Below are 1,038,045 nucleotides of genomic sequence, written 5' to 3'. Positions count from 1 at the left end.
AATTTTTCTTGCAAAGTCTGGGAGAAAGTCAGAAAAATGAGATGGGAGCCAAATTGATTAATATCGGTTAATCTGACATCAAAATTCACCCCATGAACATCTCCCACATGTGCCCATTCTGAGACCCAAAGCTTGCTTGCTATCACTGGTTTGTTTGCCTGTTATTTCCCCCAAACACTTGCAGAAATAACCTAGCTCCTGGCTCTCCCACTTGACTCCAGAACCTTCTCACAAGCCACTCACTTCTTCCTCAGAAGCCACTTCTCAGATAACATCAAACCAATCCTCAGCGTAGGACAGATTTGGGTTTACAGCTGCAGGAATGAAGTCCAAAGAGAATTATTTCCCCAGGCATCCCAATCCCCCAGGCTTGCCCAGCATACACTTATTTCTTAAGGAAAGTAATCACTCTCCTTCAAAAATTTATCTCAATTAATTCAGACAGGAACTGGTAGGAGATATTTTAGGGATAAGAAAACAAGCAACCAAACAGAAGCAGAGACACATGAGAGATAACCTATTTTATGATTATATTCCCTGGGATCTACCCAGGACACTGATGCAAGGAAGCACCTTCATACTCTCAGATGTGTTTCACTTCAATAAACACAACTATCCATAAAAAAATAAAATACTAATAATTAAAAAAAATACTCACCAGGACTCATATTCTCCCTTAGACCATACAAACAAAATTGATTTAAAACAACATCTCCCGTTAACTATTAGCAATGTTAAACCAATGACATTGCTACTGCAGGTGATACCGGGTGTCCCAGGTGAGCTAATTCATAACAAAATACAGAGAGGAATTTCAGGGGAAGCTGCCTGAAAGAATCGTTAGCTTTTCCAAGATTCACAGCATTTTTGAGGTAGAAACAAAAGATTAATTAAAATGTCTATAATCCAGGATACGAGACTGTTTTTTGCCTCTAAAAATGACCCAGTCATCAACACACATCAAGGATATGGATTTTAGGAGAATGCTGGCACCAACCCATGTTATAACTGATTTTCTTAGCAGCATTTAACATATTTTTGCTGATGAACCCTACTTCATACCACGCTGTAACCCCTTAGCACCCAAACCAGCTATCAGTGCCCCATGCCAACTCGAGGGGCATGAAATACCTCTTCTATTTCGAGCCTGCCTCCTACTAGCCTCCTTCAACGCACCACTTGAAGACAGAGAAAAATGATCCCTCCCCACCCTTTGCCACATGACTCATGATTTTATAACCTTGTTTTTATCAGCCGAAATCCACCCATTGGTTTCAGGAACTTGATTTATCCTTACAGGACCTTTTATTTTTTTTTTTTAGACCTGCTTTAATCAAGTGCTATACCTCTGTTTATGATTAGCAGCACTGAATTAATCAGGGTCTGCATCGCTGAACTTTTGTTTTTCTGTTCAGTTGTTTTTTTTAAATACTTACCCCTTGCTTCTGTAGCATTTGACAACTGCTTCAATTCTGGCATCAAAGTCAACTCATTCCAGTTCTGTCGGGTTCTTTCAGCATACCTAAGTTGTCCAGGCTCCATCTCCAAATCCCTGAAGGAGAGAAACAAGTTAATCTCAAGCATACTTCAGTTAGAGGGGTAAGACTTGCTCCTCAGCAAGAAAAGGAGGGATTCTTAACATGATTTGATAGTAACTGTGCTTGGGAATGTGACTTGATTCAAAGGAGTCAAATTAAATGGGAGCAAAATTTCAACAAGTGATTTATTTATTTTTTAATAGCAATTTTTTAACTTTCTAACAGCTTCTTCTCAGCTTCCAGGGAACAATAGCTCAAAATTTGTAAATCTGCTCTGCCTTTAGGTAGGATCATGCAAAGGGATGCCTGATGGGCCAAAACTCCTTCCTGGCAGAGAGCAAAAAAGCTCCACACTTACAAATTTCGCAGAGACTTGCTGCTACTTTTGCAAAGAATACCCCATTAGGTATATTGATGTGCTATGAAACATCAAGTTAAAATGTGCTACAATTGTTAAAATAAATGACCAAGTCCACACAGTATTGACTCAGTGCCTTATTTGCTTCCAGTGTTTATGTGCACAAAAACCCCAAACACATTCATCCCACGTGCTACTCCCTTTATTAACGAGCCTTACATTTCTGCTTGCTCACCCAGACCCGCAAGTACTTGAGAACTGCATTTAGTGAAGAGCAATGATTCAGTCTAGCTGAAGTGATAGATCAAGACACTCCAGCTACTGGGTTCTAGTAGCTGCTATTGAGGAGTACACCTATTATCTGTGAAGTGTCTATTTCAAACAGTTCTACAGAGGACATTTAAAACAAGCATGGGATCTCCAAGCGCGATGGTTACACAGAACTCTTACGCTACAGAGCTACTCGTGCAGATGGGATGTGCCATCTTCACAGCTTATCAGGTGCACAGAGAAGTACTTCCATTCCCATTTACCTGTTGAGATACAGACATGCTACATACTTACTCTGCAGCTAAGCTCATGCAAGAAGACACTCCGAAGTGACTGACACCGTAAGTTTTATTACAAGCAATAAAAACCCAAACCTCATTTTATCCCACAACCATCATTTCCATTGTATATCATGGCAAGACAAAATCTTTAAGTTACGAATTCAAAAACTAAGGGAACACACGAGATGTAAGGCATTACGTGACATAAGAGCACAGAGAGAGGCAGCGAGATTGACAATAACTTATGATCAATTGGAGGAAAGAATTAAAAACTGTAACAAATATGCAAGAATCAATACTGCTCCATTGCAGCCAAGTTTAAGTACAATTGCACAAAGCAAGGCATAATTGTTTTGTGATCATTATTTTTTTCCATGTAACCATGATAGCAATCTATACTTACAGGAGTATTTTTGATTATAATTTATGAAGCGTTCTGACTCTTAAAATCCTCCAGAAAATAGCGTTGAATTCAAATTACACATTTACAGGCATGAAGATGGATGGAAGCAAATAAAGCATCACTCTTGCTACAAATAAAGAATTTTAGATTAAAATATTTAAAGATGCATTTTCAAAAATATTTCTGTTCAAATGAATTCAGGCCATTAGTTCTACTTTAATTTCCAGAAGGCTTATCCTATGACAAGAATTTCCTACAACATTCAGCTGTAACAAGTTATGGGGAACATCATGTGTCATTTGAGAGAAGAGGTGTCTATACAGGCAAATGACTAGGTTCAAACGAAAAAAAAAAAAAACTTTTTCAATACACATTCTGGCCTGGCTGGGAAATCTTGACACATACAGTAGTAGATCCTTGTCAAAGGATATTAAACACAAAAGAAATGGGGTTATGTTCTATCACCTATGAAGGCCTGATTTACGTCAAGAATGCAAAAGGTTTCATTTTGAAAAATCTTAGTTACAAAATGTCATCGATTATTACACTGAAGTTAAATGCAAAAATAAAGCTTACTAAATAATCCAAGGCACATTTTTCAAGGCAGCATCTTTACCTCCCTCCTCCATCGTAAGGTCATTTATTCCAGCACATGACAGTGAACTTAGCAACTCATTTACATGGTCAAAGCTCTCCTGTATTCCAAGTGCAAAACATAAATCATAGCTTCAGACCAGTATTTATCAGTTTCCCAAATGCTCAGGAGTCAACACTTTTTTTTTTTTTTTAACTTTTTTTTTTTTCTTTTTTAATCTTGCTCATGAGACAGGGATGTTCACTTTACAGGCAGCAGCTGAAATGACATTACACAGTCTATAATCCAGTTGGAGGGGGCCATCCAGACTTTACCCTGATGAATTTTCTCCGGCTTGAATTTAGAAGACACATCATAGATGACATACTGAGTACAAAATCGCTGGTCAGAACTCGATTCTGCATGGTATGCCACCGTGTTGATCATCTGCGTCACATCACTGTCTGGTTTTGGCTGCCTAACCAGAATGTGGCCTCCTGCTGCTTTGACCAACTCCACAAGGTCACTCTTCTGGTGGCTACTGAAAGATCCCAGAAAATAGAAGTAGCATCCATCAAACAACTTCGGCAGCTAAGGGAAGGAAAAAAAGAGAAAGTATAAACACAGGACCACCCAACTGAGCACACAGGAACAAAGCAAAATTGAACAAGAAGTACAATTGAAAATAATCAACACAAAAATCTAGAACCATAACTTAACACATAAAGCACTCAGTATAAGTATACAACTGAGAAAAGTTTGCTTACATGGGGAATTCTTTTTTATGTTTGATTATTTTCCAGCACAGCGGGGTCTTCAACTATGAGCTAGAGCTATTCACAGCTACTATTACAAACACTTAATGAACTTCTCCAAGGTAATCCAGAAATTAAATATAGTGTTCCCATATAGAAACAAGATTCAATTCAAATATTTTTTTTCCTTTCAGCTTTCTGATCATTTCAGCTATGTTCTAAAGCTGAGCAGAGAGGTCCAAAGCAGCATTACTTCCTGTCCCATGCAGCATCTTCCATAAAGGTTCCCTCTGACAAGGTTATGGCAACATACCCACTAATCGAGAAAAATGACTGCTTTATGGGTGCTCACAGTCCTTTCAATCACCTTGCACATCATCAAATTTCTGTACAAGGCCACATTAAAATTTTACATCTACTGCATCTGCCCATGTGGCAAAGGGCAAAAATGTGTGAACCAGAGGTCATTCAGACAATCTGTCTCAAGCAATAAAACCCACCAGCTGTTCTCTGTTGAGCCGGCCTCTTTGTGGGCCACCTTGGATTTCATACTTCTCTTCTTGTTCTCGGACTGCACTTCGCAGGCAGGCTCGTACCCCTACAGAAAGCACAATGAGGAAAGCATTAGTTTCAACTCTCACCATTATTTTTAGACAGAGGTTTCATGTTTTAAGAGATGCTTGACATTTCATTTCAGGGACTTAGAAGTCCCTGCACCCATATAGCATCGCATCCTGTACAGGTTAGCAATTTAATTTTAAACTGGAAAAGAATTTACAATAGTGGTTGTAAAGATGTAGGTCGGATGGAGAGAAGCAGTATCACACTACAATCAGTGCTGTAAACACAAGGAATTATTAGCGGTTCCTCTTAACCACTACTAAAGGTCAACCACTTAATGTCAGATGTCAAATTGCTAATCATTTGGAAGCTTAAAGCCAGCATGTAGAACCAACTCCGCAGTTATGAAACGGAAGCAATTGCCTGATAAAGAGCAATTACAAAGCAAGTACAAAGCTGTTTCTGAGCAGCTATGGCCTCAAATAAATCAGATGGGATCTCAAAGTCTTCAAGATCAGCAGAAACTGGAGATTTAGGCTGGGGTTTTAACAGTGGCATTTGTTTTTGTTACCACTGCTGCCTAATGAGATTGTCTTTTAGAGTCAATGTAGTTTTACCTTGTTTTAAGGCTAGTTATTTTTTCCAATCCAGAATGTGCTGATGCTAATGTACTGCTAACGGTAGTGGAACGTACAACCTGACCCGACTTTGGAAAGAGGAATTGCTGTGGTCACCGATTCAAGGATGAAACATTTCGCCTGCACATACAATGTACTCATTAATAAAAACTACCCGAGAAAGAAACTTTGCAAACCATTCCACAAGGATTACAGTGTTGTTAAGGTTGCAGCTTTTCTAGTAGTACCTCATTCCACCCACAGTGTTTCTTGTTTAGGCAATCTACTTCTACTGTGCAAATACAAGAACCACAATATATAAAAGAATACAACCAACTGAACAAAAACATAAGTAAAACAGGGGTGTTGATCCTAGAAAGGAAGAAAGCCCAAGAGAAGCATCACTGAAAAAGGTACTTGAATACCATGGCAATAAGTACCAATATTTAATCTCAACCTAGAGAGATCTTGAAAGCTAACCAGCAGTGATTTACCACCAGTTTACACAAGCTCACAAAATGTAATAGGAATTCATGCTTTAGTTACCAGAGGTCCTTCAATTTACTTGATTAAAAAAAAAAAAAGATAAACCTATATAGAAAACCACAATTGGCTGGATACTATGACTATACATATATATTTTCCTCCATGCACAAGTATCAGGTTAATCATTTGTACTTTTTCCTTTTGTTTCCTATTTTGTTCCTTTCTTCAAGGAACATTACTATGAACTCATATTAGAAGAGGAAGCTAGTAATGTGTTTTCTGGAAAAGTAACATATATGACATGTTTATTATTGGCAAGAACAATGCATAGTCATAAACTATTTTTGAAGTACTCTTAACTGAAGAAAAATCTGAAGGCTCTACCAATATTTTATTCGATCGGCACTACTCAACAGGATTTCCTCTCCCAATTTGCCTCAAACTTATAAAGCTGTTATTTCCTTTCAAGAAATTGCAGATGTTAATGGGCATCACTCACAGTAAAGTAAAAAGTCCTCTCAGCTACACTTAATAGCAGAACCGTCCACTCATTAAGAACATGAGTTATTTCAATCTACCATCAAAAGCTCAATTTCAAGGATATTCACTACAGAGCTGAAGTTTTTATATGATGAGTACATCACAAATTGAGCATTCAGTGCCAGCATCAGTAAATGGAGCAAATTCAATATGGAAGTAATAAAAGGTTGAACGAATACAGAAGACTACGATGCTGTCTCGTACTGCTACTTTCCTTAAAATTAAAAACAAAAAAAAATCATGGAAGTGACTGTAATGTTAGTGGAATGCCTATTTTCACAGAAAAAAGACCAAGTCTGTTTTGCATACATATGTCCATCCATTTCATGCCAGTTTCTCCAAGTAATTTGTAGGCCCTAAAGTTCCTTGTTACTTGTAACAAAAATCTGCCAAGACGGCAAGACTCAACTAGATATGTTGTCCTTCACTGTATCTGTAAGAACCACAAATATTTGTTTCCTTGAAAAACTAGAAATATGCAAACACACCACTTGTCTAGCCAATATTTGCATCATCAGTATCCTCATTAACTTTTCTTAGCAGGCTAGAATAAGAAGAGATCTGTGTCTGAACAGATTGGTGGCACAGAAGTTATGTATTCCAGACAGAGTAAAGAGCCCTGAACATACGTTCCTAGCGCCCAGGTGTATTACCTCTTTTTTTTTTTTTTTTAAACATTAGCATGTTAAGAGGCAACATTTTTAGGCCTATACTCCTTTGTGGAACAACAACCTCTCCATATGTTCCCTAGTGATGGAAAAACAGTGCATTTTTGACTCCAGAACATATTTTTTCCTGCAAGATGTAGAAGCAGAACTTGCTCTGACTCATGGGTCTTGCCACACTTGACAAATAAGAACAAATAGGTTTTTGTGAAGCATTGTGCTCAGGGACATTTCAAGAAGTTATCTAACTCTTTGCCTGTGTGCAGGTAGCAAAGAGGCTTTGGAATCCTCAAGCTCAGGAGACGTGATGCTTCAGGTCTCCACAATACAATCTTCTTATTGTCAACAGCACTGTTAATCTGTAGTAAGAATATTGTTTGAACAGACACAAAACCACACAAGATAACAGTGGAAGGAGAGCATTAAGAACGAGAAAACAAAACAAATTGCATGTTGTGTCATCAGAATCATGGTCTAGGAATACATCCAGAAAACTGATGTAGTTAGAAACTGATGTTAGAGGAAGGTGCTTACAACCTTCAGTTGAACAATTAAGGAATATCTGTCCATGGGAGAAAGTTTCCTAAAAAGAAGAAGGAAGTAAAAATAATTAAGTAGCAAAGACTAAGAAGTAGGAAGTAAAAATAATGAAGTAGTAGAGACCACTACGTCCTTTAACTGCAGACTTTGTTCAGACTGGCTTGATCCTAAGTTGGTCATCTCTCTTCAGCAACCCCTGCATATTAGATTTTGTATTCAAGTATTCAATGATTCACATACCATAATAGTTAAAGAAAAAAGTCATCAAAAAAGTGAAATATCCATCTGTCTCATATTTGAGACAAAAAGTGCTAAAGTTGTGTTTCTATCTTCACAACGTGTTTCATTGTACATTTGTCTATATTCTTATATGCCCCTTCTCCAGTTGTTTTATTTTTCTCCCTCTGCACACAAAACTTAGTGTCAAGTCACTTGCTTCTAGCTTACTACTTTTGCACTCCCATGTACAGGTGCAGTGACTCCAAGTGGATCTCAGTGAGGTTCTCAAAGACAGCATCGTTACCTTCGGGTGTGGTATGGTGACTGTTGGAAGCAGCAGACATGTGCAAGCTTTATCTTTCTTCTAAGGGGTGGTATAACCACCACAAGACCTTGTGCTGGAAAACCTCAATTTCACAGTTAAGAGTACGAATACAAGTAGATTAGAGCACATTGTAGGCCTTTCAGTTGTTTAAATTTTTATTTATTTGTTTTTTAATACAGCTAGGGACTTTATCTCCTGTGACAACTTCTAAGCTGAGTTGACTCAATGAAGCCCAGGTCTTTTTCCTGAGTAGATCTTATTAATTTTAAAGCTGCTAATGTGTATGAGTGGCTGGATAACACGACAGTTCCCTTTTAATAGTCTCTCCATCAGGGTGAGTGTCATCCTGATTAAGAGGACACATAAAAGGAAATAAAAGGCCATACTGTACTCAAAGGCACAACACTACTGCTTTTACAGGGACATTTCCAGAAGCTCTGTTGACCTCAGAGTACTCCTATTTAAGTTATAGGCACAACACCCTTTGACTTCAAACAGTAGCCATGTTAAATTGATTCCCAGAACACCTGAAGTTACAAATTCATTTGTCTCAGCACTATATTAGAGAGCCACCAGTGAGAATTTGATGCTAAGACACTGGAAGCTAAGTCAAAGGAATAAACTGAAAAAGAATTGCTATTATCCTAATTAGAAAAGCAATTAGGACACCATCAATATGCCACCTCCCCTTTAAAATTGACATGGATATCTTATTTATTTATGTAAAATAATCAGTACAGGATTCTAAGTCTTGGAAGTACAAGCAGCTTGCTGAACACAGAGGGGGGAAGAAAACTTACTTTTGAGAAGACACTCACAATTTTAGGAGGGGGTAAAGACCAGAGTTGCATTATTTTCTTTCCCACATTCACAGCCTGACCATTCTTTCCAGGCAAACCTGGCTAAGAATCCGGTTTGTTACAAGACAGAATGAGATCACTTTTTTAGTCAGAATCTCAACAATTCTGTTTATTCCTTGATACTACTGCCAATAAGAGCTCTGAACTTCCCAGGTTTGAGAGTGATAGAGTTTATTCATTTAGCACGTTCTCTTCCCTAAAGAGAAGAGGGTGATTACTGCAACTGTGCTTTAATGGCCCTCTAGTTTAATCACAGTAGTTGGATCAGTTCTCAGCTACCGAGACAAGTGGCTTTCTTCCATTTCACGTGGATCAGAGCTGGTTTGCGACGCCCATCGCAAGTGTGCAAGCACTCACTGATAAAGCTTGCTGCCTGCCTGACAGAAGATGATGCCGGGAGGCAAGGTCACATATGCAGAAGGGTCACGTAAGGTTCTTTGCTAGAGATATGGAATATTTGAAGTTAAGAGCCTCTTAAGTAGCTAATTTCACACTTGCAATTTGTAGGTATAAATAAGATCAGTTGCACCAAAGTCTAGCAAAAAGAGCCTGCATTAAAGGTCTCTAGAAAATATTGAAAAAAGAAGGTTTTAGTTTAATACCACTGCATTTTAGCTTGATGCCACCACGTTTAGCAGGAATACTGCCTTTTTTTTTCCCCCTCATTAGCAAGAACAGTAAAGCATCACCACTTATACTGATCCTTATTACTTCACTGAACATCTGCCCCAACCTCCTCACCTTGCAGTGTGTAAGGAGCAAGCAGGTTAAAAGGGAGCCCACTCTAACGACATCATTAATTGACCTTTAATATGACTGTAGCTACTAGTACTGGAAATAAAGAAAACATTATTTGCAAAATTTAAGATCAGAGCCCTATAATCCTTGTTCATGCAAGTCTTATAGGTTTATAATGAAACTAACCGCATCAGCGAGAACAATTTAAACAGGGTGAAGTAGGAGACAAACTGGATGCCAAGAACATGTTATAATCACCCACAGATGCCCAGGGGTAGCTCTCAGTAACTCAATTAGCCTCAGTGGAGTTTTGTTGGATTTGCATTAATAAAGCAAAGAGCAGGGGTTAGCCACAAAAATCTTTCAGAACACCTAAAAGCAATTTAGCGAGATATGAGAGCAACAAAGATAAAATACTACACATCCAAGATCTGGTAGAGACCGCAACTGAAATTTCCTCAGCTCACTCTGCACTGGGTTTTAAGACTTGTATGCAGATTGAGTAAAGCTTGATGAGATTATTTTACTAGGAAAGGAAGAAAATTGGACTGAGACAAGGTCTTAGAGGAATTTTGCACAGGTAGCTTCAATTTGCTTTCCTCAAGAACATTCTTTCCCATGCTTTGGCAGAGACCAGTATTTTATTATTTTTTTTTAATCTTCTCCTATCAACCTATAAAGTAACTTTAGAACTGCAGATTTTCAGAAGCAGGGTAGAGATTTCACTTTGTGAAACAGTCCATTTTTTCCTAAAGATGGAAATGCCACAAGATGCTGCAGAGACTAAGATGAACTTCCTTAAGAACAGGAGTTAACAAGTTAATCCAGATGATATTTATTAAAGATGATGGAGCAGATGCTTAGCAAGTCCTTAAACATTGATTCCCAGAAGCCATGAGAACGTAATATGTAAATCATCTCTTCATTTTGAAAACAAAAACCCCACAAATATCCTGTCTTTAAGAAACCACCACCTCCCACAGCTGTTTTCTAGACTGAACAAAGTTAACTGGAGGTAGCTGAGGTGCAGAGGTTAGGTTAAGTTTTACTGGCAGTGCTCATCCTCACTCTGCATCTTGTCACATGCTTTTAAATCAAGAAGCTAACACTCCCCCATCGTTTTCCTCACAAGGGGCCTTCTTAATGTAAGGTTTTCTTCAAAAGTGAACTAGAATGAAAGGACTCACTAATTAAGAACTGAACTTCTGGATGACACAGAACAGAACTGAGGGGGCACTGGAAACAGATTCCTTTTCCTTTAGACCTTGTTTCAAACTAGTCTACTCCCCAGCCATGCAGACAAAGGCTAACACCACATTCCAGACATTCACACCCCCATTTTCTCCTCTGGGAATGCCAGCAGCTGCACAGTCCAAATTTGTGCAGACTTTGACACAAAACTGCTTCCCTACCTGCCAGAAGGTGCCATCCACTGTAGGAACAGAGAAATTTAGACCCTATTGACATGAAACATCCCTCACTGCTGCACACCCAACACAAGAACGCACACGTGCATATTACATCTTTCTACACCTGCAGCTGAAATGTGTCCAACTACAGAACAAGCAGGAAACTCCAGTGGTCAAAAATTTTAGGCTGCTTTAAGGAAAAACAGCTTTGTCTCAGGTAACATCTTTATCTAAAAGATATTTATGTGTGGAAAGCAGACAACTGAGCCTAAGAGCTCAAACAGGCTTTGCACTTCCCTTGTCTAACAGCATAAACAAGGACGCTCCAAGAAATTCAAGAAGATGCTTTTGCTTGAAATGTCAGTCATGCAGTCCCCTGGCTCCTCCAGCCAACTCCCAGTTGTTCCAAGTCCTTACAGGAAACACAGGATTTTTTGCATTCTTGTAAGTGATCAGAGCTGAATCATTGATGCGTTCCAGGTAAGTAAAACAGATGAAGGCGTCAGCAGATATTTTGAATTCTCCCAGAATTTGCAGCAAAGACTGACACAAGTTTGTTTCAGTGAGCGTTATTACCGAGACGGTTTTTCATTCTCTGCTTTAACAGATAACAATCAGAGCTTAAGAAAAAAAAGAACAGCTGAAAAGCTATTAAAGATTTCTGCTGGTTTTAATTACCTTGTTCTATGATCTACAAAAAGCACAGAGGAAATAAAATAATACTTGAATCTTTGTCTCAGGCTACTTGCAGAGGGATAATGATATGCTACTTTGTGCCCTATTACAGTCCCAGAAATAATGAGGGCAATAAAATAATGAAACCAATGAAAAATATGGCCAAGGGCAAGGAGCACAGTGACAACAGTGTCTGAATTGAATTCTGTGCTGTTCTGAAAGCGGATATATTGCTGACAGTGTATTATGTATGGAAAATATTGAACTGCAACTGGTAAGGAGAAATTTTTCTTCTAAAATTGCATAGCAATGGCATCCTTTCATCTTAAAGCTTCCACCTGAAGACAAAAGGGAAGCCTCAAACTCAAGATATATGCAATTTAAATCCTGCCTCTCTAATTCTTAGGAGGCCTTATGCTTTGCTCAAATTCTGGTGGAAAATTCCATATTACTTCCCCAGTGATGCTAGAGGATGTTTTATATGTGTATAGATGTGTAAGCAGAAGCATCATACAATTATAAAGACAGATTCAAGCAAATGAAGGAGACTGCTTTTTGCTATAATGGAAGAGTTAACATAAGAAATACTTTTTTTTTCAAGCATGCAACATTTTTTTTAAAAAGTGGAATAATAATGTGCAGGCTAAAAATATAACTTTAGAAATAACAGTTAAACAGCTTACCTTCTGGTAAGAAAAAAACCTTACTGTTATGATAGTCAGCATTTCACTAAGGGCTACACTGAGCTTTGTTTTTCAAATAATTCAATGTTGTTTTTGAACATGAATTTAGAATTTACTTTAAGTGTGCAGTTTGGAACACCGAAATATAAAGAACACCTCCAATTTATTTGCAGTGGCTATGAAAGAAGCAAGCCTGAGTACACATACACTTTTGGAAGTTTATTTGCATCTCTTGTAAGTAGAGTTATCCAAACAGAAGTCAAAAAGCCATGATAAATAAAGAGAGAAAGTTATGAAGAAGAAAAGCAAAGACCTCCTTTCCTTAGACAAATGTTCCATCAGCAGGAGTCCCATTATTTGTTATAACAATCTTTAACTTGTAATGACTCTGAAGAAGACTAATAACAGACTGGTGGGAACAGATGGAGTAGTGCTGTTAATTATAGGCACTTAGCTGCATCAGACCCCATGAGTTATTACTAACACTTCCCACTAGGGAGGAGAATCACTCGCTTTTAAGTAGTATGTTGCTTACTAAGCTGGGAGCATTAGCAGTCGGGATTGTACTAATCAGTACTCTAATGCCACAAAACAAAATTCAGCTGCAAACAAAAAATATGAAAATATTCACTAAATAACCCCCACGCTAATCTATTTTTTTAAATCACACTTCTAAAAATAAAGTTCTTCCACAAAGATTTAAACTCAGGTCTCATTAATTTAATCTCCCTACTACTGAGCTGAAGAAAGCTACATACCTTTACCAGCAACATTACTTTTCCAAGCAACTGACTAGCAAGAAGATAAACAGAAGTCAAGGAAAACAACCCTAATGCATACAGTGAAGGTATGCAGACCTCCTGAACCAAGTGAAGCCAATAATCTGCATCAAAGTGATTCACCACACGAAAGTTTTTCAGTCTTAAACAGGATACTGTTCCAGATCACCTGAACACACCCTTTTCCAGTTACCCAACCCAAAAATCGCCTCGAGGCCTTTGAGTTTCCTGCTGCATTCCCACCCCTTTGCTATCAGCAGAGCATCTGGAGGCTATTAAACCCATCTGCTTAAGCATAAACAGTATTTCTCCGTGTTGGAAGAAGTTACTGCTATTTTGCAAAAGTCACAGTAAAAAACAACACTGTTTTCCTTTTGCAAATGCTTAAGGCTCCAAAGAGAAGCTACTGTAGGCATTGCAGAAAACACCCGAGAGTACACAGATTCAGCAGACCCTTTAAAACATCATGGAACAAATCTATCAGGAAGCCAAATGAACGCCAAAAGAAGTCCAATGTTCAGAGTCTGATGATGTGCCTTATTTGAAAGGCTACTCTGCACCTTTTGAAGCATTAAGCAGTGCTTTCGAAAACATTAGCGAATGTGGAAAATTCAGACCGTTAAAGAATCCTCACACTGTTTAGTCACACAGTAAAAAACTGGAATGAAATTTGTCTATGAGTTTTCCATGGATAATTAACTCATTTGTAGTGTGGTTATTAGCTAAAAGGACTTAGCCACGAAGGTCAAGGGGAAGAAGATGGCTTTTACAACTCCACTGAAAGCAGATACTAACAAGTACATTAGAAATTATAAGAACCAGAACTCAAGGTCTAACTCCACAGCACAGCCATATAGCAAAGCACACGCTCTATAAAAACTAACGATGGATTACATGACAGACAACACAAAGACAACTTGCATGCTAAGGGGATACTGTGCAAAACATCTTTCCTTCGAGGTTACTGTCGTAGTGGAAGAACATTCATCTGCACAGCTCATATGTACAGAAACAAAAAAAAGTAATGTGATTTGTGTGTGCTGTTAGATGAATGAGCAAGAGAGCTATACCTGGTAGCTCCTACCCGCAGTGGCAAGGAGCCTGGTAACTTTCTCAACCAATATAAAAAGTACAAAGAGGGGCTGAAATCAGCTGACTGCAAACCTTTGGTTATAAATTCTAACTCTCAAAAGATCTCAGTTTATATAGAAACAGGAAAAACCTTACCTTCCTACAGGCTTTGATCATTTATCTGAAGCAAAAAATTTCCTATCAATTTCAATGGAAGCTGCTTGTAAGAAATTCAGGAATTTGATAGATTCCTTCCCTACTCTTTCAGGGTATTTCTCCAGGATCTTCAAAATCACCCTTAAGGTAGCACTGAACAAGTTCATTCCCCACTGCTGCTTTGACCAACTCGATGTACCTGGTACTGCAACGCACACACTTACCAAGGAAAAAGTTATTGAATTTAACAAAAAACTCCTCATTCAGGAGCTTACGACCCCAAAACCTCACACTTTCTGTTAAGCTGGGATGAGCGTGCACTGTCAGGATGGCCGAGCGGTCTAAGGCGCTGCGTTCAGGTCGCAGTCTCCTCTGGAGGCGTGGGTTCGAATCCCACTTCTGACAAGGAGCTGTTCTTTTCGAAACCCACTGGGACAGAGGCCTGGGCAAGCTGCTTGCAGGGGTTCCCTGCTTGAGCAGGCGTTGGACCAGATGACTTCTAGGGGTCCCTTCCAACCTCAACCATGCCGTGAGATTCTGTTACGTGTCAACATAATGTTATCTCTGTGTGGAATTGGGTGCTATTAGGGAAGTTGTTGGAAAAGAATTTTATCTAGAAGTCCATCCACCATTCAATTTTTAAAAAGAATTCCATGCACTTAATACTTACAGTCAAACTTGACGACCCAACATCCAGTCAGAACAGCCATCATACATTTGATGGTGCTTGGCATCGGAACGTCAGGGATAACAAGATGAGTTACTAGGAAAAAGATTACACCAGGAGAAATAAAAGCACAAAAATCAGAACCATACCTGAAAAGCAATCAATTACTATTTAAGAATAAGCCAGAATTTATTTGTACTGGAAAGAGTGGTTGTGATTTTTGAGACTAAGCTACAAATACGTAGAAGTGCTATTACAAGTTTTGTGGGTTTCAACATGTTCTTGCTGTGCAAAAGGGAAGTCACATTTTTACAGCTCTAAGCTAACACTTAGATCTTAGAAGAAGGCTCGGGTTTATGGGGTGTTTTCATCAATCCTTTTAAAATTATCTGACTCTGACAAGGATCTTACTGTGGGATCTCACTGTTTTAACACAAAGCTAACAGAACTCAACTCAGCTCTGGAGCGGTATTCAGGGTGTGAAGGGATGCAGGGGAAAAATTACCTTAGCATTTCCTTCACAAACGGAAGCATCACTCCAAAGAAAACTTAATAGGAAGGATTAACACCTCAAAAAAGAAACAAGTGAACCCAGTAATTCAGCTTCATCACCTTAATAAAGAACACCAAAATCTGAAGGAAGGTAGCACATAAGCAGAAAGTTGTCAACTGTCAGTGATACACTGCCAAGAGGCACCATTTACATAAGGCTTCTAGAAGGTAAAAAGCTTTCAGGATGTCTCATATGAGCAGAGAACTTAATGATGCTAAGAAGTGTAAAGAGAAGAGGTCTCTGAGCAAGATTTACAGATTTTAAATAACAGGCAGTATCTTGTCAGACCGTGGCTCCCCAAGAAGTCTCCTGCCCCAGGAACCACAAAGGCTTAATGTGTTTAAATACAACACACCACACCATTATTCAACTATTGCTATAACTGCAGTTATTTAATAATGATAAAAAGAATTGTTGCAGCCAGGATTCATGGATAAAGTGCAGAACTGTAATCATTTATCACATTTGGACAGAGACATTTCAGCATAACTACATACCTGTGCTGTTAAATTCGGTGCACCTTTGAGCCTTCAGGACTGTCACTAGCTTGTTCAGCAGTTTCTGTTGCTCTGAACTAAGACTGCTCCCCAGTATGCCAAGAGGCCCATCTCTTGCCTGGCTTGTGCTCTGTGACTGCATGAAGAGAGAATCCTATGTAAGCTGAGTGTTTGGGAACAAAGAAAGCAACTAACTTGCTTGGCAGCTTTATTTAATAAAGAGTAAGCATTCTGAAAAACAATTCATGGCAAGCTTAGTGGACAGTGTCCATAATTAAATCTCTATAAAAAAACAGTTCCAGAGAAAAAAGCTTGACGTTAGAGGTGCTTTATTTAGTTTATGGAAGTTAACAAAACCAGCTTGTGCATCAGCCTTTTTTGTTCTTTTTTTTTTTTTTTTTTTTTAAAAGAAGACTGCTGTGTGCACATTTAGCTGGTTGAACATTATGTAAACAGCCCTGCTGACTGCAGCGTTGGAGGAAGAGAAAAATTCCCCAATAAAATAATAAAATCTCCTTCTTGTAGGGAAGTGTGAGTTACCTGTATAATTAACATCTGCATTTTCTTTTACTGAGAAGTCCCTAATACATTGCTGTGGGAATAATGAATGGTTAAGTTTAATTCAGATTAATTCAAATTATGATGATTGATCAAGTTTCGTGCTGATAAGGGTGTGATACTTCAGCTCCTGGGTCTTGGTATGTACTCCCAGATCCCACAGTACATACCTTTAAGACCCAGGTACCCTAAAGTTTTGGATCAAGTCCTCCATATGAGCTGGTGGTAACCTTCCACTGGGCACACACTCATCCCAAAGCCAATGCAAAATCTGTTTAGCTTGTGACAGAAGAGCTGTGTTGTCTTGCATTTGCTGCAGCCATACTTTTGTTGTTGTAGCTGCAACAGTTTTCTTTTGGCCAACAGACATTTTACTACCTCAGTGGGGTGGGATCATAGCAGGCTGTACACCCTGAAGTAGATTAGGACTGCTTGTGTCAGCCAGCTCAGTTTAATCACATTTCATTAGGGAGCACAAAGCATTTCATAATGATAAGTCTAGACAACTTGCTTTTGGTCACAAATCCATAGAAGTCTTTGGCAAAAATAAAAAAAAAAAAGAAAAACAAAAATGATACCCCCAAAGCTGTTTTCAGCTACTGAGCTGATATCTTCATTGCTGGACAAGTGACAATATTGAAACGATGCAAGAAAAGCAGGTGGAGCAAGGACCACCACTGTTTTCAGGCAGTTTGGCAAATAGAGCAAATTTAAATATCCAGAAAAATACCAACAGCGAAGTTCAATAAACAATAGCTCAGGAATAACTGGATTTATTCTTCTACAATGAAGCCCCACTGCAAGAAATATCTTTCACTTTCCCAGATATAGCTACTATAATGCCAAATACCACAGCTTGTAAGTGTCCTGCATGTAGGCTGGAAATACTAAACAAGGTCCCCAACCTATTTTAAATCCCCCTGTAAAGGCAGGGACTTAAATAATCTACCCAGGACCAAGCCTTCATCACTTACAGCATAAACTTAGGTGGTTTTTTTGTTTGTTTGTTTGTTCTTTTAAGTAAAAAAACCCACCACACCAAACACTTACCTCAGACAGCTGGCTAAGTGAAAATGATTCATTCTTCACTGGTAACATTAGCACAGACTTCATCTTTTCACTCTCTGCATAGTCCACAGGCCGCAGACCAAATATATTACTGGCAAAACAAGCACAGATGGGTTTAAGTAAATAAAATGTGACTTGATTCTTAACTAACTGGGCACATTAGCTGGGTAGCTTCCCCACCACCACTTTCTTATTAATATGTAATTTCAGCTAAAAAAACACAAAGCTTCAAATAAGAACTGCATCCAAGACAGATGGATACTGAATTACAAGCTGCTGCATTCAGCTGAGGAATAAGGGACGTTCAGAGCACTGTGTTAAGTAAACCACTGTCCTTGTTACACTCTTTAGAGATGCATTGATATCATCCACAAGACCCAGAAATTTCAGCTTTAATCTTCTCATTGGCATCACAGAATGAAGAAAGCGCGTTTTTGGCTTACCCCTTTGCCATCAAAGAAATACCAGAAGATTCTTCCAACTGTGCTAAACACTGGAGCTTGATGCAGTTATGCTTTTATGGGAAAAGCTATCTGCATTCTTCTTGGGAGCTGGAACTCCCTCCTACTTCCAGAATTTGAGTAAGCACTTTATTTTCCTTAGCATGCTGGTCCACAGAACACATTACAGCCAATTCATTCAAATTTGACTTGGTTTGGTAATTTTGTTGAAAACTATCCATCCTGTGTGGCATCTCGGTTATTAGACATGCTTCAAGACCCCTTTCCTCCCACATTCTTCTACCATCACTCAGACAGACATGATTTGCTATAAACACAACACCAAGCACAGGCACGGCTTCCATCTCCTCTTCACACGACGTTGCAGCTGCAGGACAGTAGCAAGCAGAGGAAAGTATGAAACCAGTGTAACTGTTGTTAACAAACAATCCTCTGCCAGCACTTCTGGGAGATATCCTGCTTGCTTTGCCCTTTGCAGGAGTAATGCCTATTCTAGCTGATCCTCTTCTCCCCACCTCATGTAGCTCTGGCTCTTAAAAGGCACAAGAAGAGCTCATTATGAAGGGGAAGCTTGTCACAAGAACAAAGCCCTGGCTCGGTACCTGAAACCTGGCAAGCTTCATCATCAAATGATGAAACATTTAAAGAGGTCAGAAAACTGCTGCATCTTTGAAGTGCTGGCTCTCAGCGAGCCACGTGTTCCCATGCAGAGTGAGAATCCAGGAGGATTTACAGGGAATTCCACGTAAGGCCGTAACCCAAGGCAGCCCCAACAGAAGCTCAGATCATTGAAGTCTCCACCCTGACTCAGCTGGGGGGCGTTGGCCAGTGCACAGCTAAGAGCTGGGTCTGACCCCAGCTCCTTTCTGTGCTCCTGACTGAGCACAGCTTGCTAACAAAAGCTCTTGGGAACACTACAATCCACAGAAATCCCACACAGGAGATCCTGGTATTTTACAATTTCTCCTTTCACATCATTGCCAAAGTTGAGCTCTCCAGTGTTAATAATGAGCAAAGAGCCAGCCTAATACAAATTCTGCAGACTAAAAGATAATTGGTGAAAGCTCAGCCCAGGCCTGGGAGTTGTAGCCCATTAAATATTGTCATGCTGTTCCTGCTTTGCCATGCATCATCAGGATAGCTTTTGCCTTTTCTTTAAATAAGGGTCACATTCCACTCAGACTGCTGTAGGACAGCTCCTCTGAACAATGCTTCCAGAGAAACAACAGCAGCACGTACACTGAAGTCATCTTTAGGCTAGATGGCTGACCTTCCACTGGGAAAAAAGTGGGAGGGAAAAGAAACCACGGCATGTTAGTTGGAGAGATTTGGGGGTGTCCCCCCACTAAAGTTACAGTAAGATCCTTGACCACTGAAAAAACACTTCATGAATGCTTACCTTCAGGCCAACGCAATTAAATATACGTGTTTACATTCAACAAATATGTTTTGCTAATTAAACTGCACAACTAGGAGCCCAAGCTACTCTCCTGCTATTCACTTAACTGTTTCTTCATCTCTTCCTTCCCAGGTTTCAGAACATTTTAATCTCTTCTTACCAGAGCACTGCAGAATGCTGTCCTGTCATTTTGCAGCAAAGAACTACTGGCTAGTCACAGGACGTTAAGGTCACACGGTTAAAGTGAACCGTGACAAGCCTGTGAGATCACATCTGAAAAAAATGCACAACAGCCCAAGTGATGGGCTTAAGTGTTGTGGATATCTGTATCAAAGCAGCTTGCTGACCTTAAAGAAAGTGAAGAAAGGGGAGCCGAAAGGTGAGAAGTTCTTTTACAAAATAAAACTAAGATGAGGAACACATCCAGACAACAGATTTTAAGTATGGTATTGTTTTAATCCATGCCTCCTGTTCAAAGAGGACAAAAAACATTGTACTTTTTTACTTTGGCACCCACTAACCACCCAAGAAGCAGAAAGAAAACAGGTCTCTGTTCAGCTGGTACAATTACTGATGTACCTAAGGAACCCTTTTTAATATGGTAGGAACATACGTAGGTTCTTAAACCTATGAGCAGGTTTGGCAAAAAAGATGTGCTCAAATCTGTCTTTATTCAACCAAGCTGAAGAATGAGAGACCCTCCACCTTGTTCAGGAGTAAAAAATTGATCCAATTTGTGAAGTAAAAGCGAGTGGCAAACACATTAGGTCCATTCTGTCACAGAAACAGCTTTTTTTTTTTCCTACAAATATCTGTAACTGCTTATCTCTCCCTAATCTAGGTCTGGGTTTGTTGTGAATGGGTCCAGTCCATGTGGCCACTGAGCAGGACGAGTCCCACCCTCAGAGGGAAGAGGGCCAATTGTGTCTCTAAGACAGAAATAAACATCTCTGGTGCTTATGCCAGAATACAAGGTCTCCAAGGCATACTTCTTTCTACCAGAGTGGAAGCGGGCTTCCTATAAGTTTAATTTAAACATTCAAGGGTCAGATGTATCCTTTGATGCAAACATTCTCTTATTAGTCACTCATCAAGGCAGCGAATAGTCAGCAGAGGGCTCTCAGGGCTAGAACAAATTCCCATCAAAGAGTGGGATATCTGTGCTGAGAACAAAGAGGAGCCCAACGAAGAGCAACTCAATATCAGTTGCTGAGCATGACTTAGTTGAGATGACAGGTGATATCTTAAGGACTGACAGATCAAAGAACTTTCTATGAGAAGCTTTAAAAATGGTATTCGGTTCAAGGTGCTACACTGCTGAAGTCTTAGCTGGAAAAGTCCACAGAGCTGAATTGCTGTAGTCAAAAAGAAAGGCAAGATACCTTCTAAATGTTTCAGGAAGCTTTCAGGAAACAAGTGACCACAAGCAAGCAATCACTATGTAATACTTCGTAATCATGAGTTTTTAGCTGCTACACTTTGACACCAAATATTATTTGCTGTTCCATAGCTGACCAAAGCCCAGGCTTTATCCCAGCCCCAGAGGAGAACTCAGTACTGAAGGGAAGTCCTGCAGCCAGGTGCCAGCACAGCCCCAAAAACACCAGTCCTCATAGGGAAATCTTACCAGTTTTGGTCTCCCATGTCAGCATTCACATCTGAGTGGGTAAATTAGCAAAAATTTTGATTCTGACAAAAGGAAAAATGAAGTCATGTAGCCAGAAAGCCCATCTTACACACCCAAACAGGGCTAGGGTTTCCAATTAACCTGCTCTCAGCAGGAGGCTCCAATCTTGCACGTAGCCAGTGAAGTCCCTGCACTGTCCTGACTAAGAAAAAGCAAAGTTATGTGTCATGGGTCCAACAGCTCCTGGAATTACTCTCAGGTTTTAATAGCTTTTACTTCTCTGCCATTCATAATTGGGGACTGCAGTCTATCCCTAAGCACTCCTACAGGCTTATTGAGAATCAGATTCAACTATTCAAAGACAGCTAACATCTTAAAAAATAGGGCAACAACAATTTTTACTAATGCTAAACTTATTGTGCATGAAGAACTGGCAAGATAGCCCATTTGAGTGAAAGCATTTAGGAAGTACTGTGAAATTGCAAATGCACAGATCTAATTTTTCAAATCACTTGGCTTGCTGTGAAGCAAGGAAAAAAGACAGAAGTTGAGAGAGTGAGCACATGAAAAAAGCTATAAAAATATAAATTAGCTATGTGTATGAGATTAACTTACAAAAATTAACTAGACCAGTGGGACAATTAATAGGTCCACTGGTCCATATAATATTTTTCATTTGCAGTTCATGTCTTTCCCAGTCAGTGAAAACTTTGACTGGTAAATGAAGTGCCACAACTACTAAACCTTACAGATTTCCAAAAAGTTATTTTGCCAAGGAACACTGAAATCCTAGGATAGCTTTCTGGAAAGAAGTGTACCTCTCACTTGTTTTCTCTTAGTCCAAAAGACATGCAGCTGCTCCATATGATATGGTTACTTCTCACACTTTATATATTAACATGCAAGGGAGAGGAAGAGACCTGACTGACATACATTCAGAATGAGATGCTCTGGATGTGTCTGCAAACCTGGCCACCTAAATCTGAAGTAGCAAAGCCTCAGCTCTCTGATGGCTAGGCTTGTGCTGCTATCTGTGAGCTTCATGAATTGAGGCTCATGGAAAAGCAGCTGTGTTTGCTCCCAGGCAAATCTTACATCCCTCTACAGCCCAGTAGATCTTACCTGCCTCGAGGCCTGCAGTTAAACACCATCCAACTTTACAATAATATTTTATCTTGCACAATCAAGCATCACAGTAAAATTCAAAACTACTGCTCTAAGCAGGCTATTTAACATAAGCTTTGCTTTTATTCCAATAGATTAACTCCCCAGCACACGGGGGACATTAAAACACAACTGAGTTATTTCTACGGTCAAAACAGCTGCAAGACATCAGCCACTTGTGGGGAGTTTGATGTTATATATCCCAGATAACATCTGAATACATTTATCTTGCTCACAATTTACTCAGGTTAGCTAAAGAAAGAGAGTAACCACAGTGAAATACTCAAATGTTTCCCCTCCCCTCCCCCGCAAGGTAATGAATCACTATAATATGCTAGGGTAAAGAGGGCCCTCTCCTGGGCTGAAAGTTAGATTACTGAGCACCTGGAGGAGCCCACACAACGACCAAAATGAATTTCATAAAAAGACTTAATGCAAAGATTTAGTAGTTCAGCAAAATTTGTTTGGGATAGTCCTAGCTTACACACTGCGTGCCTTTAAAGTTAAGGCACTCCTCAGTTACACTCCTAAGTAAAACAAATGTTTGAGAGCGCCTGCAAGTTCTGCTCATCACTGCTCAACTTCCACTTTAAAGATTCTACAGTCAGAACGTGGAGATTGTTAAACACTATATGAAGTACAAAGAGGGCAGTTATAACTAATCATCCCCAAAAGACAACTATATTTGCATTATCTGTAGCGATCACCCTGTTATCGCCTCCTGTTTTTACAGCTGTGGTCTGCAGGTCTCAGGGATCCAGGAAAACACTCTGAAGAAAAGCAAGCTTCTTGTCAGAGTTGTGACTTCATTATAAGGATTCCTGCATCCACTAGTTTAAAAAAACAAAAAACAAACTTCTATACTGAAGAGGTTTCAAATCCAGTTACCTAGACAAATCCAACCACTGTTTAATTAGTACTATACCTTCCAGAGTCACTGGCAGGAAAAAAACACTAAGATTTGCAAAGTCATGGTCCTGGCAAGGATCAGAGCCCAATTTGTTGAAAACTAGCAGGGCTCTGTCAAACAGGGAGGTATAAAACATTTTCAGAAGGCTCAGCCATGTTATTCTTATTTATATTGTTTCTTGATAACATTTGGAAGAGGTCAGTAAAACCTTACTGTTCAAGCCTGAACACTTCACTTTTAGATCCCTTCCTCTTTATGTCTCTCACGCTCTCTGTAAAATGGAAAAAGCATCCTCACCTCATCACTACCGTAGGAACATACTCAGTAACACTTCAGCAAGGGAGAGAGGATCTTCTACAGAAGATCTGGAGGCCTCACTTTTTCCAGAGGAGGGCGAACTGGATTTTTGCCAAAGGAATGAAACAGATCAAGGAAGACTAGATACGTTCCCCAAAAGATTTTAAGAAAAAAAAACAAATATATATATTTATAAACACCACATGGTAGAGATTCCAAGCACCCTGGAGATTAAGTCAAGAACACTGCATATTTAGAAGTGGATAAAAAGCCATTTGTGATGCTTAAAAGTACTGCAAGCAACAGCTAGTTGGAAGCTGTGACCTACCCTGTGTCACGCTGTTTTAATATACAACTAAATATTACCTATATCCAGGGAAAGCCACGCTAGAATTTAAGATTTACATAAATCTTTCCGTCCGTGATTAAAAAGCTCCTGTTTCAATAGAAGGTCATGTTTGCTAATGCAGAATGAGCTGAAATAGGCTCAGCTTCATCTCAGTTTGTCTAAGCACATGCGGCAGAGGCTAAGGCTAAGATGAGAGCTGAAAAGCCCACTGCTGGCATTTGGAGTCTCTGCCACACCAATCCTCCATGTGTAAGTCCTGTCAAAAGCCTGAAAAAGCTGGTGTCTGTGCTACACTTTCAAACACCAGGCAGACAAGTGGGAAGCATCACCCAACTGGAGACTAAAACAAGTGGTTTGAAAATGAGTTTCTGAAGTTGTCAGCTTAAGGCATAATGTGGTGGTCTTTGTTGTTCAAGAACAAAGTGAAGATGAACAAATGAACCTTGTTTTACTTTTTCACAGTTTTGGTGGTTTATTTTGTGTGGGGTTTTTCCCTTCTCTTCTCCAACTCCCATGTTTTCAAGACCAGGATTGTTTTTGCAAACCCTGCGCTTTTCCTCAGAACACCTCAGTTCTGCGATCTTTGAGAGTGAATATTGTGAGTTGAAGTGATTAAGCTGAATGTGTTTATGTTCCTTTATGCTCCTGGCAAGGAAATTCATGTCATGCAAGACTTCATCCTGTCTTGTTACTTTATACACACACACCCCTATTGACATGTGTTAGACTCAATTTTTATATATAAAGCTCCTGGCATAACAGCAACACTACAACACCTAAAACTACATTTAGCACCTGATATAATAAGAGTTTGCAGGGTTATTCCTTACCTAACATACACTTTAGCACTTCCTATACATAAATGCCAAAATCTTCAGCAGGAATATCAACACAGATTCACTGAGAATGTGCCTAAGCCTTTTAGGAATTAGGAAGCGCACCAAGGATTAGTGCTTTGAAATGACAAAAAAGAAAAAAAAAACCTTCACAAACCTCGGTTTGTCTACGCCACTTAACAAGTTAAAAGGGACTGGACTGAAACACCTTCTGCTAGCACATAGTGTAAGGAAAGTAAAAGAGAAAAACAGCTGTAGCAGTTCAAAGCTCATATAGTTCAGCATCCTGTATCTGACAGTAGCTGTAACAAGATGCCAACAGAAAAGGGTGAAAATTGGGTAAATATGTTTTGTTACTTTCCTACTTTGGTCTCCAATTCTCCAGCTACTTATGACATTCTCAGAAAAGCTTCAGACAAAGTTCAAATGGAAACACCTACCTTGAAAAGGGGGATACAAGCATAACAGAACACGCATTTTACACCACCACCACCACTTCTAATAATCACATCTATTACTAGCTTTGCTTCTTATTTACTTAACACACACCTAGAGGCTGCAGATGGTGCCCCAGCTGAAGTAACTTTTCACATCTACTTACACTGCATCGCGGGAGGCCCCGTGCAGAAGCAGCAGCTCAGCAATGCTCACGTGCCCGTTCTTGACAGCATCGTGCAGGGGCGAATCGTTCTGATAGCCCGTGGTGTTCACCAGTGCTTTGTGCTGCAGCAGCAGCTCCACCACCTCTTTGTGCCCGTGGTTACACGCCTCGTGCTAGGAGGGGAAGGCCACAAGCAGTAAGGAAAGCAAACTCAAGCAGAACACAGTTCAGAGCAGGTACCTCTGTCACACCAGCCAACGCAGACACCTCTCAGCAGAAGGCCAGGGAAGACAAGGCAAGGATTCTGCATTACGTTCCTGACATGAATTAACCTTGAAACCTGGCACTAACAGCAAGCCTAGAGAGGAGCTGAACAAAGGCCAACTGTGTGCAAATTAGACCAGAGAGAACAAAGCCTCCCTGCTTACAGACTCACTCAAAAGTACTCTTTGGGAGAGAAAGAAGTCATCACCGAAAAAAACTTATTTACTATAATTCAAGTATGCAATACTTTTTCACTCAACCACTTCATGTATTTCCTAAATCGTAAAGGAAAACACCAAGGGCATCAAGAACCCATAAAACATCTAAATTATCTGCAATTGATCCTTTTGTAGTTAGCATAGTTACATTTTCTGCATTTGCAGAATCTCAGGCAGATTGTTGGCACGTTCTAACCTAGCAAAGGAGAGGTGGATTTGGCAGATCAATAGTTGCTAATAATAAGGTTTTACACTTTATCATTTCTCCACCTTGCACAATTCTTTATCAGGTAAGTGCGTATAAAGGGAAGCAAAATACGAGAGTAGGGAGGGAATTAAAAGTGAGAGAGGGACAGATGGCAAGAAGTCTACAACTCACCAGCGGTGTCCAGCCAGCATTGTCCTTAACATTGGGATCTGCCCCATTTTGCAGCAGCTGTTCAACAGCTCCTAAGTCACCCTGCAAAAGTGAGAAATAATGGTTATCATTAAAAGGTAAGGAAGATACAGAACTGGAAGATGCAGAACTGTTGTCTCTGTCTAAGTCTACCTGCAATAAAAACACAATGGTATAAGTCTTCCATTTGGAAATTGTCAGGGTAACAAAACCTCAACTGGTTTGGAACCACTATTTCTCATTGCTGCTCATTTAAAAGCACCTACTTACTTCACACAAATATTTTAAAACTAAAAATCAGGTGCATAAGAGTCCTAACTCAGAATCCTGAAATAGGCAGGTTTGTGCTGATTACTATCCACACACTAGAATTGACTGCAAGGTTAAGATCAGGAAGGTTTATTCAGAAGTTGCTTCTCATTCCGACTGGATGTTTTGTCTTTTACATCTAAATAACTGTCTAGAAAATGCATAGATAAAATAGATTAATAAGCCTGACAAGCTGCTAGAAATTTTTCCCCACTAATCAAAAGAAAAAGGATTTCTATTTTACACTAAAATTACTACCCACGTTGAATCTTCCAGAAACTTTCTCTGACAGTTACTCTAAAAAATGGTTTTCATTTGATTTTTGGAAAAAAAAAAAAGCCACATTCAGGTTTTACTATAACCAAGAAAATGTATGTGGAAAATACAAGAAACTGATGCAGAGATTATAGAAAAAGGAAAGAGGCCAAGCAGAAATAAGATGAAGGAAGCAACTGGGGAGAATTTGTGAATGTGAGGCTTTGATGTTCCTAAAGGCAAGCAGAAAACAAAGTTAGCGATAAGATTGGATCATGTACAGGTGCAACTATAAATAGGCAAGGAGAAGCCTCCTGCAGAAGCTGAGGCAAGGAAATCTCTGCAGTGCAGGTCTTAAAGCAAGAAAAGAGTTCATTCCGTAATACAGAGTTCTGTGCCCTCATGCAGTGGCAAGTCAAGGAATCGCTGTTATTCCACAGCATACCTTAGGAAGAAAGGAGAAAATAATAAATTAAACTTTAAATACAACAAAAATAAATTTAATCCCATTTTTTGTTACCAAGAAACACGGCTGATAAATAGAATAGCTTTAATCTGTGCTCCTTAGAGAAAATATTAAGTCATCAAACTCTGCTCAACAGAAATAAATCCAGCAAGCAACAAATGTAAACTCCAAATTCACCAAAAAAAAGCACTGAGAATCGCCTATTTAAACTGTCAAGCAAATTAACACGAGGGAAGCCTCGTGCATTATATTCACAGCCTGGATGTCCCAGCAAAACATTACATTTCAGAGCAATTAAAGCGTGTGCTGCTGCTAGAGTACTTTATGGTTGCAAGGTAACAGACACGCATCAAGTCTCGATAGTTATTCAGAAGCAGCTAAGACAGTGATCAGCATCAGATCTTCTCCTACAGAGAGAAGATACAATTATCTATAATAAGCGAGATCTGAGCTTATCATTTAAAGTTAAGTTTGCAAACACGTTCGGCAAGGGTTTGACATTTCAACAGTACTCCTTTAGAGCAGGAAGCATAGCTAATAATTTGTGTGGGCACTGGCGTATCAGAGCTTTTCAGAAGAGCAATGTAAATGTTGATTTGTAAAGCATCACTGGAGTTTTATCAAAGGAAGCGTCGTTGGCGTGGACAACAGTACAGCATCTGCAGAACGAAAACCAGGTCTAAGACAAAATTAGGAGACTGGCATTTTGCTGTTACAGAAGAAAAATCTGTCATTGCCTCGGGTGGAAATGGAAGCTGCTCTCCACAAGTGACATTGCACAACCAGAGGGGCAGCAGGGACAGGAAGCTCTCAGTGCAGCCCATCAGGATTACAAGTGGCACTTTAAGAACATCGTTCAGAGCCTCAAAATTAAAAGAAACGTAGCCAGAAATTAAGTGTTAAACTCACATCTATGCCATATGCTAGGAGGACATGCCTTCGTCCCCTAAGAAGCTCTCCAGTTGGATATTATATCGTGAGCATTTAGCTAAAATAATTTCAAGAAGCAGAGCCTTAGCAGATCTGCTTTGTGTTAGAGCCCTGCGAGCAAGGAGGGTCACTGGCACCTGACGGCGATCCCAAGAGTAGCAATGACCCTTTGGCACGTTCACCAGGCCTATCAAAGTTGGCAGAATTTGTTGCATGTGTGAAGTCAGTCCGTGTTTTGCACAATTTTAAACGCGAGAGGATAAGCACCCAGGAGGGCTAAGTCCCAGCTGCAAATGCCAACATACCAGACTTCTTTCCTTCCCAAGCAGGAAAGCAGAAGAGACTCCACCAATCCCCAGCTATCGCTTTGAGATATGCAGTTCCAAAATGCTTCCTAAAATTATGCTCTGACTAATATTGAAATGGATTTTGTCCATGCTCCCGTGAGTTTCCTTATCCCAGCAAGACAAGTCAGAGCCCTAACTACACCAGATAGCAGTAAGAGGAGCCTAAGAGCTTGTCTTGGCAGTCTGTAGCAAGAGTGGAAACAACTGGAGATGCTGCTTCTTCTGAAATTGTCCAGAGGACAAACACCATGTAGAAGAATGCTATCTGGAACAGTTCTCAGGGAAGCACTCGTTTTTAAATCTCATTATCGATGAAGGATTACAACCAGCTTCTGAAGAGGCTGGAACCACTGCAGAATGTAGAATTATTTGCTTGGAAGCAGTAAAGCAAAGGACATTTGAAGCTCGTAACCAACCTTATGTACAGTGACAACAAAACAATGCATTGGGTTGGCTCTTCCTCTGCTCCAGCTTAAGGGAGCTCTGAAAATCTCAGAAGCTGGAAAGGCAGTGGGGCCATCTGTTGGCAGGTCTAGAAGACAGCGTGGCATTAATCTGCACAGAGAAAGGTGTTTACACAGCTTTAAAAGCACGCCCCCTCCCAGGGAGAGTCCAGCTCTTGCAGATGCTGATGGCAGAAGTCCAGGAAACTCGGCTTGGACCAGGTTTTGTTCCCCAAAAGTCACCTTTAAATTAAGTTCCTGAAAATATTCTACCAGTTCAGAGAAGAGACCCAAAGAATTAGGGCAGTAGATGAAGGCAGCTAAAAAGCTGCACCACATCAACCGAGTGCTTCTCCCTTTGTTTGCAAAGGTAAATGAGAAACTTCAAGCTTTAGGTCAAACAAATGAGAAAAAACACCTTTCAAACCCAAATACATTTGCTTGTTAGGATATGGCACAGCAGGAGGAAAACTAGGTTATTTACAGCTCACGCTAAGTGGTTAAAGAGGACAAAAAGTGAATTACAGAGTAATTGTGAATGCTCCGACTGTTTCCAGGAAACAGGGAGCTTCTCACCTCAGATTTAGAGAAATTATTTCTCTATCCACGACAGGAGCAACCGTAAAGGCAATCTGGTTATAAGAGGAAAGATACTGAGAGGAAGATGTCTGCTGGCCTGGGAGCCTGGAACATCCTTGAGACATGCAGCTGGCATCCTCCAAGTGCAGCTGGGTACCTGACAACCTGAAACATCCTGAAACGCCCTTGATAAGCTCAAAAAAGCTGCACTAATCATCAGCAGCAGCTGAAAAAAACAGAAGTAAGAATCAGACTGGGAAGGCAAAAACTGATCTAAGAAAATACAAACCAAACAACACCTACTGGCTGCTCCAGGTGGAAAAACAGAAGTCAGCAACAGGGTGCTGCTGTCCTATACACCTCTTAGGTCCCTAAAAATATACAAGTGACTGTCTACCAAAAGCAGAGCATCTCTCCAAGAGCTTTCCCTGCAAGAACCTCTCCAAACGAGATCTCCTGGACAGCCAAGGATGCCTGGCTGACACCAGACCCCGTGACGCAGCTCATCACTGAACCAAACTTCAGCCCACTGTCACTGGCCCTGCTCCTGGGAGCGGTTTGGTCAGAACTGTGCCAGCAGCACTTTGAAATAATTGTCACCACGTTTCCATACCCACGTGTGAGATGTGTGCGTGGCTGGTACCAAAAGCAAGGGATTGCACAGCTGGCTCGGGCAGCGATACCTGGAAAAGGATCCCAGTCGATGTGGTGGTAGCTGATGCTCACAACACCTCCCTTCGCGCTCTGATGTCTGTGACACAGCTAGTAACAAAGCAATAAAAAGGAAGAACAGCCTCCCAGGCTCGCAAGGAATTATCTAATAGTTATTGCAGAGCTAAGTATAATGAATATGAAGGGTCCAGCAGTGCGTGCTGACCACAGGTGAAGCCTCCTGAAATCCCTCCCAGCCAGAGCTGCCAGATCTAAAGGGCTCTCGGAGCAGGAGGCAACCACAACTGGTCCTTCTGGCTGGAAACAAAAGCCAAAACCTTCTCCCAGCCACCCTGGTGCCCTCCTTCCTCCTCATTCCTCCCTGCCCAGCCCCAGCAACCCCACTCGGGCTGGGCAGAAGAAAGGCAGCCACGACCAAGACCTGAAATGCTGTACCAAAGTACAAAAAAAATGATTTCTGCACTAAATTTAAGACTCTGTACTAACTAGGTAAATCATACTGTGCTGCAATTAATTGTCACATGTGTAAGAGCTGGCACTGTGAACAACTCATTATTTTATTGGGGAAAAAACACTGTTATAGGGAAGGGCTGATGGAGACAACCTACCACCAGTTTAGAATATTAGGAGTGCAGGAGGTCACGTTTTGCATCCTTCCTAATTGGAAGTTTTTACCATTAATGACCATGGAGGAAGATGAACACAACTGCTGTCTGCTGTGGGAAGAGACACGTTTATTTCAAGCTAGTTGGGTAACCCTGCGTGGAGCTCACCCACGCTGGAATCTTTCTCGAGAACCGTTCTGGTTTCGCTGAGCTTCTCACTCGGGTAAGAGTAGTAAATGGGGACAATCCCTCAGAACTGGTTGAAACAGCACAATACACTTAATTTTAATGCCCCGTAACGTTGTTAATTATCTTTTAAGGAAGAAAAAAGTTGATGAGCTTTCGTTACATTCAGAGTATTAGACCCTAACAGCTAATGAAAATGGTATAGATATTTATTTTTCTAATTAATTGAGTCCTAGAGAATAAGACTGTTTCACTTTGGGGACAGGGTGGCTGTTCTAAGACTGTTTCTCACTACACACAGGGAAAAATATTGCTGGCTGTGGAAACAAGGAGAAAAATCCACCTGTAGCACAACTGGAAGAGAAAAACTTCTGGAAAAACTTTGGCTTCCAGAAAAACTTCTGGAAGCCAAAGATCTGACAGGACTATTTTTAAAGGCACAATGGGAATATACATACAGGATAAAACCCAGTATTTTCAAGACCAGCTTCTTTGAGAACACATTCATCAGCCCTGGCACTTGTTACGTGTAATAGCAAGGCTCCTGCACCTAGCAATCTAGCAACACTCGGCTTATAATGAAGACACTTGCATGCAATAAGAGGTTTTCTTGCAGTTGGCACACGCTCCCAGCAGATTCGTGGTGATGAACCACTATTACCTATTCACTGCTGTGCAAAGTAAAAATTAGCAAACTCCATCACAAGTAGTTCTCTGGAAAGACCCAGTCCTCACGTCTCCTCATCCGTATTACCTGCTTTTACAGACAAGGAGCTGAGGTTCACACAACAAAAGAGCTTTCTCAGTTGCATCAAAAGTTTAGTAGCTAGAAACTGATACAAGGAAATTAAGACCAAAACCAAAGGACCACTCTCCTCACCTTATTTTAACTAGATTTAAAGGGATATGGTAACTTTGGGATCACCCGAGAGCCCTAGTTAGTTAACCATGCCTTTACCAAAGAGCATCTCAGTACAAACAAAGAAGCTTTACACAGCCGAGCCAGTGAGGAACAGAAACTACTTCCCCTCTTGCTCAACGATTGAAAACGTTAAAAAAGAAACCCAAATGAATTCACTCACAGGACTGAAATAGCATTTATTCAGGTGCCTGCCCACCCCACTGCCTCCAGCACAGCTGGAGCTCAGCGTTTCAGCCCACTGAGGCAGAATGTAGCCCTGCACCAGTCCCGAGAGGCTACACTACCAACCTTGGCCAGCTGTACCATGTTTATTTGCCTCTACAGCACCCACTGCCTAATTTTTCCTCCTTTATCTTCAAAACGCTCTGCAATGCAAAGCCTGGCACATCACTCTACCCCGAGTCTCACAGCAGGCTGCAGCGATGCTCTCCTTTCTGCGATGAGGAACTTGTGTGCCACAGAAGGATGGGGTGTGGTGCTGGAAGCCACACCTGTGTGAAGACTTGTCAAGGCAGCTCAGCTTTTGCAACCAGTCGCAACAGTATTCTTTAGAAATTCCCAGAAAGTTGGGGAAGAATAATTTGTAAACAGTGCTTTAATAAAGAGGAATACAGAAGCCTTATGAAGAGAAGTGGCAAGATCTATCCTTTAAAGCTCTTGAGTCCTATGAGGACAATGTTTCATTTTCTCCTCCCTAATTCAGTATTAATGGCATCGAGTAAGAGATTTGAACTCAACTCAGCCCAGCTGCCACTTCCATTTAAAAAGGTCTCATGTGCAGCAGGAGTGGCTTATTAGAGTGCCTTTGAAAGAGGACACAGTTATTTATCAAGAACAGCCTTTGTCTCGACAAATAGAAGTGCTGTATAAATGTCAGGACGCTTATAGGTGAATCAATTCTACCAGCACAGGCAGTTTATTAACAAGACGCTATTTCTATATTATGATTTAGCACAAAGTACATTCAAATTGCCAGAATACAAATTCTTTGCGATGCCCTCGCAGAAAAGAGCTGCCATATTAATGCGTTTGATGAGTCTGACTGTAAGCTTTCAGCTTACCCCACGTGTGTGTAGCTTTTAAGCAGTAAGAGGGAAGGCTAACCCTTGCAAAGGGCAAAGCCTGCAGTGTTTTATCCCCGCAGAATTTGGCTAGGCCAGTAACTCGCAGTGAGGTGAGTAGCAGGTGTCACTGAATAATATTGATCCTACATAAAAGCAAAAAGTCTCCTGAGAATAGCTCAGCTCTGCTCGTGCTCCCTCTCCCTTGTGAGGACAGCACAGGGCTTAGCATGGAAATCCCGTGGTGCCGTTTTTTGAGCCTCCTGAGCTGCCACTATCGTCCGATGGGGATCTCAGTGATTACAAAAAACTGACTGAAATTGCACGGTCATCTTCATGTCAGTAATTCAAATCCTGCCCTGATGGACTGACCAGGTCAAGTTAAACCGAACGAGATCACTCAGGGAGATCTGGAGTTCCTATTAATACTCCTTGCAAAAGGTCACAGAGACCCCTTCCCAGCACAGGAAGCCATAACATTGGAATGGGTATCGCTTCCCAGAGCCCAAAGGCAGAACTGACACTGTGATACACCGAGATTCTCTGGTATAACATCTTTGATCATTCCAACAGCCATTTCTTTCTGAAGGCACAGAAAGAGGTTGCAAGCTCCTCACTAAACACAAAGACCCCAGAGTGAGCTTTCCCCACAAAGCCAGGACGCAGTGAAGTGGTTTTCAGGATATTTTTAAATACAACACCATCTTTTTAGACCCATTTAGAGCTGAGACAGAAGATGACAGCCCTACCTTGATGGAAGCGACGTGGAGCAAAGTCTCTCCTTTGTAATTCCTTCGGGCAACCGCATTAGCTCCACCAGGGGACTTGAACACAGAAGGGCTGTGTGGTGTTCCTACTTGACTACACGCCTTGGAAGTAGAGGGAGTAGAGGGAGATTTGGGAAACGAAGGACTCATTGCTGCAGAGTTTCTTGTCTTCATCGCAGTGCCAGCGAGCTTTGATCCGGAGGAGGAAACCTGAACGGGTGTCTTGGGTTCAGTCGCTTGGGAGATGGGGCTGCCCTGAGGCGACTCCTCCAAGCAAGCTGCCTGCCTGCCTGCACTCCCACTGCTGCTCCCCTCAGCTCTTCGGGACCTTTTAGTCTGAGATGAAACTGGGAGGCTGGATTGCTCCCTTCCACGTTTCAAAGGCGTAGTTTCATTTCCTATCGATGGGGATTCCTCCGTAACACAAGTTATTTTCTTGCTGACATGTGCAGGACAGGCATCCAAGCTGTTATCTTTCTCCTCTGAGGATTTTACCTCTGGTGAAATTTCTAATTTCTCCACGTTTGTGCTGGAGTCAGCTTCCTTTAGAGGCTCCTGTGGAAGCGTCTCTTCGGGGCTATCAGGCTCTGGAGTGCACAGGACAACTGGCTGGCTACAAATGGTCACACACTTTTCCTTGGAAGTCTTCTCCTCAGCTCCTCCTTTCTGCTCAGGTTTCCCTAGGCCCCACACTTTGTTGATGTCTGCTAGATGTTTTTTCTTCGTCTTCTTACTCTGCCTCTGCACTGGCTTTTTTGTTGGCTTGGGTTTTTCTTGAGGAGGGGAAGGAAAGAAATGATAAGCTGAAGATGGGTCTTGGCAAGGGCCATCGCCTTTAGTCTTAGGCTGACCCTTGTTCAGGATGCACCGAATCTTCCTGCTTCTCGGGCTGAACCACATTTTTATCTGTTCCTTCTTACTCTTGTTCCCAGAGTCGGAGCCTGTTGGTGTGGATATACATTCTGTTGAATCTAAGTGGAGAAGGGAAGAGGAAAAATAATTTAGAGTACTCTTCAGCAGAACACCTCAAAGGAAGAAAAGAGATCAGAATAACAACAACCGTGATAGCCGATGACATGTTAGTAAATAGAACCTCTGATTGCCTTCATTTCTTCTGAAGACACGCAATGGCTTGCAAACAACTGGCACTGCCAACAGAAGAAGAAAAAAAACACTGGAGTTTGGGGATCCCAGTGCAGCTAGAGCTATCTGCTGGGCAGGCGAGCATCCAGGCAGAGGAATGCCATCAGCTCTCTGGGTTCAGAGGGCAGCATGTGCACACGGGTTTTCTGACCAAATTGTACAGAGGAGAGAAACTGCTTCCCTCCCCCAGCGGTCTTTTGGCAGCAGGTTTAACAAAGTAGCCTCTGCACGTATACAAGAGCACAGAAACAATTTCCTAAAGAGATATTACAGTTCATCTGAAGAAAAACACAAAGAGTAACTGTAATCAATCAAAACCAAAATGCTTATACCAATGTTAAACGTTCCTGACAAAGGTTGGCTAATTCTACAGATGCAGGAGGTGAGTCAGAGGAATACACAAAACCTACAAGCAATTTGTCCTCTTGTTTCATCCCTTACTTCTTGGTAGTAAATAGCTCCAAGTAATTATTTTTTTTTTTTGTTATGATCTCAAACACTTTAAAAATATGCAATAGAACAGTTTCATAAGTCACACTGCACAGCATATAGCAAATCAATAGCCAAGATGACAGAGGAACACCCTGTACATGAAGCAGCAGCTGAGACCAAGGGCTACAGGCATCCCCTCAGTGGCCACCGAATCACAAAATCACCTTCACACATGGAGGAGATTGTCCCTGAGCCTTCTTTTCTCCAGGCTGAACAGTCCCAGCTCGCTCAGCCTCTCCTCCAGGAGAGCTGCTCCAGTCCCTTCATCATTTCTGCAGCCCTTCGCTGGGCTTGCTCCTGGAGCTCCAGGTCTCTCCTGTACCAGGACGCCAAGACAGGGCACAGCACGCTCACATTTTTCTTTGAAAGGAACGTTTCAAGGTTGAACGTTTCCTCGTTTTTGATTTAAACTAACCTACTTACTCCTTGAATTAAAATAGGTTCCGAGGCACGAGGAGATTTAGCTAGAGGGATATGCAAGGCATCAGACCAAAAGTGTCTTTAAGAATAGAGCTTGAGGCAAGCTAATCAATCATTTAGTTATTTAACAAAAAACACACCGTACAGGCAAGATAATTGCCAAGTACAGAACTGCAGCTATTTGCTTTTCCTTCAGGGCTGGGCTTGGTGCAAGCAGAATAAAAGGACTGAAATGGAGGCTGAAATCTCATAACTCGCCAGCCTTCAGGAAGATATCATATCCAATTTCATTCTGACAATAATGTCGGGGAAAAAAAAAGAGCTTGATTGCAAACAGATGCAAAATATAAGACAGTTACTATTTACTTGTCTTGCCTGCACTGTTTACACAACCAGCGATTCCCTTCTAAAATATTTACCTTGCTAGGACTATCAGTCATCTCCAAGTAAGGAACAAGAATGAAATCAGCCTGCAAAAGTAATTTGTCCGACAATTTGGTGATGGCCAGAATTCTTTTTGATGTGTAGAGCACGCTAAGACTTGAAAGTCAAGAGACAAATGCAATCAAAGGCGCTGTCCTTCAGATGTAGGATCTAAAGCAGCGTAACACAATTAAGTATTTACACTGGAAGCTCTGTATATGCCACTTCTGGCAGCCAGAAAGCTTGTGAAAAATCAACCATGAGGGTTCTTAAACGGATCTGCTCATTGCTGGTTGCTCAGTGGGGACTTACCAGCCAGGTTACTAAAAACCTGCTGAAAATACACCAAATGAATGCTTTTCTGGGATTATTTTTCCTCACATGCAACCACTTGCCATGGAAAAGAACAGGGGAAGCACTCGGGAACATGCCTAAAAGGCCATCTAGACTGCAAAGATCTCCCTGCATGCATCCAGAGGCTGGCTGTGCAAACCTAGGGAAGCTCCTGCTACTTCTGCCAGGATGTTTGATGTCTCCAAAGGTAATAAGGACAAACGGCAGATCTGCCCTCCCTGAAAATCCTGTCCTTCAAGGGACTGTGAGCCGGGAGAGAAAAAGGCAGTGCTGAGAAACTAAAAGGAAGCTGTTACAGTTTAATATGTAAATGTTCGTTTATAGAAAGAGGGCATTATCTGGTAGCTAAGTGCGCTCAGTTCAACTACCTTCAGAGAAAATTGCTCGTAGAAAAATTGATCCAAAGGAATTCTTTCCTGTCTCCAAGTTGGAAGCCAATCAACGGAGCCTGCATCTCAACAGGGATGAAAAAGTGACTGTGGATGATTAAGATTTAATTGGCTTATTAATACATAACAAGTTTCCCCATAAATTTATTTTTAGAGATTCATTGAGACAAGGTAAATCAGTGGAGCATGACTTACTAATTCTCTATTTTAAGCATTTGCACTGGTGTAAAGAGTATCCACAATAGCAGTATCAGAACCAGCCTAAAAAAAATGCAATTTATTTACTTACCAATGACTACACATTAACCATAACATCCATATACACACTATTAACTAAATGCTTTCTAAATTAGGCTTCTTTGCACACAACAAACACAAGTTTCTTAATGCTAACAGTTAATAGAATTCAATTTCTTGAGTATTGAAAGGGCTGAGAGTAGACAAAAAATAGGAGATGTGTGGTGCCTTGCAACTGGAGAACTACATTTCCAAGTTTTGCTGTAGTGCAATAACAGACTAGAGCAGGAAAAAAGGAGCAATTAGAAAATGTGGTTTAGCTATCATTAATCTGCATCAAAGGAATATAATGATGCACATTGTGTGCCTTTCAAATTATTCTCTATTATGGGTTTCAGAACAGAAGTTGAGAAATCTCTTTGACAAACTAGTCCCTTATTAAAAATCAAAGGGAAGTGCTTTGGTACCATCTGTGCAACATTAGTGCCTTCACTGAAGAATGATTATTTTGCAAGTTAAGTATTCAACACGGGGGGGAGGGGAGGGGGGGAGGGAGAAATTCCAGCTATTCAAAAAACTCAGCTTTAGCTATTATGAAAAATGTCACAGCACACATGAAACGCAGTGCAGTCCCTTACAACAGGAGTTCAGCGTCCTCCCCTCCACGTCAGGAAATGAGAAACTCAACTGTGATACTATAAAGGCTAATCAAAAGTTAATTTCTCCTCCTGTCCACAGGCATCAACACAAGCTTCAGAAGATTTGACCAACACCTGCGAAGTTCTAGCTGTGTACAAGAGGATGGGGGGCAAGAAAAATAACACGCTTTGTGACTGTTGGAGTGAGGCAGATGACATTATAAAGAATGAAGTAAAATCACCTCCAAGTGGTTGTTGGGATAATTTACGGCAATTCCTTCCTAAAGAATACCACCCAAACATCTGAAGTATTTAGAAACTCGTTTTCAAGAGCATCTGTCAATGAACCGCCTTCACCTCTAGTATGCTAGATACTATGTCCATGATTCAACAAGTTCTTACTAATTACCCACCGTAATTACTGTAATTTTATATATTGTAGAGTAAATGCAAGGAGTAAGTTTCACTTGAAAAGAGAATCAGAAATAGTATGGGGGGGGGGGGTGGAAGCCTTGCAAATTCTGCAGGAAGGTAGACAAGAGAGTGAAATAATCCAAAGATTAATGTTTTTTCCTCCTCCCAAAGGAGACAGGGACGCTTCTACCCTGCACAAGATTAGAAGTGGAATAATACCTATATTATTAATACTGATCATCAGCTGTTACAAAAATAACCATGCTCTTGGGAGAAAGATGCTATCATCTCTCTGCTAGAAAGTTTGGAGACATCTGCAAAATGTGTAAGTGATAAGCCACAGAGTACTTCCACAAGTTGGAGGTTTTAATCAAACATGTTCTTAGTTCTATAAAATAAAGCATTCTTGATACTTTCCTGGCCAGACTAAAAAAAAAAAAATACAAAAAAAAAACAACACCCTTCCAATTTGGAACTTATTCTGAGATAAATAAACCATGAATTAAAAGATTACTTCTCCATCTGATGTTGCCACAACTGACTACATGTTGTTGCCAGCAAGGTTCCTTTCAACATACATTTCATTGGGGTATTTTTCACATAAGGTAGGAAAATTCTTTAGAAAAACTGAGCTTTAAAAAAAAAATACAACAACAAAAAATAGATTTTCTCTATTAAAACCAGCAATTAAGAACTGTATGAATGAAACTTTGGACAGCGAGGCATGCCCGTGCAGATTTACCAGCCTAATTTGAGCTGGTATGCTTGGCGTGCTGTAGCTAATTGCTTGCATGTCCAAGGCTGTTTCAACATAAAGTAACACAAATTTGTTTGTGTTTGTCCAGCACTGAAATGAAACTGGAAGATTCAAACACATCTCATCAAAAATGGTGATAATGTCCTAAACCGCTCTGTCAACATTCACAATGGCACTTCTCCCAATCTGGTTTAAGCCCTTCCTCCTCTGTCTTGAGGAAGAGAATGCTGCTTAGACTGAAATGCTGGCCTTGCTAATAAAAATATAACGATATCAACAATGGTTTCCAAAGCTAGTGCATTTGAAGTATGTGGAATGAATGCTTGTTCCATAATAAAGGCACAAAACGAAGAGCCAACACAATGCCTTGCCACAGACCTTGGTCCATGTAAGTTTCTCAACCTTGGTCCTTGCCATCTCTCAATGCTTCAAACATCCAGGTCTATACAGAGAAGAAGCATTCCCTTTTCTCCTGTCTTTTGTGTTGATAAACAACACCAAGGCTTTGTTAGTGAGTTATTCTAGCTAAGCTGAGAAAAAAATAAATAATAATAGTAATAATAACTTTAAGCAACAGCAGACTGTCCAATCCTGACTTTATTTTCTCACCTGTAAGTCCACCAACAAAAGTCCCAGGGAAAAAAATCCCCTTCTGTTGTGGTTGGTTGGTTGGTTTCTTTGGTTGTGAGGATTTTAATTATTTATTAAGCTAGCCTGCCTCCAAAAACCTTAGTGGCTTTTGCTGAATTGGCACCTATGAAGCTGTTATCCCATCAGCCACAATTCTCAAGATGTCTTGGACTTGGCAACATTAGAGCTAAAGGCTGGGGTGCAGATATCCCATCTATGAAACCAGTTGGATTCCCACCATCCTTGTAAAGGTACAGAGGCGGACAGTGAGAAGGGCAGGCTGCTCTTCTTCCCTTGCTACATGCTACGGGTCTAACATCTCAAATGAATTAATTAGTTTTTAGATTCAGAATTTGCTACCGATAGTTTGCATTTATTTTCTAGCCAATTCCAGGTCCCTTCTGTTTGCCAGTTCCTCTCCAGAGATCCCTCAACAGTATTCTGGAGTGTCACCTCTTGTGTTTCCCTTTAAAAGGGAAGCATGAGCTGCTTTGTGCAAACTGTCCTGAATTGCTGCTGCTTTTTACAACAACCAAAATAAACTATCCTTATCCTACCTTATCCCAGCAGAGCACCAGGTGAGATCTCTCTTCACGTACACCGTGGAACCAGCTGGGTACATGGATTTTTACACTTGAAGTGTTCAATGTGTGAGCTTAAATCTATCCATTTCAGCCATAGCAGTTCTGTGCATTTCTGAAGACAACACATGGATCTTACTAGGCTCCAAGACCCGTCTTCTCGGATTAAAAAAGGTTAGTGTGACTCATTTGCATCAGAAACTTCAGTGTCAACAACAACATTCTCAGACAAATGCCTCTAGAAAAGCTACAATTGTCTCAAAACTAGACACATAAATACGCAAAACAGAAAAAACAAATATATGAAGAGATCCCCATTTCAACTCCTTTTCAACTGCTTCATTTCCTTTCCTCCATAGAAGGATTGTTTTTTTTTAGTGTGCCTCTTTGACTGGAAGATAAAAATACAATTTCTGACCTTCTAACAGAAGGAGAGAAGAAAACATCGTTGACGGGAACATAGCAAAAGTAGTGCTGTAAGAACTTGAAAGCAGCTTTTGAACAAGAAAAGCCCCGATTCTCCAAACTCAAACATATTTCACTTTGTATATATTAAGTTCAAGACATACGTCTATGGGAAGTGACAGATTTGCCAAAGATATGAGTGACAAACCTTCCTGAAGGATTTGCTCTCAGAAACCTGAAGCTACAGCATCCTGTGATTTGCCATAGTACGAGACAACTGATTGTTGTTAGAGCTGTGCTCATTTACCTGTGTCTGAACCATTCACGGCAATGAAGTTGGGAGATTTTTCCCCTTATCCTCACTACAAAACATCCAGAAGACCACTGATGTTAATACAGGGCAAAGACTAAGTACGACAGAAAGCTCCCACATGAGCTCATAATTTTAGCTCCAAATAAAACGCTTGTAAGCTTCCATTTTGAGCCAGCCTTTAAGTCACAATAAAAATTGTGATATCACGTTAAGGAACGATAAAAGGACCTCATCTTGCTCTGTGCTTTAGCCACACCACACAAAGCTTGTTTTCAAAGAGCTATGGGACTGAATGCATTATTTAACTTGTAGCACAGTGAAATTTCAGACCAATTTGTAAGAGTTACTCCAGCCATAAGTTCTGCAAAACGTCTAAACAGTATCAATAATCGTAACAGGCTGTATGTTAAATGCTGCATTTTAGCATTACAAGTAGCTCTTCTCAGAGATTCTCCTGCAGCTAGATTTTCAACAAGCCTTCACCACTTAAACTGTTTCCCTGAAATCCCATTTAAGCTATCATCTACAGTTTTCTATGCTCCGGAAGATTTTATATCTCTATAAAATGTATTCCTATGCAGTTGGACATCGGCTTCCAGTCTCATCACTTCAATCTATTTTGATGCCAATAATGAGCTACATCGTTATTGAACACGAAGGTGCTGATGGGATTAGACTTAGAAAAAGAATCCTTTATTTAGACAAACACATTAGGAAGCAACAATGAAGAAAGAATTACTTTCTCTGCATCTGACAGCTAAATGAATGTTTTCTAAAACTTGGTATTACATAAAATGCTCCTCTCTGGGCTTACAGAAGAGACACATTCACCTACACTCGTTTCACTTCATTTTTCCCTACTTTCACAATCAGCCTGAAATTTGATAGAGATGAATTCCCGGAGCACAATCTCTGCAATCTTCTAGCACAGTCAGCAGTGACAAAATGCCATTGTAGCAGACTAGCTGATTGTTTGGGTCTGGAATAAAATAAATGAATTAAGACTCGCCTCCTTCTCTCTTTAGGCAGGGGGCAAGGAGAGGCTTTCCGTGTGCAAAAACCCACAGCTGAAAATTACTGGGACACCATGCACGTCCTGGTGCACAGGTAGGTGAGAGGTGTGATAATATATGCCTTAATCTTTTAAAAGGGCCCCCCAAAGAAGTGAGTGATTCTCCAGTGTGCATTTGTGTTCCCTTAGGAGCACAGGATATGACAACTTGTGCCCCTGGTGTGTGCAACTAACTGCCACATGACTTGGGAATATATCCCACTTTCATCTAATTTTGAAAGACAGATTCTAATGAATTATGGATAACCCGCTCATGCAGATTTCTTAGTAAAATAGATTTGAAGAACAAGCAATCCATACAGACAGTTCTCTTCACATCAAGTTTTCCAAACATGGTTTGGAACAGACTTTCAGAATCTTAAGCAGGGCTGCACTGCTCATTCTCAACATGGAAGGAAACAGAGCGGCCGGGACTCAGCGGCTGTCAGAGACCCAGATTTGCTCTTACCCGAGGTGTCTGCGCCCAACAGATGCCGCAGTTTGCTGCAAAGCTGGATCATGTTATCTAGCTGCCGGTTTATCTGCACATCTTGCACCCAGGCTGGCATGTGGCACACCGGGCATTCTGCGCCGACACAGTCGCCCACACAAGATCTGAAAGTCAAAAAGTAAAAATCCATTATTTGGCGTAAATTATCTCCAGTGCTTGCAATTAACCTTCCCACAGCTGAACGCTGAGAGAATCCCTTAGCTTAACGTTGACAAACTACTGTTGTAAAGCCCATACGAGTTAGTCACAAATGCAGGAGAGGACATTTATCAAAGCAAATGACAAGCCATAATTAAGCAAGCTAAGTCCAGATCCTTGTCAGAATGCTGCCATGGTTAATGTACGACACCTACAGTTGCAGTCTGATCCAAATTTTCCAGGTATGCTGAGGCTCCATTGCCGTTTGTCTCTAGACAACTGTTTGAGCATAATTGTTAAAGTGCCACTTTTTACAGCTCAGGAAGAGGTCTGGCTATTCTTCTACAGCCTGATATTTTTAAAAGAAGTGACAGAAAGCCTGCTCACGCTAAGTTCTCTTTCACTTTTGCCTGCTTAAAATTTTCTTGATATTGAAAAGTTTCACCTGTCTGAACATTTTTCTCTAAGAAGCCCCCCAGGGATCTGCAGGTGTTCAGAGTATTCCATCACTTGTCTTTCAAAGCATTTATGTCAGGAGAAGATCAAAGCGGGGCACGGGGGAGAAACAGGTTTATTTAAGGTCGTTTAAACACTTGTAGCTTCTTACTAACACCACTTCCTTCATATCAGCTAAAATCTTTTCTTCATTTGATTAGGCCAGTGAGAGGATCTTATGCTTTGCTACCTGAGCTGCATCATCCAAAAGACGTTTCTTCTTCTCAGTTCCAATTTATTCTAGTAAACGTGTGTTATAGTTTCACATACCCAAGACTGAATTAATTTCAGAAAAGTGTCTATTAACTTACCACCATGTAGCATGCACAATTCTAGCCAGAGGTACAAAACTAAGTGTGAGCAGATTATATTAAACATTTGGAGCAACAGAATGCAAGTAATACCACGGCACTGCGACCTCAACAGGAAGATCAAAGTCAGTGCTCGTAGACTGTAAAAGCAGTCAGGTTCAAAGCTGACAGTCAGACCCCCCAAAACTGGTAGCATTATCAGTTAACAACATCAGAAGTATCACAACTACCAGATACGTTCCCAGAATTTTTTCAGAACTATTCTCTGCACCGGCATCTCTCCCTCAAACGCAAGTATCTTGCCTTCAGTTAATTTCCAGAAGGATGTAAGATTTGCCACATAAAAAATGCTGCTAGGTGCTTGTGCTTTGCACTGTAATCAGCCTGCTCCAAGAGTGCAAAGGACCTCGGGAGCTGAGACACTGCTGCGATCAGGGAGGCTGATGCACAGCTCTTGGCTCTGACATTTGTTTCGTGACACGGACACTTCAAGCAAAAACGAGAACCAACCAGGTCCTGTTCTCCAGGAACGCTGGCCTCAGGTCTCCCAAGTCTGTAAAGCGTAGCACAGAAGAAACAGAGAATGACTTTTATACGATGACTTTTGCTAATTATTCTAGCTGTTGGCTTTTTACACTCATTACCCATTAGCCATAACTAACGCTGCAGTTACTTATACAAAACTGCAGGAATGGATCTCAATAAATATCCCTGCCCATAGTGAAAGGCATGCTGAGAGAGAACCTGTTACATTAGGTGCTACCTAATTATTGCATCTTGTTAGTTTTACATGTTTCACTTAACACACCAGAAGCCAGCTCTTGCCATTCACCCCACTCCTTCCCGCGTATTATATTAAGGAATGTGCTTCTTTAGCCATGGATCAAAAGCAGTTCATGTCCAAATACTACACGTCTGTCCCATGTCCTACCAGGTTTGTTTGTTAACAAATTAACCTAAATTTCCTCAGGCCTATTTTAAAAAGAGCAGCCATAAGTCAAGACTGAACCACCAACAGGCATTATGTTGATGTAAAAGGCTGGATAAATGGAAAAGAAAGGATCAGGTATAACAACAGGGGTCATGGCAAATAAACCCTCTCTAGAGCACAAGACAGCTGCTGGGGAATGCTTAAGGATCCTACTGGCTACTCTTTCCAGCCTCACCAATGCAAAGTGCATCATGCATCATCTTCTGGTGTCTTGAAAGTTCTTCTAAAGCCAAGAAGAAAAAAAAATTCAAATAGCGAGTGTTTGAAATCCATCCTCTGGAATACATCAGCATTATCCAAATAAAATCACCAGGCCTTGGATGCCCAACAACTACAATTATGTTTATTAAACCACTGTTACGCTACCCTTCAGGAATTCACATTATCCCTCATGAAAAGAAACATTTCACAAGATAGATACGAACGTATTTATAGCTTGTACAAGCTCCTGGGGATTATCTCACAAAGTACTCTGTGGGCAGGTAGTGCAAATAAAGCAAGGCACAAAGAACTGCTTCAGAAGGCAGAACCTTCTGCAGCAAGTAGGGGCCTAAGCTGGGCAAGAACCCACACGTGACGAACTGCTCGATCGGTACTTGGGATCAAGCATCCTTGGGATCTGTACTTAGGGGAGGAGATGCTGAGGGCACCTGCTCTTTAATCACTTTCTCATTAAAAAGCAAGGAAGTATCCTTTGCTACTATTTTAGTCTTCAGGCCTATAACACCTTAAGTCCCCATGAGAAAGATGCAGCTGAAGCAGGCAGTAAATACACTGCCAGTACGGCAAGAGAGTGAGTTTTCCTCCACATTTATTGGCAGGGTGACTGTAGTATTAGCAAGGGGCAAGGCTGAACCTCTACACTGGCTTAGAAGCAGAGATTAGAAAGTGTCCATCACCTCCTCTGCAACAGGTGTAGTATTTTAATAGAGTTCACATCCGTGCGGTGCAGCAAAACTGTTTCAGGTTTATGACGGACCTTTTTAGTACCTGTGTTTGCTTTTGTACACCACAAAGAGCAGCGAGATGTGGGAGAGCCACCAGGTCCAGCTGCCTTCCCCTGAGGCAGGAGCCGTTCGGCTCTCCGCCTGTATGGGGAATGCAGGGAGATGTCCCAGCACAGGCTGTGCGACTTCTGCCTCCTCAGAGGTGCTTAGCGGGACGCCAGGAAACACGAATATGGGAAAAGTTACACTGACAGGCCTGGGGGCGCAACGCAGGCTGCTATTTATGCTGTTTAAGGAGATGAAGATGCAGAGAACCTCAAGCTGCCGTGCACCCTCACCCCACTGTGCCTGATGGCGCCCTTAGCAGCGGGCAAACACCCCAAACCCCTCGCCCAGCACCCCAAAAAGCCTGACCCCAGACCCCACAGCCCCCACAGCCGCCTCACAGGGACGCAGGGCAGCAGCCCCCAAAGCCCCCGGCTACTCACAGGCAGAAGACGTGCTCGCACCGCCCCAGGGACACGGGCTCCCTCAGGATCCCTGCGCTGAGGGCGGAGGAAAGAAAGCGCCATTAGTTTTAAGGCGGGAAGAAAGGGGGGGGAAGGGGAGGCTCGGTACCAGAAGGGACGAAGCGCCCGTTACCAGCGGGAGCAGCTCAGCGCCCTCTCCAGCCGCCCCAACGCGGCTCGGGTGAGCGCCCAGGGGTGCCCTGGGGGTGCCGTGGGGCCGGGCTGCCCGCCCGGGTCCAGCCGGTTGCCGGAGCGGCCGCGCAGCGCCTCACGGAGCCCCGCCGCCATCGCCGCTCCGAATTGCCCGCCCGCCGCCATCGCGCATGCGGCACCCCCAGAGCCCGCCCTGGGCCGGGGGCGGGGTGGCTGAGGGAAATGGCGGGAGGGACGCCCCTCGGTTGGAGTGTAAGCGATTGAAGCATCTTCTTTAACGGTGTCATAGACTCATTACGGCTGGAAAGGAGCTCCAAGATCGTCTGGTCCAACCATCCCCCTAATACCAGTGTCACCATGTCCCTAAGCACCACGTCCAACCTTTCCTTGAACACCCCCAGGGACGGTGACTCCACCACCTCCTTGGGCAACCTGTCCCAGTGCCTGACTGCTCTTTCTGACAGAAATGTCTCCTCATTCCCAACCTGAACCTCCCCTGGTGCAACTTGAGGCCATTCCTTCTAGTCCTATCACTAGTTACCTGTGAGAAGAGGCTGACCCCCAGCTCCCCACACCTCCCTTCAGGCAGTTGAGAGAAATAATGTCTGCCCCGAGCCTCCTCCAGACCAAACATCCGCAGTTCCCTCAGCCGCTCCTCACAGGACTTGTGCTCCAGGCCCTTCACCAGCTTCATAGCCCTTCTCTGGACACAGTGCAGGGCCTCGATGTCCTTCTGGTACTGAGAGGCCAAAAACTGAACACAGCCCTCAAGGTGCAGCCTCACCAGAGGACCCTGTCCAACACCTCCCCGTCTATAACGAACAAATCTAACATATCAGAAATACCTCCTTTCCAAATAACACCTGAAACATGCAAGCAGGGGCATCACAGTGCCCCACAATCCCTGAAACATCCCCAGTACCCCAAAAACCTCCCCAAAATGGGTGCAGCGGAGGCTCAGCTCCATGCCCATGATATAACCCATGCATATCCATCATGATGGCCAATATCTGTTTCTTCCCTTTCTCCTGCCCCTCAATCAGAGCTAGGTAGGAATGTTTCACTGCTGTTATATATATATATATATATATATATTATGTTTCCTGGCCTGCATGTCCGGTAACGCCTCACAGCTCAGCCCAACCTCCTGCTTTTGGTGGGCTGCTATTTTTGCCGGGATGCCTCTGTGGAAGCCTCCCCCGCCTCCCCTGCACGGTGTAATTACTGAAGCACATAAAGAAGCTATAGCAAGAATTTATCACTTTCAGGTAGAAATACTCCCAGCCAAATAAAAGATAGAGTAGAAATGCCAGAAGCAATTTATAACAGGCTTTACTGACATTTCGCATTGAGAAGCTCCACCAGTGAGCAAGCATCACGCCATAAATCTCAGTGCAAACACGATTAAAGCAAGCGAGTTATTCTTTGAGGGAACTTCATCACAAAAGTGACGCGGAGCAGGCAAATTTGGCTGGCAAGAGCAGCAGAAAACAGATGTTGGTACGATGTCACCAGCTGAAATTTGGGTGCTGTTTTGGCCATTTATGGAAGGTTAAATATTGGTCTTTGCAACTGATATTAGCCACAGGTACAAGGAGAACACCAGTCATAGGCATGAGGAGATCAGCGCCATGCAGGATGCAGAAACCTGAAGTCTCTTGGGTTCAGGATGGTCATCTGGAGCATGCTGAGGTGTGAGAGGCTGAAACACCACCAGGATGATGGTGGGGACCAGCACGTCCCTTGCTCCTGATGGTGCTGCATCCCATCATATGCTCACACACCAAAATGGATATAGGAGACGGATGATGTCAGAGCACACAGCTGGGACAGGGACCTGCTCCATCAACCCTCTGAAACCAGGATAAACTCACAAAATAAGCTAATATTGTCATTTGGCTATTAAGCACCAATGGTTTCCAATGTTAATACACTCTTTCCTCTTGCTCAGCTCCTGCAAATTTGTCCTGCACTCCAAAAAATGAGTGCCTGGCATCTCCTGGCATCTCCCAGTGTGTCATGCCAGAAGATAGCAAAAGAACCTGCTGTTCAGGTGCAACTTTAAGGCAACTTGAGGCGTTTGAGCACAAGTTACAAAAAACATATGATCCATAGAGCTCTTGAGTCAACCTGGCATTTATGTTCACAAAATATGAGGTGTCGATATATACTGTATAGGACAATAAAACAGATAAAACCTCGTCTGCCTTTCCCCTGGCTGAAATATGTTTACTGTCCCTCTCGATAAATCTGCTTGTGTGAGCATGGACTCCATTGTGCTGAGACATTATGTGGGCATTTACAAACATTTACAACTAAGTTAAACCAAGGCAAAGTACTGCCCTGGGCAGCCAGCCTCAAACAAATACTTGTGTTCAAGAAAGATGTAAAAGTCACAAGTGATTCATTTGCCCTAATTTTATAAAGGTTAAGGAATGGACACTCTTGGAAATCTAAGAAACATCTTCCCCTGAAGTGAATTACTGCAAGCAATTGGACAGTCAGGAGCAAAAAAAAAAAAAAAAAATGATGCAGAGAACAGGAAGAGTGAGATATATATCACCAAATTTGGTTTATGCAGTATTTAAAGTACAAGGAAAGCCATCCCAGGCAGTATAAGGCCCCCGCACTTTGAAATAAATTCATAGTGTGACAGCAAGCCAGTAGAGTGGTTTCAGCAGTGGCACGATGTAGTGCGGCAGCGGCACGTGTGAATCGGCCATGCTGCACCCCACCAAGACAGCGATGATCCTGGCCGTGCTAAGCTGATAAGGTGGTTTTCCAACAACGCAGGGCTTCAGAGCAAAACTAGTGCTGAAGGATGGCACTGGTAAAATCCTACTGTGTCATATCATGCGTGGCCCATCTGGTAAAGACCCTTCTATGCACATGCACCGCTACCTAATATCCCATTCATTAGTGAGGTTGCTCAGCTGCTGTTCAATAAATGGACCACCACCATGCGATTCATCACACAACAAGGAGGAGGGTGGCTGTTCCTGCATCTCGCATCCTGCCACCAGGACGGGTCTGCTCCAGCAGAAGACTGAAAGAGGAGTGCAGGAGGAGCAGCCTCATGCTTGCTGTTTCCCCAAACATCTGAACCAAAGCCTTCAGTGGGCTGAGCTCGCTTGAATATTGAGGGATTTGATCCCCAAAAGGAAATAGCAATTGAAAAAAAAAAAAAAAAAAGTCTATTAGGCATTCAAACTAAGCAGCACAGTCAGCATTGCATTACACGGCGTTAAATTATTAGTCGAGGCTCAACAGCAGGAACATCTGCTGGTGTTAGACATGGCATTTTTAATTAAAGGCAGCAGCAGCCTGTGGTTCATCGGTTCTGCTTTCACCATGTGAATTGCTAAATCTGAAGGCTGCTTGTACAAAAGATCTGGTCAGGGCATGTGCTGTGGAGCCGGTGCCACAGAAGGGCGAGTGACAAAGTCACCGAGGTGACAGATAATTCGCACCCGCATCCGGGGGGCCCATCACTCAGCAGGAGCTTGCTGCGAATCCCTGGCTCAGTCAAAACTGCAAGGGATTTTGTGAAATTGAGATTACCCTCCTGGTTTTTCCTTTCCTCACCCTCTGCGGGGTGGGGAAAGGGGGGTTTCCTACAGAAAGCAAAGTAACAGAGAAAAACAATGCCCTTGGGAGTTTTACTTCCATAGGCATAAAGGTTTGAACAGGGAATACACTGCCCCCTGCCATCAGCTGCCCACCCTGGTCCCTGGCCCCAAGCAGGACCAAAAACTGCCATCAGACCTCGGCCAAGGATGTGAGCATGGCTCTAACTTGCCCAAAGCCCCTGGCAGCATGGGTGCATCCAAGAAACCAAGAAATAGCTGTGAATGGAGCAAAAAAAAAAATAAAATCCCACAGCCTGGCTCAACGCGAGGCAGCCTCCTTTGAAGGGAGCCAGCATTTCAGTAATGTAATCCAAATTTTGGGCCTGTTCAGAAGAGGCGATGTCCTCACCCACCAGAGGCGGGGGACAGAGGAGGGATCTCGTCCAGGGCAGGCATCGATGGCAGCAGCGTGGAGCCACGTGGCCGCGCAGGGCTGGCATCCCGTCGGTGCGGCGGGGGCCAGGATTTCCCTCGGCGAGCCCCGCAGATGGTGTTTGTTTGCTCAGCCACGATGAAAAAGGAAAATATTTGGTGCAATCTGCTCGCAGGCAGAGGCAGACATATGGTCGGTGCGCTGCGAGCCTGGATGCTCGGGAAAAGGCAGTGAGAGCTTTGCAGCGGCTGTTAGATGTTGGATTACCTTTGAGTGGGAGGAAAATCCAAGGAAACCTTTGAAGAAGTTGGGGGCAGATTTCAGAACGTGCGGGGGCTGCTGTGGCCTGAACCCTCTTATTATTAGCCCCACTCTAATTAGCCCTGTTTCATTATCCCAACTGTACTAGAGCTATCGTAAATAACCCAATTATAATTAAAAGGAGCCTCAGCTCCATCTCGGTGCTCGGAGAAGCTCTCCCTGGTTGGGTGCCCGTTCCTCTGGCACACACCAAACGCAGGTTAATGAAGACGGGGGTGATTAAAGGCAATCGGCGTGGTGGAGCCAAGGTGTGGGTGCCGCATCACTTTCATCCTCTTTACACCTAATTTATGAGCCCGTTTTCAAAGGTATCCTTGCAGCATGAAGCTTGCTGGAAACCTTTGGGCCACCCCAATACAGAAAATCCTTTTTATTTCAATTTTAGTTAAATTGGAAAAAATAAAACCCCTAATATTTTGGACGTCAGTTTCCCAAGGCCCATTTCTTGGTCGGGACTAACGCCCCCATCAGGTCCCATTAAAGGTTCTGGTAAGGTTTCGGCTGTGCTGAGGGGTGCTGGGGCAGCCGACCACCAGCTGTGATCGGCCCCTGCACATCCATCTGATGGGAAAACGCCGAGGCAGTGCGGGCTCCACTATAAGCACTGGTTTTTGGGGTGTTGTGCTTTTTTCCTTTCAAACTGAGAAAGCATGGAAGCCTTTCCTTTCTGCCAGGGCGCCTGTGTCAGGATTTAATTCCCTTTTCCCCTGCACATCTCCTTTTGAAGACGCACAGCCGAGCGTCCCTTTGAAGTTCTCGCTTTTAAATTTGTCTTTTGGCTGCTGTCTGCTCCGCGACATCGATCAGGGCCTGGCACCTGCGGTTTCAGCAAGATGAGACAGATTGCCGGGACCACAGGCACCGGGCCTGGTTTGGGGGAAAAAGTGCCGTGACTTCTTGACAAGAAGCCTTCCTCTCCTCGAGGAATTCAGGTTGTTCGGGGGGGCAGAACAGACCCCCAGCTATTCGGGGGGGATGCATCCAAGCCCAGGATGGGGACCCCCATGGAGTGAAGCTCCATCCCTGCTGAAATTGGGAAGGGGTCCTGGCTGCCCCCTGGGCTCTGCACACAAAATGCTGGTGAGGCCCCAGAGATGAGGGAACTAGAGCAGCAGGGAGTGCAGCATTTTTGGCATTTCAGGAGAATACGAAATGTGTGGGTAATGCTCCCTTGATTTAAACCCCAGCGCTCCGTCCCTGCTCAGCCTTCCTTCCAAGTGCAGGAGCAGAGGGCTTCAGCAGCCCAAAATCACGCCTCGTGCTCCTTAAATATAAGAGCCAGAGTTGAGCTGCAAATGAAATTAAAAATAATGTTTTAAAAAAGGGAAAACCACAGAGTTACTGCAGAGGCACAAGGATGCCATGCACAGGAAGCGCCCCCCTGGTGCCCTGGTTTCTCCCCATCTCTCTTTTCCCCTGGGTGCCACGTGGGTGGGTACCTCAAGGCAGGTTGTGCTCAGCTAAAACTCAGCCAAGCCCACTGCAAGCCCGCACATTCAAAGCTCCTGTGGTGTTTTCCCTCGGGAAAACTAAGAGGCAAACACCCCAGCACACCTGTGTGTGCATGCAGGTATGGATGTGCATGTGGTAAATAGGTAAGGATGTTCTTTTTTTCCAGAGTAATTCCTCCTAAACCCAAATTAACACGACAACAGCTCCCGATGATTTATGCCGTTATAATAAGCAGCAGCAACCACTTGCTGTTTAGCTGCTGATTAATGTTCCTTATTTACAGCGTGTCCGGCTCAGGTCTGCAGTTTACAATTGCAAACATTGAAGGAGAGTTCAGCTTTTCCTTTCCTCTGGTGTTTTGAGGCCACATCGTAAATCCTGGGTGAGCAGAGCAGCTTTGCCCGCTGCATTTTCACCCACGGATGAGCTTGGCTACAAGCTGCAGAAGCCCTGCACGAAGCGAGAGCCACAGGGGCTGTCCGCTCTTGGCCTGGGGGCCTGGAAGAGGCAGTGTATTGCTCAGTGGGGTGCCGTATTAAAGTGTTGTATGAGCTGATTTCAAGCACTTTGTGAAATTACCTTGTAATTTCAGGAGGTGAAAATTTTGGGCCTCAACCCAGTGCAGGTCCTCATTGCTGCAGCTCCATGCTATTCCCTCATCCTGCCAAACTGTGGTGTGTTGTGTTTTTTTTTTATAAATCCCAGTTTATAACCCAGCCCCGAGGAGCAGGAGGCAGCGTTTAACCCAGCAAACCTCAGGCTGACAGCCGGCGGGGGGTACATAACAAATCTACAAGCTTTGCCTTCGCCACCATCCACCCATGCGTGGCGAAGAGCTGTTTACAGGGTGAAAAAAAAGAAAAAAAAAAGTTGCTTGCTGAGCCTATAATGAGGATTTTCAAATGCCGAAGACGTGGAAAGCAGGTTAAAGGAGCAGCCTCGCTGCCCAAGCGAGGGAGGAGACGGGTGCAGCTGCTCCAGCACATTTGCACCGAGGGTTATCACGGCGCGAAGCAGCGCTCCGTGAGCAAACCCTCCCTGTGCAGCGCTGCGCTCCCTAGGGAAGCCTTCATAATTTCTAGGGAGGCTCTGAAGTCTAATAAAACAATGAATAAAGAAGTCAGCCCGAGCAATCGGTCTCTTCCTCCTTCCCGGGGAGCCTCCGGCTGCCCTTGTTGGGCTGCTCAGGTGCGGCTCTGATTTCCCCAGGTCCTGAAGCGGAACGGGTTCAGCAGCGCCGCAGCCTGCTCTGCGCCGATGGATGGGAATGATGGTAATTGTTAACCTGATTAAGGCAGTGGTCTCAGATTTTGCTCGTCTTACTGACACTGAAGGTGTTTAAAGAAACACTCGAGAAGGGACATATGAAGAGGTATAAGACCCCTGCTGCTGTGCCCCTACCGGTGTCATGCCTTAGGGCACGGTTTAGTGCAGGGTGACGTGAGTTTGTATTAAAATCAGGTCCCCGGGTTATCAACACACACCAGCCCTCAGCCTGGCAGCACAACTGGTGAAGAAGAGTCCCCTTCAGCTTTGCTTTCTCTTTGACAGGATTTTCGATAGGAATTTTTGGGGAGCAAGGTGTGGTCCCACAGCCCTTTGACAGGTTTTGGGGTAACGCTACAAGCCAGGGGCTGCACTCCTGGCTCGCACCAGCGGGGTCTGACTGCTTTGGGGGTGTGATGCTCATGGCTGGGGGTGAAAAGGCATTTTGAGTTCCTATATTTCACCCAGCTCCCCCAGAGGGAGAGCCCGAGGAGAGATGAGACTTACAGGTACGCTGGCGTTCCTAGCATCTCTTAAGGTTTGGATTGAAAATCTCTCTCTGCGTTTTTCTCACCAGTCTTCTTATCCAAGTTCTTATTCTTTCTTATTCTTACTCAAACGCTTCAGCCTCCAGGAAGAGCCTGGCAAACACAGCAACGCCTCCCACTGCTGGCCCTACTGGCTAAGGAAAAACCTCTGGTTAGGGCTAGCATCGCAATGAGGTGAGCAGATATTATTTTCCTGAGAACAACCCAAGTATCCCTAGGCCTGCCTGCTCTGGGCACTTTGCTCTGCCCCGTGCACACGCTGGCTGCAAATCAGCCCCTGCACATTAAAGCACAGGGCTGCGTAAAACCCCTCCAGCTGGCAACCAGGACAGAGATAGCAGAGGGCTGAGAGCTCACCTTGACCTGCTAATGGAGGTAAAAACCTCAATTATTACCCTGTCTTCACTCGGATTTTATTGTGTGTGGTTACCATAAATCCTCCCTCCCGCCCTGAAGATGCACTCTTTTGTTTCTTTTTTTTTTCTGGAGTCAGCAAAGAGCTGATCTCCCTCTAAAAGATGCTTTATGTCTACAAAATGCTTGCTTGTGGTGAAAGACCCGCTGCTTAACATTCAAGAGCCTGCATTAAGCCGGAGCTTGGGGCGGATGATGAGGTTGCTGCCTTGGGCCTTAAAACTTGTGGGAAAACCATCATTTATTTCTCTTATATCCCAGCACGAGTCCCTCAGAATTGTTCTTCCTGGTGACGACCTATTCCCAATCCCCCTAAAAACATTCCCCTTTGGGGTGACTGGGGGGCCTTGCACAGCTCCCCCCGATGCTGTAGGTATTTTGGGGGGGCTGGCGTGGACCCATGTGGCCCCCAAAGCCGGCTGCACCCCAGCACCGTGGAGCTGGTCTCCCTCCCTCATTACCAGCTCTGCGTATGCGAGCAGCGTGAGGAGCAAAGCCAACACTAAGTTAGTGCTGGCCGTGTCCCATACTAATGTTGTTCTTACTATTTCAGTGCCATCTTCCTTATTTCCTCCCTCTCCCTGAACAACTAAATTAATTAGAGTGATTTTTTTTTTTTTTTTATTTAAATACTGTCGTGGAATAATAATCCTGGCAAATTCGTTTTTGTCATTCCCCACTGCTTCTTTTCTCTGTTGCGCTCCCTCCTAATATGCTGTTGATATTTTGTTATAGCTATGCAAGATCACAGCTGTTGTCTGCAAAAAAAAGGGAGTAAAATCACGCTATGTGCTGTTGCCATCCAACAACCATTTTTCTTCCTCCACCAACTCACAAAAAAACAATTCCCCTATTAAGTGCAGGAGCTTACATTTTTTCTTGGCTTGTAGGAAGCCCCAAATCCTCGCAGCAGCTTCGGTGAAGCTGCAGGAACTTAAGGAAGCTGAGGCCCCTGGGACAGGCTGGGGCCCCTTCCTGATCCCAGGGGTGACTTCGCACATTGCAGCAGGTCTGTGGGCACACCAGCTTCTGTGCTTTGCTGGTCATTTGAGTAAAAAACGCTTTGCCTGGACGTGTTTGACCCATGACCTTGCTCACTGACCCAATTTGGGAACAAAACCACTGCTGTGGGTCTCATGAAAGCACACAGCAGTCCTGTTAGGCCCTCAATTTATATTCACAGGGCTGGGATAAATGCTGTTGAGTTTGGCCCTTCTGGGCAGCTTTCCTTGGCTGCCCTTGGTGGCCACTTGTAACGGGGCTGAAGCCAAGCAAGGATCAGGCTTGAGAAGTGCCACGCTCTCATCAGCAGCACAAAGAGATAAACGAAGCAGAGCTGGGACAGAGATTTGAGTCGCTGTCTCCAAGTCCACATCTCCAATTACAAAATTGATTTGAATCCATCTCACAATCCACATAACCAATTATGAAATTCCTCCTCGACTCCCTGGACTTGTTTAGCTATTGCCCTGTGTACACCTCGTGTCTCTAATATTTCAGAGCATTCTTAAATTAAGCCCAGCTGTAGCCCGCGCAGTTCCAATTAACACATACAGGCTGCGCGATCGCTCTGGCAGGGCCCTGTCGCTCCCCGTTGCCTTGAACAAAGGTTATTAGGGTGGCTGAAGTGAGATTGCGTTAAAGAAGTGAGATGAAAAGCTTGTTTTCCCCCCAGACTGCAGCATCCGTCTCTCGCTCACAGAGAGGTGATGTGTGGCAGTACGCAGAGCACTCCTCTGTCCCTTCCAGGGACACCAGGGTCAATGTTTTCAGTGACCTTAACTCCCTCCTCAGACCAAAAAATAGGACTGGGCTCGCTGGCTTTATTGAAAAAGTTGTTTCTGAGCTGTAGCTCTGTATTTCCAGCCACCCCTGCACGCAGAACGAGCTCTCCTTGGGGAGACCGAGGGGTGATGAGAAACCCAGAGCCGGCTCTCAGAGGCAGGATATAATTAGCTTCCACGTCTCTTGTCCTGGAGTCAAGCCTGGAGCATGACCTACCTTGGAAAAGGACAGGTTAAAACGACAAGGCTCTGAAGTGAGATTCTAAGATGGCAAAAAAGATAAATCAGCCTCCGGTGATGTTTTTTACAACGTCCCTGCCAGATGCTTCAAGCCCCTTAACAGTTGTAACTACTTCTCCACAGGTTTCAATTAAATTCCCTTAAGTACGCAAACTTTTGCTTGTTTGGACCAATACCTACAGACTTGATTGCAATAGCAGATGTTTTATTTTTACCTGCAAGTGAAATCGGAGAGTGTATATCATGGCGATGACACATTTCACATGAAGCAGATGTTTCTATTAATGCCAGAATTGGGTGGAAATTCAAAGGATGCTCTTTGCCTTCTTTTTTTAAATTCTATTTTACCCAATTAAACTGCAACTTGCTGAAGTATTCCAATGAATCACTTCCTCTTTTTTTTTGATTAGCAGCCTCTGAAGGGACAAAAGAATAGCTTTGTATCAGTCTCCCTCAATTAAATGTAAAGTACATCTGGACAGAGTCTGAAGATCCATCTTTCACTGGCAGTTGCAAAGCCATCGACATAATAAAATAATACTCTGATTGGTATTACAAGGCTGCATTTAAATCATTGGCATTCAGGCTCTGAGTCCTTTGCAGGGAGCGCAAGCCCTCCATTAGAGAAAAGCTTAATTTTATACTGTGATCTGTGTAAGATATGCAATGAAAATGAGAGGGGGAAAAAAGGAGCTTTTGCAGAGCTGGAGACATAATAATAGGAGCCACAATGAATGTCTGGGCAGCATTTTCAGTTACTTATAAACTGCAGGTGTCAAATACATTCTGGAAAGAAGCTGAATTCCAGTTTTAATTACAGTCAGCAGGTTGAGGAATAATTCAAGGCTTGATAAAACCTTCAATCCATAGCAAAACTCCTCCTGCTATCAGCAAGAAGTTTACAGCAAGATGAAGGAGAAAGTGTGACCTCCTTGCAGTAGCTAAACTCTCTGAACTTCTGTATCCCCCTGTAAAATCCTCAACACCTATTCCTTGCATGATGATTTCAGCAAGCCTCAGCATCAAATGGGAACTAAACTAGCAAAACTCCTCTGATGCTTGGGGTGAGAAAGATGTGTCACTCTGCAGCTTCCACCTAAAGTTTCCCTTGGCTCGAATTAGTTTTGGGGGAAGGATGAGGGTGGGAACAATATCAAACCCCCTGGAAAAAACCTTCCTCTGGTTGGAACTGTGCATGTGAACCCAAAACGGAGTGTCACGTGGGCCCTCCCAGGTCTTCCCAAGGTAAGAATGACCTGGCTGCATTGGCAATCTCTTTTCTTTTACCAGCAACAGTAAATTTGAGCTCCAAGACTAAGCTCATTATGTGCTTTAATAGCACCACATGCACCTGCCCTGACCCAAACGTGAGTCTTTGAGGCTTTGTGGCTCCCACAGATAATGAAATGCAATATTTAACTCTTCTGGCTATTAGTGATTCTGGGGAAAAAAAATCAGGATGTGTGTGCTGCTGTGCTGTACTCAGCTCCTGGGGGTCTGCTGCTCCAAGGTAAGCAGAAGGCTCATTTAAAGCCAGTGGGCAGTCTGTGAAGGAGGAACTAATTGTGCCTTAATGCAGGAAAACAGCCGCTGAGCTACCGGGATGACCACAACGGCGGTGGTGAGGAGGGTCACCGAAATGCAAGCAGAGAGGCAGAGCCTCATGAGAGGGAGGCTGGCAGGGGGGCAGATGCACAGATTTCTGAGCAAGGCTGCTCCTGCCTGGGGGGAATGTGACCTTCTGAAGCAAACATCTCCATACAAAAGGATTCAGGAAATAGTGCTGCTTCTATTCTGCTGCTGCTGTAATGGAGAAGCCCTGGCCACCAGCCAAAAGGACAAGGAAGCTGCTTGGGGTAGAGATCTTCTGTGGGGTACCAGGAGCCAAGAACTGCCTGGGAGCTGAGGACTTACCCTAGGTATTACAAAGAGCTGTAATAAAGCACAGCAAGACACCAGGGGAAGCAGTGACTTCTAAAAGAGTTATATTTGTACTGCCATAACCCACACATGCAGATAAGCTCTATGTCAGTACCGAAGATGGCCCCACCAAAGGCATACACAACTCGCAGTACACAACACCTACGTCCTCACAACACCCCTGTGAGGTAGGGCAGCGCCAGGAACCCTATTTCACAGGTGGGGAACCTGCCAGAACCGAGCAACTTTGCTGTGGTCCTCCAGGAAGTCTGCTGCAGAGCAAGGGGGGGACTGCGGGCTTTCAGAGGGCAGCCACGGGGCTGCTTTTTTGTCAAACAGCCTGCACTGCCACCAGCTCCTCTGCTCTGCCACGGCTATTTCGGCTGTAAGCAAACGGCCATGACCAGCAGGAGCTGGTGATGTTAACTAAGTGCTCACAGGTACAAAAATCATCAGACAACAACAACTGGGGACAAAAAACCAACAGCTGTGGAAAGACCAATCTGACTCGTAACCAAATGCTAGTCTTAAGTGCCTACCGTGTTCCTAGTAACAAAATATGTGCATATTTTAAAAGTACTTTAAGAAAATGTGACTTTTTATGCCTGCCATCCTAGAATCATGGAAAACAGGAAGAGACTGAAAGAACCCTGAGGGGTCATGTCAGGTTTTTTCCCCAGCTTCTGCGATCCCTCGTGGTTGGAGCTCTTCAATAGATGGAGCTGAGGGTGCTGGCTTGGCTGCATGTGTCAGAGCTGTCTGATGTCACATCGGAAGCTACATCCACACCATCAGGATCTGCTTGGTCTTTGGCAAAGTTGATGAAAACCTAGAAGTTTAAAGGGAAACATTCAGTATGCGACAGTGTAAGGAATTTATAATACAAATGAATAAAAAAGAGGAATGGTTGTTCATTTGACTGTGAGCCTGGAGAGAGTGCTTGGGAAGGGATTCACACTGGATTTGAGAATTGCAAAAGTTTGGCTTCTATGGCCTAATGTAAATAAATGGATGCGCACTCCTCTGCTGCTGAATGGACACCCGGGGATGCAGAGGTAGATGTTCCTGTGCAAAACCTAATTGTCCTGCAGCTCATGTTTCTGAAGTACTAGTGAGCTAATACCCCTGTGTGGTAGTTGGTTTTGATCACAGCGTAATCCATCTATATTATTACTTTATAAACCCATCTGTCTATATATAATTGACATCATGCATGCACAGCTGCATATGATATAGATAGGTATACATAATCACACATAACAGTCTCCGTTTGAACAGTACCTAATGAATACATAAAATATTCTTACTGGAACACTATCTGCAATCACATTTGCATACACACAAATCCACGCTGTCCTCCCACAAAACACGACTCGGGGCTTCCTGCTGTTTGTCGGCCCATTTCTCTCACAACCGTGGCCCCTTATTAAAACAATATCAAGGACCTCCTTCCCTCCGCCCCCAGACCTCTGTTCAACAGTTTATAGGATTACAGGGCTTGCAGTTTACTCCTGTCTCTGGGGCAGACCGAATATATCGGATGCTGATGCTCAACAGAATGATTTCTTTTGGGTAGGTCCTTATGGCACCCCTTCAGCTGAGACACGTCCTACAAGATTTTGATGGCAGTGGCAATGTTCTTCCAAGGGAAAATGAACTTGTGATTAAATACAGTACAGGAAAGGGCAAAATCAAGCAAATTTCTGTGACTGGTGGTAAAAATCTGCCATCACAAGGCCTAGCACTGAGTTCTGGGGTGATTCATAATCCTGTTCTTCATCCATGCTCACGAGACTGCTGAAATCAGCATTGGCAGAGGGAAGAACAGATCCTTTATGCTACAGGCAGCTTTCTATGTGCAATTTCCTAGCACCAGCACAGGTATCTCGATGCAGTAGTACTGATAAAGTATCCCCAGGAGGAATATAGATGGAAATCCCTTTCAAAACGTAGTCTATTGTGTGCAGCAGTCCATTATGTGTAACCATCAGTCTACTCCCCTGTTAACAGTTTTAAACGGATGGCCACACATCTTTAATTCCTTACCTCCTCTAGCGTTGTTTGACTCACTGAGAAGTGCCTGATTTTGAAGGCTTCTTTGCTGGCTTCCAGGAGATCAAATATATTTGCTACCCCTCCTGCAGAGACCGGAACGTGGTACTCCACCATGTTGAAATGACGATCCTGCAGGAACAGGAACAATGGGGTAGAGTTAAGAAGTTGCTGCCTGTGTAGAGCAGACAGATTTGATGGCTGTCTGGAGGCATGGAGGAGCCAGACAGTGGGAGAATGAAGGGACAGAGATGCATTCTGTCTTTCTGGTTCCCAAAGGTGAGGAATATTATTGTCTGCTAGTGACCAGTACTTCCCTATTGGGAATTCTTGTAATTTTGTGACTGGGAGATGCTTCACCAGAACTGGAAGCTTGAGGGTCACCAGAGCATTCCCAACTCCAAGTTTGCTGTTGTCATTAATTCAAACATTGGGTTATGGGTGGGATTTGTGACTCTGTTATCTGGTTTTACAGTTATTCAGTTACTGGAAGCACTTGACCATCTCATTACCCACTGTATAAAAAGTGCTTCTCCTCCATGCAGTCAGACTTCAGTGGGACAACTCACAGGGGCCAAGGGTCACCTTGCAGCTGCTTTACAGGATCGCTGCAGCTGTATGGCTGAGGTTACTTAAGCCATCAAGGAACCTGGATGCTCCAGCCCTTGGGCAATGCTGTTGAGGGCTGTAACAAGTGTGTGAAACCCTTAGACTTTAAGAGCATGGATCTCTGTGTACTGCGTGTTGCAAGATGTCTGCCCTGCAAAGATACTCTTGTTTAATATGGAAAGGCTGAGAAGGCATCCCCTGAAAGCAGTTGTCCTGCTTACCTTCAGGCATGTATTTGGAAAGTGTGACTTCATGAATTGTGTCAGTGTCTCTGTGCTAACTGTGTTGCTATTTAAGTGCATCTTCACAGTGAATCCTCTTCCAAACCTAGGGGAGAAAGAAAATCACAATTAACACAGTAGGAAAGAGAAACAGATAAAGAAAATCCTTTGAGAGTGCTGCACAGCCTCTTTGGGGAAATCTAATGCAGGCAGAGTGCAGCTTGAATGGGGTCAGGGTTGTTAACCTGGAGTGAATCTCAATAAGAAACTGAGCTATTGTGATAACTAACGAAATCAAAGCTCAACCCCAACATGCATTTTACATTTTCAGCAGTGAACAGATTACTTTGGGGAACACATCTCTTGGAAAAAAAGGCTGTGAGAGAGCAGAAACCGCATAAGTTAACAGAATTTCAATGGTATAGTAGGGAACATAAAATAGAAAATTGCTTATTTTGATGCCCTGTTAACAAAGGTCTGATGTCCAGAGCCCTCAAAGCTGTGTGCTAGTAACTCCACATGCCAATCAGTAGAAGTGAAATTGGTACACTTTACTGACCTGCTCTTGATATGCTGCAAAGAGCCAATGCACTGAAAACTCCCATTCACCATAATAGCCAGCCTGGTACAGAGGGCTTCACATTCCTCCATGCTGAAAAAACAACCAAGAAACTTTAATAAGTCATCAAGAAGGCATAAATAAAATAGTTCTTTGGTGATCAGAGAACATTACTGCATCTTCCCTAGAGTACTGAAGTGCTGCGAGTCTATGTGGGCACCCCCATTCAGCCCCAGCAAACCCCCAAACCTGTTATAGCTCAGCGCCCTGAAATTCTGCAAGAAGCAATCAAAATTCTGGAGGGTGGACCTCTCCACAGCTCCTGAAGACCCTGAAACTGGAAAGAAAGCCAAACCACCCCTACCTGTGGGATGTGAGTATCACTGAGCATTTGTTCTGCACTTCCTCACTGATGATTTTCCAAAGGTGGCGTTTAGCATTTGGATCCATTCCAGAGCTTGGTTCATCCTATCGGGAAAGACAGGACTAAATGTAATGCACTCAAGATCTTATCTTCCCAAGGCTTGTCCTATTTTTAGCTTCATCATTAGTGTTACATTTGCTAATAAGGACCCCCAGGTGAGCTGCCAGCAGTACAAATCAGGGAGAAGGATACTCCTGAACTGCACTATGGTTATGGCTGAGACATCCCAGGCTTCCTTCCTGCAAAAGCAAGTCAGTTTAAAACTTCCATCCTCACTGTCCTTGGGAACTGCCCAGCTCTGCTGGTGACTGCGGGGGAAACTCCCAAGCCCCCATCAGACCCTGATGAACTGAGTGCCTGTGGTAACGCAATCTAAGATCAACCTGATAAAACAAGTCTTGAATTTCTCTATTTACATAGACAATAAGCCAGCGATGAAAGACAATATATTGTCTCCCGTTTCATGCATTGCTGATAAAATTGATAGCCAGCTTTCCATCACCAAATTGTTATTGTTAAGGGTAATGTGTTATATGAGGCAGAAAAACAGCTCGGGTTCATGCAGCAGTCAGTATGGAGGAAATTTCCCCACCTTCTCTTTTTATTGAGATTTTATATGTTGCAAAACCAGCTGAGGGGCTTGTGTGGTCAGAAGTAAAGGCAGAAGTGTAGGGCTGGGTATGTGTTTGAGCAAGGGAGGTTTAAGTCCACTTAGGCAACAAGGTTAACACTGGGAAACCTGCCCAAAGAGCACTGAACACATCCAAAACACAAGTGAAAAACTGCACAAAAAAGATGTATTTCAGCAATGGCATATCTCATGGAAGAGCTGGAAAGTTTGAAGTGAAAGAAAAAAGGGGAAGCCAAATCTAGAAAAAACTGTTTTATGTTCTAATCTTGAAAGTTGCTCCTTTGCTCTCCTATTTATTTGCAGCTTTGGATGCTGCTTTTCTTGCAAGACTACACAACGTAGTCAATACACAAAAATGAGAGAGAGCTGGGAACAAGGGAAATTTAACTGGCAAACAGAGGGCCTAGTTTTGACCTCTGAAAGATTTTAACAGAGAAACTGGCACTCACCACTCCCTTATACCCTCAGAGAAAATGTGGGTGCTTGCTGGAATCTAAACTTTCCTTGGATGCACATGTTGTAAGGCTAATTTATTCCATATGGACATTTGGGGAATGTCCTGCAGGCCATGTCTAAGAAGGTTTCATTAGACTGCTCAGGTTCCCCTGCCAGCCCAGAGATCTGCTTAGTTCCACCCACCAAGGCTCCCATTTCTCACCAGCAGCAGAATAGATGGATTCCCAATGAGAGCCAGGGCAGTTGACAATTTCCTGTTGGTGCCATAACTGCACATAGAGGTGACTCGGTCTTTGTAGGCCATCAAATTCAGCCTGTGGAGAAGCTGGAGTACAATCTACGGGCAAAAGAGAACTGATTTCACAAGAGTGCCCAGGAATTAATTACCACACACACACCTACAGTGAAATACTAATTAAGTCAATGTAAAAGCTCTTGATAACAAGAAAATGCTTTAAGCCAAGCCCTAGTGTTACTCACTCCTTTGATCTCTCTCTCTGGAATGCCATGGAGCCTAGCATAGTAATACATGTGTTCTTCTACCGTCAGCAAGTCATCCAGGGCATCTTCCTGAGGACAGTAGCCAAACAACGACCAGTGTGCCTCGCTGATGTCATTCAAGGACCTGTGTAAGGAAGTCAGCAAATCAGTTTAAATGCAGTGAATTGCCAATGCACTTTAGAATCAGATAGCAGAGATAAAAACCCTTTCTCCTGCTTCCTACCTCCTCCCCAGCCCTGGAAGAGAAATACTATGAATTTGCAGACTTTTAGTTTTCAGGCCCTCAGTTCTGCAAAAGAAGAGCTGTATCTGTGAGCCACAGTGGCTAGTACTTAAGTCTCCAATTACCACCAGCCCTTCAGATAGCATAGCTGCCACCAAGCCCACTCCTGTTAAACAGTGCTTGGAGATGGGTCCTTCTGGGCTCCAGAAATGGAAGATCTGAGGATCTAGATGGGATGAATGGAATGAAGTGGAAGAAACACCACTGAGAACAGCAAAGCTACAACAGCAAATTACAACGCTAAGGAAGCAAGTATGCTATCTTCAAAGGATTAAGTTCCCTGCCTTTTTCGTTTTTGCTCTGCCTTGAATGTTTAGTTTTGTTTCAGACTTTAACTTTTTTTTTTCTTTGTCATCCAGCCTTATAAAAAATTTCCAGGCTGATCTGCTCACGCGCCTTCCCCTGAAATCACATCTCCATACCCAGAGTGATCCTGGACCCGCAACCTGCCGCTGGATGCTCCGATATCGCCTGTCAGCATCTTAAATATGGTCGTCTTCCCAGCTCCGTTCACACCAAGCAGGCCGAAGCACTGGGTTGTGGGAAAGAAAGGTAGAAATGTAACCACGCTGTATTTATAATGCAGAAATATTGCACTGAGACGAACGCTCGGTGCAGCTTGTCACTTCTTTCCTCTGGACCCTTGAGCAAGATGAATTGCAAGAGAGGCAGAGATACTCGGAGCGTACAAACGTTATAATGGAGGTTGTTTATGGTACAATATACCGCAGCTTTTATTAGGATCGTTTGTTTAATATGGTGAAGAATCAAGGACGTGTCTCTAATAGAGTCATTCCTTTTACTGCAAGGTGCATTTTTGCAGCGAGCTCATCTGACAGGCCAAATCCTGATCATCTCATTTGTGCAAAACATCCCATTGACAGGAACAGAGCTATTCATAGGGATGAGGTGAGTGAGGTTTGTCCTGTCATTGGTAAAACCTTAATGCGACACAAGATTTTCTTCAAATAATCTCACTAATGCACTACATTAATAAGATTAAGAACTGGCTCCCTGTAGTGCAGTTCAGTATCTCATGCTAAAATCCATGTTTTATTGCTGAGGTTGGAGATATGCAGTTGTGTGTCGCATAAGCAATAACCATTGTGCCGATAATTACTGTTATTTTGCTATCATTATCACAGACCAGCTGATCTGAAAACCCTCGTGTGCTGGGCCCTGTCCAGAGGCTCAGCATCCATCCAGAGCCTGTGCACAGCCTGCAGTGATCAGTAAGGAATGGCACCCCAAGCCCCACCAGCACCGGGATGACTTTTGCCAGGAGTTAGAAGCCTCAATGCCTGTTGTGGTTTGGAGACATTCTCTGCCAGAAAGAACAGTGGCCACATTGCCCACGTGAAGCTGCTGTCTTCCTGCCCAGCCCCACACTGTCCCATCCACAGTTCCTGTTTCTAGGACCTTCAGCTCGGTGCTTGGTGTCCCAAATCTACCAGGAGCCTTTAGTTACTACTGGAACTCCAAGAATTAATATATAGTAAGTGCACGATGAAGGAAGGAAAAAAATATCAGAGCAAAGCAAATCATTCCGTTAGTACTGGGACAGTGGCGAGGACTGGGAGAGAAGATGATGGTGGGACTTTGGATCTGTCCCTGTGTCCCTCCCTGTAGCCTTTCCCCCGGCTTACCTCTCCAGCAGGAATCCCCAGGCTGATGTTTTTCACAGCCACAATGCGTTTGTGGGGAAGGTGGTAGATCTTTGTCAGGTTCTGGAGCTGTACCACGTCGAAGTCAGCTTTGCCGGACTCTACCCGGTTCCTCTCTGCCTGGACATCCCCATCCTCTTCAGTCACAGGCAGCAGAAGCAGTGCTTTGCCATGCACTCTGTCAAACAGGTATCTATGGGGAGGGAACAGGGGCTGTTACCCTCTGGAAATCACGGACAGTAGGGGTCTGTGTGTTTGGGATACTGAGAAGCCCTCCTGCGAGACCCTAGAGCATGCAAATACACACAGGTATGCAGTTTCTATTCTCTTTGCTCCCCTAAGGCATTTAAAAAAAAAAAAAAAGTGTTATCTTTCTGCCTCATTTTTTCTCTCATTCAGGAAATATTCTGAGCTGGAGCAGGTCCTGGCCACGCTCATGGTGCAGGGCACAGGTTCTTGCTCCTCACCGGAAAAAGATGGGGAGATTCAAACTGAGGAGGACCTCAGTGGACTCACTTCTCTCACCAACCAGCTGAACATCAGCCCACCAAAGCCAGAGCCCTGAAACGGGGGCAACAGGCTGAGCCAGCAAGGATTAGGAAAGGACTCCAGTAACCTATACCTCTATTAGTTGATTGCTGTGTCAGAGAAAACTTACTCTGTGTTTGCAGAGCATTTCGGAAATTTATGGGCTGAATAATCAACAACGATGGCGCGAGAGCCCAGAATAGAACCACTGAGTGCTGGCTCTGTCCATTCTTACCACGAGACTCCAGATGTTACTTACTGTAGTACGTTGTTCCAGACCTTCTGAATCAACCTGTCGTGAACTGTCAGACGAATGGCAAAAAACACGGTGCCCTGGATAAACATGGCAAACAGCTTGGATGTGGTCTTGTCCAGCTCAAAGGTTTTGTCAGGGTAGTCCACTCCGTAGGCTTTTAAGAAGCCCAGCAGAGCCTGATCCTGCGACAGTTCAATCAGGCCATAGCCAAAGCAAAATTGTGGAAACAGAAGGAACACATGCCTTAAGTTTTCAGCAAGATCATGCAAGCCCTGGAGGAAAAAAAAAATAAGAAAAATAAGAAAAAAAAAAACAAAAAAACAGCAGAGTCACTATCTTTATTCATAGAATAAATTCATAGGTTTCACTGTGTGACTGAAGTGTAACAATTACATTGGGATTTGCTTGTGTCTCAGAGCAGAGATAAATTGAGAGCAAAGAGCTCTGGAGACAGCTTGTTTCACAGACACAAGGTCAGAGAAGTCAAGAGGCTGTGATCACCCATAGTAAGTAGCATCCAGTTCCTGGAGCAGCCACCTCACCCGGTGCATGCAAGCAGCCAGAAACCCACCTGTGAGCCAGAGCTGAGCCCTGCAATGGAGCTGCACTGCCCAAAATTATTGTTGCTGTACCAGCCCACTGCAGAGCATGGACTGTTCCCCAGTCTCGCTCCTCTGGAGCGCTGTCCTATCAGGTTTTCTTGGAAAAACATCTCCATAAAACACAAGATTTGGCACTAATAGACATAAAAGGGCTTTTCCAGTTAATTCATGGCAAAGGAGCCAAGTGCACAGCCTAACTGTTACGCACTCTCGTATGCAGAGATTTGGTACATCTCTAGCAGAAGAAAGGATTAGTACACGCTGCAAAGTGGAGGGGCAGTAAATTAGCATGGGGAGAGGCTGACTCCCTGCCTCTGGAGCACAGAGAGATAAAACCAGATTGTATTTTTACATCCCTAAAATCCAAGGGGTTGCTTAGCAAGCACTATCCACCTAGAGAGCAAAATCCAATGCAGCTATCATTTTACAAAGCAATTGCCATTTATGTAAAAGAAAAAAAAAAAAAACAACATCTAGATATAAGGTGTACATTTTAAGATTTTATCCCACCGATTCCTAGGGATATCTCTATTTAAGAAAAGGCTTGACTTTAGGGAATCATCACTGTCTCAGAGTCATTTTTCATCCTTGCAGGGAGAAGATTGCGTTACAGATCTAGCTGACAGACAGCTGGTGCTGGGCTTAATGCAGCACACTTCACACTCAGGGCAATCAAATCTAGTCATCACTCTCTAGTTTGTACGGCAAGAACTTAGCAATGGTTGAAGTTCCTGTCAACCTCGTATCAAACATCCATGCCCACTTCCTGCCCTTCTCTGCACGGGCAGTTTTTGACCTCTCTTTTTATATTCTTCCCTCTGTCACCATCCTGTCCATCTTTGCTGGGGGAGCAGATTTACACAGACAAGCAGGATTCTTATTTGATTCATGTCCTGTCTACAGGAAAGCCCATGAAGTCCTGCAACTAACATCCTCTGCTTGGAATACCTTCCATATCTCGAAACCAGCCAGGTTTAGGACATGATCAAACCCACCAAACTCAACAAGAAGTGTCCTGTCGTTCTGCTCAGGGCTTGCTATTAGTGGGGCTCCTACCTGGTCTGTGGCCTTTTCCTGGGAGAGCAGAAACACAACCGAGTGCGTGATGATGGTGTTGATGCCAAAGAACAAGTTGACGCAGACATAAACGATGAAGGCCATTCCTGTCTCTTTGAAGAACCCAGCCAGCAGGTACATCCATGAAAACGTTGCATATCTATAAATTGCCAACAGCACAAAGAATACTCCACTGATTAAAAGAGCAATTGAAAACCAACAAGTAAAGATCTCAGACAACATAACTGTCTTGGCATGTGACTAGCTTTCCATATTACGGGATTGCAAGGGAGGAAAAATGGTTTTGTATCTGTTAGAATTTGGAGAAGAAGTTTGTGATAGAGGCTTTGAACATGTAGCCCTGATTGAAAGCAGACAGACTGGGCCTGGGGGATTTAAAGCCAGGAAGACCATTTTGCTAACTTTTCTTGAATTTTTCTGTGTTTCTCCTTCCCTTGTTGATTTTGAAATGTTTCCGTATCAAACTTTGCAATCGTTCAGTAAATATATGCTTGCAGCCCAGGCTATCAGTGTGAACTTGCATATTTTGTACCCTCACACAGATTTTGCTTTGAATAAAGCAGGAATGACAATAGCTTAGCTCACTGTTCCTGGAAGGAGTCACCACTTCTAAAGTGAACACTGAAGAAGAAAGCCCACGTATTCCTCTGTTGGATCCCAAATCACAGCAGCCTGCAATATCCAGTTCCTCACTCTGATATTTAAATAGCTTCTCACTTACCCGAAGAGTAGCAACAGAAGAAATACTGCCAGTAAGTTATTGTTGTAGCAGAAAGCTGGTATCTGGAAGGATGAAATAACTCCTACTGAGAGTCCAATAGGGACCATAAAAAGTACCTGTACAATGATATTAAAAAGATGTTATTAGGATGGTAATTCTTATGCATTTTTCTAGAACGATATGAAAGCAGCAAAGTCAGAATTTGTTCCCACCATTGCAGCTTAGGTTTTCTAGGAGAAATCAAACACAACTTGGGGGGTCTCAGTCCTCCTGAAACCCTAGGGAGTCTTCCATATAAATCCTGCAAAGCCACTTTGAATAGGCTAAATGTAAAAAAAAAAAAAAAAAAAAATACCCTTTGTGGTTTCTGTTAGCCTTGCACTTCGTTGCTTTCTATAAATCTGGTCTCCATAATGTTGTGTCAAGCTATGGCCTACCATGCATCTGCCTTGAGAGGATCCTCTCTTCCTCAGCTTTGGGATTTAAAAGAATTGACTGGTGGGGAGTGCTGGATTAGTTGCAGCCCACTGAATAATGATTGTGGCAAGGATTCTGGGGATTTTTCCACAGGCTAATTTACAAATATGCAGTGCTGGAGCAAGGGCTTGGACTGAGCAAATAGAAACACCATCTGCCCCATTCTCCAGCCCCCGTGCCATGACTCAGGGATGGTGTGCCAAGCCAGACTGAGGCCACAGCTCACATTCACCAGAGGATTGAGGCCTTAGCCCTCACTGCATCAAAGAGGGGCTGGCCACCCAGATACCCTTGCAGAATTCCTGTTTTCAGGAGCTGAGGTTATTGCTGGGACTTTAGGCTCTAGAAAAATGCACTGATGGAAACCCATGGGATATGTGGAGCTGGTCACCATTACAGCACAGGTGGCAGTGCCAAAACTCCAGAGCAGAGACAGTCTGCACTTGCAGATTTCTAGCTATATGAAGGTTTGACATCGTGCACCGAAGGTAATTCATAAGACACAAAGCACTTTAGTCTACAGACACTGTGCATATTTATCCTCTTAGCAATGATTTCCAGCAGTGCTATTAACCCTCTTTACCATGAGGAGACTAAACTTCAGGCAGTACAAGAACATGCCTATACCACATAATGCAGCACAGGGCTGGGGAGCTCAACTATCTATAAGAACAGAGTGGTAAATCTATACAGCGCAGTGCAGCACTGGAGAAAGCCACTTGCTCACATCCTGGAAGGCATAGAGCTGCATTAGTAGCTCTTCTTAGCTTAAAAACCTTTATAACAGATAATCTTGAAGAGAGCATTCAACCCAGCAATGGATTTTTGCCCAACAGAGGACTGTCAGCTGTGAGATGTCTGCTAATGTCACACCCTGTGGTCCCAGGGTTTCCAAAATGGCTGTAGCCTCAAGCCCCAAATCCTTACCCGAGACGCATAAAGCCTGCGTGACAACTCATCTAGCCCTGCAAGCTAACCAAAAAGCAGCCTGCTGCTTGCATGCTAAAATTGAAATCAAGCTCTGGCCTGTTCTATGCTGCTCTTGTATAAATGTGCTGAGTGTTTTGCATACACTCGAGAGAGAAGGAATGCCTTTGCTTAGCAAAATCCAGTGTTGCGGTTCACATTTAATCGTCTTCAATGCCTTTGAGAACAATTACTACATAACACACTTGGTAGTGATAATATTAATAAGTCTAGGCAACCAACTTTAAATAAAGAACATTTTTCCCCTCCTGCTGCTGAATGCTACTCTTGATGCATTTAAGAACGTGAATTATTTACCAGATCATAAACGAAGTTAGTCACCCAGTAGCTTGTCATCCCCATGCCTGAAATATGCTGCAGTTGCTTGGCTTTGGTTTGATGTTCTTTCACCACATATAGCACGAAGCTTGCGGTTGTGATAGAGTAGCCAACCAGAACTGACATTGAAACTATGATATCGAGTAAGCTGTTGAGCCTGGGGAGAAAGCAGAGAAAGATGTATATGGTGAGTCAAAGTAGAAGACATCCCTCATCACATTGTTAGAGTTCAGAAACAAAAAGGGCCTGATGGGGTGCCAGCGTCTTTTGCTGGTGTTTATTATTATGCCTAGCAAAAAAGGACTCACAACACTGAGTCGAGACAGCCACAGCATCAGTTGGAAAGGCCAAAAGGAAAATTATGTAATTAATATACCAATATTAATTACATGAATGCCAATATGCACAACAATGTGATACTGTAACCGTGACCTCCAGATTTAAATGGCATTCTGCAAAAACGCCCTAGCAGGAATCATCAGCTCTGTGGCATGCAGGATCCTACTCATGCATAAAGGTAATGAAGGCAAGGATGGGAGCAGTTTCCACATTTGGAGGGAGAGATTTAGTAATTTTGGCTGCTTTATGGTTTTCAAGAAACTGGTTTGCTTCTTTTGAAGCTAAACAATTCAGGCATCGGCCAAATGAATCTTCTTACATTACTTGTTCTTGACTCTGTCCTCCAGGATATGGGTGAGCTGATAAGAAAATACCTAAAAAGAAACAAAAAGAAAATAAATTTAAAATGCAGCTAGCTTAAAGTTTCTTCCCCCAGCTCTTGAGATTGGCAGTAATACAGAAAACTAAGTAGAGAAGAAAAGCAGACCAAAAGTTGTTTTTGCTCTATCATCTTGGTGTGACCTTGGGCAGGATTTTGAATGTCCCCATTTTTCCTATGACTTCATGTTGCTGCTCAGCAGCTGTGAAATTCAAACCCTAGGCCTCGTTTCTGCATCTGTCTAACGTTAAAGGCTGTATCACTCACTTCAGCAAGAGCATTCCAACACCTAAAATTAGGCATATGTTTGTGGGCCCATGTATTTTAGGTTAGATTCTTCAACACTGATGCATTTAAAATTGGTGAATATGTTTCATTTTAGAGCTGCTGCTTGATGATCTCACTGCATTTCATTTTTTATTTTATCATGAGAAACAAATCATTCCCTACTGCCTTTCTCCACAGATATTACCTTCCTATAAAATATGTTTTTACCTATACGGGGTTCTGTTGAGAAGCTAGCATTAACCCAAGTAAGCTATGGACACGTTTGTCCTCAGTTTGACCATGAGTTAATTCTGAACAAGTCTGTCTTATGCAGCTAAACAAAAAACAAAGACAAAACCAGAGCATTTTATTCAAAGGAACTAGTTAACATTGCTTTGTTCAGAGGCAATTTGTGCCCATAAAACCAGAGTTTTTTTTTTAACAGGAGGAGTAACCTGGGGGACTCTGGTAGGCCGGTTCCAACCTCCAGTGAAAGTCAGTGCCTTGGTCACACCGAAATGACAGCTCAGTCTCTATGGCTCCAGCACCCAAGAAAGGTTTTAGGCCAAGTTTGTGTCCAAAAATGAGGTTCTCTATCTGGACTTAGGCACCTGAATAAATGCCTCAGTTCTCAGTGGGTGCTGGTTGCTATTAAAGGCAAAGAGATTTGCTAGCACACAGCACCTCTGAAATGTAAGCTCCTTAGTGCCCGACTTCGGGCAGCTGTAAAAGGAAGGACAATCTTGGGCTATTTTCCCGAAGAAGGAACACTCTGACTCAGGGGCCAGCAAGGAGGAAACTGTGGTTTTAGGTGACCAACTGCCATACTGAGCAAATAAATCTGCAAGGGAAGATTTCCCAGGAAATTCATTTCCAAAGGGAAAAAATCCTCAGCCTTGTCATGAGCGAGCAAAATGAAATTAAAATCTTGGGCTGCTGATAAAACCCCATAAACAGACAGGAAATGTTTCCCTTCTCTAAAAGAGAGAGAGAGAAAGATACTGTCTGTCTAATCTGTTAATGCTCCACTATAAAGCCATTTTCCTTTGCTGAAGCTTAGGCTAGAAGTCAGAATTTCCATTTCAATGCTTTCTCTTTTTTGTTGGTTGGGATTGAGAGAAGAGAAAGCACAATATACATAAGTCAAAAGCTATTATGACTTGCTTAGTGACAGGGTAAAAAGCTCTTCATGTATTTTTAAAAAAAAATATACACTAAGTCAAACCTCTAAAGCAGGACTGGCACCTCTTTCAAACTGCTGAAACGACAACACACTTTTATCTGGCCATTTCAATGCTTCTTAAACTGTCATTTATTTGTCACAAAAACAAATAGATTTAGCTGCCAGGGACGTACCACATGGACCGTCTGTTCAATTGTATTTCAAACTGGATTTACACTACCCCGGGGGAGCTATCCTCGTCCATTCATTTTATTTTCCCCATTCTATGGATCAGATCATTAGTGGGAAGCGGAGAATTATCTGCCTGGTCATTTACTACTGAGCATTTCGTTCAGAAAAAAAGACACACACACAGCAGGACAGACGGAATAAAAACTGCTGCTATTCTCTCCCACTGAATATTGTTATTTTGCTGGTATCAAACTTTCCCTGTGCAAACTTTCTGACTGTTCACATGAGCCTTTCGTCCCACTACCACATGCGTTGGGAATACAGAGATGGGGCGAGCATCACTGCTCAATAATTCAGCTGCTTTGGGAAGTGCCTGCTGCTGGAAGCACACAGCTCAGGTCTCCTCTCTCTGCACCCTGGCAGGGGCTGCGGCTTTGCCACGTGCTTTTGCAGTGCATACTGAAGAGCTTGAAACTTCTGACCTCAAGGGCATGCTGCGATCTCAAAGGTACAGGCCTTTATTTTAGGACAGGGGTAGAGACAAGGCGCTGGTTTTGCTTGTTGTGAGGGGACTCGCAGTGCATCAGTATGTGGAGGTGGGAAGAGAGATGTGCTGCTTCGACTTGCAATCGGCACTCTGCTGTGCCTTGGATTCATGGCATGGCACTGAAGGCTTCAGAGCAGGTGCCTTCTCCCTTATAGTTAAATTCAGACACATCATCGAGGAGTAGTCTTATGAGCTAAGTGACACTGTCACCTATCTTGCTGTCACCTGAAACAGCCGGCATCAGAGATGAGGGGGGCTTGGCATGGCCATGACATGGCTGGAAGGGCACCGTTTGTCACAGAAAATCAGCTGGGGGGGCATTCTGCACACAATCGCTACTCTTGTCAGGTCCAATACACCTCTGTATAAGGCTTCTCAAAATGACATCCATAAAAACCTTCCCCTCTTCTCCCTGCACCCCTCCATCCCCAGGGACAGGTGTACACACACAAACATATTCATGCCCGTGCTGCACCCTGAACATAGGCTAACCAGCAAACACTAAAATAAGGTACCCAGGTTTGTCAGCAGCAATTTGGGTTCTGCATTTCATTACTGAGAAGAAACTATGAGAATTTATGAGCCCAAATGGGCTACTAATGCTCCTTGGGACCTGTGTGCTTCATGCGTGAGAGGAAAAATAGAGCTGAAAATGATGTTTCTCACTTAATCTCACTCTCTCTCGTTCACACTCAAAGACAAACATACACATACCCACACATCTCGAGCTGCTCTCAGCAGAAGGGTGAAATATTAAAATTAACTAATCGAAACCACCCATGGGGATGACCTAAAGTAGCCTTTCTGTGCATAACTAACAGGCACCTAACAAAAGATAGCTATTTCAGTACCATAATGAGAAGCAATAAATCCAATAGCAACCGTTGCCAGTTTTTGGATGAAGAAGTATTTTATGTAGAAGCTGGGGTCTTCCCTATCCAAGTCCCCTGAATCTTTGACAAAGGCACATAAAATATGCCTTATTCACGTTTTTCAATTCTGTTTTTAAAGGAATCTGCATCATTTGGAATTCAAAAAATGGCCTCACTGAAGTCAAGGTAAGTGCTGTCATTGATTTCAACACAACCATGATATTCCCCGAGTTGGGAGAAATTATCTGTTCATGTGAAGGGCCACCTACCATAACTGGAAGACTCATTTTTTGGCAGATTAGCTCGAAGAATGAAGTTGTTCAAGCTGTTCAGATAGGCTGGAAGGCTGTGATAACCTTCGGGATTATACCACACCTGCACAGAATTGAGAAATTGAAACAAATCGGGAGAGAAATTGTTACTGGTAACATTTTGGTTTCTTCTGCTTGCACAAATGAATCATTCCATAGCTCTTATCTGAATTCATAAGGCTCTACAAGTTAAAGTCCCATGATTAAACCACATCAAGCACCAAATGAGTATAAAAGCACATTTCGCTTAAAACGTGAGCAGTCCCATCAGCTTCATTTGCCTTCTGGGAGAGAAGAAAGAAGCACTAGCTGGCTACGTGACAAAGCATATGGATTTTCTTTTCTGTAATAAGTTGCTCAGATCTTAAGAGCACCAGCAGTGGCGACTTCCAAAAGAAGGCTGGACCAGTCAAACATTAAGGAAAAGATTGCTTTAAGGCAGAAAATAGCCACCTTCTCTTTTAGCAACAGCCCTTCCCACCCTCATGGTAACTCTGTTTTTGCCTTTTGTTTAGAGGTGTAAGCTCCCTTTCATAGCACAGAGGGCTTATGCTATTAAGGTTAGAGGCTTAAACACAGCCCACAGCATTCCCCTTTGCACATCCCCAAGTTCTACACACTCAATGACTTTATTTTCCTTGCCCTAGCAGAGCAAGTACTGCTAGAGAAAGAGAGGGCTGGAAGTCTGCCCTGTCTCCAGCACTATCAAGGTTTCGGGTATTAAAACTGACACATGACAAGCAAATATCGAGAGCTTTCAGATACAGGATCGGAGGGGTGAAAACATCTGGAAACTGATTATAAGAGCTCTGAGCACTAGTGAAACAATAAACCTCAAAATTCCCTTTTCTTGGGCCACCTCTGAAAACAGCACAGCTCTTGCAAGAGCACTCTACTTACTGGTAGCTACGTTCTCCAAGGAGATGAGGGGATCTTGTCAACTCTTGTGTTTCTTTTCTACCTTAGATTTCAGCCTTGCTATTTTATTTATTATTATTTTTTTAACACTGATGTGTTAGAACATTTTCACTGAGCAGAAACAGAGAAATGGGTAAATCAGAACACACAAGGCAGCCCTACCTAAGGTACGTATGTTCTCTCATGAGATAAAGGTGCCACTAACTGATCTTTTCACTTCTCTGTAATAAAATTATGACAGCAGAAAAATTGTTTCCTACTAGCAAGAGAAGTCAGACCAATAAAGAAGAATGGGGAGAGGAGAGGAAATAAACTGAAAGTCATCTCTGCCATGCCAGGCTGCAGATTTCAGAAGTTTTCACTTTATTTTCTGCAGTATCACTAAACTCAACATCACTCCTGCATCCCCCACTTCCCCTGCCACAACAAGCTAGCAGATGGAGGTCGGTTACCTTAGTTAATGTTCTGCTGGGCGGCACTGGCTTGATGTCAAACTGGAGATCTCTTGTCAAAGGCATCCCAAAGCTCCAGCCGCCATACCTGGGGGAAAAACCCAGAAGGAAACGCACTGTTATCCTTACCCAGAAGCTTTAATACCACAGTTGGTGTATAGTAACATGGGCTCTTTGGAAACATTCATGTGCTGCACGCCACCATCTTAATTAATTCTTGGTTGACTTGAAATAGAAGAGCTTATCCCAATATGTGGTATGATGCCATGCCAACACAGCTACAGGAACCCTTATTTGGGGGGAAAAAAAAGGAAACAAACTCAGAGGCACTGTCACAAAATTGCCTGCATTTGAGAAGCATTTTGGAGCTGCTTCTTCACTACACTGGAACAAGATGACTGCTGCTCTCCCAGAAGCTGAGCAGCTCAGGTTAAATCAATGGACGGATGAACATATTCCTTGACAACCTTAATGGCAGGCTATTTTTGCCCCAAGACATGCTGTGCAGCTGTGATGCAGACTCCACATACTAATAGCTCCAACAGCCCCCTGGTGCAAGAAAACACTCAACTTCTAACTTCCTTGGAACAAATGTACTTGTTTAAGTGAAGCACACACCAAGACTCTTCAGAGAATTAAACCCGAAGGAGAATCTCTCCCTAGGGTTTGCTTCATGACAGGCTGTGTCAGATTTTCCTCTTTTTAAACATTTCTGAGCCAGACAACAGCTCATCTGCGGATGCAGCCATCAGCCCATCAAGTGATTGACATGTTATCCCTAGGTGCTCTCTGCTATGATCGAGCAGAGCACTTACACAAAACCCTTATCTTTAGCTCTGTAACTGCAGTGCATTTTACCTCCTTCTACCAGATTCACAGAGACCATCAGCAGTGGGGTCCTGCTAAACCCTTACTTTACTGCCCCCACTTCTAGTACAGGGGTATGATACATGTGATATGTGCTCCCATTGCAGTTATAGAATCTGAGAATCATAGAATTGATTAGGTTTGGGTTGGAAGGGACCTTAAAGATCATCTCATTCCAACACCCCTGCCACGGGCAGTTCAGAGAAGGACTGGAGGCATGTGCTGTACCGTTTTTGCAGGAAGTCTTTGGTGGTTGCCAGAATGTAGGTCTCCACATCGTGCCCCGTAACGTTATAGAGCATCCGTGTAGAGAAGGTCCTTCTGTGAGGGGGAGTATAGTTCGTCTGCGGGCATGTCTGAGAGGAGTTAAGGGGGAAAAAAAAAACAAAAAAAACATTAGTGGCTGCACTTTAACTAAAAACTTAGCATACCAGGACAAGGTTGAGAGCTGGCAAAGGTGACATTCTGGTCCCGGGACTGATTCCTACAGAAGCTGGTGATCTGCAAATCAGGGCGCCAAGACCCACAGCATACATCCCTGTGTGCTGCTCTCGATGTATTTAGTGAGGCGCTTCAAAAATAACCTTTGCTTGAGTCTACACTTCAGTTTTACTAACGTCAATGAGACCTTGAAATGTGCTTCATGCTAGGTAGGAAGATTTTTCCCGAATTAAGGCTGATCCTATTTAGAAGAGCTTCAGAGTGACTGCGCTGACAATGGCAGAGGGCAAAACAGCTTCATGGAGCAGAAAGCTCCACAGTGGCCTCAAACTCTCATCTTGCATTTCACAGTAGCTGTGCTCTACATTTTTACTTTACTGTCAGTCATTGGGAATATTTTCCAAGGCCTCAGAGAACCCTTGGATTAGTCCTGAATATATAATTTAACACACTGAGGGTCAAAATCGCATCGACTGTTTCGTAAGGTTGAAACGTCCTACACCAGACAGCATGCTGGCTGCTTCTTTCAACTCATCCATAACAAAAACCCTGGCCTCCCCTATTGTGTATCTGTTCAAAACTTTACATCAGAATACACAAAATAGCTGCCTTCACGCTGAGGAACACCTGCCTGTGCCTGCTAGAAGTGAGAATCAGCTTTGAACATTATCCTGACTTACCAGAGGAATGATGCCAATACTTTTAACGATGTGAAATTAAGTGTGTGTCCAGAAAACTGCATAAAATAGCTGCATTGTAAGGAATGGCGAGGAATGTTCTACTAAGTACACGCTTTATCTTACAAGTAGTGTCAAGCTGCGCCTTGAATTTGGTTTCCTACTGGAAAAAACTGAGGACAGGTGAACAGCACTGTGGGGAGGAGAGCTCACCTTCCAACTGGACACGTTAAATTTTAACTTTCTTGGGGCAGAATCTGTCTTTTCCCCCTGTGCATCTAAAGGCACTGAGCTCAGCAGGGTCCAGATCTGGTCCCATATGTACCACCTCAATGCAAATAACTGATATTATTAATCACTGCTATTTGTAACGGGGAATAGTGTAAAAGCAGACAGATCTAGACTTTGCATAAAGTTAAATTCTGAAGAGCAAACAGCAATAATAGCTGTGCTTTCACATAATGACAGTGCTGTATAAAATGCAATTTTCCTCTTGAATACATGCTCACCTCTGCTAAATGGGACAATCATACAACACTCAAAAACACCACTAAGCCTTTCCCCACCAAGGGGAGCAAGTCAGATATATTAGCATGAAAATCTTCTGAGGTTGCCATTTCCTTTCCTGTCCCCAAAGTGGTGCAGACAGTCATTACCCAGGGCACAAATTCATGGAATCGTTACAGTTGGAAAGATCTCCAAGATCATGACCACCAATGTCACTAAATGACACTACGACACTAAACCATGTCCCTAAGCACGAGGCCCAACCTCTCCTTGAACACCCCCAGGGACAGTGACTCCACCCCCTCCCTGGGCAACCCATCCCAGTGCCTGACTGCTCCTTCTGAGAAAAAATGTCTCCTCATTTCCAGCCTGAACCTCCCCTGGCACAACTTGAGGCCATTCCCTCTGGTGCTATCACTAGTTATCTGAGAGAAGACGTTGACCCCCAGCTCCCCACACCTTCCTTTCAGGTAGCTGCAGAGAGCAATAATGTCTGCCCCGAGCCTCTTCTTCTCCAGACTAAACATCCCGTTGGCTTCTGCCCATTGACCCATCCTGTCCAGGTCCCTCTGCGGGGCCTCTCTACCCTCCTGCAGATCGACACTGCCCCTCAACTTGGTGCCATTTGCAAATTGAGGGTGCCCTCAATTCCCTCAGCCAAATATCAAGAAAGGTATTAAAGTGGATGGGCCCCACACCGACCCCTGGAGAGCAATGATCAGGAAAAGACAACAGCCCTCCGTCCCTGGGTGGGCTTGAACCACCAACCTTTCAGTTAACAGCCGAACGCGCTAACCGATTGCGCCACAGAGACATGCAGCTCAGCCAAAACAGGAGGGATTTTGAACACTGAGTTCACTGCAGTTATGCCTGCTCAGAAGACTGCTCCCAACCCACAAGTATCCCCCCCAAACTCCCTCCTTTTTGGGTTTATTTGAATTACCTGGATGCCATCTGTGCAGTTGCAGACAGAATACTTGGTTTGGGGGTTTCCATTGGTAATCCAAGGGCCAAGCATGTCTTCACTTAAACACTGCCTGAAAATGAACACATTTTCATCTGAGGTTCTCTATACTGAGGCATAAATGATCCTAACTGATGTCACATTTAATGACAGCAAAGATGGAAGTGAGTAGATTCAGTGGAATACAAGACCTAGTCAGCTCTGGGGGCTTGAGGGAGTTTTTGTCCTCCTGCTGACTTGGCAGAGAACCCTCACCACAGTTCTCCATGCCTGGATTCATTCAGCTGATTAGAAAGAACCCAGACACCTCTTTATTACCACAGTGGGCAGCGTAAGGAGATAGCTCACCCAGGCCAAACTTTCCAGGTATGGGATCAACCTGCTCTTATCCTGGCATCCTGTCACCACCAAAAATGTTCTTTTACTACTCACAGTAAAGGAACCCACTTAGAGTGGTGGATACTTCTTCAGGCAAACAAAACCACCAGGTTCAAGGCCCTGGGACTGTGTGGAAGTTCTAGCCTCACCCTTAAAGCAAAAGTACAGCTTGCTGTCTTCAAGCATATCTACAGTTTTGTGCTGGCAGATGTGAGCCCTCACTCCAAGCCATGCGGGCTCTCAAGCAGGGCTGAGGTTTGCTTCACACCTATCAGAACAACTCAGCTCAAGACTGACCTTCATCCAGTCAGCTCCATCTGTAAGGGGAGCAGTGAGCTTGGACCTGCTTTCAAAAGGCCACAAGAACATTTTCTAGTAAGCTGAGTCTGCAAGCCTGTCTGGAGACAGGCAGGAGGTATTTTTTCTCTGTATGTGGCACCCGCACATGCAAATTCTGCAGATGATCAAAGATGGCTATTAAGGGTCTGTTGGCTAACAGGGTTATGTCAAATCTCTTGCAGACAGGATTTAAATGGGAAAATAAAACAAGAACTACTTACGAATTGCTTGCATTCATGCATGTGTTATCTGTCCCAGGGAAAGCAAGCATCGATGCGACTAAAGCATCTGTGGTTGCATTGAAATTCCTAAAATATAACAATAAAAAAAAACGTTCAAGGTTCTTCCACTACCATTGAGCAGAAGAAAGCTGTCTGAATGAAACAAGATTTATTTATGATGCTAAATAAATGATTATTTGTGATGCTAGTCCTGCAAACCACTTAAGTAAAAGCAGCACATGAGGGCAGTGGCACAGGTTTAAAAGGACTGGTCATTGCTTAGCACTGCACTCCTACTACAGTGACTTGCTGCCTCCAGATCGAAGCAAGATACTGAGGAGCTTTTGAACAATCAAAACTCTGTTTCCAGGGAAAAAGTATCTACTGCAATTTTCAGGCACAACTTCTGGTCTCGTCTCAATCAGCTCTCACATCTGTGAAGTCCATTTGTTTTAGGTCATTCAGAAAGATGCTCCTCCCTCCTGACCCAGCTATCTAGCAGTTATCCATCAGGAGAAGCAGAGAGCTTTAGGAATACAGGACTCAGAGACACGTGACTCCTTCCCCCATCTTGCAGTACTGAAGCAGAAAGGCATGAGCAGTCCTGGGAAAGAACAGGCGTGAGAGCAGACGTGTGATTTGTAATGATGTTCCAGGTTAATTTTCTATTGCTCTCTTAAAGCTGAGAACCACTGGAGAAAGCAGTTAACCTCATGAAATCAGAATGGGACAAATTATATTCCTTTTGGTAATGGGATTTTAAGCACAAGGAAATCATTCAGTGGTAACGTCCTAATCACGTTCTTCAGATCACTGCATGCCTTGGACTAGTGAGTGCTGGGCAAGAAAGCATGTCCTGTGCTACCAGAGGGGAGGGCAATGCAGCCAGTTCACAAGATGAACAGAATTTGATCCCATAGTTGTAACGCTGGAGCCAACGAATGTGGCACCTCCATTTCACATCGGGGGAAGAGTAAATATACATTTTTTTAAATCCTTTCAAGGCAGCATGGCTGTCACAGGGACAAGACTCCAATGGCAAACGCAACAACGAATATTTTTCACATGTTTCACAGTTAATTTCATCTGAGAGGTTGTTTTGCTAAAGCTTTCTGATTGCTGGTCTGAGCCAAGCCATCTCCCCAGAGAACCCCTAGGAACAGGATTTTATCACTACATGTTATCTGCATGATGCATTTCCACTGTATTTGCTTAAAAATAACCCTGATGATAACAACTGGCTTATAAACCAACGGGTTTAAGGATGAAAACAAACAGCACTCACCCAAAGAAATCTGCCTGGTCAGATGTGCCATACAGAGACGGGGAAAGAATCAGTTCTGGATATTCGGTCTCCTTAGTTCTTAGCGTCCCAAGTCCCATTGCTGCCGTCACAAAGAGGACTGGGAGGATGACCTGAGCAATGAAGCCTCGGACATCCCGCCGGGTATGGTGGAATCTCTTAATGAATAAAGCTGATGTCTTCTTAAGCAGCAACGGCAAACCTTGCAGGCTCTTTGACCTGATCAGGAGCTGATCTGGGTACAAAAGAACACATTTTGTCATGGATCAGTATTTGCTAAATGCAGAGAAATGACACTTACAGATCCCTGGGAATAATGTTGGTTACCCTGTCTTCTTTATCAGATGAAAAAATCATAACTACAAGGTTGGAACACACCCTCTTTGGACAGGATTCAGGTTTTGTCTTGAGTTATGAGCTCAGTAACACCAGTTTTTAGCTTGATTTCAAATGCGTAAACATGGTATGCGTTTTGACATCTTGCAAGAGAAACACACACTTCCAGATGCAACGAGTTATCTACATCCTACCTACCCAGCTGCAACTTTTATATTTGCAAACTGAAAATTCTCGTCATTGAGATAGCAAGTCCTCAGACAAATCAATAAGAGAATTCATTCAGGAATGAGAAAACAAGTCACAAACTGTTTGATCACTTATGTGGACAAGTTTGCAGCACACTAAAAGCAGAAGCAAACCCTGTGCAACCTATTCCTCTTCATAAAATATTAACCTATATAATACAACATGAAGCAAATCATCTTCAGTGCTCTCATTAGGGATGACATAAAACACTTCTCTACACGTCTGGGTTACTGTTTATGGAGCTGCACATCTCCAGTGCAGGTCCACTTTGAGAAGCAAGTATGAAAATACCTTTGTGTCATCCCTTAACTGTTCCCCTAACTATATATGTAAATGATAGATTCATAAGTAAAAAACTTTTCTTTGTCAGAAAGGATGTTCAGGATTTTTTTGGACCATGCCACCTTCTTCAGCTCTTACACTCTCAGAGATAATGCTGTACCTCGACTATCTTCTGAAGGTGAATTTATGCCACTGTCTGGCCCTTTTTGATGTTTGCCCTTACTGGAATGGTTGGGACACAGCAAAGAACTCCAAGAAAGATCCAGCTCAGAGCTGTTCTGCTTTTGCAGCAAGCTGAGGGGTTTCCACAAAGTTTCTTTCAAATTCTACTAATTGCGTAGAAATAAACCTCTGCATCAATTACAGCAATTACTTTCAGAGGTATACATTTGCTCCTTCACCCACACACTATATTTGATTAGATTAAACCTGAATCAAATTAAAGGGAGGCGGATACAAACAAAACCCCTCTGTAATTTGTTCTGCAATTCAGACATTCCAAACCAGTGGATCTAAACAACTGTTGAGTGCTGCGCTTCTAGTGATTAATTGGTTTTGTGATTTCTGGTTGGGTGAAACGTGGTTTCCAACATAGAAAGAGAACAGGAAAGCTCAAATCAGTCTGTCATTCACTTTTTGTGTCTGTGACAAATCTGGAATAAATCTGGAAGTAATTCAGTACCATCTCTCTCCGTGAAGGTGTCTGTGTTCACAGACATTTCTTCACTGGCAATTTGACTACTGGCTCCAGGCAGTTGTTGAGGCAGTTCAGTATCTTCTTGTGAATCCTTCCCAAGCTCTTTTGTCAGATTGAGAAACACCTACACAGCAAGAAAACATAAAGGAAAATTGGTCCAAATTTCTCCATTTTCCAAACCAATAATCAGAATCCACTCTCCTGCATGCGTCTGTAGCTCCCATTCCTACTCAGTAGCTCTTTGTGGAGCAAATGCGGATGACAATCCTCTTTTTATTCCCTTTGTGTTCTGAGGGAGAAATTCACTTTTTTTTTTCACTATAAAATTGTTGTCCAGCTACCTGTCACCTCTCTTGCTGCAGCAGTGGCAAACTAAACTTTTGCAGCTGCCCACAGCTGGACTTACCTTGCCCTAATGCCACCCCACTACCATGACTACTGAGTAGGTGTTAAAGAAGCTGCATCTCAGCACACTGGCAGCTTACCCGGCTTGGCATCAGTAAAGAAACAAGTAGGGTTGTCTCCCTGGGATATTTTCCTTTCCAGCCCCTGACAATCCTGACTGCCTCAACACAAACAAACAAGGATTTCTGGACAGAAAAGTGATAAACTGCATCTCTTCCACGAGAGGAAGTTTGCATCACTTAAAACTACTTCTTACAACTCATTGTTTAAAGCTGCTTTTTGTTTCTGATGTAACTAAACGCTTGTGGTTATTGTGTTTATTATGACAAGAGATTTTCTGTGGGCAGGAAGATGCCTGTGTTATTCTGAGATGCTCCAGGTGACTCACTTGTGCACGGCAGCATCCATGCTGAAGTTTAGCATTTAGACTGTTTTCTAACTGTCTGGAGACAACCCCGAATTCACAGCGATGAGAAGCAAACCTCAAACAGAAATGTGTCTGCTCTCTCTCCCCTAACTCCAACATCTTATTTTCCAGGTAAAATGCTGAAAGGTCTTAGCAAGGTAAGACAGTGGTATGCTTTGTGCATTAGTAAATTTAGTAGATTGATGAATTCAGCTACATGCTCACATGTTCATAAATGTAGCACAGTGAGAAACCAAACCACCTCTTCCCTTGTCTGTGACTCCCACATCCCAAACATGCCATCATCTACCCCAGAAAGCAGAGCTACACAGTTCTGGGAAGTTAATCTCAATAAACATTTCATTTAATTGAGTCCTGAGCTCATACCTCTTCCACGGTTGTGTTTGAAATCCCGTAGCAACCAAGGTGGAGATCACTCAAGCTGGTATCAAGGGCTCTGAGAAGCGCCTGGTAGGCCCCCGAGACTGTGGACTTGAAGGGGGGAAGCACGTACACAAGCTCCCCACCAATATCCTCCTTGAGATAAGCCTCTGGAAGGTGGGACTGGATCAGGGAGGTCACTGCTGCGGTGTCACACTCCTCTATCATATTCTGAAAAAGGAGGAAAATGCTCTGGTCAATGGGAGGGCTGTGAGGTCAATATTCCTGCTGCAGGATTCAGCCCCAGTTCTGTGCTGCAGTATAACCAGTGGGCAAACTTAATCCAGACAGGCAATATTTCAGTTTATATGCCAAACTGGGTTTCTGCCATTTGAAGAAGACTGAAACATGTGGCACAGACTCCCTGCCCCTTGTTGTGCTGAGGAAGAGATGAGCTCTGGGGACTTTTTGCACTACACTGTGCCCATCTTGGTCCATCCAGAGCTCACTGAGCTCCCCCTGTCCACAGGCATACTGGGACTGGGACAGATTGACCATTTTGTACCGGCTAGAGGTTTTACAGTACAGACAAGAAGCCCAGCCACAAGGGAGAGCTGACACCTGAACTTGGCTGCCAGCACAATTACAACCTTTTTCCTCATGAAAAACAGGTCTTGCACATGGGTCCTTTGTCATTTTTTCTAGCTATACTGCCAGCAATTTGGAAGAGGGGCTGATCTCATACAGTATCTGTGTGTTATTCTGTGTGTTGGGGCTACCAACAGCACTGTAATAAATGCTTTAAGAACAGAGTTCCTCCCTCCTTGCAAACAGCAGAACATTTTGCCTCAGGCCAGGTACTATCCACAGGCCTTTCCCATCTCTTATCTCTGAACTCCAGAATTCACACTCTGCACCTGGCCTTGCCTTTAACCCTCACGGAGACCCTGTTCTTTTCCAACAAAGCAAAAAGCTGAAATTTCTGCTTGCTGATGGCCATGAGGGCTGGTCTGATGTCCTCCCTGGTGGCTGGTTTGGAGATCCTCCCTCTGCTTCCAGGAACATGCTCTGTCAGCACCTCTCCCTGAGGCACAGAGTGCTCACATACAGATCTTCAGCTGCTCTTTGGTGCCTCTCTCTGCATCCAACGCAACCACTTTGGTACTGCTTCCATCCTCAGCTCCTGCCAACAGCATCCCTGAGCAAGCCTCAATGCTCTCCTTCAGAGATGAAGCTGCTGAGAGCTCATGCTACATGTGGGCTCAAACACCAGACATCTGCCTCCCTGCAGTACCTGCTGCGGTGACTATGCCCATCGGACATGAAAGGGAGCCAGAGCCAGGAGGGAAGGGAGGATAAAGAGGACTGCATTTCTCACCTGGGCACAGGAGGCTCAGATTCACACCTCTGCCTTGTCTGTTAGAGCTGCAGCTAAGACTCCTGTGTTTCGGGAAACTCTCCGTATAGGCTGTCTTTCTGAAGGAAGCTTATCTATAAAAGTGTGTGAATTCCAGCACAGGACAGACAGAGTGAGCCAGAGAGCAGAGCGTGCTGTGTCTTGTGCATCTCACTGGCTGGGGCATATAAGAAAGTGGTCTTAATGGCAATCTAAAGGCTGTAGTTACATGTTTACAAAGCCAGCATGTGCTTGAACCTGTCTATCTAAAACCAAAGGTTTCAACCCAAAATGCATCCAATTCTCACCCTGCAATAAAACAGTTGCATAAAGAATCCATTCCATGGAAGAGATATCAGAATGGAATAACCACTCCATGGCAGAGATCTAAGACTAAGATGAACCTTCCTTTAATTTCTGTGGGATGCTATGAGTTGCCTCCTTCCTTCATGTCATACAATTGACTCAAGTTTCCCACCCAAGATGTCTATCATAACATCACACATTTATCTTAAGATGAGGCTGAAGATTTAGAACCACCTCTGACACAAACCTTCTTTTTTGTGAGTGTCAGGTGGTATCCATCACCAAACGTTTCCTTGAGGTAGAACGGTGACCCACAGCATTTGAGCCCCCCGTGCTCCAGGAAGGCGATTCGGTCACTCAGTACTTCTGCTTCATCCAAGTGATGCGTTGAGAGAATAATGGTTCTGCCTGGGAAACAGGAAGCTGATGTCAACCAACACAATAAACACGCAGGATTACATGAGACAGGTGAAAGCTTCACTGAATGTGGGCATGCAGAGCACCAGGTGAAAAATCAACTGTGCTTTTTGGGAATTAATAATGAAACTGGATGAAAGACAACAATAGAGAGAAGTTGAAAGTTACTATCATAAGTTGTGTTTTATCGTAAAGTTTCATTTCAAATGACATTGTGAATTTACAAGAAGAGCCTGGAATGCACCCAGAGGCTCTGCAAAGTCCCAGATCCCCACAGCTAGCTCTCTGTGGTCTCCAAAACCTGCTGCTCAAAGCCACTGATATCATATTTTCAAGTGACACAAATCACTTTTGCCACTGAGCAGCATCTCATCTCATCACAGTACCTTTTTTATTCTTGGAGATAATTTCCCAAATACTCCTCCGAGAGCACGGATCCACCCCTGTGGTTGGTTCATCCAGGATCACCACCCTTGATCCACCCAGGAGAGCAATAGCTATAGACAACTTCCTCTTCATCCCCCCTGACAGGGAACCAGCTAGCTTATGACGATGGCTGTACAGTCCCGTCTCCTTCAAAGTCCTTCAAAACAAAGAAAAAACAACCCCCAGAGGTTGTCCTTCAGGCATCTTTTAAAAGCAGGGAATCTGAAAATACCCAAAAAACATAACTGCAAATGAAAAACTGCTCAAGTATGGACTGCTCTACTAAATGGTCACAGTGCACTGAGATGATTCATCCTATAGCTCAGCCACTGGGATTTTAATTTAAAAAATCTTTTTTTAGGATGTTTTCAAAGTTTCCATCTGACAAGCCAAGGTTAAAGGCTCAACCTCATCAACAGAGAACACCAAGATCCAAATTCCCTGGGACGTTCTGGCTGTTTCACTTCTCCGCAGAACCAATAAAGCCAACATCATCTTTCTGACTGGTTGATTAAATCCCTTTCTGGGGAAAACTGTAAAGAAGCAAGGACCAGACCCTTAGGCCAATAAATTCATCTCCAAAGAATTGTCACAGAAGCCTGTGAACCCCCTGGAGAAAAGACGTTGTTTTCTTACAGCCCCAGATTTCAACACTCAATATCCTCCTCTAAGCAGACCAAGGCATTATTTGAACTCCAGGCTGGGTCTGCAACTGTGCTCAAAACCATTCATTTGAGCTTTGTAGGGGCAATAGCCCTGCCATGCAATAATTTTCAGAGCCCTCTCACCCTTCTCCAACCCTGCTGTTTTTATACCTCTTAACTTCTTGGTAGAGATCTTCTTTACTCCAGTGAGGGACTTTGATGTACCCGTAGAGCAGCAGGTGCTCCTTCGTGGTGAGGTAGTTGAAGAGCACGTTGTGCTGCATGCATATACCCATGTTCTTCCTGATAACCTCCTGATCAGTCCTGATGTCTTTGTCATAGACAATGATAGTACCTGATGATGTAGGGAACAACCCAGTCAAAATAGATCTGAAACGGAAAAATAAATAATAAAGGAAGTTAAAAAAAAAAAAAGTAGAAAGCCAGACATGATTTTTTTCCACATGGTCCTGCACCTACATGTATTGTTACTTGCAAAGCTTCCTTCCATCACCACCACACTCCTTGCAGCCAGAAATAACTGAACACAGCTTCTTCTGCTGCCTGCCATGCTTGGGCAAAGCAGTGGCCAATTAGCATCAAAGAACATCCTCCTCCTTCTCTGTGGGACTGTGAAGGCAAGTACCAAGCTTGCGCATGGAACTCTGGCTACTTTTCACATATATTTTTAACTTCCTTGGTCTTCCCCTCTCCAACTCAGACCACGGTGTGTCCCACACATCGATACTCATGAATGCCCTTCACTTCCCATTTAATCACTGGGAAATGCAGTTACTCTTCATTCTTTGAGGTTTGTCTGCAGTATCCAGCCAGCCTCATACTGCTAACCACATCAGAGATTGCAAACCACATCTTCATCATACTAACCACATCTCGGCAGGGAAACCTGATTTCACTGCCGTGATTAACAAGGAATGGGAGAGGACTTCCAGGCAAGGCACCTCACGGAGGGCAGCACTTTCAACTAGTTCAAGCTAATAATACTACCTAGTAATGCTGCCTACCTAACAGACCCGAGTCAAACACCTTCTGCTCGGAATAACTACTTACATAATATGGGTTGTTTTTAGAGCTGTCCTGCAGGGAGTAAAAGCAGAAGATGCATCTCAGACTCCCTTTCACCTTCCCTGGGTTGCTCTCTCTCCTGGGACTTTTAACCCTCATTAAAAAGGAGAGGAGAAGTAACTTGTGACCTTACTTGGGATTTGAAGCCTGCACTAAGTTTCAAGAAGCCATTATATTTTTCTGTACATCACCTTTGCCTACACTTCACAAAGAGGACATGAGATGAATTTCTAATAAGCTGAGATGAAGCACACATCTGTCTTACTGATTTTGGCTCTTCTGGGGCTTCTATTTATCAACTTAATGTTGCTTTCAGAGTGATGCATATATATATATCAGTGGAGAAATCAAGTTCTACAGGTTTGTTTTACTGCTTTTATCTAACAACTCAAACAATAATTTATAAATGGCAAGGCTAGAAGGGCTGGAAGGCCAATGTATTAACCTACTGCCATCCCGGCCCAGTCAACACATGAGTCTGTACAGCTGAAATATACCTTTATTAAGCTTTTGTGCTAATATCATTTCAACTTTGGCATGTGCAAAGCTACCCACAGCTTTCAGAGCAACCCAGCCCCAGGCACCAAAGCCTTGTGGAACAAAATGCTGGAACAGCTGCTGTGCTGTGTATTACAGCGATCCTACCAGACTAAAAAGCATATTCCTAAGCAGCAAAGGAGCTTTAATTCTAACAGATGAAGGGACAGCTGAGGTTGTCCAAGACCCAGATAAAACTGCAGGAGAAATCTGTCCTAATAAAGCATCTTATTCAGCTCCCCAACCCTGCAGAGCCCCACTTGCTCTCTCGTTCACCCTGCCATGCCCCGCAGTATAAAACATCCCAACTTTAAAGGACACGTACATGGTCGTCGTTTTCCCAGCTCCATTGTGTCCCAGCAGGGAAGTTATATTCCCTTCGTAGAAGTTGAGGCTGAGGTTGTCCACTGCAGCTTTGGATCCATAAACCTTTGTTATGCCACGGAGGGAGACTCCCAAGGTCAAGTCAGTGGGCTCTGGCTCCACATGAGGAGGGGGGGCACCTACGACACCAAAGGGAAGGGGCAGAGGACAGTTACTTTTTTTTCATCTCAGAAATAAGCAGGGCTTTTTATAGCATAAAATACAGCAAAAGTAGGTGCCTTTCAGCAAGAAATGTAGAGAACATTTCAGAGGATCTGAATCATTTGAGCTCTCCCGGATTTCTCCTTTTCACTTCTGCAACTTCTTACAACTCCTGACAATAAGCGTTAATCACTTCTGAAAGGTCTCATATTTAGATGTTTCAGAGCACCTAACATAATCTATACTAAGAAAGCACAGCAAAACTACTAAATTAGTTTTGTTAGGTAGAATCAGCAAGCTTGTATGTGTGATCTTCCTATGTTTTACAGGCTAAATATTTAAAGAAACAAACAAAGCAGCACATATCCCTTTTGACAAGTGGAAACTTCTGTTTGCTTGCACAAACAAAAATGTGTTTTTCTATGCAGAGCATTGTAGAGTGAGGTAGATGCATCTAAGGTATCTGCCAAACTACAGCATACACAAGTATGCAGGTGAATATCAGTAGTGGATTTCCATATCAAATAGAAAGAAGAAGTAAAATTTAAAAGGCAAATCTCCATTCAGGTAAGCAACAGTTTCCATTTTTTTCTATGCTACAAAATAAGGATTAACACAGAAATGCGCTTTCTGAGTGGTGCCCATGTACAAATTCCACTTTGTTTACTTGAAGTTGGCATTGTTAGCCCATGTAGAATTCACATACATATCTTATTGTTGAGGGGGGCTTCTTTCCTTAGCATCAGCTTGCTGAAGAAGAGGCCCCTTTGTTTCTCACTCCAGAAGGGGAGGTAACTGTTGTATTCAAGCCAGTAAGATGGAAGGAATGGGAAATACCAGGGAGCAGCCATGCCATACCGTCCTGCAAGAAGAAAAGGAAGCTCAACCAGGTATCTGGAGAAAGCACCACTATTAGATTGCACTCAAAATAACAAAAAATGAACTCCGTAGAGATCTCTCCTCTCTTGATGTACTTCATGTACTACTGATACTTGGTAGAGGATTTTCCCTTAATTGGCACAATAGGAAGCATTTGCTAATTTGTTATTCTGAGTAACTTCATAGCCGGAGGGTTGGAGTACTTTACATTTTCCACTGGGTAGATTTCTGTGTGCCAGTGGACTGCTTCATTAGGTGGGGAAGAAAAGCAAAAGACAAATGTACTGGCTCTTGCCCAAGGCAGGAATTACTTTTTGAAATCGAATGATATAAGTAACGCAACCCAAAATCACTCAGCTGACAAATGCTGGCTAACATGCTCTGTTCTCATTTTCACCAACCAGACAGCAAACATACCCTCCTGTGTCTTTGGCTTCAGCTTGTTTATGGTTTCCATCTACCCACATGATAAGCAGAAGAAACCTATTTTTCCCTTGCTCTGCCTTGTCCCAGCTTCATTAACACTCAGACATTCACCAAGTCATGGGCCTTTTGGTCTAGGAACAGAAATATCCTGTGTGGGCAGACTGGAATCAGCCAGTGTTGTATTCATTGTTTTCCAAAGGAAATAGTACAGCAATAACCTCGATGCAACATATCCTTACCTGGGAATACATTCCTTATATACCACCCCAGGATGAAGTAAATGAAGGAGTCTATCAGAATGAGCCAGCACATCCAGCCAAAGGAGGTGTTGTCTCCAATCATTGGGGATTTATACATGTTGTCCCACTGCAGACCTGCAAAAAGGAATTTAGAAATACAACAGAATCCATATTAGTTAATGAAACACCGCGTCCATGGGAACTCAAATCTTAGTTTTGTGTACAATGAACATACCTATGCCCTGTGCCTCGTAGCGAGCAATGTATTGACTTGCATAGCTGAAGGCAGTTGGAGACAACAGGCTCTGAGGAATAAACAAAATTGAAAACAAACAGTTTTTCAATTAGTCTCAAAGAGAAATCATCAGACAACCAATCAGGTACCTCACTGGCTTGGTAAAATAGCTAGAAAAATTAGTTAGATTTTTTCCAGCAGTCACAAAGAGCAGTGGATGAGGCTTATGGGTTTTAGCAACTCCTTAGAACGTTCCCTCCTTTTGCTTCCACTCCCAGTACCCAACTTCCACCCTCCTTCAGGGCTTTTGAAATAAAGTTGTGATTGAAAATTCCCTGAGGTGGCTAATAATTTTACCACTTGAATTAACAGGTGTCCTTTTTCAAATCTGGTGGACTCAAAGAAAACAAGTACAGCTTCTGGAACCTAACACCTACTTATTTCTACCCTTGGTAAGAGACATGGATTTATGTCTCCTTCCGTGACTATGAATTTGAGATACATACAACTAAAGGACAAGCAGACCCAAGCCTCCTTCACAGTCCTGCAACCTAAATTCCTTACTGACCAGCCTTGCTGCTCGTGGTGGCTGAAGGTAACCCATTTTTGCCTTTCAGTTTGTGAGGGTTCACACTACTCTGATTCGGGCAGGTGGTAACTCCCTAAAATGGCACAGGTATTGTGTTCAGTCCTAGCACACCACTAATTCCAGGCCTCTTTGCACCAGGCCATGGCCAGCTCTCCTGCTACGTGCTGTCGTTCCTGTCAACACCCACTGATGGGTGAATGATTTAGAAAGGAATTTAGGGTTTAGAATTCATGTATAATCGTGACACAAGCCTTAATAACAACTGAAGTGCACTGAAGGTGAATGCCTGCTTCCACACACATATTCCCTGTTACTGAAAAACAGAACTTACCAGTAGGCTCTTCACTGAGAAGCTCAAGTGATTTTCAATGACAAGCAACACAATGAAGGGGAAGAAGGTGAGGATGTACACGAGACTGCCCACCAACGCTGCTATGTTGGTGTTGTTGAAGAAAACGCTGATGAAGTAGCTCATGGCTATGATGGACAGGCTGTAGTCCATGAGGTACAGGAACAGGAGCGACGTGTTTGTTTTGGGAAGGATGTCACCCACTTTTAGGATAACGATGAGGAAGGTGATGGTGATTAGAAGGAAGATGGCACATTCTATGAACCAGGCGATAAAATGGCTGCTTGCATTAACACCCATCATTTTCATGTACTACAGAGAGAAACGTTAAAAAGAAAAAAGAAAAAAAAAGAAAGAATTACAAATGGCAAATGTTTATTAAGAGTTTTTTTTGTTTGTTTGTTTTCAGTGATCATAGGGCATACAAACAAAATATGCTCTTTCCTATTTTGGCATACTGCTCTGTTGATAACCAGGGAGAAACCATGCTCCCACATTTCTGGAATGCTCTGGGTTTGCAAAGCAGTTCATTGCAAATGAACAGCAGGGGCAGGATCTGCAAGCATCATGTGCCACAACCCACAAGTTGCAAAGCAGCTGCTGGCATTACGTTTGTAACCTTCCTATTTTTTTAAATAACTTTTTTTTTTTTTTAAATAATGCTATTTCACTCAGTGGCTTGAGTGTAAAAACTCTTAGGTCTCTAGGTAATACATAAGAGATAAATTAGCATGGTTATACAGAACTGATGTTAATTTATATTAGCTGATGATAAAGGCCACAAGACCTATAGAACTGTAAATTTGTATTGCTGAACCCAAAAAAAATGACCAATGCTGTTGTCTTGTTGTAGATAACACAACTAAACAGAAGATCGACACCCTAGGTCTTAGAGACAACACAAGCGGGTTCCCAAAACTATACTGGGAACTAATGGGGCCGTCAACTAGCTATTGGGGTTCACTCATTGTCAGTCTCATTGGAGTTCATAGGGTGCCCTTTCTTAGAAAGGCTTTTTGGTGAATTAATATATTTCCATGGTACCAGATAAAAACCAAATCATCCGAAGGTGAGCTTTACAAAAAGTTCTTTACAAAAAGCATCTCTGTTGCCTGTGCTCATACTGAAAACCCAAGTTACTGCAGTAAGTTCCCTATGTCTCAATGTCATTTCTTTTCCTATAGGCAACCTGAAGGAAGGACTTCATTTCAGAGGAGCTGATGTAAAATGTAGCACCTTCTGAATTATTAAGTATAATAACTTCAAGGATAGGAAGAAAGTCTCTTTGTGTCTTTGTTTCCAGTAGGTACGACTCAAAGTCAATTTTCAGGGAGCTTTAAATCTTCAGAAAACTTGTAATTTTGCGAGGTCCCCATGTTTCCAGCGTTCAGCACAGCAAAGCAATATTCTCCTCACTTCAAGGGCAAATGCCCTGCACTTCTACAGTTTTGTGCTTGGTTACAATGTCAGAATTCAAACACTGCAGGCCAGACAATAGGTATATGGAATATTATTTTCCTTAATGCTTGTTTTGCTCCATTTAATGTTGCACATGGGACCTACAACTCACTAATAAGGAAAATCTGTTTATAATTTTACACGCCCCAGAAAGTTTCAGTGTACCTCATAAAGCCTCAGATCTTTCTCTTGAACAAGTGTTTTAACAAAATCAGCTATAAACAGCACCCAGGCAGCCATCAGAGCAAATGGAAGAGAGTAGGTCACGCTGGTTAAGAACCTGTAAAAGGCAAATGCAGGCTTTAGCTGAATACAAAATGTTCTGGGGATTAAAGCTTTCTACAGAATATATTTCTCAGAATAATACTTTGGCACAGGAAAAGACATGCTTATATTTCAAAATGTGAAGTATAATTAATAATTACCCAAAAAAAGGCTATTTTGCCATTGCATTGAATTTTCTATTCATGAAACTCCTGGCTGTTCAAAAAAAAAAATAAAATAAAAACAAATGTTTATTAAATCACACAGGGATTTCCAGCCAGGTTCTGGAAGCAGTTTTGCTCAGCAGCACCACTGGCATGAGCAGAAACCACCACTGGCAGTGGCATTTCCTGGCTCTCTGGTGGGGTGCATGCAACCTGGAACAACTCAGAAACCAGCCCTTCTGTCAATAAATATAATGGCCAGATTTTGTTATCCGGCCGTATTTCCTGGTGCTTGAGGTTGGGTATCAGTGCTTGCCCTCAGAGTGTCTGTCCTACTGCCCCACAGGATGGGTATTACAGACGCAGGTCTGCAGCATGGGCTTCATAATTCTTGGTTCTTCCTCCTTACAAACTTCTTCCCATGCCAAATGTGCACTGAGAAAAGACACAACAATGGCCCAAAGTAAAATTCTCCTTTTGTGATGGAAAGTAAGTTTTTACAGTGGGAGGTTCCATTCACTGTATCTAAAGGGCTTATGTTTTCCTCCCTTATTTTTAAACCTGGCTTTAAAAAAAAAAAATCGGTATTATTCCTGGGAAAAGTTCAATCCACAATAGCAATTCTTTTTAATTTACTTTTTTTTAAATTACATTTTGAATTGTAATGCCCAAAACTTCCCCAAACCAGTGCTTTTAAGAAATGTTTCCATGTGAATGAAGTCATATTTATAATGAACGATGAAAACGCATTTTGGAAGCTTTACCAATTTTTTGCCACTTTTTTTTTTTTAATCACCACCTTGCGCATTATCTCTAGGGTATGAAAAAATCAGTATTTCCCATACTTTCTTTGTAGTAGTAGTAGTATATGTGTTCCTCCCATTTCTCTCCAGGACAGTAACTATGTGCTAAGAATCGATAAACAGCCATTTTATGATGACTTCTACTGGATGCAAATCCAAAGCCTTTAGGTAGTTTAATAATTGAGCAAACTCATGGCCCTCTGAATCCAGGGTGGAGAGGGAAACCCAAAGGCAAGCTGTTTTCTCAGCAGCCCAAGAACAAGCAAAGGAACAGATAACACTGTAGTAAGTGCCCCCAGCAGCCAGTTAATCATTGTGCAAAACTATCTCACAGCAACAATCCACATGTTTGCTGCAAGTTGACGCTTGGTTTGAATGTTCCCTGCCTGCATACTGGCAGGCACTTCGCATGCGTTTACTTAAGGAGGGATGGTAAGTTCCCAGCTCTCACAAGACAGGCTGACACAGGAGGTTAAGGGCTCTGCTATAGCTCCCAGTCATCTTTTAGTTCACGCAGTCAAGATGCAGAGCTCCAAAGTTCAGTCTGTACTCTTGGTCCACAGGAGACCCTCATGTCTGTGTGGATTGCCTGCCCAACCTACCAATATTACCTGCTGAACATCCTTCAGTGCTTTCTGAGCGACACGAAATCCCTTCCTTGTGTGTTTTCCACTCAGCTTGGCCACCAGCTGTGGACAGGGGAGTAATTCTGAGGATGTACCATGTTGCCAGCTTCGCAACGCCAACCAAAATTGCCTTGCCAGAGGGGCAGGTCCTCAGCTGTGAGAGATTGGCTTCTCTCTATTGCACTTGGCAGAGAGATGGTTTATATTTGCTGCAGATCTGGCTCAAGACGAGTGGAAAGGAAGGTGATCCAAAACTTTTTGATCTACTTTACCATTCAGAACTTATTCTGGTCCACACACGGTTCATGCTGCACTGCTCTGTATAACAGGCTGTTAACCCTGACAACTCGGCGCATCAAAAGCTTTTCTCTCCTCCCTCATTACTGCGGCGATGAATGGTACAATTTCATCTTCCCTCTTATCCTTCTTAAAGCATCTGTGAGAGAGGCACCTGGATTGAGAACTATTCACTCTATGCTGAACGTTAGCCGGAATCAGTGGAATGAATAACAAATAGCACAGCTGGATAGCAATCTGTAGGAACAAAGCTCATAAACCTAGGGGCTCTTTTTGCCCAATAAATACGTTTTCTAAGTTCTGCCGCACTGTCTGCATGTAAACACCTGCAGAACAAACCAACATTCATATTTAACCCAAGTCCTGCCAACCCAAGCCTCAGCTCCACCTTTTGAAGTAAAACAAGGACAGCAAATTTTACCTGCTGTAAAACCTGTAGTTACTGTGACAATTCAGGTACATATAGAGTACTGAAAGCAAAAGATTGGGCAAACTAAACAGAGACCATTTATAGTAGGGTCCGAACCCCCCCCTTTTTTTCAGACCCTTGAAAAATCACAACACAGACTCATTTTTACCCCATGTGAACAGGTGTTAAGAAGACCAGCACAACTGGTGAAGCTGACTCCACCAGTCAGACAAGAAGAGTTTATGCAAACCAAGAAGATAAAAGTCCCACAAACTTACATATCCTTATTGTAGCAGGGGTAAGGCATGCCCTGGACTTGAACAGCTATTTCCTCCAGCTTCTTGCCAGTCTGTAACTGAATGATGGCTCTTTCAATGCTGTCCTGGATATAGATAAACGCCCGGCTGTAGATCTGGCTCTGTGAGGTGGAGTTGTGTGGTCCCACAGTCCAGATGCGCTCCCTTATCCTGTTGGTGGTTTGCGTGATCCTGCTGCTCATCCTGATGGTGTAGTTGAGCACAGGAGGGAGGGCCAATGCCCCACCGACGGGGCTGCTCCAGCTTGAAGGCAGCTTGAAAATGATACCTTGGAACAGAAAGGGAAGGGTTTTCCTTCAGTCAGGGTTGACAGCATGGGAACAATACACACATATATAGGAACTCCTTATTTTTATAAGCCTTTTCTACATTACAGTCCATCATTTCATTTATTTATTGCACAAATAATGCTCAGATGGGCAGGCTGCTTATGGTCACTATCAAGAGTTTGGAAGTGGAAAGTGGAAAACATCACTGCAGCTCCTCCTAACTTCCAAATGTGACCGATGATTCCAGGTGCTAAATACACCCCAAAGGCTTCAAGTCTTCTCCCACTGAGTATTTAAAAATTAAAGGCTCTTAGAATAACCAGCTGTGTTTGGAAAAATCTTGCTGTTAACACAGACTGTCACAGACCTAGTGGGTATGTCTCTCAGCACGTGCATCTCTCATGAGCATGCCCAAATGTACTCCATCACCAGAGTTCACATAGTGATGCTGTAACACAAACTTCAGGAGTGTGGCATTGAAAATGGTCCATGGACATATTTTTGTGCACACTGAAACTCCTGCAAAGCTGAAAATATCTGAGAATACAAAAGCTTTGCAAGTTTCTGTTAGGAAATGGAATGCCAGAAACAGCTTGACAGACAGGACTGTTTTTTACCCCTTTAAAATGTCTATTTGACATATATGCTGCTACCACAACATTTTGTCTCTCCAGAATATTTTGCCTGATTATTCTGCAAATGAAACATGTAATGGAAAGGAGGGCAAACATAGAGGAAAACTCCTTTTATGAGATTAGACAAGTATTATCAGGGCCTGAAATACAAAGAATATAAAAAGTTTCTATCTACATTATTATTATGATTATGAGGAACAGGACCAAACAGGTCACGGAACTTGTAAGTTAATCCTAATTAAGGAGATATTGTGCATTCTTGAAGAATTAAGACATGTTTGTTTCATTCAAATGGGTAAGTTTTTTTTCCCCGCTCTCCTCCTTGCAGTCTGATCTGAAGCTGCAATCCAATCCCACAAATGCAAAAGGTGTGACTAAGAAGACCCATTATAATAATGAAGAGCTGGACCAGAACATCTCAAGATATTTATCATCTTCTAATAAATTGAACTTTATCATATCTTTTTCAATCAAAGCATCTTTTCCCTCTGGAGGCCTGAGAGAAGGAAGCTCTGGCATGAAGATCTTCTAAGGGCAGCAAAACTTATTTCAATTAACCAAGGGAAAACACCAGATGACCAAAGGCTTTCTTTTTAAAGACAACAGAGGTACAAGAAATGAGAACATATAAACAGGACGGTGTAAAACATTGCCATAAGGAGGTCCGGTGTGCAGGACCCATAGTTCTAGGTGAAAGTCAATGGCTGTGCTGTGGAAACTGTGACCACAACAATCACTGGTGGAAAGCCAACCCCTGTAGGCTGGACTCCCATCCTGTACCAGGCTAACTTCAACTGACAGCAGTACTTGAGACTGTTACATACTTGCAAAAAGTTCGTTCTTTAGAAAGAGCTCTTTAGCCATCGTTTCCAATTCTTCTAAGCTTTTGACTGCCCAAATGCGATTAAATGAGATGCAGGAGGACACGTTTACAGCAAGGGTAGCTAATGTGTTCAACTGATTGACAATGTCAGAGTTGTTCTGTAACTCCAGCCGAATGTCATCTGGAAACAAACAAACAAAACAAAACAAAACAAAACCAGTAGCGTCAGTACATATAGCAAAAACAAATAAATAAATAAATCCATCACACCATTCTGCTCTTTATACCAACAATACACCAGAAAGGAAGAAAAGACATACTAAACACGAAGTGTAAAACACATTTCTGCACTTCACAGTGCAACGAAGGCATGTTGTTGACCCAATTTTTATGTTAATCATTTGTAATATGTTCATGAGCTTGCCTTTGGGAGGATGCCAGCGCTGTGATGTGACAGCCATCCCAAATCAGAAGTTGCCACTAACCTGCTGGGTTTCTAGACGTGCATGTGATGCTCACCATTCATTCCACATCTCATGGTTTTTGATGTAATCAACACGTCTGCTGAGCTGCTCTGTCTCAGGGGAGAATAGGCTCTATCCAAGCACATCAAGAAAAGTTATGTCTGTTGTGCTGATGTGTGTACTAAACCTGATAATGAAGTTTAATAACGATGCTGCTGTTGCCTGGCTGTTTTAAAAGGTGACTGCATAATGTGGTGTAACTAATATGGAACAGCTGCTGCAGGCATGATGATTTTATGGGGAGTTCAGACAGGAGATGCTACTCACGAAATAACACAGGGGTCATCACGAACAGCATGTTCATACCATTCAGACTTTAACAGACTAAAACCACTCTTGGCTTACGCTAAGTTTTGCTGGCATAAACCAGATTTACGTTGAGATGTATGCACGCACTGAAAAAGTACATAGGGGCAATAAGACCAGCTTTAAGGGGGCTACGATCACCATACTGCACACTAAGAGAGGATACATCCACCAGTGCTGTTAGCTGATGATTCCCACTGTGCAGATCAGCACCTCTCACCTCGAAGAACTATGCGAGGCCATCAGGGAACAGCAAATGCCATCAGGGCATCTTTAGTAATAGCGCCTCTGGCTTCACCAGCCTGTGCTCCTTTACTGGATCCTTTCCTTTTCTGCTTTGGAAAACTTTCACACTGAACCCTAATGCAATGTAAGTGAGCTCTCCACATTTCCCATCTGAATCCCAGGTAGCTCGTTTGAAGTGATAATTACGGCTAAATAGTGTCCTCCAGTGGCCACAATCAGCTGCAGAGATTCCCATCCTACTATTCCTTCAGCACTCTTGAGAAACATCTCTTCGTACAAGCTCTTTGCTTTCTAAGAGTGTTTTCCCATAGACAGACCTCAAGAGTTTCGAATCATGGCTGAGATTGCCTCACACTAAAGCATCTGATGCTGGCCACAGAAGAGCAGAACTGGAGAATGACTACAGTTTGGTGACTCTGGAGCTTCTGGACCTGAAGTACAAGTACGAGGTCAGCACATATGGAACAACTTACCCAGCTCATTTATTTGACTCAGCAGTTCAACTGCGTCCAAATCTACCATCAGCTTGATAAAAACCTGCACAAAAGGATTCTGCAGGGCGTTCTGTCAACAAGCAAAGAGAAAAAGCATTAGTTTGACCACAAACCCCATGAGCTTATTTAGCGTATTGCTAAAATACAACAGCCCAGCTGTCTTCACTTATGTTTGTTCAACCCTCTCCTACTCCTTTCCTGACCTTCCATTCTTCATTCTCTGTTTCAGGATGGGGAAATGTCAGCAATTAAAAGAAGAAATCTAATGTTACTTGGAGTCAACAGAAGATGCCTTTTGACTCTCCACCAGGCACTAGACTCCCATGGAAAAATCTTGGATTCTCTTTGTTTAACCTGAGGCTTAAAAGTGCAGTAAATTTCACTTCTGTCTGTTCAAGTCCTGCGAACACAGCCAGCACACAATGGGTAGGGTCCAAAATTTAGCTTGGAGATTGGCTGTCAGATTTTTACTTGGCTGAATAGTTCATTATTCCACCACCCAGTGCAGTCAGCAGAGAATATTTCATTTCACTTCTGCATAATCCACTCTGGATTTTCTCTCCATGCCATAAATATGACAATGATTTTCAGCCACTGAAATTATCTTTGAATGCTTTAGGGTTCCAGAGATCTCATTTTCATAGTTTTTAAGAAAAGGAGACAATTTCTACTGTAGCAAATGTGAAGCAAGTATGCGAAGCATTGCAACCTACTGCTTTCTGCAGCCAACCAAGGCTAGGCTCCTTAGGAGAGGAAAAAGAAATTTTATTTACATTCACTGAGGTACAAAGACATCTCCTAGCTCTTATGTGTGTACCAAAGCTACATGTTTATTATAGATACTGTTTCATTTTCTGAAAAAGTCATTTCTTGCCTGGTCTTGGCTGGCTGGATCACTCCATCAAGCAGAAAGTTAATTTACAAACTGAAGAGCACTCCCTGCTCATCTTAGCCCTCCAGCAGCCCTCAGCATGGCCAGTGTCAGGGAGCATACTACAGACATATTTCAGAAAGAGGATTTGCATGGAGAGGTGTGCCAGCAGTATTTCTGTTAGGGGAACAGGCAGTCAGGCATGGAAGCTGTGAAGCCAAGGGCAGAAACCTGAGTTCAGGTGTCCCCAAGGTCGCTCCAACCCCAATTTATTTCAGTGAAGAAACCCATCCTCCCTCCTGTGCGAGAGACAGGGCAGGGTAAGATCTCATACCTTGATCATCGGAACTGTCTCGTTTAACTTAGTCAGTGAATTCATGATGGCAGGAGACTTGTCCAGCCATTCCTGAGACTTCAGGGCTAGATCAGCCATCTGCTTTAAGGTGGCATTAGACTATAAAAAAAGCACACAACAGCATATTAAGGATCCACTTATTAATTGCCTGAAAGCTTTTAAAAAATAAGTAAAGAAAACAGCTAAGACTAAATTAGGTTTCTTTAGGGTTTTCCTTAGCACCTTGTCACTGTCTGGCAAAATGCCCCTTTAAGTAAGTACTTAAAAATATGGCCTATTAGCTGACATTTAGAGCATGCCTTGGGTGTCAGCTTTCCTTCAATCACTGGCCTGCTCGTCACACGTAGTGGTGAGCGTTTGTCGTGGAAGACATCTCTGTTACTTGCTGAAAATATGGAGGTGAAACTTCATAAATTGAAAGCCTTAAAATAATTGTGCTATTAAAAGTAGAACAACATGATTTTTTTGGAGGTAGCATTCATTTGAAGATGAAAGATGACTCATATGACCAGCAATAGAGCTATGAAAAAAATCTGACTAATATTGCAAACAGACAGAAAACAGACTTCTGCTTCCCAAATAATCCAGTCCATGCTAGACATAAATTAAAATCCTTTTGAGTGGGCATATCCTGATGTACTGTAAACAAAGACATACCTTTCCCATGATTGCTCGAGTTTCTGGGGTATCTGGAGTATAAAGAATCTTCCCAAACACCATTGGTTTTAGAAAAGACCAAATTAAAGCTCCAGTTGGGGTCTTGACCAGATCCAGGTAAAAGGACAAACAAAATGGTGCTGTAAGGGCAGAAAAACAAATGAGCTGCACAGAGCACAAGTAGACCAGACATGAGAAAGCTTGGTCCGATTTGTTGCTGTGTCCAGCAAATGACTTCAGGGCTCTCTTTGCTGACTGATGATAATGGGTTTGACAAAAGCAATCCACCCCCAAAATCTCCTGTTGCTGAACTCAAGGCATCAAGAGTCTCCTCGTTTGAGCCAGGATTCTGTGCCTGAAGGTTAAATGCAGTTTTGTGAACTCAGAGGAGCTAATAATGTCAGCGCAGTCAGAAAAACTACACATCAAGAAAGAGCAGTGACCTGTCAAGTCCTAGAACCAACCCATCAACAACTGGGAAACAGCACAGTATCAAGCACCTCTGGGCTATGCAGGCTGTTTGTCTTTTAACATTTATGAAAATAAGCCACCAATAATTTGGGTGGAGCAGATCTTCAACTAACATAAATCATGAGCCCTCCAGAGACATCAAGCTCAGTGATGGATCTCTCTAAACATTAGAGTTTGGCTTTGAAATGTATTCGACTTACGGAAAAGCCAGACTTACTGGAATCGTGAGGAATCCCGTATTTCCTCATCATCTGTTGGACATGGGCATCCTCTACAGAAGAGCTGTTTCTTACAGGGTCTCCAAAATCGGGAAGCAAGGACTCAAAAAACAGGGGTGTGATATCCTGGTTGCAGAGAACTTTTGACATGGATTTAAATGTGCCACGTGTTATCTTAAAGTCATTTGGTTTAAATAATGCCTGAAGAAGAGGAAAAAAAAAACAGCCAAACAAATAAATCCTGCCTGCTAAAATCATCCTATTCTGGAGAGGAAAAAGAGGCAATAGAAGGAAAGGATTAAACATTCTTATACTGATTTCTTAAAATAAGTTTATCTCTACAAAATGAGGGGCTTTCACTGGAAATCCTGATTTTATGGCTAATGTCATTTCAAGGCATGAGACACAATGTGAGAATCACCTACAACATGTGCAAAAAGGGTGCCTGGTGCCATATATACAAGACTATGGAACAGAAAGGGACGGGATCCAGTGGTGGATGCTGTTAGTGCAACCCAAAGTTAATACAGTTAAAGCATGATCTAACGCACACCAAAGCTGGAGTGAATTTTTGCTGCTCACTTAAATGGTTTTGAATCGCCTTCAGCAGGCAGTTCTCCAGCTGTTTTCACACACTGACCACTTCCAGTGCATCTGTGTATTTTGTTGGAAGTCTTATTCCCCTTCAAGAGGGCTGTTCACCCCTTGCATTTCTGTTCCTAGTGTCGTCCCCCCACTCCAGCCACACTGGACACGAGGCTGTCTCAGTGCTCCAAATCTAAGCACTCCCATTCAGGCAGCATGTCAGTTTGATAGAGATTAGTTTTATGGCATCACTCTTTCAAAAGAGAAACAGTAAGCCACAACTGAATGCACCTTCAGCTTCTACAATAAGAAATTCCTATGAAAACTGGTGCAATGGTGTTTTACCTCCCAAGCACAGGCACATCATACCTTACTCAGTGACATCCTTCTAGACTGGCGGAGCTTTTTCAGTGAGTGAATAGCTTGCAACAGTGGATCAACGTCAGACTCAACCTGGTGTCTGTAATACTTCATTTTTGTCAGAAGGCCTAACATCTTGTCCACAGGTTTCTGAAGTTCCTTAGGGAATAACATCTGCAAGAGGTAGGAAGGAAACCAATTATGATTAGCGGGAATCTGTGTGCACATCCATGCACGCACCCATGATTTTCTCTTAATCCCAAAATGGAGACTGTGGGGTGTTCAATACCGTTAGGAGGCTTAGGGAGCAGATGTCCCATGGGAACTGAATGAGATTAGCATTCCTAAACCCACAAATGGTTTTGCAACTCCCTCTCATGACTACTACATATTCTAAAAGGTGCATGTTTCCAAATACCTACAGTTGCGAAACATGCTGGATGTTGGCTGGGATATAATTTGAGTCTCTGAGAGGTGGCATTTCACACAATAGAGATGTCAAACACTACAGGTGAATTCTGACCTGAGACAAATTAATTGGCATTCTCATTTAGTAACTTTTGTTCCACCCAGGATCATTTCTGTAGTGTTTTAAAATGTGTATTCAATCCACACTTCTCAGTGAACAGTATTTTGACTTGCTATTTATATATACATGTATGTGGGGGATATTTGAATCATTTAATAACTTGGCAGTGACAACTAGATAAGGAAAATATATTTTACAGGACGTTTTTCAGGGCTTCCATTTTCAAAAAAAAATGTAGCCTGGTGTCTTGTTTTTGGGAATCCTGAACTCAGCTGGGAATGTTCAAGAGGTTGTGACAGGACATAAACAATACTAGCAGATAGGGAGGCATTCGGAGCAGGCCTGGTGCCTCCAAATGAGGTTTGCTGGTTTACACCAGCTGGGATCTTCATTTATATCCACACTGTCACAGCATGGATACGCAATAAAAATGACTGCATGAGAAAAGCCTGATCTTTGGCTTGTGTAAATCAGCATTGCTCCTGGCCACTGCAACGATATTTTATGACCTTTCAGCCACTACATGCAGCAAAGACTATAGAAAGCACTCTACAAATCCAGCACTAACCTTGTATAAGAAATTATAAACGTCTAAGTGTTGTAACAGGGTGACCCCCAGGATGTACATCTCACGAGTCCTCTCTGACACAGAGAGATTGCAGAACTCCTCTGCTACGGTTTGCAGCTGTGGGTCGGAAGGACGGGTGCTACAGGACTCCAGCTGGAGGATCTGAGAAATGAGCTGTGTTTGCAGAAAGGAAGAAAAGATTTGTCAAGGAGTAGACTGCTCACTCCAGTATGCGTGGTTTAATCTTGCCTCGCTGCTGTTCTTTCCACAATGTCATATTTCAGCCCTGAGAACTAGAATATGCCTACCTACTACTCCCACTCCAAGGGACAAATCCTAAAGATTGTGTTTTACTGCCCAGCTTGCAGAGCAGTAAAAGCTTTTGTGGCTTCAATATCCCATTGACTGATGCATGTGAAGACTAAAAAAGACTGCACTCTTTGGGGTTCACTCCAGACAAGATGGTTGGGAAGGGGAAAAGCATCTGGAGCTCTGCTCCAGGAGGTTGAAGAAGGCAAGCTCATCTCTCCTTATGGGAGGCTATTTTTGGACCCCTGACTGCTCTCATGAATCCTGGTTAGAACTGTGCTTTTCCATCTGGACTACAACGACTCCTCAGCACTGAGAACCCCACCAAGGACCTCATTTGTCCTCATTAGGCCGTTACAGCTAATTGTGCCCTTGCTACAGATCAGAGCAATCAGTCACCAGGCAGCACGTGGCTGTTACCAGCTACTGGTGACAGCCAAAGAGACCATATGGCTCTTGGTCTCAAATGGCTAAACTGATGTCAGTGACATCCTACTGCATTTCTGGTGGTTGTTTTGATCCGTGTCCCTTGTCTATCCCTGTGGAATTGTCTACTTCTCTCTGTGCTGTCAACAGGATCTCTCACTACAATGACAGCAAGCTTACGTGACTGCTGTTTTCTGGGAGAGATGTTTCCAGAAGAGCATCAATACTGGCTGTGGACATTCCTGACATGTTTTTGAGATCCTCTTTGAGCTGGTCCACATTTTTAAAGACATCTCTTAACTTTTCTGTAAAGGAAATCAAAAAAAGTTGATGTAACAGCTTTCTCCAGATAGACAGTAATCTCAAGCACACAGAGAACTTTATTTTTGTTAAAGGTTGGGAGTGCCGTATATCACTGCTGATTAAAAACCCCAAACTTTGCAGAAGAGTCATAGTTCCTAGGTTCCACAGTCTGGGTTCCACTGTGAGGTAAAGTTGACAGGTTTAGGGATAGCAAAGTTTGCCCAAATACAAAGACTTTGGACTTTCAGCACGTCTGATTTTCAGGCAGTGCAGAAAAAAACGCTGGTCTAGCACTGGCTCTAGAATTACCCTAGACAAAGGATCCCAAGAACAGTGGACACAGCGTATGGTTATTTCTTCTTCCTGGCGGCTAAACAAATCTTGGGATTTCCAGCGGAAGTTACGATACCAGGGATGATTCACAAACCAACATTGTAAAGAAAATACAGGAAACTACCTTGCTTGCTGGCATCTGTTAAATTCTCAGTGATGTTCAACATGGAATTCAAAGTTTTAATATACTGAGGAATCTCTTGAAAGAAAGCAATTTCTGGTATGTTTTCTTGAAACCTAAATTGGAAAAACAAAACAACCACAAATTTGGGAATATGAGAAGAAGGCAGGAAGACATTTTATCACTTCATAAAGAGAATACTATAGCAACCTAACTCAGAAGAAGAGCCTCACCACTTTATTTGTGCCTGGACATTCGCAGCATCCCCAACCAGTACATTTTGAAGCTCCTGGGAGATCCTTTTGCCATTCAGTACGTTGGTCACAACTTGACTGCTCAGTTCAATAGCACGGAGGAGCTGCTCATGAGATTGACTCTGTTCACACAGTTCTCCAAAGCTAACATTAGGGAGATGGCAAATATGCTGTATTGACTTAAAGCTCTCATAGTCACAAAGAAGTGTTGTCAGATCCCGGAGGCGAGTTATCTTCAAAGGAAAATTTGAAAAGGAAGACAAATGCACAAACACCAGTTAGATGACAGAATTATAAAAGGTAAGTTATAAAGAGTCTAGCTGTCCCTTCACATTTTTCTTTAGGATTATTATTTTTTTTTAATATCTATTTTTAGCTCCTTCAGTAGGTCTCAAACAGAAAAGCTCACAACCAACAATCCTGCATGAATTGGTAGCAGACCTGGCTTTATAACATTGCACAGGGTCTAATAAACCTTGCAAGCCTCAGCATATCATTTCCCTTGCCCAACACACATATGCAGTAATATCCCATTTAGGCTCACCTGTTGAGCAATTAATCTTCCCAGAGACCAAAGAAATGTACATTTTGCAATAGGTTAAGCTATTTGGACACCAGTTGGTCATCCCTACAGCAACAGATGAAAAGGAGTCAGCTAGAAGTAATGACTTCTGCTTTTGCCAGCCTGCTTTGTGAAATTATGAACCTTTGCCTACTGTTCCATCACAGGTTTCCCTCTTGTCTGACATCACTCTTTACATTATCAGTCATGGCAAGAACTGCTGTCTGTTTTGTGTCTATACCTACTACTCGGAGGCTCATTAAATTATATTTACAGATTTAATAAGTAGCAACAGCATGACAAACTTTTTAATTTATTTTTTTTGATTCTACTTCTCTGCATGAGAGAAATAGAATGAAGTGCATACGTGCTACGGTGCAGGCGTGTATATATGGTGTAATGTAGCAAATGAGACATTGCTAAATTCAAAGGTGGTGAGGGAAATCCATGAATCAAAATTGCTTAGGGTCTTAGTCTCAGAAAGCTCTACTGCGTTGTGAGGCAGGACACCTCTACCTTCTCAGAAAACTGGGTATACACTGGGTAGAGACTGGTACAGGAACAAGTTGATCAGCCCAGGTCAGTGTTGACCTTTAAATACAGGCAGACAACAGTGTTTCAGTCCTAGCTTTTATCAGATTCTCTTAAGACACTTTTTTTCCCATATGCTGTTTTCCAAAATGTCCATTGCACATTCATGTATCACTGTGGGATGTCCTTCAAGTCAGCATTTTAAACAGACTCACTTTTAGCTTCAGGAGCTCTGGTATGGATGAATGTTTCTCAGGGGTATTATTTTGCATTAAATAGTTCTTTTTCAGATGAATTTGCTTCAAGAGCAGTGTGATGTTTTCTGTGGGAATAAGAAAATAAAAGTTACTCAAAACAAAAACACCAGACTTGCAGAAACTTTGCAGATGGGAATACTGCCACTTTTACTCCAAGGCCTGCTGAGCATTGGTATTTTCCATCAAATTTGTATGGCTCAGGACCTCTGAAATCACTACCCAAGACATGGATTGTAACATGCTGATCCAGTCTTGGTAGGTACTCAGCTCCTAAAGAAATCCATCCCCACACTACAAACAGGACTTCTGGCAGTGAGCTTCAAAGCCCACTTGGTATCTCTCTTCTGTCAGCAGATAAACCTCTCAGGTCTTACAATAAGCACATACCATGAATATCTACTTGAAATATCATGTTAACTCTCAAAATAACTGCTGTCATCTTAAGGGTACATAAAGCTGTGAAGGGAATATAGGTTTGTATTTGTAAGGATTTGTTATCTGAGTGTCAGCAACCTGTCATCACGTAGAGAATAGTACACGTGCCTTTTGGATATCGTTGGATGGAAAACTTATACCCACAACGTGACATAACTCAGACAAAGAGGATTCTGGCTTCCCGAGGTCTCACAGCTGCAGTTAATTGCCAGCAGATGAAAACATGTAGCACCATTCCTTTCCACCATTAGACAAAACACTTTGAAAAGACAGGCACAAACATACCGCAGCTGAGGTCCCACAACATTAATGAAATCATGATTACCTGTCAATTTGCTGTCTTCTACTTCAGTGGCATTTATTAAACACATCAGGTAAGGGTTATAGCTGTTATTCACTGTCACTTTTAAGATGGTTTTTTCAAATTCTAAAAACAGAAATCTGAAAAATAAGACAGGAGTTTAAATCAGCTTCTCCTTCAGAAGCAAGGTATATTCGTGAGCAACCCGTCAGCTGTGCAGATGCCGTTCCTTGGCAGCTGTAAATAAGAATTCCAGATGAAGCCATGCATCTCCCATGACACTTCCTAGGTGGGTACCCACCCAATTTTATTTCATCAATTATTTTTGCCATTATCTCCCAAATCTGTCATCCACTCTCAAACCATACATAAAAGAAAACACACTTGAAAGGTTCACTGTGGATGCAATTTATAGTTGAAAAGGCATGCTTAGGGAAGATAAAAAGAAAAACTAAAGAGTCATACCACAAAGAAGAGGTTTCCAAAGAGTTTACCACTGGTGGCAAGTCTTCTACAGGATTCTGCTTCTACTGCGAACTGAGACATAGCAATCCAGAAATTTTTTGAAAGTCTACTTTCAGCTGTATGTTCAGTTCAAACAGAAAATTCCTGTCCTTTGGTTTAACCCATATTACATCTAGTGTCCTAAATTATAGTGAAATTATGGTGATTTCAGACAAAAGTTGATCCACTGGAAGAAACTTAATTACTTCTCACGCTGGAAGTAACAGATCATCGCTTGCCATAAAAGAAGTTATGATACCCCCAAACCAAACTCACCGTGCGATCAAGTTGGTTGGTGACAGCATTTGGTCACTTTGAGTCCAAGGCAGGGTCTTGTTGTACAGGGTTTCTGCCAGGACAATAAAGTGATGAGCGACAATGTCAATCACACGATCCAAACTAGTTTTGTCGGAGAAAGAAGCTGAGCTGGAACTTGTGCTGAATTCATTTAGCAGATCAGAGATATTCAGCCCCCTGAGAACATAGTCAACAGCTTCTATGATGTCTAGAGCTGACACATTGTTGGAAAGGTTGTTTGCCACTGCTTCCAATAACTTTGCAAAGGCAGCCACTTCAGCTAGATCCATTTTGGTGTTCAGCAAACTGTCAACTGCATGCCAGGCACTTGAGAAATGACTCCATTTGGTGAGGTTGTAGGAACCTTGGAATCTCTGCAGGATGTCGTTCATGTGAAGCTCATCCCGTACCATACTGAAGAGCTTGGACAGGTTATTCCAGCCTGCTAAGCTGTCAGAGGAATGTAGTAGTGTTTCATTCAGCATAAAAGGAAGGAGCATCTTCAAAAGCTGAGATGGGAGCATGCCACCCACATCTTTGATTGGGATGGGGCAGGAGGCATTGCTCTGCAGCAGTCCCTCCATGATAGCACTCAGAGTTGTCATCTTCTCCTGCACCCATGAGTTTTCCAGCTCAGAGATGAGCTTAAATTTGGAAAGGAGGTGCAGAGCAAACTGCAGAGACTGGATGGTGCAGGACAGCTCCCTGGAGAAGCGTTCGCTGCTGTTCTTGTAGACGCTAACAAACTCTGGAGACAGTTTCAGGTTCGATATGGCAAGCTGGAACAGTTTGCTAAAGCTTTCCTTGTGCAGAGTTCCTCTCTCCATGTCCATGAAAGCAAAGAGCGCTTTGCAGGGGCTCCTGGCTAAGGACTCGCTTAGGGTGGTATTTTCAAAAAGCATCTGAACTGCTATGTGGAGCACATCCTGAGCAGAGCAGTTCAGGATTGTCCTGGATTTGATGTCACTATTCTCAAGGAAGGGGCTCAAGGCTAAGTATATGAGATCTGCCACTTTGGCCTTCAGCGAAGCACTGTGCTGTAAGGAAGACTCGCTGAATTCCCCCTCCAGCAGCATCTGTGAGACTTGAACAACGATGCCTATTTTTTCTTCCAATGTTCTGTTTAAGTTGGGATCATGAAGGACTTTCATTCCTGCTCTCCATATTTCAAACAGTCTCTGGACATAGTTACTATAAAAATCAAAATATCGGATAACAGTTTCAAGCTCACTGATATTATAACTTTTCTGCAAATCTTTTAAAATAAGGATACTCCTTTGTATGGCTTGCAAGTATACGGAGATGTTGGCTCCCCCAGGGCTGACTTCATCATACAGCTCAAATACAGAGGACAAAATGCGTATGAGCTGCTTAAGTTCCTTACTGAGAGGGAGACTGGAGTCACTTTTCACGGCACTGAACAGATTTTGCAGCAATTCTAGAAGTGAGCGGAAAGTAAGACTGTCTGTGCTGTCCCAGTTCACGGACTGGACAATTTCAGCAATCTGCAAGAAAGTTTGAAGTTCATTTCTCAGCCTTCCATGAGGGGAACTCTGGAGTTTCTGCATTAGCTTAGACAAAGAAGAGACCAGCAGATAATGATCACTGGTATTCACCTTTGCCACGGCCGCAAGAAGCTGCTCAAGGGATGAGAGCCGCTCTGCAAAATTTTCAGAAGTTATAGGGGTCAACAAGAAGTCAGAAAATAATGATGACACTTCTTCATTTGTGCTGGGATAATTTTCTATGTCTTCAAGCGAGATTGCATGAAGTGCAATCATTTTGATAACCTCCCAAGCTTTCTCTGTATTAAAATGAGTCCTGTTTAAGATGATCTGATTCCAAATCACTGCAGCCGTGGTTAGAATATCTTGATTTTCTTTCCCTTGGGGATTAGTGTAAAACAGTCCTTTACCATCAATCTCATACAGTGGGACTACTTCTTGAAATATTCTTTCCAACTCTAGAGTGCTGTTTGTGGCAGAAGTTGAATTGAAAAGGAGTTTTAATAAACTAAATAAATCATTCAGATCTGAGGATTTCATTCCTTCAGTGGAATTATGAAAAATCTTATGCACTAATGTTTTTCCATGAGCTACTCCCAAATCCACAAGAATTAGAGCTTTTTTCATAATTTCCAAGAGTTTCACATACTCATCCACTTCTGTCAGGTTCCACTTGGTGGTCAACACCTTGCCAGTGGCATGCCAGAGCCGTGAGGCATGTCCCCACTCGGAGCTGTTGGAAGCATTTCCCCCAGCCTTTAGCAGTTCATATACACTGCTGTTCCAAGCGGGAACAGTTGGTAACAGATGGAAAAACACAGGCAGCCTATGCCAGTCTGCTGAGCGGTCGGATAAATTCAAGGAATGTAGTAGTGTTTCGTTCAACATAAAAGGAAGGAGCATCTTCAAAAGCTGAGATGGGAGCATGCCACCCACATCTTTGATTGGGATGGGGCAGGAAGCATTGCTCTGCAGCAGTCCCTCCATGACAGCACTCAGAGTTGTCATCTTCTCCTGCACCCAAGAGTTTTCCAGCTCAGAGATGAGCTTAAATTTGGAAAGGAGGTGCAGAGCAAATTGCAGAGACTGGATGGTGCAGGACAGCTCCCTGGAGAAGCGTTCGCTGCTGTTCTTGTAGACGCTAGCAAACTCTGGAGACAGTTTCAGGTTCGATATGGCAAGCTGGAACAGTTTGCTAAAGCTTTCCTTGTGCAGAGTTCCTCTCTCCACGTCCATGAAAGCAAAGAGTGCTTTGCAGGGGCTCCTGGCTAAGGACTCGCTTAGGGTGGTATTTTCAAAAAGCATCTGAACTGCTATGTGGAGCACATCCTGAGCGGAGCAGTTCAGGATTGTCCTGGATTTGATGTCGCTATTCTCAAGGAAAGGGCTCAAAGCTAAGGATGTGAGATCTACCACTTTTTCCTTCAATGAAGCGTTGTGCTGTAAGGAAGACTCACTGAATTCCTCCAGTAGAAGATGTGTGAAGTTATAGACACGGTTAATTATTACTTCAGCGGAAGCTTCACTGGCATTTCTATAATGAAGGATTTTCATTCCTGCCCTCAGAAGTTCAGTCAAGCTCTCAAAGGTTTTATTGTCAAAATTAAAGAAAAGGTCTATATATTTTAATTTACTGATATTATAATTCAGCTGTAAGTCTTTTAATATGTACAAGGTCTTTTCTATGGCTTGAGTGACTATTGAGATATTGGCTACTTCAGAATCTTCCCCATCAAACTCTTTAAACACAGCTGTTATGAATTCCGACAGTGGAGCCAATTGTTCACTGAAAAGACTATTTGAATCATTATTCTGCTTTTTTAAATGGCTGCTTAATATCTCTAAAAACTGCCCATAGGCTACAATGCCTGTTTTATTCCATTTGGTTGATCTCAGTTGTTCACCAATGCGCCAATAGGTATTCAGCTCATCCCACCAGAATTCTCCCATGGAGCTCTCTACTTTCTGCATCAGTTCAAACACAGGCAACAGTAGGTACTTGTAACCTATGTTTGCATGTGTCAGTATGAAAAATATCTTCTGGAGAGCTAGGAGTTGGTCTTGGAAGTTTCTGTAGGACACAGGTTTAAGTAGATGATCAGAAAACAAAGATGGTATTTCTTCCATTCCATCTAAATGGTCTTTTAAGTCTTCCAGAAATGACTGCATGCTAGTGGTGAGTAACATTTTGAGATCATCCTCAGTTTGTGCTGTACTAAAATAAGAATTATTTAACAAATCTGGATTCCAAATCAGTGTGGCTAATTTTAAAGCACTCTGAATTTCTTTCCACTGGGTCATTATATTGAAAATGGAAGTCCCGTTAAAGGCGCTCTGTAATTGCAGTGATGTTAAGTTATAGATTTCATCAATTATTTCCTTATTATAAGCTTCCTTTAATTTATAATCATGATGTGGATTCATTCCCAGTTCAAGAATTGCATACAATTTCTGTAATGTTTCATTCTTCAAATTTCTGAATAGATTTAAGCTTTTTAATTCACTTCTATTCATTTTTTTCTCAAAGCCTTTTAAACGATGTAGAGACTTTTGTATGGCTTCTAAATCATATGAATTAATGGACCTCTTGGAGTCTTTTCCACCAATCTCTGGCGACTTTATTTTTCTGGAGGGGAAAAAAAGGCATTTTAGTGAATATGAAATCAATGCAAGTGGAAATGTAAAGTGATTTAGAGAAAATATAGATTTGAATTATACTGTTAGTAATATCCCTTTAGCCAATGTCTTACCTCAGAACTTCTTCCAACTCCAATACCAAAGTCTTCTTGTCTTTCCAGTTAAAGTGATTACAAATATATTTGGTCACCAAACTTTTTTCTTTATCTACAACAAAGAAATAGAAATGATATTCATATTAGGCTGGAAGATGAGAAGAGCTTTATTGCAAATATGTCAAGGAAAACAAGCATGCATGAAATTAGGCTCCTATCATGAGGCACAAGATCCTGTTCTGACATTTGACTGCCCTTTTGGGGTGCAACTCTTCCTGGGCTTCCAAAGGAAGTCAAGATGCTACCTGCCATTGCAAAAATGATTTCCCATCTCAGGAACAGCTCAATGGCTCTGAGGTCTGGGTACAAACGGAGCTCTCCTCCTGCTTTAGGAGAGCAATCAGCAACACAGCCCAAGTTGGCCTAATATATATTATTGGGTTTCATTATGTAGGAAGGTTTTTTTTTACTACCTGCACCTGGGCTTTGACTGATTAATGTAAACTGACAGGAAACTGAGTAAAAGAATGGCCAGCCTTGACATATACAAGCCCATTCTCAATCCCTACACCTTGATATAGCCACATGAGGTTGATAGAGCCCACAGCCAGAGGCAGATTTTGCCCCCCCCAAAAATCAAGGTAAAAATTCCTGCTCCCCCTTTTCCATTAAGACTGCAACTCATGTTAATTCATTGTCTACTGACAAAACCACGTTTATTTTTTACTTTTCCATTCAAAACGAGGTATTTTATTCATGTTTGTAAAAAGCTAAGAAAGAATTCATTATACTGAGCCCAGAACACTGTGCAGTTGGTATAGTTACTTATTAGCCTGCAGTTCGCTTCTCCTCAGCACAACAGGTTTTCAGGAGAGATATGACTATGTGGAGGAGTCTTACCTTGCTCCAAGCAGGTCAGGGAATATGGGGGATCTGTAACCCCATTTTGAGCAGTTTTGAATCTATCATCAGTCACAAGCGATGCAGAGACATTCTGAGCTGCCAGCACAACACTAAAGGGAAAAAAAACAAACACACACACAAGGAAAATAAATTGTGGTTGCAGGTTTATGAGTAGAAATAAAGCAAGTGTTCAAATAAGACACAGATGTAGTACAGCCTATCATTCTCAAAATGCCTGACAAACATTTTAAGACATTGCCCCTACTTTTAATTATTTGCTTGATCATGCACAAAATACAAACAATAAAGGGCTTTGAAGGGAAAGCCATGGTGGTATATTAGCAGAAATGTGTATGTTGCACTCATTGGATGCACTTATTCAAAGACTTATGCAAAATCTATAGACTTAAATCCTCACAATAGGGCTTAGTAAACAGGTGACATGCCACAACTGTGATTCACTGCTGCAGGTGAATCTCCTCCTAAATGAAACCAAGAAGCAGAGCAGACAAGGCTCCAGGGAGAGCAGAGATCCCTGGGAGATACCTGTGGATGGAAGAAGCGATCACAAATAACTGTTACCATTTCTAGTTTTCCTTCTTTCCTCTTTTATATTGTAATAACCAAACTTTGGGGAAGCAAGGGATGTTTTTTTCAGTCTTTGGAAGAACAAGCTGATAATCAGGCGTATTGTATCCCAGAGTAAGCCATTTAAAGGACTGCCTGTTCAATGTGTACAGCTTACAGAAAACTTCACAGTGGTTCTTAGTCCTTTTTGCTTCTCCTATACAAAGAACAGCCCTTCACTGTCGGTATAGGGTCACCATGAAATGCACAATCTCTTGGCTGCCTGAAGTTCTGTGGGTGATGCACACAGCACCTGGCTGAGCTGATTTCAGCGGCATGAATATAAACATGGTGATTTGTGGGAACAGAGCGCAACTGAGGACAGAGCATCAGGGAACTCTTTTCTCCTCATTTAACGTAATGCTTCCATGCAGGTTTTGTGGACTTGGTGGTCACCATTTCCATTCTGCAGAGGTGCTTGTTAGCACCTGTCTCAGAGGGGGAAGAAGCTGCCATTGTAAAACGGCACGTATTTAGTTGAGCAAAAGTTCTTTTCTTCTGTATCTTCATTTTTCTGCCGTAGAAAATTTCCTGCATAGTATTTCTTTAGGAGGTCAGAACTGCCTGAGTAAAAGACATGGCCAGGCTGGCTAAGATGTGCTTTTGTAAGCATCATTAAAGTCCTATTTGTGCAATCTATTTGCAGTAACTTTTTACTCATGCATTTACACTGCCCCATGCCAGGCATAAAAGCACTGCAGTTCCGGTGAAATTCTCTGCGCCTCTTTGTTGTGTCTATGATAACTTTGCCCAGCTCTGCAGTCATGGAGCAAAGCAGAGCAGCACAGTAAATATTAATTCTTCCTGGGCACTCAAACAGTGCTGATTCTCAAGCTTGAATCTGCAAGCCAGTAAATGCAAACAAATGCAATAATGCTGTGACTGAAAAAGCAGCATGGGCAAAACATCGCTGAATGAAATTAAAATTCTCACCACACTGCTACCGACTCCTTTAAGGATAAGGGCATTACGACTTACAAATAGTTCGCACAATGCAGCACAGCAAATTACCTGGATACTAAACGTACAGGATTTTAAATGCCTTGGCAACATGCCAGCGATGAAAAGGGAGTCCCTCTAAGCCTGGGTGTAATCAGAATGGCAAAGGTTCTACAACCTCGTTTGGCATCTTTGCCCAACTGCTCATATATCTGAGAAAAAAACAAGAAAGGCTGAAGACATTCAGTTGCTTGCTTTCCTCCATGTGCTGTAACAAGTGGACTATTCCGAATAATTTCTAGCAGTTTTGATCAAACAGCCAGTAGATGATTTGGAAGATGCTCCCACTCTCTTGGATAACTCAAGTCTTGTAGAGAAAAGTGAGAGTTTAGCTCAACTAAGGACCAGGAAAGGGATAAACCCATTTGAGACGAGATGTTATTGTCCTAGCTACAGACAACATCGAACAATTAATCGTGGTTAATTAATGCAGTTATGCCATTTTTCATATTTTTTCATGTATTTTTTTCTGATTTTTCATATAGCCATTGAGCAAGAACATTACTGGTACTTTCTTAAAATCAAACACATTCAAAGCCCCATATGTGAAGAACCAGGCTCCCTCTCTCCTCTGCTTCCTTGGGACTCATTTTGAAGGATAAAACAGCTGTAAATCAGGGAACCATTTTCTTTAAAGTGGATTTCTGGCTCCCCTACAAATACCTGAGATGTTCAAAGACACTTGAATTTGTCTCTACAGTTTTGGGGAAGGAAGTGGCTAGCTGCTGTTTCAGCAGAACAGCAAGGAGGGCTTTTCTTCAACCAAAGGCAGGGGGTGTTGCTCAGCACCCTTTCTATCTGACATGGGCATGCCTTTAAGAAGCTTGGAACACAACTATTAGTTCATATCAAGCTCCCAATTAAAAAAGGAACAAGAGCGATTGAAAATCAAAGCACTGCTCACTGTCTGTAGAGACATTCAGAGATGCATTATTGGTGCTGTACCATCTCCCAAATAAAGCACGCTTTTAAGCTAACACCCTTCAAGATGAAAAGTGACGTGTCTTTGCTGTTCAGCACAAACCCACCAGCTTTCAGTGCCCTTCCTGGCATTTTCTGTCTTCTTACCTGCTTGCATTCTGAAGAAAATCAAGTATGTCTTGCAGTTGCATGCTGCCCTGAAACAGATCTGGGGCCAGCAAAAGGAGATGCCACAGGGAGGTGTCGTTCTGCACCTGGGAGATGAGTGTTAGAAACGAGACCATTTCCTTGACAAATGCTGCCTGGTACCGTGGGTTGTGCTGCACCTTAAGAAATAACAATGCAAGAAATTATTTAAGCAGAAGAAGTCTTGCTGCCAGTGGGTCTTTTTATGTTTTTCAGCCTGCACTGCACTTGTACACAACTCTACAATACATTCAGAGAACTCTAGTGACAGGCAGTAACGGAGAGAGTGACTGTGCTTTACCTTCACACCCCAGACTGCTCAATAAATTTTCTGTTTAGACAAGCCTTAAGATTCAGAATCTCCCCAATAGTCCAATGACTAGGAATACAAGAAAAATGAATATGAATCCTCACCCTGGTGAAAAAAATGGAAGGGGGGGAGGAAGAAGAGGAGGGGGCATTACCTTTAAAGGATCCATTTGCTTTAATTATACAGCTTTCCCAAAGACAGATACTGCTTCAGTCATGAATTGTTGGATTAGATGCAGGAATTATTGGATGAAGTTATATGGCTGATGTAATACAGGGTGAAATTTATGGCCTCCCCTAGCTTTAAATATTCTTATTTATGCCCCATTCTCACATTGTTCTATCTACTTGTAACTGCAGGAAGGCAAATAAAGAGGAGAAACAAAACCTAGGCATAGTGAGGAACTCTTAATGGCCACTAGCTGGTAGCTGGCTCTTCTTGCCTTTCCCCAAAAGCTGTGTGCTCAGCTCTAAGGTGTTTGTGCAAAAATTAGCTCAGTCTCATCATGCGCTATATGCACTTCAGTATAGAGCTGAGCTACTCTGAGCAAGGTGGGGCCACATTCTACCTCCAAAACACCACGCTGAAGTGTGTGAACTAACGCAGCTGCTACCTGCAGACATCAGAAGTCCCAGGCACTCACCTGAGCCAGCTGACTTCTGAACTCTTGGGTAAATGACTGTAAAAGTGATGAGTCAGTAAAGCAGAAAGTCCTGTGGATGTTGGCTGCCATCTTCTCTTCAGTGAGATCAGGATGTGCTGTGTACCGTGACAAGACCTCGCACAGAATGACTTTGAGATTTGCTCCAGTTGAAAACTGTGTCTTGTTCTAGAAGATGTAATGTTAAAGGTAGCTTTAAAGCAATACTCTGTCTGTGATGGTTTTAAATCAAATGAGACTTTAATAGGTTAATAGTAACATCTGCAAAGCACTGTCCTTATAAGTACTTACCCACATACAGAATTTTAACAGGTGAACAGTGTCACTGAAATCCTTAAATCTCCTCACGCGAATAAACAAAAACATGTGTTTGTAGGCCTTAATATAAAACATAAGCATACTACAAATATTTTTTCATCTACCATTAATAACAGAGAGCATCCCCAACACACCGATGTCCATTAAATGGTACCAAGCTTCAGTTACAAAGGTTTTCTTCCTGTATCTATTCAATTACCTACATAATAAATACACAGTGCCTCTGATGTCACTACCCAAGTATTGTGGGCAAATAATGAATTAATTGACAAAGCCAGTTTTAATTGCACATGAAAGAAAATGCACTCTAAACACCTTTAATAACACAAGTGTTGAGCAAAATGCCTCATGGTATTGTGTGCCAATATTTGGTCATGCACAGTATTATGTCCCAGGGTACATGGTTTATCCATTTTTTTGCTTAGAGAATAATACATTTACAACAGAGCTTAAAAGCTCACCCACAACAACTGTCTTCCTTTTCCCAGAATAAAGCAAATTCACATGATAGGGGAGATCCTAAAGCAATAAAAGCCATATGTTGGTACTTGGAGCTTCTAATTCGTTAAATATAACTACATAAGTGATCAGACGCAGCTATTGCGCAAATACAGACTTACCTTCCCAAAACTGAGGATTTTGTTGAACATGTTGATGCTGGAAGTCAAGTTGGATGGTGATGAAATATTCCAAAGGGTGTTTTCTCCATGATACACCAAATCCCGGAATGCTGCAATAACAGTTTGAAACACTGTATTTTACTTAATGTCTTTTAACTTCTTTGCTACATCAAACCAGGACAGAGGAGAGCTAACTGACTACAGCTTTGGGTATGCCATCATTACTCTGTCTCCAAAGGTACAACCAATGGCACCCTGTAATTACTTACTTAAGGTTTTCTTCTGAAGTAATTAAAGCCTGGATTACACTACTTCCTTTTGTAACTTTTTTAAAATTAAATGCATTTAACTATTTGCTTGCAGCTCAACATGAACTTCCACCTCTTTCCTCAAGTCCTGCGGCTCCCCCACACAGGAGAGACAGGGGCATCCTTACAGGGGAGCCCACATCAGCTCGAGCTGCTAGCCCTGTAAGGGAGAGCTCCCCAGGTGCCCTTGGCACAGTGGGGTGGCACTTGTTATTCAGCTCCAGCACAGATCTGGAGCGCTGCTGCCTGCTACACATGGTGGCACGCTGCCAGGTCCCCAGCTGATGCACACCAAAGCCAACCTTTGCACTGAGCTGCACCCACAAAACCACACAGCTCTCTGAAACCAAAGGAGCTATGCCAGTTTACACCAGCTGAGGCTACAATTTATTATTTTTATTTCTTAAATACGAGGTAGAACGGATCTCTTTCTTGACCATGCACGGCCATCAACATGAGTTGATAGTTCCCCTAACAATTCATTGATTTTTTTCCCCAGTCCCTTTTGTGTGCTGCCTTTTTCTGCCCATGCACCAAGGAGCGAGTGTGTTGGCAGGAATGCTAATTGGAACTGTGAATGGCTGGGGCAGAACAGTCATGGAATGCAAATCTGTAATCATTCATTTGATCGTGAGCTCCCTGGAGAAATGGCTATCCATCATGACGACTTGCAGATAGTACTAGCCATTACCACCGATAAATAATAACTGTAATGATTTAAAGAAAATTTAAGTCTGAAAGTTCCTTCAGGAAAGAGAAACACATCAGAGGAGAACAGCATCAGCAATAAATATCCACTATGGCACAGAAGAAGACTTGTTTGCTGGATAAATGTGAATAAGAAATGCATTTGAAAAAAAATCATAAGCTGTTTATGGACAATTTGTGGGCAGTAAAAGGGCAGTATTCCATAAATAGCCACATCTTTAATTAACGTCCAAACAGTCTGCGATCTCGCATTGCTCCTGTGAAGCACAACAATTTAATCCTGTTTTCTTGGTCAACTTCCAGAAATCTTTTCTGCAGACAGTTACTTGTAATTATTCCCAAGAATTTACACTGATGTCATGGCCACAGTTACTTGCCTGTATAGAACGTATAAATCATTTTAGCAGCGCTCTAAGAACGGCGTCTCTGTTGAGAGCGCTTCAAAAGATCAGCCTTTAAAGATCAGGCCTTTGCATGGAGCAGTGAATAACCTACCCAGTGAAGCATTCCTGCTGCTGGGAACCTCAGCGCTCCATGGTGATGGATGGTTGTCCTTGGCCGTGCTGGACAAGCTCCTCCGCTTCCTGAGGGAAAGGAGAAAATGAAGACACCTGTAAGAACTCAGTTTGTTAGGATTAAGCTTCTGTTTAGCTACTGTGTGACTCAGGATGGGTCTATAGCTGGATTTTATGGCAAACGTGTTGAAATCTGGGCTGTGTAAATGCTGAGTTCCTTCTAGAGGCCTGGTATGGATGTTAAGGGAGTGCACTGCAGCACCCTCAGACACTGATAGATGGAGGGGATTGCATTTGTGCATGATATGCGGGGACACCAAGGACAGGCAAGGCTTGAGTATGTATTTGGTGTAACTTTAAACAAATTGCCACTTCTTTGAAAGGAGGGCTCATCATAATCAGGTCCTGCTCTGTCCTCTCCCAACACATGCTCAATGGAAGAAGCAGAGGAGAACTTCATGGCACTGCTACCAATGCTCTGACTGACCAGAGAGGCCTTGATGCAAGCTGCAATAACACTAAGTTATTACAGCACGTTGTGTGCTCCTGCCAAGAAATCATTCAAGACACCAGAACCTTACTTTACCCTTCCCAAACACTTCACTTCAAGGAAAAAAAAAAAAAATTGGAAGATGTTGGTGTTGAGCTCAGTGTTTGTAGCTAGCTCCCTCCTGCTCAAGGAAATCTCAAATGACCATATTTTGCACACCTTGGCAAAAAGGGAACAGAATTAAGGATGAGAACCTTGCCTATTTTCTCTGCTGGCCACTGGTAAGACACAGTTTAAGGGCGAGTCAGAAAACAGTTTAATAACAGCTTCAGTGAGTTGCACAATGGGAGGAAAAAAGCAGTCTGTGTTAGCTGAATACTACAAACTCTAGAATATTACACAACGATACATCCAGACAGTGCAGGGTCACAGCCCAACTATTTTCCCTTCATGACAAGTTCATCCACAGCGATTCTGCTCCCGAGGGAGGCAGAGCTGAGTCCACTCATGTTGGCTGCAGGAACTTTCTCTTACCCAGTCAACGTGCTGGTGAGGTTTTATACTCTGCTATATCCTGCTAGATTTGCTGTGGCTAGTTAAAGTTTCTTTTTTTCTTGTAAAATATAATGTATTTCTAAGGCCAACAGTGACCAGCCAAGGGCAGGTATACCCACATAGCTGTGTGGTATTTCACAAGGCTAATTTCTAGCATCAGTCGTGGTCAAGATGCTTATTAATGAGACATGTGACTTGAGCTGTAGTTTGGCCCTACCCTTTGATTTTCAGTTGGCAGGAAAGAACAGTTATTTCCTAAACAACTCTACAGAAACCAAAAACAGAAAGGAAGGAGCATTTGTAGCTATTAAAACCCATGGAAGACCTCCAGCTTTGGCACTAACAGTCCCCGTTTCTTTATTTCAATGCTCCAAATTAACTGTTGTTTAATGTGCCCAGGAAAATAATGACACTGAGGAAATGAAGGGCTGTGAATCCAGGCATCCAGTCTCTCCATGGCTCTGCCCTTGTCTGCTGTGTGACCTTGAAGTTGATTAGGATTCACCTTGTGTAAATTCAGCCACCCACATGCTTAGTCATGCAGACTCTCTTTAACCTACGGAGAGATTCTGACCATTGACATTCCCCTAGAAATTCTGCTCTCTTTGTGCTGAACAAGGACCCTTGAGGAGCCACCACACCCAGGATCCTGCCCGAGGGGCTCTCTGGTGGAAGTCTTGGGGCCCACTTGAGCTTTTCAAACTCAAGCTCTGGCTGAGAGGGATTTTGAGGTTCTGACATAGCCACTCCAGAGCAACCTCTCGCCTGAAATGAAGGACGAGCACCTGGGGACCTCGGATGTGGGATGCACAGATTTTCAACTCCACAAACCAGGCCTCAGGGCTGCATGTTCCCCAGGGGCATGCCAGAACCCGGCAGCCAAAATGTAGAAACAACCCTGGCTGGCACATCTCAAAGCAAATGCTACTTGGCTTCCACTGGAACATCAGTGAGATTGAAATCCCCACGCTGCACATTTCAATTTCAGCAAACCAGTATTCCAACGGGACATGCCCGGCCAGCTCCACTCTGCAAATCTACATGCTTTTGTGGGCAAAAATCCTTTCATTTTTTCATCTGTTTGCCTATATGCTTAATGGTTTGCAGAGAGAACACCCATTCTGGCTGGAGCCTGGAGGCTCTACTGAAAGAGCAATCACTCCAGAACAAATGTGCCTCCGAAACTAGGGCTGTTGAGGAATTTGCCACTTCTACCCTAAGTGACCTGAGCTGATCACCACAGAAGGCAGATCAGCCCACTTGGCTTGCTCTTAGCAGCTGATGCCCTGCAAAACCCAGCCCACAATCATGCAAATCAAATTTCTTTGCTCTGATTTCTGAAATTTGGGTCCTCAGAAGCACTTTCCTCAGGAAGTAAATTTCTCTTCTACAGTCAAGCCTGAAGCAATTGACACAATCCTGATAGCTGTCCCTAATATGACCGTTTTTAAAGCACCCCACATTGCAGCACATATTCTCATTTCTAAGTGCTCTGATATCTAAAACTGTATCTGTTATACCAGACACCAGCGAGACAGCTGTTGTGGACACACTTGCACATACACACATGCATGGCTGCTCCCTCCACCTCAAAGCAAGTTTTGCTCTGCAGCTTGTGACACCCAGCTACAGACGGATCCCCTTACAGTTTGAGAGATGAGATGTCATTAAGCCTTGGCAGCAGATCGTCTGGTGTGTATGGCGTGCCTTTGCATCTGGCGTCTGTATCGCACAGCACAGTTTGCAGAAATGGGAAGAAGCCTGCACTAGGAAGGTTTCGGGGTGCGAGATAACCTGGAGGAAGGGGGAGACAGAAAATGATGTTATTATGATGCAGATACACATTTTTTGCCATGTGTTTCTATCAGTATGTGCTACTTTCTCCGCACAAACCAGGGGCTTGATTCTCAGTTTCACTGAGATTTTCATTCTGCCTTTGCAGCACCATTTTGTAAAATGCCTCTAAAACCCCCCCTCAATACCACCAGAACCACAAAAGGTGAGTTAATAGGAAAAAGAGTCAAGCTATCTGTTTATAAGTAGATACATGTCTGTTCCAAGGCAACCGCAAGATTATTTTATTTTAAATAAAAGAAGACATGGCCATAGTAACCTGAAGCATCCTTAGGAGCACGTTCTCCTAGACTTAGTTGGATCGGTTCCTGTGCAAAGACCCAAGCTTCAGCTTCAAGCCAAGCTATTAAAACAGGGCTGTGTCTCAGATTTTGCCACAGGAAGGGGCAACACATCCAGGACCAGACAACCTCCTTGTGCAGAGCTGCCCAGGGAAGGCAGAGGAGCAATCTGTCACCACTCCTTCCATGCCTCTTGCCATCTCAGAGCAGCTCCATCTGCTCGGTGACCTGCAATGCTGGCAGCCAGCGCTGCAGGGTGAGATGCGTGTCCCTGTCTCCCATTTCTGCAAACACGGCGAGGACCTGAGCAATTAGAGACTTCAGTGTTTCATGTGCCACTTGCCCCCCGCTGCTTACTGCCAGCCCGCAGAGTTCACCAAATGCGTCTCCTCGCAGTGACAAATGCTCTAATAAATCTCAAAACTCTTTTGCTGGATCACGGCAACGTATTATTTAAAATAATCATTTGGAAAATTACCTGGCAAAGGACATGGCTATTATTTCTCCGATGGAAAGGAGCCAGATTTACAAAGGGCCCGCAGGCAGGCTTGTGGTAATTGATTACCTTGCTGCTCAGACTCCACAGATGACCTGTGACTCTTGCCCAGGACCAGCTTTATCTCTAACCCCTCCAACACAGACACCACACCGCGTTTGTAGGACATTTATCAGTTAGAGCAGTGGTCAAAACCCAGATATTCCCGAGGGGAATGGCAGTGCTAGGTGGAGCATACGGCTGCCAGTCTCCTCGAAGGAGACTTCCCACTGCTTCATGCCAGATAGCACCGGGTACTCCTGCAGGGACGAAGGCACCCATTTTGGGTGGCGGTGTCATTCTCCTGTCCCTCAGCAGAGAACTGCCCCAGAAAGCTGAAGGAGATGTCCTACCAGGTAGAGCTTCACCTGTTCCCCACGTCCCCCAGGCCACTGGGAGTTACGGGGCAGGCTGAGCCAGCTCCCCGTGATCACAGAGCACCAAGAAGAGCGGAAGAGCTCCCTTCTCCCTACAGGCAGTCCTTCTGGGTTTGAGGCCAAAGCCCCAAACACATTCTGCTCTAAAAGTTTCGAAGGGTAATTAAGTCTGCTGCCCATGAGGGAAACTGGAGAGTAGGGCACTTTAATCTCGAAGCATCCTTCTGTGAATATCCCCTGCCCTGTCTGGGACGTTGGCCCTTTGGGAGGACCAATTACAGCTCTTGTACACCCTAGTGTTTTTCTCATCTTCCTTCTGATCTCCTGCACCCTCCTTCCCCTTGCAGGCAATCGACTCACGCCCCAGTCCAAGAACGCACACCACAGCCCTCGCTTTGTCAGCACGTCTACAAAACGCTGGTTCAAAGAGCTGGAGAGCCGCGAGGTTCGGGATGGTGAGCAGAAGAGGAGTGAAGTGAGACGGATAGGAGCTAGGAGGAAAAGGGCTACGCCCTCTGCTGCCATCCACAGCTACCAACCTTAACCAGGGCCAGCAAGTAAAGTCACGTCTCTCAGGAGACCTGGAGCAGCTAAAAATGTGTAATCCCTCAGCGGGACTGCGGGGTGGGGAACACACGCACGTGGCCAGCAGCCTGGGGAGCAGTGTTCTTCGCTAGAGAGGCACAAAGTTTACAGAGACAATTATACAAGAGTTCCTGCCGCATCCAAAGCAGAAGTAATTTCCTTGAGATATAAGCAGTGATGATATATTTTAAAATCAGACTCGAAGCCTCTGAGTCTGCTTTGAACTACGAGGACAATTATACAATCAGTCGCTGTACCACAAGCAAGGTGTATGGCATACGAACGCAGCGATGATATCAGCTTCTTCTTCTCCTTTCTTTTTAAACAGCAAGCTAAAAACTAAAGAGGCAGAAATTTATGACCCGAAGTTTGCAAGTGCTGCTGGAAGTGCTGGTGGTAGCACGATGCCTGTGAAGATGTTGCCAGGTTTGAGAACGAAGGAAGCTTTTCAAGAAGGCACCGAAATATCTGAAATGTCTGGGCCGCAGCAGAGCCAGAGCATGAGGCACCCTGCAGGGAGCACGGCTGGTTTGGGAGCCTGAGCCCAGACAAACACGGTGCAGCCTCAGAGCTCTTTCCTGCAACTCGCTCTCGTCCTGCAGAGGAAGGAATTTACTGGTGAGAAGCTGAGCCAAGAGATTAATGCATCTCCTTCTCCCACGGAAGTCTTTGGCAATGCCACTTCCAAGGAAAATAGATTTCTCTTGCCCTGTAGCCCCCACCTTTATGATCCTGAGATACGACAGATCCTCAACACAACATCAGTTTTCACCATGTTCACTACCTTTAAACACTTGAAACTGCAATTGTCCTTGGAAGATCTCACTCTGCTGCCTATAAACCAAGATGTGGAGATCGCTGCACCCACTGCTGCCCCTTCTCAGCCCCGAACAGAGGTCACCCCAACAGATTTCTCACAAATTGTCTTGTCTGCAACCAAAACCTGAGCCCTGAGCTGCATCCTATTAGCAAAGACTGACTTTTGGGCTCGCTGGCAATGGAAGCCCAAGGGTAGATGTTTTTTTGCTATCCCATATCACTGTGGAGTGCTTTAATTTTCGGCCACTGTTGAAAGAAAGGCACCAAATCTGAAGAAAACAAGACAGGCATCCCAAAGGGCAGAAGAAGCCAAGGGCTCAGCACAGCATGGGCTGGCTGCTTCTCCCTGCTCATTAGCACCTACCCAGCCCGGCCGTATCTCCAGGAGCTAAGAAGAAAAGAGGCTTTCATTCCTTTGGGAATCCCGACATTTCCACATTTGCTTTCATTTGGAGTAAAATGAAGCAAGTTGATTTCTTTAAACTTGCTGAAACGGGTGAGATCCCGACACACTTCAACACAAGCAAAACATTTTGTTTTCTCCAGGTAAAGGAGCTTCGTATAATAACGATGAAAAATGCCAGGGTAATAATAAATGTCATACAAGACAGATGAAAATTACTATTTCGCTACGACCTATAAGATTAATTGAAATTGACTGAAATGTCCAAACCTAAATGAACCATGTTGTAGCTTGCCACAGTGATGATGTTGCTTTCATCATGCTGGGGTTTCATGCGTTTGCACTGGCTGCATGGAGCTGTTTGTTTCAAGGACTGGGGCAGCTAGCGGGGTGCTGGCACAGCACCATCACCTCTTTTTTCCTTCCAAAACATCACCCACGCATTCCTTCTCCCTTTTCTGCCCACATGATATTTCTGCTTTTAGGACTTCCTACCTACTTCTGCCACCCATCCTGCAAAACTTGACAAAATCCGTATCCCATTGTCCTCACATCAAAGGTATGGATTTCCATTATGAGTGGCTACTCCTTACATGAATTTAGGCACGTTAACTTATTTTCCTCTTTTATTAATAATTAAAAAAAAACATGCTGAGTTTTCCTGTTTTTCTGTCCACCCGTAGTTTAGCATCCTATCACGACTTGGGCATGAAAAAATTCTCTTGGCTTGAGATTTCACACGCCGATACTGCACATACCTTAAGCAGTAAGTCTTTGTTCATTAAAAAATCCATACAAATCTCAACTCCCCAACTGGTGAATTAAAGAAAATAATGAGCTAATGACTTCATTAGGATGTATTGTGTTTAATTGAAAATGCACTCAATCACTGCTGTATCATACAAAGAGGCTTAATAACCAGCTCTCTGCAGCAAAGAAAAAAATGTCCAAAAAGTGGTGTGATAGAGAAATAATATCATGATCCATAACGAAAAGGGTAATTGAAACGTTCCTTGCAGCACAGACAAAGAAACACAATGAGACCATGAGGCAGCAGGCAAAAAGGAGAGAAAGCCCCTTTTGAAGGGCCTATCAAATATTGTGATACGTGTTGAACAGCAGCCATTCATTCTACAACAAATTAGACAAGCCCCCAAAAACAGATTGTCAGTAGCTGCTGACGCAGGAATACTTGGACTCAACCTCTTCAGCTTCTGGGTGAAGAAACCTTAAACCTTTGAAGATTTTTCTAGTGGAAGGATCACTCTGTGCTTCTTGTTCCTCCACGCCCTCAATCACCCTGAGCAGCAGCAGAGGGTCTAACCCAGAGCAGCGATCCTGGCTGTTTATCAGCTGTGATTTATATTTATCTGGGCACTCACACAGCACACAAGGAGAATATTTACTGCTGTGGTGACCTCCTCCCAGCTTTCCAGGCAAAATGTCTAACGAAGCTGGCCGCATACAACCTTCTCACTTCCCTTCTCATCTTTCCCATAGTCGCGCAGCATTCCTTTAAACTTTATTCCTTCACCTTGTTACACGCCCAGAGTCAAAAAGACAAAGAGCACGCCTCTTTCATGCCAACGCTGACTGATGTTGTTCCTCTTCAACCACACACAACTGCGCATTTCCAGCTTTGTTCACATCTATTTCTGACCAACTCATGCCGCCTATCGCTTGTGGAAAGCTTTGCGATGATGCCAGGAGCTTTGATAGCTCTCCAAAAGCAAAATGTGACCACCAAATCTACTGGATAACATTAATTTTGAAGCTTTTGTTGGTTTTGTTTTGTTTTTTAACACATCTGAAGAATGACCCAGATAACCAAGTGGCCTATCCCTTCATCTATGGAAAGAGACTATTTAATTGCTGCATTGCTCATATTGATGCGACGTTGCGAGAGAGATTCACCGTGCTCTGAAACCCACGTCTGACTGTGAAGCTGAAAAAAGGGGCCCTCATGTTCTAGTGACCTCGCACTGAGGTCTCTGATGGGAGCAGGTTGCCTCCTGTCAAGCAGGTCCTGAGGCTTTCCTCCACCTTTTTCACACCTGCAAGATCGACGCCCACAGAAGTCCCACAGCTGTTGAGGACAGTAAGTGCTACAGTTCTGTCAGTTACAGCCCAAATCTCGTTCCGTGTGTCCAAAGCCCATGGCACAGGAGTGATTAGCCCTGCTGCTTTTAATGGCATTACTCCGCTTCAGGTTAAAGGCACACTTAAGAGCTGTGCTGGGTCAGAGCTAATGGTTTGGTATCACACTCCCACTGTCCCTAGGACTGCTGCCTTTCGCACGACAAAGCTGATTATTACAGCACTGCAGAGCTAACAGGTGATTTCTTTCACCCTATTCCCTGCAATTTCCCCCACTGAAGAGACAGCGCTGGAAGAAGAGATCCCCTTGAGCTCACCCCGAAGTCGCAGGACCACCAAACACCCTCAGTATCCATCATATCGGGGGCATTTCTGCTCCCTGTGGGCCTCCCTGAATTGCTGTTGGCCTTGAAGCAGCGTCATCCTCGGCCACCTTCCCTCAACTCCAAGTGGCGTTGTTTTTTAATTTCCCCCTTGCAGATCATGATGAAGGAGAAGATGCTGTGAGCAGCTATTACGCACACACTGGTCCACCTCTGATAGCGCCCAGCCTGCCCTGATTTCCAAGTCGTGTACCATCACCCAGCTCCTGGTTTTCGACATGCCAGCTTCCATTCAACCTGGAAGAAGCCCGGTGTGCCAGGTGAGATTCAAACCCTTTATTATTTTTATATTTTTTTTAATCTTCACAGCAACATCTCTCTTGTTTCCCCTGGCCGTGCCAACAGTACCATGTCCTCAGTTGTCTGCCTATGACGGCGAGATGGAAGCAGCAGACAGGTCGCTGCGAGGCTCCTCCCTGTGTCGGTGGCTTCGCTGGAGGAAGCATTTCATTGCCCAACTCTTCCCTCTAGCATTTCAGGCTCTGCAAATAATAAGACCAGCCCAGAGCAGGCAGTAACTGCTTCCATGCTTATTAAGACTAGCAAGCTCGTTTTGCTCGCCCCACAGACCTTCACCTCTTCCACCCCCTTATTTAAAAAATTAAAAATCAGCACTTGGATACGAATGCATTGGGTTCGCGTACTGATCAGGGAGATAACAAAGAGCAGAGAGCGAGCATAAAAATGGAAGCTGAGTGGGAGAAAAAGCAGGTGTAAAGGGAGGAGAAAACCTCCAAACCCAACACAAAGGAGAAAGGAAAGGAGATGGAAACCTCCTAAGAGGTCTGGATGGGAAATGCCAGAGCTGATGTCTGCTCCACAGGGCAGAGCCAACAGAGGCATGGCACCAGAGGTTCCCCGCCCTGTGGAAAGATGCTCCTCTGACTGAAGCTCCCCACACAGAGTGGGAGCTGTAGACCAACCCTTTTAAAAGCAATATTTAACACAAACAAGGCTAACTTGGTCTTGTATAATACAGCTACCTTGCTCTGAAGCAGGACGCTGCACAAGCAGGACCTAAAAGGACAGGCAGAACATTTCCCACCCAGAAGCTGGAACTAAAGAAATCCTAAATCCAGATCTAGACTTTGGGGAAAAAATGCACAAAAGCTGCATTTACTGAACTTCTGTCTCTCAATGGTGAGTGCTGCCAGGTAGTTTCCAGAGCCCATGGCTAGACTCCTTAAACAAAGTGACCTTGTTTACAGCTGCTAACTTCAGTGCAAGCCAAACTGCTCAGCACCTTTGGAAAAATGCTTCTGTGCTTCTAGGTCCTGGCACCTGGCTTCAGGTGCTTCAGGAAGTCAACTGGAATTAAGTGGCTGCCCCAAGGCCCTGTTGTAATGCAGTGGGAAGAAAAAATCCTGGCAACTCAGGAGTTCCCACCTCCAACTCAACATCCTTCAGTCACACCTCACGAGGAGGAAGTCTGTAGAAAGAAATGAAGGCACAGATTTATGAAATGGGTGTTATTATAAAAGAAGGGTTGAGAGATTTGGGGTTGTTCAGCCTAGAGAAGGCTCCAGAGAGACCTTATTGCAGCCTGTCAATGGATAAAATATATATGGGAAAGACTTTCTACCAGGGCCTGTCGTGACAGGACAAGGGGCAATGGTTTCAAACTGAAAGAGGAAGACTGCTAGGCTAGAGGTGTCTGAGTTCAGGGGGATCTTGGGCAAGTCGCAGGGAACTGTACGACCGAGCACCACCTCTCTGTGTCTCTTACAGCAGGCGTGGGGGAAGATTCATATCCCCCTTCAGCACTGTTGCAATGAAACAGTGTTATATGGCAGCCTGCCTGGCACGGTATCAGCACAAAATAAATTTCATACTAAAGCAAAGGACACTGGAGGAGGGACCTGAAGAGCCTCTTTTGCTAATCATGCTGCAGCCGAGCACAGACAAAATCTGGTGTTGTCAAGAAAAGGGGAGAAAACTGACAGCGAAGAGGGGAAGGTAACCAGAGACTGCAAGGTAAAGGAAACAGAGGAATGAGGCTGCTCCAGCACTGGCAAATGCTGGAGCAGAGCTGGGAGCCTGATGTGTGCCTGTCTGTAAACAGAGTAGGTTGGACCTTTGGGGTGGATTCCAGCTTGCATAAGCACCCATGACTTAACCAAATGAATGGAGCAGCCTGGGTAGCTAAGCCACCATCCCAACTACCTGTAATTACCATGGGAACCTATTAATTTTTCCACACTACTGGCAAAGAGATGAGCTCAGGTCCTTCCGACTATGAAGTGAATTCCTTTAAAAGTGTTTAGCATCTTCTGGGAGCTTTTTCACCTCCAGGATTCATCCTGATCTTTCCAACAAGTCCTGGAGCTGCTCCAGTCCTAGCTACCAGTGACACTGAATGCAGCACAGCTCGGAGACCTTCTTCTAGAAGTCCTGGAGCCAAGAATGAGAGTGGAATTTGAATGTCTGCTCCTGTGCCACGCAGCTCTGGCTCTAAACTAGACCTAAACAGCTGGGCTGGTACCGGAACACAGTCTGGTGCTATCCCATTAACACCCAGTAAAGGCTCCAAAGAGCAGCCCGGTGAAGCACTTTGCTAATGAGCCCATGACAAACATCTCTGAGTGAATGAAATGCACCAGGCAAGCATCTCCATGGAGGTGATGAAATTTGGGTGAAAATTTGTGGCAGAGGTGAAGGGTAAGATGTGCTCCCCAGAGAAGAGTTCAGGCAGAAGGAGTCTGGTGGATTTTCAGACCGGAACCAAGAACACAGCTCCCTGCCATGAAGATGGAACAACATCTGTGAATGAGGCATGGCTTTCACAACCCACGTCTAACTCCATCCCAAGAGTTACACATCCCAAGGCCAGGGGGAGCAGGTCTTGGGTCTAAAAGGAGAGCAAGTCCCTGCCACATTTTCTCCATAAAGAGCAGGGTTTCAAAATGAGTGGGCAACTCACCACACCCCAGAGAGCTTCTATGGAGAATAATGATGAGGTCAAACTGACAGGAGGGGAAAGAAGGAGAGCAGAAAAGGAAGAAAGCAGGCGGGTAGGGTGTGACGGGGTGTGACAGCGCTAGTTAAAGCAGAGAGCCTAATTGGGCTTCCCTGTAGACTGAGTGGGTTGGGCCCCGAGGGACAGATTGTATCGCTCACACAATTCCCAAATTGCAGAAACTTGTAGTGATGGAAGATTTTTGTCCCTACTCACTCTAGAAAACTTGTGATACTGGCACAAAAGACTGGAAGACACTTCCAAGGCAGTTCATTGGTCTCCAGCTTCCTGCCCCACACGTGCCACGCAGCACATCCCAGCACCTTCCAGCACATGCGAGGGCTGTAAGGAAAGGTCAAAAGCCACGACTGGGATGTGCCCAGTGAGCTGGATGGGAAATTGGTTTGGGGAGACGCTCAGATCATCACAACTGCCTATGCAGAGAAACAAATCTTTATTTCTCCTGCCAATTATCTCTGCTGACCTGGAAACACATCACCAAACAGATGCCTGAGTGGAAGAGTTTTCTTTTCCTCTTTTTTTCCTCTCTTAGATACTAGAGGCTTCAATCATGAAGCAAATTACATATCAGATGGATTTTAGCTCCTTCTTTTACCTTAGTTCTTCTCCTATGAGCATCCTCTTGACTGGTGATGTTTATTTAGCATGTCATTTCTCTTTGGAGTTCAGCCCAGCACCAGATCTCGTTGCATTAGGTGCTACACAAACATGAAGGGAAGCAAGTGACTTGCTCTCGCAAGAAGCTCTTGCTAGGTAATTTCTCTAAATAATCCTCAATTCACTGAAGGTCTTTTAGGCATCCTTCAAAAGCACTGTCTTGAACTTGAGCTGTTTTAATTGAGCAAATCATAGATTTCATGATCTTGCTGCGGCCCTGAATACACGAGATAAGCTTACAGACAGATTTTCTCTGGGGTTGTCTCTAAGGCTTCAAAACTCAGCATCTGAGGAGCATATTCTATCTCTGTGCCCTTGATTCCATGCTTCCTGACTTCTGTCTGCCTGCAATAAGCTCTTGACAGCAGCAGAACTGGAAACAGCTTCTTGTCACTATTTAATGATTGTGTCCTTTAAGGGAGGCACTGGAACTCAGCATAACGTGGATTTAATTCCCACTGAAAGTGAACAAAACCCCCTCCTGTAATCATTACTCTACAGTTGTCCACCCAGCTTTTTCGTGCATCTTTTTTTTTCCTCAGAAAAGAAAGCTCCCGAATGATTTCCCTTTTTGTTTTCAAGCAAAAAGGTGATACGTTTTGTCTAGTTGTCAAAAAAAAAAAAAAAAAAGGCCAACATTCAAGAGGTATTCTTATTTAACTAGAAAAGCAGCAGGAACTGCCTGTTCAATGTTTCCATCAACATTCTTCTCCATTCCCTTTGGGTTCTTAGATGGCCTCTGATTACCTGGATCACGAGTACACCACAACCATTAACAACATCTTTTCCAGCACAAAACCTTGCACTAGAGCTCCTGTCACCCACTTTATGATAGAAAGACACTCGCTCAGGTCCTGAGACTTGCCCCCAAATCCAGCTATGCAAGAAGAGGGAACAAGTCCCAAAATGCTGTCCAATCTTTCCCCTTCCTGCAAAGTACAACTGATGAAGCTACTTGCTGCTGCTCGGAACATTCCTCCTGATCCGGTAATTCACAGATGCAATCACCCAGAGCAAACACGCTTCAAAAAAATACACATTCAAATTAATAGCCACGTACAGTAAAATAAATATTTTACCATCCAGCTGGTGCTCTTGACAGTCACCTTATCTGAGCTCTCACGGACAGCGAGCGCAACCAACGGAGCCATGGGGGAGGATTGCCATTCCACACTTGGCAAAAACTGGAGATTTCACTAAATACAACGTGCCCAGTCTTGCCTGCTCCAACTGGTTCAAGGGAATTTGGGCAGAACTTCAGATATCTCACAGGCCTGAAGAGGAGTTTCACTGGTAGCAGATGGGCTTGGGTTTAAAAGACCACCCTAACACACCAAGAATGCCCTTCTCCATCAAAGACCTTGAGATACTTCCAGAGGAGTCCTTTACTCCAGCTCTCCATCATAGCCTACAAATTACATACACAAACCTCTAGTCCCAGAGAGCTCGCAGCCTGCCCTGACGAGGGCTATCCTAATTGCCTGTCTGGTGTTTGTCACAGCGTGGCCCTTTCTCATACATCATTCAGAAACACTGAAACACTTTTAATCAGAGAATTGCGCATTAACTAGGTTGGAACATTTCCAGTGCGCACCCGCCATCAAGCACAAATCTCTCATGACCACATTTTACACACCTGATAGCTACAGACTGGAAGCCAACTGCTCGTCCTTGCTGCTGTCAGCCTGTCTCCTCTTCCCCCTGCCTCAGCCTCCTTCCCCCAAAGAGAAAAACCCAGCATTGCCCACGCCACAGCTTTGTTCTTGTCAAGTCAACACCAGCCTGAGGCTGGGCAGCCAGGGGGGTGCCTCCCCTGTGAGTCAGGTGTTGCAAATCTTTTGGTAAGGGCAATTTTGGAGGGCCTGTTCCTACCCTGTGCTGGGAAGCTGTGGCTGTCAGTAACAGCTCTGTGCTGCAGCACGTGGATGTGATTCAGCAACCGAGATGTGCAACATGAAGCAAGAGGCTGGCATGCACTTTCAGGGGCTCTGCAATAAGGCTGAGGATCTCTAACGAGGGGGTAACAAAAAGGGTACAACTCCGTGACTGATTTCTCCCAACACAAAGGCAGGCTGTTGCTGAAAAAGAGGGGCCAGCCCTTCCTACCAGTCCTCTCCCCTCCCTTGGGGCTGCCTTGGGAGGCTACAGAGGGTTAGAACCAGGGATTGGATCCATCTCAGAGTTAACACTGAGGCAGAAGGCTTCCGTCTGGATAAACTCCTTGCTCTGCTTTACCATGTAATTTCATAAACTGACGTTTCCTGGTTTGAGAGCATGACAGGCCTATGTCTCCTGCTGGTGATGTGTATTTACCAAACTCAGCGTGAGTTTTTAGAGCAGATTCAAGCAGACCCACGCTCTGGGTGCAGACACGTGTTCTCCCGACCCAGGAGGCACAGCCTGCAAGCGAAGGCCAGCTTGTGCAAACTCTTCACCCGTTTAGCCACCACACAAACTCTTCACCCACTCACCAGCTGCTGGGGACTTGCCAGTAAGGGCTCACAGGCACCATGGTGTGCCAGGAGCCAAGCTACCACTGTCCAGGCACACACTGCTAAGGCTCAGCTGAAGAGGAGCTTTTTGCCTGTAGCAAACGAGGTGAAATCATTCACGATGCCCAACCTCGTGGTTTTTACCTTCATAACCTCACTTGAAGCCTATGCCCTTGGTCGTGTTGCTGAATAAGATCTCTCCCAGCTGCTCTCTTGTCCCTCAATTTATCATGTAGGTTTATACTGCTGCCTACAACAGCAGTACCTGAGTGCATCTTGATGAGACTGTTCTGCAAAGTTGTTTTCTAATTACGAAACTAATTTAAAAGAAACATAAATAGAAGCAACCTCAGAGGAACACAGACATTTTATTTACAGCATGCTGCATCCCAGGAAGTCTCCACTGGAAACTACAAAGAACCAAATTTGTAAAAGTAACAAAACACATCGAATTAACACATCAGTCACTGAAATGAGAACTAAACCCCAAAGACATAAAAGCAAACCGGTTACTTACAGTTTGGCTGTGGTTCTGGAGGGAATTTGAGACGGATGATGGCCAAGATTATGAAAACAACCACAGGCCAGGAAATTAAAATGAACGACCATACCTATAAAATAGCAATGAAAATATATCGGTTACGTTTGTCGCGCTGATGTGTCCCAGAGCTTGTCTGGAATGTACAAGTACCACTCTAAATGAGTTATAAGATGCATTGTAAATAATGCCTGTCTCGGTGCACATATTATTAAAACCCAAGTATTATCTACGCAGGAAGAAAAACCACATATGATCGTAAGAGCAAATAATGAGCCTGAAAATAACACAAGCCTTCCTATGTTTCAGCTTGGCTGTTTACACAGTTTTGCACAGATTTGAGACACTGCTAGGTAAGAGGAAAAGCACCCTGACAAGCACAAGGCTTTTGGATGCATCAGCTGTATGACTTAAGAGCCAAAATGGGAACAGTTTCACTTTCTGTGTATGGCACTGCTCAAATGACTGGCAAAGGTGACCTTGATATGATTAACTATAGTTCAAAATTGAAGTGTTTGACATTGAAATGACAAGGCTACGGCACTTTTTTTCCCAAAAAACTTTCACTGTTCTTCACAAACGGTTCAGCCATACAATACAACCAAAACAAAGAGGATTTTCATGGTATTTGTTTACAAGGCGTGGAAGCAAGCATGGTGAAGGAAGGGATTTACGGAGTTGTGTAACCAGCTGGAGAAGTGCCATTCGATCACCAACCACCAGAACTCCTCACGTGAGCTCCTGACCACGACAACCTAACTCTCTGGTACCCTTCCCCTTCCAAACTGGAGCAGCCTACGTAGGTGAGCTGTGATGGAAGAGAAATGATGTAAAATTGGCATAGTATGTCAGAAAAAATACGAAGATTTACAGACCTCTTGGCTTTGACATGAAAGCTGACCATTTCAATGGATGAGGATGAAGAAAATAGAGTCTGCTAATCATCCAGTGCAGCAAACCAATCTAGGTAGGAGGCCCAAAGTCAGTATTAAAACTGCAAGCATCGGAGTTTTGTAAGCTAAGAAAATGCAATTTCTCAAATAATTAACTGCTTTTGTACTAGCTGGCTAGCTCGCTACTGCGCCTACTAGATTAGAATTTTCCATCCATCAGTAAAGCTCAAAGTACCCTGTGCTGCAAAATTGCTGTGCTATCTTCATGCCAGTTTTTGAAACTGCAGAGATGTCTTTCTTCGAAATCATCCCATTTTTCATTGTTGCATCGCTATTTTTTTCAGATCAGCACATATTACCCAAACCCATTTTTCCAAAGGTAATTCCAAGCCCATAACAGTGTTTTCATTTCCTGTAATGCTTACTGGAACATAAAAACAAACAAACAGACAAACAAATCCGGGAGAGCAACTGAACTTCAAGAGGCTTGTTTCACAGCAACTCCCTCTCTATCACCCCCGAGGAGATGACACACAGCCATGGCAGTGGGAGCACGACTCGTGCCCCAAAATAGGGAACTGACAGCTGTCAAACACAAGGCACCTCCTAACACATCCTTTCAGAGAGGATACTCCTATTGTTTAAACGTTCAGCAGCATTTCAGCTTTTACAGACCCCCCTGTTCCTTTTATATATATATACTATATAACAAGATTCATCTCTGAAACCAACATTTTTTATATTTTTTTCCATATATCACATGCTTTCCCTGTAATCAGTCCCCAAATACAGTATTTAACTTGGATTAGTTCACAAGCACGCAGCATTATTAAGGTATCCTCCTAGGTTAGCACCACGTAGGCTACAGGAAAATTATGGGGTAACAGCACAGAAACTGATATTAGTCAGAGGCTGCCTAAAGGAAGGGCAAGACATCTTTCATATTCTTGGTGGAGGAAATGAATACGGGTCGTCTCGGCTCTGGGAAGTCTTTGTGCCTCCCCATTTTGAGCTAAAATGGTGCTTCCACTCCCTACTCCTTTGTATCTCCGTGCTCGGAGTTAATTGGATTTAACAGTAGCTGGGTACAGCAGTTACAACAGAGCGATCTCACTGTCCCAGGCACTTCTAGTTAACAAAAACAAGACAAGCAGCCTGGCCAAACCGACTGCAGGTAGAACACGTTGACTTGAGCGGAGCCATAATCAATGCCATTTGGCTCGTGGGACACCGAGCACTGTGCCACAGGTTGCATAATCCCTTGGTTGCTGGATTATGTCACTGCTAAAAGCAGACTTAATTGCTCACACCTTGGTACGTCTGGATGCAGGCACGTTTTCTCTCCCTTCTGTGTCTGTTTAAATAACCAAGCCACAGAGAAATTAGAGATGGAAAGCAATAAAAGTGCAAGAGGACCCCATTTCTCCAATTCCCCTTGGTAGGCAGGCCGAACCTCGCTCCCCAGAAGGCTGCCACCTCCACTCACGGCCATTCCTTGCTCAGCAGGAGCAACCTGTGCCGAGGCTCTCCCTGGTTATGGATGCAGAGCTTCAGCTGATTTCAGCAAATTGATGGCCAAGCAAGCTGCAGCTCCCCCCATACAATCTCTCCAGGGGCTCTGAAGAGAGTGTGCAGAGGAAATATAAAGTGTAAAGCAAAAGGCAGAATCAAATGTGTTCGCCAGCCCTGGATAGACTGATAAACAGAGCAGGAGCGACGGGAAAGCACTTCAGGCTGTGGAAGGAGAGGGGTTGACTTGTGTCAGACTGCTGTGATACCTGGTGAGGGCAACGAGCACCCCTGCAGCAGCAGCAGCCACCTTCTGGGGTTATCAGAAGCAAAGAAGCACAACAGAGAGCTTCCCCTGCCAAAAAAGCACACACCAAAACAAGCTGTCTGAAAGCCTGGTCCACCAGTGCGGTTACATCACACAGGTTAAAAAAAAACAAAGCTGGAAATGGGAAGGAAAGAGAAATCAGGATGCGTTTAGGAGCAGTGCTCTGGGTTTACCTCCTCACAGCTGCTGCATTCCCAGCAACATCCTTAATTTGGAGCAAGAGAGGGAACGGAAGGAGGGCTGGAAAGAACGCCTGCCCTAAAACAATCGGTGGTGTCCAGACTTTATTTTAACTGACATTCCCATCCTACAGAATTGATGCTTCATCTCTACAGGAAACTGAAAGAAGAATTACAGCAAGTGAGGCTGTATGGCCAGGGCTTATGTAAGCATTTACTGCGGGCACACAGGAGCTGAAAGAGACCCAAGCCTTCTGGTTTTAACAAGGCTGTTGAAATTGGTCATGTAACTAGAGATAGATTATCTGTTGGTGTTTCTCTATATCTCCAAAAAATATATTCTCCTGTATCTCTCACAGCAGCCACAGACTTAACTCGGAGGAGCACAGCCCATCTGCAGCTGCTGGGGAGGGTCACAAGGAGCCAGATGAACTCAGCCCCTCTTTGAAGCAGGCTGCAAACCCAAGAGGCAGGGCAGAGCAGGCACACAGCCAACCCTGCAGATGTGTGCAGTGCTGGGAGGTCGTGCACTCCATCCCCATATCGCACTGCCCACGTGGCTCTTCTCTGACATCTCCTCTTCTCTGCCCTTTCTGCACCTGCCAAGGCTTCCTGTGCAACCAGAGTTTACAAACCATCCCGCTGGGATTCCCAGCAAGAGGACGGGTTGCAGCCCAAGTCCAGGAATTGCAGCGTGCTTCTGCTGAAAGGCCAGCGCAGCTGTATCGAAAGCAAAACTCCTGATACAAACCCACCGGACAGGCTTTGCCTGGACAGGCAATGCCACCTGAAGGAGCACTGCCTCCGTGACACCGCAGTTCAGATTCCTTTCTGGACATCCTTAGCAATGCTTGATTTTGGGATAAAAACATCTGGTGTGGTTGCTTTGCAACACACTAAACTGTGCTGGAAATCTGTCCCACCTGCACCTCTCAGAGCCACTTTTTTCTTTGTCCATCCATTAAAACTGGCTCTATGTAATGACACCCTCATTGTCCCCAGACTGCAGGGATTCCTCAGAGGCTGCACATAGACCCTGGGGACTGCTCACACTGGAGCAGCCTTAATTCAGGTCTACCCGTGAGTTTGTGTAGGGTTTTGTCTGCAGGGACCATCAGCAGCATCCCTGCTACTCAGTCTGGACTCCTGAGCCCTCACCATGACCTACAACACAAGATGCAGCCACTTTGGCTTACAGTGACCCTTCTTCTTTCCGTGCCATTCCCCTCCTTCCCTCTCTGTCTCTTTCCTTCCAAGTATTTCTAGTTTAACACCGTGGCTTTCCTCTCCTGCCGTGCCCTTCTTGCTCCTCAGCTCCTGTGGTTTCCAGCTCCCCCTCCTCTACGGCTTTGTTTTCACACTCACCGGCTGCCTCTTGACACTCAGCCAGTTCTTCCACAGCAGGATCCTCAGGTGCTGGGAGAGCGCAGCCATCCTCGGCCGTCCCAACCGAACGGGAGCCGGCTGCCTGTTCTTCCTCCCCGGGCTTAGGAGGCAAAAGCAGAGGCTCTAACCCAAACGGGCATCCAGTGGCCAGTGTCTGAGCCTCTTCCCCACAGCATAGCTCTGAAGCAGCTACCTCATTCGCTTGTGGCTGCTGTGCTCCCCGTAACTGCAGCTCTTGTCCTTGCAGCAATAGCTCCTAGCAAATTCAACAGGTTCTTCTTCTCCAGGCAGGCAGGCAGACGCAGCAGCCTGCCTCCACTTGTGCTAATTACAATATCCAGCCTCTCCTGGCTGCTCTTTGTTCAAGCCCTAACTGATAAAATGGATGGCATTCCAAAAAGATGCTTCTGCTTAAACAAAAGGTGATGCATGCCTCCTCCTCCTCCTCCTCCCTGTGATGAAACTACCTGCCTACCCACACACCGCTCCCGCTGGAGGTGTCATCAACAGCAGAGAGTCAGGCTGCTTGCCAGGCCGCTCCGACTTCCCCAAGTCCAGAGGCAAGGGCCGGGAAGAACAAAGTACCCACAGCTTGCATCTTCCTGGCTCTGCTGAATTGGAATTCGTTTTTTTTTTTTTTTCTTTACTACTTTTGAGTATCTCAAACCTACCCATCCAGGGAAATTAAATAAAAGTTAAAAAAAAAAAAAAAAAAAAAAAAAAAAACACAAAACACAGACTAAAACAAGAAAAACACATAAATGAAAATCTAATTGCTCAGCTTCCTGCATCTTCCCTCTCCTTCCAGGGAGATCAGCCCTGGTGCTCTAACTGATTGAATTCAATATAACACATCGCATCCAGTGGGAATGGGATTGCAGAACGGGAGCCCACAAAGATTTCAGAGCACTAGTGTGGCTCGAGTGCTGTTATTACTCACTTGATTATTGATTATTTTTTTCCTAGCTACTGGTGAGACATTCAAAAACCAGCTGGAGACGAAAGGAGAGAGTGAGCTGCAGGTACAGAGGGCAGCACTAACAGCAGACGGGACTGTACCAAGTGTGAGTGTTGAAACCAGATCTGGACTTGCCTAATGAGCTCTGGTCATCCAGCAGAGCTTCTGATCCCACCCGGAGAGGACCACGGACACGCAAGGACCCCACCTGCTAACACTGAGGCCACCCTCAAAGCCAACGTGCTTCAGGTACAGGTCAGATGTTAGGAAGCCATCGGGCAGCTCAGCACTCGGAGCACCTCCTGTGCAGCAACCTGAGAGCGGTCAGGAAAGAAGTCTTTGAATTAAAACTGGGCTTGGATTTTACAACTTGAGGGTTTGGGTAAAGTGAAGCCAGCACAGGTTGGTTTTACAAGATCATGGAGGGGAATGAAACAAGAAGAATGAAATCTCTTGCTAGAAATATGATTTATCAAATGTGTTCATGAACAGACATGAGCTTCCCCAAATAACTGATAAATATTTATCTCTCTCCAAAGTTTAATCAAACTTTCAGTGAGGCTAAACGTGCATCCCAATCCTCAGTTTCCCCACAGGGCTACAGGAATACCAGCCTCCCAGCTGGGAAAAAAAGTAGAGTTTTTGGAATGGGAGATCCAACATGAGAGGGGGAAAACCACACAAGAATCGCTGCTCCTTTTGAACAGACGCCAGGAGCTTTCCTGCATTTCCCAGTGACCAGCTTTACGTTAGAAACCTCCTTAAACTATTGACTCTCTTCGACGCTGGATGGAGAAACTTCTGCTCTCCAGTGCCCAAGGGCTCTCTGCCCACTGATGAAAGCTCGTGAGCAGGTAAGCTGGGCAAAGCGACTCAGCAGGCTGCGATTACAGGAGCTCTAATTACCCCCGAGCACTTGTCATGGCTTTTGTTCCCATTCTTGGCAGCATCCCACGGGCTGACGAAGGGCTGCCCGGTTTTCTGTACCCCAGTGAGTTCAGCTCACTGTGCCACCTGGGGCAGAACACGGGACCCTGCCCGTGGATGCCCCCCACATGCTGTTCTGGCCCCAGCTACTTCAGGTATGACACAATCAGACCTGATCAGACCTGAACCTCCCTGACTAGCTAAAATAAAGGTAAAAGAAATGAAAGTTGAGCAAACATGGCTACACTATCAAAACCCTGGAAGATAAGGGTTACCTTCAGCACCCAACATCCAGCCAAGGTCATGAAATCAGCCCCTAATGGGTAACAAAACCCCAGCCAAGCAGCATACAACCATATTCTTCAGTACCTAGGCAACCTGTGCAAGACTTTGCTACTCTCAGCATATTTCACAGGAGATCAGAGAAGCTTCTACATGGCATTTCTTCCAACCACAAGTCAACACAGTGCCTCAAAAATGAGGAGCATCTTGAATGAATCCTTGCCAAACTTCACCTAGGAACACAAGTGGAGGAGGCAACCATGGCAGCCAGAATGACCTTGGAGCAGAGCAGCTTTGATCTAAGGGTGGCTAAAAGTGCTGAATGAGGGCGAGAGAGAGAGGAAGAGAGAGAAGTAGTTCTCAGTGAAGAGAAACAACCTCTCTGGATTGGTTAGGAAATACTTCAAAGATGGGAATAGCAACAGAGATGGAGCAGTTCCTGCCCCACATACCTTGAGCCTAATAGATTGGACATTCCAGTGATGGGAGTGGAGCTGGAGCTAAAATAAGCTTAAGCCTTCCCTTGTAAAATTTAGATAGTGATGGGAAGGAACTCAAACATCTAACCTCCCAGCTCTACACTGGTGTTTCTTCTACCAACCATCCTTATGAGAGAGGTCTGTGGGTGAAAAACAAGCACTGCTCCTCAGGACACTGCTCCAGGTTAGCTACATACAGAAGGCACAGCAGATTTCATTTTGTTGGATCCAGACAACACCACTTGCAAACTTGATTCACTTCCTCTCCAGGGACTGAAAAAAAAAAAAATCCCAAAATAGATAACTTTGCTCTGAGGGGGTAGGAGAGAAGAAATTTATGATTTCACCATTTGCTGCTCTGCCAAGGTCTTTTGAGGCAAGCGTTTGATTGCTTCTTTTTGGTATTCAGTCAAACAACTGTTTCAAAAGAACACTGTGATTTGGATAATAATTTTCCCAAGCAAATGCACATCCTTAGCTCCTTTGTGAACTGAGTCAACAAACATTCCCCTTGGGAGGTACCCAAAGGGCAATTTGCTCGAGTTCACCACTGTAAAACCAGAATAACTCAATGTCAATTGGCTCTCAGAGCACCCGCACTCAGCTCCCTGAGCACCACACTGCTCCAGCTCCGAAACACAAGATGAGAACTTTATTAACGCCTTACACCTTTTGGCTTTCTAATTCCTTTACTTAATAATTCCTGCAGATGGCACAGGAGGCTGTGCAACTACACGGCCACTCCTCAACCAAGTGACCAGAGCAGACAGATGTCCCAGCATCTAACAGTGCATACAGGCAGAGAGGAAGAGGAGGGAGAGGCTAAATTCTTTCTTTCAGCAGTGAACTTCCAACCACACTGTTTCTCTTGCTGAAGAACTGTATTTCTTTTCTTCTGGGCAGAGATGCAAGTCGTTGGTTGAGAGCAGAACCTGCTCCTCTGAATGCGAAGCTGAGAAAACCCTCAGGGGAGCTCCAAGCTGTGATTTCAGTCAAGGCAAGACTTCAGGAACATGGCTCGTCACCTCGACTTCAGCGGTGGCTTTGGACCACCACCAGTGCCCTGAATCCAGGGCAAAATGTTTCTTAACTCACCCCAGGAACTCACAAACTGAGTTCACTCCTTGAGATGCTCTTTCAAGCAGAGTTATTCCAGTGAAAATGAATGCACTCATGCTTCCCAGGCACGTCAGTCACCTCTGTGAGAAATGAAAGCTTAGGGAAGTGATGTAAGACAACTGGGAAGAGAAAAGGATGGAGTCACTGACTGATGATCTGTAAGGCTATTAAACACTGGTATCTGGAGCTAAACTGACAGGACAGGACATTTACCCCCTTGAAGTCAGTGCCAATAAAGAAATAAAAAAACCTGTTGGCTATGAGGGAAAAAAAGAAAGCAAAACACTAATCCTGCAGTGATTGTGCATGCTACAACTCAACCGCAGCACAGCCTTCCAGAGGCACCCAGGTGAACAGCGGTTAGGTGCCCTCAGGGACCTGGAGGAGGAGAGAGCTCACCAGCAGGGAGTGAAGCAGCATAACCAGATCCACTGCCGTGCCCAAAAAACACAGGCAAAGCACAAGGAACTGGAGATCTGCAAGGGGAGCAATGGGGCAACGCCGTGACTCACTGCAGAGGAAGGACTCTCCTACTTTCCTCTTGCAGAGTCTGAAGTGCCTTTAGTTACCAAACTGCAGCAGCCGGGCTTTCCTCGTGGTTTGGGTAAGCTAATACTCCTGGGACACTCCAAATTCCTTCCTAAGGCACGGCAGGAGCCTGGAAGTGTAGGGCAGCAATACTTTTGGCCACTACGGGAGCTGCAGGGGACATGGCAGCACCACGCTACGACTTCACCACCACCGAAGACATTTCCACAATTTCGCAGCTTTTTTTTTTTTCCTCTCATTTTTAATGTGTTTGAAAAAAGCTCCTCCTGGAAGCAGTTTTTTCTCCAGTGATCCAGTCATCAACGAGCTTGGAAGTACAAGGATGACACACAGAGCCCATTCCACGTAGCTCAAGGAGAACTGCCCTGCTGATTTTTGATTCCTTAGGTATTAACTTCCTACAGAGCAGCTCTGTTCCCAGGAGTAAGCCCTCATATCAAGTGTGAGCTTTGGGATGATCCAAAATCAGAAATCAGAGCAGTTAAGCACCAAAATCAACACATCTGAGTTTTCTGCAAGTGAATTAGAAGCATCCCACAGTACAAATGTTTGGGGATAACATTTTCAGAAGAAAAAGGTGGTTTTTGTTTTTTTTTTTTCCCCCTCTTACGACAACAGGTTTAGTGGGAAGAAGGCTGTGGAAGGGTAGGGAAATGCGACTTCTGGCCTTAAAGCCTCTGTTCAGCAGGGAAGGCAGTGTTACCAGCCAGTCCTTTTCCCTGCACATTGGCTCACAAGGACACCTTCATCTGGTCCTAGCACGGCTGCAGGCCCATGAATCACGTCTCACCACACCCAGGCAGCTGAGGCCTTCGCTTGTGAGGCTCCCACACGCATCTATCTCACCAGGCTGCTCACGCTGCCCCTTTCCCACCAGTTACAAACTCCTGTGACATTGGCTGTAAAAGCAAGCAGATGATATCACTGTGAGTATCATTCCTATGCCCTTTAACCCTTCCTCCGGCTTATGAACAATGTTCAGACCAGACCCAATGCCAAGGCTTGCAACAAGGCATGAGACAGCTACCAGCATCCAAATCCTCTGATTTTCTCATTTCTCGTGCATTCAGCTTGCTCCAATCTGCGTGGCAACGCTCATGTCCTGTCACATGGACCTGGACAGCTGACAGATGGACTGATTAGAGCCCACACTATTCATGGTAAGGCGGGTAACAAGGCCAAAGCAAGGTCGCTGTGAAAAATGGATTTGACTTGGCAAAGCACAGGGGGTATTTCTAAGGCTGGGGACAGCCATGCTTCCTAAATGAAAGCATCAGCCCAGATGCAAAAAAAAAGTAGCAGCTTCCAAATTAAAAGGCCTAAAGACAGACTGAAAGGATAAGGAAACAGCAGAGGCAAGATGAGTTTAAGACAACAGCCGTACCATCGGTGTGCTGTTCTGTATGCAATGGAAACAGACAGTTTCTGAGAGATGCAAATTGTATGAAGTTAAAAATTAACTGTAGTCATCTGCACACGATGGGAAGATGAACCCTCAATCATGTACTAAGAAAAGGTTTTCTCTTTGTTCCATAATAAATGCAGGACTGGCTTCACAGACTTAAAACAGTGGAAAGAAAAGGCACCCTGAGTGTATTTCCTGACAGATAATGCAACCCAGACAGTGGTGCCAGTATCAATAGAGCAGTGATTACTAGTACTTAAAGGTTTTTTCCTGCTTCTCTAACACTTAAGTGGGAGCAACTACCAAGTATGCTTACAAAGAGACAGAGAGCCTTTCAGAGCCTCGAACAGTGGGCTGAAGGACCTGAATATGCATCTGGGTCAAGTGTAGATGAATGCAGCTGACCAAAGAGCTCCCTAACTCGCTGAGCACAAGGTGAGGCATTCTTAACAAAGTATTTGATGGCTTAGGCTGCATAAGGTTAGAGAAGAGCTTATTATCTCCGATCCAAGGACGCCCCTGAAAAATAACTGTGATGAATTCTCACCAAAACAGAAATAAAGCACAAGTTGAATTTGTACAGAGGTTAGCACTTGATTTATTGAACTATTCAAAAGTCAACCAACAAGACTAAAAACCTGCTCCATATTGCAAAGACAACCAAGGCAAAGCTTTGTTTAGCTCCAAACAATATAGTCTTTGGTTATACAGGTCTGCCTGCACCTGATATAAAACACTCCCAAGGCCTTGGCCGAGCACCTACCTTCCTGGCAGACCACTTCAAAGCCCCAGGCAGCTTCGGCAAAACCCTGAGACTTGGCTGCCACACGATGAAGGCCACAGAAGACCAGCAAACTGGGAGACATCACTAAGAGGCTGAGATAAGAAGTCTTAAAAGTAGCAGCAGAAAAACACACACTAGGTTTCTCATGGGGTAACGAAACACCTACCCACAGTTCAGTTTGCTCAGATTTAGTATCCGAGTTGCAAGTACTATTTTTCCCCTATAACTTGGGTACTCACATGTCCTTCTTTCCATGTGGATTTTTTGTTTCATAAACAAGCATAGGGTTACCAGTAAAGGCATTTAAGCTATTCTTACTCTTCTACCTGGTTGCACATCCCTATGGAATCATTTCTGTAGGATTTATTGTTCAGCATAACCGGGCTGAATTCAACCACCAATTATAGAAGTTATGGGGATGGCTGGACAAACTACCCCATAGACTCAATTTCTAGAAGCAAACAACAATCTGGAAGAGTATTCCAAGGACAAGGAGTCACCGTGCTCCTACTGAATAGGTTTCTAGGGTGTCAATCCCTCACCAAGTCACCTGGGTGTTATTACAAAATAGCTAATTAAGACCACACCCTGAGATCCAAACGAGTACGGGGAGTGCTGATGAGTAACGACGAGTTACACAAGGGCTGTCAGCCTCCTGTAGCTGGGAACTTGCTTGCTGTAGAAGAAAAATATGTGTTGAAATAATCTCACAAGAGCACTGCAGTGATGGAGGAGCACAGAGAGAGGCAGTGAAGGGCTCGCTCCCCTTCCGACTGTGGGCTTGACAGCTCCTTAAGCCCTAGCAAAGCAAAGGTTAAATGACCCTTTTCACTCTTCAGGTCACTGAGAGATGCTCTGTCAAAGTGGGCTTGATCCTGACTCATGTGATGGAAACGGGCAATCTGCATGGAATGGCTGAAGGAGCGTGGCTCATCCCAAGGCTTTGTAATCAGCCCAGAACAGAGTGCTCACCCCTTCCTTTCCCTAATGACTAGCAGCCCGGCATCTTTTCCGAGAGAAAGTGTGGCCCTTCATGAAGGCCTGTGGTCTGATACACTGAGCTGAAGGCAGCACAGTGCACAGAAGGGCTTATGATAAGGCATGCTCTGAATTTATGACCCTCATTTCAAAACCTACGTATGCCTGAGCACTACCAGGCACGCAGCCAGGGGAGCAGGTGTGGCACACGTGCTGGGGAACACACTGGATCCTTGGGAGGTGCCGTAAGATGCGGGGCCTCAGCTGGAGACCTCGAATTTGCAATTAGCCAGCAGCCTGCCACCAGCACACCCTCTCCGGGGGTTGTGTGATGTTCCCTTATGTTGGGAGTTGCTCTCGTTACACGTGCAGCTCTTCAGCTCTAGTAGACCCACCCCTGGCTGCCCAAATGGGCAAGACTCCCTGATAGCTTATGCCTCAGACAGTGGCCACTGCTGGACTTATCTAACCACAGGCTACAGTTTTATTTTTTGAAAAAAAAAATGGCAGAAAGACAAAGGGAAGTGTAGGTGTCGTGATTCTGCCATCACAGGGAAGCTTCCTTATGCATGGAACAGAAAAAGAGGAGGTGTTAAACTCCAGTGTGGTTGGACAATCTTGCACTAAGGGCTCAGCAAGCCCAGCATCCTCTGGATAGCCACAGTTAGCCCAGCACCTCCAAAACAGGCTGTGTGTGGTGGGAGTGGGGTGATTTACCAGGCTGGACCCAGTCAGCAGGTCAGACAGGTCCTGGCTGTACTGGTCCTACTGTGTGCACGCTGCAAGGCTGGAAAGCAAGCTGGCTACAGCCATCAGCTCAGCATCTCTGTACACCCAGCAGAGCCCCCTGGCTGCTAGCAAGGCCGTCTGGTCACTGTACTTGGGGCTCCTCTGTCCAAATCCAATGTCCACGCAATGTGCTGGGTTTTGCAACTACCAAGTTGCAGAACTGGGCCACGCACATCTGGAAATCCCCCACAAATGACCTCGTTTGTTGCTTCTTGCTTTTTTTTATTTCTTGCCCAGACAAAATTTCTGACTGTAAAATCTTTGAACTGATGAAGAAAACCCCAGCAGGCGTATGTCTTTTTGGCTGCCACTGTAATTACCACAATCAGAAGAATGTTCTGTAGGAAATGCACAGCCTTGAAATGCAGCAGGACCAGTGGTGAGAGAGCAGCACAGGGCAGACACCGTGCCTGTGCATAACGATGAATACCTTTTGGCAGGAAGTTACAGTCTGCCTAGAAAGGGCCCTGAAGAGCCTTATTATTTATGGATAGTATTATTATTTAGAGTCCAAAGGTCTGCCCTTTTTCTTCAGCTTGTTTCAACAAACATCAAGGGAGGATTGCTGTCGTCCTCTCCGTTGCCAGAAGGTAGTAGCATTAATAATAATCAGAGCTCTTCGCAGTCCAAATGCTTAGAAAAACCATTCTCTAATTATTTAATAACGAGACATTTGATGATGCACTGGAAACAACATTCATTGCCTCCAAGAAGACAGAAGTAGGACCAGATGTCTGCTTGAGGAAAAATACCACGAAAGAGCACGCTCTCTGCAGACACTACGGTGAGTAAGCCCTGTAAAGGAGCTCTCCGATGCCTTCTTTTCCAAAAGTAGTTTCAAGACAGACTACAACACACATACGTCTCACCAGCAACGGCTGAGCGAGCCTCACTTTGTGCCATTCTGATAACTCAAGGATGGCAGTAAGGACTTCCAAGGGAAAATGTGACTGTGATATTTATCTGGGATATAATTTCTTCCTAGAAGTTAAACTAGAGCACAAATGTGGAGATAACATCCAGTGGCAGTTGGACAACATAGCAAGGCATTAACCTTCTCACCAGCACAGGCTGTTTAACGTGTGTGAAGAAACCTAGAGCGCGCAAATAATCTAACATTTAATAGCAGAAGCCAACAACCAGCAGCTCAACCATCTCCCGTAGGAAATGTTTCTCCTCCCAGCACAGGAACAGGAATATTGAGGAGTCTGTGACTTCTAGACACTGGTTTGCATGGCAACTCCAGCTGCTGTGTCTTTCCTGCAGCTAGGACCAACACTTTGTCTCCTGCATTTACATGAAGAGACTTAGGAAAAAGGCTAGCAGTGGAATAAAATATTGTAAGCAATTCTGTGCTGCTTTACTATTTTCACATTGCTTCGGGCACTAAGGTTGCCAAGAACTCATCATTTTGAGCCAGACAAGAGCCTTGGGCCTCCATTAATGTAAAACACTGTGTTCCTACCCCACTGGTATTTACAGAGACTCACTCAGTCCTATGTACTAACGCCACTTTGAGCATTAGAAGTGGGCCAAACGGCTAGGATGCTTTCAGCATCTTGGAAGTAGTCCAGACGGATGTTTTTGATAGTAACGTACCTTAAATTTCATGGAAAAAGCTGTTGAAAATATTAATTAAAAAGTCCTTATCAAACACTGGCTAAATAATGCTTTTAGGAAGGGAGATGGATTTTGACCAAGAAAAAAATAAATCTCATGCATGTGAGAAAGGGGATTAATTCCTGCTCACACTCTGGTGAGGGCACTGAGCAGTTTCAGCAGCACCTCTCCTTGAATATTGAAGTGTTCCTGTAATTCCCTCGGCTTCTAGAGGCACACATAGCTGGGGCTGCTGAAAGCTAAGGATGCTCAGTCTGCTGAACAGTAGGGAATTCGGGGGCTTTTGCCTTCACTTGGTAGTAAGGTAACTACAATATAGTGCTCTCACATGGCAGAGGGCTTCACAGACTGTTTTCTTGCCTGCAGCCAGTTTGGGTACCCTGAGTCTGTGTGATTGAGGTCTTCCTTGGAGCATGGGGAGGGCAAACTCATGTCTGCCTGCAAAATCCTCAGAAGAAAGAACCCTCTTAAAATTCATAGCCCTTAAACAGCACAAGGCCCAGCTTCTACAAACAGTTAACCACATGCTTCACTCCGCAGACATAACATCAGCGAGGAAGAGCTACCCACGTACAGGCAGAAAACCCTGTGATGGTATCCTTGCGGGACTGGGGCACCTGGTTGCAGGAGCCAGAAGCCTCTCCTTGCTGGCAGGGAGGCACTTTGCATGCCGTGGATGCAATGCAAAGCACCGCAGAAGTCAGACCTTAATGTAATCGTCAGCCAGAACTGTCTCATTATTCAAATCTCTAGAAAGCTGTGGAGTCAGGCCTCTTCTTTTTACATGAGAGAATGCAAAACCCCTTCCTCCTTTGTCCTGGCCTGGAAGCTGGGGACTCTCCGACAAGATGCTGCTGCACGCATTGGCTCTGAGCCTTTTTTTCTCATTTTCCAGGACGCACAACAAGCGTCGCTTGCAGTTATTTTTTTCCAGAGAGAACAATCAACAGCTATAAAACCAATTCCAAATGCAGCCTGGATCAAGTTTCAAAAAGCCCTAATGTTCTCTGTGTGTGTGTTTGTGCACAATTTGATTTACTGTGGCTACAGAACTGCATTTGTACGACTATATTTAATTTTTTTTTAATCTCCAAGGCAGTTATCTATGACAGTGAGTGTGTCATAGGACAACATCACTTGCAGCAATTGCACAAATAAGCCTCCAGCCTCTTGCCTTAACAAGCTATACGACCCAGTGATCTTCAGCATGACACTCCTTGCGTTTTATTGCTGGCTGCAAAGATTTGTTTTGAGTCCCTTTCAGTGCCAGAGGTCTTTATTGCTAAATAGCCCTGGCAGTTGAGTAATACGTGAATTTAATGTACTAATACTGGAATGCCCACTTGGAAGGTAGGGAAAATTCAACTTCAATCATTGCAATCAGCTCTTATTTTTTTGTTCTTTTCCATTCTATCTCTGAGCTTTCTCTCTGCTGTTTGTAAACTGCATCCCAAGCTGTCTCACATGCTGTTACAGCTCTTTAGGAAGCAGCCTATCACCTCAGTCCTGCTCAGGCACATGAAAGAGATGATTGAGAGGAGAGAGGGGCAGTGGCAAGTCTCATAAAAGCAGCATCCTACTTGCGCTGCTTTGACAAGACATGAAATAGTCCCGTTCTCCCTGACCACCTTATTAATAATCCAAATCCATCCACAGTACAAAGCCTCGCTGCTAACATTTCAGCTGTCTGTTTGGCAAGATGCATGCGGGGAGGACATGGGAGAATCTTATGAAGAAGAGCACTGAAGCCTATGTGGAACTGTTTCCTACCTGGAAGAGGCCAGAGAAGGTTTCTGCAGGCCAGGCTGTGGAGAGGGAATAGAAATGGTGCTTTTGAACATCTTGCATCAAAGCTCTCTTGAACGTACCCCTGTTGCCTCTGGTACACACAGCTGTGAAACAGAAAACTTCTGCGACAGCTACCAGCAGTTACAAACTGGAGCTGTGTTACTACTGGGGAAACCGTTCTAAGTCTGTAAATACCTATCTGAATTTTTAAGCAAGCCTGGTTGGTACTTCTCGTGGTGCTTTTCAGCAAGCACTCTGCACTTCCAGCAGGAGCACTGATATCTAACTGGGAGCAAATCCTGTTTTATTAGGAAAGAACATTATGAAAGCGGCTTAGTGCTCTCAGGTATTTCATTTTCTCCCTGGTTCTGAGATCTGGGGTGTAAGTGGGAATACCATCTTTTCTTAACACAAAAGAACTGTTTATAGCTCTAACAACTGTAATAAATACATAAATACATAAAAATGCAAAGTCTAGAGACATGAGCATCAGAAAGAACACACAGTGCCAAGATATCACAATTTCTGAATGGTTTGGGGTAGTGAAACTGAACTTATGGTTGTCCCTCTGCCCTTTGCATGTGAGAAACCAGGTTCTATGATTAGGGGACAGAAGCACACTAAGCAGCTATCGATCCAGTTAATGCTCCACTTTTGACCTCCAAGTATTGCAATGAGCTGCTCTCAAACAAGTTACAGATTCAGTATTACTTGCAGAAATAAAAACAACCAGCAGTTTGGCATCCTTGGAGAAAACTCTTATTTTCTAATGGGCTGTTCAGAGCGACCCCAGAGAGACAAGATTAACCTAATTAGGTATTTGTTATGTATCGTTTACCAGCTTGTGCAACTGTCAGTTCAGAATGCAAGTCCACACCTGACCTTTTAATAGACTTTTTTTTTTTTAATAGCCGCTTTCTGTCAGCCTATGTTGTAAAGCAGCTTAGCTTTATCCCTGTGAGTGATCAGAATATCCCTCCTCCCCTCTAGGACTGAGGATCCTACTCAGTTAAAGCTCAGGTGCCCAAAGATGGTGCATTTCCCCAGCACTTATCACACCTCTTGTCAAGTCCTGTTCCTGTGACGAAGAGCAGGAGTGTCTGTCGTGTCTTCCAGGGCCTCTCTGAACATCTCTATTGCAGATGAGGCCTACCAGAAAAAAAGAGAAAAAAAATGTTACGCATAAAAGCGGTGGCCTTCTGTTGCAAGGTGATGACAGCAGGTGGCACCTCTGGCAGGTCAGCACGTTGGGATGTCCCATCTGTTATCCAGACAAGTTTGCTCTACGTCAAAGCCCCCGGATCGATATGAAAAGGAGACATTCCCCAGGTCAGTGCCCTGACTCTGGAGTACAGACGCAAGCAAGCTCAGCTGTTAAAATGTCACTGCCTGTCCCGCCCCTGCACGAGGGTCACCACCTCTAGCACAGAACAGCAAAAGCAACCGTGCCTCTGTGCCAGTGCCACAGCATAGCCACAGCACCTGTCTCCCTGGCAGCCCATAAACACCAGCAAACCTGCAAATTAGAAGCTGGGAGAAGCTGGGGATGTGTTTCGTGCTGCAGGGCTAGTGACTACCTGCAAGGCTGGTCACTGGTCACCAGCACTTGGTGGCTTGCTCTTGCCAACAGCTGGGGCCCCCCAGTGCGATCTGCTGGGACTTGTGTGGCAGAGCCCCCGGGTGCAGCCAGTTCAAGCCGCAGCCAAAAGCCCCGAGATCATTAAAGCTGATCCTAACAGGCAGCTGAGCGAAAGGGGCTTACGGAGGGACAGTGGGAACCAGCTGCCTGTGAAACGGTGCCATCACCCGCACACTGACTCCTCGGTGCAGCAAGCATGAAGCTATAACCCAACTCGTTTGCAACTGCCCAGCAGGCCAGAAAATACCCGTTCTCAGATACTGTGCTTCAAGAAGTTCTTTTGTTATGGCCTGGATGTGGGGCCCAAAGCATCACCCCACCACCGTGAGCTTCAGCATCCCCTTTCTGGGGTATTCCCTCTCTCCCTGCGCAGCAGCCTTTACCCTGGCTGCTTGGCCACATGAGGGAGACCCTTTCACTTAACTCCTGGGTGCTGCTAACTCACAGACACACTGCGACGAGCAGAGGTGAGACCTTCAGATCTGCCCAGGGACAAGTGCATCTGGGTGCCTGCTCCTACTAGGTGCAGCGGGGATGCAGATATGGCATTCAATTCCCATGTCCATGAGAAACCAGGAGCTCTGTAAGAAGGAAAGACGAATAAAATGCAGAGATTTTTCCTCCTCCCATTTTCAGAAGTGGTGCCTCTGAGTTGTGGCTGAGGGAAACTTGTCTTCAGCTCCTGGAGAATTAAAGAAGATTGAACATGAAGACCAAGAAGATGAAGACAGACAGCTGGCTCAGCTGTGCCAAGTGTAGACAAGCATGGCTCTAAGCTGCAGGTACTTGGAATCACAGTCCAAAAGAGTGACTCTCAATTTCCAGGCAGCTTCAGACGAATCCCAGGCTGCCTGCCCACTGTCAATGCAAGACCCCAGGGTGCTCTATGACAGCGTGGCAGGTCAGCTAGGGAGATGCAGTCAAAGTGTTCCCAGTGAATGGCAACTCGCTCTACCAGAGGCACATTGGAGACCAGCACACGTAGGGCAGAGGACGTTTTAATATGGCAGGTCCTTTTCTTTGGGGTATGGTTTCTTCTCACTTGAATCAATGATCATTTGTTACATTAATTCAGAAACAGAAATCAGCTACATTGCATTTATGCTCTTTAATTGTCCAGCCGGAGAAATCGATGCTTCTATTGAATTCGCTGGTTGCCACAGCAAGTTTTCTGCGATTTCTGAGGCTCCCCCTAAATCAATAGGAGTCTGTCATTGCCTCTAAGTGGAGCAGAGCCAGTCCCTGAGTCTCCCTGGCTGGATGAAAACACAAACCTTCCTGCAGCACCCTCTGCATCATGCAGATATGAGTCTGTCTGGCCATTTGTTGAAAGATTTCCTCTGACCACCTCCTCCCCTGCCCCACCAACTGCCCTTGCCTCATAACTCCATCAATCCTCATGCCTCACGCTTAGGATCTGCCATTTTCCTGCTTCCTCATCAGCTTTTTCAGTGCCATAGGTAAGACCTTAGGGATATGGTTTAGTGGGGACTGTTCGTGTTAGGTTAGAGGTTGGACTCGATGATCTTGAGGTCTCTTCCAACCTAGAAATTCTGTGATTCTGTGATTCTGTGACCTTCTGCCACTGTCTCCATATCTGCTCAAATGCAGGTGTCTGTCTTCCTAGATTCAGGTGTCTATGCCAGGAACATCTTGCCCTACACAGGCCCACGCACATCTAAACGCCTCTCCAGGACTCCCTTCCCTGCGCTGTCAGCAATAAGTCATCTTTAATCAAAGCGCTGGTCCAAATATTTTGTATTTTTTTTCACAAAGGTAATTTCATTGTTGCTGTTTTCCAGCCTCCCCATAAAACTGGCCATTTTTTATCAGCACAGCTGGCTGGGAAGCATGACTCATACATAAATTACCACTTTTACTGCATTCCTTCCCTTTGTCAGCCCTTTGGCTGTCAGCTACGTGGGACAGAACCATTATTCTTCAGTGTTTAGCAAACACTCTACCCATAATGGGTGATACTGTAAATAAATGAGAATAAGACCTGAAATCAAACAAAAGCTGACTGCCATGACTTCTGTGAGACCCTCCAAGTTTTGCAGGTCTTTAATCAGCTGTGCTGCACGGCGTTAGGTAGCACTTACAATGGCTCTGCCTCCTTTTGGTCACATCAGGCAGGATCACAAGGGGTTGGCAAGGGAAATTGGGTCTTTCCCTCCTTTACCCACAGCTTGCTTGAATTGATTCAGGATGATCTGTGCCTCACAAGCTGAGGAGCATCTCAGAGGCATCAGATGATGGGCAGCCCAGCATGGACTGCATAACCAGAAGTTCTTCCTGGAACACAGGGGGAAGTGATTGAAACGAATGCTGAGGAATGCAGGTTACAGGAGGTGTCAGAGTGGACGATTGATGGGGGGAATTTCAAAAGACAAGCTGGCCCATTGTCAGGGAGTACAGGAGTCCATAAAAACCCTGCACAAACAAAATTTGATCGTGTTATAGAGAAGAGAACAAGAGGGCAAGAGAAGGGCGGCAACAATGGGGAAATGCTAATCTGAGCACAACCGAAAATCAGGGGAAAACAGAAAAGCAAGCTCAGAGGGCTGCAGTATTTCAGCTACAGGGTGGAAGTTTAAAAAAAAATAAAGCAAGATGAAAATAAAACTGGTGAATTGCATGACACAGCTCAAACTGGGCCATTAAACCAGTCTGGATAATATTACATGATATTATTTGTAAGAGAAATATCAGTGTTTTCACAGGGCCAACAATGCTTGCGGATGCAGACGCATTTGAAATGGATATTGTTTGTGCAGCACTGCCCACATCAAGTGCTTGAAACTTCCAAGTTAGACTTGGAAACTGCAAAACTGGCTCGAAAACTGATGGGTTTATAAAAGCACCCTGTATATTCTGAATGTTTGCCTTCTAGTTTTCATCCTTCAGGCAACTTTCAGTTGCAACTGTCAGTCTTCTTCAGTAAAAATAAACTAAAGCTTCATTTTCTGGGTAAAAAAAATAAAAGAGAACAACACCAAGAGTCTCATCGTATCCTCAGAAAAACAACCAAACCAGTAATTATTGCAATATCTGCAGCTAAATCATCCAATCGACGAAAGCCAGCTGCAAAATAAATAACAATGAGGCTTTGGGCAGAGGAGACCATAAATACTGACGGCAGTGAAAAGGTGAAATCCAAAGATGGGTAAGGACTGGAGGGAACTAATCTTGTAATGGCTGGTTCAGATGAGCATAGACAGCTGTGTGCTTTTGTTAAAAACAGTGGAAATTTTGCTATGGATGAAACTGGAAACACTAAATCTATTCTGTTATAGTCCCACTTTAGTTCTGTTGTGCTAGGGTACAACATGCTCCAGTTGTCGCACTGGAGATCTGTAACAGAGCTGGAGCTTAGACTTCAAAGGCTGGATTTCCTGCAGTCCTTCTCCTGGAACCTCACTTCTTTGGGAATATGAGGAATCCCATGAAATTCACCAGTCAGGGTCTTCTTTATGGCCAAGATGCTTAGATGCTTCCTTATGGCCAATTCTTCTTAGCCTGAAGTGTCTCTGAAGAAAAGATCTGTCAAATTTCCGGAGGGGATGATGCTGATAATCCAATGAAATTATGAACAGTGGATCAGTAAAGGGGGGTCTTTGACAAGAGAATGTCAGAACTGAACAAAAAAGCAGAATGTGAACAATTAACTAGCCTTTTCCCAAACTCTAACAGTAGACCCAAGTCTTTAAAAGGATCCAGGAGTAAAAACCATTTCATGTGATTCAGTCAACCATGTGCATTCCTAACATCTAGTCTCAGTGCACTCCTTTGCTGTGCTTTATGGCAGCAGTGGGATTTGATGCTGCCCAACACCAACACTCGAGCCCCTTGCAGGAGTTAATACCTAAATGAAGAATTTGCCATGTTCTATTTAAAGGATGTTTATCGTGATTAAACAGCCTCTGGCCCACAGAAATCGTTTTTCCCCAGTGTGTTTCTCATAATGCTGGTGTGTGCTTGTGGCCACAAAATGAGTTAAATGGACATGACCAGGCCCAGGGAAGTTTTTCTTCAAGTTCTGACAGGGTTTGTATTTATGCAAAAAAAAAAAAAAAAAAAAGTAAATTAAAAAAAAAAAAACTAGTCTCCAGCTCTCTAGAAATAGCTAAATGTTGCATATTGTCAGCAAAGTTTGATGTTGTGGGGATTCCACCCCCAGCATGCTTGCTTCTTTGCCACTACATTAAATCAGTCAATAAAACACAACAGAATAAACCGAAGTGTTACCCCGTCCTTATTAGTCACCCAAGTCTTATAAGACAACGGGATGAGGCTATAATTACGTGATTAATGATATTATCATTAATTAAAAACCAGAGCTGGAGAAAACATTAGTTAGGTAAATTGAAGAACATGGCTTGAAAGTCTGTAGCTGTGTTTTGCAGGAAGCCCCATTACATTACTCTAACTGTTCCCTCTGGCCCTGCTGCCTTGGCCCGAGTCCCAGCCTATTTTCACCACTGAACTCATCCAGGGCCAAAATGTTCATTCCCATGCATCTGGTAATTTAGCCCAGGAAAGGAGCCCTGCCTGGTTGGCATCATTTGCCTGTCTGCTCCTACGGTGCAGCGCTGGATCTCGCAGGAGTCCAGCTCCCAGCCGACAACGACTGACGCAGAAAGCCAGTGGTGCCCTCCTGATCGCCCAGAGCCAAGTGCCTGGGGGCCGCGGTGATTGCTGAGCCCAGCTCTGCCAAATGACTGCTGCTGCTCTCTGAACGTGACTGAGGGCTGAGATGGACGCTTCCTCGGAGCTGATCCACGTCAAAATACAACTCTGTGATAATGGCTGCTTCCTGAGAGCCTGGCTGTCCGCTCTTGCTCCTGCCTGCCTCTGGAATTTCGAGTGCCTGCGCCCACAAAATTAGATCTGTAACAGCCCGGGGGTAGACAATGGGTTAAAATCCCTGTGGAGATCAGGTTCTGGAAGAGCACAGATTAATCCACATTGAAAAACACAGCCTAAATAACCTTTAAAAGATATGCTTCCCCTGCTGACTCTCCTCACAATCAAAGCATGACTCAGTCAAAGCCCCAGTGGCTCCAGAACAGCCACAGAGTAGGGATGGGTACAATCACAGCTCCAAAACCCCAAACTGTACGGAAACGGCCAAAAAACAGCGTGGAGGAGAGGTGCACCACTGCAAAGCCTGTGCTAACCCTGCTCTCACCCCGGAGGGGTCGGACCCAGCTTTCTTCCGAGCTGCTGAGCTGCAGGAATCAACAGGCAAGACATGACACAGCTTGTCCACTGGCAGGAACCCTGAGCACCACGGCTCCACAGCTCCGGGGTAATTAGTACCTGCCTTGGCTCTGCCTAATGAGGGGTTGGTACCTGTGATTCCCATCCTGAAAGCTCCCTGCCTCTTGCCAATGGATTTGCCACATCAACACGGGCAGAGTCTGTGCCTACAATTTGTCCTGCCCACAATTAGTCCTGCCCAGTGCTTTTCCTCAGCAGGTTTCAGCCCCACTGCGAGTGCCAATGTTGTTGTTGTCCCCACTGTGCGTGCGGTGAAACACAAACGCCCATCACTCAGTTTGCAGGGGATTATCATGCAGGAAGAAGAACCTGAGTTTCCCAGGCTGTACAAAGCTTGCTCAAAAGCTTTCCTGGAGACCCTGGTTAAAGGAATAGTAGTTGCAGGACTAAATCCTTTTTTCCTCAGTAATATGCTCTGGAAAATGCTATTGTTTATTCTAGGACGTGGAAATGTTAATTTTAAGAACTCCTGGATCATTTTTAAAAGCTTGTTTTTAAAGAAAAACTGGAAAAAAAATTGGTTTGATTTAGGTGAAAAAGAAAAAAAGGGTTGGCTCAATGATGTTTTCTGTGGAAAGAAATTTCCTTTTTCAGTCATTCCTAGCTATAACACTTCAGAGAGATGACTCTGAAAAGCCAGAATTTGTCCTGTTGTGATTGGAGACTCAGAGTAAGGAAGGTCAGAAGAGAAAGAAGGAGCCAAAGCTGATTATGAATGCAGGGCATACGTGATAGCAGCATTTCAGAAAGCACAAGAAATTCCTGGGGAATCCGAAGCCATTGAGTTTTGAGCGCACACGCACACACACAAAACCACATTCATTTTCATTTTTTCTCTCAAATTCTTCATTAAGATGTTATCCGTGTTTCCAAGGCCAAAATACATTGACCTGGTCCGGTTTCTTGGGATGAAAAAAAAAGGTGATTTATGAAAAAAAATTGTTTCATTCTCTCTCCTTCTTCCTGTTTTTTGTTAAAACTAGACCATGTGTGAAATCAGCCCAATCTGAAAATGGACGATTTGCTGCAGCTAAGAACATCTATTAGAATAAAAACATCTGCCAGTTAGAGACTGCTCCAAGGTTTCGTTGGCTGGGACACTGCCTGCTGCGTGATGCCGGGCGTGCCACACGCCCAGCTCCGTGCCCTTTTCCATCCTCCTCCTCGTGTTTTCTATCAGATCACGGGGTCTCGTGGCAGGACGCCCTTTATTCCATACCCTGGCTCCCTGGGGTCCCGATCACAGTCAGCTCCGGTGTGATACAAATAAACGGCCACTTACGGCTGGCTTTCCAGGAGAGCCTCCTCGTGCTGTCGTTGGCAAGCTGCCATTTTTTCGGGCATGCTGCAAAATCGCAGCGCTGTCTGAGCTGGCTGTCAGGTCTCCCATGACCCTGTTATTAATCTGACAACGTTTCCTGAGTCCCCCGGCGAGCTGTAAATGAACACACGGTCACAGCATTGGCCTCTCCCTGTAAGCTGACTCCTGGCTATCAGGCAGAGAGGTGAGCAGGAAGTTCTGATGGGACGAGCGGTGCTGCTGGCTGAGCAGTGCCTAAACCCTTCAAAGCCAACACGGGCTCGTCTTCTGCTCAGCTTTTTCCTCACTACCTTCAGAGTGTCTCTCTTCCCTAGACAAGTATCTCAGGGACTCTTTCAACCAAAGATGGACTGCGATATAAAATGCAGCCCTTCCTTCTAAATCTGCTGCAGGCTCTCACGCCAAGTTTCGCTGATTTCCACATCAATGGACACTTTACAGTCAGCCTTGTGTGCTGAGAAGAACTCCTCCACGATGATCTGCTTTGCTCCATGCTGCAGATCCCCCACACTCCACAGCAGACAGCAGAAGTATGTCACCTGTCCCTTCAGGCTCTGGCCAGGAGACACTGGAGCACCCCACCCAGGGAGCATTTCACCACCTCTCAGAGCCTGGCAGAGCAAATTCCAAGTATCTGGGGAATCACAGGGAGCTAGCATGCAAATTGAATACCAAGCCAAGGCTCATGTCACCTTCATCTTTATGTATTAGACTGTGGGACATGAAAGGAATCACTTTCCAGCCAGCTGGTTAAGGGAACATAAAGCAAATGAGGGTAGCAGACAAGGAAGACCTGGGTCCAAGCACTGGTTGAGAAAGAAAAATCTTGTGTGATGCTGGAAAAGTATGTTAGGGCAGTTTGGAAATGCATGAAGGACAAGAGGAGGCCACTAATAGGACCCTGAGATGGACTTCTAGACGTCAAAGTGCACGGGGCTCCACAGATTTCCACTTTCCCTGTCATCCAGAGCAATAACCCAAAACATGGGGACTGGGAAGTAAAACTGAAATTAAAGGCTTAACAACAGAGCTCCTCCCTGCCCTCACTGTGTGGGCTGGGGTCTTCCACAAGGCCTCTTGCAGCGCTTCACGCAGCCCAAACCCCGCTGCACTCAGGCAGCCACGGTGAGTGCTCATCGCTGCTGGCTTTGCAGCACACTTCTCCCTCTCTCAGGGCAAAATCTGTAGCCAAACGGTGGGGAAACTGGCCACATGCTCTGATTTAGGCACTAAGGTGCCATTTCTTAACTAGGCATCTCTGATGTGGGCATCACTGCGATCCCAGAAGAGAATCATCCCCATTTTAACTGTCCTAGCGCGCCCTAGTGGGAGCGCGCTCCTTGCACAGTCCTGCACAGCCCTCCTCACCCAAGAAGTTATCCAGGGCAGGTGCTCAGAGCTAGGGGCGCAGGGAGGTGGCTATAAAACCTGCTCCATGGGGAAGGGGCAGTGATTTCGACGCCTGAATTAGAGAAAAGGTAAATCAGCCTGGTATTATTTGAGAATAATGTTGTCTTTTCTTTTTTTTTTATGGGGAAAAAAAAAAGCCAACAAAACAACTCATGACCTTTCTGTGAGGCACTGCTTTGTTCGATCGCGTACACATCACAGGCTGCTTCCCCACTCACCGACAGAGCCGTACGCGCTGGGCTTCATTCTCACTGCATGGGAGTTTCAGACAATAGAGCAGGCACTGATTTGCAAACAGGAGAAACTATTTCTTACCTTTTTATTATTATTATTCTTTCTATGCTTGGGTAGGAACAAACTTTGTGAGGAAAGGAATGGGAACATTCAGAAAATAAATTGTTGTTCGGTTTATGCACCTTTGGGTCTCATTCATAATCCAGGGCATTATGAGAATAACTCAGGCTGAAATCTGCAATATTTATTCTGTTACAAGGAAACTGTTTCTTTTGGAGGAAAAACAGAAAGCTGTGGGAAAACCCGACCATTTATGTTGGTTCTTGAACTGGGGACATAACCTTCAAAACCCATATCAAGCTGTACACTCAGAGCTCGTTGGTGTCTCCGAAGCTGAGCTGCTTGTGGGCCAACGATCATCTCTGCAGTGACTGATGATGGATTTACAGCCAGCCAACAGACAGCATGCCAGCCCCGGGTAGGTGGTTTAAATGGGACCTTCAAGGAACACAGTCAAACAAAAGCTGTTCCAAGCTGATAAGGGTTGAGAAAGAATACTCGAACTCAGAGCTTTGAGTCTTCCCAGTTACTGGGGAGTGCCCCTGGCTTGCCCTTCATCAGCACAGCTGCTGAAGTCAGCCTGGAGATTTGGTAACTGGCGGCAAGTGGTCTGGGCAGCGGGAACAAGGTTCAACACTGCAATCCCTAGAAACCCTTTTTCTCCTGGAGTACACCAAAAAAAACTTCCCCCTGTAGTTCTCACAGCCCCCTAAAGCAAAAAGGCAGATAAATCAGCACAGCCTGTATTATATTCCCCTCCCATCTCTACTGTTGGGTTATATCTGAGATTGGGCATTTGAAGCCTGCTTGAGCAAATGCCTTCATGAGTACTCAACTCAGCTCCTGAGGTCCTGAGTCTGGCAAAAATGGTCCTGCAGGAAGGCACCAGATACCAGACCGAGGCAGATGGTGGCAGTGCCCCTTGTGACCGTGACACCTTCCTCACTTTTACGTCCCCGCTTCCCATTTCAGTAGCTGCCAGTAAATAAACCAGGAGTGTGGGTACAGATGTATGCATCTGTCTTACACCATGGATAAAAGAGGCAAGGGGTTGTACAAATATAAATAGGGCACAGGGAGGTATATGGATGAAAGTAGGGCCTGGTTAAGGAAAATAAACTTGATGTGATGAAAAATAACAAAGCTGAAGACTCTTTTTCTGCAGGCAGAGATGCCCACAGTAACATGTTTGCTCCAAAGCAGCCTCTTGGCAATGAGACGCTGCGGTAGAACAGCTCCACACCAGACCACTGCCGTAGCACTCACCACGCACATTACTTCATTTCTGGACCAGGGTTGCAGGGACTCGCACTTCAGCTTCCTATATTTGGACTTGTCTTCTTTTCCCCACTCCAGGCCCAGCCCACCCTTCTGCTAGCCCCCAGGCAGCTGCAGAGACAGCTGAGGAAACCTAGGCCGGCCTCCTACCCTAGCAGATCAATACACAGCCCAATTAACCTGTTTTCTCTATGCTTCTCTTGGTGTGCTACGTGGAAAATAACAGAGATCAGGCTTACAATACGGACTCGCAGCCAGGCTAGAAAGCATCGCTGTTACTCCCTGCAGTCTCAAGAGAAGGGAATCTAGGGTATTGTCCTGACAACAGCAGAACTAGGAATGCCATGCCTTTTGTATGTCTCTATACAACTTCACCCTTTTTTTACACCTCTTTATTAACACTGCAGAGTACATTGCTAATTAAGCCTGATTTTTCTCTCCTGGATGCAAGCCCTGATAGAATTTAGTAATAACCTTAATCCAGTACTTGTAATTCTAGTATTTACCTCTTTCCATGATTTCCAGTATGATGCTACTGCTTTCTTGGCTCAAGATGAACTTCTACAATGGTTTAAAACACCAGAAAAACTTCAGTGAGACGTCACTCCTATTGAATAAATGATGGGGCATGAGCAGAGCACAAGATATTTGAATATCCCCTAAACATCACAAAAAATAGCTAATTAGTTAAGCTCTATAAAGCAAAGCTACACCTTTTGGGAGGCAGACTTTTTTTCTCTGCACGGCCATCCAAAAAGCAGGACATACCTGGCACAGCCAAATCCATACACAAGAGCACAGAGGGCACTGGCTAAACCCAAACCGCCCTCCTGCCACGCAAGCCCCTGTGCAAACAGAAGCCTCATCCCAAGCCAAGGAATAACAAACTGCTGGACAAGCAAAAAAAGAAAAAAAAAGCCACTATTTACGCAGGTAATGTCCCTCTATTTGTCTGAAAGTCCTGGCTCTATGCTCTTGTGCACAGGCTGGCACTGCCTGCCGCCCACAAGCAGCATCCCAAAACACCCTGCTTTGCAAGCAGCGTGCACACGGCTCCTTAACATCTCAGGTGCTGCACCAGAATATGCAATTGCTCTCCACCACTGGATAAATATGCAGAGCTCCGTCGAATCGTTCATTTTCATGTACATTAATCATCCCCAAAGCCCACCTCGGCTGTACCGATCCGTACTCTTTGTACAACTTCTATTCTCTCCAAGGTATGTATTTTCATAATGATGGTGCTCATGTACCACTTAGCAGTATATTTTCATTTGGCCCCAGCCACACTTCTAAACAGTAATTTATTACTGCTTGTCACTAGCTGCTACTAAGAGTAATACATATACCAAGTTTATTTAGTGTTTAGTATGTCTTGCTTGATTCTTTCTTACATAGACAACACCGCCCAAACCCAGAGATTCACAAATCAAAACAGCCCGGTTTCTGGGCCTTCCGGAGACACTTGTTTTGCACTTCCCAGCTTTCTGCCTGTAAGATCTAGGAACTTATTTGTTGAACCACTTATTTGTACTTTTCTAATGCAAGCAGAGAGCCTAGAGCAGCCTGCCTGCTTCAAAAGCTGCAAGTGTACCGTGAACACCTATCTGAGAGATAAAACCACAAAAAAAGCACGTGGGGATGTCTTGGGGGCCTGTCCCAAATGCACATACCTGAGTCCCTGTGCACTAGAGGTGACACGAATCAGAGACGTACATGCTACATAAAACCAAAGAGTTTTCAGCTTGCTGAACCCAATGACTCCAAATTATTTGCTGTTTTGCCAGGCAACGCTGCTTGCTGGGAGCAGCAGCACTGTGCAAGCACTGCTGCAGTGACAGGACAGCCCTGGAGGCCTCCTGCCAACACTAGCAGGGTGATGGCTAGGAGCTGGGCTGGAAATTAATCCCAAGAGCTCTCTACCTGCCTCAAACAGCATGGGGTGCTGCCATCCCAACTGCTGTACCTTTTTCTGGGGTGTTCTGGCAGTGGCGTCGGGCACAAACTAGGCTGAAAACAAACAAAACTCCTTTGCATAGAGCTCCAGGAAATCTGGAGGCCTGTAGGGGACAAAAGCCCTTCCTTACCAAGAAAAATAGATAAAGTGAAGAAAAATATCATTCTACTATTTGCAAACTTAATTTTTTTTACCTTAGACTTGGCAAACAAGTGTTATGCCTTTGCTCCCTGCTCTTTGGTAGACTCTCAAGAGTTGATTTTCCATGGCTGAAATTGCACTTTCTGAGGAGAAAATAAAAAGTAATCACCTTTATTGCTCTATCAGTGGCTGTACTGGGGTAGGCTGGGCTCCCTGTTAGTGAAGGGCCCCCTGACAAACCCTCACGTCCCACACAGATCCCAAATTTGTCCCACAAGGGTCCCACACAGGTACCACATGGATCCTATATGGGTCCCACACAGACACCCAGCTGCCACCCAGATCCCGTGCAGGTCCCACACGGGTCCCACACATACACAGGTCTCACAGGGGCTCCATGGTGCCTCATGGATCCCGCACAGACCCCACACGGGTCCCACACCTTGCCCCGCAGGACGCCCCGAGCAGCACCGCCCCGTCCCCTCACGGCCGATCCCCGTCATGGCGCCGGCCCCCGCCCCCGCTCCCTCCCCTCCCCGGGCCGCCCCACGTGGTGCTGAGGGCGCCCAAATCCCGGCGGGCGGCCGCTGCTCGCTCCTTTTTCTTCCTCCTCCTCGTCCTCCTCCTCCTCCTCCTCCTCACACCCACCGACGGCGCCATGGCCGCCCGGCAGCAGCTCGGTAACGCGGCGGCGGCCGTGCGGGGTCCCGTGAGGGAACGGGGAGGGGGGGAGACCGACCGACAGCTTGCTGTGGAGAAGGAGATCGTTAAACCGACCGTTAACCGGCGATGACCGTTAAAAACGACCGTTAAAGGGTGGCAACCCTAAGCCACCGTGAGGGGAAAGTGTGTGTGGGGGGTGGCGGCCATGGCGCCGAGCCCCGAAATGGCGTCGGGGTGAGGGAGAGGGGAGCGTCCTCCGGGTGTGTGTGAGTTGCAGATCGATTTCCTCATCGTGCCTTTTTTCTTTTTCTTTTTTCTTTTCTATTTGGTGTCGCACTTCTACAAACGCCATCCTCGCGGTCGTCCCGCCTTCCAGCTCTGCTCAGCGTCTCGGAGAAGACCGGCCTGGTGGAGTTTGCCAAGAGCCTGAACGCTCTGGGCCTGGGTTTGATCGCCTCAGGAGGAACCGCCAAATCCCTCAGAGATGCTGGCTTGCCTGTCAGGTACGGGCGCTCGCTTGTGCGTCACCACCAGAAATGCTCCTTGTGCCCTGAGGTTGCTTAAATTACCTCCGTTAGTGAGCACAGAACAGTTGGAAACTGGCATGGGATAAAAAAAAAAGCCTGTAAGTAAGTCTTCCCTGCAAAGCAAAGCAAGCAAACACGTTTCCCCTGAAACAAAGAAAACCAAAAGCCTCAAAACAAACTTCAAAATCTTCTTGGCTCCTTGGCTGGCTGGTGACAGAGAGTTGTGCTGTGCAGTTCAGCACTGAGGCCAGTAGAGCTGTCAGGAGCGTTGCACCTTTTTGCCTGTCTTTTGAGCCAGGTTGTCTCCCGTGAGGTAATTAGTGCTCTCGAAATTTGTAATCAGGCCCTAGTACTGCTCTTTACAGCTGGCTGGAAGCTGGTCTTTGCCTGGCCCTGGGATAGGATGAGTGACATGTGTCAGGGGTATATTGAAGCTCAGCGGAGATCATTTGTCACAAATAATTTTACCGGGATGATGGCCTGTTTTTTGAGAAAAAGCCTGTGTCTGGGAAGCAGTATGCACAGGCTCTAGCTGTTTTGGCTCTTGATTTTTGGGAAAGCTTTTTGGGTTCTTCTGTGCTGTGACTCAAAACCAGCTCCAGCCAAAAAAAGAAATAGAAACGTTTACAGTATAGTGATGAAAAAATCTGTCACTTACTTGGCAGGACAGGTGACTGTGGCTCCTTTTTGCCTACACTGAAAGCAGTGATAGGCCCCTGGGATGCATAAGCATGAATATACACCACCTCCAGATTTCCCTCTCCTCTGTTATCCAGCACTTGATTTTGTCTCCAGGTTCCTTACTTGGCTGTGCTATTGGCAAAGCCTGAAGCAAAAGATGGTCACAGTTCCCCTTCCCTCTCCAGTTTATTGTAATTTGTAGTCAGCTGTGGGGATGATACATATTTTCAAAGTGGATGAAAGACACGCTCTAAAGTAACTTGATTGTTCGGGACATTTAATTAGGGTCTACCCAGATAGGATTATATGAAGCTGTTAGATCTATTAGAGAAACCCAGAATTGCTCTGTCTTAATTTGTTCTTACTTTGATATATTTTTATTTTTTTTTTTAAGTTCTGCTTGTTACTGCATTATTGTTTTGGTCCCTTCTCTGCCTTTGGATTCTCTGCTGTCCATCAATTCCTTTATTTTATATCTCTTAGAGCACTGATGCTCATTGTAACTGTCAAAATCTATTTGGGACAGGAGGACTTTTAAAATTCAACCTGGCTCTAGCACATTGGTCTGATTTTTGATGGTGGAGACATTTCAGGGGATAGTGTTTGCAACCTTCTGCTTCCTGAATAGAGCAGAGATATTCAGCTCTGGCTGTCACCTAAAAGGTCGCATCTTTAATGATGCATCTTACCAGCGTTGCCAGTAGATGTAAATTGCCCCTGATGGGAATGAAACATTCAACCTATAGATAAAGTCATTATGGCACTTCAATTAACCTGCTGTTTTCTCATTGAGCAGAGATGTTTCAGACCTGACGGGATTCCCTGAGATGTTAGGAGGACGTGTGAAAACCCTTCATCCTGCAGTCCATGCTGGTATGTTGTTGATAGCGTGCTTTCAATCTGAAAAAGAAATCCCTGGGCAGTGAGGGTGGAAAGAAGGAATTGACGGCTGTCTGTGTATAGGTTGTGTGGAAGAACTGAATAATGAAAACAGACTTGCTCTAGCAGCAAAAGGAGAGGTATAATGCGCAGGGGGGGGAAGAAGCTTGTGATGGCTGAAGGACTTCCTCTGTTGCTCTGCACTTAGAGCTTTTCCTCTCTGGAGCTACCAGTATTTACAGGGCTCTTCTGTAAATACGTGTGTGTTCTTTGCGTAGCCGATTTCGGGCCTGTGCAGGCAGAGAGCTCCGCTGATTTGTAACTTGTGGGTGAATCTGGCACGCAGCATACGGAGCATGACAGCGTAATCTTTTGTGGGTGATTTCTGCATGCTGTAACCTTTCTTTGTTCCTCTTCAGCAAGGAAGAGCTGTGAGAGTGATTGGTCAGTCTGATGTCTCATCTGCTGCTTCATCCCCTGTAACTCTCCTTGAGATGTCTTGAATTAAACCTGCTGCCCATCACACATCACACACCTCAGAAGGCTGGAGGCAGTCTCCTCTGAGGACTTCAAACCCCAGGCTGTGCTGTTGCTTACTCCATGCCAGCCAGTCACCTGCGCATTTCTTTCTGAGCTCCTAGACCCCAGCTAGCCACCTCTTCTGTTCAGCTAGAGCCACAGCCTCTCTTGCTTCAGTTGTTTCATGAGCTTTGTGTCTTGCTGGCTGATGAGCGACAGGTGCCTTTTTCCTCTCCATGAACTTCTTGTCAGTTTTAGTGTTTCAAGGTTAGCAAGCGAATGCTTGCAAAGTCTGCCTTTGAGGTTGTCATTCAGCACTTGAAATCCTCTAGGATTCTGCACTGCAGAAAAAATCTGTTAGTAAGGAATCTGAGCAGCAAGGGAGTCAGGGAAATGGGAGAGGGTAGAGGAATAGGCACTGAGGACTGTGGAACTAGAATTGCAACGATTATGGTCAAAAGGCTTTGAGGAGAAGCACAGTCTGAAGAAAAGCGCTGAATTAAAAAATATTTGGTGGTGGTCTAGTTCTCTTTTTTTTTTTTTTTTAATAAGGATGTACTGTTTTTTAACTAGGCATCTTGGCTCGCAATATTCCAGAAGATAACGCTGATATGAACAAACAGGATTTCAGCCTTGTAAGGTAAATACATGTTGGGGGACGTGTTGTAAGTCATCAGTAATCAAAAATAAACACTGGAGACCTGTTAGCACCAGTGGACGGGAGCAGTAGGGATCTGCAAACCAGAAAAAGTGCAGTCTCCTTCCTTGTCCCTGTTGGGAGATACTGGTTTTAAAAACAAAATTTTCTACAGATGCATCTTCATCTCTTGAAATAAGAGAAAACTAAAACAAAGGAGTTATGCCGTGGCTTCTGCAGGGATCAAAGGTTTTAATTTTTCCAGGTTATCTGTGAATTTTGACACTTTACATTTAGTCATTGTTGGGCCACGTTACACTTTGTTGCAGAGTTGAATTCAGCGGTTTTGGAGCTGGTGCTGCTCCTTTCAACATGGCTCTGGGTGTTTGATCAGATGGCAATTCCTGATTTTGAAATACTTCCTTAGTAAACATACCCTTTGAGATTTGCATAATGTTTACTGAATTTCAACATGCAAATAAAGAGTAGACATGAAAAGCGGGTCAAGAACGTGCACCATTTGTACAGACAAAGCAGATTTAAAAAAAACAACAACAACAACAAAAAAAAAAAAAAAACTTGCTTGGGAGCCATCATGAGAAGGAAGTGAGCTGCAGCCAGAGATGCAAGTAACACTGTTCATGCACTAACACATACCTAAGGTGTTTTTTTCTATTTTTGTTAGAATGTATATACTCAGTATTCTTACACGGGGCAGTTTGGGACTATGTTTAACTAATTAGTTTTGTGAGCAACCAGTTTGGTCAGTGGTTGGTTGCTGATTTAGAAATGAATGGTTGAATTGAACATAATAAATTACAGGTATAACCAAGAGAGGAGGCATAGTCTGGCTATGGTGATGGGACCAGAATCCATCTTAGCTTTTAAAATTGTTTTTAAAAAGCAATGTGCCCAGGATGAGTGGATTTCCAGGCTGAATTTGAAAACCTGGAATTTAAAACCACAGGAGTCCTTGTAGATGGCTCAGCAGCGGTGGCTCTTCATAGTACGCTGCATATTAAAGCAGGCTCGACTGAATTGCAGGGGGAGTAATGTTTTTACATCAGTGCCTTAAAGTGCATTTGCATCCGGAGCAATCATTTGGATTATTTTATGTAAAACAGAAGGAGCTGATCCTCAGCAGGAGGGTCTTTGCATAGTTGCATTAACGTTACATACCCAAGTCAAGGTAGGAGACCTTGGTATTATCCTGGCTTCCACAGAGAATGCCATTAACAGTGCTAAAGTCCACAGGTTGCTGATGGTTTGCAACAGGCCAGGAGCAGGAATGGACAGGGGAGAGAAATAGAAGTGGAAATAGAACTGAGAATAAAAGACGTGGCAGAGATTTAAAGACATGAGGGGGTTCTGAAAACCGTGCTGGAGGCTGATCATGCCCTCCCCTTGAGTTCACTGCACGCTGGAAACAAAGGAACGTTAGAGTTGGATGTGTTTGCCTTACAGCAAGTCACAGCTGACAGTGGGCATGCCTTGGTGTTAGGTGCCTTCATGCGTTCACTGCGCTGGGTTAAAAGCCTCGTATGTAAAAATCAAAACAGATCCCTTGTTTGACTACAGTTCTCTGGCAGCGGTAGGATGGGACGAGGCAAGTTATTTGCTGCTTCTAGAGTAAAAATGGTAGAAAAATTACTTGATCAGATCAAGTAAGATGGGATACAGGCTGCGCACTGAATACCTCTAAGGTTTTGTAGGGTGTTTTTTCGTTGTTGCTTGCAGTGGACCTTGCTCTGGGGGCTTGCTTTTTTTTTAAAAAAAAAAAATTGGTTGTTGCCTGTTTTCGGTAGTGCTGAGAGCCTACCTCAAAGTCCTTTGGAATGGCTCCTGTTGCGCACCAAAACGACTAAACACTTAAACACATTTAAAGAAACTCTTAACCAACTTCTGTAAATTGTGGCATTGATCACTGTAATGTTGTTTAACGCAGAGTCCAGTTAAATTATGTGTGTAGTTCACCATTGTAACATCACTTGGGCTGTTGCTGGACACCATTGAGTCTTCTAGACAAAGAAGCCTTAGCTAGAGCATTTTCTGCTGGTCCCAGATCTGAGAGGCAAGACCATAAACACACTGATAAACACCTTGTGTGCCAAGCCAAGCTTGGCCTTTCTATTTCTTGCTGAGTAACCTTGTTTCTCCCTTTGATTCTTAGAGTTGTCGTGTGTAACCTCTACCCCTTTGTGAAGACTGTGTCTTCTCCAGGTGTAACTGTACCAGAGGCAGTGGAAAAGATTGACATCGGTAAGTTAAAGGCAGAACAGACCCATTCTCCAGGCAGATGTGATGGTTCTGGTGTTTTAAGTGGTGTCTTGTTGATTTGGAGGTCTTACACACCCATAAAGGATCATCAGACATCTGTTTGATGTGGAAATACAGGGACTCAGTTTGCCATTCTTCAGGATTCTGCCTTGCTGGGACAAGATGCTTTTGCTGTGGTCACAGGAACTGAGCTACTGCAGTGCTGCGGCTGCAGGAAGGAGATGGGAAGCCTGGTCCTATACCCTAAAATGTTTCCCTTGCATGTTCAGGTTTCAGCAGCGGTGGCAGTGGCCTCTGTGTGAGCTGTCCACTTGCCTGGTGTGGGTTACCTGCTCCTAGCAGTGGTTGCCAGGTCATCTCTGAAGGTGCATTTTGGCAGCCACGGGGTTATTCCCATCACATGTTCAAAGCACCACGTCCGTGGTAATTGCCAGATGAAAAATTCACGACAACCAAGCCAGGCTGCAGTGTGTCATGGAAGACGTCATTCAAGAAGGAAGAAGCAGTACGATACTGAGAATTTATCTGTGGCAGGCAGTAGAAGATGACTGTGTGCAGAAATGACCTACTGGCGACTTGCAAACTAATTCCTTTGACAGATAATCTCACCTTGAAATGGGAGAGTCATGAGCGAGCAGCTAACGCTGTAGTAAATCTGCAGCTCTCACTGCAAATGTCCCCCTCTGGGAGGGGGGGAAGAGAGTGGACACAAATTCTGCATGTCTTCTGTGTTGCTCCCAGTTTCGAGGAACTTGCAGGAAATTAGTTATCTTGGTGGCGTTTTCCCCTTCTCCACTGAAGTCTGCTGAAGAGCTCAAGGGTTAGAAGTAGGAGAATGAATGCAGGGCTGGGTAAACCTCATTGCTTTCAAGTAGAGCCAAAATTTAAATGGCAAGTGGCTGTTTAACAGGCTGGCAAGGCATAGATGGGGAAGTCAGGCACTGCCCAAAGGGAGGAGTCTGATGTGCAAGGGTAGGGCAGGTAGGGCACACTTGCTACTAAAATGTAGAGAGCCAATTAAACCTTTTTTAGAGCCTCTGGCAGTGTAAGAAAAATAAAAACCAGGAGCTCTGGAGGGAAGGTGAACCACTGAAAGTGCCCTAGGTGTTGCTGAAAACTAATTGAGGAAGGAAAGAAGTTGGTCTTCGTTCGTGGGAGGGTGCTTGGGGCCTGAGTTTGGAAGTGTGGATGCCTGTATCCTCAGCGATTCTGCTCTTGCTCGTTATTAACCCCAGAAGGCTTGCCTGTACTTCACTGCAGCAGCTCTGCCTGGCAGCTCGTGAACAGTGCAGGCGCAGTTCTGTGCCATGGGGTTGGATTGGGATTGAATTTTCTTGCAGTAGTTTAGTCCAAACGATGCCCAGCAGAGCTTTCCATTAAATGTTTTATGGAGTAGCGCTCGCTCTGCATGTAGCAGTGCCAGCCTCTGCTTTTCTGTTGCAGCAGCCTAGTATCTTGTCTGATGTAAAGTGTTTTAATTGCTGTGCAGAGTCAGATTTCAGGGGGAAGCATGGCATTTTATCTTACACGGAGGACCTGCGCAGCATTCATTAATATTTGCAGAGAGATTTGAGAAGCTCAGCAGTGTCGAAGCGAATCTTAGAGCCTCCTCCCCAGCCCGGTGTTGCAGAGGATGATGCTCTAGCAGTGTGTGCAGAGCTGTCCTCTTCAGCAAGTGGCCGTGCTGCTGGAAGCAGTCTTGCCCCAGGTGTTTGTTAGCACAGCACTCGACCTGTTTTCGCAGTGCTGCTGGTGTCTGCACCTTCAGCACCAGGCAGAATCACACGGGCTGACTGCCCTGTGCTTTTTCAAGATTCCCTTTTCCCTACAGCACTATGGGAGGTGGGCACGCGGATCTGGCACAAATGTTTGATTGTTTGTGACCCTTCTTGGCCTCGGATGTGGCTCTCAGTTATGCTGTGTCTGGAAGAGAAGCACCTCATGCCTCCCCGCCTCTCTTGCAGGAGGAGTTGCGCTGCTACGGGCGGCTGCGAAGAACCACGCTCGTGTCACCGTTGTGTGTGATCCTGCAGACTACTCCTCGGTGGCTAAAGAGATGGCAGCATCACAGGACAGAGACACTTCCATGGAAACCAGGCGTCACCTGGCGCTGAAGGTCGGTCGCCTTTGCTCACAGCGAAGGGCTGGGCCACACTTGTTTCTCTTCTCCCTTTCTCCAAACACCAACTCCTTTGTAAGCTGATGTCCTGTCAGTTGACAAGCATCCCCTGTTCTGTCCCCAGGCTTTCACCCACACTGCTCAGTATGACGCAGCCATCTCCGACTACTTCAGGAAGGAGTACAGCAAGGGGGTGTCCCAGCTGCCCCTGAGGTACGGCATGAATCCTCACCAGAGTCCTGCACAGCTCTACACCATGAGGCCAAAGCTCCCCCTGACAGGTGAGGCCCAGGCTGCGCTGGCTCCTGGGGAAAGAGGGTGGCTGGGTATGTCTGCCAGGTGTCTTCAGACCTCAAATACACCACTGGGGGTATCACTGCTCTGGAGAGAAAGTCTGGCTAACTTTGTTCTTGAGATTGTTGGCAAAAACAAGTTCTGCCTCGTGTGAGGGCATTGTCCCGCTGAGCAGGCAGTGACGCATTTTGTGGCAGTATTTCCTTGGACTTCAGCTCTGGCACTTCCTAGGAGGGTTTTTTACTCCTGCGTTGGAAGCTGATCTGCTTTCAGGTCTGCCTTTCAGGCTTGGCAGCAGACCAATGTTGTGTTCACCTGTCCTGGCCTTGTGCTGTTGCTGAAACAACTCCTGTCTCCTGAAATGCTCACAGTCCTGCTATGTCAACACCGGCCGTGCGGTTTTATGTGTGCCAGGGCAAAAGGTTTTGGGAGCAGACTTCCAAAGAACTCTCACTGTCGGCCCTTTCATCAGAAATCATGCCAGATGAAGCATTTTGTTAAAAGCTTGCCCTAAATTTCATGACTATGAATGGCTCCTGTGACAACAGTTAGAGACACAACGTACTTAAGGTTTGGCTACTGCCTGAATATTTTGTTGTATCAGAGACAGTTGCTCGGTGGAATTTCTTTACTAGATTTCAGCTGCCTGGGGTGAGGAAGAGAATTGAATTTGCATCTCCTGAGTCCTCAGCGTACCCATTCCTCAAAAGACACTGAAGCTTTTCAAGGTGCTTAACTAGCTGCTGAGGAGCTAGGGTCATTTAAAAAGAACGATCTTGCAGTAATTTCCATTCTTTGTGGGAAAAGTCTCTTCCGCTTGCGCTGCAGACTCTAGAGAGAGGGTTCTGCCTGCTCTAACGTGTCTGTTTGTGTGCTGCGTTGCAGTGGTGAATGGCTCTCCAGGGTTTATCAACCTGTGTGATGCTCTCAACGCCTGGCAGCTGGTGAAGGAGCTCAAGCAGGCGTTGGGCATTCCTGCTGCAGCCTCCTTCAAACACGTCAGTCCCGCAGGTAGGGTGGCTCCTTGTTATACCACGCTTTGCTCCCTGAAAACTGCCAAGACTCTGCATTTTGGCAGTTCAGGGAGGTCCCAGGGGCAGGGAGCAGGGAAGGGCTGTGGTGCGAGTGCCCTGGCTTGTGTTTCCCACTAGGTGCTGCTGTTGGAATACCTCTCAGCGACGAGGAGGCCCAAGTCTGCATGGTGCACGACTTGCACAAGACCTTAACGCCCCTCGCGTCTGCCTACGCGCGAAGCAGAGGTGAGAGGCCCAGGGACAAACTTAACCACTCCAAAAAGAGCGCAGCTTAACGCGCAGCCCTCAACAGCCCCTTTTGCACTCAGCAGGCTCTTCCCTTTGTAGTGCACTCCTCCTCCTCAGGCTTTGCTCCATAAGGATCCGACTAAACGAGCTGCCCACATAGCAAAAATGGCTCTGCAAGTGAGCAGGCCTTGTAAATTATTCCTAAGAGGCTAAAAGCACTTTGGATTCTGTTCTTTAATCTAAATGGAAGACCTATAAAGATGTTTTTAATTAAAACATATACATATGCAGGTGTACATACACAGACATCACTGTGGGGTTTTGGCTGAAGGATCTGGATAACCAGGTAGCTGTGCTGGGAGCACGCTCAGCCTTCTGCTGCAGGTGGGGTGCTTGGGAACGCCTCATTGGGCAGGAATGATTCTGCCCTGTACTTGGTGGGTGGTTTTCAGTGCTTTTGAAGCTCAGAGTTTGCAAAAAAGAAAACTATATCAGCAAATAAAAATTCCTTCTTTGTTAATTCTGTCATTGTCCATGGCATTCCTGGAGAAACTGGACAGATTTTGGAAAACAAAGCACACTACCTGTTAAAGGACACAATGGCATGGGTTCATTTTTCAGTACTCTAGGGACCACCTTTGATCATTGCCCACGGAAAACCATTGAGGGATTGGTAGAGGAGCAAACCTTGAGAATGGCAGTGACAGCAGAACGACCTTGCTGCACAGTAGAGCATCCATGATGGGTGCTGAGTGCTGCCTCATTAAATACAGAGAATACTGACCAAAAAAAGTGCTCTTAGCTGCATTGCCGGGTCTGGTTTCTTGTGGGAAAAACCTGATGGGAGCATGGGCATCTAAAAGCTTGCTTCTTTTTCCAGCTGTCTCTCATCTAAAATCTTTCTGTATGAACCTTGCCTCTCCCTGTCCTCTTGCCATCGTGGCTGCAGCAGAGCTGCTAACAGTAATGGAGATTGTAATTACTGAGTTAGAGCTTTTACAAACGCAGTGAAGGAAGAAAGAATATCTGAGCTATGCAAATCTTTAAAGGTGCATGGGATTGAGGTAGGATTTTTCATTCTTGTTGCTCTTACGGCCTATTTTTTTTGCGGTGGAATTAAATTACTAGCTCTCATGGAAATTGGCTGGGTTGTGGGAGCAAAGACTTCTCTCTGTGTTAATGCCGTAGCTGGGTAAGTTACTAGAAAATGTGATTTTGCAGGTGCTGATCGCATGTCTTCTTTTGGTGACTTCATTGCCTTGTCTGATGTCTGCGATGTGCCTACTGCTAAGATTATTTCCAGAGAGGTTAGTTAACAAGCAGCAAATCTTCGAGGTAGAAGGGAGAATTGCAATAGACGGAGCCACTGGTTTGTAGCAGCCCTTCTGTTTGAATTTGACCTGTTTACTTAAGACTATTTATTGATCCATTTGTGTAATTCAGTGTGTGGGGTGCAGAATTTACACCTCTCTCGTGATGCTCTTTTCCTTCTGCCTGGCTGCATGGCAGAGCTTGTGAGATGCTGGTGCTTGAAACGATGCTGTCCAAGAGGTGATTGCAAACCTCCATCTCCCAGTAAGGCTCTGGAGAGGAGCCCTGATTGTGCTCTCAGGAGGATCTGCTTTAAGGCTGCAGTTGGAAGAGCAGGGGACTGGAGCCTCTTGCCCCAGGCAGGAATGTGGATGTCGATTGCTGTCTGCCAGTTGGTACAAGTTACCTGTTGGCTCAGCCGCTTCCCAGGCTGCACTTTAAACTTTGCTGGGTTCATCTTTAACTCCACAGCTAACTGCATTGCACAAGTGGAAAAGCAGAGTTAAACAGCTGGGAGTTAATGCTTTACCAGACACCTTCACCCTGTGCCATGCTGCTTATGGTTTTGTTGGAGGGGAAAGCACAACATGAAAAGCTGTCTTGTATACCGGAGACTTCTCAGAAAAAAACGAAAGGTCCCATTTGACTTTGTAGTGGACCAAATGTTGCCCTCACAAACCTGTTAAGAAACAAAGCGAAAAGAAAAAAAAGGTTGGGTAATGAGAACGTGAAAGAAGTATACAACTTCATGGTACAGGCAGACCCTGACAGGTCAGGCTTTGTCCTTTTGGTTATGACAGGAAGAGTTTTTGATATTAGCTCCTCTCCTTTTCACATGGACACTGAGATCTGTGTGTTGCAGGTATCTGATGGTGTGGTAGCTCCTGGATACGAGGAAGAAGCCCTCAAAATCCTTGCCAAAAAGAAGAATGGTGGTTACTGCGTCCTCCAGGTTTGTATTCCTGCTACACTGTAACTCTCTGATGCTCTTCCCATGTCTGCTTTTCACAAATGTTAGTGTCCAGATCGCTTTGGGGTATCTGGACTAGGGAATCCAGGCTCCCCACAGCATAACGAAATGCTGTTCCCTGGTTTGGGGGATTCCTGTGTGAGCTGGGATTCCTTCAAAACTATCCATGTCTGATGACTGGATTGATGGATTAATGATGCTATCAGAACAGCCAAAAAGCTCCTGTTTCTGCCTGAATCTGAGAGACAAATAAGCACAGAACTTTACTAGAATGTCACAGAAAGAACAGCCAAGGGTTAGCTGAAGTTGCAGTTGTAGTGCTACTACCAAGGGAGCTGTAGAAGGTGGCTCAGGAGCTTGAGGCAAGCAGGAATGAAATAGCAGACAATCTTGGCAGGCGATTACCTCCTGAATTGAATTAGCTTTGCAAGGATGAGGTCGGATTGGTCAAGACTGTAGCTTTAGGGCCTGTCTGAACAGGGATGCTAAGCAAAGTTGATCTGGACAAACTTAAATGGTTAGGGAAACCATATAAAGTGTGTGCACGCTTGTATTTAAAGCCAGGAGCCTTAATCTGGTTTACTTCATGCCTCAATTACCTGAAGAGGGGATACCAAAGTTAAATAAGCCTTAACAAAGTTTAACAGTTGCATTTAACTTGGCCCCTTACACCTGTACAGCTTAATTGTGCTGCATGCTTGCATAGATGAGCCCCAGGAGAGTGAATCTCTGGAAATAATCACATTCCCTGTTTTCTTTAACGTCAAAGTGGCTTGGAAATTGTGCCTTAAGGCAAATATGAAACCACTTAACAATATTTGTAACATTCCTGCGGAGGACTACAAGACTATTTGTGCAGAAGTACTTACCTTTCTGTAAAAGACTGGAAGGCTGTAGAATTTTGTGGCTTGCACCATGGATGTGTCTATATGAACATCTGAACTGTACTACCCGTCTCCACCCTGTAAATGTTACTTCCTGCTATCGAGACCTTGTTGCTCCGGTTAATTTGGGGGTACTTCTAATGATCTGGCATTGCTTTCCCTAAACAGTTCACTTCTTTTGCGTTCTTTAGAGAGTGTGCTTTAACTGAAACTGTTGCTTGATGTTGGCTTTGAGCTCCAAGGGTTTTAACCGGCCTGTCTGTTGGCTTTTAGATGGACCCAGCGTATGAGCCCGATGACACCGAGATTCGGACCCTCTTTGGACTGCATCTCATGCAGAAGAGGAACAACGCAGTCATTGACCGGTCATTGTTCAAGAACATTGTTACGAAGAATAAAAACGTGAGTGTCAGAAGATAAATGAGCTTAAAGACTGGTAGAATAAGCTGGTATGCTTTCTTCAAGGCAGGCAGCGCTGCTGTATTTTGAGAGCTTTTAATATATTTTAATGAGGTTTAATTGGCTTTCACCAAAATAATGCAGCAAGCTTTTTGGCCAGCAGTGCTTGGGCAAATCAGGGTGGTTAGGTTTTGTTTTGATTTCTTGCATTAATAAGTGGAGCTGGACCTTGCCCTTTATCTCTGACTAACAAAATGTTTATTTCTTATTTACAAGAAGCTGTGTTGTTTAATTTCTTATGATGAGACAGCCATATGCTCAGGATCCATCGTGATCTCATTCTGACTCACTGTTCAGTTCTCCCGCTTGTGTACAATGCATAAACTCTGGCCTTTCTGGTGTTGCTCATCACTTAGGGTTGACATCATCAGAAAACTGTCAGTTATTTCTGTGTCTCCGGTCTTGTTCTCATTAAAAAACAGATGTTAATGAGTACGTGGTTAGTCATGGGCTCAGGAGCAAGCTCAGACCTTGAGGTAATAAAAAACATATTAATAAATTAGCCATGGAGTGTATTAAAAACATGAGGATATTGTGAGCTATTATTATTATTGTGGTCCTGTGCATACTTGAGTGTGTGCTTAGCTTTTTGCCTGTGAGCACTTCTGAAAACAGGATTATGGCCAGTGACAGAGCCATCTGGACCTGGTAGGACTGAGTCTTATCCCTACCAACTACAAGGTTAGCTGCCAGACCAACTGGTAACAGTTTTGTTGGTAACTGAACAAAACAGAATATTTTTAGCTATCTTGTTTTCCTCGCGGTGACACGGTCCTTGTGGTGCTTTTGGAGGCTTGCAGACCACCAGCCAGTTGGCTGGCCATGCTCATTAGGATGGGCTGCTGACAGTGGCGTTTCGTTTCAGCTGCCCGAGTCTGCCGTCCGAGACCTGATTGTTGCCAGCATCGCTGTCAAATACACCCAGTCCAACTCGGTGTGCTACGCCAAGGATGGGCAGGTAACCAAACCGGAGGGCCCTGGGGAGTGTGCTTTCACAGCCAGGCTGCTCACTGCTCGCTTTCCTCAGGCACGAGCCTTAAAATCACTTAGTGCAGGAAGCTGCTCAACAGGTACAGATGAACGGCCCCACACAGTGCCATGCAGAACAGGAGCTAAACGTGTGCTTCTCTCAAAGCTGCCTCAAAACCCAAACTCAACATATTTCTCCTGGGGTAATGACAGGGCTGGCTTTTTCAACGACAGGGTTGGAAAAGCTCTAACATGCTTCTGCAAGTTAGGCCTCGAGTCACTTCTTTGTAACTGTTCTGCCTTTTTATTTTTTATTTTTTTACCATTTTTTGAAAGCATGTGCATATGCTGTGGTCTGTACAGAGCCTTAGGAAATGACAGTAGTTATTCACAGCTAGGTTCTGACTGTCCACATGGTTCTTAGCTTTATTTTATTTTATGTTTTATATAAGAGAGATGAGATGTGGTTTCTTTTTTCCCCTTTGGGGCACTAGAAAACTTCCTTGCTTCCTGATGTTTAAATGCTTCTGAAGGATGTTGGAATTTACAGGGGTATTATCAACTGCGTAGGTGAGACAGGAATTGTGAATTATGAAATCTTTCCAAGCTCTTACTAGGTGTTCAATTTAAATCAGTTATGCGAAAGTTGTTGTAAATGTGTTGCAAATAATACATTTTTTGCCCAGAGGCTCATTCTTGTAATGCTGTTGCTTAGGCGGCTCTGTGTTCTCCATGGCAACTTTGCCATAACTAGGGTTATTTAAAAATAAGAACTAAAACATAAAAATCAGAAAAAATGCTTTTGGTCTTGATCATCGTAATTCAGCAGGATGGATCAAACAGTGTTCACTTTAGGTGCAGACTGAATGAACTGCAGCACTGTTCTTTTTGCAGTGCTACACGTCTGCGTGTGTCAGATTGTTATTACAGCCTGAAAACATTGCAGCGCTGCCTCACAGTATTTTCTAGGGTCATGTGCTGTGTGGTTCTTGAAAACACGTCTCTGGAGATGCAGCATTTTTTTCTTTTTCCTCGTTTTTTTTTCTTCTTGCACTTAAATGGCTCTCTGTTCTCAAGAGCACTAATTCTTGTAGCCCCAGAACAAAGGTGGCACTATCTTTGCTCCTTTTCCCTTAGTCCAACAGCAATTTCCTCAGTGCTTTTGTAAGCCTGGGCTTACCGTGGTGCTGCAGCTGTTTCTGAAACGTGTGTGGTAATGCATGCACCAGATGGAAGCAGGAAGGCACGACGGAGGACTGAAAGCACTGTGGGCAGACAGCGATTTAACTTGCCTGGCTTCAGGGGTGTTTTGTGTATTTGCAGGGATATATTTTAATTACATACTAACGTGTGTTGTCTTGGTTTGCTGTATATGTGACAAGAAAGGCGAAGATCAGAGGTCTGTACGCTGCACTGAGAAATGAATGCCTTGTTTTTAACAGCAGAGATCAGCCGTTCAATTGCTTAGTCACAAAGGTGGGAAATTGGTGCTGGGGGCCTCAAATCAAAGCTTGACGTCTTCCTAAAGAGACTCCTTGCAGTCCAAATGCAGAGATAGCAGAGTGGCATGCTACAGGCAGTGTTGGAGAAGCTTAGATGGCAGCTCTCCTAGTTTGAAAACGTCTAAAAAGTCTCTTGGGACTGCTAAGTAGTGAGACCATTGTTCCCAAGGTACAGATGGGGCAGGAAAAAAGGCTCTCTGAAAATTTCCTTTGGGTGGTGCTGTGCAGAACTCACTGCTGGTCACATCACCCACTGAGGCACATTGTCAGATGAGTACAGGAGCATCTGGGTGCAAATCAAGCACCAGGGACAAAGCGATTTCCAGATTGTTAGGGTTGAAGTGCATGTCCATGATCTGACTTGTTTAGGTTACGTGAGCCAAGCTTGGGAAATCCAGAATTCTTCCAGTTCCACTGCTTTTGTTTCTGCAGGGGTTATTTCAGCCTCACATCATTGCTGCTGCATTCCAGAACTCGTGTATCAGATAACCAGAAGGTTTTTTTTGACAGCTTGGCTTCATCGGCTGCTCCAGCTGGGGCTGGTGCTCTGTGCTAATAAGTCCTAGGAAAGGATGGAGTGGGAGGAAGCATTTATGGACTTGAGTGTCACTTAATTTGCAGGAAGCCAGCTGCCACTAATTGCAATAAACACTCTCACTCATTTTGTCTGACTTTCAGCCCAGTGAAGCCAAAGTCTGTAACATGTTGATTTACACTGTGTTCAATGCTACCATCGTGTTTAAACGTAGCGATTTAAAAACATTCTTTTCTGGTTCTCAGTAGGATAAAACAGAATTGGTGGTTTACCTGTTTTCCACCAATGCCACAGACATTTGTCAGTTACTGCCATGCTTGTTTGTCTTCCCAATTGTGAAGTCCTTTATTTGGTTTTATAATTCCAAATGCGTTCAGGATTTCAGTTTTCACTCATTACTCAGGGTAAATCTGACTAAATCCAGGCTAATCTACCTCATTTTGCAAGGACTCTTTGGACATCATCCACTCCACACTTCTGTATGCTATTCCAGCCGTGGGACACGTTTGGCTTTCCTTTGAGCCAAAGTGTTCTGGTCAAGCAGTTCTCAGTTCTCACCCAAGTTTCTTTTGTTATTTTTTCTGCCCGCTCTATGTTGCTGTCTCCTTTCCCTTGAGCCCAAGCAGGCCCTGCAGAAGCACTTTCTTTCCCCAGTAGATTAAACTCTGACAGAAACCTAATTAACTTTTCTGTCTAAAAGAGGCAGGAAACAGAAGGGGGTGGGCAGGCTTTGGGGAGGATTTTGAAGTTTAAGATTTCATGTGGAAGCAAGCTGCCGGTTGAAGAAGGAAGAGATGAGGTATAGGAAAAAGGAACAGACGGAAAGAAGTGAAGTGAAGAAGGGAGAATAGGTACATTGAGACAGACCTGTGTGTGGAGAGATCCAGGTACCAGGCTGTAGGGTGTATTAAGCAGAAACTCAACCTCTTGATTTCTCCTCCTGAGGCAAGAAATTCCAGTCTAGACTGAAGAAATCTTCCCTAGCAGTGTTGCGTCAAAACATCCTTTTGGACAAAAAAAGGATTGAGCTTTCCCTGACTCAACATTTTCCCATGAAGTGCATTTTATTACCATGTTCCTCCCGGGCTGGAACAGTAAACTCGAGAACAATGTGTGCTCATCAGGAGGAGGCATAAAGCAGAGGCCTTTCACATTCTTTTGCCTTTTATGCCATTATAACAACAGTTCTGTGCCTTGCAGATAGGCACCCCCAAATCCAAGTCTGAAGGCATGTTTCTGGGATATCAGGGTGTGTTTCTGGGGGAAAGTTGCCACTAAGCCATGGAAAGCGTGGAAGCTGTTTAATATTTACAGTAATACCGATAGTCCTGTGGGTTTATTAAGGTCCGATGGCTGCTGGGTTGGAGCTGAGCAGATGATATTAGATAGCAGCTCTTGCTCCTTGGGGGAACGGTACCCAGCAGCATGTTTTATGGTTCTGGTAAGAGGTGAAGTCACCGTGTCTTGATGAATGAGAAGACAAATGATTCATTCCTTTGAGGGCAGCCTTTGACTTATAGCTTTACCATCTGCTGCAGGCCGAGCTGGAAACTCTGAGGCACTGGCCAGAACTGCTGGCTTCAGCGCGGTGTCCCTGGAGCGATCCCCCCCCACGAACGGTCTGGTGAACAGTTCAGCTGTGGCTTCACAGCAGGAGGAAATTGTGGAAGGGAGTCTTGTTGTCTGACGGATCTGTGGTTCGAAATGGCAGGAGCTCTCTTTGGGAAGCAGGACCTGGAGATCTGAAAGCCGTGGAGGGAAGTTCCCAGCCTGAGTTTGACAACTGTGGTTAGATCGAGCATCTAGCATCTGTTTGTCTGGCACACGCTCGTGGCAGAGGCAAAGCTGAGGAACTGCAGACAGCCTGGGGCTCAAGGGACCCCAGCTCAGTCCCTTGCACTTGCAAGCTGTGACTGCAGGCAGAGCAAAACGACTTGAACAGCAAATCCCTATGCCCTGAGGGTGCTGTGAGGGCGAGTACAGAGTTGGCAGGGACCTGAGGTGCTCCGAGCACTTAGCGCAGGCTGCCCTGCCTGGCACTGCTCTGGCAGTGGACCTGAGGTGAGTGCTCTTGTCACTGCAGGCACAGGGACTTGTAGGGCCTCGAGCACTGCAGTGTGGCTTGCTGTGGTCATTCCCATGCAGCAGTAGTCAGCAGCGGTGTTTATGCACTGGTGTCTTGTTTTGTCTTGGCTGAAAGGGAGCTGAGAGCCTGCCATGAGCCCACGGCACTGCCTGGTTTGGCTCCAGTCTTGAACATAATGAGGTGTGAAAGCATGAGATGGTGGCCCCGACAGTGCTGAGTTTCCCTTGTTCCTGAGGGGACAGTGAAGCAGCGTCCGGTATCCAAGATGTCCCTCGCCACGCATAGCTTTCAGTAGTGGCAGCGCTTAAGGGTTGTCTGTACCTCCAGCACAAGTTTGTTTGTGTTAGCTAGGATGCAGGACTTGTTTGTGTTGTGCGTTGGGCTGTGACACGAGGCTTGTGGGGTTACCTGACCACCAGCCTCCCAGGAGCCTCTGCATATTTTAATCTATGGCCCATGTGAAGAACTTGCCAGAAGTTAAATGTGTCTGAGGAGAACCGGGCTCCAAAGTGGTCTGAAAAAAGTGAATGAAAACTGAGCAAATAACATACTTCCACTGGAGCTTCCTTGAAGGAAAAGTCACTTCTTGGATCTTGTTCCCAGAACTACTAGGTCTGCCTTACATCAGGCACAATTGCTATTAAACAAGGTTTGCAGGCAGCTATTTTTAAAACCCCAGCCGTTCTGGCAGCTGCTGGAGTAGGAAATGTGTTAGGGGCTGCAGGGCCTTGATAATTACGCGATGCGATGGTCCTACTGGGCAGCCTTCCTGGTTGAGCAGTGGATTTACTTCCTTGCTGGCTTAACAGATGAAGTGCCCTGTAATCCTCTGAATATCGCAGCTGGTCTGTGATTGTCCCACAGGGAAAGATAAATAATGGTGTTTGGGTGTCCCAGGCTCAGCCTTTAACCTCCCTGTGAAGCACCAAGGACAGGTAGGCAGCCCGCCATCTCCTCACAGATTCACGTGTTCCTACAGCAGTGGGATTTTGCTTCTGGTTAAGTCAAAGCTGTGACTACCCCACCCTCCTGAGGCCAAACAGTTGGGCTCTGCTGGCCGAGGCTGTATTGAGGTAGATGAGGGAGTGTGGTGGCTGCAGAGTGACCATCAGCTCAGCAGGGCCTGGATGTTACTGGTGCAGAAAGCAGTCCTGTAACCTGGCCACAGGGACGGGGGATTTCAGTTTTCCTTGCTAATTACCTGCACTCTTTCCCCGATTCAGTAAGGAGCAGCTACTTTGTGGAAGGTCTTCCCTAGCCCCTTGGCTGTGGTTAGGATCCCTGTGAAGCAGGGCGTGATCCCGCTTTGTGCACCCGCTGCAGGTCATAGGCATCGGGGCCGGCCAGCAGTCCCGCATCCACTGCACGCGCCTGGCTGGCGACAAGGCCAACAACTGGTGGCTGCGGCACCACCCGCGTGTGCTCTCCATGAAGTTCAAGGCGGGCGTGAAGAGAGCGGAGATCTCCAACGCCATCGACCAGTACGTCACCGGGACCATCGGTGAGGTGAGTGCCGAGAGGCTTCCCCAAAGGCTTCAGCTTCTGCCCCACAGCTGGAACCACCACTACTGGGGTGGTCAATTCCCCACGGTGTGGTGGTTTTACTCAGGTGGGCAGCCGAGCTCCACTACAACCGCTCTCTCACTCCCCCTCTCCTCGAAAAGGAAGGGGGAGAAAATACAGTGCCCAGAGGTTGTGCTTGGGGCTGAGCTGGCACTCCTGATCTTTCAGGATGAAGACCTGGCGAAGTGGCAGGCCATGTTTGACGAGGTGCCCGCACAGTTAACCGAAGCGGAGAAGAAGCAGTGGATCGCCAAGCTGAGCGCTGTCTCCCTCAGCTCCGACGCGTTCTTCCCTTTTAGGGATAACGTGGACAGAGCTAAACGGGTAAGGTCACGGCCGGGGTGTCAGGGGGACTGCACAGAGCGGGCTGGATGTTCGGATTCTGGGCAGGGTGTTCTTGGGGTCACTGGTCTCACCTGAATGGTAATCACCCAGCCATTGCTTAGGTTGTCGTTTTGGGATGGAAAGAGTATTAACATTATAAAAAAAATAAAATAAAATAAATGAGGAGCTCCCCTTTGGCGTGCTTTGGAAGTGGAGGCCGTTGTTTGTTCAGCCCATAGCAGAGTAGGATCTTAATGAAGGGCTGGGGCTGCCAGCTCCTTTTCAGCGGGATTTTGGTTTTCTGTCCTCTAATCCTTCTCTCTCTCTCTTTGTTCAGAGCGGGGTACAGTTCATCGCCGCCCCATCCGGCTCCGCTGCCGACGAGGTTGTGATCGAGGCGTGCAATGAGCTGGGAATAACCCTGATTCACACCAATCTTCGGCTCTTCCATCACTAAATTTACCAGGGGCCCCTCTTTGGTCACAGTCTCACCAGCAGCAGTAACTGGAATACCAGCAGCTTAACCGGGAGGCACGAGCCATCTACGCATAGCAAGTATTTGTAGGATCTGCAAACAAGACTTCTTCCTGTCTTAACAGGGAGTGAAGGTGCAAGCAGTTGGCCTCTAATGTAGAAAATAAGCCTTTTACAAATAAACGCACGGTTCTTAGCCATGTGGAGCTTGTCGTATGTCGTCCAGGTACTGTGTCCCAAGGGAAAAAGCTTATTTCTGAGGCAAATGTTACGGCCCGGACTTCACCAATTCACGAGAGAGGTGATGGGATGGGATGGAAGCTTGGCTTAGGCCAGCTTGTGGATGAATTGATAACAATCTGGGTTGTAAACTGAACTGAGCCCCTTTTTTGGGAGTTTGCAGGTACTGTCCTCCAGGTGCTTCGCTCCATTATCCCCTTTCCTTGTGAGGAGAGGGAAGCAGATCCTTTGTGTGAGATAATCTCAGGTTCAGTACCCAGCCCTGCCCTGGATGTGCCTGTGTCTGAGCGGCGGTGTCGAATTGCTGTTTTAGAGGTGAAGAGTCTCCTTTCTGCCCATTTGACACGCTTCTGGTAGGGAGAGTTCAATTCAGAGTTCATGCACAGGCATCTGGGAAGCATCTTGCCTGAAGCTGCTTCCGTTCTCCACTGTGTGCAATTTGCATAAAGCAGATTTGAACTCTGATTAGAAAAACAAAGTGAAAATCTGGAGCACAGTGAGATGAATAAAGTAACAGCCCAGGCACATTTCTGCTGGCAATCCCTGTAACCATTTCAAAGGGATTTTTTGGTTTCATTTTATAAAATCTGTTCAGTTCTGGCAAGGAGCAAGCTGCAGTTCTGCAACAAACACATCTGTCGTGGCTCTGATCTCAACTGGTACGGAGGGGAAAGTCTGCCTGTGTTTGCTTTGCTCAAGCAGAGGGGCACGGTGGTAGGGGTTGGGCCTCAAGGGGGGAAATTCAGGTCCTGCTTCTGGCTCTTGCCCTGCCTGGGCATGAATTTTGGTTTACCTGGGGTGCAGACCTGTTGTTTTTAGGGCACGAGGGCTGCAGAGGAGTTGTCTGTGGGGTGGCCAGAGCCAGGAACAGGCTGCCTGGAGTGGCTGTGGCATGTAGAGGCTGCGATTTCCTCAAATCCTGTTGCTGTATGGATTAAGACAGTAGCCCAGAATAAAAGTGCGTTACTCAACAGCTCGCCTGTTGGCTGTGTTAACCCCAGCCCTGGCCAGCCTGACTGCTTTCCACGCCACTGCTTCCCGTGGAGTATCAGCGTTAGTCATTGTGGTTTTCGTTAGCTTACGCCTTAAAATTTGGGTTTGGGACTCTTCCACTGTTCTTCCACTCCTCGCTTGTCTTTTCTGTCACTCTGCTTTGATCGTAGCTGGTACGTACCACGCGTGAGGGTCCCTTGGGAATCTGTTAGTCTGTTCTTTGTCCTGATACTCTAAAGCACCAGATAAAACTGGGACCAGTAATAAGCATCCGGCCAGCTCCTGTGCTGATGTGGTCCTGCTTCACTTGCTCTTTGGTGTCTTTGAGGAGCTGTCGTTAGATTGTTACCCATTGATTAACATCATCCAGGTGAGATTTCTGCATGAGGTGCCAGTAAAGGTCCAACTCTGGTGGTATCTGCCCAGGGTCTGTGCTTTGCTACCTGGGCTAAGCATGTTTCAATCCTCTGTGCATACATTTTAGAGGTCTGTAACAGTTCCTCATGAGGTGTGCCGATCCCCTGCTAGCTGAACGAGTTGCTTCTCCCTTTGATACTTGCAATGATGAAATCTAACTGCGGGGCTCTGCTCAGCATCCCTTTTCCATAGCACATGGAGATAGGTCTGCTCCCTTTGCTGATGTTTTTTGAAGAGCAGGCTGCTGACAGGCTCTGTTTTGCACCATCACCATACGGTGCCTTGCCCCTGGCTGGTAGCAAGAACAGCTCCCAGAAGCGTGGACGTAAGCAGAGGGCAGGGTGGAACCTCTCAGCCTTCACAGCGAGCAGGAGGGGATTTCTTTCCTGCTGTCAGGCAGGAGCTCCCTTCATCCCTACCCAGGCAGCTGACCCTGTCCTGAGCATGGCTTGGGTCGGACATCGCTTGATCTTAGTGCTCCGGAGGATTCTGGCTATAAATTAACACTGTGTTGTGAGGCCCAGCTGCTGGTCTCCTGCCACTTCATGCACTATGGGCTGGCTGAAGCAGGGACCCTGCACAATCTTTAGTTCCTTTTGTTGCTGTTTCTAGCAGAAAGACAGCGTGGCTGATGTTTCGGCTCTCACACGTCTCTACTGTCTGTGCTGCACTCTGCTAGCGGGTATCAAATGTAACCGAAAGTAAGAGACTCAGCTGAAGGACAGAACAGCCAGCAGTGTGCTTATAAACGTCAAACAAATTCTATCAGCAGTGGGAACCCTCGGGTTTTAAGGTACAGGCCCTCTCTGCAGAGAGCTTAGGCAAATGCAGTGTTTAAAGCATTTTATCCCATAATCTTTCCTCTGTTTGTGGTGTTACAAGTGATGTGGCGTTACAGGGAGGAGATCAGATGGACTCCAACTTGAGTTCAACGGAGCAGCTCCTGTGTGCCTGTCAAGTGAGTTACTTAATGTCAAAGTGACAAAGTAGGGACCTTTGTAATTGCTCTCTGGTCCAAAATACATAGCCCTCCCTTGAGGAGGGCAAATTAACAGAAATCTGTCTTAGCAGGGAAGTATTTTTCTGTCTGTCTAAGCCATGTTGAGTTTGCATGGATTTCAGATATTCATTTGGCTCTTGAACACTGCTGGGAGAGAACTGATTTCTGTTGCAATCATTTTACTATTTGCAAATGTTTTCGTTGCTCTATAGATAGCAATCTGTGAAAGCAGTGGCCATGTGGGTTTCTCATGTCAAGAAGCCAAATTCTATTTTCATGCTATGCTTTATTCAGTCCAGAGAAATCCATTGACTTGAGCAATGCAGTGCTGGCGGAGCCAAGAGAGGAATGTGGCCTGAGGAAGCACGACCAGAACCTTTAATAATGCTCTACATTTGCAAATGTTGTATGGGTTTTTGCAAAGCTGGCAACAAAGGGACTTACTGCTAATTTTGTGCATTGTAATCAAGCCTGGCTTTGTTTTTTAAAGGGCTTTTAAGGGAGTTTTAATGACACCCACCCCCAATACCACAGTAGACTTGAACAAGCACCGACCTAGGTGAGGTCTGGCACCATTTTTGAGGCTTTCTGCAGAGGTTACTAACTGAAGGGTTTCTGTGACTGCCTTTACAGCAGTGCCTGAGGGCACGCTCAGCTGTAACTGAACAACCTCAGCTCTGGATTTTTATTTGGATTTACCACAATGCAAATGCAGCTACAGTAGCTGGGATTTAAGAGTGATGTGATTGATAGACCACAATATAAACCCTTCAGCTGGTCACAGGTCAGTTATCCTCCATCACAGGGACAGGTAAAGTGTGGTCCTCCCCCCATCTTTAGGGCAAGGCTTGGAGCAGGGGCTCAGTGACCCAGCATCAATTTTACCCGGGGTGAGCGTGGCCTCAGACCTTGGGGCAGCTCAAACCCTTGAGAACGTTCTTGATTTTTAGGTATTTAAGGGTCTGGCTGGACTGAGGACCATCTCCTTTGCCTCAGTTCTTGGCTAAAGCAGGAATTACGTTATTTTCCCTCCCCCCTTTTCTCTCTCCTCCACCTATTCCCCCGAAGCTGTCCCCTGCAGCATGGCATACATACTCAGAGGCTCTCTGCGCTCTACTGGGACAGGGGGATGCATCTGGAAGCCTTTAATTAACAAACTGCTCTACAAATAGTCTCTTCGTGCTTCATTGAGATGTCTGCTCCATCTTGTTTCAAGGCAATGTTACTCCAGATCAGAATAATTGTCTTCTTCCTAGATTCCATGGTAGCAAAGAGAATCGCTTAAACTATGTCTGGTTTGTAAATCTTTTTATTAAAAGAGTTGTTTTTTTCTTTTCCACAGTAGTAAAGCTTTGGCACTTACAGTATAAAAATAATCACTGATCATAATTACACCAAATTCCTCTTTGTCAACTGCATACTAAGTGTCTTTAATACATTTTATTCCCATATAAAAACACTTGAAGGTCAGGGGAACAAAACTGATAAATAACAGTATGAGATACAAAGATACAGCTAGGAAAATACTAGGATCATTGAGAAAGAATTAGGACTGTGCATATTTTAAATATCACAGTGATTGGATTTGCTTTTCCTATCTTATTGCTGGCTGCACGCTTATGTGAAAGCAGAAGTGTTTGGTGGACTTTCCTATCTCTAAACTTCAGTAATGTCGTACTCAAATGTTGTTTGCATAGCACAGGAACCTTTAATTTCTACACTCTCCCTCCCCCTTAATAGTTTGATCCCCTGCCAATTTGGGTTAGCATCCTCCCCCCTCGCTTTTTCCTTTAAATTTGAGAATACTGACTGGTATTCAACACTTTGAGCAAAAACAAGACAGTTGCTATCACGAGAAAAGTCTGAAACACTCCAAGAGTGGCGCTTGGAGAAGCTGTGAGTTGAGCTTAAGCTGGGAGAATGGCTCCAGAACGAAGGGCCATTCTCCAAAGATGCAGTTTGGCTAGCATCACTCCAGTTTGGATGGTAATGGTGGCAGACAGGTATTTATGCTTTGGTTTGGCTGTCGCCCTTGCCGCAAGAAGTCTTGCTGGATGTTACTTTCCCCGCGGATGTTGTGTGTCTGCCTGTACATCTAGGGGCATGAAACACTCAATGGGGCAGTTGACATTCTGTCGGGAGGGAAGGAAAGCAGTTAGCGCTCTGTCCCGGGAGGGCAGACACTTGGGGGGGGGGGGACTGCTGGGTGCCAGCCCGTGCAGCTGCTCAGCTTCGTGAGCACAAAGCAGGGGCTTCACAGCAGCAAGGAGACAAGGACGTCACTACGTGCACTACTGCCAGAGCATGCAGGCATCTCCCGGAGCTGCTGAGTGACACTAGATCCCCGCTGACGCTGTGTGTGGAAGTGTGAGCTGCAGCCCCTGGCCTTTGGTGAGCAGAGTGGTGGTTTGCTTTATCGGTAGCTATCACCCACAAGCACAAAGCTGCATGCTCCTCTCAGCCCCCATGCCCTGCCCAGACCCCCCCTTCTCCGTGCCCCGGACCGGACGCGCAGTTTGGGAGGGCAGAGGAGGAAAGCATACTCACGGTGTTGGTGGCCTGGTGGTATCTCTGTGTGAACTGCGTGTAGGTGTGGCCGGCTGAGCCTTCGGGGGCCACCTCCACGCTGGGCCGGCGGCAGTTGTCACAACGCCAGCCCTAGGGAACAGAGCACCAGTAAGACCTCACACACGGGAACAGCTCCACCACCACTGAGGTTGTTCCCTTTTTGTACCACACAGGCCCTGAGTCCAAGGCCCTTCAAGTGGTTAAGCTCTCCTACTAATTATTTTTCTTCTTCTACGGGCCTGTTTTGGCCAGACAGTGAGACACCATCTGACCAGAAACCCGACAGTCCTAAGACTGCTCTCCTCACTGCACACTCGGCGTGCCAAGTCCCTCCTGCTTACCTGCTGTCCTCCGTAACAAGTGCAGGAACAGATGGCCCCAAAGTACTCCTTCTGCCACTGCTCCCCGACTTGGTACATTTTCCCATCATCATAGCACGTGGTTTCATCTGTGGAGAAACAGAACTCGGTTGCAGGGCCCGTGCTTGGCTCTGGCAGTAGCAGAGCTCACAACAGGAGCCTCTTCTGACCAGATCCCCGCTGGCTGGCATGGGGAATATCAGTCATTTCTGTAGCTCCTTAGACACTTTCAACTAGACCGTGAGGGTATTTGCCTGACAGGAGCAATGCTGTTTAATTCATGTTGCTGAATCCAAAGGATCTCCAGGTGACAGGCCCTGCAGAAGTGTCCTGCGCGGCTGATTAGGGCAATCTGTACCACTTAGTGCGGTGACACGTCCCTAATGTGTGGCTTTGGGGTAAAAGCAGACAGGCGCTGAGTGTGCTGTGACCTGAACTAAGAGGGTTCTCTTTGTAAATATAGGATTTCATGTGGAGTTTCATGCTTTCAGCTCCTGGGAGAACAGATTCAATCTGTTCCCAATGTAGCTTCCACAGTCTGCATCTGATAACACTGATACCCTGTTTGCCACCATGGCAGTACCCAAAGTGAATGGGAACAGCCTTGAGATGGATACTGAAGCTTCCCAAATTGGCGCTCTTAACAGCAGGAAGTGACTTACGAGGTTCACACTTGAATTCTCCTTTCCCGTTTCCAAGGCAGGTGCAGCTCATCATCTGGCCATTCTCCCCCTGCCGGTCCCACTTCTCCCCGATCTTGTAGTTCACACCATTATCGTGGCACCACTCTGGAGAAGGCAGAGGAACATAAGCAGGAGTTACCCCACGTGCTGTGGTAACACAGGGGGAGAACAGCTTGATGTTGTCTCAGAAACCAAAAGAGGGGCAAGAGAAAGAATCCCTTCAGCTCTTGTGGGTCCTGAGGACAAAATCACCTCTGACAGCCACACAGACTCCTGCAGCTTGTAACTGGTGAGGTCTGTGACACATGTGGGAAATGGGTAGAGCCTCTTAGGAAAAGAGTAAGATGTGACAAAGATTGGTGTTGGAGGGAGTAGGAGAAGAGAAGAAATTCAATGTAGAAAGGGAGAGAAAAATATTTTAAGTACTCTTGTGTTTTTGAACAAATACCCAGTAAAACTATCACAAACTGCAAAAGAAAACAAGGGGTGAGGCATGTGTATCAAATGATGAAATATCAATATTAATCCAGTAAAACAAATGTCTCTCCTGCAGTCACTCTAAGTCTATGCAAATTGCAGAAGTGCCCTTTGTGCTTAGCTTACTCTGCAATTTAAATGCATCGGACGTGTTGTGTTAAACCACCACAGATTTTTGTTCCATTCCCTTGCATGAAACCTGAAACTCTTCCATGTAAGCCTCAGTCCTGCCAAGACTGCACCTTAGAGCTGTGGCAGTGGCATTGTCTGCTCCATGGTTTCAAAGAGCCACTGAGAGAAATCGGAGAACTGGTTCTGCAAGATGCTTTGCAAAGCAGGCTCTGGACTTGCTGTAATACCCACTGAAATCCACACAAGTTCTGTCTGGCCCTCTGCAACATAACTGGGAGGTGAAAATTCAACCAGAGTTTACTATTCAAAGCTGTCTTCTTACATGGCTACTCAGATATTGTCATTTAAGCACCTTGTCTATCTCACATTTATTTACCCATTGCCTAGATATACCTGGAAAGGGTAGAAAAATAACAAAAACATTTAACTTTAGTGGAAAAAGTCATCGTATATCAACACTATATTGATCACTGCTGATGCAATGAATAGCAATGCTACACGAGTTGCACAGCTGAGAAATAAACAGAGTTTTCCATCACTAATAATGATGCAAAACCCTGATTTGGTTTAAAAACTGAAGAGCCAGTGGTCATTTGCGTCATGTTTGGATCAGACTGGCTGTCAAACATGCCCTTAGAGCTCAGGGGGGTTAGGGATGGGGAGGGAAGGTCAGAAGCCAGCTACTCACTAGAAGAATCGCATCTGAAATGACCACTGCCAAAGCCTAAGCACTGGCACCAGAGTTTAAAGCCAGTTTCTGATAACCGCTCCCACTCCTCGCCAATGGAATAGAAGGAGCCAGTGAAAGTGTCGTAGCAGGTGTCATCAGCTGGCTGGTTGAGTCCTTCAGACACTGGAAGGGAAAGAAAAGAAACAGGCATCATACACAGCAATAGGAGGTACTGAAAGACAGAACGATTTGCACTGAATATGTGCATTTTTTTCCTTAAAACATCGTGGTAGTAATGGAACTACCCCACGGGCACACGCCTGATGACTGTCAGCGGTTCAGGCTCCCTGCGATTTATTTTCCATTTGCATGTGTCAGAGCAGTTGAATGAGAAAAAAAGCCAACGTGAAGGCTATTTTCATTTTGATTTGCCAAGTTCCGAGCAAGTGTGAGATTTTGCATTTGCTGCTGAGAAGCAGCAATCTGACTTAGCCTGTGTAGGAGAAATGTGCTGTGAGATGCTGGGGACAAAGACAGGGGGGTGCTTTTGGGGGACATTTCAGACCCTAGCTCATGGTGGGGTGGTGGAGTGGAATGAGACCTTGTTGGAGAGACAAATTTCCTGCCTTCTTTTTTGATCTCAAAATACACAGGATGAAATGGAGGGAGGGAAGAAACGGTTGCTGATCGTATCCCTGTGCTAGTACAAGCAAAGTCCAGGTCCCGCAGGGTGTGTGTGGGCTCTGGGCTTTCCAGCTGTGGCAAGTGCTGCCTCTGCCCACACGTACTTGTGGTTGGTCACGAGGCTGCTAAGTGCAGCCTGTCTGTGCTTCATCAGCATCTCTGCAGGCAGCCTGCCCTGCCGCTGGACCTTCAGGACAGCCTCGTGGTGCTGCTGGCTAGCCAGCACAGAAGCAGTGGCAAATGACTGACGGAGCACTTAAACTGGCCACCGGCATCCTCCCACGAACACGCTGTGTTACTGTGACTGCAAGTCCTCCCTGCTGGGCAGGAATCTGCACCACCAGCAGGATCCCTGACTTCCTTGGAGAGCTGCAAATGCCAGATCTCTTGCCCTTTCTCTCCAGCACAGACCCTTGAGGAATGTATGGAGCCTCAGGGCACGTTCTCCCTAATCAGACAACTGATCAAAACACCTGCGGTCACACAATCAGTGGGGCAGCTATCCAAAACCAGCGGACCTTACAAATTACTTGGCCCAGTTCCCTGCTGGCAAAGGTTCCTTTCAGAACTATTCTTGAGCCAGGGCACCAGGTACTCGCTTCCTTGATCAAAGAAAGTGAGGCAGGTGCAGCAAAGGCTCACCTCGACTCCAGAGCTTTCACTTACCAGTATTGCCAACTGTGACTACCTCCTCCAGCACCTTTTGTCTCCGGTGATCTTTCAGGGCTTCCACTATGATGTTGTAGGTGGCCCCTCTCGTAAGGCCTGTGAGCGTAGCACTGGAGGAAGTGCCAGGGACCCTGAACTGCAACAACAGCAATGGCACGTCACCAAAAAGGGAAGGGTGGTTACTCCTCAGGTGTCACCCCACTTACAAGACAGAAATGGTGTTTAGATTGACTTATGCACTATACTGTGATGCAGCCAGCTTGTTCCCCTCAGACAGTGAGGTCTTCAAACACCACTGAGTTCATTAGTTTGGGCTGTGGTTCGTGATGGGTAAGTTATCACCATTTCAGGGAGACAGAAATGGAGGGGGAAAAAGGAGACTGGCTAAGCAAGTCTTCAGCTTGGAGGAGAAGAACCTGAGTCTTTGAAACTCTAGAGCAAATTCCCAGTTGTCTCCCTGACTACCCCTTTCCCTGGTGAAACGTTGGTACTGACAGCATTGCAAGGGCTTTGTTTTGGCTGTTTTATCCTGTAGCCTCTCAGTGAACGAGAAGCATTTATCCTTCCTGCCCTCAGCTGCATTAATAAGTCTAAGCCAACCCTGCCTGCCACCCCTTTAGCACAGCAGAAGGCTGGAGGCCCAAGAGCGAATCCAACACCATCCCCGTGCTCAGGCAGTTCGCTTACCTGCAAAGTGTCTTCGTCCTGGCTGACGGGCTGACACGAGATGATGTACTCAGTGCTCTCCAGCAACGGCCTCCAAGAGATGGTGGTCTGAGAAAGAGCCTCCTGCCCAGTGGTGTCGTTGCGCCTGGGCCCCCGGGAGTGAGGGTAGGAAGGTTCGACGATGATCGGCACTTGGTACCCGGGGATTTCGATGGCTTCGTCCACGTTCGGCGGCTGCCGCCTCGACCCTGGCCTAAGGGGAGTTGCTGTGGTGGGTACAGGCCGTCTGTAGCCGTGCTCCTCAAAGAAGACTTGCTGCCCCTGGCGTCCTATTGTGTGGGGGTGCCCTGAGGTGCCTGGAAGTTGGATACCATTTCCATTGTCATACCTATTGTTGGTGAGGTAGGGGGTCCCCTCGTCGATGGAAGGTACGTCGAGAATGTCGGGCTGGTTGGGGTGCGGTCTGGTAATCAACGTGGGAAGCTCATCTAGCCAAAGAAAGGTTAGAAGCCATAAAGCAAAGCACGGCAAATGAACAGTGGTAAATCAAACAGCTGCAGTGGGTGCTGTACACTGCTCCAAGCAAATATTAGCAGTTGTCCCAAGATGCAACACACTTTTTATGATCTCATTGTGATTACCGTGAAGGCGATGATTTCTCTCATATATATTTATATGACATATAAATATATTTACTTCATACATGAGCATAAGAAGTGTGTTGGTATGAATTTTTCATACAGCAGAGCAACAGTTTTGAACGCTGCATCCCAAAGAAGCCACCAGTGCTCAAACTGAGAAGATGTAATTACAACAGATATTCTGAAGTTATCAATTAAGAAAACCACTGGTGTGCAGTAAGAAACTAGCCCCTAGATGGCATTCAGATATCCGGAGGGTATTTTGCAGGTACCTCATTCTCAAACTGTGGAGGGGGTGAAGAAAGAAATGCAACGGGCAACAAATAAGTGGATTCTGCCTTTGATGGTATAATAAGCTAGAAGGAAATGAATATTAACCTTAAATTAATTATGGATTAAGTACCCAGCCCAGAATCAAGCACCAAGCATGTTGATTTGTTCTTGGTATTCAAACATAGCCAAAAATCATTCAAATAACTTAGGAATCTCACCTCCTGCATCCTAGAAAGGAAATCCTCCTTACAAAGCCTATTTGACTCAAAAAAGAACGGCCAAATGGTGTGAGCAGGACATTTTACATACTATTGCTGTTTCATTCTTGAGTTGGTATTCCCCAAGAGGGGGGCATCACCTCCTGTTAGCACACAACAACCACCCAGAGCTTTATTTTACCTGTCCTCTTTCTGCCCATCAGCGGTTCACTCTTTTGATTGTTCTTCACAGCAATGATGTAGATGACGTATTCAGTTCCTGGTTCCAAACCTAGGGAGGGAGGAAAGACAAAATTTTATATTTAAAGAGAGAGAGGGGGGGAAGGCCTAATGATAAAACGTGATGGTCAGCTAAGAGAAGGACAGCTTTGTTCTGTTATTATAGTTCCTAATGAGAGACAGTGGTTTTATGGGCATGCCTGTCCTATAAACACAATACATGTCTCCAATCAGATCCGCTATCAGATCTGAACAATACACAGATGTTTCCTTCCCCTGCCACCACAACTGTTATGCACTCAAGCGAAAGAGCCCATGCTTCTGGCACTCCGTCAGTCACGCATTCTGAAGACTCATGTTTTGTGTCTGCAGCATCTGCAATCCTAGCTGACAGGGTCAGATTTCAGCTTGTTCTGAGGAGCATGGGGCTGGACTCTTTGCACTGCCCCCAGAAAGCACGCAGGAACAAAGCTGGGATTTTTCTGCACAGGGAGGGAGGGAATTCCTTAGTGCTTTCTGTGCAGTGATGTCCTTTGCTGTGGCTGCACGAGCTAGTGGTATATTTACGCCTGGTAAGAGGGCAAGGGGTGTTGAGAGGACAAAGTCAGACAGTTCCCAGCTACTAGTAAAAAGAAAAACAACTCTTAAGCTCAAGTGCATCAAGTGAGGAGCTCCCGAACAAAGCAGAGACACGTACCAGTAATAGTGGCCTCGGTGGTGCTGGGCCGAGGGCGAGGCAGGAGCTCCTTGGCTGGTGAGCCAGGTTTCTCGTACCTGATGATATAGCCTGTGATCTTGGCTCGGGGAGGCTGCCAGGTAGCCAGGAGGGAGTTGCTTGTGGTTGTAAGGAAGCGCAGGTTGGAAGGAGCATCGATAGCTAGGTGAAAACAAAAGGAAACAAGTCAAGTGCAGGAAAGGCGAGCAGCTTTACCCAGACTCTCTCTTCTGAGACCCTTTTCAAACTCAGAAATAACACGTATTGCTGCGAGTCATAACATTATATGTGGTCAGATATGCACAACTTCTGCCCGCCCACAGGTGATCGCTGCATGAACATGAGCAGAGAAGTCAGGCAATGTCATTACCTGTGGAGGCATCAATCACTACTGGGGAGCTGCGTGCATTCTCGTTCAGAGTGTAAAGGTAGATCTTGTAGTCAGTGCCAGGTTGCAAGCCTGAAATGAAGTTGAAAGAAACATTAGCTTTTCTTGCAAAAACAGTACGTACACTACAAAAGGCAGCTCCAGTTAGAAAACACCGCCGAAGATTCTTCACACTATCTGTTGTAACAGTAATCTGAGAGAAATCATCTAAGAGGGAGCACAATGTCCTTCAACAACTTCTTGGAGACTGCTCTTAATGACTCAAATATTTTTTCCTGTATTACACACATCAAGGAAATTCTGCTACAAAGCAAGAACCCAGCATACACCTGCTGATGGCCTGCTGAAGCATCTCACTCACCAGTGATAGTGTAGGCCCTGACATCAGGGCTGATGGTTCTCTGGATGGGGTTCTGGCCACTTGCTGGGATGGCATCGATTTGGAAGCCGGTGATGGTCTCGGTCTTGGTTCTCCAGGTAATGGTGATGGTTGTCTCTGTGGCATCTGTCACACGGGCCCTGCGAGGGGGACTAACATCTGCACCAGAAGGAAAGTGTCCTGTCAGTACTGCGGAGATTGTGAATCTGACCAGCTAAATGTTTGTGAAGGCCTTTGTTGGACAGGGTTTGATCTGTCTTTGGGCCTCCCCACCCAGCACAGAATATTTGAGGAGGATCCCCCACTTACTTTCAAGAGTGGTCACCACCCCCTGGGCTGGTCGGCTGGTCAGGGAGTCCTTCAGTGCATACACACTCACTTCATACTTGGTTGCCACCTAGAACAGAAGAAGTTACACCATGTTATGACAAGGACCTGACAGGGGGAGAAATGCCCTTGTGTTCGGTAGAGCCCCATTTCCTGGTGACCAGTTACCGAGGTATGAAACATTAAAATCCATCAGTGAGGGATTAATGGGATGATTCTGACTTCCACCTGTCATAAGAGACGTGGACCCTGATAAAAAGAGTTGGTAATGCTGTTAGTGTACATGTGTGCACCCAGGAGCAGAGGAAATCCTGGAAGAAGCTTGTCATCCCTCATTTTGGGATCTCTGTGCTTCACAGCTCACTCTTCAGGAAAAGCTAATTCCTATCCTGTTTCTCCTGGGGTTAATGGATGCCATTTGCTATGATAAGGTGCTCTTGCTGTGAAGAAAAGAGAACAGTGGAAGTTAAAGCTTTAAGCATGGTCTTTAGTCTTTGACTGCATCAGACCGGGAGTCCACTTAAATTAGAATGTATTTTAAGGCTCACTTTTCAAAATGATTCATAAAACTCCTTAAAAACAGATCAGTAGCTTTTTAAGATAGCAGGCACCCCAAGAGCAGTGATTTTCAGCATTTTCCAGTACACGAACTACTGAAATGTTTCCAGTGGAGAAGATGGCTATATAGCAAATTTAAGCATACTCATAAAAGACCTGCATTTTTTACTTACATTTTGCAGATGTCTTAGAAATAGGCAAGACTGCCAGATCTCCCATATCACAGCTTGAAAACCACTGCGTAAGGTCACTTTATCTGACCTCTTTTGTGAAAGATGAGTAAAAGCATTTTTCTGGGTTGTTGTTGATTGTGAACCTGATTATTTGCATTTGATTAAGGCATCCAGTCTCTGTGCTAAACCAGGGGGGAGGAGGAATGCAGATTCAGTAGGCCAGTTCCTCGCCTTTTAAAAACTACGATAATGAATAGTTACAGCTGATGGCTAGCGAGACTTCAAACGGAGTCAGACCCCCAGGAACTGTAATGAGCTACTCCAGTTGAGGTTTCCAACCCAGGAATTTTAAACAGGTTCAAGTTTTAACATTTCCTTCTCATAGCACACCAAAACACACTTCTCTGCATCGCACAAAGGAAAGTTACCATTAATCCAGACACAACGGCAGATGTACTGTCCGGAGAAAGGTTGATTTCTTTCATAGGACCAGTCTTCTCTTTAGGGTTCACTCTGACTCTGTAGCCAGTCAGACGAACGTTTGGTGCATTCCAGTTGACGGTAAGACTGGTGGGAGTTACCTGAGTAAACTGCAGGTTTGTTGGAGGTGGGATTGCTGCAGAAATCAGGATTGGCACACGGTTAGTTTGAAGGAGATGATGGTCTCACATAAAACAGTATTCTGTCCTGAACATGAGACACTTTCAGGCCTGAAATACATGAGGGGGAAAGCAGTGTGCTTTCTGCAAACACAGGTGCACAGCACCATGGAAGGGGATAAGGCATTCAGGAGGAGATTCTCAAATCTGTGGTGAGCCTTTTCTGGAGAAATAAAGAGGTCTCATTGCTTCAACCCCAAAGTTAGGTGAGCAACACCACTGAGATACAAGGTGAATGCTTTGGGAGGTGTTTACACCTGTAATAGGCCAATCTGTTTTAATTCTTCTGCCTGCCTCTGCTTTTCATCACACGGCTGGTAGTTTAGTCCTGCTTCACTTGTCTCTCTCTGTTCATTTCTAAAGCATGACTGATGTTTTACTAAAGTAAGTAGGAAGCAGGCTCAGGAATCGCAAAGAGGATATAAAAATACTGCCAAATGCAGAGGGGAAGCATTTTACAGCCACTTACACAAGTGTAAATTACTACACAGAGAGCAAGGCAATGGAAAAGCAGAGCTGTGGTGGCCATAAGGCTCATCACAAGAGGCTGTTTGTGAGCTAATATATCTGATATCTTTAAAAACAAATGCTTGCATAACACAGGAAGCATCCAGTGAAACCTCTTGCCTTACTGTTTGTAATCCTCAGGCTGTAAACAGGGAAAAATATTCCTTACTATAGTGCCCCCTATTAGCATATTGCTGTGAAGTTTTCTAATTTTATAGACTGGAAATAAAAGATGTTTCTCCCTTGCTGCTTTGCTCAAGCAGAGCTCAATCTAAAGGCCATAAGAGCCAATGGAAGTCTTGAATGGCTTCAAATACACTTCTGAATGAGCCACAAAGGGTGAGCCACAGCGAGTGGGCTTTAAAAAATTACTCCATTTGCATTTCTGGCAGGTAGTCAGCCAGCTGTTTCAATCATTACAGCACTTTGCTTAGGTTTAGTGCAGCAATCTGAACACTAGGAACCACTGTCCTCATTACAGCCCTGGAATTAGAGTGCCAACTTTTCATCCACAAATGAATGGGAAACCTTTATTACAAAGGTGCTACCGCGACATGTCTGGCACTGTGCAAGCTTTGTGATGAATTCCATATTGCTAGAAGTAATTGTATCTCAAGGAAGAGTTTCCTTTTCCTTTCTCACAAAGGACTTTTAAATGCGCTCTGCTCTGGGTTGGATCAGACTGGCGCATCAGGGAATGCGGTCTCCTGAACAGAGAAGGCCCTGTTCTTGTGGAGGTGATGTGAGTGCAGGGTGGGGGCATACACATGGGCTGCAGTCCTTAGGGCAGTGCCAGTGAAGAATGCGGAAGCTCTGAGACTTCTGAGTCAAACTATCTCCAAGCTTTTCACACTGATCTGCTCCACGAGGAGGTGAGGACCCTGGGGGCTGGAAGCTGCCCTAATCTCTCTGGTTTTGGTAACTGCTTTTGGTCACAGGGCCCCCAAACCCTACAGACAAGACAAGGGTGTGGAGAGAGGGTATTCCCACTGGGCACTTGGCTCCCTGACTAGGGACTGAACATCACCAATCCACTCAAGGACTGAGAAAAGGCTAATAAGGTAACATCCCTCCTTTCCCTGCAATCTGCTCCTTCATTCCAGCTGTTTTTTCCTGCATGCTGCAGGCTGATTTGGCTGGCAGCCAGCTCTCCAGTGCCAGCTCCTCGTCTCTCGGAGCAATCACATCCCCTTTGCTGCCCCCGGGGGCTTTCCCAGGGCCTAGCACCAGCAGCACACTTTACCCAACGGGGCAGAAGCCGCCGCTGCCATGGCCTGCTGAGCGTGCAGTTAGAGGTGTACCTGTGGACTGGGTCCCAGTGAGGGGCAGGCTCTCCATGTCATCGTATATGGCAACGATATTGATAGTGTACTCAGAACCTGGCCTGAGGCCATGCAGCTCAGCAGTGTCTTCTTCGCCACCTGGGGCCGGCAATAGCTCATGGATTCCATCCTCAGGGCTTGAGTAGGTCACCCTGTACCTGGTGACTTGCCCCTGCGGGCTTTCCCAAGCAATTTTGATGGAATCAACATCCACCTCAGTGAATGTTAGTCCTTTAGGGCGGTCAATGTCTGTTAGGCAAATTAACGGTAAGAGGTTAAGTGATAAAAAGCAGGTTGTGGGTGAGGAAAATCAAAAGCTTCTCTATTACATGCAAAGCAGTTTTCGGTTTTGCGCGGGCGAGAGGGTACTTGATTCTCCTCTGTGCTGCACCTTGCACACATGCTTATGTCTGTGCAGAGTCAGGCTGACAGTCTGCGGGTGCCAGACAGCAGGAAGGCACTCTGAGCCTCGCTGAACACCTTCGAGGCAGCCGGGACCCCGCTCTGTACCTGCATCTGAATCCCCTTGGCACTGGAACCCCCTTCAGACACCTCCAGCAGCATTAAGCTAGCTTCAAGTGGTCAAGAGGAAAGAATTAAGGATCTGGCCATCTCAAGACCTGTTTCGTCAGAGCCAGTACGTGGTGCCCAGTGCTAAAGGCAGCCAGACAGCCCAGCTGACTCGGTAAGTTTGCGTTCATGCTGCGTTAGCTTTTCACTATCGTCAGCTGCTGTGCGAAGCACCAGTCCGAGGAGAATCAGTCCCACTATTTTCTTTCATAAATTAACATCCAATTAACACACTTATCAAGAAAATTACTCGGTATATTACATTTTAAGATATCAGTTAGGAACAGAAAACTTTTCAGCTCTGTATTGAGTGCACAGAATGTCCCCAGGTGCAACTGGGTGATGCACACACTTACTAATTAGACCAATTAATTAGATTTTCCTAGAAAGGAAGCTTGGTGCTAGACTGCAAGGTAAGTGAGCCTTGCTCCATACAAGTCTACTGTGGCTACCACAGAGCTATACCCATCTGTCATACATAATAAAAGGAATTATAATGCCATTTTTATATTGCCTCCAAATTATGCTCATCTAAAGGATTGAAACTTTATTTGCCATTTTATGTTAGTCCTGAATTTTCCACATTTTCTAGTTGGCAAAGATGATTTTTTCCAGGAACTTTTTGGTTTGAAATTGATGTGAACTTTCCCCTTCTCTGAAAAGCTTCAGGGAACTGTCTGTTGTCTTTAGGACAGTCCTGCAACTATTTGTGCCTGAGCTGTGGTTTTGAACGCAAGCTTGAACACAGGAATAGTGTATATGGAAATCCCTGCCCCAGAGATGTCCCTGAAAAAGGCACTTTACATCAGAGGCACTCTTCAGAATTAATTGCATGTTCCCTCTTGCCTCCTCTGTGCTCAGAGCAGTACTGTCCAGGCAGATAAGAGCAACTGGAGGGTGGCTTTTTTTTTTTTTCTTTTAGTAGTGCCTAGTCACAAATTCTTGGTAACTCATTCAGTTCCCTTTACTCCTTTGCACAGGACAAATGCTCCAAGTTCAGTCCAGTCCCTTAGCAGTAATCACCTTTGCCAACTAACTCCACAAAGGAGATCTTTGCACATTTTTTTTCCACTGATTGGCTGAAGGCAAAGCCCAAAGAAACTTCGTGGCTTTAGTGAAAGAAAATTGGAAGCGCTGCATTTTGTGGGGTGGAAAACTGCATTTTGCCAGCGTCTGGGGGAGAAGGACTGCATTTTTGCCAGCATCTGCAATTTAGGTGCGTGGTACTTATCGCAGGGCAGGCCACCTCATATTCTCCTGGGAACCAGGCACCTGCCGCTTGGCTTCACTGGGGATGTGATACTGCATGGTAGATTCAGACATCAATAAATAACGTGTGTTTTGTTACCGCAAAGTGAAATACATACTCGTGACAGCTGTCTCCACCAAGGGGAGGCTCTCTCCGTTCTGATTCTGAGCGTAGACACTGACCATGTACTCAACTGTGGGCTGCAGACCTTCGATAGTGACTTGTGTTTGATCTGGCAGGGAAAGAACAACATTAGTCTGTCTGCAGCTGCACAAAGCTGTGGAGAACTGGCCTCCAAGCACTCTTGGATGAAGGACCTATATTAGTCATTTTGCGATTGAACATTAAAATGAGACAAGTTTGACACATCAGGTTTAAATTCTGCTTGCACTATGCTTCTCTGGCAGTGCAGGACAAGGCACCTGCAATTTGCACCTGCTCAAAGGCCCCGCAGCTCAAAGGGAGAAGATTAACACAGTAGAAAAAGCAAGATCTGACCAGTTCTTGTTGTTTTCTGCAATAGGATTGACCATTAAGCCCAAATGCAGCACAAACATGCCTGAGCGATGAGATCTGCAAATCCCACAGAACCTTCTGCCCGTGTTCCTAAGAGCAACCTGAGAGCTGGCTGGCCCTTTACGGTCACAAGATCAAGGGACTAAGTTCCATATGCTGTGCCTAAGGGACAATTTGACCCTCAGGATTTTGGTGGAAGTTTTGCTGGATGGTAGAAAACCCAATAGCATTTGCTTAAAAATCCAGTTACCTCACGGATACACTGAGGTTGCCAAGAACAAACCTTTGCAGCAGAGGGGCATCACAGAAGTGTCAAGCTTTCAGGGCAAAAAAGTGCCCTAGCTTCTGCTGCATGAAACTTCAGTGAAGTTAGCAGGATGGAAAAAAGTGTAAGCAGGAAAAAGTTTGGTTTGGAGCATATGCCTAGCACCTGATAGTGCTGATTCTAGTGGTCCAGTCTTGAGTGCTTTATAGACCTGTTGAAGGATGTTGTGTACTCTTACCTGGAGGGACATTTTTAGTTTTTGTGGGTCCATGGCCTTTCTTGGGGACAGCTGTCACCCGATATCCTGTGACTGGGGATGTTGAAGGGAGCCATCTGATGCTGATACTGTTGTCCTGCACATCGGTAACTTGCATCTGGGATGGTGTGTCTATTTCTGGGCCATAAAAACAGGTTTTCTGAGTACAATTCTACAGGAAACTCTCCCTCCACTGTTACCTCCTAGCTGAATTTTTATTTTTCTCTCTTTTCTAGGCTGTGCTTCTTGGAACAGAAAACATAAGGGACAAATAAATAGCAGCATGTTAGCCCAGAGCAAAAAGGTCTTAACCATGCTATATGGGTGACATACCCATATAAAGGTTAGTTGAGTATTTCTGTTGTTTTTAAAGGTTACTAAATGCTTTCATCTGCAGCTACGGTAGGAGTAGGATTATGCTAGATTCAGACCAAGAGTGAGAAGAGAGTCCTGGATTTAGAAATTCAGGTCTCACTGCAGTCACAGTACACCAGAAGCACCAGAGTGGAGTCAGCCAGGGCTTCCTGTATAAAAGCCCAACAACACTTCTACTCCACAATGAGCAGTCAAATATTGCTTGTCCCCATCTGGGCTCCACTTGGTCTCCCCTCCTCCAGAAGTCTGAGTCTGTGGTCCCCTTCTGTGTCAAGTAATTATCATGCTGGGCCACCATTATATGCAGCTCCATGGAAAATGATGTGTTTAAAACACAGCCTATGGCTTCTAACACAAACCAGGGATCAGCGACAACTTTTTGGGGGTAAGCCAAAACAAAACAGTTGTGGTTCTTTTTTGGTGATGTTTTTGTAGAGTTTTGTCATATAGACAGGTCTCACCTGTTTTGTAGGTGACAGTAACTGGCTTGCTGCTGGCAGGGCTGTCTCCACGACCAGTTACAGCATACACGGTGATAGTGTAGTCCACGCCAGGTTTGAGGCCAGTGATGGTAGCAGTGGACACGGTGCCAGGCACTGTAAACTCCTGTACAGGGCTGCTTCCACCTAAAGAGGATAATGTGAAGAAAAAGAAATGTAATGGATCTCTTCAAGTATACATTTTCAATCATAAAAAACCAGGACAATCTTAGATGCATTAAGTTGAAGAGATGGTGTTGATTTCAGTGAATTTTGCATCATTTTTTTTCAGTCCAACCCAATGAAAAATTAAATATGCACACAGAACCACCTCTAAAATGACTGGAGTGCTCCAGATGCTCCTTTTTGCAGGGGGCAGATGAAGATAATTTGCTCTCCTGCATACATAAACCTTGTATTCGACAATCTTCTTTAAACATGCCGCAAAGATCTCAAAGAGAGGGGTTTTTGTCTGCTGCAGACAAACTGTCTCTGCTATTTGCTGTGGCTTTCTGATAGCCTCAGACTAGATCTGCTGGTCTGCAACTGCCAGAGCAGCTTGCCCTCACCTGTTTCACCGTAAGTGATCCGGTAGTATCTGACTGTCACTGCAGGAGCATCCCAGGAGATCACGAGGCTGGTTGGGCTGGTGGGGGTAACTTCCAGGTCCCTTGGAACATCAGACACTAGAAACAGAAGTGAGAGAGAGTCTGAACACAACAGACATCAGTTACAGATCACACCCATTACACTGTACTTCTCTGCTTCTCATCTGTCCTAGTTCTAGCCCTGTGCACACAGCTACAAGTGATGTATCATATCTGCTTTTAACAGCATCTACCTCACTAGAGGACACCCAAAATCCTCAAGGCAACTTTTAGTCAGCTTACTCATCCCTCAAGGCTTACCTGTTGTTTGCTGGCCAACCAAGGGCACACTCTCCTCCCTGCCATTGATGGCGATGATGCTGACCACGTACTCGGTCCCTGGGAGCAGGTTGGTAAGAGTGATGGAGTTCCGTGAGGGGGGCACGCGGTCCTCCTTGGGCTTGGTAGGACCATGCTCTGGGTGGTACCGGATTCTGTAGCCGGTGATGGTGGCACGAGGAGCAATCCAGTGGACGGTGAAAGAGTTGGCAGTTATATCCGAGAAGTCAAGGCCAGTGGGGGAATCGAGACCTGGGTATTTCAAAGAGACAAGAGACTGAGCTCCGCTGAACTAATCATCACCACTGTCTTGTTGCATGAAGCTCAGTACCATGACTCTGCCATATCTTAAGCCAAATGCTACTCAGCTGTGGAACTAAACACACACATGTTCAGGATCAAAGCAAGATAAACAAGTACTGGAACACAACTGCAGGAAAGTGTATGGCAACTTTGGTCAACATCTGAAGTCTTCTCTAAATAAGCAGCCTGACTTGTTTTAATATTTGTTCTTACACAGACAACACAACATAAAGCAGCACACAACCAGCAAGCTCTGTTACAGCTGTAAAACAGAAGTCACTGACGGATACAATAGCCTCTGCCTGGGCTCACACAACTGGTACATTCATACTAGGGTCTATGATGGTCTATTTAGAACCAAAAGTTGTGGCTCACACCTAATGAGATATTAGACATCCTAGTATTTCCCAAGTTGTGGATTTGCATTGCTCTTTGATATCTAGCTGATGGTCTGTCAACAAGGTGACCACACAAGCAAGGGCAGCAAGATCAACTTAATGGATGTCACTAATTAACACACATCTTATGGTTTGTCTAAGTACCTGTTTTCTGGATTCCAGACAAAGGTGCACTCTCATGTTGCTCAGAAACGCTGTAGACTCTCACAAGGTATTCAGTACCAGGGAGCAGATCTGTGGAGTTTAAGTAAAGGGGTTTAGACATTTCTTTACTAATGACTAGAAGTCACTTAAAAAGCTATGCAATTTTAATTGTGTTTTAGGGGGGTAATCAGGTTTTACCTGATGGAAGATTCAAGCCTTTGGGACAGTCAAACTTAAATCTTTTTCTTGTGGCATTACTGTTGCCACAAATGTGTTAGCCTGAAGGAGCATGGTAAGCTGTATCACTGTGTTCTTGTGTTGTGGGGACTGGCTAGAAGCAGTGAGATTTCATCACAGCCCCTTCTAGCTATCTAGTTATGTACCAGGGTAAAGCTTTAGCTGATATAAACTAAAACAGAGCCAAGGATTTTCAATACAGCTATTATAATTCACATGAGCTTCCGATGTGGACCCTTATTCTAAAAAGAGCTACTGTATTTCATTCAACCAATCCAATTCCAGGATGGGGAAAAAAAGCCTTGAAATAAAACAAAACTTTTGCACCAGCAAAAATTAACTCAGTTTTTGAAAAGTGCCCAAGATTCTTTGCCACATCGCTTGAAGTTCCAAACAGTATTTATCTTCTGGTCCCAAACATACAGAACCAAAGGAACAATGACCTTTGGAACATTCTGATCGCCCCCCCGCCTAAACCTCTGCACTATAGGTCCTTGTCTTCTTTGGCAAACTAGGAGAGTAATATGTATTTACTCTTAATACCTAACCAGGCTGCAAAGCAAAGCAATTACCCCATACTCTGATACACCACCGTCCTTGGACTGATGGGAAAAGCTTTCCTGTGGTTTGCTTTTAACTTAGTTAAAGCAAGTGGCCAAAATCCACCTGTGAGAGTTTGCATGAGGCTACTCTGACATCAGCTTGTATCAGCTGGGAGTTTGGCCAGTTATACTTACAGCAATTTTCTTTTTCCCCTCATCTTATGCCATGTCTCCACCCATAAACAAGGGGCCTCTTATATTTGTCTTATGTAATTCTCTTACTTGTTAAGACCACCATGTTGTCAGAGGGTGAAATTGTCAGCTCTGCAACATCTTCGTCCTTCTTCACAGGTGAGTAGCGCACCAAGAAGCTGCTCAGCACGATGGAAGTTGGAGGAGTCCACGTCACTCTCATAGTATCAGGCCCCACGTTAGTGAAGCGGAGGTCAGTGGGAGGAGGCACAGCTACATAGCAAAGAACAAATATATATTAATCTTCTCTGATACATAAAAGTTGATGGAGACACATGTTTAGGGAGTCACTAGAGAAAATATCTCATGCATAACAGACTACTGTGTCAGATCCATGCAAACAGACTTCTAGACTACATTTGGTTCTACTACAGTTAAGAGAAAAATACGCCTGTACTGCTGTCAGGCTCCTTTAGCATCCTGGCATTTCCCAGTACTTTAAATATACCCTGCAGGGCTAATTTGAAAACAAGGTAGCAAGTTTCAGTAACGTGCTTCTTGCAGCTGGATTTCATATTACAGATGTGGAGCCAGGAGAGGTTTAAAGTTGCCATACAGCAGCTTACAGCTGGAAAAGTCATCTCATCTAGAATTCATACATGCACACACAGGAGAGGAGAGGGTATACCACTAATTTCCTATGACTACTTCTACTTGTGTTGAAGGATTTACAGCCTCCGGATTTTCAGACACAATAGGAGTTCATGCAAGAACCAGTTTTCAGCTCGCCTTCTGCCCATGCACTACAGAGACCCTCGACGGTGTGACATGGCTGTCAATGGCATGTCCTCAGGGAGTGGTGTTTCATCTGCATCCTGTAGGGCATTGTGGAAAGAGAGGGGCCACCACTGAAACAAAGTGCTAGAGGCTCAAATAGCCTTCAAGGCTACAGATAAGCTGGAGGGTGCCTGCTGAACTGCTTCACCCTTTGGCACTGATTTTGGGGGAACCACAGTTTAAACGTCTGGTGTATATATATATATATACACGCACATGTTTCACAGTCTCAATTCCAACTGGATCCCAGAAATCTGAATGTGATTGAAGCTTGCAAGCCTGCAGCCATTCACAGTGTAAAGTGCCTCAAATTAGAAAATTGAGCAGTGCATATCCAGCCCCAGCTGCCATTTAGAACAAGGATTAAGCTGGGTTTTTGTCTGTTTTTCCCCCAGTGAGTGGCTCAATTCCTCTTTGGACAAAGCCCCGTCATCCCAACAGCTAGTGACAGCATGAAACACCGTCCATGTCACAAAACACAGAAGTTTTCAAAATTCACCAGTTTGCTGTGTCAGAGTGGTAGGGGCGCTCTCTCCGCCATTAATGAGTGTGATTACACTGATGTCGTAATCAATGCCCGGCTCCAAGCCTGTGACTGTGTAGTATCCTACTGAGGAGTCCACAAAATCTTCAAAAATAGGGACACTTTCTCCTGCCGCAACTACTGTGATGCGGTACCCAATAATGGTGGAGGCATTTAACGGGGTCCACCTCAGGCCGATGCTTGAGTCAGTTATGTCAACAAAGCTTAGGTCAGTGAGTTGGGGCACCTCTAATGAGTTAAAGAGCAAACGGGAGAGGCAAAGACATACAGAGGCAAAAGAAAGACAGGGGAGAAAAAAGCAGTGTTCATCACTATTAACATTGACAGAACTGTGGAAGCAATCATGGTGATATGAAGACTTTCTCTTAGGGTTTGGGGGAAAATGGAATTTGGGGAAGGGGAGGGTGTTGGGGTATTTTTGCAGTTTATTTTGTACCCTTCTACGCAGTCTCCAGCTGCCTCACTGGGCAGACAGAAGCTGAAACCCGGATTTCCCCCAAGACAATGTTCTTTCAATTCAGACATACAATTTTCAAAAAGGCCTGCAACAGGCCAGGCATTTATGAGACAAAGAACCATCATTTTCTGACAGAGGAAAAAAGCACACCCCAATTATTTTTTCAGAGTTAAAAACAAAAGAACAAGGTTTATTCATGTATATGAAAACCAATATTAGTGATTGACCTAGAGATTGTGTTGTCTTGTTCAAATGTTAAGTTTAACTTTTATCATTGGGATCATAAAAAATATCAACCCCTTTAAAGGGGATGAACTGGCCTACACCACCAGCCAGTGAGAACCCTCATAAAGTTTCAGTGAGGATCACCCAGTATCCAAGCTACTTACACTGGACTTGGAAAAAAAAGTCTCAGATACCTGTAATGGCTTGAGGGTCTGGCCCAGAATTCCTCAAGTTCTACTTACCACTAACTGCTGCCAATATATGTGCTAAAAAAGATGATCCAGAACAGTGAATAATAAAAATACATTTTGGAAAGATGACAAATGGTTAAAAATGAGCTTTAGATGGTAAGTATTCTGTAAGAGTGAGAATGTCCCCATAGTCAGCGGGTATGCCTGGCACATGATGTGGCCGAGAGGCTGACTTGATTCTTTGGCTAAGTTTTTCAAAGTCTCAGAACTGATCCTCTGTAATGACCTCCTAGATATTGCCTACATTTCTGTATGGCCAATGAGCACAGCTCTTCCTATAATTTTTCCTATAGATATTATTCCTAGAGCAAAGCTGTTCTTTTCCTGTACGTTAAGACCAACAGAACAAGGGTGCTTGTGTGTGTCAGTGTTAGATGCATCTTTAACCTACAACGGCCAAACCTTCAGCTGCTGAAGTCAATAAACTGGTATTGACTTGAGCCACAAGATTTGGCTGTAGAACTTTAGCCAGGTGATCCTGAAATCAGTGGGAGTTAATATCTGCCTTTCCTTATTCAGGATCAGATACTGGTAGGTGAGTGAAAGATTCAAGGCTCAGTATCAGTTCTGTTGGACTGTTACGTCTTAGCTTGAAAAGGAATTATGGGAGAGTAATATCGCAAGAGACTGGCTTTAATAATAGTGGTTATGTTCTATTTTACTGTCCTGTCAGGACAAGAGAAAAAAATAACTTATTTTACAGAATAGATGCCAAAAATATCATTTTTCTGTAAAATCGTTGTTAATCCACATGGAATGCATGTATCATATCACCTTTAAAGAGTGCTAAAAGCCAGAGACATACATTCTTAGCTCTTTCTCACACCAGAAGATGGAAAAAGGGCTAAAGCTATTACTGCCTTAATTATGCAGTATCACAGTATTAGTTGACTCCCAGGGAGCATACAGCACTTCAGTGAAGCATGGAAATTTAAAGCAGTGTTATACGAGCAAGCAAACAGTAGCTGGCATCACTTCAGGGCTGAGCAGAAACAAAAACAAACAAACAAGGCCCTCACAAAGGAAAATGAAATGAAACCATCTGGGGAGATGGACATTAATTTTGCTACTGTGGCAATAACGGTAGTTTCTGCAGTCATCTCAGCATGTAATGAGATGGCACAGACCACTTGTGTCCCAGAAGTGCTACAGGAGATGGATATTTCAGTGTCTGCCCTTTTCTCTGTTGGGCTGATCTTCTGCCACTATTGCTGCCAAAGCTTCCTTTGCTTGCATCCTATTCATACCTCTCCTCACCTACTTCCTACCCCCACTGGCTGTGCTCCAGATGCTGGGGCACTGCAGGGTCAAGTCAAATCTCTGCTGCTCTCCAGCTCAGTGTACTGCTGCACCAGCCCCGTATCTCCTTAACACCATGCTGTCTATGGACAGAATGTAGGCTGCCTACACCAAAGTGGGTATAAAAGCTCCTGTCATACCCTGGCCCACAGCTATTCTGTTTGAGACTGAACTCCAAGCCCTCTGCCATCAGACTACCTGGAGTTCTGCAATGTAGAGCCCTCTGGCTCAACGATTTGAGTTTTGTGTAGCTAAAACTGCTGCTCATCCTTTTGTTACCTTGTGTGATGGTTTTGGAGATGGGGACGCTCTCCTGCTCGTCCTTGACTGAGTAAACACTGACGTTGTACTCCACACCAGGGTTAAGGTTTTCGAAGGTGCAGGTAGTCTGATCTGCACCTACCACTTCCTCCAAGGTGGAGCCCTGCTGCCCATCGGTAGGAGCAGTGGTCACTCGGTAGCCACTAATTCCTGAAATACAGATATCCAGTATGCAGTGAACTCATGCTCTATTGGTATCAGGCATCAGTATAAACATCTGAGGCAAAAATTACATTTCACAAATGATTTTGCCACCCTGAGCCCAGCAGGCAAGAGGTTCCCTTGCCAAGCACTCTGAAATGAGTTCTGGGGGCACACCACCCTCACAGCATTATTTCAGTTCCCTGTGAGACCTTCCCAAGCTCCAAAATCTCATGACATATCAGGAAGGAGAGATACATCTGGTGAGAGTAGAGTTTTCAAAAGCCTTTCAATCCTTGTTTTATGGGAGCCAATTGTACAGCTCCCAACAGATTCTACAGGGAAAGATCTTGAACGCTTTCAGAAATTCCATGCTTACTCTCAATGGCATGAACTCACTCTTCACTGCCAAAAGTCTTTTTTGGGTCTATTTTGCTTTCCTGTTTAAACACCAGTTGGAATATTTGAAGAAATCCTTCAAATCCCTAAACCAGCTGAAATGATTAAAAACATTTTAGATACCATTTTACATGGAATGCAAGCCATGAGAAGTTCTATGGCAACCTATACTTAACAGTGAATTATATCTTTGGACATATCCAAAAACATATTTTTTTCCTTAAATGGTTCAATAGCAAGCTTCCCATCAAGATCTCAGGCACTGTAGAGTAAGCATTACCATTCTGGTACAACAGAGGGTTCAAGCACAGTGTGAATTCATATCGTTACCTGGAGTTGTGCTTCTGTCCCAGGAGACTATCAGGATTCCAGTATCAGGATTAGGCTCCAGGCGCAGGTTGGTTGGTGGAGACAGGGCTGCAAGTGTTCAGAGAAATTAATCATTTATGGCACTGAGAACCACACTAGCTCCCTCAGCATCCCTTCTCCCCACATTCTGCCCTCACCCTTCAGAATCAGCTAAAAATGTTATTCTGAAGCTGTGACCCTACGTTGCATGAGCTAGTGCTACTGTCACCTATGCAGAGACACCTTCCAGACCACAGCTGGAAGAAGAAACTAGGACTCCCAGAAGACAGGAGCACAGAGGAAGCAAGGGGAAGGAATAATTATGGAAAAGCAGAAGTGTCATACGTGTAATCACTCTCCTGATGATGGGAGTCTCTCTCTCCTGGCCGTCCATCAGCACGGTGAGGCTGTAGGTGTACTCCACTCCTGGGGTCAGGCCAGAGATCACAATGCTGCCAGAATCAGAGATGACCTCCCGGGGAGCCTCTCCACCTTGGCTTGGGCGCACACCCAGCTGCAGAGAAACAGCAAAGTTTGCTTTTCAGTCTCAAATACTCCTGTCCCAGGTAATTATCAGCATCCTGACTTGTCATCCAATGCAAGGATCATGGGACTGTATGCTCCACACCAACCATTAAACCTGTAGCTTGTTTTAGGCAGCCTGAGCTCAAGCTGAGCTGTTCCATACCCTCTGGTTGGAAACCTGATCTGTCTAGGCCTTCACGGTCCTATCAGCAAACTGACTGCAGAAATACAGCCACAAGGGACCACGAGGCCTGTAAATAACGTGTCCCTCTGAGGAACATGATGTAAAGAGGACATACTTGCATCAATCTCTCCGATCTGCACCTGCCCCCTGTATGTAGAATATTTTTTGCACCTCTTTCATTTGTGCAGCATTCACTGTAGTCCATATTTATCAGCTGTAATCAGTCCACCAAGTTGCAAAGAAAAAAGAAAATCACTGGATTTTGTTTTCTCCTACCTTGAAACCAATCCTTGGGGCAGGTGTCCAGGTGATGACAATAGAAGTCTCAGTCACTTCTGTGTTGAAAGGAGGAACAGAGCCAACAGGCTGATCTGTGAAGTGAATTAACAGAGATTAGCTGCTGTGCTGGTGATGAACAGTTGGAAAACACAACCTAGGGCAGTCCAAATAGCCAAAGCTATGTAGTAAGATGCTAAACTGTATTAGTTTTGAAAAGCAAAAAGACAGATGACCTCTGTCTGCTGCAGTATGCAAGTGGTCTAGTCATGGTCAGTGCTTTTGTTGTTCCTGAGGAAAACCAAAATATTGAGCCAGGCCTCCTAACTCCTCTCTCCATCCAACCCCAAGAATTTGGCAAATACTGATTTTGGCTTGATATCTAAAGTGTTCCTCTGAAAGCAGGTTTTTCCTTCACCCACCATATGCCATTCAAACAGCAGAACACTACATCCTTGTTTGTCATCCAGCTGTCCCAGCTAGGACCAGCTCATCCCTCACACACATCTTCAGCTCTTTTGAAGTCAGAGCGAAAGAGTGCTCAAAGTCAATCCAAGGAATTTGTGGTCTCATTGATATCCGTGAGGAGTCCCACACAGAAGCCAAGGCTTTTGTGTATCCCAGAATCAGTCTAAATAACTCCACTGCACTTAATCTGAATCGACCTCATTAATACTGAAGAGATTGTTTATTCATTTATAGTCTCAAACTGGAGTGGTTTCATTCAGATCAGCCAGAATTTGAAGACAATATTCATCTGAAGATATCTAATCATATCCTAATTGAGAAATATTTATAGATAAGACTGTCTCTGTCAGCAAAAAGCACTTTGCCAAGGTCAACAGTGTTACTGTGGTGGTGAATTTAAACCCTTATTTTAACTTCATTGTTATAAAATAAACCACATTCCCTTTTGAAAAGAGGATGTGGTTCTGGGCTTGGAGGGCTTTGAGTTTTGTCAGTTTATATGACTGCATCATTATTTAAAAAGGAAGTCTACTTGCTCTTTCTAGACGCACACGTGGTTTTTTCTACAGAACTGCTTTTACTCTCAAGATCTGCTTAGTATTTCTTCCATGGAAGCTGCACAACTGTAAGTGACTGAGATCTTAAAAAAAAAAAGTGCGTAGAATGTAATTTTTGTGTTAATTTCTATAACTGCTGTTGCGTTGCCTTAGACAGCATGATTGGGCTTGAGAAATGACTGCCTTCAGCTTTAGACAAATAACAGATTAATTATTCCTTACCCTTTTTAAGGGCGCTGTTTGCTTTCCTTGATTTGCCATGCCAAAACCAAACAACTGGCAAGACCACGTAAAACTAAATGTCTTTGTCGCTCAGTTAACCAAAAACTGAGGTACCAGCAATGTTTCTACTTTTGTTTTTAATCATCAAAAAGCTGAAATATATTTTACTGAGAGCTTTTTGATGCAAATAACTCTTTTACTGCCAAAAAGTTCAGAAAGAAGAACAAGGAATATTTCCCAAGCAGTTCTGCTGGAACACCACTTCAAAAGGGATCTTCTGTAAACCAGTTCACAATAGCCACTTTCAGCACAAGCCTACAGTTTTGAGGAAGGGCCAGGGTACTAGGGAAGAGGAGTGTGTGCCTGTTATACTTACAAGTTGTGAAGACTCCAGTCTCTCTTGCGCTTTGCAAGTCTTCTTTAACTGCCACGAGGTACACTGTGTACTCAGTGCCAGGCTGCAGGTTCCTGAGAAGGTACTTAGTGGCAGCAGGTCCCACGTTGTAGGTCCGTGGCTGGCCTCCTCTCGTGGGACCTGCAGTCAGCCGGTATCCTGTGATCACAGCACGGGGCCGCGTCCACAACACGAGCACTGAGTGCTCCGTGGTATTGAGGAATCTCAGGTTGGTCGGGGCATCGAGTTCTGGAATAAATAAAAAGTAGAACATGCATCAGTTTTTTGGTTCAATCCCATCTCATCCCTACTTCAAAAGGGCTTCCACTACCTCGCATAAAAGCATGGGTGTAAAGTGAGGTGGTTGTGCCTGTATTTTAAGGCATTAGCATAACAGCAAGGAAGAGTGAAGGTGAGGGCCAGTAGGGAGCTGGAAATAGAAATGAAATAGCCATATCCATGTCTCAGTGCCACCCACTAATATGCACTGATCCTGGTTTTGGGCTCCAGCCAAAGAAAATAAAAGACTCCGTGCCACACAGATCTGCCATACATGCCATCCCACAGGGCAGCCAGGCTCACAGCAGAGGCAAGACAGATGAACACAACAGCTCTGAGGAATTGCCATAGTTTCTCATGAATGCTGAACATTTTTCTTAAATCATCTCAGTTTAGACTTGCCAGTATTAGCAAGACTGGAAACCTAACTTTAGACCCTTTTCATCTGGAAGAATAAATGTTTTTGAACCTTTGCCCAGTCCTCCTCCCTGCCCCTCCTCAAAATCCCTTCCCAAAACAAAACACCCCCCTGCCTTGTCCTTTTCATGACAAAATAACGAACAGTCAGCAGCTTTCTGGAGAAAACCAGCCTAGAGTTACTTAAAAATAACCACGCTGTGGAACTGACCATACAACAATCCTAAGCATGCTCATCTCTCCCACGGGAGTCATGCAACAGCTCTTATCAGGCTTCCTCCGCATTTTATCGCTACCTCTGGGAAGCTGCTGAAACCGTTCACCCAGAAAACTACACAAACAAGGGCCTGAAGTGGCACAGCTTCTGAAGTGCTGCACTCGAGTCCCCAGCGAGCAGCAGAGATGTCACTGCCTTCAGCTAAGGAGCTCTTGGGACAGGATGAGACTCAGACAGGGAACAACACTTGAGCAATTCCATCCCACAGCAGGCAGTGTGGCACCGGCTGCAGCAAGGAGTGGCATGTCTACATGGCAAGCTTCCCCACCTTTTCCAGTCCCCAGTCGCATGTTGAAATTAAGACCAGTGAGGAGAGGTTCCATCAATGCTCTTTTTTTGATGGCAAATACCTTTCCCAGCCCAGCAAGCAACATTTTTTGTGCTAAAATTAATGTTTTTGTCACCCTCCCAGTGATTCAGAGCAGCAGTTGTTGCTCTTTTCCCCCTCTACGTGCTTGTTTTCTCCTTTTTTGAAGGGGGAAGGAAAAGGAAGCAAGGCCTTCCTTCTTCCATCCCTTCCGAAGATGAGGAAAATATTTCAAAGAGACAAAGGATGAGTGTGACTCTCCCTAGGCCCCTCTCCAACAAACAGGCTGAGAGTCAGCTTTCTCTTTTCTTGGTACTTAGGTCTGTGTTGAGTCCCATCTGACAAGGACTGCATCTTTATCTATACGTAGTCTACAGTCGGTTCCTTTCTGCACAACTTAATTTGACAGCTCTATTAGGCTTTTATCACTTCCTCTCCCCATACTGAAGAAAAAAGGGGATGATACAAAGCCACACACACATTTGGAGTTTGTTTGTAGACTGCTCTTTAACGGAAGGCCAAGAAGAGAATCACATTTACACCGTGGGAAGAGACTTCTGCTGTGGGGTTTTCCTTGGGAACTGTGAATGATTTCTCTTTCCCAGGACTTTCGATTACAGGATGCAATTTATGTGACTACTTTCTGAAGTGTGGTTTAGGCAGAGCAGTTAAGCAGATGATCACAGCCTATGGAAGACAATTCTAGACATTTGTTACTAGCCCTGCGCTCTCTGAATCAAGTGTCTGTGCTCTGATGCACACTGCTGCGTGGGGATTTCGAGATGGGCCCTACACCTACCCAAGGCTCCTGAAAACAACCACAAAACACTCACAGATCTGAGATTTGAGCTCTTTTTCCTACACACTTCTGAAAAAGCTCAGATCCCTAAGCTGCATGGTTCCTAACTTTATGGCTGTAAGTAACCATTTCTCAAACAGCAGGACTACATTCAGATAACCCCGTTTCCTTTCCTTCCTCCTCATCTTTATAGGAGTTGGGCAGGATTCTCAAAAGCTTTTATTTACTGAAGAGTGTCAGAAGAGCAGATGTGTATAGCTGAATGTAGATTTAAATTGTCTCCCCCATCCCACCTGAGGAGAATGAGCAAGTGGCTGCATGGTGCTTACCTACCTGCAGGGTTAAACCACAACGTGGTCCTTTGGATAATGTAACCCAGCTGAAGAACACCACAACACCTAGACACCCTCCTACTGCCTGATAAACAGGATCTGTCCAAATAAACCAGGCCCCAGGTTCTGCCTGATCCGCTTCTCTTGGATCAAGAACAGAGATTACCAACCAAAACCATGCTCAGCTCCTCCTCTTCCCTTTGAAAACCTGCATCTTGCCCACCCACTGCTCTTCTCTTCTATGTGCTTCTGCAAAGCAGAGAGCAATGCTTGACAGATTGTGCTTTGCTTCTCACCTTGCCTCACACTGGTAGCACATTGCACTGCCACTAGATCGCTGGCAACAAGCTTCTGAGAGAACCTGCACACCCCTTCCCAAACAATACATGCTCCCTGTGACACTGTCAGTCTGTTGAGATCCCTGCAAAGCAGTTTCCTGGGTTTTACTGGGGCAACAGTGAAATTTCTGGGGTGAGACAGGCTGCAGAAAGCCAGGCCTAACCTGGCGAAGCTAAAATGCAGTCCTTTTAAATGACAAAGCCTGTCCCTACATGCGCGTGCAGAACTCCTACCAAAGGCAGGAGCCAAATAGGTATGTGGCTGTCAGAAAGGAGATAGGGATTTTCAAAACAGTCCCAGCAAGGCTCTTAAGTCATGCTGAAATCTGCCCTAAGGTATCCTCAAAAAAATCACAGGCTGTGATCTGCACAGTAAAAGAACTGCAGGGCCCATCAATTCTCAGCCAGTAATAAAAAAGTTGAATTCCAGCCATATGAAATTGTTTTAAAGTGCCATGAGAGTTAAACTCCCATTGGAAAGCCCTGGAGGAGGATAAATCTGCTGAAGAGATCATTGTTTGACTGAATGAATTCCCAGCACTGTCATCCCAGTTATGGGATATCTCCCGGGCTATAACTGGTGCACTTTAAGTGCTCTGTTTATATATTTCTCTAAGCGACAGAGGCATAAGAACTTCAAAAGGTTGAAAAAAGCACGAAGGGAAGACACTTACTGGTGGTTTGCTCTCCAGTCAAAGGTTTGCTCTCCCTGCCCTGGCTCACGGCAAAGATCTTAAAGAGATAGGTTGTTCCTGGGATCAGGTCAACAACTTCAGCAAAAGAGCTTCTGGTAATGGGCAGCCTCTGGCCATGCTGGCCAGGGCGATTGACAGGGATTGCTTCCACCCGATAGCCAGACACTTGGCTCTGTGGTGGCGTCCACATGATGGTGACCTTGACATCAGAAACCTCCACAAACTGCAGATCTCGGGGTGAAGGAACTTCATCTGAAAGAAGGGAGACAAAACAGCATTGGAGGGAATCCTTAGTAACTGGTAAAAGCTATAGGTTTACATGGAAGAAAAAAACAAATTTTGATTCAACAATGGATAGCCCAAGAATATTTACCAAATAAATATAATGGTAACCTTACCTTAAGCATGTATCCACAAATTCCAGGACAATATTCAAGCAGACTACAATTCAAAGTATAACTACATAGCTTCAACTATTTTATGATTTCTGTCAAAATATCTTGCCGTCACCAAACAAGAACAAAAAAACAAATGTAATGTGCTACAGAATATCAAATATATGCAGAATCAAAAACTTGAAGAACGAGAGTTCAATGACAAGAAATTCAAACCCAAGAGCTGGGGTTGAAGAACCTCCTTTTAAAATTAGAAGGAAGGGTTTTGAAAAATCCATGGGATGTTCTGAACATCTATAATTAACTTAAAATCCATCTTTTATAATTAAACAAATACAGGGGCTGATCTTGCCTTAAAGAAGTCAAACACAAAATCCACTTCCCTTTGTGTTGGCCCAAAGTACTGCACCCGTGAATTCCTATGTTCAGATTAGGAGTGATACTGCCCTAAGGTTAACCAACACACATTTTTAGAAGATATACATGCCAAACCATAAAATCATTGAGCTGGGTTCATTCCTGGTAAATTCCCATTTACAAGCACATGTGCTTGCAACTTGCAGGACCATCAAATTCCACTGCCGCCACATCAGATCCCATTTTTTCTCCACTGTCCTTTCTTTTGGTTTGGCTATCCAGCCCAATTGTCTACTTAAAGAACCCTGACACCAGTTTTTTTTGTTTTAAGCATGGGTGCCTCAGTTTACATCATATGGCGTTATTTCGGCACAATCAATGTGAGCAGTGCCACATCTCTGCTGACTGCAATGGAAAATAGCTTAGGACTGGAAGGGAGATGGAGAAGTCAGGTGAGCTATTTAGATTTGTGTTGTGGTATCTGAGTACATAACCTTAAACATCTGCAGGCCAAGCACTGAGGCAAAATAATTTACCAGACTCTTAAGATCTCTTAGCAGAATCCCCTTAAGACAGCTTAAGAAACTCTGATCTCTCTTTTCCATAGACACAATGCAAGCCTAACCTTTTGGCCTGCCTGCAGTCTGATCCCCTGGAATTATAACCCTATTAACGCAGAGTAGTGGTTTGACTGTGCCAACTCATAAGTATGACTTTACCACAGAACTTCAGTATCCGTGACACAATTAAAAAAACACAAAACAATGAAAAGATGGAATTAAAAGTCCATTTAAGGATTCAGCAGCACTGCTCATCTAGTTGGAGCAATGGGAATTCGCACTGTCACTTGGGTCTAGGTACTGAAAGAGAATTCAGTGCCTGATCTACAGCACATGCTGGCCATTACCTGTGCGTGGGACGCCTGTGGTTTCCTGTTGGATGAAGACAGGAGTACTCTCCTGATTTTCTTCCACTGCGTAGATGCTGATGTTGTACTGAACACCCGGCATCAAGTCACTGAGTGTTACAGAGGTAGCAGTATCAGGCAGGTTAAGTTCCGTGCTGCTGCCTTCCACAGAGGGTGTGTAGATAATTCTGTAGCCTAAAGCAAGAGAAGTATATCTGTATATACAGTCCTCAGTTTCAATGAGTAAGCCAACACAAGGAATGCTAGAAATGAGAGCTAAATAAGTTTTCCCATTGAGGTTTCATAAAGACAGTCCCAAACTCCAGCAGCAGCCGTGGCTTGCTTTTGCTGAGGTCCCACCTGCAGGTCACACGTTCATAATGACTTACACTGCATAATCTGATCCGCATCAGAATATTTCTGAGCTTTGCTGTGTTGATTTAAGACCTACACTGTTCTCATGTTTGTTATGGCAAGGTCTGCATGACAGGTACCAGGAAAAGGTCATAAGGCTTGATTTAACACAAATCCAGAAGGAATTATGTTGCACTCAGCCTCCTGGATTGCCCGGTTCAAACAGTGAGATCCCTTCAGCTGTACATGCAGCAACAAAGTTGAACTGCCCATAGACTTTCCAGCTGGTCTCCGAGACTGAGCAGCATTCTGCACCCACCCACTGTCCCAGAGTTATACTTCATTTTCCTTTCTACTTAGATGTTAGATTCTATCAGTAGTGAGAAATAGATGTGTTCCAATTAGGCAAACCTGTGATCGGAGCCTGTGGTCTACTCCAGCTAATGACAATTGATGTGTCATCCACGCTTTCCACGGTGTGATCAGGAGGTGCATCAGGAGCTGTTTAAGAGAATAACAGAGGAGGACAGCAAATGTGAGGATGAGAGGTAACAATTTTCTGGGCAAATAATAATGGCATTAAGAGTGCAGTAACACCCAGCCACACATACCTGTAGTCTGTGAAGTAGACAGGATCAGATTCTGTTCCCCTTCTTCAGAGATCTGATAGACGTTAACAATATACTTGCGACCAGGAAGCAAGTCAGGGATGTTGACAGAAGTGGCTGTACTTGGAAGATCTATGGGAGGCAAGAAATGAAAGATTGTCTTAGCAGTTCTACCTTGTCACCTTCTCACCAAATGAAAGAATCGAGACCTCTGCTCTAATTTGGGCTGAATCAGTCCTCCTGCAATAAAACACTTGATCTGCACTGTGGCCTTAGTCTACACCCGAAGAGTTAGTCCACAACCCGAAGAGGAGTTGGGACAGGTCTCTATGCTCAGCAATCAGGCAACACCTAGGACTGCAAGGCTGGATGTGCAATGAGGCAGGGCAACTCAAGCAGTATCCCCCTGCACGCTGCTGGCCTTTAGTCATCTCAGCCAACTGTGAACTCATTTCACATGCTAACTGCTGCGTTTTCAATACGGAAATATATGGAAGAATTTTCACATGAAGAGACTATGTGGAAAGACTGACTCATGAGGAGATGAATGACATTATGAGCCGATAAACTTCTCCCACCACCCCTTCCCCCAGATGTCCACCTACATGCCAGATGTAGGAAATTCCCTTAAGATGCTTGGCTTTAGTCTGGCCAGTAAGGAGCTGCTTCTTGGGGAAATTGGGAATTGCCTAAACTTTGCCTCAAAAACCTCTGCCTGTAGACAGACAAGCTCAGAAACTGCTTCAAAACACAACTCAGCTGTCTGGAGTGCGCAGACAAGAAGGCTGCCAGCACTTTCACCACCTTTAGTGTAAGCTACTTCTGCTCACGAGTCCAAGCCTGTGAGTTCAGGGGGCAACAGCCGAGGGAGAATTATTAGCTCAGAGGAGAACTAGGTGAAATTGTGATCTCAGCTAGTCCTCCACTGTCTGATCTTAACCAAATCATACTGAAACAGCAAGATCCTCACTATTTACACCAGCTATACTGACTGTCACAGAAAACAGTGATATAGTTAATGATGCTTGGGTCTAGTAGACTCAAATACTGTCTCACCAAGATACTGCGGCTCATCTCCCTCCTCGCTCAGCTCATATTCAACACGGAATCCAGAAACTGTGTCAGATGCGGAAACCCAGGAGACAACAAAGCTGCTGGCTGTGATTTCAGTGACTGACTCAGAAGTAGCAACCATTGGAGGAAGAAGAGTTGTCTCTCCAGAAACAGTGTTGCCTAAAAAGAAAAGAAAGAGGTTTAATTAACCATTGTTACTTAGGTGTTGACCAGAATGCAGGAAACATCTTTGGGAAAAGCCTTTGGGCAAACTAGCACAGAGGGAGAGTAGGTTTCTGTGGATGCCACTCCTGCCCCACTGCTCAACTTACTCGTCACCGCTGTGGTACTAGTTGTGGTAAAATCAAAGCGCGTGACTTCCTTGGGGCCATGCTGCTGAACACTGATGAGCTGTCCTTCATAAATCACACCAGGCTTCAGGCCTGAGATGGTGTAGGAGTTCAGGTGGCCAGGGATGGTGGCTTCCTTCCAGTGCTTTCCAGAGTTTTTCTGCAGGAACAAGGACACCCATATAGCAAGAAACTCCATGGTCTGCACAAGCAGGCTGATCCAGTGAGCTAACCTGCTGCATCGTTAGCAAGCACTGTGATATTCAAACCTAAGTATGACTCGAATGGCTAATGAACAAAGTCAAGTGAAAGTATGCCAGGAAGCAGGGCTAATAACTTCTTGGGTGATTAAGTTTTATTGGGGTAAATTGAAAAAACAAACTAGCTTGAACTTGCTCCTTTACCAAGAAGGTCTGTAACATATACACTAAAGTCATTCCTTATCAAAAATGCAGTAAGGCATGAAGGAATAGCTGGAAAATGCACATTTGAAAACAGTCCACAACAGCACTCCAAGCCATCATCTGAAGACAATATACAGAAAAGGTTTGTCCCTCTACCCTGTGTTTGAACTCTATGGGAAGCTTTAAAATAATGCTCCATCCTCTGAGGTTTGTGCTCCAGTGCTTTAAAGTCCATTTCTTTAAAGTCCATTTCATTCAGGCCTTGATCCAAGATACACTGAAGTCAGTAAAAAGACTTAAGTACCTTTAATGGCTTTGGATCAGGGCCTTTATTGTTCTCTTAATCACAGGCAGCATTGAAGTACTAGTGTTCTTAACGATTAAGTGGTCTTTTGTGAAGCTGTGCTCTGGGGAATTGTAACACAACTATCTGCATTGGTTAGAACAATCACTCCTCAGACGTGAATGAGCCAACAAGCAGTGGTTAAACAGCTTTGGCTCAGACTTTACCGAAGATGGGAGACAGACTGCTTATTTTATCCTTTCCTAGCTGTTTTTGTCTTCCTGTCCTACTAGTTTTTACCTCCTCATTAATAGCATACAAACTATCACAGTTGTCTCTGGATACACACACGGTACTAAAACAATATTTCTGAAGGTAGGGAAGCTTTCACAATTGTTTACACTGCTTAAAGTGAGGAAGGATAAAGTTGTCTGCTTACTGTAGTAGTGCTTTTGTACATGGGGAAATTCATGAACACAATGACCAGTAATGTTTGCACATGAAAACAACAAGTGCTTGTACAGCACAGGTTGTTTTTGATCCTCAGGGTAACAGTTAACCTTGTCAGCACAATGACAGTGAATTAGCAACTGAAGGTTGCTGAAATCATGTCAGCACTTCCAGACATCCAAAAAACACACACACACACACAAAATAACGAGTTTTTGAATGAAATAGCAGTTTTTGTGAGGCAAATATGGGGTCTCACTGAAAAGAGAAACTAACAGTGAGGACTCTGCAGGTGAAAGCCTGGAGCTTTAAAGAGCCGTGCATTTCTGGAACTCTGAATGCATCTACAGGATAAGTGGCTAATGTGGCACTCACCGGTCTCCAGCGCAGGATGTACTTGCTGATGTGAGATGTTTTGGGAGCATTCCACTGGATAGGATGGGAGTTTGGCTGATTGGTACTCTCTGTAATAATCACCTGAACAGGACCAGATGGCCCTGGGGGGAAAAAAATAAGAAAAATCCCGTTCTTAGCATATTGGGGATGCTTTTCTTCTGCATGGCTCATCCACTACTTACATACATGGGAAACAAGTCAGATTGTACTATCCTTAATGCTTCAGTCTCAATAGAAAACTGATGAATTAGAATATATTCTATATTCTATCAGGGAGTTAGCATGTGTTGTTTAGGTTAATTTCCTCTGTTATGAAAGAGAAAATTGGAACTGCCTGGTTTAGAAAAAGTGTAAAGCAAAGTCATTGTTCAAAGAGAGCTTCTCAGCCACTACCTGCTTTCATAAGTTATCTTCTGTGATGGCAGCAAGGGGCACAGAAACATGAGAAATGATCTGATCCTATGGTATGTTGAGGGGAAATTCCTGGTCTGAGATCAGCTTCAGCCTGCTAATAGATGCTAGCCTTTTACTGCTTTGATAGAATTCTTGATTGGTTTATTTGAAACTGAATTGTCATGTCTTTGTGGAACACTCCACAGGTAGTGAGGCACATCCGCACACAAACCAAACCAGAAGGGTTGGTGAAAGGCTTGAGACACATCAGGTCCATAAACCCATGAAAACACAAGTTCAGCACTGCTCTAACACTTAAGACTAAATATGTAAACACAAGAAACTGGTAGCTAGATCATGCTCAGGTACGTTTTCTTCACAAAGCTCTCTAACAGAGAAGGAAAAGTTTTATGATCCACTGGTTCTTCCAGACCTTCCTGCCCTGCTGGGGAGGTTTCACTGAACACTCAGCAACATTGTACTCGTGTTAATTCTCAGAAAATCCCAGCAAAGAGCCACCTGGAATCTGCAGGAAAGTGCTGCTTTAGCCATTCAACATGTACACCCTCCCAACATTTCTATATATAATTTATTTGGACAACTGTGTAACGTATATACCTGCTACATATTTAACAGGACTTTTCTAGGCAAACAAAGCTGTGCCCACACACAAAGTTTCCAAGCTTACCTAACCCAAATCTAATGTTTCTGAATGTAGGTTTGGGTTTATTTACACATTTTCAGCCACTCTTGTGTCTATAGAAAGCCTAAATCCCTGGTCTCCACTCTGGAGACACACATATTTCACATAGCTCAGGGAGATGTTTGTTTAAGCAGTCTGACAGGAGTCAATGAAGCTCAGCAATCCCCTGTAAAACTCACAGTGGGGTTCAGAGAAGGTCTGCTTCCTATTCTTGCCATCCTTAGCTCACTGCCCCAAAAAGAAAGGCAGTCCCTAGTTCTGCCTGCCAGGTGCCCTACTGCCATACAGCTAGTAAGACAGAGACAAGGCAACAGGAACAGGGTTAACTATTGAAATCCTTCCTCTGATTGAGTTGATCAGGTTCAAATTCCCTTTCTAATCTTACAGGGAACCCCTTCTACTGTAATCATGACACCCGCTTGTGTCTGTCAAGAACAGGTGAGGAAAAGGAAGATTGCTTTCTTCATATCTTACTCAGCAGACAAGTTTCTTACCAGCATAGGCCTGCAGGGGCTGGCAATGCCACTCTCCAATACCACGGCCATAACAATAGCACTGGTATCTGATGCCATGGACGTACTTCTCCCATGAATCTCCGATTTGGTAAAAGGTACGGGTTTCCGAATCCTGGCACTGATCTAAAGGCACAGAAAGAGACAGTTAACTACCACGTTACCAAAACTACTGTGAAAAATCTAGGCTAAACAGAAGAGGAAGTCAGAAGAGACTTTTGCACAGAAAATGTAAAAATATTCACAAATATTGCATAAAGAGCAAGTGGCAACAAACTGAACCTTGAACCAAGGTTCTTGCTATATCACTGTGTGTGTTAAATCAGGTGTTAAGGGGTTAACTCAGCTGTGACACATTGCTTAAAACACTGTTAAGCACAGGCTGTCCACCTGGTAAATAAAAGACTGGTACGCACGGGCTGTCCCTGTGAAGTCAGTGGGGTGTTTCTTCAAGAAAGGATTAATTTTGTACCGGCTATTTTGGAGCCCAGTTCTGCTCCTGTCAACTGAGCTCATCTCTCATCCACAGATGAACCATGCTGCTCTCAAGGAAACCAGTGGCAGAACTCCCACTGGCTTAAGCAGAATTTAGTCATACATAAGTCTGAAGTGACCCATTAATACTAATCAGAATCATTCTAGATTTTACCATTGTATAAACCGAAGGAGGACTGAACAAATCCTGAAATCAGCTTAAGCTCGTGTAAATACAACAGTACCAATGCCTCAGTACACTTTGTAGCGTGACCTATGTCATTTCTGGCTCAATGGAGGTTTTCAGTGAGAACTAACATTATGCTGCTTGGGTAAACATGAGCCTTGTTTAGAGAGAGCCAACAAAATTAAACCAATTGCACCCTACAGATAAAGGAAATTTTACCTCCTCTTTTTTCAAATTAATGGCTTTTAAGTAATGACTTTTAGGAGCTTTACAATCCAAGTTCCTCCAGTAAAACTGTACAGTTATTACTGTAAATAAAGCAGAACTTAACCACTAGTGCTTTCTAATAGATTTTCTTGGCCATAGCTCAAAGTTCTCTAGATTTAGTAACTGGAAATCAAACAGGTCTTATCTTCCAGTCTAGGTTCACTAGGGAAAGTGGGAAGCAGAAAAGATGAAGTCTCTTAATTCCTGCACAGAGCCACGATGGTTTTAGCTAGCCTCCAGAGTGGTATTAACACCTATTCCTCATTCTGAACTTTTTTTGCTGGAATAAAGGGCATCCAAAAAATCAATTTAGTCCAAGGTATGTTAATATATGCTGGTGGCATTCCTCCCAGTTCAACGAAGAGACCTCCTAAAGATTTTAGGACAGAGAAAGGAAAGAACTGCATCTAGCATCACTAACTATTCGCATCTTGATTTATCAGCACAGTTGTGCAATTCAAGGCAGAAAGTGCCTGAATTTGAGTTCTGTGAGCCCAAATTCACGCACCAGTTTCACCACACCATAATGAGTTCTTCCGCAGCCATGGTCTGAGTTTGGCAAGAGGAAACAGCCAGTGACTTACCCACAGGATCGCATTTCCATCTCCCCCGACCCTGGCCAAAGCACGTGCAGTTCAGCATGTGCCCCTCATCGTGACGCTTATGGAATGTCTGGTTCACATCATAGGTGATACCATCCACAATGCACTGGTCTGTTTGAGAAAGAGCAGAGATACTTTGTCAGCAAGAGCTCTAAGCATAAAGACAAAATCCTTCTGCTTGGCAAATATTTCCCTCCCCTTGTTCAGCTTACAGAGACTGACCTTGACAAGCTCCATTCATGCCAAATGGAACCCCTCTGATATCTCAGATCATCGCAGATCAGTGCTGCATACACACCACTGCTCCCGAGTTCATTTATCAGCAGTGTGCAAATAAGTACCACTTGCAGAAAAACGCTCGGTAGGATGCAGTCCAAAGTAGTATGCATTAGTCAAGCTCCAGGATTGCCTGGTTGCTCCTTATGACAGATTCCATATGTGAAAGAATCTAAGCCAGCACACTACTTTTTTCACTTCTACCTCTTAGAAAGGTCTCGACTGTAAAGCCTCGGTGAGTCCTGTCTGAAATCATTAGAACTGCACTACTCCAAATTCACAAGATACCACAGTGACGTACAGATATCCTTATGATGTTATTCAGCTGGGTAACACTTCTATTCTTTGTAGTAATTTGAAGGTAGGAGCAGATCTATTCTACATCCAGGATGTTACTGGTGCCTACTAACCTGCCATTCCCCCAAAACACAGAATTCCCTTTAGCACAGGGTCTGGTTACTAATTAAGTTCAGTGGAGAACCTCATACGCCAACCTGTGATCTGGCCCAGAATTCCTAAAGCCAGACTAATCACAGCAAGGAGCAAAAAGACAAAACAAACGATAAAACCACCCCAGAAGCATGTTGTTTTGTTAAGCAGGACCCAAGAGACCCAAGTTCAGTTCTGGACTCAGTCACAGACCATCTGTCCTTGGGGAAGTGACTCAGTTAATCCCAGGCCTTCATTCCCCATCATATTTTCCCACACCACAAGCATGGCATCAGGATAAACCAAGCAGTGGTCAGATCCTCCTGTGGGGGCTAAGGACCTCCTCCAGTTGCTATGTTTTAACAGTTCCACTTAGATAACATTTGCCTTTTGAACAAAGCATGTATCCATGCCCCCATCACCAAGAAAGACCACTTACGCTCAAGAACTAAGCAGCGGAGAGCTGTGTTTGTGGAGAAAGGAGTTTCACAGACCTGAAAGGCTTTTAGCAGTGCATTGCTCAGTGTTCTAAAGGAAACACATAAAAAACCCTCCCGAAGCCCTTGAGCGGGCCTTTCCCTATAAATTATATCCCATTTCAGCAGTGGTGTTAGAGTCCTTTCTTGGCTGCTTGACAGCAACCCCCCTGCCTTTTCCAGACATGAAGCCAATGCTGTGAGCTAACTGCAGGATGATCAAATGTCTGTGCTTTTAAGTCTTCTTTTTTTGGTATTGCTTAAGCACTTCTCCACTTGGGCCACTCATATAAATAAGTAAATAAGAGTAATCTCCGTGCTGTCCTGCCAACTTCTCATATAGATTAGCTCGCAAAGGGATTTGTCCTGCACAGAGGAATTGAAAATTTCACAGCAGAACAATAAAACAGGATGGTTCTGCATTCAAACTTCAGACTAGTCTGGGGTTTTGTCTGCTCTTGAGAGGCTTCTGCTGAGCTCTCTGTAAAGTCTCAGTGGCGCTGACTGCTAAATGCAGACAAAAGGAGGTAGGGATACATACTGATCAAGCTAATCACGGTTTGCCTCTGCTTGCTAGCCTACAAAGGCTGAAGTAGTACTTTTCCAGCATGGAAACAAGACAGGAACTTCATATAGCTCCTCTCATTCCCTTTCTATTCCAAAGAAAAGCTTGGTAACGAAATCCAGGCTTGAATTGCCAGTGATGAAAAAGAAAACTAATTTCTCCCACCCTCCCAAGGATTACACTGACGCAGTGAGATGGACATGAAGATCATTACCTCTGAGCTGGGAGTACGCGATGCAAGTCCACTCTCCGCGGCCATTGCCTACACAGGTGCATCTCATCATGTGGCCCAGATCGTGCTGTTTGTCCCACTGGTCCCCAACACGGTACATGACACCATCGTTGGTCGTGCAGATTTCTTCATGGGCTGGGTGAGAATAAAGCAAGAGGATACCTTACGTGGCTGGAGGTAATGAGATTCAGGCAGGGTGATGATATTTTAAGTGTAGATCACTTGTAGGGGTTCGTTCATTTTAGTTTTAATTTAAAAGCTTCTACAATTAGTTTCTGTACAATGTCCAAAGGGTGCTGTGGGAAAGAATCTGTTCTTGTTACATCCCAGCCCTTATGAACGCTGCCCCTTGAAGATCTGTGTTCAACAAGCTGGTTAAGGGCTCAGATGCTGTTAATTACGGAAGGTCTTTTGTTTAAAAACTGGAAGTCGCATTCCCTCCCATGTGTCAAAGATCAGAGAGTGCATAGATTGCAGGAATGGACCACAATGACCACAATATTGATTTTGACACTATTGCCATTGCCAGGGTAACACTTATTTATAAGCGTACACATATTCCTAACCACAGATCAGGCAAGAGGAAGTGATAAGCCATCAGGGAGAAGCTTTGGCAGATGCAAGATAAAAACCTCCCTTGCTTTAAAGCAGTGTAGTCCATTGCTCCCCAGTGGGCCTACACCAGTTTGCAGCAGCTGAGAAGCTTGCCTACCACTAGCTTGTAACAAAGGAGTGACAAAAATAGAGTTCTCCTGGCATTGCCTGAGTCTCTGCTAGAAGTGATTAATAGGGAAAAATAGGGAAAAAAGGACAAAAAGCTTCAGAAGTTCCTTAAAGCTTTTTGGGCTGGGATGCAGCTCACTGGAAGCCATCCATAACTGTCCAGTGACAGGCTTTACTTTCCAGCTCAAAGAGCCACTTACAAGTATTCCATAATCCCTTTATGGTTCTCGGTCTTACCAGCCATTGGGCAGAAACCAAATTTCTGGTCAGCATCATAGTTCTCAGTGGTTCCACACCACTTCATGTTGTCTCTCCGTCCCTCAGAAGTACAGTCAGTGTAGTTGCGGTTGTTGTACAGGAAGGGGAAGTGGCACAGAGCACCATTGGAATTGCCACCACGAGTCTGGACCAAAACTGTGCAAGAGAGAAAAGGAAACAAATGCAAATCAAGCCTGTGCTCTCCCCTAGCATGCAGGGAACAGCTTTAAAAACAATCCCCCAGCATTTATTTTTCCATGTGTGTCCTGTATGATATTTAATTAATTCAGATCTGGAAACAAGCCTTGCACAAGGTCAGTTCCGTTTAAACATTGCTTTGGAAAGAGCTGCTTTGAGTCCCATGGACCCAACCATGGGAATTCCTGGGGAATATGGAAAACTAAAGCTCAGGGTGTTTGGGAAGTGGCTTTGCAGACCCTTTGTACCAAAGCCCAGAGAATCAAGTAACCTCAGTTCTCAGCATATCTGTATTATCTCACTGAGGTTATTACCCAATTGTGCCCTTTGGCTTGAAGTAAAAGCTCAGACCTCAGGAAAGGGTTACAACTCAGTTATGTACAACAAGTCAAAAACTCTCTGCAGGTTGAAAGCTTCATGTTTTGCAAGCAGTAGTGGGAAGAGGGCTCTAATCTACATGAACTATTCACCTCTTGAGCAACTCTGGTTTACAAATAATGCAGAACAGCTATTTGCTGAGGCTTTTTCTATATTGATATTTCTCATTCCTGAAAGTATATCACAAGAAAACTCACTCAAACAAGAATGTGCATGTGCATATATACACACACACACGTACATACACGCATGTGGAGAAGGGAGTGGGTTTTTTGGTTTTGCTTTTGTTGGGGTTTTTCTTTAAAAAAAAAAAAAAGTATTGTATGTGCTACAGAGAAGGGCTTGACTTATAAAAAATTAATTAGAAAGAGTAGTTAAAAAAAGCCTGTGTAGTGTAAGAAGCAGTGTTTTCATGTGGGAACATGAAAAATTCTCTCCGAGGTCAGACTGCAGAGAAGCCTGCCTGGACACCGTTCCATGGATGTCTGATGGGCTTTCCAAGAAGCACAACCACCCAGGTAACTTTGTGCTGTGAAGGCAACACGGGTCATCCACTAACAAGAGGGAATGCTGCTGCATTAGTCACACACCAGCTCTTGATCACAGTGATCACAAATCACATCAAGATTACAGCTATATATGGCAACCTGGCTAGATAGTCAGGAGTGAGGCAGTAAGAGAAGACTGCACGAGCTGTACTCCATGGATATCCTCTTCTTTGCAACCTAATAAGGGCATTGCTCTAGCAATTCAGCCAAGCAGAGGCAAAGTCCAAGTACGTTTTGGGCCAAAGCTCTTTCCTGACTAAGTACTCATGTTCCAAGGTCAGTTTGGAAGAGAGAGCGCAGGACTCAGAGGCAACACCTGTATCATCCTGAGCACTCTCCAAAAATGCCAAGAGCATAAAAATGCCCTGACTCCAGACAGCCCTCCCTCCATTCACAGAACTGTCTTGCTGTTGAGGTGTGCCTGGAGTCCCTCCAAACTGCTGGGACTGGTCAGGCAGCTAAGAGTTTTTGATGAAAGCCATGTGTATGTGAAGACCCTCTAAGAGCTCACCATTCTGCTCAGTACAGAAGGAGTATCTCCTGTCCTGCTCGAAGTTGGAAGTGGTGCTGCACCAGAGGTGTCCATCCGTGCGGCCTTCAGTCGTACAGGAGTAGAAAGTCCTTCCATTGTAGGTGAAAGGCAGAACACAGGCTTCTCCATCAGAATTGCCACCATATGTTTGGGTCACGGCTTTAAAACAAGCAAAATCACAGCATTAGGCTCTGGCTTAAATCCTCAAATCTTACAGCTAACAGCAGTAGCCCCTCTGGGCCAAGACACTGGCTGCTGTGAACCCACGGTGACTGCCATGGACCCGAGCCAATACACACCAAGAAAAGACTTAGTCCCACAGCTGTGTCATTCTCTTACATTCTTTTCCAAACATATATTATTGCAGCTTGGTTTGAATAGAATTATTAATGCTGCTCCCAAGGGGCTCCATTTTCCCTCAGCAGTTATATATAACTCACAGGAAATATTTCTGCCCTACAGGACTGGGATTCAAATAACCAAAACAACTACTTTTTCACCCCTTGCACCTTTCTCCAGCATCTCTTCAGCAGATATCTGCTACACCTACAGAGGGACTCCAAAATGAAACTGCAGGGCAGTCCCAAAGATCTCACCGGACTGAACAGGCACTGAACAAAGAGTCATACCTATTTCCTGGCAGCTGACTCCGTTGCCCAGGCAGGTACAAAGCATTTGTTGGCTGCCCTGTGTCTTGAGCCACTGCATACCCACAGAGTACACCACTCCGTTATCAGTTATGCACTGGCCATATGGCTGAGGCTGGGGCTGTTGAGGCTGAGGCTGGTACAACGCAGTCTGTACGTTTGTGAAGCTAGGAGAGCCAGAACCTGCAGGAGAACATGGGAGAGGTGAGACATCACGTGCAAAGCTGAAGGACAGAACGCTTCAACTAAACGCTGAGACAAAATCTTAAGCACTCCATTAGATCAAAGGCACAATACCGAGCTTCCCTAGACACATTTTAATTATTCCACTTAGAGAACTTCAAAATTAAAAGAACAACTCCATATTCTGCTAGCGATAGCTTCTGTTTTCTAACAATGTAGAATGGCTTTAGAAAGGATTAAGACTGTCAACAGCTCTGCAAAGGAGTTGTTTAAAAACAAAAGCTTTTTTGAAAAGCATTTTTTAGTTGATAGAAATCTAGAATTGAGAAAAAAGGTTAGTGGCAAACTTATTCAGAACAGAAGTTTTACACTGCATACACCAGAAGGAAACCCAGATCCTTAAAATGGCAAGTAAAAGAATTTAGAAGCTGAAGACTGACGGACTTTGGACAGGAAATATGTTACCTATACACTAGGCAATATTTCATACAAAATTACAAACTAATGTATATGTACTAAACAGCATTGTATGCATACTTTGCCATTTCTGTTTTTTAAAGCCCAACCATTAGTAGGTGTATTTATCTTGTCAAAGAAACCAGATGGTCTCAGTGGAGTTTAAATTAAGGGCATTTCAAGACAGTTACCCTGAGGCAAATACATCAAGTTCAAATACTAATCAAAATGCCATGTTTCCAAGACAAAGCTAGTAGATATTTCCTGTAGAAGCACAGTCCTAGATGTGATTTACTGTACTGCAATTGCACAGGCTATCACATCTGTATGTGCAAGCCCCATTTGTGCAAGGCAACTAAGTATCATTAATCTTATTTATACACGCACAAACAAGGAGCATATCCTGAATTCTGACTTTTTTGCTGATCTTTCTCTGACAAGTCTTCTAAATGCCTAAATTAGGATGGTGCAATTCAGCACCTACTCCTAGCCACCCAAAATATGCCATTCCTTGCTTCTGCTTTATGCACTAAGATGCCCCACTTACCAGTGCTTGTCGTATGCAGGGATGTGTGTCTTTCGCACTTCCATTCACCTCTGCCATTACCAGTACAGATGCACTGAAGCAGGTTTCCACGGTTATCCTTCTTGCTCCAGGTGTCTCCAATTCTGTAGGAAGTCTTGGTGTCTTGGTCATTGCACCTGTCTGTACAAGGAGCACGACTATTAGCTATTTCTGGATCGGATGGCTTCACTGTCCAATTTACAGTACTGAACCATAAATCAAATGATTTTATTATTTATAATTAATATTAGCCCACTAATACAAGCTTGATCTACACTAAAATGTGCAAAGGCTGAGAGCACAAATCCTGATCCTAAAGTCTAATGGAAAATTCCCACTAGTTTCCAGAACTGGGATTTCACTTCATAGTGATTGTCAAAACTAGCACCATAATACTCCCAGCATGAACACTGTAAACTATGTTCAAAAAAGTTTAAAAGTTCAAATTTAAACTTGCTTTAATGCCTTTTTAAAAAAAAAATAAATCTTTTTTCTTAAAGTCTTTGCAGTGGAGTCATTTCATACTGTACATAGGACATAGTTTAAGTTTGGGGCTCTGCTTCAGTGGGAAGAAACTAATACCTACTTGAATGCAATATATAACTTTTTTCCAAAACAAGCATGCATGAAGCTGCCAGTAAAGTTAATATAAGCTGCTCATGTCATATGAGGAATATTAGACTTTCTAAATCTCCCTGTTGTCTTTAATAACCCACAGCCCCTGATGAATTGAGTAAATGGGTTCAAAGGACGGCATAACAAACTACTTTTGTCTGGATGCCAGATCCACATGGATTATCTAGTTCTTCTTCCATTACAACATTTTAACTTCTCATTCAAGGGCAACTTGATACACAGGCTCAAATATAATCACAGATCAATGAACATGGATTTATGAAGAACTGTGGAAGGACATATGCATCATGTCAGACTGCCACTGAAGGAGCACTCTGGACAGAATATATGAACATGGAAAACATGTTACTAATTCACATTGGTTAAAATGACCAAAAAAATGAGTAATTTGCCAGAAGAGGGGTAAACCGGTGAAGTGCTCATAATGTAATTTGGCAAATATTACATGGAGAAAGCAACCTGTCTTATGGAAATTCAAATTCTCAAGTTAGACACTGAAAAGCTGAAATGTCCCCCCAGAAGTCATCAGTGATTCTAGAAAACACCATAAAAGATACATAACAGCAGGGATACTGAAGCATAATGCCACTTTTTGGGCTACAGCTATCGTTTTACATCCAGAGATTCAAATTTATGTATTTGATTACCTTTGAGAAACAAAATGAAAAATGAACAGGTCATTATACTGCAATTTCCCCTATGATACAACAATTCAATCCTGAGTTATAGGGGGAATGATACTGCCAAATCATTTTTATTAGTAATATCATCTCCTCCAAAGTTCACAAACAACACATTCTGTTTTATTCATTCCTATTTGACAGTTAATGATTTTTCCCTATGTGTTCTAACAGACTTGAGATTGTGAAAACCGGTTTCATTTTTATAGCTTATTTCTTGACCAAGTGTCTCCAGATCTTCAGTTTTAATCCCAACCTCCTTACTGTTTTAGTTCTTTACAGGTCTGTTGTTTCTATCAGCAGATAGCTATTATCTGTGTGCCCCAAGGCAACTGAATATGAGGCAATTTAAAGGCTACAGAAGAGTTCCACAAAACTTGCGTAATAAAGGTGTAAGGTTCAAAGTTAAATTTTCTTAAGGCAACTGGTATAAACCAAGAGCTCCACAACGGAGCCTGTTCCTAGCAAAATTAAAAGAGAAGGTAAATAAACAAGCAAAAGTTTGGATTTTAAAAGCCCTGTTTGCTTTGTGAGTACTAATGCAACAGAGTATTTGCAGTAATGTGCTTCAGCTATACAAAAAAAAAGAGATGTCACTTGCCCTGGTGAAGCACTGAAGACAAAATGGTAGAGAAAAAAGCTAACAAGTGAGATGGGACAGCAGACAACAAACTCTCTTCAAGCACATTGTGTATACACACACAAAACAACTTTAAAGGCAAAAGCATTTACATTTTCAACTGGTAAATTCTGCTGTTGGATTGGGTAACTGTTTCTCTTCAAAAGTCACTTTTTTTTCCCTCAAAAGCCTACTTAAACCTCAAAAATGGAGTTATTAGACCAAACTCCGCCATTTTGCTGAGCAAGCAATTCCCCTGACTTCCTTGGGGAAAACATGCCTGTGACTCAACAGGTCTGCATATTTCCTGAAGCTTTTCTCTAAAGCAGATTAAAAACCAAAATAATCCAGCAGCTTTGTCATTAGCGCAGACCACCAACTCTCTGACCCGCCCTCAGGCTCAAAATGGCGGATGTCACCTCAGAGGGCTTTGTTTTCCACACCTCCTCAGGAGATAACTGTTGCCATCCTTCTAAAACTACTTCTGACAGCAAGAAAAGACTGACCTTTTCTTTTTGAGGCAGGAATTTGAAAGATATATTAAAATAAGGAAAGTGGATAAGGCAGCGGGTGCCTGCCAGCACTTACTTCTGGAGGTGCAGGTGATGCGGCCGCTGCCCTCCCCAAGGCAGGTGCAGTCCACCATCATCCACCCTTGGTAGGGCTTCTCCCAGGTCTCGCCCACCACGTAGGATGTCCCGGCCGTGTTGTCGTAGCATCGCTCAGCTGAGGGAGGGAAAAAGGTGAGTGTTTGCTTTGCCCTAGGGCATCCCATATGGGGATGGGGACACCCCAGGCCAGGAAGACGAGGAGAAAGGAGGCTGAAACCCCAGCCGAGCTGAGGGAAGATGGAGCCACCACCTACCCACAGGCTTGCAGGTCCACTCGCCCTTGCCATTGCCCAGGCACACGCACTCCAGCATGTAGCCGCCCGTCTCATGGGGGCGACGCCAGGTATCGCCGATCTTGTAGGACTGGCCACCCTCATGGCAGCGATCTGCAGGCAGGAGAGAGGCAGAGCTGAGGGGCCCTGCAGCAACCAGTACCGACACAGGACAGCGTTGTGGGGACACAGTAAGGGCCACCCGGGTGGGAGAGAGGGGTAAAAATGGTCAGTCATGGTGGATTTGAGGGGAAGTGAGGAAAAGCAGGGCAGACCATGGCCACTTCCTTCAGGTTGCAAAATGGCGCCCATTTTCCTTTGAGGCCCGCCATCTTCCCTTGGTGCTTGACAGGTATTTTCTTTATCAGGCCCTGTCCTCAGCCACACCCTGAGAGGTTTCAAACCACAGCTGAGACCTGCTGCTGAAAGGGGAACATTGTGGTGTGAGGAGATGTTGTTCTGCCCTCAGACTGGGGCCTGGTGAGGCAGGAGGGGGCTGCCGCCATCTTGTGCTGAAGGGGCACCACACAGGTCTTTGGGCAGCTGTCCCTACACAGCATGAGGGATGTGGCAGTGAGGCCAATATATGGGGAGAAAAAAAAAAGTAAGTGATACCCTGGGGACATCTGTATCAGGTTTAGAAATCCTGTCCAGAAAGGCTGATTCCCAGCCCAACAGAGCCCCACAGGCCTGAGGTGCTCTGGGCCCACTGCTCAGCCCAGGCTCATGGAGGGAAATGTGGTGAACAGCACTTTGCTGACAAGATCTTCTTCCAAGGAAAGGAGGAGAAACATGTCTGGTCATTTATTAGGAGCTGCTGAAACATTTCATTGGCTCATTTATGAAAGCTGGGAATCTAAGAGTTATAAAGATTGATTCAAAGCCAGTTGCAGTCAATGAGACTCTCCAGTGAGCTCTAAACCAGGCTGATGATGAGGAAATGAGACTGCTCTTATGTTTGCAATTTCCTTACTGACTCTTTCTTTTCTTACAAGACTCATCATCCCTGCCCAATAAAATGCCTTTAAATTCAGAAGGGCTTCAGCTCTACTTGTTATATCCGATGCATTTCTTTCCATGCTATAACGATGGCTGGCTTCTGAGCCCTCTGTGGCAATGCTATTGGGCTCAGCACTGTTTGTCTTAAACAAGAAACTGCATACTTATAAGAACAAGACTTTTTTCCAAAGGTGCCTAAGGGACTTGGAAATCTCAGTCTAGAAGTCCCGAGACACAGCAATCTTCATCTGCACTCAAAGAAAGTCTAATTATGAACTGAAGGGAAATTGTGAACAATTCAGTGACTCAGTAGTGAAAGGGTTTCCAGACAGAGAGACAGATGTTAAAAGGGAAAGCTGGGCAGAAAGGATTAAGAAGTATGGGACGGATTGGTAAGAAATTGCAGAAACATATAGAGCTGGCCCAATGGATATCAAATTCTTGTTCCCTTGGGTACTAGTGTTGGCATAACATTTTTAGAGGCCAGAGGCACTGGCTCTTAGGCGGTAAATATTCAGAATAGTCCTGTTAATGCTGACAATGTAATTTTGACCAACTAGCTGCAGATTAGACACTAACTCTTTTTCCAGTCAAAAAACTTTCATAAATGTGTCTGTGAACATGTAACGCATTCCTGTGTATATTGAATGTACTGACCTCGATGGTTGTACATTAACAGTCATTCTGGCCTATGTTTTTATACATAAGACTTTACCTCTTAAAATAAGAGTAATTTGGTTGTGCAAGTGTGTGTACATGGGGTAAGGACTTTCAATTACAATATTTTAATGGGCTTTGGATGAAAGCCCCCTAAATCTAGCTAATGGGCACTGGAAGAATTGTGCAAGTTGCTCTGGAAAATCTGACACCACGGAACAATAGCTCTAGTAACACACTCTCAGTTACGTACTGGCAATGGTGCAGCTGATTCTCCCGCGGCCAGCTCCAATGCAAGTACAGTCCCAGATCATGGAGTCCTTGGGGCGCTCATATGTCTCCCCTACTCGGTAAGTGGATCCAGTGTATTTGTCAAAGCAAGTCTCTTCAGCTACAAAGGGAGAAAAATGAACTTCATGAAACCACACCAGTAACAGATACAGACAACAAGAACATGTTCCTCATCTCCTCCCACAGATGCTCTTTTTTTTTTCCTGGGGGAAACATGGATTGATCTCTTCCTTCTAAGGGTGGAAGAGTAGAGATGAAGTCAGGTGAAATTCACCCCCTCAGGGTCCCCATACAGCTAAACAACTACAGCTTCCCTCCCACAGTGAGCCAGGAGCTGAGCATGGCCTGTGGACAGGAATGCCCTGAAAGGATCAATCCCAGCTGTTTGAAGTGCAACACTACAGAAGATGGGGGGAACAAACATCCCCCAGAAGCTGTGGGTTTTGTCATGCTAATCCTCCTTGTTCTACCCTGGCAAGTGCTTAAGTATATTAATCCTAATTTCTGCATCAATCCTACTGCAGTCAACAGGGTCGCTTGTGAGTTGTTCACACTTGCATGTGCGTAAGTGATTCCAGAATGGTTGTGTCAGTGCTGCCATCAGGCTTGAGATCTGCAACAGAACAACTTTCCTGACCTCACCACTGGGTAGATGAAGTTAACTGTGCCATACAGGAAACCTGCAATTGGACTTTGAAAGTGTAAAAACTTGGGAATCCCTGGAGGGGAAAGAAATGTAGATTAAACCCCCCTCTTTATGGAGGAGCAAGGGAACTGTGTACTCCTTCAAATACTTGAGCAGTATTTTACTCAAGCCTTGCCAAACAGATCCCTGGGATGCTCCTATCTGTCTTACATTAATGTTATCAGCCAGGAACCAGTTTTTCCTCTTGTATCTCTAGAGCAACATAAAGGAATTATAGCAAACCAGTGGCTTCAGACCAATAAAGATAAAAGTGTGCATCTGATTATCTGAGCTACACTGCAACTCAGAGACACACATCTTCCTGCAGACGTTGCATTTAAAGCTTTTTTTCCTGTTACCTAAACTTTTCCTGCAGGAGACTAAACAATCTCATTTTACACTCAATTACAGCAAGCTCGCAGCACGGCTGGGGAGCTGTGGAAAGTTGTAAGTTGAAATATTTTTAAACAAGCTGACGACACTGCAGAGCTATGAAAAGTTGGGGTGAAGCAATCAAACTGTACAGAGCCAGAGCTGCAAAGTGACTCCAGATTTGAACTTCCCTGTGCGAGCCGAGGAGTCAGCTCAGTTCGTTATAAAGAGGCTGGCTCCAAAGTTAAGGTTTAAATCCAGTCCTCCCGAGAGAGGAGTGATGTTTGGCTCAGGGTTCTGGTGGCAGGCCCATCTCTAATGAAAAGCATTGCTGAAAAGCCCAAGCCAGATCTTCAGTGTAAGCGAGCGTAGATCCGTTACTGACCCTAAGTACCAAACTTCAGCTGAAACCCCGCTCTGCCAGCTGTAACCCCGTGCAGCACCCAGTTTACTCAGCTTTGAGAGCCCTTTGGGGGTCTTGGTGCCAAAAAAAAACCACCAACTTACGTTCGGGCTTGCTTTCGCAGTTAAACCCTCTGCTCCCACCGTAGCAGGTACAGACCAGCGTGTTCCCCAGGTAGATGCGCTCCCACTGCTGGTTTATCTGATAGTACCTCCCATTGTCAAAGCAGGTCTCTGGGGAGAGAAGAAAGAAGTTTCCCATCAGCGAGACCCCAAAACACGGCTCCGGGCAGGCGAGAGGAGAGAAGAAAGAAGTCTCCCATCGCCGAGACCTCCACCCCGGAGACCCCCAGCCGCGGAGGGAAGGCGACCACCGGTGAGAAACCCCCCGGGGACCACCCCCCGAGGCCGAAACCTGCTGCTAGCCACCCAGCCCTGCCCGCTAGCCCTTTGGTACTCACGCTTGCCCTGCGCTGGATTGGCTTGGGCTTGGGGCACGGCGGGGGTCTGCGCCTGCCTCCGGTTCTTCCCTCCCCGCCGCTGCCCTGCGCCCCCTCCCGCTGCCACCCCCAGGCAGAGGGCGAGCAGCGCCAGCCGCCACCCGTTTCGGCACAGCATCCTCCGGGCACGGCTCGGCACGGCTCGGCAACGGGGGCTGCTCGCAGGCAGCCCGGCGGATGGGGCAGCGGCACCGCCCGGGCGTTATATAGTGCTGAAGGCACGCCGCGCCCGGAGCCCATTGGACTCGGAGCAGCCGGGGGCCGGCCGGGGGTTGCTGCCACCGCCCTACACAGCAGAGCTCAGCCCACCCGGCAGCCCTAAAGCAGCACCAAAAGGACTGGGGTTCGGCCGGCTGGGGGCTGCCTGCCCCGAGGAGGGTGTGGGGACGAGAGGATAAAGGGTTGGGAGGCGGTCGTGGCGCTTTGTGGGGCTTTCGGTGGGGTTTTGCGAAACGGCTTAGCAAAATGGCTCTTTTTCTTCTTTTCTTTTCAGAGGGGAAAACTTTTCTTTCTTTAGAGCGACGCTGTAAGCTGATACGCCTCGGTTCAGGAGGAATAATGTTCTGCACGGGGGGAGAAGGTGAGGCGGGACGCGTGCGTGCAGGTTGGAAACAGGAAACCCCGAGTGGAGTTTTGTCTGCTGCTAGTGGCTCGAGGTTAAAAGTTTTAACACCCCCCTTTGGAAAAAAAAATGGTGCCACTACTTTCCAGTCAAAATAAGTTTAAGAGCCACTTTCTCTGACGTTTTTTCTTGCTCTCCAAAATCAATTCTGAGAACAAAAGAAAAGTGAAAAACCGCTAGGCTTTGTACCCCCTTTACATATATGGGATCTTCAGTGTGATGTTCTAACTGAACCAGGCTGTGTACAAATGTTACCGTTCACTTTTGCCATTTCTGCTGCTTGGGGGGTTCTCTTTTCCCCACTTTGAAGGAAACCTGCAAGGCAGAGGATGCACTGTAATGGTGGCCCAAAGCACGACACTGCCCGTGAGGAAAGCATCGCGCGCTCCCTGCTCTGGTACAGCGGCTGGACCAGCCCTCGAGCTCAGATGGTATAGGAGGGTTGCACTGCTAACCATTTTCGTGATGACTTCGCATGCATACTCCATCTTTGCAAAGGGATTGTTGATCTAATAGTCTGCTCTGGCTCCTAATTTATTAAAAGAACTCTTCTGACAAATGTGGGCACGAAGTAGCCTATGGTGTTTCCAGGAATCTTAAGCTGAACACCTACAGGTCTCTTTGAGGGTTCTTCAGTGAGTTGGGTGCCAAGCTCTAGTTGCACTTAGGGCAAACTGGTTGTATTACCTCACCGAAATGCAGGCAGTAACATCCAGCTTGGGATGGGGACTGTTTCTCTAGGCAATGCACAGGTCTAGCATGTGCATTGTTCCAGGAAAGCAAACAGTTGTGCTGTCAGGTGTGTGTTTTCAAAGAAATTTCTGTTCTGTCCTATGAGGAACTTCCACAGACCCATTAGCACGAGCTTCCCTGCTGAAAGCTTACTGGAAATTGAAACCTGACCTGGCAATTGAGGTGAGCTGCGGTGAGCTAATTCCCATCTTTCCAAATTCTTATTTTTAGATACACTGCACTGCATTCTTATTGAGTTACCAGAGACACATTATCCCTCAAAATAATCACACGACTAAAGTCGCTGTAGAGCTTTTGAAGCGGGGCACATCATCATGATGAGAACCTGCTTTCAAACAGCTTTCCTGCTTTTTTGAGACCTCAGTTATGAAGTGTCGGCCTGAAATGCCAGCTTAAAACAGCTCTGGAGTTCTCTGATAAAACCAAGCTGAAAAGAGCATTGTGAGAAGGTGATGCTCTAAGGTTGTTTATAATTGGGTTGTACTTTACCTAATCTACTCCAAAGGAAGTATTACTAAGTGGAAATCAGTGGAAAAGAAGAGGTTTCATTCCAGGAAACACGTATGTGCAACGGGAAGGTAATTTTAGGTCCTTTTTCCAAGTACTGTACATAGGTCTTGGTCAATTTTTCAGCTTCTGTTGTGCAGTATGAAGCATAGAGCTTCTTCTGGGTGGTGCTTGCTTCTCCACGTGCTTCCAATGAGCATGTGAACACATCCCACTGCTGTGAGCTGCTAATTAAGCACAATTGACATGGAAAAGGAAAGGGTAATGAGGAATCTTCAAGTACAAGAGGATTATGGCAAATAAAAATCACTAGGGGAAAATTTAGAACGTAGTAGCTAAGTACAGGTAATCCGTAATGAGCTGGCTAGGGTGGAACAAACACGTAGAAGCAACAGCCTTCACTGTGGAGCAAGACCCCATTGATCCTGAGTGCTTCAGGGGTTTTACAACCTCTGTAGGTCTGGGTGCATCGAACCTACCAGCTCTCTGCAAGAGTAAGAGAAGGGTTGCTGCTCCCAACACTAAGGCTTCTAGATCCCTTTCCAGTGTGCTGCTTTTAGTGACCCAATTTCCAGCCTGCTGCTTTTAGCAACTGTTTTAAAATGGCATTTAAAAGCTGCACATCCTGGACATACTCCACATGAAGGCTAAATGATCGATGGTTGACCTCCTTTATGTCTTTTGTCATTCTGCATTGCACCTGAGTCTTCAAGGACAACGTGAGTATTTACACAGAAATGAAAATGGCATTCAGTCTGAAGCCTGAATGAGAAATACAGTGTTAACAAGCGTGTGACTGTGTCTAATGCTTACCACAGCACTAGTTACACAAAGAGAGAGACAAATGTAAGAATCTTGTTTAAGAAAACATTACTGGAAGCATATAAAACAAAATTATAATTTTCAGTGATTCTCAAATTAGTTTCTTGCATAGCCATCATTTATTAGCAGGCAGAAATAATCTAAGGAGTCGTATTTCAACAGAATTTGAAACAGGCTGGTTTCACTTCTAAAGGAATCTATGACATTAATTATGACACAAGCATGCAGTAATTATTATATTGCATGCTGCTAGACTTTCTGAGATGTCTGTAAGCTATTTCGGGAAATGGATGTGACTCGTTTGTCTGTCCTTCTCTTAGTTCATCCCTTGAGCTAACAGGAATGAAAGAAAGATTCACCTGAAGTCTTTCTTAGGATGAGATCACTTTGAATTTATAGCACCTTTCCATGCTTCTGCATCCCAATAAGGATTAAGGACATCCTAAACCTCAGCTTTAGCCATGGGGATTCTGATTCATGTTCTTGCTCTTTTTTTTTTTTTTTTTTTTTTTTTACTGAAATCCTAACTTTTTCACTCTTGGTAGGATAGGCGCATGCCCTTATAAGGTTCTCCTGACTTCTCTTGCTCCATCACACGGCTCTGCAGATAAGCCTCTCCACTGGGCTGATTTGATTTCCTCTGCTGCACACACTGGTTGGGGACTGCAGATATGACTGGGAGCACGGTCGGGCCCTGTAGCTATTCTCCTGTGAGTTCTGACAGCACAGAGGGAATGTGAATCAGTATGGAAAGCACCAAGCCAGGTCACTTGTTATTTTTTTAGCAACCTTAGAAGGATGGCCACATGGGCTTAATTATCTCCTTCTAAAATTATCACTCATAAGAACAAGAATCGTAAAGACAATAGGTCAGGATTCCTTTCCTTCACATGGAGAGACCATTAAACGCTTCCTGCAGTTCCCAAATATTTTGCAAGAACTCCTGTTGCGAGCTGAAAATTTCTGAATCATCAGAATTTCGAGTCTGTGGTTTTCGTTAGGTCAGAGCAAAATTCATTTCAAGGCTTGCTGAGGCTCTGCCGCACAGTGCTTCATTCACTCCTGAGCGCAGCAGTCCGGAGTGTCTCATCCAGGAATCTGGAACATCACTCCTTAAATGAAATCCATTCCTTCTGCCGCTTAACTGCAGCTTCGGTGGAATGTAACTTTATGCCGGCTCTTGGTGCAGGAATGAATCGCATCGTGCATAAATGGTCCCTAACAGGGCATTAATTACAACTTGGCACTCTTGATGGAAATTCCCTGCTCCTCTCCCTCCTCCCCAGTCTTTCATAACTAAATGTTCGGTGTCATCAAACCCAGAAAACACATTTCCTTTCTGTAGCTGTCTGTGGATTATGTTACTTCATTTGGTCGACCCGAACTGTTGCAGTTTGCCAGTGGTGAGAAGTTCATAGCCGTGGCTCTTGTTTTGCAGTCGGTTCTGCAGTACTGTCAGCCACAGGTGTTTAACACCCATGAATCTGTCCCTGGCACGAATCCGTCCCGTCTCAGGCAAATGGTTTAGTGTCAGGGTTAGAGATTTTCATTCTTTTTCATTTTTTGGGGAGGAGGTTTCAGTTTGTTTGTTTTTCTGATTCTGCAAGGAGGATTTGCGTCACATACGAAGCAATTCAAGAATGGTAACTGAGACTCTGACGTGCTTACGAATGCCAGAACTTCAACCAAAATGAGCCCTGTGAACTGGCAGGCAAGGAGCAAGTGACAGACCCTCATCCACAGGACCAGCTTTTGGAAGAGCAATACTAGCTTAAAAGACCTGACAGCCTGTTTGTTGCATTTTGAGATGTTAGGTAGAGATTTTCACAGGTACCCAAATCTTGCTGAGCCCGGGGGTGACAGGTCACCCATCGAGAGCCCGAAACACCCTTCGCAGTTACCTGGGGAGAATTTCAACGCCTTGTGTTGTGTGCAAACCTGTACAAGTTAGGCATGGATGAAGGAAGGAAAAAAGTTAAGCCAGCTGGAAAAGCACAGTTTCTTATGGCTGTTATTTTCTTTCTAATTTCTGTATTTTGGCCCAAATCCCACTTGGTGCTGGTGATGAGGGAAGGCTCCAAATTCCAGTGACTGCTTTTATTTCATCGTTACAGAATTCTAACGACAATTTGACTTTGGAATAACAGAGGGGTTTTGTTCTTTTAATGGAAGGACAATGTTGTTAGAATAACTTGTCTCCCTCAAAGCCCAGCAACTGAACTGAAGCCCTTCCTTTTTCTGCAGCAGCCTTAAAATATTAAAGCGAAATTAATAACGCTGATATCACCACCAGCAGCATGAGGTGAACTTGGCCGCAACCCCTGGTGTTTGAGTGCAACTGCTTTTATTCTCTCTCAGCAAATATGGCAAATCACACCAACGCTTGTTTGGTTTTAGGCAGGCCTGGTCAAAATCCAGAAATAAATGCTAGCACTGGGTTGAGCTTGGCTTGCTGCGAGGAAGTTGAATACACTGAGCAAGCAAACAGCTATTTATTATGATGATTATGGGGGAGTGCGTAACGGGTTGAAATTGAGAGTCACAAAGGGCTGAACTGAGCCAGGAGCATCCAGAAAGAAACTATTTTGGCTCCGAGCTGCAGTATGTCCCCTGTTTCCTTCTTACCCCTTCCACCCAGCCTTACATGGAGCCAAGGAGTGTGGATAGTTCTTTGCTGCCAATTTTGAAAGTTTTTTTTTTATTTCTTCTTTTACTGTTGGTAACCTGATTTCTTGGCTGCAGTCTCAGAGATGAGAGAAGCTCTCACTTTCACTTGTTTTTCAGCCCTGCCCAGAAGTTCTCGTTGGCTGCCTTTTATACTTTCCAGCTTCTGAGGAGGAACTTGGGTCTTCTGCCTGCCTCTGTTACCGTTTTCTTTTCCCTATTCTTCCACCCTCTTCCATCTGCTAGCCCAGGTCTCCCGGCCAGCCAGATGCTCCTTGGTTCTGATGTATTTGTTTGAATTTGGTTGTTTCTGTGGCCTAGCAATAGTGGCACTTCTCCTGTGGGCCTTCCCAGCTATTTCTCTTTTGTGGGTGGGAATCCAGCCCAGAGAGGCCCAGAATAAGGCATAAAGGCTGCTCCTGACTTATTCAAACCCTTCTTGGAAGACGAAGCTGCATGTGTTTTGCTTCTAGCATGAAATGTTAGTGAAGCAGGGCTGGAGTTTCATTCAGCGTCTATCACTTACATTCGCTTGCTGTGGATGGGTGTCTGGCTGCCTTCAGGTCAGTGCAAGGAATTCAGAAATCACTCAGAGCCAAGGAGTTTGCAACACGTGTGTCATTCAGTAAAAACTGCATCATTCAGTATCCTACCTATGGCCTTACACAGCATATAACCAGTCTGAAGTTGAGACCTGGTCTGGTTCCTGTATGGAAACCTGTATGGTTCTTGTCTAGGGAGCTTTGTGAGTGAAGAATTTTGGTCCTACTGTAGAAAGGTATTGAGAAGGGATTTCTCCTGACAAGTCACTTCCATGGGAAGTCTCTAGCTGTGGAGTCAGGCTGAGAAATGCAGCTCTGTCAGTCCTACAGCTCACTGCCTGGCTGATCCTGGTGCAGCTCCAGGTTAAAATTTAGGTGCTCTTTGGTAGTTGCTTTTTCAACTATTGATTTGCTTGCATACAGAGTTAAGTGAGCATCCCGAAGACTGTTCCTGGCCAATTTATTTTAACTTCTTGCTCATTAACCTGCTGTGTTAGAGGCATACTGACCTTTGAGCTTAGCCTATCTTGCCTCTAAGGCTCTGCAAACAACCGGTCTCCAAGCCAAGTTACTTCTCTGGCTGTCTTGAATGTACACATTATCATACATGTATGGTACCGAACCCGGTTTGTTTCAGTATTTTATCTGGCTGAATGCTGGACCTCATGGCAAAGGCCTTTCTGTACTGACTCAGAGAATTTCTGCTCTGTCATTAATCCTTTGAATAACTCCTTACTTTGATTATAGTGGGCTGGACATTTTTTATTTCTTTGCTGGCACTCACAGCTGATAATAGTCTGCATATGTTTTTTGATTATAGTCCTTGTTCTGGTTTTGGGGTTGCTTTGCATCTTGGACTGGTTTGGAGTTCTTATTTTTAGTCTGTACTGAACTATGTATGCATGAAATCACACGGATTTGGAGCTGACGCTTTCCAACAGTCATCACTTACTCCTTTTACCTTTCTGACAGTATCTGTGGAATTTACAGCGTTCCTCATTCTTGAAATGACAAATTATTGTAATAACAATAAATAGACACCATTTTCACAGGCCATTTTACGTAATTCGTTCTGCCATTGCACTGAGCTCATACTGTCAAGCCGCAGGCGTTTCTGTAAGCAAACTGAAGTCCTGCTGCTGATAGCATTTAGCTGCTGATCTGTATACAAGTGGCGGAGCTCGAGATGCTGCAGGAGGATTTCTGCTGGGACGTCACACGTGAGAACGAGTGAGTTTGCCCAGAACAAGGAGCTGTGCCCAATGCTGCAGAAACTCCTCTTGCTGCTTCCAGGTGCTCACACACCACTTTAAAGCTTCAAAGTGTTTCGCAGGCAGGTCGTCCATCACAGCTCGGGAAGCTGGTGATTCAGACACATCCCTTCTCCTGCAGAAGCCTCCTTTCAAGACCAGCAAAAAGGCCTTTTAGTGGTGTACGGGGAAGGGACGGCCTCATAATTTAACCTACACTTTCTTGTCTACACCTCTCCCATACAGGCACAGGAGCAGTTGCCAGGCAGGCACTTAGACAGGTAATGGATGGAAAACTAAATCCCTTACGTGATTACTTGAGGTGATTGCAGTCCAGCTTGTTGAACTGCGTCATGTAGTTCATGCTTTTCTTAAAAGGAGAAGTATTTGGGCCTGCTAGCAGGTTGATCTAAGGACTTTCTGAATGGGATAAATATTAGCATAGAAGGAGAGAAGGAAAAAAGGGGCTTCAGGAAGAAAGAAAACCTGAAGTAGCTTAACACGGTCTGGGGAGGAAAGTTCCCCATTATGCTGTCCAGCATGGTTTCTGGCAACACCAAAAAAGCTGAGCATAATTCTTGAGTGAAGTAGGAAGCTTTGCAAGGATGCATCATATCTTGTGGTCATATGCTAAAAACAAATATCCCAAAGCACTTGATGATGCATCTGGTATTTGTACTCATTGAATATGCCCCAAGCCAGCCATATTTATTGGAGGCACATTTTTTCTTACCCAGGTCATGCAGAAGTTAAACCAAACATTACTTAAATACGTATCGTCAAATTGGGGTATTAATCTGGACAGATTAACTTAAACCCACTTGCTGTTCATGGCAAAGCTGAAAGATTTATTGAAGCAGAAAGACTCTGAAGCTTCTACCTGCTTCAGAGTCTGCAGATATACGTTGTTTCTGCATTTGATTATGCTCTCTAAATTTATACACAATTTGGAAAGAGATCATAACTTACTTTCCAGGAACAGCATTCATATTTTCCATAGAGTGTATTAGGATACAGTGCAGATTATGTCCACGTTAAATGAAGGGAAAGTTTTTGACAGCGTGTCTCTTCAGTTAGTTTACAATCAGAAATGTTGTGTGTAATACTGAAAGTAGGTGCTACCCGTGGCATTTATCTCCTGACTGGCACCTCCTCCTCACTCTTTTCAAGTTCTGTTTCAGAGGTGTTCAGGGATGTGGAAATGTGAGGCTGTAAAAGATGCATTAAGTCTCTGGTCTTTAGAGAATATTTTGGACAATCTCTTCTGAAACATAGCTTCTAAAAATTAGTCTTTTTTCCTCTGGCAAATATCACAGCCTGAGACATTTCTCATGCAGAAAGCCCCAAAGGAGAAAGCAAGAAGGAGAAGAGGGAAACATAGTTTTGATAGGATTTATTTATTTATTTTTATAAAAGGTGGAGCATCTGTGCATGGGAAAGAAATGTTTAAGACAAAGACATTCTAAGGATCTCAGAAAAATCAATGGCATATAACCCATGTTGCTGTAAGATGCCTACATGTGGTGGAGCTTTGGGCTCTGAAGCACCGGTGTTGAAGCACCTCTGAGCCGCGTGGCACCTCTGAAGCACTGGAGACCTAAGGCTGTTTGACAGTCCGGGCCCAAGAGTCTTGTGAGCCCAGGTGTCACTGAAAGACGGTCTGGTTTAGGTTCCTTGGTACCCAGGTCCCCTCGTTGAGGCCCAGAGGCACACAGAGCCTGGTCAGAAGAGCACCGAAGGGAAGGCAGGTCGGTTGTGCTGAATTCCCAGCTCTTGTTGGCTCATGGCTTAGGGAGCTGTGGGGGACCCTTTGTAGCTGAAAAGCTCAAATCCCGATCCTGAAAAGATTCATTAGTGTCTGGCTTTACCTACGGCAATCATTCCGCCATGTGATTAACCGTAGCTGTCACCTGAATAAAGCTGGGCATGTGCTTTGTCTCTCCAGAGCCTGCTCCCTGCCCCCCTGGAGCAGCATTTAAACACATCAGTATACTCAGCCTCACCACTGCGAAACTGTGTAGGAATCAGCTGCACGACAGGGTCATAAATTACACGGCGAGCAGAACAAATCTTGGCCACAGATCATAGCTGCTGGAGGGATGAGGGCTATGGTCGACACATGAGCAGGAAAGGAAAGGAAGACTAATATTTAAGAGGAAAGAAGAAATTTTACTACTAGACTGTTGTGTTGAAATGAGACCATTTCTGACCTTGGTTTCCTTGGGAGCAGGCTTGGTCTCCTGATTTGTTTAATGTTTGTCTTTTTGTCTAACCTCTCAGGGAAGGATTGATGCTTTAAGACCATTAGAAATCCTGCTTTCTTTATAGAAAAGCCAAAATCAAAGCCATAAAGTGCAATCGCCTTCAAGCAGGCCACATCAATGCCACAAAAGCATATATACTGTGCGTGCATATCTCTAAATCCACAAACTACATGTCTAACCTTTCATTTGTGTGTCAGCCTTCCTGGGACACAGGCCTGAGTGTTCTTTCTACGCCTAGCATCCATCCAAAAGACTAAACATCATTACCACGTAAAATCCTTCCATGTCCTTTGAAGTTTCAGAGCCCAAATCTCTTCGAACGGCGTTCTAAAACTGCAGTGTGACTTTAAGAGGTGGCTGGAAAAACTTCAAACAATTAGAAATACGCACACAAAAACTCTGCGCTCAGATGAGGTAATTCACAAGAGGCTTTCCAATTGGCCTTTTGGAGACCAACTATTTTATATATAAATGTCAGCGTTAATTAAAAATCAGCACAAAACAAGAAGTCAAAGCCATAATACTCTATTTGTTCTGAGTACCCTGATTAAGCTCTTCCCCATTAGTAAGAGTTGATCGCTCTTCCTGGAGGCAGTGAAGCTTTCTAAAGGGGAGAAGCAGAAATGAACCCACCGGAGGATGCAGCCCATCAGATGATTTCATTCTGAAACAAACACATGGAGAGTAATTTTCAAGGACACTGTGGGTCCTTGCGTGATGCCTGCTTAATGATGAAAGCCGAGTGTCCTAAACCCTTTGGCAGCTGTAAAAATCCCTCCCATGATTTAAGCATTTTGGCCAAAGTCTCCTCCCTGGAGAGCTGCTGTTGTCTGCGTGGGCTAACACCATGAATCAGTGAGACCTCCAGAGGTAATGTTTGTATGCTCTTAGCTGGCTTTTATGAGTGTCACTAAACGGCTTTTTAGATCCGGAGGAGATACCAGAAATGTGCCTTCCAGCGCTGCTGCTTGTATCCAGGCCGATGGAGGGAGTAGGAAATGGCCTGAGCTTAATCCATCCTCAAGACAATCTTAAATGATTAATTTGCGGTTGTCCTTGAGTGCCACACAGCAGGTTTCACTGCTACTGATTTTTTTTCCAGAAATCTGCTTATTTATTACTGCTACACACATTACTGCATTTTTTTAGGGCTGGAAGAATGTGCCGGTGCTTTCGAGGCATGATTCGGTGCCTCGCTAGTGGTTCACACACTTAAAAACGTTCCTAAATCTCAGCAGTTTAAAGCGGAAAACGTTCAAAGATAAAATTAAGGTCAAAACCATGCCCCATATTGTGTCCAGTGCTATATGCAATTTCTTTTTATGGATAAACAGGAACACTGCAAACATGCCTCTGTTAATGGTGACTGCTTTCATCCTGAAGTCCTGCTAGACCGAATTCTCTCCTAAAGGCTGCCCACAATGTTAATTAAATGGTGAATTTTCCTTCTTGGGCTATGGCAGATGCTCATGGTCCTTGTGGTAGAAAGCTGTCCGGTAGCGTGAGGTCCCCTGTGCAGGACGGGGTGCTCAAGGTTTCTCTCCTCGTTTCAGCTGCTTGCTTGGTCAGGTTCAGAAAGTAGAAAGAGAGCTGATGCATCACAAACACTCCACATCCTGCTCATCCATGGTTAGTGCCTTTGATCCTTCCTTCTGACATGGGGTTTAGGGCAAGGAGGAGTCTGTAAGCTGTCAATCCCCACACCTCCCTGGTGGGGAAAGGTTCCAGGTGTAAGAAACAGAGATTTAGACCATCCGTGGCTGCTGTAATGAACGTGTTCTTGTTTGCATAGATAATTCCATTAAGGTGTGTGTTTCAAGAAAAGGTTCATCTCCAGGGAACGTAGCACTTTGTGATGTTCAAATGCCAGGCCAGATTTCAGTCTCTGATTTGTTTTGCCACAAAGAAAGAAGAGAGTTCATTTACAAAACTGAACTCTTGATGCTGATTTTAAATCCAAGCATAGCTTTAGGGTGTTTTGATCCAGAACTTTTAAATTTAGACTCATATTCAAATTGACATTCACAAGTCTGCTAGCTTGTATAAATTCCGTATAAATGCACAAAGTGTGTAATGCTCAATGAATGGGAACTAGAAGACACAACCTTCTTAAAGCAGAGCTGAAGAGCCAACAATAGGGACAGCATCGCAAACGCGTGAGTGAAGACCCCCCAAAAAAAGTTTTTCAGAGGGAAAAGGCTCCACAAACATCTGTAACCGCATGGCAAGGAGTGGGAAGCAGTCTTCAGTCTTTCCTGCTGAGAGGGAGTCTGAGCGAAGCTGCAAGCAAATGCTGAATCCCACAAAGAAGAAAGGGAACTTTTCACCTGTCACCATTTGCAAGTTGCCAGAGGCAATGAAAATGTAAATACAATAACTCAGTGCAGTAGCAATAGCTTTGCAGTGAACTGCAGAGTCACCCTAAACCCCTGTTATATTGTAAGGGTATGCGGAGCGTGATGAATGCTTCTGGTTTAAAATATTCCAGAGAGAGCATTTTTTATCTCTCCCCTTCCAGACTCCTACCAACTGTGTTTGCATCTAATAAAATCCAGATGCTTCTCGAAATAAAATCACTGCTATATTGGGTTGCAAAACTTTTGAAATTAAGGTTGGGACATTTTTAGCAAATGTTCCCTTTTGCTGTAGTGGACTCCAAGAAGCAAGCAGTAGGTTTTGTGACAGCAAAACACAACTAGAAGGTGCTTATTCTTATTCTCAACAGTATTTTTGCTGTGTGCTGCTCTGGTGGGCAGTTTCTAATACTGTATCTAATATTTGCAGACAGCTAGATCTTGGAAAAATATTTGATTTCTTCTGATTTCTTCTACCATAGTGTACATTTACATATATGCTACTACGTGTCCTCTGAAAAATACTACAGGCTGCCAAGATGACCTGAGGAATTAAACTGACAGCATGAGCATGGAGATTTGCAAGCATGCTTCCAGAGGAAAGCAGTTTTGGATACTACATCAAGGAGGGCTATGAGGGATCCTTGTGATTATTTGCAACACATTGTGGCAGAGACCCAAGCTAGACAAAAAGTGAATTTATAACAGCTCTATTATGAAGGCATTAAGAACCATTTTTTATGCTGGTATTACAGCCTGCTTTCATTTCGTTTAACAGACCAAAGGCCTTTATGTGCAAGCTTGTCTTGCACTTAGCTGTCTTAAATCATCTCCACTACAGCTCCGGTAAAATACCTCCACTCCTGGTGTATTTGGTACTGGCTGTGATCCTGCTGCACAGACACTCACCTCTCGCAGAAACCCTCAGGCTGAGCATCTCCCCGAGCAGCTCTGGAATGCACAGATTGCCCCAGCCCAACTGCAATACGGGGCAATGTGCCCCATTTTTGTTGAAGAACTGAAATGCTCTCATTGCAAGGCCGGTCCCACTGCGTTCAAAAGGAACTCACATGTGGCCAGACACTTCTGAAATCCTGTTTCCCTTCCTGGAGCAAATACGTCTCAAATAATCACTGACTGCTTTTCCCTAGGGCTTCCTTGGGGCAGGTGCTAGATGGAAGGCTAACTATGCTTTTTTTTTTTTTTTCTGACTTTTTTTTTTTTTTTTTAAATTCTCAAATTCTTTTCAAGTCAGAAAACTTTGGGAGCCCTCCCCTTTGAAACACTGAAAGTTTTACCAGTTTGATGTCCATGAAAGTGTCTGGTTATCCTGATACTGACTTGAAAAACAATACCGAGGGAACTCAGGAAGGAAATATGTTAATGCAAAGATTGTTTCCTGCAAAGTATATTAAAGAGCTGTGGAAGCAGCTGTCAGGTTTGGATGTTGTAAGTGGGAATGACAAAAGGCACAACAAATGAAAGAGAAGATGGAGGAGATGTCAGCTCTGCAGACCTTAATGTCAGCCACTTCGTCTGCGTGTATGCAAATGCATGCTAGTTTGTTTTAAAGATGTTATTGTACAGAAGATAAAGAAGATTCAGGGCCTCGAGTGTATTTAGATTCATAAAACACTTGTCCTGAGAACAAAGAAGATGAATTGAGTCTTCAAAATAATTCGCTGCTTTTCAAAAAAAAATCCACACCCTGCCTGCTTGTTTTCAAGGTCTGTCATCTCTGTCTCCGGTTAAACGCATGCTGGGCTTTTGTGTTGAAATGCAGGTGTGTAAAGGTGGACAAGAGCCACAGCTCGTATTTCACACCAGGGGAACCCTGAGAAGTCCAAGTGACCTGCAACAAGACGGACCTAAGTACTTTGCAAGGCCAAAGCAGAGCAAACATCTGCCCAGAAAAGTCACAGGTTAGTGCCCTTCAGCTTCACACTGAAGATGTTAAAGTTTCAGATCTGGGCTGCTTTCAAGTCTGTGGCACAGCTCCATCAGTTCTAAGAACTGCAAGACTCCAGCTATTCATCATCTTGACTGCAGAGAGAAATTGGAAGGAGACTTGTTTACTGCAGGGGCTTGCAGTCACTGAAATGTAAGGGGACAGCAATCAAAAGATGGCATGTTCCAGCGCTGTGCTGGAGGAGGCCAGAGGGTAGGCTGCTCCAGCCCTCCTCTGAAAGAGATTGCCTCAATAACCCTTGTCAGGGCTGCACCTTCCTAATTCAGAAAGCTTTTCTTAACTAAAGCTAGAAATGATGCTAAATTCCCTGTTGAATTTCCCCAGCAGCCTTGGAGAATGGCTGATCTTGGGTTTCTTACACATGGCTGTGTACGCGCTTTGGGGCTCTAGCACGGTGCCTCTTTTTCTCCCTTCCTTCCTTCCTTCCTTCCTTCCTTCCTTCCTTCCTTCCTTCCTTCCTTCCTTCCTTCCTTCCTTCCTTCCTTCCTTCCTTCCTTCCTTCCTTCCTTCCTTCCTTCCTTCCTTCCTTCCTTCCTTCCTTCCTTCCTTCCTCTCTTTCTCTCTTTCTCTCTTTCTCTCTTTCTCTCTTTCTCTCTTTCTCTCTTTCTCTCTTTCTCTCTTTCTCTCTCTGTCTCTCTGTCTCTCTCTCTCTTTCTCTCTCTCTCTTTCTTTCTTTCTCTCTCTCTCTCTCTCTCTCTCTCTCTCTCTCTCTCTCTCTCTCTCTTCCTCTCTTCCTCTTTCTCTCTTTTCTTTCTTTCCTGGTAAAATCCAGTTTCTTCAGTTTGTTTGCATCTCAGGTCTGATCACCTTTTACATCTGTCTTTACTGCTCCCTTTTAGGCTCTTTCCAGTCTCCAGCAACCACGCTGAAACACTGGAGCACCAGAATAAGAGCAGTGGCATCACATGGGAATTGTCCTCTGGGTGTTGTCTACAATGTAATACTGCTCTTCCCATTAATACAGCCTCAGATGAGACTCATCATTTTTTGCAGCAGGAACTGATTTATATATAAATATATATATATCTTTTAATCTGAAGTTTTCTATACTGCTTAGTTCCTTGCTAGCATTCTGCTGCCAAACCACATACTCTTCCCTTGCCCTTGGGCAATCTTCACTCGTCTCTGTCAGACTTCGGACCTGATGTTAAGGTCATTGTGGATTCTGACACTGCCCTTGAAATTCTTGGAAGCTTGGGTGACTTTTGGATGCAATCACGGCATTTTTATTCTTGACATTTTTACTAGGGAACCATGTTTTAATTGGAATAATTCGAATTTTTAGCCTAAAATCAGCCCCTGAAAGAAGAGCATTCAGGACTGAAGGAATTCCAAACAAAATCTTATTTAAAGCAAGCCTTATCCTATTTTATCTCTTCCTTCTCTGAAATTTCAGAAGAGATCAAGGAAATAACTTATTCACAGTCTTTATAAATGAGTGCTGCTAGCATTTATGTCGAACGTGCTAATAACGTGCAGCAGCACAAGAGAAGTGGAAACTGGATCACGTGGCAAATGCTCCTTTTTTTCCATGCATCCTGCTTACTTGCTGGGGCTGTAACATCCCCAGAAATATGAAAATTTTATGTGCAGAGCAACAGACAAAACAACGGTCAACAAGAATTCCTTGCTTTCTGGCGGCGTTGTGTAAACGCAGCGATGCCGCTCCTAACGCGAGCTGCCCTTTGTGTGCCTCATGCGCATGGGGTTGTGTACGTGCGGCTGTTTTGAAAACAAGCTGCGCTGAATCATGTTGGAAGAGCTTCACAGCCCCGTGGTGCTGGCAGACCCTCCAGCAGCAGTCTCACGGAAAAATCTGCTGCCAGCGGGCAGGTAGAGAAGGCAATTGTTTTCTCCCTCGCGTCAATGGCAAGGAGGTTTTTTTCTCTTCTCTCTGTATTCCTTAGCAATTGTGTCTGTTTGTGCATTCCTGTCAGTGTATTGAGGGCTGCTGTTCTTCCACCAGCAGGCTTTTAGACACAAATCCACTGGTTTGATCGTCCTCTCTGTATTGCAGCCACAAGAAGCGAGGGGTTGTTTGGTAGGTACTCGGTGGGATGGCTTCTTCCTCTTGCAGTAACTTCCACCAGGGTTCTCCATCACAGACACCGGATTTCCCCAGTTCCCACAGCCACAGTAACACTGTGATTCCTTCCAGTGACTTTGCAAGGAATTAACATCACCAAAAATCAAGAGCACAAATCCTCCGTCCTCTGAATCACCCCAGCCACCTTTGGGCGCGAGATCCCACTTGCTCCTTTCTCCGGAGCCACACTCACCGTGCCTATCGCATCATCCCCTGCTCCCTCTGAGCTCTGTATCCCGACTTTCAATTCCGGAGGATGTGCCAGAGGTTAGGCTGAGCTCTGAGAGATAAAGGGAGCATGTCTCACTCCTACAGCTGCCTGAAGGATTTGCTAAAGCTTAAGGTGACTGACAGCATTTTGAGCTGCACAGGGGGGTGAGTGGAGGAATTACAGCACGTGAAATGATAAACGATGCACAGTTAAACACCCAGAGTATTTATTGGGTTTAAGTTTTAGCAGTGAGTTGTCTATGTTTTTGAGGGTTATTTTTGGATTAAACCTTTCCTTCCTGGCATACTCCCAGTCTTTGGAGGAACAGATTAGCAGGACTATTATGCCTTTTTGCCTAATACCCTTTCAGGGTTCTTCGTACCGGGAGCTATAAAAGGACGGTGTGTAATCTACCCCAGGTTACAAAACCCTTTGGGCACACTGAGAGTCACACCTACCTGACACCAGGATCCTGACTGACCTCTGGGCTGAGGGATGATGCTGTAGGAACAGAGATAAACTGGGCCCTTGATGTATCAAGATGAGTCTGATGACACAAGCAGCAATTTCTGGACAGAGATTAGATGTATTCTTGCAGTTTTAGAAGACATTCATTCAGGGAATTCTTGCTTTGGCTTGAGCACGTGAACCCCCTCGAGAGAGGCTCTACAGCCAGGCTGCCCTTGCCCTAATTAATTCTCTTGTGTATTGGCATTTACAAGCAAATAATTTGACTCTTTCCACTTTATTAAAACACATATTGTAAAGTGCTCAGCTAAAAGAGGAAATGAAATTTTCCTTTGACACCCAAGCCCCTTCCCGGTAATGCGAATACCCCGGCACTACAGCAGCCAGCCCGTTGTGTGGACGAGGCAGGGTGAAACAGAGAGACTTTGCGTTGAGGGTGATGGAGAACGGTTGTGTGGGCACAAACTCCTCCTGCTGCAGCGCTGGGGAGGACCGGGAATAACCTGGCCAGCTCGTTAGCTGGTGTGCATCGTCGTGATTTAATTGATTCCAGAGGAGCCACTCTTCCTGACACAGCGGGGGTGGAAATCTTCAGCAAGGCTTGCGCCGAGGACCTAGCTATTCACGAGCTGTCTGCTACAAAGCTTTGTTTTTTACCATAGGCAGCTCTGAAGCTGGCTGGAAATGAAGGGTTCGGGGGAGAGGCCACGGGTGCAGCTATTGCAGCTGTTGCACAGTTGGGAAGGGAGACGTACTCTGCAGGATACTTTGATCAGGCAGCTCCATCCTGTAAGTGCTTTTAATTATTCACTAGAATAGTTATTCAGTGGAAATACTTATTTGAGGATAATTACTCAGAAGAAAGTAGCCATGACAGGAGGAGTGAAGCAGCGTATCTGCACAACATCCACGCAGAACAGCGTTTACGAGAACAAGAGGGAAACAGCAACTTTCCTGCTGGAAACCACAAGGGCAATTACAAGTAGGCGAAATCCCATTTGTAACTGAGCCAGGGCTGTGGGCTATCACTCCCACTCTTGTGGCAAGTGAGGTGGGGTTTTTAACGATGAGATACAGTCAAGGGTTTGGAGTGATGCCTCCCGTGAGAAGCGGGAGGATTCCCTCCCATCGACACGCTCTCCGTCCTGTGTCCTCAAAGTCAAAGCACTAGAAATGTCAGCAAAACATCCATGAGACAGATAGGCAGTCATATCTGGCATGTTGCTAGTATCAAATATCTCTCAAAGTGGCATAAAATTCAATTTTTTTAAAGTTTGATTTCAAAACTTAAACAAAAAATTACCTTTAAAGCCTAGTGGAATATGGGTCAGATTGCTTGGAAAACAAACCTTTAATTTGGAATGGAAATAAATGCTTGAATTGCAGGACTTCAGAAGTGACTTGGGTGCACGTCTGCCCTGATCTGAAAGCCAGATTGCTTCTTTATTAGCCCAAACACAGCTCTCTGCTAAGGCTCACTGGTAGGTAAGAAATTCAGATGAGTTAGGGCTACCTTCACCTTTCTGCACAGGTTTGTCCCTGACATCTGTTAATTGCTTTTAGGTTCTACAGTCTTGGGGAGGCCACCAGCTGAAAGCAAACACCTCTTTCCTCTATTTCAGGATCTGTGGAGAAGCAGAAACATCAGGTTCTCCATGATTCCAAACCTGCAATGTTCAATACGAGTTGTAACATGCGGGACAGGGCTGCTTCCCTTCAAAGGCTTTGTCGTAAATGCCTGCATGGGGTACATCAGCTCCCGCTGCACGTCACGCATGGCTGGACTCGTGTCCCACTCTCTTGCAAAACCTGCTCTATCCCCTGCTCCGGGAAGCAGCCGGCAGTGGGCTGATTTGAAAAATAAGGATGGAATGTGCTCTGAGCTGGGGCGGCGGTGACGGCGGTTTGGATCGAAGGGAGAGCAGCTTTACCTTCTTAATCATCCCATGTTTGCTTAATTATCCCAAAGCATGTCTTTCATTCCCCTGCCCCCTCTGAGAATGTGAGGCGGGCTTGTTTTAACTCTTAGGAAGTATGAAAGGTGAGTTTCCCCTTAATTCAACATATTTCCGAGTTGCGCACTCTCCCCCCAGAACACAGCTGCTTTGACTGCTGGTTTTTGTTTGCTTTTCTTCCAGCACTCTTGCCTTTCTTTGGCCTTTTTTTCCATCTTCTCCTCCTCCTCTTCTGAGTCATCTGTTGACACAACTCAGCGTTGGCCCTAGTTGTTATAGTGGGAGATTGTTGCTGTGTACAGGTACAAAGAAGGACCTTTTTTTTTCGTGCTAGACATGTGAACACCGAAGCTCCCTTCGATTCTTTTTCTTCGAAGTCAGGCATTTAGTGTCAGGATGTTCGGCTGGTGTGAGGTTGCTTGCACTGAGCTATTCCAGTGGGCACCAGCTGGAGTCGATGGAGGTGAGGGACACGCTGTGAATTCCTTTTTCCTGTTTTCAGCCAGCATCTCCCTGCTCTGAAGTGATCTTTGTTCACCCCCCAGGCTAGCCCAGGTGGAAGCTGCCATGGCAGCTTTGAAAGGTTCCTTTATGTGTCTGCTTGCCCAAGACATATCACAACAGCGTGACGCAGCGCTGCGACAGCTGGCTATTTATATCCTCTGGTTGGTGCTGTGGGAAGAGGGACGTCTGTGTACCCTATGCCGAGGCACGTATAGTGTCCTGGAGTGACCTGAAGTTTGATTGATTTTTCCCCAAACGTCCTCACTCTCTTCCGTAGCCCTGTTTTGCACGCTGCATGAATGCAAAATGTTTCCAGTACCATGAAGGCATAAAGAGCCCTGCCCTGATGTCAGGTTGTAGTTGGTGATGAAAAATAGGAAAAATAGCTGAGAACAACTCAGCTGTGGCATGGCCAAGGCCATTCCGTTGTGGCACAGATTCCCATCTCAGGTTAGTTCAGCTGGCCGTCTCGTCCTGATTCTCAGACCTGATCGTTTTGGATGACCTTAATCCCTTTGACCGCAGGAATCTGGCCGCTCCAGTGCAAGGTGATCTCCACTCCTTGCCTCCTTCCTGCTATCTCTTAGTGATAAGAAGGTATCACTGGCGAGAGACTGGGCTGATGGGTTTACAAAACAGCACGTCTGCCTTCTTAGGTAAAATAGTTTTGAATTACAAACAGCTCTTACATGACAGAGATATTCTTCCCCAAAGAAATAAGAGACTAAGGAGCTGCGGGACTGACCACTTAGCTGGTGTCAGAGGAATTGGTGTGCTGCTCCTGTTCCCTCTGCAAGAACTCTGGTGCCTTCATCTCTTCTGTGCCTCTTGCCTTCCATGCTGAAGCAGTAACTATGATAAGGCAAGGCCTTTCTTATAGTTTTTTACAAAACGTCATGCATTAGACTTCTTGATCATAATTTTAGGCCTTGTGGTGCTAGCATAAGATAAAAGCTAACACTGCTGTCTCCGATTTCAGAGCAGGTATGTTTAATGGAACTTTTTTCTAATCCTTTAATGATGCCCTTTGCTTTTAGAAGGATTTCTGGCCTTTCTATTCCATCATTATTCTTTTGTCTGTACTCTTCCTTCTCCAGGTGACAGCTCAGTGTTGCATGGTTATTAAACCGGTCTTCTCTCTGCTCAGAAGACAGCGTACAGCAAACATGCATTGAGTCTCTCTGATAAAGATGGATGAATCTGTGTTTATTTTCCAAGGGAATCCACAAACCATTTCTCCAGCTCAAAGCAGGGCTGATTTTGCTTTGACGGGTTTTATGATCCCTCTTCTTTGTTTTCTGCAAACGTCTGTCCAATCATTTTTTTACAACAATATATTTATGGAAAAGAGCATGTCTCAAATATGGAAAGGAAAAAGTGTGGCACGCTGTGAAAGTATTTGCTTGACTGTTTTGGAATTTTTTGTGGGTGTTGGAGTGTTTTAATCATTCAGTAAAAACAATGCCATGTAATTTAGCAGTTCAGAGGCCATTTACACAGCCTACTCACTATTCCAAGGCTGGAATCCATTCATCTAGTCTTCAACACCAAAGGTCCTCTAAAATTGGCTTTATGAAGTTAGGTGTTTTCATTAACATGATTCCTAAGTGGAGCCCTTGCTGAAGAGCTCAAAGCTTGTTCAGAAATAGCCATAAATTTTCCCCCCTATGGATCTTTTCAATAACATGTTGTAAAATGCTTTACCATCAGTTTGTACAAAGATTAATTTATTTTAAAAAAAAAAGAGTTCATTGTAGAGGAAGTGAGTCAATAACAGGGGAAATAATCCCAAAGAGATGGACCCACACATATGAAATAACAATCCTCCAGTGGCATGAAATAGGCAGAGCAGAAGTACAAATACAAGTAATCAGATGAGTCTCTGGGGGACGAAGTTAGGATGAGATCAGAGCAGTAGGATGAGATGAGAACATTGGAGTTCTTTAAAATCCAGGGAGTGACTCTTAATTGGATTTAATGCTGCATAAATATTTAAAAGCATAAAACCAGTCAATGCCTCTGAAAATAGGGGAGATTTACTCCCATTTCTTGCAGCAAGAGATTGTTCTGCTCATGGATTTGGGATCCTCACAAGTTTCTGAGGGCAGGGATTTGGGAGTTTATTACAAGACAGAAATAATTTCAGGAGGCATGGCCAAGAGAAGGACAAATGCTAAACCCTTTCCATCCACAAAAAAAAATTGTTGGAAGGAAAACAAACAAACAAACAAACAACCAGGTAATAGCATCTTACTTGCCAACCACGGGACATTAAGTGGAGAGCTTAATTAGTTACCTGGTGATCAATAGAAGCAAGTGGGGTCTTAGAAAAAGAGCATGGTGAACAGAGAGAAGACTGGCCAAATCATTCTTCATCTTCTTCATTCAGACACAAAGGGCAGTAGCAGTAGCAGAGAGGAAAAAGCAGAGAGTATTTGTTGAGACAGATAGGTGGTGAGCCCAGTGTGCTGGAAAAGGTATTGTTTTAAAACACGACACACCAGCAAGAACTAGATAGCTGCTTATGAAATGCTGCTTGCTCAGAAAGCTAGTCACAAGCATCTCTTTAGGAACTGGAAACCAATGTATAAATCTTTGTAATACTTATTTTTTAATTCAGTAGTACACGGGAAGGTCTGCCTCTATAGGATGTCTGTACATAATGCATTCAATAAGCAGGTGTGCTCTCAGCAGCTGTTTTTCATGCCTCACACTTCCTAGGGTAGGACATGATATTATCTGTCTATATACACATGCCACAATGCTAAACCGTAGTACTTTTCATGTCTGATGCTCTCTGTGATAAATTCTGCCCTCTGCTTTAGCCTTGCTTTGAGCCTTGCTACCTTGCAAGGACAGACATCGAAAGAGAAGTCAGGTCCCTGGGAACGATGGGCATGGTTTACAAATGGTGAGCTCCTTCTATCTGCGTTGCCTGAGCTTTGTTTCCTGGCATGATCACGCTTCTCTCCCCTCAACTTCTGAACCCACTGACTAATGTCAACCAACTCCACCAGCAGGGCAGAAACGTCAAAGATAATTATGTTCCTGTAAGCGTCTTGGCAATAAATTCTTGAGTAGGAGAGAGATCTTGTGGCTGAATGGAAAGACCGAAGTGTGAGTTCAGGCGTGAGTGGGTCTGAATGCACCCGGGAGAGATGTTAGGAAAGCTTCACTAACGGGGAAATGATTGAGAATCCACACATCCGATGTGGCTCGGTAGCAAACCAGCTTTCACTGCGTGCCGAACCAGGAAAATTAATTGGGGGTGCTTTTGACTTGCAGCCTTTGAATCTGTAAGGTTCTCTGTTCTCTGCTTTATTCTACAATCCAGCAGGGTGGGTTTTTTTAACCATGAAAGTCGACATTGTTCTACAGCTCTGTGTCTTTAGGAGCTGAGCTGTTAAGAGAAATGCCAAATAAATTGAGACAAATGGTAAAATTAAAGGTGTTGACGGCACAGCAGAGGTCTTTGGAGATTCTCGGATTATAAAGGCTTAGAGGCCCAGAGGTGACGTGCCACAGGAACTCCCTGAATCTATGAACTCGCAGGAAACAATTTCATGACCATTACACCTGGTAGGATTGATAGAATAAAATATGCCTCCATATATACACTTCATTTCCCTGTATCCTTCCCATCAACTGCTGGATTCTGCTGACTGCCTACGTTAACTCAGAGGTCTTTTTGTGCTTCTTGAAGTAGCACAAGAGGCTTCAGAGATATTCCAAGCTTGCCTCGACAAGGCTTTGAACAGCCTGATCAAAGCTGGCCCCTGTCGGAAGCGGGGCAGGTTGTGCCAGATGACCTCCAGAAGTCCCCTCCTACCCATATTGGCCTGCGAGTCTCTGATGCTACGAATCTTCCGCCTGCCTCCTGATTTAATGTGACATTGCTGGCTCATCATGCAAGACCCTCTTAAGGCTTGCAAGCTATCCAGTCATCAAAGGGAAAGTCATCAACTGCTGCCAAAGCAGTCTGCTGCTAAGAAGCCTGTTTTTTCACGCTTTGTCTTGCTCTGTTCTAGATCTTTTCCGTGCCAGAAAAGATCCTGGTCCTGCTACTCAAATCCTTACAGCTGAGTGCTGAAAAGCAAGTGGTTGAGTCTGTTATTTCTGCTGGAAAAGCCTGGGACAATTACGGTTTGGCTTTTGAGGGAGGCAAGAGTCTGAAGTAACAGCAGGTCTTTTTCTCTCCTTCCATGCTTTATTCCCCCTTTCTACATAGTTACAAACCCAAGCTTTTCAATTTCAGCAGGATAAAACGTGGCCTGGAAGTTTCCCACAAGTGTTTCCTACCCAAATCTCTCTGTCTTTTGTTCATCCTGAAAATTTAAGCAAGGCCCATAAAGAGAAAATTAGAAAGGAAATAGGCTCTAAAAGATATCAGAGAGTTGTGCCTCTCAGCTATCATGAGGTTTTTGAACACAATAAATCCTTTTCTTCCCCTCCTACCAGGTGCTTTTAGGGGATGTTCTTAAAGATGTCACATTAGACTCAAGTTTTATGATGTACCTTAACAAGAGGAGCAGGAATTTAACAACAGGAGTGATATTTGAACAGCAGGGGCAGGAACTTCCCGAGCATTGCAAGTGAGCCTGGAAATGTTAGTCAGCTCCTGGTGTGTTAAGGAAAAGAAAACGTTGAAAAACTCATTAAAAATGACAAGAATTGGTAACGCCTGCTTTTTTTGTAGACGTATGTTTTGAAAGAAATCTTCTCTGTGCACCCACTTAGACACAGAGCACCATGTTTTGTAAGTCAGCAGTGTGTAATTGCGGATTTGCACCATGTCATGACTGTTCTTACTGCAAGCTCTGGCTGCAAGCATCATTTTGGACTGGAGATTGAAAGCAAAACACCCTCTACAGTTTCCAGGATCCACTGATGCTGGGAAATCTTGTCGTGACTCTTCCTGGTGGATTTCTCTTTTCCTCCTTTTCTTCATGGGTGTGTGAAAAAGCTGGCTGTAGGGCTGTTTTCTTTCATACAGGGGGGATGCCAGCCTAGAAATTACACTTCAGTTAGGCCACACGTTTCCTGCAACCCAGCAGTAATTAAAATCAGATTAAAAATGGATTGAGATAGAAAGAAGAAAAACACATGTTTCCAAAGGTCTGGATAAGGAGTAAATAAATACTTTGGATTAAAAATAAATAGGATGGTTTGGTAAACATACTTGTTGAATTGGACGAGGAACATGATTTGAAACTGAAAGCCATTCCCTGTTATGATCATTTAATTGTAGAAACTCCAGGGTAAAGGAAAACTGGCTGGAAATTTCTGATTAAAACAGCATTTTGATGGAAAACACCAGTTTTCCCCAAGCTCACGTTTTCTGATTTATGCTGACAAGCCCCTGTGCAGCAGCGAGGCAGGGCTTTGTGCGTGGTGGAGAGCTTAGGGAGCTTGGATAAAGAGAGGGCAATGGCAGAGGGACTGCCCCCTTTCCTCTGCAGCACATTGCTCTAGGATTCACTAAGTAAAAATTGAACCAAATTCAACTTCAACTTTATGGCTTCTTTTTAGCCATTTGGGAAGGAAGGGGAAAAAAATCAAGTAACCCGGGGACCGTGCCATCAGCCAGGTGCCCAGCATTTGTGGGCAGCTGCAGCAGAAAGCTGCTGCTTGTTAGCAAACCCATTATTAGTGGGGTAGTACTAGGGGGAGGGAGGGAAGGTTGCAAGGGGTTTCCTGCTATGCTCCAGGTCCTTATGCCCCTGTAATTGCAGCAAAAGCTTTTTGGGTGTTGCTTTATAAGGGAGAGTTCCTGCCACTTGCTCTTTCACGGGGAGCTTTGGGGTGAGTTTTGGCTTGTGTTGCTTAAAAGAGGAGTTCCTGCTGTGCTGTCACCTCTGCTCAGGGTTCCTCCAGCCCCAAAGGCTGCAAATTTGTAATAAAGGGCTGTTCCTTTCTGCAGGAGAGATCTGCTGTTAGAGGGGGGCTGTGGGTATGTGGAGAAGGATTTCTAGATGCTGACACTTTTGCTCCATTATGCCCTGCTGTATTTGAAAGCTAAAAAAGGCTTAAGGCTGGGTTAGCTGACCCCTTAAATCCTCCTTTTTGTACAGGAGGATGTTTAAGATAAGGAGTAGTCAAGCTACTGCTGCTCTCAGTGCTGCTTGTGATTTCTGCTCAAAGCGACTGGAATAAATTCTTGTACTCCTTTTGCCCCTTCTAGCGTTGAGTACCTCTGAAGTGCAAATCCAGCCAGAAAACCTCATGAAAGACCAAGCACAAAGATAACAATGACTTCTTTTGTGCTCTGTTTCAGCATTGTGCTTTGCTGTGGATGAATTTAATGCCAGCAAGCGGCCTGCTGCAGCTCTGCGACCAGGTGGAGGGACCAGCATCGATGTGTACAGCAGGTAATGCCTCTCGTTTACCATGTTGTGGGTCTTCTTTGTGTATGGTTTCTGTCTGGTTCACTGAGCCTTCAAGGGAAGGCAATCCATCTTGGTGCCGATGTGTTAAATGAGTTATAAAGAGGTAGAAGCAGGAATTCAGGTGTTCTGAAATTGTTCTGTATTGTCATGTGGAGAAAAACTAAGGCCACTTGTGTTAGAGAAAACAATAACAGCACATCCTTGTGCAATGGAGGGTAATGGAGTAGCTTTTTTTGTCTACTTCAGGCAGGTGGACAGTGTTTGAAAACTTCCTCTTAGAAATAAAGGAAAAATCTTCGTCCTAAAATTCTGTTTTGTGGCTTTCTTGATAAGGAAACAAATTTCTGTAAAGGAAACATGGAGGTGGAGCATAAGTAGGAATTTATTCAATTATTGTCTGACACTTCAGTCTCAATGTTATCCTTGGAAGCTGTTTATTTTTGGTCTTATATGAAAAAAAAAAAAAGGTAAAAGCCTTGTTTTCTGACTTGAAGTGCGAATATTGCTGCTGAAGGAAAATACTAGAGGTGCTTTTGTAAGAAGGTCTATACAGAGTGAGATTTCCCTCTTTGCTGAGCATTGCAGAGAAATGCAGCCTGAGACAAAGGCTGCTTGTTTGTGGAGCGTGGCACAGAGAGCAGCTGCAAGCAGTTAAGTGGTAGGGGAATCCTGTCCTAGCTGCTCTCCTCCCTGCATGGACCTGCCCACTTCTTACACTCCTAGTCCCCAGGGACCGTGCAGAGGAAGGTGTTCTTCTCCAACACCAGTTCTTATTTCTGTTATTGGTAACAAGAATCTGTTTGGGGAACAGCATATGTTAAACTTAAAGAGATAATGGCCTTGGAAAGCAATACTCCCGAATACTCTTAATGTGGGTAATCCAATTCCCCTAAAGCCCTTAAAATCTGGTGCTCCTGGTTACATTCCTTACAAAATGTGTACTTATCTACATGCTAGTTCCTAAAAGTTGGGTACTGATTTGGTGTTGAGGGCTCCTGGATTTGTCTGCCACCTTCTTGCAGGTTCTCCTGGTAACAGCTGCTCATCTGAGGTGAGTCTGCTCCTTAGCCTTTTGCTGATGCATTTGCAACAATCTGTAGCTGGTAGGAGAGCCATTCTCCTTGAAGTGTGGGAGAAAAAGCATGCAAAGAGGGCCAAGATAGCCTTTCCTCATTGCTCTGGGGCTCCCAGCCTTGTGCATCCCACTTTTCTCAGTGCAAGGGCAGGCTGTTGGCCTAGCAGGCATGTTTTCTGTGGGATGGACTGGCTGATGTCAACCCGGAGTGTCCAAACAAGGATCTGTGGTGCAAAGCCTTGGCCAAATTAATGACTCTTTGCTGGTGCTATATTTGCTTGTGCTTGTGGTCATATAAGCTGATGGGAAGCTTACCCATAAATGAATCATTTTTTGGGGAAGTGCTCTAAGTCCAGCCTAAAACACCACCTCGGGCACCTCCTGTCCTACCACAAAGACGTGGGATCACTCCTGGGGACTTCTGGCAAGGCTGGTGGTCAAGAGCTCAAGCAGTGAAGTGTGAAACCACTGGTCCTGTTGGGTTTCATCTCTTTAAGCTGAAATATCAGAATTTGCATTACACACAAATCCAAACGCTTGCCTTTTGAGTCAGCTGCAACCCCGATGCCTCAGGGCTTCAGCCTGCTGTTCTGTGGTGAAAAAACCCTCTGACCTGCTGCCAGGGTGCTGGTGGATTACCGGGTTTGTTACCTAAACCACTGCTCAGCGCATAATCTGGGGAGATTATGAGTTGATATATCTGCACATTAGGAACTTCTAATTAGCTGAGACCTCAGTCTGTACTGAGAAGCAGCCGAATGCAGGCAGTAGCTGGCTGGAGCATCAGACTGTTAGAGGGTGCACAATTCCTGCTGTGATGGCGAGCTGTAAAACCTTCCTACCAGCAGGGAACAGGGAGACTGGGCACCATAGTGTCTCCTCTCCCTGCTGCTGCCTCTGGCTTGACACCCATACAGTAGATCTGAAACACAACCCCCTTGTACCACATCTGTACCAGCAGAAAAGACTGGAGACTGGGCCAGTATTCCTCATTTTTCTACCTTTTTGGATTGTTTCCTACCTTTTTGAGTTATTCCCTAATTAGCTCCATGTATTTCCCTTCTCCTGGCCAGCCCTTTGTTTTTTGGCTTTGATGTTCTTTGTTTTGTTTGCTGATTATGCCAGAAAAATATCAAGGCTACATTCTCCATGCAATTTCTACTTTTCAACAAATAAATTGCACCCACTGGGAAGTTAGCAGTGCAATTAGTGTCTCCAGTGCTTGTGTCTGAAGCCTACCTCTTGGAAGCATTTCATGCTCTATAAATACAGTGCAAGGGAACAGGGGTGTCTGCTATTACTGTTTTCATCCCTAAACAGAAAGGGAGGAAAATCAGGCATGAAGGTTGACATGAGGCAAGGAAATGTGAAGTGCTCATATTAAAAATAGTGTGAAGAGGGAAAGCCCACCTGTGAGCATACAGTACAAGAAACAACACACTTGCATACTCCTGTAAATGTCTTCATTTGAAAACAGCAGAGAGTGTGGTTGTGAAGGCAGGGAAGGATCTTCATCATGTGTTTAAGGCCTTCACTTTGTTCATTTTATTAGCGATTTCTTTGGAAATTGTTTTAGACTTGTCCCAGGGTTGAAGGGGCTGAAGCCAAAGGCAAGCAGGAGAAGCTGGCATCGCTGAAGGAACATAAAGCCTGCTTTGCTGAACACTTACAGCCATGTAAGCAGTGCCCGCAGCAGTACTGGGGTGCTGATCACTGGTAGTCTCATCTGTAATCTGCTGGCTCCTCTTCGCAGGGTGCTCTTGCTCAGCAGAGGCTTGTGATGACAGCTGGGGAGGCAGGCTCTTGAGAGCAGATGTGGGAGGAAGCCCTCTGACAGTCTTCATGCAGTGTTCTAAGAAATTCAGAGCTCTTATGGTGAAATGCTGGCATCCGTGTGGCTCGGTCATATAAGCAAATGAAGAAGGATTTCCTTTCAGAATAGAGCTTTCAGTGGAAACAATTTCAGCGTTGTCAAATCGCAAAACACTGTGTTCAAACAAGTCTTCTCTATAGTATGGAAATGGAATGAGGCTTTTGACTCCAGCAAACTTTTTCCTGGGATGGGAATTTAATTGTTGGAACACGAAACTTTTCTAATTTGGGCTGAAAGCTGCCTTGAATGTTTTCTGTGGAATTAAAATGTCAACTTCTGTCCAACTGAATGCTGCATGTGTCCAGCATATGCAGGGAGACTTGGAAGGGCAGGGTGGGGGGGATGGCAAACCCCACTCTAAATGCGTACCTCCAAGACTGACCTTTATGAATTTCTGTGTAATTAATGCCTGTGCACCATGATGCTGGGGGTAGTTCAAGGAACCCTGTTAGAAGTTGGGAACCTCGTTAGAAGCTGGCTGTAGAAGAAGAGCTGTAGATGGCTGTGTTTGGAAACAGTTTGGTACCTGCCTGATGAGGTGATGTACCCATGTGGACCTTTGAAGTTTATTGTAGTTTATTTGGCTGGCTTTAGGCTATCTTTCCAGACTGCAGTAGAGAATTAAGTGGTGATGAAGAGGATTGGGGCACAGAGTAAAGAGGAGGTGGTTGGCTTGCTGCAAGAGTGGGCTGGGGACCTGCTGAGACCAACACAAATGTTCCCAAAACTTCAGCACTGCCAGTATGGACAGGAGATCCTTTGGGGTTGAAGCTGGGTATGTGTTTAAATAGTGAGTGTAGACTTTGGGAGGGGAGAAAAAAATCTACAGAAGGAACCGATTTAAGATGCTGTGACCAAGTCCAAGCGCTGACTTAGCACATAAGCATGAGAGGGGAGATGGGAGCCTGGCTTTATGAACCAGCCTCCTGTCCTATAGCTCTTGTTAGCCACTGAGGTGATGACACTCCCAGTGGCTTAAATATTCTGTAGGCTGTGTCTGTCTCCTTGGCCAGCTGTCTGCTCTGTTCTCTGCGTGTTGCTGGTGGAAAGGCTCCTTCCCCTTTGGGTGGTGTTCTCCTGGGGTCACCTGTGGGCTTTGATAGATGGGAAGCAGTAAAGGTACTTGCTGTGAGTGACAATTCACTTTGGGGGAATAAAGCCTATATCAGGATCCCTGCCCTCTGGATCATTAAGTCCTGATGTTAGAGGTGGTAGAGGATGAGGTGGGAAGTGATGGCACAAATCAGCAGTTTCAGGACTGCTCCTACTCCTTGCTGCACTCCCCAGAAAGTGAAGACCACAGCTCTGATGCACAAGCAACCAGATGCCTTGTGAGGAGGATTTGTTGCCCTGGGAAGTTTATCACCTAAAGCAGGAGATGAGGTTTTTGTGCTGATGGCAGGTTTTTCAGGCAACTGGAAAGCAACGCTAATGCATCTCGCTGATGTGTTGTCAGTCAGTGTGTGTGTGGGGGAATCCTGTGCCTCTGGGTCATATGAATAAACCATGAGCTCTGTCCTGCCTCCCCTCCTTGGCTTCTGCAAAGGAGCTTGAAATAGATAAGAGCCTTTGAGGCAGAGAGAGAAAAGAGGTAATTCCAGATCACAAGGTGAGCTGCAAACCCAGGACCAGACCTTAAAAGTCTTGCTTTACAAGCCAGAGCAATCTGTCTGCCATGGAGCCTCTGTTTGTTGGTTTGGGGTTAAGAAAATAAGATCTGGGTGTACCCCATATGCTCATATGAAAACAGAGCATGCTTACCCTGTTTTGCCCTAGCTATGTCCCATCTGGGCACTGTGGAGGAACTGAAGATGCCAGTCCTGTACCACTTAAACGTTTCCCTACATCCAAGGTGTCAGCACTTCCTGGTGGAGTTCAGGTCACCAAAACAAGTGGGCCCAGTGGGGCTGATCCATCTTGCAAGAGCAGACATAAGTGTCTGGGTGCACTGACTGGAGTCAGTAAATGGCAAAAACTTGTCTGGCTCAGGCCTTAAATGGTCACATCAACCACTGTCTGCTCTATGCCAGGAGCGTAAAAACATGCTAATTCCTCCTTCACCAGCTCTTGATAAGAGCAAAGCTGTCATGCAAATTCCTTGCAGATAAAGATGTGTATTTAAGCACTTCCACTCTATAATTTAGTACCTTTTTAAGCTGCCCCAAATTGATGACTCTGTTGCTGTAGACAGGACTGTAGCAGATAAATATTATTGAAGTGGTGTAATGGTGGTTTGTTATCTTTACGTTCATGCAGTTCGTACTGGTCGACTGGTCTGACACAGTGCAAAGCCACCTCTTCCTGCTTCAAGCCTTTGAAATGTTGAAGATTGCCTTTTGCCCAATGAGGTATTTTATACTTTTAGTAACTGGCTCCACACATGCTTGAGAAAACAATCAGGCTCGTGGTTGGGAATGTGCTCGTTTCGGAAAGCAGCTCGGTGCTGCTTGTACAAGAGCTAATGCAGATCCCACTTTTGCAGCCTCTACAAACTGTTGTAATGTTCTGGAAATGGATTTGTTGGAGTGAAGGTGATTGTTATTCCAAGAAAAAGAACATAGGAATAGCCTTGAGAAGATTCTCCAAGCCAAAAGTAATCTTGCCCACTTCCAAATGGGCAAATGGGGGAGGAAAAACATTCAATTTCAGTGTTCTTGAATCTCTGGAAAGCTTGGCTCCTGTTCTGGTCTAGAAATTCAGATAAGCTTCTTCACCTAAAACATCAGACGAGTTGTCAACTTGTTATATTGGATGGTTCCAAGTGTATTCCTGTTATTACTGCAGTATTAACCAAGAGAAATCACCTTAGGTTCACTTCTGGGGGAAATTGTCTATTACAGATGTAAATTGATCATCACCTCTTGTTTAAGTGCAGCTAATTCAGAGTTCAGGGCTGGAATATGCAGCAAGCTGCATGGCCCACTGTAAGCTCATCGGTGCAAGTCAATGGTAGGCAAATTCAACAAGATGAATGCAAAAAGCTTCAGTGGTATCTCACAGGAGCTCACAGAAATCTATCACTTATCACATGCTTTAATACAAAATGAAGAATAACCTAAAGGGACTGTAGCAAGTAGAAGGGATGTTGTTAATTAGAATTGATGCGCTTTGCATCAGACACTAAAACTTGCTGATTATGTATGATAGTGGCTTAAGTTTTTTTTTTTTTTTAAAAAAAAAAACAAATAGTTAAAATTACCTCAAGTCTAATGCTGGCTTTTGAAGCTTTGTGTTCAATTTGGAGTTCTTACTGCCTTTAAAACTGTTTATAACTAGTTTAAAAGATGACAGTGTAAGGTACACCGGAAAATTTGATATGTGGCACAGGAAATCCAGCCCAACCCAGAGTGCTGATCTTCATTTTAGGGAGGACACTGCCTGGAATAAGGTACTTTGGTGCATGGTGCTCGGGCTTTGTCCAGTGGATGTTGGACTTGGACATCTTCTGATGCTGGATTTGAAGTTCAGGCCTGAAATCATAGCAATGTCTGATTCAAAGGGGAAAGAGACTTCCTATTAGGGTGGAGTGTTTACTTTGCTCTCTGAATTGTTTTTACAGTGTTTTTCTTCAGAGCTCTGTGCTCTCATTTCAGAAACCAAAATGTTGCCCGCCTTGCTAATGGCAAGTCCTGGAAGCACTTTTCAAACCACCTCTGATTCATCCTGCCAGTTTTCTTTCAGTTATCTATGGACATAAACAGTTTATTTTTCAAGTTTCATGTTCCCTGCTTGAAAGGGTGCCCCTGCATGTACTTACATCTTGCGTGTTGTGATGAAGAGGCTTGATCAGCACAGAGAAGCTCTATATGTTGGTGCTCCGTTGGTCTGTTCCAAACATAATACTTTCTGCTGAGAACTCTTCCCTAACTGCTTTTGGCTTCACTGCGTAAGGACCTCAGACTGTTCAACTCATTTAAGGACTAATTTAGCTCTACTCCTGTTGACACAGGCAACAGCTTCAGTTGGCAGGAGCCCCTGCACCCATGAGGCTCTTCTGGATTGCCTTGCGTTATACCCAAGGAAAATGCTTTCACAGGGGATCTGGAACTTCCCTCAGATCCCCCGAACTGACCCTAAAGAGACCATGGCTGAAGCCTGCTGCCCCTGATCTCCTGCAGCCAGCCCTCTGCTGCCCTGTCTCACATTTCTTCCTGGCCAGACTGCTTCCAGGATGCTCTGGAGTGGGTGAAGTGTAGCTGGTTTCCAAACTGACTGTGCCCTGCTGCTGTGACTGCTCTGTTGGGAGTGTATCATGGGAAGCAGTGTGTTAGTAGGGGGTTTGTCCTTAGAAAAACGAAGTCAGGTTAACATAAAGCTTTTTTTTTTTTAAAAAAAAAAAAAAAAAAACTCCAGTAAATGTGACCTCTAGCATTCTTGCTAGGCTGATCCTGCCTACCAGTGTCCCCTTGCTCTTGACAGGTACCACTGACTGTGCTGGGCTTGCCCAAAGGCAGTGCTGGCATACTTTACATCACAGGACCTGGTGAGATTTGGTATCAGACTCTCCTGGCTGTAAGAGGACCGTAGTGAACGTAAGCATTTCTGAAGCCTGGAGGAACGCCAGTCATTCAGGGCCTGCCACTTCCAATAAGCGTGTGCAGCTCAAATCTACATATGGTTTAATTGTGGGCTTGAATTAAAACAGAAATCCTGAATGAAAGTGCCTAATTCCACTTTGAAATTTGACAAAAGACATTGATCTCACTAAAAAGAAACACATTTCCACAGTCAGGGCTCTCCACCGAGCCTGTTGGCGTGGCTCAGCCCAGAATGGATTGAAAAAAAATCAAAATAGATCAAAAAAGAGTCCATAAGATTAGAGCTCAGCACTGAGCATTCAGTCCTTGGGTCTGCCCAGAGCAAGCATTGTCTATGCGGGTGGTGCTCAGTGGGCACTGTCAGCCTGTTCCCTGCAGGCTGAGCACATCCACCTGCTGTCCTCTGCTTTCCCCAAGCGCTGCTGCAGAGATGCAGCTGGAAATGGCAGCAGCCCGGCCTCGAGCAGCTGCATGCTGAGTACACACCTGGCTTGCAGCTCCGTGTCAGTTCTTACTGAAGCAACAGCATGTCCTGGTGATGCTGCAGTGCTCGGAGAGCCTGGGGAAGCTGGACCCTGCCTGTTACACCTGGTGGCTGCAGAAATGGGGTGGAAGGGCTGTCCCTGCTGCCAAAGGCGCTTTAGCATATGACTAGTCCTGCTAGAGCCTTGCTGACCCTCAGAAGCGCTGCAGTAAACAGTGTCATTTTGTTTTCAGATCATAATCTGGTGCCTTTTTGTTCCTGGAGCTGCAGGGGAGCTCGGCCCTTACCTGTGGGTGATATTCAGGCTGAGATTAGCATACAGATGATGGAGGGGAGAAAACCTGAGGGAAGCTTAAGCAGTGCCTAGTTCTTGCTCTGACCCTTGATTTCCCCTGCCTGATAAGAGCTCGCTTCCTCCTCCCCCAGTAAACTCAAACAGCAGCTAGTTATACAGTAATGGAGATTAAGGAAAAGGAATTGAAAGAGCTCAACCCTCTGGAAAATCTATTGTTTAATCCTGGTTTTGCACTTTGCTATCATAGCTCACCTGAGTTCCTTCCAAACCAGTGAAGGAGTGCTGCCAACGCACAGGTCATTAACTTGCAAACCATGCTGAAAGGTGCGGAGTTGAGCATGTTTTTATTTATTTTTTTTCACCTTCAACAGGGATGTCTGGAGTGTCTTTGACAGGCAGAAAGCAGGGCTGCTCACTGCCTTCAAGCTCCTTGGTGAAAGCTGATGGCACTGGGCTGCAGGGAGGTATTTGGAAGACCTTTAGGCTACGTGGGATGCATCTGACAGGCCACAGCACTTGCTCAGATTCACAAGATAAGATTCTGAGATTTTCCTCCAGCTGTATGCTAATCCTTTCCCCTTAGTATTGTCCCCTCCAGCTTGCTTGATAACAGTTCTGCAGCCACCAGGCCATGGAATCTTGCAGTGCCCTGAGCTTTGCTGTGCAAAACCTTCGTGCCCCAGGAGATGCCAGCGGTGGTCAGAGCAGTGGCTCCCCGGGGGGGTTGCTGAGTTATGGAAAATCATGAGCAACAACCCCTGGCAGAGGCTGGATTGCTCGCAGAAGGCAAGGCTTTGACTTGCCAGCCTCTCACTAAATACCCCGCACGGTATGCTTTTTGTTTGGAGAAGAGATGTAAACTCCAGCCCTGGTCAAACTTTAACTTAGCCTGTTGTATTCTGCCTTTTTCTCTTCCTTGAACTCTTATTTAAATGCTAGGGCTTTATTTCTTTTTTTTTTTTTTCTGTGGAATAGAGCTGCTGAGCAGCAACTTTAGAGGGGTCTTTATTCAGTGCTGTATTAGAGCTCTTTTTAATGCAGGCTCAATTCTGCAAACAAACTGGTGACTAATTGAAAATAAACGAATAATCTCACTGAGTTGGGAATATTCTTATGAACAAAAACCCTCAGGGGTTTTCTGGGATTTGAATCTGTTCCACATGTAAAGCTCTTTGGGAAGGAAGCAAGTTTGTGTAAATGCACAGTTTGAAGTGTGTTTGTGTTTACACAAAATACATTCCTTAAGTTAAAAGGATACCTTTGTTTTGCAGCTTAATGTAAATGATTTGTTGTATGTATTTTCAAATATCCTATTTTCCAAGCTGACTTTTGATTTCTAACTATATGAAACCATAACTGAAAGCATTCTTTTGTGTTGCTAAGAGAAAAACATACAAACAGCAAAGCAAAGTAAGTACACTCAGTTTAACTATTCAGCGGAAAGCTGCGTTACATCTAAAACTAAATAGAAGCCTGTCTCTCTCCTCCATTTCTGGTGTGCCTAAGTATTTCATGAAGTAGCAGGTAAGGCTTTTGGAGAGAGCATAATTAAGGCCGTGCACTTTAAGGTGATGATAAATAGGGTTTATAGAGCTGCACATGGTACGTGTCTCCAAATGGTGTGACTGCAGAGCTGAGCAGCTTGAAGTCAACTCCGAATTCATGGCCGTGTCCTGTGCTGTATTATTTGATCTTAGATGCTATTCCAGCTATGGTGGTGGTGTATTTATACACATCCACAATGGTCTTCTTATGAATGTCATTATAAATAAACAGAAGCAGGAGTTATTTTAAGTCTGAAATGCACAAGTCATCCACCCAGTGTCTTTGGTTACACTGCAGACAGCAGTTTTGCAAGGAATAATCCTAAAGGCTCAGAGGGAATGTTGTATTGTCTGTAGCATGGCTTGTGTCTGAGATGTGTGTGCTTCAGTCTTGGATCTTAGTAGTCAACAGCAAGTGCTTTTCCTGTGGAAATTCCTGGTGTTATGAAATTCTTCTTAAAATAAAAACCTTAAAAACAGTCCTGAAAACTGAAAATAAAAGTTCAGCAATGTGAGAGTAGATGATGGAGCAATCTATGTCCTGCAGGCACGCGTGCATGTGCAAGCAACACAAGGTGTGCAGACAAAATGGGTGTTGGGGTAAGGCTGGAAGCATGCTTAATTTGGAGACTGGTATGTAGTAAGAGGGGGCAGAGCCTGCAGCATCACCAAGGAGACTGCAGTTGCACCACAGTGACTTGCAATGTGGGGATAACACAACAGAACATGTTTTTCCCCTTTCTGCAGATTGCAATCAACATGCATTGCAAACCAGGAATTCTGCTTCACCTGGATTTTGTTTATCTGTTCAGTATTACAAGGAATTAAAAGGAAGAACTTGAGTCTTCCAGAGAAACTGAAGAAAAGCATCTCAAACTCTAGTGGGAAATTAATTTCTTGCCAGAAGAGAATGCTTTGGAAGCATTACTTCAAGAGGGTGGAAAGAATGAAAATAACCATGCTACAAACACAATGCACTCTAAAACACAGCAAACAAAACTATACAGTCCACAGCCATTCTTGCTGCCTCTGCTTCAAATATAACTTTCTACTTTTTAGGTAATGGTTTAAAAGAGGAAAGGGTGTATGTTGGTGTGAGTGACTGGGAGTGTAATCTGCTATGATTTCTTGGACGAGAATTCATACTTTGTACTATTTTTTTTTTTGCTTCTGAGTAACCATCATTGCTGATATTAATCCTTATTAGTCCTGTGTATTAGAGTAGGGATGTGAATAAAGATTTTTTTTTCCAGTGTCTCACCCACCAAACTAAAGCTAATGAGTTTTTCTTCTTGGTGAAAACCTTCCCACAGTCCCTGCTGCTTCTTTCTGCTGGAGTTTCTCATCTGGGTTTAGTCATCGCTTATGACTGCAAGCCTAACAAGCTTTTACATAAACATTTATGCATAAAGGCTTTTACTATTGTTTCAGTATAAAGAAAAGTACACATTCTAATTGCCTTTTTCTAACTAAATTATGGTCCTCATAAAGGACCAGTTGGAGACACCTTAAAACAAATTTTCTCCCATTTTCCCTGCAGCAGCAGGAAACTTGCTGGGGTAAGGTAAGCTCTGCACCTCTTCTAATCTATTCCGGCCCCATCTCTTCACACACAGCCAGCTCCTGCCTCCCTCTGTGCTTCCAGGGGTTCATCTACATCTCTCTTAATCCTCAGTTTTGTCCTAATTCACATGCCTTTGAGCAATCTTTTCCCAGCACCTTGCACCATAGCTGTGTGTCACGAATACTGCTCACCTTGTTTATCAGGGTATTAATTCCCACATTTGCCATTATGTTTGATTCCAGCTGTTCCAAGCCTTTCGTGGCTCTAAACACTGGGTGAATAATCCGTGTTTTCAGCAAGTGATCCAGAGAGACACTGGGTCTGTTCTTTCGAAGATGTTATCATATGTAAGGAGCAAAATAGGAAAATATTAAGACCTAAGTTGTCTTGCTGCTTAGAATCTGTTTAGAGTGTCTTAGGGTTTTGACTTGCATCCAGTTATGGTCAAATAATCCCTTGTTCCTGCAGATGAGCAGTGAATTTCCAGTAGGGATGGTCTTAGACTGGTAAGTGCATATGTTTCATCTCTTCCAGGCATTTCTCCTTTCTGCTGGCTGGTTTCTCACATTTTCACTTTCTTTAGAAAGCCCTTATCCATTTTCTAAGCTTCTTGCTTTTCTTCCCTGATCTCCAGATGTTCTTTAATGTAGGTGTTGAGTACAATCTCTTATCAGGTCCTTAATGACTACAGAAACCTCAGTTCTAAAATTCAATATAATTATCAACATCGCTGGTATCTGTTACTAATTTAGGCTTAGAGTTCTGGATGTTGCTCAACATATGTGGGGCAATTGAGCTCTGACTGTAACCTCTTACTCAGAACCCTTGGGAGTCCCCACCAGGGAGAACTTTCTTGTAGATGGTCCAAGCTGAGCAAAAAAAGCTGCAGTTGAAGCTGAAGCCAGCACTCTTAAGTTCCCAAGCTGCCCAGGTGTGAGGATGAGCTCACCTGGGGACAGCTGAAGCTGGTTGAAGCCAGGTGTGTATGCAGTAGGCTGTTTTGAATGCTCTCAAACACCCAGTTTGATCTTCCCAGTGTTAAGAAGGTCAGTTCCATGCTGTGAGCCATGGTATGGACATGCCCAGTCTGGTGGTTGCCTAAATAATGCAAGTCCACCCTTCTGCTCCTGCTGCTACCGCTGGCACTGCTGGCTCCGACTCCACGTCTGCGCTGCCCTTTTGGTGTTAACATTTGCTTCATGGTGATGTTGCAGGTGGGTCTCTTTTTGTAGCACTTACAGTAGATGAGCTGTGCTGTACTCCAAGCATGTAGCCTTTGTTTACAGCAGCTCCGGACAGATAAATCCCTGTTTGCTGCTTAGCTCTTAATTAAGAAGGAAAATAGCATTCTCCTTCAGTAAGTGTTGTCGGAGTTGCTGCCTAGCTCTAACTCACAAAGAAAGCCCTGACAGTGGGTGGCCTAAATAGTTGTTTTGCTCTTCCAGCCTTCAAGCTGCTCTGTGCCTTGGGCTGCGGAGAGGGAGCGATGCTGCTGGGCACCCTGCGGGGCAGTGCTCAGCACCAGCCTGGCACAGGCAGCTCCCTGCCCGCCAGCAGCTGTGTCAGGGTGATGAAAGCAGCTGAGGGTGGCAGAGGTTCCTGCAGCATCCTGCCAGCTGTGCCTTGCCAGTTCCTGAATGCGCTGGCCATCCTGAGTCTTTCCTGGCTTTGGATTAAGCTGTCCACCACAGTTCCCAAATGTTTGGATTCCCAGAGATTGCACCCAGCTGTTACACCTCTCCTCTTGCAGAGCAGCATCTCTCCTCACAGTGTCATTTCAGCAAGATATCAACAGGCTGTGCAAGAACAGAGGGAGCTTTCTGGGTTCCCATGCTTCTGGGAAGAACCTCGGTGGTGGTACACCTGCACACATGGGTGCTCTCAGTCTATAGGGTATTGCCTGGTAGCTGCCTCCCTTTGGGAGGGTGTGAGGTCACAGATGGTATGGGGTGATCTCAGCTGGCTGTCGGGAAAACCCTTGGATAAGAGTTAGGAGAAAATGCCAAGCTGCAGGGTGTCCTGGGGTGTGAGCTGGCTTCACACTTGAGAAACAAAGTAATCAACAGGAAATGATAAAAGCAATTTGAAGAACCAGTGCTGTAGTCTCACATCTGAAACATCAACTCTGTTGGGATGTATTTCCAGACTGGCACCAAGTTCTAAGTGGCTTTGATTTCACTTGTGATGAGATGTGGCTACGAGGTCAGAGTTTAGCGTGGCAGTTCTTAGTTATGTCAAGTGCTATACCCACTGCAGTGCCAGATTAAAGATAAGACTTGAGATTTCAGCTTTCAACATTTTTTTCAGTCTTCAAGTTTAATCCCAGGTCTATGGAGAAAGAAGAGCAGCTAAAGCCAAATCTTTCCTTGCAGTGCTGGATGAGGTCTTGGCAACTCCAGTTTGCACACCACAACAGAAGACTTGAGCAAAGCCAACCTTGGTGAAATGGCTCTTTGGAGAAGCTTTGCAAGTGCTTCATTTTGCAGAAGACCTAAAAAATAATAGTAAAAATCAGCTGGCTAGGAGAACAGGGAGTGCATCAATTTGTTCAGTGCTTGGGTCTACCTTTATTCTACCTGTGTTTTACACTGAGGGCAGCTCCTTGGGAGTGAAAGGTGCCATAGAAGATGAAAGCAATTTGCCTGCCTGGTTGAGGGTGTAAGGAGTATTTTGAATCTGACTAAATATTTGACAGCTTTATCAGAAGAGCTTAACCAAGGAATGAATCTCGTCCTGCTTAGCCTCTGTCCCAGTGCAAGTGCACCTAATTTTGAGAAGGAAGTTATTGGAAGCATTGCAAGATAGGTATTATGTGGGAAGTGACATGAAATCTGGCTTGAAGTGAAGCAGAAACATCTTTGGGGAGTGATGGCTTAGCTTGAGTTCATCTGCTTCTTTCTGTTTCCATTGCTGGAAATTCACTGCTTGCTGGAAGAGGGGAAATTTTGATAGAACTGGGATGGGAGCAAGCATACCTAGCAGTAAAAATCTTAACCCCTAAAAGCATTTGGTTTATTTTGATGCCTCTTCCCTCCCTCATCTGAAGTACAAATAAAACTATTTTTGCTTCATAATCCAGCAGAACAAGTTGCTCTACCTGCCTTTCACGTGTATCGTATCTCTTGAAGTGCGTGAGCTTGGGAACAACTTTCAAGAGTGAATGAACTACTGTGGATCACATTTGGTGAATTAATTCCTCAGGTCAAGGTTATTTATCTCCAAGGTGTATAATGAAACCCCACAGGGGACTTGGCAAATGTGAAGAATGAATGGATATTTTCTGCCGCTGTCAGGCATCTCTCCCCCTCACAGGAGCTGAGTAGTGAAAAATAGTCCATCAGTCTCAATGAGCAGACTGAATTGTTAAAAAGGCTCATTAAATAAAAAAAAAAAATGAGGATAACAGCTGGTGGGAGCTTCTTGAGTTCTGTCATCTCCTGTTATATGATTTGCTGAGCACTGTGAGATTATTTTCTATGGCAGGGGTTCTGTGCACAAAAAAAAAAAGTAAAAGGAAATCTAAATCTATTCCATCAGATACAGAAAGGAAGGCACAAGTTGCTCTACAGTGCAGATGTCAGCTGCTTGTTTGGAGCAACAAAAGCAAGTTCCATCTCTTGTGGTCCACCGCAGGTAATAATGAAGCCTGTATATTTTAGATGCATACATTCTGGGTAACCAGCTTGCAGCAGGAGATTTTCAGGAGCAGAATCCTAAGTGGAACTGAATTTGGGCATTGCAAAAAGTAACACAACAAATCAGTATTGCAGAATTTTTAAGAGACATCAAAGGTTTCAAGAACTGATTGAACTGAAATCAGCTTGAACCTTCTGGCCTGGATATTCTGGCTCATGCTTCCTCCCTGTGATGAGATTCTATTTCCAGTTACATCTGTCTTCAGCCCTTTCCTTTGAAGGATGTCACGGATTTGAAGAACAAGGTGTCACACCCCACAGGTCTTCCAGAAAACCTTGAGGCTACAGCAGTGCAGATGGCTACAGCCAGAACCCATTCGGCAGTTTGGGAACTGAGATACCTCAGGACATCTCAAGCCTTGGACGTGTTTGCTGGAGCACTTCCTATTTCTCAGCACCTAGCTTTACACTGATAAATGGCAGGTAGGCTTGTGCTAGATGCTGTGGATGCTTGTTCCAAGGGGACCTGAGTAGTGTACAGGTGCAGGGGAGATTTGACCTCATCAAATATTGTGTGCTTTTCTTCAGGAGATGCATCACAAATTAATTCTGGAAGAGTAGATTAACTACAGTGCTGTGGTATCAGTCCTTCAAGGTATGAGCCAACCACTGAGAATGGTGATGGTAGTGCTGGGAAGTGTCCTGGTCTCTGTCTGGAAGTCTCACTGCTTTCTTGGCTGGCGCAGGGGAGGGGAATTCAGCGCAGTCACTTCCATGTGTACCAGGACTGCCACGGTCATTTGTTGCAGTTTGACTGAGGCAGCATTGTGCACTAATGGGCAGGGCTCATTTTAAAGCGTTTTGTTCCTTGCAATTATCTGGCCATGCCAACTTGAGCCTTTTGAGCAATTTCTTAATGGAACTTTACTTACTGTTAGAAAACCCTTTGTTTAGATCTGGGGCTTTGTTTGCTTAAGCTGAATGAAGCAATGATCACTTTGGTAACCTAAAAGAAATATTAGCTTTGAGGAAAACAGATTGTCTTCCCTTTAACAGCACCTCCCATCCACTTCTTTCTCTGTCTCTCTCCCAGTTCCTCAGAAGTCTCGTAGACTCAAGTGCTGGTTGCTTGGGGAAGCTCTCTCCATAGAGAGAGGGATGGCTGCACGTTGTTCTCTGGTCAGATTACCTTCTCTAATTAGTTGTTAATCAGGCTGTTTCTCTTGTTCTCCTCTGGGAGGGATCTCGGAGCAGTCATGCTCTAGGAATGTATGGCTGAACTATCTGCTGCTGCTCCGACCAGTGGAGTTGGGCCAGCAGAGACTTGGGCCCACTGTTTTTTCCAGGTTTCCCAGAAACGCTTTTCTGAGCGGATTTGCATTGTTTCCCAGAGGAAGGCTGACTCCACTCGATGTGTTAATCTAGTTTTTAAGTGCAAGAACCACATGGCAAAGTGAGTGAAAGCTACATCATGCCCAGTTGCCTTGATGGATTTTATAAGTGTGTGAAACAGTTGATAGTAACTCTTCTAACTTCATCTAGCTATGAGAGTCTGTTGGTCATTGCTGACACCTGAATGTGCCTCTCTGCCCCATCAACTTCTCAGTATGTAAAACATCTCTCATATCTCGGTGCCAAATCAAGTAGCCAGAGGGTTTCCTCCTTAGATACATCACCTGAAGCTGGTGTGCAATGACCACCTGCTCACTTTCTCATCACGCAGTAGCTTATTTCAGCTTAGCTGCAAGTTTATTTGTAAATCTATTGCAAAGATCATGTCGCGTAAGGAGTGGGGGCAACTATGAGCTCCAAGGACTTGTCTTTTTGTGGCAGTTAACCTAGGTGATTTCAGGGCCCTGATCCACCTTGCTGGAAAAGTATCCCATGCTACAGTACTTACCTTGGACTGATATTCCTGCTTGGTGGAACTTGTGTGACTTCTTTTACAGGGTGCTTGTCACTGGTGACCCCCCCTTGGACTGTGTGGCTGTGGAGGAGGGTGTCCCTGGGGTAGCAAAGGCAATTGCAGGGTGATTAAATCTGCATCCCTACTGTTGGTATCTGACTTTCTTTGTGGAGTTCCTTTTTCAGAGAGATCACTGTTCAGAAGCTTTGTGTCTAATCCTAAAGCACCGTTTGAAGCTCAAGGCTTGGTCTCTGCCAGAACTCTTCCATGGAGAGGTGGGGATTTGTCTCTTCAGCAGCTTTCAGACTTCACTGCAAGTATCAGGCTGCTTGCCTGCATCTCTGAGAACAGGCTGACTCCCGGGCTGCTCTGAGAGTCCCTCTGTGCACAGCTGGAAGCACATCCCTGTTTGTTTAGGGGATGGGGAGCAGTTGTTGTGGCATCTCCCTCCCTGGGGCAGAGGCACACCACGGCCTCATGGCTCCACACACAAGTGCACGCTGTCGCTGTCACTGCCCATGCCCCATGTGAGTCACTTGAAGAAGAATCCAAGCTGGCTCTGCAATTGTGAGAAAGATCCTGCCTTGGAGAGTTTTCTGAGCACTAGCCCAGCTCTCCTTTCCCGACATCCATCCTCATTCTTTCCCACTGTCTGCTGTGGCAGGCTTGAGAGCAGCAGCCTGCCTGCAGGGCTAGGGGGAAACTGAAGTTAAAACAGGAGGAATATCCTCTGCACAAGGAGGAATTCTTAATTGGGGATGGACGCTCTGTAGATGAATGGGGGCAGCCTGAAGAGACCGGAGGGTGCAGGTGTGAACTCCCTGAGGAGACCAAGCTGGGGAAGTGGTGAGCTTCAAAAAGAGGAGTAAAGGGTGTGATGGGGACAAGGTTAGGTTGCAGTGGGTCTGTGCACAGATAAAAGCAGGTAGGGGAGGAGAAAATCCCTTCAGCTAAGTCTGAGCAGGCAAGGTTTGAGCTCGTGCACCTGTGCTAGCTCGAGAGCAGGACTGGGTCTGCCCCACCAGGTCTGTTTGTCCCCAGCACGCTGCAATCATTCCTGTAAAACACCAGCCAGCGGAGCTTCCACGGAACACTGAATAAATATTTTCTCCTCCGTCTATTTCTGTGAAAAGGGTCTTTTGATGAAAATACCATTCGTAGGTTTGAGAAAACCATCCCCTGAGTAGTTATTTACCGAGTCCTTAAATACACAGGCTGAAGAATTGCCTCCTGTGCAAGTGCTGCCGTAGCCCAGGCAGAAATGTTGGTGTCCCAGCCCTGAGGCTCCACTCATTTCCTCCCTGTGCTGCAGCCGGGGCTGTGGATGCATAAGGGAGGGCCTCTGCCACCCCTCCCTGTCTGACCCACTGCTGTGGGACATGGCTGGTGGCACCCACCTGGCCCTTTCCTTTCCCTCACCCATCTATGTGGCCATGTGCAGAATGGGGTTGTGAAAGGAAAGTGCCATTGTGAAACTGTGGGAGACATCAAGAGGGAGTGGGAGGCTTCAGTGCTGTGGCTATCCCATAGCACGTAGGGCTGGAGTCAGTCTGGACTGAAAAACCCCACAGATATTTGTTAGGCTGGGCCAAAGGATGTTGTGAAGCAGCCTCTGCTGTCACCAAGGGGGCTACATCTTGGGTGGAGGTTTGCGTAACAGCTGGCATGGCAGAAATTATTTCAGTTGTGCCTTTTACAGAATGGGACTTATTTTGCAGCAGGCCAAGTACACGTGCAGGTATATAAAGATAGCTGTGAGTTCGAGGTGCTGCTGGTGAAAGGTTACTACATAAGCTACTGATAAATCCTTGACCTGTTTCATATCTCACTGAGCTTTTTGTAAATTAAGGAGATGTAAAATACCTGTGAATCCTGAGGAGCAGCAATATTTCAGAGGGGGTGAATAGCTGGAGCGAGGCAGGAGCCAGGAAATGGAGATGGTTGTGTCTTCTTTTGGCTATAGGCATTGTGGATGCTACTTCTGCTCCTTGCCTTCATCTGCTGCGGTGTATTCAAGGTGTCGTAAGGTCTTGATGTGAGCATCTACAAGGTGTGCCCAGCCAAGAGCTGAGGAGTTATCTTCTTTGTGCTTGCCTGAGAAGGGATGAAGCCGGGGTGTGCGAGTTTACAGGTCCAGCTGTACTGCTGGTGGGGAGGAGGAGGTGCTGCAGGCTTTTCAGCTCCCATTTCCATAGCATCATGCTAAAACTGAAGCTCTGGATGTATTAAGAATCCCTTGGTCTTCTAAGTGAGAGCCTTTAAAAATTGTATGTATTTCTTCAGTAAGGTAGTCTTTAAGGGGAAAAAAAGTTGCTTTTAGATCATTGTCTACAGGTTCTTAAGTGCCTAGGGTAGCTCTTAACCTGGTCCTTTGCTCCATAATCTGTTCAGGTGTCTGCCCCTGCCTAAAGGCACATGATTTAGTTTAGGAAGATGAGACTTCAGGTCCTAAATCAAATGGTGCTTACTAAATATAATCCTTCAGCTAGATGCTGTAGCAGAGATCATAGCTGCTCACCCACCAGCCTCTAGCAGTTTATTGTTATTTCTAGTGTGGCTAAATAACTGAGTTATCAGCACCAGATGAGTTCTGTAATTGATTCAATTGTCTGTGATAATTTGCACCCTCTTTTTCCTATTAATCATGACTTTTTCATTACTTAACAAGTTTCAGTATTGTTTTACATGATCTTAACTAAGCCTACTAGCATGTTTTGGTGGCTTTCTCTCCATTAACAAAGAACTGCTATAATGGTGCTGTTAACAGCTCTGCAGTGCTGGAGGAGGGCAGAGCCACCAGAACCTACCAGAGATCCTTGTTGCACGCACTCAGCCATTGTGTGGATAGAAATGTTGGCTGAAATACTTGGTAACACTTCTAATTTATCAATATTTCAACATGTCGATACCAGGAACTTCTCGGGGTTTAATGATCTAACCCAGTCTTTCTGCATGCTTTTAGGAAGGGTTGTTGAACAGATCCCTTTTACACTACCTGTACCACGTGAAGAGGTTTGCATCCAACCCAGCAGCCAGCTCTTCACACTTACAGGCAGGTGAGTTTGAACCAAATTGGTTTGCATAAATAGTACCTTGCTTTTTCAAAAGCCTCAAAGTCCCCATAGATGCATAACCGAAGTTGTAGGGGACTCTACCCGTAACCTAGCTCCGGCTTGCCCTTTGTCCCAAACTCCTCCAGCTCTGGCGCTAGGTTTGTGTGGGTAGGAACTGCCTATTTTTAATGCTCACTCTGAATTGTGTGGTTTGAGGGGTGGAAATTCTGCCTCCATACCAGGCATCCTTCATTTCCCTTAGTTCCCACCCTGGTCTTGTAATAAAATAATGTTGATTGTGCTTATATTCAGAAAGCCAAGGGGCAGAGGAATTTGCATCCTTGTCTCGCCAGCTTGCCCTTGACCACAGAGGTGGTCCAGCAGTGTTGCTCTAATGCCGTGTGGATACCTCGGTGTCCCTGTGAAAACAGCATTTCACTTTCGTCCGTGCTCTCACGTAGGCATTGCCAATTAATTTACACATCCACAGAGCTAGCTATTGATCTTCAGGCTCACTTTTGGGTTTTATCTTAGTGCAGGTTTCCATGATAAATGCACGTGTGTGTCTTCTGCTACTTGAAAAGCTCGGTGTGATCAACAGAGCCCAGAAGATGCCCTATCCCCAGCATGGGACCTTTTAGCTCTCTTCAGCTACCTTAAGCCTTTTTTTGCATCACCATGACTCTTGTCTTAAAGTACCAAAGCTCACGGTCACAGGAGACCAAGGTTCAGATGCTGAAAGCAGCAAAGATGACAAACCCCAATCTGTTTCGTGCAGTGGGCAAGGCACCAGGCTGCCCTTACTGTGGTGGTACATTGCAAGAAAAAACACTGGAACTGCCAAAAAAAAAAAAAAAGGATGAAATCGTAGATTAGTTGCTTATCAAACAAACCTCCTGCTCAGAATGGGTAAGGAATAAGTTTTCTTGTATTGCCAACAAGTTTTTTGAAGAGGGTCTCCCTAAAGGAAGCTACACATTGATATATATGTGTATATAGGTATGGGGGGGAGATGTGTGGAAACTGTATTGGATGTAGCAATGGGTCTGAAGGAATTGCAGCAACTCAAGTGTTTTTCTCAGTGGGTGAAAGGACTTAATGTGGCTGAATTTATCCAGGAAGACACTGGCAGTGGGGAGGTCTGTAGGTTGCTGTGCGCCAACCTTTGTTAGCTTTGGGGCTGCTGGCTGCTCAGGACTGGCAGTGCTCGTTCACGTGGGTGGTGTGACACGGGGTCCTCCACATCTACCGGGTGCTGCCCTAGCCAAGGCTGCGTTTTGAGCTGCTGTTTGTCACTGTGGACAAAACTAAATGGGGCTGGATGCTCTATTTAAAGGGGAGATGATAATAGTACTTGCTATAGTTACAGACTTCCCACCGCGCCGAGGAAACGTATGACAAATCCAAGCCAACTATTTTTCCAGATTTTGTGCCAGGGCTCAGTTTGCATAGGTGGCAGTACTGGAACCCCTCCAGAGAAAGCTTTTTATCTGGCCACTTGCTTTCTCCTAGCTGTTCTCATCTCGAATCCTGCTCAAGTCCAGTCTAAACCCGCCGTAGCTGACAAACCCAAGCGCTCTGCTGTCCAAACTGGCTCGCTGGCTTCAAACCTACCGCAGACTGAGACGAGTGAACCCCAGATAAAGACAGAGCTGGGCTCTTCCATTTCCCCTGCTTGTCAGAGCCAAAGTCCTTTTCCAACAGCAAGCTGCGGAATGTGGGTTGTTGGCTGCTGGCTTTCTGCACAAACTTGTAGGTTTTCACCGTTGGCATGGGCAAGATGCTATCCCATAATACATTGAAGCCCACCAGGCAGGTAGGTGGGCAAATCTGGATTTGCTTTTGTGCTTTTCGTGCTTCCTACAGGCAGCTCAGTGGTGAGAGGGGCTCCAGGGGTGACTAGGCACCTCTGCCCTTGGGAATAGGCTCTACACCTCAGCTGGGTGACTGACGCGTCTGAGCAATTAATAATAAACTTTGTAATGAGTTCCCAGACAAAAGCTCCATTGTACTGAAGCTTTGGGGAACTGGGATGTTGTCCAAATATCTGCAGATACTGGATAGCCTGATTCCACAAATAATAGAGGGGAAGGTCTGGAACTCAGAATCTCGTTTGGATTGGAAAAAGCCCCTTAAGAACATCAAATCCAACCATCTTACATAACATAGGGATACTTGTGTAATGCAGGCATGTATCGCATGCACTTGCATGAAAAAACATCACCTTGGTTTTGCTTTTTGAGCATGGCCACCCGCTCTGAGCCAGTCCCTTTCTGGGAACCAGAGCGCTCAGGAGTTGAGACCTTTTGGTGTGGGCAGGTGTATCAGCAGACTGGGGAACACGAGCTGCTGCTTTGAGACCTGCGCCTTCCCCCTCTGTCTGCGGGGAGCTGGCAGACAGCCACACGTGGGGACACCCTGGTGAAATTCAGGGTTGTGAGCAGGGATGGCAGAGATAGGGGGATCTGTAAGCAGCTGAAGGCAAAACAAGTTGAGCATCTTGTATGCCTTGAGAGCAGTAGTTAATTGCATCAAATTCCTGAAGCCACTGGTTATCTAGGGGCTTGAGGTGCCTCTGGAAACCTCTGCTGATTGATTTTCTTTATATTGGAAAGCAAATCTGAAAGCAAAGGAAGGATCAAAGTCTGGTGACTGAGGATATCCTGAGCTTCTGCTGAAGCGTTTTGAAGGCTGAGGTTTCCCTTCCCCCCAGAGAATGTTCCTTTATTCTGAGTTTTGAAAAATGAGAGCTCACCACATCCAAAAGAGCAGCTAATGCCACAGATCAGGGTAAGCTGATGGGGGATCCGATGTGCACAGGTCCCACAGACATACACATGGCACAGGGGTCCTGCTGGAGAGGGTTCCTGCCTGCAGTGGCTTAGCCCAAGGCCTTCAGCAACCATTTTGACTTCTTTTTCACTACAAAGGGCAATTGCATCTTTTATATGCACTTGGCTGCCTGTTTGTGTTCAATCTGTTACATTTTAATGGCTGTGGTGGAGTTGCACTGAAAGCCCTAATGACTTAAAATCCGAGCTAGTGGGGAATTAAGAGCACAGCTATGTTGTATGACCTTGATCTAATGTGGTTACCTCTGACAAAAGCAATTTTCCTTTGCCTTGTCCATTTAGAGTATGGCTTTTAGGTTGTAACACATGTACTGTATCTATACCAATTAGTTTTCAGGATGAACAGATGTGTAAAATTGAAAAGGCCTTGATAGTGCCCTGGTCTCAGCTGAAAACACACCAGTCAGCAGCCCGGGACCTCTGGTCACCGATGATTTAAGGTAGGGCTAAACTCACCCCTCTAGCCAAGACCCATCAATTTAATCTGACGAGCTCATTAGTGACTTCTCCCACCGCCACAGCTCTCCCTGCCGCTGATCTTCCTGCTGGTAGGTGGCAGTTCAAGATCACCGCTTCTGTGTCATTTGTGGTTGTGTCTTAGCCTTGCAGTCACACAAATCCTTCAGTGCACAGGCTTCTGCATACGCCTGCCCTACCGACTTCAGCAGGACTCCTTGTGCTTGAGGCGTGTGTTTAGGTAACTCAGCAGAGCAGGGTCGGACTACTTATGAAAGATTTTCCTCTGTTCTCTAGCCCAGCAGAAACGGGAGGCATGTGGAGCTGGAAGGCATCACCAGTGGAAGTGAAGGGACCTCTCATTAGGGGCCTCGAAAGCCGGGGGTTAGAAAATTAAACTGAATAATAGGACCAGCAGTGTAAGGTGGAACTTGCCAGTAAGAAGTGAAATGCTGGCTAAAACAAATACCCGTACAAACCTGTGCAGCTGGATTGATCGGGGAGCTTGATTACTCATCCTTTCCTGTCTAGACAGACCCAGTTTTCAGATTTCATTAAAAAAGCTAATATTTATTGTGCCTGATGGCTGTCTTGGTGCTGGGGTGAAGGTTCGTGAGTTACTGTCAAAGTGATTGGGAATGGAGTTTGGGAAGGCATTAGTAAAACTGACTTAACCTTTTGCTGTAGCTCTGTGGGAGAAACGTGCTCTTGTCTCTGGGGCTGTAAGACGGAAGCCGCCTCTTTTTCTGAGGCCTTTTCTCAGGTCTGTAATTACACACTGAGCTGAAGCATACCACCATCCCTTACAGCAAATGCCTTCAGCATATTCCACACAGAAAAAGAGCTGCTCTGAAGCTGAGTAGCTACGGTCAGTTTGCAGGATGCTTTTCGCTCCCTCCTGTTTTAGGAGTGCTGTGGTGGCTGGAACCAGATGCTCTTTGTGTTGCCTTCTCTCATGGATGAGGATGGTGAGGGCAGGTAGAGAGCCAGTATTTTCAGAAGCTCTGAGCTGAGAGGGCTATGCTCAGTGTTTGGCTACGAAGGATTTAATTTTTCACTTTCAGACTAGAATAGGAAAGGCAGGTGGTGACCTGAGTGACCTAGGCCCCAGGCTTTACAAGGTAAGATGACAGGGGAGCTGGCCACTTATTCAGAGCATGCCTAGGCAAGGCAAAGGATTTATTTTCCTTTTTACCTGTTACGCTGTTTGTGGCGTGATTTTTTTTCACTTAGTGGGGGTGAGAAGTGGGGATGAAGAACCACAAAGCTGGCTGTGTGCTGAGAGGTCTTCATAGGAGCACGCTTGGCCACATCACTTATACATCGGCTGTCAGAGCCGAGGACTCTGATTTTAATCGGACCAGAGTGTCCTGATAGGAAAAGGACATAAATACTGGGGGGACAGAAGAAGGTCCCAACAGCAAGCAGAGTAGATGCTGTCAGAATTATCTCTTTCCTTAGAGAAAAGGAGCCCAGTCTTGTTTTCCTGTGTCTTTGAATCTAGTCAAAATGGTAAAAAAAAAAAAATTCTTCCTTTAAAACTTAAATTCCAAAAAGTCTTTTCCTCCCAAACTATTTATCTCTTCTGATCTTTGTAACTTGTAATTAATGTCTTGTAATGTCTGTTAAACAGCTGGGCAAAATGTAAAGGCTCCAAATAGACTGAAAATACTTGGGCTTTATGTTCAGGCTTGAGAGGTGAATTGAGAGGACTGATAGGTTTTGACATTCACTAAATGAATACTATAGGCAAAATAGTAACACAATAAGCAAAAAAAAAAAAAAACCCGTAGCTGCTAGTGGGCTTAATAATAAGGTGGATTTCAGAGGTTTCAGAAAGTGACAGAATGGTTTATTTACTCATAACACCATGTTTTATATTGGCTGTCTGCGTTAGCCCAACTTAAGGCTTTATGCCGCTGCCCGTTGTTGCAGTGATTACTGTATTCTGAACATATTAGACAGTGATTTTAGTTTTTTTTTTTTAGCCCAGCCAATACTGAAATCTGAGTTTAAGGGCATCTGAGAATCTTCCCCACTTGAGATCTTTTGCCTTAAATGGGCAAAGTCAAGAAAGAATTGGAGTAAAATAGAAATGAGGTCTCTTTTACAGCAAGAAAGCCCCAGGCAAATCAAAAATCTGCATTTGTAGAGAGAGCCTGAGTGTCAAAACCTGAAGAGACCGAGGGGTGCAAGTTACCTGCAGAGATCAGTGCTGGAAGGGCATGCCTACAGCAGGGCTGAGCTCAACGAGAACCTCAGCCCGGTACTTAGCCAGGTGCTCTTCCCAGGCAGTCTGTGCCACTTCTGTCTAGCGTGAGGATTGCTGAGACATCATTAGGAGAGAAACCCAGCAGAGTGCTAGCGATGGCGCTGAGCTATCCCAGAGCGTGAGCTGACTTCATTAAGGGGCTGGTTCTGATTTCTCTCTGTACCACCTACAAATTTCAGCAACTCCCCGCCGCCAGCTTCGCATGCGCTAGCTCCAAGTGTTTCTGATCCTGAAAGTGACCTCAGAGAGATGCTCTAACAGGTATTTCAGCTGGCCTTTCATCTTTTTACGAAGAGGGCTACGTTAAGTGCTCTCTGGCTGCCTTTTCAGGGAGCTGGCACAGCAGCGTGGTAAGGAGCTCATTTTAATAGAGCCGGCCTCGTTAGCATGCCAGATGCTGAAAATGTGCACGGCTGGATCGCTGCCAAAGCCTGGGCCTTCTCCTCTGTGGCTGTCTGCTGGCCTAAAAATAAAGTCCAAGCGACTTTATTAAAAATGTCTCTATGCATATATATAAACATATACATTATATATGTATAAACACGCGTTACAGCCAAGCTGATGTTTGCCCACTGCCTGCTTAAAGGATCAAGTCCCGCTCTGTCCTTTGGGCTGTCAGACTGCAAGGGCTGTTTTCATATCTTGGTCTTGACAAGTTGGGTTTGCTCACAGCACATTGCTGAGATGCTCTGCCAGTTCCTGAGCCTGAGGAGGGACCGAGTGGGGGTGTTTTGAAAGCCTTCTTGGGTAAAAGGTGATCACATGGAAATAGCAACTCAGCTGGGGGAAGAAAAAGATTAAATATTAAGGATTGCTAGGATGGGAAAAAAAGAATAAAAGTTAGGGCAATGTACAGTTTTACTATTTTATTACAATGTACAGTGTAATAAAAGGAGATATAAAATAAAGCAAAGAATTTTAAAAAAAGAATGACAAAATAGATGAATGGTCTGGAATGGCCTCTGTACGAGAGGTAGGTGTTATTTCTTTGTGTGGGAGAGACGAACAAGAAGAAACTGTCTTTCAATTCCATGACCTGCAGGGAAAAGGTCAGTAGGGAAGGTTTATTTTCTTGCAGTTCCAAAAGCAGAGGCACCAAATTGTTAGCTAGATCCCTCAAAACAAGTGAGAGGAGGTATCTTGTCACATAACATATGAAGTCAAGTGCAGAAGTCATTGCTAAAACTTGCCAAGCAACTACTGAAATCCAAAAAAAGGCGTTAGAGAAATTGCCGGAAAGAAGATATCTTGGGAATTATTAAAAAAAAAAAAAAAAAAAAAAAAAGGTCTGTATAAGCACATGGACTTTGGCTCAAGAAATCTGAGCCATGCGTTGCCAAAAAATTGAGAGAATAATGGGAGGTGTTGCTAAGTGCCTGTCCTCACGTGCTTCCTTGTGTAGCTGGCTGCAAGAGGAGGGAGGTGACTGGGCTTGGATGGTCCTGCAGTCTGATCCCTGCAAGTCCTCCAAAACAGGTAAAAGTCCCCATTGCAGTGGGCTGGGGCTGGAAGCCTGGCTATGCTTTTGCAGAATTATTCTAAACCAATCCCTGTGAGGCACCATTTGGACTACTAGCCTTTCCTTTTTATCCTGGGCTTCATTTTTTTCGAAAGACAATGAGGGCTAGATCCCAAAGGATGCTTGGATGTCTTACTCTCATGCATGTTAAGGAGAAATAAGTATTGTGTTCATCCATCTCAGCGGGACATTCAGTGACCAAACCAAGTGAGGGATAAAGGGGCTGTGGGGAAGCTTCCTAAGTCACAACTGTGGACAGGATTGATTTCAGGGGAAGAATAAGAAAAGTTAGTAAATTTAGCGCAGAAAAAACACTGGGAGATTAGTGTCAGTAAGTAGTGGTCTGGGAAAAGGAGTGATGGCTGCAGAAGCTCAGCAATGTGCTATCAGATTGTAAGACATGGCTATCCTGAAAGATGAACTCAGCCCCCTAAGTTTACAGGACTATACCGTGTCATTGCAGCCCTTTAGAGGGTGTCTGAGCTGGGAAATGTCCGTCTCCTGCTTGTTTACCTATACGTGGTGGCTCGGTGAGTGGTTACAAATGGCCCCAGTTCTCAGTAGGATGGGGGGGCTGGACATAGCCAGTATTTTCCCATCATAGTCTAGTTCAAAGTTGTCCTTGTGGGTTTATGGCTGTCTAGTTCCCTCTCAGCTCTGGTACACGGGCTCGCTTTTAATTAAACACCCATCATTTAAGGAACTAAAAACAGTCTAAAAGTTTTGTTGACCAAAGTCTGAAAATATGAAATGTTCTTTGGGGGGTTTTGGGTGTGGATCACGAAGCACATTTTCGTAATATTTAGTATGTCATCTTCAAGCAATGTTTTTAAACCTCAAAACTCCAGGGAAGTTCTGTAGGCTTTAGCAAACAGATGTTAGCAGTCAGGAAAGAATTATGATTCCTGCCCAAAAATATTCCCTCCTGCCTATCAAGATATCCTGACGTGCAACGCTTTCAAGATATGCCTCCTATGGAGCTGACGATGCCCTGTTCCTGCAGGTCTGGGAGTCCAAGAGGTCTGCGGTGCCTTTTAATCAGTCATCGAGGCAACATATCGTTTGGGACGTCCCAATTAACAGAGCACATGTGCAGTTGTGTGCACTTTGTCCCTATTGAGTAGCTAGGGAAAGTTGTTTGACTCAGCTGCTGCTTGGCACTTAGCACTCGTTTAAATTAAATATGTGCATGCAGGAACTCGGGGTATGTAGGATCCTGAGCTGCTTCGTGGAGTGATGGGAATTAGCTGTGAACCCAGGCCATTTGTTAGGAAAATGGGGGAGTGGCTGGTCCCAGAGGTCCTGCTGAGGGGAAAATGACATTATCTGGTCCCTGGGAAAAGCTGAGCTGCAGCTCCATGGGACTGCATCAGTTCTGGCATTTTCTATTTAAATTTTCTATTTAAAGTTTCATAATAAAGGGGTACAAAGGTTCCCCAAACACAGCAGGATGAGGCCGTGGCTCGCTGATCCAAACAGACTGGGACCTTCTGCTGTCTTGCACAGAGTTTGAGGGTGTCTTTGTGAAACTACGGTGCAACATGAGGGTGTCCTCATAACAGCTTGGACATGAGCTGATGTACCTGGGGCTGCCTCGATGTTCCCACTGCACAGATGATGGTTCTGTAAGTGGAGAAATAACATTTGCTGATCATAGGACCCTCCCCTGCTAGCTTATATATTGCCTTCTGGTGCTCTGCTGCCATTAGAAGTGTGTCTTTCCCCATCTTTACTTCCATCATCCATTTTTCATGTCCTTTCCTTCCTTAGAAGTTACCTTTCAGTTACTTCTTTCAAGTGCCTGCTGAATGCTCAGCTTCTGCCCTTTAGCTCGAGGGAAACAGGAGGCCAAACTGAAGGGTCTGGGCTTTCTTCTAGGGCTGCTGTCAGTGGGAAGCAAAATGCTTTTGGCTTCTCCTCCGTTCTTTGCCGGAGATGCAGACTGACTTTTGCTTTGGCGATTTGATAATATTAAATTTATTATTGATAACTTCCATAACTCACTATTTGAAGTAGCCTCGCTTTGTGTAAATACTAATTTTGAGACTCACAGGGATGCCCGCCCTTCCCATGAAGCTTACCAGGCTTTTATGTTACAGGCAGGTGAAATGGGCAGCCTGTGACAAGCAAATGTCTCTGATTAACACACACAAATCAGTTGCACCTGTATAGATGACCTTTTGGTGTATCTTCAGAAAAAGTGTTCCTGTGCTTGCCCTGCTTGTCTCATTTTACAGAGTGATTCATCCTTGGGGATGTGGGGGAAAGGACGTAGGGGATTCCTTACCAAGATGCTGCGTTAGCCGTAACTTCAGTGTGGTTGTGACTAATGGAAATGGATACTGCTCTGCACGGATCGCTGCTTTGGAGACCAGCCCCAACTCACATGGGTGTGTAAAATGAAGTCCCTCTTGATTTTGGGTCTCTGATGGGACTGTTGCTCTGTGAAAGGTGTTGATTAAGCTTTGGACGATTGTGACATCTGAATTATAGTCACATTATCGCCACTGATTTAACAGGAAAGTGTCAGGAAGGCAGCGATGAAGTCTGGTAGAGAGCTGCAGGTGGCGTGGCCAAATAACTGTTTCCCTGTGATTGATGTTAAGGAAAAGAGATGTTCCAAGAGCAACACTAATGGCAGTAGCTTTTGCATGTGTTTAAAGCCGAACTCAAAATCCATGAAGTCCTTGGAAAGACGCCTTTTTCTGCTTCACCAGGCTTAGGACACGCTCGCAGGCCCTGCGAAAATACATGACATGGACACGGCGCTTTGACTGAGCATGAACCCAGCCGTGTGCTGGCGGATTTCCTGGCTTAACAAGGCCACGTCCCTTGCAAACAGCTCAGGCAACCTCATAAAAATCAGGGCTGCCATCTCTGGGTTGGGGGAAGTCTATCATAATTGTGATTATAGCCTTCTGTCTGAGCCACTTAGCGTGATTGACGTGCTGAAGCTCCCCAACATTACAGTTCTGTTTATTTGTTGTCCTCGTCTCTCGAGCAGCTGGATGTAAAGGTGCCTTACAGGAACGCAAGCCCAGGAAGGGCACTCCCTGGAATGTTTCTGAAAGCTTCCAGAAATAGAGAGCAGGGCTGATGAGCTTGGATCGAGAAGTGCAAAATTCCATGTACAGAAGCTCACACCTCTTGGTAGAGGCAAGGGAAGCTTACGTTCGTTGCTGTTTCAGCTCATACTGATGCCAACGGGAAGCCCTTTGCTCGAGTCCTTCACCAGCAACGTTCTGAGCCCGGAGAGGAGCAGGATTTAAGGGATTTAGGGAGAAGGTGACACCTTTCGCCCTGTTTAGCAGCAGGTTGATCCGCAGCAGTTTCCCTGCTGAAGGTGTTACGACCCGTCAGCAGAGGGAACGATGCTGGCATCTGCAGCTCCTGCCTCCTCGCAGGCTGAGTAGTGACTGAGTGGTGAAATACATTAGGAAAAACAACCTTTATTTATTTATTTTAGTTTTTTTGGGAGACAGCAAAGTATGGCGGCAGCACCGCTGGGGCACTGGAGGCGGGCCAGACACACATATTTGGTGAGAGAAGAAAACCAGCCATCCGGCTCCAAGAGGATGTAAACACGGAGCTCTAACTCTCTGTCTCAGGCTCTCCTGCGACAGAAAGGAAGCCTTGTATGTTGGGCTATTCTGCTCCGCTGTTAAAAGCTACTGTAATTCAGGCTGTGTTGAAAAGGAGCAATTTAGGGATAGATGATTTTTTTTACTGTATTTTTCCAGAAGATGACTTTCACATAGGTCCCTTCTGACTGATCAGGGGAGAAATCATTTTGGAAGGAAATAAATCTCTGCTGATGGCTACTCAGAAAAGCAGCCAATGAGTACGGGTGAGCTAATGTTAATAAATGCCACGGATGATGCACTGAATAATCTGCTGTTTGTTTGTGTTATGCTATTAGGAAGCTGAACTTTATTAGGCTTCCAAGAACCACAGGCACATTTACATTTTTGGTGTGTGTTGCTGTGTAACGTTGACCGGCCTGTCGGTTCAAGGAGGGCAGCACGCTCCAGCTGCACACCGTGGTGGTGGCGGGGCCATCCCGTAACACTCAGGCGGACTGGAAATCTACTGCATGCAAAATGAGCCTCGCACCTCTTCAGCAGAGCAGGATTCATCCTCGGAGCTCCTGCTGGCACTGCCAACGGGGATAACTCCTGCCTGAAGGATGCTCAAGCAGCTGGACTCACTGCTACATGTTGTGTTGGAGCTGGCATGGACTTGTGTGCCCCAAGAGAGGACCTGGCCCTTCAGTTTATATTGCAACCTGGTTGTTTCTTACCCTTGGCATGGTGGCTGGGGATGGGGAACCTCTTCCAGCCTGAGTTAGGTTAGGTGCAGCTGGTGTCCAAACACAGCAGAGCAGAGGCAGAGCGAGGTGCTGTGCCTTGTGCCTGCTGCTTCTCCCATCCATCACCTCTGCCCTGGGGCCTTTCCCCGTGTCTTGTTTCAGCTGCTGAGTGCAAGGCCATTTCTGTTCAATCCTCAGCTGCAGTTCAGGAGCTGGACGGCTGGCCTAGACCTTAAATCACCCATTTCCAAACAGCCCTGCCCCTAAGGCTTTTATTACGGACTTCTATTATGTCCCTCTCCGTTCTGTTGTACGTGCAAGACAGAAATACCAGGTGGCTGAAGCCTGTTATAAATCTGGTTGAACAGCAAAGGGAAAAGTGGTTTCCAATATAATAGCAAAGCTTTGATTGAAATGAGTGAAAGATAAGCAATTAAATGGTCTCGTTCTCACTGTTGGAGCTAGGTCTGCAGGGCCAAAAAACATGGGATGTGATTCTGGGGGCCGTTCTGCACCAGGAAACAGAAAACGAACCAGAAAACATATGGGAGAGGTTGGACTTCAGGTCACCAGGCTCACAGCTGAGGAGATGATGGAGAGAGGTTTGGGGAAGATCTCCTGGGCTTCAAAAGCAGCACAGAGATGTTGGTAAGGAAGAGAAGCATGTGCTGGGAATGCCAACACAGCCAGGTCCCCATCCAAGGCCACAAAAGCCGGGCACAGGCTCCCAGTGCCTGTGTCCTGGTGGTGGAGCAGACTGTGTTTCCTCCACCCTCTGCGCTGAGCCTGGGGCTGGAGTGCGTTTGTGCCGTTGAGTCATCCAAAAAGGAGCCTAGCGTGAACACGTCTGGCACAGCAAAGAGCTTGGCCCAGCGCCTCTCCTGATTTGGTGAAATATTCTTGGCAACAGTCAGGCTTTTTTTAAACCACTTCTTCATTAAGTGCAGCTTTATATGCCAAAGCATGCCAGGTTCGCTTTATGTGCAGCCTATTTTAAGGAGACGTATATGCGGGCTGCTGGCTGGGATAACAGCCTGAGCTGTGCCCCATCAGCCCATGACAGTGGTACCAGGGGATGCGAGGTGATGTTTGCACAGGTGCCTCTGCTAGTTCTCATCTTCCACCTGCCCCATATCACCCCAATCCTGCCACAAGACCTCAGCCACGTGGGCTGGAGATAATCCTGGTAGTAAAGATGTGAGGAGCAAACTTTGTTCTGCATGGCTGGGGCGTGAGCAGCAAGAGGCAGGTACCCAGCTCTTATGTCGCAGGCAAAAAAGGGCAGGAGCCACTGAAACCAGCAGTTCCTGGCCTCTAGCTCTGAATTGGCCCATTCCCTTCTCCAAAAGGGGATCTGCTGTCTAATTCCAGCAGGACCACTTCAAGGACTGTATGGTTTTTGTGTTCCTTAGCACACCTGTAAATGTGTAACCCATTTGCTGAATGCAGGTCATGGCCGAAGAGGCACGAGATCTGGAGGACCGTCTCTCCCATCTAGTTTTTGGTGACCTTGTGGCCTAAAAATATGCATTTAAAATAACATTTTATCTTCTGGGGGCTGAATGCAGCTTCGTCTTCGACCCCAGATGGGGAGCGGATGAGTTCTGGGTTTTGGCCTTCTCAAATTTTACACCTTTTGGATGGATCTGAAACAAAATCCCGTGTTTTCAAGTTCAGCCAGCGAAGCGAAGCGTAATTATTTGCACAGCTGTAATCCGGCTTCAAAGGGGCCGTGACTCCTCCCGCAGCCCCAGGTGCACCGGGAGGGCACTGCAGCCCCCACCCCGAGCTGTGCTCCCCGGGGAATTGCAGCCCCCCTGCTTCGATCACCGCTGTAGCATCTCATCTACCGACTCCCAGCAGGAACCTCCAGGTATGTCCATGCTGGTTTTGTCAGCAAACACAACTCCTGCTTTGCTACGGCCTCCTAAAACCCAGCTGGCCTTGAGATGCAGCCAGACGAGGCTGCATGGAGCAGGAGGAAGGGGTGAAGCTGCTCGTACGTGCGTGCACCTGTTTATAAATAAATAGGAGCGGCTTTCATCCCCTAGCAGCAGTCCAAAAAACGGCGTGAAAAATCAATGGGCTTTTTTTTACAACAAAATTTTTCCACAAAAAGCTGCCTCTGTGAAAGTATATTTTACGAGACCTTTTTTTTTTTTCTTTTAAAGTTATAAAAGTTCCAGCAAAATTATTTATCAAAATATTTTCGTCTTCTGGTGGTCAGAATGTACTCCTGATATTTGCGTTAAAAATTTGGGGAGCCGTCTTAAAAAAACGTTGGGAAGGCTTGAAAAAACAATGTCTGCTTTAAATGCTTTCAGCACAGGAATAATTTAAAAATCCTGTTTGTTTTTATATCGGCAAAATAGGTTTATGCAGTTTAACCGGAGGGACAGATGTCCCTTTGGCTTCATCGTGCCTCCCGTTCAGGCTCGTGTCCCAAGGGACGTGAGCCCGAAGCCATCTGGGGAAGCTGCTCATGTGGCAAGTAGGTCTGCTCTTTGTTTCTGTCCAGACCCAGGCGTTTTTATTTGGTGGAGAAGTTCTCAAGTGCAAGCTGTGTTTCAGCACTCACTCCTGGAGATGTGCTTGATGAGTGCAAAAATGTGACTTGGTTTTATTTTTTTCGGTGCAGTTTTGCTGCAGTCTGTTCTGCCTGACGTGCTGTGATGGATGCTACCTGCTCTCTCACAAGGGCTGTTTCATGTTACGCTTCCTTCAGGATAAAATAAGAAACAAAGGGGCTGGCTAAAACTAAGGGATATGGCACAGAGTTGCAGCTGATGTGGCCGGGGAACTGCCGAAAGGATCGCAGCTGGCAGTGTGGGAACACAGTGGGGACAGTGTGCCACGTTCAACCCGTTGTGTTTGTTTTTTTCCTTTAATATTGAGTTCTAGATCTGATTTTAATGGGTATTTATTCCCAGCTTGCTTTATAAAGCGGTTATTAAAAAGCAGCCTCTTAAAAAATATATATTAAAACTTGTTTCCATTGGCAGGGGAACGTTTTTACAAACAAGCTGTGCAGTTACTGCAGCTAGCAAGGGACCTGCTGTTGCCTCTTTTTAATGGCTGGGTGCAGAGAGATTTTTTTTATTAAAGGTTTTGGGAGACTCCAGCCTTAGAAAAACATTTAAAAAGGTGACTGGAGACTTCTGGGGTGCTCACTTCTCCAGCAGTGCTGTTTGAACACCTCTGCGGTCCGGGCAGGCGTCCAGCTGGATGTACGGATGCTTTGCTGGAAGGAGCCAGGCAGGGTTTGCTGCTGAGCTGGATCCCGAGCAGCAAATCCTGCTGAGCAGTGGTTTGAGGTCTGCCCAGCCCGAGCTGCTAGCGAGGCCTTGGACCGTTTGTCCCACTCGGGACAAACCAGGGCTTCGTGTGTCTGTGGGCTGGACAGTCAGACAGACACTTCAGTGCTTATTTTACCCCAGGCCACACTTTTTTACCCCTCGGCTTATCTTGATTATCTTGAGACTTGAGCACCTTTGCAGCACCTGCCTTGGTCTCCTCAAGGTGAGTCAAACCCGATACATCATCCCTCTCCCTCCCCCGTGGTTGTTTTAGCTGTTAGCTTGTGAAAAGTTGATTTACAAATCAATTATTAAATTACAAATCAATATTAAAACGTCCCATTGACAAATATCAAATTATCCACAAGTGCACGCTATTAACTGCAGGAAACGCTCCGAGCCACCGGCCCTCGTGTGACTGATCCTCCTGCTCCACAACGGCCCTTCTGGTCTTGGTGAGTTTCTACAGCTTCTTGAAATTTGCTGTTGAAAACCACACTGAGAATCACACCTGGCTTGTAGCAAAATGTGGTGACCTTACTTATTGGCTGGGAGGGAAAAAAAAAAAAAGAGGGGAAATCCAAAGGTTTTGGCTTAAAAAGCATATTAAGGGATCTGAGTGGCTTCGTACATTCAGCATCGACCCTTAACTCCAGCAGAACATCAGAGATGAGTTGGGAAGACCAAAAAGAGTTCAAAAGTGGCATCAGCTATGGGGGTTCTCCCCCTGGGGATGGCCACATGGGGTCTGGGACCCTCCTTGGCAAGGGCTGGGCTAAGTGAAGTGGGAATCGGTTGAAATACCACTTCCCTCAACAGCTAAACTTTTCCTAAGTGTTCTGCTGGATTGGGACCAGCACGTGAGTTTCTTGAGACTCTAATGGTCTCGCTTCATAAATATTTAACAGAGGCATCACTATCTCAGACCTGAGTAGGGTATCTTGAAACGAGTGCTGGAAGAAGCTTAAAGAAACCTGAGAAATGGACAAAAGCGCGCGCAGAGCCAAATTCCTGCTTGGCAAAGCTCCACCAGTACCGGAGCATTTGGCACGCGGTGCTTAATAAAGTGCTCGCATCCACGCTTAACTTTATGCTATCAGCATTCCCCGCCTCGCTTCCTATACCCTGCTTTTCTTCAGGTGCTATTAAAGCTGAGCAGAGATGACCACGGTAGCTCCCAATTTCTCGTTTCTCTCATTTCTTCCTTTCTGGACATTAACCATGGCAAAGGGGGTGCTGTGACTGTGCATGCAGGAGGTGCTGTGCCCAACTCCTTCATATTTTACCCCGATTTCTGCTGCTGAGTATCCCCGGGATGGCTGGGAAGCCTTCCCCGCCCCGCTCACACAATGGCAAAAAGCTACCAAAAGCTCCTAGAAAGTGAAACATTTTACAGGAAAGGAAATTGTTCTGGGCCGCTTCATCCCATGGAGCTGAACTGCTTTAGGAAGCCCTGCTTTCTTATTAGAAACTCCCAGCCTGGGGGTAGTTTGGCGAGCAAAAAATAATTAACGGTGGTGTTAATAGGAGGCTGTTTCCAGGGTTAGGGCCAGGAATCTCTGGCAGGTCTGGCTTAGGGATGGGGCAATGAGCAAAAGCAGAAGTGGCAGCGGCAGGAAATGTCGGGGGATGTTTTAGAAGATGATTTCTTTTTTGAAACCCAGTGGGTTTTCAAAAATCTCAATTAGAGATGCTCCAGGGCTTGGCAGCTGGGTCTCCAGCAGGTTTCTTACCAGAGAGGCTGGGGGAAGAGAGGGGAAGGTGTTTGCATTAGTGGGCTGGCCCTGCTGAGGGCACAGAGCCCTCCAAAGAGATGCTTGGCTACGACGTGCTGGCACAAAGCCTGGGGATGGAGAGGAAAAGCGAGGACGGGAGAGTTGTGCAGGCTGGAGGTGACTTTAGGTCTGCTCGTCTCAAACCAGTGACTCATCTGTCTGCAACTGATAGGACGTCGTCTGAGTTTTGTTCATTATTTTTTTTTATTTTTGGGGAAACTGCAGACGGCGTTGCGTGCTGATGTACCGAGAGGCTGATTTCTGTTTTGACTGTTGTCATGCTGGCTTGCAAAGCGTAAGGTATGTGTCACTTGTGGGGGCTAACCGGGCCCATTCAGCGATTTTATTAATAGCTCCGGTGCTTATGAATGAAAAAATGCAACTCCTTGAAATTGGAAGGAGTGGGAGGGAACTTCTCTCTTTTTTTTTTTTTTTTTTTTCGCTCTGCTGTAGATTTTGAAGGCTTTCCCCAGAAGCAGACACGCGGGAAGGCTGAGCTCCGTCCTGCTCAAATGGAGCCTCACCGAGTTACACCAGATCTGGATCCAGCCCCGTTACACTGCAGGACGTGCTGAGGCTTGTGAGTGAAGCCTGTTACACATTAACGTGCGAAATATCCAGCAGCAACCTCTGCAGTGAAGTTGTAGTGGCTTCAAGGCTTAGAGTTTTGCCTTTTTTATTAACTGCAACCACAAAGTCAGTAGATTACATCAACATAATTAGATAGATAAAGAGATAAAGGTAACATAGAAAATTAGGCAGAAAATCAGTCTGAGACAACCTCAAATGCTTCTCTGGCCACATCTAACTCAAGCTACATCAAATGTATCTAACAGCTATGCTATGGCTTTTAAGGGCATGTGTGCTTCTGGTCTTTTTTAACTGTATTTTGTTGCACATGCTGACCAGCCTGTGATATTGTTCCTTTGCTTTCTGAACAAAACGAACCTGCTGAGGAATTAACTTAGATGGCATTTACAAAAAAAGCCCTCAGGTTCAGGAATTGTGCAGCTTTTGGATGAGTATGTAATCAAGGGTGGCCATGTCTGTTCTCATTCGTTGTCCAGGGCATTTTTCACCACCCAGAGCATCTCTTCCCAATTCAGAAAGGAGAGGAGCTGAGCAGGACCACCTTTTATCATATAAGTAACCCCAAATTTGCAGCCAGAGGGGAGATGTGCTGAAGACAAAAAGGCCGGGCTGGGAATAAAGTTTCATCTCTGCTGCATAGCTCCTGGTCCTGGTCCAGCTCGCAGAGAACTTGCCTTTGGTCCAGTGGGTTGTAAATGATGCCTGTAATCTTTGGTCCCCAAGCTCCTCGCCGGGAGATTAATAATCCTGTATGGCACAGGGACAGGGGAAGTGAATTAATTAATCGAGGAGCTAAGACTGTATGTGAATGAAGCTGGGGGACAGGACTGACAGAGCCACTCGCGTAACAGCAGATACCAGAGGATGAGAAAAACATGGGCAAAGGGGGAAACAGCTGAAACCCTCGAGAGCCCTGCAGTTGTAGCACGATGGAGTTGCATTCCTCGCTAGAACAGGCATCCCTGGGGTTGAAGTAACCGGAGAAAGCAGAGCCCTGTTCTACAAGTCTCAGGCCAGGAGGCCAGGCTACCCCCCTGGCATCTTCATTGGCTCCAGCTGCTTTCCCCCAGGCTGATTCATCCAGTCTCTAAGGAAACCTGGGAAGAGATGACGTCCCTGGCAATCCCGAAGGAATTGCAGCGTGCCTTTGGGGCGGTGGTCATAGGAACAGAACAGCTGGAGGTGGATTACCTGTGTGTTTAGGTTGGGTTTTCCCTTCCCTTCGTTTGCTGACCCATAACAAAACTTGTGTTGGTGATTCACGCCCCAAAATTCACTTGGTTACCATGAAATGCACTGCAAACAGTACACACGCCTAACGTAATCAGCCACATGCATGCGTGTTGAAATAGTCATCAAGGAGCAGGCGGTAAGCCTTCAAGAAGCTTTCCTAATTGGGTTTTTATTCGCAGTAGAGAACTTGCAGTAATTGCAAGGATAAAAACGTGCAAGTTGCTGGAAAAAGGCGGTGTGATTTGTAATGATACTCTGCTGAAGAGAAGTGCTTGCAAGCAGGGTCTCTGCATACAGAGGGTAGAAAAGTGATTGTTTCTCCATGGGACTTCTGAACTGCATTTCACTGAGGTGCAGTTACCCGGTACAACGAAGACGCCTGCTTTCTTTGAGAACACAGCTCCTAAAGCTTGCTTTTTAAGAATATCAGAGACCAGAAATCCCACCAGAGCAGCGTAGCTCCATTCATCTCAGCAGTGGTTTTGGTTTAAAGATGCTGCAGCATCAGCTGCGTTTTTCTAGACCAAAGTACGAGTGGCCAGAAATTCCAGAGCTTCATCTGACCGTCTGCACACAGCCTTGTTGATCAAATCAGTACGTCTGTGCTGGATATTAAATTTGTGTCATGCGATATTTGGCAGGAAATAATTCCTGTATCTACATGAGGAGCTGATGTGACCGGAGTGCGGGCACATAGCTCGCTGCGTGCTGTAGCAGGTAGCCACACAGCTTTTTCTGGTAGCCTTCCCTGCACGTTTGTCTGTCTTCACCTGCTCTTAGGGACTTGCCTTCAGCAAGAACACACGGTAGCGGCTCATGTGGCACCAAGATTCATCATTTTGGGGAGCTGGGCTTTTGGAAAAATGGATGTTTGCTGCTTCTGTGTGGACAGGTTTGTGCTGATTTCTGGCTCCTGCTTATTTGGTAGGATCCCGTAATTCCTTCAGATCAAAGCTGGAGTGAGGCAGGAGTGCTCCTGTGGATGTGGAGTTGTGAAGAAAGTGGCAGTGCCACTAATTCCTGATTAACCCTGACTCCTGCTTCAATGGGAGCTCTCTGATAGAATAGGAAGTGTAACTGGGTCACCAGAATCCCCCCCAAAAAAGTTAATGTAATATTTTTTTTAGGGGACCATATATTTTAAAGTCTGTTTTAATTTCCTTGTTGTCTTTTTCTTCTTTCCCCTCCTGCTTGCTTTGTACCTTTAAGAAATATTTACTTTTCTGATTTTATTGCACTTCCTCACACCTTCCCCTCCGGAGATTTAAAAATCTGAGATGTTTACTGCCTCAAATACTCTGATTTTATGGGTCCTCCAAGACCTCCGCGTACAGTCAGCTGATATTCTCCCTTTTCTTTAAGCAAGACAGTTAAAGAAAGAAAACCTCGATGGACGAAGGCCCCCAAGGGTCTTTTCTCAGAGCCTTGGCAGAATGAGTAGAAGCACTGCTAATGCTCCTGATGTGCCCAGGGAAAGATCTATAATCCCTTTTCTGTAGTAAACGTGGGCAAATCTGGATCTGTTCCTCCTAGCAACCAGTAATTTGACATAAATTACACAGCAACTGCTTAGCAGGGCTTGGAGGTGTTGTTTTCTTTTTTTTTTCTTTGCCCCGAAGATGAACTTCATGTGCAGCAGGGCTGCCAAATACGTTTCATTGTAAAGAAATTTGCTTTCTAAACTGGATAACCCCCAGGGACTGGGATCGTGTGGAGGCTGAGCCAAGTCCAACTGCAGGGAGGACGTCAGGGAGATGGGGAGATGTTCCCCCAGCCCTGCTGGGGAGGCACAGGGACCCTCAGGTGCTGCTTGGGGTCTCGGCAGCTCCTAAATTGCAAGCTGGCTTCCGCAGTCTCTTACGTGCTTGTAGGGGTGGCTGCAGTGCTGGACAACGTTGGCCTTCCTTTTGGGAGAGTGATGGGGGAATAAACCTTTTGTTTTTTCACCACAGCAATCAAGCACGCTGCTTCACTTGAATGACAGCTGGCTGGCTTTGTCTGCAAGGCTCAAACTTTGGGATCCGGAGTCCAAGGTGCCCGGAGGTGCCTCTCCACCAGAACCAAGCGCCTGGCACCAGCAAGTGCTTCTCCTCTCAAAACTGGGACTTCTGGTCACAGCAGCAGGGTAAGTGGCAGACTTTCTGCGACCAAAAGTCCTCCCCTTACACCCTACCCCCTGTCACTGTTGACTCGCAGCCTAAGCCTACTAAAAAGGGTCGGCGTAGCGCTCAAATCCTCAAAAAGATACAGTTCCAAATGGGAAAAAAGTGTTCTCATAGCCAATCCAAGCGTGGCTCAAAGAATGAGTCACGTCTGATGCGTTTCAGAATACACGGCCGGATCCTGCAGCGTAAAACCTTGCTGCAGCTCGCCGTGCTCATGCAGGGCAAATCCTACCTGTATTTCTCACGAAGCCTCTCTGTTGTGTTATCCAATCGAGTCACTGAGGAACAGCAGTTTACCCGTATTTGAGTAGGGGATCAGGACCCAGCTTTCCTTTGTGATTTCAGAGCAGGCTTGTCCTGACAGTCCATGTGGGTGACGTAACCCCAAAGCAGCCCATTAATCTCCTCCGAAGCTTTAAATTCCAGTGGGCCATAAATCAAGCTGAAATGAGTTTGCGCCGAACAAAAGTAAAGGGGGCTTTGTGGAAAGCTTTCATTTTTCTGTGAGGTTTTCTTTTATTCTTATGTATTTCTGTAAGCAGCAGCTAGTTATGGCAGAGTGATGGATTTGTGTTTTTGTGTCTTCATCAAATGGTTTGTTTAAGAGATGCAGGAGCTGATGAAAGAAAAAGAAGGGGAGATTTCAGTGGCATGCTCTTAGGGGGAAAAAAATGCAGAATTTATTTCTTTATAGCCCATGGACAAGGATGATTATATGTCAGCAGTACAGCACTTGTGACTTTACAGATATTATTGGCTGTATCTCCCTATCTGCCTGTGTTCCCCCAAAACCTCCTCCTTGTTCCTCCAGACAGAGACACGGGTCACTGCAGAGTCCAGTCAGCCAAAAGAAGAAGAAGGGAGCTCCTGAAAAGCTGGGGCTTGGCCAAAACGAGGTGCTCTGACTTGTAGCACAGTAGCCTAACATTGTTTTGGTGCCTTTGCAAAAGAAACAGAAGGCCCTGCAGGGACAGTTGGGGTAGGGAGGGATGCCCTCCTCATCCTCCTTTGAGGCTTTGGGTGCAAAGCTTGCAAACAGAGGCTGTGTGGGAGCAGGATGGGGCCGCCTGGCCCAGCGCCTCCTGAGGACAACTGGCACAGGTCTCTTGGCTTCAGCACATCCTGAATTTTGTAGGCGTTCAACCAAAATCCCCCAAAATTCAGAAGCTGGAGCTGCACTTGAGTATTTCACTTCCCTTTTTGCTGCTGATGACCCAGGGCAGGGGTTGGGGGGTAAGGAGCACAGTCAGTAAAGCGAGGCAAGCTTGGTTGGCCTTGACCTCAGGGGACAGCCATGTCACCAGCAGAGCGAAAGGCCCAGACACGGGGGTGCCACCAGCCTGGGGAGAGTGCTGGAGCCGTGCCCTTTCCCCCAGAGCAGCCACATGCCCTGCAGCACGCCCGCAGAGGAGAAGGAGGAGGAGGAAGGAAGCCCTTCTGCGTAAGCGGCTGCTCTGGGATGTGCAAAATATTCGGTGACCTTTCCCCGGCCCATTTTTTCTGTGCAGAAAGCACCGTGCCTGTGCTTTGTGCAAGCAGTAAGAAGCAGGAGGAGGATCTATTTTCCTTTTCGGCGCGGTGATGCTTGGAAGCACTGAGGGTAGCGAGATTTAGGGACAAGCATTTACAGCAGAGTTCACTTCAAGAATGTGCTCGAAAAATCTGTCCCAGGTCAGCCTCAGGGTGTTGGGCTTGTCAGTGGTGGTTTGGGTAGAAAGGCAAGGCGCTGCCCACCCACGGAGAAGTTGGAGCAGAGCTCGCTGGCCTGGGGGATGGAAGTATCTGTAGTAGTAAGTACATGCAGCAAGAAATAGGATGAAAATGCAAATCAGTTTGATCTAGGCTTAGTATGGGATCGGTCCAGGTGGCCAGTAGACCGGATTTACCTTACCAGATGTTGGCGTGGGGACCAGGATGGTGATCTCTTTCGTTAAAGCCACACCAGTATATTTTGATTCCCTTCTAAAATTGATTTTTAGACAGCCTGAGAACTGTGATAGGTTTGCTAGTACATGTTTTATTATTATTTTTTTTAAGCTGACTAAGGGCATATTTGAAGGCACGCCTTCCTTAACAAAATATTTAGGGAAAGGATCTGCTTCTAAAATCAGCAGAGGAGTTATCTCAGGAAGCCTAGCTCTCCAAAACACGAAACGCGCCCCCTTTGCTAGCCTTCAGACAATCGCCTTTTGTCATTCCCCTGCCTCTATTTGCACTGTTACTTTTTCCCTTACTGGAATAATGCTTTCCAGCAGCAGGCACCTGGGACAGGCAAACACTGAAACCACTACAGCTGTTTGTCTCTGGAGTCCTTATCAGGGCTGGGAACTTTTCTACTAAGGGGCTTTCCCATCCAGTTTCTGTTTTCCTCCTCCTAAACCCTGTCCTGCTGTATTCCTACAAACTGCCCATTTCCTAGGGGCAGCAAGCCTGCTTGGATTCCCTCTCCAGTCCTCCCTCCCTCCTTGGGCAGGGTCAGCTGCAGCAGGTTGCCAATGACCCGATTCCATCAGGTTTGGGGTATCTCGGTTGCTTTTTGATGTGGGGAGATGTTTTATTAAGCTGTAGCGGAAAGATGCTGCAAAAGAAGCCTTCACGAAGAACCAGAGGGTACAGCTGCTGCCCGTTGGGCCCATGTAGGTACGTGTAGGAGGTGCATTTCCAGCCCTCAGGCTCCTCAATTTGTCAGGAAGATGTTTTCCTGTATCTCAGAAGTGAAAGAGCTACTAGCAACCACTGCAGTCTCCTACCACCTGAGCTATTCCTGCACAAGAACCTTCTGATGAAAGCCAGGCACAGGCTCTGGAGGAAGCAAGCTGTTGGGAATGGAGGCTTTGGTCCCTTTTGCTCTGCATTTTCATTTTTTTTTCCTCTCTTTTTGCCTCTTCCTCTTGGAGAAGCTCTAGAGAAATTCAGCCATGGGGACTGAGCTCCCACATGAGACTTGGCCTGGGGGTGCTTTGAGGGGACCCAGGACCTTCGGCATCTCCTAACCCAAAAGTGGGGTCCCTGCCTGTCTTGCTGCAATGAGAAAAATCTGAGGAAGTCTGGCACAGTGGAAAATTACCCAGGGCAAACAGAAATGTCTGAAGGAGCAGCCATCTCTTCTGATGTCCAGCCAGGAAACCTCAAGGTTTGCAGGAAGGTGATTCAGGGGGTGGTATTCTTCCCTTTGAGTCAGTCCTGAGCTCATGCCTGGCTACGGCCACATCTGAAATACGGCTCCTCTGACAGCACGGTGCCCATGAACACTGCTGGAGGGCTGGCTCCTCGCAGGATTTTTCTTGGAAAACTCCCATCCAGGAAGAGCTGAGGCTTGACCAAGTGAGCCGGTGAGAGCTGGCAGAGCCACAGCTATGGCTTTGTAGCTTTGCTTAAGCAAGCGGAGCTCCTAGATCAGATCCCTGATTAGCAAAATAATTGGTCTAGCACCATTAATAGTACAGCTAAATTAAATGGGAGGGCAGGAGAAGAGCAAGAAGAGAAGAGTATTCCCCTGTGGATCAGCCTGTGGTGCAGGGAGAAGCAGATCTTTTAGCCAAAGGACTTTGATGCTTGGGAAGAACAATGAATGGCTGAGGACGAGATCCTTCTTGCAGTGAGGCTTCGATGGTTCCCTGCAGCTCATTAAAAAAGGCAGCTGATGTGGGAATGTGAGAGTGATAAGGCCTGAGGAGATGTTTAATGATAAGACTCCGTCGCTTGATACCGGAATGGTAAAATGGCAAACAGCTGAGAAGTTATTTTCCATAAAAGCTAATACACTGAAAAAAAATGTGTCTTTCTACTGACTAATGCTTTATGAAGCCATGTGTGGATGCAGACGTAGCCCAATGGGTGCCAGCAGCATGGAAGATAACTTAGTGATTAAGCCTTTTCCTGGATTAGGTTGAGCTCGCAGGGCCCACAATAAATCCTGCAGCAGTAAGAGCACTTAACCCTGTCATATTCCACATTAGCTAGAAATTTATAAGGCTCCTAAAACAGGGGCTTATGTGACTGTTGGGTGACGTAGGTGAGGCTGAAACAATGCCACTGAAGTCAGTAGGGTTATCACTGGGTAAAACTGACAAGACTTTGGTCAGATGCTCACCTCCGGGTGGATTTGTGTAGATGTGAGCAGGAGGAAGGAGAGAGGGAGGCAGAAGGGGAGTTACCACCACTGCTAGATCCTTTTTCCCTGTCCTGTCTTGCTGCTGGGAAGTTGTTTCTGGCAGCATCCCTCTCCAGAGGAGCTGCAATAAATGTCAAGTGCTGTGCTCTGGTACCAGGGGAGCTGCCTGAACAGGGGGGCAGCTCTCATCTGCCTGACCAAGCCCCTTGTTCACACCTGAGCAGGGTCTACAGAATAAGGTATTGGTTGGTCTTGGGTCACTCTACTGCCACCCTACAGAGTGAGCATCTTCTGCAGAGCCCCGGGCTGAATACAGAGGGAATAACCCAGCCCCGACGTGCAGCAAAGCAGCTCCACAGCTTCATTCAGTCACCTCATTTCCAAACCAGCAGTGACACGAGGGGTGATGGTCAGAGTGGGCTCAGCACTACAAACGTGGGAGCACGCTGAAACGGGTGATGGTTTGCTCCTTTACTGCCGACAGCTCTTAACTGAAACCACTCCTCTGGTCCCCAGATCCACCCATGAATACTATGAGCTCAGAAACGAGGCCCGAGGCCAAACCATTCTTGGTATTGGTTTTGCAAAAGCAAACAAAAAACAAGTAATGAGGTCTGTCCAGCTGTTTTTAACCCATTTCTAATTATAGCGTGTTTTCTTAATGTGATGAATTTCTCCCGTCGCCCTGCTGGGATCGCTCTGACGGCCATCAGGCTCTGGCTGAGCCCGGGAGCAGGAACCTGTGTTTCCCAACACCATACAAAGCACTGCTTGTCTGCCAGGGAGGTTTTTTGCCTACGTGCCGTGCAGGAGCCGTGGGCTCAGGTGCTCATGCTTGCTCCTTTTGGGCTTGTGTAATGGGGTGGATGGCTTCTTTGCACTTGCTCTGTGTTGCCAGGGGGTCATGGCTGGGGTTAGGATGCTCTCAGGCCACCTGGGATTTGTTATCTGCTGCAGAGGGACCTCAGGGAGTGCCACCAGCCCCTCAGGACCTAGAGCTGGATGCTGCCATGGCTTTTTAGCTCCTGTAATCCATGGGCTGTGAGCACCCCAAGCACCCTGTGATATCCCACATCAGCCTGGAATGAAGAACTGGATCTGCCAAGGCTCCTCCAACTATTTCTATTTAACTAAATCAAGGGGGATTGTTGACTGGCCAACTAGCAGTGTATGTTTGCATGTCTATGAGACACAGAGAGGAGAAAAATAGCTGAAAGAAACACCAAAATATAGAATAGAATATACAAAAATTACCAGGAAGAAAAAAAAAATCATTCATGGATTGCCTGAATGCCTTCTGCTTTTCTAGCCAAATGCCTTTTGGTTAAAATTTTCAATTTTCCTAATTTTGAATGAAATTAAAAAGCAAGACTCAGCCCAAGCATCCTTTGGAGATTTTCATTTATGCCACACAAAGGATATCCCAAGAACAAATTCCAACCATGTCTGCGTTCACTATAATGACCTCTGCTGCAGACAGCAGTTGGCTTTTTTCGCTTGCCCTTGCAGTAAAATCACAGAATTGTAGGGTTTGGAAGGGACCTCAAGAGATCATCGGATCCAACCCCCAAATCAAGAAAAAAAAATCAAGCTTCTGAATAGGGTCTTGCCTGGGAGGACACAGACAACCTGATCCCTGTAACTTGTTCTAGCAGAGCAGCCAACCCCACCATAAAGAATTTGCAGAAATGTGTGTAGCGTGTTTGGGTTCTGCAGAGGATTTTTGTGTTTGGGTTGTGTGTTTTTTTCTTTTTTTTTTTTTCTGAAATCATACAACATCCTTTTTCCCTTAGTAATTATACCATAAGCGTTTAAGTGGGTAAGCAGTGCCAATGCAAACCCTACTAAAATATCATTTTTCATGTCCATCCTGCCGGCAAGGCTTAAACTTAATGACTCATGTGAATCTCTGTTCCTCTCTCCCAGCGGGAGCTAATAAATCTTAACAGAGTAGCTGATGCCTAATGGAGTGTTTTCCTAAATAACTTTAGGAAAGATGGAGGAAACGAGCTCTGCTAGGACTCTTGTTGGAGGATACAAATGCCAGAAGGTTGAAGGAAGCTCTGAAGCATCGAGGAACTTGTGGTTCGTGGCAGGCTGTATTCCTCGCCCTCACTTACCAGGATTTGGGAGCGCTGGGTTGTAGAAGTGATAATCCTGGAGAAAATGGGGCAGCACCTCATGCTTGTGATCCTGAGCGGCTGTCAGAAGGTGCTGCTTTCAGACCTACCTGCGGGACGTGGCTGCAGCTACAGGACTATAGTGGTACCCCTGCACTCGTTGGTTTTGTTTGTCTTGCTCTCACTGTGTCTTTCTCATGGAAGGGAAAGGCCAAGCCCCTTTTTGGCACTGCAATAACCTCTCCGTCCCATTACTTGGCTTCATGCAATTGCATGGAGTCCCACTGGTGTGTTGGTGTTGGAAGGCTGGATGCTCTGCTTCCATCATTACCGTTGCTTGCTTACAATGGCAATGCAGAAAGTCTCCCTGCCTACATTACTAATTGCCCCAGAAACTCATTTTTTTACGTGGTTATTTCAGGGAAAACCTCTGAAGCCTTAATGTCTGGCCCTGTCTGTGGAGTGCTCTTTTCCAGCCTGGCTGATCCTGTGATTCAATGATCTTTACCAAGCACAGGTTTTCCCTGCGCTGCCATTCGTCTGCTGTCCCTGCGCATAATGGAAGTCCCAGCAGGAGCCTGGTTGCTCTGACCTGCTCCCAACTCACTTAACCCTATCACCAGAGCAGAGACCCTGGGAGCAGTTTGCCATATCAGACCTCTATGGATCACTGCCTTTCCCTCCTTTTTTTTTTTTTTTCTGTTCCGCAGCATGAGCTGAAGTCTGTTTCTCAAAGACATGCCACCAGGACACCAAAATGCCTGAGGTCTCGCTCCCTTCCAGTAACACAGGATGGGTTTTGAGGGTTTTGTCTTTGCTGCTCACAGCCTTATTTTGTTAGGTCTGCCTCCTGGTTGCGGTGAGTGTGGGGTGGATGTCCTGTGGGTTTTAGCTGGACTAAACACCTCTGCTGTGCACAGGGACTCATTGTGCAAGACGATGCCTTTGGTGTCAGCACGTTACAAGGATGAGCAGATGACCCCAGCCAGCCACAGAAGCCCAAAAAATGTCGAGCTGACTAACACGTCTGCCATCAGCAGGCACCGCTTGCTCTCAGAACCAAGGCAGCTGCACTGCTGGAGCTACATCATCCCCCGCGATGCCATGCAAGGCTGGTCCAGAGAGGGCTCTGCCCAAATGCAGAAGGTACGGGACAAAGGTCCTCAGGAAAACCCCGTGCCCAGGTCACTGGGGGATGCAGAAACATCCTGAAGCCCAGAGAAGGTAGGAACCCCAGGGCAGCACTGCTCTCCTGCTCTCTTTGCTTGTTTTCCTTCCTTCCCCAAATGTCCTCAAAGAGAAGTTAAGTGAGTTGTTCTTTCTTTAATGTCAGACATCTGGTCTCTGGGATCTACAGCAAAAGCAAAGCTTGAAAAAATCCGGGTGGAAAAATATCCCAGCTTTTATTATCATGTACCACACAAACACCTCCCACGCAGCTGCATGAGAAAGTGAGAGTAGGGCTGATGACCAGCGATTCATTGCCTCCACCTTCTTCTTGCTTTATGTTCTGCCTTGCACCTCCCCAAAATGCCTGGTGCTTGGCTGAGTTGGGACACCAGTTTGCATCTGCTGCAGAGGGTCCTACAGTGATACCTGAGGTAACTGCAGATAACTTTATGCAGGTGATCAAAAATGCTCCGGCCAATTAGTTTTTTGGGCAGGGATTCCAACTTTTTAGAAGGCCAGGGTTGCTTTTGCAATGAAAAGATTGTAAACGATAGAAAACTATGCAAAGAAAACTTTAAACTTCAAGATGAGCTCCCAAGAATCAAGAAATCTTTCTGGTTTGCACTGGTTTTCTCTTTTAGCCAAAGGAGTCAAGTTAACAGATTTCTGCCCCCAGGTTTAAATTGTCAGCAGGCATGCAGTCGAAACCACAGCCTTAATTAAGGCACGTCAGAAGATGATTTCACTTTCTGCTGCCTACCTCAAGTATTCGTTGTGTGGCTGAGATCTGCAGGAACGGATTCATCACTGCCAGAACAAAGGACAGAATATGACTCTTGGTTACTTGTTGACTCTCTGCATCCTGAGCTGGCCTGGCGTTCAGCCCAACATTCAACATAAATGAGAGCAGCCTGAGGTTTGGGTGAAATTTGTACCAAAGATGGCCAGGGACCGACTCCAGGACTCAAACCAGACTCACACCCTCAGGCAGGTTTGAGGCCACTGAGTGTCACAACGCATTTTTTCCTATCCTAACGGGGAAACACACCCAGCCCTCTTGGGTGAGAATTATTGTCACTTCAGGCAATTCTGGAGTCAAAGTCCAGGATGCTGAAGTTGTCCTGGAAATGTTGTTGCATGTCTCAGTGTTCAAAGGGGTGTGAGCTGGTCCACTGACCTCGGCTGGGAATGGTGCACAGTTGAAAATGTCAGCTGGGCTCCTTCTGGAAAATCTGAGCCTTCAATCAGATGGGAAATTAAATATAGCAGAGTCTGAATAAAGGTCTGAACTTCATGTTCCAGTCCAGACAAATTAAAATGAGGCTGAAAACAGATCTGCAGGGCTTGGATCAATTACCAAAAAGAAAGGAATAACCCAGGAATGCTGCTTTTACAGATTTCAGAGGTAGGAGGATGAAAATTCAGCACAAGATTATTGAGCAAAATGAGGAAGATTTTGGGTGCAGACATCCTCTGCTGGACTCCGTGGACCAAAATGAGCCTCTTAGAGCCAGGAAATTTAAGGATCTTTGGGGAGCAACCCGGCAATCTGATCAGTCAGAGCATCAACAGGAGAAACCCGACTCCCTGTCAGGGTGTGAGGCAAGTTGTTACCACAACCAGAAGCCACGGGAAGGGCTGTTTTTGTAATACATGATTATAAATTATAGCGTACCCTGCAAAAGGCAGCAGTCATGATCCAGGCCTCCAGCAGTTACGGTAGCTCGGAGGCTGAGGTAGGCTGTTGGAGAAAGAATAACCCCACTGAGTTTTTGGGTGGAGACACGCGGCTTTGCAACATGTGCTTATTAATACTTTCCACTTGCGCAGCGGTTCCCGGTCTTCTTTGAAGATTGCTGGCTGTCTGCTAGACCCTGTAGGGTGACCTTCAAGACACCATCCTTCACTTGCAGATCTGTTGAAAAATGAGCAACGCTGAGGACAGGGAGAGGCTCCTTCCTCCAAAATGTTTGGGAGCCACTCAGCGAGAGCTGGCAGATGAAGGATGTGCTTGGCTCTGGTTGCTGACATGGTATTGGGAAGGGTGATGAGGAACAATTTAGAAATCTTGGTGGCTGAGGATTCACCCATCTCTGAGCTCTGGATTTCAGAACTTCCCTAATAATTAGGATATCTGTTAATATGTTCGCATTGGTGGATCAGAAGTAACTTGGGGCCATTCTCCCTGTGGCTGTTTGGTGGATCTCCGTCAGCTACGATGCAGTTTTTGATATTGAATAGCAGAAATCTGGAGGGATGCCACGCTCTCCATCACGCCTCCAGGAGAGGGCAGAGGTGGGCACAAAAGCTCCCCTGGGTGCTTTGGCCAGGACCATGAGCTGAAAGCTGGTGCCACTTTGGACAAAAAGGAAAGGGGACTGTGATTCATGGTAGCTCCAAGTCCCGAGGGACTTTCCATGAAATCAGCCCCCAAAGCCGGAGACAGGGCACACCCAGGTCGAGGAGGTCGTGGGGTGCAGATAGGGCAGAGTAAGCGTTTCCTTCCCTCTCCACGATGCTTTGCTGCTGTGTAATCTTTCTGCCCTCTCAGAAACCCCTGGAGAAGCTGCCTGTACGTGGGGAGAGTTCCTCTCACGAGCAAAGACACTGCCCTGGAGGATAACAGCCAAGATTGGAGGAAACAATGGCTGTTTTCCCATGTGGTGGTGGTGGAAAATCAGTGTTTTTTTTCTTCCCCGCTTCCAGCACAGATACGAGTCTGGCGCAGAGCCAAACTTTGCTTTCTCCCACTTTTTAACCATCCCCTTCCCACAAATTAGGAGCTGCTGAAGCCATACAGAGGAACCTCTCAGGCATCAGTGTCTCATTCTGCAGCTCCTGCTCTGATCACAAATGTTATTTACAGTTGTTCCTGGACTGCTGTAATGGAAAGGTTTGGGCATGACCAACACGGCGCTCTTCATATGAGAACATGTCATATTTCCACAAAGTAGTTGGTGTCCTTCTATTTAAATGGGAAAGGCAGAAAGAAGGGGGACCAGGAGCATGGCAACCACAAGGAAATGCCCGAAGCGAAATGTTTCTGGTAAGTGTGACTCACAGGAGTCAAAACACTTTGTCTCAGCCACTGGCCAGCTGAACAAGAAGAGGAAAAGGAGACAAACAGGACAGGACAACAGAACAGCATCTCTGCAGAGTTTCCAGTCCTCTTGCCCAGTCTCTGAACACTAGTTTCCAAATGTCTTTTCCCTCTTTTGCGGCTCATTGGCAAGGACAGTGGGTGCTTCAGAAGGATCCTTTCCCATTATATTTTCCAGGAAGGTGTATTTTACAGCATTCTTCAGGATTAAAGTGAAATCCAAATAAAACTGAGCATAATAACAGCTTAGCTTGAGTACAGCTCTGGTGAGGATATTTGGGTTGCCTATGAGTTTTAAGAAGCATCTGCCCTTCATTTTCTCTGCTAAACTCCACACGCACATGTATATATGTACATATGCACATATTTATACGCACCTGAAACCTTTAAGAACCAGGGGCTGCGAGCCAGGATAAGGCCAACAGTTCATGTAGCTGGTTTCTCGTTGACAAGAGAGGTCATTACTCAGTGTTTCAGGGGAAAACATAGAAAGCCCTTTACAACCCTTTCTCAGGCTATTCTGCTGCAGAAAACTATTTCAGCCCACAGTAGTTAAAGGTCAGCTTCAACCTGAAATGTGTGTTGTAACTTTTCCAAGTGCTCTTGTTGATTTAGATAACTCTGGATGCAGTTGTCCTCCATAATTTCTTTACGTCCCTCCTAAGCTGTCAGGCTCAGGGTCTTCAGTGGCAGGGACTGGCTGTGCCCGGCACGAAAAGAATGAGGCGAGGGCTTTTTTCTGCAGACCAGTGGTGATTAGCTGCTGGAAATGAAAGCCGTGAGTATCTTTTCTGTTTGCAGGCGAGCTGTGAGCAGTTCACTTGGTTTGCATGAATCCTCAGTGGGATGTTCTCAGTGTGGAGATGTGTGCATAGGAGGGTGAGACTGACTCTTCGACCTCAGGATGCTATGTGGAAAGCTTTCTTGGAGGCCAGAGGAAACAGGCAAGTGCTATGGTGGACCAAGATGTTATCCTTTCCCTTCCCAACAACAGAGAACAGTATTTTCTCTAAAAACAATGCAGCCAAGTTTTTTTTTTTTTTCCATCATCAGAAAAGAGCAACCTATCAGCAGGCACTGTGTCAGACGTACTACCACAGAAGCAATTAATTGATTCATATAGCTTGAGATTATCTAAATTCTCTGATAATAATCTCTGGAAGCTGCCGGTCTGTCACACGGCAGGGGATAAGTCAGGTCTTCTGCGGCCTCTGCACCATGAAAAGGGGACAGAAATGGCAATACAGCTCTGAGGAGCACAGTTTTCTCCATCAAATATCTACTGTTCCCTCCTTGGATGTAAGCTTATAGAAACGGTATCTCAAATTTAATTTCCTTTGGAAGGAATATTTTCAAGCATCCCATGGAGACCAGCACGTTCCAAGTACTTCAATATCTTTGAGGAGCTGGGAAGCTTAAAATACTCTGTGCTTGTCGATCATCGCCTTGTGGCACTATGAAAAAATTTAAATCACGGCAGAATCGAAATACACGAAATTCATCCTTAATGCCACAGCCCTGAAAATGTTGAAACCTTCGCTACTGTCTGCAATGTTGTGGTTTTGATCCGCCAGGAAACACTTGTTTACAGCCTCAGCGGTTTGTATTTCCCTTTCGCAAGAGCAGCGCATCACATTGTCTCCGCTCCTGCCTCAGCTATCTTGTTTGTTGGTCTCAGCTCACGTTGCTCAAGCTCCAGCCCCGTTTGCTTCAGCAAGGAAAGTTGCCTGGATGAAGCAATACCAGGAGCAAGACAGTCAAGCTGCAGCTCATTTCTAAAAAAGAAACCTGAGGGAAAAAAATAAACCAGAAAAAAAAAAAAAAAAACCAACAAAATGTCAAAGAAAAGAGAAGTGGGGAAGGTCCAGAACAACTCTGTGGCACTGCGAAGGAAGTGAGCAGAAATTATCACCTTCTCCATGGAGAAAATGAAAGTTATAAAGAAGGAATTCTTCCTGCAGTCAACGATTACAGGAGATTACAGCGTTATCTGTAGGAGATAACTGGTCTCAGTGGGAGATTTGCAGGAATTAATCACATCTAAGCGAGTTACTGCTGACGGGAGGTGCAGGAGCATCGCTGCTTTTGGGAGACCTTCCCACCAGGGGTCTCAAGCACATTTGGTGCACATTCCTCTGCCAACAGGGCAGGGATCACCAGGTTGGGCTCAGGCTGGGCTAAGCCTTCACTGCAGTGTTTTTACCTCAATTTTATGGGAGCCTTAACATGGAGAGTGGAGTCTTAAAGAGGAACGATAAGGGATAATGTTGGATAATATTGGTTTTTCTTCAGTGCCAAGCAGGGGGAGAGGGCATAGGTTTCAATGTGCACTTGCAGATGGTTTCTGTGGTTAGCATCAATACGCGTTTCATTTCTTATTTGTTTTTTTTTTTTTTTCTTTTTTTCCTCAAGGGTTTGCTTATGCAGTGAACGAGACAGTGTGTCTGATAAGGTGAGATGTTAATTGCAAAGGGAGCAGCATGTATTTGGCCACAAATACATGGACATACGTTTTCAGTGAACTGCGACATCCTGACTTCATCCTAGCTCTTGGTACAAAACACCGCTTTGCTGCCCTAAAAGAAAAGCCTCCCTTGCAAAAAGCCAACAAAAAAGGAGACACCAAACCTCCCAGTTGCATCTGAGTTATGAAGTGTTAGAACTCTTTCCCAAAGCAGGCCTTCAAAGCCTCTAGCTGATCAGATAAACATTTCACAAGCATTTCTGCTGCGCCTGCAAAATCTTTTCTCTCCAGAGGGCCTCAACCCAAGGGAACGAGTAAGGCCAGCAGATGATGCTGGTGCTGAGATGTGTCTGCTGCGCTTCCTGACCGTGGCAGACAAAACACACATAAGGATTGCCCCCTTTCTTCTCTGGAAATTAATGCTGATCTGACACATTTTCCCTTTCCTTCCCTCAAATGTGGCACAGCCTCTTGGAGTGCAGCTGAGGATTTGGGAAGGCTCTAAGAGCAGGGTCTTTACGGTTCTTCAGCCTCCATCATCCACCAGTGAGTGTGGCTGTCTACCCAGGGGAATCAAAGCTTCCTTTGAAAGGCAATTTAGCTAAAATAAAAAAAAAAAAAAAAAAAAAAAAAAGTAACAAAAAGGTCTCTTATGCTTAGGAAAAAAATGGAAGTAAATACAAATATCATCCTCTTGCAAAACCATTACCACATCAAGTGTTGGTCCAAGAAAAAGAGCCACTGACTGGTGTGAAATGGTGCTCACACTACCTATCTGCTGCATTTTGTCCAACAGTTTCTTCAGAAGTTGGCACCTCACTGGGACTCGTAAGAGGGCATCCCGGTGCCGGTGTGTACCAACACATGACAAGTGGTGAATGCAGCTCTGTGGTTCGAGGCCATGGATTCATTTACTCTCTGCAGAAAGCCATTTATTCAAGCTGGGTTCAGCTCCCACAGGAAAAGAGCCACCGCAAATACCGGCCTTGTTTATCGGCAAGGGTCTCAAGGGGCCTGGCCTTGTCCCCGCCGCGTCTGCAGGGCTGCCTGGGAAACATCACAAGCCGTGATCATCACAAGATTAATCTTCTTGTAAACACAGGAGCCAGCTTTGCGACTCCCAAGTCCTGTTTTCTGCCCCAGAACCAGGCGGCCTCCTGCAATTCAGGAATCTCTCTGCAAAATCCCTGCTGAATTACCTCTTGAGGAAGGTCAGAGCCTGGCAAGGCTGTCCCCGTGGTCCCCAGGGTGAGGATTAAAGTCTAACTAAAAGCTCAGGCTGCTATTTTCCAAGCTAAGGTGCTGCAGTTTTTATTTGGCGCAGAAGTGGTGCCTGATGCGCTGGTGCATCGAGTCACGGGGAGGGGAATTGGGGGATTATATAGGGGGTGCACCTGAGGTTCAGAGGTTTGAGTCCTGTTTCCTGCTTGTGCAGCTGCTTTGGGAGATCTCATCGGAGCTGAGGAGCGAGAGGAAAGAAGTGGAGAGATGAGAGCCTGCAGCAGAGTGCTGAGACCCAGCACGTCAATAGGAGATGAAGCCTGTGAGCTGCTCGCATTTGGTGCATCAGGGAAGAGAAAGCCATATGCCAGGTAACAGGCATGGAGGAAATGATGCTGAATATTTTGCTTTCTCAAGCAGCTGCGGACCTGTGAGGTCGTTTTTGTTTTCTCTCCCCCCTTTCCTCATGCAGCCATCATGGTGGATGGACTTAGACCCTGCCAAAGCATCTGCAAATTCTCATCCTGCAAAGTGCCAACGCTTTTGCACGCCTGCATATTTTCAGCTTCAAGCTCTGCATGCAAAATGTGTAAGTGGCAAGTAGAGGCTGAGGCAGGCTGGGGGATAAGACTTTGGTCCTAGAAGTGTCCCGAAGCACAGGATTTCCTTTTTGGTGATGCCCCAGGACTGACATTAATCAACAGCATGGTACCAGGGATCGATGCCGTTCTCTGGATTAGGGTCCTATCTCTGCAAATCCTTGCACTAATGCTCATCCCTAAGCACGTGGCTGGGCCCATCAGTCTCAAGCTGCTTAACGTGAAACACCGGGGAGCTGAGCTCCTTTTGGGGGAGTCCTCCTGGACACAGCCCCACAGGGTAGGAGAAGTAAAGGAGTTGTTAAATGGATGCAGCTCTCAGCCTCTCTGGCTGCCTCAGCCTTCCTGGCTGCATCCAAAGCATTAGCAGAAGGTGGCAGAAAGCCTCGATGGAAAGGTGGATGCATGAGCAGCTGTGAGTGGCAAGGCACCATCTCCTCCCAGCACTGCAATGGCACAATGTATGGCAGCGGAGGCAAAGGGTGCTCGTTTTTGGGTCTCATTTAGGTTCTGGCTGGGCGAATGATGAGTCTCGTGAGAGATCTCTGCAGAAGTGTGTGATGTAGCCTGTAGCCAAGTCGCTGGGGCCTTCAACCACTAATTTTTTTGGCCAGGGTTTCACCCGCTGGACTCACTGCAGCGAAGGCAGCACGTACACTCACTTGGCCCGTGGGTTCTCATGGCAAACACTATTAGTAACAACTTATTAAGGAGTACTTATGACAAGTTCAAGTCACGATTGCACATTTGAAGCTGTTTTCTGTCTGCTTTGATTATTTCTGATAAATGTCAGGATATCTGAGGTACACATTTACTTTCAATAGCAGTAAGAGAAAAAGGGGACGATGCAAACTTCTCCAAATAATGGGAAAGGAGTTGCTCTGATATTTGGCTTCACGTTCAGCAGGCAGTACAATACAGAGCAGCCAGATAGGCTCAGGAGCACAAACACTTGTAAATAACATTGCTTGGCTCTCAATTTCAGACAAGAGTGCCTGTTGGAAGTGTGCGACAGCAGTTTGTGAAACAGGAAACAGATGTACTCAGCGCTGCCACCCTCTGCGGTTCGGCGTGGGGAGGTAGGAAGGGTGTGATGGGGGCAGAGAGATGCTGCAAAGTGAGGGGCTCTGAACTCTGAGAACAAGAAGGAACGCACTTGTCGTGGCCGTGCTGTTCTCAGCGGGCTCAGGGCCCTGTGCATTCAGCAGCTAATCAGCCACTGACCCCACTGCCACTGACCTGATCCAGGTCACAATCCCACACCGAGGCTGGGACTCGCTGGCACGGTAAATCCTGCTCCGGGGTTCCCAGCACTGGACCAGACCATGGGGCTCTCTGCAACTGGGCTCATGCCACACAGGACAGCTGCTGAGCCACTTGGTTTGAAATTGCCTCGTCCAGCAGAGGCTTGTGGGTGCCTTTGGGCTTGGTTTTGTCATGTTTTAAAGCTTAGGTGGTCTGATGGTGCTTGCCAGCCCTCCTGCCGTGGGCAAACCTGAGCCTCGCACATCTCTGGCTCAGACAAGCCCTCGGGTGCACTGTCCAGCACTGCGGAGCCTTCCCAAACAGTGAAGTGGCAATTAAGTTGATTAAACTATAATGAAATTAAGACATTTTGCCTTCAAAATGGGCCCGGTTAAAGCTATACCACCTGGCTACTTCCCTCACCCCCCAGTCCATGGAGATGCAGGGATACAAATGGACCTGAAACATATTTCAGGCTGAGTTTCTAAGTCTCTGGCACTTTTCTGTTCCCATCGGCTCCAGTGGCCTTTGTTTAAGCTGCCTGAATTATTTCTGCTGCTGGAAACAAATTATCGGGTCTGCTCCGAAAAGTGAAGCCATGCTCCCAAAGCCAGGGAACTGGCATGCGTGAGATGCTGGGAAAAGAAAACATGGAGAAAAAAAAAAAAAAGAAAGAAAACAGCCTTTACTTGGGCTTTGATTCATTTTCTGTGCCCAACGAGAAAGGCTGTAAGACCTTGACCTAACCTTGACTTCCCCATCAGCAACCTCAGTGTTGGGAAAGCGAGGCCAGGCGGAGCCAAGGGGAGCTGCACCAGGGCAATGCCCACAGCCAGAGAAATTGGCACATCGCATCACTTTCTTCCGTCATGCCCAGCCTGAGCAACTGGGGGAACGGCTTGCTGCAACGTGGGAAAGAGGAAACAGACTGCTCTGCTCCACCATGAGGCTGAGGCTGGGGTAAGGCTGCGCGGTGGGAGCTGCAAGATGCCCCGGCTTCAGAGCAGTGCAGCTGAGGTCACCGGGGTGTGTTGAAATGCAGTTTGGTACTGCTGTGAGAGTATGAAACAAAGCCATGGTTGGAGCATTTGTTGGCCTGTTGCTAAGCAAACTGCTCAAAAACAATCATATTTTGCAAACTGATTCCTTCTTTTCTATTTTTTTTCTTTTTCCCCACAGCCCTTAATACATCGTCCAGGATTAGCTGTGATTTTTATCATCACATCTGCTTTTTGCTGCCTGACTTCTCGAATCACCCGTGAGTTAATTTTCGCAACATTCATCCAGGTATTGGTCGTGCTGCAGTTCGATGCATGGTCAGGTTGGCTCCTAAGGCACAGGAACTGTTTTTTCTCCACGAGAACAAGCTCAAGGAAATCCGAGTTTTCACAGTTGTATTGCTGGTATGAATTTTCCTTGTATGGGGATTGGAAACACCTATTTCTTAGGCTTTTTTTTTTTTTTTTTTTTTTAAGCGCTATCTGTTCCCTGAAGCAAAAGAATAAATAGAACCTCAGGTGCTTTAACTTAAACACACCATTTACTTTTTAAGATTATCTTGCATGTGAATTTAAGCTCTGTGTCAAATATCAGAGCTATGGCCATGAGATGGTGCCTTTTTCCTTTTGTGAGTAGTGGAAATAAACCCCGATTTGGCCTTTCCCATATGCAGTTTGTGACATCCCACTGCCCACACCGGGTTGTTATTTGCCAATCAGTTTATCCCCCAAACTAGGAAAATCCACTTGAAAGCACACAGCTTCACTCTACTTACAGAGCACAACTTCTTTCCTCTGTCTAAAGGCTCGCTCCCCGCACACTGGTTTTCCCACAGCACCTTGGGCACGTTTTATGTCCTCGAGGGCCACAGAGAAATCCACGTTGTCACACGCAGAGAAAAGTGGTCTTGAATGAGTTAGTCTATACATCTCAGCTGGAAAATGATAATTTGAACCAGTCCAGCGAAGCAGTGAAATAATACATGCAAAGTGCCGGAGAGGAGCCCAGCTTGGAGGCTTCTAGTGGAAAAAGAAAATTCGAATAGACAAAAAAAAAAAAAACCTGGCATAAAGGAGAACGTCATGAGATCAGCCCATAGAATATGCTGAGGAAGACAGAAAGTGCCTGCCCAGATCTAAGTAACTTGGGCAGCAGTTTGCATTCGTTAAGTTCTGGCTCATCAGATGCATCAAATTAGGAAGGCGCACGAGTGCAGTGGTTATCATACCACGTCCCTAACGAGCATCCTCTGCCTTAAGGAGCCCCGTTTAAATGAGCAGACATGGGCAGGGGAATGGCTGTGAGGTAATGAGGTGGTGAGAGGAATGCGGTTTGAATTCAGCACTTGGCTGGCTGAGGAGCAAGCTGTTAGTCCCTAAGAAATTCCCAAGCATCACGCGTGAGAGATGGGCTCCCTTACACCATGCTGTCCCCTCCACATGCTGCCTGCTGCTGGCCTGCCTTTGCCTGTTTCCATGCAGACTTGTTTTTTGGGCTTTTGTTCTTCAGGTGTTCCTTCTAGCCCAGCTGGGCTGCAGGACCAGCAAGCAGTGTGCTGGTCCCTACCATGAGCATCCCTGGTGTTATTTTCCTCATCTCCTTCTTGTTGCAGGATCCGACTGTGGCCCGCAGCCGTGAGCAATAAACTTACTTAAAGTCACCCCAGGAAAGAAAACTGTCAAGAAATTAGACTCGTCTATGCAGAGGTGCACGATTTCTCCTTCAGCTCAGCTTCTCCCCAAGCGGTAAGTTCATAGATCACAGATGTGCTCTGAAAATCTGGTTAACAGGTAAACATGCGTACATCCTGGCTAGGGACTGCTGTCGCATACCAGGGAGCTGAAACACATCCTTGGTACGTCGGTGGCTGTATCTCAGCTCTGCTGTTGTTGCCAGCTCGCACAAAGATGAGTTGAACTGTCCCAAATCCTCAGTCTCTACCTGGGTTTCTGAAAATCCGAGATTTTGAACATCCTTTTTCTGAATAAGTTTTTGAACAAAGACCTGGTGGGGACTTACAAATATTTTTGGAGTACCACAGCTCTCAAAGGGTAACTTTAGCTTCTCACAAGAATTTTCTGAATTTAATTTAACCATTTCAATATGTCTTTAAATTGTCTGCATTTATCTCTTACACATTCCTGTCCAGCCTTGAGCTGTCTCCTGTTTCCACTTAGGGCTGCAATCACCAGTGGTTTCCACTCGTGCTCCCCGTGCCAGAGATGTGCCCCCTCTAACACAGACACCGCAAGCTGATGACAGTCACTTTGCCTTGATATTTTAGCAATCCGTGTCTCCGATGACACCCTCCTCCTAATCCCTGCTTTCAATTCGTATTTCTTCCCCCCAGTATCTGTGTTTTGGATCACTCTCCCTCCCTGGCACTCGCTCTCCTAAACTGAGCCTCGTTTCGTCGTTCCCTCCTCGCGTTTCTGAGCTCGGTGTGACACGGATGTTGGCTGCCTGTTTCAAAGCCATTTCAGATGTGAAGGCACTCACTCCTTTGTATTCTCAAGGAATTAATGAAGATGTTAAATAAAACCAGACACCCACTTTAATCTTTTTACCGCTCCCCTCAGCATCTCTGCTTTTCAGTGTGGAGCAGCTACTATTTCTCCTCGCCCTGTGGTTCTTCGATCAGCTTGATATCTGGAGGAAGGGTTTCTCATCTCCCCCACTCTGCATGTCTCATGAGACACCATGCTAAATGTTTGATTCCTTTTACTCCAGCATTGCCTTCATCTGGGACAATTTGTCCGTGTCTAAAGCAGGGCTGTGGTTTATTTGGTGTGATGACTTTCTTCCTGAGTACGTGCGAATATGCAAAGGGGACTAAAAAGGGACATAATGGGCTTAGCACCTAGCTGCTCCTTGCTCACAGTGCTGCTTGTCTCCTGAGCTGTAATTTGCCCTGAAGGATACAGCTAATGCGGGTTCCTCCTTCCCACATAATCTCCTCTGTGTTGATGGAGACGTCGGGAAGCACACGCTGACCTGCTGCGTTGTGCTGCCCTTCCACAGGGAACAGGTTGATCTGGGCAAGATTTCCCAGGGTTTTGCTCAGACCGCCTCACAGTGACTCAAGCTCAGGCTGTTCCCCTTGGGAGTCGATGCTACCACCTAGCATGCTTGGAGCTAGGATTCAGTTTTGGCCCCTGGCCTCTTTTTTGCTCACTTCATGCCCTTCATCCAGGTGCCACATCCTGTTTTCTCAGCTTCGAATCTGTCTGATGCCTGCAGCACCTCTGGAACAAGCTGTCTCAAGCTACATAGCTTCACATCTCCTTAGAAAATGCCCATAATTAAAGAATTTTTGGGCACCCAGCATCTTTCCTAAGGACTTGTGGAAGCTGCTGAGTGCTCGGCACACATGATTCATGGTCAGCTCTAAATACATATACATGGGCTCTAAGCCCTTAACTCTGTTTCTAAAAGTTTGGGCTAAGATGTAGGACTGTGAAACGATTCATTAAGGGAGTTGCCACAGTACGTGTGCATCATCCATGTGTCACTTAGGTACTGTACCAAGCTCAACCCAAAAAAGACATCCTCCCTTTATCCCCACCGTCTCTCTGACAGGTTTGCACGTAGAACTGTTTCCAACTGAGTGTTCATTTCTTCCACAGGCAGCAAAGCCAGAACAACTTCCTAATTAGCCCTGGAATTGCCCCCAGGCAAGCTGCAGATGAGTCGCCCTTGAAGTACAGCCCCAAGGACAGACAAGTTCAGAGGCATCTCCTGCAGCTTTCGCACGAAAACAGAGCCATCCATTGGAATGGTCAGCACCAGCCGTGGTGGATCCAGGTTAGGTTAGGACCAGTGTTTAAAGCCAACACGCTCAGTTTGGGATTGCTCTTATCCAGATGTTATTTCGAGGACAGTGATCCCTAATGATGGAAGTTGCCTCTCCCTGAGCCTTTATACAAATGGACACCACCCAGTTCTTGCAATGTTTCAAAATGAAGCGTAATTCTGTTTGAACAGAAGCTCTTCGGGGTAAAAATCCTACTCCTGTGAAAGCGAATGGGAATTTTTCCTCTGGCTTTCATGGAATCCAGATCTGGCAAACCATGAATGCAGACCTGTCACATTTCTTTCTCTTCCTTCATCAAGTTACTGCATTTTTTTCCCTGGGAATCAGCTTAGTGAATTCTCATCTGACCGAATACCTCTCTGAGGTACCTCAGTGAGGCTGGGACATTTCCTGTGGCTATCACATCCGCTTCGATGTCCTTATAAGTGAACGTCACAGCCCTTAGCCACTGAAACAGGCTTTTCTTTCATGGCAGCAAAACAGCAAGCCAGCCTGGATAAGATGAGAGGGACACCGTAAATATTACATAGGATCTGAGGCATTTGCTGTAAATTCAACAGCAACTTTTCCAGCTTCCCACTGGGAGAGATTTCTTGGGAATAGAAAACTCTCTGGTGCTTGTAATAACTTCTTAAGCGATACTGGGATTTTTGACATTCCCTGTTACGCAACAGGAAGCAGAATCTTAATAGAAATGCTGCACACAGTTGCCTTTAATAGGAAACAGTCTACACGGCGGTGGAGGAATACTTAAACTACTCTTTGCTCTTTTTTAATAATAATAAAAAAGAGAATTTAGAAAATTTTTAAATTTACTGAATGCTTACACTGCTAGATTCAAGGAGATGCACGAGAGTGACAAGAGCAACCTGTTATACCCTATAGGAAAGCTGGGTCCTGGGAAGCATAGGACAAGGGTGAGTGTCATCAGCTTTGTGTTTGCAGATGCAGACCTTTTTTACAGACTTTTTTTTTTGAGTAGAATGAGGGCTGGCTTCAAACATCAAGCTGGCAGTGTCTGGTTTTGTTCATCTGCAATAGGAGCTTAGGGTGCAAAAGCCTGACTGGGAATTGCAGCCACACATAAAAGGAAGGGGAAGCCGGCTAAATCTGCAAACCAGACTTCTGACTGCTTGCTTATTTGGAGTGTAAGACCAGGCAGGGGGAAAGGTAGGGCTGCTCCAAAAAAAAGGGTTTCCATACCCTCGTAGAAAATGTCAAATGCCTCCTTTTCCCCTCTACACAGGTAAGAAAACACAGTCAGCACAACGTTTATGATGAACTATAGTTAGCAACTTGTCAGTATCTGCCGCTGAGCAGAATTTACCCATACAGACAACAACTGAGAGCAAAAAAAAAAAAAAAAAAAAGAGAAAAAAAAAAAGGATTCCCCCCAGCTCCTGACCCCTTGTGTTCTGGTATTCGAGAAATACCCAGAAGATTCAATAGTCCTAAATATGTTTTCCCTGACTTTCAGCTGAGAGAAATTCCTTCCAACTGATGTTGCTTTTTAACACAAACCACGGGGCAGACGATCTTGAATCAAGCCCAGCCCTTTCGCTTTAGGGTAATTCACGGCTGGTTTTGGGGGCTTGGGCTGCTCCTTCCCCATCAGCAAGCGGCCAGTGAGTAACACGGATGAGTAAGCTGCTCAGATGTCTGTGCAAACGAACCTTTCCCATCTGAAGGGCGTACAAAGTGATCCAAAGGAAGCCGAGGTCTGTGCCACGCAGGGAGGACTGGAGCACGCCTTGGCAGCGCCACTCACCTCCGGCTGCAAGCGAGCCCTGGCCAGAATCCAGGCTCCTCGCCCAGCCCTTGTTTCATTTCCGAATTTAAACCTGGAATAATGTTTACAGTAAATAAAGGCCACCTCCGTGTCCGGGAAGGAATTTAATTTCCATCCATCTCTGTGCTTTCAAAGGAGTTGCAGTTGATAGCAAGCCTTGGGAAAGGGGGCTGAATTTTAGTAAATGGGGAATCCATGGGCAGCACCCAGCAGTTTGATTTTCCTGCCTGTAACGTGCTCCAGAAGCTCCGCTGATCATTTATGAACTCTTTACACATCGCTTTCAAATGGGACAGCATTGTGAAGGGTGCTGTTTGCTGTCTACCCTGCTAAAAAGGCAAATAAAACCTAAGGGGCCAGGTTTTCAAGGAAATCCATGCCCAAGGGTTGCGTTAGTTCCCGGTGTGCTTCAGGAGCACGCTGTGACACCACAGAGAGAAAAGGGCTCTTGTGCTTTTGCAGGCTCTCCCAAAACGTACGGGACGGACTGGAATTTTGTCCTGGAAGTTTGCTTGTGTGGTCATCCCCACAGTCTGGGACCGCTCACTTGGGTTTCCAGGCAGAGCTGCTGGGAATAATAACAAAACTGAGTCTGAAATTTGGATGTGAGCTACTGCAAAAAGGTGTGGGTATTTTTTCCTTCCGTACCACAGGGTTGTGTGCTGAGTTCACATTCACACAAAGCTTGCAGGGACAGAGCTGTCGCGGAGGAAGGACTGATTCCAGCAAAAAACATGCCCGTAAAAACGATGCTATGCTCTTTCCTGCAGGCCACCTATAACCACAGCCTCAGCGTTTGTGTGCCCCTGGGGACCCAGCAGACGAGGATTTCCTCTGCGCTCCTGCTCCTGGCCTGCTGTGGGGCTGTAGGAAGTCATTTTGCAGCTGTCTGCCTCAGTTTCCCCCACACGGTAAGTTGCTCAGGATTCCTGGGCTTGTGCCTCTGTCTCACCCCTCTCGAACCGACTCCAGAAAAGCTTTTCTAGCCTTAATAACATTTTGTGGCTTCTGTCCTGAGGAGTATTTAAAAAGGCTTGGTTTTCATCAGGTGGCTAATAAGGTGAAAATTGTCTCCTGTTACGGTTTGTCAGGCCTAGCCCTCCTCCCCAGCTCGTATCAGAAGTGCCCCCCCTGCTCCACAGCATTAAATTAAACTGCTCAGACTTGTTAAAACTCTTGGTTTAGCTTCCTGCTTAAAGCTGTAATTTTCGATCCTCCGTGGGTATAAATAGACACAAACACACAACGCAGTTAAGCTGACATTCACCGGGAATAAGGCCCAAACGTTTATTTCTTCCCTTCACCTCCGCCGTCTGTCTTTCAAACGGAGACATTTTGGGAACTTAATCTCCCGTGAAACCTATAGGTTTCAGTCTAATGTGGAAACGGATCTGCAGGGTTATTGGTTAAATCTTTATGGGAAATAAAATGCCCGTAACAGGACCTGCGTATGGACCTCTGGTGGCATTTCTTCATGATGGTTTGGGAGAGCCTGCAAATGAATGTGGTGACCCACCAGAAACACTGGAAGTTTATCATTCCTTCCCTGTGACTAAGCATATGCAGTGTTTGGAAGAGGAGGTTTTTTATTTTTATGAAGAATAATGATAACTCAGCGGATACTTGTGGAGTTCAAGTGGAACTCGTCTCCCCTAGGTCTGTCTCGGATGACTCAGCTCTGTGCTGGGATATGTGGGGCAGGGACATATCCCGGGACACGAGCATGTCGTACACATCCATCACACACAAGAGGTGGATGATCTGGAATCGACCATCACGGGATGTCGAAATGGCTGCAGGGCTTCAGCAGGGCATGGTGGCTTCGTGTTCACTGGGCACCATTCCTCAGTGCCTCCGACTCGGTGCCCCAGTCGTTGTCCTTCATGCTGAGAAGGATGATCTGAACGCAAAACATGGTCCTGTACCCTGGGGATCCTGCAACAGCAATCCCTGGCCATGAGAAGGCCATCCACATTGCTTACCACACGTTGTCTTTGCCTTCTCCCCGTTGAGCTCTGTTTTTGGGAGCTCTCTGCAGCAGCCTATATATGCACAAAGCAGCTGGTCAGAAATGTTTGGTTCTTTCCTCCCTTCCCCCATGAAAAATGACATTGAGACAAACTGCTTCCCACAGAGAAACTTCCTTTTGCATGGACATTCCTGGAGGAGGAGGGGATGCCCCAAAAAGCCGAATTGCCTGGGAAGGATGCAAACATTTGACAGCGCTTAAACGCGGAGAGGGAAAAACCCCAAACGTGTCCCTTCTCACTGGACGCGAGTGCTTGAGCACGTTTTCTCACAGCAATAATGTGTGTTTAACCTGAGGTGTTTTCCTCAGCTGATAAGACTTTTTCTAAGGGCTTATTCTGCTGCTTAGGGCACTTAGGGCACGAATTCCCAGCCTTGTCATCCATGCCCCTTCCCAAGCCTTAAATCCCTCTCCGAAAAGAGCGTCCGAGGGGATCGTCCCCGTCAGGCCGGATCCGTCGGCGGCAGGCGAGAGAGGAGGGGGAACGTTTTCGCATTCTTTCGAAACATACGTTGGACCGTTTCCATCGGAAAGAAAAGTGCTTACGCAGCTTTAGTTACTTGTACATGTGCTTTGCATTGTGTGAAACCCTATCTGCTTTTTCTCAGCAGACTCTTGATCCCCGCGCGAGGGAGGGAGGCAGCCAGCGCCGGTGCCTTGCTGCACAGCCCCGCCGAGATCCCCACCAGTGCTTCCCCCAGCAAATCCCCCCCGAGGCAAGCAGCAGGAAAAGTCCCCACCACCTGCATTTTTGGGGCCAGGTAGGTGGGAGGAGATGTTCCTCCTCAGGCTCAGAGGACTCATGAAAGCAAAGTATTCGGGGCATAAAGGGGGAAAATGTTCAAACAGCTCTGTTTGCCTTTCCTGAAAATGAGGAGATTCCTTCTTTTGTGTCTCGAAAAACAGTCTGGGGAAAGGGATGACTGTGGGTTTGTGTGTGTAGCCACACTACCGCTGTAGGCACCAGCCAAAACGTCACCATTTCATTGCTCCTGGTGGGCGCTATGGTGTCTCCACTGCTGCTGCCCACAGAAATGTGCATCCCCCGAGGGGCTCAGCGTGTGTGTGAGGAGGAGGAGGAGACAGCTCCCTGAGAGTGGGGTAAGGCAGGGGAAGCACTGGGAATGTGGACACCACAAAAACAAATCTGTTAATCATTACAGCCCAGCAGTGCTGCTAGCAGCTGCTACTTTTCAGGCTGGACCCTCACCCTAAACAGATATCTCAAGTACCCCTGGGCTCAGCTTGGCTGAAAACTAGCCAGGGCCTGGAAAAACAGCAACTTGGGGGCAGCTTCCAGGCTCCTGAATCAGCATTTTGAAGGCTAGACGTGCTGAGTTACCCGCCTGCCTTCCCCCGAGGCATGTGTGTATACATACAGATATAAAATACACACGCAGATATGTGTTAGTACACACACTCACTCCTCTGTGAAATGTCAGCCAAAAAAATAATTCAAAGATCGCTCGGCCTGGTTCAAATGCTGTTACGCTTCAGAAATTACAGCCCCCTCCAGGAGTGGGTAAGAGCTGACACAAAGCAGCAATAACCCAAAATTTCCCAGCTGTTGTGTCTGGCCTTTTGAAAAGAGGAATTCCTTGGTACTGAGCCTGAAACCTTACTCTTTCCACTCTGCATTGCCTGAGGGCGCTAGCATGAAAAGGATGCATGAGAAAGGATTTATTACCAGCAAGGTGCTTGCAGCAGCTCCAAGACTTGAGTTAGGTGGACATGAGGGAGATGGGGAATAACCCTTGTGACTTCTGCTTTTCTTCCCAAGACTGTCTTCATGGAGAACTGCTCGCAAGAAACACATTATGCTCCGGAGTCTGGTGGCCCTAAATATTAGAGGAGATGGCTCCTAGCTCTTTGTGGACTGGTCAAGTTGGCTGCAGTCTGGGCTAAAAGAAACATGAAGCAGAGCATGATCATCACAGCAGAGCTCCATGACAAGGTATGGTGTTGTGCTTGGCCTGTTTTAGCTGAGTTTTCTTGGAGAATTTATTTCTCAAGGCTGGTGGAAGACCAGCAGGTAAATGCAGGAACTGTCTGTGATTCTTTCAGCTGTGGGCAGTGTATGTGTAAAGAGAATTAGAGGTTATTCTTAGAAATTCAGGGGAGCAGATTTCACCAAGACCTGGACCAAGAGTGGAAGGTGTTCCCTTTTAACCTCCTTGCACACCTGACCTAAGGCAGGTAACGTCCCCTTGAGAACATCCCTGAGCAGGACCACACAAGCTGCTTGGCAGCAGGAAGCAGCTTTAAAATGCTCCACAGAGCCCCACTCCGCCTTCCATACATCTTCGGTGAAGACTTGTGGTTGATGGGGTGAGCAGTGGGAACCACTTGAATATTTCTAAGTCACAGTCCAGATTTCCATCCAAATCTAGAAGTGTTTCCTGTTTAAAAGCTCCCCTTCTGCACAAACAGAAACAACGTCAATTTGTTACAGAGACACCTCGCCATTTTCTGCTAGGTTTAACTAGCAGACAGCACAGAACCAATAAAGGTACTCCTTAGCAGACCCACTAAAAACTTACAACACTGTTTATGGGACAGTAAATGCAGCAGCACTAGTCCACCATTACTCGTACTGGTGTGGGACACATCTCAACGCAGTGGCAAAGGACTGTGGCAGCAGTTCAAAGCCATCTTTCTTCACACTCTCAGCTCTACCTGCAGTGCTTGTAGGGAGCATTGACATCACTGTCCCACCTGTGGCTGAAATTCTGGCCAATGCTCCAAACTGGCTCCAGAATTGCCCAGCCAGGCGGAGCAGAGGTGTTCTCTTCTTCCCCATCTGTGCCTCGGTGTTTCCCCTAAACTGCACAGCACTGTGGTTTGTAGCAGGTTGGTTCTGTCTGGGAGTGGAACTAGACAGAAAGCATTTTCTGTACCAAAATGCCATACATTTTTATTTTCCCAGCATAAAAGAATTAGGGACAGAAGATCCTCCTCTCACTGGGGGGCAGCTCAGGCTGGCTCTCTTGCTGCTTGCAGCTGTATGGTACAAAAAAACAGCAGCAGGGAAGATCCCAAACCTCTCTCTCAGGCTCTCTCCACCAACAGGAGATGCTTCTAGGTTTTAGCACTGCACTTGAAGATTATTCATTCTTCTTCATCGTACTTGTAGCCCACATGGAAAGGTAATAACTCAATGAACTTGATGAACAACAAGAAGTTGGTAATCTGTCTTCAGTTGCATGAAGGATGCAGCACAGATTTAAGCCAAATTTTGTGCTTCCTCTGACAAAAGCAAGTCTGCAGGAGCTCAGAGCTTTCCTCCTTTCAGTCCCCCTCCCAGCCATCCACATCTTCCCTCCATCTGAGGATACACACATGCAATTATTTTGATGTAGACTCCTATTGTTCACAAAGTGCTTTGATGGTAGAAACCAAGCTATGTATTTGTAGTGCTTAATTGGGTATGAACGCAAATGCTGATTTAGAGCAGGACGTGTAGCCCTGTCCTACACTTTATTAACTCTGCATGCATAATCACACCACTGAAGTCAGATCCTTTCAATCAGAAGTGAGGCTGAATTTTGCGGTATGGGCATTGTGATAAACTTCTGTGTAATCAGGATCCCAGAGACACTGACGTTTCCTCTATGAAGTGTTAGCTTGAAATGTTTCTTTCAATATATGTATGTATGAAGAAAAATCTGATGCCAAACACTCAGACTTGGGGAGCATTTTAGTATGAGATAAGTGTAAAAAGGGCCTAAATATATTGAAAAAGACAAGTCATGATTTGCCTCCTGGCTTTAGCAATGATTAGTTTGTAACAAATGCTGCAAATACGAAATGTTGGAAGAGAGAGATGAAAAGTGCCTACTTTTGGCTTATTTTGGCTGTGCAAAACCTGTTTTTTTGAGCTGAAGAGCATCTGCAGCTCCTGTTGATTTCGGAAGGAGGACGCTACCTCGCGGATTGGAACAACGTAGGGTGGAAACAGCAAATCATTCATCACATAAATCAGCCCCAAGAAAATGATCTCATATTTATTTATGTCCCTAGCCAAATCTGCACTCATTTCCTCCGTGAAAGGTAATACATTGCCTCAGCTAGAGTCTTGGGTATCGAACTTTTAAGCAACACAATGCCCGCAGTCCCTGGGGCATTGCCTCAAAAGAGGTCAGGGCTCCTGCAGCTGAATGATCAGGGAGGGCTGCTGTGATGGCTCCTGCTCATCACCTTGTCTGCACCATCACTTCCCTGGGGCCAGTTTTGGCTGAGGACCACCAGTCAGTGCCTTCTCACATCTCAGGGGTAATGTTTAGGAACTTGTTTTTCAACATCTCCGTGACCATGTTTATCAGTGCCATGTTTCTCACTGCCCAGCCTGCGTTTCCCTTCAGCTTTGTTCTTGCAGAAGGGAAGCTGAAGACCTGGGGTCATCATTATATGAGTGAAGTTAATATATAAGTGGAATATAAAGAGCTAATCCACAATTAACAGTAAAATAGGCTCTGTAATGGATTGGCACAAGCTATTAGAAAGTCCATCAGGCTACCTGTAACCAAACCTTAAAATTGTCTCCACTTATCATCATTTTGTTTTGCCCATCAGTAGTTTGTTACAACATCCAACACTTGTTCCTTGTTTAGCCATCCAGGAATTCATCACGGAGATGGGAAGACAGCCTCACTAGTGTATCCTATACCAAGAGTAGTTTGGGTTTTCAAGTTGCTCACTATTTCCAGTAACTGGTAAGGCTGTGTAAGCGGAGACACAGCTGGCAATATTGTAATTATAGTTATGTTCCATGATGTTTTATTTAAATTCACTTTTTTTTTTCTTTTCCAGTCTAAGTAACACTGCCATGTTATTTTTATGATGTGGTCCTGTGGTTTCCAAGCAAAGGTCCACAAAACCCTGCAGGCTATCTGTCGCAGAGCAGGTCCATGGGTTGTACCAGGCTGCACATCCAAAGAGGCCCCCACAGCTGATGTGAAGCTTTTTAACTCATTGCCACAGGGCTCGGCATGCCAGAGGGGTCCCCTGCTATGTGGTGGGTCCTGTTGTTGCTTAGTACTTCAACATACACAGCAACTACAAAACATTTGGGAACTGCTTACCTGCTGCATTCTTGCTCTCAAAGGGATAAGGCTTTGCCAGTATTTTGCATAAAGTTAACCCTAAGGCATGGCCCTGGAGAAATATGTATTTAAATGTTTCAGGAAGAGCTAAAACCTGCTCCCATAGCAATCAAAGGAGGCCTTGCCATTGTTTTATGAAGTTGGAAAAGATTCAAAGCATCCCATGACCGCTGCTTTGGGCTGTGGGAGTCATGATTAAGATTTCTATTGCTGTTCTTTGAGTCACGGTTTGCTCCAGGTGTGTAAAATTCAGGCACTCGGGTTCTTGGTACGTGAAATAATGACAGGCTGGGGAAAGGGGATGGGATGGGATGGGATGGGATGGGATGGGATGGGATGGGATGGGATGGGATGGGATGGGATGGGATGGGATGGGATGGGATGGGATGGGATGGGATGGGATGGGAGGCTCACCACACTTTACCAATACTAACATTTAAATGTTATATTCATACAATTTGATTAGGTTTCAGTAACGGCATAACCAGTATCATGTCCCAATTTATTTGCACAGAATTTTCTCCTGTGCTGTGTGGTTAAGACCACGACCCCACATCTCTGAAGGCTCAGCTTCTTTCCAAGCCTGGCACAGGGCTGGTTCTCCCTGCTAGCCCAGACCCTGCTAGTGCTGATTTTGGGGTGCAGGTGCTGGGCCATGGGATGGGCAACAGGGCTTGGGAAAGAGCTTGTGAGCATCGTAAAGGCATGTGGCTTCTGGCTTCCAGGAGGTTTTGGTGTGCTGGCATCAGAGCTTTTGTCTATCTCCCTCATAATAGGCGAGCATCTGGCTGTCTGTAATACATCCCCCTTCCTCAAACCCTATATTTTGGTATGGAAAAGGCAGTAGAGGGTGTCTGATCTCCAAATTTACAGGGGACTTGCTGCAAGGGCTGAACCCAGGCCTCCCAAGCTCCAGGCTCAGCCTCACATCACCAGCAGCTCCTGCCCTCTTCCTCCGCAGCCGCCAGGCCGGAAAAAGCTGTGGCCATAATCTGGTGCTAAATCTCTTCTGATCAAGTAGCTTTGCTCTTAACAAAATAATCCTATAGAATGACTTGGCTCTCAGCTGGGAGCAGTAGGAAGATCTGGGCAGTGTATTACAGGCAGGGCACGGCACCAGGAAATTAAGCTTTATTATGTGTGCTCTGGCAGCAGAGCGCACACAGAAGTGATGTTTATGGCATTTGCGCCACCGTTCTTTCTTAATTCCTATCACAGTATGGCTGGGATGTTCTCTTAGGGGAAAGCAAGGATAATTTCTGTTTTTTCTTTCTTTTTTACTTTTTTTTTAAGCTGACAGATGAACCAAAGGCTCTGCCCTGCCTATGTTCACTCCTGGAGTGAGCACGTCAAATGAGGCACGAGCCAGACCTATCAAGGGTAGGTTCAACACCAAAATTGCTCCAGCTTGATCCTCTGACACCCACTGTCCTCTTCTGCTGACAGCCATGAGGCCAAGACCACCAGTATGCCCCCTTCTTGGAGCCCAGGGCTGTCAGGGTTTGGAGGCAGGGCAGTCATTGTGGTGAGCATCACCACTGCTGCCCAGACCCACAGAGTAAGGGACAGGGGAGTCCCTTTGAGACCAGCTTGTCTGGTGTATGGGAGCTCGTTAATCAGGCTGCAGATTAGTAATCTGGTGTTTAAAAGCATTATCAGACCTTTTCCTCCCAGCTTTAGGAGCCTGGTAGTGGTAATGAAAGTCTGAAGCCCTGGCTTCAGTTCCTTTCTAATTTAAAGATTAGATACCGGCTGTACTGAAAATCTTTTTCCATTTACCTTGGCCAAATCTTGAAAAAAAGTGGAGTCATGACCCAAAGCAAAATCTCCAGCCCCTGTTAAGTTGCTGGCATGCTCCTTTGCCTCTGAGAAAGTCAGTTACGTTGGGGTTTTCCCATATTTTTTTGTAGGGCATCGTAGTACTGATAATCAGAGGACCTGTCTCTAAAGATCTGTTCCACGGAAACAGTCATGATTTTCAGATGAAAATTTAATTTCCTTCTCTGGAAATGTCGGGGCTTACTGAGCCTTCAGTTAGTTTTCGTCCATGTTTGTGAAGTATTTTGCTGAGCGTGGCCAAAAGGAGGGGCATAGAGGGCAGACTGGTAGTTTTCAGTATAAAAATAAAAAATTCTGAGAAAATTTTCAGGGGAAAATGAGGAGATGCCTTCAGTTCATCAGAGTGTAAAGGGCTCAGCCGGCTTGAGACTTCCCTATTTCAGATACCCAACAAAGTCAGCTCTTCTCACCTCTAGAGCTGCAAATGACACATTTATAATAGGATCCTCAGGAACAAGGGGCTCCGGGTTCAGCCTGAGTTATTTAACACTTCCCAGGCTCTGTGTGAGCTTGAGCCTTCGCTTCATCCACCGCGTTAATGCTAAACGCTGCTGAAACCACCAGGTCTCCCTCCAATAGACTTCCTATTAAAAGTATTTATTTTACAGGATCTCCCTGTTCCCAAATATATACTAGTTTAACATTGCTGGAAAAGGTTTGGCTAGGCTTGCTCGGAACTGGACCTTTGCTCCCTCCCAAGGTTCATGAACCTTCACAACTCTCTAGGTGAACTCAGCCTGACTTTCCCATATAGAACCAAATCCCAGGTCAGTCTCATTTGGTTTCGTGTTTCACTACAGGCATTTATTTCACAGCTCCGGTTTTAAAGACCTGAGCGTGGGACAGAGACGGGGCTCCCATAAACACAGGCCGTGGCCATGATAATCCTCGTGCATCCCATTTGTTGTATCTGATGTTGAAATGTGTTTCCCTGTAGCAAAATCCCGGAGTCACTGGGATGTGAATTAGTAGCAAAGCAGAAAGGGAAGAGGAGTGTTTATGGTTCATATGTTAAAATAATTCCTCCAAGGTTTGATTTATTCCCAGCCTCACACTAATTCTGTTTGGTCTGAGGCATTGCGAGCTTGCAAAAGTACCCAAAATGTTGAGGGAGGAAGCTCAGTTTGTTCTGAAATGACCACAAAAGGGCAAAGGCATTGGCTGGAAATGCACGCTATAATGCATAGTATGCAAAGTCTGCCAAAAAGTCTGAATTAGACAATTCTCTCCTGCTATTTCCTTATAAGAGCCCAAAGAGGCGGTGCTTTATGTCAAGAAGCATGAGTCAATCCTCAGAGGAGGATGCTCAAATGGAAAACAGATCGGAGGAGGGCTCTGCAGGCTGTGCTGCTGCAGGTCCTGTCCCTTGAAGTGAAAAGCAGAGGAAGGGAGGAAAAATGGGATCGGTAACAAATGATGTGATGGCAGAGTGTCAATCACAGCGGAATTTCAGCCTGGCCCCGTATTACAGCGGCGCTGGGAGTGCTGTTCCAGCAAAGGCTGCGTCAGCACTTTGTTTAGCTTATACACCAATTTATTATCTGCCCTTTGGGCTGAGGCTGATTTTTCTAGGAGTTAACCTGGCAACAGCTCTCATCGTGTATTTTCAGCTAGTGCGTAGCTCAAGAGTTGTTTAACCTCTCACCCCTGCAGCCTCAGCCCCAGCTTACCCTACCACAGTGCAATTTGCTTGGAGAGGCTGGGGATGTAAGCCTGAAATGCAGGCTCTGCAGCAAAGACAGGGGGTTGCACAAAGCTCCCACCCTCAGAAAACGCCTGCACGCTGTCCCCTCAGCCTGAAAGCTTCCTCGGAGGTCGCCAGAACCGGTGGGTGTTTTGGGGGAGTTTCCATTTCTTCTGACGTTGAGCATCACTGGGCCAAGGGAAGCAGGGCACTGATTCACGATGGCAAGCAGTGGAATTGTCCTACCTAATTATGGACTGCCTGCTGGAATAATGGGACTAAATACATCTTCTTTGTTCAATTCTGTTGTGGAGTGAAATGCTATAGCTTAAAATCCCGCCTTTGTAATGGGACTTGAAAGCAGCCAGCATGCCTGGTGGGTGATGGCTCATTAACCACGCTGAGAGAACGAAGGGCAAGGGTTGCTGGAACAAGGCGTTACTCTCCCAGGAGCTCTAATGTCACTGAGATGGGAAACCATGGCATCGCTTGCTGGGGTGTGAAGCCTCCTGCTTAAATCAGGCTCTGTGCCTGAAGGTTGGAGCGTGGTAAATGTGCCACCAGTTCTGGAGGCATCTCCTGGGACCTATATACCAGGAAATCTGACTGCTGTGTCAGAGCAGCTGGCAGAGATGTTAGAATTAGTAGGCACTTGGATAAAACTGATAGACTGGGGAGGAGTTAGTGCAGTGCTTGCAGGGAGAAACCATGCTTCACAAATCTATTAGAACTATCTGGAGTGTCAAACAACGTTTAGCTGGGGTTGAGCTGGCTGACTGAGGCTTTTAACAAGGTCTCTTGCCGTAAGCTTTTTAAGTAATGAAATTGTCATAGAAGGAGGGAAAGGCTTTTCATCAATTACAGGCTGTGATGATAAAAACAAAGTTCAGGTCTAAATCTTCAGATTGTACAGTGAAGAGTGGTTGTGGTGTCATTTATGGTATCATAAACACGGCATCAGTTATAAATCAATCTTGTCTGGAAGCTCCCAATCTGGTGAAGAAGCTTTGGGTTAATTTAAATCTGTGCCCAGACATCATTTGCTTTGGATTTACCAAACAAGAATCCATTCAAGCAAGGTAAGGTTACCTCCCGTTCTTCCTACAGCATTTACAACTCTCAGCTAAGATCCTGGTGGGAAACTCTTCCTGAAAAGGCCAAAAATCTGGTGGTGGATAAAGGCATGCCATCAAGTGAGGGAGGCTGTTTTCAGAGCAATAAATGGGCCATCTCTTGTGACCAGTCCCCTGTGAAAGCAAGGCAAGCAGTAGCTCTTGAAAGGAGGTCTGGCCAGAGAAAAGAGGTTTTGAGCATGAGGGAAAGGTTTGGGGCTGTAATGAGGGTAGAAATATCGATGAAACACAGTACCAGAGGAGAGGGCTATCTTCCTGCTATCCAAAGGATTCGAGCTATTTTCACACTGCATCACCTACACATTTTACACTGCATGTCCAAACCAGCTCAGCTGTGTCCCCAGATACCTCCTCAGCCTGTACCATGCCTCCTGTCTTATGAAGATTTTCTAGTCCTGTTAGCAAAAGAGTTTAGTTTTTCAAAGGAAAAACATATATTTACAATTTCACCATAAATGACCGAAGTCCAGCAATACAAGGTTAAATGGCCAGGAATGAGGATTCTGTCTGGTTTCCAGAAAGCAAGTGCTTGAGGGCTGCAAAGGAAAGGCACCCAAGTTATGAGCTAAGCCTGAGCGCTGAAGCTGCATGCAGGAAGGTGTCCAGTGATTGTTGGAGAATAGCTTGTCTTGGTCACTGACCAGGATGATCGCATGGCGAAGTTATTGCTCTTCCCAGATATCCACCACGCACTCTGAGGCAGTGGCCAAAATCAATTAGGAGCGATCGCATCACCCCACAGAAGGCAAATGTGCTGTCAGTCTGCCGTTGAGCAACAGTGCTGCTTATTAGCTTATTGAGGATGTAATAGGAATAGCAACGGGTGAATAGTTCATGACAGATTATTTATGCGTCGGACTTCCTCCCGTTCGCTCTCTTTGCAAATTGACCTTGACTCTCCCCGCTACACTCATAACTCAGGACTGCTCGGTAACTCATTTCGGTGGCACAGCTCATTTGAGATGGCCTTTGGATATCTGAAAAGTGGGCTGTTGTTTTTTTTTTTTTTTAATGACTCTTGGCTCTCTCTCTCTCCAAAGGTCTTGATAAATTTTGGTGAAGATGTTTTAGAGAAGCAACATGGGGAAATGGGGGGAGTCATCAGCCACATGCCATTAGCAGAGCCCTTCCTCTGTCTTCTTCTGGAGCTTCATTCCCTAAACTCAGCACCCACGGCCCTGTGCACAGCCCGATGACACCCCAATGACCTCCGCAGGTTTTGGATCAATGCTTGATCCCCTCGCTCCGTGATATCACAGCCTGCTTTCCTACAAACAAGCGCTGAGATCACGCATTCAGGCTCCCAGCTCTGAAAGCGGTGAGGTCAAAACCCGTTTCAGTCAGGGGAAATAGAAGAGAAAAGTATCTGGCCCTGCTCAGAGGTGAGGGAGAGGAGAGGATGAGCTGGGCAAGAGCCCACATGTGCTCGAACAGAGAGTGCCTGATGTTTCGCAGACGCTGCGAGGAATGCTCGCCGCTCGGGCTGCACGAGCTGTTGCTGCTCTCGCTTCAGAATAAAAGCCCAGCTCTCCCAAAAAACCTCGGCCAGAAGAGCCAGGGAAACAAACCACTTCTAACGCCTGCCCGTGTAAGCAAGCCCCGAACACAACAGCACTCTTCCTTGGCCGAGACCTGCGGCTCCAAGAAATGGAAAAACCCATCACAGAGCTGCTCCTGGTTTGGGGAGCGCTGCCAGCTTCTCTCGGTGGTCCCAGGCAATTCCCAACCAGCCAGGGCAGCACTCATTTTTCCCACATCATCGCAGCTTGGGGTCCCTGTGGAGAAAGCCTGGTTGCTCTTGAAGAGCCTCTAATTATGTCTGCAGCACAAAGCAAGCTTGGGGTCACCCTGACCCCAGCTCCGTGTCAGACTGCCCCAAAAGGCTCTCTCGCCATGGCAAGGGGCTGGCGGGTGCCTGGGCCATCCCTGGAGGCCTGAAGGCAAATGGCTCAAAAACAGCACTCCTGAGGCAACCCTGAGGCGTTTTGGGCCAGAGCCGTGAAGAGCAGAAGGCTGGCAGAGGGCACCTGCCCCAGCTGATAAATGGGTGGTTGAGGCGGCCATGTTAGGCCCAGCTCTCCCCCACAGGCCTTCACCATCCTGGTTTGGGGCCAGGGCTGTTCCCTGTCCTCGCATCCTGCCCCTTCCCATGAGGAGAGCAAGAAAATGACTGTCCCTTTTAGAAATCACTGGGGTGGTGTGGGAGCTGTGGTTTATAACCCATATTTATCATTTTACAGGGCTGCTTTTTCTCATGTGGGGGCTCAGCAGCTGGCATGAAGGTGTTGGTGGTGCTTTGGTGCCACCCTTCTGGCAGGGGTAGGTTACCGACATGTCTAAATCTGGCACTAAGGCTGTTTAATGAGGCTGTATCGGGGGTTATGTGATGGGAAGCTGGAAATTATCACGTAACTGAGAGGAAAAAAAAAAAGAAAAAGAGAAATATTTTTGGTAGTTTGCATGGGAGCTGAAAGGTGTTGGGAAATGAAAGGGTCTTGGAGCACCTGGGTGTTTCTGGCCTGACCCCAAGGAAGGCTTTGAGTGGTGAAACGCTGAGGTGTGCGGATGTCTATGACTGCTTCTGGGGTTTTCCCCTCAGTTTGGGTCTCTTTTGGTCTCCGTAACGAGAGAAAGCTGGTACGTGACTCTGCATGGCTCAGCTTTCGCGTGTCCTCCGAGCAGAGGTGCAAAGTGGAGCAAACATCAGCACAGGGGGCTGACTGCTGTGGTAGATGTCAGTGACAGCCAAGCACCAGGGGAGGGGAATGTTTTCTGAAAAGGAACGCTTTCAGCAGGATTTAAGAGCAAATAAAAGGAGCCCTTGAGAACTCCCAAAGCATACGGAGCTGTAAGTCCAGTAGGAGCGAGAAACAAGCTGACAGATACCGAGGTGATGAATCAGATTCAGGAGATGGAAGCAAGTTGCCCTGAATGGTAAGCCCTTTTAGGGTGTGCTGATTGCCCGAGCTCTCTTTTAAAAATATAAAAATAAATTAAAAAAATAAAATCACTGCTGCTTTTGCAAGGAGTTTCTCTGTCAGGAAGTAAGGAAATCTTGCTGCCTGATTGATAAAACACACACAGGCTCGGAGTAAAGAGGTTTCATTGTGGTCTTCAGGGCATCATTGCTCTGTAATATATACAAAAAAACCTCACTCTGCTGACCACGCTCTGGAAACTGCAGTCCTCTTGGCAATTCCCCTCCACCCTCCACCCCTGGCACTTTTTTCTTTGACAGCACTTTTCCGATTTTTTTTTTTCTTTTCCTCCTCCTCCACTCAGACTACCTCCAAGAGAGTATAGCTTGTTGAAGGCAGTGTTTTGTCTCCTCTAACACTATTGGGAACAGATGGAAGATTACAGGAAAGCATGCCAGTGAGGCTGGAAAAAATGTTGCAATATCCATAGCTGCCCGTGCACTGCTGTCTTGCACACATCTATCCATATGCAAGGCAGACCTGGATGCCTATTTCCCAAATTACTCCTCTAAAGCAACTGAAAAAAGGTTAGAATGAAAACTGAGTGTTTCAAAACCACTTTAGTTTCAAGCTTTCTGGAAAACATACAACTTAAAACATGCAGTTGCTGTTTTTCCTAAACAATACTTTTTTTTTTTTTTCCATTGAGCTAATATTTTTACTTGAGATGTGTTTGCAAGGTGAAGGCTAGATCCATTTAAACAGTTTCCAGATCAAGACTCTGATATTTTTCCACTTTGAAAGATATTTTTTTTTCGGTGTTATTCTTAGTGTGAGCTAATGTGGAAAGTGCTTGGAGCATCCTCGGCACGTCATTTGCTCAGGGTAGAAAAGCATTTTAGAACCAAATTGTGTTTCCTCCTATCTATCATCTCTTTTCAGCGTGGTCTTCAGGGTCTATTCTAGGCAGTGGCTGCAGTGTCCAAAATAGTGAACTCTTCAGTGGTCAGGAATTCCCGGTGTGACTCAGTGGCCTCAAGCATCTCTGCTGGGAAGCAACAGGGTGGATAAGTGGCTGGGGGGACCCTTAAATATGTAACTTTATTAATATTTGGCATTACCAAAAACATAAAACTGAGAAAACCACAATAACACTTAGCTTGCCATTCTAATTTTACCAGGACTGCTTTGGCCTTTTAATGATATATTGTTTCTACTCATAACCTAGCTGCTCCTCAGCATCCAGCATTTATGTTGACAGCTTCAGGTTGCTAATTTTTCATCCCTTTTTAAAAACTCTTCCTCTATTTGTTGTTGTTGTCCTTGTCATTGTTGTTATTATAAACAGAAATGGTTATTTTCATAATCAGAATGACAGACCATCTGGGTAGGTTTGGCTTTAGCCTTTGTAGTGACTAGCTTGGAGAGCTGAGTCAAAAGCACAATGTGCATTGGGATTTTGAGGAGGAGGATATAATCCTATGTTTTTCCCAAGAATAGCAGGTCAAAATGTGAATTCAGTCACACTTCTCTATGCGAATCAGTGTTGGCCATTTTCCTACTGTTACTAAGTTTTTCCATATCTGTTGTGTACCTAGCTATGCTTTCAAGTCTCCTCTTCTCTGCTAGCTCGGTCCTGTAGCTCTGAGATTGAGGCATCTTTCTTTGCTTTTTAGCAAAGGAAAAGCTTTGTCTTCAGTGTTACAGGAAAAAGTCATGACAAATGAAAAAGCAAATTGGCTATATATACTTGTGTGATTAGGCTGAATAATCAATGTCCTGAAAGCCTGGTGTTACTGATTAAAAAAATCTTTCACAATTTTTCTTCTAATAAAGGCTACAGAGCATGTTAATCCAGCAAATAAATTGACTCCGACATCTGCTTGTTCACTCGACTTCCATGGGTTTCTTCTGTTAGAAGTGTGGTGAGCCGTTGAACTCAGCTGAAATGAGGAAGGTGATGTTTTCCGTGGCAATTTATTTATTTATTTTCTGTATTATCTGAGATTCATGATGCTGAAAGCCTAGCTGGCTTTCTCTTTCCCATCTGCTTCTGCTTAGCTCAGTGTCTGAGCCTGCATCCTAACAGAACGAAGGAGAATCAGCAAGAAGCAATCCCCTAAAGCTCCATCTTCTGCCTTGTCTCAGGCTTCTTGTGAGAAATTTGGAAGAAAACCAACATGGGCTAACACTGCAGTTTGCAGCCTGATCATCCGGAAACTAATTAGTGGAGTTATTCCAGTTCACACGGTTTTGTTGCTGCTCTCTTTTAGGGCAGCAACGACCAACCCAGCATTCATCTTGCATGGGAAACAACATGTTTGTTTGGTTTAGGATGTTGCTTTTTCAGCCAAGGAGCAGCCGTATGAGCTGGGTATCTTTCCTTGCAAAACACATGGCTTCTTAAAACCATCTTAAGGGACGCTGAGATGGCCTGGGAGAGTGCTGAAACATCTCTAAATTGCTGTCTTTTCTTTGGAAAGGGACGCGGGACTTCTGGAACTCTACTAGAGAAGGAAGAGCAATAGGACTGCAAGGTCATCCTCTCTTCTTCCAAAGCCTGGGTGCACTAAGGTGGTGCATGGGGCTGCTTGATGTGCTGCTATCACAGCCGCCGGGGCAGTCGCTGCTCCTGGGTGACCCCCTCGTGCTGGGGTCTGAGCATTTGAGGGCAGACACCACGTTGTTTTGTTCTGCTTCACACAATCCTTGGCAAAAAGGAAAGAGAAGGGCGTCTTGGCTCTCTACCAGGCCTCCAAAGTGCTAAAATAATACTAACACCGTAATAAATCTCAAATTTGTATTATTGTCTGACACTCCACAGCTTATTTTGGCTCTGGGCACCTGCGAATTTGGACAAAAAATGTAAGAACTTGTCAATGTGGAGCAAATGAGTGCACCCGACTTCAGGCTGTTTAGTGAGACACCACCATGAATCACCGCATCTTGGTGAGAAGAACACAGGATTTCCTGGAAACGAGTTCGGGCCTTGATGGGGCTGTTTGATCTTCAGTTGTTTAGGTTTTGTTTTTGTTTTCGAAGCAGCAATAACATCGTTTCAAGCTATAAACAGACCATTTTGCTTTGTCCTTGAAGCGAGCCATTAATTGGTTCAGAACACGGTTTAATTACTGCTTATGCATAATTAAAGGGGCCATCTCTGTTTTATTTACTGCCTTCTTTCTAGTAATGCATTTGTATTAACGGCCTTTTGATAACCAGTTCTCCTTGCTCCTGGGCAGGATCAGCTACAGCCTGATACGATACCTGTGTCTGGGATGTGCACTGGATGCAAGGAATTGCAACCATCAAGCTTATACGGGGTGAGATATGCAAAATAATTACTCTTGATGACAAAGAGAAGCCCCAGGGGCCTGGTTCACAAAAGGGAGCCTTGTTTTTTTTTTGGAAGGTTGGATCCCTGCCTGTCCTGTTCACCACAGTCCCTGCTGTGACCTTGAGATGTGGCCTGAAACTTTATGACAGTTGCTTTGTCATATTTGGTGGCTAGACAAAGGGTTTGCCCAATTAATTACTGACAAGAGCTTACTGATGGGGCTGGGGACAGTTTATTGTGAAAAGCTTGAGTGCGTATTTCAAGCTGCTGCATCATGGTGCTTCCCCTGTCCTCAAATAAAATAGATCCTAATCTTTGAAGGAGATGCTCCTGGTAGACAACCAGGGAGGAAACAAAAGCAAAGCCCACCTGGGAGTCCCCGTCCTGTTTTTGAGAGGATGCTGTGGTGCTTAGCTTGGGTTCCTTGTGGTTGTCACTTGCCTCATCTCCCAGTGACCTGTGTCCTGTTGGCACCTCTAATAATTTTCACATGCTCTGAATCAGATGCCTTGAACTAGGTGTCAGTAAGGAGGTGGTAGCAACGAGTTATAAAGTGCTGCATGGACAACAGGCATGGTAACTTCCAGGAGCACACCCCTCTGCCAGACCCCTTAAGCACACTTTTAGTAGCAACCAGTGCTGAAGCAGAGCAAATCTAAAACCCCTTCCCATGCTCCACAGCATCTCACAGCATCCCACCCATCATGCCTTTATCACAGCATATTATAAATGCATTTTTTTTCCTCAAACTGAGGAAATCAAAGGAGAAACAATGTTTGATTCTATTCTTTGAAGTGATTCCATATCATTCTGTGCATTTGCAACTGGGGACAAATGTTTGCCGCTATTGGGGGGGGTGTTTTGGTATTGTTGTTGTTTTGTTTTCCTCTCCACGTGACTAAGCATGATCTGATCCTGGAGACGGGCTCAAACTGAGCTTCCTTCTCCCTTGATGCCAGTCTCTGAGGGACCTGTTACACCCAGGAGTGCTGTGTCAGAAAGAAGAAAAAATGAAGTGAGACGTGGCTGGTTGTCACCACAGACCATCTGTGCGATCCTCAGCAGGACGGCAGGGAGCTCGAGGAGTGAAGTCCTCTCCTCACATCACCTCCTGCTGGCAGCCCAGCCATCGTGCTGGGGCATAAAACCCCTTGGAGATAGTTGGCTGGGCCTCACTGGCCCTACACTGGCTCTGCTCCTGGGGGAGCTGGCTTCAGCTTGCCCCTTAGGCTAGAGGATGAGGCCAGCAGCAGCAGCAGAGGCCATGATCTCATTCCCAAATGCTTTTCCACATGCCTGAGATGGGTTTAGCAGGTAAGGGAGAGCTGGCAACTGCCGCAGTTTGCAAAACAAAAAGACGCCTCTGCTCACTTTAGTTGCTTCTAGCTCCTTTGGCTCGGAGCTCCTGGGGGGCTTAGCGAACAATGCTGATATCTCTGCGACCACCTCCTTGCTTTAAAGCCACCCTGTGAGTTGTTAATGTTGGCTTTGCTACCTGAGCGTGGGGTAATGCTAGCCAAAAGGGTCAAGGCATTGAAAACATTACGGGGAGCTGTCACGGCCCCTGAGGTCCAGAGGCCACCGACTCTCCTCTGTGTGTGGGATGATGCAGGAGCATCTGAGAGAGTCAGAGAGCAGTGTGTTTGGGGTTTTCCTCTGCTGCTGTCTCACAGGTCTCTTGGCAGAGGTACTGAGCCACTCGAGCAGAGGTTGTGACCCAGCTGTCCCCTGTAAGAGGTGCGTGTGTGGCCAGCAGTCAACACTGACCCGACCTCTGGTTAGGAGCCCTTGAATGCAGATGTCCCGGGAGCTGCACCGGTGGCCTTTTGGAGCTGTCTTCTCCTCCTTCTCCCCTCACACCACCTCTTTGCCTTGGGCCGTGGACCAATATTTAATACTGTGAGTAATTAATGCAACCCACAGGAGGCTTTGTCCCGGCCACAGGCACTGTGGCGGCCTGTGCGTGATGCCTGGGGCCAACCAAAATGGCGGTGGTCGGGCCCAACGCGTGCTACTACACAGTTCGCTCTGGTTTCCCAGTCAGCAGGGCATGAAAAGCACGTTCTCACCCATCCCCTCATGCCTAACGTGACCTCCCAGAAGCGTGTGTGGGACGTGAGGGGCCTTGCAGAGCGTGCCGGGTGGCGCTCGGTGCTTGATGCAGGCACGAATGCTGCCGTCCGTGGCAGGTGGCGTTCATCCAGCCAGCTGCATCCCGCTGTGATCCTCCCGAGCTGCGTGTTATGGGACTGGGGGGTCGGCTAGTGTTTGGCTGGAAGAACCTCTCCCTCCCATTCATCATCGCTCTGGAAAAAATGTGTTTTGCTTCCTGAAGAGATATTTTGCTGCTCTCTGGGGAGAGCTGAACGTGAAGGGCTGTCGGCGAGCCTGAGTGCTGATACTACCCTCCTCTTCCTCCTGCAGAGGAGCGTGCTCGAGGGTTTGGATGCCAAGGAGCTGAGGATGGGATGTATCTTCCCATTCTGGCTCGGTGTGTGGCTGGGGAGGGAAATCCCTGCTCCCACCATGCCCACCCCAGCTGCCAAACGTCACGGCCCCAGCCCACCTTCGTGAGGAAGGCCGCGCTTCTCCGAACTCGCCCTGCTCGTAGCCGAGCACAGCTGAACGCACGTGAGCCGCTGCTGGGCTGATCCCACAGCTGTTTCTAATAATGTCCTCTTAGGGAGCCTGCTTCTAAGTGACTCTTGTCCAAGCAAGCACGCTCAGCCCGAGGTACAGCTGTTCAGGAGGTGCTGGCCCTGTTCTCTGCTGCCTTCCCTGTGGCCAAAGAGGCAAAGCGGACAAAAGGCTCACGGTTCAGCCTACAGCAGCTAGTAGGTAAGACCTTGTGTTTCCTCTACTGCAGTATGTAAGAGCAAATGAAGAATCAAGGTATGAAATCCTTGTGAAGAATTTCTTTTGGTGGAAAATCCTTTCTAGAAACCTCACCCCGTGCAGCATTTCTAGGCTTGACCCTTGGTTTAGGAGCAGCAGAAAACCGGGAGATCATGTTGAGTCTCTTTCTTTATCACAGATTTCCATGGTTAACCTGCTCGGTTCTTCTTCCCCTATAAAATATGAGGAATAACAGAAGCTTTGCACTCCCGCAGAGACTGTAGGGGTCTCTGACAGTAGATGCCACTGATAATGACAGGCTGTGAGGTACCTGCATGTGGTGACAGATCATGTTATAGCTGCTGCATGTGGTGACAGATCTCTGCCCAAGGAGTTTATTCCAACCCGGTCCTAGAGGATCCAGGGATGACATTGACCAGGGAAGCAGGGAAAAACTCTCTTCCATGCCTGTGGGACCTTTAGACTTGGTGCCAGGGGCATCTGGCAAAATTACCAGGAGGTTTGCCTAGCAAAATCATAGCATCTCCTACCTGAGAAGGTAAAACAGCTTCTGAATGAAATAGGTTAGATTAAAAACAGCCACTTAGTCCTGCCACCAGCACAACATGGATTTGACACAGGGCTTTTCTTAAGCCCCTTAAGAGGTGTAGCTTGTGCACTTTCTTCTTCCCCATCAGCTCTGATGAGGATGTTTTCAAGGACTAGAATGTGGATCAACAAACTATTAATATCCCTCCAAAATTGACTTTTCAAGCTTCAGTGAGACTAGAAATGCAAATGAAAATACCATGCAAATTGCAGGATGTGAGGCTTAAAATACTGTATCACCGAACAGTGTTCCCATTGTGAGCGCAACCAAGAAACAACAAGGAACTCATCTCATGACAATTAGCTGTGTGGGTGTTCTTGTTCTTAAACACAGATTTCCATATGCAAGAGATGTGGGCAGTTCCCACTTCATTTATTTTTGCGGCTGAGTTTATGTACAAACAAACCAAATTCCAGCGATGTTATTTCATGGTGATAAAAGAGTGGGATTCCATAATACATGGCTCCTTAAAACTAGGTTAAGTGATCAAAACTTTTGAGGGGCAAGTTCTGAAGGGATGTAAATAGAAATTAATGGGATTTTTCCTGACTCCAGCTTTCCATGTGTTGATTTATCTGTGGCAATTCCAATAGGGCTGTGCCTGCTTCTAGAATATCTCATTGCCGACTCTTTTTTTTTCAGTTTCTTTAAAGAAATGCCCTGTGTACCCGCAGGAGAATGAGGAGAAGGACCTCCTGTTTGTGGAGAGCTAACATGCCATAGCATCCTTTCCCCTGTTGTATGGAGGGGGGAAAATGTGCAAAGAAAAGCAAAAAAAAAGTTTGAGGACAGGCTCTGAATCATGTTCTCTGTGTCTAATGATCTCATTCAGTCTTGTGAGATGTTCAAGGGCATGTCTGAGTGAGGGAAGCTGGAAGAACATCTATTCTCCTGGAAGAAGCGGTGTAGCAGTCCCCGCCTTGCCAGCACACCCATGTACCCTTGGGACAGCGGTGGCTGGCAGCGTTTGCTCTGTTTCTCTCTTTTGGGAGACAGAAAAACAAGCCACAAAGCCAAGGCAGAGGGATACATGGGGAATAAGGGGAGTCCTGGGTGTGCTAAGCCTCAAAGGGGGAACCCAAGGATTCAGGGTGGGAAAATAAATATCACAAGAGGCTGCTGGTAAGCCTGCTTCCCCAGAGGAGCTTCCTGCCTCTCTGAACACAGAGGATGCTTCTCTACTCTGACTCTCTCTACCAATTTCTCCAGCTCATCTGCTTTCCTAAATCCACCTTCTGCACACTCCTGATCCTGTCCTCCCTGACTCTGACTCCTCCTGCTTGTGGCTCATGGAAAGCACCTGTTCTTGTTGTCTCCTTTCCATTCACAGCGTCAGTGCCCAAGAAAGGGCAATTTCAAAAGAGTTCAAGGGGAGAAGAGGTTGCCATTAAGACTTCTTTGCCTTAAAGGTGTCCAACTGTCCTGCCAGGCAGAAGCTATCTTCCCTCTGTCGCGAAGGCTTAAGAAAAAGCAAGATGCAGGAGCGAGAAACTTAAGGCTCTTCCCCTACTTTCAAAACTAAAGTTAAGCCAAGTGATGCATATTTTCCACTGTATTTTTTTAGCTGATCTTTTTCTCATAGCTCTGTTTCCTGAAGCGATTCCATTTCTCGAGGTCATCCTCAGGCTGCGGATCCTCGTGGTATTGCTCCTCCAGCAGCCTCCCTGGCCCGGTGGCCTCCATCTGAAAATTGTTAGGGAGAGCAAGAAGAAGCAGAGATAGCTTGTCCCTGTGCCAAGCTGTGCTTTCCTCATTACTGCCAGCATCTCCAGCTATCCCCTTCTGTGCTTCGGGGCGTGCAGACTCGCATCTTGCTGCTGCTTCTCCATTGAAGGCGAAGGCGTTGGAGGTTTGATCTCATGTTCCAAGGTCCACAAGTTCTCTGAGAGACTGAAACTGCACTTGATGTCTCAGGGATGGCAGAAGTTGGGTATGTATTTTGTCCAGCTAGCTGGGAGGGTTGGAACTGCCTCTTGTAAGTGGCAGCTTCCATGCAGAGTGCCAGAAATTGGTGTGACCGCCTTAAAGGTCTATGGGTTAAATCCTTCACTTCAGAGAGACTGGTATTAGGGTTGGACCATTTACTTTTACTGATTTGGGTTCCTTTTTGTTCCTGACCCTTTTCTCACTTGTTTTCTTCTCCCTTGTTCTCTAAATCAAGCGAGTCCAAAACAAAGACTAAACCATCAGGATTGCGACTGGGATGGAAGCTGAGAGCCTGGCTCTGGTTGGGATGGGAGACATCAGTTGGCCTTTGTACTCCTGAGATAAGTAGAACAAGGAGATAGGAGTCTGTGGGTACTACATGGCTGAAGTTTTTAAGTTCACCAGTGTTATCTGCTCGGAGGAAAAGCAAATATTTGATTAATCACACCGGATGGAAACATTTCGAGGAGGGGAAATCTTGTGCACAGTCCTGAATTCGTGCTGTCATCATTCAGATGTGGTCAACGGTGTCTCTTGGGCTTGAATCAGTCTACGAGGGGGCTAGTCAGCAGGATGTTAAATCTCTCCGATAGAGAAGAGGTAAGAAGTTCAGCGTTAAAAAAAAGAAAACAAACCCCTGCTTTCCCCAAAGGAGAAACCCCACAGCTTTTCTTTCCACAGAGGTCTTCCACATGTAGGTAGGCATCGATGTGTAAATGTGTTGGGGGAAGAGGGAGAAAGATAGGGAAGTTCATAGGGCAAATCCAGCTTGGAGTGGATTTCTCCAGAGTGGGAGAACCATTTTGAAAGATACGCAGAACCACAGAGCAAGAGAATTTTCTCATGCTTTGTTTGGTGTTTCTGCTGCCAGAAAACAAGAAAAGGCTGCTCCTTGCATTTCGTTTCCTAAAGCCATTTCTGTAACAGAAAGGAAGCATGCAAGTGTGGAGGAAGTGAATAAAAGCCCAGCCTAATTATTGTTGTTTACCAAAGGCAAGGACATCTCTGGTGGCTCAGAGCACGAGTTCATCTTTCCCAGCATCGCTCCTGTACGAGTGGCCAATGTCAGATGCAGAGAACGCGCAATGGAGGGAGAAGCATCGACCCTACCCACCCAACATCCACCAGCCCAGCCAGAGGCTCTGTCTGCATCTTTGGGTCAGTTTACTCTCTTGTGTCTTCCAAGATGACTACCAGATAGCAAATTTCAGTATGTTCCTTTTCTACTTAACATTTTGCATACCAGAAATTCTTTCAACAGTCTCCTAGTGTAAGGTTAAATATATTTAGACATTGCTAACACTGAGACAAACTCATTGTCCGTTTATTTTCTCCACACGTTACTGGTATGAAATGCATACTTTTATTATTACAGTAGATCTCAGAGGCCAGATTGCTCGTTGAGTGGAAATACCTGGATTTAAAACAGAATTATGAATTGTTCTTTGCTTCTCCCAATAACATACCAGCCGAGAATCAGCTCATGAAACAAACCCACACAAGTGGATGTCAACCCGGACGGATTAAAAAAGAACAACAAGCTCTTTGCACCTATTGGTATGTGATTCTCTGCCTGCCTTCCGCCCCATGGTGAGAATGAAAATTTGACCTTATAATGTCTTACCAACCCTAAATGGGAACTGGGAGCAGGGCTCTGACACCAACAGACACTCCCTAAGCCTCAGTAATTCCTGCAAATGAATCAGAGAAATGGCAATAGGAGCAGAGCCAGGACAGGGCTGGTTAGTGGCTGTGCCTGGCAAAGCACCACCAAAATCTCCAGTGTCCACCGAGAGCGTCAAATTCAAGGTGCAGAGGGCTGAAACGTGGTCACCTCCCTCCTGGGGAGCTGAAGTTGAGTCTGGGAAGCCTCTCTGTGAAGCGTGGGGATGATCCACGTCCCGGGAATATTGCTGCAAGTGGGGATTGCAAAATATCTCTGGAGAATACATCAGTGCTTGAGATGGGTGGGAGGAACTCAGACCTCACCATCTGCACCCAGCTCCTGCAATTTCCTGAGAATGGCTCCTGAGCTGACTCCAGCCAGGCAAAGAGATGGGCTTCGGACTTCAGGAGTTAACCTATACAGCCCCCCAAGGGAATGTGTGTCTGTTTCAGGTGGTTTTCCATCCAGATTTCTTTCCTGGCATATTTTCCATGTCAAGTTTCTCTAGTGCCAGCCTTGGACTCCGTCTCCTCTGTGTGACAGCATCTCGCTTCTCTCCCAGTCCCTCCACAAAGCTCTCTGACCTCACCATGGGTGGGTGGCCTGGGTTATCCCAAAGCTGGCGAGGAGCTAGCCCACTTGCTGAGGCTGATGTGGCATCCCTGCCATCATCATTCCCTGGGGAAACGCATCTTTCTTGGGCAGCAACGGGGCATTTCAGCCTCTGCTCCAACATCAACTAGATTATAGAAGACTTCTTGTCCCAGTGAGCTTGGTGTGCCAGGTATCTGCACACGAATAATTGCAGGCAGAATTCCTTCTCCAGTATTTGCAATAAGCCTGCTTTCAGGGGTGCTTTTCTGCTGAATGTCAGCTCTCTTCTCCTACTGAAGCAGCGCCAGATCAGACTTCTCCGGTCTAAGTTTTGAGCAGGAAAGGCTGTTTCTCCCCTGGTCTAGGCATCAGACTGGTGTCTGGCATTTCATAGTGCAGCTGCAGGACAGCAACAAGTTAAGCTGTTGCTCTGGTTAAAACCCAAGCAGGAGAAATGCTAAAAATTTAATTCTGCTCTATCCAGATTCCTCGGTAGGTCTAATGGCACGAGGCGTGCCGTGCAGCCCCTCGGTGCTCATCCAGGCTGACGTCTGCCTTACACTCTGAGTTATTTGCAGTAAGTACAAACGTGTGCACTGCATTTTATCGCTTCTTTAATATTTGAATGGCTCTTTTATTTTTAATACTTTCCCTTTCTTTCCCCCCTCTGCCATCCTGGGAGTCAGGCTCTTTCTTGGCGTGGCTGTGCTTTCAGGGACTGTGAAGCAGAGAAGTGCTTTATCAAAGCCCTCTGCAGCCCCACTCCTGCAGGGTGGCTTCATCTCTTCCCCTGCCCCAGGCAGAGGCAAGAGTTTTCTCACAAAAAGGAACAGAGATTCAGGCTGAAAAACCCTCCTTTTTCTTGAGTGCACATCCCCTTGCAATTCTAAGAGCAGGATGCAAATTTTTCTCTCTGGCAGTGTCTCCAGCTCTTGCACTGTGGTGTAAATGCCTGAAGTAACTAGGAAAATAAAACTAACATTCACACTTTTAAGGAAAAGGTACAGCATTGAAGAGGCTTTCAGGGTAGGGCATAACTGCATTATCTGAGCGTTCCCTAGGCTCCCAACCTTAGATGCTATCGCGCTGGGGAAACTTGGTGTGCTAGCCCTAAGGAACACCACGGAGCGTGGAGTGGAGTGGAGACACCACAGCTAGGCTCTGTAATCAGGTGGGGCCTCGATTGTTCTTGTGCACAAAGCTGCACTTTTTGCCACCCTAAGCCAAAGACCTGTCATGTTTTGACAAATGCTGTACCCTAGTGTACTTTTTGCTCATTATAATATCATTATAATACCAAAACACACCTCCATCCCAAAAGCTACCCGCCTCCAAGGTGCGACCACCCCTCACTGAGCATGCGCTCTGAATTTCTCGGAGCCTATTACTTTAAACGGAAACGGGAAAACTTTACACCAATCATAACTAAGATATGCTTGACTAGAGCCACTCAAGCTCCACCTAAAAGACAGAAAATAATATAAATTGGCCCAAGAGAGAGGGGATGTTAGGGAAGATACCATCGTCAGGGGAGATACCATCCCAAGGACATACAACATCCTTAGGACCTCCTGACTCCTGGGATCAGTCGACGGGCTGAGCCTCTCTTCCCCCCCCCATTGGGACGCCTTTGGGTGAGAACTGAATATTTGCTTATAAATCTCTATAGAGTCTTTGATCCTTTTAACGCGTTTATTTCTAGGCTGCGCACCTGTAACACCTAGAACACCTAGAACACCTAGAACCCACACCTAGAACCCACACCTAGAACCCACACCTAGAACCCACACCTAGAACCCACACCTAGAACACCTGTAACACCTGTAACACCTGTGTATTTCATGCATACTAGCTTGCTTTTGCAGATAGTCACTATCACCGGCAATCCAAAAGAACCTGATTATCTGTTGCTGTAATAAACCATACTTGATTGCATTGTGATAGCTCTCATTAATGCAACTAGGGTGAGGGTGGTTATCCGTGATAGTTCAGTGTTCTGAATCTAACCAGACCCCCAGACGGTTAATGCATTGTTGGTGAATGTCTGAACGGACCCCCAGGTGGTTAATACGTTTTTGGTGAATGTCTGAGCGGACCCCCAGGCGGTTATTACGTTTTTGGTGAATGTCCGAACGGACCCCCAGTTTTGGTGAATGTCCGACTGGTTCAGTACTCTGAATCCAACCGGGCCCGTAACGGTTAATCAGCTACACCCCTTTAACGCGACATGCACCTCTTGTGTTATTTTGTGCTTGAGGTCCTCGAGGAGAGACTGAAGAGGTGAAAAAAGCTAATAAAACCCTAGCTGGCATAATTGCGGATTCAAAGCCTGAAAATACGATGCTACTGTCTGGCAAATGGAGACCAGGAGAACCCAAGTATTACTACGTGTTAAGCCACTCGCCTCGCTCCTCAGGGCGTGCTTTGTGATCACTGGGAGAGCTTTGCAGTTGGCAAAAGGGTGGGGGGGAGCCCAGCAAGTGCTGGTGTGTGCTTCAGCCATGTAATCATATCCCCAGACAGCCTGCCAGCCTGAAAACCGAAAGAATTCGTGTTAAGTGACAGCAGTGATGGAGTGGCTGAGGAGAGACGTCCTCTTTAACTCCTAAACTGTGGATTCATCTGGGCTGAGCCAGTGGGGTTGGCAGGTAGGATGGTTTTTCATTTGTTTCCCAGCTCCCTCACACGTCTGCTCTCCACGAGGCTGTGGTGGTGAATCCGAGATGAAGGCAACACGCGGAGCAAGCATGTACCAGGGGCTGAGTGAGGCTGCGCATGGGAATGGCTCCTGTGGGGAGGTTGGATTTTTTTTTAATATTCTTTTATTCAAATAAACACCATGGTCTTGTTCTTTGATGGGCTGAAGGAGACATGGGAGCCTCTTTTTCCCAGACCCTTTTTCTGGGAATCTGCGTTCTCTCCTTAGGATGCAGAATAAACAAACTAGAAATTTAGGGATTTAAAATCAAAATAAATAACTATTGTTCTGCCTTCCCCTCCACGGCCTCCTTCTCTTCCCACCATCTCCCCCGCTGCCTTCCCCTGCCCTGAGTGTCCCAGTATTTGAGTATCAGAGTGAAATTTGGGGCTCAGATGCTCTGAGGATAACGGGGTTTAGTATTTAATGTGCTGCAGGGGTTTAAGCAAGCCTTCTGGGGGCTGCTGGGGAAGAATGGAGATAGAAATCCTCCATTTTACACTTTTTACTCTCCCTGTGCAAGCTTCCTCTTGGCAGCACATTGCATCAGTGGCTATTTTTACAGTCCCTGCTCTTCTGGGGCCTCAGTGGCTGGGACAGGATCTGTATTCCCAAATTGCTGTGGCTAAAATGGGAGGAGCAGGATGCGAGGGCGTCTGGCATGGCAGGGAGGGGAAAAGGCCACTTGCACAAGGGAAAAACAATCCTAAACCCAAACCCCTGCCTGCTAGGAGAGGAATAATTTGGAGCAAGCTCTCCTGCTTTCCAGGTGATGCTCGTGTGGTGTTCTGGGGTGTCCCAGCATTTTTGTAGGGGCAGTGATGGTGGTGATAAATTGATGTGAAAGCCTGTGATAGCCTTTCACCAAATGTTGAATTCTTATTTTTTTTTTTTAAGGAAGAGAAAAGCAATAGGGCACTTGACTAACTGAGCCCAGGGAGGTGCTCGTGATCCTGTGGTGCAAGAAATGGTGCCCGAGCTCTTATTGCAGCTGTGACATTGTGCTGTGCCTTTGGGAGATGCACCATAGCGTCTCTCCCGAGGCATCTGGCAGAGTTTGGGGCTTTTTCTTATCTTTCAAAGGGCCGTATTTTGCTCCAAGGTAACAGAATGGGCTCTGATCCCCAAACTCCTTTATACGTGGAGACTCTTTCCGTGGTAACATGTAGGTTGGTGAGTGATGGCTGTTCTATCACAAAACCATAATAATGAGAGGCTAAGACCCCTCATTCCCACTAGATGCAAATCAGCCTAAGACCTGACTTTAAAAAAATACACATATTTATGTTTATAATCTTAAGTAAGTAAATAAATAAAAATCCATGGATGCAGACTCAGCAGTCAATCCTGGAGAGCAAGCATAGGAAAGTGTTGCTTAACATGTAACCAGAATCATCCGTGGTGCAATGTAAGCCCATTACTACTTTGACTGTCTACCATGACTGCTGAGGAAGGATTAATCCATTCTCTGTCCTGTATGTAGCTGAAGGTCATAATCATCCATCTTCTAGACTAAACAACCTTCATTCTTTCACTCTTTCCTCATAAATTGTGTCTTCTGGCCTTTCTTAATGTTCCTTCTTGGACTTTCTCCAGTTAACTCACGTCTTCGAGAGCTCAGTGCCCAGGACTGCTCCGTGTTCGATGTCGAATCGCTGCCTGCGTTTGTGGATCTGGAGGTCTGGGGTTCCCCAAGGCACGTTTGGGGCAGAGAGAAGTAAATTTGCCTCTTGGAGAAAGAAAGTAATGAGGAAGGGCATGCCAGGGGGGGCATCCAAATGCCAGCATCCTCCCCATTGGTGTGTTATCCTTGTGTTACTAGCACACAATTTCTGCTTCCCAACATCTTGCACCCGATGCGTGTAATCTTCTGAGATCCAGATCTCTTATTGCTGATCCCAGGGCCATGACTAAAATCAGCATTGTTTGGGCCAGCTCCTAGGCTTTAAGGGCATTTTCCTCCTTCTTCCCCCCACAACCTTTTATTTTCCTTTTCCCACTACCAATCCGTACGGTTAATGATCTGAAGTCTGGGTCACAGGCACTTGGGCACAAGCTTGATGAAGAGCCTGGCGTTGGTGGGAGCAGCTAACCAAGGGACTGAACATTTATAGGGTCAGGAGCTCCAGGAGCATTAATGCCTGCTCAGGCTCCGTCTTCCCACAGAGCCATGTCCCCTGCCACCAGAGGATGGTTAGGGCTGGCCTGGGACTAAGCAATTGCTAATCTAACAGTTTAGGTTGCTCCACAGCTTTAACATTCATTTTTAAACATCCTTTTATTTGTTTTAGGAGAATCCTACTCACTGAAAGGCAAGAAGGTAAGTGTTAGCCTTTTTTTTTTTTTCCTTGCTGCAGCATGCTCGTGGTGAGGACAAAGCCCAGCCTTTGTTTATGCTGGGAGAAGTGCAGATAGGACTTGTTTACTCGATGTGGGTATCCCTACTTGGCAGCTAGGCAAAGTCCCCAAAAAGCAAGCAGAGGGGAGCGAGGTGGTGTCGTGAAATAAGCAGGATGGCCACGCTGTGCATCGAGCCGAATGCTTCACATAGCTGTGCTGTCAGCAAACACAGCAAGCCAGAGGGCAGGCAACCAGCCTTCTTTCTGAGCTCTTATTTGCCTTCCCATTTGTTATCTTGGACATAAAGAGGTCTGTAAGCCAGGGATTTGGGCAGTTAACCTCAAATAAACCCTAAAAGACCTACTTCACTGAAGTGTAACAGCGTCTGTTGAATTTAATGGAGCTGGGCTAGCTCTCACCAAGGGTGATTTGGACTCTGAAAGCTTGCTGTTTCCTGGAAGCTAACGGCAGGCGTTTGTTGGTCATCTCTTTTGCTTTGCGTGCAACTTTGATTACTGCCTTTGTCTGCTGGCTTTGTGCACGGCTCCGTGTGTAGGTGAGTGCAAGAGAGGAGCTGGCAGCGCAGGGATGGACCACCATCAAGGCAGGCGTTTGCTTCGGCTGTGGAGTCGCCTTTATGTGCTCAGACAGACAGCAAATATTTGACGAGGAGCAAGAGAATCAGGTATGCTGCCTGACAAAACGGATAGCCCCGAAAGCGGTGCTGTGACTCACCAGCAGATCATTTCATAGCCTCACCCGGCCCCGTGGCTTCCAAACGCTATTTAGGATCAAAGCATCTTCCAAACAGTCGGGGTTGTTTCCTTAAACAAAACCAAATCATGCTTTATAAGGTCAGCGAGCTCCCAAAGAGCCAGTTGGTGGACTGCAGCTGCAGATGGAGCGCTGTGGCATGAAGTGAAACTGCTCGGAGAGGCCGTCAGCAGCTGGTGCCGACGGGGAGAGCCGGGCGTGGGAGCCCACTTCTATTTCTCTTTTCTCCTTTCTACAGGTTGGTGATTCACTGATGGGTAAAGGAAACTCACAGCCATCAGCAGTCCTGCTCTCAGCTCTCGGCACACACAGTGCCACAGTTCATTTCCAGCTCGCCTCGACTTCTCAAGGTTTCAGGCTGGAAAATAAACCCCACCGTGGGTCGTTGGGAGACAGGAATTGTATTTAAGCACGGGCTTTGGCCAAGCGAAAAGTTATCCAAATGTGGCTGTTCTTTTGCTCTGTGTAATGACTAGCAATTGAGAGATCATTGAAATAAAATACAAATCCAGCAATTTGGAGGCCCTGCAAGATAAAAAGCCTGACTGCATCTGTCTCGCCTCCTAAAAGCACCAAGCTGTTCGCTGTTTGATACAGCATCCAGACGTGGGGCTTCTGATGTGAGCTGAGAGCAGCAAATCAAGAGGAATTAAAGCATCCCCCACTCTGAGGGACAGCCTCTGGACAAAGACCAAAGTGGCCCCAGCTCTGCAGTGCTTCACCTTCCCAAATGCTGATGGCTCTCCTGCTGACTGCAGTACGCCAAGCCTGACCACCTCCCTAGGACCTCGGTGCAATCTCATGTAGCTCAGCTAGAGGAGATCATAAAATCATTAAGGTTGGAAAAGACTGTCAAGATCATAGATGTACACACACAGGGGCTGACGAGGGGCATGGCCAGCCCCTCTCCAACACACACCCTCTATTCTGAGCCTCTGCCAGCTTTCCGCCAGCCCAGGGTGAAGGACGAGGCACAGCTGGCTGTGCTCTGGGGGACCTCTGAGCTCAGAGCACATGAGGCGGAGAGGTTTCTCCATCCCTCCCCGCTGAGCAGGGCAGGATGTTTACGTGCTGCTCACCAGAAGGTACCCACAGCCTGAAAGCCTCTTACTCAGTTCTGCCCAGTAATTGGGATGTCTCCCTGGCGTGCCCAGTATCAGTGGATCCAGCTGAAGCCTGATGTTCCTAAACAAACCCTGCCTTTAAAACCCGGCTTGCAACATCCTCCCAGAGGTTCCTTGCTTGACGTCACCCCGAGCTGCAGGATGCAGCTTGCAGAGCTGCTTTCAAACAGTCCCTTGTTAGCCCGGCACAGGGCACATCGCTGGGCGCCTGTTCCTGCTCCATCAGCGCTCGGGAGCCAAATAGCAAAGGGATTTATGAGACGTGGTGACCAGAGCCCGGAGGAAAACATTGGGTAATCGGAGAAGTGGCCTCCAGGAGCCAGCCGGGCTGTTTATCTCGTCCTCCGCCTCCCCAGGGGAGGCAGCTGCACCGTGTCACCTCGGCTGCCCGAAGCCCTGCCCAGCCTCATTCATAAAATCCCACAAAAGCCTTGTATGTGAGCAAGGAGCCCTGCCCAGCCCGGAGCAGGCAACCTGGTTTATCAGCACGAGTCTGTGCTGGTGGAAAGCACTGCGAGCTCCTTCGGTCCTGCGGGCAGGGTCTGCCAACACGGAGGCAAACACCAGCCCCAAAAGCTTCAGGCCATAAACGCAGGAGGCAAACACCATCTCGAGGAAGAAAGGAGCACGGAGGTGGTGCTGGGGAGCAGCAGAGCCCCGATTCAACCCCGGGAGATAGAGAGGAGGCGGTGATTTTCCAGCATGTGTTTTATTTCAGGGCTTGGGGTCATCCTTGCCCTGCCGGAGGAGCCCGTGGGTGGTGTAAATCAGCCTGCCCGGCCGTGCTGGCTCGCCGGCCGGGTGGGAAGCGTGGCTGCCACCTGTCTGCCTCGCTAACCGGGTCAGCCCCTGCAGGCAGCCACCTTTTTATGGCCGCGGCGTCTGGCTTTCCAACATAATTCTTCCTTTCCCCCGTCCCAGACTCTCTGTTGAGTCTGGCCTCTCGCTCTCTGTAATTGAAATATAAGCATTGCTGTGCATCAGACAGGCACGGGCTTTCTTTCTGTGTTCCCCCCCCCCTTTTTTTTCCTAATTCCTTTCATGGTGACCCAGGGGAGCATGGCTGTAACTTTAAATACCTTCCAGCACCACCAGCTGAAATGAGGTTGGGGAACGGGGAGAATTAAAACATGTTTCAGAGGAGCACGCGGGAGGAATACAAATAGGAAGAGAGAACCCGAATCCAGCGTTTTGTAGGGTCTTTTGCGGAGAATAATACCAACTCAGGAGGGGATAGTGCCTGCAAGGGCATCAGGAGACAGCTGTGTGCTATCTCCTTCCCCGAGTCTTACATGGAGAGAGAGCTGTGCTCTGGGGTGGGTGGGTGTAGGCTCCTGGGTGTCTTTCAGCTCTTCCATCACACTGTGATGGAAGGACCCGTACAGGTGTCGTGCTCAGGGCCGTGTCCCGAGACACCTGGAGCCGGCGGAGCTGCGGTGATTTATGGGAGCCTCCAGCAGGGCACGGACCTCTCCCCTTGCATCGTGGTCAGAAGGTTGATCCCATCAAAGCCGCTGAGAGGGAAGGAGCCCGATGGGATGGCATCCTCAAAACCTTCCTACTCAAGGGTTTGGGGTTTTCTGCATCCCGTTTCTGCTCCCAGAGATTTGGAGGTGCGGGAGCATCTCGAGGATGCCCCAGGGGTGCAGCCCAGGTGTGCTGCACTGACATCCCGCTGAACCACCATCCCTGGTGGCTGGGAAAGGAATCCAAGCAAAAAAAAAAAAAAGCATTGGGCATGCAGCTAGCAAGAAGATGGACTGCTTCTGTCAGGTGTGTGTGCAGCTCTGCCGCAGAGAGCCGTGCTGACCTCCTCTTACCCACAGCTTGCTGTCCCCTGCGTGTAACCCCGTGTTTCCGTGGAAGATGATTGTAGGACAAATGGATGTGTTATGGCCTTGTGTGTGTCAGGAGGTGATTACCCTGCGGGGTAATTCTGATCCTTGTAGCTGCAGCTGGGCAAAGGGAAGCCCACTGGTAAAGAGTTCACGACATCAGGATTGCAACATCCCTCTCCGAGCAAGCCTATTTCCACTTCTGCTCCCTCCTTCGAGGCTGCCTTTACCCAATGCCAGCTCACCCAGTGTAGCCAGTCCTTAATGCGACAGAAATGGGGAAAAAATTGCGAATAACATTTCCAAAAGAGGCTGCACAACCCTTATTCAGCGCTGAGAAATGTGTTTATTTGTACTTCGAGGCTGCTCAGCCCTCCCATACTCGATCCTCGAGTTCTCCCTGCTGAAGCCAGCGCTCTATTTGCATGAAGCCTTGCACAAGGAAAGAGTTTTGTTATCTCTAGCAAGTCTTTCTGCTTGCTGCGCCGGGTGGGAGTCAGTCCCGGGCTGCCGGTTGTGCCGGCACCGCGGATTTTGCAGTGAAGCTGTAGGCTTGCCTACCGTCAGCTCGCGTGGTTTCATGGTTACATCTTGCTCGAAATATTGGAAAATCCTGGTAATCGCCGACGTCAGGCGCTCCTGGTCCCCGTCAGCCCCCTGCCACCCCGTTGCCTCCAAAAAACTGCAGGTTTGCGGTAATAAAAACGAGGAAACGGGGAGGTGCGAGGGGTTAGGCTCAAAAGCAGAAAACATGTCGTGGCCAACGTAACACAAAATAGGCGTAATAAAATGTCGGGAAAGGATTTGAAAATAGGCAATGGGTTGAAAAACAGGCCTCAGTTTTTACAACTGGTAATGTAAACTGTCGGTGCTAAGGAAAATAAAGGCTGGGGTTGGAGGAAACGGCTGCCCTGAGCCTGCAGATGCTCCGCAGTAGGAGCGTGAAGCACACGTTCCTGTTGGACTTCTCGGGAGCTTAAATAGCACATAATGCGAAGAGAAATTAACATTACTAAGCAGTATTTGTGGTTCCAGGAGCAGAAACTGCACCGAGGCTTCCTGCTCGTCTGCTGTCTGTCTAGCAGGGCTTGTGCTGGCTCAGAAACAGGAGGGCTGGATGTGCGCAGCTGCTCCTAGAGCCCTGCAATCTCTTGCAATCAGGCTTTTTAGTGCCCCTGCTGCATGAGGAGTGGGTAATAGCGAGAGGATGCTGCTGTATTTCATCTCTGAAGTGTGTCCAGGCAGGATCGAGCTTCCTGGAGACCTGGTGGCCGCAGCAGGAGGACACGGGGCTTGCTTTCCCCTGGTTTGCACAGCACAGGAAGGTTGGCAACCGCGTTTTATCAGAGATGCCCTGCTGGGGACCAGGCTGCAGGTCCACCAAGCATCTGGCGTGTTCGTCAGGAAGCTGTAATTAAGCCCCCAGCACAGCAGCGGTGGTGCGCAGGTCCAGCACAACTCTTCACATAGTTGATCAAGAGGCAGGTTTGATATCGGCTGGGCTTCCTGAGCCAGTCCCTGCTCCCGGTGTCTTTGCACATCCCCTGGGGAAGCTGCTTCCCTTCTGGAGAGCAGAACTCTCCTCTTTTGTCACAGAGAAGCGACCCCGAACACGTGGTTACCCAAACTCGGGTCATTTCGGGGGTGCATCTTGTCCAACGAGGTGGGAAGGAAAAGCGAGACTCTTTTCCATGCAGTAGGGCAAGCTGTGGCCAAACCACCCCGTAAAACTGGGTCTGATTAGTTCAGGGCCAGTCGCTATACATTAACTGTGCGATGGAGGCTGCATCTGCGTTCAATCGGGACAGATAAACTGCAGGCAAGCCAAATTCCTCGGCGTGCCTGCACACATCCTGAGCAGGGCTGCAGTCTCTCTGGGTGATCTCGCTTCAGCATGGCCTCAGAGATTAAGAGGTGCCCTTCCCTCGTGTTTTGAAGCAATTTTCACTCGAGAAATAATCCGGGTATTACTGGCTGCCATGCAGCACACTGTTCTAGGGAGCTCACACCAAAGAGTTAAGTATTGGACAGGGGGAATTTATACTAAACTTGCTGATGATCTGCCTGGAAAATAAGTATTCAGAGCTGAAATTGCTTGCAGGAGTAGGTATTCCCCTGAATTAAAAGAAAATGTTCAAAAGGCACTGCTGTGATCTAAATTTGAAGTTCTATTTTCTGGGTAGAAACAATGCTTTATCCGGCTTACACTAAAAAGCTGGAGAGCATTAAAAAAAAAAGTCAAAGCTGAATCAAGACATCTTGAAACTATTATAGCGGAGTGTTTTGGATAATAGGCTTGTGAACGGTTGTGAGATACAAAGTTTTACTGGAAGACGGAAGAAGAAATATCAAACTCTTGACAATTCCCTCAAGGAAGCAACACCACTTTGCCATCGGCCCCAGTAGGTCTGAACGCCCTCCCCATCTGGCACGGGGATAACCCGATGGGCAGACAGAGATGGGGCAGCTCTGGGAATGGAAACCAAATTGCCAAAGCCCATCAGCGAATAACGCTGTTCCTTGCCCTTCCTTCCCATTCATGTTTTCCATCCAAATCGTTCACACCATCTTCAGAAGGGAGAGATGATTTCAGAGAGGGGTGTTGGCCAAGATGACCTCCTCCGTCCCGAATTTCCCCCGCGATCCCTACGCTACAAGAAATGTGTGGGCTTTATTTTCTTCCATCAGACAGGCACAGGTCCTCTCGCCGCTTGTGGAAATCTCTTCAGGAGCCATCCTTGTTATTTCTGAGACTTTGATGCCAGAGAGGACTGGATGGGCAGCTGGCAGAAGGTTTGTTTTTGACTTCGGAAGCGTCTGGACTTGCCCTGGTGTTTGTGTCTCTGCAGTCTGACTCAAGCCCTGCTGAAGCCAAAGGGAATCATCCCAGTAGCTTTGCAGATATAAAGTTGCCACTCTCCGAGGGATAAACTTCTGGTAGCACATCGCCTCGTCCATGTCTCTTCCTTCTGATCTGCCAGTGAACTCCCACCGAGCAGACTTTATTTTAACGATGGTTATCCAGGCGTACACAAACACATTTCATCCCGCCGATGCTCCTCAGATGACGCACCCTCCAGCACCATCAAAGCCCGTTTTGGCACACAACCTTCTCCACCTGCCAAATTCCCTTCCCTTTCCTTGGGCAGCGGCTGGGCTGTGCCTATTTGCCTCTGTTGGCTGCTCTGCTATGGCTCCTGCTAGTTTGGCTGCCTACATCTCTTTATTTTTTTAATGCTGCTGGGATCCCGCCTTGCCAAGGCTGCCCACAGCCTCCATGGTGCCTTCCTTTCCTAACCCAAATACGACAAAATCGTCAATGGAACCTATTACTTTGAGAAAATAGCTGTTATTATTGAAGGATAAGGATAAAGTTTATAGGGGGAGGCAGGACTTTGCATGAGATCAGCTGATAGGAAAACCAGACAAGCTTTTGGCCGCGCAAATCTTTGCGTAGGGCACTCGGCAGAGCTCGGTGAGCAGCTTTCTCCGTGGCCTCCTCGTGCAAGGGCAGCTTCCTCCGCAAGGTTTGCAATTTGTAAGCCAAGGAAATGCTTTCAGTAAGCCATAACTTGCATAACAAGGACTCCCCAAGCAAAAAAAAAAAAAAAAGGTTGTTTGTCTTCAAAGAAATACTTTTGGAGAGCTATTTTGTGGTAAGTCACTCAACATTACTGATCCTCATTAGATTAGAAAAGTACAGGCTTTCCCTCCAGGAAAAGTATGTAAGTGTTGGAATTTCTAACGTTAGAAATGATTGAAACTGAGGGGTTTGAAATGGTAATTTTTCCTATGGCTGAAATTTAGTAGACGACAGTTTTCTTTCCCATGTCCGTTCTCATTACTTATCAGAAGCGCGGGCGTGATTTACATCCCTCGCGAGCGGGGTGGAAAGGCTGATTCCTGCCTCCCACCTCCTCTGCCTCTGTGCTCAGCCTTTCCCAAACACCTGCACTGCCACCTTCTGCCTGTGCTGAGCTCACAGCTCGGTTGTTTTTTCTTACCCTGCAAGATTCATAATGTGTGTCCCAGTCAAACGTGGAATACAAAGAAGAAACCACGTGTGCACGGTCACGTTGGTCTGTAAATTCAATTTGTTTCGAGCTGCTCTCTATTTCAGCTGCTGGTTGCCTTGTACATAATTCCTGCCTTCGATTGAGAGGATGGGAGCCCTGCAGTGCTGCTCCTTGCGACCCACAAAACCAAAACACTTTGCTCAGCCACTGGCCAACCATTAGCCACAGGCATTTGTTTGCCCAGGTTTGCTCGATGGCCTGAGCGATGCCAGCAGGGGCTGAAGTAAGCAAAGGGAGGCTGGGGAAGGGAAGCTTCAGCTGTGTGTCGTTACAGGTCTGGGTCTCTCCCCTGAGTTCAGAGAAGCTGCCCTGATTCATACCTGGTGGGATCTGTTCCAGGTTGTTGTATGAACTGGGCTGGTTGTGTCTGTGACCCCTATGGCCTAGGAAGAGGACATCCAGGTGACATCTCTCTGTGGCTTATAGATAGATGGAAAATGTCTTTTTTTTTTTTTTTTTTTTTTTTTTTTCCAGTTGAAATATCAGTCAACGTCACTTCCAGGCAGGAGCAGAGACCCTCTTACCAGCCCTGGGAACCTCTGAAGGGCTCCCACCATCCCCTGGAAACGGACGGAGCAACTCTTGAACATCCAACCCCCAGCTTTTGTCAGAAAGCCAGTCCTCCCAGGCTTGAGAGACTTCGTGCACCCAAGAAAAGGTTGGGAATTTTTTCCCCGCACTGTACAGATGGTTTCCCACGGCACGGCTAGGGGAACAGTGGCATCTGGCGTTCGTTCCGCTGTCCTACAGCCACCGCTTCCCAGCTGGGTGCTTGTATGTTTCACCGGGTGCAGGCACGATTTGGGGCCCTGGTGGCACCCAAGACCTGTCAAATACATCTGCTGATGGGTGCTGTGGGGTGTACGGGAGGCTGAAACCCAGCTGAACGGCAGCCAGGGGTGGAGGGATGCCCCCTGTGTCTGCACTGCTTTCAGGATCTGAGTGTCTCTGCAATTTAGTCTCACGTTTTCAAACACCCCAAATGCAAAAACTGCCCAGGAGCCTCTCCCCTGCCAGTGTCGGTGACTTTAAAGCACCCAAAGCTTGCGATGAGTTTAGCTGGGAGATTTTTGTGTATCTGTGTTCCAGGTGGTGCATCCTCTACTGCCCATCTCTGGGGCACAGCCAAAGCCTCGCTGCAAGACAAACTGAGCCAAGCTTCCTTCTCCTGCCAGCACAGCAAGGAGCCCAAATCCGAGCAAACCAAAAGGAAAAGGTGCGTTTCTCCCTGGTAATTTCTATGCAAATTGGAAAAGGCAAATTACTCTCTTCATTTTGGGAACTGAAATCCAGTTCATCAGTCTGCACATGCACGAAAGACAGGGTGTTTCCTGCAGAGATGGACAGAATGACCAGCCTGAGCTTGGACCTCTGGGGAAACAATTACTGCTGGCTTTCACGTTTCAAGTTGTTGAATTTCTTACATTCACCATCCTTACACTTAACCAAAGGCTATTCTGCAATATTTGCCTTATCCTCTTGGCCAGGTTTAGGCAGAAAAGCTGGGATTGACACGAGGTGACCAGTACGTAACTTGGTGCACGAGTCCCTCAGCCTTGTCACTTCCCCCTACATCACAGAAGGGAGCCCAAGGCCGAGGAGCACCTCAGGTGGCTTTACATAACACGTAGAAGTACAAAATGACAATATCCCAGGGGCTGCCTTTTGCATGGTGGTGTGTACCTTGGCACGGGTTTGCTCGGGCTGCCGGATCTCCCTGTTCTGCAACAAGTTTGTTCAGACCAAACCCTCCAGCGCAAGAGTTAACGTGCACTAGGGTTTGTTTATTTTCCATAATACCACGGGAGGCTTTCCAAAGTGCAGCTCAACTTTTGCTAAAAAAAAATAGAAAAAAAAAAAATAATCAGTGGGAACTGGGCACTGAGCTCCAAATCCCATTGAAATTCATTTCAGTCCCCATCATCTTCTGCAGAGGCTTTGGGTCTTAGGCTGGAAAATGACCTTTCTCTTGCAAGTCAACAGGTAAGTTGTTTAAGTGTGTAAAGAACAGGTTGCAGAAGCCCACGCTCTACAAATACCTCAGCCCTTTTGCTATCAGCAGGCGAGATAAATGTTGTTTCCTGAATAGGGTCAGAGAGAGAGCAAGAAACCTCGCTTTTGTACCATGTTTTGTTTATTAAATTCAGTTCTCATTGATGTCCAGAGCTGAGAAAAATGTTTCCCAGGAAGACTGACAAGCAGAAACGTTTCATAAATATATATATATATTTCAAACTCTGTAGGTATAAACAAATAAAAGCTCTATATTGCTGTTTTGGGAGGTCCTAAGCAACCAGCATTTTCATCTGGTCCGTTAGCAGCAAACGTGATAACCAGTGATGAACTTCCACTTCTTTTTAAGTGGTGAAATCCAGTGTTTTAAAATTATTGCTCATTATCAGACATACACACACACACACAAAGATACGAAGGGTGTCCATTTAACATCTTCATGAAGAGCAGTGACCATATCCCCCGACAGCACGTGCAATTTTGTGGTGCTGTTCCTATTGCAATCAAGACCCGAACTTTCAGAAATGAATGGAGACGTCGGTGTGACCAGTCTGAGGGTGTTACAGGAGAACATTTCTCAGCAGGTCCCACCACGGAGCCTCCCTAAAATCTACCTTTGTTTACAGCGTCGGGCTGAGCATCCCTCGAGGGAAACGCCTCCGAACTGCTCACTGCTGGGGTCCCAGCACCCAACTGAACGAGGCTCCAGCCGTGAGCTCCTCTCCTGCAGGAGCTGGGACCAGCCCAGCGGGGAAGAGGATGAGGAGCAGCACGCAGAGCAGTGTCCCGAAGTTGAAGACGACCGAGGTATTTTCCCTTCCTCGCCGGTTCTCCTGGATGGGAGGGCTGAGGGAGGTGGCTGATACCACGAAGGGAGCAGCGTGGCTCTCCTCACCGGAGACATCCCACCTTTTTCAGCTCCTGGGAGCAGCAATTCTCCCCGTGCCCACCAGCTGGTGGCCCCCCACCAGGACAAAGCCGCAGCAGCTCCTGCTCCCTTCTCCTGGAGCACTTTGGGGTCCACCAGCCCTTTTCCCATACCCTCCCCACGGAGCACCCCTGGCTCGCAGCTCTGCTCCAGGCAGCCCGCTCACTTCTCAGCAGGGAAACAAGGAAGGGCACTACTCGTGCTACAAGCCCTTGGCAGGGAAACTTGGTCCCAGGGGAGGGAATCCCGCTGTAGCACCAGCGAGGCGTGCTCCTCAGGCCATCCCGGCGGAGATCTGCTTTTCATCCACCCGTTCCACGCTGGCCCTCTTTGGGTACACCACGCTGGCCATCTTGAAGAACTCATCCGCAGCGTCCAGAGCTATGAGCCGGTCCTGCCAAAGCAACAGGGTTTTACAGTCAGTGCGAGCTGCCTGGTCGGGGTCCTCCCTCCATGGCTCTCAGGTTAAGCCAGGCGTGAGCTCTAATCTTCTCCCACCTCATTAACAGGCTACGAGAGCACCCAACTGCACAGCACCTTTGGGAGCAAGTTGATGGTGCTACAACACGTCTCCAAGGAGCTACAGGTGCAACATCTGATGGGGATGCCCCAGATGCCACCAGGTACTTGAATTTCCTTCCACCTACATGCTCCCCTGTCCTTGAGCTCTCTTGGAGGTCACCTACTTGCTCCCCTGTGCATGAGCCCATTTTCAGAGCTGGGGTGGCAGGGAGAGAGGCCCACTAGGAGCTACTCACCACCACGAAGAGGTAGCGCTCGGAGAGCTGCCAGCTGGTCGGGAAGATGTTTGTCTCTTCGGACAGCTTTAGCAGGATGTCCCGGGCTTTGCCCATGTTCTGAGAGTCGCTGATGATGCTGAGTTTGGTCACGGACAGGAGGGAGTCTGCTTCCTTCTGGAAACCTGGGGAGGAGACGTTAGAGAAAGGAGCCAAATGTACGGAGAGCAGGGGCCATCCCTGAGCACTAAATGCCCTTGCCAAGTTCCTCGTTCCCCTTCCACCCCAGGCTGCTGCTTTCCCTACATACTAAAACAAACCAGAGTTTTCCACAGCAAGCTCCATGGCTGCACTTGGGGCAGGCACGAGCTTGCTGCCTGGAGAATAAATATTCAGAAAATTCAGAGCAAGTAGCTAGTTTTCCACAGGAGGGCCACAATCGCCCCACCCAAACCCTGGGTGTTGATTCAGCTCCTGCATGCTCCTGATGTAAGTGGTGCAAGAGCTTTCGGGGCTGGCGGGGCACCCCAGTGATTACAGCAGTATGTGGGTGGTAAGTTGTAAGTGAGAGTGATAAAAAACCTCTGGCAGTAGTGAATACACGTGAGATTGTTCCCGTAGCAGTCAGCATCTCTTATAAGAAAAGGTACCCAGGGAAGGAAAAGGGAGGAGGATGAATCAGGGCGGTGAGCACGTAATCGCTACCACTAACTCAGCTCCAGGGAGCTGGTGGTGATACATCTTATCTGAAAATGTTTTCAGAGAAAAGAGCGACGGTCTTATGATTAAAACACAGGTGTAGCTAGTGCAATATAGCAGGTTTCGCTTCTGCTTTCACATCACTTTGCTACGGCCAAAAGATCCCAGGCCTTGAGCCTCCCACCCTTTGCAAACCAACTCTGGAGCCACTGCAGATGTGAGGGAGATGTGGCTGCTCGGGAGGGCCTTTGCCAACGACCAGGGACAGATTTAGGACCTGGGAGAGTCTTTCCCAACACGCAGGGATAGATGTAGGGACCAAGTGATCTCTCCCACGTGTGGTCTGCACAGGCTGTGGAGCACCCAGTGGCGTGAGCCAAGGAGGAAAAGTAGAGGTATCTGTGATCTAATCTGGAAGGAATATTCGTTTCTCCCTGCCTAGCTTGTTTATAAAACACGGGGGAGCTCCCAGGTAGTCCTGCTAAGCTTGCAGAAGGAAACTAGACATGGATGACTGCGCATTGCTGGGCTCGAGGGGCTCTCCTGGACCCCTGCCTCCTGCTGGCCGTGCTCCCTGGGCTTTCCAGTCGTGGGACCTCTCACTCAGCACCACAGAAATGACATCGTTTTGTCCTTCAGCTTACCTAAATCCTCCAAAATGTGTTTCCACCTGCTTCTCACTTCTTTCCGGGTTTGCCGTAAGGTATAGATATCATAGTTGAGCTTCTGCCATTCCTGCAAAGCAAAGAGATAAAACATGGTCAGGCATTTGCACATGGGGGGTGGCTCTGCTGCTTTTCTAGGAATTTGAGCTTCTAGAAATGAAGCCAGAGCTAAACCAGTGATGCTGGCAGCGAGGGATCGCTGTGAAGGTCAGTGGCCAGGCCTCCGTTGCCTCTGGGAGAAGTTATGCTGAGCAAGGAAGGATATTTTAGCTTGGCTTTTGGCACAGCATCTCCGTATCTCCTTAGCACAGGCTGAGCAGGCTTCCAGTTCCCTTGAGCTGGGGTCACGGAATTTGGCCTGGGTGTTGCTGGTGGCCAAGGTGGGCTCCTTGGTGGGATGGGGAGAGCACGAACCTGCTGCCGTGCTCGGTGCTGGCCATGGTGGTGCTGTCCTGGATGGGGAATGACACGAACCAGAGCCCTTTTTTACCCCAAACCCTGACACCCCAAAACCTCAGGCTGTGAAAACACCTTAATTGACCCTTGAAACTTGAGAAAGCATGACCACATAGTAATAATTACCTTCTACAGCCTATTGCAACACCTTATTCGCATACCTGCATGGTTAAACAGGCACGGCACATTTCTAATAGCTGCTGACAGCCCGCAGAAAACTGAAAGTTGCTGCTGTGCATGGTCACACACACACGGTGTCCTCTCCAAAGGGCTCAGCACCCTGTTTGGCTGTTACCTGGGGCAGGCAGGGCTTCAAAAGCACTTGGGAACAATAAGAATAGATGCAGTAAGTACGCACACTGGGAAGGATGCATTGACAGCAGCGTCCACGCAGTGGGTTGGAGCATCGCTCAGATCATTTCCTCGTGCTAACAGCCTTAATTAGTCACCCTGCTGAGCAGCAGGCAGCACGGGAGGACTCCTGCAGAATAAACGGGTGCTCATCTGTGCCACCCCCCTGGGATTTTCCTCCCTGGGTTCAGGGGGGTGGTGAATATCCATGGAGGCAGACTGCATCAGGAACCCCACTGCTTTTCCAGCAGCTGCCGCCTTGCAGAGTTCCCTTGACTTGGTAAAGAGATGGAGATTCCGAGATGGAGATTTCTTGCAGATTTCTTACTTGCTTCTTTTTTATTTTTCTACTGATTTTTCCCCAAGCTGGCCAGTTTGCCATGGCTGCTGAGAATTAAATGCCTGCAGGAGCAGGAGCAGGAGCAGGAGGGGGTCAGGCTGCCGAGCTGGCGGCTGGGAGGGAGCCGTGACGCTCCCTGGATTCAGGGCAGCGTGGCTTCCCCCATCTATTTTTGTTCTGAGGGAATCTAGTTTACGGCTTCCTTGCACATCCTGCTTCCTGAGCTGCTCCACGGAGCGAACCCAGTCCCTGAGGACCTCGAGCACTGCCCTGCCAGGGGAGAATGTGGGGAGTGTGCGACGGAGAGGCTTTGGGACCGGAGATGGTGCTTATGAGCATCGCCTCTCCCTGCTGTTTGTCACCTCTGGCTGCCCTCCAGACAGCACGAAGGCTTGACAAGCAGGGATTATCTGGGTGAGGCCGGGCGATGCCCTGCTCTCCACCAGCCTCAGAAACCACCGAGCTCTCCCCTCAGCACAGCCGTCCTAAATGCAGCAGGGGGCTGCCCGCTGTGCTGCTTTAACGCAGAAATATCAGCAGCTTTCTACCCCCAAAATTAATCTAAAAGAGCCTCTCCCTTTAGCTGCACAGCAGAGGAAGAGCAAATGCTGTCTGGCCCCGTGTCTCCGCGCAGGAACAAGCAACATCAGAGCCAAGAGCAGGCGGGTGTTCCCCATGTGCATCCCTGAGTCACCAGGAGGTGACCTGCGGCGGGGCCGGGCGGCATCACGAGGCCGAGGATGCTCCAAACCCGAGGGCAGGGAGCTGGGGCTCGTGCCAAACCCTGCGCTCCCTCAGCCCTCGCTCGCTGCTGCTCTGGGGTGTTATTTCCTCCTGTTTTCAGCAGGGCGAGCAACTCAGAGCTGAGCTGGAAGATGAAAACGTGGCTTGGAGGGCGCTCCGTGACTCCGGAACGAATGTGCCAAGGAGCAGGCAGGCGCCGCCGGACCTTTCATCCCTGCTCAGATGGAAATTTTCTAATTAGCAGGGAAGTTTTCTTCATGTTGTCAAAGCAACCCCCTAGCGAGGCCATTTCCCCTATTCCCTTGAAAGCAATTCATCTCACTGTTCTGGTTGCTATTTTTGTAGGAAATGGGGCTGAAGCACAGTTATTAGTGAAAAACTGCAAAACCCCGGGCCAGGGAGGTAGCGCCCTGCACCCAGGGGTGCTCCTGCTCTCACCCAGCATGAAGAGGCTGAACAAATACAAACACAGGCACGTTCATACACTCAGCCATCATCCCACATCTCAGCTTGTCTGTTACCACTGGAGTCCCATAAACACAGTCCCATAAAATGCTTCTCTCCGTATTAGCGGGCTGCCCGCTGGAACAGCGCCTTGCCAAATCACACCGTGATTTCCTAGAGGTCCTCATTTCACCTCCAGATTCAGGCTTTTATTTCACACCACAACAGGTCTGACACTGCTGCAGGAAAAAAAAAAAAAAAAAAAGGGCAATAAAAGGCAATTTTCCATATTCGAAATGTTGACCCAAGCTGTGATGAGCTTCGCCGAGAGCTCTGATCTCACCCAGGGTGTCGTGGCCCCTGCCCCCAAGAGCTCGCTGCCCTGGTTCAGCAAGGAGCAGCCCTGCTGGCCTTACACAAGCCAAAGGCACGAGGAATTTGCACCAGAGCTGCCAAGTTTCACGAAGGGAAGGGGCAGGGAGGAGAAACACCGAGCTGGACATGCCCGAAGTCTCCGCACAGTGAGCACAGGAAATCGCCGCCTTGTGCTGCGCCTCCAATGTTGCTCTGTTGTGACTACACATGGGGAGGTGCTCACCCCTCACCAGCATCCTCCACTTGCACATGGGCTGCAGCTGCTCTTTTAGAAAAAAAGCCTGCCTTGATGCAAAGACTTGCCAAAAAATGCTTGGATAGGCAAACAGTGTAAACAGGCTCCTCCGAGGATGCTTACAGGCCGCTCTTGGGCATCACGTGGAGTTACCAGGCGATTTCCACCATCCAAACCCTGCAGGCTTGCACAAGGAACAGCACAAAGGAGGAAAACATATTTTTTTTCATCTGTTCATTGATGTCCAGAAGTTTACACCCCAGGCATCACCACCAGAAAGTTCGCTATGCCTTAGCACTGGTCATTCTGCTGACGATGGGGCGCCCGGGCTTTCCCCTGCCATTGCATCCTGGCCCCCCGCTTGTGTCCTAGCTCGCAGCACTTGTCCCTCTGCATGCAGTGATTTTAAAACAGAAAATGCAACAGAAAGCAGACGGGGGGTAGATCGAGGAAAATGCAATACGGGTTTGAATGGCGCAGTGGTGTCACGCAGCCACGTGGAGAGAGCTGCCCTTTGTGGCCCTGCCAGCCCCCGTGCTAGGAAATCACGGCGATAAAGGTGGGAAGGAAGCACGCAGTGAGCGCACCGCACGCCGAAGTTAACTCCAGGGGCAGAGATGCAGGGGTCAGTTCTCCTTTCGGTCCTATTTTAACTGAGATTGAGCAGACGGAGGGATGGTTTCGTGACGCCTGTGCTCAGCACGAAGCAGCAGCCCTGGCCCGTCCTCTGCCCGCGGCATCTGCGCGCTCCCCGGGGCCCAGCTGCCAACAGCAGCTCCCAAAGCAGCTTAGGGCTTTCGCAGGCCAGCACTGTTTTGCAATTAGACTTTTCTCTCTCATTAGGGGGAGAGGGCGACACAATCTGGCCTAGTTTTCTTCAATGCTCGCTGGAGAGTGAGGAGAGATTTCGGCACCCGGGGCCGGCCGCAGGAATGTTGGCTTCCCAGGCCAAATTCCTCCCTGTCCTGGCACCAGGAAAGGGCTGCAGCTGAGGACTACAACAGCTTGTATATCCTCGAGTCTTCGTTTTAAGCAAATTACAGCACCTGGATGGGAGGCAGGAGACCAAAGCTAAGCAATGTGCATGGCTCAGCCCCACGTGCCTCAGTTTCCCTCACTGCAGAGCACGTGCACGGGGCACGGCCCCACGCTGCAGCTCATGCAAACCTTCAGAGTTTCCCCAACCACTCTGCACTGCAACAAGCTTGCAGGTCGGCCTGCTGCCATGTTCCTCGAGCTTTTTTATTAATCGTGCTGCAACCAAATTGTGCAGTTGTTTCGGCACAAGCAGGAGGAGAAGCACTTGCTCGCTTGCCCCCGACTTACACTCACATCTGCAGCCCCAGCGAGGCTGACACACAGCACTCCTTCACCCAGGGAGCCATCATTTAGCACTTAGGATACAGTTTTATAGCTAATAATATTTTTTTATGACTCCTGCTTTATAATGGGCCTTAAAAGGCTGAAATCAGGCACTGTCATGTGCTCTCCTTTGCTTTGGACCCTGAAGTCCACCCCACTCCGCACCCAGCCCCTGAACGGAGCTGTCCTCCTTTCCTTCAACCCCGTTAGGCTGTGGAGAAGACAGAGTGGGGAAGGAAAAGGATATTTTGGTATTTAAATCTTTTCTTTAATCTCAGCCATACCTTCCAGTGAAAGCTTTTTGGTTAAGGGGACTGTCTTGCAGTGGGGAGGAGTTACGGTCTCGTGGTCTCTTGGATGAAATGGGATTGTGCTGAAATTAAACGGGAAGCCTCCAGGCTTTTCTGAAAATATTTTGGAGTCTGAAAAGCAATCAGAGAGGGGGAGAGGCATCTGCATTTGCTGCCGCATGGACCTAATCAGGCCGCCGAAATCTCCTTTGCACAGAAGTGCTTTGGGGAAGGAAATGAGGGCTGCAAAGCAGTGTTTATGTAACAGAGATGATTTTTCCCTTCTGTGACGTGCCAGTTCTCCACTTCTTGGTAATCGCCCTAGAACCCATTGGAGAAGTGTCTCAGGCAACATCTCGCTGCAGCAGCAGCTCAGCCCAAGGCACTGACGATGCCATGTGAAGCTGGGATGCGGCCACCGCAGGCAGAGCTACCGCCATCCCATCCCAAAACCCCAAAACAAGCAAGTATCGGACAAAACCCATCCTGGTGAGCTAGGAAATAGGGACGGCAACCCCGGTGCTCCGTGAAGCCCAGGGCAGGTTGCCCGTCCTCACCTCGGAGTCCTTGTCCAGCTGGCTCCTGCCCACGATCATGTTGTACAGCACCCGGTCGTCGTCCGCCTCCGTGTGGGTCACGTCGTGCGGGGTGCTCCACAGGTTCTGCTCCTCGTCCCGCGCCAGCGTGGCTCCGAAGGAGGCGTAGGGGTTGTTGTTGCTGCAGAGAGGGGACACGAGGCTGTGTCAACCACCCGAGCATCACCCTGGCCGTCCCAAAATATCCCTTCTGTGAGCTTCCATCTCTTTTCACAGTGTCTGCACCTGGTGGTAGTGCATGGTTTTTTATAAGGTTGTTTAATTCTGCAGGGACACCTTTCGCAAGAAACCCACCCGGCCAAACCTCAGATAGCACCGCGGGTGCTTTACCCATGACGTCAGGGCATTGCAAGGGGTGCTAAGAGGAGCTCCAGCGCATGGATAAGACAGCACAACTCGCATCAGCATTCCTGCAGGAAGCTTAATTAGGCTCAGCAAACCAAAAACCTGAGCAACAGGTAACAAGGGGAAAGATAATCTCTTACAATCTCCCATTGCAGCCAAGCAAACGAAGGTAAGGGTGAGGCTGTGGATGGCATAACTCAGCCCTGCCAACACGGGCTTGCCCAAAGTGTCTTCACACCCTCTTGTCCCTGAGTGAGTGCTGTGAATGGATCAGGGGGCATTGTGGGGACACCAGAGCAAGCACCCAGCTGTGCCAGGAGGGTTTCTGTGATTTTTCCAAGCCTCCTTGCGGGGCACACAGCATCCCAGCCCACGGGGCATCACTCGCATGCCTCCATCACCATCCTCCTGCCCTCAGCGGGCTTCCTCCTACTCACGGAGCCACCTGAAACCCTCAGCACCCAGCTCACCATGAAAACATTGTTTGGTAATGACACTAACATGCCTCAGCTTTTACGAGGTGCTGTCTCACAGCTTGCAGGGCGCTTCCCAAAGCATCTTCATTTCCAAACGCTGCCCAGGAGGCAGCCCAAGCAAACACAGCGGGCAGCAGCGGGCACAGAGCTAGCATCCCCTGAGCATGCCATACTGCCAAACATCACTGAAACTGAAGGAATGGGGGGAAAAACGAGCACGTGAAGGGCAGCCTGCAAGGCCAGCTGCAGCAGTCTCCATGGGACCGGAGGCATTAGCGCTTCGCCCACAGGTTTCCTTCCCATCATCGCTTCCTTCTCCGAATATCAGATTTATGGCTTGGGCAGATTAAGGTGAAAAGTCGCGGAGTCAACACGCAGGGAGCTATCCCAGGGCTCTCAGCTCCCAAGGAGCAAAGAGCTGAAACCCCCACCAGGTCACTCCCTTCAAACAGCGCCGCGATAAAATAAACAGCGCCACGCTCCCGCGAGATCCCTGCTTCGAAAATAAAACCCCAAAGCCTCCCATCCAGGGAGAAGCCAGTGATTAGGCTATTAGGTTAATTAATGCGGCCACACTTGCGCAGCAGCAGGTGCCTGTCAAATGCCCAGCATTTGTACATCCCTGCTTACAGCCAGTAACAAGGGACGGGTGCGGGTGTAGGAAGGCGCGCCGCTAAAGGTGCACGGCCGCGCTCGCACGTGCGCCGAGCTCTCGTTAGGTTAATGCCAATTTCCTGGGCTGCAGGCCCCATGCTGGGGATTATCCCCTTCTTACTGAGGTAACCGCTTTAGCAGCGGGGAATCAGGGCGCCTCCACCCCGCCGGCAGCTCCCGTGACTCCCCGCTCGCTAAATAGGTCACCCCGCGTCCTGCCAGCCCCCCGGCCCCCGCGGCGCTGCGGGAGGACGGAGAGGTGCCGCGCACGGGGCCACCTGCAAGGTGCAAACCCCGATTCTGCGCAGGCACGGGTCTGTCCTCCTCCCAGCCTCAGAGCCTGACAGCAAAGAAAGGAAATCTCACAAAACAATAAAATAAAAACCAGCGCGCACGCTGCTCCACGCCACGGCGCTGCAGGGGCTGTGCCGCCTTCGCCCACCCCAGCATCCCCAGCCCGTGGGGTGTGGGGTTCCCCAGTGGGACCCCCTCGTTGCTCCTCACCCCACGGGGACCCCAACCCCGAGGCTCGGCCCTGCGGTTTCCCCAGGGGGAGACGCAGCTGCAGCTTCTCTCTCAAAACCTTGTTCCATTTGTTTGTCCGAGACCCCAGCGCACACAGCGGCATCACGGCATGGGGGGCGAGACCCTGCACGCAAACCCCCCACCCCGGAGCCTCCCGCGGGGTAAAAAACAGCAAAAAGGGTGACAAAGATAGGAGAGGGTGAAGAGGGGCTGGGCTTGGAGCATCCCCCTGGCCCTGGGGCCGCAGGGATGGGGATGGGGAAGGGGGGCACTCACCTGAGCAGCGGCTCCTTCTCGGGGGCCGCCGCCTCCCCTCCGCAGCAGCCGCAGCAGCCGCCCAGCGAGCGCAGCCAAGCCCCCAGCCCCATGGGCTCCTCCAGGGAGCCTCCTTGGGCTCTGCTCGCTCGGGCTCTGCCCTCCCCCGTCTCCTCAGCGCCTCCCCAAGCCCTTCCCCGGCTTTGGATGCGCTCCTCCCGCAGCTTTCCCACGGCCTCAGCCGCTGGGAGCCATCGCGCTCCTGCGCCGGAGCCTGGCGCGGCCCAGAGGCAGGCAGGGAGGCGAGGGGAAGGCGGTGCGCGCTGCTCTTGCTCTCTCCCTCTGCTTCATTGCAGGGCTGCGCCGATCCACGATCATCCCCTTCCGGTGAATTATGGCCACTTGGCTGCTCGGGGAGCGAGGCTCCCTGCCTGCACAACACGGCCCTGAGGTGTGAGCAGCGCCCAATGCCTGAAAGGAGCACACTGGATTTGGGGAGCCGAGCGCACCCACAGACACCCTGAAGGTTATTCCCCACCCAGGACCGGGCGCTGTGCCCGACAGACCCACGTTTGGGGCAGAAGCTGCGTCCAGGTTTTGGTGCGTGGCCCGCTCTGGGACCGTGTGGGATCAACCCATCACTTCTCCAGGCTCTTGGCCAGCGCCATCACGCCCGTGGCACATCCTTGAAGCTCAAAGCTTCTCCACGAGCTTCTGGAGGTGCTTCTGCATCATTCCTCGGAGAAAATGCACGGTGCTCTCGCTCCATGGGCACCCTTTGCTCAACACAGAGGGCTGAAATTCAGGGTGACGGTGCCACCAAGGTGCTGTGGCACATCCGCATCTGTCTGAGGCCACGGAAGGTTAATTAGTTAATTCATTTCAGTTTGCAAATTAAGCACTCGGTGCCACTTTTATAAGGAAGTAGTGGCACGAGGTGGAGAAGGGGAGGCAAGAGGAGCTTTGGGTGCCTGTGTGGGGAGCTTGGCGTGCTCCCCAGCCCAGCCACAGATTCTCATGTGACTTGTTCATTTCATTAATCATTCCCCCAGCCAGTCTTCCTTAATTAAAGGGTGAGATTGAGGGAGAAGGACTTGTTCCATGCTGCTTCCTGAAGGTCCCAGCGCTGGGCTTTTGTGCTTAGCCGGGGCTTTCAGTTCCTCTGTGCACGAAGCACACACAGGGCAGGATTTCCACAGGATGAGCTGACCGGCCAGGCAGGATTTCAAAGCCGAGGGCTCTTCCACCGGTTTCCTCGTAGCCTGCAGCTTGCCCTTGCTTCTTTTCAGCCTCTCGTGTGCTTGAGCACAAGGACAGCCGGAAGATGTGCCTGCCACTATGAAAACGCTCCAGCAATCGGCCATGGTGGTTATGTGCACACACGAGAATGAATATTCCTGCTTCCCCAAAATTGTCCTGGTGGCAGAGATTTCCATTGCATCTCATATGCTTATCATATGCTCCTCATGCACCTGCACACATTCACACTGTACATTTTAAATCAGCCCGGCCACAAATCCAAAAGGCTCAGAGATGAAGCACTTAAAATACGGTCACAGAGGAAATCGAGGAGAAATTCATGTTTAGAAAATAAGTGTGATTAATTAGAAAGCGTTTATGAGTTTTGTAACGAGTGCTTTGTAGCTGCAGGAAAAGGAGCTGGTTAAGAGTTTTTGTACTGAAATTAGGGGAGATTTTTATTTTTTTTCTCCCAGAGAGGTATTGCAGGGGCAGCACCGTTACAGAGCGAGGCGGGCCAGGGAGCGGCATTTGTTCTGGGTAGAAAGCCAGCACCTCAAGGAGCAGCTCTTCCACACCAGAAAATACAGGGGCTTTGGGGCCCTTAACGTTAGCATGGGCTCAAAATCTCTGCTTATTTCTGACTCAGAAGCAAATTACAAATTGAAGGGACCTACCTGGGGTGCACCCAGGCTGTGCTGGCCCCAGGTGCGTGCGATAAGCATTACTGCCTCCACACAGTGCCAGGTGAGGGCTTTGCCCCTGATGCTGGCAGCGGGATGATAAGGGCTGTGGTGGAGCTTTTTCCCTTTCTGCTGGGTGGCAGGGGGGCGTTTCGGCACAGCCAGGCTGTGTAGCAGGGGCTGGGGCTCCTGCAGGGCTTGGCTCCAGCTTGTGGTGTCTGCTGGGCTTCACTGCTGCTTCCTGAGGGGCGCAGGGCTGCTGAGCACCCCCAATTTTGTGTGCTTTTGGGGTCTTTGCTGGATTACCACAGTGATGGTGCAGAGGAGAGGGCTCAGGCTGCCTTAGGGGACAGGCTCCAGCAGCAGTATTAAATTTTTGGGGGCCCCCACAGCGTTGTACACTCGTAGGGGTGAGCGCACAGAGCCAGCCGTGCGGCTGGTACAGCTCCCCGGCTGCTCTAGAGGGAGCAATTCTCCCTGCAACCCGCGCTCAGAGGCGGAAAAAGAACAACAACAACCAAAACCTCCGCTGCCTGCAGCTCCAGCCCTTAAACCTCGGCGGCCTGCAGCTCCGAAAACCCTCGCGTGCTGCCTGCGAAGGGTGCAGCACATCCTCCTGGCAGCCTTCCCAGCCTCTCCGTGCCGAGCGGCGCCTGCTCGGTGGCCGAGCGACATCGCCCATGGCTGCGTGGCCTGCCAGGGCCCAGGGAGAGGCCGAGGGGAGCTGAGGGCACCTCTGGTGCCGTGAGTGAGGGCAAAGTCCTCCCCGAGGCTGAGCGGTGGAGGCAGGAGGGTTTGGGCGGTGCAGGAGGTCTGGCGGCCGGCAGCATGGCCACGCAAATGTTTGAGGGGAGGGGGCATGCGGCCGTCTACCAGAAATACCGCTTCAGCCCCGGCGAGGAGCTGCAGGGAGCCATCCTCGGCTACCTGAGGGAGAAGGTGAGCAGGGCACGGCCGAAATGTGGTGTGTGAGGGTTTTTTTTTTTGTCTTACGGGGGGGTGCTGTGTTGTGTGGGGCTGTGGCGAGGAGTCTGCAAGGCGTGGGTGCCCCCCTGAGCCTTTCCACAAGTCACAGCCTGCAGCATCAGTGTGCACAGGGGCACGGAATGGGGTTAAAAACACAAGATTTGGGGGTGTTGGACCGTGGTGTGTTTCCTTCCCCGCTCTGCAGGGCACAAACCCCACGGAGCTGGCCGTGGATGTGGGCTGTGGCTCGGGGCAAGGCACCCTCTTCCTGGCCGAGCGCTTCGGGAAGGTGGTGGGCACGGACATCAGCCAGGCGCAGATCCAGGAGGCCAAGGCTGCCCCCTCACCTCCCAACGTCTCCTACCTGTGAGTACCAGAGCCAAGGCAAAATTCGGGTCCTCACACCGAGCTGGTGGGCTGGGTATGGGTGATAAAGCACGTCCCACCTGGAGGAACTCCTAGCACACGAGTTATCCTACCCTTACAGCATCCAAGCCTTGCACGCCGAAAAATACCCATTGATTTTAAATCTTCCTAATTTCCTGTGATGTATTCTACCTTTTTTTTTTTTTTTTTTCCCTCTATCCCCAGCGTGTGCCCCGCAGAGGAGCTGCCCTTCGAGGACGCCTCGGTCGACCTCCTCGCTTCGTTCACGGCCGCGCACTGGTTCGACATCGAGAAGTTCATGAGAGAAGTGAGCCGCGTGGTGAGGCCGGGCGGCTGCGTGGCCATCAGCACCTACACCGTGGACATGAGCCTGCACTACGGAACCTGCTCCGAGAAGCTGACCCAGATCTTCAGGGAGGTGAGGGATGAAACCCACACCTCGGGGCTTCCCCTGCTGGCCTGGGCGAGGGGAAAGGTGCAGAGAGGAGGAGCACCGGGCTGCTAGGTGCAGCCAAAGGACCCCCACCCAGCAGGGGATGGATGGGGCAGAGCCGTGCTTATGGCTGGAATAAAAGAGTGCTTATGTTCTCGATGCTGAGCAAGGTGTTGCATTTTAAATGCAAGCAGTTAAAAGTGAAGGAAAAAAAATGATATGCCTCAGATCTAGGGCTAAACAAGTCTGAGATAAGTAGAAACCGAGTGTTTCAAGTGCTTTTGTTTATTATCTGTCTCCACAGACCTGGGAGCAGCTCTTAAAATACTCACATAGCAGAGTAAAACACGTCCTGGAAGACTACAAAGAGATATTCGAGGCCTTGCCATTTCCAGACAAGAAGAGGTGAGCAGAAACTCCTTGGTGCATCACCACGGGGGGCAAAGTTGGCAGCCTGCGGGGACACCACTCTTGCCCCCATCAAATGCTGTGCTGTTTCCCTCTCCTGGACCTCTGAGAATGCCATGTGTTACCTGTCACCACCCCAGCCTGCAGTCATCCTCGCTCCACTGCCTGCAGTTTGTTTGCCAATGCTCTTTTTTTTTTCTCCATTCTTTCTTTTTTTTCTAGAATCACTGACATCTACGACAAAATTCCCATGACGGTCGCTGGTGTGGTTGGGTACTTAGAGTCCGCCTCTCCCTACCAAGTCTTCCTGAAGAACGACCCCGAAGCTGCAAAAACCCTCCTCCCGGAGATGGAAAAGAGGTAAAAAGTGATCAGGAAAATGAGCAGGGCACGGATACCCCCTCTCAAACAGTGACCGGGGAGAGGTTGCGGCGCCCCTCCAAAGCTGAAGTAGCACAGCCCTCGGTGTGCATCTGCAGCCCAAGCTTCTGTGCTTTGGAGGTGCTCTGAGTGGGGAAAGTCTGATCTCTGGCTGTGGATGTTGTCCCGTGTCTGGTGAGAGCTGGCCAGACGGCGGGAGACACTTCTCTGCTTCTTGCAGGTTGCTGGAGGTGATGGGGGTCCCCTCGCCCGAAACCCCCCTGGAGTTCTGGGTGAGGCACGTCTGCATCCTGGGGCACAAGGAAGCGTGAGAGCAAAAGCCTCTGGTGCTGGAAGGGGAGGAAAAGGAGGATTTCCTAACACCCTGCTCTTACTCCCTGGGAAAATGGGATATTTGGGTGATTAAAGCCTTAAAAATCCTTATCCTTCTGTGGAAAGCAGATGGGGGTTGAATGCAAGACCCTGTCTGTGCTGCGGTCCTGGTTCTGCCCAGGGCTGCTCCGTTGGTGCTGGGAGGGTCCCGTGTGGCCGACGTTCCTTAGACAATTAAAAGCAAATAAAATAAAGTTCCCTGTGGCCGCTTCTTCACAGAGCATCTGCTGGGGTGATAGTAACCGGGCTTCATGAGCACTGCTCCCCGGGGACCTGCTTTTTGGGTGGGTAGGCTCTAATCTGCGTCTCTGCAGAAGAGGCCAGTTTCAGATGTGTAACTTGGCCAGTTTTTGAAATAATTCATCCTCCTCTTGCCTTGGGACATTTCTTCTTTTGGGTGCAAAGACAACATGGGTGGCTCATGGGCCTCAGTCTCAGTGGCATTTCTGAGAAACATGAGGGGTGGGAGGCCCTGGGTGCCCCCTGAGCTGCTCCCTGGGCTGGGAGCTGCAGCTTTTCCCACCGAAAAATGCTTCCACACATCACACGCTTTCGAAGAAAAGCACTCGGCCTGCAAGCGAACAGAAACTTGAGGTTGCAGCCCAGGCCTTCTGCTAACCAGGGTGACCTTTTAGCCTGCTTCTCTGCAGCTTTTTGTCTCCTGGGAACACGCTGGGGGCTTGCTCTGTCACGCAACACAGCTGGGAGCTGTGTGGTGCCTGTGGAAGCCGCCCAGAAGCTGCTCAGCCCCAGCGCGGCAGCTGCTGTGGTTTCTGAGCCTCTCTGGGTTTGTTCCTAGAAAGGAATGTTTGCACACCCCTTTAACCCAGCCTTGTGTTTTTTTTTATCTGCTCCGCAAACCAAACATATGGGCTGTGTTTGAGAGGCAGTGATTCAAAGCCGGGTCTGCACCAGTACCCCACACCTCCTGTTTGCTTTCTGGAGGCCTTGAGTCTCTGTGGGGCCTTTTCCCTTTCCTGTAAACCCGCAGTGAGCTCCAGTAGGTGTCCAGCTGTGGGCCCACCATGGGCACGGGGAGATGGAGCCTCTGCTACCTGCTGGTGGTGCTCGGCCCTGGGCACGTCCCCGTCAGGATGCCAGGGGCCGGTGCCACGGGGCTCAGTGTGCCTGGGGGGAAGCAAAGGCTGTGGGTGCCAAGAGGATGGGAGGTCCTGGGAGGAAAGCCCTGTGCTTCCCCGAAATCCCAATGGGGCTGGGGCCCTGTGTGTCCTTGCAGCACCTGCATGAAGCCTTTAGGGGAAAAAAACACGAGGCTTTAAACTTACTGCAGCTTGTTGGAACAGCTCGCTGCCTGGCTTTCCCATAAAGGGCCCTTCCCCCGGTGCCGGTGCCGGAGGGGTGACGCCACAGGTGAGCTGCGGTGACGGCAGGGCAGGGCTTGCATCACTGCAGCAGGCTCTGGCTCCACAGCTCCAGGTGGCACCAGCGGTGGCCACCTGATGTCCCCGCCCCTGCGCCCCTTGGACGGCGGCGGGCAGGGCTCCGGCTTGTTGCCCGTGGTGCTTTTTGCGTTTTCGGGGCTGTTTCGTTCCTTTTTTGGGGGCTTTTCCAAGACTTTGTCTGACCAGCTCCAAGAAGGGTGGGAAGAAGCAGCCCCGTCCCGTCCCGTCCCTTCCATCCTGTCCCAGCCCCGTGCCAGCCTCCCGCTGAGTCACGGGGCCCTTCCTCACCTGGCACGGCACGCAGCCTGCAGCCCTGCCCCTTTCGCTTTCCTTTCCATGCCTGGAAATCTCCTGCGTGTTTGGGATTCCTTGCTCTGGAAAAAACGCTGAGCCAGCCCTCACGCTGCTTTTTTTTATGGCTTTTGGAGCTGTTTCTGGACCGGGCCGTGGAAATACTTCTGCGGTGCTCGATACATTGACAGCACGGCCGATGAAAATTGGGAGCAAGCAGTTCCTTAACGCGGCATAGCTGCCCCTTTGCTTGTGGGATGGAACAAATGGGTGAGGGGCTGCATCGCTGCTGCCTCTGCTGCTCTGAAGCCCCGCTGGGCTGGGCATGGTGCCCCCAGCCCACGGTGGCTTTGGGGACGCTGTGCAGTGACACCCCGCTGCGGTGGCTGAGCTGGCATCGGCACGGTTCGGAGGAGCCGTGCCGAATGCAGCCGGGCTTGGGGTACGTCCCAGCGCGGTGTCGATGCCCGAGACATCCCCTGCTTGAGCAGGATTTGGGGTTTCACTGCTCTTACCGTGGTGGCAGGCCACGTGGAGCATGCATCCCGGCGTGCTTCCCTGCTCTGCTTTTGCTTTCCCTTTGGCACCCTGGGATTTCCTGCGCGAAGGTGTGACGTCTCCGTCTGCTCTTCCAGCCCAGAGCGGCGCGTGCGTGACGAAAGCCGCCACAGCGATGACGAACCAAACCCAATGAGCAGCACCTGAGCCTGCTCCTGCCCCTGAGTGCTGCTGCCAGCAATGGGCTCTGCGGGGTTTTTTTTTGGATCATGGTGGGGATGGGGCTGCGGGAGCAGAGCTGGACCCGAGGGAAGGGTAACCTGGCTCGTTGCCCCTTCTGCTTCCTCGCCGGGAGGGGACAACGCTCCAGCCACGTCGGGGATGCAGCAGGGGTGCATCCCAAGGGTGGCCCCACAGTGAGGACACACGCTTCCTCCACCAGGGAAGTGTTTGTGCTTACTCCTCCTCTCGGGATTTTGCTACAGCACTTTGTATAATTGATGATCTGTGCCTTGCTTGGGAAGCTGACGTGAAGTTATTTGTGCCGCTTCGTGCTTGTATTCCACAGCTGTTACCAACCGTGAGCAGGCTGCTTTGAATAAAACTTTTTCTCCAAATCTGTTTGTTTCTTTAACTGGACAGAAAGGAAAGAAAATTTCCCACTCGTGGAGAGCACAAGCAAATGAACCAAGCCCTGGCTGTGCCTCAGGCTTTTAATTACTGACCTTGTTAACGAGTGGCACAACCCGCTGCTGCGGGGAGGCTGGTGGGAGTCCCACCCGTACCCACCGTGTTTTATTTCTGTGTCTGAGGCTCCGGGGCCAGCAGGCCGTGGGCACAACCCTGGACACGTGGCAGGCTGCCTAAACACCCGCAAACACTTCTGTACTCCGGGCACTGGCACGGGATGCTCAGAGCTGTGTTAACACCATCCAGGTGTTAGCCAAAACCATGCACCTGCTGCAGCTGCCCCTGCTTTTTGTACACACACAGGGCTACTTTGCCATATTTAATGGTTGATTAATGCACAAAACAAAAGGCATTTATTGGTTCGCACCTCGGGCTGCTTAGAGGAGAGGGCAGATTTTGGCTACGTGGGTGCATTTTTATGGTGGCAAACAGGCGAGCGCGTTATTCGGTGCCGCGCTAGCGCAGAGCTGCTCTTTACACACACACGGGTACGTTTTGTCACAAGTACTGATGAATGAACGCACAAAACGGAGTGTGATTACGGCTTCAGGGCTCAGGCTGCCCCGAGGAAGGCGCAGCTTCTTCTTGTGCAGGCGTGTTCTTGTGCGGCTGCCATGGGAGCGCCGCGTTCGCATTTCCCACATCCCGCTGGAGAGGGAGAAGAAAACCCACACACGGCACCGCAGGATCCCACCACACCCCCAGCCCCTTCCCAGCCGCCACGTCCCCGCAGTGCCCTCACCTGCAGGCACACCTGCAGCCTGGGCTTTCCTCGCAGGCGCTTTCACTTTCCTGTCGCGGAGCCGCCGCGCCGCGGGTTTTCCTGCCAAGGTGAAAGCGCGGCACTGCCCGGCTGCTTAAAAGCCGGGGAGATGGGGCAGAGCGGCAGGATCGAGAGACAGCACAGCTCTGGACACAAGAAACGAGGACTCGAGGCGTCTCGAGGGATTTCGTGGGTTCGGACACCGGTCGTCCTCTCCTCCTCCTATCTTTCTGGATCTTTGCATCCTCGTCGCAGCTGGACACGAAGATGCTGTGCCCTGTGTTTGCCGCGGTGCTGGTGGTGGGCCTGGGGCCCCTGCTGGTGGGCGCCTTCCCCCAGGCTGCCCTGAAGAAGAGCTGCCGCCTCTCCCAGTACGGATCCCCGGCGTATTCCGAGCTGGCGGAGGTGCTGAAGTTTAAGAAGTACTATGTGAGTACCGACAGCAACCTGGGGCTGCGGGGCTGGGCTGAATCTCGTCCTGCTTTCAGAGCTCAGGAGGGGGACGGGGGTTGCACAACGCAGCCCCAAGCCAAAGGGCAGCTTTCTAACCTGCCCCCACCCCTCTTGTGTTACACCTGCAGGAGAACATCACGTCGAAGGACCCCAAATGCAGCACCAGGCTCTTCAATCGGAAGTGGACACCCAACGAGCTGTCGGTAAGGGTGACGCCAGGGAAGGGGGACCCCCTCCACCCACCCCCCGGAGTGGCTTTCCACCAGCGCCACCGCTTCTCAGGGTCCGTAACCACCCCGCTCCTGCTCGCAGGTGCCTGACCGACTCCTCCTGGTAGAAGCCGAGCTGGACCTCACCATTGCCGTGCTGGCACACCCTACAGTCGACAAGCTGGCCGAGAAGAGCCAGCAGCCCCTGGCCTTCTTCACCCAAGCCCGGGAGGACCTGCGAGGCTGCGTGAGTGTCCCCCTGGGTCGGGAAGTGGCCCCAGCTCGGTGGCACTGACGGGTGCCAGTGGCAGCACCGCGGGGCATCGCCGGTCCTTACCCGCATGCTCCCCTTGCAGGTGGCCGCTGAGGCTCCTTCGCATCAGCCCTCTGGGAAGCTGAGGCACTGGCTGCAGAAGCTGGAGACGGCTAAGAAGACGGTAAGACAGGAGGCTGGGGAAGAAGGCTGATAGGGTTGGTTTCAGGGGCCCTCTGGCAGGCACCTCACCACTTTGGGTCATTAAAATCAAATCATTAAGAAGCGGCCAGAAAGGCCTCCCCATGGTGCCCCCAGCCATGGCTCGAGCCCCATCCGTGCCCGCGGTGTGCTCACCTCCTCTTCTCCCTCCCCAGGAGACTGCCAGCTGCCTGGAGTACTCCACCATCGTCCACCTCTTCCAAGTGCTGCACGACCTGGGGTGCGTGGCCATTCCGGAGCGGTGCACGTAGCCTTTTCTTCCTGCCTTGCCTTACGGACGCCCGGCTGCGGTTTCCTGTTTAAGCACTTGGCTTTTTTACATGAGCTCAGGGAGCGATTTTTTAACAGTCTTTTCAGTTATTGTCTATTTTATTTTTATTTTTAAGTGTGTATTTATAACGTCTTAGGAAGACGTAAAGAAATGCCCCTTCTGACAGGTACTGCTCAGCGGGGTTGAATGTATTTATTGCACGTCTTTGTTTTGCTGGTTGTCAGAACACTGACTGTTTTTAAAGAAATCTATTTTTGAGCTTGCTATTTATTGCACACTGTATTATGTATGTTTGTCTGCATAGATAATATATTTTTGTACGCTATTTAACATGAAAAATAAAATAGATACTGTAAAACTGACAAGCCGCCATCCTGTCTTCCCTATATGTTGTTATAATATCATCCTGTTGGAATTATTTAGGGGTGGGGAGGACACCACAGAGAAACTTGGGCATTTAGAAATGGGCAACACCTTGGTCCACCTGCTGATGCCAGATTTGTGGTGCTGCAGGGGGACACCGAGGGGAAGGGACCCCCCAGGTGCTGGCTGCAGGGGATTTGGCTCACCCTGGAGACTTCTGCACAGCTCCGAGCTATTTGCTCGTTCCTCTGCTGCAGATACAAGTAAAGGGTGGGCAAAGGGATGTTGTGGAAGAAGAGGCTTTGCCAAAAGGTGTTTTAATACTGAAGTTAAAGAGGAAAGATAATCATCTGTGGGACTGTGCTGATTTTGAGGGCATTTTGCACGAGGAGTGGCCAAAATGAGCCTCCAGTTCTTTTTCCTGGAGACTCTGAGCTACGGCCTTGACCCATTCAGGCCAGAAGGAACCTGAAGAGCATCTGGTCCAGCTCTGGAGTCAGGGCAGGATGCTCAGGGACAGGTCTGGGTAAGTCACGAGCATTTCCAGGAAGAAGGATTTTGCAGCATGAACCGTGGCTAGGAAAATGAAAAGTGATGGCCCATCGCTTTGGTAGGAAAACAGCTTTAAGGACCTGAAAAAGCAGGTAAAAAAACAGAGGGAATTGGTTCTTACACAGGGATATAAGTGGGCTATGAAGAAAAGCCTTGCTCAAGATTATTTTATTCCTATTGGAGGAGAGGAAAAGCCTTATCCAGCTTGTTGTGGACCAGCCACTTTGTGCAGTTGTTGCCTCCCCCACGTGAAAGACATCACGTTGCAGCGAAGTCGGAGAGTTAAGGGTGGAGGAGAAAAAAAAGTGGGTTGTGAGGTTTGTTGCCACTTGTTTTTTTACCCTGAGCCTCATGGGAAGACCCTCGCCAGGTAAAAGTGCTTGGCTGTCTTTGCAGCAAACCCAAAATGTGTCTGTGAGCTGTGCCTACCAGGAAAAGTCATGAAGTGCCTGCTCTGGAGCGAGATGCTCCAGGTGCCCTTACTGACCTCCAGCATGGATGTCTTCCTTCTTCCTGGTCTGAGCTTCTTAAACTTGGCTGGCTCAAAAGGCAGCTGACAAATGCTGCAGCTGCTTGTGCCTCCTTCTGCTGCCTGGGCGGGACTTTTGTTTCAATCTCTTTTGTTCCTGAAAGAGATCAAGATAGAGAATTACAGATCGAATTCTCTATCTGCAGCATTATAACGATAGCTCAAGCCACTCTGTTTAAAACAAAACAAAAACCTTAATCACTAGTGAACTCCTTGCTTACTAATACGCTAGCTGCTGGTGCTCTTCATGTTGTAACTTCTCCTCCTGCTTCGTTTCACTGCATTTCATAATTCAGAATAACAGCTCCCATCTCTCAGAAATTGCACTGGGACCAGGAATCGTTTAGTCATGGGCCTGGGGATTCAAGGAAACCCATTTGCTTTCAATCTGCTTTGACATGAAAGATCATTTGACAAAAAACCTTCACCTTTTTGTACAGATGACTTGCAGCTACCTGAGAGGCTGTTTGTTTTTTTTTTTTCCCCAGTGTTTTGCACCAGAAGAACAGGCTGAGAGGTGGCTGCTGACAGCTGCTGGGACTCGAGGCTGCTGTGTGAGCTAGTAACGATCGCCTTCCTTGCTTCCTTCTACTCCAGAAGTCTCCTTTTGGGCATTACCTTTGCTGCCACGACCCAGCCCCATTTCCTCGCCTTCGCTGCAGCAAAGCCCTCTGCCTGTTTCGGATAAACAGCCTGAACCCGTTGGGGTCGGCACTGATGGACTGGACAGATAAAGGTAATGACCTCTGAGAAGGAATGAATGAGAAATATTGATGGAGAAAAGCTTCACTGAAAAAAAAATGAAGATGAAAAGGCAAATAAGAACAAGCCAGGAGGAAGAAAGGTTCTTTCTTTTGTCCTAGGGCTGCAGGCAAAACGTGGCCTCGTAATCAGAGCATCACCCCAGTGTTTTGTTCCCTGGTTTTAGCAGTGCTCCGAGGAAGCAGCAGCTAAACTCCAGGTCACTGCTGTGCCTGATAGGTATCAGCAGAGAAACACTGATTTAATCAGAGGCTTGCAAGGTTGTTTGTTATAAAATACACACCAAATCCCAGCTGCTCATCAGGAGACAGCCTACGGGGCCGTTTTCCCCTGTTCTTGGCGTGTTTCTTCCCCGGTGCTCTGCTCACAAACCACCCGTGGTGACTTTAGGGGCTGGCTTCCCATTAGGTGACACTGCAAGAACTCCTAAAACCCCTTTTTAGTGCGACTTCATTAAAGCGGCGTGTGGAAAAACGCTCTGACGTTGCCATCATGACCATAATTACATTACAGGGATCTGCTCTTTTTCCAGACGGCTCGCAGCGGATGCGAGCTGAAGGGTGCGGGAGGCAAAGCCCTGCACGTGGCCACCACCCCAGGTACCTCACATCGGAAAGATGCACTTTTTCTTAGCTATCTAGCCCCAAATTAGCAGCTGCAATAGCGTGAGGGCCCATTGCTACAGCTACTGTCGCACAGCATCCTCTCCGATGCTCCACAGCCACTTTTGGGGGCGGTGTGAGAGGTCAGCCTCTAACAATTTCATATGAAAGTGCAGTGCTCGTGTTTGAGAGACGGAGGGGGAAAAGACAGCAGGGTTAAACCCAAAGAAGCAAATGAGGTAGAAAGCAAAGACCTGGTGAGCACTTCTCCTGCCACGCCAGGCATTTCTGTGCTGCATGCTCCCTGGCTTCCTTCCCTCTTTAACCACTGCAGATGGTGTGATGGTACCACGATGCTTTCATCTCCGTCCTTAAAATCAGATGTCCTACCTAAAGAGAGACAAATGAGATACAGCCTTAACCTGCCTCTCCATAAAGGCTTAAAAACATGTGGCCTTTTCTATTGAGGTTTAACCTCTTCTGTTCTGTGGGCAAAATGCGATCCCAGCTCTCCTGGCTTGCAGAGCACTTCTGAGCCTCCTCGAGTGAGCCCAGTGAGGCTGACAAGGCTGTTAGGAGGGAGAACAGCACACTGCTAATTTGCAGCATCTGCAAGGCTAATTGCTCAAGGGAGCAGGAGAGGGAGAAGGCCAAGTTTCTTAATGGTACGTGGGTTGTAATCACATCATTGTCATCCTACGTCCCATTGTTTCTCACCCCGCCCTCCCTTCTGACTAAGCAAGCACCCCAAGGCATTGGAGAAGAGCATGACGTTGTTCCATTTTTACTTTTCTTTTAGGAAAGTCGTCAGTGTTGCACTTTGCCCAGCGATTTTCCACTAGTGAAAGTCCTCGCTCCTCTTTTCTCGTTTCTACTCCTTCTCCTTACTTGCTTCTCGTTCTTGTAGGGTTCATTTCAGATCACCTCTACCTTTCTGGTGCTTCTTTGCGGTGGGGTCTTCTACTTCACCTTTCGGTAGCTGGAGTGTGTTTGGATAGAGAGCTGGAGTTTATAAAGGAAGAGCACAGAAAAGCTGTGCTTAGGAAAGCCACGAGGATCACAATTGCCCATCAAGGCAGGAACTGATACCTCTAACAAAACACAGACTTCTCTGCTTCATCCAGCAGAGAGAAGTACAGGTTAAATAAAAGCTTTAAAAAAAAAAAAAAAAAAAGACCAAAAAGGACAAAAGAAACCGTAAATATTCTTACATAGAGGGATAGTTTAAATGCAAGACGTTTGTTTCATCTCTCTAGCTTCAAGAACAGTGGCTGCTGGGCAATGAGAAACAGTCGGCTCATTATCTGAAATCCAGTACAGGCAGAGTCTTGGTTTTGTGTGACATACCAGGTGATGTCTGGAACTGCTCAGAATTTTGCTGTGTGGAACACGGAATATTTTCCAGGTTAAAGAAACAGCAATGGGGAAATGAAACGTGAATGTTTTCTTACCGTTATTTTCAACTAGTCACCAGATAATAAGTGATGCAGAGATATAAATATAGATCTTACATCATGAAACTGCTTAATAAACTGCAATTATTTCCTGAGGTGCTGAACAATTTAAGACTCTTCACCTCTTCAGCAGCTCTGAAAATACCTAGTTTTGATTGCACAAACCTGCAAGGTGGAACCCACTGGGAAAGTTTTCACTGGAGCAGTTTGAATGAATCAGCCTTTGAAAATCAAGGTCCTCTACTTGTTGCAGAAAGTATTTCCCAAGATCCTGGCTTCCTCGCTCTTGGGTGACTGAGGGATTAGCTTCAGGAGCACCTTTCACTACAATTTTGAGTCTCGGTGATAAAAGGAGGTGAGAGAATGAGGAAAAAAAAACAGTAAACTGTAAAACACAAAGCAAAAGAAGGAACAAATATGAGTTTAGAAAATATGCCTTTAGGAAGTGTGAGCATGTGCCACGTATCCCTTGTGATGCCTATTTTGTTAATATGACATTAATTTCATTTTTAGCAGACTACCTTTTGTACAGGACCACAGTAAGAACAGGAGACTCTTGCTTCCAGCAAACAGCACTGCTGCCTTGCAGCCTGCACTGTCTGAAGAAAATGAGTAACCAGGCCATGGCTTCAGATTAATCTGATTTTCAAAGATTTTTCTTCACGCTGCAGTGAATTGGAACTGTTAAGTGGTTCCAGAAGGTCACCGAACATCGGATGCTGAGTTCTGCTCATCGCTACTCAGAGGAATTGGTGGAGGGTGCAAGGAGACCTGTCACCATTACAGCCTGTGCCAGACAATATTGGCTCGCCTTTAATTAGTCTTTAGAGGAGGCAGCAGTTTGTTGACAGCACCTTCATGAATTGGCTCATAAAAGTATTTTATTAATGCCAGCACAGGTCACAGCCACCAGATATTAACTGAACTGCCGTACTGTGGAAAGAGGGAGGACAGCTGTTGGTACCTGAAGATAAAATAGAAAGGAAGTTTATTGGCTTTCCTGAAGGAAGCACATTTTGGATTGGCCCTTACACAGCAGCTGAGTTTGGCTGTTTAGTTTGGATGAGGCATCTTAAGGCTTATAAATAATAACACTTGTGACTCTGGCCTGCTCGCTGAACTTTGAGCTTTGGTAGTGGGCAGTGCTTCCCACAAGAGAATCAAACCAGCAAAAAAGTAGATGATATACATCAGTATCTTGAGCCTTCAGACTTGTCTTTTTCAGGATGTTGCCATTACGAGGCAAACATTTAAAAGCCAGGAAATGGCAGTGCTGAGGTTGACTTTGCCGCCTCTGTTTGTGCCAGCAAACGTTATGACAGGATCTGCTGTGTAGGACTGAGTCTGCTTCAGAGCATGAAATGGCTTTAGCTTACTGATGCTGAAGGTGCAACTATCCTCAAGCCATCTTCTCATTTCCTGACTGCATTGGAAGTTTGGAAGCAGAATTACGCAGAGGCATTTCTAGGCACCCACTGCCAGGCACCGCCAGGGAGGAGGCAGACCAGGCAGCCTCCTGCATCTCTGCCGCTATGCCACGAGCTCATTTTGGGTCTGTTTGTGCTTGGATTCACCTGCAATCAGAAAAACAAACTGAGGTGTAGCTTTCTAGATATCTTTTTAGATTATTTTCCCCTTAAAGTTGGCAGTTTTTAAACATCCCAGGTGATACGTGTGGAACAGTTATGGAGATGGATAGGAAAGGGGCTGCTATCTTAATGGTCTCTAACCACTGTCAACATATATACATGTTTTGGTGGGATTTTATTCCCTCTTGCTTTCTACCCTGCTGAAGACAGAGCAGCGGGCAGTTTTTTCGAAGCACTTTCTTCATTTTTCATCTGCAGATTTTTTCTGTCTAAAAACAAATAATTTTTTTTATCAATCTTTTACAATAATCTTGTGATAGGGTTAAGACACTATAAGGTTTCTGAGTTGTGGCTCTCCACTGGATTAACTAGATTTGACTGAGCTAAATTATTTTCTTGTTTGTTTGTTTTGTTTTTCTTCAGTAAAGGAGAAGCAGTATTATTCCTGTGATGTTTAGGAAGAAATAAGTATTTTAATAGCGGCCTGCCAATCCTTCCTTGTGTCTGGTCTCTGGCTTTGCTTTATCAAACCTTTTAACCCAGAGGCTTCTCTAGTTGCTTCATTTCTGTTCCCCTATTCATTGCATGCTACGGGATGGAAGAATAATTCAGTGTTATGCGTGTAGTTAAGTTTTATGGGTCACAGCCTGATCTGGGATGATTGTGCAGGTTTCTAAAGATCGCAGTGGTGAAATTAGCCCAGACTTAGGACACTAAATAGTCACTTTCACACAGAAACAGAGGTTTGGGCTGGGAATGAGGAGATATTTCTGTCAGAAAGAGAAATGTCAGGCGCTGGGGCGGGCTGCCCAGGGAGGTGGTGGCGTTGCCATCCCTGGGGGTGTTTGAGAGGCTGGATGTGGTGCTTGGGGACACGGTTTGGTGGGCGATGGTGGTGATAGGGGACGGTTAGACCAGCTGATCTGGGAGATTTCTTCCAACATTACCAATTCCGTGACTTTATGACACAATTAAACCAACACCCCGGCCCCCTCCCACCCCCACAAAATGGCGGCGGCCAGGGCCGGGCGTTCCCGCCTCTCGTGTGCCACCACACGACGTCTCGCGAGATCTGAGCGGCGGGCGGGGCTGCGGGGCGAAGGGGGGGCGGTGGCAGCGCGGGGCCCCGCCCAGTTCCGGCGCGGCGGGCGGGCGGTGCGGCAGGAGGAGGAGCCGCCGCCGCAGCCCCTGCCCCGGGCCGGCCCCGGGGCTGGCCTTGGCCCCGCAGCCGGGCCCTGACGCGGCGCTCAGGTAGGTGCCGGCCGCCCCCGGGCCGGACCCGGCCTCGGCAGCCGGCTGCGGGCTGGCCCCGGGCGGCCGCGGCCCTCCAGGCCTCGGGGCCGGGCCTTGCGCTGCCCCCCCCCTCCCTTTAACCCCCGGGTTCCGCGGGCGCCCTCTGCGCCTTTCCGTGAGGCAGCGGGGGGGGAAACTGCCCCAAAACACCGCGTGGGGCTCGGGTTTGGGCTGTGCTTAACCTCTGCCTTGAGCCCGCCGCGTGTGCCTGGCCTTCCTGTGCACAAAAATTATATATTGTACCTTATCGTGCCTTATTACACCTTATTGTACCTTATTGTGCTTTATTACACCTTATTATGTCTTATTACACCTCACTGTACCCCACTGCACCTCGCCGTGCCCCCCCAGCTGCCGCCCAGCTGCGCGCTGCTTCAGGACGCGTTTTCCTCCCAACCCCTGTTAATTATCTCCCTCTGGTTCATCGCCACCTTCCCCACGCCCAGCTGTCGCTTCTCTTCTGCCCTGCCCCCCCGTCCTTTCAGCAGTGGGGGCCGTTTGGTCTTTGCTTTAACCGCCCCCCCAGCTTCCCCAAGGGCCTGGAGGAGCAGTGACAGGGCTGGCAGGCCAGGGAGGGTTTTTCCTGCTACCTGTTTTCTCCGGGACAGAAGCAGATAAGCAAGGGAAACAACCGCTGTCGCAGCCCAGCTGATAAACTTCAGGGCTGGCTTACACGAGTGGAAGAAGCACCCAGAAACACCTCGCATTGAGCCTTGGCGCTTTTCATTTTGCTCATCTTCTTCTCAGTGGTTTCCTTCCCTTGCCTGTGTCATGTTTTGGCTGATTCTGTTCCATATCATGAAAGCTGGTGTTACGTGAGCATCCTCTTCGTGTCCTGGTGCCTGCTATGCCATACCTGGCTGCTCTTCTGTTCCAAATACTTTGTGAAAAGGCTGCTGATATTTTACAAGTTGTTTTTTTTTTTTTTTTTTTTTGCCTTTATTTTGCTCAATTAACTTGTATGACTAAAGAATAAACATTCCCCCAATTTCATGGTGGTAGGGCCTGAAGGGTATTGGTCTTGTTAGCATTATTTTGGCTTTGACCATGCTGTTAAGGAGAACAAATTGCCTTCCAGCAGGGGCAGGGAGTCCCAAGGCACAGCAGGTGGAACATTTCCTTTTGACTTGGGCTTTGTGCCCACCTTTGGTTGCAAGCTATTTATCATCACAGTTACCTTCTGATAACTGATGTACCGCATCTCTCTCTCCATTTCAGCCACCAAATCTCTGTACGTAATTTCCTCTGCCCTGTGAGGAGTGCTGGGTGTTGCTGCTGTGCATTGCAAAGAAAATCGTGCTCCTTGCAGTGCAGACCCCTTCCCTTCCTTGTGTCCTGCTCGCTGACTCAACGCTTGCTTCCCAGCGCCACGGAGCAGTTCCAGGAACCCCTCCCCTCCCTTCCCTCTGCTCTTTGGCCAGCCAAAAAGTGTTGTCACGAGGGACATGGGCGAGGATGGTCCCAGCAGGGGGATTCTCTCTGTAATGTTTTGGATTCTCTCCACAACTCTTTTTTGAAGGGCTGATGTGAAGCCGGGGTGCGCTGTGGAGATGGAGCAGTGAAACGAGATTGTAAACAATGATGAAAGCCTGACCTTTCTCCGGGAAAACTGAACTTCCTCTTGGCCTCACACGCTGCAACTCCCTCAGCATTCATCTCTGAAACAAACCCGCATTCTTCAAACACCCTGCTCCATCCACGGCTCTAACAGCAGCCGCTAACTGCGTGCATCTCGGTCTTTGAGTGCTGAGAACATCATCGTAGTTGCAGAATGTGGCTGGCTGTAGCCTATTTTTGTATTATTTCCCTTAGTTCTTTGAGTTTTGGTAATCAGCTTTGTTTTGATTTCTGTTCTAGACTGAAGGCAGCAGTAATGCTAACGCTGGCAAGCAAGCTGAAGCGGGATGATGGTGTCAGAGGACCCCGTACGTCCAGTCCAGCTTCTGACTCGACTCGGAGGGTGTCTGTTCGAGACAAACTGCTGGTTAAAGGTGAAAGGAGCTTACACTGAAATGTTGTGGGTTTACAGCTTACAGGTCTCCAACAGTAAATCTGGGGTAAAATGATTTCCAGAAGTATTCTTAAAGCTGTTTGTGACTTGCTTCGTGATTTTGGGTGCGGGGTATATATGTGCATACATCAAACCTCCAACGGTGCCCTGCCTGCAGGACAGTGATTTTCTTTGGGTAATGCACAGCCTAAAAAGCTTCCTCCTTACCCTGTTTTAAAATCAATCCATCAATGGGAACTGTACAGTGTCAAGTTATTATGATAAAATGTTGGCCCAGAAGTGTTGCTAGATGTATAGGAGAAGTGTATCAGATTTGACTTGACAGGAAGGTATTTTTTGAGCAAAAACCATAACAACTGCCTGTGAGAGGAAAGTAAATCCTAAAACTAGCACCAGTGTTCTGCTAGTCATTAATGGTGTAAGATAAGAGTCAATAAACTTTAAAAAGTGTTAAAAAAAACAAAGGCCTACACAGAAAGATTTTTCTTAGGCGTGGAGTCTGGAAGTTGGGTAAGAAGTAGAGAATGGAGGGGGAAAAAAAAGATACTTTTTTTTTAGAACCAGGTAACCCCTGTAGGTAGCTCCAATTTTCTCTCTCTGCATTGCTCCGAGGACAAGGAGTTTCAATTCACTTTAAATTCTGATTAACTCTTGTGAAGAGCTTGCTTTAGACTTCCAGTTCACTGTTGTATCTGGACCAGCATGGTTCCTTGCACCACGGTGTGGTATGGAACTGAAGTAGCCAGTTGTAAGCGCAACTTCGGGCGGCTGTGATAGATTTGCAAGGAAGTTACTGGGAGCCTGGCAGAGTAGTGGTAAGGAGAGGCTGTTGGTGATGTTTGGATGGGCTGCAGATATCAGATGTCAGCTCCAGAAAGGGTGAAAGGCCAAGCTCTGTCTCCTGGCAGCTGGGAATTAAAAGCTGTGAATTAAATAGCATTCCTGGTTCCTTTCTGGCCTCACGTTGGGCCAGAGCTTCTGAGCCAACAGGAGAGCAGCAGGTACTGGGTCCACGCAGCACTCACCCAGCAGCTGACACGTGGTGGGCTGCCTTGGAAGCGTAGCTGAGGGTGATTTTGGAGCAGCACCCTAAATCCCACCTCATTCCGGGAGCTGACAGTATGGGCTGAGGTCTGATAGCTGCCCGCTTGGTGACACTGCCCTGTGGAGAGATGTTTTCCTCTTCCCAGTCCGTGCAAAGCTGGCGAGTGTCTCAGCCCTGCAGGCAGGTGTCTGGGGGTGTCACCCACACACGGGACCTTTTATCTGGGGGTAAGGACAGCCGTGTTGGTGCTGACAGGGAACACGGTCTGGGGAAGTGTTGCAGGATCCCCTTGAAGGATTCATTTGTCACGCCGATAACCCTGCGGTGCTCGCTGTGTCGGGTACATGGGCTGGTAAACACAGCAGTGGCATTTGGAGCCGGGGTTAGATGGCCTTGACCTCCGCTGCTGATAAATGCAGGCGGTGCTTTCACACTGAAAAACCGAGTGTGGCCAGCTGCACCTGCCTGCAAACTGTGATCAGCCGTGGCTCAGGCTGCTGTGCTGTTGGGTTATGCCAGGGCACGTTCTGGAGGAAGAATCTCTGTCCCTAAAGTTTTGTGAAGGGAAGTCGTTCAGAGACAGCTGGGTCTTCCTCCACAGCTGCTTTTTCCCTGGGGTGATGAAGTCGTGGTTTGGAAGCAGGCTGTCCCCTGGTGATCATCCCTGCAAAATACCAGAGCACGTTTAGGTTCTGTGACGTTAATATTATCTAATCAACACGGCTACTAAATTGGATCAAAAACAAAGGGCATGTCAGCAGCAGCCCCGTGTCTGCTTCTTCATCACAAAGGCTGTCACTCAAACTGCTTTTGTTTTTTGTTGCTCTGCATCTAAACAGCATCTGGTTTTATCTCACCACCGCTGCTTAGCTTGATTGCAAGTGACAGCTTGAGCTAACTTAATTTCTAAGAAAGCAAGTTAGCGTGCTTTATTCCTCCGTCTTCAGCACGGCTGGGTTTGCAGCCAGATTTAGGCAGCCTGGAAGTGTCAGGTGTGTACGAGCCTGAAAGAAACCAAGTGGGAAACTGGCCTCAAAAATGAGGTAGATGTGCACTGTAAATGAAAATTAGGAGAATCCCAAGATTGGCTTTTTTCAAGCCTTCAGGTACAGTACTATCCCTTGGCACAGTAGTAGGCAAGGAAAATAGAGAGATGAGAATAAAAAGACCTTTCTTCGTTAGCACTCCTGAGATAATCTCAGGTGTTGTTTTGAAAATTTGGCATTAACTTCTGCACGTTGTGTGACCTCAGTCACGCAAGTTTTTCTTTATCAGTGATGCTTTTATGCCCCCCAAAGAGTCATCCCTTATTTTGGGAGAAAACAGTGGACAGCTCCTTGGTAAATGAGCGACGTATTTATTGAAGGGGAAACCAGTTCACCATAAAATGCTTGCAGGGTACCTGTGATAGTGTAGAACCAACAGGGCACCTGAAGCCTTACAGAATGAGAGCTTTCTAACCCCAGTGCCTCATTGTAGTTACAGGTGTCAGGTTGGTGAGTTCAATAACAGAACATGTAGAAGCTAAGCGTGGGGTTTGGTAGTGTTTTGTTCAAGAACCAACATCTGGAATGACATGGAGAAGAAAGAGTAAGAAGAAATCTTAATCGAGAACCTGTTGGTTTCAGGCAGGTTGTTTGCCTTCTCACCCTGATCCGTACAGCTGCACAGGTCAGAGGAGCTAGGTGTGGAAAGCTGTGAGACAGGTGAGGATTAGGGGGCAAACAGCATTTTACTGCTAGGAGCAATGCTTAGAGAATTGAGATTTTGTTAGAGCTCCAAGGTGTTGATCTTCATCTCTCGCAGCCTTAAAGATGCACACTACACAGGAGAGGGGAGTTTGGGACAAAACCAGGAGAAATAAGTGCTGCAGTGGATGAAGGCTAATTTCAGTCGAGGAAGCAACACTTTTGTTCTGTGCATTTAAAGTGCAGCGGGAAGCAGATGTTTGAGTCGTGGTGGGGCGAGTAGATAAAGCACCGTGTGTTGTGCTGAGCTGGGGACGGGGAGCAGAGCAACTCGACGACGGTTTGTGCCTGACTGGATATAACCTGCACGCGGGTCTGTCGTAAAGCATATGCCTGCACACATGCCAGTGTGTGTGTTCCTATTTCTGGCCCGAGAATTGCCATGGCTAGGGAGAATTATTGTTTGTGAAATCGGTTATAAATAGCTCTGGCTGCTTGTGCTGAGCTTTCTCCCGTTCTGCAGAGTTCCTCGAGCTGTTTTGGGGACGTCAGCGGTGTGCAGTCAGCTCTGTTAAGCCTGTGGTGGGCTGGAGTTCAGCCCCTGCCTTTTTAGCCTTTTGGTGTAGCCTCTGGAGCTGTTAAACCATTCCACACTGGCGTTTGAGGGGTGCACACAGGAAACCTTTTTTTTTCAGTGGAGACTGGGATTTTAAAGAATGCAATGGTGATTTTTTTTATCTGAAACACTCACATAAGTCAAATAAGCATCATGCTTGCTGCAGCGTCCAGGCAGGTTTGGGAAGCACAGATACAAGAAAAGTGCTGGGGAATTAGTGAGCTGTTAATTGTGTTGAGATCAGTTTGGATTCTGTGCCAAAAAACCTCCCCATATCTGAAGCTTAATCATAATTTTCTTTAGATGTATATTTTTCAGAGCTGGTGTTCAGATCTCATACACGTTGTTGGCCCACATTAATAGTTGGTGGCTGTGCAGGCTAGAAAGTGAAGTGAGAAATCAAGCAGGGGAAAGGAAAACCTACAGGAAATGCAGATACACACTTGATTAGGTTTCCTAGAACTTGAAAAGTAAAAGGGTGAGGTAGCTTCCTGCATCTTAATCACGTTCCTGTAAAAGGTACAAGCAGCTGTCAGTAAGGCTTTGGTGTAAAGATGAGGGAGGAAGCAGCAGGTCTCCCAAAGAGGGCAGCGTGGGGAGAGAGAGGGGTTTAGGGACAAAGGCTGTGGCACCGTGCTTGGAGGCATCCCCCAGAAGGTGATGTGTGACCCGAGGCAGTCTGTAGCTGCCGGTGGTGCAGGACGTGAGCAGGTTTTTTCCAGGGAGCTGCTGCTGCAGCAGGCTGTGCCCCTCCTGTGCTTGTTTCCACCCTCGGGCTGGCCCCCTGCTCCTCGAGGTGTGTCTGCCCCATGGCTTGCAGCCTGCAGGGCTTGGGCTTTTGGTATTTCGGTGCCTTACGTAGGCAAGCTGGGAGGTTTGGACGGTGCCAGCTTTTGAAATGCCAGTGCTGTGTGCAGCAGAAGCCTGGCGCTCGGCTCTTGGCAGAGCTGGACCCTCATCGCACCAGGGTGCGCTTCCCTTCCTCCATGGGGCAGAGGAGCAGCTTCACTAATGAATTGTGTGGCTGAAAGAGAAATTTCAAGGTAAATCTTCAGCAGGGCTTAATTATATTCTAAGTGAAAATTGATTTACGGCGTGGTTTAAATTACATCTGCCAATTTGGGCTTCAAGTGTGGTGTTATGCTTGCGTAAATAACAATGTGTGTTTTTTTTTTCTTTCAACAGAGGTTGCAGAACTTGAAGCTAATTTACCTTGTAAGTATAGCATTTAATGGCACGTGTTTTCAGGGGGAAAGGACCGTTCATCTGACTGTTTTGACTGACATATGAATGCTAATGATGGATTGGTTAACTGGAGGGCAAGCTGTGCAAAACTCTGCCAGCCCCAGGTTCTTTGTTGGAGTTGTGGGGCCTTGCTGGTGCCCTTTGGAAGGGGATCCCATTGATCCTATTGCTCATCTGGTTACCCTACAGAACCTGACTGCTGGTGGAGTGCGAGCTTCCTTGTCACAAAACCCCAAAGTTACCTGGAGCTGAAGAGTATGCTCACTGCCTCGCTGCTGTTTCTCCTCTGTTCTTTATTTAAAAAACTTGAAATGCTGATTTAGAGGCAGGGCAAATAGCTGAGTTCTCAGGAAACGCGCTGTCAGCCTGCTGCTTTTTTGTTTCTTACATTACTTATTATGCATGCTCTAACCTGGTGTGCTATTTAAGTGGACATAATCATGAAAACTAATGACAAAAGGAACAAGATTCCTGGAAAAGGAGCTTGGGAGCTACTACGTAGCAGGCTTGGAGGCACTTTGAGATCCCATCACTGGCTCTACATAACTTCCCCTGGTGCGTGCTCTTATTTCAGAGCCCAGGATGCTTCCCCTGCAGAGAGTGAGGTGTGAGCTGCTCGCTGCAGCCTGGGAGCTCATGTGCAGGGTGCTGCCATGCCGTGCAGTCACACTGCCCTGCCCATGTGCTTATCTCCCCCAAAAAAGCAGTGAATGTGCCCTCTGATTACGCTGGCAGGTAACCCGTGATGTTTCCAGTCTTCTCCATCTGAGAAGAGCTTTGGCTGTTTATTTTTTCCCCCCTCCAGGTTAGACCTCTGAGTGCTTCTGCTGAGCCTCTTCTATTTGCATGCCTCTAAATCAGCTGTCAGGTCTCAAAAATCAGCCTTCTCAGTGTGCAGGCTGCCTGATGGGAGGAATTGAGGGGCAAAAAATACAGACGAGAAGCAGCAAAAAGGGATGGCATGAAGGAGCATTATTTATCTCTTCCTTTCTGTCCGCGCTTCTGTCTTCGAGGCAATTACAGACCTCTTACACAGTAGTTTTAGCTTTAAACTTTTTTGCTTAGACTCCTCTATGTGATAATAAGCTGTTGAAAAATGTATTTTGGGGTTTGTAGCTATTATGCTGAATGCATTACTAGGGTTTGTGTAAGCTTCTACTTATTCCTGCGGGCAAATAGGATCTGTAGCTTTGCTATTTATCTTCCTGACTAAGGAAAATAACACAGCCAGCTTGATGGATTCAGAAGCTAAAGGCTGCATAATATGGATAATAATGTATCCATGGATATACGTGTCTGCTGCCAGCTTGACATCTTGTCTGTGCCATAACCCAGAAAGGCCAGCTCTGTGCATGAGAGGCAACTACTTTGTGCCATCAAAAGCAAACAAAGGGCTGTTCTGCTCCCAATTGCATCTGTTGAACTGAAACTACTGACTAGTTTCCTAACAGCCCCCACAAAACCTCGCAGATGGATGTTTTCACTTCTTTTTTTCACTCGTCCTTCATTCTCATTATTGTCCCTAAATTCCTCTAGTCTGCAAATAAAAACAGTGTTTGTGTTGAACCTTCAGAGCCTTTGCTCCGAATGCATGTACTTGCTAATAACATAAAAAAACACAAATATGCAGTAGTTGTACATGCACATCTTGAGGCAGTCTTGGATGCTGCATACACCTGCAGTATCTATTTAATTTCCACTCACCTGCTAACTTCTGAACAGTGCAGTAGCTGCAGTCACTCTGCAATCACGCTGTCTGGAGCAGTCAGGTCATCAAATCCAAGCAGTTCCTGGCTGATTGTGAAGCCTGGGTAGAAGGAAATGTTGCTTCATGAATTAAAACGTGCACGTTGCTGATGCAGTGTTAGTTTTCTAATTAAGCCTTTTTAACAGAACATTTCAGTACTGAAATTCATTATAAAAAGCCCTAATGAAATGTAGACTCTTTCCCCTTGCTCTTTTTATTTTGGTGCAAAAGCCTGAAAAAAAACTAATTTTCTTTCTAAGAGCTAATTTTTGAAGGGATAGGGCAGGGATCTGACTGCCTGTCAGGAGTTTGAACCTTGCCTTGGGTGTAGTAAAGCAGGCTGATCGTGGCACCCAGCTGGGGTGAGAAACAACTTTGTTCTACAGGACATCTGATTTGGGATGGTGCTGTCATCTCAGCACACCTCGTAGTATAAATAAAAATAAATATAAATACTTTGTTAGCATAGGGCTGTGGTTGCAAGACCTCTTGGGAACTTCAGTGTATTATCTATCAAATGTTAAGATGCACAGGTTACTGCTAAAGAATTTGTAAGGAAGAAATGCTGCTTCTGGATGCTGACATGTAGCATGTGTGCAGAAGGTAATTCTCTTGGTGTTTGCAAGTCCGTGAGACAACGTGGTTTGCTGAAAGGAAATAAACTTCCTCACAGCTCAGAGAAGTGAGGTTCGATTACTGCAGGTGAGCTCCAGCTGTAGGGAGAAGAGGCACTTGAAAAGAAAGTGTAGGAAGTCAGATGACTGGAACGTGGGGATTAATCAGGGTGTGAATTTGGAGGATATGAAAGGTGATATATTTGTCTTCCCACCAATGGAGATACACTTGTCTGATGCAAATTGCTCTTTTGCTTCACAGGTACATGTAAAGTGAATTTTCCTGACCCAAACAAGCTTCATTACTTTCAGCTAACTGTAATCCCAGGTAATTTTCTTTTAAAAAGTTGGTTTTGTTTCTGTGTGTGTTGGTGGTTAGGGACCATAATGCAAAGACTGCTAAAAAATACAATAAGCCTTCTAATCAAGGAAAGACTGGCTGTAACACAGTGATTGTTTTATAGGGTCAATTGAAAAATTGGGCTGGATTTAGAGTACTAGTTGGTAATAAAAATGCCATTAAAATCAGGCAGGCTCAGTAAGTATTCAGGCCTTATTTTCTCATTTTGATCAAAAACATTTTTTTTTTCGGAGCCAATTTCAAGTCATTTTATTAGCTGAGAAAAAAAACTTAGGCTATTTCTAGAGAAATGAATGTTTTACAGCCCTGTTACGTTGCAGATTTATTCTTTTCTAGTGATTACTTGGTTCTGTTGTTGAAAAGGTAGATCACGGGTGTAACTGCTGGAAAACTTCAAATCTATGCATGTCTGAAGATGCTTAACAAGTAGGGGTCTCTTTGTGTTTGAATGTTCGAGTATGTAGAAATCAGAGCTTTTAATATGATTAAGTATGCTGCAGAGCTTCTGCTGGCAGGTTGTTCAATAAAACAAAGCCTCAGAACCACCTTTTCAGAATTCATCACTTCAGGTGAGTTTCTTAATAGTAACCTGAATTTATGGAGTTAGCTCATGGCTGTTAGGGAGTAGAAAGCTGTGCTTGTGTTCTGTGGGTGAATTTGTATGGGATTTGCATCTCTCTAAACTTCAGGAACACTTTTTGTCTGTTCCCTTTGAGACTCCACAACAATTCAAATGAGGGTGCTGGTATGTGCTGTACACGGCACGTGTGAGTGAGGTGTGCTGGGATCAGTGCCTCCTTGCCAGCTAACTCTGGTAGATTTTTGTAGCTGTTTATTGACTACAGAACTTGTGTGCACTGTGATGGTCATTGTGGTGTCCTACTTTACGCAATTAATGGTTTACATTTAATAGAGTTATAGGAATAGCTTTGCTAATCAGCATCTTGGTATCAAATAAACACTAGATGTCACTGTTGCTTCTTATTACCCCAAATCAACGATCGCTTCCTTGGCAGTAAGAATCCTGGGTTATCTTTTAACATATTAATTCATTGCAACCCCTTTTGGGGATGGAAAAATGAGTAAGGCTGCCCTAGTCTGTATAGTGAAAAATAAATGCAGGTGCTGTTGTCAAACTTCTAACCCCTCGCTGTATGTAGGAGGTGTATTCACGCGTACTTGGTGAGTGTTAGTCTGTTTGCACCAATTAATTGTCCTTCAGTTTGGGAATGCTTCCTCGTTATGTTTTGGAAATGAGCTGAATTCATGAATTCATCAGAGCGCAAGTCAGGGATGTCTTGAATATGATGGCTTCTTTGTTAAGGTGTCTAAATACATAATCATTTGATTTGTTTGCTAACTGCTGTGCAGCAAGATGTTGCAGTCGGGAGGCAGCCCTGGAGTGCAGTGCATGGGTTCTGTGCTGGCTTCATTGCTGAAATGATCCCAGGAATGAGACGATCTTAATTAACATTTTGTTGCTCTAAATATAGCTGCACAGCTGAAGTCTCTGCAGTTGCAGCCTGAGCGAAGTAAACATCTATTTTCAGGTACAGAATCTTGTGATCGGCTGCAACTCAGCACAGCCCTGTCAATGCAGAGCACGACACGTACAAGAAAATTTTTGTAGCTTTCTAATTACCTTTATTATAGAGAAGTTTGTGTTTTTTTTGTTTGTTTTTTCTTTAGAGAATGCTAACTGTGTTTTCCCAGGGATAGCAGAGAGGCCGCTAAGTGGTTGTCCTGGAACTTTTCTGGCTCAAGAGGGATGAAACCCTTGTCTGGAGGCAATTATTTTTGTAGTGTCTAAGCTGTGCTGCATGAATCTTGACAGTTAGAAGGCAGAGCCAGTTCTCCTCCTCTCTCCTGCAAGTGTCTCTGGCATTGCACTGCCGAATTACTTGTAGGAATCCTGCTCACACACGTGGTTCTGAAGGGAGAGCTTTGCAAATACCTCTGTGGCTCTCCAGTTGCAGAATGAGAGCTGTGCTTAGGGAGTATCTGATGCCTTCTTGCAGTTTTCACGGCTCAGGGCTGCGTAGGAAGCGTGTGGCAGCCGGGTTTGGTAGGCTGCATCGTGAGCTGGTGCTTGCTGGCTCACACCTTTGGGTTCTGAGTTTGCTGACCTGCAGTCAGAAGCTGCATCCTTCCATGAAAGATCTGGTGAAGGTGTGCTGATTGTTCTAAATTCACACTTTACGCTTACATTTCTTCTTCTGATCAACATTAAAGCCTGAATTCTGTAACTGCACTTTGTAGGGAACCCTACCCCAAGACAGCTTCCCAAAGTTATCGTGAAGATACCAACTGAACATGTTTGACATTGGAAGTGCCTTCTGCAGTCTGGCCTTATTTTGCTGACAGTGTTGCTGGGCGCTTTGTTTTATGCACTCATTTTGAATGTGGCTGGTTGTGAAAGGACAATAAAAGAAGCTTCTTTGGGTTTGAATAAGAAAATAACATAAAGCAGAAATACTTCCAGCTCCTTTGTTCTCCATGTCCCACCATAACCTTTCTTAGTATTTAATGTCACAAAATCATGCTGGTGGCTGAGTTTCAAATGGAAATGAATTTTCAAAAATCTTTGACTGTTAATTTCATGTAAAAAGTGTTACTTTAACTTGTGCTTGAGAATTTTTGTTTCCTTTAAGGTGCAGCTCTGTGCAGTGCACGATGAGGTGAGGTATAGCAGAGAAAATGGCTAAAAAAAATAGATTTTATTGCCATATTGTGTGCAGACTGTGTTCCTGAGGCAGGTTCTGCTGGCTTTTGCTGCTGTCTGAAGCAATTGTTCTGTCCCTTGTGCCATCGAAGCAATTGTTCTGCCGTTGAAAAAATGCCCTTATGGCACCGCTTGCCTCCGCTCTTATTTCTGCACCAGCACCTTATTGGATCCAAAGCCAGACAAAATAAAGAGATGGCTGCTGCTACAACCCAGGTGCTCCTTCTTCTCTTGGAGCCCAAAATTGGAAGCTGAGACGTGGTAATGACCTGGCAGGAGAGGGTGAGTTGGGTAGCTCGTACACGGAGACAACCAGAGGAAGGTGTAGAGTTAATGGGACCTCCCAGACGGCTGGGGAGGTTCGAGTTGGCGTGCTTATTTGAGTCGCATTCTTCAGGGAATTCCTACAGAGCCTGTTTTCTGTTTGGCATGCCACGAAATGCCAAATGTCAGTGAGCATGGTTGAGCAATCAGCAGTGCTGATTCAAGGAGCTACTGTCAAAAGCACATCCTTGGTGGCCTGCCCTAATTATCACGCATTTTCTTTTAAAGCAGCAGAATAACTTCGTATCTTCACAGCACTTTTAACCATCAAACCACCTCGCAAACACAAACTACGATCGGAGTCGGGCTGGTAGTAATGAAACTCAAGACTGAAGTGGGAGGAATGTTAATACAGCTTGAAGACAGAAATTTAAGCAGCAGGAGAAAATCAGGAGCTGAGACTTGTTCCCTTTTTGGAAAAGTCTCTCATAAGTGGGCAGGTTATGAGCTAAAGCTATTTTAATTGACCATTACAGGGCTTTTCTCGCTGTTAACTTTGCCAGAACTTCATTTATTTTTTTTGCAGCACAGTTACATGGCTGAAAAATCAAGGGGGTTGGAGTTTGGGATTCGGGTTTTTAGTGAAAACATCTACAAACAGACAGGAAGAATTGTTTCAATAAAAGAAGGTAGGGAAGAAATGTTTTACCCTTCTAATAGGAGAGGTGCTCCAGCCCTCTGATCATCTTCTTGGCCCTCCTCTGGACCTGCTCTAACAGATCCCATCCTCCTCCTGCTGGGGACCCCAGACAAAAGCTACCCTGTGCTGTGTCTGCATCGTGGGATACAGCAGAGAAAGCGAAGAGCCATCCTTCAGCTTTTTTTTTTCCTCTCCTTGTGCATCTTCTGAGCAATCTCAACAGCAATCTTGCTGCCTGTGCCTGTAGGTGAGGACGCACGTTAATTAATGCTGCTGCCCAGGGAGGCTGTGGGGCTGGTGTTTTCGGTGCGCGGGGACGTGGAGCATGGCTTTTCTCTTGCCGTCGGGCTGGCAGCAATCTGACAGCCTTCTGGCAAGCTCTCCTCCCCTGGAGCCGTTTTTGAACGTTTCTTTTGGACAATTGGATTACAGCGAAGATTGATTAAATCTGCGGGTTGCTCTGACATAAGGCACATGCAGCTCCATCCATCAGCAGGCATCTATTTCACATTAGCAGGGGTGGAGCACGAAGGGCTGCTGTGCGCTACGCTCCCAGGCCAGAAAATCCTGGAACTATTGAAACGAAGCCAGGGGAAATAACTTCCCACTGCCAGGCTTCACCAGCAGCCTCCCCAGCCTTGCAGCAGCCTTCTCCGTGGGCATTCACACGTGGGCGTTGCGTGCGATGGCTTCAGCTGGGAGGTGATAGCCTGAGAAGTGCCTGCGAGCCAAAGGGCAGACAGGAGGCTGGTGGGAGGCTTTGAGGGACGTGCTTTGTGCTGTAACAAGCACCAAATTCCCATCGGGTGTTGGTTGTGCTGTTAGGCTCACTGAAAGAGCCCTGCATCTGATTTTCCCACTAGGGTTTTACACGAAGTGGCATTGTGTGGGTTCCTGCATCCTGGTTGAAAGGCTGGTACACGGTGCTAGCTGGTGGATAATGTGTAAAAATAAAGCATCAGCTGCGTCCTACAGGGTAGCTTGGTGGTGGCTGGGCTCTTTGAACACCAAGCAGAGTGTTATTCCACCGTTCTTGCTTGCAACAGCATCTTGCCTCAAGTGTTTGGTGAATTTGGAGTACTTTCATTGAAAGGATATTGGTATAACTCGCCACTTATAGATGTGATCCATTAGAAATGGCTTGCTTTACTCATTTTTTTAATCTCTAGTACATCTTGTAAACAAAAGATAAATGCTTCGACTTGCCTTTTTTTCCCATAACAATCAGTGCATGTGCAGTTACTCGCTGGTAAGGCGTTAGCAGCGTGCCGGAGAGGTCTGCTCAATAAATCAAACACTTCACAGTTGAATTGGAGTGGAAACGGAGGATGTATTTGAAAAAACTGTGTTCTGGGCAGGCTATTAAAGTGAGATCTGCAACAGGTAAGGCTTGCAGCTCCGTGCAGGTGGATGTGGATGGGGAGCTCAGGACCTCAGGAGCTGCAGGCTGACTGATGCCTACTGTATTATCTCTAGTTACACCTCGCTAGATATCTCCAGAATTTATAGTTTACAATCCAGCAGCTCTGATAACTCAGCATCGAGTCTGAGGTTGGCAGAGGCAGGCAGATTTCCCTGACTGATACATCATCAGGGGATAATTGTCAGCTGGAAGGCCTGACTTGCCTTTTCATTACAGCACGCTGCGAAGCATGCTCTTGCACACCGTTATTTCTATTAGGGTAAGTAATTGCCAGCTCAAGGCTGAGGATGAAGGGGTTGAGCAGGATTTAGCATGTGTTGGCAAGCACCATCCATAACCAACTCCTCCTGAGAGCTGCATTTGGAGTACCACAAGCCCCGTGGCCATCATGTGGCACAATTTTGTGGAAATAAACACGAGAAGTTCAAAGGTTTGTGTAGCTTGGTGTCACCTGGTACTGTGATCCTACAGGTCTGGGGCTGTGGGCTCTTCTGATTCGATAATTTCTGCTGTACAGGTGTTGGGGAGAGTGAAAAATACCATGTTCATACCCTTTGGAGTAGCAGGCAGCTAGCATTTTGGTATTTTTTTTTAATTTTTGGTGATAAACTAATGTTGTTTTTTGAATCTTGAATCTTTGAATCATGATGTGTATGTATTACATGGCATCCCTTATTTTCGTAGGTAACCATTTTAATATTTATCATATTTATCTTTTTTTTTTTTTTTTCCTAGATGAGGGCTATTACCAAGGTGGAAAGTTTCAATTTGAAATTGAAGTTCCTGATGCCTACAATATGGTGGTAAGTGTCTGTCATCAGTCCAGTAGTCTTTAATTTCCTTTCTACCTAATAGGATTTGAGAGGGAATTTGGCAGTGAGATCAAGAAAGGGTCTTCTGCCTGTTGCTAGATATTGTAGAAATGTAGAAGAATCTTGGATGTCTGGAACATTTGCAGGTGCTGGGCTTGCTCTGGTTTGCCCACAGATACAGTGGCCTCCTTTTACGCCCTCCACCAGTTCTGCTGCTCGTCTCCCAGGCTGTTTAATTAATTATCTTTAAAACACACACAAAAGAAAACAAACAAAAACCCACCAAACCCAAACAAACCTATTTCAGTGGTTATTAAGCAAATAGCCTTCCAGAGGACCTCCAAATGATTGCCATGTATTATAGATAAATAGATAAATGGTTCTCTGGAGAACTTCTGAAGCATGAGAAGCGTTATTTCAGTATTATCCCCTGCTAAAGCTGCAGATCCTGGCAAGGGAGGTGGAGGTACAATTATGATAAAAATAACTTCAGACGTTGTTTTCAGAGTTTAGCTGTCAAAAGGAAAAGATTGACTCAAAAATGGAAAGCAGCTGGGGCATATGTCTGGTTCTGAATTACTCTTGCTGTTCTGTGTTCTGATAATTTGATATGTGAGGAAACTATATTCATTTGAGCGTTTGAGTTGCAATAATTGCATTTAGAGGCATGAATTACGAAGGAAGCCTTCCTTTCTTTAAAAATGTTCAAACTAAACGATTTTGCCTGGTTTTGTAACTTTATTTAACATCTCTTCTTTCCGTTTTCTGGCCTCTGGTGGTAGTAGTGCAGAGGCTGGAAAAAGTGTAGGGGAGGATGCTGGAGAAATGTGTCCGAGAAGACCTTTTGACTTGTGTTCAGATGCACCAGGCCTAAATTCAGCATCATATATACGTAGTAGCTGCAGTCACAGCATTGTTAGTTTGTTTATATATAACAAAATAATTGGGTTGGCATTCCAGAAGATGCCTTCACAAGTTTCCTAATGTTCCTTTTTTTATAGTCAACAAATCCATGGGACGTGCACTGTAGCTTTTAAAAGGGTCCTGCTTGTGGAGGACCTTTTCCCTTTGCTTTGGGAACAGGTGAAGAGAGAAGCAATGCTCTCTGGAGATTTGAAACTCCTGCAGTTCAGTGTTTTATTGGGACTGGTCAAAACCAAACAATGAATCCTGGGTGTCTGTCGATAGGCTTCTATTAGTACATCTGGTGTTTCCAGTTGTGTTTCTTCTTGCTTTGAAGCTCCCCCCATAACCTCCCCAGAGAATTTCACCTGGTGAGTTTTACACACTTGCATGTGGTTTTGTGCCTACTATAGATACATAGGTGGTCACTACATAGATATATAAGTGGCCACTTAAATGTCTGCATCCTTCTGCAAACTTGAATAAACTGAGCCATCACATACCTGAAAAACATGGAGGGGGAACGCTCTGATGTTCTCACCTGCCTGATTTGTTTTTTTTTTTTTTTAGTCATCTTCAGTAAGAGTTTAACCACTGTGGCAATGCTGGGCGTAAGGGAAATACACAAAATCTCTATACACAGTTTAATTTCTTGAACTCCTGAGTTTAAGGTATTCACCTGCACAATGCTGTTGCAGGAAAGTACTCGCTACGTGGTAACAGAACACAATGTTAATTTAGATCTGTTTAATTGCTATAATTAAAAAATCTTTTGATTTGTTATGGCTCCCTGCTCGACACTGACAGAAAATTTACAGCAAATGTTACTAAGAGATTTCTGAATCCTGAGCACCTGCCTCTCATTCAGCACAAAGGTGAAGTTTGCCTTTGTGCCATTTATTTAAAAAAGAAAAATGCAGGTGGCTGGATGTTAAGGGCTGGCCAGGTTATTAATGAACGTGTATATATTCAGAAATATTGTGAAAATACTATGGTTTGTTTTTCTGCCAGGCAGGAGGAAACTGAGATCAGTGGTGGTGATGTTTTTAACCTCTCTTTAGAGGGGCCAGTGCTCTTCCAGCCTGCAGGTGAGGTTGGGATGTTGCACATCTGCATCAAGCTGCCTGCAGTGATGCTGAGCGTGGCTGTGTTCGTAGGACTATAAGCACCAGGCAGTCATTATAGCCATCATTTTCCAGTTAATTTCTTGAGCTTGTATATCAGAAAAAAATCTGGTTTTAATGCTATCAACTGCGTAATTTGTAGTGTAGTTTCTGTAACAGCATCCTATCATTTCTGTAGCCAGCTGTTGCCCACATCCCTTATGTTCGTTGCTCCCCTGGGGAATTGTCTTCCCCCTTCGTTCCTCATGAGCAAGCATTCAGCTTTCGCCTTGGAAAAAGAAGCAGCTGTGTAGGGTGGTGGAAGAGGGAAGACGTGGAAGGCTTTGTGTTGTGATCTGCAGCTGGGGCGTGCTGCTCTGTCCAGGGAGCGAAGCGCTGGGGGCTGACTTCATTTCTGGGTAAAAAGTGAGTGTAGGGAAGTAGCTGATCCTCTGCTCTGTGTATTCCTGAGTCAGGCGTGCTCCAGCTCCTGGCACCTCGGCCGTACACTGCCTCTGGGCAAAGATTCAAGAGCCTAAAATGTGGGAAGGATGCTCTGGAGCGAGCTCCATCGTGAAGAGCTGCCTCTTTTTTTGTGAGCAGAGCACCCAGCTGGCTCATCAGGCACTGCAGCATCGCTGAGCTGCTCTGTGTGGTATTGGGGGTGTTTGCTCTGATCAGCTGTAAGGAAATAAAAGTATTGTGAGGGTTCTTCTGCTGTATCCATAATTAACTAACCTGAATGCTTCCTGCAGCACTAAGGAGGGAAGCACAGTTGGTGACAAGGATGCGAGTGTATTCACGTGGTCCTGAACGGGTAGGCCTGCTTTCCAGGGACAGGTGGGGTAAAAAAACATCCTGAAGGGAGGAACTCACCCTATCTGTGACCCAAAAATATATTCCAAAAGGAATCTGTGCACCTCAGATCTGTTCCTTCCGTACTCATCTGATTTAGGCTGCCTGCCTTAGGAAACCCTGGTGTCTGCAGAGCCCTCTGCTCACATCCCAAAGTCTTCTGGTCGCCTTGATTTCTCTTCACAGCCAAGACTTGCTTCGTTTTTATAGCACTGTTTTACGGGCAAGACACAGAAAACTGGTAGGCTTGAGCTTCTGATGTTTTCCAGACTCTGTTAGCTTTTCCCGTAAGCACTGACCATGGTCTGAATACAAAAAGAGAAAAAAAAATGTCCCAGGAGGCCTTTTTCGCCCCTGAAGTCAGAGCTACTCTGATAAGATGCTGTGCTGATAGAAGGAAGGGGATTGATGTTTAGCTATCGAGGCTGTTTTTGTGGCATTAAAAGTCTCTAGAAGGTCAACACTTAACTTTACCTTTTCTGAATTGCTTTTAAAGCTCCAATTTTTTCCTCAGTTGTGGTGTAGAGGTAATTGCTGAAGTACTGGAAGAAATTTCAGTGTTGGCTTCTATACAAGGGCTCCCTGCTGTCCCAGGTAGGGAATGTGGGTGCACCCACTGTGCTGTTAAACACTACATATTTGGGAAAAAAAGCAACTGTGTGCTTCTTGCCTGCAAAAACACGCAGGAAGCTGCCCTTAGTCCACAAACCTTCATGTTTGTGAACAGCGAGGAGAGGCTTGCCAGGGTTTGTGCTTACACAGAGCTCGGGGAATGAACGCTGCTGTCACCAACATCAGAGACATCAGAGGAAGCTGGGGACTGGCAAGCCAAGTGGTGAGTGCACAGCAGATGCCTTCAGTGCCACGGGCTGCTGCCTGACCCCTGGCTCTGCAGCATCTGTTTCCCACGCACTGCTTTATTCATTGACCAGCTACCCAGAAACAGGAGACATTAAGAAATAGGAACAATTGTTTTTTATTTCAATTTAATTTAAAAAATCCACTGTCCAGGGGATGTATGATTTAAAACAAACAAATTTTTTCTGCCTTGAGGTGCCAGCTAATGAAGCAATGAGTGCTGCAAGACTGGGGACCTGATGTTTTAAGGAACCAAACCTGATAAATAGCACAGATGTAGTTTGACAAGGACATAAAACCAAGGTGACTCCACAAGCCAGGCCTGGTTTGCAGCTCCTGTGGTTTTCATCTGTCATGTTGTTGGCGTAGAGAGGCTTAGGGACTTTACAATTTTCCAAGGTTTTTATGACATGGGATGCCTTAGGCAGAGGCCAAAAGCCAGGGATTTAGCAGCAGAGCTGCTCTTCTTGGTCCTTCTGGCAAATAAGAAAATATCAGTGGCTGCTTAGGGATGGAGAAGGAAATCACTCAATTTTTTGTTTGAGTTTGGATCTATGCATGCATCCTCCAGCACCTGAGGGGAAAGGTGAGCTTATAAACAGCAAAGGACGTGGATTTTGTAAGCTTTGCTGGGCAAAGTGTCCCGTGTATGACCTGGAGATGGTTTGAGGTGCTCAAGGGAAACATCATGGCAAGGAAAGCTTGTGTGGGTTCCCTGATTTAAGGAAAACTCAACGATTGCTCAAAGAAGTTCTGTCTGAAGGACGCTTTGTGGCAGTGCTGCAGGTGTCCTGCCTGTCTTCCTAACAGAAGGAGAAGGGGAGAGAAAAAGAAAACCTTTGTCTTACTGTCAGGAGTGGGTTTTGCTAATTTGTAGAGATGAAAAGCGCTTTGGTGAAAGGATAAATGAATTCTTTTGTAACCGCATTACTCAAAATTGAGACAAGTTACTTCGCTCTGAGTAACTGTGAGGATTTAGGGATTTTTTTGTAAAGATTTAGCTTGCGTAGAACTCACTTTTTCTATTCATTACTGCATTCTCTGTTTGAAAGCACGTATGGTGAAATTTGCTCTTTTATCTCGAGCTACCAGCACGGAATAAATACTGCTGCTTTCCCCTTCTTTGAGAGCCAGACATCTTTCAAAACAGTGTGAGGGCGTAGCTGCCGGAAGGTTGGGCTCTTAGAAAGCTTCCAAGGTGAACATTTGGGGATTTTGAAGGTTAAAAAGTTGCATCTCAATATTTTACAGAGATTTTGGGGAACTGAGAAGAAAGCAGCGAGCCAAAACACCACCATGAAGGCACAGCTCTTAGAGCTGCTTCGCTTCTGGGCTGAGGGCGTCTTGGGAGGCAGGAGAGGAAAATAGCTCCCCATTTATCCTACCGCCTTTAATTGAAGCTACGAAAGGACTGGGCCGGGCTGATGGTCCAGTATGCCTGCTGTAAAAACTAATCTGCTTGATTGAAAGCTGCACATCCTCATCTGGAGAACAGGGATGGGATCGTGTGCTGTTGCTTAGCTACTGGCATTTTTATGACCTGTGCTTTGTTTACTTCCAAAAGTAGAGGAAACGAGGCTGTGTTTTAAGGATCTCTATTTCAAAACTCACTGTGCAATTGAGAAATCCGGTGGTCTTGCCTGAAAATAAGTCTTTTTAACTTAATATCTTGAGTTTGGCTATAACTGCCCTTCTTCACATTTTTCTTACTACTCCTATTCACTTACCATTACACCTTCTGCTGTTTTTTTAACAAACCCCCCAAAACTTGGATAAACCTTGTAGAAAAACACTTAATAGTTATGCAGTTCAAATTGTTGTCTTACTAGTTAAGTGTTGAGAAACTAAATAACATCAAGTAGTTTTTGGTTTCCTTTCCCTGAAGGAGTTAGAAGAGTGTAAATTTTCTTGTCTTTCTTCAAAATTGTTTTTTCTAGGAAAAGGCCCGGTACCAGCCCATGATTTGTAAAGAGTGGAGAGAAGCTAAAAGGGCAGAGAAAGCTGGTGTACCTCCTGTAGATTATATTATTGGGGTCTTTAACATGCGAACCTAGGCTGTGAATATCAAATACATTTCCCTTTGCAGTGCTGTGACTTGTAGCAGTGATTTGGCTTTATTTTAAAGAATAACATTGCAATTTGTTTTCTATCTTGACAGCCTCCAAAAGTAAAATGCTTGACAAGAATCTGGCATCCGAACATTACAGAGATGGGAGAAATCTGCTTAAGGTAGCAACAGCGTTTTTTTATGCCTTTGTGTCACAAAATATCGCATGTAATTTTCATGTCAGTATTATTTCTTCAACAGATTTTGGAAATTAGACTGGTGTGTGACCCTTAGGACCACACAAATGTACTGAAAGTGTTCTTGCTGTGCTTTAGAGACTGGGTAGAATCTGGCTCTTTAGGTTCAGTCTTAACATTTTGTTCTATTTAGGGTAAAAGTATAAAATTGAATCTAGAGAATTTTATCTATTTATTTATTTATTTTACTTTTCATCCCTTCATAGATGAATAGTCCCCAGGATCTGAGAGGACCGAAGGCTTTAGTTATTTGATTTCCAAAGGTGTTAAGTGCTTGGAAGCTCTATTTCATAAAAGGAAAACAAATAATTTAACTTTGACAGTAACTAGTCTGTATTTGCTGTTATTTTCACATTTAATATCTGCTAAAAGACACACTTGTTATAGCAAAAGGGATTTTGGTAGGTGTAAGTCAAAACAGGAAGCACGAAAGCTCACTTTTACAAAAGGGACAAGTTTATGGTGTTCTGCCTTTTTGCCTGATAGTAAATGTTTCCTCCTCAAAGTCAGTTTTTCTGAAACTTCGTAAATTCACTGTTCCATCTTGAGTGCTGGATGGTGAAATTGGCCAGAAAGTAAACATAAACAGACATGAGAAGCATGGCCGTCATTTCTCAAGTTAATGGGACATAAATGAAATGAAGCATAAGCAATGGAAGAAAGACTGAAGGCTGCTCTGAAAATCCAAACCAGTTAGCACCATGTGTAGCAAATCAGTGCTTAAAAGATATGTTTTTTTTTTCCCCTCTAGCTTTAAAAATCATTTTAGTGCTGTGAACGAGGTCCTGGCTACAAATGAAGCTTTCTCAGGGTAGTCTCGCCTCGGACAGCTCAGCATGTACCTGGTGTTGGACAGGGTCAGAGCCTGGATGGTGTTAGCCTAAAAGACTGAGTAAAGGTGTGAACAGAGGAGCTGTGTGGAACCAGTGAGCAAGAAATGCTAGATACCAAAAGATAGCTGAAAGTTGAAGCTCTGCCTGCAGTGCTGCGTCTTCCGAGGTTAAACAAAGCCTCCCTGCACTCTTGAGGATATTTCAATGTTTCGAGTCTTAAAAATGGTTTTAATTATGACAGATAAATGTGGTGTTGGAACATCATAATTCTGCTTAATGAAGTGAAGTCATTTCTTTGGCATCTGCACTGAAATGTCAGCTTTATTTGATTGTCAGATACTTAAGCATATTAAACCTTTGAAATGTCTTACCATTTAGATGGAAAAGCTAAAATAACCCCGACTACTTTATGCCTGTTATAACAGAGAATGCAGTCTATATATAGTACCTGCAATCAACTTCTACCAGGGTATTTACATAAAAATAGCTTCAGGTATTTTTTTTAAGCAGCAAAAAAATTTAGTACCAGTATTTTTCCATCTGTTTTCTGCTAAACACACCTTACACCATGGTATGTCTTGGTTTCATAGGTAACGGTCCCCATTTAAAAGACAGCAAATGATTAAATTTGCACCAAGTTTTGGGCACAAAAAAACATTATTCCTCTGCTGTATGAATTGCAGCTACTCAAATTTGGTCTGGACCGTAATTAAGGATGTTGTTTCCACTCCACATGTGGATAGGAAACATCGAGATACCCAGAAGGAAAAGGCAGTGAGCTGCTCCGTGTTGGTGGATGTGTCCTCCTGCCACTGGTGCCCTGAGTTCATGGCACGGTGTTAAAGGGTGATGAACGCAGAAGTGTTTGGAACTGACGAGTTGTATTATCACGGGTATATTATCATATAACTGTATTATCATACCTTAATTCAAGCTTACCTCGCCTGATGCTTTGTGCTGGCTAAAGGAACCAACGGCTCACAGAAGGCTGGAAGAACCTCAAAGCCCATCCAGCCTGGCCTTGGGCACTGCCAGGGCACCCACCACTTCATTTTCTCCAGGCAAAACAATATGAAAAGCAACACTTCTGTTGGAACTAATGCTTTGTGTTGATAAACATTTGTCTGAGATGTTCATGTAAAGCAGTCATCCTCTGGGACTGACCCCCCATTACAGTATCTTAGTTTTTTCTTTTTAGTTAAGCTATAATTGTGTCAACTGGTGTTTCAGAAAGTTTTCAGCTTGCTAGAGCCGTGTAGTTCCCAGCTCAGTAGTTGTTTCTGCGTAGTTTTTTTAGGCTGCTATGTATTTAAAAAGAAACTTCCTAATTTTTTCTCCACACACAAGTGAAGTCACAGCAGGAGAAGGTATTTGTGGAAATGAATGCAGAACAGAGGGCAGAGCATTCCGGTGGCTGTTTTGGTTACCGTACATTCAGAAATAGTGAGCTCACCATATTCCCACGGCAACTCAGATACAGGGACTTGAAATCCTGCTCTGGTGAGGTCTCCTTAGCGGTATCAGAGCTGAGGAGCAGTTCCCACTTCCCATCACCGAGGGTGTGCTTGGCTTCTGTCCGATCTGACTACAGCTGGGAATGCTCTTTCACCGATCACCCCAGTTCCCAGGTAGGTTACCTGCCTGGTAAACTGCTCAGACCCTGGCACTTCCCCTCCTGTCTCTTCTGCAGCAGTGAATGCCTTTAGTAACCAGCTCTAGGGGGCTGAAGTGCTGCTGGAACTGCAGAATTTGCTTATCCTTCCCTCTCTGGAGGCACACACATGTTCTACAGCATCACAAAGAAGCAAATAAGCCTGGTATGATGCAGCCAAGTCCTGGCAGTTTTACAGTAGTGACTTCAAGTGAAAAACCTGGTGGGTTTTCCAGCCCATCGGGTGTCCCAGAACCCTGCTAGAACAGGTGGCTCCTGTAGCCTGGCTGGGAGCTTGTTGAGGGCAGCATCTTGAAGCAGCAGGTGGAGGAGGAAAGCTCTGCAGGTTGTGTGATGTGAGAACTCGGTGCTAAGCAGCTCCTCCGTGGCAGCAGGACTCATCCCCTTTGAACAGGAGCTACCCGCAGAGGCTTGCTCATCCCCTAATTCAGGCTGTACTTGGCTCCTTTCTGCTGGCTTTGGTCTTCCTTCTGCTGTTGGTTCGTGTGAAGTGCTGAGAGCAGATCGCCGTTCAGATCTCCAAGCTGCCTGGCAGTTGTATCTAGGTCAACTTCATGGAGAACGTGAGATGCAATTTCTAGGCACCCTGCACAGAAAAAGGATTTGCTTCGGGGCATAATGATTGCTCCCAATCTGTAGGAAGAAAGAGGATGCTGCTCTAAAACCGAATTACATCAGCAGATCAGAAACAGGAGGCAAAGGTACAATTATCTGTCGTCACTGCTTTCCTGCTAGAGCTCTGCGAGGGGTATGAGTGTCTCCTCTCCAGGCCTGGCTGCTGAGCATCCCCAGCTGGAGATTCGCACAGAGAGGAGCTTGGGGAGCTTGAAGGATGTTAACGAGGCTTGGCTGATGTGCTCAGGCACCTTGAGCTCTCTCGGTGGATACTCTCAGGCTTTTTTATTGTATGTGTTCACTTACTCCTCGTTCTTAAGTTCGCAGGGAGCTATGTATGAGCAGGAAGAGGGGAGCAGAATTCAGAGCAGCAGCCAGAAAGGAAGCTCAAAAAGCCCATTATCTCCTCAAAATCCGAGAATCCTGGCTGTTGCCTGTTCAGTATCATTTTTGCTAAGACTTCTGTAATACAGACAAAAGACACAGCCACAATATGCTCTTTTTAATGTTATTTAAATTAGTTTGGGGCCGTGCTTGTGTTAATGGCATGTTTAATCTTTTCAAAGGCACAGAAATGAGATTAGCAGCGCAGTTAAGATGGGATAGTCTTGACTAGTGCATTCATCCTGGTCCTAGCATCTGTACAGGGAACCAGGAGTAATGTTGCACAAAAAGAGTAATTTAAGACTATTTCTCTTTAACCCTGGTACTTCAGTAGTAGAAGCTACTGTTGCTGATGAATTTTTGTGCCTCGATACTGTATGTTTTCAGTTTGATTGCTTCTTAACAGAGGAAGACAGAATTGTGAGATGATGCTTGAAGTTTTCCAGATCCTCTTCCTTATTCAGATGATTGCCTTTGCTCTCACAAACGTGAGCAAGAGTTCTTTTGTCAATTTTCCAAGACTTTTGAAACTTCTAAATTGTGTGCTAGGCTGCAGTACTTCTCCGAACTGCTGCTGGATTTACCAACAAAAGGTCCAGGAATGCCCAGCCAACTGAATGCACCTCAACGCTTTCATCTTGTAAATGGGTCAACAATTTCGGTGGACTTAATATTTAACATGACAGGCAGGTTGTGTAACATTCCTATACGGTGTGCCTGCACGTAGGAAAGTCCATGCTTTATTTACATTGATATAAATGATAAGGGTGTGTATTACAGTTCATAAGGAGCTCTTTCCTTCTGTAGCAATCTGTTTCTCACAGACTAATTAACAAAGTGCTTCATGATTTCAAGCTGGGGGTACGTGCGGTATTGAGTTTGCCTGTAAAGCCTTAAAAGGCTCTGCACACCATGCAGCTCACCTTCTGGAAGATGAGAAGCTGCCTCTGAGATTCTTCAGAATTCCCTGGCACACATCTGTCAATGTTACGACTGTCACAAAACCTTCCTGAAGAGACAAACCAGAGCTATTTAATTTTCCTCTACCTGATTTTGAGCAGCTAAAGTCCTTTGACAGAAGAGGGTACTAATCCTCATTGCTGCTAATTAGTTATCCCTCCAAAAAAATCCTCTTCAGGGGATCGAATGTGGCAGGACATGGTGCCTCCCAGCAGATTTGCTCTGTTGGCGTGCTTTGGTCTGGCACCAAAGATGAACGTGTTCTGGACTGGGGCACACACGTGTGTCTTTGTGCTCAGGGGAACAGAAAGGCTCAGCGTCAGGCTGTGTCGTGAGGACTGCTGTCACACTTGGTACACTTAAACAAAATAATTTGATTTTTTTTTTTTTAACAAAGCCGAGCTCAGATCAGGAAACCTGTAATGAGCTCTGTGCAGAACGTAGTTCTAGGACACCGGTATCAGATGTAAGAGGTCTGTAACTCTAACAATGCAATTTCTTCCAACGGTGTTAATGCTTTCTAAGAAGTCTTCTGACAAAGTTTAACTAGAAGTTACACTGTGTAATACGTTTGTCTTTTTTTTTTTTTCAGTTTATTGAGAGAACATTCAATTGATGGCACTGGCTGGGCTCCAACTAGAACGTTAAAGGTACCGTTTCCTTTTAGATACGTACCTCAAACTAGATGTACCTTTTCAGATACTTTTATGGACTTGCAGAGAGACAGGTAATGCAGTTTGCTCTAGAAGCAGCTGTGTGGTTTTGTAGTTTTTCAACTTCTGCTGGTGACAATACTGAAACAAGTACAGTGCTGAGTTTAGAAACTTCTGCTAGCTTTAGTGTAGCTGATTTGACTGATAAAAAGTTTAAAAGAATGTTAGGACTATAGTTGACCCCAAAAAAACACTCAGTAAAGGTGATCTGATTTCTTCATAGTTTTTAAACCCAGGCAACAAATACAAAATGTCAGCAGGACTAACAGTAATCCATAGCCCTCGCAATTTCCATTGCATTTACAATTCTGACAGATCAATAGGCTGTCTCACAAACTTTTTTTTTTGCATAGAGAAGATTGGGGAGGTGTAAAGGGCACAACGCATTTGGGAGAAACACTACATGGCGCATACAATTAAGCTGTACTGCCTTGAATTTTGTTTCATCCCAGGTGTTTGAAGGAGTGAGCAACGTGTCTGCACTTAAATACTGTGTAATTGAGGTAGTGTTGGTTGTTCTGATAACTCCAGGAGGGAACTAACTGCCACCAAGATCACAGAATGGCTTCAGAGGTTGCTCCCCCAACAGCTGGGTGACGCTAACAAGTCCTGAGCCATAGCTCCGATATGAAATGCTCTTGGGGTGGTCACTGAGGACATCTGCTTCAGTGCAGGGACTGCTCCTGTCTGGAGATAGAAGCTGCTTTGTTGTCCATTTGCTGTGTGACCGTGCTGTCAGAAGTCTTTGCAGAGCATTGAGCACTAATTTCTGTAGATCTTAACAGGAAACCCGACAGAATTGCTTCTCAAGGAGCACTAGCTAGGTCAATAAAGGGTACACGTCAGGTGTTTTTCTTTTTAAAAGGCAAATTGAAAAAGAATTTTATTGAATACTTAATCTCCTTTTTGGAGCTATGCAACCTACTTGTCTCTAAAAATCTCTTCATGAGTGATCTTATTTCCTGTAAAAGTGAAGTACAATCAGTCTGTGTTCTTCTGTGTTTTTTTTCTCTTTGCTTATTTTTCATCAGTAAATATGATTTTTTATTAGCTTAAATCAAGACACTGGGTAATTAAATTAACTGGTTCTGTTCCTGTATTTCATTCCCAGAGGAAGCTTTTGGACTACAAATGTTTAAGCTTCAGACAATTAGAAAATTACAATGCCAATATTACAACTCGACAGGAATGCACATAGATTTTTCTGTTCTAACTTTGTTTATGGTATTTCCCCTGGGAGATTAAAGTACTGCTGTGTGTTAAGCCCATGGGTGCCAGTAATTATTGACACTGCATTTGACTTCCTATCCTCAGCAAGGACGGAAGATGCGTATTCATTTTCTTTTCCGTTCTATTCTTGCATCAGTTTACTAATTGCATGTGATTGATTTCAAAGAGGAAACATCCTGGAATCTCAGCTACCAGGAGAGTCAAGTTACTTATTATTTAAGTAAATTATTTATGAAGTAATTTAGGGCGTTTTTACCTTCCATAAGGTAAAGTGAAATAAATCTAGCATCCCATCTGGATTTTCTTACTCCCATTGGACATTGAAGCACCACAAATGCAAGGTCACATTTTAGAGCTTAAAATCTGTAAAGTTTATCGGAGAGTCCATTTTAAATATGCAGTTTCAGTAAGTGTTCTCTCACCAGTTGTGTGATCTCTCCCTGTGATTTTTGACACATCACAAAGCAGAATTACTGCCCGTCGGTCCTGACTTCAGAGTTGTGCCTCTGCAGAAACGTGGTGATTGCATCGTTGCTCTAACAGGAAAATAGCTTCAAAAAACATGCAGAAATAGCCACTGGGGATGTCGGGAAGCTGCAAGCTCTATTCCCAGGGTGGTGCTGTTGAATTTGGTGTCCAAGTGCTTGGATTGCAGGCTACATGCAATTCTGAGCTGGAAAACACAGAATTGTGCTGGTTTATCTGCAGCATAGCCACAAAAACACGGGATTTGCCATCCACATGAATCATTCTCTGGTAGGTACGTGATCACTGCACACCAGAGAATTGCGTGGAGCAGTGTGCGAGGGTGACTGGTGGCAAACTGGAGCCATTTGATCCGACACGGCTGGCTTTTATCTCCGCACCCACTAATCCAGCCTTCCTGAATCCTTTCCAACACTCGGGCACCGTGGCTGGGAGGACATAGCTCATTTCCCCAGGCTGAATACCATGTGAATTTGCGCAGTAGCACTATGGAAAATACCCAGTCCTGGCCAGTGGCAGATGTGAAAGTCAGTGTTTTGTACTCCAGTCACTGAGAATACGAAGGCAGCCTGGTTTTGTGGAGGAATAGTGCCCGACTTTGTCAAGTACAGTGCTCTGAAATACTGCTGAAATACTTTCTTGGAGAATGGGCGGGATGTATTGGGTTTCTACAACAAATACTGTCAAACATTACTGATGCAGCCATTCTGAGTGCATTAATAAAGCCATTTAAATGGATAACAAAAACCTCAAAAGCCACAGGCAGAAACCAAACCAGCTTGGTTGTAGGTTTTCTGCTACCACATCCATTCGTATGTTACATGCTTAAACTTTCAGAGGACCCAAGCTTTAAAACTTTCAGATTGTCCCATCTTCCACATCCTTGCGGTGGCAGCAGAGCTCTTGAATGAAAAATCCTTTGAAATAAACTACTGTGACTTTGTTTTTTTTACACTTTTGGTATCAAGCATGGTGCTTTCTTCCACTTCCCATTGCCGAACATGTTGCCACGGACTGCAGGGAGGTGCAGCCTGTGTGCTAAGGAAAGGAGCTAAGGAATGTGCCTGGATTAGATGCGTTCCAAGCAAGTTGCAAGGAAAGTTGTTTTTTTAACCCTGAAGATAATCACGGGTGGGTTAATATTTTTAAAACAATCTGTATTTTAGCACCAGTGATGCAATTGCAAATATTGTCTGTATCCATGGAAACACTCCTGAGCCCTAAATTCTCAGATAACTTCTGGTAGCAGCTTGCTCCATAGAGCAGGGACTGTGTAAAAACCAATGCACTACTTCCTGACTGATCCTCCTGGGTAATCTTTTGCTTCTTTAGAGCCAGGAAGAGCTTGCTCACCTTTTTGTCTCTGAACCATGAGGTCCTGCATTGTTTTACTTGCATGCATCTCTCTAAAATAGTGTTCAGAAAGCGGGGGGCTGCAGAAGCCACTTTATGCCGCTGTTGGGACTAGCTGGGTAGTTTGCTTTCTCCTTTTCTAGGTCTAATGGTCTAAGCTGGACTTACCCAGGTGGAAAGTGAATAGCTTTAATTGATGGCTTTTAATTAATTAATTTTTAATTAATGGTTTTAATTCATTCAGTTCTCAGATATTTACTTTACTAAAGCTACCAGCTTTTAAATAGATACCTGCTGTGAAATAGCAATATTACCTTTGCTTTGACAGCCTGCTTCTTGTACCCTCTGTAGTTCCAAATTTGGACTCGAAAGTACTTCATTAGCTCCTGTTATTCCCCAACAAACATCTCCTCGTGCCGTGTTCACCATAACTATCATCTGCCTGTTTAAGGCAGCCCCCCGGCGCTCATCAGCCTTCTCTCGAATGTTTGTTTTGACTTTGCTGTGAAATTATCTCGGGCGATTGATTAAAAAAAAAAAAAAAAAAGTGGATCCATGTATTGTGATTGCCTAATTGGTTCTAAAAGTCAAGCTGTTTCTTCTGCAATTACCTCCAACGAGCTACAACTGGAAATTGGTCAGTGACTGATTTATGAACCATAAAAATAATCAAAGCACTTATGTGCAACTCTGACTCCAGAGGGCTGCGCATGGTGATGTTAAAAACAGTGTTTTAGAATTAACGATGAACATTCAAGGGAGTATTTGGTCTTTTTCTGTAGGGTTTTAATGTTTGCTGGTAGGATGCATATGCATTTCAGTTCTTCGTTAAGGTATTTTAAAGAGCTGGTTTTGTTGTGTTTGTGGCACTGCTGTCAATAGAGATAAGAACAGGAGAGGGAATCATCAAGGTTTTCTTGAGCTGTTGCTGTGCAGACAGCTTTTGGTACCATCCTGTAGGAAAACAATACTTCTTTTCAGCAATTAATTTCCCATAGCTTCAGTTACCAGGCTAAGAAATATCTGTTTGTGTTATTAGATAATTCCTTTAATACCTTTTTTATTAATTATGGCTCATTTAAAATTAACTACCATTATTTGAAGTTTGTCCTTAAGAGGTTTGCTTATTTAATTAGCAATTATTATTAGCTGGGAAAATGTCCTATTTGTATTTGTTCTGCCGTTGTCTTCAGGCAGTGAAGTTACCTTATTTGAAATCATGCAAATGTCAAACTGCAGTGTCGTGGAGAAATAAATCAGAAGGTCCTGGCTTAATTTTTCCACTTCCCAATGTTTAAGCACAGTTTTAAAAGCTTTGGTGTAAGCACAAAGCCTTCATTCATTGTCTTAATGAAAATAGGTGGTCTGCTGTCAAAATTGTATGCAATTAGCGTAGAGGAGTCTTTTAAACTGACAATGACTGTCACTGCCTTCAAGATGAAGAGGAAAAGAGTAAGCCTGTATGTTCTGTGCTCTTCTAATTCAATTCTTGCTGCTGCTGCTCCTTCTTTCTCAGCCAGCATTGCGGTAACGCTGTTTGCTGTCACCCTGGCAGAATCACTCCTGATTCGTGTTGTGCTATTGATTTCTCCAAATCCCACCTTGCAAAGGGCCTTCCCGCTGTATGCAGAAGCATCAAAGCACCTGCTTGTGAAAGCTGCCTTCCCAGATGGAATATGTTCATCCCCCATACTGGCAAAGCAAGGAAGAGAAGTGTGCCAAAGGAAGAAAACTGAAGGCTCGACGGTTGTACCCAAGAGCACAGATGCCAGCTCTTACCGCGCAGGAGGATCAGAACGTAAGGCACAGCTTTGCAAGGAGATTCCCGATTTAATGAATCTTACAGCCAGCTTCTGGGATCTTCTTGGATGTGATTATCAAGGTTACAAACCTGAGCTTCTGGAAAATGTATCCCCTTTGAAGGTATCTTTAAAGGAAAGGAAAGCAAGCCTGCTGGTTGCTGAGTGTCCCTGAGGGAAAGGGTGCTGGTCTGCCACGTATGGTCCCTGTCCCCACAGGTCCTGCTGACAGCTTCCCTCAAAGCACTGGGAGTATTTGTAGTGTTTTCCCTTCACGTGGGCTGAAAAGAGCAGTGAAATAGCCAAATATCTTGCAGTGTCATCTCTCCCCAAGCCCTGGAGATGAGCAGGGGTGTCTGGGTGTCTGCCTGGCTGGTTGAAGAAGGGGATTTCCGCTGAAATTAAGGCTTTTCCAGGTCTCGTTTTGAATGCAGTGCATCTGCAGGCATCTCAACATCACTGCATTTCTTCATCTCCTTCCCACGGGCAGCTCCTGGTCTGGCTGCGGGCTGCCTGCCTTCAAGCTGCAAACTGCTGCGTGTCGAAACCAAAGCAAACTCCTTCAAACCTCTGCTCTCCTCTCGTCTCTGCAACAGGGACGGAGCCCCCAGTCGTGCTGCCCGACGTGTCGCTGCTGAAGCCACCTGCCCACGGGCTGCTGAGGAGGAAGAGGGACCCGTGGCAGGTTACAGCAGCCCAGCAATAAAGCAAGCGGATAAATAAAGAAGAAACAGTAAATTTAGCAAGCAGGCAGCAGAGGCAGGTCCAGGAGAGAGGCTTTGAACCGGGAAAGGGTGGGTGGGTTGGGAACCAGGGCAGGAGGTGCACCATTCTTCTTCCAAATATAAGTGCCTTGGTGATGGAGGAGCTCCAGGTGGTTCAGAGCCTTCTTTCTGGTATAGTTTGGAGAGTGTTGCGGGCTGTTACACAGGGATTTCTGAACATCTGGGGTGGTCATGAGTAAATTAGCTGGTTGCAGCTACTGCAAAAGGCACAGCTTTGTCACCAGTTACCTTTCCATGGTTCGTGTCTCCTTCTGTGAAGAAAGTCATCAAAAGGAAAGCGCGGTGCAAAAGATTGCTGTTTTTTCAATATCTTTGCTCTCTAAAATGCTTAAAATGTCCATTGTTGTTGCTTTCACTATTTCCTTTTCTCCTCCACCTCTAGAAATTGAATAAGCAGCAGACAAATGCCATCAGACCTCTAGTGTTCATTAAGGAGAAGTTATAAACCTCTGAATATGGTCTTCTGGGTAGATCTGACACGATTGTATTTTTCTCAAAATAAGCTTTGGGAAGTTTTTCTGCAGGAGCACGTTGTGTTGGAGCTTGATTTTATAAACCTGTTTTACCAATTTTGTCAGGTTTGATTTTCTCTCCGTACGTGCCCAAACCGGTGAAAATACTTACACAAATCAATCTCCTGTGATAACCTCTGCTTCACAGAGAAAACTTCTGCAAATCCTTTTTTTTTTTTTTTTGCTCTTAAAGGGCTCTGGCATTTAAAATGTATTTAAATATTTGCTTTAAACACTACCGCTGTTATAACTCGCGCTTTTTTAGAGTGATTCAGTAGGACAGTGCAGTGCATTGTAAGCCTAATTAAACTCTGCTTGTTTTCCCCAAACCGTTGATTTCTAAAATGCCCAATTTGTGTTGAACTTCAATCAGTTGAGTAGTCTGGTCTCCAGAGGGCGATCGCTTCGGCATACATAATCAGCGTGGAGTAGTTCATTAAGAGTTCCCCTGGGAACAACTTCCCCCGGATTATCTGCTGGCTCCCGAGTAACCTTGGGGACAAAAGTCAAGGAGTCAGGAACAAAAGTAGGGGATTTGAGCTGAGCACTCCTGCCTGCTTGGCAATGCACAGCTGCCTTAGCCTGGGAGAGGAACAGACGATAATTGTTCCTATTTGCTTCCCTCCAGTATGTTTGAGTACAGAAGCAGCCTTTCTCCTGTTTGTGTTTTTTTTTTGTGTTTGCTAACTGGGGCAGCTCATGCCATTTAAGTTCCCCAGAGCCCTCCAAGTGAGCTGCTGGTGTGGCTGGGGCTGCAAGCACATGAGAAGAAGCCAGGTTGTTGCTGGGATAGAGGAAAGCTGACACTCCCTACATCCCCTTACTGCAGGTGGAAGCGATGTTTCACCCGGCACGGGCATTTTGCAAGACATTTTAGCAACGTTACCTGCAGGATTAGAGGAGCAGGACAGGGGAAGCAATGTTAAACGCAGACTTTGTGATTGGGAGAGGACTGCTTAGGAAGGAAGTGTGTTTTTTTTTGGTGAACCAAGAAGTTCTGCCACCTCTGGAATGAAAACTTGGTATTTTCTAAACCCCACTGATAAGTTTTGGGCAGTCAGTTGCAGGTTAGTGGTTGCAAATAGGTGGTTAATCCGTGGGGAGAAATGCAAGATGTTCATGGAGGCATGTTGAAGAGGCAGAAAGAAGTCCTCCAGCCCCTAGGGAAGGTGGGTGTGGGTGGGATGAAGGATGCTTGGCACTGCAGGCTGAGATGGAGAGAGGAAGAAGAGCTGACAGAAAGTGAATGGAGCTGGAAATCATCCTGGGCTGGTTCACAGGCAGAGAGGAGCGAGCTGCCCCCTGGCTTTCTGCATGCTGAGTTTGCAGGTGGGATTTTCCCTTTCCACATGCTGAGCTACGAAGCCTGGCATGCGTTTTACAGGAGCTGCTACTTCACTTTTTGAAGTCTCCCATCAGACATCAGCTTGTTGAAGTGACTGCTGCTGCTGCTTTCATCGATCGGAATGGGTTAAACTGTTTGTACATAAAAAATGGCTTAGCAAAGGGCTTTAATTTAATTAGTCTAATAGATCAGAAATCCTCCTTGAATCTCTAAAGAAGTTTCTTTGAGTGGAAGTTCATTAGCTGCTTTTGTCTGGCCTGTTCCCCGCTTAAATTAATGTACTACACATACTTTGCCTGCTCAAGGAAAGCCTTAATTTACAATTTCCATGTTTGCTCGCCCTTCAAAAGAACTGCTGTGTGGCTGTTTTCCTCCAGACATCCGAAAGCCGGAGCTGAAGGCTCGTCTCTGACATGGTTTCAATGGCATCGCTTCTGTGAAGTGGTTGTGAGATCGGCCACGTGCGGTGCGCTCTGACTCACTGAATTAGGGCCTCCTGCGAGCGCAGGGCTTGGAGAGCCCCCAGCCTCAGGAGAGGCTGCTTCAAAGGCTGTACTTAGCGTGCTGCCTCTTTGCTCTTGAACTTTAAGCGTCGCTGCAGCGGTGGATTTTTTTTTCCCACTCATTTGGCGTGCCAGAAATAAACCTGCGGGCAGGGATTTCCTCTGACTTCTCCCTCGGATGCAACACCGACTTGCCCACGAGTGAAAGGGGCGGTTGCAGAGGGTTATTTCCAACAGCCTGTTGATCTCGGAGCTGCTTGTGTTGCTTGACTTCACCATCGACACAGTTACAGCGCCGTGAAAAGGATGCTTTTCCTCCATTACACCCTTTTTTTCACTTATACCCTTTTTTTCACTCACACTGGGGATTCAACCTGCTGGGCTCCTTGGTTCAGGTGTGATATTTGCAGCTCCCAATGAATTTAATTCCCAGAAGGGAATTAAAAAAAAAAATGCCACCACTCATACCTGTGATGCTAAGCACATGGAAGCAAATAGAAAAAAATCATGGTGAAGGACACAGCCTCTCCAGTTTGCACTGTGAACGTGCAGATTCCCGTGCTTGATTCTCTTTTAAAGGTGTTTTTTTTCTGAAGTTTTGGGAGTGAGAAAAGTGTTACTGAAGCAGAGCAGCATAAAGGCACAGATACTTAAGATCTGAAGGCAACCCCAGCCCCACGTGTGTATGAGATAGTCATTAAAATTCTCGTGCATAAAAACTTTCTGCTTTCAGAGCTTTTCAGCCAGAAGTTCAGTGGATGTTTGTAGCCAGGGCTGATACTTTACATTAAAGGAGAACTGAAGTTGAGCTTATTTGAACTGTTCAATCTGTTCTTTGCCTTGCAAATCCATTCAGTTGGGCAGGAAAACATAAAACATGAGGCATTGGGGCTCATCTGCATGCAGCTCGCAGCTCTGCCGAAGTCCATAAAGCCAAGTGATGATTTTTGCAGTACAACACTGTCACGTTTTGCAAATCCCAAATGCTTGTTTCACTGCTGCTCAGCTGTTCCACCCCACCTCGCTTTCTCAGTACCCTAGATTGAAATCTGGGCTAGCCTCAAGCTCCTGACAAGTGTTGTCCTCTAGTAATAATTTAGCATTATTTATTACAGAACCCTGCAATGGCATCAAATGAATCCAGCAAATCCTAAACCTTGAATAGGTGGAAACATATTTTAAGAATCTCACACACGACTTGTTCAGTAAGAATAATAATCCTCCTTTTATGCTTTTTGGTCTCTAGAATGGCTGTGAGAACATACAGCACTTCGAAAGCTTACAGCCTTAGAGAGGGTTTTGCTATTTTTTAATATGATTCTCTGCAAAGCCAGCTTGAATTAAATAATCAAAAATCCTGAAGCCTTAAAAACAGGGTTTGACATCAGAGAATTTGGGAGCAATTCAGGGAGACGTAAAAATGTGGTGTTTACTAAATGATGTGGGAGACAAAACTGATAAAAATTACATTTCTGTCTTGAGCTGCACCATCTACTTGCATACGGTGCAGCTCGGGACTGCTTGTTTTGGAGCAGAAGCGGTGCTGTTGGGGGGTGTGAGCCTCCTCTTGGGGAGGCTTGGGGAAACCTGAGGCTGTAACACTTGGAAAGGACACCTGAAAGGTAGGAGGAGGAGATGAGCTGATCAGGATCTTAGAAACCATGTGAATGAGTTGCTTTTTTGGCTTTTAGCCGTGCTGGTAGCTAACAGCCATAAAGGCTTTGCAACCGTGGCAGTGCCATCTGGGCATTCAGGCAGGATTTGGAAACAGGCAGACCCCGGTGCACTAGGGTGAGCTCCTTGTACCTCTTTTGGATGTTTCCTAACACTCAGGATCCTAATTCTGCATGGCATTCCCCAGCCACAGCCTGCTGCTACATGCTGTGGACAGAAGACATCCCTTAAAAAATTAATCTGGCTTCTTCGAGAGGAGGAAAGCAACATCACCGTGCTGTGGTGCTGCCACGGCAGGACAGAGGAGGGGAAGCTCAGACCTTTGTGGCTGTCCAGGCTTCAAATATACGGGGAGCTAATTTTTAGATATCTCAGGTGTGCCCTTTTTTTTTTTGCAGTTTGTGTTCATGCTGTCAGGGAGGGTGAGGAATATATTTGAAAGAGTCACTGTCCTCGCCCCAGCTGCTGGATTCAGAGGCTCCATTAGGAGAAGACACAAACTAGAAATCCTCGGTGGCAGTGTCAGCAATCCCGGGCAGCTTGGCGGCAGTAAAAGTAGCTGCACTGAGCACCTGGTTTCTGCAAGATCAAAGGAAAATGGGGCTGTAAGAGGCTGTTGTTCAGATAACGCTGACATGGTGTCTTTTGCATTAGGACATAATTGGATAGCTTTTTTAGGGGATGTGGATTTCTGTGGTCCTCCACTTTCAGCTAATGTGCCCAGAACAGGAAACAAGCAGAAATACACTCATTTATTGGGTCTTTTTGGCTGTGGCTAGGCACTTTTTCCTTTGCGGCTATATTGTGAAGGGTGCATATTAGCCATGAAACAATTAACGGGCGGTCTTTGTCCCAGGGCGTGCAGCACTGAGCTTGCACGTTTGCCTGGTAGGTCTGAGCTCCAGTGCCCAGGCTTCACTGGGGTTTTGCAGCAGGGAAGTTCAGTTATGTTGCTGCTAAAGAAAATATTTTTTTCTCTAAAAAGTCTTGGAGTTGGTGGTGGGTGATCCTTTTGAGCCTGTAATAATTACTTTTTGTGCGTTGTCTTAAAACTTTGTAATTGAGGGTGTTGACTCCTAGGTCAGTGCTAACAGACGTGTTTTGGAGATGCACGCCCCAAAACAAGCAGCATTTGCTGACACCAAATGAGGGAACATTTGGAGACAGTTTCCCCTGAAGCTTCCTGGTTTTAGCAACTGCAAATCCTCTCTATTGAAATATGTTTAAAATAGATGCTTAAAGGCAAGAAAATAATTTGAGACATAGGCTCACGTGAGGATGGTGTCACTGCTCATACTGCATCACTCTGTTTTCTCTATCTTGACACAGTTTCAAATATTTGTCTGATATAACTTTATTTTTTTAATTATTAGACTTGATTGCTAAAATAAGTTTCATACCCATGGTTTGAACTAAGCACTGCAGTTCTCAGGCGGTGATGTACAAAGTATTCCTCCTCTCCTTGTGCAGAGAAGCCACGGGAATAAGGTTCCTGTGTGCACAGGAAGAGCTGAACTTTTATTTGAGTGTTGTTTTTTTGGTGACTTGTAAATATCAGGCATCCATGAGATGTGGAAGCTTTTACAGTATTTTCATTTATATTAGCAAAAGGCCTTAATCTAGATTTAATTTCCAGGAATTTAATGGATTAATATTTAAAAAATAGTTTTTCAGCTCGTTCAAAACACCTGAAATGCATGCCTAACTGACCTTGCTTCTCTTTTTGCAGGATGTTGTCTGGGGATTAAACTCTTTATTTACTGTAAGTAAACGAATATTTTGCGTATCCACTTTCCCTTTTCCTGCCTGCTATGGTTTCAGCATCGCCTTATGTTGCCTCGTAAGGTTGTCGTTCCCTCAGACCTCGGTGGGTGTTGTGGAAATATAAAAATCAGTCTGCGCTTTTGTTAACTGCAGGACTCGTACAGATGGTCTGTAATGCCCATGTTTTCCTAGATTTTTACTTCTGGTTGCAAATCTATTACAGGATGTTTTGGTAATGAGTTCCTTGGGATATTCCACAGGCTATGAGGTTCCTTCTGCTGCTTTGACCGACCTAGAAATTCATCATCACTCAGAAAATTGTGTTGGTTTTCCGGTTTTTGGGAGCGATGTTTAGGGATTAATCACTGCCCAGCAGTCTCAGTGCTTTGAATACTTACATGCATGCTCAAGGGCATGCAGGGCAGGCTTTGAGAAAGTTGGAGCATCGCCATGGGCTTTGGAGGCTTTGTTAGCCCCAGGCTGCTCCAGAGAGGAGTAAGTTGATTTAGGAGATGGGGGAACATTGCCTTTTCAACAAAGAGTAACTGCATTTCACAGTTAGTCTCCTGTTGCATGTTAAGTAAGTGGAGGAAGATGAAATCCAGCGGAGGTACAAAGCAGTCCTTCAGTGGCAGAACTGCGCATCCAAATAATCTGTTGGGCAAAGAGCAGCGATGGTCACACATTGGAGGCCTCAAGGATTCCTTGTGTCCTCTTAAGAGCCATGCTTTGCAGCTTGCCTCTTATATTCCCCTCCCACCCTGCTTCTTAACAATAATTTGTCTTCAAAAAGCTGGCTTTTCCAGGGAGGAGTCTGTATCTGTCAGCCATGCAGGTGAAAACGAGCCTGAGAGCAGCAAGCTGTTCTCACCTGTGAAATGGTGGCAGTCTTCAATGTAGGAAAATTGGCTTAGACTGCAGGCAGAATAGGGGTTTTTGTGTTTCAGCATTGTTTTTGTGATGATTCACCTGTTAGCAGCAGCTTGCCTTCTTTTGCTCTTAACCCTTTCTCCTTCCAGAGTTAATATTGAGATGTAAATTGTTAGACCTGAGATTTATTTTGTCTGTTTCTGCTCTGTGCATCCCATGTGTCCTTAACTCCTGGGGTCTTTGCAGTCCGTTTCCTTCTGGGCCACGTTTTTCCCATTGCCCTAAAATTTCCCGTCTATCAGGCTGTAGGTTAGAGAGAATGAAATTACTTTGCTACTGGAAGTGGCATTAAGGAAACTCTTCCTGCTTTATCACCAGCCTGTTTGCAGGTCTGAACGTAATTAGGGTTTACTTTACCCTTGAACAGAAATCAACTGCAGTTGTGCTTCCTGAAATTTTCAATGTCCCTTAAAAACTTCATTTAGTTACATTTATCTCTGTATGTGGCATGCAGCCAGCTTGGGGTCGAGTGCCTCGCCGTGGTTATCCTTTAATTGACTTGTGATTCAGTTCGCAACCACCAAATTTATTTGCATTTACCTTTGTCAGGGATACCTACAAAGGTAGGAAGAAAATGGCACTGTGCTTTCTGGTCTTGTTTGCATTGCTTCATTTTCTTGTTCATTAGGGCTTAGGATTTCTTGTATAATCTCTGAAGGGAGTATGGGGGGAAACCCTGTAATGTTCTCTGGTTCTTTTCCAGGATCTTTTGAATTTTGACGATCCCCTGAATATTGAGGCTGCAGAGCATCATTTGCGTGACAAGGTGAGTCAGTGGTTTATTTAAAGCATTTTGTTCCTAAACAACTACACACGCAGTGCTCTGTGATTCCCAGTCAGTCCTTTTATAGCATTTCAGCTGGTACTTCAGGCAGTAGGGTGACTCAGTGTATCAGAGAGCAGATATTTAAACAAAAATGTGCTTTATCTGAGCAAGTAAACTCAACATTGTCGTCTGTATTACCTTATGGTCAACAATTTGAGCATCACATCCCCGAAATAGATGGTCTTTTGCTTCTTGTTTCTAAGATTTTCCCTCAAGCTGCATATGCTCTGTGGAGCAAGCGACAGTGAGTTGTTTTGGCACAGCTACGTGAGCAGCCTTTAACTTAAAGGCCAGCAAGCACATCTCAGTCTTCTCTTTCTCTACCAAAGTGCTACTTTTTCCTTCACAAGCCTTAACATTGCATGCTTCTATTGATCCATAAGAAATTTGGAAGTGTTGGGGATGCGTACCTCTCAGCTGAGATGGTGTGGTGGTAGAGATGAGCAAAAGTGGTAAGTTCCTTTACATGCATCCCTGAAATTGTATCACCGTGCATTATATGGGTGCTTACCTTCAGCATATCAAATTTACACGTGGCGTGGTCAGGATCACTCATTTAAGTTAAACTCTTCAGATACTTTTGGCAAAGTTAACCTTAAAGACTGAGCAAAGTTTCTAGGTAGGTATTCATGTGAAGAGTTCATTGAAAATGCAAATTGAGGCAGTGCACTTTCTTTATCTTACTTGGATTACAAGTTCATCTTTCCGTCTGTTTATTTCACTGGACTATGTAGCTAGTCTGGTATTCATCAGCGTTTGCAGGGCTGGGGTGAGACTGTTAGCCCAAGGTGGGAAAAAGTAGGTAGAAACCTCTTCTGGAAGTAATTTTATCTACAGTTGTGTTATACCACCTTGGTGCAGAGCGCCAGGGAGCCTTCCAAGCTGCAAAGCTATGGAAGTCTCAGGCAGGATGGAGCTCAAGGAAGAAAAGCAGGCTGGTGGAGGTGGCAGCACTGTTTTTGCAGTGCCAGACCGAATTGTTCCAACATCTTGCCAGGGTGTATGCCCCTTGGGAATGGTGAGGCTACGCACCTATTGCTGAGTGTCAAATCTGGCACCTGTAACTGCCAGAGGGAAGCAGGCTGTGTCTGGGCAGGTTTTTTTATTATTATTATTATTTATTAAACTCCTATGGAGATTCATTGCATTTAGTTATATGTGAAATTTGTGTTCTACCATGCTATTTTTTTTGGTTCTTAGCAGAATTCCGTCTTCAGTGCACTTGGTGACACACACTGCTTATATTCTAACAGGTATTGTTCTGGGTTACCCAAAGCATGTCTCTACAGCATCACAAAACGAAACGAATAATGCTTATCTGGAGAGAATAACTTATGCAAGGGGGAGAAATGGCAGCTTTTACAATTAGCCTCAAAGGATATAATTGCAGCTTGAGTTAGTTTTTGTCTCTCTGAGGCATAGATGTCACGTAGTGTCTGAGCACTGCACTGGGAAGCGAAGCTGCTGTGCTCTGTCCCTCTCAAGAACATACTTGCAGTGCACAATGTGATTCATGAGAGAATTGTAATGAATTTTCCCTTAATGAATTTTCCCTGAGACACTCCTACATGCGTAATACAAGTATACAGCTGGTATAAATGTAACATAGATGTGCTCATAGGCTGTGTACAGGTATGCAAGTATATCTGTGTGCAAATAGTTCTGCGTATGGATGGCTGTGCAGAGGAGATCTTGTAAGAAAATCCCTTTGGCCATTTGACAGTGTGGGACTGTAAAAGCCAAATGAGATGCCCATCGAGTGGTCTTTGTGGGTCTCCTGGAGGAGATGGCTGCTTCACTGATGTCATTTCACATCGCAGATCCTGGGATCCTTTCACAGACCTTCAGGCTAAGTGTGGCTGCTTGAGAGGTTAGCAGATAACGTGAAGCCTGCCTCTGGTTATTTACAGTGTGGAGCAGGAGTTCGTTCAGCTCCCTGGGCTGCTGTTATGCCATCAAAACTGACGGGAAGTCGTGTTTGTAGTCACATCAGAGATACCAAACCCTTACTGTTGATTTTTGGAGAGCAGTTGTACCGTGAATATTTGTGTTACAGACCAGGCTGTGAGGGATGGTTCTCCTCTCTCCCTGCTTAAGGCACTGCTTAATTTTTGCATTAGATCTCTGGCTCCTACCAGAGCATACAGCCATAGCTCTTGTAATATCAGGAAATTATACGAAATTCAGAGCTCAAGTTGTTCAATTAATTGCTGTAAGAAAAAAAAAAAGTCTCATTTGATCAGCTGTGTTAGTGCAGCTTCAGCTCCTAACCCTCGAGCTCTTTCAGCTCGAGGAAGGAGCTGTCAGCTACTGAGCTTCTGCCCCTGCAGCTTCTGTCAGCCACTGATCATCGAGTCACCTTTAAATGCATTCTTCTTTGTTTCTACAGTTCTAATAATTCTACATTTCTTCCCCAAATGTTCTGCTAGATCTCAGTAACTTTTGGGGAGGTCGTACAACAAACTTCAGCAGTCAACATCCATTTTCCTAAATGCTGCACGGAGATCACCTTGATATTCATCCCTCTACCTCTGCATCCACAGATTACCTGCTGAGAGCATCCCAAGGCCTTGCTGAGCCTCGTGGGGTGCTGCCAGCCCTTCCTCCTTCTGGAGGCTGCATTTGCCCTCCAGCACGTTGACTGCATCCTATCCAGTATCCTGTAGACCTCCTGCCAACTTCCATACTCATTTTTTTAAGACTGATCTTCTTTGCAAACTTGCTGCCTGTGGCTTTCAGCTTTTAGTAAAGCATTCCTTAAAATTTGTAGCTCCCCTTCGCTCTTTTTTTCCCCTCTGCCTACTCTGGAAACAGTTAAAGTTGGCGTTGTTCATTTCTGTCGTGTTGCTTTTGGGAACATCTGTGGTTGGCACATGACACTGCAGTTAAGTCACGATTGCTGGAAGGTAAGCGGCCATCCTCTTTTGTTTTAGGGCTCCATAAATCAGAATAAAAAGATGATTGGTGTCATTGCATAAGCTAAGCAGCGTGTTTACCATGATTTAATCTTCTCAAGCTGATAAAATCTCATCAGTTTAGTGCTTTGAGTTTTCTTGTGGATTTTAAATAAGAACTTACTAGTTAAAATAACAACTTGCTGCTTAACTAGCGGCTTTGTATCTAGAAGAGAAGTCAGCCCCTCATTAGGTGGATGCCAGAGCCATTGACTGTTGCTAAAATCGATTCCAGGGATTCCTGAGCACTCAGCGTAGGATCTGCTGGTTTGTGCAGTGAACGAACAGAGCATTATTGATTTGCCCTCCGTGGCAAACAAGCTGAGCACTGCAATAATAGGGCTGTGCCTTGGTGATGCAAAGCAGGATCAGGACTTGTGTATTCCCTAGCCCGAGGTGCTGTGGGAGCCGCCTGCTATTTGTTAGCTGCAATCTAGAAAATACTTTCCACACCTTCATCTGTCATGGTTGTTTGAAGATGCTATCTCAGGACACTGCAATTCTCTGGGTTCCTTAAAGGCTTCCTATCTACCACTGCCCTTATATTTCCTAGCAGTCTGCGTTTGCCAAAGCCATTTCAAAGCCATATGTGCTACCCAACAAGAAAATTCATTACGCTGTTCACGTGGCTTCAAGTAAAAATATTTCTCCCGATACTCCTTATCTTCCTCATCTCTGCCTTCCATACCATGAATGCTAATGCCGTGGCCTGTTGTAGTTGTATTTTCCTGTTGTATTCTGTATCATTTCTAAGGCTAAAGCAATTTTTGTAGCCTTGCAAATTAGCAAACGCTCGTTTACTTGTTTATCTGTGCATCAGTCTGAGTAGCTTTAATAAGAGAAGCTGGGTAACACTACAACCCTGCTCTTCTCCTGCGCGATCTTTCCATCTTCTCAGTGGAATTCACCTGCCAGTATCTGGTGCGTGGAGCTGTTTCCTGCTGTGTCATTGTTAAAGGGTAAAATCCTTTTAAAATCCGGGAGTTTTTTTTTCCCCCTTGTGAAAATCTTGCACGTCATCTTCCGTAAAACTTCTCCCAGCAGTTCTGGCATGCCAAAGGTGAGCAGTCTAACCAGAAGAAGCACGCATTTGCCAAGGATCAGTCTTAAACATATTTTTTAATTTGATGTAAATGATTTTATTCGAATCTTCCTTGGAAAGCAGTGCCAGCGTGCCCCTCATCACAGGACACTGCCAGGTGGGGGTGCCACCTCTCTGCTCGCTGCCTCCAGGGAGCTGGCCATCACGGCAGGAGGAGATGATTAATGCTTCGCCTTCGTGGCCCTCTCCTTGCTCGCCCCAGGCAGAGGGATGACTCTTGTTGCTGGAGGAAGGCTGCTGTCAGACTCGATAAAATCCTGGCTGCAAACCTCCTGGATGTGAGGAGGTCAGCGTGCTGCTTCCAGCAGGCACTCCAGGTGCCAAGCATCCTCATCCCTACCTGCGTTGTTTGATTTACCAGCTGCCTGCCAGGTTGTAAAGAACACGCAGCACAACACCCCTGCGTAAAACTGCTCTTGGTTTTGCCTTTTTGCCCTTTTTTTTTTCCTAGCTACCTTCTGCTACTGTCAGTGAAGGGAGTTTTAATTGTGCCCTTGCCTTCCCATGGCTAGATCGCGAAGCTAGTGCTGTTGTGTTGACATTTTAACGATGAATTATTTTGCATTGATTTGCGCGGAGGAATTTGGGTCTAGTCCAGGTTTTAGAAATCGTGGCTTTTCATTATAGCTGCACGATTTTGGCAGTTGTGGTTGTCGCTGGCTGTGTCTGGTCCATGTGGGTTTCGGTAGCTTTCCGTGCCGGGGTGGGTTTGTTCAGGGACAGCAGGAGGGGGTTGTACATCTGTAAGGATATTAACGGAAAAATTCAGGGGAGCTGGGATTTGTACATGACATGATGCAGCTACACGTGACTCTGGACTATTCCTGATGTTTTGTGGCTGCCTTTATTCTCCAGTAGATCATCCTTACAGTGGCAGTTTGTACTCCTGTCCTAATGTTATTCTCGTTCCTCACTGCAGTAGTGCCAAAAATCCTCTGTGAGACACCAGGGACAGCGTTGCCAGCCTCCTTTCACCTTGGATAATGGCCTGTTTTCATGAACTGTACCCTCAGATAAATAAAACACGGTCAGTGCTTGCTGCAGGGGTATGTGAGGCCAGAAGCTGTTGGGGCTGAGGAGTGTCAGGGCAGCCTTTCCCTCCTGTTGCTTGCTGTGCTGACAGCTATCACATTTTTTACAGAAGAAAGTCCATTACTGCTTTGCATTTGCAATTATTTTTGTTGTTGTCGTTTCAGTCTTCTCAGTGATAAAATGAGTAAGTTTTATTTCAGGACTGTTTCTGTGGAGATGGGTTTGTAACGGTGGTGCTGGTATGGAGCCCGAAGCTGCCTCTTAAGTTTCCTCTTGGGATTTTAATGGCCCTTCATAGCCTCGGTTCTTTAGGAAACTAGGCTGGAAAAAGTCTCTGAGTTGCTTGCAGCCTTTGGAGGTTGTTCTAGTGAGTCTTTGGGGATGAAGGTTTTCCTTGAATTACTTGAGGAATGGCATCTCGTCCACACAACTGAGCACTCCAACGTAATTCCATTACAAATTTCATTGATAATTAGGGACAGTTGTAGGTTACACATTTTGCTGAAGACCTTTTAACTATTGATAATTTTGTGCAGGTTTTTTTAGTCCTTCAATAGCAAACAGTTCAATATTTTTATAGAACAATCTTAATTTCTCAAAGCCTTCCCCCGGCTACTGGGCAGGAACCAGGACAAAGCGCCAGAACCTGGGCCATGTTCTGGAGAGGACATGAGTGTATCTTCCGAAACCAGGTAGGTCCTCGAAAGAGAGAGTTGTCAGCAAGTGGTCTGCCTGTAAATCACGGTGGAGTTTCGAGTGATTTTGTCCTCAGACTGCTAATGCCTTCAGAGAGCTAAAAAGTCCCAGAGCTTGCAGCCTGTGCATCATTTCCAATTCGATCCTGCTAAAGACTCTTCCAAAATAATGGCATGGCTGGCTGTACCCTTATCCCCTCGGCTTTTTATTTCTGTGCCTATATGTAATACGGGCGAAATTACATTTGGATTTAAGTCTACCTTGAAAATCCATTTTTCTGTGCAGCTGGAGAACTGCACGGGAAAAGAAATGGAGTTTTCAAATTTGCATTGTCCTTGATCTCTTGCGATCACTTCCAAGTTTCCTTCTAGTAATGTAATTTCATATAGCAGCAGATTAGCCCATTTAAAACGTTATTTGATGCATCTGAATGAAAAGCATGATGCTGACTTGCGGTAGGTGTTTTGGAGCCTCTAAGCAGACAAAGGGCAACACAAACTGGAATTAAAGCTTGGTTTAAAAAAAAAAAAAAAAAGATTGTATTTCTTCAGATCTTCTGGTCCAAGTTAATTCATTTAACTCATTCATTTAGCTTCTCTGTCATAGTAGTTCTTTTTTTGGTTAATATTTTTATGTCAGAGGCATTTTGTGAGCAAGGCATCTGTCTTTACGTGCTCTTTGTGCTCAGTTTTCCTTGTTGGGATAATGGTGGGCTGTTGTTTTTTTTCAGAGACGAGAGGTTTCTGTGTTGAAAGAAATCTTTCAGCACCCCACCCACAGCCGAGAAGTTTGGGGCTTGCTTTCTTTTTTCTTCTTCATCTTGTTGATGATTTTAAATTTGGCTTTAGGGAACACGTATGATGCTGCGTTAGCTCAAGGCATCTTGGTCAGCTCACCTCTTCGTGAGCACAGACTGAGTGACCCAGAGGGACATCTCTTCCACCTCTGAGTTAATTGGGTTTCTCGCTGGCAGCAAAAACCTTCCTGGGGGTGTTCCTCGCTGGGTTTTCTACTCTAGATTTACCAGTTAGCAGCGTAAGTCTCTCGAAATCAGTCTATCTGAGAATTAGAAATAACATCCACCTACAGTGACTGTTGGCAAATCTGAGTGCAAAGCAGTTTGCTTGGATAGCACTCACCAGGATTGACCAAGGTTTTATAGAAGACATTTCAATATGAAACATTTATATGACATAAAATACTCCACATAAAATTTCATGGTCCGTGGGTGCTGCATCTTGCTGTGCGTCTCAGAAAAAGACAGCTATTCATAAATACATGGTGGAAAGCGTTAGAAATAGCTCTAAACAAGCATTTTATTTTCCAGATTGTGATGAATTATGTGAAATAGCTGCGTTCCTTTGATGGCTGCTGTTCCTTGAAGAAATTGAAAGCAGTTGAAACGTTTTTATTTTGCAAAGTAGTCAAGAGCTTATGGGTATGCCAGAAGTCAAATACAAGTGATGTGTTACCCGAGGTTATATCCTGCTTGTATCTGAGCATTTGTTTCTACATTCATTTGGGTCTGAGCAATGCACTCCAAAAGGTTTTTACTAGAAGTTTTTTTTTCTAATACCTTCTCCCATTGTGTATTTAAAAAGTAATGCACTGGTGAATTAAATAAGGGATATCTGTGTCCAATTCCCTGTGCCAAACGTGCAGCCCTGTTGCCAGCAGTTTCCCATCACAGCCATACACGTGGTTAAGCTTCTCCAGTGTCTCAACCGTATCCCTGTAACATTTTGTATGCAGAAAGTGCCGCTAATATTTGAAGAACTCTGATCGTGAATCTTAATTTTCCACTTAATAGCAGTCAAATTTTAATTACTATTTTCATTTCCAAGCTCAGATGCTCGAAGCTTAGTGATGGCTCAAGACAGCTGGAAAATAAGTCTTAGAACAGAGGAATTATTTGAAAACATTTACTTGAAGTTCATTTCGGGTTGTCTTTTGACTGCATTTTTGTGTTGGGAAGGTGTTTGAGCTGGGGCTGCAGGAGCAAGCAGGCAGGGGGGCGTTGTGCTGGGTGCTTGTACGAGGTGAGGAGTCCCCAAACTGCACCGTGCCCGACTCACTGCAGGTGGAAGAGGTGGGGAGGTGGCATGGAGCGTGCAAAAGTGACTTGGGCTGTCAATGGTCTAGAGGGAAAACCTGTGCTTTGGCCATTTCCGAAGGCATGCTGGAGGCTTTTCAGTCCTTGCTGCCATGCTTTGTGGAAGAGCCTTCTCGCTAAATTATTGTTTTACACGTCTTTGGGATAAGCTTGACAGCCCCGTTGGGTGGCAATGCTTTTGTTTGGGGCAGAAATGGTTTAGTTTGTGGCTTGGCCGCTGCTAATGAGGTGCTTGTGTTTCTTCCTAGCAGGCTTTTTCCTGCTGGTGGGACCAAAGTGGAGATTCGAGAGGTTGGCTTTACAGGGTTACCTCTACGGGGTCAGAACATGTAGGAGTCCTTCTTTCCAGATAGTCAAATGCCAGGCTCCATTCTGCAGTCCCACAGTATAAATACCCAGCTGTTGGATGCTTTGAAGTTCTAGGTAAATTCTTTTTAGGAGGCTAAAATGTAGGCATGTTCTTGTATCATTTGTAAAGCTTTTTTTTTTTTTTTGTAATTGCTGGCCAATAACATTATGACCACAAAGCTGAAACGCAAAGAAAACAGAAACACTAAGCCGAAAAGTTTTAATAATAAGCCCCTACTTTCATCTGTCAAGCCAACTGAATGCAGAATGTAGAGGATCAAAGTGTGATTTCACACCTTCCGAGTATCGGGACAGCATCATTACCAGTTTGTTAGCAGTGCAGAAGGATCAGGTTGGTGTTTGACGTTACTGCTAGCTTGCAAAACTCCAGTTACACCATGCATCTCACTGTGGCAAGTGCTGGATGCCATCATTTTCCCTTTCAATTAAAACAGAACCGAGAGCACTCCGAATTCTGCAGGATGAGCCTTTTAATTTTGCCTCGATCACGTAGCAGCTCTTCCACAAAGCACCGTGAGCTGACTGGCCTTCCTCCGTTTCAGCATGACACATGAAAAAGCACCAGCGATTCCTGCAAGGCCCAGAGGTGTAATGAAGTCAGGATGCAGACTGCCTGCCACTCAGCCCCGTCTGCTGCGTGCAAGAACAAAGGCTGACGGCAGCGTGGAGGGGAATAGCAAGCTGTTAGTGACGTCTTGGGTCAGCGTACCCCGGTGTAATCTTGCATAAATGAATGGAGATAAAAAACAAAACGAAACTTTGTTGTTACTGGAAGAAGGCGATCTGGTATCTTAGCTCCAGGGTGATGGAAACAGCCTGATATTTTGCTAATTGTGCGCGAGTTAGGAGATCTGGCTCGTCACGTTACCAGCCTGCTTCCTGCTGCCTGCTTGTCAGGAACCTCAGGCTCATGACTGACAGCTCTGCGCTGCTTGCTCAAGTATCTGCCTTCGTCCCGTTTCATTTGTAATTCAGTGAGGCAGAGCAGCCTCCCCTTCCAAAACGACCAGAGGAGCCGCAGATGCAGGCGCAGCTGTCTCGCAGAAGCAGCGCAGGAGCATTTTGGTAGGCACACAGCAACAAACGGAGTCAAGCAGCATCCTTGAGTCAAGCACTGTGCTGAGAGCACCTAGTGGTGCTGGATGCGCCTTGACTTCAGGCTGCGATTCCTCACTCGCCCTTTGGCACATCCAGAGCGTGAGCCTCCGCCAGCTCCTGTGGATGTGGAGGCTGATGGCTCGCTTGGGCACAGCACGAAGGGATGCTGCCTGACAGCAGCTCGCTTGCTGCCTTCTTAGCTACAAAACCCAGCCTGCATGTGGTTCAGACAAACACCCCGAGTATTTGTCAAAATAATCTGAAATCTCATTTCCTGACCTGCAGAACGTGGCGTAAGTGGCAGATGAGCAACAAACGCGTTCTCCTGAAGTCTCCTGTCAGCACCATGCTGCTGCTGACTTCAGACACCGCCTTGTTTAGCCTCGCGTTGGTGTCAGCAGAGGAAACGGATGGGTTACAGCTGCCAAGTGAAGTGTTGTCAGGGAGTGGGGCTTTTCTGTGGATTGTAGACTTGTGCAGAAAGTGTCTGCAAACTTCAGCTTGTCGTGGTGTGCCGACTACCTTGTCAGCAGCGTAAATACTTGGTAACAAAATGTGTAGAGCCAGGATATTGGATTCTTCTGGTGCCTAGAAAGCTGTGTTTCACTAGTGAAGGCATTCACCAGGTAACCTGCAAATTGCTTTCTCTATAATTTATGTGATTATTCAGCAGGACCTGCACGAATGGGCCAGAGCCTCCATCCTCATACCTCTGCTCTGATCGAACGCTGCTGGGGTATTCGCCTATCGCTCAGCTCAAAACAAGCCCTGTGCAGCTTCCAGAGTGCGTGCCCTGCTTGTTGGAGAAAACAACAGCTGCTTCTGATTCTTTAATATCATTGAGCGTATGAACCCAGGAGCTGAAATCCCTCTTGAAAAATAAATGGGAATTACATTTAATAAGAGGAAGAGTCAGTAAACTAGGCTTGGACGTATTCTGAATATTCTGGTTATTTCACATTGTCTGAAAACCCACAGATGTCTGTCTGCTGTGCTGCAATGCTTAAATAATTAGATAGTCCTGAAAGACTTAGCAGACAGCAACAAGGATGATCCTTTGGTTTAAGACTTTTGCTTCTTTGGGAATTAAATTTAACTTTTCACTGCTTGCAGTTTTGGTTTTTGGGTTTGTTTTTCCACTGGCTGCAGTCAGGCGAAGCTTTTCGCTTCGAGTTCATTTTTGTTAGAATAATTAGTGGTAATTGTAAGTGATTTCAGTTTTGGTGCCTTTTAATAATAACCTGAAGAAACGTTTTTAAAGAAAAATATTACAGATTTAGTGCATGTTGGTTTGCAGCAAAATTCGTACATGTGTTTGACGCTTGCTTTTGTGCGAGGAGCACAGGATCTGATGTCTGTATTTTTAGTTTTTGCATCCAGCATGCAATTTTGAGCAGTTCCTGGGAGACAGGACTCGGAGCTGTACAAATTGGCAGAGCCCTGAAGCAGCTGAGGACTCGTTATCATGGTAAGAGGACACAGCTACCAGCGCGGCAGAGGTGACAAGGGCTCGGGCAGTCTAAGTCACAGTTAAACTCGAGATCTAATTCCCAGCTCTTATTAAGGACATTAAATCAGTGGAAACGAAGCACGCTGGTGGAGAGCACGTTGCATTTTTGCTGCTTTGCAGGAGGGAACACAGTGCAGAGAGGGAAATGATTCACCCTGTGGAGACAACAAGGCAGTTAATGGCTAGGCATTCATTTGGACCATCTTAATCCTGAATTAATGCCCTGGCATTTAACTTGCATTCTCTTTCTTGTCCTTTCCTTAATTTTGACTTGAATGTGTCTCAGTCTTGCTGTAATGTTCCTCCACAGGCAACCTTTTCAGCCCGCTTTGTCTCTGCTCTGACAAGTTCAGGGCTGAAGGAGCACAGACTGCTTTTCTCTGACGTGCTGCTCATCTTCCGTGTGGGTGCCAAAGGTTCGTGTTATACAAAAAAGATAAAAGGAAAAGGGGAGAAGCAGCCTGTTTTATAAACTAAGTTTGACTTTCTCCTTTTTTTAATCTTTCGACAAAATAATCCCCTTGTCTGGCTCTCAGACTGTGTCTTAAATCAGCCCAGTGCTGCACTGACTGCAGGCACAGCCAAGGCTCTTGTCGTAATGCTTTACTCTCCAACATCTTAGCAACATCACCCCCACAATCTAGTGCTTGTTGTGGTAAACAGAGAATGTTTGGCAAGGAAATTGGTCTTAAGACCGAGTCCCTAACAGTAAGTAACTCTTAAGTAACTCTCACGTCTCTCTAGCTGGTGTAAGAGGCAGTCCTGGCTGTAATTCCTTGGCTTCAAGGGAATTTTCTCTCTCTAGTGTGGTTAAAGTCAGTGGCAATCAATTCAGGGTGATTAATGTGAGTTATTTTACGTGGGGAGAGATGCAGAATTGCACGGCACTTCAGGTTTCATTGTTTGATTCAAGCTTCCCAGACTGTAAAACTACAGCTGGGTAGGGGTAGGAGGGGAATTCAGCCGTGTGCTAAACAATCTGGGCTGGAGCACATTGGAATACGAGATAATGGCAATTAGGTGTAGAACAAAGCATTTCTCTGCAGCTGAGAGTGAAGGATTTATTGAGTTGACAAGCCTGACACTTCCTGCATCATTCCTCAAACTAAAAATTAGACTTTTAACAGAATTTCCTTTGTTTGGAGCCTCACTCCAGTCTGGGTATACATGCCAGCCCCGGTGCTGCTGTTGCTTTTGAAGGATTTCTCTTTTCTCTCCCTTGGTTTCTCCGATAAAACCTGGATATTGTTTTGGAGACCGCCAGTCTCATATTCCTGCAACAGCAGCAAAATAATTTGAAGAAATATCAAATGATGGATTACTGATTAAAATGAGTGAGGAGACGCTGGAAAATTTTGCTAGGCAGCTGGCAGGTTACATGAAGAGCTCGTGTTTTTAATTGGACTTGAAGTTGGAGGCCTTGACATAAGTACAGATTTGTTCTTTCTTGCTTATTTATGCCCGGCGTAACCGAATAAACTGATTCTGAATCATGCTGGGAGGGCTGGTTGTTCTGCAGCGACGACGTGTCCAGCACATCATCCTCGAGGCGTTTTCAGAAGGCATCTCACAGGATCCCAGCGCTGCTGAGGGTGGCGGGGACCTCTGCAGATCCATCCAGTCCAGCCCCTGAGCTCGTGGTGGAATCAGCTGCAGGAGGCTGCCCAGGACGGCGTCCTGTGGGTGTCGGGCATCTCCGGTGGAGGCTGCAGCCTGCTCCTGTGCTCCATCACCCTATAGAGATAGCAGCATCCCTAAATCCAGTTCCCATAACCTCCATGAAAATCGGCAGCAGGAATAAAGAGAGGATGCTCTGGGAGGGAGCCACCAGCAAAGCCTGAGAGCACACGGAGCTCGGAGCACAGCCTCACCCCTCTCCCACCCGCATCCAGGAGGATGAAGGAGCTGGAGAGAGGAGGGGAATATCAAGGAGGCTGTATTGTGCTGGGGGGAGGAGAGAAGTAATGATAGCGAAACCTGACTGCCTACAGATCTGCAGGCTATCTTTGCTTGCTGAATGTGTGTTTTAAAGCCCGTTCTCAGTTTTGCTAGGTATTCTGTAGCTGTGTGGGTAAAAGCGTGTGGGCTGCAAATTGACTCTTGCACACCGACTAAATGAGGCTTTATTCTGGGCGGGAGAACTACCCACAAGCTATTCAACACCGAGGGGAGCCCCATTACCTCATCCTGATTACAGGCTCTGCGTATTTTTGCTTGCTTTTTGCTTTTTTCCTGTGTTTAGCCATACTTACTGCAGTGCTCATTGTTTTTTTGGGGGATTTTTGCACAGCTCACGTTCTGTAATTGACAGTTGCACCAACAATAGAGAGACGCGTGCTATGCAGACTGCTTAAAGAGGTCAGTGCTTTGGAATGACTTCATCTGGCGTTATTAATTCTTCACTGTAAAATTGCACATCGTATTGTAGCTGAGTCTGATGTCGCGCTTGTTTCTCAGCAAGAAATTACAGTGGAAAAAGAAAGTGCCCAGGAGCTTGCTGTGGGACACGAGGCTATGGAAGAGAAGAGCTGGAGGTGGTAGGAGTGCTTCTGTAGACCCACAGGAACAGTAAGAACAATGAGATACTCGTAATGAAGCTTAATAGGATAAGAAATGTTTTGCCAGACATGGTGATTGATCGCTACAACATTTCAGGAACCCCTTGGTCTTCGTGTGGTTTCCCGATGTTTCTTCTCCTGTTGAGGTATGCCAGGACAGCTCTCCAGACAGTTCCTGCTGCAGGATGATCCAATTAATCTTGGAAATGAAATGCTTGAGGACATCAGTAGGCTGTAACTCGACCTTTTCACTACTTTTGTCTCTTCTTGAGCAGCTTGGGGCTTCGTGGTGCCTGTTTATTTTACCTGGGAGCTCATTTGGTTGGGCCAGTGTTTGTAGTACCCATACATCGGGCTTAAACATTTGGCTAATTGCTTTGCTTGGCATTCAGGGAGCCTGAAACTGCTGGTCTGTGTGTTCAAGTTACACTCGTACGGAGTGCTAAACCTTTGTTCTCAGTGCCAGCCCTCGTAGCACAAACACGCAGCCGATTTGAGCTAGGACAGCCACCTCCATCCTCCGACATCCACTGCTCTTCCAGAGAGACTCGGGAAGAGCTACCAAAATAGATCCGTGCCTCCAGGAACTCCTCAGCCTTTTGATTTGTGTGTTCACTGGGGTCCAAGAATTTAGGATGCAGATCGGTATGTTTTTATCTTCAGCTTCTTCAGTGCTGGACTTTGTCAACAGCTCAATCGCTGCAATCAGCTCAAGGAGGGGCAGGCAGCAGCAAGGCTGCTCAGTGCATATCCAGACTGAGGATTTTGTAGCTCTTACTATGTTTGCTTCAAGCTGGCATTATCAGGCCCTCGTTTTTTAAGCTGTTGGCATTGCCGAATATTTGCGCCAAGGCGTTGCTTAGCTTAGCGTGCTCCTGCTGTGCTGCTTTGTGTACTCGTGGTTCAGCTTCTCTTGGCCTGGGATCTGGCTTTGTCCGTTGTCTGCTATAAGGTTTTCCACTTAACCTCGTTCCCTCGTTCAAATTGATAGCCCTGCGCCAGCCCTTGACATCCTGAAATCTCTCATGCTAATAGGAAGTAGCTGGCCCTGAACGTTTTCTCCAGCAACAGCGCTGCTTGTTTCGAACAGTACAAAGCTGTGACGTGACAAAAGCGCGAGGGTTTTTTTACCCTCCTTCAAGTAAAATAAGAAGCTCGCATTTATTCCTGGATGCTGAGGCGAGTATCTCTTTCCCAGTGTTTTCTAAGAGGTTGTGAGACGTTGAAGGATTGCTCTAATTAAATGCACCCGCAAGCGTAGCCGAGGATTTGAAGTATGCGCTCACCTTTGGCCAGACAAACCTGTAATCTTATGTGGAGGCCAACTCTTTTCCCCTCTATTTGTAATGAATCCCAAAGCACTTGTAACTGATTCAGCTCGTGTTGCATCAAGGCTTTCTCACAAATATTTGCTAAGGTAGCGCAGGCTTACGGCAAACACTTCTGCCTTAGCTGGAGACTCGCAGGGATTTGGAGGTAGGGAGGGGGAAATCAGAGCTGGCTCCGAGGCGTGCTCGTGGTTGTGGTGTTGGTGGCACACTACAGGACTCCAGCAGGCAGAGCTTGCTGGGGACATCACGTTTAGGGGTGGGAAGTTGTTAAGCAGCAGGACAGGCTTCACAGGAGATGAACTTGGTCTTAGAGCCTTTGCTTTCCAGGCTTTACAGGTCAGAAAAGAATTTAGCCCTCAGAGGGCTCAACATCTGAGATTCCCTCCCAAAAAAAACACATCTTTAATTCATCTTGTTGGGCTTTTATTGCTCTTTGATTACAGCTGAGCTGCCCTAATGAGAACAACACTACCTCCCCAGCCCAAAAGCATCTCTTGGTGTGAATCTCACCCCGTGAGTCATTACATTTACTTATCCCCATATTTATTGCAGCAAATCCTTTGCTTACTTTGCACAGCCGACCACCCTGCTTGGTATTTGTTGTTCTCCTTGGAATTGCAGCAGCCGCGGTAGGACAAACATTTTGTTTTTCTGCAGCATTCACTCATTTAGAGATCTGCACTGTGTTTTTTTCTTGGATTTCCCCACCGTTTTATGCTGCCCGTGTTACAGCCTCGAAGCCTTTTCCCACTGAGCGTAAAGCGCATTAAGCAGCATGTGCAAATGAGCACCAGCACATCTGCTAATTGTGCTAACAGATGGAAATAGGAACAAAAGTTACTTTTGGAGAGCTAGAAATATTTATAGGAGCCATCATCCATCGCTCCCAACGCTTTGATTACGGATGGAGCCTCTTTGTGGTGCGCGAAAGTTGATTAAGCTTTTGCAGATGGTTTGACTGGAGGTAATGAGAGAAATGTGAAAGAAATGCAGATGTCTTCAAGCTTCTGATTTACGTGCTTTAGGCAAATAAGTGGCTGAACAGGAAAGCTTTTGTTTTGGGTTCTTTAGGAAAAAAACCACGGCTCTAAAATGTGAGCAGACAGCAGAAGTGCCTGCACCGAGCCCTGAGCGCTCACCAGCCGGGTGAGGTTTGCTGGCCCAGGGCACGGCTTGGATGAGGCATGACTTGCAAAAGCTCCCACAGGAGAGGATTTCACGCAAGTCTCCACTCTGAGGGAAGGTGAGAATGGCTGCGGGGCTCCTGGACCTTCCCCTACTGGGGGCTGAATGCAGCTGGGGGTGAGCCCCGGCCCTACAACGAGCCGTGGCACTAGCCACAGAGGAGGGCTCTCTCCAGCTGCCTCCAGCCAAGCTGCTCCACAAGTCAAAGGGCAGATTTGGCGAGAACGTTAGGACCTGCATCACTTCTGATCTGATTTTTCTGCTTAGCCCTCCTCAACTTTTTTGGTCCCATCACCTTTGCACGACCGGGACTGAGATGCAGCTATCCCTGGCTGCCCCAGCAGCTTTTACCTTCTGCCTTCCAATCCAGCGCCCTTTCCTCTCCTGACAGCTTCAGGGAATGCTTTTTCCCTTTCTCCTTCCAGCAGGCAGGTAGGTCACTGCCACTGTGCACATCGATCCTGTAACCTGCCTGTCAGCACAGCGATTTTGGGAAAAGTGCCCAAAGGTTGATGCTGCCAGGGCTGGGTCTGTTAGCCATGGGAGCCTGGGGAGACGCTTATGGCCAGGTTTATGGTCAGGTTTTTCACCCTCCCTTTTTTTTCTGAGCCTTTCTTTATGGAACTCAAATGTAATTAGCTCCAAAAATTCTCAAAATGGTGTCGAAGCTGAGATAAATATACCGGTGACGAGGAAATCGTAGCAAGGTAGGGGTGTGAGCTGGAAGCGTGCCTCGTACGTGAGCTCTTCGGGTTGCTCAGAGGTTTCATTCAGCTCCTCTCTAACTGGGAGTGGGTGTGTGGGGGCTGGTGGGCGTGAGCACTCATTATTTCCCCGGAGGAGGAACAGAAAGGGAAGGTCGTTTTAAATCTGTTTCGTGGGGCTCACGGGTGAGTCTACCTGATGATTATATCCTCCTCCCAAAACTTCGCACGGGGCTGAGTAATGTCATCTGGCTGTTGCTTGGTTACTGGCGCACAAAGACCCTTTTTTTGGACTGAAATGCACTTTAAGTAAAAACACAAGGACCTGAGAGAAGTCGTTTGGGATATAAAGCTGGTGATAAACTTTGGATTAAAATAATTTTCTGTTAAAATGGTGGCTTCTTGTTAATATTTCAGCCTTGCTTTATGCAAAGGAGGGAAGGGCAGGAGCAATTGAGTATTTCTGTGATCATTACTTCGTTGTTTCAGTTTGGATTTTCCAGATCTGTAAATCTAACTGATGTGCAGGTGGGTCAGAAATAGCAATTCCACATAATTCAGTCACTGCAGTCACCCCGGAGGCAGTAGCTGCGCATCCTCCTGCGGGAGCTGGGCAGCACGGCCTGCAGCCACCCTAACACGCCCCGAGGAGGGTGGAAAGGCCTCCCTGAGGGCAGAAACCAAGCTCAACCTTAGCAGGAAGAAGAAAAGTTTTGCCAACTACATTAGGGGTAAGGAGCTCAGTCCTCTTTGTTTTATTATGCAGCTTCATACGTAAAAAAGAATCTGAGTTTTACACTCTTTTTCAGCAAGCTGCAAGCTTCTCTGGTTGCTGTGGGTACTTGCATTGAAGCATTTCTTGTGTTTGCGTTGGGTACTTGAACAGATCTTTTTCCCCAATTAACAGCTTAATGATAGGAGAGCCGTTAATCAGTGCAGCTCGGTGCCGGAGAGCACGCTGGAAGAAGGCACAGCCGCTCGGAGAGGTGCCAGATCGGGTCAGCGTTTCTCCAAAAGGTTCCCAAATCTAGAGGTGCCATAGCTCTAGGAATTCATCTCATTTCAGTGTCTTCAAGACAAGAAGCTCATCAGTTGAGACTGCAGTGAATTGTGTTGGTAATACATCAGTCCATGTAACTTTTACCTCGATGTAATTAGGCAAGGAGTTGTTTTTGCTATTTTCTTACTGCACATCGTCGCACGCTCCGTGCTGCCTAGCAGGAACGTAGGGTACAAGTGGAAGTTGTGAAATCTGTAGATGTTTGAAGCTGAGACTGTTGGCCAGAGCGTCAACTACAAATCTGTTTCTATTTGCTTGAAGTTTACTGGCTGAACTTCTTTGTATCAATGCACGTAGGAGAAGTTGGGTGGGATGTGTGTTGCACCACGCAGCCCGTGCTGTGACCCGGTTTCCAGCACAATGCTATCGTGAGCTGCGCTGTACGAGCTGGCTATTCCGTGCTCTTCATCTCGCGATTCATTTGGAAATCTCCCTTTGATGGATTGATTGTCCCAGAGGGATTTTCAGCAGACGAAGCAGTGATTTCGGTGAGCATTACTCATGCAGCAAATGCTTCTTGCAGCACTGCTCACACGTCCCCCCAGGACGCGTGGTGCTCACGTACCCCTCTGAACTCCCTGCAGCTCAGGGCAGAGCTGCTCTAGGCATGCTCCGAAGCCATGTACACTCTCCAGTTTTAGCTGGTTTCTTCTCCTACGTGGGTTTGAGAGCTGAGCACCTGCAGAGCTGGACTTCTGGATCCCGGAGAGCCCCGGTGGCACGGGGACAGCTGCGCCGTGCCGCGTCGTGGTGCAGAGTGTGTAGTTCTGTGCTGCTGGTTACCCAGCCCTGCACAGACAGATGTGCACGCAGAGAGGCGTGCTGCTCACCAGGAGCTGCTGGGCCATACGGCGTGTGAAGGCAGCGTTACAGAGAGCCTCCTGTCAGCAGCCACATCCGCAGGCAGCACATGCTGCTCCTGGGAGGTCGTTTCAGAGAGCCCAGCTTTCCATTTGGGAGCCACAAAAAGGGGCTGGTGGAAACAGGGAGAAGGCTCCTGAGCTGCCTGTGGGTGTTGTGGGTCCGGGAAAGATGCAGCTGGCCCCAGTACGTGCCCAGTGGTATTTCCTGGCCTTGTTTTTCCTGGCCTCATGCCTTGTGCTGCGGCGAGGGATCAGCCTGTAGTGCTGAGGATGCCCATCGCGCCCAGCCAAGGCTTCCAGCGTGCGGTGCCATCGTGAGTAATTGCTCTGGTTTGCATCAAGGTAGTCCACAACTTAGCCGAGCTGAAAACAAGTTCAAAGTGCCACTTATTTTTGGCTGCGTGATATTTTAGCAGACGCGAGGCACCAGCAGATTTCTGGTGCTGCAGACAGCCCGAGACCCGGGGACCGCTCCGAGACGAGCTGCTTGTAAGTAGTTACTTACAAGCGTGCTACTTGAGCGTGCTACTCAGCGCTCTGAGTGTTGTCAGAGGATTGAAGTTGGCTGATGCACAACGTCTTATTTAAAGCAGAGAAGGCAGCAGCTCCCCAGCACTGGTTTCTCTGCACACTCACCGTGTCCAGGCGTGGAGGCAGCTATGCGTGAGGCTAAGGCATTGCCCCCCTGATGGCACGCAGCCCTCGGGGTGGTTTCCTGGAAGAGACCTGGAGCACTTCACAGGTTTTGTGGGTGTCTGTAAGAGCTTCACCCCAGAGGTGACCGCTCGCTGCTTTCCAGACCTTCCTGGCACTGACACTCAAAGCCGTAGCGCGTCTCGTGGTGCTCCCTTCTTCCTGCTCTTCACAAAACAGTGAAAACCCAGCATTAAAGTCCTTGCACACCAATCAGTTGTTCTTTCCAAGCAGTGCAAGCTGTCGCCGTCCGTACCTTGGTGTAACAGGGCTCCCTGCCCGGGGCAGGGCACGAGGGCACTCGGCATCTCTTGGAAGGGCATCTCCTGGCATGCCAGCGAGCCTGCGGCTGTGCTCCCCGACCCGCTGCGGTGCTCAGAGCAGGATTGTGCCTCCCTGTGGGTTGTGGCTGCAGGCCTTGGGCTCCTCCTAACACCGATCTTGCCTTGGTGCGCAAAGGATTTGTGTGGTCTGTGGCCCATACTGTGTTCAAGGCCCTCTTTGTCTCCTGTTTGCTGAATTTTAATTCATTTTTTTTTAATGTTAACGATAAAACACTAGAAGCTGGTGCTTTTCCACGGGTGCAGAGGCTGTGTGACAGTCCTGTGGGTGCTCTGCGGAGGGCTGTCCGTGTCGCTGTGTCCCCTCTGAACCGCTTTCAGAAACGAGGCGCTTGGATTATGAAATTTTAATTCTCTAGGCTGTGACAGACAAAAAAACAGTGACAGATCTTGCTCGGTTATGCACCAGAGCTGAAACACGCGGGCTCTGCGGCTGCTGTCTTGAGTAGGTGGGATGGGAACGGCACCAGACCAGTGCTACCCTGCGATCACCAACACCATGGCCCCTGTTCAGTCCCTCTCCGGCTCCCCCGCGGTAATTCTGCCTCTGCTTCCCTCTAGGAGGACTTCCGAAATAAAGTTGAAGATTACATTAAGCGCTACGCGAGATGATGAAGGGGGAGGGATGGCAGGACCACGTTTTCCATGCTGCAGAGTTGTCCTGAACTTCAACAACACCAACCAGAAAACCAGCCCGGATTGTACTAGTCCTGTGTCCATGTTGTACCGAAGAAGAAAACTAACTTCATAACCTGTCCATGTTAAAAGGAGAGTTCAGCATAAATACAGCGAGAAATTGTGTATGTTGGTTGAAAAAAAAAAAAAAAAGTTGTTTGCTTACTTTTAAAATGTTTACTCCTCTGAACTGTACTGTATATCCTGTTGATGAGATACGCTTGAGAAGTTGCAAGAAATCACTATTGAAATTGTAATTACACACTTTTTTTTTAACTCTTGCCTAGGTTGGGGGGAAAAAAAAAAAAAGAAAAAAGAAAGGAGGTGGTGTGGTTTTGGAACACTTCAAGTTGGCAATAAAATGGTCTCCTGTGAACCAAATCCCAATCCTGTTGCCTTTGATGAGCAAAAACAACGGGAGCTTTCTCCAAGAGTCAGTGAAGTCAGGCTGAGAGCTTGCCCGAGCGCAAGCCCGAAACAAAACTCTAGCTCTGGTATTGAAATTCTGATTATATTTAATGTAAGTCCATCTTGTCACAAGTTTGGGATTTTTATGTTATTTTCAGCTCCTGTTTGGGCTACAGTATGTTTTTTTTGTTTGTTTCTATCCATTGTGTGAAGTAGCTAAAAGAAATATAGGCTAATCCGTAACTTAAGTAAATGTGTAGTATTAGTAAAATTATATATATATTATATATATATTTCTGTGAAAATGTAACAAAAGGCAGATTTTTTGTTTAAGAAATCTGCCTTTGGCTTTCGGATCTGGATGCGGTGAGGGCGCAGCAGGCGCTGTTGGATCTGATGCAAGTGAATTCAGGCACCGTTATCCGGAGAGCACCTGGGGGTGTCCCTCAGCCTCGGAGTAACACCGCGCTGCACTCCTTAAACACTCCTGTGCGCCTGGCTTTTTTGGGTAATTTGGAAGGATATCACGCTGTAATTGCCTCGTCTGTAAGTAGCTGCACGTCCCCCACCCGGTCAGAGGAGGCGAAAGCCGAGCTCCTCCCGAGAAGAGTAGCACGAACCTCAGGAATCGCTTCGGAGTCCAGGCCGAGGGCGTTTGGCGTTCCCCTGCTGCCGGCTGCGGCGCCCCGAGCTCCCGCCGGGGAGCGAAATGCTTTTATAAATAGATGAACCATAGAAATAAATGTTCGTGTGGTTTCCTACGGAGCAAGCGTGTGTTGTGTGGCGCCCGGGCACTGCCTGAGGGTTAACCCCACAGAGGGGTGGGGAAGCGCAGCACGTTTCTGCTTACGGAGGCAGAAGGGACACCAGCCTCCTTCACTGCACCCCAGTACCTGTCACCTTCCCTCCTGCAGCACAAGGGGAGAAGCTCCACGCTTTTGGGGCTCTCACCCTCGTCCCTGCAGGGATGTGAATGCAGGCGGGGTGCTGAGCCGTCCTGCAGCTTTGAGGCCCTCGGAATGGAAGCAAGGGGGCTGCACAGAGCCAGGGGTGAAACCCTTACCTGGGAGCAGCAGTGGGACCCTGGGGGGACATCAGGGGCTGCTCTTGCCCTGCCCTTGGCACGTTTCCCTCCCCAGCAGCCTCCCCGCAGCACGGAGCTGGGTGCGATCCCCCCTTCTCAGCCTCTGATGCCCCAACCCCTTCCTCCCCTGGGCCCAGCTTTGGGTGAAGCTCCTGGGACCCCAAAGGAGACCCCACAGGGACGCCCCAACCCCAGCCCGCGGGCAGCAGGTTCCGGAGGCCCCTGATCCACGTAGAGCCGTGGCTTCGTGGAGTGGCTGAGCGCTCAGGCTTCACACCAAAGGCCCGCACCTGCTTTACTTCTGTGGGTGTTTATTTATTTATTAGGAAAAGCATCCAACTCCCACTGCTCATCAGCCCTGCGGTACCGCCAAGGCCACCAGTGCCACCACCGGCGTCACCTCCCAGCGCGGGGCAGGGACCGTCCATGGGTGGGCTGGGGGGAGAGGGTGCCCTTCCTGGCCTTAAAAAGGGTAAACAAAGAAAAAAAAGGCTAAAAGGAAGAAAAGCGAAGGTTTCATCACCCAGCTTGCACCCTGACCTGCCATCCTCGTGGCCATGGCACGTCCCAGTGCTGCGCCGGCACCGCAGGCAGGACTCCAATCCCCCCATTTGTCTTTTTTTTTTTTTCCTTATTTTCCCAGATTTTCCTTTTTTTTTTTTTTTTCCCCCCAGTGGGGGCTGTGGGGTGCTGGGAGGGAAGCAGGGAAAGGCCGAGCGTTGCCGCAGCACTGCCCTGGTACCCGGCGAGCAGCATCCTCACCGCCACCAGCATCCCGCGCCGTCCGGTGACCGGGTCGTTAACGATTGATTTAATTGGGAACCACCACCTGGGGAGGGGGCCGGCGGGGATGCCGCGGGGCCTTGGCACCCCTGGGACGCTCCTCGGCCGCGCCGTGCCCGAAACCCGCCCCTAGACGATGCCCTCACTGCGTTTGCTCCTCCACACCACCAGCGCCGTCATCAGCAGGGTGACGAGGACGGGCACCAGGATGAAGGGGCAGAGGACGCCGTTGGGGGGGTCGTGCAGCGCCCGGCCGGACGGGGAGCAGTTCCTGAAGTAGTGGCTGTGCACGGCCACGAAGAACTCGTCCACCAGCCGGTTGGGCCAGTAGCAGGTGAGGTTCTCGGCCACGGCCGCCGTGCAGTTGGTCAGCTCCCCGTAGGTGCTGCAACACAGACAGGGGCACTGCGCTGGCACCGGGCTTCGTGCAGGCAGCCAGGCATAAAAATCTAATTTTTTTTTTTTTTTCTTTATTCCCATCTGGTTTTGCCTCTTTGAGCCCACTTTTAAGTGTTGGTGCTGTCTGGGCTATATTTATTTAGCTGTAACAACACGCCCGTACTGGTGCTGTTAGGAACTACAGGGGGCCTGACCCAGTTAGCGCTCTGACACCTTGAGTAAAGTACAAAACACCCGCTTAAAAAATGTCTGTACGTGTAAAAACAGCTATATAAATATGTACAAAGGCATTTTGTTCCCATCCTAACTACTCACACCTAATCCTAGAACAACAGAGAAAAAAAAAATATATTTTTTTTTCATTTCTTCCACATATCCACATTGGCCATGGCAGAAACCTCCTCGCTAGGGGTGCCCCACCAGCTACCAGCTCGGGACACGAAATGCCTCCTGCAGTGCTCGTTAGTGCCTTCCCACACCTGTCCTTAATCAGGGGCTGATCACGCGCCATGGACAGGCTCTCCAAGGGACAACAGGTCTCCTCGTAGCTCGTAGAGGGGCGCGGATGAGCGAGTAACCACCCTCACGCTGTCGGAAGGGACGTGCGGCACCGCGAGGCGCATCCCAAAGAGCTGGGAGCTGAGCAGAGCCCCGGGGGTGTGCTCGTAGCGGGGCAGGGTCGGGTGACAGCCGGGTGCCCTGGCCAGGACTGATGGGCACAGCTGTGGCAATAGGACGCAGGGGAGTGACGGTGGCTTTGCACCTGCACACATTTCTCCTTCGGCTCTCCATCTCAGCCAGGTTCAAGCACCAAAATTCTTGGGTTTGGGGGAAGACACAGAGAGGACTCAAGGCTCTAGGCAGGGGGGTTATTTCCATTTCTCCACCTCGTGCTCAGCAGAAGCAAAACCCTTCACTCTGCTGCTGCAGCAGGCACCCAGCCCATGCCATCCCTACCCAGGCTGTGTTCCTAACGCTGCTTTTCCTCACCCCAAACCCCTGCCCATGTAGGGCAGGTTGTCTGCAGCCACAGCTGAGCTATTTCTACCTGATTAGCCGGCTGTCCTGAGGGCACGGGAGGATCAGAGGAATGTCGGCTCTTAAACAACCCCAGGCTTGTGTTCCCACGGACCCACGCAATCAAATTAAAGGCTGCAAGTTTATTAACGTTTCCTCCAAGTGCCTTGGGGATAACAAGTTTAGCAGAAGCTATTTAGGAGGAGAACAGGATGTCAGAGGCAAAGAACAAGCTCCTGAATGCACCTGTGCTTCCCGAGCAGGCCCCAGCCACCATCCCGGGCAATGGCAGCAGCCCCGGGCTGCACAGAAAATGTGAGGGATGCCCAAATCCCCCCGACAATTTCCCTATAGGAAAAGCTGGCTCGTGGCTAACGCCGGTCCCACAAAGCCAAAGCCTCTTTGAGGAAGCAGAGCGTTTTCTGAGGTTTCTCGGGATCGGAGCATCGCCCACACTGCCTTCCCACTCCTCCCCTCCATCTTATCACCAACAAAGGGGAAAGAAACCCAGGCTGTGCTTTTCCTAGGCTCTCTCTACATAAACAGATGCATATACTTATGTTTATATACACAAATACAGATTTGAATTTGGCACAGAAGAAGGGGACCGAGCAGGAAATTAACCAAAACCCTCTACTTTTCTGCAAAACACTCGTGGCGTGCAGCCACACCTGCTCACGGTTCCTAACTTCCCTCAACCCCCCGGTGCATCTCAAGGGCTGGTTTTTGTGCACCGGGCTGGGAACAGCCACGGCACGACAAAGAAAACAAGCACAAAGCACCAAAACATCCCAATCCTGAGGTGCAGAGAGCAGCATTTTTGAGCAGCTTCAGGTAGGCAAGGGCTGAAGGTGTTTCACCATGCCGAGGCAGAGCTTGGGTTTTTTTTTTTGCGATGTGTTAGGGTGTTTTGGACTGAGTGGGGAACCTGAGTGCAAAACAAATCTCCCAGGCCCACCCGCCCCAGCCCCACTCCAGCAGGGCCACCCCGAGCAGGGTGCCCAGCCCCACGTCCCAGTGCCTCCTGCAGCTCCCCAGGGCTGCGGGATGTCCCCAACGCGGCAGCACCCGCGGTGCCCCCCGGGCACTTACCCCATGGTCTCGTCCCAGTCACACCAGAGCCGCTGCCCGATGCCCTCCATGCTCAGCCTGAAGGGCCGGAGGCAGCGCTCGCGGATCTGCCGGCCGTACTCCGCCTCGTGGCACGCCGTGGCCGCGATGAAGTGGTGGGCTGAAAGACAGGCACGGGTCAGGCGCTGGCCTTGAGCCGGGTTGGGCACATGGCGTCCTCTCGGGTAAGCCGTAAATAAGATTGGATGCAGCTTTATCCTCTGCTAGGCACCTTTTTTTTGGGTTTAAACTCACATTGTTTTGGTTAAATGCAACAGCACAGACAGGTCCCGGCTGCTGCTGTGCAAGGGAACCATTAAACATTTCCTGCAAGGTGCTGGGCTGCCAGGCAAACACCCATCTCTGCGTGGAGCACAGCGAAATTCCCGTCCCCTCTGGTCTAGCCTCGGGCCGCAGCTCTCTACCACGCAGCGGTTTGGGATCAGGGGAGACCAGGATGCTTCTTATGGGCTCAGAGACTTTGGGGGCAGAAGGCTGGATGGCACGTGGAGAAAGGGCAGCAGGGAACGGCCACGGGCAGCCTGCTCGGGGTCCCAGCTGGATCACATTGCTGGATAAATTTGTACGGTTTTGCCAGGAAAAATAACAGCAACGTTACACAGGGAACGGGGATCAGGCTGAAAGAAAAACCTTAGTGGGAATGATTTACCGAGGCTGGCTATAAATAACACCTTGCTCTTGGTCCCAAAGAGCCCGCTCGTGCCTTTGCAGCTACTGGAGCACATTGCAGGCGAGCATCGCATACCAGCTCTATTTTTTGCCACGTGTGAATAGCTCCGCACACAAGAGGGAGGGGAGGGGAGGGGGCGCTATTTTTATTTTTTTTTATTTTTTTTTAAACAAAAGAAATAATTAGCGCGGCATTTAGCCGCAGAAATGTTGGCAGTGGAGCAAAGCCGGGGCGTTTTGGCACCTGAACGCGGCCATCGTGCCAGCACACCTTGCTGCCCAGGCAATGCCCTCCGTGCACGGTCCTGCTGCAGCCCCCAAATCCTCGCTGCGCAGTCCCACAGCCCCTGAAAACCCTGAAAAGAAGCCGCCTCTGAGCTCTCTTCTTGCTGGGGCTGGGGTACATGGGGGGCTCGGGAGTGAGGGGTCACGACGAGCCCCAAGGGAACGATGCTGACCGTGGGGTGGGGAAAGGCAGAGTGGATTAAAACGCAGCCAGGCGGGCGGCCAAAGGGGAAGCAGGAGCTAAGGAGGAACCGGAGGCCGGCAGAGCCGAGTGAGACACGCGAAACGGAGAGCTGGGGAGCGGGGAAGGTGAAGCCACCTGGAGAAATTCAAGGGCAACACGGCACGAGAAGAAAGAGAAGCAGAAGTTGGCTGCCCGTGCCGATTAGCACGGAGGCTGGCGCCAGGTCACTCCTACCCACCAAAACAACTGCTATTAGGGAAGCCCAAGTGCTTCCTGACATCTCTCCCTGCACCGTGGCCACTTCCTGGAGGAAAACCCTAATTGGCAGCTCCACCTTGGGTGGGGAGAGGAGACACAACGACCCCCAGCTGCAGCACCCGCTGCAGGCTGCATCTGTCCTGTATTCAGCACCGAAATGCGTCCTGTTGCTACAAAGCAGGGTCCCTCGCGGGCACGTTTGGTTTTTATCGTGGCGAAGGGCTCTTCTCTTTCATACTTAGGGCAGACAGGGCTGCAGGAGGAAGTTCCACCAGACCCGGGGGGTTCATCTAACGAGGACTCGCGCCGCTGTTAATGAACACGCTCCCTGTGAAGGGTGGCTGATTGCCTGGCGGGAGGCATCGTCGCAAGGAGCGCGGCTTCGTCGTCCCACGGCGAGCATCCCAAGAGCACCGGTCATAAAGTGATTGAGGGAAGGATTTTTCGGGCATTTCTTGATTGCCGTGGGATTGGTGTCCTGGGGAGTCCCAGCAGACACCGAGCGGGGCTCAGCTGAGAGCTGCACAAAGGAGTCGCTCGGATATCTTTTAGCCAAAAACCATACAGGCACTGAAGGGCTCAAAAATTTCAAGAAAAAAAAAAGTTCCCCAGGCAGGAACTTGTGGCGGCCCTGAAATCCCTTGAGGAGTCCTTCTGCAGGGTTTTTCTCTAAATAACCACAGCTTCTCTCCTCGGGCAGGCTTTTGTCACGGACGGGGCTGCCCGGGAGGTGGTGGAGTGCCATCCCCGGAGTGTCCGAGGCGTGACGGGATGTGTTTGCCACCACAAGGCGATGGCGCAGCCGTTCCTGGGATCCCGGCAGAGCCACTGGGGTGGAAGGCGAGGAGTCCGGGGAGCGCAGGGCCAGGAGGAAGGCGCATTTAGGGCAGGCAGTAACAGGAGAAGGTCAGACAGGAACAGGCAGATCCCCGACCATCGGGGAAGGCTGAGCGGGCACAGGAACGCTGCGGAAAGATGGGGAGCTCCCAGCACCAGCAGCCACCGGTGGCTATTTCTGCGTATTTTATTTCATCTTGCAGTGCTTGGGATACCCACGAAGCAAGAGCAAAAAATGGGAACACCTCTGCTATTGAATGCTCCCACATTTGTATTATTTGCACGCTTCTTTACTCTTGGTTCACACAAACCTTCACCATTTGTGTGCTTCTTTTTACCCGTGAGTGGCCACAGGAGTACCCAGCTGCTCGAGTGGTTGGTACTTACAGAGGGAAACTTTTCTTTTCGCATCCCAGGGATGCGGGGGCACCTGGCTTTGAAGCGCAGGTTACACCACCACGAACCCGCCGGGCTGTCAGAATAACAACCTCAGCCATCTGTCTGGGCTTCACAATTATTCAGCTCAGCTGCAGGACACATCTCTTGTCAGCGCTGGCTGAAAAACAGCAATCCTCTCCTTTTCCTTTCTGCCACACGGTGAAGGGGAATAACAAATCCAGGGGCGCTGGATGAAGTCTCTGGCCTCAACACTGATTTATCACTCTAGGATTTGAGAAGTGGATTTGAGAAGAAGCAAGGGCATGTTTGGGGATGGCAGCAGGCTTCCGAAGCACCTCATCGCTGCAGGCTTCAGCTTCCCACCTGGCCCAGCAGAAGCACGATGCCCTCGTTGGGTGCTGGTGGCTGCCAAGCACCTTTCCAGGAAGGGGATTTATCCTGAACGGCCCTGGCCTTGTCACCACGCAGGGCAGAACGGCAAATACTTCCCTTTCACCCCAAAAAATGATTTAGCACGTAAATAAAATAAAAACCTTCTGAAAAGAGGAGGGATGAATGAAAAAGCCAGGATGGATCAAAAGCCAGGCACCCTGAACACCGACTGCTGGCTGCCTACAGACCAAAACCTGGCATGAGCAGTTAGTTATAAAGATAATTACATCCTTAATGAATAGCGTGGGCGTTTTAAAAATAATCCGCCTTGATTGAATTAATGGGGAGAAGCACAGGTTGCAGCCACGCACCGGGGATTCGGGGCTGGCATCGCCCGCCCCTGGTTCCAGCCAGCTCCGACAATTATCGGCGCCGAGCATCTGCTCGCCGAGGCGATATTTCGGGCCCTTTATGGGCTGTGCGTTGCGTCCTGCTGCAGAACAAACTAAATAAACATAAAAATCCAGCAGGGAGAAAAGCAACACAAATAGCTGTGGTGCCCTGGCTGCCTGCTCTTCCCAGGCTGCGAAGTCGGACCACAACCTGTTGGTGAGCCACCTGTGCAGCCGGGGAACAATTTATTGCACTTTTTCTCCTTGAAGGTGGTTTTTTTTTGGCAGGTGCCCGCTGCCAACCAGCCCTGCAAGGAACAAACTGGCTTTTTTTCCCCCTAACGTGCTTAAAGGAAAAATGAATGCAGGAGGAGGACGCAGTGAAAGCCAAGCGCATCTGCCACTCAGCAGCGGGATTAGCTGCCATCTATCAGGGCTAAGTGGCTCGCACGCAGGCAGATGTTGTGCTCCTGCGGGAGGTGGCAAAAAGCAGCAGCTCCCGCTCTCAGCGCCCAAAGCCGCGGCACCGAGGCACGAGGAGGGAGGAGCAGCACAAGGACCAGCCGTGCTCCCCTGCCGCGGAGCTCCCGTGAAGGCTCCCGGCTGTTTCCTTCACGCTGGGTCCCAAGGTGATGGGGATGGGGAGAGGTGGGCTTTGCTCTGGGTTTGGGACTCGGGACTGATGAGGAGGATGGAAATAGGGCCAGGGCATCCCAGCCACGGCTGCAGAAAGCATCAGCCCGAGAGGCAGACTGGTGAGGAGAGAGAGGAAAGGGATGGGGGAAAGCAGGGCAGGGAGAAATCCCAACTACTCGCCGGTTCCCCGCGGAGCAGCAGCAGCCAGGGAGCACTAAATAGTTAATCAGGGCGCTGGGAGAAGCCTGCTGCACAGCACGCAGCGGGGCCGGAGGAGAAAACCCTCAGAGAGCGAAGGGAAAAGGAACTCATGCAGGAGCAGCAGCGCACGCACAGCACCCGGTTTCCCTTTAAACAACCTTAAATAAACACGCTTTTAAGAAAAAGTAAGCAAAGCACGGTCCTCCCAAGCCCTGCACTGCGTGTGTGTGTTGGGGTGAGCAGCCCGACCTGCCGCCTGTTGCACCTGAAGCCCTACAACCCCCCGAGAGCCCTGCACGGGCAGCACGGCGGGTCCCAGCTGAGCATTTTTCGGAGCATCCCCGCAGGAGGAGGCAGAAGGGGCAAAGGGAGGGACGAGAGCCCCGGAGGCCGATTTGCACCCCGGCAGCCAGCCTCAGAGGGTGGCTTCGGGCACGGCTCGAGGCCAGGATGGCCCCCAGTGGCTCACCCTTGGCCTCCACACCGCGGTGCCGGGGGCAGGCGCGCACCTACCGAGCACGAAGCAGAGGAAGCGGCGCGGCAGTGGGGCCATGCCTGGGCCCTGTCCCCGCTGGAGAGCGGCTGAGCCCGCCGAGGGGCCGCAGGAGGGAGAAGCCGGGACTGGCAGAGCTGCCGAAGTGCGGGACGAAGCGAAGGGCGGCGTTTGCTATTAATAACGCGGCGGAGAGAAGCCTCCAGCTGCTTTCAGAGAGAGAGAGAGGGGGGGGGACAAAGCTCATCCCAGCCCCGCAGCTCGGGGCTGAAGGAGGAGGCTGGGGCTTGAAGCGTTAACGGCAGGAGTCCTGCTAAGGGAGGAGAGAGGCGAGGGCTGGAGGAAGGGAAACGGCAGCACAAGTTTTTGAAGAAGGGATTTTAACCTTTATTCACAGGTAAGGGGAGCTGCGGCAGCACACGCAGGCAGGATTTAGAGCAGAGCACAGCAGAGGGACAGAGATGGACAAGGACGCAGCACCACGGCAGGTGGGGGTGCCTGCCCCTGATCCCAACAATAATTCTCCTCACCCCCTCACCCCACACACACCCAAACTGCCTCTCCCTCGTCTGCCAGGATTTAAAGTGCAGACCTCTCCTCATCTCCTCCCAAACCAACAGATGGATTCCCTCAGCCTTCCTGCTCCCCCTGCACCAATGGCTCAGGGGCAGCAGTGGGGTGAGGAGCTCACCCCTGCCCTGCGCTGTGGGGCACAAGAGGAGGAGGCAGAGGCCCAGCTCTGCTTACAGCAACAGAAGTGGAATAGGAGACAAAAAGAAAAAAAAAAAGGCAGCCGTATTCTGGAAGAAGAGAATCTAGGCTACAATATGATCCTGACGGAGAGACGTGCCGTGCCAGGACGCGGAATGGTGCTGCAGTGAGGGCGGGCAGGGGATGCCTGCTCGCGAGTCGCCGCTGCAGCACGGGGCTTGCATAACCACGGCCCTCAGCACCACAAGCTCCAAAGCCTGCTTTGCTCCACGTCCTCGCTGCCTCCCTCTCCTGCGGGTATTAGAAGGATACGTGACACTTCTGCAGCCCATTTAGAATACTATCAGGAAAGAACTTAAGCGTGCTGGCTATTTATTAACATCGTAGCAGCTACTGCCACGCCTAAAATGAAGTGGTGTGCAAGGGTTGCGTACTTCAGCACAGCAAAGTCCTGCTGTTATTAAAGAAGTCTCGCCGCACTGAAATGTGATTTCTTCAGCCTTCAAGAAACGTGCTGAGCACTTGAACCAACTGCGGAGAACAACAGAACTGGGAAGAATCATTTAATTTCTGCCGATACAGAAAAACAACCAACTGACCTCCAGGCTACGTTCCCTCAAACAAGACTGCAAATCATGCAGTGATGCTACACAAGTTTTCATTAAGATCTACTGAAATAAAGCAAACAAGAAATACAGAATGATCCCAGAACAAGCTAATCTTCCAAGTGAAGCGTTGAGTTCTTCACAATCAGAAAATCATCTAGATAGAAAGAAAGAAAGAAAGAAAAAAGCAGGTAAGTCGTGCATGTGTATGCCCGAGCTGAAGTATATTGAGCATCAGCAATTTTAGTACCCCAGAAAATCACTAGAAGCTATACTGCTTTTGCCATGCAGTTCAGAACTTTGTATGCAGAAAAGTGAGGTTTCCTAGCTTTAAGAACCACCCAGAAGAATTTATTACAATAAAATAAAGGTCTTTGTGTAACAAATCACATCCAGTGGTGTTTTTTTCTTTAGTTAACTGAGTGAGTTCAAAATGAAGATGGAGTTTAGGAGTGAAGAGGCTCCATGCACTTCTTCATGGTGCTCAAAGCACTGCTTAGTTTTGCTTTGAGCATAAACCTAACTTCTCTCACCCTTTTCTAATGAAGTTACTCCTCCAAAGTTAACACATATAAAAGATTTAGAGTCATTTAAATGTCCAACTCTGAGCTAACTCCGCCAAAGAAACACTAAAGAAGCTTGTATCATGCTTTACCTTAGGTCTGGATTTAAGTTACTACATAAAACAGCCTATAATACAGCCTGACAAAGAAGCAGGATCTGTACAACTCCGGATGCTTCGTCATTCTGCAGGAACATAAGGCTCTGAGAGGTATTTCTCAGCAGACACATACCCTTCAGGAAAGCCCGAAGCCATACACACATGAGAATACCGTAAATGAGCTTTATAATAAATCATCATTTCTTAAACTTAGTAGGTACTTGATTCTTACTAAGGGAAGATGAAGTTTTCTCCCCCCATTACTCACTACTGACTTGGCTATTTCACAGCACCCTCATTATGAACGTAAGAATTGTTACAGATCATCTCTTTCACAAAGCAATTGTTCCTACGATAGTATTTTTTTCCTGTTATGACTGTCAAGCCCACACACCATTTTAAAAATGACTTGACAAGGAAAGCACAATACATTTCAGGCTGTAAAAAACCTTACTAATTAAACAACCTTTCAAATGTAACATATTTTGGGGATGACCCTACATCTGTATCTAACCCCAAGGAAGTCAGTCAGTAGAGCTGTAACTAATAACTTCGATTCACAGCGGCATCTGCAAAAGCTTACAGGGCAGTCAAACGTCAGACTAGCAAGCCTAGAGTATACTCGGGAACGATGTATAGAGTATACGTGGGAACGACCCCTGGATACGTAAAACTATCAGCATAAATACTTCTAGCTCCAAAGGCACCGTATCAGTTAAAAATAAACTGATTCTTTCATATCCTTGAAATGGGAGCTTTGAGACCAAAATCAGAGCTTCCAAAATTTGGTGCAGATTTGGGAAGAAAACACTGCAGAAAACTAAGTATCGTGCAGCTGGACAGAGCATGTTTGGGGACACAGGTGATGCCACAGCGTTTCTAACAATGTATGAAACAGCAGAGGAAACCTGCACTGCTGCTGCCTTAAGACAAGCAGAATATGAAGCTTTTGTGAGAGACTGAAACGAGCATCAACTCAAGGATGTCTCCTAGAGGACACTAGGTATATATACACCCATGCAGTTCTGGGTTGTGTTTCGGGTTTGGGTTTTTTTTGGAGGGACTTGTCTTACCCACTATCTGCACAACTGTACAATTTGTCCCGAGGGAGAGGTTCCCCCTTCATTTCTTCCCAAACTCCTACTTCTGGGTTTTGTTTTCCTCCCCCCATTAGGATGGTTTTGAGATGACAGATCCAACAGCTGCTTCCTATTTATTCCTGCCCCGCTACCTCACCCTCACTGGCCTAGTAAGCTGAGGCCCCTGCAGCCAGTCACGCAGCACCCCCTCCCATCCCCCTGCTCTGACGGAAAGATTAAAATGAAAGCCTAACAGAGACGCAGTACAAATGGTCCACCCCAAAGAGACTTTAAGCCCTAGTTACCACCCAACCCACCAGAAAGCCTGGGCTAGTTGATGAGGCAGTAGAAAGCTGTTCACGGGGTGGCTGGAGCACCTTCCTACCACGGGAAGCAGGATCAGTGCTTCCAGGGAAGGCACACGGGGCACCAAGCCAGCCGACCTCACGTAGCCACAGCTGGAGCTGTAACCTGCTGTGTTTTAGGAGTCCTGGCAGTGAGAGGTGGGAAGGCCCTTTCCTCTGCTTCTCCTAGCAAGCTGCAGCAAGCTGAACATGCTGCAGCAGCCCCTGGTGTATCAACATGCAAGATTTCCAGGCAACCCAGCAGAAGGAAAGGAATCACCTACAAAGTCCTTTAACATGTAAAACCTAAGACACGCAAACGTACTCTATTCTATATCTAGACAAGACCTAAATCTCAAACATCAGACAAAGATCATCAATTTTAAACCAAAATTGAACCTAATTGGGCTTTCTTTAAGAAATGCTACACACAAACTGGCCGTTAGATGTCACCTTTGCCCAGAATATTTATGATGTTCCCCACTAAAAGTTTGCATAATAAAAACCCAACATACCAAGTTTTATGAAGTGCACAGAGCTAGCAAGCTCACCTATTTACAGATGTTCTGCAAAACAGTTACTCAGAAACTGTTGTTTCACTGATCCATTTAGTGTGTGTGTGTGTTTTTAAATGCAGGCAGAGGTTTACAATAAACTCCTTCCTAACCCAGTCAGGCTGTACAGCTACACAACATCCTGTGTTTGCATTTCCGCAGGCTGGAATACTCACTTATTTACATTGCTTTCCCCTCCGCTACAGCTGGGTGCTGACTTCTTTAGGATTACAGAGGTCCTTTCCATAATAGAATTGATGGACAAGCCACTTAGGATACCTTTATTGTTCTTCCTCACCTCCAACAGAGCATCCACAATTTTGTCTCTGTAGGAATAACAGAAATGACTGATTACGTCCCATTTTGTGCAATCCACTTAGCACTCTAATTAGTTATTGCACATGTTGGATTCATTACAAACCAGGGTAGAACTGAAATACAAATACTCTCACCTACTAGCCTCTGGATGGATTTCTTGAAGTTTCTTCATTAATTTGGTAAAGCTGCTCAAATTCAAGGTATTAGGAGAAACGAAGGCACCAAATGAATTAGTGGAGAAAGGAGCAGATGCTTTTTGCAGGGAATTGTCTCCAGTGTCCTAGAATTGCATCAAAATCAGCAAAAAATGAGCAGGTTATGTATTGTACAAATTTTATGGCAGATCCTTACTACTAAGAACTATTTCTGTTATGGAAAAAGAAAAAATGAAGAAATACAGACTCAGATCAGTAAGTGTTTTAACATGTGCAGTCACGTTATCAGACCTGTAGCTTAGAAATAAAACTGCACCACGTATTTATGGTAACTGGCATTCCTGCTGCATTACGTTAGGTCCAGCTTTTATTTCCCAGAAGACTACAACTTCTGAAGTTCAATCCCCAAACACAGCCCATCTACAGTTTTGTCAGAGCAACATCAATTACTAATTTTGCCTCATCCTCCAAGGACCGACCAACCTGAATGAATTAAAAGAAAATTACACATGACACTTCTTTAGATTTACATTTAAAAATCCAACAGCTTCTCTTCCACTGTCTGAAAACCTTTTCTGTATAAAATCTGAAGGCATTCAAACAGAAAGCATTTCAAGTGAGAACTCAAAGAGGAGAAAAGCAAGATAAAAAACCCCGTGCAAACGCCTAGGTCCCTGGTTTAGGATTAAGGAAAAGAGGGACCATCACAACTTGATGCAGGATCAAGTGAACGGTGCTCTCACTCTTCTCCAGCACGACAGAAATTTGTTACGGAGACATAACGTGCTTTCATATCCTAATGTCACTCAATATAGACTAAGGTAACACGTTACAGAGCTGTAACTGTTAAGGCTCTAGTCTGCCACATAAAGGAGCCCAGTAATCATTACTGAGCTTTCGATTAACTGCAAACACAAAACGTACCAACTCTTCAACAGAAGATTTTGGACCGGGACACTTTGTTTCCAAAGGTACTTGGGTAGAGCAAGGAATTGTTAAAGCAGCAGTGGGAATGAGGGGTGCCTTCTCAGAAGCAGAGGTGGTACCAGGAGCTTCCACTGAATTGGAGGCTGAAGTGAGTGTTTTATCTTCATCATTTCTCTGACTGTTGTTGACAGAGTGGATTTCACGCCACAGCTTCTTTTTAAGTATTTGGGAAACAGAATATTTGTTCTCTGATGAATCATTTACAAGCTCAACACTTATTGTTTTTCCTTTTACTTGTTTCTTGCTCATTTCCTCTACTGCTAACTTTGCTTCATTAGCATCTTTAAAGCCAAGAAATGCACATCTAGACGCAAAATACAAATAGGAAACAAGGTAAAGCATATCTTAAGTTCCAATGCAATGTTGATAAGAATGTTATTAGTACTGGGAACTGTAGCAGCGTGGTTGGACCCCGTGACTTAAGTGACCTGTAAAGATCCCTTCCAACCTTAACCACTCTGTCAGTAAGAACACACCAGGATGGTTCTGATCTTTTGAAACATTAACTGTATCTCAACAGAAAATTTCAGACTACTTAGCTTCTCTTAAGATGAGAAGCTGTCTGGAATTACAGGTTTTTGTCATCTTATCTGTATCTACATTACTTACTGAATCAGAATAAAAATAAACTAATGAACAACTCCCTCTTCTCTCCCATGATTCATTTACTTCAACAGCAAAAATTCTGAAACTAGTAAAACTTTTATTACTGTACCTGTGGTTACCAGAATCCACACAGATAAGAATGTCAATGATCTGGTATTCCTGGAAATGTGATCTTAAGTCATCCTACGAAAATACAAGCACATTTTGATTGCAAATCAAAATGCAATGAAGAGAGGTAAGACACTGCTGCAATTTAACAAAAATGGGTGTACCTCTGACACTGAAGAACTTAGGCCACCAACACAAACAAAGGAGCACTCATCTGCACTTTCCATTATCTTTGCTTCTGGTAATAAACAGGAGAAAGCAAATTGTTACTATTTTTCCTATTATTTCTGTTATTATATACTATTATTATATTATTAGCGTTTAAGCTAACGTCTTCTCTGTAAGTTTCAGAAAACTTAAATAGAAAACCTTTTTAAAAAAAGAGTCAGTGAATGATAAGTGTCTTCTAATGGAAAATGAAATATTGCCATGGAAAACTGAAGAGCTCAGTTTCTAAAAAGCTCATTCCCTGCGGTATGAAGAGGTGGACAAGGTAAGGTTTCTAGCTACAGTCAGAGAGAACACTGGTTTGAACTAGCGGATCCCAATGCCTAAGCATTGGGAGCACACTGTAAGTCCCTGCCACGGGGCACACGAGCTCTCTGCTTTTACCGTTCTGGGCTTTGTAACCATGCCCCTCACCAGGACCCTTGGTTTCCTAACACAAGATAACTCTCGAGAAGTCACTGTGTAGAAGGATGCAGAAAAGAAGTATCCCAAGCTCCATGGCTGGCTAAGCATTTACTGATTTGGATGTAACTACAGCAGGTAAAGTTTTTAAGGAAAAACGTGGATGAGAAGAGCTGTGTAACTATACAAGATTCACTGCAAGTCAGGGCAAAAAAGCATGAAAATCCAGCTGGCATTTTCTCCAAGTTCCTCACACTTTTAGAAAGCACACAGAGTATTCAAATATAAAATATCAACACCATTATTAGGTACAGCAGCTTAAAGCACATGACCTCACCTCTTAAATCAACTGTGTCTTGTTTTTCTTGTTGCTTTTCCATTTCTTCAGATATTAATGAAAATTCTGCTACTGTCAATTCCTCTTTAGCATCAAACCAATATTCATTCCTGTCTTCGGTTTTTACATAGCCTTAACAGTTCAAATAAATTTCAGTGCGTTACAATTCAGAGCACAGTATTTCCTAAGAATATTACATTTCTATGTATTTAAGAGGCTTCCAGCTACCTATGTTATTTGCCACTACAACTGGAAGAGGTTTCACTTACTTTCACACCAGGTTTTTTCTCACCACATAAGGTACAATATATGGCTGATACACACAGACATTGAACTGTCCCTTCTGTGATGGAAAGCTTAACATTAGATGTTTTACATGGTTCTCCCCACCACGCTCCCCACACAACTTAGCTAGCAAGTCATGCAGTATCTGTACTAGAAGCAGCGAACTCACCATGTTGCACATCTTGATCTTTATGCTGTCCTTGCAATGCCTTGGAGGAAGAAGAGCCACTAGACTGACCGCCACCAGTTAAACACACGGTCTGTGGATTGTCCTACAAGTATGGTTCAGTTATAGCACAGAACTTGCACTTGATATTTTTTGGACATTCAGAATATTAATTAAACAGGTAAGTGTAAAAAAGTGAACCTACTGATTATCTTCCAAGAATCCCAAAGTTACTTTATTTTGGGAAGACGATCACATGAACTGCATTTGTTATTACTGGCAGGGAATCCCAACTTGAGTCTTAAAGACTTTAATTGCATTTGCAATTAAAGGAGCCTAGGCTCAGCAATGTAAATGCCAATGAAATTCAGTAAAGACAAAATCCCTACCACATTGACAGAAGTTTTGGTTTCTTGCAGTCTTAGAGCTTCTAAGTCTGCTTTCCTCATGCCTGAAACAGAACTGTAACAGAACCAAGAATGTAATACAAAATACGGCACAACAATTTTTAATTCTGCAATGATACTGAATGCTCTGAAATACTGATTTAAGTATTTCCAGGCATAGAATGTGAAAAGCTTGCAGTAAAATAAGATGTACTTTATAAATCTTGGTGTAATTAGAGAACCAAAGTTTTTAATACCTGTGTTTTATGAAAGCATCAATTGCAATCTGAAACATGAAGCTGTATTCTAGATGTAGGGTTTAGATTGTTTTTCCTTTATACCTAGAAGTCTTAGTAATCAAGTTTTCAGTTTATACCAAGAATTTTAGTAATTGGAAAGTGCTGAACTGAGAACATGACCTGTACATTGAAAACTTTTTCTATAAAGACAGCACAAGTACCACTCCACAGTCTGCATATGAGAACAGTACAGAGTAGAACTTTTCTTAAAATAAAATCACTGTGCCCAAAGTGTTAAGGTAATCTTCCAGCTAAACAGTTTAGAGCAAAAAGATGCATCCTGAAATAAGAAATCCTAAGTTCAACGTCTCTTAAGGTCTGCTCCCATTTACTTTGAAGGTTAGTACCATGAACAAAGACTACTTACTCATAGCAGAGGTCCTCTCTGAACAGCTGCCAAAAGAAAAAAGACTTTTCTTAATTTTCTGGAAAAAAAAATATCACAATCAAAAAGCAATAAAACATTACCTTGCATGGGGTGTAAGAAGAAGAGATTGGGAACAAGTTTATCTCAACTGACAGTGGTGGAAGTGCATTTAAAGGTATGCCCATTTTTATTTTCACTCTCATGCTGTTGTAATTCTTTTTTAGCTCTTCCAAAACCAACACGAGAGATGCACCTAATTCAGTCTTGGCATAACCATTTCCATGGTATCTGCTAAAATATGTATAAGAAAAAAAAAAAGATCAGACAAGCATTTTATTTACTACTTCTAAAATTGCTTAAACATTTCACCACATTTAAAATTCTACTTTTTTTTTAAGCTGGTATCAATAACCCTGTTCATATTGATAAACATTAACTTCTTATTTCCTGCTTTTTTTAATCTACATTTCTAATGTCTTTCTTTGTACTCTGCCATTAAAAATTAATGAATTTATACTTCTGTGCAAGAGCCTGATGCTTTCAGCATCTAGAAGATGCTTCAACTATTTTCCCTGGAGCAGACAAAGCACTACAATATATAAGGCAAGACTTCTTGGTGGAATCCCAGGTTTATTGCAGGACATGCACTTCACCAGCTGGAGACCCTTCAAACACCATTCCCTTCTTGCATCAACTCTCAGTTCTGCAGCCTTTTTCTTCCTCATTTACTACCTTGCCCCCAGTTTCCCCTCTGTGCATCCAGTCCACTCCAGATTGTTCCTCCTGTATCTTTCCTCCTGTTTGGAAAGACTTTCCTGGAAACAAACTGTTTCTGCTGGGTCTGTGAATGCCCTTCTCAAAGACAGTACAGGACAGATTAAATTTTAGGCTGAAAACGAGCCTTGACAGTTCTGAGAACATAAACCCCTTCAGATAAAAATGATAGCTATTAAACACTACCAAAAAGTATGAATAAAATACATCCATAATACTTAGCAATTAATGCCTTTTAACCAAATTGTGTCCTTTTGAATGAAATACATTAAGGTACATGCCTGCTAAAACACGCATTTTCCTCCAAAGCCAGCTTGTAAACCTTCAAGCAGTGCTGGTAGCACATCTGATAATGAGTGGTTAGAATCTGCAATTCTGCTTCAACAGCTCTCTGCAGTAGATTTTGACAGTAGCTTGACACAGAGTTCTTCACAGTTTGTTTGTCGAGGTGTCCTGGCCTTTAAAATAACAATAAATAAAACCTTGAAGCGTTTGAGTCAATTATAGGTTTGTCATGTCTTATTTTGGGACAAGTAGCTTTCCAGAAGCTATTTCTGATACAATTTAAGGGGGAAAAAAAAAAAGAAAAATGAAATTGGTTCCTCCTATTCACTCCCCAGAAAAAAAATGATGTTCTACAGCGGCTAGTGGCACAGCTTTCACACAGTATCTGGCCTTCACTGAGAGCCAGAAACTGCACTAGTACCTTCATCATTTTTGTACAAAATGTATGGTCACAAGAATGAAAAGAAACTTAGCAACTCTGCTCATCTACAGATTGTACTGATTTTGTTTTCAGAGTCACACTATATTCATCTATCTACTGGTTTTAGAGCCACAGAGTATTTTATTGTATAATTTTGTTTTTAGCTTCACAGGGTACTTTAGGATGTGAAGTACCTCTGAAGGTCTGCGGCTTGTATTACACACCCCACAGCTGGAGGAACCTTTCCCTACACAAATTCAGGATAAACGCTTCCTTATCAGTTGTTACCCCAGGATGTGCTTGGCCTTCTTTATCATGCAGGAGCACTGCTGACTGAAATGTGACCTGTTCAGAGAGACCCCCAGCTTCTCTTCTGCCAGGCCACCCTCTTGGCCAGCCTGCAACCCAGCCCGTGCTGCTTGGTGCAGAGCTGCTCTGCTCCTGCTGCACGGCTGCATTCGCCTTCGTTCAGCTTCAGGTCTCACCAGCTCCTTCTTGGCTGGCCAGGTCACTCCAGAAGGCAACCCAGCAATCTTTTGTGGTCATTTTTGTCACAGACAGCCTTTCGATCTCAAAAAATCGAAGTCTTACTCAGCACCTAGAATGCTAAACCAAGAGCAGTTCACTACCCACCTGTCAGTACTTAGCTTTAGATCCCCGCTCTGCAACTCAGCTTTGGATTCCCACTGCTCCTAAATAAAAATCATTGAAAAGAAGTTACAGGTTAATGTTTGGATAAACAAGTCCTGAGTGACTTTAGGTCAAAAAAAACTACCTTCATTTGTGAACTTCTCTCAGCTGCTGCAGTATTGCCATCCAGGTGCTTTTCCTGCGTGTCAGTAAGCTGTGACCCAACAGCTTCCCCACTACCAGCTCCACAGGGCTCGTCCGTGTTGCACGCAGCGTCTGCGCAGGTTTCATGGCGCCACCCCACAGGCCGGGATTTGTTCATCATCGTTATCTCTGTATTGACAGCCCTGGACATGAGATGGACCCAGGCGCTGGTACTCCTGCTGGTCGTAAAGCAAGCTCTGAAATCAGAGCTCGCATCGACAGCCTGGTTAACTTTGGAGTCGCTGCTGCGGTTTATCAGGTTTTCACAGCACTCCGGTTCCAGGCTGAGCGAGCCGGCCTTTCTGCCAGACTGACCTGCATCGTCCAGCCCAAAGAAGCGACTCTCGCTGCTGACAATCGCACACGCAAGAGGTTCCTCGCAAGAGTAAAAATCGCAGTCCCCAGTGCTATTGTACAGTTGCGTGGCTCTTGCAGGGGTCTTTCCTGGCGGCAGCAAGGGATTTTCTTGCTTCACTGCCATGCTGTGAGCGTGCCGGTCATTCTGCTCAGACACCTCTTCGTTTGGGGCTACCTGCGGTGACTGTGCGCCATCAACCAGGGGAGCACCTTCCTCCTCTCTGTTCTCTAGACCATCACATATGAGCAGATTTGGACAAACCCTCTCCTTACCCCCACAAGCATGACTTTCAAGTATATTTCCATACAGAACACTGTTACACGCTGTATGCTCTTCCTTATGATCACAAGAAGTGCTGCTGCAAACCGGCAGAGAGCCCTGAAGCAGCTGGGGAAGCTCTGGCACAGCTTCTTCTGTGTGGCCCTGGTCCCCTACGCAGCACTGAGGGGCAGAACAATCTTCTACCACGCCAAGACTTTGCTCCTTTGCGGCTCCACCACCTGGAACCTGATGAGCTGGATCCACTGCCTTTAGGGTTTTGATCTCCCACTGCTCAGAAAGCTCACCTGAGCTGTCCCTAAAATCTGGCTGGGACTCGTTAGCACTGACATACTCCAGCTGTGAATCTTCTTCACCTTCATGGATCTGTCCACAGTCACACACGCTGCAACTGGAATAAGTATCACTGCACGCCCTTCCCAACGTACCAGCTTCCTTCTTGCTTTCCTCTACCTGCGCACAGCAAACTCGCATCCTCTTCTCATTGTACATTTCAATATCCGCATCCAAAGATGAACTTAAGTAAGGTAAGCTTTCCTCTTGCAACTCTAAGTCTGAAACACTGGCACAGTGTGCCTGGCCAAAACCAGAGAGGTTAGCTCCTGCTGCAAGGTCTCTGATCAGAGTTTGCTGAGCTTTCTCAGAGTAAGGATAGAGGTGAGAGGTCTGAACAAAGCCCTGCATTTTGCCTTTAACGTCGCTGCTCTTTTGTAATTCCATGGTATGGATACCGAAGCCCTCCCTCCTCAGAAGTAATCCACACGGCTCGCTTCACTGCAAGCTATCCAAAGTCATCAGCTCGTCTCTTCCTACCGGTTTCTCACCTTAACAAAAATAAGAGAAGTTCAAGATACTCCATGGTGTATAAGAAGACAATGCTGTTTAAACAAAGATGTTAAACTATCCCTCTTATTATTCCCTATTCTAGTGCAGAATCAAGGAATTACATGTTCTCAAGGACATCCAGAGCTCAATTAAGGCTCATAGAAGAATTTGCTGTCATTCCTTCTGCGATTTCAACTGAGTAAAAGCATCCTGACAGACCAAACCTATTTTCTTACACTGCTAAGAAAGTTTCTTTCCCCATACCACCGAAGCATGCCTTGGCTGAATCACCAGAATCCCCACAGATACCCAGAGAGCTCTGTGTGTCACACGCTAACTTTGTCACAGCACACGACTTGTTTCGAAGCATGTACAGACTCTGAAAGCGAAGATGCAGACATTACCCTGGATGCAGTGACCACAAAATGACCTCTCATTATTCCTACCAATTTTGTATTTGGCCTGTAAGCATTCCTTGCCACAGGAAGCTTACAGCTTCTTGATCCACGACCAGGGGATTTACTGTAGGGATCATCCTGCAGACAAGGAGCTATATACATTTTAAAAACCACTGAAGTGAGCAAAAAGGTGAACTCAAGAGCTCTGTACCCCCTGAGAACTACAAACCCAGTAGACATTGGGTAAGTGGGAAATGGAAGCATATTCCTTTTAATCCTGAGGAATCAAGAAGAAATGTTTGCCTAGCATGGAACCGTAAAAAAAAAAATTAATAATCTTTAGATCCAGGAAATGTAAGACGTAACGGAAAGCAGGTATTTTTTTGGATCAGAATGTTTCTTTCAATGACAGAAGAAAGCCAGACAATTCACCAAAGTTTTTTCCCCGTGTTGCACTTGTAACACAACTAGTTTTATAGCAAACGCGTAGAAAAAGCAGAGAAAAAGCACTGGGGGATGGAGTCACTCCTCGTTAAGCTTGTTTCTCACAAACAGTTGTCTCTGCCTTCACAAAAAATGATTTTAACAAAGACAGGGACACGTAGAGGTGACAGCCATTTCCCAGGTACGCTTTTGGAACTATTTAAAGAAAACATGGCTGGTTTATAACAGGCAGCAAAATGCAGCCTTGCCTGCAATGCTCCCCTCTCCCCAGGCAGGCAGAGCAGCCCACGGGCCCACAACCAGAGCTTCATCTGCTTTCAAAAAACACCTCCTGTGGTACGAGGCAGCGGCCCATCTCCCAGAGGTACCTACGCGGCCCAGAGGGCAGCCAGGGAGGAGGCTAGAAGGAAACCAGAGGGCCTCCCTGCACCAAAATGAGCTCGGGTCTCATATCTACAGCACTGAGGATCACCATTAACACGGTGTTATTCTGAATACTAAAAATCTACTGAGAGGTTTAATGAGTGATTGGCAGATACCAACATAAACCCTACCACGCCCTCGTTACCCACAGGTGCAGGTAGCTTTGTCTCTACACCATTACCTTTCTCTTCACACAGGCAACCTTCGCTCAGAGCAACCACAGGCGTGAGATCTGGTCTCGCCGTAACACCACCAGCGCACACCCACGCACGAATTACCAAATACTACCGCCGAGCAACGGCAAATCCCAACTTTTCCCTCAAAATTACGTGACAAAACCTCCAAACCACGGCGCTTCTCCCGCCTCAGGGAGCCCCACACCCCCCTCCGCCTCAGCCGCCTCAGCCGCCTCAGCACGCGCCCAACGGCCGCCAACGGCCGCCAAAGCCCGCCCACCCCGCCCGCGCCCGCCGCCCATTGGCTGCGAGGGGAGCTCCCGAGCTCCTGATTGGCCGAGGCGCGCCCCGCGGCCGGCGCCGAGCGCCGCCATTTCGCAGCGGGGGCAGCGGCGACGCGGCCCCGGCAGCGCCTCATGGCGCCGCCCTTCAGGGCCGGCGCAGCCCGGGCCCTTCAGTGGTTTTTCAAGGCTGGTGTTGGTTCTGGCTTCCCCAAGGCCTGAAGTAAACTTCTTTCCAGCCACATGCGTTATAAAGTTTTTATTCAAGTGTGCAAAACGCCCCTGAGCTGCCTAAAACCCACCACCAACCCCAAATCCAACAACCCCAACGTTTACTATAAATACTTTCAACAGATACTAAGTCCCACTAACACCACCGTTCAAGTTTCCTTCTGGCGAGATGCTTTTTCAAGGTCTGATCTTCAAACATACTCAAAAAACAGTAAAAATGTTTTGAGGCCTCCAACCATCTGCCCCTTCAAACCTCAATTACCTTCAGAAGACAATCCCCCACCCTTACCCCCAGGGACACCCGGCTGTTATAAATGTTAGTATTTTGGGGGTACGTTTTGTACCAGTGCCTCATATCACACAGCCCCCTGCCTGCAGACAGTGAACAACTGGGAAGCGTGTTGCTCAAGTTTGTGTCTGCAATAGTGTATTGAACAGTGTGGTGAGCCTGTTGTACCAGTGTTGTCCAAAAAGCCTGTATTTTCCAAGGGAACTTTTACCAGTAACGTTATGATGACAGACCACTCCATAAAAAGTACCCGAAAAGTGACATTTTTATTGGCAAGTTCTGCTGATGAATTTCCTTATCCACGCTCCCATCTCCTAACAGATTTGTTTTCAAACAAACAAACAAACCAACAAACATTTCGGGTAACATTCCATTCGCAAACAATAAAATTATCGAACATTTAAAAACGAAAACAAAAGGATAGCAGTTTTAAATACAATTTCTAGGAAAACTCATCCTGGTTCTCCCCGGAGCCGTTCCTCGCCAGGCTGCCACTGCTCGGCTCCGCTTCGAGTCAGCAGGCTGGGCACAGAGGCTCTCCTGTTTGGAGCTCAATTAAAAGGACTGGGGCATGTGCTATTATTACCATTCAAAGCCCTGTTGTTGTACATTCTTCACAGGAAAACATAAACCAGTTTGCATTAAACCTACCGGTACTTCTTCTTCCCTTATTCTAAAGCTAAGTCATACTGAAAGTTAGGGGGAAAAATGCGGCTTCAACATTCAGCTACTTCATCACACACAAAGATTTCTACTAAGCACAACCGGGTTGAAATACACATCTGATTTGTCATGAGGTTAATGTTTATGGGGTGCAAGATGCAATCTACTTAATAAACACATCACTTCTTGATGAGCAAAGTATTACTTTCAGCCTTTTGGACCAACATTTAGTTGCTAGTTCGTTTCTCCTGAATCGTGCCAGGGGAGTTTTCACTGCTACCACAACCAAAAATGATCGGTGGCAATCACATACCGCATCGTCAGTTGGTAAGATGTTGTATTTAGCATGTTTATTTGCATTCAGAAAAAAAACTTAATTCATTTTTTAGGCCCTAGAGGCTTTGTACACCAGAAATTACACGAGTCAACCACAGAAAGTTGTAAATTGGTATCCACAGCGATTTTGAGGTATTCCACAAGAAACATGGCTCTGCACCTGAATGTTCCCCTCAAATAAAAAAAAAAAAAAAAAAGGAAAAGAAAAATCCAAAGTCCTAGCTGGAGTTGAAGTTCAAGATTCCTTTACTCCCCACGCTCTACCCGACTTGATCGGCAAAGACATACTTATTTCCCCCAGGGGCACAAAAAACTTCCTCCTGGAATATTATTTTCAGTACTTCATTTGTAAAGTTCAGGGCCCACCCAGAAAAGGCAAAAAGGAAGGTGTTATTTTCTAGCCAAACCACAGAAACACATTCAGATACTGTTTTTGGTTTATGTAATTTGCGAAGGTGCTCTAAGAAGATGCCAGCAATCCCCTGATGTTGAAAATAGCAGCGGTTTGTACTCTAACCTCTACTCTGCGAGGAAGAGGCTAGGGAAAGATCTGGACCCAGAAAGTCCAAGTTAGGAAGAAATGGTCTCCTGGGGTCTGGATTTGGCTTAACAAAACCGTATCAACAGAAGGTTGCTCCTGTTTGCCAGGAATCTGCTCCATGCTGGGAGCAGATTGCAAAGGGATCAGTCACCTGCATTACTTGTGAGCTTTTGGTTAGGGCTGAAGGGGAAAGGACAGACTTCATCTTCAGGCAACTGCTGTTCTCCTTTGAGTAGTACATTCAGAATCATTTCCAATAAACCAGAGCTGTAGTGCTAGTTGTGTATAACCAATTCAAATGTTGCAGGCAGTTTATTACGTTATTTTTCATGAAAAGTGGAAAACCTTTACAGTAACTTCAGAAGGAAATAATTTGCTATTTCTGCATTTGTAGAAAAAGCATATGCAGTAACATTTTCTAAAGTGCTTCTTTACTTATCAGTTACTTTTTTAAGATGAGACTTGCATTTGGTAGTGGCATAGTTTCCTAGCAGTTCATGGACCAGTAGATAGTTTCTGATGTAAAAAACCCAGTATGTATTTTGTTTAAGCAAGTGACACTTGATTTGACAAATGCACTGAAGTGATGTAAGTGCAAAGCCCACCATTTCTTAAAACATGGCCTTATGCTGGTTTATTAATGCAACTTTACATCCTTTAGAAGTATTTTACTTCAATTCCAAGAGCAGGGATTAAATAATACAAATAAGATTTGAAATCCAATGAAATCTATTGCCTATTTACCCTGAAATAAAATAGTCTTATGATTCAACTGGTGCAAAAATCCCTCCAAATACCTTTGTTTTATTGGCAAAGTCATTTAAGGTCACTTTTGCTTCCAAGACCATCTTCTTCCATGGTTTCCACTGAAGGAGTTTTGCTTTGTAATGGCTTGTGGTTCCACAGTGATTTGTAAATGAAAAAGCCTACTATGAATAACTCTACCGTAGTCACTAAATTACAGATACTGTCATGAGAAAGTCTAAAACTTAGTGTTTTTATTAAAGTTTTCAGCAAGACACAAAATTCCAGTCCAGCTAAAGTGTTTTTTTTTTTTTCTTTGAATGCCATTTTAAATGGCAATAAATGGCTGCTGTGCCTTCTGGATGGAGAACACACGGCGCCCCGATGTGCTTCTTACATGGTATATGGATACCGTCTGCCAAGTGTACCCAAAGTAGTGTGTAGAAGGGCCCCCGCGGGCACAGCCATTTGGATCAGCTACTCCTATGCATGTAGCGCAGTAGGTTTGAATCTGCGTAGAAAACCACGACTGGGTGGCACGTAGCAAGTGTTGCGGTTGTCTGTTGTCAGAAGGCATGACGCAAAGCATCCCAGACAGCGAGAGACAGAAGCATCTGCAGTGTTGTTCTCATTCTGTCAAGTAGTCGTTTCCGCTGAAAGGCGTCGGTTATTGCTGCGACAATAAAGCACTCCGGTTGGCTTTCATCTTCTCCAAGCGTTTTACTAGGTGGCCATTGCTGACCTCGAGCTCTTCAGTTTTATCCAGTGCTGAACGAAGCTGGAGGAAAGAAGCAGAAAAAGAATGTAACTTTTGCAGTGCTTTTTCTTTCCAAAAATAAAGCAAGGCTTGTAGATACCTCCACTAACTGACAATAATGTAAGAGCTTCCTTACAAGATATGAAGCAGCTGAAAATTCCTACTAGCAGAGTTAACAGTGAATGCTCTTAACTGCTTGTGCTGTTGTTTTGAAGGCCACGCAGATATTTTCTAAGCACGGTGCCAAGAATCCAAGCTATTTACAGAATGTTGAACATATGGCTCGGACTTTGCCTTGGCTTCAGAGGCGTGGATGCTCAGAGATCCGCCGGGTCACAGACACCTGTCTCACAGCCTGGCTTTTATGTTTCTGTTTCCCAGAATTACAGCCACTGCCTAGGTGCCTTTTTTTTCTGTAAAATCTACCAAGGGGTAGGGGTAGGTAGAGAGAGGTGGAATGCAGACAGTCTGCAAAAGCCACCACCATGATAAAGGTGCCAACGACTCCACAAAACAGATTTGAAGGTTTGCCTTGATTTGTGACTTGCCAGTCAGTAAGACTGACCCTGAGAAACAACAAGGATTATTTATTATATAGAAGGAAGGAGCATAAAGAGGTGTAGCAAAAGCATCCTGGTCTAGAGCCAGGAGAGAAAACAGCATTGCATTATTTGGTACCCTTCTGGCCTTGGGCAACCTGCTACCCCCCAGGACAGCATCCTAAGGAGCAGACTAAAAACCTTTAAGGTGACTCATTTTTGACTGAAGCCACTGCACTTCGTGGAAGAGACTTCAAGACTTATTAGCCCAGGTGAAAGAAACCTTTTATACAACTACTAGGTTACTCACCAGGAAGGAACAACAAGAACTACAAAATCTAATTTAAAGGCCACTTAATCCAGAATATCTGAACAATCCTTAGATATTAAAATGAACCACCCCATCCCCCCATCTTCTTGGAACAGGGACCAGAATTTAGTATCCTTATCTCATCTCAAAGGAATCTGATCACTATCAACACCAGGGATCAACACCACTCCCTGGTCAATGTTTCTTTGTGACTTCTAATGTTTATACAACAGATACTTATAGTGTATTTGTGAGCACTGCCAGCTTTCCAAATGTTCATGATGGGCAACATCTGCCTCGGTGTCTTAAGAGGAGAGTTTCTTATCTGATAAGCAAGATAACAAGCAGGAAGGCTAAGTTCCACAAAAGACCACCTATTATAGGCAGCATAGCCAGAGTAATTTAATAAAAGCAGAGAGAGACATCCTGAAAAAACACACCTCAGGAGGCAGGTGTGAAAGAAGCTGGTAATATATATGTGTATATTTAAAGCTGGTTGCAGTTATTTGGAGAGAACAGGAAGTTTGGTAAAAGAACTATGGTCAAAATCCACATCTCCTTAGAAGACCAGTGATTTCTTCTAATTACAAACCTGGAGTTTATAACATCCAAAGTAAAGAGCTTCTGGGTGCAACAAGGACACCAAATAAGTAGGAATTATTCAGCTTGATCAATGGGGAACCAAGTGAACACTTCACAGTACAGTAACATGCAAAGCTGAGCATCTGAAGGCTGCTTCCAGATTCAAATTGCACAAGAAGCACCTGAATTTGCTCCAGAGAACCAACTCTGGTACAAAGTGAGGCATTACAAGTCAGTTCAGGAGCAAACACTGAAATGGCAGTGGGAGTCCACAGTCGTGACTGTTACTCCAGTTTTAGTGCTTGAAGTTTGGTTAAACAGACCAAATGCCAAAAAAAAAAAAGAAAAAAGTAGATGTTTATTCTTTGCTACACACCAAGACAGGTAGTTCCTGCTCTAAAACACACTGCAGAGACAAGTCTCCCCTTCTGCAGCACAGACTGACTGCTAGTTTATGACAGTTTACATTTAGTTACCTCTCTCTGTAGTTTGCGTTTCTCTGCTTTCAGTTCATCTTCTACTCTTTCAGCATTTTCAGCAGCAGTTTTGTATCGGGCTACCTGACCTTCCAATCGTATTACCTAAGGGACAAGCAAATTTTCTGAATTAAACAACTGTACAAAAGGAGTTACTCTGAAGCTTTACTCTCAGTTAAGAGTGAAGTTACAGTTAAGCAATATCCAGAGAGAGTTGCTAGATTTTATTTAATACAAGGAAGGGATATTTTGAGGAAAAAATACATCAAAGCCTGGCCGTGGTAAGTACCTCCAGACCTTTCATACATCTCCATATTTAATACACTTCCAGCAATAGAAAACAGACTAAATATAGACTATATTTACTAAACATAGCTATTTATGTCAGCAAGAATATTGATGACATACTCTGGTCAAGAGCAGTCACAATTGAGCAGTCTTGTACAAAATCCACGTATACTACATCATACACCAGGAGCCATGTAAGAATTGCCAGTAGCTAGGCACAAGAAAGTATTCTGCAGAGTTCTTAAAATGCTTTAAGTAGACATTTGTCTTTGAGAGGTTTTCATTTGGTGAAGACAAATAACATGTTCTTTTTCCTATAGATCAATGCAAGCATTTTAGTCTTTGTGACTTAACTTCAACAGCCTTGATGCTGCAACAATCCTGCTTTTTATTTTAAGGGAAGTCACATTAACCAAGATTCCCTTTTTCATAGGATACAATACACTTTTTGCATTCTCACCAAGAGTAAACGAACAACAAACCAGGAACTTACATTCTGCTCCAATGCCGTTATCTCTTGCTCAGACTTTGCTAGTTTAAATTTGAGATCACTGATCTGTCTGTTGGCATCTCCTAAAAGAATCGCAGATTTATAAGAGATGTCAGAACAAATCTTGACAAGTCTCTCGTAAGATTTTCATGCTACATAAATCTACTCAGGACAGCAGGACTGTAGCTCTCTGCCTTGGGTTTCCTTCTGTATCCGAGCTGGCAGCTAAACCCATTCAGTGCCTAGCAGGTAGGAGCTATCCCCAATCTCATCTGATCACTTTCTGGCCACTCTGAAAGCAGAATTAACCAGGCGTGACAGGGAACTTATGCCCAGATCTCCTGGGGAACATATGGGAGATTTCCAATTGCGTTCTTGTTCAAAGGATAATCATTCCCTCACCTCTAGCAGAAGTGCATGGCTGGCTCCCAATTTGAAGCTCCCTTAGAACCGAAGGCTGGTGTTTACCTAGAGCTACGTGTTCATTGCACAGACACATTCTCTCACTCACATGCAGGACACAAAAGTTCTCTTAAAACCAAAATGCAGCTCACTTTGGAGGTCAATCATGTGCATATCTGTCCCATTTTCCAGAACTTCATCTTCTGATTGTGCATTCTCCATCTTGCCATTCTTTTGCTTTTCTTCCAGTTGACCCTTTAATTTTTTAACCTGAAAGACACAAAATAGCTCTTAAAACAAGTACAGTAAAATTGTGGCTCAGGACTCAAGTTCGGTCAAGTGTTATGAAACTTTTAAAAAACTAAATTCCAAAAAATCTTTTGGTATAAAATTTCCTGGAAATTCTTTTGGCAAATAACACCATAGTTTAAGTATCAGTACTTATGCATAAATTCAGGACCAAGAATAATAAGAGGAAGAATGTTTTATTAAAAAAGCTATAAATGTTCTGTTGGCACATTCATATAAAGCATTCTTAAAAACCCCAAATTGTGATTGATTGTGCAGGAAACCCCAAGGCCAAGGATACAGTCCATGAATGAAAGCACAGGGCATCCTGGAGAGAAACCGATCAGCTAAAATGTTTTGAATAAGGATTATATCCACAATATCGTGGTATTAGCAATAATTACTTTAATTGCATTTTACCCATCTCCTGTAATTCCTCTAACATTCTTTCCAAATTGGTCACTACCCACAGATCCAGCAATTAGGAAGGCTAACTCTTGGACGTAAAGTTTGCTTCTATAATTTCCGGATCATATATATATGTTTTTCTCTTGGCCTCACCTAATCCGAAGTATTTTTTCAGAAATAGTCATGACAGAGATTTAGGTGGCTACAGGCAGGAATCTGGAATACTCTGAGCGCCAAATGTGCCTGGTTAGCAACATGAAACAGGCCCCGTGGATCATCTATTTCATGCCCTGAGCTAATGCACAGGAGAAAAGACTCAGGGGGAAGCATAAAGTCCTCAGCAAGAACACAACACATGCTGAAAGACAAGGTTTGGTTTGTTCTATAATCTGTTTTTGTTTCCTGAATCTTTACTGTTTTCATCATACGTTTAGTTAATGCACAGCAGCTCAGTTTGTGTGAGATTACCTGGTCTAGTAAGGATTCCCGTTCATCAATGAGTTTCCTCAGCCTCTCTGAAAGAGAAAACTGGAAGTTCAGTGCTGATTTAAGTGAGCCACGCGTTTCAGAGCATATCCGATATGACAACGAATCGTTAAGGTTAGTGAAACTAATGATGAAGGTAGTTATGCACGTACCACAGGAAATGAGGCCACAGACAGGACTGGGAGGGGGCTGCAGCCAGGGGAGGTTATGTCATTCTCACAGAGCATGCTTGTCACGGCAGTAGCAGCACCCAGCTGCATGCAAAGAGGCTAATCTTCTACGTTAGGTTAGCATGCAAGAACTCTAGGGTCAAACACAACTGCAACACAAAATCTCACAGATCTTTACAATTCAACATCATAAAAATACAGTAAACACCTGTAATCACAGCACATTCTCAACACTTAAAACCCTCAGTTCTTTTACTAAACAGCATGACAACGACATTGTGTTATCCCCAGCATTATGACCATGAAATCATTTTTATTTCAAACACAGCAGTCTTGTAAAATATTTTTGCTTTTATCCTCCAGAGTAAATCCTCTCAGTCAGACATCAAGAAGGCAATGGACAATCCAGACCAATGGTTGTGGCGTTAGACTTGAACCTGCAAGTGCTACAGATCAGCACACAGATGTGTGGGGCATTGATTAATAAAGTACACAGTACAGAATGAGACAACTGGAAAGGAGACATAGAGGCAAGGAACCGAATCCCTTGTTTCTTCTTTCCTATTAATGCAAAACGTGAAAGCATTTTAGCAAGAACTGTATGCAACGAATCTTTACTCACAATTTTTCAGATCACTAAGATCACTTTTCCTCATTCATTAACAACCTTAGTTTGTTCAGTTACCTCAACAGAAGTACACTGGAACATAGCCTTCAAATGTTCTCATTCGATATATTGACCTCAGACAGGTCTTACTCCACAGCTTTGACACGTGTGTTTATTGTGGTTTTATTTGGTTTACCTGCCTTGCCAGCAAGCAGTCACTGCTCAGAACCAAGCCAGAGGGAGTGCAGAGCTCAACTCCACATCTAAGGTCTTGCCTGTTAGTTATTAAATTGTTAAAATCCAAAGGTCACTCATAGGAAAAAAAGACATTTGTAAACTCAAGGAAAGCAATTTATAGGTCACAGACAGAAGAATGCTGGGCTTTTACCAGGTGGATGGATTTTCATGTTGACAGACAAATATTTTTGAAAAGCTTTGAAAATCATTTTAAAATACAACATGCTGTTATCCTCGTTCACTGTTAAATCCCTAGCAGGCCAAAGTCTTCACCTTTTTTTTTTTTCTTGTTCACACCTTCAATAAAGAGAATAAACAGTCTGTATCAACCAAGCCATGGGCAAAACTGAAGTTTTCAACTGAAACTCCATCTATTTGGCAGACAGGAGCAGTCCATTACCTAGTAATTTGTGGTAAGTCATTTCTCTCCTGTGTATCCAAGTTCCCACGTACCAGCAGTCATTCTAGAGCACGGAATAAAACCTTTACCTTGCCTTCTGATGCAGTACTCAAATACAGACCCTAAAGTGACATCCCAGTTCAGCAGTTCTACACATTCGTTTTGAACCTATCTTTTTAATTAGCTATTTGTAACACACCCAGCATTGTTACACCTGAGCATTGATGGGGGAGGAAAACACATTCATGTTTTTGTAAACTAACAAGAGAAAAATATCCTTTGAAAGAATAAAACAGTTTCACATACTTATATGGGAAGCTGAAGACAGAAATTCTGTACAAATATGAAGGGGGAAAAATGAAGTCCAATGAAGAAAGCAAGGAGGGCAAACAGTAAAAGGAAAGTCATAGATATTCAGAATGAAGATAGAATTGGGTGTCACTGGTCAGCAGAGATCGAGAAATGAAGTTACATAGGCTTAGGAAAGAGAAAAAGGACTGGTGCAGAAGAAAATCTCTAGGCCACTATAAATCTATCCCAAACTCGCAGACTCCAAAGAGGCCAAATAATCCACCTTAATCCTAAAAGGAAGTCAGTCATGCACACAGTTGAAATACTTTTATTACCACAACCACTGTTGTGGGGTGAAACACGTCTGCCTAATTTTCATTACCTAATTTTCATTTTCACACCTCCAGTGCCCAGTAAGGAAGCACATCATCTTCCCCCAGTCTCTCTCCCTGCAAAACCAGCGTCAGCATTCTGGGGTGAACCTTCAGATTGGGTCTCACCATCACTTCTCTCTTCCCTCATGATGGGTATCTACACCACACTAGGACAGATGACATGCTGGCAGCAGGATTTACAAGATCACAGAAAATATTAGTTTGCTAAAATTGCTGCTTATGTAGAAAAGCTTTCTGCTCGTGTAGATAAAAGATCTTCAGTTTCATGTATCCTACAACCCCACAGCAATACATAAAACTTACTTCAGCTTTAATAGATCTTTTCATAAAGCTTTATTTTTGCTTTTAAGAGACATTTTTTTCCAGCAAACCAAGGATCTGAGGGCTTCTAGAGCTATGTGCGGAAAAGAGCAATGTCCTGACTTAGCACATGAAGCAGCTAATTATAACTCCCACGTAAAACAGTCATTATCCATATTTCAAATACAAAGATATTACAATGAATGAAATTACTCTGAAATTAATTAATTACTCTGAAATCAATTAATTAATTGCTCTGAAATTCATCTCAGTGAGATCTAACGTTGGTAAGATGATTTCTAACCTGTTACGGCACGTGAGCACTCTCATTACTTGGGTAATGCAGTTGATTCAAAGTATTCCTAACTACGGTGCTGCTTCAGTGGCAAAATTGACCTAACATCCCCTAATAACCCACAGACACTTGATATCTCTTCCTATATTGAGGGAATTGTAGCATGGGAAACTGCTAATTTTAACTTTAATTGTTTGCATGGTCCAACAGGTAATTAATGTTGATGCAATCGAAAAGGCTAAAGCGTACGTGGAGGGTGGGAAGGCAAAAAGTGAGGGCTGCGTCCCATGGAAACACACCAATGGCTTGAGGGAGCTGGAGGAATCCAACAGAAGGTGGCACAATATTGCTTCTCTGGATCCATCAACTTATCATGGGTCATTTAAAAAAAAAAAAAAAAGAAAAGAAAAGTAAAAAGAAGTCTTGCACATCGTGACCCTGTGCTCACATGAGCTGGCTGCCTCTGCTCAAGACAAACTGGGTAACATTGCAGAATCAGATTCCTGGTTTTAGTTCATCTCATGATTTCTTGGTTTCACTGTAAACTCCCTTAAAAGTTTGAATGTTATTTTGCTGTCTTTGAAAGTCTAAAACAATGCAAGGGACAAGATGTATCTATTATTGTATCTGTTAGATATCACAGGGAAAACATGAAAAATGGTTTTCAATTACGTAACTTTACGAGGCACCCATCTGGTAAGAATTTCCTCCTGAGACATTGTCCCCTCCCCCTCTCTCTAATGCAATACATTTTGTTCAAAAGCTAACTCGCATATAATATTTGATTTAAACTCCGAACACATCATCTTGCAGTTCCTTTTATCTTTAAGATTATTTACCAGAGAGACCTCCCCCCCCCCCTTGATGTGCATATACCGAAGAAGAAACTGAAGAGCTAAGGAACACCAGGACCACCTCCTGCTCCGTGGTGCTTGCCCAATTCCAGAAGTCAGGAACTGGCTGCCAACACTGGCACCAAGCAGCTAACATTCAAGGGAGGACTTACAGTACATAAGCTGTTTATTGCCTGCCCATGTTCTTGTTCCTACTGTAGTTTCATTGAGATTTGGCAAGTTACTGCGGGATAAAAGCAGGCACACGGACAGTTAAGACTAGAGTTGTCATTGTTTCTTTCTGTGGCTTGCCTTTAAAAGAGTACTTCCCTTATAGATTCTTTTTTACCTTGAAGTGGTAAAAAATAGTTAAAAATAGGTAGCCATTACCTGCCCTTTAACCATCCAGAAGCACTCCTGTTGTGTTTCTAACTCCTGAAAAATATCGGAAATGCTGGCACATGCCTAATTTAACTGGAAGTTGATCGTATATCCATCCACAACGTTAGGTGACGCCTGGCAAGAACATTTAGTTATATATTTAACTGTACTTAACATTTAAATATAAATACCTTTAAATACTTTCAACATTAAACCATGTATTACAGTTGAACGTGGCAAGGGAAAAATCTTTATTTAAACACTACTACACGTCAAGGAGAGATAGTTTAAAGATTTGTGACTTTTTAGGTTAGCATTTAGTGTAAACCCTTAATAAAAACAACTGCTAATACTTACAGAAACCATACTGAAGCTGTTTTAAATTGGAGAGAAGTCATATGAAAGGAGTTAAAGGTTTATAGTTCTGTCACAGGTGTGCTGCCATGGGTGCCATCGCATCCACTGACCTCAAACCCCAAGGCTGCCTAACGGGACAGCTCTATCTATGCAGCACAACACAATACATTTAAGGAAGCTGTAGAAATGGTGTTTGTGAAATGATACGTATTTAAAAAAAATATTTATGCAGGTTTATAAACAGTGCTCTGGACAGGCAATTTAAAGTAGAAAATATGTTTATTTCAATTATATACAGCTCAGTACATTTTGATATACATCTTGAAATTTTGCAGTCTGTTTGCAATCCATCAGCTTTGTAACATCAACACAGACAGAACCTTCTACAGCCCCCTCCCGACTGCTCAGTTTGCATTCCCTTTGGATGTTCACTGCTTAACACAACTTATGCAAAACATGCTCTTCCTCCCAAGCACTACAAAAGATGCACAAAATATAGCAGTGAGTCGAAGTGCCTAGTTCAAGCCAACAATTCAAAGTACTCCAGCTTTTCAAAAAGGCTCGGGGGGCTAGTACAGAAAACAACAACAGTCTTTAGTCTAACACCCAGTAAGGACTAAGACATCCAAAGTTATCTTCTCTCCAGAAAAAGAGGAGGAAAGAATTTTTCAGAGAAAAAAACATTCTTTCAGAATAATATTTTGGAAAATATATATATATATATATAATGCAGTACGGAATGCAATTTTAAACAAAAACCTTCTTGGAAAAATAAGTATTTTGTAATATTCATAGCTAGACAGTACTGGATAGCAAACCTAAGCACATGTTACAGTGTGTACTGATACTTGCTTAGGAAAAAAACCATGTGAGACATGGTGTAAAAGGCCTATTGTGGTGCAAAGTGCCTAGATGAAGTAAACAATAATATATTTGCTCCTTTTAGCAACCTGCATGCTGTACTTCCTTCAAAATGTGAATTGTTCCTCCAAAGAGTTTAGACTAAGCGGATTCACAGTGATTGATACTTTGGAATATGTCCATATTAGAAAGATACAAAAAGTGGAATGACATTATCTTGTTCCACAGCAACAAAAAATTGGTTCCTGGGCTTTAATCATTCAGCAACAAGTTTCAACATTAGATCTCAGTGTTGCTGAGCTACTGAGTTCCTTCATGACAAGGCGTTAACATACTGTCGATCTAATGCACACGGAAGTACATTCAGATAACCTATCATTAGAGTAGGCTAGAAAGGAGGAATTTCATATAAAAGTTCCTCAGTAGCAGTTATTCACACTAAAAGTACTTTAACTGCAAGATAGACCACATAGCTCGTTTGTGAAGCTTGCTCTTTTGGTAACATTTAACCTGAGACACAGCAAAACCAAACCCACGCATGATTTTTTGTGGCTAGGTACGTCAGTGAATAACTTAATAGTTGCATCATTACCACTTATACGACCTGGCAGTGTATTATGATGAGAGTTACCTATAAGGAAAAAAAACACCTTAAGAGTATGCCTATATTCCTAAGGCCTGATCTGTTGTGCAAAGTGCATGCTTCTGTACTGAGACTGATCAAATGGCATGTATCTCGTGTAGCCTGAGATTTTTAACTTAGGATATTGTACAGTCATCTCTAGATTTACCCTTACCCCTCCTACCACCTTGCAAATCCTCTTTGCTTTCTGCCCTGTAAGCACTTTCCAAATCCTGTTCTGAAACATCTGGTATTTTTTCCACTTCATTAGAATCTGATGCTTTACTTTCATCTTCCAACACATGGGCCTTCTCATCAGTTTTCAGTGACGATGCTTCCCCTTGCAAGTGCCCTGCTTCTCCAGACTCGTCTCCGTTCTTATGCCGTAAGCTGTCATCTTCAGTCAAGGGGACTTCGGTTTCTATTTCACCAGTTCTTTTTCCAGCTTCACTTGCTTGGGCAGTTTTTTTGACCTTGCCATTTGCTCCATCATCCTCCCCATTTTGTGTATCAGCTTTCTCTCCATCAGATTTTTCATCAGTTTCCAGTATCTGTTTTGATTCTTCATCGAAGTCAAATGCATCACCATCATCTTCTAGTTCTTCCTCTGCTTGAGCCTCCAAGCTAACTCGCTCACTAATATTTTCACCCATCTCAGCTTTCTGTGCAAGACAATTATTTGCATCACCCTCAGGAGCAAATCCATCACCGTGGGGGTTTGCAAGCTCTAACTGTTTCTCATCTTCTTTCAGTGTTTCTTTATCAGCTTGGTTTTCACTATTTCCACTAAGATCTACAGTTAACTCCTCTTTAGATTCACTTTCCTCTTGCTTTACTACAGCTTGTGCTTCTCCTTCCTCTTGCTGCACGACAGCTTGTGCTTCACCTTCCTCTTGCTTACCTGCATCCTGTGCTTCACCTTCCTCTTGCTTCACTACAGCTTGTGCTTCACCTTCCTCTTGCTCACCTGCATCCTGTGCTTCACCTTCCTCTTGCTTCACTACAGCTTGTGCTTCACCTTCCTCTTGCTCACCTGCATCCTGTGCTTCACCTTCCTCTTGCTTCACTACAGCTTGTGCTTCACCTTCCTCTTGCTGCACTACAGCTTGTGCTTCACCTTCCTCTTGCTCACCTGCATCCTGTGCTTCGCCTTCCTCTTGCTTACCTGCATCCTGTGTTTCATCTTCTGAAGAGTTATTTTTCTCTCCCACTGGATCTCCTGTTGTGTCTTTACTACACTGAACTGTCTGAAGTTCCACCTTTGGTTCTAAGTCTTCCACCTGTTCTGCCCTACTTTCCTCTCTTTTCCCAGACTCACATTGTATTTCCGTTTCTGATTCCTGAATTTTGTCATCTAAAACCCTTGGGTCTGAACTACTTTCCTGAGATGCCATTTCTTTCACAACGTCTGGGCCTGGCTCTGCCTGCTGCAGCACACTTTCTTTCACCTCTGTACCAGAGCCCACAGACTCCGCAGGTGCTTCCTCCTGCTTGCCTGCTCCTGCAGAATCTGAACACACCTCCAGGTTTTCCATCAGTACTTCTTTCTGTCTGTCTTCCTCAGCAGCTTTAAGTTCTGTTTTCTCTTGCACATTCTGTTCCTCTAACAGTGCTAAATGAGCATCCTCTGAGGAAGCTGGCTGAATGCATGCCTGATCTCCCCCCTCCTCTTTTTCACTTTTATCTGCTGGGACACCACTTTCATGGGACTCCTTCCCCTCTAAACCCACAGAATCCCTTTCTGTTGCCTGACCCTGAACTGCATTCCCCACCTCATCTTCCTCTTCAGCTCTATCACCTCCCTTCTCATCAGCTGTCCCATCAGTGCAGTCTTTGCTTTCAAGGAGCTTTTCCTCCAGGACATTTGTAACTTTGTCCTCAGCACTTTCTTCCACATGCTGGAGTGTCTCAGGGTGACTCTCCACATTTACCTCTTCGCTCAGGGAGCCTGCTACTTCAGCCCCTGGTAGCTCTGGCTGGTCAGAAACCGACTCACAGCTGTTAGCTGCAGTGTCAGCTGCTTGTTCCACGTCACTAGCACTCAGTGCATGGCTAGTCTCCACATCCTCTCGTTCTTCCTGTTCTGGAGCAGCTTTTTCCAGTTCATGCTCTGTACCTAAGTCTCTGGGCATTTCCTGAGGACTCTCAAAATCCTGACCCTGCACTGAGCTCACCTCTGAGGTCTGATTTGCCCTTGGATGTGAGTTACTGCATTCGGCCTCCTCGCTAACAGGCTGTGGGGCTGCTGTGTCTGCTGACTCTGCCTCCTTTCTCAAATCATCTGCGTCACTATCATCGTTTGAAGAAGCATTCCCTGACACAGGTTCTGCAAGGCTTTGGTTTTGTTCTGTAAGCCTACTATCTGGTAACATCGCTGTTGACCCGGCATCGGTTTCTTCAATCACTTTTTCTGCCTCTGTGTTTTCATCAGCATGCAATGTCTGTACTTCCTGCTCCTCAGACTCCTCTTTGTGTTCCTCATGCTCAGTATTCTGCAAGATTTCTCTTTTCCCCACATCCTCCAAAATCTCATTTTTCATGTCCACTTCATTGGCTTTGCCTAAAAGACCATTGAGAAAGTTGAAGGGACCACACCAAAGCACTTACCTCCCCACTTAAAACCCAAAAGAGAATGAATCAAAGAACAGGTTAATAGAAGATCAGCCTTTGCCAATTATGTGAGGCAAAGCAGCAATTGAATTAGTAAGGGTATGGGTTTGTTTTCTGATCAGTGAAATTCACCACCACCACCCTCTCAGAGCAAGGAAAGTCTCCAGTGCTGGCCTGTGTTTTTGTAAATTAAAGGATGTTTGCTCTTGGCTGTGTGAATTACAGCTCTTGTAGATGAGAACAACTTTGTTTCAAGCAGTGCAATTTAACAGTAATACTTGCAGATGGAACACTAACACGAAAGATTATGCTTTCTCAGCAATATTCTCTGCAACTTCAACCCTAACACCACTCTGTGCATGCAAGAGTGTGTGTCTGATGCCAGTATAATGAAGTGATCACAGATTACCCAGTAATATTTTACTCCTAAGATCATAAACAGGCATCATCAGTGTTTATGTGGATATGCCAAGGACTGCGAATATAAAATCTGATTGGCAAGCAAATGTTTTAGTTGTTTAACATTACCAACACAGATCAAAGATCAAGTACTTAGTGCCCCTTAGAGCCACTTCATCCTCTCAAGGGAAAGGGACTTGTGTTTTTTTGTTTTTGTTTTTCTTTTTAAGCACTGTTTCTTCCAACATTATTTAGGAGCAACAGGTATTAAAACAATGTTTTTTGTGTGGCTTCAGCAGTTAGCTTTTGGGTCTATGGTGTACCTGCTTCCAAAAAACATAACAAAGCAAAACAGAACAAGGAGAGATAGAAAACATTGCATGTAAAATTTGCCCTTACCTTGGTTTTGGTGCTCCATATTGTTTCCACACAAAAATTGAGTGAGGAAAAAGCAGCCAACAGCCGAAAGCAAGATAACTTGCACTTGCAATGGTTGGCTGCCTGTTGCTATTTACTAGTATGTCATTTTAGAGCAGCAAGAACAAAAATGATTTCCCTTTCGTTCCACTAGTATAGTAGTTCTCTGAGTGATCATTCATCCTAACTGCCTAAGGAGGAAGTCTTTTTTTTTGCCAGCCAGATTTCTGCTTCCTAACACTATCCATCTCACAGTCATGTTCTTTGAATTTAATGGCATTATTCCTGTTACAACAAGTACAGATGTTGAAGTGGTAACATTAACTGCTCAGCAGTACTAGATACCAAGAACAATGAATTCATGCACTAGTGTTTTTTAACAGTGCCCAGCACTGTTCAGCAATCACTGATAATTCTCAGGGATATAAATGACCCAGCGTACAAGTTCTTTATGTAAAACTGAAATGTTTTTATTTTGATTCTTTAAGGTACGTGCAGAAAAATATCGAGCAACAGCAGGATTACTCTGGGACAATTTTCAAACTCAGGGTTTGAATAGTAATCTGAATGATTGCTACTTATCTGTAATATGTAATGTTTGTATTCTCGTCCTTTGTCACCTTGAATGGGGAATGAAGTTTGCCTTTGCAGGAAACTGCACAACATACTCGGAGTGATAATAAATATCAAGCAGAAAAATGCATAATGTGATGTGATGCACAAGTGATTGAACAAGTAGCATGCTGCGCGTGATGTGTTAATTGTCCCACTAACAAATGCCAAAACTCCAAGCAAAGATGAATGAGTAGACAGATGGACAGAAAGGTAGGAAAGGATATGCAGCACTTACCTAACATCCCGTCCCCTGCTGTCTTTAATGCCTGCGTTGTGCCTTGAGCAGTTTTGGAAGAATCCAAGTGTCTTTCGTTATCAAGTATGTCAGATGTCTCCCCATTGGTAGCTACGTCAGAGTCTGGGATTATTCCATGTTTCTACGGAGAAGCAAAAGCAATGCTTTAAAGCCTGCTGCTCGATCAGGTGTTCTTGTCTTTGACATTCTGAATAAACAATCACTTCAATCACTCCATTAAAAATGGCTGGAAGTCAGAAAATAGCACAGAATATTACAGTTCTCTGATTAGCCAGCATCACAGAAAGCTTGTGATACCAGCTCTTTTTGTTTATTTTTAAACTTAAATCTGCTGCTTAAAGTGTTCCTCGGAGATGCGTCTCCTATAAAAGCAACAATTTAATACTGAATGTTATGGTCTATACTAAGAGCTCACAGTCGATCGATATTAGGGTGAAGGACTATCAGAAAATTCCCGAACTGGCAACTTAGGAAAATAGAGTCCTTGGTACTGAGGTGGATTCATTTTTTCTGCAAAAACGTACAGGAGGTAAAAGTCAGCAGTTAAATACAAGTTTTTCTTATTCCTCTTGCATACCTTCAGTTGCTCCTTCAGCACAACCACTTCATCTCTAAGGTCATCCCGCTCACTCCTTAGGGAATCAAAGAAATCTTTCTGCCTCTCTAACGCCTGAGTTCCCAACACAAACAGAGGGCGAGGAGATGTGAAGAAAGGAAGGAAGACAAGTAAAGAGCATGAAAAGCAAGTGTCAACAAGAATGAGCAGATTTAAGATATTCAGAGGTTCATGGAAGTGGCATGTGTGAAAAAGGTAAAGTTCACAGATTAAAGGATTGAGTTTACATACACACAGATAAGCCTCAAATCCAAGAAATTCACAGCTTATTCAATAATCAGGCAGTCCCAGGAATTCCTACTGAAGACACTCAAAGTCCGAGCCTTCACAAAAAATCCTTCAAAGGAGGATTCACTTTCCATTCTTATCTGCTGGATGAGTTAATTCATATCCAGCGTACATGCTGAAGTAGTACGCAAGTCCCACGTGCTAACAGAAGAGCATGAAAGCAGGCCTGACATTTTAATAGTCTATTATGGGTTGTTAATTTCATGGGTTACTGTAATAGGTGCAGCACGTTTCAATTAACCAGAAAACTGCCAATAAGCTATCTTTAAACTCTGGGATGTACCATGTGCAAGTGCAAATGTTAGTACTGAACCCCCTGATATTTCTCTATAAACTCACAATAACTAAAAATCACACACTTTAGTTTCAAATTGCTAGAAGTTACTGGACATCACAAACACATATCAACTGCCAGATTTCTTTCCCCTTCTAAATTCAGAAAGTCTTCAGTGTTTGTTGTTGAAAAGAAAGCCATGCTTTTCTTTAAGAGTGGGTTTGTATTTGGCTTTGACAGGAGGTGGTGGGAAAGGATGAGAAACAAGGGAACGTTAGAGACTTTCATCCCCAAAGGCCACAAAGAACTCTGTTACTTCTTAATAACACTCCAGTTTCTGCTCAGTCTGCAGATTAAATCTGAATAAGCAAAAAGTCAGTGCTGACGGAATTGCATTATAAATAGCACTTCCTTTCTCAATATAGCATACACAAACGGAGCACCACAGCAGATAAATTATCCCAGGTTTTGAAATCTGACCAGCTGCTAGGTTTTTCTTGGATTTTCTAATATTGAACAAAGACAAAGTTTACTATTTGCTAGTTCACTGGCAATATACTAAGACAGCCACACCAAGCAAAGCCACTGAGGAGGATTTTCTTCGTGAGGTTTTACAAAAGCAGTATCAGCTCAAGAACACAATGCCATTCTAAAAACATTTCAGGAGTTGACAGTCCTACCCCTATTTTTTTGTCTTTCCACTCTATTGTCTCCTGAAGATCAGAAATTTCCCTGACATAGCTCTGCTGTTTCTGTTGCAGCTGTTGGATTTCCTGAGAGACGGGAGCAAAAGAAGAAGACAGAAAGCAGGTAACAGGTTAACAAAGATGGTCAAGATTGCAGTGATGTCAAAGAATGAAAAAAGTCAGGTGCTGAAGTAAAAGGTTATCTACATACACAATTTCATGGTTTCTGACATCTCAGCTAAATCTACGCTTCTGAAGACAATCTTACTATTCAAAGATGACTTACAGAGTTAGATGGTTCCATATTTCCTCTACATCTCCACTAACAGCTGTCAAAAACACAGATTATTTCATGTTTATGGACAATGAAAAAAGGAAATCTATCTTCAGATAATACTTTTGAAAGTCTTATTTCTGTTAGTCAGTTCTAAACCTGTTTGGCCTGAAACACGAGTATTTCTTCAGGTGAGAAATTTGAGTAGGGAATAAAATTCTCTATGCCTCACCTTCTACACACCTAACTGGGAACACGCCAATCAAAGAAGTCATTAAACAACAACAACAACAAGGTGAAGTTACTTACTGCAAGCATTTCTTCTCTTTGCTTCAAAGCCTCTTTGACTTCCATGAACTGAAACTGCAATATGCTATGAGCATGCTTCTCTCTCTCAAATTCCTGTGAATGAAATATTCATGAGGTTTTTATTGATCAGAAATAGCATCCAAGAAAAACAGAAGAAATTAAGTCCTAGCACAAAGAAAATGCTTGCCACAATTCAATTCCTGAATATGCTTCTAATCACAATCCCAAAAGAATACTTTTTTTTTTTTTTAAGTCTGTTTTGTCGTTTTTCCAAGAAATTATTATTCCACCAAATACGGAAGTGACAGACTTCATTTAGGCAGTTTCACAATTTGAGCAGCAGGCTGCCAGTGAGTGGCTTATACACCCAAGTCCTAGTGAATTCACAGAAGAATGGATGGGAACACAACCTGCTCTTTTGACATAACGCACTAAACAAGTTAGGTAGAAATTAAGAAGTTAAACAAAAAAACACTACCAAATCTTCCAAAAACCGTGTGTTTCACAGTGTGCTATAGCAAAATGTCCCCAAGCTAAAGAGCTGATTCTGAGAAGCTAGCAGGCCACAGGTTTAACACCAACTCACTAGGTGTTAGAGAAGTTGAATTCACATAAAACAATTCAGCACTCAGCCACATAGCTGCCTGAACTATGTAAACTGCACAACTCTCTTCTGAAGAGAGCTTCATGCATTAAAATACTCTGGAAATAAAAAAAAAGAGAATCCTCCAGAAGTCACTCTGAACAAAACCTTTGAATTCAGTTCAAAGATTGAATGTCAAAGGACATATGTTACTATCAGCATATCCTTACCATACAAAACATTTCTTTACTTCTTCAGAAATTGCTTTATAAAACAGACATTTCATGAAAAAGTCTGTTTGTATGATCACAAACAGATAGCATGCTGCTATTCCACTCACTTTAACATTAACTAAACCAAAAACTTATTAAAAATCTTGAAGAGTAATTTGACTGTCTCCTCCCAAAGGTGTCTGCCCCTCTCCCCAAATCCTTCACAGTTAAATAACATGCCACAGCTAAATACCTACTTTACTTTTTTCTTCATATTGCCTCCTGGATTCTGCCAGCTGTTCTTCTAACTCTAACAGGGCATCCTTCAGGGTATCTACTTGGTACATGAAATTTGTTTTTTCATTGTCTAGTTGAGCATTTGACACCATAGCCTTTTTATATTTCTCTTCAACTTCGGCTAAAGAGTCCTGCAAAGAATAAACATCCACAGTCAGAGGTCAGTTACACACACTCTGCCAGCCAAGACCTTGAACAAGAAAACCAAGTGCTAAACCACAAACCTCCTGAGCACTCCTGCTGAAACCGGTGCTAATCACGCGCAGGAGAGCCTTACCAAGTGTCCCAAGGTGAGGATAACCTCCCTTGTGTTTCCGCAAGCCTTCTGGTAGCAAACAAGAAACCTTACCTCTGGATGGATAAAATGCTTCCTGTTCTCTGCCGCTTCAGCTCCTGCTTTCTCAGGGTTTTCTTCCTTCTCCCTCCTCCCCCTGCCCCTGCACATTGGCAGCTCAAAGCAGCTGCTGAAGACAAGTTGTTTTTTTTTTTTTTTAAAGGTAAACTGGCCTTGATTTAAGATCAGTTTAGGTAGTGCAGCATTAATGAGCTAGGCTTTAACCTAAGGTGGTTTAGCAGCCAGCTCACACAGATTTCAGGGATCCTTTCAGCGTGAGGTAGGAGACACTAAATACACTAACTCAGGAATTGGGATTTGCAGTGAAAGCTGCAGTTTTTGTGTCCTGATGCATCATTTTTCATCAGGTTTCCTATATCGCATTCCCTCTTTACAAATTCACTCTAAGAAACAACTCCCATTGCCTTGAAAACCCTCCCCATCCATGTGAAACAAATATAAGATAGTGAGAGGTTTGTAACAATAACAAAAAGCTCTGGCTCATCTTCCATGCCGTGCAGTCAAACTTGCAGTGTTTGATTTTAAACCAGAAATAAAGGACGTACGTAGGCAAAACAGTGCAAATATGCAAACACGTTGGTATTTCAGTTCACACATCAAGCAGTTTCTCTTGGGACTTCAGTAATATTAGAATGATGCACAGAGTAGAGGTGAGATTCATATAACTCCCTTTCCAGTCCATAAACAGAACAGGGGATGAGAGTGATGAAATGATTACAGAAATTAAGCCTGAATTGGTTTAGTTTGTTTTCTATTGACAAATAAGAGAATTTGTCTTCAGACCTGTAAAAATTCATGTTCTTAAACACAAATGGTGTTTTGGTGCACTTTCCAGCCTAAGTATTAGAAATATTAAGCACAGGAAAGCAGTCAGAATTTGGCACCAGTGGTGGGATTAAATATCAGAAACGAGCTGGAAAGGAAGTATATGCAAATAAGAAGTTAACTCCTTCAGCATGCTGAGTTTTGTTTTATTAGCATCAGGTTCCATCACAGCACTGAGCTATCCCTGGACATTACGCACACTCTTTTACACCAAACCAAAGCCAGAATTAAAGACCACCTTTGTAACCCAGTGTGGCTTAGGTACAAACCACCACAAAAAGGCAGTTTAAGGTATGCAGACCTAATTTTTTTTTATGTAGTGTGACTATTTTGCTACATCTGCTACGCACTGATCAGGCAAAAAAACAACAGGCTTTACAGAAAAAAGGCTAAATTACTCTTTTTTCCATTCACAACTCATAAGATGGCAGTAACTGCACCTGTTGCAGCACTAAGCTGATGACAAACACAGTAATTCACACCAATAAACGTTGCACTACATGCTTGGTGTCTATCTATACCTTTGCAAAATTAACTTTTCCAAAAATGTTCATGCTAATGCTGTTCCTCACTTAGCACATGATGTTATGCTGATGCATGACACCAAAACTCATTTATGGCTTTGTGGAAGTGCTAAGTGCTTCCCTCCTGCCAGCTGCTGTGAGCATTGGTTGGCTTTTCATGTGATGCGTTTTGTTACACAACATTTTGTTACAAGTATTGAGGGTCTTTTCTGTGATCTAAAGATGAAACCCAAATGCCAGTCAGTGCTGCACACGTGCAACTTTCCAAAGGCACACCAGACCTTTTCAAATGAAAATGTAAGCAGAACATCTGAGCTTTTAATATTGTATGATTTTTCATGGCATTGTAGGCCACGCGTTTTATTTTGTCTTCCAATTTTGGGAGGTTTCCTTACAAAGCAATTTAAAAGAGAGCAACTTTAATTTGCTAGCAAAACAATTACCTTCTCAAAACAGCAAGACAGACATGCAAGAGTAATCAGCCGTCCTTCAGTCCACACTTGGAAGCACTGCTCACCACCTTCAGACACCAGGACAGCTACTTTTTCAGCTAATGAAATGTTTCCACACAGTTTACAACCACCCCCAGAAGAAAAGCATGCAAGGTCAGTTCTCGGTCTCACACTGGCTCTGTGAATGTTTAGCTGGTGTTAATTACCACACTTCCACTCTGCAGTGAAGCAGTACCTTCATTTCTTTCAGTCCCTGCATGTATCTGCCTTCTACATCCTGAATCTGGTCCTTTAACTCATAGATATCCTGAGAGAAATGGTGAGAAAGGTGAATGATGTCACTGAACCTAAGGGGCAAAAGTACAACTGATACGGAATTATTCATATTTGAGGCTCTCACTTAAATATTTCTACCACACGGGTTAAGCAGTCTGATCCTAATCTGAAGCCTTGCCAGACGATGAAATTTCTTGGACAGAAGTTTAAAAAGTGCCATAGTTAAAAGATTCCTAACGGTTTGTGCTGGTTTTAAGAACCTCACCTTTATTTCTCTAATTGATGCCTCCGTATCTGCTGAGATGGACGTATCCCCGCTGCCTCTTCGTGAAGATGTCCCACCTAGAGAAGCTAACGTAGCTGCTGATAAACTCGAGACGGTCCGTGCTCCCTAGAATTACACAGTTTAAAATGGTTGTAATTTTTTTCCTAGACATATGGGTTTAAAAAAATAATTACACACAACATAGACTGTTGACCTACTGATATAGACAAATGACAAAACATTAATTGTGTTCCTGGGAGTTACAATATTTCTGTGTTAGTTTCAGCAGTCCCAAATTAAAACGTGAGAAAAACAGCTAACAGCAATTGTTATCTAGGCATCTAACACAACCAGGGGCAAGTCTGTGGCTTTTAGGTCATCCTAATTCCTAGTTGGCCTCTGGTGCCACAGAAAACATTAGAATTCAGTATTAACAAACCCAGGGGAACGGGAGCTGTTGTTGCTCTGCTCCTGCAAGCTCCTCAGCAAGGGAAGGCAACAGAAAAAGAACCCTTGCACTTCCAAATCATACAAGCTTGATTAAATAACCTCTTAGGAAGAAGAATCAGAAGATCAAGAGTCACCAAGGGAAACAAATGAGAAAAATCAGATGTAAACACTTACCTTTGTAACAGCAGTTTGCACAGCTTAGATTTACGTATTAATTCTAAATTAGATAAAATCTTTAGGGACGTAGTATCATCTTGCCAGATATTTTTAAGAACTTGCATTATTATATTTAGTGGATGTTTTTTACTACTCTTCAAACTCTTCTTGCTTTCATTTGTATTTTTTTACTCTGCAGCAGTAGCCACAGTTTTTAGAGAACTAAGGGTTCTGTGTGAAGCCAGTTTCCCACTTAATGCAGTATCACTTTGTTTTTTTTTTTATTGTACACAATACTACAATTAAATCCTAAAAAACAAAACCAGTATTCACATGGCTTAGCCTAAAGCAACTTCAGTCAAGTGCTGCTGAATGTCAGTTACAACTTCTGAACACACAAATAGGTTTAAAGTTCAATAAATGCAGTAGTAGAAGGTCTGATAATTCAAAGTTTTGCCCCCACAGTAGGCTTCCAAAAAGATTTCTGTAAATTCACGGCAAGTTCTACCTACCTTAAAAAAAAATAAAAATCAGAGTAATTCACAAGATCCTTCTTACCTTCTCGAAGTCTTTTTCTGGCCTTTCCTCAATCTGTAAAACAGAGGTTTGGAAGGAATTGTTAGATAATAAAGGACAGGAGAAGGTACAATGATATCAGAAGAGGAATTCCTAAAACCTCTAAGAGACTTTTCATTAGCAATCTCTATGTGCTCAAAAAGCAGCCAGCAATGTCCTGGCTACCACTTCAGGGCATAAGCCAGGACGAATCACCACGAGTTCCCAAGCAGTACATCGCTTCCTGGAATATATGCATTGATGAAAACCTACGAGGTCTGAAAGATAAGACAGAGGAACACATTTTTCCTTATCTACATCACAGTATTTCAACATTAAGACAACAGTTATCTGTAGGTTATCAATGAAGGCATATAAATCCTACATGGATGTGAATGCAAACCTCCAAATCTTTTCCTCTACATAAGAACAACTGTATGCTATCTTTGTATTTGCTTTTATTTTTTTTTTTAGGAAAACTTAAAACCATGCCTCAAAAGAACTCGAAATAGCAATTTACTCAAGTAGAGAAATCATACCATTGTTTAACTGAAGGCTGCAGAGACGTCCAGACCAAGACACCTTCTTGAAGCTGCAGTTTTATGGCCCTTAAATAAAATCAGCTGCCTCTGAAACCTACCAGCAGCTCCTTCCCCTGTTCACAAAAGCAAAGCGTCAAGTTCAGTTTGAAGGACCATACTGAACCTGCACTGTTCCCAAAAGGAGAAGAAAAAAACTATGAAAAATGAAGTCTAAAGCTTAAGATTTCCACTGAGTGTTCTCTTCTCGTGTCAAAGAGTGACTGACTTCAAGCAAAAGAGCCCAGCAAGGCCGAGGCTGCAGAAACTGACCCTGAAGCCTCTATGTGGGACCGGTGCAAAGTCTAAATAAACAGCCAGTCTGTGACTTCGGCACTTCCTTGGAATTTACTGATTCAGAAGCTGGATCCTGCACTAACACTGGCCAAGGAGAAATAAATCAGAGCCAAAGTGGGATTTAGGAGTACAGAAAGTTACCACGAATCAAGACAACTTCAATGCTCAGAAGAGAGAGCAAAAAGCACACGCAACCTGGGCATCCCTTCAAGATGTTTTCACAAAACACTTTTAAAAAACAAAAGGCTTACCCAGATCAAGAGCCTAAGAGCTAAGAAGAACAGTGGCTGTAAAACAACTGAAAAACCAACACGGATCTGCTCCAGAGGAAGGCAGGGCACTGCTGAGGTTAAGTTAACACATTTCATTTGAAAGAACACTCAGAAACCTCCATCTCTTTCTAATCAGTTAACATTCATCATTTTTTTTCCCCTTTGAATTATACAGAGCAACGTGTGGATGACCCTACTTGTCGTGTGTCACACTGCCCACAGGACCCTATTATTTCATGCCAGACAGCTCTGAGGGGTGGATTTGGCAGCCTTCTGGCCCTGCCAAACACCAGGTGGCTGTTTAACAAGAAAGTTGTGGCAGTACAAACATTGGTGTGTTACTACAGAGCAGTGTACACACACACACACAGGCCTTTATATCCAGCAATTTATGCCCAGCCTTTTGCAAAGCCTGTGTTATGGGTTTAGGGCACAACTGCAAGTACTTGCCTTAAATGATTTGTGGAATGTAGATGGAAAAATGTTTTTGATGAAGAAGAGAACAAATCTTGATATTATTTTAATTATCCATCACCTGAGTTAGAAAAAAGCTTTCATTTACAACAGGGAAAACATTAAAGTTACTGTTACATTACCACACCTGTGAAGCCAGCTGCACCTTCACTGCAAAACAACCCCTAGCAGTTCCGAGGATGCAATCATTCAAAGGTATTAAGTGACTTTTAAAATTGGTGTGGTTTCAAAAAATTCTAGGAAGTTTCATCTTCCCTGGTGATGCTCTGCTACATGCATCTATTTGGTGCCACGCAACACCCAGAGCATTTCATTTTCTTCTCAGAGGAAGAACCACTGGTGATTTCTTTCAATGTTAATGTTTAAAAAATTGTTCTGTTTTATATGAATGTTTTATATAGCTTTCATTCTGCTCTTTTTAAGATTAAGGTAGTGATAGCATCGCTCCACTGAAGACAGAAATCGTGCTCTCTTTTTCAGCCACCAGAGGGAACCCCAGGTTTTCAGCCTTCAGCCACTCTCCGAGGAGCCCTGTGGCAGATGATCCAGCAAGAAATCAAAGAAAGTTCACGAAGAAATGTTTATTTTTATTTGAAGCCACACAAAATTACGGTCCAAAATGTTTACCTTCTGTATAAACATGCAATAAAGAATATTATGGCAATTACACTGAGAATAACCTCTCTGCTCTCATGGTACTAAGTGTAGCCCTTCATTCGTTTTCTGTATCAAACTCTAAAAGGCTAACAGAATACTTGCTAGAAGAGGAGAAATGAGGAGTAATTCAGCTAACGATACACAACCTTTAATTTAGAGAACATTGTCCTTCTGCATTACCTTCTTCCTTGCCAACAATTTGGGCACTTTGTCCTTTGGTATATAAAAACGAAGGAAAAGGATGCAATTTTCAGAGGATCTCCAGCACACACATCTTTGTTTTGGCAAGGGGACTAGGTTGCTCTTTGCAAAAATAACTACAATGGGATGAGTTCAGCCTCTTCTGAAAGTTTTTCAGGATAAAACCCGAGCCACGCTGCCGTCACGTCAGCACTATCAGAGGCTTACCGCAGCTGGAAACTTAACAAGAGCAGAATAATCCTACAAGTCTATATAAGGCTCTATCGCCTATTTTTCCTAGATAATAAAAACATTTTAGCACAATGTTTTAAAAAGTATTTCTCCCTCCTCCATGGGCAGGTTAACCCTTGAGGCTCTTTGCCACCAGCAGATTACCCAGGTCACAATCTGACTCGAACACCTCCTGCAAAGCCCTGACACCCCGGGACAGTTCTGCATCGCATCCCAGCTGCATCCAGGAGAGAAAAAACACGAATCTTGAAATCAAAGCAAGAGTCAGGACTCTAGAACACGTTGTCTAGCTTCCAGCCTCCTAAAGCAAGCTTGAGAGAAGCTAAATATGAGATTGCTGCTGCTGTGCGTGCTCAGTGCGTGGCTGTCGCTGTTCAGCTCCAGCGAGGATCTTGCTCAGAAAAGCAAGGTCTTTCTTGTCACATCTATTTAAGATCGTTTCCTGCTCTTGAAATGAAAACTTAGCCCACACCAAAGACAAGTTATTGCAGTGGATAGTGCTGAGCAGAGGCTGGTATCTGCAGGGATGGGAACTAAAAAAGCAGCACCGCAGGCAGCCCACACAATCACAGCTTTAGCCCTTTGGTCAGCTCGGCTGGGGCACCCAGCAGCTCCTGCGTGCTCTCCCAGTCACAAGAGCCACCTTAACAGCAGCAATAAGCCTTTAAAATCCTCCCTCCAGTGCTACAGGATACAAGCCTCATGTAAATCTTTACATTCTGGCTCTATTTCAAATACAGAAATGCTTGTTTTTTGCTACCAGCTTATCAACTTAAGGAAAAACCTCCAGCAATTCACATTAAAAAGCTCATCCGAGTAGCTCAGGCACAAAGTTTACCTCCACCTGTACAGGAGGGACTGATGCTGTTCTCCGTAGTCCTGAGATCTGCATTTAATAGCAAGTATAATGCTTTAATATTAAACTTGACGCATCTACAGATAGGTGCAAAGGCAGCAGACAGCAATTACTGGTGGGAATAATGGGAAAAATGTTCAGGCACCGCACCAAAAATCAAATGTCAAAGTTGAGGCAGGTGTATTTACATCTTGTGCTTAAGCATCTTCCTGGCCTTTGCTGTGCTACGAACAGCACAAACAGGAACCCAAGTCAGCAAAGCTGCGTGCAGCAGGTAGGACTCCTGTTCATCAAAAAGCTACAGTGACAGAGGGAGAAGCAGTTCTGAAAAAATAAAGATTTAAGGGCTGGAGTGAAAGGATATCACAAGCTTTAATTTAGAAAGTTAGGCTGACAAGTTCTCTGTTCTGTTCATCTACTTTCTCATGACAGTTAATCAAGCGAGGGAACTGTTTGGTTTTGGTTTCATTTGTCCCATAGTGCACCCAAAACCACAAGAAAATCATTAACTTTCAGTGTTAAGCACTCCTAATTTTTATTACAGTACATAGATTTTTTTTAAACTATCAAGTGACATAAGCTTGCTGGGAATCCAGCTTTTTCAACCCAACAGATACTCCCTTTTCCTTCCTCCTCCGCCAGCCCTTTAAGAAATAAACTTGGAGTCAACTCTCTAAGTGTGTAAATGCCAGAGCATATATAAAGCAGAACCACGACAGCATATGGCTTGATATATCAAGGGAGGGAACAGCTCATTTTTATGGGCTGGCGGTAATTAAATACTGCTACAGACCAAAACAATCACATTTTTCCGCTCAGAAGTTATCGTGGTGGCCCAAGGAGGTCTTTATTCTTCTAGGCAACCCGAGCAGATGACATTTTGGGACCGTGCGAGTGGCAGCGACACACTGCTAAGCCAGCTGAGAAGACAGGGCTCGATTTCAGCACCCCGCTGCCAAGCCCGAGCACACCACTGGACCGAGGCACTGCTTAATGTAGGTGGAATAAATAAAAACGGGGGTCAGGAGGTGCTGCAATGACTTAGTGCACTAACTCAGGGATGGCTTTGCAGTGAAGCTGTGGTGGCTGTAGGGTACCAGGTTCATTCTGCCTTGCAGGAGGTGGCTCGGTGTCCCTACAGCCCTGTACCTTTGGGAGGATTGATGTCCCTGCAGCCCTGTGCCTTTCAGACCTGCTGATGTTAACGCTCTGCCCCTCGAGGCCGCAGAAACACCAGCAGCTCTTCACACCCTGCCATAAAGCGCTGATTAAAAGAAAGAAAAAGAAATAAGGGTGCCTGTCGTCTCCTCGCAGCCCATACTCCGCTTGGTGCCTCTCTCTTTTCCGTGCTGACACAGCCGGCCTTCCCCACCCCCGTGCGTGCAGCCAGGCCAAGTCGTAAGCAAAGAATGAGAGGACAAAATCCCCTACAGCTCCCAGAAGGGGCGAGCTGCGTTTTGTTCTTACCACAAGCAACCTGCACTCATGACTCAGGCTGAGCACAAAACACACGCAGTGGAAGCCAGTGTTAATGTAAAGGTACCCAAGCCTTACACTTCAAGGTCTTTAATGAAATAAATCCCTGGTTATCCTAATTATTTTTTGCCTTGGGGATAACTGAAATTCAGTTTTCAAGGCCATTTAGGAAGAACTTCCATGTTCTGCCTTGCGGTACAGCTGAAGACACATACTGCAAGAACTTGCAGCTCCCTCAGACTCGGGGACTAATTAAAATATTGATTTATTTTTATCTCACCAGCTGCCACACGTTACCTGATAAAAATCAGGAAGAAAAGAAAAATTAAAAAGCAGCTGTACCCTTGCCTTTAAGGAAGACATCAGCACTTTTCTATCGGTTCCATTTGCTTTTGCTCAACCCAGTTTATTCAGCATCTTTCTCCCCCAGAAAGACGGGGCTCACTCGATGAGCTGAAGGCTTCCCTGCGCCCTGCCTGATGACAAACGTGATGGGGGACATCAGATACGAACTGCAGACAGCGTGTAACTGCAGAGGAACGCTCTGGATTTCCACGTTGCACCTTACCTTGCTGCATGCTGCCGTAGCTTCGGGTATCCAGATATTCCTCTTTAATTACTCCTCAAGGCACCATTTACAGCACTTAAGCTCCAGCCCCTCAGCAAAGCAAGCACCGCAGTGGGATGTTATGACTAAAGAGGCGCGTTGTGCGTGTTAATTTATGGTATTGCCCTCTCCATCTCTTTGTGTCTTGGGGATGTGGTGGGCAATCCACAGCAGGTCCCTGGAGAACCACCACTTCAATGCTTCACTACAAGGAATGCTGCTGGGACACTGGGACACCTCCCTGAAACAGTGCAATGCTTCAAAAGGCACTAGCTAGGGAAGATTAACTTGGTATAGACCAGTTTCCTGTAAGCTTTTTTACTGTGCCTGGTAAGCTGCAATCCAACAAACATGCTCAGGTCCAGCCTCCAGATAGCCCTGCAGCAACACCATCACACCAAAATACTGCTGAACGGAGAGAAACACGTTTAGATGTAGAGCTTAGGGATATGGTTTAGTGGGGGACAGTTAGGGTTAGGTCAGAGGTTGGACTCAATGATCTTGAGGTCTCTTCCAACCTAGAAATTCTGTGATTCTGTGAAACCTGAAGGCTGCAGGAAGATTTAGGGCTTCCTGATTTTCATAGCCAAGTGACATAGAGCACTACCTATCAACAGTGTACAAACTTTTGCGTAAAATGCTTGCCAATGTGCTTTAAGCTCAGCAATTTCTACACAAATACTGTGTTTTTACAGTAGAGGTACAATCCAGGTTTGTGTGACTGCTAATTTTTTAATTATTTTTTGAAATTTCTCATCTTGTTCATCCTTCGTTGTCCCTAGCACAGCCTAGATTGCCCAATTAATACAGGCAGAAACAGTCTTATGAGTGACAGTGACCTCTTTGTACAGAAAAGACCTTGAAGAAAAGAAATTAAGCAGTGTAGGAAAAAAAGAAAATAGAGGAGCTCACCACAGGACTGGCTCGAGCAGAGCTGGCTCTTGAGGATGCCCGAGATCCTGACCCAAGGTAGCAGCTGTACTCTGAAGGCTGCCGCAGGTGAACCAGGAACAGCAAGCAGAGAAGAGAGAAAAGAATTAGGATTGGGAAAGGAAGCAAGAGAGGATTGCATCTGAAGTTAGTTACGAAAACAGTTACATGCAGCTGAACAAAGGAAGAGCAGTTAAAGGTCAGAGAACAGACACTTCAGATGTTATTTTAAAAAATAAGGCAAGCAGTACTTCTAGTTGATGAACCCAGTAAAGAGCTTTGATTTAATATAAGAAACGGCAGAACACAGAGTAACTTTTATTTAAATATCTTAAGACAGCAGTCACAAATCAGAAACCTCTCAATTGCTACACAAAAGGCTCGATCCTACCACTCTGCAGGAGCATCGAGGCTCTCTGGTGAGCCTTCTTCAACATTGCACACACAAAATAAATCTATGCTCTAAAAGCCAAAGCAAAAGCCACCTCATCTATGTTGTGCTTAGAGTCCAAACGGAGCTCATCTCAGAGGCTGAACGCCCTCCTGACCGTGCAGCACCTGCAGCCCCTCTCTGCTGCCAGAGGAAGCCTTTCAGGCCAGTATCAGAGCGGCTGAGCTGGGGCTGACAAGGGCAAGGAACGCGTACACGCTGCTCTGCTTCCTGAGGTCACAACGCGGTGGCAGCAGAGAAGGGAAATGAAAGTTTAAAGCATCAGACACGGCCCTGGGACTTAGTGTGGCAGTAAGTTTAGAACCACTCCCTGCGTTTTCACAGGCCTCGGAGCAGCAGCTTCGCACTCAACCTTGTACTGAAATGTATTTTATAGAAAAGTGCAGGAGCTTGTATAAAGTTTGATTCATTCAGAGCAGACACGAGTTAAAGAAGCCACTGGATGTTTACCAGACAGGTTATTTTTCCTATTAGTACCACCTCAAGGCAGTTGTGACCAGAGCCTTTGCAAAGGGCCACGTTGGTGCACCAAAACTGGAGCAGAACCTGGCACGGAGACAAGGAAGGAGGCAGCTCGGGGCCAGGAGCAAGCACGAGGAACTCCTCAGCAGCTTCAGCTGTGTTGCTGATGACCTCAGTGAGCTTATTTCAGTCATTTGTGTCTGGGATATGAGAACACTGCAATCTGAAGACCTCTCTGACTGTTTATACGTGTGTACTCATAACCCTTTCTTCCATTGAGCTATGTGGCCGCTGTGGGAATCCCCCAAAACTCCCCAGCTGCCCCGAGACACCCAGGTCCCCACCAGCTACTGGAGGACTAATTTCAGCGTCTAAAACCATGCTAAGAAAGCGGCTCATATAAATGAAAATTAAGTTTGCAGTACCAATAAGTGGTACCAGAGGAAGCAGGACATAAAACCGGCTCCAGTGCAGCCACCAGCTAGGTTCCTGCCACTGGAACAGGCCAAACCTTGGAGGCCAAAACCTGGTGGTCCAGCTCTTCCTCGGGCAGGCACCAAACACTGAAAGAGGCTGCGCCATGCCCAGGCTCCCAAGCATCCTGTCTGCAGCCTTCCCTGCTCAGATCACTGACAGGGGCTGGGAAAAAGTCTTCAAACAGCTCTCGGGCTCAGAGCCCACTGTAAATGATTTCTCCCCAAAGCAGAAGCAAATCGTCTGGGCCTCTGAGAGACTTGTGGAAAACACGGGAAGACAGCCCGTACAAACAGAGGATTACAACCAGCTCGGCGCGGCGTTAACCAGCAAATTCACGGGACTGCAGGCTGCCAGAGCAGCCCAAACAGATAATTATCAATGGGTTTCACAAGACAGCCAGAAATGCAAACAAGGCACCGCTGGGAACCAAAAAGCCACATGAAGCTTGAGGGCAGCAGCAGGATGCACGGCACAGCTCAGGAACCCAGGGCTCTGGGAGTGTTCGTCAAAGTTGGTTTCCTCCTCCACCATAATATAATTGTAATTTTTTTTTAAATTATTATTTTTCAATTAAATTAACATCACTGCTTTGTTTTGGGGGCTTTTTGCTGTTCGGGTCTTGGTGGATCGTTTTACATCCCTCTGGGATATAAACCCCAGTGACAAAAGCAATCCGGCCATACGCTCACATGGCTCCTGCGCTTCACGCTGGGGAACCCCTTCCTTTTTTAACCTATATAAATCCCCCTCTGCAGAAGACAAATTCACAGAGAGGGAAGGGACTTTCCGGGCTCTTTCTAAGGTATTTTATCAGGAAATGAAGCGCAAAGGCAGAGCTGAGCTGCCCTGGCTGCAGGGGCTGGGCTCTGCCTGTGCCACCCGGAGCCAGTCTCGGAGCGGCGTGGGTCAGGATTTAGGATTTGATGGTAACAGTGCTCATTCCTACAGCAGGCTACCATCTGTCACAGGCCATCTTAAATGCTCTCAGCCCAGAAAAAGTCTGCGTTCTGGTAAAAACGGGTTAATGGAGGACAGAGACACGACAACAGGGAAATGCAGAAACCATCTTACAGCACGAGAACTAGAGGCACTATACCGACGGCTCCCACTGTAAACGCTCTCGTCATACACAGACGCCTACAACCAAAAGACAGAGTCAGAGCAGGAGTGGAAGACCTACTTTCGGGTTTTGCAAACTCACAAGGTGCAGGGCATGGGGAAACGAACGGCATGGGCAAGTACGGGGCCGTCGCCCGCACGCAAGCACGAGCAGCATGCAAGTGAGGAACTCACGGAGCTGAAGTCAGCGAGCCGGGGAGCTGTGCCAGGCACGTGCAAACTCCCCGTGCCCCCCACCCATCGCACCCCCATGCATTTCCAGCAGCTCCCCCACTCGCCGCTTCAACTGGTAACCTTCCCTCTGACCAAACCGGCGACATCAATTCTTAAATGGCTGAAATGGGTTTGATTTGCGTTTCTGGGGCTTGTAAAATGTGGGAAAAACTTATGCCAGATGAACCCCACTTCGTAGCCAATTTCCCCAATTAATCTAAAGGGAGGAAGATGCATGATGCATATTCCCAGACAGCCGTCCGCCTCCAGTTTACCCTGCAAGTGTCTGGCTCAGGAAACACAGAGGGAGGAGGGAATTCTGCCCTTAAGTGGTGAGAATTAAAACAAGCTTCTCTCGGCTTTTAAGTTTGCACAAGAACAGTGGAATTTGGAAGTTTTGAAGCAGACTGTTGTCAGCTGCTACACCAGCAGGAAGAATTGATGTTGCCTCTCTCTGGCCTGCTCCTGCTTGCCCCGGGTAGTATGCCAACACGAAGACGAAGGTCTCCATCCAAAGAGAGGTCAGCAGGAGCACCATGCACCCCCGGGCACTGCTTGCACAACGTCAACAGGAGTAAAAGGAAAGGGTCAGCAAGCCCCCGTCTGTACAAACAGCATGGCACGCGTGCACTCGGGTGGATCAGACAGGTGGCACCAGTGTGGAATACATGGGTCCAACGAGAACGACAGAGGTTACAACGAAGGCATGGCTGAAGGCGAGCAGCTTCAGCGCTTGTGTTTAGAGCAGGAGCACCACAAACCCTGTAACTTCTGGCTGGCAGGGCATCGCTGTACAGCAAGGAGGGCTGAGGAAGACAAGCACAAAACTGTTTTTTTGCATAGAAAATGGAACAGAAAACAGGAGGCCTAGAGCAGAATTAACAAGCCTGGCAGAAGACTAGGATTAAAACACTGCAGCAGAAGGAAACCCGGCATAAAGAATATTAGTCAGCTGTGCCATAAAGGCATTAGATCTCATCTCGCACAGACTAAGAATGCCAAGCAGACGTGTGTTTCCTACAGGAAGGGAGGACACCACGGTATACAGAAACACAAGAGCGTGATTTCATTGTAGGTTAAGTTGTTATCATCTCCGACACATTTGTGTGCAGCAGACAGGGTGTTTCTCCTCACTTCAACCAGGGGCAGAAAAAGAGCTACATGCACAGACAGAAAGGTTTAAAGATACCCATTTTAAAGATCATTTCTTGCAGATTTTGTTATTAAACCAAAGGGCAGAGAAGAGCCAAGTTGCTCCGGACCAAGTTACGGATACTCAGCTCAGCACACCACACCCCAAGTGATTTGTTAGTGCTCATCTCTTGCACGATGCAGGGATTTAGGTCAGAAAGCACACACGGTGCTGTAAGTAGGTGCAGGCAATACTCCAGCAGCAGTGCCCAGCTTGTAGGGGCACATTCCCACAAGCCACCCCGATCCCATGCCAGTGGGGACTCCATGGTGAGCCTGGGGACACCACGGACCCGGTGACACCATGGGTCCAGGGTCCCCTGTCCCACCAGGCAGGACAGGTTGCACGGGCCCCAGCCATGCGCAGAGGACAATCCAACCTCTATGGGGACTTTAAAGCTTTGGGGTTTTCTTCCAGCTGTCTGTGGCTTGCTTGCTCGTCCTATCTTAAAGGCCTTAAGCTTGCCTGGCAGGCAAGGTGAGCAGAGAAGTTGCCCCAGATCGAATGAGGAACTTGCGTCAATTTAGATTTCCCTTATTTTTTTCCAGCCCAATTTATTTAGGCCAAAAGCAAGCAAAGTAACTGCAGGAAAGGGAGGAGCACCAAAGGAAAACTGTCTGCCCATTTGTAAATGGCTTTCCATTACTCGCTCCAACCTTAAACAAAAGGTCTTCTTCAGTTTGGGGATTTCTTTTTTTTTTTTTTGGTTGTTGAAGTTTTGCTAAGAAGAGCTACAAAGACTCTTGACAACTGGTCCAGATTTGCTCCTAACTACGAGAGGTTGTATTATCCAAATGGAATCACAACAAGAAGTCCAGGCCAAGCAAAACCAGGGGGCAACAGACCAAATTTCCATTTTGGGAGGAAGGCTGAGATGTGGAAGCATAGCCAGGGTTGTGGAGGCCCAGGTCGGGATAGTAGGAAGCCTGCATTGACAACAAGCAAAAAACTTTCAGAACTCAGTAACATGAAGGGCTTCAACCTCCTTTAAGTGGGGAGCAAAAAGTACATGAGGAGCTTATAAACAGCAAGAAGTCAGTCCTCACTGATGCAAAAAAGATAAATGCATTAAGGAAATTGCATTAAAGGTATAAGGAGATGTGAAAACCATGTGCCCTTTCCATTTGTACAGCAGAGATTTCTTTATAACAGACAGAGCTTTCCTCCAGCCCTACAGCACCTTATGCACAGGATACTTGGCTGATTTATCTTCCATTGAAGGGTTCAAAGCCTCAAGCTCCTTCCTCCCTCCCACCACTGCAGCCCCTAAGACAACGTGCTGTAAGGGGATGGTCTGGGGGGGCTTAAAAGATGGGACATGTTCTCCAAAACGTGGATGGAGTTCGTTGTGAGTTGAGCCAAGTGGAGGGGTGTTTAGCAGTATACTTCCAACGCCTGTTTGACTTCCAGTGCCTGTCTGACACCACCTGTTTTTACAAGGCACTGGGAACATTATCTGTCAGGCATCATTCATTCTGGATGCACCATACCTAAAAAAATAGCAGATTTCTGCTTTACAGGATTTTTTTAGGCAGCAATATGCCATGAACAACTTAACTTGCCTTACACATCCATTTTTAAGGTGCACAGATATTCACATTTGCAAACCAAGGACTGTTTTTGGCGAGCCCTGACCGACCCCAGCAGCAGTACTGGAGACAAAGCAGATATCAGCTCCGCTTCCAAACGTGGGAACTGCAGCAAGCTAAAGAAACCTTTTCGCTCTTGCTGCTGGATGTCTGTCACTGCTGGCAAACAGATGTGTGGATTAAACGCTACACCTGCAGGTAAGCAGGGAGGACGGGTAACTGGCCAGCCTCAAAAAGCTAGATCTCTTCCTACCCCATTATTCTTCCTGCGGAGCAAGGCTTTCACTCAGAAGAAATCTGAGCACGTTGTCCTGAGCTTAAAGAAATGACTTTCATTCCTGCCTAGCACGCCTGTAACCTATGCACAGGGTGTTGCTCACTTCCAAGGAATGAACCTGCCATCCTGCAAGCCCTGGGTACAAAGGCAGCCAGACTGCCAGGCACACGTTGCTCCATTTTCCTCGAAGGTTGGGAACAGCGGTGACAGCAGGCCCAGCGATTCCCACACTCTGAAGCTCTGCCTCTTCTCAGCTTTTCTGTTGTCACTTCGTCAATCTTCAGTTAGGTCTGGGGCTTTTGGAGAGAGCAGTCCTAAAGGTGAATGTCAGCCAGACCAGCAACATCTGGTTTGGGATTTGCAGCTATTCCAAGTCACCTCTAAACTCTTGTTCACCTTCTAAATGAAGATTAATCTGAAATACACTTAGTAAAGAAAACAAGGAGCTAACGATGCTGCCATAATTCTGCTCTACGTACAGTTAAGCCTCCACGCTTCAAACCCTAATGCCAAGAGGATTTTAAATTATTTCAGTGGAAAGCAACCCACTTCTTTTCCCTGGATGACTTTCCTACAGACATTTTGCTCTTGAGCAGGACGCAGAGCTCTGGAGTATGTCACCAAGGAGTAAGAACACCGTTTGTCAGAAGCACTGCAGAATAAAGTTCCTTCAACTCAAACAGGTCAGCAAGAGTGCCAACAGCAGGACACGCTGCTTTCTTAAGAGCTTAAGCAACACTATTTCATTTTCTCTCAGCCACATGCACAAGCTAAATGCACAAAACTGTATGGAAGCACAAGCTAAATGGCCATAAAGCACATGGTCCCGTTTCACTATTTATACAAGTGCCCGTGTAACTTCACCAAGCAACCCATTGAAACCTGCTGAGACATTTAGCTAAAGGAAGTCTTATAAAAGCAGTTTATTTCCCCCCTGAACACCGAGCTTCAGTCTGCATACCCTTAATATTACTTTAAAAGTCTTGATAACGTAAAGATCAACAGGCTCCGTACTGTAGCCAGGCAAAAAGCCCAGAGCAGTTCCCCTTCCTGCCCCCAAAGGGGCTCTGCTTGCAACAGCACCTTGAAGGGTTTTGTCCATCAGCTGACATTTGACAGAGCAGGACAATCAGTTCCTGTAATTGCCACAAAACCCTTGTGCTGGAACAGAAGGGAACGCCGTGAGCCACGGGCGTGCACACAATGGAGTTAATCATTAAGCGTTTGTCACGGGAATATATCTGGAAATGAAGCCCATCAGCGGTGCACAGCTAAGCAGGAACACCACCACTGGCTGGCCACCTCCGGGGGAGCTGCCAGAAACCCTAGAATGAGGTTTATAAAGGAAAAAAAAAGTATTGTGTTAAGCAAACTTCACATAAACAACATGAATTTGGGGAAAATGTTAAAGCCCAAGTGCTCTGTGCACGCGCAATACTCCCTGCAGCTTGGGAACCCCAGTGCTGGAGCACGATTTGGGCATGTTGCAGGAGCTGGGAAAGTCACAGAACACGGAAACCCTGTGTGCCAGGGTCATATATTCAAAATATTGAAATATTGCTGGCAATCACATTTGGGTAAGGCTGAACTGTGACACATTAGGCAATGCCAGCTTCCAAGTCCTATTTGTGCCAAACTCAGACGCTTCCCGCCCCACTCATGGCCTAATTTTGCTGGTTTTTATTTTTAAAACAGCTTCTTGCTGCACCTCTGTGCCTGCAATTGCAAAAGCCACAACACGCAAGACAGGCAAAACCTGCTTTACCACAGAAAAGAATTTGCTAATTAGATTTAATCCCATTAAAGAGCGTGATAGATTGTATAGCAACATAAATCAGCTACTAACCCTGCTAGATTTTCTACTCTGGGACGATCCGTACGCGTCTTCCTCATAACCATTAGTCTGTCGTGGAAAGAAAGGAAAAGGAAAAAAAAGAGAAGAGAAAACTGATGCAGACCCCAAAGCCAGATTTTTGTGATAACCATCGTTTACGAGGGGCAAAGGCAGGGACAGAGCTTTTCAAAGATATACCAGGAACAGGAGAAGTGCAGATCTAGGTCATGCTTTCAAACACGAGGATATGAACATTTGTGTCTGTCGCTATCTGTAAGCCAGCCAAAAATGTCAAGGATACTCCTGCTTGCCTTTTTTGACCCTTTTCTTTCTTCTTGTTAAGACAAACTTCTGCTTCCCTTGTTATTATGGCTCTATAACACCTGTACCTCTTCAAACTCTTTGGGGAAGGGAACACAGGATGAAAAGGGAACACTAGGGATGAGAGGATAATAAAATACATTTAAAACTGTAGTTACTAATACCTCTGGCAGCTGAGCAACTCGAAAGCATCAGATTATAGCTAAAAATTAATTTTAAGTTTATACGATAAAGAAACTCAGTTTAGGAGACACATGATGCTACGTGAAACCTCTTTTTAGCTTTCCCAAATCACATCAAAATTAACCCCAGCCAGGGGGGTTAATTTTCCATCTGCCACGTGCCAGCATTTTGTATGGCAACCCACAGACCAACAAGGGGTTTTAGTTGGTTCAGCTGTCCCCTGCCACGCTCAGCTGCCTGTTTTGTTGTCGTATGTGAGTTTTCTCTGAACACAGAAGACACAAACGTGCTCAGGAGGAGTGATTTACAAGCAGGGCACAATATTTCAAGTCAGTAAGAGCAAGGCAGCAGGTTGGGAATAAAAAATAAAAATAAAAATCAATACAACACAGATTGTTCTTAGTCTGGAAACACAACGTTTGAAGAAGTGATTATAGACCCAAAATACCTCAACAGATAGCATTAAGAGCTCAGATTTCTCAGCCAAGTCCCCATCCTGGTATCACTAAACAATAAAACCTGGTTTATTGAACATTAAAAATTTGCAAGTTCTCCATGATGTTGTGTTTTTTTTTGTTTAAAGTGGAAATTTGATTGGAATTTCTATTCCAAGTTAAACTTGAGTCTAAATCGTATTGCATTCCTGAAATGAAAGCCCACTAAGCCAATTATGAACCAATTTTCAAGCAATACATATAAATCATATGCTATACGGTGGCTTTCATAAAAGAATTAAACAAGTTTAGAAACCCGCTGAGATGCAAGCTCATCAGACAAGGTCTGGGAAAAGCTTAGGATTCTCCACTGAAATGCAATGTTGATATCACAAATGAAAGATGGAAACTGGGCAGTGGCCCTCCAGCAGTCTGGAAACACTACCAGCCATCCTACACAGCCTTTCCTGGCTTTATTACCTTCTTCAGGCCCCACCAATCTGTCTAATGCTTTCCTAAAAATAGTTAAAACAGTGCCTCAGGAGTTGAAGGCAAGGATCCCAGCCCCACGTGGGCTGATGACCACTGCCGTTCCTTTTGTTACTACACTGAGGAATTAAGTTCATCTTTTTTTCAACAAGGCAATCTTGACCAAATGTAACCTCTTGGATCATTATCTGAATGACTGCTATGCACAACTCCCTAGTTAACATTAGGGTATTTAATTCCCCAGTTCGTAAGATGTTTCTCATTTATTCCTATCATTCTTCACTTTTGGCAACTTGTCTCCCACTCGCCATCAGTATTTTTTATCCCAACCTTGCAGGAAGCCCCCTTTACTCCCTGAATGTAGACAAGTAGGCACTACGGACTCCCAGAGAACCGATTTCCCCTTTAAAACTCCACGATGCTGTCTTAGAAGAGATCAGAGGAGATCCCTTCCAGCTGTCACTGTTTTCAACGGGATTATTTTTCAACTAACTGCATTTCTTTTACAAGAACTTGGTCTTGGCAAACGTTTCGCTCAAGAATGTTAGGCAGAAGCATACCAAAAGCCTTGCAGTCACGTTGTAGTCTCATCCAGCACTCTTCCTTTATGCCCTTAGATAATTCCCTTGCTTAGGGAAATTATGTTGAATTGACATGATTCATTTTTCACAAATCCAGGTTAAGTGCCTACCACTTCATGAGACACTTCTAAACATATCTAATTTAATTTGCCCTATTATCCTTTAGATTTTAAACTGAAGCTCCACAGTTCAGGTCACTTCCTTTATTTCCTTCGCCACTATGACCACTGTCCCCTCCTCTCCAGCTCAGATTTTTGAAGGCAAATGCTCCAGATGTAGCATTTCAGACAAGCTCTGCAAGGTGAGCTTTATCAGATCTTGCTAACCTATGTTCTATGCTCTACTAACATGCTAAATATCTGATCAGAACCTTTATGAAGACTGAAACAAACAGGGTGGCAAACTGGGGAGGCCGAAATATTCTGTTTTATTTGTTGTCATTTCAGAACTACGCAACTGACCCTACTACACGTGCATTTGACCCTACTAAATGTGCAGTGCTATAGGTGCAGCTGCCAGTAAGGTACTGCTGGTACAAAGAATTACCTTCAGATTGCCTTAGAAACTCTAGTGCTGCTCACCAGCCTACAGTAAACTAAGGAAGTGTCAAAGTGTCTCTGCACTAAAGGAAAGCATGTAATTACAATAATTGCCCTTGGAAACAGGCAGCTGAATTCTCTTGGTATTTCATCATCTCAGCAGACAGCACCTACCTGGCTGAAAGCGCTGCCGCTCGCAATGTGCTGTGTTCAACAGTTAACATCCCGATCTGAAAGGCGCTCCGAGATCTGTTCTGACACAAGGAGCTACTGACGGTGAGACAAAGGCAGCATTTAAGCAAGCTGCCTCAGCCTCCTGAATATTGTTTCCTCAGTTCAAGCTTCAGCACTCCTACCAGACATAGCATACGTCAAATCTGAAAATGTGCTCTTGAAGTATTGCTTAACTACTAGTTATTCAAATGTTGTTATAAATCAGGGCTAACCTCTTACTTTGAGCCATGAAAAACATTACTACTCCTTAGATGAAAAGATGCAGCCTCTATTATATGTATTTTTCTAGCAATATTACTTATTTCAGTGTAATGTTAAAGCTCGAGTTTGGTTTTGAGTTTTCCAAGAGGCTCTTTAGGTACAACACCAAGATCAGTGTTGGGCTTATGCTACATTTTGTGGATAAAGAGATTCTTGGTATTCATGCAGACCCAACCAGGCCTGTGAGTTACAGCGTATCCTTGACATTAGGCTGGGGAGCTCTAAGAGCCAACATGCTTGCACATATCCTCTGGTCCCATACACATTTACGTTGTGTATGTAAAAACCTCAGACAGACGGTTGAGATACATACTGCTTTGGAGTAGTTCTTCCTTTTGGTCCTCTCATTCTCTAATCCAGCCTGCAGTGAGATTAAGAATGCAGGGTGAAAAGATCAATGAATTTATGTGCACACATCCAGAGCCAGGCATGCATACCACCAAGCAAAACCATCAGCCCAATATTCCTCCAGCTCTGCAGAGCATGGCTCAGTAAGCACATATGAAAAAAATCAAATCTCAACTCAAACGACCGGTTATTAACGCGTATTGTTAAAAGTGATGATAGTACTGTTAAATTTAGTAGCCACAGTTAAAATTATTCATGCTTGATGGGTTAAGTCAATTAATTGAGCTACCAGCTGTCTATACTTACTACATCAATAGATCCATGCAAAATCCAAATGTGTTTGAACTATTTTTGTATATAGGTCACTCAAACAGATTCATTGCATCTCTAATCTGAAATAGGGCAGGGAATGAAGGAGAGTAAAAAAAAAAGCTAGAGAGCCTATAAAACCACTCTCCAGGCTGCTTTCTGCAGAAACAGAGACCTCTGTTTCAGCACGGTACTGACACAAGACAGCACTGCTAACACTAGGAGGACTTTTAAAGATCTGAGCTTCAAGTCCCCATCTTCATTCTGGTCCTCCATGAGTCAGATTTGTGGTAGGAGGTTTCTGAGGGTTCTCTCTTTTTGGGTTTATGCTGACATAAATCTAGACAGAGCCAGTCAGATGATGGACAGAGTAACAGAGAAATAAAAGCTTCTGTCCTGTCTTATGATAACTACTGAACTGGACTTGATTCGGATCTCCCTGGTGAAGGGGGTGTGTGCATCCCAATGGTAGGCAAAGGGTCTTCCCACTGGGACCACAAACTGCCTCAGGATCATTTTGAAGCATCCCTTATCTTACATGAGTTATCACAGTTGAGGTTAGTTCCTTCTTGGCAATTAGTTTTTAAACACACGCTGCAACTTTCAGACTAATCTCACCACTGGATAGGCGCTGGCATACTCCAAGTGAGTCTGTCAAGGCATGGGAGGAAAACAAAACATCAGAAGGCAAGGGAAAACACCAAAGCAAGCAATGGCAATCAACCCCCTCCACTCCCCTAAAAGGGCAGCAAGAACAGAGATGTAAATCCCACGTAAGTAATTCTGATAACTCCGGACTTCTTGCACAAAGCCAGAAGTCAGGAACTTTGTCAAGTGGCCAAAACAGGGCAACATGCAAAAGCTCCCTCACAAGTGACTAATTGCAGCAATATTTCACGCTGGACAGCCTCGCACAAGAGAGACAGCCAGCTGAGAAGTGGGAAAACAAGGACACTTGCAGGGGAAAACTGACTGAAGAAAAGCAGTGTCTCGACAAACACAGGATGATGTTTCTGAGCTTCCCTACAAAAAGGGCACCGAGCTTGTGGGACTTCGGAGACAAGAGAGGCAGGAGATTTCTGATGCCTTCACGACAAGCCAGAGGTAAGGCTGTCAAAGCCTGCAGGAGGCATAAACGTGCTCAAGATAGCATGATACCAACCCACTAGGCTGCTGGTTACAGGGTAGTCACTGCTGTGGAGCTTAAATCAATTGGCAGGGCTGCTCTGATCAACACCATGCTGATGGCTGCTGTGCCAGAAGCATCCGGGGCAGCTCCCCACCACCCAGCTCAGCAGCCCTCCGCTGCCTGAAGTTCAGATGTCCACCTGGCAATTATTCCATGTGAAAACTCAGAATAAAACTCAGGCAGGTTAGCAGGGAGGTAAAGTTGCATATAAAAATGTGTATTGCCCCATTTCATGAGAGCTGCCCGTACAGAGCACAGCCATCGCTTCGAGGAGTAACTCCTAATGCTCCCAGCCTCACAGTGACCCGGGGTGCCAAGGGCACAGGATCTATTTTCAGAAAGTGGAAGCCTTGCAGACCAACTATAGTGGCATCCCACGACTAAGGAAGTAGTCTTCAAATGTCCAGAAAAGAAGAGTGTAGTTTTATAAACCCTTCCTGGACACCACACAGCAGTTTCTGGTGCTTTCTTCATGCTCAAATAGCTCAGAAGTCCTCAGAGGTGATTTGTAGTAGTAGTTCATTTTTTTTTTTGCTTTGTTTTAAACACACAGAGTAGGAGCCACACCTTCACGAGTTAAGCACAGAGGTGGTCAAACTTAAAATAAGCTACTGTGTATCCATATTAGGGAAATAATGTCACTTAATTGTGAGTAAAAGAACCAAACGAAGTCTGAGGGTAAATTTCAGTTTCAACTAAACATACAACTTCCTTTCTCCTACAATCCCAGTGACATTTGGACATCAGGGAAGGAAGTCTTCAGTTATCCCAGCTCCTGCCAAAACTCCTCCCGTGCGTGCTCAAGATGTCAGATGTCTTGCACAGCAATAGTCAGTGTGCTGCTTCCCGAGGGTAGGGGGGCGTCTGTGCAGCATCATGTGAAATACCAGGCTGTCAAGCTTCAGCCAGATGGGTCTGTCAGAAAAGGACATTCTCTGCAAAAATATTGGGTATTTATGGGCCATCTCCTAAGCCAGCTGAAGATCCTTGTGCAGCAGAAGAGCAGTGGTTAGCATGGCCTGAAGGCACGCTGACAGCTCCAGGAAAAGCGTCAGAAAAGCTCCGTCAAGGCATGGTCGGGAACAGAGTGCAGGGCTTCTGCTGCTTAAATGTATGAAAACAAAAGGCAGGGGCAGGATTGAACCATCAAAATGCATCAAAGGGATCCCCAGTGGCTTTCCATGAAGACAAGGAGTCTTTCAGATGAACACAGTGCCAAAGTGCTTGCATCATACCCCGTGAAGGGGGACACAGCTCCAGACAGGGTTGAACAAACTTACATCATAGTCACCTTCTGAATATAAAAAAATGAAATTTTATCTGATCTAGCATTTTTTTCTCCCCCAAATGTGTCCAAATTTAAGTAAAATAATCATTGGTTTTCAAGTTCAGCCATAAAGATAAGCTTTCTTTCGTTGAATCCTTCCAGTTTTAAGTCACCTTCTCTCAGCACTCGACCAAGTTTGCCATCTTAAAGAATCAAGATTTTCACAGCATTTCTTAAGTAGTAATAAGGAAAAAGGGAAGAAGGCAACACAAAAAATTTTAAATAGCTATCATGCTATCTTACAGTGACATACGTTAAGAATCAGGAAGCGCTGACCACTCTCTACAGTAGCAATAATTTATTTTTCCATCTTCTAAAACTCTTTCAGAAGCCCACGAGGCATTTCATTCAATGCTGGAGAGACTCTGTCTAGGAAAAAAGGGGTACCTCTAGCCTAGATAACTATTAACAGGAGTTTTAAAGAAAAAAAAATAGATGAATTTTATGAAAAATAAAACCTCCACAGAAGCCAGAAGCCAAGGACAATAAACAGAGACCTTGCTGTGAACGATACAGGTCTCGCTTGCTGCACAAAATACAGCTGACCATCCAGCCTAAACCATGTAACCAGTATTACTGATGGATTAGGAACACCAACAGAAGCTCGAGTTATTCTCAAACACAGCTGGTTTAGGCCCAAATCGCTCTGTAACAAGCTAGAAGCAGCTGATTCACGTTGAGAAGTGCTGAGCACTTCCTCCACAGCGTTACTAGCGGTTGTTTCTGTTGTGTTGCTACCAAACACTGCTCCAGACCACCAACACACGCTGCCCCAACAGCATTAGCTGGTCAGAATTAAACTGCTTAAATTACCTCCACAATTGCAAGAGCTGATTGTGTAAAAATCTTAACTCTAGCACGTGTAAGGACAAGCACTGTACTGGTATTTTGAGAAAAAGCATTTGAAGTTTTTTTCCGGATTAGCACTGGGTGCTCTCCCTCCCCACAGCTCAGCTCGGGGCTGCTTCCCAAATTCTCAGTATCAACAAACAAGCAGGGGAGTTTCCACGGTGCACACAAAAAATAGCAGCCCAGAGCGTAATTTTGGCTGAGGACTTCCTGCAGCACCGGCGAGAAGCAGTAACCAGAAGGGTATCTGCAGTCACACTCTTTGCTTGTGTTCCTCATCAGCGAATGCAAATCTGAGAGATCCCCTGGTTCAAAGAATTACTGGCCAAAATGTTCTTGGGAAACACATGCACCTTGAACACGGACAGTGGCATGACTTTGGAAGGAAGATGTTTTCAGTGAATTGAGGAAAAAAAAAAAAAGCAGAATAACTGCTCTGGTGGTACAGGAGGACAGCATCATCGATACACACACATGCAGACTGAAATCGTACAATTTACCAACCCTCAGGCTTCCACGGCTACCCACTGACATGCGCTCATCTTCATCCGAAGCCTAGCAAAAGAAAGTATAAAGACAAGAAACCAATGAAAAGAACAGAAATAACAGGCAGTGATGTAAATGCGGGTGGCTTTGATGGGACAGAAGGACAGAAAAGGCTTAAAGAATAAATATCTAATAAAAGAATTTTGTTAAGCTACGAGCAAAAACTAAATGAAATCATACCCTGCCCAAGAAACATTACCAAGCATTTTACTACAGGGTGATTATGGATTTGCTTGGCCATTCCTTGTTCTATGTTCTTGGCCACAGCTGAATAAATTTACATTACACCCTCCAAGCAGGCTGTCTCCCCCACCTCCCTTGCCCCCCCTTTTATTCTCATGTATTTGCAAAAGCTCCTCGGAGTGGCTGGGGAGAGGGCAGAGCAGCCAGGAAGTGGTTTTTGGTGGTTTATTCAGCTAGGGGGGAAGGGGATGCTCTATTTTTTTCCTTCTAAAAGGAACTGCCTTATATACGTCTGTTTACTTCAGGGGAAACGTTTAGCTACAAAGCAAAAGCAAATACTAACCGAGGCATTTCTTCGGGCTCTACGGGAGTAACGCTCACTGTCTTCCTACCGAGGCAGCAGAGAAAAACAAAAAGTGAAGTGTTGAAAGGACAGACACACCGACACAGAGCCTTCAGAAAGACACAGGGAAGCTCAGAGCGTTTAGGAGTCAGGAAGGTTAAGCCACATAATGGAAGGTGACACCTTGTCAAATCCCAAAAGCCCTTTTCCCTTCGTGGTGACCCCAGCTTTCTTCCCCTCCCTTTTATTTCACTGTACACTTTGTTACATTTGCAGGAAACGTATGCAGGGACTTATTTGCATCTCAGAAATCTGTTTACATGATCGAGTGCATTCCCCTGCATCTGGGAATCAGGGTACTCGCAGGGCCCTTGCAATTAAGCTTTCTGCTTTACAACCCTTCAAAACCTGGGAAGCACTGTAGCATAGCGCTGGAAAGGCTGTAGCATTTGCTGCGTGTCAGTAAATTAATTTTACATGGAATTTTTGAACAGTGGTTGGAAACAGGAGGAGAAAGTTCCAGCATTATAATTAAGGGTTCTCACGTCTGAACTGATTTCTAAGCCAGGGAATTACTAGTAGCAGGGAGCTAAGCTCACCCAACGAGGGTTTGAAGAGACTTAGTGGCTTATCTGCGAGACTGCAGCATCTTCAGGTTGCTCCTTGTGACAGCAGGTTTCAGGAAGGCATGTACCAAACCAGCATTAATGCTGGCTAATTAGCAAGGCTCTCAGGGCCTTTGAAAGTTTTCCTCCCCGCTGGAAGCGAGCTGCTCTGTTTTGCCTTTTTCAGTGTGAGTGATTCACCTGGCATCACTGGTAAGCAATGCCATGAACTTCAGACATGCCAAGTCAAGGCCTTCATCCCTGTTCCTTCATCCCACATCAGGGCTGGTAAGAAGTCAGATGGTGCTAACAGCCAAGTCTATACCTGAGCTGCTAAGCCAACTCCAGCAGGACCAGCAAAAGCCAGCGTTGCCACAGGTCACGGCTCTGGAGAGCACCCGGAGCAATAAGTACAAGGATGACTGAAGCAGCACGGATAAAACTTGCCCAAAATTTAACCAAAGACAGATTTGAAGAGACTCACACCCTAGCAAACCCCACAAGAAATAGAGTGAGCGCACACATTCCTTGTGTGAGGGGCTTTAGGGGGTCTGTAGGCCAACCTTCAGGTGACAGGGTCTGGACAGAGCTCTGGAAGAAGCGATGGTTCAGCCCAAACCCTTCCCCTGGTTAGGCCACGTTTCAGGTATTGAACCAAAATCTTTGTGCTAAGGGAGGAGTTCACGCTTCCAGTGTATGGAAACACCTACTGGGGGGTTCAAACTAGCAACCGTACAAGCGTTCAACACGTAAAAGCTGGGTAACCACGTCGATCGAGGCCTACCATCCACTGCTCGATGTCGCCCCACTTAGTATCCAGACCATAATATTTCTACAGACAGAAAAAGGGAAAAACAGAATTTAGACGAGAAAGGCAGCTACTGACATCGAGACGTGCATCGCCAGGGGATTCACACACACACACACTGCACAGCCATGCCAGGGACACAGGGCCAAGGCCCGCCATGCAGCACATGCCCAGGAAAAGCTTCCAGGCAGAGGGGTGTTCACGGGACACCTTCTTACTTCTCAGCAGGGCAAAACCCCAAAAAACAGCACTATGGGGAAAGGAGCAAAGGGTGTAATGAGTCCTGAGGCCCTGACCCACTTAAGTCAAGATTCATTAGGAGGGAGCTGAGCATGGAACACTTTCAGGAGGAAAAATGCTGTCAGATCATGTTTACCGCACAGATTTGCCAAACAGGGAAGACAAGGTGAATGAAATGCAACTAATCTCAGTGCATTCTTCCTCACTGTTTTTAGAACTCCCCAGATCTCCTTTTTGTCCACCTTTCCATCACCTTGGCAGCAGCGCTACCAGCAGTGATGGCAGCACAGGACCCTCTAGAGCTCTGCGCACTTCAGCACCGAGTGCCCTAAGTCTTCCAAGCAGGATCTTTCTTCTGAGCTGCTTCTCAGGTCGTGTTTTCTCGGCATCACATTTGGAACTTCCCACTGAACTTGCATTTCTACCAGACAGCCAATTGTTCAGGATCAACGAGTTGAACAGGCCTTTTCTTCCGCCCCAAAACCGCACTTGGACTGCAGGCTGGGGAAGTTTGCATTCCTGATGGGAACTGTAACCCCGCTGTGCAAAGAACAGCACCGGGCTGAAGCACAGTCACCAGCTGGAAATCCTGCTTAAGGAAGTACAGCACGTGTCTAGGAACAGTTCACATTATGCATTTTGTGTACCTGTGGAAAAAACAAGCCTATATTTGCCTGCTTTCTTAGAGGCTTGAGGAGGCAGAAGCAGCAGCAGTTAAACCTTAAGCAACGACCCCAACTCAGAATCTTTTTCTGGTTTATGCTCTGTAGTTAGCTCTCACTCAATGGTATTAATGTAATTTGACTTTCACTCCTAAAAAAAAAACTATTAATTAAAAAACGAGAAGAAATATCTGAGCACTTTATGATATTGCATCAGTTTATTCCTACTTTGGAGTTCTTCCTCATTAGGCAGCAAAATGATTTTCATTTAAGGTCATCTTCATTTTCATTCTGACAGCTTGAAGGGAAGGAAGCTGGTTATGAGGTAGAAATTGCAGAGAGTTGCCCCATTAGGAGGCCGTCCTGGACAACCCAAACTGCACAAAGACCTTGGGATGCTGTCAGGGGTGAGGTGAAATTGGGAAAAAATAATATTGGAAAGTATTTAGGCCAGTAATTTGAAAATGGGAAATGAATTCACTGCATTGCAGGTATAAACAGTATGTGAGCATCTCTCTGGAACAAGAACAGACAACAGTTCAAGGCATTTAACCACATCCCTACGAGGACATAGAAGCATTCCCTTCCTCTTTCCCTGTTAAAATCTATTCTTCTGCTCAAATATGTGCAGTAACCCTCTACACTGCTTATCCAGGTTGCGCTTACATGAAATTTCTCCCTTAAACTACATGAAATTAGAGAGCACTACATGAACTACGGTTTCTCAAAGCTTACGTGCTTCCTCACATGTGCTTGGACTGGTTACTTCCAGGAAGAACTGAAATATATGTGTGACAGCATGCTGTGCAATTGCGTTTTACATACATCATGTGCTGCAAATGAGCCCAATTCCTAAAATTATATGAACTCCAGCTGGTCAGGATTGTAGACATGAGCAGAACCTGCAGATTAAACTTGGTGGTAAATCAGATCAGGTAAAGCCTTATTAAAGGCTTTCTTTCCCCCAGATTTTCTGACACTAGAAACAGATTTAATTAAAAAACAAACAAAACTGTACAACCAGTGGGAAAAAACACCTAAAACATTAGTATAAAGGCAGGGAACCCCTTCTCACACCTAGGAAGGGTCCATAAACATGCTGATGACTTTTGTAAGGTCTCCTACTTCCTTTTTCTTCTTCCCTCTGTTCTTACTTTCTGACACAGGCTTCGGAACTCAGTTTCACAGAAGGGAGATGAGGAAACACCCCCTAAAAGACTTGTAAGGCACGAATTAAATTCCACTTCCAGTCTTTTTCTCCACCATTTGAAGTGACGTAGCAATGTGCTTACTGCCCCCAAAAGAAAATTGTTAATGAATGGGATTGCTCAGTGACTATTTGTAATCTAAACAGCACATCTCGCGATGGATTTAACCAGCAGCATCTCCCATATCAGCTATTTTGCCCCATCAGCCACTTCCCAATTCTTTAAGTCATCTGCTCTGCCCAAAGGGGCCTGGCTGGAGTGAACGTATAGGTTAAAGGAGATGGAAATGCTAAAGGCTATTCATCTGGTCCTAAGTCGGATGTCTCTGCCACCCTCAAGTTCTCCTCCACCCTGAGAGGTGATACTAAAATTAAATAATTAATGACATTAATACCATTGAGAGAGAAGTCCAGATCAGATTTGCTCACTAAGTGACAGTGAGACTGCTAGACTTGCAAACTCACTCCGGGATGTTGTGAAGCTAACCCACTTATCTTCTCATCCATGTCAGGACACCAACAGTAAACAACTTCTTTGTTTCCATGGGGCTGCGTATGTACCAGGAGATTAAATTAGTGTCCATAAAGGAGACCGATAACGAGCCTGTTGATCCACGGGAAGCTGTTAATGTGATTCACTGGGTACGCAGTCACTCCCCATATAAAAACAAGAGTAAGATGTATTTGTCACCAAATGAAGCGAGTCGGGATTGAGCACCAGAGCACATGCTTTGGGCAGCCACCTTCACACACACAGGCACTTAAAGGAGAGGTCAGCGCTTCCAAAAGCACACACTGCTATGCCAAGCATTGGGAAACATGCAGCCAAGGCCAAAGCAAGCAGGCTGGGGGTTTAGGACACACTTATCACTCAGCAAGCAAGCAAAAAAAAAAGAATCTCAGAAAAATTCATTCATTGAAATGGAAAATGGGCAGGCTTAAAGAAGTGCATGCTTTGTCCCTCCCTGCAAAACCTCTTCAGGGCTATTCTCCCTGCAGGAACCACACAGGGCGCGTGCTGGAAGTGCAGAGGGGCCAAACAGCTTTTGGTACAGGGCAAGTGACCCCCGTTACAGCTATGCTGATTACTATTATTATTAGCTGAGCCACCTTTTCGAGCTACGAGGAGGAAATTGGGAAGAGATCATGCCTTCAAACCAAGGGGGAGAGTATTAAACAATATAAAAGTGCTTGTAGCTTCTTGGGCAGACGGCAGGAAGGCCGTGCACTTTATTTACAGGACGATTACGAATTCAACCACCGTATCCCTGATTTACTCGGTGCCTTTCTGCAGGCAAAGTCATCTCAAAGTCACTCCTCCTGCTGGCACCTGTTAGGTGCTTGCCCAGCCTGAAATATTTCCAGCGATACACTTGGCCTTCAACAGCAACACTGCTGTACGGTGACACAGGAGCCACCCTATTTGCACGCATCGGATGGTTTGCAGAACTGCTCTTCTGCTCGTTGTTCATTGCCAAATAGTCACTGGGAAAGGTTACATGAAGTCCTTGACCAGCCATTTTATGCAGGTCATCTTCCCCCACTCCCCTTTATTGCCCACCCCACCAGGCTAGGGGAGGAAAGGGGATGTAAAGGCGTGGAAATACAAAGCCTGCTGGGCATCTTCCGTTCTACAGAAGTTTTTCTGAAGTGCTAACAGGATTGGTAATGTGAGAAAACACGCATGCAAACAAGAATGAAAGAGCAAGCCCTACCTTCTGAACTTGATAGATCTAGGGGAGAAAAAAAAGGGGAAGGAAAGAAACAAGGAAAGAAAAGCGAGCGTGAATGGATGAACAGCAATGAGATGTTCCATGAGCCAGGCTAGAGGGAAAAATATCAATTTTACAGAACATACAGTAAAACATGAATACAGAAAAGTACACATTGAAATCCTGTCAAGCTGAGTGAAATGAAAGCAGGGTTTATGTTCCAGGCCTCCTCCACGTGCCTTGCTGAAATACGCTCCTGTTTGCCTACCTGCTGGACTCCTGGAGGTGCAGACACTTCTCCCTGGGCTTTGCACTGGCCAGAGACTGACCTGCTGTAAGACGGGGCCTCTTGCCTTTCCAACCCTCCTTCTAAATGTCACAGATGCCCAAATATTCACTTGTGGTGACAGCCGTGCATCAACAAGAGTAAAAGCAAACCCAGCAGTGCCTACAGAGCAGCTGTCCTTCTGCTAAGGGCAATACCAGCACTGCACATCCTCCAGCTGCGTGCGGGACAGTATCAGCATATCAGAATTGGGGCTGCTCTAACACAGCTGAATTTAGCTGAAGCAAAGCACAGCGCTGCTCTCAGAACCGCCAGCTGCCTGGGTAAGCGCCGACGCTGAATAAATTCACCCACCAGCCCCCTGCTCCGTGAAGGTGAGCCAGAAGAAGGGGATGTTGCTCCAACTCCAGCCCTTCAGCTGGTCAGAGGGTGGCAGGGAGGTTTGTCCCCTGTATTTTGGGGCCAGAGGATCCTCGCCATCCGCTGCTCTCCTGGGCCACCTCAGGTGAACCCTGAGCTGGGAAGCAAACCGCCCTCCTGCCAGTCCCTGCCTTGGTGCCCAGATCAGGTTCCCCTTCGTGATCGGGAAGGCCAACTGCAGAAGCCAACTTAATACCTCAGAAGCATTAATTCCTCCTGCTAGGAGCACCCAGGGGATAATTGAGACCCGCACTGAAAGGCAGTGTTCCCACACAACTAATCACCTCGCTGATCTGCTGCTAAGAAAGCCTCTAAGAGGAAAATGAAGGCAAGCCTCCCACCGTTCCCAAGAGCAGGGGCTGATCTGCACATGCAGAGCGCTTTATCTGCGCAGGAAGCCAAGCACCCCAGCTTTACGTGCGGCTGTTGTTCCTCTAGCTCTGCCGTGGATGTGTCTCCCACGCCATGCTCCATATACACACTGGTACACGGATGCTTTCCGAGCACTGTTCTGTGGCTTTCAGAGCACGCCATGCACGCCTTTATTCTCCAAACCCCGACGCTTCAGGCTTGGCACAGCAGGTGCTCCTGGTGCGTGCAGCAGGGCACTGAAGAGGTTTTGTGTCCAGGACCCAGGTTACGGGTGGCTACGATAACAACAGGGCCCTTGTTCGGGACAGGGCACATCAGAGCAGTGGAGAGGACACAGGGACAGAGCCGTGTTTGTTGTCCTCACTGTCACCACCTTTCACAAACCTGGGGTTTCTCGGTCAGCCGTTACATCAGCTCGTCTCTGAAGTGACCGGTCTCTAATCAGCGTGCTGTCCTTGTTAGATAACACGGAAGAGGGAAAAAAACTCTTTCAAACAGTCCTCTCCATTGCAGGTATGCCCCCCACTAAGAGCTTAACAGCCAACAGACTTCTGAGCAGCCACCGGTCTTAGAAAGCACTTTCCTTCTCTTATGGTATCACAAAAATGTGCTTTGCCCACAGTATTAGTGGCAGGCTCTGACTGACATGAGAGAAAAAAAAACACCACAAAGTATTGGCAATGCATTTTATGCCACCAGAAGCATAAATGCAAAGGAGGACAAATGCATGCCAAGTGTGCCAGGGAAGGAAAACTGACAAAGCAGCAAATTTTTTTCTGTCTTGAAACATAACTGTTGGATAAGTCTTGGAAACAGGGCTTTAATAAATCTTATTGCAAGCTTCTACAAAAAAAAAAAAAAAAAAAAATCTCTGCAGTTTAACCTGGTAACCTCGCTAGAATTAACAGTTTGGTACTCAGAGAAACCGAGCCAGCTCTCGACTTGTTCTGCTGTGAGTGAACAATAAATACCTGCACGCACACAAGCGTTTGACTCAGCACCAAACACAGCCCTGCAGCAGGAACCAGACGGACCAACCTTTGGCTCTGCAAGCATTTAAGGAGCACGGCAGCAGGGTGGGGGCAGCACAGGACCCGTAGGTGCCAGGAGTCCTATCAGCTACGTGCCACCACCTCTGACAGTCACCCACGCGGCTGAGCAAGGCAATTGGCATCTGCCTCTCCTGCTCTGACTTACTGCGTGCTCAAGGGTGCCAGAAAGCCTGCAGCAGCCTCCTGCTTAATCGCTTGCATCTCTGGTGGCTAGCAGCAGCAGCAAGCAGTGCAGAGCAAGTTCATGCGGCTGTGTTCAAGCACATCTGTGCCTTTCTCAGAGCCTCTCCACGAGGAGCGTTGCTCTGTCAAATACACGCGATTCAGGACTGTGAAGACAAGGGCAGTGGTCAGAGGAGCGTAGATCATGGTTCCTGTGCTTGTTTTCTTTCAGAAAACACCCTTTACCTGGCTTACTTCCCTGTTAGACTTGCACGTGTGCTCTCCTTACCTTCCTCTCCCTGACAGCACGCTGCTGCTCGACCCGAGATGGTATCAGGCGATGAGATGAAACCACCTTCCCAAACACACCTGGGATCCTGTTCCACCACCCAGCACTGCAGCAGCCTTCTGTTGCAGCTTTCCCACATCGCACAGCACAGTTCTTTACTCCTAAAGCCATCTATACCTTAGATTCCCAACTCAATTTACACGAAGCAAAGGCTCATCCCGCACCTGCAGCAAGCCTGCTGACCACCACCTAAACCCAGGCTGCCTGCCACGAGCTCCTCACCATACGCTCCTCTGAAAGGAAAAGGGCTGGTCAATAATGTGGCTGATAACAAACACAATCTTAATTTCCAGAAGAATCACCTGTGCTGAAATTTCTGCTGTGCTACATTAAGGCAATCCTGCCAGAAGGAGCTTGGTATGGTATCGCACACTCCCCACCATTTACTGGTGAGCTTTATTACACTGTGACTAATCTTTGGGGCACTCCTCACATGTGGCTACTTTAACAGCTTTCTAATGAAACAGCTGCTCCTTCTACTACAGAGACTTCTATGATAGACAACAAAAATCTCAGGTACCTGGTGCATTGGCATTTCCAGCAAGAAGAACATGAGCTAAATCATATACACAGCCTCATGATGCAGAAATTATCCAATTATTTTAAAGTTAGGAAAAATGAAGGACAGATTAAGAAACATCTTTAATATTTGCTGGTGGGCAGGACAGGAGCCAGTCTTTAGTCCAAATCCAAATCAGTAAAACACCCTATTTCACTGCCAGTGGGAGCTATATTGCCATGTTTATGGCTTGTAATGGGAACATCTGGAAACTTTTAACCTAGGCCAACAGCATACATACATTCTCAAGAGATCCATGCTCCACCAGAAGCCTGTCAGAGCATGTACACTGCTTGAAGCATGAACAAGTACGCGCACATGCAATAAATTTATTCATTGCTTTTTAAATCCCATAACTGGCTCTAAGAAGCCTTCTGAAGTGGTAGCGCTTAAAGCTCTGGTTGTTTGACATGTGTGAATGTGCTATTTATTTCTCTGAAGAGTTTGGGAAGGAAAAGGAAGATGGCAGACAGCAAGCTATCCAGACACCAGTATCACCACAGTATGTTCTCTGAAGAAGCAGCTGCCAAATCCCTTGTGCTGCTTGCTACTCAGGGTTTTATTTATCTGTGCTCTCTTTTATTATATTTGGAAGATATCTGTGGCAATGAAAAGCTTTGTGCAGCCACCCTCATTAGCTCTACCTTGCATCTGGGGGCTGAGATGAAGCTATGTGAAAAATCTAGGGAATATCCAAGCTTGCGAAATATTAAGCAAGTGTGCAGTCACAGTCTGTAATTTATGCCACTGAATTACAAAACAGATTGTAGTGAGTATCTGGGTTAGCTTGCACTGAATTCCCTGTGTTAGCGTGACACCCTGTACCATTCCATTTCCATCTACATAAGGAGATTTTCACCAAGTTTCAGATCAGTTATTTGTGGGAGCACACGGAACCTTTGCAGGCTTTAGCTTCCATACCAACATTTCAATTTACTAGGACGCCCTTTGCAGCAGCAGCTTTTAATCTTCAAGGGGTCATCAAGGCTCATTAGTGTCATCTGCAAATTAGATGGTAAGGCTGTCAGCAGCCACGACACCCATACTTAGTTCGCAGCCCAAACAAAACACCTACTGTTTGTCTGCTGGGCTCCCAAGGGCTGCTGAGCAACCCCATCACACTACAGGCACACCAGGATGCCTGACGGTACCAACACTCATCCACGGTGCAGCCCTCATGGCCGTGGGCTTGGCTACAAGGAGCATCCCTCGACAAGCAGCAGCTGTAGCACTAAAAGGATCCGCTCTTCTACGGGCACTGTGCTTGCAGCAGTGCCCCCCTGCAGCTCTTCCTTCTGGGGTGTTTGCAGGAACGTCCAACCCGGCTGCGGGGTGCTAAGGCACATCCAAACGTGCCTCAGCTCGGCGAGGCACAGAGCTCGGCACGGGCAAACTGCCCACCAACTTCTGTTCCAGGCTGTTCTGTTCCTTCTCTGCATCCCAAAGCACAGATGTACGCTGCTTCTTCCTGCATAACCCCTCCTCCAAAATCCTTACTTCTTCCCTTTCCATCAAAACTTATTTCACTTGGATAAATTAAATTATGATTGCTGTTGACCCTGCTAGATCTACACTGCTGTTTCAATAAATCTCACTTCATTCTTGTTCACTGGACATCAACAAATGTAAGTTTTAAGCCCTGCTGGTTGTCACCACTGGGTTGGTCAACCCGTGCTCCCAGCTCCATTTTAATGGCACTGTCTGAGCTTCTGTGGCTTCAAAACAAACCACTGCTCCCAGCTTCCTGGAGTGGAGAGAACACCACACAGCTCAGCTCCTACCCACCAGAACAGGAGCAGAAGTGGCTGGTTTGGTCTTCAGGATCATTCATGACTATTTCTACTCTGGACGCCCATGATCTGCCCTCACACTGACACGTAATTTTGCTGATTGCACAAAAACAACAGTTTTTTCCAAGGGTTTTGAGAGGCTACGCTGGGGATTTCATCCAAAAGCGCTGGAGTAGGCAGTGTTTTACCAAGTTCAGTTTCCAACTGTCATCCACCAAATTTTACCTCTACCCACAGCAGACCATCATTTTTATGAACAGCACAACCCCAATTTCACAGCAACGAAGTGACACGGCTTGCAAGAAGAGAGCCACAGGAGGGCCAGGAGTCTCCCTCCCTCAGTATTCCCAAGGAAATGTTAGGAATTCACCCCCAGTGCGCACACAAACAAGCTGCATACCTCTGAGTTTAATATTAAACAATGATTACGAGCTAACTAACCACTGGTGTTTCTCTGGGAATTGTTATACTGGATTATTCAGTGAATTATTTTTCCTGGCCATTTTATTCGCTATCCTACGATAGCAAATAAAACTGAGGAGCACCAGCTCCGCTCGGACTGAGGTCTCAGCGAAGCAGAGGCTAGCCCGCTGTTCCAGGCTCTTGGATCGTGCCCCCAGCACCTCGCACGTACCTCCTTCTGCTGCCGCTCCAGCTCCTTCATTCGGATCTCCCGTGCCTCTGCCCGCGCCGCTCGCTTCGCCGCCAGCCTCGCTTCAGCCTGCGGAAGGGAACACAGCGGTGAAATCACAGCCAGGCGCTCCGACGCGAAGCGCGCTCGTTCAGCAGGGCCCCAGACACGGAGGCTGGACTCGGCAGGGCTGTAAACACACCTGTAGGAGTTAATTCCCTCCTGCAGGGAATGGCCCTGCCTTCCACAGCTTGTTGTGCTTCCCCGGCAGGTAATGCACCCGCGTGCGGGCACTACCCCCGGTTAGCAGCCGCCTTGAGCAGCGCCCCGTGCCTCTTTAATTACCAGTTGTGGGGCTGGAGAGGAAACACTGCTAGGGAGAACACTGCCAGATTGATTTATTTAAGAAAGGCAGGTCTGGTTTGTTTGTTTGTTTTTTTTTTTTTTCCCCCATGCAGTGCAATAGTTTTTTTATTGATGAGTTAATTGGACCCACAATACACACGTTCCGTGCTGTTCTTCCCGGCGGCTGACACGGTGTGAGCGCACAGGAGGGTGCAGCGGCTCGGTGAACGCTGCCTTTCAGCACAAGTGCACACCACCAGGGCTGGAATGATGGAGGCAAGGGAACGGGGATCCCGAGCAAACACACCGGCTCCATCTGAGCATCCAGACGTCGCCATTCAAGCCCAAAGCTCTCTGGAGGGGGAAACCTGCCAAGAACAGGCCTCCCACGAGAGCTATCGAGCTTCCTCATTTCGACTGGGTTGGAAGTGCCAGAACGGGCTGGGAAGGAACATTTTTAATAAACTGGTTTAAATCCCAGGCGAAAACAGGAAGCCTGATGTGCAAAGTCAGCTCGGCTTTGGTCCGGTGGGATTGCGAGCGGTGCATCCAGTGTGATTCAGGAGGGCTGGGCAGGGAGCAAGTGGGATTGCACACTATTGTCACTCTAGGAGGGCACCCAACTCAACTCCCCTGGCCCCAGAGCTGCTCCCTGTAAGCAAAGTACCTGTTTTTGCAGGAAAAACTACAATAACATGCAGGCTGAGCATAAAGTCAGAGTACCAGCTCTTTCGCTAGCACTCCTAAACAGAAGGAGAACCAAGAGGAAAAAGAAAGGTGTCCTGCCCACCCCCAAAAAATGTTCAACTACTCGGTCCAGCGGGAAGAGGGCTACAGTTTTCAGGTAACAGGGAAGGGCTGGGGAAAGCCAAGCACAAGCTCCTGTATGGGAAGTCTGAGATCCCGCAGCGTTGTACACCTTAAATCCTCATCAAAAATAACACCAAAGAATCTGAATTAGACAGTCCCTCGGCAAAAAATAAAAAATAGAAAGTAAAAATAATAATAACAGGCACACAGCCAGCAGACGTGTTATATATCTATAGATCCTGGGGACTGTTTCAGCTCCCTGTTGTGCAAATGCCACACATTGAAATGAAAGGAGTTTCTAATCCGTACACCCCAGATGCCTTCAGCTTGAGAAACCACTTGCAACACCAGAAAACCTGCTCAGAGGGTAAAAGCGTCCACGGCAGAAAGAGCCAATATTGGCTTGGCTCTTTTCAGCTCCTGGTCTGAATTTTGAGGCAATTAGCTGGGTTCTGGAGAAAAACCATGAACACACCTGTGTGCCCTACCAGGGACAGAGGTTCCAGGCTGTGAGGTCTGCAAGTTTTTAAGACAGCCACTGTATAAAAGTGCTCCAAGGCATACGCTCAAGGTAAGGAATCACGGTGCTGGAGGAAGCCTTGGATTGACTTTATGTGATCCCTCTTTACCTGAAAAGAAACCTAAATAACAAGAGGGCGAGACAAAGCCAGGATTATTTGGATGTTAAAATGATCGTGGGTATCTCCCTTATGAATTTCAACAACCAGCTGATCTCCCAGATTAGAAAAAAAACAGCTGTATGTACAACGCAGCTGCTGTGCTTTACACACATCTGCATCTTCCCCATACATTCTCCTCGTATCACGAGGGCCAAAGGATTCACAGCCTTGCAAGCTGCACTGCACAAGTATACTTCCTCCAGAACTGAGCACAACGATGAAACAAAACTTGGAAAACGAAAGAAAAAAACAATATTCCAAGCCCTCTGTGAGAAAAGGCTTGCCAGTTCCCTGGATACCAGCACTGACTGCAGTGATTTGGCTTTCTGAGCATCCCATTTAATGGCATGTTACATATACACGTATATACAGGATACGTTTTGGTTTTAGATGCAATCCATGGGGAGCCTCCAATTTACTGTATTACAGCTTTGAAGCCCTCGCCTGCTCATACAGAGCCAATTTTCAAACCTTTAAGACATGCAGGAGTAAAAATACATTTTCCTTTAGTATCCCGGATTGGCTCACGTCCTGGAACGAGCATATGTTTTTTATGAACTTTGTCTTTCCAGGACCACATGGCTCCTCAGCATTAAGTAGCTGTCACCGCAAGCCAGGGAACAAAATATTCCAGATCCTTTTAAATAGCTTTTGAATTAGGATTTTCTCAAACTTAACAAATCCTGCCATTAGCACGTACCTACTGGCACCTCTGTTAGAAGCCAGTGCAAGGTTATTCCACCCCGAGCAGTAACCAGCACTTCCAATTGACTCACTCGTGTGGCACCAAAGCATCCCAGACACTTTCTGGCTGCAGGGGCCACGGGAGGTCTCTGCTCCCAGCCCTGAGCAGTGCTGGCACCGAGCTCTGACCCCGCTGCTCAGGGTTTTGTCCACCTGGGTCTTGAAAACCTCTGAGGTTGGAGGCTTTGCAGCTTTTCAGGGCCGCTGCTTTGACGCCTGACCATCCTCATAGAGACTTTTTTCCCCTCCTGCATCATGTCAAGACCCATCCTCTCACAATTTGACCTCACCCCCTCCACGCATCCCCCATGAAGAGCCAGCCTGTTGGCTTCTCAGTAGCCTCATCTTACACAGCGGAGGAACTAAGGGCAGCCTTCCATAAGCCTGGTATTTTGCAGCAAATTCCACGAGTGAACTGACCCTTACATTTCAGACGTGTTCCTCAGGGTGCTGGGTGCTGTCTAGGTGATCACTGAATTGCTTCCAATCCAGCTTATTTCATTACCTTGGGCAAGGTCAGTTAAAAAGGACTTTTTGGCACTTCAGGCACTTTGAGTTCCTCTGGGGGGTAAGCAAGAGCTCCCAAATACTTGCCGGCACCCAGAAAGTTGTCACCAAGGAGCAGCAGGTCAGCCAGCGGCACAAGGTCCATTTCTTACTGCAATGGTTCCCAGCCCTTCACGGCTGAGGCTGTCCACGAGCCTTTGGAGAGTATTTTCTGGCAGTTTTCCTGCACAAAAGCACAGCCAGGTGCTGCAGACACGTGAAGGATCGCATCATGACCTCCGCTGCCACTACGGACTTTAGGCAAAGGTGTAAGAGGGTCAGATTTATTCTGCACCTCTTCCTCAAAAGCAGGAGCACGACTCAGCTTGTCTCGGTTCAGCAGACCACACACTTGGGCTGCATTTTCGCATTAACAGCTCTCTGCTATAAATACCTCGGTTTCTTGCACAGCCTGCAAAGCACGGCGTGAGCTCAGCCTTTCTCCCCGTGCTGACTGCCCCAAAACAGGCTCTGCCTGAACGGCCCTGGCCTCCCTCCAGCCCCAGCACTGCCAGAGCAGACCCGAGTCACCTCGCCCGTACCCCGACAAGGGCCACAACGCTGCTCAGCACACCTCCAGTGGCAATGAGCGCAGGCAGACTTTGAAAATTCGGAGTACGAAAGCTAAAATGAGAGTCTCGAGGCTGCTAAAACAAACAGCTATTGAAGGGATTTGAGATGAGATAAATCACCGAGACCGAAGGAAGCAAATCTTAGAACCATCTAAAATTCACTGCCGACTCCGTGAGTAACGCAGGCCTCATCAGAAGTGACAGATCACTGGCAAAAACAGACGAGTAAGAACACAAAGCTTAATTGCACTCATTAAAGAGCTTTTGTAACTCCCTTCTTATGAAGCATCGCGCATCTGACAAAGATTGCTGGCGGCTTCAGCTGAACTGTGCGTGCCATCCAAAAAAAAACCTGCAGGGTCTTCATGCAAAGCCCCGTGGGCAAAACGAGAGGAGACGGCAACCATGGTGCCAAGAGGAGCGTGGAGACCCACAGCAGCTGAAAAAGAATTGCCTTATTTCGGGGAAGTCGCTGGAACTCTCCAAGTTCACATCCTGCATTTTTGTCATTTCAGTGCAGTCGCCCGCAGTGATTTATAGCTGCAGACGCCCTGCGAAGTGCGTGTGTTGCTTTTGCCTGTCCTCCTGCTCTGCGCCCCACAGCCCTGCTTAATGCTGGGTTTAGTGTTCAGAGGAAGATCCAGCCCTCCGCAGCAGATCCTTATCGTGCACGAAGGAGTTTGGCACCGTCGGCCCTGCGACCTGCTTCGTTACCGCCGTGCGACGCCGTCCAAGAACAAGCTGGACACCAGCCGGGCAGGGCCAGCAGCGTTTCCTCCCCCTGTTTGCCCCACGGGGCTGCGGGGAGAAATGGGAATATCCACAGCTGTGGGGTCAACCTGTGCTGTCCCCAGCGCTGCTGCACGAAGCACAATGCTGGAGGAAGCGGGGACTTCCCGGCTCCGAGCGCAGCGTCCTCTCGCCCAGGGAAGCTGGATGTCCATTATCGTCCCGACGAGAGAATTATGGCGGTGCCTTGGTTAGGTAGAGGCTGATGACACACATCCTGAAGGTGTGCATTCGCGGAGCTTTTCCTTTCTGCAGCGTTCAAGGGTTCATTGTTACACTGGAAGCCCCAAGAAATAGCCAACAAAGGCAGGAAATTATGCTGCTTTTTTGAGCACTGAAAAAAATGATGTGGACTTACCACAGAGCTACACGCATAGAAGGTTTCAATCTATACAAAGCTCTCCTTAAATCCAACGTACTCAAAATGATCTGCTTCTAAGGCTAAAAATTAAGATTAGGTTTGGTTTTTGTATTTTGCGGAGGGCTGAAGCGTTTGTTAGCTTGCCAGCATGAAACCATATTCAGAAAGCTCTCTGATCCCAACGCCGCAGACATTTTAAGACATATGTTTGCCCGACTAAATGATACCTGCAAGCCCTGCAACAGCTATTACATGTTTCTGTAACAGCTATTCTCAGGCTGAGTTGCTTGCCAATGTGCCCAAGACAGAGCCAGCAACTGGCGTTTGCTGCGAGCACAACTTTTCACGGGTGCTGCCATCCCGCTCCCGTGTTCTGCAGGTGAAAGCTTTTTCCTGAAGCATTGCACAACGGTTCGCTCCCTTTACGTCAGTCACATGTTTCGTTAGCCAAAAGAAATCTGATAAGGCTTGGTGTACTTCTCAAAAAGGTACGGCTTATTTGGACAAGCAGCACCTGACTTGCTGTATCCCCACATGCAGCAGGCGCACAAATTCACCGCAGGAAACCCGCAGCTCTGCTGTCCTCTGCCTCCCCTCCGCTCCAGCAACAAGTGATGGAAACCAGTGAGCCCCAGGAGCTGCCCCTGAATTATCACACGCTCCTTCGCCCTGAAATGAGGCTGTCTGGAAATGACTTCTGTGGTTAGAGGTCACTCACCTGCATTTTGTTGTAGCCGAGTTGGGATTATAAATAAATACACTTTGCACCATTTAATCATCTGATGGCGAGCCTGTGAATCACGCAGGGATTGCTCAGCCCACATCCTGCCCAGCTTACCTTTCTCTTACATGTAAATGGCTCAGAGGGCAGCAGGTTCGCCTAAATATAAACCAAGGATTCCTTGCTAACCACCACCCTTTAGGCAGAGAGGCCCATTATGGGCTTGTCTGACAGCTCCCCTCTGAACCACGGGGTGACAGCGAGGAACGAGGAACGGGGAGAGCGACAGCTCGTGTCAGCAGCTGAGAAATCCCTCCTTTAAAACTTCATGCAGGCAAACGGTTGCTTTGAAACTTGTAGGAAGCACAGACCCAATTTAGCTGGTGTATCTGCTCCCATACCAAACTGAGCAGTCAGAGCTTACATTTTTGTGCCTTATTTTTAAAAAGCCTTCAAAAATTCCCAGCCTTTAGCAGAGCTAGCTGCCTGTGACAGTCAGGGGCAAAACCAGGCACCTTAACTCGCTGCAGAGCTACCGTGAATTACACACATGCCCAAAATAAGGCTAAATTCTCCCAGACTGATCCAAATCATAGAAAAAAAAAAAAAAACAAATGTAAAAAAAACCACAGCACTTTCTCTAAGCATCCACGATCATTATGCTTGAATTCAGGCAAAGGCACAGGCAGCTGGGGCAGAAACCTGTAGGAAGCAACCTCACAACACAGCGGAGCCGAGCAGCTCGATAAATGCCCAGGAACCTCATGGTATGCAGGGGACTGCAAGATACCGGTGGGACTACAGGCACAGTCCCTGCTGGGCTGAAAAAAAATAACAAACCACAAAGGTTTGTTGTTTTTTTGTTTTTTAGGCATGTTCAGTGCAAACACACACCAGCACGAGGGGAGCTGACTGAAGGCTGAGCAGCCCGGGAAGAGCTGAACGAGTACAGGTGCTTCCCCTGCCCCTGCCCCGCTGGGATTTTGGGGCTGGGGCAGCCGGGGAGCCCTGGGCAGCACAGCAGCCCTCCCTCTCCCTCCCTCCTTCTCCCCCCGTTTGCCTTACCAGTTTCTGAGCTTCTGGGCTCAGGCAGTCTGCTTCCGTCTGCATGGCCGCAGCCTGTTCTTCTCATGAAAAACCGAAAGAAAAAATGGAAAGTGGTAACATAAATCCCCAGTGCTAATCGCTAGCTCCCTGCTGGGGGGCACGCAGCCCTCCTGGAGTCCCACGGGTGCCGGCACAAAGCTCTGACACCCCGGGGACGAAGTCCAAGCCTGGTTCCTTGCTCGCTCAGCGGGCTGCCGACGCTCAGCTCTGAGTCAGCAGCGTGCGCACAGCAGCGACAGGCAGCCACAGCCCCGTCCCGAGCCGTCGGGCTCCATCAGCAGCCTCAGGATGTCACGAGCAGCGCAGCAGCTCGCCCCAGCGCGCCTCGGGGTTTCCTTGCGGGCGGCAGCTTCCATCGGGCGCGGTGCCAAAATCTCCCCCAGACCCAGGCGGCTTCGGCGAAGCAGCTGGTGGCAGCGCTACCGTGAAGCGCTTCCCCTCGGCAGATTACGACAGAGAAAGGGTTGTGAGGGTGGTTTCCAAGCTCCCCGGGCTCGTAACCTCCTCGATAAACACCAGCACAACTGAAACTCCCTGCTCAGCGTATGGCCGCCCTCTGGGCAGCACATCCAAGCCGCGTCTCTGAGCACGCTGCAGATAACACCCAGCAGCACCTGAACAGATCCCTACATCTATCTATTCACACGGCCAGCATTTGCATCTCAGAAATAAACCACCTAACGGTGGCTAATTTGCTGCAATTATACCAAAACGGTGTGCAGGGTTGTGGGGAGCTGAGCTTAAAACGAGTGATCTGAGCTGGATGCTCCAGCGTGGGCTGGATTCTTTAGGAAATAGCAATTACATGCTAAATAATAAAAATAAAAGCAAACAAAAAGCATTTTCTAAGTCTCAAGGTGCTGCAGAGCAGGAATAGGGAATGTTGGCTGGACAAAAAAAGGCAGTTGTGTGTTTCAAGAGGTCTTTGGTGATGAACTAGATGGGACTAAAACATGCTGGGGGGCCACAAAAAAAAAATCAGGAAAAGAATTAGAAAACACAGGTGTTTAAGCAGCACTACATGTGTCAATGCCTTAAGATCCACTTAAGAAAATTCGATGAACAGAGCAGAGACCCTGTCTCCAAAGACATTAGTGCCACCTCGATCCCACCCGATTTGATGGGAGAAGCAGAGGCAGGGCAGGGAGGAGGAGCGGAGCGCCAGCAGCTCCTCGCAGCCGCTGAGATTCCGCAGCAGCAACAATAGCAAACACCACGAGTCATCTCTTCCTGGCACCGGCTCTTCTTGGGCTGCCCAGACGCAAAACAGGGCGCTCCCTTAGCAACTAAACCCTGCTCGCTCTTTTCCTGGTCACCGGCAAAGGTTGGGACCTCGCGCAGCCTCCACCCAGCAGCTGAGCTCAGTTTTTCCATGAGCTGCTCACCTCGCACCGAGAAGCCGGCTCCTCACCCTGGCAGAGCACCCTGTTCCTGCATCTTCTGTGCCGCTGACAATGTTTTAGCTAATTATGGAAGCGCTGGCACTATTTTGCATTCGGAGGGTAGGATGCTGGCTGGATTCGTTGGCAGGCGCTGGACACAGCCACGTCCCGTTGCTCCTGGAAAGGCTGGGCACACACATGGGGAGGCTCTGCAGGTGTGAAACTGGTTCTCTGCCTTCCATCCGACTCCAAAGCCTTCCATTTCTGGAAGCTACAGGTATTTTTTCCCCTTAACCAGCGTTTTGCTTCATTACAGGGTAAAAGACTCTATCTTGCTTTAAAAAAAAAAATCTGAAAAAAGCGAACGGGCTTAAGTCTACTTCAAGTGTGTGCATGAAAGCAGAAAGAAATTAACAGATCTAAACAATGCACGCTCCTGTGAAACAGGAAAATAATCACATGTCTCAAAGCTGTGTATATATAAACATTAACTAGAAAAAGTCAGGCTTAAGCCACTCTGGAAGATGATAACTGGAGCTTCAAAGACGCACAGCTGCCTCGTGTTCAGGTTCCTCTTGGTGAAGACGAACTAGCCAGGATGCACTTCAGGCACGCCTGCACAGCAAGACGTGAAACAGCCAGCAAAAGGGAGGCCCAGCAGATCTCGGATACAGCCCAAATTCAGTACAGACCAAACATCCCTCACTTACATTTAACACTCACCTATTTCACTTCCCTGAGCAGCTCGTACTGCAATCAGGAACCAGGCCAACGTAACGTGCTCAGGAAGCGCTGCCCTACTCAGCTGGTACAAAACACAGCCCTAAGCCCTTTATTTCAGGCTGATAACGCTCCCGCCTGCCACATTTCCCTTGCCCTCTGCCAGTAAGGGCAGAGGATGCCAGAAAAGTCCCACTGACCGGAGGAAAAGCGAGTGCTGCAGGTCCTGGCACGACCCAGGAGCCCAACGCGGAGCAGAGTGCCTCGTTCTGTGGCTGCAGCCCGGTGGTGCTGCTTTTCTCAGCATCCTCGAGTCCAGCACAGGTTACCTGGGGTTCCCCCTCAGCGCTCAGCTCCTCATCTTGGCACAGCAGAGCCAATGCAGAGACCCAAAAGCCAAACGCAGATGTGAAGAGCACCTCTGGGCCGTGGCAGTTTGCCCCACGGTAGGGCAGGAGCCATTCCCTTACGTTAGTTCTGCAGGAAAAATGTCACACACACCTTTTTCTGATTACTTCTGAAATCGATACAGAACCCGAGATGTTTGTTTTCACTTTGATTACTCGAGAAAACACTTCATGCCTCAGGGTAAATCACAATAAACAAGTGCACTACAGACCTCCAGGTTGAACTCAAGGAGCAGATGGTCATTCCCATTGTCACCAACTTCCATTTCTCAGCGATACGGAGCTGACAGCATCCAAAACATGAGCTGGGGCACGGCTGAGCTGATCTGACACATGGTGTGGTTCATTTGGTTTGGACAGGCCAGCAGGTGCTGATGGGTTTCCCAGGAAGAGGAACTCTGCAGCCACATCATGCTCTCCTCCTCACCTCTCCTTCCTCCTGGTGCTCGTGCCCTAGGGTGACACCGCACTCCTACACAAACGCAGGCCTAAATCTTAAATATCTGATTCAGAAAACTGCAAGGAGAAGCGCTCTGAAACAATCCCTTACCTACAACTGCAGAGTAATTGTGCCATAAGGAAGACGGAAAGATCACAGCCATTTCTGAGGTACGTTACAGTCATCCATAAAATGCAAACCAATTCCATTAACCTCGCCTCCAGCACAGGTCACACCCAACTGATTTATTTTTTTTCTTGTCTTCAGGGTGTGTTGTGCCAGAGCTGCTTTCTGCAGGGGCCTGCAAGCACAGCTTCAGGTTGGAATAAAGTAGTCAAAACCTTTCCAGGTAGATTTAAACACCAGAAAAGCCTGTGACATACAACACAGTGGCTCCAGCTTGGACCACACCAGTATCAGTTCCTAAAATCAGCAGCCACACTGCAATAGTGCCTGTCACCTCCATATGCAACTCAGCTGGTTCTACTTACACCTACAAAAATTCTGCTGTGTGTTCCCTTTGTCATCTTCAAGTAGCATTTCTTGGCATGCCAGCATCGTCCCTCTACTGCATGTTTATTACTTGCACTGTCTGTTCCCACCATTGACAAGACCAGTCTCATTTTACAGAGGAAAAAAAGCTGGAAAGCACTTTGTCAGAAGAAAAATTTGGTTACTCGAGGACTTTTTTCTCCCCTCCCACCCCCTCCTCCTCAAGTTTGTAATCTTGTTCTTCTCATGTTCAAGAATGTCTATAAAAATCTACAGAGTAACACCCTTCTGAAGACATGAAAGCAGAAAAAAAACGACTCGTGCATTTCACTTCATCATTTCTGTCTGCTGTGGGCACCCTGGCACCCTCGCAGCTCAGCTGGCAGAGTTAACAAAACCTCCTTGTAAACCGTAACCAAGGCAATGAACTCAAGTGTACACAACTAAATGCTTCTTAGGAAAACAATGTCCGGTTTTCATCACCAAAATGTACTGCCAGTATCAACAGATTATTTTCGATTGAGGCTAGAAGGCGGCACAGCAAGGAGGAGGAAGGAAACCGCTGAAAGGCCTAAGTGCTTCTCGGCACGGCGAAGTCAGATGAGCTGAAGTCATGCTAGAGGGGAAGCATGACTAGAGGGGAGGCAGCCATGGTCTAATATCAGCTCCAGGAACCCATTTAACCCCCAAACTCAAAAGAAATAGTCAAAAGTGTTTTGAGCCTGAATACATATCATGCCTAACATCACAAAGCATCAGGAGTTTGGAATATGGATGCAGGCAAAGTTGTGGGATCTTCCCATTTTAGAAGAGCCAGATTTAAGAATAGCTCCTAGCAGCTTCCTGACTGACTCAAACTTTTCTGTCCCTTTGCTTAATAATGGGAAAAACGTACAGAATTTTAAGGTATCTGATGAAAACAACACGTTTTGGTTAGGAACATCTCAGGGAGCCTGAGTATACAAACACCTGTGTGAAAAGCATATGCAAAAAGATCCAAGCAGAGTATTTCACCTGTAAGCCAAAAATGCCTCTCTGCTGGTGGAACCACAGTGTTGGGCCTTGTCAGCTCCCAGGCCTCAAACCTAAAGCTTTAAGAGCTGGAAGCTGCACTAACCATTTCACCACAGTGGGAAGTTGTGAGACCTGAAAGACCGAGAGGAATCCCAAAGAAGAGTGAGCAGAAGGGCAGAGGTGCTGCCCCTGATCCTGCCCCGTTGTAGGACCATCAGCTGTGGCAACTGGGAGCTGGTAAAAGCCAGGTCTAGCAATTCAGACTTCCAGCTGAATATAATTATGGTTTCAGCCCAAATATTTGACCTTCATCCTCACTATGGAGGATAACCAGCACGCCACCTCAAACATACAGCGATCCTGCCTTTACCTTCCATGCAACCCTACAAGACTGAAGTTTGGTGGGAGATGAAGTGATGCTTCTTACGGAGAATTTTCCTTGCACGGGTGTCCCAAGCTTGACTTCTCATTTTGTTTTTAAAGTTTCTCCGAACCCCAGAGCTTTGTTTTTCTCTTTGGTAACTCCCAAGAGCCAGGAGCAGGGAGTACGAACAGGCAGACATTCCCCTCTGGCATGCCGATGGTGCTAGCACGAGTTATCTGTGTTTAAGGGGTCAGCATTCTCGGTCTCCTCGCTCAACATTTTGAGCCAGAGACTGGGAAGAGAAGGAAGGGAAGAGACCCGCAGCTAATGAGGAATTTACATACAAACACTGTCAGCTTTGGAGAAACATTTGCTTATGTGCATTTGCCTGGAAACTCATCTCGGGGAGATAATTCAAGCATGTGAGCAGGAGCTGGGCAGTCTTGTTGACACAGCCCCTTTTCCCCATACACAAGGGGAATGTTTACTTTGCAGAACGCTGCGGTGAACACTGCGTACGCTTCCACAACGTCAGAGACAATTAAGGAGTAGCATCCTACTTCATAAATTACATTTCCATGTAGTCACAAAGGGTTTGCTGCTAAAAATACAGCCTAAACAATAACTCCGCTCCATCAGAAGCTTGCATGGATTGCCAAAGTAAATCCTACGGTAAGGAATCGATCCTAAAACAGCTGTAAAGAGGGGATATCCTGCAACAATTGCCACAGATCCTAGTAGGGGCTGAGAGGCATCTATTCCTTTAGCAAATGTTTGGGCTTCTCAAACCCCAAGGTATGGGGGGGAACACTGTGGCATTCATCAGTTAGTGGGGAGGCTGTAAGGTGTCTTTTCCTCTCCTACCTGCTCAAGGAATTCATGCATGCTACTCGTACAGACCTTGCAGATGAGTTCTTCAGCAGCTCGCTCCTGGTGCTGCCCCCGGCGCGATGCTGTGCCCCTCGCGTACCAAGCTGCAGCTTCGGCCACAAGCTGGGCTCTGCTTTAAGGCTCCAGGCTCGTGGTAGGAGGGACGGTGCTCGAGGCACCTCCTTCAATTTAAACAAACCCTCTCCACGTGGAAATGCTGGAGAATTTCAAGGCAGCTTTGGAGGCGACATTGAGGAGCTTAGTTGTCAACTAATCAGCTCTGTAGGGCCCTGTAAAAACATTCCTGTAAGCAGCAGAGCCTGCAGAATGGGAAGGTCGCTGGTCAGGAGCATAAAGCCATCCCGAGCTATCAGTTTGTATACAGAGGGCATACCACTTTCACAGCTGCTTAGCAATACGTGCCCTGCCCCATTTTCCTCTGCTGATAAAGCACGGCGGGGAGGAAAGCACAACTCCGGTGCAGGAGCTGGCTGGCAGCCCCACAGCTTCGAACCCCGAGCGCTTTTCTATAGGCTGCGTGCTTGGCAGAGCACCAAGGCGGTATCAGCTCACCACATGTAGGTCACATCTTCAATTAGTGCTTCCTCCCTAAACGGCTCTAGGCAGAAAGTGACTGCTCCCACCAGGGAAGAATTTGGATGCCACTCCACAGCTGTAATCTCAGGGAACAAACCCATGAGCTTCGTACACCCCGTGTGTTTCTGCTCTCATGTGCTTGAGCTCAATTCATGTAAAATAGTTTGGAGGAGTCGACGCTGACCTTGGAAACAGCTGGGTCATCCACTCAAGTAAACGGATCAGAATTGTTGAGTCTAGCAATGATGCCCAGAAGGAAAAACACAACAGAAACCAGCTAACTGACAGCAACACCAAGTCCTGGAGTCTCACCAGAAATGCATGAAAAGCTTCCCAGTGCCATCTCCTGAAATACTCATTCGCATGAAGCTGCATTCAGTGCTCTCCTCCACTTCCTTTCCCTAAATACTTTTTTTTTTTTTTTAATATATATAAAAGAGAAACTTCTCTTTTCAAGCAAGCACACTGACCCTTTTCAGTTCTCCCTATTAGACCAGCAGCGTTTTGCAATGACTTAACCACATTTAAAATGTAGATAAAACTGAACCTCAAAGAAACAGAAGCAGAATGGTGAGTTCCAGAGTACTTTAAATAATGCATTTCTGCTTGATTTTAAAAGAGCATTTGTAATAAGCCACGCCAAGTTCACTGCAGACTTTAGAGGGCTTAAGAGCAATCTGGGCAGAAGAGGGTACCTAAAGGAGATAAGAGCTTGTAAAACCCGTCCCACAGTAGGTCTGGAGTTAAGCGCTCCTCAAACAGACTTGACATCTTAACTTAAAAACACATATCTGGCATTCCACATTTCTTTTTTTGGAGGGAAAAACTGCATGCCTGCTACAATACAGGCAGCAGGATTATTAGCCGGGTAGTGCTAATGACTTGGTAGCACGCAAAACTTGGTAATTTTGGCTTAAACCATATATGAAGTGAGAGATGGGAAATAAGTCGCAATCTTAACGGCTCTGCATTATCTCTAGCTTAATACCTCACTGCGATGCTACGAATGGAGAGTTGAACTGCATTTTGGTGCTCCACTGCTGCTTCTTCCCTGTGAAAATGAAGTTGCAAGCAGAGCGCATTTCTCACCATGGCTGGTCCGCTGGCACACAGAGGTGGCAGAAAGACTTTCAGCGAGGACGCAGGCATGCAAAAATGAGTCCAGCCGCTGGTAGACATCAGCAAAAATCAAATGCGCTTGTCTTGAGCACGCTCCTGGAGAAAGTAAGCACAATAACCAAGCTGGGAGGCTGCAATAAACAGCAGTATTTCAGGCGCTGCTTCACAGCATAAACACGGGTTGGAGAGGGCTCCAGGGCTGGGCGAGTGCCAACATCTTCTTGAACGTGAACATAAACAGTTTTTGTTCCTGACTGGTACAAATATTTAAAATAAGAACCGATATTCAGAGACTGCTACAAGCAAATGTTATCAGTGATCACAAGAATGGGGTACCCACAGAACTCCAAATTTCACCTGGATACGAGTCAGCAAGTCTGGGCTCTGCACCTTTAGGAGGTTAAAATTACCAGTACAAACCTCAGCAGCTGCTTAGAGCAGTGTCCATAAACTACCAGTAGAGAAGAAAAAGACCCTGACATTTTTAAAATAAAAGGTTCTGATATTGCTTTAGGAGGACTGAAAATACAGCAGACCAAGCAAAGCACATGGCGGGGTACACAAAGAACATTACACGGCTAAAACAGATGATGAGTATCAAATGAGAGAGCACAGAAGGGAGGGGAAATAAGATGCTAATGAAAAATAAGTCTGGAAGGGAAAAAAGGCTCAGTAAAAGTACAGGAGACAAGTGCCTGTGACACCCAAGCTTTAATAGCCATACTCCAGTTGCTGTATACAAACTGCTATTCCTTAGGATTAACTCTGGAATGAAAGAAATTTGTTGCTCCTCTTTCCTATTTATCAAGTGTCTGTTTTATATCTGTTTGAACAAAACAAAGGCAGCCACTGCTACAGCCAGTTACATAGTGTTACTCCCGCAGCAAAGGCAGAAACAGCTCAACACCAACAAAGAACAAATTTTAAGTCCAGTAAATCATTAATAGAAGAAAATCCACGTGGATTATTCTTTAAAATAGCATCCTCCAATAGGTCATAGTGAACCTACAGATACCAATTTTATTTATTATTCCTTCCTAACCGAATGCCACAGGTTAACCGTGCTGAGCCAGGTAGAGGCTTTTTCATTTGCAAAGACAACGTCACTCCATCTAACTGGGAAGCAGAGCTCGCCCACAGAAGGCACAGCCCCAGGACAGCAATTGAATCTCTGTATTTCCTGCATGAGGAGCCCTCAGAGAGCCAGACCAAAAGAAGGCAGGGCTAGAGCCGAGGCAGGAAAAGTGTTTTCAGAAAAGGTTTTTACTCATCGCATCACATGGAGCTGGCCACACCAAGTACAAGACGCCCAGACCGACTGTATCAGTACTCCAAGGTGGTGCAAGACTGAAGTTAGATCATGTGAACTGCTGGTACTTGAAAATCACACTCGTGTGGGGCCCTCGCGTTGTGCAATAGGTCAGGACAATTTGTCTCCCTACGTTTCAGTGGGATGTTTTTGGAGAGCTTCGTGCCAAGAGCAAGGCAGTGAAGCTGCACAGGTCTCTGCCATCAGTTCGGAGTGATTCAGAACTTCACTGTGCTTCAGTTCCTGGCCCAGAGAACAGAGATTACACATCCCTCTGGAGGAAAACCAACGCACGAGGGAGCAGTTTGAAACCTTCACACAACATTACCCAAGTTTTACGCCAGCAGAACAACTGAGAAACTCCATGAAAAGATTAATCTTCTGCACAGTTAAGTCGTTTGTACTGAGTGGGCATACGGGAGAGCATGTGGGAAGGAAACATCGCTCTTGTTTGGAATTTAGCTTTCAGAAGCAACTTGTGCAATATAGCAGCTCTTTGCGATTGCAGGGGGTTATTGCTCGAGCAATAGCCCATGAACTGCAATGCAGAAGTGCTGACAGCAGGAGAAGAGGTATGAGAGAGAGTGTAATTCGGTCAGTATATCACACACTTGCCAAGTCTGAAAGACAAGTGTCATGATACAGACTTGTCTCTACTTTTATTAAAAAAACAAAACAAAACAAAAAGCAAATCATACTAAACACCAACAGCAGAGAAGTGCAAATTCTTGGAAGAAAAACAGGAATAAGTGCTTTTTTAATAAATAAACAGATTCAGTCCTCTTGAAATAAAAGAACGTTCCAATTTCCCATTATGCAGTGAAGCAAGTCTTCAGGTCAGTATCTCATCGAGAAGGTCACAGGAGTCCTGGCGATGAATTACTCCCTACAGTAAGGCCAAGAATGAACTTCCAGCTTGTTCAAGCTGTCCTGAAACCCACAAGAGGGAGTAGCTATCAAACAAAGCAAATGTTCTGTTTCTACAGAGACAGTACTTCACTCACACAAAGTTGGATCCCTGGATTTCCAGCATGTGTTTAGTTACCTGAAAATTCAGTCAGGATGAAGATTATTAGCACTTTTTAAGCTGACCTCAGGATGACAGAGAGGATAAGAGACCACAGTAGAAGGTATATGCCTCTGTATTCCTGCTCAGGACATGGTAATTCAGCCTTCCTTAAATTATTACCCCTAACAAAGGCATTTCAACCACTTATGCAAAGAATAATAATAAAAAAAGCTGAAGCAAACCAGCAAAGGTGGCAGAAGAAAAGGGATGTTTAGTTTGTATTAAGCTTCTGTGCCCTCCCCCCCTCCCCAGAAATGCAAATCCTACCTCACTTCATTTTGCCAGTAATTTATTTTTGGTATCCTCATTCTCAGCTTCAGTGCTTTCAAAGAGCTCTAACAAAACCTATGCATTTTTTTTCTCTAAATACCAGCCATCCAAAAGATGTCGGCATCTGCACTCAGCACTTCACTACAGCAGGAAAAAAAAACACACACAGCATATTAGGAGGTCCTGTACACGCTCATGGCTCCAACAGGGGCTCTCTGAGAGCTCAGACAGCCCCTTGTGCTTCCCCGGCTTTTTAATCCAGCTGTCACGGGTGCAGAGTTACTCAGAGCCACAGATGCACAAAACACACCTGGTTTACAGGTATGTCTGAGGGTACAAGCTTTGCCAATGTATTGAAAAATATTAATGTCAAGTATTATTAATGAGCATGAGGCAGCTTGCTACTAGAGCTGGAGTAGGCTTTTAGGTTATGCAACAAAAAAACAGTGAAGTTATACACAGTTATACAACTTCCATTTGTTTTCCTAGGTCTGGCAGGAGGTCAGGATTTTTCATGGGCAGTAACATCTCAGAAAAGATTCACAGCAATTTATCAAAGGCCTTAATGATGTCACATCACCTTGCACAGCCAGTTCGTACAAGGGTTCAGTGTTTAAACCAAATAAAACATGGAGAGACCACCTCCAGGAGCCCTCCACATCACCAGAAGCAGTGATAATGTAGCAGGTAGTAATCACCCGTGGCTCCTGAGCACCAATTAAGCAGGGAACTAACGGAGCTCCTGGAAACCACAGCTGCTGCCTGCGAGGAAAAACATCTCCTTGCGGTCACTGAGAATTCCCCATGACCTTTCCCAAAAAAAACAAACACAGATAAATCAGTTTGTCCCTGCTGAGCTCCCAATCAGGCTCTGCCCACCTGCTCCTCCCTGGCAGTCGCATGAGGATATTGCAGCCACGTCCTTTATGAAGCTCTCCTGTCTCCCATGAGGCAGCGTGAGGATGAAAATCCATGCTTGTCCAGCCAGTTTAAAACAAAATAAGAGATCAATCAGTTGAGACTTAAGGGAATGAATGGCAGACTTGTCCAGAGCCTCACAGCAAACACTGGCAAAGGAAGCAGCGCTACCTGACCATCTTACGTGATTCTTTGAGAGACCTAAGAATTGCTGTTAATCATAATTGTGTAAAAACAGTATGAATAATTTTAAAGCAGTCTTTCGTGAGGGGAGCACTTTAAATACAGTATACAGAATGTGCAGACATTGCCTGCATCTACAGAGCACAACTTGCTGGGAATGGAAGCGGTAAATATAGCACACAGCTTGGACATGCTCCATCTACAAGTAACTGAGAAAGCCTATTTTCACCTCGCAAAAGCATTTAGCGCCACTTTATGTCTAGCCAATGCTGAGGAACAGGCTTGTGAGCTATTTATACTTGGAGATAAAGGTGCCAAAAAAGGTTTCAAAAAACCTTGAGGTCATCAAGCCTCAGTCTATCTAGGAGATGCAGCGTTCCAGCTACACAGCGCCCATCCTTTGCTAGGAGCTGTGTGAAGGAGCAGAAGGAAGTGTACCAGGGAAGTGATGCTCAGTTTCTCTGAAAAAACACTTAAACAAGTGAATACGGAAGCTGGACGTGCTGTGTATTTGGCCAACATGTGAACGCATTCAGCTTATCCATTAGGTAACAGCAGGTTTAGGATTTCTGCTAAATAAAACATGTGGAGCTGCACAATTTTACACCATCACGCAATTAATGAATTGTCAGCTCACAGCTGGTTAACAGCACCACAAAAAAAAAACAAAAAAACATCGCTGCTGCACTCGCACAAAGAAAAGGCTGCAGAATTATATGGTTATTAGCTCAGTAGGGCTTTTGTGATTCTGACAACATCAAGGTTATCTGAAAACAGCCTTGAACGTTCAGAGGGCTTGTTCCAGTTGTGCTAACAGCTCTCCAACAAATGCCACAGTCAGCAGTGTCAGCTTCACTGCAAGCCTGTGGTACCGAGACGGGGAAAGCCACCCGGGTGTAACTGGTTGTGCACATCCCATAGTGTCTGCAGCAAGCCTGGGAAAAGCAAGGCAAGCTGTCTTCAGATGGCTGAGTTCTAGTACACGGCAAGATTTATGACAGAGGTAAGGACAATGAGCAGTCCAGGTTTTGACAGATATGCCACTATAACCATGCTGCTGCAAGCAAAACACTCAGAGGTGCTCACGGGGCTGAAAGAGCTCTCAGACCACCACGGGGTGACACTGCACCTGCAGAGACACTACAGCTACTGGCCTGGCAGCTACCAGGACAGGAGGAAACATGAGGCACCAGAACGTCGATCCCGAAGGCATACTTGATAACCAGAAGTCAGAATGTCAAGTAATATTTTTAAGCCTGTCAAATACCCCATGCCCCAAATAAACCCCATGCCCCATTCCCCAGCCAGCAGCTTCTTCCCAGGTCAGCTGGCAGGCACCCGGCTTATCACGGACACGGCTGCTTTGCAGGTGCATCGTGTCCAAGCTTTACCTGGGAGATGCCACTTCTAAATGCCCTTACAGAGAGCCCACTGTAAAGGATGCAACACCTGCACTACGAGCATGCCGTGCTGACGCTTCCGAGTCTGCCTCTCCAGTTGCCACTTGGAAGCAGAAATTATTTCTCATGGCTTGGCCTCCCCTTACAGAAGATTTTCCCAGTAAAAACACGAGCAAGCCAACTAATTTTAAGAGACTGTCCCAAAATTCCCCTTAGTTTCCTTGCCAGGCTCAGGTTTAACACATGTTGAGATAAAACACCCCGATCAAGCGTAATGCGATATCATTACAGCCCCGTTGCAGTATTTACTCTCTGCAAAGATATCCATTTCTGCTCTCTTATTTGTACAAAATCGTGTGAACTGTTCATGTTTTGGGAGCACACAGAGACCAACTGAGATCACAACTCACCTGCATTAAGCCACGAGGATCAAATCTTTCGTTAAATGAGCGTATGAATCCATACCTCAAATGAGTAACCCTGCCAGTGCTGCCCTGTACTGCTGAACAGTTCTTAACTCCTTCCCAGCACTGACACTAAAAGGAAAACACATTGGTGAGCACCCCCTACCAGCTTCAGCTGGAACAGCCACACTTCCACATGCAACAAGTCCTCAGCACAGCTTCCTGGCCACTGGTTTGGCACAATTGATTACTAAGGAGCTCTGAAAACCTTGACTAGAGGTTTATCCTCTGCAGCACACTGTAATTGTTACAGACAGAGCAGATTAAGTAGGACACTGGTACCGTACTGGATCAACACTGCCCAAATCATCCAGCACCCCCATTAAAATCATTTCTTAGTCGATCCGGATGTTTGCACTGCAGCACGTTTTTCATGCTGTTCGGGTGTTGTTCTGCTAATAGTTTATCAATAGCAAAGCAGGTGACAGCCATAGCATGCTGCTACCAGAATCCATCCCTCCTCTCACGGGGATTCACACGGCGCAGCTCCCAGCAAAGGAAGCGAGCCTTCTGCTGCAGTCGCAGTGAGACAACATACTCCCATCTCCTCCCAACACAACGAGCACACAGCTTACACCCTAGCTGTCTCTTCTGTGAGGACATTAAAGGACACACAAACCATTTAGCACCTTTCCCTCCTTAGGTAGGTTCTGCTAGCCCTGTAAATTTTAAGTATAGTGCTGAGAGCATTGATCATCTGCCCCACATACGATGTCATCTATTTGACCTTTTCAATCCTGCTATGATATCGCATCTGACCCAACAGCCATCCCTCAGCACCACCAAGCCAGATGAAGGGTTTGCTTTCCCTTAATGATGTGCAGCATTGAACTTCTGCCATGCACTTACATCAATTCCGCTGGAGTGGAAAGAACTCTAAATAGGCTGATTATCATCAACCCCATAAAAACCTCTGTCCCGAGGATCAATGAGGTGCACAGCTCAGCCCACAGAGGCAGCTGCAGAAGCTGGGGTGGTGAAGGCTGTGACTTTTACAAGAGGAATTCACACATTTCTCCCCTGCTGAACCAGTGCCTGCTGCGCCATGCCCCGTTCACAGCTCGTGGGCAGGCACCTCTTGATCCGATCTCCTTAGGGCATTAGCACACGCTGCCAGCACGGCAGCTGCCACTCGCCCCGCTGCGTCCCGAGGGACGAGGAAAGCTCCATTCTTAACGAGGTGGATACGAGCGACAAGGGCCAGATGGCAGAGGCGTACTCACCATGTGCTTCTCTTTCAGCAGGAGACACGCTGCTCCACGGATCTGCTGCGCTAAAAAAGCGAAATCAATCTGACTTGGAGTGCTTACTGAGTCCAGGGGATACTCCTGGACAACAGGCTGCCACCCGCTTCTCCTTCGCTCAGCTCTCAAACCCAGCAGCAGAGGAACAACAGAAGGCTGCACATCGCTCCTGCCTCATCCACGAGCTATCCTGTAGGTTGGTAAGGAAACGATTGCTGTTCGTTCCCCTGCGGTATCTCAGAGAGAGAAAAAAAAATTGGCCATCTTTTCATCACGTTCCTGCTGTGAAGTTTCCCCATGACAACCCAGCTGATTTGTGCAATGGTATTTCTGTATCTAACAAAAGGAACAAAAGATTGGGAACAAAAGAAAAATTGAGTAAGAGAGGGGAAAAAAAAAAGTCTACTGCTGGAAATATGACTGAATTGTTAGAAACGGAGTCCAACTTTTTATAAAGAGTACAGGCTGCACACCCAGCACGTTCTTTGACTTGCACTAAATATAAGTACCTGGCAGACGGGGAAGAAATGAGAATAAGTACAGTTTATTGCAAGATTGAAGACCTGATCTCGTTATGAGACTAATGAAAAGAAAACAAATTTAAGTGCTGACCTATAGTTCTAAAATTAGTTTGTTAAATGCATTTACTATGAGCAAATGCCATTCAGATGACATGAAACTCAAAATAAGGCTCTAGAAAGCCGTGCATGTTTCCCATAGCACACACTACCCTCCAAAACTAGAGTTCTTCATGTCTAGAAGGTTTTGATGCTCTTCAGTTACATGCTGCTGGGGGCTGTACGGGCTCTTTTAGGTGCTGTTTATGCTACGGCAACCTAAGTCCCCAACTTTGTAATGCCTTGGTGATATGAAGTGCAAGCACCGTGGCTCAGCTGAATCCAGCAGGACTGCCCACAGCCTTGAAACTAAAACCACATGTTCAACTGTCAGGAAAGGCAGAGGTCTGGTAAGTATAGCTTGAATATTATATCCCTGGTCCTCAAGAAGCACCAGAATTAACAGTATGCAACTGTGCTTTCTCTAGTGCACAAGCTGGGTATAAAAATAGTCTTTCCTCCTTCAATCAGCCTTTCATTCTTTACAGTGACATTTAAACCTTTTATGCTACAGGGGTGTTTCATCCTGAATTCGGCGCAGTTCTTGCTCATTGCATCCCTCACGTGTTCACCAAAACCCTAAAAGAGCATCACATCAGGCTCACACCGCTTGTACCTCTCAGACACCCTCAGTCCCAGCTCTCCAGGCAATGGTCCATCCACACATTACTGGGCTTTCTAAGAAACTGTCTCAAAGAGAAAACAAAATACAGTTAAATACAAAAGGCTTAAGAATCCTTTATTTATGTTTAAAATGTGCAGACTGATTCTCTTCTCGTTACCACTGTCACCGATGAGTGCTCAGACCAGAAGCGATGAAAGTCGCTTTTAATACCTATACCTTTTAATACCTACACCTAGAATTTCGATCTCACAGATACAAATCTTCAAGAGTCATTTATCTAAAACATTCAGAGAACAAGGAATCTCTACAACAGTCTCACCATTAAACCCTCAGTTACTGAAAGGAAGGAGCAGGGTGTTTGGCAAGCCCTGATAAGCTGAATCCACTCTGGGGAGGGGCACACAGCCTGAGCTTCCCCTCTAAGGTCTCCAAGCTGAGCCTTAATTGCACAAATCAAGCAGGAACGTAGACAACTGCAGAGACGGCAGAGCAAAGCAGAGGTGGTTTGGGGAGACTTAGTAAAGGAGAGATTTTTCAGGATCTGACCCTTTTGATTTCCAATTCCCCATGAGTCAACAGTCTCTAAAATGTTCATGCTGCTCCACAGAACCTATGGACAAAGTGGTCTGAAGGAAGTGGTTATTTAGCTCGATCAACACAGAGATATTTATAGAATACTATATTTTAAGAAGGGCAGTGTCTTGATTTTTCCAATCTTAACCTTAAACCACCACCACCAGTCTACATTAAAATTTGTTTTTAAAAATTACGTTTAAAGAAAATGCCCACTATACCAAGAGTTAAGCAGAGTCTAATAAAGTTTTGGTTAATTATTTTTCCAAGTTTGTAACTGACACTCACTTTGCTCACATACCTGAGTATTTAATATTCCAAACAGAAGTGGCTCCAAAAGCAACTAACATGCTAAAGTAATAAGTCTTTCTCTCACCCTGCTTAAGCAGAAGATAAGATCTGTAACTCTGGGAGCAGCAGCAGCAGCTCAGCCCTACAAAGGAAAATCTATACAGACTAAATTCTTCATGAGCGCTTGATTTCATCTGAAAGAGTGGTTTTATTCTCAACTTCAGGGCTGGAAGCTACAAGAGCATTTATGCTATAAAAAGCTGCTCAGAAGCACAGCAATGCATTCTTGCTTCCACTAGAAAAACCAGCACCTGCCTGAATTTCACTTTCTTTGCACAGAAATAAGGCTTTTACGTACTAGGTAGCACAGCTCAACTGAACATGAGGGTCTGAAAGCATTTTTCAGCTCATCTCCCCGACTCCTTCTGCAGATGGGCTCTCCAAGGCCACAGACCTTCTGGATGTGTGCAGACCTGGGAAGCTACAGAACATACCGTTACCTCCAGCAGTTAGCCTGTACCTCTCAGTGCTTCCTCCTCTGGTCTGCATCACTCTGCTTACCCTTTCAGGGACGACTGCAACACCCTCTCCTTATCTATCCTGCCCCTAGATGGCAGTGGAAGGGAAGCATGCAGTAATCTATTTTAGAAATAAACCAATTAGTTTATCTTGATGACTTATTTGTTAACTTAGGAAGTGATGGATGGACCCCATCTTGAAATCCAACAGTTGCTAATGGTAAAAGAACAACCAGAAGCGTAAACGGTAAGGAACAAGTTGAAGTTAGTTTAATTGATGATATAAGGAACCAGGAAGACACTGTAATTTATCAGTCCCCAAAAAACTGAGTGACTGTTTTGGGTGTTTTCCATTCCCTCATGCAACCAAGACTGAAATACAGGCAAAATGACTGCAGGAGCAATAACACACAAGTGTTTCCATAGCGCAGACAAAGAAATCTCAAACTTGAGTTGAGCATATCAACCATAGTTTTTTTTTTGTTTCTTTGTTTGTTTTGTGGTTAAAAAAAATCTACAAATAAACATGTTATATTTTAATGAATAAAAAATTAAATAACCCACACTTAACCCTACATTAAACTGAATAAATGCCTAAGTGACAGCGCCAAGACAGCTTTATGGTCTAGAATTTTAGCATCATCTTCTTGATAAGGTCATCCAGAGGAAGCTGTTAAATACTCTCCCTCCCTCACTTACACAGGGTTTGTGGTGAGTAGGTAGGTGGTGATTACCTTTCCACTCTGAGGAGGAGCACTAACCAACAGCCTGCTCACCAGCCTGCCCCTCAGACCGAGATTACTTGGGTGCGAGCAAAAGGCCACGACCTTGAGACCTGTACCAAGCCACAAAGAAAAGGAGCATCAACTCCTCCCACCAAGAAATCCCCAGCAGCTTCAAGAACCTACCCCAAGGCTGACAGCCAGGTTTCTTTTCTGCATCTGCTCAGTCCTAAGCACTGCTGCAAGCATCCAACTGCAACAACATCTGCCTTGGTAACAACACAGATCTGGCAGCTGGAGATCCCACTAACAACTGTCTAAGGCTTTCATTCCCTTCCACAGTACCATTTCAATTCATTACAGGTGCTTAGGTAACTCATTTCTGCATTCAGACAGCTGGATTCGAGTACCCTCTATGTCAAATCTGCAGTCTAAGGAGAAGCGAGTGGAATACAAGTAGCAAAGACTGATGTGGAGTTACCTAATTCAGCATTCACTTTGGGCTGGAAAGTGTCAGCTGTTGGAAGTGCAAGCTGTCAGAAAAGACTTCCTCTGAAATCCTGCTTGGTAATGGTCATCTCAGTACGTGTGCCAGCACTGCCTCTCTCATTTCCAGAAATCTGCCGAAAATCTGGATGTTCACGTTCGCAGAATCATTACTAATTTAAGCGGTTCCAACTGAGCAGCTAAAATTGAGTAATTCTCCTAAATTCCAATGCGGTAGTAAGAGGAAAATTATTTTTCCATGTGCTCAGATATTTACACAGCCTTACTTTTGGTATGGTAAGCTCTTTAGCTCTTTAAGGATTTATTTTCAAGCTATAGCAGAGGAAAAGGAAAATCTGCTGCACCGTACATTCCTGGTAAACCAACTGTGGCTGTGAATGCCACACTTCATATACTTAAACTCACTAAGAAGCAATTTTATAAATAAAATAAGCTGCAGCTAAAAAACAACAACAAAAAAACAGTTAATAAGACTGAACTAATGGTAACTCTAATCTCCAAGTGAATATTTTTTCTATTTTCTGTTCTGATTCAGAAAAGTACTTCGACTTTGTTGGAGGTAGCATCAGGATGAACCCATGCTGTGTTCCCTTGGTCATGTTTTGTCCTGTCCTTTCGGGGCTCACCATCACGGTTCTGCACCAATGCATTGTCTGAGTATCTGCTTTTCCAGAGGAAAATCCTAATACCAGATGATAAACCACTATCGTTATGGCTTTTGGAGAGGAAAAAAAAAAAAGAAAAAGAATTAAACTATAACATAACTTTCATAGATTATGAGCTGTTTCTTTCAGAAAATAGCTTCTCTGCAAGAATCAGTGCCTCTCCCTCCCCCTCAGCCTGCCACCTCTTGGCCTTTCAGGCAAAATTTCAACATTTTGCCAACTGATCGTGACCTAAACAACGAGCAGGTATCCACCTCATTTTAGGATTCAACCTTCATCTGCAGCCCAGCAGACTGAGCAAACCACAGCACCTCGAGTGCACTGTGGACACCATGAGATCACCAATCTGCTTTCCATTATGGACTGCCCCACGTCCAGCTGGAGCTCATTAAAAGCAGCAGTGTGGCAAAAGGCAAGCCATTCACATGAGAGCAGAGGGCTGCAGCTGTTGACCAACTCAGCCATCCCCAAATAACTCCCGTAACTCCAGCACGTAACACAAGCCTGCCTTATTTGTCCACCTCGGACTGCAGGAAACTCTCACCCTTCCTTTCCAAGAGGGAAAGGGTAAATTGAGTAGATCAGATTCAAGATGACGTAAGTAACTTGTCCTTGGTGACTTCAAAAATCCAAGCAGGGAGCAGGTTTGCTCAGTCCTGCCACGACAAGTCTCAAGCAGAGTCTCTTTGCTCGTCCAGAGCCACAGAAGACCGTAACACATGTAACACATTCACTGCGAGGAGGGGAAAAAAAGCAAAGTGAAAGTTCAGTTTAATTTTAGAAACTGATTTCCACTTCCCTCCGTGAATCACGGGAAGCCTTGCCAAAGACGTGGGATCTGAAAGGCCCTTCCTTTTGTCAAGCACAAAGTCTTTGCTTTCATGAGAGGTAAAGCTGCTTCAACTCACTGCTATAAGATGTTTGGCATTGAAAAGCCAAAACCCATCACAAAAGGCAGCTTTGTATTCAGGACTGGACAGACTATACAGCTGCATTTACACAAATTAGGAGAGTTTTTTGAGTATCGTTTCTACACTCCAGAAATGCAACATTTATATGAGTAAATACACCCAGCTTATTAACTATTATCAAATTATCCTATACAATTATTAATTTTAATGCACTCCCTATGCAAACATTGTTATTTCTTCCAACTAGAAGCATCGCTAAAACCTTTCCCTGAAAGCTGCCACTTTCTCTGCGGTTTTATTTTTAATTACAGTTCTGCTAGAGCCTATTGCTCTCACCAACATAACTTGATCTTTACTTCTCCACTATGCAATTTGCTTTAATTATATGGCAAATACCGATAAGGCCATTAACATTAATTATGAGAGCCAGAGAGGTCTTTACATCAATTACCAGTACAAACTAAAGCTCTGAGCAGTTTTTTCTTTTAAAAGAAAAAAGAATTGACTTGATAACCTATCCTACCAAATTGCTCAGGACACTGGAGCCACTTCCTTGCATACAGTCTCGTTGGGTGACAGCTGATTGCACGTGTCTGGGCTCTGCAGGGCCAGGAAACTGCTGTACTGGGGACCTGCAGCTGCAAGGACCACAAACTGGGAGGACAGAGGCTGGATCACGTCCAGGTTTTAGGCTCGGTTATTTCTAAGTCCTCCAGATTTCACAAAATTATCTCAGAGCCCAACCTTGAGAAATCAGTTTTGTTCCACCACACGATAATGCTAGCAGCGTAGCTTCCAGATGTCTCCAATGGACCCAGAATAAGCCCTGAGCAACACCTGAAGCGATGAGCATGGGTCCCTCCTCTCTTAGGTGTGTTTTTTTTCAGCCCTCAGCTGTCATTTTCAAGCTCTCTTTTTGACGACACTCCAGCTTCAGATGGCTGGTGATTGCGACAGGACCTTATAAAAGAAATTACCTAAGCTTTCAGCCTTCCCACATGGGGAAAAACAACAACAAAACATGACTACGTCCATGGAGCAAAGCTCCAGTTTAGAGTTTCACTGTTACTCAGTCTTTTACCAGAAGTAAACATGCACAGATTTCCTTCCAACTAGAGCTCGTTCAGAGATGTACACCATTTGTTGTCAGCGACTGAGCTACGACCTTGCCCCTTTCCTTGCACACCCTTCCCACATCCAGCTTTGTCATCTCAAGAACAGGAGGCACGGATCAAGCTGATAGTTTTGCTCCTGCACCTTACCAGGATGCTTTTACAGCTCTTCTTTTTCAAAGAGCTTTGAGACTACTGCTGAACAATCACTGCCTACACCCTCTACAACTAAATCAAGAGAAGAGCCAGGGTGCCAAAAGTCTTGGATGCAAGGATGTGCCTCTGGTCCAAACACAGCGATAAAAGGTGCGCTACATACAGAAGCAGCCAGAACTACTGGGAGTTATCTTGGCCTGCCCTGTCCACTCTTACGGCTCATTCATCAACTCATCAGTTCTACTGATTCTCTTCTCCGAAGTAAGTATTTTAAATCATACAGTTGGAACTCGCCAAACCTTTGGGGACAGGACACGACAACTTCCTAAGCCTGTACTAGAATTAAAAAAAATACTAAGAGGAGCAGGAAGCCTGCTAAGCACAAAGGCTCATTTTCTGTAGATTTTTATTAGTAAATCAGTGTTGCTTCTAAATGTGTACCCTGCCCTCTGGAAGCATCATAATACAACAGCCATCGCACCAAGGAGGTTATATTTGCAGTCAGTAGGGCCAGTAGTGTTTGCTGTGGTTTACAGAGAGCGATTCCACCCAGTGCAATGGCTCTGTAATCGATTTTGGGTGCCAAAAGATCAGCACTAGATCAAAGCCATCCTAACGAGGAGACAGGAGGGGCTGGATGCATCAAGGTCAACCTTCCAGTTGATTCATCTCTGTAACGATTGGCTTCTCACCTTAGCAAGTGCAGGTAGGAAATGCAGCTCAGCCTTTCTCATCGTGCTTCACCAAAGCCCAAAACACCCAAACCATGAGCCAGCAGCTCTGCACTCCTGGAAGGCTTTCCTCCTCCCCTTTTGCATGATCACAACTTATTTTTCCTTTTCTCCCCTCCCAAAATAAGCATCTCAGTTGTAAAACGTGGCATTTGGACTGCCCTAGCAGCACAGATTTTCCCATGGTACTCTGCCAGGCTCACTTTGCTCTTGGTTTGAGTCACCGTTCGAGCGGGTAGCTCGCTCTCCATTTCCATTCCATCCTTACCCTTTCTCCTGGAATTTCCAACAGTGCTGTGCTAGAAAAAGTGAGACATCTGCCTACAACAGGCCCTCGTAGTTCTCTGCACTTCTTGAAGCTGTAACAAAAGAAGACTACAACTTTTTGGTTTGATGAGCTTGGAATATTCCCTAACGCAGACAGCTGACACAGGCGCGAAACCGAGACAGCAGTTGCACAGCACATTGATTACCTTCTAAAAGCAGGAACACTGAAAAGCGCTCAAGCAAAACAAATGCCGAGCACTCTGACATCTAACTGCTGAAGCATGTGATGGCATTGCCATGATTTTCTCCCATGCCCCTGAACTAGCCCATTTCTAAAATAAGCACAGCTTGACAAACTAAAAAGGCTTCTAGGAAGCTATAATTTTTTTTATTTTTTATCTTGGGGTTTCATATTTATGTAGCATAATCTCAGTGCGTAAGCAAGCAAACAGGATGAGGAGATAAACCACCACAGTGTAACTGCATCGCTGCGCTCACGCTGCCTCCAGCTTGCAGATTTTTTATTTCAGATAGACCTTTATGGCACTAGCTTGATTTCATTTTTCATTTTAAAACAAGCCTGTAGCTGGCAATGGCCAGTACAATTTTCTGAGGGTGTCCGGCTCCAATACAACATGAGAAAGGAAAGATCTGAAGGCAGCACATGTCCATTGAGAGGCACAACGTCACACAACGTAGCAGCATCATCAGCTCCTGAACGAGCCAAGGCCTCTCGGCATCCCCCTACAGAAACAACACCCAGCAGTCAGAAACCTGCATGCAAATTATTCCTGCTCCTCGGAGATAAAAAGGTTGAATTCAGCAGAATTAAGACCAGCAGCTGATGAGTAAGAGCGCAGAAGCTGGCCAACAGCCATCACTTCAGGGAACAGAAATATTTATTGCAGACTCCCACCCAGCCTAAGTATTTGAACGCGTAATAAAAATAGGCCTAGCTTAAGAACTATTGTGCAAGAAAAGTTATTTCAAATTAATGCTCAAGAGAACAGAAGGCTGTCAACAAGACCCGCTGCCTTCTCCAAACACAAATCCCACTCCTGTACTTTACAAGGTGTTCCCTGTACAGCTTGGTCACGCCGCAGACAAAACGTGCTGTGATGCTGCAGAGTTTGAAACTCAATCCATTTACACAACTGTCCCGGTTTGGCAGTGCTGGGATTAATATTACATCCCGTTACACCCAGCCTGCGCTCCTGCTGTACAGCTGAAGCAAAAGCAGCAGTCTGACACAAAAAAGAGCATATAAGGATTGCACAACTATTATAGTAGCCATTTCTAAAGCAAGAATGCAATTCAGCCTAGGGTATTAGGCATCTGGATTGCCCTCCTGTACCATTCCACACTTTCCCTCTTTCCCCCAGTAACCATCCAGGAGCAAACCCAGGCTGAGCAATGTCTTGCTGCTCCTCAGATGGCATCCTGTCAAGCTCAGCACGTTGCAGAGCGTGCTAGGGGCAGCGTGTTGTTGCTATATATAACTGGCTATCTGGTGCACAGCCTGTCTGACATTGAAGGCGAGTTCTCCTGGGTGGAAAACATTTGTTTCATCCTCCTTTGGATTTACTTTTACTCGCAGCACAACCCGGAGGAACACGAGTGCTCGTAGGACAGAAATGCAAACGTGATCCAGGCTTTGGGAAGACTCATGACACTTACCACTTATACCTGACCATTTAATTGCTCTAAGTCAGTAAAAGCTTTCATAAAGCAAGCAACAGCATGGTAAAAGCAAAGAATTGAGCAGCGTGGAAAACAAACACTGCAGCAGCTGAAGTTATAACATGTTAGGTAGCTGCTGGCTCCAGCACCAGCCCTCCCCAGCTTCTGGGCTCTGTGGGGTCAACTCACCCTCTCCTGTGTCCCTGGGCCTTTTCCTTTGAGAAGCAACATACCTAAAAATGCACCCAAGAAACCTTCAGTAATAGAAGCATGGGGTTTTTAACCTACCTAGAAATAAATATGCCTAAGGTTTCCTCCCCCATCACCTAGCCGTAACACAGCTACATGCGATGCGGTCTGTAGGAACCCACGGGCCTTACCCCAGATTGCTCTTGGATCTGCATGACTCCTGCATGGTATCTTCCTAATGAAATGACCATCATATAACCCTAATCCTTACCCCAGATTGTTCCTGGATCTGCACAACTGCTCCATGCCATCTCCTACAATGCTCAAGGTGCAAGTTCGGGGAATTTGGGGAAGTTTAGTGTCAAAAAACTCAGGTAAAAAAAAAAAGTCTCTGTCCTGACCACACAGCACAGCATTTACTCATCAGGAGCTACACTGCATGTTTATTTAAAGAAAAACCATGACAGTGTTCCTTTCAGCCTTATTTTCACAGATTGCATAGTCAAAACCAGTCACCCATACTGCCTTAACAGTCAATATCTGTTTTTAAACTGTTAGGGTGTCAGAATTATTATTATTATTATCTGTACTAAGCACTTCCAACAACAGTTTTGATCCTCAATCCCATAGCTCACTGGCAGCAAGTCAAAAATCAGTGTGTTGGGACGCTCAACGTGAGCTTCTCACAGTAAGATAGATACACAGAGTTTATCTCCAAAAACGTAACCTTTTTTTTTCCTTAAAACACAGGATAATCCTATACAAACCATTAAAAAATGTGTATGCTTTACAGTGGCTTGAACATCCTTTTAAAAGAAAAACAAACAACAATGCAAGACAGCCTTGTGTTTATGCAAAAGTTTTGATATGGACTCAGCAGGACTTTGCTTTCCCAGCCGTGTATTTAAAAAACAAAACACAAAACCACTATTCTCCTTCCTTGTTTAAAAGCCTTTTTCCCTGGAAAGGGCTGACCTGAACTTCAGGGTATTAAAAAAGCCCTTTTCTATTTACAGTTCAGTACTTTAGGAAGTGGGAGTTCCAAACACAAACATTCAAGTACAGAGTCAGCTCAATCTTTGCTTACACAGCACCTGCAATAAATATGGTGCCTGCAAAATACCCCAAATTAGTTCCTCACTCCTTCCAGGTGTACTGCCACGTTCTGGCATGGACTACTAACAACCAGTACCGTCTTTAATGCTACGTTCCTACCTGGCCCCAACCAAAAGAGAGACAAAACTGTATGGTTTTAACACGTAGCATTAACATTCAAACCTGGGGATGACCTCGGGAGCACCTTTCCTCGGGTGGAACGTCCTCATCCACAAGCAGATTTAATTAAATTTAGCTCGTTACCCTGATTAGAGTTAACAGAGCAACCTGGCAATAGACCATTTGACTGTGTTTACAATCTGTTTAGTCAGTCTACAGCACGCTGGTTCCATGCTGCAAGGCACTGTTTTTCATTACCTCTCCAAACACATCAGCTTCAGATTAAATTTTGAGAAGTACCTAGAGTCACTGCAAGGACTGGAGATGATCAGAAGTACAGTACAGCAATTACAGGAAGGGATCTGCAAGAGATACCACCAGAAGAGTCTCATTTTTGCTTTTTTTATACACACACACATATACACACAAGAGGACTGCAAAAACTGTCATGTTTCCATGCCCCCCACTACTTTGTGAGCTCTGTTACATGTGCAAAGAAGTTGTGGGGGACAGTTGCACGCAATTCTTCAACCATCACCACCTCCCTGCAGTGAGACCTGCAGCCCTTTGTTTACCTTCGATATCCCCAAGGTAATATCCGAGCTGCAGGCTACCTGTATTCTGCTGGCAGGGCACGGGCTGAAATTCCTGATTTGCAGCATCAAGCAGAGAAACGCCAAGAACTGCTTGTGCAAACCTGACTTCAGGGAAAGCGCCGATATCCGGAGAAACCACCTCAACAAAGCCTGGTGAAATTGCTTTTTCACGTCGGTGCAGCTGTATTCTAGCAGAGGAGAAGGTCCCCCTGCTACACCCCGTGCTTTACCAGATTTTCCATCCTTTCAACAATAACACTGAACATCACGCATGCAGTCACAGCGCTCTAACCATGGCTCCTATGGACAACAGCCAACTTCCACGCTGAGTTCGCAGAAAAGCCACGGAGAAGAAATTTCAGAGAAAACATTTCAAAAATTCACGCTTCCAGCAATTCTAAACAAACTTGTGAAAAAAAAAATATATTAAAAGAAATCACACTATCCTCTCTCTCACCATTACAGCTCATTAATTTCTTTTAATCTACAAGGGGCTCTTACCTGGTCAGCAGATAGGAATCACCCACTCGTTTGCTATCGTTTCACGACCCATTCCCTCGCGTTAAGAAAAATTCCATCAGGGAGCCAGGACATGTCAAGACAACTTGCACTGAGCGAGATGGCGCTCAACAACCCAGCGGCTCCGATTAAAGCCGAAAAACCAGCCTTGTTTAAGAAATGATTGGACAGCTTTTGCGTGGGGGTGGGAGAGGATTACTGCAGCCAAACTGGGTCTGAGCTACGCTGGATTACCTGACGAGCCTGCATCCTAACAGACACAGGGAACCAGGGGACTGCAGGCACTGCTGGGGGATGCAAACGGCCTTCGTGGTTTTTTTGGTGCTATTCCTGAAATCCAGGCATGCCACTTGGGATATGCTGAAGGCACTGCCAACAGCACGGAGGTGCAGCCCTGCCCAGGCCCTGGGCATTACCCCAGCAGATGGGACTGCAGTTGGATCCCCTGTCTTGTGGTCTCAGAGATCGTGTCACTGAGTTTAACGTGGGGAACAGCTGGTTTAGGAAACTGGCATGCAACACCAAGCGTTGTGAGAGTGGGATAGACCTGCAGCAAAGGATCAGCCCTTGGGAACCACGTTCTAGTAGAGGAAATTACAACAAAAGCCCAGTACCTTACAGGTCCCTACCGGCTTCTGAGGTGTGCTAAGTAACCTTCGAAGTGCTGCAAGTAAGGTTTTTGCACCTGATCCTTCCATTCACAGACCCACTGATCTTCATTGCCTCCATTTGCAGATTTCTCCATTAGATGGTAATGGATTCTGGGCTACCAGGTGCCTCTCTGCTAGCAGAGATGATTTCCAGGCTGTCTGGCGGTGTGTGCTTATTCCATCGGTGATATAAAAGCACCTCCCCAGCACACAAAGAACCTTTCTTTGCTTGCTCTAATAAGGTTGCTCATTTTTTTCCCAGGGTAATTAGACAAGAATGCACAAATATTACTAAAAACACTGTGTAGCCACTTAAACACACTCTCCATCTAGCAACATCATCCCTTGTATCCGCATACAAGTGCTCTGTTTCCCAGAGCCCCTAGATTCCTCCACAGTTCATGGAAAGGTTAGGTCACATCTCTGCTTCAATGCACTCACTGCACGTCGGGACAGATTTAAATTTCATATCTAATAGACAATGGAATAGCACGACCCTTGGGTATCACAAGAACGTCCCAAAAGCCCACTCCAATTTTCAACAGATGCTGATTCAATGTATTTGTCAACATAAATCCTCTCAGAGCTCAGCAACACGTCCAGCACGGCAAGAAGTTGAGCCCAGCACACACACATCTCGTATGGGAGAGCGGACATTTTAAAGAGAGCAGTGGATGGGAAATGCACAGCAGTGCAATAGGGCTGGCTGCAGCCCATCCGAATTTAAACAGACATTTCCTGGAAGCACATAAAGTTAGTTTTACTATTTTCCTAGCGGCAACTGCAAGGACTTTGAGTTTGCAATCAGAGAGAAACAACAAGTGATTACACAGACATAATAAAAACAAAACAAAACAAACAAAACAGAAAGCCATTATCTGTTATTATCTGTAACCAGCAAGAGCAAATATTTCACATTTCCAATTGAAGACTGCAGTACTTGGGCACCAGTGTAAGCAGCCCTATCTTAACCACGCTTTCAAAGAGAATCTGAAGTGACGTGTGTTTTAAAAAGGAAGGGAAAAATGTAGGGACTTCAGTCCCCTGACAGAGCCTGGGGACCTTTCTGTGCACGAAGCACACCGAGAGCCTTTCCTTACACCCCTGGCATCCCAGGATGCCAGCTGATAAACTCTCCATAATTAGAAGAGCCAAGCGGGGATGTCTGAAATCCATCTGGCCTGAGGGAGCCTGACCCAGCTCTCAGGGTGCCAGATACTCCTGGATTCCGTTTCTGTCTGCTCGATGAGGCTGGCCAACGCAGACAGGAGGGACAGACTCATCTAAATTTAGTATTCAAATGTGGGGATTAAAGAAAGTGTATTTTGAGATGTAGGAAGTACTCAAAAGAGGAAAGCAAAGAAAAAAATAAATATTCAATTTAAATCAGAGACTGGTGAAAGGGAAGGTCAGCAGCATGTAAGAGCAGAGAGCACGAGGGAAGCAGTGCTGTTCCTACAATTTCTTTGTCTGTGCAGAAATCTGGACTGAAGGCATCTGCAGGACCACGAGTACAACCTGCCACGAGTCACCAGCGAGACCACTCACGACAGAGGCAGTTATCACTTCGTCACAGGCAACACTAAAAGCCAAGTCAGCAGCCAACCAGCCAAACCAGCAGAGGCACGAACGGGCTGCTTCTGTGGAAGTCACTTTCAGTAAGCTGGGAACATCCTCGGTCTCCTTTCTGGGAAAGATAAATCAATGACAAGTGACATGAAAAAACTGCAGGCTGCAACTTTTATGGTGGGGAAAAACCCAGCCCTCAGAGCCTATTTTGGAGGAAGACAGAAGTAATTGGTGACTCTGTCCCACTTGTTTCTTTGGCAGGAGCTTGTATTCAAACTCTCTAGTCTCATTCACAGAAAACATCAACCTTCTGACAGCCGAGGAAAGCAAATTGCTGCTCTGAAATCCTAACTGTTGTTTTTGCATTTCTTCACACGCCAACAATAACAAGCACTGCCCTGCCTAATTGCCAGGTATCAAAAATAGGAGCACAGAGGTGGTGATGCACCTGGCAATTTTGGTTTACCAAAGGCTCCGATTTCTTGTACAACAACATAATACAAAAATAAAATCTAAATATTTTTCCTTCAAGAGTACAGCTCACGAAGCATCCAAGAACTAGAATCCAACCTGAGTTTTTGCAATTATGCTGTCAAGATGAAGCCGTCTCACAAAAGAAATGTTCACCTTGCACACAACAGCAGTGTTGGAAGGAGAACAGAGCTGTGAACAAAGCAGCCAGGAGCTAGAAGCATCAGCGAACGACCAGGCGTCCTCACCACATCCAAGCCTGGAACGCAGCTCGGATTTGGCACCGGCTGATCACTTTCTCTATCCGCTGTCTGCAGCTCAACTCTCAAAAGCTGCGGTAGTGTTTAGGTGGATAAAACACAGCCCGGGCCAAGCAGCTGGCACGTGGGCTGAAGCCACGCAGAAGAGCAAAGCAGATTAAAAGTACTGCTCAGAGTTGTGCCAGTTATATGCAATTAAACACAGCACCCCAAACACATCGTTCCCTAACCCAGTTCTGCTAGTTTTCCACTCTTTACGGCTGGCAGTAAAACCCAACATTTTTCAAAGGTTTTGAAGAGAGAACCCTGCCCCAAAGAACACGTCCCTGAAGTGGCAGCACACACTGCCTCAGAAATTCAATTACAGGAAAAGGTGACGCAGCTGGGGGACTGAAGGAGCAGAGCAGGACTGTAGGCTCAAGTGCAACTCACACCTACCGTGGGGCACAGCTTGTTGCACGAGGGGTACGCTCCCTTCTGCTAGCAGATTGCTTTAAGCATATATCCGTGTCCCAAAACACACAGCCGCCAGCGCTGGAAGCAATCAGAGCTATCTTCTCCTCTGGGGACACCCAGAACTCAGCTGGTGAGGCCATGAAGGTGCTTGCAGCCCTGCTCGTTGGGAAATAAACCCCCCAGCCTTGCCCTTCACACCTTGAGACATGGACAGTTCCAAACAATTACTGTGATTAGAGTTCGGTCACATTCCTACCCATCTGGAAGTATTACTTCTGTGCTTTCCCAGTATCTGAATACTGGAATTTGTACCTTCTCTGTAGCCTCCAAAAATCAGAAGGTTTTAAAAGACCTGAGCAGAATGCATACGTGTTCATAACAGGACATTGTCACACAGCCTTTCATGATCATCTCTATTAAAGGCTGTTTCCACACTGCACGCACTGCATGGCAAGACGTTCAGCTCTTCCTAGGGCAATTAAACACCTTCAAATTACCAACAGTGAAGTACAGCCATAAAAGTGTTTATTATGCCATGCCAAGCTTCAATTTCAGCAGGTAAAGCTTCTAAAAAGCAGGCCTTTAAGAGTTTCCTTGCATTTCTTGCCTCTTACCAACAGCACGGGTGGCTCTCCATCCTCAGAGCACCTGCAAGTACTGATGTTATGATAGGGACTGATGTAACGCTCTCATTTCTGTGTGCAGGCCAGTTCTTTTTCCAGCTTTAGAGAGAAAGTTCTCCAGCCTACTTTTTGTTCCCTACCTAAAACATCGTGAAGGAGAAGAGTACCTTGGGAGCTGATGTCACAGCCTTCTTTCTACACAACACACTCCAGCACTTCCCTCGCCTGCACCGTGTGAGGGAAGCCCAGACAACGTTGCCATTTCTCCGCTACGCACAAGGCCAGTGATTCATCTCCAGCAGGTTCAGACCCACGAGCAAGTGCACGGGATTAACACCAGCAGCAGAGAGCTCCGGGATGAAATGCCAGTGTAATTATGCCCACTTTCCTTTCTCAGAAGCCTCTCCTGTATGTAAAAGCTCTCAAAGCTACCTCATGACTATCTGAAGGAAAATTTGGCTTACTGCAACGCCCCCCACCCCCTTCCATTCCAGTGGGGAACTTCTCCCCCAAAAAGTATTTTCACAGAAGCGAGACAACAGCTGGTATTTCGGGGCTGCTATTTTAAGGTTTGCCCGTGAGTGCTTACATCCAGCTAGACAGATTCGCTGCTCGGGCAACCTGCTGACTTGACAGGAGGGACAAATACCTTGCTCCACAAGCCTGAAATGCCACACGGATTATGCTCCTCACAACCAAATGAGGAAAGGAAACCCGAATAGCGTTAAAAGCACTGTAAGTGCGCTTCAGCTCCAACGTTATTCAGCGACCAGCCTGGAAAAGACACCCATCTAGAAGAGGCAGTGATTAGTACCACATCCTGCAGACCAGCTCAGCACCTGGGCTTGCAAAGAAGAAGGCTTGGCTCCCCGTGCTGTTAATCCTAACAGCAGCCTCAGGCCTGCCTGAAATAGGAATCGTGGTTCCTACACAGCTGTTTCCTTGGCCGGTGAGGGAACAGCTGAGGAGGCCAGGCCAGGCCCAGGCACACAAACAGACAACCGGTTATTTAACGCCGCAACAGGCGGATTGCGAGCTGGGACGCAGGCTACAATCACCCATTTAACTGAAATGGGATGGTCTTAACAGTTGTGTCTCGCCTCTTAAACCATCCATAGCTGCTCCTTCACTTATTTCCTTCGGGAAGGATTATAGGAAAAAGGCACTGGCTTTATGTAATGCTTTCTGGCTACGCAGCCAATAAACGGCACATTCAATGAAGAAGAGCGTATTTGCTACATGAAACGGTCTTAGCTTTGGAACACTTCTCCGTAGCTTACTGGCAAGCATTTCCTACAAAGGCCTCCATCCCTCCTATATTTAGGTCAGCTGGGCTCAGGCCCAAGCCCTCCAAGAGCATCCCTTGCCTTCACAATTTCTATTCTAGCAACAGCCCTACAGCCAGACATGCTTCTTCAGATCAGCTGCTCGCATACAGCAACACTGCCACAAAGGCAGGCAGCACAGAAACTCAGAAGTCGGTCAGGTACAAGCACCTGGTGTACCAAAAAGCAGCCTGGTTCTAAGGGCTGAACTACTTATCTGGCTCATAAAAGCCTTTGTGCACCTCCTAAATGCCAAGGGCTGCTCAGAAAAGTTCCCCCATTGCACGAAGGAGGTGCCCAGCCCTTACCTGGCACTACCTAGCACACCCTTAGGGAACGCTCTGGTCTGGGCAACAGCTCGCTGAGGTTTGCATGGCTTGTGCTCCACACGTACGTGTCCAGGCTGCTTGCTTCAGCTTCAACATTCAGCAAAGGGTTTCTGTGTGTAAACCAGAGTCAAATTAGCACCTCGGTTTCAAAGCCAGGCCTTTATGTTCTATGGACAATTATCACAGCTTCTCTTCACTTGTCCTGCAAGTCCGAGTTAGGCTTCTGGAGTTGCTTGGTGCCTTCTCATTGCACCCAGTAGGGCAGGCTGGTCAGCTTCGCCTGTATTTCATGTCATTCCTCATCAGCTACACTTTCTGCTCCTTCACAAGGGCATAACATCACCATTTTTCATTCACTGAGAATGCAAATCAACGCTCAAACTAAGAACTTCAATGAAACAATCAGAACTATGATTCAAATGCTGCCAGTTACTTAAAAAGTATATTTATACACACACGCAAATATAGGTGACAGTTCTTGAATACTGCAAGTAACATACAGTGTACAAATCGTGAAGCACACCCCATAATATTACCTTTTAACAGGAAAAAAAATCCAATTATATTAGTCAAATCAATAACTTTTCAAATTAATTACCAGTTAAAGAGTTCTCCTTTGTAAATCGCTCAATGAAAGAGAAGGTTTTTAGCACAGAGATGACAGCCAGGATTGTTCTGAGGAGTACAACACATCTGTACACAAGACATCAGGAAAGCAATGTTTAAATTACTTTCCTAATAAGAACAAGAAGTTTGCCCTGACCTTGCTTTCCTCGTTCAAGAAAACAGAAGACGGTAATTAATATTATCTGCCTACAGGAAAAATCTTATTTATGTAGACAGCAGCTCTCACTGTATTTGCAAAATTCCTTCTGCTCACAGAGCACTTCACCATTACAGTAGCAGGCTGGAATTTAGGAAGAGATACTCCCCTAGAAATGATGTCCCAAGTGATCATGCCAAACCCATCCAAAACTCAGGGAAAAGGCTGGAAACCAGTCCCTGTAAGGTTTACAAGCCCAGGGGTAGCTGCCTTTCCAAAACACACGTACACCAGCCCGAGAGAACAGATAGATGCCTGCACAGCGTGCGTGCGCAGCTCCTGCTGGCACAGACCTCGAGGAGTATCAAACTGCTAGATTTTGCAAACACTGCTGGCATGTATTCACGGAGAGGAATAAAATAGCCCAAAAGTTTCCATTGACCTAAACACAGAATAATCTACTGGCGTCAACACGAGTCTGAAAGCAGAGAAGCCTGTCATTGATCAGCTCCGCTCTCATCTGCAGGAGCTGACAGCCAGCAAGCATAACCTCAGCAACAGCAGCAAGGTGTACGAACAGCAACCCCTGAGCAGCAGTTCGCTGTGTCCATCTGAAACTCACAACGCCAGGTTCCTTGATTTCACCTTATTAACATAATTGCCAGTCATTTAATTGCAAGTCCAGCTCAGCAGCCGGATTTATTGGTGTGGCAGCGCTCTTACCTGACGGACGAGGTGATGTACAGCAGTGCTGCCTTCCCCTCTGCTCTGAGCACGTCTAGACAAGGTGATAAGCCACCTACAGCTGAGCCAGTTCAGAAATCCCCCCAAACATTTTAATCTGAACACTACTGCTAAAAGCCTGTCACTACAGCACGCTTCACTTTTACAATTTCCTTCCGCTCACTTACAGTTGCTTCCTCTTAGCACTGTTCTCACATCCTGCGGAGGCGAGGGCTGCCTTCTTCCCTGCACAAAGCTCTCTTTTGGTCCGTTCGAGGCTGCACCTACGGCAAGATGGCCCATTTGCAAGCTCAAATCAAACAGCCAGCTTATACTTCAAACAGCAGGAGGTTAAGTCCTTACAAGCCTTAGTGGCTCCTTAAATGCAGTACAGTAAAATCCCCCTACGTGCGTGTGGTACAGTCAGAACTATCTTTTCTGTTTTTTTTTTTTTGTTTTTTTTTTTTTTGAGATGTTCTGACAACAACAAAATACAACTGGAAACTGTCAAAGCAGCACTAACACCCCAGAGGAAAAACAGACGGGAGAGACGATGCGCACACTTCAGCTTGCTCCCAGAAGTAGTTTTACCACGGGATCTCTATGTATAAATCTGGTTTGGACCCCCTTTTAGACTCCCATCTGAACACGCCAGCATTTGTGAGTACCTGCGGCTCCTAGGTGAAAAAGAAAGGAGTAAAAACCTACACAAGAAGTATGTCTACATGTAAGCTTTGCCTAAAAAGCTGTGAGGAAGGCTGGAAGAGACGAAGACTCAATAAGCCTTGCAAACTTCTCAACACTCAGCATCTTTATTAGGAGGAGATGAAAGGCTTACTTTACATTTTCAAGAGTTCTTAGCATTGTACAGATGGATGCAGCCGGGCCTCCCTGTGTGAAGAGCAGGCAGTTAAACAAAACCATGATAAGGGCATAAAACCTAAAGAGGGAGTAATGCAAGGAGTTAAAACAATATGGGAAAATGCTGAACCTTGAACTTCTCAGTTCAGTTTTAGCACTCAAGGGAGAAGATAAAAGGCACGCTTGCGGAGGAGTTTTCAAATAGGGTTGTTCCTTACCCAGTGCTCAGAGAAAACAAACAAACAACACCCTAAGTGTCAAACCTCTTTGTGATACAGCAAAGAACAATATGGCAAGCTAAAGGAAAGTGGGAGAGAGCCATGACGTAGAAAAGAACAACCTAGGCCTCTTGTTACAGATTTCTGTTTTGCTCAGAAGACAGTGGCCAGGACACAGTTGTGGAATTTAAGCCCTCATCCTCAAGTCATTCCCAGGATGTTATCATGACTCAAGCTCCAGCAGACAGCGCAGTCATCCTTACGTGCTATCTCACGTGCGGACACAAGGCGTTCCTGTCCTCCCACCTCAAACTACCTCCGCAGGAGCTTTCCATCCCCAGCACCACTCAAAGAGCCTCTTCTTGTCATACAGAAGAGCATTTTCTCATCATACTGAGGCACATCTGACTTCTGTTAATGTACCATCTAAATCACTCACAGAGAAGTTAATATAGCACATATTCCAAAGACGCTACAAACAGCTCAAGAACAGCAGAGACATCCCAGATCAAAACTGCCCTTAGAGGCTGAATCTGAGAAGCATGACGTTAAAAGTAACTCAATCTACCAGCAAATTATCACTCGAATTTATAAGTCTGCCTTCTACCTCCCTATCCAAAGTTTATAAGCCTGCCTTCTACCTCCGTACCCATCAGCAGCACACTGCCCTACGGCAACTGAGCTTCAGGAAAGGACACCAGAAGAGCCTAATTGGCATCAGAGGGTTTTATCTGGCTGAGGTCATGCCTTCAGCCAACCCACCCAAATCAGACAGGTGTTGGCAGAAAGGGGAGCAGAGGCAGGGAACAGGACAGCCACCTTTAGCAGCAGCCAGCTTGGACACAGCAAGGAGCTGAACCCCAGGGCTGTAGGGCCAGGCTCGAGCCTGGGTTGCCAGCCTCCTTTTTGGGAGATTACCGGAGGAAGGACGCAAAAGAGTCCACATAAACATAAAGCCAAATTCACACCACATTTGCCATTGATCCCATGCAGCTGTACGCAATCAGTACGAATTAGCTGGTAGGAACAAGGCAGTCATCAGCTGTTCTTAACTGTTTAAAGTCACATCAAGCCCAAAGATGCAATGTCTGATGAACCGCATGCCTAACTCGTTACATATAAACATATGCAAGCCAGTTTCCAAGTAGATTTATGCCTGCAAACACCATTCTGCTGTCTTTTGGTGTACGTTTTGTTCTTATACGTACCTCCAAGAAAAAGGAGCGCTCCTGGTTCTCAGTCATTAATACCAAGCCCACCACAGCAGACAATTTTTGCTCAGCGAAGAGGCCGGACTACGTACAGCAGGGCTCCTGCCTGGGCTGGCACGACGCAGTGTTTCCCTCACGTATAAACACCCTAAGTGCTTCATGGCTTAAGTGGAGCCCTCGGCTCATAAATAGCCCCACACCGCTGCAATTAACGTTACCTTTTACTTAGCGTTTAATGACTTTGCCCTTGAACACCCAGGCCGGCTGACGGCCCCAGAGGCAGGCGGTGCTGGTGGGGGGTCTGGGGCTGCTTTGGGTGAGGATGTGGGGACACAAATTGGTGCCACCACCACTGCCACCACCGCCACCACACGCATCCCAGGCTGTGGTGCTGCTCCAGGGAAGGGCGCTCAGCTTCCCGAAAGCCACCGCTGCCGGACGCTGCTCGCACAAAAGAAACCCAGCTTTGCCCCCCGGGGGCTGTGGCTGAGGCGGAGAAGCGCAAATAATGGTGTTTGAGGGTTATTTTGGCGTGTGTGTTTTTTGTCTTTGAGGGGCTGCGCCTCGCACCTGTGAGGGGATGAGGAGGGGGGTGGCCGTTACGGCCGTTAGAGCCGGGGGGGCTGCTCGTGGGCGGCCGTTGGGAGCCCTGAGGAGGATGAGGAGGAGGCTGAGGATGAGGATGATGAGGAGGGAGGGGATGAAGGACACGGGGGTGCCGCTCACCTCACGGGCGATCTGGTTGAGCGCGTCGTCCTCCGCCGTCAGGCGCTCCCGGTTCGGCAGCCGCTTCCTGCCGGCTCCCTGCGTCCCCATGGCGGGGTGGGGAGGATGGGATCCGGAGGGGATCGGGTCCGAGGGGATCGAGGGGGGGATCGGCTCCGGGAGGATCGGGTGGGAGCCGCCCCGCGCCCCCCCGGCTCCTGCCTCAGCCGCCCGCCCGCCCCAGCAGCCCGACACACAGCGCCCCCGCCCCGCGCATGCGCCGCCGCCTCAGGCCGGGAGGGGCTTGGGGAGAGGGGTTTTGGGGTCGGGGTTTGGGGATTTGGGGTGAGGGGTCTGGGGGTTTTCACGTGAGGCGTGTGGGGTGTGGGGTTTGAGGTTTTGAGGAGAGGAGTTGGGGTTTGGGGGTTTTGGGGTTCAGGGTTTGGGGTTTTGTACCGTGGGTTGGTGGATGTGGTTAATTCCGCCAAGCTGCCAGCATCGAGCAGCTCGGTGCTTAGCCGAGGTGAAGTAACTGGCGCCGACAAGGAGCCAGTGATCTCCAGGATTCCTGTCACAGCCCTCGTACCACTGTTCATACCCCGAGTACATCCCCTCATACCGCTGTCCTGACCCCAAATACGTCCCCTTGTACCGCTGTTTTGACCCCAAATACATCCCCTCACACCGCTGTTCTGACCCACCCACCAGGGATGCCACCCACCAGATCAGACTGGCCAAAGCCCCATCCAGCCTGGCCTTGAACACCTCCAGGGATGGGGCACCCACAGCTTCTCTGGGCCACCAGTGCCAGGGCCTCACCGCCCTCTGAGTGAAAATTTTTTTCCTGACATCTAATGTAAGTCCCTCTCTCTCTAAATCAAGCCCCCGGATAAATCTTAGAAAGGGGAGGAACACAGCCAAAGCTCAGGGCAACTCCAAATTACAGATCAGACCTGTTCTAAAATCAGAAATCACCACAGCATTACTACCCACAGGTTTCTGGGTTTGCTGACCATGTCAGCCCATGCACACCCAAAGCCAACGCTTATCTGGAAGTTTTCACGTATGACGATGGGGATTTGGGTCATTTCTGCAGAAGACTGATCCTCGAATTCAAAACTGTGTCAAGCGGTTTAATATATCACCCCTTCCCATGAGGGCATTTATCAGGACATAAAGCAACCAGTTGCTGCTTCAGGAAAAAAAACTAGTTCTAGCAGAATCCCTTTCCCCAGATGGGTATAAATGCCCTCCATGCAATCCAGGCTACTGGGCTTCTGGTTCTCCAGAAACTACTTAATTGTCACATGCTGCTTTTTATACCAGTGACATCAAGGTGACTATTTATAGCCAGTGCCTGTGCCGAATCCATTGTCTTCATTCCTCGGCGGGGCAATGCCTGCAGGGCCCCAAGTGAAACGCGATGGGACAAACTTAGCAAGGAATCACGCAGACCTTTGGTGGACAGCTGTCGACATTACTTTCTCGGAAACGCTGTGTCTTGTTTGTTTTCCTTTTTTTTTTTTTTTTTGTAGACAATTTGGTCTGTGTGTGAGCTCACAGCTCATCTCAAAGTTGTTTGGGGATCCATCGTTCTTCTGATGACTCAGTAGCATGGACCAATGCTGTTTCTTGTGCCTGGGACTATTTATCTCTGCAAGAAATAAACGACTTTTTGTCAGCAGAAGCAGCTACGTCAGTCCCCCACTTTGCTTGGGCACTGAAAACAAGGGTGCCACATCCCCAGATTGGGAGTCACGTCTACTCTGACTCCACACAAGTGGAGACAAAAGCACAGGCTCTGCAAAGCTGTGCAGGGGCTTTAATAGTGATCTGGCTGTGTGGGTAAAGCCTCACTGTGACTGGTTTTCCTAGATATCCCACAGGCTTCCCTCCTTCAGCCACCTTCACACACCAACCTCACCTCCCTGAGGCCTTGCTTAGCCCTATCAGGCTGTGCATAGCTTGTTCCCTGAGCCCTTGAATTTGCCCCTGCCCTTTGAGGAATTCTGGCTAAAGGCACAGGGCAGCGCCTTATTTTTAGGCCCGTGTTACCCAGGGATTTCAGCCACCTGTGTGGCTGCATCACTGTTATCCACGCGAGGAATTTCCAGTTCAGCCGTGCAGGAAGATTTGCATTCGTGCCTTACTGGCTGGAAGCCTTGCAGAGATTAGGCCTTACAGCCAAGCTGAAGCTTGTGCGGGGCAGATTTATGTCTGAAAACCTGCCATTGAGAGAGCTTTCTAAAGAAAAAAAAATAATAGAGTACTTGGAAGAGAAGTTACTGAGCGTCTGCAGTCAGAACTCAAATCACACGTGCACTGCAGCCTAAGGAATCCTTTTTGCTCGCATTCCAGACACTTACAGTAATTTCTTCTTTTAATACAGTCAAAATAAGCTGTCTCGTTGTAAAGACACTATACATACAGAATTTGTCCAAATAAATATGAAGTAATGATTCAAATACATTAGTTTTGGCTACACTGTGAAGTGCATTGACTGCCGCTGCAAATTAAATACTGAAACACACATTTCTTATTTTAACAAGCAACGTGAAGTCGAGGCTCATTTTGTCTGAGAGCCATAACTGTGATTAATGATACTCAGACAAGCCTGAGTATCCCATGCCAGTTTCAAAGGGCTCTATTTTAAGAGCATAATACGTACCTCGTTCTCCAATATCCTGCGTACAAGGGGGCCATTTCATGCAGAGTACATCCCAAAGACACAATTTTCCCTCTGTGCTGCTCTTAAACCAAACCGCCTTGTAAAACCACACTCTGGAGGATCAGAACAAGCAATCAGCTGTTAAAGCTGCCGCTGCTTGTGTACTCAGTAGGCCCTTTTTACATAATAAAATTGATGTTTTTATGCACTTCGCAGCAAAATATGGTTATGTTTCTATTAGCAGCAAGCCCTGGGATAGGGGAATCCAGTGGCTGGCTGACAGCATTGAAAGAAAACACAGGGACACCTCTCTGCTACACCATAAGACTGTGGCATTTGGCTAGCCAGAAATGAAGTTTGACAGCTTTAATAAGATGTCCATTAGCCCAAGGAGAGTGGAGCACTTAAATACTTTGGAAAACCAACACTTTGGAGGCCAATATTTCATATTGTCAAGATACGTGAAAGGAGCAGAGCCCCACTAACACCGTAACGTTTTGCAAACATAACAGCAGTGCTATCCAGCAGGGTCTGCAGATATATTAATGGGAAAAAAATTACATCGCGGACAACTATGTGCTGGCACTGAGGTACTTCAGAAAAAAAAACACACACTGCTGCATCTAAAGGGCTTCTCCTTTATTCTACCTCCTAAGGAGCCCATGATAATTGTCTCTTCAGCAAATGAACCCTCCTGGGAGAAGCCTTGAGATGTTGGTGTCACATCTGAGCAGCATCAAGACAGGGCTCAGGAGACCGATAGCGTCCATGTGGATGTATCAGGATGAAATACATTTGTCATCATGTCAAAAGAGTGGCTATTTGCATCAGGGGAGCTCTGTTGTGCCGGGAACCTTGCGTGGCTTCACCTCAGAATTGGACCCTCTTCAAGGCCGAGGAAGAATCATCCTTCCAAAGGAGTTTTTCAAAGCCTTGGGCTTGATTTCATTTAATGTTTTCATTAGCACTCCCACGCAAGTAGTCCAGCGCTAATGAAATACACCCTGTGCATTTCACGGGGTTATGAAGCAACATCAATAAAGGAGGATAAAGTCATACGAGAATAGGAAGAGGCTAAGACACAAGTGGAATGACATCAGGCAGACTGCAAATCCCATGTCAAGGACTGAAGCCGTGATCTCATCAGCCGGAGGTGACAGAAGAGGAGGAAGTTCTGGGGTCACAAACTGGTCACGGGTTAGTTGTGTGCCAGCATCACAACACAAACACCAAAAAATTATGTTTAATGTTAGGACAGTTCAGGTAAGGGTGTCTCAATGCAAATACTTCCACCATTGCACAAAACATCCACAAGATCCTACCTGAAATGGTGCCTCTTCATCTGGTTACCTGTGTGAAGAAGAATTCAGACTCGCATAGCTGTAGGCAGAAAATCTGCATCTCTTTTCTATAAACTCCTTTGGAGAGAAGAGCTGGGATGATTCTGCATAAAGTTTGGAGCCAAGTTAGCACAAAAGCTACAGGCCATACATAATAGCAGTCTGGAAATCACAAGTTTATTGCCAAAGAAGGTCTGGACACGCATCCCAAACTAAGCATTATCATGAGTGTCTGGCTGCAGACACCAGCACTGGGGGCTCCCTGCCCTGCCACGAAGTTTGGGACATCAATATCCATCCCGCTGGCACCTCAGCAGCCCCAGAGAGTTCTCCTGGCCCCCCGATGCTCCTGTTTGGATGGCATAAGACCAACAGTACAATCATCCAAATCCGTGCCAGGCAGGGGACTTTACCTGCAGTTTGCAAACTGAGCTTGCAGAAAACTGCCCATTTTGGGCTAAAACGGGAACCGACTCGAGGCAGCCTCCTCAGACCTCATCTAATTAGGAGCAGACACAGCACGGCTCAGGGTTTTTCAGTGCAAAGCAAAGTTGAGCCAGCTCCACAGCAGCTGCAGGGAGCTGAACTGCTCCTGGGCTGCTGCACAGCAGCTTCGTAGCCATGCCTGGCTCCTAGCAAAGGCACATTAGGGTCTGCTGTTCAGGAGCTGTGCCGCTAGCTGCTCCCCCAGCCAGCTGCAAAATCTGGCTGCTTCTCTTCCTCTGGTTCCCCTCTTGTCATGTAAAGCTATGTTTTAAGAGAGCCCCAGGCTGTTTTCTTAGAAATAATGCATCAAGCATGAAATAAGTGAGAGCAAGGCATCACGCAGCCTCGTTACACGGGCTGGATCCTTCCTGCTTATTTGATTTCCCTGAGGTTTGTCTGCTCCATGCTGCGTGGCTGTGTCTGCTCCGGTCCCAAATATTCCAGGGTTAAGCTGAGCCACATTTTCCGAGCAGGCCCTCCAGGTTTTCTTCAAGCCGTGTTGTTTTGGACCGCAGTAATGCACAGCCACAACACAGGGCCTGAAAATGCCAATTGTCTGTAGTGGGTTGAGTGTTTGCACTAATTAGTGATACTGCCTTGTAAAACAGCGCGTGGACAGCATTTTGGGAAAGCGTACGTGAACACCAGTTTAATTAATTGGAGTGGAAGGAGGAGCTGTTTGCTGTCCCTATGGAAATCCATCCAGATTGATCCAAAGTTAGAGGACAAACATCCCTTTTCTCCAGTGCCAGAGAACCCAGCCATACTTTGCTTCTAGACATCTTCCACACCTGTCAAGGACAAACTATTTCCCATTCACCACTTTTACATCAAAATTTAAAAAAATTGCCGTGTCTTTTCTCAGGAAACGGTTCCAACCACTTAATACCAGGAAGAAAAGCTCCTGCATTTGATGTCTCCCATTTCTGCATGCGTGCTGAAGCCGTGCATCGCTGCTCCATCTCCTGCCTCGCTCACCCACCCACCCAGGACAGCGGCAGACAGCCGAGATAGTTCCTGGCCGGCCAAAAACAAGCCGTGCTGGTGCTCAGGGATGCAGCCTCCAGCTGTGCTAATCACCAGCAGGGCAGGAAGGCAGGTCATTATCGTTTCCTGAAGTGAAGAAGTCTGCCTAAACTCGGAAGTGAAAGAAGATACCAGCAAGAAAACATTGGATTGAAACGGAGACAAAACACTTCACATGTCACAGCGCATTTGAGCTGAAGGTGCATCTGATTTTAAGTCATAATACATTTTCCTAGCACCCCTAGCATCCCTATTTTTTCCATTCACAGGGAAAAATGACATTTGGGAGTGATCCATGCGCTCAGCATGCTTTCCCTGCCCTCTGCCCCCATGCACCCCGAGCCGTCAACCAGCTCCTGCACCCCAAGCCCCTCACCAATTACCATCCTCTGCAATTTCCTTGTTGGCCTTTCCACAGCATTAATTATTATGGCACTGAAGCCCTTCTGATCGCTCCCTGTAGGGCTGTGAGGGAATTATTTCCCCTCTTCTCCATCAGCAAAGAGCCAAAACGGTCAGGCAAGAGCTGTCAGAATTGCTAGTACTTAATTTTCTCGACGACTGTAGAAACAATTAAAAGAAGATTTTCCCCAAACACACTCAGTTGACACAGAATGCTTTAATTTCAGCTGCATAAAAAAAAAAAAAATAGTAGCAAAAAAGCACAGAATAACCCAAACTAAACATAGAGGAAAATGCGTGCTTGCATCTACAAGCCACCAAGTTACATAGACAGCTGAATGGCTTTGCAAGCACCTGGCTGGAAACAGATCCCAAAGGCAGAAAGAGAACAGCCTTAGCCACAAATTTTTGCTCTTTTACTTTTTTTTTTTTTTTTTTTTTTTTAAACTCAGCTCATAGCCACTTATTGCAGAGTTTCCCGCTTCAAATCACATAGGGCTGGGCACTGTCTTGGGGAGTTCCCCAGGAACTTGTCAGACACCACCTTCATTGCTCAACCTCGATTTCTGCAGAAGTTTTCATCCTCCCTGACCTTGCAGCAGTGGTGGTGGCTGAGAGGAAAGGCAGACTTTCCTGCGGTGGCCTCTTTCTGGGCAGTCACTAAAGCTCCTGAAACATCCCGAGCACACCAGCGGCTCCACAAAACTAATTAGAAGTTCCCAAAATAATTTTTAATACATTTTTCAATTAGGAAAGGAGCTGCTTAAGGTAATAGCAGGTAATGGTTTCCCTCCCTGAGGCATCTCCATCCCTTGCTGGCTCACTGGCAGGGGATGAGACGCCTCACCTCCGCGTAGCAGCGGTGGCTGGCACAAAGCGAGGCTGCTGGGGCTCAGACAGATGAAATAATTTCTATTCCCGTGCGTGTACACACCACGCCTGCAACACCCAGCCCGTGAAGCTGAGGAGCAGCTGGAAACCAGCCAAACGCTCTGACGTGACCCGAAAAATAAAAGCAAGGAGACCGCGTGGCCGCTGGCCCTCTGCAAGGCAGGGGGAGACGGACCCCATCCTAAAACGCCTTGTGAATGCGTCTGTGCTATACATCCAAAAACTGGGTGGGGACTCTGGCAGAAATAAACCCGTGTTCACACCCACACGAGCTTTCCAAGTCTGCGCGAGACAACATTGCTCAAGTATTTCCCCCTCTCCCCGCGCTGGCAAAACGCTTGCAGTCGCGTTCATCACGACTGTCTCGTGAAAACACAGACAAACAAAACACTGCTGGGGGAGATTAACTGGGCTGGGAGATATTTTTTTGGCTGTCAGTAAACTCCTCCACGGCCCTTTGCGTAGAAAGGTGCTGCCTACAGCTATTTTTAGCCTGGTTTCCTAAGGGAACGAGCCATATATGATCACTCTGTCCGTGTGTGCCTGTCCTGGACTAAAAGCTTAACCCAGCTGGCCAGAAATCACCAAATTTTATCATCAAGGTCAGGGTCCATCCCCTTAACATGCTATAACCCTGCTGGCAAAAAAAGCATCCCCCTGAGTTCAGGGTGGGCAGCAGACAACGCACGTGGCTGAAGGAGCTTAGGGGCTTTCATCGTGCAAACCCTACACCTTGTTGGTAACGATGAATCCCCTTTTGTAGAACTTTTCCTTCTTTTTCTGCATCCTCCAGGGGTTCTCTTCCCCTGATGTCCCAGCTGTGGGTCTGCCCGGCATCCCCCAGCCATCCCTGTGACCATCCGAGTCTCATTTCCAGTGGATTCGCTCCAGGACCTGCCCCTTCAAACAATTTCCAGGCAAAGCCATAGGAAAGCATTTCTTGTGGTTCACAGGCACTGAAAATGTTTATTGTAGTCAGTAGTTATTTTCCCTCCTCGCTCTTTAACACGTTCACCATCACTTATCATCTGGGACCCATTAATATTAAGCGTGTTTAACGTTTCCAGGCCAATCTCTGGAGTGTTTTAGCGACATTAATAATTAATAGGGGAAGGCGAGCACTTTAGAGGCCTGAAGCAGTTCACAACAGGCTGGGTTTCGAGGCTCAGCATAAATATCTGTTCGTCATTGCAACACCACTAACCCTCAAAATATTTCGTAGCCCTGCCATTGCAAGAGGGAGGAGCTCGGTTTTTCTCTCATTAACAAAGGCAGAGCTCTTCTTCCTCTTAGGGCTGACAAAATGACTCGTTAAGGCTCTGTTGCAACAGCAGGAACAAACCTTGCCTGTATTATCGTGAGCAGGCTACTGTCGGTTTTCAGCGGGTGAGCTCCAGGGGGTGAACTCCAGTGTCCTCAGCATGAGCCCTGAGCTGTGCCTACCCTAGCACACCACATACCTGTCAGCAAGGACGGGGGTAAAGCAATAACAGCCCCCGTCAGCCTTATGGACAAGATCTGCTCAGACCCTGGGCTTTCTGCTTCACCAGGATTTTTTTAAGAGCACCTTTAAAGTGAGTTGATAGCAAAGGAGCCCATTTGCAGCTCATAAACATAATTTGTCCTGACCTCTCACTTTGAACTCGCTGTGCTTCGGATGTTTCTTCTCCAAACAAACCAGCCTGTAAAAATAGGAGAGCCTCAGCCTATTCCTGAGGCTTTACATCCCCTGCCCCCCAAAAAGAGCCTGAAGCTCCCCAAACGACCTCGTTATTCCCCGAAATACCCAGGCAGTTTGGAGCCTGCTCAAAGGAGCAGGGTAAGGCAACAACTGGTTCTGCAAAGAGCCAGGACTGCAGATGGACTCCGCTCATTTTTAGCAAGACTGGCTAAACCGAAATAGTTACCCCAAAGGCAAGGCTTGCTAAATATACTCTCCCACAAGTGACCAGTTCCTCTGAAGCTGGCAGTGCAGAGGGACAAGACGTCTGTCCCAAGCATCTCTAGCAGCCCCAGCTCTGTGCTTTGCTCTCACTGCTAAGGACATAAAGTTTCCCAGTGCCTTTCCAGTATAAATAATGCATTTTTTTTTTTTTCTGCTTCTCCACATTCCCTGGGAACAGCAGAAAGAAAGGAAAAGCCACTTGTGCTTTCAGGTACTTTCTTCAGCCTGTTATGCAGCAAGAGATGAGGCAGACAGCAGTGCCCATGGAGCAATCTGGGTGGCCAAAATATGCCCTGGGAGTTTTGCCCTAGGAGATTTATTCTGACTTGTTCTGGTCTAAAATGTTGCAGCTCCTGCAGGAAGAAGGATGAAAACAGAGCAGCGGGGGAAGGTCTGCAAGCGGTTTCGAGGTGCTCAGGTCATGCCTCGCTGGGCTGGAATATTTGGTGCCTACCAGCCCTGCGGCCAGAGCTCTCCTACCAGGTCTTGCGGTGTAACCACAAGCGGAAAGCTCCAGGAGCAGGTTCAGAAAGGAGGCTCGGCAGCAGAGCTGTGCTGTCTGAAATCACGGACGAGCTGTGCCCCCTAGCGGGTCTGCAGCTGGAGAAAGTCCCGTGCCGGACACGGTGCCCACCCCAGGGACACCTCCCCTGGGACCCAGGGGGTGCTTCTAAAAGCCCCTGCCTCATCCCAGGCAGATGCGACTGGGATTGGGAACAAAGACAAGAAGAGAAGTGCCCAAACGCTTTTCTACCCCTCTGCTGTGCCAACCCAGGTTCACGCCGGTTTGGGATTTCACAGGGTGGGTAGGAAACTTCTTCAAAGGCTCCCCACATCCTTTCTAGCCTGGCTGATGGGCAGGGAGCCGGGAGGAAAGGCTTTCCTGCCCTCTGGCCAGGAGCTGGGTGCAGGTTAAGCCATGCTCGGGGGCTGGATGCAGCTGAGTGGTGTCGGTGCTGGGATTTGTTCCCCCCAAAAAAGGAAAATCCGCTCTCATTTGGCTCACAGACCACAAAGCTATTCGTGCAGATCCAGAAAGCTTTCAGAGCTGGCTCTGGAAGGCAAGGCGTTACAGAGGGCCAGGTTAGTGCTACAAACACAAAAGCCACCTTCCTTGAGGTTTTTAATGACCTGCAGATCTTCCTGTTCTCTCTCCAGACCGGTTATCCCAATACACCGTGCTTTTCCCCCATTAAGATGTAAGAGCTTTAACAAGAGCTCTCTACAAAGCGCCCAGCCCCTGCGGTAACCAGCCATTAGTTTAATTAAAAGGCAGGAAAAGCCCAAGTGCTCAGGTTTTTCTCTTTGCTCGCTTTGTCTGCACCTCGCCAGCTTGTCTGCGAAGCCCTTTGCGGGAGCAGCGGGTGTGCCGCTTCCCACCCGCTCCCCAAAAAAACAAATCCCTTTGGCAGCCCCAGCTCCGAGTTATCACAGCCTGGGACTAAAGAGGAGTCTCACCTGCGTCAGCAGAAATCACAGTGTTATAAAAAACCCTACAAAGGCCGGATCCCTGGCACCAGCCTGCCTCGTACCCAACCCTCCCCTTCCCAAATCCCAGCTGCGGGATGCGGGCGGTGATGCTCGCAGCACCTCCAAGCTCAAGCCACCGAAAAAACCCAGCTCCTGAAGCAGGGACAAGGGACAGCGGGGACAGAGGGAGCACAGAGGGCAGGGTTTATGGCCCTGCCTCGCCCAGCCGGCGGGGAGGGTTTAAGGTTCACCCGTTTCTGCTCACCTCTCGGCTCTGGCACCGCTCTCCGGCAGCTGCTGGCGCGCCTGACGGAGTTTCGCTTTTAGTTTTCTGCGGAGAGGAGGCAGCTGGGGAGGTTGGAGGAGGCCGTCCCCATCCGTCGAGGCTGTTCCTGTCTGCTGAGGCTGTTCCCATCCGTCGAGGCCGTCCTCATCCATCGAGGCCATCTCCATCCATTGAGGCTGTCCTCATCTGTCGAGGCCGTCCCCGTCCTCCGCCACCCCTGCGCCAGAGGAGAGCCAGCCTGCAGCCAGGTAACCCCTTCCTCTGCCTCCCACCTCCCCCAAAATCCCAAGACTTGTGCCTTCCCACCCATAATCAGCCCCAGATCCCAGCCATAAAGGCAGCCCAGCCTCCAAAATCGCAGTCGGAGGGGGATCTCTGCTTGTTGCTGGCTTGCTTTCCCCAGCAGGGCGATAATGACCCAGGCTCTGCTCCCCGCAGCTCAGGGGAGGGCTGATGGTGTTGGGCAATCAGCGCTGCGTGGATCCAGCAGTGTGTACACATCAAAGTGTCTTTGCAGGGCAGGTTTCCCTGTCCCCTGGCAAGCTTCCCCTAAGCACGGTGACTGCCGCAGAGCTCAGCGCCAGCAGGAGCAATCTGGGGACGCCGGTGTGCTAGCACCAGCTGGGGAAAAGCAAAACAAACAAACAAGCCACCATAAAAAATCCCACATCCCAAACCTGCAGGGTAGGTGCAGCAGAAACCCAGCAAATGGCTCCAGCATCCTCTGAGAGCTGCTGGCTCAGACATCAATTAGACGCTGTTAATTTCCCAGCAAGTTAAACAGAGGCTTACACGACACTTCTCAGTGTCTCCATCTCCAAATCTTTGCATTCCTTTTATTTATTTTTTTTCCCCCAGTGATATCTTTTCTTTGGAAATAAAGGGTAATATTTTTTGGAAATATTTACCCCTGAGACTGAACACAGCAGGACCCCCCCCAGGTTAGCGATAACGCAGATACTGATTTATCGAGCGGCAAATGCCAAGCCCTCGCTGCTGCCTTCCAGCTCAGATAACTGCTCCACCTCCTGTTTCTGGCTCATATCACTAACAATAAAGCCCATAAAACGTGGGTTTTATGCAATGCTTAACCCTCAGCTGGAAGCAGGCACGAAGCTGCTAGCGTAAGGTCAGCAGAGCCTGCCCCAAATGTCTGCCTCGGGACACAGCTGCCACAAAATAGGGAGTCTGTGTGAGGTCAAATCAAACTTTTTCCTAATTTTTCCAATACCAGCAAGGTTCATGGTGTGCTCTGGTGGGGCTTAGCTCATGAAACCAGCAGGAAAGGAGATTTCAGGGTTTCTCTCTGACACCCTCATCCCAGCACAGGGAAATCAGGGAGGCTGCCTCGGCAGCGCCGACAAAGAGCAATCCTTCAACAGCAACAAAAACAAACACTTTCCCCTAAATCCTGTTAGTTTCCATCAAAATCAGAACAAAATGACTTGTTTTGCTTTCTTGGTGATCAGGGACATGAACCCCCTGCACCCTCTTACCATGGGAATAAAGAAATTGCTGCAGATGAGCTGTGGCAACGCTCCCCCTCTGCAAATTTCCAGCGACTGCAGTAATTGTCGAGGGGGCTTCGTGCAATCTCCTGGGGTTAAATGGAGGTGCATTTTAAGAAATAATTTGAAAAAAGGAGTAACAGGGTTTACAAGACAATCTGCAGAGCTTTTCATGCAGCTGCCTGTAAAGTTTTTTTGAGCATTACCTATGGCAGCAGACATAAAAATACCAGAAGGAGCACAGCCTTATGATGCATTTTATTTTTATTTTTGTTTAAATAAAATAATAAGCCAGATAATTACCTGCACGAACTGTGTCCCCGCTCTTCGTCATCAGGCTGTACAGTGAATTTAAGGGGCTGAAAGCAGAAAATAATCAAGGGAATAATAATAACAACACTTCCAATAATCGAGGGAAAAGGGAAAACTTGGGCAAACTCCAACTGGGCAAGGGCAGGGCTGGGTTTAGGTGTTAAAACTGGCTCTTTTGGGCAGTGTTGGACTTGCTGAGTTAGTGGGAGAGCCCCCAAAAGCTGTTTTGAGGTCACACCACACTGCCACCAGTGGGGATTTCATGCAAGGTGCTCACCTGGGGTCACTGCAGGCACATTTTGGGTTGGTTTCCTTGCAGGAGATGGAGCAGGAAGGCTCGCTGGAGAGGCATTGTCCCACCTACATCTACAAGGTGGTGCTGCTGGGGAGCACGGCGGTGGGAAAGTCGAGCCTGGCCTACCGATACATGAAGAACGACTTCCAGGAGTCGCTGCCCACCGTGGGATGTGAGTGAGCATTTCCCCCTCATCCCCCCCAGGTGGATTTGCTTCCCCTATCTGCTGCCAGCTTTGGGAGTGAGCAGCCAACCTCTTCTGCTGGGGTGATGAAAACCCATCCAGTTTCCACGGCAGCATCCCTGATCTCGAATTGGGTTCAGCCCCGTGGCAGCAGACCCAATCTCTCCGTGCTCACCCCAATTGATCGCTCCCCATCCCGCCTCTCTTTCAGGCTCCTTCTTCACGAAAATAATACAGATGGAGTCGGCCATGGTCAAGCTGGAGATCTGGGACACAGCTGGGCAGGAGAAGTACCACAGCGTCTGCCACCTCTACTACCGGGGCGCCCACGCCGCCCTACTCGTCTACGACATCACCAACAAGGTGAGGGGGGTGCTGAGCCCCTCAGCACCAAAATGCTGCCCCGAGACACCCCACTGGTGGGGCAGAAAGCTCTAGGAGCCGTGGTGTTGCTGTCTCTCCCCAGGAAACGCTTGGCAGGGCGAAGCAGTGGCTAAAGGAGCTGGAGAAGGAGTTCCTGCACGACGAAATCGTCATCGCTTTGGTGGGCAACAAGACAGACCTGGCTGAGGAGAGAGAGGTCCCGACCGAGGTGGGCACCTGCCTCATCCCCCTTTCCCTGCTACAAACACCAGAATATGTCCCTTGATACCAAAGGGCCTTGGGCACCCCCAAAAGGAGGTCTCTCAGAGGTCAGTGATGCATTTATGGGCAATTTCTTGGTGCCTGACGGTCATGGCAGGACCTTCAGCTGCTCTTACCCAACCCAAGCACTCTGAATAAGCCTGGCTCTCGTGGTTGCCTTGTGCCCCCAAACCTCATGGCTGGGGGAGAAACTGACCCCTGAGAGGTCTCCCCATGCCCCCAAGGTCCTCAGGGCCAGGGGAATTAACTCTGCTCCTCTCCTTCCAGGAGGGCGAAGAGTTTGCGAGGAGCAGAAGCCTGCTCTTCATGGAGACGTCGGCGAAATCCAACCACCAAGTAAAGGATGTCTTTATGGCCGTAGGTAAGACACGGGGGGAAGCATGAAGCCCCCCAGGCATGGACGGGACCCCCGGGCAGGGGGTGCTGCCCTGTGGCTCTGCTCCCCCCAGCCCTTCAGCTCCTGCAGCGCGAAGCGGAGAAGGCGCCGGCCCCGCACCGTGGGCAGCACGTGGACCTGGGGGCGAGCAGAGCAAGGACAGGGTGCTGCTGGGTGTGAAGGGGCCACAGCCCCCCACGGGACATGGCACCGGGGAGGACAGGAGGGACCCAACCTCGTGCTTTCGGCGTTGGTGGTGAGAAGACAGCGGGTGGCACGTGGATGGCACAGACCAAGGACCTTCCTCATCATCTTCTCCATGAGAGCGCACGTGGTGCACACACGGGGTCCTGGGCCAGGCTCTCACACCAGCTTTCTCCACGAGGGTGACCTCCTTGCTGGTCCCAGGGACCGTGCTGCCACCAGCCCGGCCAGGATCCCATCCCATCGTAGTGGGGTTTTCGCATATGGGTGCGAATAAAGAGCGGGTCGCCCTCACCGTCTCCTTCTCCCTGACCCCCCATATCCACACGCAGGTGGGGACCACAAAGGTCTGGAGGTAGCAGGGATCAGAGCCTGGCAGCAGCTGCCCAAATTGCTGTGTTTTTTATAGGGCAAGGCAGGACACTCTCATCTCCTCCACCGCCAAAGAGCGAGGGGCCCCCTGCCCATGGGGTGACACCACAGCAGGTTTTTGGGGTGCACGGTGACTCTCAAACCCTGGGAAATGCTCAGCCACAAGGCAGTGAACACCCTTGGGGGTGCTCCCGTGGAGTGGACAGAGCTGCAGCACCCCTTGCCCAGCCTTACCAGGCCCCCAGAGCCCCCCCCCATGCCCCCATAGGGGCATCCCACAAAGGAGCACCCACCTGCACCGCCTCCCAGTGCTGAGCCACTTCAGGGATGGGAGCTCCCCCAGCAAAAAACAAAACCCAAGGCCACCTCCTCCCTAAATCCCCTCCATTAATTAGGCAGCTAATTAGTGAATGGCTGATTGCCACTCACCCCCTGCCCCCTCCCTCCTGAGATTAACCCTTGCCTCCCCAAGCAGCCCCACTCCCAGCGCATGGGGCTGGGGGTGCTCATCCCCTCCCCTCAGGCTGCTTGTGGGGACTCCCATCACCCTCACCCCCAAATTGGGTAAAAAGTGGGTAAAAGTGGGCTTGGGAGGGGGTCCAACTTGTGTGAGGATGCTGGGGAGTGGGGGCAGAGGGTGAGGGATGGGACCCCATGTGCTCACCCCATGCCACAAAATGGGGCTTGGCGCGGGGACCCCAGAGGATTCACCTGAGAAAGCAGGGTGGGGGGCCCCCAGGGCTTAATTTTAGGTGATACCAGCAACATTCGGGCTCGCATCCTGTGTTCCCCCTCCCCCCCCACCCCAAAGCCCTCTTCCCCACGCGCTCGGTTTCGGAGCAGAGAGGCAGGAGGAGAGGAGAAGAGAAGGGCTTTTATTGGGGTCCCCCATCTTCAGCTCAGGCGCTGCGCTCCCCCCGGGGGGGCTGGGGGCGCAGAGGGGCGCAGGCTGGCTGCAAGCCGCCCCCCCCCAGCTGGGTGCCTTCTCCCAGGGCTCGCCGTCGCCCGAATCTCCCCACCGGCCTGATCCCGCGGCCGGTGTACCACGAGGGATCGATGTCTGGATCTGCAAGGCAACAAGAGGCCAGGAGGCATCAGGGCGATTTTTTTGGAGGGGGGGGGGGATAACGGGGCACTGCACCCCAACACCTCCCCGAGGGAGGGGACTGAACCTCGAGGGGGGGTGACAAAGGGGGCAGAGAGGTGCTAAAGGCTGGCGGAAAGGCCAAACCAACCTGCACGCCGGCCCCCTCCCTCCGTCCCCCCCGGATTGAGGGCGAGGGGCTGGGGGTGCGGGGCGCTGGGGGTGTCTCGGGGGTGTCCCTTACTGCTGCTCTCCTTACTCCTGATTGCCATGGAGCGCACGCGGGTGGTGGCGGTGGGCAGGGCCAGGCAGGCGAGCAGCAGGCACACGAGGCAGGCGGCCCCCAGCTTCATCCCCAGAAGGATTTTTTCCCCCCCCGTTACGACGGCTCAGCCCAAGGACACGGCAACGGCGATCCCCGAGGTGGCTGCGGGAGCAAAGGGATGGCGGTGGGACAGAGAGAAAAGCGCAGGGTTTGCTCCAGGTGGTGGTGGAGACAGCGCGTCCCCTCTGTCTGGTGGCCCTGGGGAAATCCAGCCCTGTCGGGACAATAAAGGGATGCAAGGGGCACGGAGCACCCTGCTCATCCCTGTCCCAGGGGGAGCTGGAAAAAAAGAGAGGGACGGAGGTGAGAACGGCATCGCGTGGCCGCGGGCACGTGGGGTTTGCTGGGGCGCATCGTGGGGCGCCAGCCGGGCAGCGAGGTCGGTGCCTGAGCACAAACACCCCGCGGGGCAGCACGGGCTGGGAGATGGGTTTTATTTCTGCAGACACCTGCCGGGGTGAGGGCGGCGGAGCAAAGCTCGGCAGCTTTGTTCCCAGCGATGCCTGCGGAGGAGAAGTTTGCAGAAAGCCTGGGGAGGGCTCGGCGTGGGGAAGCTGCCGGCTCCAGCTCTGGCTTTTATGGGCCCCATCCGCGGAAACCCCACTGAAGCAAATCCCCGGGGCCAGAGCAGCTCCTTGGAGCCGTCACCCAGCGGACGAAAGCGTGGCAAAGGCAGAGATACACGGTGGTCCCAGCCCCCAGCACTTACCGTGGTTCGAGGCAAGGTGCCCGGTGCCGTCCCGCTCACCCTCCGAGCCGGAGTCCCCCGGGACGCCGCTTTTATGCCCGGTTTCGTGCTGATGTCAGAGGCCAGCCCCGGCGGGGACAGAGCCGGGGCATCTCCTCTCCTCTCCTCTCCCCTCCCCGCCGCCCCCTGCGCTCGGCGCTCATCAAATCAGGGAAGGGATTTTCGTGACTCATAAGGGGCCATAATTTTATCTTCAGCCGGCCGAGGCAGATAGCTGGGGAATATGTTAATCTCCGCGTCCTCGACGTGACGTTATTCTGCATGGGAGGACGTTTTCCCCTCCGTCACCCTGCCCTCGTTTAGGGGGGGAGGCTCTGCACCCCCCTCCCACATGCTGCTTTGGGGAAATCAGACAATGAAACCAGCAGGCTCATCCCCGGCACTTAAAACTGCTTGAAATGGGTTAAATCTCTTTAATCTTTGTGCTGCGCTCAGCGAGGGCTGATCCCCCCCCCTCCTGCCCATGCAGGGGGATGGTTGGGCACTGAACGTGCATCTGCCACCTGGGGAAAAAATGGGACCAGGACACAGGGACACTTTTTGTCCCATTTGCTTGTCCATATTACCTCAAACCACGAGTTCCCAGTTTACTATCCCCATTCTTTCCCCCACCCCACTGTGGGGGAGTGAGCAATCACAGGTTCTGGACACAAAATTGGCTTTATTGGATGACTTAGTGTACGTACATATAACATCTACATGGGCAGACAGGGCAGGAAACCAGCGAGTAACAGGATAACCACAGCCTGAACAAGCAATCGATACCATCCCAAGCCTCCTTGGGCCACTTGCAGCCCTTAGCTTGGCTCAATCTTTTGAACTTCAGGCCACCAGGATTTTCATTTGAAGAAAAGGAAACTGGTTTTGATCCACCTGGAGCAGGAAAGTTTCCAGGCTCCAGCCTTACAAGACTGCCCCGGGGTGACTGCAGGACTGATTTCTGGACTGCTAGGAGTCTCTATGGCTGCTGAAGCCAAGCCTATGTGTTACGTGCTTGGGAATTCACGGTGAAGGTGAAGGGCATTGACCAGCAGGTATTGAACCAACGCTTTTAGCAAAAATCTCCTCCAAAGCCTCCAGCCAGAGGAAGCAGCAGCTGGAGGCAAACGAGCAGTCTGGGTTTTGGGGCGGGTGGGTGTCACCAGTGCTGCTGGCACCTGGCAGGAGCTCGGGGCCACCGCAGCCCCCGAGGGACATCAGCAAACCTCGGGCAGAGCGGGGAGACTCACAAGGAGCCCCTGTGCTCCGCTCGCTGCTGATGTGACCTCGTGGGGAGAGTGGCACCAAATCTCCCGGCAGGTAGGGAGGAAGAAGAGGAGGAGGAAGAAGAGGGCAGCATCCTGTACAAAGCCACAGCCCTGCAGATGTGTGCCCCCACACGAGGACCCGGCCACACTCCTGCACCCTTGCTTCTTTTGGGGTCCTCGCTGGGGTCCTGGCTCCCCCCCGGCCGGGCTTCCAGGGGCAGATGGCAGGAGGAGGAAGGGCAAGCGCTGGGGGAAGGCGGCGAGGCTCTGCGCTGAGCTCTCCTGTCGTCAGCAGGAGGCTGCCCCTCTCCTCAGGGCAGGTGGGTCATCACGGGCTTCTGCAAGGCACCGACAGCACGGCCTCAGCTCGTCCCCAGCCCCACGGAATAAGGCCAGCGTGCTCCCCATCCCTCCCCGGGGGTCCGAGGGGGGCTGAGTGGCCAGCCACGTACCGCAAAGAGCCGCTCTGCCCTCCTGCTCTTCCCGTTGGGGTTCCTCTGCGTCAGCGAGCCGCGGTACGCCGAGTTGCGGTCGAAGGAGTCGTCGGGACCTGTGATAAAAGAAGAGGTGAGGCTGGGAGTAGGGCTCTGTGATCATTTGGGGCACCAGGAAGGGCACCTGGTCATCATCGCCCTTCCTCTGCCACCAGTTTCTGCCTTCGTGGGTCTGCTTTACGAGTCTTTGACCTGAAAGGGGATGGAGCTGTCCCATTGCCCAGCCTGGGCAGAGGGGATTATGCTCGCCTGGTGATATCCAGCCTGGTCGAGCATCCCTCTATCTCCTCGTGGGGCTGACGTGTCCCCTGCGCTGCCCTTATCTGCCTGCCCTTCTCCACCAGGAGGGCAGCTGGGCAGAGGGGACCTCGCCACCTCCCAGCCTGGGGAACTGAACTTTAAATTGCCTGTACTCGTAGGGAAGTGTGATTCCTTCTCTGCATTAAATGATCTTTTCCCCTTTTTCCTCCGTTCATCTTCTATTTGGCGTTATCTGGAAGAAGAACCATTCTTTCTGCCTGTGAGCTCATGAGGCGAGATAAGAGGGAAATAGAAAAGTCATTTCCTAGCGGCCCTCGCTGATAGCAGTCAGGATGAAGCCACCCCCGGCCACCCCAGCTGCTGGGACAGGTCCCAGGTCACTGGAGACCCTTGGTGGCACGGCCACCGGGGTGCCACAGATGAAGCAATTTGGAGGATGGGTGACCGAGCACCCCTGAGGCCACGGCTCTTACCGCTGATATCGAGGGGGCTGTGGAATTTCCTCCTGAAGAACTGCAGTCCGGACATCTCCTGCAAGAGAGGGGGAGATGTCAGTGGTGGGGAAGGGGACAGGGGGACCGAGGCGCCCCAGAGGCTGCCTTTCCACCACTTCAAAGCAAGTCCTCTTGAGAGGAGAGGTGAATGCCTCGCAGAGGCACAGAATACGTGCCTAGGGAAGGTGCTGATGAAGGGGCGAGCACAGACCCTTCAGAATTGGGATGATCCTGCCCAGCACTCACCTGCCCGCTCTTCCTCGCCTTTTCCACCGACTTCACGGTCAGCCCTGCTGCAGACAGGGCCGCAATTCGAGTCTCGATGTCCGATATCTTTAAAGAGAGAAAAAATAAATAAGCAACCCCCTCACGGGCAGGGCCTGGAAGACTCCCAGCCGGCTCCGTTTGCTGCCACCAGCTCTCGGGGCTGCCCTCACCTCGTTCTCTGCCTGCTGCACCCGAGCTGCTGCCGAGGCCACTTTGTCCTCCAGCTCCGACAGCTCCGAGTCGGTCGTGCCGCTGTGCTGAGCCCCTTCCTCAAGCTCCACGAGGGTCGACTCGAGCTGGTACGTCTTCCCAGCAGTCAGGTACACCTGAAATGCAAGAAAAAAAAAATAAAAAACACAACATTGCAAGTTAACCTTCCTCCACTTGAGCCCCAGACACAACAGCTCCTGCCGCTGTTTTATGACCACCTTCCTGCCTCGCAGCACTGACAGCACCGCTCAGTTCTGGCAGGGCTTTTCATCTCATTTCCTCCCTTCCCGAGGTTTTTTGAGAGCAATTACCAACTGGGTGATGCAGCAAAAGGCTCGATGTGGATACAAGAAGGAGCAAAAACTCCGTGACCCCCTCGGGTAGCATCAGCATCCTCATGCCATGCACCCAGAGGGGAGACAGGCATCTATGACCAAGCTGGGAAGGAGACAAATTGATGCTCCAAATCTGGTCCTTCTTTTTTAACGGTATTCGCCTGGCTGGGTTGCTTGGGTCAGGATTTGGGGGGTTGGTTTTGAGCTGCTTTGCACAGGAACTGCTCCGGGTGTGCAGAAATGATGCCAGACCCAGGAAGGGAAATACACGTGTGTAGAGCGCAGCACAGCCAAGATGAGCTACAGGGTGTGGAACAGGGATGTGCGGCCACTACGGGAAGCAACATGTTGACTTTGCTGTTTAGATAAGAGGGTGAGAGGAGCACAACTATCTCCCCTCATAAAACCATGGCTTTTACTGCCACTTACCTCCTCCTTGGCTACTACAAGGGTGCGAGTCCAAGCAACGCAATTTAGGAGACATTAATTTGTCCCCATGCGCTGACATAAGCTGACCAAGTGGGTTCTGGCCACCATTTTGCTGAACAGCCCCCAAACTTTGATACTGCTAATGCATGTCCAGCTCCTCCAGTTCTATTTTTTCCTCAATTTTTCTCACGGGACGAGAACATGGGTCCCTCATGCTCCTTCCACCTTCCTCCTCGGCATCTCCTCCCCATTTTTCACGGGAGCATCACGGGATCTTCATACATATATGGGGAACACACACGCAACCTCTCCAATCCCTTACTGTGCTGTCTAAGCAAGAAATCCAGGAGGCTCTCTGCATCCCCACCCTGTTCCCAGAAAACTCTCGGGAACCTTACATTTTCTTCCAGCTCACGGTACGCTTCGGCCACCTCCTTCCCACCTTCCAGGCTGGGATGCTGCCCTCCGAGGGGGGCACAGGGCCCGTTGCGCTGGCTGTCTCCATGCACCGACTCACAGACCGCTTTCTCCGTGGCGTTTATGGCTCTCAGGACTTCGGTCGTGATTTCGCTCAAAGCCTGAGCCGACGACCTCTGCAAAAGCCCAGCACAGCCAAAGCGGAGGGTGAGGAGGAAGAAGGAAGGAGTGAAAAAAATTAAATTAAAAATTATCATTGTTTTAATGTGCGCTGATGGTGTGCGAAACAGTGTGAGAAAGGGTAAAAGGGGCATTGGGCCTTCGGGAGCTGGAGAAAGATGGAGATGAGATAATTAAAGGGCTCACATTGTTCCTGAAGGGCTCTCCAGCAGAGATGGAAGTGTGGCTAAAAAAGAGCTTTGATCTCAGCTCATGCTTCCTTGGGGACGGCGTGACAAAGGGAATCACCTCGAAACGCGGGTGGGGAGCTGCCATTAGCACAGAGCTGCTGCTGGGCCGGCTCCCCGTGGTACAGGAAGGCTTCAGAGAGGTTCCCAAGGGACCTTTCCCTGTCTGGAAGTGGTGTCATGGAGCTGTCGGACAGCCAAAGCGTCCAGCCACCTGAAGGTGTTACAGGAGGGGAGGGCAACAGCTCTGCCTTACAGCTTTACTCCTCCGGGGAAACCCATGCCATCCTCTCACCCTTTTTCCTCCCAGGATGGCCAGTTCTGGTGCTGCACTGGTAAAGCGTGAGGTCTAACACAGCTTTACAGGCCTGAGCATGGATGTCAATAACAAAAAAAGAAAGTATTGCATTTCCACGGGGCCAGAACTTGGGGCTCGTGTCCTCTCTTCCCACCCACCCCAAGGAGCGCTGACAGCGGTAATGCTCGGGAGCGCTGCCTGCATTAGCCCCGTCGCTCGATCAGTCAGAAAGCACGTGTAAAAATAGAGCGAAGAAACTCATCACCTCTCTCTCGGCTGATAATTCCCTAGAAACCAAGGAGATTGGGGTGATGTGTGCGCTGGAGACAAAGACAAACAGTTTTGTTTACAGCCGCACGTATTTCCAGGCAAGCCGCTCTGCGGAGAACCGGCTCGCTCCGTCCTGCTGGCACTTTTATCATTTTATGGTGCCCTCACTGTGCGGCACCGAGCTTCACGTTTTCCCCTAGGAATGCCTGCTTTTGCCGCAGCCTTCCCCTGTTAGAAGGCTTCTTCCCGATTACACAGGAGATTTGCACAAAAAAGACTCAGAATTAAGCAAAAGCCAAACCCGGCTCTCGACTGAGAGGGTGCTGGTGCTAATCAAGGCTCGCACCCACCACTGATAAATGCACTCTGAGTTCTGGTTTGATAACTGCAGATCAAGTTTCTTTCGGATCATCACTTTGTTTTCTAACAGGAGACACCCTCATAAATACCTCTAACAAGCAAAAGGAAAGTGTAAGGAAGGTTGCTATTAAAAAAAAAAATCTATGCTGCCGCAGCCTTTAACCCAAACTGCTCCATCTACACGCCACTGCAGTCATTTCGAACTCAATGTCCCACACAGGTATTTCATGGTTTTGCTCTGTTACCGTGATGCAAAAAAAAGCTGAATTTTTGTGTCCCTTGGAGATTTGCTTTTACTTGGGCTGCTGTAACTCAGCTGTGACTCTGCTTCGGAGCTGAGCTGGGTGACTTCTGTATTGCCCGGCTGACCCCACTGAGATGAGCGTGACGGTATCCTCCCTGCTTCAGGGCTGTCTTTTGGGCAAAAAGTAGCAGAATTTAGGGCAGATCTGGAGAATCTGGGCTTCAATGTAAGAGGCACCAATCGGTCTCTCCTCCTGTTGCTGGCAGCAGGAGGTGACAGGAGGTAGCACAGTGCTCTAAGTGCAGGTGACACTGACCCAGTAGAGTGGAACTGGGACCCCAAATTTTGATTTGGGAGGTGTGGGATGAAACAAGAGGCACGTTGGCATGGTGCAAGGGAGGAAGGAACCGGAGGTGGAGCCCAGAACAGCACAGGGAGGAGGGCATGGATCACCTTTCGAGCCTCACTGGCCATGTCATCGCTGGAGAAGCTCATCTCTGGTTTCTTCACTCGCGTCTTTTCTTCATGCTCCTCTTCTTCGGAGGAAACTTCTTTGTCGCTGATGTGGCTGGCTAGCTCCTGCAGCTTCCTCTTCAGCTCCTCCTCCTCGGCGTCGGGATCGAGCTGGGGCTCTGGGGCCGGAGACTGAAAGGAGAGCAGGGAAGGGACAGAAGGGAGCTGTGTAAGTGCACGGGTCTGCTGTGGGGACAGGGGGGTGCATTTGGCTCCAGACACTCTCACCAAGACCAGCCGGGTGTCCAGCACCAAAGGGGATCAGGAGCACCCCATGCCCACATCCCTCAGGCCTGTCCACCACCTCCTTCACAGGGCACAGGTGGCGGGGAGCAAATCAGCAAGTTTAGGCTGTCCTCCTCAAAATAAATACCATCTGGGGCCCACGGGGAGCATTTCACAACAACCCAGAGATCCACCAGGCTGAGAGAAGCAGCTGTGTGAACCACCATCCCCCCGGGGAGCCTGGCTGTACTGCATCATTGCCCCTAGGTGCTCTGGTTTGCGATGAGAAAACAGGCAGCACGTTTTCCCATAGGATAGAGGGCGTATTTCCACGCGGCCCTGTTATTACACACGATTCATTTTACCCACAGAAGAAACCCATTAAACTCGCAGCGGTTGGAAGGGATCTCTGGAAGTTACTGAACTCGCTGTCCCCCGAGTGAAGACGGGAATACAATTACCTGCATCGTACCTGATGGCTTTTGTCTAAGCTGTTCTTAACAGCCTCGAATAATGGCATCTGCAGCAGGCAACCTTTCTCCCAGGCAACCTATTCCAGGGCCCTGCTATCCTTTCTGCTAGAAAGCTTCCCTTAATAGTTAACCCAAAGCTGTCCTGCGGCAGCTTACACCCATTACCTCTACCCTGATCTGCCACAGACGTGGAAACAAAGCTTTACTTCTTCCTGAAGCACCTTTCTGCCTGCTTGGATACTTCTGTCCCGCTCACCCCTATCTTTTCTTTCCTGGGTTAAACCACTTGGCATTTAAAGGATCCCATATATAATTTTTTCTAGTCCTCAGACCATTCTAGGTGTTCTGGTTAGGTGATCTAACCCATGTTTTGGAGGTTTTGCTGATGGCTGCAGCTCTGCCAGCCTGGTGACACCTGGAAACGTGCACACCTCCTGCTCTGCTGGCTGGATTTACTGACAGAAACACTGAACAGCTGTCCCCATTCAGAATTTGAGAGAGAATAAGAAATTGTGTTGTTTTTTAGATGCCTGGGGGACTTCTCTGTAATTATCACTACTGAGCCATTTGTGGCCAGCGCACCTCATCTTAACGGGTTCACATGAAGGAAAAGAGAAGCACGCAGTCTAAAGTTAGAAACCCAAAATCAATGTTAAGTGGCCTCTGTTTTCACAGATTCTACATCATTGCCCAACTTTAACTTAATTTAGCTGCTTTCTTCTGAGACTGATGGCACAGTAAGACAAGGGCAGCCCAGAGAAGATACAGAAATCCTTCTTGCCTCTGCTCTCCTACTGTAAATATTCTTAAAATTAGCATTTAATAGAGAACCAAAGCAAAACCCAGTTGTTTTCCTTGTGCAGAAGGGGCAGGGAAGGCAGAAGCTTGCACGGGGACCAGCTGATAGGAGGGAAAGGGACGGGCACCATCCACATTTTCTCCCCAGCTTTGCCCTGTTACCTCGGCAGAGTGCACCAGGATTTTTTCCTCCAAGCGGTTCAGCATGCGTTCGATTGCGGACATGCGCTTGTTGAGCTCATGAATCTAGAGGAAAGGAGAGAGAAAAGGAGTAGAGGACAGAGCCGCCACCACTGCTAGGGTGGTGGGAACACAGCCCAGGGCACATGCAACCAGCGGAACAAAAAGAGCAAGGCACCACCACCACGGGCTCCCCAAAGAAGTCACAGCAGGAGAGGAGGGTTGGGGAAGGGTTTACTCCATAAACCGCTAAATAAATATAATAAACTATAATAAACCCTCACCACCAGCCCCAGAGTGTCCCTTGATGTCCAGAGGCATCAGGACATGACACAGCCAACTCTCTTCCCATCATTTTTGTACTGCCCCAAATTCAACTCAACGTCAGTTTTCACTCCCTGCTATGACGTTTTTCATGCAGCTACTACCCCACTGCCCCCTGCTGAATACAGCACTGGGAGAGAAAGAGGGAGGGAGGGAGGAATTTCCAATGAAAAAAATTCCAGATAGAAAACGTAAAACTGAAAGTTTTCCCAAAACACTTTGAAATTTTCTCGCTTCTCAGTGCTTTGATTTATCAAGACTCTCACCCCTCTTGTCTCCCTTCCTTCCTCTTCCAGCTGAAAAAGTGACCAGGAGAGGAGTCAGACAGCCAAAATTCTGGAAATCAAAGAGAAATTGCTTTCTATGCTCAAGAGCTATGACAAATTTTTGTGGTTAAATCACTGCAAACATAAAAGGAAGCTTTTTTTTTTTTTCTTCTTCCTTTAGAAATGCAAGTTTTGCTTTCTTCCAAAACAAGTCTTCCTCCTTTGATCAAAACAAATAAAATACAAATGATGAAAAATATTGCCCGTTTTACATAGATAAAACACCACCTTCCACATTACTCGTGCTCTGAGTGGCTGCCTCCCATTCAAAAGGGAGCGAGCAGTAAATGCAATAAGTAAATGCAGCAACAAAGGGATGCGAGGGCTTTGCTTTGTTTTTATAACATTTCCATCCTCTCACTGAGTTTTTGTGCTTGCTGGTGTTTGATTAATTAGATCCTCACAACAGCTTGGAGAGATTGCATCTGCTTAAGTGAAGATGAACATAAAAACCTGACATTGGGGAGAGCAGAGCACGGTAATTACCGTCCTGGATTGAATGCATCCTCGAGCAGCATTAAGCCTCCAGGCAGGAAGCAATCCAATCCAGCTGTAAGTGGTTTCTTGGTACTGTTGGGCCTGACTCTTGTGCCACTCCGGTGACAATGAGAGGTCTGCGATGGACCATAAAGCTCAGAAGAGGAGACCAACGTGAACCGAGCACCTGGTGCTACCTGCGCTATCCGTACCGCAGCTCAGAGAGGTCAGAGCATAATGCAGGGTTTGCTGTTGACGAAGACAGGAGCTGAAGAGCTTTTTTTTCACACTTTCTCACAGGCCAGGCTGGTTCCTACGCCTGGTGCTCACTGTGCAACACAAGGCGTGTACAAAGGCTGCCAAACAGCAGTCTCTGTTGAAAAGCTTAAATGAACAAACCGAAATAAATCACAGCCTATAAGCAAGACATCAGCTAGGGCAAATGGCATTTTCTATAGGGACTGAAGACAGGTTATTTTAGCAGAGGTGCTACTTCCAGCCTCTCAGCTAACCAGGTGACACCTGCGAGAGACCCAAAACACCTAACAGAAGCTTTCGGTAAAAATGAAGGAGTCAGATTGTAGGAATCAGAGGAAAAGCAGCCTAAGACTGACATCACAGCTTTGGAAATCCAGAATTAAGATCCTTTTAAGTGCACCAGAATGGCTTTTGGGGAGAGACCCAAACAGTAAAAGAGTTGGTTTTCCTCGTGGTTTGGTCCTGCTCAGGACCAAGACCTAGGCCTCTGCTGAAACCGAACATTTTTGTGTGTGAATGAGTTTTTCCCAGCTGAGGGCTTCTTTTCAAGTCTCAGATTTAAGAGTTGTGTTTTTTGTTTTGGATTTTATTTCAACACCTGCAGCTCATGGAGTTGTAGGGCTAGTGATCAGTCTCTGGTTTTGTTACCAGAAAATTTAAGTTTCTTCTGTTAGGGACTGAAAAGCGTGCTCCTGCCAGAGTTAAAGCAAAAGAGATCTTCAGATCAAACACAATTTTGATGAACTTGCACCCAAAGCAGTTTTAGAGAAGAGGGTTTTCATCTGTGGTGTGGAAGTGACACAGGGTAAAGAGATGTGCTCTTCATCTCTCAAAACCTTCAAAAGACAACAAGGAAAACATTGCCTGTGCAGCAACAGGCTATGGGATGCGATACCGGGTTAACTCATGTTCATAAAGATGCTTCTGGACCCTACAGGGCACAGTCCAACATCTTGAACCACCATCTGGGAGCTGTCTAGCACTGAAACCTGCATCTCCCTGCCTGCTGTGGAATTGCAAACTAGCTCAGAGTTTTGAAAGATGTTCTCTCTTCTTTGGGCTTGTACCTGGCCTCTCCTGGGCCAACAGTGACAGCAACACGTGCGTTGTTCCGAAGTTAATGGGCCAGCATGGAGCCTGGTTTCTTCCTGCTGGGCTGGGGGAAAGCTCTGCGGGACGCGGTTGCTAGCTGTAAATGCATCAGCGGCATAAAGGGCAGGAAGGATGAAGAGCTATTTAAGCTAATGAACGGTGTTGGCATAAGAACAAATGGGGCTGAATTAGGAATTAGAAGATGTCTCATAACCATTAGGGTGACGAGGTGCCACAGCAGCCTTCATACTGGTGTGATGGAGCAAAACAGAGCACACTGGACCGCGCTTAAGCAAGAGCTTGCGGAGGCGATGAAGGAAGTCATCTGAGGCACTGGTAGGAATTTGGCCCCATTTCCCCACTGCAAAGCACTGTGCACATTTCATGCCTAACGTACCGTGGTCTCATTAAGGACACCCAGTCCAAGGTTTTTCCATTTACTGGGGATTGAAAAACGAAGCACATTCACTAATTTGAACATATGCTGAAAGAGAAGGAAAGGTTTCTCCCTGCTTAGGCACACGAAGCATGGTGATGAGGGATGGCTGCGGTTACAGATGCATTGCCAAAAACAGGGTCCAGGATGGCAGAATCACCCCTGTAAGCAGAAACCAGCAGATTTCTTCCCCATATATCTGTGTAGTCAAGCAGCACCGTGCATTTTGCTGCTGAAGAGGGCTGAGGGAGGCTTTACCATTCTCACCACCGACCTTTCTCAAAGGCGGCGTCAAGGACTGCAGGTCCTTATTTACAATTAAAACACAAGCTCGCAGCCCTTTCGACACCCTTCTCTAGACTGTTCCCCTGTTCTCATTCAGGGGAGGGACGTGGCAGGTCGGCCTGACCCAGTCCTGCCGGGGCTGGAACACTCCACACCATGAAAGAAAAGGATCTCGAGGCTGATTACATCTCCAAGCCTTGACCTGATCATAAAGCCCCGGCACATTTAATTGAAGAAAGGGGACATGCAAAACTATAGGTAGCTCGCAGTTTAATGGGGACAGACTGGAGAACTGACAGCACTGAAGGCAGGCTTGTTACTGCAACAACAGCGCGTACAAAGGGAAACGCCAGCACTTGGCTTTCTCCCAGCCATGGCTGCAGGAGAGGAAGGTTGGAAGGAGGCCTTGCGAAAGGTCCTTGTGTAATGCTAACGGGGCAGAGAAACCACTCTTCTCCCTCGCCATGAGGGAAGGATAAGCCCTAAATGCAGCTCCACGCCCCTGGGCCTACTCCCATGTCATGGCCACCCCTGCAGGTCCCCACAGCGCTGGGGGCAGAGCAGGGCCTTGGGCCTTCATCTCGCTGGTGCCCCCCGGCTGTGACAAGGGGACAAGCCAGCCCCTAGGTCATCCCACATCCCACCGCCGTGCTTGGCAAAGTGTAATGGCCACACTCCCTTCTCCCCTGGACCCTGCAGAGAGAAGGATCCGGAGCATGCAGGGAGCTACAATCCCTTTTGGGCCAGCACCTGGCAGGCGCCGGTGCCAAACTGCACCTCTGCGGAAGGGGACAATGGTTTTGTGCAAATGTACTGTGTGTTTTGTGGTTATTTGTGGGTCTGCTTCACCTCTGAGCCACACCTGGCAGATAACAAGGGTGGTTTGTGGCAACACAGCCTTGGCCACAGCCGTGGTCCCACAAGGGGCTCTGCATCCTGCTCAATACCTGGTTTCCCGAGTGGCTGATGTTCTCCTGGGACGAGGCTCTGCTCCGGCGTTTCACGTGGTGGGGCAGGTAGGCAGGGACCTTCTGGGCTCCATTCACATCCTCGTCAGAAGTGTCCATGTCTGCAGAGTACGGGGACCTGGGCTGCTCACCCCAGGGGCTGCCTTTTGGAGAGAGAAGGCTTCGGTACAAAGATCCCAGAGATTCATACGAACTCCTAGGCATCAGTCCCATCCCTAAGACAAACAAATAACCAGTCCCTTCTCCAGGTTACTCTTTCTGCCCTTTGTCAGAGCTGCAAGCAGAGCTGCTGAGGTGGAGCTGGGAACAAGGAGCATCATCCTCACCCTCTCGCACCCCAAACAGCTGTGTCCTAAACCAAAAACTGACTGTGACTTCTTGATTTTGTGGCAGTCCAGGTTTGGACACTGCACTTCATGCACTCAGGTGCTGGGAAATTACTTATCTCAGGGGTACCAGCCTAGGAGGGAGCATTTAAAAGAGCAGACCCAACACCTTTTAAAGAAGGATTTCAAATGAGACGAGAACAATTGCAGGAAAGGGAATTAATAAGCCTGAGGGCCCTGCTGATTTAACAGCCCGGAGGGGCTCAGAGTGGGAATTTAAATGCTACAGATTAAGGTTTATCCAGTGTTTCCCAGTGCTCTGGAAGCCAAACACTGGAAAATACAGCCAGGCAGTTTGAGACCCAGAGTGATACGTGCCACAGCTGCCTCTGCAAAAGATGGCATTCAGTCCTCCTGGCTCTGCTGTCACAGCAGGGGACAGCGGTAATAAAAGGCAAATTCTGTGCCCTCATTTGCTAGGGTATTTATAAACCACAGACCCCACAGCCTGCTCATGCAGCCAGCGACCAGGATTTTGTTGGGGACAAGACCAGCCCATTGCAGCTAAATAACTTCAGATGATTCTTTTGTGCAAAAATATATATATATAATCACTCTTGCAGCTACCTTTCCCCAGAAGGAGAGGAGGAGTCCAGCCCCACACACCTACCAGGTTTTGTGTTTCTTTCCAGGCTCCTTCTCCGCGAATTGATGGTGAGATGAACCTCTGTGCTGAAGAGCTGCTCTGGAGGGCTTGGGTGCTGTTCCTGTTCTTGCAAGATGTGGTGGAAGACTGCTGCCAGTCCTGCTTCCTCCATCCTGTGCTCCTGGGGGGCATCTTCAGCCGAGCTGGGGAAGCCTGGGAAGGACTGAGAGGCAAGGATTGATGCTGGGCTGCTGCCAGTGGGGGCTCCTCTCCTTTCCCTATAGCAGTTCCTGTCTTTGTCTTCCAGTACATCATGGGCTGACCTTTTATAATGCCAGTTTTTAACAACCCAGCTTAAAGGCCTCTTAACCTTGCTGCTCAACGCTGAGCAATACTTAGGATCACTGCCAGGGGGCAGTGTTAATTTTTATGAGAAATGGATATATAGAGTTGCGGCAGCTAGGCAGAATAAAACTTGGTCCCTGAGATCCACTCTTTTAAAACACCACGGCCTTTTTCTTACTAAAATAATAACGAGCTTCTGCTCCACATATCTGCAAATGATAAATTGGATTCGGATCATCTTGGCAGAGTTCAGCCTTCCCTAGACGTTAAATCCTGCAGCAAAAGGGCAGGCTTAGATAATGAAAGAATGGATCTACTTCCTTGCCCCAAACTCGTATCAATTTACGTGGAATTGTGTGGATTGGCTTTTTGTTGGTCTGTTTGTTTTACAGCCTTTGTGACGTGTCTCAGAATATCCTAGATCTACCTAGGAGCGGAGTTTAAATTATCACAGCCCGGGGTCAGGCAGCCGGGTGCTAGCACAGCAGGCGTGGGGCCCTGATAACACGGCTGCCTCCGGGGTGCACCGGGCTCCTTTCTGCACCCCTCTTGTGGGGCTGACACTCAAACGCTACATCCCCAGTGCCACCACGTGGGAAAAACAGCCACAGACTAGATGGTATGATGGGAGACCAGGCTGTTGTATTTTTTTTTTTCCTGTCCCTTGACCAGTGAACGGTCAGTTTCCAAAAGCTAGCTGGAAATTAGAGTGTCCCATAGCCCTACAACAACACGAGAAAACAGCTGCCTGCAGAGATCAGCCAAGGGATCTGAAGGGGGAGATGCAGAAAGTCTCTTGGTATCCCATCTGACTGACCATCCCACTCCACTCAGCTGTCCTAACGTGGCAATGGGATGGGAGAGGATACAGCAGGGCTCTAGGGAATCAGCATGCCTGCCTCTCAGCACCGCCATGCAGCTGCAAAGCTGGCCAAGGAGGTGGCAGAGGTGACAAGGAGGAGGAGGAGAGGCAGAAGAGCAACCCCACCACCCCACCAGTACCTGGAAGCCATCCGGGCTGATTGGTGCTGGAGAAAGCTGCACAGACTGGCGGCGAGACTGGGAAGAGTACTCCGAGTCCAGTTCGAAATCAAAGGGATGGACAGACAGCAGGCGCTTTGTCTTGCGCATCTTAGCATGGAAAGTGCGAGAAAGGAGAACTCAGCGTGAACCACAGCTGGTCCTGTTTGCAAGGAGCTGGGTGTACAGGACAGCAGATGCTTATACTGGAGTCAAGGAAAAGCAGGCTCCTGACTTCCACAACTCTGGATCAGGACTGTGGCCATCAACAGGCAGAGAGAAACTTTCTCCTGGTTTATAAAGGCTCAGCGGGCAAGCTGAGCTATTTGACCCCTCAGAGAGGTCCAGGAGCTGCTCTTGGGTCCTACAGCATCCCCCTGCCTTCAGCCAGGGATGCTGTGGGTGAGATCTCCCCATGTCCGCGAGGTCTTTGGGTGTCTTGGGGCAGGAGCAGCTTGGACAAGCCCCTAAGACTTCAGAAGGGTAGATGAAAAATGAATCACTGAGGGTGTGAAGTGCAGCACGTAACCGTAGGCTGGAATGGTGTGCGTGTAACGGGAGGTATGTAACATTAACAGCATTTCAAGGAAAGGTTTCGTACATACTGCAAGGACAGATACACTCCCTAGCAGGAACAGAAAGCCACCACCACCTCTGGCAGGCCAGCAGCAGTCGAGGGCACAGAGTGAGGCAGAAGGGGTGGCAGAAGGAGAGGCTTACCCTGCTGTAACACTCTGCTTCGGCCCCACGAAGGGCATCGTCTTCATCATCACTGTCATCCCCGATGCTGCCGCCGGCACGGAGCTGGCATTCACCTGGAGGGAGGACAGGGGCACGCTGTGCAGGGGAGCTCAGCACCCGTCACCCGGGGCAGGTGAGTCCCCACCACATCGCACCTTGCTTCTCTCTCCTCTGGGATGAAGCAGTCCACGCCAGAAACACCTCCCTCTGTTAATTTGGTTTTGGCACGCTACGCCAGAGAACGGGCATTGCACGAGTCAAAGGGGAGGGGACACAGGATGGGAAGGGACTGTAATTTCTCTCATCCTATCAAAAGGCAAAGTTGACCAGCCCTTTCCTCCTAACAAACACAACTTCTACCCACAAACTCAGTGTGTTCACCACAAACACAGCCAGCTTTAAAAGCATACAACGTAGACGCACTGAGATCGCGATGAGCGCTGGCAAGCTTCGAGTCTGTCTGTAACCAAAAATCCCAGTTGTGCCAGAACCCACCCTTGGGAGCCTTGGGTGCACTGCCGGCAGGAGCTGAGCAGTGGCGAGACGTCCTCCTTGTCCCAGCAGCTCTGCAGCTCACAGCCAGGGGCTGGGAAAAGGAGGAGACGGCAGCAGCCTCTCCCGAACTGCAAGCTGCACGCTGCAATTCTCTTTTCAACTTACTGTTTATGTCTGGCAGGCTGTAAACTCTGTCGTGAAGACCTAAATGAGAAGAAAACATTGGGGAAAAATAAATACATTTTCTCCAGGTCGCTTGCACAGAACAAGGCTCAGAGCTGCAGTTCGCTGGAGTTCTCAGTCTCTAACCACCACAAGGCACAGCCATGAAAAGACTCTTTAGAGGGAACAAAACACGTACTCGGAGACAGAACTTGTAAAAAAGAATCAAAAAGCTCGCTGCCACCACTTCCCCAGTCCTAATGAAACACATCATGGGCTGGGAATGCAGCAGGAGGGGTAGCCACAGCAAACAATTCATCCTCCTTGCACCGTGCTGTACTTCTGCAAGCAGCATCCTGCGAGGATGTTCTTGCTTCCTCAAGGGTCAAGCCTTGTTAACGAAGCAATGATAAAAAAAAAACACAAAACGTCTGCCTTTGTGAAAAAGAAGGCAGAATCTCAATTTAAAGAAGTCTAAAGCATTGCTATCCTCAGACAGGGGCTGGTTTTCCCTAGGATTGGCCTTGCATTGTGGTCTGATGAATTCTCACACTGTGCAAGTTGTTTCTCAGCCCTTTAATTTCATGTTTGCTGTCTCTATCCTCCATGCTCTTTGATATCTCTGCCACGAGTGGTCTGGACAGAAGAACAATTGAAGAAGAACAAGCCTGAATCAGCTCATATTGATGGTATTTCTGCAGAGTTTTCTGGGGCTTCTCAAGGTGGGAATAAAATCCACATTGGCTTTTCAAGGCCGGAGATGGGTTAAAAGCCTGAAAATCACTGCCACCTGCTGACACGCACGCTGCTGGATACCCACAGCCGTCACTTCCCCTCTCCTGCGAGGACACATTTTACTCCTCGCCCTCAGCAGACTCCCAGCAGGAAGGCGTTTTGCCTAAAAATCCCGAGGGCCTGGTGTGGCCGTGGCGGGTTCCGTGCCTGCTGGCCGTGCACGCCAGACAGACGTGGCTTCACCTCGCCGCCGACACAGGGCTCAAAACCCATCACATCTCCCACGGAGCAAACCCGGGGGCTGTTTGTGGGCAGCCAGCGCGTCTGATAAGCAAATTCCTTGCCCGAGGAATGCAAGGCAAGGTGAGAGAATTAATCTGTGCTGGAGACAGAGCTCAAGGCTTCCTACCCTGAGGTTTCGGGGGTATCATCCCGGTGCTCGCCCTCACCTAGAAATGCCGAGTTGTCCCGCTGCCCTGGCTGCAGCCTGCCGTAGAGGGACTGCAGCACCTTGGCGCTTCCAAACCTTTTGAACCGGGACCTCACGTGCTCGTAGTACCACTCCAGGGACCCGATCTTCACAATCCTGCTCCAAGAGAGGACAGAGGGTGAGCCAGCATCCCATCACCACGGGGCTGGGAGAACAGCAGCACCCCAATTCCCTCACCACCCCGCGACCCCAGACAGATTTTTTCCCCGTACCTGGAGAGGCGGCAGGGGTCGCAGACCCAGCCCTGCTCCTTCTTGTTGTAGCGGCTGCAGCTCTTGCAGGTGTAGAAGTGGCAGTCCAGGCACTGCCGCTTGCTGTTCAGCAGGAACTTGAAGGGCTGCAGGCAGTGGACGCAGTGGGTTTCGTTGAGGTGGGACTGGTTTGTCAGGAACGCCCTCTTGCTGCTTTCCTGGTCGATCTTGCACTTCAGCTCCCTGCAGAAAGACCCCAAAGCAGAGGGACAGGCGTTAGGTGGTGGGCAGTAATATAACGTAATCTCACCGAGCTCTGCCACCTCTCACGTGGCAAACTCCGTAACCCTCGATCATTTCAGGGAATGATTTTCCAGGGGGCACCCCGAGCCCCACAGCTTGTGGAAAACAGCTGGAGGGCAAATCTAATTAATGACAAATCGGGGGTTAAATAAGCTGAGCCAAAGCAAAGCATTCGGGCTCTGGATTCAGAGCAGGTTACAATCTTAGATTAGGAAGAATTAAGAGAGGTGTTGATCCAGTCCCTCGGTGCTAAATTCAGCACAGATTTATATCAAATACAGGATGGCTGTGCAGTGAGGTTCTGGCCACAGCTGGCAGAGATGCTCGTGATGCTCCTGTGAAAGCCCAGCTAATGGGAACAATTTTGGGAGCATGTCCTCTCTGCCACTAGTCCTGGCTATCAGGGCTGGTCCCCATGCAGGAGGGACCCTCAGCAACAGCCAGCAGGGCCAGCCAAAACACACATTTCCACCCACCTGCCCAGAGCAGGGGCCGAAGGCTCTGCCTGAAGGCTCTTTGTTTGTTCTCTGCACCAGCCCAAATATGTTTGCCTTTGGGGCTACGGTTGCGAGACGCTGTTTGACTTGTAGGGAAGGTCCTACGAGGCTTGTTTTCCGCCTAGGCAGGGTTGGAAGCTGCCTTTTCCAGAGCAGAAATCAGCCTGGGCCACACACCTCGAGCAAGCAGCAGGCTTCACGGGGTTTCTGCTGTACCTGGCTGGCTCCACCACCACTAAACTTTCCTCCAGGGCTTTGCCGTGGAAAAACAAAGGCAAAACATAAGGCAAAAGCTCTGCCAGGTCATCGCCAGGTGCCACTCATGTCCCTCCAGCCCCCCCAGATCCTTGCACTGGGATTAGGGATCAGCTCAATTTATTTTTTTCTTTTTCCCCATGGAGATTTTTAAAGCCAGCTTGCTGCCAGCACACCATTCACTGTTATGCTGGGGCGGCTCCAGCTTACATTAAGCCAGGCTCTGGAACACGTAAAATCAGTATAAAGACCCACTTGGGCGTCTACTTTTTGATATTCAGATGCTCACCCTCCTAGCAGTGTTGCTAGCAACACGGTGCTAATGTTGAGCAGGACATTTCTATGGGGATACCAAAAACAAAGCCCCAAACAGAAAACCCATGATGCTGCAGACTATGCCAGCCCTACAAACCAGCTTCTAGACACACAGCTCAAGAAAACAGGCTCTTTTAACCCTTTTTCCTTGCATTTTGTTTTATACAGGCATGCTCCCTTCCTTGTCCATCTCCACGGAGGGGCAGAGCTGCAGGAGCCGAGGACACCCGCTGCCATGCCGTGTTTTGCCATCCCCCCCGGCAGGTGAACCAGTTTTCCTACCAGCTATCATCAAATCTCCCAGTTAATTGCACCAGCAAGCCAGCGAGGCTCCCATGCCCTCCTGCAGCTCATGAAAAGGGGAATATTTCAAACCTACTTGCTTCTTCTGTGGCTGAGATCGAGGCTGATTTCTTCCAGGGCGAGCATCCTAGGGGAAATCCCTAGCAAAGGATGACTCTCAGGCACTCACCCTCCCCTTGTGATCTGGGGGAGAAATCATCTCTATCAAATGTCCTTTTTTTAAGGGTATGAACGTACATCCATTTGCTCTTCTGGTGACTTTCCTGTCCCAACCTGTGGCTCCCTAAAACTTGCCCAGAGTGGCGCACACAACATATTTAAGCCTACCGATAACAGGTTCAGTTATTTCTTGGAGATCCTATAAGACCCCATGGGCTCCCAGGACCCACTAAATTGCTGACCACCGATCTCCCACACTAAATACTGCGACATCTGCCAGACCCCGTGGTGTGGGTACTCACTCCAGCCGTTCCTCCTCTTTCTTCCGCAGGTCGAAGTCCCTCCGAACCACCTCCCAGACGTGCCTGGCCTCCTCATCGGTCAGCTTGGAGAGATCCAGCTTCCTCCCCATCTCTCGCCGGCGAGTCTGAGCAACAAAAACAGCCACGTCACGGAGCTTAAAACGCCTCCCCAGGGGGAAAAAAGGCAGGAAAGCCGCGGGGCTTGGCACGGGGCTGAGCATCCCCTGGTGTGCCAGCTCGCCCGGAGCGACCGGCTCCGGCACGCCGGGTCCCACCAGCCTGCCCCAGCACCGCCTCAGCGCCCCCAAGCCTCTGCTCCTTGCTGTATTTCGACCCTTAAACCCACCGTCCTGCACCTACAGCCTTGTGTGGGGATCAAAAAGCACCTTGGGGTGCTGTCACCAGCATGACCGTGCCAGAAAAAGGCCTCCTGTGTTCATCAGCTGCTCTCCCAGCGGCCAGGAGAAGCTGAGCTTCACTCGTAACAAACAGCCTAATTAGGGCACGGTGCTCCCCTCATTTACAGTTATCAAGAAAAGATGGTTTGACAGGATTAAAAAAAAAAAAAAAAAGCTAAGTACCTCATATATGCGAAGGAATATATTTAAATTGCAATAATCCAATTAGCAAAGCTGGTCTTGTTATCATGCTTGCTGCTCCCTCTCTGGGTAAAACATTGTGTTTTAGCACAACGATCTTGAACATTAAAAGAAACCCTTTCCTTATCTCCATCGGAGCAATCCTAGGCACACTTCTTTTCCCTTGACAGGTATCTTATCAAAAAGCAAGCCAGCAGGAGCAAAGGGGAGAAACATTCAGCCGGGTGGGAGCAGGGAAGGATTTTTGCAGGGAGTTTTCTACCCCAACAACTTTCCCGAAACAAGGATTAGGCTAAACTCTACGAACAGAGCCAGAAGAGGATTTCTGAGTCCCTACCTGGAGGAATTTGGTGCAGAAAAAGCAGTTGTTAGAGACGCTGAGCTGCAGAGGAGGAACACAGGAGCCTCGCTGATGTCCAGCACAGACGTGCTCCCTCAAAAGCAATTAGGTTTTTGGCAGGGGCAGAGGCGAGCCGGGCTGCCCTTACATAAGTGTATTTGAAAGCCCCACTGAATCCGAACAGCAAAGCAGGTCAATAAACGCCAATTAACATCACAACAAGACCCTGTTCCAGGGCCTTTTGGTGCAAGCCAGGATCTCAGATTAGGGTTTGCACCCCTTGGGATGCAAGGACAAGGACGCACCGACGCGTGGCCTGCTACGCAATGAAAATGTAAAAATAAAACAAAACAAAATTTAAAAGTACACGGATAGCTAAGTGCCCACACCCCTGAAAAGTGCTGGTTTTGTCAGAAAAACATCACGTGGGCAGCTCCTTGGAGGCAAGTCCATAGACTGGCATAAATCTTGGGAACCACATTATTTTAGGCAAACTCTTCCCCCACCCCAACTCAATGTACTAGCCAAAAAAGGTGGTTTTTTTACCTTTTTCAAGGCAGTTTGCAGAGTTTTGCAGAGGTTCAGACGCAGGCTTTCGGCGATCACAGCTTCTGCATGGGAAAGAAAATTAAATCTGCCCGACCGCAGCTGGTTCCCCTATCATCGCTTCCTCCAACAACTATTCACGCGGGCTCCCGAATCTTGTGAACTGATGTAAAAAAAAAAAAAATAAATAAATCTATCCAAACAACGGAACCACACAGAGAGATGCTATCACATGTCATGGGGCCAGACAGCATGATGTGAAGTTCACCAGTGCTTGCAGTGACCACGCATGCACGGGGTGGGAGTTCGGAGCAGGGATGTGAGGCAGGAGGAGGCTTTTTTGTGTGTGTTAAAGTAAAGGGATGGGATTTTGGGGGTAGGTTCTCTAAGAGAAGCATTCCTTCGGGGCTGCTCTGTTAAGCACGGCGTTAATGTTTGCTGTTATCTTTGCATTTCTTGGCAGTCCTTTATAAAATCAACTGTAAACTGATACAGAGCACAAGTGGCCTGGGCCTTCTGTGGTGTATTTTCCGATAACTGGAAGCAAACCCATCCTCCGTGAGCAGATTTCGACAAGCTCACTGGATGAGATACCGCTCACTGATCTCAGCAAATTCAGCAAATCCCACCCCAGGGAGCCTGCCAATGCTCTCACTCCTGATCCTTGTTTTTCACCTGGTAATTCCAGGCACTGCATGGCCAAACCAAGGGACAAAAGAGGCTATTTTTAAAAGAATAATGAAGTTTGATTTTCCAAATTTCTGCCCCAAGTGCTGCAGAGGGAACTTGCAGGGGCTCTTCTACAAAGACCTCTTATCTTCCAACCCCAGCACATCAGAGCAAAACAAGAAGGACAGGGAAGGGGCGTACAATGCCTCTGCTATTTCTGTACATGGCCCATGAGGGATAGTTTTTTTTTTTTTTCTATTAATACAACCGTTTAATTACTTTACTGCATGACCACAGCTTGTTTGGATGCTGCCAGAACGACCCCGGCAGCCTCACTTAAAGAAAGTGGCCTTTCAACATTAATTATCAATTAGAAAATAACAGTCACGGGATCAGAAAAAGATGTTTGTGGAGTGTCATTTACAGGGTGGAAAATGGATTTGGGGTGTTTTTCCCTAATCATATGAGCATTACAAAGCTGGGTGATGGAGCAGCAGGATGCATGACCTCTCCCTTCTCTTATCTAACCAGATTTTTTCTCCCTTCTCTTATCTAGCCAGGTTTCTCCAATGTGGACCTAACCAGATTTTGAAGGATTATGCTACAAGCCCGTTCTCTACCTGACGTGAGAGGTGTTGCATTGCCTTCAGAGAGAAGCAAGCCCCAAAACATGATCCAATTTCACCGCATTATAGCAGGAGAAAACCAAGTTTTGGGTCCAGCAGGCTGCACCAAGCATGCACAAATCCTGCTCATGTCTGGGCAACGAGGTGTCAGAGCCTGTCTCTGGGTGAGTTCATCGACAATTTTAATGCTGATCACACATCTTAGGTGTGAAATACTTGGGGAAGGGGCCACAGAAGCTTGAACAGGTCATAAAATTTAGGGTGGAGGAGCCTGCTTGCTCCACAACGCTGCGGAGGTGGCCACGGGCTTTGCCAGTTGCTTTGGGGCCCTGAGCACCTACAGAGATGCAAAGAAGATCCTATTTATCAGGTGGGGACCGCAACTGGATGTTCCTGTTCTGACAATTAGCAGGGGCGCAAACGAACCGCGCTGAGGCAAAGGGCTCTGCAGAGCTGGCAGCCTGGGAAACGCAGGAGGCTGTAATGCAGGAGTTTGGGCACGTCTGGAGAGCTTGCTTCGGGCTGTCTGAAGACACGGGCTGCCATCACTGAGCTCGTTCCTGCTCTGCTGGAGTCCAGAGGGGTTTCCTTACCCCGTTAAAAGGCAGAGAAGCCGACCCCACACATCTCCTCTGCTGCCACCAGCCTGCTGGGGAGACGACGTGAGGGAAGGGCTGATAGCAGAGGACTCGGTTTTTCTGAAGAAAACTAGAGGCAAGTCCCTGGAGGCTGGCTGAGATCCATAAAAAAAAAAAGTGACATCCCCACACCGAATTTGATGCGTTTATACCCAGAAATCTTACCTTGAACACGGGATTTCAGATGCACAAGGACTCTTGGCCTGGAGCTCACTTGGATCCTGCTTTCAAGGCACCGGACTACAAACAAAAACCCCAATACTTTGCTTTCACTATTTACGCATCAGAAACCACCACCGAGCAGATGTGAGCCCGTGGAAGGAGCTATCTAACGCTGAGATCAGATCTTGCCCAGATTCTCTGAGCTGACACCCCAGACACGGCGCATCTCAGGCTGGCTGCAGCGCGCAACAGCGGGGCCGAGATAATTTGGCGCCTGGCATCCGATCGTGCCACCGAAACAGAGATGGAGGGGGTGATACCCCACTTCCTCAGGCCTTTGCGTGCCATTCTCCGGGCTGTGATGGGTTTTGATGTAATGCTGGGCGATAACACAGCTTTACACTCAAGCCTTCTGGAATAAGACTGAAAAATAAGACTGCACTTACCAGGAGCGAGGCGGCGGGGCTGATCACCAGGAGCAAAGCCCTGCTGCCAGATTCAGCATGTAGGATCCTGGAGAGGGCACCCTCTGGGAGGTCACCCCAACTTTTATCCCATAAGCTGGCAAAATACCCAGGAAATTCCCATAAACAAGCTCGCTTGGCTGCCAGAGCGTTTAATAGGGTCGCGGCAGTGCTGGGAACATTTCCACAGTGGGGTTTATAACCCGGCCTCGGGATCCCTACCTGCAGGACGGCTTGGTAGGAGCAAGCAGGAGAAGTGAAAGCACCTCGGGGCCCCGGCGTGGCCTTTCACAGCTCTTTCCCGTGGGGAAAAACAAGCCCTCGTTGTTCCAGAGGGACGGCCTGGCACCCGCCCTGCTCACACGGAAATAGGGGACGAGATAAGGTTTTGTGTGGCCGTCAGACCACATCCCTACGCTGATAAATGCAGTGCTGACCTACCTAGCAAGCCAAATGCAGGTGGGAAAACCTGTGAGGAAGCAGGGCAGCTTGGTTGTGCTGGAATAACCCTCTCCTCGATAAGCTTTCTGAGGTGATGCTCTCCCCTAATCCTCTCCTATGAGGGGTTTTGGGTTCCTCGGGGACCCCACAGGCTTCATGGGCTGCTTTGTGCTGGCCAAGCCCAGCTCTGCCAGCCACAGGTATGTGCTCATACCGCAGGGTGTTCTCAGAGCATTGCTCAATCTATTTGAACACTGGATGAAAATAAATAGTTTTTTTTTTTTGTTGTTCCCTCCCCGTGACCTGCTCTGATGTGGGACAGCGCCGTGGCACTCCCAGACCTGCTGAGGTGCATCCTGCTCTCTGACCTTAACCCCAAGCAAGGGCACAAGGATTTTGGCCAGATTTTGGGCTGTCAGGAGATGGGGCAGAGGTTGGCATGGAAATGAAGACGCAGAGCCCAGGAGCTGGGCTGGGGACAAGCGGACTGGCAGCACCTTCAGCTACTCCCATGCCCGCAGCTCCATCTCCATCCATCCCAAACCTGCTCCTGAGCCAGGTAGCATCACCTGGTGCTGGTTCCCAGCCCTCGGGCTGCTGCTGTCCCTGTCAGACATGATTCCAGGGGCAGAGAGGAGGGGAAGGACAGGCTGGAGCTGCAAAGCTCACCGCTGCGCAAGCGCTCGCAGCAAGGGCGCGCAAGGGGAGCCTTTGCTGGCCCCACCGAGGGAGGGCTGCCGGTCGATCCGCTCCCTAATGAGTTTCCATTTGGCCCTCTCTGCCCTCTTTTCCACGTGCTGCTGGCTCCCCGTGCCCTGCTGGCAGGCTCCAGCCAGGGCACAGGAGGGACAAGCAGTGCTGCCCCTAACGTAGGTGGTGCAGGAGGTGATGGAGGCCCCCTGCCCAAAATCAGCCTCTCCCCAGGCTGGGTTTCAAAGCAAACTCTCCCCGTGACACCCCAGCGGGATGCTGCTAGCGGAGATGGGCTGAGAAGTCATCTGCTTATCAGCAGCCTCTGGTTACACAGCCGGCTGGCTCCAGCAGAGCAGCAGCATCAGCTGCTTTTCTCCTCCTCCAGCCATCGAGGCAAGCCGGAGCCACAGGGCTGCTGTGTTTGTGTGGTTTGGGGCCGGTCAGATGATGATTTCCCCCCCTCATCCGAGCAGCCAGCCCCTGTTAACCCCAGAAATAAACAGCGAGGAGGAGAGCAGGCTGGCAAGGGAGCAGTGCCAGCAGCACGCCTCCAAGCGACACCCTGGGGCTCTCCAAAGGGAGCTGCCCAACAGAGGCACCCAGCATCCTAAATGCCCCCGAGAGGCTGTGGGGTGTCCCCACATCCCTGCCTGGCTTGCAGAAGCCTTGTGCTGCTCCTCTCCTGGCCAAAATATCGCTGGAGCAAAGAGAAAGAGCTGGGGGATGCTCCTCCGGAGAGAGGTTTCCTTGTGCCACCGTGCGGAGCCCAGCACAAAATGCAGCTGCAGACGCACCGTATTTCCCTCCCATAAACAAGTTTTTCTCAGCTCTCTCGCCAGGTACCACCACCACAGAGGTGCCCTTCCCACCCCGCAAAAGGCCAAACCACAGGAGAGCAACCAGCCCCAATGCTAAGAGCCCCCGTTTGTCCGTCCTGTTGCCTTTAGAAAGCTCTCCCAACCCCCCGGGAGCGCTCACCGTTTCCTTCCCTCCTCCCTGTTCCTCCCCTTGGTGGAGAAGGAAAATCCCAGCTGCTGCCCCATGACTGCAGTGAAGCCTGGCCAGGGCTGGCCTCTTAGGGGGGGAAAAAATCAGGTCTCTTTCCCTCTCTTTTTGGTGCTCATGCTAGCTGAACACAGGCCAAACTGGCATTTCGGCGAAGCATTTCAGGTCACATAATGTAAAAATATCCCCTGCTGTTAGGCAGCACAGAGGATCCGGTTGTTGCTCCCCGCACACCTACACCCCCTGCAGCATCCTCCCTTAAATAACACCTCCCACACCCTTATCACAGGATGAATTTGGTTGGGAAAGACCCTTAGGGCCCTCGGACCTGGTTGTGATGCCCCAAGCCAGGTGTGGGGGGAAAAGGACCCCATACTCCAGCTGTGGGGTTGCATCTGCCATTACCCCAGTTTGGAGCAGGGGTTTTGTTCCCATGTGCCAGACCTGGAGGGGATTTCTGGGCTAGGGGAGGTTTTCTTTGAGCCTCCAAGTGGCTCTGGGGGAGCAGCAGTCACTTCTCAGCCCTCCAGCAAGAGGCCGCCATGCAGCAGGGAAACATCTTTGAGCAGAGAAGCAACATCCCCGGAGAGGCAGGGAGGCTTTCCAAATCCACTTTTTGCACCTTCACACCCCCAGAAATGGTCTGAATTCGTGTCTTTGTGCCCAGCATTTTCTAGAAGGGGTGTGTGTGTGGGGTGGGGGTGCCTACAACGTGCTCGGTGGCAGCTTTTTTGGGAGCATCACCCGCGGCACACTCACTCTCTCCACGCGCCTCCTCCCTAGGAGGAGCGAGCAGGGAACACGCTGTCCCCAAGGCCAGGGGACAGGGTGCCTGGCCAAGTCATTTATGGGCCACGTAACTCCTCCGGGCTGCTCTGGCACCCCCTGCCTCCTCCATGTAGGTCCCATAAAGACCAGCCCCGTCCCAGCTTGCAGGTGACTGGCTGCTGGGCGTTTTTGGGGACAAGCCCGGCGTCGCTCTGCCGGGGGTGAGCGGTGCCATTTCCCCTCATCCGGCTGTGGGATGAATGAATGAAAACGTTTGAGAGAGGACGCATTAGTCAGGCTGGCAGGGCTGCTGGCTCCATGTTTTATGTGGATTTTTTTCCATTTTTTTTTTTTTTCCATGAGCGGCTGGGGAGGGTGGTAAACAGCAACAGTAACCAGGCAAAGCTGTCCCCACCTCTTCCTGCGTGGGGACAGGTTGAGCTCACACCCAGGGATGTCCCCAGCCCCTGTCCTTTGGGGGCACCCAAAGGGAGACCCACGTTTGTAGTTGGGGAGACCTGCACCACTGCAGATGCTGCGAGCATCTGGGAGATATTTCTGGATGCATCAAGGATCCTACTGACCTCCCAGACTTTTGTGGCTCCCCAAAACCAAGCTATGAGGTTGCAAGACCTGCTAAACCAGCCTGGCTTCCTCAGCAAAAATGTTACCAAACCTCAGCAAAACAACAATCTCTTCCCCAGATAAATGCTTTCCAAAAGCTTCCTCTACCTCTCTGCCTCCCACTGTATCCAGATCATAAGTGGGGACCTTACATCTAGATTATTAGTGCATTTTTTTTTTTTTTTTTTAAAATTAGAGCCCTGTTTTCTCCCCCCATGTGAGATTTTGTTTGGCATGGCAGCCAGTCCCACTTACTGGTTTGCACTTGGTCCTCCGCAGGTGAGCCGGCATCTGGTCAAAGAAAAGTGAGAATTTTAGGTGGATTTAGGCAAAAATGTTGGCTTTTTTAGCTTTCAGAGGAGCTTCAGCCATTTGCAGGGGGAAAACTCAACATCCCCCAAGTCCTGCCTCATCAGACATTATTCCTGCAATAGGGAACCTCAACAAGAACGCCCCCAGGACAGGTGTACCTACACAAAGCTTTGCATTTTCAGTGATCTCCTCTCCCCCTTTACATCTCAAGGGGCATTGCCTGGAAGCATCTATGCGAGAAAACAGGAGCAGCCATGGTGATGGCTGGCAAGGTCTGCTTTGGCCAAGACATCACAAACCCGTTTCCAGCCTTACATCTCCTACTTGGAGAAATACCTCATCTAATTTCTTTCCTAGAAGCCAAGTGCTGTGGCTCACGTTGTATTTTACTGACCTACAAGCTGCACATTGTGTTAGAAAGGAAATTATTCCTGTTACTTGCATATTTCATAGCAGTTTGTTCCTTCCCGTGGCAGACACCACAGAGCCCTTCCAGCAGCCCTTTCTGCAGGCTGCAGCTGGTCAGCCTCCAAGGTTTCTTCACTTGAGTTATGAGCTCTCCTGCATCCATGCAAACACGGATTAAGGATGTATACATTCATACAGCCCTGCCATGGGCTTGCTTTTATTGCTTCTTTGGGGCTTATCCCATCTTTATGCTTAGTTAGCAGTATTGGCCTCAGCTGGAGGCGTTGCAACAAGACAGGCACCCTTTTAAAAATGCCTGGCTTATCGGAGGCAAAACATTTTCTAGCATAGCCAAAAGCTTCAAGGAGCTCTGGTTTGGAAGGGAAAAAAGAAAAAAAAAAAAAGAGAAAGATAGAAACAGTGCATTTCAGTAGCTCCCATGTATTCCTGCCAGGTGAAACTTTTATTTCACCTTTGGCTTTAAACTACATAAGAAAATGGTTAAGAGGAAGCCACTAAACTGCTTTTCAAACAGCCCTACACTATTTGTCCTTCCAGAAGGACTTCCCCTCTGGTCCTATGGAGGGATCTGAAATTTTTGCTCCCACCCTTAAGGTTTTTCCTAATTACAGAAGTCAAGCCCCAGCCACTCCAGCCCCCACGAGACTCCAGCAGGCATGCCCACCACCACTCTTTACCCTCCACATAAGCTTAGGAGGCAAATCCCACTGCCTTACAGATAAGGAGCTGAGACAAAACAGATCCATTACCCAACATCACACAGCAGAACCAGCCAGAGCCCCTCCAAAAGGCAGCAGCTCCCCCAGCATCACCCCCAGCAGCCCTGGGGACACACTAATATACCTGCACAGCCCTGGTGCCAATTAGGAGGTGTGCCCCTGATTGCAATCAAGGCCCGTTTGCACCTGGATGCTGGTTGGGAATGACAGAGCTGGGTGTCCCATTTCATGCTTTAATTCCCACTCCAAATAACCCTGCTCGCTTTCTCCCACCCTCTCTGCCTGCTCTAGGGATGCTCCTGGCTCTCTTACTCCAGCCAAGGGTGGTATCAGAAGTGGTACAAATGCCTTGGGAGGGAGACAGAAAGTGCAGAGAAAAGCAAAGCCTCAGAAAACATTTCCTGGGCCATTTCCTAACTGGGGTGCTGGTTGTGGAGGGACTATTTGGAAGAAAGCAATGACTAATGCCTCGGAGCTAATTAAAACCATCTATTCCGAGCAAAATTAAAAGGCAAGCTGCAGCCGGGATGCCCGTGCCTGGTTTTAGCAGGGCAAGAAAAAAGAGCTTGCTCTTTGAAATCGTGCTCGGGTTGGTGATGGGGAAAGAGTTTTGGGGGTACCCCTGAATTTCCTGGCATGCAGCACCCCTGCCTTGCAGGGACAGGTTTGATTTGAGGGGATGAAGGTGGCCACGGGTCTGGAGGATGCCCAAGGAGTCCCCGGTGGAGAAGCCACCAGATGGTGCTCAAGGATGGGGCCAAGCTGGGATACTGCAACCAGCAGAGCACCCACTGTGTCCCGGTAAATTTGGGATCACCCCGATCCCTGCCTGACGTGAGGAAGGAGCACACGGGGCTTTTATTTTATTATCGTGGATGGAAAGAGGATTCCTGAAAACCCTCTTGGCTCAGCGCATTCATCACATCCAGTCATTAACGTACCGGGGAGGAAATCTTGTTAAACTTACTCACAGCCCTCTAGAAATGACCGCGGTGCTGTGATTCCGCCTTTTACCAGTTTCCAAAGGGGGTTTCTGGGAACAGAAAGAAGCCTGTCCCTGAGGATGTCTCCCTCCCAGGATGCTGCAGTGACGGTGGTCGGGACCTCAGGGAAACGGTTGAAAAAATGTAATTCCCCTGCCCTAAAACACCCACTGCATCCCAGCTGGCTGCGGTCCCCAGCTATGAAACCTCTTTTGGGGAAGGAAAAGCTTTTAGCTAGGTTATTAGGGTCATGAAGGCAATCATGTGGGAATTGAAGGCCTCTCCCAGTCTCATTTAATCATTGGGGCACTTGGTAAAAGCTGCTGCAGTATTAGAACCATATTAAGACAAATTCTGCATCACGAAGGGAATAAACACTAACAAGTTAAATATGTTCTCAATAGGGCCGTGATAGGCCCATAATGGGATCCGTATGTGTTTCACCAATATTTTCACATTATTTATCTACAGTCCCGTATCTTGGCTGTTTTTCACTACTGTTCTGGGGTAGCTGGAGCTTTCCTGTGTTTTGTACTTTCCTTCTTAAAAATAAAACTTTAAAATGTTTTCCTGCCTACCCTGATCGCCAGGCAGAAAATTTTTCTTTCTGAAGGCTCAGCTGAAGCAGCAGCAAGACAAACCCCAGGTGCTCCTGTGGCCGTGCCGTACTGGTTTCCACTGGTGGCAGCAAACTGGAGCCACTGGAGCATGCCTGGTGGACGCAATTTTCTCTGGCTGCATTGCACGGGTGGAGCGAGGCCGAGACGTGTGGGTGAGCTCGGAGCAAGGGTTTGGGGTTTGCAATTTCAAACCTCAAATTTTAAAGGTAGTAAATCCCCTCTGAATTTTATTTGGTTGTTTTGCACCAGCACCATCCCTGCAGCCGGTTCCCCAGATCCCTCTCTGCCATTGCAAGGGGCAACCAAATTTTTGAAGAAAATGCTTTGATTTGGACAAGTTGCCCCTCCATTGGATGCTCTTGGTCCTCCACCCACCATGCCCAGTGCCACTCGTCCATCACTGCCTTCCCCATGGCTCCCTTTTTTCCAGGCACTGCCTCTCTTTTCCCCCAGGGAACAACCAAGATCCATCGTTCAAAATTCGGGGAGGGGACCCTCTTCCTTTAGGGCACATGGCCAGGGGTGTTTGCCTTTGCCCCCCCCTGCAAAGTTCCTCCGGTCCCTGCACCATTGCTGGGGTGAGCTATTGCATCAGCTGGAGAGCTCAGTGCCTTCCCGAAGCATTCCAGCTATTTTATTTTATTTTAATGTGGCGAGCCTTTCAAACTGCACAAAACCTAGAGCAAACATCATAAATCCCCATTTGGAGCAACTGAAGGGAACTTGACTGTTTGATGCCCGGCTCCAGCCTTATATGGACCCAAACAGGGGCAAGGGAAAAAAATTGGTTTCCTTACCATAAATTCTTGCAGAAAGCAACCCAGTCCAGACTGGAGTGTTTAATTTTGGCCAGCGTCCTTCTGTCACTGCAGAAGCAGAGAGCTAAAAAAATAAACCCAAGACCTGCCTGGTTTGCTCTGCTAAAGGAAGGCTGCAAGGTATTTTTGCACTGGATGAAGGTGAAAAATGAGTCACTGATCGGGCACTCGCTCATTGTCAGCGCCTGACTTGCTCCAGCACCGTTCAGGCTTTCACTAGGGATTTTTCTCTAGGCTCTGTGTGTTTTAAAGTGTTTATCTTTATGTTAAGGGTCTGACTTTAATTCCCCGAGGGGCACAGGGAGCGGAGGACGTAGCCCACCACCGCTTCTCCTGCTGCATCGGATGGGAAACTGAGTTACAGACCCTCTGGTAGCTGCAGGGAGGGCTTGGCCGGGCTTTCTGCAGCCTCGGGCATCCCGAAGGGCTTCAAGGGAGCCCTGCGTAACTTGGTACAGTCCTTGGCGTGTCCTGTGTGCTGCGAGCATCCAAGCCCAGCCCTTAGCTCCTGAGTGAAAGTCATGCTATTGGAATAACCTCCCGCCACCCGGATTTTTTTTTTCTCTTTTTTTTTTTTTTTTTTTCCTCCCTCTCTCTTTTTTTTTTTTCTTTTTCTCTTTTTTTCTTTCTTTCTTTCTTTTTTTTTTTTTTTTTTCTCCTCCACAGACGAATAACAGGCAAAAAAATTCAGGCCAGGGAACCCGCCGAGTGCGGAGGCGTCCCCAGGGGAGCGCTGGGGAGGGGAGGGCAGTGTGCAGGGGGGGGGGGGAAGGACCGTGTGTGATGAGCAATTCTGACCTCAGCAAGAAGCATCTGGATCCCATTTGCAGCGCCCGGCCCCCAGCCGTTCCACGCCAGCCGCCTCTCCCGGCCCCGCACAGACCCCGTGGCAGCCGCCCAACGGGGACCAGCGTGCCCGCGGCGTCCTCGTCCCTCCGAGGAAGCCGACGAGGAGGCAGGCAGCCCGGGCAGAACCAGCACACCATGCAGCGGGGCTGAGCAGCTCTTCGGAGAGGAAAAAAAACAAGCAACAAAACCCCCAAATCCCGGAATAAGCAACTTTTTTTTATTTTCCAGGGGTTCGCTCAGGGGTAAGTGGCGTTGTCCGTGCGGGAGCTCTTTGCCTGTGCTCGCTTCTCTTCGTGGTTCCCTTCCTTGCCGAGCTGTCAATTTTTATTTTTTTTAAGGTGTTTTAGGCAAAACCCAGAGCAGTGTCCCCAGAGGGAAGCCACCCTTTGGCTTTTCATCGGGTGTGGATAAGCGGAGCACTGCAGCGGGTTTGCTCACACCGGGGCACCCCAAAAGCCTCCTCCTTGAGCCGAGGCATCACAGGTGCACGGGGATGCTCCTGGCCACAAGGAATTGAATTAAATTCATTTTAAAGCACCCAGCAGGGCTTTATTCCACTGCTGCGGGACGGCGCTTGCCTTCCATGCCTTGAAATCCCCACTGTGGGATGGAAGCATCTCTCCCAAGAGGGGTGCCCCATGGAGCCAGAGCCCCCCCCCCGAAAAAAAAAAAAATAAAAAAAAATTGGGATTTTCTGGGGAACCTGTCTCTGGGATGCTTGGTCTATGGGGCTGCTTGTGCACGGGGAGGTGGGTGAGCCCCAACAAGGGGGTGGCTGTGACCGATGGTGGGGACACCCCAACACATCCCTCCTCGGCAGAGCCTTCCCCTCCCAAATGGAGCCTGAGGTGAGGGTGATTGCGGCCAAATCGGTTTCCTGAGCGGGCACAGTGGCCAAAAACGGCCAGAGAGGAGGTGGCCAAAGCCATTTTCCCCCCAGAGGGCGCAGCGGGGACCGCTCGGCTCCTTCCTGGTGGCTGCGATGGTTCGTGTGGGCTCTGGGAGGGAGGAACGCTGCTTTGTTCAAACTTCTGGCTTTACCCTATTACTGACTGGTTTAAGAAAAAAAAGTTATACTTTGGTATCGATGGTTGGGTGCTTAAACAGCTGCTTCTTGGGGTAGAAATGCCTGATTTGGGAACTTTGTGGAGGTCGGAGCATCCCTGGGCTTGAGCTGGAGGCAACCGGGGGGCTCCCCGAGGATGTGGTGGTGGGACAGGGACAGGGACATGGCTCTGCACCACCCCTCGACCCACTGGGACCAGACCCAGAGCATGGGGCTCCCTATTCCCCATTGTGCACAGATTCAAGCGGGTATTCCCTCTTTGCAGAGAAATTAACTGCAGCCAGGGGTGGGATGCTGTGTCCGGAGCGGGGGGCAGCACGCCTTGCATCGGTCATTCATTCATTCGGTGCCCTTCCACTTTTTGGCAACCCCTTTTTGGGTTTTGAAAGGCATTTGCAGAGGAAAACCACTGTCACTGCTGTGATTTCTGAGACGTGCCTGTCTGGGAGCAGGAGGGAAGGGAACATCTTATTCCTTGCATCACTGTGAGCTCTGGCAGCCTGAGGTTGCTTTCTCCCAGCCCCACGTTGCAGGGATGAACCTGAACCTGCCCAGGGCTGGGCTCAGGCGGGCACAACGCACAGCCACAGCTCCACATGCCCATCACTTTTTCCACCTTTTTAAGTGACCAGCGTGCCACATTAAGGAGGGGATTTGTTTGGGTGGAGAGGCGCCGCGAGGCTTAGGGTACCGTGCATAAAGAGTCATTGATCTTTGAGGGAGTTCCCTTTTTTTTTTTTCCAGCAAGTACTCCCTTTCCTCTCATTAACTACTCTATTTAAGTCTCAGAAGAGGGAAAACAAGCAGATTTTAAGCCAACAGCGTGCTTATAAGAATGAATGTGATTTATACTAGATGCTAGTAAGCAGGGGACCCGCTGGTTGGGATAAAGGCAATGCAGCCCCGTAGCTGTGCTGAATGCTGTTTTTCAAATTAAAGTGGCTCACAAATCAGGAGGATTTTCCACCCTTTTAGGCTGGGCAGCTTGTAATGCTCAGGTCTGTGTTTATAGGAGGAACTATTCCCAGAAACAGTGCTCACCTTCCCCGTGCCGCCAATGCCAGCAGCACAGAGGGAAACCCTTCCAAAAGGGCTGTTGCAAATAGGAACAGCTCTGCTGAGCTGAGGGGAATAAATTTGGGATCCATCACACAGAGCTCGTCCTGAGCCTGTAGAAACATCCTGGCTTAGGGCTGGTGCTAGATGGTGAAGAGGTGGCCAGGTACCACCTGGTCACAGGGCACATTTTGGGGGTGACCAAACCATTTCACAGGGAAAAGTGACAGCATCTGGCCTCTGCCGTGCCCAAACCACTGCTGGGAGCAGCTTGTGACGATGTTTTCCCCAGCTCAGAGCTCTGTCAGGGCACAGAGATCCAAGGGGAACACGTCCAACCAGGAGAGGAGCAGGCAGCCACCTCCAGAGGGCAACCTGAGCCACGATGGCTCCATGCTGGGATTTTGGGGCCACCTCTCCCCAGCGCTGTGGCTTTTTTGGGTGGCTGGTGTCCTGACTCAAGGAAAACTTGCTGCAGCCTTGTGGCTCCACCACTGCCTTCTGGAAATCCCCACAGAGCAGATTTTTATGGAGGCAGGATGATATTTGCAGCATCCCTATCCATGGGATGGTGAGGGCATCCCTTTCATCCTGCCTGATCCCTCATGGAAAAGCTGCTGGGACACATCTGCAAGTCCACAGCCCTTTTTCCCTACTGCCAGCACAAAGCAACCCACCCCACAGCACAAAGTGGGGATTTAGGGCCACAACCACTTTGCAGGCTTTTATTTAAGGTGTTCTGGGGGAACACCATGGGGCTGGACAGGCAAAAAGGACCACACATACCTCGGTCTGGGGCAGCGAGGCATCCCCAGGGCTGTGTCTGGGCCCATTCCTATCTGCCTACGTATGACACACATCACATTTCTATATAAACTGAAGGCATAGCTGCCTCCCACCCAAAGCCAGCCAGCCCAGCTGAGAGGCATATGTAATGAATCAAAGCGATACACAACAGCTGGAGCAAAGTTTTTCCCCCCCTGCCTTTTATGTTTTGCTTTTTTTAAGCCTTCTCATCTGCTTTGCACTTTTTTTCAGATTTTAATTATGCTCTAGTGAAGAAAAAAAAATCACACACACAAGCAATTTTTAGAAAGTAAATTTGAAACACTCAGTCAAATATACGATTATGTAAAATGTCAGACTTGTTGCATACTTCTCTATGCATGAAGCAGAAAATAGCTGCTGGGGAAAATATCTAAGGAAATCACTTCATGGCATTAGTAGTAGAAGTGATTGCTTTTTGAAGGCATTATTAGTAACAGATGTATAGCTCTGGATGAAATGGAGGACATACTGTTACATTAAGAGGTCACCACACACTATATAAACTCAAGACAGACATAAAAACTTCAGATTACTGAACGCTACACAACGCCCTTTCACACACGGGTTATTAACAGACTTATTTCTCCAGATTTTAGTGCTAATTCTTAGCGGTTGGGGAAAACTGCTTTGCTAAGAGCACTCCGTAGTTAGCTTTTTCAGCCTTTTTGCCAAGTTTTCAGTGGTTATACCGAAAGCTCCACCAGAGATTCCTCCCCCAGGACTGTAAGAAACTCTCCCTTAGAAACAATAATGATAAATTCAGGATGAAAATAATCCCCTCAGACAGTAGAGCAGAAGAATAAGCTTGCAGAACAGACACCTGACAGGGGCCACAAATTAATGTGAATTACCTTAAATTCACATCCCTCCTTTTTGCCCTCCTGCTTCTGTGGTCAGACAAAATACATTACCTCTGCTTCTCCTCCACCTCCTATAGGAGGGTCATCGCACCCAGCACCTCCTCTATATAGGGGGATAAACGAGGAGCCCTGATAGGGAGCATCTGTGCCTTAAAGGCTCTTTTTTCTCCCTGTTTTATCATCCAGTCCCCAGGAGACATCAGTCACTTCCTCCCAGCCACTTCTCTGCCTATATCTCCTAATAACCGGCATGGCGTGTTCACAGCCCATGTGATTTTAGGGTGGTTTTGGGGAAGTTCGAAGCTAAAATTCCTCCCCTGGGAGCTCTGTTAATCAGCAGGGCTCTCCACTTACATGTAACTGAAACTACAGTCTCAGGGGAAGCTGGAAATAGATCCGGAGCCTCCTAAAGGCTAAAACGGGACAGAAGGCGATTAAAAAGAGCAGCCAGCTTATTATTGCTTGAATAAATGAATAAAAGAATTAATGTTAAAAAAAAAAAAAATAAAGCATTGTATTTCTAAGTTGGCTGAGGCAAATGAAAGAAACCCAAGGCTGGATGTTGTCCCACCTTGCTGGTGGGAGGAGAAGCTGCCCCATTTCGGCAGGTTGGCTTTCCCCTTCTGCTTCTTTCCCCTGGCCTGTAAAGGGCCCCACAAGACTCTCCACAGCTGCTCAATGTCTTAAGCCAAAATCCCCCCAAATGTTTGCGTCAGCCCTGTCATTTTGCAGCTGGCAGGATGTGAATTTTCACCCGTTTATTTCGACTGCTCTCCCCCAGCTGCAAGGTCTGCTGGAGGGGTAGGGTGCCAGCAGCCCATACTGGGGACAACAGCATAACTTTCTGCCTTTTGGGAAAGAAATATTAGCACTCTCACAGTGGGCTGTGTTTAGGCATTCTCTGCAGACATTCCCACCCCATCCATCCTGCATTCCCATTCCCATTCCCTCCTGCACGCTAGCTGTTGGCTCTTGGCACCTCTCTGTCCATCAGTATTATTATTATACAGAAAAAAATGGGTGGAAAAGCGGGGCCTGACTGGCACTATATGGATTTCATAAAAGCTACAAGAAGGGGCAAAGCCCCACAGCCATGTGGAGCATCTGGAAAGGCAAATGTTGGGGGAGAGGGAGCCACGGGGCTTTGATCTGCAGGGAACGAATGGAAGGGCCAAGGTTGCACCAGGTTTTGGGAGAGGCTGTGGATATCATCCCTTCCTTTCCATTGAATCCCACTCTGATAGCCCTGTGAAGTGTCTCTTTGGTGGAACGAGGACTGACCACTTAGGTGTTGAACTTTCCCCAAGTCAAGGCATCCTTTTCTCCCCCTGGCTATGCCAGGTATTGCCATCTCTGCAACTTGCAAGGCTCGGTGGAAAGGATGAATTGTTCTTCCCACTTAACACTCTTAGGATCCTGTAGATGGATGGAGATGAGAAAATTTATTTTTTTTTTCTTTGAAATGATGACCCGGTTAACAGCTTGATGTATTTGAATCACTTTTGGCCCGTTTGAGTAATTGAGCTTCATTTAGGGAATGAGAAGCATTAAATACCGCGTTCCCTTTTGGGAGGATATCTTCTCAGTGAAGCAAGGATTGCTGGTTTCTGCGCTACAGGCTTGGAAATGAGGATTAAATAATAAATTGGCCATCTCCATGACAACACATACACAGCTTTCCTGAAGGAGACATGGTTTCAGAAGGTTTGCCAGGTGGATCATAGATAACAAACTTCCATAAATTCTATTTTGGCTACGACATATAACATATTATCCTTGGTGCCTTTCCAAAATGCGATCAGCCGGCGCAGGCTATTCCACCACCAGGGATGCGAGCTTGAGGGAGTCCAAGGGCTTTCTGCCACATAGCCAGAACACGCAGATCGCTTGGGCCTGGAATAATTAAATTTCCATTTGTATCCTTGGGACAGCTGAAAAGGTGAGCTGAGGCAAAGGGGGAAGTCCAGCAGGATTATCATCCTGGCTTCTGCGAAACTCGAATAAGGAACGGCAGCAGCAAGAGCAAATGCTTTGTCTGGATGTTTTGGCAGGTCCCCTGTGGGCAAGAAGGACAGAGCAGAGGGCAGTCAGGCATTTTGGAGGTTTGAGGGTTGTTTATTGACGGTAGAAACCTAGGCTTTATATTCAGTATTACCTGTGGCAGTATAGGCAAGAAGAAAGCCGTCTAAGCCTACAGCAGTGATTAAATGCCATCGTGATGGGAACGATGGCTCCTCTACAGAGCAGGACCTGACCAGCACTAAAATAATTTCTCCCCACCAAAGCAGCATGAAAGTGTCAAAAAAACACATCTGTGCTTTTCTGTCTTATGTTTCATCTGTTTAAGCACAGGCATGGATATGATGATAGTTGCACAACTTCGTGTTGACCTCTTCTTGTAGGAGGTGTGATGGTAGCCAGTAGCCATTAACAATTAGGTATTTAATAACAGCCAGGCGATTAACTTGATTCTCCCTCTCTCTCCTTTAGGTCTCACATCGTGTGCTCTGAAACAAAAAGAATAAAAGGAAAACGGGAAATAACAGACCAAAATGAGAAAACACCGGCATTTGCCCTTTGCGGCAATACTTGGCCTCCTGCTCTTGGGCCTTTGCTCGGTTGGCGCCCAGCAGCAAGCAGGTAAGACAGGACCACCAACCCCAACGGCACCCCTCTATCAACATGCTGCTCGCTCACACCGAGACGTTCGCACCCTTTGGTTTTTAATGTGCATGTCCATGGTACGTTGTGGTTCGCCTCCTGCTCCTCCGCCCCTGCTGGGCCGACCTGGGCCTAGGCCCTCTCAAGCATGTTGCTAGCCCGTGGCCGGCGTTGGAGGATGCTCTGCGTGGCTGGGGTGCTGGACGTGGAGTTTTTGGCTCCCAGGGAGACCCCGAGTGGGTTTCCTCTTGGGAAGAGCTGTTTTGATTTCATTGCATGCATACGAGCAAAGGGGAGAAGCGAGAAGAGCACTGCTGCCAACCCGCAGGGAGGCTGTTGGGTTCTCATGGTGCTGGCATCCTTTGAAACGGAGCCAGTGTCACCAGAGGGTTAGAAGAAGTAAAAAACCATGGAAAACCCAAGGCCAGCACCCAGGCTGCTTCCACGAGCAGTCCCTGCTTCTTTGTACCACCAGGAAGCCAGCAAATGCGCCAAGGCTATGTTTGAGCAAGCCCAAATTTGCACCTCGTGCTTTGACCTGGGGCTGGCATCCAAATTCACATGCAGGCAGGGCTCAGGAGGGGGGAATCTTCTTGCCTTCCTCCCAGGGAAGGGTAGGTCGCATGCTGTCCCTTCCTGTCTCTGCCTGGAGTCCACAGTGCTTCTCGTTTTGCTCGGGGTGACGAGGGGAAACCGGGCTTTGGTGCCCCCATGCCAAAGAGGCCGTCGGTCGTTTGTGCGAGGAGGAATGCTTACGCTGGCTGGTAGAAAACCCTAAACCCCATCTGTTTTTTTAAAGCTGTCAGAACCGTTGCTGTGGCTGATATAATATTTCTAGTGGATTCCTCTTGGAGCATTGGGAAGGAGCATTTCCAACTTGTTCGAGAGTTTCTGTATGATGTTGTAAAGGCTTTAGATGTGGGAGGAAATGATTTTCGTTTTGCACTGGTCCAGTTCAGCGGAAACCCCCACACAGAGTTCCAGTTAAACACGTACCCCTCTAACCAAGACGTGCTGTCCCATATTGCGAATATGCCTTACATGGGGGGAGGCACCAAGACTGGAAAAGGATTAGAGTACCTAATCGAGAACCATCTCACTAAAGCTGCTGGAAGCAGAGCGAGTGAAGGAGTTCCCCAGGTTATTATAGTGTTAACGGACGGACGATCCCAGGATGATGTGGCTCTGCCATCATCTGTCCTTAAATCGGCCCATGTAAACATGTTTGCGGTCGGCGTGCAGGATGCGGTGGAAGGGGAGTTAAAGGAAATAGCGAGTGAGCCCTTCGATACGCACCTTTTCAACCTAGAGAATTTTACCGCTCTCCACGGCATAGTTGGAGACTTAGTGGCAAGTGTCCGTACATCCATGACTCCAGAAAAGGCTGGGGCCAAAGGACTGGTTAAAGACATCACAGGTAATGGCCAACTGCTGCGCTCTGTCCTGGCCATGCTGATAGCTCCCATCAGCATGGTGACTGCTGGTGCTGCACTCTTTGAAGCCTTTGTAGGGGCAGACTGAGATGGACGTTCAGAGGTTTAAAAACAAAGGTTTGAAGCGTACGGCCCCGTGCTTGTGCCCATTGGGCATGCCGTGGTTTGAAAATAGAGCCCCCATGCTACGTGTTGCAGGAGGCAGTGCTCCAGGACCCTGGCAGGGGCAGCAGCCCCCCTGGGGACATCCTTCTGCACCCATGGCATGGAAAGGCAAGTGTAGGGAGCTCTTATGGGAGATATATTAAATTGCCCCATCCTATCCACTCCCAAGGTAGGGAAATAGGAGATAGCCACGTCAGCCACGTTGCTCCTGACCCTAAACCCTCTGGAGACTGCACAGGTCTCTGCTGGCTGCAGGGATACCAGGGGGAATGTCCTGGTGGGCGCAGGGGGAAACATGGTCTGTGCAAGGGCCCCCGATGGCACGGTGGGATGAGAACATCCCAGCTGAGTGTGGCTTTGGGAAGTCGTCATGGCCAGGAGCAGCATTGTGCTGCCATGCCAGGAGATATGTCCCTCTCCCTAGGACCTCACAGCCCCTTCAGGTTTTGGGAACGTAGCTCCCTCAAAGCCCTGCAGTTCCAGAAGGGTCCTGGGAGTCCGTATTCCAGTGCATGGTGACTCTGGAAAGCTTTACTATTCTTCCCGTTCTCAGCTGAAGACAGCAAAATTAGTGCCTGCTTAGAGAACTGCTCCCCTAAAACCCCATCTCTGAGCTGGCCCGCAGACCTTGCTCCTCAACTGCTTGGAGAAGGCATGTGGTTTGGCAATCCCTTTCGAGATGCTACTCAGATGCCTTCTCTACAAGCTGATGACTTCCACCTGATGGGGCTCTGGGCCTTCTCCTAACCGAAACATCTCCACAAACCGCGTCGGCTTCAATGGATCTGCACTGCCCAAAAGCTGGGGGCCGAATTTGCCTGGAAAAAATTAGAGCCTTCCTCTGTCCCTCCTCTGTTTATGAAATGACCGTGTGGAAAGGGCCTTCTGAGCAGCTTTGTTGTGTTTCAAAACAGAAGTCTGAGAGATCAAACCTTTCTTTTTATTCCTGAGACTCCATCTGAAGGTCAATAGCTTGTGGGGTAACGTAAGGCAATGGCAGTGTAATGAGGTGTAACATTAATCCCCTGTGTTGTCTTGTCTGATTAACCCTCACGTCAGCCCCACTGGATACTCTCCATCACTGCATGACACCGAGCATCACCAACAGGCTGTGCTCACATGTGTTTTTTTGTGCAAAGTGCTTGACAGGGCAAATATCCAAGTCACGTGAAAGCCACAGGGAAGGAAATCAGCTGCCGCAGAAAGAAGAGATAAACTTTGCAATTTCTAAGAAAAAACATGTAGATTCATGTGTAAAATGAATGTGATATATGATATATATATGAATGCTCATATATGAGCATCTCCACCACGAAGGGCCACAATGTTGAAACCAATGGGGGAATTTGTCTTTGGTAGCCCTGTAGACCACAAATGGCCCAAGTCTCAGACTTTCCTTAAAAAGCTTTAAAGGCAAATTCCTACCTCATGTACATCAGGGAGTGTTTCCGAGTTCATTTCTTCTCAGAGATAGCATTTGCAAATGTTTCCTTCCCCTGCTGTAACACAAAATTTAAGCTAATCCTACTATCGCAGTTTTGTCTCTGTGCACTTTGCACGGGCAATCTGTGGAGTACCATTAAACATGGAAAAAAGATGTTGCAGATCCTAAACCTTGCATGCAAATATGCGGTGTGCAAAGCATAGTACAAATAAGTTTGATGAAGAGTTTAGGAAGTCATTTATTCTGCTGATAACTCCATGTAGCATTAACATATGTAAAAATGTCATGGATGTTTCACTAGAAATGAACCTGTATGTGAAACAGAAATGCAAAAACAAAACAAAACAACAACAACACAGTCATGTAGTATTTCCAATATGGAGTACCAAAGCTGTTGGTCTGTGGCAGTCCCCAGAGCTGACTATCGTAAGTATGGAAGTCAGCCCCAACTTTGCCCTGATATATTCGTTAAATCTTAGCTGTCTGTCTCATCTGACCCTCCTTGCTTAGTTGTGTAACAAGCATGCTTTTATTTGTCCTCCAGCACCAGCTTGTTCCATAAATGTGCATTGAAGAACAAAGGTTTTTACAGTGATGACAAATTATCCAACACATCCATTTTGTATCTGTTTTCTCTTCTGCGGGAGTGACCCGCGATGACGCCCATCGGCGTCTGAAGTCTCATTTCTCAAAAGGACAGCCAGGGTATCTGAAACAGTGCTGGGTAGAACCACCTTGAGATGTCTCTTCCCTTTACGTTATGAAGTAGAACGTGTACAACCCAACCACAAATGTCACAGCAAAGCCAACCCTAAGCACTTTCACAGCTTTCGACTTCGTGTTGAAAAAGAGACCCCAAGTCCTTGGCAATTCTCAATGTTCTCCAAGCTGAGGTTGGCCATCAAAAATTGACTCAGGGAGCTGGTGACCCTTTGTCGCTGGAATTGCATATCTGAGTCTCTTGGCGGCATTGTGGTGTATGAAACATTTACCAGAAAACTTCCTCAGGGGCCAAAAAATTATTGACGATTCTAATTGCAAAGACAGCAGGTTTATCCCTGGCTTGCTAAATTCCGTGCCAGTTCTGCTACTGGGTTCACCTTCAGCTTTCAAAAAGCTGAGAGCCAGATTTCCAGATTTCCAAACTTTTCAGTCGTTTGCAAATAGTCTGAAGTTTGATTTGTTGAGATTGGAGAAATAGTAGCATGAACAATCTGAGTGTGCTTTGGGGTCTTCTTCCCCTGCCTGTTGAATGTGTAAAGCTCTTGGTGATCTTGATGGTAAAATTACTTGAGCTAAAGGAGGAAGAGCAGACACCAGGCCATTTTGGGTCTGCTTTGGTAAGTTTCACAGAAAAAAAAATGCTTCCCCTTCAACAACCACGCTAATGCCATGTTAAAGTTTTTTTTGGTGTGTGTATATTCTCAGCAGATGCTTGCAATCATCTGGGTATAGTCACAACAAATAGAGTTGGATAATTGTGTCATGACTGATTTCATCACCCTGTTTTAACCTGATTCTGCATTCCTTGATTGAATATCGAGAGGTCAGAAAATATCCAGAAAAAATACAGACCAAACTCATCTATTGATGATAATCAATGCATCTGTGCAAAACAACTAACAAAAGACAGCCTTGTATGGCATGGGTAGACAATTGTGTGGGTCAGTTTGCTGGACAAATATCATCGTGCATATGCTGGACAGCTGGTAAAAGAGTTACAGAGCAAAAACTGTAATCAAAACCTTTTCAGTTGCTTCTAACAATGCATTTCAAATAATATTTACTTTTGCTGGGAGAAGCCAATATATTCAGCCTCTGTTTTTAAACAGCAAAATAACATAATTGCAAAAGAGAGGCTGGAACTTTCCATGTAAATAGTGTTTTTTCTTAAAAAAAAAAAAAAAATGCAAGAAAGAGAAAGAGACTGCAATTCAATTCTTTTTAATATTACTGTGTTTTCACCCAGACTCTTCAGGGTGAATTGCCACCAAAATCCATCATTTTCTTTTGGCTCTGTCCATCTAAATATTTAGACAGGACTGAGAAGCGATGGAGTGGACCTAGATTTCCAAAAATTACATTTTGCAGAGTTTTCTCCTCAAAAACACTGACTCCCATTTGACAGCAGCCATGAGCTCAGGTTTTGCTCAGCCCTGGGGAGCAGATGCCGGGGCTGGAAACTCGTATTCAATCAGAATGCAGAACTAAGAGGCAAAAACGTCACTTCCTCAGTGAATATGTGTTTTGTTTTCTCATTTTCGTGTTTCTTACTGGTTTTCCACGAAACATGACAGAACACTGTACAACTGCATGTAATCACCCATTTTAATGCTTTCACCTTTTGCATTTCTTTTTTTAAAGCTCAAGAGTCTGCTGACCTTATTTTCCTTATTGACGGATCAAACAACATCGGAAGTGTCAATTTTCCAGCCATACGTGATTTCCTTGTAAATTTGATTGAAAGCCTCAGAGTTGGAGCTCAGCAAATACACATTGGGGTGGTGCAGTATAGTGATGAACCCAGAACCGAGTTCGCTTTGAACAGCTACTCCACAAAAGCAGATGTTCTGGATGCCGTGAAGGCACTTAGTTTCCGCGGTGGCGAGGAAGCTAACATTGGTGCAGCACTGGAGTTTGTGGTGGAGAACCTCTTCACCCAGGCGGGAGGCAGCAGGATAGAGGAAGCGGTGCCTCAGATTTTAGTGCTGATAAGTGGTGGAGAGTCTAGTGATGATATCCGAGAGGGCTTGTTAGCGGTGAAGCAAGCTAGTATATTTTCGTTTAGCATTGGGGTCCAGAATGCTGACAGTGCAGAGCTGCAGCAGATTGCTACTGATGGAAGCTTCGCATTTACTGCCCTGGATATCCGTAACCTTGATGCTCTTCAAGAATTATTACTGCCCAACATTGTTGGAGTGGCCCAAAGACTCATTTTGTTAGAGGCCCCAACCATTGTGACTGAAGGTATGTATGCCTTTCTAGACTGTTGCATTTTGATGAATTTTGCACGCTTTAAAAACAAATTTTATTTTTTATTTTTTTTTTGCAATGCATCTCTCTGGTCTGATTTTGGAGAAAATGTGCAACTGATGTGCAGAAACTCATTTACCCAGTGGGGTCTCTTTTGAAAACCACAAGGTTTTGTGTCTATAATTTGCATGACATGGAGTTTTAAAGAACACAAGCAGAGTATAAAAATGCTCATATAATCCTTATTGTGGTATCTGAGAGTATAAAAAGACCCATATAATCCTTATTGTGGTATCTAAGAGTATAAAAAGGCCCATATAATCCTTATTATGGTATCTAAGCACCCCTGGAGGTAAACAATTCAGCATGTTTGGCTCTGAAAACATGTATGTCATGTAAGCTTACATTATATGTCAGTTGAAAGTGGCATCAGAATGAAATTTGACTAGGGAAGCCAATAGGGATGTAAAATAGATCCCTGTTTCAAACGGTTGAAATTGCCAGCTTGCTAAAAGCGTAAAATGACCTACCTCATTGGAACTGTGCACCATAACTGGGAAAAGGGTGAAAATCCACCCTGGAGCTTCTTTAGAAACTCTTGTGTTGTTGAACTTAGAAACAAAACAGCCCTTAGTTCTTCTGAAGCAAAATCCCTACCTTGCAAACTTATGTTTCCCTTCAACCTCTAATCTAATTAAGTTTGCAGCTTTCCATGAGGCCATGGGAAAAAAAAATAAATAAAAAAATTAAAAATGTGGGTGTCCATATTCTGCTGAGGTCACTTTATCACCTTAAGTCCTTATTGCCATTATTTCTGGCCTAGCATTAGCTTGGGTGCAGTAGAATAATGAACACACAGTGCTGTGTGCTGGTTTTATGGAGCATGTAGGTGATTAAGAGTTTCTCACCCTGTGATTTTATGACCGAGTTAAATGTACTGATAGCGAGCTTTATGAAAGACCCAACACGTTGCATTTTGGAGGCCCCTGGGAAGGGCCAGGCTGGAGTTCCTGCAGATAATCACCAGAACGTGTAATGCAAACAAGGCTTTGGGGATCTGAGTGCCAGTCTGGAGTTCTGTACATGCTGTTCAACTCGTGATGTATGTTGACTTATAAAACTGCATCCCAGATGTCTTCATTAATCTATGTCTAAACATGTTTGCTGTCCCATGGCTCAAATCAAAGGGAGGAATTTGCCTAAAAGATCATTTTATGACCTTGCCTTGATTATTGCAGGAAGAAACACAAAGAGCTTTTCCCTGCAGAGCCCCACAAAAACCATATTTAGCTAAATAAGCTGAAGTATGCATGTCGAGCTAAAAACATGCATGACAGAACCCAAGCAAATCTATGGAAAACCCATCTTCTGCCCCACAAATTTTAAACCCAGCAGGTGGGACGTTTCCAGGGGGCTAGAAGACAAGGATCATTAGTTCAGAAGTACGTCCAATGCTCTGAGCTTTTAAAATCTGAGTGTATTCCTTTTCAATGTTTTAATCAGATAATGGCCAGATTAAAAATGTTGGTACATTTGGTTTCATCTGCGCTTCGAATGTTTTTCACTCAGCTTGTTTGTAGAAGGTACTACAGTAGCATCAGCCCATGTAATCACTTACAGGTGGACCTGCTAAATAGAGAAGGTGGTGTTTGCAAAGGAACTTTAGGGAATTTCCCTTACCTAGTGTCCTTGGAAATACATTTGGATGGGGCTGCTTGATTCACAGCAGTGCCTTGGAAGTCTGGGGCATAAAGCAGTGATTTGGGACACAGAGCAGCTGGAATGGGATGCAAAGCCCCTTGGAGATGCCAAGCATTCCTGCCCAGTAAAGAAGTCATCTTGCTTCACTTGAGCTCTTGAGCTGTACACTAGGGTTGAAAGGGGCTCTCCAAGTGCCTTTCTGCCTCTCTCCCCTCTCCTTTAGTGACTGGGGAAGTCTAGGTGATTAAATCAGGTGTGGTGTTTCACCAGAGATGGCTGAGATGGCAATGAGAAGGGAACAGTGCAGGGCCAGGTTTGAGGGAGACACCCTTTGACATTCCTAGGAGAGTGCAATGACTTTGACAAAGATAATGCTTTGATCCCAAACCCTTTGAAATTCCTGGGAGACTTGCCATCGGCTTCACTAGGCTCTGGATCAGACCCTACGAGATGTGCACAGCCTTCCCTAAATATTTTTGCTTTTTATCCATTGAAAATAGCACCATGGGGTCCTTCTTCCTGTGGGTTTTGGTTTCAGTTCTTGCATTCTTCTTCTCTAAGGAAATGTACTGCAGCATTCAAGAGAAGTGAGAGGAATTAGTAGAGGAGGGAGCTATTGCTTTGTGGCCTCCCTCGTCTTTGCAAAGCCCCTTTGATGTTTTCCACAAACTTCTATATAAAGTCAAAAGTCCCCAGGGTCTCCATTTTTGGGTATCTAGCTGCTGACAAGCAAAGAAAGCACTTCAGACATCTTTTCTGGATGATACAATGCAGGGATTTCAGGCATTGCTCTCCATTTGGAAAGTTTCCTGTATTCAGCCCTCTCCTTCTTGCAGTAATTGATGAAGAAAAAAAAGCTGACTGGGGGGGAAGGACACTGTATATCTCCTGGCTCTGGGAAGGGGATAGCTTAAATAAATCCTTGTAGCTGTGTGGGTAGCTCTGTTTGGACAGCCTGGGCGGTCAACGTGCTGCTGGTCCAAGCCACCAGCAGGTGAGGGGCAATTGCAAGGCTCCCCATCAGAGGTGGGTCTCTCAGCAGTCCTGGGGCAGCCGAGTTGCAGAAGTTGTCTCCAGCTCTAAATCACTCCTCGGGGCAGCCCAATCTTAGAGCACTTGCCCGTCATGAGAAACCTGACGGAGAACAGCACTGCTTTCTGTGGCCAGCTGGTGTCGGGCCAAGGAGGACTGCAGCCAAAGCTTTGTTCTTTCTTCAAATCCAAAGTAAATAGCCTCCATGCAGAGGAGCCCTGATGGGATGAGGGGCTGCCCTTTCCCATCTGGGCATGACAGAGAGTGTTTGCTACTACTTGCCCTGAGTGGTGTGAGGTCCTGGTGACGCTGGGTCTCAGATTCCCTGGGGCTGTGCATTGAGCCTGGGGGGCAATGGACTTGCCCCCTTGAGTACTGACTCCACCTTAGGAGCTCATAGGTGGGCAGGCGATTTAAGGACACAACCTGGGTGGATGATGTTGTGAGTGGGGTTCTTCACAATACTAGCCATGGCTCACTGCTTTGAAAAATAAATGGGGGTCGGCTGAAAGAAAGTGTTGAGGTTACCTCCCATCGTGATCACGTATAATGCTTTTGTCCTAATGAGCATTGGTCTTGTTAATATTTACTGCTGTATCATGTTCATCTGCTGTGTTAAATATGATGGTGTTTTGGTTTCAACGCTGCACAACAGTTTTTTTTCCCCCTAACTATCTTCCTTCAAACTTAGCCTGGGAACTGGAAAGCTAATTGTGCTCTTTCTGCATCCTATGCCATCATCAATATAGAGTTTCAGAGATTACCGCCTAGGCGACATATTTTACTAAAGACATGGCAACCAGAATAGAATTCAGCTCTTCCATGACTGGGCTGGCTGTGCCAAGAAAAATCATAACTTGTTTTTGTTAGATAAGAAATAAGATGTAGGACGCGAAGACCCACAGTCCAGGTATGTTCAGTAAGTGGAGACTGTTCTTTACTTGTGTCATTGCTCTTGTGAAAATGAGTCCAAAAATGAGACCAAACCGCTCTCTGGCATTATTCAGATGGCTCCACTGCAGACCATGGAGCACCACCTGATAATTTGTCTCATGTCGCAGCTGAGTATCAGGATTTCTCCTGAATTTTTGCCCTTCTTTTTTTGTTTTTGCTGCTTAAGCATTTTAATATTAAATTTTACAAGCAATGCAATTCTCGTGACTTCAACTCATCCATGTTTTTGAAAGGGGAAACATTTAATTATATTTCTTACTAGCCCTCCACTAGAACCTAAAACACAATTCTGTTTTGAAATCAAGACCTTTATAAACATGTTGAAAGTAACTATACCTCAAACAAACAAGAAGTCCTAAATGTTGCTGGGCTGCTGACATTGAATTGATGTGGAGGGGGTGATAGAAGCCTTCACTGACATTATATTCGTGTGTGTATCATTACTTGCAGTTATTGAAGTGAACAAGAAGGATATAGTCTTCCTGATAGATGGCTCAACAGCTTTGGGGACTGGCCCCTTTAATGCAATTCGTGATTTCGTTGCCAAAATCGTCCAAAGGCTGGAGGTTGGACCTGACCTGATCCAAGTTGCAGTGGCGCAGTACGCAGACACTGTGAAGCCAGAGTTCTATTTTAACACCCACCAGAACAGAAAGGATGTGATGGCTAATGTGAGGAAAATGAAGCTCATGGGCGGCACAGCACTCAACACTGGCTCAGCACTGGACTTTGTGAGGAACAACTTCTTCACCAGTGATGCCGGGTGCAGGATGGAGGAAGGGGTGCTCCCCATGCTGGTGCTCATCACAGGTGGTAAGTCCAGGGATGCCGTTGACCAACCTGCGGCAGAGATGAAAAGGAACCGGATAGTGACCCTTGCTGTTGGGTCGAGAAATGCCGACACAGCAGAACTCCAAGAAATTGCCCATGAGAGGGATTTCGTGTTCCAGCCAAATGACTTCCGCCTTCAATTCATGCAAGCCATTCTTCCTGAAGTGCTGTCGCCCATCCGGACACTCTCTGGAGGAATGATTGTCCAAGAACCTCCATCAGGTAATCAATTACCTTGTTCTAGTAAAGGAGATATGGTTTATGATTTTGCCAACTTATTTTTTTACATGTAGTGATCACAAGAAAAAGCATGAAGTATGTGTTTCAACATAGCTACACATCGCCTCTTTGGTTTGCAGAATGTGCATGAACAGATTGACAAATTCGGTAGCATGCCTGTTATTATACCTTTGTCAACACTTTCTGGAGATTTTATCCCATTCCACGTTTGTCACCAACATTTAAAGCAGAGACGTGAAAGACAAGCCTTGCTAGATAAGTGCTAAGATTGTGCAGTGGAGGTTTTTTCTCTCACTTAGGATTTGTGTAACCTATGAACAGAACACACTGTGACTATCATAATCTCTTTCCCATTTTGAAAATCATCTGTAGTGGATATTTACTCAAGAAAGCTAAAAAAATTGTTCTGAGTGTAAAGAAAATAAGAAAGTTTCTTCAAGGAGATGTTCAGAGAAAGCTACCCTGACACTGTTGGACTGAAATGCCCGCTTCAGTAACATAATTTCTTATCAACATTTATTCAGCTCATGCCATAAGAGGCATATGAGACTAGTGTAGTGTTGACTTTAATTTAATCTGTTTAGAAGATGATTCAAAGCCCTGTGAAGCCAGTGTATTCTTTTTAACTTGTTCTTTCCATTGACATCAGTAGACTGGGAAGCAATCCAGTAGCTAGAGTCATGTCTTCTGAGGAAGTTTCCTGGTATTTTAGAAGGTGTTTTATCTACATAGAGATTTTATACCAAATTTCTCAGGATTTGTCCCCAGTAGAGATGCTTGAGGTTGAATTCTTGTCATGATAGATCATATTTGAACCTTGAAATTCTGTCCCATGGCGTATGAACGTTAGTAAAATAGGACTTCTTCCAGCTCCCAGTAAGGTCAAGAGTGAGATTCCCATTGGCTTAAGTGGGTGTCAAACTATGTCCATGTTCTTTTTTCTAGTTTCCCCAAGTAATTTAAAATTATAAACCACAGGGCAAAATAGAATGGATTTTTGAAAGAGTCCTTAAAAAATTAAAAGCCAATGACTGATCCACACAAAGAGCAGACATTTTAAAATTAGTTAGCCAATACTTGTCCTTAATTAAGATGAATATCACGAGACTTACTTAATAAGCTTTTTTTCAGAATGTGTTTCCTGCTAATACAGTTTTGCATGGCTATATACCAAACCCGACATTTTTATTTTTCAATGCAAATTAAAAATGTTCCTAAACTTCCCTATTCTTTAAAGCTTATTCATGCAGCTTATGTTTTTTGTACTCCTTTTGCTTGACTGTACTCACAGCTACACACATTTGCAAATAAGCAAGTAAACATATCCCACTCTGTAAACAGGGTATTATTAGTAACATAACTAATTACGACACTGGGCTGTCTGTTACATTTCAACTAGGTTATCTAAAGATATTTTCTCACCCTGGGCCTTGAATGAAACTGTTCTGGGAACAATTAAAAATGCAAAAAAACAAGACAATCTGTGAATCTGAGAGCAATGCCTGTAATTCAAAAAGCCCTCTTCTCACTTCTGTTTTTAATAGCTCAGTACTAGGACAGCAAGCTTACAGTGACAAGGCCAGCCAGAGAGATGGATGAATGTAGCCATATATCCATAGGTAATTGGGATAAAACAGGAAGACATTGGACGCCATTAGCAATGGGCATAAGGATGTTCTCAGATAACTTATTTGGAGGAAAGCATCCATAGGTACACTGGAAGAGCCAGCTTGTCTTTCTCTGAGACCTTAAAGTTTCAGCATTTTGGCCTGTCATCTGGCCATGATGTATTAAGACAAAAAAAAAAAGCATAAGGGAGAACTTGAAATGTCTTTGGGGTGATATTGCATATCTATGTCTCAGGGCTAAAATGCTGGGAGACAGTCTAGGATGAGTTTAGCCTTAAAGAAGGAGCTGAGAACTGGCCAGATACTGGCAAAAGTGGAGAGTTTTCCCCTTCCTACAGCCTGCTACATGCATGTCTGTAGCTGCAGGGATCAAAACACAGTTTTCTGCACCAAATGCTGTCATTGGAAAGGCAGGTGTCTCGGGCAGCCATTGCAGCCTTATCCAGACCAACTTCTCAAAGCCAATAGTAAAAGCTATTTTTAATACCCACGCAAAATACCAGCCAAACTGGTTACTTGGCAGAAGAGTTTTCCCATGGAAGCAGAGCCTCGCTCAGCGCCGTGGGCCAGCCGTTGTTGGCCGCACAGCACGAGGGTAGCGTGGCTGCAGCAGTCACTGCTTGGGGGCAGGACGTGGTCCTCTATGTCCAGGGATGTCTGGGGGAAGTCTTAGCAAGAGGGTGGTAGTTTTGGGTGTCAAGCAATGCTTTATGTGCCAAAACGCAGAAACATTTGCTAAAGTTGCAGTGGAAAGCCCTGAGCAAACCCATGATGATCAGCAGGGTGTCTACAGGCGTAATTCAGTGTTGTTCCACCAAAATCAAGGAAGCTTCTGCCAGCTAAAGACATGGCCCAGAACATGCAACTCTGGCACTAGCAGCCTTCAAAATCATCTGCCATAACAGAGACTGAGCCCTGTTGATAAACCTGATGCTTAAAGACTCTTCAACTCGAGTCAGAAACCTTCTCTGCCAAACTGAGTGTTGTCCAGCAAGGTCCTCGTTATTTGTTGTTTGCTAATCACAGTCTTTCTCTTCTCTTTCTGTTCCCCACTTCCCCCTTCCTCCTAACAAGGTTTACATGTGTGTACGGCGCATGCTGTATGCACACATGAAAAAAATCTATTTTGTTTTCTATGATGTCTCATGTTATTTTCTGTGCTCTACTGCAGTTCAAGTAACCAAAAGGGATATCATCTTTCTTTTGGATGGATCACTCAACGTCGGAAATGCCAACTTCCCCTTTGTGCGTGACTTTGTTGTGACCCTAGTTAACTACCTTGATGTCGGAAGTGACAAAATCCGAGTTGGCTTAGTGCAATTTAGTGACACTCCTAAAACTGAGTTCTTTCTATACTCATACCAAACCAAATCAGACATAATTCAACGCATGGGGCAGCTGAGGCCCAAGGGGGGGTCAGTGCTGAACACTGGCTCTGCACTGAACTTTGTGCTTTCGAATCACTTCACTGAAGCTGGTGGGAGCAGAATAAATGAACAAGTGCCACAGGTCCTAGTCCTGGTGACGGCAGGGAAGTCTGCCGATCCCTTCTTGCAAGTTTCCAATGAATTAGCTCGGGCCGGAGTGCTGACTTTTGCTGTTGGAGTTAGGAATGCGGATAAGGCAGAGCTTGAACAGATTGCATTTAATCCAAGAATGGTATATTTTATGGATGATTTCAGTGATCTGACAGCTTTACCCCAGGAGTTAAATAAGCCTATAACAACATATGTTAGTGGAGGTGTGGAGGAGGTTCCACTCGCCCCAACAGGTAATATATACCTTCCTTCATGTTGACTGCATTGAGTTAACTATGTTTCTCTTGACTGTTTGTTCCCAGTGTACACCTTCACGCTTGTCCAAGTCATCAAAGCATTTAGGACTGTGCTTAACCTTAAATATGTGGCCTGACACAGTCAACTCTTCATTTTGTTGAAGTCTTTGCTAGCACTCTCTAAAGACAGCACAATTTTAGGCAGGTCAGGACTGAAGGACCATCAGAGTGAGTCTCTGCCCACTAGTCACTTGTCCAGGTGTTCCCTTTCTATCACCATAATAACATCACAACCTGCAAGTGCACTGCCTGTACTAGCTCAGGCAAGGGGAGTATGTCCTTTTGGACACAAGGAGTGGTGTGGAAAGGTAAAAGTAGTGATAACGAGCATAGAAGAACAAAGGTCTAGCCGTGTACAGGTAGATAAATCACTTCCCAGAGCCTCTCTGAGGAAGTGATATTATCAGGCTGTCACAGAGGCTGACTTCAAAGATAGTCTCTAACCTTAAGCTCAAAAACTGTTATCAAGTTTAACCCTTTCTAAACAGATGTTTGCTCAATAATTCTCTTATTCTGGCTACATGCATATGAAGACATAAAAACATCCAGGATTGTTTAGTATGGAAAGGAGATGATTAACACGAAAAATATTAAGATACAAAAACATGAGGTGCTTGATTGTGCCTTGGACATTCAATGAAATTAAAAAGACATCAAATGGAAACAGGTAAAAGGAATTTTCTCCTCCCAAAGTCATAACTCACCTCTGGATTTAACTGCCTTGTGATGCAACTGAGAGAAGTACTTTAAGAGAATACAGAAAATATTCTATGTATGTATGTATAAACTAATGTCTATGTATTGCTTAATGAGCCTTTAAATAGGAAAAAAAATGCTCCACTGCTATTGTATTTCATGCCTCTATTGTTGGTAGGTTGCTAGAACAGAGATGTCACTGACATATTCTGATATGATTAATTTATGATATGACTGAGATGACACGCTATGATACAGTATATGATATGAGATTATGGTGCCTGAATTTACTGAGTCCTAGGAGAGGTGTCCTTGCTTTCCTTTCCTCCTCAGATAAATACGGCAAAGGTACTGTTTAATCTTGTAGCCTCTGAATTCTTTGGGAAATGATAATCACTTGCTTTGCATATTGAAATCCAGGTAATAGACAAAGAAGTTTCTAGGATGACATTTAAGAAGAAAAATGCCTTCATGTCTTTTTTTCCCCTCTTTTCATTTGTGAATTTATTCTAGAAAGCAAGAAAGATATTTTATTCCTGATTGATGGTTCAGCCAACCTCTTGGGTAGCTTTCCTGCCGTCCGGGACTTTGTACACAAAGTCATTTCTGACCTGAACGTGGGTTCCGATGCCACACGAGTAGCTGTAGCTCAATTCAGTGACAACATCCAAGTTGAATTTGACTTCTCTGAACTTCCGTCTAAGCATGACATGCTTCTGAAAGTGAAAAGGATGAAGTTAAAAACTGGGAAGCAACTGAACATTGGAGTTGCGCTAGAGGAAGCCATAAGGAGGCTGTTTGTGAAGGAAGCTGGAAGCAGGATCGAAGAAGGAGTTCCCCAGTTCTTGGTCCTCCTTGCCGCTGGGAGATCATCCGACGATGTGGAGCAACCATCAGATGCTCTGAAGCAAGCTGGAGTTGTGACCTTTGCTATCAAAGCCAAAAATGCTGACCCTGTAGAGCTGGAAAGGATAGTTTATGCCCCGCAATTCATTCTGAACGTTGATTCCCTCGCTCGGATTTCAGAGCTTCAGCCAAACATAGTGAACCTGTTGAAAACTATCCAGCTTCAGCCAACAGGTACAGGGACCCAGGGTTTCTGTGGTTTCCGAGAGGCTGAGAAACACCATTTACATGCCCCCTTCTCTTTGGTAACTGGGGCAATTTGGCCTGGTGATGTTTAAAAATGATTACGTAGAAATTGCTATTTTACTTGGATTTTCCTCTGGTCTGATCCAGCAAAGCACTGAAGTCCAAACTCAGTTTTAAAGATAAGTGATGCCATCAAAGGAAAAAGCCTTTTGTTCAGCTGCAAGAGCTGCAGTAGATGCTGTTACTCGTGTGCAAAACATGGTACAAACATGAAGTAGCAGAGAGTCATTGCCCCAGCCAAATAAATTGACATGCTATGCTGGGCAAGGGCTAGAAGGAACAAATTAAGGCTTGTCTCAATTCCTCTTTCAATTCTTCCTTTTCTGGAGGAGCTCTGTTTATTGCGCTGTTACTTCTTAAGGGATGTGATGGCAGTTTCTATGTTTTCTACAAGCACCAATAAATTAGATGGTCTTGACTCAGTTACCTTTATAAGCTCAGTAAATGAATATGGAGTCATTAAAGAACATAGAAAAGAATCACATGGCCACAAACAGAAATTGACACTGCGATACTGGAAATTATCCGTGTCCATCTGTGTGATTTCCCAAAGGCAGCCCTAATTTGAGAATTGACCTGTCTCCCAGAAGCAGGAGGAGACGAGGAAAAGTAATGACTTCTGCATCACCTCTCCTTAAAAGTTCTGGGCAGATGGACTTAGAATCATAGAAACATAAAAAAGAAATAGGGCTGGAAGTGATCTCAGGGTGCCATCTGCTACAACCCCTTGTCCCCAACAAGATCTGCTCATCCAGAACTGGCTGTCATTTTTCTAATCTGTTCTGAAAATCTTCCAGTGGAGGAGATTTCCCTGACCTCCCTAATCAACCTGTGCAATTGCTTTAATATCCTTGTCAGTAGACAGTTTCTCTTAACCTCTGCCTTCCTAGTCACAGTTTAAGCATTTTACATCTCTTTAAGCTCAGCAGGAACACGGATGTCAGCTCATTCCTGTGTTATGTTTGACAGTCTTTCACTCACCTCAAATCTGCCGTATGTCTTTTCTCAGTCCTCACGTCTCTAGCTGCATACCTATCTCATTCATTTGTTCCTTGTAGGTTTTGTAGGTTTTCTAGCTTTTCACTCTTGTTTCTCTGATATCAACCAGCACCTAATGACCAGGGATAATGTCCCCTAGTCTTATCTTACCTCATCCTTTCTCAGTGAACTCGTTGCCCTTCCCGTATCTGTGCAGATTGCTTCTACCTCAACGCAAACTAAGGTGACCGGTGCTCTTGAACTGTGTCCTCCCCTTTCAAACCATTTCTGTCTTGTCAACGTCTTTTGAATCTGTATGAGATTGCTGGGGAAGGTGACATCGAAACCTTGTTAAGTAAATAAATTTGATGTCTACATCCTCTCTGTTAAAAAGCTGCTTGTGACATCCCAGAGGAATTCAGAATGGCTTGAGATGATGATTTCTTGACCATTCAGTCTTGATTACTACACACCATGTTGTCTTTAGGTGCTTAAAAACTGTTTAATAATTTTGGGTCGTTTGGTTGCTTTTTTTGAAGGCAACTGAACTTTATCTGACTCATCTGTACTCCATCTACTTTCCTGCATCTTTGAAGATAGGCACTGCATTTGCTTTTTGCCAGTCTTCTTGTTCCTCATCCAGTCCACAAGATCTCAGAGGGAATTACCAATGGTTAGGGGAGTGCTACTGCTCTTTGGGTGCCACAGTCAGAAGTTCATCAGGCTCAATTTGTTTCAAAAATAGCTTATACTTAGGTATATCTGAGTATTCTTAGCCTGATCATTTCTTCTGCAAGACGGAAACCATATCCCTATGTTGCTGGAAGGAATTGTGTCAGCCAGCTGCAGGCTGTACTTTTTATGGGAGGTGGATGTCAAAGGCATTAAACATTTTGCCCATGTTGACATCATCTATCAAGAGCTTTCACTGCATAGAAGGCCAACTCTATTTTTGATCTTCCTTTTATTGTAAAGTATTTACAAAACAAACTCTTGCTACTGTGGATGCTTCTTGCTGGATCTCATTTTGTGCCTGTGGCCTTTCTGATTTGGCCGGTGTTGGCTTGGAATACTACTCCTCAGTAATCTGATCCCATTTGCACTTCTATGTGAATCCTCTCATGCTTCATGTCAGTGAAGAGCTCCTGATTTACATCACTTTTCAGAGGGGTAGCTAGGTTTCCTTAAATGCTATTAAGAAGCTTGTATTCTTTTGTAACCCCTTCCCAGAAGAGGGGCTTAAAATCCCTTTGACAACCAGGTACTGTAACTGATTCCACTAACAGCTCACCAGTAGCTGCATCCACTTAATATTCCTAATATTCTTGGCTAAAAGAGAGCCACCTCACAAGAGTATGTATAATATTTCTCCTTTATCTTCTACGTAAAGTCTTATGTTAGAACACTTTTTCTCTGCTCCTGAACTTCGGAGGAAGTGTATGGAGCTGGGATACACCAGGCAGTATCTGCTCCATCTTCCTTCCTCTGTTGTTCAGCAAACTATATGAATATTTCAGTCCTATATGTTAACCTACCAAGTTTCTGACATTCCTCCTAAATAATTACTTTGGTCTGAAGTCTGTATTACGACTTCAGCTGTGCTCGATAACTCTTTATATTTCTAGCGTTCATAAACAGGCATTTAATATTTTCTTCAGAGGAATGGATGATGCTCACGTTGTCTTGCTGACTTTGCTATAAACAAGACAATGACACTTTGGGGGATAACATTGTCCTGTTCAGCATTTGTGACTCAGCGACATTTTCTGCTTTGCTGAGCCAAAGTTTTGCAATTCTGTTAGTCAACAGCAGCACTCATCGGCTGTTTTCAGATCTCTGAGATTTCACCACAGTGTTTTTTTTTAAAAAACAAACAATGTTTACTCACAATTACTACTCTTTGTGCTTGAAGTCAAACCTTTTTAAAAAAATAAAACACAGTGACTTGCATTTTACAAAAAACATTTCAGCATTTTCAGTTGGATGTGCTTTTCAGTAAATTCTTATTTTGTCTGAGCATGTGCAGGATCATTTATCTCTAAGTTTGGTGATGCTTGAGGAAAGCTTTTCTCTCTTCATTGGCTCCTTGTGAGTACCCTCTCAACAGTAAATCTATGAAGACATTTTCTTCTGAAACTCAGGCTTCTCTGGGAGCCAAAGTCCCTGATATCCCAGTCTCTTCTGCCCTCTGCTAGGGGATGGCACCCGGAGGTCCTTGGCACCCTATTTCCTATGGGTCTATGATTCTATGACTTGGTGGGTAAGGCACAGCACACGTTGCACTGTGGTTCCCACCAACTTCCACCCATCTGCCTCTTCGCCAGGGATTGCATCCGATTGCAAAGGAACCGAACCGCCCGTTCTGACACCTCGCCTTCCCCTCCCCAGACTCTTGCGCTCCTTCAATCCAGTGCGCTCAGGTAATGATAATCACTTCCAAAGAGAATCTCACTTGTTCCCCTCTTCCCTTACTTGTCTCAAACAGTAGTTGAGAGAGGTGAGAAGAAGGACGTGGTGTTTCTAATCGACGGCTCGGATGGTGTCAGAAGAGGTTTCCCTCTGCTGAAGACCTTTGTCCAAAGAGTTGTTGAAAGCCTGGATATTGGCCGCGACAAGGTCCGTGTTGCCATCGTGCAGTACAGCAATGCCGTACAACCCGAGTTCTTACTCGATGCCTATGAAGACAAAGCAGATATAGTCAGTGCCATCCAGGGGCTGACAGTTATGGGAGGATCTCCTCTGAACACCGGAGCAGCCCTCGACTATCTCATCAGGAACGTGTTCACAGTGTCGAGTGGCAGCAGGATAGCTGAGGGTGTCCCACAGTTCCTGATTCTGCTCACTGCTGACCGGTCCCAGGATGACGTGAGGAGGCCCTCGGTGGTCCTCAAGACAAGTGGCACAGTGCCCTTTGGCATCGGGATTGGAAATGCTGACCTCACGGAGCTGCAGACAATTTCCTTCCTCCCAGATTTTGCTATCTCTGTGCCTGACTTCAGCCAGCTGGATTCGGTGCAGCAGGTCGTCTCCAACAGAGTCATCCGGCTGACCAAGAAAGAAATAGAGTCACTTGCCCCTGATCTGGTTTTTACATCACCCAGCCCAGGTGAGAAGATGTTTGTGTCTGCACCAAGAGCCAGCGGCAAAATATGATGTTTAGTAACATCATGGTTGCAACACAAACAGAAAAGCAAAGATGGTCATGGCTACACATCCATCTTGATCTCACTGTTTCACTATTTCTTTTTTTTTTTTTTTTGGTGTACTTAAGGTTAGTAGGAACTATCTCATTTAGCTGAGCCACGTTTAATTGCTGTCCTACTAAGTGGTCCATGTTGTATACACATGGAAGGTACATAAAGTGAATGCCAGGACTTTAATCTCATTTAAAGTCAATCGGCTGTTATTTGAGTCCATACTATTCCTCCCGGAATGGAAATTGCGACATTTAGATGCTACAGGGACACCTCCACACAACTGCAAATCCAGGTCACCTTTCTGCTAAATGTGAGACCTTCTTCTGATGTGTCTAACATTTGCTATGCTCATTCACAGGGGCAAGGGAGAGTGGAAAAGGATCAGATCTTCCATTTCTGGTCTCGCTTTGAATGAAACCCATCCAGTGTAAACCTGTCCCAAAGGCATGAAGGGTATCCAACCCTAATGAGTCCCTTTGAAATCCACCATCCTACTCTATCTGTCCCTTCCCTTCAGTCAGTCTGCTTTCGCCCAGCCTCATTTGTCGGTGTGATACTCAGCAATAATTCAGGCTTTGACCTGAATTATCACTGCAGAAAATGTTTTCTTGGAAATAGCAGAAGCTAAGAGAATAATGGGATAGAAGCTGTCCTAGAGGAGAAAGCCAAGGAAAGAGGGGTGGTACCAAGTGTAAAGCAGCCCCAGGCTGTCTGGCAGCCTGCCCTGAGTAAAAAGCATCACCGAGCTACATTTCCTTGTGTGGAGATCCCACAAGAAATTATTGTTCCATGTTTCCCCTGCTCCCTCTTGCTTCTTTTTCCCTGGAAATCGCTGTTCTGCATTCTTGCACCGCCTGAGAATGCACCTAGCAGATTGGTCCAGTCTCTGGGTTGGACCCAGAGCTGCCTGCAGGGCCTCCCAGGAGAAATCACGGGGAAAGAAACAATGAGCATCTTCCCCGTGGCCAAGGGCACGGGCCAGTGATGTAGACGATGAGCTTAGCTGCCCCCCGTAGGCAGTGCCCGGTGCATCCTCTGACTATTGCCTTCTTTTCCGCAGCGGGTGTGAAGAGGGACGTTGTGTTCATGGTCGACGGCTCCCGCTATGCTGCCCAGGAGTTCTACCTTGTCCGCGACCTCATCGAGAGGATAGTGACCAACCTGGATGTGGGCTTCGACACCACCCGGATTTCAGTGGTCCAGTTCAGTGAGCACCCCCACGTGGAGTTCCTGCTCAATGCCCACTCCACCAAGGACGAGGTGCAAAGTGCTGTGAGGCGGCTGCGGCCACAGGGAGGCCAGCAGGTGAACGTCGGGGAGGCCCTTGAATTTGTGGCAAAGACCATCTTCACCCGGCCCTCTGGGAGCCGTATAGAAGAGGGTGTCCCTCAGTTTTTGGTCATCCTCTCCTCCCGCAAGTCAGATGATGACTTAGAGTTCCCGTCACTTCAAGTCAAACAAGTAGGGGTGGCACCTCTGGTTGTAGCGAAGAACATGGATCCTGAGGAGATGGTACAGATTTCCCTTAGCCCTGACTATGTGTACCAAGTCTCCAGCTTCCAGGAGCTGCCCAGCCTTGAACAGAAGCTGTTGACTCCTATTGAGACCCTGACTGTGGACCAAATCAGACAGCTCTTGGGAGATGTGACCACAACTGTAGGTAAGGCCCTGTCACCACTATCTCCCTCTGTGTTGCTGTTCAAGTAAATATTGCCCAACTAGGTAAAAAACTTTCAATCCCTTCCCTCTAAGCTAAAGTTTTCCTTAGTTAAAAGCAAAGGCAGCACACATACTATTTTAGGAGACCACTTTTAGATATGTGGACATTCAGCCTTAGTACCTAAATACATTATTTAATTTGATTTTAAAGTCAAAGACTGCAGTGTGTGACAATTGCGTATTTAGCAGCTCTCTAGGAAAATCAGACATAAATCTGGGGCAAAACAAAGATGGAAACATTGACAAATCCAGAGAAGACTGTCCAAGAATAAAGCAGATAAGGATCTGAGTAATGCATGCTTAGATATATTAGGCAGACTGTTAACACGTGCATGCACTCACACACAAGCCCTTCTGGAGAAGCTCTACAAAGCACCATGCCTAAAGTTGGCTAAAATATGTTGTGCAGTTTTACATCACTTGAGAACAGATATCACAGAAATCCTACTACAAAGCTTAAGCAAAGACTTGGCACACAAATAACTCTTCCTCTTCTTTCTTCCCTGTAGAAGTTTCTGGTGAGGAAAAGGACATAGTCTTCCTTATTGACAGCTCCGACAGTGTTAGGTCTGATGGGCTCGCTCACATTCGGGATTTCATCAGCAGAATTGTTCAGCAGCTCGAAGTTGGACCAAACAAAGTGCGAATTGGCGTGGTGCAGTTCAGCAATAATGTCTTCCCCGAGTTCTACCTGAAAACCCACAAATCCAAAAATGCCGTGTTGCAAGCCATCCGCCGCTTGAGGCTTCGAGGGGGTTCCCCTGTGAATGCTGGCAAAGCCCTAGACTATGTGGTGAAGAACTACTTCATCAAGTCCGCAGGGAGCAGGATAGAAGATGGAGTGCCACAGCACCTCGTCGTCATCCTCGGAGATCGGTCCCAGGATGACGTCAACAGGCCCGCTAACGTGATCGCCTCGACGATTATTAAACCTCTGGGTGTAGGAGCCAGGAATGTAGACAGGAACCAGCTGCAGGTCATTACCAATGATCCTGACCGTGTGCTTGTAGTACAGGACTTCACGGGACTGCCAACTTTAGAAAAGAGAGTGCAGAATATTCTTGAAGAGCTTCCAATACTTACAACAGAACCCCCTGGCCCTGTAGGAACTGGTAAGACTGCTATTATTCATCCTGTAGACTTTTTTGGATTGAGCATAGATAGAATTTGTACAATGTGTAAATGTCTCCATAATAACTCCTTTTGATTCCCAACAGTTTAGTCATATTGCTTTAAAGACCATTTTGAAGACTGTCTTCTAGGGCATAAAAAGAAAAAAGAAGGCGTAGAATTCAATTTGAAAAGAGATGAGAGTATTACAAAACCAAGTAATGTTACATGATGCATAATCAATGTGTTGCATAAACCTTTCTTCTTGTATGGATGTAAGATGGTGCCAAAGACCAAGTAAAGTTTGAAAGGAGAGAGAAAAACAAAACTATTTCACAAAGCACTAAGCATCTGAAATATTATAAAAGTCACAATGTTTAATAACTGCATTTTCTTTATATATTTATTTTGAAGTAGGCAAAAAGCAGGCTGACATTGTGTTTTTGCTGGATGGCTCCATCAATCTGGGGAGAGATAACTTCCAAGAAGTCCTCCAGTTTGTGTACTCCGTAGTGGATGCCATCTATGAGGATGGTGACTCTATCCAGGTAGGACTGGCACAGTACAACTCAGATGTCACCGATGAGTTCTTCCTCAAGGATTACTCCAGTAAGCCTCAGATTTTAGACGCCATCAACAAAGTGATCTACAAAGGTGGCCGTGTGGCCAACACCGGTGCAGCCATCAAGCATCTCCAGGCAAAACACTTCGTGAAGGAGGCTGGCAGCCGAATTGACCAGAGGGTGCCTCAAATTGCCTTCATCGTCACAGGGGGGAAATCCTCAGATGACGGGCAGAGTGCCTCCTTGGCAATCGCACAGAAAGGCGTCAAGGTATTTGCAGTCGGTGTACGAAACATTGACCTGGAGGAAGTCAGCAAGCTGGCCAGCGAGAGCGCCACGAGTTTCAGAGTGTCAACAGCTCAGGAGCTGTCTGAACTGAACGAGCAGGTCTTGGTTACACTGGCAGCCGCTATGGAGGAGAAGTTGTGCCCAGGAACACCGGATGTTACCAGAGGTAAGCACAAGCCTTTCATAACATGCTCAGGTCGCTCCCAGCAGTGGCTTTTAGGATCCAACATATTTTGACGGACTCGTCCAGCCCATATTTCTGCCTTGAAGAGGTATAGGCACGTGATGCCAGACACTTCATCATATTGGCAGGGCAACTTGTTCAGTGCCAAAATGAAAAGCGACGGTCCTTGTTCTGCCCACGGTATTTCTCACAGGCCGGTTGGCCCTTGGCCATTCAGTCCCTGACATGCATGATCTGCTGGAAATAGAATTTTTCATGCTTGATTATCCAGGGTGCCCACTTGACCTTATGAGATATGAGATGTGTATATGAGATAAAAGCCAGAGCACTAGTGGTTATAAATTAAGATAAAAGTGCCCTGTCTAATGTCTAACAGAATAATTGGGAAAATCTGAACACTGGCACAGGCTGCCCAGAGCCTGGGGGGTTTCCTCTTTGGAGAGCTTCAGGAGGCGCCGGGACGTGGGGCTGGGCACCCTGCTCGGGGTGACCCTGCTGGAGCGGGGCTGGGATGACCTCCTCTCTTCCTCCACATTTCCCTTTCAGAGTGCGACCTAGACGTGATACTTGGCTTCGATGTGACAGACGTCACGAACGGCCAGAACATCTTCGACTCCCAGAGGAGGCTGGAGGTCGCCGTCAAGTCTGTGCTGGACAGAATAACGCGCATGCAGAAGATCAGCTGCACTGGCAGCCAGGGGCCTAACGTCAGGGTGGCCATCATGGCCCAGGCCCAGGGCGGGCCCGTGGAGGGACTGGACTTCTCCGAGTACCAGCCTGAGCTCTTCAAGAGGTTTCAAGCCATGAGTACCCGCGGGCCCTATTTCCTCACGGCCGATACGCTGAAATCCTACCAGAGCAAGTTCAGGTCAGCGCCCTCCGGCAGCACCAAAGTAAGTCAAAGCACAGGCCAGTGGGAGGGTGCTGGGCAGGAAAGCTGACTTCTGATATGCTTGGTTTGACAAGGAGAGTTGCTCTTTGATAATTTTGGTTGATAACGTGATTGCATATTCATAAATAAAGCCCTGACTTTTGGTCACCTGCTCGCTCCCAGCACATTGTCAAGGTCCTGCCCTGACCATTGCTGAGCCAGGGCCCACGGGCACCACATCTGGCACAGAAATCCAAAACTTGGTGGCCCACAAAGGTGGAAAGGGTGTAGAAATTTCCCCTCTTCCTCTTGGATAAAGCCCTCCTGGGAAGGATGCCCATCAGGTTGCTCATGATTGCGCTGCAAGCCCAAAAAGCTCAGGGTCCTGACATAAATTTGTTTCTCCCCCAGGTCGTAATCCATTTTACTGATGGTGCAGATGACTCGATGGATCAGCTGAGTGCTGCTTCAGCTGATCTGCATGAACAAGGTAGATTTTTACTCTTTAAGGAAGTAATTATAGCCTCTGTTAATATGTCACATATTTTACCACTATTTCTCATGCATCAGCCACATTTTGACAGCAGCAAATAGGATTGAATAGCAAGGATTTCAATAAATTAGCAGTGATTTCCACATACATGCATGTTCTTCATAGCCTTCCTGTGATATTTTGCACTAAGCAGCTAAGCAGGCAGGCAATTTGCACCAAAAGAGCTTGTTCTTGATTGAACAACCTCCGTTTGCAGCTGAAGAGGCAGGGAACAGCCCAGCTTCACAGCCAAGGGTGTGCGGGCTCTGCAAAGTGCCATATCCCGTCACAGCTCCTTCTGCTTTGCCCCCTTTCAGGTGTCAATGCTCTCATCTTTGTTGGGCTGGAGCAAGTGAAGAATCTCGAGGAGGTGATGCAGCTGGAGTTCGGGCGGGGTTTCACCTACAACAGGCCGCTGAGAGCCAATCTCCTGGACCTGGAATTTGAGTTGGCGGAGCAGCTCGTAAGTGACTTGGCACAGGCAGCGCTGCCTGGCTGTGATGGAGAAAACCCAAAAAGGCTGGATCTGGACCATCGCCGAGTGACACCCTCTTGGCTCCAGCCATCATGTCTCCCTAACTCATTTCTGCTTTTTACAGATGTCATAGCAAATAGAGTTAAGAGCAGATCGTGGCACTGCCCTGTCTGGTGCCTGTCCCAGAGGAGCCCTGCTCCTGCTGAGGCTGCAGAGCATTCAGCCCAATGGGACTAGGTTGAATAGAAGAGGTTAAGAAGCTCTCTACAAGTGCTGTGCCAAAAAGCTCACCCTCCATCTATATTTATACTGTTGTTTTCTTAACCTTACTGCAACTGTGTGGGAAACACCCTCCTGCCTCGTCAGGGCTAAAGAAGCACCACTTTCTAGGTTTCATTCTCCGAGCTCATACAGTGCCTGTATATTAGATATGGTTTTGACAGATGAAGGAGTTTTGTTTTCTTCCAGGCAAAAACTCAGAGTTTTACTTCCCTCCCATATACATAGTCTCACTTGAGTTTATTGAACTAATTGTTGTCATCCCTTTTAAGTCCAGTTCCTCTCCACTTCACATCTGTTATCAGCACCAGAAACCTCCTTTTCCAGCAGGTTTAATAAAATTAGGTTTAGCCCCCAAATACGCTATGGCAACCCCTTGCTGGGCCCTTCTGCGTAAAACAAAGTGCAGACATTTGGGAGTGAACCTTGTTTTTTGGGACAAGAACTAGTTTTCAGCCCATCCCCACGTAATCCAGTTGACTTAGGAAAATCCTTTCAAAATGTGAATGTGCAAAGCTGGCAGGAAGCATTTGTAGCCAGCAATGTACTTGGCAAAGAAAAGGATTTTTTCTTTCTAGTGGATGATGCAAAACCAAGCTGTGATTTCTCTGAAACTTTCCTTTTTTTTTTACTTTTTTTTTTTTTCTTTTTCTGTGTACTTTCAAATTGTTCTCAGCCTGTGGGCTGCTGGTTGCAGCTACTCACTGCCACAACTTTCTCTTGCACTATTCCACGGCCTGGATCTGTTTCTTCCGAGATGGGATTGCTCTCTTCAGTGACAGGCACAGTTCTGGGGACTGACCTCCTACTAAATGCCCTCTGTGACTTTCTGCTCCAGTTGGTTCCCATTTAAACTCTTTCCTCTGACATCCATTAAGAAAAGATAAAGTTGATTTGGTTTCCCTAACCACACAACTTAATCTGTCCACAAACACACATCTCTTTCTCACGCTGCCGTGGCTGTTTCCAGGTGGAAAGACCCCAAAATGCTGCTGGACCAATGTTATACTTGGCACAGGGGTGACTGCATGGACCTGAAGCCACGCAGGACTCAGGGTGCTGGGGCTCTGCCAGGTTTCTAACACCTTCTGTTGTGCTGTTTGTGTTTCCCTGCAGGACAACATCGCAGAAAGGACATGCTGTGGGGTCCATTGCAAGTGCTCAGGGCAGGAAGGAGAAAGAGGGCCGCCTGGTCCCATAGGACAAAAGGTGGGTCACTTCATCTGGGGGGGTGGCACCTCTGCTGAGGGGCCCTGTGTGCCAGTGTCCACTGCGGCGCTGATGGGTGGGTGACACAGGTTGCACTGGGTGATGCTGGCATGGAGCTCATGCTCCTCTTTCTCCTAATTTTTGGCCTATGAAAGAAGTGAAAAATGCTCTGTGTTTTCTTCTAGGGTGCTACGGGTGACATTGGCTACAGAGGCTATCCTGGTGATGAAGGAGGGCCGGTGAGTGATTGCCCTGCTCTGCTTATGCTGCCCAAACTAGGGACCTCACCGTAGCAAAGCATTCAGAGTTTTTTTCACTAGATATTTTCCACTGGGGATCTGGGGGAGGATGTGCCCTCCCCAGCTAGTGGCTGAGTTGTTGGCCCAGTCCCCAGCTGCTCCTGGGAGGAGATCAGTCAGGAGCTCCTGGAGAGCCGAGGGGAAGAGCTCCCTGTTTCTGCCCACAACAGCAACAGACAACACGAGTCCCGTGATTTCTTACTAGCACCGTTTCATCCAAACTCTTACTTCACGAGCCCCACGTCACCCCTGGGATAAACAACCCCGCATGCATCACACCCAGAGGGTGAGGCCGAGGCCAAGGGGCGGATGGTGCGCTCCTCTTTTCCAGCACCACAAGCAGGGGCCAAGTGCTGCTGTCAGAGTAAGGTCAGGGCTGGGTTAGACACCTCTGCCGAGCTCTGAGGGGTTCTCGTGGCCATTTTTGGGAAGGAGAAATTTCACGAAGCTCTTTCGTGGCTGAGAGCTTGGCAAGGATGTGCCTCTCTCTGCCGTGAAGCCTTGCAGCTGGCCTCTGCACGATGAAAGCTGCGGGCAGGAGGTGGTGGGGACAGTCCTGCAGACGTGGCCGGGTGCTGACCCCCCAAAACCTGATGCTCTTTTGGCTCCTGTTATTATCATGCAGTGCTTCCACACGCATGGGTTGGGACAAACCACTTTGCATGCTTGCCAAAAAATGCGTGTAGCAGAAGAACCCTGTGCAGCAGGGGAGCCCTGACCATTGCATTTTCCCCTCCGTGCCACAGGGTGAGCGTGGACCTCCAGGAATGAACGGGACTCAGGGCTTCCAGGGATGCCCTGGGCACAGAGGAACCAAGGTAGGTTTGGAAGGAGCCTGCGTGAGCCAGGGCTGCTGCTTCAAAGGGGATCCTCGAGCAAAGCTTCAGGCAGCAGCTGCACCACAAGCTAGGAAAGGCGGTGAAACGTGTAATATTTATGGGTAGCATTCAGCAATGTTAAGGTGATATTTCCTACCGTTTGCTCCGACAGCAGGATCCTCTGGCAGGGAGCAGGGGAGTGCATGGGCCGAGCTCATCAGTTGCAGCTGAGCTACTGAGTCTTTAAAAAGCTGTCCAGCCTTGGACTAAGCTGAGGCTCTGTCCTGCCCCTGAGGTCTGGATTCATTTAAGAAGGGGCGTAGGGAGAGAGAAAAGTCAGCGGTAATCTAAGTAATTTATTTGTGGAGAAAGAGTTATGGCTAAGGAACGGACTCTTTTGTTGGATCAGCTGGCTAAAAGCCAGGACACACATATTTTACCTTGGCACGAATGTCTGGGAGGCAGCTGAAGAAGAAGGCTCATGCAGGAGAAAAGCAGGATGGAAAAACCCCGTGCAGCCAGCCCTGGCTCTGTGCCCTTCCCCACCACCACCCACAGCAGGCAGCAATGCCCTAATTCCCCTTTTTTTTTCCTAATCTCTTTAGGGCTCTCGGGGATTCCCAGGAGAGAAGGTACGGAGCTATTTCCCCATGCCACAGCAGTAAGCACGAGGGTCTGGGTGCATTAGCATCCGCCCCCCACCCCGGCTCCCTCTTCCCTTGGTGAACCTTTGCCCCTTACCTTTCTTCTTCAGGGTGAACTGGGAGAAATGGGTCTGGATGGCATTGATGGAGAAGAGGTCAGTCGTTTTAATTACGTTCCTCTTTACAGAGAGTTGTTCTGCTGGCAGGGCCCTGGAAGTGGCAAACACTCTTCTAAATCATTTGTTATTTTGCAGGGAGACAAAGGCTTGCCAGGCTCCTCTGGAGAGAAGGGATCCTCTGGCAGGAGGGTAGGTTTCCATCACATTTACTCTCATAAAGGGCTAAAGGGAGGGTGCAAAGCCCCTGGGGGCTGAGGGGATGTTGCAGCAGAGATGTCCTGGGCGTCAGGGGCCACTTGCTAACCCTTCCTCCTTTCCCACAGGGTGAAAAGGGGGCCAAAGGCGAACGAGGAGAACGGGGCGACCGTGGGCTCCGCGGAGACCCGGTAACTATTGCTCAGGCATTTTCTTCATTTTCCCCGCTTGCTGCCAGCCCTGGGGGTGCCCTGCAAGCAGCTGAGGGCACACGAAGCCTCCCTGCCCCATAGCTGGGACTGGGGGGGTTTCTACAAGCGGTGCCCTGAGGCAAACTGGCAGACTGGGATGCAATTGATGGACCTGCAGGCTCACAGTCTTCTGTTGGTGCAAGGGTTTTATGGCAAGTTGGCACCGACAGAGATGGCATAGGGGTAACACGTGCCTCTTGACACCAAGCTGCCAATCATAGGTTCAATATAGTAAAAACCCATTTCTGCTTCTTTTTTTTTGATATTGTTAGTTTTCAGCTGAAAAGCTGCATCTGCCTACAACAACAGAATTATGGATTTCACCTAGTTCTGTCAAAAGAAATGAAAAAAAGAAAAGAAATGTTGTTTCTGAGCTATAACAACAGTTTACGATGTCTGACTTTCTTGTCCCACTCACACAGATGTTTCTCATCGCTCTCTTGCTTTCAGGGAGATTCAGGAGCTGATAATACTCAACGGGGAATCAGAGGCCAAAAGGGTGAAATTGGACTAATGGTAAAGTTTCTCTGTTGTCTTTTTTTTTTTTTTTTTTTTTTTGCAATGGGATGGAACAGAGAAAGTAAGTGAAAAGGTGCAAGACTCTTAAATTCATCTTGCCTATTCAAAAGGAGTATTTTGTTGGAAAATGTTACTGGTTTACAATCAAAGCTTCCTTTGGGAAGATATCAGTTTAGATGATGTTTTGTGTAAAAAGTTGTGTTTTTGTTTTTTTTTTTCAATGCCTCTTTGTCCCTGAGAACAGGTTTGTACTTCGAAATTAACTTCATACGCTGTTATGTATCAGTGGGGAAAAAAAATGAACACATTTACCTGGGAAAATTTCAAAACTGACTCATTTTTGGGTCAGTCCAGAATTAAAATACATCCTAAAGTGTCAGAAGGAATTTCCTAAAGAAGGGAATTCTTTGGGTCAGCTTGACCTAGCTCAGAATCTTGATGGAGAGCCTCTGCTGTTAGAGAGATCTCCAGCCTTACCAGAATTTTTAGTAATTTGTGTGCAGGTGTGAAAGGACACAGCTTTTGAGACGTGAGCCTGCTCATCTCAGGGCTCTTACCTGTTTTGCTTTTCCCTTAGGGAGAGCCTGGACCCGTGGGGCCGAGCGGCCAAGACGGCGGAGTCGGGAGGAAGGTGAGCTGAGACTTGTTGGGCAATAACTTCTTCCTTCCTGCCTTCCCACGCATTTTATTCTGCAGTTTCAGGAGTTCAGATTAAAAGGAGGGTAAAAAAAAGTCACATGCAAAAGGAAAATGCCTGGTGGTTAGCTGGCTTTTATAGACTTTTAAGGTCGAATCCTGATTTTATTCCCACTGGAGTTAACTCTTGCTGAGACCAGTGGGGCTACATCTGATTTAATCTGGTGAACATGTCCACATTTAGCTGCTAGTTTTTAAAAGGCAACAACCAAATTGGAGCAAAACCCAAGCCTGGGGATGTGTTCCTTGCTGCCACCAGTCCCTTGCAGTGACACAACGCACACTCCTGCCTGTCTATGGGCCCAGGGGAATATGAGTAAGGGGAAAGCTTATGTCCTTGCCTAACACATCCCATCATTTCTGTGCTTGCAGGGCATGGCAGGACGCAGGGGACCGATAGGAGTTAAGGTGAGTGTTTGTCCTCCCTCTTGCTGCAGTGGAATTGGGATGGATGCTTCCCCAGCCAGGGATGGCGATGCCATCAGGGCAGCTGATGGGACCAAAGCATAAAGGGAATCTGTGGATTTATGCCCATTGATTGCAGGAGGTGGATTTCCCCTCTGTTTCTGTGCTTGTTCTTTGTTGTAAACTTCATTCTACAAAATAAATAAATAAAAACTGTTCTTCCCTGCCCTTGGTGTGGCATAAAGCAGTTTCCCATGCCCTGATGTCCCCTGCCCTTTGCCACGTCCCCCCTTGCTAACACGCTTTGTCCTGTTTTGCACCTCAAGGGTACCAAGGGCTCACTTGGTCAGGACGGGCCGCCTGGAGAACAAGGCATGAGAGGGCCACAGGTCAGTGAGTGGACAGGCATGGGAAGGCAAAATTTATGTCTTATGTGGTAAAATTTGTGTTACCTTGTCACATCTGTGTCCTTAAAGGGACTTGGCAACATGAACTGCTGGGAATGGGTGGGCAACACTGCACTTGCACCACCCAAGGTGTGACCTCTTTGGAAACCATCTCTTGGGTGCTGTAATGTTTATTTTCCCTTGTGGTCTGCTGTATTGCTGGTGTGTCCCTGCCCATGTGTTTTGACACTGTTTCTCTTTCCTCCTGTGCAGGGTCCCCCTGGCCAGCTTGGCACACCGGGCATAAGAGGAGAGCAAGGCGTTCCTGGGCCCAGGGTAAATCTTTCTGCTTGTTCCCAGCCAGGGACCCAATGGTGCTCAGCAAGAAAATCTTGCTCAGCAAAAAAATCTTGCTGAGCATCATAAGACACAGCCTATTTATCTTCCCGATACACCCCCTAGGGCTCCAGCTCAGTTTCACTCTCATGCAGCACACCCTTCCATTGCGATTCCCTCTCTACTTATGCTAAAGATTTCTAGACTGGGAGTTACAGAAAAGGCAGTTAAAGCAACCATAAAGGGGTCAGGACTTCAGGGTATGGCCCATTATGGTTTGTGATGTTTCAGGATGATGAACATCTTTTGGTGACTGGCAGGGCATCCTCAGTGACATCCTCCAGCCTTTGAGACCAGAGTACAGCTACACGGGTCCCAGTAATTTATTTCTCCCTCTGGCCATTTTCCCTAGCAAGGCTCATGGCCATAAAACCAGGCATTTCTTGCATTTCCCTGTCCTGAGCAGCACTTTGCCTATGGCATTTCCTAACCTTGCATTTCCTAACCGTGAATTCGACTTCTGAATTTCCTACACTGCTTTGAGAGGCACCAGTCCTAGTAGTCAACACACAATTTATATGGTGACTCAGTTCAGTAGTTTCAGGAACCCAGTTTTATGGACTTGTTGCCAACATGCCTCCCCCTCTTTTTGTTCCAGGCTGGTAGTGGGCCACCAGGAACTCCAGGAGAACGGGGCAGAATCGGTCCCCTGGGACGAAAGGTACGTCTCCATGAGCTGTGGACATCAGCAACTAAAACATCAATTAGAGTAATCCTATTCTGGATAGGAATGGGCTTTAAAAAATACTGGAGATGAACATCTTGGGGCAAATTTAACTCATCTCCATTAGCTTGCATGGTGTGGCCTAGAGCAAGGTCTGTGCTCTGGCTGCTCCTTTAGGCTCCTGTTTCACTCAGCAGAGACATCTGTGCAAAAAAAATGGTGCTGATGGGGTGGGGAAGGCTTAGATTTGCCTAGAGGTTTAGCACTTGCTTGAACAGGTGCTCCTTTTTTTCAGGGAGAGCCTGGAGACCCTGGACCCAAAGGGCCAAATGGACAGCAAGGCCCACGAGGAGAGATGGTAAGCGTGGCCATGCACTCACACCTTCAAGGCTGCAGGTCCCAACCTGCTCCCTATTGCTCACATCCACATGGGTTTTACACTTTGCACATGTATGCTAGGTAGGCTTCAATTTACACTTGTAGCTTTAGCACCACTTTTTTCTATTTTTTTTCCCCTAAAAGTAATTTTATCTGTAGAAGGGCTTTTCAAGGGTCTGTGGCATAAGTGAGTTCTTCCTCTTGATGTTGCTGGTTCTGTGAGCTTTAAGCCAGCCACGTATGACTGCATACCAATGCCATTTGCTTTCCCATTTTAGGGTGATGATGGCCGAGATGGAATTGGTGGCCCGGGTCCCAAGGGCAGAAAGGTAGGTGTCTGCTCAGCACTGACATGAGTTGTCACGGACAAAAAACTAGCCAAGAGCTCTATGGACAAGGGCAGAGCCTGGGTGAACTCAGAGAGGTTCAATTCAGGGACAAAAATTATTCCTAAATGTAGCCTGGTGAGAAAATCAGGCAAGATTCTTCAAATCCATCCCCTCTGCCTTTGTCTTAGTTATGCCTCTGTATATCATCTCCAAGGAGGAGGTTAATCTGTCTGCATTATCAGCTTCATTTTCCAAAACCCTGTATTCCAATAAACCCTTATGTTTCTTTCAGGGAGAACGTGGCTTCATAGGCTACCCAGGCCCCAAGGTACGGTGTGGCCCATGAATGGCTCATTTTCCAAACAACGTCTCTGTGACCTAAGGACTTGTGCAGATTTAGAGCTTACATTTCTGTTTTTCCCCACCCAGGGCGGACCTGGTGACCGAGGTGGTGCTGGAGGCCCTGGCCCTAAAGGAAACCGAGGCCGCAGAGTAAGTTTGTGGCACATTTTTCCCCCTGTACATAAATGACCTGAAAGATTTGCACTTCTCCCCTACCTTTTGACCCATGCTCCTGCGAGTCCTCCTGCAGAGACTCATGGAGAGGGCTTCTCTGTTCTCTTTCTAGGGAAACGCTGGAGATCCTGGGACTCCTGGCCAGAAAGGAGAGATTGGATACCCTGGGCCATCTGTAAGTGCTCATTTTATTGTGGGTGAAGCCTCTGGCTTTTCCCCCGGAGAGCCTCCTTGGCTGCCTCTCTGAGAAACACGGTGGTCCCTGTGGGTGCCAGGAGTTGAAAATCATGCCTACTTCTATCTACTGCTAACTGCACCTGGGCCAAAGTCCTTTTTACTTTATGTGCCACTTAGAACTTCCTCCTAGGAAGATGTCAGATCTTAATTTTCTAAGACCTCATGGAAGAAGTACTTTGTCTCTTACTGTTTCCCTAGCACCCTAGAGAGGCCAAGATGACTTGGATTGTCTTGCACGTGAGCTTACAGCACCTTAAATGTCCCTTTTGGCTGTGGCCTCAGCTAGTTACATTCCTCACCCTCCTGCTGTTGGAGGTGTGTTATCAGGGCATTCATCAATTGGGCCAAAAGTGATTTATCCCCGCTGTAGGTGGCATTGTGCAGAGATACCGCTCCTCCTTTGTGTCACCTCCTGACCTAGTGTCACCTCCTTCAGTGCTGTAAGGATGAAGGGAGGTAAGGAGAGAAACCTTGGCTGTCTCACCCTTGTCTGGGCTTAAATTATCCAAACTGTCCCTGTGCCAGTAGCCATCATAAGGTGGGTGTGAAATCCCCTGGGTAACTGGGAACTTCAGAGGCATTGACCCTTCAAGGAGGAATGTGTCTCACTCTACAGCCAATGTGGGTAGAGTGACATTTCTGGCATAAAGGATCTGACTTGCAATCTAGCACAATTAATAAGGAAGGAAGAAAATAGTTCTCACCGTTCCAGGAAACCAAACTGAAAACAGGCAGGTTTTTCCTTAACTTCTTCATGATCCATGGTTAAACAGTCCTTCCATCTGGGTTCATGGGACACCCTGAAAATACACATTGCACCATTATTATTTTTTGTTTTTAACAGGGATTCAAAGGTGAAAAAGGACGATCCTTAAGTGTAAGTGTAGCATTCTTTCTGTCTTAGTTTGAAATATATATTTTTTTCATTTTCCCTTTCTAACAATCTTTCATTTTATTTTCTAAAGCAATGTGATCTTGTGCAGAACATCAAAGACAAATGCCGTGAGTACATCAGTGCCTTGCTAATTCCCCACTGCTACCCTTGTCTGACAGCCATGTAACATAAATGGCACTGACTAAACTCATTTTTTTTTCTCCATCTTTTCCACAGCTTGCTGCTATGGTAAGTCACCTTTAGTCCTTTAAATCCTGATGTTCTGGACCCTGAACTGTTGTTCAACCCACATATGTGGTATGAATGATTGACTTCCACTGAGTACGTTTGGACCCTGACAACTGTCTGGGGCACATTTTGTTCCCAACACATCTTTCTGGCAGGTCCCAAGGAGTGCCCCGTCTTCCCAACTGAGCTGGCCTTCGCTATCGACACCTCCTCAGGCGTCGGGAGGGAAGTTTTCAACAGGATGAAGCAAACCGTGCTCAGGGTGGTCAACAACTTAACCATTGCTGAAAGCAACTGCCCCCGGGGTGCACGGGTGGCCCTGGTCACCTACAACAATGAGGTCACCACAGAGATCCGCTTTGCTGATGCCAGGAAGAAATCAGCCCTTCTCCAGCAGATCCAAAACTTCCAGGCAACCCTAACCACAAAGCCACGCAGCCTGGAGACCGCCATGTCCTTTGTGGCCAGGAACACCTTCAAGCGTGCCCGAAGTGGGTTCCTAATGAGGAAGGTGGCTGTCTTTTTCAGCAATGGGGAGACAAGAGCCTCCCCGCAGCTCAACGACGCCGTGTTGAAGCTCTACGATGCTGGGGTCATTCCTGTGTTCCTCACCAGCAGGCAGGATGCAGCTCTCGAGAGAGCTCTGGAGGTTGGAGCCGTTCACTTTTTCTTTCCTTTTCTGCTTATGACCCCAGCCCGTTTCCCCGGGAGATCGATGGCTTTTATCTGTTGGCTGCTGGTTGGCTTCTACAGGCCTGCTTAGAGCTGAGAAAGCAAAGCTATGCAAATGCATCTAGCACGTCTATTAGGAGGAAAATCCAAAATGCCTGGTGCAAAGCACTAGTTGATGTTCCAACGAGCCAGCTGGTTCGCAGACCATGGCTCCAGTATGCCAAGGGTGGTATGAAACAGAAGAAAAAATGGTCCCCACTGTGAGAAAGACCTGACCAAGGCAGAAAGGCAAAGTGTGGGAAGGTAGATGTGTGGTAGCATCTTTAGTAGAGGGAGAGCTGAGGTACAGAGACTTAAAGCACCAAAATTCCCAACACATCAAGCACTGGTTCAAGCGTTTGAACCTTTTGGTGGGACTTTTTATGCCTAAGCTCATCCCATTAACTGACAACAAGTGTATTAGGCTTCTCCAAAAAACAGCATGCTGGGTAGAGAAAATCCCATAGAGTTGTCCACAAGATTGCCCTCCCCTACTTTGAGCTGAAAATAACCCAAAGCAGCATTGCTAACACCACATTTTTTTTTGTTTGCATCTAACCAGATCAACAACACAGCAGTTGGACATGCAATTGTTCTTCCAGCCAGTGGCAGCCAGCTGAATGAAACTATCCGGAGGCTCTTGACTTGTCACGTTTGTCTGGGTAAAGCATCCAATTTCCCCTCTAGACTGTGCCAGATCCTTCTGGTTGCACAGCAGTTGGTTGTCAGTGATGCAGAAGGGAAGCCCAGGGGGAATTCATCCCTTTTGTTGCTGAAGACAAGGGATTTGTACTCTTGGGTTGAGTAGAAAACATTGGCGTTGTGAATGAGGCTCACTGTTCAGTACGGGTGTTCTCCACATTGTGAAGAGAAGCTCTGTTTTTGGCCTGTTACCATTCTGACAGCCCAAATACCAATAGTTCTAAAATATGGCCTTCTGCCATTTATGACAGAGAGCTTCTGGGATGTCTTTGGACGAAAGAGCACATGAAAAAATACTACGTGCACAGCTAAATGTATTTTGGGATGAAATGATTTGTTATCACGTGATGGAGTGGTAAATGTACATGGCTTGGTAGTGTTTCATATGAAACAAGATTTTAATAGTGACAAGGGAGGGTTATCTTTGGTTCCTCCACGTGAAACCTGCTGTATTTCTGCCCTAGATGTGTGTGATCCCGATCCCATCTGTGGTTATGGTAGTCAGAGACCTGTGTTCAGAGACAGACGGGCAGCCCCAACAGATGTAGACATTGACATAGCCTTCATCATCGACAGCTCGGAGTCCACCACACCTCTGCAGTTCAACGAGATGAGGAAGTACATTTCCCACCTCATAAGTAACATGGAAATCAGCTCTGAGCCAAAAATATCTCATCACCACGCAAGAGTGGCAGTTCTCCAGCAAGCTCCTTATGAGCACGAAACCAACTCAAGCTTCCCACCAGTGAAAACAGAGTTTTCACTAACCGATTATGGATCCAAAGAGAAGATTATTAATTACTTAAACAACCGAATGACCCAGCTCTACGGCACAATGGCTATGGGAAATGCAATCGAACACACGATGGCTCACATTTTTGAAAGTGCACCAAACCCTCGGGATCTAAAAGTCATAGTTCTGATGGTAACTGGCCAAATGACAAAAGAAGAACTTGACTACTTGCAGAAGACTGTGATTTCTGCAAAATGCAAAGGGTATTTCTTCGTTGTCTTGGGCATTGGCAGGAAGGTGGATGTCAAGAATATCTACAACCTAGCTAGTGAGCCACATGATGTGTTCTTCAAATTGGTTTACAAACCAGGAGAGCTTCATGAAGAGAACTTACTCCGCTTTGGGAGACTGCTGCCATCTTTTATCAGAAGTAAGTAAAACATCCTGCAGCCAGAATATTACAGAAGGAGCAATGCATGACCTCAGTGTGCCAGGCTGGGCTCTCCTGCCTGTTTGTTGGGTGGGCTCTGGCCTGACCACCTCTTTGGGCAGTGGGTCCCACTGAAGCGGTAGTCTCCTGACTACCTGAGCTTCCTGAACAACCAACAAATCCTTCTTCCCAATTTCAGCATAAATGCCATGTCCAGCAGGCATTTGGCTAGCTCAGGCAGAGATCTGGAGTTGCTCTATGCAGATTTAGGAACCAGACAAGCAGGATTCTTTGCTCAATGTCATAAACAAGATCAGCATGTTTGGGACGTACAGACTACCTTGAAAATCTGAATCTCAGCTTGTCTTGCAGTAGAATAAGAAGCCAATGTATGCACATATTTCCCTGCAGATAAATATTTAGGTTTGCTTGTTTTGATTTTTCTAGTTACTGCTTACAGGGGTCCTGGAAACTTCCAGCTCTCAGAAGAATGCTGTGTGGTTGGAAGTGCTTTGCTATGAGAATGCTGTTTACATGGGATGGACTAAGACATAAAGCCCTCTAATATCTTGTAGTTACTGCCCTCATGTTTGTGTGTTGGAATAACAAATCTCCCTGCCCAGGATGCTGCACTGACCACACCAAACATCAAGAGATAATCCAAGCTTTTAACAGGAGCAAGCGAAGAGAGAAGAGCTTTTTTAATTCAGAAAGAAATATATGTAGAGCATTGTTGGTAGGTGACCACAGTCCTCAACACCAGAGTTTAATGCCAGCCTCTCTCCTTCTCTAGGTGACTTTGCTTTCTACCTGTCTCCGGAAATTAGGAAGCAGTGTGAGTGGCTCCAGAACGATCAGCTAGCCAAGAGCTCTGGACATGCTGGACATAAAGCAGTGTAAGTAGTGGTTTGCCTCCAAGAGGATGAGCTGTGCTAACAGCCTGTATCAAAAGAGCAAGAGATTTATCTGCTAGAGAAAGCAGACAAGTGCACACATATTTTAAATTTGTATTAAACTTCACGTTCATTTACGTATGAAGTAGCCATATGCTATTGTCATCATACAGGTCAGGATTTCCAGAAATTGTTAACTTGGGCTTTTCAACTGAAAGAACTGTTTTCAGAGGTTGGGCTGCCATGGACTCTCTGATATTCAGGATCTGCCATAGAAGATACCCTTATACTTTATGAACAAAAGTGAAAGCTTACGTCACCAAGCCCCACTCACTGCTGGCATGTGTCCTAGCTTTGAAGGTAGAGTCCCTAGGAATGAGGCAAGCTGCAGAAGAGTCTGTCTGCTGAATTCACTCCGATGGGTGCTGTGCAGGCAGATCTATGCCCCTAGTGACAGGCAGTGCTCTCCTGTATTTTCCTACAGTGTTTCCATTGCTTGCCTGTGAGCTTACCCAAAGCTGACAGACTATTTACCTCGGGGGGGGTGTTCTTACCACTGGTTTCTATGTTAGCTCCCCCAGACTTCCAAAATTCTGCTTATATAGTGCTTCAGACATATCAGCTGCTTTTGCTCCGATAGGTACGCGGCACCCAACGTGACCATAAGCCGAACCGTAAGCACCAGCACCACGCAAAGTACCAGCACCAAGCCTGCTGCCAGCACCAATGCCCGTGCCAGGACCACCACTGCCAGCACCACGGCCCAGACCAGAGCCACGGCCCGAACCACCACGGTGCAGATGAACACCACCACGCAGAGCGCTGCAAGCACGGCAGCCAACACCAAAGCCACCAGCCGCACCACGGCGAGCACCACGGCTGCAGCAGCAAGCGGCAGGAGAAGACAAGGAGGTACGTGAAAGGCTGTCCCCGTGAGAGCAGTGCCTCTCCTTTGTCTGAGCTCCTCTGTGCCATAGTGAGTTGTATCTTTTCTTCCTCCTTGAGAGGATGATCCTGATGAGAAAATCCTCTCCAGGAGGACAAGTATTGTGCTTGCAGAAAGAAATTTTTAGGGGCAGAACTGGAAATCTGAGCTGGGATGGGATTGTTGAGGCTTTGTTAACATCTGTGCTGCAAAGTTTGCCCAAAGACCAGGTCAGGGGCTGGATGCCTCAAGGCAAAACACAAGCAGGATGTCTAAGAAGGGCACAATCCATCGTCTGCTGGCTAGCTCAGCAATGCAGAGTCTTTCTAGCGTGTCCCATTTGCTGTCAGTGTTTTCATCCCCCGGCTAAGTTTTGCTATTTATGGTGGTTCACACAATGGGGTTGTTTGAATTCTCTGTCAGCTAATATAAATAGCTGCAGTTCATTCATCACTGAACCATCGTGGGGACCTTTTGAGGAATGGTGAAGCTCCTTCATGTGAGTGCAGCTCACGTAAAGGAGCCTTCCCATGTGCTTCTGCGAGGGGATGCAGGCAGCTGTGGGCGAGACGAAGTAACAGAGAACATCTGTCAAAGCAGGAGGATGCTTAACCAGAAATGTTAAACATCCATGTGAAAACAGCTTTCACAAGGTCAATGCTTTCATCAGCTTGAGAGGAACAAGAGTTTCTGGGTATTTCTTATTCCATTGTTGCTTCCAAGTAGTGTTTCTAAAGGCCTCATCCAATGCTCCTCCATAGCAGGAACACCTTTCCTTAACAGCTTCTTTGACCCATGTAAGGTTATGTTGGATCTTTGGCAGGCTTTGCTATCAGATCTTCATCTGGGCCATGAAAAAAAGCCTCCCTGCAGTGCTAGGGGGGGGTTTGACCACCACAGATTCATTTGCTGCAGACTAAAAAGCAGTTCCTGCAGCGCTGAGACACCTTTCCTTGAGAGCTTTCCTCTCCACGTCCTTGCTCAGTGCTTCTTCTGATTCTGAATTGCAGCAAAGATGAGCGACATCCAAATCACAGATATCACCGAGAACAGCGCCAGGCTGCGCTGGGCCAGCCCCGAGCCACACAACGCCTACGTATTTGATCTCTCTATCACCTTGGCACACGACCACTCTCTTGTGCTGAAACAAAACCTAACCGGCACCGAGCGCGTCATCGGAGGCCTCCGAGGTGGACAGAAATACCTTGTAGTCATCACTGGCTACCTGAAATCCCAACCCAAAGTAACCTACACAGGCACATTCAGCACAAGTAAGTACCCCTTGGCGAAAACAAACACTTTTTTTTTTTTCATGTTAAGATACTGGACACAAAAAAAAAAAATATGGAAAAAATGTGTAAGGGATGGGGAGCCATTCAGTACCAGTGATCCCAGCCCTGGCGATGCTCAGTTGTGTCACTGCATGTTTGGTATCCTCTGTCCCAGCAGCAGGACCTGGCTGTGAAACACCATGGATGTGTTTCTTTGGCAAATTCAAGTTGACACTTTGGTGGTGTAAAATTGACCCAGATTGTGGGAAAATTAAAGCCAGTCTCAGAGGGGTGTTTGTCTCATTGTGCGTGCAGAAGGCTTTGCACAATGGGGCTTGGTGGGGTCCAGACAGCACTGCAGTAATTAATAATAGGAGTCAAACTGGGTTAAAACAGAGTAAATTCAGTCCAGCATGATTACAAAATAACCAACAAAAGCTGTTTCTCCGACAGCAATTTCCATAGCCACCTATCTGCTTTGCATACTACAATATCCAAAAAAGGCATAGAGAAGGGATTAAATGGTGGGTTTAGTCTTTTGGGAATCCAAGCTCCATGTGCAGAGATCACATCTAAAACTCACCAAACCCTTTGGCATGGCCAAAACTTGCTATATAAGGCAAAGCCAACATTTTTTTTACTTTTATTTTTTTTTAATAGCTTGGCAAAGAGGCGCCTTGGCTGGCTGGTGTGGTAAAGTTTGTGCTGGTGCCGCCAGCATCTGGCTTGTTCTGGCACTTTGGAGCCTCCTCCAGTGCCCATGGGGAGCCTTTCCAATGGCTTCAGCACGTTTGGATCAGGTCTGAAGGCTCTTACCTACACGAGCAATAAATGTGCCCACAAAAATGTTGTGAAAATACAACAGTTTGTAGAAGGAACATTTGCATGTGCTGACTTAGAGCCCTCAGTGCCCAGGGAAGCTGCGTTTCCTATAGTGTACATCTCAAATGGGAACAGATTGGGCAGGCAGCGGTGCCCAGCCCCATGCAAAGGGCATGGTGCAATCAGGTGGGGACTGCTGCGATATGAACCATGATCTGCTTTCCACCCCAAGGGATTTTATCCCCTCCCAGTGACAATCCTCAACTACAATTCCCAGAGGGCTGTCAGGCTGTGATGGCAGGAGTGCGTCACAGCTTCTCTAAAGGCCTTTATGCAATGCACAAATCCTAGAAGGCTGCAGGAGAGCAGGAGAAGCTCCATCATGGCCTCTTTGTTCCCCTGGAGCATGCTGTGGTTTTCTGCCCTAAGACCAGAGGAGCAAAGCTAATCTGGCTACAACAAGGCCACGGCTGCTTCTCCAGAGCCCCTGTGCAGGCCCACACTGTGAGGAGAGCCGTGGCCACCAAAAGCAGAGCCTGGTGGGTCCCCTCTGTAGCCACCAAGAGCCTGACCAAGCATTGCTGCAACACGAACCGTGCCGGCGCGGCCAGGCGGCGGCGGATTACTCATCCTGCCAGCTGCATCCAATAAACACTGCTGCAAAACGTATGTGCTGGGGTAAACAGATCCAGGCCTGACTCCTGCAGCTTGTGCGTCCCCTGCTCCCCGTGCTGGAGCTGGGGCCAGGGGGGTTGTTTATGGCCATGCCTTGGCCCCACTCCTGCCCGCAGTGGGGCTCCCGGAGGGTGTTGCTGCAGGATCTGGTTGCCCTTGGCTGACCGCTCCTTCTGCCCTCCCCAGAGACCCCGGCGCAGCCCAAGGTGTCCCTGGCCAACATGATGATGAACACCGAGCCGCTGGAAGGGCCTGAGAGCGGTGAGTAGTGGGGCTGGGGGGCTCTGGTGGGACCCCCGTGGAGATCTTGGCCATTGGCATCGGTCTTCCCCTTGCCCGATCCCAAACCTGGCCCTTTGCAGAGCAAGCGTAGCCCCGCCAGGACCAAGGAATCTGGATGACAGCCTTGGCTCCCTGTCTGAGGCCTCAGCCCCGTGCAGGATCCCGAGCCTGCAGAAGGCTCTGGGATCTTCATGGAGGACTCAGACCAGGTCCCATCATCAGGAGATGAGACAGGGCCCAGGTGCTGGCCGCTCCCCAGGGACACGCTGTGCCCCATGGCCCACCCAGTGCATGGAGACGTAGCTGTAGACACGAAACATGCTCCTTTTTGCCCCCATCTCTCCTGATTTATCACAAAGAACAGTCTTGGCTCCCTCACTTAACACACAAGTCCTCCACCGACAGCCAGTGTCCAACCCTTGGATTTGGCCTGCTGACAGCGTCCCACCAGGTTACTCCCTGCCATCAGCGGCTCATCACAGTAAACCACTAACGAGCAAGCTATCAGATCATACTCTGCTGATAATCACATTAACCCTCGTTAGTAACCCATAATCACTGTAGCTGTTTAAGCATTGTCTCATGGCATTCGTTGACACCAAGCTCCTTATATCTGCCATATAATGCACAGTCATACTCTACTGCCCTTCCTCCACAGATCTGGAAAGGTCTGTAGCCTCCATAAAGCCATCACTGTCACCAATCTGGATGTGGATCTGGCATCTAAGACTCATTCCTCATCCCCATATATTCTCTTTTTTTTTTTTTAAAAAAAAAAAAAAAAAAAAGCTTTTTGCTTGTACTGTGGCTCATTTTCTCCCCAGCCTGGGGAGCTGGGTGTGAAATGCGCTGAGCAGCAGGTGGAGGTCTGGGATGGGGCTCAAATTACTGGTGGAGCAGGGAACATCTCATCTCATTTCATCTCATCTGCATCTTGGCACTCATCCCACCACTGCTGTGCTGCTCTGAGTGGCTCCTCGTGCAAGGTGCCACCCGTGCGTGGTGGCACTGTCCCCTGGCTTGTTCCCTCAAGGTGACTCTCACCCCTCCATGGCTTTGCTTAACCTCTTACCTGCCAGTCCTGTGGAGACAAGGTGTAGCTCCGTGTGGGTCTGTCAATGCAAAACCTCTCCATCTCGGCTCCTTTCGTGACCCGTTTGCAGCAAATGACTCTGCCCAAGGATTTATGGCACCTGGAGTAGGGGGGAAAACATTTCAGGAAGGCCTCCAAGGACGGTGCTGTTAATCTGCGTTTTTTCAGCAGGCTGAGGATATTAAACAGAGCAGGGCATGGGGGACAGGTCGTTTAACTGAGTCTTCTCTAGTTCTCTGTGCAAAGGGAAAGACCCGTGCATAAATCTTACAGACCTCAGAGGAAGCCCCGGATTCTGGCATCCTTATATAGGCAAAGCAGCTGCTCGCAGGGATGGCCTTTGCTAATAAAAACTCTGGGATCTGGGCCTCAAGTTATCATTTCTGGGCAGGAAAGGAACACACGTTTAAATCCTCATCAAGCCCTAACGCCTACCAGGTGTGGCTTGCCTTTAAAGATAAAGTAAGCACACTTAAGAATTAAAGTTACAGCCAGGCAAAGAGCTTTGCAAGCAGACAGGGGGAGTTTGAAGGCCCAGTCCTGCCCGCACCACCCCAGTGCAGGGGCCTGGGGACATGCTGGGTTGGTGCTTAGCAAGGGGGGGACCAGAAATCACAGGTCGAGGAAATTCTGCGAGCCTCACATTGGGCTGGAGCATCAGGTGCACGGACTGATCCAGCCCCCTTAGCTTCTGGTGTTTTTAAATGCTTCATTTCTTTTATTGTTATTATTTTTTCCTTTTCCTGTATCTCTTTCCCTTTTCAGCTTTTAACTCTTTCAGGATCCTTTAACCTTTGCACCTTTTGACATGCAGATTTGGCAGACCCTTGCTTGCTGGACTTTGACATGGGCATGCAGTGCAAGGACTATCAGGTTGTGTGGTTCTTTGACTACAAACACAAGATCTGCAGCCAGGGTTGGTATGGTGGCTGCGCTGGTAATGCCAATAGATTTGAGACCGAAGCTGAGTGCATTAGCAAATGCTTGAAACCATGTAAGTACCGCGTGGGGGTTAATCCTTTCACATTGTATCATGTTTGCAAATAACGTTTGCATCAGAGAGAAAACACCATTTAAAAACCAAACCCACACACTTTTTCCTCCAGCAGCAGCTGAGAAAGCCAAGCAGCCACCCATTGAGAAAAGATTATCATCAGGTAACACGTACACAAAATAACCATAAACCAAAGCAAATCCATCACTTCACCTTCATCATTTCATAGCATGCATCCGAGCTTGTCCAGCACAAGATCACCAGCAGCACAGACTTGGTTTTCATCTGCTCCTTGACCTGATCATCCCCCTGCACCTGCTTTGCATGAACAAGTTACCTGCATGCCATGTCTCACCCCAGGGGCTGTCATGTTTGCACGACCCAAGTGCAAACCACAGCTGGCAGCAAAATCACGCGCAGGATTTCGGGAGAAGTGTGCGCTCACTGACCTGCAGGTCCCAAAGTGGTTCCTGTTGTTGCTGCATGACCGATGCCACCACTCAGCACTGCGTCCTTGCCATGGTGCAAACTACAAATGCTTCACTGCCTGCATCCAGAACACTTCACATGGAAAAAGATGTTTTCCTTTTGCAGCAAAAGATAAAAAAATGAAGCTGAGGAAGGCACCCATGGGAAAATGGCAATGAACTCCTCTCCTGGAGGTGTTTCTAACCTCCTGGGTTTTGGGAGCTGGGAGGAAAGCAGTGACTTACAATCACCTGTGTTGGCTGAGCAGGGATGTGATGGGAACCTGACTGCAGCAAAGCCCTGCTATCATAGCAGCTTTCTTCTCTTGGTCTTTCAGGGCGTTTTGCAAAGAAATGGGGGAAACCCGGGAGCAATGCAAGCTCTGGTACTGAGGGCAGGGCCTTAATCCTGTTAGAAAAGGCCCCCTCCCACCCGTTTGGTTTTCTTGCGTGGATTTTAGGCTCCTTAAATCAGACTTGGGCATTCTTGCCCCCGGCCATGGTGCAGCCTCGGTCCAGCCTTTCCACCCCCAGGCACCTGGGGCAGCAGCTGCTCCAAAAGGAGATTGCACAGTGCTACAACCAGGCATCATGGACAAATCTGGTTGCAGTCTGGGGTCTTTTTGGCCAGAGGAATCAGCACATGGCTCGTGCAGAAACCTGTGGCATCAATCTGGACCGGGGTTTCACCCTGACGGAGCGGGGAAGCCTCGCTGATGTGCTTTTCTCCGGAGGGCGCGCCTTTCCGCTCGCCCCGGCCCCTCATCCAGCCCCTTCTGATCATCATCACATGCCTTGATGATGTTTCCAGCAACTGTTGTTCAGGCTAAATTGATATTTCACGAACTTGGCGCCATTCTGCCCTGGGCAGAGAGTCAAGAAAAGCAACCGAGGGGCCCTGGAGGGATGCTCGTGTCTCTGCCCGCCCCGCCAGGGTCCCCTCGCTCCATTCACTGCTTTCTCCCTCTTCTCTTTTTGGTTTCTGCTAAACCACAGCTTGAATCCACCGTGGAAAAGGAGACATAGGGGCTTGCAGCTCAGCTTTTAAAATGCTGGGTATTGGGCTGGGCTCTCGGTTCAGCCCATTGCAAGGACCGGAGCCAGGTGCAGTGCTGAGAAATGCCTTGGCCTCCCAAACCTCAGGGCTCTTTGGGCGTGCTCCAGATGCATCTCCCCCTGGGAACCCCTTTAAGTGCTCTGATAACCTTTAATTGCTGCAATTTATAGACTTTTTATATATATTTTTTTACCATGACAAAATTAAATCTAAGTGCAGCTGAGGAGCCCAGACACATTTTCTCTGCAGGATGAATTAAAAACCCCACTCGTGTGGCACCACCCCACATGGTGTGAATATTAGGGCAGGCAAACTGAAGGTTATGATTCAAGGGATTTTTTTTTCAGTTATGATAGCGCAGCTGCTTTCCTGAAGCCAGCAAATCAGATCTGCCTCCAAAGTGTTTGTTGAATTTCTCAGTGCCTCGGCTGATCCCAAGAGCCACTGCCAGTCTCAAAAGGGACAGTGGGGTCCAAACACTGGGCTGCCCAGATCCTGTGCTGTCGAAAAAAAATGTCTTACCACTCCAGAAGCTGTGTGTTTTCTGGCTGGTTGGCTTCGTGAGGGGGTGCACTGGGATTGGAGCAGTAGTCCTTGTGTTTGCATCTGCTGGCTTTCAGTATTCCGGAATGACAGGAAAGAAGAGAGGAGGATTTCTTAAAAAATTGAACCCCAAAGGAAAAGAGCCTGCCAAAGGGATGGGGAAACTTTTGGCTGCCGGCGCATGATAGCAGAGCTTGAATCGGAAGGTCAATATTGATTTCAAATTCCTAGGAAAAGCAGAAATTAAAAAATGAAGACTTCAACAAGCTGCTTTTAGAGCAGAACAAACAATACCATCAGTGGGCAGGAGGGGACCCTTCCAACATTTCTCCTCTCCCAGTAGGGCATGTTCCCAACCCCTACCCCAAACCTTGGCCACTGCTTGGGTTTGACCCACTCGGCCCCATGCTCACAGCATGCAAAAAAGAGGGAAAATGCAATTGAAATGAGCAGGTAGGGAGGTTTTAGGCAGGACCTGTCCGTCCCTGGGGTCTGGTCAGTGTAGGGTCCGTGACACCGATTTTTGCCTCCCCCTGTCCTGCTGGCTGCAGCATTCCTGGGTGCTGGGCAGCCGCCAGCACCCGCCACAATTTCCTCCAAAGCAAACCTGCCACCAGCACTTTCTTATTTCCTAGGATTTGCTGCCAGACCTACTTTCTAGTTGGGATTTCGGGGATAATCTTCTGTGCGCTTCTTCCTGTGAACATTTTATCAGGGTTTAGCAAGCCTTTCCTCTCATCAGACCCCAAAGAAACTTGTTTGCAAACGCACCCTTTGGTACATTTGCGCTATATCTCTATACTTTTCCATATATCCACTCGTGGATATTTGGGACCCTGTTTCTGGTAGGACAGAGTACCTTGATTCCTGGCACGCGGCCTGTAGCGTGTTACAAAGGGCGCAGTCCTAAGACGAGGTTATCACAAGGCAATTTCAGGTCCTGGATTTCCTGACCACTTGTTGCTGGTGTACTCTGCATATCTCGGTTTATTTTTCATTTTGGGGAAAAAAAAAAAAAAAAAGTTATTTATTTATTTAGTTGGCAATTTAATTATTTAATTTAACACATTTAACACATGCTTTGTTATTTTGTCCACCACTTTTCCAGTAAGAGAAGTGGGATGCTGTGGGGCAGCACGCGGTAGGTCCAGAAGCATCTTCACACAGAAGATTCCTCTTTTCAGGGAAAGCCACGCTTTTTAATTGGAAAATGATGGTAAAAATACTTTTTCCCTTGCAACCCAGTTGATGCCCGCCAACTCATTTCCTGCAAATCCCCTGGATTTGCAGCACACATCCTTCTCGCTGCCTTTGCTCCATCCTAGCGTGGATGCATGCATCCCCTGGGGCTCAGCGCTGGGCACGGACACCCAAAACCCTTCTTTTTGCAAACTTCAAGACTGGGTTTAGTCTCAGGAGACTAGGCAAAGCCTAGACTTTGGTTGCCCATTCTGACCTCGCATGCCAGCCCTACTCTCAGGCACTTTACAAACACCGAGAGAGCCCGTGCTTAGCCCAGGGCCCCAGACCTCTTGCTTACCCTTGGTGCTCCTGCTTTTCCTTGCAGCCACGGATATCTGCCGGCTGCAGAAGGAAGAGGGGACCTGCAGGGACTTCGTGCTGAAGTGGTACTATGACCCCAAGACCAAGAGCTGCGCCAGGTTCTGGTACGGCGGCTGCGGGGGCAACGAGAACCGATTTAACACGCAGAAAGAATGTGAAAAAGTTTGCGTCCCCGGTAAGCACCCACACACCTCCTCAAGGCCTTAGCAAGACCCAAGTGGTTGCAGCAAGTCCTGGCAGCCACCCTGGTCCTTCCCCAGCATCCCAACCTTATCTATTTTCTCCTTCTCCACCAACCCTTCCCAGGCAACATTAACCCTGGCGTGGTGACGACGATAGGAACATAGAGCCAGCGACCTGCCAACACATACCTCTGGGACAGCCAGGAGCGTCAGCCGTCGCCACCTTATCCCCATAGAAGCTAAGGGTATAGACTACCTTGCACTGTACTATTTCATGCTTTTAACTCCCGAAGCAAACCTTGAAGAAAGTGTTTTGCTACATGACCTATCAATATGGTGCTAAACTGTTCGTGGACTGAGTCCTACCCCTGCCCGGGTTATATTGTATAGCTTCAACGTTGCGAAGTATTTACCTGATTGCAGATTGTTACTGTGTCTGAACACGTTTCCAAATTACCCTTTCTCTCCAATTCGGGCAATGCAAAAATCAGCAAATCTAAAAAAAAAAGAAAAAAAAAAGAAAAAAAAAGAAATCATAATAATTTCACTGCAACTGTTACGTGCTTGCTTTTATCATTTTCATAACTGAGCATAACTTTACTTGGAAAGCCTTCGAGTAAGAGAGTAGCTAATTCTGATAAACAAGCGGTTCAATTTTTCATTCTTCCCTTTTTTTTTTTTTTTTTTTTTCTCCTTTTGCTGGATTAGATTTCCAACTAGATCTCTTGTATGCATTTGTAACATATGTGGCCAACCAAACTAGCGAGGCAAAGGAAGCAAGGTTTCTGAATGCAAATGCACTGCTGGGACCAAGGCCTCAGTTAACGAATTTTTAAATTGTGGTGTAGAATGTCTCTGGCATTCTTCTAATGTTGTCTGTTTTATAAAATACAAAGCAAAGCAATCTTGGGGGGAGGTGGGCGGGCTGGAGTGGGGATTTTATTTTTATTGTAGACTCTGTGTCAGGAAGTCTATACAAAGAACTTTTAAATAAAGTCTAATGGAGGTTTTGAGAAACTCGTGCTTTTGTCCCATTCTTTTTAAAGCTGTGGTAGGCATCAGGGGAATGATTTTTCAGTCTGGAAACAATTTATTTGGTGTGAAATCCCTAATGGCCCTTAAAGGGAGGATGGCTGGAGCGTGGACATTCAGGGGGGAATCTCTGAGATGCTGCTGGTAACCTGGGGGTTTCCAGCTTGGGAAAGCTGGAAGATGGGATGTCCCAGGAGATGGCCATGAGATCTCCATCCTGGAGGGGTTTACACGAGGCAGGACATTGCTCTGAGCAACCCAGCCTCAGCTGACCCTGCTTTGAGCAGGGTGTTGGAAGATCCAGAGATCCCTTCCGACCTACACAACCACATGGGCATCCCCGGGGGTCTGCTTTGTTCTCCTTGGCCATGGCGACCACAGGGTATTCCAGTAGTTATTTGGCTCACTTAAAGAAGCTAAAATTGGTCAGAAAAAAAAAGGCAAAATCTGCCCCAAAAGCACAAAGCAGATGAACACCTGGGAGCAACCAACCTCTGGGGGTGTCTGTCACTGTTGGGAAAGGGGCTCCTCCAAAGAGGGATTCCCCAAAAAGGGGTTTCTCCAAAGCCCCCGGGTCGTTTGAGGTGAATCCAGACAATATCCTGCAAAACCTGGGAGCAGCAGGGTTAAAGAGGTCTGCGCGGGGCTGCAGATGGGTCCCGGGGGCTGCTCCAGGCTTTGTCCCTGTGGGGGGACAGTACCGAGCCACTTGTGCCTGGCTGGGGTTCCTGCATGAGCTGAGCCCTGGCAGCTGTGCTCTGCTCAGCACCAAGCACATTGTAAGGGCTTCGTTAAAAAGGAAAATTGTTTTTTTTTTTTTTACAGTTTCTTTTAAATTTTTTATTGCAATTGTTTCCCCGTAGCTGCTCTGAAGGGCAGAGCAGCCTGCCCTGCTTTTCCCTGTGCCCCGAGGGCATGCTGCAAACCCCCCTTTTTCCCTGATGGCCTTTAAGCATTGCCTGCCTGCAGAGCAGACACATCCCACGCTCCAGCCTCCTCCGCAGCCTCTCCTTTTAATCTGGGAGCACCCAGGTTAAAATGACCTGTGATTCATCCTTCCCACCCTACCCTTTTCCCAACCTGGATGATCCAGGGAAGGCTTTGGGAAGGTGCGGGCTGGGAAGGGACCCCCATTGCTGCCGACCCCCGGGGTGTTGGGCATGGCCCTGCTCTGAGGAGCCCTGCAAGGCAGCAAGCTACGCCCTAGGCCCCCAGCCAGCAGCCAAAAGGGGTTACACATGGAAGTCATCTGCAGCTGGGAGAGCATCTGCCAGCGTGGCTGCAGGACGCGACCAGGAGTAAAAATAGCTCGGGGCAGGCGTCCCGCTCAGCACCGCCCCAACGAAGCGATGCGCTTCTCCTCTTGGGTTCGTTGCCAGGGGACAAAAAAAAAGAAAGCATGAAAACCTCCAAATGCTTCTCTAAACCCTGTGCTTGCTGTTTTCCCTTCCTTACAAACTCAATCCTAATTAAGGTGTTCTTGTTCAAGCCGCCCTAGGTGAAACCATTGCTTCACAGCATCCTACAGGACACGCAGCAGTCACTGTGTTGAGGAATTCAAGGGATGGATGTGTGAAGCAAAGGATGATGCAGTCCAGGGACACCATCCTTTAAGCAGGACACCCCATCTAAATCTGCATCAAAAATTAAAAGCCTGAGAAGCCATTAATTTCCCAGTTTTTTGCTTACTAGGTTCAAAGCACAGGCTTCTACCCTTAATATCAAACGTCTCGCACACCATCTGATGATGCCTACGCCTTTGTTTTGAGAGGTACAACATCAATCTTCAACACCTGCTCTATAACGAGACAGCAAAGAACTAAAAGCTGGTCTCAACACAGCATTTCCCCATAAGCTGAAATAAAAGCCCCACTGGAAGCGAAGCCTCTGCACCCTGGGGAGCTCAGGTCTGTCCCAGGGGCACAGAGCCCCGGTGAGTCCCTGGAGGATGTGCCCCGTGGCGGGGCTGATGCTCTCACACCCTCAGCTGCGGCTCAGAACAGGACTCATGTGCCCCAAATCCTGCTTTCTGGAGCCTAATAAAAGATATTATCACTCCCTATAAACTGTATCTTTCAGTGCATCAACAGCTGCGTCTCTTCTTCCACTAATTGCCAGGACATCTCGTAAAAACACTCACTGTCAGTGGAGAGGTGACTTGGCCTCCCCGTCCTGCTCCAGCCTGCTTGGTCTGAACCTCACTGAGACTTGGTGCGGGTTTCCAACACAGGGTCAGCATGGCACACGTCAGCCCTGCAGAGCTTTGTCTAAATAATTCCCCCAAATGGATCCCCGTGCTGACCTTGGATGCGAGCAAGCTACGAGGCTGCTGGTGAAAACCACAGGACTCAACACCAGGGCCGAGACGTAATCCTTTATGGTGCTGACGGTACTGTAAAAATGGAGAGGAGGATATGCAGCAGAGTTAAGCTTTGCAGCCAGACCCTTAAATGTGGGAAAGCACCAGCTTTTGAGCGCTTGGTTGGGTTTTCTTAACGCTGTAGTTTCGCATTTAATTATCTCCATCTAGGGAAACCTTTACAAGGGGAGGCAAAGTGGCTCTGAAATGTTTTATTAGCCGGTATTAAGTTTATTGCATCGGTACAAGAAGCCAATCTAAAATAACCTAAATGTACAGATACACATCTCCGTGGGTTTTCCAGGAACGCCACGCTTGAAGCAATGCCTTATGCTGTAAGCATAACTCTGAGGTCAAGGTTTTAGGGAAACGTGTGCCTTTTCACCCGGGGTGCTCCTGAAAATAGGGGATGTACCCAAGTGAGATTTGGGCACGTGGGAGTCCCCAGACCCTCACCGTGTGGATCACGTCCAGCTTCAGAGCACTGAGGGACCGCTAGGGAAAGGCAGGAAGCGTGGGCACTGCCTGCCCACAGCTGCACTGGACATCTTGGGACAAAGAGCCCCAGCAATTAGCAGGGCCTGCACTCTGCATGATTTATGGGACGGCAGGAGCGGGTCCGTCCTTCGGTTAAAGCAGATCCGAAACAGATGTCTAACCTTTATCTGCCGGGACGGAGGAGCAGACAGCGGGGAGAAAGACATCCCAGTTTCCATGAGCTGCCGCTCCGCTCTCTTCCAAAGTCAGCTCGTAAAGAAAAATGAGCGCCACCAGCCAGGAAACTCTGCTTCGGAGGAATATATGTTTTGTTTTGTCGCTGGCTGCTATAGAGACCCCGCGGAAATAAAAGCGCGGCCGGCTGCCGTGACCTCACCGCCTTGCTCCGCGAAATCCCGCTATCACAGAGATGTAACCCTGAGGATTCGGGTCTGAAGCCTCGCACACAGGCACCCCTTTGGCCTCCTGGAAAGAGGGGCTGGGAGGGCAGATAGAGGGGCTGAAGCTTTGGGGATGCCACCTATATTTTTAAACATGGCGTGGCTGTTTCACCATCCCAGGGAAGGGGAGATTTTGGGACAACCAAGCTTTTGGGATGGGTGATCCAAAGGGGGACCACGCCAACCCAAGTGGTCTGTGACTGAGGCATGCACCCTCCTAGCTCAGCTCATGGTCAGGGAAATACCTGGGAATAACATCCAGCTCTCAAACCTGCCCAAAAAAACAGCCTCCAAACCTGCTTTGGCAGGTGGAAGATGCACACATGGCTCCCAGAGGCCACCCCATACCCTTGGGTGAGCTGCAGCTCCCTTCTCCAGCAGAGAAAAATGCAGGAAAACCCAAAAATTCCCTTTCTACCCCAGCAGCTTGTGGGGTGAAACCACCCCAGTGTGCTGCTGGGGTCCTTATCCAAGATGTGAGGGGCTCCCCTGCACAAAGGCCAAAGGCGTTATCACGCTTGAAAACAAGGCAGGAATCATTGAATTTGTATGTAATTAATGTATGTTACATAGCCCGTGTAGGGAACCTGCAGATTTTGAGCATGGTCAAAGAACTGGATGTAGAAACCTGAGAGGCTTTAAGTGATTAATTCTGCAGATGGGGAGAACTGATCAGGCTCACTGCAGCGAGCCTGACGTTCCCCACTAACCCATGGCAGTGCCACACTCACTGCCTTATTTTCTTACTTCCAAAACTGCTGGAAGTCAAAAACGAGCTTGGAAAAGCCCCTGAAGATGTGCACACCCAGCTCCTCAAATGCTTTTATTGCTCTCTGTGCTTTTTTTGTGGCCATGAGGGTGCTCCCTTAGGAGCACCCCTTCTTTGCACCTGAAAACCCAGATGCAGAGCAGGTTGTAGGCATCCATATGGGCCTAAAAGCAGCACATAGCCCAGAGGGGAACCCAAAAATGCAGGTGTTAACACAAAAAAACCCTTCAGTGGACCACAGAGGAGCTACATCTTGCTCCACAGTGGTATAACGTGGACCATGTGCAGCTCATGGTAGGGGATAAAATAAAACCATACTAATTCTCCCAGCGAGCGATTCCCAAGGGAGGATGCTCCCTGAAGCCGGACAAGTCAGGGCGTCCTCACCAAACAGCCTCTTACCTCCCATTTCCCAGCAGGCCAAGGCAGATTTTTGGGTTCGGCCACCAAGCACAAAAGCATCTGCTGCTGGGGAGAGCGAAATGAGCCCCCATGTGCCTGGCGTGGCTTCATCCTGAAAGCAAGAGGGGAGAATTTCAGTATAAGCAAGAAGCGCTGTGAAACTGGCACCTCATTCCCACCCCTCTTCCCCTTGTGACAGGCAGTCACTGGAACAACTCCTTTTTTAATTTTTTTTGGGAAAAAAAAAAAATTAAAAAGGCTTTTTTTTTTTTTTGCAATCCAGAGCCAAGCTGATTGCAAAAGAGCGCGCTGTGTCCTGCTCAGCCCCGCGCAAGCTGTGTTCCTCTGTGGGGCCGGCTGGTGCTGGTGGTCACGTAACAAGGAGAGGGGAGAAGAACAGCCCCTCGCAAATCTTCTTGACAGCCAGCCCTTGGAAGTGGCTGCTCCCAGAGAGGACAAGCAGAAAGGATTTGCTCCTGCAGCAAACCCATCTCCTGGGCAGCTGCCTCCTTCTCCTCCTCCTCTTCCTCCTCCCCAGCCCGGGCTAATTTCGTGTGGGTTCCCACCAGCAATCTCAGGAATTTCCACGGTGACGTGTCTAAGGAACAGACACCGATTGCTCAATCGGCAGCTCCGCAAGACAGGCTGAGAGCAGGGGAAGGGAGAGCCCGGAAAAAAAAAAAAAAGAAAAAAATCCCCCCCAAAATCCTAAGCAACAACGCTGGTTGGAAAAAGCAGTCAGAGGTTTGAAGCGCATCCAGACTGCTGCTCTGGAAATCAGGCTGAAAAATCTTGTGACATCAGGCTCTCCGCAGAGATGGCTGCTATTTCCCGGCTGCGAAGCCCTGGGAATGCCGACAGCAGCCCTTGGTGGGTTGGAGGAGTTTGGGAATCGAGGCCACAGTGCCCAAGCTGAAGCACGCAGCAGCTCCTGTTGAGTGCCAAGGGGAGGCTCCGGAGAGCACGGAGCACAAATAACGCTCCATCAGTTGTTATATTTGCACCAAAGCACCCCCAGCACCTCGGGATGACACAGAGGGGGCTTTACCTGGAGTATTTTGCACCCTCTTGCATTGGGATGTGCCCCATGTCCGGGCTCTGCTCCAAAACCAAGTGGCACTTGTCAATTCTGCCTCAAAGGTCCTGATGTCTCTTTGTATGGATTTTCCTGCAAGAAAAGGATGCCAGCAAGATTAATTGGGTCGCTCTTTTAAAACAGCAGCAAGCAGGAAAAGGTGCAGTGCCTGGTGCCAGGAGGCTGTAGGAGGCAGAGGTGAAAATCAGAGCCCCCCCGTGCTTCTTTCCATTTGCACATACCTTCAGGTGGTTACGCCAAGGGAGACACCGTGACCCCGAATTTATCATGCCATACCTGGGGAGCTGTAAAAGGGGAGAAAAAAAAAATAAAACAAAATTATGATTTAAATGTACCACCTGTCCCCCCTGCAGACCTGCTTCTGCAAGATGCTCTGCACCTCCTGCAGATCTCTGAACCCGCACCGTGGCTCAGACCTCAGTGGTCCTCCTGAAACAGGACCCAGCTCCCCCCATTATTGTGATTATTGCCCCCCTAAAAAAAAAAACAAAACCCTACGGGAGCTGCACAAAGCTTCATTTATTTATTTTTTTTTTCTGCACTCATTTTTTTTTGCTGTCCTGCTGCCTCCCATGCACATCCGGGACCCAGCAGCGAACGGCGTGAGCTCATGGCTGGGGTGCTGCCAGCCTGGCGGAGGAGGGGGAGAGCGGGGAAAGGAGGCTGAAAAGGGGAAAAAAAAAAAAAAAAAAAAAAAAGGGAGAAGCTTGAGGACAAGCCTGGATGGCTCTACAGAGCCTTACGGCAGGGATAAAGTGGGGAGGTCACCGAGCTGGGCAAACTTTGCACCATGCAGGGGTGTTTCTAGGTCCTGGGAAGGTGCTCTTGGGGTCTGTCCGGTGCTCCCCCTGATTATTTTCTTGCTGTAAGATTTTGTGGAAAAGAAGGGGAATTTAGTCAGATCTGGCAAACCGTGCAAATAGCAGCAGCTTTGGGGTCCACCAGGACAAAACCCACCTGTGAGCTTGCTCCTCTGTGGGGTAGGAGGAGGAGAGCCCCATCCCGCATAGCCTCTGGGGCTGCTGCAGACAGGGAGCCCCCTTTTCCTGGGGGAAGTGCCCTTCCCCGACAGACGAGCCACAGTGCAATGCAATTAACAGTAATTAGCCCTTCCTTCCTCCCTTGGCACCCTCTTCGGAGGCATCCTTGGCTGGCGGCTGCACAGCTTTGCCTGCGGGGTCGGCTGCCCTTTCCCTGCTCCCCTGCCTCTGCTGCGGGTTTATTTTTGAGCTCGGATGTCCCCGGGGCTGGGAGAACCTCGAGAAATTATCGTGGTGCTGTTCAGGACCGGGAACCAGTGTGGGCATGGTGGGGACAGGGAACAAAACCATCCCACCCATACTGCTGCTGTCCTGGAACCAGGATGGATTATGGCTTTTTTATCCCATTTTAGCAACCTTGCTAGGGATTAGGAGAGAATTCAGCACCAATTTCCAGCGCAGCAGCTTCAGGCACTGAGATCTCCCCATCCCCAAACACCTGCACTGCTCTGGGGGCCAGGACCCCTGGGATTCAGCTCCCTGACTCCCGTGCGGCCCTATAGGAGTGCCACAGGTTATATTTATATATATTTTCTATTTTAGCAGTGGTTGAGCAGGGTTGACCCACGCCACGGCCACTCACCTGGGCTCAGAGGGCACAAGGCAGTGCTTAAAGCCCACCGATGCCAAGCAGATTTCGGCTGCAGGAGGCTGGTTTTGGGCACGGGATGGCGAGGAGCAGAGCCAAGCACCACACTGTGGCTGGGGAGGGAAGAGGAGATTTGTTTGAAACAGAAAATATTTTACGACCCTTTCTTCCAAGGCCAGCATCTTGGCAAACCCTTTTTGTGTCTGCAAATGTCAGAAAATCTCCTGGCAGTCCCAGGGGGGTTCAGCCCCACCATAAATCACGGGGTGTGAGATCCTCCCTGCCCGGCTCCCCAGCAATGCCCCCGAGCTGCAACTTTTCCAGGGCAGCCTTGGCTCGGATGATTTATCCTTCAGAAAGACAAAAATACGTTCCCCTGGACTTTCTCCTCCTCCAAGGGATTGCATCCAGCAGCATTCCTAGCCGCAGGCTGCTTTCGGGAAGCTGTTTGTAAGAGCGACACGGGGTCATTTTTCTTCCTGCCTTCACCCGCCCGCAGCAGCCCAGCCGCTGCAGCCACGCAGCGACGTTTTCCAGAGGCTGGAGGCTAGCTAGCAGGCAGAATTTCGAGTAATTTCCTCCAATTATGATTTTTTTCCCTTCCTTCACTTACACCGGTTTCTCAGAAAGCATCGCCACGGCTCCTTGCAAGCTGGGCTGGGAGAAACCCACTGCTGTCAGCACAGACCTTCATCATTGCCAAGGCTGTGCGGGGTGAAATATAAAGTTATTTAAGGGGAATTTAAGTCATTTAATAGCAATTTTTGTACCTGCTCAGCACAGCATGCTTCAGAAGCTCCCTCCCAGCATCCTGCTTGCCTTGGTGCAGCAGCGTGGAGAGGGGAACATGGAGCTGGAAAGCAGTGCTGGCAGGTTTTTGTGTTACACAATGTTAAAATTGTCACTGCCACTAGAGATTTGCTAGAGAGCAGCCCCAAAATGCCCAGCCTGGCCCTTGCAGCCTCCAAACCAGCTCATTAAGCTCCTCATTCTGCCTTTCCGCCTCTCTCCAACCTGCTTTCCCCTGCCCTTCACCTCCCAGCAGCGCAGGGCTGAGTGCTGGGCTGAAAACGCATCCTCAAAACCTTCATTGTTTGGCCCATTTCCCCCTGGTTTTTCAGCAGAACTCTCTGGACGGTATTTCAAAGCAAATAAAAGCCAGGAGGGAGAGCCTGATGTTCCTGGCGGCCACGCTGCTGGGATGCTCTGGAAAAATCCTCCCTGTCCTGCTTCTGGATCAATGCAACCGGTTTGGGGCTGAAAAGGGGCATCATCCCTCCCCGGCCCCTTGGGATGAACACCAAATTTTCTATGGAAAAAAAAATAAAATAAATAAAAGCCTGCATCCACCGCTCATCGCAGGGGCAGGAGAAAGACAAATGAGATCAGAGCAGAAGGGATATGTGGAGGAGGAGAGGGGCTGCTGAGATGGGTGGCAGCGACCATCCTGAGCTCTTCCCCAGTGTGGGTGCGGATAAAAAGCAGGCAAAGCCCAGCTGCCCATCCCTCAATGAGCCTGGTGGCAGGGTGAGAAACAAAGTTGTGTTTTTGCAGTAGAGAACTAATTTTCTGTATTCCAAGGTAGCTGCGTAGTCATAATAAAGAGAAATGCTAAGTAGATAAGCAGGCAGTAGAAGGCCTCACTGTTCCAAAATAAGGTAGAAGCTTGAGAAAAACAGGATGAGCAGTGTGAGAACAGTAAAACAAAGAGAGCAAGTTCTCAAAACATCAGAAAGGAGAAATTAAAGGGTAGAAAAAAAGAAATATTGTACATATATGGTATAGAGGAGCGTTGAGCAGCTTGTGAACCTGTAGTACTCAGCCAATGAGGAAACAGGGGAGGTGATCAGGTGCCGGGTAATAGGGAATAAAAGGTTAGGATTTGTTTACCAAAATGCACTCCTGATTGACAGGCCGCCCGCCACTGCAATCGCGAATAAAATAGCTTCACAGAAGATCCTGTCTGAAGAAAATTATTTGAGATGTTTCTCACAATTTGGGGGCTCGTCCGGGATCTTGTCACCTGCCGCAGATTTCTTGCCAGCACAAGCGTTCCCGTCACGGGTGGTGGGTCATCTCGGTACGGCCGGCAAAGGACCGAGGCTGTTAATTTAAAGCCAGGCTCTGCGAAGCTCTGGGGAGAAGGGAGGCCAGCACAGACATACACGGACACAGCCCACATATATTCCAGCCCGGATCAGGAACAGGCACTGGGATTACTGCTGATAACCCGGACCGGGAAGCCGTGCACGGACCGAGGTAAGGGAAACTTTACCGTATCTTGCCTCAGGTTGGGTTCGGGGAGACTCTGGTGTGAATGAGCGTGGATGAGATGCACTTTTAGTGCAGAGAGTGTGGAGTCCTCATCCGCGAGGCTCTGTAGTCCCATGAGGGGACGAACAAAGTCCCCTGGGCTGGAGAGGGACGAAGCGAAAGAGAGAGGAGTGAGAGAGAGTCTTGGGTCCTTAGGTGTACGGTCCCTGAGCATGGTGAGGTGCTTGGCAGTACACCCCATCTCTGTCCTAATCCTAGGTGAAGGCGTGTGGCACTCTGTGGGTGGTGAAGTCCTCAGCAGCACGTCAGGAAGAGCTGGGGATTAAGGGTTCCAAGAGTCAGCAGTGGGGTTGGAGACCCCGGGATTGTGCCTAAAGATAGCCCTTTGGAGAGAATGGTAAGGATTTAGAAAGACAAGCCAAAAAGTAGGGAAAAAAGATTTAAAAATATATAATTAAAAATGGTTTGATACTGTGTAACTGTCTGACCTAAAAATATAATAAAAGGAACTTCAGTATTTTGGCCAAAATACGGGTCTGATGAAAATTCAGGCTTGAAATTTATATGCAAACAATACGGTTCTGGTTTTGGAGGAGGAATCAAGTAATGCTCCCTATAATCCTAATATTGCACCGGAGGCAGCAGCAGGTGCTCCAGGAGGGGAGACAGGGACTGCAATTGATGCTGTCCCTGGAGAAGTCGCGCTGGGGAGCGTGGAGAGGCAGGAGCAGAGGTGGGGGGGGTCCCAGTGGGGTCTTGGGGCCGTGCAGGGCCGATGCGGAGCCGGTGCCACTCCCCCCTTACCAGCAGAGAGGTTGGGAGTTTTAAGAAGGAAATGAAGTCTTTAACTGAGGGCCTAGCAGAACAGTCAAATCTGTTTCTAAGGCCTAATTTGTATTCCTGGGGGGGAAATGTCAATCTTGAGTATGTTACTCACTGGAGAAGAATGTTTTGGAGAGGAATGATTCGCCAGGCAGCTATGCAAGAATGGGAAACTAACAGCCCCTTCCAGACCAAGAGTAATTCCGATAGAGCAGAAATATCTGCTTATCCAACTGCAATAACAATAACCCACAACACAGAAATCCTATGAGAGACTCGGGGTCAGAATTAGAAAGTACTCCAGGATGAATCCTGAGGACCTGGTAGCCCATGGGCTCTTTAAAGTTCATTTAGTGATTAAAGCTTGGCCAGATAGACAGGAAAAGCTTCAGAAAGTGGGAGGCTGGAGTGAGCAGTGCAGGTAGCATGAAGGTGTACGCCAGGAGGGGAGATGAGAAGGAAAAGGAGAGAGTGAAACAAATGGTATTCACGGCGTACTGGGTAGTGAGGCGGGGGGAGACAGAGGGCCCAGGATGGAAAGGAGAGGAAGAGAGATGGAGGAATAGCAGCCAAGGAAAGCTACCTGTGTTGCAGCCTAAGTCCTAGCAGGGACAGGCTCTGAGAAGATGTTTTAAGCGTGGCCAGGCTGGCCACTTCAGCTAGGAGTATCTGGAGTGGAAGAAGGAGGAGAGATTGCTGTTATAAATTCAGAATAGGGGAGTCAGGGCTTCTCAGAAAGCTGGCTCCCTGAAAAAGGAAAAAAGTGTACCTCAAGGGTTCCTCAAGTGTACCTCAACAGGGATCACTCTGCAATTATCATTATGGGCTGCCGTCAGTCCGTGGTGCTTCATTCCCCCTGCTCCTTCATGGTCACTCTTCCCCCTGCTCTGTTGTGGGGTGCCGACCTTCCTGGGCTGCTCCGAAACGGGCTGCAGCACAGAGATCTGCTCCGCTGCGGCACACCATGGGCTGTGGGGGTCTGCCTTCCCCACCAGGGGCCTCTCTGTGGGCCAAGGGGGGGCTTCGGCTCCGGCACCTGGAGCACCTCTGCACTGCGCTCCCCCTCCTCAGCACTGACCTTGGTGTCTGCAGGGAGGTTTCTCCCTCCTCGCTCTCCCAGCTGCTGTTGTGCAGAATTTTTTTTCCTTTTCTTGGGTCTGCTCTCATAGAGATTTAAACTGCGTTGCTCATGGCTTGGCTCTGGGCAGCGGTGGGCCCCTTTGGAGCCGGCTGAAACGGGTCCTTATCTAACAGGGGGCAGCTGCTGGATTCCTCTCCCAGGGGCTACCCCTGCAGCTCCCTCGCTACCAGAACCTTGCCATGTGAACCCAATACACTGGAGCAGCCAGGTCATCACTGGCTGTGAAGTATTAAGGCTTAAATTAACTAATGAAAACCTAAACGTGATGGGGGTAGAAGGGACTGGGATAACGGTGCCACTTTTTGGGGACACTGAGCTGAGATTAGGGATAGAATGATCACTGGGCAATTACTGTATGCACCCAAGGCAGGGACTAACTTGGGAAAGGATTTGATGATGAAATTGGGCGTTCAAGCAGTAAATTGTTAGGCTGGAATAACAGTATTATTAATGGGGTGCTCTCAGACCCTGAGAGCAAAGATATGTTTGCCTTCGAGTGGAAGGACTCTGAAATGGGGCAGAAGCAGTGATACAGATGGACAATTTTACCTCAGGGGTTTACTGGGCCACCCACTTATTTGGGCAAGTTCTAGAACAAATTTTGGAGTAATTCTAGAACAAATTCTGGAGTAATGTGGATGATCTTTTATTGTCAGGACAGAAGAAAACGGTTGAGAAGGAAGCCACCGACAAGCTATTCGTCTTTCTGGCAAAACAGGGCTTGAAAGTATAGGCAAATAAATTACAATACGTAGAAGGAGAAGTCAAGTATTTAGGGCATCTGACGTCTGAGGGGGAACAAAGAATAAATCCAGAGAGGATTCAGAGAACTGCTGAGCTACCTCTACACAAAACTAAAAAGAAGTAAAAGTTGCTCTACATGGACAAAAGGAATGAATTACCTCAATTTCAAACAAAAGATGCTTTTCTTAAGAACTACATACTCGGGCTGTCATCCTCTTTGTCATCTCTCAGGACCCAGGGACTGTTAGCTCAAACTCCACCCTTGGAAGTCCTGATCCATCCATTCCGAGCAGGAGATTGGGATCTGATGCAGACACAGAGAGAACTGAAACTGCAACCTGAGTGGGACGGACTGTTCCAAGTGCTCCTGACTACCGAGATGACAGTAAGAATGGGTGAGAAAGGGTGGACTCATACCTGGGTAAAAGCATCAGTTAAAAAGCCCTGATACCTGAGAGACTGCAAACTTAACAAAGACTTTTAAGCTTAAAACTGTTAAAACTATCTGTTGTAAACCTTTAACTTCTCCTCAGAAGAATTCTTAACGAATTAATGAGTAAAAGGGACTGAATTACACAGAATTTGAGTGTCTCCAGGGAACACTCTCTGGAAGTGGGAGAAAAAGGAGGGTATTCAATCCCCACTAGAACAATCCTTATTAGTTTGTGAATGTTGTTCTTTATCTTAAGAAATACTAATTAATTATTAGAGGGGTGTGTATATATACATAGAAATGATGTATTCTAAATTTTAGTAATACCTATTCTCAATGGATTAGTGATAGGATGGAGGGAAAAAGCAGCATTTCCAATTAATCCAGAACGTCTCTTGAGAAAAACAGGATGAGCAGTGCGAGAACAGTTCTTTCCAAATCAACATCCTTTACTGGATATGGGGGGAAACCTAGTTACAAAAGATGAGGAAAAGGCGGAGGTGCTCAATGCCTTCTTTGCCTCATCTTTAGCGGCAATACCGGTTGTTCTCTGGATACCCAGTACCCTGAGCTGGTGGAAAGGGATGGGGAACAGGATGTGGCCCTCACCATCCACGAAGAACTGTTTGATGACCTGCTATGGCACTTGGATGTGCACAAGTCGATGGGGCCGGATGGGATCCACCCAAGGGTACTGAGAGAACTGGCAGAGGAGCTGGCCAAGCCCCTATCCATCATTTATCAGCAGTCCTGGCTATCGGGGGAGGTCCCAGCTGACTGGCGGCTAGCAAACGTGACGCCCATCTACAAGAAGGGCCGGAGGGTAGACCCGGAGAACTACAGGCCTGTCAGTTTGACCTCAGTACCAGGGAAGCTCATGGAGCAGATCCTTTTGGGAGTCATCATGCGGCACTTGAAGGGCAAGCAGGCGATCAGGCCCAGCCAGCATGGGTTTATGGAAGGCAGGTCCTGCTTGACGAACCTGATCTCCTTCTACGACAAAGTGACGCGCTGGGTGGATGAGGGAAAGGCTGTGGATGTGGTCTACCTTGACTTCAGCAAGGCTTTTGACACCGTCTCCCACAGCATTCTCCTCAAGAAACTGGCTGCTCTTGGCTTGGACTGGCGCACGCTTCGTTGGGTTAGAAACTGGCTGGATAGCCGGGCCCAAAGAGTTGTGGTAAATGGAGCCAAGTCCAGTTGGAGGCCAGTCACTAGTGGCGTCCCCCAGGGCTCGGTGCTGGGGCCGGTCCTCTTTAACATATTCATCAATGATCTGGATGACGGCATTGAGTGCACCCTCAGTAAGTTTGCAGATGACACCAAGCTAGGTGCGTGTGTCGATCTGCTCGAGGGTAGGAAGGCTCTGCAGGAGGATCTGGATAGGCTGCACCGATGGGCTGAGGTCAACTGTATGAAGTTTAACAAGGCCAAGTGCCGGGTCCTGCACCTGGGGCACAATAACCCCAAGCAGAGCTACAGGCTGGGAGATGAGTGGTTGGAGAGCTGCCAGATGGAGAAGGACCTGGGAGTGATGGTTGATAGTCGGCTGAATATGAGCCAGCAGGTGGCCAAGAAGGCCAACGGCATCCTGGCTTGTATCAGAAACAGTGTGACCAGCAGGGCTAGGGAGGTGATCGTCCCCCTGTACTCGGCTCTGGTGAGGCCGCACCTCTAGTACTGTGCTCAGTTTTGGGCCCCTCGCTACAAGAAGGACATTGAGGTGCTTGAGCGGGTCCAGAGAAGGGTGACCAAGCTGGTGAGGGGCCTGGAGAACAAGTCCTACGAGGAGCGGCTGAAGGAGCTGGGCTTGTTCAGCCTGGAGAAGAGGAGGCTCAGGGGCGACCTTATCGCTCTCTACAGATACCTTAAAGGAGGCTGTAGCGAGGTGGGGGTTGGCCTATTCTCCCACGTGCCTGGTGACAGGACGAGGGGGAATGGGCTAAAGTTGCGCCAGGGGAGTTTTAGGTTAGATGTTAGGAAGAACTTCTTTACTGAAAGGGTTGTTAGGCACTGGAACAGGCTGCCCAGGGAGGTGGTGGAGTCACCATCCCTGGAAGTCTTCAAAAGACGTTTAGATGTAGAGCTTAGGGATATGGTTTAGTGGGGACTGTTAGTGTTAGGTCAGAGGTTGGAGTTGATGATCTTGAGGTCTCTTCCAACCTAGAAATTCTGAGATTCTGCGATCAGTAAAACAAAGATCACAAGTTCTCAAAACATAAGAAAGGAGAAATTAAAGGGTAGAAAAAAAGAAAAACTGTACATATATGGTATAGAGGAGCGTCGAGTAGCTTGTGAACCTGTAGTACTCAGCTAATGAGGAAACAGGGGAGGTGATCAGGCGTCGGGTAATAGGTAATAAAAGGTTAGGATTTGTTTACTAAAATGTGCTCCTGATTGACAGGATGCCCGCCATTGCAATCATGAATAAAATAGATTCACAGAAGATCCTGTCTGAAGAAAATTATTTGTTTCTCACAGCAGGCCAAGGGACAGCGCTAGCAAAGGAAAAGGTTCTCAATTATTTAATTCGGTTCCTTAATGCCCTGAAAATGAGGACGGGCTGCCAAGCCAAACAGAGCTGGCACAGCCAGGAGGGAAAAAGTTAGGTGCACTTTTGATTTATGAGCTGGCTGCAAGCCTCCCCCCTAGAGATGCCTTTCATTGGGGGCTTCTAACTGTTTGTTTCATCAGGTGAGGACAATAACAAGGCTGCTCACATGTTTTTTGGGTTTGCTTCCTTTTCCTGCCAGTTCCAGGGTCTGTAAACCCCACTCGTTCAGGTGTTGGAGGGGGCACAGAGGGGGACAAAAGGAGCCAGCAAAGAGCAGGAACATTTCCAGGTCCAGGCTGATCTAAGCACACAGCTGGCCAGGACACCACCCATGATGCTTTGTGTCCAAAACCCCAATTACCCCCCCTCCACGTGGCTCTGCACCTCCGCTTACACCCGAGGAGAGGAAAACAAACACAAAGAACAAAAAGATATTTTTTCTTCCATTTACTTACTTACATTTTGGCCAAATACTTCCAGTCTTGCAAGCCTGGGACAGGTAGGGTGGAGATTGCCATCACGGAGCCATCCACATGAGCATCCTGCCCGTTGCGTGACCAACCCCATTTGCCTTTTTTTCTGTTTTTTTTTTTTTTTTTTCCCTCAAAGCTGGGGAGCTTCCTGCAGCTCTGAGCTCCACTGGAGCCAAGCCCCTGGAAGAAGCAGAGGTGTGAGCTCGGTTAACGTGGAAGGGACGGCAGTTTTACAAGCCTCACATCGGTTTGTAGGAAAACATGAAGGGCAGGCAGAGAGCACTGACACAGGCACCAGGCCAGAGCCCAGGGCTGCCCACATGCACCACACGTCCCTCGTGCCCCTGTTCCCGTACTGGGATGGAGAAGGGGAACAATTAATGTGGGTGAAATGATGCCCAAGGCCACAAACAGCCTCGTTAGGGGAAGCAGGATGAGGGAAGCAGTGGTGGGTGCTGGCTGCCTCCTCCTGCATGTGCTCAGGGCTTGTGAGCAGCAAGGGCAAGATGCTGGGATGCTGACCTCTGTGAGCAGGGACCATTTCCCATACATGTCCCAGAAAACCCTACCCAAGAGCTCCCGAGAGCAGGTCCCAGGTTTATTTGGGTTTTGTCAGCTCCTTTCTCACCCTGCCATAGAGTACCTACTTCTGGCTGCTACCAGAGATGCACCAGGCTGGAAAATGCTTGATGGTCGCTGTTGTCTGACTTTTGCCTCCTCTTCATCTGCAGCCTGATGTACAAAAAGCTGCAAAATCTCCTTTTTCAGATGCGATTCTGAAGCATTTTCTTCAGCCTCTGAACCTCTCACATGATTGTGCTGGCACCAGAACCAGAAAAGTTTAGTCATGGCCTGTGTCCCTCCTGTGCCAAGGACAGAAAAGAAAACAACCAAATTCAAAGCTAGCCGATGGCCTAAATCCCAGCCTGGAGCTAATGAGCTGGAGAGGCACAGAAAAAGGGGAAATTTGCCCCAGAAAAGGTGTCCAACAAGTGGGAATTAGCCACATGGCTGTTGTCTCTGTAAGGGAACATCCAGTTCCAAAAAAATTAAGCTTTCAGGCCAACAAGCAAATAAGGGGGGAAAAAAAAAGCGAAAAACCCGCAAGGTGAACCCAAGGACTTTGAAGAAGTTTGTACTATCAAGGATTTCCCAAGCACGTGGGAGCTGTGCTCTCCCTGCTGCAGTGGCCTCCACCAGGGACCTTGTAGCCACCCCATGGGAAGCCAAGCTTCCACCTCTGGCCATAGCCCGTCCAAAAAAGATGAGTCAAAACTTGGGAAAGTCCTGCTGTTACCTTAAAAGTTAGGGTTTCTTAAGAAAATACCAGAATTTTCTTTCCTCACAGCCACCGTCACTTATTCCAGTAGGTTTTTAGGGGGTTCCTGCTGAAGCTTTCCCATGGATCCTTCCCACGAAGGACTGGAGACTCCCTGAGCCCCAGCGAGCTGGGATTTTGGGGCAGAACCTGTGACTTTAGTAAAACCAGGCAGCTCCATAACCCCAGTAATCGCTCTGGCTTCACTCCCGCTTTTCCTGCTCCTGAAAGAAAAGATGAAGAAAGCAAAGCAAAAGCAAACCCCATCAGATGCTTCACTGGATTTTAAGGCAGAAATTGCAGATTGGCTGCTGAGATTTTTTGAGCCAGGTCTGCCATGGAGCATGGGCAGCCAAAATTCAGCCTCTCAGGACTGAGCCTCACTCCTCCACCCTCCGGCTCCATGCCCAGCTTGGCCAGGATGCTGTGCTGGGAGACACGTCTGCAAATGCCCATCACATGAATCAGGGCAAGACTTCACCCTTTTTTTCTGCAGGAGAACCACCCTGGCTTGAAGTGATGTGTGTGTGAGTGCCTACACCTAGCGATGCATGCACGTGTTAATCCACAGACTAACCTCAGTAACTGGGGTTGGACGTGAATGAATGGCCCCAGTGATTTTTTTTTTTTCTGGAACAAGTTTCCCTGTTCATGATCCGTGATCTTAAAATATGTGGAACAATGATGTCAAAGCGGCCACGTGCTTCCTACTGATTGTATAGTTTTGGTTGTGCTGGTGCTAGATTTCATTCTGAAATCAGCAGGATGAGGGTGAGGACTCAGCTGAGACCTTCAGCAAGATGACTGCCACCTCTGAGATGCAACAGGAATTTGTGTTTCCCAATAAGGCACGATTGCCACCTCTGAATTTCTATTTCCCAATAAGTGATGCCATGAACTGATTGGTTTTGTGAAGACACAAGATCTTATTTGAAAAGACTCCAGGAAATGTAAGCACTGGGTGGCACAAAGCAAGCCATGGCTGGGCTGAGAGCTGGGGTGACAAATATGAAAAGCCATGCTGAGCTGGATTGCACAAGCAGCCATTGGAACTTCACCTGATACGTCCTGAAAGAGATGAGTTTCATCCAGCTCCTCAAGCAAGCTGAGACATCGGGCGGTCAGATGCTGTCAAGGAACCTTTTGGGGCAGAGAAACTTCTGGAGAAACGAAGGGCTGAATACAGAGAAAAGAACTATAAAATAAAAGCTTGCATAGGTCAAGAGGCTAAATTATGGGGAATACAGCTGCTCTGAGCAGCTGCTCTGGCCGTGCTGGGCCATCCCATACTGAAGAGTCCCATGGTGTATTTGGTTTTCCTCTACTACCACCTTCCCTACACTGCAAAGAGGGACCCATGACTGTGCTCCATGGTTGAAGAAGAGTCTATGCTGCTAAACTGTGCAAATAAGCTCTCAGCGTATCATTTCCCAAGTTCCCACTTTAATTTGTTGTGCTAACAATGTGCCCGAAACATTTGTTAAGCCCCAGGGAGGATCGGAGCAATGTGAGCAGCGAGATTAATGGCCTGAGGTTGCATGCCAGAAAACAGTAGCTTCTTTATAGGACAGATACACTATTTAGGTTGAAGTTTGCTTATTGCAAGTTACAGCTACATTAAGGGGATTTTATAAGGTGTGAAGTCCCCTGCTATGTGTCAGGAGATGTATGCTTGTCACGCAGGCAGTGGTGGCGAGGGGCACTGCTTGCTGATCTTGACCCTGACAGCAGTCCTCTGCCAGGAAAAACATACTAGGATATTTCCTTTTTAGGAAGGGAGCTGTTATTTCACTTTTTTTTTGGAGCCCTTTCACGACACGTTCTCCTCCTTGCAGTACTTCTAATTATCAGCAAATCTCCCCGACTCCTTCGCACTCGGTGGTGGCTGCTTGGAGGACAGCTTGTCAAAATAGCCTAAAAGCTACTGAACGTGTGATGGGGCTTACGAAAGAGTATGCTGGGGCAAAGCTCCAGGATCTCCTCTTACAGCTACGCAATCACATCCTATAGCCTTGTAACCAGGGGTAGAAGGATATTAAGGCTAAAACCCATTATATTGCCTTTGCCCTTTCCGTTGGCCTAAATAAAAAAATTAGCAAGGTATGTTTCTCCCCATCTGGAACATGGCAATTAGGCATGGGAAGGAGAAGGAAGAAAAGCAGGGCCACGCAGACCCTTAGCATTCGCCTTATAATGACACCTAACAGCATCCGCCCTGTAGTGACCATCCATCTCGTGCCTAAATCCAACACTTGAGCTACGAGGTACAAATCTGGCTCTTCCCACTCAGTCCTTAAACCCACCTCTACTGTGAGCCAGAGCTCAGCAGAGCACAAGAAGCTCATCAAAACATCACCATAATTTTCTATTCCCAAATTCATGTGCTCTCAAAACCACCTTTCTCTTCCTATTGCCTGTAAGTAGATGCAAGCCTGGAAGGAAACACAAATCCTTTGGGGAAAGGCAGGCTTCACTTTGGATGAGGAACCTGGGCTAGTTTCAGGGCTGTTCCAGAGAAATGAACCCCTGCTGTGGTTCAGATCATGTCACAGCCCATCTTAACCCTTGAGGTCAACCAATAGACACCAAAAATCACTCAAAGTCCCTGGCAAAACCAGGGATAAAGCCTGTGTTTCTTGAATCCCCAACAACATGACTATTGCCCTTCTCAAGCAGTTTTTCTTCCCTTGTTGTCAGCTGCTCTCAGTGTTAATGCTTCTGCAGTTGTTGGCTTTCAGCTATTTCCACTGAATTCAAGTATTTTCAAAGCAGAATCATGAAGCAATAGCCTAAATGCTGGCAGCCTTGTAGCCGATGATAAAAATCACTCAAATTCCAAGAAATGCAATCCTACACAAGTAATACTACATTTTATCACTTTTCACTTCATTTTTTCCCCAAACTGCTTTGTTTCTTTGCCTCCAGTTGAGCTCTTGCCACTGAAGTCAATGGAAAGAATGTTTTGAAGTTGCTGGAGGAAAATCCACGTGAGGACATCCTATATCTGAGCATTCATAGAAACGCAGAATACATACAAACGTAGGTAGGCTTCCAAAAAAAATAAATCCACGTGATGGCTTTTGCCTGCCATTCTGGTTTTCCCTTTATTAGCTGGTAAGTGACGTGGCTTTTTTCTCAGCTACCAAACTTCCCATCTAAGCAAGCAATCAGAGGGAACAGGGAACCTGGAGGGAAGGGGCCTTTTGGCAAGGACACGAACCCCATCCTGCTGAAGCCTGAGGGACAGCACAGGGCACTAGGGCTGGGGGATGTCTGCACAACAGCCACAGCAGCTCAGAACTCGGAGATTTACGAACCAGGAAAACCACATGCATGAATCCACCAGTCAAGGTCAGTCCAGCTCCTTGCATCTTCATCGAGGAGGCAGCCAGATCATTTTTGCCAGGCATTCAGTTCGTCACACTCCTGCTTTGCCTTGAAATGCTTCTGCAGGGATGCAGGCACCAGGCTGGAGAGGAGGCTCCCACCTTGCAGAGCCGGCCCCAAGAGCAGTGGTGCTGTGGCACAAGGTTCTGCTTTGCCTCGTGGTGACAACCCTGTGCAGAGATTCCTTAAGGACACGAGGACGAGGGGACTGTGGCAAGGGTTCCCATTTATGACTCACCAAACCCTGGCTTTGTGCTCAGGGCTGGGTTCAGCTGGCATTAGACTGAATCAACCTCATGAGGCAAGGCTTCCAGCAGTCCCTTCTTGGTGTGCTGCATCAATTGCCACCCAGGGCTGCCTCGAGGCCATCGGTGCTTGGCCACCCACCAGCGGAGGCATCCTTTTGGAGAGCAGCAGTGACAAGACACGCAATGGTGACAAGAGAAGCGCTGCTTTTCCTCCTCTTACCATGGAAGGAAAAAATCGCTGCATCACCCGAAGTGATCTGGCAGGGGCTGTGGCTTCCAGACCACAGGGGCCGTGAAGCATCTGAAGATTTGCCTATGGGTTCACACCCCGACAGACAGAAAGCCCTAATGAGCTCCGGAAAGCTTGTGCTCAGCCCTAATCCCATACGGAGGGAAGATTAAAGGACTGCAACCTCAGGGATTAGGGTTGTTCCGAGGTAGGACAGACACCCCGGGTCCGAAGCACGCTCAAGACAGCCGCTTTGATTTCTCCTTGAATGCATTAACGTACGGAGCGGAAATATCTGGAGCTCAGCTGGGACAACACACAGCACAGCTGGGGACCCTAGAGGAATCAGAGGTTTTCTGGACTTTTTCGAACACTTCCTTCTTTTTCTCCCCTCTTTTTATTTTTTTCTTAAGAAGTCTTTCGTTTCCCAGGGAGAGATATTAAGTTCATGATGTAATAACTGCGGTGAGGGCTGCACTTTGAGTACAGTGGGATGTGCAGTCACAGAAATATGAAATGCTATGGGAAAAATAGCTTTGTTAAAATTAGCCTCCTCTCGCTCAGCACTGTAGAGAACTGATCCTTAAATCCAAACTCTGCCTTCAGACACACACAACGTTAACCAAAATTTGCAAGCATCTTTCTCATGTGCCCAAACAATTTTTGCCTGCCTTAAAACCATAAGTTTTACACTCTTTAGTCTATTCTTGCGTTATATTAAAACACAAACCAGCTGCTCGGTGGCTGGGCAAGCTCCTACCACCACACAGAAGGACCAGGGGCACTTCAGCCTGTCTTGATAGCAAGGAGGCCCATAAGAAGTAAAAATATTTGCACTTCTGGGACTTCTCACAGATATAACTGAGAGCTTTTGCAGATTACCTGAAAACTTCAAAGCCTGGAGTTTCACAGACCTGTGGAGCTTCTCCCTGTGCTTCCATCAGAGCAGCACTAGGGATGTCCAATGCCTATCAGTAGTTGCTCGTTCCTTGTGCATCCACCCCAGCAGTGGCAATTTCCTTTCAATCCTCACCTATTAAAATCAGGAGCCTAAAAGGAGCAAGCTCCCAATGTTCTTTCTCTCTCTGTGCATTGCGTTAGGCTGGGCTGAGGCTATGGTTCATCGTGTCGCATGAACATCCAGAAATACTGCCTACTGACTTGCTAAGCAAGTGCACCAAATTCCACACAAAAGAGAAATTAGGGTAATAAAGAACCCTGCAAGGACTCTAGAAGTTAAAAGGCCCGCTAAGCTAGGTAAGCAGGACTCTGCAGCCAACAGAGGGAGAGAAGCAGCTGCACAGCATGACTCAGTCTGTCTGAAGGTAGGTGGGAGGAATGTATTTGAGCCAGCCTCTTCCCTGTGGAGGCAAACCTCACTTTGCAATTTTTTTTTACATTTTGGCCCAATGTTACAGCAGTTTCCAAATGACTTTTGCCTTTTTTTTGCAACATGTCCAGGGTCTTTGGGTGCCTTCTGGAAGAAAGGGCCTTCGTGGATGTCGACTGTGAGTCACTTGGAGGAAAGGGAGGTCCCGTTGGAGCTGTGGATGGAGCTGGTTCTCAGAGCTGCTTGTGAGACTCAAAGAGTTGTAGGCGTCCACAGCCACAGAAATCTGCGTAGGGGCTTGTGGGGAGGGCTGGGAACAGTGACCAGTTCTGAGCCAAACCAGGTCAGGATTTTTGCTCTGTGACTGACGACCACGTCCAAAAGCCGAGGGATGAATGAGACAGGAACGTCATCAGGACGATAGCCATGGAAATTGCTAGCAGAAGGCATGAAGCCAAGAAGGAGAGGAAAGAAGGGAGCGAGTCCCCACAGAGCACACACCATGTGCTATCTTCCTGTCAGCAGCTCTTCGCTGGATGTTCAGCAGGCTGTGGCAAGTTCAGGTTTTCCAAAATGCTCTTTTCCATCCCTGAAGAATACCACAGGCTTCTCTTAATTCAGTCTCCCTAGCCAGAAATTATAAGTTCAGATTACAATGAAAGAGTGGGTTTGAGGTTTCAGGGCACACAGAAGCTCACACACAATGTGCATTTTATGAGGCTGATGGCCCACATGGTTGACACAGTGCCTGTGCCCACGCTGAGGTATTTCAATGAGATCCAAAACCTTCAAACAAAGCCAAATCTTCCAGTTTTCATTTGGTGAGGCATGCTTTTTCTTGATAAAGCTGTCTTGTTTTGATAACCTTGCTGGAGGACTGAAAAAACAGGAAGTGGCTTCTGCAGGGCCACTTCTGGATGCTAGGAACAGGCAGGAGCAAGAGGGAGCAGCAAGCACTGTAGGAACCCTCTGGGTTTGTGGCTACATAAAGCATCTGTGCCAAGAGATGAGCACCTCTCTCCATTGCTGCTGGCAGCCCTCACTCTGACAAGAAGCTCAGGGTTATCGTATGACAAGAAGTGAAGAAACAAACCATGGGGCTGGGTGTGCCATCAGAAATGAAATTTTCAGCTGCAATTAGCCTCCTTACCTCTGTAACAGCAGCAGCAAACAAATCTCCCAAGGTGGTGTACTACATGGAAATGTGACTGGTCATTGCTGTTGGGTACAGATGGCTTCTCCTGCATGCAGCTGTCCTTATCAGCTATGGGAGATGTGAATCTTGCTGGCACCAATCTGAAACCAGAACAGATACAACTGGTGAAAACCTGGCAGATGCAGGGAATCCAGCCCAGTGGGCTGCCTGCTACCCAATATACAGGGCAGACTTCCCAAAGGCAGGCTACAGCTCCTTCAGATCAGTACCTCACATGCAGGACTCCCATATAAGACAGCTGGGGCATAAGCATTCTGTCAGACAAAGTATTTTGCCTGCTGGAGTTATCCCAGTTAAGTGAAAGGGAGGGTGGAAAGCCAGCTGAAAGCACCAGGCCATGTGCAAATGAAAGTGATATCGTGAGTCTCTTTCTGGGAAAAAGAACAACAACAAAAATCCAGCACATTTCAAAAATAGAGGTTCCTCAGCTAAAGATAGCCCTGGCCAGCTGCTGTCTGGGGCAATCTCCTGCAGATCACCAGCACCTCCTCCAGCTAGGTACGTGTGAGGCTGCAGCATCCGCCTGCACTTCCTTTAAAAATGATTCTGGCTGGTGGAACACAAGGACTGGAGTCTCAGTTGTACGCCAGCAATTCAATGATAAATTGCCACATTTTATTACTATTAATCATTTGATAAAATAGGGAGGTGGAAAAGTACCAGGCCTAAAGATGTACAGGAGGGTTTCCACTATATCTTGCAGAGAAAGATGTACAGACCTCATCATCACACAGCCAGATGTCTACAAGTCTGGCATCTATCAGAAAGTGCACATCTGACCTCTGCGGATGGAGACACATCAAAGATGGACACCCAGCCTGGCAGCAGCAGGATGCACCTCCTGAAGGCACCATCTCCTCCTCTAGCTCCTATCAGTGCATACAAGTGTGGGCAAAGTAACACGTTTCTAGATGCCTATGGCTAAGCAAGACAAACCCAACCCCGACTCCACGAAGAACACGGAAAACGTACGCTGAGCTAGGAAGACATCCAATGTGTTCCAGGCAGACTCAAGTGACTTCATTTTCAGGAACACTGGGTCTTCAGAGCTTGTAGGAAGTAGAAGAAATGTTTCTCCAAGGACACATCCAGCTGGGACTTGGTCTCTGTCCCTGGAATGGCTCCTGCCCATTGAATTCGTTTCAGGGCCAGCAGTGACTAGTACCGCCCTGCCGTCTGTCTCTCCATGCAAGTTATGTCTCTCCTGAGATACAGTAAGGGTGTATTGAAGATGTGGAGGCTAAAATTCAGAAGTTCAGGCAGAGAACGTCTCTGGGAACCTAACTGAAAGATTGAAAATAAGCATTTTGTGAGCCAACAAACTCTTTTTTATTCAGTCTCATTCGCATGCTCCTCATCAACACTGTACATGGGGGCTGAACGGAGTCATTAATGGATTTGTGCAGAATTCATCAAATTTATTTTGCTTGGGAAAACACTAGAAATGTTGTCAGTAAAGCCAAAATGTTTCACTTTGGTCCTTTTACAATGAAGAGTTTAACATTTAGTTGTGAAACAATTCTTGTTGAAAACAAATCACTCCTGATGTTAAACAAGGGAACTAGCTTTCAACAGTATAGAGAAATCTCTTCACAAACTGAATATCTAATTAAATCCAGAACACTTCGGTCTTTTTTTTTTAAATTATTATTTTGAAAGATCAACAGACAAGATTTCAAGCACTCTTTAATCTAGAACTTTTTTCCCCCCCAAAGTTTCTCTTTGACTAATTAAATGCCAAATTGTTTATTGATGCAGTTCAAGCCAGAACTTGGATCTCCTCCACTTGTTCACATGTTATCCTAAAATCAGCATATACTCATGGAAATTTTTATCCACTTGACCCTTTCCCCAGGTTACATGCCCACAGGCCAGCCCTCACCACTGAAAGCAGTGCTGTCCTGCAAGAGCAGCTTGAAAACATCCAACAGCATCCAACAGACTGAGCAAACCTGAATCTTCCCAGCCCTGGGCCAAGGGCACAGCACCAGATATGCTTGGATCGTATTAACAGCTAGCCCTGGCATCATACCTCATTCTGGGGGAAGTTTTGCCTTCAAAAACCTAATCAGCGTTAATCTTCCTAGCATGTCAACGCAAAGCTGTCCTTTTTCCTTTCCAGGGTGGGGGGGAATAAAGCCATGTGAAAGCCATTAGCATTGTAGTCTGGCTGAGTTTAAGCCAAAGGCATACGACACATCGAACGTTAATTGTTCGGGCATTTCAGTTATGTGGGAATAGTTTTAAGGACAGTAAATCAGGTCAATTTAGCATTGCTCTAATATTGCAAAAATTGCCTGACAAAAGCTTGATGTAGCTTAAGCTGATGACATGATTGCAGACAACCATTTAGAAGCTGTAACAGAGCTGGGAGGCTCATTAAGCTGAGCTTGCACATATCTATGGGGAAATATGGCTTCATCATGAGCCTACAGAGGAGATCAAATACCTTGGACTGCATTCAGAAGTAATGCATGAACTTCAGAAACAACAAAAAAAGGTTAAGACTTACATATTGACTGACATGCTCACCTCTGCTATGAATCCACGGGTGCTGCGTGAGATACCTGCGTACTCCCCCAAAAAGCTGTCAGGTGAAAATGGACAGACTTGAGGAAGAAGCAATTTTTTGCCAGCTTGGTTCCTTTTAAATTCGCAGAGTTTTCCTGCTGCCTAAATGGGAGAGTTTGTATTACTGATGCCTTGTCTGACACTAATTTAAGTTGGTGCCAGGAGTTGGACTTGATGATCCTTATGGATCCCTTCCAGCTCGGGATATCCTGTGATTCTAAGTTCTAATTAGGTGATAAATGTAAACAATGACAACTCATCTCACGTTACAAATGATTCTGTTACTGGCTTGCTAAAATGCTGTTACAAATCTAAAGAACACCAAAGGTTTAAGTACGCTGGTTTGGAGTTTCTTTTGATGGAAAGTAAATATCAAATAGGAGTTGTCCCTGGATAGGTTTGGGAGTACCAGAAAAACATGGCTGTGTGTCTTTATGCAATCCAAAAGCATGAAGTAATTTTTTCCGGTTCAAAGAGCAACCTCCATATTTAAAACTAGCTTTTTCAGCAGGACAAATTCCTCTTGGCTTTGAACAGGAGCTCCAAGCAGACAGCAAGCTCTATTTACTCGCGTCAGTTGACCTCTCGCGTCTCCTGGGTTTTATTAACAGGATCCTCCTTCGATGGATTTGCTTTGAACAGCACATCAGAAGTGCTCTTAGAGTAGGAGCTAGAACTATATTTGGTTGCAGGAACTTGTAATGGGAAACTTTTTTTTTTTCCTAGAAAGCTCACAAAATGCCACAAAATACATAAAGAACGGAGCTGGCCTAGCCCGAACATTTGGTAGGTGAGTCTTGAATTAAGCAAACCACTGGCAAGCCGTGTGCTATCCTGCTGTCTTCAGACTGTTTATTCTAAGCCTGGGTAACTGCAACATGATGAAAGGCTTGGGGTTAAAGCTCTGTTTCCCATCTTGTCAACAAAATTAAAGGTGAACCCTTTCCTAAGATCTTTATTTTGGTATTTTCTATAGTATTTGCTTTACATGTAGCGTCTAACATTGACAGCAAAAGCCAAGACACCACAAAGCATAAACACCAGCCTGAAATGTTCCCAGACTCCTGGATTTCCATGGGAATCTGGAATTTGAACGGGGAAAGCCTGAGGCAGATTTCCTGAAATAAAGGGATGGCTGTTTAAAAGGCAATTAGAGCACTTCGAAATCTGCAAACCCAAACAAATCATGCTGCAGGGCAGTCTGTCTCCAATCACCATATGCATAAATCTGTCCCAAAGTATTAGCAGAGTTGTGCATCTACAGTCCCTGCCTCAAGCCAGGCTCTGCTGCACCCAATCTCGGCTCCAGCATACCACGAACTGCAGCCCCTACCCATGTGTTGCAATCAGACTGTCCAGTCCTTGCTGTTTCACCCAGTTTCATCCAGATGGAGCAAAAAAAAAAAGTTTTCTGGCAGTGAAGTCTGGCCGTCCTTTGGATTACAGGGAAGAGAGGTCATGCATGCAAAAGAGGTGCAAAGATGCACTCCTCTACCTGAGCAGGACCATCAAAGCACGATAATCTGTTTAAGCATTTTATTACTCCCACGTTTGACTTTTAAAGTCTGTAATAATTCTGGCATACCACTTGCTCTGAGCGGATCCAAAGTGATGCACGTATTCATCATCGCTCTTGGGACAGCTTTCAGAAAATACAAATCCTGTATGGGATGGAGCTGTTGAGACAATTTCATGCTGGATCATATTGATTGATCTCCTGTAATGCAACAGCTGAAGACACCACAAGTTTCAAGAGTGAAAGGAAAACTTCTGTTTCCTCAAGGAGAAAGCCAAGCTTTACATGACATGACAGTGCAGTTGCTGCTAGAAGAGCTTTATAGGGCTTCCCACTACAAAAGGTCGGGATCTAGAGGAGCAAGACCAAAATGGGAAACACAAGTGGCACCTGCTGGGGGTCCTGGTGCTATGGTGTGGGAGTCCAGGGAGCAGCACTCACAGCTTCACCTCTGCACAAACTTTGGAAAATAATCACTCTCCCCATTCCCCAATCCCTGAGATGTAAAACAGGAGGATTAACAGTAACTTGTTTGGCTATTTTATGCAATTACACTAGGCGGGGGATCTTTTCAGCTCTGTCTGCAGTGTGCAGCCTCAGGGTCAATTAAAGCCCCTGGGTGCTGTTGTAATCCAGGTACATTTAATAACTGCTACAGAGATGGTGATGCTAAATTACCGTAGGTTCTCAAGCACCAGATTACATGGATCTGGAGTTTTACAAAGGTACTCCCACACTAGTGAAATGAATACATCCTTATCTCTGCTAAAAGAGCCAAACACAGGTGGGTTGGCAAGCGCAGTTTCTGTTCTCTGGAAAGCTACAACATGCTTGCTTGTTCCTAGAGAGAACAAGGCAAATTAAATAAAAATCACATGTGGAAATTCATCAGTGAGTTGTCTAAGAAAAAAAATCAATACATTGACAAAGCAGATGTTGATGGCCAGTTGGAAAACAGCATGAGCGTGCACAGCTGCCTTGCAGGCGGTGGGTGATTTGTACTAGGAGCCCCTGGCAGCAACACTCAGTGTCCTTACGAGCACCTCATTAAGATATCAGGGATGAGGAGGTCCGTGGGACCTCACGTGCTCCATGGGGAAGCAGGACCCTGGTACTCATCCGGAGGTGAGCCCTTCCTAACCTCTGAAACATTCCTCAAAGGGACAGCGTGCATATCCCAAAATAAGAGTCATTCCACTGGCCTTGGGTCAGATCTACAGAGAGCAAACAAAATCCAAGGCAAACCCTTGAGCACTTCATGGAAAGATTCCCACTGGCTTCATTAAACTTCCATTTGGGTCATTGGGCTGCAGCCCAAAACATCACGTTCTCCAGATAAGAGGTGGGTTTTGGCGACAAGGTAACACCTCCGTGATCCTTGGCTGCAGGCAGAATCAGCCCTATCCCCTATCTGAGAGGGGAGCTGGAAGGCACCCCAGCATGGCACACAAAGAAAGAAGTAATGCAGATGCTATGTTGTTTTTTTGCCTTTGTCATGCAAATACAGATCATCTCCCTGAGTGCTTGACAGCTTGAAACAGCTGCGCAGCTTCCTAAGGCAAAATCGCTGGAAGCCGCTTCACTGTAATATTTCATAAAATACTACACCCTGCTCTGTTTCCCTGCATATGTATATATATTTGTTTGCTCTACACATTCTACACTGCACAAGAATTTTCTATTTCCTGGCAGTCCTGGAAATCATTAAATGACCTCAGAGCACGACAGACCAGATGCTCTTGCGCCGCTTTATAAAAAAAGCAAAGCCTCAAAATTCATAACACCTGTTCTGAGTCCTATGGCCAGCTCTGCTAGTGAGAGCCCAGCGGTCCAGAGGGACCCAGCTGCTCAGCGTCCATACAGCACATCCCAAGGCACGCTGTGGGCTGATATGCAGCCTTCTGGGACCTCCCTCTCCGAGCAGAGACCGCCCCATGGTGTTTTTTTGTTTTTGGTAAGTGTGCCTGGCTAAATTGTGCTGTGCAGCAACGCTGTTCGGATGTACTTGTGAAGTACAGGGTTGCCTGGTGCAACACGTGCTGTGCTTTCACACCTGAGAGCGGGGACAAGTTGGAGTCAAATCCTGCCTCCTTGACGCTGGTGTGATTGCTCTGAGAGGAAATGTGAGGGGGGAGAACTGACTGATTCTGTTGTGCTCGCTCCCCTCATTAAAGGGCTGTCACAGGAGCAGTCACAGCCAGGGGCAGGCAGGTGAGGTGATGGATGCAGGCATAAGAAATAAGAAAAGCTGTCTCAGGAGCTTAAAATCCAAACAGCTAAAGGGTAAAGAACTCTCCCATGTAACTGTAGGATTGAGACAGATAAGGCTTTAAAAGGCAGGCTTCATGTCACATGGAAAAAACCTCTGGCACAGCAAAAATTTGGACTCCCTGTCCTGTATGAAACCCAGTCCTTCTCGCTATCTCTCTGCCTGACCCCCAGCACCGGATCTGTCCTGCTAAGGGTGCCAGCAGTGCTGGGGGAACGTTTTCCTGCTGGAGGAGAAAATAAAGGGTGGAGTGAGATGAGACTGACTGTGAGGGAATTGGGGATTATTATTATCATTGTGGGGTTTCAGACTTTTTTTTGGTCCCTCTCCATTTTCAGCTCTGCAGATAGAGAACTAGAGCCATCACCACTGAAAGTTTTCCCTGGCACTTTGGTTGTTGCCCTGACTCTGACCCTTCTTAGAAGCAGATTTGGGAAGAGAGAGGAGCCAGCAGCTGCAAGCAGCCCAGCCATGCATCTCACTTAGCTGCTGCCTGACAGCGCACACCTGAAAGCAGGAGCTTGCACAACAGCCAGAAGCTTTACAGACCAACAGATCTCTCAGCCTGCACCCTCCGTTCTTTAATTCTAAAGCTCAGGAGACAATTAAAAACATAATAATAAACTCTGTGGCTTCTTAGATATTTTCTCCGAAGAAGGTTTCATGTCTCAGCATTCCCACTGGGTCTCAAGCCCAGGACTTCCACAATTTGGCTTTTAGACCTGCCCTTAAGCCCTTGGCACCAATAAATACAGATATCCCAGGGTGGTTGAGCCCTCATGGGAGGTTAAGTGCCTCTCTTCCTCTGTACAACTGATAAAGGACCAGGCCAACAAGGCTGCTGGAGCAGATGAGCTCTCCCTCCTCCACAGGGGGCAGAGACCCATTTAAGAAGGCACCTAAAGTTGGCTGGAAAAGCCTGGCTTTTAGCACCCACGTTTGAGCAATCCCTGTTTCTTTTAGGATTTCAAGCTTTAAACATCCCCTTTAGCTCTCCTTCCCATTTCTTTTCTAAGCAGTAAGTTCTATGGAGGCAACAGAGCATCTTTGGCCTTGTTCATGTAACACTGGGAGTGGTGGGTGCTGGCTTTGCACAAATAGCCTGAGAAATCTCACAGCAGAGCCAATATCTGCTCCCCAGGGTACAGTCCTGCCAGATAGTAATGCCTGCCAGACTTGCTGGTTCTTAGCGTTGTTGTAACATTCTACGGCCTCACCACAGAGCTCTTTCACCTCAGGGATGTCACATGCGTTTAATCATCTCCCAGTAGCCACCCCCAGTTCTCCCAACAGCTGCACGCACACAAAAATACCCACAGCCATGAGCCAAGCAGCAATAACAGCTTAAAGATCCCAAAGTCTGATTTCCTCTGTCATTTGGGGCTCTTTCTCAAGCCTGCTGACTGCCTGGGACTCTTCCCACCGACCTAAAAGGTCAGGGATTGGGCAAATGCAACTAGTCAGGGACTGCACCCCCACTAGCTGCTGAAAAGCCCATTACGACTGGAGTTGGTGGAGCAGCACTGTTCAAGTGGCTTTGCCACTCCCTGTGAAACAGGCTCTTTCTAAGGGAAGAAGTCTCTGCTCACATAAGCACCTGTTGCTGACATGCTCCTCACCACCACCAAATACAACCAAACACAGCGGCTCAGCCCGTTCACTCACCCTCTCCATCTCCTCTTCTCCATGGAGCAGCCTCTGCCAGCTTCCAGCAGCACCCTGAACTCCTAGGGCCACCTGCCTCTGTAAAGCCAGCTCCTTTCTCCAAGGCGAGGTTTTCCTAAAAGGAGCAGAAGAGCAAAGAGGTGAAATTTTGTCATCAGTTAACTCCATCCCTCCTGCCTGCTGTCAAGGCCAAGCCTTCTTCTGTTTCCCCAGGCTGCACAGAGCAGATCCTGAGATCCTGGCAGTCCCCAGAGTCTGTCCTGGGGAATCTTCTCATTTCATGCCCCAGGGTTAATTCCTGCTCTCCTCCTCCCCCCCTTCTGAACCACACTGCACAACCTAACCCTTCTCCATCACAGCATTAAACTTTTGCAGGAGTTTGGGTTGAAAAGAACCTGTTTTTTTCCCCACACTAATCCATCCCCAGACCTTTCCCTGGTGATACTCACCCACTCAGAGAGCAGACCGAGGGCAGATGAGCAAAACTGATAAACCAAAGAAGGTGGATGCAAATGGCAGGGCCCACAGAGCACGGGGATCTGACATGACAGGAGCCACAGGAAGGTCAGCTCTTAGTTAATATCACTCTTGGCAGTGACATTAAAAGACCATCCTCAGGAGAGGTGATTTCAGCTCCTGGCTCTGACATGGGCCTCCTGCCTGACTTGGACACCTCAGTCTTTCACCCTTTCTCCAATGGTAGCAATATTCTTTCTGCTCCATTTTATCTATATATATCAATTTTTTTTGGAGGAAGGGTAGGATCAGGCATGTGCTTTCTGCGCTTTGCTGTGATTTCCCAGATCTGTTGGGTTTGATCCCAATGTTTGCCTTGCTGGCAAACTGCAAATGCCCCTTCAGCCCAAAGAGGATCCTGGCTCTGCTTAGGTTTTTTAAAGCCAATTAGTTATTACAGACATGTCTCAGCTATTACCACATCATTAATCAACATATCACAAATACAGCAGCTTTATTTATTTAGCTATTTCAGGCCCCTCTCCAAGTAACTATTCTAATTGTTGACGACTACTTTGCCTGTATTCTTGTGATGTGCTTTCTTACTGTGTACTTTTGGACGGATTTCTCACCAAATGAAAAAATATTGTTTTGTCAGGAAAAATAAATACATTTTTATTATGAAGTTTATCTCAGGAAAGACTTTTTTTTCTTCCTCAAATCCAGGCTAAGTTTTCTGGTTAAACAGGAGCATAGCCCAGCATATGCAGCACTAACCTGGAGAGAATACGACTAAGTTTTGCACTTCCTATCTAATGGAACAGAGCAGAATACTAAGCAGGTTTTCCAGACCCTATGAAGGATTAGCATCAGCTAGGACGTTAGCTCTGAGTTCCATTCTCACTGTTCCCATTCTCATTTGGGATAAAAACAGTCCCAAATTTCAGTCTCTCACCTATCTACTGGTCTGGTTTCACAGAGCCAACCTGTTCCAGAGCAGCCAGAGTGGAAGCAGTATAAGGTTTGTATGGGAGACCTGTTCCAAAGCCAGTTTTCCTCACCTGCCCTTTGTATCTCCTCTCTGTTACATCGCAGCGGGATGCCTGCAGCTTTGGCCTCGGTTTCATCATCCCAGCTGTATGAAGGAACCAAGGACCTTGCTGATGAGTGTGACCTTACACCAAGCAAGTTGTGCATGTTTCTCTTTGGGAAGAGACACTCGGTCCAACAATTTAAGTATTTGCTCTGTCTACTTCAGTGTTAAATATCTCATGGTTAATTTCAACTGACCTGAAAAAAGAAAAGGAACTGCATTAATTCCTTTAGTATTTCTTATTCCCGAGCAGCAAGACAAAGCATTAGGAGTTGGTATTTCCCCCCCCCCCCCCCCATACACACCTCTCTCATATCCCAAAGTTTGCAATCAGTGTTTGCTTTATGATTTTATGCACTCATCCCATGAGGAGTGTTTGGTCTCTTACACTATGTGCATGATGCTGTCCTAGTCTGCACTGTGCGATTCCCAAGAACAGCGAAGCCAAGAACTGCATCTCAGCTGCTGATAGGCAATCAGTTCCCATCAGCTTTCCAGCCTGCATCCCCAAACAGTGATTCAGGGCTTGAAAATTGACACCAAGAACAAATGGCTCAAGACAGACAGGAAATAGAATGTAATTTCTATTTAACAAACAATCCGCCCGAGACAGGCTGGGATGAGGAGGAGAGAAGGACCTTTCTAAGACTCTACCGTAGAAGAGGAGGAACCTTTGGTGTTAACAGGGCTGCCTTTCTGTCTCGTTCCCCCTGAATTCTGTATGTCTTTTTAAAAGAGACTGAAGGTAAGCAACAAAGTTGAAGGCTCTCCACTAGTTTTGCTGAACTCGTACTTCTGTTTACATCATCAGAATCCCAAAGAAACTCAGATTACTCAGATTAGCACCTTCCCAACGATGCATACACCTATAGCAGAATCCTTGAGAGCTAATGTTGTGCTGGACAAGGAAATGCCAGCATAAGAAAAGTTAATTCTATTGACCAGAAGCGTGTAACACCATTTACTTTTGTTCACTGGCAATATCTAATCCGTTAAATGATATCAGATGGGCATGAGTCAACAGCCTACCCTTGAATAATGTGCTCTGGCTGTCTATAAATAGGTTTTACTTTCCCTCTTTAATACGAAGCCAGCTTCTGTAAGAGCTATGCACCACCAAGGGGGCTGTTGGGGAAAGACAGACATGCCTGGGACAAGGGGGTATTGAAGTAGCTGCATTCCCTCTCCTCTCTCCCTGCCAGAAGGGCCACGAAAAATACAGTAGTCACTGAGTTGCTGTAGCTGTCAGTATGGGCTGGGTGGTGCAGGAGCAGAGAACAGCAGCCAAATTCTTCCTGTCTCCTCAGTTGCAGCTGAAGGAGGTTCCAAAGCAGATGACAGTGAAATCCTTAGTATTTCCCATAGATACTAAACACCACTTTTTACCACACAGAGGTACAGAGCCAGGAAAACGTGCTATGCACAGACAGGGAGCTGCAGCTCTATTCTGCCTGCTCTGACAGCTGCAGTCCTTACAGTGCTACTTCCAGGAGATGGAGAGCTTAAAAGCTGGCTTCAGGGGAGGCTTCAATCAAGCTGCAGTGTTTTGCCAAGCCAGGTGATGCTGAGGACACTGAACTGTTTGAATCAGCTGCAGGAAAGAGCTATAATATTTCTTTTTGAGGGACAAACACTTTCCAGTAGGGACCCAAGGGTCAGGCCCCAGGAGCAGTGAAATGGAAATTCTGTCTTTCTCCAAGAGCTGAGCCCAGTCAAATGTGCCTAATGGTCCTCTGGGCTAGCAAGCAGCAAAGGAGGTGAGATAGCATCATACCCAGCGGCTGTCATTCCCCAAGCCAGTTATCTGTCCACTCAGGGAATATGAGAGTGAGTCTCATATACAGAACACACACAGAACTTGAAAACCCTGATCTCCTGATGAGAGGGAAATAAAAAACCATGAATAATAAAAGAAACATGAGAAATATAACCTAGCCACTTCATTTTAGTGAGGTTTCAACTCTATAGCCTAATAACATGGATTTTGGGGTTAGGATTGTTACTGGTGATAATTTTTAGCAGCAATCTGTTTCCCCTAAGAGTAATGTCACTATCACTACTTTCGGGTAGAGACTAGTCACAAGAAGCCCTGATACTTCATGGATAAGTTTCATTTAACTTCAGTTGACATGTTCACATATCTGGAAATTCATCAACTTTTGTTCAGGTTCTCTCATTTACATGATAATCTTAGGCTGAATATTAAAGCAAGTTCATGAGCGCACTCTCCTCTCATGTGGGCTGAAACGAACAGAGGAAATGGTTCACTTAAGCTCTCTTGAGATTTTCTTTGTCTTTAAAGAGAATTCAGGATGGTGAATGCTGAAATCTTGGCTGAACCTGTGGGATTTTATGAAAATCCTATTGTTGCTCCAACCGTAACCCACAGAAATCAAGATCATTCACCATTAGTTTCAGAAGTGGAGTTCATCATAGGGTAAGTGCTTTTGAAAAAAACACATTGCTAAATCCTTAGCAGCTGTGATATGCGAAGTCTTGACCCCTTCATTGTGGGGCATACATAAGAGAAAAGATGCTTGCAGAAATAGTCCGTGAAACCTGGTGATGAGGAGACAGAGACCACATAACCAGGTTAGAAACTGTTCATTCCTCATCACGCTTTGAGAGCGCTGAAGGTCTAGCTCATAGGACAGGCCACAGTGGAGAACAGAAGCCATCAGGACGTGGTTTTGCAACATGGAACAAAAATCCCCAGTAAGCCAGCAGAAATCAATCTTTTTGTCAAATACTGCATTCAGTGGGGCAGGGCAACAGACTCAGCTGGGACTCCAAGCTTGGTGACTGAGTCATTTCTCTCTCAACCCATTAAATTGGACCCAAGGGTTTTCCCACTTGGTTTGACAGAAATAGATATGAATTTAACAACTGGGATTGCACAGAAAATTTTTTCCTATTGCAGCTCAGGCAGGGCCAGGTTACACCGCAAAATAGATATAGGTTACAACTAATATATCTTTAAATCCCACTGAGTATATTTGGATTTGTGCTTCTATCCTGCCCAGAGACTGAGTCCAGAAGGCATTTAAGATCTTCTCCATTAGCCAAATTTCAGGAAGCATCCAACAGACCTGTGCAATGACTATTGGCAGTGAAATTCAGCTCTCTCAGAGGGCTGCTGGTGTGCCACTCAGCCACTTCATGCATCCACAAGAGGTCTGAGCCTTCCAGGCAAGCAGTAGACTCACTGCTGCCTGAACATGCTGGGAAATCCTAGAGCAAACAGCAGCTATGCTCGGAAGGGGAGGCCCCACACTGCTGGAGATCATCTGGTCCAGCAAATCAGGGATTACACAAGCAGCCGAGAAATCCCCGGGGAGGTGTGGCTGGCCCAGAATTTCTCACCATTATCAGCCCTCAGAAGAGAGCTGAGATGAATGAGCATGGTCCAGCTCACGCAGTTATTTCATTGACCACTATTCGTGTAATAATGGTGCTCTGAGACACTGGGGGTAGCACATGTGGTCCCACACGGGCCAGATTATCCCACCCTGCTATAGCGCAGTCTCTCTTGCAGTTTGGTGCTTAGCTACACTTAGCTGCTTCTCACTACAACCTTGACACTAGGCACTGCATGTCCTTCAGTTATAAGCTCAGAGACTAAGGCCACAAGGAACCATCACATTATCTCAAAACCTATTTTTAATCCAATTATCCTCTACCTTGACTACCTTTTGATTTTATTCTGAAGTCCACAAGAGGTGAAGAATCTGCCACCTGGTGAAAAGATCTATTCATAGTCCAAAGAGTCAGAAGTGAAGGAAAGGTCAGCAGGAATGCTTCACTCCAGGGCCATCTTCATCCTCCCATGATATTATAAATGCACAATGGCTCTGGAAGGTGGTAACACCTGATTCTGAGATCCACAGATAATCATAGACCTAGATAAAGGCAAGGCAACTTGTCTTTTGGGTACGTAAGGAAAGGAGAAAGCCTCAAGTGGGAGGCATGCCCACATAAGGAGGAAGACAGAGCTTTTGGGGCACAGCTCACTGAATAGGAAACTTGTTTGTTTCTCTTGAGATCATAGCAACAGGACATTGCGTGCATGTTTTGTAAGTAAATTATGATCTCCCCCTCAAAGGAATACCTCTCTCCAAATAATATAATCAATTTTCCTCTTAATGGAAAAAAAAAAAACCTGTGTGAACCTGCCAGGCCAGAGACACTATCCGCATCCAGAACATCTTCTGTTTTTCCAAAAGCACTTCCCAGCTTTAATCCCAAGGCAGTGAGTCCCCTCACGCAGACAGATGAGCAGCATATTCAAGAGAAGCATAAATCACAGATAAGGAGGCAACCTAGCCAATCCTTGAAAACAATACAGTAAACAAAGTTTGCTTTCAGCTGCTTCCTCCAGGCCATCCACATGGCTGCTGCTGGATGCTGATCCACCAGTCCCCGACCTGTTTTCAGCTCAGACACAAGCCATTATCCCGCAGCAGTTCCCAGAAGGCTCTTTGCTCTGTTCCCCATTACCTGTTACAGTTCAGCAACCCCCCAAGCCGAGGGGTGGGGATTGAAGGGGGATTTCAAGAGACTCGGAACTCTCCGCCAGTCGTCAGCTGGCTTCAGTTTCAGGCACGGATCCTTTGGAAGACATCCCAGTTTGCTTCCTATCTCGTAGTAAAGGATGCATTTCTTCTCTTTGAAGATCTCTTGTCCCTGCAGAGCACAACAGAAGGCAGTTACAGCAGAGTTCATCTGGTGTGCAAGAAACACAAACGCTCCAAATCTGTGAGCTACTTGGGTAACACAGAAAACATGGCCTAAATGTGGATGCAAAGATGAGCTGGCACAAACTGACACCATTTCATTGCTGTCTGCCTTTCTACTGATCACTGAGGATCTCTCTCACTGTGCTGAATGCAGTGAAGGGCTTGTGTATGCAGGGAACACGAGATGTTTTGCCAGCCACCCTGAAGCAGGCTGATAGCAGAGAGCTTCCCAACATAAAGAACAAAGTTACTTTCCAACCAGGGTCACACTCCAGTATACTTCTTTGCATTCCCTCTTTTCCAGCTTCTTTTGGCCTTGGAAACAGGAAGAGATAAATGTTATAGCAATCGCATTCTTTTTTTGCTGCATCATTTCAAGTAGTTCACTTCAAGGACTTCCTTGGAAATACTTAGAGGGGTAATTCCAATCACGGACTAAACAGCTGTGACCTTGCTATGTGAAAAAGCAGAATTCAGGAACACTATAATCAGAAACTTAATGAACTTTTTCTGCCCAGCTCGGAAACAAACTCTCCTAGGGGTGTCTGTGATACCTTAAGAAACTTCTAAGGCAGAGAAAGTGGTGAAAAAAGCATATATGAAAGAGCACGTATGAAAATACATGGAGATAAACAGCCAACAACGCTACTTTTTCTTTATGGACAGCTTCTCTTAAAACAGTGCTCTCCTACAAACACAGCACAGAAAGCGCAATTATCAGTGACAGAAATCATACTGAAAGTTGTTGAATGCCAGGTGAATATAAGAGGAAAACATCACGTACAGCAATGCTGAGCTCTGCCTTACAGCACCCACCCATGGCTGCTGCTGGAGATGTGATGCTGGGCAAGATGGACTCCCTGACTGATCTGCTAGAGCTATTCTCATCAGAGCAGGTATCATCACACCTGCCAGTAACAGCATTACCACATATCAGACATTAAGAACACAAATATTATTGAAAAGCTTACAGAAGACTGGGGAAAGATAAATAAGGATGTCATCGGTACACCACATCTTGCATTATTCTGCAAACTGCAGGTTTAGCAGCAATAGAGATACCCAGCAATAAAACCAGGGTAAAGCTCTCCATCCTGGGACAATGCATAATAGGTGCTGCCCCAGGTTTTATTACCATTAGCTGAGTTTTCCTATTTAGAAGTGATGTAAAGCACTGGAAAGTTAGCAGTAAATGAGTCAGGCAGGACAAACATGCTATTCAGTGTCTCTCCAAAGATTCTGATGTCTGTAAAAGCAGGAGATGCTTTTTCATTTCTTTTTTTAAACTAAACACTCAGGCTGCAATTCTTCTGAAGTTGAAGACTACAATAAGATAAAGGAGGGCATTAAGAAGTCAAGGGTACTTGGGAGCACTTATTTTTAAGAACTCTGCAAAAAAATTAAGATTTTTTTTTTTTATATAATTTGCAAACATATCCCCATTTGGTAACTAAAGGACTGATGCTGATGAATTTAAACGAGTCACGTGTTGCAAATGCAAAGCTACACGCACAGTTTACTACTTTATTTCCTGATAAGGATAAGAGCATGCCAGCAATGCTGCTTTGAATCCATATTTATTATATAAGCCTATTCCCACTGCACAGATTGCTCTCTACCTAATTTGTTTGATATGCATGATTGTTGAGAATTAATTGTTTAAGAACCAACTAGGCATTTAGAAAAGATAACATTCACTGTTGACCATCCCTGAAGTGATTTATTTAGTCTTAACATTTAGATTCAACAATATCAGTTTGGTTCTTACCTGGTCTTCCAACCAAATCCAATGAACACATGGTTTAGTGGAGTAAGCCCTGTGATTATCAGAAAGAAACATCAAAGTTTTTGGTTGAGGGTTTTCATACTGCATCCAGATGCCTTCATGACTTCATAAGCATAACATGAAATTACACATCCAACTTCAGCTCTGAATGCCCCGTCCTGAACAAAATTAAAGCTCTGAAGAAGCTTTAATTCTTAAGAAAAGTCAGAAACAATTAGAAAGATGTTTTAATGACTGCAGTTGCTTTGGAAAGCTAAATCTTTTGAGTCCTTCAGTTTGTAAACACAGCAACCTGCCACAAATTCTACATCCTCATTCTTGCCATTCAAAGGATTTAAAAAAAAAAAGTTCTGATCCTGTCCATGTCAACATGCCTTTTACTATGTAGGTACAAACAGAAAAATTAAACTGTCGACTGTACAAAAATAATTGCAGCAGGCAGACACATAACAGGAGCAGGTTGAAACAACCAGCTACATTGCTATTTGAGACAAATGATTTTAGAAGAGGAAGGCAAGGATCAGCTGTAAGGAACTTAAGCCTAGGATGAAAACTTTATCTCTGGGTAGGAAAGGCTTGCTCAGGAATTCGTCCTTTAACTCTCATCCAAAGCACCGCTTCATCAGGATGCTCAAACTTATGTTTAACCTTAAATATAAGCAGCATCCCTGAGCCCAAGGCCTCACCTCTGCCAGGAGGTATGCGTTTAAATGCCTTGTTAAACTCAAAGGACAGTTTCATGGTGGAAACTTCTGCTCCTGCCTTGCCAACCAGCTGACTGCCCACGGAAAAGCAGCTCTACCCCTGGACTTCACAGGATCTGTGCTCAGTATCTTCAACATGGTTTCAGCTGTGGCCATGTAAAAGCTCAATGTTAACACCGGACAATACCTAGTGACTGCAGGCACCTTTTTTTTTTTTTTTTGGCTGAAGAAGAACCATCCTTGCTGTTTGCTCTGCTCTTATTCAGCATTCCCATTGCTTGTGGAAGGCCAGGGAAGAAGTGTGTTAGCTCTGCCTGCATTACTCACAGAGGTTGGTTTGTGACTAAAGCCTGTCTGTGATTATTAATGGTATTTGGTGGGAGGCTATATTTAATAACATCCTTAGCTCCAGAGAAACAGGGAGCCAGAGAATCTTTATGGATCACAGACGCATTGTAAACTCTCCCAAAACCACAGCCTGGGAGAAAACAGTCAAATTAGCAAAGGAGCAGATATGTAGGCAGGAGGGCTGCACTCCTGTACCTCGAGCAGAGCTTTAGCCAAAAGGCACACCTCTGGGCCAGGATTTACAGCAGCACTGCTGTCCTCTTGCTGTGGGAGCATTCGCACGAGACCCTACAAGGGCTGGCCACCCTTGCTGCCTATGGTCTAGACATATCGGTGTGAGACACAGTCAGATGAGACCCTAGATGGACGTAGCACATGTGCTGTTCATCTCAGCTCTCGCTGCTCCATCTCCAAATCAGTGCAAGTGTTGATACTCCCACCTTCGTGATTTGGAAATTTGAGAACAAATGCAAAGGAATCAAGAAGGAGCAGAGCGTGATGTTGGGGTAAGACCAGGACTAAGAACCAAAACAGATAAAAGCCTTAAAAATCATAACCACGAAACTGGTTATTAGTAGGTGTAACCTACCAGGTGCACTAAGAGGAAGGGATACAAGCTACCCACACACGGGCTCTGTTTGTTCCTTTCCAGCACAGCTGAGATCTGAAACACTTCTGTTTCCCTTTCTCCTTGGCCACCAGCAATCGCCAACCAGTTTTGCTAAAGAAACACGGGTTGTGCAGTGAACTCAACTAACAATTAATCTCTGCTTTTAGCTGGCTCTGCCACCAGCTTCCCCCAGGTCACCCCAAGCTAAACAGACCAGGATTGTCTGTTCCCAATCCAGCTTTCCCATCTGAAAGAGCAGGATAATGGCTATAACCTTTCACTCCCCAGGGGCTGCTGTGAAGACATAACTATTAATATGCTTGTAGATGCTCAGGCATATGACAGATTGGCCCCCATCCAGCAGTTACTGCAATTAAAGGAAGATTTTGGTACAGTTCAGGGGGACTCGGAGCTTTTAGACCTAACCACAAGAAAGACTGGCATTGGCAGGGACACAGAGTAGCTTAATGTCACAGAAGAGACATTTCCCAGTCATTAAACTCGGTCAACATTTTAAACAAATTTGAAATGTGTTTAGTCTGCTAATGATTATTCTGCTTATTCGGATGCATCTGATGTTTGGCCACACACTCCAAATACGGGCAGCTGGCCCCAGTCCAGCCAAGGAAAAGGGATCCCCGCAGCACAACCAGAAGTGCATTGCATTGGGCTGAATAAGATATCTGCACTGTAATTAAAGTCCCTCAACTTAAACTGTGGAGCCGATGGTTTTATGGTGACTAAGACGAGAATGATGCATGCTCTCCATTTTCAAATGCTGTAGTGAGTGTCCCATGTTCCATGGGAAAGCAGATGTTTCTAGTAGTCTGAATCATTAGAGAAACTTATACTTCCAGACTAATTGCTACATAAAGTCGGGAGGAAGACTACAATGGGTCAAAATATTCCACATCTGTCTTTTTACTCCAGTGGAAAGTGTTTATTTTGACCAAAGTAGATATTTTCAGAGTAAGACTTTTCCCAAAAGTAAGTGGGCTATCAATTAGATGCAATTAAAAAAACATTGTTTTTGTTTTGATTTGTTAAACATAAAGGTTTTCAAATAGTAGTTCTTGAAGAATCATAGCTGTGGAAAAACTTACCCCATACATTCTCCATTGGTATTTTGTCCCCCACTTCACAGACACAACTACCACATGAAGCTGTGGATCCCTGTGGATATGTTTACCACTGTCTTTAATGATGCATTTATTTCCTACTACACCTCCCTTCTGCCATCCTTACTTACACACAGATAAGTCCATCCATCTGTTTTACCCACAAAAGCAATACCCGAGGTGGCAGAACCAGATGGAGGTGTAAGGGGAAGCCCACAGACCTCCTGTGCATTAACCTACATCTGAGAGTCACTGCAATGCACCCACTGACACTGGGCACACAGATCGTAACAGAGTGGAAAGGCTGAACCTGAGGGGGGGAAAAGTATCGAAGTGCAGTGTTTTCTCTACAGCTTTTAATGAAGGCTTGCTTTCTGGTCCAGCTTGCTGTGGAGCATCGAATACTGTAATGACAAGGAGCCTAAATCACCCTGCTGCAGATATTCAGCTCTGCTGTGCCAAGGTCACTTGGAAATACGTGCTGCTCAGGCATCAGCCACACAAACAATTAGGAGAGATGCAAGCAAATGTAAGGGTGCCAAGTAGGTTGCATAGAAAGACGGGGAGAAAGTGAACGCAAACCCAGAAGCAAACTAGAGAGCATCAAGCCACAAGGGAAAGAAAGTGCAGAGGACCATCACAAGCAAGAATCTCAGAAAGCACAGTTTTACAAACAGGACCACAAGCATTCAACACAGGAACATTTTCAAAATAAATGTGGGATGGGTTGAAATTGGAAGGCCTAAAGCATAGCTGCTCTGATAATCTTACACTATTAAGAAGGGGAGAAAGCCATCCGTTGGAGGATTGCTCCTTCTCATCATCCAGAGGATGCAGGCTGTGCCTATGATCCTCCCCTCCTGCTCAGTACAGAAGGCAGCAACCCCTTTAGTTAAGCCAGGGTCATCTCAAGATGAAGCAAGAAGGAAAACATTCCCAAATGTGGGCAGAGGTCTGCGAGTAACTAACACATCTTCCACTGTGACAGACACCCGCCCCCAGCTCCTGGCACCAGTCAGAAGCTCTAGCAGGTAAAGGCACTTAGCTACTGCTGCTCTGACACCTCCCTTGAGATCCTCTTTTAACTGGAGGGCATTCAAACACTGGGCAGGACAACAACTTCTAGGGTTGCCTTATTGGCTCCAGGAAGGGACAGAGGGGGTTTGGAGCCTTTTCTGCTGCAGGCAGCTGCATCCAGATCCTTGAGTGCAAGCCCCCTTGCCTAACAGCAGCCTTGCTGGGCACGTGCCACACCAGATGCAAGAGCTCGAATGGTACAACATGGAAAATGTTGCTGTCTGCTCGTGTTTCTGAAGTGAGGCAGCTCCTGAACAGAGGGACCTGATCTCTGCTTTGTGTTCAGCCACCTAAGCTTGAAGACTAAATACTGCAAAGCACTAGCTGGTGAACACACTGTTCCTGTGAATGCCAGCTGAGTGACATGCAATACGGGGGTTTTCCAAGCATTTGTAGGAGATGCACAGCATGTATGTGCTGTGTCACTGAAACTGGGAAGTGCTAAAAGTACGTGTTGCACTAGGTAGCGAGGGCACTACCAGGCTATGCAGATAGCAGGTAAGGAGCAGTGAGCACTAGCACAGAGTTAATCCTATTCATTCCCACTTTTTCCCCTCATTTAGGGGAATTCCCTGTTATTCCCACCTAAGGTTCCTACCTAAGCTGTCCAGTATCACTGTTTCATTCAGAGCAGCAGCTTAGGTCCTTGGTTTCTCTAGAGCAGAGGTTTTCATCTGGAGAAAGTCATGGCTGGATTGCGTAGACAGAGCAACCAGGATACAGCCCTCAGGGGCAATCTGCGTAGGATGCAAAAGCAAGACATATCAGCAAGGCATCTGCCTCACAAACCTCAGGAAAGATGTAATTGCATCATGTGAAATCCTTTTAAATGAATTCCCTTGCTTTTCTTTGCACTGACAGCAAGGAGGGAGAAACTGGCAGGGTCTCTAAGCTCCCAGCTGCACACTCCTGCTCCAGCTGAGTTTTTTTTTCCCCCCATCACGATTCCCAGAAACATTTGCTGTGTAAGAAGCCAAGCCTTTGACTGCTTCCAACTCCAGTAACGCTGCTCCTGCATCATCCATTTTCTACCAGCTGTTCGAGCTCGTGACCAGCATCAGACCAGCACCACTGCTGCACACACTGCCTCCTCCATCCCAGTCCTTTGGCCTTGCCCTCCCTCTTCTCTTGATCAACCTTTCTCCTTTGGGTACCTCTTCCAGCCCCCAGGCATCTGCCAAACCACTCCAGTTTGCCCTGGAAAGCCCCAGTCAGCCTCCAGCTCAGAGCTGGGCTTCTCTCATCCTTCAAGAGACGTGGGTTCTCTTCTTCACATTGCCAGTTGCTTCCTTAAAGGGTTTAAGGAAAAGATCAGTGATTAAAGAGGCGTGAGGAGCAGGAACTCTTCTGTGGCATCTTTGCCAATGAAAGAGCTGGGAGGACAGGCCTCTTACTCACTGATCTTGCTTCCCTTGAGAACCAGGTTCTGGCTCAGAGAGCAATCAAGCTAAGCAGATAAGGGATGCCAGCAAAAGAGAGGAGAATAAAACCATCATTTAGGAAACCTAAGTGGTCATTTAGGGAACCTAAAGCTACATCCAGCCCAGGATATGAAGAACTCTTGGGCACGCAGACCAGGTGTCACCAGCCTCCTAATATTACACTAAGAAATAACAATTGCTTTGCTGAAGGAGCTGGAGGGGAAGGACACAGCAGAGCTGCTCTGCCAGGGAGCAGTGACCTCCCAGCAGCAAAGAGCTGCTGCTCTCACAGTGTCAGCTCAGTGCCCTGCAAAACCCTAACAGCCAGCAAGGCAAACAAAGGTAACACAGAAGGAAAACTGACTACATGATCCAAAAGCCAGGAAGACAAACCAGTTCCCATTTCTCAGCTATTCACCTCTAGTCACTAAACAAAATCCTCAGTGCCAAGTCATATTTTCCAGCTCCATCAACATGTTTCCTAGCTAGCCCAAACCAGATGTGTTATCTTTTTCCATTCCCCTACTCCTGAATTCCCACACCTCATCAGCCCTAGTGCTCATTAGAGCAGACTGAAGGTCACTACATCTGTGCAAAACAGCAAGGGTGGACAGACATGACATGACAGGAGCTATTGCGAAACCTGCAGGTCCCTTTCTTCAGAGGAAGTGCAGGGTATTTATCCCATGAAGTCTACTAAAAAGAAATGAGCTCCAAAAAAAAAGTGGTGGTTGGGAACGACAGACAGAGTGCATTTTGTTTGCAGGCCTTTCATTAATAACACCTCCCCCAGTAATGAGTTTTATTTGTTTGTAAGAGTTCCTTTTTACTCAGTCATTTGATGGCATCCTTGGCAGGGACAGTCCATAATTCTTTACAGCATGTGTGTATGTCTGCTCTTCGAAACAGGCCTAATTAAAGCAAGGCTTGTGGTTAAGGCTCCAGCATTTTGTTCAGTGCGCCAGAAGAAAAGGAGGGCATCAAATTTTGAAGTAACAGTATTCCTATTAGCATGGCAGATCAAGCCACTGGGGAAAAAAAAGGAAACACAAGAGATGAAGCCACTCATTTTGCAAAGTACTTACCTTAATCTTATTAGAACCACACAGAAAATGTATGTCACCCTCGAGCACTGATTCAGACTCTGACCCTTCCACCTATTCAGGTTTGCATTTTCATCCCCTCTTCCATCCATGAATATTAAATACTGATACTATGAATTCATCCCAGGAGGTACATACCACAGTATTTTAGAGGCAGATAAGCAGTAATTAGAGTAGATTTCCCAGTGATTACACTGGAAAAGAACAAGACACTGCTTCTGAGATTCATACCTGAAGCTCTTTGCAAGACTTCACACTTCCCAGAAAGAGGAAGAGTGGGGCTTTTACCTGAACCCCCCCACCGACACCACTGCGGTGCACTGAAACAAGTGAATTGCACCTTCTGCACAAGTCAGTTTTGTGTTTGGACTCTGGTCTTGCAAAGCCACAATGGAAACTTCATAATGCAAAAAGGTTGGAGGCTGTAGGACCTTGGACTGGCTCATGAAGTACCTTCTGCTGTCTTGGCTTGGCTGCCTAGGAGACTTCTGGAGAACAGCATCAGGACCCTAGACTAATATTCTCAGAAAACATTTGAGTAGGAGGCCTGGCAAGTAAATGTTCACTCCATGATTCACTAGGAAACCAGACAAGGAATGTCTCCATTATCATACAAAGAAGTTCTGTGGTATCCTTAGTGGTGACATATTTCTTTACTAACTGTCAGAGAGCTACCAGAACAGCCTCAGTACAGAACAAGAGTGACTTCTAGTGCAGTCCTGGGATATGGCAAGGGTTATTGCTTGGCATTGTCCCTGCATGTGCTCAACTTCATTAGTCTGTGATGCCAAGTGCAAATAGATTTGGTTTGAACTGCAAGGCACATATAAAAGCAATGGGCATGTTGCTGTCCCAGTGACAGCAAAAAATGGTCCCATTCCAGCTGATGGACATGGAAACCAGGGCATCCAAGGTAATATCGTGACGAGACAGCACACACACAGCTTGTAGCAGCAGCAAACTGACTTTTTTCACTTAAGAGCCAAGTCTGCCTCTGCAGAAAGCACTATTTTCAACAGATAAACCACAGCCTGGGTTTCCTCTCTTACCAGCTTAAGAGCTGAGAGTGCTGCCCTCTTCCTTCCTGATAGCCACGCTTCAGACCTGTGCTGGCATCACAGTCAGAAGCCAAAGGCAGCGGAGCACATCCTGCTCACTCTGTGAGCACAGGCTGTCCTCCAAGCCAGGCAAACCACAGCCGCATGGGGAAGAAGAGCAGCCAGACTAAGCTGACCTGCACCAAGAAGTCACGTTGCACCCAGGAAGGCCAGCTACACTGGGCTGTGGAAGCAGGTAGCAGCAGGACCTTTTGCAATTCCCTGTGCTGGAGGAGATAAGTGTTATCAGAAATAAAAATGAGAATAAACAAAGAAACCATTTCTGGCTCAGGAAGCCTCACAGCTACAGCTGCTGGAGACCCTGAGGGTATCTGGGTGAAGTATTGCTACGTATGTGCTCTATTCTTATGCTCTCACCAGACCTCTAACCCTGCACCATGTGAGGATTGAGATGCCAAGCCAGACAAGCCTATAATCTGATCTAGCAGAGCAGTTTTTATATTCTCAAACACAGAAAATACTTGCTTTCTCCTGTTATTGGCTCACACTGATTTTGCTTTGCCATTTTTAAGCCTGATTAGTTGAGTTTACATGGCATTTGCAAGTTGGTGCTTTAATCTAGCTGTGCCCAAGCAGTAACCTGCAGAGCTCTCATCTATATCCCACCACTGGCACCCGGACAGGAGTGTCACAAGCCCCCGGGGGAGCCACAGAACACCGAGCATGGCTCTTCCTGGCTGCACGGAGCCACTGCTCCCTCTCCAGCAGCTGGGACATGCACAAGGCCTTCCACATCAGTGGAATTAACTCATCAGGAAGTTTTAGTCACTGTGTGACCACGCAAACCTTGTAGCATGAGAAGTTTCACACTGGATTCTGCTTCTACCTCTTGAGCAATGGTGATCTGGGGGGAAGTTACACAGATGATGGCAGTCTGGTTGGTTAAAACTTACAGAATCCCAGTCCTGGCATCCCCAACACCAGCTTTCAGTCCTGCTCTGTCTGCATGCTTAGTGTTATGGTGCCTGCAACTAACAGCAGATAAAAAAAACAAACCTCAGTGTTTCCATTCAAAGTGTTCCATATAAAACAACAGGTATAGAGGAACAGAAGATGGCAAAACTGGAAGATTAGAGGAAAAAAGTGATAAGCCAATTAACATAGCTCCTGCTTGGTGTTGCCTTTGTACTCTGTATGACCACGATGGCAGCTGAAGCTGATGGCAAGCAAAACCAAGAGGGATGTGTCTCAGCCGAATAGCAGAGTGCATAAATTAACCATAGCTGTACGTGGCTGTCCTGTTTGTACCAGACAAAGTTCTTCCCTGCTTGTAGCAGCCTTTAAGGATCACAGTCCATTACATTACCTAGGAGACAGTGTCAGACATGGTCCTTAGGACTTTGCTTTTAAGAAGCTGAGCCCCCAGAAGAACTGGATTGAAAAGAAATGTCATGCTCAGTCACTGCAGGGCTGCAGGTAAAAATCCAGGGTGTCAACAGGGATATTTTCATCATTTTAGCAAGCCAGGATTTCATGGGGAGATTATCACATCGTGCTGTTCTAGGGGACCAAATGCAGCCAGACACAATCTCTCTTTAAATAATTAACAGAGAAAGACTGCCCCTGAGGGCAAGGCACAACAGAAGCTTACTCTAGACGCTCTGAGTTGTCCCAGCCAGCAATCTCTCCCCACACTGGTCTTAAGTAACTTGGCTACCTGAAGGCAAGTGATAGGAAAGTGTGATCAAGTTCTGTTTCCCAACAGCATTTGAAGCATGGCAACAATTTATGTTTGTAGACAGAAATTAGGGGGAAAAAAATAAAGCACTCAGCCTTCAGCATGCTGGTTTCTCTAGTCTCAAGTACAGCATCATTCGTATGATTCAAACTGATATTAGGTGCTCCCTAACACAAATACACCTTGACATTTCTACTCCCTCCATTGAAACATTCTTTGAATAACATTTGGTTTGAGTGCGGGGAAGAGACTTTGAAGGATTAGTCTAGGAATATATCACCAAAGCAGGGAAGCAAACAGGACCTCGTGAACATATTCACAGGAAAGGGTTATTCCAGATGAGCTTTAAGTTTCAAATTTCTCAAGATGTTTCATTTCAACTTTTTAAGGGAAAAGTTCCAAGAGCCTAAAGTGGCTTTATTTAAAACAATGTTTCTTTCTTCTACAGATTTTTTTCCAAGCTCAGCTGTTGAAGCTGAACTGAAACAAGAAGATTTTCGTGTCCTCAACAGATCCAAAAATACACTTTTCTCTTTTTATTGGAGGTGTGATTTCTACCCCCTCAGATTCCACATGGAAAAAGAATTACACCTCATTTTTTCATTCCTATTAAAAAATTCCTCCCCACCCAGACAGTAAAGGGAAAAAACTGTTTGTACTAGATGTGTTTGTACCTCCATCTCCCAGAAAAAAAAAAGCGCGCCTCCTGCTTTCTAATCCAAGTGCCTAAACTGCATGACTTAGCCTGAGAGCAACGGGTGCATTCAGCTTGGGGAGCAGAGCAGGTTTAGAGATTTAAGACAATGGCTAGTAAGCTGATTTGGTTTAGAGAAATCCCACAGCATTGCCCAACAGCCTTCTTGAGCTTCCTGCTCCCAGGAAGTCTCCAGCAATCATCACTAGAGAGACTTAAAGCTTTTACTGCAATGGTAGCGAGCAGCAGCATTACATCCCACACCCAACATAAATACTTGCTGTATGTTCCAGGCCACTGCCAAGGCCATGACTCAGTTCTTCCTAAATCTTTAATTCTCAAGCAAAGCTACATTTCTGATCTGTACATAGTGTTCAGCTTCATCACTTGCAATTCATGGACTTTAGCACAGAGGCGATCCTCACTCCCACTGGAAGGAGTGAATCCTCCTTTATTCCTTGCAAAAGGAAAAACTCTGTCAAGGCAGGCGCTCCAGTCCAGCCTTCTGTTCACACAGCAGGAGGGGACAAAACACCTCAAGAACTGCCTGTCACGAAGGCCACGTCTCTGTAGACACGGGGCTTATTTCTAGCTCTGCCACAGATAGTGTGAACTTGGGCAGATTCTTGAGCCCTGACTCCAGCTAACGCTGAGCAAAGCTGTAAAATAAAATGTTACTTCATGGACAAGAAAAAGTCAGAACATGCTGAAGTTCTCTGTATCTCAGTCCCAAACAAAACAAACATCTCGAGACTGTTGTTTAGTTCTGAATTTCTAAAACAAAGGTTGCTAAACTTTAGCATCAGCCAAACTTGTCAATGGTTCATCATTGAGCAAAGGAGAAGAGTCTGTCTCCCGCCGTGGCCAAGATTCAGCTCAGCTAACCACACGCAACAGCTCCACTCCGGGTTTGCTCAAGCTCTTCACATGGTTGAGAGACAGACAGCGTTGTAAGGCAGTTCAAATGTTGATATAGCTGAGTCACCCCTTTTCTGTAACCTGAACACCCTGGAGACTGCTAGGAATAGCCATAAAGAAAATAACTACCACCAACTGGGGGGCTGAGGCCAACTTTTTATCCATCACTGTTTGGAAGGCCACATTAACCAGATTAAGTTGACAGGGCTTGGCTCGTTGCTGTGCTTTATTGAAGACCTGAAAGTGAGCAGAAGTACACGGATGTTTAAGTTTTCCACAAACTGCCCAGAAGCCCAGCCAGAGCCAGCATAGCTAAAGTTTCCAAGAAAAGCTTTAGCCTGAGGGAGGGGAGCAGGGCGGATGCGGCAGTATCAGTCACTCGGTGACCAACTCCTGCCTGGCATTGCCCCCTCAAAGCATGAGCCAGCTCCCATCACTCCCAACAGCCTTCGACATCATCAGCCCAGCTGAAATGGCCCAATTCACACTTGAACAGTATTTATTGTAGCTAGCAGATTCAGTCCCAGGCATCTCTTTGAGGACCAGATATGCTTAATGGGATTTGGTCAGTTAAAGTCCGTCCATTTCACTAGATAACCAAATATAAGTTCAAAGCACAGGACAAATATCCTTCCATTACATCTAGGGAAATTAACAGCCAAAATCATCGCCATTTCACAGATGAGAAACAGAAGAAAAGAACTGATGAAAAGAACACTCATCTCTCTATATGATGGAAGTGGCTATCAAGGCCCATAGCTTCATGATTAATGGTACTACAACATTTTTCCACCACTTCACACCAGCAGGAAAACAATTTCTTCCTTTCCAGGCTCTGCTAATATCATTAGGTCACAACAGCTTCAAGTATTGCCTGATGCTCACATCCAGTTCCTTCAAACGCTGTGCCAGTAAAGACACCATTACATTCCTTTTCTCTACACAGTGAGCTCAAATAGTTACAGGGAGACGCAAACACCTGACCTGATGCTCCCTATTTCCTGAGGCTGAGCTTCCATCCTGTAGAAGATTAGGGTTCAAACTGGTGCCGTGTTCTGACACTGACCCTCAGGTAAGAACCAGCTCCATGATCCAGGCCCAGAAGAAAAGGTCAGCTACAAATTAGGATCTTCAGGCCTGGTGTCTCCAGTCTGTGGTTTTCCATGTGTGCTGCTTCCACCCTGGATCTTCGTCCCGCTGCCTCAAATCTCAGTGGTACAAACAGCAGCCACTTCATCCCCTTCCCTTCCCTAGGGAAAAGAGATGTAACTGATTTGTTGACTGCATGCTATACAGCCACACTTCTGGAGGCTGGTGTTGTGCAGACTCAGGAGGCACTTACCTCAGACCTGAGCTATCAGTGAGAAACGTGGACTTCAACCACTCACAGCAGCAGCACAAGCAGCACAATCTGGTTGACTATGATTTTTCTGGTGTCTAATAGTGCAGATGAATGACTGAATGAGTCCTGTTTTGGCATCAACATATATGAACCTTAAACCATTTTAGTGTCAGCACATGTTTTAAGGTGCTTAAAATAGGCCCTATTATAACAAATCCCTGCTATACATAGCTAAAGATCCAGAGGAAATATCATGTCTGGCTTTCTATTAAATATAGATCCAATGAAGGATTAGCACAGTCCCACTGAAAACTAGGAGAGCTGAGAAAGCTTCTCAAAGCACCTACTTAAATTGATCCTGCTTCTTGTTGAATTGCAACTATTCCTACAGCCAAATCAAGGGGTAACTGTTTTTTTCCCCGCTATCTCCTTTGTGTTGGCAATAGCAACTAGCAGCAGTAACAGATGAAAACAGAAGTTACTTTGGTAACTTGAATGCCTGCTGACTACACACTGGTGTTTCTTGCCTCAGGTCAACCCATCTATTTTTTCAGAGGAGCCCCCAGAGCCTCTTTCTGCACTAAACCTTTTATCACATTTACACACTGCAGTCTGCAGGACTGATGGAAAAGATCCTGGAGTAAAGGTGGTATCTGGTGTGAGTGAGGGTGAAAGTATTTTGGCTGGGAATTAGTGGGATGCATTCATGGGAGTTATGAATCACCAAACACGTCCACTTTCCAGCAGTTCCCCACCTTGCAGAGAACAAACAGTTGGTGCTCAGCAGCAGTAAGTGGCAAAACATTTGGCAGAAGCACTTCTGGAGCAAGTGTCGAGGCTTGAGCTGAATGCCAGCCAGAGCATCTCCTCAAAGCAGCCCTGATGGACTATCACCAGGAATACATTTCCTGGATCTACTGCAAGGAAGACAAAGAATTTGCTCAGCCCCTGCTCCAAGAGGGCACAGCATTCAGAAGGACCAGGCCTTCTCTCCTTTCCAAAGGAAATACCCAATATAGGTCTGCTCAAGGGTCTTGAGGAATAAATTCAGCAGCAGCTGTGCTTAGGAGTTCTCAGGCATCACAAAACTGGAGTGCAAACTGAGTTACAGCAGTACCAGGATTTATTCCTCCCCAGCACCAGCGGCTACCCTAGCAGCACACACCATCAGCGTAAGATTGACTCTGACCTTCCCAAACACAGTGGTGTATGGTATGTCCTGATCTCACTTCCCCTGCTAGAATATGCACCGTAACACTACACATGCAGTGTGTTCCCCATACAGCTTAGATTTTAAATGCCAGAAAACTCTCAGCAGGGCCATCTGATCAGCCTGAACTTCAGCCTGTGTAACTTTTATATATACGGCTTGAAGATGACAATATTTACATCAGCTTCTGAGCAATATCCAATATCAGTGACTGTTCAAATCAGTACAGGGAATAATAAATCAACAATACTCCACGCAGTGCTGTCGGCTTCTGCAATATCTAACATGTATTCAAGACCCTTCTCCTGCAATCATGTTTTATGAAGAATTAACTTTGCAGCTATAGTTCAGTAAGGCCTTTGGAACTAACAAGCCCTAAAAATTTAAAGAGAATATAAAGAAAATATGTCAAAAAATTGAAACGTTTTTTTCTATCTGGGAGGTTCTGCCTTACAGTTTCAAAACCACTAGGCTCTAAGACTTAAGACTTTGGTTAGAAAAGTATCAAAGGCAGTATAAAAGGTTAAAATGTCAGAAGCCAGCTTTAATTGCTCCCAAAGGGAAACTTCAGGAAGACTGGGAAGAATATGAGTTCCTTATTAATAGAGGAAATTATCCTGTTAAACATCAATAACTAGGTAAAGCAGATCATGAAGCACTGAAACCAAGCAGTTTAGAATCAGAAATGATGTGGTAAGTACTACTTAATGCAATTTGAAATGTAGTCAGTCCTCAAAGTCAAATATAAACAGGTCATTACGTGCAATGTTCTCACTTGCCTTTGGAAGGAAATCTGGATCCACTGCACTAAAAAGCAGCAAGATTTCTGCAAAAACAAGAATTCACATACTAAGTTCCATTCTACTGAGCCACTGGCAAAAGGACTGATCTTCCATGCCTAAATTAATATTTCCCCTGCCATGCACTCTTATGATCCAGCACATGTGGGAAGCCAGAGTCACGTTCAAAACCAGAACCCATAGATTTATCAGTGGAAATTACAGCTCCTGTCACCATAAGTAACTGGGAACTAATCCCTGCCATTCTTTACCCCTGCAAGGCTCTCTTGTACAGAAGGGAGGCTGACCAGCTTTTACCACCAAAAAAGCCCAGTCAAGGAATGGAGAATGGTATGTGTATCCTGAAGCATGGACTACAAACTATTGCAGTAATCTTCTAATCTTCCTTCCTGGTATTCTAACAAAGCAAGTACAAAAGCAATCGCAGATGTAACCCGAGCACAGGGCACTCCTGTGACTGGCACTACTCTTAGCCAAAACATTACCGATGCAAGCGTGCTGAGCAACCACAAGTCTCTTCTTGTACGCATTCATGGGTGGGCAGCTGCTAGAGGAAACATTCCTCCACACATTCAGGTGGAAAGAAATACATGTCATAAGACCAGGAAAGAACAAACAGGAATACAAGTACTTAAATTATTCACAGCTTCTCTTTTTGGGTGTGCTTGTTGCTTCCATGTGTAGTTGAGCTGCTAAGGCCAAAAGAAAGGTCCCACAGGAAAAGCAGCAGTACTCACCAGTACTTCTCTTTTCCCTAAGTCCCAAAGAAGAGGTTTCCCTGAGTAAAAAGTATAAATGCAAAAGTATTTTTAAAATGTTGAAGTATGTGTACAAAAAATTAAAATACCTTTACAATTGCTGCTGGAAGATACAGCAGATGAATCTGGATGGTTCTCTGGGGTAAAATATTTTAGTTCAGTCACCTTACAAAACCTTTTCACCACTCATTTACAGTCTGCTCCTCATGACCAACAGCTTTGCTCACAGAAACAAGCTGGTGATGGTTTGTTGGCCAACAATATATACAGAAACAGCACCATTAAAACCAAGCCCTTTGCCCTACCTGCTCCCACCCTGCAGAAAGAGCTAGAAGCAAGCAAGCCTGTCAGTGAACTCATTATAGGATCAGTCAAATTGCTAGGAAATGGGCCCAAAGAGGCTGCCACAGTAATAAGCAACCAACTTTCGGGGCAGAAGGTTTCAGAAGGCGCTGGGCAGACACCTCTCAGTAGATGGTTAGTGCAAGGTTACCATTTCTCTTCAGGCCAAGGGGTGAGCTCCTGCTTACCTTCCCACTGTGGTGTAAATGCCTGAAGTAACTAGGAAAATAAAACTAACATTCACACTTTTAAGGAAAAGGTACAGCTTTGAAGAGGCTTTCAGGGTAGGGCATAACTGCATTATCTGAGCGTTCCCTAGGCTCCCAACCTTAGATGCTATCGCACTGGGGAAACTTGGTGTGCTAGCTCTAAGGAACACCACGGAGCGTGGAGTGGAGTGAAGACACCACGGCTAGGCTCTGTAATCAGGTGGGGCCTCGATTGTTCTTGTGCACAAAGCTGCACTTTTTGCCACCCTAAGCCAAAGACCTGTCATGTTTTGACAAATGCTGTACCCTAGTGTACTTTTTGCTCATTATAATATCATTATAATACCAAAACACACCTCCATCCCAAAAGCTACCCGCCTCCAAGGTGCGACCACCCCTCACTGAGCATGCGCCCTGAATTTCTCGGAGCCTATTACTTTAAACGGAAACGGGAAAACTTTACACCAATCATAACTAAGATATGCTTGACTAGAGCCACTCAAGCTCCACCTAAAAGATAGAAAATAATATAAATTGGCCCAAGAGAGAGGGGATGTTAGGGAAGATACCATCGTCAGGGGAGATACCATCCCAAGGACATACAACATCCTTAGGACCTCCTGACTCCTGGGATCAGTCGACGGGCTGAGCCTCTCTTCCCCCCCCATTGGGACGCCTTTGGGTGAGATCTGAATATTTGCTTATAAATCTCTATAGAGTCTTTGATCCTTTTAACGCGTTTATACCTAGAACCCGCACCTAGAACCCGCACCTAGAACCCGCACCTAGAACCCGTGTATTTCATGCATTTTCTTGCCACATTCATATATCTTGCTTTTGCAGATAGTCACTATCACCGGCAATCCAAAAGAACCTGATTATCTGTTGCTGTAATAAACCATACTTGATTGCATTGTGATAGCTCTCATTAATGCAACTAGGGTGAGGGTGGTTATCCGTGATAGTTCAGTGTTCTGAATCTAACCAGACCCCCAGACGGTTAATGCATTGTTGGTGAATGTCTGAACGGACCCCCAGGTGGTTAATACGTTTTTGGTGAATGTCTGAGCGGACCCCCAGGTGGTTATTACGTTTTTGGTGAATGTCCGAACGGACCCCCAGTTTTGGTGAATGTCCGACTGGTTCAGTACTCTGAATCCAAACGGGCCCGTGACGGTTAATCAGCTACACCCCTTTAACGCGACACCCACCACTCCAGAAGCAAAGCAGCTGGAGTACACAGAGCCAAGCAACACACTAATGGATTTTTCCACTTGCTGAAACCCAACAGTTTGAAGCCGTTAGGGCTTCAAGCCAACAGAAAGCTTCATTACCTGCCTTGGAAAACTTTGCGCTGTGCTGTACAGCACAGTCCTGCTCGTGTTAGGGAGGACACTTGAGGTCACAAACGAAAAACATCAGTGCACGTTCCTGTTCAGCTCTGTGAGGAGGGAAATAGCAAAGCTTACAGCAGACTTGTGATACAAATATCACGAGATCCCTGTCACGGTCCTACCAGGACAGAGTATTTCCCTCAGGGCAGGGTGTAGAGAATTTATCTAACATACAAGTAGCCTGACCAAAGGACGGCTGCAACTCAGCAATTGCAAAACAACTCCTCTGTGCATCTCCAAGCTCGAGTAGCTCACACTGTAAGTGGGTTGAAGTTCTAAGTGGTAGCAGATGTTGGCAGTATGCTCTAGACCTTTGTTTCATGGATTCCCAGATAAACTGCTTTTGTACTAGTCCCTCTCTAGTAATAATTATAATTAAGTGCCATTTATATAAGGTCTTTCATCCAACAACCCCAAAGTACTCAGCGCTCAATAAATATAACAAAATAATACTCAGCTGATGTGCCATTTTACATTTTGAAAGAAGCTGCATACATCTCAAGTAATCCTCCACGCTCCTGCAAACGGTAGGTACCGTAATTACCTCCAGTTCCCTGGCAGAGAAGCAGAGTTAAGGAACAGCACTGCTATGCCAGAGGCCACAGTGCACACCCCTAACAAGGAATTGACTAACTCAAGAGTTCCTGGCTCTAAATTCTGTTCCCTCTGTGGGCAGGAAGCCAACCTGCCTCCAAGAACTCACATGCACTGAGAGCTTCAGCATTTTATTCAGAATGCTGAACTGAACAGCAAGGGTGTATTTGCAGGGCACACAAAACAACCATTTAAAGTGAGTCCAATCAAAACTAAGTTTCTCTAACACGATGTAAGGTAGCTAGAAGTGAGTTTAGTTGCCCATTTGTCAAGTTTGTCAAGACAATTGCCAAGTCCAATTGTCACCAAGTGTCTAACCTCGCTCATACATCGCACTGGAGAACAGAACAGCAGAGCTCTCCTAAGCACACACATCACAGGAGATGCCGCTTGGAAGAATCCCATTGCTTGGAAGAATTGCTTGGACCCAGACTGCATGCAGGCAGTTGTTACTGGTGACATGAACCTGCAGCAGAATAAGAAGCAGGCACCTGATTTGCCCTTTGGATTGGCTCAGACAAGGAAACAAGCAGTTTGCCATGCCCAATGTCCACATCACCTGGCTAATAAAAGCAGAGTGCAACTGCAGAAAGGTAACATCCATCTATGAGCCAGTGGCCAGCACACAGCACTCCCACCCAGGCTCCTCAGCTTATCTTCATGCAGCTGGCTGCTTCTTAACATGGAGCCTTCTGACAGTAGCTGGGCTCCATGCTTTCCAGCTAGCTGGCTACTGTATAGCTCGGGCACGTTGCCACCTCAAAACGGCCTCACTCAGGAGATCCTCTTATTCAACCTCTCAAGAGCCAAGTGACCCTACCCCATGAACTTAGCCTCTCAGCAGCAAAACCATGGTAGCTGAGCAACTGTGCCCAGACTACACAGAACATAACAGGTTTCAGCTAAGACACAGGAGAAAACTCACACAATTATCGACTGTTGTGGCATGTGAGCAGCAGCAATTCCTTCAGCTACATCTGAGCACTGACAAAGCAAAACATTGCCAGTTTGTTCTTGCTGGATGGTCTGCTTCCCTTTCCACTTACACTGCTTCTACTAAAGGCAGATGGAGCTCTATCAGTTTACATTATGCATTTATTCACAGAGGCAACATAAAGAAGCAGCTGCAGAAATCTCAATTACTGTAGCAGTCTGTGGACAACAAACTCACTCAACTGTGCACCAGTTCATAGTTTCAATAGTCAGAAATAATTTTTTTTTTTTTGCTTAAGCTTTACCTACATATGAAGAAAACCTCTTTGTAACAGGTCAGGCAATAAAACCTGGCACTTACCTACTGCACTTTATGGTGGGGTGTAGGAAGTGAGAACGCTCACATGCTCTCATGAGACTCCTTGCCTCAAAGTAGCTGATGCTGCTTTTCTCCTGGTGATATCTTAAAATCTTGCTCTGCACCTGAAACCAGAATTAGAGTTGGGACCCATGGCTACTAGAAGCACTTCCTTCTCTACTTTCTACCAAACATACCTTGGAAAACTGGCCAACACCACAACCAGCTGACAACACAGCCAAACGGAGATGTTGCCAAGCTCTTCTCAGCTAAATTAAAATAACAGCAAATAAGGAACACAGATTGTATTTAGAAAGTCACAAGACTAGCGTTTGGCCCTGACTTGGGGGTGAGGAAGGAGAAGGCCTATCCAAGGTGACGCCCGATTCTTTTCGGCTGAAATAAATTGAATTTCTACTAAAAGGAGCCAGGTTTCATATATAACAGGGAAAGTGTTCATTGGACAGAAATCGTATGAATTCATACGAGGCTAGACTGGAGCCGTTTTTTTCATCACACAGAAATGTAACAGCTTTTATTTCCTTTTATGACTCAGTGTTCCCAATAGAAAGAGCACACATCATGGGTTTGGCACTGCACACCACTCAATTTCCTACCAGTTCCATCCTGCAACGAAGCCAATATAGCCCATTTGCTTAACCTCTTCAAGGAGAGGGGTCTGTGCCAGTGGCCTCCTCCAGGAGGACTGCAAAGCAGAGATGTCAGAGGAAAGCAGCTCTCGACTTGCGGTCCATGCAGCAGAACCCACCACTATATGAAAAACAAATGAGCCCAGGAGACAGTCAGGAGAAACTTGAGGGAGGTCTCTTCCTGCTCTGAGTCAGCATAGCTCCAAAAGAGTCAGAGGAGCTCTCCTGTCTTGCACTGGGTAAAAGTTGTCTGCTGTAATCAATTACAGCTCTTCTGCCTACTGATTCATTCCCCAGCAAGCTACTGGGTTGCACAGAAAAGGCTGCCATTGGGAGTGAAAGAAGTCAGCACACAGGCTACAACCAGCCTCTGCCTGAACGTAGACGTGATCTAGAGCCTTAAACTTAAACTACCTTTTGTGTTTGTGTTGCAGACACAGTAAAGTATCTCTGAACCACAAGGGTTTTACTTTGTCCTTAACGTGTACCCTGGGAGGGTTACAAAACTGCAGAGGTGCTCATGGCCTAATTTAAAAAAAAAAGTAAGTCAAAGCTCCAGCCTTGATATCAAAACTAATACAAGCTTTTGTTGAGTTGTTAACCTTGCCAAGTTTTTTTTGGGTGCATATTGTCTCATCTTCTTTCCAATTTTGAGCTCCTCTAGCTGAATCCATCTCCTCTATCTCAGGTGCACCTTTCTACATGGGCCAGATGAATTACACAAAAATGTGCCAAATCACATTAAAAAGCATGGGGGAGAGAAATCCTCCAAAATACAGCATTTCTTAACATGCCTTCTATCGCTCCTTCCTCTCAATCACACACTTAGGCTGGGAACGTACCACCAAGTATCACAGCTCGTACTCCCTGCCTTCACCTGCAAGAAATGCGTATGAGTTCTCAGTTAAGTGGGTTTACATAAGTAATTCATTCAAATTCAACAGGGCAAAATATTGTAATTCTTCAGATGTGATGAGGGTTTCAATTTCCCCAGTTATTCCTCTTACTGACTTTGCTGCTCCAGAGCTGACCACCACCATCTGCAGGACAACAAATCACTGCAATGGCAAGTGCTGGGATCAGTTCTGCCAAATATTATAACACAAGAAAATACAAAAAAAACACCACTAGCTTTCAAACGTGCATGTTGAAGGATCTCTGAGCAACATGTCACGAGTTCTATTAAACACACTGCAGGGACAAGAAGCTGAGTTGTCTAGGGTTTGCCAACTGCACATAACATACGATGAGAGCCCTCCAGTAACTGGGCAGGAAGACCTTTCTTTGAGTCAAGAGCTTTGTCTTTTAATTGACCACTTCACCTGCACACCTGCTGCCCAAGAAGGCTCAAGGGGAAAGACATCATTTGGATATGTGCTGGATATGATGCCACAGGAAAGAAAGCGGTGGTGTTGTGTGACAAGACTCTGGATATACCAGTATTTCTGCAACTCCACTCCTCCGTTAAAAAAAAAAAGTTTTGGTGCCTATAGCTGGGAACTTTACTCATTTAGTGAAGTTTAAATTCTGCACTACGTACCTAAAGACAGCATGAGATCCATAGGTAAGAGGGAGGGGGAGCAGCTTTATCTTCTCACTCTTAGAAAACTGAGAAAAAGAAAAGACCTAAAACGAAGATTAAAGATATCAATAACCTCTTCCCTCCCCTTTTTCCTCTTTTTTTCTATGCTTTAGGCAGTCTTTCTTACCATGTGCCAAGCCATCAGAGCCTGCACAATTCCTTCCCACAGCTCTCTTGCCTTCTTGCCAGATCATTGTCCAGATGTCGTGCTAGATTTGAGGTGGCTTCTTGTTCTCTCTGAAGTCAGTGGGAGATTTCCCCTGGGCTTAGTAGGAACACGACTCCACCTTTTGTCTTGCATGCTCTGGAAGATGTATTGTTCCTACTGTCTGGTTGGGTCTCACGATGTAGACTGTGTAGCCAATTCCCAGTTCCAATCCTCTTCCCAAAAGCACCACATGAGACCTTCCAAAGAGGAATTATAAAATGATCCCTCCCAACGCCAAATTTCTATTAAAAAAGAAAAATGCTATTTTCTGATAAGGTTTACAAGAATTGTTTATCACGCTAAGTTTTATTGTGCTTGCTCCCCCAAAGAATAGTGGAATCTGGGGAATAATGAAACTTGGCATTCTGACTAATGGCAAATGACAAAAAGAATGAAATATGGGTGCTTGAGAGCAAGATAATCCAAATATCTGGTTCCACACTGAGCCCAGGCAAAGTGCTATTGTTTATAGTCTTTGGCATTTGCTGTACCAAGGCACAAGAAATGCACCTTTTACAAATATCATAGCATAAGTAAATTTTTGTTAGAGCCCTGCATGAATCATGACACTGCCTCTTACATCCAACCTTGGCTGTGTCAATGGTACATTTATAGATATTTTGTAAAAGCTCTGAGCTATGGTTTCTTGACTTTTGTTTATAATAGCCTAGATCACTAAGAGACGCTGGAGAAGATCCGTGCTTCTAATGGGACACATCTTACAAAAGTCTGGGAACTCTAACCACAGGAAAAATGACAAGCCTTCAGAATGATTCAGTTGATATTTGCAAAAATGTTGGAAGAAGCTGGTTATTAAAGACTAATCACTAATGCACTTTCCCCTTTTTTTTGGATTCCCATATGTTCTGCCTCACTTTCTGAAGATCTCAGCACACAATCGTGTTTCTTGTTTAGACAGGCTGAGTAACTGGGACTGGTGTTGCCTCCATTTCTTTACCAGGGTTGTACTGGGGAATCAAAGAAGCCCTGGGTCACCTGGGGAGGGGGGGGTGCCCACAATCTGGTACAGGCACTGCCACCAGGGTACCTCAGTGCTTTCCAGGACAGGCACTGGGACACCTGTGGGGTCACAGCTTACAAGCACTCCTTACCTTTTGAATCCTTTTAACGTATTCCCCTTGTTAAAAACAGTGCACTCCCACCACGGCTGTGCCTCCTGCAGGGCCCTTCCTACAGCTTGGTATTCTGCGTAGTAATTACAGAAGGTTGGCAAGTTTCAAGTAAATTGGAATTTCTTTTTAATAGCTTTTTGTTGGGACAGTAATATTTGCAAGAGTCTTGCTCTCAAAAAAAAAAAAAAACAAAAATAATTGTGGCTTCATCAAAAGCTCTTCAGATACCAAACTCCTGAGAACTGGATAGGTGCAAGTTAAAGTAAGAATTTTTTAAAGGGTGAAAAAATTCTCTCAGCTGACTAGATTCCTATATGCTTCCTAGCTCATATGCTAATGTCACAGTGGGACCATTCAACCAACATAAAAGTTTTATTTCTATAAAGAGTAAAGCAGTGAAGCTGCTTATAAGAAAAAGAGCATTGTGGTATCAATTAACACCCTTCTATGAAAGAACAAACAGGGCAATTTAACTTCCCAGTGGACTAGTGCAAGTATGCAAACTGATTGTCCATTACTTCTACTGATGAGCTAATATCAGTGACATTTAAAGCTCCACAGCCAGTATTACTACTCCTGTTCACAGCAGCTGGAAGAGAAAAAGCCATTTTAGTTGTTGTATCAGAGTACGCAGCCTTGTTTTCAATCATTAATTAGTCAGATCTACTAAATTCTTCCACACTTAAAATTGTGTATTTTGATCCAAATCAACTTGCACTAAGTCAGCAGAAGACTTTAACTGGCTACAGTGGGAACTGTCAAAACCCTTAGGAGATAAACTGAACAGGAAATGATTTTTAAAGAGAGACCTCTTGCCCCCAAGGCTAGACAGTCCTAGGAAACTACAGAAACACACTGTTCTTTTTCAGCCTTCTGCTGTGGCCAAAAGATTTAAAACAAACATGTATCTAAGACAGTAAAAGAAGATACTTCCCTTCCTCCCCCAGACATCAGCTCAGTTGAAATATCCTACTGGCTTTTTGCTTTCATTGCAGAGTATTTCCAGCTTCAGCTAATACAGAAGAAATGAAAGTTTTTATTTTGTAGCATGCCTGGAAATGAAACCCCTAATGTTCTGTGAGCTAATTATTGATGAAGAGATTTTTGAAACTCTCAGATATCCAATGAGTACTTGCACTAAATTGCAGGGGAGGAATCCTCACTTTTCTGAAGTTGAATGACCTCTAAACTTATGAGGACAGAACTGGAGGTTTTCCATCTGCAACAACAAAAGCTCCAAGTAAACACCAACGATCTCTCAATAGAGGTAAAAACCAGGTGAGTATGCAGATCCAGATTTGAACCTTTCCTATTTCAAGATAAATGGATCTCCAACATACCAAGTCCAAACAAATCAAACCAGTTGAAATTACTCCCCAAAATCTGTAAAGATTTCGGATCAACTCTGCTAATCTGGACCTCCCAAGATTTATAATAAATTCTCACAAGACCCAGCCTTCCTATCTGCAGAGGAACAGGGAGAGTTTAAGGAAACATTTCACTTTGCTGACACAGGAGGAGAGAACTCCGCATGGCATGAAATTGCTCTGAGTGTGGCCAAGCTGGGTCTTGTTTCCTTAAGTTACCAGCAGACTCAGAACCACGCTATAATCCACTAATTTGATGTTTGGTTTTCTTCTACTCAGCTAGATATTTTCACATTCAAGGCCAGATCTCCCCATTTCCTCTGGCTGGGCTTGGTGTTCTTTACATCAGCATCTCTTCTTGCAGTGTGAATGCACAGGGTGCAGAATGAGGACTGAGAACTGCTCCAAAAATTTCTCACAAAAGACAGCAAGTCAGGTCCTTGCAGTAAAACCTCCATCACTCAACTGAGAGTTTAGAACTGATTTCTTGCCGAGACAGAATAATACCTGGGTATCTGCTTCCCACCAAGCTGAACTACTCCAGAAAAGGGTGGCTGAATGAACAGGCAGAATTTTGAACAACAGGTTCACTCCTTTCCTGTCCATCAGCATATAGACTTATTTTTTCCCTTTCAGGTGTCAGGACTTTCTCCTTTAGCAGCATCCAAATGGAAACAATGAACTCACTACTACCATGAAATTCCTTCTTTGATTATCTTGCTATCTTGGCTCTTTTACATTGCAGCTACTCTACAGAAAGTTTTGTCTGCTTGCAATTCCCACCTGCACTTTCTCTGTATATCCTCTATATCCATGTCTGCAGGTCCAGGAGCTGCTAAGTTTAGAAAAGGGTCTGCTGCAGTGGTTATGCTCTCATCATGATCACCCACCATGGTCCATCAGGAGAGGAGTCCAAGAAGAGAGAGAGCAAGGCTCCCTGACAGCTTGTCTTTCCAAATACACAGCAACAGAAGTGGTGGCTTTTGGTAGCGATCCTCCCACAAAAAAAAATCACTGCTTGTGTGCAAAGTGACCATAGAACCTTCCTCTATGACCTGTGTTACCATGGAGTGATTACTAGATTTTTAACTACAAAAAAAACACCATAGTGTTAACTAGAACAATTGAACACTCAAGCTTTGAGCATTACTAGGAAGGCAAAACTGAGCAGTGAACATACATTCGCATACCCACAAGCATATGGAGAATCATCTGCTAAGATGACACTTGGGGAAAACAAGCTTAGAGTATGAGCTTTTGAACAACAGGTTGAGTGATAGTAATCTGATCACTGTATCACCCAATAAAAGACCTTTTCTTTATAGTAGTGATAATTTACACAGGTGATACCATGGCACCTGCCACTCAGACACCATCAGTGACTACATGAACACCTACATACAATCAGATCTCCAAGGTCAGAAGAGTTATGCTGTTTTCTGAGGTGTAAAACAGGTGCTTGCGATCTAAAACCCACATTGATCTGTGACAGAAGGGACAAGGTTTTGGCATTTTCCACACAAAGGCCAGCTGCACAGCTGTGCCTCTGCATATCACCAGAATGGCATGCATTAACCAGACTGCTACTAAAATAAGTGCTCCAGAAACCTTCAACTTCCTTGCCTAAGGGGAAGAAAGCCCCAGAAGCCACATCTCTACAGGCTGCTTCCAGCTATTAGACATGGTTGTTCCCTTGGCCACTAAACTAGGCAAAACAAACATTCGCTGATCTCATCCTCAGGTAAATACTCAAAACCCACAGTTTGGGCTTTGGTTTGTTTTTAAAAGCCAACTTACTCACAAATCAACTATACTAGACCAAACAGTGATGCTGCAGATCTCACATTTGCAGGTTACCAGATGCTCTCAGACAGAAAAAATGCTGTTGCCCAAGTTGCTCCTCCTTTACTCTGTCACCTCCCAGTGAGAGAACACAACTGCATCTTTGTAGTGCTTAGTGCAGGACCTCCTGTCCCACCACCAGCATCTGCAACACACTCAAACTTTATTCTCCACTCTCCTCTTTCCCCGCCCTCTGGCTATTCCTCCTCAGAAAAGGAAGCTGATGGTAATAAACAAGCTTCACAAGCCCTGGTTTACCTCACACTGTACACACCTTCTCTCATCGTAACTTAAAATAATCCATCCCCATCCTGGGATTTCTACAGAGCTCTTCTGTGGATCCAGGGAAGTGCTGCTTACGGGTGACATTGATTGAAGAAAGCCTGAAGCTCCCTTGGAAGAGCAGCGGACCTGCTGACATTATTTACAGCACTTGCTGGCACATCTGCAACCTCCCACAAATCAAGGGAGTGGAAGCCCTTTGTGCAAGGTGTTAGCATGCTGCAAGAAGACATGGGAGCAGTTAACACACATAACTCAATGTCCATTTGCTGTATGGACTTAGCCACATTCTCCAAGGCCATCTGGGAGCAATCCATCAAGGCAGGTGGTTAAGCACTCCACAGCTACCCCTCCTGTGAGGGGGAAATAGCACACCCACCACCTAACGATAAGGGCATCAGCAAAGCCTCCAGAGGGTCCTCAAAGCTGTCAGTAATACCACCTGTCACTTCCCTGGGGACTGGGGATTTACCTACAAACCATGCAGGCTACCAGAAGCATGCTCACTTTCTCCTCTCATCAGGCTTTGTGGTCACAGGCGCTGACCTATCCACAGGGAAATTTTAAAGGATGCCATTAAGTGCAACCTGACCAGGTTTTATTTCTCAGCCAAGAAGAACTTGAGCTTTTTCAGTCTTTCGCAACAAACACTGAAGACCATCCATCTTTCAGACCCATAAAGTCACAATGTGACGCTTGCTGCATTTTGAAAGCCTTGGCTTAATTATGGTACTTGGACAAGCCATGAAGATGGGAAGAGCTACTTGTTACACCTTATTTTAACCCCCCAAATCAGGTATAAACTTTGCAGTGCCTGGCTCATAGTCTGTTTTCTCAAACACATTGTTTTAAGGAAAAAAATCCTCAAGGAATGAAAGTTTATTTCATGCTACAGAAGCATCCCAAAGTGCATTTCACAAAAATGTTAGTTGACTGGCCAGTAAAACACAGCTCTCCCTTCTTTCTGAAGAACTGACACTGCTAAAAGGTAAAAAGTCATAGATATTCTTTCTGCACCAAACAACCAAAGGTATACAAAGCCATAGTTGCTGCCAACAAAATAGTGGACTTTCAGCTCACCTCTCATCTCCCAGACATCAGCAAAATTCATCTCCCTCCCTAGGTCAGGGGCTTCCTACAAATCACTGGGGTGCTCACAGTAGAGAGTCTCTGCTGGTTTGAAGATTTCAGTGTCATCTCATCTCCAAGCTTGGATCAAGGTGCTAGTTGGGAGATACCAGTGAAGGTGTGTGTCTTAAGGCAGTTACACATCCCTGTAATTAATTTTGGGGAAAAGTAACCAACAACTGCTTGAGTTTAATGCATCTCTCCCTCTGTAGCAGCAAGGTTGTATCTGAACTGAAAAGTAGATCAAAGGCACCTGCTGACAGCTTTATCCATCTTAATAACCCACCAAGATTTTTAGGACCATGTGGCCTGGAGAACAACTTGCTCACTTCCAGTGCTGCCGGTGGTCTTAGCAGCTTTTCTGGCACATGCCTAAAGGCAGTAAGGCAAATCCCATTCTTAAATAAGAAACAAAATTCCCCTTAAGTTCTGAAAGCGCACAATACTATGTCCCCACTTCAAGCAATCTCAGACTATCAACTAGTTGACACAAGTTTCAGAACCAAGCCTCATCTATCCACCCTCAGGCCATTCTTACTGTGGTCTTAAAACTAACCATTTTTAAAACTAACCATTTTGCATTTTAAAAAAGGGGCACTCTCTCTTTTCTGTTCCCAAAGGTGTGCTCACCTCCAGCATCCAAAGAAAACTCATCACAATCAATTAACAGCTCAGCTGTGCTCTGTTAAATCCTTAAACCAGCTGAGAGCTGGGCAGGCAGCCAAAGAGCAAGAAAGAATGAGTCTAGATAAACCCCCCAGGTGATTAGCATTTAAGAAGTCCCATGGAAATCAGCTATTACAAAACCAAGTAACAACTGGACACACAACACATGGTTTGGATGAGTCACTTCGAACAGCAAGGGGGAAAAAATCCAACTGCTTTGGAATATCCAAGTTCTTCCCACTCCCAATTCTACTCCCACATGCTTCCTTACTTTTTAAAGTGTTAAGTGGAACATGAGCACCCCAGGAGTCAACTACATCATGACAGACATATATACATATAAAATGACATATTCCTAGGAGACATATGGTAAAAAGAGGAGTGGTGGAAGCAAGAGAAAGGAACACTCTGCCCTGACAGAGAGCCTAAGAGATAGTGTGTTAAAGGTCTAACTGACTTTCCTGTGGTCACAAAGTTTTCCCAGCATTAGGGCTTAGAGACACTAAACCTTTGAACGCTATTTGAGGAATTCCCATTGACCTATTTCCTCTCCAGCTATCTGAAGTAGCATACAAAAGGTTCTCACACTGATTTTACTTGAAGTTACACACTGTAGTCTGCATTAATGAGACCAGGTTGGAAATCTAAATCAATTACTTCAGCACAGACCTGGTTTGTTAATCAAAGGGGAATCTTCTCTATTAATTAGATGTTTATCTTGTAACCAGCTAGTATTGTAACATGAAAGTTGAATTTGCTGTTCAGAACCCCATGGGAGCATTTACTAATCCTGAACTTAACTCACCAGATGTTAAAGGACCACAAACACGCAAGGGCCATGGGAGGCAAACAAAATGCTATGACATGCCCCACAAATCAGTAGGGATTCACGTCCTTTGGGTCTTTATGTTCCAAAAGCAGTTTTCATCCATTGACTGCTTGAACATACAGTAAAATGCTTTTTGTCTAAAATCTAGTAAGTAATCCTTAATCTAGTAAATAACTGCTTAGAAAACAAACAAACAAGGTTCTTGGACATGTCAGAATGTAACTGCACGCTTCATTACAACCAGCATCCAAGGATGTTAGAAATTCACAGCTCATATTTCCATACCAGCTCTTTCACAACTGTCCTCCAAAACTCACAGGCTCCTGCCCAAATCAGCCAAGAAAAATGTACTGTTCTCCAAGTGCTAGTTGACCAGACAGGAAAAGGAACACACCACCTGTGAGAAATGGGCTCAGAAAGATGGGAGCATAGGAAATATCACACTGGGTCAGACCAAAGGTCAGTCTAGCCCATTAGCCTGCCCAGCACAGTGCCAATCTGATGCTGTTTAGGCCTGGCTATTCTCAGTGGATCTTCCAGCTCAGATTCCTCCAGCACCCACTAGAATAGAGATGCTAGAAGGCACATCTTTGCCTCTTTTTATTTTCCTATATACAGGTCTGACACCTCTGAGTTTGCAATCCTTTTGGGACTACACACTCTGCCTGAAGCTCCTCCTGCAGTAATAAGTTCCCCAAGCTCACTATGCGCTGTACATAACTATACTTCATCTTTAAACCAATGTAGAAGCATTCCCTACCTCTGGAATCAGGGGATTCATCAAAATAGCTCTGCATTCAGCTTATCCATTGCCTTCATGCTTTCATAAGCCTCACACTCTTCTATACATTCTTCTTAACTGGAGTGTCCCAGCATTTTCAGTAGCTACCTAGAAGGCAACTGCTCCATCCCCTTACATCATTTCACAGGCCCTTTTCTACTTCTCCAACCCCACTCTCATTCTTGAAGTGGAAGTCTGAACCATAACACTCAAACAGGCATTTGTGCAAGTGCACCGAAGTTTTACTTAACAAGATGATACCTTCTTGCTCTCAATACCCTCCTTGATGCTTAGCAGCCTCTTGGCTTTTTTCCACTGCTGCACATTATGACATTATATAGCTATCAATAAGGATTCTCCAGTCTCTTTCCAGATTTGCAAGTGCCAGTTTCAAGTTCAGCATCACACAAACATGTGTTGACTATTTTCCCCCTAGATGTTCTGTCCTACCTTTATCCACAGTGCACTGAAACCCACCTGCTACCACTTCGGTCATCCAGTCAGTTTGGGAAGACTTTTACTTCTTGTCACCAGTGCTGCACTGACTACCTGAAAGAGCATAGTACCACTGACAAACAGATTGTTTGCCTTCTCCTGGAATAAGAAAAACACCAAATGAATTTTTCCCAGTATTTACTTCTGGGGCCCCAAGTCTGACTCTTCTCTATTGCAGTGACTAGTAAGCCCTACCTTTTGCTTTCTACCCTTTAAGCAGTTTTTAGAACTTGAAGAAACTTTCCTCTGATCCTATAGTAATATTTCCTCAATGTTTGGTGAATATTGGGCTTCTGACAATGTCAGACAGCTCTTACATCGACTAGATCCCCTTTATCCACATGCCTAAAGACACACTGCTAGTATTCCAGCAAATAAGGCTGGATTTCTTCACAGACGATTTTCTTTACAGAAGCCATAGCGGTTCTTCCCAAATAAACTGTACTTATCTTTATGTTCAGTGTTCATAATCTTTACCACCCATTTTTATTCACAGAAAGATAGCCGACAGCTTCCAGCTCCCAGAGACCTTTCTGTGAACAGGAATAACCCCGACAGACCCTTAAGGCCTCTGACACAGTAACTCTTTGCAACAGAAGGTTGGACATTTGCCTGCAACTTTCCAGTCGAATACTCAAGTTCTTTCAGGACTCTCAGATAAATATCGCGGTCTTGGCAACTCCCTGCTATCTCCCTTGCATACACAGCCTGATGCATCCTGTACATCTACTGTATGCTTATCCAGGTATCCAGAGCTACTCCAATGCAGAAAACATTTTGGAGGTAGAAATCCACCCAATCCCTGCAGCAGCAGAGACAGATGCAAAGTCATTAAGCTCCTACCACTTCTTCCTCTGCCATGGCACATCCCTGGAAATTCTCTTGTTGACTTTGCACCTGCAATACAATCAAGGACCTACAGTCCCATATGTTCAAGCACCTTTTGCAAATTACAGCTTCTGGTTTTGCCCTTTTTGTTTCCTGTTTACATTTGATATTCCACATTTTGCAGGCTTTTCTGTGCTCCTTGTTTGCACAAGCTTTCTAACATGCCGATCTCTTTCCCAAAACACTTCCTCAGCTTTCCCACCAAGCCATTAGAGGGATGTTAGACTTCTACTTGCAGCAAGGCATGTTCTACCTAGGTTTCTGAGACAGTAGCTTTAAGTACCCAGGTTGTACATTGCAAGATGCATCATAAGCATGTTGCTTCTGATAGTTTAAAAACAAAACTACAAAAAGAACATTTCTGTCTGCTCACTCCAACCACACTTGAAGCCTAATCATATTACCATAGCTATCATACAGCTATTATCTCTGGCTATCATCTCTCAAACTGGCACTGAAACAAAAAACAAGTCTTCTCATCTACCACTAGCTGCTCTAGGCTACAACTACAATTGCATTCAAGTTCTCTACATCTCACCCCAGGGAAACTTTGGAGTCTATGAGGTGGGAATACCTCACTACTACCATCTGTCCCAAGCATTTTCTCAGCCTTCTGCTCTTAAGGATATATTTCTAACATCCAGGCAATAAAAAAAAGCAATACAGGACTTCCAGCCTTGATAATTCCACAGTAAGTCCCACCCTAAAACACCCAGTATTTTTACACTGTTATCCCATGCGCATCCCACTTTCTCCTGTAAGGTTTGTGGCCTGGTAACACTACCTCTACCACTCCAGAACATTACAGCAGGGTGATTGCTTGATGTCTAGCAGTTTTTTTCCAGGTTCTCCACCTGGTACAGAAGCACTTGCAAGACTTGCCCCTGTTCCATCACCCAAAATTCACGTGTCAGTCAACTGGCAATGTAGGTGAGTCAACTGGCAATGCAGGTGGTCTGATTTACCTTTGGATTTCATTGTAATAATGCTTGCTTCAGCCTTTGCAGAGGTAGCATGAACAACGTCCTTTGTGTGGACAATGTTAGTCTCACATAGGTGCTATTGCACAAAATAAGAGAAGGCAATCTCCAGTGTTTTGACTCAAAGTTGAGCACAGGCTCACCTGGAAGACTGAATGCACATGGAGTTCCACAGATTTTATGTCAGCTAGATCCCAAGAGCCAAACTCTAGAAGATCAAGCACTACTGATGCATCAGACTAATTAAGGCTGAACTCATTTGCCATTGTGAGTTATCACACAAACAATATTAAGCATTAAATACGTAGGAGCAGATAGTATATATGCAGCTAACCAATCTGTAAAAATATAGGAGTATATGAGAAGTGCAACTATATAACCTTGCTTTCAGCATAAGGTCAGAATAAAATGAATACTCCATTTACCTCGAATCAGCTGCACTGTACTGACAGACTAAAAATGCAGTACGTGAGTTGGAACTAGAGTAATATGCTTGAAGCACAGTTCCCTTTGTTTGCTGTTGACTTCAGTTACACAGTGAGACTTTCACTATGCATCATACTTCATTAAGTCACATGAGTTTATTCATACACTTGAAGTCTAAAGCCAGATCCCAAATAGGACAGGAAAGCACAACGTGTCATCTTTCCTGAGTTCATGAGGGTCAGAAGCAGAGGACTGCCATTTGAGCTTGTGTGCTGAGGCAGTTTCAAGTCCACATAGAAAGAAATAAAACGGGCTTCATATACCTCAAGCATCCGTCAGATTAAAACACCTACAAGGGAGTGTGCCCTACCTTGCAAATCAGAGGTCAAGTCCTGTTCTCAGTGCAGTCAGTGATCTACAAGTCCTCTCACCTCAGACGGATTCTCATCACATACTTTTACATCAATCTCAGCTTGGCTGTGCTGTTATAATACAAAGTGAGATACTAGTCATGATTCAACACTGTTAATTCAGCACTGTCTGTTCTATCTGTTGTTATCCCAACATAACAAAAAGCTCTCATAGAATAAACAAACTGGGCTCCTGCTCCAAAAGTCTCCATTCCTTCCCAGCCTTGTACTGCTACTTAGCCTGAGGACATGCTCAAGAGAGACATCCATTTACTGCAGTGCTTCAAAATCAATTGTAAGCATCCTGATTTTTAATGCTTAACAAAGTCCTCTCACCATTTACATTGAGTTATGGCTCACAGCCCTACCATCCCACCTGGAGTTCTTTGCTGGGAAAGCATTAACAACCCACACCACAGGCAGGACACCAGGAACACAAGCTACTTTCTGCTGCTCAACACAAATACATTAGAAAAAGTAGCAAAAGTTCCCAGGCTAGTTGGCATAATATGAGAATCAAATATTTTTTTAAAGTTTGCTTCCCATCATCAACCAGAAAGTCATTTGCCTTCCATTTGTCGTGGTCCACTGGCAGCTAACTGCTTAACCTTTTGTTTGAAACCTGACACTTGACAAAAGCAGGGCTTTGTTTTGTTTTAAAGTTGTATCAACAGCAAACCAGGCTGAAACTACAAAACCTCAGTGCAGCAGACTGCCAAAACAGCAAGGTGGCTCATAACTTGCATCATTTGGAGCACCAGCTCCAAAATACAGAGCCACAAGGTCCATCAGCAGCATCCAGCAGTGTTTCTCAGACTTAAGATAGTTGGTGTCAAAGTACATAGACCATTATCTCAACGTTTAGGCACTTTGAGGCATCTTCATAGAACAGCCATTTACTTTTGTTTCCCACTGCCTCTGACAGAAACACTGGATTGTAACGAATAAGCCTAGGCTTTGATTTTAACATTCATAAATGGACTGCACAAAGCTTACTAATCATTTACTAAACTACAAGAAAAGTTTCATGAGACTACATATTAAAAGATGCACATGTAAGTAAATGGGAACAGATGTGATCACCAGCTGGGACCTGAAGAGAAAAGCTTCCCTGTGGACTTGCACAGTATCTTACAAGCTCTAGTTTTCACAAGATTAAGTCTACTCAAACTAAAATCCTAAGCAGGTTTTTTTTTTTTTTTTTTTTTACTATTTTAGTTGCTCTTGGACACTATCAAACCTTAATAAATAATTTTTGACACCTTACAAGGGTGTCAGAACTGCTGCTGTCAATCCAGGAAGCCAGGCTCTGCGCAGCAGATGCTCTGAATTGCTCGTGGCTATGGAAGTGGAAGGGCCAAACTAGTCCTTGCAGAGGACTTTCTCACCACATATACAGGAGGCTGCTGGAATACAGACATAATGACAACACTGTTAGCTCTCTCCTTTGTGTCAACAAAAGTCTTACGACTACCTTGAATCATCTTCAGCATTCATTTTAAAAACCTGGAAGTTATTGGATTCTTTTCTCTCACCATGAGATTCCCAAAGCACAGTGGTGTGTCTTAGGTCCAATCAACAGAACAAACTGGTCACAACCAGCACTTCTCATGCCACCTGAGGAATAAGAAGCACCAGGCTGAGCTGATGCTATTTCCTTCACAACAGGACCTTCTCAAACACTCAGCATTTGAGCAATGAAGGAAAACCTGCACCAGTTTTCACCATCTATCCAGGTTACAAAACCACGGATAAATATTAGCCTAAGTAACGTATCTGCAGCAGAATCCAAGCGGACCATAGCAACATCAGTGCCATTCCCATGTAATTTTCAGCAAGACAGCTTTCCACGAGAAAATGAAGCAGAATGCATTTAACTGAGTCACATCTCTGATCAGATCCTCAAAAGCTTACTAAGCTTTGTTCTTCAAACCCAGGCAAGGTTTCCATAAGTATCTTCAGCAGGGAGCCATACCCTACTATTCTGCCTCCATATCCAGTTTCTCCTTTAACCATACTTGAGCTGAAGACAGCTTTCTCTACAGTAACTGAAACCACAGGTAAGTGATCACTGACCTGTGTAGGAGAGACTAACAACGCAAAGAAATGATTTTCAGTTACATGTGGGATGCAGATGAAAATGGAAAATGAGTTGAAGTGGAACTTTTTTCAAAAAGTTTCAAGAATCCCTGCTCCCAGCTGAATTCTTAATGGTTTAATCCAAAGGTCCTCCCACTCCAGAGTTCCAGCACACTGCTGACAGAAGTGTTTGGAAGAACTCCAAAACCCACATTACTTGCTTCAATTAAAAAACAAATGAAAGCACAAAAATATTTCCTCTTCATTGCTGGGTTGAAAGCACAGTGTTAAAGTAGTCCAGGTAAGGATTCAAATGCCAAAAAATATTACTTTACAAACTTATTTACACAAGCAGTTTACTAAGACAGGGCTCTGGACAAAGCAGCACAAGGCTATGCTTGGCTTGCCAAAGCAGTGAAAGTGTAAACTGAAATCTTTTAACATGGATCACATCTAACAGATGGACTAATGTTTCCATTCAGCAGAATTTGTTATTGACCCCTTTGAGACTGCAGTATTTTAGAACAAAATAGGCCCAAGCCAAAAGAGAAAGGAACAGTTTTTTTAAAAGCAAAGATGTATAACTTCAACTTTTGCAATGCTATGTGTCACTAAGTTGTTTATACTTCTCCATAACATACAAGTACAGTCACCAACTGAAAGCCAGGCGTGCTCTAATGCACGTCATAACAGCAGTTCCTGCAGACTCCTCACTGCCTTTACAAGAAAGGAACTCCTACTTTCAGCTTGCTAGGTTGACAATAGCTCTACACACAACTTTCTCAGACATTCAGAGAGAAATCTTAAACTCACTAGGCAAGCTATGTTATACAATAACATCCCTCCTCCTACCCTGCGTAGCGACCCTCTGCTAACATGGAAAAGCCGCATTTGCCTTCAGCCACTAAATCTGAGTGAAATTCACTTATCTGCTGTAACTCCAAATTCTGATCCAGTACTTTAAAACTGGACCTCATCATTTCAGAGTACTCTGAGATAGCCCTCCTTCCCACTCTGAGGAGCTATGGGATAACTAACCTCAGACACCAAGTTATTCAGGACAGCACATTGCAACCTCCACGGAGGATTAAGCTACACCTGCCAATGGATGTAAATTCCCTATTTGGAGGTATTGTGAACCAGCTGATAGTCAGCTACAAAATGAGAAAAGGCTCACTGATTTGAAGAACACATTGCAAAATTTGCACATTTGCCTTATATTAGCTCAATACAAGCCAAGTAAGTTCATTAAAGGTCCCATGACAGTTAACAATATTGCCCACAAAGGCATTTGTTTTAAGCTGTATCTTAGTGTACTGCCAATGATACATTAGTTTAACTCCAAATTAACATGAATACAGCAGCTTGTCCCATTTGCCTTGCTCAGACACTAAGCAGAGCATTTCATTTGGCTCCAACACCACTAACATTTACAACTTCATAAAGGAGCTAGAGGTATTAAGACTCAGCCCACTCCTCACCTGCCTATTTAAACCTGAAAATCAAGTCAGGGTGTTTAGTATCTATACAGGAGAATCAAAAAGCGTTTGTGCTACTGAAAAAAGGAGAGAAGTATTTTTGAGAAGTGTGGAGTTGCATTTTGAATGCAGCTTCAAATCTGCTAGCTTTTTCCAGGAAGAATCAACAGATGTGGATTGAGTGGCCTACTTCACATAGTGAGTTTTTTCCCCCAAAAAACCTCTGCAAGCTAATGGGAAAGATCTATCCATATATCAGTGACTGGTTGAGTAGCAGGGAGTTTAGTTCTCATAACAAATGAGACCACCACCAATCACAAAACCTGCTATATTCAAAACTTATTTACACTAGCAAGGCAAGAATGTAAACATTGAAGTTACTCAAGTGATAATAAATTCTGATTGCAGAGACCAGAAACACCTTAATTTTACTGACTGTTTCACTGTGCATTTGTTTGTTATCCATGCATGTATCGCATTAACCAGAGGGAAAAAAACTGAATATGGATATGCAATGATGCACAAACTAGTTGTCACTACTAATGAAAGATACTGAAATTACTGTCACCATTACTCTGAGAACAGAGCAGCGTTCTAAAGATACTAGAACAAAGGCAATCTTCAAAAAGGATCAGGGAAAAAAAACAAGATACACTGCCACTGTGGTAAGCCATGCTATATCCACTATTAGAACAGTAACAAGCAGATGGACTTAAAAACTGACAGGAAACCAGAAACTCCCAAAAAAGGCAATGAGGATAAAAGATCTGGAACAGTTTGGGTTACAAAGACAAAACATAACAGCAAAGCTGAGAGACAGAACTCAAGACAAGAAACAAGTTAATCCCACACCCAAAGTTAAAAGCCAGTTTTAATTTTGCAGCAGACCAGATACTATTCCAAAGTGATGAGCTTGCTAGCACTGGAGAAAAGAGCCAAGCTACTATTCTTTAGTCAGATTAACAGCATACACAGTCCTCTTCTCCCATTAACACTTAAATGCAAGTAATTAGCCATGTCAGTAATTAGCCAAGTATTTAGCCAAGTTAGCAATCATGTTCAACTTCTTTTACTGAAAGTAGGATTGTTTCCATATCCTGCACAAAAACTGCAACAGGGTTGCCAAGTACATGCACAGAAGGGGAAATTTTCACCTAGTTCAAGTACTTTACACCTTCAAACATTTTTACAAGACTCCTGTGTGGCATCAGTGTTTTGTTTTTAATATAAACTCATACAATTGCTGTACATGAAGCTGTTCTGAATACCTGTTTAGGCACAAAGCATTGCACTAACCTGTAACTAGCCCTATACAAATTAGGCCAATATGAATCCATTAAAGAACTAGCCAAACCAGAATTTTACTCTAAGGAAAATTAAAAATCAAGCACACAAGATCAATGTAAACGCGTTCTTTAATATCACTGAAAATAAATCTGCATCATCTTAAGAAATCCAAGTCTTAGGTGGGTTTCAAATAAATAATCACTTTGACTAAATGTTTACACATAAAGGGAGCTCTCAAAGCAGCAGTGCACAGTTTACAATTCCTCCCTAACACATTCCTGCAAGGGAATGTACAGTAGGTAGTGAACACTGGAAAATCAAAACATAGAGCACACCTGCCACCTTCAATGACAAAACCACTGAATATGTTGAAGAATGGGGGGTGAGAAGTGAAAGCATGCACTGCCCTTTAGAGCACCACTATTCTCCCACAGTCTTTTTACCAGCATAATAAGAAGGATAAGAAGCCAGGGAATACAAGTCTTTTCTTGCTTCTAAAATCCACTCTCAACTTAAAAATTAACAAAGCAGTGCTCTGGTACAAGAAATCTATTCTTCAAACTGATATTGCTGCATAAAATATCATCCCTACCCTGACTGGCCTCTACTCCAGAACACCTACTCTGATTTTCAAATTCCTTTCCAGTAACTGCAGGACCAATCCAGAAAGCTTAGGCAGGTAAGAGTCGTTCGTAGCAGATCCTGGCTCAGCATACTGAAAAGAAACATGACATGACAGGCTCAAAGGGGTACAGTTCCCAAGCAAAAACTCTAGTGTCCTATGTGCGCTCACTCAAAAATAAAACCTTCCAAAAAGTAAAATTCTTCCTCAAGGTGAACATCGATTACTCTGCCATAAGAACATGCCTGATGTGAAATTTCTCACAAAACAAAAAGGAAGATTCAACAAATCAGAAAGACCAACAAGAAAAAAAGAGTTCAACTATAAAAAAATGTCACAAATAGACTTGCAAAAGGGTTACTGTAAATAGTTTTCTTATTTAAGTTACTGTTTCATCAAAACATTCGCTCTCTACAGATATGGATAACAGTCTTCCACACTTTGTACTTTAAATCAACACACAACTGACCTGCGATAAGCACAGCAGCGCTCATCACAGAAGCAGGTAACCCAGTAACCTTAATCCCCCAGTACACTTAACCTGCTTCATTCCTTAAAGCTTTTCTTCTCCTTTTCTGATAAACCTAAAAAAAAAAGTTCTGCATCTCTTGGCTACAGGCCAGTAAAAAAAACCTTAAAGTAATACTGCTGTGTACCTACTGAACAAAAATTACAGGAGTTAAAGAACTGTTTCGGTTGCTATCTTGGCTTTGGCAAACACAAACTGGGATAACATACATGATATACTTTACACATTTGAGTAAGGGATGCTGCAACATTTAACAGATATAAAATAAGTCTTAGATTTCTAGAACTGTCAGTACACAGGATTCCCAAGTTGCTCTGGATAGAGAAGCAGGATAATCAATTTTCAAGGAAAGCCACATAGTCGGTCAATCTGGCCAACTGCTGTTCATTTGGAATTGGTGGAACGGGAGCAGGTTCTAGAAAAAATAATGAAAGTCAAAAACACAGCATTAATAAAATTAAGAAAGTAAGTCAATAGAAAATATTAAACACATGAGAATCTTAAGGGGGCACATCTGAACTATAACTTCTGCCTATGCAGCGTTAGCTGATAAAATACTTTTCTGTCATCTGCACAACTAAGTCACCAGAATTACTAACAGCAAAGATACTTCTACCGAGTTCCAATTGTCAGCAGACTTCAAAAAAAATTTTGCATATACTGGGATCTGTGATTATTGAATACTCCCTGCACTTGAATAAAAATGCTGCTGGAGCTCTTCAGGTGCTCCTTTCCTTACAAGCTGGCATACTAAAGATGCCACAGATCTGCTGGGTTACCCAACCAACAAAACACTGCACAGGTTGCAGGAGAATGCAGTGCACATGGAGATGCTTAAACAAACACCAATGTGGAACTAGTTTAAGGACAGGATGGAAGACAAGTGGCTAGAACCAGGTAGACATGGCAGGAATGAAAATCAAAAATTAAAAAAGTCAGGAAAATTGCATTGTTTATTCTTCCTGAAAAGTTAGCAGTAGTTGAACAAGACATACTGCTTAGAATAGTTTTGAGAAGCAAGACCCTAGCTCTTCAAACTAAATCTGTAAACTGAAGACACTTCTGGCAACTGTGTTAGACACAACAAGCCACCAATCCAGATCTACTGTTACTTCTCATAAAAGAAACTATTCTGGGAATCAGCATGACAAAATACAACACACCCCAACCTACAGCTGCTCTTTGAGAAAAATGTTTTCTTACACACAGAAGACTTCAGAAATCCATTCTCAGGAAAGCAATGAAGCCTACTCAGAGCTGCTTTGTGAAGAAACTGCCTTTTCATGAGAAGTTTCAGCCAACCCCCTTTGTTTTACAGTGACTGCCTATTCCTGCTCTGGAATCAGCTGTATAAGTGTGAATCTTGGGCGTCATTTAAATTGCAGATTGGTATGTAAGGGGAAGAGAAGACTGAGGGAGAAACATTTAAGCAGCCCAATTGTATTTTCCTATTTTGTGGTGCTGAGTTATGAAACTGATCATATTAATCATGCAAGTCTTCAACATATGCAAGCAAATTGTACACAAACAGGAAGTACCTGATGAAGGAATAAATCTGTTAAAGGAAGCTTCCAGTACACCTACAGAAAAAACATAACAGAAGTTAGCCCCATGGACCAGTTTTAAATGATTATATGCACCAAGCCAAACCTGGATAAACAGGTAGTTAAACTAAGCCTGTTCATTGCCCTGGTCTTATTTCATATTTAAAACATACAATACCGAGTGCTCAGTAAACTAGACATGCAGCTTCAGAACAGTGAACACCTCCTGCCTCTTTCTTTTGTCCCAATAGTAGCTCTTGCGCTCATTTTTGGAAAAGAACCACACGTAACTAGCTCTCAAAACAGCTTATTTTGCAACTAGTTCATGAAAAAAAATGGTCAAAGAGCTGAGGACTCTGGTTGGTTATGTTCTCTTTAGATGCATGACAATTTGGCTCCTGCTTCTAGAGTAGTACTGTACAGCTTAAGAGCAGTCATTTTATCTCCGCCTTCACAGCTTAACATTTATCTTTGCCTCAAACAGAAAACAGCCGTCGATACCACTATGAAAAAGTGTTTTTGCAGGCTGAGCTTTGCAGCAACACAGATCATTATCAACACCAAGACAGTTAAAAGATTCCATAGAAAAAAGCTTTAAAAGCAAAGGAAATTATACCAAGAAGTTGAAGTCCTCAGCACAAAGATCTACTAAATCCCTGCCTACAGAAGTTTAACTTCTGTAAAAGTTCTCAGGTTCAAAAATGGTATATTTTTACTCATCTTTATTAGATTAAGACATGTCATTTGAGGTCATCCAACTTATGTTCCAATGAGTCAGAGCCAGCAGCAGAGGAGGAGCTGGAGAAGTCAGCATATCCTGTCTGCTTTTGTTTAAAAATGTTAATTTGAGGATTTAGTTTAATCCAGACTGCTTGTAAGACCAAACAAAACCCACTACTCTGTACTTCCTACATTTCATAAACATCCCATGTTTTACAGCTGCATAAGTCCACATAAAATATCTGAAATAACATTATGCAAAATTTTAATTAGAAACTATTGCATAGTTATTAGAATGGTAAATTCAATGTCCAGTGAAACAACAGCTCCACCCACCTGGCTTTTTAGGCATTACCATACGAGTGGAAAAGTCTGCTTGCCAGCCCTGTTCTAACACACCTGAAAAGACATTTTTAAAGTTTTTAAGAACAAATCTTATACAGCTGTTAGAAACAAAACAGATATACGCTAAGACCAGTAGAAAAGCATCTCTGTATGCTGCCTATATGCTATAACCGAGACATTTCTCATAAGTATTTAGACATTTAGTTCAACAAGCAAGCTCTTGAAAGTAATAGCACATGAAAACAGTTTAGCCCACTACCTTCACTCTGTTTACGAGTGAATTGCTTTGACACTTCCACAGGTAGAAGGGGATAAAGGTAACTGGTAGCAAGTAAAACAAACATTTATCTAAAACTAAGCCATTTACCTCTATGCACTGCCTCATCAACTCCCTCTAAAATAAACTCAGGCTGTATATAACATTTATTTACCACTTATGGCTCTCTGATCTTAATCTTTTACAGAAAAGTTACTCAATGAATTAGCAGAAAGTACCTTTCACAGCTTCTTCTACAGGAAGCCCAACAAAGGCTGCAAAATCATCTGCAACTATTGATGTATATGCTTGAGAAACCAGTCCAAAAGCTCGCCTCCTAGTTGCATCTAAAAAGAGATAAATGTAAGCAGACATACTAATCTCCATAGCCAAGAAACCTCAGAAAATGTTTCCAATCCAAACAGCACACAATCCATTTGGGAAAACCACTAAAACCTCAAAGTTCCCCCTTCCTTCCCACAATTTGTTCAAGTCTCAGTCAGCAGATACTGAGAATAGCTTGCTTATGTCCATGGCAAAATCTGTCAGATTGCTTTTAACTTCAAAATGTTGTTTGCAGCAGCTTGGGTACTACCACCAGGATGTAAACCGCAGTTTGAGGAACTCCACTTTTGACTGCATTTGCCATTTGAAATGGCTTTCTCAAATAGTTCTGAATCAGAAAATCATGAAAAATAAAGATTAGTTACAATAATTTCTTTTACCCCCACATCTTCTTTAATACCAAAGCACCTACAAATCAGTTGTTCCTAAAACACAAATTATTGCAAAACAACTTGGAAGATTTTTTAGCAGTCTGTAGCGCCCTCTAGTAGCAAGACTGTTTATTTGCATGTTACTATTATACAGCCTATAACTACTAAAGCATTTGTTTAAAGCCACGCTTAAAAGGAACTTTCATAAGCATCACAAGGTTCTGAAATGTCAAACCAAGCTGCCTACGCTTCTGGTTAAACGAGTTGAATAAAGTTGAGTGCCTAGTAGCCCATTTTGCTACTACAGAGCCAAACACCGTGTGAAAATCCAGTAAGAAAGCATACACAACCAGACACAATAAATAAAAGCATTCTAAATCATCCCTAAAAGTTTTTCTAATGAGCTTTTTTCATTTACACCTGATACCTGAGATCCCTTAATTAAAACAGACAAATGCTTGGCAACAACATACCTTTGGTTTATAATGATACTATGCTGTTGCTTGTCAAGAACAAAAAAATTAAGGTACCTCTAAGTGCTTCCATGATTGGTTGAATGGTCTCAGACCACTGGTGTGCACTGATTGTGGTATAGATTCCTGGGAAGTCTCTTTGCCAGATTCGCTGGCCTACTGACCAAACTGCACCAAGTTCAGCATTTGCCTGTTGAGACAAAAAGCAGTTAATCCACAGTTGTCTGTTCTCTGCAATGACCATTTTACCAATGAAAAATGCTATGCTTTGAGGCGTAACCTTCCTGAAATAACCTATGCAACAAATTCCCCCCCCCCCAATTAGAATGTTGCTTCACACCAAATGCAAGCTACACCTAAAAAACAGACCAGCTACTCACAGAACACTGCTGTTCAAACACAGCAAGTTTCAGAGAAAGCCCAGATTAGATTTGGTTCAGCCAACTGCTGACTGAACTGATATTTTTTTTCCAAGAAAAAAAATCTTTCAGAACAATGTGACAGGTCCCATCTTGACCCTAAGACTTCTTAATTCAGGACTACAGAGCACTTGTTTCTTGTAAAATATACGACCCCAACTGTTTCTTTGAGAAAACATCTCAAACTGAAACAAGGTTTGCCTTCAGAAAGTTAAATCTGATGGTGCAACTTATCTGAAGTTGCATTTCACTACAGAAGGTATTTTACACCTTCAGGTGGAATGTGGCCCCACCTCAGAATCAGGTATTGAGAACACAGCTGTTGACTTCCTCCATCTGACTACCCCTTACCACAAGGCTTTCAAAGAACTCCAGATTTACAGAATCCTACATCACAGATTACTTTGTAAGGAAGAGAGAATAGTCAGATCTGCAACTAGAAGACCTTAGCAGGACCAGTATGCCATCTGCTGGACATGCAGCTCACAGCAGAGAACTGAGCCCAAAGCTACTCACCCAACAGAATCCTTGGAGGGGGAAAAAAAATCATCATGTGCAAGCTTACACAAAACTGTTTTAGTATCAGCTGGCATTTTATGAAGTACTTACAGATTTAATAGCAGGAGGAATTCTTTTCCAAAGATATCGTGCATTATTCCTTGAAAAAGAAAGTTAAAAAATGTTTCTCAGTGACCGAATGTTTAACTACAAGGGGACACCAAAAGGTTTGTTCAGATGTTAAAATTAACACAAGCATGGCACAATCTTGGTGCTTTCAAATAATTCCTTTTATGTCTGATGAAGTAGAAAAGTTATTTTCAAGAAGACATGACAGTCACAACAAAATAGTTCATTAATGGACTCACTGAGTAAAAGCTGAGAAGAAGTTTTCCACATTTCTACCACAAGCAGAACTTCACAAAAGTTAGGTTTGCACTGTTTTTGGAACAGTTGCAAATTGAACAAACACATGCACAACTTTCTACAGTGTCAGTTGCCATTTAGACTGGTGGTCTCCAAACTTGGATCATGCACTTATCAGTAAAACCTTTCTAAGCACCACGACGACCACCAACACATGTGCATTTAGAAATTATACAGATGCAATATTGTACTGACATAAAACACAGAAATAGAACCTTAAAATGATGAGCCAAAAATGCAATTCCAGCTTAACATTATTTGTTAGTAGTACAAGAAAGTGTTCTTAGTGTGCCTGCACCCTGCTTTGGGGATTAAAGATTTAGAGTGCTTGCTCTTCTCAACTCAGCATTCTCACATGCATTTAATTGAAATATCTAGTCATCGATCTTTAGAGCACAGCTGAGGAAGTCTAGAATGGAACTGATTAGAAATGCTCCAAAAGATTTAAAACACAAAACAGAAAATAAGATTCACTGCATCTTATTAAAGCACAGTTCTACAACACCAAGTCAGGATTAATTAACTAAAGCTAATATTCAACATCAGCACAGAATGGAATTTTGTCCCAAAATAACATACAGCTACAATGCAAGAAAACACTCAAATCATGGAATCACCACCCTGACATTAGCTTTGGCTTTGTCAAAGAATGTGGCAGTGTTGTTTACTCTGCCAGAACAAGTAACCAGCAGCACATCAATAAAACTAAATGGAAAGAATTAAGTTCATACATGGATGCAGTAACAGCCCACCAGACTAAATTTAAAAGATTATTCAGATGGACACAGATGCAGATTTAACTTCTTTAAACCATCAGTGTCCCTCATTTTTAGTTTAAAGCTGCCCTACCACGCTGTAGACACAAGCAGGAGCCTGCAATCTTATTCAAAGCAAGTAAAGCTTGGAAGAGCCATGAGTCAAACAAAGTGTTCAATGCTTTTCAGTTGAGCCCATTTCACCACTTAAACAACTGAAATCCGCCCCTTCAGTTACGGAAGGTGGACAAGAACCAACAGAGGAAAATATTCCAACAGAGTAAGGGGCTGTGAGGCTGAAGTCTGGACTTTAATTTACTTCAAGAACACAGCATTACCTACATGCATTTTGTTAATCCCACAACAAACGTTAGCATTCTGGCAGCTACAGGTCAATCCTGATCAGCCTAACAGTAACAAATCTGCTACCTGAAGTTGGAAGATTAATACAAGTCACTTACATGTCATTATGCAACAGGTATAAAGCCAGAAGCTGGCCATAAACAAGAGGCGTAGCAATTCCTCCAGGGGCCTAAAAAACAGGCACAAGGAATTTAGTTAGATATTTTAAAAGCAGGACATCTTACCAACTAAGCAAGCAGCTAAGTTCAATAAAACCAAGCACTCCTAGGCAGTTGCTGATTTCACATCAGGTAACAGCTGTGGACAAGTTGCTGCAGTACTTTGCAAATAGTTGTATCTTTCTATGCAGAGTAACTTGCGCACTCCTGAAGTTTTAGCTAGAGGATTTAGCTTTGTTTTGCTGCATCGACAAGGAAGTGACATTTCACCACGCTGTGTTCTAGCTCTTGCTCAGGGAAGTGGTAACCATCTTCATATCTCCTCACAAACTGCTCTAGGCACTCGTGATTTGATTTACCTTGATCTAAACTTCAGTGTCCCCCCCCCCCCCCCCCCCCCCCCCAAAAAATCCCCCTCACAGCCCCGCCCCCGGGCACGCCACAGGCCCGCAGCGGGGCGTCCGCGGGCTGAGAGCAGCGGCGAGCCCACAGAGGGGGACACCCCGCGGCCCCACCTCGAGCTCCTGCGTCTCGCACTGCTCCAGCAGCTTCCTGAAGCTGAAGGCGCCCTCCGCCATCACCGCCACCGGCATCTTCCCCCCGCCGCCTCCTCCTCCTCCTCCTCACAGCAGGCGGCGGCCCCGGCTGCCCTCACTTCCGGCGCGCACCCAGCGTACTTCCGCCCGCAGCGCCAAGCGGGCCGCTCTGCCCCGCAGCTCTTATGCTCTGGAGGACTGCCGGGGGGGCGGGGCCAGCGCCGGGGGCGGGGCCAGAGGGGCGTGGGTGTGAATATTAAAGAATTTATGTGTAAAGAGTGCATCCCTGTGTGTATGTGGGTACATATAGCTATGTAAGAGGGTATATCCGTGTATATATATGCATATATCCCTGTATTTATACATATATGTATGGATATGGGGTATATCTATGTATGTACACAGAAATAAGCATATATATTTATATATATGTGCATGAATATGGAGTACATCCGTGTATATACATGCATATATCCCTGTATTTATACATATATGTATGCATATGGGGTATATCTATGTATGTACACAGATATATCTATATATATGTATGGATATGGAGTACATCCCTGTATATATATGGATATATATATGTATGTGTATGGGGTATATCCATGCATTATACAGATATATCTGTGTATGTATATATATACGTATGTATATGGGGTATATCCATGTATGTATATGGATATTTATGTAGGTATGTGGAGTATATCCATGTATCCGTGTATGTATGTATATGGGGTATGTCCATATATATATGCATATATATATATTTGGATATCATCCATGTATATATATGGATATACCCATGTATGTGTGTAGATATAATGTATGTATATGGATATAGCCACATATATACTCCATTTACATATATCCATATATATACTGCATATACATAACCATGTATACCTCCCTATATTTCTCCATATATACCTCCACATATATATCCCCATATATATACCTCCATACCTCCATATATATATATATCCCCATATATATATCTCTCTCTATATATATATATCCCCATACTTCCATATATAAATACTCCCATACCTCCATATATATATATACCCCCATATATATATCCCCATACACACATGTTTAGAGGATATATGTGTCCATATACATAACCATACATACATATGGCTACACCTATCCTATAAATTAGCATTTGCACCAAAAACAGGCTCCCTGGTGGTGGTCTCGGCGCTTTTGGGTTGGAGAAGGGAGGAACCAGGGCACAGCTGCTCCCACCTCCAGCCGCCCCTGTCCCCAGGGCCCTTTGCTGTGCTGGGCCCTGCGCTGCTCTCACCTGCCGCTCACGCTCCCAATTCTCTCAATTTTTGGAGTTGGGGGGCAGCAGTGGGACATCCCCCATGACAGGACAGAGTCATAATGCTGTCCGTGGAGGCAAGCACCCCAAGATGTGTTTAGTCCCTTGCCCACAGGCAATCCCTCCCTCCTTGACCTGGAATGGGAGCCGATGGGGACAGAGGGTTTCCATGGTTAATTAGCCATCCTTAATGAGCCCTCAGGGCCACACGTTGATTCGCAGCGAGCAAGCACACACATGGGCAGGGGCCTGGGGGGTCTTGGGCACCCCTACAAACCCCACAGCCTTCGCTTGAGCCCTCCAGGCCCCGAAACCCAGCTTTGCCTTCAAAGGCCTCTGCTGGTGGCACTCACAGGCCTGGGCAAAGCCATGGCTCTGTGGCACACTCCTCCTCTCACCTGGGCGATCAATTGCTCCAGAGATTGGGAAAAAAATATCAAAATCGGGCTGGTTTGTGAGAGCTTCCCACGAGAGGGCACTGGCTGCAAGGGAAATGCAGAAAAGTCCGAAGAAATAGGACGGAGGTTTCGCCGCCGTGCTCCACTTCTCCCCAGTGCAGCTCCCAGCCACCTCCGAATGTCCCGCTCTCCTTTCATGCCAGAAACTCTTTCTATTTTGGGGCAGCCAGGCCATTTTTGTTTATTTTTTTCAGGCTTTCATTAAGCTTTTGGGACAAGGGAGGAAGCGGTGCTTTCCAGTGCTGTTAGCTGAGCCTCCCAAAGCCACCAGGACCACTGATACAAGCAATGTCTCTGTGTGGAAGTAGCCAGAAATACTGTTTCTCCATTTTTATTTATTTATTTATTCTTTTTTTTCCCCCCATCCCTCTTCTCCTGCCTCTCATCTCCCCCTTCACCACCCCTCCTGCCCCGGGGACATCCCCCTGCAAGCCCGTGATGCACCAAAACCATGGCCAGGAGGTGAACTCCTTGAAGGATTTCTGCCCCTCAAAAAGCCAAAATCTCTTTTACTTGAGGCCTGATGACTACTTCCCAAGAGGTTTTCTTCCCCCGGGGCCAAGCTTTTTCCCTGACTGTGTTAAATTGTCAGGGACAAGGCCAAGCATTGGGCGAGGAGACGTCTTCTGCTCACACAGTGCAGTTCCAAGCCAGGGATGTCCAAAGAGCCCAAATATTTGCTTTCAGGAGGGAATGGAGCTGGTTAATAGAGCAAAATGTCCCCAGACACCCAGTGCAAGGAGAGGTGGCACAGCCATATGTGGAGGGTTATCATGCATGGGTCAGTTTTCATTAGGAGGTAGCTTCATTAAGGCAAATTTGACCATTTTGGTTGCAGGACAAATTTTTCAAAAGCTGCATAAGGATGTGATAGCAGTATGGGGGAGGAAATATGTTAGAAGGGATTTTTTTGTTTTCTTTTTTTTTTTTTTTTTTTTTTTTTTTTTGCATATTTTACGCTCTCAGCATCACCAAAAGTGTCGACGTCTGAAAACTTCTCAATGAAATAATCTTGTCAGGAAAAATTAATTTTGATTTCTCCTTCAGCTCTGTTCAGACTAGCTTAGCAAATGGAGAATTTTACCCTGAAAAGGAACCATGAAATCGGCCCCAGGCTCAGCATGGTTTAATGATTAACACGTAAAAGAAGGCTGCATTGTAACCAAAACACAATAACAAAGTTCAGGGGATGGCTCCTTTCTGGACCCTTTATGGAGGACGGACTGAGAGCTTGGATCAGGCTTCGGGTTTGGGTTTTTCTTTCTCATTTTTCTCTTGCTGGTTTGTGGAGGGTTATGCTCCAGTCCATTGCAAGAGGCATTTGCCAGGCCTCGGTCAGCGCATTGACCACCTCTCCCCAAACCTTCCAGTCCCGTCCTGCAGGATCCATCCACAAATTCCCCGCTCCTGAAGTGTACTCGTGTGCTTCCCAGCCCCTCTGTCCCATCCCATCCCCACTGATGACTTTATGAGCACGATCCTTCACCTTCAGACAGTGACCGAGGTGGGTCAACCCGGCATCCTGGCCGTCACGGGGTCATTTGTTCTATTTGGGAGCTTCTCTTCAATTTAAGCACCAAAATAAAAGCCCAGCCTGGGAACATAGACAAGCACGTAGGAGAATCTGTCCCGCAGCAAATCTGGCCAGGTTAAATTAATGGGAAATCTCCTTGTACTGAAAGGATCCTGGTTTTGCCTTTGGCCCGTGGGATTGAAAAGCACTTTAAGTCTTGGCTTCCAGCTGTTGCGGAAGTGTAAAGTATATTTAATGTGATTTTTATTCAGCTCCTTATGGCGGTGATGGCACGAACATCTCAGAAACTCATTTACGCCCCGTATGAATTTTAATGCAGCAGCCAAAATGGGTCCTAGTTCTGCAGGGCCGAGCCATCCCAAGGAGCGGTTCTTTGTTCTCAGAGTCACACCAAGCCATTTCCAAGAAAGATTACCAGGGGTGTTGGGGCAGGGCTGTATTTCCCCAGCTGCTTTCGTGAGCTGACTGGGATCTGAAGGCACGCTCTGCAGTGATGATTACAAAAGGTTTCCCTTTCTCATCTCGTTCAAAAGCTTTTCAGGGGAACAAAAGAATCATTATGGGGAAAATAAGATTCAGCACACTGATACGGAACAATAGGAAAGTTAATTTAATGTGAAAGTTAAAGAAAACGGCGGTAAAGGGTCAAGTTTAACTTCTCCACACACTTCCCCATCTCCTCAGTACCCTGATTTATATGAGCTGCGTCCGACCGGACTAAAGGCTGTACCTAAATACATTATTTCCTCCCATTACATCAAAGCCTGTTTTACACCAGCCCCTGCAATCAGAGTGGACAAACGCCTCGTTTTTACGAGCTGTGCGCAGCGGAAAGGAAGCGGCGAGCGGCTGGCGTGCCGGAGAAGCCCATTTCCTACACCGAGCCCTTTTCCGAGTGCTCGACGTGAGGTCGCAGCCTGCGACCAGGTCCCCCCTTGTGATATTCACGAAGCACCAGCAGCCAACCCAAACAGATCAGGGATGGTTTGGGAACGCCCTGACACGGGGACGCCCTGCGTGCTCGCTCCAGTGTTGGGGCATTTGGAGCATCCCACAAAGAGCAGTGGGCTGGGGGCATCGCAAAGAAAGTCCAAGTTATTTTTCCAATCTATTAATTCTCTCCCCCATATATATATATATATATTTTTTGTTTTTATAGGGCATCATTTTCAACTCCAATAAACCAAAAGCTCTTTAGGGGATTGGTATTTTCCCTGCGTCATCCTTGTTCTTTCAACTCCAGCCTGAAAATCCTGTTTGCTGGAAATGCCTTGCTTGCTTTTTATTACCGCAGGACAGTTTAATGCAACGTTGAGTGCTGCCCGTGCTCTGTTGGCTTTCCGAATAAAGTGGATCCTGCAAATTTAATGTGCTGTTCTGTGTTAGGTGGCACTTTATATGCAGGTGTTTACAGCGCTGCTCAGGCACCGTATTTCACTTAGAGTGATGTGCAGGGACGGACACGAAGGGGACCTCGTCCCCTTCCTCCCACAATTCATATGGGGCCATGGCAAAGCAACCTGCCTGGATCAAGCAGGGAATTAGCAGGGGTGACCAGTTCTGCCAGTAGCTCTGGAGGCACGGGCTGCCCTTTCTTAACCTGCGAAGGGAAAAGGAGACCCTCTGTGTATTTAACCTAAACTTTGTTTTCATGACTTTCGAGGCATGTCTATGCATTTTCCTGTTTTTGCTTCATTCCACAGGATCCTTGGCCAAGTTTCTGTCCCCTCCCAAACAGCCCCAGCTCCTTGGCCAGCGGTTTTTGTTCTCTGCATATTTTAATCCAAATGAAGACCTTGGATAACTTTGAGCAACAGAATATCACTTCTCCTCACTGCACTTCCACCACACAGCTCCCTTGATTGGAAATCCCAGAAATCCCCTAGATTTGGGGGAATGGAGAAGGGGAAATCCCAAGTCCAGCACAGGGTGTTTGGGGGGAAAATTGGGGGAATAGAAGGGGCATCCTTTGCCCAGCATGGGAGCATTTTGGGGAATGGGGTGAGGACATGCTTCTGCCCAAGGCTGCCCCATGGCATTGTCCCCAACCCCATGCCAGAAAACCTCCTGGCCGTCGTGACGGGAGCGTGATGCATGACCGTGTCTCCCAGGGCAGGCTTTTAAACCCGCTAATCTCCTGTAATCGCATGCATGTTGCAAACACCTGTTCCCCCTGCAAAGCCTCCGGGACTCTGGGAGAGCGTTTGGGTGAGCATGATAACAGGCGCAATTAGAAAGGCGGGCTTTGATCTGCGGGGGGTAAGGAGTCCAGGCACCTGTGCTCAAGCCTCTCACGCAGTCACTCTTCTCCTTCTTCTGTCTCCCTCTCCATGACATCCTGACAAAGAAGACCTCGTGTCTGTGATGCCTTGTTACGGCTCCTTCCCAAGCCCCAGCCACCTGCCTGTGCCCGTGCACAGCGTTTGGGCACCTCACCCATCACTGCTGGCACAGGGGCGGCCTTGATGCTTGCAATGAGCTGCCAGGATTTGGTCCCAGTTACTCCAAACCCACTCTGCAATGGGACTTTTTTCCTCTGTTAACAACTGGCCCCTCCATCCAGGTGTGCTCGCCATGCAGGGGTCCCCATGAGCATCCCCCCAATGGGGGGAGCATGAGCGAGGTGCTGATGCTCTGCTGCACCAAGCAGTTTGCTGCCTGTCCTCAATGTCAGCATTTCCCTCCAAGCCTTTGCACTGTGTGCACATGAAAAAAACAACAGACAAGGAGCTGCCAAAGCAGGATCCCAGCCGGCATCAGCAAAAGTCTTTATGCTGTGCTGGTTGTGTGCAGCTGAACAGATTTCTGCCCTTGCTAATGCAGCTGGAGTGTGCTCAGCCCTGCAGGGTGAGCAGTGTGGAAGCAGACACTCTGTTCAGGCAAACACAGAGACTTTAAACTGGGGCTTAAAATGCTTAACCTTTGTGATTTCAGGTGGATTTTACTGGGTTTGGTGCATGCACGTACCAAGGGGATGTTCTCAGGTCATTTTACAGGGGTGCAAGCACAGGGGCACCAGAAGCAGGTAAGGGTAAAGCTAAAACCAAAGCTTCCTTTCCTGGGAAGATCTACCATACAGGTAGATCTTGCCTTGGCAGGAGCACAAAAGACAACACAACATGTCCTTTCCATCCCAAATTTCCACTTGTCTTTGTAGACATGACTGCAGGGGAAGTACCTCTTGAAGCAAGGACAGGGGAAAAAAAAATCCTTCTGGTCTTCTGCCACATAGTTTCCATAAATGCTGGAATAAGGCGGTTCTGAAAAGGAAGCGAGGTGGATACAAAGCGAGAGGAAAAAAAAAGAAATCTCAGGGAAAGGAATCTAACTCCATCAGGCAAACCAAAACAACAAATGTTCTCTTTTCCCTCTCCTTTTATTTCATGGAAAAAACAACAGAAGAAATAGAAACCAGGGAGGAAAGATGAAGACCCTTCCGTTTGCAAACACTCACGGAAAATGACAGGTTTTTACACATGGAGGCTGTTCATCAGCCTAGTTTTGGCCCGAATCTCTCTGTTTACAGTGGGCTCTCTGTGCGGTCAAAGCCCACGCCAGAGCTGTCACTGCAAAGCAACGAGTGCCGGCGGACAGCGATGAGCTCAGTTAGAGGTGGTGGCAGGATCCGAGAGCAAGGGGATTATTTTTGCTCCCTGAGGAAGCAGCAGGTGGAAACAGATCCGCAGTGCCTCTCCCTGCGGTCGCCCGGCGAAATGCCTGCCCGGGATCCCTCACCGCAAAGCCGGGGAGTTTGCTTCTCCGAGCAAAAGTTTTTCATTAGAGAAGTTTGGGTTTTATAACAAGCCTGATACATTTGTATAAATATTTTGTTCCTTGGGGAGGGCAAGCAGGCTCCGGGAGAGGCTTTGTTTAACTGCAAAGCAAGTCTTCCATCAACTGCAGGGGGTTTGCCCACTGCCAAAGCCTCCCCGTGCCCTGTGCACGGAGTCGGGATGTGGTGACCTGGCGAGGATGAAGCCCATCCACCCCCAACTCACACGCCCAGCATGATGCCCCGTGGTCCTCTGCTCCCCATAAAGGAATCCTGATATTTCTCCTCGCTTCCCCCAATACCCTCCACTGGGGTCTAAGGCAAGCATGAAGCTGGAAAGGCTTCGGATGAGCCTTTATCTGCAGCACGGTTGGGTTTTATCCCTCATTAATTTCTCCCAGGAAGGCCGGGCCAGCTGGATGGTGTTGGGTGAGATGGGGAGTTTATGTAAAATGAAGCTTTAGGAAAGAGAAGTTGGAGGAGAGCGAAAGGAGAAGGCTGTAGTGAAGAGCAGAGGGGTTCTGGGTGGTAGCATCGTGTGACAGGGACTGGGCATCAGGAGCAGAGGCTGGGGGCATGGCAAAGATGCTCCTGCAGCACTTCACCTCCTCTTGGCATCTCAAAATGTTAGTTTTTACCAGGATTTTCCTTGTGGCACTATATATGCCAAAACCAAATCGAGTGGACCCTGACCAAGTCAACATGTAGCATCTCTGGGCATTTCCCAAGGGACTAAGCATCATCAGAGGAGGTGCACGAGGGAAAAAGGGATTAAAGAGGAGGTTAAATGTAGGTCCTTAAGGGTGGGTTTCCCAGTGCTAGACACGCGTGAGCCCTCTGATGCTGGGAGAGATCCGAAAGGAGCCGTTTGGCAAAGGGGCAGAGAGCCACAGCCAGCGTAATCCCATTGTAAACCTGCCTCCGTGCCGGGAGGGATAAGGCTGGACATAGCCAGCTGGAAAAAAAAATCCTCTGAGTGCTGAGTAAAAGCTTGCCAGGCAATTAGCATTGCCATTGTCCGCTCCGATTTAATTCTCTCACAGTGGGTTTTGTGACTTCTTCTTGATTCCTCAATCAGCCTGATGGGAGGATGTTTCTGTGGGGTTTGGGGAACACTGTCCCCGGGTCTGCTCTCTGCTTCTGGCTGGAAACAGCCAGTTTTACATCAATAACGTGAGAGCAGTGTGGGGAGATGGGCTTCTAGCACAGGCTGTGCTGTTTGGTTTGAAAGGAATAGAATAATCGATAAAGGGAAGGTGGCTGTGAGAAGGGCCGAAGCAGTATCATCCAGCATTAAAATAATTCCTGGGCTAAAAGGAAAAAAAAAAAAAGAGACATGCACACTCCATAAATGAGGAACTGTAAGAGTTTATGACAATAACAACAGCAAGAGCACAACTCATAACATAATCATTCGATCAATTTTCCTCAAATGGTTTCCAGACTAAGGGCTGGAGCAGGAGGCCAATAAATAAGCTCCCTAAATTCCACTTATACTTCTGCCTGTGAGCTGGCACAGAGCACTGCGTGTGCCCGGCAAAAAAGGCCTGACCTCAAGGACAGCTCGATGCTGGTGTCCCTGAAAAAAAACCAGCTTGCTCCATCCCAGCTCCCCTGCTGGAAAAGGTGACTTGTCCCGGCCGTCAGCGGGGAGAGCCCAGAGATGAAAGCCTCTCTTCACCCGCCAGACATTTCGAGCAGAATTACCTTTTGATGAAAGCATTTCTGCTGACATTTTTTTGTCTTCCGGAAAGCAACATGAGCGGAAAAATATCCATTCAAAATGAAACAGAAAGTTTCTCCTTTTTCACCTCCTTTGTCTTCCGTGGAAGAGTTCAGCGATGTTTCCTTTGCAAAATATTTTCTTTGCCCTTGCAGCCGTTTCAGCTCTCCCAGTTGCTCTGATTACTCGCCACCTCCAGAGTTCCTGTGACATTTATTTAATGATCTTGAAAAGCCTGTCAGCGAAAGCCGAATGCAAAAAAAAGATGTAATTTTAGCAAATTATTACTAAATTGTTACTTTCCGCGCTTCTTTGAATGTCACTGTTACGGAGAGTGGCTTTCCCTGCGTTAGCCTGTGTTTTGCCACACTGATGTGTTTTAGCCTTAATAATTTATACCTTAATTCCCAAATTTTCCAGAACCCACTCCCCAGGAAGGTATTTTGGGACAGACCCAGCATCTCCATATTTCACCGGCTGTGGACGTAACTATTTAATTTAAGCCACGGAGCTATTTATTCTGCAAGAACACTGTGCTTTTATTAGCCATTTATTTACAGTACGTGGCATTCCCCACGTGCATGACCTGCTCACGAGCACAGAAGGAGGCTATTTATTTTGGAGTCTTCTCTAATTTACACTAACCATGGAGCAGGGACCCATAAAAAGGCTGGCAAGCGGAGCAGAGCCTGCTTGTGGGCTCTGACAACACGGCCACTACAAGGCACTATTCATCCCTCGCCCATAAATATATATTTCAAGGTGCCCAAGGGAGTCCAGAGTTCAGTTTCCATCTCCTGAAAGTTTTTTTTTTAAAAAAGCAGGTGGGCACCGTGCACGTGGTCACTTTGTATGGTACCGAGCTTAATGCAGGCTGGGGAGGCATAGGGCTGGTGATCCTGCACCCCCAGACCCCATCACACCCCTCTGCCCCCCTCGCACGTTGTGTGCATGGCTGGAAGGGAAGAGGTGCAGCCACATTTCAGCAAGAGAGGGCCAAAAAAATAAATAAATCATAACAATTAGGAATTGTTCTACCGAATGCCTTTCCTTCTGTGGCACCCCGAAGTGTTCTTAGGGAACCCTGCAACACCAAACATCTGGGCACAGCAACAAGCAATAAGCAACAACAGCATGTTCATTGTTTAGCAGCCTTTTATAATCCGTCCAATGGTTTTTAAATAAAGTGGATGGAAAATAATGGAGATTCCAGGCCCTGGAACCCATTATTCTTGCATGCCAAGAGCAATGCCGCTAAGTGCAACAAGGACCCTGAAGTTAATGAAATTCCTGCCTGAGCAAACTTTTATCATGCTGTTTGGTAAAATGACTCGCGCATCATAAAAGCAACATCACTCAAGCTGTTAAAATGTCTTCTGTGTAAAGTCAGGCTAAGGAGCAGGAGGAATACATTTGTTAAATTACATATAACCGGTCATATACATTTTAAATATATCTTTATTAGGTTACTGGAGGTTGTTGAGTTTAAAGCATGATGGTGATTTGATCAACTGCTGTGCCAGTGATAGAAGTCTCCTGTTTGAATGGAAGGCTGAGAAATTTTAACTGATTTTCATACAGAACAGCAATCCATCACCCCACCATGCCTGGAAAGGCTCCATTGCTAGAGCAGTTTTCTGTAAAAATGTTTCATTGACAGTCGAATGAATAAATAACTGAAGCACTTCAAAGCCCCCAAAGGAGCATTTCTTTGAAGAATGCATTTTCGATGACAGCATCCACCCTGTTTCTAAAATCCCTAATAATCTTCCCTCTTCGACTCAAGCTCTGTTTTGCATGAGGGGAGCTTTGCAGAGAAAACCTTCCAGGCAGCCCTAATTAAGTTCAGCTTTGTCCTGATGAAGCACATCTCTGGAGCTGGATTTTCGTAGCCCTCGTGTCTGCCCTAACGTCTCTCCAAGTGGAGCTGGCTGGAAAATGCCCTGAAAATGTGACGGGGACTGAATTTGCCCTTGGAAGCCCAAGCAGGTGTCAATAAGCAGAGGTCAACTGCTGACTTTTCACCCACCACAGCCTGCTCTTTGTGAAGGGACACACGGAACAGATATCTCCTCTTCTGCTGCTGGACGGAGGTTGGAAGAGTTAATTTTAAGGGCTGCCTGAAGCTCAGCTCGTTTCACCTCCACTCCCCCCCTCCTTAAAGTTTTTAAAGTATTTAGCTGGAATTTATTTTCAAGATCAGTTACGCACAGTGCCTGTGAGTAATCCACCCTGGCTGGATAGATAACTCCAGGTCTCATTCATCATTTTTCCCTGACCCTTTATTTATAGAGCTGATTATAAAAGTGCCTCCGCCAACAGGCCAGCAGCTCTGTTGAAGGCAACGAGCTTGGGTCAATTTGTACCCACAGAGGAGGTGAGCCCGAACCTTCATCTTTCGCATTTTGGGGGCTTTCACTGCTTTTTGACCAAAACCTGAAAAAGTAGCAGCAACAAAGCTGTGACAGACATCAACCATTTCTGCCGAGCCCAGAGGGTGAGCCAGCCCTTTGCCTGGAGGCCTGGGGAAGTACAGGGAGATGAAGTAACCCTAACACGTCCCCAGAAGGACTCATAGGTGTCAGGAACAGTCTCCTGTGGGGAACAACAGGACAACACCAGTGTCACCATCCCTACCTCCTGACCAAGGGGCACCCAGGATAGGACGGGAGGAAATGGAGACCCCATCCCATTAGTGAATGGCCCCAAAACCCTGCTGTCACCAGTACCTCTCCCTTTCCCGAGGAGTGCCGTGAAAGCGCTGCGCTCCATGGAAAGAAAACCATTTCCCCTGGAGAATGCTGGCATGCTGTTGAGCAACAGAGGCATGGAAAGTATTTTGGATCGCAGGTTTCAGGGAGGTTTCTTGGAAGCAATCACTTCTTGTTGTTCTGCTTCGCTGACATAAACCTGGAGGGCTCGCTGCATTTCTTCTCCCCACTTGGCGTTGCCGGAGTTGTCATGTCTTAGCCCACGCCTGGCGGTGGTGCTGAGCCCCACCGTGATGCAGGCACCCAAATTTAATAGGGCTGACAGCAAGAAAGACGGAGACAACTTGGAGACAATCCAGAGACAGCCAGCAAGAGTGACAAGAGGCTGAGAAGCCATGAGCTACGAGGGATGGATGAGGCAGTTGGCTATGTTTAGTCTAGCCCGGGATAGCAAGGCAGAGGGGCATGATAACAGCCTTCCAGCATGGAAAAGCTGTCACGGGAAGGGCTGCCACATCGTGCTGCATCCACCCGGTAGGCAGTGGGAGAAATCAGCTCCTCTTGCAGCCAAGACGAGGCTTGGATGTCAGCAAGCACAGGGTTTCTGCCACCTAATAACATCCATGAGAATGAAGGGCTTAGGGAAAACAGGGTCTGGATGAAGAGCAGCTGGGGATGGAGTGACAATTTGATGTCCCCAGACCCTGTCCTGCTGCCCCAAGGTCTGTCCTGCTGCTTGCTAGCACCAAAGGAAGATGTTTCCCCTCCTCTGGCTTGTGGAGGAGTCCACTTTTAACCTAGGTCTGCTTTAAACGCTAACCACACACAGGTGTGAGACCTCAGGCGGCTGTCCTTAGAGCAGGTGGCCGAGCAGAAAAATGGAAGCACTGCTGCTAAGAAAAAAAAACCCAAAACCATATGCAAATAAATAAATATATAAATCATTCTGTACCTGAAACCTGGCTCTGCTCCTGGATGTCTCCTAAGGTCTCTCTGAGTGCTGCCTTCCTGAACCTGCCCAGCTCCTGGATTTGTGTCCCCTGCTTCTCCTTGGCACATAGTGAGCATGAATAAAGCAGAGCCCTCCTGCAGCTTGCCCTCTCAGCCAGGGCTGTGTCCTCCCTGTGGTGCTGGAAAGCTGCGAACAGCCCCGGTGTGCGTGTCCGGCTCTCCCTCGTTGCGCAGCACCAGCTTTCTGCCCCCTTTACCTTTCTGCCCAGGATGATTTTTGAGGACTTGGCGAGCTGTTGCCTCACGAGGGGTTGTTTTGCTCAGTTCCCTGTTAAAAACAGTGAGCACACGTGGCGTTTAGTGGAACAGATGGCTGGCTCGGACCGCTCCGGCCCCATCGTCACCCCGCGTGCACACACGTGCGCTGTCGGCAGCGCTGCGGATCGTGACCCCGCAGATGGTCTGGGTGAGCTCAGTCCGGGACAGATGGAGCTTGGACCTGGGGGAATGCTCTGGGTCCTCCCCGGCGTTTGGTATTCCAGGAATATGGGGGGGAAAACGGGCTTCATCTCGCGCGGACTGGTGGATGGAGCAACCCACAGTGTGCTGCGGGAGTTTCAGCCGGGATGTTGCACTCCTGAGCAGGCTGGTTTCCAGGAGGGTGCAGCTGGGGAAAGTTTATTTTGCTGTGCTGCTACCGTCCCGAGGTCATAAAGGCACGCTTGGTGCCTTTAAAGCCCCTACTTAGGCCTTGCTGGTGAGATGCAGGAAGGGCCGAGCATCACGGGGAGGAGAGGCTTTTTTGGCTAGGAGGACCTCAAAGGGATGTGTAGCCCCTTTGCCCCAAGGGCTGCAACATCTTAGGAGCCCCCTCACCACGTCCTGGCCACCAGCACCATCCCAACACCCCCACAGCTGATGTGAGCAGCTGTGTCCCTCTCTGCTTCTCCCCACGTCCCTGCAAAGGGACATCCCCAGTGTGCACTGTGCTGGGATTGCATCCCCCAGCATCAGCGTGCACAGACCCACGGATTAAACCCAGTAATAACAACCAGTAATGAATAACGTAACTCAATCCCAGCTGGCTCTGGAGCATCAGGAAACTGCATCCCCTCCCTTCCCGTCCCCTCCTGGCACTGGCAGCGGGGTGAATCTGTGGGCTCGGGGCCTCCTTATCAGCCACAGGCAGCAGGAAGCTCCCCGAGCCGGGGCGGCCGTGGTGCACGGTCTTGTGGCTGCCCTCTCTAATAATCCCTGTATTTCTCATGTTTTAATCAGCCCGCTCACTGTCCGCAGTGGCCAGCACACCTAGCCTTACCAGCATAATAATTAGGAAGCCTTTATTGGGTAAGAATTTAGAAATATCGAGTATCTCGCTGTTGCTGTTTCCGTAGATAATAATCCCCCTTTCAACTACATCCTTTCCAAAACACAGAGACAAAATGCAGCACAGTGGGAGATGGCATCCGTCCCCAGCCTTCGGTACGGCTGTGGAGGTTGGTGTAAAACGAAGGGCCCCCATTCCCATCCTCGCTGCAGGGGAAATATTATAGGGGCTGGCTGGGGCCCAGGCCTAAATGTAACTTTGGAGAAGACTTGAGAATCTCCTGTAAATGAAATTCAGGGGAGGAGGCTGCCTCTGAGCCAGTCCTGGCAGAGAGGAATCTACCTCTGAATGGGGCTTTTCCCTCGTGTTTTCCTTCTGGCATCCTCCTAATATGACAGCAATTAAAAGCCCTGAAAAATGGATGGGAACAATTTGGAAGAGGTCTCTATTAGGTTTGCTCTCATTAGCACTGCAGGCTTTTTTTTTTTTCAGCTGCTAATTGACAGCTGCCTTCCACATGCAGAGTCAAAAAAAAAAAAAAGTAAAAAAAAAAAAAAAAAGCCTCAAGATATTATATCAGGGATAGTTTTAACCAGGGCTGTCTTGAGCTGAGGACCATGAGAAGGGAGGTGGTGACGTGGAGCCCGTGTCAGGAGCCATGGAGCAGGGAGGAGTCATCAGCTGGGAATGGCACTCACCCAGCATCTGGAGATGCCCTAGGAGATATGTCAGGTCAGCACATCTCTTCCTTGGCAAGAAATGGGTTTGGCCCAGGAAATACACACCGAAATGCTCCGTCTCGGTGCTAAATAGCTGCTTTCAACCATGCCTTTGATCTGCGGGAAATTACAGGCCTGGCCACAGCTGCTGGCTCTGTTAAGCACATGCCAGCATCACCAGGTGTCTCCACTTCCCCTGTGGGCTTCTGGGGCACACCCAAGAGGGCAGAGCTCTGTCCCCAGGAGGGACACGAGAGGTGCTGGTCCTCTCTGGACAAGGAAAACACAAAAGCAGATGAGCACCCAGAGGAGCAGAGGGACATGTACCATGCCCCTAAGTCATTGCTCCATCTCCAGCTGATGCCCCCTGGGACAGCTTCCTCCCAGAGGAAATAGGTTTTCTCCAGCCATGGGCTTTCTGACATCTCAACATGTTGTTTATGGTAGTTATTAGATGGAGAGACTATTGCTTTAAATAAATCGTTCCTTGGGCATAAGGAAACGATGATGGTTTCCCCAAGCTGAGGGCAGGGAGGGAGTTATCTGAAACACAAATAACCACTGAGTCTGTCGATGGCTCTGTTTCTATTAAAGAGAAATATGTAAGAGATCAAATTCTGCAGCTAACAGCTAATAGTTGGCTACACCGCTGACATCTCCACATAAGCTCGCCCCTAAATAACTGAGCTTTGGAGCTGACTGGGAGTTCTCACCGAAATAGCTCTTTCGGGCAGGGAAATGCAATTTCTGCGAACTTGGAATTTTCTGCAGGGAACTGTTTCAGAGAGTTCCTTCTTTCCTTGGGAGCAAACAACAAAGAAGCCAACAAGCCAAACAATATTTAATTTCAGTTTGGCTTCCTTAGGATGAAAGCCTGAGTTTGTGAAGTCGAGCCGAGATGTTAAATTTCGTCAGTATAGCATTAACCAGAATCTGCAACAATTTTGCTGTGCTGCTATTCATGAGAAGTTTTTCTGGCTGGGTTTCCTCTAGACTACATTTCCCACCATAATTTCCATAGTCCTGCTTACCTGGTGAGCTGGTGAGCTGGGACAGACATTGTAGCTCCCAGGAACTCGAGGTATAAGGGATTTCACTGCGAAGTCCTTGCAGGGCTTTTGTCCTGTGTGTCCTTGCCCTGGGACACCAAGGTGACCATTAAACCTGAGCGATATTCAACCTGAGCAATGGCCCTGATGCTCTCAATCCCCTCGTTGTGAAATGATACAGAATGACAAAATATGATGCAAAGAGCCAAAACCCACGGACTTGTGGCCTGCTGGGACAGATGTCATACCCACAGCCTTGAGGAGATCAAGATCTAGATCTAGATCAGTTGATGGCCACAGTGCAGGAATCATACATTGGTCCAGTAGGGCTACAGGCTGCCAAGTAGGAAATTACTGTTATTTAAAAAGATGTAAGCAACCAGCAGCAGGAAGAGGAACCAGAAGACAATGTTTTCCAAATACAGGTGGCCTCATTCAGCATACAATAGCATGCATAGGATATCATCCCTACACTGTGTATTTGTCTGCAGAGACCAGTTAAATGGATTTAGGACAGGAGTTCTCAGTCATTTGGATATCTTGCTCTAAATTCCTATGTGGCTGCTTTTATCCTGGTATACAAGCACATTTGCTATGCAGATAATCTCGGTTTGGTGGAGTTTAAAATGAAGCTCTGTTCCTACCATGGAAGAAGCCTTCCCTGTGGGACTATACCCATATGATGAGCCTGGCTTAGCTGCCAGAGTAGCAGAGAAAAGAGGACTGCTTTTGGTGAGGGAAATATGGTACGCTGGGATGATTCACAGCCCCCTGAGCATCCCTGGGTGTCTGCCACGGATGTAACGTGATGTACCCATTCTAATTGCCACCTGTTTCCATCTGACCCTCTGCCTCTGTGAAACCAAGCTCAGGTCAGCACCTGACCTGTCAGTCACTCGCGTCTAACCCTCTAAAACACAGAAAAAGCATTCTCCTCTCTATTGTATCTCCCTAACATGACAGACAGAAATCCTGCATGCTCTCTGGAAAAGACTGCTCCATGAACAGCAGTTACTGTAGAAAAGATCAGGCTTTTCCATCCATGGCAGACAAAACCTCACTAGCTACCAGCCCATGGCACAGGGTGCCTGCTCAGCACTAATTGCAGAAAGCAGTCTGCACATTAAATAGCCTCCAGCCACCCCAGGAGTAGTCCCACACCCCTAGGCACCCATTTTAAGATCCCTAAAAACTCTGCCACTGGAAAAGGACCCTCATCTCGTCAAGTCCCAGCTCAGGCTCATGGTTCTGGTAAAAGGACATGGGAGAAAATCCAGGAAAAAAAATGCTGCTTTGAGCCCTATCTATTTACTTTATCTATCTATCTATCTATCTATCTATTAGGGGAGTACATGTATGCCTACAGAAAAAAAAAGTCTGGTTTCCTAAGATCTTGTTTGGCTATCTTATTCTCAAGAAACAGGGCCATTTTGTGGCCACTTGGAGACTTGTCAGCAGTGGAGATAAAGTGAGGATGTCCCCACTGATGGGGTCAGAAAGACCCATCTTTTTCAGGGGGTATGGTTGCATCAGTGACAAGCTGGCCCTGTTTGCCACCCCGGCTGCTTGTTCCAACACAGCACACCCAAAGCAGCTTTCCAAGTGCAGCTGCTAAAAAAGCAGTAACAGAAATCCCCCGGAGTGGTCTCCCTCCCGTTTTCCCTATCAGCCAAGTGGCACTCCCCACCACGCTGCAGGAAGGACCGAGCACCGAGCACTTGCCTCTTCCAACAGCCAGCAGAGAGAAAACAGACCCGAATCTCCTCGTGGTGACAGATGGATCAGAAAGGGGGTTGGAGCTCTTTGTGTTTCTCAGGGATAAGGATGTTGTTTTCCTCTTCATCCCTCTGAGACTTAGGGGCTTGGATCTGTGAAGGCTAATGCACCAGGCCTCGCAGGCAGGGGAGTTTAAAAGGATGACTTCATTGGACTTTGTCATTCTCAAAACACGAAGTTTTGGAGAACATGCCATGGCACTTGCAACAACACATGATAATGGGGTGTAACCTGAAGATTTTACTAGCTCTCACTTGGCACGGTTAGCATTAGCCTGTGCTGCCAGCGTGCAAATAAGTCGCGTAGCTTTGGCTCGCGTTTTTGTTGATTCTCAGGCAGAGAGCTGCTCCCTGCCTGACAAAAACTGCAGCTGCATGTGTAGTTCTGCTTGTACATCAGGGATATCCCTCGAGAAGTTAACTCTGGCCACTGTCCACCAGCGAGCCACATCCTGAGCCTGCAGACACTGCTGCATTTGCAGCTCTTGGTGACCAAGCCAGGTTATCCTGTCCTGGCTCTTTTGGGCAATGCTTCCCAAATGTACCGGGCGCCCTGGCACCTTACCAGCTGCTCCAGCATGCAGCAGAGCTCACAAAAGTGGTGCCTCAGGGCATTGCTTGCAATCGTGGAATCATTTTGGTTGGAGAAGACCTTCTGGATCACTAAATCTGTCAGTCTGACCCACAGAGTCCCATCACTAGACCACGTCACTCAGTGCCACATCCACACAACTCTTAGATGCCCCCATAGATGGGGTCTCCACCTGGGCAGCCCCTTCCAATGCTTTGCCCCCATCTCCATGAAGAAATTCTTCCTAATGTCCAACTTAAACCTCCACTGGCACAACTTGAGGCCATGCCTCACATCCCATCCCTCACCACCTGAGGGAAGAGATGCATACTTCCAGGCCACGGCCTCCTCTCAGTAGCTGCAGGAGCCGTGAGACCTCCCCTTGGCCTCCTCGTCCCCAAAGCAAGCAACCCTGGCTCCCTCAGCCGCCCCTCACAGCCTCATTTCCAGGCCCTTCCCAGCATCCTCACTCTTCTCCACATGTGCCAAGCATCTCCACAGCCTTCTTGTAGTGAGGGACCCAAAATATTCACGATATTCAAGGTGCAGGCTCATCAGTGCTGCATACAAGGGGCCCTGCTGGCCACTTACTAAAAGCAAAGACTACAAGTCATAAATATGTAGGGCCTGAAGTCCCTTCTCTAAGTAGGAAATGTGGGGGAGGAGGAGAGCTGGAAGCTAACACTCACTTCCTCACATTTTCAAACTTACTTACAGGAAAAACGGAGTTTTCCAAGAAAGACATTTCTAAACTGGAAGGAGCGGGTTTCACGTGAAAATTTCCATAAGAAAGTCCCCCCACCCCACCTTTTTTTTTTTTTCTTTTTTCTGGTGAGCATTAGCAGAAAAGCTTTTGTGTAAGAGGATGATGCATTTTAGTCGGTTCAAGGAGGACATCAATGGGTAGTGGGAGGACTGAGCCCTGGCCATAGCACTGCTGTTGGGTGACCTTGGAGGATCACTGTCATGCTGTTTTCCCATCTGTACTGCAGGGACAAGAAAGTGCCATACAAGAGTTAGCTGGGTTATTAATAGAGGCCTCTGGCTGAGATTTTGAAACAGCCCAGGGGATTGAGAAGCCCATTTATTCTGTATGATTCAAAGCAGGCAAATGACTCAGATTTCCTTGACACTTTTGAACATTAAAGTTAGGAAAAAGCTCTCTCAAAAGCATTTGTCTTGAGGGAAGCAGTCATTTGAATATGTGTCTTTCTGTTTCCAAGTACAAATGGGAGCAAATTACCAATGAAGCTGAAATGTTTTGTTTGGTTTGATTTTTATACTGAAAAATATCAGATATAGATCTGAACATCAACTGCTCTGCATGCTATAGTTGTGGTAGAAAAACAACTAATGTAGTGGTCAAAAGGAAACATTTTGACTATATGGGATGGAAATGTTTCCATAATTTCCTGTTTAAACTGTAGGTGAAATAGATACATTCTCCCAAAATGTTTGGATTTCATTAAATTGCCATTTTTGGCCAGATCCAATAGCAGCAACAGTGTGCATCTAGTTTAAACAGTTAATAGATATAATAGATTTTCTCCAGCATTGCCATAAATTACTTCCTGGGTTGACTTGTAAAACCCCAGTGAGAAAGGGGCTGAGGAACAGGCTACAGGAAGGTCATGGCAGGATCTGGCCTGGCATCAGGACCAGAGCATGACAAGAACGTGGGCTGGGGACCAGAGGAAAATTGAAGGAAGGCATCTTGCAAAAGAGCCTGTGCTGCCAGATGGGATGTTCCAGTGCAGGTTTATAATTGTGTATTTCTGATTCAGGGCGGCTAAAATTAGAAGGCAACAGAGGGCATTTAATGTGCAGTAGCAAAGCAGTGTGAAAAGGCAGATCACAATGTTGGGAAGTGGATAAAAACATGGTATCAACAAGGAGCATCAACATTTCTTGGCATTTTATGCGGATCCTGAAAATACTTGATCCCATGTAGAGGCAGGAGAATGGACTGTATAATCTCATGCCTTCATTTCCAGCCCTATTATTGGTGAAATGGATACATCTTGATTTCATTCTGACTTTCACAAAATCTGATATGGCTCTATGACTTCATTAAAAAGACATTTGGAAGCAAACAAATGAACGACTTGACCAAAATCTTTATAAGCTAATTTTTCTCCTGGAAAGTTTTCATTTTGACAAAGGGGAGTTTGCCACAGGGGAAAAAAAAAAATAAATAAAAAAAAATAAATCACTCCCTTGGAAAGTGTTCAACCAGCTCTTTTTTTCCTCGGCTCGGTGTTTACTGCAGTCTCAGATGTCACAGTGACACAGTGCTGAGATGCCAACATTACGCTTTTAAGTCAGTGCCGTATCGACCCCTTATCTCACCCATAGACCTACGGCTCTGCTGCCCTAGCTGTGAAGACAGTCTTTCACCCAGGGTGGGTGTTAGCTGCGTGCAGTAACACCTCTCCCCAGCTCTCATGTGTGAGTTCAGCAGATGTGTTGCTGCTTCTTAATCAAAAATCCACAACTAAGAGGAATTCAAGGTAAACATCTCCTTCCAGCCAGAACGGGCAGCAGTGATAATTGGTTCTCGCCCGAGATTGTTTTTCTTCTGCAGGCCGCTGGGCTGATGTATTGGAAACCCTAAAAATAAATGAGAGAGAAGAGGAGACCAAGAGCTCCATTTGCTAATATTAGAGAAGCCAAACTGGGATGGATTACGTTCGCTTGGATGCAACATAATTAAAAGGAATTTGTGAAAGAGATACACACGGGGAAATTCCTAACAACATAAAAGGGAGGAAGGGACGGCTCATAAAAGAGTGATTCCCTCTGTTTTTTTTGGCAGCCCAGCCAAGCTTCCCAAACACAAGGTTGTAAAAGGACTCCACGCTGAGCAGAAGACAATAACAAGCAGGTGTTATGGAAAATGACCCTTCCCTGAGCAGATTTGATATTCCTGCCATCTCGGCGCATCCTACGTCTGCGTCTTAAATCTGTTTTCGATGAGCAGATGCAGACTTAACCTTGAGTCCAACAACCATGGAGTTCAGCTGCTGTGCTTTCAGAGAGGAGCTCGTGTCCCCGTGCCTGCTGGCTGCCACGAGGCGCCGCACCAAGGACACATACCCACCACGACTTGGCCACCCAGGGCATCCAGCCACCAGCCCACGCATGGGCACAGGAAGCTTTGCTCCTGAGTCTGTGAAGAAATCAGTAACCTAACTCCAAAAAAAAAAAAACCCAAAGGGTTGAGCATGAATTCCCCAGCTCTCATAAACGCCTCAGTGCTTACAAGGATTTCAGTCATTACATTCACATACACCATACATTACATTCACCATATCAAAAAATAAAAAAAAATAATTAAAAAAATAAATAAATCAGAAGGGGTGTTTTCCTGTCCTATGTCAACGTAAAGTGAGTTTAAATGTTCTGGGATTTCTCCTATGACGAGGCAGCTGACCTCATGTAGAGTCTGGTTTTGAACATGCTACACGTGAAACTAATTCTTAATTTGTCTAAATTCAAATGTTGTGGTGCCTGACACTCTAATTTGATTTTTACCTCTTCAGCCCAGTATCAATATGAAACATATAATTCAGTATCAGAACAAAAATTGTGGTGGTGGTGGTGGTGGAGATATCCTGTCCTTGTGCTGTGCAAAACTCGGTTGTATTAGGCCATAGTAGTCAGCGGAAATCCTCATAATCTAATTCATTTTTTTTTCTTATGCCTGAGTTCCATGTTTTCAAACAAAAATACCCAAAATGTAACTGTAATTGGAACTCAGAAAAGGGAAGATCAGCCAAAATTAGCAAGTTTGGCTTGGATTCATGCTGCTACTCTATTTTCCAATAGTTTCTCCTCAAAACCACAAATTAGCACTACACGACTTGAAAACCCTCTCTGCAGACGGGATCCCGGGGGCAGGGATTGCTGTGCAGCCCGAGGGTTTCACACCTCTCCAGCCTTCTCGCAGGGGTTGGGGAGTTTTGCTTCCATCCTTCCCTATCCCTGGTGCCAGTTTTGTTCCTAGTGTCCTACAGCAGAGGGAGAGACCTTCCCCAAGGCTGAATGCTTCACTTCTCAGTTTTCTGGGTTGGGTTTTCCATTTCCGACCCAGCCTGGGCTGTTTATTGTTTCCCTGCACTCCGCAGAGGATTCCTTGTACATGTCCAACATCCCTCATTTCTACAGCTGAATGGCGGAAATAAAATAACTTAAAAACAAACAAACTACCCAAACCCAACCACAAAACACTTCCTGGAAAAGTTTGCCGATCTGCCAAAATCAAAGCGCTCCCCTAAGGCAGGCGGAGGAAATTCAGAGCCCCAGTGGGTTCCTGCCCAAGCACCTCCCCAGGTTGTCCACAACCCAGAATAGGAGCCACCAGCTTTGAGCCTGGAGACATCACGTGGGGTTTGCACCAAATCTGGGTGATGCAGAGCCATTAAAATATTATTTAACTCCTGCACTTGATGGCTCTGGTTTGGGTTCGGCTGCGAGCCAAGTTGGGTTTGCACTTATAGGGAAAACCCCAGGTGTTCAGTCTGCATTTGCTTTGACTTCTCACCCTGATTTTTGTTCCTGTGCAGGCAGGAAATCCCGTCGAGGCAGCTTTGCATGCACACAATTGGGGATTCCCCAACATGACCACGCTGCTGCCGGTGCCGACAAAACCCACTGCCCACCTGCTGCAGGTGGTTTTCCAGGAAACAGCCCTAATCCTCTCTGCATTGGTTTGACACCATGGCTTACATCTCACTGAAGATTCACTCTCAGGTATAAGCAAGTCCTTAAGCACTGCAGTGCACTTAAATATTTTTTTTAAAGGTATGCAAGAGCTATTCGCCTCAGCTCCCGTCATCCCTGGGAGTTCATGTGCTGGCAGAGGTTAAATAGAAAAGAAATCATCAGGCCATTTAATCTAGAATAAAACTATGATAGCACCTATACATTACAGCAGTAAGGGATTTGGGCAGAAACAGCAAAATTAATTGCTGTCAGCTTGGTAAAAGCACACAGATGTAATATTCTTCTTCTTCTTAATGTTGTTGTAGTTATTGCTTTTTTTTTTTTTTTATGTTCCTTGTAAAAAGCAACTGATTTTTGACATTCTGAACTTGCTTTTAGCTGAAATGGGTAGGAATTGTTTACAGGTTTAAGGCAATGAGATGGTTTCATAATGACTAATCTTTGAAAAAACATGGAAAATACTGTACAAATAAACCAAAAGGCTATAGTGAACCTTCACAGAAATTTGAACTTAATCTGTCAGAAATGTTCTTGTTGGCTTTTAGAGCTCATGCAAATAAAGAAACATAGAGTTTGGAACAACAAGTTGAGTTATTAGCCCAAGGTAAGTGGTTAATGAGTGCTAAATATACATGTCAGTGAAAGATATACAAACTAAAAGTGGCACTTCTCTTCTCAGAGATTATGTAGGGCAGGACTAGCAATAAATTCAATCTATCAAGCTGCCCTTTGGCATAGACTAGCGTCATTAGAGCCAGCAAGCCAGAGTCCTGCTCCCATGGCTTTTCCCATTCCTGCCCCCCTCCCTTTCCCCATGCCCACAGTTGCCCATCGAGTCATTGCTCTGTGCACCCAGGGCTGAGACCCACTTGTGCTGGCCTTTCTGCTCCTTGTTGTGCGTTTTGAGAGGGGTGAAGGATGGGTTGGAAGCACATATTGCCTTCTGCTGCCTGGATGCAATATCCCAGCTGCCGCAACGCCAGCTCCTTTGAACTGTGATTTATTTGCGGAGGAGGACAGGGGATGGCTGGGTTGTGCTGTTTAAACCAGATCTGCCAACCAGCCTTTCCCTTCAGCTCGCTCTGCCCCTTAGACTAAACAGGTTAGGGCTCAGCTGAAAGGCATTGCCCATGCCAGGTGATTTGTCATTGCCTGCTGAGCCCGGGGGATATCGGTCCCCGTGTGGGGAGCCCGGTCCCAGCACAAGCACCGCTCCCGTGCAAAGCACCGTGCAGGGCAAGGGGTGGAAGGACCTCAGGCGTTGTTTATTTTGGATGTCAAGTAATAGTAATAAATAAGACCAAATAGCAGCACGTGTTAGCTCTGATTCAGCTTTGGATGCCAGAGAAATGCACGATCCCAGAGCTGGAGGGGACCTCGTGGGGGCGGCGGTGCCGCTTGCTCAGGGAAGGACTGCGTCTCTCCACTGGAGCCAGGACATCAAACCCATAGCCACTGAGCCCCACAAGCAGCAGGAGCAAACACAGGCACTAATTTCCGTGCCTTGCCCCTAAGTAGCATTTATGGCATCTTTCTGCATTTGATTTTCAATGAAGTTTGATGGACATGGTGAAAACCGCCTTGCCTGTGAGCAATTTCCAAGCTAGAGAGGATGCCCTCACAGATCTTGGAAGGGCTTTCAACTTTGCCTTCCAGCCCTTGAGACATTTACTTCAGGGATGAGAGACTCTTGTACCACCAACCCTTTTTAAAATGAAAAAGGGTATGGGGCAAATCCAACATTTACAGGCAGAAAATTACAGCAATGAAACATTTCCAGCAGCAGTCTCTTTGATGAGAAATGCATGGCTACTTCTATTTCCAGTTAAGGACCATGCTGAAGCATGGTATCTCAAGTTGTCTGGGCTTTTAAGATGATCGGGGCTAGAAAGGCACATGTTATTAGTGGTGGTGAACAAGCTGGGAAACAGATCTGCCTGAGAGGAGGCTTTCCAGCTCAGTTTTGAAATTGATTTTCAGGCTTTTTCACAACTTGTGTGAACGTTTAAATAAAAGAATTGAAAAGTTCCCCCCAAAAGGCAGTATTTCCAATTGAAAAATTTACATCAAGCCACAAATTTGAGCGTGTCTTTTTTTTGTCTTTTTTTTTTTTTTTTTCTCCTTTAAAAGGCCATTTTTTGACAAAATTGCTCAAAGTGATCTAATGCATTGCAGTTGTCGAGATGTCGGAGGTGTGACGACAACGTAACCTCAATGTAACCTCCTGCCTTTGAGCATTTTTTAGCATTTCCAGAGAGCAGCTCCTGCAAAGCCCTGCCTGCGGGTGTTTTCCTGGGTGATACAAAAAAATTTTCCTCGGTGGATCCCTCGCCTCTGAGGTCCCTGATGGAGAGCCCACAGCTGCTTTGCTCAGCGAGGAGATGGGAAGCGTGAAAAAACCTGAGCTCCGGACTCAGGTTTCACAGGGCTGGGAGGGTGAGGACCAGGAGAGGGTGTGGAAAAGCCCTCCCTGTGCTTTAGATGCTTAGGGAAAACGGGGTGTAAGCAGGGGTGCTTTACAGCCTGGACTGGGAGGGATTTTTGGTGCTGAGTGTCCCAGCTCCAGGAGCACAGTTGTAAATAGGGGGATGGGGTCAAAGCAAGGGTTGTGACCTGCTCCTGTTTAATTTAAAGGGTGGGCAGCCCAGGAAGTTTTCCTCTTTTCTCTTTTTCTTTTTTTTCTTTTTTTTTTTTTTTTTTCTCATTTCTTTTTAGAAAGACGTGGGTGAGGAGAAAGCATTACTCGTGGTGGGTAACTTTAGGAGGGATGCACTGGAAAGGGGAGAAGAGCACATCTGGCAGGGGGAACCACAAAACACCCTCCCCTTCCCCCTGGCTGCCTTTACAGCAAGGCACACCTCAGTGTCTTCTTCAGAAAACCCTGTTTACAAACTTGGCATGGGCTGTCACAGGTAATTTAGTATGTTTACACAGAGGTAAGAGAGGAAGGGGGTGGAAAGGGCACATTGTTGTGGTGTTGGTTACCTCTTGATCCCCATGGCACAGCTGCCTATGGGGACAGGGATGGGGACAGAGACAGGGTCCTCCTGTGGCTGTGATGTGCTTTGGATATGACACACAGCACCAGGTATGGGGCAAGAAATATGATCCAAAGTGACCTCACGCTCCTGCCGCATTCTCTTTTTTCCCCGTTAAATAGGATTTTGACATTATTATAGTTTTCCTACTAGAATGAAAGCCTTTGGCAGAGAAAACAGATGTGCTTAGAGTTCAAAAACATGAGCTGCAAGCCTGAACTTCTAATTTATGGATGGGGTTTTACCAATTACCTTAGTCTGTATTTTCCTACTGTCCCCTCCAGGCTGAGGACCCCCGGTGTCGGGCTCTGTGTAAGCTGGGGCTGAGCAGCTGTGAGCTCCTCAGAGGTGAGGCGAGGGGGAGGCAGCAATCCTAATAGCACAGGGAAAACAAGGGGGAGAGAAGGGAAACCTTATCCAAGGCAGGAGCTGGGGAGATCAGCAGCTGGGTGCAATTCAAGAGCAAGCATCGTTGCATGAGCAGCTTTCTGTAAAATAAGTAAGTGCAATGTGTACCCCTCTCGTTTTGCATGGCTTGGCTGTGCTGCTCTCACATTGCTGTGTCATGTAGGCTCACGGTCTCCAGAGGTGGAGCATCCCGAGGTCCAGTTTATCTCCTTGCTCTCCACCACCCTCTCCCTCCCTCCATCCCTCAGCAAGGCGTGTGTGGGAACCGGTGGAGGCAAGGGATGAAAACGTGCAGACCTTTCAGCTTTGGAGATGCAGAATTTCCTCCTCAGCATCAAGTCAGGCCCCGAGCCATTTTGGTGGGGAATGCCATCACAAACAACGTGCTCTGTTTTCCTCAAAGGAGCTGCCCAGGATTTGCGTGCGGGTTGAAATCCCCCTCGTTAGTGGGTTGTGTTTTCTTCTCCTGTTTTATTTCTTGTTGTATAAAAACGTGTTCCAAAGAAAAGGAGCCCAAGGGCAGACCATGACAAACCAAGTCTCTTCCGTCTTTCTTCCAAATCCTCTAGAGATATTATTTCATCCTCATCATGGTATAGAAATAATATTTACCTCAGCTGCAGCCAACGCATAGCATCTGTAGCGCGGTGCGTGTCTGCGTCTGCCACACATCTGGGTGCCTGGATGATGGAGAGGAGTTCAAACACAGCCCCGTAACACGAGTCTAGCAGGAACTGCTGGCCATCGCCCAAGGTAAATGGGCAGGATCATCCGTAGGCGAGGCGAAGGCGGTGGTCAGCCAGTCATCTAGCTATGCTCACACCACGCTTGCCAAAGCAAACTGTCTGCCTTGACCCCGACTGAGATTCCCAGCACAATCTTCTTTAAGCAAGCTCCAGCAAATCTTGAATTATCCCGACACACAAATAAAATCCGTGAGATGGGAAAGCCCTAAGAAAGGGCGGCCCGTGATGAACGTTTCCCATCTCTTCCTCGCTCTGGCTCCGAGGGAAAAGCTTGCCCCCGATCACCTGGGATTCTGCTGCTCCCAGGCTTTTTTCCAAGGCCTACAAACATATGCGATGGATCTGCCTTCTCCTGATGCCTTCCACGTAGAGGTAGGAAGCCGATGAGAGCACGGTCCCCTTTGACTTATTTCCCTTGATTCTCCCAAGCAAACACAGACTTGGGTGCTATAATGAGACAATAAAGGCATTTGTAGAGAGACAAGAGGTAAATCACCAGTGACTTACCACTGTTTAGTGTCTGAATTTCTCATTTTGCCTTGAGAGCATACAGTCAACGTGTATATGGGGCTCTTTTCCTACCTCCCGATACACAGGAGCCAAGCAACACGTTGGTTCATCCCATTTACATATTCTGCAAGAAAATGGTTAAAATGCATCCTTTTGGAGGCCTTCAGTTGTTGGCTACCACGTTTTCAGACTATTTGGGAAAGAAAACATTTGTGGGTTCTGGTCACCGAGAGGGCTTTACACTTCTTCCACTTTTCCAAAGGTAGCCCCCACAACCACCTCCTCCATACATCTCAGAGATGTTTTTTCTTCTCCTTCCCAAAGGCTGGAGTGGTTTCACGTGGGCTGGTAACTATATCAATGGGATTTAATGCCTGTCCATATGAGGCATGCAATGAAGTGCTCTTCATAAAAACAAACTGCTGGCTCAGAACTGAACAGCAAGAGATTGGAATTATGAAAAGCAAACAGGAAATGCTCAAAACGAACAAAAACATGATATCACAGCTGGTCACTTTTTAATTTAAAAACTGTCGAGGAAAAGGAACATAGGAGACAGCTCAGAGTAAACCCACATTAATTCCTCCCGATAACTCAGTTTCTAAAACTAGTGAATTAGCAAAAGAATAGATCACAAATAAGTTTGTCTCATTGGGAAATTGTAGCCTGGTTCGTACCCCCCTCTTTCCTGAAGAGACTTGTGTTTTCTATAGCAGATACGAGAAGAAGATCTTCAAGATGAGAAAGACTACATAACTGCAAAAGTGGTGTCTTTTGTTATTTTGGTGGTGCGTTTTTTTTCCCCAGGAAATGAGAAATACCTGTTGGTTTGGGGGAAGGAACTGTATGTCATACATTACTAATGCTAGTCTATACAGTTCTTATGAGGAAGTTTTTAACTGGGAAATTAAGTTCTGTGAAGCTACCTCGCTTTTTGAGAGTGTTGCGTCAGTAAAGGTAGATTTTATCAGAGTTTACAGCTTTGATTTTATCAGAGTGTTTTGTCAATTTCATTCAAGTTTTACAAAAGTTTACATAATTCAAATCATCATAATAAAATGTAATTCAATATAATATAATTTTGATCAGTGAATGATTTTTAAAAATCACTTTGCAGGCAAATTGGAAATTTGATAGTCCATTTTGACATAGAAGGAAAACAAATTTTACCTCAAATTTCTTTTCAAATTATGAAAATTTTCATAAAACGCAGCATCTGGTTCCCACATGTCTCTGATTTTTACCATGGTGAAGCCTCCAGTATGGTGTCTCTTCACATCACACGAGATTAATTCAAACTGGCTTGGATGAGAACAGTCCATGAAGGCTAAGAGCTAGATGGGAGAAAAAGCAAAAAGACAACCAACAGAGTATATTATTGGCAGAGCTGGTGGATTCCATAGGGAGGTCAGTGTTAGGTCTATTTTTTTTTTTTTTATGTCTTTATTAACGACATGAAAATGCAACATGATATAGCAGTAAAACAAGGGAGAAAAAAGAAAAAAGGAACATAAAAGAAAAAAGAAGATTGAGCAGTCAATAAGAAAAAAATTCTATTTCTATGAGGTTACTGGTTAGAGAACACCTGAAACAGCACGTTCCTTTCTGGGCACCCAATGCTATAATTTGCAGGGAGTTCATAGAAGAACAACAGTGATGGTGGAAATGGAGGTGTTGAACTTGGCTCAAGGAAGGATTGGACAGAATAACAGGCTATGAGCGCTTAAAGAAAATAAACACCCAGGGAGAAACTCTGACCTTCTTGAAGCTGATGTCAAGACTTTCATTGACTTCTTCATATCCAGGATTTCACACCAAAGAGGAAAAGGAATTATTTAGTGGTGGAGAAGGCTACACAGAGATAAACTCTGAGACATCTCTGGGATAAAAGTAGAGGTAAAATGTGAGTTCAATATCAAGGGAAAACAAGGCAACAGATTTCAGTTTTGTTTAAAGGCAGCAAAATCCAGAGTACCAGCAAAGTAATGCAGAAAGAGCCAACTGCAGCTTTGTAACCCTTTAATTAGAACAAGGTTAAATAAAACAAGTGTTACTTATTCAGCTCTGACGAGTGAGGAAAATTGGATGTTAACAAAAGCAATGCTACACCCCCTGCAGCCAAACTCCCAACTGTAGCAAGAGACAGCATCTCCCCACTTTAAGCACAGATGTTTTTATACGGCAAATGTAAATAAGACATTGCCATCTGGTTAATAAAATGCACATCTAAGCTAGACTTGTCTGCGTGTCCCCAGATGTAAACATTTAAAAATATATATATATATATTATTTCTCTAAGGTCTTCATCCAAAATGCCCATAGAGGAAGAATTCTCATTGACATCAAAGTGTTGAACAGGACCACAAAATGCCTTCTCTGTCTGTCTGTCCTATACATTATGAATTTATATTAAATTTCACCACTGTCTGTGAAGCGATGTAACCAGGTTTAACTGCCAGCATGTATGGTAGACTGCCCAAAGTCTGATGAAATTTAGAGGCTATTGCAGAAATTGGCTTCTGAAATGTATAGCACATGTAAAAAATCAGGCACAAGGCAAGCTATTTTCAGCAAATGGTAACTGTGCTGAAAAAAATCCAATTTGGAGATGAAATCTATTTATGCATATGAGTTGAAATTGTCAACCAGTTGTTTGGTATAAAGGGAAACACATTCCTGGAGAAGTGGAAACTTGGTGTTCTTCAAAAGACTTCTTTCTTCCCAAACTAGCATACTATTAAAACAAAATTCAGAGGGATTAACTAACCATAACATCAAAAGAAAATGGATTGTCCCAGGTTGCACAGAAAGTTTTGAGTGAATCACTTACAGGAAAGGTTTTTGTCTTTCTCATTTTCTTGCGAAAAAAAAGCAAGAAGTTTCCAGATGGGCTTGGTCACCTCCCCAGGTAGTCCACTCCTTCCCTCACTCCCGTGGGAACGCCATGGATGTGCAGGCCTGTAGGAATCATCTTGTTCATTCTTCTGCAGAGAAGATATTACAAGTTTGAGGATGTTTGAGGATGAATGCCTTCACGGAGGTGTCTAGCTTTGCCTGCACGGCAATGACAGGAAACCACAGCCTTGGACTCCACTCTTACCACACCAGCATACTAGCTGTGGGAGTCTGCTGCCAATTTTTATCTTTATAGAGGGGCTGAGCTTGCAGGAAGATTGCCAGAATGAATTCTTGCCCCACCAAGAATGAAAAAAGAAGGTAAGATAACATCACTCAAAGTCTCCATGTGCATGCAAAAAGGAAACATAATTCAGCAACAATATAAAGAACTTGCCAATTTCACATGAGATAAACAGCTAGAGCTACCCTCCCATGTGTGTGTTTTGGAAGCAGCTTTAGCACTCCACTTGTCAACACTGCATTCTGTAAGACTTTTCCTATTTTACTCAAGCTTTGTATAACTGTTTTAACTAGTTTTTATTTATTTATTTATATTATTATTATTTATTTATACATATATAATCTTTCCAACCACTGTGAGTGGCAAAGCAGTGGAACAGTTTATCTCATCTGTGTACCTCAAGGGTTCTCATAGAAAATGAAGAAACAATAATTTGGCTGTCCGGGTGCAAAAAGCAAGAGGCACCAGGAACCAGTGCTTTCTATTTATCATATTTGAAAAAATAACCTCAAGTTTTATTTACTTTTTAAATAAACAATCTTAAAGCTAAAAAGAGCCCACCAGCTTCACCCCACTACTTTTAACTATAAGCTCTTTGTGTGCACAAGGGGTAGCAGGGTTTCAGGACATCCTGGTCAAGCCTTGGTCGAGGTTGGAATGGGTCGCTCCAGGCAGACCTTGGAGAGCTCCCATGAATCCCTGACACGTTGATGCTGGAACTGGCCTTTCAAATCATACTTCTACTAAAATCTCCATCAGAACTTCAAGGGGAGATCTCTAAATAAATGAACGATACCTTCCTCCCAGCTGGTCCCACAGTTTGTTGAGACAGGTTGGGAAAATATCCAACAATACAACAGTTGCCTTGAGGCATGAATAGCATCCAGCAAGTCCATCAAGCACCAGAACCTACATTTCTGGGTGGGCCCCTGAAGAACCACTTCAACATCTCTGGGTCTCCTTGGATCGGGTGAAACACTACTAACTATTTTTGGTTGCTCAGAATATTTAAAGTTAAATCATAAGGGGAAAAAAACTAAAAATCTTACTCTTGCAACCCACATGGGGCTTCCTTGCTGGTAGAAACTTCTCAAGAGCAGGCTAGACTTGAGTCATTTTACACTGACAGAAAGTTTTTCCCTTTTGATTTAAATTTCACAGTTGTTACATTTTTTAAGAGGAAGTTGAAAATGTTTACTGACATGAACCATACTTTGTGCTTTTTCAAGAACTGAAAACGCTCCATTTCAAGGCTCTCTTTGAAATGTTTTCCTTTTTTCCTGAACACTTTTTAAGGCTGTGTCAAGCTTCCTCATTAAAAGCAAGAGGTGATTTCTTATCAGCTGCCTAGCCTGGTGTGATGTTTGCGTTATGCCGTGACGTTTTGTTTAAGTCCTCAGGGCTGGGGTCAGGGGCTGGCACTGCAGCGGGCAGTCTTCTTGCCTTGTTCACGGCCAGGGCCTGGGAGCTCCTCTTGCCTTCCCCAAAAGAAAGACATTTATTTTAAATGAGTGAGTAACAGGACTGGGTACATATTTAGGCTGCCCTATCCTGAATAATCCAAAGAAACCAGCCCGTTCTAATAAGGGGAGAAGTACTCCTCCATCATTAACAGATCCCAGCTCCATTTTCCCTTTCATCCTCACATGTATCCCCAAAGCATGTCCCCAGCCAGAGCCCCCTCATGAAGCCCCACTGGGTTGCAGATCTCCACGGCCCCCTCCAGGGTTATCCTTTCGCTCATGGAGGCCCATTTTTGCAGGGAAATGACCTGAAGCATTTTCTAGCTTCTTTTCCATTCTTCCAGCAAATTATCTCCAGACTCCAGCTGGCAGGGTGGGAGCAGAAAGTCTTCACGAAGTGGCTCAGACAGTGCCTGAGCACGTACAGAAAGAAAGCCTGGAGCCATGTGTGCGAGAAGAGAGGTATGGAAAATGTGAGTGAAAACAGAAAAACCGGGAGAGGAAAGGAAGGAGGCACCCCAAGAAACAGACCAAGCAACGTGGACATGATGAAAGTTGTACATGGTGCATCCCACACAGTGCCTGGAGCAGCTTGGGCAGATGTGGGGGGTCGCTCACGCTGCCATGGCAAAAGCTGAAATAATATGGGAAATTTGTGAACCTTGCTCCCAGGGATCCTCGGAAGCAACACGAGGTTCATGAGGTGGCTGAGTGCTGCCCTAGCTTCCTGGAGGAGCTCAAACCAGCCCCCAGGTGTTATTTTAACAGTTTCTTGTGTATAAATGTTTATAAAATGCCTGCTTCAAATACCCCTTTAAAATAAAATGAAATAAAATAACCCTCTGAAAAATAACCTACCTCTTATTGCATCTTTGGCAAAATATTTTCGTAACCTTTCCTATCTTCAACCCTGGGGCTTCTGCTAGCTGAGCAAAGCTCTCTCCTCCCCACTCCCCAGCCTGCCCATGCTCCTCCCGCAGGGCAGCAGACCGCTTCCTTGGTGGTTAGTAAGGTCACACAGGGCTGTAAGCATGTCAAGATTTGGGGGCAGAAGGAGGTGGAAGGAAGAAAAGAAGCTTTTCAGATTCACAGACCCATCACAACCACTTGGGTTTCATCTGCAGGGGTCAATGGGAGTGAGGAAAAAGTTCAGGGAGCAAAATGATTTGCTGACGTGCAGCATATTTGATTTTCAAGGCTTGGGACCTCAGGCAGGATTGAAGGGCTGCTCTGTGTGTCCTGGGCATGGGAGATCTCTGCTTTCTGTAACTCTGCCCATTATCAGCAAGCCCTGTTGCAAATAGTCTGGATGTCATGTCACCGTGGGGTGACTTCTTACCAGGAACATCTTCCTGGCAAGGGAGGGCAAAACGGTTTGAAACCCCAAACAAGAATAAGATGTGGCACTTGTGCAGTGTCCTATTTTACCTTTTGTTCCCTCTTCTTATCCTTTTATTAGTTTAAAAATAAATACAAGATGAAAAGGATAAAGAAAGGTGAATCTTGTATTTCATATGCTGGAAAGTGACCAAAAGTCACTTGGGTCTGGGCTAGCTACATGGGCATGGTGTGGGGCACCACACCAGCCCCAGAGGCACGCAAACGTCAGCCCTGATCCCCATGGACAAAGCATCCAAAAGCCTCCAACTAAACAATGAAGGTTCCACCCTGAGAGAGCTTTTGGGAGGCTTTAAGGACCCAGAAGCAGGGTTACCTGCATATTACCTGGAGGTGGACAATCCCTTGGGGATGAGTGAAGGGTGGATCTCTCCAGGGCAGTTACAGACACTGACCAGGGACTTGGCTTGGCAAATGCTTGCTTCTTCCCAAACTTCCCATCCTCCTGGCCCACCCAGAGCAGCAGGGCTACAGCCCATGGCCAGTGAGAAACGACACCTGAAGCTGAATCAGCCCACAGCTGAAAGTCATCATACTGCTTGGGATAATAGAACTCATTTCATGTCCACAGCGCTTGCCCCTTTTCATTCCTAAAATTGTCTGGTTAGCAAATCCCAAGGCAGAGCTGTCAGTCTGCCCCCAGCCATCGCTGCTGCGGCACATGAATGGGGACAGGCTCATTTTGAAGTCTTCCTGGGCTAAGTGTGACCTACTTTCATGGCCACAGCACGGTTCATTATGAATTCCTAATGATCTCATTGTTCCATTAAATGAAGGTTGCCACCTGTCCCGAAGACGTTAGATCAAGCTGGGATTAACATATCTGCTGACCCATTTCTCCCTTTTGTAGGACACAGAGCCATGATCAATAGGTTTCTCGGGGCACCCAGGGCTGAGCGTTGGCAGCAAGCTGGTGCTGGCTGCGATTGGCATGGGGTGTCGGGTGGCCATTTGGGGTGCAGGTTCCACCCACATAGACCCTGTCAGAAAAAAAAATGTTCAAACCCTATGAATAATTTATCGTGGCTAAAAATCATGGGGAGGGAATTGCTGAGGTTGCATCCAGGGCAGATGAAATGCTTCTAATTTAAGAGAGGCTATAAGAGACTCGATTAAGGGTCTGAAGGCTGCTTGCAGTTTTGCTCAGGGAAATGATCCTGAGGGCAAAGCTGCAGTAAAAATGCACAGGTTGGCACCCAGCAGCCTTCCTGCGGGTGCAATAGCCTGGCTCAGCACCCAGCTCCACCAGGGCACAGGGTTGGAAGCACAAGCTGTGCAGCACTGGGGGCAAAATGAAGAAAGAACGAGAGAATAAAGAGAGAGGAATAAATCCCCACGGACAGGCACAGAGAGCGTGTCACAGCCAAATGACCTCAAGTGCACCGCTTTCTTCTCTCGCTTGAGGAAGGCAGGAGTACAGCTGCATTTTTCATAAATAGGAACACCCTAGCTTGATGTTTTTTAAAGCTGTCTAGACAGTACTGCAAGACCTTATTTCATGTCACATAATCACTTTCCCATTTTTCTTTGCAGCACAGGACGTTTTCCAAGATTAGATAGAAGCTGGTGGAGCAGCGTGTTATTAACCTTGGGTGTGCCTCCCTGCTTTAGGCTCCCCTTGTCCGAGCGGGAGGTGCCTTGCTGTCTGATCACGTCTCCCCTTTATTCCTGTCTTCCCCCCTTGAAAGAAGAGCTTCTTCCTTCATTAGATGGCCAAAGCTAGAAAAAAATACGCATGGAGAGATTTGCCCCTGCAGAAGAGTATCGCAGGGGAAGGACGCTGAGCAGAGATGCGTCCCTCAAAAATACCTTGCTTGGTGTTCCTTGCACCATTTGCTGCTGTTGAATCCAGGTCCTTTTTTGCGTGCTTTTCAGCGAAGAAGCCCAAACAGCTGCCCTGCCAATGCTGTGACCAGGAAACCTGGCCAGCAGCAATGTTTTTATAAAGTCTCATCCCACGGCAGGACTGCCACGTCCCCACAAGGCTGTTAAAATGATCAGCCCTGCACAGCAGCAGGCAGCACTCTCCCTTTTTCCTTGCTCAGTGTTTTGCTTTAGAGGATGCAGAACCTGACTTTGGGAACAATTTCAGCTCGAGAGTACCTAGTGTTTTTCTTCTCCTTCAAGCAAACTGCTAAAATGATCCAGGAGAAGTGCCTTTCCTTGTACAAATTCTCTGCTGCGTAGCAGAAAGTGAATACATGAGCTGCCTGATATTAATGCTTTACTTCACAATTTACATATCAAGTGCTTTAATGAATTGTTTTCAGTATCATTGTCTCTACCATGAATAAACTTAAAAGTAATGGATTTGTAATTAATTAAAATTTAATTACAATAATTTGTCATTTTATTATTTGCAATTATTACCGTAAAGGCAATAAAAATTGCAGGATGTCACAACTGAATACAAATCCCTAATCAGAAGCAATCAGCTTGCACCGTAACCTTGAACAAGGGTGATTTTATTAATGCACCTCTGCTGGAGCCTGACCTGCTGCCGTGCCCATGGTGGATACAGCACCTTCAGCCCTGGATGGGGATTGGGGTGATCAGGGGGTCATCATCTTGCAAGCAGAAGTTTCTTTGCTCTGAGGTATGAAGTAAAAAAGGGCAGGGGTTAAACCGTGGTTGTGCTTGCTGCTGCCATCCCTGTGACTATTTCCAGGACTCTCAACATCCCTGTTCACATGTGGTTAATTCTCCCCACTTGAGGGAACAAGATATGTGCTTCCTTGTCCCTGCATCTTGATATCTTGAGGCTCCAATCATTTCCATGACTGCCTGGCATATTTCGTTTGGCTTGGCCCGATATCTTAAAAAAACATGTTTTAGAGCAGTTTTCCACTGGCTAGTCTCAAGACATCTTCAAAAGGCATGAGAACTGCACCCACAACAGCAATTAGACTGCAATTAAGCAAAGACTTTCCAAGTGAATGCCCTCAAGGGGCTATTTTTGTGATGTGGGATGGGGTCTTCAGGTTGGCTTGTCCCATCCTGCTAAATTTATCCCTTCTCACCATCATATCCCAATATTTTCCACAGCCCAGGCCGTCCACTGGTTTTACTCTTTGAAGTCCATTAATTGGTTTTGAAAGGAGTAAATGCATTTTTAGCTTCGTTTCCGAGGGAAAGCTTATGTTCATTTGCCTGTCCTCCCACAAACCCTCCTGGATGTGTTGGCCAACTTCACGCAAAGCCAACAGAGGGAGGAGAGCTGTCTCGCTGGCACTCTGTACCTACAAGCTAAACAAAAACCAGGCATTTGGAGAGAGGCAAGAGGAACCCATTTGATGTCCCCTCATCTCCTGGTGACTCTCACTGGGTTTGAGAACCCCAGATCCATGCGGGAAGGGCTGATCCTGAAACATGGTCAAGGCTGAACCCTACGGAGCCCCGGCAGACCGCCGTGTTTCAAATGCAAAATGTCTCTGCTGCTTCTGGTCAGGAACTTGGCCACCACTTCATAAATCAACACTCCACTATCGTGTTTGCTCTGTGAGCAGACAGTTTGCTGTGAAACAATACAGTCCTGGAGGCGTCAGTGCCCTTGGGTTATCTTAGTGGGAGACTGACATCAGAGACTCGCTTTATCCACTAGGACGGCTGCACTGCACTGAAATTCCCTTCCACGACACCCCGATAGGTCTAAACAGCCTCTATTTTTAAGCTGTGATACAAGAGCTTTTTCAGAAAGCTTAAGATCCCTGCATCTCAGCGCTGAGGCTTGCAGAAACACACGGCTTCAAGCACGCAGCCATCCACATAGCTTCGCCATGAGCTGAGAGCTAAAGGCGTACATAAAGCCTCCGCAGCATCAGGGCCTCGTTTTAGGTGAACCTTAGAAAACAAAAACACCATAGTCCTGGGGTATTTGCATTTCTTGTAAACACGCTTGCAAAAACACTTAGCAAATGAATGTTAATTGTTCTGCAGAAATCCCACCCTATTCAAAGAGGAAAAAAAAAAAAAAAAAAAGCCCGAGGTGGATGTTGCCAATTTTTCCTTTGACCCCCAAATAAAATGCAGGTGATCTCATCTGACATTGATCAGCAGAGCCTGGGTAGGAAAATAAAAAAGAAATTACTTCATCTTAAGTGTCCATTAGCTGATGTTAAGCAATTAAAAAGGCTCAGTTTGATAGTAAAACCCTTGTGACGAGCACACGGATGCCAGGACAAGCTCGGTAGGACTGGAGCTGTCACGGGCGGCTGTCAAAAGCACCTAGCTGCGACCCTTTAAAGCCATTTAAGTGCCTTCAGTTGGGTTTGCGAGACAATTATGCCGCTAACAAGCATTTACATGAAAAAGGCTGCAGGCCCCTGCTTTTGTTGCTTTTCCAGCTGAAGGCTGGCGGACTTGGGAGCATTTTACACACGCTGCAGCTGCTTGGGTAGCAGGGAGAGATAAAACTTGACAAATTAACGCAGCACACGCCAAACAAAAGAGCGACCTTTGAACTTGTGGTTGCAAGGATCCCAGCCCAAGATTCATTCAGAGCTAAAATCTCCAGTTTTAGCCTTGCCCCCACGACTGCATCTGGCCTCGGCCGGGTGGATAACACCTCCTGAGCATTGCGCCAGCCTTTTCTTCTGATTTTCACCCCATTCCTTAAGGAAGGGATGGCCACTGTGTGTCTGTCTGTCTGCTCCTTGCTTCCTTCCCATAGGGGTCTTCCCTCAAGGAAGCTCCATGGAGAAAGCCCTCCAAGATGATGATGTTCTTGGTGTTCTCAGTCACTTATTTTTCCAGGAATTTCTGTATTATATAAACTAATCCATCATTCAAGCCATAACCCTGGCTCTTGTTGAGGAAGAAATGGACTGGTGGTGGCTTGACAGCTCTACTGCCTTTTTGTCTCCTGATTTAGACTTTAACAAATGATCCTGTCGAAGCTATGTCTTGCAGTGGCACAATGTGAATTGTTTTGGGTATATATTGATGATACCACATTAAAGCCACTTGGCAGGGCTAACATTGGTCTGCTTGTATTCAATGGATATCTCAGAAGAAAAAACGTCATCCAGCCTGTGTCTGTACCTGGCCACCACCTTTCTCCAAGTGCATGCTTCTGTGGATAAGTGCACAGCATCGTCTCAGGGTACCCAGGAAAACAGAAACCTTTCACCTCCCTGGAAACAGCAAGATAAACCCTCTATTTTAGAACCCCTTCTTTATTTGGGAATTCTCATCAAGTCCGTTAAAATAGGAACAAACAGGAAATGCTTTATATGCCTCTAAAATAGATTCAAAATGCTCACTAGAGTGACACAAAGGTAAACAAAGCATGCAATATGTAAGGCAGTAACAGCAGCTCTCACCACATAGCTCAACATTTAAGGTTAAAATAAATAAATAAATACATTTTCCTTATTTTACTCTTCTGTCATCCAGCGAGAGCACTGCCAAACCGTGAGGCAGCTCTGGTCTGAAGCTTGATTTCATGCTTGGCTCCCACAGTGAACGTGAAGATGGAAGTGTTTTGGTACTCTGGGGTGGGACCAGGAATCAGGTGTACTTAATTTTCAAGAAAGGGACCCACATAACAGCATCTCTTTTCACTCTTTAAAGCAAGTTTCACTGCTGTGATATCTTTGGTTCATTATACCTTTTTCATTCCCTTTCCAGACAGTAAAAGCCAAAAGGAGAAGCTGTAACCACGTAACTCTCTCCTGGCATTTCCTGAGCTGGGATCATGTGGATGGGAAGGATTGCACAGCCCACGTGCAGATGGACCTGACGCAGAGCCGGGAAGGGTCTGGGGAACGTCTGCTCCCCACATCGCAGGGCGTCCCTCTACAGTGAGCACTGCCAGAGCATGGTGGTCACGCTGTGAGGTCTGCACAGGTTCACGCGTTGAGGACTAAAGACGGAGAAATTGCATCCAGCCCAGGAAGAAGAGCTGGGGGGAAACACCAGATATACACTCACCCTGTTTTAATGGTCGTCCGCATCTGTAGACAACTACTTTGATTGCTCTGAGAGTCAGGACTTGACGATTTTGGAGGTCTTTTCCAACCTAATGATCCTATGAGTACATGGCTCTATCTTTAAAACCAACAGCACCCCATGGTGGTCATCCCCACAAGTCCTACCAACATTTCAGGAGCAGCACAGACTGGGGCTGGCAGTTTCCAAGAGGCTTCGCACCCCAGCCTTACATCACCACAATCCCACAGGGACTTTTTTCTTTCTTTTAGGCCCCCCAGACCAAAACTACATGAGCTTTTCATGTTCTTTCCGTGAAATGTGAAGGCCTGTGCAGATTCCCTCTGCCGCGCTGGGGACGTGATGACTGACGAATCGAGATGTCTCTTGTCAAGAGCACCACAGGAGGCACTGAAAGTATCTGTCTTCTGGAAGAAGGTTAATTACAGAAGCTCAGCATGCACATAGGGGTCCCACCAGTCAGCACAAGATAAGCAGCCTTGGGAGGATAAATTATTACAGGCGATAAGGCAGAAGTTATCCTCAAACAGCTCTGTACATGTGTTCCCGAGATTGACTCCAGAGACGCTTGTCATCAGATGTCAAACAAGAAGCTACAAAAATCACAGAGAAATAATTTCCTGTATTTTTTTTTTCTTGTCAGCAAATGACATTTTCTCCCTTGTTTGGATTAACTGAATGATTTCAGACCCTAAAAAGACACAGCTACAAGAGGGGAAGAAAGTCCAATACCTGCTCATGGGTGGCTGCCCAACCCAGCCACCCCATCGTGTCTGCAGCAATGGGGGCTGGCTTTAGCTCTAGGAATGAGATGAATTACAGACACCCACCGCTATGGTTTTTGTTGTGACTATCTCTTCTACAAGCCATGTATAAACAGGAAACCACGCCACATGGCAGGGAGCGGACTAAATACTGGCAAATACTGATAGAAATCAGGTCATATTGACATCCTTTGTTTATCCATTGCTTTGTTAACACTGTTTATCCTTTATAGCTTAGATAATGTCTTGGCCAGATATTTTTTGGGGAAAAAAAAAAAAAAAAGAAAAAGAAAAAAAAATCACGTTGCCATCCATCTACTACTCTCTTGTCCTCCAAAATCTGTGGCACTGCAAATGCTCACTGCCAAATATCACCGGCCGTGTTGGACCCAGAGGAGAGGAGGCTCCTGCTCTGCAGGTCCAAGCTGATTTACACCACTCTTCCATGAAGGTTTCTGTCTGATTCCCAGGAGCTTGCTGCCATGTCTTGCTCTGGGGGGATTTCTCTCCTACAAACGTGCCAAATGCACTTCAGGTGAGCAGCCTGCTGCAATGCAGGACAAACCCACAGCCTAACAGTACATCGCACAGCAAAGAGCAGCCTACATTTGGCTCTTTATCCCTACCTGGTAGTTTATTCCAGGCCTGAATTCATCGTGCTGGAATGAGGAGTTTACGTGCATTGTAAATTTCTTTCAATGCTATTAACACGCCAACATCTGCACTATTGCAAACATGATTTATTTGCAATGTTTTGTGTTTTACAGCAGCAGCTCATCTGTTCCTAACGCTACCCTCCCCGGTCCAGATAGGCCGGAAATATCAAGGTAGCGTTCCCACCGTCGGCTCTGGGACATCAAAAATAGATGACACGAAAAGACCCTTAAATTCCTGCGTTCATTTTTCAGGGATTTCTTTACCCAGCTGAGTCCACAGCAGGTCACAAGCTTCTGCTGGCTGCTGCCTCTTTCACATACCTTCCGCCTTCGTTTTCTGGTGTAACCCCTTACTATTCCACCCCTATCGACAGGGCTGTGGCAGTTTTTACCAGCTAACGAGCTGCTCCTCCACTCCCAGATTTCTTCTGTATCGCATTAGGGCTTTTGCAATCGAATCCGATTCATTTTTAAGCACTGCCTCTATCAAGGGAGCTCTTTATTAAGCTCACAGCATGTGGTGTTTAACCTTTACAGCGGGTTACCCGTGTACTGAATTCCTCCCCCCAGGTCAGACCCTCTTCTCTGCCTTCACCATGGATGGATAACATGTCCCAAGTAGACAACATGTCCCCTTACAGGACAAGGTGTCCCCCTGCAGACGCACAATGTGTTTCATGCTGGTACCTAATGCCACCCACTGCACGAGGAGGACAGACATCTTATTATTGATTGGGGTCACAGAACCTGGCCCCCAAAACAGAGATTTTGGGACTAAGATACTCAATGCCTCATCCCCTCCACGGTTTCAGCAATGCTTCACCCTGCCCTGGGCCACACACCGCCATCCCCTTTGCTCGAGTTGTGTTTCCCATTCACACAGGAAAAAAAACCTTGTTATAACTCCGAGCTGACGCTGTTTGGGGCAGGGTCTCTCCAGTTCTCATGGACAACCACACGCAGTTAAAAATATTGCAGCTGCTCTGAGCGGCCAGATGTTACCCCTGCAAATTTCCTCGGCCCTGTGCTCCTTTGGTAAGGCAAAATCCCTGGCTTGGGACGCAGCCTTAAAAGGGTTTGCTGAAGATATAGGGTGGGCTTTGCTGCATGCTCTTTCCAGCAGGAGTAGCTCTGCAGATGCTGGGATATTCCCAGCGTGAGCTGGGGAGCGGAGCCATCACCCCGAGCAGCCCGAGGGGTTAGGAAAGGCCGTGCCACCACGTGGGGCAGGATTTTGTCCTGTCCTTAATTTGCCTGTGGGATCTGAATGGAATTTTTTCCTATTTCTCTGCCAGGCAGGAAAAAAAAAAATCTCTTTGTTGTTGTTTATACTGGACAGGATTAAAGCTTTCAGTATTTGTTATATTTAGAAGCCTTTCAGACCCAGATGATTCAAAGAAGCATTACACACGGCTTTTGCTCTGTTTGTCCTTCGCTCCGTTCCCTCGCTTTCATTGTTCTTCCAGTTGACTCATCTTCCATGCCCAGCATCCTTGAACCTGCCTCATTTTTCCCAGAACAGGAGCTCTCAGAGCCCATGAAGCTGGGCCAGCCTTGACTTTTCCAAAGGACCGAGGCGTTTTTGTTTCTTTTTACCCTTTTATTTTCCTGGGGAGGCTGGGGGAAGGAGGGACATGGCTGAGACCTGCAGGGAACTGCTCACAAGCAAAGACGAGGCCGTGATATGTTCTCATAAACCTTTCCCAAAGATGAGCAAGTGGATGATTGCTTTATAGACAACTTGCAATGGAGCAGAAGGGAGGGAAATTTAGAGAAGTTTACACTCAGTGCCCATTTAAATCATTCTAAAAATCAAACCCACAAAATCATTAAGTCAAACTCACTAAATTATTCACTTCCACGTGGCCAAAAACCTTATTTATTTATTTTTTGAATGCCACATCCACCACCGTTTTGCAGAGCAAACACATGTTTTGCTGCAGCCTCCCCTTACCCTAGCACGCGAAGCGGGATGGAGCTGGTGATATCCGATCTCTAATGGAAAAAAGCTGCTCACTTGGAGCTGCTCTGATTTATTCGGTAATAATCTCCCCTACGGGGAGTCTTTGACCTCCCCACAGAGGCTCCATTAAAACGGAGCCTGGTAGCTGGGGAGGGACAGGTAGTTAGTTTTACATGGCTTTGCTGCGGAGAGGGGCAACAGGTACCAACTGTGCACTGTCAAGGGCCATTTCTGCACATTGTCTTCACATTAAACACAAAGGCAGCCATCAGGGCAGAAGCTTATTAGCTTTTTGAGCGAGGTCTGGTCCAGATCCCGTCATTTGCTTTAACTCAAACCCCGCGCACTGATGCTGGTGCGTGTGTTTAATTTGAAGTGTGCAGACTCTCCCCTTGCTCAACGCTGAGCTTGCACAGAGCTGCTTGGAGGAGCAGGATGTAAAAAGCACTTCGACTCCAGCTAAGCCTGACCTATACTTTTTGGCCACGGGAAACCGAGGAGCAGATGTTTGGTGCTGGGATTTTCCTCCCAAAATATCTCTGCCTAATGCACATTTTATGGACTTGCTATTGCCATGTACAGCACAGAGGGCCCTGTGCTGTCACACGGAGGGAGGTAAAGAAGGCATTTGACAACTTTCCTCCCCTTTTTGACTCAAGTTTTGTTTTTGTAAGCGATGGGCAACTTTTCAAATTCATTCAAACTCATTGCCTTGGAAGCCCTTGTTATCTGTTACGCGTAGAGCAGTGTTATTGCAGCCTGGATAGCTGAGCCTTTGCAGAGCGAGGTCCCTCTTCCCTTAGCCCAAAGGATGTCACTGGGTAAAATAACCAGATGAGCTTTCGAGTGGAAAAGTCCTTCTGCGGGCCCTCTGTCTGAGGCAGGACTGCTCGCCCAAAGATCACCAGAGAGCACTTGCTGTTTTCTTTGCGCCGCGTGCAGCCATTAAGGGATTTTAGACTGGATGAGGCAAGATTTCTGCTAGCAGTTGGGTGGCACTTTTGACACATCAGCACACTAAAAGGAGTCTACAGCAAACCTTTAAGACCTCCCCACTCGCTGCAGCCCTGATTTATTTCATGTGTGCAAAAGCCCACCTGTAAGCAGGCATGAAACACGAGGGTGCACGGCTGGTTTTGTTCCTTTTTGATCTGGAAGGGAAATCTATCTGCATGCACTAAGAGCTACAGCATGAAGCCAAAACGCTCAATTAAAAGACAAATGATGTGCAGGAAATCTCTTAGGTGACCAAATATTTACTGCGCCAATGAAACTCCAAAATAAGTTCCCACTCCGAAATACTTGAAGTTACTAGACTTTTCCCCCATTTTTCTCTATATGGCCAAAAAGTTTCCTCTGGGAAGACCTCTCAGGGCTGCAGCTGTGTTCCCCTCCCACCAAACTGCTGGGAGCATCCTCTGGACATGGCCCAGGGGGCACCAAGGGGCTGCACGTTCAATTTGGGCAAAATGCCACGCTCCCCTGCGTGTTGTGCCAGGCACGGCTCGTGGGCAGGACAACACGTCTCCACTCTGAACCCACCCCACAAGGAAAGGGCGATCTCAGTCCTGGCTGGCTTTTATTTTTCTCTTATATATATATATAAGTAATGTAAATAAATCAGGGCTAAGTAGCTCAGGGTTGGACAGAGCCTCGCTGCACCTCTCCATCGGGGCTTTGCTGGAGTGGTGCTTGGCCATCCTGCTCCTGTATGCAGGGGGTTTCTCCCAGGTGTTTCTCCCATTTTTAGGACCTTGAACCCCTCCTGGACTGGGCAGACTGTCTGCAATTACATTTTTGCATGGCATGGAAGCTGTTTCCATGCAAGCCCTGGGGAGCACATGTACCAGCACTGTTGGGGAACCAGAGCTGTGACATCCCCTGTCCTCTCCTGCCCACAGGCTGCTTATTTTGGTTTCTGGGCTCTACAGAGGGCTGATGTGACAAGGTTTGCATGACATATTATCCATACAGATCTGAGCCAGGCAACTCCATGCCGGGAGACCCAGGGTCTCCACCGAAGTGCCCTCAGGAGTGATGCAGGACGGCAGGCGGATGAGTTACTGCCTGCCAGCTGAGCAAATTTAAAAAAAAAAACACACCTGCATGTGTGCCCTTCGCTGCTGCCCTCGCCAGCAAATTCAGCCCCAGGAAAGCTTTTTGTCAGCGTGCAGTAGGAACCAGGGGGGATGCAAGCACAGGCAGCTGCTGGCACTCACCGGGGCTCCATTCCCACTAAGCATGTTTGAGCCTCGATGCTCAAAGGCAAGAAAGATCGGGGCTGTTTGTTTTTCCCGGCTGCTCCATCGGACAGCTGGCCATTCCCAGCACCGGCTCCTGGCTCATTCCCCATCAATGGCCTTGGGCCAGTGCCTCCGGCAGGCTGCAGGCTCCCCGTCCTGCGCTGGGGCTCCTGGGCTGCTCAGATTGGGCCGCACCGATTCATCACCACCCTTCCAGACCCCAAACCCATTGCAAAAGCTCCCAGACAGCCGTGACCTGGTTTTACCCTTCCCACCCCAAATGCCCAGCTCCCAAAAAAATGAAATACCCCTGGGGCTGGAGCAGCTATGCCAGGAATGCTCCAGAGGGCTGCCAGCCAAAAACATGAACTCCTCCGGCAACGCACTGGATAGTTTGAGTGTTTTCCTCCTTCCACTAGGATTTATTTATTTGTGCTGGTTTTGCTTTGATTCTAAGCCTTGGTAGTCCTCGTGCCTTCTTTGCCTTTCCCGTATGCATGCAATGGACCCAATTTCCCAGTGATCAAAGTGAGAATAAAACAGAGAGACTGGGAGATTTATAGCTGGGGAGATGCAAAGTGCAGAGGGCAGGAAAGCCCAGCCTTCCCCTCCTCCTTGGTGTGACTGTAGGGGAGCTCACAGCCAAAGCCTTCAGAGTGGATCCTTGGGATCCTGCAGGCAGCCCAAGGAGGTGGGCAGTAGCAGCCTGATGTCCCCCTGTCCCAGTAGAAAATGTGTCCTGCCAGAGAGCAGCGCAGCCCAGGAACCCCAGCGAAAGGTGTCCTGTCGGGTTCTCCCCAACACCTCCCCAAAATGCTGCGTTTCAAAGCAATTCCTCCTGCCAGCATCTCCCTTTATAAAAAAGCAGGCTCTAGTGCCATTTAACAATCCCCTCCCGTTTCTTGACATTAGCCTAAACCACTCTGCCAAATTAAGCGAGCCGCTGCCCAGAATAAATTATTTCTCTTCTTTTTCTCCTCTCTCTCTCCAGCCCCCACCACTGCCATCCCTCAAAGGGACGGAGCACAAATAATTCAGCCTCTGCCACGTGGGCTGGTTTTAATCAAAGGATTTGCCGGGCTGCTACTGTGTGGGACACCTCATTAACAACTTTGCACCTTTAGGAGGGAAAAAAAATCGCCATTCCCCTTGTCAGCATCGCTTCGCTTAGTGCCAGGACATGACATTGGGTCCAGGTGTCCGGTCTGATGTTTTGTGCCCTCCTGGGACAAGATGTATTTCAGTGGGGAAAAAAACAAAACAACACAACAACAACAACAGGGCATGGCTGGGATGAAAGGGCTTCGAGGAGCTGCCCATCAGAGATCGGAGCCTAATGAAATTTGTCTTTGTGCGTGTGTGTGTGTGTGTCTGCTCCTCTTTTTTTGGGGGGGGTCTTTGTGGAAAGCTGAGCTTATTAAAATTCAGGGAGAACCCCACACAAAGGACACTTCTTAGGGTCCAAAGGCACACTTATTACTGCCGGGGTTTTGATTCAGATTGTACAGAGCATGCCAGTTTCAGGAGATTTTCGGTATTGTTTGGGGAGAAGAAAGCAAGCCTCACTGATCATTTTCTTTCCCCGTTTAATCACAGCTGCTGAAGTAAGCAGGTGCTGCGAGTCAGAGCCCTCAGAAAAGGGGGGAAGGGGAAAAGCTCATCTGCATGATGGACTTTTACTATTTCAGCTCATTAAACTGCAGCCCAGCGGTGTTATGCTCCCGGTTTCCTCTGTGACAATGGCAAGGAACCGCTGGGGAGGCATCGCATGGGCACGCAGGCAGGAGGCAGAGCCTGCCTGGACTGCAACAGGTTGGCATCCATCAGCCAATGGTCTTAAACAAGCATCTGTTTTCCTGTGCATCTCTAACAAACTGAGAAATAATATGAGGAAAAAAAAAAAAAAAAAGAAAAAAGAAAAAAAAAAAAAGGTTGTAACAGAAAGAAGGGCTTTATTAGCAGCATGGAGTGTAAATCTGGCTTCTTCCATTCATTCTCTTATATTTGGGAGAGCAAACCCAGGGGTGGCTTTTATGTAGGGCCAGGCAGATGAGCCTCTGCCAAGTCCTCTCTTTCAGGAGGGGACAGACTTGTAAATATAACACATCCTGTGACCCTCCTCTCAAAAAGTAAAGCCCACAGCCACGTTCTGGTTGGGAAAACTGCCCCAGGCCCTTGCTGACAAGTGTTTCTGGTCATGTCTGTAGCTTATCTGAGTGTTTGCTACATGCAGCTGAGCCCTCAGGGGTGTTTACTCATGAAGAGCAGCAGCAGGAGTTTCTACTAACCAGATTTTGACACTGACAAGAGAGCTGGGTCCACCCGGCTTTTTTTTTTTTTCTTTTTTCTTTTTTCTGCACTGCTTGCATGTTTCCACCTGCTAAGCTACGAAAGCTATGAGAAAACCTCTTGTGTTTTCTTATGAGATTTTTCTTCTGGGAAATCACAGAATTTCTAGGTTGGAAGAGACCTCAAGATCATTGAGTCCAACCTCTGACCTAACACCAACAAGTCCTCCACTAAACCGTCTCGCTAAGTTCAACATCTAAACATCTTGTAAAGACCTCCAGGGATGGTGACTCCACCACTTCCCTGGGCAGCCCATCCCAATGCCTCACAATCCTCTCAGTAAAGAAGTTCTTCCTCATATCCAACCTGAAACACCCCTGGCACAACTTTAGCCCATTCCCCCTCATCGTGTCACCAGGCATGTGGGAGAATAGACCAACTAATTAATTAATTAAGAATTAACTAATTAATTAAGAATTAACTAAGAATTAACCAATCACCAGTATGAGTAAGGGACTCGTAACAGCCTGTAGCTGCTGTGGGAAACCTTTGTGGGCTAAACCGAAAGCTGTTGAGAAATGTTGATGTTTAAATGGCAGACACGGTCTCTCGAGAATATAGGGAACAAGAAATTCTGCTTCTAACATTTCCTGGCAAATGACAATTTTGATAAGGGGTTTACTCTAAACAAAATTCTCAGTCTCAAGTATGTTCATTGCTTTAATTAGACCAAGCGTAGATGGAAATTTACAGTCTGCTTCACCTTCTATTTAAATCTCTCTGATAAGTTCCCTTTGCACACCTGTTTGAAATAAAGTTTGAGTGGAAATGTGGGAACCATTCCCATGTAGCCTCAGCTGAGAGTAGAGCGTACAGAGAGTAAGCATCAAGGGCACAAACAGGAGAGCTGATGGAAAAGCATCACAACCACTGCTGTTGAATAATCCACATTGACCAAATTACTAATGGACAAGCAACGCCCAGATTAATTCAGGTTATTAAGTCAAATAAAGTGGGACTGTATCAGGAGAACATCACACCTAGCTGAGCAGCTGTGCACAACCTGACATCCACTGATCTCATAAATAAGTTATACTTATTTATATGTTTTACTCACCAGGGAGGATTTGCACATGTATCTACATAATTTCCAAACTGCAGCTTAGGCTGCCAGAGCTCATGGAGTGCAGAAGTCCTTGCAGGGATCAGGATGAGGGTCAAGTACTCCCAAGATTTCTTTTTGATCTCCATCAATGATATTATTTGTTCTTTTCTTGAGATCTGTGCAAAGAGAAGGTAAAAATAAAACATGACAGGTAAATGGTACAAGAAGCATAAATATATTAATTATATATTATAATATTATTTTATTAATATTTATTTTAATATATTATTATAATATATTAATATTACAATATAAAGGCTAGAAATGGTCTGAGAGATTCTACAAGGCTGGAAACATGTCATTGCACGCGTATATTGACTTATATGTAAGACAGCAGTTCTTTTAGTCCCAGGAAAACAGAGAGAAGCCCTTCTGTGTGGCCATGTCCCCCTCCCCACAAAGCGTTTGACAGATTTAAGTGGGTGAGCTGACACAGCAGATCTCGAGGCTGTGGAGCCCGAGACTTTTCTATGAAATATTTGATGGCTGCGTAGAAACACAGTGAGTAATGGCAAAAAAATTCATGGGAAGCGTGCTACAGAACATCACCGGCCTTGTTCTGCAGGGCCCCAGAGAAAATCACAGCGCCTGCTCGGCAGTGCCACCCTCAGCAGACGAACATTAAGATGTAATCAATTTGCAAACCATTTCCCCCTCCAGCCCCCTTATTTCTGCAGCCCAAACTCTGCCAGCCTCCTCACCGGCTGCTGAAGGAGCCCACATGAGGCAGGAGCTGGAAGGAGCGGATGAGACCTCCCCACTCCCTTTATGGTGACAACATGGGCAGGAGGGCACAAAGCCCCCAGGGGCTAAAGGGGCTCCAGGTGAGGCCTCAGGTGGATAGAATTGCACAAACACCTACAAAGACATGTTTCCTAGAAGCTTGCATGCAGGGAACACATTGCTGGAGCTACAGCAAAGCCCAAAAACATCTTAGAGGATACCCCCATCCCAAAGCACTTGAAAGATTGGGGGTTATGCTGAAGGGTCGTTGAAAGGTTGAGGTTTTTAAAGTGGTGTATGATGTGCATCGGGTTCATCTGCTTGTTGAAGGTCACCTTTTCCAACTGTTGTTCAGTATAGCAAACACAGAGCCTTGTTGGCAGGGTATCACAGGGCTCTGGACGAAGCTGTTGGGGTGGTAATGCCAAAATTAGACAATTTAATATGGATAGATGGGGGGGAATCTATACACGCATATATAAACCTATGTAACTCATTGGCACACCACAGCTGATTTTAAGATTTTTATGCATATTCAGTGAAAGGATGGGTATTTATGGCTGGAGCTCAGTCATCCCAGCTAGGGATTTCTCTGAGGGGTTTCACGAGGACATGGCACACATCTCTTGGAGCACACCATGCTTTGTGGGTTTGCTGATCACTGCTGTGGGGTGACACCACCTTCTCCTTGAGGCTGCTGTAGGAATCCGGACCAAGTGGGCCATGGCTGCTTGGTGCCCCTGGCCTGATGCACTTCTGGGTGGTTTTGAGGCCCCAAACTTGCTCCCAGCTGTGACCGCCCACGTTATCTGGCCCTGCAGCCCACCAGATGGTGCTCTCGGTATTAACTATCTGCTCCTTTCACTTCTGCAGAGAAACTCCAGCACAGGTGGGGTGTGGAAACAGGCCATGAAGCACAACTGTTTTTTGTGTTTTCCTAGAGCACCAGCCAGGTGATACCACATTGTCCCAGACATAACATGGTCGAAAAACCTAAAACAGAAACACGTTTTCAAAGTTTATGAGAGTAGTGGTGGGCTATGGGTGCTGGCATGCACCTTCAAGGCTAAACACGTGTGGCCCTTTGGCTGCACCACAGCCTTGAGCTAAAGCACTGGGGATGGGGAGGGCAGAACAAAGGTGGTGGTGTGTGTATGTGTGTGTGTCCCAACACCCAGGACACTGTACCACACACCAACAGACCCTCGGGCTCTTTGGAAACCCCCTGGTGGTTTGGAAATCCACTGGAGGCCTTTGTTCCTTGGAGGCCTCCTCCGTGGGACCGGCCGCTGAGCTTTTCTGGAGTGATACCACAGGGCTGAAGGAGCTGGATGGGACACTGGGGGACCTCGGTGCTTCTGCTTGGTGAAGATACCAAACCTTTCCTATCTGAGAGTAAATTTGTAACAGGGGGAGGATGTGTGGGGCCATCCAGGGATCTCCACCACCTGAGGTGATTAGCTTGCACAGACATCCAACCAGTCATGAGTTTGGAGGCTGGAATAATGAACTGGGGTCCCTTTCAGCCATAGTTTCTCCCTGATTTTTGACAAGAGGAATGCTTACACTTCCCATGCCCTGTGTGATCTGTGATGGTCATATTTATATCAAGTCCAGAGAGCTGGATTAATGTCATAGGGCTGATCCTGAGGCTGTTTCTTTGGCCCTGCAGGATGGACAGGCAACTGCTTTCATTCTGTGTTTCCAGTTTTGCAAAGCTCTCTTTAATTTATCCCTTGTAAAACCTGGGGCAAAGGGGAACATTTAATGTGCAGCTAAATAAAAAACAGAAAGTGCACCACACTGGCCGTCTTCCTAAAAAATAAGTACACTTACTGCAGTCAACCATGGGACACCAGCAGCAAAATAAAACCTCAAGCACAGAAGCCACTAGGCAAACTGGCAGCTAACTCCGTGGCTTTTGTTTCTTTTTTGCCAGTAATGTATTTTTATCGCGGAGAAGCAGGAAAAGGGAGAGCATTAAAGGCTGCCTGTGCTGGTACGCGGGAGCACTCCAGCCATTTACGCCCGTAATGAGTTCTGCTGCCTCAGAGCAGAGCACAGGTAATAGCAGGTCATAAAGAGGGTTTACCACCCGAATTGCCAGTCTCTGAAGGTTACTAAAAACCCATTCAAATGAGCATGGTCAAATCAGCCTGGCTGGTTTGAAATCACTTCTTTCTTAATAGTTTAGTGGAAACCTCAGTTTTTCCAGGCATTGGAAGGGAGTGGAGCAAATGGAGCAAGCCCAGTGTACAGCTGGTGTAAGCAGGAGGGGAGTCTGGCCAAAAGCTCTTGAATTTGTCTGAAATCTAATGCTGCTATTTGTTTGCTTTGTCTGGAGCCATCCCATCAGCTCATTGACTGGCTGTAAAAGATCCCTGCTTTATAAAAACAGTATATAAAGCACATCCATGTTGGGCAGGGCCAATGCAGCCTTGGGTCTGGAAAACCCTGGGGGCTTTCCCTGGTGGAAAGCCACCACTGTGGCCCTGCTCCTGTCCACCTCCTGAAGACACCCCATGGAAATGGCAAGGCTCTGAGGAGCCTTTGGAGACAAGCAGACATCTCTCCCTTGCCCCCTGCTGCAGGGCATTGCCCAGGAGAGCCACAGGCTCACTATTCCTAAATGGTTCAATGATTATCTCTGGTGAAAAACAAACCTCTCAATTTTTTCTTTAAGGACACGTCAGAAAGCTTGCTTACAGCAGTGGTGCTGGAGGTGTGCTCTATAGCCTTTCTTAAAAAGAAATTTCAATTATATTATTATAATATTATATATATGTTATTATTTTCCACCCAAAAAGGCCATGAGAAGGTGGGCAGTGCTATATAAAAATAATAAATAAATAATAATATATTTTTTAAAGGCTCTAACACTTCTGTTGTACTTTCGGTGCTGTGTTTCACAGTGGGACATGGAGAACACCACTTCTCAGCCCAAACTCCCCTGCCCCAAGCTGGCACCCCTGTCCCTAGGAGAAGCACCTTTTTCAATCTCTTCACCAAAAAAAAAAGCACCAAAAACGTGCTTTTTCTGCCTGACCTGAGCCAGGATTTCTCCTTTTTGGCTCTTGGCTTCCATCCACCCTGACCTTGAGCCATCCAAAGAGCACATCTCTGTTTTGCTTTAAAATCTGGCCCCAGGAATGGAGTGGCTAAGCGCCAGGGATGCAGTCACTCAGGTGTGACATGTACAAAGCTCCTTGAAGAGAAGCTAATGATTTTAAGAAAGAAAAAGTTGGCTTGGGGTGGCCTATCTTCAGTCTGGCATATTACTAGGGACATATGACAGTGCCTGGGGACCTGGACCACCTCTGCGGCATCCCCTCGTGCTCTTGGTGTAAGGTATGCTCTTCTGTATATTTTATGCAAGAACCATTTCACCTTTTGGAGAGTGAAAATCCATCTTGTGCACATGCCTTTTCATTTACAGCCAAAAAGAAAGAGTCAAAAAAAGCTGCATTTCTATTGTTCATCTCGCCCTTTGATTTCTCTCCATTTTCCTTGCCTTTGTGTGTGTGGGAATGTGCATTTTGTGGGAACGCATAATGCGTTTTAATGTTTTCTGCAGTTGTTTAGTGGGTCCCCTTCTGAAACCTTATGGACCACCATGGGCTGAGAAACCGGGGTGGAAGATCCAGAGAGACAGTCTCGTGCAAATCCAGTGTCGTCCCTTTGAAGTCCTTGGGGCTTCCACGGCAGCCAGAAGTAATTAGTGAGAGAAAGGGATTGTGAGAGCTGTGCTGGCTCGCAGTCAGCAATTCCCGCTGACTTTGAATAAAACAGAGCCGAGCCAATACCGAGCACTGTTGGAATTACGACACCAAATGCCCAACCTATTTATCCAGCGGCTGCGGGGCTCGGGGACAGCTCTCTGCAGCAGGACTTGTGCTGTAGATCAAAATTAAAGACTCTTATCTATGTCTTAATTAGGTGCATAGCCCACTGTCCTGTGTCTTTCTGGCAGCTGGGGCTGCCACGTTCCCAAAGGGGTGTTCAGATCCGTATTTCTTCTGCCATCTTGCTTTCTCTCCCCTCTTCAGTTCCTCTTCCTCCTCCATTAGTTGTTTGCAAGGTTTCTGTTTCCCATGCCCAAAAATGTTGGCATCACTGAGGTCAGAAGGTGTTGGTCAGAAGGGACCTGGGGAGGTCTCCAGCCCAACCTCCTGCTCCAAGCATGGCCAGCCTCAAAGCAGGATCCCAAGTTTGGCATGCAGAAGGCAAAGAGGTGCTGGATGTGATGGATGTGACAGCAAATCGTGTTTAGGGCAGAATGCTAAAGTTCCCAGAACAGCTTTCCAATTGTAAATTCTGATTCAGCCAAAATCTTGATTTGTGGAAGAATTTTGATTTTGTCAGAGTTGGACAGCAAAACCTCAGTTTGAAACCCAAAGCTTCATCCCAGCTTTCTCATGTTGGTTAGTCTAGCCTTGTCTTTCATTCTGACACCCATGTTTAATATAACTTTTTACAGTGTTTAGACTATAACGTGAAACAGTCCATTTCAATCAGGTCGCTTCCATATTTCTGACTCTAAATTTCACCAGAACTTCCACTCAGTGAAAAATTTGTCATTTCTTCCTGATGTGGGACAAAAGCAAATAGCAAAATGACAGAAAGTTTCATTCCATGCGGTGGGAATTCGTCTTTCTGGATGGCTTTCCCTGCTGTCAAGAAGAAGGGTGGCTGGCTGAGGCAGCTCATGAAAGCTTTGAAAGTTAATCCAAAGTCTCTAAGCTGGCAGTGCATCTACCAAGCCTTGCATCAACTGCCAATATCATGCGGATGGGATTTTTCAGGATCCCCTCAAAGAATTGAATATACGGCTCCCAAGACGCCTGAGGCCTCCAGTTCTGCTGGGCTCCTTTTGAAGAGTCCTAGCCTTTATTTCGTTCTGCTTTAGATAACCAGAGTGGGCCCCTTGCTCATGGGAAGCATTGTTAATGTGTCACCTCCCACCAAGAGGAGCTAAGAGTGGGGGAAAAAAGGCGCACGAAGATATTAAAACAAGGAACTGGAATGTCTACAAACTGTTTGGAGAGTTCATTCTGAATTCACATATCCCCATTTACTATTGAAAATGGCTATTTAGCTATTTATGGCATTGTAAGCAATCACTCTTGGTTTCCACTTAGCCTCAGATGGATGGTTGGCCCATATGTCTCATGCTGTACTTAAGCAGGAGGGGGAAAAAGAGGGAGCATAGAAACGAACAGATCTTTACGGATGGCCACATCTGGTCCCCATGTGTAAGCCCAGCTTGGGGGAAAGCCTGCTGACAGAGAAAAGTTGCATGCTGCGGTTCTAGACAAGCTTCCTCATACATATAATATTTATACATACACATTTTTTATGTGTGTGTATATATGCCCACAGATAGATATTGAGTTGGACAGATCTGTCATTTCTTTTTCTCTTCTGAAGTGTGTAGAGCCTGCCAGATGCAGACCACTGGGCAGCCCCAATTCCTTGTGGAAAATGATGCTATCCCTTATGCTTTCAGACATGAGAGGCTGGGGAATAGGGCACAGAGAGGAGATCTGAACACCCTTGGATTTGCAGTAAGGGTGCAGGACAGAAAGCAGAGGGGCTGACATGAAGCTTTGCACATGTTTGATAGGTTTAAATGAACTTCTGTGCAGTTCTCCAGGTGCTGGAGGTCACTTCTTCATGGTTTCATAAATAACAACATGTCTCAAGCTTGTCCTTTCTCACCCACGTCTCTCCCAAGGGCACGGCACCTCCTTCTGGGCTCAAGGCCTCCAATTCACATATAATTTTCCCCTCCATATGTTTTCTACTTGTTACAGTTTTTCAGCCATCTCTCCCTTAATAGATGGGGAAAGCTGGGCCACCAGTCCATTTTTTAAGGCCACTTCAAACTTGACACCCCTTTTCTTAAGACCAGAAGCCTCTCCTCATGGCAGAGCTGGTGTCCTCTTTCCTTAGCACCCCAGGACCCCGATCTCTACTGTGACAGAACAAATAGAGCTGCCGGGATGTTATGGCTAATCAGCAGGACATCTTTAACCTATTATTGATTTGGACAGCCAGCAAAACAAACAGGAACAAAACCAACTCAGCTCCTTGATCCAAACAGCCATCTCCCAAGGGCCTAAGTGTCCAATAAGATATAAAGAGGGAGCGAGTTATGAATGCGTGAGCATGGCCGATGACCTGGTGCTTTGCTGAGCTGGAGCCAACAGACTCCTAACATTAAATCTGTGTCAGAGGAGAGGTTGCTGCTGGGCCTGAAGAATATTCTAGAAGCACGAAACCGGCATTTGAAGGAGTATTTTCGCTCGGTGAGATCCTAGATTTGCACGTTGCAAGGCCAAAAGGGAGCCACATGTTTCTGAACACTGGAATTTATGTGGCAGTCCAGGGGGGAGCAGGATAAGGCACTCATTTCCCTTCTTGCTTTCATGTTGGAGCTGAGGGTCTGGTGTCCCTGCACCTTTCTGAACCCCCTGTCCTAGTGAGACCTTCTGCATGGCCTCATCCAGTGACCCCTGCAGCAGGGAGAATTAATCTTCCCCACCACACAAATGCACGCAGAGAAACCCAATAAGCAGCCCCTGTACTAACAATTACGTTTGGAAGAGCACATCAAGCACCGAGCCAAGTGATCTCAAGTGATGGAGCAGCCTCCACCCCCCAGGGCAGCAGACTCAGGAGCTGTTTACGCTCATGCTATAAAGCAGGTTTTATCTCAGCCCCCATTCTCGATGTGCCGTGGCTTGGGGAGGCTCTCAGCCAGATATCATTGACCCCCAGCCCAGCACTAGGGGATAGCAAAAATATTAGCATCCCCCCAATCTCCTGTTTTCCATACCCAAAATGAGATAGGTTGAAGGATGTGCCAGCTCCTTGCAAACCCAGGGGACAAATTGGTGCTTCCCAAGAACCTCACGTGGGATAAAGGATGGGCAGAGGGTAGAAGGTGGTGGTGGAGACACAGAGTTTGTTGTTAGCCTTCATGTCCTGGCCTGCCTGCAGAGCCTTTTCTCCAAACTCGGCAGCACTTTCATGTTCCTTAGCCAGTCTGCTGCGGAAACTGGGTCAGGGATTCGCATCAGCGAGGCTTATCCATCATCTGCTTTCCGGAGAACCCTGCTCACAGTACCTCTTTGTGCCATATCAGAGGGCCCAGGACTGATAACTGCCCTCATTTTCTCTGTTGGAAGAAGGTTTTCACATCTTCCTGTGAAAAGCTGCCACTTTGAGACCCTGGTTTAAACTAGAAAGCTGAGGTCCCGTATCTGGAAAACATAGGACCCTTTTTCTTTTTTAGTCTTTTTTTAAAGGCTCTGAAGACAATCCCACAATATGGCAAACATAAATACATCACTAAGTTTTGAATACTGGCAAAAGAGGGAAAAAAATAAAAATGTGTCCAAAGCCTGTGTTTCCCCCCTGCAAACACCAGAACGGTTTTCAATGTTTTGTGGCTGTTTTACAAGTCAAATCACTCTGTTACGAAATGCCATTTTTCCACAGCATCCACCAATACTGAACATTCTGTTTAAATAAGCCTGTTTGTACTTATACGTGAGCAACATACATTAATTTTTGCTGGCTTTTTCCAGGGATAGGAACGTGGTTCCACAAGGGCATTAAAATAAACATTTCTCAAGTGTTTGCTCTTTATCATATAACAACAGCAAGGAGCTGAGCAAAACCCATGTTGTTGAGAAGTTATATGAGTATTACGTTTTCTTTTCATTAGATCCTGCCAGGACTCAGGGGGAAATTTCTGAGGCTAGAAATGACAACGAGAAGCAGGTTTTGAATAAGGGGTGCTGGAGGGGTGTTTGCAGCAGGCTGCGGACCCTTGCGAGCATGGGGCTTCTTTGCCAAGTCAATAGGAGACAGTCTTTGTGCACATGCGGGTTGCTCTGCCTTTCCAAAAAACACGCACAACCTTTTCCACTTTCCCCTAAACAGTGAGTTTGACTCAGCTGAAAGCAGAAGCAATTGGACTATGCAGACCAAACCTAGGAGTTGAGATGCCAGGACTTCCCCCAGCTCTACGCTATGCACAATCCTTCAAACAAGCAGCCTGGAAGATAGAGAAAATCCTGGGGGTCATCCAAAGTAAAAGCCGTTTTCCTATCATAAGCGGCCCAAAACTAGAGCTACAAATCCAATCCTCTTAAAAAACTGAGCTGTGGTTTGGATTAGATGCCCTGAAACTGGATCAATTGACTCCTGTTTTAATGTGGGAACCCAGATCAGACGAGTTTCATAATACCACTTCAGATGTGGCTGAGGACTTAAGAAAGCAACAGATCTTCCAACATTTTCCTGCTGCAGTCCTGCTCTGAGCCAAGAAGCACAAGTACCACTAGCAAAAGCTGTCATCGTCCAGTCTAAGGCCATTTTTCAACGACGTTATAAGGCTGAGCCCAAATCCTTTCTGAAACCTAATTTCCGACCAAACTAAACCACAGCAGCTCTCTATAGCTGTCTCGGAGGCCAAAGTTTTGCATCCTTTTGGAAGGATGGCCCAGAGAAGAGCAGTTTTGGGGGTAAGCATTTCCTTCTTTTGCTTGGCTCTCCTTCCAGTAACTGCTGTTGATGTTTCAGCCTGTTTTGCAAGCTGCAATCCCTTTTCCCTTTGCAAACTGAGCAAGCTTTAATTACTCCCACAATTTTGCCTTTAAGGGAAGAGCCAGCCATATTAATAGGCTAATAAGAGCAATTGCTCTGAGCATCATACTCCCAAACATACAAGCCAGGGTATGATGTGAAAAATAAAAAAAATACTTGGATTATATCAATGCGCAGTCAAACAAAGGAAATTACATCAGGGCTTTCTCTCCCTAGCTAGTCTCCAGGTTTGGGTCTTATGTATGTCTGCATATAACCCCGTTATTTCTCTTTCCTCCATTCCCATCCCTCTCTGGAACAAGGACCTTTGCAAAATAGTACTTCATCTTATTTCGGAAGGACATCAATAAGGCACACAGAGCTATAGTGCATTCAGATAAAGCTTGGAAATCATTTCCTTACAGGAAGGAGCTATCCCAGTTTGTCTTTGTTCCCTTTTGATTATTCTGCTCAGATTAGAGGTAGTCAGGAAACTACTTCGGCTTCAGAAAAAATAAAGTAAAATATAAAAGAAAGAGAAAAATATCAAGGAAAAGGATTTTTTTTCATTTCCTGCCAAAAACAATCCCACAACTTTTTTGAGGTTTCAGAGGCTCAGTTACATATCTTTCTTCCTTTTTCCCTTTTTTAAAAAAATTATTCATTTTTAAAGTTTTGCCATAACAAATACCGCTTGGCAAATGCTTCTAGTTTTTAAACAAAATAAGGGTCATTATAAAAACGTGCATCCATCTTCTCCCAACACATTCTTTTAATACTGAACATGGAAGGATACTGATGGTTGAGTCATTCAAATCCAACATTTGCCCCAAAGAGTAGGTACCAGGCATGTTGAGAAGACAAAACTGAGCCCCACAAATTTATCACTGAGGAAAAGAATTTTTGGTTTTATAGCATGAGATTTTCCCTGGTGTTTTCTGGTGAACAACTGACCTAGTGAAGAGCACATTTGTCCACAGACAGACCTGCCATCTCACTTCTGCTCCTGACAAAACTAGGTCAAAACTTTTCAAAGGATGGAGATGAAACACAGCTGAGTTAGTTACTTCCAGAACTCGATTAAACACAGTGTTGGAACAACGGGCCCGGGTGGTTAAAATACTTCCATCAAAATGATTTATGCTTAGCTTTTGTAAGAAGATATTATATGACAGGCCATACCACGCTTAGTTTAACTCCACCTGAATGGTCTTAGCAGTGCCAATTTCCTGCAGTTTATAGATAGAAAAATAGATATAGATGTAGATTATAGATCAGGTAGAGATATATAGATAGATGACATAGATATAGGTATATATAGATAAAGATGTATAGGTCCAGATATAGATATAGACCCAGATATAGTTATAGACTAGATATAGACATCCAATTTGGCACAGTACAGCTCAGCATGGCACTATGGCTCCTCTGCCCTGTCTCCCCGTCCCATTCCCACAGCTGTGCTCTGCTCCCAGAGCTGCTGCCCCAATCCACTACTCAAACAACTGCTTTCAAGAAGCTCCTGTTCATTTGTTTTAAATATCCCTCCCCAGGGAGCCCTCATTAGGCAGATGCCACGATACGAATCTTAGAGCAACAAGCAGCAAAGCCTTCATTTGGGACGAGGTGGAGAAACCCATCTCCCATCCCCAATCCAGCAAGCAGCTTCAATGGATGAGAGGCACAAGTTTATTTTCTTTTCTTATTGGAGAAGACCAAAACAAAGCTGAGAGTGTGGCAAAGGGTCCCCAGAGTCAGTAGGGGAATAGGCAGGGATCAAGGTAGCATCGTTAGCAGGGCAAAGCGCACACACCAGCTCCTATACCCCAAGTAGGGCGACCCAGCAGGAGCAGGGGCACGTACTTGAAAAACAGATTTATTTTCCACCTTACACATTTTATTTCATATTTCCCCCTCCCTTCAAGTAGCACAGGCTTTCAGTAAAATGTATGAGCTGGTCAGTAGGAGTGGTTGCCTGACCTCTGCTCACCATTTCATAAACCCCATCAGGGCACCTCTTACTCTGCTCCTCACTAAATGAAACAGACTAAATCTGCTTAACCCAGTCCTCCCCCACCTGCAGAACCCTTTTCAAGCTCTTCATCCTTCCTGGATCTGGGGTGTTTTCCACTTTTTTTTTTTATTATTTTTTCTCTCTCACATTCTTCCACCCAGGCCCACACAAGCTCCCCAAACCACCCTGCTCGCCTTCGTGCTTAACAAGGTGCTGAATGACTAAGAAATGTTTATGCTTTGCTGGCCAGGCAAAACACATTGGCAAGAGAGAGGTTTTTAAATTCTTCATCTCAGCACAAGTGAGACATCAGGGAGGGAAGGCCTTGAGCTCAGCTCCTAGCTGCTCTCCTCCTGGGACAGAGCAAGGCACCCAGCGCTAGGGCTGGGCTGTGGATCTGGTGTTAACTTGCCATATTTCTACTTAAAAACTGTAGGCCAGTCATTTCTCTCACTAGAGGAAGCAGTGAAAGAGTTAACGTTGCCTCTGGGATTGTCATTTTGGTGTGTAGAGTTAAAGGTTGACCAAAAATCCCTGTTTGCCCACTGCTGGGACATCTGAACTGTGCCCGTCACAGCTGAGATGGATGTGGAAGGCCTCAAATCCCCTTTCCCCCTCCTTTTTTTCAATTTCTGTTGGAGAGATAGAAAATTATATGGAAGGAAAAGAAGTAAAAAAATGCTATAAATAGCAAGGCAACATCTCCAGCAGGACAGGTTGGTGCTGCCAGTGGTGCTGGGCCAGGCTGGAGAGAGCTGCCACATCCCCCTGAGGAGCCACCGAACACCTGGGGTGATTTTTCCTGCCTGCTGCTAATACATCTCCCAGCACATGGGGACTTCCCTAACTTTTCACGCAAATGGAGATTTTATTTTTTTCCCTTCTTTTTCAATTACATGTTTCATTAACCTGTCTGCTCCTCCTGGTTTGCTTCTGACTAGCTGAGGTTTTTTAGACTGAGGAAACAAAGAAGGAAATCGAGCAGTAATCTATTACTGTTTACAGCTGCCATGGGATGCTGCAAAACTTAATCAGTTGTTGGTAAAATGTTTTCAGTAGTAGGGGAAAAAAAAAAGAAAAAGAAAAGGGAAGAGAGAAGGGAAGTTGGAAAAAATAGCAGTCCCTTGCTGAAGATAATTTCCAACCTTAATTCTCCTTTAAAGGAGGAGACATGGGGTTTTCAACAAGACGTGGGGCTGGTGGCACCTTTCCACCTTTCCTTGGTAAGAGTTGGGTTCAGAAAGTGAGGGCTCAGCTCTGCCCATGTTAGGCGGGTTTGCTCAGCACTCATTTGCCAAAGCCCTCCAAATTTTGATTGGAAGAGCTTGCTTCTCTAAAGCAGACTGGAGGGAGCAATGACCATAGTGGTATTCCCCAGCAGTGAGTAAATACCTTCATATCCAGCCCTAAATTCCTGGGTCATCACACTGGCTTCTCAGAAGGGGGCTTTGAGGTCAAAACCATCACGTCCACTTCTGACAAGACCAGCCCAATAAGACTGATCACCCAAGGCCATCCTGACAGGACTGACAGCCCCACGTCTCACTTTCTCGGGATGAAAGACCACAGGTCGGCAAATGTGGGCCTCTGAACAAGACGTCCCCTTCCAGTTCACCTCCATCAAGCCATGTGAGGACACACGGGGAGGCTTCATCTCCCTTATTGCTGCTGTAGCAGCTTCAGAGGAATTTGGCTGGCCCCGCACTCGCACGTTCCTCCCTGAAAATACCTCTCCTCCCCCCGGGGCAGCCCACGTTAATTGTATGCAACATCTTAAGGACCACCCAGCTTGTGCTGCAGAGCATTCAGCAATGGATAAAACTAACAATTGCATCGAGAGAGGCCAAGTTCTGTGCCAAAAAGATTAGTAGTGGGAAAATTCCTCCTTTAGGGAGCTTTGCAGCCAAGGCCCGGCCCTCAGGGTTCATGACCAGCAGCATGCCCCACGTGCATTTAACAGCTATTGGTAAAACCTGGGAAGAAATGTGAGTCTGGTGACTTCCACTAAATCTTCTCTTTGTCCTCATTCATAAAAGGGAGTGTGCTCAGGTCAGTCATCCCAGCAGAACCATAAGCACCGGGCACTGAGTTTCATTTATCAGCAATGTTGTAGGGGGAGCTGGTGATGGGATGGGAAGGCTGTGCCCACTGGAGAGTCAGCTTTCTCTCCCATCCACAAGCTGTTAAAAGAATCCAAACCAAACAAAAAAAAATAAAAAAAAAAGTGAGGATGTTAGAGAAGAAGAAATAATCACCTCGTTTGTTAGCCAAACAGATTTCCACTGCACATTTCTAAGCACAAGCATCATAGATGGCCAACCCAATGCACCGGTGAAGACAACTGTGTGATGAAGAGCCATGAAATGAGCAGGAGCCAAACTATCAATTCCAGATAAAAATATTCCTTGGGGGTGAAAGATGAGCACTGGCCCCCCTCGGGCTGACTTTAGAATTGCAGAAAAGCAAGGATGAAAAAAAAAAAAAAAGGCCTGAGATATTGGCTAGACACAAGCGAATTAACCTGTCACTGTGTAGACAACAAGACCCTACTGTAGTACCTAGAAAGTCTATCACGATCCTGCCCATCACCTGCAAAGGTAAATTAGAGATCTCTGCTAGCTTGGGACATTTGGAAATCTTTTAAAAATATTTTTCTCCCCTGGGTATCTCAAAGTCACTCTGTGTACCTTTAATGATCCCATTAGTACAGAAGTGACAAATGTGAATTTGTCCATCCAGCAAGAATTAACAGTGTATGAATCAGCTTGGTTACAGAAACAGTAAGTCAATAAAGCCCCAAAAGCTTGATTAACATCTTTTCCAGTCAGAATAGCCCCATTCATAAGCACTGAGTTGTCTCATCCAGGCATGCCAGGGGAATCACAAGCATGAAATATTTCATTTTGGAGAAGTGGTTTGGTGTGTTTGTTTGTTTGTTTTGGGTGGGAGAGAAGGGAAGCCTTAAATTTACTTCTCTATTTTTTGTGGGAAAGCTGAGATTTTTGTAAAAGATTTAGAGTGGTTAGCCATAGTCCAAGATAGGAAAAATGAAATTTAAACATGAACAGGGCCTTAGGTAGTCAGTAAGTCAAATCACACGTGGCCAGAGGCACACTCTGTCCACTGGAAAAATTTGGGGTGGGCACAGAGAAGTTTGTCCTATGCACATCCAGTTGTTGACTTATAAATTCCCTGTGGAGTTTAAGTGATACACACTTTCTTCAACCTTTTCTATCCTTTTGCACAGCTGCCCTCAAAATAATTCAGGAAAGTCCATTTTTTGGTCTTACATCTATTTTCGCTAGAAAGAACGCTTTAACACTTGACCACAGACGTCTTTGGTCTTTCTGCACATAACTGGATTTGGTTTATGGCCTTTCATCCTTTCAATCTAATCAGAGACACATGGAAAATTTGGAGCATTGTGGACAATCAATAGCAGCATGGACATCATCATTATATTATGTACAAAAAGATAAGCCACATCAGAAAGACGGGAGGATCTTGCAGACTAACTTGCCCAAGATGCAGACGCCCCTATTTAATCTCCATGCATACATGAACTATTTTTGTTTGTTTTTTTCCCCATTGTAGATAACAGCTTTCCCTTTCCCCATCTCCAGCCTGTTCCTGACCACTGTTAAGATTAAGCCTTTTTATAACAGGCAGCACTGAAACAGCTTCATCTCCTAGTGAAGGAAGGGGAAATGCTGGGACAGGAGAACAGGCAACAGTAATATTTAAAAGATTAAAACCATTTATCTGAACCTCACCCTATTAGGAACCTGCCAAAAAATTCTTCCAGGTGAATTAGGAATTGCATGGGATGACAACCGTGTATAGATAACCATGACAAATCAAGAATGCTGAACGCCTTCCAATTTAATTAATAAGTTCCACCCATCCAAGGCCTTTTTCTGAGAGCCCCCAACACATATTTTCCTGGTTTTGATTAATTTTATTTAATCAGGGAGCTTCTTAGTCCCTAGAAAACACCCCAAAAATTAATGGGGCTGCTGTATCAAGCTTGACCTCCTTCGGATTCCACATATGGGATTTAGTGGTGGTGCCACCCAGCCAGATGTTTCCAGTGCTTTTCGAAAAGAAATGCATTTCTTCTTTTATTGGACACCATGGCAAGGGAGCCCACGTGGAATGTAAACGCTGTGCGCAGAGATATATATTTTCTCTCACTGTTTATAAACACAGAGAGCCCGGTTCTTCCCCCACAGGGGTTATATGAACCCAGAATTTGTCAATGCTGGGGAACGTGCTCCTGATTTATACCGAAGTAAGCAAGCGAATTGCTTGCAGTAGGAAAAAAATAGATCAGGCAAGCAACCACCACTCTTGCATATAGATTTGAATACACACACAGCACAATATTTAGATTAGCTGCAGTAAACAAACTTGCCTCAAAACCCATAAAAGCAAACGTCAGACCCAGGGGGAAAGTCGGGGGAAAATCACCTCATCTTTCCCCGTGGGAAGGGAGCTTGCTCAGATGTGAAAAATGCCCTTGGCAACACCTCCTCTTGGCCTCTGCTTTGACATCCCTGGGTCAGGCCTTGGGTTTTCTTTCCTGAAAGAGCCGGGCCAGGCTGTCACAAGCTCTACAGAGGTGCAGTTGGAGGCTCACCAGGTTCTTGCTCATCTGTGGGTCAGAGATCCTTTTCCTAGCTGCTTCTCCTGCCTTGTTGCCTGTCCTTGCCCTCCTCCAGCCCTTCTTTGTACCCTGCAGCACAGTCCTGTGAGCTGGGGCAGGTCTATTTTCTCCCACCCAAACATTGTCCCAGCCTTCAGTCCCCCCCAAAATCACCTTGCATTGCCACACTGCCTCCCAAACCTATTAGTGCCGTCGGGTGCCGGCTATTGACATCTCCAGCTGTCCTGCCCTTCCCATCATTGAAGAAAGTATCAGTTTTCTTATCAGAGAAGGAACTCAAAGGCAGCTCAGAGGGACTTATGCACAGGTAGACACGAGATACAAATGATCAATTTATCAAAGATAAAGAAACAGCCTCTGAGACCACCTGCACACCTGCGCTGAGGAGTTTCATCATGCTGGCTTTTGAAGAACTGATAATCTGATCTAGCATAACACATGTGAAGGCAAATTCCTCCTTATTGTGTTTGAATGAGACAGACGTACTAAAATAAGGAAAGTATTTCAGCTGGATTTTGTCTTCTCAGGCTTTCTTGCGTTAGTGATGGCATACAGCAAACCACCCCATCAAGACTGATGCAAAACATTTGGGAAAGGGTACAATCGTGTAACCTTATTTTATTTTTTTCTGAATCTGCATTTTTGTTTTGAGCAAGGTTCTATTAAAGAAAACAGCACAGATCTGCAGTAAATACAGTCATTAGTTTTTTTGTTTTTTTTTTTTTGTTTTTTCTTTTTGGCTCCTGTAAGAGACAGTGGCTCAAACATTTATATCCTCAGTAAGAAGCAGCGCGGGTAGCCCCGTATCCTGCCCCAGCCATGACTGGATGCCCAGGAGTACAGGAAAAACATCTGTAAAATGATTTCTCTAATCTAAGCAGGCATGTGGTTTCTGCTAATGGGCTAATAAAAGGCATGAAAATCAAAGTAGATTAATTTGATAGCTGGAGTGCATATGGATGAGATAATACAAATGGTTAGCATCAAGTGTCCTTACAAGGCATTAAAGAAGCCATCAATATTCTGACATCAAAAAAAAAAAATCATGATATTTGCAAGGTTGAACTCTGATAATAATGCTTTTTCTGCCCCCAGTACTGCTGCTATTGCTGAAGCGACACGAATGCACTCGTAGCAGAATAAAACACTGTATGTATACACATGCTTACACACATAAATATCTATATATTTATAGATACACACATACACAGGCATGAGGGGATACATAAATATCTGTAGCTCACAAACGAGCAGTTTCAGGAAACTGCAGGACACGAGGGAGGATTTTGTTTAGAAAACACTTTCCCCCTTCCTCCCTGCACGAGGAGATCTCCACCATCTGCCGCCCAGCTCCTTCCAGCCAAGCCAAGGGGCTCGAGAGTACAGAGGGGTCACGTTTTGGGAGGGTTTAGCTTGGGTTTAGATGGATGAGGAGCATTCACTGCTGTTACCCACTGCAGCTTCTGCCTGCTGAGGCTGCAAAGGTGCAGGGGGGTGATGCTCTCTAGGGCTTTGCCACATTAACCAAAAGAGCCAAGACAACCTCTCACAGCCAAATCAGGACAGAGAATATCTGTTCTCAACACTGGATATCTCTCCTCCATCCTCAAGCATCATTTCATGGTGGTGTCTGAGCGAGGCACCTCTGTCCACGCTCCTTTTATCCATATTTTTAATGCTCTGGCATAAGGAACCTGGGAGCATCAAGCTTAATAAAACTCAACGTGTTGAGAAAAGCAGAGGAGGGTAGAAAGAAATAAATATACATAGAGATAGATATGTGCAGATATGTATTTAGATAAATATACATAAAGATATGTATGTATATAAATATACACAGCAATGCAGATAGCTATATATAAATATAAATATAGATATGTGTAGGTGTGTATTTTTATAAATATACATAAAGATAATGCAGATATATATGTATATAAATATCCATACAGATAGTTAGACATACACAAAATCCCAGAAGAGGGAGGAAGGGAAAAGCCGTGTTAGAGGGAGGCAGCTCTCTTAGCACAAGGCACAGGTGCCCCGGAGTCAGAGTGCCCATGTGTTGGGACAGCATCACCCCACAAGCAGGAAGAAGGGAAAAAATCTGCTTTCGTGGTGGAACTGGTCCAGACTGGGGAAACACCTTGGCATTTGGAGCATCTCAGCATCTGATGGCTTGTGGTGCCACATGACAAGAGAAGCAGGTGGCCATCAGCCAGAGGATTAAATTAAATTAGCAAAGGTGGGCTTGCCTCACACCCCAAGAAATGCAGAGCTCTTGGAGCTTGACTTCCAGCCCGACCACTCCCTCAGGAGATTAGATCCTCATGGCCGTGGGAGCAGATTGATATCACATATCTTTCCCCACTCCGGGATTTTCTTTGAGGAAGGTAGTGCCAAGCCACAGGGAAGCACACCCTTCCCTCACATCAAGCCATGCGTGACAGCCTCCAGCGCGGCAACGGCTGCTCCGAAATCCCTGCTGGGCCGAAAGCAGCAGTCTGAACCGTGAATCACACACGCCTAGCAAATTCCTCTTGTAAAAGTCTGGCAGCTGAGCTTACACTGGGCTTCTGCAGAATGAGAAACGTGTGCCATTTCCATAGGAATCAAACCCAACGAGGCCCCCTTCTTTCCATTATCCCGAAGAGGGGAGTTTGGCAAAGTGTCGAGGGGGGCTTGGCTTTCTCTGTCTGTCTGGAAGTGTAGGACGGGGCAAAGAGGCAGGGATAAAAACAGTGTCTGTAATTATGATACTCCCCTGCAGCTTGACTGCAGCCCAACACCCATCTTCCTTTTATCCCATGGGTAACATCCTCATGAAGGCACTGGTCTGTGCCAGACCAGAGGTGCATTGGGGTGTAGGTGGCTGCAGCGAGCCGTGCTCGGGGGCACTGACAAACACCCCGGGGAGCTGGTGAGAGCACACTTGCTGGGAAAGCCCGCTAGAAAGGTGCTGCCGGGGAACTTCTCCACCTGAAAAAGCGTAAGATCAAAATCTGTCCCTGGGCAATATGGGGGAAAGCAGTCTTGAAAAAAGCTAAGTCTTCCTGTTGGAAAACTTGAAGAGCCAAGCCCTGGGAAACTGCTGAACTCCCTTCCCGCAGCCATCAGGAAAAAGGTGAAGCTGAAATTCTCCATCTAGGAAAGGTCCTTGGGAAAACAAAAGCTACTCGTTTGTTGCCTTTCTTCCTCCTCTTTCTTTGCACCTTCACCCAGAAGGGAACCAGGTCCTTTTTCCAGCCAGCCCCACCTGCCACCAGTTTATACACCCAGGTGCAGAACCCTTTTGGCACCAACACCGGAGCTGAACCCTTTTGGCCCCATTTCTGTGTCACATGAAGGCCTCTTTCCTCCAGCTCCAGGAGTTTGCATGCCCTACAAGGCGATCCCTCCCAGTTTAACTAGCAGAGCCCTCCCCATTCAAACTCTCTGATCACCACCACAGCAAAGCTGGCAAACAGCAGAAAATAAAAAGAAGCTGAACGGATGCAATTAGCTCCCTCCATGCCCAAGAAAAGCCCCTGGAACAGCAGAGAGCTGCTGCACCCAGCCACCAGAGACATCCCCATGGTTTGAGCACCAGACGTGAGATTTTGGGAATGTTTTTCCATAGGGTGAAGCAAACGTCACGACCTGTGTACATGGTAATTAAAGAGAAATAAATCTCTTTCTGGAGTCGCTGAAGGTGGAGCTGGATACATTCCCCTCCCGATCAAAGCCCAGGAGCCTCCCAGCGTGTCACCTTGAACGGCTTCTCATTAAACCCTGCTGCAAAAGGTGGAGGGGCAGCTTGGGGATGGCTGGAGGAGGCTGTGGTTGAACAGTTTAACCTTCCCTGCCTCTCAGCACTGGGGGAAAAGCCTGTGATTTGTGCAAAACCGAGCACCGCATGGCTGCTGTTGATGTAAATCTGCTTTTAAGCTGCATGTCATGCAGAATACCCCGAGGCTCGACACGCTGCTCCAGGTGCTTATGGCTGCGAGCCCACGGCAGACCCCTAATCCCCCCAAAAACCAAGAACAGAAGAGCAGGAGTCAGGGAGGGAGGGAACTGAGCAAGGGAAACGGTCGGGGAGCAGTGTGGATGCAGAAGGATTTGTCCCAGCAAGGCTCCTGCACAGCCAGAGGATGAGGGCGCAGCCCCAGCACAACTTCCTCAGTGACACCCGCTGTAAATTTGGGGCAGCCTTTTCGGGGCAGCCGAAGGACACGCACCACGGGTCCTGCTCGGGGCCTGCTCCTGTTTGAAGTCAGCAGGAGCTTTGCCAGCAACGTGAATAGCAACAGGCTCCAGAGATGGGCTCCTCGTCCAGACACTCGGAGCTGCTTTAGCTCACGAGCCCAGCAGAAAACCGCTCGGTGTTTTTGTTGGAGCTCTTTTTTTGCCAGGTCCAACGAGCGCTGAAGCCAGCACGAGATAAACAGAGGGAGTGCAGGACAAGAGCAAGACGATAAAAAAAAGGGAAACCTCTGCTTCTTTAAGGCAGGGAGCTGTTAGATTGCCTCCAGCTGCCTCCCAGTCCAAACCCTGGGAGTCTGCAGGGAACAGGGGAGAAGGAAACCACACAGGGCTTGATAAGAAAACTGGGTGTTAGTGAATGGGGTGACCCCCACCCCATGTCATTGCTGTCATCGCAACAAGTGGGGAAACTGAGGCACGGGAGGGCAAGTGTCACTCGCTCTACCCCAACTCCCTGCAGGGAGGATTTGCTGGGTTTTGCAATCTCTGCAGACCTCAGGAAGGCTCAAAACCTATTTTCCACACTTAAGCCACACAAGAGATGTGCTTCTGATGAAGAGGGGAAAAAACAGTACTTGGAAAGCTTTTTATTGCCCTTTGACATAGGGGATGTGCTGGAGTGATTTCAGCAAAGCACCTGGTGACAGCTAGGGGAACCCAGGCCGTGGTTTAAGGGGTGAAACCCTCTCCTCCAGGCCCCCACCAGACCCTTATTCCCTCCAGGTTTGTCTTTGCAAGGGAGATGGTGAACTTTGTGAGGCCGGGCTGCCATCTGGAACAGGCTTAAAGACATCTCTGCAACCCAAGCAGCAGCCGCCTCGTGCCTCCTTGCCTTGGAAATGACCCCTGCGCCACATCCTCGGGGATTAAGCTTTTAATTCCCCAGGAGACCCTCCTGCCCAGTTCATGTTGTAGCACTGTCAGTCCCCTCTGTAGCCTCCAGCAGGTCCCAAGATACGACATTGTCAGAGAGACATGCAGCCCTGCAATTCCTGCTCATAAAACCGCAATCAGCACAAACACAGATTTGGCAGAATCAGCCAAGTGTAGGAAATTGCCATCAAAATTTTTCTATTATTAAAAAAAAAAAAAAGCAATTTCAAACCTCTCTGGTTGATGAACTTGCATAAAAGGCTTTCCACGGCTGCATTTCTATGTGGCACGTCACCGTGGAAGACACCTGAGATGCAGCAAATTCCCCCAAGTTAATTTGAGTTGTGCCACGAAACAGATGTGCTCTTTGGTGCACAGAGAACCTTTTTCTTTAATTTCAAGCCAGCCGCTGCCACATCAGATCAGCTCCACCACATCACCCAACGTGGCACAACAAGTTGTGACACCCTCCTACAGCATCAGGAGGCGCAGGAGCACCTACACTGGAGGTAGAAGAGCAGTTGTGCTGCGTATAGGGGCAGGTTTGATGGGAAGCTGGGGCTGCTGGCTTGAGAGAAGGTGTTTGGGAAAGGAGAGATTCCTCTTTCTGCACAGTGAGGCCAGTGCAAGGCATCAGGGCCAATTAAAACCACACAATTAAGCGGCATGCAGGAACGAAGGTGGAATTAACCGGTGAGTCGCATGGAATGTCACCCCTGGGCCCGGCTCACAGCTTGTGGGAAAGGACATGGAGTTAATCAGAAGCTTTGGAAGCAGGAAGAAATCATTAGAAACACCCAGCCTGGCCCCTTGCGTTAGGGCAGGTCATGCTTTTCACCCAGAAATTCCTACATCGAGTCCAATAACTGGGAATCCACCTCTGCATGACAGACACAAACCTGAGAGAAAACTGAGAACAAATGCACGAGACCCTTTGGATGTCCACTCTAATAGATAAACCTCTCATCCTTAAAAACCCAATGGAGACATCGTGCCTTCAGCTTGACATCCCTGTAGCTGGCTGGGCTGCAGTCACAAACAGCTTTCACCCAGCCATGCTGGGCACGGATTACCACGACCACAGGACCCTTCAGCATCACCTAATGTCTTTTTTACCAGTTCTCCCTTGCTAGAGCCTGCAGAGCCCCCACAAAAGCCCATGTCTCTCTGTTTTTTGCCATTACCCTGCCTTGAACTAACCCTAATTACACCACAGCTCATTTGCACGCTCACACCCTCAGAGCAGCTGTGCACAGGGATCCGGCCGTGCCTGAGCTTTGCTTTAGGTAAGCTGCTGTAAGGAGAGCTCAGCACCGAGCTGTAAGGTAAATTTTCCAGATGTGAGTCATTCTCTGCATCGCATACAAGGGGAAAAGTCCAATTTTACGGCACTTCCAGCAAGGGAATGCGGAGAATGTGTCATAAACGCCCCTGCCTCTGTCAGATAGGTGGTAAATTGAGCCACGAATGTTTGAACCGCTGTGCTTTGGAGAGCTGGTGGGAACGATTTGGAGTGTTGAGGCTCTTTCATTCAATTATAAATTATTTTTTTTTAAGATGTCAAGGAAATTTTTCTCTGCCTCGTTACACCACGCTGGCCACTCCTGAGAATGCTACAAGAACTGGTGGGCAAGAAACAACCCCCAGCACCAGCAGCCTGCTCACAAGTGACAGAGAAATGAAACACAGCCCCAGAGACCACTTACAATCCCCTGGTACCACCGGGCACCAAGGGTGCCTCTCAGATGCAAGAAAGTGTTTTTCCCACCTTCGGGAGATCTTTATCCAGAAAGAGGCAAACAAGAAAGGCAGCCTGCAACCTTTCTTCCTCTAGAGAAAATATTTTAGCTATCCCAGATAAAAGAGCCAAGCTTGACAAGGCATTACATGTGCTTTTCATGAATTTTTGCAGGAGGTGGTTTCTGGACAGACTTAAGGAATGCACTTAGCATGCTGTTTCCCCTATATAAAACACTGAATTAGCATTTCTCCCCGCGATTCTGCTACGCACAGAATAACACAGGATAAGTAAAGACCCATAAAAAGGCTCCCATAAAACCATACAGTGCTCAGTTTTGTTTTGTTAATCCCCTGACTTCATCGATTGCTCTGTCTGCTAATAGGAACAAGGATCTCCTCCACCAGGCTTTTGTGCAGGCAAAGCTTATCAAATATCTGAGCTCAGCCTCGCCACGCCTGGTGCCTCAGGGACTTTGTGCAGCCAAAACCAGACACGCAGAAAGCCCCGATTCCCCATGGATTTCCAAGAAACTAGGGGAATAGGTGACCACGAGGGCATTTGAGATGCTGGCTGAGAGCAAAGATCTGGGATGGTCCCCGCAGGCACTGACCTTACTTGGTGCAAGCTGCCTCCACGCATGGGATTCCCAAGGGGAAGCCAGGACCCCCTTCTGACCTCCTGGCGAGCAGACCGAGTGGGAATGAAGCAGCATTAACGAGGGAAACATAAGCATTTTGTGCTTTTATAGGAGGCCTCAGACCGTCAGCTGGGAGCCCATCGTCAGGGCCCATCCAATTATTCGTTAAAAGCATTATAATGCGCAGCTGGCCCTGCTCCTCCAAGTACCTGGTGTCTAATTTACGGGGTAATGTTTCTGCAAGGCTGGCATTAAAGTGCAGAAGCAACAGTCTTGGGTTAAGAAGGTTAGGCATTACATCCAGATCAGTATTATCAGATGACCCAAAGCAGGGGTTATATTAAAAAATGCCTTAATTAAAAAATACAGGTCAGAACCAGTTTGAGCTCCAACCCCCCCTGGTTATATTCACTAATTAGAAGGCTGGGGTGCGTGCCTCAGCCTGATGGATGAGCTCTGCCTGCCTCGTGGCATCACACCAAGAGATGGGACGCGTTTTCCCCAGCTCCTCAGGCACAGGGCTCGGGCTGGACTGCACCACTTCTCTTCATTTCAATCCACCTTCCTTTATTTATTTTTTTTTTCTCAGATATTAATAGACTGAGGGCCTTCGGCAGTCAGAAATCAGCAGGGCGCTAACTCCGCTTGGTTTCTTAACCCTAAACTTCAATTTCTGCACTGAAACCATGCCAGCTGTCTTCTCTAGAAGAGCAGAGTGAGCCTATAGATTATTATAAATGGACAGCCCCGACCCCAAAGCCTGGATTTGGGACTCAGGAGGTGGGGTTTCCTTTCCTTGCCCAAGCTGAGGAGTACCTAGGGGAAGCCCTATGTCTCCTCTGGGTGTTCCCAGGGTCTTCAACCCTACGCTGCTGGAGGTGCACACCCCAAGCACGGGTTTTCTGGGGACAGACCATGAGCAGGAACAGCTGAAGGGCACGAGCTGAGCAATCCTGAGCACGAGGCAGGTGTTAAATCCCAGTCCCAGGGGAGCCTCTGGTGATTTTCAGCAGCCAGAAGGAGGAGGCACGATGCGGACCATCTGCACCCCATCCATAGCCATGTCCACAGATGCCACCTCTGGTTTGGATGTGGATAGCAAGTTTGTAGTGGGAAAAAATGTTTTATCCCTGTCACCTTGTGAGTGCCACATGCACACGGGACACACACTAGCATTGCTAAGGCCATTCTTGGGCCATGTATAACCCCACAAACCAAAGAAACCCCAGGTTTCTCACCAACACCACCAAAATTCCCCATTGGAGGAGAGCAAAACTTCCCTAGGATTCTCTCCAGAGATGTCCTGCTTGAAACATCCTCCTATAAGGACATCCTCCTGCTTGGACAGAACCACTCTTGCGCCCTGAGACAAACCTTCACCTATTTTCAGGGCAGGATTGCAGAAGGCCGTGGGGAAGTGTCAGGAGACGGGATGAGGACCCAAGGAAACCTACCCCAGGAGGTGAGAGATGTAACAACAACAGAAAGGAGAGAAAACATTGCCAGCCTCTGTGCTAACAGCTGTAAGTTTTCCTTTCCATGTTAAAAGTTCAGATGCCAGAAGCCAGACTGTGCATTCAGTAAGAAGCCTGTTAATGTATATATATATATATTTTTATTTTTTTTTCACTACAGCTTATTTTAACCCACTGAAAATTCAAGCAATTTGCATGTTTCATTTGTTTATCTGCTCCCCTGCATAGAGATCCTGGTATACAGCTTGTAATCCCTTTGGGAAAGCAAATTGGTAATCTGATAAAGAAAACCACAAATGGGAGAAGGCCTTCCAATTTAGAGAAAAAAAAAAAAAAAAGTTCATTACTCGGTTATTTTAGCATGCAAGCAAATTTAGGAAATGCTCAGTAGGTAATTCAGGAGAATGGGAAAGGGAACGGTCACAGCAACAAGTGGTGTGTTTGGTGTTAGTTCTGCTGTGCTCCGTTGGTGTGTTTCCCCATTAAAGGACATTATTGGTGCCCTCCAGTTTCATTTAAATAATGAAAATAGATGTGTATGAGGCACCTCATCCCTGTTCTGAAGTGTCCTGGGAGGAGATGGCGAGATGGGCTCCATCCCACCACCCTGTGATCCACCGGGGACCACCAGGAGGGTGACAGCGGGTTCAGGTGACAGGCAGCACACTTTTAGGGACAGCAATCACCTAACCTCATCCTGCCCACCGCTTCCACCACCCTCGCTCACACAACATAAGGAGCAAACATCTCCTGCATCCCACGGTGGTGCCAGAGACATCCCGGAGCCCCCAGGGTGAGATTCGCAGCCCAGCTCCATGAGCTCCGTGGGGCGAAGCACATCTCCATCGGCAGCAATTTGTACCCCAAATCTCTGGCTTGGCAGAGGTGGCATTTCTTTGTGGTCTCCTCTCCTTTGTGATCCCCACGCGCTCCAGCCCGTGCCTGGGGAGCTCTACACGCGCGTGCTCATGCGTGACGGAGGGAGAATGCCTCTTGGTGGGAGCTGCTGACAGCTGAATGCGGCAGGAGACGGGCGAGCCGACGGCGTCTTCCAGCCAACAGTTGTTGGCTCCAGCCTGCTGGAAAGCCGGGGAGGAGAGGAACAAAGAGGCACGTCTCTTTTTGGAGAGCGGCATCTGGGTGTTGGGTCCCGTCCCCGTGGCAGGAGCAGCACCGGGGAGCACGCACGGGGGATCAGAGCGGGCTTTCCTCCGTCGGAGATTTATTGCTGGGGAACACGGCTCCTAGGAAGCCTGCGGGGTTTCTGGTTCTCATCTCCTCCTCCCTGCAGCTGCCACATCGCTCAGCTCCGCAAGCTGCATAAATCAGCAGTAAGGGCCGGGAGATGAAAGCGTAAATAGGCCGTCGGAGAAGTTATTGACACTGAAGGGCAAGTTCTGCCCTGACAGGCGCTCTGCAGCCTCCCATTCATTACTGGGGGTGTGGGACGGGTGTCTGCAGGGGCAAAAGTCAGCCCTCGGGACACAGGTTTCATTTGCAGCAGGTCAAACCAATGTGGGCACCTGCAGACAGATCCCCAGCCAGGGCAGGGAAGGTGCTCCGGGGCTTTGCACCAGCTGAGACCTGGTTTCAGCCCCTCCCCACCATTTTATCCTCAAATCCTACTGCCATCCCGTAGCTCCCAGTGCAGACCTGAAGCAGGACAGTGGTGTTTGCAGGAGGGATGGCACTGATAAACCACGGAAACCTCAGATGTGCTGAGAAATCCCACGTGCTTCATCTGAGACCTATGGGGGAGAGGAGAAGGAAAAGCCCTTTAATTCAACACTCAGCTTTGAAACTTGTGCTTGGAGTATCTTAAAATCTTTAGTTCTCAACTTGCAGGTGAGAAACTCGTCTTTTTCTGTGAAGATGGGGAAAAAAAAATCTTTCTAAGACACTGCTTTAAAAGCTGTGAACTGAAAAGAAAGGGCCCACAGGTATTCATGTTGAAGACTCCGGGATTTTGAACACTGCTCCTGACCCGAGGGCGAGGAGACTGGGAGAGTCCCCAAGGGGAAGCTACCTCCCAGGGCTTCACAGCTTGGCATTAGCACACTGCGAATTTAAAAATAAAAATAATAATAAACAACTATTAGAAATAATTATAAATATCCATAGCTTCTTTCTGGAGGAAAGAACAAGCACACGGGCATCTGCAAGGCACAAAGTTATGGTTGGTCTCAGAAAAGACTCCCTCTTTCAGAGGTTCAACCAAAAGAACACATTTCTAGGGGTTTCCAGCAAAGGATAAGCACCGTTTAACATTAAGAAAATGGGAAGGGTTTCATCAAGAAGACCTTTCTTCTGAACTTGATGCTGGTGACAAACGGAGCTACTCTCATTCCTCTCTGCCCTCTGACCCTCAACCCCAAAAGGACTTTCCAGGAGCTTCCCGGGAGCGTTTGCCCTCAAACTGTGACCCCAGGGAATAACAGGACTGCTATCGCCAGCAGCAGGAGATTTGCACCAGACTGCTGGCTTTTCCCAGAGCTGAACACCTCTGAGTTTCCCCTCCCATATCTTGCTTCTTTCCACATCACACTTAAACTTTCCGGGGCTGTTTCTCTGCTGTAACACCAGACAACAGGAATGTGGCACGCCAGGTTTGTTTGGATAAAGCCAGAAGGGGGGATTAGGGTGAGCTTTCTAATGGAAAACTGGCACCACCATTAGCTCTTAGGTTGGCACCAGGTCCAGGAATAAAACTTACACACAAGAGGGAAGCCTCCGAATTCCCCAAACAGAGAGCATTACCAATGCTCCAGCAGGAGTCGTTAGGCAGGACTCCAAGCTAGAGCTAATGTTTTTCCAAAAATAACTGAGTCAAAAGTCCATAAATGACAGGAATTTGCAGCGCAGAAACCCCAGCCCACGTGCTGTCTGACAGCCAGCTGGGAGCAGTGCCATACGTGGTGCCTCTGGTTTTGGTTCTTTGGGGTCCCCAAGTCCCTTTTCACCCAATTTTGCTGGTGGCAGAAAGGAAAACCTCCTCACAGAAGGGCTGAAGGGGGCTACATGCTGCGTGCTGCTATATCCCCTGACCCCATATCCAGACCTGTAGCTCATCAATAAGGAAACCAACCACAGCTGGTTAAATCCTCACACTCCAAGCCCACCGTAGAGGCACGTTGTGCTAACAACTGCTCTTGCTGCACTGGAACTACTGCTGAGCTAGTAGTTAAGGGCTGCTGAGATAGCCCCTGCACTACCCAGCAGCGACGGCAGTGGGGAAATACTCTTTTTTTTTTTCCAGAGATCTCTCTCTCTCCAGCAGCACTGTCTGCTCTGCATAGCAGGGGATTTCATGCAGAACAAAGATAAAGAAATGCAACCGTGAAACTACTTTTTTAAAACCGGCAGAAACAGGCACTGAAACAGGCAGGGACGAAAAGTGGTGGGAAACAGCTCCAGAGGTGGGGAGAAGCAGGGGGACTCCACAACTCTTCTTACAGGTGTCCACAGGATCAGTGCTGAGGACTATCACAGAGGTTTTCCCCTCTGCAGCCTGTCTACCTCTGACACCCCACATCTGGTGGTGCAATATGATGGCAGCCTTTGGGGAAAATCCTGAATAACACAAATTTTCTGCCATGCAGCCAGACCCAGCCACACCGACAGTTCAATACAAGAAGATGCGTGATATTTGAAACACCAAATTTGAATCTTGCACATTTGTTGCTCACCAAGGCTGACTTTTCTTCTGCCGTCTCCTGGCTGAGATGAAATTCAGGCTGTCAAGTGGCTCGGGGCTGTTGCTTGGAGATGCAGACCCGTCTATGTGGGAACACTGGCAAGGCTGAGTGCTTTCCCCTAAACAATCTCAGGAGGAGAGTCCAGTGATCACACAGATGGCTGAGCACCGTTCCTATACAAGCTGTATCCTTCCAGTGGTACAGTTTTATTTTCCAAAGCGATAAGCTATAATCTCATTAGCTTGGTTCCTTTAGCAATGCGGAATACACCCTATCTGATGGGCAAAAAGAGGCAGGGTTTCGGAAAGCAGTGAAGCACGGGCAGTGTTTTTGCAGCCTTCTCCTGTTTCAGCACGACATTAGTATGTGCGATGTGTGCTCTGGAGCTGGTTTGGTCTAATCCTCTCCTTTGTTTGCCTTCCAGCATTGCAGCTTTTAAACCAGCGTGGCATTAACTTGCTGCAGAAAATGCAAGGCTGGCTGACTCCAAGGAAGTTATAGGACCCGCACACTTTTTGGGTTTTGTGTGGCATCTCCACCGAGCAAGGGCCAGCAGCAGCACACACAGCAGCCTGGGATGAGCCCAGAGCAGACTTACACCAGCATCAATGTCACGGGGAAGAAGAAGGAGGCTTTGATATAATGTTTGTTGGATTTCCATCAGCACTGACAACACAGTGTGTTGGTGGAGGGAACCAGAAAGAAGTAGGGATAAATAAGTCCCTTCCAAGAATCACAATTAATTTCTAACTAAGCATCTGAAAGCAAGTTGTCAGCCTTACCCATATTGTTCACGTCTTTCAAGTATCAGCATTTCAAATGAAGTTGTCCAGAAGTCTCATTATCAATAATTTCAAATTTCTGCTGAAAAAAAAATAAATAAATAGTAGTTATACTTTAGTTTAACAGAGTACATATAAGAAACTCTCTTCAATTAATGACTATTTTGAACCTGGGTTGGGAAACAAATGTCTAAGTTCTGAAATCACATTTGAATCCAAATTATTCTACCTTTCATCTGCAGAAAATATTAGTGATTGACACAGGGTTTCAAACACTTGGCAAGGTCTTTTTTGAGGTGAAGTGCAGACAAGGAGAAAGAAAAGGACTGGGCTAGCAGATAAAAACACCACCTGATAAAATAGAGGTAGTGATACGCTGTTAGCAAAGCGAGTTCTGAAGGATGCAAGATATTGAGGCAGAGCTTGGAAGAAATTAAGAAAGAACGGGCATCTATCAGGGAAATAAGGATATCTGTTATCAGCAACCTGTTTATCTCTGCTTACAGCTTCTTTTGGCAAAAAGCTACAGCAGGCTCTTGGGATTTGCCACTCAGGGAGGCATTTTTCCTCTTTGGAGTCCAACTTGCATCTCACCTACCAAGCAGAGGCAAAATGTTGGCAGGAATTAAAAATCTCTCAAAGACTATCGAAGCACTCTGTCTTCAGAAAGACACCCCACTCTGCCTACACCTCCCCGCTGTCATTGTGAGCTCATTTGAAAGGCAAACAGAAAAAGAGAGGGCAGATCTGTAGTCCGTGATCAACTTGGGGTTTCCCTCTTTTTCTTCAGCTTTGGGCTGCCCGGCACATCCCTCAGCTGGGATGGTGGCTCCTCAACTAGCCAGGCACACACACACACAAAAAAAAAAACATTTTCCTTTAACAAAACAACAGGGAAAAAAAAATAACATCTATTTAGAACAGATGTCACTTGGACTGAAGGGCCAGACTACACAGCACTGGTGGAGGGGAACCGTACATGATATTAAACAGATTGCTGGGTTTTCAGACATCGTCTGCTGTGTTTTGAAAGGCAAGCCTTTACCCAGCAACATTTCTCAGGATCCCAGCAGAGTTTCACGGGAGCTACGTCCTCAGCCGACATAAATCAGAGCTCTGCTGAAGGCAGGGACATTGCACCCGCTTCCTCCAGCCATGGGATTTGGCCCCTGAAGCTTGCAGCTCAGCACCCTGTGATCCTGACAGCACTCTCCTTCTTCCAAGACAATCCAAGTCTTGGCAGAAACGTCCTTCTGTTTGAGTGAAAGCACTCCCACTTTGTCATTTTCCATCTGTAATTACCAAGGGATTCAGTCCTTCATTGGGAACAACCACGATTGCTCCCTTAAGACTTTGCATGTGCTGGTTTTCAGAGATGGGGAGAGAGAAGGGCAGGGGAGAGAAGAAGAAAATGAAAAATTAAAGCAATGTTTTTTTTTTCTTTTTTTTTTTTTTTTTCTTTTTTTTTTTTTTCTTTTTTTTTTCCAGTACTGGCTTTGGTGACTTAAGAGATTGTCCAAATTCAGAGTATCTCGTGGTTGAAGAACAACCAGCCTGGTGGTGGAAGGTGCAAAGCTGTGTTCAGTCCTGTAGGCAGGACTTCTACTCACCCTTCAGCTTTTCACAAGCCATGAGCTTCATTTGGAGGCTGTGGAGCCAGAATTCTGGCCAGCACAAAGCAGCACTCTCCCACTCGAGGATCCAGCCTGCCCAGCCCAAAAGGACTTTCTAAGGATGCTTCTGTTGCAATGGGGCAGTGGGAAAGGTGACAAAAAAAAAAAAAAGATGCTCTTTGCCCTCCTCTGGCAGCAAGTCATCTAAAAGCACAAGTATCTGAAGGCACAAGGGCTGAGCCTCCTGCCTGCACCCCTGCCCTGGGCAGCCACATCCTCCAAGGAGTTTAAGCCTCTGTTTTGAACTCTGAGGCAAATCAAGGCCATGTACTGAGCGTTTTTTTCTCTTTTTTGCTAATAGCACTGCGTATTGGAGTGTGAATTACAGCCAGCAATAATAATGAACTCACAAGATAATGCCACTGGGGAGAGAGCAAGAAAATTCAGGGCCAGAATACAGAAGCTCTCATCAGGCAGATGGAAGGATCTCTAACGAAGGATTTTGCAGCAGGGGATGGTTTGGATTCAAGCAGATTGATGCATCGAGCCCTTTACGTCTCTTACATATATTTTTTTCTGAGCTTTCTGCACGCAATTCTTGCCAGATTTTTTTTTGGACTCTGTTTGGCAGAGAAGTGTTTAATCAGTGTTCAGCCTCTTTATGGGGCTCTCTCTGAGGGAATGGATTCAGGGTAGTGATAGCAAGTGGTAATTTTGGCTGCTTAATCTAGGTTGATTCATTTTAACAGTCTGCTTAACAATAGATACCATGTGGCCATGACCAAAGAAGTTTCATGGTCTTTACTGAGATTTAAAGTAGGTGTGAAATACTCTAAAAATGCATCATTACTGCACAAGTGATAAAAGCTTCATTGCCCTAATGAGTGAAAGAATTGGCACACGCTCCAGAGCGATTATTGCTTTTCTCTTTAAGGTCACTCAGCATTGCGGGATTCCTGAATTTCTGTTATAAAGTTGCAGAGGAAAAGACGAGAGTCTGAAAGCTCCAGATCCTGGAATCAAGTGATCATAAGCATCATATACATTTCCTTCTAGAGTGATGTGTTCACGCAGTGTGGGGAAAAAAGATGGGATACGGTGAATCTTGGGGAGTCTAGGAACTGGAGACAACAAGCCAGTAGTTGTTGATTTCCTTCCAAGCTCAAAGGTTTAGGATCTATCTAGTGGGCTGCTCTGCTTGTGCTGTGCCAGGGTAAGCCATACCTGTTTTTTGTTTTGTTTTGTTTGTTTGTTTTCCCTTGAGGTGACTCCATAAGTATACGTATCCCAAAGTGGACAAACTGCTCAGAGCCTCAGCAACAGAGTGGGCAATCACTACAGGTTTCTCCTACCAGAATAATTTAACTTCTGAGAGTTTACTTTGCAGAATCCTGACCGCATCAGCCTCTGGGGGAGAAGGTTTCTTTAAAGAACACTTTAAGGCTTGTAATGAAAGCTGTTGCTTGAATGTCCTTGTGGTTGTACTGGGTCAAGTGATGAACCAATACTAAAAGAGTGGTAGAACTGCAAAATCAAGTGCTAAACAGTTGTGAAATATTCGACCTGGCAATAACAACTCTTGCTGCCATTAGTGACAAAATGCTCCTACCAGGTGCCCCTCTTCTGAACTTCTGTGCCACCTGTAAAGAAGCGCAGCTCTTTCTTTCAGCCTTGGAGCACGATCCCTGCTCAAGGTTCAACTAAAAGAATTACCAGTTTCTGTAAGAAAGACTCCTCTTGGTCCAAAGCACGTCCTTCTTCAATACTTCAGCCAATACTCAGATGGGTAAAGAGCGATGCACCTGACTTCAGGCTTGACATTATATATATGATTTCTGCATTGCTCTGGGGAGGAGGGATAGAGAGAGCACAACCATAGCATGTCTTATCTCACGTTATAAAGCATGACAGATGTGTTTCTGTAATGCATTTTGCAACTCAGAGTAACAGACAGTCAAGGAAAAGGTTTTGAGATGAGATAGTAATAAAACCATTTTGCATTCCTAAATCAATGCGTGTACAGGATTCAAATTACATTTTAAAAAGCAATATTTACTCTTTACAATAGCAAAGTGTGCCATTCCTTGAGTAACTCAGAGAGCACAATCAGAGCTGGCTCAGGCACAGAGTTTCCAAGCCACAATAATGACAACAGTTTTGGAAAACAATGTCACCGTTAGTTCAGTTTAAACGCAGAGAATGTGGATATTTCTAGAACTGAAATCTCACCCTAGGACTTTGGTTTTGAGACACCGAGACACTGGTTTTTGGTTTTGCACGTGTGTTTTGTTGCTTTGGTTTTGGTTTTGTCCAAACGATGTAGGATCACACACACCCCCAGCATTCTTGGCCACTGCTGACCTGCAGAGAGAGACAGCTACAGAGCCGGTAACTCCCGTTCCTGGGATTTCCCCAGGCTGCAGAGCTCAGCTTGTCTGGGAAGCATCTGGTATCCGGACACCACATCCTAGGGCATTAGCATGGAAGTTCGGACCTGGAAAATCCAGCACTGCCCAGTCCCAGGGAAGTCAGGAGATCCCTGCCCAAGGGCTGAGGCCCCCGAGGAGCAGCAGTTCAGAAACTCGCTTCCCCTTCACAGAAGTTGCAGTCTAAAAGCTTTGATCATCACCACTGTGACACTTAGGAGGACAAAGCCTGGGACACTTTCTGGAGCATTACCAGCTTGTGATTACAGCACCATTCAGGTTTGAACTTTCCAGCCCACAGCGAAATTAGCAACAAACACCAAACCTTAATGGCAGAGTTGAACTTGAAATCCCTAGCGCACATCCACCTACAGCCATTCAAGCGTTTTACGCATAAAATCAGCAACACTCCAAAGGCATAAATTGGAACCAGGTCAGTCCCTACCCGCTGCGGGGGGTTGTTACAGAACAGCCTCACCATTGTGCTTACGTGCACATTCTTTCCACCATTTCTGAGAAAACATGGACAGACGGAGTGCACGCACATGTGTCAAGAGGAAAGAGGACAAAGGAAAGGGGGAAGCCCATCTCCAAGAAATCGCTGATTAAAATTGCTCCCAAGTTCCTGTTCCCTCCACATACGAAACAGCTTGCAAAAGTCCAAGTTGGGTGGATAAAATATCAGCCACGTGCCTGACTTACAGCACTGGGACTGAGGTTTGGGCAACACTTCAAGACTTTCCCCTAGGAGTCTATCCAAACCCTCTTTGCTTCTGATGTGGAATAATTTGGAAGTGTTTTTAGGCTGCCGTCTGGGATAACACAAGGGCTATTGTAAACACACATGCAGCCAGTCAGCATCGAGCCCACACAAATCTGGTCTGTACACACATAAATAACTAGCACATATTACTTTTAAAAAGAGAATTAGTTGAAATGCTGAATTACAATTATAAAAAAAAAAAAAAAAAAAGACTAAACCGCAGAGCAGGTCTTCAGAAGAAAAAAAAAAAAAAGATTTTTTTTTAAGGAAAGGGTTATGTATCATGAAATTTTAATAAATGAAATGCACTTAAATGCAGGGCACTGGATTTAAAGAGCTAGGGATGAGATGCAACCATAACCAGCTATCGTCCAAGTGTGTGCAGTGAAGCAAGACCATAATTTCACGGATGCTGTTCCAAAAATACTGCTGCTAGCTGGGAAGGTTTGAAAACGTAACAGAGCGTAACCAGAGCACGGAGAACTGCGCAGACTCAAAGAAAACCTTCTTGAGACGACAGCCCAGAGCTCTCCCAGGAGCATTAACCCTGTGTAGCTGTCGTTTGCCTGACCCCAGCCACAAACCCTGTGCCAGGGTGCTTGGGATGGAAATGTAATTGTTCTTTCGGTGTTGTGGGTTTCTAGAGTACTTTTGTTTCTCTCCACCATAGTGGTTAGGAACAAATTCATCTCACCTGTGAGACCTGTCTCAGCTGGCTTGAAGGCAGAGCAGTCTTTTGGACCTCTCCCAGCTTTCAAGGCAGGCTGCCAGGATCCCAAAAATGTGTGCCTTCTAGGTGTCCTCAAGGGAAGCGCTAGCCAGATGCTTGCACCATTCAGGCATGGCTGTGGTAGGAGATGGAGAGCCCCTTTCCTAGCATAACCAGGTGGCTCTTGCTGTCTACGGGGTGTCTCAAGGCATTACTTCCATATCCTTTAATATTTCCTCAAAATTCCTCTATTTCTGGTATTGTCCTCTACTAGTAGACCTCAGGCAAGCAGCTGAATCACCTCACGTGGGCATCTGAGCAAAGAAGTCAGAGGAGGGATTTGCAGCAACTCTGCTTCCCTTCCTTCTGGCTGAACATTTTTCCTCTCCCACCTCCTCTCAGAGATGTGATATGACTGAGGCCAATGGACCTCACATGAAGGCTTCCATTTTCCCTGGCAACTGGTTTGCATGCAAGGAGTGGAGCCTCTCCATAGCTGGCCCCCAAAAGACTAAATATCTCCAGGCATTTCTGGAGATGCACCAGGCATTTCTGTCCACCATGCCAAGCCTAGACTGGGAGTTAAAGCAAGAAACAGCCAACCAGTCTGCCAAATTTATAGATGTTGAGGTTTTATGTCTTGCTATTTGATGGATTTCGAGCAGAATCCTTCCACACTTTGGTGGTGAGAGTGAACTTTGGGAGGGGGAGGACAGGAAATGAGATAGGAGAAAGATTTCTCAGCAGTAATAAATCCATCTTGATAATAATGGAGCTATGCACAGCCACACTGTGGCTGCACCACGTGCAAAAAAAAAATAAAAATATTTCCCTGGGCAGGGAGTAGCTGGAAATTGAAGTAACATTTCACATGGAGAGGCATAAGCTCTTTGCTCTTCTACCATCAGTTCTATTTTGGCCAACATTGTGCTTAAAGCAATGCTCAAAATAAACAAACAACAAAAAAGAATCATTCTGCCCTTACATTAGTGTTTGGTGTCTGCTGTGATCACAGAGGTTATGGGTTGGATCCCACCTGGTACCCCAAGAGAAGCAGGGGGGAGGAGATGGACCCATGAGAGCCCTCTGAACGAGAAGCCATGGGATTCCTGCTAGCTCTGCAGCAAACAGCAGTATGTTGATGTGGTCTTCTTGGAAGAAGAATTGATCTAAAGACTGCTGAGGCCTGAGATTAGACTTCGTTCACTGCAGCAGCCTCTGGGCAAAGCAATGTCATCAGCCTCTGGTCTGTTCATGGGGCTGGTCTGACGTATTTCCCAAAGCAGAAGACTGGTGCAAAGATCCCATCACTCAAATGCCACATCAACCATTGTAGAAAGGTAGATAAAGTCAGGGATGTAAAGCACTTCTAAGATAACACACAGGAAAGGGTCTGAAACAATGAAAACACTCAATAAAGCACTGAGAGCATTAATTTTACATAAACTCGTCACGCACAGTGATTAGTTTAATTTAGTCAAGATAGCAACCACAACCTGATCCTCAACAGCAAAATCCTTCCTCAGTTCTTTGTCTGTGACCTTGCCTGAAGCTCTCACAACCATAGGTTGAGATTAAAAAAAAGGCTAAATTCCTGTTTGTTTGGTGACCTGTCATGGTAACACATGTAGGGGGGCAGAGAAGAACTTAGGATATGACCCAGCAACATGGAGTCACTTCTGGTAGCAAAGGAAAGTGCCCAAGGGAACAAGCCCAGTTTCCAAGGTCTGACTTCTCAAGTCATTCAGCTTGGAGGCACTTTAGTTTCTGATTTCTGGAGGTTTACGTACCACAGGGTGACAGGAGGGTCCCACTTGTACCAGTACAGGTTACTCAGTTGACACCACACGAGTGCCAATAGGAAATTTTATTAAATGGAAGGAACTCATCCATCCAGCTCTTCAACGGAGGAGCTTTCCCTGTTTTGCTGTGTCCTGACAACCTAATCAGATCAGTACCCTGAATACTTTTAACTATAATAAATTCACAGGTTATGTATGAAGCCATCTTGCTTTTAGTTCCCCAAACAACTCTAACCTGAACGGGTAAGAATGCCAAATTTGAGCCTCATTTAAACTTCTGCACCTTTCCTGAGCCAAGATGTTGGGTGCAGTCTGGGTGTCTCTGCCCAGATTCCCACTCGTCATGTAAAAACAGTTGGAGATAGTAGGGAAGAAAGGAGATGAGGAGCTGAGAGGCATGTAAGCAGGGCTTGGTATTCACAGCTTATGCAGGGCTTTCACTCTGAGGTTAGAAAGTGGAAGGAAAGCCAAAGATTAACAACAAACACACAGGTGGAGGGAAGGACACATGGGAGAAACACATGGGAGAAGCAGCATGAGGCAATGATGTCTGCAGGACAGATAATCATTTGGGTTTATTTTTAAACACTAAGAAAACACCAATGAGACTATTTCCAGACTTCAGAGACTTTTTTCATGTGAGAAATATTAGAATTAAATGGTTTGCAAAGTCATTATCACCATCCACCAAAAGATAAGGAATACTGATGTAATTGAATAACGTACAAGCATCCTTTACCAAGCCAAGGATTAGAATTGGTGGGGAGCGTGGAGGATACACATCTTTTGAAGGGCTGATTAGCAAAGCAATCTAAGAATATTCTCCAGGCTGGAATAAATTAAGATACACACTTTCTTGAGATGCCTGGGATGCTCTGTAATTTTATGGCATCCAAATGCTAAGAAAATCAAGGTGCTGCCAAGATTGCATCACTAAGCGTGTGTTAAAGGTCAAAGAGTTGCAAAAAGGTCAGTTTTGCAGGTTATGAACATCTGTAGCAGTTATAATCAAAATGCATGCAATGTCTAGAGCTCCTTATGGCTAAGTAACAAGAACTACAGTAATCATGTCATACACTTCTCACGTAATAGACTTCTTAATGTTTTGCCTCTCTTAGATTATATTGCCCCTGTCATTATGGAGGTGTCACTAAAGGGGCTGCTTCCTCCCTCCTCTTCTTCCCAGCTATACAAAGCTGAACTGCAACGAGACACCAGACAATCAGCGAGATGGCAGCCGGCCCTCTGACAGCCAGGAGCCGGGACATAGGGGAGGAACAGCCTCTTATGGCAGCAAGATGAAACAAACACAATAACATCCATTTCTAATTTCTTTCAGAGCTGCCTGATCTTGACAGAGAACAGCAGAGATGGCAGTCAGATTCCTGCTATTCCCAGCAGCACTCCAGTTACTCGCAGACAGCTGAGAAGTCACAGGCGAGACAGAAATGGATGCGGTTTCAGTCCTTTTTCCTGTTATGACCATGCTACACGATCTCGGCTCCATTTTCCTCCCCTTCCATTCCTGGTGGTGGAAGCACTGATGATGAGGACAAGGAGCACATTAACTCTGCTTTGGAGAGGTCGAACTGGCTGAAGCTATTCTCAGCTGGAACAAGCGATCTGTAACAGCAGGTGCGAGTGCACAGACTTGTTGCCTGACCTCAGACACATCACTTAGAGCACTCACCCACTTAGCTTTAACCATTAGAGTGAGGCAGGTGCCGAGCCACCTTCTGTAGTCCACAGGGAGCAGTCAGCTGTAGTAATCAGCCTTCAGCAGCCCTCATCTCTTACCTCTGCAGTGAGGGAGCCTCGGGGTCTCAATAAGAACAGATGCCAGATTTCTGCATGACAAAGTAAGGATAGATATGTATTAAAAGGTCCCTTCCCTTCCCTTCCCTTCCCTTCCCTTCCCTTCCCTTCCCTTCCCTTCCCTTCCCTTCCCTTCCCTTCCCTTCCCTTCCCTTCCCTTCCCTTCCCTTCCCTTCCCTTCCCTTCCCTTCCCTTCCCTTCCCTTCCCTTCCCTTCCCTTCCCTTCCCTTCCCTTCCCTTCCCTTCCCTTCCCTTCCCTTTCCCCTGTAGTCTTTTAATGTGTTTTCAGCTGGAAAATTCATCTTGCAAAAATCACTGTATATCAAAGATTGGGAAATTCCCTATCAGCTCTAATTAACATTATAGCTCCATTATGAAGGGGTGTGGTGTACGTACTTCACTGTAGACAAAAGCAGATGTGCTTCAACATCGTACACTGCTAGGGCAGATCCTTGTCCCTCTCAAATACACAGAAATTCCCCCTGCCTTTCCTTCTCCCTCTTACTTCATAGAGCCATCAGACCATCTGTGGATTACAAGTCCTGAGCCCAGTGCCAGCTCCTTGCACAACACAAAAGAAGGGAGGAAACTACCAGTAGGAATTCATTTAAAAGTCTTAACTTGGGGAGGAAAAAAAAAAAAAAAAAAAAAAAAAAGATTGAGAGAGAGAGAGATCTGCCTAGGGGAAAAGCATCTGGCTTGGTAGCAGGATGGAAAGCACAATGCAAATCCTTCAAACTGCCATCACATATTTTTCTCTGCAAGTCAGTGCAAAGTGAGGCATGTACCCCAGGAAGCAAGAGGCCAGAGCCTCAGTCAGAAACATTTTAGCAAGGAATCGTCAGAAATCCGTATTCTCAACATACCAGAGGCAAATTCCTTCTCACTTCAGACTAAGGCGTTGCCTGACATATAGGAAAGAGTAAATTGGATAAAGCCAGCTTGACTTGCATGTGGGCCAGGACTTCAAGTGCTGGATCAGAAATAAGTAGGAGCCACGTGAGAGCATCCACCATTTTGAGCACATCAGCAGAGAAACATCTACATGAAGGCATATGACTGCTCAGCCAGCCATTTCCCCCATGTTCTGATGACAGCACGAGCTGTTCCCAATGCTGGCGTACCTCCATAGTTATTAGCAGCTAATAATAATAATAATCCAAGCATTTCTGGGCTCATCATCACAGTATCCGAGGGTGGTCAAAAGTATTGAAGGGTTTGGTTCGCTTTGGCTGTGGAGAGTCCAAGCTGTAAATCTGATGTGGCCTGAGCCCAGTGAGTCCCTGCAGGGAGACGTGGATGGTGCTGGGCTCTCCCAAGGGAAATCCTGACCCAGTGGGCAGCACCCCTGCTGTGCACAGGGAGAGACAAAGTCCCCAGGTACAAGCAGCGAGCACTGCAGCTGACCCTTGTGCCACTCATTGCTTTCCTTGCCCATCAGTCTTGCCTTTTTGCACAGTGGCCTCGTTTCAGAGGTGGAGTTGTGGCAGGGATCTTTCAGGCTGTGTAACAAAAGGGAAGCGGGCCAGGCTGCTTATTCTCTTGGGCAAGTGTTTCAACACAAGCCTTAGCAGGAGGAGAGTCAGGACATCGTGTCCTGCAGCTCCGTGGCCAAGGGACAGAACCACAGCTGGATTTTCCAAGAAGGTCTCATCCCATAAGCTTATACTGGGGAGGCTGACCAGCTGAGCAGAGACGTGCACACATTTGATTTCTTTGTCCTGATTAGCCCCTGTCATTAGATAAACTCCAGGCTGCTAAGACCAAGGCAGAGGTAGAACCTCCAGCTACCTTAAGGGCTCCGGGATCAACCAGAATGAGAAGAGGTACTCACAGCGTCGGGTGGGAGGTAGGTAGGGAGCCCTGGGAAGTTTCCAGTTTGGGACTTTAGACCCTCATTTCCTTCTCAGCCGTGACTTCAGTGCTCAGCTCCTTTGATGCAGCACTTCTCAGTCTCAGCCCTGCAGACCCTGGTGAGCTATGGGTTACGGATAGGTCTCTGAAATGTAAAAAAAATAAGAAATGCACATTTCTTGTCAGAAGGCTTAAATTCGCTGTGTGGGAGTCTGCAAGAAAATGCCTGGTACTCTGCACGTTGAAATGAGTTGAAAGCTGTTGGCTCAGCTTTAAATCTCATGTCCCCACACTGTAGGGTAGCATCGGGTGACAAACCATGGCCAGTCAGTGGGAAAAGCCTGGGCAGGGTGGTTCATGAGGCTGTCTCTAACGGGGATCTGTGCTCAATCATCACGATTTATCATGTCATTAGGACGTACAAAAGATGGTATTTTCATCTGAAATTCTCGCCAGCACTGTTACAGAGTTAAATATCTCAGTGGTTACCTGCTCTCCAGCCCAGCTCTGCAGCATTACATCGAAGCCTTGTCTCCTTTCCCCTTCCAGCAGAGCACCAAAGCCACTCATTACACTTGCCTCCACTCCAGTTTTCTTCCTAGAGCTCACGCACATCTGGCAAAAGCAAAAAGCAAGAAACATACTGTGCTAAATAAGATGCCTTTGACCTGAGTCACTGAGTGGGACGCAGAGGAAAAACATTCACTTGGAGACAAGGTGAAAGGCGTCATGCCAAAGAATTTTGCAATGAACAAAACAAACCAAAAACAAAAATCACACCCATCAGGAAGCTGCCTGCCTCGAGGAACCCCACAAATCAGAACTGCCCATGATAGCTCAATCTCTCAGCGTCCCCATAGCCCGTGGAGCCAAGACATACAAGCATGCTGGGATCCCCCTGGAAGAAATTTCAAGGCTCAGTGGTGAAAATAAATCATGTCTTAATGCACTTACACTTAAATTTCTCCAAAGTGGTTCATAGCATTAAAACACAACTCTCTCCCATTAACTTTCTAGTGGGATATGTGAGTAGTGGAGGCTTGGAAATGTAATCACAGTGCATCCCTTAATCGCCGTCAGGGTCTTCAAAAGGTAGCCTTCAGCCCAGACCAGAAGGTGGCAAATAGACTTGTGATCACTTGCAAAGGTGGCATTTCTGTGAGCTGATTTCTAACCTATCACCCCAGGCTGTGTTTTGCAATAGATTACAGTCACAACTAGCAGCTACAGGCTGGTTTCTGAGCACAAAATCTGGGAGAGGGGTAAAGTCCAGCCATTATGCCCCAACTACAGAGCAGGGACACTGCACAAAGAGGAGAGGTCGTCTAGCCAAAACAGGAGAAAAGCCAGGATCATACGAGGGGTGAAGGGTAGCATGTTAGCAACTGAGTGGAAGCAACAGGCATCACCTTTTTTCTTCCATAAGCACGACGCTTGCTCAGAGACAAGCAGAGGGAAGACAAAAGGAATAAAAGAGAAAAAGGTCTGATAAAGGTAAACTCATTCCAACATTTTGAAGTACGTTTTTATTTCAGGTTGAAACAGCCTCTGAGTTTCCTTCAGTTTTTATTGGGGAGAAAGATGTCTTTTTTTACATGACAGTCTGAAAAAATCTAGTTTTACACTTCATGGCAAACAAAAGACATTGGATCAAAATCATTTTAACATTTTCTCCCAGAGTTCCCCAAAAGCCTTCAACAGGGTCAACTGAAATTGCTTTTTGTTTCTAGCTAGTGCAGCCAATTGACAAACACTTCAACTATCTGGTTCAACTTTTCTTTAATCCACATTTCTTGTTTTGCAAAGCTACATGGTTTTCACGCAGATCTCTCTACTAGCTGCTATGGGGACATAATGCCATCCTCTCCAGCTCAGCAGATTTCAAATTCTCAGTATTAATAAGATTTGTCATACACTATCTGCTTTTGTTAGATATTAATCTCATCCCCAGGGGACTTTTCTCTTTCCTCTGCATCTGGCAGAAGAAGCCCTGCTGCCCATAGATTTACATGGAGATGCACCAAGTTGTCCTTCCATGAAGAACTCCAGCTCACAAGAGTGGATAATCAATCCCACATGAAGATCTGTGAAAAATCTGTTCTCTGACAGAACCCTCCACTGCAGGAGTTTAAACTGGTTCCAAGTTGCTATTAAAAAAAAAAAAAATCAGAAGAAAAAGAAAAGAAAAGAAAAAATAATTTATGCAAATAATGAAGTGTTAACAGTTCTTGCAATATTTGGTGCTTTTCCCAAAGCCATAGCTCACAGAGGTTAACATGAGAATCCAAGCAATTGTGTACACTTCTGAGCCTCCTGTTTGGGGAGAGGTGGGGGGAAGGCAACATTTCAATGGTTCCCAAACCCAGAAACAGGTTAAACAAACTTCTGTGAGGAATCACACAGGTATAGCTGAGCTTGACTTGGAATGACAGGAATCTACTGGGTGGGGTTGTGGGGTCTCTGGTGCCTATTCCAGGACTATTTTCTCTGATTCTTTTTATGCCTGCGTTTCTAAGAGCTAAAATTACACTGCTTTCAACCAAACTTTCATTTCACATGGCTCTTTATGTCTTAAGACACAAAGTGAACAATGTTTGCCATTCAAACAAAGCAGTCAATTCTCTTTCCTCCCCACTCTCATTTCTGCCTTCTGCCTCCGGACAAGGGTATCCTTCCCCCATGCTAATTAATACATGGATAAAGGTTCACCTTGAGGTTGAGAGTTTTATAGAAAAATTAATTACAGAACCCAACTTTACAATTACCAGTTGAGACACTCACATTATCTGCCATAAGACCCCTCAGGCTTCACCTGGATAGAAAAAAAAAGTTTGCAGTGTGCTGTGAGATGACTTTGAAGGCTAAGCTTTGAGAGCTAAGCTCTAGAGAAAGTACAAGAGCATAAGCAGGGCCACCAAAGACCCTCGTTATGATGATACATAGCTGGGGGGCATCAACAGGTCAGACGAAGAAACAATAATAGGTCAGACACACCATAACGTAGTTGCCAAAATTTAAGAGAACTGAGAGTAAAATCATAAGAAGGTAATGAATCTCCTGCACCCACAATTTGACATTCAGCATCCACTGCTGGTGCTGGGTAGCAGCAAATCTATTAAACATGCCGAGAACTGCAGTGGTTGGAAGATGATGCATGATCAATGCGGTGAGAAAGCTTTCCTTAGACAAGACATCTGAAAATGTGCAAACGGTGTGGCAGGTTATCACATCAGCCTTCGGAGTTAGCGGTATGGAGCGGCTTAAAAAGATCAAGACCACTTGCATACTTAGATCTCAGACCTGTAAACGCTTACATACACACTTTGGTATTTGCTCGTGCTCCCCATTCCATAAATTTTCTTTCATTTCAGGCTCAAGTGATGGAAAATGCTCTCTGAGCACACGAAGTACTTGCTGAAGACAGAAAGTGAAGTATGGCAGAAAGTCACCATCTGGAGAATATGAAGGACTCCTCAATTACAAAACCAAATAATAATAATAATAATAATAATAACCAGGAGAAAAGTCATATTGGCACTACGCGGCAGGACTGTATTGACTGCCATGCATGGATCTCACCCACCCTCTGGGAGCTCCCACTGCTGCAGCCTGTGACACCCTTCAGGGTGTTACTTTTAAATAATGAACCAGATTCCTCTGGAGGAGGTTATATTCAGACACTCCTTCCTTGTGCACATGTATTCCTGGCCATGCTTCCACTCCCAGCTAGATTTCCTATATTTCCTATAAATCTTTTAGTCCTTGCAGTCTTAATCCACTTGAAACAGAGGGACATATAACAGAGGGACAACTCAACGTCCTGCCTAAAAGTTTTATACAGCAGGACAAACACCACAGCTCATAACCTGGAACTAATTCTACCACACACCTGAAGTGATCACACCACCTAGGAACACACCTCTCAGTTTTAAGAGGAACAATCCATTAAGGATGAGACAACACACTGTAGAAAGAGATGCGTTTTGTAACATATCCAAGGCTCTGCTTGCCAATTTAGTAATCAACTTGCTGGAAAAATTACCTAAAAAAAAAAAAAAAGCAAGCAAGCATTATATCAGCAACATATAAATGTAAATTCCTCACAGCATACATTCCTGAGCCATTTGTACAGTCCTTATTAGAGGCACTGCATTGCTGCGGATAAATCCTTTTAAATTATCTGTTTAAAAAAAAACAACTATGAGATCTGTGAGCAGGAAAAAAAATAAAAGGAAGAAAGTAAGAAAAAAAAGTCCCTGAGTGACTGTCACAGAGAAACAAAGCAAGAAAAGAAGAGGAAGCAATGAGTTGTGGACCACCATTGGTGGGCACTTGAATAGGAGCCCTGTGCTTGACACTACTGTGACTTTGAACAAAACCGAAGTCAAACAGCTATTTGTCAAGGAGTACTAATGCACACAAGTGGTGAGAACCTGGCCCTTCTGTAAAAATGTGTCAGGGACTTTTCTGTAGGGCTGCGCCGAGCCCCCTGATGGATTGTTGTACTCTGAGCACAGCATTGTGAGCAGTAATAATAAGACATCTGGTCAGTTCTCTTTCTGAAAGAATATTTTGGCTCAGTGGGAATCACGTGAGCAGCTCCACGCACAATGCACAGCCTCGGCTGCCTCACTGCCATGGACCCGCAGCGCTGGGCCCGTCCTTCTCTGCTCCCAGTGGTACCTTCTGGTCCCAGCTCCACCAGCCCAGCTCCAGGATGTGTGGCGAGCGACCAGCATCTCCTTCACATCTTCCTGTCTAGGCAATGCACAAGTACCAACTTCGCATCATCCATTGTAGTCTCGATACCCCACTGAATGAGGAGAAACGTCTCTTTGATAGGATGCTCAGGACACCATGGCCAAGATGACAAACACAGGTTGTGCAGCTCGTCCCTTCTTATACATGTATAGCACAGTCCCTACATGTTAAATCCACTATGTGTATCCAGATTAGGCAGGCAGAGCATACACAGTAGGTCACAGGACAACAAGGACAAGGAATTTGTTGTGCTGACACTAATTTGTTTGTACACACCTAGCAGATGTCTCTGGGATCTGGGGAGGTCCAGCTGCTCCTGCTCTCATCAGGCTACGAATGTCCCGGCTTCACATTCCTTGTGGATCGTGGTTTGGGAAGGGGTCCAGGGTTTCATCACTGTAGAGATCAAAGAAAACAGTTCATAACATGAAGGACATGGAGACCCCCACCCAGCAGGGGCAGGAAAAAAAAGCCCAGTTTCATTTGTGGCAGTGAGGGACGTTAGTCAGAAGAAAGACTGAGAGCCCTGAGACCCAGGTAGCAAACACTAGGGAGGCAGAAAGATCCCTCATGGTGGCTATCTAAGAACATGACAGCAGAGTCTGCTTCACTTGCTTGTTCTTCAAGCCCTGCCTTTCTGCAATCCCCCTGCTATTTGTTCCTCAGAGATTTTTGATCTTAAAACCCCGCATGTGCAGAGAAGGTCCATGCTTCCCCCTTCCTACATGAAAGCGCTGGGGAACAAGCAGGTATTTGTTAACACAGCTTTCAGGCAGGAAGCTGTGAGGTGCTAGAAGTCCTTTACAAAGCTCGTAGGCCAAAACAACCCCTTTGGTTAACTCAGAGCTGCTTCGCTGAGCTCAGGTCTCCAGAAGAGACCACCTACAGCTTTCCTTGGCAAGGCACAGAGCTGCTTTAACGTGGGACTGCAGCATACATCATCGTCTCCCCAACCAGAGCATCATTCAGCTGGCAAGGAGGGAAGGATGAGCTGCAGGAAGATTTTAGCAAGTTGCCAGTGCAAATAGGCTCCCTGGCTGCAGGTAAACCACCAGCAGCTCCTTGGAAGCCATCCACCTTCCTTCCTATGTGTTGGCGGGGCCCGAGGCAGCCAGCTCACAGCCCCAGGGAACCAGGCATAAATTATAGAGCAAATTACATAAGAACAAAGTTTCTAAAGTTTTTAAAGGTTTCTTAAAAGTTTCTAAAGGGAGTTTCATTTCGGAATACATTTTACACAAAACCCCTGGAAAAATAGGGATTTCATGTAAACCCTGACAATCTTGAAACTGTAGTAGCAATAAAAAAAAATAAAAATAATAAAAAAATAAATTGTCAAAACAAAACAAAAATAAATAAATTGGACAGGGCTGATAGCATCTCCCCGCTGTGACAACCATGAGCTCAGCAGTATGAGCACATAAACCAGCACTGGCCAACCCTTCAGAAGACCTCTTGCAACATCCTACGTCCTGCAAGTGATGAGGGGAGCAAGGGGAGCTCTGAGCTGGCTGCAAATGGAACTTGAAAAGTGAGGAAAATAAGGGAAAAAGAAGCAGAGAAAGGAACATTGAAGTGGAGGAAGAAAAAAGAAAGATGTCTCTCTGCTTCAAATATTTCATAACAGAGCCCCACTTTCCAAATACTGTTTCACTGTGGGGAGAGGAGTGGATAGCGTGGTTTTCATTTCATTTTCACTTTCAAAACACCGTTTTTATTTTTTTTTTTCAAACATCCACCGAAGTGCAAATTTTTACCAAACCAGTACAAAAAAGAAAGATCGCCTCAAAGCTGAACTTTTTCAAAGCCACATCTGTTCGCATTTATAGGGCTGCAGCTGAGGAAGGCTCCAGCAGCCCCTCATCAGAGGGTTACAGGGGGTTACGGGCCCAAGGCGAGCGCACACGGTCCCAAATGAACACCGGTGCTGCTGTTTTTTGCTGGAGGTGCTGGGGGGCAAGCAAAAGCCAGGCGGCTTCTCCTGCAGCCAGCTCGGTGCTGAGACGGGGAGATAAGGAGCCGCGGAGGCTCAGCCTGCAGGAGAGTGATAAAGGGTGCCCCCACACTTGCAGTCCCCATGGTGGGACCGGGTGCCCCTTCCCAAAGGGTGGGCAAAGCCCATGGTACCCAGGGCCAACAGTGTCTTGGTGGAGCCACAGCCCTGCTGGCAGGGAGAGGACAGTGCACAGATGGGCCTAGCGGCCATCTTCAGGCCTCTTCCCCACCATGCCGCCCACTGAGCCATGGAGGGAATTAGGACCAGGGTAATGGTGTCCCAAAGCCAGTCCTGGCTTAGCACAAGGCCTAGTTTTTCCCTGAGGAGCCTCTCCTTGCATGAAGAGCAACCACCAGGAAAAGTGCCTCTTGGGTTAATTAACCTCTCACTTGGGGCAGGCTTTATCTGCCACCAGTTAGGGGGAAGGCAACCTCAAGTTGTGACGGGGAGATTTAGACTGGATATCAGGAAGAATTTCATCACAGAAAGGGTAGTAAAGTATTGGAATGGGCTGCCTAGGGAAATGGTGGAGCTCCTGTCCCTGGAATTATTTAAGAAACATATGGACGTGGTGCTTGGGGAAATGTCTTAGTGGTAGATTTCATAGTGTTAGGTTGATGGCCAGACTTGATGATCTTAGGGGTCTTTTCCAACCTAAATGATTCTACAATTCTCTGGTTATGTCACCACCACACCTGTACATCAGCATGGCCACCAAGCCCAAGAACTTCACAGAGATCTTCGTGTGAATGCTCCCAGTCACACAGTCCCTGCCTGCACACTGGCAGTGAGAAATGTAGAGAGGACACGGGATAGAGGAATGTCACATGACATGTGACAGTGACACTCTGCCCTCCCTCTGTCCTCAATACAGACACTGATCACTGATGGTGACCCTGTCACCATACTCAGATCTCCCTGTGCACAACATACACACTTCTGCTGTTTCAGAGATCATCCTCTCTTTCCTTCTCACCAGCACTCTGTGACCTTGACCCCCGTCCCCACTTTTCCATTGCCAGGTGCCAACAAGGACCCAATGCAAAGCTTTCTGACACTACCTGACCACAACAAGCTTGTAGTGCTGGGCTGAGCAATGTAGGATTTCCCTAACCCTAAAATCCTTAAACCCCTAAAACCAGATGGTAAGCCAAAGTTTTTTCTGACATGCAACAGAATCAGAACTGACATGATTGGAAAAAACAAGTTCAATTCCTCTTGGCAGGATATTAATTTAGAAATCTCTGGTGTCATCGCCCCAATTCACAATGAATTTGAATCCAAGCTTTCCTAGTGCCAGATGACACAAAGATTTGACAGAGAAAGTAATTGGAGGAAATGGCTCTGTAATCTAGCTATTGTGCTGGCAAAATCCAGCTCTCCTGAAGAACAAGGTTCACTTCCTGGCATGGCTGATTCATCATCTTTTATTTGTCCCCAGTGCCTCTTGACTTTTGTCTGCCTGGCAGGGATGGCACAGCCCCTTCTAAACAGCATCAGAGGTCTCCTGGCTATTCAGGCTTTCATGGGCCTTGGTGAGCAGCAACAATGGCATGACGAGAGCATTACTGAGAGCAGCCCTGATGAGAAGGACCTGGGGTGTTGGTTGACAAGAAGCTCGACATGAGCTGGAAACGTGTGCTTGCAGCTCAAAAAGCCAGCTGCATCCTGGGCTGCACCAAAAGCAGTGTGGCCAGTGGGGTGAGGGAGGGGATTGTCCCCCTCTGCTCTGTTCTTGTGAGACCCCACCTGGAGCCCTGCCTTCAGCTCTGAGGCCCCCAGCACAAGAACATGGAAGTATTAGAATGAGTCCAGAAGAGGCCACGAGGATGGCCAGAGGCTGGAGCACCTCTCCTACAAAGACAGGCTGATGGAGTTGTGGTTGTTCAGCCTGGAAAAGAGAAGGCTCTGGGGAGACATTATAGCAACTTTCCAATACCTAAAGGGGGCTAGAGGAGAGCCGGGGAGGGATTCTGTCAGGAAGTGCAGTGATAGGACAAGGGGTAATGGCTTTAAACTGAAAAAACGTAGATTTAGATTAGCTGTTAGGGAGAAATTCTTCACTATGAGGCTGGTGAGGCTCTGGCACAGACTGCTTAGAGAAGCTGCGGATGCCCCATTCCTGGAAGTGCTCAGGGCCAGGTTGGATGGGGCTTTGGGCAGCCTGGTCTAGCAGAAGGGATCCCTGCCCATGGCAGAAGAGTTGGAGTTAGATGATCTTTAAAGTCCCTTATAATGCAAACCATTCTGTGATTCTGTGACGAGCCCCACAGGGCCAAGTGTTCACAGGCAGGGTGAAGAGCAGGCTTGGGTGAGTCTCATGGGCTGCTCCCCTGGGGCAGCATACAAGCTGGCAGAGCAAAGCTCGGATGGTGGCACAGGCTGTGCCGTACTGGTGCAGATACAAGGACAGGGCACATTCAGGTGGGAGTGATCCCACCTGGAGAGCCTCAAGGCCTCTGTCCACTCCACATAAACTACTGCACTGAAGAACAAAAGCGTTTGCCCTGGTCCCACCAGAAAAAAAAATAAATTATATATATATATATTTAAAAAAATGGAAAAGGGAGAAACACGATGGAGAAATCATAAAATGTGTTCTGTGCTGAACTTAACAGCATTTACCTAGAAACATTCATGTACACAGGTCCTGAACCATAACACACAGCATTTTTCCACTGCTCTAATAACAACCACTTTATTGACCTGTGTTTTCATGGCGTTCCACTAATCACTTTGTTTTTCTAACTGCCATTATCTAGGCTGGATGGAGAGCTGCTCTGGATGAATGTCAGCTCCACTCCCAAGCTGCACCCCCGAGATCTGATAATTCGACTGCTGGAGCAACGTGAAACTCTATACCTGCTAGCTGTGCATATCCAATCGATGGCAAGTTCCCTTTGGGAACCCTGTTAAAATGCGCTCTTGCCCTTCAGAAGGCTCCTCTCTATTTAAATAAACAACTTGGAAGATCGAGCATAAGAGCAGTCTAACATACCCTGGTATCTGAATACATCTTTTTGCTCCATGATTTGATTCCCTGATTAAGTGAGCACCAGCACACTGAATGCACATGAAGCCAGTGATTTGGTGGAGGAGGAGTGGAAGAGCTCAATTATTTTTCCTCATCTGCTATCAAAAAAATATTAGGATAGTAAACAGAGCTAGCAATCACATAGAAATGCCCGGGAGAGCTCTTACCTACTGGTATGCAGATCTGTCATCTGGAATTCATTTATTCACGTTCACTATTCATACTATTAAGCCACAGAGGTGGTTGGGCAAGGACATATTCAAAACAGATCTGAAGTTATTGAAGGGGCTGCCACCAGTCTCCAATTCCAATGTCACCTCTGGATGTAACCGAAGGAACCAAAGCAGCCAATTAGTATTTCAGAAGAAGCAATGTCATTTTTCAACAACACCAGCGTTATTAAACAGATATGGCTCCCATCATCCTGAAAGGCAGAATTCTGCCTCCTTCTGTCTGCGAATTCATTGGTGTTATCAGAAACAGAAAGCATCTCTATCGTACTGCAGGTCAAGAAGGCCCAAATTCATCCTTAGGTTAAACCAAGGCGCAGTGTCTGGTTCTGCAGCCAGTAATTGCCTATCAGACCTGGCATTGCCACCAACCAGCTTAAGTGTGATGAGTCTTGGGTGTCTCTAAACTTCCTGGTGGAAAGATTGCAAAGAAAAATGGTTTATCTGCCTGGTGAGTCCTATTCTGCATCTCATTTTGCTGCTAATTCCCCCAGAAAGCTTTCACAGTACTCAGGATCCTCTGCATCTTGTTTAATTACATTCAGTAACTTAAACTGCCACAGAAAGCCTGCTTTGGCAATAATCACTCAGAGCTCTAAAGAAACCCCATAGCCCAGTGGAAAACATAGATCTAATTAGTACATTGCCCTTAACTGCAGCCTTATTTCTCTTTGCAATGATGCATAGGCAGGTATGTACAGTGGTAGCTTACCCCAAATGTGGTTCCTCCAGGGCCTGAGAAGCAGAAGACACGCTGCCTGCCTCTGATTTTGGGGGTGTAAGCAGAAACCCAGCAGGACCCCCACACCATTTGGCACCAGGACATCCTACGGGCAGCTCGGGGCTCGGCTTACTCCCAGCAGTGCTCCAGGGGGACCACACGTACGAGGGCTGAAGGAAAAAAAAAAAAAAAACACATACAAAGATCGTGGAAGTCTCAGGGCAAGTAAATTACTGTTAATTGTGAGATATTTGATTGCAAGAAGCACCAGATGGCCAGCCATATGTTTTTGATTGTAAAATTAAACAAGATTAACCCAAACAGGATTTCCTCAGCATTCTTCTCTGACTGGCTCACAAATACATCTTTAACACCTATGCCACAGATACAGCACAATCAGAAGCTCTTCCTGCCTTTCCCTAATCTACTTGGGCTAAATGCTCGGCCGAGCAGTGCCCTGCACTTCAAGATTTCCAAGTGCAGTGGGACTGACAAGAAGCAGGAGACGGATTAATTAAGAGATGAGAGAAATGCGAAATGTCAGCTCAAACAGAAGTAAAGTAACACCAGCAAAACACCTTCCCTTTCACTCTGTAACAACACGAAGGGCACAAATGAACGGGAGAGGACCTTGCTACGCAGACCACCTCCACCACTGCTCAAAAAGAGCCTTTTGGTATAGTACCACTACAGACAAAGGCATTTTCTCTGCCTTTCAACAGTCCTCTGGAGCTCTGCACCATCAAAACCCCGCTCCTGCCCTTCTCCTAGGAAGGGTGGTGTTGCAGAAGCTCAGTTTTTCTTTGTGTGATGAAGGGTAACGATGCAATTTACAGGCTTTGGCCATTCCTTTCTTCAAAATAGCTGAATTCCAAGCCCAAGCCCTGCAGAAATCAGCTCAGACAAACTTTGCCTAGCGAGTCAAGCTTGCACGACCTGCTGCTCCGGCAAGTTTTCATCCGTCAGCTACCAAACCTGCTCACAGAGTCAGCTGCCTCTCACGCTCTCCCTGGAAGGTGGACCGTAGCCAAAAAGGCCCTTCCAAGCCCACCCAGCTACCATATGCACACACACGTTATCATATTGGATCTCGCAGCTGAAGCCGGGCCGAGCCCCCATCCTCCCTGCAAGCTTTTCTCATGCAGATTATGCACGTCTTCGTTTGTTTGGAGCAAATCGGTTGTGAATCGAACATAAAGGGTGTTCGGGGAGATCTCCCATTGCGCCATTCCCCAGCGCAAATCCCCAGGACACGGCGTGTCCCGAAGCTATCAATAACACTCTGCCCACACCCTCCTATCTTATCACAGCCGGGCAGACAACCTGTTTGGAAAGTGTAATTGCCCATCAGCCAACAGACAACGGGATAGGGCTCTAGCTCATGTAAACATGATTTTTTTTCTTTTCTTTTCCTTTTAAGCTTTGAGTATCTTCACTTTCTGGGTTTCTCTGGAGGGCAAAATGCCTTTCTTTGTCCATCGGACAGCAGACCATCGTGGTCTGACCCTCACCTTATTCATCCCTGTCCTTGCACTTGACTGATTCATGGTCATTTAACATGCAAAGACACACAACACTGCAGGATTGCTGCAGTTTGGGATGGGGTCTTTTATAAACAACAGTTTGAAGCCCCCCTTCCATGATGCTGAGGAAAATGAACCCAAAAGGCAGGTGCTGGCAGAGCAAACCTTCTCTCCTGCAAACACAGAAAAGCCTGGCTCAACAGCAAGGCATTAGCAAAGGGAGCACCCGGGCACTGATACAAGAACAGTCTGCTCCTTCCCAAACTGCAAGCCCCAAGCTGGAGGCAGCCCAGCCGTCCAAGCTGCCCATCACCTGCTTCACTTTGATGCTCCTTCTCCAGCACCCATGACAGTTCTTCCCTGGTGCTGCTCTTGGCCAGAAATAAACGCTGCAACTCCTGCTGTCTGCATGGAAACAGCCCATTGTCCTGGTGGCAGCTTGGCATCCCTGGTGTTTTTAGGAAGATGGACCACCCCAGGCACACCACACTGTAATTAGACTTTTACAGGTTCTAGAAACCATGCAACTTCCTCCATTTTGTGACATGGTCTGTCTGTCTGTCTTTCTTTTTAATTTTTATTTTTAAACAAAAATGGTCACAAACATGATGAAAGCATGAAGTGCAAACCAACCACGTTTCCAGCTAGCACCCTGCTTCTTTCCATGCCACTGGAAGCCACCAAAAGGAGAGCCAGCTCCCCCCAGGAACAAGCCATCCATCTCTTTCAGACCAAAGCTCTTCGGCCTGCACACACACACGAAGGACAGTTCTGCTCTGTATCCCTGGTTATGAGGGAGATATTGGTAAAGTAAAACATGACCAATGTACAGGTGTATTCAGGAAGTTTAGCTGAAAAGCTCTAGTAGGTCTTCTCCAAGCACTTGCAAACCCCAGGATGTTTTGGCCAGATTTGGGTAGATTTTCAGAGATGACAAAAATCACGGCTCCAGTGCACAGACCCTCTCCCTCCCTCACCTCATCCCCCCTCCATCGATGAATTTCAAGGCGTCTGCTCCAAAGTATGCTGCGTCCTTTCCCGTTACCTCTTCCATGGGAGCAAGCCAGACTTGCTTTAATACGGACAAAATTATTTGATTTTCCACAGACTTATTTTTAGAAATGACTGGGTCGCTCTGAGCTGGTATTTCCCCAGAATAACTCAGTCCAAGGCAGACACCTTAGGTGGAAATCTCCAGTCCCAACAGGCAAAGTCTGACGAAGATATATGCAACTGGAAAGAGTATCCTGTCATAAGGAGCAGGGAATTACTATATAAGCACTGGTATATGACATACTTATAAAGCATAGCCTAAAAAGCCAGTTTTTAAATGAAGAGAACAGATGCTCTGAGAAAACCCTGTGCACAATGTTTCTTTTGCCAAAAACGTAAAAGGAAACCCAGTTTAGCTGAAGATCCAAATTTTAAAGGCAATCCCTAGTAAATGAGGTATAAAACTGAATTCAGAGCCTTTCCACTACTTTCTTGTCTTTCCAGCAGAGCATCCGCTGGGTTGTGCTTTCACTGGCAATCACTCCTCCACAGCCAGCTGGGGAGATGCCCCAGGAGGTGGAAGCACACATTTAAAAAAAAAAAATTACAAGCTTTTTAAACGTGATTTATCCATGCTGGGTACTTCTCTATCTAACCAGATGCTTCCAAATGTCTGGCACTAGAGAAAAACCTATAATTTTACCCCCGTGATATATTACTAGCCCATATTAGACTTGCGCAGAAGCAACTATAGCTATTGCAGCCAGGGAAAGGAATGTAAAAATATGTGGATTGCACTATAAAACAAAAGAAACATCAAATATGGTATGATCTTGGAGGAGTTTTGTAAAAAGCAAAGGTTCATCTTGTCACGTGTGGGTCGGAGGAGGGTTGCATCCAGCTGTGGCTCTCATGAGCTGCCTGGGCAAGGCGCTTCCAGGGATGCTCTGTACCAAGAGGCGATGCATGTAATGTGATGGAGCATCGATGCCAGGCCCCATCCAAACATGGATCTCCTTCCAAGGGGCTTTCAGAGGGAGGCGAGTGAGAACTGGACTCTGCCCGATCACAGGCAGCCGCCAATAAAAGGCACTGCTCCTGCAACATCTCACTTCGATAGCACAGGGACCACGGTGCATGTCTTTTATCAGCGGGTTATATGCGATGCACAGATACGGCTGGAAAAGCCAGCACTGACACAACTGGGAAAAACAGATATGCTTTTAGCCTAAAGAATGGCTTGTCTGTTGTTTTTTGTTTTTTTTTTTTTTTTTTCTTCTTTTTTTTTCTGAAATCCATTGGCTGATCTAACAAGAGATATTGCTTCCTACAAACCTCGCCTCGCTTCTGGGAGCACTGCAGGCAGTGAGAGCATCAGTGCACAGGGGAGGGAGCTGGCTTGAAACACACGTAGCTCTTGTTCCTTCGGTGAGAGAACAGCTTTTACAGAGCATAATCACTTGTGCATGTTCGTGAAAGGAACCAGAGAAGTGACCCTTGACAGGAAGCTAAATCTGAACAAACAGTGGGGACCAGGAATTCAGCCCTCTGGGAGGGCAACCACTGCTGCAGGTTGTAAGCTCTGTCCTTATTGAGACTTTTTTCCTGAAAACACGGGTAGGTTCTGCTACACTGCTTTCCCTCTTTGCTTAAGGGTCAGAGCAGCAGTGCTGGGACTGCGAGGTGAGCTGGGACCCCAGTCTGACCCAACTCAGCACGATCCGGACCACAGGATGAGCCCAGGAAGCACAGACCGACCCCACTGCCCACCTCTCCCTGAGCAGCAAGTGGAAAAAGTCCCAGTCAGGGAACATCCGTGCTCCTCAGTGCTGAAGAAGAAAGGCCAGCACTCCAGGAGTGAAGCCCTGCAAGGACAGGGGGAACTATGAGTGGAGAAGTTGGTGCTCTCTGCCAGCCCTCCTGGTGGGATTTTGGGCTGCTGCCCCATGTGGGGCCATGCCTGCAGCACCAGAAATAGGACCTGGGTCAAGGCTGCCCAGGTGCAAAGCTGATATAAGGCCCCTGGGACCAATGGGAAGGTGAAGGGTAATCAGCCCCGAGTTTCCAAGAGGCAGGAGAAGGTGAGGAGGGCAACACAAGGCAGAGGGAGAGCACAGACAAACCAATCCAGCAGAACACCTCCCATGAGTTTCATCTATCCTGATAAATCCAGAGCTGGTTATCAACCAGCTGCCTGTCCTGCTAACTAATTGTGCAGAGCACTGCCACTTCAACATGGGCTCCTTGGCTCTCGTAAACCCATCCTCTCATCATCACCCCCTGCAAATTAACAACAAAAGCAACCAAAGACCACACACTACTAAAAAGCTTGAATAACACCAACACAAAATCAAATCTGAACGTGTTTCTGTTAAGACAGGAACCAATGAAGTACATCACGAGGCAGCAAGAGGCAGAAAAATTCCTTACCTGTGAACCGTGGGGCCTGGAAACAGTCACGAGCTTTGCTGTTCCTCTGCTGGTTGTCTCCAGCCTTGTTCTCCTGTGAGGCACGGGCTAGAGGGTTACCTCTGTGAGTCTTGTTTTGTCTGCCTTGCTGCCTTCCTCCAACCTTAGCTGTCAATAAGGCGGGCTGAGTGTTAAAATGCCTAACAAAGATTCTCATGTAACACGGATTTGATGACTTACAGTTTGTTGAAATTTCCCTTTTCCATCATCACCCGAGCTGAAAAGGTTTTTCTTCTGAGTGCGTGGATGTAACCCAACACCTTGTGAAGTGGAAGTGGTCGGTCACTCACCCGAAGCAAGCAGGAGGGCTTGGTGAGCACCCAGGTAGCAGTTCTGCAGGTGCTGCATGTTTCTACCTCCTCTCTCCCCAATGGCTGACTTGATATTAGCTGAGGAGTAGAAAAAAGCTAATTTCAGTATGTGATTTTTATTGATGACCGTTTAATTCTTATCAATGATTTCTGTTGCCATAGTGCATCAGATTGAGACCTCATTACACCAACTTCTCAAGCCTCAAGAGAGCTCACTGTATCTTTGCTGGGTGTCCCAACTCTCTGAACAGCTGAAAATTACAAGAGGTCAGAGGCAACCTTTATGGATCTGGAAGCCCTGATGGCCCCAAGGGTCTGACCTTACAGGTCAGGACTAGCTGAGCGGAGACCAGCTCCCATTTGTCAGTGATATCCCACTGGATTCAACAAGGCCAAGATTTCTCACCCTGTAAATCACCACGAGCACAGCAGCGCTGCCTGCAACTCAGAGGGGGCATCCCTCGGGGACGGATGGGGATCCAGTGATGGATGGATATTCACAGGAGCTGCCTCTGCGTTGGAACAACACTCAACATGTGGGAATGGATCCGAAGATGCACAGCCAGAGAGCGGGACCCTTCAAGCCAGGGCTGCTTTCCAGCAAAGGCTAAATCTGCACCAAAGCTTGACTTACAATCGCAGGCATTTGCTTCCTTTTATATTCCATGTGATGGCCATTCATCTTTGGGGCTATACGGTCTCCAAGGGAGTCTCTGCCTTAGACTTTCCTCATGCACAACGCAGACAGCTCCAAATCACTTTTTGACTTGAGCAGGAAAGAGCCTCCCTTCCCCAGGCACCTCCGAGGTCCAGTGCATGCCGCAGCCAAAACGCCGCCGGTCTCAGAGAGCAGAGAGGGCATCAAGAAAAGAAAGAAGAAATCCAGGCCACGAGGCACTTGGGACTTCCTCCATGACCTAACAAGAGACAAGAGGCTGCTATCAAGCACCATGACAAACTGCAGGGAGAAAGCTGTGTCTAGAAGCACCTGCCCAGGCAAATAAATCCCATTCCCTTACACTGAATTACCTGGAGCAGGCTCTGCAGCCACACGTAGGTGCATAACCCACTTATGTGGATGGACACCTCGCAGTATCCACCTGGAGAGGCTCTTATCCCTTATACAAGCAGCACCCTGGGTTGGGCCCAGTTTCAATGGTGGGCTTTCAGCTTTATGTGAGCAAATGTACCCCAGTGAGGCTTCTGCAAGCCGGCAGAGAGGGCGCCTACAACTGAGAGGAGTCGTGGAGCTGAACCTGTCTCAGGGTCTGGTTTTCGTTCTTTATTAATCACTTTCATGGGCCTTTGCTCTTTTGGATCCCAGCCTGACTGGAAGCAGCAAATGCTGGAAATCTCACAAAGCTTTTCGAGTGTGAAACCCCTCCCTGGAGAACATTTAATACACTTCAGGTTCGCATCTAAATTTTCAGGGGCTGAGCCAAGCAGTCACCTCTCTCAGACGTTCAGGATGTTTGCCTGTCAGAGTTTCCAGCCCAAACTACAGGCTTTCATCCCGAAGCATCTTTTGCAAAAGCAGGACTTTGATATGACCCAGTGCAAGGGGATGACGGCAGATCCACGAGGAGACAGGCGAAGGGAGGGATGCAGCTCACCAAAGGAAGCCATCGGGGCTGTTTTCCTCACTAAACACTCACTTCTCCTCCTTTCCCGGGGATCTGCGAGGCTCCATCACCTTCCTCCTGTAATTTGACTGGACAAACAGTGCCTGGCATTCCCCTCCGCAGAAAGACAACTGTCAGGCAAGGTTTAGGAAGCCTCGAGCGATGCCAAAACACGACGTGGCTGAGACGTGCAGAGCAAGCCTGCCTCTTGGCCAAGGGAGCTGGAGCGTGCGTGGGGAAGAGCCTCCCTTTTTGCTGTGTTATTCTCCAGACTCACAATGGGCGCCATTCTCCCCTGGAAGAAGGAATCCAAAACACCCCAGCTTGTCATCGATTCACTGCAAAGGGAAGGTAGAGATTCCTCCCATTAAAGCAACCACTCCGGGCCCATGATGAAGCAGCCGAGCTGAACCAAGAGGAAGCGGCGGCGGGCGATCCTTGAGCTCCTGCAGAATCGATGTTTCCGACTGACTGCCTCCCTCGCCCCTCCGAACCCCTCAACCAAAAATGCTGCATTCACCGGGCCAGACGGGACGGGAAATGAGGAGAGAAACTTTCTTTCCATCACCACCCTCTTTATAAAAGCACCACCTCCGCCCCCCGCCAAAGCGACGGGGCAACCTTGAAATTCAAGCCAGCCATTGAAACGAGTTGGCTGGGATAGAGAAAGGAGCTCAGCGCCACGTCCTCGAGGGCTCAGCATCCTCTGTGCAGCACAGGATTCCTGTACCTTTCATTGCGTTGGCTTTCGAGGGAGGCTGCATGGAAAAACAGAGCCTGGAGGGACCGTGACCATGCTGCAGAGGAATTATGGGCTGCTTAGTGTGAAGTCGTGGCCCACATTCAGGTGCTGTGCTTGCAGATGTTTCATTAGCCCTTGATTCAGGGAGGAAAAAAAAAAAAAAAAAAAAAGGAATACGATGTCCTGAAGAGCAGGATCATTCCTCTGTCACGGATAATCCTGAGCTGAGCAAATCCGCTTTGGCCCTGGTTTCACCCCAGGCAGTGAGAGGCAATGACAGCAGTAGGGGTGCAACCCTGGCTTGCTGGTCGGGAGACCAGAAATCTCCCTTCAGCATGAATCCTTCCCTCCCTCACCTCCTGCTCTGCAGCAGCAAACCTGCAACGAAGCAGCCTGCAGCAGCCCCAGGTGACTCGATTCTCCCTCTGCACAGCACCGAGCACAGCCCCACGCTGCGGCCACCCCGGACATCTCATCTCCACGAGTCCAACCTCACCTCACCCACCTTCAGCACCACCACCGGCTGCATTTGTTCAGACAGAGCAAAAAAACCCAGCTCAACGGGTTCGTGCTCCTGGCACTACAGCAAACCAGGTGCTAAATAACGAGAACATCCAAGCGCTTTCCCTGCTGGACAAAGGCCCAGGGTGTCACCCTGATCGATACGGAGCCAATGGGAGCAGATCCCTGCACACTGGTGTGAAGGGAGCAGTAACCCCAAAAACCAGATAGATCCATGCTGATGCACGGCGGCTGTGGCTTTGGCTTTTGTGTATCCAGATTCCCCACTGCAGAAGACATAAATGTGCCTGTAGGTGGCCCAAAAACACTGACTTATTAAAAAGAAAAAGGGGAGGGGGGGAGAAATGAATGCAACGTCTGTCACCCTTTTGCCGAATTTTTTTTTTTGTGTGTGTGTGTGTAGTTGGTGCTTGTTTTCCAGAGATTTACATTTTTGTGTGTGTGTCATGCGCTTTTCATGCATTTTGAGACCTTGGAGTTTAGAAATTCAAAGCACTTGTCAGTCACGTCAATCCTTCTGGACAAAACATAGCTGCCACTTGGATGGGTTAAAAAAAAAAAAAAAAGCACAACAAAATGCACTTTTCCGTCAAGCTGTGACTTGGTCACCCTCCTCAAAGCAGCCAAGACAATGTTTAGAGAAAGCAAAAAGAAAGATCTGAGTTTTCATACTCGTCGGTGGAACTAAATTGATTAAGGTCATTTCCTAGGTAGGTTTGAAATCTTCTGCAACAATTTTTTTGCAAAGAAAAAGCAAAGTGCCCCCCAAAAAAGGGAAAAGTCGCAACTGCAAAAACATTAAATCTGCTTGGATAACTCAGAATATATGTTGGCAAGGCAACATATCACAGCTTGAACAGTAAACCTGCTATGTCAGAGGCTCTGCAACATATGAAAGAGACTTGGGTTTCAATATATCATGCTGAATTTACTTCTTTTCAGCCTTTCATGGCAAAGCATTTGATGTCTATCCTTTCACTGTTGCAATCGATAGGGTGACCTTACTTGAAAGTTTCCTGACCTTTGCTGTTGTCGGCATTGTTCTGATAAAATGTAATTTAACTCTTTTTCTTTAGTCTGGAAACAGCACTGTACAGACAGCAAACATGACGGGGTTTTGTTTTTCTCTCCCTAACCTAGAGGGGAGAGGTAAAAGCATCCATCATCAGCGTTGGCTCAGAACCAGCCGACGTCAAGAACCACTCGACGTACAGCCGCCCCGATGCTCTGCCGAAGCGGACCCGCTGAGTGGCACCGATCTCGTGCTTCTCATCAGTCCTAAGCCCACTGGCATCTGCAGAGGGGCTGGCTGGTTTCCCAGCGCTTTTCTGCAAAAAACATATCCAGCAAGGCCTCAGGCTGATGCTCGCCCTTGAGGGTTGAAGAGCATCCCACCCCTGTGCCATGATACTGGCTGAGCTGTACGAGGGAGAGCATCCAAACCTGCCATCGGTGAGCTGTCCCTCTATGGATGGATGGATGTTGGTATCTCTGGTACTGGGAAGTCAGAGCACTTCCAGGATGGAAGCCTTTATCTACGGCCTTGCATGTATTCCCCATAATTCTGCGGAAAAAAAAGAAAAAAAAAAAAAAAAGAGGATCAAACCCTACTAATTAAATGAGGAACAAAAAAAGTGATTTCTGTTCAAACAGCAGCTACCAGAACAGAAGGAGATGGATTTTTCTTGTGACCGTGGGCGTTGGAAAGGTCTGCTTGCTTTGGGGTTACATCTGGATTATCCATCACGAGATCTTTGTGAGCCTGGTTTGAATCATATTATAGCCCTGTAATAGCAGTGCTTTTGCAAAAGCAATTTCACATTGCTGTTATCTGTTTGGTTGCCATTATTACATCTTTGTCTTAGTGCTGTACATGGGCATTACGTTGCGTTAGCGATGCAGATGCGCACATATGCACTCACACACATACATTTGTCCGGGATTATTGCTAAAAATCCCGACCCTGCTTATAAAAAGCCCTATAAATCCTGGAGAGCTCCCTTCAAATCAGCAGCATTATTCTACTGCAAATCCAGGGTGTAAATCAGAGCAGACTCTGGCTCAGACGCTCCCCAGCCGCACATCGCAATGCAGCAGTGAGCTCTGAAGCACGTTGGGGTCTCTGTGGTGAGGCTAAACAAGTCAGTTCCCCCCCAAAACCCCTCCCAGCTTGTGCTTCACGCAGGGGCAAGCCCCAGTGCTCAAAGCACCTTGCACCAGTCCCATTCGCCTCATCAAGTAGCTCTCTGAAACAGATTAAGATCTGGCTTTGGCAGCGCTGCCGCGGACACGTGCTTAAATATTGCTCACAGCTGAGTTATTTCTTGCTTCTTAGTAACTTTAAATGGCTTTTATGCTCAGTGAACTCATCAAAGGCTAGTATCTAAAGTCAGCAGCATTGAAACCATGAATTAGCCAGAGGAGAAAGGGGCCAGTTAGCCTGTTAGGCGTTTCTTACAACCCATTATCTCGATGGTTGCCAGAGGATCTGATTTAAAGTCGCTGCGCTACACCTGAATGTCGTTTATGGCTCATAAAAGGAAATCTGTGTTTGAGTAACAATAAAGCAGGACTGCACTTTCTATAAAAAAATATATATCCTTTCTCACGGAGCAGATGTATTTTTATTTGCTCAGCGCCTGCCTCCGAGGCACGTGGAGCCTGACAGTGCTGGGATCCTTTTGGCCATAAAGCCCCGCAGTTAAGCAGGAGGACTTGTTCCGACGTGGATTAGGACACCTTACGTTTGATTCTTACTCATTTTTCCAATGAGACTTTTACACAGTGGATTTGACCTCCTGCAGAAGGGAGGACCTGAGCCTGCTGCACACCTGTAGCTGCCAGAGGAGCGAGGGAAATCCCTGGGCATGGGATCAGCCCCTCAAGCCCTGCACTTAACAGTGGGACAAAGCACAGACCCTTTGTCTGGCTCCAGGACCAGGACATTTGGGCCAAACAAGACCACAACAGCCACCACATCCACCACTGGGAGTCACAGATGCTTCTTCCTGAGTGCACACATTTTCACTCACCTGTTTCCGATGAAGAATCCTCCTTCACATCAGACTCCAATGGGGGCAGAATCATCCTTTTGTTCCCAACGTGAACACCAGCTGGGGTTATCGTGCTGCAACACCTGCAGACTGTCCAGCCTGCAGAACCTCCCCAAGGCTCAGCACTACCCAAAATCTCTAGGGCTGATGCTGTGCTGTGAGCTGCAAACTGTGAAGAAAAAGCCATGAAATTCTGCCAACTCGAGCATCACACGGAAACATCATCCAGCCTGAGCCAGGACCTGAATTGGAAGAGCTCTGCTGCTGTAAGCACCTGCAGGGCAATGTGCTGCAGGCACAGCCCAGCACCAGGAGCCAGAGCACCTTTGGTGAGGGGACACATAGCCAATTCTAGCAATTGGTATGAGGGAGCACTTTCCTTGCAGCCACAGGCTGCTCCGTTTGGAGACAGACCGCTGCTTTTTAAAAGCAGCGAGTGCCAGGAGAGGATAGCAGACTCTGCAGCACTGGCAAACCTCTATTTGTATAGCATTCATCTTTGGGAAGCCAGTAAATCACCATAAAGAAACAAAATACACTCGTTATAAAATTGTTTGGCTGTTAGGATGTCAGAGGGATGTTATGACTTTGTTCAGAACAGGAATTAAAGCCTAACTTTACAGCAAAGCAGCCGTCATTGTGCTGGAATTGCAAACCAGCAGCAGCAATCGGTGACATCGATTTCACATTAGTTACCTTGTCCTGGGACGAAGACATCCGTTCTGCGAGTGGTTTCACTGGCTTAAAGGCCTGCTTCATGTATCCTGCACCGGCTGAATCTCGCCCCACACTTTCACAATATGACACTGGAAATTCAAAGCAAGCCGTAACAAAGAGGAGAAGAGATAAAAAGGGATTTAATGCTCTCAGGACTGCCAACCCCCAAATTCCACTGCAAGCAAAAACTGCAGAGGATTGAACCCTGATGAGCCTGAATGCCGCTCCATTTGCGTCCTTACATATTTTTGCTCCAAATGTTTATTTCTAAGCTACAGACACAGCTTTTCATCACTGCCAACAGCTTTAACCTTATAAATCCATCAGCTTTACCTTCCCGAAGAGCACATTCTTCCACAGACCGGTTCCTCCCACCCCTTCCCCTCTCACCGGTGCCGCCTCACATTCCTCATTCAATGGTCTCTGCCCACCATCAACAAACATCAGAAAAACACAACCAACAACCAACCTGTTTGCTCCCACATCAAAGAAAGTCTGGTAGGCAGCTTTGCAACTTCTTCTTTGGGGCTTTTTTTTTCTACAGAGAAGGACGGTAGGGAGAGGAAAAACAAGTCAAACCACTAGGACTAGGTAAAGTTTTTCCAGCTTTTTATTTTACAAAAATAACTTACAAATAGAGACAACTCTCAGAAGTAAGATCATTCATTCTGTGCATAAGGATACAGCCTTGTGAAGTACGGGCGTAGGAGTTCACAACTCTTACAATATTGTTAATTTTAACATGATGGTAACTATATTACAATACATACATTTCATGCTCCAGACACGTGGGTACAACCGCCACATAAAGCTGTGGTCAATAAAGTGTGCCAGCCAGCGAGGACGCAGGTACGAGATCATTTCTGTACTGCTATTTGTTGTCATCCTCTTACCTACCCTAGGTAAAACCAAATGGCATCCTAACACTCGGACTACAGCACTCCGGATACACTCATCAGCAATATACTTCAAATACATGATAAAAATATATTTAAATTTCAAATACAATTGTATAAGGTACACCAATAGCCAGAAAATAAAGTCTTGAGCTTTTAAATACAACACACTATATATATAACATATACAATGAGACGAGGGGGAAATCTACATGTGGAAGGAACAAGCTTATCCTGAAAATGCATGTTATCTATAGTACACAATGGCTTTGTCTGCTAGGAAGTCATTTCCATTTGCATAGCATTGTCAAGAAGTCCAGACTGGGCTAGGAGGAGATCAAACAAAACACAGCAACAAAATGCTTCATTTTGGTACCACTTCCATTTTGCACCCGATTCTACTCTTAAATTACAGTTTGCTATTTCTCTTCTGTAGGCTGTAATTCATGCCCCGTTCATAACAAGCATGGGGAGAGGGGGGAAAAAAAAGTCAGAGAGTCAAGGAGGGTTCTTTACGGAGCTGCAGTCATTTGGCATTTTGCTCCAGAGCAGAGTATTCTGCTTCCGACACTCTAGAAGCATCGATAAGCTTCGTGAGGCCAGTTTTGGCAGAGTACTTGAAAATAAAGGCTTTCATGAGCTCGTATCTGTAGTTGCGGTTAATGAAGCTGTACAGGATGGGGTTGACGCAGCAATGGACTAGAGAGAAACACTGGGTGATGTGAAGCGTGGCGTACAAGAAGTTCTCCATTTGACAGCTGAAGGGTATGAAATGAAGGCTATAGAAGATGTCAAGAAGGACAGTCGCGTGGTAGGGCAGCCAGCAGACGAGAAACACAACCACGTAGGAGAAAATGATCTTCCCGCTGCTCTTCCTCTCCTGGTCGCTGGAGGCTGAGATGGCCTTGGCGAGGAGGAAGTAGAAGAGGGCAATGACTGGGAACGGGATAAGAAAGCCCAGCACGACGGAGATGAGCTCCATGCCGATCAACCACTCTTTGAAGCTCTCCTCGGGATAGACGGGACGGCAATAGGTTTCGTTGTTGGAGGAGACTGTCTTAAGGAAATAGGTGTCTGGGAGAGATGCGGAGAAGGCAAGAAGCCACACCAGGATGCAGATGCAGCGACGGACTATCTTCTGCTTGCGATTGCTGGAACTGGTGAAGTAGGCAACTGAGAGGTAGCGGTCCACGCTCATGCATGCCAGGAAGAAGATGCTGCCGTACAAGTTGATGGAAAATATCAGGTGAGTTATCTTGCACGTGATTTCTCCCATGTGCCACTGGTTATGCTGGACAAGGGAGACAACCCAGACGGGAAGGGTGATGACGACACACAGGTCGGCGACAGCCAAGTTGAAGATGTAGAGGTGGGTTTCGTAGCCAGTCATTTTGGCTTGCAGATTGACCCACACCACGACGGAGTTGGCCACCAGCCCTATGACAAAGATAAAAATGCAGAAGAAGGACAGGGTGTAGAGCAGGGCGCTCTTGTTCAGTGTGCCTGGGCATGTTGTCGCGTCGACCGTGATGCAGTCGCTGTTGTTGCACATCCAGTTGATCTCCGTTAAGTTGGCCTTCTCCAGGAAATCAAGGATTGAAGTCAAATCAAGTGCACTCATGTTCGCTCGCTTCAGGGTTCGAGTGACCTACGGAACAAACAGGATCCAAAGAAAAGACCCAAGTTAGAGATATTTCTGCTGCCACCTTTGTAGCAAAAAGCGCACGCAGGACAGGCTGTTTTAGTGATGTCCTGCTCTCGCAGCACACTTTCATTAAAGAGATCTGCAGAGTAAAAGAAACAAAACAGACCCATAACAAAACTCATCTAGTTGATGAAAGAGGAGCAACACAAGCTTTTTGTGTGATTTTTCCTTGCAGCTCGTGTCTGACATCATCAGGTTGGCTATCGTCCCCGGGTGTGAAATCCGCAAAGTACACCGTGGCCAAATAAATGTCAGGCGACTGAATCTGTCTTCCCCGGCATAAATGATGATACTATCACTTTCAGCAGGGGAATCTTTAAGCCATTTTATCTGCACTCCCTCAAGCATAGTAGAATTGATCTGGCTGATACACGGTCCCGTAAAACATTTACCACTAGCTCTGGTAAGCATCCTGTCAAGCCCAGCTCCAGCTGCATTAAGCAGAACTGGGGAACTAAGGGGCTTTGTACCCTCATCCAATTTTAAATTTAAATCCGGCTCCATCCTCCCCCCTTCCCTTCAATTCTATTTTACAAAGCATCCCCTGTGTTTAACGATTATCACGTAGCTTGGGGAGTGGAGGGGGGGGAGGAGGAATCAGAGCTGAGTAGATCTGGTGGGCTTAAGTTTTCTTTTTAGAAGAGAGCTTTGATTTACAAAATACTCCCCCATCACAGCTGGCTCCACAACAACTGCTTCCTCCCCACCCTTTCTCTTTTCTAAATCTACTTTCTTGCCTCTTCAGCTCCTTCCCCCATTGGCAGGCAGCGGACAAAGCACGGGGCTACTTGTTCAGCTCCTTGCCAGCAGAAGGAAGGGCCCCAGCAGACCCGCACGGCTCACACAAAATCCCAGCCCGGCTGCTAATTACCGTTGTGCTTTTGGGGCGGTGTAAAAGGCCTCCTGCCCCGCTGCGACCCTCCCACCCCGCAGGGCCAACACCACCACCCACAGCCTCTGTCCGCCTTGGCCCACGAGTGCTGTGCTTCAGGAGCAACAAGGCTTGTGCAAGGTTTGTATGAGGCTCATATGAGGCTCGTACAAGGTTTGAATGAGGCTCGCAGGCTGCACGGCAGCTGCATCTCTTCTGACACAGGGCCGTGACACCAACAGGCCTTCTACTTCGCAGCCCTTCCTTTCTCCCGGCTTAATTGTAACAAGTAGCTTTCTCTTAATCTGTTGTCTGGCCACCGAAACTGTTATTACAAGGCGGACAGCCTGAGCGAGCTGTCAAGGGATGCAGCGTGCAAGGAAGAGGTCTGTCAAGACAAGCATTCCTCACTCACTGCCCTCCTTAGCTGATATTTCAGCTTGCGTTTCTCCTTTCTCTCCCACTCCTTAAAATCCTTTGGACACTTTAACATCCTGAACCACGGCCAGGAACCTTGTTCCTCCCAGTTCCCCCAGCCCATGCAATTAGAGGTAAACCGTGTAACTCACAGCATCCTTCCCCTGTCTGCTCCCACCCTGGGGCAGGGTTGCTTTGCACAATCAAGGGGCTGGAACAAGCCAAGCCAAAGAAAGCACGGGGAGAAACAACTTACTCAGCTGCTTCTGTCCCTGAATGTCCTCGATCCCACAGCCTCACCTCCCTGAAGGGTCTTTGGGTGGGATGCAGGTTTTGGTGGGGCTTACAGGGCTGCCTGCATTGCTGAAACTTGTGGGGAAACCTCAGTTGCCCCCAGATGTTGTACATGAAGAAAATAGTGGAGCAAGGAAGAGTTTGGACGAGTTTTTGTGTTAAGCAGCCTCTTTTTGTCCCTGCAGGGGACAGGCTGCTGGGCCAAGGAGCTCTGTGCTCCCCAAAAAGGGACCCTTCACTCCCCTGTCTGTGTAACTCACTCATCCCAAAGCTCCCACCCTTCCTGCCCCACCACAGCGCAGGCTCTGCCAGAGACACAAACTAAGGAAGAGAAGGGAGATAAGGGGGGAGATTACAGGAGAGGATTCAAGGCACTATTGTCCCGGTTGAGGGGAGGCCGGTGGCACTAACAATGAGGAGGGCAAGCAGAGATCAAATCTCTCCACAAACAGGGCCCAAATTGGCCCCGCGAGGGGACCTAGCCTATTGCTGCAAACCTATACAGCCTTCCAGCCTTTCATCTTGCTGGCGTGCTGAAAGACGAGGTTGAGATCCAAACCACATTAACCGCTTATTTTGCTAGGGCCCCCTCCCTGTACCTTGTGTCAACACAGTCGAACCAGCTCAGAGCCCCGTGCAAGGACGAGGATGACACCTGTGATGCTCCCAAAGAACTGCAGCAAGAGAGCACTGTCCCGTGGGGAGACCCGAGATCTCAGGTTATCCTCGTCCAACCTTCCCAAGTGCTGTCTCTAACAAGACACATGAGGTAGCACTGGCTCCTGCAACCAAAAAACCCACAGAAAGCCAGGGAGCAAACCCACGGCCAGCATCACCGCCGTGGGAGACCTGCATCAGGGGTTAATCCATGGGCAGAAATAAGTGGGATTTTGCACAGCGCACGCTGCAATTTCTGCTCATCCTGGGTTTAGGAGGATGGGTCAGAACAGAGCATCACCCCAGCAAACTTCAGGGGCCTGCCTCTGAGCAATCACTGCCCCCCCTACAGCCAGTGTGGAGAAAAGGGATTCTCTACATGCATCTGCTCAAATTCAGACACCAAGGAAAAATGCCTCGCTGGCTGAAGAGGGAGCTGAGACAGCAGCAGCTTTCTGACTTGGGACAGATGATGTCCCCGCTTTGTGTGGCCACGGGAGCTCCTGGCTGCTGCCCACCCTTCAGCTGCCCTGCTTGAAGCCCCAGCTCCAGGACAGGCGGTCCCCATGAAAGCCCCCCTCATGTTCTCCACCACCTCCCCTCATCCCATGCATGCACACATCCCAGGCCTCCGAACCTGGAGAGAAACACAGCAGCACCATCCCCTCATCCCTGCACCTCAGAACCCCAAAGCAAATCCCCTGCCTAAAACACACCATGAAATTGTTGGCCCTGTGGTGCAGGACAGGGTCTCTCATGGGGTTTTGTGGGCAGCGAGGAGAGCAGAGCAGGACAGACTCCAGCCTAACCCCCTAACACCCCACACAAATCGCATGGGTGGGCAGGGGCACCTTCTGGGTCTAACATCACCTCCTCTAGCAAGAGGACCAGGCTTATTTTACACCCCAAGACCCCAACCCAAGCCAAACACCGGGACGTGGCTGTGACCACCCTCTGCTTCAGCACCAGGAGTAGCTCGGAGCAGGCTGCGTGTGTCAGCCCACCGGTGCCAAGAGAGAAAGGCAGCCAGAGCCAGCAGTCCCCGGTGAGAGGACAGCGGGAACAGGGTGGCAGAAAACCCTAAAACCAGTGCTCGTCCCAGGCTGGGGATGCTGCAAACAGCGTTTAGCCCAAATCTCTGCCTGCCTGGTCCACGGCGTGCACGCGCATCCATCTGTCCGGGGCCGCCTGCATGCCTATGTGCTTTCACATCCCCAGCACGGTAATAAAACCCGAAACCGATCCGGCCTCCCATGCTGGGAGCCCCGGTGGGGAGGAGCTGGCTGGGCTGAGGGATTACGGCGCTCCCAGGCCCGTAATCCCATAGTCCGGGATTAGCTGCAGCCCCAGCCCCAGCCCTCATTCCCAGCCAGATTAGCAGGGAACGCGGCACACAGCCGAAACGCAGCCACGTCGCGTCCCTATATAAAAAAAATAACACTTCCAGCGCTCCCTGTGGACAGCACGACACCCTAAAAACCTGCGGACAAAGCCACGAAGCACCCCGTGGCTCCTACCCTTCACCCCCAGCCCGGGAGCTGTCAGCAGCCCAGAGGGACACCAGCATCCCGCGGGGCGCCCAGCATCCCAGCTCGCTTACGGCTCCCAACCAACTCTTTGCCCGTTTCTGAGCGAAGCAGCCCCCCCTGCCTCACCCACAGCCCCCCAAACCCCGGTGCACCCCTTCTCGGCCGAGCCCCACCGCCCCAAAGGGCCGGGGGGGAGGCAGGGGCAGCCCGCCCGCCATTACCTCAGCAGCCCGGCGCTGGCAGCGAGTGAGCGCCGCCCGCCGCCGCCCGGCCCTTATGGCGGCCAGGGGGAACCGCCTCCAGAGGGCGGCCCGGCCCGGCCCCACCGCCCGCCCCTCGCTTTTGGGGCGGCACGGTGGGCTGAGGGGGTTGTAGGGGGTCGTTTGTGGAAGATAAGTTGTTAAATGAGTGGGGGAGCGCGGCCCCGTGTGGGGGTGTGAGGCGCACCCAGAGCCTCGCGGGGCAGCCACAGCTGAGCCCACAGCTCCTGAAATGCAGAAGGGATTGTGACTCCTGGGCACAATTTTGTCCGTATTAGCACTAAAACTGACAGCCTGGTCCATATCGCCTCTAAAAGTAACAGGCTGGTTTGGTGTTAGAAGCAGAGAGAGCCTCAGTCACCAAGTGACCAGCAACAGCAAAGGGGGGCAGTCGGCAGGAGGGTTTAGTTACAGAGTTTTTGTGTATGGTTTTTATTTTTGTCTCCCTGTCACTATAACACAGAAGACTAGGCAAACTAAATACTAGACAAACTAAAGACTATGAAAACTAAAGACTAGAAAACCTAAAGACTAGGCAAAGCGCGGCAGCCAATTCTCACCTTACCCCCTCACCACAGGCAATAAAAGGTAATGCTGAGGAAAGCTGAGGGGATGCAAGAGGTTTGCTAACTAAAACTGAAAATACTTTCCATCGCATTCCTCCTCTGCAAAGGAAAGCCCTGCCTTGCGGGGAAGAGGAAGGGGTAGGTCTGTGTTCAGCTCCAGCAGGGTCAGTCTGTCTGTCTTTGCTGGGGAAGATGCAAGATCAGACAGCAATCTACCTGCCAACAAAACAGCCCGTCCCTGGAGCAACACCACGAATTGCACAACTGCTGAAGCCTGAAAGCAGTGCTGACAGCTCCAGAGGACCTGACGCACGCCTGTACCACCAGGCTGCTCCAAAAATGACAGATAACGCAGGGCAGGGGCTTGGCGTCCCGCTGCTGGAGCACACACACGGCTCTGAGCCCAAGACACCCAGCCATTACTGAGAAACTCATGAGCTAACACGTTTTAACTGGCACTTTTTGGTAGTTACAGGGCATTTCAGCAACCTGAGAGCTTCAACACCACCAAAAGTACGTATTTTGTTTCCCTGGTGATGCTTAATCTTATTTCCACAGGCAATTAAAAGCTTGCCTTAAAACCTATTGGAAAATCTGTGCTTAAAAACAGACCATGTATTTTTCCATGAAAGAAAGCACCTAGCTGAAGTTTTCAAACTTCAAGAGAGTCTGGGATGCAGCAAAATAAGGCATTTTATTCTGTGGCAGAAAGGATCCACTTAAAAAAGACTCCTAAAAGGACTCCTACTTGCCAGCAGAGCAGTCGTAGGTTTTAAAACCAGATTGCTTTTATAACTGCGCTTCATTTCGCAGCCAGCGATGCCTTATCCTGCCCTCATCAAGCAGCAGCGTCAATGGACGCATCAGATTTGCACCCCTGCAACTGAAGGCACAATTAGCTTCAGGTTTTCTGCCAGCAAAGAGAAGATTAAGCTGCGGGCATTACACCTCCTGCAGCTCCAAGGACGCACTGAAGCTTGCCCAGCACTCAGACCAGCTGGCAGCGCTGGTTCCTGCTCCGGCTTTAGGCAGGCTGAGCTGGGAGCAGAGCCCAGGCTGCAAAAGCTCAGCCCCATGCTTCCCATACCGAGATTTTAGGTGTTAGGGAAGGAGGAGAACAGAGGGATGAGCCTCTCACTGTCCTGCTGATGGAGCAGGTGAGATGAGATGTACCTCGTTCCCCTCCCTGACCATCACTCTCCCCGGATGAGGACAGTTACGTCCTCCGAACTTCACAGCTGTCAGTGAGCAAAGCATTTCGGCATCTGCTTAAACGCTGAGTGCTCGCTGAAGTCTGTGAATGTTGGCGGAATTGAAGTACGATGAGTTCAGACAACGACAGGCTTATGGTTAAAAATAAGCATGTACTGAAGCACTTGGCTAAATCGGGCTCCGAAAATCCTAAGCAAAAAAAAAAAGTATTGTAGCAGAAGTCCAGAGTCACTTGGACAAAAAAGCAAGCGGAGTGGTTTTTCCTTACTTGGTGTGCCAGAAAATAACAGCAAGTACTACAGCCTCTCCAAAAATACCATCCAGCTTCTGCAACCCCAAAGCTGCTTGGCTGCTTGCTGTCCAAGAGTTGCAGGCAACCTCCTCTCTTGCATTTGGTGAGAGCAGAGCCCTCGCTGCCCCCGCTCCGCTTTCCAGGTTCCTCCCTCCAGCTATCTTTTTACAGAGAACACGTTCCACACGCAGGAGGGACGAGCCCATTCCCTTTCCGTTATGAAAGCCAGATTTTGCTCGGCGTTCAGGGATGAAATGCTTGAGCAGTAAGGAAAACAACACAGTCTCAGAAAACCACACAATGTGAAACCATCCCCCTGCAACACAGCAAGCAGAGCTGCGGAGAAGCTGGACGCCCCGGATAAGATCAGCACAGGGTTGATGCCACCTGCTTGGTGAGATTAGTTCATATCTGCTGCTATTAGGCTGCTGCTAGAGCCGCTCCAACGAGGGGCCCCAAGAGATGTGATCTCTGAGACAGTCCAGCGACCAGAAACTGCTTGTACAGACACAGCTGGGCAGGCAAGATGAGTTCTTACGAGCCCAAATTTGCCTCTCTCCTGGGCTGTGGATTTACACCATGGGTACAGGGCAGCACTCTGCCAATAAACACATGCAGCAATTGATCTGTAGTTTGGCACCAGTGGTTCCTCAGCCCAGACTGCAGGTGATGTGGACAAACCATAAAGCCTGCTGAATCCTGAACATCAGGCGACTGCTCGACAAAGAGAGCAGCCCCAGGGCTGTGCTTTTGGGGTTGAAAAGTGACCTGTGCTACCAGGCAACCCCACACATTGCAGCCCATCACTCCTTAAAAACAAGTTGTTTCCAGACGCTGAGGAAAGGGGCAAGCTCTTCACAGAGGAGTCCGTGGTGACGTGCCAGGGAGGGACCGTTCACCTTCAGAGGATGCTGGATTCATCTCGCTGCACATTTCTTGGGGGTCTCCCACCATGACCCTCTGCTACCTGGGGTCCACAGGCAGCACGACATGGGGCCCAGCATAAAGTCAAGGCTCCAGTGTGTCAGTGCCACAGATAAACACACGTAAGGATGAGCTCTGACCCATGGAGATAGGTAGGGCAGGAGGGATGGACAGTGAAGACAGTGTTAGCTCTGTTAGGGAAAAGGCAAGGAAAATGCAGCTGAATCACATGACTCAGGGTATTTGGCTCAACATGGTTCTGAAAGCCAGATTACTACTGTGTTTAACTGCCTGTCCAATAGCATCATCTTTTTTATTATTATTATTTTTCCCCCAAAAGCACAGATTTTTAATGCTTGTATTAAAGGGGGTGGGGGACAGGAACAGAGAATCAGGAATTTCTCACAGTCACTGCAGCCTCTCCCTGTTGCCGTTGGGAACGAGGGCTGAAAGCCTCCTCACTTTCTCTTAAGGCTTCCTTTTCCAACTGGGAGCCAGACGGATGCTAACACCCAGCCCTGCCTACTTAAGTCAACAGATAAATTAAAAAGAAAATGCAAGTTGGCAGCTTCAACTGCTAGAAGGAGTTAGGGGGGGGGAGCCAATAAGGCAAAGTGTGTGTGTGTGTTGGGAGGGGTAGCATTTCAATAGCACATCAAACACCAAAAAGGGACAAAGGGAAACATTTCTCCACTGCACACGAGAGGATCAGCAAGCCAGGAGCAGCACCACCAAGCGTGTGCGCGAGAGGGTGTCCAAAGGCAGCAGCATCACGCACAGGCGGGGAACAACGTGCTGGCCAGCACCGCGACCGCCGGCCAGGAGTGCAAACACCCACGTTGAGATGACAGAGCCAGGGAGAGCCCGAATACACAGACGCCTGCAGGAAATCAGGCTGTGATCCATGAAGTGCACAAAGGTAAAAGAGCTTCCTGCAGTCCTGGGAGTCGGTGCCAGTAGGCTGCTGGATGGAAATGCAGCGCTCATTTCCTCCCTCCTCTCAGACAGCTAGTTCTCTGTCCTCTGCTGGTCACGTTCCTCGCTGTATAAACTGGATGATGGGTGGAGGAAAAGACTGTGCTGACAAAAGGAATAAATAGATGACTACATTAGGAGTCACCTCTAAAATCGCTGGGCAGAAAGGAAAGAAGCAGCGAGTGCCCAGCAGGCAAGGCAGTGATTGTGGTACTGCCCGGTTTCACTTCCCCTACAGCAGAAAACAATCGAGCCATTTAACGCCAAACCATGCCTAAAGCGGCCCTCAGCAGTCGCCAGGAAAGCCACAGGTCTCCTGTCCAACTCCGACCTTTCTGGTTTGGAAGAAATGCAAGAGGAGGAAAGGGGAAGAGAGCAAGGAGAAACGCTCCCAACTGCTGCAGCACAGGCAGGTGCTGGTTGTGCTTGAAGCAGCACAGGGAAAGACACTTTTACCCTTACACACCTTCAGGGACACCAAAGTCCTTCTCCATTGAAGGATGGAGTGAGCCAGGGGTGCCCCAAACTGGAGGAACCTCCAGAACAGAGCCCAGGAGGCTGGGGAAGCCACCTCAAGGCACATGCTGGTGGTGCTGGGTGGGACACCCAGTGTGCCCCAGGACACTGTACTCATGCTTGTCAATGCGCTGCGTTGCCTTGTTTTGTAGTTACAGGAACTGTGGCACAGAGAAGTCAACCTCCTAAAAGCAGAGAGAGACGTGCAGGCAGGGTCGTGGAGATGACCACAAGCTGTCCTAGGACAAGGCTCCTACTCCAGCTTCCCTTGCTGTGGCCTTAAACCACAAAACCAAGCGCTTGGCGAAATCGCAGCGTGGGACTTTTCCTCCTCCATAGCATTCACCCTTTAGATTGAAGGTTCCTGAGATTTTTTCACAGAGAGACCCCTGTGGGCTGGTTTCCATCTATGCTGTAGCTCCAGAGCTGTATTTTTGACTTCTCCATTGCAACAATAAGGAGAGAATTTAAGAGTACAATTTTAGAGAAAGCAAGCTGGGCTCCTTGGGGTGTCGCAGGGCTCCGGCATTAGAGGTTTCAAGGCCCATACACCAAAAGGCCTGTGACAGCCTGCAGGCTGGTGTTTTCCAGGCTGAAAGGATGCTGCCTTCAGCATTTACCTCCTGACAAGTGATGGTGAACAGCGCTGACTCAGAGAGACAATACAAAGCACGCAGTGCCTCACATGCGTCTCAATCAGCGGGGCCACCCAGGACTTGAGCTGCTCTTTGTCTTTCTCCTCCGAAGACACAGCATGAGAAAGGTTAATGCCCCTGTCCAGCCTTTCTGTTGATCCCAGCAGGATTCGCAGCCGTTGATCCCGGGAAGTTTGCTGAAAGCCAAGCACAGGTAGGGCACGCATCCCTGCGGGATCTGCCAAGGGAAGGGCCAGCTGAGCAATCAATTTATCATTTTCGAGGCACAGAGGGCTTTCAAGAGAAATCGATTGGCGGCGTGACTAGGAATATTGCCCACGTAGCTAATAATTACCTAAGCTGGCTCTCTCCTTCACAGCTCATTTCTGCCTTGCTCTTCTTTGACTAAATGGAAGTGTTACCTATGGATGTTATTTGTGGCTTCATAACCTCCTGTCATCGGCATTAGTGCAATTTATTTGAAGATGTGACAGAGCGTGACCATGAGTTAGATCAAATAGGACTCTGAGCAAGAAACCCTGCCTGGAGCAGTAAAGCAGCTAGCAACAAAGATTTTCAGAGGCATTGGTTTTTATATGAACACTATTCAAAACTTCTTTCGCCACATAGCTGTGTCGCAGACCAGCACCATGACATGCATGAATCAAGGGTAGATTCTGACAGAATTTGGGTTTTCTGGTACAGAAAGCTGGGTTTAACTTTGTGCCAGCAACAAGCGTTACATGTGGCAGAGCAGGAGCAGAGAGGGAAGAAAGGATTTGAATCGGGATGATGGAATCCCCCTGCCTTCGCTGGCTTCCTTGGGAAAAAGCCCTGCTAGGTGTAAAGTGACTAAACGCTACACGCCGGTAAGAAATAAAAAAAATCATTAAATCATAAATCTTTTGGAAAGGGGATCTACTGGGGAGATTATATTCACTTTTCATGGACATATTAATTCAACAGTGGCATATCATATTGTTCTCTGTGGGGAGAAAAGACACATTGTTTTAAAGCATGATATTTAGAGCAGTCCTTTAGGAAGGAAAGCAAATATAATCTTGGCAAGGAAAACCGACTACATGAGCACTGAACAAGGGACATTAAAAGCAGGGCCCAAGTCCCAGCTGCCGAAAGTCAGCATAGCTTGACTGGAGTTACTGGAGCTAAGCCTGTGCATGGGAGCTGAGAATGAAGGTCACCCCGATTTAGCCACAGCTCCTTGGAAATGTTAAGTAAACGAACACAAAGGGCAATTTTTTACTCAGCCCATTGTGAACACTGTCTAGCCTGCTTGCAAACACCAATGGCAAACGTTACAGATGTGTTCTCTACAGGTTTGACATTTCTTGGTTTAGAATTACCTGGCTGACTCCTTCAGGGCTCTGATCACTTCTAGGCTCAGCACTAGAAACGGCCAAGCCCCCAGTCCAGACAGATGCTAAAGATCTGGGTAGAAATTTGGGTAGAACTGGCAGTTGATGTAAGCAGCTGCAAAACATGGGCTCACCAAAGCCCTTCTTCAGCTGCTGCCTGGTCCAGATACCCTAACGTGCTGTCTCTCTGTTCTCCAGGAATCCCAGGATGGCACATGGCCAGAAGTGTTTGCATCAGACTGATACCCATCTCCTGCCTAAATCACAATCAGACAGAGGCTGATTAACACCCCCCTCCCTGAGGGACCACATCTGGCAGACATTTGAGGAGCACCCTGCACACAGCCAGCCACAGCACATGGAAGAAGCCTCCTCATGACAGGCAGCTTCCAAACAATGAGGCATCTCTGCCGTAGAAGTGGTGGTAGAGACTTTCCATCTAAGAGCACACTGGCAGCAAAGTGTTGAGAGAGTGGGAGATGGGGAGAGTGGGAGATCAGTGGGACTGGTCTCACAGCCTCCTTTCACAGCTATGGTTACACTCCACCATGCACACCCAGCCTCTCTCCTAACCCCACAAAACAGTACCAGGCACTTCATTTAATCAAAAACTTTGGGGAAAGTTCTCAACAAAGCTCCTCCCTGTAATTTTTTTGCCCTTTAACAGTAATAAGTTCTCCAGCAATTCTTGTAAGAAGCTGGTGATGCATCCTAGAGAACCCCCTGTGGGAACCACAGAGGTCCAGGGATGGTGTTCCTTTCACCTGGCTAGGTTAGCCCAGGTGTAACTGCTTGCCTTAACCAAGAAGTGAAGCTGCAGTCACAGCGATCTCTAACCCACCTCCTATTTCCAAGACTGGCTTCCTTGGAAGAGAAGCTCAGAGCAACTTCACACAGCACCATCAGCACAAGTCCAATCACCCCAAAGAGGTTCAGCATTGTTCTGCTGTGCTACTGCTCTCCTAACAGCTGTGGGAAGAACTTCAACTTACATACGAGTTACCATACAGCATCTGTTCATGACCACGTCCTTTCTCTGTGATAACTCGCTATCCAAAGTAGCTTATTCCAGAGAAACAAGGGTAGAAGACAGCTAAAGCTTACCGCTCAAAATAACAATGCCTGTTGAACAGCTCTTGCAAATACTGCAACTCATGCGAGTTTTAACCAGCTCCAGCACAAGCAACTCAACTTGGCCCATCAGAGAAGTCTGAAGATGGGGTTTGCTTATCACCCGAATTGCACGGGACTCTTTGCACCAATAGAAGCACACGCACGCAGACTGGACTTAGACTCTCACTTTTTCCTTTTGCCAACCCAGCTGCCTTGGTAAAAACTTTCCCATCCATCCCAGTGAGGTGTGAAATTTGAAGCACCATTGCTCCCACCAACAAAAGTGCACACAAGGCTGTTCCTAGGTAATTAAACGAATAGATTAAATTAAAAGGGCTGATGCAACATTAACCATGAACAGTCAAAACAACAAAGTCAGTGCACACAGACCACAAAGATTCTTAATGCAACATTAAGTCAGTTTTACGTTATTTATGTTTGCCATAAATGTATTTAACTACCTGCTTGAGATGAAAAACACTAACAAGGCACTATTTTCATCCATACCTGGGCCAGGTTCCCAGCTGAGACAAGCAGTTTATACCACCCAAACATTTGGGCAATTTTTTGTTTCTGTAGAAACTCTTGTTGCTTGGATCTTTAATGTTGGCTTTAGGTGCAAGTCACACTGGCAGCTGGTCATGGCACAATGCCTTCGGAAGCCAGAGAGGTCTTAGACTACTCCAGAGCTCAAATTATCCAATGTGAGCACAAGAAGGAAGTGGTCTGCGCTTTAGCTTCTGTCCAGGGCCCCTGGAAAGTTAATCCTATCCGATTACACTCTTTTTTTTTTTTTTTTTTTTCTTTCCACAGAAGAAATAAACAGTCTTTTGTGCTAAACATAAGGCTGCCTTCTTTTGAAGGAAGATTTATCATCCAGGATAAATTTATGAGTTCATTCAATTTTTTGTCGCAGCTCTTCAAAGCGGTGTTTTTACTTTATGATGCAGTATCGCTTGGTTCTGCCTGTGTGCTAAAGAGTCCCCAGAAGAGATGCCACTCTTCCTTCTCTTTACAAATATTTAACAAAAAAGAAAAGCATGAATGCAGATGAATTCATCAGTTGTTTAAAGCCTGCACACCACATTCCACGCATGCACGTTAGAGCCATGCAAACACACGTGTAAGGAGCTGGGAGTGGTCTCCTTTCAGGCAGCAAGCACCAGGAATGCAATCGATGACACTGTTCCATGAAGAGTAGTTACCAGTGGATGACAAAATCTGTTCCGAAATGCCCCATGAGAGGTCCCAGCTCTGAAATATGAAGGATGGGTTGCTTGCCTTCCCCACACCAACAGGGACTCTGTTGTACTGAACTGAAACCTTGAACTCATTACAATGTCACTCTGTCTTCGGATCCGATATCCTGTGGGGGAATCTTCTGGGAATGTATTTTGGTTCAGACTTGGGTCAAGGAGAGTTGACTTGACCTTAAAATAAATCCAGGCAATCTCGAGCTGAAGAGCTATTGACTACTGTTTGCAATACAATAAAGTAAGGAGATCAAACTCAGTTGAAACCCAGTGTTAACATAAATCCAAGGAGAAAGGGGAACAAGAATATTCATTCACTAACATGACAAAGGGGACATTTTTTTGCATTGGCAGAATACAGAACAGGGACTGAAAGTGCTTCCCAGGCAGCATTTTTAGTCTCACATATGGTGAGTGCTGTTTAGCTGGGCTGATATCTTCAACAGACTGGCAGTAAGATAAGAGGTACACAACTGTACGTGTGTGTGAAAAGGTTTTGTTGGCTTTTTTTTTTTTTTACGTCACTAGATGGAGTTCCTCTGTATGCACACAGGGCAGCTTTTGTGAGAGGTATTTTATATGGATCCCCAAGGAAAGATCTCAGCGGACAGGCTCTGAGCACTATTGTGTGCACGTGTGCGTAATAACTTGCAGTAACTTTTGCTTTATGGTCCAGGAGAAACTCTCATTGTACTCACTGCAAGTCCAAGGTGAAATCCTGCCCCAGCTAAGGGGAGTTGCATCATTAACTTCACTGAAGCTAGCATTTCTCCTCTTCCAGAATATCTTTTATATTTGTTGGATAAAGCTGTTTTTTTAACCAGGTGATGCTTCCCAGGTCTGCATTGCAGGGATCCTGTGAGATGTTTCCTATCCACACAGTAGCGTATCCTCAGAGAGAAGTGGCACATTCCCCACAAGCCCTTAAAGCCCATCTCGTTCCAAGCCCCTGCCATACACAGGGATGCCACCAGATCAGGTTGGCCAAGGCCCCATCCAGCCTGGCCTTGAACACCTCCAGGGATGGGGCACCCACAGCTTCTCTGGGCAGCCTGGGACAGGGCCTCACCGCCCTTATAATGAAGAATTTCCTCCTAATGTTTAATCTAAATCTATCCCCTTTTAGTCTAAGACCATTCCCCCTTGTCCTATCATTATCTACCTAAGAGTCCTTCTCCATCCTTTGTATAAGACCCATTTAAGGCCACAATGAGGTCTCCCCAGAGCCTTCTCTTCCCCAGGCTGAACATCCCCAGCTCTCTCAGCCTTTCTTCACAGGAGAGGTGCTCCAGTACCTTACTACCTTTGTGGCCCTCTTCTGGACTCACTCTAACAGGTCCATATCTATCTTGTGCTGAACATCCCTGAACATCACCTTCTTCTGTGCCTGTGAAGTGTCCTCAGAGCTATGGCCTGCTTGAGTTTGCATGCATTTCCAACCTAGAACAGCTGGCTCATCTCAGGGTAAGGAAGAACAGCATAGTTTAGCCTTTCTGCTGGCATTCATTATCCACCCCATTTTGCAACAAGGATCTGGTCAAATCCCTCTAGTCTCTCCAGTCTATTTCCACCATCCCTTTCTCCTGAGCACACAAAGAGACAGACACCTTCTTCTACGCATCACCAGGGAAGAAGTAGAGCAGCTGAGCTCATTGCAGCACAGAGGCACACAGGGCTGTGCCCAGGAACACCAGCAGCACGGACATCATAGGAATTAATTCACCCAGGATACATCAATGCATGTGAGAGTGACCAGGGTAGCAGCTCACAGGAGATGAAGCTGATCTCTGCGCCAAGACACGAGCATCACATCCCCCATCTGAGTGCAACTATTTCTAAACACAGCCCAGGGAAAGCTGCATTTTTTTATTTCACTAAAGCCCGTTTTATTAACTAACTTGCACTCTAATGGAGATGATCCCATTGTTTAAAGACTAAGTTATACTGCTTCTTCCCATCTCCCCCTGGGATTGCATGATTCCTGGTCAGGCTGTATAATGTTTGATCTAAGAATGTATAAATTCATCTAAACAAAGCTGCAATAAAAAGTCAAGGCTTCAAACTCTATAAGAAAAAAAAAATAAAAGTGGGTTTGACAAAGTAACACAGAGTCTAGGAATCTTTCAGATGAAATAAAGTATTTTAAGAGGGACTTAATATTCAAACTCAGCATTTCACATCTGCACACTTCAAAGCTGTCAGGAACCTCACCCCTGACTCAAGTGAAATCTCCAAAAACTGGGATTCTTTCACCAGTGTGTGAAAATTAACACTTTCAATTGCAATTAGCAGTATGACAGCTCTGCTCACACTTGGCTCCAAAAACAAGCTGCACATGAATATTCACGGCCAACCAACGCCATTTAATAGTAGCTTTCTGGTAAGGATCTGCCCTCCAGATCAGACTGAGAGAAGAAAGGCACGGATCAGCCTCCCTGGAGTATCTTTACAGCAAGTGCACAGCCACTGGTCACTTCCTAGTTGTTGTAGGATTAAAGCTTACCTGAACTGCAGTGGGGACAGCTCTGCTGGAGCAGGTGTAGGGGTTACAGACATGGAGTGCAAGTATTTTCTAATGGACATAGACATCTTTCCTTCTGAAAAATATCCATCATCACACCAGCTCCACTTCTCAACCACTGCCTTGCCCAAGACATACACCTGCAGGATGAATGTAACCCTCCCTTTTTAAAATTCAGCTCCCCCTAGAACGGCAAAAACACAAAAGTGGTTTTGCAGATTTTCCACCCATCATTAGAGGTCACAGCAAGTCAGGGAACCTGCACGGTCTTTTAGCTGCTGCCTGCCCCTTCTCTGCTCAGGTACACAGTACAAGGCAGTCAGAGCATCTGAGCATTTTCTGCATGTTGTACAGACAGCACCAATAAAAATAACTGGAAGAGGAGCAGAATTATTGATTTCCGTACTGTGAGTTTGTTATGGAAGAAATTAAATGGTTCTTTCAATGCACCAGTCTCCAAATCAAAGCTGCAGCCATTATATCTCCCCATCTCTCCTCACCAATGTAAATGAGTCTGAACCAGAGGAACTAGGATAAAATAAAATGCAAACAGGGGTAGTCGCTAAGGATAGGGGAGAGAAAAAGAAAAAAAAAACAAAACAGCACTACCTCACAAATAATCACATTTCATAGCACATGAAGGAACGCCTAGCGAAGTGGTGAAAGACAAGAATTCCCTCAAAGAAAAAATTAAAAGTTACAAGCTCTGTTACAAGCTTTCCCAGCACATGCTGACATGCTACCAGCCAGACTTGGACCAAAGACTCTGCCGAGAGCTTTAAAAATGCAAGTAAAATCTCATCTTTTGGTATTGATGCAAATTTTGGTATTGTTTCATCCCCATGTCAGTATGAAGTCACCCACAGAACGTGAACCGAGGGTTGTGGTGCCCTGGGGAAGGAAGGCACGAAATGTCCTGGAGAGCCAGAGGCCACCCATGGGAATGGCAGGATCTTCTGCTCCCAGGGTCCACCCCAGCACCCTTCCCTTGCACTGAGTTCACAAGGCAGAAAAGAAAAAAAAAAAAAAAAAAAAAAAAGCAACTGCTTTCCAAGCGTGATATTACTGGCACTCGCTAAAGAGAAAAAGCAGATTCCTTGAGGCTCCCTTCCACTCTTAAATAGCCAAAAAGTTGTTCTCCACCAGAACAGCTTTCCAATGAAAGGCAAGAAACATGTTTGGAGCTGATCTCAAGGCTACCTGCACAAATCAGTGGAGCCCTTGCTCTCCTCAGCAAAGCCAGGAGGGTGGAAAGCAGAGAACCAAGCTCCTCTGAGATTAAAATATTTACTTGAAACTGGACGCCAGGAAGGTGAATGCAAAATCATGTTTGAAAGGAGATGGTGGCTATTTAAGGGATGGAAAAGCAGATTATATTTACAGGGTCATGGGATAAATTTAACAACTCATCTGAAAGAAACTAATATTCAATTAGGAACCCAAACTGAAACTAGCCCCTAAGCCATTTAACTTCTACTCGTGGCATTAGACAAAATTCAGCTTTAAAAGCAGGTTGCAGATAGCTTTTGGAAAAGTTCTCTCACGTCGTAGAAAATTTTATAGGGACAAATCAGGTACTAAAGTTCTCACCAACAGTTGATCTGCTTGTCTGCCTTTAAAGAAAAAAAAAAAAAAAAAAGAGAGAGAGAGAGAGAAAGAAAAAGAAAATCGTCTTCCATTGCCTAATGGAAACTTCAAGCTAACCCTGGAAAACACCCTGGCCCACCAATAGAGCTGGTGGGGAGCTTTCCAACAGACAGGCTTTGGATAGAAATAAAAAAAAAAAAACACTGACGTTTTTTGAAGAAAAAATGTCGGGTGTCATGGAATTATTTCAATTTTCCAACAGAAAAAAATAAAAATATGAAGGAACAACTACTTAATCTTAATGCGAGTTCAAGTCGTCATTTGGTCTAGATCACTGCTATTCCCCACCCTTTGCTGGTGAAGCTTTCTGCTGGAGCTCCGTTAACATGATTCAGCCAACTCTCTCCCAGGAGAGACATTGCTTCATTGGCATCCCTGTTGTAGCCTGAGAAATGCAGTCCAGCCAAAGGAGAACAGACGCAGCTTCTCCGAGTTGATTGCTTTTTTTTTTCTTGCACGGGCCTGTCATGTTGCTTGCACAGAAACAGGAGGAGTTAATCACGTTCTTGACACGAAGAAGAGAGACATTTGTTTTTTTAAGCTAGGCTGCAACGAAGAGAGCGGGGATGCTGATGTCAACCACAACAGTGCAATCAGCACACACCCACAACTGGCTCCAGAAGCAGGGGAAGGAAGGGAGAGAGTTATTTATGAATTACGACACGAAGGCAGGAGACAGAGCTGCGAGCAGCAGGATAGCGACCAGCCCAGCTGCAATTTCTGCTGGTTGGTTTAAATCCTCGGGATCCCTGAGCAAGCTATTAATGGCCAGATGAATGAAAGCAGGGTCAAAAGGCACTTCCAACAGGTCTGCAAGATCTTCACGGAGCAGCTAATTGTTCAGGAGAGAGGCCCACACATCAAGGATGATTGGTCTTGTGAAAGAGACGTTAGGCGTGCACTTGGGGCTTTCCTGGTTTTCGAGACAAGCATTTTGTTTTATTCTTCAGGACTCGGGCACAAAGTACTTGTTAGCACAGGCAGGTGTGTGGTTAGCAGGGACACGCAGGAAAACATCTGGAGCCAACAAACCGTTGCTTCAGAACAACTTCTCGAGCAAGCGAGGAGCACACCAGAAGGTCAGAGGCAAAATGAGAATGAATTTAGGGCAGGCGCCGGGACAGGGCTCACAGTTAGTCACACAGCATGCATAATATGTTTACACAGAGCAAAAGATACTGCTTCCTACATTCATGCTGTAACAATCAATAACGCTGTGTGATTTACTACAGGTTCAGGGCAGGTCAACATGCCACGAACAATTCCTCTGCTACAAAGATCAATGTTCTTCAGTGACTGGTATTTATTTTATGCCGTGAGCAAGATAGCCGCTACTGGTTCTGCCTGGTCTAACATAAGCAGATGGGGGGGTGCTGATGATATCTTAACCCCTCAAGATCAGCTTTGTCAAAGGACCACCATGCCGTGCCTTACTGCAAGAATTTGCTGGCATGAAGCGAGTGTGCCTGGAGGTGCAGTTAGCCAGAAATCCCAGCATCAAGAGAGAAGGAAAGACCGTTTCTCTGTGTTTACTTACTGAGCAGCAATCTCTTGGCCTTCTCACTCAAGGAAAGCACGCGCTTCTAAGATTTCAACCAGCATTTACATCCCTGTAACAAATCAACACGGATTAACACAGAAATTGAACTGGGGAATACAGCCAGAAAAAGCGGCTACAAATGTTTTCAAGGTCATTATGATTAAAAAAAATACATAAAAGAGATAATAAAGAGCACTGGGAAAGCAAAGTGACAGTTTAGAGGAATGACAAATTTGATGCTCTCATTCAAAGCAGCAGCTGATCAATAACCTGGGGGGCCGCTACACGCAGCTGATGAGCTTTGAGACACTTGCACAGTAAAGTCCCTTCAGATACCTCGCATTTTACAAGTCAACAGAGCACTCTACCAGCAAATTTCATGCTGAAGAGAAAGCACTGTCTCAGATTATGGAAAACAAAGTCATTTATTTACTCTCAAAACCAGTCTGGGATGACTAGGGATGACTAAACCTCCCTCGCCAGCAAGAGGCACTGAGAAAACTGAGGCTTTTCATCCCTTGCCTTCACTTGGTCCTTGAGCCCTTCTAAGAGCTACACCTGAAGCCTCAGCTGGGACAGTCTCTTTAGTAGCTGATCTTAGCATTTCAACATGAAACAGCCCATCAGGTGCTTATCAGAGAGTATCTTTCTGATAAAACAACACTACTGAAAGTCAAAACATGGCTCTGCTGAAGAGAATACAAGTTATGTTTGCCCCAGACATCCAAGATTAGACCCGAACAAAACCACTCTTATCGCTGACCGTAAGGTTGTATAGTTTTAAAATAAAACTGATTGTGTCTGCCGAGAATTACATTCTTTAAGAAAAGGAATTGCTTACCAAACCTCACACACCCACACACACACACACACAAATAATAATAATGTAATTTTGTGGCTGAGAGCCCTAACAGTAGCAGTTTGATTTGGCAGAGATCCCTCCACAATGCCCTTCTGCTTCTCAAAATAGCAACAGGACCATAAAGTCCTCATCAGGACACCTGTATGTGCCCCACCAGGGCACACCTAGCACATCAGGTGCTAGCACTGATGCTAATTGCTCTTCACAGGTTTGGCTCTCACCTGCCAAGGATTTTTTTGTTGTCTTTGTTAGTCGGTTCTGTATCATTCTGTTTGTTTTACCAATTCACAAGAGGAGCTAACTTCTGAGCACGAGCCATAATGCAGCAGAGAGGGATTCCTGTGGAGACCCCAGGAAGAGGATTCAGAAAGCAAAAATACCATGTTTATGTAGCCTTTTCAGGAGCTTCAGTTGCACTCACCTGTCACATAGGCTCAGGAAAGCCTTAGACTTGTCATTCCTATCTTCTTCTTTTCCTTCCTCCAGATGATGCAAGGGCCTAGTGCGTGTCAGTGCCATCTGTAAGGACCCTCATTCCTGGGTATTTACAAATGTTTTATTGCACTGGTGAAAAACATGAGAAGAAATAAATTATGAAGCATCTCAAGTGATCAGGCACTCCCATGAGGCACTTAAGATAGTTACAAGAATAATTTACAACTGTATTATAAAATCCCTCACCCTTTAAAGCAATGCTGACACTGCAGAAAAATGTATAAATCAACACTGCAGAGGGCTTTCAAAATTGCTCTTAGTGGGCTACAACGTTCATGTTAAATGTGGGGGCTGCATGCCTACAAACCAGCTACATTCTTCCTTTTTGCGGGCTTCAGGCTGTCAAATCAAATGCTGAAATACCTTCAAAAATAGCTTAGAAGATGTAGGCACACCCCAAGAACCTGAGAAATGGTGCCTGCTCTCAGAGACACAAAGCCCTCTGAACTACTGAGGAGCAGGAAAGCTTTAACACACATAATTCCCAACGACACGGAGATACTGGCAGCTGCCCAGCTCATTTTGCCCAGCCATCCTTTGAAGGCTCTCTCATTTTGGGAAACAGAAACCGATACCCCACACAGCAACAAGCTGAGCCAGGGGGTCATGACATTGTGTCACGGACAAAGCGAAGAAAGAAGGGATACGAGCACTGGGATACCCCAGGTGCCCATTTCTCTTGATGCAAGGAATGTGGAGGTGGGCAGTGCAGCGCTGGTGGATGCGGGGTTCCAGGGCAGCCAGTAACACCACACCTCTAGGTTACTGCTTCGGATCTGGCTAGCGTCAGGGAGTGCTGGGGAAGCCTGGATTTCAGTCCCAAAGGCACACCAGCAGCGTGGCTCATGCTGCTGATGGATTTGCAATAGCCCTGCGTGGCCGAGCTGACAACATCAGCCGGGAGTCAGCCCAACGCCTGCTACGAGCACTCTGCTCTAAAGTGGTGTTAACTTGATATTCAGAGCATTCCTTCATCATGAGGACGTCATAAAAATAGAGGCAAGTTGAGGAGAAAACGTGCCTTTAAGTGAACCGTTTCCATATTGATCAACCCAAGGAATTTGTGTTAGTAATAGATGAAGAAAAAAACTTTAACCACAAGTGACAGGATGGCTCAGTTCTTTGGATCTCTTTGTTGCCCTATCAAGCCACCGCTCTGACCTGCTGGGCTCGAGCCACTCGATGCTGGAGGCTGGCTCCAGCTGCTTCTCTGTGCTGTCTAAGGAATTATCACAGGAGACTTCATGCAATTAGGCCTTAAAAATGGGGATGTCAGTCCTCCAGAGGAACTAAGCCTGCTTCATGAAAGATACTTTAGCCTTTGCTTTCGCTGCAAAAGGAAGGTGTTTTTTACCCTGAGGATTTATATCAAAGCAAGACACTAGTAAAAACACGGCAAGCCACTGTAGTTTTTACCTCTTTGTAGCTTCTCAAGGTGAATATCAGTGGAAAAATCTCAGAGGTGACAAGGCACAGAGATGGCCATCTAAAGCTCCATACCTCGGTACGGAAAAAAAAATCCACCCCTATGTTTTTAGTAAAGACAAACCTGCTCTCTCTCAGCAACAGGACTCCATTTAGAAATCAGCAATGGAAGCATAATAACCTGCACAAAGCCAGCAATCTCACACCTCCCAATTTCTCCCCGCAGACTGAAACCTCTCTCAGAATCCATCGCCTTTTTACAACCTGGCTGAACACTACCCATCCCAGGGCTGCTATACCTTTCACAGTCACCAGTTGCATTTCCTCCGAGCTGGCCGTGCGAAGGATTTTTTAAGGCGATGTTTCTCATGGACTGTGGGTAGCTCTAGCGTCTTCTGGGATTCGAGGTACGCTCTGCAAACTGCTGATCCTGCACGCAAGAAATAACAGAGGGAGGATGTACAGGGATAATATTTGTATTGAATGTATGTTTTTCAAGAGCACTTGAAAACCAGCTGTGTAAGCAAAGCGAAGGAGGACAAGTATCTCTGGCGAAGCCTGGAGCTCTGCAGCACGTGCTCCAGAATAAGGTGGACGGTGGACGAGGGAAATTTAAGGTTCATTTTTCCTGCTCCTTCCATTTCTGAACCTCTCTGATCTGTGCAGTGTCTCAGCTTAGCTCCTTTCACAACAAATACGAGCAATCCCAAAGTAAAAAGGCTGCAATGGCACAAGTGCTGTAATAAAACCTGCTGAACCCAGGCTGCTCCATCTGGCACGTTCGGCCTACCTGGATATAAAATAGCACCCCGACAGCCTAGATGAAGTATCCATATATTACTCAGCTAATTTGGAAATCACAAGGCTGACAAGATTAGGGATAGGAGACGCCAGTTCTCACTTCACCACTCCCTTTAAAGTAGTCCTCTGAAGAGCCCAAGGCTTATTGCTTGGCTAAAACATATCCTGTACTCACTCTGGTCATGAAAAGCACCAACAAATTGACAGACAAAGTAGAATCAAGGGTTTCCAAAAAGAATCAGCCTCGTAAAGCTTTCAAAAGCTGCAGTTGACATATTCATTGGATAGATCCAAGCTGTTCCTAAAAAAGCGCCCAGAGGGAAAACAGTTCCATCTACAGAAAAAAACTACGTGGTATTTTGGATGGGCTGCACTCCCACAGCACATATTTCACAGGCTATTTTTGCATGTGCAGTGGTCATTCACCTAGAGTATCCATCATTCCTCCAGTTACCCAAGCATCCCAGAAAACGTGGCCTAATTTCTCCTTTTTTGCTCCTTGACACGGCATTTATTCTGAACATAAAACAAAGCAGCAACCAGGGAAAAAAAAATAAATGTGTGCTGCCCCTTCAAAGCCAGCTGAAGTTTATTACTTCCATTTCTCTGGCTTTGCCCAGTTTCTCATGCGTAACTTGTCTCCGTTCCTTGAAGACACCCACCTTTTCCTCTCCTCTCCCCAGACAGCAAGCATTACCACGCTCACCCTGCTGCTTTCTCCATTTTCAAATCCATCCTTAGAGCTCAGCTCTGCCAAGCTGCACGCTAGCAGCTCCCACTGATGAACAGGGGGAGTGCCCCTCGACAATTTTCTCCTCCTCCTAGCTCATCCCTCGGTAGCTGAGACCAGAAACCTCCCTGCATGGCCAGAAATCCTGGGACCACCACACAGACGAGAGTTAGATGAGTTTTGTTTCAGTAACTTTTACAGCTTCTTTGCTCTCAGGCTTCAGGCAGCAGTAAAAGAAAGGCAAATACGCAGTAGAGTGCCAGTATCAAAACCTAATAAATCACTCTGCATGGAGAGAAATATAAAACCGCTGTGCCCGATGGTGCAGTCTGTTCGGTGCAGAGATCGATGCTGGCTCTAGCAAACCATAGGCTTCGAGCAGTTGGCACCTCCTGGGCTCCCCAGGTCACTGGGACACAGTAAGCTGACCACTAAAAGTGGGAAATTGCTGCTGTGTTGAGAGCCAGGACCTCCCTGCAACCCACAAGGATTTTTCCTGGTCAGTGTCAAGTTCTGGCTTCACACAGCCCCGAAGTATCATGAAAATGAAGACCTTTCTGTACTTTCCCCTTTGGCAGAATAACAATGTAGCCCCCTTCCAGAAAAGCCCCAAGACTGCACTGGATTTCATTAGGAAACAATTTGGATAAAACATCTTCATTCTGCAAAATGGAGCTGAAAAATTTGCAATCTATCTTAATTTTTTCTTGCAGCTCTGAAACGGAGACACTGTGAAAAGAAACCTTATACATCCATTGCTCTCCTGATTCCAGGTTCAGGGGAAAGCACAGAAACAGCTGAAAACAAAATTTACAGACCAAAGCCGTATTTAGCTTTATACAGGGGTAAAGCTTTTCATTGCTAGACAACTATTTTGACCCAGACATTTCCCTGCTGTGGCTAATCCAAAAAAATATCTGGAAAATCTTCCTTTCATTTTCGCTCAGGATATGAAATGCCAGTGGCACAGAGCATGTCAACACTTGTAAAACCTCCATCCTTTCTGGCCTCACCAACCAGCTAAAACTGACAGAAAACAAAAAGGAAAATGAGAAATTGATTCCTGGATGAAGTGCAATAAAGTTGTACTAACTTCCCTTAACTTCCAGAGCCTTATTACATGGATTTTATTTGATGAAATCGATTATATGGTACACTGGAGATAGGTTAGTGAATTAGCTTAGCTTATGCTAATGCCTATCATTTCAGGGTGGGTTTTACCTGGCAGAGAAGATAGGGAGGTGTGGGATTTAACGTGATTTGTTTAGGAAGGGATGTGCTTCATCCTCCAGGACAAATTCTTGCTCCCCTCCCTGCAACAGGGTAAGCCCTTAAGTTTTTTTTATTGTTTGTTTGTTTGCTTTTTCCTCTCACTGCTTGGTTGATTTTGGGGTGTTTATTTGTTGTTTTGTTGTTGTTGTTTTATTACCAGTCTCAGTTAATATCAGTTCAGAATAGAAGCAGCACTTGCATACTGGTGAGGAGATGCAGAGCCCAAAAAGATCTGCTTTTGCAAGTAGAGAGGAATTGTTTTCCTCACTTCTACCAAACAATGCAGCCCCTTTAATACAGCCCTGAGTGGTAGGAAAAAGAATGGGCAGTTCTTTACACTTGCTATTAATATACTGCACCTAAGACCCTTCTCTCATACCCCATTTGGGGCACAATCCTGCAAAGTGACAAGTACCCTGGTCCTGAGCCAGCAAACATACCTGTGTTTAAACCTCAAAAAGCTGTCCAATGCCACTGAAACACTGTTTAAACCTCAAAAAGCTGTCCAATGCCACTGAAACACTAAATCTATAAGAGGGTCCAGTGGTCGACGCTCAATCGACTGGAACCCATACACAGAAATGCTTTTAAAAGAAATGGAATTGCTTGGGAGTGTCTTATTGTGAGTCAAGTGTTTGGAAGCTTCCTGCACCACTTGATAAAGCAATACATCTCCAGAAGAAGAAAAACAAATGAGCAAAGTCAAAACCAAGGCTTTGTTTGCTTTAGCAAGAGAACCAACCCCCAGAAGTGAAATCTTATACTGTGCCTCTGTCGGGCTGGATTCCTGTCTTCACCTTGCTCCTGGTTTTTGCTCCACCAGCCCTCTGCCTGTCTCCAGAGGATCCTCCTCCAGCTACGAGAGGCTTTTTGTGCTGCTCTATGGCACCAGCCTTTAACAAAACCTAGAAGTCGAACCAACGATTTGATCCCTTCCTGGTAGATTGGAGCTCAGGCTGCAGACCTTTCCTTCTCCACCACAGATGGAGAATGTGAATTTACTGTGAAGAGACTTGAAAGTGTAAAAACTTAGGTTTTTCATAAATGGAGATATTTTATATATATACATATATATATATTAATCAAAGCTTCCTGACCAAGTTCCCAGCTGATATCAAACACTAGCACCAGCTGGTTGCTAGTGGATATAGTCCATGTGAAAACAAGAGGTCTGGTTTCTGTAATTCACAGCAAGATTGAACGGACTAACCCCCCTAAACGCAACAATCAAAGCGGTCTTCAGAGAAAGCATTTGTGAGGCAAGATGTTTTTTCTTTCAGCACGCCAGCGAATGACACCTGCTTATCACCGGCACTCCTGAGCTCGCCAAAGGAAGAATGTGACGGTGCGTAGAGCCAAAGCCCTGTGACTGAAGGCAAGGGCTGGTGGCCACAGGTGGGGAGAGGGTGCTCACATTTCTCTGAGCAACCAACACGACAGCAGAAAGTAATGCAGAACCCAAGGGACTGCACTCACTCCATGCGGATCCACTTGCAAGAGTTTTTCATCCACTGTTGCCAAAGTTATCCTTATACATTTCACCTTCCTAAACTTCCCACAATCTACTTTTATCCTCAGCATTTCTCACAGGTCCCATCTCCCTGACCCGTTGTCCTATTCCTCCACCTGTGTTTATGGATGCCAACTGTGAAATCCAATCTCAGGCACATCTCCCTGACCCCTCTGTACCATAAAAAAAAAATCCTCCAAGCTAACCAGGCACATTAGACGTGCTTGAATTAGCAAGGAAATGAAAACAGGCCACAAGAAAGGTGGAGGGTGAAGGAAAAGATGGAGATGTAATGCTAATCAATCATATCAAGTCACGGTTTATAGGAATTCATGAACTGGTATGAAAAAAAAAAGGGGGGGGAAAAAGTTTTGATAGTCATGAAAATACCTGCAAAAAACTGTTTCCAAAACAAGCTTGTTTTCCCCGCTGCTATTTTAGCGCAAACACCAAGAAAGGTTCCAGCCGTAATACAAGGAACTCTCTTATCCACTCCATAAAAATGTCCGGGAGTCAGAAAATAAACTTGTTCCTCTTCTAATACCTTACCAGTGCACTTTCATGCTTGAGGACCTCAGGAGACAGCACAGAGATGCAGGAAATGCTGGTAACCACTCTTTAAGGTTGAGCAATCTGAGGCACTGAACAGTTCCTGGGATTTAGCGAAGCAGAACCATAGCCTTAACTCAGTTTGGGATATTGTCTCCCGAATTAACCTAGCCAGTTGAACATATGATTCATTAAAATGGAAGCTCGGGGCAGGGGGTGGCAACTGCCATTCAGTATACATATTTACATTTGCTGGCTCAAGGGGTTATAAAGCTATTTCTAATAATTGTTATGCCCATTTCAATAATATATTTTTTAAACTGATGTAGTTTATCATTTTTTCATGGTAAATGTTCTTAGCAGCCCCCCTCATCAATGCACCCCATCAGGAGAACATGAGCTGCAGGAGTACAAACCATGGTCAATAGAGCTGTGCTTCTGAACACACAGGTTGGGCTCTTACAGTGATTCAAACCAGGTTCCAAAAGTCAGTCTTGGCTCTTGGTAAGTTAACAAACTGAGAAATTAGGAAGATTTGCGTCCAGGACCAAATACTTGCTGCTCACCAGATAAATTAAATGGGTCTCTCATGTTAGGGCAACTTTCTAACAGCTGCTCCCCCACTCCAGATCTGATAACATGGAAAGAAACAAAGTAAAGTGACCACCTTTAAAATAGCCCCACAGATCATAGCTTTGGGAGAAGACACTCACAAAACATTAAAGGTCAGATCTAAATCCACAGGCATAATGAAATGCAGTTACAGATGAAACTCCCTCCTTAACGTGCTGGACCAAATTCAGCCCTGCTCAAACCACCCAGCAGATGAACCTTGCCTAGCCACGGCTCAGAACTCCAGCCGTAATGAAAGCTTGTCCATGATTTGAACCCAGCAACAATTAACCTTGACAGGGGGAGATAAGATTCAAGTTTCAAAGAACAGAGAGTTTACTAGATGTCCGTATGCTTTCATGAGGCTTTGATTATTATTCTAATGCAGTTGTTTGTGGTTTAATTTCCTTTTTTTTTTTTTTTTTCTTTAATGGTCACATTGAAAAGATAAAAGTCTTTGGACTCATGGCAGAAGTCAAAGGATGGCCAAAATCCAATCTACCTCCACCCCATCACGCTCATCTGATATACTTCCAAAAAAAAAAAAAAAAGGGGGGGTGAGGGGGAAATCAGACAAATAGAGGTTGTGGACAGCTTAGGACTGACTTGTCTCAGACTTTCTGGAAAAGGGAGAAGAACTCATTAAGCCATAAGGAAAGCCAAAAGCACTTATGAAAGCACTCTTTTAGGGGACTACAATAAGAAGCCAACAGATCTTTACATACTTCCCAGCAGGAAGCCTACAGTCATCCATAACATTGCTGATAGCCCTCCATGCTTGGCAAGGTTCCCATTCGACCATCTGGAGCTCATCCATCGAGGTGCAACTTTGAGGAAGAGACTGAGCGCCTGGCAAAGGTGTTCAAATAGCAGCTGGGGAGAGGGTTTTGACTCCCGAGCTTCTGCACGGTTTCACTTGACAGCAACTGAGGGTACATCTCTTCTGCAGATGGTGCAACTGCAGATGGTGCAGGCCGCTCCAAGCTAACTTTAAAATGACGAGCAGAGTTACTGCTGACAGCAGCAGCAGAGTTCAGCATGTGTGCTGAAGCTTCCCAAGAGGCTAAGCAAGTAGCTGGGCCATTTGCCCAAGTGGCTGCATTTTATTGGTACCAGAGCTGGATAAAAACAGTTCACCTCATGCCTCCACAGCCCACAAAGCCACCGCACCTCCTGTGTTACAGAGGGATCCTGCTCTGCTTCTGTTCTCACCAGCTGACGTTTTGATCTTGCTGATGTCTTCAGCAGAGCTCCGTCCGACCGAGGGCCAGGAGTTTGCTCGGCACCTCAGACTCTCCTTTGAAGGGAAGGAGCAATATTCACCCTCCTCGAGGGCTGTTAATGAGAGCACGTTCTCCAGTTACCCATGTCGAAGTGCAGCTCTGAAGCCTCTACCAAAGCTCTTCTAGACAATGCAGACAAAGGCAGTCTTTAAAAAACAGGAAGGAACCAAAGATGGGGACTGACCTGGTCACATCAGCTGGGGAAGGTGGGAGAGAGCAAGCACACTGGAAGTGTTTCCATTTTCTTCCCCACGTCCATTGGATGTCAAGACAGCAGCAACGTGAGAGTTCAAACGTGTTCTCAGTATTGACAAATATCACTTAGTGGGGCCTGGCATCTACACTGCCAGGAAACGTGCCATCAGCAAAACAGAAAGGCAAGCTGCAATATGGTGCATATCTCCATGCTATTTATAGCCTCTCCCCTCACACGTACACACACTTGTATCCCCTTGGTATTTTCTTGGCTGTACTTACAACCCCTGCTTTGCATTTGCACAGCACGTCCTGAAATCAATCATGAAGTTAAACACGCAGCCTGTCCTTCTTCAGGCCAGCAGTTATCTTGGAGGACACCTTGCTGGAGGTGAGGCGAGCAGAGGGGAAAGGAAACAGAGAAATCAGAAAGGGACAAGGGTGTTTTTTTTGCCATGAAGCCACCATGAGAGGACTTACGCACCTACAGCAGTAATGAAAAGACATCCTAGGTTGAGCTGTTTCCTAACATACATCTTCACATTAAGTTGAAGCTGCCAGGCTGATTTGCTGCTACATTATCCCTTCCAGCCTGCTCCCATACCTTTTCCCCTGAGAAGCCCTCAAAGACATAACTCACCCAGCTTCAGGTAAAGCTCACTGCCCCGGTCCTTTCAGTGCCTCTTACCCAAAAGGGCTCCTCAAGGCCTTTTCCTGTACTTGTAGGTATTTCATGCCTTGTTGGTATGCTGCCGGCATGCTCAGTTCTCTCCTTAAAAATCCCACAGCTCCCTGGCGTCATGCTAGGAGCCACCACTTGCTCTTTAATGAAAACATTAGGCCAGAACCTGGGAGGCTCTTTCTGGATAGATCCCAGGACTGTAACGTGGCTTTTAAGCCATATTGCCTTCACTGAGACCACCAGTCAAAGCTAAAGCACAGCCTGCTCTCTAAACATCATTCCTACAAGGAATTGTAGGAATTTGTATCATTTGCATCAAGGAATTTTATCATTCCTTGTAGGAATGATATTTAGATATTTATGATATTCCTACTGTGGTTTAAATCACCTGCCCCAGGTAACTGTGGGGTAAGGGGGCAGAGGCCCAGGGATGAGCCTAGCCCAGCTTTGCAGAAAGAATGTGCTCAGCCTCCCTCCCAGCATCCAAAATGGCCCCAAAACCACAGCTGAATCGCATCACGTTTCAGATTTTCAGTCACAAGATCACAGGACAAAGGCACAAGGGCACTCTAATAATTGGCAGTCCAGCCTGCCCCAGATTTTTTGAACTACCCTGGAAAGCTACTGCAAGTGCTTCAGAAAAGAAAAAAAAAACCTTCCCAATAAAGCTGAAGAGCTGGGTTTTAATATTGTGTGCATCATAGTCTGGCTCATAGCAGGTCACCGGTCTTGACAGAACCTGGTTAGAGGGGAAAAGCCTTTCTAGTGGCCCAGAAGCCTTTAAAAATGAAAAAAAAAAAAAAAAAAAAAAAAAAAGGAGAATGACAATCCCCTAGAAGCAAGGCACATGGAACACTAACAAACTGGCTGCAAATAGCTCTCAGGCAGTAAATGAGCCACAAGCAGACTTGATTTTTATGAAGAAATTGTTAATAGCTTAGTGCAGACCTAAAGAAATGGCTTCTGGGTCCAGACCAGGACTACTAAAATACACCACAGCTTGTAAAAGCTTGTGGAGCAGTGCTCAGGCCTGCTGCTGAGCACAGGATGATTCAGCCCCTGCCACATCCTCCTCTTTACAGCTTTAAAGTAACATCTGAGCACAGCTTTTTTCTGCTTCCTGATGCTCTCAGATCCTTGTCCTGGTAATAGTATCGCATCTGCTGCATACCAGAGCATCAGCAAGGCTCCCCTCCTCGGGCTGGTGTGAGCCCCTCACGTTCCCTCACGCCGCATGGCACGGTGTTGTGCCTGTGAGAGCTGAAAGCTGCCAGGCTATAACACAAACAATTCCCATCGAGCTGCCCTTATCAGAAAGTCTTCCTAAAACCAGGAAGACTGAGGGGCTACGAAAGCATGGAAAGCTGACACCTCCAAAGAGCTGTTTTCTTGTGGAGATCCCACCCTGCAGAGGACATCAGGCTGAAGATCTCACTGGGGCATTACTGAAGATCGGTGTCTGGGCAGGTTCTCTGCCATTTTCTGCAGAGCTAAATAAATGTTATTTCCCAAACTCTGCCTCTGGAAGACAGGTAAGGCACAGGATCCTCTTTGGCTCCTAAATTTTGGAAAAGTGGTCATAATAGCACAGCGAATGGCATAACACCACACCGGCCAGACGCTTAATCAGTGTGATGATGTCCAAAAAAAACACAGAGGCAGATCCAGACGCTGCAGGGTAGACAGCAACAGCAGGCTGATTTTATTAGCACCCCTCCCCAGCCCAGAGCGAGGCACAAGGCTGGAGATTAGGGTTTTTTGAGACCTGGATCCCACTTTAGAGGGCAACAGAGTCCTGGTTGTCCAGAGAAGCAGTAAGTGTCAATCCTATAGCAGTTAAAAGGTGCGGGACTCATGCTTGTGCTATCTGGAAGAGCTCGGTGGTTTCCCCCCTGGCATTGGCACAGACACACATATCCCACAGCTAGCAGGTTTCCTGCCGCGGGCTGCCCATGCTTTCTGAACCCGGGTTGTGATGAGCCAGGGATTTTTCTGGCTAAAGTCAGCCCCAGAGGAACCACCTGGAGTCCTTGGCCCGTTGAAGGAGAAGCACTGCCCTCGCATGACTCACCTTCCCATTGCGAACAAGGCTGAGAAACTTTTAGGGGAACAGCATTTTGCTGGGCGAGGAGAGCGCAGACGGGCAGTGCGCTTCCTGAAACACACCCCGTAACTGTCTGTTAGTCACGACGGCTGCTGAACCCTGACCTCCCTCCAGCGAGCATGACGCAAAACAAAGCTCCACTTACCGGTCTTGACACTGGCAGCAAACGTCACGCAGCGATGGAAAAATAAGGGTTGGAAAAGACCTCGGGAGGTCACCTAGCCCAGTTCTGCGCCTCGTGCAAGAGTCAGCGCTGTATTATCCTTGTCAGGCACGTGGCTAACCTATTCTGAAAGGCCTCTGGTGATAAAAGCAACATCCTCTAGGCCTTTGCTATTTATATCATAATTTTGGGTACTACTTGAAGAATAGAAGGCACAGAGGGGGATAGCTGCATAATAGCTGAACTTTGCATTAGAGAAATATCGCTGGAACAGGGGGAGGCTGCTGAATAGTTAAGCATCTCTCAGCCATATATCGGCACAAAACGTGAGGGCAGGACCACCAGCAAGGCAACGAGGGCATGACAGCCTCAACCTATCCGTCCAGGCCACCTGGCAGGGTTGTGACATCTGGCAGAGCTGGCGGGGACCGACCCTCCTGCGCTGTGCAAGGCACAGGTACAGCCCTCAGTGCTGGCTCCTGCAGCCGCTGCCTCCCACAGAAGCTGGTCTGACATTGTTCTTGGGGATTAACAAACAGATAAATAAAAAATAAAGCTGTGTTCTCAGCTGCACGGGAGGGGATGTTGCAGCAAGATGAGGGTCTGGACATATTTACACAAATATGCACACTTTTTTTTCTTTTTTTTTAAGAACAGTGGAAATGCTTTGCACAAAATCCCATTAGCAAATAACAGGATTTCTGGCAGCACCATCTGTGCACCACATTGAACACTCGCCCCAGAGTGCAGAGACTAAAGCACGATGCATATGGAAACCGAGACAAAAGAATATACAATAATGCTCAAAGGCAAGGAGAGCACATGTAAGGTGGGGTAGAAGCCAGAAGAGACCTTTTCCTCCCCATCCTGACAATACCCATAGCCCATTCTTTTCACAGCCTCCCTGCAATGATTCCTGAGGCATCTCACGTCCCTTCTGTGCCCACTGTAAGGCCCTATGATGTTGTCACAGAAGGGGAAAAACTTTGCCATGAATGAGAATCAGTGGGCAAATCAAAACCACTCGGTGCAAGGTGTCACAGAGGTCTGATATTGAAACCAGCTGGAAAACACTTTTTCCTCAGGTGTTTTTCAAGCAGGTCTCCCATATTTTTAAGCCAAAATGTTACCTGAAAGAGGTTGTGCCTCATCTCTAAGTTTCTTCAGCTCTGCCTCAAAAGAATGGGCCTCAGAAGGAGTCCAGGAGAAGCCACACAGGGGTAAGCCTGAAACAAAGCAAAGAAGGATTTGCTCTGAGTGGGTTTTGGAGAACAAAATAAACACAGGTTTGCAAATCAGCAGCTTGTAGCAGCAATCTTCAGCAACTCTCAAGGACCCCTTTTCCTCCACACTTCCAAATGTCTCTTTGTCTGCCATCCCAAGGGCTCTTCAACAGCATCCTCCAAAACAGCTATTACAGCAATTACTGCAATTAATTGATTTGCATATCCCCAAAGCCCCATCATTAGTGCAACACAGCCAAGCGTGTTAGTGTTTAATAATATCAATCAACAATTATTCGTAACATCCCGTCCCGGCAGACCTAAATATAGAGACAAGCATTCATGCGAAAACAAAAAGGAGGGGGGAAAAAAAAAAAAAACAGCAGCTAAACAAAAGAATTAATTTAGAGCAGAATTAGGATCATAGAAACAAGAGAGACTAATGGCACGGTCAGATGTCTTGCTCCCAACTCATGCGTGACCCTCCTAACCAACTTACTCTCAGTTACTTAGCTAGCTCTAACTCAATTGATTTTTTTTCTTGCAATAAATAGCCAGTAAGCCACAATGAGCATGTACACAGTGGAGCAGAAAAGAGACGAGACAACTTTCACAGTCTGCTGGCCCCGCTTCAGGAAAGCACTTCAGCAAAAGCTTGAGATGGTCTCCGTTCAGGGCAACACCACAGCACACGCTGAAATTTAAGTACGTGCTCAAATCCAGATCCTCCCCGGGCCGAGTGCTAATAAATGAGGAAGGCTGCAAGCACACGTGAGGCTATGTTCCTCTCCCCCACCCAAACGCCCAGGCTTTGCCTCCCCAGCTGCATTGCTGCAGTATCTACTGCATGGCGAGGAGGGGGAATCCCAGACAAAATCTCCCCCTGGCCAGAAGCCTGCTCAGGGCAGAAGCCCTGGTCACATCCCAGGGAAATACAAGGCCCTAACAAGCAGCCCCTCGACGGGCCGTCGTGTGGAACTGATCAGTGGGTTTCCGATGGCACGACATCTCTAGAAGGGGACTGCTGAAGGGTGGAAAATACAAGCACCACTCCCCACACAACTATGGCCAAAAAGGGACTCATTTCCCCCCTTTTCCCCCCTTCTATGTCAGATGTAGAGCTGCTTTTTTTTTTTTTTTTTTTTTTTTTTTTTTTTTATCATGGCTTGTACTGACAGGAATTTTTGCCGGAGAGGGAAGGGAAGGGGGAAACACAATGTCTTTGGTTCCAGTTTTCCAGGCGTTTTTAGCAATACAGGCTGCACCTCTTAGGGACCATATGCTCCTCACTAATCTCTGGGTTCAGAGCCAAAGCCCATTTGCCTGACATGTAAACCCTTCAGGACAAAAGCTGTCTTTTTGTGCTGGGACTGGATAGTGCCTAGCACAAATATCAGAGCCCACAGCTACCATCCGAATGGAAATAGCACACAATAACCCAAGTCAATGGGAAAATTAGCATCTTCAGGGAGTTTGGGATCGAGGCTGCTTCTTTTTGCCCAGGCTGAACTCCCACCAGAGCCAGGGGGGAGCTGAAGGGCTAGGCAAGGAAGCCCCGGACCCCACAAGCCCATCTGCAGGGCTCACAGCGTGGTGGGGTCCGAGATCTGGACTGAAAGATGAACAGCACATTTTAAACAACCCTGAATTAAACTAATTGCTGCTCTAATTACTCCGGTGAAAGCACTAGGGGCCTAAACATGCTAAAGGCACCACTGGGCGGCCTTTGGCGGTGTGGCTCGGCCTCCTCAGAAGCCCTCAGTATCCAAGGGCAGGGGAGCGGCCCAGGTGCAGATCTCTCTTCTTAGCAGTGTTTAATATTAAAACAAATCACCCCCACTGCTGTCCTGTGGCACCAGGGGCAGTCAGGACCAAACCAACAAGGGCAGGCAGCCCAACCAAAAGCCATTTTCCACGTGGTTTGAGCTGCCGCCCCAGGCCTCCCCCTGCCTGGTCGGTGCGGAAACACGCCGTAATGAAGAGGCCTGCTGTCAGCTCTGCTCCTCAGCAGCCTTTTGAGAGACAGAAACCCACTGTAGCAACATTGCCTCTCAGAAAAAAAGGTTAATTGTGTGCAAAATTAAGTTCAGGGGGGGAAAAAAGCAAGAACGCATGAGGTTAAGCAAACACCAGAACATTTTTCAAATTAGTCCTAACATTTGTTGCTTGTTTTTCCCACTTAATCCTCACAATCATACTCACGGATTTGCGTTTTTGCCGTGCTAGTAGACTCCAACCCTGGGCTTTAATTGAAACCAGAGCCTCGCTCACGAGACAAGTGATTCAGTGAGACAACCACATCTAACCCAGCCATAGCTCAAAAGAGCCCAAACCCAGGGAACTGAAACAAACCTGCCACATTTCACACATCAAGAGGGAGACAGGAACACCTCAGTCTGATCTCCCATCCCTGTGAAGCATCACCCAACATGAACCCTATTACCAGCCCTGTGGCACCCATCTTGTTAGGCACTCACGCTCCCTGTTGTGTACAGAAATAGTGTTGCTTTAAATAATATCCAAGCCCTCTAGAGGAGCCTGCTTGTCTTTGTGTCCCAGAAACCATCAGACCATACGTGCCTATTTTATGTTTGATGATTTTGCACACGGAGGAACCTTTTCCACTTGATATCCAGCCCTGGCTGTGGGCCTCCTTCATGTCCGTGCTCTGTCAGTCTGTTTCACTAGTCAGGCCAGCAGATCTGAACCATCAGCACCAAAACAACTGAAAACACAAGCTGATGACTAAATGTTAATTAGCATGAATGGCTTATTCAGAGTATTTTTAATTTGTTGGACGAGGCAAGTTTTGACTTGGTTTTCTTGGTTTAAGCACCAGGAAAGCATGGGAACACTGGAGTCATGCAGCCATAGGCAGGTAGTTTCCAAATAGTGATGTTGTTTTCAGGAATTCACACATGGGCCAGGAACTGCAATGATTTCTAGGGCCCATCAGCAAAAAGGACAGGCAGCATGAAGCATCACAGCTTTCCACATGTTAACTCCCATGCTGATCAAATGGAGAGAATGCATCTTTCTCTAAAATGTGTCCTGCTCCAAGAACATATTTTGTTTATTAAAGAAATTAGGCCAGGAAGGGCTCTAAAGGTGTTTTCTGCTCTCACAGATGCAGCAGAACAACTGGCAGGGCCACGGCATCTCCAGCCTTTGCTTTTCACTCCTCCTGACCATCCCACAGAGCTCAGGGCTGCGGCTCCTCTCTGCAGCAAAGCCTTAATCCTCACCCAGTCCATCCTGAGGTCCCATGAACAGCACAACTGTGGGGCAGAGAAGGGTCCAGAAGTACCAAGCCAAATGTCCCTGCAACCATGGGCAGGGAAGGTGCAGTTTTGCCCCTACACCTCACCCCTGGCACGTTTCCGTCACCTTGGGCTCCATCCATACCGCAGCTGCACTACAGCTTTATTCCAGTGCTGTAAAGGGCACTGGCTGAAATCCCTTCAAAAAGACACCCAGCTTCCCAGCTCGGCACCCAGAGCTTAAGTTAAAAGCAGCCACCAGCTAACGCCTGCAGACTAAACAAAAGTTTATACGCTGCCCACAGTCTGGACCCGTAATTGGAGAATCATACAGCATGAAATCTGCTATTCCCTTTTCTTTCATATCCCTCCCTGCCTCAGCGAGCGCTGATCTGGGGGACTCTATCACGCCTTGCTGGTAGGAAGGAATAAAAGCACCTTCTCATTAGCAGTATCCTAAGAAGAATAAGAAATAAGGTTTTAAAACCCCCTTGCTTCTTGTTGGCCTTCTAGCTTCCTCTGCTGCCTGTAACCACACACAAAGTGCTGGTAGGTATGCCCCAAAAATGAACTGCAGTAAGTATGAACAGGAAGCAAGAGAAAATGCAGTTGCAGCAAACCACTTCAAAAAACTTCAGTTTTGCTCAGAATTGCTCAAAAAGGAAATTTGCCACTCACGGATGTTCACCCTTTACCTTGTACTCGTAAAATAATAATGATTTTTAAAAGGTAGTCTGATTTTCTCCTTTTTTCTCGGGCAAAAAGGGTTTCTGGAAGCCAGGGTCTAAAAGCAAAACACAAATAGGAAATACAACTGCTTCCTTAGAACCATACTGGGATTCTTTGTAAAAACGCCTAGCAGCTTTCACTGCCTCTGGAGAGCAATTGGTAGATTTTAGGGGAAAACTAAAACATCAGTGGCCACAACGGTGTTTCGCAGAATAATTTGGAAGGGGAAATCCAAAATAACTGTTGACGTGCACAGTGCTGAAGACCTGAAGAGGGCACTTAGCACACCTGGGATGAGCATCTCCTATCTGCTGTAATTACAGTGAACAGTTATCAAGGACACCTCCCTCTACAAGCAAGAAAAAGTGATGTAAGCGTTTTAAGTGGTTAATGCAGCTCTTTTAGTAAACATAGATGGCACAATGTCAGCGCTTTGCTGAGATGATATCAGCAAACAGGCATTTTTCTCAGAAAGTACTTGCATAAGAAAACTGAGGACATTGAGCACACTCCAGCTTCTTCTTATCTTATTCTTAAACACAACCATTAAAAAGAAACTCAAGCAAACCAAAACACTCAGTGGATAGGAAAGGCTGCATACGCAAGTGTTCACATTGACGAAGCGAAGTCATGTCCCGAGGAGCTCAGCCTACAAACCTAACCAGATTTAAGAGCCAAATTCCCCCAGGGTGCAGAGCTGGGGCTGCTGAGAGGTCACTGCTGTGGGAGGGACCTGCGCTCCTGTGCTCCAGCAACGGCTGGCTCCTGCCAGCGCAGTGCTCCCAGGGGCTGCCCACATCTGCTCAGCAGGATGAAGCCACAGCACACACAGATCTTGCCACCTAATTTCATGCATCGCAGACAAAATGATTATCTGGGGGGCTGGACCTCTTCCTTTGCAGTCCCACATCTTGTTTTCAGAGGTGGTGGGAGAAAGCCTTTGACCTGTCAAGTGCCTTCGTGAAGGTCTCAGTGTTAGCATCCAACACTCTCAGCAAGATAAACATACAGTAATTTAGGTTGGAAGGGACCCTTGGAGACCATCTGGTCCAATCCCCTGCTCAGCGCAGCAGCAAATAAATAGCAGCACGTCTCCTCTGCTTGTGCAGCCAAAGGCACAGGTGGGCAACGCATGAGGAGTGGGGGAGCAAGAGAGAGACCTCGACACAAGGAAAACCTCTCCTGCTCTGAAAAGCACCGCAGAAAACAGTCTCCTGCGCCTAAGAAGATGCTGCTAAACTACATGCTACCCTAACCAAGCATTTCAACTCCTCGACCCTGCACTCCAGAGCCTGGGAGGCTCTCCTCTTCCCACAGCACAGGACACAGTGTAATGCAAAAAACATTTCAATATTCAGGGTGAGCCAAAGGCACGCGGTAACTGAAGATGCTGAAAGCAAATCTTGTGCCTGGGCCCAAAAAATCCAGTACTGAAGGCGTGGAGTGCTGCTACCAGCTAGCTCTGCTGTAGGAAACACCCTGGTGCTCCTGCTCTCATCACAGCCACACCAGCTCTGTCTGCTCGTCACAAAATGACCACGGGGGCTGCCAAGTCCAGGCCTAGTGATATTTTCAGTAACACCCATGTAGCTAAAGGACTGCTTTCACAGCAACGCTGCCTCACGCTGCAGGCACTTGTAGGGATGTGGATGTAGAACATGCAGGTTCTTTCTTTGCACTGGTTTGACTTTCTGTCTTCAGGTGCAGGTTTGCACAAATGACAGTTTTATTGATACACATCCAGTTCCAGCACAAACATGAGCCTAGGCCAATGGGCTGGAGCTCCTGCATGAGAGGAGGCCAAGGAAATAAACTTGTAGGACACATTTTAGAGATTCTCCCTGATTTTAGACCTCAAGCCCTAGCCAATGAAAAAATCAGGTACATAAACTATCTGTGCTTCCACATGGCTGTCTGTAATAAGGAGAATGTATACGGTACCTTAAGTCTAACTTTTACCCTTCCCTGACAAGGACTGGTGGCATTATAATCTACACTGCGTGCCTTGTAAAACAGCAAGGGTCTGTGGTTTAACAGAGTGATTCAATAGGCAGCAAAGAAAAAAAAAAAAAAACACAAAACAAAACAAACCAAAAAAAATACTTCATTTACCCCATGTGGCCAGCCTGGGAAGAGCTGGATGGCAGCAACAGCAGACAGAAGTCTTAGAGGTGTTTCACCACCACGCACTTGTCTCAGATAAAGAAAAAAAAAAAAAACCTGCAAAGCCTTGATTTAACTGAGCAATTTCACCTGTTTTGTGCTCTGAACTTGATGTAAGAAGCAGAAAGAAACTGTGCTACCCCTTTCCAATGCTGACAGTCTTACCCCATGCTTTCTCCTGCAACAGTTAGGAGCTGTTTTCCCTCTGGTCTTTTTATCTCATCACACCAAAAGCAGGGACAGGCCTGGAAACAAGATTGCAGCCACCAGCTTCATTCATAAATCCGGCTGAATCCTTGGCACAGCAAAGTGAGCTATTGTGGTCATTTCTCACAGTTTACCACCTTGTAGCCAGAACGTATTGTTTTTATTGCTATTGTGAGAACAAGAGCAGGGAAAAAATAATCTTGAGCTTCCCTTCCCCTCCCCACTCCAAATCAAATATAATGGGAAAAAAAAAACAGGCGGATGTCAGATTCTCAAGGGTTGCTGTTTTTTTTTGAGCTATCTACAGGAGCTCTGTCTGGTGCTGCAGGTTTCTGAGTCTGAATTTTATCAATGGGTTGTGTTGGGTGCATTTTAAAGGACAGCAGGTGTTAGAACAATGAACCCAGGCAGCCTTTACATCTGGGCTACAAAAGCCATCTCAGTGTTTACAAGAAACAGGATAATCAAGAAAACATCCTGCCACAGGCACCTAAAAACTACAGCCCCTTGTTATTCATTTTTCTCTCACACTGTACAGTTTATTTATAGCTCGAGAAGTTGAACCAGGAGAAGGAAAAAAAGTTTCACACTCATTTCCATACAGACGTGACGCACGAGCAACGTGAAAGGGACTGGCCACCAGGCACTCTGCTCGCATTGCTCCTTAAGCTCTAGGTAGGGTATTAACCCTTGAGCTCTTGCCATGACTAATGAATTAGCTGGGTATAAGTTGGTTTTGCTTCATTCATACAGCCGTATCAGTTGCACCTCTCTTGCTAACTCATTCTGGGGCACTCCAGATGGAAATTCAGTCATCATGTACTGAATATAATGTCCCTAGAGCTTCAACACAAAGAGATGGGCAATTATGGGGGAGGGATCGTGGAAATTGCTCATCCATCTTAGCCTTCAGTGCTTATGTTTTGATCTTTACGGCCAGCAGAGTGCAAGAGGCTCCTCGAGAGCTGACTGCTTAGAGGGGACATAGAGGGTCCTCCCAGTACACCCTCTGGAGGAATTTCCTTCCCTCCATAGGTGGTTCTGGCTGCCCAGCCTTCAGGGTTAGAAATGTGAATGCACGATGTATCACACACACCTTCAGAACCAAAGGTTGCAATCAAATTTCAGCTGCTGATGGACTGTGGCTACCTACAAAAACCACAGTTCTCAGCCGAAATTATATTCCCCTTCTTCTTTCTCAGTGCAACCAGTTCCAATGAAGTGGCTTTTAGTAAAAGTTTTTAGTAAAAGCTGTTATACTATTTTTTTTAATTCAAATTAGAAATTAGTTTTCATTCAAGATGCACCAAAATGAAACCTCTACAACATTGCTCCCCATCAGCAATAACATGGGAAGCTCCAAGGTATTTCTCCATTCCACATTAATGTTTCATGGCTCGGGTCACCCTTATATCCAGCAAAATTAAGTATTCCATCTGCTTATACCCCTCCTCCCCTTCTACCCTCCCTGCTTTAAGAGTTTCACTTCTGGAAGCCTTCAGAAAAACATGCTAGCTAGAGCCCCCCCCCAGAAACCCAGAGAAAAGAGAACTGAGCTGCCCGGCCTCCCAAGGAGTTTGACTTCCTTACTTTTGAGATGAATCAAAGTGGATTAACTCAACAGGTGCTTTACTGGGGAGTGGGAGGGAAAACAAAACAAAACACAATGGAACAACAGCCTACGTGCACAAATACCAGATGAATGCGTCTGCTGGGTGAGGAACTGCTAAAGCAGATGGCTAATATCCACTTCTCCTTTAGGCCCATGTCACTGGCTTTAAAGACATCAAGTCCCAGAGCCCAAACACCTCCCCCATCAATCAGACTGAGTGTCTGGAAGTGGATCTTGCTGATCCAGATGTGACCCCTGAAAGGCTGAGATGCCTCCTCTGCCCCTTGATCATGGTGTCCTCCCTGGTCATCCTCTGAAACACCAGCTCCCCAGCTGGACTGCAAAGGCACCTCAGTCATATGCACAATTTCTTGCCCTAGATGAGAGATTTTCCATCAGTCTCTCTGTTTTATGCATTGAGCCAAGTCCACCACCCTGTAAATCCATGGCAGTAGCTCACTGCAGATATATATAATTACTTAATTCCCCCAACTGGGTAAAACAGCTATTTTTTCCCCTGAACAGGAAGACCATCAAATAGCAAACAGCACGGCTATGAACTGACCAGCATCTTCGACCCTTTTCCCCCTCCTTCCATTGAAAGCAAGCAGCCTTTTACTGCTGCGAGCTCTCACTAACCCAGGGCTTTCCGGGAGGCCGGTCACACCGAATCTCCTGCCTATTTAAGACAGCATGAGGCACGCTGACTCAGGTCAACTACAATCCCATGGACAATAACTGCAATTGAAAGGAACAGATAATGGCTCATGCAATTGAAAGGAACAGATAGATAGTGGCTCTTCCTCCTTATTTGTTAAAACCATGAGAATTTTTGAAGTTTTCTGTGATGAATGTGCGGACATAGCTAGTGTTAGAAGTCAAACTTTTTGACGTTTTTCCATTGGAATCATACATTTGTTTTTGGCTTTGGAAAACATTTCAGAACATGGGCTTGAGCTTTTCTCCCTTGGTGGCAAAAACAATGAGAAAAGGAAAGGTATGCTAAAAATTAGGGGAGGAGAATAAAGCTAGAGATGCAAAACAAACTGAAATGACCACAAGCAGCAGACCCAACATATTTTCAGTTGTCCTTGCTAGTGTTTTCAAAACATTCGGAAGTCATTGCCTTCCGACTCCCGTTTCTGCTCTTCAGAAGGCCTGTACAACAGGCACGCTTTTCCTTCCTACAGGGGAACAGATAGACTTATAGCCACTCTCACCTCTCCGTAAGTTTTGAACAGAGGCCACCCCATAACCATGGATATTCACCACGATTACTTCACAGACCCAAGAACAAGCAAAATTAAGAGACAGTGATGTAGAGCGTTAATATCCAACAGATACTTTGGCTCAAAATAAACTAAACGTTATACACCAAATAAATGACTGGGGGGAAAAAAAATGAAAGCATACAAGATATTCTGAGCTCTCTCAATAGGGTTGTGAAAATTTTCCATCAGATAGAAAACCACAGAAAATGCTTTGGACAGAATGGGAAAAAAACTAGGTTGACAGCTGCATTGGCAACCATTCTCCAAGAGTGGGCTCAACCCCATTTGCCTCCTTTCATTTTGACAAGGGTGAGAAACAAATAAGAGCAGCAGATTTTGGCTTTGTAGGTTCTTATTTAACCTTTACATCAGAGAGAAATGTATACATTATTTTAAATTGCTGGCTGTTGAGTCTGTGTAGTGTGTGAACGGTTAGAGGATCTGTATATCTTAAAAAGAATTGAAATGGGCCTGTCCGGAAGTGCCATTTCACATTTGAGGCTGAATACGTCTTCACATTACACAACCAAAAGAAATGCTACTTATTTCCAATATTTGCTTTCCAGAATAATATAGAGGTGACCTTTGGCCTCCTAAGTGATTAAAGCTTGACACAGGGTTTGCATTAATTTATTAAAAACTTGCTAGGTGAAGCCAAATGTTAAAGTCAACTAGTTTTCTAAAACCTCTGCTAACAAATTACTTGGATAATCGCCAGAAGCCTGAATCCAATCCCTTTTTCTATTTCTTTCTCGCCAAAAAACATCTGGTGTATGTTAATTGTCAATCTGTATTGACTGCAAGATTTATTCTGGTCGGCGGCTTTACGAACAGCATCGCAGATAATTAGAAGGCTGAATGCTGATGAACAATTGTCAATACCAAAAAAAATCAATATGCTACCAGATGCTTCCTAATGATAGAGAGTTGACACTATTTGAACTGGCTCTTTTGAAAGCTTTAATTTTATTGAACAACATTTATTTCACGAGAGATGATTTGGGGTTTTACTTTTTAACAAAGAGAGAAGTGGAGTGTGGCATGGCATTTAATATCTGGCTGAGATTTAAAACGCACTCTCCTTATGAAGTATGACATTTTATACCTGAAACCACAGGAACATTTCCCACATTTAAGTGATAGAGGAAAATTCTTCAAATTAGATTTGAACTTTATACCTTCTAATTCTGCTCCAGTCCTCCTCCTCCACATACCATGCTCGGGCCTGATGAACATGCTGGTGCTATATCAAAGTCTAATAGACCTGACTACCGACAAATCCCCTTCACTTAGCCTTGAAGTAAGCAGCAAACCTCCTGTAGATCATGGTAGTTAACGTTAACTGGCAAATAGCTCAGAGACTCATCACACGACAAAATGAACTGGTCAGCGCAGCCCTACTGGCAGCGCCATTCCTCCCCAATATCAGAGCACGCAAGGATGTGAGCTAGAAGTCAGCTCTGAAGCCATAATGCAGTCCTAAATCCCCAAGCCTGCAGTGAAGAGCCGCCCAGAGCTCCTTTACGCACGTTAATCCAAGCTTAAAGGGAAACCAAACATCTATCTGCAAGGAAGCCTAGAGCAACAGCTTGCCAAGCTCGTCTGAAAGAGCTCCTACTTCTCCCTGCCCTGAACACACAAGTTTGCCACGCAACTGGATTGCAACCAGGTCCCCATTTGGGCACTTTCTTTGCAACCCCAGCTTCATCCAGCTCATTTTCAGCATGCGGAGAGGCCCCTTCAAGGACTGCTCACATTGTCGAGAGATGCCCCTTAGACCTGACGCGATCCCACGCTGTACTGCAGGCTGAACAAACGCAATACCCACACTGCTACTTGGGGTTACGTACAGATAAATGCTGCCACAACGTCGAGAAAACCTTGCAAGTCTCCCATCCCAAAGGAAAGAATGAATTTGGCCAAAGAGCCTTCCCACCCCTCACGCTGCTGGGTCTATTCCAAACGCTGACTGACACCACCTCCCTGAAATATTTCATGCACCGAAACTTTTCATGCCGTGCCCCAAGTCCCCACGGCAAAGCGAGCAGCAGGACTCCCAAGCTGGGGCCCAAAGCCTCCAATCGTCCGTTCTGCATGCTGGAGAAAGCCCTGACCCAGCCTTTGCACACTCTTTGGGGCAGCAATGCACAAAACAGCACTCCTCCCTCAGTACTGTGCCTTGGGGCACAATCCAGACCTTTGTAAGTGCTTTGAAATATGAGTTGCAAAGGCATAACATTTTTTCTATTATGTTCCTCGCTTTACTTTAAGCCCCCACTCAATAAGAGACAGGTGCACTAAGCTCTTTGCCAGGGACCTGAATTTAGAGGAACAAGGCCCTCCAGTTTTAAAAGTTATCCTCCTGTAAGCTCACTAGTCGCCTATTAAGCTTGTAATAAAAGGCTTTTTTTGAAAAATGATGGCACCTAGTTTCTAAGGCAGCAGAATTTTTAAGCTCATATTTGCAAGAGCCTAAGGAATTACTGACGCCAAAAGGAATGCGCTGTAGAAAACCCATCACCCATTCCTGCTGGATAGATTAAATAACATGGCTTTATTTTTTAACGCAGCGTGATCGGGACAAGAAGTCACTATCGATGCTATACAAGAATATACAACGTGTGGAAAAACAACTACAAATCCCTTTAATTTCTGGTTGTAGTGAGAAGTATCAGCCTGCTGCCTGTAGGAATTGTCGGAGACGCGTGATCCGGGACTGGAAAGACTGAGACACTTCACAGTATCGACTGACTGTCAATGGTCTGCTGGACTTCAATTACAATTTGGTGTGTGCCTAGATCTTTTCTGCAGAAATGGATCAGAGAGTAGGACCTCCTCTGCCCCAAAAGGCTCACAACCCACACAACATGAAGGAAGCTCAGAAAGAGGCACAGAACTTGAAAGAGGGCTGTGGTAGCTCCAGGGGGAGAGACTGGATGGGAGATGAAGGAAGGAAAAGGAGAAGAAAGCTGGAGAAGGGGGTGGAAAGCAGCTGAGACAGACCCCAGGCAGAGATGCAGCCACAGCAGAAAATACAACACCAGGCAATCATTTCAGGATGAACAGCCCAGGCAAAGCTGCACCATTTCACTTCAAATCTTTACTTGAAAGCACAAGGATTCAACAAGAAACCTAAAGCAAAACAGAATATCTCACACTCCCCAGTTTCTCTCATCATAACCTTGTATTTTCTTAGCCTAAACCAATTACTCAATCATACACTACTCTCATTTCGGCTACAAAGCAGGCTCCTTTCCCATGACAACAATATCAACTCCACGCATTTCATAATTGATTTTACTGCATGACTTTCCTCAGCAAAGTGATTCACTCTTTTCAAGTTCCCTACCAGTTGATGAAAATGAAAAGCCCCTGAACTTCTGCACAGACTTGTGCACATCACTTTTTGAGGCTCAATTTCCCATTCTTAAAAGGAAGATGTTTGGTTTCCTCCAACTTTTTTTTTTTTTTTTTTTTTTTTTGGTGGGAGGGGAAGAGGGGGAACAAAATGAGCAATGAGCATTACTTCATCTTTTATGCTGCTTTCAGCAGAAAAAAGATCATCCTTGCACTGAGGTGCTAAGGGGCAAAGAATTCACATTAACATAGTATCAACACCACAGTGGTTGCCTTTCATATCAGACAAACCTTACTTCCACTGTGTGGCTCACAAAAAGGAAGATCTTTTTTTCATGCATCGTGAACTATACACAGGCTTCCTCACTTGAGGCACCGTCTTTGCCATCCACATCGTTATGAGCAATCTTGTCACTCCCATTTCAACTGATTCAGAAAGCTTCTTGCTTTTTAGTCTCAGGCACACACGATGGGTTTCTTAGCTATTATTTTAGAAGCTATTTTTGAGTGGCACGTTGTAGAGTAAAAGACTCACAGTAATTTGCTATTAGGACTGACTCTTGAATTTATTTATTGAAACACAAGTGTCAATTCCCCTTCTCTTGGTGATCTGGGAACTGAGCAAAAGAATGAAAGGTATCTTGAGGTGGATGAGAAAATGTGCATTGCTCGGGGGTTACAGCCAAATTGGTCCTTAAAACCACACACACTTACAGAAACAGTATCACTGGGACTCTGCAGGTAAAACCCTTGGCTGAAAAAATAGCTCAGATGGAAGTGCTGGCCAGATGCCCGCAGTAACGGAAATAAAAATGTGAGGTTCCCATTCAGACTGTGGAGTTACCTTGGTTAAGGTATTCAGTGAGAGCAAAATGCAAACAAGTTACCAATGTAGAAAATCCCCTGACCTGCAGGTGGGTGAGAATTAGAAGACATTGAAAGGAACTAGGCAGATGCCTGATGGAAACAGAACCAGCATGAAGTGGCGCTTTCAGATTAACACTGCTAATTACAAGTGGATTTTCACCGTCCTCCGACCAAAAGAAAAGGAACAGGAACTCAGTTCACATAGCACCAAGCCACCAGTCCAACAGGACACCAATGAAGTCAGGAGACTGGCATAGCCATCACACGGCCTGAAAAATAATATGTCTTACATGATTTTTATTATGGTCTTGGTTCTTCAAGGCTTACATTTTCAAACTTTTCTCCAAAACCATGGGGGCTAGGAACTGTATTTTGAAAACGCTATAGCCAAGATTCTCACCTAATTATACAAGCCAGGACTTTGAGAGAAAAAAAAAAAAAAAAAGAAGAAAAAAAGAAAAAAAAAAAAGGCAAAGGAACACAGACACCCAGAGATTTATGGCAAAAAATGTGATCACTGGCAAACGCTCATTGTCCCAAGCTTCTCTCTTTTTTCCTTCCCCACCCGCTCTGTGGAGGAGTGCATTTTTTCCCCAGAATGATGTGCTGTAATCCTGTCTTGCTGGCTTTTATTTTTCCCCTTTTAAAGGAGGCAGCCTTTAATGTTCTGTAATGGATGCTTCTCGTGCTGTATACACGCAATAAATTAAAACGGGATTATTTTTAAAGACTCCAGCTTCACCACCATGTAAGTGGCTTGCCGGGCTGCCAAGGAGCCATTGTTTACAAGGAAAGGAAGCAGCTGTGCAACCCTCGCTGCCAGCCTCCGACAAAAGCAGGGCTCCAAAATTACGGGTGTGATTTTACAGGCCGCGCTGCAACACGCCGCTGAGTCCCCTCTGGCTGACCGGGGGAGACAACAAGGAAAAAAATAAAGCCAGAAAAAAAACGAGCAAATTTTGCTACGCGTGCCTGCGTGCCAAACGTCACCAAGCGTGTGCTCGCTTAACAGATCCATGCCTGCAGATGTGCTCGATGAACAGCGCTGGGATGAAACTGAAGGAAATAAAAACATGAGACAGATTTCCACCTGCTATGAGGGGGATATATAAATATATATCCCATATATATTTATATATATATGTATGGGTTGCCGCCCCGTCCGTTCCTAGGGCTTGCCCGCCCCCATCTCCGTGACAACGGCGACGCGGCGCGTCCCGGCGCCGGGGGCTCGGTGCCCGGTCCCGGTCCCAGCCCCGTCCCGGTGCCTGGTGCTCGGTACCGGCCCCATCCCGGTGCCCGCTGCCCTCGGCATGTCGCAGGCGTGAGTAGCGCCGGGGGGGACCGGGCCGAGCCTGGAGGCGGCTGGGGAGGGGGGGGGGTAACGCCCGGAGCTGGCATGGGGCTGCACGGGAGCTGCACGGCTTGGGTAGAAAACACCCAAAATTGAGACCGAGCGCCCCAAAATCGAGAGCGAGCCCTTTGGAGAGCGCTGGGCTCAGCCCCACAAAGCCTCAATTCACCAACAGAAATATTATCCATACCCCAATACGACCCATCCCGACTTAGGTCCTCTCCTCCTCACCAAACACGCTTTTTCCTCCCTTACAGACCAAAGTTTGCACATATGTTTTTTTTTTTTTTCTTTTCTCTCTCTTTTTTTTTTTTTCCTCCGTAATGAACTCCTCATGCTTTCAGCACAACGCAAAGCCTCACAAGTTTATTTGCAATAGCCAGACACCGATGATGGCATCGCATCAAAATGTCTGCAAGGAGCCCTGCCCGCTCCTCCAGCAATACCACCCATAGAAAACCCGACCCTTATGTTTAGGAAACCTTCCTCCCAGACCCCTCTCTGTGTCAGGTGAGACCCCGGAGGCTTTAAAACACCCCTCCACCTCCAAACTGGAGCAGCTCCACCTTCATCCTTCCCTGCCTCAGCCTCTAGCCGCTGTCTCATCTGCCCTCGAAAGCCCAGACGCCACTTCTTTTCCAGCCAACTTACTTTTCCCAGCTCAGAAGAAGGGTGAGCTGAGAGGAACAGGGAAAAACACCCACAAGGGTGCTGCAGAGCGTCCAGGGGCTCTGTCCCAGCACCCAGAGCCAGCCTCCAGCTGCTGCAGGTTTGGGGAAGGCTCAATTTGGTTGCTGGCTGACCTGGTGCAGCCCCTGGCTTGTAACGCAATAATTGTGCCTCGCACTGGCACCATAACTTTGTTAGGGGAGGTTTATAAAATCATAAATGGGTATCTAAACTGTGTGGTTTAAAACAAGCTGCAAAAGTAGCGTTTGACCTCTTCACGGGAGAGTTCTCAGAATCGGTTGTTCCTGCTGTCTGAAATACAGCCCGCTCCTACTTGGGCTCAATTAACACAGAAGGAATTAAACTGAGTGTAGCTGAAGAACTGTTGTGCTTCCACAGTTTGGTTTAACTCAGTTTAATATTAATAGAGAGAGTGCCCTTTACTTTTCCTGCTGCATTGCCAGCCCTACACAGTAAATCCATATAAACATGATATGCATCGCTACACCACAAGACAAAAATATATATACACTCCTGTTCCCAAACGAGGTAGTGATACTGTAATAAGGGTCTCCAGTTTGACATTGAAGCTGCTTGGCTCACTTACTGCAATCACGCTGTAGCTCTGCACATTTACAGCTAAGCAAATTCAGCCCTTCGTAAACACGAGTCTGAATATGCACCAGTTCACCAAGTGCTGCATCTGGAGAGCTGGATTTAAGCAGCAGACTAGATCGTTTTGTTTCATGTATTCTGCGTCTCACTAGACCAAGTTTTTGGGGTAGTTCATGCTCCCCAGCAATTAGATGCTGGTCATTACATGAGAATCATAGCATCCCTTTGAAAAAAAAAAAAAAAAAAAAAAAAAAAAGAAGAATCAAAAATTCTTCCAATCACTCCGGAAAATGAAAAGTACTAAATTCTTAGCTAAATATACATAGGCTTAATTTCATTATTTTTAAGTGGTTGAGGCTGATAATGCTGGTATGTCAGTATGAGTATTCACTACTCACAACTTTGTGCATCCCAGCACAGAGCTGAACAGTAATCAACGCTGCTAGTTAAGAAACAGGAAAGTGCTTTCGTTTTGCCCTAGGTTATGTTATTTTGCAAGGAATGGCTGCCTAAGCTACCATGTCACATGGAAGCCAGCCTCCATCCTGCAAGGAGGCAGGCACATCAGCAAGCCACAGCTGAGTTTGTAACACAGATTTTTCAATACTGTACAGTCACATCCTGTGTCCTGTATAGAAAAGCTGCACAGCACATAGCTTTTTTTTTTTTCTCTCCTCAAGTTTGAGGTAAACGGCTGCTTTTCAGACATCTGGAAAAACAGCTGCTACGCACAGAGAGAAATCACACACGCCTCGTGCAGCCAGTTGGACGTGCCAGAGTTACTAAGTGCGCACGCAGGGCAGCTGCCCCGCATGCACTGCATCTCCAAGCAGTGGGATTGGCAGCACTGCAGCGCAGCATCGTGCTGCACACAGCCTACTTGATGAGGGTTTCAGCATTTTTCATCCATGTAAGTGCTGACAATCTTCAAGGCCCTGTGGTTTTCACAGAGGTGTGTTCTGCAGCTGGTGGAAGCATGTTGTTCCCTGCTGCAGTAAGCTTTGTGTCTTTTTTTGGGTTGTAGGCAGGACACTCAAAGCGCTCAGCTACATCCCTGTGGGGCCGATAAGCTCCAGCAGCCAGCCAAAAGAAAAGTTGGCGTGTCCAGACACGCTCGACATTTTCTAAGGACAGTTGGTAGCGCTCACAAGAAAGCACGCCCATTACATTTGCTGTGAGGTTGATTAAGAGGTGCTCCATGTATCCCACTTCCTCAAGTGCTCAAGCCCCAGCATTTGCATACAGATGTACATTTTGTTCCAGACATTGAGCAGGAGATTTGCGTAGATGTTATTGCATTTGTTTTCCTGCTGTGTTTCCTCCTCTTTTATGAATTTGCTTACCAATTACTTGACCTGTAGGATCTTGACCGGTAATTTCTTAACTCACCCTTACAGCCCCAGTCCAGACATGTTCAGAGCCGAGTCTTGGCACTGCTGCCATTTGTACCAGGTTTTAATCAGCTGCAAGACATTTGCCGCTGCCACCAAGGAGCTTTAAACAATCCAAAAGCTTTAAAACTTAATCTCGTATCACAAGCAGAACTTACATAAAGTCAATGGTTAAATATTAATCTAAGACAAGATCTCTAGCGTTTCCCCTTCTGCTTCTGACAAAAGCGACCAAAGGAGAGCTGTATATTTTATGTTACATCCCCAAAGCTCAGTTAAAGAAAATGAAGGTTGCAAAACCAAGCACTGAAAACGTAAGAAAATGTCAGAGTGACTTCTCCTCCCCTTCTCTCCCCCTGTGTTACGTGGCTGCACTGTGATGTAGTTCCATATTTTGTGATCATGTCCTGCCTTCTTCCCGTGAGGCCCAAGCCTCACGCAATGATTGGGCTGTTGTTGAATGTTTCTTTTTATCCTCTCATCCAGCACGTGGCCCCAGGCCATATTCTTCAAATTCCATCCAAACACCACAATTATTAGCTCCCTCCTGGGCATTCTTATCATGTTCTCGCCAGTACATCTCCCAGACATTCACAGATTCGTCTTCACCCCTTTCTCCACCCCTGGCGAGCATCAGTGTCATCCTCCTTGTATTAACATAGGAAAACAGAGACAGAATCAGAATGATCACAACCAAGACTCGAGGCTGCATCTCTCCCGTGCCTCCCTTAATGAGCAGGTAGGGAAAGACCTCGTGTGTTACTCATACCTTTCCTCCTTCGGGAAAAAGCATTGTCAGCAGATCTATCCCAGCAGCACTCGTGCCAGAAAGCAGCTGAAAGACGAGGCTACAGTCTTCAAGAAACTGAGCAGGCAGCATGAAGTTTAAATGAGCAAAAGCCTGACAACAGTAGAGAGGCACTCAGAGCGTTTGTCCTTCGTGCATGCAACTGGAGGTGGTTTCCTATTACGATAGGAAGACTTCCTATTATGTTTATGCTACAAAAATCTTTTATCCCCTCATCACATCATTGTTTGAGTACCAAAGACTGGAACTGGAGATGACAGAAGTGCAGAGCTGTTCATGCTGCGTATGTTTTCTTCCCCACTCGCAACTGAAGCCTGTTGAGGTTTATCCTTCAGTTTCCTCAAACACTTCAAACTGTAAAACATCGCAGCTAGAGCGAAGAGGGAAGTCATCTAGCAGCCTTGCGTTAGCCACCAGCTAAACAGTTTGGCATAATTACAAGGCTATTGTTATACTAGGAACAAGGCAGGCAGGCCTGACCGAGTGGCGAGCCCACACTGCTCCAGACCATAAGCTAAAGGCTTTTAAAGCAGGAACTGATTCAGACAATGTTTAAGGCCATTTCTTTCTCCTCCTTACAGTCCCCGCTGATCTGTTTCTGTCCTATAATAAGTTTAGCCCAGCAATCACTACGCAATGCTCGAGCAGCCTGTTGTGAGGGAACAGGTACTCTGCTGACGTGAATAATCCAGCAGCCAGCCCCAGCCTGGTGATTTTTCAGAAGAGAAAAGCAAGGCAGCAGCTTTTTTGCAAGCCCCTCTTCCTCTCGGGGCCTCGCTTTTTCCTCCAACCTTTGTCTCCTATTCCTTTATTTTCACAAACGCTGCAGGGCAGGGTTTCCCTGCCTCCTGTTTGCCCAGGGCTTAGCACAATGGCTGACCTGTCAAGCACCCAGAGGAGACCCGAGGACCCTGCGCACGCTTCCTTGTCGCTCAGCCCACACCCCGGTTGCCTGCAGCCCTGCACGGACACCGTGACTCCGCGTACAGCCTCTGCTGCCTTGGTTCACACCGTATATTTTGCAACACACACCACAACACTCGTAACCAGACAAGGGAGTTTCTACACTAGGTGGCTAAAGAGAGCCACACCAGTTCAGAGCGCAGTTTTCACTTCCACCTCTTCACATCAGAAAATGCTGTGCATTTCCACGATTGGAGTGTGGGAGCTTGAGGTACTTCTGCCCTCAGAGGACACCCCAGAAAAGCCAGGCATCAAGACAGCCTGGGTTCATCAGACTGTGTATGAATCCAGCCTGGCGTAGCTTGGAGCACAAACTGTGCCACAGCCTGGAAGAGCAGAAAGCGTTCCCTTTGGCTGCCAAATAAAAGAGACAATTTGGAAGAAAAAAAAAAGAAAAGAAACAAAAGCAACCCCACTGATGCCAGATTCCACTCCTGGCTCAAGAGTGGTCTGAGGGACAGTTTGCATGCTCAGCACAAATCCTTCCAAGAAGGGTGTGCTTAAGTCTCAAAGCCAGTTCAACACAAGTAGGCAGGCTAATCTCAGCTGTACTGAAAACCAACAGATTTCTCTAAGTGTAAGAAGAGATGGGTCAAACAAACATGTAAAGCTAAAAGGCCCTGGATTATTAAAAACTGAGGCAATGTGTGACCTGGCAGGATTTTAATCGTCCCCTTATAACTTCAGCAGAAAATCATGTGTCTAAATTTCACTCAAAATAAGCAGATCAGGAGCAATAAAATGAAGTTGAAGCTGGAAGTCACGCGATGGCAAAAGAGTCTTCTTACACACTTGTACTAGGCTCTGCTTCCACTTCGTGGGAGTGAACAGAAGGGATGCTGGTGAGGAGGCAAGCCCTGACCTTCCCTCCCCACTGTAAGCTGCCAGAAATTGCTCTGGGGGCTCTGGAGTTAAGTCACTTAATGTGTTTTTTCCCCTCGTCCCATTACAGAGTTGCTTATTTTTCCCATAGCACTCCTATTTGTAGTTGCTATGACAATTAATTTGCAGCATCATTTATACACAGACTGTCTGCAGAGATCAAGAAACCGACTTCCTTCTTTCCCAGGTTTTAATAAGCTTATGCCTCGAGAAGGGAAATTACATTCAGTCCTGCAGCTTACCAGCACTAGCAGGCTAGTCGGATGCTCTAATCCATCTCTGGTGCAATATCGTCCTCAGGCACGTGTGTAGCTCACAACCCGGCCATTACAGAGTGGGAACGAACCTACCAGACAAACCAGCATCAGTAAATAAGGAGCACTTGAGGCTGTCCTACATTCCCCCTTCAGCACGTGGAAGCAATTGGAGGGAGTTTGCAGCTTAACACAGAGGGACACTGAGCAAATTGGGAAAAATCCAAATAGGATTCAGGGTTGCATGCTGTCTGATTAAGAGGCAAGGAGGGTCAGTGCCATCGCTTGCTTTTAACACAGCATCTTGAGGACGTGCATTGCTTCCCCTGAACACATTAGTCCCTAAGCAGAGGGTGACTGTGTTCAGGGGCAGTGAGATGCACACTCTCTGTGGTCACTCCTTCCCCAAACCTAAACAACTCCTCAAGAGCCAAGTCCTCCAGCAAGGGCTATAAACACCAACCACATCTTATCCTTCAAACTACCCAGAAGGGCTCTTATCTGGACACTAGGAAACTCCCAAATAATTATTTAAATCCAGATTTGGGGAAAGGAAGCAAATAGCAATGCGCATGTCCTCTAGTTTATAAATCAAGGGGATCCCAAGAGACACTCAAATCGTCCTTCTGCTGACACTGCCCAGCTATCAAGTGCCTGCAATTCCCAGCCACACAGCTCACAACCCCAAAAGCTCTAGGGACAGAGATGTTGGGCACCCTTCCTGCAGCAGGCAGCCACCAGCCTCCCACAGCTGGAAATTCAGGGGGTCCACCGCAGTGCTTCATTTCTGAGCCTGACCCCTCTTCTGCCCTCACTTACGCAGGACATCAGTGCTGCAAGAGCTCCAACCATACCATAATATCCATAATCTTAGCATTAGACCCACAGCAACGTGTTTGCAATCATCCCAGTGCCGATCTGATAAACTAATACTTTATGGAAACAATTACATCCCGTTTGCACAGCCTTACATTAACGTACTCCGAAGGATTAGAGCGCTTCTTCCCTCTCTGCCCTAAAAAAAGTCATTCAAAATAGAAAAAGAAACTGGATATTAGCTGGCTCAGCAGGGGGAATCACTTGACATTCCTCAGTTAGAGGAGAGAGAAAGAGTTTTTCTGTAAACCAGAGGGGATGATTGTGGAGCTAGTTCATGTTTGGGTATATTCTGGTGTCTTCATGCAGTAACCTGTGCTGGAAACGCTCTAGCCCAAAGACACCACCCTTCATAAATCAGCCATATAGCTGCAGGAATAGCCCACAGACTTCCCTGAAGATTTATAATCTCCCCACTATCAAATCATCCATAGGTAGGCAAGAGCTAAGTGAGTACAATACCACGTTGTTCCCTTCTGCGCTGACAATCTCATCGGTTTATGTTCTTCCGTGGGCTGGCTTCGGAGTAAGTGCACAAAAATCCCATTGATCAGCTGGCCAAACCACCAGGTCAAACCTAAGGGCCTTGTTTAGGGCCATCTTTGTCCCCTTTGCTGGTTTTATTTTGTTTATCTCCTGCACCTGGGTTAATTACTGCAATTGAGTGATTCAGCTCGTGTAATGGGATGTAAATGAGGGAGGAAAAAAGGAAGGGGAAAGACCTGGGTGGGCTGCAGAGGCAGTAGGAAAAGCAAGTCCAGCTGCATCCTGCAGACACCCAGGTCAGCTGAAAAGCATAATAATATGCACTTAAAAAGTTAATGGAGCACATTGAATGGCAGAGTTTAGATTGTTAGGGGGTTCGGGTGAGTGCTGGGGTGAGTCTCAGCAGCCCTGGCAGCATCCTGCTGGGATGGGGCTGGGGCAGCGTCCTGCCACCTGGTAGTCTCTGGCTGTGGTCAGCCTGTATCCGATACCAGAAGTGACAAGGGCAGCTGACAGAGCTCCTGCCTAGGTGTTTATTATCAAGCACAAGCAAAGTTAGCAGTGACCCGGCTCTCTTTTCAGAATTAATACCCAAGCACACCCTCGGTGCTGCATGGATCAGAAAGAAGCCTGCTCTGAAAGTTGTTCAGTGGAGGCGGAGCGGTTTGTTGTGCTCACCTTTCTTGGCAGGGTTGACAAGCCTGCTGTTTGGGCTCTTCTCTGAGCAAGTCATTGCCCAGCGTTCATTTCTTTATTCAGCATTGGTCTACCTTACTGTGCAAAGCCACTGACAGCCCGCCCAGCAAAGCTCAGCCTCTCAGCCTATTCATACCATAAAGTGCAGAAGTCCCTGAGTAAAAAGCATTATGGCTTCTGGAAATGAAGCTGGCCTTAGGTGACATCTTCCATGTCACAGAGCTCCCTGGCCACTGGAGCAGACACATAGCAATTGCTTGAAGTGCAACAACTGCTTCCACAGAAAATAAGTTAATTCTTCTCCCTTCACTTCTGAAATAGCACACACAGCCACAGTGTAGCATTGGCACCGACACAGTCCTCACCCTAAAATTAACTCAGAGCAACCATTTCAGAAAGGCAGGAAGGCAGCACACCCTTTAGCAACATCAAGTAGTCCTCATCCCAAATGTGGAGAGACCTAAAATAGAATTTTCCCTATTCTAAGGACTTAGGGAGAGACACCTTTTCTATGAAATCATCCTCTCACTTAGCACAGTTGAATGAAACTCACTGACTGCCCTATCAGGGTCGTAGCTTAAAGTAGATGGTAAGGATGAAGTCAAAAAGTTTTTAATATTTGAAGTTTCACTAATAAAACAACATTTTAAGATGCCTATTTGTAAAACAAACAAAAAGAGTAATTTTGCTAGTGATTTTGAAAATTAACTGCAGTTAAAATCTCCTTGGAAATACAATGGCTTGCATTTCCAAACTTCCTTTTTGGAGAAACCCATGCTTGTAGAGTCCTGATATCATTGCGTGCTGGCTCTTGCTGCTATGTCAGGCTAAGACAGTCTCCTTTTTTCAATCAGCACTTACAACAAGATATGGACAGATGCCCAGAAAGACCTCGACATCCAGCTCCAGATGGAGAGAGAACAGTTCCTCCAGCCAGAGAAGGACCGCGTGAAAGTGTTCAAGATGTTAGCTTCTTCCTACATCAAATACATGCGCATCTTCCGCAACTTGGAGGAGGCGCATGACGGACTTGTTCACCAGCAGAAACGGGCAGCGATCCGGCAAGTGCTGGATGGCGTGATTGGCCGCATCCTGGAGATGAAGAAGGAGATGGTGGCACTGGAAAACTCTGAGTTTCATTACATCGATAACATCCTAGAAGATCTAAAGCTTCTCCCGGTAGGTCTACCTCTGTATTGAGCAATTCCACAGGAACTCTGCCTACCCTGTATTTGAAGGAGAGTCTCATTGACTCGCTGTCTATGAAGTTGCACCGAGTGATTTAGCTTCTTGGATGTTCAGTAGTGTACAGTAATCAGTAATTATGGCATGGTTATTAAGGATCAGAGTGCATTCAGTCTGTGATGAACTTTATGTACTGGAGCAAGATTTTAAGTTGATCTGCCTGATCAGTATGTTGTATTTGTGCTTATCAGTAGCAGCACAGGCTCTGGAGGTCTTGCTCTTGCACATATCCTAACATGAAGTCATATTAGCTTAGACAGCTTCAGCGTGAACAACAAAAATGACTCTACCTGATTTTACAGTGGCATTAGACAGAAAAGGACAATTGATAACTAAGGTACAGCCTGTTTCAGTCTGCCCTTTGCTTCACTCTGAAGCAGCCTGGTCCCAGGCCTCTTCCAGAAGCTACAGGTAGTGCTAAAAGTTGCATAATTTGTCCCAGTACTTCGTAGTACAATGGACTTTTAAAATGAGTACTAGAATGAGAGATCTGAAACCAGGCTCTTACTGTAAAGGAGGCAGGAGCTGGGAGCATCTTCAACATCCATGGTTCAGGACTGCCCGAGCTAGAAGCAGCCCCGACATACAGCCTGCTAAACCAGATGAGTCTGACAATAAGGCACAGTCTGGAAGTTGGGCTTTAAAAGCAGGATGAAAAACGAGCTGCTAAAAGATAGCTACTTCTCTCGCAGACAGCTCCACCTATTGTCAAATTTAGGTACCGCTGGTAACAGCTTTGCTGAAGAAAAAAGTCGAAACTTAAGTTACTGCAGTTTTCTGGATCTCAGCTATAACACGAGATAAATTGCCTAATATCATTAGGGAATTATTTCGAGATTTGCAGACGTATTACTGTTTGCAATTGCATGTGTATTTCATTCCACAAATTTAGGAAGTAATTGCCAAGAATTTCAACCAACTATTTACCTTCTCTTTTAATCATAACAGAGAATTATTTTAAACTATGAGAAGGCATAGTGGGGATACAAACACACCTCTGGGGAAACTGATCCTTCAAATCACATTTTGAAATCGCTATGGATTGCTGTTTTCATGACTTATCAGTAAATCCACCTGCAGGAAGAAGTTGGCAAGTCTGAAAAGTAATGCTTCACATCTAGTAAAAAACAAGCATAAATTCAAATTCCTGAGCCACACCTTAAACTGAAGAAGGCCTGAAATAGCTTCCTACTACAAAAATAGAAAAAAAGCCCTGAAGAATTTTTGGACTTTTTCAAAAAACACATTGTTTTCCACAATAGATAGAAATACGGACCTGATTAAATTTTCTTATAATCACATATTCCTGGTTCCAAAACAAAATCATTGGCCAGAACTTGAAAAATAACTTAAAATTCTTAAAGAACACTTCCAGAAAGGCTGTCTCTAGTTCTTTCTTTCAGCATATTATTATGGGCTAAAAACCAGCATGGTTATCAGCAGAGAGCAGAACAGAGATGCTAACTCTCATTTCATACCTCATGGCTGATGTTGCAGAGTGCTTCCTCTACTTTTTGCTGCATTACTGAGGCCAGCTGGGGTGAAGTTTCATCTTTCTCTAGTTCTGTGTCTCGTGTTTTTTTATGGTTGCCTTCCAACACTCAGTGACTCCATTTATTAGGGTAATTGTAAAGGTATTTGGATACACAAATCCCATGTGGAGCTGGGAGTGGCTAGAAAGCTGTCAATTTGACTTGAGGATAAACATTGCAAGCCTAACCTTTCAGTGTTGGGCCCCAAAAAGAGATTATTAAGAAGAGCAGTCTCTACTCCCCACCTCTGCCAGCCCCAGTGTTATGGCTTTGATCTCATCTTTCCAGTCAGTAAAAGTCACAGTCCAGAATTACTGGTGATTAAAGCCCAGGTTAGACACTAGAGATACTCATCAACCCTGCACTGACTGCCTTGCACTGCTACCTGGCAGTGTAACAGCTGTCCCATCCTATGTGGGGGCGTCCAGACAAACCACTTGATTTCTCGTACCTAAAGCCAGATGGATTTTTAATCCCTTCCTAGAGCAATTTGCACTCTTAACGTACAATATATAATCATTTCCATCAACAGTTGAAATGCTAGAAAATGCAAACAGGGACCTTAACAAGATAAATATTTAGAAACTTCAGCAGACCAGACCTCTGCATTGATAAAATCAATAGAGATAAGCACAATCCTACTTGGAGGCTTTCTTGTGCTACCATAATAGGGATGCCCAGTCCTGCACAGTGTGCAGAGGTGGTTATTAGTAATGAAATGGGTAAGTTGGCAGTTTGCAGGAGCTGTTTTCATTGCCCATAACCTTCCTGGCAAACTCTTGCTCTAGAAATTGGAAAGCCATCGAGTTTGCAAGCAGCACATTTACCCTGTGCCCAGGAGCTTTCACTGTCCTTCGCAATCAGCACGGTTCTCCTGCTTTTGCTCACTGTATCTGTCCACAGCAGATTGAGGCTGCAGAGGATCAAGTCAGAGGTCTGCCCTGAGCAGGTCAAAGCCCACCAGTTCCCCCAGAAGACAGTGCAGAGATCAGTGGTAGTGCAACATCAAGTCTTGTACCTGTCAATCTCTCTGGGCAAAAGGACCCGGGGACATTATTATGGAACTTGATTTTGCAACTCCTGTTGAGTAGTAGCGTGGCAGGATAACTGCCTGTTTCCCCTCATCCCTTCTTCTGTCCTTCAGGGTGAATCATTTGCTTCAGATGTCTGGATGTTCCTGAAATACTGCGTGGGGAAAACGGCACCAGTATGAACCAGACCTATTAAATATAGGTCTTGCCCTCCATCCCCAAAGAACTATACTTGGCAGTAACTATTTCTGAAGAATTGTCTCCAGCCTTCAATACAATACAAAGATCAGGTGATGCTGCTCTGCAGCATCTTAGTGTCTAGGGTGTTTTTTGTCTACCTGCCTGTCTGTCACTTCTTTCATTTCTCAACTGTGAAATTCTACAGGAGCCAAATTGGCAGAAAAGTGAATCAGTTACATCTTTTTAATGATGGAAATGAATAGACAGCCACTTCTAATTGAGCCTGATGTTGAGAAGTGACTGAGATATCACAGTCACAGACAATGCAGAAATACCTGTAGACAAACAGAATTCTGTGCTTTGGTTCTTTGTAATGGTTCCAAAAAATGCAAGAGAACTGATCTATTTTTCATGTTGATTAAAAAAGAAGTGGGATGATCACACAGCCAGAGGTATTCAATTTAGTGGAAATCATGTTTAAATTACTGGCAACCATGCCAAATGTTTCAACAGTTTCATAATATAATTGAGCCATTATAAAAAGAAAGATTTCTGGGCTGCCATGGTTCAGAAACTGGGTTGATTTATTTGTTGTTGTTGAATTAGGTCTTAAGTAATTGCGAAGTAACAGCTCGGCAGCTGTTACAGAGGTCAAATTCCCTAACACTCCAAAAAAATTCAATAATCTCAGTCCAATTTAATTGCTTTGTAAAGGTGTTCAATTAATAAGTAATGTGATTTTAATGCAGTTCTAAAAAAGCATCTCATGACTATTTCTTCCCGTAGGAAGACATAGAAATACCTATCCCAAGGTATTTCATTAAAGAAAACCTGCAAGTCTTGCAGCAGAGAGAGAAAATGCTTGATGAGATTTTATGTGAAGCTGGATTGCAAACACAGGTAAGCTTCCCATGTATTTGCACAATAACATGCTTAACTTTTTTAGTTTATAGCCACACATGTCTGAGCACATAAGCCACTGAAGTGAAAAGTATTTTTATCGTAGTTCGGAAGTAAAAGTCTGCTTACAGATAAGACACACATAAAAAGTAACCTTAAATTTTCCTGTGTAGTAATACCCAGTCACATCTTGGGTCTAAGATTCAAGAAACGAGTCGACTCTGCTTTATGTGTGTGAGTGTCAGCGAAAGGGCAGTACGTTGGCCAAGTTTAGTAGGTGCTTTATTTACCTAGCTAACTCTCATCACATAATTCGTCCTACTGAAATCAAGTTGGGCTTAAGTTTTACTGAACCAGGATTCCTGGCTGGAACAGGCAAAACGCAGAGTTCAGGTCAGCGCAACTGTTAGTATTCAGTTGTTTATAACCTCTGAACAATGACTGCAGTCTCTTCTGTACAGCTATCGAGCTGCAGCTGCTAGGAGGAGTAGAAAATTGAGTTTTGGCAGAGCAAAAGTCATTACGGAGAAGTACATGAGTGCTCCAGTGAAGACTGTTCTGGATTTGATATACTTTTGACCTCTTGGAAATGGCGCACTGCCTGCAAGCAGTCCTCTAACCTCCTGAAATAAACAACTGTGCTTACAAGTCTGGCGACTGAGATTCATGGACTTTGTAGCTGTAAGAGACAGTCCTGATCAGGCCACTTAGTCAAACTGCTGCACTGCCCCAACCACTGAATTCTCCACAGTAATTGTGCCGTTGGGGGAAATCTGCCTCCCTGCTGCGTTACGTGGTAGTATTGATCCCACAGAGCAACCGAGGGAAGGTTCCCAGGGACAGAAGGAGACAGTCTGCAGAGGCAGAGAGCAGTCTCCCTGCTAGATTACTTTAATGGGCAGCTGCGGTCCCCCGGCCTCCGCAGTAAATTTCTGGGTATATTCTCTGCACTTTCTAATAGTCTAGTGTTGGTCTGTGGAAATCCTCTGTTTCAGCACATTACATCCTGGAGCCTTTTTGTTTCCCACAGTTGAGCTCTCATCCCTTTTCAGCATGACATCCATTACAGATGAGACTATCCTGTGTGCAGCCAGCTCACCTGGGAGCACCAGGCCCTGGCAGGACCCTTGCCAGGATGCCACAAGAGACACACAGGAATCAATAAACATGAATAAAACTATGTCCTATGAACACAGATTCAGTCCTGTGCCCAGTGCTATGCTTCCAGTTCAGTCACCGCTGTGATTTCTAGAGGGTTGTCAGCACTTACGCACGCATCATAGCAAGACACATACACTCAGGAAATCCTGCCTGCTGTGTAGCAGACAAATGTGCTCTTGAGTGTCCATGGCAGCCCCGTGACAAACAGTTTAGTGTACATCCAAAACTGTGGAGTTCATCAGAGGAGTCTGCTCTGCAGATCATTTCTCCTCCTGTGTATTTCCATTGCAGAAAGCCCTACTGAAAATGTGTATAGTGAGCTCCACACAGTATATATTGAAGCATTAGGTGTGAACTGTCTCCAACAGGGGGATTCATGTTAGGAAAGGACAACCATTCAGCCCTTCTATGGGGAACATGAGGCATTAACAAGAGTCCCCAGGAGTGAGAAGGGGGAGTCCTTCTCTCCAGCTGCCCTTTTCTGACTTGTTTTTTCCTGACCCTCTTCTACCCAGGCTGGGTTGACCATGCCTGTGCCGGTTCAAAACTTGTCCTTTCATTCAACAAAAGAGCTGGAGACCCAGCAGCACATCCAGAAACCCATCTCTTCAGAAATTAGGGGAAAAATAAAGGAAGACATTCCATAGCCTAAGGAATTTTCTTTAATAGGAGAAAGCCCCATGGTTCTTTATGCCTTTTTTTTTTTTTTTTCAAATGGATAAAGCTTAGCAATCTGCGTAAACTATATATATATCTATATATATATATATATAGAGCCAACCATGTTTCCCACTATAGCATCAGGAGTTTTTTGCTTCTCAGGGGTGCTCCCCAGGGCTGCAGCCTGTCTCCTCTCCATCTTCCATTGACTCTTTTGGCTCTGCCCAGCCTAACCATCTACCTACCTGGAGTGCTATAGAAACTTTATCAACATGTCAGGTTCACCTTCACCTTAAGGTCCTCAGAAAAACGTGTGTCTCAAGACAGCAAACTTCGAAGATACTGCAAAGTGGCATAAGAGAGGAGTCTCTGTTGTTTGTGACAGGGATGTTTTGTCTTAGAAAGTTTCCACAAAAGGTTAATTGATTGTCTCATTTGCTAACTCAGCTAGGCAATTAACAAAACACTCTGCTTTGTCATTTCATTTTTATCTGTGCCATTGAAGATACCTGTCAAGGCCATGACATTTGAAGAAGCCGTTAAAATGATCCAGGTCGCAGAGCGGGCTCGCCAGGGTCGTCGTCGAGCAGTATTCATGAAGCAAATGTACCTTGAAGAAAAGAGAAAAAGACAAACAAAACTTCAGGTACAGACTGGTCCAAACCCAGATGATGCTGCCACTCGCATTCAAAAGGTGAGATCTTTGATGTAACAACAGTTCTGGTAGAGGCAAGTGTTCTATTCAGAACAGCAGTAGGGAGAAACAGAGCTGGTAGGGTGGGAAGCATTCTGAATGGATTGCTCTGAGGGTGTTTAGCAAGGTGAAATATATCATTTAAACCGCTTTAAAAATGAGACAGAACCCTAGATGTGAGATCAATGCAAACAGTCCTGCACTGACAATACAGGATGACTTTATAACCTACATGTTGTTTTTCCATTCTGATTTTTATGACCTCAATTGCTCTTTCTGGCACCACCTTGAAATCCAGTGCCTTTTCCTGGGGTCTCTGGGGAAAGAGTTCATCCCATATCTTGAGAAAATGAGAATGGCTTATCACAACCAAATTCCAGAAAAAGTCCTTTCACATGAATAATTCAGATAAATATAATAATTCAGCCAAACGAGAACAGGAATTCAGTCTAAATCTTCAGTCTAAACATTTTTTGAATCCTAGTGCTGTTGTATTAGAAGATAGATACGCCAGTGTGAGGAGATAACAAACTTCAGAAATTCTTATAGAAAAATATAGCAGCTGGCAACCTGTTAAAGAGTAATAGTTTCAATTGTATATTGTGCCTTTCCTTCCTCTATTTGTTTTTTCCTGTGTCTGCCACAGTAAAGGAAGCTGTAACAAGGCCCATTTATCTCATTAGAGTTTTGTTTACAATTCAGGTTTGGCGTGGATATATCCAGCGCAAGAAAACAGAGAAAATGAGAGAAGAGGAAATGATATTTCTGGGGATGGTAAGTGATGCTGTCTAGAGAATATAAAATACCATAGTCTGTTTGTTCTTCAGACTTTTGTAATTTACCAGAAGACAATAAATTAATTTCTAAGATTCTTCCCATTTTAAAGGGGATCTCTAAGGAATACAGAACTAAGCAGAAATGATAAATGGCACGTAAGTAACCCAATTTGTCTTGAGCTGCATGCTCTTATGCTATATATACATAGTCTAATATATATGGCAGATGTGGACAGTTTAGAGTTTGCCCTAGGTTCTAGGGAATTTGATGCAGGCGTGACAGAGCAAGGGAATTTCATTAATCAGTTTTTAATTCAGAATGCCAGGACAGTTGACCTGCCTTATTCCTGAAGAATTAAAGCAGCAGTGTCTTCTCCTCACACCCTTTTGCAAGCCAATGTATATATATATATATATCTCAAGAGAAGGGGAAAGGGATATTAGAACTGCTATATCACTGTGTCAGTAAGTCCGCTTAGAAATAAAGAACCTAAAAATTCCTCACATCATACTGCAAAGGTATGGGGAAGTGAACACTTGTCTGTGGTCAGTTAGATTGTATGGGGTGAAAGGAAAATGAAAGCACCCCTATTGATAAGACAGACAGAGGAAGGAATCTCCCACAATCTGAGAAGGTGCATCTCCACCCACCAACATCTTGTGCACCAACACCAGCACCTAGCAAGTAAGTGAGAAGGAGAATAGACACCTTAGAGTTGGTATTTTCTTTGTCCCCCACCAATTCTTTGGGTGCCTCCATTAGACACTAGCAGGCGTCAAGCCTTGCAGCTCTCTTCAACTCCAACTACAGTAGGGTGTCCCTCACACCAAGTTCTTGTAATGCTGCTGCTTAGCACCTGCCTTACAGAAACATTCATCCCTGCTCTATATTTGGTAAGTGTATTTATTACCTCTGTTCTGTAGCTCTTAAATGATAATTTGAAAACTAATAATTTAATTTTGAATTAAAACATGCTTTCTGCTTCTCCCAGACAGTTCTGATGATTTTCTTAGCCAGCGATAGAATTACACTTAGCTAGGTTTTGGTTTTAAGAAAACCAATTGTACCTTTAGCAGACATCTGACAAACATGTATCATCAGCTAAGAATGACCTTCAAATCTTATCTTTAGGAAGTAACATGTACATTTATCTAAGTTTTAACCAAGTTAAACACAGATAAAATGTTGTGAATTGTTACCTTTAATATCTGCTAGTCATTAACAGTAAACACGGCCAGCACAGGTAACCAGAGTTTTGTGCGCTGATTCTGCCTCTGTTTAAGAAAAAGACAAAGATTTTAAGTTGTGCAGACCTAAAATGGTGAATATTTGGAATGTACTGAAAACAAATTATGAAACATACCTTTTGCAAAACAAGAGATCATTTCCTATCAAGTCCCATGACAATACTGTCTTAAAACTAGATCGTTAGGGAGGAAGTCTAAGTCTGGTATCAGTTATTGAAGGGTTCACAGCCAAGCACTCTTTCCATGGTGGCCAGCTGTAGGAGTAACTGATAACTGGGGTGTAAATAGCCATCTACTGTATTTTATGGGGAGGAAGATCTATATGATCATAGGGAAGAAGGGAATTAAAACCAAACACATGGAGTGAATTCATTTCCTGACCTCCATTTAGGAGCAAGAGAATTGATGTTTTCAATTCTGCACTCAGACTCATTACTCTTTATCAAGTATATAATCAAAGGATGTGGGAAAAAAATGGATACCTCTAAATAATAATAAAAAAAATCTGTTCATCTTTCCAATGTTTTTATATTCCCCCTTCATGTTTCGCTTGTACTTTTCATGCCACGCTCCCTTCCGTGGTCTCCCCAGGAAGTGAGTGGCAAGCAGGCATTGGTTCATGCTGACAGATAGGCAGTGAGCTCCAAAGGTCAAGTCTCTTTGATGTATGATCATGTCAGCCCCCTAAAAAATGACCACAGATCTTCATGTGTAAATATGTTGAATTTGCTTTTCTAATGCTGCACGACTTAGATAAATTAGAAGACCTAGCCATCCATTACTCCAAGTCCATCCCAAAGGAGACCTGGCTTTTACTGCAATAAATATAATTTCTCTTATAATTACAGCTATTTAAAAAAATGTAGATGTTGCTTTCATATAAAGAGTGCCTTACAAAAAGAGCTAGTCTGTTAGAAGTTCTGAATAATGGTTGTTGGAAAAACTCAGTCACGTTGGTCTAAAAATATGGAAATTTGTGCAACAAAGATAGTTCAGTCTTTTGCTTAATCCAATTTTATTTTCTTTACTGTCTACTTACTTCTGTAAAATTTATGTATGTTTTCTGGAATTCGATTCTCTTTCTTTTGCTTGATGACAGAGTAGAAGTCTATGTTCCGGAGATTTTTCTTGGCTCAAAAGTAAAGCCTCATTATTATTATTATTTATTAAAGCTTAATTGCAGAAACAGCATGATTCCCTCAGCACATGTTTTTCTAAATCTCCGATAAATCACAATTTGCAATACCAGTTTAATTTGTAAAGAGAAGCAACCCTCGCTAAGAGCACATATATCTTGATAACTGTATCCTGACCTGTTTCCTGATCTTCCTCACCTCGCTGCCACAATGCTGTTTACTGCCAGCCCCAGCATTAGCACCACAACCAATGTTCCAGGCCAAGGTCTGTGTTTAAGCCACACTGACCACACTGATGTTGCAAGGAAACATTAAATTGTCTGGAAAACATGCATGTGCTGTCCAAACAAACCTGTATTTTCCTTGCTCAGGCTATTTTGCAGTTACAGGCCAATTATAATGGACCATTTTTCCATTTTTTACACTGGCATATACTTGCACTTGTCTGTTTTTAGCTCATAAATTCTGTCATTAAGCACCACAGTTACAGGATGTGTGATTGTTCCATTCTACAGCAGTGCAAGCTAGCTGTCAGCCTGGTGTAAATGGATTTGCAGAGTGGTTTTTGGCAACTGCTTTGTCTCAAAGTGGTGCAAAACAGCCCAATAATGAATCTGCACGCAGCTTTCTCACTTACTGGCTCTCCTCACAGGGTAGACCCTGCAGGACATTATACTTACAATCTCAAAACACTTGCTACTGGAAAGAGGAAAAAGTGGTTTTAGCATAAAATGTTATGATAAGTTTGCAATGACTGATTTATGGAAGGGGAGGAGGAGCCTAGGAACAACAAATACAAAAAGACAAGACAAAATCTGTCTCAATTTAGGGACCCAGCCTACTGCTGCAGCTTTGCAGCTGGAGTATTCCAAAGGCCTGGATGTTCCCTTGCTCATGTTGTCACATAACGAGCACAAGTAATCAATCCCATTGAAGCCAAGTGCTTCGCATGCTTTGACAATTTATAGGACCGAACCCTGGATGCTTTGGACATGCACACGCATAAATGCCTTCTTGTCTCACAGATAAATCTATTGACTTACACGGTTACACAGCTCTCACACTGTTCTGTTCCATAATTTCAGCCCTTGCCAAACAGTTAGTGGTACAATATGTGCTTATCTACAATTTTCTCATATAGTATTTCCACTAGTCTTCCTCTTTCTGAATCCTTTTCACATGAAAGGATCTATGTGGTCTTAAATAAATAACTGTATTCTCCTTCTTACCTCTTTTAAACATACCCTAATTTAGGCATGTTGTCTTGGGTAATGCTTTTATTTATATCTGAGAAAAGAGTCTGCCAAACATTTCTTATTCTTTAAATTCCTGATAAATATAATTCATTTCATCTAGTCAGAAAAAAATTAGCATTTCCCAGAATAGCCTTCTGTATAAACATTCAAGGTTATGGCTAAATAAATATTATATGGGATTTAACAAACTGCAAACTCCATAAATACATAAAATTTAAAATATTTCTTCAGTAGTTGGAAACAGACAAACACAGTAGTGTTACACATCCAGACTGTTTCAATCCAGTTTAAGATTAAAATTTTTTGTTTGTTTGTTTGTTTTTTAACCTAAATGATGCTTAAACATCAGGAAGAAGTTTTATTTCACCAGGCATGCATACACATCTAAACAGTGATAAATAATCTGTATTATTTATCAGGCTTTCAACATAATTTTCAAACCTGCTTATTTTTGAAGTAGCAAGATGCTGGCAAGCAAGAATCTCACTAAATATTTTGGCTCTCATTGACTAGAGTCACACTAGCAATGAAATCACTGCCTTCCAGAGTCCAAAGCATACTTGCCATTTTTAGTATGTTTGACAGCATGCCCAGGTATAATATCTAAATAAACATAACCATAATTACATAAACTTATATGGTCATGAATATAAATGTTTCTCCCGCTCCGAATTTTCTTTTATCTTATGAAAAAGTGTTGCATGTCAATATTTATTTATATATTATACAAATCTATGAAACAGCCTTTTTCAATATTTTTCTAACAAGACCTTTTACTACAAATGCTTTGTTTGAATGCATATGACAATTACTTTAATTGGCAAAGCCATTGAAGTGAATCATATAGTAGGGAAGCTTTAATGAACGCAATATATTTTCTTTAGTTGTTCCTTTTTTTTGTGCCTAATTTAGGAATTCAGCCATATAATTGATGTGGCTATCACCATTTGTGTACCATGGAATCTATATGAACACAATATTCATCAGATGAGACTTTTTCAAAATACATTCTTCCTGCATCCAGACAAAATACATTGAGGGAACAAGAAAGCAAGAGCATATCTAACTCATATATTAAACTTTTAAAGAGAATTCAGACCACAGTTTAAATGTCAGTATAATAAGTTAGTAAAAAACAGGACCCTGGTTGTTTAGGGAGTAAGTTCCTTTATTCTGCTAGTAAGGAGCTACTTGTCTGTGTAGTCGAAATGTAGAAATCTCGCTTTCAGTTCTGGTGAAAACAAATGACCCTTAAGAATACTTACTTTGCTTAGGAAATATAGTCCTCCAGAGAAGCAAACTCTGCTACTTCTGAAACTGAGCAACAAAATGCTACTCAATTACTACATCTATTGGAAGATTACAATTTTGGACGATACGGTCTGTAGCAGAACATACACTGGAAAAGTCTCTTAAAACCACACTGTGTATCTTTCAGCTGTGCTGTTTCAGACCTAAGAAAGGAAACTATCCTAAATTAAGTACCCAGTAATAAAAGCTCCAGTAAATCTACCTTTCAGGCATAATATGTATGGTAGCCTTAAAACACGAAATAGAATGAATTTATTTATTTCTCTAAAATGAAGACTATCTTTCCTTTAAGTGTAGTCATAATGGAACAATTGAAGAGCAGTTAGTTCCACAGTATGGGGCCTCCTATATGTAGAAGTCTAGCCTTAAGCATGCTCAGCCAGCCTGCACACCTCTAAGTGTTTTATAATGAACAATAAAGCAGTCTGTGTTGAAAAAAGCTGTTGAGCTGACTAAGCAGAAAGACAGACATTTCAAGCTAGGAAAGAATGATCTATGCCACTGAATTCCTATGTGTGAAAAAGAACACGTACAGAGGCTTTCATCACATTGGCTTACCTGGAATGCGTAGGGAACTTCTCCTTCCTTCTACTGGTGGGTCTCCCACTTTGGTAAAACCTCAACTCTCTTTGGGGAGGATAGGGGGAGCAGAAAAGAGCAGAAGATCAAACAGCTCTCTCATCAGCATGCTTGTGACTGATGAGTTGGAACAAAATTCTCTTTTAGACAAATGTCCATTTTGCCTTATTAATTTAAACAAGGATTTTAAAGACAAAGCCCATCAAACATTAGATAAGCATTTTAAGTTAATGGACCATGTAGTCCTATTTTCCCACAAACTCAGGAATCTTCCTATTATGCCCTATTTTTACAGCAACATCAATTATTAATATGTATACTTTTGCTGACAGAGGACCACACTAAAAATGTGAGTTTCGTTATCCAGTTCTGGGTCATTAACTGTGAAAAGCTTGTAAATATAATGGTTTATTCACATGGGAAGCCTTCATTAAGATGCATTATTCTACAACTGATGTGGCAGCATTGCATTATCAAGTTCACTGTCTCCATCTAATATTTGTAATTTGTTTCTAAATGAGTTGCTGTTTGTAGGGCAAGTTAACAAATTTGAATTTCACATGGCCAAAGAAATTTCTTTAAGATGGGAAAATGCTTCTTCCCCCAAGGAAAAGCTATTTATTTATGTCCTACTGTAGAATGCCTCCCTTTGATTCAGAAGCAGAAACATTAGAGGCGCTGAGAGAAGTGATGTTAGAAATAAATTGGCTTTTGTCTTCCTTAACGTGCACATTAAGTATAGATAGCTGTAAAGCTGCAGTCATCATATCGTCTCAGTATAACCCTTAGAGCTCCAGAACAAGTATGGGGGGCACATGGAAATCCAATCTGCAATACTGCAAAGGACAGGTCAAAGACTAGCTGATGCTGTTTGAAACCACATTCCTGCTGAGGCCGTTTGAAACCATCCTCTTGCACTGTCCATCTGTCTTGGAACTGTTTCTGCCCTTTCTATACCTATTTTCTCTTGCATTATTAGATGGGCAATTGTTTTTCAGACAGATTTTTTTCTGAAGTCTGCTCCTTGATGAGAGAACACAAACACCACTGGAGCCATCTCCCTCTGAAGACCCAAGAGTGCTTGAAGGATGAATTTAAGTTCCAACATTTTGCAGTTGCCTCCTCACAACTGAGGCAGGATTAAGGATCGCTTGAACTCCAAAACCAGTGAGGTTTAGGGTGACATACACTTTTGTGATTAGGACGAGAACACTGGGTCAAAAGAAAGCGAGCTTAACATAGTTTATTTCTTCAATTGCAAAGCAAGAAAATGGAACCAGTGTTCTCTAATTCAGACTGCACGTGCTATCCAAATCTTTTTTTTTAAGGTGTTGTAAAAGTCTAAAACATTTCATACCATCCATTGTACAGGCTCCCTGAGGACTCAGTTTTCTTTCCTCAGTTTGAGTCTTTTATTTGACAAAAGAAGAAAAGATTTGCTCTGAAAATGCATTGCAAATGTACAACAGATGGTAGAGAACTGACAGATAAAACAATGGTACAATTACATCATTTTTAAACTAATATCATCTGGACATCTTGGTATATCTCTCCAGCAGCTCGTGCTGCTGAAGTGTCTGTTTTAGGTGATGTTGTTAAATTCACTTCCACACTCAAATTTTATCTATTTCATCTTCTTGTTCCCCACCTATACTCTAACACTGATTCTTTATCTTGATCTTTTACACCCTTAAGTGCACTTGGATCAGTTCTTACAGGCCAAGGAAGCAGCTTTTAAGTTTTTAAGTCTCTGTTTTACATGTTAGTCCATGTACACCTAAGTTCTTTTGGTGTTTCCTCATGTGTCAGAACCTTATTCCTCCTGTTACTAAACAAAATTCATGCTCTTCCTTGTTGCCATTTTTCTGTGCTGTTCTTCAGCTGGTTTTCATGCCCGGCAAGCTGGAATTTGCTTGGAAAGATCCTGAGAGACACCAAGTTCGATTCATTTGTTGTTGACATGACTGCATTGATGTCAAAGTAACTGAATGAAAAGCCAGGCCAGTTGTATGCTCACCAGTAAAGCTTCCCTTAAACTCCAATAGCTGTGGCTTGATTTCCTCACAGCTGCTCGATGCTTTCCTCCTCCTCCCCCAGAACAGAAGCCAGCTTTTGGTTCCTGACATGTGTAGGCCTCCTGGTCTTCACTCATAAACAGGGTGCGTTGCGTATGTTCCCCATTAGGCTGCCACGAATCCTCCAGGACTCATTTATCACGACCAGCTTTGCTCTTCACTTCGTGCTCCCCCTCACCCATCTGAATCGCAGCGTACTCCTTCCAAAGCCTTGCACTACAGGAGGAGCCCCTGTTTGGCAACTGTCTGTCCACCGCTAGGCCAACTTCAAAGGCTGTCATTTGTTATTAACGTACTCACCGTCACTCCTCACAACAGCTTGCCTGCCGGAGCTGACTCCCACTCAGATCAAGTGTCTTTTTGTACCTGCCATGTCATACTATCTCGTTGGCTCCTTTCCAGCCCCTCGCCTCCTTCCTGTGAATCTGGCTTATCTGGCTGTCTAGCTCCGAGCCAGCTCTGCTTTCCCAGCAATGGAAGCAATCAAGCAACAGCACGTTTCATGTCAGCAACAGCCTTTTCCTCCTTGTAAATAAACTCTTTTCCACATGAGCAGTGGCTGTACCCTAATTTAGAAAAAACTAATAACAAGGAAGGAATAGATCTGGAGGAAAAGACAGTCCAATAAGAGTGTGGTCTTAACCAGCCTTCCTCTTCTCTTTCATCCCTTTTTCCCCTTTTTTTAGTGAGTTATTGAAGGTGGGTAACTAGACTCATGGGTAGGAGTTTTCCTGTGGTTCCTGTTTGTTTTGTTTTATGAAAGTAAAACAGTACAAGGCAAAGAGAATGAGGAAAACACGAAGGGCAAATACAACAGAGCTTCTTTTTATAAGCTGTTGTAGAAGGATATATCTGTACTTCAGCCTTAGGGCTTTGACTGCAGCTCATACACAAATATCAGCAAACACACTGGTAACCATATGGAGACCAGACAGGTAGCTGCACAAATATTTACTCAAAGCCTTGGGTGGGTTTTGCAGACCAGAGCACATTCTGTAGCTCTGTTGCTATCAGCATCTGAGACAGCTAGCTTAGAGCTTTGTGACTCGGGATTCAAGCATAGGTATGGTCTGTTCACTGAGAGATAAGGATCTCCTCCTTATGGTCTTGCTTATGTTGGCATGTTCTTGAGAGTTCAAACTGTTCTTACCTCACCTGCCCTAGGTACTGATGAGAAATGCTGGTAGTAAATTTGCAGTGACAAGAAGCTGATCATCACAGGCTCCCCAGGCACCCACTGGAGAGCAGTTCAGAAGAGAAGCTGAGTGAAGATGAGGGTCAGCGATGGTGAAGAGAAGCTCCCCTCTCTGTGCTGCTGCATGGGCCTTCCTGCCTCCTTGTTGTTCCACGCTCACCCACCGCTCCCCTTGCAATGGCTCTGGCCCTCAGCTGCCTCCTTGGTTGACTGATTCACCTCATTATCCTGGGAGAGAATTAACCTGAGGGGATGAGAGAGGGAGAAAAGATAAAGGAGATTATTTTCTACTTCTTAGAAAGCTGGACTGGTTCACTGCAGGGTCAGGTGAGTGCCAGAGCCTGTGCAGGAGAAGACAGGGACCACCCATCCAGCAGACAGAGTGGAGGTGGAAACTGGCCATTTCCAGTGCCAATAAGCTGTTCATCTAACGAGCCAGCTCATGACATTTCATCCTTAAGCGTTCAGATAAATCCGGTAGAGGAAACTGTCTTTCTCCATCGACTGCAAGTTAGCCATACTAAAGCTAGGGATATCCTCGTGCCTGTTGTACCCAGTTGCCTTGGCCTGAACATTGATGCCATTTTTTCTGCCTCTGTCCCAAAGGAGATGGGACAGGAGAATCTTCTGTCCACCCAGCACGACACCTCTGATATTCACCACAACTTCCTTTGCTCATCCAAATAATCAATCCCTTATTTCCCAGGTTTCTTTCCCTTATCCCTATTCTTCTTGCATATCTTCCCAGGAAATGCTGGAAAACATATTTCTATATAAAACATCTCTTACCTTCAGTTCCCCTGGTGAGCATCTGGTTAGAAAAACTAGCAGGCTGTCTGTGCATAACACACTGCCTATTTGCAGGCTGTGCTACAGAGACATGGAAGAGTTGTGTTGGCTCTAGCTTGCTCATCCCTTCAGTAGCAGCAATGGTACCAGTACCTCTAGGCACTAGTACTCTGATGGGAACTTCTAAGGACAGCAGTCCCTTGAGCATTACACTGGTGAAACAAATAGCTGAGTGGGAAACTGCCTGAGGGAAGTGGATCTTGTTTCTAGATTGCAATCTGCGAAGCAAGCCTCATGGGCCCACCACTGGTTTCCAAATGAATGCTGAGGAATTGGCATCACATCTGCTAGGTATGGCTATTCTGAGGTGCATTTAACATTACAGGTAAAACACAAATAAATAGAACCAACGTTACCTATGCTGTACTTTAAAATACTTGCTGTGGAAGGGGAAGAGTTGGAAACACTTGACTGCTGTGGAAAGTGAGAAACGGGTGAAGATAAGATCTCAGGGTGAAAGGCAGCATCTTTGGGTCATATATTCAGGTTCAGAGCATGTGCAGCTGCTGTTCAAACGCACGCTGCTTGTCTTTTTTCCTTCTGAATATTTTCTCACCGGTGGCCTTGACCAATTCCTTTTGCATAGTGCAAGTCACACATTGCAGATGCAGGGAGGGCAGTAAATTGCTTTCCTGAACAGGGCCTCTAATGCTTACATTGGATAGTGTGCAAACGCACCGTGTATTTTCTGAAACCAAATTTGCTTGGCACTTGTTAGTGATTTTTGGAACCTGGCTGAGGCATGGAAAAACACTGAATAACAGATCTTAAACGTAAGCTGGCCAAACCTTTGATAGAAGCTTTTTTGTCTTTGCGGGAGTCCTCTGGAATTAGGACTTGGAGCATGAGAGAAAATACATCACCAGAGCAAGAAGAATTTATGACTAAATTAGTGTGAGATGTGCTGATTTAAGGACAATCTCTATACGTTCTGAAGGTGGAAGGCCAGAGCAGAAATGCGGGGGGGGGGTTGTGCAAACCAACAGTCCTGAGCTTTTGTTCACATATGCTGCCACCTATATGTGAGTCACTGACTTTGAGGAGTAAAACACCCTGCATTACAAAACCAGCTTAGTAGATTTTTTATCTCCTTTTCCATTCTTAAATACGACATAAAATATAAATACTTCCCAAGTATATGGAAAATATTTTGTTCTAGAATTAAAAAAAAAAAAAAAATCAAAGCATATATATATTTCTTTTTAATATACCCTTTTCTCTACCTTCCAAACTAGGAATAGCTCATAATACACTGGGAACATCTTAACTTTATCAACCATTGCAAACTAAAAAATATAAAGTTTCAGACCACCCAGACAGATGGTATTTTTCATGCTTCTGTATTTGCATACCAGAATGACTTTCATTTTTATCTCTCTTAAAGTGCACATGTAAAATCAATCACGGAGCAGAAATTATTATTGTAAGACTTGAAACTGGTTTAAAAGTCCTTCTTGCCAAGGTTATCAAATCATGGGAAACTTGGGGAGCTATGATTTTTATTGCAGTGTTTGGGGGTTTGTTTATTCTTTTTTGTTTGTTTGTTCCTCAAGGGAAGTCGATTTCCTAAAGGAGTATGACCAGCTGCAACAAAATACCAGGAAACCACTGACCAAGCGGTGCATATAAAAATTTTAAGTGAACAAATTAAAAACAATACTGGCTAATTAAAAAGTACCAATAGGAAGTCCAAACATTTGAAATTTCAATTAAAAATCTCTGGCACCCTTCTGACATGGATAAAGTTGGCATTTGCAGAACAGCAGCTTTCTCACCTGTCTCATTGAGCTCCCAGGATCCCACGCTGAAAGGGTTGTTTTTGTACATTACAATGTTGTTAATTAATGCTGAAAAACTAACAATAGGCCATTGTGTGCATCCAGGCACTTTTTATGAGCATAGCTTTTTTTTTTTTCCTGGCTTCCCGCAAATAAATTAAGGCTTAAGCTGAGATTCACTGTCAACCTGGCATTCCAGGGTGTATTAAGTTTCTTTTCATTCGTATATCTTTTGTTTTCTCCCCTTGTCGTTTTCAGAGCCTACCTCCTCACTTAAAGGCAATGAGCTCTTCACAGCTGCATGCCAAGCAAATAAATGCCCAGCAAGGTGAGGTCCATGAGAGAAACGAGGAGGTGTTTATCAAGGACAAGCTGAGAGAAACAGAGGGGCTTGACATCAAGGAAACTCTCGAGGATCAGATCGGCCAATGTTTCATCGAGTGTCGGTGAGCAGAGAGAAACACTTGCCCCTAAAGAAAACCATTTGCCCCAGGGAGCCTAATTTTGTAGTTCTTACAAATTGCAAATCCACCTCGGGCTCTAGCTTTGTAATTATAAAAAGCATACCTACAGTTTAGGAACATTGACTTTTTTCCCTGTCTGAATACATAAGGTTTAAGAGAGTAACACAGACTTCCGTGAGACAGAAGTGTAATTATTTCCTATAGCAAATCACATCACTGGTACTGCAGTCCAGGTGCCTGCTGCCAGTGTTATCTATCAGCCTATATGAGCCTGAAGTATGCTTGTACTTGAGGCCTGACCTTGAAGACACTCCCCCAAATGTAACTTTATTTAGTAGTGCTGCTGATCTCAGTGAAACTTCACGTCTCAGTAGAGTTAAGCACATACTTACACGTTTTTAAACCGAGTGCTGACACCTATAGTTCTCTCAGGAAGTTTACTTTAGCTGAAGTTTGAGACTGGCAACTTTGATACAGCAATACTGTAAAGCTTCATACTAAGGAATGCACACTGTTTCTGTGACACAGATATTTTTTTCCAGGATTTACCCTAGCCAGTTGTTTAGTATGTAAAAGTAAATTGGGAAGCAGGGCCCAGAAATTCCAGGATTTATCAGCAAAGTTTCAACTGCTCTGCATATGATCACTTCCAATGGTTTTGTGTCTTGAGCTGCTTGGTGATGTTACAGGGCTTGTATTCATCTTGTGGGCTGGTGTCACATCCATTCATCATTCGGTGTTTTTTTCAGTGTACTGGCCCTTTCAGTCTACTGGCATGTAGTTTCCAGGTGGAAACACAAATGCTTTCTGATGAAATCTTTCTCATTAAATATTCTTATTCTTATTTATCCCTTGCCTTTGGTGACTATACAACAGCAATTGTGTTTGTTAAAAAAAAAAAAAAAAAAGTCATTAAAATAGCACACAGGTTTATCACAATCTATGTTTCTTTTTTTGTACTTCTGCATCTTACCTACCTTTTAGACTCTAGTATATACTTACCCCATCTAGCCCTCCTTTAAAAATAACTCAGGGTTTTACGAACCTCAGTTTTCACAAAGCACTTCCCCATCCCCTAAATCAACCCTGCTCTTAGGGCCCAGACTGCACAGTGCTTGAGCTGCCATTTCCTGCCTCTTCCCACAACTCCCATGTTCTGAGGTACAGAAAGATCTTATTTCCTTTACTTAATATTACTCATCTAATAGTAATTCTCTAGCATAGGTCAATCGTGTCCAATTATCTTGATGCTAGAGGTTGGGGAAAGCTAGCTGAAATACTGTGTATAATTGTTTCTTTAGGAGATTAACAGAGAACAGGCAATCTCCCAGAGAATAAACCCAGCTGTAAACCTCTTTAAAAACAGTTACAAGATACTATTAAAAGTAAAATCCTTCCTATCAAGGCAGTAACAGCAGATACCAAAGAGCCTAACCAATCTAAATAATCATTCGGAGGAAGCTGATACCAATGTTTGATCACTGGAGGCAGAGAGGAGTGGCTGAAGGAGCTATTCATCAAAACCCTTGCTACCTATTTTATAAGCGACCTGAGCCTCATGTATCTGTGAAATACTCTGAAGAAGGAAAGTGGAGTTTAAATGCTGAGCCTTCTTATTTAGTAAGCCTTACAAGCAAAATGGGACCCTGTTGTTAAATTTATATGCCAGATGTGCCCGGGGGCCCAACTTCAGATGAGACTTCAAGACTGTAGGCAGACAGAGTCAGTATCCCAGCATATAAATATGTGATTAAAGAAGTTGTAAGGAGTCTTTAACTACCCAGTAAGTTGTCTGGTCTGATCTAGTCAGGTTCAGTAGTCTTGAATCTCATCTAGACTTGAAAATTAACAAAGATTAAAGTCAATGTGTGAGTATAAGCACCACATTAACTGTTCTCAGATAGCTTTATGGGTATGCTTTTCCAGAGCAAGTGATTGTATTAAATGGGATTAAGATACACCCACACACAGAGTTAATCAGTGACAACACCGCTTATCCACAAGGCTTTAGTCAGACAAGTTGTTCTTCTGCAACTGAGAAAGGCTGAGAAAACAGCTCCTCTCTGATCTTGTGGTATAATCAGAACTGTGTTATGACAGAACTGCTTCTTTATCCACCCATCTAAAACAATCTGATTTTTAAAATGAAATAAATATCGGTTTTAGGCTAAAACAGATCATTTCAATGGAGCACAATTAAAAGAAATGCTGCATGTGTGTTTATGGCAATTTTGTGGTGTGCCTGCATGGGGGGCCATCGGGTGGCAGAGGGACAGCAACAGACTTGCTGCCATCAGAGCACTGTGTTCAATCATTCTCCCTGTTACTGTCTTATTTTAAATGAACTGTCCCTCAACTTATCTAAAAATCACTAAGGCACATTTCAGCCAAGACTAGGCAGATCTCATTAATAAAATCTGTTCTAGTGACTTAGCAGTGTGGCAGATAAAACCCTGTCCCCATTTTGCAGCCAGCGGGAGAGCTGCCATCAGCTTCCGCGGAGGCTGGACATCACCCAATATTTCAGCTCGTGTGGATCTGGCTGAGTGATGCCATGGTTTGTGGGACAGAGAGGAGGCACCAAGCTGCCTGCCACGATGCTCTTCGCGGGAGACCTCCATTGAGGTGACCAAAAGAATTTTCCCAGCAGACACATTCACTTGCTTCCAAAATAGGTGAAAGAAAAATTTTGCTAAATGTTGCTACACAGTGGAAGCATGTGTGTCGGGCAGAGCCAAGTTGTGTCTTGCTCCTGCCTGGCCTGCTGAGCAGCGGGCCAGATCTGAAGTGTCAAGGTTTACATTATTACCTGCCAGGATGTACTTTGGCTCTCCATTAAGCCAGTCTACAAGATCAACATCTAAATGTAGCTTATAAATTATTCTTTAACGAGGCTTTTTGACAGAGTTTACCATTTTCTGTAGTCTATTAAATAAACAGATAGCTAAAAGGGAACAAAGATTCTTTTGAATGAATTTTGCTGCATGTACTAAAAAAATAAACCCAAACTTCCATACTGCATCCTTCAATTGGAATGGGATGTGATAGGAAATACAATTAGCAGGTGTTGTCTTTCAGCACAGCTACTATCAGATTACAAAAGCAATGAGCACGTATTAAATTTCTCTACTTATACAGAGAACTGTTATAAATATTTACCACTTTCTTTGCACAAGGGAATAGGAGTAGCTTCAATCATTTCAAAAACCAAGACAACTTCTTCTGAAGATAGGTTCTGAAAAATAAAAAATAAAAATCCAAAGGAATAGATTGAACAAAAAAGTTTCAGTTGCTTTATACCACAAAATATTTTTTTAATGTAACACTACAATTAATAGCCCTGCTGTCCATCGTTCTCTTTATCTGTATTAACTTTTATGGAGCTCTTCTTATGTGGCTGGCAGATTATTCACATACAGCTTTCTAGACTTCTGTTTTGCCTTGTTCCTGTAGTCAATACTAAAAAAAGAAAGATTTTTTGAATGCTTGAGATCATTTGAAAAAAACAAAAACATCATGCAATCTACCTGTAGGCCTCCCTGTTTTTCAAGGTAGCTATGTTATTCATGGAACAGGAGTACAAATGCTCCAAAATTAATACTTGCTGTGATTATGTACCTCTGAGCCTGGATTTTAATCAAATGACTCCCACACATTCCATCCATTATATTAATAACAGAGTTTTATATTAAAATGTAGCAATTACATAGCTGGGGCTTTAGTTTCAATTTCCTGTGCTATTCCAGACCAGAAACATTTTTCTCTTAATTTCACATTCAGGGTTTTGCACTGCATATGCAAAAACTGTCATCATTGTCTTCTCCACGGTATATACCAACAGTCCCCAGATAACAAATCTTTCTCGGATTCATCCCTAAATTAAAAAAAAAAAAAAAAAAAAAAAAGCAGGAAGAAGGGTAAAGAAGGATCCCCTTATTATATGGAAAAATGTTGTAGTATTTTTGTCTAAGAAAAGTCTGCTCTGACAGAAATCAATACAAAGGATCAGAAATCAAGATGAGGTTTTTATTACCAGAGATAGCCTGAAGAATCACAGGGGAGAGCCTAATACACAGGCTTTGCTGTAATGTGTCTTATGCCCTCTAGCTGTAACAAATTATGCCGTGAATTTCTTGGAGGATTTATATGCCTCTGCTCAGCGCTCTGGGGAGCATTTCATCAGTGGCATTGCTGACCTAATAACAGGGGATCTAAGTAATAGCAACTTTTATGTACGTTATGTGTTATTCCCACAGATTTGGGGATTGGTTTTCTCGAGGAAGGAGGAGGCAAGGGGTAAATGTGCTTTCATAATAGGTTTACACTTTACTGATTAGCTTTGAATGATCTTCTCGCTCTGCCTGCTGACTTGAGTGCTGTCAGAAAAAGAATTGGCCAAGCCTCATGGTGAGCGAGTGAGACTTCTTCTGAAGCGGGGGGTTCCTGTGCTTTATTTATTCATTTGGAGCATTCTTGACAGCCAGCCCAGGCTTTGATGCAGGGGAAGGGAGAAAAGAAATAGGAAGCGATCGTGTTATATTTCTCTTTTTCACAGGACTGTTTTGTTGAGCTGAGTTCACTGCCAATATGCCTGTTCACGGGACTCCCTAGGTAGCAGGGGGTGGGTGATGCGGAGGCAGGAGGAAAACGAATGGAGAGAGAGGTTTTGCACTGAAACTCCAGAATAGGGCAAGTATTCATTTGTGTCAGGCGCTGCCTGTATCTCCTTTCACACTCCCTACACTCTGCTCCTTACGAAGTCAATATTAATGCATGTGCAAGTTGCCAGGCAATCCATCAGCAGCCGAAATCTTGCCAACAGGACACAGACAGATAGCACCTCGGCCGTGCCAGCCTGCACAACCCCTGCCCTCTGCTCCCTCGGCCCTGGGTTGGAGGAGCTGAGTCGCTCCAAGTCCATCCGGACCCGTCTCGGTCTCCAGCCCCACTGGGATTACTGGACGTGCTCTCAGCCTGCCAGAAGCTCTTTCCAAGGAACCAAGGAGTACAGAGTACAGTCTCTGCACAATATGGCACCAGTTTGAAGAACAGCTGATAGGAAAATTGCTTAATAACTAGTTTCTGTGCAGCGAGCCGCAATAACAGACAGTTCTTTTAAAGAGCAAGCTCCAGTCTGGAACTCCTTGGAACATGACCAAATAGACAGAGTATCAGACCCTTAATCACAGTCCACACTTTACAATGCCCCATTACTCTTACAAATGCCTTTCCTTCTTCTCTGCTACCCCTGCAAGGGCACTTCTCCCGTAGAAACCTACAGAGGAATGCCTCTCTTGCATCTGGTACTTTATATTCAGCACAGACAGGAGTTACTGCCCACAGGAGCTGTTTATAGATGGGTGATGAAATGCTCTCTTTCACCTAATCCATATTGTCATTACTTGTTTTCCCTGTCATCATTAAAGGATCATCACACACTCATGAGACACTTGTATGCGACATTCCATTTGGGTGCAAAAATTACCAGCCAGAAGTAGCTGTGAGCTCAATGTACAACAGGAGGATGTTCTGCAGTCGGGGATAAATAAGGGAATTGTCTCCTAATCGCATCAGATGAGGAGGAGATGAATGAAATTAGAAAGAAGTCTGTATCTGCAGCACAGTTTTCTCCTGTCCTTATCTGCTCACTAAAGTTGATCATACCCTTTCCTAGCCTCGTGTATTCAACACACCGAAAGCCTGCACAAAGTCAGTTCTTCAGGGAATGTCACAAAAGAAGTTGAAGTTTCTTTTGAATCACTCTGCAGACAGAGTGTTTCTCCTCTGAGCCTTTTTTCAGGAGGGTGAAGACAAGCTCTAAGTTGTGGAGGTGAAGCTCTGGAAGGTGATGGCAGAGGCTTGGGGGTCCTCTTCTCTCCCAGTACTTTGTCTTCCTGCAGAACTACTGGGACAGCAATACTACAGCAAATGGGCACATTTGCTAAACTTTGGCTAAATACTAAGAATTCTACCTTGTTCTTTCATCAGGCTTGCTGAGAACAAGAGAGAAGGTTCAGGTAAAGCTGAATAATAGTACTCAAAAAAAAAATATATATATATCTAAGGAGACATTCCTGTTGTCTCTAAATCACCTGATCCAGAATTGTTGCTGCATTTCATGTTGGAATGAGATTTGTCTTTTACAAAACCTCCAAGCAAGGGACAGAAGAGATGACTTCTGTTTTTCAGTCCATAGCTTCACCTCTGTTTTCTGACAGAAATAACAACTTTAGATTTTGTAAAGGCAGTAACCTCTGCATCGTAACAATTAGTGCTAGTACAAGGTGCTCTCTGTACACCTCCCTGCAAAGCCAAAAGGCCATTCGTCAGGAACAGCTTACATCTAACATCAACCTTTCTGGACATGGGGGACACGGCTCAGCCTGCACCCAGGTGCTCGACTGTACCTTGCATAGACACTCAAAGCTAGCTTCAAAATCCAACAGGAACACCGCAGCCATGACAGTGTTTAGCCCCGGCAGCAAAACCTGCACAGGACCCTACAGAGAGATTTTGTCAGCTATGCTGAGCCCCTTGCTGCAAGCAGCCACGCCGCCATCTGAGCCCGAGCTGGTTAGTTCAGAGCACATCTGTGGGAACTGAAATCCTGCCTCTGGGCTGCAGGGTGAGACAACCTCTAAGGGTGATTAATTAACATAATTAGGAGCTGTAAACATTAATGGGTAATGTTCAAGCCTTTCCTAACACATTCCTAAAGCTTCCACTGAGTAGTTATCTATTGACTAATTTTGGCAGACATCTTTAGGGCTGGAGGGAGAGAGGGAAGGGAATGCAAATGCATCACTGGCTTACCAGAGGAGTACCAGAACAAATAACCCACCAGGTTTCTTTGAGCAGAGGGAAAATAAGTTATCATAAACAAGAGAACTGTTTGTGTATGGCGGGGGAGAGCAGAGAGTGTGTGCTGAGGATTAAATAGCAAGATTATCATGAGAAGCAGGATGTTGAAGAGGCCAGGACTGCAGCCCACAGTTCTGCAACCTGTTTTCCCATTGATTGGAATCAACTCTTAAGATCTGATAGCCATTAAAAAAAAATAACTCAGTCATTCTTGCTTGTGGGAACACCATTGTCCTCTTTTAAAAGCGTGAACCCCTCTAATTCCAGAGGAGGGGCAACTGTTATTAAGTCCATCTGCAGTTAATCCACTTTATTGGGTGTCCGTGGATTTACAGGAGGCAGGGGACACCTCTGGAAGCTTCTGTGCAGTGGCAGAAGTTGCCTACTTCAGTGCGTGCTAAGAATTTATGAGAGTGCTGACATTAATGGAGGCGGCTTGATGGCTTTTGGGGGGGATCAGCCAGAATCCCCTGGATTCATATATTTCTCATACTTGGTGAAACACAGATAAATCTTGGTAGTGGGTATCTGCAACAGTAAGACCAGTTGAACCCTGGTGTCAGGCCTCCAGAGAGGCATTGATAGTATTACTAGTTCTGCTTTCTAAATCATCACAAACTCTGAAATATGTTGCCTTCCCATTTTTGTAAGGCTCCTTGAATTTACACTTTAATTTATAGTGATTGGCAGCTCTGCATAGTGATTAAAAACATATGCAAAGGACCCTGCTGCTCTTTCTTCATTTCCTATTTTGTTCATTGAACTTTCAAAAGTTTGAAATGATCGAGGAACAAAAATAAGATTCTTAAAATATCTCAGGTGCAAGTCAAGATTCCCAGTTTTCAACATCACTTTTGTCACCAAATGAGCCAACGCTGCACATAAACACAACTGCACCAGTTTTCCAAACTCTGCTGCTCCCTTCCAGATAGACATTCAGATGTCTTAAATCACTACAAGTTGCTGGTGACCTTACCTGAATTATCTCTCCTTTGACTGACAGTTTGTTACTGAAATGGGGTCAGGCCCTGATATTATTTAGCACAGCTAAGTCTTTACCCAAAGCAGACTCCTGTTAGCTTCTAAAGAGGGTTTCATGTACTTTACGAGCAAGTTTAACAAGATCAGGGCTGTTTCAAGGGTTTTACAGACAGAAGAGCATGCTGTTGGACCCCAAGGACTTGCTCTCCAAGCAGTTCACCACCAGCACAAGCTCAGGGAAAACTATTTCAGTGCCATGTAGGGCTCAGCATCTTGCAGGAACGCTCAGGACTCCAAGCATCTGCAGACACATATTCATCTTTCCATTGGGCATGATTTGCATTGCACACCTCTTGCCATACTTGCATATAAATTATTCATTAGCAGCATTAAAAGCTCGTTCAGATTTGAACAGGCACACGTTACAAAGCCATAACGAGCGTGGTTCTTCTTCAGATCACTCTGTCCTCCTCCTCCACTTTCCTCCTCAACCTGCTTCCTTCTAAATCACTTGCTCAGAAAGACTTAACCTTTTTGTAGAGGGACTTTTTGCAAGGGCATGTAGTGACAGGATAAGGAGTAATAGTTTTAAACTAAAAGAGGGTAGGTGCAGATTAGGAACAAAAGAACAAATTTTTCACAATGAGGGCGGTCAGGCCCTGTCCCAGACTGCCCCAAGGAGCTGTGGGTGCCCCATCCCTGGCAGTGCCCAAGGCCAGGCTGGATAAGGCCTGATTTGCTTGAGGCAGGGGTGGTACTGGGTGGGCTTTGAGGTCCCTTCCAGCCCTAACTATTCTGTGATTCCCCACCCCATCTCACGGTCTGCCTCTGCAGTTTTCAACTGTAAAGCCCTAAACACTCTGGTGACTATAGACTATAGGCAAACATTTTCAGAGATGACTAGCTCGGCCTGTGGAGATAGTTTTTTTTTTTTTTTTTTTTTTATACAGGGACAGCAAAGATATATCTGTTCTAAAGGCTTGCATCTCCTTGTCCTACATCTTGAGATCAAAAAGATAGGTCTCATTGGATATTTGCATTTTTAGCAAAATGGTGTCTGCAGCTAGCAAGACCAAAGCAGGAAGTCTCAGTGTGTGCACTGGGTGTTACAGCTGCTGGTCAGCAAGGGAAAACCAAAGGACCAAAACCACAGTGTTAGTCCAAGGGCAGGCTGCTCTTTGACCTGTCATGCCAGTCACTTCCAGCCCAGTTCTTACAGACATACCCATCCCGAGCACTATTCTGCAGGCTGAATTCCTGGCTTCACTCGCTTTCTACTTTTGGATTTGCAGCACTACAGAGGCAAAACTGACCATTATAACAAATTTAGGTTAGATTCCCTTCCTACCTTCCTTAAATGGCTGAAAAGGAGTCACAGATATCCAGGGTCCCTTGACCTTGAGTTTAAACCTCCTGCTTAGCATTAAAGCTCCTAAAAATATTCATTCCTTTATACGTCCAAAAGTCTGGAATCCGCTAAAGTAAATAGCATTACTCTGAGTTGGTCCCATTTGCAAGCAAGAAGAAAAATCTTGTCACTAATTAGTTCATTTTCCTAAAGTACTCATAGCCATCTACAGTAATACTTGGGAATTAAAAGCTTGAAAACGCTAAGTGTTGCCGACATAATGCAACAACCTCCCGCTGATATTCTCAAGGACACTTCCCGAACAGTAGATTTATTTGTTGTCATAGATACTCAGACACAAACATCACTAAGGTTCAGGGCTTGCACTTGCCAGCAGCTTATTATAATACAGCTCCACATGTTTTAAAGGTTGGATTGGACTTTTTTCTGGGAAATGCTGCAGTAGTGCCCGGCACAATGGGCACGTTAGGCCGCAGTTCTCTCACACTGTATTTTCTTTATTCCTTTCTCAAGCAGGGTCCCCACACAGCACACAGGATTTCTGAGGGAAGGGACAAATTGGGTATTTAACAGTGGTATCTATTCTTTGTTTTAGCAGCATAGCACAGTCCTGATCAATAAGAAAGGAAGAAGGGAGTAAATTCCAAGGGGAAGAGGAAGAAAAACTGCTGGGCTGGGTCCCACTTCACTCTGTGGTAGAGAGAGGTATCTTCTCCAGCAAGTTAATACAGAGCAGGTGGAGGAACCAATTCTCCCACTTCCCCCTTTCCTGCCACAGAGTGAATGAAGATATGCTGGGATACAGGAACAAGAAGCAGGCAGAGAAAAAAGCCTCCGGAGTCCCACTGGTGCCTGGTGGAAGGACAGAGAGGTACTGGGGAGTCAGTGGCTGGCAGAGGAGAGGTGTTTAAAAGATATTCTGGGAAAAGAAAGAGTAAGGAAAAGCTTAGAAGTAAGGCGAATAAAAATGAACAGGAAGCACAGAGCAGTGGTTCCCAAACTACAGCCCTTGCTCCACAGAAAGATCTCTTTGGAAAAGCAAGCAAAGGAGGTAGAAAAGACATTTTCAGCCTTGGCTCTATAAAATGCAAAGAAGAAAGGAAGCAAGTGGGGAAAAAAGAAACGTGGCATGGACTGACACAAGAAGCAGAGCAAAAGGGTAGCAGAAACATTCACAAGGAGCTAGAGAGGCAGAAGCAGAAAAGAATGGATGAAAGAGGCATATAACTGGGGGAAAAAAATACCCTGAGCTACCAATTTGAAAAACAGGAACAGTTAGAACCAGAGACTGATGGAAAATATGAAGCATGTCCAATGGAAAGACAAAAGAGCAGTCTCTGGAGGTGTATGCCACCAAGCAAGCTCAGGTGGAGGTATAAAAAAAATGATTGTCTACAGCCAGGAAGTCTGATTTGACTATGGAGTGGATGAAGGCATGTGAGTTATGGTTGGGAATACAGCTGTGAATGACAGCCTGTTATTCTTTCTCACGGGATAAGAGGGATATATTTAGTTCTGAAATACAGTCCTTTCACTGTTTTCACTGACAGTGGGTTTTTCGGAGTTTACATACCGGGGACCATAGCGGCAGTGTGTCTGATGGAATATAAGACTGAATCAGGCCATTGCGGTTTCAATATGCCAGCGTGTTTATTTAACAAGCTGCTGACAAGTTACTTAAGTGCTGAATTTCAAGCGAATCCCACACACAAGGGACTTGCATCGTCTAGCACAAAAAATCCAGGCTTCCACTGGAAATCAGTGTAACATCTACCACACTGTTAAGACAGCTTCCATCCTGGTCTCGTTTCTCCTTGCCCTTCTTCACCTGTACCTTAGCCCATCTGTTTTTCAAGCCAAATGTCAAAATACACAATTAGACTCAAGCTCAGCTGCCATAAGATACCACTAGGGTTTCACACCTATGCCCTTCTTCAGTTTGGGGCATAATTCAAACTCTGATAGGGTTAAGCAAAGGGAGATGTGGGCAGCAGGGTGGAAGAAGCAGGTTATCTCATCACCCTCCAGGTCTCCATAATGAAATAGCCACTACAGGCTCCGGGTGACAGCAGTATTACCTGGATAATATTGCACCCAGGTAAGGGTGCCAAGGGCAGGTGAGGCGAGGCATCTTTTCTCCTTCGAGCACTTTGCGTATTTCCCTTTGGAGCACCAAACTGCACATTTGCTAAATGAGCAGTGTGCTGCAAGGTTTGGCAAGCACCTAAGTAAATCCTCCCCAGTGCAAAGTTAACATTAAAGTTGGTCCATCCAAACGCTATGCTCGGATTGAATCTTGACTTAACACTGAAAAGGTTTTGAGATACTATTTCTGAGAGCGGAACAAGAACTTGCCTGAAAGCTGAGTCTCATCCACTCCTTCCAGAATCAATATGTTTCAGTTTTACTGAGAATTTCGGCATGGGGGAAATTAGTCAGACTCCATCAATCAGGTTGGTTTTATTATCCAGGTCAGAGTCCAGGGCTTTTAAGTCATGCTGCGTTTCAGCCATATGCAGATACAACAGAAAACCTAATTATTTATAGTAATTTACTTTAAAAATGCCCAGCTATTGGCATCACAAGCTATGTTTTGTCTGTTGTGTCAGGCATCTTCAGGACTTACACAATTGCAGTATTAGGAGTTACCATCCTAGGCAGAGTAAGAGATTTTACACTGCATGTAAGGGGCTTGCTGGTTCTTGTTAGGCTCTGCTCATAAAAAATAACAATTTCAGCATAGTCCCATTCAGTGTGATGTCTCACCAAATAGAAACTTGTTTCACTTGGACAAAGAGCACAGAACCATAAAAAAGCTCGATACTTGCATAAAAGACATACTCAGTACTTACATAAAAGAGTTCAGTACTTACTGAGATATTTATATAATATCAGAAAACTGCATCACTCCTAATATCTGTTCAAACACTTCCCTCTCCTCTTAAATTGCCTTACTGACACATGAATCCTGTGGCGGCTTGGAAAGGAAATTTACTTTGTTTTGTGCTCCCCATCACATAGGGAGACTGGCTCTTCCTTGCAGATTTTTCTGGAAAGCATCTAATCCAGCAAGTAATTTTGAAGATATTGGTTTAAAGTGAGGCTGTAAGTTAAAGCCTGCAGTCTCTGTAGCTGCAGGATTCCTCAAAGTATTCCAAGACAAAACACAATTGCTCCAGGGGAGCAAATTCCGGAGCCGGAGCTCTGCCATCTTCCGTATTGCATACATGTGCTTCCCATCACGGGCTCAGCTCTCGTGGCTGCCACAGACAGGGTAACACTATGCCCAACATATCATTTCACCGTCATCCTCTTCTGGGAAATCATGTATAACATGGGCTTTTATTCTTTATGGATTGCAAGGTTTGCAGTTGTGGGAGGCCTGGGAACTGGTGGGAGTGAAGGTGGGAGAAGCTGATTGTAGCCTCTCCCACGTATGTGCCTGTATTTCATTCCTGTCCTAACCTAATCTTTACATTCCTCCCTTCGTGAGCTCTGCTTTCTTACAATAAGGCCATTCCAAAGAACTGATCCTCTGTATAGGCCCATAAAGCAATACATTTAGATCTCCACTATTTAAAAAAAAATAAAATAAAGAGAAAGAGGGAGGAAGAAAAAAAAACATACCTCTAGGGTTAGCAAGTGAATATGCAACTTGTCCTTCAAGTTTCAGCCTTTCTTCTCAGATAGCACTTCTCACACTTCCTTATCTGTTACACCACTTGGGAAGAAGGATGTTACCAATGTTTGGGTGTCCTGCTTCTGCCACGAGTGGGCTGCAGGTCCAGCTCCATATTCCCAGAGGACAGCCCCTACACCTCTGGCCAACAGTCTGCCTCTTCCTGCCCCACTGCCAGCAACTCTCTGCAGCACCTGCCCTGTGTACCAAAGAAACGTCTAAAAACCATGTCATCAGGCCACAACATAAATGAAGAATAATAACAAAGCTCCATTTTGTGCTTATAATTGTTTAAATTTGACTGCATTCCACTGAGAGTAGCATGGGCAAAAGAATTCATTTGGAGAGGCAATGCCTGAGCCCTGCAATAGGACTCAGAATTGAATTAAGAATTCAATTCTTTATCAGTCTTTAAGATTGCCCCCACTCTCAGCCAGTTCCAGGAGATGACAGAATATACACCAGAGAGATGCAGAAAACAAGTAAACAAAAATCTATGTATATATACACACCACTCCGATTTTTCTTTCACATAACTAAAAGGTGAGGGTTAATGAGCTTGGCATCTCAAGGTATCACAGTGTGTTTCTTGGACTGCAACGATGACTAAGTTTTTCAATTAACACCTTTGATAAATGGATGCTCTTAGTACCAGCCTGAGACTAGTTTCTAATTGAGCTCATCTAAAATGTTTCTCCTTTTTTTTCCCCACCCGCTTTTAAACTGCCAATGCAGAGATTCTAATTGATTTTTGTTGGTACTGAACTATTAGGTTGTTAGTATTGACCAGGAGCCTTTGGACCAGGCACATTTAAACATTTCTAACTTTGTATACATTTTCTCAGCAATATTCTTCAAGATCAGTCTCAGGTTTTTCCCCGTTTTATGTTCTGTGTATACCTGATTGTGATTTATTCAAATAAGGCTGCTCAAGCCAATTGGGACGAACATTGAAAATCATGCACTGTGACTGCTTTCATATGCATGAAATTGCCTCAGATTTATCATTAAAGAGTTCATTTAAACACTCATGGAAACCACAGAGAACGGGATCTCTCGAAGTGAACAAGAATGTTAGCAGCAGAAAATCTCAGAGCAAGGCATTTGGTTGCTTTCTTAACTGCAGAATACATCATGCCACATTTTCAACTTCTCATTCCCCACTGAAGTTCTCCCCCGTCACAAGTGCTTCTAAAGCAAGCGTCATCTTAGCTACAAGTAGTGCCATTTGAACAACACTGCGATATTGATCTTAAATGAAGTTGCAAGCCACTCTCCCAAGCAGTAATGTGATGCCTGACAGATGCTGATTATGCATTGTCCTTTACAAACGCTTAAAGAAGACAAATCATGGACTGGTAGCAGGTCAGAGGCACAACAATCCTTGAATGGGACAGCTCTGATAGAGTGGTTGGATAAGACAGCACACACATGCAGATCACTTTAATACAGGGAGGTGAAAAATGCTGCCAGTTATGTCAGACCGAACTGTGTTTCTGCACAGAAGTAAGGCAGACTTAGAGCTCCTCAAAAGAAGGAAATTAACTGCTGAAATACATCTGATTCTGCTTTCACCATCACCTCAGATTTACCCATCTTCACCCCACAGTAAAATTATGCAAGCAGTTATAAACCAGATAAAAATCACATTGTTTTAGACCTTGCCTCTGGTAGGCTGGGTTGTTTTAACCACTGACACACAAGGTTAACTATTATGCTTATACGCTGCGCTGTATTTATTTGAGCATTTAAATAAGGGTAGATCAAAGCACAACGATTCTCTGTTCGTTTTCAAGCTATCGGTCCCAAATTTTCCAGACAGACATAAAGGATGCATATGCTGCACAGTGCGTGCGGGGAGTTTGACATGCCCCAAGTGTGCTGAATTTATTATGCACGCACGCAGCTCTCCGTCCAGCATACGAACAAAAGCTTGAGGCAGAGCACAGGCATTCGAGAGCTTTTAATCAGCTAATACCTGTAATACCCTTGAAATACCTCAAGTACCTTTCGCAGTCAGGTGGTGGCAGAAGAAATACAGCACATGCCAAAACATCACAGAACAAGGAAGGCAAAGCCCAGGGAGAGCCAACACAGCATGAGTGTGAGCAGCACTTTTCCAGATGGGCGACCTGTCCAGGGCACCCTCGCCACAGCAACACCATCAGGTTAAAGAGCAGGTCAGTGATGGACCATGGCAAAACAACACAAAGCAGCGATGCCCAGCCTGCACCTTCTTTCTCCTCCAAAAGAGATATGTTTGTGTTTTTTTTTTGTTTTGTTTTGGTTTGTTTTTTTTTTTTTTTTTTTTTTTTTTTTTTGCTTCTGACACCTTGACTTCTAGAAGCAAAAGCAATCGCTCAAATTTTTCATAAACAAAGCCGATAAGAGAAAATGTTCGGCGTACTCCATTTCACTCCACTTCCCAAGTGACTTGGTGATGTTGGAGGGTAAGCTATTTTTCTTGGCTGGCCTTGCTACGAAATTGCATGCTTTATTTTCCTCTTTACAGAATTCATATTGTGTTAATAAAGAACTGTTGACTCCCTCTGGCTGACTCTGCAGAAAAGCTATTCTTGCAAAGCTTCTAGTCTGAGTTAAAGTAATCTTGCTTAAAACTGGCCATAATTGTTTCAGTCTCTTAAGTTTAATACTAAGCACAAGAAATATTGCCAATTTGAGTCAGGATTTGACATTCTGGGAAAGCAGGATAAGCTGACCAAAGGTAAGGAATTCAGTAAATGCAAGGGGAATTTGACCTGGCGTTTCTTTGAGTCAGCTTCTGTATTTTTGACCTCACTCTGAAAAGAATGGAAAGATGTAAGAAAATCAAAACAGATGAGAGTTTAATGAGACTTTTGAGCTCCAGCATACTCATTACTCCAGCAGCCAAGTCCCCCAGACATGGTGCTAGGCCCTGAGGGGAGTTCTTCCTCCGCATAAGGATTGCTCAACTCAGCCTCATTACAGCCTGGTTGACAGAGCCGCATTCTTCGAAAGGCTGTAGACAGTCAACAGGAAGCTTATGCTGGAAATAAGCCTAAGGATAGTCTGTCTGTGGAAGCTGGTGAGCAGCTCTTCGCTTTATGAGACAGCCCAGTGAGGAAGACAGCCTGCTTCATGGCTCCAGTAAATAACGGGTCATTAAGAAGTCCAAAATAGAATGACAGTAACTAAAAAAAGTGTAAACCTTTTAGGAAACAAATAACGAGTGTGGATGTCGGTACCTGCAGGTATTTCCAGCAGATACGATTCACCATACTCTATTTCTAGACCTATCATGAACCTGGTTATTATCTAGACCTGGTTATTAGTGCAGGTTAAATCAGATAGATCAAGGTTTTTATTTTGCTGTTAGACTAGTTCTGTGTGTTCTTAGTACCCTGTTAGTAACACAGGTTCCATAATACTTTCTCCTGTAGGTTTCAGAGAAGCAAAATAGGATTTCTGGTTCTATAGGGCCTGTGTCCGATAATCAAGATACACCCCAACACAAGCATGTATACTCAAATTAATGAATTACTCACTAAGGCAGATACAGATAGGCCTGGCAAGGCCAATGACAGCAGAAATGCCGCAGACAGGACTGCTGCGTGACAACCACGATGTGCCCCGCTCCTTGCCCAGAAACTCTTCCCTCCAAGGGTGATGATGGGATCACGGTGTCCTTGCATCCACCTGGAGATGCTTTCAGTATTACTTTAGAGAGCCTCACATCAGGCTTACCGGCAGCTCTGCCCAAGACTGTTCTCCATTGCAGGAGTCAAGCCAGAAAAACTGAATATCTTTGTAGCAATCTGCTTTCTCACCACTTTAATTTTATTTCCATTTCTGTGCCATGGTGGGTAAATTTAATATTCAACTTCTGTAGGTTTATCTAAGCTTTCAGTATAGGTTAGATGTTATTAAATACTGCAAACAAGTTCAGCTAGTTAGGTCAGGTTGTGACCAACTCCCAGTCCTGAGTTAATTCAGATTTGAGCCCCAAGAAATTTTTTTGGCAATCTTGGGGGGCAGGGTAGGAAGGGACATGCAAAATCAGCAGCACTGAAACATTGTGAAGGCTGATATTGCCTTTTTTTTTTTTTTAATTTAAGCTGAAATATTGAAAGTGATAAAGCTTTGTTTCTTGTTGGCATTATTCTTGCCCACATTGCCTTTTTCTTTTCCATTCAAAAACACAGCAGTAACTTGTAGCACCACCTTCCCATGTTTCTAGTTAATTTCAAGGAGAAAAGCCTACTGCTATTTTAAACCAGGAACATTTTTTGTCAGAATTTTCAAGTTACCAATAGGTCAAAAATCCCTTTTCCACCCTTTTCCCAGCATGGTTTACAGCAGGATAGCCAAAAGGGTGACTTCAGACTGGCCAGGCCTGTCTGAAAGGAAGCAGAGATTCCCCTTTTTCCCAGTACACTAACTACATATTACTATCCTTAAAAGACCAGGAGGACTCTTGAACAGATAAAATAACTTCATGACAAAGCAGAAGAGACTATTTCATTTTAGGAACTGTTCATTGGGAACTCAAGAAGCTTAAGAACAACTGTACTGGGTCAGCCAAAGGTCTACCTTTCCTGGCCACTAATACTACATGTAATAAAACTATCACAGAGGATTATCACATTCCACACTTAAGCCTGTCCCCTCCAACGACTGTTCCCAACTCTTACTTGGCTTTGAAGCTCCGTTCTGCCACTTCAGATCTAAGGAAGTCATTGGGTACCCCCAAAAGACAATCTATTGTTTTCAATTGTGCTGGTTACTGCAATAAAAGATATTGCCTTTCTCCCAAAACCTTTCACACCCGTTTCTCCATGGGAATGTTTCTTCTTGCACATTGTTGGCCTCACAACACTTGATCTTAAACTTGAAACCAAGTATTTTGCCAGAACAATTAAGGTTCCAATCCTCCAAGCACTTCTCCCTGCAAGTCTCCCCACCAACTTACATCCATGCATAACGACCACACATCCGAGCTAATGCTTGGAGGATCAGGACCATAGGTAAAGCATCAGTTGTAATATATCTGGTTGTAATACGTCTGTGTCCAAACCCATTAAAGATGACAAGGAGCCTATGGAAATCAATCTTGCTTTATGAGTAATTTGATATTTGTTTAGGTTAAGTTTATCTTGAAGTGATTTTTCAAAGAGCTAAAGAAAGCACACACAAGGAAAGAAAATGCTGGAGCAAAGACACCTAAAATAAAATAACACTGCTGCTTAAGTAGTTTGAGAGAACCCATATCAGGCTGGATTACAGGAACAGGCAAAGATTACAAAACAAAGAGGGGTTTATTTCTTTACAAGGCTCTCCCCACCCTTTGTTTTTGTTTCTTTTCTGTGCAGAAAGCTCCTGGTGTTCCTCTGCCTAGAACATACAGCCATCAGTCATGCCTTCTCTGTGCACAGCCCACATCCTTTCTTAACCTGAAAAGAGTTAAACACTCCTTTTTCTCCAAACAACAATTTCTTATTTTTGTGACGAGGCCTTTTATGTAATTAGCTAGAGAAGTGACAGCCAAAAAGAAAGAATAGCACATGTAAAATCTTGCCAGAGAGTAGAGTAGGTAGTAACTTGTTGAGTCTATTACCAGGCAAAATGTTTAAATCAACAGTATGTTCTCATAAATCAGCCATATTTAGCCTTAACTATAACCATCCCTGAGCAATGTGGGATAGAGAGAAAACACTCAAGGAAAAATTCTGATTCTCTGGTGATGCTCCTGAAATGAGAAGAGGAGGAAGCACCAGGTGAGACGAGCACAGTGCACAGACATTGTTCAGACAAGGAATTGCTTTTACAAGTCGGAATTAAGGTATCGGAGCATTCAGTGCCAAGCAGAGACTTGCAGTAGGCTGCCAATCACACTGACTCACACCAAGTCTGGTGGTGATTTGGAGATGTTTAAGAGCCATTCGAACCTCATTAAAACCCAGACACGTATATGGCTTGTACGCTAAAACAAATTTGAGCCCTCAAGTGCTAGAAGTCTACGCTACATGACCAAAGACAAAGGTTTACATTGCAGACCATGAAAGACCATTCTTTTTCAATTACCTTTGACAGATCTAAGTTATAATAAGAGGAATAACTTTGGAAAAGGGGAGAGCAGTAACTGTGAACCAGAGAGGAGAGCAGAACGTAGCTGGAGTAACAACACGAGAATCTCATTACATCCTTTTCTTACTTTGCTAGGAGTGGAAGATGGTCTCTTTACTCCTCCATCTCTGTTATCCCCTTATTCTTCCAGCGGAACCGCAACAAGGCAAGTTTGACTTGCCTTGGAGCCAGGTGCTCCTGACACATAGCATACCTCTCAGATACACACACATTCCAGTACCTAACCTTTCTACATTCTCCACTCCCCCTCAACGTGCAACCAGACTTTCTGACCAATTTTTAGTTTTTACATATTATTCTCTTTACAGTGACATGTAGTGAAAGCATCGGGGTCTATGAACTTTGCAGGTAATCTGTCTATAGTGACTGGCATGCAAAGGAAGTGTCAAGGTAGTAATGAACACCAAAAATAAATACCAGGCAGATTGGAGGAAACACAGCCAAGTAGTTTTCTTTTTCACTCAACCAAAAGAGCAATCTAAATAACAAATACCAGCCTGAGATTCTCACCCAGTGATCTCTAATGGGCTAAAGTTTTACAGTGACTGTAGCTGCATCTCAGTTTTTGGAGTATACAAAGAACTCAGGTGCCTGTATAACGCTGCTCTAGTCCCCAGGTTGATTTTCAGGCTTGTTACTGACTGTGGGAAACTCTGCAGCTCCACCTTCTGCAAGTTTTGGTTCAGAGTGTGGTGGTGCCTTTGATGCCAGAGATGGAACCAAGGATTTCAGACATACAGCCCTCCTCTACACTGCACCCTCCTGGCTCCACAGAAGGAAACAGCATCCTAGGCTCAGGCTTGGAGCAAGTTCCTACATCATCTGTTTTTGTTTTCTTTCAGTATTATTGCCTTAGAACTGGCTCTGATCATGAATACTTCATTGTTTCTTGGATGTTTCCAGAGGGGAGGGCAGTTTAACATTACATGAACAATTATTACTATAAAGCAACCTCAAAAGTCATTCCACATGTTTGGAAGATCCTAGTTCAAGGGCTGTTCCCTCTTCGACGTGGAACATGCTGGGTGGAATTTCTTACACCATATAACACGCAGTGCATCTGATGGAACAAGGATATAGGAACATCCCTGGCTGTTCACAAAGCACGCGTTGTCCACTTTTGTCCTAATGCCTTGCCATTATCAGCAACTGTAAATGAGCTTATGCAAAATGTAACTTTAGGCCCAGTTGAATCTGAAATAATATCTTACAAGAAGTGCGTGAGACTACCCAGCGTGGTGGTGTTTTGAGTAAACTGCTGCCAAAAAGCGAACAGGGAAAGAAAATTGTGATCCATTACCTTTAAAATGGACTTCTGACCAGGAAGATCAATTACTGACTTTTTTTGTATACAGATTTACAGGCAGCTTTTGAATCCCTGAGTTAAACTCTGAGGATTTCATAAAGAAAGGAATCTGATTATAAGGGTCATGCATGGGCATTTCCAGGCATTACAAGACTGAAGTTGTAGGCCTTTAAAACTAGAGGAAAAATAGTAAAATCCAGAAGAGGTCTGACAGGGAAGTGAAAAAAGAACAATGCTCTGAGGCTGTTGGGCAGCAATTGATATACTAGGCAACAGTACACAGGAAAGGACAAAGCCCAGAAAGAAAAAAACAGATGTCCCTGAAGAATTAGCATGCCTGAAATGTGCAGTAGTTGTCTGCTCCCAGGTCACTGATGACCATGGGAACTTACTCTGTATTGCCCTCAACCAAAGACCCAGTCCCCAAACAGCTGACTGGTTAGTAACGGGCTGATGCTCTTTTTCCTCCATTTGTTTCAAAAGATTGGCATTACCTTCTCTTAACCTCAAGCTATTTTGCAATGTAAGCTCTTACCGTAGCTGCTACAAAAACAAGAGCTACGTCATCCTAAACAGCTGTACCAGGAACAAAAAAAAAATCACACAGAAAATACAGGTTATGGACAAATACAACTTGCTTCCAAATTGGAGAGTGACAGAATTCATTCAGCACTCAGATATAAACTTAGCATACATATCCAAAGGATAAATGTTTGTCTGCAAGAGCTGTAAATGATTTCAAAATGAAGAGCTAGCAAAATAGCAAATGCAGCACTAGTAAATACTGAAAGCTGGCACTGATACTACATTCAGTGGGTGGTGGACTCCAAACTGGTTCTTCACCCACAGTGCATATTGCCTTTCCTTCCTCTCAACTGGTGTTAGTGAAATAGCAACAGCCTTAACAGCAGATTTTAAGATTTTTTTGTTGCTGTAAGCCAGACTTGTAGCAACATTTAAAATAAAACTGCATGTAACAAAATTGAGCAATTTTCTGCCTTTTTTTTTAAAAAAAAGATCTAAAATTAAATAAACTAAATGATGCAGTCTTTTGAGGCCAAAAGCCCATTCTTATTAGATTAAAAAAAATCACTAACAATGCCACCCCTTTGTTGATGCAGGCTGGTTTCTGGGAATGCAAGGGACAAAGTTTTACATCTGTTTGCATACAGAACTAGTAATTGTTGAACGTGCAAGTCAGGGCTTACAAACACAGATGAATGTTTGTTTATTCTTTTCTAATTGGTATTACTTTAATACCAGCTAGGGATCCAAACCATACACGTGGGTCTGAGCTCAACATTGAGTGCAGCGTAACTGTAGATGAGGAAAGTCCCTTAAGGTACCAGTTGTTTTTTTAAAAAATGAAAGTAATTTTTATGAATCATGTCAACCTTCCCAAGTTATTTCCTTCTCAAGGGAAATTTCGTTTCATTTAGAAGAAATGTTACCATTTGATTTGAAAGCAGCACAGATAGTTTTCTGATGTGTCAGGGTTTTTTTTGGAACACAAAATTGTCCTGATGTTACCAAGCAGAAACTCTTACTGATATGATCCAAAAAGCTACAGCTATGAAAGAAGTGAAAAATTCTCACCACTATAAATGACCTTTAGACTGTAATTATTTATATGTTTTATTCTCTTTTTGAAGGGTCTGGAAACACCGATGTTATCCATACCCATCTGTGAAATCCTACCACAAAGCCTCTCACTGTCAGCTCCCCAGCTTTTATCACTGCCCAGTTGTGCAAGTACATTGGAAATTTTGGGGGGTGGAGATCCTCACATAGAAATACAATCTGGAATTTGTAGATCAAAAAGCAATTTATTATTTTTTTAATAAAGCTGGGTGTTGAAAGCAGAGAGCAAAGCTATAAATATAAGTATTTTAGGCAATGTCTCTGCTATGAAGTGATGCACAGCCCTAAGAAATTCCATAAGGACATTCAGTGCTTGGTAGACCACATAAGAGAAATGAGCTTGTAGCTGTTTTAATGAATTTGTTGGACAAAAAGCCACTGACACAGGAGACGGCACTCTGTTTTTGGAGAGCAAATAGTATGCTTCACCACCATCTGACATCTTTGTCGACTGCATGAAATTTATGGATTTTAATTCCTTTTCCATCTTTTGTTTCTCATGCAGGCACATCATAGGCAGGTTTCCTGACTATCCTACCAAAGAAGCAGGAGGTTCAGCAACTATTTTTTCTGAGAAAACCCCAGAGCAGGTATTGTCACTCCTCTAATGCAAAAGGCTAATGGGATAGGGGAAGGAACCTCCACAATACGTGTCTGTTTATTTAGGTTGCAATTTTGCATGACCATGGCCTCTAGTTCTTTAGGTACCTTATGATTAAAGGGGTTTTTGCTGCTAGTGAAATTTTTTTTTTTTCTTCCAGGGTAAACCACAAAACTCAGGTACCAAAATTTGTCCCCTTTCAGGATATGTAACCACTTAGTCACAGTGGAAGGTGCTCAGCCGTACAAATTACACAGCTAAATATGTGAGAGCAATCGGCTCAGCTACAAAGAATTGCTCAAATGTTCAAAAAATCCATGTAGTTTGACTGGTGCTAGACACTAGTGGAAACATATGTCAAAATTTTACCTTTGGTTAAGGCATCCAAAGCTACCAAGTTCAGGAAAAAAATCTGAGATTGGTTCCAGTGTATCTACATTCAGTACCAGCACAGCAACTTTAGTTTGAGCAGGGAACAGTTTCTTGGCAGTAAATCAAGGCCTAGGCCTGCCTACGTAAGGAGAGCTTGAACAAGGGGCACATTCAAGTGAAGGAATCATCTTGGCTTATTTTATGTATTCTGGTAACAATCTCAATTGTTTTCCTGAGAAAGTCTTCTGGCTTTTCTGACTAGTGGAAGTAGCTGATAATCTCTTCCTCTGATCATTTGGGTGTCACACAGAGAAGGCGATTAAGATCAGTCAAAGAAGTGAAGGCAATAGTTGGCACTTGGAGCCTTTTCCCGCCTCCACAGTGATCTTAACAGGATGATGAGGTTGTTGAGGGAGTTTACAAACAGGAAACCCTGCACAGAGGGCTAGGATTGGGCCCCTGAGTAAACCAGGCATGATGGTTACTAGTGGGCTAGGAAAACTAAACCATGGAAGACAGACCTTTGTGGTCCTTAAAATAATGTTCCTCTGTTGAAAGACTGTTTTATTCATTAGTTGCTTGCAACTGATGATCTCACACAACTATGGCAAAACAATATTTTGGATTCAGTCCTTCTTGGAATCATAGAGAGAAGTCTAGGGCATGCTAGCAGCATCTGTGTGGTTTGGGGAAATATAAATACGGACCAGAGCAGCATAAAGCACTGTGCTCTAACTGTTAGTTACTTTGCTTACAGAAACACACAAGAAAACTGCGACAAACAGCTGTGTGCCTCACTAAAACTGAGCTCAGGGAACGCTCCTGCTTTTAGCCAAGTTCAGAGTGTGCTAAGGTCAACCCTGCCAGCCTCTGTATCTAAGTCACTCTGTTGTTCAGTCCCAGACAGAGTGAAGGAGACCAGTCCATTAAGTTTTCAGCTTCTAAAGTAGAAACACATGCCAGTGTCAAGAAGGCTTTGTTGGCTGCTCTAAGCAGCAGGGAAGCCACCCAGCACGTGTGGGCTTGTTGCTGGAGAAGGCTTCAGGGGTCACAATGCTAATTAGACGTGCTATCAACAAGGATAAATACAATTCAGAAAGAAAATAAAAATTACAAGAAATTGTACTGAGCAAAACTAGGTATGTTAGTAAATACTGGAGAAATATGTTTTCCCTGTCTTCTAGCTTTGAATTTCCACCTTCAGCTATTTTGCTGTGGCTCCTGGGTATTTGCTTTCTCTTTGCATAAAATATAAAGGAATCTAAAAACCTGGAGAGATCATTTTACTGCCTGGTTTCCCTGCATAAAGGAAAATACCTGCAAGGAAAAAAAAAAAAGCATGTATTTTCCCAGCAAATTTTCACCAGCAGTTATCTGATTTCGAAGAGATCCCTGGAGCCATTTTTTCCTCCCTTTCTAGCCAGCACAACTGAGAGCAGAACGTATTTCACATGCCCTTAACAGGCATCCAGAAGGTAGTTGGCAAAAGAAAGTTCAGTTTGTTCATGCTTCCACCTGAATGTCAGAAAAGTAAAAATTTTTTTTAATCTTCTGAGTCAGCCTGCATTTAAAAAATCCCAAAGGCAACTGGTTTTGTTTCACTCTGGTCTACTGGGCAACATAATAAATGAAATCCTGGCCCTATTGAAGTTAATGGGAGCTTTGCCCTTGAATTCAGGGGAGACAAAAGATTTCACCTCTTGTATATATTACCTTCCGTGAATGGGTTGGTTACTCTCAAGTTAAACTCCATGAAAAATCAGGACAGAACTGCATTTAAAAAGTGAGCATTTTATAAGACTTAGGTAAAGACACTTTGGGGAAAATAAAATACAAATTAATCACTTCACGAACCATTGCTGCATTATTATACATTCTATATTTCTTTATCTTTTGACAACTCTGACCTTACTTGACTTTGTAATGTAGCTAGCCTTCTGCACAAACTGCTTTCATGACATTTTCAAGATATTTTACAAATATCTTTCAAAAAAGGTAAGCCCAAGACATCCAGATGCGACGGGCTTGGCAATTTAGTCAGAAAAATATGTACTGTCTCAACCAAACAGAAGCATTTCTCTATTACTTGATGCACTTTTCAGGAGAAATTTAAGATTCTGAGACTCAGTGTAATCTTCCTGCATCTGTTCCAGATGTCTATCCCTAATGGTTTTTCGTGTTTTGCTCCAGAGATAATCATCAGATATGACAATTTTTGGCTTTGCCCTTATACTGCTGCCAACAAAATTATGATCTCTTCCTGTAGTTCATTAAGTCTCATCACCATGAAAGTAAGCCAAGAGAGTTGTCACTTAGCAGTCACATTCCCCCTCTCCCAACTCCCTCTCACTTCCACTATTAAGCACCTTATAATAAAATAGACTGAGATTCTGGTTACACATTCAGTTGCTGTTTGGAGCACAGTCATTTCCACATTAACATAATCCTGGCATTTGATCCAGAAGCACAGAAAAGGGGCAAAAAGAGTATGCATTAACTGCTGTTACAGATACAAGCTCCTAATCCTCATTTGGCACTCTGTGCAACACTACACCACTGATTAGCATTCATTATTACCAGCGGCTAAAAGTTCTCATGAATCCCAGTAATCAGTTTGATTGTGAATGTCAGTGCAAGGGATCCCAGTAGTTAATTAATAAACCTGTCTATTTCCCAGGTCAAGACAGTAAAGTGATATTATGTAATCAAGTACCACCATGTTCACACACACACATCTAATTGCATTGTCTTCTTCCAAATGAGTATATCAAACAGCCTTAGAGTGCCAGAGGTGGCTCCAAGAGGCTCTGTGGAGCTGCATGTTGTAGTATCCAGCCTTCTGTAAATACACTTTTATCTTGACAGCAAATACACCAACTGTGAGTTTTTCAGCAGTCGCAATAGATGCCTACAATTACACTTACCATTTTCTCCCTTGTTCCACACTATTTTGGCTAGTCCTTTCAGAAATTATCGGTCTGGATTTTCACAAGCGCTAAACAGTGCCATCAGCTGAAGCTGGGCACCTCCGAGTCTCATATCATCATTATTAAGGTTAACCACGCAGAAAGGAGAAAAAGGTACTTAGGCTCTGTTAGGCTACACAACAGGCAGATGTATTCACCTCCAGACATTGATGCACTACAACAAAGCCACCGGGCAGGTTGGCTCCTTGTTTAGCAGCTCTCCGCTGCCCCCTGAGCGTGATCATTTCTCTGTTGGCTGAAGTCAGCAGGCTAGATCGTGTGCCTAAATGCCAGGCAGTATCAACAACCCCTTTTTTCATCTCTACCACCCACCTTCCCTGAAAAAAGAGAAAAAATATACCAAGCAACACTAATAGATTTTTCATAAACACACTCAATGGAGACTAACATTTTGAAGTGTTTGCCAGAAAATGATCAAAAGAGCAAGTTTTTAACTGGTGAGCCAAGCTACATTTGGGCAACATCTGCCAGTTGCAAAGAGATGAGAGCACGTGTCAATCCTGGACTGAAATGCAAGACTGTCTATTAAATCCAACTGTAGGGTTTTGCAAGATCCCATATAACTATAAAATCTTCCCTATCATTTTTAATTCATTTCTGCAAGACAGACATCACTGGGATATATATTTTTTTAAGCTTGATCTTCACTTGCAGGTGCACACCCAAAGCTAAAAAATACCACCTTATAGAAATAATCAGCTTGTAGAAGTTTTAATTAAGTGCCCTGAAGCTGGAGGGAAGGTGGCAGGTAGAGAACATTTACAGTATACTGTATGTTATGCACAAGTCATGTAGATGTCTGATATTTGGTATACTACTCTGGGACAGGGGGGTGGCATTTCTTCCCATCTCAGTCCTGTTTCCTTGGAGAAGAAACATTTTTGCCTCAGACATCAGAATAGCTTCTTCTTGAAGAGCTAATTCTCAAAGACACCAAATTCTCTCCAGAGACAGTAGGCTCTGAACACATTGTTTCTGTTCAAAATAGTTTCAGGGCCAGAATTACAAGGCTCTGAGGCTGTCTCACCCACCGCAGCTGGCAATCTAAAATTCCCAAACTCACTCTATCACTGCTTTTTTCTTTTATGCCCACAACACTATTAAAGGCAAAAAGTTCAAACAAGGTCTTCTTTCAAGGAATGAGGGAAGGGGTTATTCTTGAGGAGGAACATTTACTTCAAGTGTCTGCTTGCCTGAGCCAACACCAAGCTTTCTGTGACTGAGGAACACAGAACATAAGTGAGTCCTACTGGCAGCCAATGGTTTTTGGATACTTGGCTCATACACTGACATCAGGCATTTCCATTCATTGGCTGCCCTCAGTTTTGTCGCCCCCGTCTTTCCCAAAAAAGGGGATTTGCACTGAAAAAGTTTGGAAACACTTGAACTGATGTATAAAAAGGAAAGTCAATTTGGCTTTTGTGGAAGATCAGTTTAGAGGAAAGTGTCTTTTCAGCCTTGAAATAAGAAGTTACTGGATAAGAGTCATCACTAGGTCTACAGGGCTCCTACAGCAAGACTAGGAAAAAATGAGACTAAAATTCATCCACTCTCACCGACGTGCATTCCCTTCCCCAACATTAAGGGTTTTCAAAGTGCTTTCAGCATCGTTTCAAAAAGAGACAACCTTGCAAAGAAAAGGGCAGGCTGAAATAATTTAGGAAGGCATCTGCTTTTATTTCCACTATGAAGTTTTCTTCAGGGAAAAAAATGTATTATAATGCAGGTGAATTGCTTAGTTTCTCAAACTAACCTTTGCTTGTCCTTTCCTTTCTTTCCCGTTCTTTTGTCAGATTCCTCAGGCATCTTCTTGTAGCTGGAGGGGAAATTGTTCTGTATAGAAGAATACAAGCCATGTAAGGTTAGGTACACAGCCAGCTTTCACCCCACCTCCCAGTCCTCTGCAATTATGAAGCTGCTTAGAGCACAAGTGCAAGCAGAGCTGGAGAAGCCGTACCGAAAGAACATAGGGGAGAAGATGTATCTGATGCAGAAAAGGAAAAATCCTATTTGCTCTGTCATTCTCTTTTGGGAAGCAGAGACATGCTTCAGAAAAGTCAGGCTTTATGTGCTGACCACACCACCACCTAGGACAGAGGCCCTACATGTACGCAACCTCTGCCTTCAGTCACTGGGCATGGTTCTGGACTTGACTTCTTGTGTTCCCATATGTTGCACCCAGCACTGACTGCAGGCACCATTTACTGTTACCTACTAACTGCTTAGGTAGGAGGCTTCACACCACTGCTCATACCCCACACAAGCAGTTCTGAAAATGGTAAACACAAGCTTTGTTTTTCCACCCTACAAAGCTGATGAAGGCAAGACAGAAGGATAAGGGCAGTTCAACAATTCCATCCCATTATATGTTTTGTTCCCAAGAACAGAAACTAACCCCTTTCCGCATCTTTTTATTCATCTGCATAAAAACATGAAAAAGAAATCGTTCCAATCAAAGTCTGCATATACTTAAAACATTGCCAGTAGAACTTGGAAGCACTGCCTAAAATTAAGACCTTTTGTTAATCACATGCGTGCTTACAGGACTCCTGCTGGATAAACCCATCCCTCGGATGCTGGAAATGGTTACCGCTACCCATTAGCAGGCAGGCAGAGCAGAGGCTGGAGGTGGAGGTGACGAGGTTGGATATCTGGCCGGGTATTAGTGCTACAGTAAAGGATACAGTCTGAGTAGCTCTGTTGGTTTTGGATACAAGAGGCCTGCTGGGACACTAGAAACCTATTTTGAACTCTAGTCAATCTATTAATCTATCCAAGAGAATGAAATGCTTCACTGCTTATCACCGCAAGATATGACTGAACGGTGCTTGGGGTTTAAATTACCATATTTAATTAAATGTAAGGTACTGAAATGCTTGGGGAAATTCAGTAATGAAATTTCACTGACTGCAAAATATAGCCCTTGTCGCCCCTCGCTTCCACTGTCCAATCTTTAATCCATTAACAGGCATTTTTTAGAAAACAAGTATTTTTACTGTTACAGGAAACACTTGTCTTAAAGTTGGAAATCTGTTTTCTACACTTTCACAGTACTGCCAGTATTAATGGTGCATTAATAAGCTGCAGTGTCCACAGATTGTTTTACACTCACCAGTGGATGATCTTACAGTTCATCTCTAGGACAAGAGAACACAATGGAAGGTGTCTGGGAACAAGAAAGTGATAGAAAAAGCAAATCTCCCTGTCTGCCTTTTCAGATAGTAATGTATAAATGGACAGGAACTAAGCTGAAGTAGCTCTATCCAGTTATCAGCTACTGCTACCTTGCAGGGATAAAGATGCTGGGTTATCAGTGTACATCTGTCAGAGATCGTCACAATATCTCTATCCAGTCTCTCATCCACTGCAGCAATTTCAGTCTTTAGCCAAATATTGAAATTGGACATGCCTCAAGGCAGTCTCTCAGAATCCATCTGTATAATATCAATCTGCCTTAAAAATGCTAAGACACATTCATAATCCAAATGCAAGTCCAGAGGGAGCTCAAAGTTGTATATCATTAGGATATTGTGCTTCTGGGTGGTTTCAGGAATTGGTCTTACTCGATAAAAGCCCTAGTGGTTTGGGACATGGAAATCACTCACTCAAATACATGCCAGGAGTCTGTATCACCTGCATCAACATTTGCAGGTACTGTCAGCATAAGTGAAAGGGATTAGCTGCTCTGTCGTGGATTAGCTGCTCTGAAGTTCTCTCCACACCATGCCAAACATCTTCTGAAATCTAGATTTGTAGAATCATGTGTTTGAGAGCTTTTTTTTTTCTCCACTCCCTTCTCACCTCTAAAACGGTTACAGATGCTGCAGTGACATGTAAGTTCTGTTCCTGCACCCACCATGATGCAGGGTGAGTATTTGGAGTTGCCCATCACCATCTGAATGACAAGCGGAAAGGTCTAGTCAGAACTTAGCCATAGAAGACCATACCAAGCAACATACTGGATATTGGATTCCTCTACTGGGGAAGTAGAGGAAAGCTGAAACCAAGGCAGGAGAAATGCATACTAGTCCCTAACTCTTGCAGGACATGCCTTACACGTTACTTTGCATGTGAAAATTTTGTCCAGCTATTCATGTTTCTTTTATCTCTTTCAGGTTGCTGAAGAACTGGCTGCCAAAAAGGAGATGGCTCTGCAGAAAAAATCCCAAAAGGAAGGAAAAGAAAAAGAGAAAGGAAAGGAAAAGACAAAAGGAAAAACACAGAAAACTGGAAAAAAGGTAAGGCTTCCTGCAGTAAAATCAGTTAGCAGTTTGTGAAAACGGAGCTGAAGTCCAGGCTTCTCAACTATGTGTGGGCAGAGAATATTAATTCGTATTGCCATCAAGGCGTAGGCTCAGAAGATATAGGGACTGGTTAAGGCCAGTCCCTCTGAGACTTTCAGTCAGCTTGATGCTCCCAGGGAACTGAATTTCACCTCTTTTTTAGGAAAGGAGTTTGTATGGCCATGACTCAACTAAGTGGAAAGAACTGATGTAGGTGGACAGAATGCCAGAAAGAGATGAGGGGAAAAAAAATACACTTTGTGGAACTGACCGTGTTACCAAGACACTTTTCAAAGCACTGCTGCCTTTTGTACAGATGGAAAACTGGCCACCAGTTTGCTCACCAGGCATTTACACTCTTAATGTGGAGTAGGGAGAAGTTAGTAACTTCACACAAGGACCTCAGTTTCCATCAGATACCCACTTCTGATCTTGCTTGGATTTCAAAACTTATTTTACGTACTGTTCACTAATGGCTGGCTGTGTTTTCTAGTGCAAGCCAATATTTTGTAAGCCCGTAAATAGCAGCCATGCATTTTCAGTTCACATTCTTAGGATATGAACTCTTTTCTGCCTCATGTAACAGCAGACACCGCTTAACGTGTGATATATTCCCTGAAATCTTTGTTACATTAAGGTTCTGGTTTCCCTAAAGGCATGCTCCCAAATTATTTCAGGAGCAGCTTTACAGAGAAAAGCATCCCTGCAACAGCAGTGACATGAGGGCATATTGAAAACCAAGCTTTGCAACAAAATCGTATAGTTTTGCTGAAGCAGCAACTTTTAGTTATCATTTACTTTATACTATAAAAAAGCACGAAATAATGTTTTTGTTTTTTAATAAGGGTCATTAATCTGAGTATGTGGAGGAAAAGAGGTCAATGCTCTGGCACAAAGCTTACTCTTCTCTGCAAATTTTACACAATTTCTGATTTTAAGTGTTAACCCCGGAACAATCCAAAAACATGCTTTTCTCAGGCAACAATCATCACTTTGGCCAAAGCTCTTGTAACAGCTAGCCAGGAAACTAAGTTACATGAATTTAGGAAGCATCAGTCTGTCTAATTTGGATGAAGATAAAGTGTTAACCCAGAGCTGAGATAGTGTTTTCAGCTTGGAAAGATGCTGTTTGGATCATACAAGACCCAGGAATTTGGGTTATGGAGTTTCAGGGGGTTTTCTTTATAAATGAAGATGTATAGAAGGCTGAAGGAAAAGCATGTATAAAAGTTTTTCAAGCTCTGAGCCTGAGGCCCGCCTTCTGAAGAGTGTGTGGATAACTTGAAACTCCGGATCTTAGTCACACACATCTTCAGACATCTGTTATTTGTCAGGGTGCTGCTATATCACAGGGTGACAGCATTAGTAAGGGCACCAGGCTCCAAGGAGCAGGAAGTGGACTGCTGGCACCACCTCGTTGTACCTTAGCTGGCAGAGCTGAGTCAGTCCAGAAGAGCAGGAGGACAGAAAGAGGAGCATAATCCCTGCAGACCTAAGCCTAATACTGATACCAAGTTGTCCATAGATTTCTAGGGAGTTATACAAGTGCCAAGTTCAGCTCTGCAGGACCACTTCCTCCTGTGACCCCTTTAATCAATATGGCTATTGCAGAGCTCTGGAGGAAAGATCAGATAAAAGTACACATAATGAAAGCCGTTGCTTAGAAAAGATTTTGCCATTACAGACATAGAAGAGCATTATTCACAGCTACAGGACCTTGTAATCTCAAACTGTCCAGCTCTGCTTGGAAGCATTCACAAGGGTGTCCTCTAGCATCTTTCTATATGGCTTTGTCCTTGTCCTCTGTCCTTTCCAACTCAGCCAGCCCAGAACGAAGCTGTGATGCACCTAGTCATGCAGAGGCAGCAGAGAAGGCTGTTCCAGACCCTTCAGTCCAAGTTAAAGTGAGGCATTAATGCTTAGACATGCTAAAAACGCCAAACCTAATCTCCAATCTGAGCTTCTGAAACTGAACATCAACTAACCCACCTGCTTAAAAACATGACTTTCACAGGATAAATTTGATTCCTTGTGTTTTTCATCTTCCATAAGATGGTAAGATAAGAACCAAGACTACACCAGAAATGAATCCTTATCCTCTCACAACCTCTGCAAGGTTCTTTTGAAACAGGGTGAAATAACAATATAGAGCTCTGGGGCTTTATAACCTGAAGTCGTTCTCATCTCTTCAGCCATCACAAGTCCTGTCAAGTAAAATTTTGAGCCATTATATCAGGTTCTCTATGGTTCATTGAGAAAGAACAAAGGGAACATTCTCTCCAAGGTTATAATACTGACAGGGAAAATAGCATCTAAGACCAGTTGAGAAGTGTATGGAAAAGTTCTAACAGCAGGACTCTTATTAAAATAAGTATAGGCGATAAGTCATAGCAGTGCAGTCAGAGAAAACCCTTGCTCATAACTTCACTTCTTTAAGAAAACAAAAGTTTGATCCCAGAAGGAAATTTAAATATTTCTGAAGCCTGATAGCAATCTTTAAAAAGACGTATTTCATATCAAAGTAACTTCATTTTTTTCTCTGTAAGGTGTTGATCTGATTTCCCATTGGACACCTAAGGAAAAAAAACATCAGCACCATCTGATTCCTCTTTCCAAGAGCAGAGCACATTAGACCAGTTTGGGCTGCTTCACCCAGTAACATTCCACAACTGGTCTCGCTACAGAACATAAGCAAGGCTGCACAATTCACAGATTTCATCCAGAAATACTAAACAGTGAAGTGCATTTTATCCTCATTGAAATCCGTTAATAAAATCTCCAGAACAGAAGCGCAGAACAGTCAGTTCACAATGTTCCTTGCTGTTGAATGAGAATATAAAGCCATAAAGCCATCTAGCATGGGCTGGAATTCAGAAAGCTTCAAAAACATTAAAACTATTATTTCCATATTTGTGCCTAAATTGAAGTGTATATTGTTGGTTCAAGGTACTTTAGTACACAGCACAGAATAAGCATGGAATCAATCCACCGAACACAGAAAAATACATCAACTGACTTCAAAGGAAAAGAAGTTTTATACATTACATTGACCCTTGTTCTGTTAATACATGCAAGAAGGAATACAGAACAGCACTCTGCAACTGTCCTTTGGACACACAATGGTTTTGATTAAAGTCAATGACACTGGTGTAAATATTGCTATGTCAGTTTACAGGAATCATTGAAGCTAGTAATTAAAATGATCTATTGGTTTATTTTTAACAATAAAAGAAATGTTAACCCGCATCCTATGCTATTGAGTGGCTAAAAATGAATAACAATCCCATTTTTAGGCTTTTAATAGTTAGCAATTACAAGTATGCTCTTAGCAGAGCATCTTTTAATCATTTTCTAAAAACGTCAAAGTGCCAAGGATGAATCTCAAAGTGCCACACCCTGCCAAAACTGAATACTCGCACAAGCAAGAATTTAGATTCCAAGAGTCAAATCCTCAAGCACTTGGCTATAGTTAACCCAAATGATTCTTGATGTTTAATTTAGAAACTCACAAATCTTTTTCAAGTATAGCTATAGACCATGGCATAGAAGTGGTAAATGTATTTAGGTTCTGCATGTCCTCCTGGGCCTAAACTTTAATTGCTATAGTAACTTAATTAAAAACATTTAATAATTCATGTGACCTGTCTGCAGATGTATCTGATAAGCAAGTAATGGCATCTAATTAAGGAGGTACTTGTAGGGTTTTTGTTTTGGTTCTAGGTATTTCAGGAACTGTATCTTATAACTTTCTGATAACTAGCACCTTACAGACTAGCCTTGGATTAGCAAAGCCAGATACAACTTGTGTTGTCTTTGGTAAATCCACACCAGCTCCTCCTCAGATTGATAACTTCACACAACTGTTACCTTACTAGCATTTTGAAGACTTATGACTGACACAATGTGAAGAATCTTTTATAGCTTTCTGACAAGATTTTCCATAGAAATACTGGTTCAAAGAAATTAAACTATTTTAGGAACTTGTCAATGTCATTTAGTTCAGATAGGAAAACATCAATATGTTTTGATTAAGTGGAAACCAAATATTTTGTTTTGCAAAATACACCAAGTTCATTATTTTTCTAATAACAGATTAAAATGAGGTTTCAACAGCTTGGAATTACCCACAGGTTGGGAATTCCTTTGGTGCATGGAGGGTGCAACCCAAGAAAAACTGAAAAAATAGCAAGGTAATTTAATTTACATGTTTTGCAAGTATGCTACCTATATTACAGATTCCAACCAGCCTAAGTATAATTCTTATGACCTCAATAGGCCAGTTGATGAACTGACACTCTACCCTCCTATTTTTATTTATTTATTTATTTTTTAAGAGGATAAACTTTCTTTAAACCCTGCTAGGAAAACCGTAGTTGATGAAAAATTTCATCAGTGTGATGAAATGGTGCCTTATTCCTCACATTGCAAAAATTAAAAATGAAAATTATGACTTTTTCACACTAAGTTACTACATACATGTATTAATATTCCGATTTTTCTTCCTACCCCCCCCGAGTCTAGGAAGAGGATGAGGGCTGGAAAATGGCTCCCAGTAATTTCCTTTCAATAATGGAGGAAGGAAGCAGTCAATACAAAGGTCAGTAGAAAAAGATAACAATTACAGCTGGAATGTTCTTCTAATTCAGTTTAATCTGAATGTCATTCCTGTAAGGTCAAACTGCACAGCTGCCCAAACTGTGTAACTTTATAGAAATGAGAACATTAGATAAATGGTATTTAGGAAGTCTCAGTACCTCAAGTACCCAGGAGTCTCAAAATCATTGTGCTAATCACAAAGGATGGTACATTCCTGTCTGAGTGACAGTGGCCAAACTAGAACCAGAAGTACATACAGATTTTCTAAGAGTGGTAAAAATTGCATCTGAACAGCAAATGATTTAATAGCACCATACTATAGATGAGGCTTCAGCATCAGTGTTTTCATGCTCTTATAACTCCTGTCTGCCCCTCATTCATGGAAGGTGTCTATAGATACTATTTACACAGCTCACAGCTAGTCAAATTGTCTTTGATGTTTTGATCTTTTTAAGCAGAGGCATGAGAAATGCTGCTAAAGTATGAATATACCTCAAAGTGTTTGCAACTTCCCAAATATGATTGAATATATAACATAGCTTGGAGTTGTATAATCGAAGCCCTGTCACAATTAAAAAATATTCTCTTCTCCTCACTCTGCAGTGTTTATGGCTTGCAAAGAGTTCTTTATATGAAAAAATACTCATTTCCCTCCCTCTGACAAATCACTAGCAGAGTGTTCTGCCCGATTTGAGTTGGCTGGAGAGAAAGCAAGCAACTTTAAATATGCACCAGCACAATTTTGCCAGACTCCTGGCTTCTAACAATTCAGATTCTGTTCTACATTGTAAATCAAAGGAGCATTATGCTTGAAGAAAGTTCTTAGTGCCAAACTTTACTCTTGATTGCTACATCAGAACCCCACTGAAGTCAGCAGGAATTTTAGATAAGGATCAACTTCATCTATACTATTTTCCTTAACTATCCCAGAATATTACTTGTGCTTTTTTATACACTCAGGACCAGATGTCACCTTGCAACCCAAAACCAGCAATAGCAAGACCCGTGTTTCCCATCCAGCTAGTCCCAAGAGCTACAAGAGGCAGGGTAGAGTCCCTACTGTTTGCAAAGTAGCAACAAGAGGGCAGGAGGGTTTAACATTGTCAAGTAGATTTGGCAAATACACTTATCCAGCATCCTGCTGAGTATGCAATAGGGCAGCTATGCTTTCCAGTGCTTCTTGGACCCCCTGCTGAGGCTTCGCAGCATCTAGCACTATTTAGTACAATGCTGAACTGTGAATTCACCAACTCCTTGTATTTGCGCCTATTATTAACTCTCCTCCAGGTTGTGGAAGACCTCACACTCAGGCTTTAAGTAGTGCTTCCAGCACAGTGGACGTGAGTGTTGGGGATAAAAACACCAGGGGGTTGATAATTTAGTTTGATAGGAAGGGATACTCCCAAATTTCACCACGATCTCAAGTAACAAGTCAGGGGGCTTATGAAAAGACAGGGACATGTTTGTCACCCAGACTGTAATGGAATACCGCTTCATATACTGTCACCCCTATCAAGATATATCCTTGCAGAACTCAAAGCATGTAACACGTTTTGGGGTTACTCATGCTGGCCAACTTTTTGCACGAAGAGGGGTGCTGAACTGGGAGGTATTTTCCTATACATTTCACAAAGCCTCCCAAGGACAACTCAACAGCTCGTTATCTGTCTATAGAATCTCCATTCCCACTCAGGCACCTAAATTGGATACCTAAAGCCAGTTGGTGTGAATACCTCCATCATCCCATGACATACTGACAGCACTTGCTAATACAATATAATAATGCACTCAGGTAGGTCAGCCACAGGCCTACCTTTTGTGTTAGGACACCAGTGCTTGTCTCCAGCCCATCCCACCAGAGCTGACACCTGTACCTCTAACAAGGAATCATTTTCTGCAGAGCACAGCCAGAACTCCTCAGAGTGGAAAAAGCTCCTCATGCAAGCTTCAAAGAATAGCTTCAGTTGTCTTACATACAGTACGAATCTGTAGCTGTCCAGTTAAACCTCAGTTGTGGTTTTTGTTTCCTTCTAATGATTCAAGTCTATCCAACACCATAGTTGTGTTTTTGTTTTTGGTTTTGTTTTTTTTTAGTAAAGAGCTGTTAATTCCTCCATGCAGCAGTCTCCTTCCTCATTCAGCAGCACTTCGTGCTTTTATTGTGCCTAACCACACAGTTATCACCACTTTATTACAATATTATCTGGTGACTGTTCAAAAAATTGAATTTAGTCATGGATGAGGTTAGGTTTTTCAAGGCACCCAGAAGCCTAGAACATCTGATAGGAACAGTGTAAGCCATTTCTTACATTTTTAATTTTAGTCTGCTTTCATTTCAGTAGCAAAGTTGTTTAGAAAAAGGTTTGGGTTTGATCTTTCTACATTGGGAACATTTTTCTATTCTTATGTGATAGTAATTGAGCTATTCTTACAATTTGCATAGAAGTTCAAACTTATTACTGCGTAAATCTTGAAAGCATCACTGAAGTAAGGGAGCTTGATTAAGATTTATATCAGGTGCCTACAATGGAATTAAAGGCCTTTATGAATGCGGCTGCAGTCTACTAAGTGAGAGCTGTCCAAACAGTGAACATTTTCATTTTGTCACCTCTCCCCCAACTCTTACAATTAAAGAGTATTTCCATCCCCTGAAACTGGTTGATTTGTTCTTGGGTTAAATGTTGTAAAAGACGTAGATCAGTTTTCACAAAGATCTAAGTATTTCACTTACAGACTTTTCCATACCGATCCCACCCCCACCCCGTGTTAGAACTACTTAAATAAACCTCACTGGAATTCACAAACACTTTTGCTCTCCCAAAACTGTATTTGGCAGTTTTACTAGTTGCTAAACTACATTTGCCAAGCCCTATCTAAAACATTTATTTTATATACTTTTGTTGGAAACAGCCAGTTTCTCTGCAGGCTTACTTATACACTACTTATACATGTACACTGGAGTAACAGGAGTATGTGGAATAAATGTAAGTAGCCTGAATCACTACCTCAGTCTCCCTGGGTTTTATTTTTGCAGTACACCATGCTGTAAGGCAACAAAGTGCTATTTCCCCCATTTTACAGGTAGCCAGTTGATATTTGACTTAGTGTTGCAGGGGATATTTCAGTTGGAACTAGAGTTCAACTTCAATACTGCATGACCCAAATTTTAAGGTGATATGGGATGATATTGTGTATTTTGCCTTGTATCAAAAGATTCAAACCCTTTTGTCAGGAGGTTGAAAGTAGTCATGTTAAGAAGAAAAGCTTCGTACTTCAGATAAAAAGTACTTCAATTATCAGTCACAAGCTGCTTTGAAATTCAGAGATATTGGAATTACCTGCTAGTCTGCAGAGGAAAGCTAATGCTGCTGAAATGATGTTAGCAATCACATTAGTGCGCTGGCTGTCTTTTGAGTCCTGAGCTCCGGAGTTATGCATATAAAATAATCCAAAGATAAGCATGCTTTATTTTAGAAGAGGCAATATAAATCGCAGTGCACACAAAAATAGTTCCCATAGCTGCACGACCCATCTGTAACAAAATACCAGCCTCTTTTGACTGGCCAGTGAAAACAACATCCTTAGCCTTCTGACCTGACTTTAAAAATAACTTTGAAATGTTTTGTTGATCTATGAAAGAACAACATAGCACCTAATACCTATGAGTTATTTATCTCTTTTCTAAAATTGGAGACCTCTAACCCAGTGTCTAATATAGCACTCAGAACTCAGTGCCAGGTAATATCAAAGGCAACTGCCTAAGCTGTGTGAGGACTGTTGCTGCTTTGCCTGCAGTGGATATTAACTGCTAATCGATTTACAGAATGACAATAAACAATTATGAAAAAACAATAAAAATCTATGATCCCTCTATGAAAGATAAATACCTAAGACCTAGTACTCCTCTATGAAAACATAGCACTTGCAACCTGTTGACCCAGTCAAGAAAGTGTTTAAAAATTCACATTACAGAGGAGTTATACACCCTTTCCCCAAGGCTGAAATTCCAAACTGATAACCCTGGAGGAGGTACTGTGCAACTAGGGCAAATCAGCTTTCTTTCTTGAAATATTATGTGACATCTGTCACGCCATTTGATGACCCATGAGTAATTGAAAGAAATTAATGTCTGTACCTTGGAGTTTTTCTTCATTCCCCCAAATCCACTGTCCTTCTCCATCTCTACCATTTTTTGTTATGAAATTAAGACTACTCACCTGCAAAAACTGTTCCCCTTGTGTAAAGTCACAAATACTCTGCACATAATTGGACTCTGAAAATTCGTAGAGGATGGAAATAGCAGACAGTATTATATTAACTGAACTAAAACCTGAATGATCTCCTATGGGTACTGTGAAAACATTTCTGAATTTATAGTGCCTTAGAAATGGCAGTAGGTACAGGAAAGAGTTCCCTGTGCAAAACAGATTCATAAAGGAGCCTAAGTCTTAAAGTAGAGAGTTGTCATTTTAAATCATCTGGAAATTGAATTAGCACATACTGCTGGAGATTAGCTGTCATTTATAGAGATATTGTCAGAGCTTGAAATGCAAGGAAATTAAAGATATGAATTGGCCTCCTTTAAATTAGCTCAAAAAAAATGTAGAAAAGGTGGAGGCGTTTCCATTAAAAAGGTACCTTCTGCTAATAGCAGAGGATTCAAATATGCACAGAGCTTGCCAGACATCATTTGGTTCTTTAGAAAGGGCAAATAACAGTTGCATCAACAAAAATAACTGCACTTCAGCATCATTAGCTACTTTATTGTAAATAGGATTTTTTTGATCAGTTTGCACAAGTTTACTTGGTTCCTTGAGTGTGGTCTCTGTAATACATATGGCTTGCACATCACTAAGAAACAAAGGTGCATCAGTTGAGTCTTATCTTTTCCACAGAAGGACTTCAGATGCCCTTTAATTAGGGCATCAAGCTTAAAACTCCCTAGATTTGTGGCTTTATGCCACTCAAGGGTTGGATGCAGTTTATTGCTGTCAGACTTGCTGTTCCCTCTCACTCCCCTTTCTGTTGTTCTGAGGGCAGGTGTTTATACCTATATTCCAGTGCTCCTGACCCAAATTTCAGCTTCATGGGAATTACTGCAGCTGAAAGTCCTCTTTCACTGAGCACTAGATAACAGACGAGGGAAACTAGATAACAGAACAGGGAAAACTTCCTGCTTTAGATTACACCTCACTTTAGTCCCCAAGCCTGCATTCTGCCAGCCAAGAGATTCATGTATGTAGAAAGCACACTCCTCAGGACAGGAGCTGTCTTTGCAACTCTTTCATGGTAAAGATTTAAACATGATGCTGGTAAGCAGAGACAAGAGACACCAAGATCAGACATGATATGGTTAAGCTGCTACTGAACTACCTGCTCTTGAAGGTGAGCAACACTCCAGGCATTCAGCTTTACAACCAGAAAACGACAACTTCAATATCCCATTATTATCCTCCTGAAATCCAATACCAATTTACAGCCCAAGGCAAAAAGAAGTTAACCTCAAGATTTGCAGATCCTAGCACAACAGGGCTCTGAACTTGGTAAGGGTCCCTAGAGCTTGCTACTTTCATACCGCTAATAATTTAATAAAAGCTGCCTACGACTAGCTTTTTTTTTTTTGTGCCTCCAGAAGCAGTTGGAGAAATCGATGGCTTCTATAACTTTTTTTCCCCTTTCTTCTTTCTTTTGGATAACAGCCGTTTGGCAGAACAGAGACGAGGGATGGGATCTCCTCCAGGATCATGACCTGGAGCTGATCAAAGAAGAGAAACGGGAAGAAGTGGAGGAAGAGATCAGAGTGCAGGTGAGCTTACAATAGTAAGAGGACACTAATAATGTGCATTGCCTGTGTATATTTCTCTGCAGCTGTAAGAACTGGCCCTGGCATAGACCTTACCTCCTTCCAGACTCCCTACTATCTGTTCTCTGCTTTAATGCTTGTTTGGCTGAACAAGCATTTGTCTGGTGTGGTGGTAAAAACAGAAGACTTAAAGATTCAACGTTGTATGCCTGGACAGGTTGATGAATTGATGCAACAGAAACTAGAGAATCTCATACTGGCTGTGGATGGAGAGAAGAGCGGCAAGCAGAAAAAAGGAAGAAAAAGTGAAAAGGTAAGAGCAGCAAGTTGTGAAAATTCAGGGTAAATCTCAATTCTCTACACAGATACAGTGGTATTCAGTGCAAACCCCGGTTTCAGGGCCTTGTCTCTTAACTGTTATTGATTAACCTCTATAAATATTGCTTGGGACAAGTTGAACTATTCCAAAGATAAACCATTATAAGATAGATCAGATTTTCAAGAAGGACACACACCTTTTTGGAATCCTTTGGTCCAGAAAAACAACAGGAATGTTTCAGCAGTCCCTCTGTTTCTTAAGGTGACTGGCTCAGATTAATAGTCTTCCAATAGTCTGACTGGACCTGGGTGCCAGTAAGCTCCCCAGCTGCTGTTTTCCTTTTAAGTGAGGACTTGATGATTTGTTTCAAAACTGTACATCAAAAAAAATTAAGTGCCTTGGTAAAACCTTTCATTTATGTATAACATGTAGATGATATCCAGCCAGGTGTACCTTAATTATGTTACTACTTACTATTGAAGGGTTTGGGAATTTGTGATTAAGCCAAGTTTATTTAAGCATATCAAATAGGTTAAAGACATACATTATTTTAATGTGCTGCCCACATGTCACGTTCACATCTAGTTTCACAGCATTACCATATGCAAAATTCCACAGCCCACGGTTCCCTGAATTCCTCACCCAAGCATTTAAACTATAGATCATGTCAGTACAAAATAACTCAAAGCTTACAGACCCTACGGTTCAATCAGCAGTTCCACTTAAAAGGCTCAGGGCAAATAGCCAACCCTAATCTCATGTTGTATTCTATTTCTATAATCCTTTTAGCGTGCAAATATTTGATTTTGCAGTACTTCTACTCAAATTATCTTTAAAAATGCTCTTTCACCTGACAAAGGCGTAAGGGCAATTTAATAATGAAAGACTGGAGCAACTCTGAAAAGTGATACTGATTGGATTTCTAAATCTGTTTCAAAAATAGTGAGGCTTAAGATATGCAGACAAACTATTGCAACAATCTTCTCTAAGTTGTTCTGCATAGACACGTTTGGCCACTTCAGATCAACTGGTTGAAATTCTGCTTCAAAACGTCATATTGCAGTTTTAAATCCTTACATCAGTTTTTCTTCAATATAATGTTGGAACAGTTTTGGGTGGTGAGTTTATTTAACTGTTGTTTTCCCATATTGTGCCAGTAGCCTGAGAGAATGAGGGAGCGGGAGAAGTAGTACTAATTAAATAATACAAGTTCCCAAAAGGTTTTCTCTGAAAAATAGCAGTTGTATTTTAGGGGTGGGGAATGTATGGAGCTACCCAGTTCAAAACATCTTCCCTGTGCAAAACTATTTGAAAATTCCAGCCAGCCCTGGCAAAGGCTTTTTCTAATTAGTATTTACATAAATGTCTCAGTCCATAAACTAGCAGTGTGCACACAGACTTCAGATCTGCGTTGTGAAAGTCTGGTCTATATAACAAGGATAATACAAACTGGAAAAAAAATGGAAACAGCTTATTAACTTGTTACTTAGCAAAAATCCTTTTTTCCAAGGCTTACGTTAGCACATCCTGGGTCCCATACACCCTTCTTCTGAGTTACACAATGTGAAACAACAATGGTTTTGGATTCTCATCACATCCATGGACACATCTGGAGTGAGATTTCTTCTACCCTTTGCAGGAAGACACCGCAGTAGAACTAGAGCTTTTTGTTGTCAGGGAACAGCCACTTCCCAGGAGCATATAGGGCAGATGTCCTCTGCCTTTTCAAGAGCACCTTTGGATAAGTAGCTTACAACTTCAAAAAAATAATCTGTCAAGTCCATATTAAAGAAGTCTGCCTGATCTACAGAAATTCGAGCTTCATAACCTGTTTTGAAGTCCCTTTTTGGGTGAAATTCAGCAACAGCATTTTGAAATTAGGTTCCAAAGGGAAAGTATCAGGAAGATAATTGCACCCTCGCAGCCAGCATTTCAGATGGCTCAGCTCATAGCCAAAGTTTAATAGCTCTAGAGGCATACCTCTAGGCCACTCCTTATTTCTATGCACTGTACTTCCTGAATTTTATCACTGACTCCCAAACCTTCAAATACCACTTAGAAGTGGACACTTAACCCTGTCAAGAGTTACTCTCGCTGCTCCTGAAGATAAAAAGCCCCAACCTCTGTGGAAGAATAAGCTTGGGTGGAAAGGCAAATTGCTCTGCTCATTATGAATGGGTCTTCAGACCATTAGGCTGATCTGGAAATATCTGAACTAATTAGATTGCACCTGATCTGCAGCAAACCATACCACTATCATTTGAGGTAGAGACTCTACCCATGATGGAAGCACTTCACCCTGCCAACTATTAATTGTCATTATTATCCAGCATTGGTTGGGTAAGGAGCACAAGTGTCCTTCTCATTCATCCAGAGACACACTGTTTTGGGGGCTGAGTAGAAAGCTCTCCAGATGACTCCTGATCTGAAGACAATCAAAGGAGAGGGAATAAATATGCAACAGAAACAAAGGAAAGTGGTTCATCTTAGCTGCCAGTTGCCTTTTTCTTCACGATATACAGTGCAAGCTTGCCTGCCAAACTGTGGATCAGCACCTGTGTAAAGGCAGTTTGAGGAAAAATTTGAAGGGAAATATGGCACTGATATCTAGGAAGGCTTAAGGTCCCAGCCAACCTAGAGGAGTGTTAGAAAGCACCATGACTAGTATTTTCAGAAGCAATGGAGTTTTGTAAGAAGTTGGTGGTGTTCTTGCACCAGCATGAACTTTTGTAGTTGAAATATTATTCTTTGTGGTCCAACCCTTTCTGCTTACAGCCCAAGCTTCTGATTTGAGTGACTCAACACAACCCAGCAGCTCTACAAATGTTTATTCTATAGATGGATGTCATGTCATGTACCTAACCACAATACCCAGAAGGTTTAGCAGCTGAAAGCATTTCTCCTGATAACCTGTGGCCAAATATACCATTGCAGGCCTGGTGTCTTTACATTGGCTTTGCACCCAATATAGGAAATTACAGATCAGCTTTACAGATCAGCTTTCTGCAGTTTCTGACCTGGAAATTACATTGAGTGCTTATCAGAATGCTTTTTATCTAGCCTATTGTGTTGCTTTTCCTGCTCTGGTCCCCTAAAGATTTGTCTCTGATCCAACTGTAGGTAAAGCAACCCATTGTAAGTAAACACACCCACACATACACTAAAAGGATGGCCAGAATTCTGGAAAAAGAGTGGGGACATGGGAAACTAAGTAAGTTGCTGAAACAGGCATTGCTAGCATCTCCACCCAGATTTGGGTATCCATTCTTGATGCAGCCAGGCAGAAGCAAAGCAACCCAAAAAAGATGAACTACAGCAACCCATATGGAAGGAGTTTTAACATTCATCTAAAGACTTGATAAGAGCAAAGCCACAGTAAATAAGGCCAGAATGCAGGCTGAGTCAGACATGAAGAAAGGTTGGTTTTGCAGACAGTGATTCATTCATGATCCCTGTTGGATTTTCTGTAGCAATGAAGAGAACACCACCCAAAGCCCTCAGGTAGCTGTGGGGGCTGCACCTTCTGTGGATATTGTGGTTAAATCCACCAGGGATCACAAACCAGAGCCATCTTTTAGCCAGGGCCTAACAGTGAATGGGAACATCTTGGTCTGAGGACTTTTTCAGTACAAGTACCAGGAGCTGCTCAATATCAATATCAATAGCCTTGGTATGGCAAGAAAAGACTTAACCAAGAGCAGGTGCTCACACAGTGCAGTGTGGACATAGGATGAACACTTCCCACCACCAGCTCTGAGGGAACATCTTTGCCTCCTGCTTCCCCCAATGTGGCTGCACTTGCTCAGTCTACCTTCGAAGCATCACACGTGATCCAAGGAAGACACTTGGTAGACTTGGGCACTCACTTCCCTTAAGCGGAGTAATTTCATTGTTTTTCCTCACATGTTTTCTCATAGCAACCTCTGAGCTACTCAAGACATTTTGATGAGCCCACCCAGTAAGACAGGATACCACACTGAGCACAGAAGACAGTCTTCTGTCAGCTGCTAACTAATAACTAACGCAGTTCACTACGCAGTGATGTATCAAAGCAGAAAATAACCGTAAATGGATGGCTAACCAGGAATTAGACTGACATCTCAGAGATGGAAACAAGATTTCCATTATAAACGATGAGCATGTTCACATTCATTAAACATTATCATTTTCTAAATAAAAGCAGTTCCCAGTAAGACATTTTGGAGGAAAGCCATTGTCTACAATTCATATTTCCCCTTATCACATCTCAGTGTTTGCCAAATTTCCTGTGAATGCTGATGTAATTAGGAAAACACATTTTTCCCCTGCATAGTACATTTTTATTTTGCTTGAGTTACTTTATTGGTAAAGCTGCCTTGAGGACAATACCAGTTGGCCAATAAATTCAGCATATGTTTAGTGTCTTTACATAGGTAGAAATTAGCTTTTCTTCCCAGTCAGACCCCATGATATACAGTTCTGTCTTGTCAGAAGAAAGGCTAAAGAGACAAAGCTAGAGGAACACTGCAGATACACCACTGACAGTCTCAGCATTTCCTCAATTATTAAAACAGCATGGCATATGCTTTGTTCTTCATCTTTTTCTTTAGAAGAAAACATTTGCACATTTTGAGGAACATTTGCTACCAAGATTACTTATGTAAAGAAACTCAAGGTGTCATTCTGCAGAAATTGAGTTGTTTGCATTATTCTAACCCAAAACTTTAAAATATCGTTGTTTTTTTTTTTTTCCCCAGTTAGCTTATCCATATAGCCCTGCATTTAGTTTTCATTTTCATCTAGATTATCTTTATTGCATTGTCAGTAGTTACAGGTGATTGAACCATAGGTTAGACTGCAACTGTCCTTGAAAATTTATAAGTAGTACATTTTGAATATTACTGACATATTCTAGGAAAAAAAGTATTTTTCATATGAGTGGCTAGAAGTGTTCTTTCTACAGAATAGCCTCTAGAGCTCTGCAGAAGTATTCATTAAGAAAAAAAGAAATGACTATTCCCATGAAAGTTGAACATAAACTTTTGGAAAGAATAAGCTGTCTTGATCAACTAAGCATTTAAGCACATGCCTAAATTTAAGCCATTGAAGAAGTCCCATAGTGCCTAAGTATTACCGTGTAAGTAGATCTGCTGAAGTCATACCAAAGCACTTTGCAGAACTGAAGTGTGGACACTGGTGTTGGGCACTAACATATGGTGCATAGATTAATGATGCTTTCTCCTCTGTTAATTATCCCTAACCATAGTTATGTTCTGTGAGCTGTAATTAATTGTGAGGCCTGATGTGACTGATTCACATCTTAATTTTGTTTTCTGTGGTGGTTTTGTTTTTCCCCAGCATGTAAGGAAACCCAAGACAAAATCTTCCCATAGTAGAAGTATGGTGAAAGTATCAAGAGAAGAGCAGGTCATGTTTTTCTGGCCTCTTCAAGCTCCTTCCCCAAGGCATTAGGAAAGTGAAGACAGGATATCTAATGGTTAGGAAGCTAACTGGGGAGTTGGGAGGGTTGGTTTCAGGTCTGAGTCCAGCTGTAAGCAGCCTGCATGACCTTAGGAAGGCGTCTGCATACATACTTAAACACAACATTAAGCTTAGACTCTGGAGCAGCAACTGGGACCCCAACACCCTTTTGAGCAGGCCATACCTGATCAACAACAAAGTCAGGCTCCAGAAAAAAGCATGATAAGACCTCTTGGGGTGAGTGTGCAGAATCCAGTTCAAGAGCACCTGCTGCAGGGTGTACATGGGGTTCATAGGTTGGACACAGATCCTCAGCTCTGTCAAAGCCAGAGTTGTTTCACCTCTCCCATGCCTTGGGACTTACAAATTACATTATTTCCTGTGCTTTTATAAGTAGGGGCATGACTTCCTCAACTAAGGGCAGTCAAGGATATGATTTTTCCTTTGGGTTCCTCAGTGATGAGGGGGGCCACATTCCAACACCAAATATTCTGGCCCTAATGTTGCTTCAGTAGGTTCAGATATAACTGTACAAAGGCCACTAACTCCTGCCTGTTTTTGTGGTCTTCAGAAAAAAAAGACAGCAAGGAAGAAAATATCTGAGCTGGAAGAAGACCTAACTCCTGACAGGTAAAGCTAAGAGCCCTTTACCTGAGATTCAGACAACGATAGATTCAGACAATGATAGATTGTGTTGTCTTTGAGCTGACTACCCTGGCAACCCTTTTCAGATTTTAGCTGCAGAATCAACATCTCAGCATATAATAACCAGCACCAGGAGCCCCACAATAAGTAAAATCTGCTTAATAACAGATATGAACTTCCATGAGAAGCCTAGATGGTAAATATCTATCACAATCTTGAAGTACAGACACTAAAACTTTCGCATTCCCTAGGAACACCACCACATAGGGTCACAGATAACGGGGTGACAAAACACTGCTTTAATGGTGCACAGCACAGACCCTGTTCTGCAGAAGTACACCACTAGAGCCAGTCTCCATTAACTTCAGAGAGGTTAATTCCAGATTGTAAAGCTAAGCACATGTAACATTTAGGCAGAATATGGGCCCTATTTGCCTCTTTTTGATCCCAGTGGTGGCAGGTGCAGAGGCACCTGGCAGTTTTGTTTACCAAAATTTTACTTAGATTTTTCCACCTCAGCTGACAACTGATAAGGGAGGCTGCAGACAGGCCCCTGCACTCTATAAATCACCATTCATGGCTGAGGTAAAGTGCATATCATATAAATCAGTTATTTATCGATAAGTTCTGGCAGACCTGACAACCTCTTGCATACCCTTGCTGTCTTAAACAACCCTATTTTACTTGGAGGATTTGAGAGGCTTTCTTCTTTTGACAGTACGTTTTCAGTGATCTTGTGATGCATTCATTGATAACCCAGCCATTTTTCACCTGTGCACATAATATACCTACAGAGATGTCATTTGCTGGGACCTGCTGACTGTAGCAATGCAGGGCAGGAGCATCCTGAGCTCCCAAGGGAGCAGGGCTGGAGAACAGCATGAAGACAAACAGCCACTGCAGGAAGCAGCAGATGGGATTCACCCCCTAAATCCATTTGTACAATGCACAGCAAGATCTGGACTAGATCATTCGGGTGCTAGCACTACACAATCAATCTCTTTACCTGCTTTACAGTGAAAAATCTCTCCAAGCAAATATTTAAAATAAACGTGTCATGGATTATAACAGAGCATGACCTATCATACAAGAACAATGCCAAAGCCTAACAAGTACGTGTATAGTCTGTGTTTTTAAAAATTACTCTTGCACATACCTGCTTCTTGTGTGTCAGCTTAACACAACACACAGCCATTTAAGAAGGCATGCTCTTTAGTCGTTGGCTTTTAATCAGTTTCTGTGGCATTTGGGGTCCTTATTTTGCTCTTCCCTGCTGAGCAGGAAAGGAGGAAGTATTCCAGAAATAGCCAAGAGAAGTTCAGGTTCATCTCAGTTTTAGCACAGTGGAGAGGCACAGGGGCTTTAGTCAGAGGCTGATCACATCACACATACTTGGAGGAGACTCAGGGCACGCATCATTAAACTTAAACAGTAAAAATAATGACAGGAAAAGTAGAGTCATGCTCCCAACAGAACTGCCAGGTTAGTCCCATTCTACCATCTGCTTGTTTTTATGATGCACACTCAACATAAAAATCTTAGAATGAGAGCAAGAGTCAGAGTGGCAAAGTCAATGCTGAAGGTATGTTAAGTTTCATATTTGCTTATTACTATTCCTGTATTAATTGTACCACTAACACTGCATAAACATGACACTTCCCAGCTCAAGTGGAAAAAAAGCTACAGACCTCAGATTATATATGTGGTTTTATTAGCCAGCTGAGAGCTTCTGTTAAATATTTTTATTGTAGCAATACCAAAGTGTCCCAATTAAGGTAGGTGGCAGAGAAAAATGCTCAGATATTGAAGGGAGAAGATGTGAGAAGTGCACAAACGGTAAAAGATCTAGAAAGGCTCAGATAGTGCTGTTTACACTAGCATTATAACAAGACCTACACACAAGCTTATTCATTCTGTGGCATCCTTGAAACAGTATCAGTCTGTGTAACCTAGTGCCAAAGAATGTCACTGAAATTAATATTTGGATAGATCTCCAAAAGAGACTGAGGAGAACATCCACACCAACAGAAAACCAGATACAAATATAAGTGTAATCCTCAGTAACTGAGGAACTATTGCCAACCACAAATAGAAACGGGAAAAAACCTTTCCCCTGAATGAGCTATGCCAGTTTCCACTGTATGTTTTCCTCCCAGTCTTCCTCTGGCCATCACACAACCACAGCAGCTGATGGACCACTGGTTGCTCCAGTCAAATCATTCACAGTATGTTCCTGATGAAGCGAGGCTATTGCAAACAGAATAAATTCCCAGAAGAATTAATGAATTACTACTAATTGGAGAGCTAAGTGAATAGGTATAGTAGTGTTAGGATTGCTATTATTGTATAATTTAAAAATAATTTCCCAGTAATTGATATTAATGAATGAGTCTATTACACAAGTCATAACTGATCTTGCATCACCTGGAAATGGGTAATGGAATTGGTGTGAGACAGAGCAATACAGTGTGTGAGTCAGTAAGAGTCCTTGACATAACACAGGAAACAGTACTTATTGATTTGATATCAATGGAGCTAATCACCTCAACCTCTGAGCTACAAAATCCATTTATAAATCTGAGGAAGCATAAATAACTCTGAGGCTAGCTCACTTACTGAAGGACTGAGCTTTCATTTACAATTCCCTGGGATTTCTGAGTGATGTTTCTTGTCCATAGGACCATCGATTCTCTGTACAGGGAACTAGTGGAAGAAGGAGTACTAATAAAACCCAAGACAGTGTATCTCTCCGATTACGTTGGTAAAGTACACCTTTTACAGCTAACATGGTGTTTAATCTAACCAAATCTCAAGCCATTCAAGGTTCACTAACCCCTATTTCCAGTCAAGAATGAGTTCAAGAGTAATTACACTTTCAGGACTTTCCAACATGAATATCTAAAAGCATGTATGCAAATCAAGTCTGTTTCTTAGGGGTGCTTTGTGCCTTTCACTTCTGCTTCTGAAACCAGGGCCTGTTTGCAGAGCTGGTACTTGGCCCCAAGCACTAGCACCTGGAAGCCTTGAATGTTTCTGGATGTCAAAAGCAACTTGGCAGTGTAATAGGACATCCTTTAAGGAGCACTGCTCAGGCACCAAGACACCACAAGTATAATACACTGGGGGTCGTAATTCATCCCGAGTATTTCCCAGAGAGCAGCAAAAATCACATCCTTACCATCTGCTCATTCAGCAGAGAAAATTCACCCCTTACCTCCACCTCCCTGAACACCCCTCAGCATTGAGGCAGTGCTTTGAGGCATGTCTGGGCCTTGATTTGAATGAAATGCATCTCTGCCTCATTCTGCATTTCAGAAATTGCCCCATTGTTGCCTGCAGCTGCAGGTAACATCAGCTTGGGTTCTCCACAGAGCTATAAAACCCACTTGCAGGCTTCACAGGAGGCCTGCCACCATCTCCAAAAGCATTTGATGGTATGTAGTAAGATCACAGCAGCCTCAGTTGTGTCAAGGATCACCATTATTATTTGAATTTGCAGACATCCAGAAGCTACAAAGCCACTGGCTGTTAGTACAGCACGTACGTGAGCCAGAAAAGCTGCATTCTTGCATATCACTTCTAAGTTCCATGTTTATATAAACTCTTAGAAGCAACAACTGCTGCCTTTAGGGTCCCTGCCCATTCTGCTGAAGGCTGAATTAATAGGTATTCTATTTTATGCTCATTAAAAAGCATGAAGCACAGTAATGGAAGCTTTTCATTATTTCTTCGTTCACCCAGCCAGTACTGTCTGTCCTTCTCAAGGTCACTTCTGGCCAGACATTCCCTGCTGCAGATGTTTTGAAAGCACATCCTAGCCAGTGGATAATGATTTACAGCTGGTAACATCAAACCTGGAAGTGGGCTGAGATGTCCTTGGGCCACCTTCCCTTGACCCTGAGGTTTGAAGCCCTGGCTCCTCTGCAGCAACACAAGGGCTGCTCCAGGTTTCATAGGCAACACTCACCTCCCAGCAGCAGCAGATGTTGGGCATAAAAGTGACGTCCACATCACTCCCTTACCCCCATGACAGGTCCCCTGCATGTCACAGCACAGGCACCAGCACACCAGGCAGCAAGAAGCAGCCCAGGCTGCCAACCTGGCTGCTCCCCACACCAAAATCAGGCATGCTTAAGCTGCCAGAAGATACAGAAGGTATTTAAAGCTGGCCTGGGTTTCGGACCTGTTTTTTTTTTTTAAATATCAAAAGCCTCCTTTTAAAATTACAAAGGGACAGTCAAAGCCTCTAGATAAATAGGTCCTCAACTGCTCTGCTCTTACAGGGCTGGAGCCTAAGGAAGGTCACTCCCTCCCAGTTCCTGGGAAAAGGACAAAGAGTGGAATTGTGCTCCACAGCAAGTAAAAAGCACCAAAATGTCCCTCTCTATGACAAACTGACATCACTGAACTAATTTTCTTGGTGACCTTATCTAAATTAGTCAGAGAATATCCACTGTGATTTATGTTCAGTTGCAATTAAACCCTTTGATGCCTTCTAATTAAATCTGTGAAGATTAATTCCTATCCAGTTCTTTTGATTTCTCCTTAAATAAAAGATAAAACCTGAAATGAATTTTATTCTTCAAAAGGGGAGGGTGCAGTTGTACCAAGGCTCCTCTACCTTTTGCCCCAAATCACAGCTCCACTTCTGCACTTGCCACTGCTGATTTACCTCTTGTTGCAGAGAGCTCTAGTGCTTTCCCTTTTCATCTCCAATAAAACACAGTATACTATTATTTGTATACTATTATTTTTCACCAATATTCACCATAATGACATGTAATTTATGCTAAAAATAACCACCACGTTGTCACAACAAGTTTTCTTGCTTGTGGCCCATCCTTTTGGCTCTTTGCTTTCTAACACATCTTCTGTATGGACTTTGACAGGTCCAGCAATGTGATTATGGCTCTGTAACAAGAGCTGAGGCAAGATTAGATCGCTTGAGTTCATATCAGTGATTTTCCATTTCCTTGGTGTTTTTTTTTTTTTTTGAACAAAAAAGGTGAACTGTAAAGCAAGATCCCCATCAAATTAGGTGAAGCACTTAAATATCTCACATAGTGAGAAGCTGAGATGTGACGCAGCCCAGGGAAAAGCTTGTTAAAATCTCTTTTCCCCTTTTTGAAATCCTTTTGATAGAGTGTGGTTCACTGGGATTCCAGCCCTGCAAAATCCCAAATCTAGAAATCCTTTGCCAGCAGTATGATTTATGGTGCTACTAATGATTCTTTTCCACAAAGTTTCTTTAAAAGGTTATTTGAGACTGACTGAATGCCTTCCACAATCTGGTTAGCAGGGAAAGTCCAGCGTGTTTAATGTCATTTTCCTTTTTTCAGTTCACCTTTCAGATTTCTTGGGGCCACATTCCACAACGATATTGCCCTGGTCGAGTCCCCGTCCCTTGCAAGGGCAGGTTTGCTGAGAGCATGCAGTATTGGTATTCCGTGGTAGTTTTTCATTACCTGAGTTATGCATTTTATAACAATGCAGTGTCACATTTATTAAGCCCATGCTTCCTCCCTACAGGCGAGTACAGCTATCTGGGGACTACACTTCGTCAGGTAGATATAGAGCCGGTGCCCTCTCTTGCAGATGTCAGGCAGCTAATAGCGCTGTATGGGATATTGCCATTAGGTAAGAGCACAGCAAAAATTACTGGAGGGCAGAATACAGTGGTTTTGCTTCCTGTCACTAACGTGCATTTTTACTGGCTTTGACAGGGCTTGATTAATCGTAATCTAAAGCATTTTGCAGTATAATTGTTTTTCAATTAAGCGTTCCGAGTGAAGACCGTATCATTTTAATAGTGCATAAAGGAGCTTGCACATGCTATTGTCAGGTATTGCATTTCCATACCATCTCTGCTCGCATGTTAACAGTTTGTGAATGGCAGCACATAAAAGGAAATCACTTGGGAAAGATAATAGCTAAAACAAGCTCCAGTGATCAAAATTAATCAAGTTAAGGGAAGGGCTAAGGTTGCAATTTACCTTTTACAAGCTGGCTAATGTTACTCAGCACTAAACAATGCAATCATTTAAAGAATTAGTCTGAATACATTTTGGACATCAGAGAGAACACTTAAATGCCCTTGCAGTTTTAATGCCAGACTTAAGCAACATCTAACAACGCTGTGCTGGGTTGTTTGCTTTTAACATAAAACCTACCCCATATTTTACTTGGGAATGGCATTAAGCCAAGCTCTACTGATTGCAAGAAGTGCCTGTCTCAAGGGCCTCTACTCGTACTTTGCTAGCATCATTTTCCATTTGTGATTTGATTTTGAGGGAGATTTTAACTAGGCATATCCTCCCCCAGGCTGTGTCACTTTCTGCTCATCACCTCTACAGGGGAAAACAGCTAACATTCCTTGCCTCCCCTTCTGGGGAATGCATCAAGTGACAGAGCCTTCTCCCCAGACACACACACACTTTCCAAAAGAGAAGTGCTCAGGCTGTTCAGGACACACTCTGGGGCTCTCCTCAGGTATTCCCACCTGAAGAGCCAGGTTATGAAACGTGATGCTAGCAACACCAGTGAAGTTCTTTTTCCATCCCAAGTCTTCTTTTGGTTTGGGGTAAGCCCTCAGGGGCTGGCCATAAGCTTCACCACAATCAGTTGCAAGATTCAGCAGTGATCCCTTTCTGCACTGATTCAGTGTGGTATTTCACCTATCTGATAACTCCAAGGTTATGTTTAACACCGTCTAATCTAATGAAATCAAGCCCCAAGACACTCCCCAAGGCAGGAGGAATGAGCCCTTAAGTTACACACTATTAAATAAGCAAAAAAAATAAATAAGGAGATGAGACCCTGGACTAGTGAGAGCGTATTTGCAATAGCAATTTGAAAAATGCCTTGAGGGGGAAAAAAAATAGTGCCTGAGTCAAAACAAAATCAAAGGAATGGTTTCGCCTTTAGGACAATACATTATGGATGGCATTTTACTTAATTAGTCTCAGAATTAGTTAATTATATGATTGTGTATGTGTAGAAGTAAAAGTTTCCTCAATTTTCACCTGATGTCAAGGAAAGTCCCAGCTTAAATGGCATTGAGAAAATAAGCAACTGAAAGTAGAAATAATTGTAAAAGATACTTCATCTTAAGCCACAGAGGAGTCTGCTGCACCCCTCATAATAAATCTATGTTTTGTACCAATCTATTACAATTATACAACCAAATATTAATAAAGGCTGGGTGGCTGACAACTTCACCACATCCTGCACAGTGCTGAAATAATGGCATTCATCTCAGCTCTCAGTTCATTGCCATTTATTTGGAACATTAAGCCATTAGGGCACAGACACACAGCCCAATTGATTTATTGTTAAATACTGCTCTTACCTAGCTGCCCCCTTATTCCCATCCCCTTCTTTAATTTTAAGTTCAATTTTAATTTTAAGTTTAATTTTAATCTTTAAGTTCTTAAAGTTGAGAGTTCCTCCTTACCTTCACATACGTGGGGGACTTTTCCAGGCTAATCTCCCTCAGAAACACACCAACGCCTTTGGAGCTAGTTTCTCCCACTAATCCCATACTTTGGGAGACATCAAAAGCCTTCAGAAGTGGATGCACACACAACCATTTCAAAACTGACTTTATAACAATCACCACTACCAACGGGATTATTATTTACTTTTTTTTTTTAAAAAAACACCAAGACAAAAAAAACACCATTTTGCTGTGGTGTGGGTATGGATGAAGCATCTCATATTTCCTGCTTGCTTCCACCTCTGGAGTTTCACCAAGGCTTTACTATAACAGTGCTGTAAAGTACCTAAATGATACAACGGGAGCGCTGCAGAGAAGACAAGGTACCACCATCAACCACCTAAATCGCTCTCTATGCCTGTTTTCACAACACAGATTTCCACTAAGCTTTCCCAGGTGATGGAGCAGATTTCTTACAGCCCAGAATGAATTTACCTGGAGCAGCTATTGAAACAGATTTCAAAATGCTGAGCACTCACTGCTGGCAGAGCAAGTAAAGCGTAGCAGTCCTGGCATTTGCTCACCCAAATAAAATTAAGGGAACAGGAAGAGATCCTCTTTCTCCCAGCTGATATATTTTACCTGCTCTGCCACGTGCAGCTGCCATACTCCAGCTGGAGAATAGCATTTGCTCCTCTGCAGATGAGCTGACACCACACAGCAGCAGTGCTTAGAAAAGATATCAGCAGTGAAGGATTTTGGAGTAGAGCTAGCCTAAGTGACAAATGGTCAGTCTTCAATACTCACTGAACAGTAACAGCATTTAAGAGGAAAAATGTCCAAAAATGGAGGCGCAGACAGAAGGCAGAGGAGAGAAAGTAAAATACATGGTAACATCTGGTTTCAAAATCACTGACAAACGCAGCCGTAATAGATAGTCCCATTAGTTTGTTTTCTCTAAAACTGGGGGAGCTGGAGAGTGTCGTTTCAGACAGCAGGAAGGAATTCTGCTAGTCCTGTGTGCAGCAGGAATCTGTGCCCAAGGCCAATTGCAGAAAGTGAAGACTTGCTCTGACAACAAATGCCAAGCATAAAGCCACAGGTACATCTGATTATGTGTCTGTCTGACAGCTGATGGAGCTCGGTAACAACTGCGGTGTAACTGAAAGCAAACGTCCCCGTGCAGAGCACCAGGCTTGTCTGTACACATCCACATACAGCAGCGTCATTTCAGCACTCTTATCTCAGAAATCTGCCAGTGAAGTAGTGATCTTTTAACCCACATAGATTTAGAGCTAACATTTGCCTATCCAAAGGTACAAGCAGGGATGGCTGGGTTTTGCTGCAAGCAGGGATGTTAGCTGAAGGGGCCACAGTTATCGTTATACACAAGTTCACTCCAGAGCACTCGTGCTACATTAATGAAACAATGAATTCGCATTATAAAATATTTACTGTGAATAAAAAAAAGTAGAACCATTCCATTACCTTTATGGCAGACTTAAATGAAAGCAATAATACTGCCATCTGACTTTTTACAGGATCCCAAACAGTCCATGAGAAGGCTCCTTTGGTGAAAGCCTTATTACTGGCTGGACCTGCTGGTGTTGGAAAGAAAATGCTGGTCGATGCCATCTGCACAGAAACAGGAGCCAACCTCTTCAATTTATCTGCTTCCAACATCGCTGGGAAATATCCAGGCAAGAGTGGCCTGCAAATGATGCTTCACATGGTTCTCAAGGTACCGTTTTGTGTACTTCCCTGCAAAGTTGTTGCAGTTCATCGCTTCTTTTATAGCACAAATATGAAATCGTATGATAGTTCCTTCATACCAAACTCTGGTTTCAGCAGGTACGCCACTCATATAGGATCCAAAGGGGTGCCAACCCAAATTTTAAACTGCCTTCTTGTTTTCAAGTCTTCAAAACCACTTGCTGACAGTCAGTGTGCCACTGTAGAGGATGTAATGCCCCTTGAGGAATTGCTTATAGTAGCCATATTTTTCACATTAACATTTATGCAAGCTGTGTGTTGCCTCAAATATGAAAAGCATCGTAGATAAAGAAAATTCTGTTCTCTGTTTATATGCACATCAGTCAGGAATGCTTGCCATGCAGCATTTAATCAAATACTAGACTAGGGGTGGTCAAAAGTTTCCTCTGGGACTATCGCTGCAAAACAGCTCTCCCCTGTACTGTACTGCTCTGTTTACCTATCAGCAAGCTTCTCAGAAGAGGGAATCTTAGTTCAGGATTACATTAGCAGAAATGTATGAGAAGTCTGGAAATGAAAGAAGGCGTATGAGCTGTGAAAAACATATCCCAAATCCTCATCAGAAAGGGAGACACTATCCTGGCAGGATTTTTTCCACATTCTAAGTCCTCAGCATTTCTGCTAAGGAAGGAAGCTGGTAAACATTTCCAGAAGAAATACTCTTAAAAAGAAAAAACACAGCGCATACACTAGAAAAAGCCAAATGCAATATTTTTCCAGTGCCAGAGGCCTACTAAAAGGCTGTATTCAAATTGGCTTTCCCTGGGATTTATCAGCTGTATTTTATTAAGTCTAGTATTATAGCAGGTTCTCTGACAGGTGTCTCCATCTCCAGAAAAGGCAGGTTTCTCAGTTAAAAGTAAAGCAATTCCCAAGGACCCCAATTTCTTCCTGGTCAGAGTAGTGCCTAAGGAAAAGCTGTGATGCTGTGATCATGGCCCTTTGATAACACTGGATCCAGCACTCCCTGTCACAAGCTAGTGCCATCAGACTGAACTAATACTCCCTCCCCTCCCTCCATTCTGCACATTTCACCCTTCTCTGCTCAGTTTCTGTGCCCTCATCAACAGCAAAGCACATGTCTGGCTGCAGGCGCAGCACACACACCATCCTTTCCATCATCCAGTCCCTGCTGGATGGAGCACAAGGCACTTAAACACAGGAGAAAGGAGGGCAGTCTTTTTCACTCCTAAAAGGTTCCAGATGAAGATATTAAGGTGTGTTTTTTATATTCATCTACACATAATACACATTAGCTGGAACATACATAAGATATACAAATACGTATACATATATAATGTGTGTACAATCATAGAGATAGATGCTTAAAAACTATTTTTTTCCAGATTACACAAGATAAAATGTTACCATTATTCAACACCTCCTCCAAAATTAGTGAGAAGCAATCCAAGGTTGCTTCTCTACTGTAGCTCCTGCAAAAGTAGCAATGACACTTCAGGGCACCTGAATAATGTACTAGGATAGAAGTTGCTCAGAGTCAATCACATGGACTAAAGGCTGTCCAGGCACTTGCTTATCAGAAGGTGACTCATTCCAGCTGCAACAGCAGTACTTCCACACTCCACTCCCTTAATAACAGAGCAAATAGCACAGCATAGTCTCTTCCCAAGGAATGCTTGTCTTCATGCTCTTTTCTCTGCAAACTCATATTGGCATAGCACCTGTCTTAGCATCATTCACATCAGCTACACTTTGTTTCCATTCTTGATTCCTTTGGTGGTTTGACCTCTCCCTGCCATCTTCTGTCCACATGGACATGTCACTAATTTGTCCCATCTGTTGATTATGCTCAGAGCTAGGCTAGAAACAATCTGCCATCTACACAGCTAGCACTCTCAGGCTGCCACCACTGGAGTTACAGTCCCTCTTCACCTGGTTTTGAAGATGCTAAGTGTCATTTTCCTTGTCTCTGGGAAACTCAAGTCCCTACCAAGGCCACCTACTCCTCTTGTTTTACAATCAGTTGCTGCTTCTTTATAGTATGCAGTAATCCCATCCAGTTTGATAGTCCTGCACCTGGAACAGAATAACTTCATGCAGCAGCTTGGTCAAGTTATTTCTTGACTAATGAGCTGAAACTCTTTGAGAGATCTCCACCCTACCTGTCATCTCAGTCAACTACCAAGTCATCTCCCACCTTTGATTTGGTCTATAATACCAGTTGCCTTGGCTCAGAGCTGCTTATGCTGTGCCCTTCATGTCCTGGAGCCATATCCCCACAAACATCCACCTTCCTTCAAGTTTTTTCTGTGCAGCAACAGCTGAAAGTTATCTGGCAACAGTCAGAGCACTGAGACACTAAGTATGCCATCACACTGAGCAGTACTGTCATAATAATCCTTATTCTCCTACTGCTCTGTGGCCATCTATTATGCTTCCAGTAGTGCTCAGAATCCACCGTTTACAGCTGCTAGCACAATCAAGTCCTGTGCTCTAAAGCAGTACAGAAACTGGATTATACCATACTCTTAGACATCGTTTTCTTAATCAGTTTTGATTAACTGAGAATATCAAGCAAGAAGGAAAAGGAAACCTTTATATTCTGATTTGCAGGTGTCCACTGTTACCTGAGCTACAGCAAATGCAAGACAAACACACATTGCAATTTCTTTGACATCAGAAACACGAAATACTTTCCTGCAAAAAGCTATTTTCACCCATGGTGAAAATATCAGGTATACATACTTGCTTTATTGTAAGACTACAATAGAGTGGTATGTACAGCATATGAGCTGTGAAAGCAAATGGTATCCTGCAGCTGACATGCAGTCTGAGAGCTGTAAATATAAAATGCTACTGTCAGACCTGCTGCAGTACACCTTGTTGAAGTGCTTTGCATGCAGATGATTACTGAAGGATTCACCTGATCTCTATAATCAGAGATTTCTGGCCTTTTTTTTTTTTTTTTTGAAAACAGCAACTGTGAATGTTGTCAAGCAAGCTTTCTGCTCCAGCTCTCCAGAAGTGCCTTATGTGAGTTAGTGAAGCCTACAGTTGTAAGTGAATGACAGGAAACATGGCAGTTATGTTTCTGTTATCATACAGCCCATGTAACCACTGTTAAACACCAGGATTTACTAAATATGAATTAATGGTGCTCTGTGATAGAGGTGAAGTAACCCTGCATTTTCATTTACTTATCATATCAGCAAACAACAGAGTTTCTATAATGAAAGTAAACTCTGGAGAGCATAAAATGACCATCAGGAAACTTTCCGTCCATAACAGAGCGTTGAGTGCTGGCAGTTGTTTTGTGGGAGACACCCTAAACAAGTGAACAGCACTGGAAAAAATGAAGCTTTAATTTGTTTCAGATGCAAGAGCCAAATTCATCCCCCACCCCCCTTATTTCTGGGAGGAGACTTGCAAGAGACATACCAGCCCTGATCCAAAAAAGAAACTTGTGTGTTACTCAAAGCAGGCATTTTAAATGTCATATGGAGGAAATGACTTCTCATACCAGAACAGGAAAACACCAACATTTCAATCTGCCTATTCAAAGGAAATGTAGGGAAGATTAATATTGAATAGGAAAGCTATTGAAAGAAGCTGGAACACCAGGCCCAAGCTCTTGTGTCCTCCATAAAGACAAAGTCCACCAGGTCAACTGTGCTTCTGAGAAGAACGGATCCGTCTCTAACATCCAAATAATTCCCTGCAGTTCTCAAAACGAATCTCATCCTTCAAGCACAAACCAGAACATCCTGGAATCTCTCATTTAAGCCACATTTTCCATTTACTGAGCCAGCTTGAGCTCAAATGGAGCTTTCTGCCAGCTTGTACCAACCGAGGGCTTGGCTCTCCCCTGCTCCTCCCATCAGGGCGCAAACACAGCTGCAGCAGTGCTACAGCTTACAGAAAGGGTGTGAAGGAAGATAGTGAGGCAAACAAACTAAGGGAAATCCAGAAAGGATCATGGAGAAAACACAGAAGGCTGATTCAGTGACACAGAGGTGTTAAAACACAGGTAGTTCACAGGGCTTAACTCCAAGGCAATAAAAGCCACAAGCACCGGTCTTCCATTAGCAGCCATAAGGCAGCCATCAGGTTAATCACTGCCAGGGGGAGACAAGCCCTCTTTCAGCAGGGCCACAGCAACAGAAAGCACATTGTGCAGAAAAGCCACACACAGGAAAGGGTTATGAGTGCAACACTGACCAGGCTAAAAGGTTGGGAAAGCAGTGGTCAGGAGGAAATACCAGCACAGACGTTGTGTGTGTATCGACAGCTCAGTGTATGCTGTGCAGCCGCCTGTATTCAAGGAGTGTTACAGTGCTGCAGAAGTATTTCAACACCATCATTAGGAGACTGCATTATCAGGCTATTTGGTTATGCTGTTTAGCAGATAATACTGAATAAAAGTGTTATACTTAAAAAAAAAGGTTGAGCTTATTCAAATCTAGATTACATAATCCTTGCATTTAGAAGCAAGGATTTTGAAATCTAGTACACCGTCAAAAATCTGTATTTAGGGACAGAAAATACCCTTTCATTACATTTCATTACAACTGAAATTTGGAATAGCACCCTCAGCTTTTCTTCCAGCTGTCCAGAGCAATACTTTTATCTTGGTGTAGCGCAGCCTGCTAGAAGCCCAGGCACTGGAAGCTCCCGGAAGCAATGAACATCACCAGCGCTCAATTTGACTTATTTCCATGACAGAAGCTTTACACTGCTACTCTAATGTTGAAAAATTCATTGCATCCTGTCAGAAAGTAGTATTTATAGTTATTTTTCCTCTCTGTGAAGCCAGAGTGCATTGGCATCATCCCTGTAGTACTGAAATACTTGCTCCTGCAGTTAGTCTGATCGAAGATTTCAACATCTCTGCTTTAGCTGTTTTGGAGCATTTCTGTGAATATAAACTTCAGATTGAGCAGTTTTCAGCAACAAATTCATCTTCAGGAAAACTTAGACTTGTATCTTTTAACAAAATTCCTTAAAATTTAACCAAAACCTTCAAGTTCGGAGGAGCCACGAGCATACAGCACCTGCTAGTATCAGGTTTCTGTACTTTGATGTGTACTGATTTCACTATTAAACTCTGGCCCTCACGTGTTAAAAAGTTAAACTAATCTAACAAAAATGCCGATTGACCTTTGTATATTGATAGACAGCAAGAAAAGACTCTCTCAATTTCCTGGAAGAGCAAATGAAGCCTCCATTGCTGAGTGCTGACCGTCAGACAGCAGCTTCCAGCATACACCGCTGCTGACTCAGTGCAGTTTTAGAAGGGTTAAGGAGCCATCTACTGGCAGCTCCAACAAACTGGAGAATGCAGCAAAGCTAATAACATTTCAATTACAAATTAATTATGTACAGTGCATTTAATTATCCATGGATTCAAACTGTCCATGGATAATTCAAATGAAGCACTTTCACGGGGATGTGCAGTCTGCTACTTATCTGCCAACAATGTAAATTAGATGCTGATAGATTCTGGGTGCCTGATCTGGCAATAGGAAGATGACTGAAAAGCAGCGTGCTGACTTCAGTTACATTAGCACCTACCAATGCCAGGAAAATAGATTCAGGCCACTTTATAGATTTAAGTCATTGCCTTAAAACAGAAAGCCCAGGAAAATACCTGTTTAAGAGCCAGCCAGAACTGAGCTTCTTCATTGTATTTCCACATAATTGGTGGGGAAAAAAGGGGGACAAAAAAGGACAATAAAAGGTGTGAAAATACTGAATGTTTTTCCTTAAGAGTTAAAATGAAACCGTAGGCTGATTAAAACCTTCAGGCTCCATTTTAGAGAGCTGCTAACCACTGAAGCCACCTCTGAGCCAGATGGGGAAGATCTGCATCTCCAGACTGCAGCAGCCCCACAGAAGAAACGACATGGTTCCCTTTGAAGTACCTGTGCAGAACTCACCCCTTCCAAAAGCTCCAACAGCCTCGGTAGCCTCCCCCACCCTGATTCCCCATGTCACATCACACTGCAGCATCAGACACACAGGTATGGAGGAAATGCTGCAGAACAGCTACACTGCTCCCCAGACTTCATACAGATGCAGCACCTCTCAGAGCAAAACACACAGTGCTTCTTTACCTTAACTTCAACAGAGCAGTAACCCATGTCAGTATCTGAGACATCACCAGGGTCATAAACATGAACAACAAGAGGAGAATGCATCACAGCAAGAGCAGATCCCATGGTGACAGAGCCTACCAGGGTGGTAGTGCATGCACATGCAGCTGGTAAACTTGACTAGACAGCATGCCACTAGCCCAAACCCCAGCCAGGGAAAAGTAAGTTTCAAGGGGAGCAGTCTCGCCTTACCTCAACTGACCTCCTCCCCAGGCACACACAGACAACAAAAGCAAAAATGTATTGTTATCTTATGCTTCAGAAGGCAAAGGGAAGCATGAGAAATATCAGGAGAGCCCAGGTGATAGCCCATACATTAGCAGTACTGAATTTCATAAGGAACTCTGAGTCAATTTCCACGCACTAAAACAGATTTCAGAGTCAGTACGTGAAATGCAAATATTGTTCTTTAAGAAGGCACAAGTTTCTTTTAGCAAATAACCTACAGCTTACCTTTTTCTTCCCAAATTTTAATTATCCAAAGAACACCCATCACACCACCATTGCTACATGACCGCTGCAACATTACTCTTCTCTGCTTGCCTCCAGACGTATTTATAAGCTGCCAGGTGCTGACTGAATTCACCTGCAAGTGCAAATCAGTGGGGCTGATTTGCATTTGCTGCAGGTGTCTGAGCCCTTAGACAACGGGATACTCAGCAGAAAAACCTGTGTCTAAGGCTGCTGCACAGTTCAATTCAATGAAAACCCTAAGCTTGCTCTCTCCACTGTACCTGTATGCAGGCTTAGGAATATAAAACAGACCTCTGAAAATAGATAAATAGAAGATAGATAAAAACATCTGACCTTAAAAGGGCAGTTAGTATTGCTGTACTATTTTAATCCATCATTTTATTCAAGCTTGCATACTCAATGCATTGCAGGACTGAGAAGTTACCCTTTACAGTTTTACACACAGATAAATGTTCACAGAACTGCCTAGGTGCACGTATCCATTTTTGCAGGATATTCATATTATTTTTCATGATATGATGCATTGTTTTCTTTAATCCCTGTTATTAATGCTAAATAGTCCCAGCTTTCTAACAGAAGAGAAAGCTTTATTGTCCTTGATGAAGCCATTCTGAACTCGGAGGTACCACTTGACATACTCTAGGGCTGACATGAGACGTGTAGCTGCAAATAAAGTGCCACATGCCAAAGATGGCATTGTTTCCACCTCACCCCATCAGCAGCACAGCAGAGCAAGTAAATTTAGCAGCTTTCATCTACTATTCTTTTCCCCATCTTCTGTCCATTTTTATTGTACAGGCACACACGCACTCTTGGTGTTTTTGAAACGTCTCCATAAAAATGAACTGTGGGGCTTTGAGGGAAGACGTTCATGACTTAATTCTTCCTGCACTGTCTGTCAATCAAACACTAGGCTTCTGATAAATACAACCTATGGATTTTGTATGCTTCCTTCCTGGAAACAGCAGCTTCAACTGGGGGAAAAAAAAAAAAAAAAAAAAGGAAAGAAGAAAAAAAAAAACAGGAGAGAAGAATGCTGCCTCGTTACCCATTGACTCCTCCAGCCATCACTTCTGTTGCTGAGCGAAGCAGCAGAGCTCAGAAGAGCCACTGGAAAGTGATTAAAATTTGGCAGTAGAATGTCTAAACCACTGGCGTTTCTATAGCAATAGGGAGAGTGCAAGATGTGAAAAAGCCTGTAGCATTGCTGCCATCCTGCTGTGAACCAGAGGTATAGTGCTCTCACTTTGGAGCTGGAAAGCCCAATTCTGCAGACCCCCCCTTCAAATTTAACAGGCTCCATTTTAATTCCTTGGCTAACTGCAAATTAAATGCTACGTTGTAAGCCAGAAGATTGCATACCAGCCTATTTTACCGAAAGATGAGCATTCAGTAGCCACGTCGTGCCTCTCTCCCCGTCTGTTTTGACCTCAGAAACCTGGGGAAGGATCCTATGGGCAACCAGGGTAAAGCTGCTGGTGGTCTACTTGCCACTGACCTCCAAGTCCAGGTTTTAGCAGCTGAATTTGGGTTGGGAAATGCAGCACAAGCATAGCAGTCAGCATGATCTGATTTGGGTTGGGTTCTCCACGTTAGATTCATAAACAGAAACCATTTGATTTGCCAGGTCTACTGAGCAGAGCCAGTGCTATCCATGAGTGCTGAACGTTCCCAGAAAAAAAAAAAAAAGTAAACCAAGCTAATTTTAACTGCTGAAATATGGATTCAAAAGCATAATTACAGGCACCCGGGTATGAAATTGTAGCCATTTTAATCAACTTCTTGCGTCCTTTCTCCCATTTTCTCTTAGGTGGCTAAGCAGCTGCAGCCTTCAGTCGTGTGGATTGGAGAGACAGAAAAAACATTTTATAAATCAGTGCCGAAGGCTGAGGAACAGGTGAGTTGCTCCCTTTTTATTTCAGTGCAGATAATTTCTCCTGTTGCCTTACAGCAGACACAAAGGAACAGGTGTATTTCTTAGCTTAGCACATACCAATATGACCAGACCTGCCAAAGCTTGCTTGTTAATAGCTTGTCTCACTAACATTTTTTTTTTTCTTTTAAGAGAGTCTTGTGACCTCTTGGGGGCTCTTAAGAAGTCACATTTCTCTCCTACACACCCGTACTTGCTTTATTTAAAAATAGTCCAGTCGCTGCTCATCAGTGCACTGAAAAGCAGAAGAGAATAATGGAGAATTTCAAAATATGAGGAGAGAAACTAAAAGTTAGGATGAGCTTAAATTGTTCAGCTCTATTAATTTGAGAAATTGGATGGAGCCAAAGTGAACAATAAAGGAACAAGGATAAATTTCCACTGTGAAAACAAAGAGCATATATTAAATAGTTATGTTTACAGATTATTTTCGTTGGACTCCCAGGAGTCCCATTTCCATTGCTTCCATTCCTTCCTGTCTTGTGTAGCTTCCCCACTAGAAAGAAAATTAAAACACTGCCCAATAGGCACGGCAACTCAGCAACCACAGCAGAGAGCAATTCCCCTGAAATCCTGATTAGGTTCATGCTGCTTGCAAAATATTTTGATTTTAGAGCTCCATGTGAAAAATTAAACCTTTTTTCCTAAGGCAAGTCCTGCGTGTCTAGGCTACGTGATGGACACACGCCTGGTGTTTTGGAAGACCTCATCACCTTGGATGAGGCTGTTAACTTCTGCGAGGGCTGCACGAGCTGATGGGTGTGCACTGATCGATGCCCTCTGGTGGTCCTTACACCAAAGGCAAACCTTTCTCTTCAGCTCAAATTTTCACAGCAGGTGCAGATGAGGATTCAAATTAAAACTAGGGACCAAAGATTGCCTGGTGCACTCATGATTTTTAACTGTTTTGAAAACCTCCAGTGAGGAAAAATTTCTCCCCGTGCCCTCCTCAGAGTCAGGGGTATCACCCCTGTCCCTGCAATCCAATCACTAGATCTGCAGGTATTTAATGAAATGTCTCCTCTGCACTTGGTGCGAGTGGGGGGCTCCAGGCTTGGAATCACTCATGTCCCACTTAGCTCACAGCCTAACCAATATTCGGAGCCAGGGAGCATGAAAGAGGAGGGACAGGCAGAGGCAACGGGCAGTGTGGGGAGCCTTGCCTAGGAGCACTCAGGAGAGGTGGGCTTTGGAGAAGACGAGCTAAATTCAGCCCTCAGAAGCTGGAGGGACTGGAAGTGACTTTACTAATCCCAGCATGACATTTCTGGTACCGTGACTGAGAACCTGGTAAAAAGACAACTCAAATTCTTCAAATGCCCACTCAAAAATAGTCTCTCTCCAATCCTCTGTAAGGGATGCAAAGCAGTCAAATATCAAATATGTTATGGTAACCCAGTTGCCAAGGATGATGTGCAAGCAGTTCAGCCACTCATACTTACGCAAATAGGGGTCACCTTCACGATTCACCCCACTTTTCTCCAGCTCAGGTGCACATGATGGCTGAGATCCTGGCTTGCCTGTTTGACAACTTCTCTTGCTGCTGATGTATTTCTTTCAAGGCGGGGGAGATATTATTAGCTTTCAGTACATATCCATTGAATGTGTGCACTGTGGACACACATCAGTTTCAAAGTGTAACAGGAGCTGCTGGCACACAACTGCCAGTCTATCTTAGTAGGCTTAACACGAGAGTGGAACTTTTCACTTGTGTCTGGAACTGGCACAGCCATTTAAAATTTTAAAATTAAGATGAGCACATCTAACAAACCATGAATTAGTGCTAACAAACCATGAATTAGTGCGAATCTGTGGATATTATGTCATCCAAAAACTTGATGTTTGAAATGTAAGGAATAAATTAGGACTTATTTTCACAAGTAAGGGGTGAAAAAGGAAGCAGACAATTAAAAAAAAAAAAAAAAAAAAACTCTGTATTTTCTAATAGAGCCTATTTTCCCAGCAGAAGACATCTTATTAACATTAGGAAGGCTTGTCTGAAATTGAGGAAAGATTTCTCAGGTACCTGCTTACTATATAGTAAAAATCACAAGGTGACCCAGTGAAAGGTTTTCAAGTGAGTGTGACTGACTTGGATGTTAAGTCTCAAACATTTCTGGAGAGGCCTCTAAGTCATTAGACTTTTCTGAATACAATATTCCACCCTAACCCATTTATTCATTTATGGCTTTGTTAACTGTAGAGCGACATCACAGCAATTTGATGAAGCTTCTCCAACCAATACTCACTTGAGCATTACCAAATGTAACTATCCAATAAGAAGTTTTGCTCAACAGTCATCTGTTCTGTAAACAGTAGTTCAATTTTTATAATAAGGTCAAATAGTATTTATCACAAAGAAATGAATGTTGAGTTCAAAGAGCTTGTGTTCCTGGGCTAGAGCCTCAGCAAACTAAAATTACAGCAGAAATCAGGGAGCATATCTTTCACATTTAAAACACCAGTAGGGGTTGGTAGATCATAATGTCCAAGAGCTGTGAGGATTCCAGACCAGGTTACACACCAAGGTCATTTTTCTATCTGTTAAGATTCATCAGGTGCACAGGTCCAAGCAATATTTCTCCTTGAACTGGAAGTCAGGCTTTCCTTCTTTAAATGAGTTGTTGCTTCCTTCCTGCTTTTCAAGAAGAGGACCAGCAGATGCACTAGTAAAAGACACATGCACCCAAACCCACAAATACATAGGCAGAAATCAACTCGAATTGCAGAAGACAAAGGCTTTCTACTTAGGTTGAGAATCTAGTCTGTTTATACTAAATGCAAATAGACTTCTGAAAAAGAGCCCAAAATCCCATTGTATATAACATGTCTATGTCCAATGTACATGTCTATGTTACTTGTATCTAGCATAGCTTCACCTCATTCCCTCTAAATTGTCAGTATTAATAACAATTCTTGCCTCCTTGTGTTTACATGTACACTCTGAAGATCAGCCCAAAACGTCTGGAAAAGATTCTCCCCAAATTCCTTAAGGCTTTGAAAGCACAGGACAGAGTGCTGCTAGTGGGAACCACCAGACGTCCCTTCGATGCTAATCTCAAACCTTTCTGCAAAGTTTACCAGAAAATTATTATGATTCCTAGGCCTGACTATGCTTCAAGATTTGGCAAGTATTTCAAATCATTGTGACAATTACTACTGCTTAACATCCATGTTTATTGTCTGGTTATCATCAGAATTGTTTTTAAGTTCAGTTTGTACCCCAGGTACTTCTCAGTTCTGGATAATTTAAGTAATACTGGAACACGCTACCCCAAAGATCAGATATTAAGAGCGGAAGCTGGGAAAATGGTTTAAAATGCTCTCCTGTGGTGACTAGCATTTCTTCTCAAGTTTTTGTTTAGAGTGCATTGAAATCAGCCCAAGCTGTTTTTTTTTTTTTTCAGTAAATGAATGATAGGATTCTGTTTCAGTGCACATTTTCTATTTTAAGCTTTTCTTTTTACACAGGGAATTTCTGTTGTTCCTATCTAGTTTCCAAATTCTAAACAATACATTTTTGGGCCTCTCCATAAACAGAACAATGTCTGGAGGATTGGGTTTTGTTGCTATCAAATTCAATTTTTGAATTTACAGATTATGAGGGACATTGTAGAGAGATCCAAGATTTTGCATTTCTAGCCTACCAAATGTTTACAGTGGTAGACAGGCCCTCCCAAGGTCTGATAAATTCATTGGGTACCAGCAATGCTGCAAGTCAAAGCTTCTAAGGAGAACTGTGCCTTTTATTTGACCAACTTACGTGGCTAGAAAAAAAAGACAAACTTTTAAGCATGGAAGTTTGTCTTCAGGTTTGAATTGCCTTGCAGTCTGAAATAGCTAAGCATTGACTAGGATGAAATGTTCCAAATTAAACTTAATAATGTGAATCAATTACTGCAAGAAAAATGGTAGTTGTTCACATCCGTCAGAAGTGGCTGGCAGATGGGCTTTTGTTCCCAGAAGTATGTATTTTTTTCTGGTTACATCATGTGATTTAATACACTTCTCCGGGTACTATGGATTCTAGATGTGGGGACTTGTAAAAAGAAGGGCTTTTCAGGTTCAGTCTAAAGATGATGTGGAAAAAAGATTTAGGACTATTCACAATGATACCAAACACTTCCAAGTTAGGACTCTCAGTGGTGCATTTCTCCTACCGGCAGCTGCTAGCATGAATATCCCTGTTGATCGTGAGATCAAGGAAAACACTCCTTTCATGCCATTGATCTCAGATGGATCACACCCCAGAAGAATACAGAATTAAAAGAAACCACATTCAGTTCAGGGACCTCACTACACAACTGCACTCTGAGTAAACCAGACAATATTACTCCACATACTCACCTTATTACAAAATGATGCAACTGTATTGTGAAGTCCATTTTTGTAGTGCTTTTCGTGGAGGCAGCCAAGGTATAGAGATGATGTGTGTTTGGGCAAGCTTAAGACAGGTTTTGACTGCCTAGCGCATTGTAAATCTCTCCCACATTCAATAATTTTCATAGTGTGGATGGGAAATGGTCTCTAAGCGAGCTAACATGTGTTTCATGTTAGGTTACAGCTCTGATAAATTACTAACAGATAAGGGACATGAGTAAGACCTAGAGAAAGGAGGTGATAGCATCTGAATTTAGCTAGTTCACTGCTGGGGATTCAACCTGTCACATTCTGGGATTCTCACCACTAATTTGGAGTCACAAAAAGGGCCAGCCAAAGGGATTTCAACTTGCAAACTTCAGAACGCCCCCAAAAAGTTAACTCTTGACATTTTAAAGCAGATTAAACTTGTAGTTTTAATTATCTGACATTGTCCCATTTAAGTGCCTGGCTTTTTCTTTAGCTCACACCTTCCCTGAAGTTCAATGGAAATAAGATACTAACAGTACGGAGCACTCACCTTCCTATTGTGACAATTTCCAGTGCCTGACACCCAATTTGAGAACTAAAGAAACCTATTTGGGCAGAAAAGCCATGGCATAACAAACATTCATAGCCACTGTGCACAAACTTTGTGTGTTCACTACAACCCTTTGTTTTGCTACAAACCAGAATACTCCAATCTGTGCTTGATGGAAACTGCAAGCATACAATGGAAATCAGTAAACTGGGAGAGTCACGGTCCTCTCCTAGTTTCCTGCTATTAATCACCTGGTGGGTAATTATCTCATATTTATGCATGACCCTTCCTGCAAGATAAGCTGCAGCACCAAATACACAGCTATGCAGAAGCAGTGCTCGCTGTTGTGTGCATCAATTCCTCCATTATAAATCACTGATACAACCCATAGTTATTGAGCATGGTTATAAATCCAGTGGAAGATCACAGTTTGCCCAAGAGAAAAAGGTAGTACAAAGTTGTCAATAGTTATGGGCACAAGTCCCTAAGTATCTACGCTACAATCCAAGGAAAAGTCAGGCAACTTTTCTCCATTACGTGACCGACCCAGCAGCCAGTAACAAACTGTCCACCCAGTATTTTCATACTACATATGAAACAAAGGATACTCAAACAAGCTCGCCATCATTCAAGAACCTTTTAAAGACCTTTATGCATGATTCTTGTTTCTTCCAAGTGCTTTCAACATAAAGCTTTAAAGGAAAGTATAGTGAGATGGTATGAAAGTTTTACTAAGCTTCTCTGAGACAGTCCATTACTTTACAAAGGGCAAAACAACAACACAAAACTTTTTACTACTATAACTTTATTTTGGTAAGGAAAATTTGAGGCACTCCACAAACATGTAAAAGCTCCATGTCTCAGTGGTTTGCATCTAAAAGATACAAACAGGTTCACCATTTAAGTAAGCAAAATGCCAATCACAGAGAAATTTACACCTGGCATTTGCAACATGTGCCTGCATAGCTGGAGGCCTTTGGCTTCTAAACCAGACATTGAGTCCCCATAGCAGCCCTTGGTTCAGCAGGAGTCACCTGTGATCAGGGTCACGGAAATAAAAGCAGGCTGTTAATAAAGGCACTTCTCTCTGCACACACAAATGGGAAAATTCTGGACGAGCTCTCCCTCCATATACACGCAGGAATATTTAAGCAGTTCTTTCCATTTTCACACACATATCCACCTCACGTTATGTGCCCTTAATGACTTTCTGAAAGTACTGACTGGTAGCCAGCAATGGATCACTAATGGTTTAAGAACAGATGTGCCTAAAGGCCTCTATGCTGCAAATCCGTGGATGAAAGAAGCAGCAAATGAGAAAAAATTGAATCTTGGCTTCGCTGACCGATACCTTTATTTCCCCAGTTCAATTTCCAAACGCAAAAGCAGCATTTCTCATGCTTTCCTTAGTGCATGTCTTTGGCATTCTCTCTTTTCCGGGTCCCTGTGAGCAGTGTTATGGAAGCACATCATCCAGCAGAACGGAGGAGTGATCACCAACTTGCTGAACATAAGCTGCCTCGCGAAGGTGTCTGACGGTTTCACCCAGGGACACATCGTCCAGGTGGTGCGAGCTGTCCTGAGCGAGCTGCGCCTCCTGCAGATGCCCAGGAAGCCGCTGCGGACTGCCGAGTTCATGACTCCCCTGGCCAGACAGGACCCGGTGTACAGAGAGGAGGAGGAAACGTTTAAGGTGACACTAAGAGCTATGTTAACCGGCTGTCTTTCATCGTCCCCTGTTGTGTCCTTGTCGGCACATTTGATCCAGGGACCTGCTAATTCTGCTGATGGGTTGGCACATCGCTGTTTGAGTGATGATGTATTGCCCGGCGGCGCTGAGCACCCATCTCCCCCATTTTTGGATGTCTGGCAGCCCCGGCTGTTGGGCAGCTGGATGTGCCAGGCGAGTGGTGATTATTACAGGCAGCAGCTCTGCACAGGCAGCGCGCCCGGCACGCTGCGTTGCTGAACCTGCTGCCTGCACCCAGCTCGTCACGAGCAGAGCAGCCCTCACATGCACGGGTAAACGATGCATGTGCTAGTGGCACGGTGCACTCATCCCTTTTGGCAGGCCTGGTTGTATTTTCTTGAGAAGGCAGAAATCTTGGGCATCTGGGGTCTTCAGGGTGTTCCACATAGGGAGCGGGTCCTGTTTTTTAAAATTTTCTCAGACAGGAATTTTCTCATACAAGTTTTTGTGTAGGGGATTAAAAAATAAATAAATAAATTACTTTCTGCCTCAATTTCCACCCCCCAAGGCCATAAAGTTGGGGCACTACATGCACCTCAAACATACAGGGATCATCCTGCAGAGAGATACCTTTTCCACATGTAGCTCAGTAATAATTATTCTTCCCCAGACTAGGGTTATTTTTATGCGGTGCTTAATTCTGCTTTCACTGTATTGCATTTGATTTTCCTAATAATGGGAACAGTTTATCAGTCTCAACTACAGGTCCACAATTTATTCGCCATAGTAACTTCAGTGTAGCTTAGGGACAGCTGAACTAGGCTTGAACTAGCTCGCTGAGTACAGCACCAGAGCTTGGGGCGCTGACACCACAGGAAAATGGCACAATACTCAGCTGAGGCTCTACAAGCCTACTAGCTGCTAGTAAAACCCTTGTCCACTGAGCAGGACGGCCCTGCTGTGCACCCAGGAGAGCTCAAGCCCGCACCAGGGGCCCCAAACGGGGCAGAACTTGAGTACTAAAGCCAAGAGACCCTGCAAAGGATATCTGGTCTCCCCACCCCTGCCAACTTCTACACAGACGTGCTTACAAACCCTTGAGTTCCCCTGGCTGAAAGGGTTTCTTCTCGTGCTGCTCGTTGAATGCCCTCTGGTTTTGAATCCCCGCAGCGCCCTGCACAATAAACAGGATGTAGTCCCATGCAACTTTGTCCAAGTCTTCTTCCACGGCTAACCTAATGATAGTGCATATTTCTCCCAGCCCTGTTGAACGCTTTCCAATTTCCATTTTGAGCCATTTGGCTCGCTCAGCGTAGGCAGCATTTGTGATATTTGGCAAATTACTCTTTTTTCCTCATGCTTCCTATCTAAACCAATATCTTTCCTCGGGGAAAGGCTAATGGTTCAGTGTTACAGCGAAGAAAAAGCTCATATCGTTCCCAGCTCCAAGTAGTAATCCATTTGTAGCCTGAAACATGAGAGCTGGTACTTAAAGCAAGTTTAACTCGCAAATACTATTCCCCTTACTACAAATGTGCCTGTTTTGTACAGCACGGGTATGCAGACAGCACTTCATTTGAACACTGGTAAAATGATGCTGTTCTCAGAGTATCCCATGGCAATCATTCCCTTGCATTAATTAGAGCCCTTAAGAAAGTATTTCCTTTTATCTGTTTTAAATTTGTTTCCCTTAAATGTCATGGAACCCAGCCTCAGCACCTGTAATGTGGCACAGGGGAAGAGGATTGTCAAAATGGCCTGCGCATTAATTAACTCCAGGATCTTCATCTCGTCTCGCACAGAAGCCCCTCTTCCCGAGCCTCTAATCATTGCCATTGCTGGACCTCTTCTGTTGCTTTGCTTTGTCCCTTTTGAAGTGGGGTGGCTAAAACTTAAAGCGGCATTCAAAGCGAAGATTAGCGCTGTGATGAATCTTTGATTTCTATTCACTGGAAACATGAATCTCCCTGTTTGACATTTATATTCTGCCAGTGTTCCAAAATGAATATAAATAATGCAAAAATTTGCGATAATGTGATTTCTTCATCCAATTTACTCGAATTTCTGCCCCAATTATATATCTGCGGTTGTGAAATTGTAAGTTATTGCGCCAGGGTGATGGATAGAAATCCTTTCACAGACAGAGCAGTGGCCCTACGGGAGCAAAGGGTGGCCCAGCCAGCTCTGCCTGGCAGCGACAGGTACAAAATCCATGTGAGACGTAGGAAAGCCCATACCGAAGAGCTGTGGATGTCATCCCTCCAAGCAGCGAGGATTTTTAACTCTGCTCACAGGCAGGGCTCCTCTCCTCGTGCTGCGCTGAGGTCCTCAGCCAAGGCCACGGTGGTCAAAACGGGCAGCTCCTGAGAGCACAACTTGTCTTTTGTATCCTGCTCATGCATGAAGGATCAGAAATAGCCATCTCCAGGCTTCTCCCTGCCCCATTCCGTCCCGTCTGTGTCTCTTCTGATTCAGGGATGGGTTGGCTGTGTTTAGGACAGTGAAATCCAGTGAAATCCATGCTGGGAGTGCAGGGTTTCCTCCCAGACACCTCCCGTCACACCACCAAGATGTGGGCACATGAGAGGTTGTGTGATGCTTTAATCCATGGAGCCAGGGCTCTTGGAGGGGGAATGCTCAGCGGATTCAGGCAATTAGAGCAGAGATCAGCACTACAGCTGAACGTTTGACAGCTGTCAGGCTTCATTTACCTGCTGACAGGATTTAATCCACAGCACAAGAGGCACCAATAGGGTGACTGTCATCAGCCCCTTTCTGGGACTCAGGGAACCCTTGGACATCCACGGGGACCATCCAGGACTGGGAGAGGAACAAGGGCTCATCTTCCCTCTGCGCTTCCAAAACCTCTTCTCCCCAAAACTTCTCTCTCTCGCTGCTGCCTGCCTATATCACATAAACACAGAGCAGGAAACTGGACAAGGCAAATTCCTACTGGAAGCCTTATCAGGTTCAAGCTGGAGGCAGCATTGTGGATAGATCATATGGGAAGGACAGACTAGATGGGATGTTATAGGGTGGGAGGGTTGGCAGAGACAGCAGCCCAAACAAAGGGCAGAGGAGACGCAGTGGTGGCATTGAATAGTGGCCTGTGGTCAGAGGAAAGACATTCATTCCTGGGGCAGCGTATGGATGAGTACGGCCAAGAGGGAATGCATTTTATCAATCATGTCAGCACCTACTGGCATTTCAGTCTCCGGCGTAGGCAGGACTTTGCTGATAAAGGTTCCTGTATGTACATGTGGGGAATGACGAGTCCCTGCACATTACTAATTTTAAAGCAGTACCCTCTCCTTCGTTTTACATGGCTTTAACATGGCCGAGAACTGCCTTGTTGACATTACAGCCCAGGAGCTTGGCAAGTTTGCAGAGCAACTGTACCAAAATCATTTACAAGTCACAGGACTGTGAACAGGCATCTGAAAGCAATAAACAGGTTTTTAATGTTTGGGGTTTGTTTTGTTTCTTAAGCTCTCTCATTGAAATAAAAACTGTCTGGATTGATTTGCAGAACCATGAGAAGCATATGCTTTGTCTACTGCCAAGTTCCAGACCAGAGGGGGTTTTGACAAGAGCTATATACCTCGGAAATAGGGTTGATCATAGAACTTCTAACATTTCCATAACTATAGCAACACAAATGGCCCGGCTAAGTATTCCTGTTAATGAGACACACTTCAAGCGAGCAATTGCTATACTTCTTGTTATAACAATGTTCTCAAGAGATCTAAGGATTTCATTTCTGCTTCTCCACAAACCAGCCAGGATTTTAAGATTTTTGTAAGGAATGTCCCATTTTACTAGTAAAAAGTCTCTTAGACGTTCTTTCATGATTTTTTTTTTTTTTTTTTAGTATTATTAAAACATACTCATGGTTTCTGATTCTCCAGGCTTGGTATGCCAAGACACCTCTGGGTAGAGCACGAAGCAGAGCGCTGGCAAAGAGTGAGAAAGCAGGAAAGGGAAAAACAGAAAAAAGAAAATGAAGGAAAAGAGAAAAACTAGCTTCCTCAAGACTTTTGCACACCAGTCACAGCTCTACTTCACCGAAAAGCGGGGAGACGATAGGAAAGCAGATACTTCAGAATAACGCATCGCAAGTTACAGCTACCCCAGGAAAGAGAAGTCATTTCTGAATGTATTTTTAAAAGTTACAAAATAGGATGAGACATCAATGTGACATGTAGCTCTCAGAGGATGAAGAGTTAATGGCCACTGACTTGCTCAAGCATTATTTATTCTAAGAGGTTTTAGGGGGCAGAGGGGTTCATTACTCAGGACTGAAACATGCCATCAACTTTTAGGCTATCCTCATTTATTTCAGCAAGTAACTCTCCTTAAAAATTGATGTCACATTAATGTCTTTCATTACTTTAATATCCTATATGCTTTATAAAACTAACTGCTTTATATATCTGTAAGTCTAATGTGTTACAGTTCTCAATAAAACTATTACGGCTATAAAGACTGCTTTTTAATTGGGATGGATTATAAGACACTTAATGCAATCTACCAGAAGCTGAATATTTACATAGCCACACGAGGACCAGCACTTTTTCACCTTTTGATGCATCACAGAAAGCAACATTAAAAAGCAGAACAGGAGCAAAAGCAAACAGTGAGGTTAGGTTTAGTGGATGTCCTGAGAATCTATTTTGTAGTACAAAACCCTGTCCAATTATCTTGTTTGCCCAAACTGCAGTGTATCTGTTGCTCAAAATAAATAAATAAATAAATAAATAAATTATATGCAACAGAACAGCAGTGGTTAAGGCATTGGGGAATATGGTCACGGAGCCTCAGCTTTCTAAAAGGTTGTTTCCTGCTGTGTTAAACCCAATCCAGCCCAGACTGCTTTAGCCTTTTCTTCTAAACCCAGTCCTGCAAGCTCTGTGTGTGCAAGGAACCCACTGGTGAGAGTCTGCCTCAACACTTTCAGACTTTGGGCACAAAGCAAGGTGCTGATGCAGCCTGTGGGATTACAGCAGATGTTTCTGTGTGACTGGGCACATGGAGCTCTCTGACACTAATACTGTCTTCACAGAAAGACCTGAACCACTTGGAGGGGCAGATTTCCTGGTCCTGTGCTTTGACGTAGCGTTTCCTACTCATTAGAGTGGGTTAGGCCTAAAGTCCAGCTATCACAAGGAGCAAGTTCAGGGAGCTAAGCCTGCTCAGAAACACAGAGCACCAAGTAGTCCGTGGTAGTATTTGGACAGGTATTTGTAAACAGATGCACCATGCACGCCTGCAGTTACAGTTCACTTTGGGCGCAATTCTGGGCCACAGCAACTG

The 1,038,045-nt window shown here is 45.8% G+C and overlaps 18 protein-coding genes, 12 long non-coding RNA genes and 2 other non-coding genes across 128 annotated transcripts; 11 read left to right on the top strand and 21 right to left on the bottom strand.

Moving 5' to 3' along the window:
• Positions 1 to 2,496: 2,496 nt before the first annotated feature.
• Positions 2,497 to 46,434, bottom strand: BARD1 (BRCA1 associated RING domain 1). Of its 2 annotated transcripts, none has more exons than XM_068686334.1 (11): positions 46,194 to 46,434; positions 46,040 to 46,096; positions 42,628 to 42,773; positions 33,894 to 34,882; positions 26,352 to 26,432; positions 25,491 to 25,663; positions 17,829 to 17,937; positions 16,221 to 16,350; positions 15,174 to 15,266; positions 4,680 to 4,777; positions 2,497 to 4,015 (listed from the first exon to the last, which is right to left on the bottom strand). In XM_068686334.1, the coding sequence occupies exons 1-11, from the start codon at positions 46,376 to 46,378 to the stop codon at positions 3,686 to 3,688; spliced, it is 2,391 nt and encodes a 796-aa protein (XP_068542435.1). In that variant the 5' UTR covers positions 46,379 to 46,434; the 3' UTR covers positions 2,497 to 3,685. The 2 variants fall into 2 exon arrangements, with proteins under 2 accessions (XP_068542435.1, XP_068542434.1); XM_068686333.1 differs by having other exon boundaries at positions 16,221 to 16,356; positions 46,194 to 46,431.
• On the top strand, positions 14,826 to 14,908 carry TRNAL-CAG (transfer RNA leucine (anticodon CAG)). The gene has a single exon. It is a non-coding gene; the product is annotated as a tRNA-Leu (tRNA).
• Positions 46,435 to 56,428: 9,994 nt separating the features above from the next.
• ABCA12 (ATP binding cassette subfamily A member 12) lies at positions 56,429 to 165,476 on the bottom strand. 3 transcript variants are annotated; one of them, XM_068686315.1, is made up of 58 exons: positions 165,384 to 165,476; positions 165,060 to 165,149; positions 163,415 to 163,515; positions 152,743 to 152,832; positions 151,666 to 151,700; positions 135,690 to 135,783; positions 123,359 to 123,506; positions 120,648 to 120,736; positions 119,137 to 119,246; positions 118,181 to 118,366; positions 117,189 to 117,367; positions 114,492 to 114,604; positions 113,610 to 113,703; positions 109,334 to 113,485; positions 108,578 to 108,693; positions 107,776 to 107,882; positions 106,447 to 106,700; positions 106,217 to 106,329; positions 105,637 to 105,761; positions 104,722 to 104,895; positions 103,634 to 103,798; positions 102,679 to 102,880; positions 101,991 to 102,130; positions 101,313 to 101,432; positions 100,087 to 100,177; positions 98,539 to 98,718; positions 96,772 to 97,078; positions 94,096 to 94,210; positions 92,455 to 92,784; positions 91,535 to 91,604; positions 91,300 to 91,434; positions 90,462 to 90,617; positions 89,556 to 89,733; positions 87,779 to 87,997; positions 86,924 to 87,120; positions 86,368 to 86,528; positions 84,425 to 84,649; positions 83,212 to 83,350; positions 81,645 to 81,897; positions 80,360 to 80,446; positions 79,401 to 79,494; positions 77,061 to 77,188; positions 75,966 to 76,053; positions 74,554 to 74,659; positions 71,185 to 71,239; positions 70,506 to 70,683; positions 68,745 to 68,860; positions 68,003 to 68,162; positions 66,348 to 66,616; positions 65,543 to 65,753; positions 64,319 to 64,428; positions 63,593 to 63,737; positions 63,315 to 63,449; positions 61,966 to 62,069; positions 61,602 to 61,694; positions 61,043 to 61,148; positions 60,207 to 60,344; positions 56,429 to 58,989 (listed from the first exon to the last, which is right to left on the bottom strand). In XM_068686315.1, the coding sequence occupies exons 3-58, from the start codon at positions 163,422 to 163,424 to the stop codon at positions 58,870 to 58,872; spliced, it is 12,015 nt and encodes a 4,004-aa protein (XP_068542416.1). In that variant the 5' UTR covers positions 163,425 to 163,515; positions 165,060 to 165,149; positions 165,384 to 165,476; the 3' UTR covers positions 56,429 to 58,869. The 3 variants fall into 3 exon arrangements, with proteins under 3 accessions (XP_068542416.1, XP_068542414.1, XP_068542417.1); XM_068686313.1 differs by having other exon boundaries at positions 165,060 to 165,406; XM_068686316.1 differs by lacking the exons at positions 151,666 to 151,700; positions 152,743 to 152,832; positions 163,415 to 163,515; positions 165,060 to 165,149; positions 165,384 to 165,476 and adding an exon at positions 139,985 to 140,409.
• Positions 79,198 to 79,271, bottom strand: TRNAN-GUU (transfer RNA asparagine (anticodon GUU)). Its single transcript has one exon. It is a non-coding gene; the product is annotated as a tRNA-Asn (tRNA).
• On the bottom strand, positions 144,128 to 147,038 carry LOC137858493 (uncharacterized). Its single transcript, XR_011097783.1, has 3 exons — positions 146,748 to 147,038; positions 146,488 to 146,614; positions 144,128 to 145,218 (listed from the first exon to the last, which is right to left on the bottom strand). It is a non-coding gene; the product is annotated as an uncharacterized lncRNA (long non-coding RNA).
• LOC137858494 (uncharacterized) lies at positions 145,035 to 148,391 on the top strand. Its single transcript, XR_011097784.1, has 2 exons — positions 145,035 to 145,245; positions 145,390 to 148,391. It is a non-coding gene; the product is annotated as an uncharacterized lncRNA (long non-coding RNA).
• Positions 165,477 to 165,530: 54 nt separating the features above from the next.
• On the top strand, positions 165,531 to 186,141 carry ATIC (5-aminoimidazole-4-carboxamide ribonucleotide formyltransferase/IMP cyclohydrolase). Its single transcript, XM_068686323.1, has 16 exons — positions 165,531 to 165,686; positions 166,046 to 166,172; positions 167,674 to 167,750; positions 168,849 to 168,915; positions 171,083 to 171,171; positions 173,154 to 173,305; positions 173,433 to 173,589; positions 174,488 to 174,613; positions 174,754 to 174,861; positions 176,086 to 176,171; positions 177,038 to 177,127; positions 178,303 to 178,431; positions 179,354 to 179,446; positions 184,904 to 185,086; positions 185,312 to 185,467; positions 185,805 to 186,141. Exons 1-16 carry the CDS (start codon positions 165,665 to 165,667, stop codon positions 185,922 to 185,924), a joined length of 1,782 nt encoding a protein of 593 aa, XP_068542424.1. The 5' UTR covers positions 165,531 to 165,664; the 3' UTR covers positions 185,925 to 186,141.
• A 2,716-nt stretch (positions 186,142 to 188,857) lies between these two features.
• Positions 188,858 to 241,300, bottom strand: FN1 (fibronectin 1). 6 transcript variants are annotated; one of them, XM_068686319.1, is made up of 47 exons: positions 241,069 to 241,300; positions 240,713 to 240,841; positions 239,111 to 239,248; positions 237,184 to 237,315; positions 236,907 to 237,044; positions 234,366 to 234,524; positions 233,162 to 233,362; positions 232,512 to 232,691; positions 230,856 to 231,032; positions 229,878 to 230,030; positions 227,900 to 228,028; positions 226,370 to 226,513; positions 224,759 to 224,880; positions 223,229 to 223,406; positions 222,900 to 223,076; positions 221,847 to 221,975; positions 221,647 to 221,736; positions 220,882 to 221,076; positions 219,202 to 219,474; positions 215,761 to 216,027; positions 214,138 to 214,232; positions 213,498 to 213,666; positions 213,135 to 213,221; positions 212,223 to 212,414; positions 209,667 to 209,939; positions 208,421 to 208,603; positions 207,360 to 207,449; positions 206,497 to 206,766; positions 206,158 to 206,274; positions 205,571 to 205,735; positions 204,717 to 204,872; positions 203,816 to 203,929; positions 201,858 to 202,127; positions 199,819 to 200,006; positions 198,642 to 198,729; positions 198,315 to 198,491; positions 197,936 to 198,025; positions 197,548 to 197,727; positions 196,813 to 196,902; positions 195,888 to 195,987; positions 195,521 to 195,752; positions 194,831 to 194,969; positions 193,499 to 193,663; positions 192,181 to 192,306; positions 191,501 to 191,607; positions 191,139 to 191,249; positions 189,883 to 190,723 (listed from the first exon to the last, which is right to left on the bottom strand). In XM_068686319.1, the coding sequence occupies exons 1-47, from the start codon at positions 241,223 to 241,225 to the stop codon at positions 190,649 to 190,651; spliced, it is 7,317 nt and encodes a 2,438-aa protein (XP_068542420.1). In that variant the 5' UTR covers positions 241,226 to 241,300; the 3' UTR covers positions 189,883 to 190,648. The 6 variants fall into 6 exon arrangements, with proteins under 6 accessions (XP_068542419.1, XP_068542420.1, XP_068542418.1 ...); XM_068686318.1 differs by lacking the exon at positions 189,883 to 190,723 and adding an exon at positions 188,858 to 189,843 and having other exon boundaries at positions 195,521 to 195,987; XM_068686317.1 differs by having other exon boundaries at positions 195,521 to 195,987.
• On the top strand, positions 240,844 to 247,165 carry LOC137858491 (uncharacterized). The gene is made up of 3 exons (XR_011097781.1): positions 240,844 to 240,983; positions 241,601 to 241,687; positions 245,419 to 247,165. It is a non-coding gene; the product is annotated as an uncharacterized lncRNA (long non-coding RNA).
• Positions 247,166 to 265,756: 18,591 nt separating this feature from the next.
• LOC137858486 (uncharacterized) lies at positions 265,757 to 382,238 on the top strand. The gene is made up of 31 exons (XM_068686325.1): positions 265,757 to 265,880; positions 266,353 to 266,446; positions 286,341 to 286,438; positions 295,768 to 299,712; positions 301,523 to 301,590; positions 303,136 to 303,210; positions 303,364 to 303,490; positions 306,687 to 306,859; positions 313,005 to 314,357; positions 319,816 to 321,115; positions 321,303 to 321,459; positions 322,673 to 322,766; positions 323,697 to 323,892; positions 324,112 to 324,335; positions 325,544 to 325,676; positions 330,305 to 330,445; positions 332,172 to 332,324; positions 333,344 to 333,517; positions 347,482 to 347,562; positions 348,536 to 349,475; positions 350,260 to 350,414; positions 352,604 to 352,951; positions 353,183 to 353,547; positions 353,941 to 354,105; positions 359,502 to 359,704; positions 360,197 to 360,225; positions 368,529 to 368,712; positions 369,144 to 369,270; positions 370,694 to 370,874; positions 371,505 to 371,618; positions 380,901 to 382,238. The coding sequence occupies exons 23-31, from the start codon at positions 353,521 to 353,523 to the stop codon at positions 380,933 to 380,935; spliced, it is 1,065 nt and encodes a 354-aa protein (XP_068542426.1). The 5' UTR covers positions 265,757 to 265,880; positions 266,353 to 266,446; positions 286,341 to 286,438; positions 295,768 to 299,712; positions 301,523 to 301,590; positions 303,136 to 303,210; positions 303,364 to 303,490; positions 306,687 to 306,859; positions 313,005 to 314,357; positions 319,816 to 321,115; positions 321,303 to 321,459; positions 322,673 to 322,766; positions 323,697 to 323,892; positions 324,112 to 324,335; positions 325,544 to 325,676; positions 330,305 to 330,445; positions 332,172 to 332,324; positions 333,344 to 333,517; positions 347,482 to 347,562; positions 348,536 to 349,475; positions 350,260 to 350,414; positions 352,604 to 352,951; positions 353,183 to 353,520; the 3' UTR covers positions 380,936 to 382,238.
• On the bottom strand, positions 370,171 to 380,700 carry MREG (melanoregulin). Of its 2 annotated transcripts, none has more exons than XR_011097780.1 (5): positions 380,566 to 380,700; positions 378,251 to 378,410; positions 373,076 to 373,166; positions 371,678 to 371,917; positions 370,171 to 371,638 (listed from the first exon to the last, which is right to left on the bottom strand). XR_011097780.1 is itself a non-coding variant. In XM_068686327.1 (5 exons), exons 1-5 carry the CDS (start codon positions 380,655 to 380,657, stop codon positions 371,270 to 371,272), a joined length of 627 nt encoding a protein of 208 aa, XP_068542428.1. In that variant the 5' UTR covers positions 380,658 to 380,700; the 3' UTR covers positions 370,171 to 371,269. The 2 variants fall into 2 exon arrangements, 1 of the variants encoding a protein (XP_068542428.1); XM_068686327.1 differs by having other exon boundaries at positions 370,171 to 371,389; positions 371,754 to 371,917.
• Positions 382,239 to 382,373: 135 nt separating the features above from the next.
• On the top strand, positions 382,374 to 385,607 carry LOC137858487 (putative methyltransferase DDB_G0268948). The gene is made up of 6 exons (XM_068686326.1): positions 382,374 to 383,405; positions 383,638 to 383,798; positions 384,024 to 384,237; positions 384,557 to 384,657; positions 384,883 to 385,020; positions 385,262 to 385,607. The coding sequence occupies exons 1-6, from the start codon at positions 383,295 to 383,297 to the stop codon at positions 385,350 to 385,352; spliced, it is 816 nt and encodes a 271-aa protein (XP_068542427.1). The 5' UTR covers positions 382,374 to 383,294; the 3' UTR covers positions 385,353 to 385,607.
• Positions 385,608 to 388,613: 3,006 nt separating this feature from the next.
• On the bottom strand, positions 388,614 to 390,466 carry LOC137858492 (uncharacterized). The gene is made up of 3 exons (XR_011097782.1): positions 390,331 to 390,466; positions 390,058 to 390,136; positions 388,614 to 389,466 (listed from the first exon to the last, which is right to left on the bottom strand). It is a non-coding gene; the product is annotated as an uncharacterized lncRNA (long non-coding RNA).
• On the top strand, positions 389,326 to 390,478 carry LOC137858490 (interferon lambda-3-like). The gene is made up of 5 exons (XM_068686331.1): positions 389,326 to 389,487; positions 389,640 to 389,714; positions 389,824 to 389,967; positions 390,077 to 390,157; positions 390,351 to 390,478. Exons 1-5 carry the CDS (start codon positions 389,326 to 389,328, stop codon positions 390,444 to 390,446), a joined length of 558 nt encoding a protein of 185 aa, XP_068542432.1. The 3' UTR covers positions 390,447 to 390,478.
• A 6,932-nt stretch (positions 390,479 to 397,410) lies between these two features.
• Positions 397,411 to 457,729, top strand: UBE2F (ubiquitin conjugating enzyme E2 F (putative)). 3 transcript variants are annotated; one of them, XM_068686329.1, is made up of 10 exons: positions 397,411 to 397,568; positions 399,468 to 399,601; positions 404,156 to 404,185; positions 406,839 to 406,904; positions 412,782 to 412,849; positions 418,736 to 418,806; positions 423,938 to 423,995; positions 435,475 to 435,507; positions 437,143 to 437,205; positions 452,472 to 457,429. In XM_068686329.1, the coding sequence occupies exons 2-10, from the start codon at positions 399,484 to 399,486 to the stop codon at positions 452,529 to 452,531; spliced, it is 567 nt and encodes a 188-aa protein (XP_068542430.1). In that variant the 5' UTR covers positions 397,411 to 397,568; positions 399,468 to 399,483; the 3' UTR covers positions 452,532 to 457,429. The 3 variants fall into 3 exon arrangements, with proteins under 3 accessions (XP_068542430.1, XP_068542429.1, XP_068542431.1); XM_068686328.1 differs by lacking the exons at positions 397,411 to 397,568; positions 452,472 to 457,429 and adding an exon at positions 457,436 to 457,729; XM_068686330.1 differs by lacking the exons at positions 397,411 to 397,568; positions 435,475 to 435,507; positions 437,143 to 437,205; positions 452,472 to 457,429 and adding an exon at positions 424,511 to 425,302.
• On the bottom strand, positions 457,688 to 481,162 carry LOC137858666 (RNA-binding protein 44-like). Its single transcript, XM_068686718.1, has 18 exons — positions 480,918 to 481,162; positions 477,951 to 479,470; positions 477,809 to 477,867; positions 476,751 to 476,927; positions 475,797 to 475,983; positions 475,696 to 475,721; positions 475,033 to 475,105; positions 474,647 to 474,749; positions 474,193 to 474,324; positions 473,390 to 473,463; positions 473,227 to 473,300; positions 472,449 to 472,815; positions 471,504 to 471,649; positions 471,228 to 471,377; positions 467,919 to 468,099; positions 467,118 to 467,271; positions 462,333 to 462,471; positions 457,688 to 460,209 (listed from the first exon to the last, which is right to left on the bottom strand). Exons 2-18 carry the CDS (start codon positions 479,364 to 479,366, stop codon positions 459,954 to 459,956), a joined length of 3,714 nt encoding a protein of 1,237 aa, XP_068542819.1. The 5' UTR covers positions 479,367 to 479,470; positions 480,918 to 481,162; the 3' UTR covers positions 457,688 to 459,953.
• Positions 481,163 to 481,960: 798 nt separating this feature from the next.
• On the bottom strand, positions 481,961 to 582,923 carry LRRFIP1 (LRR binding FLII interacting protein 1). 33 transcript variants are annotated; one of them, XM_068686310.1, is made up of 26 exons: positions 582,666 to 582,922; positions 539,654 to 539,740; positions 534,033 to 534,050; positions 530,185 to 530,232; positions 528,796 to 528,840; positions 528,228 to 528,278; positions 524,977 to 525,009; positions 524,015 to 524,062; positions 520,672 to 520,728; positions 517,805 to 517,885; positions 516,529 to 516,573; positions 515,507 to 515,572; positions 513,028 to 513,105; positions 506,470 to 506,502; positions 505,306 to 505,431; positions 505,000 to 505,071; positions 502,569 to 502,739; positions 501,517 to 501,609; positions 500,928 to 501,020; positions 499,647 to 499,739; positions 499,049 to 499,190; positions 489,006 to 489,052; positions 487,994 to 488,111; positions 487,443 to 487,522; positions 486,662 to 486,766; positions 481,961 to 484,775 (listed from the first exon to the last, which is right to left on the bottom strand). In XM_068686310.1, the coding sequence occupies exons 1-26, from the start codon at positions 582,753 to 582,755 to the stop codon at positions 484,665 to 484,667; spliced, it is 2,031 nt and encodes a 676-aa protein (XP_068542411.1). In that variant the 5' UTR covers positions 582,756 to 582,922; the 3' UTR covers positions 481,961 to 484,664. The 33 variants fall into 33 exon arrangements, with proteins under 33 accessions (XP_068542411.1, XP_068542412.1, XP_068542413.1 ...); XM_068686311.1 differs by lacking the exon at positions 487,443 to 487,522 and having other exon boundaries at positions 582,666 to 582,923; XM_068686277.1 differs by lacking the exons at positions 481,961 to 484,775; positions 486,662 to 486,766; positions 487,443 to 487,522; positions 487,994 to 488,111 and adding an exon at positions 489,176 to 497,332 and having other exon boundaries at positions 489,004 to 489,052; positions 582,666 to 582,923.
• Positions 582,924 to 583,756: 833 nt separating this feature from the next.
• Positions 583,757 to 597,412, bottom strand: LOC137858475 (uncharacterized). Of its 3 annotated transcripts, none has more exons than XR_011097761.1 (5): positions 597,348 to 597,412; positions 595,256 to 595,395; positions 594,970 to 595,025; positions 593,138 to 593,779; positions 585,865 to 588,270 (listed from the first exon to the last, which is right to left on the bottom strand). It is a non-coding gene; the product is annotated as an uncharacterized lncRNA (long non-coding RNA). The 3 variants fall into 3 exon arrangements; XR_011097763.1 differs by lacking the exon at positions 597,348 to 597,412 and adding an exon at positions 589,414 to 592,456 and having other exon boundaries at positions 595,256 to 595,384; XR_011097762.1 differs by lacking the exons at positions 585,865 to 588,270; positions 597,348 to 597,412 and adding an exon at positions 583,757 to 584,298 and having other exon boundaries at positions 595,256 to 595,384.
• RAB17 (RAB17, member RAS oncogene family) lies at positions 595,286 to 596,752 on the top strand. Its single transcript, XM_068686272.1, has 5 exons — positions 595,286 to 595,445; positions 595,669 to 595,820; positions 595,924 to 596,049; positions 596,370 to 596,463; positions 596,552 to 596,752. Exons 1-5 carry the CDS (start codon positions 595,301 to 595,303, stop codon positions 596,656 to 596,658), a joined length of 624 nt encoding a protein of 207 aa, XP_068542373.1. The 5' UTR covers positions 595,286 to 595,300; the 3' UTR covers positions 596,659 to 596,752.
• Positions 597,413 to 597,908: 496 nt separating the features above from the next.
• On the bottom strand, positions 597,909 to 599,392 carry PRLH (prolactin releasing hormone). Its single transcript, XM_068686274.1, has 3 exons — positions 599,173 to 599,392; positions 598,398 to 598,565; positions 597,909 to 598,120 (listed from the first exon to the last, which is right to left on the bottom strand). The coding sequence occupies exons 2-3, from the start codon at positions 598,489 to 598,491 to the stop codon at positions 597,954 to 597,956; spliced, it is 261 nt and encodes an 86-aa protein (XP_068542375.1). The 5' UTR covers positions 598,492 to 598,565; positions 599,173 to 599,392; the 3' UTR covers positions 597,909 to 597,953.
• A 460-nt stretch (positions 599,393 to 599,852) lies between these two features.
• On the bottom strand, positions 599,853 to 630,040 carry MLPH (melanophilin). 11 transcript variants are annotated; one of them, XM_068686252.1, is made up of 24 exons: positions 627,650 to 627,696; positions 623,070 to 623,323; positions 622,851 to 622,982; positions 622,611 to 622,725; positions 622,168 to 622,242; positions 621,958 to 622,062; positions 620,070 to 620,134; positions 619,521 to 619,617; positions 618,585 to 618,709; positions 616,472 to 616,693; positions 616,219 to 616,355; positions 615,038 to 615,076; positions 614,357 to 614,451; positions 613,619 to 613,747; positions 612,296 to 612,494; positions 611,279 to 611,442; positions 607,116 to 607,199; positions 605,398 to 605,589; positions 603,347 to 603,541; positions 602,145 to 602,300; positions 601,954 to 602,040; positions 601,687 to 601,744; positions 600,911 to 601,008; positions 599,853 to 600,796 (listed from the first exon to the last, which is right to left on the bottom strand). In XM_068686252.1, the coding sequence occupies exons 9-24, from the start codon at positions 618,692 to 618,694 to the stop codon at positions 600,770 to 600,772; spliced, it is 1,992 nt and encodes a 663-aa protein (XP_068542353.1). In that variant the 5' UTR covers positions 618,695 to 618,709; positions 619,521 to 619,617; positions 620,070 to 620,134; positions 621,958 to 622,062; positions 622,168 to 622,242; positions 622,611 to 622,725; positions 622,851 to 622,982; positions 623,070 to 623,323; positions 627,650 to 627,696; the 3' UTR covers positions 599,853 to 600,769. The 11 variants fall into 11 exon arrangements, with proteins under 11 accessions (XP_068542353.1, XP_068542352.1, XP_068542357.1 ...); XM_068686251.1 differs by having other exon boundaries at positions 619,521 to 619,565; XM_068686256.1 differs by lacking the exon at positions 619,521 to 619,617.
• A 796-nt stretch (positions 630,041 to 630,836) lies between these two features.
• Positions 630,837 to 686,699, top strand: COL6A3 (collagen type VI alpha 3 chain). 13 transcript variants are annotated; one of them, XM_068686237.1, is made up of 45 exons: positions 630,837 to 631,131; positions 637,190 to 637,339; positions 638,160 to 638,777; positions 642,767 to 643,369; positions 647,513 to 648,115; positions 650,933 to 651,532; positions 652,805 to 653,371; positions 656,910 to 657,527; positions 658,679 to 659,278; positions 659,847 to 660,449; positions 660,862 to 661,464; positions 662,029 to 662,375; positions 662,765 to 662,843; positions 663,203 to 663,348; positions 664,756 to 664,848; positions 665,034 to 665,087; positions 665,894 to 665,965; positions 666,571 to 666,597; positions 666,720 to 666,764; positions 666,864 to 666,917; positions 667,052 to 667,114; positions 667,625 to 667,690; positions 668,271 to 668,324; positions 668,762 to 668,797; positions 669,121 to 669,183; positions 669,454 to 669,516; positions 670,175 to 670,237; positions 670,536 to 670,598; positions 670,897 to 670,947; positions 671,240 to 671,275; positions 671,377 to 671,439; positions 671,576 to 671,638; positions 672,545 to 672,577; positions 672,666 to 672,714; positions 672,979 to 673,472; positions 674,097 to 674,196; positions 674,701 to 675,399; positions 676,193 to 676,295; positions 676,933 to 677,204; positions 678,228 to 678,488; positions 680,172 to 680,246; positions 682,175 to 682,354; positions 682,467 to 682,517; positions 685,989 to 686,159; positions 686,291 to 686,699. In XM_068686237.1, exons 2-45 carry the CDS (start codon positions 637,252 to 637,254, stop codon positions 686,329 to 686,331), a joined length of 9,633 nt encoding a protein of 3,210 aa, XP_068542338.1. In that variant the 5' UTR covers positions 630,837 to 631,131; positions 637,190 to 637,251; the 3' UTR covers positions 686,332 to 686,699. The 13 variants fall into 13 exon arrangements, with proteins under 13 accessions (XP_068542338.1, XP_068542336.1, XP_068542335.1 ...); XM_068686235.1 differs by having other exon boundaries at positions 656,907 to 657,527; positions 660,865 to 661,464; XM_068686234.1 differs by having other exon boundaries at positions 656,907 to 657,527; positions 682,470 to 682,517.
• LOC137858477 (uncharacterized) lies at positions 657,661 to 682,933 on the bottom strand. Of its 5 annotated transcripts, none has more exons than XR_011097774.1 (5): positions 682,804 to 682,933; positions 681,340 to 681,460; positions 672,405 to 672,500; positions 668,006 to 668,985; positions 657,661 to 666,819 (listed from the first exon to the last, which is right to left on the bottom strand). It is a non-coding gene; the product is annotated as an uncharacterized lncRNA (long non-coding RNA). The 5 variants fall into 5 exon arrangements; XR_011097772.1 differs by lacking the exon at positions 682,804 to 682,933 and having other exon boundaries at positions 668,006 to 668,083; positions 668,251 to 668,985; positions 681,340 to 681,625; XR_011097770.1 differs by lacking the exon at positions 682,804 to 682,933 and having other exon boundaries at positions 681,340 to 681,625.
• A 2,052-nt stretch (positions 686,700 to 688,751) lies between the features above and the next one.
• On the bottom strand, positions 688,752 to 693,031 carry LOC137858479 (uncharacterized). 4 transcript variants are annotated; one of them, XR_011097777.1, is made up of 5 exons: positions 692,984 to 693,031; positions 692,715 to 692,834; positions 691,667 to 691,778; positions 690,217 to 690,344; positions 688,752 to 689,590 (listed from the first exon to the last, which is right to left on the bottom strand). It is a non-coding gene; the product is annotated as an uncharacterized lncRNA (long non-coding RNA). The 4 variants fall into 4 exon arrangements; XR_011097776.1 differs by having other exon boundaries at positions 690,217 to 690,341; XR_011097779.1 differs by lacking the exon at positions 688,752 to 689,590 and adding an exon at positions 689,707 to 689,953 and having other exon boundaries at positions 690,217 to 690,341.
• On the bottom strand, positions 693,031 to 739,757 carry LOC137858476 (uncharacterized). 6 transcript variants are annotated; one of them, XR_011097765.1, is made up of 9 exons: positions 724,628 to 739,757; positions 720,099 to 720,327; positions 718,582 to 718,696; positions 714,717 to 714,807; positions 711,533 to 711,840; positions 703,480 to 710,640; positions 702,819 to 703,012; positions 694,386 to 697,048; positions 693,031 to 693,046 (listed from the first exon to the last, which is right to left on the bottom strand). It is a non-coding gene; the product is annotated as an uncharacterized lncRNA (long non-coding RNA). The 6 variants fall into 6 exon arrangements; XR_011097768.1 differs by lacking the exon at positions 714,717 to 714,807 and having other exon boundaries at positions 694,386 to 694,504; positions 695,162 to 697,048; XR_011097766.1 differs by lacking the exon at positions 714,717 to 714,807 and having other exon boundaries at positions 703,480 to 703,695; positions 704,130 to 710,640.
• A 24,245-nt stretch (positions 739,758 to 764,002) lies between these two features.
• COPS8 (COP9 signalosome subunit 8) lies at positions 764,003 to 772,405 on the bottom strand. Its single transcript, XM_068686232.1, has 8 exons — positions 772,232 to 772,405; positions 771,657 to 771,727; positions 770,126 to 770,174; positions 769,155 to 769,287; positions 768,148 to 768,255; positions 767,644 to 767,706; positions 766,582 to 766,623; positions 764,003 to 765,458 (listed from the first exon to the last, which is right to left on the bottom strand). The coding sequence occupies exons 1-8, from the start codon at positions 772,307 to 772,309 to the stop codon at positions 765,379 to 765,381; spliced, it is 624 nt and encodes a 207-aa protein (XP_068542333.1). The 5' UTR covers positions 772,310 to 772,405; the 3' UTR covers positions 764,003 to 765,378.
• Positions 772,406 to 780,701: 8,296 nt separating this feature from the next.
• On the bottom strand, positions 780,702 to 786,892 carry LOC137858464 (uncharacterized). Of its 2 annotated transcripts, XR_011097756.1 has the most exons (3): positions 786,760 to 786,892; positions 784,736 to 785,062; positions 780,702 to 781,307 (listed from the first exon to the last, which is right to left on the bottom strand). It is a non-coding gene; the product is annotated as an uncharacterized lncRNA (long non-coding RNA). The 2 variants fall into 2 exon arrangements; XR_011097755.1 differs by lacking the exon at positions 786,760 to 786,892 and having other exon boundaries at positions 784,736 to 786,533.
• Positions 786,893 to 795,205: 8,313 nt separating this feature from the next.
• On the bottom strand, positions 795,206 to 844,443 carry LOC137858461 (uncharacterized). Of its 6 annotated transcripts, none has more exons than XR_011097745.1 (8): positions 844,096 to 844,443; positions 821,333 to 821,761; positions 820,584 to 820,747; positions 805,063 to 812,144; positions 802,433 to 802,586; positions 801,361 to 802,336; positions 800,773 to 800,936; positions 795,206 to 800,035 (listed from the first exon to the last, which is right to left on the bottom strand). It is a non-coding gene; the product is annotated as an uncharacterized lncRNA (long non-coding RNA). The 6 variants fall into 6 exon arrangements; XR_011097746.1 differs by having other exon boundaries at positions 805,063 to 810,734; XR_011097749.1 differs by lacking the exon at positions 805,063 to 812,144 and having other exon boundaries at positions 795,206 to 799,726; positions 844,096 to 844,424.
• A 1,184-nt stretch (positions 844,444 to 845,627) lies between these two features.
• On the bottom strand, positions 845,628 to 862,158 carry LOC137858462 (uncharacterized). 4 transcript variants are annotated; one of them, XR_011097752.1, is made up of 7 exons: positions 861,546 to 862,158; positions 861,037 to 861,201; positions 859,599 to 860,485; positions 853,401 to 859,234; positions 850,075 to 850,156; positions 849,284 to 849,410; positions 845,629 to 847,345 (listed from the first exon to the last, which is right to left on the bottom strand). It is a non-coding gene; the product is annotated as an uncharacterized lncRNA (long non-coding RNA). The 4 variants fall into 4 exon arrangements; XR_011097751.1 differs by having other exon boundaries at positions 845,628 to 847,345; positions 859,599 to 861,201; XR_011097750.1 differs by lacking the exon at positions 859,599 to 860,485 and having other exon boundaries at positions 845,632 to 847,345.
• Positions 862,159 to 865,235: 3,077 nt separating this feature from the next.
• Positions 865,236 to 872,641, bottom strand: LOC137858463 (uncharacterized). Its single transcript, XR_011097754.1, has 4 exons — positions 871,790 to 872,641; positions 871,015 to 871,166; positions 866,094 to 866,213; positions 865,236 to 865,869 (listed from the first exon to the last, which is right to left on the bottom strand). It is a non-coding gene; the product is annotated as an uncharacterized lncRNA (long non-coding RNA).
• Positions 872,642 to 884,342: 11,701 nt separating this feature from the next.
• ACKR3 (atypical chemokine receptor 3) lies at positions 884,343 to 1,024,279 on the bottom strand. Of its 9 annotated transcripts, XR_011097757.1 has the most exons (12): positions 1,024,189 to 1,024,279; positions 964,545 to 964,620; positions 955,004 to 958,538; positions 950,695 to 950,769; positions 948,534 to 948,634; positions 945,111 to 945,277; positions 939,246 to 939,349; positions 918,763 to 918,858; positions 908,031 to 908,161; positions 906,233 to 906,375; positions 904,947 to 905,019; positions 903,659 to 904,457 (listed from the first exon to the last, which is right to left on the bottom strand). XR_011097757.1 is itself a non-coding variant. In XM_068686270.1 (5 exons), the coding sequence occupies exon 5, from the start codon at positions 886,265 to 886,267 to the stop codon at positions 885,173 to 885,175; it is 1,095 nt and encodes a 364-aa protein (XP_068542371.1). In that variant the 5' UTR covers positions 886,268 to 886,294; positions 904,947 to 905,019; positions 906,233 to 906,375; positions 908,031 to 908,161; positions 918,763 to 918,858; the 3' UTR covers positions 884,343 to 885,172. The 9 variants fall into 9 exon arrangements, 5 of the variants coding, with proteins under 5 accessions (XP_068542371.1, XP_068542372.1, XP_068542370.1 ...); XR_011097758.1 differs by lacking the exons at positions 903,659 to 904,457; positions 904,947 to 905,019; positions 906,233 to 906,375; positions 908,031 to 908,161; positions 918,763 to 918,858 and adding an exon at positions 935,285 to 938,475; XR_011097760.1 differs by lacking the exons at positions 903,659 to 904,457; positions 904,947 to 905,019; positions 906,233 to 906,375; positions 908,031 to 908,161; positions 918,763 to 918,858 and adding an exon at positions 935,285 to 938,447.
• On the top strand, positions 933,512 to 1,037,784 carry IQCA1 (IQ motif containing with AAA domain 1). The gene is made up of 19 exons (XM_068686275.1): positions 933,512 to 933,645; positions 942,170 to 942,494; positions 946,090 to 946,203; positions 948,530 to 948,718; positions 949,421 to 949,492; positions 961,180 to 961,367; positions 983,854 to 983,938; positions 991,424 to 991,546; positions 996,113 to 996,188; positions 1,001,887 to 1,001,993; positions 1,002,208 to 1,002,303; positions 1,008,341 to 1,008,399; positions 1,011,093 to 1,011,175; positions 1,013,944 to 1,014,051; positions 1,017,391 to 1,017,590; positions 1,026,020 to 1,026,106; positions 1,029,092 to 1,029,269; positions 1,032,497 to 1,032,735; positions 1,036,641 to 1,037,784. The coding sequence occupies exons 1-19, from the start codon at positions 933,635 to 933,637 to the stop codon at positions 1,036,734 to 1,036,736; spliced, it is 2,436 nt and encodes an 811-aa protein (XP_068542376.1). The 5' UTR covers positions 933,512 to 933,634; the 3' UTR covers positions 1,036,737 to 1,037,784.
• The last annotated feature ends 261 nt before the right edge of the window (positions 1,037,785 to 1,038,045 follow it).

This window comes from Anas acuta, chromosome 6, assembly GCF_963932015.1.
Source record: "Anas acuta chromosome 6, bAnaAcu1.1, whole genome shotgun sequence".
Taxonomy (NCBI): domain Eukaryota; kingdom Metazoa; phylum Chordata; class Aves; order Anseriformes; family Anatidae; genus Anas; species Anas acuta.
This window is presented reverse-complemented; position numbering and strand designations above follow the sequence as displayed.

What these genes read in the sequence shown, in the direction of transcription:
- ACKR3 (XM_068686266.1), bottom strand. Translation starts at nt 890,682, where the DNA reads ATGGACCAGGCTGTCAGTTTTAGTGCTAATACGGACAAAATTGTGCCC. An exon ending in GCCAGCGCCGGGCTGCTGAG is followed by an intron (nt 886,295 to 890,340) that starts GTAATGGCGGGC and finishes TTTGTTCCGTAG; the next exon opens with GTCACTCGAACCCTGAAGCG.
- COL6A3 (XM_068686233.1), top strand. Translation starts at nt 637,252, where the DNA reads ATGAGAAAACACCGGCATTTGCCCTTTGCGGCAATACTTGGCCTCCTG. An exon ending in GGGGACCGATAGGAGTTAAG is followed by an intron (nt 668,798 to 669,120) that starts GTGAGTGTTTGT and finishes TTGCACCTCAAG; the next exon opens with GGTACCAAGGGCTCACTTGG. An exon ending in GACTTGTCACGTTTGTCTGG is followed by an intron (nt 674,197 to 674,700) that starts GTAAAGCATCCA and finishes TTTCTGCCCTAG; the next exon opens with ATGTGTGTGATCCCGATCCC.
- LOC137858486 (XM_068686325.1), top strand. Translation starts at nt 353,521, where the DNA reads ATGTTAAATCTCTCCGATAGAGAAGAG. An exon ending in ATCTCTCCGATAGAGAAGAG is followed by an intron (nt 353,548 to 353,940) that starts GTAAGAAGTTCA and finishes TGTTTACCAAAG; the next exon opens with GCAAGGACATCTCTGGTGGC. An exon ending in GGCTCTGTCTGCATCTTTGG is followed by an intron (nt 354,106 to 359,501) that starts GTCAGTTTACTC and finishes GACTTTCTCCAG; the next exon opens with TTAACTCACGTCTTCGAGAG.
- FN1 (XM_068686317.1), bottom strand. Translation starts at nt 241,225, where the DNA reads ATGCTGTGCCGAAACGGGTGGCGGCTGGCGCTGCTCGCCCTCTGCCTG. An exon ending in CTTCTGTACTGAGCAGAATG is followed by an intron (nt 231,033 to 232,511) that starts GTGAGCTCTTAG and finishes TCTCTTGCACAG; the next exon opens with TTTTGGTCCAGACTCGTGGT. An exon ending in GATGGGCAGAAAGAGGACAG is followed by an intron (nt 195,988 to 196,812) that starts GTAAAATAAAGC and finishes TTCTTTGGCTAG; the next exon opens with ATGAGCTTCCCACGTTGATT.
- COPS8 (XM_068686232.1), bottom strand. Translation starts at nt 772,309, where the DNA reads ATGCCGGTGGCGGTGATGGCGGAGGGCGCCTTCAGCTTCAGGAAGCTG. An exon ending in TACCTGTTGCATAATGACAT is followed by an intron (nt 770,175 to 771,656) that starts GTAAGTGACTTG and finishes TTCTTTTTCAAG; the next exon opens with GAATAATGCACGATATCTTT. An exon ending in TTCCTCCTGCTATTAAATCT is followed by an intron (nt 769,288 to 770,125) that starts GTAAGTACTTCA and finishes TTGTCTCAACAG; the next exon opens with GCAAATGCTGAACTTGGTGC.
- PRLH (XM_068686274.1), bottom strand. Translation starts at nt 598,491, where the DNA reads ATGAAGCTGGGGGCCGCCTGCCTCGTGTGCCTGCTGCTCGCCTGCCTG. An exon ending in GCGCTCCATGGCAATCAGGA is followed by an intron (nt 598,121 to 598,397) that starts GTAAGGAGAGCA and finishes GTTGCCTTGCAG; the next exon opens with ATCCAGACATCGATCCCTCG.
- LOC137858487 (XM_068686326.1), top strand. Translation starts at nt 383,295, where the DNA reads ATGGCCACGCAAATGTTTGAGGGGAGGGGGCATGCGGCCGTCTACCAG. An exon ending in TCGGCTACCTGAGGGAGAAG is followed by an intron (nt 383,406 to 383,637) that starts GTGAGCAGGGCA and finishes CCCGCTCTGCAG; the next exon opens with GGCACAAACCCCACGGAGCT. An exon ending in CTCCCGGAGATGGAAAAGAG is followed by an intron (nt 385,021 to 385,261) that starts GTAAAAAGTGAT and finishes TGCTTCTTGCAG; the next exon opens with GTTGCTGGAGGTGATGGGGG.
- MREG (XM_068686327.1), bottom strand. Translation starts at nt 380,657, where the DNA reads ATGGGGCTGGGGGCTTGGCTGCGCTCGCTGGGCGGCTGCTGCGGCTGC. An exon ending in AGCTGGACAAGGACTCCGAG is followed by an intron (nt 373,167 to 378,250) that starts GTGAGGACGGGC and finishes TTTGCTTTGCAG; the next exon opens with GAATGGCAGAAGCTCAACTA. An exon ending in AGCGCTACCTCTTCGTGGTG is followed by an intron (nt 371,390 to 371,753) that starts GTGAGTAGCTCC and finishes TTGCTTTGGCAG; the next exon opens with GACCGGCTCATAGCTCTGGA.
- ATIC (XM_068686323.1), top strand. Translation starts at nt 165,665, where the DNA reads ATGGCCGCCCGGCAGCAGCTCG. An exon ending in GATGCTGGCTTGCCTGTCAG is followed by an intron (nt 166,173 to 167,673) that starts GTACGGGCGCTC and finishes CTCATTGAGCAG; the next exon opens with AGATGTTTCAGACCTGACGG. An exon ending in TGCCTACGCGCGAAGCAGAG is followed by an intron (nt 174,862 to 176,085) that starts GTGAGAGGCCCA and finishes GTGATTTTGCAG; the next exon opens with GTGCTGATCGCATGTCTTCT.
- IQCA1 (XM_068686275.1), top strand. An exon ending in AAGCTGGATTGCAAACACAG is followed by an intron (nt 946,204 to 948,529) that starts GTAAGCTTCCCA and finishes GTGCCATTGAAG; the next exon opens with ATACCTGTCAAGGCCATGAC. An exon ending in CAATGTTTCATCGAGTGTCG is followed by an intron (nt 961,368 to 983,853) that starts GTGAGCAGAGAG and finishes TTTCTCATGCAG; the next exon opens with GCACATCATAGGCAGGTTTC.
- LRRFIP1 (XM_068686277.1), bottom strand. Translation starts at nt 582,755, where the DNA reads ATGGGGACGCAGGGAGCCGGCAGGAAGCGGCTGCCGAACCGGGAGCGC. An exon ending in AAAGAGAAGAAATGCTTGCA is followed by an intron (nt 501,021 to 501,516) that starts GTAAGTAACTTC and finishes CCCGTCTCTCAG; the next exon opens with GAAATCCAACAGCTGCAACA. An exon ending in AGCAGGGGACGGGATGTTAG is followed by an intron (nt 497,333 to 499,048) that starts GTAAGTGCTGCA and finishes ATGGTCTTTTAG; the next exon opens with GCAAAGCCAATGAAGTGGAC.
- MLPH (XM_068686249.1), bottom strand. An exon ending in ACCGTGAGCTGGAAGAAAAT is followed by an intron (nt 602,301 to 603,346) that starts GTAAGGTTCCCG and finishes CTTGCATTTCAG; the next exon opens with GTGTACCTGACTGCTGGGAA. An exon ending in CAGCCCCCTCGATATCAGCG is followed by an intron (nt 601,009 to 601,686) that starts GTAAGAGCCGTG and finishes CTTTTATCACAG; the next exon opens with GTCCCGACGACTCCTTCGAC.
- LOC137858490 (XM_068686331.1), top strand. Translation starts at nt 389,326, where the DNA reads ATGCTGTGCCCTGTGTTTGCCGCGGTGCTGGTGGTGGGCCTGGGGCCC. An exon ending in GGACACCCAACGAGCTGTCG is followed by an intron (nt 389,715 to 389,823) that starts GTAAGGGTGACG and finishes TCCTGCTCGCAG; the next exon opens with GTGCCTGACCGACTCCTCCT. An exon ending in GGGAGGACCTGCGAGGCTGC is followed by an intron (nt 389,968 to 390,076) that starts GTGAGTGTCCCC and finishes CTCCCCTTGCAG; the next exon opens with GTGGCCGCTGAGGCTCCTTC.
- RAB17 (XM_068686272.1), top strand. Translation starts at nt 595,301, where the DNA reads ATGGAGCAGGAAGGCTCGCTGGAGAGGCATTGTCCCACCTACATCTAC. An exon ending in TCTACGACATCACCAACAAG is followed by an intron (nt 595,821 to 595,923) that starts GTGAGGGGGGTG and finishes GTCTCTCCCCAG; the next exon opens with GAAACGCTTGGCAGGGCGAA. An exon ending in GGATGTCTTTATGGCCGTAG is followed by an intron (nt 596,464 to 596,551) that starts GTAAGACACGGG and finishes TGCTCCCCCCAG; the next exon opens with CCCTTCAGCTCCTGCAGCGC.
- UBE2F (XM_068686329.1), top strand. Translation starts at nt 399,484, where the DNA reads ATGCTAACGCTGGCAAGCAAGCTGAAGCGGGATGATGGTGTCAGAGGA. An exon ending in AGACAAACTGCTGGTTAAAG is followed by an intron (nt 399,602 to 404,155) that starts GTGAAAGGAGCT and finishes TTCTTTCAACAG; the next exon opens with AGGTTGCAGAACTTGAAGCT. An exon ending in CTGATGCCTACAATATGGTG is followed by an intron (nt 412,850 to 418,735) that starts GTAAGTGTCTGT and finishes CTATCTTGACAG; the next exon opens with CCTCCAAAAGTAAAATGCTT.
- ABCA12 (XM_068686315.1), bottom strand. An exon ending in CACCTTCACGGAGAGAGATG is followed by an intron (nt 81,898 to 83,211) that starts GTACTGAATTAC and finishes TTTTGTACCCAG; the next exon opens with ATCAGCTCCTGATCAGGTCA. An exon ending in AAAGACTTCCTGCAAAAACG is followed by an intron (nt 76,054 to 77,060) that starts GTACAGCACATG and finishes TTTTTCCCCCAG; the next exon opens with GTATGGCGGCTGGAGCTTTG.
- BARD1 (XM_068686333.1), bottom strand. Translation starts at nt 46,378, where the DNA reads ATGGCGGCGGGCGGGCAATTCGGAGCGGCGATGGCGGCGGGGCTCCGT. An exon ending in ATGCTGGCTGGACACCGCTG is followed by an intron (nt 25,664 to 26,351) that starts GTGAGTTGTAGA and finishes TTCCCCTCCTAG; the next exon opens with CACGAGGCGTGTAACCACGG. An exon ending in CACTTAGCCAGCTGTCTGAG is followed by an intron (nt 16,357 to 17,828) that starts GTAAGTGTTTGG and finishes CTCTTCATGCAG; the next exon opens with TCACAGAGCACAAGCCAGGC.
- LOC137858666 (XM_068686718.1), bottom strand. Translation starts at nt 479,366, where the DNA reads ATGGAATTACAAAAGAGCAGCGACGTTAAAGGCAAAATGCAGGGCTTT. An exon ending in AGATCAAGATGTGCAACATG is followed by an intron (nt 474,325 to 474,646) that starts GTGAGTTCGCTG and finishes TGAACTGTTAAG; the next exon opens with GCTATGTAAAAACCGAAGAC. An exon ending in AGACACAGTTGATTTAAGAG is followed by an intron (nt 473,464 to 474,192) that starts GTGAGGTCATGT and finishes GTTTATTACCAG; the next exon opens with AAGCAAAGATAATGGAAAGT.